This window comes from Vicugna pacos, chromosome 2, assembly GCF_048564905.1.
Source record: "Vicugna pacos chromosome 2, VicPac4, whole genome shotgun sequence".
Lineage (NCBI taxonomy): Eukaryota > Metazoa > Chordata > Mammalia > Artiodactyla > Camelidae > Vicugna > Vicugna pacos.
The window spans coordinates 21478254-22591074 of NC_132988.1; the positions used below are offsets into that span (position 1 = coordinate 21478254).

At 40.9% G+C, this 1112821-nt stretch overlaps 11 protein-coding genes, 6 long non-coding RNA genes, 2 other non-coding genes and 1 pseudogene across 38 annotated transcripts; 9 read left to right on the top strand and 11 right to left on the bottom strand.

Annotated features, from left to right (window-relative positions):
• The first annotated feature begins 2853 nt into the window (after positions 1 to 2853).
• LOC140700002 (uncharacterized) lies at positions 2854 to 6027 on the top strand. The gene is made up of 2 exons (XR_012078208.1): positions 2854 to 3728; positions 5803 to 6027. It is a non-coding gene; the product is annotated as an uncharacterized lncRNA (long non-coding RNA).
• Positions 6028 to 25874: 19847 nt separating this feature from the next.
• On the top strand, positions 25875 to 132530 carry TBC1D9 (TBC1 domain family member 9). Of its 3 annotated transcripts, none has more exons than XM_072976585.1 (21): positions 25875 to 26015; positions 68881 to 68991; positions 80388 to 80506; positions 87458 to 87686; positions 88101 to 88362; positions 90127 to 90334; positions 94923 to 95129; positions 95951 to 96121; positions 96953 to 97103; positions 100525 to 100739; positions 102610 to 102727; positions 103834 to 104119; positions 104418 to 104547; positions 116916 to 117014; positions 117191 to 117259; positions 122068 to 122308; positions 127808 to 127873; positions 128796 to 128882; positions 129272 to 129346; positions 129434 to 129537; positions 130415 to 132530. In XM_072976585.1, the coding sequence occupies exons 1-21, from the start codon at positions 25886 to 25888 to the stop codon at positions 131135 to 131137; spliced, it is 3801 nt and encodes a 1266-aa protein (XP_072832686.1). In that variant the 5' UTR covers positions 25875 to 25885; the 3' UTR covers positions 131138 to 132530. The 3 variants fall into 3 exon arrangements, with proteins under 3 accessions (XP_072832686.1, XP_072832697.1, XP_072832689.1); XM_072976588.1 differs by lacking the exon at positions 25875 to 26015 and adding an exon at positions 26249 to 26273; XM_072976596.1 differs by lacking the exons at positions 116916 to 117014; positions 117191 to 117259; positions 122068 to 122308; ... (3 more) ...; positions 129434 to 129537; positions 130415 to 132530 and adding an exon at positions 105423 to 106078.
• TRNAT-UGU (transfer RNA threonine (anticodon UGU)) lies at positions 93531 to 93602 on the top strand. The gene has a single exon. It is a non-coding gene; the product is annotated as a tRNA-Thr (tRNA).
• Positions 132531 to 153242: 20712 nt separating the features above from the next.
• On the top strand, positions 153243 to 160386 carry UCP1 (uncoupling protein 1). Its single transcript, XM_072972434.1, has 6 exons — positions 153243 to 153518; positions 154160 to 154358; positions 156677 to 156871; positions 156971 to 157072; positions 157772 to 157952; positions 159816 to 160386. Exons 1-6 carry the CDS (start codon positions 153393 to 153395, stop codon positions 159928 to 159930), a joined length of 918 nt encoding a protein of 305 aa, XP_072828535.1. The 5' UTR covers positions 153243 to 153392; the 3' UTR covers positions 159931 to 160386.
• A 1641-nt stretch (positions 160387 to 162027) lies between these two features.
• Positions 162028 to 188555, bottom strand: ELMOD2 (ELMO domain containing 2). 4 transcript variants are annotated; one of them, XM_006216223.3, is made up of 9 exons: positions 188425 to 188555; positions 187133 to 187283; positions 185200 to 185228; positions 176966 to 177063; positions 175245 to 175374; positions 174001 to 174134; positions 170678 to 170746; positions 169757 to 169890; positions 162028 to 165561 (listed from the first exon to the last, which is right to left on the bottom strand). In XM_006216223.3, exons 2-9 carry the CDS (start codon positions 187272 to 187274, stop codon positions 165416 to 165418), a joined length of 882 nt encoding a protein of 293 aa, XP_006216285.1. In that variant the 5' UTR covers positions 187275 to 187283; positions 188425 to 188555; the 3' UTR covers positions 162028 to 165415. The 4 variants fall into 4 exon arrangements, with proteins under 4 accessions (XP_006216285.1, XP_031548085.1, XP_072832746.1 ...); XM_031692225.2 differs by having other exon boundaries at positions 188278 to 188536; XM_072976645.1 differs by lacking the exon at positions 188425 to 188555 and adding an exon at positions 187764 to 188254.
• Positions 188556 to 203412: 14857 nt separating this feature from the next.
• On the top strand, positions 203413 to 244380 carry MGAT4D (MGAT4 family member D). Its single transcript, XM_072976628.1, has 12 exons — positions 203413 to 203584; positions 212542 to 212700; positions 214949 to 215086; positions 217445 to 217578; positions 220147 to 220193; positions 227183 to 227296; positions 228791 to 228866; positions 230164 to 230278; positions 231837 to 231967; positions 236481 to 236588; positions 237871 to 238036; positions 243929 to 244380. Exons 1-11 carry the CDS (start codon positions 203491 to 203493, stop codon positions 237883 to 237885), a joined length of 1131 nt encoding a protein of 376 aa, XP_072832729.1. The 5' UTR covers positions 203413 to 203490; the 3' UTR covers positions 237886 to 238036; positions 243929 to 244380.
• A 1125-nt stretch (positions 244381 to 245505) lies between these two features.
• Positions 245506 to 246867, bottom strand: LOC140701207 (uncharacterized). The gene is made up of 2 exons (XM_072976653.1): positions 246612 to 246867; positions 245506 to 246448 (listed from the first exon to the last, which is right to left on the bottom strand). The coding sequence occupies exons 1-2, from the start codon at positions 246707 to 246709 to the stop codon at positions 245941 to 245943; spliced, it is 606 nt and encodes a 201-aa protein (XP_072832754.1). The 5' UTR covers positions 246710 to 246867; the 3' UTR covers positions 245506 to 245940.
• On the top strand, positions 246199 to 287414 carry CLGN (calmegin). Of its 3 annotated transcripts, none has more exons than XM_072976617.1 (16): positions 246199 to 246372; positions 249039 to 249152; positions 256516 to 256668; positions 258933 to 259006; positions 259657 to 259715; positions 263074 to 263215; positions 266962 to 267043; positions 268496 to 268688; positions 271678 to 271867; positions 280104 to 280217; positions 280340 to 280490; positions 281795 to 282010; positions 283100 to 283225; positions 283428 to 283587; positions 284623 to 284723; positions 286521 to 287414. In XM_072976617.1, the coding sequence occupies exons 3-16, from the start codon at positions 256525 to 256527 to the stop codon at positions 286599 to 286601; spliced, it is 1833 nt and encodes a 610-aa protein (XP_072832718.1). In that variant the 5' UTR covers positions 246199 to 246372; positions 249039 to 249152; positions 256516 to 256524; the 3' UTR covers positions 286602 to 287414. The 3 variants fall into 3 exon arrangements, with proteins under 3 accessions (XP_072832718.1, XP_015104972.2, XP_006216283.2); XM_015249486.3 differs by having other exon boundaries at positions 246199 to 246322; XM_006216221.3 differs by lacking the exon at positions 249039 to 249152 and having other exon boundaries at positions 246200 to 246322.
• Positions 287415 to 293317: 5903 nt separating this feature from the next.
• On the bottom strand, positions 293318 to 302883 carry SCOC (short coiled-coil protein). The gene is given in 5 exon segments (XM_031692208.1): positions 293318 to 294890; positions 296384 to 296467; positions 296844 to 296900; positions 302704 to 302838; positions 302841 to 302883. Coding segments are annotated over 5 exon segments (462 nt in total). The 3' UTR covers positions 293318 to 294747.
• Positions 302782 to 864790, top strand: MAML3 (mastermind like transcriptional coactivator 3). Of its 12 annotated transcripts, none has more exons than XM_072937352.1 (12): positions 302782 to 303140; positions 309494 to 309534; positions 310967 to 311091; positions 335591 to 335658; positions 392532 to 392667; positions 462741 to 462895; positions 464502 to 464678; positions 465210 to 465366; positions 709935 to 711497; positions 854941 to 855183; positions 857923 to 858007; positions 861251 to 864790. In XM_072937352.1, the coding sequence occupies exons 9-12, from the start codon at positions 710091 to 710093 to the stop codon at positions 862246 to 862248; spliced, it is 2733 nt and encodes a 910-aa protein (XP_072793453.1). In that variant the 5' UTR covers positions 302782 to 303140; positions 309494 to 309534; positions 310967 to 311091; positions 335591 to 335658; positions 392532 to 392667; positions 462741 to 462895; positions 464502 to 464678; positions 465210 to 465366; positions 709935 to 710090; the 3' UTR covers positions 862249 to 864790. The 12 variants fall into 12 exon arrangements, with proteins under 12 accessions (XP_072793453.1, XP_072832764.1, XP_072793451.1 ...); XM_072976663.1 differs by having other exon boundaries at positions 310980 to 311091; XM_072937350.1 differs by lacking the exon at positions 462741 to 462895 and having other exon boundaries at positions 310980 to 311091.
• Positions 410117 to 411778, bottom strand: LOC140685502 (uncharacterized). The gene is made up of 3 exons (XR_012058750.1): positions 411611 to 411778; positions 410862 to 410911; positions 410117 to 410778 (listed from the first exon to the last, which is right to left on the bottom strand). It is a non-coding gene; the product is annotated as an uncharacterized lncRNA (long non-coding RNA).
• Positions 482366 to 500661, bottom strand: LOC140685494 (uncharacterized). The gene is made up of 5 exons (XR_012058740.1): positions 500599 to 500661; positions 496518 to 496712; positions 491313 to 491472; positions 482888 to 483016; positions 482366 to 482621 (listed from the first exon to the last, which is right to left on the bottom strand). It is a non-coding gene; the product is annotated as an uncharacterized lncRNA (long non-coding RNA).
• On the bottom strand, positions 603905 to 620965 carry LOC140700005 (uncharacterized). The gene is made up of 4 exons (XR_012078209.1): positions 620777 to 620965; positions 620598 to 620670; positions 609004 to 609130; positions 603905 to 604283 (listed from the first exon to the last, which is right to left on the bottom strand). It is a non-coding gene; the product is annotated as an uncharacterized lncRNA (long non-coding RNA).
• On the bottom strand, positions 705003 to 724702 carry LOC140685495 (uncharacterized). The gene is made up of 4 exons (XR_012058743.1): positions 724526 to 724702; positions 723688 to 723738; positions 706067 to 706152; positions 705003 to 705084 (listed from the first exon to the last, which is right to left on the bottom strand). It is a non-coding gene; the product is annotated as an uncharacterized lncRNA (long non-coding RNA).
• TRNAG-ACC (transfer RNA glycine (anticodon ACC)) lies at positions 798977 to 799051 on the bottom strand. The gene has a single exon. It is a non-coding gene; the product is annotated as a tRNA-Gly (tRNA).
• On the bottom strand, positions 835864 to 838390 carry LOC140700006 (uncharacterized). Its single transcript, XR_012078210.1, has 3 exons — positions 838261 to 838390; positions 837242 to 837423; positions 835864 to 836205 (listed from the first exon to the last, which is right to left on the bottom strand). It is a non-coding gene; the product is annotated as an uncharacterized lncRNA (long non-coding RNA).
• A 23839-nt stretch (positions 864791 to 888629) lies between the features above and the next one.
• On the bottom strand, positions 888630 to 928299 carry MGST2 (microsomal glutathione S-transferase 2). The gene is made up of 6 exons (XM_072937377.1): positions 928221 to 928299; positions 921288 to 921444; positions 917034 to 917133; positions 892001 to 892071; positions 889316 to 889397; positions 888630 to 888863 (listed from the first exon to the last, which is right to left on the bottom strand). Exons 2-6 carry the CDS (start codon positions 921343 to 921345, stop codon positions 888734 to 888736), a joined length of 441 nt encoding a protein of 146 aa, XP_072793478.1. The 5' UTR covers positions 921346 to 921444; positions 928221 to 928299; the 3' UTR covers positions 888630 to 888733.
• Positions 928300 to 995221: 66922 nt separating this feature from the next.
• SETD7 (SET domain containing 7, histone lysine methyltransferase) lies at positions 995222 to 1040680 on the top strand. 2 transcript variants are annotated; one of them, XM_006200091.4, is made up of 9 exons: positions 995222 to 995684; positions 996387 to 996519; positions 1004265 to 1004394; positions 1015886 to 1016087; positions 1019657 to 1019846; positions 1024978 to 1025059; positions 1027397 to 1027514; positions 1029785 to 1029942; positions 1034967 to 1040680. In XM_006200091.4, the coding sequence occupies exons 1-9, from the start codon at positions 995655 to 995657 to the stop codon at positions 1035145 to 1035147; spliced, it is 1224 nt and encodes a 407-aa protein (XP_006200153.3). In that variant the 5' UTR covers positions 995222 to 995654; the 3' UTR covers positions 1035148 to 1040680. The 2 variants fall into 2 exon arrangements, with proteins under 2 accessions (XP_006200153.3, XP_031548029.2); XM_031692169.2 differs by lacking the exon at positions 995222 to 995684 and adding an exon at positions 995731 to 996253.
• A 20017-nt stretch (positions 1040681 to 1060697) lies between these two features.
• Positions 1060698 to 1061418, top strand: LOC102525248 (histone H3.3A-like; annotated as a pseudogene).
• A 5820-nt stretch (positions 1061419 to 1067238) lies between these two features.
• Positions 1067239 to 1081443, bottom strand: RAB33B (RAB33B, member RAS oncogene family). Its single transcript, XM_031692151.2, has 3 exons — positions 1080735 to 1081443; positions 1080231 to 1080498; positions 1067239 to 1070074 (listed from the first exon to the last, which is right to left on the bottom strand). Exons 2-3 carry the CDS (start codon positions 1080477 to 1080479, stop codon positions 1069634 to 1069636), a joined length of 690 nt encoding a protein of 229 aa, XP_031548011.1. The 5' UTR covers positions 1080480 to 1080498; positions 1080735 to 1081443; the 3' UTR covers positions 1067239 to 1069633.
• Between the last annotated feature and the right edge of the window lie 31378 nt (positions 1081444 to 1112821).

A 1112821-nucleotide genomic window follows, 5' to 3' on the forward strand; every position in this document is an offset into this window, starting at 1 on the left:
GTTGATTCTAATACTAAAATGTGGATTTCCTAGTGTGTAAATGTGTGAAATCTGACCACAGTAGAAATTTTCCTTAAGACAGAGCGACCAAATAAAAATGCCAACCCTCTGAGATGGCTTTCCCTTCACAGCCAATTTAGGCTTCGAAAGGGGCATTGAAACCACCATAAGGGACACTTTCGGGGGCGTCGTAATCTCAACCACCCTTTGAAACTCCACGGGCCATATTAAGGGCTCTGGCCCTGACCCTCAGCCCACAGTTCCCTTTATCTAGTGACCTTTCCTACAGGATTCCTCCCTCTCCTGGCTTTATACTCTGCCTCCTAATATAAAATCTGCCTCTGGCTCTTTATATCTAGTCTACCAGTTCCAATTCCTGGTTCTCCCCCAGTCCAGTTTGAGATTTTGGTCACTAGTTTTCTTGTCCCTGTAGTGCTGAAGAAGGGACAGCTACTTCCTTCCTGGCAGATAGGAGCTGGAAACATTTAACGCTCATACTTAGTTCTGCTTACCTTCCCCTCAAACATAAGAATGTAGGTTCACATTCCCGTGGATTGTAGTCATTCCTCTGAGAGATCATCAGAAATCTGTGGATCTGGCTACTGGGAAGAGAGCAAAGAGGTAAAGTGGATAGCAGAGTTGGAGGTATCGAGTGCAGCTTTGGGAGTCAGGGGCATCAGCCAAGGGCAGGCAGGTCCCTCCCCTGAAACCATGAGGTTTATCCTAACCTAACACACTGGTAACTTCTACCCAACCTCTTCCAGGGATCCTGGACCAGTGGCATCAGGAGACACCGAAGGAAGGAACGAGAAAAAGAAAGAGAGAGAGATACAGGCAAGGAATGTTGAAGATGTTTGGCACTGAGAGATTATCAGGGAGAATCAGAAGAGGAAGTTTTGTTTTTAAATTTCTCTAATTGATTTCCCAGAAATAAGCCATACCTGATCTGCTAAGACAGACAATGACTGAAGGAGAGCACAATGTAGAACACAGAGCCCAGCCCTCTGCCCAGAGAAGAACGATCAACAAATGCTGATTGCTCTTCCCTGTTAACCTGCAGAGGAAAAGACCTGAAACCTCTAAGAGGAGCTGATGGCCGGGCTGCAATGCTATGCCCTCCCCTGATGAAGTGTCCATGACCTTGGGAGTAACCTTGTATAAAGGCCTCCCGTGTTTTCCCAGTGCCTTGGGGTAAAGTCCATACAGCGCTCTCAGAGCTGGCCCACGCCTACTCCCCCAGCCTCCTGGTGGCCTCTCTCCCTTTTGGGCTGCAGGCTCAAGAACTTGAAGAAGTTGTTTTAGGCCCTCCAATCCTCCTTGATTCTTGTTTCTGCACCTTCAACTGACTGTTCCCTCATCTAGGACACTCTAACCTCTCCACCACTCCCTCCCTCTTTCATCTGACTTCACCACCACTCAGCTTTTAGCGTTTGACTTTAAACGCTTGTTCACAAGTCCCTCTTAACCTTTCTTTAGAATCAGCCCCTTTACCATATGCTCAGACAGCATCTCTATTTTCCTTATCATTGTATCATCTTAATGCTTCCTTCATTGTCTGTCTCCCTCATTAGATGCAAATGCCTTGAAGGCAGGCATCATGTGTAAGTTTACCACCACTAGGTCCCCATGCTGAGATTGACACACGGCTAGTGTTGGACACATATTTACCGAAATAAAACATTGTGATCAGCAGAGAGGTAACATGGTGGTCCACTCTTTGTTCATGGAGCTATCAATTCCCATGAGTTTAGCTTCATTGCTAGCTACATTGTTTACTGTTGGTTATCTAATTAACTTATGTCTTTTTAATTAAACAGTTGCATCAACATTTTTTTTGGCTTATAACTTTCCAGTAATTATACTTTAAGGTAGATATACATGGCATTTCAAATTGAAATGATTCTACGCCTCTTGTAAATACAAATGGATAAAGAATACTTCCAACTCCCTTTCCCCTCTCAATTGCTTTAATAATATTTCACTGCTATTGCTGAAATAACTGAATTCTTTTACCAGTAGGAGTTGAAGTGGGTGATGTAGGTGGGCCAAACGGTCTCTTGCACTTTCTAAATAGACCTAAGTCAAAAAATCTTCAAAGTGAGAAACAAATGATTGCACACACACACACACACTCTCACATACACACTGAAAATATCCAGCACATAGAATGCACCATGTAAGTATTAGTTTTATTATTGATATTATTTAGCACAAACTTTTTTAATTTGAAAAAAAAAAAACCAATAACACCTCTCTGTGAAGGTTGAATAATGACAATGATCCCTGAAGCCTGTGAATATTATCTCACATAGAAAGGGATTTTTGTAGATGTGATTAAATTAAGGGTCTTGTGAGGGGGAGACCACCCTGGAACATTCAGGGAGACCATAAATGCATCACAAGTGTCCTTCTGAGAGGGAGGCAGAGAAAATTTGACACTGAAGAGGATGAAGGAGATGTGATGACAGTGGAAGCAAGGGAGATTTGAAGACGTTAAATTGCTGGCTTTAAAGAGAGAGGAAGGGGCCTTGGACCAAGAAATGCCATCAGCCCCCTGAAGTTGAAGAAGACGAGGAAACATTTTCTCCCCTAGAAACTCCAGAGGGAGCACAGCCCTGTGACGCCTTCACTTCAGCACAGGGAATCCAATTTGGAACTTCTGGCCTCCAGAACTGTGACAGAATAAACGTGTGATGTGTTAAGCCAGCAACTTCGCGGTAATTTGTTACGGCAGCCCTAAGAAACCAATCCATATTATTTTCTTCCTTTAAATGAAATCTTTTCCCAAGGTTGAACTATATTTTATTATATCTTACCAGTAAACAACCATCAAACTTTTAAAAACTAATGGAAGCAAGACTGAGCTGCAAAAAGAGAATTCAGAATAGGTCTCAAATTGGAAAAACGTCTACTCCTTTCTCTTTCTCTATAAAAGCTAGAAATATTGGGGGAGAAAGCCTCAAATTATAGAAAGTGCTCTTTGGAGGGAACAAAGTGATTTCTTACTTGAAGAGGCATGTCTAAGACGAGTTTATACACTGTAGAGGAATTTAACAGACTACTTATTACATTTTAAATTTTAGCTTTATTGAGGTATAACTGACATATAAAACTGTAAAATAGCTGAAGTGTGCATTGTGGAGACTTGATGTATGTACACATTGTGAGAGGATCCCTCCATTTAGTGAATTAACATAGCCATACCACACATATTTAATTTTTTTTTTTTTTGGTGAGAATATTTAAGTTCTACTCTCTTAGCACATTTCAGTTATACAGTACAGTTTTGTCAGCTCTAGTCACCACGCTTTATATTAGATTCTCAGACCTTATTCACCAGATTGTTGAAAGTTTGTACCTTTTGCCGACTTCTCCCTGTCTCCCACACTCCTCAGTTCCTGGCAACCACTTTTCTATTTTCTCATATACTTTTATTTCAATATAAATGAAAATTGTATACACTTAATATCTTTAAAGTACTCTTGCATCCTATTACATAATTTGGACCTCACAGCACTAGACAGAGTAAATAGTGCACCCATGCTACAGATGAGGAACCCATTTTTACCAAAAGGAAAAAAGTGATGTGACTTGCATCAGGGAGCCAGCCAGGAGTGTGGCTGGAAGTCTGCTTCTGCTGAAACACTCAAGAAGGACATGCCCAGAGGACGCACGTGTGGCTCCTGCCTGGGGAGGAAGAGCACCTATCCTTAATGAAGAGGAAGGACGTAAGAGTGCCTGACGGGGAGCAGGGTGGCTGGAGGCAGATTTTCACTTCCACATTCTTCAGGGTGATGCAAATAAGGGGAAGCCTGCAGAGCAGGCATAAAATAAAATACAGATGTTCTGCTGGCCAGAGAGCCACCCCTCTCCTAGGGCCCCGCCTCCCCTATCTGCACCCCAGCTTAAAGCAGAACTGAAGGGTGGCTTTTCTGTGTCTTGAGAAAAGAAAGAGAACTAACCTTGACTGGCTGCAGCCTGTGTGTTGCCAGTTGGCATGAGTTTTTTGACTTTGTTCTCAAGGACCACGCTTCATCACAGCAGCTGTTTGAAAATTCAGCTCAGGAACCTCAAATACTGGGTTTGGTAGCCATTAGCATAGAAGAGAAGTATAACACTGTGGCATCTCTTTTGAGAGAGGAAAACGGGAGTAAAGTGTCAAACTGCTGCAGAGAAGTGAAAAATGATGATGGGGGAAATGTTTGGAGTGTATCGTAAACCAGAGAGCCCTGTAGTCCAGCTGTAGTATGGTGCAGTGTTTAGTGGGTTAAGCATGTGGGCATCATGGTCAGAAAGTCTGAGTCCACCTAGATCTCCATTCATCCTTTCAGTATCTACTGGGTACCTACCATGTGCTAGTCTCTGCATGCGTAGTGTTTACCTTCAGGTGGAGAAAGACAGACAACAAACAGACGAGCAAGCAGACCTGTAACGAGTGCTACTGATTAATTCATCCTCCCAGTAGACACTGCAGTCCTCTGATCCAGTTCTTGTTCTAGGAGACAAGGTCGGAAAGGTGATGGTGTGCAGAGAGGGCAGGGGCTGCTAGCCCCCTGGGAGGGCTCGGCTCATACAGAGTGAGATAGGAGCCTATTTGTGGGTTTGGAGCAGAGGGGTGACATGATCTTGCAAGGAGGTCAAGAAATCAAAGCAAGGATGTATTAAGGGATAGTATGCTTTCAAGGGGAGAACAGGCAGACTCAGGTGAGAGGCTGAACTGAGTTTCTTTGGCAAGCTGGTTATATGGAGGTGTAAAAATGAATGGGCAGAATATCCACTGGGGAGAGAGGAGTTTGAGGTTTTATTTCCAGATTTTCATCCCAGCTCCACTTTCCCAAGGGAAGAAGGGATTTTAATCTTTAGTCTTGATTGGGAGTGTCATGGCATATTATCTGCAAGGCTAATTTTATTGTAATGAGGGCATAATGAGCAAAAGGTTACATTTAGATGCCAGAGATCCCTGCCTCTTCCTACCTTTCTTTGTCTGCCTCCAGGATCCTTATCACCCCAAAGTGTGTGGTTTCTTACCATTCTGGATTTTCCTTCCTTTCTTTGTCTGCCCAAGGACCCCCACTGTTTACAAGATATACAGTTTCCTGCCATTTGGCCTGTGCCCCTCTTTCTCTACTTATATCTAGCGATCTGCCTGCTCTAACAATCTAGTATTTTAAGAGAATCACTTTGGCTACTGTTCTTTAAGACATGAGTACGTGCTGGTCCTTCGGCTTGGATTCCTCGTCGCTCATGGATCTCTGCCTCCCTTCACCCAGGTCTCAGGTCAAACATCACCTTCTCAGTCAGGTCTTCTTTACCTCTCCCACCCAGAATGGCATTCCCAACGCTTGCCAGTTTTTGTCTCCAACATCTTACCTTGTGTTTCCTTTGAGCAATCATCTTTTCAGCAGAGCCTCTGCCCCCAGCTCCAGGCTGTGATAGCCAGTTGCCAGCTTAACATCTCCACTTTGGCTGTCTATCAGCCTCCTCAAACCCCCTGGAGTTCCGCCCCAAAGGGAGCTCAGATCCCCCTCCTGCCTCCCTCCAATCTGCTAGTTAAGCAGAGCTGTAAGCAGATGGGGTAGAGGGTCCCTGGAGAAGGAGAACCAGGCATGGCTTTCTTGACTAAGCCATTTTGTGATCTAATCCTGGCCACAGAGTTTGCCCTTCGAACAGGTCTCAGTAATTAATGATCTTGAGGGAACAAAAGAATGCATAAACAAAGGACTGTTACCAGGCCGAAGAGGTAACAATAGCAAAGATAAGATATCAGGGATAAAGACTCCCAGTTCTGTTTCAATCCACCAGGTCAGCTGGAACCCACTGAGATGAAAATATTGGCCTTTTCTGACCTTCAGTCAACTAAAGCTTGGACTCTGTGGACCACCCAAGCCCCTTCATGAATATGCATGTACCCTTAGCCCAAAACTTCTCCTATTTTGCTCTTGGAGAAGACACTTCCCCCCACTTCCCTGAAAAGATCCCCGGTGTTCTTTCTACTTGCTGCAAGTAATAAATCCTTCCTTCTCCCGATCTTTGGCTTGTCTGTGTCTTTTGGCTTGATATCCAGCAAGAGATCAACCCAGTTTTTTGGGTAACAAAGCTATGTGGGGAAAACGCATTTCATTCCACACATCAAATACAATTTAAGACCTCCAATGTGATATTTTGGTTTCACTCTGCTACAAAAAGGATAAGCAGGAAGAACAGAAAAGGTTGAGGAAAGGAGAAAGGTAAGAGCAAAGAGAAAGTGAATTTCTATTAAGTCCTACCCAACATTTGAGTCAATCATTTAGAGAATCAGATAATATGCTAATGATTGTAATTTAGCCAAGGTCTATCACACACCGTCTTCTGTGCTTCAGGGTGAACCAGGTTTGTCCTTTGCCAGGAGAGTCTGACCACTGCTTTCCCAACATTCAGTAGAAAGGAAAGATGCAAACCTGGGAGGAATGAGAACAAATCAAGGGCACATGAAGGTCAGAAAAAGCTGAATGCCAACAACACCCTGAATGTCAAGGATAAACAAAGCTGGAGTCTAGTTAGAGCGGTGAGGGGAGATTTTATTCAGCAGTAACTACTGCAATAGGGAAAAGAGCCCAGGGCAAGCTGAACTCAACCCGGCTGAAACGAAAGGCAGGGGTGTGCTCAGGAAAGGCTCTGGGGGCCGGGAGGGGGGGTGGCGCACGTGACTCGGCCACCTGGGGTCGCTCACTGGTGCCTGTGCAGAGGAGAAGCAAACCTCCCCGGGAGAGACAGCGGTCAGGGAGGTGCCCGCCCACCAGGCTGAGCGCTGAGAGGGACCACATTTCCTTGAACGTTTGCATTTCAGAGACTGCTCTTGGGTCCTTGAAAAGACAGTCCTGAGGGGCAGAAGATGGATGTCTCAGAGGCACAGAGAAAGCATTTATAACTGTGAGCTCTCTAAAGTAACTGCTCTGTGAGACGGTTCTGCAGCCTATCTGCCCGTGATCGACCAGTTTCAGCTGAACAGACCGTAAATTCTCCTGGCAGCACGGAGCCCTCTCAAGCAGGCATTTTGAGGGGGAGCTACAGTGCTCCTAAGGGTGTGGCCTTGAACGGTTGGAAACTATGCCGGTGTTGGTTCAAGTCTCACAGAGCATGTGTGTCGGGGGGTGGGGGGAGGTGGGGGCTGGGGTTTGGGGGGAAGTCTGCAGTGTCTGTAGGCTGAGTGTGAGGCTTCGTCCAGAATCTGGCCCAGAGGAGCCTGACTGGAGCTTGAGCACAGACAGTCTGTGTTGTGACCCAACCACGGGATGTTCCCAAAGGCTTTGCCTCTATCTCCTTAAGCCTATGGTTTTATTCAGCGGTCTTGTGAGGAAGGCATAAACAGACATTAAGTAGAAGAAAGGATTTCATCAAAAAGGAAAAATGAGAAATGGGATGAAGAACTAGGAAAGACATCTAAGTAACTCTCGTTCTGGGGTGAACATGAATTGAATCGCTGGCTTCTTTTTGCAGCCTTTTCAGGTCTGAGACTCCCTGGCAGCTCTTTTGATCCTTCTAGTCATTCTACAAGGGTACAGAGTGTTTTTCAGAAGATGGGGTGGCTCCAGTGCCCTCAAGTTGACCCAAACTGATCCAGGGACCTGGTGGATCTACCTGGATGTTCAGCAATGCTTCTCCTAGATAGCTTCAGTTCCTTCTGTTCCTGCTTCCTTCTCACAGCTTAGAGGCCTCAGTGACTCTCAAATTCCTTCCGTGAGTTCAAAGAAGATGGTGGCACTGCCCAGGCGGAGGCACCAGAAGCCAGGGCAGAATGCAGAAGGAAGGAGCAAGAGCCCAGTCAAAACAAACTCTGGGTAAAGAAAGCAAGGAAAAAGAAACAGGCAGCTGGGAAAATGGGGCGGCTGTGTTAGGAGAGGAGGCATCTGAGCTGCAGGAGAGCCCAGAGGCTGGGAAGCAGGCTTCTCAAGGTGCCTGGTGGTTTCTTAAAGTAGTCACAGGGAAACCCAGATGAAAACTCAAAGAGCTATTTGAAGAAAAAGCAGGGTATTTTCCAGTAAACCTTCTGAGTAACACAGTTTAGTCTTGCATGGATATTTTTTTTGACTCTGGGTACAGATTCCAGTTTTCACCCTCACTAAAAGATGCACAATGTCAACATGAACCAGTCTAGCCCTTCCTGGATCAGACTGTTTCCCAAACTGAGTTCCGGGTGAGTTGGATGCATCCAGGTACTGCAGAATTGTAAAAGGTTCGTGTGCACTGCAAATCGCTAGGTCCAAGATGGACATGGTCTAGCATTTTTCCCGAACTCTTTCCGACTAAGAACTAAGTGCTAAGTACACAGAGTTACTATTCCAAGTATCACCTCTGGAGAAAGTTGTCATCCATATGCATATATGGTCCCATGTTGTCATCTTGTATTTTATTTCCTTCTTTCATTGAAGGCAAGGTGGAGAAATAGCCCCCTGAGAAAAAGATTATAAAACATGCTGAGAAACTTTCTGAGAAAAAAAGTGTAAAGTGTTTTCATCAATAAATTATCTCTTACGTATTAACACAAGATACAGGCTTAGTTGCTGTAACTGAAGACTGACTAACAGTAAAATAGGAGTTTATTTCTCTCTCATGTGATAGTTAGAGCTGGCCAGGCTCTCCGCTGCTCAGTTGACTATAGAACGTCATTCACTTGTTGTCTAAGGTGGACACTGTGTCCACATCCCAGAGAGCAGGTTGGAGGAAAGGGGTTTAAGGACATGTTCGAGAAGCAGGACATACGATTTCTCCCAACATCCCTCTGGCCAGTACTTGGGCCTCTTGGAGGTTCTATTGCTGTGGAATAAGAGAATATATCATTACCTGTTGCTATGGAATAGGCTACCCCAACTCTCTGTGGGTTAAAACGCAACACTTTTTATTATGACTCACAACTCTGTGAATTGAACGGGCGGCTCTCCCGCTGATCTGCGTGCAGCTGCAGTCGGGTGACATCTGCAGTCATAATGTCCAAGATGGCTCTCGCATCTGCGGCACCTTGGCAGGGACAGCTGGACGACTGGCTTCAGCTAGCATGCAGGGACAGCTGACCTTTCTATCTGCATGCAGAGTCAAGCTCGCTCCCTTTCTACAAGGTCTTTCCATGGGGTCTCTCCAGCAGGGTAGCCAGACTTCTGCAGTGGCCTCTCAGGGCTCCCCAAAGTGCAAAACTTTAAGTGCCAGAACTTCCAGGGCTTCAGCCTAGAACTAAGTGTGACTTAGTCACATTCTATAGGTCACAGGAAGTCATGGGCCCACATTCAAGGAGAGAAGACTGATAAGGGCATGGTTCCTGGGAGGCAGGGTTCATCAGAGGCCACCTCTGGAACTGATTATGGGATGTATCTGTTTACTAGGGCTATATAACAAAGTACCCCAAAGCACACGGTTTAGCACCAAGAACTGACTGTCTCCCAGCTCTAGGGGCTAGAAGTCTGAAACCAAGCGGGTTTGGTTCTGTCTAAGGGTGACAAAAAATCTGCTCCAGGCCTCTCTCCTTGACTTGTACTCGGCTGTCTTCTCCCTGTGTCTCTTCACAGCCTCCTCCCCAGACACACATCTCTATGTCCAAAATTTCTCCTTTTTATAAGGACACCAGTTGTGTGGAATTACAGCCGCCTCTAATGCCCTCACTTTAACTTGCTTATCTTGGTAAAGATCCTGTCTCTGAGTGTGGCCACATTCTGAGGTACCGAGGGTTGGGACGCCCACAGATGAATTCTGGGGAGACACAATTCAACCCTAACACTAAGGAACAGCTGACGGTCTCTGCCCTACTCTGTAATACATTCATATTCTGCCTCCTTAGAAATATGCTGATAATCATTTCCCACTTGCACTGCTGTATTCTTTCTTGAAAAAAACAGACATTTTTAATGTCTCCTATTTTTTGTCAATATCTTATTATAGATCAAGATTGTCATTGGCAACATAAAGTCAATGTCACAAAAAAAAAAAAACAGGAATATTCAGTCCTTACTTTGTTCTGTCTTTTCTGTTGAAGAGGCTCACCTTCAGTTTGGAAAAGAGTAAGAGAACATTTTAACTTAAAAGCAAGAAAACAAAAAGTGAGACAATTTAAGAGAAAACCTCTAAATCAATCTCATGGCCCAGAGGGATTAAGTTTCATCACTTTGAGAGAAAACATGCAGAATAAATCATTCTGTTGCTATAGTTACCTGATTCTATCAGGTCCACTTGCGCTTCTCACAGCGAGTGTTACATCAACTCTAACATAAATCCAATTCCCAAAGTGCAGGTGGACACTGCTTTTGAAAGCAAATTAGCAATAATCTGTTCAGCTGGGTACCATCCCATTCCTGTCAGAATGGCTATTATCAAAAAGTCTACAAACAACAAATCTTGGAGAGGATGTGGAGGAAAGGGAATCCTCGTACATTGTTGGTGGAAATGTAAATTGGTGCAGCCACTGTGGAAAATAGCATGGAGACTCCTCAAAAAACGAAAAATAGAACTACCATATGCTCCTTCAATTCCACTCCTGGATATTTATCCAGAAAAAATGAAAACAGTAATTAGAAAAGATATATGCTCTCCAATGTTCATAGCAGCAGTCCCCTTTTACAATTGCCAAGATATGGAACCAACTCAAGTGTCCATCATCTAGGATTTCAAAATTAGTAGATACTGACAGGCATATGCAGAATAGATAAACAAGATCATACTGTATAGCACAGGGAAACATATACAAGATCTTGTGGTAGCTCACAGCGAAAAAATGTGACAATGATTACATGTACGTTCATGTATAACTGAAAAATTGTGCTCTACAGTGGAATTTGACACAACATTGTAAAATGACTACAACTCAATAAAAAAAGTTAAAAAAATAAAGCTATTATAAAGCCAAAAAAAAAAAACCCAAGTGTCCATCAACAGACCAATAGATAAAGAAGATGCAAAATTTATATACAATGGAATATTGGCCATAAAAGAATGAATTTCTGTCATTTGCAGCAATGTGCATGGACCTAGAGAATATTATGCTCAGTGAAATAAGTCATACAAAAAAAGACAAACACTGTACGCTATTACTTATACGTGGAGCATAAAAAATAGTACAAACAGAACAAGACAAGACATAGATACAGAGAACTAACTGGTCTTACCAGTGGAGGCGGGGTTGGGGGGCAAGTTAGGGGTATGGGATTAAGAGACCCAAACTACTATGTATAAAATAGATAAGCAACAAGGATATATTGTACAGCACAAGGAATTACAGCCATTATCTTACAATAACTCTTAATGGAGATGATCTGTAAAAATACTGAATCACTATGCTATACACCTGAAACAAACATAATATTGTAAATCAACTTCAATTAATAAATCTGCTCAGCTACAGTATATTTTTATAACATGCATTAGCTCTTACATGGCTGAAAGGTAGGGCAATGATGTCAGTGTGATGAGGGAGTTATGTTGGGTCATGCAGTTTCTCCTGGGCAAGGAAAGCCGAAAGAGTAGAAACAGACTTAATGACAAAATAGGTGCCTGCATCCTCCCCTCTTCCCTGGAGAGGTGCTTCCCCATCTTTGCCCAGTTCTGGGCTTGTGACAGGTTGCACTTCCTGTGTCCACCCTAAAGGCAGCCCCGCCGGCTCAGGGCTTCACTTCCAGCTGTTTCAGGTTAGAGTTTATAATCCAGCATTTCCAGTGCAGTATTGTGGTGCATTTTTAGTATCTCCTTTGGGCAGCCTCTAGCCTTAATGAGGCCGCCAGGAAGATCATTCTATGCAGCCAGGCCAAATCTACATCACAATGGGTTGAAGGTCAGGCCTGGAGCAGGGGTGACTGAGGAAAAGAAAGTTATTGTTTTTGTTAGTGCTCTGGTTACAAAGCTGCTTAGATTTTGAGCGGTCTGATCTAGCTGCTTTTTTCACATAGGCGCTATTATTTTGGAAAAATTATTTCCCAGAAAATAAGATTTTTCAGGAACACCTGTATCTACTACTGTACACAAAAATGGCAATTCTACTAAAACTGTAATTGTACGTAACCAGTGTGTCTACTTTTCAGAAGCTATCTTTAAAAAGTATACCAGAGATTGACACAACATTGGAAACTGACTATACTTCAAGGAAATTTTAAAAGTTGTTTTAAAAAGTACTCATACGTAGGCCTCCCTCGCCACAGCCGACCATGTTCCACGTCCTCCTGCAGGGGGTGCTGTGCTGCATCCTGAGGCTGCCACCTGCTCCCATCACAAGGGAGGAAGAAATCTTTCAAATGGCTCTGGCACTTGCAAAGCTGGCTTTGTTGGGAATGACCCCAACCCTCTGGCCCTGGGCTATATTAAAAAAGAAAAACATTCACATGTATATACAGGAGACGTGTATGCAAAGATGGTCACTGCAGCATTGTTTAAAAGAGTATAAAGTTGGGGCGAGAGGCGCTAAAGGTCCAGCTCCCACTGGGAAAGTGCTTTAATAAAATACACTATATCCATATTATGGAATATTATGCAACAATTTTTCAAAATGCAGCCATAACATAGGTAGACCTAGAAGGATCTCTGAGACACACTGTAGAGTACAACAAAACGTAAAATAAAATCAAAGCGCACACACACAGAGTATTTTGTATCTTCTACAATTACATATGTACATATGTGTAAGTGTGCAGGTATACGTGTGTGTGTATAACACGTGTGTGTGCCTGGGTGCACATGTATACACACATACACGGATGTACACACAAATACATAGGAGACAAAAGATCTGGCTTATCTCTAAGGAGAAAAAGAATCAGAATTTGAAGATGGGGAGTTGTTCAGGAATGCTTTTGTTTGTTTATTATTAATTGTTTTTAGCAAGGAGATAATATTCATTTGTATATGTTTAATGAAAATCCAGTGTAAAAAAGGAAGAGAAGAAACATAATACAATGGTTAAAAGCTGAAAGTCAGGGGCCAGACTGTGAGTTTGAGGCCCAGGTTTGTCCCTTTCTGCCCATGTGAACTTGAGCTATTTTTCTTGTCTGTGCCTCCACGTCCTCCATGAAAAAGTAGGAAACATTATTGTGCCTACCTCCTGGGGTTATTATGAGGGCTTAATTATTTTAAAATCACTTAGGAAATACCTGGTGCGCAGTAAGCCTGTTTGTTAGTTATTTTCAAACTGTTTAAAATGATAGATTTTGAAATACTTCTGAGTCATAAAGAGACAATTACATCTCAGAAAATATTTCCTCTTGGGGGAGGGACAGGCCATCACAACACAGCACACAGCAAGACTGTCCAAAAATCCTCCCATGTTTGACTTGTTTCTTTATTTCCTCCCAAACCTCTCCTTCTTCCTGGATTTTTCTTCCTGTGGCTTCTCTTGCAGAGAGGAATCTGGCATCTACCTGGATTCCTCTGGTTTGTTACCTCCACTGAGTATTCCCCAGGCCTGGTGGCCAAGGAACAAGCAAAAAATCTTCAGTGGGACAGAAGGGAGGAGGGGGGAATATCGCAAATGCACTTAGATTTCTTGGTTCACTTTGGCACACTGATAATCTCATGGTCTCTTCAACAGTGGATGGCCAAAGGTGCTACAGCTATTCATGGAGCTTCTGCAAATGCCCAAGGCAGCTACAGAAGTAAGCTTTTCCCAAGTCCTACCAAGCTGCCATTCTTCTTTGCACACACTATCATGATGTGTCACACTTTTACATGACTATCCTTATCAGTTCATTTAAAATTTGTTTATCTATTTTCACTTTGGAAACAGAAAGCATTGTCTTTAGAAAGAAGCAGATACCAGTCTATGTGCCAAACCTGGGGACAGGCTTTCTCTTTATTAGCTGGCCTTAAACAGGCCCTTTTCGTACTTCAAAACAGATGGCCATGGTGATTTCTATGAAGACCTAACCCTAGTCTGATGGGGCACACTGCACACTGCATTTTGAACCATTCAGGTTGTTTAGGAGATGCTTAATCTAGTATCCCCAAAGAAGATCCACGGAAACCATTCAAATGATGTTGTCATTTTGTATCCAAGATCATTGTCTCCACCTGAAGATTCTTTCATGCACTTGGGCCAAACCTATGTCCTAGTAGGCTGGGGGTCAGACCTGGAGAAGAAGTGGGCAGAGGAAAAGAAAGAAATAGCAACATTATGTAGAAACGGGGACGAGCATTCCTGACCAAGGGTCTCTAGTGGCCAAATGGCTCTGGGGATGGCCAAGTGAAGGACTTCACTCTTTAGATTGTCAAAGTGGCAGGGGACCTTGGCTGATTCTGGAAGAGATCTCTGTATTTACGGCCGTCATAGCTGACAGCTTCTTCAAAATTAAAGAGTCTTAGGAAGAGTAGCAATTCATAAGGAGAAGTATGAATGAATTTCTTTATGTTCTACTGAAAAAAAATACTGCCCTTATAGTGACTGTCTTCCCTTACGAGTCTTCATTGGTTTGATAATCAAAGGTTACTTTTAAAAATCTAAGAACCAGTATTGAAAATGAGCTTAAACACAAACCCAATTCGTCACTTTATTGGAACCAATAAATACTTCACAAATTTGTCATTACGAGAGTGAGAGTTTCATCTTTTCAAACTAGTCTTTTTGCCGTGTTCACAAATTTTGAGTTAAAGGATACTCTAAGGGCTATAAAACAGAGATGTCTTTATTTATTGAATGGTCCCTACCGTTGGGCTTCAAAGTCTTAGAGCACAAATAAAGAGTGCCCCCAAACAGAATTCTGACTTAATGAGGTTTTATTTTTTTCCCATCGGGTGTGTTACATGTCACAGACACTCCCCTTCTCACGATGCTGGTGACCTTGGACTCGGGCATGACTGCGCACTCCATGACACTCATTACTGCAGCCTTGATTGCTCTTCAGAGACTTCACAGGGACATGGTACCCTCCCCTTCCCACTCACCCCCACCCTGACCCCAAAGAGGAACCGAAAGAGGACCACACACCCTGGTGGAGTGGGGACAGACCAGAGAGCTTCGCCCTAAGCACCCACGTACACATACTTGTGTGTGAGGTACAGGGACTGGCCTCAAATCGGGGCTCTAAAGACAAATGTCTGCTCCTTCTCTTGGATGCTCAAGCCCAAGCAGTAAACATACTTTGCAAACAGGCATACCTGCCACTTCCCCGAATCACAGTAACACCTGACACTTACTATGCTTTTCCTAGATGCCAAGCACTGTTCAAAGTATGCTCTGTGTGTCTCAAGAGAGGTGAAGAGCAGACACAGCTGATCAGTGGTCCAGGTGGAATGTGAACACAAGCAGCATTGCTTTAGAACTAGATGTTTTTAGTCTTTACACCATTCCCCCTCCCTTAACTTCTCTTTACGGCAATGTCTTCAAAATAATAATACCTTATTACAAGTGTGTTGTGAGGATCAAAATAAACAAATAAGAAAAGCACTTGACATAGTGCCTAGTACGGGGAGAAAGCTCAATGGGTGTGAGTTGCTAGGAATAGTAGTGAATTTGCCCAAAGTCACAAATGTAAGTGGCCCAACCAGGATTCCAAACAGGGAGCATGTTTCCAGAGTCCACCCTTAACACGACTGGTCCTGCTGCTCCGAGTCAGTGACATCAGAGGTAAGATGCCAGCACTGGGGCAGGCACAGGACAGTCAGTGTCAGTCACATATCTTCCTCCTTCTTGCTGAGAGATGAACCAAGGCACAGAAACGCTCTTATTTATAAAGTAATGACCAACTGAAAAGAGAAGCCGGTTCAGATTCCACATCACACTTCCTTTCTCACGCTTACATACAAGACAAAAAGTACAGTACATGAAACCGAAGGCATACGTTCAAAAAAATGGATCGTATACTTGGCTTCCTCTTTTACTTCCCTTTTTTATCCTCTTGCTTCATTGTATTGAAACTACCAGGAAGGAACGGATCCCTAGTTCTTCATGATGTATCATCTGCCTCGTGTCAAGAGGAATGCTTAGATTAGTCACAAGCTCACAGTTAGCCACGTGAGGCGCACAGCACATTTCATTTTGCTCTGACAGCGTCTGCTGTAGGTATGAACACTCACATTTCAATTTTGAAGGAAGCTAGCAATCACCTGATACGTCTTTAGCAATATAATAGTGCACTTCTAGATTTTTCTCCTTAAGAAATCTTGTACTTTACATACTGTGGAAGACAGATCTTCTGACTTTGTCCTCTGATATTCTCCCTGAGATGGAGGCATCTTCAAAATCTTGAGGAGATCACTCTAGGCTTCCTGGCTTAATCTAGATTGCAAATCAAACCTTTAACTCTGACAGCAGAGTTTCTGCTATAAGTTAAGCTACAACAGAAGGAGAACTCGGACCTCTCCTGCAAGTGAAGCCATGTGTCTCAGTGAGAAGGCGTCCCCAGGCTGAACCCCCACCGCCTCATCAGCACACACACCGCACCACGTTGAAGCCGCTATAACAGGAAGTGGAGCTGAACCGTGTCTGTGGTGGGAGGGCTGACCTAACCGGGAGAGGCAGAGAAGAGTCCAGAAGTGTCTGTCCTCCCTTGGTCCATCCCAGCCCATCACCAGGAAGAATAAAAGTTGCTGGCAGGCCTGGAAGGGTTGTGCTGACTAGGACAAGGAGAAGTCATACCAAAAGGATGTGGTGTGATCGACTCCAGGGCTGGAGTGTGGATCCAGCTACACCTCGGTGGTTTATCAGCCAGTCCCGGCTGAGAACATCCAGCTGTCTTTGGAGGGGCTTCCCTGAGAACAGGAAGAGCGTTCAGATGATGAGCAGCCAAAGAGACAGAGGTTCACCCTGACTATCACATATAGGACCCCCTTGTCACGGAGGGAGATCAATTCCCATGAACCTACCATGTTGACAAAACCACAGCTGGCACGAAAAACCTATCATAACCAACAGATTAGGGAAGAATATAAAGCGGCATTGAAAGCCTCTATTTTTAACTGTACAAAGACGTTCTAGAAGGCATCAGTTTTCAAAACATCTTCGATTCATCAAAACAGTGTGAAGCAGCTCTGCTCGTAGGTGGGCCTGCTGCCGGGTGCCCCTGGGCCCCCACAGTTTAGGAAACCTTGTGTCAGCACCAGCAGCTGCAGAGGGGAGGTCACCACAGATTTTACATAGGAACCCTGCATATCTTAGAGGGGGGAGTTCAGAGTCATTTGCATCATCCCGTTTCTCTTCCACGTTTGAGCAAGATCCTGGCGTAACCACTGACCTTTTCATATATTATCACAATTCTTTTCAGGGCCTAGTCTACACATACACAAGGGAGTGGAACATAAACAGATCTTCCCTCATCCGGACCTGCCCTTGTTCACTGTGAGAGAAAGAGGCCGTAATTGCAGTCCTGATCTTCAGTTAACTCTGCAGAGTAAAGAAGCATCAAAGAAATCTTTGGAACGCAGATGCAAAGCCATGTTGCCTCAAAATAGCACTTAGCCATGGGAATAAAGGATATCTCTTTGTCCGTGTATGTTAATATGCACAGATTGATGTTTGGAAAGATGCTTACCAAAGAGGCAATTGTATCACTAACTGGAGATATTTTGGAAAATTTTATTTTCTTGCTATACTTTTCTGTTATGTTCATTTTTTATAATAAACATTTATTCTTTTTGTAATCTAAAAAATAAAACTATTTTATTCTTGGAAAAAGAAGTATTACTGTGTCTGCTGAAAGCCCTAAAATGTAATAAAAGTGCAAAGCCATGTTACTATGTTCCACCCCAAATAACAGTGAAAGATACTTTCATGAAAGATATTAGATAGGGTTGTGGAGTAATAGGTGCTGCAGAAAAGAGTAGATACAGCTTTCCGGGGAATGATTTGCCAATGTGCGTGAAGAGCATTACAAATGTGCACTCTAGATGGCCCCGAAATTCTACTTTTAGGAGTCTACACTAAGAAAATAGTTAGACAAATATACAAAGATACATAGTCAAACGTCCATCACAGACACCTATATAATATTTTAAAGATGCAAAAAATTATGGCAGACAAGTTAAATAAATGAAGATCTACCACATAATTAAATAACATGCCGTCAAAAAAATTAGTTCTATAAATGTTCATTGTAAAGAATCTGCGGTTGTGTCTGCAGTATTGTTATGCAGCCAAAGCACATTACAAAAGTTTATGTGTAGTGTGAACTCATGTCTGTTTGGAAAGAAAATCACACACTCTGGATTTATACTTTTTTTTTTTCTTTTTGTTTATCTGTATTTTCTAATTTTTCCATAATCCATGTGATTTACTTCTGCAATTAAACATTAAACATCAGGAGGAATGTTAATTGGAGATGTTTAAATTTATAGAATAGTTCATGTGACCCCCCTTACACACACAAACACACACACATGCAAAACACCCACACAGCTTACAATATAGATGGTTACTTGTTCCACAATCTGGTAAAGCCAGTGTATGATCTGGCACCAGCTTCAGGGGGTCTCACCGCAGCCATAAGGATAGTTACATAGAGTTAATTTGAGCCATTGAAATCTCTCATGCAACACTGTTTCATCTAACCACCAACCAACTATCTTTATTTAGAATTCTGTGATTTTCTATTGGCACATCTGAGATAGATTTTCTCATTTCTTTCGAAAGGTTTTTAAATTTAGATTTTGTGTTAAAACCCAAGGCCACAGTTTGTAGAGAAAGAGACATTCAGTAGGTATTCATTTTTGTTTTCAATATGTGCCTTTCAGTGTTCTTTAGGTGAGTGAGGGATGGCTCTGTGCAAGGGAAGAAAGGGGAAATTATTATTTTTTTTTAAGTTTCATTCAGGGACAGAATGTCTCAGCTTCCAATCTGATTGACTGAGTCATTCCCATTAAAAGCAAACTGTAATTTTCATTGGAATAGAAAATCAGTGTGATTTAACACATCTCTTTTTATGGAAGATTGCATTTCACAGCCTATAAGAGGATTGCAAGTGACAAAAAAAAAAAAAAAGAAAAAAAGGCAAAATTTCTCACCAGTACAATTTTATGATGAAAATGCCTATTTAGGTCTGTATTTTATAGAAGAAATAAAAGATATCATGGAAGGGCCGTACATTCTGTAAAAAAAACGTCCGTGATAAATGCCTAAAGAGAGTGATGACAGCCTTGGGACAGATACAGAGCGAGTCATTTTTTGCCTTTTTCTCAATTCTGATAAAGGTGGTTCAACGGCCACCTCTCACGCTTACCCTTTGGTTATTAAGTGATCAGAGCTCTGATATCTCTCCTTTGGTGCAGTGAATAAGTGCATTTTTTCACTTAATGTTCTATACTTAAAGTTTTTCAAAGATGTTTGACTTCCAGATCATATATGTTTTATAATCTGTAATCTTATTTGGAAGCTCTGAGAGGCTGGAATTCAAAAGGTAAGGGGTTTAAATATAATAGATAAATTAGAGGATTTCGGTAGTAAGTTGTCCTTTCGTATTAGTACTGGTGCCTACATATTCCTTCTTTTAAGTCATTTATTAAATGTATCTTAAAAATGTTGAAGATCTGAGATTCAAGATAGAATACAGTATTTCTCTAATGAGAATGTTGTCAGTATAAAAGAAAGACAGCTGAGTTATCTTATTCTGAAAAGAAAATTGCAATTTTTTCTCCTTAAGTCATTAAAACATTTTTTAAATTAATTTTAGTTAAACTGAAAACGCCCCACAGTTCAGCCATTTCTCCTATCAGCTACCCTCCACATTTTGCTTATCTGTACTAATAATTTGCTCTCTGGATCTATGAACTTGGGTTTAGTTAATTTGTTTTTTATATTTCACATATAAGAGAAATCATACAATGTTTGTCTTTCTCTATCTGACTTATTTCATTTAGCATAACGCCTTCAAGTTTCATTCATGGTGGTGCAAATGGCAAGGTTTCATTTTTTTTCATGGCTGAGTAATATACGCTTGTATATATATATACCACACTTCTTTATCCATTCATTCATTAATGAACTCTTAGGTTGTTTCCATATCTTGACTATTATAAGTAATGCTACAGTGAATGTGAGGTTTCATACAACTTTTCAAATTAGTGTTTTTGTTTCCTTTGGATAAATACCTGGAGGAACTACAATTGTTGGGTCAGACGGTAGTTCTAATTTTAACTTTTTGAGGAACTTCCATACTGTCTTCTATAGTATACATTCCCAGTAAGAGTCCACAAGAGTTCCCTTTTCTCCACATCCTTGCTAACACTTGTTATTTCTTGTCTTTTTGGTAACAGTCATTCTAACAGGTGTGAGGTGATATCTCATTGTGGTTTTGACTTGCATTTCTCTGGTGATAAATGAAGTTGAACATCTTTTTATGTATCTGTTGGCCATCTGAATGTCTTTTTTGGAAAAATGTTTATTCAGATCTTCTGCCCACTTTTTAATTGGATTGTTTGGAGCTTTTTTTTTTTTTTGCTATTGAGCTGTATGTGTTCTTTATATATTTTGGATGTTAATATTTTATCAGATATATGATTTGCAAATATTTTCTCCCTATCAGTGGGTTGCCTTTTTATTTTGTTGTTGGTTTCCTTTGCTGTGCAGAAGTTTTTTAGTTTGATGTAGTCCCACTTGTTAATTTTTGCTTTTGTTGCTTTTGTTTTTGGTGTCAGATTAAAAAAAATCATCACTAAGATGTTTGTCAAGGTGTGTACTGTCTTGTTTTATTACGTTTTCTTCTAGAAGTTTATGATCTTGTGTCTTACATTCAAGTCTTTAATCCATTTTGAATTAATTTTTGTGTATGGTGTAAGATAGTGGTCCAGTTTCATTCTTTTGAACATGGCTGTCCAGTTTTCTCAACACCATTTATTGAAGAGATTGTCTTTTACCCATTGTATACTCTTGGCTCCTTTGTCATAAATTAATTGACTTTATGTACATGGGTTTATTTCTGGGCTCTCTATTCTGTTCCATTGTTCTACCTGTCTATTTTTATGCTTAAGTTAAGAAAACAAAAACTATAGACAAGGAAAAGAAATTGGTTGATAGAGAAATGACAGTAGAACAAATGTATTGTATATAAAGAAGCAGAGATTCAGAGAGAGTGAGAGAGACAGAGACAGAGACAGAGACACAGCTGGTCCCAGAACTTCCTGAGGGTCTCTGGTCCCAATTTAGCCTATGTAAGTCTTACGGTAACCTCTCTCTCTCTCCTTTTCTAAACAAGATCAAACTACTAGGTTTCTTAGCATTAAACAAAACAAGATATGTTATATTTATGTAATAGAAAATTATAACCAAGAAGATATGGTCATTAAAAAACAAGTTGTCAAAAGTAGGTTGTCTCATAGACCTCTGTTGTGCAGGCTTGCCCTGACTCCTGTCACTTTATTTTTATTTTTTGGTCACCTTATTCTGATAACAGTTCTCTGATTTGCTTTAGGGACTGACCCTCCCTCTATCACCACCTCCCCAGGGTAAGCATGTGCCTCTCAGTTCCAGCCAATCAGTGAATCCTAACACCCAGATCACAGTGACAGATACTGGCCATGAAACCATTATGTAAATATGAATTATTTTAATTATTGAGACAAATGTGACAATGCATGGAGTAAGAAGAAAAAATTGCAATCAAGATTTGAGACCCTAAAAAAAAATAGATTTGAGATCCTAATAGTCTCCTAAATAATATCAACTTCCAAGTCAAGTTCCTTCTTTTTTCTGAGCTTCAGTTTCCTTGTGTAACAAATGAAAAGCTCAGTGTAACTGTAGTTGGGGTGTCTCAAGGTCCTTTTCTTCCTAAAGCTTGCAACTTTTCTGAAGTTTAGACATTCAGGAGTCATGTAAGCGTTCCCTTGTTGGGCATGTACAGAGGCCCCAGTGCTAAGCCTCGGAATAAGACAACGACGTCACAGTCTTGGCCTGGGGGAACTTGCTGTTGGGTGAGCGTGAAGCAGGCAAAGTGTCTACTCACCCTTCTTTGTGATCTAATCTCTCTACCTCGTCACTCTTCCCCAACCATTAAAACGTGCCCTCTTCAATAACAGTTAATCAGAAAATAAATCTCTACTAACACCTTCCTTCATTTTTCTCGCCTTGAGAGGTAGCTGTTTTCTTTCCTTCTGTCATTCCAGGAACACAGATTGGACAGAGGTCGTCTGGTCAGTTCCTCAAACATGAGGAGAAATAAGGCTTTACTCAGTTTTGATTTCCAGAGCATCTCAGAATTCAGCAGGTGGGCTGATCCACTGAATGGAGGCAAGGTAGAATTGTTAGACATTGGAGCTACTTTGAAGGATCCTTCCCCTCAAATCACAATATAGATACATGGATGGTCCTGGCTGCAGACCTGTTCAGCCACTTAAAGCTGAAAGAACCAAACTGTGGCTTCTGTATCATCCATTAGCTCCATTACTTGCAGAGTAGATCGTTGTGGTGGTGACTCATTGATCTGGTTTTTCCAGATGGGTTAGCAACTCAGATCTACCGAGGAGGTCTCTATATAGATATCAAAGCTACTGCAAAGAAATGGATCTTTGAAACAATATTACTCTTCCCTATCCCAGCTGGCCACCCTCTCTTTCTGCCTCACTGGGTACCAGAAATCCCAAATACTCTTCTAGAACTATTGGCCTTCCAGGTTGTCCAGGGAAGATTTGGGCATTAAAAAAAAAAAAAGGTTCTTGTTAACATGTTACCTTCAGCTAGAAGGCAAGGGAAGAAGTTGGCTTCTTTAGCATTTTATTAATCTGCCGGGTGAATTTTCTCTGCTGAAACTAGAACTGAATTTTCTACTGGCCCGACCACTCCTGAGGCTAGGGAGCAATGGAATGGCTAGTAAGACTAGCACTCTGCAGCCTTCATGCCCTTATTTCCGGGAGAGCTGTGCCACGAAGAAGTGGACAGTGCAGCTGGGAAGTTGGGGTGGGGAGACTGGGCAGAAATAAAGTTCCTAAGACTCCATAGTATTTCCAAGGGTGGCAAGACCCTGATGACAAAGTAGAGGGCTTATTGTGAGAGGGGTGAGGATAGGGAGGGAAATACACCCCTGTGAAGGTGAAAAAGCAGGAAAGGTAGAAACATGTAGGAATGAGGGTCAGAGTTGGCAAAGACAAATTTACTGCCCTCAAAATTTTGCTTCAATCAAATATGCTCACTAAGTAGTAAACCCACTGATTGCTCCAAGGTGGGTCATCAGAACCCTACTGAAGTTGAATTTTTCCATGTGGAAGAGGGGAGTAGGAGATCTCAGGGGATACAAAGACTGTGATGTCATTTACTCTTATCTTATCTAGGCATCTGCTGAATGCTTTAAGTGCTTTGAGACAATCCTTGGGTTTAAAACCAATGAGAATGATTTGAAAGTTAAAACTACTCATCTATTTTACTGAAGAACCAGTTGGATTAATTAGGTTCTCTTTGTGTTATTTCTAGTTCAGGCACATTTGATTGTTCTTTTTCTTTTCTTTTCTATTTTAAACAAAGCCACACATTAGTAAGGGAGCAGTTAATAGTAGGGGACTGGCAAGCTGCCATGAACTCCTTGTAGTTTCTCTGGTTCTTTGCAATGTCCTTTTACTATAGATTATTACAACTCAATACCATAGTGGAAGCCCAGATTTCCAGGAAAGAATGTGCCTAACTCCTTCAAAAAACCAGAAAATAGCTAAGGACTTAAATCTTTTTCTTGTTTCCTCTTGGTGTCCAAACTTATTCTCAAAGCAAATTTTTGTAAGTTTGTTTTGGTTTTTATTATTAATTTCACATTTTAATCTTCACAAAGTCAGAAATTTTTGTATGTTTTGTTCACTTGTTATCCCCAGGGTCTAGAGTCAAGTAGGCATTCAATAATTCCATGCTGAATGAATGAGTGAATGAACACATGAATTATATAAGCAAACACCATTTTGGCACTAATAGACAAAAAGTGCTACACTAAGGTCCCACTTTAGGGCCAAGGCACAGATGTTAAGTCACAGCTTTGAGCAGTATGATAAGGACACTCCAGGAGATAGTATGAAGTCACTTAGTGGAGTTTTAAAAAATGCATATTCTATAAAATAGAATATCTATGGAAGCAGTTCAAAATATTAAAATTATATAAATACAAAATTAATACAATTTTACATATGTACAATTTGCAATCTTATTGTTTATTTTTTAAATTTGCAATAGATTTTGTGACTGAGGCCACTATGTGGTGCCAAATGAAATTTTTGAGTCTATGTTAAAAATGTGGAATTTCCACAAATGCCCGGAGATTCAAAATGTTTCCTAAAGAGGCAGGTCAATGTGATAAGGTAAAGGGAGACTTCTGTTCCTTGAGAGCCCACTGGATAGGAAACCAACAGGTGTAAAGGCAGCCTCTCTAAAACGGCTAGGATGCGACTCACTCAGCTATTGAAAGGAATTCACCCCTCCAAGCGAGAACTACAAAAGTGAAAAATGTGAAGTCCACACATGAAAGTCTCATTTGAATGATTTGCTCATTGGGGAAGGGATAAGTCCCTAGGATTGTCCAACTTTCACGACAAAGCAGAGCTTGGTAAATTCCCATTATCTGGGAAGAGGAGCCTTTTTCTTTTTTCTCAGCTATCTTAGATCTCCGGAGTGTAAAAAGAAGTGGGAAAAAAAGGTCATCAGATAGGTAGGTAGAAGGGCTACGATCACCACAAAAAGGCTCGAAATACCGGGGAAAGTGAAACTGTCTTGGGATAAAGCAGGCCCGGTTTTGTGTCTCTGATTTCCATGATTCTTTTTAAAAATTTAAGTCCATCCATTAAGTGTGGATAAATCCTTGAATTCTGCCATGTCCAGGCCTCGTATAGGGACAGCTGTGGTGTGAATTAGTTGCTCTAAGCTTTTGGGCTGCTTCCAACTTCGCTATTGCTCGTGCCCTACAGGTCAAGGAAAGAAGTGATGTAATGCATTTAGCTGGGCCACTTTAATTACAATGGAATGGAGAAGGGGAGGGGTTACAGGCGGTGACAAGTTTAGCGCATGACTTGCCCTAGGGATGCAGGAAACAAAAACATCGACAACCATTGGCTGCGTCCACTTCCGACCCCGGTCTCTAGCTCCAAGTCTGGAAGCCTGAAACACACTTCTTGGGAAAAGGGGTGGCGCCAGCCTACAGAGCGTCAACCATAAACACACACACAGCGCGCGCGCGCACACACCCCACGGAGGCTGGCAGCGTCCTCCCTGCTGGGATGGGCGTGGGGCCGAGTGCTTGCTACACGGTCCCCAGAAGGTGCCCCCAAAGCCAGTCGCCGCGGCCCTGCTCGGCGCGCAGGGCCCACGGAGGGCTCGCGTCCGCGGAAGCTGGTGTCACCCCGGCTCGCTCCTTGTGAGCCGTGCTGTCGTCATTCATTCGCAGTGTCCGGAGCGTCCTTCCAGCGGGGAGCTGGGCTTCACCGGGGGTGCGAGTGGCCCCGACGCGGAGGGTTAACGCGCGGTGACCTCGAGGGCTCTGAGCCGCTAGAGGCCGAGGCGGCCCGGACCCGGGGTGGGCGCTGCGGGACCAGCTGCGCCTCGGCCCAGCTCCGCCCGACCCGAGGGGCCGAATCAGCTCGCGTCGCCGGCAGCCAGCCCTGCTGGCCGCCGAGCCGGATCCCGAGACTGAGCCACACCACTTCCTCCTCCTCCCGCTCCCCTTCCTCCTTCTCCTCCTGCCGCGGTGCGCCCAGCCAGGCTGCGGAGCGAAGGGCCTGGGCGTCTGCGGCCGCGGGCTCGCGAGGGGCGGCGGCGGCGCGGAGAGGATGCTGCTCGCGGTGCCAGCCTCCTCGCGGTTCTCCCTAACCGGCCGCGGGGGCTTTGTCGCCGTCCGGGCGCCGCGGGCCACCCCCTGGTGAAGTCGCTCTCAGCCGCCGCACCTCGCCGGCGGGCGGGCGGGCGCGCGTGTGCCCGGGAGTGCGCGCCTGTGCGCGCTGGTGTGCGCTGGACCCGACCCGCCGCCCCATTGTGCGTCCGCCCGCGGCGCCCGGGAACATGTGGGTGAACCCCGAAGAGGTGCTGCTGGCCAACGCGCTGTGGATCACCGAGAGGGCCAACCCTTACTTCATCCTGCAGCGGAGGAAGGGGCACGCGGGCGATGGAGGCGGCGGCGGCGGACTGGCGGGTAAGGACCCACTGCCGGCGCCTGTGGGAGGGGGACCCGGGGCGCTGCGGCGCCGCCCGCGGCCTTGGGCTGCGGGCAACCGAGGCGCCGCCCGGTCTCTCGGGGCTGGGCGACCCGCCCCACTTTGGTGCCAGGAAGGCATCAGGAGCCGTAATTTTCAGACTGTGAGAGAGATGCTTCTTTTCTGACCCTGTCAGGCGGTGGGGCCCTTCGTGTACCCGGCTCCCCGCAAATGGGTGATGTTGATAATGGAGATGAGTGAGTCTGGGGTGGGGGCAGCGTCAGTCTTTACGAATTGAATGCGGTACTAACCCTCTCCCCCCTTTAAAAAATATTGCTTTATATATGGGCAAGAGAGGTGAAGGACGGTTAATTTTTACTTCATTCGCTTTACTGGTTGTGGCAGGATCAGGTATAAAATGCTCTTTTGTTTCCAGGAAAACAATTAGTAAGGAGCTGGGGTGGTCATTTCTCATATTAGTTATGACAGAAGCGAATGAATAAGGAAAACTGAATTTTGTTGTTGTTGCACCTAATTAGATATATAACAAAGCAGGTTATCTGGTTGTAAAAATAATCAGAAGTGTAACTGCATTTTAACTGTTCTAACTCAACTACTTCCTCAAAACCCCTCACAAGGTATTAATATTGTAACTATTACTGAAACATGCCGTATTATTCTGAATTATAAAACCAGACCTCTGTCCCAAGTGGTGCTGTATTAGAAAGATCTTCCTTTACTAACTAGTTTACGTGGTGGGAGATCACAGGTAATCTTGAACTCAAACCATGTTAGAGAAATTGGACCTTCCCCTCTTTCTGTTGGTTAGAATGAACAGAACTGGGGTACTTTTTACAATGGAAAAGTTAACAGAAGAAACAGGAGAGATTTAACCAGAAAGAGATTGCAGAAAAGAGATGAACCTTGACCTCTTCAGAGTTCAGAATTTATCACCCACCAGGAGCTCGCGTGCTGGGTAGATGGCTGCTTTCAAAATGCCCTGCTATGAACTAAACATTCTTGATATATGTGCATTTAATTGTGATTATAATTTATAAACTAGTTTTCTCAAGATTCAAATTCAAGCGTACGACATTGACTGGTTTGAAAGATCTCGCTGGTGCAATCAGATCGTCTATGAGTAATCTGATTTTTCTGCACTTTTTTTTTTATCATAAAAGAAAAGGAATCTGCAGAGCTCCAGATTGTGTTCCGGAAATTCTGATTAGTAGCTTAGAATCAGAATTTTCCAGTCCATTTTGTAGAAGCTGTCCAGCTATATACATTAATAAGAAACTTGCATATCTAATATTGGTATCTGCCCAGATTGTCTTTTACGTCTAAAACAACAGTATAGAATAGATAGTTTATTGTGTTAACAAAGAATATTTCCTTCCTGGAGTTAACCCTCCCATACCACAGATTACAAGTATTTATTTTCTGGAGTCATTTGCAATGGGTTATAAGAAATAAGAGATACAGAGCCTTCTTTTTCTAGTCAAGCTTCATATGGTGCTCCTACTGACTCTCCAAGCTGTAATTAATTGCAGTCTACTTGGAATCTCATCACTGAGACTTATTTCAGATAAACTTATCTACCCAGTTGAGAAATCACAGCTATTGCACTTATTGCTAGAATAATTGAAATCATTGAAATGAGTACGAATAGTCCTGCCAACAAAGGCTATTTTCAACCAACATGGGAAAAATGTTTGCTCTGATAGATTGGTGCCACATCGAATGTTATCAGGGACATTTTAGAAATCCTTGTACAATGTATAGAATACTCCAGTTCTCATGTGAGTTCATTCATGCCTTCATTAACTCACTATATCATTTAAAATACTGGTTGGCAACTTCCGAAGTGCTAGTGTCATGAAGCTCACAGCCTAGTGGGAGAAGACAGATGTTGATGGAAGTATCCTATAAATTAATATAAAATTACCACTCCACAGGGTCCCAGCAGAAGACAGAATTCAACTTAGTTCTAATGAAGATAGTTTAGTGAAAAGACAACTTTGGAAGATGGAGGCAGGGTTCCCAGAACCAGTGAGGGCACAGCAGTGGGGAGCTGTTGCCACCCTAGGTGGCAGGAATGATGTTGCTGGATGCCAAGGGAACTGGAGCCAGGCAGGAAGAATCTGGACCTCCAGAGAAGCGGCCACCACTAGGAACACAGACCACAGCAAAAAGGAAATGGGGAGGACATGTCCCACTTCTCTCTCCTCCCTACCTCCCAGCTTCTGTCCTTGCTGGATGGGGTGTCCTGGCGATCTAGTCCTTAAGGATCAGCCTCCCAGCGATGGATCTGGGAGATGGGGGCAGACCAAGAAGGACCAGCCCTAACATCAAAAGGAGAGGAACGCGATGTTGGTTACCTCATTCTGGGTGGAAGCAAGGAGAGGTTCCCTGTGAAAGTGACACCAGAGCTGAGAACTGTAAAGAGAAAAATATCGGCCTGTGAGGCGAGAAGGGAAGAGCAAGTGTCAGGTATCAGCTGGAGATTTTCTAAATGATCTCAGGTCTTTTATATAATGTGCATTATCTGGACCAATACACCATTGTCCACTCATCAAATGGATGACAGATGAGTGAAACCCACTCAGTGTGAACTGGCCAGGAGTGCTCAGTGGTCCCCAGTGCTTGCTAAGACGTTAGTGCGAAAGCTATAAATGTTAGTGCAAAAGTTACATTATTTTTAATGGGCCACAATGAGGACACTTGCTTTTTTAAAAAAAATTAAGCTATTCTTTTCCTGATTTCAGGCAATATACATAGGTGTTGACAAAATAAAGTCTTTTATTGTAGATGCATTTGATTTATTCATTAACCCTCTTTAATTGAGATTTCATACATGTACAGAAAGGTGCATAAAATAGAGATGCAGAGCGCACTGACTTATTACAAGTGACACCTTGCAGCCAACATCAGGATAAAAAATGGAACATTGCTAGTGCCCTGGAATCCCCCTTTGTGACCCTCTCCTAGTCACTATTTTGCTCCCCCAAAGGTGAAAAAAAACCCCAAAGCCAAACTATCCTGTTATTTTTGGTAAACACTTCCTTGCCTTTCTTTTTAGTTTTTCCAACAAGGAATATTTTTGAGCAAGGAGTGCATGGAATCATAGAGTATGTGTTTACACGTATCTGGATTCTTTGCTTTGTTTGTGATATTCGTGAATGTTGTAGCTGTAGTTCACTTTTCTGTGCTGTGCAGAAAACTGTTATGAGTATACCACAATCATTTTTCCATATTTATCCACTGTACTGTTGGAGGACCTTTGGATAATCTGGTTGGGGTCATTGTGGATAGGGTGGCTGTGAGCATTCTTGTGTGTGTTTCTTGGTGCCTGTGGATATGCGTTTCTGTTTGGTCTGTGTCCAGGAGAGGAACTATCAGCTCATAGGTTACGTGTACCGTCAACTTTAGTAGATAATACCAAACTGTTTTCCAAAGTAGTTGTACCAACATACTCCCACCCACAGCATATGGGAATTTCCCTTGCTCCCTATCCTTGCCAGCATCGTCAGTCTTTGTAATTTTAGCCATTCTGGTGGTTTTGCAGTAATACTGCATTGTGGAGTTAATTTGCTTTCTCTTGACTGATGAGGTTGTGCACCTTTTCATGCTTATTGGCCGTTTGTTCGAAATATTTTGTGACATGGTTCGAGTCTCTTGTCCACTTTTCAGCTAGGTTGTCTTTTTCTTCCTGGTCTATAGATTTTTAAAAATGTATTCTGGATATGAGCTCACTGTTGGTTGTACGTGTGGCATAATCTTCATTCTGTTGCTTGCCTATTCATTCTCTTAAGGATGAAAAGAGGATCTTAATTTTAATATCCAAATCTTTTGTAGACTCCGTTTTTCTTTACGGTTACTGTTTTTATTATGTTCAATAAGTCTTTCTACTCTGAGCTTATAAAGGTATTCTTTTATATTATCTTCTAGAAACTTCTCAGTTTCAACCCCTGAATTTATACTTAGAATTCACTGGGAATTAATTTTTGCATATTGTGTGAGATAGGGGTAAAGCTTTAAATTAAAAAAAAATGTGGACATCCGGTTGCCCCAGCATGATTTATTGGTAAGTCCACTCTGTTCCCACTGCCCTGTGGGGCTACCTTGTCATAAATCAAGTGTCCCAGTATGTGTTGATCTGTTCGGGCTCTCTCACCTGCTCCTTTTGTCTGTGAGACTATCCTTGCACCAATGCCACACTGTGCTTTTATAATGAAGGTTATTAGATCAAATCCTCCTGTTCTTTACTAGACTCTTGGCTATTCTTTGTCTTTTACATTTACACAACATTGAAGAATCAGCTTATGAAGTTCCACCAGCAGCAACAGAGACTTAAGCTGTTGGGATTTTGACTGAGATCCCACTGAGTTTATAAATAAATTTGGGCAAAATTAATATGTTTATAATATCAAATCTTCTAGTTCATGAACGTGGCATATTCCTCTATTTATCTAGGTCTTTTAAATTTTTTTTTTTCGATGATGTTTCATAGATTTCTCTGTAGAGGTCTTTCACATCTTTCATTAGATTTATTCCTAGGTATTTCAGGGGTTTTTTTTTTTTTCACTCTGCTCTATAGTTTCTTTATAAAATTTTATTTTCTAAATATTTTTTTGCTTACCTATAGAAATAGTTTTTTTTGACCTTGTGTTCAAAACCTAGCTAATTTGTGAAGTGAATTCTAGTAATTTATCTATAGATTCTTTTATATTTTTTGCACACACAATAATACCATCTGAGAAATTTGTTTTTTTGTAATCTTTATGCTTTAAAATTTTTTTCTTTGCCTTTTTGCACAAATTGTACAATGTCAAATAGATGTGCTGATTGAACATGTCCTTCTCCCTTTCCAGGTCTCAAAAGAAAGACTTTCAACACTTGTCATTTGTTCATCCACTATAGTGATTTTTGTAGATAATCTTTTTTTCATTTTAAGAGTGTTCTTTTTCCTAGTTTGCCAAAAACTTTTAGTTGTTTATGGATGCTAAATTTTTTCAAATACTTTTCTGTATCTATTGAGGTTATTGTATGATTTTCCTTTTTTATTCCATTAGTGTGGTCACATATTGACTGATTTTAAGTGTTTAACCAAACTTGCATATATAAAATAATCCAACTTGGCTGTAATAAATTTTTATGTTTATTAATATCACTTGCTAATCTTTTATTTAGGGGTTTTGCATCCTTACAAATTAGTAAGATTGGCCTGTTTTTCTTCCTCATAACATCCTTATTAAATTTTGGTATCAAGATTATATTGGCCTTAAAAAGTAAGTTGTGGAGTGCTCACTCTTTGTTCTGTTTTCTGGAGGAGTTTGTGTGATAGCAGTGTTATTTCATCCTGACATGTTTGGCAGAATTCACTGGTGACGCTGTCTGGCTTTGAAGTTTTCTTTGTGGGTTTGTTGAATGGTATGACGACTATTCAAATATTTAAAAATCTTCTTTTACTGTGAGTTTTGCAAGCTGTTTATTTTTAGGATTTATCCTTTTCATCTAGATTTTCAAATATATTGGCATAAATTTATTAATAATATTCTCATATTTTTAATGTACAGGGATGTACAGTGGTATCCCCTTTTTTATTCCTGACAATTGTTATTTGTGTCTCCCTTGTCTTAATTGGTCTCTCTAGAAATGTATCAATTTCATCAACTTCTGGACCTGTTTACCTTTTCTGTTGTATATTTATTTGCTGTTTCATTAATTTCTACCTTTTATTATTTACTTCTTTGTGTTTTCTTTGGGTATACATGGTTGCTACTTTTCTAGTTTCTTTAAAGTGATGTTTAGTTAATTGATATTCAGCCTTATTTTCTAATATATGCATTTTAGATAAATTTCCCTCTAAGCATGACTTAACCTGCATTTCAAAGCTAAGTTTTGATATATAGTGTTTTGGTGATTATTTCACTCAAAATAGTTTCTATTTTCCATTCTGATTTTTTTTTATCTTGAGTTATTTAGATATATAGTTCTTAATGTACAAACATTTTGATACTTATTTTACTGCAGTCAGAAATGTATCTTGCAATTGCTGGATAAATGCTTTGTTTGTGTTCATTTGGTCAAGTTTGATACTAGTATTTACATCTTCCATATATTAACTGATTCTTTAATCTTCTAATTTTGTTGATTACAGAGAAATGTGTGTTCAGTTCTCCACTGTAACTGTAATGTTGAGTTTTTCTTCTTGTAGTTCTTTCAATTTTTGTTTATATGTTTTGATTCTATGTTATTAGTTATATAGACATCTGTAATTATAATGTATTTTGGTGAATTGAATGTTTTATCATTATGAAATGTTTGCCTGTATCTCTAGAATTGCTTTTTGCTTCATTATTATAGTTAGAACAGATTTACTTGGCTAATGTTTGTATGGTTCTCTTTTTCATACTTTTAAACCTTTCTGTATCCTTGTATTTTGATGTGTCTTTTATAAATAGTAGACTTTTTTTTCTTAACCTGGTTTGGAAATCTTTGTCTTCTAATTGGATTATTTAATCAATGCACATTTGACTTGAGTTTAAATCTGCTGCCTTATTAAGTGCTTTCTGTGTCTTCATTATGCTTTCATTCTTGAAGGATATTTTTGTTTAAAATAGTTGGTAGTTATAATTTATTTTAAAAGAATGCTTAAGGTATTGTTCCATGGTCTTCTGATTTACTTTTTTTCCCTAAGAAATAAACTGTCACTCTGAGTTATTGCTCTTTTGTAGGTAGTATTTATTGTCTTTTTCTCCAGCTGCTTTTAAGCTTTCTCTCTCTCTCTCCCTTTTTTTTTTTTTAAAGGTTTTTCTCTTTGACCTTAGTTTTCTGCAGTTTTAGTATATCCAGTTATTTGTGTTATTTTTAAAAATCCTGCTTGGGGTAGTAAGACTTGTTTAACTTGTCTTTCCTTGGTTTTGTAAACTTCTCATCTGCTGTTTCTTTAAATATTTCTTTTCCTTCATTCTCTTGATCTTTTTTGCTAGCATTCCAGTTACGTGTATGTTATACCTTCTCATTGTCTTTTCTACGTCTGTTACCTTCTGATTTTCACTTGCTTCATTTTAATGATGTTTTCTCTGATCTGTATTTCAATTCCCTATCTATTTAACTGTATTTAATCTGTTAAGCCTACCCATTCTTAGTTATTTTTCAGTTCTAAGATTTCCATTTGGTTCATTTTTATATTTTCAATATTTGATTTTTTCAGTAATCTATCAGAACTCTCATTTTTAAAAATTCATTCCTGAGCACGGCAAGCATAGTTATTTTAAAATCTCTGTGAACTGCAGTATCTTGAGCTCATGTGGGTCTATTCTGTTGTCTGTTATTTCTCCTAGTTTTCATTCATTCATTGTGTCACCGTGTATGCCTGGTTACTTTTCATTATGTACTAGACATTGTACTTCTGCTTTGCAGAAGTAATCTGAAATAGAAGGTGGTGTAAGAGAACTTTTTTCTGCCAGTTACAAACCAAAATCACTTTATTTTTAGGTACTGATGTGTTTCAAAGCCAAGTCTAACCTGAGTGGTTTTGCCTACTTAAGATTCACACTTTTGATTAGGTTGTAGGTTTCTAAGATCTCAACCCAGAGGCAGAGGAGCATCATTACTTTCCTACCTCTTTGCTGACACTGATGTCTATCCCTGTCTTTCCAGACTTTGATTCTGTTAAAAGCACACCCAGACTCTCAGCTACTGGGCATCCCCTTTGGGAAGAAGGAAATGCTTCCCCAGATAATAGTTGCCCCCCATGTAGGGGTCTTGTGTCTGAGCCGCATTCCCAAGTGATGTGTCTCTTTTTAACTCTTTGATAGTTTAAAGTATATTTTGTCCCATTTGTGTAGTTGTTCTCAGTAGCAGAGAGTGGTGCAGAGTACCCTGCCATTATAAGATGGTGCTATTGTTAGCCCATTTTACAGAAAAGGAGAGTAAGGCGTTAAAGAGATGAAGTGACTTGCCATGGGACACACAGCTGATAAGGGGAGGCCTATTTGACTTTGTATTTACTTTTCTTTATAAGACTAATCATAATGACATAGGTTAACTTTATTTTCCTCACTCTCTTGCTTGAGAATCTAATAAAAACTATTGATTCTACCTCCGGAAAAATGAAGACACTGAAAATTTTTACATGCAGTTTTAGGAGCTTCATGGATGCCAGGTGAATCAGAATATAGATGCTTCAAGTTAAAGGATGTCACCAAGAGATCAAAACATTTTCTCATTACCCCAAATCCAAAGTGAGATGGCCTCAGTAAGCTGTCCTGTCAGGAATGTGTTTGAGTACCACCTGTGTTTGGAGTGCTGAGCTTTATAAAGATACACAGGAAGGAAAAGGCAAGTTTCTCTTGCTGAGCCATCATGAACCTAGTGATTAAACCTGGATAAATAAATTTGGGAGAGCTACCGACACAGGCATGGGGATGAAACAAGTGCAGACTAAGGCTGTATCTAGATGTTTTGATCTGAGATTCAGCGTTGGGCTGTACAGGAATTGGACTTTTTGCACCACATGGAGACCATCACAACTAGGGAAACATTCCATTTAATAATGATAGGGAAAATCAGAATATGTCACCCCAAAATACGCCCCTTTGATACGGAAATTATTTTGAGCTAAAGGCAATTAAGAAGCAGTAAACAGAGAGAAAGCCCCCCCTCCCCCCCATTTATGACTAAAGGCAGGAGATAAATTGTCCTTTTACTGGAGATAGACCCTTATCAGCCCAGACACAGCAAACAAACCTGGTTAAACTAACTGACCTTCCTACTTAAGGAAGACAAAGACTAGTTAGCCCTAGCTGATCATACCCCTTGCCCTAACCGCTTTGTCTTGTCCATTGTTCAAAAATGTATTGTTTCTTTGTCTAAAAGATATAAAAGCTTCCTGCTCTGGCCACTTCTCTGGATCTTCATTCTCTTGTGAAGACTCCCATGTACCTGTCCAAATTCGGTAACATCTGTATGCTCTTCTCCTGCTAGTCTGTCTTTGTCAGTTTAATTTTCTGACCCAGCCAGGGACTCAGAGAGAATGGAGGAAAACTTTCCGTACGCTGAAGAACTCCCAGTAATGAGAGAGAGAATAACAAAGCAATGGTCTGGAAACCTCACTAGTTAACCCAGGCTTGTTTTCAGGGTACACGCTTTCCTCTTGCCAATGTGTAGTATTAACGAAGTTGCAACTAGTTGCACTTAGCAGTTAATGTTTTTCTTTGTAGACTAATTCTATCTAAAGCCAGTAAAATGGGTGTTAGTTCCTCAGGGAGCCTAGTGTTGTAACTGGTGACTTGAGTGTGTTGGGGCTGGCGGTGGTCTGGAGCTGTATATGGGGTTGGCTCCCGTACTTACATAATAACCAAGTGCTCTGGCGAGAAGCCTGATTAGACAAAAGCAGATGTTACTTGCTTGTTCTGTGAATTCCTCCCCGCTCTGCTTGTTGTATCAATTTTGAGAGAATTTTGTCCACAGAACAATTTAGTCGCCCATTCCAGTTTGTCTTGAGACTTTCCCTTATTCTACAAAGAAGCTGTCAGAATGAATGCACGTAATTTGTGTAGGATTTAAGGTGGCTTTTGACATCTTCCAGGTGTTTATAAACTGAGCTCCAAAAGTAGGGAAGAGAAATTGAACTCCGAGCTTCCTTTTGGAAATTCGAGGGGGTGAGGCTGACTTCCTGCTGCAGGGACACTGTGGACATTTTCTGCTTTGCCGTCATCGTGCACAGAGAGGACCCATTTGGTGAAGAGATCAGGTTGTACGCTGTAGGATGGCTCCCAGGCCTGCACACTAAAACAGGGGCGTGGCCACTTTTCCTTATATTTTTTGTAGTTGTTTTGTAGTTGTGTACAAATCAGGAATTTGTCATTTGGAACCGGGCAGCTTGTGATGTTTATGGCTGTGGCCGGGACCACCTTGTGGCCTGGGTCTGGGTCTGAGTCTGGGTCTGGATCTGGATCTGGGAGGCTGGAGCCCAGGCGTGTTCCTAGTACCTGAGTGCACCGAGGGCCAAAGGCTATAGGGGAGCCTCCAGGGTCGCTAACCTCACTGCGACTTTTGGTCTTTTGCATTCTCTACCCCTCACAGGGCTCTAGTCTTTTTCAGTCGTTCCCTTAGTAAGGACACCACCGGATTCAAAACTAGGTTAAAATCTCAGCCCCATCCGTTACCAAGAGATGTGATTTAGGAAGTGTCTCTTCCTTTCTGAGCTTGATTTCGTTATATAAGGCTCAATAACCTTTCAGTGCCAGGTGTGAGGACTCCGTGAGGTAAGTCAGGTAAGACAGGAGACACAGGGAGCTGCCGTAGGTGATGGTCCATCGTTGCCCTCCTCCTGGTGATGCTCTCAGTCAGGTGTTAGGAGGCATCTGGCTCTGAGTAATTCACACCTCTGTGAGTCCTGCAGTTAACAGAGACACTGCAGTTTTAAAAGGTGCTGATAAAGCGAGTGGTTATCTGATATTTTGGTGACTTTAAAAAGATAAGTCAGTATGCAACAAATGAACTTATTTATAAGACAGAGACTCACAGACATAGAAAACAAACATAATTAGGAGGGTGGAGGGGGGGATGAAGGGATTAATTGGGAGTTTGGGATTGGCAGATGCAAACTACTACGTACAGAATAGATAAACAACAAGGTCCTACTTGTACAGCACAGGGAGCTATATTCAATGGCTTGTGGTAACCTGTAATGAAGAAGGATGTGTATATATACATATATATGTATATTAATAGTTAATTTTTGGTGGAGGTAATTTTTGATCAGCAACTTTCAGCCATGCTACCTGCACACCTCTCTCCCTCCCTTCTTCCTAGAGATGCATATTTTGAAAGCTCTGGCAGTAAACCCAGAGCTCTCTCTCTTTTTCCCTCCCTCCCTCCCTCTCTCTTCTCTCCTCTCTTTCTCTTCTCTCCCTCTCTCCTTGCACCAATGACCCTGACTGTGGCAAACTGGGACCACCAGGGAGAGGACAGAGGTGGGAGGCAGGGGTGTGGCCACTTTTCTTTATATTTATATATATAAAGATATGTGGTTAATTAGCCAATCAGGAATTTGTAAGTTAGACATATTACCTAGTAGTTAAACCAGTAGTTAGTTAAATGATTTCTGAAGAAATCATTGACCTGCTTTCCCTTTTGCTTTGTTTCCCTTTCCTGTCAGGGATGTGTTCAGAGGACTGGCCAGCCATTTTTCAAGTTCTTCTGCAGTTGCCACTGGCTTCTGATTTGCTTCAAAAGGCATTTCATGTATTGCTGTTGGTTATTTACATTTGCTCTCAGGGAGCTGGGGGTTCCCTGGCTGTGGGATCCATTCGAGAGATCCATTAAGGTCCTCCTAACTCACCACACGAGATCTGGATTGGAAGCTTGCATTTAGTTGGATTAATTCTACTCTCTGTTGGGGCCCACGGATCACTAGGCCAGGTGATTAACTGTCCAGCCCTGGAAGTGAGGTCTGTGAAATGCGTTCCTACCTTTTGGCTCCATTATTCTGAGGCTTGCTGGGCAAGTGTTTGCCAGAGGGAAGGTCAAGTAGAACATTAAGTTCTAACATTGATCTGTTTACATTGGAAACAGAAAAGCCGAACTCTTTGTTTATCTCATATAGTTTTTTCTAGATTACTTGCTTCTTAATAATGAAACTCTTTACATTTCAGTAGTCCAAGTGAATTTTTAAAATCTTTATATTAACCTGGGAACCAAGGTAATCTGTAATAAAAATAAGCAGGACTTAACAGATTTACATTTGGACTCTTGAAAGCATTAAAAGAAGAAATCATTAATTTATTTACTTTTTTTACTCCATTGCCTTTTTTAGAATATTTGCATATCTAGTACTGTAATGAATAATGTGAAGTACATTATTTCTTTTTTTTAAATTGTTAAAGATCTACCCTTTTATTTATTTAATTTTATTTTTTAGTTGAAGTCTAGTTGATTTACAATGTAGTGTTAGTTTCTAGTGTACAGCATAGTGATTCAGATATATATATATATATTCTTTTTCGTGTTCTTTTCATTGTAGGTTGTTATGAGATACTGAATATAGTTCCCTGTGCTATACAGTAGGTCTTTGTTGTGTATCTATTTTGGACATAGTAGTTTGTAAAGTACATTATTTCTATAAGCTTCTTTGTAATACATTTTCATATCTACATGATCTAAAAGCTAAATTTCCAAGTCATTGTTATTGTGGTCGTATTATTTTATTAATGCTTAGTTGTATGTACTTCCTTTTATTTTTACTATTGGCATAGAGGGTAAAGGCGGAGGCGCTAACATTTGATGAAATTCTTCTGTGGTTCAGGCTTTCAGCTGAGAACTTTTCATACATTACTAATTTGATTTCCATAACAACCCTGTAGGGTAGTTATTCTTCCGTCTGTTACAGATGAGGAAACCACATGCTGGAGAAGTTAAGTATCTCACTTCAGGAGACCCTGCTAGTAACAGACAGAGTCTGGATTTGTACTTAGCTGTGACTGCATGACTGCATTTGGAAAGAAAGAAGGATAAAAAGCGAAACAAAGAAAAAAGAAGAGAGGAAGGTGAAACTGGAGCGCACCCTTTGGAAAGCTAAAGGAAACAGAGGCAAAGTCAGTCTCAGTCTTAGAAATGCAATCTTGAGTGTGGATATGAAGGGAAAGGCAGAGCCAGGCTGCTCCTTCTCCAGTGTTACTGTGTCGTTGGCCAGTGGCTGTCATAGGTTACAGTTACCTGACTCTGTGCCAGGGAGGAAGTCTGAAAACTGTCTCTGGAGTTTCCTAAGAAAGGTCTCCAAACTTTCCCCATATCCAGCCTTCTAGTTAAGCTGTCTTTGGACCATGAGATAGAGCCATTCCAAGTTAAACAGTTGAGAGGGCACTGATGGAGGACCAGGGAAGGAAAAGGTCTGTTTTGATGGATATTCCACAAAGAAAACCAGTATCCGTGTTTATCGTGCAGAGGGTCAATCTCCAACAGATTGGAGAAACGATACCAATTTTCACTAATGTAATTTGTGTCAGAGATCGTATTTTCTTTCTTCAGTACCTGCTTCTTTTCTCTTTGTGGATGTAAAAATGTTACTGAGTTTTTTTAATAGGATCTTTGTAATAGTTTGGCTCCCTGAACTGCATTTTTCTTTTAAAGATACTTAGGCTGGTGGGGGTTCAGATCTTGGAACGACATGAAATTATATACGAGATTTATGGAATTCATTAGGAGTTCATATTTTTCTAGAGCTGAGGCTCCACCACGTCTGTCAGCTCCTTAGAGTGGATTAGGAGTCCAAAAATGAAGAGCCAGTCCTCTAAAGTCTTCTGTTTATCAGCTTTGAATTTTCTACCCAAGTGATTTTCAGAAATTTAATGTTGTTGCTTGCAGCAGGATTATTACAATTTGTAAGTAGTCTTATAGCATTTCCAGGTAATTTTGTTAGCTTCCTAGCCAGTTAGGAATGTCCAGTTTGCTATGTAGTGTTCAAACAATAGGAACATATCACTGCCCGAATGCAAGGATAAGTTAGTGCTTCCTTCTTTCTCTTACCCTGATACCCAGGTATGTGTCCCTTCAACTAGAGTTCTCAGTTCATTGTGGGTAAGACCCTAGGGGTCTTACCTAGGAGGCTGTGTGTGTGTGAGTGTGTGTGTGAGTGTTTTTGGGGGGGGAGGGAGGGAGCAGTGTCTAGATAAGCTAGTGGAAGGTCCCGCCTCGGGCCAAGATCTGGTGTTGCCCCAGCTGCTCCATTCCCTGCACATACTCCCCAGGGGCAGCCCTCCCTGGGATGCTCTGTAATGCAGAGCACACAGTTCTGACAGCTAAATCCTGGGGTTCTCCCTTGTTAATTCTCCTAACCTACTGGTGACTAGAGAGAAGAATTGGTTTCAAATGCAGAACAGTGTGGTGGGCGTTACCCTTTTGTGCTCTAAAATTCAATTATGAGCCTAATTACGGTGTTGTTCTGATTGGATGGTGTGTGGCTAATCACTGCAGACCCCGAACTCCACTGCGCTTGACAACTGTCAGAATACTAATCCTGCAGACTCCCCTTCCTTCTCACTTCCTTCCTATTTCCTTTCCGTTCTCTCTTTTGCAATGGAACGTCTCTAGTCTCTCAAGTATGGCCCCACTTGGGTGTCTCTGTGAGCTTTAGGAAGAGGGAGCTACATTCCCTCTGACTTTAACCTGTTTATCCAAGCCCACTGTCCCCTTCCCCATCATCCTCTCCTTGATAAAAGTCAGCATGCCTCTCTCCTGACGTAACTCCCATCTTCATGGCAGATTCCATGGAGTCCTCCTAAAGGCGTCATGTAGTTTTGCTTTTGAACATTTATGGTGTGTTCTTTTCAGAGCCCTGCTAATCTTGTCCACATGATTCCAATTTTAGGGTGTGTTTGACCAAGCAAGCACCCCGTGACTTTTTCCTAACTCAGATAACTTGGGTTGGCCCCTTGCTGGAAATATCAATAATGAATTGTGAGCTGTCCCTCCTTTCTTAGCGCCCATAAAAACTTTGGCTAGCAGAGGACACCTCTTCTTCATTTTTTGTGGACGTTTCAGTTTGTCGCAGGGACAGTGTCTGATCACTTGAGTGGTACGGCTGTACCAGACTCTCGCGTGTGTGCTTGTAACGGCCACTTGCAGATTTCTGTTTCTCTTGTGCTGATAGCCCACTTTTTAAAACACAAGACTTTATAAAAATTCAAAGGTGAATACTTTTTTTGCTTGCTCTTACTCACCATCTAGATCTTTGTCTTGCAGGATCTATAATATCCACACAGAATGGGAGAGAGTATTTTCAAAAAACTTAGTAAATGAGGATAATCATCTTTAAAAGGGCTTTGGAAATGTCCTTCCAGTAGAATGTGAACGTCAAAGAGGGTATCTGCTCCTATTTGAGGTAGTTCATGGCAAATAGAAAGAATTTGATAAGAAATTCTATATTTATCTTTCATTATAAATTATAGGTGGGGTGAAGGAGTTTAAACATTTCTGGTGGTTGCTAACTTACAGGACTTTCTGGAATGGAAGGAGACCCATCAGCGCCATGGTTTTTAACTTCTTTGACACTGTTTTTCAACTGAAAATGGGGATCGTTCCCTCTACCTACCTTACATGTTTATCATGAGGGCCAAATGAGACACTGAAACTCCCTTGAAAGCCAAAAGTGTCAGGTTTAATGTGGTATCAAGACTATGTTTCCAAATGAAGTCTTCTTCTGTCCAAGTAGCCTCCATCTACCAAACAAAACTAGGAACAACTTACTGACAGTATCAGAAGTCTGCTTAGCAGCCATCAGCTTGGTGGTAGCACGTACCAAGTGAAAATGGGGCATAATAAAACAGCCTTGCCCACAAGGAACAGGTGTTCACTAGAAAACAGGAAGGAAAAAATTAGAAGAAGAAAAGGAAGGAAACGGGGAGGGAGGATGGAGGAGGAAAGAAGAAGAGGAAAGAGAAAAGAAGAGAAAGGAAAAGAAAAAAACGTTTTGTTACTGTAACTGGGATGATAAATGGTTAGGTTGTTTGGTTTTTAAATCTGCATGACACTGACTATTCCTTATTACTTTGGAAGTAATATAATGCATTGTTTTTATATCAATTGCAGAGTTAAAAAGAAGCATAGGCATTTCCACATACCTTGAGATTCCATGTACCTTTAGATTTGAAGTACCGTTTACTGTTTAATTATGGAACAATCCAAGTAGGAAACAGAGCGCCTGCTCACCTGTCTCAGGAGGCCTTTTGCCCAGGTAGCCTGGGAGGAATCTGACTTTATGGAAATGAGTGTGTAAACACACGTAATAAGAAGTTAATGTTATTTAGTTTAAAGTTGTCAGGTTGTTTGCCTAAATTAACAGAGGAAAACAAAGACCCAGGCATTAAGAAGTATCAGATTTACAGTTCCCCAACCCCCCTGAAGGATCTAGAAAGCCTCTCTCAGAAAGAAATTTCTCTGGAAAGACTTCTCTTGTTTTCCTGGGCAAGTCTGTTCGTGACATTAACTAAATAAGGGAGGGCTTAGTGTCTGGATATTTAATAACTCCTGGCATTTAGAACTCAAATAATTATTTTTGAAGGGGCATGAGGAAGGAGGGAGTACTGGGAAGAGGGCTGTTGCCTCTCTTGTAAAGGTCAGTTTTTTTAAAAACATTAAACATTTATGAATATTCTTTATTGTACAAAGAAATATCTTCTCCCAAATATTTTGAAACATGTAGCCCTCTCAGTCTATCTTTTGTTTTTCCAGCTTTGATGGAGATGTAGTTTATAGTTATAGAGATACATTTCATTCCTTTGAACAATGATTGTAGTTTTATCAGAGCATGAGGTGATACATGGAAGCTAGCTCCAGTGTCAGCAGGGCAGTAGGGAGTGGTGAGGACCAGGGCAAACTGGGGAGTCCATGCCCTATCGAAATACCTAGTCACAGGCTAATATTTACACTGGCCATTGTATTGTATAGTGTCACCATGATGTATATTATTATAATTTGTAAATATATGTTGTCAGTTGAATTGTATCAAATGTTCATTCCCTGATATTCATTTAGTGTCTTTAAAATTAGCTACATAGGTTATGGATTTAAATAATCACACTCTCCACAGAATACCTGGTTTTCTGATAACAGGTAGGGGACTCTGGGGCCTGGTGGAGTGTTGTGTCCTGTGGTGTAAACAGATCTGGGAAGACTTGAGTTCTATGTTGAAACCAGTATTAACTGGCAGTGGCGTGGCTGATGTTACCTGAACAAGACCAAATATCATTTTAGTTAATTAAATAAGCACTTAATGAGATGAGAACAGGGCAGTGTTTTCTTTAGGATTTGGAGAACATGGGTGAATAAACAATAACAATGTCCTCACTGGGAAAGGTGTTCTAATCTCCCCAAAAGTCTCCCTGTACTTGTGTTTGAGACATCTAACGTTAGTATCTAGCTATTAAAGCAGAGTGTGGTTGCAGATTTGAATATATTTGCAACTGTACAAAGGTATCTGTTAGTGTTTGATTTTCTTTCCAAATAAGACCTATGACAGGTGTCTGACAGGGGTGAGCAGCGGTCTGTGGAGACTTGCTGTCCTGGAAGTCAACCAGAGAAGAGGAAGGATAATTTACCCCCTCTTATCCAGGTACTTTTAAGCAATGCAGAAACAGCTCAGACATGGAATAGCCAGATTGTGCCAAACAGGCAAATTCTGTTTCCCGGCCTCAGTCTCCTCATCTGTAAAAGGGGGATGAAAGTAGTGCCTTTCTGTTGGAGTTGTTTGCATGTGTAGAGGGAGAGTATTGAGAGCAGCCGTTGGAACCTGGCAAGAGCCCAGTATGTCATGGTGATGACGGGGAGTTACGGAGTGAGGAGGGAAGCAGGGTCCTGTTCGACCTCCAGTGTTCGGCCCCATTCATGTCAGAGGATGGTTTCTATGATTTGGAAGAAGTGGAAGCCCAAAGTAGCCCTGCTTCTTACTGGATTCAGCCTTGAGGCCTGGTGCACCAGTTAAGAAACATTCTCACTTCATGGGGTGTGGAAAGAGAAGAGAATTTGGAATAAGGAGGCCTGGCTTTGAGTCACAATTCTACTAACTTCACTTTCTCACGTTGGTCGAAGGCAAGAAAGATAATCCCTACTCAGGATTTTCGCCAAGACCGAATGAGTGGTGAATCGAGTGTGCTGAAGTGCCCTCCGGATGCTTACTTCGGTTTTATAATGGGATCGTGTGGGTGTTCCTTAGACCAGGTTTTCCTTCCACAAGACAGGCACCAGCTTGCAAACCATTCACTCTTTGTGACTCAGTCATTTTGGTGGTTTCAATGACTTTTTAAGAAATGGGTTAGTCAGAAGAAAATTTCTGGATTTTGGCAGTGAGATGCCTCGTAATAATTAGTGACCCTAATAATAATAACGCCTAACACCAGCTGAGTGCTTGCCTGCTTACCAAGGGTTCGGCACTCTCCTCTGATCATCAGAACAACCCCAGTAAGTAGCACTTAACGTTATCCCTGTTGGTAGAGGACGGATCTGAGCCTCAGGCCCCTCAGCCAGTAAGTGCTCAAGCTGATGGTGTGTGAGCCCAGGGCAGTCTGCCTCGAGTCCACCTGCTTCAGCTCTGCAGTCAACTACCGTTTCCCCCTTGCATTCATTTCTGGGACCTCCAGAGCTAGTCTAAATGGCCCCATGGTCTCAGTAAGAATGTGGCTGACCATCTTCGGGTAAAGGACAGGCATTGGTCACGTTTAACTTGAAACTCACTGAGGATAGACAAGTACTGCCTGGTTGATGGCTTAGACCAGCGGCTCAGCGCGTCTTCAGGGTGGTCAGGGGTCATTCCAGCAGTGTTCTCCATTTGTGGGTGGAGAGCACCCACAGTTCACGCACTCCCCGTGAGACTCAGCTCCTCACCGTTGTGTGTCGGTGGCTTTGGGGTGCAGGCAGACGCGTGTCCTGTTTCTTGTTGCTGTCTCAGTACCATCAGATCCATTCTTTGTCAGGGTATCTGACATCTGATTTCCCAGCAGCTAAAGGGGAGGGCTTTTGCCTGGCTAGGTGCCCTTGGTCTCAGAGAGGCCAGCTGGCACACACCAGGCTGTGGAAGAGGTGTTAATTGTCGAAGGGGTCTGATGAGCTACATGGTGGACCCTGGCAGGCTTACTCATCATACGCAGGACTGAACTCTCTGACAAAGAGTTTTAGTGCCTTGAGTCAGAGTGGGCGTCAAGGGTGAAACTGAAGTTATGGGAGAAGACCAAGTGGGTGAAGGAGTCTTTCTGGGGGAAGACATAGTCCCTACCACTCATAACTGAAGTTATCATCTCCCTGGTGCCTTCATTGGGCTCTTGGCTGTTGTGATGGACAAGTTGAGCTTCGGGAATGTGGTTAAACACAATCTCACTTTCGCATCATTCGAATCCTCTAGCATTGGTACAATCTCATTAAAACTGAGGGGAGTTGTTCAAACCATGCGTATCTCTAACACCTTAGGAAAAACACATTAGCTGATATACATCTTTACCCTCATTACTTTTACAAGAGCTTCACGCTCTGAAACCCAGTGAGGTGGTTTCACTGCATTGTCACATGAAACCTGAAATGTTGAGAGAGAGGGTAACTGGTTGATGGCAGTTCCGTAGCTATGGGGGAATGAGGACTGTGTGACACAGAGGACATCCGAAAAGGAGGAAGAGTGAGAATCAAGGATACAGAGGGGAACAGAGCAATACCAGGACCCCAGAATGGCAGTACTGCCATCTGTTTGAAGTACATATGCGTACGTTCTCATCAGAGGAGGCAGATTCCACCTTTTCCACAGTGGCCGATTTAAATTAATTGGAATTTTTAACAGCACCATTACTTCTTACCATTTTAAGTAAAAACAAATTAAAAAGTCTTCATGTGACTCAGAAACTGCTTGAACTTGAGAGAAATGTTTCCTCTTTCCCTTTCGTTGGGTTGTGGCCAACATTCCTGGCAACATGGAACCTGGTATCAAAAGAATGTGCCTGAAATATTTAGCTACTGACCTTTATAATCACGAAACACAATGCATGGGAAAGTGTTTACCACACCACAGGTTTTACTAACCGAAGTCCTGTACTGTCTACTTGTTTTAGCTTTAGCCTTGGTGACAGGCCAGCTATTAGAATGATTCCCTACATTGCACTTACAAATGCTTTATAAATAAATGCTCAAGAGAACTCTACTCCAGTTCCCTGGTAGACTGTGGTTTTTATTAATTTTTAAAAACTTTTTTAGTTGGGGGAAGGTAATTAGGTTTATTTATCTTTAATGGAGGTACTGGGGATTGAACACAGGACATCGTACTTGCTAATAAGCATGTGCTCTATTGCTGAGCTACATCCTCCCCCTGACTGTGGTTTTTAAAGAAGTTTATATGTGGAGAACAATTTTAATTCCAAAAGGGTACCACTGCTTCTGTTGGTGATCAGAGGGGCACTAGAGATGTGAAAAAGAGGCCGCCTGATGTTTCAGGTGCATGCGGTAGTTAAATGAGCTTGCTTTTAAAAAATTTTTTAAATTTTTTTGCCTTTTCCCTAGTTTTACTCTCTGGCTAATTCATCATTTATTTTTATTCATTTATTCATCCATTCACTCACTCCCTCATTCATCCATCGGACAGATATTAGGCGCTTACCACATGTTAGGCACTTAAGATGAAAAATATATGACATCATCCCTATGCCTGGGAGACTGGATTCAGCAAGCATCTGTACAGATGTCTAGTACTGAAATTAGTTTCTTGGGTTTTGTCAAGACTTAATGCGAGAGGCTTTGAAATGCAGGTTGGAATGCGTGTGCCCTCTATGGGGAATTGATATTTGTGCTAAATGGGAATTATGTCATCACTCAGGTGATCTACACTCTCATCCCTCTCATCGCTAGGCCGTAGGCGGTTTGAGACTCTTGCCCCAGAATGGAGTTTGAGAGCCTGCAAATGGGCACAGGAATGGGGCTGAGCTGCTTCACAGCTGTGGGCAGTGACACAAAGGAAGAATCGGAGGTGAAGGCAGACTCAGGGGCCAAAGAGTCTGACCTCTCAGAGGCTTGAACATCAAGTCCAAGGCAAAGAGTCTTCAACTGGGGCCGTGAATAGAGGCACTGCCCCTTTAATGTATTAACTAATTACAGCTGTTTTTTTGCAGCTAATTTTATAGCTAATTTTGCAGCTGCGAACTGCGGGAGGTCTGTGCACATTGTCAGCCTGAATTCTTACCATAATTTTAAAGTTTGATATTTTCATTTTTATCCTGTTAGTAATGAACAATACTAATCAAAGTCAATACATGTTATTCTGGGTTATTGCTATGACCACCTTATGATGGACACACTCAAGTTAGCGCTTGGATTTATGATTGTGATGGCTCCAGATCAATTGTTTTTGAGCCACTGGAAAAATGGCCAGCTTGAATAGTACACAATGCATTTGACCAGAAGAGAGTCAGATGATTTCTCAACACAGGATACAAAGGTTTCCTGAATTTGAATAGAGGAAAATGGTGGCAGAGTCACCACATTGCTTAAGAGAAGGTGACACAGTGAGCCCAGAGAGCCTGTACAGAATTCCTCATCTAAGTTAGTTTCAGCAAAACAACCTCATCTTTCACCATTAGTTAATGTGGTTATTTCAGACTTATGTTGGTTGTATAATTTTGCTGTGGTTGATTTGTGAGCATATTTTGGTTTTGTAACTATAAGTAAGTTTTGAGCATGAGAAGTTTATAATTGGCTTTATGTGCGTGAGTATTTAAATCACACCATTTGAAGGAAAAGTAGTACTGAGGAGGACTGTGAGAATGATTCTACCTTTAAGGTCTTCACATTTGGGAAACTTTTGAGAAGAGATTGCAAATGATAACCCTTAGCGGCTCTCCCTCAAGCCTCCCCTAATTCTTGAGGTTGATGGTTTATTAACGTGCTGAGCAAAAGACGCTTTGACACAATCACAGAGATACTTTTTATAATTTAAATAAATTTTGAGTAATAACATATTCATATGGTTCAAAACTCCAAAGATATTAAAATGTATACAGTGGAAAACATCTCAGCCCTGTTCTCTTGTAACCACTGTATCCATTTTTTGTGTATCTTCCCCAGATCCTTTTTGCACATTCAAACAAATACCAAATAGAGCCTCATCCCACCCTCCCCCCAGCCCTTTGTACAGAAAGCTTGTCCTGCACCACCACACTTTCTTTTCTTTTTTTTTTTTATTGAAGTATCATCAGTTACGGTGTGTCAATTTCTAGTGTACAGCACAATGCCCCAGTCATGCATATACATACATGTATTTGTCGCACTCTTTCAGTGAACATCTATTTTCCTATAGCGAGACGTAGAAGGTCGCCATTCTTTTTTCTTTTGTATGGCTGCCTCTTATTCCATGATATGGCAGTGCCATCATTTATTTAACCGCTTCCCTATTAATAGCTATTTATGTTATTTTCAAATGTTTACTATAAAATTAATGCTACAATAAATAACCTTGTACATGTCATTTAGCCAAGTGGAACATATCTGTAGAACAAATACCAAGAAGTGAAGTTGCCGGGCCACTGGATAAGTGCATTTGGAATTTTGGTAGACCTTGCCAAATCATCCGCCCTTGAGGTTTTACCACGTTTCACTCCCACAAGCAATGTGTGAGGAGTGCCAGTTTTTCCAATCTTTTTTTTTTTCTTTTCATATTCTTTTTCATTATAAGTTACTGTAAAATACTGAATATAGTTCCCTGTGCTATACAGTAAAAAAACTTGCTATTTATTTTATATGTAGTAGGTAGTATATACTGTTGTATGTATTTTATATATAGTAGTTAATATCTGCAAATCTCAAACTCCCAATCTATCCCTTCCCACCCCTTTTCCTCCCTGGTAACTATAAGTTTGTTTTCTATGTCTGTGAGTCTGTTTCTGTTTTGTAACTTCTGTTTTGCAACTAAGTTCACTTGTGTCTTTTTTTTTTTTTTAAGATTATACATATGAGTGATATCATATGGAATTTTTCTCTCTTTCTGGCTTACTTCACTTAGAATGATGATCTTGGGGTCTGTCCATATTGCTGCAAATGGCATAATTTTATTCTTTTTATGGTTGAGTAGTATTCCATTGTATAAACATACCACAACTTCTTTATCCAGTTGTCTGTTGGTGGACATTTAGGTTGTTTTCATGTCTTGGCTATTGTAAATAGTGCTGCTGTGGGCACTGGGATATATGTGTCTTTTCGAATTAGAGTTCCTTCCAGATATATGCCCAGGAGTGGGATTGCTGGATCACATGGTAAGTCTATTTTTAGTTTTTTGAGGAATCTCCATACTGTTTCCCGTAATGGCTACACCAAACTACATTCCTATCATATGTTTTCCAAGTCTCATGCAAGAGAATGTGTTATCAGACAGTTTGGATTCTTGCTACTTGGATCAGTGAAAATGGTACCTCAGTGTATTTCTAGTTTGCATTTCTCTTATTTGTGATGTTGAACATTTTTTCATGTATTTACAAGCTATTTCTATTTCCTCTTCTGTAAACGGTTATTGTTCTTTGCCTGCTTTGGGTGGCTGTTCTTTTTTTCACTAACATTTAGGAACTACTTTATATGTTGGGGATGTGAGCCCTTTGTCTGTGATCTGAGTTGCATCTCCCCGTTCTTTCTCCCATTTTGTCTTTTGACTTAACACATAGTGTTTTTGCCATGTAGAGGTTCGGGGGTTTTGTAGAAGAATATCTCTTTTTTTTAAAATAATCTTTTTTTGGATTGTGAGGCATAGTTAGAAAGCCTTCCTACTCCCAGATTCAAAGGGAATTTTTTTGGGAAAAAAATCTTTCTAAAAGCTGACTCACCAGCGCTGATGAGGTTGCTGTCCTGGGCTCTGTCATAGCCCCATGACATAGGCACTCACTGTGGCTCATCCTGTGTCATTCTTGTTGATAGCTTAGCTTTAGAGACCTAAAGCTGGATGAGGGCATTTTCAGTTGCCTGTGAACCAGTAACAGACCAACTCTGTCCTTGTCCTGTATCCTGTATCCTGTCTCCTGTTCTTGGGCAATTTTTGAGAGGGTGGTAAGAGAGAAAAGTAGAGCAGAAATGGCCAAATGATCCTGGAACCTGTGCAGTGACCTTCCATTAATTGTGCCTGTTTGCGTTAATCAGGAACATTTCACAAATATACCATCAATTATTTTTGTGGCTTTTGTTAACGTTACTCAGAAAGTGATGCTACTTGTATAGTTAAAAGGTAGCACTTTGTAATTATTAAACTTGACTTTTTTTGGCACCCATACATTAATATTTTCTGATTTCAGTGATTCCGAGAGCCTGTCTAGATTGGAAGGAAGCTATCAAAGACTGCAAAGTAATGACGTGAATCGGTTAGTTCGAGGCTGGTTCTGTTGATGCCTTCTCATGTTAAACCTTCAAAGAAGGTCGTAATGATTAAGTGGTGGTATCTGGACATCTTTTTCTTTATGCCTACCACTCAGGGTCTTGAGAAGAGAACCTGAGAGTTCACGGCATAGAAGGGTTAATTACTAGGAATTACTAGAGTTTGTAATTCAGGATGCCATGACCAGTCAGATGTAGTGTGGCCTTTCTCATTGGAAAGAACTCTAATGAATAAGTACCATGATTTACATCATATAGTGTAATTTGATAGTCTAAGAAAAATAAAAAGCTCACCCCCTCCCTCCCAAAAGAACTTGAAAGAAATGAAGAAGAGGGGGGCAAGGAGGAAAGAGAAAGAGTGAAAGATGATGAGAGAGAACCCCAAAGATTCATTAGCCCTAATTCAGTGACCAGGGAGGAGAAATAACCAGAAGAACCTAATATTCTGGGAAGGAAGGAAGTGGGGCCAATCAGAGGCACACTTGGGAGGGGGGAGGATGATGACATATCAGACAAAATGGTGATGGGTGCCTTTTCAAAGTAGAATGAAGACGAACAAACAAGTAAATAACTCCAGCATGGAGCAGAAAATAAGGGTTTGTTTTAATAACAGGCAAAAAGTGGACAAAAGTATCACTTTTAAGAAATATTATTATGAGGCCAGAGTCATAGTGGTATCTGTCATGTATTTTTTGCCAGACTGGTTACTCTCCACTAAACCAAAGGTTTCTTAAGATCAACATAGCATTACCTTGACCCAGCCGCATACCAGACGTGTGTTAAGTCACTGTGTAAATGTTTGCTGGATGAATGAACGATTGAATGATAAATGAATTATCTATTGGAGGCACATTTAGGTCTCTAACCTCAGTTCAGACTGAATAAAGGTATTTTTGGTCTTGGCTTTATTATGACAGTTATCTACCTGTTTATAGAGCCAGATGGAGGGGTTAATGGAAAGGATTTCAACAACCACACTTGGGTGTAGTTTACATTGTCCCTGCTCCTTCTTTATTTCTGAGGTTCCCCCCCCCCCCACTTATGGGAAATGAATGAGTGGAGATGCAGAATGATCAGCGATCAGTGGAACTTCTCAAATGACCAAATAGCTTTTTCAGTCATGGCATCTGTGGTTGGTCACTTTGACAAACAGTAATTGGTCCATATACCCAAGTGATACTATGTTCCCTTCTTCCATTTTATGTCATTCGGAGCTATTCTGATGGTTGAAGCTTGGCTTGAGTAAATCTCTCCTCCCCCAAAGATCCTCTACGCCTTTGAATTGGGCATTGCTTACTACTTTCATTGATTGAAAGATAGGCTCCAGGCCTTACAGGAAACCAGGACAGGGGTGGGATAAATCCTGGGTTGGAGATGGGACAGGCCGGCCCTGGGAGAATGGAGTTAGCAACTGAGACCCACTGAGGCTAGATGTGCAGTCTGAGAAAGTGTCAGCGGAAGGCAGCTGGTTAAGACCTAGGCAGAGATGCGCAGGTGTTAGCAAGCAGGGAGACGATGTGCTCAGGGAATTGGAATGTTGGGCAGGATACCAAGACAGACGTCAGCCACAGGAGAATCGTTCTAGACCCTGGGCCAGGATGATCTCGATATGAATAAGACGAGCAGGAAGGTGGCAGTTCATCAAATACTCTTTGCCACAACACAGAGCCTGTAGCCAAGGGCCGGTGTGTTGTGTTCCTCCATTCAGGGATTTAGGTGGTTGGAGAAGGAGAGGTGGTGAAGGAATTCTTATGGACCCCTGCAGGCACCCTGGCAGGGGGCTACATCTGGGTCAGCAATAGGCTCACCAGTGCTCTCAGCTGCCTCATGGTTTCTGAGGTGATGCCTGCTGTCAGTGTTTCATCCTGACTGGGAAGCATCTTTCTTTATGAAAATTTCTAACAGTTATACAAGTGGGGGTTAAAGAGAACACTGCCATTTTTATAGATTGTCAGTTTAAAAAATGGAAATGGGAAGGATGCAGTGGGATCTAATGTACGTAAGGGATGAAATCAGATTGAATTTTCCGGGAGCTAGAAGAAGCCCTTATTATTGCTTCTTTATTTGTACCACTTGCCTTTGAACAGCCTCAGCTCCCTTAAGGAGACGATTACAGGAGCTGATACAGTGAAACTGGCACAGGCTTTGGTGCCCTATCCTGGGCCCGGTGATCAGGGCTGCCCCCCCGTCCCCAAGTGGCTGTGTGCCGGCTGGGCAAGTGGCTTCACTTCCCTGAGCCCCAGATTTCTCATCCATCAAGTAGGGATAATAGTTGCATACATGTCATAGGATGTTGTGAGGATTGAATTAAAAAACGCATGTAAAGTGATTAGGAGAGCAGCTGACATATGGCCTCTGCTGTTAGCATTAGCGGAGTTGTTTGGTGGTGGTTTGAAAAGTCAGTTGGAATGATATACATATGCTTGGCATGTGTAGTACATTTGATTTCATTTCTCCAACTAGCATGTTATAAACAAGGCTTCTAGTGGAAACGTGGACTCTGCTCCCCAGACCCTTAGGCTCTCTAAAGTCTTCCCCACTCTTTGGATTTAGTTGTCTATTGCCAGTTAGGTACCAGGGTAATTCTGGAAACTTCCTTTGCAGGCTGGCCGAGCTATAGTGAGGACATTCTTCTCAGAGAGAAAGCACCTTCTAGGAACCAGGAGAGGAGCTGTGTGTGCTGGCCAGGCCACAGTGGCTCCCCCTGGGGTGTACACACACACTGGTCTCTGGTCCCACCCACAGGGTCCCTGGTTCCTCTCTGGAGAATAAGCAGAAAATAATGAACTTGTGAGCCCTGAACTTGCCACTGTCAGTAGAAGCTTTTGGGCAGCCTTGGAAACCAGCTCTTCAAAGGTTAGTCTCCCTGCCTCTCCCCCTACCCCCACCCCGAAGAGAAAGAGTGGATTAAGAAGGCTTCTTCCTAATAGAAATAACAGCAGAGAATGTGCCACCTTCCCTGGGGTGGCCAGTGTTACCACTGAAGTAACGCAGTGATGCCCGGTTTCTCTTGCTGCACCTGCCACAAAGCGGCCCTCGTCACCCTGCGTGCGGGAAGCAGCTTAGTGGACTCGCTTGGACAGTTAACGCATCCTGGCTTCACTCACTGAATGTCTCCGAGCCTCCATTTCCTCATCTGTGACATGCGGATAATACCTTGCTGGTTTTTTGCAAGGATGAAAGAGGTGATCCTGTGTAAGGACAGTACCTGTTATGACAGAAGGGACTCAATACATCTCCTCCTCCTGATAGTTCCCTAAGCAGTTTTCCTGTTTCTGTTCCCCCTCCCCTAACAACTCCACGCTGCCGCCAGAGAGATTTCTACACAACACATGTGATGCCCAGTTCTTACAAAGTCCAAACAGTGCAGCATGGGGCCGCCAAACCGCGATCTGCTCCTTCCTCCAGACCCGCAGTCACTCCCCAGACAGGCCGTGTGCCTTCCCGCTGTGCTGGGCTGCCTTGCCACATTTCAGCAACCACCAGCAGTACGATTGCTGAATCCTTCCCCAGTGCCGGCACTGTATGTTTCATACGCCTTGGGTCCTTTACTCCCCACCGCAACCCTGTCAGGAAGATACTGTTACCTTCATTGTATGGATGAAGAAACTGTGATTTTTTTACAAATTATATACCTCGGTTCAAGGTCATGATCCTAGGGTGCAAGTCAGACTGGGGTTCCACCCAGGTTCTCAGTGCTTTGAAGTGCTATCTTCTACAAAGTCCAACTCCAGAATGCTGTTCAAAACAGTCTCTCACGCGAGCACCCCAGCCCTGGGTGATCACCTTTTAGCATCTGTTGCACGTACCCTTGAACCACCTGAGCAAATGATCACTTTAATGGTTGCCATTTGTATGTGGTGCTTCTGCCTCCCCAACCGGATCCTGGTCTCCTCAGAGACAGTAGAGATAGATTCTAATTCCATTGCCCAGCAAAGTAGCCTCTCCTTGGTGCTCAGTGTCCATTTCGTGATGATAAAGATGAAAACCTGTGCCTGCAGGAATGAGACCATAGTTATTCCTTCACCTCTTCTGGGTGCTAATAACCATGGTAACTACTTACTAAGATTCAAAACATAACCTTGGCTATACACACTACCAGGTATAAACAAGATAAACAACAAGTATAGCACAGGGAGCTATATTCAGTATCTTGTAATAACCTATAATGGAAAAGAATCTGAAAAAGCATAGATACATTAACCAAATCACTTTGCTGTACACCTGAAACCAACATAACACTGTAAATCAGCTGTACTTCCATAAAGGAAAAAAAGAACCCTCATAAGCTTGGCAGGCACTTTTTCATCTGTCACTCAGTCTCCTCTATAATAGAATATGGAAGTGTTATGACCTAAAGCTCCTTTCATGCTGTAAGATTAAACATTATTTTAAAAAAAATCCTGCATACATTACATGGACAAGATACTCTGCAGTTCATGTGGCATTTTTATGCACATATGTCACCTGATTTTCCCAACAACCTGGGAGACTGGCAGAGGAGATGAATGATCTCTAACTTAGTGGCAGGAGAGTAGGGCACAGAGAGGCCAGGTGACTTGTTGGAAGTCACACAGCTTGTGAGTGGGAAGGTGGGAACTTGAACTCACCACTTGTGACTACTTTGTGCAGCCCTGGTGGGCCCTGCCGTGTTGGAAACGTTCTCACTCCCACCAAGGAGGCAGACCAGTGCAATCTAAGTGTTTCCTTTGTACTCTGGCACTCTCCCAAGTGTGAAAGGGCTTAGTTTTTCTAGGGGTTTCCCGATGATCTTTTTGGAAATTATTTGAAATAGGCGTGTTGGTAATTTCCTAACCTCTTGGCTTGCTTATTGCGAAAATGTTAGGTCTTTGTGGTGGTTTATTCATTGGACCTTCCGGGAAGAGCCAGGAGGCCTGAGACCCTGGCCATAGGTTACACAGGGTGGCCCTGACTCGCTTTTCCTTGAGGTCCATTCAGAGGAGTGAGGAATGAGGATCAGAGATCCTAAAACTTTTACAAGGGGATTTTTCTGGTCTAATAAAAATTTTCAAAGAATGAACAGAAAGGGAAGCCAAGATGAGGCAAATGTCACATGAGTCACGTCCCAACATACACAGCTAGATGTATTCTTCCTGTAAAAAAAAAAAGAGAGAGAGAAAATACATATTGCATTCAAATAAAGTAGAGCATGTTTAATGTATTTTTATAGGCAGATTCTTGCAGAACGACATACTATCAATTCAGTTGAATGATGTCTGTATATATCAAAAGTAAATGTATAGGAATTTTGCAATGTGCTGTTATCTTAAAGACTTCTCGCTTTGTTTCATCTAATCCAGAGCTTTCCACCTATTTTCACATCATTGCACACTAAGGAAGTGGGAGTATTTGCATGACATGTGGGCAAGGCCCCGCCCAGCTGCCCTCAGGGAGTCTGTGTCACTGTCTTCCTGGGCACCACTGGGAAGCCGTGCCTCCTGCCAGACAGTTAAGGGCTGGGCACCTGGAGGCACCCAGAGCCCTGCTCTCCTGTCTCGTCTCAGAGAATGCACTGGTTGCCCCTGGGGGAAACCCTGAGCGCCTCAAGAGCACACCTTTCCTGATCATATAATCTTCACGCCTAGACAGAGCCATGGAAAGAATCTGTTCTCCTGATCTGAGGTCTAGGTTTCAGAGGCCCCGGCCCTCCACCGGCAGAGGAGAGGTTCTGAAGCCTGGAAGCGTGGTGATGACATGCCTCCTGCTGCCGGCTTCTCCCACAGCCTTTGCCTCCTTGCCACCCGGGGTCACAGCGGACATGCTGCTGAGAAGTTAGTCCCAGAGCCGTAAATGAGATATTGTCACAGCAGGAAAAGGAGAGTCGTGTCTAAAAGGAGAAGGGCTGGTGAATTAGCCATCGAGGAAGAATCATCGGCATTCCAGACCCATTCGTGTGATAGCTGTCCCCTAAGAAGCCTGTGCTGTTTGAAACAGCATCATAAACGCTGTTAATTTATAACTGGAAAAATTTTCAAACTTAGGCTTTTCCACTTTTCCATGTATTTCTCCCTCTTCCCACCTCCCTCCCAATACAAATGACAGAAAGAAAAGTTGAGGCAAAAATCTTCTGTCTGTATCTTTTGGATTCACGGAACATATGCTGATTCTGTACAGAATCAGGGCATTTAGGGTCACATAACAGAATCTGAGGGAGAGAGTGGAACTTTTATGTTTATTCAGAAAGTGTATTGGTTGAGAAACACTGCATTAAAGGAGTTCTCGAAGGTGATTATTTGTAAAGATCTGAGAATATTGATTTTGATTTAATCCTATTCTTTTATGCATATTGTGTTTCATTAAATCCAAAGATAGAAACCAAAATTTGAGGGTTTTTTTAAGACCCTTCACTGCTCTAAACTCATTTTAAATGAGCAGACTGTCATATGTGTATATGCATATATATGTGTGCAAACTATGTATGTATATATGTGTATACATTTTCGTGTGCATCTATCATATTTGCTTAGAGATTAAGGAGCTAGGTATAGGAGATGTAATTCAAGGTGAAAGAAACATAACAAGACCCTCATTACTTTCATTTCCCCTACTCATTAATAAAACAATAATATAAAAAATAATTTCCCCCACCTTTCATCTTCCTTCGTCAGTCTCTGCTTGAAGATACATGAGTCCATGACATTGCTAATATCACACAATTGGTTGTCATCCTTCTCTGTGTCTTTTGTGTCAGGTTTATAGCATGAAAAACAACAGTTTCTTGGAAATGACTTTGAAATCACTTTGCAAAGGTTATCTCCCCTTACCCCACAGTACACTGCTTTCCATTATTGCTGGTGATCCTTTTTTCCATCCATTATTGACATTTTTCAGAGTAGTATACAAGCTATTTCCAGGCCATTCCTGCACTGTTTCTCAAGAAATCTTAATTGGATTTAATGTATTCCATAAGGGACTCACCTACATTTGCAGGTCGTTTCCACATATTGAAAAACACATCAGGTCATAATATATAACTTGACAAAATAAGGACGTTACTTGCTGCCACACACCGGGCTTTGCAAAGTCAAAGCCTCTTTGGCAGGCTTCCTAGTTTGGTTTCTCCCACTTGTTGGCACCGTGATTCTCTTTATTTTCAGTCCTTCCAGCTTGATTTTTCTCTTTAAAGCTTTACCTAGACCTTAGGTGAAGATTGCTTTCACTTGATCCATCACAAGCTGAGATGTCTCTGTGAAATAGACCTTAGTCTCATCCAGGTGACGTAAGGCTAAGCTAGACTCAGAATTCTTCCGAAGAGGGAATGCAGGTGAGGTTGGATGCCCTCAAAGTGAGAAAGTCAAGACAAACTGCCAGGCTGCTATGTGTTTCTGCCCTGTAAATAGCATGATTGTTTTAATCACAGTTCTGGTTTTATCTGTTCTGGAATATTTGGATGCAAGGCTGGAAGGCGTATTATTAACTTGCTGTTAATGCCTTGGCACCGTGTTACATAACCCTCGCCTTGCTGTCCTACCAAAGGGAACGTTTACCAATAGTCTATCTCAGATGGAGCCAAGGGGGTAGTTAGGGTTTTAGTTGGGCACTTTCGGTTGCGAGGACCAGAGACTCAAGTTACCTCAGGTACGTGGGTTTCGTTGGCAGGATACATGGACCTGGCACCAGGCCTGGAGAGCTGACAGGAAGCGAGACAGCTGAAGGGAAGTGGCTCCCTGCCTCCCCTCAGCTCCCGATTGCGTGGTCCCTCCTCTGCCCTCTCCATTTCTGCTCACTTACCCTGCTGACAGCTGGCTGTCTCAGCCTCTGCTTTGTATCTCTTCTTTAGCTCAGTATTTCTGCCTCTGTGGCATCTGGCTTGCTTGCTGCCCTCCTTTCTCACGAAGTCCTTTCAGCATCCATTTCTCTAGCTACTTGGCTTTCCTCCTAGTCTGCCTCAGCTCAGACTCCCTTGAGAGGGTGTGATGGGCCGGCCTCATCTTCCACATAGGCCACACCTGAGCCCCGTGCGTTTGCTCTAGTGAAAGGCAGTCTTATTTTGTGCAGTGTGACGGTCCTCCTGCCCACCCCAACGCAAGCATCATAGGCTGACCGGTTCTTAGGGTGGCCGGTGCCCGTGGCAGGAAGTGGTAGCCAGAGCTGACGGGTCACGTAGTCTCATCTTTTATGAAATCTTAGGGAAGGATCTTTGTTGTGATATTCTGTTATTCTTTTATTATTGCTATATTATAACGTATGCAAATTGTAAATAATTATGAATACAAAGTTTTATAAAGTATAGTTCCAACGGCAGAACAACTACTTTAAAAAATGCAGTTCTAATAATTCAGAAGCGTTCCTGATTTCTTCCCTAGGGGACGTCTCCCAGGCTGGTGTCATTCTCCAGCGGTCATCAGTATGAACTGTTGGGTGTGCCCCCTTCCAGGTGTTTCCTCTGTAGATATGAGCACATATTGCCTCTTTGTTTGTCTTGCTTATATGTAGCCAAAGGAAACACTATGGGTGCTTAAAATATAATGAATGTTCAGTTATAAAATATAATGAATACTCAGTGATAAAAATAACGTAACTAATTTTATTCAGCTTTTGTGGTTTTTATCCTGGGACTACAAACTTCCTGTCTTAAGATAAGCTAGTTATTAAACACCTGGTCACTACAGTTGGGTTAAGCAGTATGGCCCTATGTGTATTAATATGTACCAATTTGTTGTATTGATGTGCTTTGTCTACTAGAGGGAAAATACGAATTTTAAAAGAATTTCTAAAGACAAAGGCCAGGCCCCTCTCCACTGGAACTCGTTTTGGGGATGCCATTCACTTAGATACTGACCCCAAGCTGGTACGCTGCATCCTAGCAACAAGACCACTTACCTGTGGTTCTCTGCCGTGAAGCAGCAGCTTTGCTGTAAACATGGTAACCGTCTATTTACTTGACGGTACGCTTTCTCTTTGAGTAAACGAAGCCCAAAGTAGGAGGTCGGAAATAATTGAGAAAACAACAACAACAACAATTTTTTACATTGTAAAAGTATTGAATGTACATTTAAGAAACTTTTAGAAACACAGAACAACACAAAAGAAAGTAAAATTATTTTGTCCACCAATATGTTCATTTTTGTAATCTTTAAAAATAATACATATGTTATAATTCAATACAGACAGTATTGTACTTGGACAGAGTGGGATCATATAGAACAAAAATGATAGTTTTGTGGTTTTTTTCACATAACATACTAGATACATCTTGCCATGTCATTAAAAAATTATTTGAGGACGTGATTTTAAATGTCTAAGCATCATTGTATACCTGTACTATAATTTACATAGACATTCTAGGTTATTGCTTAAATGTAATTTTAAATTCATAATAATTTCATGCTGTTATTTCATTGCAGAGAAGGGGGTTAGGTGAATTAGGAGAAGGGTGGGCAGTCGTTTGGGACAGTAAGTGGCTCCTGCAAAACTTGGCCCTCCTGACAGAAGGGGTCCGAGGGGTGTCAAGCCCAGGTTTCTCGGAGGCAGTGGGTGTGGCTCGTCTCTTAGAAGCAGTGGGCTTCACATCAATGAACTGCTCTCAGCAGCACCGAAAGGGCTTCTGCATCCTTGTTCTCGTGGCTGACCTTGGCCGGCCTTGAGCCTTCAGTTTCAGACGTTCAGACCTGCCTCCACAGACAAGATGGGAATCAATACCCCTTCCCGTCGTATAAATGGAAGCAACTGTAAATGAAATGAAAATGCATCTCCCTTCCTCTTCCTGGGTTGAGGGCTTGTTTGAGGAGTTGGATTGCACAGGTACCTGGAGTGTTTCTGAATCAATTCAGTCCATTGTCTTCATTGATCTGTGTCAGTGCAGACTTGAATCCCTGACAAAAGTCTGAGAACCATGTTTGTGGAGATGAAATCACCACTGCCTGCTGGCGTCAGGGCCAGCCCCGGGGTCTGTGGTCCATGCTGGTGCACTGGGACCTGCACTTAGAAGAGCCCCAGGCTTGGTTTAATGTTTTGCTATGGCTGTCTAGAAATCCCCAAGAAATTATAAGCAAGGGAGCCTGCATTTTCATTTTGCACAGGGCTCCACAAATTATGTGGCTGGTCTTAACTAGGGTGTAAAGTAAGTTATTTAGAAGTTATTTAAAATAACTAAAATAAAATGATTCCTTCTCAGATGCCACCCCAAAGAGAAGGAAAAATCAGTTCCACCTGCCCTCCCTTTGTGCAGGAGGAGGTGCGTGTGACTTTAAGAGACTGGCCTGCAGGGTAAATGGAGCAGCTCTTGGAAGATGGGGCCTTCAAGGATGTTTGGGAGATCTGAGCAGCGCACAGCTAACTGGCTGCTGGACAGAGGCCCTGCAGGCCAAATCCTCTTCAGATTTCAGTTTTCTGCCCAGGTTGTTTAGTTACAAACCAGTCTGTGCTTTATCTTTTGTAGAGGAAAATATGAATGTAGATTTTGAGCCCTAACTTTCTGGGTATTTATGTAAACATGGATTTCAAAGACCCCATTATCCAGAATTAGTTTGAAATGCCTCTCCGAGCTTTGTCTTTCTGCCCTTTTCAGCTTGATCCCCTCTTGGTAAGATATGAGTCAAGGGTCTCTCAGGGACCACCTCATATGCTAGGTCAGATTCTCCACACTTTTGTTTATTCATTATTATTTTTAAATGAAATATAGTTGATGGACAATATCATGTTAGTTTCAGGTTGATTCTCCACACTTTAAAACCCGGGCCCCTTGAGATAAGTATATAGGGAAACCCTTGTGCCTCTCCCTATTCATGTATTCTTGCCTTCAATTGAAAAATAATTTTGTTGAATTTTATTTTAGTTTGCAGTGGAAGAACTATGATTTTTTTCATTTCTCAAATAAAAAGTTACGACATAGATTTGACTATCCACTTTAAAAGTATATATGATTCTAATAAACACAGTCCTGAGCAAATTACTGCCCTCCAGCCTCTCCTTCCCTAATTCAGCGTTATTTAAAGTGCCAGTTTGCAGCCTGTTTGCTACGACTGCCTTGAGCTCAAGAATGGAAATTGAGATTAAGCATTTAGAAACCTGGAACAATTTGTCTGTTGAGTTAAATAATGAGAAAATTGAAGGCTTGTATTTTCTTTGTCTTTTTTCATATTCTCTAGATATATTTTAGTATTTCATAGGCACTGTATTTTACAGACATGTCAGTCTGCAACACATTTGGAAATTAAAAACTGATTCTTAACCACAAATAGTTTGAGGACTGTCCTAATTGACAGAATCAGCAATGTATTTGCTATGCTAGCGGAATTCTCATTAACTCATCTTTCCACAGACAGTCACAGGTTCTCCTGTGTGTGTGCGCGCGTATGTGTATAGATGGGCTCCCTCCCTCAAGTAATTTGTCTTTATTTCACAGCAACCATGATATACGTCTGGCTGGACTGGTGTCCCGAGAAGCAGCTGTGAAGGGGAGGGGGGTTTTGTGGATGATCTGTTTCAACCAACAGTTTGAACCATGTTGAGAAACCAGTTTTACTTAAATGTGCTAGAAGGGGTGGGAAATGTACAAGACTCAGGGGATCACAGACACTTCCAGACTGTTCTACCTCAAAGGTAGGATCCCAGTGTCGGCGTTGGTCTCTCCTTTTAGCCAGGAGTACCCACGCTTGAGAAAGGCTGTTAGACTCTTTGAGGTTGTGGAACAGGGAAAACAGATTGCCCCCATCCTGATCTTCAGCCACCTCCCCTGCAAACCTCTCGTGTCCCTTCTCTGCTTGGGTGGAGAGCAGCCATCACCTGTATTTGTCTCTTGTGCACACTGTATCTGGCCTGCAGTGGCCGACTGAACCCTCACGCTGGTCATGGTGACGCTGCAAGCTCAGGTGCATGTGTAGGTAGGGAGCTGACCCTCACCTCAGCTGACCCTCACAGCCTTCTCCTCCTTTGTGACTGTGCACACATGCCAGTCCCTAATCTCTCTCCTGGTCTCTGGCCAGTATGGTGAGCAAGCAAGTGTTTAAAAATCTGTGTGCAGGATGCAAGAGTTTAAATTGATTAAATCTTTGAGTTTTCTTGGTTTGGGGGCAACCAAATCTAATCTCTGGACTAGTTTCCAAAAGTAGGAGAATAGAAAGACTTGTGCTTTCCCTAAATATCTCTGCTTTCGCTCCAACTTCATTTCAGATCAATCTCCACATTTAGTAAAAAGGGACAGATTACTTCCAGAAATTAGAGAAGTTAATGTCTCACGGTAAATTTCAGTTTCAGATATGAGTTTGAGCAGCATTACCTCCCACAGTCTGAGATGAGATTTTCTAGCCTTTTTCTCAAGTCTTGGTCCCCTTTCATTGTCTGATTCTTTGTGGCAAATGACTAGAACTTATTATACTGGGTCCCATGACACAGAGGTGAATAAGCTCTGGAAATAGTTCTTGGTTTCTCCCAATGTCCATCAGGTAGAAAACTTTGTGGCCCATTTTATAAACATTCAGCATGATGTGCTGGACATCATTTTAGGCTTCAGGAATTCCAAGATAAATAAGGCCATGCCTGCCTCAAGGAGTTCACAGCCTGATAGGAAGAACTGACTTTTTTTTCTGGGCAAGAAACAATGTGATAATTACCTTTGTGATATGATGTGCAAGGTGGTTGGCAGACCACAGACAAGGGGACAGTTAATTGCCAGGAGATTTGGGGGTTTGAGTGTTGGAAGAAAGCAAAACAAATGCCTTAGGTGACCCTTCACCTGGATATTGAGGGAAATAGATGTTTGCCAGAAAGAGAAAAGACAGGACATTCCGGATGGAGTATAAAACAGCTGTGTGAAGCCTTGAAGGCTTTAAAAACAAACAAGCAAGATTTATTAAGAGAAGTGTAAAAATTATGGTGTGGCTGGAGTTTGTGTATCTGTCAGCAGCTGCTTCAGGATGTTACTGTTTAAGCCTTTCTGCCTAGCGTCATGTGCAGACATAAGGGCTGAGACTAATAGGCGGTGTACCACTTACATCAAGGCAGCAGCAGGCAGAAGGACAAGGTAGAAGCCTGCAACCCACAGAAAACCTACATGGGAGGAATGCAGAGGGCTTGCAAATACTGATCCCAAGGTCTTGCATCTGTAGAGAATATAAATATATCGAAGTAAATCCAAGTGTACAGCCCCTCTGGCTTTAGAAATATCAGTGTGTATTTGCTGAAATGAATCAAAATCCAGCATGGATATTAGGAAGTCTCTAAGTAGTGAACTCTGAATTTCTGACCTGGATCTCTCAGCAAATGTCAGTATGGAGGAAAGGCAAATAACTCACAGAATGGAAAACTGGAGTGGCCGATAAGCTGGAAGAGATACCCAAACTCATTAACAATCAGAAAAATGCAAATTTAAACAACAAATAGATATCGTTTCTCACCCTTGAGACTGGTGAAAATGAAACAATCTGATATCACTAAGGGTTGCAGAAATTACAGAGAAGCATATTCTCTCACTTTCCTGGTGCGAGTGTAAATTGGCACAGTCACTTTGGAGACCAGTTTTGTAATATCTAATAAGATTTCAAAATACACTTACCCTGTGACCCAACAATTTCATCCTAAAAAAGTACTCATATGTTTAAAGACCAAGTAAAGAGACTGATTGCAGTGCCCATTATAGCAAAGAAAAAAAAAAAGGAGATAAACCCAAACGTCCTTTATTAGGAAATGGATACATTACAGTATATTTTAAACAGTGGAATATTAACACTATTTGAAGTGAATGAATCAGATTTATAAGTATAACCTGGGTAAATTTTATAAATATATTATTGGGTAAAAAAAAGTAAATTGCAGAACAATATCTACTCTTTATCCTTAATGTAAAATTGAGAATATACTTCAGTGTTAAATCTATATTTCATGTACATACATAGGGGGCAATAAAAATATAAGGACCTGGGTGGGAAGAATAAAAACTTTAAGGATGGTGAATGGGGAGAGAAATAGGATTAAGGGGGCATTAAGGGGACCTTTGCTGTCTGTGTTATGTTTTCTTTCATTAAAAAAAAGAACCAGATCTGAAGCAGATAATGCCAAGTGTTAAAGACAGAGTGGTGGGACGTATATTTTGTAATTTTCAGTAATTTTCTGTGGTTTTGAAGTATTTTATTAAACAGTAGTGCTCAGTACATCCCAGGCGCTCTCTGAATGGGTAATATTAGAGCATCCATGTCGGGACACAGCCCACCCCCCAGACCACTCCGGCGTGGTCTCTGTAGGGCTCAGCCTTATCTGACTGCTGCAAGGCTGAGGGGATAGAGGGAGGTCGAGTGAGCTTTAGGGTCTTGTCCCCTTTGACACTACATTATTCCAAGATCACCAGCAGATGGATTGATCGTTGTCATGGGCACATTCCTGCATGTTCTGTACTCCCCTGACACATCCTTGCCCCCAGAAGGGTGAGGGGCTGCCCGGGAGTGGAAATGACTGTCTGCGTCACACACCCCCTAGTGCCCGCAGCTGGTGGGACGCCTAAATGTACCAGTTCCGTCGTGTGTTTTCTGAATCTCCTTGAAAACAGCCCGTTTATGTTACCAGCTGCCCCTGAACTAATGTAATAGGTAGATGCAGAGAAGAGCTATTTTGAGGGCTATAATTTGATTCAGTTTTCTCAGGCAATCAAAGATTGTTTAACACCAGAAATAGCTGACTAGAACAGCTGCTAAAACAGCGCTTTGTGTGGGAAATGATGAAAGGTTCAGTGTTTTGACAGCCATTTCAGAGAGGTGAGTAGTAAGACTTCTAAGGAAATCCTGATTGCTGCTTTTGGGGGATTCTCTAGGCTAGACTTCCCATCTTCTAGTATTCTGTGTGGACAGAGAGTATAAGAGGAGTTTCTGTTTTCCAGAGTCTTGACTCCTTGTATCAATAGAGTTTAGACAGTGATAAACTTACCATATAGGTTTTCAAAAAATACCTGACTTTTCTTGCCACCAGATACGTGTTCAGGGCTTCCTGTGCTCCAAGCAAAATATTGGACCTAGGAGTCCGAAGGATTCATCCAGGCCTTGCCATCAAGGAGCTCCCACTCTGGAAAGAGGAGAAGAAATGGAACTCAGCATAATGTGCAAGTGATTTTAAATAACAAAATAGGTATCACAGCAGCAAAACTTGGAGGGGGATCTGGATTGGAAAGAGACGGCGTTAGGTAATTAGGAGTTTGTCACTTGAGGTGGTGGGAAGTGAGAGCCGATGGACCAGCACAGTACTCCGAGTGGAGGGAAGATCCTGGTCAGTGTTACAAAGTGAGAGGGCACTTCTGGGTTAAGGTAGCAGAGTCTGTTTATTGCTTTCGCTGGCCAGCTGTGGGCCTCAATTCACAGTTCACAGTATTACTTTCTGTTGGGCTATCCAGTGCCCTAAGTTTTCAAAGGACTTTCACATTTTTAAATAATATTATGTGCACCTGATGTGAGCATTGCAATATTATACTGTCTGTAATTCACAAATCTTTCAGTATGGACCCTCTGGTAGATACGAATCTACCTGGTAGTGTCCCTCTAAATGTTAGTGGAAGTTGGTGGCTCCAGTTGTGAATGCACACTCAGGGTTGGTGGACTGGCGTCTAATCAGAAGCTCTCACCCTAGGGGAGTCTTCCTGAAGCCACTCAGTTTTCTTTACTTGTGAGTGACAGTGGGGGTTTTGTTAACTAGAATAATAGATGTTGGAGATGGATTTTAGCTGGGGACATTCCTGGTGGTCAAGATGTGCGGATGGGGTTGGACCTTTTCAGAGGCTTTCTCTCCTTGGTGTTAGAGAGTAGAGAAGTCTAGTGAGACATTAAGCATGGGGAAACTGAGGCTTGGAGAGACTGGGTCTGGGAGTTGGGCAGTGGCAGAGCCAGGACTGGAGGACGCCCGAACCCAGACCACCTCTGTCCGCTGCTCTGCCCAGGGAGCTGTGCCTTCCCTCGGAAGGGTCTTTATCTGCCATGACGCTCTTTCTGTGGCTCATTAAACCACACGGGCTGGTCCTCGACTGCAGCTCCTAGCCCCAGGCTGAAGTCTGTGTGCCTTAGAAACAACATGCGTGACACTTCCAGTATTTTGATTCAAGGAGACAGAAGTTTTATTGTGAGTGATGCATTTATATTTCTGGTTCACATGTATTTGTACTTCTAAATCACATAGAAGAGAATCCAGTTTAGTGGGTACTCTTCTGCTTTTCCTGTTAATATCCTCCTCCATCTGCAGATAATTAAAGAGTAATTAGAGGTCTTTGCAGTAAACCTGAGTCACAGTTGAGAAAACAAAAATGCACGTGTGTGTGGCGTTATGTGGAAAACTACCCCTTGGGAAACTCTGCAGGCGCCAGAGATCTGATTTTTGATGTGTTTCACCCAGGCCGGAGCAAACACACGAATTCATTTCCACTTTAACGAAAGTTTGTTTTTCCTGGTGTAGGCAGGGCAGCTAATGGTCACGGCGGTTTGGAATGAACCTAAATGGATTCCTGGCCTTGGACACAGACCAGGAGGACAACTGTAGGGCTTCCTCATGTTAAGCTCCCTTAGGCTTCTTGATTAATACCCCTGGTTCAAGAAGGCAGGTATATTACAGCCACTTTACAATGGAGGAAATGAAAGGCAGAGAAGTTAAATGGCCTGTCCGTGTGCCCCGGACCTGGTCACAGCAGAGTCAGAGCCAGAACGGACCTCTTCTGAACACTGGTTGACTGTCCACTGCTCTTCACGACTCCAGGCTGACAGAGCAGAAGAAAGGGCGTTTCGATGGTATCGTGTGTTACCCAGTAGAGTCAGAACAAGCCTCCAGACATTGTAACAAGACAACACCCCAAGAGAGACTGGTGGTGACAGTTTCAGAAGAACCTGTGGTTCAGACTCAGCGGAACTTTGTGAGAAGCCTGCTGGGGGCCAGGCCCTGGGCTTGGTGCTTCCGGTGAGCTAGTTATTTCCAATTGGCAGAGCAGGGGAGGCTGGGGGCCTTTACCACCCCCTTCCCAGCCTCAACCACCATCAGCTCCATCCCAAAGCCATCCTTAATAAACATGCACTCTAAGTCAAAGTCAAACTAAATAAAGGAGTGTCTTGGGTACTGCTCGCCACCTGATAGGCCAGTCAGCCAAGAGGCCAGTTGTTGGGGCAAGGGATCGCAGCTTTGTTCCGAAAGCCAGCAGTCTGAGAAGAGGTGGATTAAAGAACCATCTTGCCCAGGTTTGGATGCTAGTTTTTATACAAAAAAGAAGGGGACGTAAGGAGGTAAAGTAAAAAAGGCAGTAAGTTGTTGCAAATATTTCCTGTCCCCTGACTCCAGAGGGGATGTGTTAATTTCTTCTTTCCTGCAGCCATTCACAAGTAGCCATGGTCAGGAGGTTTCCTGTGAGCTAAACAAAGGTGTTTTAGCATAGGCTCAGGCCTGGGAGGCAGGGTTCCTGGGGTTGGGCCATTATGTATACTTTAAGCTACGGGCAGCATCCCTTTACTGATTAATTTGTAGCAAAAGCAACAGAATACAAAGTATTCTTAAAGTAAAAGAAACAGATCCAATATGGAGTCAGATTTGTTCTCCCCTATCACAGTGCTGGGTAGTTTGACTAACCCCTTATTCCAACCAGCCTCTTGCCCCTAAGTCCCGTTGTATTCAGCCTTTAAGAACAAAACTCTAATTGTCATATCATTGTCAGAACACAAAGGCATGGGAAATAAATGTCCTAAGATGCTTCAGCTAATCACAGTTCCTAATTGGTCCTTCTGAGTCCGAACCCTGCTCTATGCAGGGTTCCATCTGACTTTAGAGTAATTATGGGCATTTACTTGATAGCAATCTTTTGGATTCTTTCTGCCAAGGAAGGAATGTAGTTTATTCGACCTTGTGGAATTTGTGTGTGTGTGTGTGTGTGTGTCCATGATAGTCTGGAATAGTGTAGAAAATGTTTGGTATCTAATCCAGGCTCCATGTGGACAGAGGAGGCACATCTTCCGGGGTGGGGGTTGGGCACTGGGTGAAAGATAAGATGAGAGAATACACACTCCTGGCAAGAGAAGGCACTGCCTCTTCTTAAGTGAGCATCGGTACGCTGGGCATTTGTATTTCTTACAAATCGTTTGCTAAGGTCACTTCTGGAGTGTTCAGGCTTGCCTTAACTGGATGATATGAACGAGTTTCCCCCAGGTCCTGGCCAGATTGTTGAGCCTCCTGATCCAGAGAACTCAACATCTTGCTACCACAGTCCCTTTCCTGGTCCTCAGCATAATTACTGCATCTTTGCAGAGTGTAGACCAGGCTCCAGTCATCTCTGTTTATAATGATTGATGTGACAAATGGCAGGGGACTCTGACGTTGAGATGGGCAAATGCATATTTCACAGCCCTGTTCCTTCCTAAACACAGCCCTGAAACATTGCTTGGCCCTCTCCCCTGCTGGATTATAAATGCCTACAGGGTCTGCTTTATTCAGCTTCATGCCCACAGGGTTTGCCTGGCGCATAGCTGGCATTTCTTATTTGCTGAGCTGAACTGTACCTTTTCAATACAAAAGAAAAGCGAAGCACATGAAAATAATACCTGGGGCAGCCTGGCACACAGACTCAGATGTACGTGCCTGGTTCCCACGGCCTTGTCAAGTTACTCACATTAAGGATTCGTTTCTTGGATGAAAAGAGTGAGAAAATCATACACATTGGGCATAATGTAGGTAAAGCAGAGATCCCCACATTTCAGTCTTAGTACCTTGCTTTTTAATTTGAAACAGACGTTTATATAAATACTGCCATGTGCCAGACTGAGCTAGAAGCTTTGCTGGTTTTGTTTTTGAAACCAGCACTGTCTTTCCGTTTGTGCACTGTCTCTTGGAGGTTGATGGAACGAGTAATGTAGAGTAGAGCCGACGTCATCGGGTCTGAGAGGGTCAAGCTTTGTCAAGGCGGAATGCGGGGGGAGGGGGTGGTGGGGAGGCCCAGCAAAAGGGCTCGTCCGCACTGCTGCCTCTGGGGATTTGGAGGAAACGCTTACACACTTCTCCCCCTTTCTCTGCCCTCAGGCCTCCTGGTGGGTACCCTTGACGTCGTGCTGGACTCCAGTGCCCGGGTGGCTCCTTACCGAATCCTGTACCAGACTCCAGACTCTCTGGTCTATTGGACCATCGCCTGTGGTAAGTACGGTATTTGGAAATACGGCAAACATTATGATTCATGACTTTCTGTCCGAAGGGAAGGAACATTTATTTGCAGAACGCAATCACCTGGTATTATAGGGTCAATGACCATAGCTGTTGCAACAGATGAACCCTAAATCTCAATGGCTTAACACAAGAAAATTTCTTTCTCACTCTGCTGAAGTCTTGTTCAGATCCTGTGGCCACCTCCAGCTGTAGTGCCACCCCGTAGAACACAAAGCCTCCAAGGTCCACTTACAAGGAAAAAGTGGGAGGTGCTGCCACACCTGTGTTTAGCTTGCTGGGCCCAGAAGTGTCACCGCTTCCATTCACACTCCACTGGCTAGAACTAGTCACGTGGCCCCAGCCTGTCTTAGGGGAATTTGGGAGGTGAAGAGGGACACGTGGAATCCTGGGTGTACCAGGGAATGCTTCCATGTCCTAGCACAGTCCCTCCAGCTGAGTGGGGTTGTTTATTTCTCCTGATGACAGTCTGTACCAGGATGCTGTGTGTAAGATGGTGACAAATGCCCACGCTGTTACTGGGTCACTAGAACTGTGAGTGTGAAGTGGCTTGGATACTTTTTAGTTATTTGTTTGCAAATAACCATAGGAAGAGCAAGGTCACTGAACACTGTCTTTTTTTTTTTAACCCTCATTTGATTTTTGTTTTTTAATTAATAGGTTTTATTTTCTTAGAACAGTTTTGGATTTACAGGAAAATTGAACAGATAGTTGAGAGAGCTCCTATATGCCCTCCACATACACAATTTTCTCCTGCGACGAACATTGTAGTGTGGCACATTTGTGCCAATCGGTAAATCCATGTGGATGCTCTATTACTAAACAGAATCCACAGTTTATTTAGATTTCCTTAAGTTTCACCTGATACCCTTTTCCTGGTCCAGGATCCCAGCCAGTATACTATTCTGTATTTAGTTGATACAGCTCTTTAGTCTCCTTTTGGCTGTGGAAGTCACTCAGACTTGCCTTGTGTTTGAGGACCCTGCCTGTTTTGAAGGACAAGGGTCAGGTGTATAGTAGAATGCCCCTCTGTTGAAATTTGATGTTTCTCTCATGACTAGGCTGGGGTGATAGATTTTTGTGAGGGAGATCACAGAGATTAAGTGTTGTTTTCATCATATCGTGTCAAGCGAGGGCATCTACTATCAAGCTGCCTTCTGTCTGACGATGTCCCTGATCACCCAGCTGAAGGAGTGTTTTCCAGAGTTCTCCATTGTCACGTTACTCTTTCCTTCCTCTTTCCACACTGTCCTCCTTGGAAGGAAGCCACTGTGCACAGCCCACACTTACAGAGTGGGGAGTTCTAATTTATTCAATTATTTTTGTCACCAGGGACTCATGAATACTTACTCTGTACTCTGGGTTATAATCCAATACTGTTTCCTTTATTTTGTTACATAAATTGTTCCCGGTTTCGCCATTGAGGGCCCTTTCAGTTGACTTTGTTCAGTTTTTAAATTGATCTCTGCTTGGTAGGAAGTGCAGTGCAGAGATCTAAAGGTGTAAAGATAATTAGATCCAGCTTCTGCTCTTGAGAATACTAGGAAATACTCAGTTTTAGCCCAGGGTGAATAAGTACCATTGGATTGTGGGGCTCCCAACTGAATACTGGAATCTTGACCAGCCTTTTGCAAGGATAGGGGGAAATTATCTGGGAGTGATTTCAGGCTGCCGGAAAGCTCCGGAGCCCTAGCCATGCACTCTCAAGGATTTAGTAGCACCTGAAATTCTAACACTGTAGTTGTGTCCTTTGAAAGTTCTGGTTAAGATGCAAACAGCCCCATGAGAAACAGTGACACTTCTCAGCATTTATGCGTTGTGGTGAATGAAGGAGTGGTATTGGGAGTCCGGGCACTGAGGAAACCACCTGGGAGTAAAGGATGGGGATTAAAGCGAGAGGAAGGGGATGACGGATTAAGGGAGAGGGGGCTGGGACCCTGAGGAAGACAGACTTATCAGTGTAACCCAGGCTGGGTAAGACAGCGTTCTGGCCGTCTGTGCCATTCATCCGACATGAAGGGAAGCACCCCATAGCTCCTGTAGAAGGGAAGCACCCTGTGGTAGTTGGCGGGGAAGGTGTCACCTTTAGTTGGCAAACAACGAAGAATGGTGTTAAAATAGACGTTGTAGCCAGCAAGTGAAGAAAGAGAGAGGAAATTAGAAATCAGGCAGGAGCACTAGAACCCCTGGACTTAAGCAGGGTTTGACACTCCTCCCTCGCCATCCAGCACTTCCGCACCTGTGCCCGGAGGCTTCTGAGAACCTGGGGAGCCTGGAGCTCCTCAGCGCCCTCGGGTCTCCCGGCCTGCCTGGGTCAGGGCGCATTTCCCGAGCTGCGAGGAGCTGGCTCCTATCTGTGACTTCCTGCTCCTCAGCCCTCTCTTTTTTTCTCCCCCGTTGCCCGACATCACTTCTCCTCGTTCTGTTTCTGGGGCTTTGCCATTCTGCAAAGCAGAGGCTCCTCTGAAGGGTCCTGTGGGAAAGAGCCCAGAGTTACAAAGCTGAGTTATACCTGAATAGTTTGCCAAGCCAAGGCTGGCGGGACACTGGGCGGCAAATGCCGATGCCGTCATTTATACCTCAAAGAGATGCACTTCCCTTTTCCCAGTAAGTAATGCCTGTCACAACGGCATGATCTCGTTATAATAAACCCAGACCGGTTGTAGCTTTTGTATATATTGATTATGCATAGAGACAGCTCCAGAATTGCCTTGTGGAAGAGTCCACGGAAGTGACAACCACTGCAAAAGTCCCACTCACCCGTTAGTTGTTCCTTCTTATCGATTTCCCTTTAAAAACCCAAATGGCTGGCTCTCTTTCCTGAGAAGACTTTAAGAGCGGAAGCTGCTACCTTAGAAATATTTCTTGGCTATGCTGATCTTTTAGGTTTGTAATTCTAATGCTGTTTTTGTAGTTACAGCTACAGAGTTGGTATTTGGTGGGACACTACACCAAGAGCTTTTTAATGTGCCCTAATTTCAGGAATCTTTGCTATAAGAGAAGCTTCAGCAGAAAATTGAAAGTCTAATTCACCTCCCTGTTAGAATCCACAGGATCGCAAAAACCTTTGCTTTGTGCCATGTGCCTTGTGAATCTTTGATATGTGTAAATATAACTAAAGGGCGCATCCACCATCAACATCTTCACCTAGGACACTGTCTGCAGGAGAGCAGTCATCGTAGTGGTGAATCCTGGTCATACGATGGCTTTAGACTTGTGCCACTTGGAGCCAGGCAGGACCTAGTTTTTTATTTGTTTGAATTAAAGTATAGTCAGATAACAATGTGTTAACTTCTGGTGTACAGCATAGTGTTTCTGTTATACATATATGTATATTCCTTTTCATATTCTTTTTCATCATAGGCTATTACAAGTTATTGAATACAGTTCCCTGTGCTGTACTTTAGGATCTTGTTGTTTATCTATTTTATATATAATGGTTAGTATCAGCAAATCCTAAACTCCCAGTTTATCCATCCACCCCCTCTCCCGTTCCCCTTCTAGTAACCTTAAGTTGTTTCCTATGTCTGTGAGTCTGTTCCTGTTTTGTAAAGAAGTTCATTTGTATCATTTTTTTAGATCCCACATAATAAGTGGTATTATATGATATTTGTCTTTCTCTGTCTGGCTTACTTTACTTAGTATGATGATTTCAGGTCCATCCATGTTGCTGCAAATGACATTATTTCATTCTTTTTTATGGCCGAGTAGTATTTCATTGTGTGTGTGTGTGTGTGTGTGTGTGTGTGTGTGTGTGTATGCCGGTATAGTAATCACCCAGCCCTTGGCAGTATGAACCATATGGAAAGAAGAGGGGGTAAAAAGCAAGAGTTATTTGGTGAAACATTATTTTCATATGCTGCTTTTTTTTATTATCTTCCTCTATCAGTCTTTATGCAATTGGTTTGAAGAAATTGATTTTTTATGTTTCTTTGGCACTGAGACCTTTCATTGGGAAGGGGAGCCAAAACTCTGTCTAACAGATGACTCTTTTCACTGCTGCCCAAAATGAAGCCACTGTTCTCTTTGGCTGATATTCTGTTGAGCCATCGATTCCAGCCTTCTGAGCTGCACTTTGTTCAGCGGTTTGCTCAGTGCTGTTTGCGCTGCTAAGAGCACAAAGGAAGCGGCACCGCAGGAACCGGCCCGGCTGGCTTCGCTGCCCCGGTTATGCTCTGCCAGGCCGGCCTCCCTCCCACCGGTGACTGACTGTTTTACACCGGTGCCCCCACTGGGGCACTAAACAGCTGCAGGTGCTCCCCCAGCAACTGGAGTTGTGGACTTGGTGCCCCAGAGGTAAGAGAGCCCAGTCCTCTGCCCTCCTCGACCTTCAGGGGGCCTGAGTAGAAGGCGGTGCATGTGGCTCCCCCCAGGAGAAGAACTAGAAGGTACAAACAGTAAGAAGGCCTATACAGCCTCATGAGAACGTGGACTCGTAGGAATGCAGAGAGTTCCACGGACACTGCTTGAAGAGCTCTGGGACAGCAGAGGAGAAGAGTTACCATCAGAAAGATGTTGACGGTCCCCTCTGGATACATGGGACCTTCCAACAGGACTGATAACGGAAATGAGGTGGAGGGTATGTGCCTGATGGCCACCTCGCTGATAACACAGCCCTGAACCCTGCCCTGATTCCACTGCCCGCTGATTTCCTTTCCTTTTTCTTCACCGTCTTAGAGTCTCATCTGGGCCTAGATGGTCATTCATTTTTGGAACTGAGAGACAGATTCGCCCTTCTTGCCTAGCACTCTGGTTTTGATAGGATGCAGAGGCACGGTGGACTGCCCAAGTTCACATGGCTGGCTACAGCTAGTTATGCAGAGCTGAGATCAGGGTCCCAGGCCGCCCCCACTCCCCGCCCAGTCCTTTTTCAGTGGCATCACACTGGCTTTTATGATTAAACATTCTTTTAGTCAGAAGCTGGTAAGACCCAGAGTTTAATTAAAGATTGCCAGTTGATGCTGCTTCTGCTGTTTATTTACACTAGACGCAAAATGTTGGGTAATTTAGTTGCCTTCCACATGAGACACATGTAATGTGGAAGTTGGTCAGTGTTTTTTCATCCTCTCTTGGTCTGTATACCTCAGGAACTATTCCTGTTTCGTTGGGAACCTAGCAGCTTAAAAAAAAAAAACTTGGCTTATTTTCAGTAAGCAAAACATGTTCATTGCAGGAAATTAGAAAATACAGTTAAGCAAAGAGTAAAAGACAGTACTAACACTTTAAAAATCTTTACCTTCCAGACTTTACATATACGTGTATGTCTGTGTGTCTGTACATACACATATATATGTATTTCTGTGTGTATGCATGTATGTGTATAGACTTTCTATGTCAAGAAAATGTATGCCTATAATGTCAGTTTTAATAGGTAGATAGTATTTTATTGTGTATCAAATGTAATTTATCTAACTGATGTGCTATTTCGGGAAATCTAGGGTTTTTCTCTCTAATATTAACTGAATTTTGAAAAACCATAGTGATTATCCTCTGAATAAAGTATTTCCACATTCCTTTAATTATTGCCTTAGGGTAAATTTATAGGAGTACCTATGCTGAGTCCAAGAATATGCATGTATGTAAGGCTTTTAGGATCATGAGCCTGTTTGTCCTCCAGAAATGGAGCCATTTACGTTCTGCCCATCAGAGTTGGTGAGGACCTTGGCATTTAAGTAAAATAAGCAAAATGACACCACCAACCACTAATCCTTACTGCTAAGGCTGGATGAGTTACCTGGGCCTCTCTTTTCTCAGAGTGATTATAAAGCTATGAACGTACTGTTATGACCTGTAAGAGATTACAAGCAGAGTTATGTAAGCAGCTTATAATAGTTGCACAAAGAGTTGTTCTAGGCCTGCTTTACTTCAATTGTACGTACACTTTGCAATCCAAATGTAACAGTGTCAGGGCCGGAGAGATCTGCGCTGAATGTATGATGATCAGACAACAGTTAAGCAGCCAGTTTCTTAGTACTCTGACGTCAGAAGTTAGAAGTATCTCTGCATCACATTTCAAGGAGAGACGTTTGTGTTCTGTTACTTGTCATAGCAAAAGTTACTGTTTGTTTAGTGCTTTGTATGTTCTAGACCTGTGCTAAGGACTTTACATGTATTGTCTTCCTTAATCTTCAGCACAAACCAACGTGGTAAGATGTTGCTACCTACATTTACGGATGAGGAATCTGAAACACAGTGAGGTTAAGTCACTTTTCCATGGTCGCAAAGCTAATATGTGGCGTGGTAGGGATTTGAAACCACGTGTACTCTTTTGACATCCAAGTCTGCGGTCTGAACCATTAAGTGAAGTTGTCTCCCTGATAATCAGGCTCCTTATTACTTCATATAATGTATCCCCCCGGTGTACTTAACTGCACTTCTAAAATAGGTCGGGGGTGGAAGTGTAGCAACGAACAGCATACATTTTGGAGACAGAAGAGTCTGAATTTGATTTCATAGAATGTGAAAACTTCAGTTTCCTCATCAACAAGAGGACTGTTAATTGGCCTGCTTATAGGATTGCTGTGAGAGTCCGTGTCTGTAGTTAAGCGTGGCTCCGGGCCCTGGTGAGCACAAGTAAGTCATGGAAAACATTATCATTATCACTATTTAACCTGTTTATAGTTTTCACTTTAATTGGATGTGGATTTTTAAAATGTAAATCTCCCTTTTGTCTCTAAACTGTTCAAATCACCACATTACTTTGGGTTGTATCTCTTGCCCTCTCTAAATATGAGTTTGTCATTTTTCTGGATGTAGAGAGTATGGTGGTGGGCTTGTAAATACTACAGGGACAGTAAGTGTCACTCCAGTGTATTGGGTGTTACTCTCAGATAAAAGTATTTAAATTTTGGTATTTAAAATCCAAAATTAAATTATCATCTCTGTGGATAAGATTGTGTTTGGGTAAGGCCGTAAAAAAGATGATTCTTTCTATTTAAGTAGCTTCAAGAGCTGTTCATTTGAGGACTAGATCACCTTTGGGATCCAAGCATCCTGTTCTGATATCTGAAAATACTCGGTTAGCTGCCTTTTAATCTCTGGGATGTCTGGTGGATTTGTTTTGCTTTGTTTTGTTTTCTGCTGTCGTGAGTGGTTATTGTTTTTGCACGTACACACAGGTATATACCCACACGTGTGCGTGCACACAAGCTCCATCAGTGGGGATTTACCGTTTTAGATATTCTCCAATTCATGTTTTTAAATCAGACCTGCAGCTCCAGAACCAAACTGTATTACTAATTATGCATCGCAAAGAAATATCCACTGAATATCTGTCAGTGGGGGACTTAAGGCTTTGTTCCTAATCCTCAGAGGCCAGATACAATAGAATCAATTTGTGGGTCCACCTTAATGCTGCTTCCTTTTAGTTTCAAGTAGATTTCTTGTACTTTAAGGTACATCTCAAACTAGATGAGAGATTAGACTAGGCTGATTTAGTATTTTCCACATCGTAGCGAGGAGTATTTAAACTTTGCCCAGATATATGCACAGAGCCTGTGGCTGGTATTCTAAAAACAAAACATAACACTGCAAATGATAAAGATTCTCATTTTTCCAAAATTAATTTCTCAATAATCTTGAGCCCATGAAGTGCTGATCCAGTTTTGACCATGGTGGAAAACTTTACCTTGGATTTCCTGAAGGAGTCTCATACCCGACACAGCTCTCTTTGTTGTTCTGGCTGATTGCACAGTCAGGTCAGCTTGTTTTTTCCTGCTGTATCTCTGTAAATGCAGCCTTTCCAGAAAGTTGACTGCCAAGCCCTTCCTTTCTCTTCTGAGTGCCCAGCATATTTTGCTCAAACTGTTGGGTAAATAGACCTGCCTCTTTTCAGAGTCGTGGCAAAATAGCCTCGTGTTATCTCAGTTTGCACAGTAGCAAAAGGAACGTTCCGAGCTCTTAAATATTGCAGCCCTTGTAATTACTTTCTTGAGAAATGAAAGAGGCATTTATACGGAACATTTAGGATTCCAACATGTTTCTTCTGGAGTCTTGCTGGTTCCTAAAGAGTGGGTTGGCAGAAGTGACAGCTGCTCTCAAACTGTTGGCAGGATATTTGCTCCGTGGACCTGATGTTTGTTCTGGGATGAGAAGTGGACGCCTGCTTCTAGAGATCATTTTTACTAGATCAGCATCTTCAGAATGTGTCTGGTCTGCGGGGGAGGGACTCCAGCCCTGCCTTATAGGTATCCTCATACTTCCAGAGCCTGGAGCCTTGAGTACCATCCTTGCTTATTCTTTGTGTATTAGGGAAAGTGTTCAGAGAATATGGTGCATTTGCACAGTAAATAGAAATGTAAAAGATGCATTTACATCACTCCCCGGCAAGTGTCTGTCGGGTATAGATAGGAATCCATAGTTAATTCCTGAAGGTACCATTGGCTGTTGGCATATGTGACTTTTTCTTTCCTCAGTGATGGTGATAATGGTACACAAATTTCTTTGTTATCTACAGCCCAGTCTTCTGGAACTTTAGAACCTTAGGTCTGGATAGAGGCAGAAGAAACCTCAGAAACCTCTTTGGTGGTATACAAGCAGGCCCCAAGCACCAAGCGGTCTGAAAGAGCTGGAGAACTAAAGATACTGAGATTTGCCTTCTCGCACCTTTCCTGCGCATGGGAGCTGTGAGTGGCTGGAGATAACTCCAGAGAGCCGGCCTTTTCATGTGACACTGCCAAGCCTGGGAGAAGCAACAGGAGATGCAGGACAGCAGAGAAGCAGCTCAAGCAGCAGGAATTGGGGTGGGGGCAGTGGGGGAATCGCAGACAAGAACTTGGGGATTTACATCCTGGGCAGCAAGAAGTAGAGAAAAGAGCCAGCAGTGAGCATGGTGGCAGGTGCTGGCAGGTGGAGATTGTGGACATGATGGACAGCAGGACAGGGTGATGAGCAGGAGGTCCTGGGGCAGCAGAGAAGCCAACAGGTGGGGAAACAATGTGGCGAGTAAACTGAAGTTCAATATAGGAGTGCTCCAGATGGCTACTTGATGACAGGGATCCACCCCGTAGACTTTCATGGGATGCCCATGAAAATCAGAGGTCTGAGTGAATGTTTGTTGAATGAGTGCATGTGCACACACACCATTTCCACAATGGCTGTGTGGCGGGATGGGAGGATGTACCTGTATGAATATGCATATAGAGAAAACTGAAGGTAGCACGTGCAAAGGTGGAGGCACACCTGGTCTGCGCTGGGGCTTGTTATCCTGGACTTTTTTGTCCAAGATGACCGAGGAACAGTGAGGTTGAAGTGAGGTTGGATTCCAAGACCGGAGTAACAGGGACTCTAAGGTCAAGTACCTGGTGTGACCACCTGGAAAAGGGCAGTGCAGGGGGGGATACCAGTCAACAGCCAGACTGCCCGGCTGAACTAAGAGACGTGTGCAGACCGGCCTGTGGAAGGCACATCTGGGATCAGTGCAGGCAGGGCTGGAGGAGAGGCAGAATCAGGCTGGGAACTGTGCCCGGCGGGTCTGCAGAAGCTCTGCCATCCTGCGGGTCCCTGGAGTGCCTCCATCCTCAGGTGCGAACCTCTGACGGGGCCAGCAGGCACAGATGGGACAGCGGGGTGCAGGGCATGTGGCCGGCATTCACGCTGGACTGAGCTCTATCTGTAACGCACAGCCAGTCACAGCTGGGGATGGGGGTGACCTGTTTACAGACAAGGAAGGGCGCAGTATGTTTTAGAAACTTTTCCAATGCCAACTTAAAATTTTTGTGCCTAAAATGTTTGAACACTCCTGGCAAACTCCAGAGTGACTCATTCCCTAAATATTCCAAGTGCTCATTGTGCTTTGCATCTGAAAAGTGGTTTCTACTCTCGAGAGTGTATTTGTAGACGTTACTCCTTGTGATTTTTACTACGTTGCTCTGAGATGAGCCAGGGTTTTGTTTTGTTCTTTTGTCTCCATTTTACACGTAAAGAGTTTGAGACAGAGAGAGATGAGGCAAACTGTCTAAAGGCACCCACCAGGCTGGTGGCAGGGACGGAGGGGGACCCAGGTGTCCTGAGTTCCAGCTCTTGCCGTGACAGCACAGTAGAGTCATGGCTTTCACACACGACTGACTGCAGCCCAGGATGAGTGAGCTGCAGAAGCTGCAGGAAGAACTCCAGACAGTCTCCTCTTTCGTGTTCTTGCAAGGCTGCCGCTCCTCGCGGAAATTTGCTCTTCGTCCTCTTCATAAGCACAAAGTCAAAAAAAATGAACGTTGAGTTTGGTTTTGTTCTTCCTTTCCTCGGACAGTGGATCTGAAACTCCTCAAGCCTGCCTCTCCTTTGCTAAGAGATTTTAGTTCTGTTCCTCACAGTTCTGAGTACAGTTCTGGATGCATTTGTATCTCCTACCTTTCCTGGACAGGAATCAGAGTGAGATGCTGAGAGACCTTGAATTACTGGTGACAGAGAACAGAGAGAAGCTATTTTTAAGAAATCAATAAAAAATGTAACTTGGAAATCTAAGGAGGAGCATGAAGGGGTGAATCAGGGAATCACAGAATCACTTTTTAATTCTGGAACGAGTGGTACCCACAGTTTACATCTGTGAGATATATATATGATTTCTGACAAAGTGCTCTTCTGCAAGATCATTAACTTTCCCAGAGCAAGAAAAGAAGAAAGGAAAGGAATTTATTCCAGTGTCTTGACAACGACATTGTGAGAGCATCCCTATTATGCCCTGCAGTTGTGAGCAGAGAGCAGGGTTCCGGGTTATATATGCTGCAAGGCTAAGGTTGCTTAAAACTAGAGGTTGCCAGGAGAGGTGACTATGCTTCTTGTACCTGACTGAAGTGTAGCGGCTGAGATGGAGGCTGTGAGGATGACCTCATCCCACTGCGTTTCAGGGCAGCTGTGCTGGTGAGAGCCGGGCTGCTCTTCCCTCGCGGTAGTCCATTTTCACATCTCATTCATAATTGAAGGGAGTGAGGATAATTTTTTGCCCATTATAGGAGGTGGTTACATCAGCTCTCCAGGGGCATACCAAAGCTCTGTATTGTTGCAGCTTAACAACTGTAACCTAGTACCCAACAAGATCTACATGCCAGTCCTAGGAGGGAGAAAAGAGGATAGGGCTAAACTCCCAATCCAGAAAAGCGAGCGGGAGAAACATTGCTGCCTTCTACTCTGGAAGATTGTCCTGAAAAGTTTCTGGACTTACCTGATCAGATGTGACCATAACACAATACTTACTCTCAGGTTTCCACGTCCTTAAGCATTTCTGTGTGTCTCCCCTGGAGAAGAGAAAGCATTTAAAGGCAGAGCTGGTGGGAACAGTAGTCCTCTTTAAAGGCACTGCATATGGATGAAGTTAACCATGATTTTTAAAGTGTCTTTTAAATTCTGACTTCTGTTATCATTTTACATTCAAATAGGTGGTTCCAGAAAAGAAATCACCGAACACTGGGAATGGCTCGAGCAGAATCTGCTGCAGACACTCTCCATCTTTGAAAATGAGAACGATATCAACACATTTGTGAGAGGAAAAATACAGGTAGTGGTTTATTTTATTATATTATTATTTTTTTTATTGATGTCTGATTGACCTATAGCACTAGTTAGTTCTAGGTGTACAACTTAGTGATTTGCTCTTTCTAGAGTAGTGGAGTTTTTCTTTTTTAACCTTCCTCTGGGAATAACTCCAAACTTATAGAAAATTTCAAAAATAAGAATTGTATAAAACACACCTGTAGACCCTTTACCCATATTCCCTGTTGTTAACAATTTACCCCATTTACTTTACCCTTTGTGTGCTCACTCACTCTATTTTATAGGAAATTCCCCCTAAATACTTCAGTGTATATTTTGAAGAATTAGGACTATTCTATTAAATAACAACACTATCACCAGCGGTAAATTTAATACTAATACTGTAATAGTTGGCACATTTCCTGATTTTGTTAATTGATCCAATAATGTCATTTATAACATTTTTTTTCCACTCCAGTGCAAGAGCCAGTCTAGGAAGCTATTGGATTAGTTTTCATCTCTTTTGTCCCCTTCAATCTGGATCATTTCAATAGTCTATCTTTTATGACATTGATATTTCTCAGTGTATAGTTCTGTTTTTTTTAATGGGACACTTTTCCTTTGGGACTTTATTAGATGTCTCTGGAAGATAGACATTCTTGGATGGGACATCATAAGCGATCTTGTGTCCTTTTCAGAGTATCATTTCTGGAGGCACCTGACACCCATCTGCCACCCACTGGTGATAAAAACCCAGCAAGGTGCTAGCCAGTTTCTCCACTGTAGAGTTACTAATTTCACTTTTGCAATTTTCTGTAGGAAGACACTTTAAGTCTATCCATCAAAATCTCCCCCTTGATTTAGCGTCCATCAGCGATTTTTTGGTGGAGCCAGTCTTTGCTCTTACAGTTTACAATATGATGACTCTCCAATTCCACTACCACTGAGCTATATCCCTCCCCCTCTTCATTCTTTTTTAAGCTGCATACTATGTGTGTGAACCATAGATAATCCAGCTACTCTTCTATTCTGTGACATTTATGTAGTTTCCAATATTTTGCAATTATAAATGATGTTCCATATGTACGTTTTCATGCATATGCACTTGTGTATGGTTGGGGCTGTATCTTTAAGATACACTGGTAGAAATGGGGTTGCCAGGTCAAAGGGTAAATGCATGTATGGTTTGGCTGAATACTGCCAGTTTCGCCTCCCCATTTTACATTCCCACCGGCATGTATGGGAGTGCCTGTTTGCCCACAGCCTCGCCAACAAGGTAGATTATCAAGCTTTCGAGTTTTTACCAGTCTGAAGGGGAGAGATATTTTAGTACTGTTTTCATTTGTATCATCTTATTTATGACTGAAGTTGAACATCTTTTCATGTGTTTAAGGGCCATTTTTACACCCTGTCTGTAGACTGTTCATGTCTTTTGCCTCTTGTTCTGTGAGACTTTTGGTCTTATTTTTCCTTAATTTTTAAAAGCTCTTTTTAATAAAAAGGCCATTAGCCCTTTATCAGTTATATGTGGTTGTTGTTTTTCTTTTGACTTTGCTCACGATAGTTTTCACCAAACTTAAAATTTTTTATTTAGTCAAAATCAGCCAGTTCTTTCTATTATAGCACCTGGTTTTTTCAGTCATAGTTAGAAGCCCTTCTTTACACCTGGGTTAAGGAGGAATTCTAGGAAGTGACCTGACAGTGTTTCTCATTAAAATTCCAGAGTGGCCATTTTGTATTTTATTTCTTCTTCTTTGCTGAACTTCTACATGTATATGTAGTGACTTTGATGTGCTTGTGGAGGGAGGCGAGCTCCAGGTCCTCCTCCTCCACCAGCTTGAGCCGCCCTCACATGTAGTAATTTTATGATTGAAAAGGAGAAAAGTATAAATGGATTTTCACTGCTCTTTGGATTCTGATGTTTTTGAAGGGGAATTTTAACTGGACCACATAGAATTAGTGAGAACTGAGGAGTACCACAGCAGGTGCAATGATACAGCCCCTTCCTTTATTCAACCCCTTACAAAATGAGCAGTCTATCAATGCTTTAAAATTGGCTATTTAAGCTTCTGCTCCATCCTTACTAAAGAGATGATTAGAAGAGTAGTGAAGAAGATAAAAAAATTGAGAGAGGGGAAAACCTTGGAAAGGATCAGTCAAGCTAGCAAAAATGGCAGCTTCTGAGTAAAAAAAAAAAATTTATTCTTAACTAAATTAAAAAAGTATGCTTAATGACAGACAGCTGTTGGGCAAATAGTTTACTGACCCACCAGACTGAATTCTGATCCTGCTGGAAGAAGAATCTATCTTTATTCTTCTGGCTTTTTACTGGTAGTAAAAGAAAGAATAACATGTTTTCCTTGTTTAACTGGTAGTTGAATATAGAACTTAGGTATAATAGATGATTTTTTTCTTTTTGGAATGTTTTGTATTTGAAACTTAATAAAACAACATGCAAAAAAAATTCTTGAATATTTGAGAGTTTTATTGATAAAATTAATCAGATTTGATAACATCTTCCTGTGGTTTCTAAGTCCTGTATCTGAATTTCTGGGAAGTAGATGAATTTCTGAATTTCTGTAGATGAGTAGAGTCTGAGGAGGGGCTGGGCGAAAGGGGGCGGTGTCTGGTGGGGGAACAGACGTGAAGCATCTTTTCTGTCCTGGAGCTACTACTGAAGTTCTCAGTTACCTTTTCATAGTCCTCCCTCAAATGTTGTCTTCTTTGGGAAATAGGTACAAATAAAGAGCTATAGGAAGACACTGAAGCTTCAAAGTGACAGTAGTTAGGAGAAATAAATAAATAAAGCAAGGACAAATTATATCAAATAGCCATTCTTCTCACCATTTCCATTACACCAGAAGTGTCAGATTTAATTCCCCTGAAACCAATTATGAGGGAGGAATTGCTACTAATGCAGTTATGTGTGAAAGAACATCATTCATGTGCAAATGAATGGTTTAAACATGCACAGATTGTCCAGTAATGAAGGGAACCAGCCTATTTGTTTGTGCTGAGATCTAATTAACTTTCATAAATTATAAATGAAATAATTAACTACAGAGGTGACCAGAATCCAAATACCATTGATAACTTTTGTTTGTTTCCTCCTAGATTTCTAATATGCGTATTTATCATAACGGTAGTCTTGATGTACATATAACTTTCTAGCATATCTTTTTTCTCTGGTATCTACTGTGTTGTTATATAACTTTTAGTTGTTACTGTAGTAACTGAATATTATCCCACAATTGACCTTACCATTCCTCTCTTTCTAGACATCACCCCAGCTTTTAGACTCGTGGGAGTCAGGCACAAACAATACTATAGTGAATCCTTTGGTGCAGCTTTTCCTATAATTTTTCACTCCCTTTTGGGATAGATTACAAAATGTTGGTTAATGGATTAAATAAGTTTAAGCACTTTTCATGGACCTTAGTAGATATTGTCAGTCCATTAGAATCCTTGTGCAGTTTTCCCATTGCTTACTTTCAGCATTTCACTTGTTTAAATGGTTTTTCAAATTTAATAAGTAAAAAGACTGTCTTATTGCTTTAATTTTCTCTTTGATTATAATGTTGAATTTCTTTTTTCATGTCTCCTAAGTTAATTTTCCCCCTTTTGTGAATTACCTGTCAATGTCATTTGGGTATTTAAATTTCCATTGGACAGCCTGAATATTTGGATTGTAGTAATTTCCCAAAGTTACGTGGAGCTGTTGCCTAGAACCGGGGTGACCTGTTTTATATTATGCAGAACCTTAAGAACATACAGGAAGGAGATAATTCCATCCTTTTGTTCCATCATTCGGTCCACCTGGCTAAAAACTATGGTAAACTAAAAAGAGGCTCTGCATTCGGGACTCTCTCTTTTCCTGAAGGTGGAGATGCTGGGAGGGGAAATTTGGGGACTGTTATCCTTGCCATTGAAACCAGTTGGTAAGGCCTGGCCTGTTGATGTTAGTGTATTGGGCCCCAGAGTGTTTCAGAGTGATGTTTCTCACTTCTGTGTCTTCATTAATCTTCTCGTATTTAAAAACATTTTCTCTTTAAAAATTTCAATGACCATCCTAGAAATTGTGGTACTTGTTCTTTAGAGAGCATAGTGTGAACCTAGTGTTTTCCCACTCAAGACATCTGGGCATGATTCGGTTTGTTATACGTCTCTCCCTTCTAATATTCTCCTTATTGTGACTTCAGGTAAGAGCTCGGCACAGTAGCCCAGAAGAGCATACTGGCCTTGAGGGTCTCCAGGTTACTCTGAGTTGAGTGGCCATTGGGATTGTCTAGGGACCCAACTGCTACTTCTTATTAGTGGTTTTTATTCAGTTCTTTTCATCTATTCATTCATTTATTTCTTCATTCATTCTTACATATTTTTTTGGTTGCCCTCTGAAGGCACTGATGACTTTGAAATGTCGCATAGGCTGTAGGTGTATTTGCCAACTGGGAAAGGTTTTTCCATCCCTCCTCTCTGTGAACTGGCTTCTTCTCCTCCCCAACTCAGAGGTCCAGTGGCCTCATGCTGCCTCCTGGCTGTCTACAGTTCCCTGCGCTACCAGAGCCTGCTCACCCCCACAGCAGCCCAGCTCCAAAACACGTCTCCCCTGGCCTCCACCAAAGTGGACATCTCTGTTCTCTCACACGGTAGTATCAAAACTGACTAGAAGAAATAACCCTATCGCAGATGCTCTCAGGGAAGTGCATTGCCACTTCCAGTGCCACCCATTCAGCCCTCCCGAATGACAAAGGAACAGCAGTTCAACAACTTGGTGCTTAATTTCCCAAGGATTGCAAGCTCTTAAACAATTTTAGATTGAGATATCCGTGACTCTGGAGAACAAAATAAAGACTAAGCTATGGCCCCTTAAGAATGCATGCTAATTTGGAAAGGCAACATACACTCTTTTAATAATCTTTTTATTAAATTTTAGGTGCTAGATATGGTGATTAAAAAATACTTGAGACATTATATTTGTCTTTGAAATGCATATTTAGTGGTAGAAGGACATATAAACAAAATACTTTCACCCGATGTATAAATTAAGAGAACATACAGACGAGAATGCTCGTTCTTATTTAGTACTGGGTTAGTTTCACAGCGAGTGTGATATTACACTGAACCTGGAAAGGTTGATTTGGGCAGATGGAGGAGGGGTTTTATGGCATGAGATGCAGATTGGACTTTTTCCTTCTTTCACTGATAGCGTACAGACATTTTTAAGGTGGGAATGGTACAGTCAAGTCTCTGTTTCAGAAAATAGTCGTATGAAATATATATTAGAGTGTGGAGAGACCGTGAGGAGATGCCGATTGGGAAGCCATTGCCGTAATTCCTGGACTGTGTAAAGGGGCCAAGAGGTGGCTTCTCAATAGAAAATAGGTTGGAGACTTACGCTGGGGTTGTGTTTGCTGTTATGGTATTGTTTACAAGTTTGCTTTTGTACTAGAATTGAACAGTGATGGAGATGACAGAAGTCTAAAGCCCTCACTCTCCTCCCTCCCACCATCTCTTCTGGTTACCACAACTGCCGGTGACTGGAGTGGAAAGCCTGGCAGTGAAAATAAAATTCAGGACATAATTTCAGTACATCAGGCCGAGAAAATCAACAGTACTTAAGATGAGGAAGGACAGTCATAGTTGGGAAAAGACTCCTAAGGAGGTGGGCGTTGGACCAGACACTGAGGTTAGACGGGATTAGTGAAATAGAAGACAGTTTGCTGCTAGTTTTTAGGCACACAGAATGGCAGGGCCCCAGGCAAGAAGGTGGCACACAGATGACACATTCTGGCCCCGAGCGTGCCTCAGGCCAACTAGGGCAGAGTAACTAACAGGGAATCTTGTCGAGTGTAGCACCATGAGAGAAAAGGTTGCAGTGTTGGTTGGGTCAAAAGTGTGTCTGATCTTCAATTTTGGATGTTATATGGTGGTAGTAGGGAAACACTCAGAATTTGATTAACAAGAATTTTCCATTTTAGGAAGATAAAATATAGAGAGCATCCAGGATATCCTGGAAGCCTGAGAGCCAGGAATTGTAGGTATGAGACAATTGCAATTTTCTGTCCTTGGAATACAGAGGACTCAGTCATGTCAAAGGGAACCCAGGAAGATGCCCAGATTCACACAGAGCTGCAGTGACACTGTCAGGGTCCAAACCCAAGACTTCCATGCTCAAAAGTTCATGCTTTTCTCGTGCTACCTTGAGATCAAAGGAAATGAAGATGAGGTGAGAAGGATTTGGTGATTACAAGGTCAAAGGTGGAATTCCACTGAGCATTTTCTATCCAGAGACATACACAGAAGCCAGTTTCCAGGGAGCTCTGGAGGAACTGGGTAACAATGAAATGGCCTCTGAAGCTTCTATAATGATTAAACAGATTAAGCCAGTCACTTGCTATGCATATATTTTGTTTCCTGTGCAACTGATCAAAAATCATGTATCTAATGTAAGTTTTTGCTCTCACATTCACTCCTTTTCTGCTCAAATGATTGCTTGTTCCTTTTTGTTAGGTTCCCTGGTGTTATTCATGGCCCTGAGACAGTGAGTCTGTGGCCAGAATCATGACAGGTGTTTTGGTCTTTCCTCCCTTCCCATTCATGATGAAATTTCATTGATTTTTTTTTTTTTCGAGAAAGACGGAAGTTGACCTGTGGGATGACTCTATTATGATAAGCTACAAAAAGCAGTAGAACTAACAAAATCCTTCTATGTCCTCATTGGTCAAATAAAACTATGGGCTTCATTCTGTGTGAACTTACCAAAATGATTAGTACCAGTAAACAGATGATAAGATCTCTGTTGCTCTTGTTCACTGGCTTAGAATTTGGGAGTTGGCTTTGAAAATACTCTATTTTTTAAAAACTCTAGCCTTTGAAGTTTGTCTCCCTCCACCCCTTTCCAACATGTACAGCATACGGAGAAAAGGAGCTCTAGTCATAGTAATACCAGTTGTGTGTTTTGTGCTTTATCCCTTAGGGCATCATTGCAGAGTATAACAAAATCAATGATGTGAAGGAAGATGATGACACAGAGAAGTTCAAGGAAGCCATTGTGAAATTCCACAGGCTGTTTGGAATGCCGGAGGAAGAGAAGCTCGTCAACTACTACTCTTGCAGCTACTGGAAGGGGAAGGTCCCCCGTCAGGGTTGGATGTACCTCAGTATTAATCACCTTTGCTTTTATTCTTTCCTCATGGGAAGGGAAGGTAAGTTCTCTAGGATCTTGGAGGGAAGCTTTGCAAAGTCTGTTGAGGTTTGCCACATCCAAACATCAACAATTTCTCTGTAGTTATAACTGAGCCAACACTATTTTGTAACGATTTTAACAATTGAATTCAATCATTTTTGATTCCATAGTTGTAAAGAAATTGATTACTAAGTAATAAAGAGTCACCAAAGGTATAATCCGTTTAGCAGACATGGACTTAAATCCACAATAATCATAGCTCAGAATTTTTGTGATCCAGATTTGTCTCTTCAGACTAACAGAATGATGATAAATACTGGCACAGAAACTCACAGGAGTTCAGTGAGATTGGGGCATGGGGTTGTGAAATTACAGTATCTTGAGAGGATTTCAAGCAGCCGCATGTTGACCCAGCCTTGTTTCCTACACTCAGCCAAGCTGGTAATCCGGTGGGTGGACATCACTCAGCTGGAGAAGAATGCCACGCTGCTTCTGCCTGATGCGATCAAAGTGAGCACAAGGTCCAGTGAGCATTTCTTCTCCGTGTTTCTCAACATCAGTGAGACCTTCAAGTTAATGGAGCAGCTCGCCAACATTGCCATGAGGCAGCTCTTAGACAATGAGGGGTTTGAACAAGACCGATCCCTGCCCAAGCTGAAAAAGAAGTCTCCTAAAAAAGTGTCTGCTCTAAAACGGTGAGTGACAGAGACTTTAGACAAGAAGCCCATCCATTCATTTATGAAATTTAACCTTCTCTGAACAACTTCAAGGGTTTTGCAACACTTTGCTGGGTGTGGATACAAAACTGAAAAAGACTTTCTAAGGCACTCACAGCTCAGCAAATGAGGTAGACACGACCAACTCCAGCATAATGTGCTGGGACCTCTTCTGGTCCTCTGAGCACAGTGCCATGAGCACACAGGTGGGGAGGTGGGCTGAGAGGGTAGGAAAGACCTCTCAGCAGAGGCTGCTGGGAGCTGGGCTCTGAAGACATAGAAGAAATTACTCACATAAATTCAGTAGGATGGAATAACATGATGGGAGAAACAGAAGGGGAAAGCACAGGGGGAAGTAAGTCCATCACATGTGTGGAAGGTGGCTGGGTGTGGGATGAGAGACTGCAGAGAAGTCTGAAGACTGGATGTGGGAGGAGGGCTGGAGAAAAGACAAGGGAAAAGTTGACGCCCTGAGGTGTGACAGTATGCATGGAATTACTGAGATGGGGATGAGGGAAGGATGAGTGTTTCCAAGGGAGATGAAGCCTCAGTTTTGATCAGGCTGAGCTGAGTTGCCTGCAGGACATCTAACTGGACATTGGTCCAGTAGGATATACGGAATTGGTAATCATTGCCACGCAGCTGATAGCTGGAACCTGACCAGAGGTCACTGCAATTAAAATGTCTGGTGATATGAGACATGTTTTGACAGAGTGATAAGAGGCTGGGTCACTGCAGTGGATCGACTAGCACGTGAAAAGCAAGGCAAGGGAAGTAGGGGCAGGTATAGACCGCTTGCTCAAGAAATTCAGTGGTAAAGGAGGGGGTTTGCTCTTTCTAGACTAAAGAAGGTTTGAAAATAGGATAGTCTGAAGTAGGCAGACGGGAAGAGTTTACTGGTGAGGGCAAGCGCAGGGACAGGTGTGGGTGCAGGTGCAGAAGGGAGCGTGGAGATAAAGCTATAATAAAATGAATAATTTTAAAAGTGGCATCTCGTAGAGCATGGAGAAGGATGCGTGTGTGTGATGATACCTCTCCCTTTCAAACAGGGAAAGGAAGCAAGAGTCGGTGAGGATGGAGGCAGTTTTGGAGACAGCAGGGAGGGAGCTGGAGGGCTTCTCTGTGTCCTGTGAAGCCAGAAACTCGACCATCCAGGGGCTCAAGTGGCATAAGAGCTTGAGGGGAGAGGTTTAAATAACTGCCATGGTAAACAGAAAAGGACCTGATTCGGGAGGTTATAGTCTCCTCAGGACCCAGCGAGGTTAGAAACGCGAGTTGTCCACGAGCTGGGTTGCTCCTGTGTTTCAGGCAGGTTTGTTGTCTGTTCATAGCAGACAGTGACAGTCAGCTGATTCATGTGGCTTTTGTACCTTCTCATTTGGTCATTCTTAAAAGATAAGACCCCGAAAGTACCTCTAGATGAATATAAATGTAGTAATCTCTTTAGCAATTACTGTATTCTTTTAGAAGGAGAATTATGCCTGTCTAAGGCCTTGTTTTCCCAAGATCCTTGAACATTTACAAATACTGATTGTGAAATGACAACCCAAGGGGCCCTAAGTATATTAAAATAATTTTATTATGTTTTTGGGTCCTAGGTTGGAGCTAACTCCCAGGAAGGTAGGAGTAAGTCTGACAGGCTGGAGGAGGGGAAAGATGGGCTGGGGAACCTCCGTTGCTGCATCATTAGAGGCACTGAAGCTCTTCTCTTGCGTAAGCTGCGTTACTGTTGTTGCTTTCCAGCGATCTTGATGCCAGGGCGAAGAGCGAGCGATACCGTGCACTTTTCCGGCTGCCCAAAGATGAAAAATTAGACGGCCACACGGACTGCACCCTCTGGACTCCATTCAACAAAATGCACATTTTGGGGCAGATGTTTGTCTCCACAAACTACATCTGCTTTACCAGCAAGGAGGAGAATCTGTGTAGCCTCATCATCCCGCTCCGAGAGGTAAGCGTCAGGTGAAGATGGGTATTTGAAGAGTTTAATCTGTAATACTTCTCTGTGTGTTTTTTACCAGCATTGGGTTGGCTTTTAACCATAGGGTGATTGTTCACAATTCTTTGATGGAATCTACCACTCTTTCCTGTGTTGTCATTGCTCCAAGTGACCGTGGTACCTGCAAGATCTCTTCTTCTGGAGGCAGCCTGGTGTTTTTTAAAAAAAAATGTAGGTTTCATTCTTGTTCAGGTGAGGTGAGGCCAACAGAGCAGGAGATGACTGTCATGGAAAAGATTGCTTGTTATAGTCGCAGATCCCTCTAGGGGGCGCACGCCATGCCACGGGGACCACACGGGGAAGCACCAGGGCGGGTCAGCAGGCAGAAGAGCAAGGGAAGTGCGGGTAAGACCCTTTACTGTGGTTTCCATGGGAAGAAACAGTGGAGGCAGGGCAAGCAGGCTTAAGATTGGCAAGTTGGATAGTTTTGGCAGGCCCTAGGGCAGAGGGCCTGTCTCCAGTTGGCTGGTGCCTGGCCCTGGGGTGATGGGGGCAGGTGAGTGGTGGCCCTGAGTGTGAGAGCAGGTGAAGGAGGTCAGTGGGGTGTGGGCTCAGGATTGGTTGGTCTGCCTATGGAAGGGCCACTCACAGGTGAGTCCTCTGCTGACTCTGGGACGGGTGGTCCTACCAGGGGCAGCAGGGCCCCAAGATGTGAAAACATCAAATACAGAAACTAGAACATGTGGTTAGTACACCTGGCTCACAGCCTGAGCAGCTTAGTCTTTAGAGGAGACAGTCCAGGTTGTGAACCAGAAAGCCAAGTGCTGAGATCTGGCTGGTCTGTCGATTCTCTGCATCGGACCCACTGGGACCGCCGGCCACGGTGGCGGACTCCTAAGTCCACCTCAGATCTTCTGAATCTGTGCAGGCTTTGGAGTCTGTATTTTAATAAAGTCCCAGGCTGACTCACATGTGCAGTGAAGACTATGAAACATCAATCTTGTGCCTGTGGTGGAGTGGGTTTCTGTCATGTCTTCACAGTGATAGGTTATTCTGGTACTTGCGTGGAAGCCTTGCTGTGCTGTTTGGGGTTGAGAAGGAACTCAGGTTAAGATCTCAGGGGCTGGCAGGCCTGCACTTTCTAACCTGGCAACTTTCAACCTACTCTGGTCATTTTCTAGAAGTTAACATGGTTGGAAGCTTTGGCTATTAAATCAAGATCGACCCTTTGTTAAGATTCCCTATAGTAAAAAATTCAAGTTTCCCTCTGCCTTCTTTTCTTTTGTTTTTGTTAAATCATTTATGTAAGCAGATGTTCTTGGTTTTTTTGTTTGTTTGTTTGTTTTTAAACTGTTGCATCATTATTACAGTAAATTTGTAAGAATACAGACAAATAAAAAGAAAGCAAAATTCACCCCTAGTCTCACCATTCAAAGATGACCACCTTAGTTAACATTCTGCTATCCAGCTTTCCAGACTTTCTATACATGGCTGTGTATATGTCATTTATATTATTTACACATAAAATATAAAGAATTTTTTCTTTTTTCTTTCTATTTCCCTTAACAGTATACACTTAACTTTTCCCCATGTTATAAAATATTCTTTTACAATGTAACTTTTAATGACTGCATATTATTCCATAAAGGGATATACATATAATTTATTTCTTCTCATGTAGGTGACCTGTGGTTGGACCTTTGCATTGTTTTTAGTTTTCTCCCAATCATATGTATAACTTTCCTTAAGTTATAAATTCCTACAAGTTGAATTGTCAGATTAAAAAAAATGAGAAATGTTAGGCAATTGATACATCTGGTTCTCCCTCTTACAGAGTGAGCTAATTGGTGTACAGCACTTTTTGAGGCCAGGAATTGTTGGGGGTGAATTCTGAGAGGGATAATTCATCAGTACTTACAAATGTATTTCATAACTTTTTCCAGCAAACTTACCTTCTTTGTCTTAGGGAGTTGTTATACGTGTGTGTGTGTGTGTGTGTGTGTGTGTGTGTGTGTGTTGTAATTGACATGACATATTAGTTTCAGGCAGACAACATAGTGATTCAATATTTGTCAGTATTGCAGAATGATCACCACAGTAAGTCTAGTTAACATCTATCACCATACACAAAACTGTTACTGAAATTTTCTTGGTCAAGTCCTACCTGACTGCAGTAAAGCAGAGTAACTCGGACCGGCTAAGGAAACCCATCCTGGGATTAAGAATGTTCCGTAGATGTGTCATTTATGACTCTGAGTGAGTCATCACTCTGTTTATCCAGAGGGAACTGAGGAGCAGAGAGGGGCTGGAGCTGCTGTCCAGATGTCTGCTCTCCTGTTCCCCACCTCTCGGTGCGGTCCAGCTAACTCTCTGCACATGCCAGTGCAATTTACAGCACGATAATGAGAGCTCAGGGAACTGAGAGAGTGGTGGCTGATACCCTCAGCCCATTTTCTGCTTGCCAGTTTTCTCTAACAGGTAGTAAGGCAGAGATAATTCAGTCATATTTCAGCGTAAATCAGAGGAGGGACAATGGTGGGGGTAGTGTTTAGAAATAAAGCATTCTGTGGCTGGAGGATGCAGCTTTAACATGATGCTCAGTGAGACAGCAGTGCCCTTTCCTTTAACCTGATGAATCGCTGAAATATATTAATGGTAGATCCCTAATCTTGACTAATGGAAGAAGCAAAAGACTTAATGTAATTTTTATTACCTGTAGGTAATGATAATGACAGAAAGCAGTAGGGCGGGGCTCCCACCCACCAGCAAGTTTGTTTGAGCAGACACTGGTCTTTCTGTGAACTGAGTTAAACTGATTCTGTGAACTGAGTTAACTGTATTTATGATCCTACTAGACATAGGACTTTACACTTTGACTTCAGCAAGATCCACGTGGTGTCTGTGTTTTAGGCACAGAACTTGAACCTTTCATTCTTTTTGCATGTGTCATTTAGTCCCAGACACCTGGTGACCAAAAGAATCAGAAAAAAATCCGTTGGGAGAAAAGGAGTTTTTATAGGTCTTTTAAAATGAGGATTATTCAACACACATCTGAGGAGTCATGGGAAGATCCTTCTTATGATAAAGAGGTTGTTTTTGTTTTTGTTTTTCCATTTTTCTAGCTTCATTTGCATTGAGGAATAAACACTTTCATGTGCAACTCTGAGTATCTCAGAGGATTCCTTTAAAAATGTATAAATATGTGGGTGGGGGTATAGCTCAGTGGTAGAGCGTGTGCTTTGTATGCATGAGGTCCTGGGTTCAATCCCCAATACCTCCGTTAAGGGGGAAAAATGTATAAATATATATCTAACTCTATGTATGTATAAAATCTGAAGATGGAAGTCAGGTCCTGCAGGTTTCCCTTTATGGACCCCAGTAATCGCTGTTTTGCATTTGTGACCATGTAATTTTTTAGGTAACTCCAGTGGTTTCCTTAACCTTAAAGTTTTCAAAGTTCTGCTTTGGTGGTTCACATGAAAATGCTGATGAAAGGGCTGAAGTTGAACCTGTCTAGATGACTTACCAGTGGAAATGAAGAGGAGAAGGAAACTAAGTATTTAGTCAGAGCTGCTGCAAATAAACCACTGATCTAGGGCTGGCCTTGAGGCGTTCTTCCCAGCGGGCTAAAGGAAATACTTGTAATGCATTTATCCTAGTTTCCAGTTGATGAAAATCCTATTATAAAGCACCAAACACATGCCATCATTTCGAAGCTAAAGCAGATGCCCCCTTCCCTATTTTCCTCCCAGTGTGGTCGACTTACTCCACCACACACGCACACTCTCTCTCTCTCTCTCTCTCTCTCGCTGTCTCTGAGACACAACCACACACCTACACACACACCACCCCACCACACACACACACACAGAGTCAGCCGGTGCAGATAAGGTTGCAGTTAACTTGTTTACGTCATGTCTGTGCAAAATGGAGCCTTTAAAACTTTGAAGTGGTGGGAGGTGAGGGATGCCAAGCCCTGGGGTCTAAATGAGACATTTGACAAATTGGTGGTGTTTTGAAAGCCTTCTCCACATTAAGCTCTTTAAAAAGGAACCAGTATCATGTCTGTTTTCTGTCTCTTAAGGGTGATGTAGCAGCTAGGAGTTCTCTCTCTTACGGCTCCATGAAATTTTAATGAAAATCAAAGAATTCCTTCACAGCAAGGTTTATTCATCTTGGTGCCACTGACCTGGACTTGTCTTGGCCTGGGCGTTGTTGGGGCAGCTGCCCTGTGTCCTGTGCACTGCAGGATGTTTAACAGCATCCCTGTCCTCTACCTGCTGGGTGCCAGAGGTACCTTCCACTTGTGACAACTGAAAGTACCTCTAGATGTTGCCAGATGTCTCCTGGGGGGCAAAAATTATTCTCGATTTAGAACTACTGATTTAGAAAAACCAGCCAGATAATTCCAGCTCTACTTTGATTTGTTGTGAGCTGCTTTATTTTATGGGAACAGAGTTAAAGAATCTCAGCTTGCCTCAATAAAATATGGGTGGTTCCTATAGGACTTAAAAATGCTGTGTTCCTTCTTCGGTGCTGCTCAGAGATTGCTGTTGCATAATCCCCAGAAAGTAATGCTCTGTGTCCTCTTTCTTTTCAGGTGACGATTGTAGAAAAGGCAGACAGCTCCAGCGTGCTCCCCAGTCCCTTATCTATCAGCACCAGGAACAGGATGACCTTCCTGTTTGCCAATTTGAAAGACAGAGACTTTCTAGTGCAGAGGATCTCTGATTTCCTGCAACAAACGACCTCTAAAATATACTCGGACAAAGAATTTGCAGGAAGCTGCAACAGTTCAGATGATGAGGTCTGTGGAAGGCACCTGCGGGTGTTTTGGTTTGTCTTATTACTCTTCCCTGGAGGTGCTCACCTCCTTGTCCCGTTTCTTGGATCTTCAAGCTTTGCAGCTGTGCTAAGATGAACCACCTACCCTCTGCCCAGAGCAGTATCTCATTTAAATCTCATGGAGTTTGTATTTGGGATCATCTAGGGCTGGACAGAACCTTAGAGATCATCTGGTCTAACCCTCTTATTGCACTATTGATCTTGTTGGGAATGGTACAGAGGTCATTTATTATGATAAGATACGAATTGTATCCCCAGTTGAATTGAATCAGGCCCTGGACCAACATCCAGGGAAACTGAAGCCCTGAAAGTTATGTGACTAGCTCAAGTCATAGCACAAGTTACTGGTAGTTAAAGCAAGTTGTAAAAATAGTGAGCACACGAGTAACAGCCCTGCCCCTGTCCTCCTGCTCTAAGACTATGTGGACATTTTTGAGGCACCAGAAACTAGAGAGGAGGTGAGGGAGGTGGTCCCATAAGCGGTTGATTCAACCACAGTGTGCTTGGCATGCAGCATACTAATCAGAGAGATGTGTGGCCAACCAGCTTGTTGCAAAAATGCATCTAAAATACAGAGGATAAACAAACAAACAAACAAACACAAAGGAGACCTCTTTTGGGCATTGGCTCTGAGTCCCACGACCCCACCAAAGTGCTGGCTTGCTGCCTTTCTTCTGCTTTGTGATGTAGCAAGAAGCCTTGGGAGCCAAGCTGTTGGTATCTGTCCAGAGTAGATCCTACAGCCCAGACCATCCAGCAGCTTGCTCCTCTCTGCACCTGCAGGTGTACTCTCGGCCCAGCAGCCTGCTTTCCTCCAGCCCCCAGAGAAGCACCAGCTCTGACGCTGACGGAGAGCGCCAGTTCAACCTCAACGGCAACAGCGTCCCCACAGCCACCCAGACCCTGATGACCATGTATCGGCGGCGATCTCCTGAGGAGTTCAACCCGAAATTGGTGGGTGCCTCCTCCTCTTGCCCAGAATGTTCTTATATTAGAACCATAACGTTTGAAAAATACGCTCTTAATAAAAGCAAGCTCTTTTTTTTTTAAAACTTTGAAGTTGCTAAGTAATTAGATCTTAATTGTTCTCACAACCAAAAAGAAATGATAATTGAGTGACATGGTATGGTAGTATCATATTGCAGTATCTAGTAAATCAACACACTGTACACCTTAAAAAAATGTAAACTCAAATACGTCAATATAACACATTGTACACCTTAAAAATAAACTCATAAATCCGTCAACAGATACTTTCCTGCAAGTAAAGCAGATTTTGTCAAATATGTCATTAGGTTTCAGAGTGGCTTCTTCACGGAAGGAGGTGAGTTAGAGACAGTACAGATGACTTTTTTTGGTCATATTTTTAACTTTTTTATGTGTATTTAAAAAATTGAAGTACAGTTTTGATTTACAATCTTGTGTTTTACTGTTGTTTAATTAACCAACAAATAAGGACATAATTTCTCAGACCACATTTTAAAAACATCAGCTCACTTCCACTTGGAGATGTGGACATAAAGCCATAAATGTGGTTTGCACTCTGCTGACCCATCTCAGGTAAGCGGAATTCTGACTCTGGTACAGGAAGCGTCACGGCAGAACCACAGGCTGTGATCAGTCAGGGAAGGACCCCAGAAGATCTGAGTCCTTTATCCTCATGTCCATTCTGTCCAGAACTCAGCCGCTGTGTTCACTAAGGAAGATGTTCTGACCTTCCATCGAACTTCTCCTTACCGTCCTCAGGTACTTTGGGATGTACTGATGTTTCATTATCCCTTTCAGGCCAAAGAATTTTTGAAGGAGCAGGCCTGGAAGATTCACTTTGCCGAGTACGGGCAAGGGATCTGCATGTACCGCACAGAAAAGACGCGGGAGCTGGTGCTGAAGGGCGTCCCAGAGAGCATGCGCGGGGAGCTCTGGCTGCTGCTGTCAGGTACGGCCGGCGAGGGTGGGAGCACCGGCCCCAGAGCCCTCGGGGCCGTCGTGCACCAGGGCCCTTTCACCACGTCGGCCCCCCATTCAGGGCTAAATTGTCGTCCCTTGCCAGAGTCTTGAAACCCCCCATGACTCTTCCCTCCATAAAAACACAGGACACGTATTCAACAGATGTTGAAGCCACCATCCCTTCAGTCCCCGTAACCTCTTCCATTTTTCCTCTAACTCTTTTTAGGGACAAACAGAGCCCAAAGAGAAAGAGTAGCATTCTTTGTGATTTTTAGAGTCTTCTTTTTTTTTCCCTTTTTCAGCTGTGTCAGCTTCATTGAGGATGATTAAATGTGGCACTTGTCCAGATCAGTCGTTGGGGTGGGGAAGAGGGTAGAAATGGAGGAATAAGAGAACCTCGCTGATGAGTTTTGGCTTCTCTTGATTTTGCGGGTTCTCACTGGAGACAGGGAAGAGAGGCCGGAATGGGCTCTGGAGCTAAAAGCCTACCTGGATTATACTTACACTCCAAGCTGGAGATGCTGGGAAGGACAGAAGGGGATGATCCCAGAGCCGTGGGAGAGGTGTGTCCATCTTCACAGGGCCACCACTAGGCTTATGCCCAATATGATGCCATCCCGTTAAACCTCTGAGTCCGCTACAGAAGCCAGGGGTCCTTTGGGGCTAACCCCATCACTCCTTCCTCCCAGCCTCAAGCGTTTCGTGTATCCCAGGGATCTGTTCTGTCACAAACATCAGAGCATTTCTTTGGGTGTCACCAGTCTTGCCTTTAATATATAAATCAGTTGCTCTACCTGATTAGAGGGCTGAAATGGAATCGTTTTATATACGATATAATCGATTTATATACGATAAAAGAAGCCTTTTATATAGGCTCATGTGAAAATTTTTATTTGAACCTGAGCTGGTCTGACACAAGTGCTTATATCAAAACCTTTTATTTTAAAGATGACATTAAAATGAAAAGAATAGTTACCAGACTTACAAGAAAGCCTTAAAGAAAAAACTCATAGCTCTTTCTAAAAGTAGATATAAATGGTAATTACCAATGAGCTGTTTTAACAGCTCAGAAGTAGGAGTAGAGAATCCTGAAAAATAATTGGTCTTCTCTGTTTCATGTAAAACTGGTTTATTCTGTCCTCATTTACATATCTTGTTTTTCATTTGCCACAAGTGGACCAGCCACAGCTCCTCATTTACAAATCCAAATTTGAGTCAAATTGTCTCTAATTTCCAGTCCATCTCAAGAAGATCCTTACCGTCCAGTCTGCCATCTTTCCTGTGTTTGGTGAGCTACTCACCTGACAGCCTGATTCAGATCGCTGCTGCAGTGAACAAAACAATTCCATTTTCATCTTCCTTACTTAAATGGGAAGTTACTTACAGCTGCATTTTAGATGAAAATGAAACTCACGGTGGGCACTGGGAAACAGGATACAGCAGTCCACAGCCTTGTAGAGCCCTGTTTAGAGTTAGACCCAGTGTTTTCCTTTTTTTTTAACTTTTTTTGGGGGGGGCAGGTAATTAGGTATATTTATTTTGTTTTTGGAGGAGGTGCTGGGAATTGAACCCAGGGCTTCATTCATGCTAAGCATGCGCTTTACCACTTGAACTATACCCTCCCACCCGGCCCCCATGTTTTCTTTAACTGTGAAGGGCTGCATGAGGCCAGCGGTGAAGCAGTGTACACACCACGTTTGTTGGGTATAGAAGTGAGCCCATGTTTCCACCCAGTGCACCGGGGGGTGGGTAGGGTTCACGCGGAGGCCAGCTTGACCACAGGGAGAGCCCAGCCTCCTGGGACCTGCCCTGCTTCCCATGACTCTGAGAGCCACTGTCCCAGGACCTGGCTTGGCTACCCACTAAAGTGAGTGCAGGCCTGATGGCAAGAAGTGCTTGGAAACCATCCTTGAAAAGAGTGCAGAAGCTAGTGTTAAGCTAGTGTTAAGTCAACCAGACTGCCTTTCTGGGGCAGGTGTGAGTGATGAGGCTGGCTCTCTGGGTGACCGTCAGAGACAAGGAGTGAGTAAGCCCAGGGGCTCTAATTTCTAGTCAGTTTACCCTGTCATTAAGTACGTGTGTGTTTGTGTGTGTGTATAGATAACATATATATATATATATATATATATATATATATATATATATACACACACATATTTAATTATATAATATGTACATATATGTATGTATTTTCTATGTATATTTATGTGTGTGTGTGTATATATATAATTTATACATACTTGGATTATATTTAACTAGATTTAGATTAAGTTATTTGCATCCAGGTTTTTCTGTGCTCAGGAGTCTTAAAGGGGGAGGATATAGCTCAGTGGTAGAAGGCATGTGTAGAGATCCTGGGTTCAGTCCTCAGTATCTCCATTAAAGTAAATAAATAAACCTAATTACCCCCCCCCCAAAAAGGAAGCAAAAACTTTAAAAAAGAACTTAAAATGGAAGTATCTCAAAGCAGTGATTCTCACCACCACCTGGCCCTCATCCCCACCCCTGCGGGGCTCCCCTCGGTGGCAGGGGCCCGTCACTGCAATTTTAAACATCCCTCCAGGTATCTGAACCCCACCTCCTCTTCACTAAGACTGTTTGAGACCTTCGAAGCTTGCACCTTAACAAACAATTTCCAGACTTGTTTTGAGACGCAGCACCTCCTTTTTCAAGTGAACGCCTAAGGAAGAGCCCCGTCAAATGCAAGCAGAGCTCCGTGGTTGAGGGGAGGGCTGAGACCCGTGAGGCCTCAGCTCGGCTCAGTCCGCCCACCTCCCTGCCCTTCTCCGAGCAGCCCCTCGGGATAGTCGGGGGAGTTCCTTGAAACACAGCTTTTAGGGTGGAAACCTCTACCTGAGGGAGGTTTCTCGTATTCTTTAATCATCATCATTTTTTACTGAAGTATAGTTGATTCACAATATTGTGTTAGTTTCGGGTGTACAGCAGAGTGATTCAGTTATTTTTTTCTGATTACGTTCCATTATGGCTTATTACAAGATACTGAATACGGTTCCCTGTGCTGTGCAGTAGGTCCTTGTTGCTTATCTATTTTATGTATGACTTCTATCTGTCAGTCCCGTACTCCTGTTTTACCCCTCCCCGCCTTTCCCCTTTGGTAACCACAAGCTTCTCTGGCTGTGAGTCTACTTCTGAGTTGCATGTGGATTCATTTGTATTACTTTTTAGAGTCCACACATGAGTGGTAGCATATAGTATAGGGAGGTTTTGAAATAGAAGAGGAAGAGGGAGGGAAGCCAGGAATGAACTGACAGCCTGGCCGTGACTGCAGCACACGCACCATCGTGGGATGTCCCCGTCACCTCACGCGGGTCCTCTGAGGGGCGGGGAAGGCCGCGAGGCTGGGGGTCCGCTTCCACTTTCTGACGCTGGGTCTGGTGGGTGTTTCCCAGGCGCCATCAACGAGAAGGCCACACACCCCGGATACTACGAAGACCTTGTGGAGAAGTCCATGGGGAAGTACAACCTCGCCACGGAGGAGATTGAGAGGGACCTCCACCGCTCCCTCCCAGAGCACCCGGCTTTCCAGAACGAGATGGGCATCGCTGCCCTGAGGAGAGTCCTAACAGCTTACGCTTTCCGGAACCCTAACATAGGGTATTGCCAGGTGAATGTCACAGACGGGTGACACGGCTTTAAAGAAAAGACGTGTTATTAGCCACTGAGGAATGAGCAGAAAGGCTTCATGGCCGAGAGAGCTGTTGCTGCACGAGGGTCTCTCAACCTTGGTGCTGTTGGCCTTGGGGACTGGATAATTCTTTGTGTGGGGCTGTCCTGTAGGATGTTAAATAACATTCCTGTTTAATAACATGTTTAATAGTATCTACCCACTAAATGCCAGTAGAACCCCCTAATTGTGACAACTAAAATGTCTTTAGATGTTGCCAGACGTCCCCCAGGGAGCAAAGTCTCCCTGGGCTGAGAACCACTGAACTGAGCAGAGGAACCACGATACAGGAGTGTCCTTCCTGGACCCATCACCCTCTGGTGACCTGCCTGGTCGCTAGCTAGTCGTGAGCACTCCCGGGTACCTACCTGTCCTTTATTTCTGGATTCTAGGTTCCATGCTGCTCCTCCTTTGCATCTTCTAAGCAATTAGTGACCTTGAGAATGTAACTTTTATGTGCTATGGTTATATTTTAATGCACAGTAAAATAAATACTTAATTCAATATGAAAAAGATGTTGCTCATACACCAGCTAAAATGATCGTTTGTACTAGTGCCACAGTTTGGGAAGCTCCAAGATAATGTGACCTTAGATTTAAAGGCTACATATACAGAGAGGTCTTCTCTGACTGTCTAGCTAAATGCTAAAGCAGGCTTAATTCCTCTGTACACACACGCGCGCGCAGAGCACAGGCCTCCTTGTACCACGTTATTTTATCTTTTTGATAGCACTTAATTTAAATACACCCCCAAATTAATGCATCAACTTTTACATCTTTGTTCTGTCTCTCTGACCCAAGCATTTATGCCCTGTGAGACTTGTCACCACTGTGTCCCCGTCTTTCCCCAGTACCTAGTCCAGAGCCTGATACCAAGGAGACTCCCAAAAGAACTTACCTTGACTGAATGATTCAGGCACTAACAGTGACCATGGTCATGTACTAGGCAGGTTAATCATCAAGTGGAATTTTAATAATGGTTTCACCTGGGAACATACTGCGTAAGGCTTACAAGAAAGAGCCTATTAGACCAAAATTCCTTTTTTGACATTTATATCGTAGAAGCCTGATGAACACTTACTGGTTTCTAGAAGATCAAAAGCAGTCCAGAAGTGAGTTGGCTTCTAATATAATAGAGTTCATATTTATCTTTTGATCTTCCTCTTTTTAATTAAAGGGACTATTAAAGTAGTTGAGCCTTGAGTGGTTATGAGCTGTCTGATAATATCTTTTAATAAAGTCGGTTACTTTAGAATTAAATTCCTGTTACTTATCACCTTCCATCCTTATCCAGATGGAAATAGTGGGCGAGAACTCCAACTCTGAAAGGTTCCATTGTTCTCTGAGGAGAGCCTCAAGCCATGTGTACTCAGTTATAGAAACAATTATGGAAGATTAAAAAGGAAATATTTACCTCACTGAATTGAGGATTAAAAACAAGGAGATTTCAGCAGGTTCAAAGCTTTGTCAAAGGGCCTTTGGACCAAGTTCTTGAATGAGGGTTTGCATGTGTCGGGGGCTCAGGCCTTGGTGAATGCTGGTGTTCATGGAGGCCCTTTAAAGTTAACAGGTTCAAGGACTAAGAGTTTTTACATTTTTAAAAGGTCGTAAAGAAAACAAAACTCAGAGGAATATGTGCATATCCCTTGCAAAGCCTTTAAATATTTATTATGTGTTTTTCTTATGGAAGAAGTTTGCTGGCCCCTTGGGACTAACTTGGTCACCTTTTAGGTTAACAAAATGGCTTCTATGTTCACATGTGTCTGATGTATTTAAAACGTGTTTCATGACTTCTTCTTTCACTCATTCAGGCCATGAACATTGTCACATCAGTGCTGCTGCTTTATGCCAAAGAGGAGGAAGCTTTCTGGCTGCTGGTGGCTTTGTGTGAACGCATGCTTCCTGATTACTACAACACCAGGGTGGTTGGTATGTGGTGATGCAGCTCACATTTTAACCCTTATCTCACAGGAAGGTGTTTCTAGAGCCAGGATATCATTTCCAGGCACCATTAGCCAAAAGAGTTTTAGACTAATCCAGTTTTCCAAAATGGGGATGAGAGGCTTGAATCAATGCACGTGGTACCCAAAGGAGCTCCACAGAGCTTAGGAGAGTATACATGTATCACCTCGACGGAAACTGTTTCCTAAGACACCTGATGTGGGTGTCACTCTGTGGCACGTGAGAGCTACACCAAGCACACAGATCATCAACCCAAAAAGGTTTAGCAATTCTTTCATGAGGAGGATGGAATCTACAAAAGGCAGAAGTATTCAAAAAAGGAATGGAGACAATAGCATATAAAATGTTGCCAAAGCTAAGTTTCTAAGGTATTTTTTGGAACTGGTTTCTTTGCAAAGCAAACAACAATGGGGAACATTTAAATAAATTATAATCCTCTCACGTGTTAGACATTCATTTTAGCAGGACACACTTCTCATTGCTGGTGTAGGAAAATGTATGCTTTACGTGTCCCTCTTGCGTTCTGTCTTCATTTCTAAACTTCTGCACAGTAATTTAAATCATTGGAAGTACTCTCCAGAAATATCAGGACGTCGATCATGAGTGTGTTCAGCTGGAACGCTTTTAAGTTTAAAAAGCAATCATTTAAAGAAACAATTCCTGTGTGAGGACCACGCATCCAAAAGAGCAATTTGTTTTTAAAAGAGTTTGCCAAGAAATGAAGCTACTTAGATATACTTTTCATGCCTAACCAAACATTTATGTTGCCAACAAAATAAAGAATTGTGTGTCATGAAAATTTTGTAAACTGACCCTTCCAACAGTCCTTGTAATTGTCATGCTATTGCTCCTTTCTGGTAGAGAGCCAGGACAGGAAGACCTCCCAGGAAGAGAAGAGGCAGCCTCTGGTGACTTGGCTGTGCCGACATCTTGGTCTAGTAACGTAGTAACTGGAGTTCTGTCTTGGCAGCAATTGTGAACTGGCTGGTTTTAGTCAGGCCATTGGATTGGGTGCATTCGTGAGAAGCTGTAGTTGGTTAACCCGTGACTTCTGGTGTCCACCCCCGCTACAGGTGCCCTGGTGGACCAGGGTGTCTTCGAGGAGCTCGCCCGAGACTATGTCCCACAGCTGTACGACTGCATGCAGGACCTGGGCGTGATTTCCACCATCTCCCTGTCCTGGTTCCTCACCCTGTTTCTCAGCGTGATGCCGTTTGAGAGTGCAGTTGTAGTTGTCGACTGTTTCTTCTATGAAGGAATCAAAGTGATATTCCAGTTGGCCCTGGCTGTGCTGGATGCAAATGTGGACAAACTTTTGAACTGCAAGGATGACGGGGAGGCCATGACCGTTCTGGGAAGGTATTTCACTTGGAGAACCACCTCTGGGCTTTCTTCCCTGTGCTCTCCATCTGTCTGTCTCCTTGGTTTCATGAGTCTTCATTGCCCACATAATTCATGAGTCAAAATGCCCACTTCTCTCTGTGGCCGAGGATTTATTTTCATATGCTCTGTCTTAAAGTGAAGGGAAGTTCATTCTGCTCTTAAGGAAATTCTAGTCCATTGTTTTAATGTGCAGAATTTGGAGAAAATGGCTGGACAACTGTAAAAGGAGAAATTCCAGGTTAGCCTCCCAGTGACTCCCAATTCCTTCTTCCAGGTACTTGGACAGCGTGACCAATAAAGACAGCACGCTGCCTCCCATCCCTCACCTCCACTCCCTGCTCAGTGATGACGTGGAGCCCTACCCGGAGGTCGACATCTTCAGACTCATCAGAACGTCCTATGAGGTAGGTCTGGTTTCCTGCCTGAGTGTTCCAGCACTCTGAGTGCTAGGAGGGGCTCAGCCAGACGGGGCCACGCACTTCATTGCTAACCCAGGATATACTCGCTTCCTTCCACCTTCTGAGAACTTGTTGCTGAAGCAAGCAGCTACCTGCCACCTGCCAGCTTTGAGCTGAGGGGGTCTAGCACCACGGAGCAAGTGGCATGAGCAACTCTGTGCTGTGCCCACCCTGACGCCTGATCACGCAGCAGCTTGTGTTCAGCTCTGGTTGGGGAGGGGCTGTTGAAAGCGGGAGTGGGGAGGTTGACCTGTACAAATCAGTTCACTTCCTGTGCTCATGTCAAGTCCTTAGATCTTCTGGGAAGCAGACAAGCCAATCCTTTTCAGTCCGAGGCATGTAGGATACTCTAGAGCATCCTGGAGAAGAACCAGAGTCCTAGGATTTCTCCAAAGTTGCTTGGCCTGGGTTGGGAGGGCGCCTCCCGGTCCTTGATGCCCTCCAGACCTGGTCTTGAATCCCAGAATAGAACTAACGGGCGTCCAGGGGAGAAGGACCCAGCGCGCTGCGTACCCCTCAGCTCTCGGGGTGTGTAGAGCCCCCGCAGGCTCAGTGCCCGTAACGCCTCCTGGTTTGTTCGCTTCCTGATTGTTAAGAAAGAGTGTGAGTGTTCTGCTGAGAGCACTGTGCCGTCTGTAGGTGTTTTGGGATCGTGTGACCAGTGATTGTCAGCATTTCAATGAGCAACAACCTGGATAAGGGAGAAATGGTGAGGGACAGGCTGAGGTCATAAAGTCTCACTTAAACAGAGTAAAAATGTGGTGCTTTTTTTTTTCTGCATATACATGCATATATTCGTTTCGTTTTTTTTTTCTTTAAAGGTTATTACAAGACACTAATGAACTCATCATCTACAGAACAGAAACAGATTCACAGACGTAGTAAATAATCTTACAGTGCCTGAGGGGAAGGGGGTGGGAAGGGATAAATTTGAGAGTTTGAGATTTGCAAATGTTAACCACTATATATAAAATAGATTTTAAAAAACCAAGTTTCTTTAGTTTAGCACGAGGAAAAATGTGGTGCTTTAAAAAACAATTGGTACGGCTCTGGAAGCCTTTTCAGAAATATGCATCCTTAACTCATAATGGGAGAAAGACTGGTAAATTATTATTTAAAAAATTTTTTGTTGGTACCCCATATACATTGTAAACCAAACACTTTTGCTATGTTTTAAAATCATAAAATTTGTGTATGTTAATAATAAAAAATGTAGAAACTGTGGGAAAATATCAAGGGAAAAACTGTATCCTGTGAGCATCTCACCATGTTTCCCTCAAAAAAGTTTTTATATTTGCATTTTAAGCTTAGAAACAAGTTTTTACTGAAAAGTGTTTTGTAACAGTCCATTTTCACTTTAAATATATCACCAGCATTCTCTAATATTTAATGTATTGTTTGCAGGTTTTCATAGCTCCTCAATATTCTGCTTTCATGAGGTGTCAAAACTTACTTGGCTGGTCCTTTTTGTTGGACATTTTCTGTGTTTATTTTCACATTTTCAGTACCATACGGCAAATTCACATGCTATTATTCCATGTATATCTATGACATGATATGTATGATATTATATGTTATATGATAAACTTGTACACAAACAACACATCTCTGATTATTTTCTTAGAGTCCGTTCTTAGGAATAGATTCACAGCAGAGGATCAAAAAGTATCAATTATTTCTAAGCTCCTGGCACAATTTTCTATAAAAATTGTCCCAAATTATATTTCCTCTAGTAGAGATTAAGGATGGCTGTTTCACTTCATCCTCTCCAAAACTGGTTATCATCATAATGCATTTAAAAAATGAATCATTGCCCTAGGACTTGTGGATGGTCCTCTGTCGGAAATTTTGGATGATTGTTTTTCCAGAAAAAGAGCCCATGTGATTAAAGGCGATAGTTATTATTGTAGCTGGGGGTGGTTTTTCTAAAGGCATCTCCTAAAACCTTTACTGTGAAGAGAATTCTAGACCAAAGTAATAAAGCTTGGTATGTGGAAACTCAGCTTTGTTCTTGACAGCAGATAAGCGGACATCTTGCTGAGGTCAGCGCCTGGCCCATTTTTAATGAGAGAGAGAGGAGAATGGAGCCACGACCAGGGCTGGTTTCCACTTCCACCCCGCACGGTGGCCGTAGGCTGCCAGACACCCTATCGCAGGTCACAGCAGCGGTTTCCTTCCTTTGCCTGGAAAGACAGCCCCGTGTCTTTGCACCAGAGCCTATATTTCCAGGTCTTTCAACGCATGACGACTGGTTTTTTGTTTTCTCTGCTTAGTGTTGCCATTCTGCTCATCAGTTTCCAGTGGCTTCCCGATGCCCTATAGGTCATCCTAAAGAAAACACTACAGACCTTGCCTTTTTTCCCCTCCTAGCTGTTAGGTTGGTGGTTCTGCCTGTGCATTAAAATCACTCAAACTTTTTCTTAAAGCCAAACTTTTAAAAATACAAATTTCTAGGCTCCATTCTAGACCAGTTAAATCTGTATCTCTGGCATAAGGCCTAAGAATGAGTATTTTTTAAAAGTTCCCAGGTGATCGCAGAGCCCGGTGAGGGCTGAGAACGCGGAATGCAGAGCTGCCCTAGACGCAGAATGGGGCCACTTAGATGCAGACGCCGGTTATAACCTGGTTAGGACCGTGGCATGACACCGCGTTCTGAGACATGCTACTTCTTTCTTTCTGTGCTTCAGGATCATCAGGAAACTAGAAACAGGAAAAATACCAAAAGCACATTCAGCCTTGAGCTCTGATCAGGGGTGCCCCAGGTGGCTGCACATTGGTCAGCCTTCTCCTGATGAGTAGAGATGATAACTCTGCTCATAAATGCCTTGTAGGAAAAATCTCCATCATCGTTAAGTTCTCCCAAGCCCCTGCTGGAAGGAGTTGTACGGACCATTTGAGAGACAGTTCTCTTCTGTGTGGGCCTGTGTGTGAGGCGCTGCACTTTCATTAGAGCTATGCAGAAGAAGAAGACCCAGTCCCAGCCTTCAAGGCTGACTCACAGACTGAGACGAGCCTCTGGAAGGCGCTGGGGCACGTTAATAAAAGCCCTTAGAGCAGACACACGACCAGAGGTTCTTCTTGTTCAAGATGACCCAGCCTGGTGGGTTTAATCTCAGAAATGTTAAGCAGGCAAAAGAGGTGGCTGATAAAACACAAGGAGGAGTTTGTGCAGAAGGACAGACGGTTTTGAAAGCTCAGAATAATATGTCGGGCTTACTGATGATGACAAAAATAGCTGCCACTCATGGAGAGCCTGCCGGCGCTTCCCAGACAGCCCCACCAGGTGAATGTTAACACACTTTAAGGTGAAAATGTAAGTTCAGAGAGGTTGAGCTAGTTTTTCAAAGACACAGAAAGTGGCAGAGTCAGGAGCCAAATAAAGTGCCCTGGCATTAAATCCAGAGCCAATAGGATTTGTCTGGATAGAACAGAGATGAAATTGAAGACATACATATGGACATGAGGTCAGTTGGTCCAATACAGGCTGGTTAGTGGGGAGTCTTGAAACCACTAATCGATTTGCAAGGCCCCCAACAGCCACTGGAAACTAAGGGGAGTTTTTCTTCAAGTACATTATTTCTGAAGCTCCTTGTGCAATAAATTGGAGTGGGGAGAACTAAAGGAATAGACTAAGAAGGGAGATACTACAGTTATGTCAGTGCGAGAAGGCCCAAGAGATGCAAAAAACAGTGTGTGTCTATTCATTTATTCAGAAAATCTTTAAAATTTCATAATGCTTGGCCTCGGAGATGTGAATTGGTGAGAATTTGGTGTGAATTTTCTTCTTTCTTCACTTTTAATGTATAGGTATTTTCAAGCACAGTATAAGTCAAAAGGATAATATAATGCATTTCCATTAACCCATCGCCCAGTCCCAACAGTAAACAACATCTTCCCGATTTCTGTTTCATCTAACGCCTTCTTCTTCTTTTTCTGGTGTATTTTAAAGCAAACTCCATACCTCATATTATTTCACTCATAGACTCTTCGTAATATATCTCTAATAAGCATTTGGGGCATGACATTTTTTGCTAATGCATAGCTTTGATTTCCAAGTGTAACTTGTACAAGTTTGTTGATCCTTCAGAAACCACATAGAGCTGTATAATACTTATCACCAGTTGTCAGTGGACCCTCAGTTATAACATTAGCACATTTTGCCTGATTTAAAGATTCGTGCTTTTCTTCCTCTTCCTCCTCTTCTCCCTCCTCCTTTCGCTGGTAACACCGGGAATAGTTCACAGCAACCATGCTGCTTGCTCTTCCTGAGTAGTGCATAGAATCCTTTCACCAACCCAAACAGGCAGAAAATAATTTTCCCTTTCTTGCTGATAAGCAAGCCGAGGAACATCAATTTGTGAAATTTCTGTGGTATCTGGGACTTGCCTCCAAATCTGAACACAAAACGGTGCCCTTTCTACAATGCCCAGTTGTCAAAAGTATGTCTTAATGAAGCTGAACGTGAATGGTGTGTATTTAAAGAAAACGGTCTGTTGTAAGTTAGCATGACTATGGGGCCACACACATGAGGCGAACACCAAGTGAGGGGCAGTGGTGGGGGTGGGAAAAGGTGGTCCTCAGGGTACCAGACAGCAAAGGCCTGCTGGGTGGGGGTAGTCTCTTTGCCACCTGAGATGAGGAACCATTGTTGCCAGAACTTTTGGTTTTTCAAGAGAAGTTGGAGGTCTTGATTTTAATTATCCTAATTTTCAAAAATACTTCCTGGGCCAAACAATACGTGTCATGAACTTTCTTAGCCTGTTTATAATTTCTGCAACTTTTCAATCACTTCTAGGTAAATATAAAATGATACTGGGCATTGTGCTTAGAGTTTTCCATGCCTTGTCAAAATTAACGATCACAGGCCTGAGAGTCAGATGACGTGTTAATGCCCTTCACAGATAATAGAATGGCAGCTCAGAGAGGTTAAGTAACTTGCCCAAGGTTCCTCAGTAAATTGGAGCAGGGCTTCAGATCCCAAGTCTGTTTATCTCTAATGTGCTTCGCATTATTTCTTGTGTTTCAACCAGCATGTTCAACCCACAGCTAATATACAGGCAGTGCCCAGAGCATATCTGACACTGAAGCTAACGTGTTTTGTGTAATGTTCATATTTACTTAATGTGACAATGGCTTTTCGAGCCCTTTCTGCTCGGCAGAGACTTCAGATGACATAGTCCTTTGAGGAGCCTCAGTGTAGTTACAAAATATGGGCCTGCTTTCTGGCAGAGTTACAAAGGTGTCCCGTAGGTCTGGATATTGCTGTGAGTGGAGACTTAAGCTCAGAGGGCCTTAGAGGGCAGCCCGCTCAGCAGACGTGGGACTCCAACAAGCAGAGTCCTTGCACTGACTGCATATGCTGGTCCCCTCCTATCTTCTTGCTTCTTGTCCTGCTCTTTCCTCCACCCAAACACCTTCCCCAGCCCCTACCCCGGCACGTGAGCACACAGGTACACACAGGTGCCGCCACCACAGAACAAGGCAGGGCGGAGCCCGGGGGGAATGCCCCTTCAGCTGTATTTGAGAATCTCTCTCCCATCTTGGGCTCAGCCTCTTGTAACTTTATGCTGCTTTCTGGAAATCCAAAGACCCGCATGCCCATCACCCACCATTTCCCCTCTCTCCCCCCACAGTCTTCCAAGGCAGAGCCTCACTCTCTGCTCTGGGCATCTGGAGACTTTCTCATACTGAAAGGACTGTTCAGTGTGAATGGGGCTCAGCCCTCTGGCTAACAGGAGTGAACCCCATTCTATATACTGGGAAAATAAGCACCCCATAAACTAAGAAACATGTAAAAGGCACTTTGGGCATAATTCCCATGACCTAGTCTTATTTAAAAACAGAAATGGACCGTAGAATTAGGACATCCGGTGCAAACGGTCCCAACCTAAAAGGAAATCATAAATTCCAAGTTCCAGCCTGGCTATTTCTGGAGCTCTTCTAAAGGAAAATGGGTCATGAGAACAATGGGGTAGTGGTCTTCTCTCCCCTGCCCCTCACCTTTTTGAAGGGGCTCTGACAGACTGAAATGCTAAAAACAAGGCAAAGAAAAGTTGGCTCAGTAGATCCAGGAGCCAGCATTTCCAAACAAGCATTTCCCATCATCCCCAAACAAGGGCAATTCCCGAGGAATTTCAGTTCCATGAAAAGAACCGATTCATTAATTGAATTATGCTCTTTCTAACAAACAAAATTCACTGATGGGCATCAGAGAGCCTAACGTTATTTAAATTTCCTAAAATCCCCCCTTCCTTAAACAATAAACAAATTAGCCATCTTCATTTCCATCTCTTCTTCAGCTCTGTGTTTCTCTGTACATGTCTGTGGCCTGTGTCTAACTCTCCAGTCTAATTCCTAACGTCTTTGTGAGCTGAGAAGCAATTGTCAGTGCAGGCAGTCCCTCCTCTCTGTGGTTGCTGACAGCAAGTAAGTTTTCCCCACTGGTTGCTGACAGCAACTAAGTCTTAGGTTTGCAGACCTTTGTTTCGTACCACCTCACCCCCCCCTTGCGTGACGTTCCCTTTCTCCCCCCGCAGATTTCCAGACGAGGAGCAAGAGGATCAGATATGGGAATGAGGTGGAGACAAGTCTGTCCCGAGTTCCCAGTTTTATGCTCTGAGGCCCTTCCCACCCCTAGAGCATTCCTGGGTAGGACAAGCGGTCCCCTTCCAGTGCCGGGCGCCTCTTTGTGATTTCCTTCATCCTCCCAAGCTTTCCTTCGCATTGATGGGAAGGCAGGGCTGATGGAAAACAGATACATACACATTTGAAAGACACCAGAAGGGCCAGGTTTCACCAAGTGCAATAGGTCCCTCCTTTCTAAGTCCTCTCTCTGGAGGACTTAGATGCTGCAGCTTAAAAAAATATTCTTAGTTTAGGCCGAAGTCCATGGAATGATCTGAACATACCTGCCGACCACAGCGAAGCTGAAACCAAAAGAAGGCATCATTTCTACTATCCAGATTCTATGGTCCATTTCTGTTTTTAAACATTGTATGTGTTCCATTGTGTTCTGTCCATGGCCAGTCCCTGGCCCTGCCTAGCAGACAGCTGGGCCCATTTCTAGTTGAGAAACAGATGTCAATTAAATATAAATTGTATCAGGCTTAGGGGAAAGAACTCTCTCTTTAGCAATCTGCAGAGATCACCACGCCAGGGCCTACTATTAGTTACTATTATTTGTACTTTATTTTTAATTTTTTTTTGTACTTTATATATTACTATATCTTTATTTCTAAAGGCAGTTCCACAAGGACACATTTGGGGTTTCATTTTACAGAGGAAGAAACTGGGAGTCAGACAACTCAAATGAATGGCCCAGTGAAAGAACAAAAATTCAGATCAGATTTTGTCTAGCTCCAAAGTTTATGTTCTCTTCTCCCCAGACACAAGGAAGAACCTATTGGCTGAGGGGACAGGAAGTGGTGGAGTTATGAAGCAGGTGGCTGGGCCTCACATTACAACGCAGCCCCTGTGGGATTCCAGGCAGCTTACATAACCTCTCTGGACCTTGGTTTTGCCATCTGTATAATGGAAGTAACAGGACCAACTCACAAGGAGTGAGTTATTGTAAGGAGCCCATGACATGGTTAACGTCCCTGCCAGTTGTAGATGCCAGAAAATTTAGTTTCCTTCTTCCTCACAGCTAATGTTTTTGGCTGATCAGAGGCACACTGTGGCCTGGTTTGAGGTAAACCCAGTCCTACATCTTCAGCTTGAACTTGGCAGTGGATGCTCCCCCCACTTCCGTTAGGATCAGAAGAGTTACCGTCCCTGGTAACTTTCCCCTTCAAAGGTGTAATAACCCCAGAGAGAATTAAAGGTGATATTTTCCATCACCAGTGGTAGCTCCTACCAACCACCTCTGCATTCTGGCTTCTCAGTGGAAATAAGTGTATTGCATCTTTGTTTATTGTCAAGAGAATTCTTACTTGGTCATTAGAAGCTGCTTCTCTGAAGAGGAGACATTTCTTCCATAAACCCTGCATTCATTAGGTCAAAACCCTCTTACCACATAAGTGGTGAGGGATTTCACTGGTCAGCTTTCAAGATACCAGTGCACTATCGTGTCTTAGTTATCAGAAAGGGATGCCTGAGTCAAAACTCAATTCTCTTTCAAAACAGGTAGAAAGTACTAGAAAGGTGGGGTCTTTAGCTGTAAACCGCAGTTTGGAGAAATTCTAAATTACATAGTTCAGAGTCCACCACATGGAGCCACCTGTAGGGAGATACTGTCTCTAGGGTTGTCAGATAAAACACAGGACTAATATTAGAGGAGACAGTTATTCATTGCTTATCTGAATCAGTAATGTGACTGGGCACCCTGTATCTCCTGTACTTTATTTACTGAATCTGGCAGACCAAGGCATCACTGAGCACCGGCTGTGCTTGGAGGAAGTCAGAGAGGTGAACTCCTGGGGCGCCCCCCAGAGGTCGGGCTCTGGGTGCTTACCCTAGCATCGGACAGCCTGCGTTCACACCTGGCTGCACAGCTCTGCAGCCTTGGGCAAGTTAATGATTTGGTAAACATCCGTTTCCTCGTTTCTGAAATGCAGGTAAGAAGAGCACGTCTTTCCTGCTGAGGATTTAGTGTGTTCAGCCAACATGTGTTGAGCCCTTGCTGTGAATCAGACTGTCCACTCTCTACCCTCATAGTACGGGGCGAGAGGCAAACAAGTCAGAAAGAACACAACGGGTGAAAAGATAGGGAGCGCAGTTTCTCTGCGTGTCTGGTGAAGTGACATTTAGCAGAGACACAGGTGACATGGGGACACCAGTGCATGGTGTCTGAGAGAAGCAATTTCCAGTCAAGAGGGGTGGCCAGGGCAGAGGCCCCTGCTGGCAGTGGAGCCAGCATGGTGTGTCTGAGGAACAGCTGAGGCCATTGTGCCTGGACGGGGTGAGGAGAGGGTGGTGGCAGGTGATGGAGAGCTAGCTGGGGGAGGGAGGGGGAAGGTGGGGGCTGTGGGCCTTGGTCAGACTTGGAATTCGACGCTGAGTGAGCTGTGAAACCACTGGAGTTGAAAGCAAGGGAGCAGTACATCTGACACAGGTTTTAGAAAGACCACTCTTGCTTCTAGGGGAAAAATGAAGGTAGAGGGCCTCGAAGATCCAAGTGGGGACTGTTGTAAGAGACGGTTGTGGCTTAGACCACGGTGGTGACAGGAGAGGCAGTGAACAGTGCTGGGAGTCCCTGGGGAGTCGGTGTTGATGGAGAAAAGAGGTTTTAAGACTCAGCCTGGAGTTCCCCAAGGTTTCAGGATGGAGGGGGATGTGCAGAGGAGACAGAAAGGGAGTAGCCAGTGAGGCATAAACGGAACCAGGAGAGTCAGATTAAATGGAATGAACACAAGACATGTAAATTTATGCCAAACACCGTAGTCCATAGTAAGCAGTTTATAGGTTTTAGCTCTTGTATTAGTTGGAGCCCAGGCCAGGCTGTCATAACAGCAGACCCCAAAATAGAGGTCAGCATGATAGAAGTTTGTTTCCCTCTCACTCTGAGCCAGCAAGGCAGTTCAGGGCCGGTGTGGAGCTCAGCGGCACCAGGGGCTCGGGCTTCTTTTAGTTCACTCTTGAGCAGTGTCTCCTCCCTGCAGGAAGGAGACAGGGTGTGTCTACCCCTTTCCCTTAATGGGTCCTCCTCAGTCACTTGTGCTCACATTATTTTGGTCGGAATCAAGCCACCTGGCACAGAAGGGGAGGCTGGAAATGTGCTCGTTTGCTGGGTGTCTGGATACTCAGTTGAAATTTTGAATTTTCTGCATGCAGGGAGAGCAGATCTGTGGATCTTGGTGTGACAATCTGTGTGACAGCCATGGGGTGTCTCTCACATGTGACTTAGCTAGATAATGCTAGGCCTCATTTCATGATTTCAAAAAGCTAGTGTTCTCTCTCTATACCCACAGTAGTCTTAGATTCAAAGGTAATTTCTCAGCTGCCTGATGGTCGCTTACTTTTCAGATTCCTTCATCATTTTCTGTCATAAAATGTTTCATCATAACTTCAAAACACAAAACAAACAAAAAGCCGCTTTTATTTCTAAATCATAATCGATTTATAAGAGATAGCAAAGAAACGTACAGGGAAGTCACATGCCTTTTCTCCCCAAGTCGCCTCCTCCCCAGTGCTAACATCCCAAACAACCTCCATATGAAATCAAAACCAAGACATTGACATTGGCCCAATCCACAGGGCTTATTCAGGTTTCATCAATTCTGCATGCACTCATTTGTGTGTGTGTCTCTGTGGCTGTGTGCAGTTTTGCCATGTGCATCGCCTTGTGTAACTCCCATCACAGCCAAGGCACTCAGCTGCACCCTCACCTCTAGTGTTACTCCTTCACAGCCACTCCCACTCCTCCCTCACCCCCCGGCTAACACCGGCAGCCATTAGTCTGTTCTCCCTCTCCTGTTCTCCATCTCTATAATCGTGTTATTTCATGATCGTTACATAAATAGAAATATGCAATATGTATCCTTTTAAGATTTGTCTTTTTTTTTTCTCTCTCCCCTTTCAAGCTCTGTGCTCCTTTATAATGTTTTTTTATTGAAGTACAATTACAATGTGTCTTTCTCTGGTGTACAGCACAGTGTCCCAGTCACGCATATACATACATATATTCATTTTCATATTTTTTTCATTAAAGTTTATTACAAGATATTGAACATAGTTCCCTGTGCTATAAAAAAGAAACTTTTTTAAAATCTATTTTTATATATAGTGACAAACATTTGCAAATCACAAACTCCCAAATTTATTGCCTCCCACTCCCATTCCCCGATAACCATAAGATTGTTTACTAAATCTGCAAGTCTGTTTCTGTTTTGTAAATGAGTTCATAGTGTCTTTTTTTTTCAGATTCCACATATCACATATGAATGATATCATATGATATTTTTCTTTCTCTTTCTGGCTTACTTCATTTCATTCACTTTTTTCATTCAGCATGAGTTCTTTGAGGTTCATCCAAGTCATTGTCTACATCAACATTAGTTTTCTTTTTTTAAAATTTCTGTGTAATATGCCACAGTATGGATGTGCAAAAGCACTCTTCAAACTGTCCATTTAACGTACCCATGTGACCATTTTCCAGATCGATACCACACCCCAAAAGGGCCCTTTGTGTCCCCTTCCTGTCCCTATCCACCCAAGCAAGGTTAATAATTCTCCTGACTTTTAGCACCATAGATTAATTTTGTTTTTGAACTTCATATAAATGGAATTACACAGAATGTGCTCTTTGGGTTCTGGTTTATTTTGCTCAGCATTATGAACCAAATTGCTCATTTCCATTGCTGCTTAGTAATCCATGGTGTGACAATACTACAATGTATTTATCTGTGCTACTGTTAATGAAGATTTGAGTGGTTCTTGCTTTTGGCTAGTAGTGGCACTAGGAATATTCTAGTGTATGTCTTTTGGTAAAAAATATATGTACACATTTTTGGGGGGTATACTTAGGAGAGGAGCTTCTGGGTCATAGGTATGTATCTGTTTAGATTTAGTGGATACTGCCAGATGGATTTCCAGAATGGTAGTACCAGTTAATACGCTGAGCAACAAACAGCACATGAGAGTTTTGGCTGCACCGTGCCTTTGTCAACACTTGCTGTTGTCTGTCAGCTCTTGTACCCTTTACACGTGTTTGACCATTGCAGCATTGCTTCCATGAGTTGCACTTAAGGCAGAATTTCTTTGTTTTTCTTCCACACCACTAAGGGAGAGGAAACCTTACATCTTCTTTCTCTGCCTTCTAATTGGAAGGCTCATTTGGCTTTTGAAATGTAGTTCAATAAACATTCAGGCAATGCTAGGCATTTTGGAGTTTGAAAAGGTAGCTAGCCCTCAGCGTCTGCCACCCAGAGACAAATGCTGTTGAACTTGAGGTCTAGACAAGGAGCCTCACACCAACATCCCTTCCAACCTCCCAGTTTAACAATTGGCCATAGATAGTTCTTTTCTTCCTGTCAAGAAAGTTCTTCCTTTAAAGCATTTTTTAATACACAAATGGTCCTTGTAGCCTTATTTAACCCTTCTTCTTCCTTACAAACTGTGCTGTGTGAAACTCATTTGGCTTTGAAATTTAGTTCAGCTGGTAAGAAGCACGAGAATTTTCTGTTATTTATTGATGGCTTTTAAATGGTTTTAAAATAAACAAAGATAATACAGTAAATCAAGGTGTGGTCTAGGAGGCCTCTGACTGGACAGGATATTTCCTGTGTGTATCAGGGCTGTGCCTCCATCAGTCCTGCCGAAAGGACACTGTGTGCTTTAGCAGATTTCTCAGACCTGTCAATATTGCTCCTTTCCAGAAATTTGGAACTATCCGGGCAGATCTCATTGAGCAGATGAGATTCAAACAGAGACTGAAGGTGATCCAGACACTGGAGGATACCACGAAGCGGAATGTGGTGAGTCCTTCGAGAAACGGCATGTGGCCTTCCTTCTCCATCCTTCCCTGCACTCCTGGCGACTCATAAATTCCTGTCTGACAGACTGAAGATGATTTAAAAGGAGAAAATCAGGAACTTTTCCCATTAGGATATTTTTGAGTTTATGAAATTCATTGTGTTTATTCTTCTTATAGGTACGAACTATTGTGACAGAAACTTCCTTTACCATTGATGAGCTGGAGGAACTTTATGCTCTTTTCAAGGTGAGTTTCAAAGAAAACTTGTGTACATTCAGGGAAATAAAGGAGTTGAATAATTCAGTGAGTTCTAGATTCTTCCGTTAAATTATGAAGGGACAGCATGAGTGCCAACATGCATAAACAGGAAGACAGAGCTGAGAGTATAAAAATGGAGTGCTGAATATGAAAAATAAAGGTGTTTGTAGAACTCTTTTAAGTTGATCTTTTAGCTTTCTTCCACTCCATACAATATTTTAGAAGTCTCCCTGGACTTAAAAAACAGGGGATTACTTTATAATATTCATTAGAACAACAACAATCAAGTTTAAATTCTGCCTGAAACTCTTGTAAATTATAATTTCCTATATTAAACTATATTAAAGCATCCTAATAGCTTTCTATACTAAGCTAGGGCACTTTTTATTGAAGAGAGGTATGTAGCTAGAATAAGACTAAAGCTGCTCAGATGTCTGAGCAAAAGCCTAATTGTTCAAATTTCTATTATTTCCATTTCTAATTCAGCCCATTACCAATCTTGATCCTGAGTAAGAAAATATTACATTAGTAAATACAGCAGTGTAGAATGTTATTCCTTCTAGAAAAAAATTACTTTTGTCATAGCTGTCATTACCAACATCAGAGGTACAAATGTGGCAATTGATAGGGAAAAAGTCTTAAAAAGATGCCTTTTGTACAGGTACCAATTTTATCACCATCTCTTAACTGGCTGGTTTCTTGTATACAGTGCCTCTTACTTCCAGAACTAAATTTGGCTGTGTTGAGGACTGCAACAGTAGTTCAGGGACAGACATAAAGGGACAAACATAAAGATCTGAACAGGACACTGACAGACCTCAGGATCAGAGAATGTGATGATAAATAAAATAAAAAGTTTTATTTACTTTTGTTTCGCTAAATGCCTAGTCTAGTCTCCCCCTGATAGGTGTTCCAAACATGCATGTTGAATGCCTACGTAAATCAGTGATCAGTTTTCAATTTAGTACCATCTCTGCATGCCTCTGATGTGGGTGCAGAGAGATTCAGGTTTCATAGCTGGATAGCGATGCACTCTGTGCAGCCCAGCAGCCTGACCGAGGGAGTGGACAGCAGTGCCCCCACCAGCCGCATTCAGCCCTTGATGGTGAAGTCTCTACTCATTCGTGTTCTGTTCATACACATAAAGCTCTGTAGCTAATGGCTCGGTGTAAGTCGGTAGCCGTAAAGAAGGGGTCCCTCTTCGTTTCATGGAGGAAAAATGTAATGACCCAACTGGGTACAAAACAAACAAACAAAATACAAGGATTCCATTGAGATCAGATTTTAAAAGGATACTGAGAACCAGAAGAAATCTGCATCCAGGGTGGTGAGGGTAGGGCCAGGATTTGGGGTAACTAAACAGAAGTGGGAGTAGCAGCTGGAGGCAGCAAGACCATGGACAGATAATGGGAAGGGCTATGACACTTGAAAGAGGAGGCTGACTTTGGGGGACACCAGGAACTGGAGGACCAGGACTGGTTGTGCAGAAGTCCCAGATTCAGAGATCACTAAAGCCATGTCTTCTGTCTGGGCACCCCTGCCGTCTCTAGTCTGTGCACCTGCAGGTACCGGCGGTGGCTTTTGTATGCTGAGGATATGCCTGAAGAAAGCTTTCCTTATGTACCAAAGTATAAGGAAAGTGCTTGGTACACTCTCTCCTAAGCGTGTGTTGACAAACACGAGCTCCCCATGTCTGCTGAGCACCCCGAGAAGGAACCCAAGACCCTTGGTTGCTGTCAAGATGGGAAGGAGCCTTGTGCTGCAGAACCCAAGAGAAAGATTCCAGTAATGGACTCTTTCTTGAGTCTTCTGAACACTTCAAATGGCATTATTTCAACTGAACAAACATTTATTGAGGCATTACTGTGTGAGACACCCTGCCAGACTCTTTAGTCCTTTAAAAAGCCAGTTCCTGGGGGGGTTTCTGTGGATACAAAGGAAAGAGACCGTCATCTCCCACAGAGCTTTCTGCTTGGGCTTTGGGCTAAAACTTGTTTAAAAACAAAAAAGGTGAAAGGCTGCCACCCTGAGGCAGATTTGGTGGAAAATGTGGCTCAGGGCCCCTGTGCCTTGGTTTCTCTTGAACTCTTTCTCAGTTAGTCCTTTTTCAATCTCGGGTCCCCAGTCCCTAAGTGATGGAGTAGGAGGTCTCATCAAGGAGGAGGGACATGATCGATCTGCATGGCTGGTTGTTTCGTGATGGGGTGAGCACCGTGAAGGTGCCTACACCACATTCCTCTGTTAGAGGAAATGCTCTGGGTAAACTTATCCACTGACGTAGCTCAGGTAAAGAGGACCCCTCCCGGAGGTTGTATCACCAACACCGTCCCACCCACAGAGGGCTGCTGGGCATCACTGATAATTCAGAGTAGAGCTTAACCCACGTGGCCCTCGGACCTCAGCCTCTGCCTCCCTCCCTCTGACATCACCACTGTCACCACTGCCCACCCCACGCCCAGTAGCAGGGGTGCAGCCCAAAGCCAGGTGAGCTTGACACGCTTCCTTTATTCTGCTAAGGCTGCACTGCAGAAACCTCTCCTTCCTCCCGTCCTGCCACTCCCACTCCTCTCTTTTTTGGGGGGTTGTTAGCTACAACCGCACTAAACAATCAGGATAAAGACATTGGTCTTATTTGCTCCATTCTAAGTGAGAGCAGCACTGAAGGACTACACACTCACCACTGACGCCCCCTTCTCAGAGCCCTCAGGCAAGAGGGAAAGATCTGTTTTCAAAGTGCTTTTTGCTGTTTGAAATATTATACATGCTGATAATGAAATAGAGAGTACAACAGGGAATAAAGTAAAAAATAAAGGCTCCCTTTGGATGCCCAGTGCTCACTGTAAACACCTGTGTAGTGGGGGGAGGGGGGATTCTTCCTGGCCTTTCTGTTAGCTATTTTATCTTTGTGGTCTTCCTAGAATGGGCATGGATATCTGCCAGAATCAATATGACCTCATGAATAAAGAGGCAGCCTTGTTTCCAAGGACAGAAACAGGAAGCCTTTTGTTGGATCTCTGTTCTCCTCACCCTAGTGGTCCCTGCTCACAAGTTTAATGGAGCTATTTTCAGATGTGTGAACCAGGAAGACCACACACCTGTGGCCTGAATACTGGATGGCTAGGATAATATCTGTGTGGTTTTTGGTGACCTGGAAGCTGGGGGTTTACGGGACACAACACTGAACTAGGGATTTGGAAACCCAGAATCGCATCATGATTCTGCTCTGACTAGCTGGCTGGATGACCTGTGGAAGCCACTTGCCCTCTGGGCTGTACCGTCCTCACTTAGGAAACAAGGTGATCAGATTGCCTGAATTACAGATCCTTTTCAGGTTAACATTCTATGTATTTCTTAAAAAAAAAAAAAAAGAGAGATTTGTTTGTCTTTACAGGAGTTAACTTTTTTTAAACTTTTTTTATTGATTTATAATCATTTTACAATGTTATATCAAATTCCAGTGTATAGCACAATTTTTCAGTTATACATGAACATATATATATTCATTGTCACATTTTTTTCTCTCTGAGCTACCATTAGAAATTGTATATATTTCTCTGTGCTATACAGTATAATCTTGTTTATCTATACTACAATTTTGAAATCCCAGTCTATCCCTTCCCACCCTCCACCCCCTTGGCAACCACAAGTTTGTATTCTGTCTATGAATCTATTTCTGTTTTGTATTTATGCTTTGTTTGTGTTTTTTTTGTTGTTGTTGTTGTTTTTTAGATTCCACATATGAGCGATCTCATATGGTATTTTTCTTTCTCTTTCTGGCTTACTTCACTTAGAATGACATTCTCCAGGAGCATCCATGTTGCTGCAAATGGTGTTATGTTGTTGGTTTTTATGGCTGAGTAGTATTCCACTGTATAAATATACCACAGCTTCTTTATCCATTCATCCGTTGATGGACATTTAGGCTGTTTCCATGTCTTGGCTATTGTAAATAGTGCTGCTATGAACATTGGGGTGCAGGTGTCATCCTGAAGTAGGGTTCCTTCTGGATATAAGCCTAAGAGCGGGATTCCTGGGTCATACAGTAAGTCTATTCCTAGTCTTTTGAGGAATCTCCACACTGTTTTCCACAGTGACTGCACCAAACTGCTTTCCCGCCAGCAGTGCAGGAGGGTTCCCCTTTCTCCACAGCCTCTCCAGCATTTGTCATTTGTGGACTTTTGAATGATGGCCATTCTGACTGGTGTGAGGTGATACCTCATTGTAGTTTTGATTTGCATTTCTCTGATACTTAGTGACATTGAGGATTTTTTCATCTGCCTATTTATCATTTGTATGTCTTCCTTGGAGAATTGCTTGTTTAGGTATTTGGCCCATTTTTGGATTGGGTTGTTTGGTTGTTTCTTATTAAGTCGTATGAGCTGCTTATATATTCTGGAGATCAAGCCTTTGTTGGTTTCATTTGCAAAAATTTTCTCCCATTCCATAGGTTGTCTTTTTGTTTTACTTACGGTTTCCAGGAATTAACTTCTTAAAATGCTTGAGCGTGTATGTAAAGGAGAAGAAAATAAGGGGGCATTCACTTTCTTTCTTCACCTACTCCAGCAATTGAACTGGGTTTTTCATGTCAAATGGAAACCGTAGAGGTGGTTGCCATGGAGTTGGTGGAGGGTGGTCAGGTGGAGATGTATATAGAAGAGAAGACGAGGGTGCCCTGGGACCAGAGCACTGTCCCAGGACATACACATGGGGGACCTAAAGCCTTTTTCCAAATCTGAGGGAAGATCTTTCTTCCTGGTATTTGCTGTGAGATGCAACCCCATTCTTTGATTTTTCAGGCGGAACATCTAACCAGCTGCTACTGGGGCGGGAGCAGCAATGCGCTGGACCGGCACGACCCCAGCCTGCCTTACCTGGAGCAGTATCGCATCGACTTTGAGCAGTTCAAGGGCATGTTTGCTCTGCTCTTTCCCTGGGCCTGTGGAACTCACTCTGACGTGCTGGCCTCCCGCTTATTCCAGTTATTAGATGAAAATGGAGACTCTCTGATCAACTTCCGAGAGTTTGTCTCTGGGCTGAGTAAGGACGTGATGGTGTTGCATGAGTTGGGGGGGAGAGGATGGGAGAGTAATTGCCCTGGTCTTCCGTGCTGCCTCAGGACCACAACCCTGCTTGCCTCAGAAGACAGGGTTTAAAGAACAGAGGAGCACACTTTAAGGTTTGCAAGCTGATTGCAAAATTTGTTTTTAGTTAATGGATGTATGATTAAATCACTGGCGTCTACATTAGATAGTAATCTGCACTAGTTAAAATACATTATCAGAGAGTTTGCAAGAGTGCCGACTTAAACACTGAAACCGAAGACGATAACTTTATAAGGGAAAAAGAAATGTTTGGATGGATTGCTTTCCTCTGTCAGAAAAAATATTTATAGTACATATAATTTCATAAAATTATATAAGATATTGCATAGTGTTTTTAATAAAGGGCTGGAAAAACCCCACAACAGCTCTGCAATATAAATGGAAATCTTTCTCTCCATTTTTCGGGGAGAGAGGGCCATCCATCGTGAGAATGCATACCCTCAACTCACAGGCAGCATGCATTTCTGCTTGTCAGCCTCTCTGTCTGACTGTTTACTGCCCTGTTTCTGTTGGACTCCTGTTCGATTAATATTTGAGCAAAACAGCCACATGGCTGTTGAACTTGGCCTGCCCAATGCAAGGTTGTGGATGTAGCAGGCATTATGTTGTCAGGCTGCCAGCAGAAAAGAAGAAAAATCTTTTTAATTCTAATGGTGCCAGTCTGTGACGTTGGTCCATGCACTTCAAAAATGACCTGCCCAGGGAAAGGTGAAGGTGTCAGGTAGAGTGCTAACAGTGATTCCAAAAACTACCCTACATCTGTAATGATTGGAAGGCTTAAAGGCCAGAGGAAGCTGATGGCATTTAAAAAGGCAAAGGGGTATAGATGAGGTCCTCCGAGGTAAGAAAAAACAATTTGTGTAAAGCATCATATGTACGTTTAGAAGGGAGGACAGGGAGGAACCTGGCCTTTATTAAGAATGCAGGCACTGTTCTGATGCTTTAGAACGTGTACTCTAGCACATAATCCAAACAATAGACCTTTGAAGTAGTAACAGTACTGATAACTAACGTTTATACAGCACGTGCTCAGCCAGGCACTGGCCTGGTGCTTTACGTGCTTCTGATTCACCGACAGCGCACATCTGCAAAGTTGGAGTTTGAACTCAGGCGCCCGGAAGCCCAGTCTGTGTGGTTGCTGTTATGCTTTACTGCCCATCTGCTTACTAGTACTATCCCCACTTTCAGTTAGAGATGGAGGCTCAGAAAAGTTAAGCAACTTGCTGGGACATTTGTTTTTAGCAAGTCAATACATCTGTGTTATTGAACTGAACTGAAAGGCACAGTGAGTTCTTGCTGACTCAGGATTCAGACAAGGGCTGTCTCAAAAGCTCATCCTTTTCTCTTTATGCTGCGCTGAGGACAGCAAATAGGATTTTTCTTTTAAGGGAAGAAGGAGGTGTTAATTTTTAATTACACAAGTAACACGTAAATACATCCTGCTTTTTAGAAAAGTGAAATAATCCAGACAAGGCTAAAGACCCTTTTGATCCTCTCCTAATATTTTCTGCCCCAAAGTAACTACTTATTGTCACATTGGTGTCTGTCAAAAAGGAGATTTTTTTAAAATTACCTTTGGGCAAGAATAAGGAGGAGGAAAAAGAGATATGTTCAACACGTAGAAACGGTTCTAGGAATTTTTGCTGTAAACATCTCTGCCACAAGCAGTTTCACAGCACAGCTAGTTGACCATAAAGCCATGTTGCCCTAAGAGATAAAATAACTGGTTGACAGGTAGGACACTAGAGCAGGATATCTTTACAAATCCGGCGACACAGTCATCCCTCCCACTCATCAAAACCAAAAGTTTACCAACTATGTGGCAACTGCGAAAGAAGCAGTTACCAATCCACAACAGCCCTCGAGAGCACTAACGATTGGTTCTTTAGCTAATGTGGATACAGCAGCTTGCCCTCTGCTGCCATCTGTACCGAACTGATCACATGATATTAGAAGTGGGAGGCAAAGGAAGACTCAAGCTCCTCCTTTCCCCCAAGAGGAGGTGGTTGTGTGAGTCTTGATAAGCATAAGTTTCTTGAAAGTGGTGAACATTTTAGCAGAACCTGCCTTATCTTTTTTAAATTGAAGTATAGTTGATTCATAATGTTATATTAGTTTCTGGTGTACAACATGGTGATCCAGTTATACACATATATACTCTGATTTGTATTCTTTTCCATTGTAGGTTATTACAAAGTATTGAATATAGTTCCTTGTGCTGTACAGTAGGACCTTGTCGTTTATCTGTTTTGTGTATAGTAGTTTGTATCTGCTAATCCCAAACTCCAATTTATCCCTCCCTCTCTGCCCTTTAGTAACCATAAGTTTGTTTTCTATGTCTGTGAGTCACTTTTGTTTTGTAAATAAGTTCATTTGTATCATTTTCTTAGATTCCTCATATAAGTAATATATGATATTTGTCTTTCTCTGTCTGACTTACTTCACATAGTATTACCATCTCCAGATCCACCTGTGTTGCTGCAAAGGGCAATATTTCATTCTTTTTTATGGCTGAGCAGTATTCCATTGCATATATACCACGTCTTCGGTATCCAGTCAACAGAATCTGGCTTAGATTAGTTCACTGAAGGATTCACAGAAATTGATCCCTTATTTTCTAGTATAATATAACTGCCGATCAGTTACCTTTGTCTTTTACAGCAAAATGGCCTCCACAGTCAATTAGTTGTGGGGCGAATATGCTTGCAGCAAAGATGTTCAAGGTGAAAATACCAGACACGTGTAGAAAGCGATAGGAATAAATTATAACTTATTTATGTTTTGTCAAACCCCAACAAGGTAAATACTCTTCAGAATCTTTAGAAAAGGAAAGAGAAGCTTACAGTGCAAGATGGTGAAAACAGTGGCTTAGAGTACTGAGGCTTCTTCAATGCAGTTGAGTTTTTTGAGCAAAGGAAACTTCACCCAGATTGCTAGGAGTCTCAGAGCTGTAGTCAGTTATGTGGGTTGATTATAGCTAGTGGGGATAAGTGGACCCAGAAAAGAGAAATTTGGTTCAAGTCTTAAGAAACTAAAAGCATGAATTCTGGAAAAGATGGATGAGTAATCTTAATGTCAATCCCCAGAAAGATCCCTCTAGAAATTAGTGAACAGACAGTCTATATGAAGGTAGAGATGAAGGGCTACTATTCAAAGCCACAAATTAGCTGTACCTCCTTTTCCAGTGGTGTTGCAGGAGGCAGCATTTCTAAACATGCTGTAGGTGTCACAATGCAGCTGGTCATTTGACAGATAACTTGCTATACATGGAAAAGTTGGAAGCATGTGGAAGTCAGTGAGTCCATGACTGGCTGAACCCTGCACCCAGAGCTTGGTGGTCAGCAGCAAGTTTTCTAGTACCTTGGGCTTGGTATTTAAGCTCTGTGGTTGTTCCCTCAATTGTAAAACAGTTCCTGTCAGGACTGAAAGAAATAATTCAAGTAAAGTTCCTACAACAGTGCCTGACTCAAAAAGTGTTATTATTGTCACTATAATTATGATGTACTGGATAGCAATTTAAACTATGAAAGTAGGGGAAGGCATACTCCCCAAATGTGTCGGCTACACGAAGCTGGGAGAGACAGCCAGTGCATTGGAGGACAACAGTGAGATTAAAAAATATTAGAGGAGGAAATGATTGGCAAAAACAAATTGATAGGGATAAATCATAAGTCTTAAATTTTGAGAAGTGACTGTAAAAGAACTGTATGGCTGCATAGATGGTATAGTGGTTTCAATCTTGGAATCTAGGCTCAGACAAATCTGAGTTCAAATCCTGGGCCTGCCACTTACTAGCTTATGACCTTGAGCCTATTACTTAACATCACTAAGCCTGACTTTTCTCATCTAAGTTGGGGTACTAATTGTGCCCATCTCCTACAGTTATTGTGACCAGGCAGTGAAATACATGTGGAAAGCAGTTAACATAGGCTTAACACAACGTGAATGGTTAATAAAGGTCTGTCGTTCTCTTCATGATTAGTATTAGTGAGCATGCAGACACTCTGGGGTTTAGTTAACCATGCGGTCCGTAAGAAACTCCAGAGTGAAAAGTGGACCACAGTCCTGGGCTGCATTAGCGGAAGAGCCAAGAACAGTTCCACTATTGTCTTCAGTGGGCAAGAGGCTTCTGGAGCTCACTGTCCAGGGGGATACTGCTGGACTAATTAATACACAAGGTGAATGTGGGTAAGAATAGGGAAAGGTGTACAAATCAAGTCATATAAGAAAGCTGAAGTATGCAGAGAGGTGTATCCTGGGGAACGTACATTTGCCTTGAAAAGATAAGCCCAAGGGGGACAGGACAGCTATCCTTAAAATCTAAGGACTGTTGTACTGAAGAGGTGAAGGACCTATTCTGTCTGACTTGAAAGAGTAGACTAAGGGGGAGAGGAGTCGTTCTAAAGCTTTTCTTTGAGTCATGAAGTCTGAGATGTGATGAGTTCTAGGCACAGTGTCTTCCCCCAAAATGACATAGGCACGTGGACACAGCATTTCACCTTTCATGCGGCCCATGAACTTCATGAAGTTGAGCCTGCAGGCTGAGGATGCTGTCCAAAGTGAAGATGGTAGAAGCACTTTCAGTGTTTGGAGAACTCCCCAGGGGCGTGAGACGCCTCTGGTTGGGATGAGCTCCCCGTCGATGAGGACATTCCAGCAGGTGCTGAGTCCTCTCTTATGTGGATGTGGACGTGGATGTGTGACGAGGTCCCACGTTAAGTGGGAGGTCAGATAAGATAACCCTGATGTCCCTGCCAGCCAGTCGAGATCCTGTGATTCCTCTTTTCCCAAATCCAATTAATCTTCAGCTAGGTGCTCTGAGAATACGTATTTACAAAGAGTTTTCTGATTCCTGATGTACGAAAGGGCAAAAGTTACAGGATTCTTTGGGTGGAAGCAATGGTGATATAATGGCAGCTGGGTTAGGCTAAATTAAACCGAAGAAATATTTAACAGAACCTAAAAGCAGCTGAAAAGGATTTCTAAAATGAGTAATCTGAAGCACTCTCAAATATGTATTGAGATTATTTCTGAACTCTTTACAGTTATCTGGGGTATTGAGGCCCAGTGACCTGAACGTGCTTATTGATAACACTAATTTATTTTGTGCCAGGCACTATTCTCAGTGTTAACACCTTTAGTTCTCACATTTTATGGGTCCTGAAGTCAAGACCCCCTGGTGGAAATTTCTGTTTATCATCCTGCCTCACAGAGGGGAAACTGAGGTACAGAGAGGTTCACGCTCCCAAGGGCACATAGAAGTACAAATCCTGGTTCCAGAGATTTTGAACAAAATGTGTCCTGGCCAGACTTTCTGTCACACAATGTCTTGGCTTCAGTTTGTGTAGGGCAGACTCTTCGGGGGGACACTACAGCCCGGAGGGGTTACCAGCACGTATGATGCATTTCACATTGGTACTCGTGTGACTCCTAGGTGCCGCGTGCCATGGGGACCTCACAGAGAAACTCAAACTCCTATACAAAATGCACGTCTTGCCTGGTAAGTGAGCTCCACAGAGTAACACGTGTAACCCCAGCCTGGCCTGAAATCTTTTTTTGGTGTGACCTGTTTGCCTGTTTGTCTCTTTGCCTCTTTTTGATATACAAAGCCACTCATTGGTCCCCAGGAACAAACTGAACAATACTATTTACATGAGTTCCTGAATCAGCTAGATTCAATAGTCATTTCCTCATTTTCCTATGAGTCGTGGTAACAGAAAAGAGCAGAGTTCCACAAGAGAATGAATAAGTAGTGTTGGGTAACTCATGAGGTATAAGGACTGAGATTCTGAGTCTAGGGGGAGCAGTTTTACCACTGACAGAAACAGTGCAAAAGATGGTAAGGTTTTGAGTTCAGTTTTAAATAAGGTTGGCCTCCAGCTGGATGTATGCAGCAGACACAGAAAGAGAGAGAGAGAAAGGAAGGAAAGAGGGAGGGAGGGGGTGGTGGGAGGAAAAGAGAGAAAGAGAGAAAGAAAGAAACGAAAGAAACGAAAGGAAGAAAGAAAGAAAGAAGGAAAGAAGGAAAAGAAGGAAGAAAATGAGGAGGGAATGGCTCTAAGGCTAGAGATACGGTAAAACTATAGATTTGGGAATTATCATAGCATACAATTTCCTAAAATTTGGTTTGTAAAGCATCATTCTGTAGGTTTTAGGAAAGTCTCCAAAAAAAGGAATACATAAAAAGGGATACTTTGGTGTGGGGTTGTTAAAAAGGAAGGTAGAGTTAGAAATGAAGTGAGCCCCTCCCCCATATGGTTTTAGAGGCAGGGGGCCTTCAAGGTCCCCCAGTGATGTGACCCCCCACCCCAGCTTTGTAACTTTAGCTTCTCCTGCTCCCCTGTCATTTCTTTAACAATTGAAGCACACTTTCACTGAGTCATGGCCCTACCAGAATGAGAATCATCTCTCACCCTCTCCAGAACCATCCTCTGATCAAGATGAGCCAGATTCTGCCTTTGAAGCAACTCAGTACTTCTTTGAAGACATCACCCCTGAATGCACACATGGTAAGTGACTTTCCTTCCCACAGGGCCCTCTGTTATTGGAAAAAGTTGCCTGCAAAGCTGGTCAACCAATCACATGAGACAGGGTTATCAGGTAAAATATGAGACTCCAGTAAAATCTGGATTTGAGATAGACAAAAAATAATTTGTTTAGCCTAAGTATGTCCCGTGTGGTATTTGGGACTCACTTACTGCTTCAAAAAATCATTTGCTGTTTATCTCAAGTTCAGATTCAACTCGATGTGCCAGGGTTTCATTTCTGTTTCTGTTTTGTTTGTTTAGCTAAATCAGGCAACCCTACATAGAGGCTTTTCTGTTTTCTATGACACGTGCTAAATCTATGGGTTTATCATGTGACATGGTCCTGTTTTCTTCTGAATCTTTCTTGGCAGTGGTTGGGCTGGACAGCAGAAGCAAACACGGTGCCGATGATGGCTTTGTTACAGTGAGTCTAAAGCCAGACAAAGGTACAGCCTTTCTCTTCTCTGTATTTCCCCTACTGCTGGTTCAACAGTTGCTTCTTGACCCTTGATTTCTAAACATTTGGGTTTTAGGGAAAAGGGCAAATTCTCAAGAAAATCGTAATTATCTGAGACTCTGGACTCCAGAAAATAAGCCTAAATCAAAGAATGCAAAAGATTTACCCAAACTGAATCAGGTGAGTACTGAACAGTTCGAGTCATTCATTTCAAACCTTGAAGCTCTGTTTTCCAGGCATAGATAAATGTAGAGTAAGTACCCCTCAAAGATAATGGTTACTTGGGGCACTTAATTAATACCTGTTTGGATCTATTTTGTGCATCAAAAGTATGCTCTGTTTTGAGAAAATGACCTTCTCAGAGAAAATGAAATACTCCATTTTGAGAGTACATGCATTCTCATCCTAATCATTAAAAACACCTTCAGAGTCTCAGAAGACAAGCTCATGCTGTTTTCAAACCACTGTGCTCAGCTATAAAGGTGTCTGACTTTTTTTCCTCAAAAAGTTGAAATGTAATGAGGGAGCTAAAACAATATGAATAATTATAACACAGGGTGAAAATTCTTTTTTCTAACAGAAGAACAGATAGGTCATCTGGGTGGGGGTGGAAGGCGTTACTTCTGTCCAGGGACCCCAGCAGATGTGTCATGGGAGACGGGATGTGAGCCGACCTTGGAAAAACTGGGCTGCATTCTGATGTGTGTGGGCGTGAGAGGCGATGAAGTCTGCGATTTACTTAAGATACTTCAAGAAAGGATAGAGTTAGTGAAACATTTGTATAATGTGGTCCTTCTTGACTCCAGACTGTGGGTACCATTATGAAGGTGTATTATTTCATTCTTTCTACTTCATGGATGTTGGAAGTTTTTCCAATTTAAAAAAAGGAACCATCAATGAAGCAACCGAACTACACATCCATGTACCCTAACGTAGGACTTTCCAGGGATCTTGTAGGAGTCCTGATGTTAAATGGCATTGCAGTCCACCTTGGTGCCGCCTCTCTGCTCACGGGTGAGGCGGTCACAGTCTTGTGTTTTCCCAAATCCCTTTTCAGGGGCAGTTTATCGAGCTGTGTAAGACGATGTATAACATGTTCAGCGAGGACCCCAATGAGCAGGAGCTGTACCACGCCACGGCCGCGGTGACCAGCCTCCTGCTGGAGATCGGGGAAGTGGGCAAGCTCTTCGCCAGCCAGCCTGCCAAGGAGGGCGGCAGCGGGGGCAGCGGGCCGTCCTGCAACCAGGGCCTCCCGGGCGTCCTCTTCCCCAAGAAGGGGCCTGGCCAGCCTTCCGTGCGGGAGTCCCTGGAGCCCCTCCCGGCCAGCCTGGCAGGGGACGGCGAGGAACACTCCCTGGGGGGACAGATGGAGGACATCAAGCTGGAGGACTCCTCGCCCCGGGACAACGGGGTCTGCTCCTCCATGCTCATCTCCGACGACGACACCAAGGACGACAGCTCCATGTCCTCGTACTCGGTGCTGAGCGCCGGCTCCCACGAGGAGGACAAGCTGCACTGCGAGGACATCGGGGAGGACACGGTCCTGGTGCGCAGCGGCGAGGGCACCGCGGCGCTGCCCCGGAGCACCAGCCTGGACCGGGACTGGGCCATCACCTTCGAGCAGTTCCTGGCCTCCCTCCTGACTGAGCCGGCCCTGGTGAAGTACTTTGACAAGCCCGTGTGCATGATGGCCAGGATCACCAGTGCGAAAAACATCCGGATGATGGGCAAGCCCCTCACCTCGGCCAGCGACTACGAGATATCGGCCCTGTCCGGCTGACGCCGGCGCCTTGACTGGGGACGCGGGGGTGGGGGCGGGGTGGGAAGGGTCTTTTTTATGTTCTTCTGTGTTGGGGTTTCTTTCCTTCCTTTTAAATTAAATATTTATTAGTACCCGGCTTGAAGCCTAGTGTTTTCATAATATAATACAATGAAAACTGTTGGAGAAATATTTAAACGCCTCAAAGTAGGTACAGTACACTCTCGTTGCGGGGAGGGGGATTTACCAGAATGCAGTTTATTCAGTGAATTCCAAAAAAAAGATGACTCTGTCTGTGATATGTGTGTATTATAACTTCTTAATCTTGCTGTTGAGCTGTCCACATGGTTTAAAAAAATACATAGTGCTGTTTAACGCTAAAGAAGGCAGCAGCCATTGTGCATTTGGGCTTTTTTAAAAATAGAATTAGAGCTGAAAGGAAAGTGTAATGCCACAAACACAGAATGTTCTTCAGTGGAGTGGGCATTGTCAGCTAAGGTAGATCTTATACCACTTTTAGGGAGCATTAAACATATTTTTTAAGATTTGAAATATATTTCATAAAAGTCCTCTATTCAAAAATCATGTTCAACCAGTATTCCCGTTTGAGGTTCTAAGCAGTTACAGAAAGTGTGAGTGATTTCTGTGTAATGCCAGAATCACACTTCTATTTGATCAATTTGGACAAATACCAGACCAATTTTGCTTTAAAAAAATGATTAGTTAAGTCAGCTGGCCAGAATTCAGGGGACATGAACAGTCTTTTGCTGCAGAGAACCTGAAAGTGGCAGCAAAAATGATAAGCGGGCTCAGGATTTTGGGGGGATTTGGGGAAGAGTAAAGAACTGATGCTTCTCATGCTGGATTTTCAGCTTCTTGTTACTCATTGCAAAAAAGCAAAAAATAAAACAATAAACTTTATCATTTCCATACTCTCCATAGGTTCAAGAAATTATACCATGTATCACATATGAACGTCTTTCCAGTTAAACCAATGTAGAGATAATGTAAACTGAAAAAAAAACTGCAAGATAACATATCTGAATGTTTAAAGCGGAACTTGTCACTTTATATTAAAAGAATAGTATGCTCTATTTCCTGAACGGACTTGGAAGTGGAAACTATCGCACCTGCACTTTGAATTCTTCCTTCTTTTTTATTCGAGTTTTGTTTTTTGCAGATGTTGGTGTTTTTTTCTTCTTATTGTACAATTCATAATCATGGTCACATTTCCTTTGCTTATTCAGAATATTCCTTCCAACATTTTCCTTTATTTTAGTATCCATCATGTCCTTATTTTAGCTGTTGCTGCTGTTTTTTATTTTGTTTACAGAATGATTTTTAAATGGTCCAATGAAGTAGTGTTAACCTCAAATAGGATAAATGTGAACAAATAAAATACATCAGATACTCAGATGTGGCTTTTCTCTCGGTCCTTGAGTGCCTGCCTAAGGGAATAACATTATTCTTTTGACAACTTTGAGGGGAAATTATGTTAGGCAATTTTTTTGACTAAGTAAACAAATTTTATAGGCAACATTTTGAGATAAGAAATATAGTACGTAGTGACATGCATACGGATGAGTATATTTAAAATAAGACAATTGCTATCAGTCATCGAATTATTTAACTTACCCTACATAAGTGGTAGAGGGGTGAAAATCCCTCTGTTTAACTCTCATTAGTACACTGTAACACCACTTGGTATGTATTTAACCAAGTAGTCGTTATTTGATTTGACTCTTAGATTGTTACCCAGTATTCCATCGTTTCTATAAGGTCACTTAAAGATGCCTCAAGAAATAACTCTGTAAAGCCTGATACTCTGTCTCAGCTTTACTTCTCCAAAATCAAAGGTGGGTTTGGGAGGGAATGAGCTTGTGTAGGGAGGAGCCCTGAGCCTTTGAGTTGATTATTTCCAACTCAACCTATGAGACAAACAGGCTTGTCGGCTCAGCCCTTCCTTCCTCCTCAGCCTCCAGAAGGTGGGCAGTGCCTCTCAAAGAGCATTAAACTTCCTGTCTAGTTTTTAATGGTTGCATTATGTCTTTTTAGTATCTCCATGGATCATTCTCCTTAATTTTAGTGTATTGTGATGGACCATCTTCTCTGAAAGGTCACTTCCCATCCAGCTCTGTGATGATGAGTTTCTGATGCTGATAATCATTACACTGTCACAGATGATGGGCTTAATGTCCATATCTTGATAGACTTGAACCAACATCCCAGTGCACTTCTGGCTCCAGAGCTTTGGGTACTGGCCTCAGTGGAGTGCTCATGTATGAAAACTCAAAAGAGAAATCTCCTGCTGGAGGAAAGGGAGAAATGCTGTGGAGCCTGGATGCTGGGGAAGTGAGTGCTGCAGAGAAACCACAGATGCAGCCACATGATTCCATCCTGCCTGACTTCAAGTCTGATTCTGGGTGGGAGGGGATACACTGTGCAGGAGTGGCTCCAAGGGCACCTCAGGCTGTGAGAATGCTCAGCTCGGAGACACTTAGTTCATGAATCTAACAGTGGAACTCGGGGAGGAGGGGGGAGTCCTGCCAGCTGCCTCCTTTCTCCTGCTCCTCCAGTTAAGGGCCCCTCTGTGTCTTCTTCATTACCCATCCTATAAGACAGCTCTTTTGTTTCAGTATCAACTTCTCACCTGAGAAGACTGAGAAGTAATTGATGTGGTGAGTACAAAGCACCTCACACAGTTTTCTGTTAAAATGACTCTTTTGCCTAATGCTTAGGGCCCTCTGCCTTGTGTTTAACACCTTCTTGACAGTCTCATTCTTCAAAAAGAAAGCCTGGGCAGCCAGACAAAGGAATTCGGAGGAAGACACAGAGTGAGAAGTGGCGGCAGGGACTGGGAGCGCTCCCTGTGGGTTTTGTTCCTAGGACTGGCTGCCGGGAGACAGTCTGCAAGGCCAGGAGGAGCAGGCAGCTGAGGGCGGAGCTGTGGGTTATTTGGGCTTCCTGGATTCACAGCTACCTCCCCTCCTCACCTCCACGGAGAGGCCAGAGCTGCAAGTGTAAATCCTGTAGCTGTTCTTAGACCACCTCAAGGGCCAAGTATCAAGGACTGGTGCCACATCGCGAGGGCTGGGTTGAAGATAATCTACTGTCTAGTGGATTCACTTATCTCAGGAATGTCCACCACCCACTGTGTGCCAGATACTGTTTGTATTAGGCACTGGGAGTACAGCAGCAAATGGTGCAAATCAGAAATCCCTGCCCTTGATACAAACTACTATATATAAAATAGACAAACAACAAGATCCTGCAGTATAGCACAGGGAACTATAGTCAATATCCTGTAATAACCTATAATGAAAAGGAATATATGTATATGTATACCTGGATCACTATGCTGTACACCAGAAACTAACACAACATTGTAAATCAACTATATTTCAATTAAAAAAAAATCCCTACCCTTAAGAGAAGTTTGTATTCTGATCAGGGAGACAGACTATAAGCAAGATAAACAGATGTTATGTTGGTGCCATGGACAATAAAATAAATAAAGCAGTATTTGCAATTCTGGGCTTGGGAAGATGGTGAAATTTTAGATGGGCTGATCAAGGAAGACCTCACAGAGAAGATGACTTTTGAGTAGAAGCTGAGGGAGAGAACCACGCCAATATGTCAGGGAAACAGACAGAAGGAACTGCAAGTGCAAAGGCCCTGAGGTGGGAAGGTGCCCAGTAAGTTTGAGGAACATCCAGGTAGCTGTAGATGAAGCAGAGGGAAGGTACTAGGCAGAGAGATAACAGGAAACCAGATCACACAGGATCTGGGAGGTCAATGAAGAGACTTGAGCTTTTAACTGAGTGAGATGGGGAACCACTGAAGGGTTGGGAGCAGGAGAGACAACCCAACATAAGTTTTACCAATAATTCTGACCACTCTAATGAGCATAGAGGTAGAAGTTCAAGGATAGAATCAGGCAGACCAGTTAGAAGGTCACTGCAGTAATTCAAGTAAGAGTCGGACATAATTTTTTCTCCACCCTCAATCCTGAGGTCTGGAACCAGAGGAGGGACACACCCACCATATCCTAATGGTCCAAGGCCAGGCTCAAATGGAGGAGTTAGACCTCATCTCTCAGTGAGAAGGGTGTCTAAGAATTTGTGTCCTCCTTTATTCTGTCACATCTACCAAACTTCTTCTGGGTTCTCCTGAGCCTTCGCCAAAATTCACTAAATACCGAGCAGCTGGTGCACAGATTTCCTCTGCCCCAATGTTTGCTACCCTTCAGGGAACTTCATCTGTTCAGAGAGCCCTGCAAACGCTCCAGCCTTGATTTCCTGGATTTCCATCCCCTGCTGTACCTTAGACAGGTGAGCCCCTCACTTGCTGGCTCTGTCCGTCCCACTGCACCTATTCTTGGCACTTCTAGGCTTTTAACCTTTCTATCCATTTCCAATGTCTCTCACTAACTTTCCTATTCAGATTCGATCTTCTGGTCATCTCTTCAACTGCTGTCTTCTCAGCTCTCCCAACTCCATTTCCCCTCATTTTCTTTGGCTGCCACTTGGGGTGACCGCTCGGCAGTCCCCAGATCTCGAATCATCACAAAGATCTGCCTTCTTCAGTCACATCCGGGCTGCTGGGGGAGAGCATTCACACTCTGTACATTTGTGCTGCCACAATGTCATGTCTTCAGTCTTTAGACGAGTCCTGAATGTCACTCAACAATCTCTTTCCTGTCCCTGATTCAACCCTCCTAAACCCCTAATAGCTATTCTTAACTAGTCTCTTCAAGTCCCCTGTTCCCACTTCCTTCCCTCTCTTAGGTGAAAATTTTGATTCTGAGTTCACAGAAATCATTGGTGCAACTGGCTGCAAGTCTCAGCTTTTAGCCCCTCAACTACCAACGTGTCTGTTCCTGCAATCTACTTTTCTCCTTCCTCCATCCTGGATAAAAATCTGGCTTCCTTTAACCCATCTCTCTTTTATTTTCACATCTCCTTCACAACAGATTTCTTGGCCTCCTATTGTAAGAATACTTATTCAATCCCTCTGGGACACCCTGTATTTACTGACATCAACCATTTCATAGCCAAGCATCATGAAAAATGAACATAACCTTGCTGCCTCGGTTTCTTCACTTTCAATCTAACTTCGATTCACCTTCAATATGATGCCTGGATTCAGCACTGCGTGGAAACCGCTTCTGCTGAGGGCACCTGTGATTCCTTAACTGCTGAATCCAATAGATCCCTTCTGGTTCTTAACTAACTTACTTCTTTCTGTGGCATTTAGATATGCTGGCATTCCCTCACTGAATTCCCTAAAATTCTTTCCTTTCTTGCACAGTCTCTGTGACCCCAGGATCTTCCGGATTCCTTTTTCTCCCCCTCTGACAAATCCTCCATCTACTTTCCTAGGCTGCCTTCCTTTGACATCCTTTCAACACTGGGTACCACAAAGATCTGTTCAAGGTTGTCTTCTCCACTGCTTGCCCTGATTTTGGCTCCTGCCTGTCAGCTGCTGACTCTCAAAGGGTATCTAAGCTCAGGCTTCTCTCCTGACCTGCTTCATTCAACAAGCAGACAGTGAGTGCCCTGGGTGTTTCAGGCATGGTCCACACTCTCATTCCTGAATTTACTGTATGCACTTCAAAAACTGGACTATTTTCTCCCCAAAACTTGTTCTCCTTTGTTGTTTCTAAGCTTAACTAATAACACCAATATCCATCCAATTCCTGAAGCCAGAAATGTGAGTCACTCTTGATTCTTCTTGCTTAAGTATGACCCACCTCGTGACTGAGACCAACCCATTATTTCTTCTCAGCCCCTATCTCTGTTCTTCTGTCTAGTCCCAAGATACTGTCTTATCCAGCCTGGTATTTGCTCATATGCGCAAGAGGCTTTTATTAGACTTATATTATATTTGATGTATCCTCTTCGCTACAGACTGTACTTTAAAAAAAATAGGTTATCTTTAAAGTAGCAAGCTTAACTCCCTGCCACATACCGGGAGAAGCTCTATTGCCTTTTACTTAAAGGAACAAAGTATGTCTCAGCCTTCGGTGATGGAGCAGGCTCACAGCAGCTTGTCGCATCTTGATATCTTTGCACAATATCTGATGGTCCAACCCTCTGCCCCAAAGTGTGACCCAAAGGGCGAGCTTATAGGTTGATGTTCTGACGGAAGATTCCTGTGGATTTATAGTCTCTGACACTGGCAACTCCAAGGCAACTTTCCTTATTTTTCCCTTTTCCTTTCCTTCTGTTTTTTAACAACTGGAAGGCAGTCATTCAGAATAACCCTGTGGCTATCAGTTAGTCTGAGTGGGATATACTTACTCTTCCAATCACTGGCAAGCAAGGAAGAAATGGTCCAGGATGTAAGTGCCTGGTGCCGCACTTTCATAATGTGTGTATGAAGTTGATGGCATGTGTTTGAAAAGCATAAAGACTTGATTACAACCAAGATGGCTGGACTGTAGCCACTCTATCTGTCTGCCCCTAGGCCTTCCTCTCACACCCCCCAGTTCATCTTTTTAAGCTGCTGCTTACACACTCTTTCTAAAACTTCAATGTAATCATGTTTTCCTCTGCTTCAAACCTCCTCAACTTCCTACAGAATAATAAACAAGCATATAAGAATGTTTATAATCAGTCACTGCCTATTCTCCATAGACTAATTTCTCAGCCCTTATTGACATTCTGTGGGGTAAGGAACCTAAACTCTATGAGGGGTTACAGTTTATTCCTTTTTCCCACTTGCTGGCTTTGGTATATAATTTACAGCATCCTTTGTTACACTGTCAAAATCCATGAACCACATGCAATGTGCCAACGACTCTTAACCCAAATTTAGACCTAAGAGTGAGAAGTAGAGGAGGGGGTTGACTTTTGAAGTTTTGGAAGTGAACAAAACCTTGGTATAAAACAATGTATGATCTATGTGTGTATAAGCATGACTGGGACACTGTGCTGTACACCAGAACTGACACATTGCAACTGATGGTACTTCAATAAAATATATATATATATATATGATCCATATTAAATTTCATCAAAAGCCAAAAAGGAAATCTTTGCATCAGATATTTGGACAATACTCCTGTATAATTTGTATTGAAATGTCAGCTATTTCCAGAGAGAAATGAGAGACTAAAATGAAAGAAATGAAAGAAAATGGGGAAGTTATTAAATATAACAAAATGCTCTACCCTCACTGAAAGCAAGCAACTTTCTAAACGGGAAACAAATTTTTAATTTTCTTTTTCCTTCTTCTTCTTTTTTCTAGTCTTCATAGCCACTTGTATTTGCCACAGAGCAGACCTGATGCAAAATTTCCAGTTACACCTGTTCAGTTGCATCCCATATACCTGATTCTATTGTATCCCACTAGAGGGTAATATTGGGCTAAAGACCATTCATTCCCTGTGACTAAATTTGAGGCCCACATTCAATACACTCTGGTTAAAGTTTTACTTCTCCAGTAAAAGCTAGAAGGATACATTCCCCCTTAATGCTCCATACAACTAGGGCAGAAAAGGAGGGCAGAGCTTTGAATTCAAGTGTAACTCAAATAATCATCAAGAAGAGCTTGCAGAAGCACTCAGCAGAGACAATGCACTTTATTCCATCATGAACACAGGAAGCCAAAGGATCAAAGGGAGAAATGATTATGTGGAAGACAGATGACATCCTTCATGACGCAAACATTACTTAACATGAAATATTCCCACAGGATTTTGTTTCAGCTTGAAATGTAATTTCCTCTTGGGTCTGTGGCCTTAAACTGGCAACATTCCCCTCTACAGCCCTGCTAGGGCCAGCCTGTTCCCAGGGGCACGGAGCCTGCAGCTAGCACGCCTCGGGCACCTTCCATCCGGCTGGCCCGGTGACTTCTGGTGGCCTCCCCTGACAGTCTTAAGCTCGTGCAAAGCCTGTACAAAAATCTCGTCCAAAAGCACGGTCTAGGTCAGATCCTTCAGCTTTCAAAAGCTCCCTCCCCACCAAAGTCTTCCTTCTCTTGCACTTTGTATTTTCTCCGCAAAAGAGGCAACCTCAGTTGCTCTTTTAAAAGCTTCTTTAAAAATATGGATGGCCTGAATGAAGAAATAAACAAAGGTCAAAATGATCCACATGAAACGAGACAATCATTTAAGAATCCGAGGGTGCTACTTTTAAAACAATAAAGCCTTAACCTTGACAGCGGGCTCAATGCTGAGTGGGCCTTCCACCAAGAAAGCTCTCAGACAGCGACACCAGCAGACAAAACTGGGTACTGTTCTTTCTCAGGTTGGCAAGAGGGAGAGAGAGAAACACAGGAGAGAAGGACATAAGGAGTTCACTGAGTGAAAAAGCTAGGTCAGGTTTCAGAATCATTCAGGCCAGCCCCCTTAGAAACGTCCAGGTTCCATTTCTGATTGACATCGCTGGCTGTGAGGGGCGGGGATGGGGCAGTGCTGCCTGAGCCAGGACCAGCAGGAGAGACAACCACGTGCTCACCCTCCCTCATATGTTTCTACGGCTCTCCCTCCCCCATCTACAGATGGAGTCTTTGGAAATGGGAAGGGATACTCTACCCCAGTGCAAAATCTCTAACCTGAGAGCTCTGGCAAAAAAGAAAAAAGATTCACAAAAAAGACAAAGCAGAAGGCAGGTCACTGGCACCACCTCTTATGGGAAGAAGCATCTTCCCCCGCACACACCTCTGCCCTTGCCGGTGGACTCCCTCCTCTGTCTTCTCTCCCTCCTCCCCTCTGACTGCAGCTGCCATGGAAACTCTTGGAAGGAAAAAAAGCAAACCTGAGGATTTTAGTGACCCCTCTGGTTCCTAAGAGGAGGAAAGGAAGAAATTCAGTAAAAACGCTCAGTGAAGCTAAGTTTGTGGGCAGATTTTACCCCAGATATCTGGCCTTCCCTCTGCCTGTACTTTTAAATATATATTGTTTAATATAATACAAGCTGAAATGCTAGGAATCAGCGAGCCATTTGGGTTCAGTGCTGGCCTCAGACCTGGGCCATTGCTGTCCTGTCTTGGGCACCATGCTTTAAGCGGGCCCCGCCTGGTCCACCCACCCAGGTCAGACAGCCTCCGACGACGGCTCCAGAAGGACCATGGACACTGTGCTGAGTGGAGCTAGGTCACCCTCACCATGCAGACCACACTCCAACCCGGACCCCATTGTTCTCTGCCTGGTGTCCTTCCCATCCCGCTGAGAGTAGATCCATGTACCCAGATGCGGGCATCCTAGGGCACAAAGGTGCCTGTGAGTTGCCTGTTGAGCACACTGTTCATGTAACTTTGATGTATAAGCTAGGGTGTCACATCATGTGCACAAGGTCGCTCATGGTGAGACACGGAGGGGGCCATAAGAGAAGGGGGCGAGCCTACGGCCTCCTGTGTACTCTTGCTCCACCCAAAAGCGCTTGCAGTGAGCCTGCCTGGGATAAAAATCTTTCTTCAAAAAAGGATCACAGTTAGTTATTTCTAGTATGAAATCAAATTTTAAAGGAATCATTAGACCATAACACTTTGCATAAGCAGGGGCAGGGCAGGGATGGAAGGCAATCCTGCTGTATGACTGCATCCTGCACTAATGCTGGGTACCAGAGGATCTCTAATGAGTCTAACCTCTGGGCTGACACCCTTATTGGCATCACTATTCACCTCATGGCAAGCGGTGCCCCGTTTGCATGCCTAAGATGGGCGTGGTTGATCAGTTTTATCCTGTAAGCCAGGTCCTGGCTTGTGTATTACATTTGCAAGGATTCTGAGACATTCTCTAGACTCATGAAAAAGGGTGTCATTATGTGTTACCCGAGTCCTGCCATCTGTGCCGGATGGAGAAATAGCAGCACCTGTACCAGGTATCTGCTACCACCAGTCAAAGAGAGAACATTTTCAAACTTCCTGAGGATGTGCTTGTTAGACTTTATCCTATTTTAAACTGGAAACATCCCAAGGAGCCTAGATAGTTGAAGATTAGACTCCCATCAGGAGTATTTGGGTTTTATTTTCTGGAAACCAGACATACCTCCCTTCTGCTAACCCCGAGTTGGGCAGGTTTTGGTCATGCACTTGTTATCTTATCCTCAGCCCCTCCTTACACTGGTAGCAGCCTGCTTTTCTGTCCTCATCATGAGACATTCACATGGCACATCTTGCTGCCCCAGCCTTGCCATTTTTCTTGGCTGAGCAGCCTCAGGCCCTTGAGAAATATAGGTGGACAACAAAGGAGTCTCCAAATTCCAGACTGTCCTACTTCAGCCGAGGTGGATGGAGGAAGATCAAAATGGGCAGGTGCCAAGCTCTCAATGGTTAAGGCAGTAATGACGGCAAAAATTTCTTCTACCCACAGTACAGCAAAACCCATCTGGATAAAATCATGCTTTAATACTTAAAGATTATCCAGTCCAAATTCCACAATCTTACAGGGGAAGAAACTAAGACTGAGAATAATTAACCTTTACTCAGTTTGAGGGAATAAAAGTGGATCTGGTCATTTCAGTTTCAGGCTTGTCTGATTTCCAGACAAGAAACTCTAAGATATTTGGACACTTTGTTATATGTCAACACATTTGGTAGGCATAGGGGAAGGATATAGCTCAGTAGTAGAGTGTGTGCTTAGCATGCACGAGGTCCTGGGTTCAATCCCCAACATCTCCATTTAAATAAATAAATAGATAACCTCTAATTACCTCCCTCCTCCTCCTCCAAAAAAAAAAAAAAAAAGCATGTGTTAGGCACAGATATTAATGGTCAAGTTTCCCCTTTGAGAACTGCTAGTATTTCACAGTGCTTTCCACTACAGCCTTGATGGGAGCCTTCCCCCAGGCAGCCTTCCCTGACTGCTTCTGTGCTGAGTGCTTTCCCTTAGCACACACTAGACAGTTGTGGGGGTGGGCTCTCTCTGTGACTACAGGTTGACTTCACCCCCTAGAAACAACAGAATTAATTTATAATGGAAATTTAAACTTCTCTGCTGCTTCTCACTATTTACAGTAAAAAGAGTTTTCTTTGTTTTTAACTGGGAGTAAAAATTACATAATTTGTACCAAATAACATCGAAATATAAGTTAAATGGCTGCAGAGTACCACACGGTTTCATATAGATTGTAATTTAGAATGCCTCATATATACAAACAAAAAATTCAGAGAATGTGTGGGAAAAGAGATGCTTTGCTTCAGATCATTTGATATTCATAAGGATTTCCCATACAAAGCAATTTTTAAAATCCAGACAGACTAATTTACATTTAAAGGTATGAGTATATTTTAGTTTTTTAGTTTAATAATAACTTCTAATACCTTAAAGATCAAACATCTGCTCACTCTTCTTAATCTTCTTAAAAAATACATTGTTGAGGACTTCTGCTTCTAGGTACAACAGACCACCCATGTCAGACCAATTCTATTACAAGAACAACTAGAAAAGCTGGATAAAATACCAAAAACAAAACAAAACAAAGAACTTATCTGAAAGCAAACGGAAGCTACCCAGGCAGCCAGGACTTCAGGGACTAAGGTCTTGGGAAGAAGGAATATGTATGGAGGTGATCCCAGTATGCATAGACCTGCTCAGCTTTTCTCCTTAGAATCTGTCACTTATTTATCAGTGCAGGGTTAAGAGGTTGAGAAGCTAAGCAAAAAGTAGTGGCAAAGAGGTAAAGGTGCCGAACAGAGCTTTGAGCAGCCCCTCAAGGCTGGAGAGATGAAAACTGGAGTGTGGGAACGACAAGGTAGCAAGACCATGAGTCCAGATCCTGGAGAGGATGTCAGTGAAGAGGAGCAAACTGCACTGGGCGCTGCTTTCCCTTCAAGGTTTCAGCATGTGGCCGGAGGTTACGAAACTGAGCAGAACCTCAGGCATTCCCACTGAACAAGGTGAGCTCAGATTCCAGGGCCTGCCAAGGAGGTGGAATTCTGGTAAACACCCCCAGGCTATGAGTTAGAATTTCTGAAAGCCTTTATTCCAAAATTAAGTGTGAACCAAAATAGATCAGTCTTAAGATCAAAATCCAGAAATAAACTTAATCTCTGGAATAAGGAAACCATGTCTACTTTTACTGCTATCCCTCCAAAAGGTACACTTTCTCTGGATGAAGATAATATCATCCAAAGACTGTATGCTTTTCATATACAACATCTGGCATTCAATAAAAAATTAGCAAAAAAAATTAGTAACCACACTATGGGACAGAACTAAAGTAAAAAATAGTGGACTCAAACCTACTATTGACACAGATATTAAAGTAATTGGCATAGACTTTTTAAAGATTATGTTTAACTTATTTAATAAGATAAAAATGATTAAATGGAAAATTTCATGAGAAAACTAAAATAAAGAATCAAATGATAGAAAACAAACTTATGGTTATCAAAGGGGGAAGGAAGGGGAGAGATCAATTATGAGTCTTGGAAGCCATTCTGCCTCTATCTGAAAACCCTCTCCTTTTCTGGGACTTGGGTTCTTGGAAACAAAAGCTGGGAAGGAAGAGTTTTCAGGACACCTTATCCATTTTGTCCTACCTTTTATCTCCTAAAGCAATGAGTGTAAAGCCAGCTATGTGCTTGACTGAGATAGAGGGAAAGGGAAAATATAGGAAGGAAAAAAACATAAAATAATTTTTTAAAATATTAAGTAGCCCTAAGCAAATTCTGTTGATTTCTTCCATCAAATCAGGTTTCCATTTGGCCCCTGAAATGTTGATGTCTCTGCATTTTTCTCATCTCCCATGGGTCCCTTTCTTCTGTTTGTCTGCATCTCATCCTCCTTTCATTTTCATCTATGCATGATTTCTCTTTGGACTTTCTGCTTCTTTTTTCAAAAAAATTGTGTCTTCTTTACATCATGTTTAACAGGCTACATAATTTTTCTTGCATTTTCCTCTGGCTCCTGAGGCAAGAAGTCCTCTTCACCACTGTGTTTCTTCTTTGTTTGTTTTTCTGTTTATTCATTCTTAACCCAAGGGTGACCTACCCTTGGACTTGCCAAAAGAGGCCTCTGCAGCTTGTCATTAGCACCTGTTATGGGCTGAATTATGGCGCCCCCCCCACAAAATTGATATGTTTAAGTCATAACTCCCAGTATCTCAGAATGTGACTCTATTTGAGAATAGAGTTATTGCAGGTATATTTAGTTAACTTAAGATGAGGTCATTAGGTAATGTGGATGAAACTAGAGGACACTAATAAACCAGACATAGAAAAAAACCTGCATGATCTCACTTATATATGGATACTAACAAAGTTAAAAACACAGAAGCTGAGAGTTGAAGTGGTTAGCAGGGGTGAGGAGGTGGGGGAAAAGGAGAGACATTGGTCAAAGGGTACACAGCTGCAGCTCTATGGATGAGTAAGTCTAGAGATCTAAGGCACAGGGTGAAGACTAGAGTTAACAGTACTACATGAATACTGGAAGTTTCTGGTGCTCTCACCACACACACACACACAGAAAAAGAGAAAAAATGGTAACTGTGTGAAGGGATGGATGTGTTAATTAGCTTAACTCCAGGAACAATTTCACTATGTAAATGTATATCAAATCATCATGTTTTATACCTTAAATATATATACTATTTATTAGATGAAAAAAGATGAGGTCATTAGGGTGGACCCTGATCCAATATGTGTCCTTATAAAGAGGGGCTATTTGGACACAGACACACACAGGGAGCACACCATGTGAAGGGGAAGGCAGAGACTGGGATGATGCTTCGAACTTCAAAGATGGCCAGCAAACCATTAGAAGTTAAAGGAGAGGCATAGAACAGATTCTTCTCACAGCTCCCAAGAGTTCAACCCAAAGCCACATAAATTTAGCTACAGCATAAAATTAACATTGTCACTTCCCTAGTTAAAGCCTCCTCAATACTTAGGAGCATCTCGGACTCAATTATCTCTTGCTTTCCCCTGCCTTGCCTTTGGTAGTCCAGAAATACCAATGAGCTTTTATTTATTTGAACATATTATGCTGTTCCTTGGCTCCATGTCTTGGTTGTGCTGTCTCATTTGACTGGCATGACCTTGCTCTCCACGTCCCATGCCCCTGTCCCTTGCCTGGAAACGCCTGCTCACTTTTCAAGATGTGGATCCATTTCCATCTTCTTCAAGAAGCCTCCCAAATGCCCAGACTCTGGGCCAGGCACCCTTCGCTGCTCCCCAGTCACCTGGCTATATCTCCACATCCTTAGCACTGTGCCTACCATATTGTATCATAATCATCTATTTGTGTGTCTGTCTCTTTAGACCTCAGCCCAGTACATGCAGTGGGTGCTCAATAAATGCACCTGGAATCAGACATTCATTGAACAATTACTCCAAGAATGTTAGAACAGCTCCGCCCAATGGACAGATACCCCGAATACCAACCCCTTCGTACCTAACCAAGGAATGCAGAACAAGACAGTTTAGCAAAGGATCAAAACAAGGAGGGTACATCTCAAAAGAAACACAGTAGAGCATGTGACAATTTAGAGTTTACAGCTTCTAAGTAAACTAACCTCCACGTGAGCTATTTTATTATGAAATCCAGCTGGGCAAAGAAAGCCTTCTGGAAAGCTCTCAAAAGGTCATTCTAGAGATCACAGGAAAGTAGGGGAAAGGAAGCTTTATTCTCTCGTCTGTGAGGATCGGGGATCTTAAAATCAGTCACATGTGTGTTTCTAAATAATCATTTTAAACATACAAATAAAATGTGAAAGAGAGTGCTTTTACAGAATTCTATGCACACACATAAATGTACGTGCACAGCACAAAGAGTGCACATACCCTGTCCTCTCACATCAGACACAGCACTGTGGGGAGTGGGGGAAGCTGAATCCCTCGGTGGGGTCCTCATGACCCACTCCCTCAGCACTTCACACTCTGTACTCAAACAACAGAGTGAGAATGATTAGGGGCAGCACTTCCCTTCCTTTATTTTGCCCTGCTGCATCATGCTGTGGATGAAGTAAAATCTATCTGTTCCTTAATGTCAGGGCTTCATCCTTCCCAAACACTCGGGATCAACAAACAGCTTGTCACCTGGGCTCACAGCGTTCACAGGCTGCACGCCAGCTGAGAGGCCCCTGGCCGGTCTGTTTTCCACACAGCTCTGGAAATCGGCAAACAGTGTCGAAGCAATAGCCACAGACATCACCAAGGACACTTGCAATGTAACCCCAGTTGGTCTTTGCTCCTTTCCCCAGTGTCTATATCACATTCGCACCCAGGGTTGCAATCACTGACCTCTGACCAAGTCCTCTCTGCCAGGCGGGACACACCACTCTGACATTTCCACTTATCCAGGAGTTTGGGAAGAGGAGGGGTGAGGGGAGGAGAGGGTCCTGGAACTGGGCTATGACCTCTAACCCGGTAACCACTTCCCCATCAGAACAGAGGCCCAGCACCCCCACCCCATGCACCAGGAGCGACAAGGATTTTCCTCAGCTGGAATGTCCCCATTTCACCCTCATCCCACTACTGGCTGCCCTCAGTAAAGAGATCTGGGATCCAGCCCCACTCCTCCTATGTAGTAACTGTTTCCCAGGGTGGGTCACAGAGTCATGGACTCATGGTCTCACAGTGTGAAGGGATCTTTCATATCTTTGAGCAAACCCTTTAGTTCAATGCTTTGGTTCCCTACAACCTGCAAAGTGGTCATCCAACCTGCATTTAAAAATGTAACTGAAACAATCACCTATTATGCCTTTTTTAGGTGCCTCCCTGTCCTTGTTTTGCTAAGATTTTTACTAGTGTTATTTCATTGTGTCCTCACAATATCACAGTAATTATGACTCCTGTCCCCACTTTACAGACAGGATGCCTGAGGTCACATAGATTGCACATGACAGATTCAAATCCAGGTCCTTCTGACAAGAAATCTGATACTCTGAATTAATATGACACCAAACTACCTGAAATTTAATACCTGCAGTGACAGAGAACTTGTTATCAAAAATAGCATCACAGACCATCTCTGATCACATGGACTAAGAACGTTATTTACACTTATCTAAAATCTGTCAACCTGCACTCTCCACTCTGAAGCGCTAGTTCTTTTCCTTAATCACGTACAGAACAAATCTAACTCTCCATTAGCTATGCCTTCAAGTTCTGAGGACAGGACTGTCCTGTTCTCCAGGCAATCACTTCCTCTTCATGCTCTGCTCTCTCCACTGGGCGTCGATCCCTATAAATTTCATTTTTCAAAATCTCATATATTGCCTTTCCCACCTCTTCCACCAGGTTCTACTGAGATCAAATGAAATAAAGTGATTTTTAAAGTAAAAGTGATACAATATTTATTCTTCTCTTTGTAAGTCCCTTGGTAATGTACATAAACCAAGTAAAGGATATGTATCTCATGTGATTTTTTGATAACCTTTGACATGACTTATAGAAAAATGTACATGAGTATATTTAACAATTATACATCTTCAAATACAGTAAAGTATCATGTCACAAATATATCGGGAAGGCAGTTTGGGTATTGTTTAGTGATTGAGATCTTGGAGGTCAGACAGATCCCAAGTGTATTATGAAATGGTCAGATGACCTAGAAGTTACTTAACTCCGCTGAGCCTCAGAGTTTTCTCATCTGTAAAGTGGGGTCACAGCAGCGCCTACCTCAGACGACAGCAATGAGGACTACACCTGGTGCATTTTGTAAAGTGCTTAGAAAGTGTCTGGCACTTGTCAAATGCTGTACAACTATCTGTTAAGGGCATGAAACGGATGAGTCTCTCCTAGCACTAGGAGGGTTGTGTTTTTCTGGTGCTAAGCACAAGGAGCGGTCCCCTAATAAGAACCCCCTAACGACTCGGGAATACTCATCACCAACGTGAAGGCTCTGAGGTCAGAGAAGTCATTTGTCCCCGCTCACCTGGTTAGTAGGCATCTTAGAATCTGAACACAGGCCCGTTGCTCTCTTAATCACTAGACTATACCACCTGAAGCAGAATGGAAATGCAGTATTTTCTCCTTAATGCAGAACTTGAGGGGTTCCCTCTCTTTGGGCTGGGCTGGGCTGGGCTCAACCCAGAAAACCCCATCCTGTCCTCTTCCTACTGCTTCCCTGTTCCTAAGGGCAGCTCCTTTCCCCGCTTGCATACCAGTGCCCATCAGCAGACACCCACAGGCTGTAACATGCACAGCCCTTCAGACAAACCCAGACATGCAGAGTGAGATCCCATCTGAGCTTAGTACTGCCACCAATTTGCTGTTTTAAATGTTAAACCATTATAAGTATCATCCTACATATGACTTTCTCATATTTTGGCTAATGATTTTAGGGTAGATACCCAGAGGTAGAATTATTAGAGCAAAGAATATGGACATTTTCTTGGCTCGATGCTAACTGCCAAATTGTTTTCCAAAAGAATCGTGTGACTTTATAATGCCGTCATTAATACAGCACTGATACTATAATTACCATATTTTACATATTTATAATTTATAGTTATAATAGTCATAATTTATTAATATGTATAACAGTAAATTTAAAGTGCACATGTAAGTGTTATAATAATTATAATTTTGGTAGAGACAAGTATTAATGTATTAGATGAAAGAGGTACAATTTTTTTATTAGTGATAGTAAATATAGCTCCCTATTTTAAAGGTTGTATTTCTTCTCTTATAAACTGTCTCTTCTGTCACTTGCCCATTTATCTATAAAACTACAACATGACATTTCCTACCAGTGGTTAGAAAAGTGTAGAACATTATTGAAATGCGTAGCATTGTTATTTATCCCTTATTTATTTAATACAAAGACTTTTTTTCAGAGATTCCTCCTTGACCACAGTTCGTCGTTCTAAATTTTAAAAGAGGAAAATAGGAATTTAGCACAGTGGGGACCTGCTGCCACCTGTCAGCTACGTCATACAAGGTCTGCCGCCCTTGCTGACACGGACCTGTTCTTTACCGCTTTACCTCTTGTGCTAGAAGAGCAGACGTCTGACCCTTTGGGGACGCCACCCTCTCCCCTACTGTTCTTTCCAACTTGAGGCAAACTTTCTCCTACTTCCCAGAGCCTCTCAGAAATGGGTGAGGAAGCCTGGCCCTTGGAATCCAGAATCTTTTTCAGAACCTGGAACTCCTGTGACCTCTCAGGGTCTCCCCACACGAGGCTTTGCCTTCTGCTTCTCTGGGACCTTCGGTACTGGCGCCGTGCCTCACACGTCTCACTCACCACTGAATAAACTGTTAGTGTCTCCTGCAGAAGGCTCTTTTTATCTTAATTAAGAAAAATTTTTATTGAAGTACAGTCAATTACAATGTGTCAATCTCTGGTGTACAGCACAATGTCCCAGTCACGCATAGACATACATTTATATATTTGTTTTCATGGTTTTTTCCATTAAAAGTTATTACAAAATATTGAGCACATTTCCCTGTGCTGTACAGAAAGAACTCCTGCAGAAGGCTCTTACCTGGCCACAGCTAACCAGACGTCTATGTGCCAGAGCAACACTGCGCATGAACTACCTGAAAGCCATTGCAGCCTGTTCGCTCCCACAGCCTCAGACCACAAAGGTGGGGAAACAAACTTTCACGTGCCCAGCATCCCTTGCTGTCCTTTATCTCCGTGGTCTCAGATCAGTCAGCCACTCTCCCCTCTCCCTGCGTGTTCTTACCTGGTTTGCACCACAACCCTTCCTGTTTTCTGACAGATCTTTTTCTCATATTCCCTCCCCTCCTAATAGCTCTCATTTCACCCTCTCCTCTAGCTTGTTGTACTCTGACTTTTTAAAACATAAGAGGAAACAAAACAACTTTTAGTTTGCCCTGTTTCTTCAAAGATGTAACGTGACGTCTTTTTATAGTCCAAGTTCAAAATCCTCCAGCCACCCATTGCATCCAACTCCTCATCATGAAGGTAGTGTTGGAGGAAAGGGTAAACAGAATGTATGTCATTCCCAGCTTCACAAAAGAGACAAGGTGGTTTCAGCTTAAAACCACAACCACTGCACTGCTCCTCACGAGTTCCCAGGTCAGGAATTTGGGCAGCACTCAGCTGGACGCTTCTCCTGCCCTACCCCACTGGTGGAGATTACCTAGTGTATTCAACTGGCAGGTTGGTTTATCTGAAGAGTCCAAGAGAGCAGCCCTCTAATGTCTGGTGCCTTGGTGGGGAAGACTGGAGGTGCCTACCTGGGGCCTCCCCAGCATGGCAGCCTCAGAGAAGTTGGATTTCTTATATGGTGGCCCAGGGCTCCAAATGTTCCAGTGAATAAGATCAAAGGACTTTATGGTTCGGCCTTATAAACCGCATAGCATCAATTCTATCTTACGCTATGGTAAAGCATTCACAAGACTGCCCAGATGCAAAAAGAAGAGACGTGGACCCTCACCTTTTGATGGGAAGAATTTGCAGTTATGCTTTAAAACCACTATAGATGGAACCACTGTGAAGGACAGTGGGTAGAGTTGGTAGGGTTGGGTTGTGGGCTGGAGACTAACCAGTTGATAGCAGAAGTTCACCAGAGTTATCAAGGAATAATGCCCCCTTTTATACATTTGGTCATACTCTACAAAACATTCTAAATCTTTGCTTAGCCATCAGCCTCACCACCTAATAATGCCTCCACAGTTGTACCCCTATGGGGGCCAATTATGTTAGAGCCAAATCCAATAGGCTTTTCTTTGTTTTTGTCTTCTTTTGACATTTTTTTCTGAATAGTACACTTGTCAATCTTTCCTTAATTATATTCTTAAATACCACAATTCCATGACAGGGGACGCTGTTCCTTTCCTAATTGTACCTTTGACAAGGCCATTCTTCCTAGACCATAACTCTTGGTACCCCTCAGTACCTCTTTTCCTAGCCCTATTATACTCACTCCCATGTAATGTGTAGCCTCTGTCATCATCTCCATACTGCTGACTCTCAAGTACCTCCCAGCTTTGATTTCTCACTCTTTGCCTATTATATGCAGTTTCCTATGGTAGCTCTATAAACACCCTTCTCTTCAAACAATTCCAAGAGTTTAAAATCCGACTTCATGTCTTTGCCCCTAAAATCACCTCCCCTTATCAACTGCCTCATGACAGTCAGTTGGCACCATCACTGAGCCTACTACCATGTTCTTAAACTTAGAGTCATATCTGAAAAATCTGTGACTCCATACCTAGCTATTCATAAAGCTGTCTGCCAGATGAAATGTGACATCTAACGGAGGGCACCTGACAATCTGTAAAGTACGAGACAGGCATGAGTCCACATTCAGAACAGATTCTCAGGGTCTACTCTCAACTGGCTTCATTTGGGTTTTACAGCTTTATCTCTTACCAACTTCTTACCCTGTCTCTCTCTCCCCCCTCCCCCCCTCCCCTCCTCCGTCTCTGTCTCTCTCTCTCTCCCCCTCTCTCTCTCCCTCTCTCTCTGTCTCTGTCTCTCTTCTCTCCCCCTCTCCTTCCCCATCGTCTGCTTTCCCAGTCAGGCCAACAGAATGCATCCCCATATCATCCCCCTGCTTTCCCAGACATCTTTGCCTTCCTGCCTGCCACTTACTTGCCCCAAGCATTCTTTATTTCAACAGGTTTTTCAGAGGACAAACCCACTGTCTCCTCCATCTCCTCTGTTTATCCAGAGCCCACCTACCTTTAACGCTGACTCCCTCTACATCTGTCCCTCAACCCGGACATCCCCTGGAATCTCCTTAGGACTGGCTTCTTCTACAGTACAGTAGTTTCCCCCACCACTCCATCCACAGTTTTACTTTCTGCCATTTCAGTTACCCACCGTTAACCACGATCAGAAAATTTTAAATAGAAAATTCCAGAAATAAACTATTCATAAGTTTCAAAGTGCATGCCTTTCTGAGTAGCATGATGAAATGTCATGCCATCTCACTCTGTTCCCCCCGGAACTATCCCTTTGTCCAGTATAACCTGCCTGTTAGTCACTCAGTAGCCAACCAGTTATCAGATTGACTGTCACCTTATCACCCTTATCACAGCATGTGTGCTCAAGTAACCCTTATTTTACTTAATAATGGCTTCCAACTGCAAGAGTGGTGATACTGGCAATTGGATATTCTCTTAGTATGCCTAATTTATAAATTAAACGTTATTATAGGTATGTATGTAAAGGAAAAGAACATAGTATATACAAGGTTCAGTCCAACCCTGTGGTTTCAGGCATCCAGTAGGGGTCTTGGAATGTATCCGCATCAAATTAGGTGGCCTACTATACACACAACCTGTTCTTAGGGATGCTTTGGCAATTATTCTTATTTTCCCTGCTCCTGGACCAAAAGGAGAAATGAACACTCAAAACAAATCCTTGTATAGGAGCAGAAGTAGGAACAGCTCCTCCTCCCACAACAAACACACATTACATGGTTTCATTTATAGGTAAGTTAGCACCAGGATTTCATACCTGGGATAGATGTGGAAACACATCCCACCTGGACGGAAGCAAAGGCCGGAGTACAGATGACCTGCCCAGGGCCACAGAGAAGGGAAGCAGCGGGGCCGCACGTGAGCCAAGCGACCCGCCCGTGTCCTCTCCTCTGCACGTCCCTGCGCGTGAAATTAAAGGGAGCAAGTGATTATCTCATTTTATATAGTGCTTTAGCCATTTACTACAGATTTCCTTTCTAGTATGTTTATTATCTCATTTGATATCCTCCTACAAAAAGTATTCAAATGAAACACTTTAAAAGTTCTGACAGCTCTTGTTTTCTGACCGGGATTTTTTGCAGCCTGGTTTTAGTGTTTGAAAGGAGACGGGAGGAAAAGGAAGTCTAGCTCAAAGGGTGCCTGCAAAGCTTCTGGGGAGCCAGAGAAATAAGAGGAGCCCCATTCTTGCCTTGGACAGCTCCGGCTGGGCGGGACCTGCCACCAGGGTCACTGAGCCCGCGCTTGTTTCAGGGTCGCGCGCCACGGCGCGCCGCGGAAGGTGCCGGAAGCCTCGGCGGCAGCGGCGCGTGCGCGGGACGCGGGGTGCCCGCTGCGGTGCGCGCTCCGCGAGGCGCCGACGGCAGGGCGCGGTCGGCCAGGTTCGCGCGCAGCGAGGGCTTTCGAGGTGAAGGGCGGCTCCCCAGGCGCCGAGCGAGGATGGGGAGGTGGGCGGGGCCCGGCGTCCGAGGGCACGCCCCCGCCAGGCCCACGCCCGGGTCCTTTGAGACCTGGAGCTGCTCGGCCCCCGAGCACCGCGATATAAGTCACCCGGGGAGGACAGGGGCACCGCGCGGCCAGCCTGGGCGCGAGGGAGGGGAGGCCGGCGCCGCCAACTCCTTGCTGCCGCGGCGCGGAGGAGTGAGGAGCCAGGGCGAACTTCCACCTTCGGCGCTGGCACCGGTGCCTCGCTCCGCGCTGGATCAGGATGGTGGGGCTGACAGCCTCAGACGTGCCCCCGACCATGGCGGTCAAGATCTTCTCAGCCGGAGTGGCGGCCTGCGTGGCGGATGTGATCACCTTCCCGCTGGACACGGCCAAAGTCCGGCTACAGGTAGCGAGCGCGATGGGGATGGAGGGGTAGAGAGCGAACCCCTACTGTGTGCGCCTTTGATTCTGTCTTTGGTTAAAACATCCTCTCTCACTTTAGGTAGGGCAGGTGCCTACTGTGAAAAAGTTGGACCTGTCACAGGATGGATGCGTTAGGGTGGGAAACTGGAATTTTTCCGGAATTAACTGAAGAACCACAGGGTCACCGAGGATGTGTTCACCATGACTGTTGCCAAACTTCCCCAAAGTTAGGGAGCGCTAAGTGTTCTAAGAGCTAAGGATATCAGCTTCTCCCGAGTTTACAAGCCAAGTTCTTTCTCCTTCCTTCTAATTAGGCGGAAGCACCTTCGGATCCTACTTCCTTGGGTTTCTGGAAAGTTCATGGGAGTGGGTATGTTCAAACATGCATAGTAGCCAGATTCTCTCTCCTTCCCCTCTTTCTCTCTCGACAGAGAGAGAGATGGGGGAGATGTTGCTGAGAAGGGAAAAGGAATTGAAAATAGTGGAAAATAATGGGAAAGAATCTTGGCTAACGGTTTCTCTACAGAGGCTAACCTGATGCCAGTATTTGTGTTTTTCTCACCAGGTGAGACTCCCTTACTCAATTTTCACTGCCCTCTGACCTGTACTCTTTCTCATTTCCAGATCCAAGGCGAATGCCAGACCTCCCGAGCTGTTAGGTATAAAGGTGTCCTGGGAACAATCACCACTCTGGCAAAAACAGAAGGGCCAGGGAAGCTCTATAGCGGGCTGCCTGCTGGCCTACAGAGACAAATAAGCTTCGCCTCTCTTAGGATCGGCCTCTATGATACCGTCCAGGAGTTCTTCACCACAGGGAAAGAAAGTAAGCAAGCAGGGAGCTGTCCTGGGAGGGGTGACAGTCAGAGACTCCTCCGGGACTGTTCTGTTAAAAAAAAAAAAGTGGTGCGCACAGAGTAGTGGTCTTCATAACAGACTGGCAAGCAAACAAACATCAATATTTGAAATTCCTCCTCTACCCCCAAAATACTAGCTTGGTACTCACTGTTCATAGGGAGAGAAAGAAGTGTTCAAAATCGATTTTTCAGATGCAGTTTATCACTCACTCAGGTATGGAAGGCTTGGGCCTAATTTGGATATCCATCTGGAGAAGAAGCATACTTTGTGAAATAATATTTAATTCAAAGTCCCCCCAAGTGAAGTCTGTCAGAAACACCTGTGGAGCTTGTTAGACATCCAGATGCCGAGGACTGCCCTGTACCCTGAATCCGAATCACTCGGATTAGGCCCAGGGAATCTGTGTTTATCACAAGTTTCCCTGGTAATTTTAGTATGCAACAAATCTGAAAACCTTTGGTTTGAAGAGAAGAAAACCAGAATTCCCTAACTCCAAACACTAAGGGCTTATTTCCTTTAAGAAGACTGGGGAAGACCAGAGTAAAAAGAGTGGGCTTAAGTTGTAGTGAGTTTGTCTAGGGAAAGAAGAAACTGAGTGTATACCAAGAGTTCCTGATGGCTTAGTTAGCGTTTATTTGAGTGCTTACTATAAGCCAGTTACTGTTCTAAGTGCCTCAGATACATCATCCCTGCAAAGATTACTATTAATTTTATCCTTTGATAAAACAGGAAGCATAGAGCAATTTTATAACCTGCCCAAGGTCACACAGTTGGAAAGGGGCAGAGTGAGAGTTCAAATCCAGGCAGGCTGGCCTCTGACCTCAGCTTTTAACCACAGTACAGTCTTGCCTCCTGCAATTTGCATGTGATTCTGTGCATCACTCAATCCATACAAAAATGCTGGTAGGTGCAAAATGCTGTCCCCATTTTCAGATGGGGAGACTGAGTATTAGAAAAGTTAAGTAAAGACCACCCAGCCAGCAAGTATCAGAAACACTTCCATGTAAAGCACACAGTCCAGAGAGATGTACAGATGGGGAAGTGAATATGAGTGACTACCTTGGCAGATTTCATCATTTCTGCTTTAAATGACCTTTGGATAACATAACTTTATGGGACACGTTATAATTATTATTTATACCAACAATATAAATTTAAATTTATCCACACTACACTTTCAAAGTAAAGATAAAGTCTGGATGTTTCTAGATCAATACTGCATTTTCTTATTTACAAATGTAGCAAGAGAGGAAGCATAAAGGATGTAAAGCTGCCTATTCTGGTGGTATTGTTCACAATTGACTGTTCTAAACAATTGTTGGGGTCTTTCTTTTTCTTCCTTCCTTCCCTTCCCCTTTTCCATTCCATTCCTTTCCTTCTTTCTTTTTTCAGTTTTATTGAGATATAACTGAGATACAGCACTGTATACATTTAAGGTATATAGCATAATGATTTGACTTACATACATCATGAAGTGATTATCACAGTAAATTTAGTAAACATCTGTCATATTCCTATTGCAAGACCCCATGTTAAGTGCTATATTGGTATTATTTTAACTCACACAATGGGTCTGTGAGGTAGACATTATTACCTCTATTATACAGATTAGGAAACAGAATTAGAGAGACTGAGAATGTCCTTGATGTGTAAATGTGATTGGCCATGCTTTCATTATAGGAATGGGTCTTGGACTCCTATTTGGAATTTTACTAAATGATATCTGTCTTGAGTAACCTAAGCTAACTTTTCAAAATTGCAAACAAACAGAAAAATCACTCCATTAGTTTCCTTCTTGTTTTTGTCCCCTTTGTAGCCTGACACCACTTGATGTCCCATATTGGGACAGGTTGTCCACTTGGGTTCTTCCTAAGACCCTGAAGTCCAATCATTAACATTCTCATTGATGGGAGGAAGACTGAGCATCCCTGGTGCCTCCTCCCAGTTGGAAAATACTGAAAAACAGACCTAGAGATAAGAAAGAACTGAGCAAAATATAGGAAAGAACTAAGACACTATTTAAATAGGCAGTGTGTTTTCTTTTCCTTGAAAGCCTTTATTTTAAAAAATTTCAGTCACCTTTGAAGTCTTCTAGCCCTGCTATAATTTAGTACATGTTTAGTATATGATTGACACGTGCACCAGCATTAGGGAATTACAAAAGATACAATGACACAATAATATTAACCACTAAATTAAAAAGACAGATACATTCTGGGTCTTGTTTTTTGTTTTTGTTTTTTTCTTTTTTGCTTGACACATCGTTTTTCTCTCTGATAATAACAGCTAGTTTAGGAAGCAAGGTCTCAGCGGGCCTCACAACTGGAGGCGTGGCCGTGTTCATTGGGCAACCCACAGAGGTGGTGAAGGTCAGACTGCAAGCACAGAGCCATCTCCATGGTCCCAAACCTCGCTACACTGGTACCTACAATGCTTACAGAATTATAGCCACTACAGAAGGTGTGACGGGGCTCTGGAAAGGTAACTCACTTCAAGATGCATTTTACCATCTTCAGACACATGTATCCAACTGGCACCTTATCGTATAATGGAGCCATTAAGCACTTTCTTGTCTTCCAGGGACTACTCCCAATCTGACAAGAAATGTCATCATCAATTGTACAGAGCTAGTGACGTATGACCTGATGAAGGCGGCCCTTGTGAAAAACAAACTATTAGCAGGTAACTGTCTTTTTACACAGCAAGTCTGCACATTTATAGTTTCATCTTGGAGTTTCTCCAGCCATGTTATACTGAAACCCTCAATTGTAATAGTTTTCTTTTTTAAAAAATTAAGTACTTTTGAACAATACAGTATAACCAAAACCCTAAGTTTTAGAAGTTTTGCTGCAACAGTTTTGTTTTTTGCAACAAAACCAAGAAGCAACTGTATTCTTACATCAGCATTATTCTCATTTAATACTAATAGATGAGATTTCTGTTAGCATCTTACGCTTAATAAAGCAGAATTCAGGAAGTGAGTCCACCCTACACTATATCCGGATGAGCTAGTTACATAAGGAGCTCCCAGTGGTTTCGGCAAAAACACAGTACCATTGAATAGATTCCTAAAGTTTTTATTCAAACAGGTTCTGGAGACATTGAAATTCTCCTTGGACAATGACTTTAATTCAATAAAAAGTATTCGATGCCTATGTATCGAGCATTATGTCATGCCCTAAGGACGCAGAGAAAAGTGACAGGTTATTTTCCTAAAGCACTTACAATCTAAGGTACTTATACTTAACCTTCCTTATTGTGTTTATTGATAAGACATCGTGTTGATCTCCTGTTATCAACAGGTTTACAAAGATCTGATAACTGAAAATGAGAAGCCCCTCCCAAAGTCTGGTGTTGACCTGTTTCATTGGTCCATTTCAGATGACGTGCCCTGCCACTTTGTGTCCGCTGTTATCGCTGGATTTTGCACAACTGTTCTGTCCTCTCCAGTGGATGTGGTGAAAACCAGGTTTGTTAACTCTCCACCAGGACAGTACACAAGTGTGCCCAACTGCGCAATGACGATGCTTACTAAGGAAGGACCATCAGCTTTCTTCAAAGGGTAGGTCTTCCTCATCTGTAATGCTGTGGTCAGGGTATCTGTGTGCTGCAGGGTGCTGTCTTGTCTAAACAATTGACAATTAGCTGACCAGCCTTAGTATGTGCAGTATACTTAGTGTCTACTTTTCCTCGCCATAAATTTCTCCAATCCACCAATTCCACTGTGCCAGAAAATTTAAAGCTGTGATATTAAAACTTTCCCAGGCTTTGAAGAGGCTCTTTCAAAGCCAATGACTTCCTCCTTGGTCTTCACCTATCAGAAATGTAGACAGTATTCTGCCTTCTCTGGGCAGAAGTATAAAATGGAAGGAAAACATAATAGAGGGCTATGAGAAAATAAGATTTGATTTTCACTATTTTAATTTAATAGGCCCTGTTTTTTAGATTGTATTCAAGCAAAACTAGAGAAAAATCATTGTTACTGATCTAGAAAAGCTATGTAGAAAATGATGTAGTTTGGTGATTACACTCACCTAGAAACTACTATCACATAATGGATCATAATTTCCCATAAAGCAATATTGTAATATATTATATTATAATCACCTTCCTAAGAAAATATAGTATGAACTAATTTATGGGTATACTCCACAAGGATTACACGTGGTAAAATAACAGAATTCTATGAACTTAAAAAATTGTAAGGCAATGCCTCAAACCTTATAAGCGTAAATGCATGGCACACATTATACAAGAGCTGCTAATTCACCATAATCTGCATTTATGACACATTAACACAAATGGAATATATTGTAAAATTAACTTAAAATAGATGTATCAGTTATCAACCAGTAGCCATTTAACAATAATTTTATTTTTTTCAAGTTTAAAAACTTCTGGGGGGATACATGCTACAAGGGTGTACCCTGAAAACGTTATGCTAAATAAAATGAGCCAGATACAGAAGGACAAACATTGTATGAGTCTACATATATGAAGTAAAATTCATAGAAACAGGAAGCGCAGCAGTGGTTACCAGGGGCTGAGGGGTGGAGGAGCAGGGAGTTGTTTTTTAATGTGTGCAGAGATTCCATTTGGGATGACCAAAGGTTCTGGAGATGGAGAGTGGTGATGACTGCTCACAATGAGAACATATTGAATGCAACTGAATTATACACTTAAAATGGCTAAAATGATAAATTGATGCTATGTATATTTTACCACAGTTAAAACACACACAACACACACACATCCAGGAGTCAGAAGAAATGTTAAGAGAGCTGCCAAAATCTTTGGGGCTGATTTTTATGGGCCAGATCTCTAAAATATCTATACAAGGCAGACTGAACTGATGCCATCTTTTTCTTCTGGAATATTTCATTGCTGTGAACAGGCATTCAAAATCAATCGTTAGGCCTGCGCAGTTGGGCAGAATTCTTAAAAATAACAAGAGCAACAACAACAACAAAACGCAGTTAGATCCTGAGAATCTTAGGACAAGAATCGCCAAGATCTAGACTTGGCATTAATTTCTCGACTCCGGAAAATGGTCCTACGTACTCATCACTTTGCTTTCTCCTCTTACTTTCTCTTCTAAAGTTCCCTACTTCCCCTTCAGAAAGCAAAGCAAGACCAAAAATTCCTTTTCCCTCAAAAAAGGAGAAAAGATCACAAAAAAGGAGGCAAGCTCTGGTTTGGTGGGACTGTGTTTGTACTGATGTAATCACCTGGGTATCGTTCTGATGCAGGATAGGGCATCTGGATGAAACTTCATGTTAGGCAGAGGAGGGAAAGATGAGGAATAGGTACTTCTGAGCATGTGCACTGGGGAAGAGTGGCGAAAGGAGACGCATGAACTGCCTGTACTGTAATAGCTCTGAGAACTTCATGCAAACTAACGGAATGCTGACATGCACTTTTCCAGATTTGTACCTTCCTTCTGGCGACTCGGATCCTGGAATGTCATTATGTTTGTGTGCTTTGAACAGCTGAAACGAGAACTGATGAAGTCAAGGCAGACCGTGGACTGTGCCACATAATCATCTTCAGGGAAGGGATGTAACAGACCAGTGGGCATCTTTGCTAACTGCATAACTTCACAAAGCAAACAAACCTATTAACTTTATTTCACCCTAAAAAGATCAGGGAATTCTGATAGAGTGTTTTGGACTATTTTTCTTTTTTTCAAAGGAAAACTAATACCTATTTCTTTTGACTTTTATTCTCAGTGTTTTAAGGAAGGGAAAGCAGACACCCTGGCAAATGTAGTATCTAGATAAGTTACTGCTAATGATTGACCATTTTTATGGGAGAGGGATTTTATAATTGAATATGAAGAACTTTAAAATGTTTTATTAATGCAAACTGATGGAAAAGAAAGACTGAGCAAGATGCACTTTATAAATGCTTAAAAATGAAGTTACCGAAGAAAATATTACTGTCTCCTTTTTATTAACCCAGTTGTCAGTTAATATATTCAATAAAGTATTGCAAATACCTTTTAGTTTGTCGTTTGGGTCTATAGTGAATGTAAGAGTTGAAGTTCACCTAGATTATAAAATTGCCCAAACAGCAAGGGAAGGTCTTTAGAATCAATAGGCATAAACTTACTTTAAATGTTATTAAGTACATATTTTTAATTTTTAGAGTCTATTTTATGGCATCTAAGACAACCTCTCATCTAAGACACCATATTCATTTGGGCATTGTTGTTATTAGAGTCATTGTATCTGTCCTAGAATCACAGGAGTTTAGAGCTAGAAAGTTCCTTTGGTTAGAGGAACAGCCTGAGATGAAAATGAATCTTCATGGCATCTTTCCAGCAAAGCCAGTTGTTACAGTGTTAACCGTGAATGTGTCTTGCAGCAGACATTGTGTGCTGCAGGTATCACTTTGCTCAGACCACTTTAGTGCCCGCTGGCTTGACTTCTTGTCAACATGTCAGCACCTGTATTTTTTAGGGTCTTCTGGCCACTGGAGACATCCCTGCCCACCTGTGCATGGGGCACTAGAAGAGCAGGGAAAGTAACACACCCCTGGGAGCAGCCCTTGACCAGTAACTGGCGGGAGTTGGTGTGAGTATCTCAGGCCCCTTGCTGTCAGGTGGCATTCCTCTGAGGGGTTGAAATCCAGTGGCAGAGTGGTATTTTGCCTACCTCAGACCCCGCTTAGGGGATGACTTCAAGTCCCTCGTTCAGTTCCACACTCTCTCACCAGGGTTTCCTGGGGTCACCTCCCAAATGAACTACAATCCTTGTTTTGCTGGCTGACTCTGGGAGAATCTAAACTAAGGCCAACCACAGCCTTAGAGTAGCATGTTTCAAGAACAAGGAAGGAAACATAAAATTTCATTTCTTTGCTGGGACCCTGGTCTGGCCATGGGCAGTAGTGACAAGTTGTTCCCCCTTGACCAAATTTTAGTCAGGAGCCTCAGTGTTTATCAATACTGTTAGTCTTTTCAAACAACATTTTATTTTTGTTGATCCTTTATTTTTGTTGTGTGCATGTTTTCTTTTTTATGCATCTAAGCTGTTGTTTTTAACATTTCCTTCTCTATTTTCTTCAAGTTTATTTTGTACTTCCCCATCAAACTCCTTGCTTTGTCTTTCATTTTAAGCTCTTCTTTTTCCTAATATACATTTAAAATTATAATTAGTACTAACTATAATAAGTACTGCTTTAGTTGTACCCAGCCAGTTCCATATGTAGTATTTTTTATTTAGTTCAAAATTAGATACACAAACACACACACACTGGAATGCTTTGCAGCTGTAAAAAAACAGAATAAGGAAGCTATGTGTTAATATAAAAATAGATCTTTGATACATTGTAAAGTTCAGAAAAACAAACTGCCGTACTGTATGAATACTCCTATCCTTTCTAAGAATGAGGGAGTAGGGCGGTGGTTTCTTTTCTGGTCTCATAACCAACTGCTCTTATCCAGTAACATCTTAAATGGGTAATTGGTGGAGAGTTAAAGTCACAAAAATTTTAACAGTATCTATATTCTGACTTACTCTATAGGAACATGATTAAAGGATCAAATAAGAAAAGTATTATTTCATGAACATAAATGACTTAAATAAAGGACGGGGAAGATGGGAAGAGAGCAGAAGTATTAACAGAAAGGCTTATAGCAATTTCAACGTGTTTTTATTTGCTCACAACATTCCGAACAAAGTGACATCACATTTCAACTATTGCTTTTACATAAGAAGTTAATTGCTTTATCCAAAGTAGACAAAAATCTATTTCTTTAAGTTGCCAACCAGCACTCTTTCCCCCAGGGAAAGCTACTGCTTAAATATTTTTTGAATACTTTTGTTTAGCAGAAACATAGACTTGCCCTATAACAGTGATGTAGTAGCTGGGTCTCACCTGCATTACATTTGACATTTTCCTTATCCAAAGCTGAAGCCAGGGGGAAAAAAGCTCGCTCATGTGTTCTCTCAGATTTTTACCAATTCCATTAATCTTAATTAAAAAAAACTGCTTGTGTGGAGAGGTGCATAAATATGAAAGTGGAAATTAAGCCTCCCCAGATGTGGGCTGGACTATTTGTCCTTAGAAAGTAGCTGCTGTTCCCCAATCATTAATTCAAGAATAAGAATAAACATTATTGCCCTCCAAGCCAAACTTCTCTTCTGTGCCAAGACAACATGCAGTCTTTTCTGCTCAAGAAATGAACATTCCACTTTCACATTCATGTAATGCTTCTCCTTTGAGCAAATCTTTGACCAAGTTCTGTTTCACTGAGTGCAAAGGGGAGAAATGGTACATAAACAATCATGAACACTGGAATAAAAATGAAGAGTACATATATTCTCACATAGAAAAATACATACAAATCCAAGCAGCTCCTAAAATAGAAAAAAGTCAGGAAGGGCATTTTTAAGAAAACGATTCTGTTTTCCAAATTGTAAGTGGTGCTAGCAAGACACTGAGTTTCTATCTAACTCTATCACCACATTTATATACAAAGAGGGGTTGGTCTAGGTTCACTGATATCCCCTGATTTCTCTCGTTTCTTTAAAGATTGTCTTTCAGAACGTATTTGAACTACAGCCACTGTAATTATATTCTTAGACTATTTTTGTCACTGGTAGACTCTTCAGTCTGGCACATACAAAAATTCATTTCAACACTGATGCACTTTTTTGATGCTAAAACAATTTTCCTGCTACTTCAAGTCTATCACTACTTTGGTATTTTATTAATTATTATAGAAACAGGTCTAAGATTTTGTTTATGGATTTTTAGACTACCTAAAATTCTAACATACATATGTTGAAAGCAAGGAAAAGTAGGAAGGCAGACACAATTACCACATTTTTCTTTTCATGTACATCACTATCACATAAAAGTCAGAAGGCTCATGTTACATTCTAATTTACAACTGGTGACACTTGGCTTCCAGACTATCAAACCTTAGAATCTGTTGGTGGCTTTTACTACCAGTTTACTACAGAACTATTTGAAATGGTTACTAATTATTTTAAGCAAAAACAGAACAATATCTATTTATACAAACAGAGGTGGACTTAGAAAACATATTACTGAGCAAAATTTCTAATGACATTTAAAAAACATTACTAAAAAGTTTTATTTTTCCATAGGAGGGGAGAACTTAATTGAAAAGTTTCCTCCTCCCTACTTGAAACATTCTTTTATTAAGGACACTGACAAGGTTTAAATCAGTTCAAGACCTCATCTGTTAAAAGATTAAAACATAAAAGATAAGTATTTTCTAAACAAAAATTAGAAGACTAACAAAACTGCTTTCCATGTAATAGTAAACATTTGGATAAAATGAACTTTAATGGTTAGTACCTGATCCTTATTTCACAGAACTCTAGCTGGATGATAAAACATAGAAAACATTTAAAGAAACTAAGTTAAGATACTCACAAGGTTGAGAAGTCTCCTACAAGAAACCAGTTTTAAAATTCCTATAATACTGAAAAGCTAAACTACCACTATTGTAATAAAATGAGCCCAATTTTAAAGTTTTATCTTGTTAAGAAAATAAGAATTTTAATGCATGCACTTTTAATATATGTGCTCAACAACACTGCATCTGTTATTTTCCAGTAGGATTTTTTTTTAACCACTCTTCTCCTTGGCAGGTTTGAAGAGAGAGGTATATCGATAGACATGAACAAATACTTGAAAGTCTCAGGTCTTGCTTTGTCACATAAAAGACAGTCCTTCAACACCTGATATATACCACCTTAAAGGTGTGCTAACTGTGATGTTTTAGATTAAATTATGTGTTTAATAGGCTGGTTTCTGTAGGATTTAAGGAGAATTAAGTAATCAGATGAACCTATCTTTAAACTCTTTTAGTTTTGCTATGACTACAAATGTCTAAAACACACAAAGAAGAACTCATTCCCATTAGAATCTCATCACTATATAACCCTTGACAGCACTTGCTCTCCTGAGGTTTTGGGGGTATAAAGCTACACAAAATGCACAGTCATCATCCTCAGGCTACTGTGGAATCCCACAGACTGTTAACTCGAAGGATACCCACAAAGTCCACTCATCATTACCTAGAAACCCAGTGGAGTCAAAGCAAAGAAAAGCAAGACTTAACAGCAAGTAAAATGAACCAACTGATGTTTAACTGAGATATTTAAAAAGCTTTGTTTTCCTCTTGTTAAAATTCCAACACAGCTTTATTGAACTAGCACCTGTCCTTTGAATACAATCAAGATTTTCTTAGCAAATGCATCTCTTTTCATAAACATATAGGAAAGCCTCATTAAAAGGCCCTGACACCAAGCACTAAGGTTCTTTAACTGATAAAAAGCAAATGCTGAAGATGAGAAAATGACTTTAAGCTTTAAAATAACACTGTGATATTTTAAAGTGTGGTATTAAAAAAAAAAGGTAATCATCAATACTGTCATTCTCTGGTTATCTATTACACGAAATTATCAGAGAAACCAAAAAAGAGGCTATAATTCTTTGTCTTCTCTGATATTTCTATATGCTCTTGTTGCTCCTACTAAGGAGACATTATGATGTGTGATTGAGATGCAAAGAAAGAAGACCATGAACTATTCTATTAACCCAGAAATAAAATAAGACAAAGAAAATAAAAAACAATCATTTCCAGACTAAAAAACAAAAAATCGTAACAGAGCTTTGAAAAGATACCAACTTCATAGCTACAACATATAAAAATTAAAATTGATTTTTACACATTTTAATCAACCAATTCTATAAATACCTGATTTGTACTTTTATACTAAATGGGCTAAGTCCCAAGTTCCAAACTGTAGTTCACATGACTCTACAGAGAGGATCTTTGGAAGAATAAGGTACCTTTGGAGGACAGTGTATAAACAAGTGTAAACATACACTGATTGTCCACTAGCTTTCTTAAATAGAATTTCTGAAATATTTTTGTAAGAAATTATATATAAGGAGTGTAATTGATCGGATAATTTCTATTACAACATATAAATTCTGTCATGTGTGCAAAATGTGGTAAAAATAGAAGATACTACAGATGATTCATATGTTTAAAGTAAGTGATACATTACAATCCAGTAAGAGTCCTTTAATCTTTTCATGAAATTTCTCTCTATACACGTTGAAATACATAATGCTTTCTGGTTTTTCTTCAAACCAAAACTTGTCAAATTCATAGACAAGATAACCTGCAGTTAAAAGAAAAGAAACACATACACACAAATATAGTGCTCAATAGGGAAATCACATCCAACCATCTCATTTCAAAAGTATATAACCATCCTTTAAATTCCATATTAAGATTCAATAATCAGAAACCATATTAAACTACTATAAACCTGAGGAACTTCATAGGAAATATTTTTGTATGTTCAAGATAAATAGCAATTTCAATAACATATCTAGTGAACATTTACTCTTTGTCTCAAAAAGTCAACAAAATCCCTTAAATTTAAGAGATACTGTCAAAGGATATCTTGAGAATAGGAAAAAAAGTTATCCCTAGAAGCCTGAAACTACAAAAAAATGTTGGACGAGGGTGAAGTACAGAGGCGCTGTTTTCTACTTGATTTATAAATCTGAGTCATTTCTGCTTTGTTCAATGAACTATCAGCACTGTCTCTTTAAAAAAAGAATACATGAACTCTAAATACGCTTAATATTTTTTCAATATCCTTATTACAGTAGTTAAATTAATGCTCAGTTAAAAGCATTTAATGAAAATAAATACATAAATAGACATATTTACCACAACAAAAAAAATGTGAATTTTAAAAGCACTCCTAAACCTTATTTGGATTCAACCAAATGTATGAATTTAATTATTTAACAAATGCTACTACAGTCCTCGCCATATGCTCATTCACTCTCACAGCAATCTTGTGATGCACTATGGTATAATCCCCATTTTTGCAAAGAGGAAACAGAGAAGCAAAAGAGGTTAAATGACTTGCCCAAATCACATAGTTTGCAAGTGGTCTCTATTATGTTATAAATTAGACTTTGTTTCCATCAGAATCTCATTCCCCCTTCTGAAAGGCTGTTCAAGAAGGGATAGAAATGACTTAGTTCAGATAAACAGGGGGATAAAGCCAGTGACCTTACACAGAAGTGTGGCTAGACTATCATAATAGCCTAGTATGAAATGAATGGAAAATCCATTTGAAAACATTAGTCCTAAAGCAAACATTAACAGTTAAGAACCATGACATTTCAACACTGAAATATGACTTCATAAGGTCAACTTAAGAGAGAGTTCAGATTAATCCCCTGATATATGATAAAATGGATTTTTATCAACCAGGACATGTGACAAAATCAAAGAATAAGGCCTCTTTGAGCAGAGGGGTGCCATCTGCTTCCTGTTCCCAAAAGACAAGCTGAGAATGCTAATCTTGTAATTATTTTTAACTAATACTTTAAATATTTATTTCATTCTAAATTTATTTTATGTATACATCAGGACAATAGTACATCTATAGAAATTACTAATCCAGGTTTGGATGGAGTTTGTGGTCTCCCCTACCCCCATGCCCAATACACTGATAGGGATTTACAATTAAAAACTTTGGAAAGTAATGTTCTAGGTAGTATGAAAAGTCAAACATCCACCTAAATTTTATAGAATACAATTTGTTTGAGTATTTCTGGCTATCAGCTTTAGCTCTTTACCATTCTTTTAAGTCCTTTAAATTGCTTTTCATTACCTATTCAAATGATGATACAGGTCTGGAATAAACTCAACAGTAAAATATCAGAAATTACTTGCTTCAGAGTGAAGTTGTTAAAATGTAAATTGGTGTCAGAAAAAGACTGAATCAAAAAACTGAGACTGTAATGGTTAAGTTGATTTAATGAGACCTCAGGAAACTACAAGAGATAATACCAAAATTCTAGAATGCTGGCAGGCCCATACATGGCATAAAACTCCTACTAAAGCTTTGCAGAAAGTGACAGAAAAGAGTTGTTTCCATAAAGCACATCTATTGTCCTTTTGACTCTAAGAGGTTTAAAACATCAGACTTAGTAGAAACACCAAACAAAATTTCTAAACTTAAAATGCCCTATATGCTTCTACTGCCCCTAATCAAAGCCCCAGGAGAATTTCAGGTTTTCTGACAGGGATTAAAAATAGGAGAACCAAAGAAACAGGGATTAACTGTAACCTGGTGTGAGGGATCTTACTGGGGTGGTAAAAATGCTTTAAAACTGGATTATGGTAACGGTTGTATAACTTAGTAAATTTATTAAAACTCACTGAATTGTACACTTAAACTAGGTAAATTTTATGGTTTATAAATTATACCTCAGTAAAGTTGTTACTAGTCATAACTTTTTGTTATACAAATTTGAGGTATTATTTTTTTGGAAGCACCAAACCAATGGTCAGTGACTTCCCAGGATGAGTGACTATCTGCTTACATATCAGATGTACACAAGGTGATGATGGAGCCAAGAAGCTACATTACCACTCACTGCATCCAGTCTTGCCCACAGAGAACAACAACAACAAAATGGCAGGAGGGATAAAGGGGGAAAGGGGAAATGGAGACAGATCACAGGGAAATAAAAACTGTGAAAACTAATCTCTTTTTAGCTCTTTCTTCTGGACAGAAACTATGACCTTGGAACAGATCTGTACAAACGAATTGGGCTCAGTCCCTCAACAAAAAAGGGTATGTCTGTTCAAAAAATTAGGTTTTCATACTATTTTCTAGTTAGAAGATAGGCCTCTTCTAAGAAAAGCAGAGGCTTAATTAAGACATGAAACTTTACTGGTAAAGGGTATAAAAATCAATTTGTGGGTGGAGGGGGAACTACTGCATAAATAATAGATGTGTGTGTGTCTACGTGTGTGTCTGTGTTTTTGCTTTAAATGTTTTAAGAAATTTGAAAAACATAAGCTTCACTGTTTCCAGGATGACCCACAGCTCTTGTGGATCTGACTGACAGAAACAAGACAACTGAGAAGGTCCTATAATGACCTTTCAATCTCAGATATTACTTTGATGCTCCTCCTAGTCAGGAGCCAAACCATGTTGGTGTTGAGGGCACTAGAAGCAACAGCGCCCAAAGATGTCCCAGTTACCCATTTGCAGGGGGAAGAATTACAGGACAGAGATCATTTTGTACTGCTTTTCTACCTATCACTCTCCTATATTTATGTAAATATAATAAAATGCTTAATTTGGGGGGGAGGAGTTTTTTGCTTGTTTATTTTTATACTTGCTTTATGTTTGATGGGCAGCATTACACAAGCATGTATTTTGTGGAGACAACAAATATCTGGAGGCAGTTAGCAAAGTCCCGGGAGTTTAGGCACTGTGCTAAAAGTCAGTGAGAGATTTAGGAGAGGAAATCAAACAAGACTAGTATAGGGACCAGTTCCCAGCAACGAGATGAAAGAAAGTGACTAGATTTTCATTTTAAGTAACTATACCTTCAGTATGGAGATCTAGAAGAGGGTCATCATTGAAAGACTGGGGAAAAGATTATTACAGTAACCTAGTAACAAAGGCCTAATGTTGTGCAGTTACAATGGGAATGGGCAAAAGCAGACAAATGCAAGAGAAATTTAGGATTTAGACAAACCCAGAATTAAAGATTAAGTAAGGGCAGAGGTGGTTGTGAGAAAGAGAGACCTGGATGACTCCTTCAAGAATGGAGCTGAAGAAGTTATGGTCTGGCCACTTATTATCTAAGTGCTTTCCTATATCCTACCAACATGCAAAAAACCTTCTAAAGACACAAAAAGATCAAGAAAAAGTAGAATATGAAGCCAAGCTAGGTATGAATTCTTTGCTTCTGAGCAATATCTTCAGAAAATGGGTTTATTCAATTAAAACTTCAGGGATCAAACATCACAATAAAAGTTAATAGAATAGTGGTGATATGATTGCTTTAGGAAAAGTTATTAAGTAACTTACCACAAGAAAACCTGGCCTTGAAATAAGGTGGTGTGGGGTGGGGAGAATATGTGTGAGAAGCTCCTTTAAATTAAATCCCTCACAAGAGTAACCAAATGATCTATCCTTGACTCACAGCATTCACTAACCAGTACACAAGAAGAAAAAGTCACTTTATAGTTGACAGGAAAAAGGATGCCCACAGAAAAACTGCGTAAATCCTACATTTGCATACATGTAAAAAACTGCCTCACTGAAGTTTTTAAATTAGCAAATATATAAACTGAAATACAAAACACTCTTGGATAATCTTCCATTATTTTCCAGTTTTTCAAAGATCCTAAATAATAAAATGATAAGCATAAGTTATACATTTGATAGCAGCACATATTATACATTTTACTTTCCTAATGATTTAAAAATTCTCTTAGAGATATTTTTATTTTAATACTCACATTAAACTCATTTTAATACTCACAATAAAACTGATGAAAGTGTTCCATTGTTGGCATTCCAGGAACAAAGTTATAGAGGTGAAATTTCAAAGCATCACTCTTCAGCAAGCTATAAGCCATCTCTGTAAGATTGATTCCAACTATTGCATAAGAATACCTATGTCAGAAATATTATCAGTTATACCAGCTAGCCAAATAGCTCATAAAGTAAATTTTAAATTATGCAAGGAATTAGTAAAAAGTTATTCTGATCCATTTCTAACACAGTACTGATTTCACAATAATCTCTACATATTAAGAAAGTAAACCAGAACAGATGAAAAATTCTGTTCTTTAGAGGCTGTTGATTTTCTGGATATAATCTAAGAAATAAAAATAAAGCTCTGGTCACATGAATATCTAGAACCAAAAGCCTTACAAAAAATTAAAGAGTACTACATACACTCTCACTGATTTCTAAAATACATTGGGTAATCTGACATTTCCTCCTCCATTATCTGAGTATTTATTTTTATGATGAAATAGTGTTGTGTGATATTTTTTCAAAGATAGGGATCACTGGAATATAAAAAAAAATGATAAGACTAATAATATGACCTCAATTTGCATTTTGCTTTACAAGTTTCAAAGCTATTTCTCATTTTCCTATTCCTATTTCAAAGCTGTTTCCTCTTTCTATTTTTAAATGTTTCTCAGAAAAATTTTTATAAGGTCCTTATATCTATTTTATAGACTATATCTTGTGCTAAAAATATACTGAAATACATCCAAAATTGGTTTATGATCACACTCAGCCTTAAAAATAATATATCATGTAATAGCCTTTATAAAGTTCTTATTAATTAAAATCTCACTTTAAAAATACCTTCAGATAGTTTCAAATTCAGATCCTCCAATCAACTTAAATTTATGAGCTTACAGTTTCTTTAATATATCCAGCTTACCCTAATTTTGGATGATTTGAACGGGAAAGAATCTGATGAGCTTCACTGGTATAATTTTCACTGAAATATCTGAAAAATTTTGAGAAAAATAATGAAATTAACATGTCATTCAAATTGAAGACATCCAGAAGCAATTTTAAAAGCTACTGTCAAAATGACAGTCCTACTGCCAAATCATCCTGATCTCCATCTCAAACCACTTCAATGACTAGAGATGCTTCTGAATCAAAACTTAATTCTTACAAAAATGAATATATGTGTGTATATGTATGACTGAAACATGCTGCACACCAGAAATTGACACAATATTGTAAATTGACTATACTTCAGTAAAAAAATGAAAAATACAACTTAATTCTGAGCTATCAGGCCTATCTAGTATGGGACATAGGCCCTTGGCTAGACTTTGAAGTATTCTGACAAACAAGTGGTCTAACAAGAGACTTTTTATCTGCCTTAAAAAAAATTTAGACTTCCATTTGTTTGTTCTAAATTTTCTATAAAATAGTCATCGTGTACCTGTTGGGACACTTCCTTTCACCTGAGCTTATTCCTTCTGTTGCAGTTTATATCTGTATTGTTTAATGCTACTGACAGTGCAATCAGAAGAAAGTCATTAACATTCCTTCTACGTTACGTAACTAAAACACTGGCCATAAAACATAAGTATCAGCTGGTACAACAGAGAAATATATAAAGCTATTTGTAGGTTCATATATCCTAATACTAATAAACTAATGCAACCTCTGAGTTCTTCAAGCTAGGCATCAAATCTTCCGTTCACAATTGGAATCTCCTCATAAGGCACTGATACTCATACACAAAAGACTGACCGCATGTTTATGTAAGAATAACAAGTAGAGTAAAACATGGATTTCTGTGGTTTATTTAAATTTTAAAGGGCATAATCATTGAAATTTTCATGAAGCATAGAAATTTCTAACTAAATGTTCCTTCTCTATTTCTCCTTCTGTAGATTAACACCACAGACTTCCATTTTTTCTTCACTGGCTCTGATTTTCAGCCCATTAAAACAGCGTATATTAACTTAGAAGCCCATGAATAAAGGATCATTCATGAATAAAAGGGGATCCATGAACCACCTTAAATTTATTCATACATTTTTCTGTGTGTACATTTTCCAGGCAAAGAATATACACAACTTTCATCAGATTCTCAAAGGGGACCTGTAAATCCCCAAACAGAAAAACGTCCTGTTTTAGTGCCATGCTGTCTTCACATGCTCTAATTGTCTACTTTATTCCTAGTCTGGCTCTAAAATGCCCTTAGTAAATAGACTATATTTAATTTTTTTACATGATACTCCTAATACAATTCGGTTTTACATCATTATTTCAATAATCAAGCTACCTTAAAAATATTCAGTCTGTAAAACTTTTAATTTCCTTGCTGAGCCCCTATCTTAACAGTGTCTAAGGAAAACAAGCACGTATGCAGCAAGGAAGCGTATTCCTTACAATCACCTGGAATGACTTATTTTCCTTCTTTCTTCCCTTCTCCTTCTTCCTTTTTACACTCTCTCCTGTCCTATATAACATTTTTGGCCTTAACTTGTATATTTTACTTTCTGCTTCTATTTCCTCATCTATTTAGGTTTTTCTAATATCTCTTGAATTAATTTTTCTGTACAACATCCTCTTTGCTTCTACACCTGCCTCAGCATTCACTAGCATGGTTATCTATCAAACTACCAGCTATCCTTTAAAGCCACAAAAATTTCAAGAGATTTGATGACAAAGGCCAAGAAATTTTTAAAATTCATTATGTAAGGGTGTCTGAACAGCTCTCCTGCTTCTTGACTGTATCTTTATTTTGACCCTGAAGAGTCATAGCTCCATACACAGAACAAAAATAGTCAGAGAGGAATTAGAGCTAGTTTTATGTTTTCAACCATCTCTAGTACATCAATGGCAATCAAATAATATATCTGAATTCTGGTCATTTTTCAAGTTAGTAGATACTAGCTCTAAATAGAGTAAAAATCTTGTAAAGCATTTAAAGATCTATCAGAATCCCTTACCGGAGTCTTGAATGAAATCCTGTAAGTTATTTAAATTTTAAGCTAAATTAAATTCTCTTCTAGTAAACGCTGAGAAATCTTGATTTCTGAGGAAACGAGCCAAAAGCAAGGTTACTCAGCAAAAGTTAAGAAAGGAAACACCAGAAGAATGTGTATCTAATTGAGGTTCAATTATCTGTGTAGTTACAAGTACCAAGAAGAAAGATGGTCTTTAAAGGCTAAGAACAAAAGATCAATATGTTCTGAACAATGAATTTTAAAATACTTTATAATTTTTCCAAGTGAAAACACATTGCATTTATTCTACTTAAATTCCGAATGGTAGTTTCTGTTTATCAAAGTGGAAAACTGGCAATCTCATTTTTGTAATTATAATTATTAAGACTACTGGGTTTTATCTTTGAGAAGTAGACATACAAGGAATTTTCATACTCATAAACTTAGGTATCATGGAAAATTAAATACTTTTATAATTAAAAATAATTATAGATGGTGAAGCCCTACTGTATCTTCTATTTTGCCCCACAACACCCTTATCCCTACTGACCTAGGTATTTTTCCTCAATATTAACATAATCTAGCTCAGTTTCAGGATTAATTTTTTCATAGTAACAATTATTCAAACTTTGTTAATGGCTAGGGTTTCCATTCTAGGTACTGTAGAGTCTATAAATCACAATTCAAGGATAGACCCAAACACTAGAATCTCTCCATCTGCATATTCATATCCATATTAACCTTACAGTTTATTTTCTAAAACAGTTTTGACTATCAATTCTGATTTTAGTTGCATATTTTGAGATTTCATATGTGTGCCCAAGCATAAGTATTAAAGAGAAAAAAAAAGAGGGAGCTCATATGGCCTCTGAAAAGTGAGATGTAGATCACTCATCACAGATGGCAAAGAATAAGTGTGAAGAGGCTTTATTATCATCTCTGGTTATATCTCCTAAGTAGAATCAGAGAGCCAAGAGAGAAGAGGCAGGAGGATAAAAAGAGTGAGAAGAGAGTACACATAGTCCCTTAAAAGGCATCAGAAAGGAGGTCAGGAAGAGAAAGAAAGAGGAAAGTTATTGGTAAGTAAAGCAGTCACACACACACAAAGTATGTGGTCAACGTCTTCATATTGTTGCCAGCACATTAGTAAATACTTTAAGCACAACAGCTATTAAAATTCAGAGAAAGTATGAAACAACTGGATTAATTCTTACTAGAATTTAACAAGATTGGAGATTACATGTAATTTCATTTACAGAAGAAAAGAAAGTTTATTTTCACTTACACAAGATTGATTAATCCAAGCAGGCCCATGCCTCTGAAGTCTGTTTTGGGATCATCACCCTGGAAACCAATGTCAGCCCACTGCTTGGAGATTCTGGCCTTCAACTTTTTCGTGGGCATTAGAAGATTCCAAAGCTGTACAAATATGCTTCCATATTACAAATAATAGTGATGCTCTTCATTTACCAAGACATTTTCCTTCTCATAGCTGATGTACTAGTAACTTGAACGCTTTCAACTAAGCAACTTTTGTAGACAAATCATAGGCTCAGTGAAGGCTGTATTTAAAGAACTTTTCAATTATCCTAAAAAATGTAACATACTTATTCCAATTCAAAAGATTGATATAAAGAACAGTAGACTTTAAAAAGGCAACAAATACACAAAATTCTAAGACAATGAGATGTCTTTACTGACTAAGTAACATATATATATCAGAATTGGTAAACTGCTTCCTGGAGAAGAACACAGTGCTAGCCAGGCACTGCAGGCAACTGGCTCTTCACCTCTAAAGGAGTTTCATGATGAATCACCAAGATGAAAATTCCCTTGACTGAAATGCTAGGACTTGTGTCTTACCCCTTCAAAAGGGAAAGTACTGCACAGAAAGGGTCTGAAGTTAAGGAAATAGTGATGACAAGGAGGATATAAAGAGTGGTCCAGCCTCAGGGAGTGCCAGGCACTATTCTAACACTTTAAATATAAAAATTCAATCCACAGCAACAGCCCTTTAGGTATTTTTATTATCCTCATTGACAAAATCAAGTTTTATTTTTAATTTTAAAATTAGTTGAAGTGTATATTTATACTCTTTCTGAAAAAAAGTAAAAGGTTTTATTGTTCTTAAGCTTGTCTCTTACTGTTACTCAGATGCTATCAACATACTTTTCCCCAGCACTTTTAGTTTTAGCAAATGCCTAACTTCAGGCGCAATGTGCCATTTTCCCTAATTTTAACCATTTAAAAACACAACCAGAATAGGTGAAGTGGATGGGCAGGTGACTCAGCTGTACTTCAGAATTCACCATTCTAGGACCTTCTAAAGCAAATTACCTCTAGGCCCTAGAACTGACCTCATCCCTAAAATGAACGTTCTAGATCAGATGATCTGGAAAGCTTACTCCAGGTCTAATATTCTCTCATTTCGGCATCTCACTGGCCTTATGCACTCATACTTCAGGAACAAGAAACAGGAAGGTTCAGGCAAGTTTATTTACTCACCAAACATACACCACCAAAACTTACCTTGAGAAGGAGCTTTTCATGTTGCAGGTTATCGGAATCATACGGCCTTTTTCTCACATTCTCTACAGACAGATAGAGCTGTTTATAACCGGATATCTGCAGTAAGCATGCCTTCATGCAGATTTTAAAACTGAAAAGGATAAAATTATTATTTTTTAAATCATACCTTCTTACCACAATAAAGTAATGCCTTCCCCAGTCTGTGGTTCGTATGTTTATTTAGAAAGCACTTCCTAGCCTGCACTTTAACACAATAAGCATCAAGAGCTTCTGCAAACACAAAACATTATACAAAGTATTATCACGAGGATACCATCAAATAGGGCCTAGAAAGAGGGCAAGACAGGGTAGGAAAGGCAAACCTTGCAAATCCTTGATTTGTCCTCTTCTTTTCATGTTTTCTCTAGGCAATTTCAGGCATTCCCAAATCTCTATTACCAGATGCTACCAACAGACCTAAGTTTCTAAGTATATAGCAGCACACAGCTCCATGACAGGTCATGCCAGTCGTCCCACACGCAACAGCTTATCTGCCCTGAAGAAACATGCCCTTTTTTAACTGAGGCTTTACATCTATTAATGAGCTCACTAAGCATGTAGTTCCCCAAGCTAGAATGCTCCGAGTTCTGAACTTCCTCTCCATCAACAAGACATCAACAGGTCCCCAAGCCCTTATCCTTTCTATCTCTGAAACGTCCCTCAAAGCCCTCATCATATATCCACTTACCCTGGTGAATTTATGGCTTCAGTAAATTTATGGCTTCATTGTCTCATACCTGAATGACTCCATTTCCTAACTGTTCTATCTTTATTCCTTCTACCAGCCTCCAACATCCTCAAATTTACCCTCCATCTTCCTAAAAGATTTATCTGATAATATATCAAGTTTGTTCACTTGAAAAAAAAATAAATCAGAGGACAACACCTAAATCTCAGTGTGGCACACGAGACTCCTTGCAGTGGATCTCCAAGCTCACACTCCACTCACTTCTCCAACCTCTGCTCTGCACCTATTCAATGCTCCAGCTACAGAGGACTCCTTGTCATTCCCAGATACTCAAGGACTCTGTACCTTGTCGGCACTGTTCCTCTGCACGGAATGTCCTCCTCTACCCATTCAACAAGATCCAGCCTCTGTGGAATTATAGTCTCAGTTCCCTCCTGTACCCTTCCCTGTTCCAGCCAAAATAAATGACTCCTTCCTCAATATTTACATAGAAAATAGAGAATGAAGAAAAAAATTGCTCAATACTATCTCAATATACTTGAGCTGGGAACACAAAAATGGAGTAAGTCTGGTCCTTCTCCTATGGAACTTAGAATTTACTGGGGGAAGAACAAGAGCAAATCAGTGTCTACAGGACAACGGGCTAAATGCTATGATCGAGGACCTTCCTGGAGGAGGACAGAGGAACTGAATCTTGAAGGACAAGAAGGACACAGGAGCCAAAGTTATTTAACTTTGGGAAAGTGATGGTAAGTTTCCTTAAAGAAGGCAGGTGACTAACCGGCAAGAGTACTGGGTTGGGAACTAAAAGATAGAGCCTTTAGTCCTACTTCTATCACTCACCTCTCTGGACCTCACTTCCTCAGTGAGGGAGGAAAAGGGATAAATTTGATGACCTTCCAAATCTTTTGCTCTAATGTTTCACAACGTGTGTGATCTCCAACCTCGCAGGATGCGAGTGCATGAGAAACAAGAAAACTGTAAAAACACATACCTGATGTCTTTCTCAGGGTTAATATTCTTTTCCTTCATTATATCTTCTACACATCTGTCCACTTCACTCTGAACAACATGTGTCGCTTTCTGTAAAATCTATATATGGGGAAAAAAGCTGAATGAGAAAAATTCCTTAGAGCTGAAAAACAACAGTAAGTTTGAGGTGTTTGGCCAACTTTATAATGCATGTATTAAAATGCAAAAAAAAAAAAAAGAAACCAAATTTGTTTCAAATTTTCAGTAGAGCTAAAATCATAGATATATACATATATACATTCATAAGATAGAAGAAAGCAGCATGATGTATCAGATGAAGTCCTTTTAACTGAGAATCAACAGGTTCTGAGCTGATAGTCTTAGCAAATAAGCTACCCCAACACTGTGCTTATGAAGCAGACACTTTTTATAAAATTTAAGTTACATAATAAAAATATATGTACAAAAATGATGCAGAAGTAAAAAAAAAAAGTAATGCAGAAGAGCAAAAAGAAGAAAAGTCAAGTAATCCTGTAAATCCTACCATGAAGACAGCTACTAGTAACAGATCAGCATATGTCCTTCCAGTCTTTTTTTCTATGCATATAAAACAGACTTCTTAAATAATACAGCCTGTAAATGTCCACCAGATCCTTCCTTTCAACAAAAGCAAATTCAGGCTTTCCTTACCCTTAAAAGGTTTCCTTAACTTTTATGCCTCTGCAAGCTACTATGAAAATTCCCTGATATTCTTTATACTCCAGGCAAAAGAATCTAATCCTACCTGGAGTTCAGCCTCTGCATATCCTGGGCCTTTCTTCTGAATGCTCCTTTCCCCAATCTCTAAATATATTAATCCTTCCCAGTTTTAAGCTAGCTCACTTACCAGATCCAGGAAGTATTCTCTGATTCTATTCAAGTGGAATTAATCTCTCCTCTCTTGGAATTCCCATAATAATTTATTTGTAATCTTTCTATGACTCCTACCACTTTCTATATTATAGTTATTTGTGTATATTAAGTGGAAAATTCTCTGAGGACAGAGACTATACCTAGCTCATCTTTTCACATCCTGCATTTAAGAAATAACTGACAAATAATTATTGAACAGAAACATTCAATGGATGAAAACCTTAAGAAAGGCAACTGTTTCAGTGAAAGACATATATAGCAATGCATAAGATTATTTTAAAAGAAGGAAGGAAGAGAGAGAGAAAGGAAGGGAGGGCTGGAGGGAAGGAAGGAAACTTAGGGTTGGAAGAAAAGGAAGGAAAAGGAAACTAAAGCAAACTAAAAAAGTGAGAAGGAAAATGATCAAAGACTTATAATCAGTAGGATGCAGATGTGGTCACCAAGGTCTAGTTGGTCAAGCCCTGGGATAATATGGCTAAAGGAAATGTCCTGAAGCTTAAAACACTAGAACCAGTAAAAGGGTTACCTTCACCATGGGTAGAAACTTTTGCACAAACTACAAACACCTAAAACACGAAAAACCCAGTCAAACGTCCCCTCTTCTGTGAAGTCTTCCTCCCTGGAGTTAACCGCCACCCTGACGCTCACCCCCTCAGGTAGAGAGCACTTGCTACACCATAGCTGTTTACTCTTCAGTAGACTTTGTCTCTTTTATTTGCTCTTACATTGTGAATGAATGACTAGCTAATTGAATGAACTTGCCCAAAACACATAAATTTAGAGACAGAGTTCAGACTAGAAATGATGTCTTATCTCTCAGGAAATACTTTTGCCTATATACACTATTCCATTCCTTTTCTTTAAATTGAGGTGTAATTTTAATACAATGAAAGGAACGGATGTCATATTCAGTTTGATCAGTTTTGACAGATCCACATACCCCAATAATCAACATTCTGATCAAAATACAGAATACTTCCATCGCCCCAGAAAGTTCCCTCACTCCCCCTTCCCAATCAATCCCTCCTCCAAAAAGCAACCACTGTTCTGATTTCTATCACAACTTTGTAGTGTGCATATAAATAGAATCATAAAGCACGTACTCTTCTGTGTCTGGCTTCTTTTGTTCAACATGTTTCTAGGATTCATCCATACTCTTGCTTTCATCAGTAATTTGTTCCTTCCAATTGCTGCGTAGTACTCCACTGTATGAATACACCTCAGTTTGCTTATTCATTCTCCTGGTGATGGGTATTTGCATCATTTCCAATTTTAGACTACTACAAATAATATTTTTTTTTTCTTTGTGAAGTGACTATTTGAGGCTTTCGCCCTTTTAAAAACTGTTTTTTATTACTGAGTTCTAAAAGTTCTTTACTAGGTATAAGTCCCCAATCAGATATGTGTGCTGCAAATACTCTGTCTGTTGCTTGCCTATTCATTTTTTAAAGGCATCCTTGATAGGTAGTTTTTATTTTGATGAAGTCTAATCTCTCTTAAGCGATAGCACTGTGTCTTCTCCAAAAGAAATTCTTGCTTAACTTATGGTGGAAGATACATATTCTCCTGTGCATTCTTTGAGAAGCCTTAAAGTTTTAGTTTAAACATAGGTCTAAACTCCATATCAGATTAATTTTCACATGTGGAGGGAGACAGGAACTAAGCCTCTCCACCCCACCCCCAATTTGGGTATCCAGTTGTTCCAGCATTATTTCTTGCTTTTCCAATACTTTCCTGTCCTCACTGAATTAACTTGCTTTAGTATCTTTGTTAAAAAGTATGCATGTATTTCTGTTCTCTCATCTGTTATATTTATCTACTTGCCTAGAAAGTCTTGAAGTCAGGTAGATTAAGTCTTCTAACTCTATTCTTTTAGAAGTTTATTTGGGCTAAACCAGGTCTCTTAAAATTTTGTATAAACTTTAAGTGACCTTGCCACTCTCTTCAAAAATAGCTTGCTGTGATTTTGATTGGAATTGCATTGAAACCATAGGTTTAGTTTGAGGATTAGCACCTTAACAACATTGACTCTTCCAATTGATGAATACAATAATATCTTTCCATTTTAACTTTTCTCAGGAAAAGTTTTATTGTGTTAGTCTTGCATATCTTTCATTAAATGTATCCCTGAGTATCTTATGTTTCTGGATGCTACCATAAATGGAACTGTTCTTTTTTTTTTTGTTTTCCAAGTTTGTTCTTAATGTATAGAAGTAGACTGTGCCTCATGACATTGCTAAATTCACTTAATAATGCTAGTAGTTTTTGTAGATTTCTTAGGATTTTCTATACTCACAAACTGTCATCTGTTAGTAAAGACAGCTTTCCCTCTTTCTTTTCAATTATTATGTCTTAGATTTCTTTTCCTCGCCTTACTATGCTGCCTAGGACCTCTAGAACAATGCTGAACAAAAGGAGAGTAAACATTCTTGCCTTGTTCTCAACTGAATGTGGACAGCATTCAATATTTTAGTGTCGTCTATCATGTGAGCTGCAGGTTTTCCATAGACAGCCTTTAATAGGATGAGGAAGTTCCATTTATTTCCTAGTTAGTTGGGTGTTTTTAATCATGAATGGGTATTGAGTTCTGCCAAATAGTTTTCCAGTATCTACTGAAATGATCCTATTTTTCTAATTTACTTTGTTAATGTGGTAAGTTGCATTCATTGATTTTGAAAACTTAATCATGATATGTTATTCTTTTCATACATTACTAGGATCAATTTGCTAATGAAGAATTTTTGCATCTATATTCATAAAGGATATTGATTTGTAATTTTCTTTTATTATATTGTCCTTGTCTGGTTTTAGTATCAGGATTAAACTTGCCTCATAAAATGTGCTGCTTCCTACTTGATGTTCTAGGAGTTTATGTAATAGCTGTATTATTTTTTTCTTTTACTGATTTAGTCTTTTACTAGTCAATATAAGAATAACATATACATGAGTGAATTTTTAAGGGTGAAGAGTCTAGAGTCCTACTCTTTTGTTCAAAATCTTATAGAGTGATTACTGTTTTTTTTTTTAAATGAGATTGTAGGGATCTAGAAAGTTAACAAGCTGCTGGTTCCAAAAATTTGTTAATATGTATCTACCCCTATAGTTCCACTAATTGAAGTTTAGGATGCACTTTCACAAAGTAACAGTATCATAAATTGTAGCTGAATCTTCGGAGAGGTTCTGGAACTGCGAACTCAGTTTCAGATTTTTGGAGGGCATACTCCAAAAGAAATGTCAACAAATGGGTAGTTAAATACTTACTGAATTAAGTAACAGGAGCTTTGTTTCTCAAAGTTTTAAATCTAAAGTAAACTTGTCAATAAGCTAATGGAGGAAGTCTCATCAGTTTAAACATGTACTTTATGGTGTGTATTGCATCTCATTTGTGTATTTCATTTATTTTGTAGAGTAAAATTGAATTGATTTTGTGTTTTTTTATTAATCTGATCTACTTTTTTATTTCTATGAAAAGTCTGGGTGCAGATTCTGATTTTATTATTTCTCAGTTGTTTGACTTTGTGCAAGTTACTTATTTTCTCATGGTAAAAGTATTAATACCAACATGGTTGTTTTAGGATTAGTCTAAGAGAATGCCCAGCATTTGATAGGTATCCAAAAAATAGGAGTTACTAGTAATATTAGTGATGATGGGATTAAATCAATATATACTACACAGTTTTTAGAAGTTTGAAATACATGAAAACCTCTTAGTTATTTAAATACTTTACTGATGATTGCTGTGCATAAATGTGATTTTAATCTATTAAGGCCAGTTCCTAAAGCAATGGTAGCGTGGTCCTATGGAGTTGTGAACTGTTCCATATGGGGATTCTTTCTTTGATTGTTAAAGATTGAGTTTCATTTGCTTGTATTTTAATTAGGACCACTCATCAGTTGTTATTTAGGGTTATTAAATGTTGGGATTTATCAATGAAAATGAAAACCTTATTAGAACTTGAGTCTAGTTCAGTATTCTTCTAAGAGGTCTGGCTGCTAGTCAACGTATAATTTTGCAAAGCTCCACTGTACTTATGGTTATATGAGTATTTGAAAAATCTGAAATTTAGGAAAAAAATACTTTGTCAGTCTAATAGTGTTTTTGATTGGCTGTTTTTCGATTGCAGCTGCTGTATTAGCTCTTAAATATTAATGACAACATTCTAGCTACTGAATGATAAATTAGTTTTATGGCATCAATTTAGTGTTCTGTGGTTTGATGGTATAGTAATACACATTTGCATATTTTTTGTCTCTATAATTTTCCAAAAACTAGATTTTAAGTACCTAATCTTCAAGTATATAACCACATAGGCATTGTGATTCAAAAATGAAACATTCACATTCTGTGAATATATGAATACAAACGTATATGTAATTTCCCCAAATTTGCTTGCAGAGTGAAACTCACTGCTGATATTATAAATGTGCGCTAGTCATATAATTTGTAACCTACCATCAAGGCAGGTGTAATAAAAGACTATATTACTTTTATGTTCATTGAATGTTGTTTTATAATCAAATCATATGCATAAGCATGTATTATTTTCTTATAAAATATATGTGAGTTGTGTATATTGCTCTCTTGTTTATTATCACCTACTTTTTCTTCAGCTCAAAAGTAAACATTGCTGAGAAAAGGGTCTTTGAGTGCTTACATAGTTTGAGATTAAGAAAGAAAGTTTTAGAATTGCTGACCTGCGTTACTCTATATTCCAGTATTGAATGAGATCCATGAGAACTTAGACAGTGTTGTAATGGGTTATATTTCTCCTCCATTCAGCATGTTAATTTGTTTTTGATTGGGAATCAAAGACCTACCAAAAGTTTAGAGAATAAACTAGAGATTGACAGTTGAATAAAAAAGCAAGACCTAACTAACTGCATGTTGTTTCAGGAAGCATATTCTAAAGATAAACACACAAACGTATAGAAAGTAAAAGCATATACTATGCAAACGATAAGCATAAAAAGGCTGCTGCAGCTTTCTTTCAGAAAGTATAAACTTGGAGCATTAACAGAGACTAAATCTTTTTTGTTATTGTTGTTGATTATAGAAGGGTTAATTTATCAAGAACATGTAACAGTGTTAAAAGTGTATGCACTTATTAACAAAGCTGTCATAATACTTGAAGCAAAAACTGACTTAACCAAAGGGAGAAATGTATGAATCCACAATCGTAGCTGGAAACTTTAACACACTTCTCTCATTAATTGATAGTACAAAAAGAAAAAAAAATCAGAAGGGTCTATATAATTTTAACAATACTATTAGCCATCTTGATCAATTAACATTTATAGACTGCTACACCCAACAAATGCGAAATACATATTCTCAAGTACACATGGAACATTCATATAGATATATCATATCCCAGGTCTTTAAACATGTCTCAGTAAGTTTCAAAGGGCTGAATATTTACAGAGTATGTTTTCTGTCCCCAATAGTACTAAATTAGAAATAAGAAAAATGTAACATCTAGAAAATCCCTAAATACCTGCAATTTAAAAATCTGAGTAACCCATGGATCAGAGAAGCACTAATAAGGAAAATTTACAAAGAAAATTGAGCTGAATGATAGTGAAAACACAACATATCAAATTTTGTGAAGTACACCCAAAGTAGTTTTTAAAGGCCTGAAATCAGTGAGCTATGCTTATTCCTTAAGAAACTAGAAGACAGAAAACTAAATCCAAAGTAAATAAAAGAAAGGACATAATAAAAATAGGATTAAAAAAATTAACAAAATAGTAAACAGATAAAAATAGGAAATATCAACAAACTCAAATTGTGATTCTTTGAAAAGATTAATAATACTAATAACCCTCTAGGAACACTGATCAAGAAAGAGAGGAAACCCAAATTGCCAATAGCAGGAATGACAGAGGGGGCATTACTACAGCCTATAGTCACTAAAATATAAGGAAATACTATGGACAACTTTATGCCAATAAATTCGATAGCTTAGATGAAAGAGATAAAGTGCTTTTAAAAAACATAGTTTATCAAAACTAACACAAAAAGAAATGTAAAAAACCTAAATAGTCATATGCCTAATAAATGGAATCTGTAATTTTAAAATTTTGCATTAAAAAAATCCTCTGATATTAGCTTCGCTAGTGAACTCCTATCAAACTGATATGCCTGTGACATTCAACAATGTCCATTTTCTTTCTGGCATGAATCAGTGACTTGTATCAAAACCACTAGACAGCAGCAAGTCAATATTTTTTAACCCTATATTCTTGATCCACAATGTACACCATGACCAAATACAAACATATATATGGATATCTAAAATACAGATGCACACACGTATAGATAACTAAAATTAAATTTTCATAAAATAGTATTTAACCTTACTATGACCAGTGTTTCTAATTATTTTCTATTCCATTCCTTTTGTTGTGATTTACTATGGGATTTCAAACAATGGTCTAGATGACCCATACTCCACCTTTGCCACAGCAAATTGAGAGAAAAATATTGTGAATTACTACAGGGAAATACAGCATGAATTACTAGTCCCCATTTTTCACTCCCCTATAATTGAACTATATACCCACATGCCTAACACGGCCTTATGGCGGGGATAATGCATTTCCACCCTGTGACTTGGGCTTGGCCATGTAACTTACTTTAGGGATATTAATGGCCATGACACAAGGAAGCTCAAAATATGTCTGTGTGGTTGGACCCTCAATGATCCACTGTGAGAAGAACGTTTCCCAGGTACCTTTTCAACCTGGGTCCCAGAATGAGACAGCTGGAACAGACCTAAACTTGGCAACAGCTTGAAGAAGAGCCTCTCCAGTTGGCCCACAGACACAAGAGCAAGAAATGAATCATATGTTGTTATAAGCCCTGAGATTGTATAACTTTGTTACACAGCATCACCTGACTGATAAATAGCATGAGGTATAATTTATTTTGGATTAAAAGGAACATGACCCAGGGTTTTCTATAATTATCCAAAATTCATTGCTTTTCTCTCACACAAGAACCTACCCTAAGGACACAGTCCATAAGAAGGTTTTCCCAAGACCCTGCTTTCCCAAAAGCTATCAAGTTTTGAAGTCAAAAAACAAGCAAAACTTCAGAATAGGACAAATTATTCAAATACTTTCTTTGTGCAGGAGTAGCACACATGCACACACACATACAGAGAGAAAAACGTTTTAAACATAGAATATTACTTCTAAAGTGTGAAGGTTTCATTCAATACTCTTTATAGCAAAGACTAGCAGGACATTTAAAATAATTAATTCTAAAAGTGAGGCATTCTTTTAAAGAAAATGTATCTTCAAGTTAAATTTTCTAGAATTGTTACCTTGATATGATCCTACCTTATTCTTGGAGCATGTCAAGGAATTTTCTGAAATGAAAAAGGAAAAAGAATATTATTACTTAAATGCTATTTGTGATTTACTCCATAAACAAATAGTATAAATATCAAGCTAGTAGTAAATTAAGTTCTAGAAGACATAATTTCTACATGAATAACATAGAAAACAGTTTACAATTTTATCCTTACAGTATTAGTATAATTCCAAAATCTTCAGCCCTACACAACATACCAGAGCCAAAGAGGTGAGACCAACCTAATTTCCCCAGAATCATGTTTCTGTGCAGACTCCAAAGTGTCTACCAACATGGCTGCCTCAGAATAGCTTGGGTTCCAGAAACTCATCTTAAGAACAGTGAGAGTGCTCTATATTACATTTTATTCACGTGTTAGCCTTAGGAAGTAAGCATTTATATTTAAGGAGCTAGCAAATGAAGCACACAACAATAAAGGGACAAAAATGAAGACTTTAAATTATTTGGACAATCATCCTCTAATCAAAGAGCAAAATAGCTTTTCTGTTCTTGTTTTCTGCTTCAAGAATAACTAGAATAGTTTTTACTGGTCTATTTACAAATTTTTCTGGCAAATAGTAAACAGTCTCCTTTTCTCAGCAATTCGAGAAATTCAAGAAAAAATGCTCTTGCCACAAAATAAAGCCTTAATATGTTCTTCCCCCATGCTATAAAACACTAACCGATGTTGCTAAGATTTCTTATCAAGAGGTACTCTGTTCTTCTCAGAGCAGTCAAAAGGGCAAGAGGAGGCGATAATTTCAGTCAGCCACAAAGTTGTGAAAAACCTAGGGAAGGAATTAAACTTCAATCATCCAGCTGCCCTGAGGCTTACTCCCTCTTTACGTCTGTCATTTGTCTCCTGTCGTCTTGGATACCAACACCCAATCCTCAGATCTTACAGGGCTGGATCTCTTAGTTGAAGCACACTTATTCAACACAAAAGAGGCTCTGGTTGAGTCATGATTTTTCATTTAACACAGTGAACATGAACATGAACTGATCCCTGGGATTCCTGACTCTGGCCAAAGGGAAATGACCTCCATCCTACTTCTCACTCATCTGTGTTCTAATTTACAGCACTGTTTTCAAATTTAAAGCAATATTTTCTATCAAGCATTAAAAGCCGATAGTTTAGAAGGTACTGGAGCAGTACCGTTCAACAGAAATATAATACAAGCCAAATGTGAATCACATATATACTCTAAAATTTTCTAGTAGCCATGTTAGAGTAAAAGAAACAGATAAAATTAATGTTAATACATTTTAGCCCTATATATCCAAATATTATTTCAGTATACAATGAATATAAGTAATTATTGAGATACTTTTACATTCTTTTTTCATATAAAGCCATTGAAATCCAGCGTATATCTTACACTTCTGCACATCTCAATTCATATTAATCACATTTCAGTGTGGCTACTGGCTATAGTACAGGACACAGCAGATTTTGAGCTTAATCATCTTTCCCAGGGATCACTAGATATCTACTATTGTTCTTTTATGAATTAGATGAGATTACAAGACTCTCTAATGAAAGATGAATATAAAAATGGATCTAGATCCAAATACTCTCTTCCCCCTCACTTGAGTGAAAATTTCAAAAGGCTTATATAAAGCGCAGAGATTTTTTCTAGAAAGTAGGCTGCAACTATAATCTAAGGTACAACTGATGAATTTCAGGAGCCAGAAAAGATAATGCTTTGCATGGATGAATAATCAAATAATAATTCGCTTCTTTTATATAACCAGTTTTAGAGCTGGAAGGATTCAAAGCTAGATTTCAAACATCATGAAACTGAGATTAAGTGCCTTGCTCATGATACACAAGTATATCTGTCACTATCAGTACTGAGAAAAAAATATTCATTCAGAGTTAAATTTTAATTTTTTTAATTATTTTTTGAAAAACATTACCTATCCTGTGTGTCCTTTGTGCACCTACATAGGTATCAAAAATTCGCTGCAATTCACATTTTCCAGTCATCTGTCGTAAGAGCCATTTCATCCAAAATCGAAAAAAGTGCCCATAGAAGAACTCCCACAAAGAAATAAACATTTTTTTTTCCTGGAGAAGGAAATATATGACAGGTTTAATGACCTTATATTGGATTTTTAAAAAAGGAAAAGTTACAGTTTATCCAACTCATTAAATCCCCAAATCATATTAATATCTATCATATCAGTCCATCGTGTCTATTTTGTAGTAGTGTTAAGCCATCTAAGGAAACGATAGGTGTAATATATACTACTTAGGTTAATTAAATGATGGCTGATCAAATGGTCAATTTATCACTTTTAAACAATTTATCTGTAAAAGTCAAACTAGTTAATTCAAGCTCTCAGTTCTCTATCTTAATTTCTCATTCTCTGAGAATGGGGCTCAAGAACAAAAGGACCCCAACTAAGCAACAATTAAACCAAATAGACGATATCTAAGAATTGTTTGTAAAAGGGATAAGTCTTCATAACCCCTCTGGATAATTCCAGTTCTATCTGTCCCACGGCCAGGTGATCCCAGCAATTAAGAACACTACATACGGCTTACAGGTCGAAGTACACAAGTTGAACACGGAGTAGATTACACGCTGGCTAATTGCTGATTTTCCATTCAACAGGGGAAAGGCAGAAATGCTAAGAAGAGTAATAAACAAAACTACACCCTCTATAAAACTAAATCTTTATGCCATAAGAAAAATCTTCAGCTCCTAAATGAAGCGGGGTCGGGGAAATCCAAGTCAGGAGGAGTTACTTAAAAACAAACAAAAACAAAAATGACCATCTCCTTCCTGCCTTTTAAACATTCCCATAGATACGTCATCTCTCCTACGGACTGTCAAACTCGAAATCCCCGCAGGTCAGTGCAGAATCAGTGCAATCAGAGACAGGCTGTGACTTTAACATGAATCCAACTGGTCCGCGCTCATCAGGACAAAAGAAGCCGGACTGCCAAGTGGAGGGAACGCAACCCTCGCGGCGCCTGAGCTCCCCAGCCCTTGGGGAGTCGCTGCGCCGAGCCCCCCTTCCGAGCCTCCCGCCGAACCCTTCTTCCAAGCTCGCACCCGGCCGCGAGTGGGAGGGAACCGCTCGCACAAAGCCCCGCCGGCCCGGGCGCCCCGCGGACTTTCGCAGGACACGGTGGGGCTGAGCGCCCTCAGCGTAGCAGCACCCAAGCAGCGCGGGGCGAAAGGAAAAGAAACAGCAGCCACCTCACGGGAGCGGAAGAACTAGGGGGAAAAGCTGGAGCTGCCTCAGTTTCCCCCAACTGCAAACCGCCGGCAACGGAAACGACGCTACTCGCCGCGCGTTCCCTGCAATCACCGCGACCCGGAAGTCGGGGAGTGAGACGGCGGGAACGCCTACCCGGGGACACGGTCCGCCCCACCCCGCTCCCCCGGCGTCTCCGATTGGCCCGAGCCCCACCAATCGCTAGCTCTGAAAGGATGTCCAGCTGCGTTGCCGCTACGCGCGTGCTCGGATTCTAGGGACGCCGACGATTGCCCTGGCAACGGCTGCCTGGAGGCACGCCCGGCGCCGAAGGTTGGTCTTCGGCAGAGCGGCTCTGTAGACTTTTCTGGACTTAAAGTTTGGGTGGTTTGCGCAAGTTGAAACCGTGTACTGCTTCGAGACTCCAAGCACCGGAGAAGCGGCGGGGTGCTTTGTGTAGTTTTCACAGCGCCTGAGTTACAAAAGTTTTTCCACCTACATTTGATCTTCATTCTGTGAGAGAATTAGTACCAGTCCGACTATACGTAAGGACACGGAATTCATGTTGAATGACTTGCCCGTGGCTACTACGTGGCACATAAGGTGAGCCCTGTATGTTGAGTAGAGAAGTTTGGACTTTGTCCCATAATAATAAATATCTAATAGTTAATTCATTGAACATTTATTCCTTAACTAGTTATCATTCTTGAAAAAGTAATTAATGCGCGTGATTTAAAAAAAATTCAACCTCAAACAGTACATTCATTAACTCAAGTATATGCTGATTGCCTGGTATGCACCAGGCAGCATTCCAAAGGAATCATACACTAAATAAACACAAATATTTAGTATGTCAGATGGTGCTAAAGTAAGGGATATAAGGGAGGGAGGGAGAGTTTTTACCTAGCGTAGTCTGGGGAGTCTCCGTGGTAAGGTGACATCTGAGCAGTGTCCTGAATGGAAGTAAGGGAGTGAACCATAAGCGTATCCGGAGGAAGAGTATTCCAGACACTAGAATGGCAAGTGCAAAGGCCTTGAATCAGGAGCATACTTCATAAGTTGGAGGAATAGCAAGAGGGACAGTGTGGCTGAAGGAGAAAGACCAAGAGGAGAGTAGAATGTAAGCACAAAGGACAACTTACACTGAAAAATAGCTTCTACCCACCCACACACAATTCCTGGTCCTTCAGCCTCCATGCTCAAAAGCAACCAGTATTTGTTCCTTTTTTTATACCTCCAGGGACATGAAATCTGGACATACACTATAATAATAAAACATAGAATCTTAGATTTTGGAAGGAACTTGAAGATCATCTCATCAAATATTTTTATTATACATAAAAAGATTCTGAAAGGCAAAGTACACAGCCAATTTGGCAAATTAAGAAGTAGAAATGAACTTCTATTTCAGAGGTCTCGCCATTATTACACAAGACCTTTCATACAACAGTGAGGTGATTTTTTCGTAGTACGATTATAGAACCTTTTTAGCTTTTCAGTGTGCAATACTGAGAGCAGGGGGTACAGAGAGGAACTCTTCTCCTTGTTGCCATGCTGCCTGTTGGCTCACTTCTATTCATGTTTTTCTCCAAAAGAAGAGAGTGCTCACCTGTTTGGTCAGAACCTGAGAAGTTGATTGAACTGTATTTATTTGAAGCAGGATCAGTGTACATTAAAATGTCATGTGCATATGACTTCCTCTTCTCTGTTCCATTAATTCATTTGCATGTAACTAGCAGATGTGTTAAACCTATCCTGTCCCTCAGGGAAGGCTGGCCTTCTCTTTCATTCTATTTGGCTTTCTTCTTCCATGTGGCTGGCTCAATGGTACTTAAATCTAAGACTAGGATTCTGGCTTCAAGGAGAGGGTGGGATCTACTTAGGTCTCTGAACTAACTTGTGTGCTTTGACCAAGCCTTATCAGGTATACCTATATGGAAAACAAAGGCTATGGTGTAATGGAGTTTGGTTATATTTTTGAGTAGCACTAAGAAGTCTCTGCTTTCTTGAATTCCCTAACTAAACACCCAAGGCACTGTTGATTTTAGAAACTACTTAATGGAAACAGTTGTTTGGTATGACTGTTAATCAACAATTTGTTACAGTGTTCAGCATTTGATCCATAGAGGACCCAAATAAAATATCAATGCCCTCATTTGGACTGTGTGAAGTTTGGAATACAGCAAAGTTACACTGAGAAGGAAAACTGTACACTCCTTTCGCGAACAGTGAAATGAATTACCTCTGTGGAAGCACTGAAAATATTAAGGACAGTGACAACCCAATTGGTTTTATGATGACCCATGTTGCACTTCCCTGAAACTATGTTGGATACTGTGATTACAGGGAACCCCTCGTGTAAGGACTCCGCATATACTTCTTTCAATGGAAGAACAAGGAAATACACAGAATGCCAAGGCATGTTTGTTCTCACAGCTACTAGTAATGGGCATTACCAGTGAAGAGGAACTTTCAGTTATGCAGAATTAAACTGATGTGCTGGGGTGAAGACAGTAACCAGACCAAAGGTAATAAATACTGAATCAGGCAGAACAGTTTATATGATTTAAAAAAAAAACAGGGGGATGAGAGGTAATAAAAAAGCAGGAAATTTGACAGGCTTCCTACAGAGGGTTTGTGGCACAGTAACAATAGCTGGGAGCAGGGAAACCTACTCTAGCTCCCACGTCCACCTCACCTAAGTTAACCTATCAGATCTGTTCCAATTATCCCAGCCTGGATGAGTTTAGAGTCAAGGATGCTGAAGATAAATGGGGAAATAAGGTGTAGCACAGGTAGTTACTTTAATACACCTATTAAGGTTGTAGGGGAAAAGGACGATTAACTTGAGGGTCAAGAAATCTTCAGTTGACCCCTGGTAGGAGGTCCAAGATTGTAGGATATAGTTAATGTCGAGTGGCAAAGGATAGTGTAAAACCCGTGAGGGATTACTAACGGTGATGCAAAATGTACCATAACATCATCAGAGAAATGGAAGTGCAATATTTAGGTATGAGGATTGAAGTTCAGGGCAAATGAAAATGGTATGGTAGGTAGCACCAGAGTCACTGTGAAGCTGAAGATGGAGAAATAAAGAACTATCCATCCTGTTCTTGCCTTTACTGGAATATGTGAGTGGATAAATATATTAGAATGGATGTGGTGAAGGTCTTTGTCACTACCAGCTTAAAGCCAAATGCTTTTAAGAGACAGAGAAGCTTGTTCTTCATGTACTTTCAGTTGGACTTGCAAAATGGGAGCCCTGAGGATTGCTTGAGCCTTCCTTTGTAGTACATATCAGGCAGTGTCAGATTCAGGAAGGACACAGGAAATTTCCTCTCTCACTAGGAAACAATGGGATCAGGAGTGCCAATCTCCACCTCCTGTTAATCCTCTGTGGACCAGGAGAAAAGATCCTTGGAAGTAACTGCTCACTATCATGATTTAAACAAGGTAGTTCCCATGATTTAAATTCGTGTCTGTTGTGCCAAGCATTGTAAAAACTGTTTAAGAGGTTCAACAAGCTGACTGTGACTGGGATTTGTTTGTGATAGATGCGGTTATGCTATCTTCTTCTTTTAAGTTTACTGAACTATAGTTGATTTACAATGTTATGTTGGTTTCAGGTGTATGGCTTCAGATTCTTTTCCATTATGGGTTATTACAAGATACAGTTTGAATACAATCTCATGTGCTATGCAGTTGTTTATCCATTTTACATATAGTGATGTGTATCTGTTAATTCCATACTCCTAATTTATCCCTCCCCATCCCCTTCCCCCTGTGGTAACCATAAGTTTGTTTTCTATGTTTGTGAGTCTGTTTCTGTTTTGTAAGTAAATTCATTTGTACTATTTTTTAGATTTCAAATATAAGTGATATGTAATATTTGTCTGACTTACTTCACTTAGTGTGATAATCTCTAGGTCCCTCCATGTTGTTGCAAATGGCATTATTTCATTCTTTTTTACGGCTGAGTAATGTGTGTGTGTGTATATATATATATATGTATGTTTGTATGTATATCACATCTTCTTTAACCATTTGTCACATTTAGGTTGCTTCCACATCTTGGCTATTATAAATAATGTTGCTATGAACATTGGGGTGCATTTATCTTTTCAAATTAGAGTTTTCATCTTGTCCAGATATACGCCCAGGAGTGGGATTGTTGGATAGTATGGTAACTCTATTTTCAGATTTTTAAGGAACCTCCAGACTGTTTTCCATAGTGGCTGCACCAGTTTACATTCTTATCCAACAGTGTAGGAGGGTTTCCTTTTGGCTAGGCTATCATTTTGATCTCACTCTCAGAGAGGTCAAGCGCAGTTTGCTTGGACATGAGAAGGAATGTAATATATGTTTATGGTCCTTCTCCAAGGACATCTGACCTGTCCAACTCACTGCTACAATTTGGTGAGACTGGATTTAGACATGATCACCATTAAAATTAAGTTAATTCATTATATTGATTATATTATGTTCATTCTCCTCTTATAAGGAGAAATTCAGGATATTTGAGAGCTGTCATGGCACGTATAACTAGCCGAATGGTTAATCAATCCAGTTAAGATTGAAAGCTTAGCAAAATTAGTGAAATTTCTAAAGATAACTTTGGGCCAGGAGAAGTATTCTGTACATAGTAAATAATAAATTACTCTCTCTCCAGGACCCTGCCAATAAAAAGGGGCAACACCTTGAAGGAATATTTGGCAATGAATATTCCTGAAAAATATATAATGAGTAGTAGCCCAAGGATGCCGCTGAGACCTTACGATTCTAATATATTCACAGATAATTTTAGAAGTTTCAGACACCACAATCTGTCCAAATTGAAGGCTTTGAATGAAGTATAACACTGCCACCTCGTGGCGACCACTGGGATTTTTGGACTCAAAACGTTCCTAACGATGGCGCTAGAGAGCCCGTTTGCCAGTACGCTGTTGGGCTCTGACAAAAACAGTCCCCGTAACCTCAGAGCGGCAAATTATTCTAAGATCTGAACCACCTAGGATATGATATGAGTGATATCAGAAAGAGGTTGCGGTAAAGAGGAAGCTGCACAACAAAATTCTCAAATAAAACGGAATTCGTTTCAAGAGAGGTGTCCTGAGGAGTTAGAACACGTGAGCAGGTAGCACCTCTGCTTTCTAACCATTTCACGGTTCACTTCTGTTGTCTAAACCTCATGACTCTTTCCACTAAAATGTAATGAGTTTCTTGGTTTACCCATGAGAGGTCCTGTATAGTAGAACTTCAATATAAAAGTCAGCTACTCTTTGCTAGATGGACAGTAAAAACCCAGTCAAATAATGTAAAGGTAAGTTCAAGCAATGGGCAGAGTTGACAGCAGTGCACAAGACAGTGAGGGGAGATTTTAGTTCTTTGCTTCAGGGCCATGCTTGGACATTTAAAGAGTCATGGGCAGCAACCAACAGGGAAACCGTGGTGAGTGAGAGATAAAAAATGCTCCCAGTATAGGGGATACAGCTGTTGAAACCCTTGTGGGACTTCCAACGGAGGAACATAGTAGGTCACAAAGATGGCCTCTCTGAGGACTGAGCTGGTTCAAGAAGGGTAATGGAATGCCAAGCCGATGCCCTGCCGCTCCCTGGAAGTAGCCACCTGGATGACTTACGCGGGTACAGTGGTGCCAACATCACGTTACACTGGGTAGAATAATGACATATTCCACTTGTCTCTTACCTCAGACACGAACATGGTAAGAGACTGTTGAGTGCTAACAAAAACAACAAAAAAGTAGCCATTTGAAGGTGGCATTCGGAAAACTCTCTTGGGAACAGAGATCCAAGCATATAAGCCAGTGAACTACATAGGATTACTATCTGAAGCCCCTAAAGGATTGAAATGAGTTTGATATTTATTCTACATTGGGCTAAAACTCAAACACTGTCAAGGGCTATTTGGTTTCCAATCATCCATCTGTCTGGACCCAAGTGTGCATTCTACATCCCAGTATGTGGAAATGGGCCCCCTAAATCCCAACATGCTCTCTGTAAAGTAGTTGTTCAACTGATACTAAAATTGGTCATTGAAAAACTATTGAAAATATAGTGTAAAGATATGAACGGCTGGCTAGATCAGTTAGGTAACTGTGTGTTTTGTCCAAATATAAGGAGTAGTAAAGTGGGAACAGTTCTAAAGTTTTTTGGGTGCTGGAGATCCATATGGTTCTGGCCATCAATTTCACCAAGCAATTCTCAGACGCCAGCTGGGTGACCTCTAAGTTAACTCAATTCTGACACTATCTACCTGGAGGTAGTGTCAGATCCTACAAGTTAAGAGCTCCAAGACTGACAGCCCCCACCCCCACATACACAGATATTTCAGACACCAATCACGAGTCCAGGTTGTCACTCACTAGCATAGATTAGAGGTTGCAACGACCCCCTCCTTGGATTTGATTAATTTGCTAGAGCAGCTCACAGAACTCAGAGAAACATTTTATTTACTTGATTACCAGTTTATTCAAAGGATATAACTCAGGAACAGCCAGATGGAAGAGATGCATAGGGCAAGGCATGGGGAAAGGGCTCAGAGCTAGGCACGCCACTCTCCTGGAATCCCCACCTATTCATCAGCCTGGAAGCTCTCCAAACCCTGTCCTTTTTGGTTTTTATGGAGACTTCATTGCATAGGCATGATTGATGAAGTAATTGGCCCTTGGTGACTGAACTTAATCTCCAGACTCTCTCCCATCGCTGGAGGTTGGTGGGGAGCGGGGTGGGACTGAAAGTTCCAACCCTCTAATCATGTGATTGGTTCTTCTGACAACCTGCCAGTAATTGGAACATTACCCAATGCCTTTGCTTCCAACAGTGGGTTCCTTTCCTACCCCATCTCGCTGATATTACTACTCTCCTGAATTATCTATTTATTGTTTCTCTGCTTCTTAGAATCGTTTTAAAAATCAGTTTATGTATGTCCTTATGATATGCTGTTTAGTTTGCCTTGTTCCTGGACTTTCTAAAACTCTTACCTGCTGACAGTCTTAATATGCCCTTCTAAATTCTCTTTGGTGTGATCAGAACCAGAAGTCTGTTACTTGCCACAGTCACCTTGCCAGCTGCGTTCTCATTACCTGCTGCCAGTGGGAGGCAGCTGTGCCAGACTGGAGTGCAGAAAGGATCTGACACTATCTCCAGGCAGCTGTGGTTATTTTCTGCTTCTTTTCTAGGTACCCTATGCAGTCACCTATGCTGCTTTCTAGTTTTCATGGGGACCAGGACAATGCCTTGTCCTTGTCCCACTGCTCCCAGGGCTGGTGATATTCAGCCAGCCTACATGATGCTTTTGTGTGAATTAGTATAAAACGCTTCCTCGCTCTGAACAGACACAGTCCCGCACCCAAGTGCACCTGGGGCGAGTGCTGATTTCAGCCCTCCCCCAGGCAGGGCCCCTCTTGTAGGAGACAGCCAGCATTCCCATACCCAGCGATCCTGGGGCTGGGAATCTTATTTCAGGGTACCAGCCTTCCTGGTAGTTATTTTCTGGTGCTGGCTGCACCTATTGGAACCTCCAAGTTGTCTCTTATTTCTAGATTCCCTATTCCTGTCCTCTATGTATCTGCTAGCCTCTGTGGATTAGTCAAAACTCAGTTACAGGTGATAGGAATCCCAGCTCAAACTTAATTAATTAGTGAAAGAAATGAATTGGCTCATGTAACTAAAATGGAAATAAACATAGATGTAGGCATGACTGAATCAGGTAGAAAATCAAATGAAATCCTCTTAGCTCTGCTTTCAGTTTTGCATTGGCTTTATTCTCAGGCATGCTCTCCCTTCCTACTGGCAAGATGGCCCTAGACACTCTAGGCCTAGATTAGAAAGTCTCATAACTGAGTCTCATTGACCAGCATGAGTCAAGTGCTGAACTAATCTCCATGTGCAGGGTCATGAATATGATGGGGCTACATGTAAGCCCTTTTCACAAAAACTAAGAGGAGAAGCTGTTGCTTCCCAGATCAGTTATCTACTGCTGGAACACAAGCCATTCCTGATTTTGTGGCTTAAAACAATAATTTGTTCTCTCTTATAATGCGGGGGTTGGCTGGCTTCAGCCAGGCAGTTCTGCTGGTTTCCCTTGGGGTCCGCCACACAAATGCATTCTGCTGGAGCATCCAAGATGCCGCTCTCCATGTAGCCTCTAAGCATTCGGTAATCTGGCCTGGGCTTCCTTAGAGCATGGCATTTGGGATCTAAGAGGGAGCACACAAAAGTTGCCAGTCCTCTTAAAGCCGGCCCATGAGCTCCACAACATCCTTTGTGCTAATTTGACGACAATTTTGATGACAATATAGACAGTACAGTTATGAGGGGGGCCCGGAAGCTCCACTCTGCATGAGAGAAGCTGCAAGCAGAGATGGAAGGTTTGCTAAGGAAAACTGGAGGGTTCTTCCCAAGGAAAGGGCAATTAAAAAGAGAAAGACCACTTAAGTCCTTGTTGAACCATGTTGGACCATCTGATGCCCGCTTCTTGTCTGTACCGTATTCCTGTTTGTGTTCACCTGGTTGTTGGACCGCGTGCTCAGCTTGCTGGAAGGGACACCCTCCACTTGCCTCCAGTTGGGCCTCTCAATTTAGGGAACAATCCTAGAAGCTCGATAGCTCTTTTTCTGTGAATCGGGCTAGTCTTTGTACCTTCAAGGGATATTAGAGAGAAATTTTTATAAATATTGTTAACTTCTAGAATATAATGTCCAAGAGACATGATGGAATCATCCTCACTGGAGGCAGAGGAGGTGGGGTCTTTATTAAATATGTATCTTGGGATGGTTTAGGCAGAGAGGACTAACTTGGCAACCTGTTTTTCTAGGTCTAACCTATGACTCTATGGAAGGCTAATATGCAGTGGTTCTCAAAGTGTGGTCCCTGGACCAGCAGCACCAATACCATCTGGGACTTGTTAGACATGCAAGTTCTGGGATCTCAGCCTTAACCTACTGAGTCAGAAACTCTGAGGCCCAGCAATCTGTGTCTAACCGGGCTTCCTGGTGATTCTTGTGCATGCTAAAGTTTGAGAAGAACACTGTCATAGATAACCCATTAAAGTCTCTTAGGGGACAGTCATTTTCCTGAATTGCTGAACAGATAGCACTCACCCTGGGTTCGGATGACTCACTCCCAAGTAACTTGAGAGAGAAAACAGGGGCCAGGACAACTGGCATTTTATCAAGAGTCATTGTCTTTTGGATTGTTTCCACCTTCAGGACCCTACGTAGCTATGAGACCAGAATCACCTGTCCCTACTAAGTTTGTTTTCTGTGCTAATAGCAGTGTGAGACCACTGTTGAGACTGAGGTTGACTAAAGAGGCCTCAATGGCCGTAGCACTGGTAATACCCCCACAGGACACTCTTCCCCTTCCTGTAATTGTAGCAACTCTTTCTCTTTAGCCTGGCCGTTCTCTGCTTCCCATGGCTGAATGTGACACTAATTTTAACTAACAAATCACAAAAGGGAAGCCTGAAGGCCTTTGAAAATGCTCCTGCATTCTTTATCTACTGGATGTCATGGAATGGTACGTACTGTTGGCTCAAATGGAAGCAGGTAGCGAATGTAAGTGGTTGGTTGTGAATATAGCTCAGTTAGACCATGGGCTTCTGTTTCACTCAAAACCTCTGACCTGTAAATCACCCTGAAATGGACAGTGGGGAAAATACGAAAATGTGGAAGACATGCTCTTTCTCTTCTAGGGGTCATAATATGGTAGAGGAAGTAAAATACAGTTGACCCTTGAACAACATGAGTTTGAACTGTGCAGGTCCGCTTACATGTGGATTTTTTCCAATAGATAATGTGCTACAGTATGACAACATCTAAAATTCCTCTGGTCTGCTGCTGTGGGAGGAACAGGGGCTACACAGGGCCATCTGTGAAGTTACCTTCCACTGCCCAGAGGGTCAATGCCCCTAAGTCCCACATTGTTCAGGAGTCAACTGTACATGCACAACAATGAAACAGGTTGCAGATTGGGTCCTGAGAGATAACCCAAGTGCTATAAGAGTTCAAAGAGAATAGAGATTCCTTTAGACATGGGTGATCAATGAAGGCTTAACGGAGGAAGTGGCATTTCAGCTGAGTCGTGAATATTTGATAGGTCAGAATATGAGTGTGTGTGGGCAGCAGCCCATGTTTGCCTATGAAGAAGAAGGCAGAGCCAAGAACCTTCAGGTGACTACCTGTACCTCCAGCACCTCAGTCAGGGACTGGCACACAGCAAATGACCCACAAATATCACAGATTCTGACTCAGACAAACACTAACTGACTAGCAAGGTTTTGGTTTTTCCTTTCTTTGGAAGAAAAGACTAAAGAAGTAACTGTATAAAATGTAAAAACTGATTGGAAGACACATGCAGAATTCACAAACATTAAGATGGGAGAGCGAAGTGCTTTTTCTGAATCTTAAAAACATGGCATTTGGTGAATTTGAGCGGAGTGAGCTTTCGAGTAGCACATGAGAGGCATATACACAGCTGGATAGACAGAGGAGCTGGAGAGACAGATGAACCAGATGGCATAAGGCCCCGGATTCTAGGCTAACACTTCTGACTTTTAATAGGGAGTCGCTGAAGGATCTCTGAGCAGAGTCGGCTGTGGGAAAAGTAATAATCAGAGTCAGTGAGAAAATCAGCACTGCTTCTGGTGATCACAATAGAGAATGAAAATGCATTAAGCACTCAGATAATGACAGGAAAAATGCAGGCCAGTTTTGAATGTTATTCTATTGAACTCAAGCAACCTTGGACAGACACGACTCATCCCATCTACCGGTTGAGGAACCCAAGCTTTGAGAGGATTAAAAACCTTGCTCTTCAGTTTTCCCAACACCATTTGCTAGAGAGACTGTCTTTATTCCATTGTATATTCTTGCCTCCTTTGTCGAAGATGAGTTGACCAAAAGTTTGTGGGTTCATTTCTGGGCTCTCTATTCTGTTCCATTGGTCTATATGTCTGTTTTTGTACCAATACCGTGCTGTCTTGATGACTGTAGCTCTATAGTATTGTCTGAAGTCTGGGAGAGTTATTCCTCCAGCCTCTTTCTTTCTCTTCAGTAATGCTTTAGCAATTCTAGGTCTTTGATGGTTCCATATAAATTTTATTATGATTTGTTCTAGTTCTGTGAAATATGTCCTGGGTAATTGGATAGGGATTGCATTAAATCTGTAGATTGCCTTGGGCAGTGTGACCATTTTAACAATATTGATTCTTCCAATCCAAGAGCATGGAATATCCTTCCATTTTTTAAAGTCTTCTTTAATTTCCTTCATCAATGGTTTATAGTTTTCTGTGTATAATTCTTTCACCTCCTTGGTTAGATTTATTCCTAGGTATTTTATTACTTTGGGTGCTATTTTAAAGGGGATTTTTTCTTTACTTTCTTTTTCTGTTGATTCATCGTTAGTGTAAAGAAATGCAACTGATTTTTGAACGTTAATCTTGTAACCTGCTACCTTGCTGAATTCTTCGATCAGCTCTAGTAGCTTTTTTGTGGACCTTTTAGGGTTTTCTATATATAGTAACATGTCGTCGGCATATAGTGACCACTTTTACCTCTTCTTTTCTAATTTGGATCCCTTTTATTTCTCTCCCTTGCCTGATTGCTGTGGCTAGGACTTCCAGGACTATGATTGCTGTGGCTAGGACTTCCAGGACTATGTTGAATATCACCAGGGGTGATAGTGGGCATCCTTGTCTTGTCCCAGATTTTAGTGGGAAGCTTTTGAGTTTTTCACCGTTGAGTACTATGCTGGCTGTAGGTTTGTCATATATAGCTTTTATTATGTTGAGATATGTTCCCTCTATACCCACTTTGGTAAGAGTTTTTATCATAAATGGGTGTTGAATTTTATCAAATGCTTTTTCTGCATTGATTGAGATGATCATGTGGTTTTTGTCCTTTCTCTTGTTGATGTGATGTATTACATTGATTGATTTGCATATGTTGAACCACCTTTGTGTCCCTGGGATGAACCCCACTTGGTCATGATGTATAATCTTTTTTATGTGTTGTTGGATTCTATTTGCTAATATTCTGGTGAGGATTTTGGCGTCTATGTTCATCAGTGATATTGGCCTATAATTCTCTTTTTGGGTAGTGTCTTTGCCTGGTTTTGGTATCAGGGTGATGGTGGCTTCATAGAATGAGTTTAGGAGTATTCCCTCCTTTTCAATCTTCTGGAAGAGTTTGAGAAGGACTGGTATGAGTTCTTCTTTGTATGTTTGGTAGAATTCCCTGGTGAAGCTGTCTGGTCCTGGACTTTTATTTGCAGGGAGGTTTTTTTATTGCTATTTCGATTTCATTTCTAGTGATCAATTTGTTCAAGTGGTCAGTTTCTTCTTGATTCAGTCTTGGTGGACAGTATGTTTCCAGAAACTTGTCCATCTCCTCTAGGTTATCCAGTTTGGTTCCATATAGTTTTTCATAATATTCTCGTATGATACTCCGCATTTCTATTTTATGTTGTAATTTCTCCATTATCCTTTCTTATTTTACTAATTTTTGCTCTCTCTTTTTTCTTCTTTGTGTGTTTGGCCAGAGGTTTGTCGATTTTATTTAGTTTTTCAAAAAACCAGCTTTTGGTTTGATTGATTTTTCTATGTTTTTTTAATCTGTATTTTATTTATTTCATCCCTAATCTTTATAATTTCCTTCCTTCTGCTGCCTTTTGGGGTCTTTTGTTCTTTTTCTAGTTCATTCAGCTGGTAGGTTAAATTGTTTATTTGAGATTGTTCTTCTTTTTTGAGGAAGGCCTGTATCACTATAAACTTCCCTCTTAGGACAGCCTTTGCTGTGCCCCATAAATTTTGTATGGTTGTTCTTTCATTTTCATTTGTCTCAAGGTATTTTTTAATTTCAGCTTTGATTTCCTCGCTGACCCATTGGTTTTTTAATAACATATTGTTTAATCTCCATGCTTTCCTTTTGTTTCTCTGTTGTAGTCATGTTTTTATTCACAAAATAGATAAAACTTGAGCAAGACCGTGAGATGTGGGAAGAGTTGAATGGTCAGGGAGAAGGCTGGGCCTTCTGGGCAGAGGGTAGACATCAAGAGAAAAGGCACAGAAAGAGAAGAGTTAACATGACATGTTCAGGGTGGAATAAAGAAGAGAGTGGAGGTCTTTGAGGCATGTAAGGGAGTATTGGGAAATAATCTTGAGAAAGCAGGGAGCAGTCTGATGGATTGAACTTCATCATCCAGGAAGAGTGGAGCTGCTTAAACAAGAGTCACAGCTAATGCTAGTGAACTGGGAAGATTTCCTGGGATTGGAGTGAAGAGTGGGTCTGCAGTGGGTAAATGCTGCAGACAGTACTACCAGTTTGAGTATCATCATAAGAATCTGGGGAATGGGGTAGCAGAGAGCAAGAGAAATGCAAGTCTGGAAAATGAGACATTGCAAAGGAGGGATGTAAAGATTTATAAATGATGGGATACAATGAAAAAGAGTAAATTGATCAGAAGAACGGTGGTGCAATTGATAAAAGTTGAAGGACTCTGGGAAGATAGCTGGTTTGGGGAGGAAGTTTGGCCACCTTGAGTTTAATGTGGGACATCCAAGCAGAAGTGTTGAGATGGCCTCAGAAAATGTAAACCTGGAGTTCAAGTAAGAGAGCAATAGAATACTGATTTGGAGATACTTTTGTGCTTCCTTCCCCCACCTCAGTCTACTAGAGTAGATCTTTCTCCACCCTGCTTCATACCCCAGGAGGAAGGTTCATATGATCCAGTACATCAAGCTAAAATCCCTTTCCCTGTGGCTTCAATAGGGCCTAACCAATGGAAAGCATTGTCAAGAGACTGAAGAGATGAAGGAGAATAAAGTTGAAGTATTTATTCCTCCCATTTCCTCTTTTAGGTTCTGGCTGGGTCACTGCTCAACTGCAGGCCACAGCTCCAGGCTGTTAGCTCATGAGAAAATACAGCTTATATTGGCATCCTCAGGCTGGCATTGTATTCAGTGTATTCAAATCTTTTCTCTTCTCCTGGGGCCAGAAACTAGGCCAGCCAGTGGTGCAGTGCTGATTTGAAGTAGAATGCTTGTTACCAGACACTGCCAGGGAGTCCTAAGTAAGAAGAGTAATCAGAGCAGAGAAGCCAGATAACAAACCATGTTCAAGCTGGCAGAAGAGAGTATCACCCTACTGACGTTCAGCCTTGGGTAAAGGTCTGAGAAACTGACCCCTCGAACTTGGCTTGGGATGCCGCTCACCAACAACTTTACAACATAGCATTTTGGCGTTCATATAGTTTAATATTTATTTATAACTCTTTTCTTTCACAAAGTTGACTCCCTGCTCCTTTCCTGGGGGAGGGACTACCAAAAGTTAAAAAATAAAGGTAAGGGGATTAAGCTGAAGGTTTCAGCTTGCCGCCCCCCCACCCCCCAACACACACACACACACACACACACACACACACACACGCACAAAGTCTCCTAAGTCATTTGGGCATTTGATAGCTACCATTTAAGGCTAGTAACCTTCAAGTAAAGGCATTTTCTTTAGGCACTTCTCATCTATGGACAAGGTTTGTAGAGGAACCACTTTCAGCTGTGCAACCTGCAGCAAGTAGCTCACTTCACTGTGGCTCAATTTACAATGCTATTGTTATCTTCATTTTATACTTGAAAAAAAAAAAAACTGGCTAGTTGTGAGGGCTTGAGATAATACATGCAAACTGTTTAGCCCAGAGTCTGGCACAGGAATCTCTTCCTACTTCAGGACAATAAAGTTACTGAGCCACTCACCTCGAGCCAGGCAGTGGGGAGCTTTCCCATAGTTTATCTCATTTAATAGCGGGTCTGGCGAGTGGTTCAGGAGTCTAAGGGCTGAGCCATAGGAGAGGAGGCAAATGGTGCCGAAGTTCTGTGAGGGGAGCTCCTAGAGGGCGTGCATGCTGGAGTCCCTGGGCGCACGGGGTGGGGGGGCGCGGGGGCGCGCGTCCCGGGGCACAGGCGCGGCGCGGGCCTGTCCTCCACGGCGCCGACACTGCGTGTCTGCTCCGCCCCGAGCTCCGCTGCCGGCTCCCGCCCGCCCGGCCAGCTCAATGAGGACCAGGCACGTGAACTTGTTGATAGCGCTCGTCGCCGTTGTGCTCTTCAGTTTCTCCTGCTTCTGCATCTCCAGGATGACTCAAACCAGTTAAGTGGCGCGTGGCTTCTCCCGCCTTCTTTCTCGCCTCCCGGGCTTCAGGGCTCCGGGACTGCTGAGGCGAGGCGGCCAGGTCGGAGAAAAGGGGGGGACGTGGGAACCTGGCGGCTGTCGCCCGCTCTCTTGTTAGAGGCTCTCACATGTAGCCCCCCACGCCCTTGTCCGGCAGCAGTTAAGCTGTAACGGGCGCCCCTGGTCTCCTGGGCGGCGCTGACTCCCGCCCTGTGCGCGCGCTAACGGCTTGGCCTGCGGTTAGGGGTTGGGGGGCTTCCTGGCCATCTCTTGGCCCAGGGGCTCTTTTTCCCTCCAAAGGTTCAGGGATCCATTCAGGGCCCAGCTTTTGCCCTACTTCTTCATCGTTTCCAGAAACACGTGAAAGTCTGACTCCAGGAACTCCTCTTATGCAGCCAGCATCTTTCCTTTTTCCTCTTTCCTATTCTACATTGTATTTTTGAGCAGTATTTCAAGGCTCCCTAAAGTTTTTTGTTTGTTTTGGTTTTTTTGAGAAGTTAAAAAGGGGCAAGGTGACGGAGAGAGACAGAATCAACAATTTATAGCACTGGTGTAGCACCTGAACTTTTTTCCATGGAGCACTGGGAAACGCACCACAGTTTTATTGCTGTTTGTAGGGTTGCCAGTTTAGCAAATGAAAATAGAGGTTGCCCAGTTAAGTCTGAATTTCAGATGAACAGCGAATAAGTTTTAAGTATGAAAATTGCATAGGATTTATTTATACTAAAAAAGTTGTTTTTCTGAAATTCAAAATTAACTAGGTTTCCTATATTTTGTCTTTCGACTCTAGTCCATATTAAGCATTGTAGCATTCATATAGTCGAATTTTGAATTTAAGACTTAGGAATCCTGTAAATATATTAACCCAGCCTTCCAAGATTGTCGTCAGGTTGTTTTGTGTTAAATTTTCGTTCTTCTTATTAAACACCTTCATGACTCAGAATGCACACAAAATAATCTTGCTAGTAGCATGGAGGATCAACTTAAGTTCTTAGGAGATAGCTTTAGTTCTTTAATTAATGTTTATGTCGTCTACTTAATGTTAAAATTATGTTTTAGTCCTCTAATACTAAATTTTGTCATATACACACAATATCAAAAATTTATCTGATTTGTTTCAAAGCCCAGAAATGTATATTTATTTATCTGATTTATACTACTAATTTCAATCATTTAATACACTTTTATTCTTCTTCATTTCCTATAAAAACATTACCCAAATGTGTTTTTCTTTTAGAACAGTTAACGTGCACTTTTATAACAAAAAATAAACTGTTACTCATAATTAGAAAGCAAAAATAAACTTATTTTTCTACTAATTTTGGATGGCAATTTAGATTGGTAACCTTAGAAAGCATTTAATACAGTTGGTATTCTTATAATGAAACTGTAGACTTTCGAGATATATACAATCATTTTGATGTGTTTTCCAGTTATGGCCCGGAGTTTGGTTCCTCAAAGCGTTTATATTCCTGTCTTTCGTATGTTCAAGTTTGGAAAATGAGGTACTACTGTTCTTGAGAATACACTACTCTTAAAAGAGCAGTTAAAACAGGATTTTCATTTTCTATGTATGTGATTCTGTGGAATCTAGCTCTAAAATAATTAGGAAATCAATTCTAATACTATAATAAGGTTTATGCTGCAGAGCTTACCTGTGTACTCCATGTTTTTCTTTTGTATGTATAACATTTTTAAAAATTGAAAGAATTTGTATAATGAGATTACAAAAGCAAGAAAACTGAAATGATAGGAGGCATATAGTATTCAGTTCAGCTGAGAATATAGAAACGATCAATCTTGCAAAAAGCTTTTAAAATGAAGACTAATACTCTTATACACATGCGAATCGATTTATTAAAGCTTTCAACTTGTTGGGATATAAATATGAATAACTTATTTTTCCAATAATTGACCATATGTGTTCTATCAAACACCCCCTTCTGATAACCATAGATTCATAGTAATATTGAAGACCTCTTTTGGTCACTTCTGGATATTCCAAGAGTTTCATTCCTGTTTTTAAAGACTCTGTCCCACTCTTTTTAAAATTTTTCATCTCATAGTCAATTAAAAGCTTTGTCTTCCTTTCCCTACTGGACAGGGACAGGATAGACTTGTGGTTCTAAGAAATGCAATGGCAGGAGAGGAAAATGATCTGTTTTCAGACATTTTCCCTGTTTGGTGTAAAACTTCCCAAACCTTACTAGTTTAAAAAAAATTTTTAAACTCTTGATTTAGTAATCGGAAATTCAGGAAGGGCTCTGCTGCATTTTGTGATCTTCATGGTGTCAGCTGGAGCACTTGGGGCTGGAGGATCTCCCAAGATTTCTCAGAATATTCTTGATAACATTTAAAAATAATTTTTCATTAACAGTGATAAAGATGTTGTATATGCAAATCAGTGAAACATTTTACAGTAAAATAATGAATGAACTGGAGATTGACTTGTTGACATAGATTAATTTCAGAACATAAATTGAGCAAAAGAATTAAATACATAAAAGAATAAAAATACATGTGTTTTATTTATTAATGTCTAAAACCAAATATGAGTCAGCTTGCAGAACTGGTAAAACTTTAAAGAAGAACAACACATTGTTAATACAAAATTCAGAATTCCACTTATTTGGGAGTGGGGAGGAAGGGGAATTTGACTTTGGAAGGAGATAGATAAAATATCTAAGGCTAGGGTAGTAGAAGTTTCATAGATGTTCATTTTTATTATTGTCTTTCAAACTTTTATATACTGTAAAAAATTAATAAATAGAAATCTCAATCAAATAGAGGTGACCAAAAGGGAGGGCTCTCATACCCTGTGACAATAGTAGAGCCTGACAGGAAGAAAGAAGATTCCTCTTTTTTCCTGGCAAGGCCTCAGTCAATGGAAAGCCACAGACCCTTTGTTTACTACTGCCCTCCCAACTTCCTTTCCCCTCTATAAAAGCATGCTCCTTCCTTCTCTGTGGGGGGACTTGACACATGATTTGCAATGGCTGTAGACTCTGAATTGCAATTCTCTGCTGATACTGAATAAATGTCCCCCCTCTTTTTTTTTTTTTTTTTTTTGCTGGAGAAATAACTAGCAGTCTGTTTGTTTTAGGTCATCAATACTCTTTGTAATGTTGAAATATTTCACCATAAAACAAACGCATAGAGGAACCATTTGTAGGAAGTTTAAGGGGTGTGGTATATAGTTTATAGGGTGTGGTATATGATTTGATTATTGCAAAGTATACGTGGAGGGGTGTAATCTGGCAGCTTCCTCTGCTAACAATTACCTCAGATATTCTTTTTTTGGAACCATATTGAGTATACAAATAAATGAATAATATGTTTAAAGTGGGCCAATATTTGAACTCAATGCTGTTTCCCCTCCTTTCTATCCCCTGAGTTAAGGACTTGCTTTCCCCTTGATACACCATACTATTTTATACTTATGCATTCATGTTGTTGTTTTCTTAGCCTGGAATGCCCTTTTCTGCCTTTTGCTGTATGCAAAATTCTATATATTCTTCAAATTCTCAAATATTCCCTCTTCTCTGAAACCTTTCCCATCACCCTCCCCGACTCTTTAGTCCTGCTTAAGAATTAATCATTCCTACCTCCCTTTGCCTGTGGCACTTGAGTATAGTTCCATTTTAACAATTACTTTATAATTAATTGTTTAAATATATGCTCCTTTCTCATCCCTTGCAGCCTGGTTGTCAGTTAATTTTGAGCAGAAACTTGACTTTATCCATGTTTGTTCACCTATCACACAACACAGTGAGTGACACATGGTGAATATTAAATGGAAGAAAGCATGACTACCACAGCTTGCTTCTCATTGCTGGAGGTGTTTAGTCAATGAAATAGTGTGAAAAGTCAGGTCGCGGCCATACTTTATGGGGCCTCCTGTATTAAGGCAAGTGTTTTGATTTTATTCAGTAAGCACCCAGGGAATCTTTTAAAGCCTCTGAGCAGTGTTTCCAGAAGATTAATTGTGGATTGGAGGTGAGAGACTAATTAAGAAGCAATTATAACAGTGCATCTAGAGGCAATAAAGACTTGAACTATGGTAAAGTGAATGATGAGAAAGATAAAATAGTTAAAGGGGTCTTTGATGGTGCTTCTCAAGTTTTAACGTGCATACCAATCACCTGTGAATCTTATTAAAATACAGATTCTGACTCAGTAGGTCTGGGGTGAGGCCTGAGATCCTGCATTTCTAATGAGCTCGCAGCTGGTGCCACAGACCCATGCTGTCCCATATGGTCACCCCTAGTCAAGTGGTTATCGAGCACTTGGAATACAGTTAGTACAACTGGGGAACTAAGTTATGTTATGTTATTTTATTTTATTTTATTTTATTTTATGTACCTTGAATTTTAAAATGGAAGCAGTACAAAATATTTCTCCATTAAGCAAAATTTTATTGTTTTGGTAAGACTGCATTTTTACTGTAACTATCAAATTTGAGCATCTGAGTTAAGATATACTAGAAAAGTATAAAATATACACAGGATTTAGAATACTTAGAACAAAAAAGCTATTCTATTAATTATTTTATGTTGATTACATGTTGAAAAATATTTTAGATATATTGATTACATTACTTATACTATTTACAATTACTTTTATTTGTTTCTTTTTGTTTTTTTTTTAATGTGGCTACTAGAAAATTTTAAATTACAAATGTGGCTTGCATTTTATTTACACTGGGGAACAGTGCCTTGGACCTCTGCTATGAGAAGCAAAGGTCAGTGGTACTTGAGATCTTACCTGCCCCCCTTTTTATGGGTGGAAGTGACATTGGCCCATTGTACACATGGGCTGGTGTTTGTTTTCACAGTTTCACCACAATTGACTCAAAACACCTAATTTTTCAAACTTTTGCAAAATAATCTTGTATCATTTCATCCTCACGAAATACCTGAGTGAATATGCAAATAATATGTTTTAAATAGAACACTTATGAATTATCAGGTAAAAATGTACAAGAAGCAGATACACGACTAGAGATTATGTCCTTTATTATTTTTGTATAGTTGTTTCTGAAAATACTACTTCCTCTAGAGAAAACTCTTCTCATGTTTACCAAATTGATCCCTCAAGGACTGACTTACATTGTGGAAGTCCAGATATGTTGCATCATCCATGATATATCAACTCCAAACACATGACCCATTTTGCAAAGAGAACATTACCCTGGAAACCCCAGTAACAGGGCTATACTGGCTAAACCACACCCACTGTAAAAATTTTAAGCATCCTCAAACAATATTCACTGCATGAATATTCAAGATTTACCTGGGATAGTTGCAGTTCTTTTGATTAAAGCGTGATGCGGTTTTAGAATCATTCACATCAGTTCCTATCTGGGCAAATCCATTTATTCATTAATTTGTTTATTCATTCATTCTGCATATGTTTGTGTAGAAGCTGTATCCCTGCCACTGTTTCAGGCATTGGGAATTTTGTACCAAAAAAAACAGAGTTCTTGGTGTTCTCAAGCTGAAATTCCAGAGTGCTCTGGAGAGAGACATAAAAACGGTAAATACGTAATAGAAGTCAGGGAGTGATAAGTGATCTGAAAAAGAAAAAGAAGAGAGGGAGAGTGCTGTGTTTCACGTAGGGTGGCAAGGTAGGCTTCTGTGAGTAGGTAAAGTTTTCACAGAAAACTGAATGAAATTAAGGAGCGCTGACCGGATCTGTATCTGGGGGGGTGAGCTGAGAACACTGCAAAAGCTGAAGTGCTGAGGTGGGAGAGTGGCTGGCGTGAGGAACAGCATGGAGCCAGTGTGGCTGGAGCTGCCCCCAGAGTGAGGTAGGAGGGGTGGGGGATGAGGCAGAGAGAGCCAAGGCCCCGGGCAGGTAGGCTCTGGCATGGTGAGGGCTTTGGCAGTTTGTCTAAGTGTGACGGGAAATCTCTGGAGGGTTTTGAGCAGGGCCCTGGCATCATCCAGTCTTTGGCACAGGTTGCACATATGTGTGTTCTTGGCAGATGAGTGAAAAAATATTAAATGTTTCAGCTCAAACATATCATCATTCCTTTCATGTTTTTATATTTTACCTTAATTAAAACAATCCATCTGAAATTTATTGTCTTCCAACCAGTGAATTTATTTTTATTCCACCCAAAATTGACAGCCAATTTCTGTGCTTTCCTTGTGAATAATAATATAATTTCCCATATTCTTGTGTCTCTGAATAGTTTTTTCTGTATATATTTTGATGTTTCACTAACAGTTACTTTGTTTTCATCATAGATTATGCCTTTTTCAACATAAAATGAACCACTGTACCTAACCTAATGTTTTTTTCCCTCTGCATTATTATATTTGACATTTATATGCCAAAGCAGGAGGGAAAAGAAGCACAATCTAGAACCACATAAAGCTAAACATTAATAGTGGTTCTCTTTGAGCAGTGGGATAACAATGGATTTTTTTTTCTTTTCTGTGTTGTTTTCTAAAATTTTAACCCAGGTATTGCTTCTCTAATTAGATGTTCCATATTTCAACAAAGCAACCGAGGTTGGAAGCCACTTTGTGCCCTCATTTTTTCTGAGCCATGTATTTGCCACACATTTGGATGCCCCTCTGGCCCTGCTCCCTTTCCTGTGTGCCGATCCAGATTGAACACCAGATTAGAAATCTAGAGTCACGCCGGAAGTCTAGCAGGGGTTCTAATCTCTTCACTCTCAGACAGTTGCTGAGTCTTTCCAAGAAGAGTTCTCAGACATCTCTCATATCCATCTCCTGCTTCCTGATCCTTTCTGCCCTGGTTTATTCTTTATCATCTCTCACTTGGAACTAATGTCACTGTAGGTTCCCAATGGGTAATTTCTCTGGCTTTAGTTTTGCCTCCCTGAAAGAATCTTCTGCGTGGTCACCAGAATGATCTTTCTAAAGGATGTGTCCCACCTAATAGTCTTCTGCTGTGCTTCTCCATTGAGTGAGTTGTTCCTGTGACAGTCTGTAGTGGCATTCCAAGGTATGTAAAGTCATCTGAAAAAAAGAACTTGGCGGGGGCAAAGAGTGACTCCATTTTCTTTCTATTAAAGTAAATTTGTACTATGGAAAGGACTACAAAATTTGTACACTTTTTGAAAAATTGAAGTTTCGTCAGCTACAATGTGTCAAACTGGTGTACAGCATGTTTCAGTCATACATATACATACATCTAGTTTCTGTCTTCTGTGAATACTATTGTCACTGCACACCAGGGGTTGAAACCTTGTTCTGCAGGGCTATATTTCCTTCAAGGGGATATCTTTCATTCCATCCTCCTAGAGAGGGCATTTTAAAGTGAACACTTGGAACTTTACCCAGTAGCTCATTACCAATCTCAGAAGACTAGGAGATTCATCTGAATGGTGAGATTGGTCAGACTTGACTTCTGTGGGTCAAATTAACAAGGAGGCAGAATCACTTCCTTAAAAAGGCAACTTGGGCCATCTCTGGCTCTTTTTGTTACAATATCTGTCCTACGTACTTTCTAAAAGAAGGGCCAGACTCCCTCTTTACTTTTCCCTCCCAAAGTAGTTAGCACAGGTGGCAAGTCATCCCCTTTGTGGATGTGGCCCCACTGTTGTCCAGCTCCTCTTTCAATAATGGGGTGGGAGTAGGGGTAAGTTAACTTGGGTGGGGAATTAGGACAATCCCAGTGCACTCTGCAATATGTCTATTATCAGAGAGCCCCAAATAAAGCTGATAGTCCCTATTTGGTGCTGGTGTTACCAGTGTATGTGTTTAATTAGTTAAAACCCAAGCAGGGAATCTATAACATCAGAAATATCACATTGGTTTAAATTACCAATTAAGTTAGTTCTACCACTTAGCCTATAAACTTCCTAAAGGCTAGAACTGACCATATCTTACTTATTTCTGTATTTCCATTGACAAAGAGTAGTTGGTAAATAAAAGGTGTTTAATTTTTTAATTTATCAAATTTTTTCTGATTACAGAAGCAATGCAACCTGATTTTGGAAACAAAAGAATTTTGTGAAAATAGGAAATAAAAAGTGATTCAACAAACCAAAGATTATATATTAACAAAAGATAAATTTGTACACTTACTCTTTTTTTACTCTATGAATGTATTTTTTTGCAAAAAGGAAATTATTTTATTATTTTGTTTTTAAAAAGCAATTGTTTTACATTAAGTATTCTTCTACAAGGTGATTTTCATAGCTCCATAGTATTTAATTGATAAATGAATAAAGAGTAGTCCATTGATAAATAACATTTATTAGACGTTTGTTGAAGCATTTTTTTCTCGTATGCTTTGCCGTATGGTTTATGTATATAATAGCATTACCACTTCCCAACAGCTCTGCAGCAGGGATTTTTATATATCCATTTACACCTGAAGGAAGAGAGGCTAACAAATTAAGTAGCTTGCCCAAGGTCACACAAATAAGTGGCAAAACTGGGAGTCACTTACATGTGATTTAACACGAGAGCCACCAGAACTCTTAAAAGGACATTCTGTAATTTATTTAGCATAGTTCCATCATTGGGCATTTAGGTTATTTTCAGTTTTCTTACAATGAAAAATAATGCTGCCTGTGTTGAACATCCTTAGAGCCAAATCTGTGTACATATTTCTGGTCATTTTCTTCAGGAAAATTCTTAGAAGTGAATTTTTTCTCTCAACTGGTTTTTCCCTCTAATTACAAATCTAATACATGCACAAAATGGGAAATTTGGAAAGCATAGAAAAGCACAAAGTAATAAAGCAAAAACCATTGATAATTCCCACCTTCCGGATATTACTATTTTTTAACATTTTACTCTTTTCTCCAGAATATATATATATATATATATAGTGCTATATAAATATCCATAGTTATATTGAAGCATATATTTTACATTTGTTATATATTATAGAAAACTGTATGATACCATTACTACATATAAATGTATATACATATATGTTTTCTTTGTAGGTAATCAATTAATTAATTGTAGAAACCGTATTTTGGAGCTTAAGGAAGGTATACTACGTTTAAAAAACAGAACTGAAAGAAATCGCCAAGAGCTGATTAAAGCCTTGAATAAAATCAAATATGAAATCACACAAGGAGAAAATATATCAGTAAATTCGGGTTTGTATTGTTTTTGCTTTTGTATATGGTGATTGGTTGGTTTTATCTTTTGTGCTTGGAAATTTAGATTTTATGCTTTCTGATTTTAGGGCATTTCTTCCCAATAAGTATAACTAAATCACTACTCATACTTTTACTGTGAGACATGCAAAAGTCAGATAAGAGACATCACTGATGAACTTCCTCTCATCTCTACTTCGAAAATGATTTTCCTGTGTTTTCTGTCTCTGTGAATTGCAGCACCATCTGTGATCCATCCAATGGCCGCACCCAGAAACCTGAGCATCTTCTCTGAATCCTTCTCCCTCTAAATACTTCCAGGGCAGTCAGTAAGCAATCCTGTTGACTCATAATCCTATGTATCTCACAAGTCTGTCCACATTTTCCTATCACCATCTCTACTACCCTAGTCAAGCCACCTTTGTGCTTCATCTGAATGATTGTTAACATACTTCCATTTTTTTTCCTCTCTCTCCAACCTGTCCCCACCTATTTACTCTCATTATAGCCAAAATGAAGGCTACACTGTCCTATATATCAAACTTCAGTGGCTGCCCATTTCTCTAGAAGTCCTGCCTCCTGCTTCGCTCCCTGTAATACCTCCCCCTACGCTCAACCCTGGCAGCCACAACTGATCAGTTCTCTATTCCTATAGCTTTCCATTTTCCAGAATGCCAAACAAGTGAAATCACACATGTGGAACCCTTTAAGACTGGATTCTTTCAATTGGCATAGATTCATTCATGTTGTTACGTGGCCTGTTTTTGCTGAATCACATTCCTCCATATAGGTGTGCAAAGGATAGTTGTTTATCCTTTCAACATTTGAGAGACATCTGGATTGTATTTGGGGTTTTTGTTTGTTTTGTTTTTTGATGATACCTGTTGCCATAAGCAATCATGTACACATTTTTTATATGAAGGGTATTTTCATTTCTTTAGGATAAGTATCTAGGATTGATAGGAATATAGTAGGTGTACGTTTAACATTATAAGAGTCTGCCAAACTGTTTTCCAGAATGGCTGCACCGTTCTGCCTTCCTTGCAGCAATGTGTGAGAGTTAGTCACTCCAGTTAATTATAGTCATTCTAATGGCATGGTATCTCATATTAAGTTGTATTTCTCTGGAAATTAAAGATGTGGAGCATCTTTATGTGCTTATTTGCCATCCATATATCTTCTTTGGTGAGATGCCTGTTCAAATATGTTGCACATTTTTTAATTAGGTGAATTTTTTCCTTGTTGTTGAGTTTTGAGAGTTCTATGTATATCCTGGACATGTATCAGATGGATTTGTGATTTGGGAATATTTTCTCCCAGTCTGTGGCTTCTCATGGTATCCTTCAAAGAGCAGACAATTATAATTTTGATGAAGTCCAGTTTACCAGTTTTCCTTTTTATATATTATGCTTTTGGTGTTGTATCTAAGAACTTTACCTAGAACAGGGTCAATAAAGATTTTCTTTTCTTTTCTTTTCATTTATAGTTTAAGATTTTGCATTTAGGTCTACGAAACTTTTGAGTTCATTTTTATAAATGGCCTGAAGTATAGGTCAAGATTCAGTCTTTTTCATGTGGGTGTCCATGTGTTTTAGCACCATTTGTCAAAAAGGTCCCTTCTGTATTGAATTGCCTTTGTGCTTTTTTCAAAAATCGATTGCCCATATTTGTGTGGATCTGTGTCTGGATCTCTGTTCTGTTCCATTTGTCTATGTTTCTGTTTGTTCTTTAATACCACACAGTCTTGATTACTGTACTATGTATTATGAATTAAATTGGGTAGTGTGAGCACTCCAACTTTGTTCCTCTTTTTCAGAATTATGGGGGCAAATTCAAATGAATGGTACCAAAGAAATCATTAAATGTTGAGGGGCTACAAAACAAAGTTATGAAGAGACAAACTTTAATGATGTGATATTAATCAAAGTAGGAGAGCAGGCCAGTTAGAGCATGTTTCAGTTCTGCATCCTTCGTTTGGAACTGTTAGTTCTGTTAGCCTCTGGTTGTTACTCAGTGTGTGAGACTTAAATTAAATAGTACTTTTAAAGTAAATATGAATTAATAATCTTTGAGCTATATTTTGTAGTCTTATGATTTTGATAATTCACATTTAATAGTATTTATCTTATATATTGAATATGAAATTAATCTGTGATAATTTATTCATCCTCATTTTAAAAAATTGTACCAGAAGAAGAAGAATCCCTTTAGTCATGAACTCAGAAACCCTATTTTTCCTCTCTTTCAGTTAAGAAGAAAGTGAATGCATTGGATAGGAATGAAACAGCCCCTAATGCATTTGAAGTCCTGAAGTTCTTTTTCCCCCATCTAAGGAAAGTAGGCAGAATTTATCCTGATGTAATCACTGGCAAAGAGAAAACAGGTGGTAAGTGAACTTAGAACTGGAAAATCAAATACAGATATTTTGATCTTTGGGAATATCCTTTTAAGTTTTAAAATGTAATCTATTAATATGATACTCAGATTGATATATACAAGCCTGTCTGGCATTAATTTGGATTACTAGAAATCAGTATATTGTCTGGCAGAAAAAAATTGTTCAGTAAATATTTGGAGATGAATTTAAATTTAATTTTAATATAGATGCTTTGAAAATAAGTCAGTATAAGCCAAACGTACATTAACCATCTGCTGAGCACTTGGCGACTTACTTCTCCCTTGGTTTTGATAAATCTATTTCTTATCTGGTTATCTTTTTATTTCTCCATCTCTCTGAAGACCAAAGTCAGCAAAAGCTTTACTGAAGAGATGATGATTGAGCTAAGCCTTGAAAAATGAGTTCAAGTTCACCAAGTATAGAAGAGAAAAAGCATTTTCGTTAGAAGCAGTGCTGTCAGGCTAAGTCTCAGAACACCTGCCATTCCCACAAACCTATTTCAGTCCAATGAGCGAGTCACTCTCTGCCAAAGGTCAGCAAACTAGAATGCACAGGCCAAATCTGCCTGTTTTTAAATACACTTTTGTTGGACTGAGATTATGCTTGTTGTTCACCTATTTCCTGTGGCTGCTTTCATGCTACATCAGCAGAGATGAGTAGTTGCAACAGAGATGATACGGCCTGAGAGCCAAAAATGTTTACCATCTGGCCCTTCATAGACAAAGTGTGCTGACCTCTGCTTTAGGCACTCCTTGGGAATAAGCAATGCTGATCTATGTCACATGCTTCTGACAAGCCAACTGTGTTGGGAAGAGGGTGCCAGAAGACATGGTTTAGCATCAGGGATCCAGGAGAGTGTTCTGGCAACAAGGAAAGGCATATGCAGAGGACTGGAGATGAGAAGTGGGGTCTGGTGAGTTTGAGAAGCTAAAAGACACTGAAGAAGACTGTTTTGGAAAGTGGGTGGAGGAGGTAGGTCAGGACCAGGTCACTGAAAGCTTTACAGACCTTTGCAAATGTATTCCTTATCTTAAGCTGGGGGAAGCCATTCCAGGAATCATTTGAGAGTGGGTCCTGAAGCTTGAGACTTAACTTCTGGCTCACACCATTCATAAAAATCTGTTCCAGGTGGATTGTAAATCTAAATTTAAAAGGCTAAACAATAAATCATCTAGGAAATATTCAGGAAAACATCTTTATGACTTGAAGATAAGCAAAGATTTCTCAACAGGAATCAAAAAGCACTAACTATAAAGGAAATGATTGATAAATTATACAATATTAAAATTAAGACTTTCTGCTCTTAATTTTGAAAGGTAAAACATTGAACTCATGGTGGGGAATATTTGTAATACATGTAACTAACAAAGGGTTCATACTCAGAATCTGTAAAGAGCATCAATAAATCAGTAAGAAAAATACAGACAACTTGAGAAATTAACAATATCTTAAACAGGGATTTCACAAAAGACTACCCAATGGCCAATAAACACATGAAAGTATGAATAGTGATCAGGGAAATACTGATTCTTACTGTTCTCACTGAAGTTCAATAATTTTTCTTAAATAAATTCCTCTTAGTTTGTTATGTCCAGGGCTCTGATTGGTTTGACAACTTTTTTCCAGTTTTATTATTGCTTTTTAGGAAGAGGATTTTCTGAGTTCCTCACTTAGCTATTCTGTAAGTCCTTATCCTCAACTTAAAGATGGAGAAATTGAGGCTGCAGAGGCTCTAAATCTTGACCAAACTCAAACAGCCAGGGGCTGCTGCAGCCAAGATTAAGTTTGGACAGACTTCACTAATAGAGCCTTAATATGTATGTGGAATAATGTGGAGTCTGTTCTCCTGGTGCCTGTCATTAATACACAGTAAAAATCACTTAGGGACATCGATTCATTCCATCAAATCATTTGGGAATTACTCTATACAATTTTTCACAGATGAAAATATTTCATAGTATTTTTCCCACTTTGGGTTCCATTGTCTCCGTAGGAAGAAGAATAGAGAATCAGCCAACGTGTGAAGTTTCGTACCCAGTTAGACAAAAACTGTACTAAATGGAGAGTGGCTAGTTTTAGTTTTCACCATATTGAAATTCTCCAACATGAGAATGTCTTGGAGTCCAATGCTTTAACTAACAGCGTATTGCAAATTGGAATTTCCTCAAACAGGAAATGAAATATGTGATAAAAATTAACAGTGATTTGTATTAGTTTTGCAGTAAAGTTTAAACACTTTTGATGACCATACAACTAACCTAAACAGAGAAATAAGTGTAAATATTAATGCTAAATTGTGTTTTCTCTGTAGTATGAAATGATGATTTTGTGCTCCTACGTTTGCAGTTTCTTTTGCACTGGGTATTTCCACTGTTGACAGAGGAAATCGTAGTTACCTGAGGCAAACGCTGACCTCTGTTGTCTCCAGGATGACTCTTTCAGAAGAGAAGGACTCCGTGGTGATTGTCTCTGTCGCAGACGTATGTATGAAAATAAGGAGCTCTCCTCACTCCCAGCCTTGGTCTCTAAATACTCTTCCTCCATGGTAATCACTGTATCATTTTGAATTTTTTTCTTAAATTTAAAAAAGCAATTCATAGATGCTTTTTTTGAATAGCACACAATGTATTTAATGCTTGTTTGGTACCACTGCAAAAGAATCAAATATGTCAAACTAAAAAGGAAATATACTGGTTCCAAATGGGAGAAATATGACTGTATTGTTAAGTATATTACTGGGAGCCCTGCACACTATATGGTACAGAAATTATATTTACAAACAGAATATTAAAATTGATGTTGTAGAAATAAAACCTGTCCAGCCCAATAAAAGGTTGGTACACGAGTCAAGAGATAATTTATGTTAAGTCACAGTAGCTATTGTCAATTGAGAGACTCCTTTCTATATCTGAAGGATGGTGGACAATTTTTATATACATTATTTATAATCTGCATTGCATCCCTGTAAAGTAGGTATCCAGATGAAGAAACTGGAGCTTAAGGAAAGTAAGGGGCTTGCCCAGTAATTAATAGAGCAGATTCAAATCTGTGTCTCGCTAATGGCCCCAAAGTTTTGTGTCCTGCCTCTAATGCCATGTAAAATTACAAAGTATGGTATAAATATTACCACCATAAGACCTTTTGGTGGGGAATCTGGCAATATGTGTCAGATTTAACATATGTTACCCTTTGAATCAGAAATCTTAATTCTTGGGAGTTACTCTAAGGAGATAATCAGTCAAGAATTTCAAAATAATAAAAATATGACAGTACAGTAGACTAGTTGAGGACACAGACTCTGATCTAGATTGCCAAGGTTCAAATGTCCGCTTCTCCACTTCCTGGCTCATGAATTTGAACAAGTTGCTTAACTTCTCTCTGCTCTACTTTCCTTATCTGTAAAATAGTGATGCTATTGCCCATGTTATAGGGTGGTTTTGGCCATTAAATTGGCTAATATATTTACATTATATACAGTGATGGACCGCATGTAGTAAGTGTTCAATAAGTAATAATTTCAAGGATTTCAATGCACTGTTGTTTTATAAAAGCATTGTTAGAAACAACCAAAATATCTGTCAGTAATAGGCTGACTAAATATTTATATCTACATTGCAATAATCTGTAACCATTGATAGGAGAATGAATATCTGTATTCACTGAGATAAAACAATGTCCCTACCATATTATTGACTGAAAAAAGTTGTACAACATCATATTTCATATAATATTATCTATGTAAAATGTAGTAGAAATAAGGAAGGAAGGAAGGAAGGAAGGAAGGAAGGAAGGAAGGAAAGAGAAAAAGACGATATACAGACAGATGAAATATATAAAGAAAAAGAGAATGAGCTAACCTTCATGCTTGAAAAACCAAAATTTGTCCCTGATTCAAAGGAAATCTGGATTAAAGGGATCTTTGTTGTCCTTTATTTTTTCCCTGTTGTTTGAATTTTTATAATAAACATATCTTTGACTGCAAGTTTACTCTTTGAATACAGTTTTAGGAAAACTCTAAACCAAACAAGCAATAGGAAAACTAATATGAAAACATAAATAAAAGATTAAACAACCATTCTTTCTAAGTTTACTTTCTTAATATTGGAAGCATATACATAATCTCTAAAATGTTGTATCACATTTCCCTGTATTACATACTGCAGTCTATTTCTTTGCTGCTGATACAGTGCACATCTGCCTAAAATCTTTGGACCAATAATAAAATATTGGGAGACAAATTTTAAAATGGAACATAGAATACTTAAGAAGAAGTATAACTTTAGTAGTACTATATTTCACTGTGCAAGAAATAGCTGGTGATTCAATTTTTGGCTATCTTAAGAACCTGAAGTACTATAATAGGATTTTCTGCATCGTGACTGATAGTTATAAACAAGCAATCTAACCATATACATTCAAAGTTGCCTTCCAGAATACTTAGATTTGTCAATAGAACTATTATTATTCAAAAATTTTCAGAATTTTATATTGGCAATGCTTGTGGACCCTGAGGCTACATCTTGTAAATACCACAGGTTATGTTTTTTTAAAAAAATTACCTGAGAGAATAAGTCAGCAAAAGCAACTTACAAATGAATCCATCATCTAATCTAGCAGAGTAGATACAAAATGTTTGTTGATGGAAGAAAACTTGAGAATCAAGCTGAGAAATACTATCTGGAAAAATGTGGTATAATTTTGAAGTAAGCTTATTGCATATAACATTCATACAATCAAGACACTTCCAGAAAAGAGCAATTCTTTAAGCCATCCCCCTTTTAGGACAAAACTGTTTTAGATACATAAATTTTTGTATACTAATTTTTAAGTATAAGTAGTTTGTAGTGATATGTGACCAAGGGAGAATGAAATATTTTCAGTGTTCCAGTAAGATCTTTTAGACACATGGATATTTCAAATTCTTTCACTGAAAGTGAAAACACTAGAAATTAAGACGTAATGACATTCCACACATGAACTAGATTTACAGGTATTAGTAGATCTATGAGACATGCTTAGTTTCAGAAAAATATTTTTCTTATTTTTAGAGTAATGAAGATTATTTAAAATCTGTGGTTGACATGATTACAAAAAAGTAAGTACAGTCTTATAAATTTAAAAATAATTGTTCTTTCATTTTTCTATTCTATATTTTCTGTCCAATTACATAATTTTATTAGTAGTCATATTCTTTTTAATGAGTGCAGCTGTGCAGGAAGAACCTGTAGTTCTTTGATGAAATATAGCTTGCAATTTCCCCCCAATTCTGTACATTCTCTGCCTATGATAATCCATATTTGTCGTGTTGTTATTATTATAGTATCTGTTCCTCATGAAATCCATTGCCTCTGAGAGAAGCCTGCTGGGCTGTTTTTAAAAAGTCTTGTGTTCATTACTGTATGAGGTTAGTTTTGCTGCTTCTGCTTACAATCTCCTGCTGTATGCAACCGGGGAGGCACAAGCACATGCTATGAACTCATATGAAGTTACCTAACATGCACGATGCTGTGGAATGGAACCAGCCTTCCAAATCCTCACATTCAAGTGGTCGGTGCAGATGGTAAAAACAAATCAGAGCAAGGAAGCGAATGATATTGTAATGGCAGAGGAGGTCAGCATGAGAACAGGTAGAGGAGGAAGTATTTCCTTCCACCTGCAGATATCAAGAAGGACTTTCTTGAGAAAGTAATAGTTGAGCTGAGTCCAAGCATAGGTAGATGTGCTTTGGGCAGATAGGAGAAGGGGATGCCTGGCAAATAGAATTGCTTGAGAAGGCAGAAGGGCCAAAAGGGGAGTGTGCTATATTTGGGGGAATGTAAGCATATCCTGGAATGTAGATGTTTGAGATTAAGGAGGAAAGATTGATGGGAGATAAGGCATGCCGTGATGAGATCATGAAAGGCCTTACATGCCTTGCTGAGGAATATATGTTATTTGTGCTACAGGGTAGGGTGCAAACATGGCCTTCATGCTGAATCTGGCTAACAGACATGTTTAGTTTAGCCAGCAGTATTTCACTTTATTTATTTTTTTTCCTCATCAAATAGCTTTAGTGGATGAAGAAAGGTTATTCCAGTAAAAAAAAAAAATTCCAGCTAGTATCTTTAGAATGAATAGAATTAAAAGATCAGCATTTTGAAACATAACTGATTCAGGCATATCTCTAAGTGACAGGTGGATGGGGAGCTTTACAAGGAAGGTGTACCAGTCAGTGTCCAAAGAGGAAACTTTTGGTAGTTCAAAAAGAAGGAACAGAGAAAATTTAATACGAAGAATTGGCCAAAAAAGCTTACAAGTGCTGATAGAAGAAAAAGGAGAAGAAAGGAGACAGGAGAAGCATAAAGGGAGTTAGGCTATACCCCAAGGTCTGACATTGGATGCACGGGCTGCTGCACTGTGCTCAGTGCCCTGGGAGCAGGTTCTGACGGTGCCGCCTCCGTCAGAGCTGGGCCTCCACCAACTCCGTTGCTCCTGCCAGTGCTGATGTAGCTGTGCTTCATGCTGCTGCTGGAGATTTCACCATAAACCAAGTGTAGGAAGCATGTCCTCCTCTTTTACTGCCTTCTAGTCTCTTGTTACTTACTTCCTCTCATAGGACCTACTTCATGGAAGCTAGCTAGTAAGGGGCCTGGGATTGCGGGGTACAGACCCCGCCCTACAATACTGGGCAGAGCAGGAGTTTGAGAGTGTGGGCTGAGAGCAGATGGACAGTCAGCAGAAAGGGATCGAGTCCCCTAACCTGAATCTCTGATTAGTTTCAGTGTCACTGCAAGTTAGAGAGTCAGGCATTCTGTGCCTCCTGCTACGATGCAAATGAAACACACCAGGAAGGAATTATGTAGGGAGTCATTGCCCACCATCCTCCAAAAAACAAAACAAAACAAAACAAAAGGAAATAAAACGACCTTGAATCTGTGGATGAAAATTGAATTAACAATCAAGTTAAGAAGAAAAAAGGGAGTCTTAATTCAAGCCAAATTGAGAATTATAACCCGGGAGACAGACTCTCAGAAGCTCTGAGAACTGTTCCACCTGTTAGAAGCCAAATGCACAGTTATATACATTTTTGAGACAAGGATTGTACATCAAAATGACATACTGATATTCTAAGTGAAGTTCATTAAAGAAATATAGTCCAAGTAAGTACATACAAAGTGAGCAATAAGTTACTATGACCCCTTATAGAGTTGGGAAAGGATGCTAATCTAAGAAGTTACATCAGAAGAAAGGGGCGGAAAAATCTTTCCAGTTGTGCAGGCATTCCCATCTTTGAGGAGGTCTGGTTAATGTGTAATACAGATGCAGATTGCAAGCTAGGAGGGAGGGTTGGGACAGAGAATTGTATGCTTAAATTTTCTCATTCTGCCTTAAAATATAAATTTTATTCTGTCAAATCTAATCAAGCCTTTTAAACTAAACTCCAGTTTAGAGTATACACAGTGAATAGAGGAAGCAATCTAGAGCAAACCTCCAGGATGTGGGACATTGTTGGACTACTGACCCACTTCCTTCAAAAAGACAGCTGCATGGGGAGAAAGAAAGGAAAACTAAAGTGACTGGTCTAAACAATAAGTTTAAAAAAGTAATAACAGATAACCAATTACAGTAAGGAACTTAAGTGGATACTCTTTTGAACACCCCACCCTCCAACCCCCACCATTAGTTAGACTACTGGGGATATGTGAATATCAACTAAGTATTATGTGTTATTAAGTAATTGTTCTTAGTTTTGTAGCATGTGATAATGTCATGTAGCTATGTAAATAAATGAATGTTTATAGTTTTCACACTGAAGTCATCTCCGACCTATAAGAATGGCCAGGATTTGTTTTGAAATACTTCAGCAAAAACTGGGGGCTGCATAGATGAACGAGTATGGTGAAAAATGAATGATTGTTGAAACCAGGTGATTTGGGATTTGTTGAATTTCTACTTTTGTGTGTTTTTGGCAATTTTCATAATAAAAAATGTAGAAACTTAGACTTTTCTCCACAAGCCTAACTGATGGGGAGAAAAGTTAAAACAGACTCGCTTGAGGGGAGACATGTTTGGGGAGTTTTGAGATGGGAGCAACTTGAGTGTTTTCCTGTGTGCTCCAGTGAAGAGGGAGGACGCTGATGGAGTAGGGTCTACGGGGAATTGGATGCAAGGTATGCATGGAAGGAGATTTAGGCAGGACTAAGACTAAAACAAAGAGATAAGAATGAGTGAAGGAGTAGGAAAAAAAGTAGTTTGGGGAAGGAAGGTGAAATGAAAGAATTCTCTGCTTAAAGGCTTTTCTTTTCTCTGTGAAGGAGATAAAATCGTATTATTGAGAATGAGGGATTTATTGGCAGTAGATGAACTTGAGATCAGAAGGCTTGAAGTAGGTGATGTGTGTAAAGGGAGACAGCTGGGCAATAGGTGATGTGTGTAAAGGGAGACAGCTGGGCAAGATTGAATAAAACACCATGTTTGTCTAGTTTTCCCCAAAGAAGATTCCCCAGAAAAAAGTTGCCCTATACTTGAGTCCTTAAAGTGTTCTCATATTCCAGGCTCTCCCCTCAGTTGCTTTATTCTGAATAATAATCCACTGTTTGGAGCCTGAAATGACTTCAATCTATGCTAGTTTGGTATCATTATAAGAGATTCTTAACAGAATCATTTAAAAAGAAGGCAAAGCTTTACAAATAACTCCTGGGGTTATGAGCATATCATTGCAAATCTTGCGAAGATGACTTTAAAAAGAATTATAGTATGTGGTTACTGGTGGAGATCACAAATGAAAATATTACTGAATGTGTAAGAATACTTATGTTTTGCTATACAATGTTTATATACAACATTACTAGTTTCAGAAGTTGCCGTATTTTAGTTAAGCTTGAAGATCAAGTGTACCAGAGAACTATGTCTGATGATTCAAAAAAATAGTACCAGAGATGATAAGGATATTTAACAATGCAGGATAAAAAGTTGGTATAAAACTCTTATTTTTTGTGAGACTTAAATAAAACCATAATTTAAAAATAGCACATTATATAATATGCAATTTTAACTATGTGATTGTACCTAAGTTAATATAAACACGTATAACTTTTCACTTACACACCCATTTTATATATTTAATTTAGCCATGAACCATTTTTTCTAGATCTTCTCTTTGGGGGTAATGAGGGATTGCTCTTTATTTTGTCGGCCCTAAACTTGAGACTCTATAATAATTTTTAAGGGACCCAATTAAGGTTATGTGTAACCTTATATGAAACTGTATATAACTATGTACATTATGTAAAACTTTAGAGCTTTAAACATTCCACTCTTTTCTATAAGGTAAAATCACTCATTTATAATGGCAACAAAGTACATTTATATTATAATCTCCAGTCAACTAATAACTTTGGCAACTAATAGTTTTGTCAACTAGTAATTTTGGTATCATTATCTCAAGAACTTTTGATGCCATCCATAACTTAACAGAGTATATGCTTTCTTCTGTGTGTGTGTGCACCTTTATACATATTCAGGCTATCCTTGATTTGCACAATAGGGCGAGAGCATGCAAGTTGATATTAACAATCACTGGGGAAGAATTACAATTATTCCATAACCTTTAACATTTGTCAGAGTATTTAATACTCTGTCAATTATAAATGTATAAAAAAATGAAAAATACAGTAAAGCTAATATTCATTTAGTACACTGAAATTTAAAACATGGAGGCACATGAAAAATTGCTCAACATTGATAATCATCAGAGAAATGCAAATCATAACCACAATGAGATGTCATCTCCCACCTGTGAGAATGGCCATCCTCAAAATGATCACAAATAACAAGTGTTGGTGAGGATGTAGAGAAAAAGGAACTCTGGCACACTATTGGTGGGATTGTAAATTGGTGCAACCAGTATGGAAAACAGAATGGAGGTTCATTAAAAAACTAAAAATAGAACTTCCATATGATCCAGCAATTCTACCACTGGGTATATGTCTGAAGAAAATGAAGATTCTAATTCAGAGAAGTATTTCTGTCCCAATGTTCATAGCAGCATTATTTATAATAGCCAAGATGTGGAAGCAACCCAAGTGCCCATCAACAGATGAATGAATAAAGAAGATGCGGTGTATATATATATAATGAAATATTACTCAACCATAAAAAGGATGGATTTCTGCCATTTGCAACAACATGGATGGATTAGAGAGTATTATGCTTGGTGAAATATTAGAGAAAGACAAATACTATATGTAATCACTTATATTTGGGATCTAAAAAACAGATGAATGTATATAACAAAACAAACAGACTCACAGAGAACAAACTAGTGGTTACCAGTGGGGAGAGGGAGGGGGAAGGGGTGAGATAAAGGTAGAGGATTACAAGACACAAATTACTATATATAAAATAAATAAGCAACAAGGATATATTGTACAGCAATATATTTTGTAATAACTTTAAGTGGAGTGTAATCTATAAAAATATTGAGTCACTATATTGTACACCTGAAATGAATATAATATTGTAAATATAATAAAATAATATTGAACTATATTGACTGTACTTCAATAAAAATAAAACATGGGAATCATTTAGAATAAGATATTTCCTTTAGAATATTTATCAAAAGTAGTTTAAGTAGTGTTTGCCTTCTTTTTGTCATATAACTTAAAATTCAGAGCGAACATCTTTTTTATGCTTTGGATAAAGGATATACCCTTTTTGAGTCTGAATTATCTCCTACATTTTATCATTTGCATTTCAACGTCATGAAACATCTCTGAGAGTTACTTTAATATGAAGTTCTTTGCCAGCATCACATCCTACAGGAAATCCTTTTCTCCTTTTCCTCACTTGTATCAGGTAAGTTCACCTTCACTAAGTGCCTGTGGCTGCACGTCTAGGGTCTCTGGAGAGCAAAGGTTTCAACATTCCCAGAGCCCGCTGTCTTCTGATCACGCCCAGAATCACTTCCAAATTATCACTTTCTGCACGTTCATCTGTTGGCCAATTCTCTCCCTTGATTATTTATTTTTGTTCACTGTCATGTGGGTTTGTTTACCACTGGAAAACAGGGAGGCTACAGAACTGCATGTTTTGCTGCCTATCAGTGAACTGAGTAACAGATGCACGGGGACCAATCACCAGCAGACTTGGAGAGAAGTGATGCGATGATGGAAGATGATGTGCATCTGTCGTTTATGTAGTGATTTGTGAACTGAAGAGCCCGGAAGCAAAGTTTGTGCTTTATACAATTATTCACAGTTAATATACCATGATGGCTCAAATTTAAACAGTGTTGTTGGAGGAGGCTGGTGTTATTTAACAAAAATGTGGTAATTGAAATTCGTGCATATCAGAATTGTGTAAAGCGAGGACTATTTTGTACGTAATTGAGATCGTGCATATAAAACTCTGTCCTGCTCCATTTTAATGAATAATGCCTAAATTTAAATCTCTCTATGGTCATATTATCTTTCTGTAAAGGAAAATCATTTAGAATGCTCTACCTGGTCTCTATTCTTGACCTTGATGGTACAAGATTTATATTACAGTTTTTGTGAGCAATATTTTATGCATTTTAATGACGTCCTTGTTGGTCTATAAATATTAACTTTTAAAAATAGAGTCTAAAATATATACATACTCCTGCAATGAGTTGTGGACAAGAGTCACAATTCTTTCTGTGGCAGTTTGATTTCAGGAGCCACATTGCTATTTGGTAGGACTTTTACTAAACTCAAAATTAAGCACTTAAATCTTCTAATGATCTTGCTCTTTTGTGGTTACTGTATTATGCTAAGTGGTTCTATTATCTTGAATCTGTTAGAGTACATATCTGATTGTACACTTGAAAAATTCGAAATACCTATAATTTTATAAGGGGAAATTAATTTTATATTCTACATTTTAATGTTTTGATATGTCTGTCACTAATTTATAAATGAAATATTTTTAAAAGTATTAGTTTTATAATGTTGATATCGGGTATATCATGAAATAATTCAAATAATATTATGTGGACATACATAAGGAAATTCTTCTTGAGTATTTATGTTATTTTGGCAAATAAAATATTCAGTTATAAGCCTCCACTTCTGTTTATAGGTTCAATAGGCAACTGAAGTCTGGATCCTTAGAAGTCATTTCAATACCTGCTTATTTTTATCCAAACATGTTGCATACCAAGCAATCAACTGAGGACTCACAACAACTAGAGAGGTATGACATATTAGAGAATAGTATCCTTAAATAAGTAACTTCATGTGATGAAATGCTAGAATCAGCATCTGATGGATAGTGTTTCCAACACAGTGGTGTGCTGGAGCCAACTCCTATTGACTTGCACCTAGATTCTAGTCCCAGCTTTTCTGTTCGCTGAGCATCCTAGGCAGTAATTTAGCCTTTTTTTTTTTCTCTTAGCTTCCTCAACTTTCTACTGTGTATAATAAAATCCATATTACATCTATGGAAAATACACTGTGAAAATAAAATATGGTAGTATTTATGAAAGAATTCTGGAAAGTGGAAAGCTCTATACATATACAAAGGAGTGCTGTCGTTTGGTTAGAAATGTGGTATGTGTTACAAGAAGTATAATAATTTGGTTCCTCAGAACTTAATAGAGCAATATGTTAAGATTCAGGAAAAGGTCTTATCCCAGGAAACTTATTAGTACTGTTGTTGTTTTAAATATAAATGGTATGTCAATCTAGAAATATTTTAAGGGTTTTGTTTTGCTTTTAATTAATGACCTGTATTATACCCAGTTTTTAGAGTCATAAAGCTGGGAGACATCCTAGATCCTCGTTTTTCCTTCTACTCTTTTCGTCTCTATCATCATTTCTATTTTAAAAATCTTTCTCTATGTCATTCTTCTCATCCCCATTCCTCTACCTCAGACTTAGTTCAGCCCATTAAAGATCTATTGACTTGCCTTGATCCTAGCCTTGCCTCTCCTCCAAGTCATTCTCCATACTGTAGCCAGAAAAATCCTTTTTCGTATGAAAGCAATTCCAAAGTTTCCTGCATATCATAAAAGACATTTCATGATCTGGACTCAGCCGACCTTACCATCACCAGCTTCCTTTCCATCATCTCTTGGTGCTCTGAACCCAAGGTGGTATGCTCCTTCACATGTGAGTGCTTTTTAACACCGCTCCTCTACACCGAATGCCCTACTTCCTTCTGCTCCATCCTCCCCATCTTATTGTAACTCACCACTGTCAATGTCTTTATCTAGCACTTATCTAATTGTTCCAATTTTATGGTTTTTCTGTCTTTCATGCTAGATTATGAGACCCAGAAGAGCACGAACTACACTGTGCTTTGCTCTCTGGATTGTCAGGACCTGGCCTAGTATCTAGCTTAGTATTAAATTAGAAGGACATTTCTTTATATTTTCATTTGAACAAGACCTAAGATCAGGAAGAATGTTAACTTTATTATAGAGATCATAAATTAACTAACCAAAACACAAAATAAATAGATTGTGCTTATCCCATTCTAGCAATGGCAGACACTGTCCACTGAATAAATTTGGGAAGCCTTCTAGTATAACTTTTTAGTGTAATGTATTCAATTTCACTTAATGTAGGTAGTACTCTCTGTTAGTCAAGTGTGGAAAAAAGTTATGTTTTTAATTACTGAAGTGTGCTTATAAATAAATAAAAATAATAATGAAAAGTATTAACAGATTTTATTGCTTATCTCTAGTTGGCAAATCAAACAAGTATTGGATTTTTGTTTTTTGATGCTGTATGCCCAGCCTAAAGCCATGTATTACTTACAGGTAAGATCTTGTTATATATATAATTTAAAGTAGAAGTATTATGTTCTCCCTCTCTCCTTCAATTCTTTCCTTCTTCATTGTTTTCCTCCACTTACTTTGTACTCAGAAAACAGAAAATATTCATTATATTAAAATGCCAAAAAGAATCTTAAAATTAATCTTCTTGCTGGGTCACTATTAATAGAGGAAATTATTGTTACCTGAAGTAAACTGAAAAGAAATTATTTAATTAGAAAAAAAATAGAAATTGTACTGCTTACATTTCTCTACCTGCAAGTATATTAGATTAAACAAACATATTTTGAGCACTTATTGTATGTCAGACAGTATATATGCTTATCATTGCTACCCTGCACTACCACATTTCATGAGTAATGCAGTTCTACAGTGCCTGATTGTATCTGTGAAATAAATCAATTATGTATAATTTGTACACCCTACATTACTGCATATTGTTAAATAACAACACTATGTTTCCCAACACGAAGTATGTACCTCACTACATGAGAAAGTGTGCGGCTGTGAGAAAAGTTTGCAGAGTGTCATTGGAGAATAGAGAGAGGGATTGGGAAAAGGCCTGAAGCCAGGTCTTCTCCTTTACTGGGAGAAGAAGAAACCCCCTTTGATTCCTAGTTAGTGACAATGGAACTGAAACGTGAGGTCCAGCCAATGTACTCTTCCCATTTTGAAACAACAAGTTCTGTTTTGTGCCCTGGTGTTGTGCCCGGGGACTTGTGCGTTTTCCTGAATCATTTAGGAGGCCCTCTTAATCTATAGATTCCACATAATATGTATTAATGTTAAAAAGAAAATCCTAGTTTCCCTTTCCCCCATCTCTCTTGTGGAGGACTGTTTTTGGGCTTACTGGCTCCGTCCTTCTAGCCAGCTAGTTGTAGATGAGGTTGCTAGCTCCCTTTTGTCACCTCTTTGCCAAGCACAGTATCTGGCACTACAATATGGCACCCGTCATCTAAACGTAAAGCCAGTGAGTCGTATGCTAGAAACTCAAGTATTTGTGAGGATGAAAATGGTTCAGATAGACTCTCCCAAAGAGAATTTAGATTACCTGTTACTTTTTAGTACTTAGGAAAGAAACAGATAATCTCTGGTCTCAGAATCAGAAAAGGACAATTGACTAACAGGAAATTCCCTCAATGAAGTGAACTAGAAATCGACCTTCTACCTCATAAAGACATTTTCCAGTGTATTCTATTGAAAGTGTTTTCAATTTTGAAGCTAACAGTTTGTTCAATGGAAGCATCAAAGGTACTAACGCCTTTTTGTGTTTTTTTTCCAGCTAGAAGATGGTATTATAGCTAAAAAGATGTACCTTACAAAAATCACAGATTTTGTGCATAAAATCACTTCAAAGAATTGGTTTTACATTGAGTTTTCAATTCTTGGGTTTATAGGTAAGCAGTGGATCTATTTTGTGGGGTCAAGTTTTTTAGAACACAGTAATCTTAAGTTCTTAAGAACTTACCAGAGAGTTTATTACTAAATGGCAAGGAATGGCATGATTTCTATAAAGATACTTTTACTTTAGTAGTGAAATCGGATTCACGGATCTGAATTTCAGAAAATGTATTTTTAAACCAAATTTTTTTTCTAGATGGACAGTAAAAATAAGCAGGTTGACATATATTCACATGTTACAAAAACCTAAAGTAGCTACCTACCACATGTTACATACCAGCATGGGCCACGCACACTTGTCCACAGTGACTCAGATGTACTTCTCTCTGTCTTACATAGGAAAATACTGAAACTCAAAGACTTAAAGTCTGTTTTTTTCTCAGCTTTGGTTAAAATAAGAAAAAGTCTAGGTAACAGTAATACCTGCTGAAAAGCTTAGAGAGGTAATAATTTTATTGATGTATTACTTTCAGAATTTTAAATTCCTTTTATTTTTCTGCACAAAGTCAGGTACCAGAAAGATGGAGAATATTCACATTCTGCACATCACAAGAGCACACTGAACAAGGAACATAATGTGATACTGAAGTCTTATTTAAGCATTTATTTACAAAGGCTTTTTTCTTGGTTATCATAATAACAGTACTGTTATTTAACATTTTCCAGAGATTTGAGCTTGCTAAATAGAATTTTCAGAATGCTGACAGCAGGTGAAGAAAACATAAATATTAAGTCACCTATTTCTATCATTATGTCACTTGCTTTGGTTACTATATAAAAGGGTGCAGAAAAATTCAAATACAGCCTTGCACTTGATCAGATGACTCAGACAGACTGAAGTCTTAGTGAAAAAAAATGAAACTGCTTACATCCTACTATCACGTTTATTTAATGGCTAAATGTGTTCCACCCTGTTTACTTTAAAGTGAACATTCACCTCCAACCTACTATGCCTCCAACTTTATTTTACAATTATGGAGGCAATATTTTAGAGATAAATAATTGGATGTAACGAAATAATACCCTAAAATGTAGTAAATATTTAAGAATCATAAATATAAAAGAAAAATAACATTCTTATAAAATAATTTTCAAATAATGATAGAACTCTGTAATCAAAATTAAGTACTAAAATTTAAAAATGTGGTAGACTAATAAAGTTCTACAAAAGTCACTTTACAATTCACAGTTTCTGAAAAACTGAGTAAAAGATTATAGCTCCTATAGTTGCCATTTTATTTACATATCTTACACTTGATCTTCATTAGTTTTCAAAGTTGATTTTCAGAGAGTATTCACTATTCTAAACTTGTTTCACACTTTTTCCACCCAGAAGTGGTAATTTTTAATACTGAAACCATTATATTATTTTGCTTCATTATTCTCCAACTTCATTAATGCTTTAATCTTTATTTCTAAGAAATATAGGATTAGTTGTTTTAATAATTTTTACTCTTTTCCCATGTTAATGGAATGAACAGTTATATATAAGGGTTATGATATATAAGTGTAAACACTCAAGGGTTATTTGTATTGTTTACTTTTTCTCCGTAGGAAAGCTATTCAAATCTGAGGACTTAACTGACTTCATACGTTTTTTTTTAATGTTCTACAAAGATAAACCCATAGACTTGCTCTTGGGGGACCTTTTCCAGGTAAAGATGTGTAAACCAGGAGAAACTCTTGTGAGTATTTATTTACTTTGTACATATCAAATATTTTATGAAAATACTGTTTAACGTAATTACCTAAATTTTGTTTACCAAACCAAATCTGATGAGTGCATCAATTTTTAACTTGCCATATGCTAAAGTTTTACTGACACTTAAAACCAACTAGAGGAAGTAATGAGAAGCCAAAGATGCAGTGAAAAGTGGAAACAAAGCGACAGATAAAGTGAGCAAACAGAAAAGAACAATAATAAAATGGTATACATAAATCCAAACAAATCAATATTGACATCAAATATAAATGGCCAAAATACACCAATTAAGAAACAATTCATCAGAATGGATTGAAAAACACTGTTCAATTACTTGCTGCCTCTACTCAATTCAAATGTAAGATTTAAGTAGCTAAAAAGTAAAAAATAGAAGAAGATATACTATGCAGCTATTAATCAAAGGAAATCTGTGGTAGCTATATTAATATCATAGTAGACTTCACAGCAAAAGAAAAAAAAGTTGACCAAGGATCAAGAAAGATACTGACAAATATATATACTGACAAAAGGGTCAAATCACCAAGAAGACGTAACAGTCCTGAAAGGACATACATTCAACAACAGAATCTCACAACACATGAAACAAAAGTTGACAGGACTGAAAGGACAGATAGATTAGTCTACAGTGACAGTTGGAGATTTCAGTGCTCCTCTCTGTAAGCAATAGACCTAGTAGGCAGAAACCAGCAAGGAGATAAAAGAACTGAATACCATCTACCATCTGGATTTAACTGATATTTTAAAAAACACTACATCCAACAGCAGTAGAAAACACATTCTTTTAAAATACACCTAGAACATTCACCAAAATAGACATATCTTGTATCATAAAACAAAGCTGAACATATTTAAATTGAAATCACAAAAAGTATATTCTCTGACAACAATGGAATCAAAATAGAAATTAATAACAGAAATATAACTGAACCATCTAAAAATATTTGAAAATTAAACAACACATTTTTAAATAAACCAAAAATGAAAGAGGAAGTCTCAAAGGAATTTAGAAAATGCTTTGAACTGAATGAAAATGCAAATATGGGGTGTCAATATTTGTGAGATGCGGCTAAAGTACTACTTAAGGAGAAATTTATAGCAGTAAAAAATCTCTATCTTAGAAGAGAAAAAAGATCTCCCATTAAAAATCTCAGCTTCTACCTTAAGAAACTAGAAAAAGAAGAGCAAAATAAACCCAATTTAAGGAGAACGAAGAAAACAACAACCATAAGAGCAGAAAGAAACAAAATTGAAAACATAAAAGCTGTAGAGAAAATTAGTGAAACCAAAAACTTGTTCTTTCAAAAGAGCAATGAAACTTACAAATCTCTGGCAAGGCTGATAAGAAAAACCCAAAGACATAAATTACCAACATTAGAATGAGAGAATATCATGATATATTTATATATATATTTTATATATATATCAATATAATATATTGATAAATTGGACTTCATAAAAATTAAAACCTTTTGTGTTGCAAAATTTACTGTTAAGAGAGTGAGATGCCAGAAACTAGGAAAATTTTTTGTAAATTCCATATATATATATAGTATGTGTATAATTCTAACAAAATATGTACATTATTTATATGCTGAAAATTCCTAAATGCTGTTGAAAGAACTAGACATACCACGATCATGAATTGGGATCCTCGACATAGTAAATATGCGAATGTTCCCTAATTGATCTATGGATTTAACACAATTCCAATCAAAATTCCAGTAGGATTTCCTTTGGTGAATATACACAAGCTGATTCTAACATTTTTAAGAAAAGGCAAAGGAGCTAGAGTAGCTAAAATGATTTTGAAAAAGAAGAATAAAATTGGAGGCATCATCACACTACTTGATTTAAAATCTTACTGTAAAGCTACAGTAGTCAAGACAAGCCTTTAGAGGCAAAGGGGTAAACATATAGACCCATGGAAATAGTCCAGAAATAGGTCCACAAAGTACGACCAATGATTTATGACAAAGGAGCATACTACAGTCAATGGAGAAAGAATAGTCTTTCAACAAACGTGTATTGGACACTGGAGATTTCTACTTCCAGTCAAGATAAACTAACAGGTGGCAGATTTATCCTTCTGTCTTAAAGTGCTAGAAAACTGAACAAAATATGTGAGACAACAGTTTTCAAATATCACACAACAGACAATACAGGATTGTGTTACCTGGGAGAAGGAAAACAAACACAGTGATTTCTACAAACTGCCAGCTTATTGCCCAGGAACAGTTTTCAGAATGCAGCACAAGGAGGAGGACATCTCCCCCCAAAAGCCCAGGAATCCAAGTTAATTGAGGGAGGAGACTCACAAAAAGAGAGCTCCCCAGAGATTTATAGAAAGGTCCATGTGAGGCTCTGGCCAAGAACGGACACGCACATGTGTGAGACCAAAGCTACCCAATGTGGGTGAAGCTGGAAGACAATATGCTATGTGAAATAAACCAGATACAAAAGGACAAAAAAAAAAAAAGAAACCCAAAACAAAAAACAACAAATGTGTATTGGATCAGTTGGATATCTATAGCTATATCCATATTTAATAAAAGAATCTGAACCTAAACATTGCACCTGATACAAACACTATTTCAAAACAGGTCGTCTATCTAAATACAAAACATAAACTTTTAGTAGAAAATATAGGAAAAAATCTTCAGGACCCAGGGCTAAGTGGAGAATTGTTAGACATGACATTAAACACTTGATCCATTTTTAAAAAATTAATAAATTGGACTTCATCAAAATTAAAACCTTTTGTATGGCAAAACTCACTGTTAAGAAGTTAAGACATCACAGACTAGGAAAAGACATTTTTAAATTCCATGTACAACAAGGACTTGTATTCAGAGTATATAGAGAATCTTCAAAACTCAACAATAGGAAAATAACCCAGTTGAAAAATAGGCACAAGACCTGAATAGACTCTATTAAGGTAGTTTCTCCCTTACTGCAATAAGCAATGAACTCAGTTTCACTTTATCGACAGGTTGTTTGGTGGGTATTTATGGGGAGCCAGCATTTGATAATACCATCCCACTGGAACTATTATTAATAGATTAGAAAATATTACCATATTTGCTAAATTTTAACTCCTCAACTAAGTTTATCCAACCTTAATTTAGTTTCAAATTAAATTAGCTCTAGATTATTTAATTACTTTACAGTTACAAAAGCAATTTTTAATATGTTTTCCTGCATATTAGCATTGAGTAGAAATGCATTTAAGTAAGACTGCTATTTAAAAATTCTTATGTACCTAAATCTGAGATATATTTTTATGAATTTTCTGTGCATACATATATAAAATACATAAAATAATTCTCATAGCAATCATAATAATTTCAAATGTTTGTCTTTAATAGGAGCAATGTCACAGGTCATCTTATCTTTTTTCTTTTTTTTAAATATATTTGTATTGAAGTACAGTCAGTTTACAATGTTCTGTCAGTTTCTGATGTACAGCACAATACTTCAGTCACATAGGAACATACATACATTTGTTCTCATATTCTTCTTCACCATAGGTTATAAGATACTGAATATGGTTCCCTATGCTATACAGTATAAACTTGTTGTTTATATATTTTATATATATTAGTTAGTGTCTGCAAATCTCAAACTCCAAATTTATCCCTTTCCACCCCCTTCCACCTTATTTTTATTTTTAAGGAGATTATCCATATATTTTTTCATTAAGTATAATATTGGCTCTTTGTTTTAATTATACACTTTTTAAGAAGAAATTGAGGAGGGTGTAATTCAGTGTAGGAATTTATCAATGAATATGAGGAGAGAATAATGTAGTCTGAGACAAGTGGATAGACAAGAAAATACTAAAAACTTTGTTACTAGAATATAGAAAAAGGAGAGGAGAGTTATTTGTTGGTACAACTGTAGCCTGATTTTCTAATGAACTAACAGTTCATGAAAATACCTGCTTTTGTATCTTAACTTTTTTGTTCCATTATTCTTATGAAGAAAAATCTAAGAAATAAATGTTCAAATTTTAAAGTAGTAATATAGAACTCAGGCAAAATTTTTTTCTTTTTTTAACATTTTTTTTATTGACTATAGTCATTTTACAATGTTGTGTCAAATTCCAGTGTAGAGCACAATTTTTCAGTTATACATGAACATACATATATTCATTGTCACATTTTTTTTCGCTGTGAGCCACCACAAGATCTTGTGTATATTTCCCTGTGCTACACAGTGTGATCTTGTTTATCTAGTCTGCATATTCCTGTCAGTATCTACAAATTTTGAAATCTCGGTCTGTCCCTTCCCACCCCCCGCCCCCTTGGGAACAAGTTTGTATTCTATGTCTATGAGTCTGTTTCTGTTTTGTATTTCTTTTTTTTTAGATTCGAGCAAAAATTAATGTAACAAAAGATTCTTCCATCAGTAAATGCAACAAAAAGGAGTATTTGGGTTTTAACATAAGATTGTTGTTTCTCTTACTTTTTCTCCAGGAAAAATGTACAGAACGAAATAAGCAAATTCGTATTCGATATAAACCTTCTCTTTTCCAGCATGTGGGTATACAGTCATCATTCCCTGGAAGAGAACAATATTTCAAAGTAAGTAATTTGAAATGTAAGTTGAGTAATATACAATGTTTCATGAACTTATAAGATATTTAGAAAAGGAGTGTTGAGAACATTAGAGACTATAAAAATTGTTTAAACACAATTCATCTTATGACCCAACTGTTTTGAAGAGCAGTTATCTTTACAAGACCCAAGTTACCTATCATGCTTAGAAAAATCCAGCCTACATAGACTTCTTTGCCTTACTGTTCCCAGCTGTGCAATTCAAATAATGAGACTAAAAAAAGTTTTTAAGATTATAATAAAACTCACTATTTTAGTCTAATATTTAAAAGTATAAAAGAATATTTCCCCCAATACCTCTATTATTAAATGTAAATGTATCAGCATTCATATTTCAGACTACTGTCTACCAGATGAACAAAAATTCAGCGTTATTTGTTTTTTTTTAACATTTCTAAGTTTTCCATGATTCTTGAAAACAATATTTTTTATAATTGTCCTAGCTCCCCTTGGTGGAGTAAAAGAAGCAAAGACTACACACAGAGTCAAAACATCTATAGTTTATCGTGGTAATCTGTGTACATGATACTGGAAAAGCCCTACCATTCCTCTGAGCTTTTGTTTTCCTTCACCTATAAAATGAGGAGCATAAATTAAATGATCCTTAAGATTTCTTCCACCTTTGAAATAATATTGGCGTCTCTTTCTTGGTTTCTTCATACAACAAAGCAAATTACTGCTTTAATCCTCTGTCAAAGAGAAATGCACATATACATCCTTCTCCTGTTTTTGACGGCCCTCTTGCCACCTTTCCCTATTTCTATATTTATTGCTCTGCACTCTTGAGAACTCTACCTCATAGTGTGAACTCAGTAAATATTAGCTATTAGCTCTCAGAAAAGGTGGAAATCAAGATTAAACATGCTTGCCTTTAAATAAGACAAAGAAGTGTCTGGAATAATGAAAACTTAAGTGTTATGAGTCTTTATGCAAAAACTAATACCATCAAAATACATAAAACATAACCACAGATGATGCAGAAAGAAATTAGCATATACCATTTTGTTTGTTGATGCAGCTATAATGGGATTATTTTTTACATTTTTTTTTTTGCTGGATAAGCTATTTTAACCTTATCTTTGTGAATTCATGACAGATTAAGGAGAATGTACATCTAATCACTTTTATTTTGATGTTATAATCTTAGCTTTTTTCTTTTTTATTCTTCATACAACATAAAATAGAAAGTAATAGCAATCTAATATGTCAAGTGTGATTATATTTAAAGTATTTTTAAAATTTCTAACAGGATATCTACTACTAGGAATTTCATAATTCTAATACCTTCTTTAAATGGTCAGAAGCATTCTTTGGAAAAAATGACATCACAAGGATTAGAATATTTCTCAACTTTCTTCATAGTGGATAAGAGATTTTATCATACTTAAAAAAGTTAAACCTTTAATAATAAAATGGTAAGTGTAAAAATTGATTTAAATATATAGAAAAGTATCAGATATTTATATACCTTATAGTATTTTATATTCTTATGTTTTGTGTATTGTTTTTAGTTTTACGCATGTAACTTTCTGAGACATTTGCCAATATTCTGTTTTAGAAGAACCAGTTAGCGTTTCCTTTCATATACTGTAGATGTACAATGAATTTGGAGATAACAGATCTGAATTTGAAGCCTCATTCTTACCAATAGATGCAGCAATATGGATGAATCTCTAAAACAGTAAGCTAAATGAAAAAAAAGAAAGCCAGGTGCAAAAGACTACTATTTGTATAAAATTCTAAAATAGGCAGATCCTGATATCTCATTATGATATTAATTTGCATTTCTTTAACATCCAATGATGTTGAGCGTCTTTTCATGTGCTTAACATATTTTTATCTATTTATATATATATAATGAAATATATTTTTATGATATTTTTATGAAATATATATACTTTTATGATATGTTTATTCAGATATTTGCCCACTTAAAAATTGAGTTGTTTGCCATTTTACTTTTGAATTGTAATAATTCAATAGTTTGACCACAAGTCTCAACTATGTCTTGCCCTTTCATTTTCTTAACAGTGTCTTTTGATAAAGTTCAATGAAAAATTTAATTTTAATAGGGTCCACTCCACTTAAACCTCCACTCTTTCAATATAATTTTATCATTGGCTAGCTCAGTATTCAGTGATTTTTATAATTATAAGACTATAAATGCTATTTACATTAAACCTACATAGTATAATCTTTCTACTCTTTCCTTATTATACAACGTTTTTTCTTTGGAGTTTTAAGTTTTCTTTATTTCAATGCACTTATCACTAATTCAACCTCAGGTTCTCTGTGAATTCTCTAAATCTTTTCTTGATACATTCAAACATCTAAAAAATCATAAATGAATGTTGAATATTATCAGATGCTTCTCTGCATTTCTGTCACTTTCTAATCTTTACAGTTCTCTCTCCTGCAGCCTTCTGACCAGCTCTGGCAGATTTTAGGCACCTCTGGGGTTCCTTTTGTCTCTGGAGTTGATTCGTCTGTTTTCTGGATCCCAACCTCCACCATTCTTGGTTTATTTGTTTGCTTTTGTGAGGCATGCCTGTGAGTAATTTCTTGAGAAGGACTGTGTGAGAGGTAAAGTTTTGGAAAATTAAAACATCTTAAAAATGACTGCAGTCTATTAAACTTAGTTATTAAATTAGCTGGGGAAACAGTTCTGAATTGGAAATGATTTCTTCCATTTTTGAAGGTATTCAAACCATTCTAATTCCTGTTTCTTTGTATAAGACCAGTTTAGCCATTTCTAAACCTTTGAAAATGTTCTTGTATTTGGGCTCTACAATTTCATGAGGAAGGTATGGGTTTATTTTTATCTGTGGTGCTTCTTATTTGGTGGGGCTTTTTAATCTGAAAACTCATTCTTCAATTCTGGAAAATATTCTCTCAAAGAATATTAGTTATACTTAAACATCAGTATAGTAGTGTAAGCATAATTTGTTATTTGAACTGCTTCCTATTCTTATTGTTTGTTGTTAATTCTGCATTGTTGCCATCCTCCTTTCCATTCTCCTCTACTTCTTGGGGAAAAAACCTCACGGAATGTCTTTATTCAAAAAGTTACACATTAGGTTCTGTGGGCGAGAGATACTTGCAGTAGACATGGTGGACAGCTGAGAAGGCAGCAGTTGCCTGCTGTGGACAGGAATTGAGATCACACTCACTTCCAGGCAGCTTCCAGGGTTCTTCTCAAAATGGCCTGTTGTTCTGCTGAGACATCTAAAATCATCTGCAGTGGCTTCCAGATCTCCCGAGAGTGGCTTCCTGACCTCTGCTCCCCAGTCTTTCCAAGAGTTGAGTTCACCTCTAGTTTATTCTATCTGCAGTAAATCTATTTCATTATTCAAAATACCTCAAGTGGCTTCCGTTTCCTTGACTGATCTCAGTTTGATTCTGTTGCTTCTTGTGTTTCAGGCTCCCCAAAATGAAAATTTGTTTCTTACTTGTCTTTGAGATTGTCTGCTATTTAGTCTGTGATTAGTGAATCTATTTTCTGCAGCCTTTCAGCAGAAGAAGGAAGGGAGAGGGCAAGGGATGGGGCATTCTACGTTCTGTTGCTCATAGTGTGTGGTAGCTTTTCTTCCAAGTAGGGAAGACTCATTCTTTCTTGGGTTATTACTTCTTCTCCACATCAAATACCTACAGCCACTATTTCTTCTGGGGAATAGTCACTTCTGATGTCTGTTGCTTAGCACAATCATGGATATTCCAACTGTGGCTCTGCAGTCATCCCCAAAGCCCTTGCCTGTTCCCACCACCTCTGAGCTTGGGTCCTCTTAGAGCCACTCCCATCTTCTTAGCTGGCTCCATTTTGGAATTTGAATTTCTTCCCGTCTAATCCAGTCTCATTCACTTTCCACCTAATACTGCCCTCTGAATGATTTATGTGGATGGAAGTGTATTCGTACAAAATTATCTTTTCACACTTTAACAGTAAAAGAAGCACATAATATATAATCAAAAGTGTGCTTTATTTATATACATACCATTTCAACATGGAAACGTGGGTGCATTCCCATGAAGATAACGCTGCACTCTGAGTTTCAGTTAGACTTGCATCATGATGAAGAATTTTTTTTTATGTTTTAGTGAGACTAAGATCAGCCAAAGTTTGAAGCAAAGTTGAGGTATGGTAAAGCGTATGTGGAGTTTAAGAGATATCTAAAACATACTCGGGTATCAATTTTCCCAGGTACCTTCATTCATTACCCTATCAGTCAAGTGTCTTTCTCTTTTCATTGCTCCTTTCAGAACATTTTCCTTCTTTTCTGCAAAAACAAAATGAAGATCATCACTACCCCTTTTTACCCTCCTAACTTAGGACTTTGAAGTGCTTTCAGCATCCTTCACTGAAACCACATTTCCCTATCAAAAACAACTTCCTGGGAAATAAGGAACTGTCCATTTGCTAAGACTTTTAGATATTTAATATTAGGTGTTTCCAAACTGATGACAGGTTTGCAGAATGGATTATCCCTTTCATTTTCCAAACAGTGCATTTCAAAATGGAATAAAATTCAGGGATATAAGATTCTTAGCTTTGTTTATATTTATCAAGTAATATACACACATATGGCTAAAATTTAATAAAAAAAAAAACCTCATAATAAAAGGCATCAGTCCCCTCTCACTTTCCCAGCCCTATCTGACTCACCAGAGGCAATAACATTTAATCATTTCTGGTTTAAGTTCTAGTAGTTATCTTTATACTGCTAAATAATATGCTTATACTGCTAATTTTTATTTCTACACATTATCATTCTTCCTGTAGGATAGATGAATATTTAGCTTAAGTTCTTACTCATTTTTATTAGGTCCTAGTCCGTTTGGGCTACTGTAACAAAAATACCACAGATCAAGTGGCTTGACCAGTAGAAGTGTGTTCTCACGGTTCTAGAGGCTGGGAAGGCCAAGATCAAGGTGCAGCCTGGGAAGTTCTGGGGAGGGCCCACTTCCTGCTTTGCAGACAGCCGTCCTCTGGTTGTGTCTTCACATGACCAAGAGCAGAGAAAACTCTGGTCTCCTTATCCCCTTATAACTGCACTATCCCATTGGTGAGCATTCCACCCTCATGACCTAGTTATCTCCTAAAACCACACTTTCAAATACAAATTCAAGATATGAATTTGAGGAAGGGTGACAAATATTTAGTCCATGGCATTTTCTTACTTTGATTATTTTGACCTTCCTCTTTTTAAGTTCTTTTTTCTGAAAATCTTAGTAATCAGACATTAAACTTACTGAACCAATCCTCTATATGTCATAACTTTAATTTACTGTTTTTTGTCCCTTGTTTGCCTGTGTACTAGGTGGTTTCCTTGACTAACTTTTCTATTGAATTTTTATTTTATTTTTATTTTGTTCCCTTTTCCTAGCATTGACTTGTTTTGACGATACATTGTTTTCCTCAGATCTCTATTAGGTCTTTTCGCCAAACATAAAAAAATTCTCTTCTGCATTCTGAATGAACTGTTTTTTTTCTGTGGTCAGATCAATCTGTCTGCTTGTTTATTTGATCTTTTTCTGTTATGTTGCACTTTCTCAAACGTTTAGTGATTCTTAATTGTCTGGGGGCAAAATGGGTAAATTTTATTTCCTCTCCCTCACCCCATCCCTGCCCTGCATTTATCTTTATATTCCTTCATAAAATTGAAAGGGATGAGGCTTCCTGGGCATTTTTGGTACATGGGTAGGATTTTGGTTTGCAAGCCATGTTTTAGAGTATGTGAGTGGCTAGATTGCGATTGTTTTATGTTGGAGATTTGGTTGTGCTTTTTTTCCCCAGTGATTTGGAAGAAGGGCACCATATGCCAGAATATAGTGGGCTTTGTTCTGGGACACCGGTACACACACTGCCTGTGCTGCTTACATGTAGATGGTGCATCCAGCCTTCATTAAGAAGACTGTGCATGTGCTTTGCCTGGAGCGTTAAGTCCTGGCTGCTCACTTGTTCACTATGGGTCCTCCTGACACACACTCTTACTTCAGTCTCCAGGTTTTGCCCCATTTAGCTCCTGTCTTCCATCAAATCGTCCATCTCCGCTGTAGCTCTGGTCCTCCATGTCTGGGTCACAGATTCCTCATCTCCACTCTGTCAGTCCCCATTCTTCCATCAGTGTCATTAATGTCTCCTATGTTCAGAAACCCCATCCATTCTTTCGTTGTTTGGAATTACTGCCTTTTCTGTTCATTTATTATCATTTCCATGGAGTCCTAGCTGTCTACCACCTTGAATCAAGACTTTGGATATTTCATTTCAATTTTTTTCAATTTGTAATTTTATTGAGTAAAATAAGACTTACATACATTGGCCCTCGGAGAGATAAATGTCACCCTGTTTTTTTTTTTTTAAATGGGACCAATAAAGCAACCTTTTCATTGCTGTTTTCCTTAATATTCATTCCTTTAAGTCCTTTAAAAAAAGCTTTATGTAAAATTTGTTCTTTAATCAGTTAAATTATATGTTATAGTTCTCATAAAACTTCTTTTTATAATGTAAGATAAGTTATCTATAGTTTATCAAGTAGAAAAATAATTTATCTCTTGATTCTCTCTATTCATCTAGCTTATAGTTAAAAAAACAATTTAATAGAAGTTCATCTTAGTGATGAATTTTCTCCGTTTAAAAATTTTTAAAATTTTGCCTTTCAATTTAAATGTTCTTTATCATTTCATGTTCTACATCTATAATAAACATAAAGAATTTCAACTAAAATATTTCAGTATTAATAATTTCTGAAAACTCAAATAAAATACTTAAAGATTTTCTGTTAGTTGATAAGCTAGAGAATAGTGTGTTTTATAATTTGCTAGTGCTTCAGCCTGCATGAATAGCCAGTTTCCTTTTACTGCAGTGCACTGGGCGTAGGGCAGAGTGTTTTCAATGTGTTGGAGGTAGGATTGCCAGATAAAATACAGGACACCCAAATAACTTTGAATTTCAGTTAAACAATGACTTCTTGTATATGACCCATTTGTTTTGTTGTTTTACTAAATGCGGTAAGCCTAGTTGGAGGTTATGGAAGGAGAGGGAATAGACAAATACTTCCCATCAAAATACATTAACTGAATTATTTTATTAAATACTTTTATTAAAGAATGATATACAGCATGTTTGTATTTTATTCAGAATTATTATTTAAAGTTTTATGTGCCTATTTTATGTAAAGATACAACAGAGGAGTTGATACAACAGAGAATAAGAAGAGTATTGTCAAGAAATTTTCATGAAAATAATTACATCCTTATTAACTAATAGTATGTTATTTAGAGATGTTACCGATTTCTTATTTTCATTACAGAAGATATGAAGAAAAAAGCTTAACAAGAAGAAACTCCATAATACATGGATCACCATAATTTCTAATGGCATCTTTCAGAAATTGTAATAATGAAAATACATAGTTATATAGAAGAGGAGAAAACAATGAACAGACTAGTGGACTTGAAAGTATTAAACTACGTCTTATGTCAAGAAAAATTAGAACATTTATTTATGATATTTGTACCTTTACCATTACTTAATATAAAGATAGTAAAGGCAGGGAAGTTTTTAAAAATTAAGAAATATATTTTGTTAACTTAGGGATGCTATCATATACTCTCAATAAGTCGTTGAAAGTTCAGAAACTTGCTATTGTCATGGACAGGTTTTGTGTGAACTGGTGTATATGCTCTTACCCATTTTGTTAAGCATTTAAAATAGAAATTTAAAAAAATTTAAAAATAAATAAAACAGTGCAAGTTTAAGCAAGTCTGGGTCTGGCAGTGCCACAGTATCTTCTTGTCTTTTTAATATACGCATTTAAAACTCTAAAATTACCCCTAAGTGCCATTTGAGCTGATTACCAAACATCTTGAGGCATATATATTCTGATAGTCCTTCAGTTCTAAAGGTTTCATATTTTCTGTTACTATCACCTTCTTAACGCATGGGTTATTTGGGAGTGTGTATTTTTTTTAATATATTGGTTTTGCTGCCTTTTATTGTTGATTTATCATTTAGTTACATTGTTGTTAGAGAACTTTTTCTGTGATAAAATTTGAGAATTGTTATGAATTCTTGTGTTTCATATGAATTTGAGAAGAATGTATCATCTCAGTATGCTCCCTTTAACATATACTTCGTTTTTTTTTAATTGACGTATAGTTGATTTGCTTTTTTTCATTCATTTGTTTTTATAAATGTTAGTTTTGTGCTTTAAAATGTCTTCTTTAATATTCTATTCAGGTTGACAGGGGCTGCATCTCAACATGTGCTTCCACAATCACTGTGGCAGGAAAAGGGTGGTTAGAGATGAGCACTGAATTGAATGCTGACACCTGGAACTGACACACATCACATTTGTTCACATTTCATTGGCTAAAGTAAGTCATGTTCATCCTTAAATTCAAATGGGCAAAAGTGCCACCCGGCCAGGTACCCAGAAAATAATTACCACAGAAAAAGCTAAAGTTTCACAGAATTATGTTGAATAATATAAGTTGGAAAGCCTGAAGAAAGAAATTAAGAGGATAATATTGTCACAAAATACTTTAAATAAAAATTGTCTTTTTTAACCAATAAATTAAATGCTATCCAAAAACACTTTAGAAGATGACAGCGTAAAAAGTCTAGAAATAGTGGCCTTATTACAGATGCAGTGTGAACAATATTCAGTGGTCGTGACATCTAGCTAATAATCATATCTTGTGCATGGAGCACCATAAACTCTCTTAAGCTGAGACTCTAACGGGGATATCACAAGTCAAACATTTTATTCTTCCAATAAAATTGAAATTGTGAATATCATAGTCAAAGTCAAGATTTACTATCAAATACAAGTAGTAAAAGCTGCATGATCCTCATCTATGGGGCAAAGAAGCTTGTGACTGAATATTAGGTTTATGCTGTATTTTTATTTTTAGTGTGTTGGTTAAAACGATAGGCTCTGAGGGAGACAGAACTGAATTTGACTTTTGTTTCCACCATTTACTAGTCAAAGGCAAGTAATCATCTTCACCTGGGTTATTGGGACGGTTAAATGAGATAACGTAAAACCGTCCGAGCACAGTGAGTGCAATAAAACGTTATCAATTCTTAGTAGCATTTCGAAAAGAAAACATATAATGCATTTATTATATTAACATTTAATATACCTATATTTATCATCCACTTACTGTCACCAATCAGTAAGCCTCCCTGATGACCACAATGACCTCTCATCAGAGCATTCAGAATTCTAGGAAAGGCCTAGGGTACTAACTGGATGCCGTTCAAAACGTGATTTACATAAAATTCAGGGCCCAGTTACGTGCACTAGGAGGCAGAACCTCACTGGTTGCAGAGGCCAGGCGCTCCGCGGGAGGGAAAAGTCTTCGGACGGATAAGGAGGAATTCCTCCAGGGCTCGACCGGGAGCCGGATCCGCGCTGCGATTGGCGGGCGCGGGCGGCGCGGCGCGTGGTCGGGAGGGCGCGCCTGGTGGGCCGCATCGCGGAGCGGCGCCCCTCCGCGGCCGTTGAGCCCCTAGTGCAGGTGCGCGCGGCACGGGCCTCAGGCCGCCGCCTCCACCCGGCCAGCGGCCGCACGCGCATGCGCAGTTGGTAGTTGCTGCTGCGCGACCGCCGGCGGGATCGGTCTGGGAAGACTCAGGGACCAAGTGGCAGCCACTCGGACATCGGAGCTGCCATTGCCGAAAACAGCCCGCAAGACAGGTGCGTGGGCGGGAGTCCATTTCCTCGCATCCTTTTGCGCTCGGGCCGAGGTGAGGTGAGGAATCGGAGTCCTCGCTCCTTCCCTCAGGGCGGGGGTGCCTGGGTCGCGCCCCTTTCTTCGGCGACCTGTCGGGCGGAACGAGTTGGGGCTAGTGAGGGGTGGGTGTTGAGTTCGGGGATGGGGTGCCGCCAGCGAGGTTCTTGGGCGGGAGTGGGGAAGCCAGCCCCGGGCGGCGGGAGTTTGATGCCACCTCAGGTCGGTTGGGTCCTCCAGAACTGCTGTGCCCACCTGCTGCGCCGGCGCGGGGAAGGCTGGGCGTCCCCCCGCAGCCCGGCCCGTCTTAAGGGGCCCCAGGGAGCCGAGGCCGTTATTCCAGCGGTTGACATTTCAGCCCCGTTCCACGCTCGAGCCGGGCTGCCAGCTCCCGAGGGGTGGAGAGGGGGCCCGGGTCTCCTCGGCGCTGCTCGCCCCGCCGGCTGCTTCTCACAGAAGCTCGAACACCACCCAACTAGGCTCAGCTTACCCCATCCCCGCCTCTGTAAAGGCCGAGGGACCTAACGTTACCTCACTGCGGGGACGCCGGTGCCTCGCGGCGGCTCCCTCGAGGCGCTGCCTGGAGCCCCGCATGCGCCGCTGGGGAGGGAGCCAGAGGGTTGTGTTGAATCCGACGAAACCCTAATGAGTAGAGACTCATTATCGCCGAAAGCCTGTTTACGATCAGATACCTTAGCTGATTTTATTTATAGCATTGGCCCAAGCAACCAGGAGGAAGCGTTTTCTTGGGATTTAAAAGCGAATGGCAGCAGATACACATTATTATATATAAAACAGATAAACAGCAAGGATTTACAGTATAGCACAAGGAACTATATTCAATATCTTGTAATAACCTATGATGAAAAATATGAAAAAGAATATGTAGGTATAATTGAATCACAATGCTGTACACCAGAAACTAACATCGCATTGTAAATCAACTATACTTAAATTAAAAAAAAAAAAGCAAAGTGCGAGGAAGCTCACCAAGGGGAAAGTAAATCGAATGACAATGGGACGAACTCTGAAATTAGAAGAGAGTTAATTTATATTGAAAATTTTTGATGCGTAAGAGCCATTAAAACCCTGATCTAGCCTCATAATTGTGCTTGCTTTAAAAAATTTCCATCACTCTAGGTCATTTAATCACTCTAGGTAGCCTTCCTTTTGGCAATCATTTGACTGCTTTTCAGTTTACAGTTTTGCCTTTACATAAAATTGGTTTGACTTTCCAGTCACATTTAGGTCTTATCCCTAAATCCTTAGAAGATAGTCAATATTATTTATCTAGTTGATAAAGTTAATTATTGTGTGTGAATGGTGTATGTTGATGGATCTGTAGAAATTGAATAGTGCTATATATTAGCCTCATTACTTGTTTTCAGTACCTAGTAAGTTTTAGTGCTCTTATCCAGAAAGCTAGAATTGTCGATTTTAATGGACTTTTTGATCATCTAGCTTAATCCTTTCACGTGACAAATGAAACAAAACAAAACAAAACAAAGACAAAGATAAAGACAAAAAAACAGGCTTAGAGCAGTTTTAACTCCTGGCCTTTTAAAAATAATACTGGAACCTTGGTGTGATGGTGCCAAGCTCAGTGTACCTTCTATAATATTTTATAGTTGAGCTCCTAGTCAGCATGACAACTAGAACTTTTAAATATTGATTTTTCATACACTACTTTTGAGGCATAATCGTGCTGAGTGAGTCCTCAGCCATTAAAACTGGATAGCTGAAAGGCATCTCAGTTACAAGAAAGCATATAGAAAAGCATGAATATGTTAATAGGTGAGTGTTTAGAGTGAAAGAAATGAGTCTTTTAAAAGGGAAGAATTTATGCTGAGAACTATTTAGCATTTTTATAACAGGTAGTAAAATAAGACTTTTGTTTGTTTTTTAGAAAATTCATGCTAGAGAGAAGGTGGAGGATAGATTGATTGGCAAGACTGGAAGTGAAGAGGCAAAGTGGGAGTTTACTAATCTTTTTCAGAAATGGTGGATTCCTAAATTAAGACTGTGGCATAGGGATAGAAATAGACATTCAAGAAATACCCAAATGCATTTAGTTATGAATGATACGGAATATCAACAAGACGGAAGATTTTAAGATAATGGCAAAGTAACTTGGTCAATTTAGTTGATCAGAGGTGTAGTTAATGGGAGAAGGGAATTGAGGAGATGGAGAACAAGTTTGGGAGGAAAGACCAGGTTCAAATTAATGGAGGGCTTGGGACATCCTTAAATATGTATAGTGATTTGAAACTAAAGAGTGATCTCTGTGCTATGGATAAGATATGGGAGTCCTTAGCTAGCATTTATAGGTAGAAGTCAAGAGTATATGTTATGTAAGAAGGAAGCCTGGGGACAGAACCATAAGGAACAGCAACATTTACAGAAGATTAGAGAAAGAGCCTGTGAAGGAGGAGGATAAAATGAAAAGAATCAAGAATAGTGTCATCGAAACCAAGGGAGGAGAGGGCATCAAGAAGGACGCAGTCAGCACGGTCAACAGGGAGCAGGAGGCAATAGGACTGAAAAATGTTATTGCACTTACCAACTAAGAAAAGAAGCTAGAATTGAGTACAGGAATAATAAAAATGTTAATTTTTCCTTGTTACCGTAACAAATTACAATAAACTTAACAGCTTAATGCAACACAAATTTATTTTCTCACAGTTCTATAGGTCAGAAGTCTGACACAGATCTCAACCGAGCTAACATCTAGGTGTTGGCAAGGTGCATCATTCCTTACTAGAAGCTCTGGGGAGATCTACTTCCTTGCTCATTCAGGTTGGTGGCAGAATTCAGTTCCTTGTGTTGTAGACTGAAGTTCCTATATCCTTGCTGACTGTCAGCTGAAGGTGGTTTTCTGCTTCTAGAGACCACCCACATGGGCCCCCTTCCTCCATCTTCAAGGTCCCTATGGTAGATGGAGTCCTTCTCACTATTCAGATCTCTTCTGCTCTCACTCACTTCCTCTTCCACTTTTAAGGGTCCATGTATTATATTGGGCCCATCCATAAACCAGGATACTCTCCCTATTTTAGGGTCAGCTAATTAACAACGTTAATTCCATCTAAAAGCCCCCTTTGCCATGTGAGGTAACACAGGATCCAAGGATTAGGGTGTGGACATCTTTGAGTCATTGTTCTCTCTATCATAGGAAGTTAAAACAAGAAGTGAAAAGTATTAACAGTTAATGAAGACAGTATTTCTAGATGCTTCTGTTAAATAAAGGTAATGCCTAGAAGCATTACATTATTTAGCATGTGATATAGTTCCAATAGTAAGCCTTACTGTTTATCCTTGAGCTTTCTAAGAAATGCAGGTAACTTCTTACATATCCTAAAATTTGTGTGAGCACTGTAAAATTTTAAAGTGTCATAGGAATATAAAGTAATACTATAAAGTTTTTAGTTTTTTTATTTTTATGTAGCTTTAAGCAGCTTTAAAATCTTTGCTGGAAGGATTTTAAATGCCATTTAACCAGATAACTATATGTACATACTGTATAACTTGGATGCACATCAAAACATGGATTTTAAAATATGAACCCCACAGAAATTGAAATGTATGTGTAAGGCATGAAACATACTAAGAAAATATTGACCTTATTTTATAGGCCTATAACCTTAATGCCATTTAATGAAGATTAAATTGTTAAACCTTCTAACCTTAGAGCCTTAAAGAAAGGAACGTAGAGTTTGAAGCTAGACCTGACTTTGAGTCTTGCCTTTTCTGTTTAGTAGCATTCTGTATTCTTAAGTAAGTTACTTATCTCCCTGAGCCTCACTTTCCTTATGTATAATGGGCTACTAGTATCTTCACTACATAGTAGCTATAATGGTTGGAATGAATACGCTTAAAACACAGTCAGTACTCAAAACAGTTCTTTCTGTTCTCCTTCTTCCACTCTTCCCTTTTCAGTGCCTTTTCTCACATGCAGCTTCCTTGGCCTAAGGAAATCAGTCCTTTCCATCCCTTGTACCTCACTTTGTAAATTTCTCAAGGAGGTTTTTCTCTGACCCTTCTCCCGAAAGTTCAGTTCCCCAGTTACCAACTATTAAAATTTCTTTGTCACTCATTAAAGTTTACATATTATACCTGGGTAGTTTGTTTAATATCTGCTTTCCATCCCAGACTCTAAGCTCTTTGAGATCAGGGCCATTTATGTTTTGCTAATTACTGTAAATTCAGTATCTGACATCATGTCTGGCACATAATTGACAACCATAAGTATTTGTTAAATGAATTCATGAATGATGAATTATATTGTCTACTGACTAACTTCCCCTGAATTTCTGGAAACATGAGCTACTACAAAATTTATAAATCTCTAGTGCAGCTTATTCTGAAGCATGCTTGTTTTTTCTGTGAGAAAGTACCTGCATTTCAAATGGAATCTTGGAGCTTCTTTGGAAGGAGGCTGCTCTTTAAGATGCCACTATTACCTACCTCTTCACCTTACTTGTGATCCTTTTTTTTTTTTAAATGTGCTACACAGCCAGATACTTCCAAGAATACCCTCTTATTTTGGTGAAAATTTATCCAATTTTATTTTTGTGATGTGGTAACACAAAATTTTTACTTTCTTTTGTTTACTAGTAAATTATGAATTAAATTGTTGAAATGCAGCATGTCTATAGCAAGATTCTGAAATAACTCACAATAAGAGATGTTTATTTATAGATATAGAGTAAAATTGAAAAATATTATTAATTCCCCCATATTAAGTTGGATCATAAAGCTGCAATTCTAGATTGTTACCTCATTTCTCTATAGAAATGCTTTAACTGTGTTAACTTTTAACAATGTTCTAAAAAACTTCAGGGGGCTAATGTTAGAAGCATTGACATACCATTTCTCTCTCATAAAACCATAGTTAAAGACATTTATTGTATAAGGATTCAATCCACAAATTTTTCTAGGAGTTAAATTCTAGAAGAGGATTTTTCCCTCCAAGGATCTTGTGGACTTTTATAGACAGTGACAACTCCTTCATTTTATTTCTGGCCTTCCCCTAATTGCCTAGAACCATCTTGCCAAATTTATTGTTGCTGTGCTGCTATAGCAATAAACTTATTCTGCTTGGTTGCTTAGTAACATCTATTTCCCTCCCCTCATAACCTTTTTTACTGTTACTTATGCATTCATTCATTCATTCTATGAACATATATCTGTCCCTATTTATCGTGTACTAGTACTCTTTGGCTAGCACTGTGAATACAGAAATGAGAATTCTAGCTCTCAATGAGCTTATATTTTTGTCTGTTTTTTGTTTTGCAATTTGCCTCAAGCAGTTCTTTTGGAACTATGTAGAGGTAATATAAATCTTAAATAAATATTAATGTATCATTATAATGGTTACATAACCATTATTTTGAAAATGGTGCTATTTAGTCAGTTTGAACTTTAATCTGTAGTGATCGTTTTAAAACTCAGTGCAGATTTAATTCATTCTTTCTGTAATTACTACAACCAAATAATATTCCCATATCCAGTATTTCAGCTAATCTCAGACTTCATTAGTTTCTCAGTTTTATAGGATCTGGTGGTTTGTTGCCTAAACCACCAGAAAGTTGTATTTTCAACTATTATTTCTGCTGTTACGATTCTTTCCCCATTTTTTATTGTATTTCTTGAGATATTTTCATTGTTTCTGGGTACTTCTGATTTAGAAAGAAATACCCAGTTTTAGTTACCAGTATGTATTAATTGAAGTAATACCTAAGTAGAAAATTAAAAAATCTCAGAGGCCTAACATAATTCCAGGTGTCCTGAGGAATACATGGCTGTGATGGTTAATTGTATGTATCAATTTAACTGAACCACTGGCTGCCCCGATGTTTGGTCAAACATTTTGGGTATGTCTGTGAGGGTGCTTTTTGACAAGATTAACATTTGATTGGGAGACTGAGTAAAGCAGATTGTCCTCCCAGTGTGGGTGGCCTTCATCCACACAGTTGGAGGCCTGAATAGAACAATGAAGCTGATACTCCGGGGGGAAAGAGGGAATTCCTCCCACCTGACTGGATGAGTTTTTTCCTGCCTTTGGACTCGAACTGAAACATTGGCTCTTCTTAGGTCTCAAGCCTACTGGCTTCAGACTAGAGCTTATAGCATTGGCTCTCCTGGCTCTCAGGTCTTCCAGCTCAGACTAGCACTACATCGTTGGCTTTCCTGTGTCTCACCTAATTCCATTTACCTGAATTACACTTAATTCCAAGAAAAACATAGTCTAGTCTTGTCCCCTGGAAAAAGAGAAAATAGCTTAGTGATCAACCAGCAATCTCTCCCACACTTCACAACGAATATTGGATATCCCGTGATTGACTTTTCTTTTAGTGCTGTAGCTACCTTCGATGTGAGATTGAGCATTATTCGATACCAGTAAATGAGCTGCACTTTACAATTTGAAATTTGGGGCTGGCAGTGGAGATTCAGCAGGGCTTTTGGGTGATATTGGTAAAATTCTTTGAAGTTAGATCAACCTCCTTGGTTTGGTTTCAGAGATTGGGGTGAATGATATCATACTTGGCCAAAGTTACTTATACTTCAGTTTGTTACTGAACCAGCCTAGAAGCAGTGTAGAGAACATACATAAAATCAAAGATACATGCAAATAGATGTACTTCTTCGCTGCCTCCCTTCTTCCTGATGAAGGGACAAATATTTTGTGATACAGCAAACTGTATGGAGTGGGGAATACACAGGAAACTTAGAACCCTAGGCTTGCTATCTTTTATACATTTGTAAGGAGGGAACAGGGTGAGTACTAAATGTTGTATATTATACCATATAAACAAATTCTTGCCGCACTAAAACTGTGTAACTTAGGACAGCTACCTAGACCAATGAGGAATTAGAAGACTTGAACAAGATAGAGCAGGTGGACCTGATAGTCACACAGAACACTTTACCTAACAATAGCAGAAATAAAAATTAATGCCAGTCTTCCTCAAACTCTTCCAAAAAATTGAAGAGAAAGGAATAATTCAAAATTCATTCTATGAGGGCAGCATTACCCTGTATCAACAAGACGCTCTTAAGAAAACTTCAGACCAATATCCCTGATGAATATTGATGTAAATACATATTTTCCTTAAGTATGTATGCAGTATTCTCTAGGATAGACCATACATTAGGCACAAAACAAGTCAATAATTTTTTAAAAGTTGAAATTATTCAGAATGTCTTTTCCAGTTACAGTGTAATAAAACTAGAAATCAGTAGCAGAAGGAAAGCAGGAAAGTCCACAAATATGTGAAAATTAACAGACTTTTAAAAAACAAAAAGGTCAAAAAAGAAATCAGAAGAAAATTAAAAAGTACCTTGAGACAAATGAAAACAAAAATGCAGTAGACCAAAACTTATAGGATAGAGTGAAAGCAGTGCTAAGAGGGAAATTAATAGCTGTAGACACTTACATTAAAAAAGAAAGATCTTAAATTAACAGTCTGACTTTACATCTTAAGGAACTAGAAAACCTAAAGCTAGCAGAAGGAAAAAAATAGTAAAGATTAGATAACAGATAAGTGAAAAAAATAATAGATAAACAATAGAGAAAGTCAGTGAAACCAAGAATTGGTTCTTTGGAAAGATCAACAAAATTGGTAAACCTTTAGCTAGATTGAATTGAAGACGCAACTAAAATCAGAAGTGAGTGAGGAAACATTACAACCAATTCTATAGATATAAAAATATTATAAGAATACTGCTATTATTTTATGCATTTCTATTTTACTTAAATGTTATTGATAGTGAGTCTAGAAAAGCACCTTTTACTACATTATTAAGTTGTGGAAGGCTCTTAAACTTTTAGAACAATGAAGCTTTTAGGGTTATTAACAATTAATAAGCAATTTGCAAATATACTTATTCCTGTGCCAATAAGGGAAAAGTTTTTAAAACTCAACCTTACTGTTATTGAGTCAAATTGATCCCTTTACACTTACTTTCTATCCCAGTTACACCTTTTCAATGACTCAAGAGAGATTAAACTCCTCTAATTAGATTGTGATTAGTATGCATCATGTTTTTTGTTGCCTGGGTCCATAAAAATGATGGTATTAACACACCTTTTAATATAGAATGTTCATATTATGGTAGAATGGTGTTAATTTTTTTAAATGTGCATTTTCGAAGTAAACTTTAGAGTTGTCACCAGTGGTCTCTAGAAGAAATCAAGTCTAACTGTCCCATATATTCATATAGAGATTTCATCTCATTAAAAAGGGTTAGTTGATAGATTAACAACAAGGTCCTACTGTATAGCATAGGGAACTATATTGAATACCTTGTAATGGCCTATAACAAAAAAAGAAAATGAAAAGGAATATATATATGTGTGTGTATAAATGAATCACTATGCTGTACACCAGAAATTAGCACAACATTGTAAATCAACTATACTTCAGTTAAAAAAAAAAAGGTTAGTTTAACTATATGGAAAAATACTTTTTATAGTCTCATGTTTCTTTTCTAAAAATAGCTTTATTGATATTGATTAAAAATAGCTTTATTTGCGTACCTGCAAGTTCACCTGTTTAATGAGTGCAGTTCAGTGGGTTTAACATACTTACCAAGTTATGTAACCATTTCCATATTCCAACTTTAGAACATTTTCATTACTCCAGAAGGAAACCTTGTACTCTCTAACCCTTTCTTCCGACTCCTTTCTTTAGACAATCACTAACCTATTTTCCAATATTCTATGAATTTACCTATTTCTTTTAAATGGGATCATAGAATATGTGGTTTTTTTATGACTGACTTCTTCTACTCAGCATGATGTTTCACATTCTTGTAACACATCAGTACTCATTGCTAAATAATATTCCATTGTATTAATATTTCACATTTTGTTTATCCACTCATCAGTTGATGGATATTTGGTTTGCTTCCACTTTTTGGCTATTATTAAAATGCTTCTTTAAACATTTATATTCCAAGTTTTTGTTTGGACATCTGTTTTTGTTTCTCTTGGGTAGACATCTAAGGAGTGGAATTGCTGGATCATAAAGTAATTCTATTTTTAACATTTTGAAGAACTGTCACACTATTTCCAAAGCTCATTTTATTTTCCTAGCAGCAGTGTATGAGGATTCCAGTTTCTCCACATCCTTCTGACACTTGTTATTGTCTCCCTTTGATTGTAAGCATTCTGGTGGGTGTAGAGTGCTGTATTGTAAATGCAGTGTTTCTTAAGCAGACTCGTATAGGTCTGTAGATACAGGTTCTAGAGGATCTAAGAGTTCTAAGAATTTACTTTTTAAATAATTTTTTTCATATTGTTGGTAGTATAACTATACTCTGGATCATCTGGATAACTGACCACCTTATAACCAAGGACTATCACAGTATTTCAGGTTTCAGATTTACTTGTTTAAAAGTCCACTGTCAAAGAAATAAAACTTGAATTTTTAACATGCTAATGAGAGTAGAGGAGGGTGTAATTATTTAAATAATACTTGGCTTCTACTCATCTCAATTAATGCTATAAGAAACAGAAATTTTGCAGTATTTGAATAGAGAAATGGTTATAAAATTGAGTCATCATAGTATTATGAGGATAATAAATGCAAAAGAAGTTTGTTTATAGCAGTCAGCCTGATTGCAGTAAACCTATATTTGTATGATTTTTTTTTAGCTGTGATTTGATTTCAGTAAAAGATTTAACACATTATATTGTGATAAAATTACTTTTCTGGGGTTTTTTGGTGTTTATATAATTATTTGGTTTTATAATTATTAAATTTCCAATTGTATGTTTATATACACTTAAGCAACATTATAACAAAAAAGTACTTTGAGCAAACATTTAGAAATCATGATCCTTTTTTCCTTTTTTTTAAAAAAGGGCTGCACATATTACAAGTCTGGTGATCACTGTTATCCGTATCTTTAGGTTTGTGCTGTTTGCTCTTTGCTTTTAGAAGCAGGCCTTCCTTCAGCTGTAGAATCCTGTGAGATTTGAAGTTTGTATTATCACTTGTTCAAAGCATAATTTAAATAATTTTGTTAATGATTTGTTTTAAAAGCCATCCCAGGAAAAAGAGAAAGGTATTAAGGAGAAATTATTTCTTTATAAGTATACTTACACATGTTTTTCACAACTTTGTTTTACTTTCACTGATAACTGTCAATTTCACAGATAATCAATATGCATTTCCAAGGCTTTCAGCTATGTTTGGGTCTTCTATTCATCTCAATTAATGCAGAATTTATGGATGATAGTGTTGAGATGGAAGATTTTGATGAAAATTCAGAAGAGATTGATGCTAATGAAGATGTACTCTCCTCAGAGGTAAGGTTATTGAGAAATAAGCTTTAAGTTATTCCTTTACATGATATATAGGGGTGACTAATCTCTTAAGATCCATTTCCACTTCAGTAGTCTTTAGTTTTTACATAAGTAGAAAAACATTGCTTTTTTCCAACTTTTTGTTGCCATGTCTTTTAGGGTGCCTATGTACTAAACAAATTTGTGCATGGCAGCTAGCAGAGTTTTATTACTAAGTAAATACGCAGAAGGTTTTTACTGTCAAACTAGGCTAAAGGGGACTAAATACTTTAGCTAAGAGAACGGTTTTTAGTCTTATTTCTGACACAGCCAGCCTTTTTCAGATAAAAGAAAAAGTAGCGTAATTTTCAGTTCTTCTAGAAGTAAAGTAAGTAGCTTTTCTATATTTCTCTGAGAAAAGAAAATACTAAATAGCAAGATGAATTAGAAAGGCGAGTAATGATGAGGTAGACATTTAGTAAGGCTCACAGTGTTTCTGTCTCAGCCTTCAGATGTGTGTTTTGAGGTGGTGACTGATAGGAGTCTGTAAGACTTTATAGAGGTTTTTGTGCATTCTGACAATCCATAAGAACTTTCACATTGAAGAATATTCATATCTAATATTGGAACAATCAGAAAATTGTTTCAGAAATATTGTTGGTGAGAAAACATTAATTATCTTGTGCTAGCTGCTGGTTAAAGGCCAAGGAGAAAAACATAGCTGTTATAGACTTCTTTGCCTCACTTCCTTTTAGAGTTCTTTATTTGCAAATGCAAGTGTTCTTTCTCCTGTTGAGTTTTAAGCTCCACAAGGACATTTCTTTTAAAACTTGGTTCTGTGATCCACAGAAAGTAAGTAGTAATCAAAGTGCTAATAGACTGACTTAGATACAGCTACTACAAGGGTTTCTGGGGATTAATACTTTAAAGAAATTGACAGATATCTACATTCTTAACTACATTTGGTGATAATTTGAAAAGATGATAAGAAATGGAAAAGGATCATTTTTAATGCTTCTAATTTTATAGCGTGAATAATCTAGATATGGTAAAGTACAAGTAAAGTATAAAATGCTGGTGATTGAAAGGGTTGTCTAACAGATGGAAGCCTCTTGTGATACCACTGCCCATTTTTGCATAAATCCATAAAAATACAGACAACAGTAAAATTGTAATTCAGTACACTTCATAGGAGATTGTCAATTTTGGTAGCCGAATCTTGACCCTATTAGTAATTATGTGGAATTTTGTTTAATTATTGATTTTCCTTCCTCAAACAGACAGGAAATATACTATTATGGAAGAGTAGGGACAATGAATACAGAAAAAGTTATTCTGCATCCTTTTCTCTTAAGACTGAGGGACGAAATCTCATATAGGTAAAATCACAAAGGCTGACTCAGAAAGGACAAAAATTTATTACTGTAGGTGAAATTTTATGCATTCATCATCAATTTAAATTATCTTTTGATAATTTGTCAATAAATGTAATCTTTTAAATTCATTCATTGGTGCTTTCTGTATAGTCCAGTGATTAAGTATATAACTTTTAGAACCAGACAGCCTAGGCTATTATCTTTAAGTCCTATAAGTGTCTAACTGTGCAACGGTGGGCAGATTATCTTGCCGCTCTCTCACAGTTTCATCATATATAAAATGGGAACAATAATAGTACTTCCTGCATAGAAGTATTATGAGGATTAAAAGAACCATCATATCAGCGCCTCCACCACCATTATCATCTTTGCAGTTAAGACTTACATGGCACTTGAAACAATGCTTTGTAGGTAATTGCTTTTCAATCCTTTCTTTATTGAATCTTTTTTTCCCCGCTCTGGGTTCCTAATTTCTCAGAATGGTGTCATTGTTCTCTAGGCATATAACAGGCAAAATTTAAGAGTTAATTTTAAACTAATCTACCTGCTTACTAAGTTTTTCATCTTATATGCTTTGGATCATGCTATTTCTTTTGCTTCTAATGATTTTTATCCCCCAATATTGTCACCTGTTAGAATCCTTTCAAGGCCATGTCAGCTGCATCATGAAGCCTTGACTGATTACTTCCTTCCATTCTTCCGGTGTTAGGAGACAGTGTATTCTCTGTATATACTGTTTTTTCCATCATGTATCTCTTATATTCTGTATTTTATTTTGAGGTTAGAGACCATGTCACCTTCTATCTATATTATCTATATGTGCATTCCATACTAAGTTCTTAATTAGTGAGATTATTTAATTAAAATATTTGTAAGATGAATAACTTTAGCTTTTTAAAATCTGTTTTCTAGATTAAATATAAGACACCTCAACCTATAGGAAACGTGTATTTTACAGAAACTTTTGATAGTGGAAGGTTGGCTGGGTGAGTATTCATTCAAGAGAATTTTTTCCTTGATTAGCTTTTTTGAAATTATTGGTTGTTAGCCTATGAAAATTGCTTCTACTGCAGAACTATAAAAAAATGTTAAATTGCTTTATTCGATGGTATAAACCAGTACCTTAACACATTTTTGTTATTGATAGAAATGTTTAATTTGAATTGTTACTCATTTATACAAAGAAAATAAACAAATGAATTATGAATGCAAAGTGAAAGCTTATTTCTTAGTACAGATATTAATAATCTAATTTCAAATGACAAATTCAAGTTAATGTTCAATCCTAAATAATGGTTAAAAAACAACAAAAGTTATTATTTATTATTATGTGCCAAACACTGTCCTAAGTAGGTAGGTAAGTACTATCTTTATCTGCCTTTTACCAGTGAGGAAACTGAGGCTTATTGTACCTTATCAATGATCATACAGCTAATAAATTGCAGATTCCAAATTTAATTTAACTCTAGCCTTGCAGGATTATGTATAGACATCCTTATTTAGCCTCTAAGTATTCATTTATCTTAGAATGAAAAATGAGTGTTGCATAATATTTTGTTGTGTTTCTTATATGCCTTGTATCTGTAAATTGTTAGTTTTATGTTAATGATATACTTTTTTTCAATTTTATTAATAGGTGGGTCTTATCAAAAGCAAAAAAAGATGATACAGATGCAGAGATTTCTATATATGATGGTAAGATATTTATATAAATATCAATATAACCAGTATGACCCGGAGTTCACTAGCTTTTTAAAAATAGATGATATTTTTATTAAATATGTATATATGGGGCCTGAGTCCTGCCATCCTGCTTCACAATAGAATGTTCAATATTTTTTCTTGTCTCCTTTCCAATATTTCTAGATGTCCCTGGGTAATCCATACTTAAGCCACCAACTAGTGTTCTAACTCTGAACAGTTGAATTCTCATTCCTTTGCAGTTAGGCTTTTACATTTCCTGAAGCAGGATTTCCCAGGCCATAGCTATTCTCTACTGTTTCATATCAAACATGGGCCTACCTAGATCAAGTTAAAACTTTAATGGCAAGATTCTTCTAGAGAATGCAAACAGGAAATTTACGAGAGCTGCAAGAAATGTGGCTACTCCTGGAGCATGCATCTCCTGGCCTGCATCCATTATCACTGGGTCTTTAATAGGATTAACCATAGAAAGAAAAGTCCTGTGTGCAGGGGTCATATTTTCTTCCCTAACAGGACTCTCTTGGAGTATGACCAAAGAATTTCTTCCTCCTCCTAGTCTAAAACCAGCCTTCTCAGTTGTTAAATCCTAAAGCAAGATCAGCCTCAGTCAAGGTGACAGATAGGGGGAATTTCCTCTCTCTCAGAGGACCTCAGACCCATGAGGATATGACCTCACACTTTGACCCCACTAGGCATTACATGAGACAGACAATAAAAAAAATAACAGCATGTGTAGGATGCCAGCCGTCTACTTCCTTTTCATAGTGTTCTAGTGTGAGATAAAGATCATTCCTGCATGTCTTCCTTTGTAGTGTTCTTCATCCCAACAAATCCTCTGTGCCTGTATAAGCTTGTATACTCAAACAGAACTCTACCATATGCACAGAACAGCAATACCGTGTTCAGTCTAAATCCATTTAGAGAAAAGAAAAACTTCCCTTGAAGAAGCAGCAAGTGTACAGAGATACAACACTACCTAAAGTGATACCCACAGAAATGTACACCATCAAACAGAATGCTAGACTTAAAACATCTGTATTTATGTTACTTTTCAGTTGTCTGAAACAACATTGGGTAGATATTTGCTTTCTGTTTGTTAGAAGGATCCATTGATGGAGTTTTCCTAAAATTAAGATACAGTCTATTTTATGCGTGAGTTTAAGTCTCTGTTTCCTACCAGACAAATATGAGTCTTGGTGTTTAAATGAGTTTTCCCCAGCTTAAAATTAGAAATCAAACTAGCAAGCAAAAAACAAACTCTGTAACATCTAAGTTTTTTCTGTAGTCTTACTACCCAAATAGCCACAAAAATAATTTTTAGCATAATAAATTTGGTGTGGTTGGTTGACTGTTTTTAATTTCTTAAAAGCAACTTTGAAAAATATGAAATCCCTCAAAGTTTCAGGTCCTGAAAATGGCATTTTGTGTATCAGTTTTAGGAGTATTGTTTATATAGCGGTTACTTGAGACCAGTATCAGTTTATTTGCATGAATATTTAATATTTGTAGTCTTTAATCACAGCCTCTGTCAAGAGCCACTTGAGTAAAACTAATTCCTAGATTTTCAGGAACAAGCAAATCTGTGTAAAACATTGTGTGCTGGGGAAGAAGTTTGCATTTGGAGGAGACATGTAAAATTTTGAGATTAAATTATTAATAAAAATATAGAGGTTTAATAAATCACTTCTTTAAGTGACTAACTCTCGGATATCTTATAAAATTGTGTGAATTCTTTTTGAAATTTTACTTACATTAGAGTTTACATAACCTGGCATTGTATAGAATTTGAGTAAATAGTTAATGAATAGTTATTGTTGAATTGAGATTGGGAAAACTTGTCATTGAGGTATAATCACCTTGTCAGAGGTTTTCTAAAATTAAAGTAGTGCCTTTAGATAGTACCTTTTCATAGCTAATAAATGCATGCACAATTGCAAAAAAGGCAACATAGTTTTAAAAATCCTTTACTATCAATATCCTGAAAACCCTAAAGTTGTTACTTCTTAAAAGAAGACCTTTTTGATTTGGTCAAACCTATCATGTGAGAGAAGAAAAACCAAATGAGTTCATCTTTTTAAGAAAAGTATGGTATAACCAAGTTAGAGAACAAAAAGGAAAAGAAACCTGAAAACTTTAAAAAGTGATTTTTAAAAGACCAATAAATTAGGCCAAAAAACACCCCTCTCTGATTCATAAGTCTGTTCAGGTTCTTGCACTGTTGTTTTTTAGGAAGAAAAAAAATATATAAAATGCATTAGTAATACAAAAGTGCCCATTGATATTTCATGTTGGCACAATTCCGGAAAATAGCTAATTTTCCCAAAATTGAGTTTTCTTGGAATAGGCAGTACCTCTAATTTTCAAAACTAGAAAATTTTATACAAATTAAAGTAAATTAACTATTTTCTGTTTGTTTAAAACTCTTACTCTTTTAGAGTAAAGGAGGAGAGTCAAACCTACAGCTTTTGGGCTGCAGGTAACCTCCACCTAGCTTTGCACTGTATGCAGCCTGTGATCTAATTTCAGGAGCTTCCTGATCTTGTTTTTTTTTTTTTTTTTAATTTTATTTTATTGAGTTATAGTCAGTTTACAATGTTGTGTCAATTTCCAGTGTAGAGCACAATTTTTCAGTTATGCATGAACATGCATATATTCATTGTCGCATTCTTTTTCATCAGAGCTTCCTGATCTTAAACACGGGAAATTCCAGCCCAGAGAGGGCCTACCTCAGCTTTGCTGTGCTACAACCTAGTGCTTATCCAGCGCTGTGTGCTACTTTCTTGGCCAGAAGTTTTGAGAACTGATTGGCTTAGCCTGGGTAGGGTGTTCTTTGGGCATACAGTTTTCAAAATAAAATTTAAATCCCTATGATAACTTTTGCAAAGTAAGAAAAGTAGCTGATGAATACCTTAAAAATAAATAGACTGAGGCAAACTGCTCATTTTGTATTAAGGATGTACTTTGTCTCATATGTAATTTTAAAGTATCTCATTTAAAAATACAATGTTGATAGATTCTATGAAAAAAATCACATTTTGTAATTTCACTGATTTATAAATCTTTTAGAGAAATCTTAACTAAGCCAGCTAAGTGCCTTAATCAAATACTGTAGTGTCTGTTATTTATTAGTTTCCACAATTTTAGCTAAGAAAATGAAACCATTCTCTGATAGGAGAAAAAAAAAAGAGCAGACATACATACAGGTGCAGATGTTATTTCCTGATTTAAAATCTGGTTTTATTTTTCCCAAATCAGCCTTCATGGAAAAATCTTGTTGGTCACCCCTGCTGATAAATCTTTTAAGTCAGTATTTTTTATTTTATTTAATTTGCTTTGTTTTATATTTTAGGAAGATGGGAAATAGAAGAATTGAAAGAAAACCGAGTACCTGGTGACCGAGGACTGGTGTTGAAATCTAGAGCAAAGCATCATGCAATATCTGCTGTATTAGCAAAACCCTTTGTCTTTGCTGATAAGCCTCTAGTAGTTCAGTAAGTTTTTAATATTATGTTTTTAATATTTTTTATGACATTTATATTTTATGTAATTTGGTTTCTAAATATAGGTATAATGGGTATAAAATGGGCAAAAATTCCAGAATTTACTTTTCCGTATTATTTACTTAAATACACAATGTGTGTATATACACAAACAGCCTCAGGTTTTGAGTGAAAAGAAGGTTAGTTGAAAAATTATATAATATATGCTATAATATGTAACATTCCACTGCAGTAAACTGTATAATGCATACTAAAATCACCATTTTAATTTTAACTCTTTTCTTAAAATTACTTGTTGTTAAGATATATAAACATCATTATATTCAGAATGGAACCATAAATATTGCTGTTAAACCAGTGATAAGATTCAAAGGGAGCAAATTTATTTTTAAAAGGAAATGCGCTTTTAAAGGGCACACGTTCTCACAGGACAGTTCTCCCCTCCCATGCAATGTGACATAAACTAGTTTTATTGTGATGTTGTTTGCATGTGTAACTGTCATAAAATCAAGTATAAATTCCTCAAGCTTATTTCACCTATAATGATATAAAACCATAGTAGGTCTATATGAACACAATTACAAGACCAGTGAAACTCAAAACAAAGAAAAGGAAATGTAGAAATGTTACTTTCTACCTTATATCAGAAGATTGTCCAAAGTTAATTACAGTGTAAAGAAATACCATTAACTGTAAACTTCTCACTTCAGAACCCCTTCAGTTTTTTGTTAACATGTTAAATATGTTCCTACCTGGTTTAACTAAAATGGCATTTTGTATTTTAGAAATTTAAAACGATATGGCATTTGGAGGGCAGGGTATAATTCAAGTGGTGGAGTGCATGCTTAGCATGCAAGGTGCCAGGTTAAATCCCCAGTACCACCTACAAAAATAAATAAATAAACCTAATTACCCCACATACACACACACAAAAAGCTTAAATAAACAAATAAATAAAGTTACCTAGAAAATGTAAAGAAAAAAAGCCAATATGGCATTTGGTATAATCAGCTTAATTTTTCAGTTGTAATGCTTTCTTTGTCTCAGTTGCCTTGTTATTTCAATAAATTTAAAATATCAAATAATATCAGAGTATACACCCATTTAAACAAATTAAAAATATTGTAAGTACTTATGGGGATTAATATTTGAGCTCTGTATTATTTATCATTATTCAGAGTGTGGTTTCTTTTTTCTTGAAAATTTGAAAGTAATCTTACTTGTTGAACTTGGGTGAGTATAATATTTTCTATTTTAATTTTTTGTGACTTGAATGAAAAGGTAAAGGAAAATAAATTGAGTTTAATTTATCCAGGGTAAAATGAATCAAATTTGGTATTTTCAGAAAGTAGAAATCACTGCTAGACAAGTAAGCAAAAGATAGCTTGCAAGATTAGAAGCAAAGATTGGATAACAAGTCTAAAAAATTATTAAAGCAATTATGAAATTATTATCCTGAAAAAAGAAAAGGAGAATCAAGAAGAATTGAATAGCCATCTTTGATATGCTTGAAAAACAATTCATAGGATAGTGAATATTTGTATTTCTTAATATTGATAAATAAAATGAATTTAAAAAATGAAATGGGGTAAATGAAGAAATTTTGTATTAACTACTATAAATACTATAATTTTACTCTAAAGCTGCTTTTCCCAAATTATGTACATATTAATATGCATTATGTGGTCATATAAGTTTTAGAAATTAAGAGTATCTAAACCTTAGAGATAAGGAAGCATATTTGTCCATTAAAGACGTTGAGGAGTTCTATGTATAAAAACCTGTTTTTAACTTGAATATTGTGTTTCTCAAACATATTTGACAACAGAAGTTCAAATATATACAACAATAATTACTATTTCATGGGACAATTTAGGAAATGATAGTCTAAAGAAAATAGGGTTAACATATACTCTTGCATTCGTCCTTATTTTTCCTGTGATTTAAGATTAGCAGCCGTCCAGCTCTATGACATACATTTCATTGATACTTGAATCCACTGTGACTATTTATACTAGGCACAAGATAATGATTTGAAAACTCTTGAAGTTTGCAGTATATGAAATAGACATAGTGATTGAATCTAGTCATCATAGGACAGCAGAGCTATGTTTACACGTAAAGAGACCATTTACACAATGGTTCTTTCTAGTTCTTACCTTTTCATAGAACCCTTTGTCTTAGATCACCTATAATAAAGTTGTATCTCTTTTTATTTTATTTTACTTAGGATAGCGAATATTAACTTTTAATTCAGATTGTGCACCATTTCTTTTACTTTATAGTCTTCAAAGACGTGTTTCATGAAAAAAAAGTTTCTTACCAGCTACTGCTTAAGGTATTGATAAGGCTTTGAAGAAAATAAAGTTTTTTATTTAGAAAATGAAAAAGAACAAAAGAAAACTTTTCTTCTGATTATAACAGAAGCTAATATTTTTGAGCATTTATTTGCCCATCATTCTGCATGACAGTCTCTAATCATCATGATAGTCCTTTGAGGTGTAGCTGTGGGCAGTGTCCTCCCTACATTATAGACAAGCAGATAGATTAGAACTTTAATAAAGTGCCTTTAGCCAAGGTGTCACCAGAGTCAGCGGCAGAATCAAACATAAATATCAGGTCTTTCTGACTCCAAAGCACGTTTGTAACCACTATTGTAGACACCTTGAGATATAAAGCAGGGTAGGAAGTAGGAAGGGGAAATCACCATAATCTCCAGCGACTCAGAGATGTTCACTTAGAATTTTACTATATTTTCTCTATTCTTTTCTATGCAAAATACATATACTAGTTGGGCTCAAATTGTCAAAGTTCTGGTTTTTTTTTAACTTTGTCATGAAAGTTTCTTCAGAAACACTTTAAAACTACAGTCCTTTATTAAAATTATCAATATTTCCTGTTGCTTCTCTGGTTTTCATCTCTTTTTGTTTTAATTTTTTAAACCAAATCATAACGTTTTTGGTTTTCACTTTGATGGCCATTTCCTCATTGATTTTTGTCATACTTAATTCACCAATTTACTGAAAATCTCTTGTAAATATTGTTCAGTAAGTCTGTCTCATTGCCTAAACAAGACAACAATAACAGAACTTTTACTGAAAGTTAGTGTTGTAAATCCATGAAAAGACTGCCATGTCAGTACACTCTTTTAACTGTTACACTGTATTTCACCTGTCTCCTGGCTTTTAAGATCTGAAATGTTTCAGATTATTGACTGAGATTATGAAATCTCTTTGCTGGTGGTATTTAATGTACAACTTATTTAACATGGTTTAGGTATAGCTGAACTAAAAAACAAATTAATAGTGAACTGGATATCTAAGATCATTAGCAATTTCTTAGAAATCTATATTGTAGCTATGATCCCCATACTCTTTGTTTTGTAGTTTATAAAGAATATGTATAGTGCATACCTTATTTCAATTTGAAGCTTCCTGTTAACAGTTTAGTCAGAGTAGCTATTCTTAATTCAGCAGTTTTGATAAAAAAAAATTATTTCCACAAATTGGTTGGCTTTTCTATAGCTGATTATAATCATTCTATTTTTAATATGTCAAGGATGTGCATAGAAAAGGCATTTCTGCTTATTCCCTATAGGTTGTGGGTATTCTTTGTATGAGCTTTCTGGTAATGTAAAGTGTTTATGTTTAAATGAATTAAAAGTAATACATTAGATTTTGAAGAGCGATTAGTAATTTTTATTTATCAGCAGTATGATTCTTTTTCCCTTCATTTAGATATGAAGTAAATTTTCAAGATGGTATTGATTGTGGAGGTGCATACATTAAACTCCTAGCAGACACTGATGGTTTGAATCTGGTATGATATTTTAATGTTTAAGAAAACATTGTTAAAGTTAATAAGTATTTTTAAGGAGTAATTGACACAACTGAAATTTTCATTTTCAAATGAAGTAAAAAATAACTTTGAAAATTTTAATTCAACATGAGTTTATATAGCTTTTACAGTGTGCTTTCAAGTTTCGTACACAGCTGTTACTTGATAGCCATCAGTTTTGTAATCTTTGCCGACATAAAAAAAATTTTGCCATGTCTAAATAAAAAATAACATGGTGCTTACAAATGTCACTGAAAGATCAGCTTACAGTTATTTTCTTTACAAAATAATGTCATAAGTTTGTTCAGAGGAGTAAGATAATGGAGCAAAACAGTAAAAACTAAATGACCAAAGAACCAAATAAAAAAGTTCAGGAGTTGGCAGTCTGCAAAAATTAACTAAGTTAAAAATGTTTTCATAGTGAAGCAGGTTGTATTAGGACCATTTGAAGTTTGGAGACATTTCTTATAGCATCCTCCTACAGGAGGCTGTGTTAGGGTTTCCGCATATAACAAAAGTAAGATAAATGAGACAGTAATGAGATATTTGTCAGAACACGTGGCTATGAAGCAGATTAAAGGATTCATGTATTATTATTAGGATCCGGTAAAGGGGAGGCCATTTGTAGTATATGGTGAAGCTCTAGGTATTGTAAGGTGATGATCACTGAAGCTACAATGACAATGGTAAGGTCAAATGCCAAGTCTTTTTCTGAGCACTTTATCTGATTAACTCAGTTAATCCTCACAGAAACCTTATAAGGTACATACTATTATTATCTCCACCAGAGGTGATAAAACAGAGCTACAGGGAAGTTAAGAAATTTTTCTCAGGGCCATATACAGCTGGTTTAAAGGCAATGGTAGGATTTGACTACCAAGTATCTGACTTCAGATCCCCTGCTCTTAACCAATAGGCCATGCCAAATGAAGAGAAATTAGTAGTAAAACAGGGAGCATGTCTCTGTATCTGTTTTTGAGCCTGAATCTCTTCTTCACTCTGTGCTAAGGAGTGCCATTTTCTGGTGTCTTACTGATTAATAGTAATGGATAAGTAAGTATTGTAGTTTTAAGGTCAGAGTGTGCTTTTCTCTGTCCTTAATTTTCTTAATAAAATATTAATAATGTAGATCTAAGTAAAGTAATTAAAGCTTACTATGATGTTGCTAGGGTGGTTCCAGCTTCTCTCCTACGTCTTCAGGATGGGAGTAGTGTGTCTGTTTTAAAAAAAATCTGTTTTGAAATAGTTTGTCATATTTGACAAGTAGAAAAATTTGTCAGGTTTCCACATCCTTTACTGTCAACTGTGTCAACTAATTCTTTCGTAAATTAGCATTTAATACATTTTTATACACTCTACCCAATAAGATAGAATAGGAAAATTCACTAAATATTCTAATTCTGGACTAATCTCAACACTCATCTCTCTTTGAAGGAAAACTTCTATGATAAAACATCCTATACCATTATGTTTGGACCAGATAAATGTGGAGAAGATTATAAACTTCATTTTATCTTCAGACATAAACATCCCAAAACTGGAGTTTTTGAAGAGAAGCATGCCAAACCTCCAGATGTAGACCTTAAGAAGTTCTTTACAGACAGGAAGACTCATCTTTATACCCTTGGTATACCCTTTTAATTAACTAATTCAGAATATTTGCTGACTACCAGTGTTTTCATGGCAAGTGCTTTGGGAGAAACAAACATGGATCCTTTTGTTATGGAGCTTATCTTTTTAGGAAAATGAGACACACATACTTATAGCTCAGGTAGAAAGTAAAATGCAGTGTGAGGTGAGGTATAGCTAAGAGCTCAAAAGCAATATTACTTCCAGTTTGGAAACTTGGAGAAAACCTAGTGAAGGAGACTATATTTGGCCTAGTCTTGAAGTGTAGATACAATGTGAAAGACAGGAAGGGAAAGGGATATTTTAGACTCCCTGACATTAGTGGTGCTGAAAGAATAGAAAACTGGAGAATAAGGTTAAAGAGGAAAGAAGCCCCTAATGTTAGACTTTGTTTACAGGCAGTTGTGGTCATTTTTGGCTCCTGCCTTGGTTGTGGCACATTTCTAAACTTTGACAGGGAAAGCATTGAGCAACCGTCTATTAACATACTTAGCTTTGCTTACATAACTAGGAGTTTGCGTAGATGTTGATGGGGAGAAACATTATATGGGATTGTTTCTCCTTTTCCCAAGAACATATGGTTATAGAGCTTTGGTCTGCTCATGATTACTTAAAATCACAGCATGTCAGAACCTAACAGGACAAATCCATCCAAGACAAAAATATTTCAATTTTCTTTCCAAAGACTGCAGTCACAGAAACATTCATTTTGTCTGCCAAGGCAAGGACCAATTTTAATGTCATCATTGATATCAAAGACCTTTTTCTGAAATAGGAAAATAGTACCGGACATTTTGGGGAACATTATAAACTGTAGAAATAGAGAGATAATAATAATTAGAACAAAACAAATGAATTTTAGTTAGACTTTGTTCAGGCCTGGTCAAAAGCAATTTGGTAATGTATATCAAAAGCTATAAGAGGTTTATGTCCTTTGATACCACAGTTCCACTTTCAGGAATTTATCCAAAGAAAATAATCCAGAAGAAAGAAAATTACCTGTGTATAAAAATATACTATACATTGGAAGCAACCCAAGCATTACAATAGGGGTTTTCTATACAATACAAAATGATAGCTATGAAAATGTTTAGCAACAGGAAAGAAATGCTTATAATATTAAGATGGGGAAACAAAATAAAATTCAAATTGGAGGCACATAATGATGACCACTAGACAAGTTATGCAAGCAAATAGAAAAAGACTAGAAAAAACTAATTTTTATCAATCACCTGATAGGTGCTATGCTCTATGCACTTTACTTAGAACCATTATGTGAGGTGCGCAATTTCTATTTTGCCTTAGGTTAAGTAACTTGCTCTAAGAAACAAACATAATTGGTAGGACTGGAATTGAAGTTCAAGTCTGACTTTTAAACATTTGCTTTCTTACTGTACACAAAAACTTTATTGTATTAGGATTATTGAATGACTTTTTTCTTTTTAAAAAAACTTTCTGCGATGGTATTATATTTTTATAATATTATTCTGTAGTTGTTCTAAGAACCTTACAGGGTATCTTAGAAGACTTTGTAATCCAATGCCTTTAATTGTAGATTCATTTAAAATATTTGATAGTTTTCTAAATGGAAATTTTTTTTTGGCTAAAGATTTTGGACAAGGATGCCTTTTCACATGTGCATAATTGTTGTGTGCTTTATTTGTTTTATTGTAACTTTAAAAAATTTCATTTGCAAAATTTATTCAGAAAATATTCTTTTCAGGATTTCTCTTGAGAAATACCTTTTTTTTTTTAATTAGGAAGGATCTAGTACTTTTTTGCATTTAAGATCTTACTGTTAGTTCTACTTTAGTCTTAGCTTTTTTCCTTTGTATAGTAATATAGTTTTATAATGTCAGCTGTAATAGAAGAGAAAATAGTGGAGAAAAAATAAAAGGGAGAAAATACCAAGTGTTCATTTACATTATCTGATTTTGTATATAACTGGCAGTATTTAATTTTGATATAAATAATTTGGTATTTAAAATTATTGTGACTGCAACCTCTGGAGATTGTTATTACTTTAGAACTATTTTTTTCAGAAAGTGGTAGCCACTTACCTAGTTAAGTCAGGATGAGTCTGACATTTATTGACAGCTCCTACTTCCTTAACTTACTGAAAGCACATGATAGGCAGCTGTTTCATCTGTTGTTATTTCCAAAGGTAGAAATTATACTGACTCCCCACCCCATGTTTACAGAAGGGAGAGAGAACTTTTATTTTGTCATTACAATGATAAGGGAGTGTTTTATAAAACTTCTGGCTTAGGGACTTTTAGAGCTAGAATTTACCTCAAAACAAACATACTAAAGTCTGAGCTTGAATATTTTCAATCATCCTTAAGATATTTGACACTACAGTGTATGAATCATTGAATTTGAAATGCCAATGAGCTTTATAGATTTCTAGGAAGTAGTAAGAATATTAAGAAGTAATGAGTATATGTTAAATTCCTGATTTTGGTGTGTAGATTGGGGTTATAAAGGAGAATGTCCTTGTTTATAGGAATTATATGTACATTAAAACATTCAGGGATAATATGGATGAGGTTAGTAATTTACTGTCAAGAAATTCAAGAAAAAATAGTTCTTTATAGTATACTTGCAACTTAGAAAGTTTGAGATTGTTTCCAAAAAATTATTTTAAAATATTGAAAAAGATTGGGTTGTATTCAGTAACCACAAAAGAGTTAAGCTGACTGGTCATGTGAGTCCTAAACTGAGGTATTGAGTATTTTTTATTTGAGAAGTAATGAAGCATTTTATTAAATTATTATTATTATTATTACTTAAAACTTCACATTTGATTTTAGAAAGCATTATATCTAGTGATTTCAGCACATTTTGACTTAATACATTGATAATTTCTCTATTCTGGTTACAAGAAAATTTTACCCATGAAGTTTAAGGTAGTTTGATTATTTAGAAGATTATCTTTAAAATGCCTATCAATATGATAAGTGTAATATGTTTAAATTGGTCTTTAGTGATAAACCCAGATGACACATTTGAAGTATTAATTGATCAGACAGTTGTAAACAAAGGAAGCCTGTTAGAGGATGTGGTTCCTCCTATCAATCCTCCCAAAGAAATTGAAGATCCCAGTGATAAAAAACCTGATGACTGGGATGAAAGAGTGAAAATCCCTGATCCTTCTGCTGTCAAACCAGAAGATTGGTAAGCAGAAAATTTAGTAGCAAAACATTATTCGGCATTAAGTAATGAAATGTAACATATAAGTAAAATTTACAACCTTGGAACTTATTCTTTCAAACATCAAAACTACTTATTTTGACTATTTGGGGTGTAATACTTCTCTAAAATGAATTTTGTACTTCCCTGCTTTTTAATTGTCTTAATTTTCATTTAAATCAGTATTTTAGTTTTGTTGCCTTCAGTATAGTATTTTTATTTTGTATGCTTTCAGTGCTGTGGGGGAAAAATTCCATGAATCTACAACACCAGTACTTTAATTCCTAGTTTCATCTTTATCATGTCTGTATGTGCATACTTACACAGTTGCAGTCTTTTCAGTTATTGATTAGTTGGATTACAATACCAATATCCTTTCAGCATCTTTTAAACTCTATAGGAGTCACTCATACCAGCTTGCTTACTCATACATTTTTCACTAGCTCAGTACTTGTGTGGTTTCCATTCTACAGGATTATGAATATTTTCCTTAAAATAAATGTATTCAGTTCCTGAGTTCCCATAGTTTAAGTTCAGATGGTTAGAATTACCTTTGTATCTCTCCATTTACTGAGGTATTCTTTGTCCTTCAAATATGTTTTGTAATTTCTCCATAAAGACCTTGTTACCTGTATTCCTAAGAACCTTTTTTTTTAACCTGCTGATTGGGTAACTCTTAATTATGGTTTTGCTAAGTAGGTTATCTGTCTTTACATTATTTAACCCACCCCTATTAGTTACCTAATGTGGTGTAACAAATTACCAAAAACTTAGCAGCTGAAGACAACAAATGAGAACTCACTCAGTTCCTGAGAGGCAGGAATCTGGGAGTGGCTAGCTCACTTGTTCTAGCTCAGGCTCTCCTGAGGTTACAGTCACGCTGCTGGTAAGAGCTGCGTGCCTTGGAAGGTTTGACTTGGGTGGGTGGAGGATCCACTTCCCACTGGCTTTTGTGGCTGTTGTCAAGAAATTTCAATTCCCTGCCACCTGCATCTCTTCTTAGGTTTGCTCATGACAAGGCAGATGGCTCCCCCAGAAGGACTGACCCAAGAGGGAGAGAGAGAGCACAACCACAGAAATTGCAGGGCCTTTTATAACCTATTTAGAAGTGACATGCCATCACTTCAGCTGTGTTCTGTCATACAGACCAACCCTGGTACAGTTGGGAGGGGACTAAACAAAAGTATATGTGCTAAGTATGAGTAAAAAATGTTATGTGTGGGTTCTGACCAGCAGAAGTCCCAAGATGGAATGAATTACTGGAGACTCTGGGAAGTCAAGAGAGCTAGAGGGACTCAGGGACCAACTCCATGAGCCTCTCAAATGCTCTCACATTTATTGTGTACAATCAAAGGAAAAATCACTAACAGTTGTGTGATGGAATGCAGGAATTTAGGGAAAGACAGGATGGGATAAAGATTGTAGAATCCACAACGAGTACAAAGGCTTAATTTATCTTTAGGGAAGTCATGGGGAGAGGGGAACAAGATACATCCTTTAGATATGTGAATTACAAAGCAGTCCACCAGACCAGCCAGTTCCTTGTCTTGGGGATAATAGACGATTTAAACAGCAAGCACGCCCAGCATTTATAGCTGAGGGCCTGGGCCTTTGCTTTCTTACGGGCAGAGTGCTGTCTAAAACCTCAACTATACAAACAAGGCATTATCTCTGCTTTTTAAGGCCAGGAGACAGGAGTGTGGAGGCATAGGTGCCTGCTAGCAAAGCAGTTACTAAGCACATTTGTTCTTCTTAAAGGTGACAAGTGGCTGGAGTCTGTTACAATTTGTTAACCCAACCATGGGCTCCCATGGTGTTATGTTCTTAGTTAGCTAAGAGGGTTTTTTTGTGTGTGTCTGTGTGTGATTGGGTGTTGGATTTTGTAAATAGCTTTTTTTGCATTTTGAGATAACCATTGGGTTTTCTCCTTTATTTCCTTGGTGTGGTGGATGGACTACACTGATTTTCTAATGTTGGACTAACCTTGCAATCCACTTGGTCAACAAGTATTGTCCTTTTTATATTTGCTAGGTTCTGACTGCATGTTTTTTCTGTCAGATTTATTGAAGTATAATTTTCGTACAGTTAAATCCATCTATTTTAGATATACAGTTCTGTCAGTTTTGACAGATATGTACAGTGATGTAACTACTACTACAATCGTGATATAGAATATTTCCATCAGTCCAAAAAGGTCTCTCATACCCTTTTGTCATCAATTCCCTCCTTCCACCCTTATCTGGAAACTACTGATGTGATTTCTGTCCCTTATAGCTTTGCCTTTTCAAAAATATCGTATAAAATGGAATCTTACAGTATATAGCTTTTGTTTCTGGTTTCTTTCACTCAGAATAATGCTTTCTGAGATTCATCCATTTTTATTTTGCTTGTGTCAGCAATTAGTTTTGTTTTATTGCTGAGTGGTGTTCCATTGTAGGAATGTATCATAGTTTGTTTATCCATTCACATGTTGATGGAAGTTTTAGTTGTTTCCAGTTTGGGGCAATTATGAATAGAGCTGTTACAAACATCTGTGGACAAGGCTTATGGGGACATAATTTTTCCTTTTTCTTAGGTAAATGCCTAGGAGTGCGATTGTATAGTAAGTGTATGTTTAAATTTATAAGAAACTGCCAAACCTTACCAAAGGGCTGAATGATTTTGCATTCCTACCATTATATAACAGTTCCAGATGTTATACAGTAACAGCATTATCTGTTTTTTAAATTGGTCTATAATTGACATAGAACATTGTATTAGTTTATTGTGTAATGTAATGATTTGATATATGTATTTATTGCAAAATGATCACTACCATAAATTTAGTTAACATCCATCACTTCACATGGTTACAGGTTTTTTCTTGTGATAAGAACTTGCGAGATCCACCCTTTTAGCAACTTTCAAATATGCGGTACAATATTGTGAACTGCAGTCACCATGCTGTGCGTTATATCCCCTGAACTTATTACCTTATTACCGGAAGTTTGTACCTTTTGACCTTTTGGTATTATCTGTTTCTGTTTTTCTTTGGTATTCTAAAAGGTTTATAATGGTATCTAGTTGTAGTTTTCATTTGCATTTCCCTAATGACTAATCACTAATTTCCTTGATTTTCCTTTACTTGCCACTCATATCACTTTCTTTGGAGAAATGTCTTTTCAATTTTTTTGGCCCATGTTTTAATTGGGTTATTTTTTGTATTGAGTTATGAATGTTATTCTAGATACAGATATTGTATTAGTTATCAAATTTGTGTAACAAATTACCCCAAAATTTAGCGGCTTAAAACCACATTATCTCAAAGTTTCCGTGATTCAGCATTCTGAGTGCAGCTTGGCTGAGTCTTCTGGCTCTGGGTCTCTTAGGCTTCAATTAAGATGTCAGCTGGGACTGTAGTCATCAAAGGGCTCAAGTGGGAACGGATCCATTTTCAACCTCACTCAAGTGGGTGCTGGTAGGATTCATTCTTACAAGAAACTGAATTGTTGTTGGACTGAGGGCCTCAATTCTTTGCTAGATGTTGGCCAGAGTCATCCCTTGGTTCCTTGCAATCTAGCCCTCTCCATGGAGTAGCACACAATATGGTAGCTGTCTTCAAAGGAAGCAAAGGGGAGGGGAAGGGAGGGAGAAGAGAGTGCGAAGAAAATAGAAGTCACAATCTATACTGGATCAACACTGTCCTTCCAAAATCCATGCCTACCCGTAACCTGTAATTGTGACTTTATTGGGAATTAGGATTTTTGCAGATGTAATCAAGTTAAGATGACATAAGACTGCATTAGGGTAGGCCCTAAATCCAAGATAACTAGTGTCCTTTTAAGAAGAGGGAAATTTGGACACAAACATATAGGGAGAACACCATGTGGCAGCTGAGGCAGAAATTGCAGTGCTGCATCTACAAGCTAGGGAATGCCAAAGGTTGTCAGCAGCCACCAGAAGTAAAGAAGCAGCAAGGAAAGATCCTGCCCTAAAACTTTCAGAGAGAGTCTGTCCTTGCCAAAAACTTTGATTTCTGATTTCTAGTCTCCAGAATTGTGAGATAATAAAATTCTGTCATTTTAGATCACCCATATTGTGGTATTTTGTCACAGCAGCCAAGGGAAACTAATATATAATCTTTTATAACTTAATCTTGAACGTAACATCCCATTACTAATTTCTGTTCATTAAATAGCAATTTATTAGGTCATACTCTAAAGGAGAGGGGATTACACGTGGGCACGGGTACCAGGAGGCAGGATCATTGGAAACCATTTCAGAAGCTGCTTACCTCAGTCCAAGATGACTACAGTACTGGCCAGTGCCTTGATTGCAACCTGCCAGAGTCCCTGAGCAGAGGACCCAGAGCGGTAACCAGATTTTCAATACAGAAACTGCGATAGTAAATGTTACTTTTTAAGCCCCTAAGTTTTGGAGTGATTTGTTATGCAGCAGTAGTAAGTACAGATATGCAGTATGCAGGTATTTCTTCTCGCTCTGTTACTTGTCTTAATTTTCTTAATAGAGGAAGTTTTAAATTTTTATGAAGTCTAGTTTGTCAGTGTTTGTCTTTGATGATTTATGCTTTTATGCATCTTACTAAGAAGTCTTCCTAAATGTGACAAAGATTTTTTTTGTTTTCTAGAGAAATAATTTTGACTAAAGCTCTGTTCTGAGTTGTTATATGTAGTGTGAGGTATAAATCAAGATTAATTTTTAAAAATATGAATGTCTAATTGTTCCAACATCTCTTGTTATCTATTTAATATCTGTAATGGTCTGTATTGATGTCTTTCATTTCTGATATGGTAGTGTTTTTTCTTGAATTGCCTAGCTAAAGGTTTATCAATTTTATTGATCTTTTTGGAGAACCCCCTCTATTGGCCTTTTTGTGTTTCGTTATTTCCTTCTTCTTCTTACTGTGGACTTAATTTACTTCTGTTTTCTGCCTTATTAATGTGGTAAATCATTTCTGATTGAAGCAGCTGTAAATCTTCTCTAAGCTTTGCTTTAACTATACTATATAAATATGTTATTTACGAGAACATTCAGTTCATACTGTTTTCCAATTTCCTTAGTGATTTCCTCTTTGATTCATGTATTTTTAAATATATTGCTTTGTTGTCAGTTATTTATGGATTTTCCAGATATGATTTTCATTTTGACTCCCAATATAATTCTGTTGTGGTCAGAAAACATTCACAAATGTCAGTTACATCAGATTGCTTGATAGCATTGTTGAAAAGCTTTTATATTCTTAATGATTTTCAGTCTATTCTCTTACTGAGAGAAGAGAATTAAAATCCTCAACTATGTGGATTTGTCTTTATCTCCTTTGAGTTCTGTTAGTTTTTGTTTCATGTGTTTTGAAGATCTATTACTGGATCAATTCAAAGTATTTCATGACCTCTTGAAGACTGACCTTTTTATTATTATAAAATATCCTTCTATTATTAACTCTCATACTGCTCTGTCTTGAAGTCTACTTAGTCTCGTATTAAATCAGCACTCCCATTTTCTTTTAAATCTCGTTTCCATTGAACAGTATTTTGCATTGTTTACCAGTAACCTATATATGCCTTTATTTTTCAAGTGATTTTCTTGTAGGCAACTGCATTTGGGTCTTGCTTTTTAATTGGAGTGTTTTAAACCATCTGCATTTAATGTATTTATTGATATGGTTGGATGTAAACCTACCATCTCATTACTTGTTTTTTGTTTGTTCTATATATTCTGTGGTCTTCTATAAATTTTTTTCCTAACTTTTTTTATATTGAGTTATTTTATTTTATTTGAGTCTTCTATTTTTTCTTCTCTATTGGTTTATTGGCTTTTCTTCTGTGGTTTGTTATTTTAGTGGTTGCTCTTGAGTTTACAATATGCATCTTAAACTTATTTCAATCTACTCTCAAATCATTATGCCACTTTATGTCTATGTTAATAGTATGAGTCTTATGTTTTCTCCCTTCCATCCTTTGTGCTGTTATCATGCACAGTAAATATATATGAAGACCACACATATTTATTCTTCAGTATCTTTTAATCCGAAAGTTATGAGGGGAAAAGTCCTTTTATTTACCCACATATGTATCATTTCTGGTACTCTCCTTTTGTGTAGGTAGAAATTCCCATCTGTTATTTTCTTTCTGCCTGATAAACTTGTCTTAACATATTGTAGTGCATGTCTGCTATCATTGCATTCTCTCAACTTATTTTTCTGAAAATTTCTATATTTTGCCTTCATTTCTGAAGGATTTTTCACCATGGGAAATAGATTGATAGTTATTTTGCAATAGCCAGTCCTTTGTCACGAGGCTCACACTGATTCCGATGAGAAGTCATTTGTTATTCTCATCCATATTCTCCTTTACCTGATATGTCATTTTATCTCTTTGGTTTTAAGATTTATTTTTATTATAACTAGTTTCAGCAGTTTGATTTTATTGTGCCTTGGTGTCATTTTGTGTGTGTGTGTGTGTGTGTGTGTGTGTTTGTCTTGCTTTGGGTTCTTTTAGTTTTTTGGAATATGGTTTTATAGTTTGTATCGATGGGTAATATTTGACCATTATTTCATTAAATATTTATATATGCCTCCCCATCCCTTTTTTGGATGCACTTTAAACGTATGTTAGGCTACTTTACATTTATGCTGCCAGTCATTGAGGTTGTATTTATCTTTTTAAACCAGTTTTTCTCTGTGCTTATTTTGGGAAGTGTCTACTTGTATTTTTTCAAATTTTTCTTGTTTGTAAACATTGGGATTACCACCTATTCAGAACATAGACTGTTGCTCCTGGATAACCAAAAGTGTTAACTTGTTAACTCTTGTAGATGAAGGGGGGTAATGATTAGCAATGAAAATGTCTTTGCCTTCAGGAAAATAATATAATAGGAAAGTAACTTGTGCAAGGAATAATAATACTTTTTTAAAAATTAATAAACCACTTATTAATGCAGCATTTCCATGAATTCATACTATCAGAAAAGGTAGGATGCAGTCCCTCCATATGGGCTTTCTAACAATGCTTCATATTTGTTTGCCCATAAAGGGTAAGGCTGGGAAATAAGCTTGTCCTTGAGTGAGAGAAACTGCGTAACAACCTCAATCTGGTTGGTGATATGTGTCAGAATTTGTTTTCTGAAGTGCTAAAAGAAATATGCCTTTAAATTTTAAACTCTACTTACTTTGAGCCCTCAGAAACTTTAAGATAACATTGATATCAGGCAAATACAAGTCTTTACATATAAAGAGTTGATTATTTCAGTTTGTTACTCAGTCTTTACAAATAGAGTTGATTATTTCAGTTTGGTATTCAACTTTCATTTGGAACATCATAATGTAAATTCTTGTTTAAAATTTCTGCTTTTCTGTAAAGATGAAAATTATATTAGTAATTCCATTCTGTACTTACTATGACTATGTTTATATACTTCAGAATTTACTAAGTATTATTTTTAAATGAAAATATGAAAAATTACTAGAATTAAATATGGAGAGTTTTAAAAAAGTAACTTTGGAGTAGGGAAGACCTTTCCAAATATGACAAAATTGAAGAACCACAAAGAAAAATATTAATACATTCCAAATACATGAAAATATGTTATTTTTATATAGCAAAAAACCCCACCATAAACTACATAAAAACTACATGAAAAACTCGAAAAAAAATTTCAATTCATGTAGCTGACCACTAATTTCTTATTGATTTCTAATATATTCCAGGATATTAATTATAGCATTATTTGTAATAGTAAGATTTTAAACACTAAATGTCCTCAAGAATAGATACATTAAATAAATTATGGTATATTCACAAAGTAGAAAACTATGCAACTGTTAAGAAGAATGAAGTAGATTTATATTTTTATAAAATAGAGTGTCTAGATCAATGTTGACATGTAGTAGGCATCCCACGTATGTTTGTTGATGACTGAGTTTTTAAATAAACGAAAGCAAGGTCTAACATACTCTGTATAGAATGCTATCATTTATGTAAATTGTATAAATCATTTTTGTAAAAAAAAATATATACACATAAGTGCTTGTATGAATACAGCATAACAGGAAATTTATAGAAAAAAAGTGTATAGCAGAAGATTTAGGTAGATGAGAGATGGGGGAGGTAGTAGGCATAAAGACAGGGATCAGAAATACGTTTTGGTACCTTCTGAATTTTGTAATGTGCATTTTTAAACTGTTTAAATAATTAATAATTAGCATGGAATATTGTATTTACAGGGATGAAAATGAACCTGCCCAAATAGAAGATTCAAGTGTTGTTAAACCTGATGGCTGGCTTGATGATGAACCAAAATTTATTCCAGATCCTAATGCTGAAAAACCTGAGGATTGGTAAGCATTCTTCATATTCAAATGTCAATTTCATGTTTCTTACTTTCTTTTTTGTTCCTAGTTTACATGACTGACAGGAGAGACTTGAGGTTACTATATTTGCTTTGTTCTAATATCCTAAGGAATGAAGACATGGATGGAGAATGGGAAGCACCTCGTATTTCTAATCCAGCCTGTCAGATTGGGTGTGGTGAGTGGCACCCTCCCATGATAGATAACCCAAAATACAAAGGAGTATGGAGACCTCCAATGATAGATAACCCAAACTACCAGGTAGTAACCACTTGTTTCAATCCCACAGTAAAGTTTAAAATGTTGTGCTATTTGTATTACATATCTAGTTATTGGTAATGTTACATTAACTTTTAGGAATTTGATTTGTAATAGTGTGCCTTAGCTATCTTAAGAAATCAAAGAAAAGAGACTTCAATTAATTTATATTTAAAAAGTAAAAGTAAAAAAAAAAGTAAAGCATTCTTTATTTAATTTTCTGGTGGAATAAAATGAAGAACTAAAGATCAGTCACTTTATACTATATTTTTCCCTAGTAATCAACTGATCATCACTTTGGAATCAATTTTATTTTAGAATTAAATATAAGAAATGAATTCTGATCAAGAGAACTCATGTTATACATTTTAGTAATTAAAGTCTTTGCTTAATTAATGTGCTCCTTACTTCCTGGTGTTATTAAAGTTGTTTTTTTTCCTAATATAAATGATATATTTTTTCAGTGTACCTAGTTTTGGGGGTAGAAATCCTTGCATTATCCATTTAACCCTGTAGATTTATCTAATTATTCATTGACATTTTCTAACATTTATTTTGTATGTACAGTTGTATATTCTAATGGCTCATTGTAGTTCTTCATAGCATTTATCACAAAATGCTTATTTTAGTAACTTTTTTGTTTAACATCTGTCTCTCTCTTTAGACTTTAAACACCATAATGCAGGGACCATGTTTGCCTTGATTATCACTGTATTCTAGCATCTGGCATAGTGCTTAGCACAGAATAGATATATATGATGGCAGAATGAATCAGTGAGTGATCCTATTGTCCAGTTTATTTGATTTGGTTAAATTTAATCATGCAAGATCTAATGGAACTTCTGTGTTAAATAATTGTTTTAAGATTCAACTATGATTGACTATTGTTGCCTATCATGGATATATGTTAAAAGGCACAGTTCCATTTTTCCATATAGTGATCTCTCTGGTTTGAACAGCTTCAATGACATTTTGCCTTCAGTATCTTTACTAAATGTGAAAAAAAATTATCTGAAATTGTGTCACTTGTGAAATTTCTGAAGCTTCTGTGTGTGTTGGATTTTCACTCTACCTCTTTTTTTCCCTCCAGAGTTTAAAGTCAGTATTATTCATAGGGAACCTCATGTACAGGATAGGAAGAAACAAGATTTTACTTCCAGTGAATTCGTAATGAATTAATTATGAGTTAAAGTTTTCTTTTTTCCCAGTTAGTGTTGCTAATTTCATTCAACAGCAGCTCTTCTTGAGGAACATTTATAATGAAATTATTTTATTTGAAAATATCTTTAAATTATTTTTTCTTCCAGGGTGTCTGGAGTCCTCGAAAAATTCCTAATCCAGATTATTTTGAAGATGATCATCCATTTCTACTGACTTCTTTCTGTGCTCTTGGTTTAGAGCTTTGGTCTATGACCTCTGATATCTACTTTGATAATTTTATTATCTGTTCAGAAAAGGAAGTAGCAGATCGCTGGGCTGCAGATGGTTGGGGAGTGAAAATAATGGTAGAAAATGCTAATGAGGTATAGTATTCACCGTATAATAATAATAGGACTTGGTCCTGGTTATAGGTTATACAAATGGCCTTAAAGGTAAATAAATGTGCAATAATTACTAAATGCTAAAGAAACATATTTAAGTGAATTTATGGAGACAGAATATTTAGCTTTACCAAATTATGATATAACTTCATTATAAACTAGGTAATGAATGTAAGTCTTCATTTCATTTATTAAAATATGATAGCATAATGGGATTTAATGCCTTTTGGTGTTTATAGAAGTGAGACTCCTTAATATCTTTGTCACCTTGTCAATTCAAGGCCTAAGTGAGAACAGTAACCTAAATATTCTTTATTCATTTTAACTACTTTTCACTTAGAGGAGTGCAGAAACTTTTTAAATTTCATATTATTTAATTATGCTCTAGTTTCAAATTTTAACACTACTTAGAAAAGATTAAGCTAAATATTTCAACACAATTCACCTTGGAGAATATAACTTTAAAACTCATTACTATAAAGAAAAATTCATACCTTATATTTGGTTTCTTTGGATATTAGCAAAAACCATCAAAAGAGTAAGTAAAGGTAAGGGAATTCTAATTTAACTAAAAGATTTAATGATTTTAGATTTTATTTTAATAAGAGAAACAATTTCCTTCCTGAAGGTTGTGTACAAAATTTGTTAACAAGAAAATGAAAACGCAATAATTCTCAGGTTGATTTTTTTAAAGTAAGTCCTTTAAAGTGCAGAATGAGTTATCAGAGAGTTGTATAGTTCTAAATGAACCAGGTAATATATACATAAAGAGTAGTTCTGTCGTGAACCTTACCAAAAAAGAGAATTGTCCTAATTCTTGCTGGTAGGTTAGCAATATCCACCTGTGTAGTATAACATACCTCCTACTATAAAGTGTCAAGCAGTGATGCATGCGAATAATTAAAGATTGTTTAAAATTTATGAAGTACAAGACAGGAAAATATTTTAGCTTACAAATTCATGACTGCTTAATATAAAACATCTAGGTGAAATTCTTGTTTTTGTAAGTTGTATTTCTGATTGAAGGTTTATAAAATCTGAATTGCATTTTTGTGCTTGTTTCTTCTCTAGCCTACTGTATTTAAACAGTTGATGGCAGCTACTGAAGATCGCCCATGGCTTTGGCTCATTTATCTTGTGACAGCAGGGCTTCCAGTGGCATTAATTACTTTATTTTGTTGGCCAAGAAAAGTAAAGGTAAAGAAAATTAATTTCCTTCAACATTAAAAAAAAAAAATCTCTTAGTGTTTAGGAGTTCTGTGAATAGAGCAGGTAGTTCTTAAAAGTAATAAATTGCCTGTAAGTTTTTACTGATAGTTCACTGTATATGGTATCAGTTATTGCAAAGACTTTTTTAGTAGTGCTTTTAGTAAGAATAGCTTGTGTTAAATTGCCATAGAAAAGATATGAAGATGTGGAGTTCAAAAAAACTGACATATGTAAACAACAAACAAAGGGAGCACTAGAGCAAGAAGTGAAGGAAGAGAAAGCAGCCCTGGAGAAACCAGTAGACTTGGAAGAGGAAAAAAAGGAAAGTGATGGTGAAATTCTTGAAAAAGGTAAGATGATGATGGTGATTTATAATGGCTACCCTGGGCAAAGCTCATTAAAAACAGTAGATTGTCTGGTAAACCCTAGTCATCACACTTGTTTATTGTCATATTTATACCATGGGAATCCCCAAGAATGCATGACTATGGCAAAGAGGATCCTTGCCTGGATTGGTCCTGAGCAGGCGTCTTATACATGATTTTTGTCTTCTAAGGAGAAAGAATTGTAAAAATTATTCAGTTGCTTCAGAGCCTAGCAACTATGAATCTCATATGACATAGCTTTTTGCAAAGATTTTTCTTGCCTCCAAGAATGTAGTTGAGGTGGGAGGTGCAGACTAGACTATGGCTTCTGTAGAGGAGTAATCAGTTTAAGGCAGGCGATTGCAACAGAGTCCACACCAAGTCTTCCAGCTGCTATTGTTTATCAGATAATTTATCATATTGAACAAATAGTACTGTCTTTTGAAAGGATTGCTGAATCATGTCGGCTTCCCATCTTCTATTAAATTCCAGAAGATGTTAAAACTGAAGAACTGAGGCTTTTTGGTGACTCCATTGAGACCTCCTTATACACGTCTAGGTAGCAATAAGACTATTGATATTTGCTAGATATCACAAGCCAAGTTCCAGATTCAGCCCTTTAAAACTAACATTATATCTTGAGCACTATTTTTAACTCAATAGTTGATGAAACAATTGACTTAGAAAAAATACTGATTCACAACACACACATACATATTTCCATATATATGTATATACATATACACATACTCATATGTATATATATTCTTTGGTTTTCATTCTGCATACAGATTGAATGCCTTAAAAATTTCTAAATCTGTCCCTTTCCTCAGATATGATGATTTGTTTATAAAATGTGGTTAAATAGTGAGTATTTGTATTTCATTTAAAAACATTTCTAATGGAAATTGCTTTTAAATATTGGAATTTAAATGCATCCCCTGACTTTTATGTAATACTTTTCAGTAGCAAAATGCTAATTCATCAAGTCTTTGCCTTTAATAAAAATCTGTATTCTAGAAGAGGAAGGTGAACCTGAGGAAAAGAGTGAAGAAGAAATTGAAATCATAGAAGGACAAGAAGAGGGTAATAAATCAAATAAGTCTGGATCAGAGGATGAGGTAAGCCACTCTTTAACAGAAAATAAACTAGTTTTCTATGTATGATTGTTAATCCGTAAAAAATTATTTCAATAAAAGCAGCAATCTGGTTTGTGATGAATTTTTTGCTGTATTTCTCCCAGCTTTCTTAAGAGTGCCCATATTGTTTTAAAATGTATCAATAAGGAAAGCATGAAAATACTATGTTATATCATCTTAATGCCTGATGAAACAGTGTAAAGTAAGTTTACACTATAGATTACAAAATATAAAGAGATCTGTGTCTGTAAAAAAATTATGATTATCATTAAAGTGTTGTGTTGAATAAGCAGACCATCTGAATTTTTAAGGTAATTCTGTTTATTACAAGACAATTTTATTTATAACCATTGTGAAAACATTCTCACTGTCTCCATAACTTACTTTCAAAAGATTTCATTCATTGGGTAGTTGAGTACTATCTACCTGATAATGGTGTTTTTCTCAAATTTTTAGTCAACTAGTTTTCCCATTAACTTGGTATGTCCGCCCCTTTGTGCATTCTGAGGTATAGTAGGACTTTCTGCAGTGCCTCTTTTTTAAGTCGGATATTATGGAATCAGAAACTATTCAGGATATAATTCAGAACCAGAGCTTCCTTTTTTTTACCCAGAATATACCCACAAAAGCCCATTTTCTCTACCTCTCTAGCCCTGTAAGTACTTTATAATCTTACTCTCAGAAGTCACCGTCCTCACCACTCTCAAAGCTTAGAGTTAGGTAGGGTAAAGATACCCTGGCTTGACGCATGTGATGAAATAAATTTTCTATTTTGTCTGTTTGAAGAAATCCTCCAAATAAACTTATGTTATTATTGTTGTTCAGTTGTTTTCTAAAGTTTATGCAGTACATTATACCTGGTTACTGGTTCTAAGTGCCTTGTGAGATATTTAAATGTGTTTTGTGGATCATTACCTAGAATGAATATCTTTATTTAGAGGGAGTTGGGTGAAGATAATTTTTTGCAGAACGGAGTTTTAAACAGTAATTGTTTTCTGCTGTCACTGTCTTAATAATAATACTTGGAATCATTCATTGAATGTATACTCTAGTTATATTTTGCTTTATAAAATATTTTTTGTATCTTTAAAAATGTCTTAATTCCATCTTTTAGTCTTATGTTTTTCAGTCTTTTAGTCTTACATGCTTGTTAGTGACCTAAAATAAATCCATTTTTATATAATATATAATTATAACTATCTTGTATAATACCTTCATTATTTAATTTTATTACACAAGTTTTTAATTTATGTCAAAATGATTATTCAAGAAAGATAAGAATTAAAGGAAAGGAAAACCCCAAACCATAAATTTGATGTTCCCTTTTCTTCTCTCGTAATTTTTCTCAAAGCACTACATGCCAAAAATTCTGAAAAAGTCCCTGTAAAACCAGCTCAGCAATTCATTACTTACAGAAACATTGTGATATATAGTTAATGCTTAATATCCCACAATGAAAATATCATGTAACCTTTAATTAACTGTGAGATTAGATTAAGTTCTAAATCATAAAATCATGAATTGAGTTGTTAGCATTATTCCTTGTCAGATGCATATTTGACAAGCAGAGTTCCTCTAAAAATGTAATAAAACCCAAAGATGAACAAATTGAAACATATCAATGTATATACACATTTTTGATCAGTTATTAAGCAAAGGAACATAAAGATAAAGCATGTGATTATTTGAACATATATATTAGATAGTAAGAAATATATTATTTACTACTATTAGTTGCCTACTGTATGGAAATGGACATTTTCATAATTTTTTTCCTAGATGAAAGAAGCAGATGAGAGCACAGGATCTGGAGATGGGCCAGTCAAGTCAGTACGCAAAAGAAGAGTACGAAAGGAGTAATGTATATTTAAGTATTTTTCATTCCTAAAAGAGAGAGTTGGCATTCTAAAGTTGGTGTGCCAGAACTGAACTTGAATCAATCTGCACATCCTGTTTCTTCTATCTAGTAATGTTATTCTTTCAGACATTTATTTTAGTCTTCTTTTTCAGGAAAGAAAAAAAAAAAACACTTTGAAGTTACCTGGTCTTTGAATTTAGAATAAAAGAAAGGTGCATGTTACATATCAGATTTTAAGAGATTAATATCATTAGAAGTTACACAGTTTCAATAGTTTGGAGAGATTTTAGTTTCTACAGAGCAAAATAATATGCAGCAGCTTCACCGCTGTTAGAAGAGTCAGTTATTGGAAATTCCTCTTAAATGGCTATACTACAGTATGACTGGTAGTCCTATAAATAAATGACAGTTTGTTCTGTTGTACAGGGCTAAATTGCAATAAAGTTCCTGTATGGTGGTTTGATTCTATCAACAATTCAAAGTGTTTGTATGTGACCCACATTTACCTAGTTTGTGTCAAATTATAGTTATGGTCCATTGTTCACTTAAATTATAGAATTCTTTAAAGAGGTGCTTTGTTGACAAACAGGTCAACAAAACAAATGCCTATATGTCGTTCATAGAATCACTGGTTAATAGTGCAGTGTATTTACATTTGAATACAAACAAAAGAGGTTTATCAAAGTGAAATGGTGTACAAATTTTTTTCAAACTTTTACAGTTGTTTTATGCCAGAATGGCTTACCCTATTCACAAGATTGCTTATGCCTACATTGCTCTTGAAAATAAAATTTAAATATTTTCTCATCTTTAAATGATACCCTCTTTAATAGGTAGATTATTATTGGAGAGTCTTTATTTTCTTTGATTAAAGAGATTCTAATGGCTGATAAATGTCAATCATCATGCTTTGTATTTTTATCTTTTTTCCTGACAAATTCAAATCTGTTTTCAGTCTATTGTCTCATCTAGCTTCAAAACCACCTCTACGGTAGATAACAACTATGTCGTTCCTCTTTTTAAAGTACAGTTGACCCTTGAAAGCACAGGTTTGAACTGTGTAGGTCCGGTTATACATTGATTTTTTTTTTCTCAATAAACTCTAAGGTTCTATATGATATGTTTGGTTGAATCCTCCAATGCAGAATCTGCAAATATGGGTGGTCAACTATGGGACTTGAGCGTCCGTGGATTTTAGTATCTGCCACGGGCCCTGGAACCAATCCCCCATGGATACCAAGGGAAGACTGTAGTTACCAAAAACCACAGAACTACATTATAGTGGAGCTGTATTGTTCCATTTAACATATACTAAGACTTTTTCATGTTTGGGTGACAGACGCTTTGGAAGGTGATGTAAATCTTTGAGACCTACTTCATTACTTGTCTAGAGAAGTCTATACTAGTTGGGTAATGTTTCAGATTCCTTCATAGACATACAACTGCATCCTTGGGCCCCTTCCCGTCCAGCCTCCTTCCCAGTAGTACATTTTAGAGCTTATGTATAAGGAAAATGAGTCTCTAGCTTCTCCTCTGACTAAAGGAAGCCAAATATAGCCAGTATAGTCACTATTCACTCTATTTCAGGGAGTGAATTGAAAATGAAAATTAGTGCTTTATTCCATTGTTGTGTTCTGAACCTTCCATAAATTAGTGGTGAAAAATCTTAATACACAGTTAACCATACTTTGTATTTAATACTAACTGAACTTAATACATCTTGCAAGGATTCCCTTTCTTACTCTGCATTTGGAGTGTCGAAGTGAACTAGACATTGAGTAATTCTAGATGAGAATGTTTCTGAAAGTAAACTACTACTTCATGAGGTAAATCCATTCTTATTTTTATGGAAGCCTTCTTTCCTGATAAGTGTCTTGTAAGTGATCTTTTTTTAAAGATTTATTAAAGCTCTTTTTTACTTTCTTGGTTGCAGATTCATTTTAACTTTAACATTTGGTTAAACTCCATGAGCCTGCATTGGTAAAATCTGAGCAACCGGTTTTGCCAGTTCACTGCTCCTACCTGTGGGTGTCCCCTCTGTGGATGCACCATGGCTGATAAGTTTAACCCGAACTTAAACTTTATAAATATGTGTACTAGGTCCATGTAGTAGACAAAGCATTGTCTTCCTTAATAACAGGATGGCTTTTTCCTTTTACCACCCTAATCTGACTTATTGTTTAAGATGATTTAAGTTCTATCCTCTTCTCTAAAAAAGGAGAAAATGAATGTATTTTGCTCTTTATTTTAGTTGGCTTTTCTAGAGGCTTTTTAATTTGACCAAGCAAAGTAGCTTCCTTTTTCTTGAACATTTTTTTAAGGTAGCCTTGCTTTCATTGGTCATTCTTTAGAAAGATACATATTACAAGAACTAAGAGCCAGTCCACATTTCCAAGAGACAGAGGATGAAATTGCTTATTACATGTTTAAATTAACTATTAGCAATGAATTTAATGTACCTTAGCAGTTTAGAATACTACTTTAGAAAATTAATAGTTTTCATTGAAAACTATTCCGAATAGTTTAAAATATTAATATATTACACTCTAGGCATCTATGAAGTTTTTTCATTCTCTTTTCAACTGTGGCTATGTTTGAACTTCAGCAGGATTTAGAGATGAAATATCACATGGCTGATATCAGATAACTACTTAAATCTCATGTAAATAATTTATTTAAACATAATAATGGCATTTCTACATTAATTTTAATAATCTCTTCCCAAATTATAGCTCTTATTCCCTTAGTATGACAGCTGTGAGGAGTTTAGGAAATAAAATTACCCCTAATCTGACAGGTCAGATGAAGTAGGTTGATGGAAGAGAAAATGTATTTTTGAATGCATTTGGAGTTTGTAGCGATCCAAATGCATGGAAGAGCAATGGTAATTTTAGGGAAAATGAAGAACAGGATAATTTTTAAAATTATCGTTTAACACCTAACAAAGTATCTTACCATATATTTTGTGTTTGTTAAATACATAGAATTTTACTTTCTTTGTAAAATTTGGAAGTAATTTCAAGTTTTAATTACTTAAACATTTGATAAGCCATCTATAGATAATACAGAAAATTTAAAACAAGGTAAATACATTATACAAGTGATTACTATATATTACTTTAGCTTCTGTCATCACTCCTCAACACCCCCTTCAATATATGGTAAATTAGGTCCTAAGGCCAATGTAAAGACCTTGTTATAGAAAATGTCCTTATATACAATTCATCTCTGTGATTTAAGTGAAATAAACTGTAGCTTTTTGGGGGGGTAGAGTAGCTAAGAGGTAGTTAACTCACTCTTCCAATTTTAACCTTTCATGTAATCACATTCTCTATTCTTTAGTGAGTTACAAATTGTCTTAACAACTAAAGTAATCTCAGGTCTTTGTTGGTAATTTTGATTATATCAGCATTAAAGAAATACAACAACCATTAGAAGTTGTTAACTCAAGATAGGAAAAAACAAAATTATTGGGGAAAGTAAAGAAAGACTCCATTCTAAAGAATTAAGATCAATTTTGCTTTGTTTTGGACCATAAAATTCTAGAATATGTAATTCACCTTTCATCTTTCTTTTGGAAAAGGGACTAGATCAGAGGGAAGAGTAATGGACAAGGATATAAATGTGGTATCATGAATTGGTTGGAACTGCATGCTTAGATGATTTTGGTTGCTTTTCTGCAAATTTTCTTGTTACATGAACAATTCCAAATTCCAAAGATCTCTGAAAATCAAAAGTTTTTTCATGTTTGACATCAAAACTCATTTGGCAGCCAAACCTGACCTCCCTGATAGGATATATATAGTGTATTTATCACACTTAGTACTAAATTAATATATTTTGCTACAAAAATGTTAATGTATTTGATTACAGGTGTTGCCCAAACTGTATTGGTGTTTGAGTCATATTACTTTATGAAATCTGAAAAATTCCAGATTCTGAAACATCTGACCCCAAGAGTTCCAGATAAGGGATTGTGAGCTTTATTAACTTGCTGTAAGTAAAGTCCAAAGTGACTATAGAGGACGGATTTTGGATGGAATGCTAGTTCTACAGGTAGATCCTGAGGAAATCAGTATGCTGATTTTTCCTGCCAATTATCATTCCACCAGCATTTGGAACTAGGAAGTATTTAAAGAAAAATTTTTTCTGACATTGGTTAAAACAGTAAGAAAGACTATTCAGGGATGTTGCAATAGGGGGCAAGAATATTGCAACAGGGGAGAGAGATGGGGCGCACCTCCAAATACAGTGAAGACAGCTGGGAATTTTTAGTTATTGCGCAGAGTTGGGGCAGGGAGGTGGATAGAAAATTACTAAGAGGAGGCATCAAGGGTAGGGAGATGCTTGCTATGCTGATTTAACAGGATTCTTGCTCAAGACAGGCAGGGTGATCAGATTCTGAGGGTGGGGGATTTCTCTAAACTGACTTAGCAGGATTTTTACTAAAACTGGACTAAGCAGGCTGAAGACAGGGCCTAAGATGAGCTCTAGTCAGAAGGAGGACTCAAGAACATGGCTAAAGTTTGGTTTAGGAGTCTTTATCAGAAGCTACGCACAGTCCCTGTGCACACTGTTTACCACCTGTATTTCTATTATAGAAATTGATATCCTGAAGGACATTGCCATAATGAAAACAAAATGTGTAGCACTGGTTTACCATTCATATGACAAGCAAGTGGGGCATGTATTTCTGGTAACATTTTGTCACCTGATTTAACAGCTGTAGGGGTAGCAGCTGGAAAAGCCAGAATGTGAAATAAATTGGCTGTTCCCTTATGCTTTGTAGCAAGGTATCACAAGAAGGAGCTTACCAGTTTCCAAGCAGAGATGGAAGGAAATAGAGAAAGATCATTATATTAGCTACCTCACATGGTTAGAAAAGCTAATTGTTTCTATACCCTGAAAGCAGAAAAAATTCAAAATTTTATTTTTGAGGTATGGGAGGTAGAAGGGGAAGCCCAGTTAAAACTTTTCTGCCAAGTGTTAAGCCAAACAAAAGGACCCAGCCCTGCAGTGATACTTGGATGTTGCATTCCCAGTGCAGTCTTATTTTCAGTTGATTTCAAAGTAGCCTTTATTAGAGGGGCAGGAACCTATGAGGAAGGAAGAGGAGAAAGCATACCTTGAGAATTTGTTCTAGAAAAGAGCTTGATTGTGGTTCCTAGCATATGCAACTGAAGCATATAGACAGAAAGGCTGTTTTTGAGGGAACTGTACTGCCAAAGAAATGTGAGCTTGGCCTTCAAATGATGGGCACCAAAATCACATTAGCAAGAAGTGGACTGTTTCTACAACTCCCATAATAAATGGAACACTCCCAAACTTTTGAGTTACAGGAGGGTCAGGGTGTGGGTAAATAAGGAGTAACTTTCCAGATAGGGGAAGCCATGGAGAGCAATAAGGGAAGTCCTTTGCCAGAGATTAGAATCAGGGTCAAATCAAGGAACTTTATCCACTATCAGGGACAGAATCTTCACAGGGTCTCTCTCCTAGTATTCCACAATTGCTTTGAATTGATGTTTCCCTTTATTCCATATTCCAAATTGAGAGTTGTTATTTGGGTATCCTATCCCCACTACACCATCACAAATGGGCAGAGCAAATAGTCTGTCACTAGTTTAGTGGTTGTCAGACTATTGGAAGCCACATCTACAACTGACAGACCTTGACAGAGACCCTGGATTTTGAGCTGAATCAGTAACTGGAAAAGGAGAGGTTAAGTAGGTTCTGTATATGGGAAAAAGGTTGGGCAAAGATACTTAACAGCAAGAGAAGGGGGCTGTGGCTGATGCTTCTAGGTACCACCAATATCCTGTTTCCACAATAAATTTATAGCTGGAATATGGCTTCCAGCTAGGAACAACATTTCTCAGCAATTCTTGCATCTAGGTGTAACTAAATCCCGACCCACTGGAATGTGAGAAGACATATGAGCCATTTCCAGGCAGGCCCAGCCCACAAAACCCTGCATATATGCACCATGCACTTTTCGTGCAAATTATAATGGTGATAATTAGTGACTTGGAAGCCATGTTTGAAAATGGCAGAGCCATCCTTAGCTCACAAAGCCTACTGGTTTACCGTGCTTACCTCAGACCCATTAGTTGGATGAGAAACATTAAAAAAAATTTTTTAATTGAAGTATAGTCGATTCACAATGTTGTGTTAATTTCTGGTATACAGCATAGTGATTCATTTATACTTATATATACATAGAGAGAGGGAGAGATTCCTTTCCATATTTTTTCATTATAGGCCATTGCAAGATACTGAGTATAGTTCCCTGTGCTATACAGTAGGATCTTGTTTATCTACTTTATATATGGTAGTATCTCCAAATCCAGAACTTCCAGTTTATCCCTCCCCACCCCCTTTCTCCCCTGGTAGCCGTAAGTTTGTTTTCTATGTCTGTGAGTCTGTATTCTGTATTATTTTATATTTTTTTTATCTCTGTATCTCATTGCGAGAGCTTAGCCTAACTTAAAAAATACAACCACCTTTCCTTTGGCAATCTTGGATCTTTTGAATTCTTTGCTTTTATTTTTTGAATTAATATATAATATACTGTATTTGTTTTAATAAAAAATAGTACTCCCTTAAACATCTAGCAACTGGTACTTAAAAATAAGATACGTTACTTATCTTGTGGCTTTGAACAACCCTGAATACACCATTGCAGCCAGTTACTTTGGCAACTATATCAAAACACACACAATTTTTGAAACAGCCTTTTTATTAAACAGCAAAGCATAACTGCAACACAATTTTAAATGTTTGAAAATTAGGTCACAAAGGGATGCAAAATGTTTGCTTATGACTACTATATATTCATACAGCTAAAGTCATCAAATCTTATACCAATACAAACATAAGATTACTTCATGATTAGCCTAAATTTAGTAACCATAACCTATATTAGTGGATCTCTTTTCCTGTGTAACACTTTAACATTACTCGTGATACTCATTTCCTTACCAAATGGAATCTACAAACTAAATTTTAAAAAACTGTTAAATGACTAAAACTTTGCAAACCAGCAGCTGGGTTTACAGAAGATTCTAAGTAGTGAGATAAAATACTGAGAAAGCATCAATTAATATACATGTAAAACTCTCCCATTTTATTCATGATTTTGATACTAACACACTCTGAAGGGATTTTGCAAAGTTGATCTGCTGGGTACTACAAATAAACCTGAGAACAAACTTTGTTCTCTTCCAGGTCTTGTTTACATAGTGTTAGCCAAACAGTCCATTTTCTTATATATTCCCAAATCTAATCTGTGGCAGAGATTAACACAAATCTGGAGTAAAAACATTTGGAATCGGTTACAAGTATTTACCAAGTACTTTTTCACACCCTATTTCTATTTTTCCTCAAATTTTAAAATTTCAAACACACACACAACCAGAGCACATCTTGTCAGAAAACCAAGTGGGTAGCTTTGTGCAAGGGAAGTCTTTAACAACAAATCTTCCCAATTTGACAATTCAAAGAAAAATCTTCATTTTTATAGCCTCCGTTTTCATTGATTAAAGAGAAACAACTATCCTATCTTACTCCTAAATACAACAAATAAGCCCTAACTGAGAAAGTATCTTATTTTGGTTAAGTTTACAGTTAGAGTTCAGATTACTCCCTATACGATTAACTATAGAAATTACTTTTTACAAATGTGAAACCAATTTTTTCCTTGGGGAAGGAAAATGAGAAGAAAGCAAACGGAGAAGAGGCACACAATGGTGGACAGGGTACATAAAGCTGTGCATTCAGTACATGATTTTGGTCACTTTTTCACAACACGGTGGTTATTTTCTTGTATCTCTAACTATGCCTATAATAAAGTCAGTGCTAAACCTGTAAGTCAAAGCAAATTTGATAAAACATTCATTTTCAAGTTTCATAAATATATGCATTTCTAATTATAAAGTCTCTACAGCACATTTGCACGTTTTCATAGACTAACATAATACACAAACTCATGGGAGTTTTCTGTTATGCTCTTAATTTTGCCTAGATCTGACACTATCTTCATAAATACTCAGTGAAGCCACAAACAAAAAGTATTATAACGTTTGGAATCTATCCAAGTTTTAAAGAAAAAAATGATCAGCAGCAATTCCATAAAACATAAGGGATAATCCCTTACTTTCTTTTGCTTTTTGTGTCAGTTGTTTGAAAAACACTAGAAGCTGACATGAGGTTTTCTATATATTGTCCAAGAACTTGGTTTTCCGATTTCAGCTTCAGATTTTCTTCCTTAACTGCATCTACTCTTGCAGAGAGATCTATATTAAAAATAAAAAAGCGTATTATCAATAAAATGATGCAATGATGCCACATTATAAAATGCTTATTAAGATTCATTCTTAAAAGAAATACCACAGTCCTTAAATTTTCTGCTTTTAAATTCAGGCTAGTTTAGAAGTTAAAGTGAACTGAGTACCAATCAATAGTCAAAATTCCTACAAAGAGATTTCACATTAGATTAAATGTTATTCTTTGTAAACAGCATTTTTGTTAAGTAGTTAATTCTTAAAATGGTTATTTTTAAAAATACTGTTTTAAAAATGTGAATTTTGGTCCATATCTTACCATCATGAAACCATAATGTCTTTACTAGAAATGTTTAAGAAAATGTAGTAGGTGAACATAACTGAATTCACATACTGGATATAGGCAGTCAGTTTCCAATTGATCATTGTGTATTTTCACATTAGCAAGAAATTCAAAATAGCAGTTCTTGATGATAAAAAAGATATTACCTCCATTCAGTAAGGATTGGCTGCCTTCTAAGAGTCATTCAGTAAGTATTAAGTGCCTGTAACAGGCACTGGTCTAGAGGCAATAGTAACAAAAAAGAAAAGTCCCTGCCCTTTCAGAGTTTACATTTAATGTGCATGTGGGCACAGGTGCATTAATGGGGCTCAGGGTGTGTAGGGGATCAGGAGAAAAAACAAGAAAGGTAAGGGTCATAGGAAGCAAAAGGAAAGCTGTTCTTTTATATAGTATAGTCAGGGATAGCTATTTTGATTTAAGGAAATTTCACCAGAGATCTAAAGGAAGTGAGGGAATGAGCCATAGTGACATGCAAATGATCAAGGGAAAAGATTCAAGCACAGGGAACAGCAACTGCCAAGACTGAGTTAGAGCCTTAATGAAAGAATAGCAAGGAGGTTGGAGTGTCTGAGGCAGGATGTATGAGTCAGAGAGTGTGACTGGAGTCTGAAAGTAAAAGGAAAGTAAGAGACTTCTACAGAGTACCTGGCTTTCATTAACTGTGAAATGGGAAGCTACTGGAGTGACATGATCTGTTCAATCTGATTTCAAAAACAAAGCAAACCACAATCCCTTAATTTCCTTAAAAACCAAAGTATATTTCAGTGGTAGAATTAATTTTATGCGAGACATTCAGAAAATGAAAAAACTCAGATCAATTCCCTTTTCATTTTTGAGGCTAATGTGCTATTCTTACTTTCATATAAGCTTTATTAAAGTGGACTTAGTATAACAGTGTGGGGACTTAAAAAGGGGCTCTCATATTAGGTCAGACCTTAGAGAGGGAAGCATAAAAACACTGTTTGACTTTCTTATTGAAACATCTCTGTTCTTTAAACTGACCAGCCAAAGCTACTGGCAGGAGGGGAAAAAACTATTGAAGTAGACTTTGAAGTTTATACTTTTAAAAACTGCACAGTACCAGACAAAATTTAGCAACATAAATGCTTACAATTTCAATTACCTGGATGTTAGTCAAGAAAACTACAAAATACAAGCTAACCTTCAAGTGTGTGTTGGAGTTCCAACACTTGATTAATAAGTCGTGTTTTTTCCTCCAGTTCCACCTGATTTTCAGCATCAACTGCTGTAATAAAAAGGTTCAGATTTACTATAAATTAACATTAGCTACCATTTGTGTTGTATAGCACTTAAAAGATCTATAAAATGTTTTATATTCATTATCTTATTAGACTTATACAAGAGCCCTATGAAGTAAAAGGTTATATTCCGCATTGCACATAAGGACACCAAGGTGAAGGCAAAATGTTTTGCCAACATCTCACAGTTAAGGAATGGAAGTTGCCTTATATCCTTTCTAGAACTATACGGGATTATAAATAGGTAAATTGCACAAGATCCAAGCCTTCTAAATATTGCTTCTCTGTTCTTTCCATTGCTTAATGAAGCAGTGTATGTTCCACACAACCAGGAACATACAGAAAGGAAAACAAAGAACATACCATCCATGTCAGCATTCATCATCTTGGGCCTTGGATACAAAATTCTTGATAAATGGTCTGCAATAAGAAAGTCAGAAACACAGACATACATAGCAATGAAATATAAGCTTGTTTTTCAGAAGAAAATTAAATGACCCAGTTGGACCCTTTTCGCATACTTTACTGTGTCTAAGAATAAAATACTCAGTGGGTAAATAAGCAAAGAATATGTACAAATAGTTTACAAAGAGAAGTATTAAGTAAACAAGAGGAAATGTTGATTTTCTTGGTAATCAAAGAAATGCATAGTAAAATACCACTGTATATTTCTTAAAATATTTCTCTAAAAGAAGATAAAGGTCAATGCTAGAAAAGTTACGGAAAAGCAAACACAAAATATTGGATACAAATTTTAAATATGTAATCTTTTTGGAAGGCAGTGCAGTAATAAACAAGATTCATAAAAACATTTAAATATTTTTTACAAAGCAATTTTACTCTTGGAAATGTAGCCCAAGGAAAATTATGAAGGAAAAAATTATATCCATAAAAATCTTTACTTCAGCATTATTTATAACCCAGTAAATTAGAAACAACAAACTGTCCATTCGGAGTCTGGTTAATTGTAGTTGCCATTTCTAATAGAGTGGCTACTAAAAATAATTATGATGACTATAATAACGCTAATGTAAATTATTTGAAATATAAGCATGGATAAAGAGAATACAGCAAAATGAAAAAATCTAACATCATTATGTGATGGGAGCAAGGAAGACATCTCTTAAAATAGTCTTCATTATTAAAGCATTGTTTTATATATAGCAATTAATACTTTTTAAACATAAAATTCTAAAGAAAAATACTCGGTATCTGAAACACTAATATGGATTAAATGAAAACATGTCCATTGTCACCTCCTGGTTATGGTTAAAACAGATTAATTAGGATATAAATAAGTAAATAAATATTAACACTTTGTTTCTATAAAAGGCTCCAAAATATTAGAGCACAAAATTCTTGTGAAACATGTCCTGCTCAATTGCTAACATTCATTCACATGCAGTGTGCTCAAAATTTATAAATAATGCTACCAGATTATTACTGAAAACAGATTTGTTAACCAATCTAATCTACTCACTGAAGGAACTTAGACCTGTCAGTTTTGTTACTCTTTCAACAAGTATTTATTGAACATCTACTATATCCAAGGCATTGTTATGCCTCCAAATGCTGAACAGTAGAACCCAAACCTATTGAACAAAAACGTCTACTACTAGAACTATAATCACAATCAAAACTGTGATCAGTGTATATCACCTCACAGTTTCAGTTAATATAACTGTGTGACACTTCAGATACTAGTGTGAACATGGGAACAGAATGCTCTGTACACAGGTATAAACTACATCTTGGTTAAGATATCAGTCTAAAAAAGAAAGGTATTAAACTTCCTTTACACAGAGCATTATTAAAGAATTACTAGCTACAAACAGTATAAAAACAATGCTTAATAAATCTACCTCAAGTATTCTGGCATCTTTCCACTGATCCAGCATAAGCACTGCTCTCCCTCATATCTTTTTCACATGGTTTTCTCAGGTTCTTTGTACTTCAGAGAAAGTTTTAAATAGGTAGGTAGGTAGGTAGGTAGATGGGTGGATGGATGGATAGAAAGAAAGAAAGGAAGAAAGATATAGATGCAGAGTTGACCGCTGAACAGCACAGGTTTGAACTGGAGTTTTTCAGTAAGTACTACTACAGTACTACACGACCTGCAGTTAGTTCAGTCTGCAGTTGTGGACTGTGTGTATGTAAGGCCAACTGTAAAGTTATATGTGGATTTTCAACTATGCAAAGAGTTGGAGCTCCTAACCCCCTTGTTGTTCAATGGTCAACTGTGTAAATATGTGTGTATATATACACACACACATCTACATAAATCCAAATACACTGATTATGAAAATTTTTTCAAAAGTTCTTCAATCCTGTGTAGTATTTGAACACTACACTTCAAAAATTCCTCTGCATTCAAATAATGTCTTTATAATTGAAGAGGAAGAATGTTAGCAGTGAAAACTTTATTTGGCACTTCCCCAAGAGAAGAGCATTTTCATACCCCTTCAACTACTGATCTGGCTAAAGTCTGGGAAGAATAAGAGGTAACAACCAAAAGCAAAAGTAAGTGATCTTGGGAATACTCAGCAACAGTAGACTTCAACTTGGCTATTTCCCCTGCTACATAATACAGGTATCCCCCATTTTTCGAAAGTTCACTTTATGCCATTCATTTGTATGAAAGACCTACATGAGTACCTGTTTTTGCTAAACAAAAGTCTGAAGCAGATTTTCACTTTCATGAAAAATGGCAAAAAGCAAAAACAGCATTCGGTGTTTGTTTTGCAGCAAGCTATAATAGAGGCAGCGTTCACTCTGAGCAGGTGAGAGTGATACCACCAAGCTCCTTCCCTGAAAACACACAGCATCTCAGCATCAAGCCACCATAGCTTTGAACTGTGTCTGTAAGCTCCTGTGCTTTTATCCCTATTTTGTGCTTCTGTTCACAAGATATGTCTTAAGATAATTGCTTCTTTACTTTACACCATTTGGCTTATAAAAGGTTTCACAGAAACACTTTCAGATAGTGGGGGAAGCCTGTATATTAAATGCTTAAATTTCTATTATACAGTGTTTTGAAGACTACAGAGGAAACAGAATTTTCATGACAGCTAAGAAGGGTTATACAATATTCAAGCTAAAGCAACAGAAAATGACAAAATCAATGTACTTGATTTTGAAATTAAATCGAGTATAGGGATGGGTTATACTTCTTTTGCCTGTGTTTTAGCTAATACTAAAATTGAACCAAAAAGTCTTCTACAAAAGCGAAATGTTCCAGACTGACCAATATAGTAGGTAAGGAAAGAGAAGCCAGTTTCTGAAGTTTTGGCTACATATAACCCGAACAATAGACAATTTATGCATGGCTTATCAACAGTTTGCATTCATCTGAAAAAAATAAAAGGAAAAAAAAAACACAGTAAAACAGGGTGAAGGGGGCTTATTAGAGGAAAAATTACTCTTAGAAAAACACATTCAAGGTTGGGGTGGAAGAGCATGGTGCGAGGACGGTGTTATAGGATACACCACGCAACCCGAGAGAGGACTACTCACACAGTTACACACGTAAGATTACACGCTAATGGTTGAACAGTGCAAAACCTGCCTAACTAGCATGGCACGATAAAACACAATTTTTTCCTATTGTGGTGTGATAAAATAGACTGACCTGAAAATGCTGCTCTTGAATATATTCTAAGAGTTTCAGGAAATTTAGAGTAATAAACTGGTTTATTTTATATATGTGATCAAAAGGTTTGTTGAGCTCTTTACATCAAAATATTTTAGCCATGGGTTTTATTTTCTTCAAAATAGGATCAATCTTCATACTCTGCAATGCCTACGTTAGCACACTACTGTGTCAGAATGTGCACTCCATGTAAGATTGAATTTTTCAACTATAAAATTTTTTCTCAAACTACAGTTGCTATCAAACCACTTCTACGTCATATGTGCTCTTAAGAGTTCATTTTCAACTCCTGCTCCTACACATAAAAGCAAATATGACATAAAAAGAGAGAGAATCCAGACCAAAATATCTCAAGTGTGGGAACACTGAAATAAATATAGGATGCTAAGATTGATCTGTTTATCCAAAATCGGCCTGAGTTCTGAAATAGATATGGTTGTCTGAGATTCTTCAACTCTGACCAAAGCTGAGGTCAGATATCATAAAATTTTTCTCAAAAATCAGTCAATTTTGGCAACTATCTTCTTCATTTAGCCTTGGTCAGTGGAAGAGAATCTAGACTTACTTTGATAATTTAAGTCCAAGAAGCAGAAGTATGGAGACAGCAAGATCAGGAAGTGTGGCACACACCCAACTGATCAGAGATTATCATTTGTATTACCAAATACACATCCACCTTCTTTGCTAGTACCCCCAGCAGTACCACAACATCATTCTTCAGAAGACACAGTTTAGCACAGTGATTAAGACCATGGATTTAGACTACCTGGATTCAAACCCTAGCTCTGCTGTTTATAAGCTCTAGAACTTTAGGTAAGTTTAGTTAACATCTTTGCCTCAGTTTCCTCATCTGTAAAGTGAGGATAGTAATAGTACGTACCTTATAGTTTTGTTGTGAGAATTTTACGAGCTGATATCCATAATGTGCTTGCAACAGTACATAGTAGGTGATTTCTAGTATTAGCTATTATCTTCTCTACTTTCTAGCTATAATTAAGGTCATAAGAATTTTAGAAAAATCACCTAGTCCAATTGCTTCAATTTTACAAATAAACCAAGGCCAAGATGATAATGGCTTACCCAAGATAAGAGTCAAGACTGAGATTTTGACTGTTCCCTGATATCCATCCAATCTCAACCACCCAACTTTTATGCATCTAATACTAATTTTCATCATCTGTTATCTACCTATTAGTGAACTAGTAAGACTACTAAAATAACATCACTATGCATTAATATACTAAATGCTTTGCATACATTATTAGTTTATCAAATCAACAGGACATTACAACTTACAAGGAGACGCTGTATCTCAGACAGGTTATGTATTTTGCCTTAGATTTCACAGGCAAAGTTTGTACCAAGAATTTGAACTCAGGTCTACCTATAAAATCCCTGCTTTTTCCATTTTTCCAAAATTCTGACGGCTGACAGGAAGGAGGTTGGTAAAACTGAACGCTGAACGAGAAACAAATTCAAGAAAAGGGCATGTGTGGACGTAATAACAGAGAATGTACCGTGGTTTTTCAATTCTGAAAGCAGACTTTTCCAGAAGATACTTTAATATGATCCTAATCTAAGTTTGTCAAACATTTTGCAACCCCTGATATCAAATTCCTTTGCTATTTCTACTATCTAAGCAACTGAAGATAAATTTCATTCCCTTCAAGCCGCATCAAACTTCAACATGGTTTGTTCAGGTTCCTCAAATTCTGACTTGTCCTGGTTAGATAAATCCCAGTTTAAATTCCATAAGATTAAGAAATGTTTGGCCAAATAAGAATTTGATCAGAAACTAGATCCCCAGAGTGGCTAGCTATATTGAGTTTAATCAATGGGTTGGTACAGGCACAGAATATATAGGCATATCTTTGGAACCTCAGGTACAGATACAGTGTTGAGAACATAGCACAGCATCTGTTCTTAATATTACGTCATAGTGCTGGAATCAATACGTTGAACAGCAAAAGCCCTGCCTTTCAGGAATGTGTCCTCTTTCTCCTTTCTAATCCTAACCCTCAAAATTGTCCAGGAGGAACTCTGAGATACGCCCATTGAAGAAACTAACCCGGACTGCTTTCAGCGCCTGGAAAGATGCCGCCAGCCCTTGTTTTACCGCTCACTCGCTTCCCCTCCACCCCCGCCTCGGCGTCCTCTCCCCGCATCTCCGAGTTCTCGGCAAAGCAGCCACGGGCAAGTCCAGGCGTGCCAGGGCCCATCCCACCCGAAAGCCCCTCCCGCAGCCCCATTTCAGGGCGGGCAGCTGGACTGAGGCCGTCGGCTCAGGTGCTGCGGGGTGAAGGCGGCAGGAGGTCCCGCCAGGGACCGCGGGCGACCTTCCCCAAAGGAACCTCTGGGCGAATGAAGAGAAGAGAAAAAGAGGTTGCGCAGGGGTTCTGCACAGAGCCAGGCCTCAGCCGCCCACCAAATGCCCAGGCCCGGGGACGCTTTTCCCCGGTCCCCGAAGCGCTGGGCCGCGTCCAGCCCGCCCCTCCCTCCAGGCTCTCGGCGGTACGGAGGCCACAACTCCAGTCGCCGGGAGCCAGGCCCTCCGCGGCCCATGACACCCCTCACCTGCCGTTTCAGACGCCGGCAGGGGGAGGGAACAGGAGGACGCCTCAGGCCCCGACTCTTGGACCAACGGGCACCGGCAGCCCCGCCCTCTCCGCCCACAGAGCGTGCGCCGAGATGGGAGTCCCGCCCCGTCCCGCCCGCCGCCAGCCAATCACCGCTCAAGAAGGCACGCATGCGCATTAGCTGCCCGACGCCCCAATCGTCCTATCTCAAAGCCCCGGGATCCACCTTTTGCCATAACAAAAGGAAACTGGCATCCAATCAGGATTGAGGCCGTTGTGGGCGGTTCCGGGAAGAGCAACAGCCAATGACAGTTCAGAAGCTAAGTTAAGCGCGGGAAAGCCAGTCCGCGAGAAGCAGCTCTTCAGTCTCAGGAGGACCCTGAAAATGGAGTCAGAAAAGCAGTCTGGAAAATTCTGACGGCTGACAGGAAGGAGGTTGGTAAAACTGAACGCTGAACGAGAAACAAATTCAAGAAACGGGCATGTGTGGACGTAATAACAGAGAATGTACCGTGGTTCTTCAATTCTGAAAGCAGACTTTTCCGTATTTTTAATTTCCCAAGTTGGAAAACCCTTAAGTGTACCTGTAAGGAATTATACCTCTCCGCATCTTCCCCACACTATTATAAAATCCATAGTGCTCCTGACCGTTTCATAATATTTTAGAATTGAGAAAATACCTTAATACTACCTCGGTATATAGTGCTTTTGTTCACTTTAACCCGTTCGTTCCTCACAGCAACTCACAGAAAGAGGCTTAAAAGTAAATTAATGTCCTGCTTGAGGCCATAGGCACAGTGTGAAATGCTATGTGTCAGGCTTTGGGATGTAATGTAATCTGGCTTGATATCTTTCACAGTTACCTAGCACTTTACACAAAGCAGCATCCTGTTTGTTTTTAATATTTGTTATTGTTTTGGCTTTGGCACACTCTTCCAAGTTGTAGAGGTGCGCCCTATGTCTATCTGTTTCTTGACTTTATACTTCTAGCACAGTTTCCTGACATAGGGTCTTTTAAGGAATATTTTTAAAACTTTGTTTCAGTGTTTGAGAACTACATATTTGGAGCTAAATTACACAGTATGAGGACATTTACTAGACTGCAGTGCAGGAGCTAAATAAGTGGAAAATAAGAGCCAACATAAATCTAATAGTGTCAAAAAGAGACTAGAGAGAATGAGTGTGAGCAGGATTCAAAGAATAGTAGCCAAGAATTTGTCAGGGTTTTAGAATATTTGAATTATCTTCAAGAAGCACTTATTCTTGAGCAGAATTAGAATAAGGAATTCCATAAAGGGACACATCATGGTGAAGCTGCAGAATACCAAAGACTAGAAGTATTAAAAAGCTGCTTTTTTTCCTAGAAGATTTGGGGTGGGTTTTTTCTTTTAGTTTTAAATAGAGTAAAATACACATAAAATATTTGCACTTAAACTGTTTTAAAGTGTACAGTTCAGTAGTGTTAAATATATTCTCATTGTTGTGCAACCAGTCCCCAGAACTCTTTTCATCTTGCAAAACTGAAACTCTATCCCCATTAAACAACTCCCAGTTCACCTCTACTTCCAGTCCCTGGCAACCACCATTCTTTCTGTCTCTTATCAGTTTGACTATTTTAGTTACCTCATTTAAGTAGAATCATACATATTTGTCTTTTGTGGCTAACGTATTTCACTTTGCATAACATCCTCAAAGTTTATACATGTTGTAGCATGTATCAGAATTTCTTCTTTTTTTAAAGGCTGAATGTTATTCCATTATATGTATATACCACAGTTTAGCCATTCAGCATTCAGTGGACACTTGAGTTGCTTTTCGCTTTTAGCTATTATGACTGCTGCTATAAACATGGTCTGTGCAAATATCTCTTTGAGACTCTGCTTTCAGTTCTTTTGGGTATGTATCCAGAAGTGGAATTGCTAGATCATACGGTAATTCTATTTTAAAAAGCAACTTTTAAGAATGTGATATTAACACAAAAATAGACAAAAAGAAAGTTAGGGAGTAGCTGTACCTGGAAGTTGGTATACAATAAGGGTGTCTGGTAAGAAAGAAATGTTGATGAGGTTGTGGAACAGAATTGTTACTCATTATTCTTGGGAGTAAAACTGGTACAATAACTTTGTTAATAGAAACTTTGTTTCTATAGAAAAGACAAATTATGGTGGTTTTAGTTAAGTTAGCTATTTATATAAAAATATGAAATTAGATCCTCATCTCACACCACAAGTAAAATTAAACTCCAAATGAAGTAAATGTGAAGTGTGAAAAACAAAACTAAACTTCTAGGGAAAAAACAGATGTCTTTGTGACATCAACATGGGGAAGAATTTGTTAAATCAGACAAAACAGTGCCATTCATTAAGGAAAAGATTTTAAATTTAATTATTTTATACACAGAAGAGTTCTAAGTTTTATAAACAGAAGAGAAGACAGTTTAAATCAGGTTAAAAACAATGTACAGGCTGGGAGAATATAGTAAAGCTCTGAGAATATAAGGAATTCTGAGAAAGATAAAAGTTCAAATAACATAAATAGGCAACTCACAGAGGAGGAAGAATGGCCAGAAAGATTTCTTTACTATTTACCTTCACTAGTGATCAGAGGAATTGATATTAAAACAAGATAAAGGAGCCAGTTCATTAAGAAGATGCAGAATCCTAACAGTGCTACCAAATGGCACTGAAGCAAAAACTGATGGAACAGAGATTAAAAAAACTAGCCCACAACTCTAGTTGGAAAGTTCATCACTCCCCTCACTGTAATTTGTAACACAAGTATACAGAAAATCTGTAAGGATACAGAACCCAGGTCCCTTGCTTGCCTTCACATGAGAATCACCTGGGAATCTCCTAATAACGCCAAAGAACAGACTACATCCCAGACTTATTAAATCACAATCTTTAGGTGGGATACTGGCATTAATATTTTTGGAAGATACAAAGATAATTTCAACAGAGTACAGGCAAATGTGGGAACTATTGATAGAGAAGACCTGTATGAAAATTTCTATCAACATATTTGACCTATTTGACATTTATAGAAAATTCCACCCAATAGCTGGAGGACATGGCTTCTTTTCAAGTGCACATGGAACGTTCACCAAAGTGGACCATATTCTATCATAAAACAGCATCATCAAATTTTAAATGATCGAAGTCATAAGAAAATATTTTCTCTGCCCACAAAGGAATTAAACTAGAATTCAATAACAAAAAGATATTTGTAAAAACCCAGGTAGTTGGAAGTTAAATTACATGCTTCTAAACAAACTATGGGTCACAAGAAAATATTTTAAATTAAATTAAAATGTTAACATGTCAGAATTTGTGGGATGGAATAGAAGCAATGCTTACAGAAATTTCTTTACCATTAATTGTTTATATGAGAAAACAAAATAAGAATCTACATGTTCACTGTAAGAAATTAGGAAAAGAAGAGCAAATTAACTCAAAGCAAGCAAATGAAAGGAAATAATATAATATAGAACAAAAAATTATACTGAAAAGCTTTAAAACAATAGAAAAAATCAATGACATCAAAAGGTGCTTTTTTGTTTTTTGTCTTTTTAAGGAACAATAAAATTAAAGGCTCTAGGCAGACTTGTCTAGGAAAAAAAATAAAAGACACCGTAAAATACAGGTAGCAGGAATGAAAGAGGGGACATCTTTAGAGAATCTGTAGACATTAAAAGGCAATTAAGGGAATATTATGAACAACCTTAGCCAATAAATTTGAAAATTTAGATGAAATGAACAAATCCCTTGAAAGAAAAAAAAAAAAACTCGCTCAAGAAGACTAGATGATACGAATAGCTCTATATCTATTTTAAAATGTCATTACTAGATTATCTTTCCCACAAAGAATGCTCCAGATCTGAATGATTTCAATGGTAAATTCTTCCGTATATTTTAAGAAATTTTATCAGTTCTCCACAAACTCTTCAGAAAATAAAACAGGAAAGAACACTTTCCAACCCATTTTGAGAACAGCATTACCCTGATGCCAAAACTAGACAAAGACATTAAAAAACATAAAACTGAACATAGATACAAACGTCTTTAATAAATTACTAGGAAATCAAATCTAACATTTGCCCCTTGGCAGAGAGCCTGGGCCATTGTGATTCTGGCCCGAGGAGTTTCATTTCTTCAGGGATTATGTTCTCAAGCTGATTCTAAAATTTGTATGGAAATACAAAGGATCTACACTGGAAATGTTCTGTAATATCTTGATTGGTGGGGTGGTTACACAGTGTATCCAATTGCCAAAAGTCATCTCCTATAACTTAAAATGTGTGTATTTCATTATGTATTATTTTTCCTCAATAAAACTGTTTTTTTCTTTAATGAGAAGACTAGCCAGGATTTCTTTAAGATTTGCAATATGCTAGATAAGCTAAATGTGATCTTTTACTCAGTCCTCAAACAATCCAGTGATCTAGGTACTATCAATCCCATCTTACAGATGAGGAAATCAAGGCTCAAAGTGTCTTGTTCCATAGCAGATAGCTAGTGACAGACTGAATTTAAACCTATCTTTTTTACCTGGGAAATGAGTATCATAATACCTACTTTATTTGTTATTAGGATTGTTAGAATTAAATGAAAATAAAGCACTGCAAAGACTAAAAATTGACTTTGGAACTGCAGCCCAAAGAAAGTGGGTTAGAACCTGCATCCTCAACCTAACCAACTGAAGTTCCTACTAAAACAAAATCGACATTCTTCACAGGGCTTAAACAAGACCCAGGGACCCCTAATATAATAGTCGAAATGTCCAGGATCCCAACCACAGTTTTTCAGCTTACGAAGAATCACGAACATCTCAATTCACATGAGAATAACAATCAACACAGCAACTCTGAGATGTCACAAATGTTGAAATTGTATGGAAAAGATTTTAAGCAGCTATTTTAAAATACTTGAACAAGCAATTATGAAAAACCCTGAAACAGAAGTTATAATTGAAAGTAGAAGCAACATAATAGAGGCTATAAATAAGAAGCAAATGGAAATTTTATGACTAAAAAATAAAAGAACTGAAATTTATAACTGTCTGCAAAGACTCAATGGCAGAATGGCAAGGAAAGAGGAATTAGTGAACTTGAGGATACCTCAGTAGAAATTATCCAATCTCCCAACAGGAAAAAAAATATGGTAGAAATGGAATAAAAAAAAGTAAACTCAGGAGGAAGGGATAACAAAAAAGATCTAGCATTTGTGTCATCAGAATCCCAGAAGGAAAGGGAAAAGAGTATGGTACTGAAAAATACTTGAAGAATTAATAGTTTTTCAAATTTGGCAAAAGACAGTTTCCTAAGGGGAAAGGGTGATTAGGAAAATAATGTCTAAAAAGCTCTGAAGGTGGAGCATAATGGAAGACTGTTGAGAAATGCTGATCTGGACTCTGGGCACCAACGTCGCTAACATCACACAGAGAACTCAGCAGATAGCATTTACTGCCTGATGACAAAAGAATGCACCACTACCTATAAAATAGTTTTTCAGAAAAACAGCAACAACAACAGAAAGCAGCCTGACCTGATCACGCCCATAAACTAGCAATTTAACAGGAAATAGAGAGGACTGAGAAATATGTTAAATCTACCATCTGAATAAAATTAGCAAAATCTGACAACAGAACAAAACAACACCAGAACAAGAACAAACAACAACAAAAGTAAAGCCCCTTTCTTTCCCAAATAAAGTGCACTGGGCATAAAAAGGATGGAAAGAAGATCTATAGATTAAAAGACACAAAATGCATTTTTAAAAACAGATCAAAAGAACCTATGGCTTATTTTGGATGCACCCTTGAATGATAAAACTACCTTTAAAGTGCAAGAAAAAGATTGCCATTAAGTAGGATATGGTAATTTTAGAGCATTCACCTTTTTAAAAATTCAGAATCAAACATATATCTTGCTAGAGAATTTAAACTTTAAAGGAAATCTTTAGACAAACTATCTGAAAAAGATAACATACAAAAAGGTAACCATAACATTAAAAGCAACATATTATTCACAAAATGTTGCAAATTGGATGAATAGTGTTGCTGATAATTAAGATGTGTCCTTGAATGAGTAGAAAAAATTCTTGAAATGGCAAAAAAGTGACAAGAAAGGACAATAAACCCAAGTGAATATTGAAAGGGAGCAGAAACTTTGGCACACTCGGCATGAAGTGAACATTCAGTAAACTGTTTATTTACTTTATACAGTATTCCATATTTGCATTACATTGTTCAATAAAAAATGATTTAAAAGTAGCCACAAAAATTCCCTTCTTCTGAATAAGGAAAACATACTAGTACAAATAGGAAACAGTGAAATTGCATAGAAATATTTGATTATAAAATGGATATTCATGTGCTCTGGAATGTGCATATATTAATATTATAAACCATCTAAATAAAAGCACAAATTAAAATATTCATCATAGAGAATGGAGAACTCCAAATTGAATACAATTTTTGCAAGGCAAAGTAGTCTGTGAGGAAGAAATGATAAATAATAGCAAACTTCCAAGATCATTTTGATGTTCTAGTCTGACATTCTCTCATCAAGAAATAAAAACTTTGAGCTTGTTTTCAGTAATTAGGGTTCTAAACATACTGTGGATATTTTAAAGTGAAATATGCTAACTGGAGACATTTTGATAACTTTCAAGTGTAACCAGGTGCATTTTCTCATACTTTCATGCTCATTAATTTGCAAAATGTGTTTCGTCTCATTCCTAAAAAAGAACTCACTTTTTCCTTTTTACTTATTTTTTTTCCCTTGAAAGGTTATTGAATTCATTGGAGAATGAATATTGTCCTGAATTTGGTGAGTGAAGAATATATTCTGCCTGTTGAAACTTGATTTCAAATCTAGACTCAATAGTATACTACACTGCTATTTGGTAAATTAAGTGGTGCCTGTTTACTTTTCTAAAGATCACAATTTTTTGGTAATAACCAATCATTGGCTAATTTGAGCAGAATCATTTTCATTCGTTTGTCAATAGAGAAAATGTAAGAAATTACTAGTGTATTTTTAGTGTTTCTCAAATGAAAATCAGAAGGATTTCCAGGTCTCCATGGAATCAAGCTTTGAAGATTTTGACAAAATTGAAAATAATGAAGAATGACTCTGCAGGGTCTTGATGCTTATTTTTCTCTAGACAAAGTATTGTCTTAATCGATGTTCCCCAAAGATTGGTACTTATACCTCTGGTTGAACATTATGAGCTTTTAAAAATAGTTATACATTTTATCATAATAAAAATATGAATAATACGGCTAATGCTCAGTTTGCAGATGTTGTTGCTTAGAACAAGAACCTAAGTTCAAAAGTGACGTTAAGTAAATGGTTAACTTAATGTGGCAAAAAAGAATTGCAATATTGATACGCAGATGAGTGGTTTGGAAACCCTGCTCTGTCAGCAGTGCAACAAGCATTGGTTTGAAGAAGAGAGAACCTGGGTTCCAGTTCTGGCTTAATGTATTTGTGTTCATTTACTTCTTCATTTCCTAGTTCAAAAGTTTCACTTAGTGTTCATTATGAGCTATATACTGTAGAGGATCCAAAGATTTGATATTGACTGTAAGGCTGAGGGGGATGAATTACCATACACCCTTGTGTCTTTAGATGAGGGACTGGCATAAAGTTAATTCTGCTTCTCTAATATTCTATAAAATGACATTGAGGAATTTACCAAGTAACACTGCCAGTGAGTTAGACTGGATGGTTCCCTTTGACGGTTTGGTTGTGTCAGACAGTCCAGTCCTTAGCACTGTGCCTGCCGTAAGATCTGAAAGGTTTCCTGAGTGAGTTACCTCTAAGCCCCTCCACTCGAACCTTTTTGATTTTGGGTTTCTGTGATTCTCTATACATGAATCTACCACTGTCAGTCATTTCAGCTGAGTACATGTTGTACTGAATTTTTATAAAATAATCTGCTTTAAAATCAAGACTAATCACTGGGCTCTCAGAACGTAAAAAGTGTTCTGTTTTAGTAAGACAGCATGATTCTTTGAAGGGCGTAGGAGTCAGGGTCACAGGGAAACTAATGTTTTATAAAAGGCTGCACATGAATTGCTCACAAGGTGCTAAAATGCTTGGTTCCTAATGGATTTTCTTACTTTCAGTACACAGACATAATCCTCATAGTTTTGTGTTTCCCTGGTAACTGTTTACACTAATATCACCTTGAGCGAATTCTGTCAGGCTGTGTCAGAATCTGGGATTTTACACAACTTACAAGCTTATAAGTTAGCTTGATTTCACAGGTGCTGGGAGGAGACAGGAGATGCCCGGGTCAGAGTCTATTACTCACAGCTCACAGCAGTGTGAGCTTCATGATGATTTGCTTCTGTTCCCCATCTCCCCCGAGTCCCCCAGGTAGGTGCCTGCACACACAGTGGGTTGTACAGGGAGGGAAGCTGAGCTCAGGGAATCTATTGTTTTTACAGCAAGTGGAAGCAAGTTCACTCTTCTACCAGGGGGAGAGGAATGACCTCATCCTGTATAGTTGCTCTCTGCAAACACACCCTAAGAAATGGCCTGAATAAAGGCCAGGCAGGACCTTGTGCTCTTGGCACACCAGAGACACTCGGGGCCCTGGCAGACACCTCTCCTAGGAACCTCTAACCTCTTTAGTTCTGTGACAAATTCCTACTTCCCCTCCTCCTTCCTTATACAGTAATCTCAAGGGAATTACTGCAGAATGTCTCATAAAGTGTTGGTGGGCTGCCTATCGGTCAGAAAGGAGGAGAACTACATTGGCTGGCATTGAAGAAGCATTAGTAGAAGTCAACAGCATAATAGTAAATACAGTTTTAAATAAATCAAGTCCTATTTTGTAGCTCTCCCCCTACCCTTTCTTTTTCACTGTTTTGCCAAACTTTGCAACAATCAGAAGAAAGGACAAGCCTGTCCGTAGTTCAGTTTGTTTTTGTTTTGAATATAGTTCCCTGTGCTATACAGCAAATCCTTGTTGTTTTTCTATTATATATATATATATAATATTTTATGTATTATATATATATTATATATTATATATTATATATACACATATATACTTTGTATCTGCTAATCCCAAACTCCTAATTTATCCCTCCCCCCTTTCCCCTTTGGTAACCACAAGCTTGTTTTCTATGTCTGTGAGTCTGTTTCTGTTTTGTAAGTTGATTTGTATTATTTTTATAGGTTCCATATAAAAATGATATATGATATTTGTCTTTCTCTGTCTGACTTACTGCACTTAATATGATAATCTCTAGGTCCATCTGTGGTGCTGCAGATTGCATTATTTCATTCTTTTTGTGGCTGAGTAATATTCCATTATGTATATACCACATCTTCTTTATCCAGTCATCTGTTGATGGACATTTAGGTTCTTCCATGTCTTGGCTGTTGTAAATAGTGCTGCTATAAACATTGGGGTTCATTTTTTTTTTATTTAGACCTTTTGTCTTTTCTGGATGTATGCCCAAGAGTGGGATTGCTGGGTCACATGGTAACTCTATTTTTAGTTTTTTAAGGAATCTCCATAGTGTTTTCCACAGTGGCTTCACCAATATACATTTCCACCAAGAGGGAAGGAAGGTTCCCTTTTCTCTACACCCTCTCCAGCATTTATTATTTGTAGACTTTTTGATAATGGCCATTCTGACTGGTGTGAAGTGACACCTCATTGTAGTTTTGATTTGCGTTTCTCTAATAGTGATGTTGAGCATCTTTTCATGTTGTAGTTTGTTTTAAAACAAGTACTTAAGATTAATAATTGCCAGAATAGTTAGTAACACTCATCATAGCAAAAGTAGATCAAGTCTTCCCCAACTTGAAGCAGATCTGACCAGACTCCGTTTCTTCTTCTTCTCTAGTGAAGGCAGAAAACAAAAGAATACCTCGCTGCTAAGGGATAGGGTCTTACCTGTTATGCTCAGAAACAGACTTTGTGTCTGGTCTAAAGGCTGATGATAACTAATTTAAAATCCCCCTTAAAGCTGTAGAAGAACTAGCTCTTCAAGGTATGGAAAGAGCCTAGAACCCCTTGCTACTCATCCTTGATGGTAGAATTGTGAGTTTTTCCATTTGAAGTAGGTTTTCTTTATGTACTGCATGAAGCAAAATATAAGAAAATGTAGTTTTCATTTTGGGAGAAAATTGATATGCCCTTCAGAGGCCTCCTGGAGTCTCTCCGTCTCATGGAGGTTTCTTCAGCAACCTCTTCGGATCTTTATGTTTCAGGGCAATAATGTCCCTTAGAGCATTGTTTCTCTCATTTAAAGATATTAGGCATTATTTTTTTTCTTCTAACAAGCCTTATTGGCCACAACCCAACTCAGCATTTTAACATCTTCTCACACGTATCTCTGGTTTAGTTTGACCAGCATCTAGTCAACTCTTAACTTCACCTCAGAAAAGTGTCATCAGCTTTAAAAAGTCACTGGCTTTGCCGTGCTGCAGGTGACCACCTGCACTCGAAATGGGACTTATATTGCTTGTCCTAATGGTCTCTGGGGGAGATGCAGGAAGAAATTCTGAGGGAAAGTTGCCTGGCATGGTGGTCTGTAAGTACTAAGAGCATCTGACTAGAAACCCTCCTCTGCCCAATTTCTTAAATTCCTCGAGGGCACCAGCTGGTCTCCTTCATTAATGTGGCGCCAGCACACTGGCTACATGTGAGCCCATAAATATTGGTTGAAGGAATGAATGAATGAATGAATGAACCAACGTTCTTCTCTAGATCCTTACTTTTTCTGCCTCTTAAAAAGGAGACATGTCTGTGTTGCCTCAGAGGGTGACACAGTGTTTCCACAATGCCTTTTCACCTCAGAGCTCATGTATCTTTCTGTCAGATTTTCTCACTGCCCCTTAACGCATCCCAGTGAGAGGGCAGAAAAGCCAGAGAATTAATTTTCCTTTTGGTTCTGGTCGTGGCCCTTCACACTTACAGAACCCTAGGCACACGTGAAACATCATCTACAGTGATAACCGATGTCACCCCATCATGACTTACGTCAGGAGATACTCTGAATACACTAGAAGACACCATGAACGTCATTTAGGGGCCATGGATAAGGAACTTGACGGCATTCTCTTTGAGGTGGTACACTAGTGACCTCTAGTGGCAAAATTGATTCAAGATAAGTTTCTGTTTCACCATTAAAAAATTTGTCTTTATTTCAATCCTTAGGTTTTCCCTTCATTTAGTAACATTTTCTACTTGTAGAATAACCTTAGTTATGCACAGTGATTTGTAGCTGCTCATATCCAAACTTTATTTTTTTATTTTTTGTGGTTTTTTTCAAACTTTATTTTTGTATTTCATAGAATCACAGGACTTTTGAGCTGAAAGAGCTCTCAAAAGAATTTGTTAGTTTTATCTCATTGTGTGTGGAAAATGAAACCCAGAGAAATAAAGTGACTTGCCTGAAGTCTCACTTCATGCATGGGACTAAAAGTCTAATGAGTCTGAGGCTTTCCTAACTTCACAGGACTGCAGCCTAGCTGACATCTGGCTGCAAGGGCAGCAGGAATTCTCAAGGCAGAACCGCCCAGCTACACCCCCTTGAATCTCTGAGCCACAAAATAGTGAGCAAATAAAGTGAGTGTTGCCTTACAACACTAAGTTTGGGGGTATGTTACACAGCGATAATAATCAGAACAAAGAATTTATTTAGGAAGTTTCTCTGCTTCTATGAAAAATACTGAATGAAAAATACAAAATAATGTACACCTATCAGGTATGAGTAAAATCTGTTAATCTTCTGTTAACAGTCAAAAATATCAGCTGTAATAAATCCAAGAGCTCTCAGTCCAAATGAATACATATTCTAATTGAGAGAAATATAAGTTCTTCCTCCATTAGACTACAGATATTAGAGATATGTACATTTTGAAATGAGGGACCCAAAAGTGGACACGTGTTCTACATCCTGTAAAAATCAAATGAGTCAATCTCAATCAAAAAGCATAGTTTGAACTCCTCATGTGTTGGTCACTTAAGAGAATACAGAGGTCTCAGAGGGTTCGTAATCTAGCTGGTAAGACACATAGCGTCCACGTTAGATAGAACACCGATAAAGCAGGATGGCAGTAAGTGTGATAGAGCTTTGGAGAGAGTTGGGCTATATTAGGAACACACGTAGGGGTGAGGACGTGACAAATAGACTTTCTGACTAGTGTACTTGCTATTCTCCCAGCGGTAATATTTATGAGAGTGGCAGTGTTTCTCTCTTAGTTTCTCCTGTACCACCAATACTCGGCCTATCACGGGGATGCAGTGTGAGCATATTGAAGAAATGGCTGAATGATACATGTTTGGAAATAGTAGGAAATCAGTTGGATATTTAGAGTTTGAACCAGAAAGAATTAATAAATGAAAGAGTGAATGAATGAATCAGCTGAGAAGAACATGGAAAACCAAGCAGGAATTTGATACACTGGATTCCTAAGGTAGTGAGGGACATGTTTTCTGGAAAGATTTGTGTAGAGCTAGTATCCATTTGTAGGAAGAAGCCACAGTAGGTGCGGGTGGGGACAAAAATAATAATAGTAATAGCTAACATTTATTGAGTTCTAACTATTTGTAAGGTGCTGTACTGAGCACTTAACATAAAATATCTCATTCAGTCCTCACCATAATCCTATAAGGCAGGTACTATGATTATCTTTATTTTGCTCATGAGAAAACTGATATTCCTAGAGGCTAAATTCTATGACTGTATGAAGTCATAAGACTATAGAAGACTGTTACAAAATTCAGTCATGAGTGGTAGAGGCAGTGGAAATGGAGATGAGGGTATATTACCATAAACATTTTCAAGAAAGTAGAAGCAGGATGTGTTAACAGACTAAATCAACTATGGAAGATAAAAGTGAAGGAAGGGTCCAAGATGAGCATGGTTTTCAGTCTCGGGTTCTAGAAAAAAAATGCTAGAACTATGTTGCAACTCTGTCACATGGATGTGTCACCCTATAGGACCTCCAGCCCTTTTACACCCCAGGTTTTGAGACAGAGCTAAGCCTGCCTAAGGTATCCATTCATGAAATTAAATAAATTCTCCCCTTGCATCTAGAAAGGTACTTGTTATGTGCCATCTCTGGGAGGATTGAGAAAGCAGTCACTCAAATCCTTTTCCACATTCCATGGTCATTTGAGGAAGCCTAGTTGAGAAAGGATATGATTGTTTAGCAGAAGATTTCCTTTTGGAAATTGTATAATATTTAGCCTATTCACCCTTGTCCTTCCCCAGTCTAATAAACTACCTCAGAAGACTGTAACTTTGACCAGGAAAGAACTGGTTCCAAAGTTCTAACTTTGAGCAAATTCCTGGCTCTGAACTCCCAGTCCATTTGATGGCCAAGTCCATTGAATTTAATTCTTCTTGAACTCAAAAAGCTTGAACTGCTGGTTGTTTTGCTTTGTTTTGTTTTTCTGTTTGTTTTCTCTACAAAGAATTTTCTTGGAAAGATTTTCCCCTTCCATCAGTAACTTCACCTTCTTAAAATAGTGACCATAGAATCTAGACTTTGTAGGTTGGTCACACTGTACCACGGTGTAGAGAGCCGAGAATCTCCAGATTCTCCAGGCCTTTCCTGATGCGTTGAGTGCTTCCTCTCTCACCACTTGGGTTTGGTGCAGTTTACCTGCCCTGCAGTCCAGTGGGTTGTGAAGGGCTCACTTCATGGTGATATTTCGCTGGAAGAGTCCTATGTGTTGACTGGAACATCTGTAAACCCCTGTAGGTCAATCACCAAGCTGGTGGAAAAAGGTTTCTAAAGCCTCCTAACCATAAGTCATTCACCTTTTATGTCTTTCAATATGTAAACTTTATGGAAATTTCTGGAAGGGATTATTTGAACTGAAGTGGTGACAGAAAAAGGAAAAAAATTTCTATTTCAGGTAGAACAATAAAGAACTGTGGTGGATTTTAACTGACTACAACACAAAGTTCCTATTCTGAGCTTATTTTTGGTATGGTAGCAGGGACAATTTTTTTAAAACTTCAAAAATGATTTGTTTAGTCAGGAATATTCATTGTGGAGAATTTTTCATTATACAGGTTTTTTTTTTACTATATTTATAATATATATAACATATATTCCACACTTACCAGGTGCCACACAGTTTTACAAGAACTGTCTTACTTAATTCTTACAAAATGTTTAGGAAGTAGGTACTTGGCATCCCCATGCTACGAATGAGGAAATGAAAGCTTAGAGAGGTTAAATAACTTGCCCAGTGCTACCGCAGCTAGCTGAGCCACAATTTGATTCCAGGGACTTCAGCTGCAGAGCTTGGAAACTTAATTATTACTCAGTGCTGCCTAAGAAAAAGCCATCCTCTATAAGTGCACAATAAATAAGGGAAATAACCAGCCTTAGCAGCAGTATTTGTGTGTGAATAGTTAATGGACGCAGCAGCAATTATTGTAACACACAGATTCTAAGTGCTTAAACCTATATTTATCTGAGCTGAAGACTTCCTTTCCATGTCCTTAAAATGATAAAACTAAAACTTTTCTCAAAAAGTTATTCAACTCAGACTAGTGAGATCTTCCTTCATCTCCAGACCGTTAAGCCAACAATACAATAGGGAGTGGCTGGACCAAAGGAGCAAAAAGTGCAAAGTTCAGGCCATGAGATTAGGTTAGAGGGAAGGAGGAGGAGGACCTTGGACAGTGTAGATGAGAGAGAAGAAAAGTGGAAAGGAGGGAGGGTAGAGCAAGGCAGAGAAGGGCAACACAGGACCAGAGAGGGCAGTTGAGAGGAGATAAAAGGCAAGATAAAGACAAAAAACAGAGTGGATTTTAAAAAAACACATGGAGGGAATATGGAAAATGGGAAGGAGAAAGTACTACAAATTAAAGATGTTCCTGTGAATCAACCTGTGTTAGAATGTTGAAAATGAGACCGAATGTAATGGTGTTTTTAAAACCAGTGTAGGAGGTAGGGCTATGAAAAGTGGCCTAGTGAAATGACAAAGTCAGCTCTGCTCTGTGTCTTGATCATTTTGTCAGGTGGCATCTCTGATATGTGGAAGTTAAGATCATGATCCTAACTTGAGTCATGAGTTTGAGAGCCATATGGAAATACCAGCATTTGGTTTATAAACATTCCGTCTTCTGAGAGAAATTAAGGTTAACAACTTTTTGGAACCCAGCCACATGGTAATAGGAACATAGGCTGTCTACACCTGCCTTCCACCCGGTGGCCAATCACTGCCGGGGGAGCCCGGCTTGAGGCTCAAAGCAGACACACTGAAGTGACAGCCTGAACTGAGGAGAACCTAGTACCTCGTAGGCTGTCATTAAATGGGTGAATGAATAAAAGAATATTTGATTTTTCCTCGTTGGCCATCCTTCCCTATGACTCTTTTGGAGACTAATTTATAAGAGAAGAAGAAATGAAGTGAAGATAAGTAAGAATTTTAGTAACTCAAGGCAGTAGGAAGAGAATCTATATACACTTGATTGAAATACTGCCTATAAAAGATTTCAGGGCACTAGGTATCTCTTCCTCTTCTTCTCTAAGGCTATATTGAGGACTTTTACTCAATAAAGTAGGAAGCCATGAGGCTATTCTCATATAAATACATACATACATAGTTTGATGTGAAATGAAATATTACCTAGTTTCAAAATATCTTCCCGCAAAAGACTTACTAATTATTAAAAGAAAAAAGGAGCAAGACACCACCATAACCAAGGCATCAAAGTGAACCTCACTACTAAAGGATAAACAGAAACTATGGACCACCGTTACAGTACAGTGAGAAGAACACAGCATTCCTTCTGTGATGTTCTCACCAAACATATCGATGTTGAGGAACATGTTACAAAACAACTGCTCTATAATCTTTAAAATTATCAAAGTTATGAAAGTCAAGTAAAGACTTGTTCCAGATTGAAGGGAGCTGAAGTGATGTGACAACTAAATGCAACGTGTGACCCTAACCAGGTGCTTTTGCTGTCACGGATATCGTCAAGACAACTGGTGAGACGTAAATGCACTTTGAAGATTAGGTGATTGTGATGTCTGAATGTCATTTTCCTGACTTTGTTGGTTGTATTGTGATTATGAAGGAGAAAGTCCCTGTTTGTAGGAAATACGCACTTAAGTATCTAGGGGTAGTGGGGGCGTTGGATTGGCAACTTACTCTTAAATAATTCAGGAAAAAAGAATCCTTCTTAATGTACTTGCAAATGTTTGATACTTGAGGTTGTTTCAAAATGAAAATAAAATTTCAACAAAAAAGATATGACTATGTTGAAGGGTGGCATTTACAATTTAGGTCTTATCTCCCCTGCCCCCCACCCTCAGTGCCTTGTGTGTCCTATGGCCAAATCTGCCACTTTCCACATTTTATTCTCCTAAGACAACTTTTTGCACACATCACTAAAAATGCAAAAGGCGGTAGTGATGTGTTGATAGATGTCCTCAATCCTAGCACTGGTATTTTCACATGCTTATCAAAAATCAGCACTCTAGTTAGGATTGATGTCTTACTTCCATAGATCAGAAAAACTCTAATGTTAACCTTGTTTTTTAGAAAAAAAAATGATTGTATAAATAGAACATGAAATGTAATAATTTATAATCCCTTCACACTAATAAAGACATTTTTCCATATTCTCTTCCCATCCTAGTCCCTATACATAAATTACTTTCACATGGTTGTAATCACAACATAGATACAATTTTGTATTCTACCGTCCTTGTCTGAGCGTACTCCAGTATTGTTAGAGAGCCTCTGGGGCGCTTCCTGCCCTCTGAGTCTGTGATTACATTTTTGAACCTTGACCTCATAACTATGGGACCATATTTCATTGTTCAGCACCTGCAATGCAGGCACCTTATTGTTTCCACCTTGTCAGTAGAATGCAATTGTGCTATCTGGTAATTTCCATCCTGATGCATTGTCATTTGACAAAGGCTTTGAAGTCGGTCAGACCTGGGCTGCTATCCCAGCCCTGTTTTGGACAAGTTACTAAACCTTTTGAGTCCCAGTTTTCAATGTGAAAACCAGGGATAATAATATCTATCACATGTTGTTTGTGAGGATTAAATGAGATAATGAATGTGAAGTTCTTAGCACAGTGCTTGGACCTATTAAGTTCTTAGTAAATGTCATTAGCATCCACCTAAGAGATACATGATCAGATAGTAAAATATGGGCTTACTCCGAATATTTAATTTTGTGACTCTTAGTTTTATTTGTGATGAGTGATGAGTTATTTTTTAGCTGGTATCAGATATCCAAAGAGTTAACTAGGATTTCTAAAGAAACCAACTGATTTTCTAATCATCTTCAGGAGTGAGAACCTATAGGAAAACTAGAGTGACAGCTGATTAATCATCTTTCTTCAACATCTGCTTTAGTTTTTCTGCCTCCTCCCCCTCAAAAAAGGTTAAAAAAACCTTAAGGTTATTATCATTGGAACATGACCAAAATATTACACACAGTTTATTTCTTTAAAATGACCAGTTAGCTGTAAATTTGCCTAATTCCTTTTATAGTCAAATGACTATATACTATGGAGAAAGGATGATGTCCCCACTTACAGACTGGACCAATAAAGGAATTACTGTTTGTGTTATCAGAAAAAATTCTACAAACACTATTCTTTGAGAAATTCCTTGAAATATAGGCTCTCCCTGTGTGTTTGATGATCATTAAGTATTTCACAGAGAGGCACTGAATGAGAGAGTTAGTGTTTTCGGGCCAACAGTCACTGCCATCTGAGCTAGTTGCTCAGATGGTACATCAACTACATCTTATTTACAGAAAATTCTGTTTTTACACTCTTTTAAAGCAGAAGGGACAGGAATCCACTGTAAGCTGAGGGACATTGTCATAGCATAAAGCTCAAGCCACTTAAAATTCTAAAAGAAAGAAGGCTAAGAAGCATTGTTGAAAATAATATTCTTATAAACAAAGCTTTCTGAAGAGTTACCATGACCTTAGAAAAGCCCACTAACCTTGCTACAAAGAATGCAAATGAAAGCAAAATATTCACATGGATGAACAAATTATAGTTGTCTTTTGTTTGCTAGGAAAAGATAGTGAAGATTCTCAGGAGGGATAAGAAAGGACGAATGTGTTTTAAAATGCAAGCTTTTTCAGACAGCTTTTATGAATGTCAGGCTACCAGCAAGGACAGAACTACGCATGTGCACAGCCAAGTATCCTGAGCCAAAGTCATTAAGCTGACAATGAAACGTGTGTGTGGAGAAACAAGGGAACAATGATTAAATGGAAAAGAAAGCCAGTTAGGGCTGAAAAGAGGCGGCTGCTGGCTGTGTATATCCCGGGGAGGCCGGTGGAGGGAAGACCCGGGTCCCTCTAACGGAAGGGCTGCCAGGGAGGCTCACTGTTCTCCTGGACCATTCACATGGGCTGCCACCAAGCCCCTTCCGTTTCCAATGTCGAATTCGAGGATTGAAAATGAACGCTAATGTCTTCTGTGAAAGCAAAACATGTCTTTCTGAAACAGCTTTGAGCAGAATCTGATTCTGATTCTGTGATTGGAGCACGTATCATTTCCCATAGGGTCACTCAGAGCTTTTGGATCATTGAAACATTTGATTCCTAGGGTTGAGGAGGACAGCTGAAGCTGGCTTATCCAGTTGCCCTGCTCTGTTAGGGTTACCCTCCTTCTCGCTACACTCCAGATTCTCTTTGCAGGCTCAAAAAGAACCTTCAAAGTGTCTCTCCAGGGAGCCCCAAGGGTCTCTAAGGAAACCAGGCTGGGACCCTCAAATTCTGAACAAAGCAGGCAGGAGGCCTTTGAGGGGAAGTGTGTCCAAAGTTGATCCAGTCAAACTAGGGCCCTTGTGAAATGAAGGTCCCTGTATTGGAAAATAGCCAGCTGGTCTCCTTCTCAATAGGAAAGGGACCTGGGAGAGTTCAGCGTCTCATTAGCTCATGAGCTCAAGTAAATCAAATTCACCCTTGATCCTTTGAATCTCCTCTGGATTTTCCTCTAGAAAAAAATTAGCACATTATGAAGGATTTCATATGAATTTGACAAAAAAAAAATTCCTACTTTTTGTTGTTAATCTAATAAACAAAAAACACTGCTGATACAAGGCAACTGATGGATGGTTTTGTCTTTTAACGGAAGTCAAAATATTAATACTTATGTTTTGATGAGAAAATCAGAGATCACTCTAGATTACTGAAAACATTTTGATGCTGCCCTAATATTCCATTTCTTAAGCTTGTTTATTAAAACTAGTTCTTGCACTATGGTAGACTGTTTATTTCAGGTAAGTGGATTTCCTGACTGAAGCTTTTTCATAGAAAGAGCACTTACAGTTTCTAGCAATACATTAGTGACCCCAGAGCCATTGCGCTCTCAGAAGCGACTGGGAAGCAGAGTTAATCTCCTTTTTCTTGTTGAATCTCTTCTGCCAAGTCTCTAAGGCATTTTGCTGGGCCAGGGAGGTATGCTTAATGCCACTGTCCACATTATCTTCAGTTTATAGGAACAGATATTTCACTTGGCCAATGTCATTATCTATACTTCTATGGATCCCAAATGCCAATTAAGATTTGCTGAAACTTTCTGAAGGATGTCTGAATAATCTTCTGAATTAATATTCATGGCCGGATTCATCAGAGGGTGTCAACTGAGATGATGCAGGAGCCACTCCACTCTCCCTGCCCAGCACACACCCTCGCCTAATCCTTGTATAGTTAATTTAATGATGCCTCCACTCCAGGACACTCGTCAGCACCGCATCCTCCCACGAGGTCCAGTGAACCCAGGAAAGCTATTACCAGCAGTGCAGGGGACACTCTGGAGCATGGTGCTGGCTGCAAACACAGGCTCCATTCAGCAACAGAAAAGAAAAACCTGCTCCCTTTTCGTGGACAAGACTCCTGCTGTGGCTCAGTGTGTCTCCCAGCTGGGGAGCCACGAGTCTGTTTCCTTCTTTAGCCCGAATTATAATGGAGGGTAAGATGAAAAGGAACACAGACCGTTGATACCTTTTACTTGGAGTGCTAACTAATGCAGGTCCTCGTGTCTGATCTTCCACTGGGCTGAGGGGACGGCAGATGGCCTTCTGAAAGCTCTTCAAACCCAGACTGCTTTCAGCAGGGCACGAGGCGGGTATTGTTCCATTTTCCGTATAGTGGTAGGAAGCAGCATCAAATAAAAGCACACAACAATTGTGCCACTTCTCTGGGAGGCTTATTACAATCTTCCAGTGAGGGCTAATTGGCTGATGCCAAAAGCAGATGCAGAAGCAGCTTTGAATATTATTCAGGAGAGGTTTTAGAGAGCAGAGTCAGGAAGGAGGCATAATGGAGGAAAGTGCTGGGAAGAACATCAACGGGGAAGAGGTGAGGGCCAGGATGAAGAGGAAAAAGAGGAGCTGTATATTTGTATCAGAAAAGAATCACGTTCTTGTTTAAAGAGTCTGTTCACACCCACCTCCCTCTTCTATCACAAGCCTTTTTATCAGGAGGACGTCAAGAGTCCCTCCCAGCTTACAGAGAGGCATCCACAGGACACTGCCGTTACCATGACAACTGATGTGGCCAAATCTTGGAGCCTTTTAGGAAACTTTTGTGTGATCTCCATGAAGTGGGTAGAAGAGGAACTAAAACGTACTGAATATTCACTGTAGGCCAGGCTGGTTCAAGAAGCTGCCTTTATTATTTCATTTAATCTCAAGACAATTCTGAGACATATTCTTATGATGGTTTTGCAGCTGAGGAAACTGAGGCTCAAGGATATTAAATAACTTACTCAAAGTCTAACAGATTCAAATCCAAGCATTTCTGACTCGAAGCCCTTTCTACCTCACTACCCTGAGCCAGTTCTCCAAATAGCCAGGTCCTGTCTACTACCTGGCATGTGATAGTATAATAACTCAATAAATGTTAACTTATAATAATAATATATATAATATTATGATAACTCAATAAATGTTTTCTGAAAGCAGAACTGACTGACCCAGGAGTGGATATGGGAAAGAAACTCTACAAACTAGAAATAACTTAGGAAAGCTGACCCCAAAGTTGATTCTCAGCTAGGGGCCAGCCTATCTAACTGGCCCTCATCCCAATATACACACAGACTCAATCAGAATTCTTTGGGGAAAATGGTTTTAGTGTCTGTTAGTTGCCAGACATTTGGCTAGGTGTCAGAGTGCAGACATTTTAAAACCCAGGTTGCATCTTCTCGCAGCTCACAGTCTTCTTAGGTGGGGTTGAGGGGGGTACCCATATACAAGTGTAACATGCTGTGAAAAAAATATAGATAGAGGTAAGTTTGGAATTCTCAGGAAGGAGAAAGGAAACCTAACTCAGCTTGGGAAGGTCAAGAGATGCTTCCTAGAGGAGGTGATGCCTGAATGGGTTCTTTAAGGATGAACAGGAATTAGCCAGGCAAGAAAAGGTGAGTGGTGTTATTCCAGGCAAAGAGCAGCATGAACAAAGTCCAAAGGCATGAAATAGACAGCATGTGGGTAGAATATTAAGTATTTCTTACTGAGGCCAAACTGTGTGGCAGGAAAGGACGCTAAAGAGACAGACAGAGCCAGGAAGAGGGAGACTTTAAATGCCACATTAGTGTCTGGGACTTCATCCAGCAGGGGATGCAAGGCTCTGATTATTCTCTTCAGGGAAAGGATGTGACATGGTCAGTGTGGAGGAGAGATTTGAAGGGAGAAGAACTGAAAGAGGAAGAACAGTTGAGAGGTTGATGCTGTGGTTTATGTGGGAGATAGTGAGAACTTGATCAGGGAAGTGGTGGCAGGGATGGAGAAAGCCAGATTGATCTGAGAAACATTTTCAAGGTCAAGTCAACAGGAATCTGTGATTGATTGGGTTGTGAGAAATGAGAATAGGACAATGATGTGAATTTCTAGCTTAAGGACCTGGATGGTTGATAGGATCATTCATTAAAATTATGAGTCAGAAGTGGGAGCAGATTAGGGGGTGGGCACGGGGTAAGATGAGTTCATCTGACCCCATACCTAGGTGTCTAGCAAGCAGTAGGATTATGAATCAGAAACTCATATAAAGACAAATGATAAAGATTTGAGAACAGAAATCTGAAAGCAGTTTCTTCTGCAGTTACACCTGTCCTGCACATGTGTTTTGTTTGGCTTCCATGATGTCATTTTTAAAATTAGGATTAGGTGGAAAACATGGAAGAATCAGGAAGCTGCACCAAAAAAAATTTGATATTTTTGGTGTTGCTTGAGAATGCTGCTTATTTGCATTTCTCTTCTTCCATGACAACAGTCAGCTAGAAGGGGAAGCAGCTTGGCTGTCTGAGCAGGACCCCTGCTCTCCAGGGGCCCCAGTCCTCACCTGGCCAGACCCCAGGCCCAGAGGCTCCACTTGGGTTGCCATTTCCTCATCACCATTGCTCTGGCACCCTTCTCACAGTAGAGTTAAGAGAAGAGTAAACTTTTATTGTTCTCTTATCTTAATCAAAAGTAGAAAATGAAATCCAGTCCAAGAGGACTGTGTGTTTCAAGGAAAATGGTGGTAAGAAATGAAGAATGTTTCCATATATTCGATGTGCAAACAAAGCTTGTCCCTACTGAAAGAATGAAACCTGAGGCACCATTGTGAAGAGTAATATCTGCTATATTTAAAAGATACATGATGATTCACCATTTATTTGTATCTTCTTTAATTTCTTTCATCAGTGTTTTGTAATTTTCAGGGCACAAGTTTAATATTCTTAAAATTTCCATCCTACCCAAAGCAATCTACACATTCAGTGCAGTTCCAACTGAAATCCCACTGGGATCTCAATTTTTTACAGAAATAGAAAAAACAATTCTAAAATTCATATGAAACCATAGAATACCCCCAAATCGTCCAAAATATCTTGAGAGAAAAAAAAAAAAAGAACAAAGCTAGAGGGATCACATTTCTTGATTTCAGTTTAATTAAAATATATTACAAAGCCATAGTAATTAAAACAGTGTGATGCTGACACAAAGACTTATAGACTACTGAAACAGAATATAGAGCCCAGAAATAAATCTATACATATAGGTCAACTGATCTTCAACAGGGTGCCAAGCATACACAATTGGGAAAAGATTAATTAATGATGTTGGGAAAACTATCCACATACAAAAGAATGAAATTGGATCTTTATCTTACACCATACACAAAAATCAACTCAAAATGGTTTAAAGACTTAAATGTAAGACCAGAAGCTATAAAAGTCCTAGAAGAAAATATAGAGGAAAAGCTTTGTGACATTGGTCTTGGCAATAATTTCACAGATATGACATCAAAAGCACAGGCAACAAAAGCAAAAACAGACAAGGAAGACTACATCAGACAAAAACACTTTTGCACAGGAAACAATCAAAATGGTATAATGGCAAACTACAGAATGGGAGAAAATATTTGTAAATGATATATCTGATACGAGGTTAATTTCCAGAATATATAAGGGGCACCTCAATAACCAAAAACCATTAATAACCCAATTAAGAATGGGCAAAAGACTTCAATAGATATTTCATCAAAGAAGACATACAAATGGCCAACAGGTAAGTGAAAAGATGCTCACTGTGACTAATCATCAGGGAAATGCAAATCAAAATCGTAATGAGATATCACCTAACACCTGTTAGGATGGCTATCAAAAAAAAAAAGACAACAAGTGTTGACGAAGATATGGAGAAAATACAACCCTTTTACACTACTGGTGGGAATGTAAAATGGTACAGTCACTATGGAAAACAGTATGGAAGTTCCTCAAAAAGTTATAAATGGAACTACCACATGATCAACAATTCTACTTCTGGATACTTATCCAAAAGAATTGAAATCAGGATCTCGAAGAAATATTAGCACTCTCATATCCACTACTACACTATTCACAATAGCTAAGATATAGAAACAACCTAAACGTCCATCAACGAATGAACAGATGAACAAAAATGTAGTATATACATGCAATGGAATATTATTCAGCCTTAAAAATGAAGTTCTGAAATATGCCACAACATGGATGAGCCTGTGGACCTTATACTAAGTAAAATAAGCCAGTCATAGAAGGACAAACATTGTGGATTGCAACTTATATGAGGTCTCTAAAATAGACTCATAGAAGCAAAGAACAAATGATGACTGCAGGGGCTGGTAGCAGTTGCTAATCAATGGCTATAAAATTTCAGGAATGTAAGATGATGAAGTTCTAGAGATCTGGTGTACAACATTGTGCCTGTGGTTAACAATACTGTATTATACTGTACTATATTATACTGTACTGTATCCTGGGTTCAATCCCCAGTACCTCCATTAAATAAATAAATAAATAAATGCATACATAAATACATAAATAAACAAATCTAATTAACTCTCCTCCCCCCAAAAAAGCCTAAAAAAATTACTGTATTGTTTACTTAAAAATCTGTTAAGAAGGATCGCATTTTAAGTGCTCTTACTGCATTAGTATACAATTTTTAAAAACTGAAAAAAAAGATACATGATGAAGGACCTAGGAAACTGAAAAAAGAATTGAAATGTCAATAGTTTGTTTGGGAAACTGAATGAAATAAACATTCATAGACCGTTGCCTCTTTCCCACAAGTGCATGGCTTGGCCCTAAAGGTGTTTGAATTTACAAGCTCTGTTTTAGAGTCACTGGAATATAGTATAGGTGGTGGGAATGGAACTAAAGAGGAGTGGATGAGAGCATCTGGAGCGTGTGTCCAGAGAGAGGAGAAAAGCAGGCCAAGGGCAGAATCTTGGGGAAACTCTTGAGAGAAGGGGTTCCCAAAGGAGCCTGCAAATGACGAGGAGAGGTCAAAGGAGAACCTGAGAAGTGTGGCAGCACAGAGCCAGGGGATCAGAAACACAGGAAGGAAAGACAGATCAATACTATCAGATGTCTGTCCTGCACTGTGTGTCTCACCCAGAAGCAAGGCCAGGGCAGCCACAGGACAGCTTAGACCAGAGATTCCCAAACTACCTTAGTTCACAGTGCCCTTCATTTTAAGTAATTTTTTCACAGTGTTCCAAGGCCAAGAGAAATACCAAACAGCTCTAAGAATTAAGTATTCAAGTTCAGACATCTTAATAAGTATTTGTATCCTTAAAACTTAGTAACCATTTGAAAAAACTATTTCATCTAAGCTGAAAGAAATTTCCGTCTCTTTTTAATTCATTCTGAAATAAACCCACTCACTTACTTCATGGGATGTGTGTGCCTCTTGGGCATTTCACAACTTCCTCAGTCTTCTCAAACTGACACCCTTACTACCTGTTCTACGTTGATTTATACACAGAACTTGCTTTTTATCACACTCACCACAGGAAACCCAGCCTGGAAAGAGATGCCATTGAAAGAAGTGCAGCTCCATCTAATGTGAAATTATGAACAAGCTGTATTTATTTTATAATACTTTGTCTTCCTATTTTTATTAATCAAAGACCAAGAACCTCTGATTAACAACAGGAAACCAGTACTATCACATCAAATTGATACAGTTGTCTACAACAACCCCCCCCCCCAAATGGGGTGTCAGTTCTTTTCTGTTACCAGAACGTGAATTTCCATTTGCCATCTTGGAATACTGAAACAGCACGAATTAGTGCTAATGCCTCAGCCCACCTTGTTCTCATGTTGGGCCATCCCATAAGGCCCCTGTGCCCTAAGATTATGTGATTCGGCCAACCAAGGATGAGGAAGTCTTGAGTGAGAGCAAGGAACCATCGGAGCCCTCGCTGGGCTGCCATGTCTCACCACCAACCCGCTTTACTGCATCCCAGTTTATTGTAAGCAAGCAACTTTGACAGAGTCCCTTTCAAAACTATTGCCAACAGTGGATTGGACACCTGAATTCAAATCCCCGCCCTCCTCTGCTTTTGTCTGCCCTGGAAATGTGAGGGTGGCTGAGGATGAGACGTGGAGGGCAGAGCTGAGGCAGTCCCCAGGGCTGGAAGTGAGAGAGAGTAGTTACGGAAAGGCTCTTGCCCAGCCTCAGGCTTTCAGGCCCAGCCCACGTTTAGACAGAGAAAGAATCCTGGGCGGGGGCGACTTTGGAGCAAGCAAGCACCCTGTCTGAACTGCATCCGCCCACAGCATCTAAGGTTCCCCACGCCCACGTTCAGCACTCCTAACTCCTAGAAGCTAAGTAGCAGGTTTCCCTTGGTCTTTGTTTCTTTGGCTGCTGACTGCAGCTCTGTCGTTTTTCTGTAACACCCTGGTGAGAGCATGTTAAGACCAGCGGTATCCCACTTCTTCAACAGCCTCAGTATTTTGTACCTTTCCTCCTGTCAGAGAGCCTGAAAATGCTCCTCTTTGTTTTTCAAAGCCCCTGAAGCATGTTTATGCGGTGCCAGGAGGGGAGGCTTAGCCCGGACGGGCTGGCAGTTGGTGTTAATTGTCTGGCCACAGTTTAGAAACAGGCTTTTTGAATCTGAGCATTTAGGGAGAAAGTGAAGAAGCGTGGCTGTATGAAAGAGCAATTGATGTTAAATATTCATGCTCTGCTCTCTGTTAATCAAAATCAGTAACCCCCGTTGCTTAGCTGCAGTCTTGCTGGCTTCTTACTATGTATGATTGTGCTAAGGGAACTTGGATGCAAAACACTGCTGCCAACACATGCACGCACACGCACACGCACACGCACACACGAGATGTGGGTGCTTATAGGTTTGAAGTGTTTCCAGTTAACATGCAACTCAGCATTGTCTGTTTTCTCTGGGATGTTGAATGAGCCATGTTACCCTACCATAAGCATTTTAGAACCACTACTCTCCCTTTTTTTCCTTCTCTCATGTTGAATTCAGCAAACTTGGTCCTTGCTTAGAAACCAGACGTTTTCTGACATAATTTTAAAAGCAAATTGCAGCATATTCTTGTTCATTTTTCAGAAATGACCAAATTATTTCACAAAATAGGAAAAGAATGGACTGTAATTGAACAAATTATGGTAATAATAGCATAGGTTGTTTTAGCAACTTTAACGTCATGTTTCCAGAGCTTTTGTAAGTAAACATTTTCTATTTGTCGACTTATTTTAAAAAGTAGAGAAAGTTTTACAATAATCACTCAATTTTAAAGGAAAAAGAAAATAGCTCTTAAATTAAAACTTTTTGTTTTATTTTTGTAGTTATATTTTTTCAAGTTTTCTACAATGAGTATGATTTACCATGTAATAAAAACAATAAAAATTATATTTTTTAAACAACTGCTGAGCAGTTGCTGAATTTTAGGTTTCAGAATGCATCAGCTTCTTCCTTACCTGGGTCGTCTGCAAGAGAAATGTTGGTGAAAGTACTATCCTCCTCTTCCTGTTTGCTGGACCCATCCATCTTGTTCACTTTTCAGGCCTGTTAGTGAGAAAAATGAGGGCAGGGAGAAACGGTAGTCCTCTCATGTGATTGCTCTTGATAAATCATTAATAAATGAGCGTCCACGCAGGTACTATCTGATCCTTGCACTAGCCACCCTCTTCCTGCTTTCCACCTGAGGAGTTCTTACTGAATGTTGTGTTCCTCGCCGGAAATGGTTAGAGATCTAAGTTAAAGAGTTACAACCCTTTACCTGAAGCTGCTGAGTTGCACTGCTGCTGTACTCTGGCTAGATGCCAAACCTTGCCTTCTTTCCAGTGTCAGTTTCCTTGGGCTGAATTGCCCAAGAACATTGCTCCAAAAGCCCTGGATAAGGTTGGGGGTAGAAACTGAATTTTATATGATCAACATATCTTTTGGATGCCTACAATAAACTTCTTTGGGATTTGGGTCAGTGACCTAGCAGCATGACTTGGTCACCGAGCCTGTTTCCTGTCCTGTATCAGGATAAGTCTTTAGTAAGGATTAAACATGAATAACATGCACTTAATAAATGTCAGTTACAGTAATGACCACAGACAATCACACATATGTGAGAAAGTAAGATTCTCTAGATACTGAGCTCATCGGTGCCTTCTCATATTACTGTTTATATACCTCACAACATGGAAGCTCGTTAAAATGCCAGGATCTCCCTTTTTATTTCTGGAGGAGCTAAAGGGAAGGGAAGTTGCCTTTGCCAGCCCTTAGGCCAAGGCCCCTTTGTTAGAGGAGGAAGCATTCTTTTACAACTATTTTTCTTGATCCCCTAGTCCCCATTTATATACACAGACAAACCCAAAACTATTTTAGAATTTCACATCATCTTTCCTTTGGAGGGGGTGGGAATCAGCCAAATTGGTGAAGAATTTTAAGCAGATATTAAAATTGAGTTACTACATGCTACATTCTACCCTAAGTACTTGATACATAGGATTTCTTTTTATTCATCTGAGTTCACTGCTGCCATATCAAGCAAAATGGATGTAAGCTGTTGGAAATCCTGAGTGTTAACAATTAAATCCTAGGGAAGAATTCCCCCTAATTTTCCAATTATATTCTACAAATATTGAGTGCCTATTCTGTACAAGCTGGAGACTTTGGAGGGTTCAAAGCAGGAGATAGTTATTGCTGTTAATAAGCTTATAAAAAGCTCAAAGGCTAGAGTCCTTGCAGTTTAGGTAAGGGTATAGAGTATAACTGGTTGGCAGATCTTGAAAGGCTTAGAGAAGGTGACATTTGAGATACATGATCAATGACAAGTGGCATCCAATAGGGAAAAGTGGCCAGGAGGTAAGTGCTTTCTCAGTGAGGGGGCATGGGCCAAGGCTCAGAAATGGGAAGCATTAGGTACTTTAGGAAACCAAGAGGGAAAGATACACGAAGCTAAGAGATAGGAGATAAGATGGCATGTGGGTTAAGGTCGTATGTAAGAGAGCTTTGAATGCCAGACTATATTAGTTCAAGTCTTCTAAGTATCAGGCACTAAGGTGGGATTAAAAGGGTGAAAGAATACAGAGAGGGAACCAGGAAAGTTTAGGAGAGCCATCAAACCATAATGCAAGACTGTCCCAGAGTGAAGACAAAGCAGGATGGAAAGTCCAGCTTGCCTTTCAGACTAAATTTCAACAAGGTTGTCAAAGAGTACTTGAGCCAAAATTAACCGTAAGAGGTGTCCTGTGCCTCTCAGGAATGGCCTTCCTTAGCATTCCTGCAGTACTTAATTACTGGCTGGAGCAGCTGGTAGGAAGTGAGACCTTTATGCAATGTGGTCATGGATTTCAAAGCACAGCCTCTGGGCCCTTAGTTACACCAAAGTTGGAGGTCTACCAGGCACATGTTCATGGCCACCATAGAAGCTGCTCATTCTAGCAACTTTCTGTATAATCATGAAAGCATAGAAACATCTCTCTTGCCTGATCCATCATCTATCAGTCCTAGAAATAATGGCACACACTTAAGTACTTACTATGTGCTAGGAAACAATGCCATGAAATAAGCACTAATATTATTCTCATTTTAAAGATGAGGGAGCTGAGGCATGGAGAGAGATTAAATAGAAGACAGGCAGTGAAGTTAGTCTGGGATTGGAATCCAGGCCCTCTGGATCCAGGGTCTGTGCTCTTAACCACTGCATACCCTGTCCCTGGCAAAGAGTTTAGAAATCAAAGGGTGCATTTGGTTCAAATTGTGTATTTTGGTTTTATTTTTGTTACTCATGGCCAATTTTCATTAGGATTAGCCTAGGCATTTGATTTTTTTTTTCCTTCTTTCTAATTACGTACAAGGACTTTTCTCATGAAATATCTACCCTAATGGACAAGAGGATGAAAAGAGATTAAACTCAAGTCAGTCATCCTTGCTACCATTCCTGTAGTCTTTGGGCAAAGTTATGATGGAGAAGATGTTCTTTTAATTGGAGTGTAGAATTATCTGTGGATTTAAATTATCTATGGCAAATACTTACTCCTGTGTTTTCTTCTACTAGTTCTATTGTTTTAGCTCTTAAATTTGGGTTGCTGATCCATTTTGAGTTAATTTTTGTATATGGAGTGAGGTAGGGGTGCAGTTTCATTCTTTTGTGTTTGGATATCCAGTCGTCCCAATGCCATTTTTTGAAGAGAATATTCTGTCTCCCATTGAATGGTATTGACATCCTTGTCAAAAATCAATTAGCCATAGATGTTTTTGTTTATTTCTGGAATCATGGTTCTGTTCCATTGGTATGTATGTCAGTACCACACTGTTTTGATTACTGTAGCTTTGTGGTAAGCTTTGTAATCATAAAGGGTGAGTACTCCAACTTTTTCTTCTTTAAATAATGTTTTGACTATTCAGGGTCCCTTGCTCTTCCATATGAATTTGAGGATTCCATAAATTTGGCAGTGAATTCTTAGATTTGACACCAAAAATGTGAGCAACAAATGAATAAATAGATAAATTGAATTTCGTAAAAATTAAAACCATTTGTGTGTTTTGATAATGTCAAAAGACATTATCAAACTGTGAAAAGGCAGTATACAGAATGGAAGAAAATATTTGCAAATCACATAGCTGATAAGAGTTTAATATCCAGAATATATAAAGAACTCTTAACAACTCAGCACAAAGAGATGAACAACCCAATTTTAAAAACGAGCAAAGATGAACAGACATTTCTCCAAAGAAGATATACAGATGGCCAATATGCAAGTGAAAGATATTCAGTATCACTGACCATTAGAAAATGCAAATCAAAACCACAATGAGATACCACTTCACACCTATTAGGATGGCTTTAATAAAAACAACAACAAAAATGGCAAATAAGTATTTGCAAGGATATGGAGAAATAAGTACCTTTGTACGTTGCTAGTGGAAATGTACAATGGTGCAGACACTGTGGAAACCATTTTGGCAGTTTCTTAAAAAGTTAAACATAGAGTGACCCAGCAATTCCACTCCTAGTTATTTACCCAAGAGAAATGAAATGTCCACACAGAAACTTGTGTATGAATGTTTATAGCAACATTATTCATAGAAGTCAAAGGGTAGAAACAACCCAAATACCCATCAATGGATAAATGGATAAATACATTGTGATATATACATACAATGAGATTTTATTCAATAAACAGGAACAAAGTAATGACACATGCGACAACTTAGATGAACCTTGAAAACATTATGTTAAGTAAAAGAAGCTAGATACAAAAAGTCACATATTTTATGATCCCTTGCATATGATATATTCCAAATAGGCAACTTCTTAGTGACATAAAACAGGGAACAGGGAAGGAGGGAATGTGGAATGATTATATTTTTCTGGGGTGATGAAGTTTGAAACTGGAGAGAGGTGGTGGTTGACCACATTGGGAATGCACTAAATGCCACTGACTTATATACTTTATAATGGTTAATTGCATGCTTTTTGAATTTCACCTCAATAAAATTTTTAAAAAGATAAAGAAAATCGAATCAGGTAAAAAAGTACCTGTGGGTTGCTTGTTTCTCTGTAATATGAATGAATGAATGGAATTAAGTACCTTAAGTCCTAACATAGCCTACAATTTCAAATTCAGCATGACTAGTCTCCCATGTATCATAGAATTAATAAGACTAGAATGGACCTTGTATCATATCTACCATGTCTCACAGAATTAATAATGCTAGGAAGGAGGTTAAGTTAAGGATACAAATCTTTATTAAAATAAAATCTTCCCTAAAACAGTATTCAAAAGCATAAACATAAAGGTCAATATAGTTATATAACAAATCATCTTATCTCATTTTTAAATGGGGTGTGTGAGAAAGAAGTGTGTGTGTGTGCACGCTAATGGGTGTTGGGGGTAACATAGCTGAAGAAAGTCCAACATGAAACATTCTATCATGATCTCAAAATATCAGTATCAGTAATGAAACACATTGGAAGCTAGTGTTTACAATGGGATTTCTCAGAGCTTTTTCTAAGCAATAACTCAAGAAACATCTCTAAGAGCTCTGAGTACCAATTATGACATTTGAAGTGTGTGTTATCAGTAGATTCCTGGAGAGAAACTGGCATCTCTAAAGAAGCTGCTAAGCATTCCTCTGCTGTATAAAAGATTCCCTTTTTTTAGGAGTGATTTCACATGAAACTATTTAGATATTTTTGACATTAGAGCAAACTGGATTAATTCAGCCCATTAACTACAGAGAGGGGATATGATGGCAGAACTTTGTTTTCATTATGTGTAGCTATTAATAACAGCTAGTATTTGTTGAGTGATTACTCTATGCTAAGCACTATTCTAAGTGTTTCACCTGTAACCATCTCACATTTCCTCGCTACAACCCTTAAGAAAACAGACACCCTTGAATAAGATACTTTGCCCAAGACCCACAACCAGGAAGTGGCAGAACCAGATGCACATCCAGGCCCAAAGCCCATATGCCAACCACCCTAGTGCTTGGCCTCTGTAGTCACAGACATTAAAATACACAATCTGATTAAATTGTATTTTTACATCTACATGTTGAGTTTAAAGATAAGGATCAAACACTAAAATATGTAAGGAAGGAAATAGGAAATTTTAGATTTGTACACTTCTTTAGGCTACTGTGAACTAAGTTAGCTATGAGTGTGGTATTTTAAGTAAAGTTTTTTCCTTAGTTATACCCTGTTTTAAATGAATTTATCTTTTGGTTTTCACAAGTGTATTTAAATTGTATGTCATTTGAATCATGTATTGAATTTCAGAAAATATTCTTTAATATGCTAACAGCTTACATTAAGAAATCTTTATCTACACAATTAGCTTTTGCAATAGGGTGGTAAATAGAAACACAATTCCTGATTTTGCTGTTGGATATTCCCTCATAAGACATCAGTCTGGATTCTTCAGCATCCAGAATAGTGAACCACGACATAATATACTCATTTAGATGGGTCTATAACATGTACACAAATCCTCTTTAGTAATAGAATTTGATGGCAATTGGTGAAAACAAACATGTAGTAAACTTAACATTTTGTAATTCAACACAAGGCCAACAAAGTGTTAAGTGATGTTAGTTAGTGGCTATTGTTTTGCCTAGGCAAACTCGCAAGGATGGTGGATTTCGGTCCATTGTTCATCGAAACGTGGCTTGAGTGTGCTTCAGAGGTAAATACCATATTTCTTTAAATGCCTTTCAATTATGTCCAATTATGGAAATTTTTAAGGTAAATTTTAATGCATTTTATTTTAAAAATTGCATGTAACTTTTAGTCAGTGTATAAACTGACTAAATTCATTCAGGAAGTATGTATTGAACGCCTGCTATGTGCTAGGCATTTTCCTAGGTGCTGGAGTTAGATAAAAATGAATTAAAATGCTTTATGGCACAGACCTTACATTCTTGGTGGGGAAGACAGACAATGATCACACACACATATACATACACAAATATGTATATATATGTACTATATGTATATACAAATATATATATCAAAACACACAGTGGAGAGAAGCATTGTGAAGTCCTATGAAGGAAAATAATGCAGGGTAAGGGAGACAGAGGGTGTTAGGAGTGTGGTATTATTTAATACAGTGCATCAGGGAGGACCTGTCTGAGAAAATGATATGTGAGCAGAGACTAAAGGAGTTGAAAGAGTTAGTGTGAGGACATCTGAAGGATGAAAGACCAGAAAGTACAAAGGTACCTCCCAGAGGTGGGAGCAGGGTCGGCATGTTCACAGAAGGTTCCCAAAGGACAGTGATGGAGTGATACCCAGATACACAGCGGAGGGCTAAGCCTTCCATGTAGAGCCTTCCAGACTCTTTCAAGCTCCTTGAGTTTCTCTCTGGGAGGTGGGCCACATGCAGAGGAGACACGCAATCTCACTTAGGTTCACTTAGCATCACTCTGACTGCCAGCAAGAAAGTTAACTCCGCTTGGAGAGTGGGGAGGGGAGGAAGGGAAGAATTAGGGAAGTGAATTAGAAGACTGTCATCATAATCCTGGCTGAGAGGTGTTGCTGACTTAGACCTGAGTGATAGCTGGTATGAAGTAGTCCAATTCTGGACATATTTCAAATCTGGATCCAACTGATGTTGCTGATGTGGTTAGGCAGTGCAAGAGATGAGCCAAGGATGACTTCAAGGCTTTCTGTGTGAGCAGCTAAAAAAGGAGGTACTGTTTGCCCAGGTGGAAAGGGCTGTCAGAGGTGTGAATGGTTGGGGGTGAAAATTAAGAGTTTGTTTTTGGGCCTTTCAAGTTTAAGATGTCTTTAAATATCCAATGGAGATGTTGAGGAGGCCATTGAACATGAGTCTGGAATTCAGAGCAGGAGCCAGGGGAAGATATAAACTTGGGAGTTGTCCGGAATGGATGGTGTGTAAAGGACCTGAGGTCACAGAGGCAGTGGTGTAGACAGAACAAAGGAGAGGATGGCTAGTGGATGTCAACCCTTGGAAATCAGGAAGATGAAGAGGAATCAGTGCAGGAGACTGAGAAGGAGCAGCCAACATGGAGAAGGACATGGGAGAGCTGTGTCCTGGAAGAGATTTTCTTCCCTGTGTCCAAATGAAGAAACTTTCCAAAGGACAGAGTGATCAATAGGGTTAAGAGCTGTTGTCAGGTCAAATAAGGTAAGAACTGAGAATTGATCACTTATAAGATGCAAGCCTTCAGGCCTACATGCAGGCCTGGTTTCAGTTGCCTCCTACAAAAATTTTTGACCCATAAAAGAATTCATGGCTACAAGAATAAGGAGGTAGGGAGTGATCAGGAAATGGAAATTATAAAGGAAAAGGCAACTTGGAAAATATCAGCAAGACCTTTCCAGCAGGGTGGATTGAAAGCAGAGGAGAACAGGATGGAAAATGTCTGTTTCCATAGAGTGATGGATCCAGAATTTCTCTTTAGGAAAAACTTCAGGTCGGCATTCTGATTGGAAGGGGGCAGGTGGGCCACTTGTCTTGGACTTGCACTTTAGGTGAGATAAAAAAAATTCCATTCCATTCTTATCAAATAATTGGGGAGAGGAAGGATTAAAAACTACCCTCAAGCATCCCCTTGGAGCTACCACTGCCCAGACTCTAGGGCTGCCGAATATGGTTGTGCAATTGTTCCTGTGCAGAGCTGCCTGCTAGCGGAAAGCAGGGCTTAAAATCCATCCCTTGCTCTGCTCACCAAGCCATGTCCCAGGCTTCAGAGGTGTGCCTTTTTCTAATTTGTTTATATGCTACTCGTGGTCCTACATGGTCCTACAAAAGTTTTTTCCATCTCTAACAGGCACAAATTGTGTTTATAAATTAAATTCACGTATTAAGGAGGAAAATTGCCAGCACTCACTTCTCCACCTGAAAATTCTTCCTAATCTGTAAAGTATTTTTCAAAGATGTACTATCCTTATTTTCATGTCCATAGACATTTATTAGCATTAATACCTCCAGGGTCAGTTGCCTCTTACTATTAAAACATGTCTACTGTTGAGGAGAAAAAAAATAAACCCATGAATTAAATCTGACTTCAATAAAATTTCACATACCTTCCTAGAAACCAAGAAATTGATACTTGGCTTGTGCGTGGAAACTGCAGTCCTTGTCTGAAAAGCTTGATTGGTTGGCTTTCTAGGGTCAGTATGTTCTTATTATTTGGGCTCTGTTAGCTCCCTCTGGTGGATAGATTATGTGAACATTAATTTTCGGTGCTCTTTAGCTAAAAGCTTCAGTGTTTTGGAGCCTTGAGGGCTTTGCCTGTTAATTGTGAGTACAGGAGATTTCCCGTATTTGTGTATACTGTGTATACACAGGTTGCCTTTGGGAGCAGTAGGTTGGAAGTACCAAGGAAAGGACCGTCGGGGTAGCCATTGTGATCTTGTGAACATGTGTCAGATGGAATTGCTATTGATGGGCCAAGGGCCTTTAAGACTTTGGAGGCTTTGGAGACTGTTTCATATAGTAAAGTGTGCAAATTGTGAGATTATAGATATATAATATATATCCAACACTCAAATCAAAAATATTTCCAGCACCTTGGGATAAGACTTTTTAAATATTGGTTTGCTTATTAGCATTCAGGTCTATTTTGTAGCAGTGAAAACGACTTGTAGTTACAGAACTGCTCCCAGTAGTCTACCCAAAGGCTCTGTGAGGAAAATTTTGTTAAATGCATTGAGATGAAATTATGTCAGTACAGAGGTTGACTCTAAGGTGGCATACTGCTATTACTGTCTTCCAAAGTGAAAATTACTCATTTCTCTCCCTTGCTTGGTTACAATCTCTTTGCTCTCTCGAATAATTTTCCAATTCTATCCCCTCTCTTCAGTTCAAAACACCTTGATTGAGTGTTGTGTGCTCAGGACCATGGATACAGAGGGGAAGAAGTTATGGTCCCTGCCCTCCCAGAACTCACAGACCACTTTTAAAGCAAAAGTGGACATAGGTGATTCCAACCCAGTGTGTTAAGTATGACAGTAATAAGAGCTAACATTTATAGAGTGTGTGTTCCAGTATTAAGCTTTTCTCTCCGGGTGTTACGTGTGTCTCCTCATTTGAACCTCATCACTATAACCGTTAGTTTCGAGAAGATGAAAGCACAGAGAAGCTGGTGATTTGCCCAAGGATAGTGTGGCTGGTGACTGTGGCTGCCAGGATCCGACTCCATCTCTCACTTCCCTGCAGCTGTTTCTCAAGCCTGGTGTTGGGAGCACGTGCAGGGCACAAAGGGAGCAGGAAGATTGCTGACTCTCTTGTCTGTTGAGCTGCCCAACCAGGAGCCACATTCAGCGCTAGAGAAAAATATGCCAGTCAGTATCTTTCTCTGACAAAGCCCTAGTCCACCTTCCTAACTTGCTTTCTGACAGACTCAATTAAAAGCTGGCTGCACCACTGTAAAACTTCAAGTGTGTTTTCTTTTCATATGAAATACAGGAAAATTTTTTCCAGAATTAACACTTGACTATTCATTGTTAGGGCATGAATTTCTCCAAATCATGAGCAATCAACAGAATCAGATGTCAAACAATTTTTTAAAAATTTCTATTCAAATAGATGTTATGAGTGCTGCCCACTAGTAAGTGATTTTCCTTTTTTTTTTTTTTTTTTTTTGCCCATCTTGAAAGCACAGTAGAAAGCATTACTGTAACCTTAGGGAGTCCCAGATAGTTCAAAACAGATCAGTGTAGTTGTGCGAGATTTTGAAATCCCACCTGAGGGTGGTATTTGCCTCTTTCTCTCGTCAGGACTTTCCAAAGCAGGCAGAGACTCAGGACAAAGATAGCAGAGCCTTCCCTCACGATCGCCAACAAAGTCTTTTCTCCTTGAACATGCAGTCGTGTCCATCTGCACCCTTGCAATGGGCTTCACACTCAGGCTCCTCAGAGGACAAGGACCAAGTTTAACTCAAATTAAATTTCATTTATCACAGGCTAGATGCAGATGGGAATAGAATAATTATAACAGGGTCTAGTAGTAGTCATAATGGTGTTAACGTGGGAGGTGATTCCCAAACTCTTCAATCCATCATATATGACATCAGAGATGCTGTAAAAAATGAGGTTTTTGTAATCGTTTGCAGAGAAAAAATAATGGCAGAAACATTGGGTAGTCCTAACGGTCGTCAGGGATGCTTGCTTCAAAGGACCCAACCACATTGTGAGGAGTGATTTGAGTTCACCAATTTATTGGTATTAGGTTGAGTTTTATTAGAGTTACAGTTTTCTTTGTGTCTGATTTATAATTTTGTTGGGACTTCATAGCTGTATATGAATTATAATAAAAATTTATATATTTGTTTGTTTATACATATTCTTAAAACAAGATGATAAGGGACATCGAGATTGTGAGTTGACAACCCATAAGAAGTTTTTCTCAAAAGGGTTGTCTGTAGATTACTCAAGTACTGTAACCCACCAGCCTCTAGAGGGAGACAAACACAGGCCTTGCTCCTCTGGAGCTTCCATTAGCATAGCATTGGTCCATCATTAGGAGTGGGCAAAAGGGAAGACTTTTTTGAAGTCATGACACTATATTTAATGTTGTTTGTTTTTTCTACTCTTTGACATACTTTAAAAGTTGCTACTCAGCAAGTAGTATTTTTCTACATCCCTTATTCCAATAAAAATCTCCTTGACATCCTGGTTGATTTTTTTTTCAATATGCATACAATAAAGTTAAGTAAAGTGCACAGTTCTATGGGAGTTTGACAAATGCACAGAGTCTTGTATCCATCACCCTAGTACCATATAGAACATCCCATCAACCTAAAAATTACCTGGTTGAGCCCCTTTGTAGAAATCCTCTCCCCTTTCCCCCAGCCCTGGGGCAACCAACGACCTGTTTTCTATCACTTTAGATGTGCCTTTTCAGTAATTTCATAAAGATGTAATCATATAGTATGTAGCCTTTTGAGTCTGACTTCTTTCACTTGCAGAATCAATTTATGATTTATCCTCATTATTGTGCGGGAATCAAAAACACATTCATTTTTATTGCTGAGTAATAATCCATTGTATGGATATATCAAGTTCATTTATCCATTACCCTGTTGAAGGACATCTTGATTGTTTCCAGTTTGGGATGACTATGAATAAAGTTGTTATAAACATTCTTATATAACTTCTTGTGTTATACATTTAGGTTATGCATTTAGTTTTGTGATCCATATTGAGTTAACTTTTGTTCAAGAAATGAGGTATATGTAGAGGTTTATTTATTTGCATATGGATGTCCAATTGTTCCAGCATTGTTCTTTGAAAAGACTCTCCTATGTTCATTGCATTGCTTTAGCATCTTTGTTAAAAATCAGTAGACTATTTCTATAGGTCTATTTATGTGCTCTCTATATTCAATTTCATTGTTCCACACATCTGTCTTTTAGCCATTGTGACACAGTCCTGATTATTGTAGCTTTATAGTATGTCTTGAAATCCTACAGTGTGAGTCCTCCAACTTTTTTTTCTTTTTCAGAATTGTTTTAGCTTTTCCATGTCCTTTGCCTTTCCATATCAATTTTAGAATTGGCTTCTCATCATCTATAAAATACTTACTGGGATTTTGATTGAGATTGCACTGAATCTATAGTTTAATTTTGGGAGAAATGATACCTTAATAATACTGATGCTTCTAAATTATGAACACAGTATATCTCAAGATATTTAGATTTTCCTCACTATCTTTCATCAGTATGGTTTTTAGTATATAGATCTTGCACATATTCTGTTAGATTTATACCTAAGTTTTTAACTTTTTTGTATAATTATAAGTGGTATTGTTTCTTAATATCAAGTTTCAATTATTCATTGCCAGAATATAGGAATATGATTGGCTTTTGTATATTGACCTTTTAAAACTTACTTGTTTGTTCCAGGAGTGTTTTTGTAGATCTTTGGAATTCTCTGTGTTAACAACCATGTAGTCTTCAAATAATGACAGTCTTACCTTTTTCGTTTTAAATCTGTGTGCCTTTTACTTGTGTTTCTTAGCTTATTTCACAGGCTATGACTTCCAGTATGATGTTGAATTGGTATAGTGAGTGAACATTCTTATCTTATTCCTAAACTAGGGGGTAAGCTTTCAGCATCTTACCCTTAAGTCTGATGTTATCTATAAGTTATTCATAGATTCCCTATATGAGATTAAGGAAGTTCCCTTCCATTCTTAATTTTCCAAGAATTTTATCACAAATGGCTGTTGAATTTCGTTTTCACTTGTATTGAAATAAATGTGTGTGTGTGCATGTGTGTGTGTTTTTTTAGGCTGTTAATATAATGAATTATGTTGATTGAGTTTTGAATTTGAACCAGCCTTGGGATCTGGGATAATCCCATTTGGTCATATATTCTCTTTTTTATGTATTGCTAATGTTTTGTTGAGAAGTATTTTCCTTTATATTTATGAAGAACCTTGGTCTATAGTTTTCTGTTCCTGCGGTATACAGTTTGGTTTGGGCTTTAGGATAATGCTGACCTCATAAAATGAGTTGGGAAATGTTACCTCCTCTTTATTCTGGAACATACCGTTGACATTATTTTTTCCTTAAACATTTTATGGAATTTACTAGTGAAACCATCTGGGTTTTCTTTTTTTGAAATTTTTTAACTACAAATTTAACTTATTTAATAGATATAGGACTATTTAGCTTAAGCATTTCTTCTTGAATGAGTTTTGGTAGTTTGGGCTTTTCAAGGAATTGATCCATTTCATCTAAGTTGATAAATTTATAAACACAAGAGTTGTTTGTAGTATTCCCTTATTATGCTTTTAGTGCTTATGAGGTCAGTAGTGATGTCCTTTTGAATTCCTAGTATGGGTAAATTCTGTCTTTCTCTTTTTCTTGGTCAGCCTGATGAAAGGCTTATCAATTTTATGACTTTATAATTTCAAAAAAATCAGCTTTTGTTTTTATTGATTTAATGTATTATTTTTCTGTTTTTAATTTCATTGATTTCTGTTTTATATTATTTCCTTTCATCTGCTTGCTTAAGATTTAATTAGCTCCCCTTTAAGTTGGAAGCTTACTTTACTGAATTTAGATCTTTCTGGAACTCTTTTTTAATATCAGCATTTAATGCTATAAATTTCTGTCTAAGAACACTTGAGCTGCATCCTACAAAATTTGATATGTTTTATCTTTATTTTCATTTAATTCAAAATATTTAAAAATTTCCTTGGAGGCTTCCTCTTTGAACCATGGATTATTTAGAAATGTGTTGCTTAATTTTCAAATATTTGGGTATTTACCAGATACCTTTCTATTCTTGATTTCTAATTTAATTACACTATGGTTTCATAATATTCTATGTATATTTCCTGTTCTTTTAAAGTGTTAACAGAATATGGCTGACAATACTCTTTGTGCACTTGAGAAGGTATATTCTGCTGCTGTTGGAGTCAGTGCTCTATAAATGCCAAATGAGACAAGTTGGTTGATGGTGTTATTTAGGTCGTCTATATCTTTACTGATTTTCTGCCTACTTGTTCTAAGAGTTTCTGAGAGAGGAGTGTTGAAATCTCCATCTAAAATTGCAGGTTTGCCTATTTCTCCTTTAAGATAATCTCCCAGGTTTTGCCTCGTGAATTTTAAAGCTCTGTTGTTGGGTGCAAACACATTTAAGATTTTTTTTTTTGGAGAATTGACCTTTTTCGTAATGTAATATCCTCTTTATCTCTGATAATATTTCTTGCTATGAAATGACTTTGTGTTTGCATGATGTATCTTTTTCCATCCTTTTATTTTTAACCTAAACATGCCTCTATATTTCAAGTAGGTTTCTCATAGACCACATATACTTGGGTCTTGTTTTGTTTTCAGTCAATTCTGATATTTCTGTCTTTTAACTGGTGTGATTACCCTCTTAACATTAAAGATAGTTATTGATATAGTTGGACTAAAATCTGCCATCTTACTAGCTGTTTTTTATTTGTTTCACTTATTATTTTTTTGTTTTTACATCCTTTTCTGTCTTCTCTGGGTTTAATTCAACATTTAAAAACTTTTCTAATGGTTGCCTCAGGGTTTTTAATATGCATTTAAAAAAATCTGAATCCACCTTTAAATAATATTATACTATTATACATGTAGTTCCAAAATCTTATAACACTACATTCTCAGTTCCTCTCTCCCTCTGATGTGCCTTTGTTCCCACACACTTCACTTGTACATAGGTTATAAACACACAATACATTGTTAATTTTGTGGCTTTAAACAGTCATCCTTTAGAGCAATTAAAATAAGTTGGAAATGATTTTATAAACCATTTATTTATTCCATTTCTGACACTCTTCATTTCTTAGTGCATGTCCAATTTTCTGACATATATCTACCTTGAAAAACTTATTTTAATATTTCTTGTAAGATAGGTCTACTGCTGGTACACAGGCCCCTGCATTTTTGTTTGTCTGAGAAAGTCTTTGTTCTTTCCCTACTTAAGATGGACACTTTTTCTGGATATAGAATTATGGATTGACATTGTCCCGCCTTTCAGCATATTGAAGACATCACTCTGTTTTAGTTTCTCACAAGAAGTCTGCTGTTAATGCTTACCCTCACCCCTCTGTAGATAATGTTTTTTGCCCCCTCCGGTCTCCTTCAAGATTTTCTCTTTGTCTTTGGCATGTCTTGGTGTTTTACGTTTTGTTTTGTTTTGTTCTTTTATTTGCTTTGTTTTGTTTTTGTTGTTTTTTTAATTCTTCTTGGATCTGTGATTTGGTGTTTGCTTCTAATTTAAAAAATTTTCAGCTGTTATTCCTTGAATATTTCTTCTGTCCATTTTCTCCCTTTTCTCCAACTGAGATTCTAAATCACACGTGTGTTAGACTGTTTGATGTTGTCCCACAGCCCTTAGATTCTTTTTTTATTTATTTTTTTCTTATTCTTTTATCTCCTTGTGTTTTAATTTGGGTAAATTTTGTTGACCAATAGTCAGCTTCACTAATTCTTTCCTTAACTATTTTAAGTCTGTTAATGAGCTTGTCAAAGATATTCTTCATATCTGTTACTGAAGTTTTGACTTCTCACATTTTCATTTGAGTCTCTTATTATTTCTATCCCTCTACTGAAATTATCTGATTTTTGCATTTTGCCTACTTTTTCCATTAGATCCCTTAACATATTAATCATAGTAATTTTAAATTCCTTATCTGATAAATCCAACATGCATCTGATTCTGATGATTGCTTTGTCTTTCCAGAGTATGTTTTTTCTTGCTGTTTTGAATGTCATGTCATTTTTTTTGTTGAAAGTTGAAAATATTATATAGGACAGTAGATACTAAGTAAGCTTTTTTTTTTTATTCTCAGGCTTGACATGCCTTTCCCCTGCTAGGCCTTTAATGTGGGAATTGTGGGAGTTAGACTGAGAGTTCGTTGGTACTATGGTTACCCTCTGGAGCCTTCTAGTGTCACTTTGTTTTTGTCTCCCCTTTTTTTTTTTTATTTTGGAGGGGAGGTAATTAGATTTACTTATTTCTTTCTTTTTAGAGGAGGTACTGGGAATTGAACCCAGGACCCTGTGCCTGCTAAGCATGCACTCTACCACTTGAGCTACACCCTCCCCCTGCTTGTCTCCCCTCTTGGTTTGGGGTCTTCAATTGGGCTAACCCGCAGAGAGAGTCTACATCTTGTATCTCTCCCAGCTGTGTCCTACTGCAACTCTGGTTAGTTGCTAGGAGGAGATGGGGGAGGCTGACCTCTTAGGTTCTCATGAAGCCTCATCTCAAGCCTAGGTCTCCAGCGGTAGTGCTGGACCCAGGGCAGGAACTTCTTTTTCTCCCTGTTCTCCTCTCCTCGCTGCAGTCTGTTTCCACTAGGGCCCTCGGGATACAGTTTTGAACCCCTTTCTTCTGCAGGTTAAGGCTTTGTTGGGTTGGGGAGATCAAAGCTGTTTCAGGGTTTGGGCTGTGGCTGCTACTCTCCTTAGCCAACTGGCACCTTAGAGGACATTTTCATAGGATTCTCCCCATCTTCCCTGTAAGCACCCAATATTCCAGAAAGAAAAACCTACAAAAGAGTGTGAACCCTCCTATTTCTGCAGCCCCCTGGGACTTCACACTCTCATGCTGGCCCATACTTGGCCTTTAGCAATTCTTTCAGCATTTCTAGTTTAATCTTCTTACCAGCTTTTATGGCATTTGGCAGCATCCGTCTCAGGTGAGCAAACACTTGAAACCCATTTCTCCTTGCAGTCCTCTGTCTTTCTCTTGGTTTTAAGTTAGTTGTTTGCCTGCAATATCAGTTCTTTGATAGGTTCAAGAAAAGTTGTTAGTTTTATATTTATCCAGCTTTTTTCTTATTGTTAGGATGGGAAAAATGCTTTTTCCAGCTCTTAAATCTTTGAGCTTTAACCAGAACCATTATTTATGTTTTAAAATTTCAAAGTCATGAGCATTAATGTGATTTTGAAAGTTTTGGAGAATTTTTGCAACAGCCCCCATATATCTCTGTAGGTATGTTTGGACACTAGAACTGGGAATCAGCCATGAAGAGGGTATACAGATATGATGGAATAATATTTTGTGTCACTGATTTATTTGGATTTTCCTTTCCATAGGTTTCTCTCACTCAAACTTGGAGCTGATTCTGTGTTTCAGTGCCTCAAGGGAGGTATGTGGTAGGACAGAGAGAAGTAAGTTCCAAAAATTTCTGGGTTTTGTTTCCTGAAGCCTGAGCCTGCAGTATAACTTAGCAGGTTTGCTGAGAAAGAGCACTTAGGAGTTTGTGAGAAGAAGCAAAGAGAACTGCAGAAGGAAAAAGAGCCTTTCCCAGACTGGAAAAACGGTTCCTGTCCTGGGACTGGCAATCAAAGGAGGCCTTGTAATAGAGCAGGAGGAGGCTGCAAGAACCCACAGGGGAAGCACCACATGAGCTATGCCGGCAGACAGGACCCCTCAGCCATCAAAAGATGCCCCTGCCTTAGGTATGACTGGAAAGTGTAAAAAAATTAATGAACCAAAACCTCAATTAAAATCGTCGTGAGTCCAGAAGGGGCGTGCTCATGCTCGGTGATAATAGAGCCCAACAGGAAGAAGAAAGATCCTCTTCTTTCCTGACAAGGACTCAGCCAATAAAAGATCAGGGACTCTTGGTTTGCTGTCGCCCTCCCCACTTCCTTTCTCCCTCTATGAAAGAGTTCTCTCCATTCTTGCTGGGGACTTGGATATGACTTGTCATGGTTGCAGACCCCAAACTGCAGTTCTCTGCTGATCTGGCATGAATCCATCTTTGCTGGAGAAATACCTGGCAGTCTGTTTGACTTAGGTCAACAGAAGCATCAAAGTGCCACCAGTCCTGAAAAGCCCTTAGGACCAAAGACAATGACGTCTCCATGGAAATCTGTGGGACAGATGGCAAATACCAGAGTACTTCACCTCCACAGACACCTTCACACTGCAGAATGCGCTGGATACCTGACATGACCTTGAGGGAGGGAGGGGCGGTCACCAGAATGACTGAAATTATATCTTCTCATGAGCTGGGACGTATTGGGGCTCAAATTCAAATTCAGCCGATTTCTAGAACTAGACATTTAGGTATTGCTTGCACACCTTAATTTGTGGACTGAGAATCATACCTGCTACTAAAGGATTCCATTCCCAGGGGCCTAGTTATCATTCTGTTCTGTTGAATATGTTTTGGATTCTACTGACTCGAGATTTTTTTCCACTTAGATGTATTGGAGGGGTTTGATGTGCTCTCAGTGGTAATGATTGCTCTGTTCCTGGGGTGGGGTTGGTAGAGACAGCAAGGGAAAGGCACTTTGAATGAATCCCCCAGGTGATTCTGAAAGCTATTCCTCCCCAACACTAGCTCGCCTTGGCCACCCTTCCCTGAGAGCCCCTTGTTCTCCTGGTGTGTGTGCTACTTTTCGCTTGGGACCCTGAAACAAAGACACAGTTTAACTCTTTCAAGCAGGAGGTGTGTTCTTACACAGGTGCAAGTAAAACAAACATATTTCTGTGAAAATACCTAGTGCTTCATGCATCAATTGAAATGATGACCATTATTTGCATTACAAACAACTAAAGAATAAGTGTATTTGTGAATCTTTGGCTGAAAGAGAAAAAATAGTCCCTGAGTTTCCTTCTTGAGAAGTTGTTGTTGACTTGGGCAACTGTCCTTCTGACCCGGCCTCCCACCGAGGCTGTAAGAAGGATCCTCTGAAACACACATAAACATGTGAATGAAAATGTCCTCAAAGCTCACAATTGAGAGCATTAAGCACTTCTCCCCTTCAGTTCTGTTGACCGGGCCTGCCGCTGGCATATTGGCATATTGGGGAGCCTCCTCTATGTGACCACAGCAGCGATGTGTGTTTTTCACTAGTGTTTTTACCAATGAGACCATATCTGACTGGGAGTAAGTGTTGGGGGCGGATAACACATTTTCTGTTACATCTTCCGGAGCTTCTGTCTGATACCATTGTGAAGAAACATAGTTAGGGACCCGGTTGTGGGACTCATTTTCTTATTTCTGGAAATGTTTCATGGCCACGCAAGGCCACGGCAAAACCCGACAGCTTACAGCTGCTGCACGTGTTGAGTTTACCTCTCTGATCTAATAGCATCGTATTATAGCACTTCTCTCCTCTAGGGGGTAAAAAAGGGAAAAACCAGGTAATGTGGAGACTTCTAAAAATCTAGGTTAAAGTGTTCAAAAGTCTCCTGAGAGAGGACGGTTATTCCTTGTGATTCCACCAGTGTGGGTATCGCAGTGGTCGTGCTGGCAGGAGCTGGGTGCTGCCCAGAGAAGCAAGGTGTGGGTTGTACTTGGACCAGGAAATGCCCATCCAGAAATGGGATGAAATGGGTTTTTGAGCGTTCACTCCTGTTACACAACACCGGTTAGGAGTTCAGGCTCTGGAGTTAAAACTGAGTTGGAGTCGCAGTTTTACCTCTTACAAGTTGCGTGACCTCAGGCTAGTCACTAAAATACAAAAAGGGGACAAGACGGCACCTCTCTCACAGGGCTCCGGTGAGGATTAGATTTGGGCCCGCAGAACATACTGGGGCCTGTGGAACTACACACTAAATGTTGGTATTGTTCGCCACATTCTTCCCTTTTAAAATATTTAAGCTACTCTCTACTACTTTGTGTCATTACTCAAAGGTCACTTCCCCCTAGAAAAGGAATGTCTGTTGACATCTGGGGGAAGAATACAGATGTGCGTTGTTATTTCACTCACTGAGAAGAGAGAATATTGCATTCTGTTCAGGGGATTTGTCGGGGTCAAAGAACCAGGTTCTTTCCGTAGGAGTCCCAGCATATTATGGGGACACTGACTTGCCACCTGGCCCTCAGGGTCTTGATAGAAAGTGTGATCCGGTGCTTGATTCTCTTGAGTTCAAGGGACTCAGGCTGCTTTGGTGGCAGGGGGTTATTGCAGGAATAGACAGGAAAGGAAAAGATGGCAGGGAACCATCTGAGCGGCCACAGAGCCATGACTCCTAGAGAACTGGAGGGGCGTTCATGGCTACCCAGGATCCCAGGCCCCAGGGCTCCCCTGGCCTGGGTCATCTCATTGCCCTCCAAGACCACCTTCTCACTGCTTTGACCCTAGTGTCTCCACCAAACACCTGTCCAGCTTCTCTGCCAACTTCTGAATTTACTGCTCATGCTTCCCCATCTCTCTGGGATTCATACGCAAGAGAAAGAATTGGCCCGGGCTATTCTGTTATCCTCCAATGTGTAGGGCTTCTGATTTGGCACTGAATGCTCACTCACAGGAAGCACTGAAATCCCAAAAGGATATAGAGAGCAGGACCCAGTCCTCTCGCAAAATGACAACGTACTGCCTTTTCCCTTGGCTCTAATTTATAAATCAGCAAGAGTCTTGAGTTTAATGGCCACCTTCCCCACGATACTAGCTTAGGCTCTTGGATCTGAGACTCCTATCTCTCAGGTGCACACCGAAGACTCAAATTAAAAGAGATCAATTTTTTGCTCTTATTACTTTCACTCTAGCTCATAAGCAAAGTTTAAAATCCACTTTTGTAGTTCGATACTTTCTGCCTGCAGGATAAATTCTGCGGGGTGACCGTTAGCAGAATAAGCTCCAGAGGGGTGACTGTTAGTTTACTTGTTCAAGTAGAGGTACAACAATTGATGACAGTGCATCAGATGATACGAGGATCCCCGGCATGAAAAGATGGAGCACTGACTCAGTGAGAGGTGATCTGAGGAGCCTCTTACCTGGACATTCCAGCTGGAGGACAGGAATAGAACCTAATCGACCATCATTTCTTATGTCACCTTTATTTAGTTAACATGTAAAATGTCATCTCAGTTTTACAGAAAATTCATGTGAAGGCTGATGTGACTTTCAAATGAATTTCTTTCTTGGTAGTTCTATAGGTTGCAGAATTCCTAGATGATACAGTGAATTAAAAAAAAAATCAGCAAAGAGGCATTCTGTTCTGTTGTAGTAACAGCTCCATGTCTGAGATGAGACCACAAAAATCCATAGATTGAAAGGATAATTTTACTCTACACTACAAATTAAATATATAATTATGTAATCACATATGTAAATTTGGGTCTCCTTTTACTTTCAGTGCCCCTAGTTCACACACAAAGGGTATTTTTAGTCCTTGTTTTTCCTTTTTACCAAGCTTGATCAGTGAACGAGAAAGTCTTATCAATCATCTACTTGTTGGGAAGCGTAGAGCTTTTGAACCACGTAGCTCGTTTCAAAATTAGAAATGCCCCCACTTAGGGCCCTGTGTCAAGGCTTTCAGGAGGCAGTTGTCACCAGATCTTAGATCTGACACGTATCTTTGCATAAAAGCAGCTAAGAAATGTTCCCTGAGATGGTAGGGGTGGAGAAAGCAATAAAAATGGTATTTCTATTTTTTAACAAGTAAATTCCAATTTTTATTTGCTAGAAAGCTGAGTATCTCTTTCTCAGTTAACAGTGTTCCTCCTAAAATATTTGTAAAACAAAATTGTATTACTGGCAAAGCAAATTTTCCCACTAATACGTTCCAAAGATGCACCCTCATGGGATATTTTTGGTGACAGAAAACTATTTTATTGCTGTGACTAATAGTCACATTTATGGAGGGCTTACTAGCTGCCAGGCATTGTTCTAAGGTCTTTACATAATTCTCTCATTTTATTCCCCACAAAGATCCTAAGAGATATTGTCCCAATATCCCAGATAAGGCATCTAAGGGGAAGAGTTTAAGTGACCAATCCAAGGTCTTGTTAGGATGGAGAAAGTATGAACTCAGGCACTGACCCTGGGCTTACCCCGTAACCATATGTCTGTGCAACCACCAAAGCACACCAGGCTCACCAGGAGGGTGGGGAGGTTTCATAGTCTGTTAGGCGGTGACAGAAAAATTCACTGTAAATTGGATTGTGGGCTTGAGGTCTCCAGCCTCACCCTTGATATTCTCGAAACTTAATCTAAGATAGCCCTACCATGTCTCTTGGCTTTAGACTCACTCATGGTGGATGGTTGGGAAATGTTAATTGCATGAAATGGACTCACTCATTATAAGGGTATGAGTTCTCTTGCTCCCACCCTAGGGGTATTTACAGAATTGGTAGTTTAATTGAATTGAATGCATATATTATGGATTCACAAGTGCTATTGAGAAACAATAGCAGAAATCAGGCAAATGATTTTTAAAAATGTGTTTTATGAATGACAAAGCTGGATTGAAGAGTAAGGCTTCATTGTGGCTATAGTCAGACTCCCTGATGCTTTTCCCAAGTCTAAAACTTAGTGCATCTCACCCGAGAAAGGGTTGGCCCCGCAGAGCATACACACATAGCAAACCGGTGCATGAGCTGCCTCTTCTGTGTTCCTCCATTGAAACAAAGTGAGAGCTAGGTCTTCAGACCTGGTCATAGCAGAGATGGCCCTGACCCCTCATGATTGTCATCCATGAGGCAGGAGGTAAGCAAAACATATCCATCCTCAGACGGGGAGATTTAAAAGCATTGGAGAAGACATTGGAGTTTTTCATGCTCAGTCCTTCTGACATCACAAAACAGATAAAGTGTGACTTAGCCTCCGGGGAAGAATACACAGGGTGAGAGAGGGGCTGAAGCTACTTCCCAGTGCTTTCAAAAGGGCGAAAGTTCCGATCATGTGGTCCAAGGCCAGAGCGCTGTGAGGGAGAGGAAATAGTCCCTCAAAGGCCAGTTGTGTCGAATGCTCTGAGCATGCTGGTTGCTGCTTCTGCAGTGAGTTCTTATTGGTGTAAAACAGGGACACAGATCCATTGCACGTGGAGTGAAGGTAACTGAAGGGCCTCCTGTTCTTTGCAGCTTATTTAAGATTTGATCATACCCTATGAAAAAGGAGATACAAATCCAGCTGGCAGCAGTTAGATAGCTGGGAACACACCCACCATGGCATCCTAAGAACATCGTTGTCAAGGGGAGAAGCTGGCTAATTTCCGTGTCTGAGAGGCAGCAGCAGCTTATTTGAAATAATGAAGCATCCGATTTAGGAAGCCTTTAATTAATACTGTACTACTTCCAGCACTCTAGGAATTCAATAACGGAGCAACCCAACCAAGTACAACTAGTTGAAGATCAATTTGACATGATTTTTCCTGTCGTAAAGGTAAAAAAAGATCACATATAAGAATTTACAACCATTCCTCCTCCCACATTTTAAGGATGATTGTTGTAGCAGTTGCTCAGTTCCTATACCTCTGGGGGTTGGTCAGGAAAATGGGTAGAAAGGAGAATTGGGAGAAAGTGAAGAGAAATAATTTGATCTACACAGGAAAAGGCACAGAGTCACCAAAGGAAGCAAACACACAAAAAAACCCCCAAAACATCCAGGACCCAAAAAGATAGCAACAGAGGGAAGGTGGGAGTGACAGGAGAGGCAGCCTGGGCTGGACATTTTGGAAGAGAGAAATTTGAGTTGCTGCCATGGGCTGTGGGATTTGTAGGAGAGGGATGGAGATGGGGATTTAGTAGCAGGTTTGTCTTGGGCACTTCTGAGTCTCTCTAACCTACATCAAGGAAAGCTTTAATAAAGATCTTCATCACTCTTCAGGGTTTTGGAATGGGATTTATTTTTCTCTTGGATAAGTTATCATGAGGAGGTAGGCTTTAAAGAATGGCAAAGAAGCCCAGATTTATTTGCATCTATCTATTTGGGTCTTTCTAGAGTGAGTTACCCTGTAGGTACTGGCACCAAACTTGTCCATACGGTATGAAGTGGTGGTTGTAAAAGGATGTGTGCCTGGGAGGTAGCCAAAAGGCACAGCAAGCTGTGACAATGGCTCCAGCACAGAGTGGTGACAGGCTATGTTAGAAGGTAGCCCTCCACAAAAGCTGAGTGGGCAGGGCACCATGGGTGTATCTGGGGAAGAGAGCTGACCAGGAGATCTGAGGTACAATCACCAATACCAAGCCTACATGGTCTTTGGGCTTTCCATTTTGGAGGATGTTTGCTGAAGAATGGCCTGCTGGTGAAGAAGGTTCGAGCTGCTGGGGACAGGGTTGTAGAAAGTCACTGGTCTAGGATCCAGTAGTGCGGAGCTTCAGAATCAACGCTGGTGCTGGATGGCTTCTCACCTGCTTCACCTCAGCATCCTCAGTGGCAAAACCACAGTCTTGGGAAGAGGACATCAAGGATGCCTTTCAGCTCTAACATTCAATGACACCTTGCCAGGTTCATCTTTACTGCTATTGATGCCAACTGGTCCTGCCCCAGAAGTCCAGCCAGCTCTCTTCCCCCACTACACGCATGGTGCCCTTCCCACTCAGACCTGCCAGGGAGTGAGCAAGGACAGGAGTCCCTGGCTAAAGCAGAAAGCTGCCTGCTCCTGAATCGTAAAGGCCAGGCTGGCTGGGGATTGGGGTGGGCGTCTCCCAGTGACCCTGGTACTCTGCGAACCAGGGCTCCTGCGCTTACACACACACACACATACACACAGACGGAGACATCAGAGCCTGTCTCAGGAGTTCAGACAGCTTGCAGAGCAGGAGGAGGCAGCTTTGTTGTTTTCCAGACACTTCACATAGCCACTGAAACAGCAACTGGATAAATATAGGAGGATGACGCATCAGCTCTGAGTACATGTGCCTGCGCACAAGCCCGGGAGCTGCAGACTGCCACGTGGCCCTCAACCTCCAAGAATCGACATTCGGGCTCTGGGAGCCAGAAAATCTGAACAGAATGTGGCTTCATCAAAGAAGCCTGGCAGCGGGGGTGAGATGAGGCCGCGGGTGCAGTGGTGCCCTCGGCTCCTCCGAGCGTTCTCAGAGGTCGCCCTCAGCTCGGCCCTGGCTATTTATAGCCTCGCTTACCACACTGCACACGCGATCTTTCTGAATGAAATACCAGACATCCTTCCAGGCTCTGTGAAAGCCGCAGCTCAGTGGCATTTGAAAGTCCTAGGAAATGAGTGGGGGAAACAGAGCAGGTGTTTTTGCTCGTTGTGAAAGGCAAACGCTGATTTGGAAGGTTTCAAGGGTAGGGAACGTGGGCCAAACTCAGTACTGCCAATTTTTAATTACCAGCACAATTAGCAGCCTGGCTTCACAACAAGCCTATTTTGTCAAGCTCTGTTTAAGAACCAGCGAATTGCAGCACTAGCACCAAACAGATGAACAGCGCAGTGATCATATCTTACTCTCGAAAATCAGTGCTCTGCCCACAGAGTCCTAGGCTTGTAGCAGCTCCTGCCTCTAGCAAATATCTGACACCCACTTCTTGGCCCTGACTAAATTACTGTAAGGGCAGGGATCATGCCTCTGTAGGGCTGTCTGGCCTGTGGTTGATCAGTCCACATTATGTGAACTGTATTAAATCAATATGATATACATCAGCTTTAATTTCTTGGGACGAGACCCAGCAGAGCCTCTCTGTCCTCTTATTATCATCCCTAGTGATGACCATCACTAGAAATAATTTTAAGCTATTTAACGTGAAAGCATACAACCCCTACAGCTTACTAAGTAGCATCTCCTTGGGGACAGGAGTCTCCCATAGGACCTTGGAATGCTTGGCAGAACATGTGTGTGGTTTAATCTGTCACTCAAATCAGGCCTAAGAGACTCAGACAGGTCAAGAGTGCTGCTCTGGGGTGTGTGAGGTCTCAGAGGAACAAGAGGGGCTCAGAAGCAAGAGCAGAGGACCTTTTTGAGGAAAGGGAGATGCAGACATTCCTGGACCACAAGACTTTGCCTCTGGGGTTGAGTCAGAGAAGCAGAAACCACAGACTTTGATCATTTCCTCCTCAGCTTTCACTGATCCTGCAGCCCTTTCATTCCCAGGCCAGATAGGGTGGTGGCTGATTCTTCTCTAGAGCTGACCTGAGGGCAGTCACGATGGGAGGAATCTCAGACTCCTCGGGAGAGGCCTGTGCAACTCCCCACCTGCACCACGGTTCTGGTGTCAGCTGCTCTCCCATCAGACAGGCAGTGGATTGAGTAGTGCTAATTGCAGAGTCACTAAGAATGTCTTGCCCCCAGATATTGCCTTACTTGATGTCTAATTCCACCAATTATAAATCCATTTGGAAGAGACAGGCATTGCTTTTCTTTGAGTCTTCTGCAAATACTGAATGAGGGAATGCCAGTCATTCCCCACCCTTCCCCTGCTGAGACAGACAAATGTACAAAGTGCATTTCCTAGGTTTCTGTACCAGTGGGCTTCCAGTCAGGTTAGGCCAAAGGGAGGCCCTAGCAGAAGTTAGAGGGCAGGCGAAGAGGAGAAGTTGGGGTATTTTCCTCCCTCTGGCGGCATTCCTCATGGTTTCCTCCTGGTCCCAGCTCCCATGGCAACTTGACCATGGTTCCAGTGTCCTCCGGACAGTCCAGGCTCTTCTCCCTTGGTACCTCCAGCTCTAGCTGCTACTGATCTCTGCCTCACCATCTCTTATTGGCTCTTCAGCTCTTCCAGTCTGCTGGTAGCTAGGTCCCCTGATAATTCCTTTCATGGAACTATCTGATTTGGGCTCTGTTTTCTCACCTCCACCTTGGCTTATTCAGAGGGTTATACGCAAACATATTATAAGTAAGCTTAATGATGATTTTTTTTTTCTCAGCAAGACCTATAGTAGCAGGGAAGTGTTGGGAAGCTTAAGAAATACTCGAGAGAAAAAAGATGAAAATTTCCCCCAGGCCTTGCCTACCTACAGCAGGTCCCTCTGACTGCAGTGTTGTGTAGGAAGGCTATAACCCAGCAGCCCCCTTCCACCATCCTGACTTGTTACTCTCTGGCTTTACACCACAAATCTCTTCCCCTTCTGAAATCTGTTTGCTGGCACCCATGGTCCATGAGTTCCCAACTGCAGACTATTGCACACCCATCCTCTCCCCTATGACAGCATCTCTGCCACTCACCTCTCTGTCTATATGACGCTTCCTTCTTTGCAGCCCCTCTTAAAGCCTAAAATCTGAGCACTCTGTTACGGTTATAAGTCCTTCAGCAAGTTATAGATGCAATCTGAGCTCCAATGCCCTTGCGCTCTTTTGTTTGTTTTTGCCAGAGATCTTATAGTTTTAATTATACACACTTTACTATCTGACCAATAGAATTTTTTTTAATCGAAGTATAGTCGATTTACAATGTTGTGTTAATTTCTAGTATACAACATAGTGATTCATATATATACATATATTCTTTTTCACATTCTTTTTCATTATAGGCCATTACAAGGTATTGAATATAGTTCCCTGTGCTGTATAGTAGGACCTTGTTGTTTATTTTATATATAGTAGTTAGTATCTGCAAATGCCTAACTCCCAGTTTATCCCTCCACCCCCTTTCCCATAAATTTGCTTTCTGTCTGTGAGTCTGTTTCTCTTTTACAAATAAGTTCATTTGTGTCCCTTTTTTTTCATCCCACATATAGGAGATACCATATGGTATTTTTCTTTTACTTTCTGGCTGACTTCACTTAGTAGGATGATCTCTGGGTCCAGTAGAATTCCAGGGTCTACACAGCGATGCAAGCATGTCTGCTATTTCTTCTGCTCCCTGTTCCTCCTCCTCCCTTAGCCCTTCCAGCCCCTGGCAGTTATAACATCTAGCACTGTTCTTGTGTGTTCAACAGATATTGATATGCTGCCTAAACAAATCCCCTCAGCTAGGAAGATAGGCTTATACCTATTTGTCAGTACAGCATGCTCTCTGTGGGAGCAACACTGAACTGAAAAGCCTCAGATCTGTCCTCTCTTGGACAGACCACCCACAGTAGAATGCAATCTCCAGGCATGAGGTTTGTTCAGTCATTATTTTCGGTCCTCCCAGGGCCTTGTGTGTTTACACTCCATTTGCAAGGCAGTTGTTTCTTCCCCAGCCCAAACCTCCTGAAGGGGATTCTTGCTGATGGCATCTGTGTTGGAGACAAGCTCATGCCTGAAGAGATAAATTATTTATGGTGAATGGTGCCTGAATGGATTGTGTGATCAATAATGCTTATAATAGTACAGCACTGGACAAATCATAGAAGGGCTGGAACGTGTGTCTGCATCACCCTGAAAAGATAGGGTCTACCAGATATCAACAGGGGAATAGAAGAGTTCTTATGATGTCAACCTCAAAACAGCTCAAAACAGTTCTAGATGAGGAGGAAAGTGCAGTTTTTTTTTTTTTCCTTCCATTTAAAGAGACAAATCAGTTTTTGGTCATGGGGATCACTGCACCAAAATGCCGCCAACAGTATCCACTTACCAAGACCAACCTTCCTGCACTGATCTAGCAAAAAGCCTCCCCGTGTTTCTGAGCCTTCCCAGAAGCTCTGCAGAGAGAAAGCAGAATTTCTTCCTGTGTGTTGGTGTAGGACCTGACTGCCAGTAATGAAGACATTAGTATCTGTTGCTTGAAGTGTTAATTGCGTTGCTGTATTGCTTAGCTCCAGTTTCTAGGCAACATCCAGTATCTTAGGCCTCTGTGTGCACATATGATCCCAAGTCCAAACTTCCTTAAGACTCTGCTCGTTTTGTCTGCTGGGAAGTTCCACTGGGATGTCCACCTGGTATTTGAGACTCCACATGTCCAGAATCAGTTGCATTATCTCCATATCTCTCTCCATCTCCTGCCTGTGACCTCATTGCCCACCAGCTCCCATCTTCCGGTAAAAAATAAATCCCTGTTTTCCTGCTTCATCTACTGTCATCCTGTCAGTGGCCCTGACATCCTACAGTTCACCATGCCAGAGCACTGTACTCTTCCCTTTCAAGGCCCAGCTCAAATGTCTCTCCCTCCTCTGAAGTTGGAACCCCCATCGTCCTTGGGTTTCTTCCACAGCCCTCATCACATTCGAGCTGGTGGTAGGGGTATTTGTGCATGTGTGTGTCATCTCTAAATTCCACAGTGAGCTCCTTTAGGGTATGAACCACAACCAGTCATCTTTGAATGTCCCGAAGAGACGAGCACCACACGATAGCAGACTTCCAATGAGAGTCTATTGAGTGGATGAATGAATGAACTAAAGGCAGGCTGTGGAGGTGGCACGGGCAATGTTTGTTTTCTTCCTCACCTGTAGCCCTGAAGCATGCTGTCGAGAAGAGTGGAAAGGGATTGAGAGGAAGTCTAGGTGAAAAGTCTCTCAACACCGTTTCACTAGACGGAGCTCCACTCCCCCTTCGCTGGATTCTCACAGGTGTTTCACGAAGACAGTAGGAGTCAAGGGTATTGGTCCCACCATCCCAGCTGAGCTGTGGAGCTCAGGAGACAGTCCTAGAGAAAGGGGAGAGGACCCTGGGCTCTTCAGGGCTGGTTTGAGTGTGGGAAAGCTATACCAGACATCCTCAAGACTCCAGGAGGCTACTAAGGAACAGAACAGATCAGCACCCCAACCACAGTACTGAAAAGTGGTGTGGCTTCTCTAGTCTCTCATGGGCTCCAATAATCTAGCCAGCTTGGTGGCAGGACCACAGGGCCTGAGGTTTACTTCCACATTCTCACACCGGCTTTGCCTCATCTTTCTGAATGGATGAGGTTGTCTTGGTAGACGAGGTGTAGGGGACAAAGAAAGACAAAATTATTTTTAGATAGAGGTTTCTACAAGTGTCTAGCCAGGAGGAGGACACTCAATAAATGGTCATTTCTTTCTCTCACCCCCTTCAATTGGTGCTATCCAAGATGCCACTCCTGGGTGTAACTCTCAAAATAAAGGCTCTTTGTATAATCTCTAAAGAAAGCTTTCCATCCAGCTCTAGGAAAGGTGCAGGAATGGATTTGCAGGCAGTTCCCCACTCCAGGTTTTAGTGCACACATCACACTGAGTTCCAACATGTGTGGCAAAATCTCTCCTTGTTACTAGGCACTGTGAGGCTCAATTGTTGCAGTGAGAACTTTAATTTTGTATTTTCTCACTTGGGTGCAATTAAGTTTTCAAACATAAAATTGAGCTAATGTCATCTTTGAGTGTTTCATTTACTTTTTTTTTCTTATAAAGGAAACCGCCCTTGAATATATTTGGCTGGGTGATTTCACAGTCAAATAAGGACACATTTAAATATTCAACTGGGTAACTGCATCTACAGTCTACTTCATAACTGGCTTCCAACACTGTACGTGGATAGGAACACCTACCTTGATAATTTGTCTCTTGATACTCACTTTGGTCTCTTGTGAATGACATAAGCATTACTTAGCTGATTTATTTCCCCTTCTAATCTTAGCGAATCACCTGATTATCATTGAGGATGATATCCATTCTGGAGATGCTATTCAGGATGACTTCAAGACTAGAAATAGTATCTGGCTTATTTTTAGTGCATTTTACTGAAGGATTTTTCATCTGAATAGGGAAATGAAAACCTTTAGATAGGCAACCAGCTCTACACAGGCTTACACTGATTGGTTCAGTGCCCATGCCAAAAATCAAATCCATGATTCCTGATTGTTCCTTCAATTTCTCTAATTCTTTAAAGGCAAGACTCTCAGAGCACCATATCTCTTTAATACCTTTGGTCAACTAGGTTCTCCTTTCGTGTATAACATATCCCTTGGTCCATAGCAGGTCTTTAATAAGAAGGAGGGCGTGAGGGCATGAAAGAGAATGAAAGAAAAATGAAATGACAGAGACCCCCTTGCCCTTCTGTGGACAGGAAATGCAATGACCTTGTCTCTAGTTTGGTAATCTGAAAAAAAAATCCAGCTGATCCAAACCATTATTTGAGAAATCAAAAGCATGTTCCATGTGCTTTTGGTGAGTAGGCTTTTTTAGAAACATAAATCCTCAGGAAAAGAGTGTTTATGTAATTCCACAGCAGGTTGACAGCGTATGGGGAAATGTGGACTTTGCATATATCAACTTTCCACTGTAACTGTTTGTAACTTCACAACCGAGACGCAGGCTCCCATTTGATTTTCTAAGCCAGGTAGGATTGGGCAAGGATCCTACCAGAAGAAAGTTCTCAGGACCTGACCTCACTCCAGTGGGAAAAGGTGTTGCTGGGAGACCCTTAGCATGAATCTCTTTGGAGCCAACACCTGGCACAGTTGCCATCTCTGAGGAAAGCTTGACCCTCGGTGGTAAATAAAAGGGTTATGAGGTTGTATGTAGCAGCGAAGAGTTGGTTGGACTGGGTATTTGTGAAGCCCATTGGTAAAGAAGTATCAGAGGAAAGATACTTTCAAATTCAGTACACTCCATCCCCTGTGATTCTGTAGAGACGAATGGAAGATGGAGTATTTTTTAGCTGAAAGGCCCTAGGAAGGAGAATTCAAAACCTTCCCGTTTTAGAACTTATGAGAAGTACCAAGGAAGTGAAAAACGGACGAAGTTCCCCATCAGATATATTCATGCTCCTCATCTACAGCTTCAAATATGCCCCCATCATGAAGTTGCGAGAAAAACCCAGGTTAGTTCTTTATCGTTTTCCATCCCCAGTTCCCACTCTAGGGTGACGACCACCTTTTCCCTGGACTGTGACCTCGATATCCTTGCTGCTTTTTGGTAAGCATAGCTCATTGTGGCAAACATCCCTTCCTCGGGCCCCAGTTTTTGGGGGTGCGTCTAATGTAAGACAGTGGCTGCTGACGCCAACCAGCTCCTCAAGCTCGATCCATTGATAAAAATGTCACCGCCATTAAGAAGGTGCCAGCTCCCTGTCCTGAGGTGGCGGCTCATTCCAGGAGAAGGCTGCCTTGCCTGTATACTCGCTGTGTCTGAGTCTATTTTGTCTGAAAACACCAAGTTAATCCATTTCCTTAAAGCCACTCAGATGCTAAGGAGCAAAAGCAGAATTCCCATCAGCACTGTTGACAGTTTTCTGCGCCGTAACGATTTCAGTCAGCAACCTGAGTGCTTTACAGGGCCTCAGCTTGGCTCAAACAGCACAAGGAAGACCAAAATACCTCCCATCAGAACCCTCCTGGTGCAGACTGTCCTCCATCCACAGGCTCAGTAGGTATTAGGTCCTTCCTACCCCACTCACCCCACATGGCTACCGGGCTTTCTCTTCAGGGCCGTCCTGAGCCTCTGCCAACATTCAGTGATGAGACTGGCCTTCACTGGTGCTGATTATTCATGTGCTGTGCTTTCGGATCTGGGGCCGGGTGCTGCGGAGCACCTGGAGGAGAAGCCAGGCTCTGACGGCTGGTGCCTCCGCTTTCTAAAGAAACCTGGAAGGTGCCTGCGAGTGTGCACATGCAGGCTCTAGCCTTGCCTCTCCATCCTCCCGAGGGCAGACCGAGATGAGGAAAGGGGAGCAGGAAGCAGGAAGGGAGCTCACATGGAATCATCCTGCCACTCTGACCTTCCAGCTCTCTTCAGGTAGAAAACGATTCTAGTTCTGTGCTAACAAAGCTTTCATCACTGGGAGCCTTGCGCAGTCAGAGAATTTTGCTCACAAGAATGGCAGAGAAGCTGCGATGTGCTCACAGAACCTGTTACCTGTTTCTCCTGGGCCCACAGATGCATGACACTTCCCAGCCCCCTTTGATTAGATGGAGCCATGGGACCGAGTTTTGGCCAGTGAAAGATGAGCAGAGGCCATGTCATTACCTGTGAGGCAGCCCCCTAAGACACCCAGCCCGATCCTGCGCAGTCTCCCATCTTGTCAGGTGCTCGATGTCAACACCCAGGGTGCATTTGGGAGCCATGAGTGAAAGGCAGAGGCTAGGTCCCTGGATGAGTCTGGGGAACAATGGACTGTGAGGTGGGTGAAAAATAACCTTCATTGTGTTCAGGCACGGGGATTTGGGGGTTGTTGTTGTAGGAGCTAGCTGGATTTACCCTGATTAATACAATCATCTCCTTTTACCCCAATCCCTAAATTATGTGGCTGCTGCTCTAGGTGTTTAATATTAAAAACAAAGCCTCCAAATTCACAGATCTTTAAACAGGCAGATGACATTCCAATTCTAAAGGGGGCGTTCACATCCTTTAGTCTTAGAATTCATTTGTATCCAGTTCCACACAAAGTCAGTAAATTCCATGGTAAAGCTTTGTTTTTTCTAGTTTAATCACAGATTTGAGCTATAGTCATATTTATTGATAGAGTCTGACCAGTGTTCTATTTGGCTTCTAACTTTAATAAATTGCCACTGAGAGCCTGAGTCCTAATTCCTTGAAAGGGAAAAGGGAAAAAAGGAAAAGAAAAGGGAAAGTGGGGTGGGACAATTATGAACTGACTTCTTTTTTCTTTATAAATTCATTTGACTCCCGAATTGGTATTTAGCATTACCTTTGTATGTGTAAGGTTCTTGCAGACAAGACCTATGCTTTCCGATACTTATCCCTCCTAATGGCTAGCATAGTATTTTATAGTTTGCTGGATGTTTTATAACAAAATCCTTCTTCATCCACCTTTTTCTGGCATCCTTGGCTCCTCCCTCTATTCAGTCATTTTGCATTTTTGACCTCAAGAAAAGGATAACACAGCAGAAATTAGAGAAAAGACGAGTAACTAATTAGCTATGGGGAAGAAGGGAATCAGAAGAAAGTTCCAAGGACTCAGAGGCTGGTGGGCCCCTGAGAAACGTTCCTGTGCCCCTTCCACAGGTTCAGCCTGGAGCAGTATTAGGAAGGAAAGACAGATGCCCTCCTAACACATATTGGTCAGTTCTGCCTAGAGAAGGAGGGGTCCTGCATCCAGGTTCCTGGCTAAGTCCAGGCATCAACGTGACCCGACAAAAGAATGCTCTTCTCATGCCCCTCCATGTGGGGAGCTGCTAGGATCCACACAGTGGCAAAGACATGGGGCAGCATTTTGGAAAGCCTCTTGGAGATTTCTGAGGCCTGGACTTGGGTGGCAGAAGCAGTTAACACCTACGTGCCCAGGAGGTCCCAGAAGTGGCTGAGAGAGAGCTGAGTGGGAAGGAGTCTCGTGGTCAGGAACAAGGGATGACTCAGCAGCCCCCCCGGTGAACCAATAACCCAAGACCAGATGGCAAGGGGGCCATCTCAGAGGAGGCCAGCACGGCTAGAGAATGATCCCCAGGACCAGATGTACCCTCCCAGTACCTGGCATTATGCAAGCCTCCAAAATTTAGATGCAACCCAGGGAATATGGGAGGCGAGAAGCCAAATTAATTGAAATTCAATTTCTGCAACCCCAGAGGAACGGAGGCTTAGAAAGAAAAAAAAGGAAAGCAAAGAATTGTGTTTCTGACACATGTGAATATGTGGAATGAAACTGATACCTTTCACGTGTGATCCAAAAAACAGGTTTCTATTAACTTTAATGAAAAGGCAGAAGGATGTTAACTAGTATGATTATTTCAGAACAATGAAAACCTCACTTTCCCTCACCTCTGTGCTGGTGTGTGAATATCCACTATTCTAATATTTTTTGCCCTTTGATTTAAGATCGTCCTCTTCAAATAGCATGCTATTGAGGGATGTTAACTGTATTAGTCACTTATTCCTTAATGTGAATCAGTTTATCTTATGTTTTTCTGACAGCAGGGTACAGGCAAGGAATGTTCCCTAGAGAAGGAGGGAGACAGAGGGTGAAGGATAGAGAGAAAGGAGGGGCATGGGAGGACAGGAGAGAATGAATGAATCAAAGGGCAAATAATGTGCAAAAAAAGAGAAGAGTGGTACCTCTGGATACAAATTTTGCCTAAGTCATAATTTTGGGTAGGAGCAGCTATATGGATGGAGATAATTCTGTGTTATTAAAAACTGCCCTGCTTCCCCTTAAGATGGCTGCCCTTCCTGGGGGTGGGGTGTGGTGGGGTGGGGGTGGGACACTGTGTGATTCATCTCTTAGTACTCTGTGGGCTCCAGCAGCAGTGCCCACATGTCATCATCAGACCTCATCCCCTCTGTGAATCTCACAGAACCTTACAAACTAATGAATTTCTTAAGTCCGACTGGACACCTGCAAGGCAGGTGCCTGTTAAATCAATTAAGCACTGATAAACATTATTTCAGTAGAGAGATGGTGCTCCTTACAGGCAGGAAATGCCGTTCAGAAAAATCCCAGGGCTGGTGAAGAAAAGCTTTCTCTTGAGGAGTTAAACCTGCCTGTTGTGCGATGAGGCTGCAGCAGGGCCAGAGCATATAAAGCAGGTGTTGGCTGTGACATGAATCTGAAAAGTTAAGCCAGAGGAGAAACAGGTAAATAACAGCAAATCTAAGACCTAAATCCCACAGCAAGGCCAGTGACGGGGGAGAGTCGCTTGGCAGCCACAGAAAGACACTATTAAGAAGGAAGAAAACAATACCTGATGCTTTGTGCACCAGGAGGGTGAATTATTAGATTTTTTCCCTCATCGTGACCTTGTGGTATTGAGTAGCCTCCCATCAGACAATCAGTGTTGACATCAGCTACATGCTCAGATCAATAGACATTTCATAGGCTGTCGAGAAACTGTTCTCAGAGGCAAAGGCGGCAGCCTTGTACCTTGTCCACCGCCGTGTCACCTGCTTTGCCGGGAGATTAGGGTGTGGAAATGGGTCAGCATCCTTCAGTGGCCTCAGCGAGAGTGGCTTCTCCGCTGCACTTCAGGGATGAGCCAGTCTGCAGGTTATTTTCCACTCACCCAGGCACGTGGCCATTCATTAAATCCGGAAATAAATCATGCGCAGGGCCCCAGGGGAACTGTATTTGTTTTGCATGGTTCTAATTCAGCACATCCAGCTAGAAAAGACAGCCGCTCCACCCTGACCAGTTCCGAGGAAATAAATTGTTGCTTATGTCTCAGCCTTCCTGCCTTAAGAGATTGCCCATTGCTGGTTGGGGATTTTGAAACAGCATTTCTCAAAAAGATCATGCTCATTAAAACCCATTTTGGATTTGATCCTGGCGAATATCAGTGCCACTGGGGTTGTGAAGACATACGTGCCCCCCACAGTGGTGAGCCAGCCGCCGTCAGCTACGGACTCACACCTAGGCAGGTGGAAGTCCTCCGCTGGAGTGTGCACAGTGTGCCCAGAGAAGTGTGTCTGAAATATTCATTGCATAGGAATCACCCAAATTCTAATGACGATGTCCCGAACTTTCCAAAACAAAAAACAAAGAATCACCCAGAGAACTTGTTAAAATGCATACACGTATATTCTGGGCCTGGATCCCAAAGATGCTGATTAAACAAGTCTGTGGCAGGGACCCTCCTCAGGTGACTTCCCTGTATGTGGCCTTGTGACCCTGCTCGGAGCCAAGCTCAGCCAGCAGGCAGCATAACGTGGAGGACAGGGCATGTCTCTTTTCATCGTGGGTATCACCTCCCCAGCCTGCTGGTCTTGCTGACTCTCAGACCTTGCCCTCAGGATCCTTCCTGCCTGGATTTAGTCTGTTAACTCCACTGCCAGATTGCACTTGGCCAGCCTGGCTCTGACCACTGACTCCTTCTGGAGAGCATGCGTCTGTGTGACTTCACCCCTGGTGTGGCTGTGTGTGGCTGTGTGTGGCAGATGTCATGTCCACATGGGGTGGTGGTGAGCAGTGATAGTTAGGGTTTCAGTGATTTTTTTTCATGGTCCAAGCTTACATTTTTCTAGTACTTTACCCTTTACCTGCCAATTAAAGGTACCAGACATAAACTCCTACAAACTCTGAATCGGTGTCAGCATAAAGGAGAGGGATTCCCATCATTACATTAGAAGCATTTTCTTCAAGAAGGAAGGAAATATGCTACTAAAATCTCCCAATTATCTGCACTAATGAAGAAAGCCATGCCACAGATAATCCAATTACTTTTTTACTTTGAAATTAATTGCATGGTTTCCTGACAGCAGATATGCTCCCTAACTGTGCCTTGTTTTTGCTAGTGTGTGGCAGGTATATCCTAAGCCATATGCCAGCTGATTGCATGGTGAGAGAGGAGAGTGTGGGATGGCCAGGGGAAGTTAGTATGGGATTTGATTTCAAATTTATTATTTATTATGATAACTACATTTACACGCAATGTGTAAGCTCTCAGGTCACAGGGCCCAGACATTTGAACACAGAAAACTTTGGACAACAATTAATTGTAACAGCCAGAACATGGGCTAGTCACTACTTCTAGCTGTGTCCAGAGCCGCAGAAAGGGAGGCAGATGTGACACCAGAGTTAACGTGGATGATGTCACCAGGTCTATACTTCTACGTGACAGTCTTGTCAACATTTTGGGTCATGTCAGGTTGAATGGGATGGCTTGTATGGTCCCTTCTAACCTTGAAATTCTGTGAACTTAGAACCGCAAACCCAGTGGTCAGATGTGGGTCTAGAGATGGTGACTCTTAGCATGGTCTCCACTAGCCCGAGAAACAGAGCACAGCCACTAAAATGTCCTGCTGTTAGAATCTGGACTCATTCCTTCCAGATTTTTCAGCAAGAGCATTCAGCTTATTGGTCAGCCAATTAGCATGTACCCAGATGAAATCTCCGAGTCCCAGCTCCTTCCTGGCAGTGGGCCCGGTATCAGGGAATAATATTCACGCGGGCAGGGAAGGCTTATGCCGAAGCCTACCCTGAAGCAACAGTGTCTTAAGTCAGGGGTCACTTAGTCTTCATGTTGGCATCAAGTGCTTCACTGGGAGGAGAGAACTGTAACACCGTGGCAAGTATACATCATGATGATTCCCCTAGTTCTTTCCCAGAGACCTGCATACACTGGGAAAGGAAGATACCCAGATATTTTGAGGCCATCAGACACAGGTCTGAGTTAGCACTGACACCTGGAGACCTGAGGTGTGATCACAGCTCCTTTTTAGAGTTGGGGCTCACAGGGCCAGGAAATAAAGTCCTAGCTAAAGCCTGGCTTACAGGGCGTCCTCTGGGTGGCCTATAGGTCCACCCAGTAGTCATGTCTCCAGGTCCTGAGTGGATCATCAGAATTGATATACTGGGCAGTTGCTGTAAGCCCCACATTGGACATGTGGCCTGTTGGATGGGGGGGCTCTCACAGCAGGAAAGGCCAAATGGAAGCCTCTGAAGGTGCCCTCCGCCCACTCTGTTCCCAGCTAAGAGAGTAAATCAAAAGCAATATCATATTCCAGGGGTGGAGATTTGTGCCCATTCAAGACGTGAAAAATACTTAGGTGGTGGTCCCCAACATACCTCCTTGCCAGTCTGGCCCCTACAGAAACTAGGTATGGCCTTGAAAATGACAGTGCTCCACTGCAGCCTTAGCCAAGTATAATCCTGACCAAAGCTGCCATACCAGATGTGACTTCGTTGCTAGAACAGATGGATGCGCCTCAGGTACATGGTACATGACCACTGATTTGGAGAGTCAGAGACAATGTTTATTATAATTCAAGTATATTCTAGGGCTTTTTTTTTTAAAACTCACTCACCGTCTGCTACAATCCGGTCCCAGGAGGTCTGGACTCTTGGGGCGTTCTGCAGAAACGTCCACTGTGTTGCTGGCATCATGTTGACTGGGAAAGATGAGCAGAGGTTGCAATACACTGGAGGCCCTGGGAAGACGTGGATGTTCTGGAGGGGAGATAGATGAAGGATCTATCAGGGAGCTGCCACTGCAGTGAAGCCTCCAGGAGTCCAGGATACCCCTCTACAGTGAAAGACAAATGTCTTGCATCCTCTAGCACAAGGAAGGAAGCACAGCACCTGATAGGCCTCTTTGGCCACATCCCACACCTGTGCTGTTCTAGCCCGTGTTCCGGGTGACACAGAGCCGGCCAGCTTGCTATGAGGCCTGGCGGAGGAATGGGCCCTGGGGCAGCTCCAGGCTGTGGGGCAAGTGGGCCTGTCACTTGGACCATACGATCCAGGAGACCTTCTGATGTTGGAAGTGCCCATAGTAGAAAAAGATATAGTATGGATTTTACGGTAAATCCTAGTGAAAAAACAACTCAGGCTGCTGGGGTTCTGGAGGAAGGCCATGCTACGTATAGCAGAATTGTATACCTTTTGAGAAAGCTCCTGGCATGTTTCTAGGCATGATTCTGATAAAATGCTAGACCATGGAGCATTGTGTGGTCATGCGTCTGGACTGCCCAGTGGGATCTGGGTTCTGGTAGAACTGCCACATCATGAAATCAGATAGGCTCAGATGTTACTTGCTGTAAGATGCAAATAAGTGGAACCAGAAGCAAGAGGAAGTTGCATGAGCAGGGAGCCCAGGTCCCCTTGTCACCCATCCTGGTTACCCCAGTGCCTATCCCCAGCTCTCATCTATTGCCAGAGGAGCATCCCATATGACCAACTGAAGGAGGAGAGAGAAAGTGCAAACTTGGGTTATAATGGGTCAGTTTGTCAGAAAGAGTCAGATTTTACCCTGCTTGTCAGCTAGCAAGTTGTCCTGCCACAGTTGTACGGAGGCCAGCAGAAGATATAAGGTCAGAGACAAAGAACTTTATCACTCAGCACAATAGCAGTAGCCAAGGGGTCAGCACTTTTGAGTGCCAGTTCCCTGAGCTCCACTTCTAGTAAGGCAATGCAAAGAATGCTAGGGGATACCTGCACGTGGAGTGGGCTGCATTACCGGAAAGAAACCTTGAGCTGAGGAAACCCAAACCTTCTATTGTGGACAGTAAGCATGTCTGCTCTTTTCTCAGGAGGGAGACACGTGATGCACGGTTTGTGTATATGTATGGTCTGGGTGTGGCATGCAGACTCGTGCTGTCGGGGAGGGTGTGATCATCTAGCTGGGCGGCAAGCCCTTTGGGAAACCAGCTCACTCCCAGGCACCTATTCACTAAGCAAGCTCTCAAGAGCATGGTTGGCTGACGAGAGTCCATTTCCCAAGTCGCTTGAGGGCTGTGTGACTCCCACAGTCGTCCTTGACAACCATCTCTCGCACACATCCCACAGCCCAGCCCAGTGCTGGGCTGGGAACTAACCAACCGTGAGATTGGCGGTCCTGCCCGTGCGCTCCAACCGCCCGCACACACGGGAGGGGGCGTGCACAACTGCACACACCAGCCCATCTGGGCTCCGCGCCGCACCGCATCCTTAACGAGCAGGCTGGCTCATTAGAGGGAGATGTGCAGTCTGTAACTCCATGTCACATCACCTCTTGGCTCGGGTTGTCTATGCAGACACCAGGTCTCATCCATCCAACACTGCACGTGGCTTGTTAAGAGGACAGAGTTAGGGAGAGGCGACAGCAGGGCTCTCGGGCTAGATGCCACCATCCCACCCCTCCCTCTTTTTCTTGTTCAGCCTTTTACAGTGTCCTCTCTTGGTTTAGCTGTGTCCTGCCCACCCAGTTAAAACTGGACCTGTAGTAACAACCATTTATCAAGTACCTACTCAGTGCCAGGTACAATCATACGTGATCTCCCATCCTTATAATAATCCCGCAAGGTCAGTGTTCTCATTCCATGGAACCACAAAGAAAATGGAGTGTAGGGGCTTAAGGGGCTTGCCTGCATGGAGTAGCGTGGCTGGAAAGCCAGGTCTCTCTGGCCCTTCCCACTGTATTGCTTATCTGTGGGGCTACCACATGGTAGTTAGTGTCAGCGTCCTCTGAGACCACTGGAAAGGGGAAGATGGTTTCTCCCTATCTAACTTTTGTTTCCAGGGAAATACTGCATTCGCATCTAAATTTTTTCAGAAATTTGAAAAAGCCCTATTTTCATATTATTTCTCTTGGCATCCCCCATCAGCCAAAAGACAAAAATTAAAATCTAGAGACACCCATAAGTGTCCCAGTTTTTCACGACCCCTACTGACAATGAAGTGACCAAGGGCCCTTTTCCTGCTGGCTCTGTCCTCAGTCTGTCTTCAAGGGACAGGCTCCTGGCCCATTGCTGATCTGCTGTGTCAGTAAACCCAGCCCCGCATCCAATTAGCACACTCTGTTTATTTCAATTCAGCCACCTGGGATCTTCAAAGACCTGTTTGTGATGGAGGTGCGCTCTGCCACAATTTTGCTCCCATCATCTAAATTGGTTCTTCTCTCCTTTGGCTGCTTCAGAAAAACCTGTTCCTGATTGCAAGGATGTGTCTGTTGCCCAGAGGCAGAAGAAATATAACATAGTGGGTATGAACACAACTTTGGAGTTAGACCTCAGAGATTCAAATCCTGTTTACACCACATACAAACTTTGAAATGTAGTGATTCACTTCGATCCTCTAAACCTCAGTTTTCTCATCTGTGGTGTGAGGAGACTAACATGTGCAAAGCTTTGAGCACCCAGGAAAAGTTCAGGATGTTAACTATTATCATTAGAGTTTGCAGTTGGAATGCATAGGAAGCTGTGCTAAATTTGCATGATTGTACTTTTACAGTAAGCCGTTAATGATGCATCTATTTAGTTTTCTGCTCTGAAAGAGCATAGATTTGATTAATTATAATAAGCATTTAAAATATATCCATTATTCAGAAATAACCTACAGAGAGTCCAACTTTGTCCCTTCCTCAATCTTCCCTTCTTTCCCAGTCTTTTCTTTTTTTAAGAGAGAGAGAAATAGCAATTATGTCATCAGATTCACTGGCTCTTCCTCTCCCTGGTAACAGACTAAGGCTTTAACCCTGATTAAGCAGCATCACGTCTGATCCAAGTTCTTTCCACCTTCAGTGCAGCCCCTGCTTCCGGGGCTCAGCCCTGCACTAGACTGTCCACCTCCTCCTTAGCATCAGGACACTGCCAAGGCCAAGTACCCAAAATTGTTTCTTTGAAACACTTGTCTACATTGGACCATTTTATCTATTCTGCAGGACAGTTCTGCCCCTCAGAAAATGCTTGAGCATGTTATGTTGTTTTTGAAATGCATTTCAGAAGCAGGGTCCTGAATCCAGACCATTACTCTCAGTGTGTTTCCCAGCCAGATCGCACTGGCATTCTCTCATGGCCCTGAAATGCTTTCCACTTACCTGTCCGAGGCATGCAAGGCAAGAACAGTCTTCTGACAACAAATTCAGAGAAATAGATGGGTTTGGGGCACGTCCTGTGACTCAAAGCAAACCTATTTCTAGATTGTAAAGTATGAAAAGAAAGAGAGATCAGGTTGACACTGAGGAAAATTGAATATTGATAAATGAATCCCTTTCACTCAGTCTCTCAGATTCTCTCTCTCTTGCACACACAAACACACACGTGCACACTCATCTTTAAAGGGTACCTGTTTACTGCACATCATCCTTATGTTCATCTCAATTCAAACATAGATGCACTGATGGCATTAGGAGTCAGTCATTCTCACTGACTGAAGTATTAAAATTGGACAATGGACTTCTACTTTGGGGTCCAGACCTACTCACTAATAGAGTGACCTCTTTGTTATGGGTGAAGACATATTTGACACAAAATTTGTCACAAATTTTAACAGCATGCAATCTTGAGACTGTGAGTTACTGCATCCTACGTGTGTTGGTACCTTACTTTGATTAAAATGGGATAAATCAATGAAAGAGTCATTTCACCCAGGGCTATGTTCCTTTTACACGAAGGTCGTATATGCACTAATTGGACAAAATATAAATCTTGTTTCTTTCCACATTCAATTTTAGATCCTGACCTGTTTTGTGTTGAGAAATCACAGGGAGCCTAAGTCATGTCATCAGGTTGGCTTGATTCGCAGGTGATTTCCTTAAATCATAGAGTGATATTAAACGTAATTCCAAAATAAGGCATGTAAAGTTCAAAGGAACATTTATCAAAAAGCCTGTAGTGTTACAGAAAAGACAAGGGGGATCCTTGACTCCATTTGCTTTCCTGTGTCGTAAAAACTTTGAGGACAGGAGGAAAATATAACTCCCACTGGCAACACCTGTCACGTCCTTCCTGGGAGAGGGGGTACGGAAGAACTTACATCATTTTGATCAGTTGAACAGCTGGCTTCTCCTTGCCGTAGGATTCGTTGGTCTGGTCTCTAATTTCTATCACGTTTAGAAACTTTGACCTTGAATAAAGTCGGTAAGACCCCATTTATATTTTTCCTGTTAAATATTTATTTTGAAGATTTTAAGAAAAGTGTGCTGGCATAGTTTTCATTCCAAGATGCCCATTCTCTAAATTTAAAAATAAAGCAGGCATACGCACAGGGAAAGGAAATATACAAGCTTGTTTGCTGAACACTGGGTGCAGTCTCGAGAGGCATAAACAGAAGCCAACTTCTTCCACCCTTAGCCTTTTGTCTCCCCAAAACACAGGTGCCCCCAAATAGGATTAACAGATAAAATATAAGATGCCCAGTTAAATGTGAACTTCAGATAAACAACAAATAATTTTTATATAAGTTTCTTCCAAGTACTGCATATACCTTTGCTAAAGCTGGCCACCCTACCCCAAAAGCCTTTAAGCAAATGCTCCACAGCTGTCCTGGGGAGTCAGAGCTAAAGAGGCTGATAATCCCACAGAATCAAGATCAGGGGGGTACCTACATGTCACTAAATCAACCTTTCATTTTACAGTTGAGCAAACAGAGGTCAAAGAGGTAAAAAGCACTTTCTGAGAACACATAGCTACTTGTTCCTGTCTCCCAGGGCAGTGCTGCACCCTCTAAGAAGCCTGCCTCCTTCCACTGTTCCTTGAGGAGTTGGATTCTGACTTTGGAATTAGCACATGGGCATGTACACCACGTTTCTCTGCGCCTCCCTCTGTCTACTAAAGCAATAAGAACACAGTACAAGTAAATTCTACCACCTCCCAGAGAAGGGAAATAGTACTGGCTAACATCATTACAGAGAACAAAGCACAGATTAGCATCTCAGTAAATTATCCTGCCACCTAGGCTTCACGTGTCAGGCTTTCTTAAGGTGGGGGCACACTCACTTTAGTAACTTGTGATTACTGTGGTTGGTTACAGAGTCTTTCCCCTGGAGACCTTTCCGAATCAGATAGAAAACCATTTGTCTTTGTTAGCCAAGTTGCAGCCCTACCTAGAGACCCACAGGAGGATGAATTTAAATGACTTCCCCAGAACTCTTCTGAACCTTGGAATCTATGAAAATTTAAACAACTAATATTATAATGTTAATATTATAATGTATAAATCTAAGACTAGAATAAATGCAAAAGTAGCTCGGTATTATTATAGAGCTTCAGTGTTGCTCAGGGCTTTACAAAATCAGAGAAAATCCCTCTAAAGGCCATGGGAATGCCCTGCTTGCTTTCTTGAAACATCTCAAGGAGGGTGGGCGGAGTGCATTGGTTGATGATTAAGGATGCTATTTTTATGCATATAGGACACTCAGTTTCCTTACAGTTTAGAAAGGATGCCTTCCAGAGAGCGCCTAAAATAGGAAAATGCATAGTTCACCTATAAACTGGGATAACAGAGGTCAGAGAACAAGATGCCGAGACACCCCAGTTTCCCAGGGGTTCTCTGGTGGCTCAGGGGACTTCATTTCCAACTCTCTCAGTTCCTAGTGCTTCTTCTTTCTCTAAGTAAGCTGATTAGGGGAGCAGAGAGAATGTTCAAACGAAACTCCACATGTTCCATTCCCTGTGCCTCCAGTGGTCCCAAACTGGGGATACTGGGAAGGCTACCCGCTTCCCAGCCCTGGTTAGCTGGATGAGGGACTTGCAAGGTAGAGACAAGTTCTCTGGGACCCAAGTGATGAAAACTGGGGCTAGAAAGCAGGAAATACAGCACTGCCTGTGGAAACTTCCCACATAACCCGAATAACCAAAAGTTTAAGCCATGAATATTATAGTTGGAATTGTTTCGCATATTTGGGGCCTACCTAGTCTAACCTGTTCATTTAACCAGTGAAGAAACCAGGGTCTCATGCCAGAAATATTTTTTCAGCTTCCCTGTTAGGAGAGACCCCTTCTTCCCCAAACCCATGGGAGGAGACTCAATGGCATAAAACCTCTGGCCTTACCCTCACTCTGTACTTCACCCCAGGGAAGAAAGAGCCACTCAGTATAGAGATCGGTCCACCCAGCCTCTTCCTCCTCTGTCTTTCTTGGGTACAGTTTGTCTACTGGTAGCATGTTCTGCTTGCGTCCTTCAGGGAAGGCGCTCACCTTGTAGCGAGGGGACATGATGGTCTGATCACGTACAGGGCTTTTCAGTAAGTTTGCTTAAATCTAGTATTCAGTATTTGGATGACCATTTGTCTTCCAAAACATATATGCCACATTCTTTTTTTTTAAATTGAAGTATAGTTGATTTGCAATGTTGTGTTAGTTTCACATATACAGCAAAGTGATTCAGATACACACACACACACACACACACACACACATATATTTTCTTTTTTGGATTTTTTTCCATTATAGATATTACAAGATATTGACTATAGTTCCCTGTACTATACTGTAGGTCCTAGTTATTTATTTATTTCATATATAATAGTGTGTATATTTAATCCCAAACTCCTAATTTATCCCTCTCTACCCTCCTTTCCCCTTTGAAAACCATAAGTTTGTTTTCTATGGCCATGAGTCTATTTCTGTTTTGTAAATAAGTTCATTTGTGTCATTTTTTTAGATTCCACAGTTAGTAATATCATATGGTATTTGTTTTTCTCTAACTTACTTCACTTAGTTTGATAATTTCCAGCTCCATCCATATTGCTGCAAATGGCATCATATCATTCTTTTTTATGGCTGAGGAGTATTCCATTTTATATATATACCTATGTCACATCTTTATCCATTCTGTCTGTCAGTGGACATTTAGTTAGCTTCTATGGCTTGGCTATTGTAAATAGTTACACCACATTCTTGAATATCAGCTTTGTAGTAATACAGGAGAAAGTTTGGTCTCCATCTGCCTTAGTCTTTTGCCTTATTTCTCAATTGGTTCTGAACTCCAGCAGATGTATCAGGATCCCTCAAATCCCACATTCACACCAGAGGTTCTCAAACATTCTCAGGTTACAAACCATTTTCAAAATCTCATGGGCTCTCTTCCCAGAAAAATGGGTTCCCTGAAGCCCGTATGTGGGGTTAAACACCAGTTCAAACACCCCTGATTCATTTTCATGATGAGTTATAAAAGCTGATATGTAGATCAAGTCAGAAAGATTTAATAAGCTCTTTCTAGGAGTTTATAAAAGCATTGACATTTGACAAACATGTGCCAAACCAACATTCAGTTATTCTAGGTCCACATCAAGTTTGACTTACTCCATTAATTAAGCAATTACTGAGGAACTCTTAAGTAGCTGGCTCTCAGTTACACACTAAGAAGAGACACAAAGAAGGACAAGATAATATTCTTAACTTCAAAAAACTCAAAATCTAATGGGCAAAGCACAGTGGTAAGTAAAATTTCACATTAGGTGTGGCCTTTGTCATTCAGCTCTCACCAAGGGAGTGAAATTGGATCTGGTATGTGCAATCATTAGTTCATGTCCCTAAAGGGAAGTAACAAGACCTCCCCTTCCATTTTCTCCCTTTCGTTGGAAAGCTGGCATGTGGCTGTGGTGGTGAAAGCTGGAGCATCCTTCATGGACCTCAAGATAGAAGCTATAGATTGAGGGTGGTAGGGCAAGGAGATATAAGAAGCCTGGGTGAAATTAGGAGTTTGAGATTAGTAGATACAAACTACTATATATAAAATAGATAAACAACAAGGTCGTACTGTACCGCACAGAGAACCATGTTCAATAGTTTGTAATAACCTATAATGAAAAAGAATATGAAAATTAAAATACATATATATATATATGACTGAATCACTATGCTGTACACCAGCAATTAACACAACATTGCAAGTCAACTGGACTTCAATTAAAAAAAAAAAAAAGAAGCCTGGGTTGTTGACACTGTTGAGCTAACACACTAGCCTGGGAATGCTTACCTGGGTTGTTCTGTGAGAGGGAAATAGATTTTATCTCCTTTAAGCACTGTATTTTTAATAGGACTCTTTGTAACAGCAGCCAAACTAGCATCCAAAGTTTGAGCTAATACGATGTTCAGAGGTATGGACTCACTGGAGAATGGTCCATTCGTTGTGATGAGCCCGGTGGCAGCAGGAATTTTTATTCTTGTGTTATAGACATGAAACCAAGGCAAATCAATTACCAAACAAGTAAGCCAAAAGAATAGGACCAGAGCTAGAATTTTCCTCTTATGTTTCCAAGTCTGGTACTTGCTTCATTTAGAATGTCCTGTATACAAGGATAGTCCTTAAAGCCAATCCTTCCAAGAAATTCCAAGCAGTTGATCGGTGGCTGCCATGTGCCCATCACTTTGTTGAGCACTGGGGCTGAAATAGCAAGAAAACAAAGCTCCTGCTTTCATGGCCCATATAGTTGGTAGTAGAAGTTACTTAATCACAAAAATGAGTTTGTGATTATGTACTCATACTAGCTTGCTTAAAGGAAGGAACCTGGACTTAAAAGAACATATCAGAAAAAAATCTGACCTAAGTAAGTGTCCCTGGGAAGATTTCTGTAAGGACATGTGCTTGAACTACACTCTGAAAGAATAAAGGATTTAACCAAGTGGAGAATGGGAGAGACAGAATATTCCAGGTGGAAGCAACAACATGTGCAAAGGCCTTGTGGTGAGAGAAAGCATGGCAGGTGTGAAGAACTGGATGAAGGCCTGGCTGAAGTGCAGAGAGAGGGGAGAGAATGATGCATGACAAGACAGAAAGATAGGTGGAACCAAACGACAAAGGGTCCTGAGGACCACATAAAAGTCTTGGTCATCAACCTCAGAGTACTTCATACCCAAGGAGGGATTTAAGCAGAGAATGGGGAGAAAGGGGAGGGTGACATGACCATAAATGCAAACTGAACATTGACTCTGTCTATTGTGATGAATAGAAGGGGTGGGAGTGCAGAGTGAATGCAGGGAAATTATTGCAGTTGCCTGGGTAAGAAATGAGGACCATTAAGACCAGGGTTATGTCAGGGTGTGGAAATGGTTGTTAGCTAGCAGTTAATTTCCTGGTATAAGAGAGAATCATATCCTTAGCTAACTGGATGTAGTTCACATAGATATCTCAAAAGAGGCAAAAATGAAACCACAAAATTATGCAAATGGTGTGAATTGTGAGTGTGCCAAAATTCCAGAATCCACTGTAGCAAACACTTGTTTTTGCTAGAAGTTTTATCACCTTTGACAAAATTTAAAGTTTCGTTTTAAATTTTTGTATTTGTTTTACCTTCTTCCTCTCCTTAGAGAACAAACAGATCTCTAATCATTTAAGTTATATCCAGGATAATAATTTGAACTTCTCCCTAGAAATAAGCATGCATCCTCTATGGATATTTTTTAAGTGACTAATACGGAAATCAATGGCAATCGCATCCTCTGGATATGTCTCTACTATTTTGTGTTGTTTCAGGCTCTGTTTGTTTTTATGCTGCTTTTCTACTAAAATGGGAAAATAACAATCTCTTTGTCTAAAAATATCTCTTTGTAAATATTCTTCCAAATCTCATAAGGTACTTGAGTGAAATGATTTCCCTCGCTTTCCCACCAAAAGCACAAAGATAAGTTATTCCTTGATGAAATTATTGACTGTACATCCCACATGATTCCCTTCAATAGCAAGTAAATATTCCCTCAATAACAATGGGTGTGGAATGGAATAAAAATGGAGCAGTGTGAATACGAAAATTCTTAGATTTAATAAAAGATTTCTGAGGGTATCCAAAGAGGCTGGGCTTACATGAAAGGAAGTTGGCGACTGACAGCAGCCTCCTCCCCCAAGTGGGAGGGGCTTGCAGCCTAGGTGAGGTGTGGCCTCCACCGGAAGATGCCAGGGGCAGCAAACCCTGCTAGGCCCAAAAGTCACAGACTGGAGTCTGTGTTGAGCTCTGTCCCTTTAAGCTCCCAGAAGTGAAATCCCACTCTGAGAAATGCAATCTCTTGGTTGCCTTTCCAAATCTCACTAATTTAGACTAGAGGGAATAACAATACATTAAAAAAAAAAAAACTCCAAAGAGGCTGAATTTTTTTGAGATTTCTTAGCTTTTATTTTAAAAATTTAACCATAAACCAGGTACAATACAAAATTTACTAACTTATAAACAACAGTTGGAATAAATTAAGTTTACTCGCTCTTAAAGAGCCTGAATTTTAGGCTAATCTTCAAGAAATTTTTTTAAAGTCACTTTCAAAAATACAGAAACTCCACTTAAGATTGGAAAAGTTGTCCTTAAAAAAATTTCTAACTAGGAGGGAGAATAGTATTAGCATTTGTGCTGTTGGTATGTGCACGAGAACTCTATGCTGACCAACCATCCTGGTTTGCCAGGGACCCAGGGTAATTCCTGGACAGAACTTTTTGTTTTAAAACTGGGACAGGTAGGAGAAAACTGAGATAAGTTGGACACCCTCCCTAATATAGAGGGCTTGTTTATCTTCTGAAAAAATTTACGCACCCATCAATCAATAAGTCTTTATTGAGTACTTACATCTGCTCAGTACTTTGGTAGGCACTGAGACAGAATAAGTCGTGAGGTCCATCCTTGCCTGAAACTCTGTGGCTCCTTCACTGTTTCCCAGGAGTTTATAATCTAATTTCCCTAAAATACTCAATGACTGTTTGCTAAACATTATTTGTCCGGCACTGTGGTTGGCACTTGAGATGCAAAGATGAATGAGAAATAAAGTCTGGCTTTAAGGAACTTAATCTTTTTCAGGGAAAACAGACCCAGTAAGATACAAAACAACTTGGTAAGGGCGATTACAGGGCTAGGATGAAACCTGGAGCATGAGCTCCATAGCAGGACACAGCTAACTGTGGCTGCAGCCCTCAGCAGGCACAGCCATGACACCAGACAGTAGGCAGTATGTTTCATGCAAGCGGTGGTCTGGACTCCAGCTAATAAACATTGTATTAGTTCAAAGGAGAGAAAAGGTCATCACCCCTATGTGTCCAGATGAAGAGCTTATTGGAAAGATAGGATTTAAGGTAGACTTGGGTCAAATTTTAATATGTACTTATATGTATTGTAATTATACATTGTACAATGTAATATGTACAACTGTAATATGTACTCATATGCATATACATATGAATAAATATAAAAGAAGTTCTTGCATGGACCAGTCATAATAGTGTGATATGAACCAGAGATTATGACTTATCCAGTTCTGTGCACCTGAGGTGCTGAAACTAACCAACAGCCAACAGCAATAGATTGAGAGGCAGAGATGATGTAGAGAAAATTCTAGGTAAGTGTAATGGTATCACCAAAAGTTTGACTAGAGGAAAGAAAGATTAACACCCTTTGGTGGTAAGTGGATTGGATTTAACAAAAGAGGAGAGTTTCATGTAGAAGATAACAATTAAGAAAAATAGGTTAAGGTCAGATGGTGAAGGATCCTGAATTGCTGAGAAGTTTGGAATTCCTTCTGACACAGCTGGAGAGCCATGAAGACTTTTGAAAAGGGAAGTGTTAGGGTGAAAGTTATATTTTAAGAATCTTAATCTGGCAAAAGTGATAACCAGGGCTTGCATGACTGACTGAATGCATTAAAACCAAGGAAGTTTTACTATGTGTGGAAGGGAATATTTTGTAAAGTTCTCCCTTTATACTGCAGAATGCAGCTGCTGGCTGGAGGGAGGGGTTCTTGGCATTTCCTAAGGGTGCTGGGGAGTCAATGCACCTGCAGAGAGAAAAACTGGGTCCTCCTGTATGGAAAGAATCTTGGCAGCCAAGACTGAGCCTTCTCCTCCACTAAGAGCCATCTCACAATTGGAGGAGGTCACCTACAAGGAGAAATCAAAGGGTCAAGATCTTCCAGCTCCAATTTCAAATAAAAACCACCCAGGAAAATGGTTACATCTATGTATGTCTAGACTGAATTAAGCAAAAGAGAAAAAGGCTCTGTATCATTTTATATTATAGACTCCTTCAAATTCCTTTCTCACAGTCTATTTCCATTTCTAATTCTACCTGTACAAAATATAATCATGCCTGCTTGTAATTACTTATGCATACATGAATACTAGTAAGTTAAACTTGTTCTTCTATTTACAAAGACAGTGTGATACAGAGTAGCTTAGGAATTACTTCTTTTCCCTATGATTTTAAATGTGCAACGAGTTTCTTTCTAAAACACATATTTGCAGATGTCACTTTAAACACTATTTTCTGAGATTATATTTTCCATAGAAAACAGATGTCTGCAATTATCCCTTTTTTGACCTCTGAGACTTATCAAAGTCAAATAGGTAATCATCCAATCAGACGGGCTATCATTATCAGAAGAAAAGTAATTATAATCTGAATATGTTTGAACATGATTATTATAAGCTTTAAACTGTTACACTTTTGATTGGGGCAGAATTGGAAGACATTATCACTTCATAATTCAAATGATGTAACTACACGTGTTTTTGTCATTTAGAATCTGGAGAGCTAAATTTATTTAACAATATAATTCTTTAAACATGAACAAATTATGCAATAATCTCTTTAAAACCATGAGAATGCTTCTCAAAATCTTGACAGTGAAATTAGCGGAATTTTTTTTTTTTTAACTAGAGCAAATCAGAGCTCGGCACTGAGCCCCATCAGAGTGGGAAGCTTAAGGCAGACGTGTTCATTTGACAGACATTTTGTGATCTGCTTGGTCCTGTTAAAGAGATTAGCTACCTTCCTGCCTACCTCTGGAAGCCCCATTGCTGGCCTACAGCAGAAGGAGGACTAGGAGAGATATGTAGAATTGATGAGCGAGAAAGAAAAGAGGGGAAATGTATAAGAAAATAGTATCTTTCCCAAGAAAATGTTTAAATAGAAGAATGAATTAGATTCCAAACCGGAACTGAGAATTGTTTCAAGGACATAAGCATTTATGAGGGAAAAGAAAAGGCTTGAAAAATCTCACACCTGATAGATACTGAGTAAAAACAGCATTTCCCATTGAAAAGAATTTTACAAAAACCTGATAATGCAGTCCTTCAGGTTACAGATGTTTGATTAGGTGTTACTTAATTTGGTGAGGTGTCCCGATTTTTCTCTTCCATCTTTTCCAAGATCTGTTCCTGTCACACTGTGCTTTCAGGCAGGCATGGTCTTCTCTTCAGGAGGAGGTGGGAGGAGGCAGGGCATTCCTGGGCCACTGCGGAACTTGAGTTCACATTGACCTGGTGAATGTGTATAAGTACATGGGACCCTGAGAAAGAATTCCTGGAGCATGGAAATGTTGGCATTGGTACTCTCTGCACGTGGCATGGGCTGAGGGTTAGAAATAGTCAGATAAAGGAGCCTTTTTAGGATTGGAAAGATACTGAATGGTTATTTTTCCATAAGCACAGTGCTTCTTAGAACAGTGGTTTAAGGGGTGCCATTTAACCTGTAATTCTAGTTCTGCAGGGTGAAGATCTGTGACTTTCTCCCCCAAGATGGCAGAACTTAAGTAAAAGACAAGTTCAAAACTAATACCCTTCCTGCTCCCTTAGCCAAAGTACCCCTTTCTTCTTGTTCTTTCTTGATGTGACTTCTTCCCTTCCCCTGCATCCACCATGCCTATGTGTCCAATTTCTTCATTCAAGGAGGACCTAGTAAGTTCAGAATATGGTCCAAACAGTGTGGATATAGCAGTGAACAAAACAGACAAACATCTCTGCCTTCCTGGACCTTCGTTTCTAGTTAAATTCAATTGTGCATTTTAGCTACTGAAATCTTAACTGATCACAAGTAATTGACTGAGTGATCAAAGGTTTAAGATGATGCTTCCTTTATCACCCAGGGAATCAGCATCTCTGGGGGTGAGACCCAGTAGAGTGTGCATCGCTAACCCCCTGGTGAGCTGGACCCATCTGTGATGGTGCAAAGTGAGGGCCCCTCCCCAAAGATAGTGGGAGACTTGTTCTGCCGGGATCTTTGCAGATATCTCTTGGAATTTCAGCACACAGACGGATGTCCATTCGTTACACTTTTCCAAGGCTGCACAGAAGCCTCCCCTGCTCTGCCTGGTGCTGGAGAGACTGTGAGCTCACTGCTCTGTTACTCCTTCAATGGCAGAGATGCTGTTTTATGAGCATGGCTAACGGTTTATAACTCCCTATCACCTAGACAGTGCCTAGCCCAGAAACAGTGACATGAACGAATGGTTGTCAACTCCACCTGCCAAACCTTTGATACTCTGTTCAGTCCAAGTAGAAAGAACTTTCTGTTTGTGTTCTCCCTGCTGGTCACAGATTCCCAGCCTAACTGATTATCTTGCATGATGTCAAAGTGGAAATTTCCAGCTTGATTCTTACTCTTCATTTCCTCTTGCCCAGGCATTTAAATGCTACTTTTAGGTGGGGATATTTTGTGGATATTTAGTCCATCACACTGAATGTTTTGTACATCCATGCACCACTGCTGATGGATTTAGCCTGTTAAAGTGGGTGGCATCCAGCTGCAGCTCCTTTTTCTCTTCCCTTCTAATTGACTTTCAACTAACCAAGGCAGCCTATTAACACTTGGGTTTTTTTTCCATCAGCCTTGGCACATTACTGCCTTTGAGTCTTGTGATCACATCATTTCCCATCTTTTCAGAGTATTCTCCCTGCTCCATCTGGTCTGGCCTCATTCTATCCAGCTTTTAAGACCCACCCAGCAAGCATGACGGCGCTGTCATCTCTGAGTGGGGGTACAAGTAATCCGAATGACTTTTTTTTTCCCCACAAAGCCTTTTTTGACCACTACAATCAATCTCTTCTTCTTTCATTGCTTAGTGTAATTATTTCATATAGAAATTATTCATCCTCCTCCTTTGTCTGTTAATTATCTTTTTATATAGTTATAGATGCTCCCATATATACTTAATTAGCTAGATGTGTAGCAGGATAGCTCACGGGTCAGAGCATGGTTGGAGGGGTCCAGTAGGCCTAGGTTTCAATCTGGCTCCTCCCCTCAGTGGAGATATGACTTGCGACAGGTTACCTCTGTGGACTTCAGCTTTGCTATCTGTAAAGGTAATTGTGTCCACCTGTATTAAGCATTTTTTTTTTTTGATGCTTTGGCATCTGGGGCCTTGCTGACTCTGGAGAGACTGTCCCTCCCAGGGCTAGCCAGTTCCTAGGATTGGTAAGGGACTAGCCTGCAAATACACCTTTCATATGCAGACCGACCAGTCCACACCCCTTACCTCCAACCGCCTCCTTTATTTGGACCATGAGTCCCCTGCCCTGATTACGCCAGGGCAGCTAGATACAGACCCCAGGCCCCACTAAAATTATTCAAACCAGCCAATCGTATGTTTGTTTACCCTCCTTTGCCCATACCTTCCCACAGAAGCCACAGTAAATGCTCTTGCCCACGATTTCCCCTGCTCCCTCTGCCTCCTGACTGACCCCAGTGCTTCCCCAAATGGCATGCCAACCTCTGTTTCTAAAATCTTCTTCCTTGATGGCAATCATTTCCATGTCTGCATGTCTTCCCATACCTGATTAAAACCAACCTGGGTACATTTAAAAACACTACCTCATAGGGTTAAGGTAGTAGTTCTCAACAGGAGGTGATCTTTAATCCCTGGGTAACATTCAGCAATGTTTGTTGACATTTTTAGTTGTCACAACTAGGGAAAGAGGTGCTACTGGCATCTAGTGGGTAGAGGCCAGGGATGCAGTGCACAGGACAGTCCCCACAGCAAGAATTCTCTCTCCCAAGATGTCAATCAAGAAACCCAGGGTTACAATAAGGATTCAGTGAGGTAAAGTAAGTAAAGTGCTTACTACAGCGACCCCCAGACTGCAGCGTGCCTTAGAATTAATTACCTGTTGAGCTCATTAAAATACATATTGCTGGGCCCACTCCCAGAGTTTCTAATTCAGTAAGTAATTTGCATTTCTGACAAACTCCAAGGTGAAGCTGACACTGCTGTTTCAGCACCAACTTTGAGAGTCATTAACCTAATTCATAGCAATCATTCAATAAATGATACCCCATAATTATTATTTTATCAGATCCTTAAGGTCAGAGACTGAACCTTATACCTTATATCCCGCACATCACTGGGATTTGCAATAGGCACTCAGCAGAAGATGCTGATGGCTCTTTGACATTGAAACATGACTGTGTGGTAAACTCTACTTACTCAGGTACATTTGGGAGTAGATTTAAAGACTTGTCTATTGAGGAATATCTCCGAGTTAGTTATTGCTGCCTAACAAAAGACCCCAACATTTAGTGGCTTAAAATAACAGCCATTTTATTATATCCCATGATTTTGTGGGTCACAGATTTTGGTAGAGCTTGGCTGGCTCATCTTCTGTTTCGTGGAGCATTGATGGAAGCCACTCAAAGATATTGTCCTGGCCAATGGGATGATTCATTTGCATATCTGATACCTTGCTGGGACAGCTTGCAGGCTAGACACAGCCTCTGGAACTGTCACCTAGAGCTCCTTTATGTGATTTTTCCATGTAGCCGCCTCAGGGTAATCAGACTCCTTACATGGCATCTCAAGGCTCTAAGTAAGAGTGTTCTAGCTAATGGGGTGAAAGCTGCACAGCCTTTTATAACCCTGTGCCAGAAGTCCCATTTCATCACTTCTGCTGTACTCTATTAGTCAAAGCACTTACAAGCGCCAGCACCACCCCCCCCCCAACTCAAGGATCCCACATTTGGTTGCAGCCCTGTTTCTAGTGAAGGGAGATCAAATAAGCAAATGACCCTGGGACTTTCTAATTTTACTGTTATTCTCTGTTGTGAACTTTTGCTGTTAAACCCTCTCCCCAAATATATCATTGCAAGCCAGGCAGCTTGCCCACTCCTGTCTTCATCTTATGACTATGAGTGGGAATAAGTGTCCATATACCTGTCAGAATTGCCCAGTGCAGTAAAAGCCACAGTGAAACGCCCTTCCCTGTTGCAGGTTCATTACACAGTAAGACAAATCACATCCCCCAAGGACACAGTCCCAGATGGTATTTCTCTTTCCCATTGTAGCCTACAGTGCCTGTGATACAGGTATGCACCTGTCCCCTCTGCAGCGAGGTGATGGGGTCCTATTCAACCGATTCAAACATGATCGTTGTTCCTGTTGTCTCTGACCTTCAGCACCAAAAGTCTGAATGACGCCCCCTCTCACGTCTCCAGGGCTGGGCTCCCTGAGATCCGGCTCTCTGACCAACGCAACACATCAGCAGAAGCTCAGTGATGACCTCGGCGGCAGCCAAGGGTTATTTTGGTTGTGTTACTCTCTCTGATTCTCCAAAAGGGAAAACAAAAAGTCATTTAAAAGTGCAGCTTGTGCTCTTCCAGTACAACAAAGGATCTCATGGAAATCTTTTATTTTTTTAAATGACATTATAGTGTATGCTTTGTTTTGTTTTCATCACTTTTATCAACAATTCTTAGCTGAGGCCCAAGTGGCTTGTCTGGGGTAAGAGGAGAAAAATTATGATTCACTTTATATATACTTGTCCTAGTGGGAATTTGATGAGGTGGAAATATTATCAGAATATTAAATTAGAGGCACTCAACATTATTCTCTATTCTATTTGAAACCAGATACAGGGTAAAAACATTACCCGGGACCAAGAGTGCCATGATAACTCAGTGACCCATGAGCCCCCACCTTGATTATTTCTAAACGAAGCTGACATAAGCTGCATCCTCCCTCTGGTGTCCTTGGTTGCACTGTTCAGTGAATTCTTTAGCTAGTGACCCCCCTGCTTTCTTCCTCTATTTAAGTCCATTCCTTAAGGCAACAGCTGCTCTGGTTCTGGAGGGGATGGCATAGGCCAGCACACACCCCCAGCTGTCCTGAAGACCTTGTGCTTTGCAGTAAATCTCTCCCAGCAAGGTGTTCCCATGCTAGTCCTTAGCAGCTGTCCCCCAGATCAGAGCAGACCAGCTCCCAAGAACAGAGCAGCGTGTCAGTCAGAATCTAACTGGAAAACAGAAACCACCAGAGAATTTGAAACAGAAAGTCTTGGATGCAGGATTGATTACACGAGGGTTGGAAGAGCCCAGTGTCTAGACAGGGAAAGGGCAGTGAGGAATCTAGGAATCACAAAGATAGGAAGCTGACACTGCCACAGGGCAGAAGGCAGAAGGGAGAGGTTTCCAGAGCTCAGAGGGCCTTGTCATCAGGTGCAGGCTGGAACCAGTGGACCTGCCCAGCAACAACTGGAGCCAGGGAGGTTTCACAGTTTCAGCGACGGAGGAAAGGAAGTACCTGCTTCTCCCTCCCTACCCCACCCTCCATTCACCTGTCAGTGCTTCCCATCCTCCAGTCTCAGTAAAGCAACCTACAAGGGTCAGACTCTTTGATTCAGAAAAGGGTAGGGAAAGGGCAAGAAACAGACCCTGGGAAAGCAGCCAGGATATGCACTGCAGGAAACATGGGAGGCTATTCTCACTCAGTCAAGACTTTGCACACATCTATCCTCCAGCCCAAGGTCAATGTCAGCTGCTCAAAGGTCTCAACCAATGACATTTATGCTGACTGCACTGATGTAACCAATAACAGCCTTTCTCTTTAAGGCTCCACCCCAGTCACATCTCCAGCTTTGGTCAGCCTGCTTCTCCAGCCTCCCAGCCAGGGTCTCTTCTTCCTGCCTCCATCTCTGCTGTCTTCTAGCTCACCTACTCTCATTGTGTCTCCAGCATCCTTACTAATTTGCCTTTGTCAATGATCCATTTTTGTAGGATGAGCCCCAGTTCGAGTGGATACAGCCTGGGGCAGGTATCAAATAATTCTCTTTCTCACTGTGGAAGTATTCTTGCTTCTTCTGTTCTCCAGCGGAAGGTGACATTTTGCTCTCATGATTCAAAGGGCAATAGGGTTAGACCCCACTTCTTTGCAGAAGAGCTTGTGGGATGGGAAATATTGTTGTGGCTGACTTTGAAAGTACAACTAGCACCCAGCAGAAGCTTTAGAGATCTCCTCAATCTTAATTAATAGTTTTTCTCAGAGATTTTCACCCTCCTTTTACCTCTCCCTCCCTCACTTCCTTTTTATTTTCTTATAATTCCTAGAGACAGGAAGACTTAATCTCTGGGAAACAGTACATCTCTTCATATAGCTTAATCATGGATTACGATTTAATGGCTCTATTGTTTCTTGATTTTGCCAGACTAGACTCTAACATCTTCATCATTAACTTACTGTCATATAGCAATAGAAAGAAACTGAAGCAGAGTACAATCATCTTAATTTATATGATTGTGTAAAATTCAATGTATATTAAAGCAATGCAAAAGTGACTCATGTAAACTTTTAAAACTGCATTAGGTTTGTTAAAAAAAAAAAAGGCAACAGGCCCCAAATAGAGTCACTTGTGCTAAGCCCCACACCACTAAACCAAGACTTATTATCTAATTTAATTACAGTTTCAGCCTTTTCTAGGAATGGAATCTTAAACCAGTCAATCTGGAATTACCTGGTTAACGCTAGTGAGGTAATCTGCCTGATAGACCCTGTCTTCCCCTAAAGAAAGATGACCTTGCCACAAACAGTCGTTCTTTGCTAGTATAATTTCCTTGTTCATGCTGCCTTCTCCCTGTACAAATCTTTCACTCTGTATAGCTCCTCCCAGCTCCTTTCTGTCTGCTAGATCAGATGCTGCCTGATTCATGAATTATTGAATAAAGTCAGTAAGATCTTTGAAATATATTCAGTTGAATTTTTTTTAATAGATTTTAAGTTCCCGTAATACCAGTCAGATTTTTCACCTATGGAGATATCCTGTAGAGCACTCAAAATGCATGAGGGATATAGGAGAATCTTGTTGACTTCCACCCACTAAACGGTAGTAATACCCCCTATTTTTGTAACAATTTTAAAAGTCTTCCCAAATTTCCAAAATGCCCTTGAGGGCATTGAAAAATGTATTCTGATGTGCTAATCAGCTAGACTTTGTGAGTGTTTTCTAAGTTCTAGGAACAATTCTAAGAGCTTTTTTTTTTTTTAAGTATAGTTCATTTGCAATGTTGTGTTAGTTTCTGGTGTACAGCAAAGTGATATATATATATATATATACTTTTTAGATTCCTTTCCTTTATAGTTTGTTACAAGATACTGAACACATTTCCAGGAGGACCTTGTTTATCTACTTTATATATAGTAGTTTGTATCTGCTAACCCCAAACTCCTAATTTATCCCTGCCCCGCTTTCCCCTTTGGTAACCACATTTGTTTTCTATGGCTGTGAATCTATTTCTGTTTTGTAAATAAGTTCATTTGTATCATTTTTTTTAGATTTCACATATGAATGATATCATACGACATTTGTCTTTCTTTGACTTACTGCACTTAGTATGATAATCTCTAGGGCCATCCATGTTGCCATAAATGGCATTATTTCATTCTTTTTTATGGCTGAGTAGTATTCCATTGTGTACACATACCACATCTTTATCCATTCATCTGTTGACAGACATTTAGGTTACATCCATGTCTTAGCTATTGTAAATAGTGCTGCTATCAACATTGGGGTGCATGTATCTTTTTGAATTAGCATTTTCTCTGGATATATACCCAGGACTGGAATTGATGGATTATATTGTAACTCTATTTTTAGTTTTTTAAGGAACCTCCATATTGTTCTCCATAGTGGCTGCACCAATTTACATTCCCACAAACAATGTAGGTGGATTCTTCTTTCTCCACTCCCTTTCAAGCATTTATTATTTTATATATTTAATTATTAGTACAATTACTGTTTCCTTATCAGTTGTGAGGAAACTGAGACATAAAGAGTCTAAGTAACCTCCCAAGGTCACAGAACAGCGAGATGGTCAGAGTGGCAGTTACACATAAACAGTCCAGAACCCATAGGAAGCATTACCACTTCCTTTCTTCATTTGCGTCTCCATTTATAAGACTTATTTTCCCTCAACCTATTCCCTACTGATACGTCTAGGCTCTGATAACATGAGAAAGCTCTCCAGATAATCACAGAAAACTGTGTACTTACTCTGCCCTGTTTCTCTTTCTAAGCGTGACCCTCTGGAAGCACCATCTCGGCTGGCCCTGGGAAGTCCCTCAGTCCTTAGCTCACCCCCTGGGTCCCTTCTGATCTTGCTTTTCAGCCCTGGGTCGCTGACCTATTTCATCCACTCTTGCCATATGATAACTAACCCAAGTAAAAGAGGCATAATTTACTGCCTTCCCTCTGCTTTTCCAGTGATCCCATTTGAGCCTCGTTAATTTTCTCCTCACCTCTCCTCACCTCACGGAGCTCTTCCATTTGCTGTTAGATGTGTAAGGTATAGAGAGCATAACCTGCTTTTACTCCCCGGGACGCTCAAACAAGGGCCACTTCCCCAGTGGGGCAGGCAATTAGCTCAACGCCCCCACCCCAGGCGGCTCAGCAAGTGTCTCTGAGAGCAGCTCTGGAACACAGAGGGCATTAGTACATTCTCGCTGGCCTCCTGGCAGGTGGGTTGTAGGCTCTCCAACACTGATGGTCCAAAATTAAGTTGCAGAAGACAAGATCTCATTTTCCTCCAGGGAACTTGATGTCAAGTAAATAATAATAAGTCACTAGGTCTTTGAAAATCTACTACAGTTGACCCTTGAACAACACAGGCTTGAACTGTGCAAGTCCATCTATACGTGAATTTCTCTCTTCTCTCTCTCTCACTATATATGCATATGTAAATATATTTTCTCTTCCTATGATTTTCTTAATGTATTTTCTCTTCCTATGATTTTCTTAATCACATTTCTTTCTTTAGCTTACTTTTGTAAAAATGTAGTGTATAATGCATATAACATACAAAATATGTGTTACTTGACAGTTTATGTTATCAGTAAGGCTACCAGTCAACGGGCTATTAGTAGTTACGTTTGGAGGGAGTCAGATGTTATACTGGGATTCTTCTATGGTGCAGGCATCATTGCCCCTAACCCCTACATTCAAGTTTCAATTAACTGTAGTTACTTTGGCAAGGATCTCCAATAGGACCTCCTCCAAGGAAAGCATCCATCTGTATGTCATCTTTTCCAGGGACACAAATGCATTGGAACAGGATTACACACATGACTTTCATTTGCCTGTGCCTCAAACAGTTACTCTAAGGGAATTTTTTAATCAACATTTGATGTTATTCTCTTACAGCTATTTCTTCTTTCCCACTTTCTCTGCTCCTATGCAAGCAGCTCAAATCATTGAGCCCAAAAAACTCGATCAGAAATGAAGAGAGAGAAAGATATAAAAAGACAAGAAAAGAGAGAAAGCAAAGCACATGAGGACTAAGGGGCAGTTTCGGAGATTATGGCCAAAGAGAAGGGGGTCTTCAACATGGAGCCATCTGAGACCCTAACAGTAAACCCAGCCTGCTAAACAGCATATCATTCCAATCAAGTCACAGTCAGAAGACATGTTTTCCTCAGTATTGACAAATAGAGGCACCACGAGAAAGCGACCCTGTTCGCTTTCTCATCTTCTTTTTCTTCTGTTTCTCCCCTCTTCTATTTCCTCCTGAATGAAACAAACACAGAGGGATTCAGTGGATACTAGAAAGCCTCTCTCTGTCACAATCTAGCAGAGATATTGGTCAGGCTACACGGGGATATTTTAAGCTCGTCATCCAAGAAAAGCAAAGGGAAAAAATAAAATACATTTTGTTAGTTATATTAGTAAATAAAATATTTTAATTCGTCTTTAAGTTCCATCTCTCAGTAATTACAGTGCTGCCAAGTAAGAAAATCTGGTATGTCTGAGTCATCTCTCATGTTTCAGTTTCCCTTTTCCTGTCGGCTAGACTCCTTTGACAATAAAACCTAGTCTCGTAACTTCATAGGCCACTACTGTCTCTTGTCTTTACTACTCTCCAAGCTCTGGTCACACACTTACTAACTACTCACTGGCCGTCTTCACCAGGATGTCCCTTAACATCCTCAATTCGACACATCCACACTTGAACTTGTCTCCCCTAGACACAACCTTCTCACTCCTCACCCCTCCCATGCTTCCAGCCCCCTTGGTCCCAGTTCTGGCTGGAAGTAACCCCATAGTATGTTTACTATGTGACATATTTGACTTTGTGACAAGTTATTCCTGTACATGATGTATCTCTGTACTGGATGTCACTCCTTAAGTGTAGGATCTGAACCTGATTCATCTTTATATTCATCCCATCATTTAATAAGTGCCTTGCACATGGGGTACTCACTCAATGTTTATTTCACAAGTGGAGAGGGTATTCAGCCTTTATAGTTGGTGGCAGTGAAATCAAAGGAACCTAGACAAACACGGAAGGACGATGACACTGTTATGTCAAAGTCTAGGGCAGGGGGAAGGGAGGACGTTCTTCTAGACATGCTTACCCGATACTAGTCATTCCAAATGTTCAGTAAGGCAGGATTGACTGACTGACTAATGCTCATCTCTTTTGCAAAGCTGTTGGAGTGGTGGGGTGATGGCATTTTCTTCTCATAATCTCTGAAGTCACAAAGTCAGGAGCCAGAGCAAGGGGACATGTTATACCCACTTTCTACCTAGTGTCGTGGGCCATGGACCCCAAGTCCCTGCCCCTGCTGGACTGCCACAAACGAACATAATGTCAACAAACCAGTGACAGGTGACAGGTCAGCACTGTCATCATCATAAATATTCATTTTCCCCACTCTACTATGAGCTCCCTGAGAATGAGGATCTATCTACCTTATTATTTATTCATCTTATAACTCTGATGCCTGTCACATTGGTGTGCAATAAATACACGTGGAAGGTGAAATGTTTCTTAGAGCTTAATAAAGATGAGGTTTAAATGCTCATGTAAGGACATATAATTACTAAGGAAAATTATTAATCAGCTGTTTGTTAATATTCACAAAAATGGTGGTAGAATCAATATGCCTGAACTAAAACTTTTTTAAAAATATTAAATCAGAGCAGATTTTTTTCCTCTCACAGTATGTTTTCCAGACCACTTGTATTGGAATTACCTGTGATATAGTACATATACATGTATATTATTTATATATAAATAATTATATTTACATATAGTATATATAAATAATATGTATTTCAGATTCATGTGCCCCCATCCCAGAATGACTGAATGTCATTCTTTGGGAATGTACATTTTAAACACGCACTGTAGGAGTTGCCAAAGTAAACTAAAATTTCAGGACATTGACCTAGAGTGACCAGTGAGAGAGCTGTCACGGGGTCATGGGGAGAGTTGATGCAACTCTGAAACACAATTATCCAAAAGAGCCAAGGAATTCTATCTCTGGGTTCTTTAAGCATGTGATAGATCTCTTTTGGCCCTAGATGGCTTAGAGCCAGGAAATGGACAAAGTGGCCGCACAAGAGTCTTCCTGGATATGTGATACTATGAAAAACACATTCTCTATCAGCCCCCCAAATTTAACATGCACAGGAACAAAACTGTGGATCTGTAATTTCTGTGTCAGTGATGAAAATGGCTTGACCGGTTTGTTTTCATTTTTCAGCTGCATTTTCTTCTGTTAATTCAACCCAATCTTCTTCAATGACTGCTTAGTGCAAGGTCCAGGCAAGATACTTTGGAAGAAACTTGGAATATGAATCAATCTTCTGTAAGGAACTCATCAGGGCATGAGAGAAGAGGTAAGCATATGAAAGTTAGGGAGCAACTCAAAACACTAGACATGCGAGACAGTGTCTGTTGAATCTGTGAAATTAATCACGTAACTCATAATACCTCAGGAGGTTCTAAGGAAAGCAGTCGTTTCAAGGTGGCAATGCATTTGAGCCTGGTCTCTACAAATGGGGGAAGATTTGAAAAGGCAGGAAGGAAAAGGGAAGGGTGTTGCCAGGACTTAGATGGCATGAGCACATTTTAAACGAGAAGGGGTAACACCATTTGATGGGGTGGAGGTTTAACAAAGGTGGGAAATAGATGAGTAAGTTGGAGACTGGCTTTGTTGGGGGTGGTGTGTGGGGGTTCCTAATGCCATGCCAAGGGAATTGTGAGGAAATTGGAGGATGCAGGGGTCAAACAGTTTGGAGAAAGTATTAATTTGCAAGATTAATCTGATGGCAGTTTTAGGATGATGTGAAGAGAAAAGATGTGATGTAGATAGACCAGTGTTCTAACTGGTGGACCAAACATCGGGTGAGACAGCTTTAACCAAGATGGGAGTATGGCAGGAATGAAAAAAGAAGTGATCTTGAGAGATATTGTGAAGTAAGGGAGGATGAGAGAACTCAGTGACCAATGGAAGATGGGGCCACATAAATGAAAGGAATCAAATTGGGCAAACTTTTTCATTGTCTAAGTATGATCACTGGTTAACCTTTTGTAGACAAAGATGTTTCCTCTGTGTCTGAGCCTTGCCAGTGCATTTTTCCACAGACTTATGTCAGCTACAGTCACACCCTGTCTGTGTGCATCTCCAGGCATTTCTCTATTGCATTCTAATGTGAGCTATTACCAAGAGGTGTCCCTTTACACTTGTTGAGAGCAAACCGAGAGTCTGGCAAAAACCAGGCTATTGTATCAGTGATCAGTCATATATGGGCATAGCTGCCCTTCAGTGAAGGTACGCTGGGTCAGATGTAAGGAAGTAATTAGCAAAAAACCATAGAAAATGACAGATGGATGGATGAATGGGTAGATGGATGGACGGATAGATGGATGCATAGACAGATTGGTGGATAGGAGAATTATGATTAGGAGGAAATGGTCAGCACATAGGACGTGCCATCATTTCAAAAAACTGAACCTGAACTCTAGCTTCCACATTGGACTTGTTTCCTAAGAGAGGAAAATGCAATCTATTCTTGGGGTTTACTGAATAGCTCAGAAGAAGAAGAGAAAGCAGAAGTCCTTGAGGGAAGGCTGTGCTCCAACTCCCACATCATCTAAATGAGTTCTGCTTCTACAATGAATGAGTGTCTGACCAAGTCTGAAAATAAGGAACTTGAAGTAATGAGAGCAAATGAGAGACAGGTTTGCATGGCACTGGCCTTCTATTCCGGAGAAAAGAGCCAATACCTCAGGTAAGGACAGTGTAATTATACAGATTGTGTCTTATCCTAACCCTCAGTCAAAAACTAGATGTCTGATAGAGATGAGGAAGAAGAAGTCTCTCAGAGATTTGGAAATGGAAAATGGCCTCAAGAAGGAGCATAAGAGAATGGGGCAGAAAGTGGTCAGTGAGGATGTACTTCCGGAAAAAGGGACAAGATGAAACCTCAGTTCAGATATGAGTAAAAGCTGGCAAGAACTTGTTAATAAACATCACAGCCAGAAAATGGGGGTAATTTCCACATCTGGGATTTCTGGAGCTGTGTGGGCAGAAGGAAAGAATCTATGGAGCTGGCAGAATGCTCAGCAGAGGTGGGAAAAAAACATCTCCTGCAGACTGCCTGGGTCAGAGCCCCCTCTGTGGCATGGGTCTGGCAGGCTGAGCCAGAGCCGTGTGACCACCTGCGTGAGGGGCAGTGGCAGTTGGCAAGAGGAAGAAGAGGCAGGACCGTCCAAGGACCCCATCCCCACATGGATTTGGGATTTCACCAGCTTTGTCAGCACTTGTGCCTGGGAATGCCCCTGCCCAAGGAGCAGAGGCTGATACACCTAGAGGCACAGAGGACAGTGGTGCATGGATTCTTCCGGCAGCTCTAGGATCCTGCTGGGGCAGAAGGCTGTCACGTAGAAACAGGAGGATTGAAATGGTTGGTAATGAGGATGATGCTGGCAGGCACTAACTGAGTGTTTATTATGTTCCAGGCACTGTACTAAGCCCTTTACACTTTCTATTGCCTTAAATCCCCCCAATAAACTTATGAAGCCCTATTATTTCCCCCAAATGAGGAGACAGGCACAGAGAGGTTGAATCACTTGTCTGTATTTACACAGCCTGTGTTCCTCAGCACTGCCAGATAATCTCAACTCTCTCTGGTGTTTTTGTTTGTTTGTTTGGTGTTTTGGTCTGAAAAAGAAACTTGGTTGAGGGGAGCAGAGGCACAGATTAACTGACTTTCCCTAGGCTACAGACCTCTCCCATAGATGTTTATACTCCCAGAGGCCTTGAACAATGTCTGTGCACAGCTAAGTAAAAACCTTTCCTTATCTGCCAGATGACACCCTGATGCAGGCAAAGGGAAAAAATAAATTTGCGAAGCTTCCCATATAGCCATCGTCCCCATCATAGGCAAGAGCATTTCTGTAATGATGAAGAGCACTATAATTTTAACCTTGTTATTGGACTAAGCACAATTTACGCTAGTGATGAAAAAAAGGGAAAAGATTTATGAGATGTAAGATAGAAAGATAAACTCTTGTCCCTTAGTGGCTATTAGAAACATTGCCAAAATACCATAAACGTGTGAAGGATGACATGATTATTTTTGCATTTCCACTGGGCATTCCCTACACTGCAAGAATTTATGGGGGCAGAAGTCCCCTGTACAGCTGGTAGAGCTGGAGGGGAGAGACATGAATCATGGCCAGCCCAACCTCTAAGAAGGCCCCCCTGACCTAGTCCTGGTCTGAGGGGCATGTAGGGCAGGTGACTTTGGGCGTAGAGAGCCCACCCAGTTGCTTAAGGCACCATGCCTGCCAGCATCCTCTTTATCTCCTGGTCCAGCCCCCTGCACTTAGCGCAGCTTCAGTGGTAATACCCTGCCCTGAGTTTCATCAGGTTTAGGTGTCAGATTCAAATCCACTTCAAAAATCGGGAACATGAGAGAGCAGGGCAGTCAAGGACACACAAAGAGAACCAGGTGACACTCATCTACCTGCCCCATAAACAGACGCTTCCAAGAAGTTAGAGCCACCAACTTGGCCCCAAGGAACCACAGGAAGTTTTGTAAAAGAGAAAGGAAATAGACAGCAGAATGTGGTGTAACTGAGGCCACTTTGGAATGGTTCTTGCAGCTGGCCAGTCTGGGCTGGTCATCCTGGAAAGGACATCATCAACATGCACATCTGAGGCTCTGATCAAAGGACGTCAGTCACGGCTCAGGTCTGGGATGCAGGCTGTGTAGAGGCGTGGGGTTAAATTAACTCATGGGTCCCAAACTCCCCTGACCCAGCAGCCAGCCTCACAGGCAGGAGGTAAATTTGGGCATTGACCTCTGGAGAAACTTTTAGTAGGATAGGACAACAACTGTTGGGGAAATTGGGGGGGCCGAGATTTATTTGTCCATTGGTAGCATCAGTCATGGCTTCCTGCGGAGCCAGGACGGGGCTCTGTACCTCACGGGCCTGTAATACAGAAGCCAGCTGACAGTTAGGTTTCACTTTCCATAAATTGAGTATCAGCCCAATGGATCCATATCACTCCAATACAGATATTAAGGGAAATACTTATAGAACATCTGCACATCACTTAGGGTGTCCTGAAGAGAGATGCTATGGGAATAGGTGCTATGTAAGTATAGTCTTGTGACATATGTACTGGTGAACTTAGTGATGGGGAGTCCTTACACCTATAGAAATGAGGGCCATATACGTCGGGTCCTGGATTGAATTATGGTGACTCCTATACCTGACCAAGAAAGTACTTTAGTTGCTGTATTCTGTATTTAAATTTAGGCTGCAAATTTAAAAAACTGTTTTTACAACTCTAAATACACTTTCTACTACAGAGAATGGTGACTAAAGCAAAAGCAAAAATAGCAGCTGGCGCCATGATTTGAGAAAACCTAAATCTGAAAATGATCATTTCTATTTACATACTACCAAATAAGGACATGGGGGAAGCAGTGAGTCACCAGGGCTCTAGCATTTACCCTATTCCAACATGTTATTGGGGTATTATTAAAGATGCGATTTGGATATTCTAAAATTTACATTAAACGTGACCCCGACATGTAGCCTCAAGTTCCTATCAGAAAAATGGGCTGAATTACAACCTTACAGAAGAGTTATGGAACAGCTACAAATAAATGATTTCAGTACTTTCAAAACTTCAAATACATGGGAATAATTCTTCACATCTGAAGAATACTTCAGGCTTTTTTAATTGAAGTATAGTCATTTTATAATGTTGGGTTAATTTCTGGTGTACAGCATAGTGATTTATTTATACATATATATTTCTTTTCATATTTTTTCATTATAGGCTATTACAACATATTTGATATTGAATATGAATATAATTCCCTGTGCTATACAGTAGGATCTTGTTTATCTATTTTATACATAGTAGTTTGTATCTGCAAATCCTAAACTTTCAATTTATCCCTCCCCCTTCCCCTTTCCCACTGGTAACCATAAGTTTATTTTTTTAAATCTGTGAGTCTGTTTCTGTTTTGTAGATAAGTTCATTTGTGTCATTTTTTAAAGATTCCACATATAAGTGATACCATATGATATTTTTCTCTCTTCCTGGCTTACTTCACTTCCAGTTAGTATGACAATCTCCAGATCCATCCATGTTGCTGCAAATGGCATGGTTTCATTCTTTTTTATGGCTGAGTAGTATTTCAGTGTGTGTGTGTGTGTGTGTGTGTGTGTGTGTGTGTGTGTGTTTGTGTGTATCACATCTTCTTTATGCAGTCATCTGGCTATCCCAGTGGAAAATTAGGTTGCTTCCATGTCTTGGCTGTTGTAAACAGTGCTGCTGTGAACATTGGGGTGCATGTATCTTTTCAAATTAGTTTCCTCAGCATATATGCCCAGGAGTGGGATTGCTAGATCATAGGGTAAGTCTATTTTCTGTTTTTTTAAGGAATCTCCATACTGTTTTCCATAATGGCTGCACCAATAATTTAGGCTTTTAAAAGCACTTTCACCTACATCATCTCATTTTATCACACTTGATTCTCACAAAATCCTTGAGACAAGGTATTTGTAGGTGTGTGGTTGTCATATTAAAATACCATTGAACTGGGGATCTTTTTGTAGAGCCAGGATGAATCACTACTGGGTAGGAATAAAAAGGAACAAATGAGAACTAGGAGAGTTAGAGATCTAAGTCTCTGTTAACATATCACATGACGCCTGTACAAACCAAAGCTCTTACAGTGCCAAACTCTGCAGAAAGCTTTAGGAATTTCTTGCGATCCAAGTGTGTTTTCTTCTTCTCTGTGCTTTTAGAAGACAGTTTAAAGAGAGTTAGGGAATGTTCTGGTCTTTTGTTTTGAAACCTCTTCAGCTTGTTGTCTCCTTGTCTGCAGACTGTGAGATTGGTTGATTTACTTTAAACAGACCGAACAGCCTTTAAAATAAGCAGACTTCTATGACGGGTTGACTTCTTTTGGATGTGCGAAGATCTTTACTGAGCTTCTCATCTACGACTTGAAAATCTACTGTCTCGGTTACTGTGACACAGTTAAGAGTTTAAAGGGGAGCGCCGTCTGTTATAGCATGTTTTGGAAGGTGGTAGAAGAAAAATGTTTCTGTTCCACAATATGATCAGCTATCTGCATCTCCCCAAGGATTTTTCATGAACCTTAGAAGGAAATCTTGTTCAGGTTCCTGAGGGCAAACTACCTTTGTCAAGAGACCATGGAGAACGACTTCCTAAGATGGAAGACATGCTTTCTGTGTTCCCAGCAGCCAGATTAGCTGTGTGTGTGTGTGTGTGTGTGTGTGTGTGTGTGTGTGTGTCATGGGATGCAGGAGGGATGTTCAGGTCCTACATCCCAGGAAAATCACTTTCTGGAGAATTGTGGATAATTGCATAGGTTTTTACATATTAACTTATCACAGCAAAATAACAAAATAAATGAATGAAGATGATTTCCATACCCTCCTCCCCAGCTTAGCTGTACAGAGGGGAAGGGGTGAAAAGGGAATGAAAGGGTTACCACCAAGCAAGGAAGTTATACTTCTACCCACCCCACCCCTACCCTGAATTATCACCCATCTTTGTGCACACAGCTCACTGTGTGGGTTTCTGAGGCCAGAAAGGAGACCATGAGGGTGAGCAAGTCAGGGGGTGTTGGGCATCAGGACATCAAACGGCAGGTCATAACAGAAACCAGGGCTTGGGATCCAAGAGTTCTGGTCCTGGCTCCATCTCTAATTGTGTGTGACTTTAGACAAGGCATTCTACCTCTTTCATGTGTAAAACCAGGGGGTTGGACTAAGTGTTCTCCAAGGTTCCTAAGGGCTCCTAAAAATGAGGATTCTTTTGGTAAGGAATGTGTAGGGAGGTTGTGAAATGAAGCACAATTATCCCTGTTAGCTGTAAAGGAATAGACCTTGGAGGAGGTTTGAAAGTAATCCACAAGGAAGCCTTGTGATGGGTTGGAAAACTATATAGAAACAGAATTGTGTGTACTGCATAACATGGGAGGCGGGGGGGGGGGGAGATATATGAGGCAATATAAAATGGGACTCATGTAAGAAAGCTCACATCTTAAAGAAGAAAAGCCAGGCTTTTGAACCGAAGCTGTGCCCTATCCTTTTGACAATCTGTCCCCATCATAATGTAGCACCTTGTGCACACAATTAAATGTCAGCCACAGAAAACATTTCCCTTGGCTTTGTTGTTCCAGAACGGGATTCTTTTGTCCTCAATATAATGGATATGCAGAAACAATGATAGAACAGAGATTTTTTCTAAAGCGATGACAAACACACTGCTGCTTCCTCCCTCCCTCCTTCCTCCTTATCCCCACCCCCAAAATAAATCATTGTTTAAAAAAAATCCCATTGTCTATTGTCCACAGAGATCAAGATCTGCCTAGGAACAGCCGCGGCGGGCTCGCAGCGGCCGCGAGCAGCCGGTAGGTGGCGCACGAAGGCAGCGCAGGCAGGAGCCCGGGACCGATCCCGGCAGGGGAGGCTGGGGTCTCGCCGCCCCCACGCCCGCCCGCCGCCGTCTTCCACTCCTCCCACCCCCTTCCACTCCTCCCACCCCCACCCCATCGTGTGCTAATTGCTGGATACTCTACTGGGACTTCGGTTAGGGGAAAAGAAAGCAGGAATGGGAGGCGGGGAAGGGAGGTGGGGAATCCGGTTTCGAATACACAAAGCCTCCGGGGTCTCGGCGGCTCAGGAGCCCGGCGCCCCTTCTCTTCCCCGCGGTCACCCACCACCCTCCTGCCGCGCCCGGCCGATCAGACAGGCCACTACAGGAGAAATGGTGATCAGGGTGCAGAGCCCCACGACCCGGTGCTGGGGCATTTCCTTCCCCAGCTCACCCATCCCGGGCATCGGAACCCAAGCCCATCCCAAACGCTGTCCAGCCAGGCAGCCTTCTGACTCGGGCAATGCCAAGGCCAGCGAGAGGAGACCAAGTCCCCAGGCAGCACGTCCGGTGAGCCCCAGAGCAGGAGGGACCCATGTGGGTGCCTGGGCCCAGCTGGCGCCATCAGCAAGCTTCCTTCCAGGAGTCGCGCGACCCTGCCTCTTCTGTGTCGCGCGCGGGCTGGCGCTGTCAGTTCACCGACGATGAACAGGCCACGCGGTCGGCCGACCCTCAACCTCTGTCTAGTAGAACATCGTGTTAAGATTCTTGATGGCTCTAAAGTCGTGAGGCCTGGAATGAAACGTGAACATTGACACCTGGGGCTTCCTGACCTTGGGGATGTTCCTAAACTCCCCAACGTTCCACCTCCCCAGCTGTAAAAAGCATCAGTAATACTTATCTCATAGCAATGTTATGAGGATTTTTAAAAAGTGGTGCTTAATTTAGCAGGAGCCCAGGCTGGAGTAACTGTTACTATGAACAACCGACTCTACCTTGGACAGAGAGGGACATACAGTTTGCTGCCCCTGAGACAGAATTGGCATCACTGTTGCCTAGAATGAGGAGAAGGGGCCCAAGAGGAGAGCCAAGGAACACTCTCCGATTGGTCATTCCCAGCAGAAGATCCCATCTGCCCCTCTGTAGCCTTCAGCCACCATCCCTTTTCCTGCCCCTGAGTCTGGGCTGTGGGCTGTGTTAGGTTCTTCCCTTCTTCCCTCCCTTGAATACACATTCTTCCTCCTCAGTTGGAAGGTCTTGAGAGTATAGAATATGGGCTTTGGAGTCAGACACACCCAGGTTGGAATTCTGACTCCCCCATTTGCTAAAGGGCAAGGTGGGCATGTCATTTAACCTCCCTTAGCTCCAGTTTGCTGCTCTAGATAAATAGTGGTCATGATACTCACCTAAGGGTTCCTGTGAAGATGAACAGAGGTAATGCATATAAACTGCCAGCCGTGTACTATCTGTTCAGTAAATTTTTAAGTTTACAGTTGAAATTAGATTAGATTATCTTGCAGAGACAATGGACGATCCCTGGGATTTCTACAGACATCCACCAAAGTTGAACCCAACTACTAACAATTAGCTTCTCTACTCCCTTCTGAGTCAGCAAGGTTTATTTCCCCTTCAAGAAAAGAGAAGAAATCCAGTGAGGGCACATTCTCCCCAGAGCCTCACAGGTATAGCTCAGACATTTAAATAGGCTTATTAACACTTTGGGGGCACCAGATGAAAAACCATTTAAATCTGTTTTAGGTGTCTAGATGCTATATAATGACTAATTTAGCAACACCCGAAAGAGCCAGGGGGCTTCCATTGCCCAAAGTCGGGCTGGTAGTGAGGGTCCTGCTCCTTTGCTTCATCAGCACTGCTGGCTCCATATACATGGCTGGGGTCTAAAAGCCAGCCCCCGTGTTGACCTCACAGGAAGGCCTCACTTCCAAATGTTCTGGGGAAAAAAACCTCAAGCTAGAGTCTGCCAGCTGCGCTGAGTTAATAGTAGCCCTGACCTTTGTTTTTGAACCGGATTGAGGGGTTGAGGGGTTGAGGGGAGGGCATCCCTCTCCTCCCCTGAGCCAGCTCTGGCATTTGGCCCAGGTATAAAAATCCCAGCACTGTCACTGCTTTTTGGTCTTATTATGAGTGTGTCTGTTCTGCTGTGCTGGTTTCAGCATGTCATGGGGGAAGTGTGAGCACAGAAAAGGAGACTGTCAGATCTTTCGCTCTTGTTAGGAGATGGCTGCTGAAAAGCCTGTAGGTCAGATGGGAGGAGACAGATTACCATGTCCTGAAGGGCTCAGAGCCGTGTGGCTCCATGGATCAGGCGTGAAAGCCACAGTGGCCAGTCACTTTGCTTCTTCCTGAAGTTTTCTGGAGAGAAAAGTGGGCAGCTGAGCCTCTGTCCCTAAAAATGGCAAACTCACACTTGTACACCACCTCTGGTAGGGGTCTCACACGTGTTCACTGTTTGTCACAATTGAGAGTTGTGTGCTTAATTCAAGCAGCATGAATTAAATGAATTTCTAGATAATAGTCTTGAGCTGACCAAATGCTACTGGAAATGCTGTTCTTTCCTGAAATATCTGCCAATGAGTGTAGTCAACTCATAGTTCTGTTAAGGCTAAACAAATCTAAAATCTCCTCCTCGGCATCTATACCATTCATCTAGAAGTCTGGGGCTGCCTGTTTTGGATAAACCCCTTAGGTCCCCTGGATCTAGGGCCAAAACAGAGCTGGCTTGTCAGGAAACCTCAACTTTTGAAAACCATCCTGATCCCTTAAAAATCCATTTCTTGTTTTTGATGTGATTCTAAGTTTCAGGGTTTTATTTTTTTTTCCAGAAAGTTTTATTTCTGCTATATTTTTAGATTCAAAAGTATTTATTTAAGGTGAACAAATGATACAGCACGCACAACTGCTGGAACTGCTTTTTAATTGCAAACCAAAAGGGAATACCTAGGACAAGAAGATGCAATTACCACAGTTATTGTTTTCAGTGAATTTTTGTCAAGTTTGTTTATCTTGTTGTTAATGTGATGATACAGCAGTCCTTGGCAAAAGAATAACATTTGCGTCGAAGAACAAATCCAGATAAAAATGGAAAACGGAGTTAGCCACAGCCCACAAGGCCTTCTTTGGAAAGAACTCTTGAAGAAAAACCGACTCACACTTCACAGAAGAATATGCTACTGTCATTTTTCCCTTTATAGTACCAGAGTGTTCCTGAACAAAGGCCTCAAGGCATTATCAACTCGTCATCTATTTTTTGATGTGATTTCTATTTTCGGGACCCTGCTCCCCTCGCTCTTTGTTCCTAATGCATCTGGTCATCCATGCCTTCTACTTTGGTCCTGTTATATTCACTGTGACCAGCCCCCACATGGGGCGTTCACCATGGTGACCGCTAGTCAGACTGGCAGGGTCACTGTCCACCCACAGGACCCGAGGAAGAACTCAAGGATAGACCCACTGCCTGCAGACAAACTGGAGATCTGTGGAGACTGCAGGATGATCATGTTATTCAAATGATCTGGAAAGGAGTTGATAGACTATCCATGTATATCCAAGCCTGGGGTATTATTTAAAAAACAAAACAAAAAACTTTCTTTTCTCCTGCTGGGATTTCTGATGGTATAGTACACAAGTCCCAACATGCAACCTAATCAAAAATAGCTATATAGTGCTTAGAAATTTTCATAGCTCAGCCATCAACATTGTAGAGTAAGGAAAACAAGAAACTGAAGACATTTATACTTCACTGATAAACAATGGAGTAGACTGGCTATGGGTATGTCTTCCAGCTCAAAAGTTCTGCAGCTTAGATTCTATAAATGACTTTAATCTGATTTTAATAGTCATTTGCCCAGTCAGACATTCAACAATTGTTTAAATGCCGGTTATGTGCTAAATACGCACAGAACATTCATGAATAAAACAAAAATGTATCCCCCCACCTTGCAGTCTACAAACAACCAACTCACAAACAAGTATTGATGTACCCACAAAATGCATGCATTTTAGGGGGGAGGAAATTAAATGGATTCAGAGATAGAAAGCAATATAGTCTACCTCCATAGACAGAGAGATTAAAAATGGCCTCTCAAAGAAGGAAACATTTAAATCAAAATCTGAACAATAAAAAAGGTCTATCTTAGCCGTATGTTGACCTTCCAGGGAAAAAACACTGTGTGGGCAACAACCCTAAGAAGAAAAAAGTGTGATGTGTTTAAGGAGTAGAACATTGTGAATACAAAACTTTGCAGACTAGAGAACGTGCTAAATCATAGCCTGTCAGGGTTTGATTGGGAAATTTCATCTGGCCACCCGACCAGTTCTTAAATCCCCTTCATAATCCTCCCTCTAAACAGCCAATCGCCTTTTGCTTGAGGCTCTTCATAAGAAGGAATGTTCTACCTCTTGAAGCATTCATGCCACTTTAAGTTAAAAATATGAATTTTTTCTGACCAGGAAGCTGGAGGCATGAATTATAATCATGGGCCTGCACCTGAAGAAATTCTCAAGTTGAAATGGAAGAAGCTACTCAGATAGCTGTATTTACCATTCTTTGTTATGGAGAGTGCCAAAAACATACAACAGGACTTCAAGTTCTTCACCGTTTTGGAGGAGAAAAATATGTGAGAATGTTAAGACAGCTCTTACAAACTTCCAACAGTTTTCTGTTGTAGCAAAATTCATGTCAGTATCCTGGCAAACCAGTGATTGCATAATAAGGTCAGTTGTACCCTTGAAAGACAGCTGTGTATTTGGGCTGCAGGGGTGAGGTGCGAGTGACTTTCCTGTGGTATATCTGTGGTACATGATGTAGAGCAAGTGCAGTGTATCCACCAATTTTACAAAAATCTTTAATAATGCGAGTTGACTTACACAAGACCTATTATTGACTTGCCTGAAGAAGTGCAATGGGATTCCCTGAAGATTCTGCCAGTTATTTACTGGTATTCCTCACAGCCAGTTCACACCATTAATATTTGGAGACTGGCTTGAGTATTTATTTGTTACAAAGTACATCAAGAAGCCTAAGTTTCAAGTTCTTAGGGAGGTGCTTCCAACTTCACAACCCACAGGCAGTTCTCTCTTTAAGCCATTTATGAGCTGTTACATGGTGACAGCTAAGCCACCCTACTTGAAACAGCCTCCAAAGACTTTGGACCATCCTGCAAAGTTATAATTCTGCTAAGGGTGTGAAAAGTCAAAAAGCTGACCAAGATTAAATGCTAACCCACTTAATGAAAATCCTATTAGTAGCCAGAAGATGTTCACCACTGTAATACAAGAAAAACACCTCCGTTGAATTTTTTCTTCTCAGGTAGCAGTAATGCTAAAACTATCAAAGCAATATAAAAATAAAGCAAAAAATAATCAAGATATCATGATAAGGCTGGCAGGTAGAGTATGATGCCTATTTGGCACCTGGTTCTAGACCATAGTAAACAGACATCTACAGACCAGTGCCACAAACATCACAGCCAGCTTCTTGAGTCAGCTCATGAGGATTACCTACCAGAACTTTAAAGGAACAGATTCACCAACATGCCTGGAATGCAGCCAGCCCACCAGGACTGAAGGGATGTCCGCTGGGCGGACCAAATGTCAAGAAGGAATGTCAACAGGATGCTCTCGACGTTGCCCTGTGGTGAGCTGAGGTGGGACAACTCCAAGAAGTAGACCACAGGACTCCTTTCAGAACTTGCTCAAGCATGACTTTCATGATGACTTCTAGCTGTGGCAGCATAGCAGAGAGAGCAACAGGCCTTGCTGGCCAGAAGCAAGGAGAAATGGAGCTGATCATTCTGAGCATAGGCATCTGACAATTGGCTCTTTGAGAGAGCCCATCTGGAAAGTGCGATCAGCCCTGTGAACAGGGATTGGAGTCATAAGCCACAGGTTAGTCCTTGCCTTTTATACAACATAGAAGCAGCATCCAGTGAGTCACCAGTGTGGCATAGTGGATTGGCACCTGGCTTCTAAAATCAGACTGCCTGAGTTCACATCCTGACTCCATCATTTACTACCTGGGTGACATTAGGACAGTTTCTTAACCTCTCTAAGTTCATTTCTTCATAGGATAAATGATCCTTCCTACCCTATAGAGGATTCAGTGATTTCATGTGTTACTTGTCAGAACAGTACCTGGCACATAGTAGGTGCTCCGTAAATATTAGCTATATTATCAGTCTTTATGGCTCCTTACAGAAAACTAGAACTCATATTATAGTTTGCCATTAACAAGTCTGTGTTCATGTTTCTGCCATTTACTATGAAACCAAAAAGCCAAATTACTAAGAATGTTTGACATCAGTTTCTTCCTCTGTCAAAGGCAAATAATAATACTTCACAGGTTTCATGATGATTGATGAAATAATAGGCATAAAACATCAACAATAGGGCCTGGCATGCTGTTGGGGCTCAATAAATGGTGGCTGTTCTTTTCAGGCCCTGATGGCCTGGAGCCTGGCAGAGCTGTCCCCTAGAAGTTTCCAGGGTGGAAGAAATGCCCCATCTCCAGGTTGCCCAGTGTAATGGCCTCTAGCCACTTGTGGCTATTGAGCACTTGAAAGGTAGCTAGTGCAACCGAAGAACTAAACTTTTAATTTCATTTAATTTTAATTATTTTTCATTAAAATATCCACACATGGCTTGTGGTTAGTGTGTTGAGCAGTGTGGGCTGGGTTGTTCAGGCCTCATCCTGTCTCTCCATGTCCTGTCTGTGCTCATACCACATCCACCTTGCTGACCACTGGTATCTCTGTCTACCAGGGGTTGGACAAAAATGAAGAGAGGGTGTAAAACCCAACTTTAGCAGGTTGGTGTTGTGGCATAATAGAAAGAAGAAAAGTCAGTGAGTCTACGGGGACCATCCCATTCCAGCTTTGCTAGCTTTTCTTGGGCAAGTTACTCACCCTCCTCTTCAGAAGGAAACAGTTGATACTGACATGACATCAAAGCTCCCACCCATCATATGATCACCAAGGGCAGAGCATAAGAAATATCACACAAACTTAGATTATTTTTTAGGTGCTGTGGATTGCATTTAGTTGTGTTTAGTATCTCCCAAATTTAAAGGTAGTGTGTTTAAGTCTTGGCATATATACTAATATAAGTGAGTAGACAGAGATAAAAGAAATTGAGGCCAAGGAGAAATTAACCTTGGGGCAAAGGAAAAGGACTTTGATTTAAAAAAAAAAAAAAAGAACAGATGTCCTGTGGGAGCAGAGAGCTCCTGCCATATCCTTATGCAGATACATGGCCTTCCAGCAGCCTGGGTGAGAGTGGAGCTGGGGAACATTTGATTGGTAAAGACTTTGGATACATAAACCCATGATATGATTCATTGTCTCCAACTGAGTACAAAGTGGAATGGAAGTTCTGCAGAACAAATCTCCTGGAATCCACCTGGGTGGGAAGAGCACAGGACAAGGAGGCTAGAGACCCATGTTCCTTCTCTGGCTCTGTGGCTAACCAGCTGGGTGACCACACTTAATCTGGCTAAACTCTGGGCCACAGTTTAATCACCCATGCAGTGAATTGTTTGGACTCTACTCCTACAAGCGTGGAAAACCTGTGATCATGCTCAGAGAGCCCTAGAAATCTCAAAGATGCTTTTCTTTGCCAGGAGCCAAAAGTGTGAGAAATTACAGCAGCTCAACCAGGAAACAACCCCCTCCCCCAACATGCACCTATGTACACATATTGTTTATCTGGGAAAGGTTGAGGCCACGCCCTATTGGATATGTATCCTCACTCCTGATCTGAAGCAACTACTTATGAACCATAGGTGATGAGATCCCACCTGGTTATAAGCATAATTCTGACTGATTAGCCTTGGCAGTACCCAAAGAGTTTTCTGGATTTTTTTAAAGAGACAGAGCACAGTAATTCCTCAGACTATTAGGGTGGAGGTGGTTGTGTGTATGTGTGTGAAGCCCAAGTGAGAAACCTCACCAGCTGCTTCCATCAGTGGTGAAATAGTTGTCATCTAGGATGATCTGGTTAAGAGCAGGAAAAGGCAACAGTGCCATTCAGGATAGGAAAACCAGTGGCTAAAGAAAACTACCCAGGATAATTGGGTTTATTAATCTATCTGACTTTAAATCATCTTTCCTCCACCATTTTTGTAGTCTCTAAGTCTACAAATTGTTTTGAAACTCAGCCCCTCCTCCTCTGCCTCTGTCCCAAGGCTGCTGCATGATAAATAGCCCTCCCTTCTCTCCCCAGCCCTTCCTACATTCCTCTCCAGCCATGTCAATTCCTTCCTGAGACTAGGGTGGGAGTCTACTCAACAGTCTCTACTTGCCTGGACCTTGTGTCTAACTTCGGAAAGAACTGGTTTTAGAGAACACTCAGGGAGGGAGTGATTCCTACAGACATACCTTTCTCAGACCAGATGTCCCCTGGAGGCAGTCCTAGCTGGACATTGAACCCTGATAACGTTTGAATGAAAGTGTAGAGGCTGTAAAGCAAAGCAAGTCCACTTTCCATATTAAGTCCTGCTGCTTCTCGGCTTTGCTGAGTCCTCTGGCCCCCAGGTTAGCTACAGTGAACATAAGAACAACCTTCCTAGCAGTTTCTGTGTTCTGGTGACAGCCTGTCCCACTGACCTCCCTGGTCAGGAGAGCATCCTTCTCTTCTGTTGGGGCTCTTACAACCAAATGTATGGCTCTTTTATTAAGTTGCCAGGTCCTGAAAGTGAGGGAGGAAAGAAGTGGCCTGCTTTGCCTACAGTTTCAGTTTAGGAAACAGGGAAGTGGAAGAATTTATCCACGGTCCTTCTCTGCTAAAAGACTGCAAAATTCTTCAGCCACCATTGAGAAGAAACCTCCCTACTTCAAGGCTAGATTTCTGGTACCCTAAGGCTAGAAGGGATTTCTAGATCATGCAAACGTCTATTGATACGGAAGGTGGCCTGGGGAGAGAGAGTAAATAACAGGCCCAAAAGATTACACATTGCAGAGCTAGTCTGGAGAACCCCACAGAAGGCGGCTGGATCACCGATTTCCCTAGATCTCACCACACACACACACACTCACTCACTCACTCACTCACTCACACTCTCCTCTCTCTCAGTCTCTTTCTCTCCTTGATCATCTTCAAAAGGGACCTTCTTCGGTGGGCCTGGAAAAAAAACAGTAAATCTCTCAGAGAGATAAAGAAGATTGGCAACCTTGTGTCAGCTTCCCTTTCTTTCTTTCAAGATACTCAGTATTTCACTTTGCCCAGGAAATAGAGAAGAAGAAAAGAGAATCAGATGTTGTTATAAAGAAAACAAAGCAAATAAAGAAATCTGCTTTTTAAGGAAAAGTGCTTGCTTGTATGTGTGTGTGTGTGTGTGTGTGTGTGTCCAGGGCCATGTATTTTTTGGAGTAAGCTATATAAAAATGTAAGCGGCCTTTTCATTAAGTGAAACACAGAGAACAAGGCCTTCTTAACCTGTCCCAGTCCTTAAAAACCTTAAAAATCAGTGTGAAGATAAGTGATTCACTCTGCCTCAGATCCCGGGGCTCTGCTCTGCCCTCTATCCTGCAGAATATTCTCTATTCTGTTTCCTTTAGGCTTCTTTTGGCGTATCTCTCTTCCATTATTAGTCATTCTAATAAACACTTCTAATAAACACAAATCCAGGATGCTGCTTTCGGGCTCTTGTGCTGCCTTTATCAAAGGCTGATACCTGCATTAACTTTGTCATCTGTCTTGAAGAAACCCAGCTGAGGTCCTTAACATATTCTGTTGCAAGCCGTGATATAATGGACGTATTTCGTGTACATTCTCATGTTAAATGGAATCTGCATCCCTAAGCGAACTAAAAATGCTTAATTATTAATAAGTCCCCGAGGGATTGGTGACATTTGGGATGATTTTATCATGCTGCAGATATTTAACGACATAATGTGTATGGTGGTAGTCTTTCGTTTAAAAGAACGTTCCTTCCCAATTCGTTTTGACTTCTGTGCCATGGGGATTAGTCCCTGAATATCCAGCCCCAGGTGGAGGCAGAGGGGAGTCCTGAGGAATGGGGTGGGATTGAAGCTGGGGCAGTGCAGGGAAGACCAGGAAAAGGCCCCAAGGAGCTGCCTCCTGGGAGTTGGAATTGGTTTGGGGTAGACTGCAAATGAGGTGCTTCTGTTCACGTAGAGGCAGTGGTGGCAATAGATGGAAGTTTCTGGAAAGTCTAGGGATCACAGGACTAAGTTCCAGGTTTACGTGTCACACCAATTTGCTGTGTGACTCTGAGCAAATTACTTAACCTTTCAGAGACAGAGTTTTCCCATATATTTGGCAAGAATAATTACATACCTCTTAGCTACCATATTGAATTGTGTGCAGTATATATGAAAGTATTTCCAACAGTTAAAGCACTTTATAAAAAATATATTTGAAGATGGTGAAGAAGGAAAAAGCATTTACTAAGCACCCTCTATGTACTAGGGATTGTGTTCGAAACTTTTACAAACATGAAGCCATTTAATCTTAGTGAAAAAATCTGAGATAGGCCTGATTACCCCACTGACAGAGAAGAAATTTGAGGCTCAGAGATGTTGCCTAAGGTCACAAAGCTAGTGAGTGGTGGAGCCTGCTGGAAAACCTAGAGATAAGGTATGAAAGTACACAATATGTAAAAGGAAAATGGGTCACAACTGCAATTTTTAAGTAGAAATGTTGTCAACCTAAGCATTTAGTTGACTTATACACGATGATATGCATTATCACAACGTATGAACATTCACATGAAAATTTCATTATTTTGTCATCAGCTTATTTCTCTGCACAGTCTGATATTAAGGAAGGAAAATCTCTAAGTATAGTGTCAAAATAGGTTATTAAAGAAAGTAAACATTTAGGTTTATATGATCTTGATCTGTTAGCAGTTGATGGACTGATCACAGGGGGCTTTCCTCTCATCACTTCCTTGTTTCTGGCACATCACTGTGAGTTTTCACCTCCAGTGGTAACACTCGTCTCTCCTCCATTTCTGCTCAGGCCCTGGGCTCTGCGTAGGATGGAGATCCCATTTGCACTCAAATGCTGTGGGTCCTGGTTTTCAGTGTTTGGCCTGGAGATAAAGTTATTGGCTGTTTATGAAAGAGACACGGTGGAGCAGGGTTAGGAGCAAGAGACCAGAAGCCAGTCCCTCACCTGCTCCCTCAGTGACCTCGCTTCACCTCTTCATGCTTCATTTTCTCCATCTGTTGGTGAAAGAGTGATACACGATACGTGGCTCTCAGAGTGTCAGAAACATCTTTGTAAAGCACTGGGATATGCTAGAAGGGGCCTGAAAGACTTCATGCTTCCCTTTACGTGGTAAAATAAAACCCCATCCGATGGGTGAAAAATTACAGAACGTATATTTTTTAAATGAGAAGACGATCTTACACCTGAAAAAGGCCTTGCATGTCTTTATCAGTGGCTGCTGTACCATGAACCTCAGGTCAAAGGTAGGACCTAAATATTTGTTTAAATAATAAACGAATAAGCCTAAGCATGTACAAGATGCACATGTGGCTGCTGTCATTCATACTAGTTTACTCTCCTACTACAAAATGGATTTCTATTACTTTTAACATTCTCTGAGTGCTTGTTCTCACCGTGCACGCACGCGCGCGCGCACACACACACACACACACACACACACAAACACACTCTCCCTCATGGTAGATTAGCAGCAAGATGGGATCATCACCCCTATTTTATAGATGAGAAAACTCAAACCAGGAGAAGTAAATGGATTGCCAAGTCCACACGGATAATTAAGGACAGTGTTAGGAAAATAATCTGTCTCCTGTCTCAAAATCTGGTGCTTAATCCTCTCGACTTCATTTTTTTATAATCCTGAAGACCAAACTTTTTTCTCTTTCTGTTCTTGTACATCTTTGTTCTCCACTTACCGACAGGACAGGGCTGTCGGTGCCTTCTTCCACTCCTCCTCTGGGAACGGAGCCCTCTAAAGCAACACATCCCTGATGTCCTCGAGCAAGGTCTGCGGTAAAGTGAAAGCTCAGACATGACTGTTCGCTTGTTAAGCTTGTTCCTCATTGCAAGCCCCAAGAAAAACCTGCCCCAAATCACATTACCCAGGCTCTGGGATCTCCCAGCTGCTCTAAGTGGAAGAGCCAGTCGAGCTGCACAAGTTATATTCAGGCTGTAATAGCTGCGTCGTGATGCTCTCACAGACAAGCATTTGCTTTGTATGTGCTTCTAAAGTGTACCCAGGCTTACGCACCAGAAGGACGAGCGTGGGTTGAGCACCAAAGAGCAGTTTAAACTGATATTCTTTTCCCTTCCTGTGGGGAATTAAATTGCAAAGATTATCAGAGACTGATGAAGAAACAGAAAAGCCGCAGCTGATGAGGCACTAACCCCATTTTTAACACACATTCAAGAGTGACTAGTACTCTGCATGCTCCTTGCCAATCCAGGTAGCTTCAAAATTCCTTCCAAGGATGAACCTTCCCGCCCCCATCCCCATGCCCAGTATCACTCTGCAAAAAAGTTCTACTGAGATTTTTAACCAGGGAGACAAAGGAGGCTGCAAAGGGGAACCCCAGCATGATGGATAGACGGCTGGCCTGCTGCTGCTGCTGCCCAAGGTCTGGCGGGTGAAGCTCAGATGGAGAGGATGGGCCCTCTCGAAGATGCTTCTGTCTTCCCCACTTTAGCTGCTACTGCCAGGGCCAGCATCCCTGAGAAGTTGCCCTGTAAAATGAGCAGCTACTTTTCAATAGCTGGCTCCCAGCTGCTCCCCACCTCTGTGGCTGCTGTTGACCCGACAGAGCCAGCCTGGCTCGGCTCTCCATGCTGAAGACCTATTGGGAGCCCAAGCTGGAAGGCACAGGTGGGCAGAAGCAATGTGGGTAGTCTGGGTGGCATGCCTGCTCCACCTGCAGAGTCTCCTCCAGCTTTGGGTTGATGGGGTGAGAAATTTGAGGGTTGGGTGTTCTTCCCAAACATCTCAGTCTCTCTTCCTTTTCCTGTATAGCCCGCACCCCTTCACCCACCCTAAAGCCCTGCCTGGAAACAGAACACTGCAGCTGGCCCTGCCCCCAGGAGCCAGAAGGGCCAGGTCTGGCTCGGAGCCAGGCTCTGAAGAACCGACAAAGGGCAGAGAGAGGCGATGGGTGGGGCATGCGTTACACATTCAAAGCCTAATTTTGGATCAGTCATACTTGTAGCCAAGCCTTAAAGATCACTGAGGCCCCAAGATGAACCCACAGCTCGGAGGGGGGTCCTGGGTGAATCCTCAGCTCTCTTGCCCACACACTGCTCTCCTTAGTTAGAGCGGCTCAGTCAGGCTTGTTTGGATTTTCACTGGTGGTTTTTTTAAAGCAACATCAATTGTCTCTCTGGCGCTAGCTGAGGGCAGGGTGCATGTCCCACACTCATCTCGCTGTCCACGATCACAAGACTGTCCCCGCTGAGATGCTGACCGGAAGCCGGGGTCTCATGCCCCTGCCCCCCAGCTTAGGCCTAGGACATGCCATCCTGCTTTGAGGTGGCACCAGCACAGACAATAGGCCAGCAGGGAGAGGGCAGCCACAGGTGATGGAGCGGGCGCCTTCCTCTGAACAGTAAAAATGACCCTCTCTGACATGAAAGAGAGAAGAGACAGCTGGCCTCTGGGAGCTACTGGAGCAAGAAGGGAGGGCTGCTCTCGCTTCTTCCAAGGGTGTGGGCACTTCCTTCGGAGGATTGGCGGCTGCCAAGAGCAGGCTGTTGCCTCCCTGGAACTCCGGGTATCAGGATGCTTGTTTGCAGAGCTGGCCGGCCAGCAGCCTGGAGCAGCTGGTTGTAATTATGCGTTGCAGCTTCAGAGGAAGTTGCTGGCTGCGGGAGCGTGTGCTGGGCCTGGCTGCACACTGGCTGCTGGGCTTAAGGGAACAATGGAGATGGAAACCAGTGGCAGCAGGGGAAGGGGAGGAGCAGGACAAGGGTGAAGACAGGCAGAAAGAAAGGGCACAAGCTGCTCCCACCGCTCCCTGGGCTGAATACGGAGAAACCCGTGTCTGCACACCAAGGACCCCAGCTCTTGTTCCCAGACTTAGAACCAAAGTCTGTGCCCCTGAACAGCCTTCTGACTTTTTTTTCCAAAGCTGTACCTGCTGAACGCTGGATTTCAAGAAGTGTGCCGGGCTGACATATTGAATAGCACTCCTCAGCTGTTTAATCTAAATTGACTGCATCTTTGTAGCAGCTGGCCACAGGGAAAAACAAAAGAATTCATGATGAAAAAGGCAAATCTCTCCTGACTAGCAAGTGCTGCAGCCAGAGCAGCCGCTGTTAAACATTTCGGTACCATGCTTAATGCCGTGCCCAGATGCGGACATCGGGGGGGGGGGGGGAGGAAAAACAGCAACTTTACAGAAGTGAAATGTGGGTTAATTTACAAGTTTTTTTTTTTTCTCCCGGAAGGAGAAAAACTTATTAATGCCTGGTTCTTTATACTTTCCAAGATTTCTCTGGTGTTTCCTAATTAGAAGGTAGATGGGAAATGAACCTAAGGGAGCAAGTGGGGAAAAGGAGCGGGGGGACTGTCTTCCTGCTGCTGTTTGGCGCCCGCAGCCTCACACCAGCAGGGATCTCCCCTCACACATACAGAGGCTCCCATAGGTTTCTCCCATTTCTCGGCATTTCCTTCCTGCCTTCCATCAGGAGGTTGCCTGCAGCATTCACAGGGCTTGGAGTCCCCCAACAAAGTATTCAAAATCCTGTGTTTTTGCCAGCTCAGGGAACGATTTCAAGGCTCATATCAGACCAGCCCAGTGGACAGGCCTGAGATTCCCGTGGCCTCGTGTTGACCCCTTTCCACTTGTACAACTCCTGATTTATGTCGCTTTAAAGGGGCGGGTGACTTACCTGGTATAAGGCACCCTTGATGTATAAAGTAACAGCCATGCACCATGACATGTGATTGGCTTGGGCTGGTCAATGAGGAGGCAATTTCATTATCTTTCCCCCTTGTCCATTGCTTCGCACATGGTTACTTGACATGCTATCCATCAGGAGGCGTGAATGCAGGTAAGTGCCAGCCTGTGTGTGGGCATGGCAGCCTTGTTCCTGAGTGATTAATGGAAATGCATGATGACACTGTTCTCTTTGGGACTGATTGCTAGAATCTCCTTATTGCCTGGGTGGAGATATTATGGCGACAGGTCAGAAGGATTTTTCCAGTAGGATCCAAGTGGGCATTATTTTTAATTCCGTTTCCTCTTTTTCTTCCACATCAGATTTTACATTTTCTAAACACTCACAGACACACAGACATATACATACTGTTAATTCTTAGAGCCATGAGTGCACATACAGTAGCCACTAGCCATTTATGACAATTTAAATTAATTAAAATGAAGTAAAATTGAAAATTCAGTTCTTCAATCATTCTGAGAATATTTCAAGTGCTCTGCAGCCACATGAGGCTGGGGGCTACTGTACTGGACAACACAGAGTTACCGAACATTTCCATCACTGCAGAAAGTTCTATCAGACAGCCTATCCTAGAGTATCTATTTGCTCTTATATCTCAAGACTCTCATCCCTTTCACAATCCTTTACCATTAGTTTTTATGAAGGTGACAATTATTTTTTTCTTTAACGACAACTTAAATCAAACTAATTAGCTCCTTTTAGGCTCTTAAGGGAAAGTTCCCCAGCTGCTGGGCTGGTAAAACCTTCTCAAATAGTTGAACAGGGTGTGGCGTCACAGACATTGAAAGGACCTAAAGTCCACAGGATTTTAGTCTCAGGCAGTCTTGACCCTAACCTATTCCTGTAGATAATTTTCCTAGACAGTCCTTAATCATCATAGGAGAAGCTACTGCAAGGCTAAGTGGTGAGTCAAGAAAGATACCAGGGTATCTCCATAAAAATTTGCACAATAACTAGAGAGTAATAAATCCTTTAGAACTACAAGGTAGACCACACTGCAAGTTCCTGCAGCTAGGCTTTGAAGTTAGGCAGAGATGCACAGAGCAATGAAGCACTTTGATGCAGCTGGAAGCACCTTCAAAGCTTCTGGGGGAGAGATTAGACAGCTACCTGTAACCGATTGTTCAGGTCTTTGTGTGTGTGTTGGTGGAGGCGGGGCCTGGACCACACAAAAATTAAACAAACCACAAGCTACGCTGGAAGCACTGTCCCCAAACTACCTACAACCACAGGAAGGATATTGAACACTTTTGCTGGAAACTTAAAAATTCCACTCAGAACTTTTATTTACTTCTTTTATTTTCTGATTTAGAACAGAATCTCACTGGCAACTGGTATATCCTCTTGACCTTAAAATTTTGACATTTCAAATCCTTTTTTTGAAAAATTTCCAAACCTGCTTTATTCTCATCTTTAACTGGCATGATACACTTTGTATCTTATCAACAAGTTAGACAGCCTGAATGCAAACTATATTCTGAGCCTCCTCCAATTTAATTTAAGATGAAAGTGTCCACAGTACAGGCTCCATGACCGTGTTATTACACACAGATTCTTAGGGACTTTCATTTGGCTGCATTGTGGTGAGGGTATGGGTGGGTGACGGCACATTCCTGGAAGCAGATGAACAGGATATTACCCAAGTCGCTTTCTTAGTCCAAGCTACTCTGTCACAAAGCAGCTGTTAGGTGTCACAGCCACAAACCTGGGCTACCCACTGGCCTGATTTTCCCACTTCTCTCAAGGAATAAATGTAGACCTGGCCTTGTTCGAAAGTAAAAGCTGAAACAGAGAGGGAGAATAGGAAAGAGACAAGACTCGTCAATCCAGCTTGGGAAGTTTCAGAGGATAGGAGTTAGAAATGTTTCTGAATTCGAGATCCTGGCCCTTTCTTTCCAACGCCAGTAGGGAATGTGGGTGGGACTAGGGGAAAGGAGTCCTGCTGAAGTTTCGGGAAGATCCTGTGGGGGCGGTCTCCTGATCAGGGAGGCAGGGAGACAGTGTGACAAAAGCTGCCAGCCTGGATACCAATAAGACCTAGTCCCTTTTCAGCCTTATCCCATGCCAGGGGGCAGACCCCGTCTTGGAGGGAATCAGCTCCAGGCCTAAGCAGCATCTCTGACAGGGTGGTTTGGCCCCTTTCAGAGTTGCTGAGCCTCCTGTGGCAGCGACACATCTGGGGCTACAACTTTCTTACTCGCTCTCTCTTTTTTTTAAATTTAAGTCTAGTTGATTTATAAAGTTGTGTTAGTTTCTAGTATACAGCATACTGATTCAGTTATACATACATACATATATATACACTCTTTCATTATAGGCCATTACAAGCTCTTTGTGCTGTGGAGTAGGACCTTGCTGTTATCTATTTTGTATATAATAGTATCTGGCTCTTCTTACCCTAGAGGCCTCCTCATTCAAGCTGGGAATCAGGCTGGGGGAGGGGGAAGCTGGAAGATGTCTTCCAGCCCGTTGCTGGTGGAAGCAGCCCCACTGTTTCACTCAGAGATCAACAAATGGCACCTTGGTCCTCGGTGAACAAATCCTCTGGAAGTGGAGCTCCTTCATAATGAAGCTGGCTGTTTTCTTCTTTCAGTCTTCATAAATCATGTGCGCCAGTAGCTGGCATGACTCATGTGGCTCGGCAGCAAAGCTCCTGCTCAGCCACACAGCTGCACGGGACAAAAATACCTCAGTGAATAAAGCGTGTTTGTCCTGCAGGATTTGGGGTATAAATACGAAATCAGCAAATATGTTGGGGTTCCCCAGCCTCGCGTTTCTGACTCTCATAACCCCTTGGCTGCCTCCTCTGTCCCTTCAGCTGCCCCATGTCAGCCTCTTTCCCCACTTCCTTGCTTTTGTCAAGGAAGAAAAAGGTCTGATCAGGGTCACTGTCATCTACGGATTGTCTGATTCCTTGATGAGAGGAACTTTTGTCTCAGTGACTTGAGGTCAATGCGGAACCTCAACCAAGCAAGTATACTCAATCTTTTCATTCTAATGGAATAATGAAAGACGTCCCCCTTGTGAAAGGACTTGCAAATGGATGGGGGTGACCTGGGATGCAGTGAAATCACGGACATGTAACCCCAACACTGAGCTTGCACTTGGTGTGCTTGGGGGCCCCTGTGGGATCAGAAGTGCCTTCTGTCTCTCCTCTGTGGGTAGTCTGTGTCCTTGCAGAGACTTGTCCAGGCCAAGCTCAGTTCCAGCCCCTCCAGACCTGGTCTGGGGCTGCTGGAGTGACCAAATCAGGTGGAGTCCATTCTCCTACAGTCCAGGCCACTCCCGCAGGCTTCTTTAAACCTTTTCTCTGGCCAGTGCAGATTCGCCCTGAGGGTCCCACCCCCTCTTAATCTCCTCTCTATCTCAGAACTTCCAGAATCTTGCTTTCAGGCAACCTACTTATATTCTTTTGGTTAATACTTACTAATTTTTCACCATCCCCACTTCTTCTCTGTCCTCTTTGGATGGGTCCTGATGATTTCTGTGTTGCCGCTTCATTGGATAATGAAGTTTCTGACACTGAAGTGTGCTGTTGGAAGGCATTTTGCCTCATTAATGGAGGTATTACTGTAAATGTGGGTCACTTAATATCTGTTAGGTGACATATCTCATTTACCTTCAGACTAGGGTATTGTTTAATATGTATTTAGGGCTTTGGCTTTAAGAGATGTATTTTTTTAATTAAACACATATTTTGAGTCCTGACATCTGACATGTTTTGCCTATATATAAAGTGTTTATATAATTTGCCTATCTAAGTTCAGTGAAGTATAAAGTACACTAATGAACGATAGTAAATCACTCCACACATATAAACCTCTGTTTATTTGTGGCTGGACCAGAAACAGCCTAAAACTTTTCTAACATTCTAAGCACTATTGCTTTCGGATATGCTTACCCCAATATGCAGGATAAATCCTTGGCTTTAGGACAGATTTCCAGCCACATTGCTGCTTTGGGGGCTTTAGATGTGGAAAAACCAGGAGAAAGGTGGGAAACAGGACGTTCTCAGTGATCATCCTTTCTCTTTGAACGACCCACTGACTTACTCAGGGAGGCATCACCTGATGTGGGGAGAGAGAATGGACTTCAATGTAAAAGGGAACTGGATTTGAATCTATTAGCTTGTGACCTTGAATGAGTTGCTTAACCTTTCTAAGCCTCACTTTTCTCAGCTTTAAAAAAGTGGATGCTGATACATGTTTCCTGGGTAGGTTGTGAGGTGAAAGCACTTAGCCAATCTCTGTCTATAACGGGATTCAATAAATGCCAATTCTCTTTTTATTCCGATCTTAGCATAGATATCTCTATTAGATAAACCGTTTTTAGCAGATAATATGAGGAAGTATTTTTGTCCTGCCCCCACCACCATGAAGGTGATTAAGCTAAATCATCAATTACGATGTGCATCTAGAAAGTGACATTCGTTTCACACTGTGGATATCACAGCAGCAAGCCACTGCCCCAAGACTCATTTCTCTACTTACCAGCAGTGGTCACATGGAATCAGTCCTGTGGGGAAGAGTGCCAGCCAGGCTTCAGGTTGGAGCAGACCACGTGAGGCATACACCCACCTGCTACAACCAGTTCCATTTGGGGATACGTTTGAAAGGCCATGGAGAGTTACTTGCCACCTACCCACACATCTGCCAAATTTCTCCTCAAGTACTATCGTGAAAGGTTCATTCCTTTTGTTTAAGAGCTTGTCAGTAGCAAACACACAAGTCAAGCTAAGGATTTTAAGGAATGGAAACATCTTGGCTTACGTACCTTGAAAGTTTAAGAAGATGACTGACTTTGAGTGCGTCTGGAGCACATGTCCAGCTACTAAACCAATAACTCTGGCTGGAACAGGCAGAAATTTCATTGGTTAGACTTCATAAGCCTTTCCCTGGAGCAGTCCTACCTAAACTACATGGACACAGAGTGAGTCTGGGGAGGATTGCCAAAACAAGAAGATTGGTTTCTGGGCAGACAAATGCAATAGATGTTGCCTACAAGCGACTACAGAACAGAAACTACTGCGGGAGTGTCAACACATGATTCCAGGCCGTCAGCTTGTTCATCAGTCAGGGACCAGTTAGGAGATGGAAACTCCCTAGTTATTTTAACAGGGAGAATTTAATAGAAGGAATTCATAACTAGGTACAAAGTTGTTAACAAGGTAGCTAAAAGTGTTAAAAAGAAGATATTAACATACTCAGGCTGGCAGAGGGAAGGGAAGAGGGTGGGACTATTAAAATCTAGAAGCTTGGAGATGCCCTATGGACCTACAACTCACTTCTGGAGAGGGGTGATGCTTGGCTGGTATTGGTGACTAAGGATGCACAATGTGGCTGGTTCTGTAGGTTTTGAACAAACTGAATCCTGGATTCACTCACTGCTATGGGAAAGAACTGCTTCTGCCGAGTGAAGAAATGTGGCTGCGGCTGCTCGCAGCAGTGGCATTCAGACATCAAGCCAATAGGGAGCAAATGGAAAGGAGTTAATCCCTTTTCCTCCTCCAGCATTACAGGCTCCCTCTAATGCTCACAGAGCCTAATATGGAGCTGCTGCCAAAAGAGGATCATGGTTTGCAGAATCCAAGTCCAGCATCATAAAGCCAAGAAGATAAGGGCAGGTGTGGGGCTGAGAGACTGACTTCTTAACCGGGAGTAATCACACTTTAGAGTGCAATGGTTACTTCCTTCAAGATTAGCAGACAGTAAGTGTACTAGAGACATGGAAGTTTGGATGGCACTGAGTAATGCTTGGAGATATGAATCATGATCCTCTCCTACTTCAAATTTCCTTATTCCTTGGGCAGAGCAGACGTGGTGTCAGAAGGACTATAGTAACTGTGACCAGAAAACAAAGGGACGACATCCCCCAGGAAAGCATTTCATTAACTTGAGTTATTCTTTCATGTATCCATGTGACAAGTGGGTCAAGCTTTTCCTTTTCTCTCTAGGCTGTAGGCAGTCAAGGTGTTGGTAGTTACTGAGCCATGTTGATCAAAGTTCAGCTGAAACTTTCCTGATGACTAAGCATAAACAATCTTGCCAGAGGAAGGAGCTGGTGTGTTTACACAAAATGTTTGTCCTTTTCCTAAAGTAAGATTCTCCTCTTGGTCAAAATTTTTCATTAACTCTGTCACCTGAGATTAGCTCTTGAAACCCTGACATTTCAGACAAACTGAATTTCTCTAGTTATTCCAACTATACTAGTATGACTACTTTGGTCAAAGCAAGTTTGTGTGTGTGTGTGTGCATGCATGCATGCACGTGTATGACTTAAGTCCAGGTAGAAAGTACATACTCTGTGTAAGCAATAAATGTCAGAAACATCAAGTACAATTTGCTGAACTTTAGCAGAACAGTTATTAAGCTATACAACCCTTTCCTTTGCTCCAGCAAATTGTGAAGACTCAACTTTTCAAAAAAGGAGAAAAGTTGAAGAACACTATGAAACCATGAATCCATTTTTGATTTATTGTTAGCAAAAGGCTGTCATCAAAACAAAGTTTATGCCTATTAATAAATGAGCCATAAATAACAATGGTTCCCAATACAAATACACTTCCAAGGGCAAAAAATTATGGAGAAAGGAATCTGTCCCCACAAGTGACTTTGAGCCTAATAAAAATTGTAAAAATACTCTAATTTATTTCAACTAAATGCTTTATAGTTTTCAAAATGCTTTCACATCTATCTCCCCATTCAGTCCTCACAGGGACTATGTGAGGTGGATAAGATTTATCATTCAATTTTACAGATTGCAAAAACAAAAAACAATGGAGGCTCAGAGACGCTGAAGCAATTTGTTTAAGTGGTAAATTGTGGAGCTGGGTCACAAACCAGGTTTTCTAAATTGCACATTGGCCCTCTTTTTATTGCTGCTTCTTTAACTAACTCTATGGTCAGATTTCAAAAATATGTAGTAAAAATATGTGTAAAAGAAAATGATCATAGCCTAAAATTTCCTACATGTATAAAGTAGTAAGATCTATCCCATTAGATAGTACTGCATCTAACACATAACTTCCTGGTAATTGGGAAGCAAGATTTGGAATTTGAGAAGAAGAATAGCTAACATTTATTGTTACTACTTGCGAAACTCTCTTCCTTATGCAACACCTAAAACTGCTAATACTACTGAGGTATGTATTTCTTTTAGACTCATTTTACAGATGAATAGACAGAGGCTGAGATAACTCTCCAAAGTCATTTAACCAGTAAGTTGCGGAGCAAGAATCAAATTAAGGTCTGTCTGATCCAAAACCCACCCACGCTGGTCTCTGCTCTTCCATACAAGCTCAGCTGTCCCAGTAAGAAACGCTAATCCATCCTGTTCTCCCAGACCTGCCCAAACACAGAGTCTCTAAATAAAGAGGACGAAGCCACAGCCTAACAAACTGCTAATACAGCCTCACTTGCAAAAGACATGAATTTCAGCTTTGATTTGCTGAGTCATCGTGGTTAAGACCCTCCTTCCCATCCCTCCTCTCTTAGCAGGAAATGACAATATCAGGGCTGTCTTCATGGCCATTTGCCTCTGGTTTATCTGCATGAGAGTTTGCCACCACAAGGACAGACCATGGACCAGAAAAATGGGCGTTTCCCCTTACTTTATTTCATATCCTAGAATGAGAGATGTCGGCTCGATTCCAGTTATTACCTAATTGGCAATAGTGGATCGTATTTTTTATATTGCAGGCCTGGAGGCGGGCAACAGAATTTAATGCTGGTGTAAGTAGTAGTGTTTTTTGAAACATTCAGGCACAATACAACATATTTCCCAACAAATAGTTCTTGCTAGCTTTGTGTCGTGTTCAAAACGTACCAGAGGCATTAATCCATATTATGGACTTGGAGCTTTCTTTTTTCTGCTTAAAGTCTAACTTATTTTCAAATTATAAAACTTATAAGTGCCCAAAACCACAAAACTTTTTTTTGGCACTCGTAACCAAAAAAGAGCTGAATTTTGTTTTCCCTAAGATTTTTATAAGAAATTTGCTCTTAGGCTGATGCTTGTGAACTTGAGCTCTTTTTTTTTTTTCCTGACCAACTTTTAATTTACTGAAAATTGGGGCTTATGACATGGAGAAGGCACTAACAAATCCTAATCTGGGCTAATGAGCTGGATGGGTAAATGAATAGGTGGCTACCACCAAAAGATAATAATGGCCATGAGAGTTTTTTCCCCTCTCAATTAAGCATAGATGTGATTATCTGACCATGCTGCAATATTCGTTTAGTAATTGTGCTAGACTAACAGTCTGAATTTATTTTATGTAATAGTCTTTTTAATAACAATGTCTATTAAAGACATCTGGTGAAAGTCTGTAATGCTTATTTCATGGATAGCCAGCGTAAGTGTGTGCTTCAAGAATTCTGTTTTCAGTTTAATGTTATGGGCTGTTAAGGAGAAGGTTTATGGGTGTAACATTATTAGTTGGAATTTGACTCAAATTGAAATCAGGCCCAAGAATTTACTTCTCCATAATATTATGAAAGGCTTTTAAAAGTATTAAAAAGTTTAACTAAACAAGAATATTAGTGTAATTTAATGTTTTACCTGCAGTTTTCAAGGCCATTCAAAACACTTCCCAATCACCAGGTTTCAAATTCATATGTTAGCCTGCCTCTCATGCTACAAGGCTTTTAAAAATCAGAGGTTTATGACATCAGGTCAATATTTTAACCACAAGAGGAAAAGAGATCTGTATTTGCTGAATTGCTTGACTGTAGGTGAAAAAGAAAAAAATCCTGTATGCCACGGACCCTTTGCTAGGGTCTGAGATGCTAGCTGAGCCACGGGGGTGGTGGTGGAACAGACAGGCCCAGGGTCCCCGGCCCAGGCTTGGCCTGGACAGAAGCCACCACGTTAACACCACTGCCAATTTGAAATGAATCACCCTACACATTGGCTAGGCTTAGCATCCCTGTAATTTCATTTTAAAACCTCAATGATCAAGATGAAAAGAAAGCAATAAAACATATCAAAGTTTTCCTCGTGCAGTTTGAAGAGCCCCCTGTTCTCCGTATCTGTGGCCTTGACACTTCTTTTGGCATTGCTATTAGTGATGCAAGGAGTAATCCACCACTGTCAGGGAACTTGGCTGTTTCATCACCTACATGAGAGACCTGCATAACTCCATGGTGACTGCTGGCTAGATGAATTATGTGGCTCCTTCGTGCACTTTTTGATTGAGCAGTGATAACCCAGGTACTGCATTATCCTGTGCCCCTCTCTGCCCTGAGAAAAACTTGCTCTTTTTTCTTACAGGGCAGTGAAAGAATGACCTCATTGAGACAGTTAAAGTGACATCACCATGCCAATCCGAACTTATTACAGTCAGGAAGAAGCAATTGCTGGGCCAGATTAAATACAGTAAAGGAAAATATCAGTGACAGCTCTTTCAACTGTTTAGAACTGGTGATAATTGTTCATCAGGCTCTTAGAAAAGAGTAGGTGAAGCAATGCCCAAAATATAGCTGCTGAAATTTATTTTATAATCTCATATTCATACTTGCCAGGGAATCCACTGGCTTTGCCATTTATCCATTCATCCATCCATTCACCATTTATTCATTCAACATATAATGTGGCATGCTCATTAAATGCCTGAGCTAAGCACTAATAATTCAGCAGTAAGCCAAACTGATGGGTGTTGCTCTTCAAGGGTTTATTGTCTATTGGGAAGACAGAAATTAAGTATTTACAAGTGTGATGAGTATTAAGAAGGACATATGCAGGACACTTTGGAAGCATGTCATAGGAGAATCTAATCTCATCAGAGGAGACAGAAAGGCTTCCTAAAAGAAATGATGCTTAAACTGAGACCTAAAGGATGAGAGACTGGAGAGAGAGCCCCTCTGGTTGAGGAATAGCAGATGCAAAGTACCTGAGGCAGGCAGGAAATGCAGGACAACCATGAGAACCTGGAGATACAGTGACGTCCATGATGAGTGGGGCATGGGAGGGGGAAACTGGTACAAGATGTATCACATCCTGTTGGCCCATCCTCACCCATGAACAAAAAAGGAAAAAAGAATTATGTCAATAAGATTTTATTAGAATATGATTCTAGAGGCATGGAGAATCTTAAACATTTTTTATTATGTATATCATATATACTGAGTGTGTGTAGATTATAAAATATGTATATATGTACTATACTGTGTCTGTGTGTATATACATATAGGTACTGCCACATGTAGTTTAAATAACTATATTCTTATATATTTTTTGAGACAATGGGTTTTTTTTTTATTTACAATGTTGTGTTAGTTTCTGGTATGTAGCATAGTGATTCAGTTATACATATAAATTCTTTTTCATATTCTTTTTCATTATAGATTATTACAAGATATTGAATATAGTTCCCTGTACTATACAATAGGACCTTGTTGTTTATCTATTTTATGTATAGTAGTTAGTATCTGCAAATTTTGAACTCCTAGTTTATTCCTCCCTCCCTTCCCCTTTGGTAACCACAAGTTTGTTTTCTATGTCTGTGAGTCTCTTTCTGCTTTGTAAATAAGTTCATTTGTGTCATTTTTTTTAGATTCCACATACAAGTGACAATATATATATTTGTCTTTCTCTGTCTAACTTACTTTACTTAGTGTGATAATCTCTGGGTCCATCCACGTTGCTGCAAATGGCATTATTTCATTCTTTTCTATGGTTGGGTAGTATTGCATTGTGTATGTGTGTATGTATATGCCACATCTTTATTCATCTGTTGATGGACATTTAGGCTGCTTCCATGTCTTGGCTATTGTAAATAGTGCTGCTGTTTTGGGGTGTGTGCATCTTTTTGAATTAGAGTTCTTTTCCAGGTATATGCCGTGAGCGGGATTGCTGGACCACATGGCAACTATCTTTTCTCCCTTGTATATTATTGCCTCCTTTGTCAAAGATTAATTGACCATAGGTGTGTGGGTTCTTATTACAGTGTTGTGTTAGTTTCTGGTGTAAAGCAAAGTGATTCAGTTATACGTATAATTCTTTTTTATTAAAAGTTACTACAAGCTACTGAATATAGTTCCCTGTGCTATAGGTCTTCTGCCCATTTTTTGATTGGGATGTTTGTTTTTTTGTTTTTGAGTTGTGTGAGCTGTTTGTGTATTCCGGAAGTTAGGCCCTTGTCAGTCGCATCGTTTGCAAATATTTTCTCCCAGTCCGTAGGCTGTCCTTTCATTTTGTTTATAGTTTCCTTTGCTGTGCAGAAGCTTATAAGTTTAATTGGTCCCATTTGTTTACTTTTGCTTTTATTTCTATTGCCTTGGTAGACTGACCTAGGAAAAAAACATTGCTACGATTTGTCAGAGAATGTTTTGCCTGTGTTCTCTTCTAGGATATTTATGGTGTCCTGTCTTATGTTTAAGTCTCTAAGCCATTTTGAGTTTATTTTTGTTTGTGGTGTGAGGGAGTGTTCTAACTTCATTGATTTACATGCTGCTGTCCAGCTTTCCCATCACCACTTGCCAAAGAGACTGTCTTTCCTCCATTGTATATTCTTGCCTCCTTTGTCAAAGATTAATTGATCATAGATGTGTGAGTTTTAATTAAACTATTCTTAAACTATTATTATTTAAAATACAGTTTAAATGAAAATAAAAAATGATCATACTTTAGTACCCACCACCCAGGTTAAGAACACATCTCTGTAACTTTTAAAACACCCTTTTATACCCTCTCCAACATATTCCTTCTCCTTCATTTCTGATTGTAATTTTACTACATAAGTGCATATGTGTGCTTCCCTGAATTTTATATAAGTGCAATTATATTCTGTGTATTAAGACTTTCTTTCTTGCACGAAATATATTGTGATTCATCCATGTTGATGTGTAAACATTTCCTTTTCATGGCAGAACAGAACTTCGATTTACAGCTCAACTTCAGTGCATGGTGAGTGAGGCAAATAGTACAAAGTTTCAAAATCTATAGTTAGTTCTCAGATTTCTTTTTATTCATTAGTATCTGTGAACTTCTTCACCCACCTTTATATGAAATAACAATGGAGCTGATAATGAGCAATAAATTTGCCAAGTAATACTTGATATTTTCAAAAAGCTTTGTAATTTATGCCATGCAAGCATACCATTGCATTTAATCCCTCACCGCAACTGTAGGAGGTAGGCGTGCCCCAAATTTCTAGTTTGACAAGCGAGGGAATTGAGGTCTAGAGAGATAAGGTGACTTGATGAGGGGCCTTTATGTGGCAGAGAGGTACAAAATCCTGTCAGAACTGGGCAATTGGAAGTGGCTTTAACACTGCAGTTACTTATGGAGCTCCCACCTACTTCCAAGGACTGTTACACATCTGTAGCATAAGCCTTGAGACCCACAGGAGTCCCATGGCATTTGAAGGGTTTAGATTCACTACTTGAATTACTCCAAAGAGACTTGGGGACCCTTGACCTGTATTAATTTGCGTTTTAGCTCAGACACATTTGATTAAAGTGAGCCGCAAGGTTGGAAAGTAGACACCCAGATACTGTAGCTACTAAATGAACCTGGTTAACTGCTCATCATCTGAGTTTGGCAGCAGGTTCACCATTCTCTCTCCACTCTCAAGCAAAGTTATGGGAGACGTTATACACTAACATGATATTTGCTGATGTAGGCATTTACCAAGGTCTTGGGTATCTTTCTCAAATGCTAGGAGCCTGCTGCAGCCATCCATAACATTTTTCAAATGAAAAACACAGAATTCAATATACATATACATGTACATATAACATACGAAAAAGATTGCAATGGACTACTCAAATATGAAAGGAATAGTATTTAGTTGGTATGATTAGAACAGTGGTTCCTAGCTACGGTTGCTTTTTGCCCCCTGGGGGCTTTTGACAAGACTTAGAAATATTTTTGATTGTTGCAACTGGTCAGAGGGAATCTGTGGGGTAGAGGCTGGGGGGAGGCAGAGGATGCTACTGCATCTCCTGGGCAGAGGCTACAGATGCTGCTGATCCTCCTTCAGTGCCTAGGGCAGATCTCTGTAACAAAAAAGTTGTCCAGTGCAAAATGTCAATAGTGCCAAGGTTAAGAAACCCAGGATTAGAATAATTATTTTCTCTATTGTTCCAGAATTTTATGAAATTTTCATAATACAGGCATACCTCAGAGATATTGCAGGCTCAGTTCCAGACTACCACGATAAAATGAATATCGCAATAAAGCAAGTCACACAATTTTTTTGGCTTCCCAGTGTATATAAAAGTTCTGTTTACACTATATTGTAGTCTATTAAGTGTGCAATAGCATTATGTCTAAAAACACAATGTTTACACCTTACTTAAAAATACATTATTGCTAAAAAACGCTAACCATCGTCTGAGCCTTCAGCAAGTCATAGGAGTAATATCAAAGATCGTTGATCGCAGATCACATAACAAATACAATTATAGTGAAAAAATTTGAAATATAATGAGAATAGCCTGTATATACATTATTACATAATGTCATTATATTTAGGTTTTTTTCTTCTTCTACTAAGTTTTGTCATCCTAAAACAAAACTATTATTATCCTTACTTTCTGGGAAGTTTATATTATGATTTAAGCCCTTTCATTAAGGGCTGATCAACTAAAAGCCAAATGGAACCCTCTGCATTTTTGGCAACTTCACTGTTGAGGACAAAGTTCACAACGGTACTTAATTCACCTTATGTAAATATGCTTTCAAAATACATTTTTCTTAGATCTCAGGACCAGAAACAGTTCATCTGTCTTGTTAAACTGCTATATATATATAGCATATATATATAGCATATATACATATATATATGTTTTTTGGTTTTTTGGGGGGTTTTTTTTGCTTTTGGGTAATAAGTACGTTTTTCTCTCTTTACCTTAGCTACTAAGGAAACTCAATGCTAAGTTTTCTCCTCCCATCTTCCTCATTGCTTCACTCTGTTCACTTTTGGATTCTTCCTGTCTTCTTAAGTCTTGTTCACTTTTCTATCTGCACCTAACATGGTACTTTTAGAATTCATTAATTAATTACTTAACTGAAAATGTCCCCCTCTTTCCATGTCCTCCCTCCCATTCATTCTTTGTGTTTTTCCCCCATAGATTCTTTTTTTTAATCCCTCATTGTTTTTATTCCATATCTTATCTCTTTCATACTTTTAAATGTAGCTGATTTATTGTCTCCTTTGGGTTGTTATTTTTATCTCATGTCCCTGTTCAGTGTTTCTGCTGACTCTTTTTTCAGAGCCTATTGCTACCTTTGTGTGATTTGTAATTTTTAGGTGTGAGTTTATCTTCCGTGGTGACTATTGTTTGCTTTTTGTTGTAGGAATCCCATGCATCGTTGTTAGTTGAGGGACAAATATAAACATATTCTTTTTGAAAGTTATTAGAGTAGTTTAAAAATATACACATATGCTATATTTCATAGAAAAATTTAGTATAATAAAAGTATGAAAAATTACTTAAAATTTTTTATCACATCATCATATAAATAATAATGGAATGAACCTGGTATCATATAGCTGGGCATTATTAAATAAAAAGCATGTGGAATGTTAAAATATGAAAGTTGAGTCTATGATTTTTTTAAAAAATCCTGGCCTAGAAGAAATCACTGGTCTTCATATTCCCGTGGCAACCATTCCAATGGCCACACTTAGATGCAAAGGGATTTGTAATCTCTGGCTGAGCAGATGCTTCTCTGCTTTGAGGGAAGTGTGAATTTCAGTGGTCAGCTCACCATCTCTCCCACAGTGGGCCTGATCTCAATGTCAAGGTCATTCTTCCTTCTCTTACTTGTCTCCTCATGATTCAGCCTTTAATATGCTATACTGTCTCCCCATCCTAGCCCTCACTCTACACTCATTGCTTTTCTAAAGATGGCGTTGAGGGTTGGGAGAAAGATCTGTGTGCCCACCTGTGTGCTAATGAAGTCAGTCCTTCTCTAACCATGGAGAAAGAGTGGTGACAAGCTCTGCTCTGTCCAAATAGAGCCACAAGAAAATTAATTGTATTAAGGCAAGGACTCTGCCAGTCTTGTTCGCCATTGTATCATCAGTACCTGAAGAGTGCCACAAGGCAGAAGGCAATATCTAGTAAGAGCTAGCATTTTCCCTTCAGTGCTTCGTTCTCAGGGATCACAAGGGCCCCTCTCAGGAGCTGCCCCACCTCCCCTCTGGTTGCCAAGCTCATAACTAGGGTTACATCCCAGCAGACCTGGCTAGGGATGTGCTGTGTCTGCCAAGGGAAGAAAGAGTTTATATACTGAAGGTGTTGCAAGAATTAGGCAGCATGTACCAGCAGAAGCCAGGGGATACCCCTGGCATTGAATTTTGAGAGTGCGCTAGGGATGTGCTGTGTCTGCCAAGGGAAGAAAGAGTTTATATACTGAAGGTGTTGCAAGAATTAGGCAGCATGTACCAGCAGAAGCCAGGGGATACCCCTGGCATTGAATTTTGAGAGTGCTTGATCAATAGGGTCAAATGTAAGGCAAGATAAACACGAATTTATTGCCTTGGAGGCATTTTCTCAGGACACTGGCTTAACACCCTAGCAAGGGCCCTGGGGAGCAGGGTGGTTCTTAGAAGCCTGGAGAAATTGCTGGATGATGCTGAGCAAAGTGCAAATGCCTGAGTTACCCTGGCTGATGGTAGAGGAAGGAATAAAAAGGCTGTGGGCAGTGGGCATGCTGGAATGGATGGATATGCTACATGAGTTCAGAAAAAACATCAGGAGATTATGTTGGGTTCGAGGGCCCAGAGGATACACTATTTATCAAGGCCGAGCTAGCTATTGTTGCCTATAAATGTCCAACCTGTCAGCAACAGAGACCAGTGCTGAGCCCCAACATGGAACTATTCCTCAAGGAGAACAGCAGGCCACTTGGTGGCATGTCAGCTACTCTGGGACCCTCCTGTCCCAGAAGAGCCGGCTCTCTGTAATCCTAGGGTGACTTCCTATTCTGCAGATGAGTTTACCTTTCCTTCACAGAGAGCCTCATCTGGCACTAACAGAGGACTTACAGGATGCCAAATCCTCAGACATTCTATTCTACACAGCATGACCAGGGAACCCATTTCACAGCAAAAGAAGTATAAGAGTGGGCCCATGACCACAGGATCAAATGGTCCTATCACGTCCTGAACCATCCAGTGTCATAGAACACCGGAGCGACCTTCTACTGTCACAGTGGAAGTGGCAGCTCAGAGGCAACACTGAAAAGATAAGGTGCCACCCTTCAGGATGTGGTATATGCATCGGATTAGAGAAAGATCTCTCTACAGTGCTGGGTCTCCAAGGAGAAGAATATATGGGTCCAGAAACAAAGGACTGGAAGCAGGTGTGATTAACATCACTCCCAATGAACCACTCCAGCTCTGAGATCTTCAGATGTCCTAGTCTCCTTGCCAAGGGACGTATCAAGAGTCCATTGAACTTTAAGATTTGACAATGGCCAGGGCAATTTGGACCCTTAATGTCCAGGGACAAGCAGGCAAAAGGAAGAGTCACCATAGTGGCAGGAGTGATAGACCCTGATCATCAGGAGGAGGGAGAGCTGCTTTTAATCACAGGTCAAGGAGGAACATGAGTGGAGCTTAGGCATGCCTTTGGTGCTTCCTAGTACTCCTTTGCCCCTTTGGAACTGAGACGGGGTGGTGCCAAGAGCTTAGAGCTTTAGGAATGAATATCTGGTCACATAAACAAGTAAGCCACCAAGGCTTGCTGAAGTGAAGGCTGAGGATGAGGGAAATTTAGAATGGATGGTGGAAAAGGGAGAGGATGAGTTATCAGTTGTAGCCCTGAGATTGATTACACAGATTGACCAATTGCAGTTGGTACCACTAACTTCCTTTTCTAAGTTTCCTCTTGGGAAGAGAGACCCACAGAAACCATGGGAAGATCTGCTACCTGAACTTGCATGGAAAAGAAATCTGTATGGCACAGGGAATAGATCCTGGTGCCTTAGTCAGCTCAGGGTGCTATAACAAAATATCATGGACTGGGTGGCTTAAACAACAAACATTTATTTATTTATTTCTCACAGTTCTAGAGGCTGAGAAGTCCAAGATCAAGGTACCAGGAGATTCAGTGGGCTTCTTGGTTTAGGGAGGGCAGACTTCCTGCTGTATCCTCACATAATGGGGGGAGGGAGAGAGAGCGAGAGAGAGCACGCTCTGGTCTCTTCTTCTTATAAGAGCATTAATCCCATCATGGGGCTCTACTCTCAAGACATCATCTAAACCCTAATACCTCCCAAAGGTCCCCCCTCCAAACACCATCGCGTTGGGTTGGTTAGGTCTTTACATGTGAGTTTGGGAGGGATGCAAACATTCAGTTCATAGCATCTGACAACCATGAAAATGTACGTCTCAGATAACAAGGAGTTTAAGTGACTGATGGTCCCAGCTGCTGCCCTTCTGGACCCAACATTGGGCTTGCACCAAGGCCGAACCTGTGGGCTCCCAACCCATGACTAAGCATGGTGGGGATGCTAATGACAGCCCATTCCTTCAAGATGCAGGATTCCTCCAACAGGTGACTTTGGTTGGAAGACTCCCCACAGACCTGGCTGAAACTTTCTCTGAACTGTGCTAAGTTCTTGACTCTTCCTACTCACCTCTCCTTCCTTCCTTCCTTCCTTCCCTCTCCCTTTCAGGGATGTCAGACCTGCAACTGGTGGCTCTCCTCACTTCCTCCTGCTTCCTCTCCCTTTACCCATCACAGGTATTTCCCCAGTAAATCTCTTGCATGTTCAATCCCATCTACGCATCTGCCCCTCAGCAGACAACAATTAAGATCTTCCATAAAATATATAGGATGCTGGATGCTGTGATGGAAGAGAATGTGGTGGTGATGGGAAGGTGATTACTTCACAGGGCAGTTGGAGGAGGCAGTGGGAAGACTGATCCCAGCCTCTAAGGAAGTGACTGCTGAATCAGGATGTAAAGTGAGGGGAAGGCAAGGACCACACAGAGAGCTGGGGGGTTGAGTTCTGGCATGGGGAAGGTCAGGAAGGCTGGAGTGTAGTGGGTGAGGGAAAGTGGCAAGAAGAAGATGGAGAGGTCAATGGAGATCAGCTCCTGTGGGGGTTGTTGACTGGATAGAATGGTCAACTAGAAACAAGGGAGAAGCAATCTCATGTGTACAAATAACTCAGTGACCCAGGATTTACAATTCCATATGGCAGCTCCTTTCAGTACTAATTTATCCATTCATCCATCCACTTGTTCATTCATGTTGAAGTTTTAATTCTCCAAAACAGAAAACTGCTTTCCTTTCATGCCTATCGGGCCCTTATCACAAAAGCTGGTTTGTAGATTATAAGGTTCTAGAATTTGGACCTCAGCTTTTAGATCCAAAACTTGTTTTCTGTCTGCCTGGATGAGATCAGTCTCTCAAGGATTCTCACACAAACAACTCAAGAGGCTGATGTCAACCCCCAAATAATACATAGAAAGCTAAGGTGTTGGTTAGTCAGAATAGTACTCTTGTTCTATAGAAAAATCTATCCAGGGAGTTAAGATTTAATCCCAGGGTTTTTTTTATCAGCAACCATCTCCTAACAGGTGAAACTCTCTCTGATTTCCCCTATTAGATCCTTTTGTAGTTTCCATAGAGATCATACTCACGCTCCCATTAACACTTTCTTTCTTCAGACAGAGCGCAACACAATTGATTAGATTAAAGCTTTCCTGGTTATAATCTCATCACACCTTCTTCCCTGAGCTTAACCTCCAGGTTATTGTAAATGAATTTGGGGTGTTCCTGTAACTTTTTGATTGCGTATTTCTTGAACTATAAATAATAGTAATCAGTAATAGCAAATAATTATTATTATAGATGTTGTATAATGCTTACTTGTGATGGGCTAAGCCCTTTACATAAGTTATTTTATTAAATGCTTTAAAGTGCTCTGTGAAGGAAACATTTAGATATCTATTTTATAGGGAAAAAAACCTGAGACTAAGTTACTTGTCATTGTGGCTTCAAAGCCCATCCTGATTTCTTCTGTTCTCTGTGATTTCTGTGCCCTTTTTTCTTTCCCTTTCTTCCCTTTCCTTTTTTTTTTCCTTCTGTGATTATTAAAAACTATACATGCAACGTATACAGATATTTCAAAAAATACAGAAGAAAATAAAGTTAAAAGAACAGTGCCCATTCTCACTTCCTAATGCCAGCTCTGGCCACCCTGTTTCCCACTGGAAGTAAATCACTCCTGAACAGTTTTCTTGAATAAATCCCACCATATTCTTCACACATGCACACACACACACACACACACACTTTTTACTTTGTGTATTTTCCCCCAAAATACAAATGCTGTGTGTAACTGTGTATCTCAAACATGCTTCCTCATCACTACTAACGGATGCCTTTTATTCTTTCAAATTGATTCGTCTAAACTCCCCTATTTTCCATTGATCTGCCTATTTGGACACCAGAATCAAAGTGTTTCAGTTACTATAGATACATTTTAATGTGTTAGCGTTATTCTTCCCCTTTATTTTTAGAACTTTCTGGACAATTTTCACATCTTTTCTTCCAAATCGATTTCAGACACATTTCTTCTTTTCAAGTTCAGAACAACAACAGGATGGAAGAAGAAAACCTATTTACATTTTGAGCAGGATTGTATTGAGACTATAGGTGAATTTAGGGATAATTGACATCTTTATACTATTTTTGTCTTGCTTTCTAAAACCAAAAAGTACACAATTTCTCCAGGAAAATCATTTTCAAAAACTAATACAATGGAGTGTGACAGTGTCACAGCAGCACATGTGCAGAGTATTATAGATGAGTGGGAAACGAGTAGAGGAGGGGCCCCCAGTCTGGCTCATGGTTGACTTCTGGATTAAAATTCATTTCCCAACTATCAACTCCTTGGTTCTAGTTCTGACCTCTGAAGTGTTTAATTTATCTTCCTCCTGTGTGCTGAAAAAAATTTTGGGGTCTCTTTTAAAACTTCTGCCAGCTGAACATCACCATTTTCTTAAGTAACATGATTTTCCAGACTCTTCATCCATTTCTTTCCTTCTGTAGACATCAGCCTCTTAAATTGTGGTGCTCAGAATTTTAATACAGTAGCTGTGAAGATTTAAGATCTGCAGCTTCAAGAATATGTGTGAAGTTTCATGACCGAATTTTTTCTTAAGGCACAAATTTGAATCATATAGGCTCAAGTAGAGGATGGATGGAGGAATGGAGAAATAACATTCATTTACCCATCCATACATTCATTCCACAAATATTTCACTGACACTTGTGCAGAAATCATTCCTAAGTGAGTCTAGCTGGTTTTCAATCATCTGCTTGTGAGCCCAGCCTTACTGTTCTCTACTCTAAAGCGCTCATGCATCTTGTGAGGAAATTGGGTGAGGATTCTGTGTGAGGATTTCCATGACACTACCAAATACGTTGCTTTGAAATGTCCCTTTCTCACTCTTTCTTTTCTTTTCTTCCTTTCTTTCTTTGATTCCACTACATATAAGTGAGATCATACAGTATTGGACTTCCTCCGTCTGACTTATTTCACTTAGCATAATGCTCTCAAGGTCTGTGTTGTCACAAGTGGCAGGATTTCCTCCTTTTACGGTTGTACTGTATCATCTCCAACATTTCATATGGTCTTTTTTTTTTTTAAAGCCATTCTAATGTATGTGTTGAGTATGTCATTAGAGTTTTAATTTGCACTTCCCTAATGACTAATTTTATGGTGTATTTGCCACCTGTATATCTTTTTTGAGAAATGTCCGGCTTTTTTACCTTTTTGTATTAGGTCGCTTTTCTTCTTTTTTACTGAGTTATAAGAGTCCTTTATATATTCTAAATACAAGTCCTTTCTTGGATATATGCTCTCCAAATATTTTCTCCCTGTCTGTGGCTTGCTTTTTAATTTTGATAATAGTGACATTTAAAGATTAAGTTTTAAATTTTAATAAAGACCAATGTATTTGTTTTATCTTTTATAGTTTGTGTACTTTGTGTCCTGTTTAATAAATATTTGCTGGATCCAAGGTCACAAGATTTTTTCCCAGATATTTTGTCTGTAAGTTTTACAGTTTTAGCTCATTTTAATTTAATTTTTAGATATGGTGTGAGATAATAGTCCAGTTTCTTTCTTCCTTCCTTCTTTCCTTTCTCTTTCTTTCTTTCTTTCTCTTCCTTTCTTCCTTCCTCCCTCCCTCCCTTCTCTCACCCTCTCTGTCTCTCTCTTTTGTGTATGGTTATCCAGTTGTTCCATCATCATTTATTGAAAAGATTGCCTTCTCCTACTGACTTGCCTCAAACATTTGTGAAAAATCAAATGCCCATTGTAGGTTTATTCTGGACTCTATTCCTGTCCTCTTGACCTGTATGTTTATTTTTATACCAATGCCACACTACTTTGATTACTGTAGCTTATAAGACTCAAAGTTATGTTGCCTAAGTCCTAGAAATTTGTTATTTTTTAAAGTTGTTTTGGTTATTCTAGGTCCTTTGCATTTCCATATACATTTCAGAACCAACTTACCAATTTCTATTTTTTTAAAGCTTTCTGGGATTTAATTTAGATTATATTAAGTTTATAGATTATTTGGGGATAATTTATGTCTTAACAACATTGAATCTTTCAATTCATGCACATAGTATATCTCTCCCTTTAAGTCTTTAATTTCTCTCAGCAATATTTTATAGTTTTAAGACTATATGCCTTACACATCTATTGCCAAATTTATTGCAAACTATATCATATCTTCATGCTCTTGTAAATGATATCATTTAAAAATTTTCCACTTCTAAGTGTTCATTGCTGATAAATATGAAAATATAATTAATTTTGAAATTAATGTTGTAATTAACTTTGCTAAGCTTAGTCATTAGTCCTAGTAGGTTTTTTAAAAATTCTAAAGATTTTCCACATAGTTGATCATGTAGACAAATAAAGACAGTTTCATTTCTTCCTGTCCAATCTTCTTATTTCGCTGGCTAGTACCTCCACTGCAATACTGACTAGAAAGACTGAGAACAGACATTCTTGTCTTATGCCTGATCTTAGGGGGGAAGCAATCAATTTTTTACAGTTACGTATGATGTCACCCATAGGTTCTTTGTAAATAACTGCCTCTTACCAGGTTAAGAAACTTTATGTTCCTAGTTTGCTGAGAATTTTTTTTGGGGGGGGAAATGAATTTTGTCCAATGCTTTTTCTGCATCTTTTGAGTTGATCACATGGTCTTTCTCTTTGTCTCTCAATATGGCGAATTACATCTATTTTGATATGTTAAAGCAACTTTGCATTCCTAGGGCAAATTCCACTTGATCATGATGTGTTATCCTTTCTATATGTCATTGGATTTCATTTGCTAAAATTTTGTTGAGAATTTTAAAGTCTATTTTTATGAGGGGTATTGGTCTAAAGTTTTCCATTCTTGTAGTATATTTATCTTCTTTGATGTCAGGGTAATATTAGAGTCATAAAATATGTGAAGAATGCTTCCATTTTCTGGGAAATGTTGTTTCATATTGGTATTAATTCCTCTTTAAATATTTAGTATATTCACCAGTGAAGCTACCTAGGCCTGGAGCATTCTTTGTGAAAAGGCTTTAAACTCCCCATTTAGTTTCTTTAGTCTAGGATTAATTTTGCCCCCCTTTGAAGGATTCCCCTGTGAGTATTGTGTCTGATGTTCCATGTGCTCTGAGAGGTTTCCACTCTAGCTGCTGGGAATACAAATTATCCGAGACCTGTATGATTTCCACACATTGTCGCCACTGCTGTCTTGGAGTAGTTCTTTTCCTTGTCCCAGGTTATTTTCTCACACAAGTGAGCCACTCAGTATTGAACTGATGACTCAGGGGCACACTCTGCCAATCTCTGGGAGTCCCTCCTTGTGCAGCTCTCTTCTCTCTGATACCCAGACCATTGAACTTCAGCTATCTTGACCTCCTTGAAATCCCAACTGCATTTCCTCAACTTAGGGAGATTGCCTGGCTCTGGTTGCTCCTCCCTGTACTGTGGGCTGAAAACTTCATCCAGAGTTTCCACTGGGCAGTTGTAAAGATCATCTATCTGTTTCTCCTCTCTCAATGATCAGTTTCCTTTGCTGCTTGTTGTCCAATGTCTGAAAACACATTGTTTCACATATTTTGCCTCATGTTTTTAGTTATTTAAGGTGAGAAGGTAAATCTGGTCCTTGTTAATTCACCTTATCTAGAAGCTGAAATCTCTTACATATTCTCATTTGTATAGCCCAAGATTGCCTGACCCTTTCTAGAAGTCAAGTTCTGCTGAGCTTGCAGTCTATCACAACCTATAGGTTTTTCGTTCTTTAACATCCAGGTTCCTAAAAAGTAAGGTCTCCCTGATCTTGTATTTGTGTGATTGATTCATCAACTTAAAGTCAGCTCTCATATTTATTCTATCAGATTTCTTCATATTAATGTTGGTCCTTAGGTGTCCTGGAATCCTGCTTCTACCATCCATTCTGCTGTCTATCTCATTTATTAAATGAATATTTATCAGTGCCAAGTACGTGCCTGGCATTATTCCAGTTGATACAGGGGATACAAACACAGTTCTTGTTCTCATGGAGTTGACATTTTGGGAGTGAGGGAAATACACAACAAACAGAAACCGATACACAAAATAATTATTTCAGATAGTGCTACATGCTGTGAAGAACTGAGTACTGTGACAGAGAACAACCAGGGTAGGAAATTGGCTGCTTTAGCTTTGGCTTTCAGGGAAGTTCTTTGAATGGGTTCTTGGTTGCAAACAATAGAAAACTCTGCTTAACTTAAGCAGAAAAACATTTTGGGGGAGAGTTTCAGGTAACTAATACCACTGATACGTAGGCTGCAGAACCCAGCTTCAGTGCGACCCAAGGGAGGCAAAAAACAACGAAGAAAAAAAATCACAGAGTCATCTGCACATCAGCTCAGCACCAACCAGCCATGGCCACTGCTAAGAGCACCACCGTTGGACAACCATCACTGCAATGAACTCCACCAACCTTCCATACTACTAGAACCCTGCAGGACTCCATGGTACCAGAGCCACCATGAAAACTGCACCTACCTCTGCACATCATCACTCTCTTCAGATTTGAAACCCAGGAACAGGAAATGACTGGCTGCATTTGAATCATGTGCCCGGGTCTTAGCTTCCACAGGTAGGTTAAGAGAAGACCTGACCCTTTGAAGTTTCATGAGCACGAGATGTTCAGTTGCTGGGTAGATAATAGACAATGTCTCTATGGCCTCTCTAAAAAGGTGACATCTGAAGAATGGGAAAAGGCAACCCTATGAAGAGCTGAAGAAAATGCATTCTAGACCAAGAAAACAGTAGGAGCAGAGACCAAAACAGGAATAAGCCTGGTGTTTTCAAGGGATGTGAAGTCCCTGGGTGGCTGGAACACAGGGGACAAGGGAAAGAGACTCAACAGATAAGATCTAGGAGATGTCAGAAGTATGATATCTACAACTTTAAAGAGCACGGAAGGGGATTTGCAGGGTACTTCTGTTGCACAAGGAAATCATCGGCATATTGAAGCGTTACCAGAAAGGAAGTGATATGACCCCTCCTGGTGGTGTTCACTTCAAATTTAGAAAGCATTTTTTTTTTAACATTAGGTTGTAAAAATGTTATAGCAACACTGAAGAATTTTAGGAAAAAATAATTTAAAACTTCATTCTTTTAAGACTGTTTTCATTGCTGCCTATTTTCTTCAAATTTTGCCCATATGCACACTTACTTTTGTATCTCTGCCCATTGTACGTAAACTTTTATGTTTTATTCTTTTTACTGAATGTTGCATATTACACATTGTTCAACACTAGGGATAGTGCTGTATTGCAAATTTGTCTTTACAAATTTTCTTTAGAATGCACATTTAGGAATGGGATTACAGAGCTGCAAGATACACACAGTTTATTTAAAATGCAATACATATCTCCATAGAGCTTTCTGAAAGAGTTGCATTGATTTATAATGTTACCGAAGTCCATGAGTATATTAGTTTCACCAGTTATGTAACTGCTGACTTTGCAGCACTAATCTGACTCAGGTTGTTCTCATTTTCGTGTCTTTGATAACTACTGCCACCTTTGTGCATTGAGGCTCCAAGGAAGCCATAGGTAGGGCAGTAGGAAGTGAGAGGGAGGCATAGTTTCTCTGGTCCCACCTCCACTTCTAGGACTGTGAAACCACAGCCTGACATTCCACTCTGCCTCTTCTCTGGGACTTCTAGAGTGTCTCACCGGTGGCATCTCCTTTGCTGTGGCTTCCCCCGTTGATGGCTGCTTCCAGTCTACCTCCATCCCCAGGGCCTGGGTCTTTGTGCCCTATTCCCCCTCCATGACTGCTCACTCTTCCTCTGTCCTCTGCCTTGTTGGATAAAAAGCCACTCCTCCCTTCTGTGCTCCCGGTGTCAGGTTACCCGAATGGAGAAAATTCCCACGGCCACTACCTTTGCTGCAAAGAGTGCTTCCTGGTGATCTCAGTTTTCTTACAGAGATTCAAAACCATTCATACATCCAACAACTAATTATTCAGCAGTGTATCAGTCAAAATCCCAGCAGGAAACAGATGGCACACTCAAACTGGGCGGCTGAGAAGGGTTTAATAAAGGGATTATTTGCAAATATGGGCTGGAGTTAAGGAAGCCAACAAAGGATGATGTAGTGCCCAGGCACTAGCAACAAACAGGAGTTACTGCCACCTAAAAGGACAAGAAGAGAGAGTGGTTACAGAAACTTAGATAGAGGAGCTTGATAGAGAGGGCTGCCTGGCAGAATCTATGACATTGGGAAGAGGGTTGCAGGAAATCCATAGCAACCCATCAAGGAAGACGTCAGGGGAGTACATACCCTAAGCTCACTCTCCTCCTGCCCCTGGTATCCTGCCACAGCCTCCATTGGCTGAATACAATCAGAGGCCATAAAGGAAAAGAGACTCTTTATGGAGGCAGGAGCTGGAGGACACAGTGATAGCATACCGCCAATGGGAATAAGACTCCTGGGGATGGAGGATGTCCTGAGCTCCCTATCATGACTGAAGCAGATAGGAATAAAAGCCATGATGGGGTTGGTCCAGATGGTCTCAAGGTGAATACTGAGGCTGCCAGTGTTTGGAGGGGATGGAGGGAAGCATGAGGGTCTTGCCAGAAGTGTGCAAAGTTCTTATGCCACTTCTTAACCCTTCCTAATGATGACGATATATCCGGGGAGAGGCAGTGTTTTCCTGAATACCAGAGATCCAATGGCTACTCTTAGATTCATAGTATGGAGGTGTGGAGCCCTCGTCATATTAGTACTCACTCTTTAATTTGCTATGTTCATTTACCCCATGTCCTTCCATGACCCACTGTTCCTCGATCAAGAATGTGCAGGCTACTTATTTCATAACTAGCAAGTATTGGCCCCTATCGTGGTGCTGGGACTACAAAGACACACGCTATGGTTCTTTACTCAAGAGGGAGAGATCTAGCACGTAAGCATGTAGTAATTAGAACAGAAAGTAACGAGCACAGTGAGAGAAATACACAAAGGATACTATGGGAGCATGAAGGATGTCAGGGAGGTGATCATCTCTTCTATTGGCAGGGATTCTCTGCTGAGAGCCCTCCATCCATCATTAAGACAGAGCTTCAGTTGGATGGCGGTACCCAGAGACTCTTTGAGACTCCACTGCTCTGCAAAGTGTGGACTTTCTTCCTGTGAATGTGTCTTTTAAATATGTTGTGTATTTCCTCTTTGGTGAATTATTGTTTCTATTCATCATGTTTTTTTCCTGGTAAATTTAAATCCCATTTTTTAGGTATTATAGATATTATTCTGTCATACTTGATGCAAATCTTTTTGACAGCCTGATTTTTTCTTTTTAATATTAGTGATGTTATTCTGCATTGTATGGCTATTTTAAAAGTCTGCTTATTCAAACCTGTCATTTGTCAGTCTTTTCTGTTTAGATTGTTTATGTTTCTTTATAGCTGAGAATATTATCATTCCTCTACAGATCTATGAACATTTTATTCTATTTTCTACCAGACTTTCAATTTTGAATTATTTAGCACTTTTAATCTATTTGAGAATGATTCTGCATGCTCTTTAACATATGAACATACGTTTATTCTCCTCTCAAATATTATAATATTTTCTATATTATCATGCAACTTACCAATAAAACTTTGGGAAAGTCCAGAGCCAAGTCTGCCACCCAAACCACTAGAAGGTTCCTTTTCGACTTACATTAATCCATTATCAATATCATTGGCAATTCCCCCATGGATTACCCAGCTCAGTGTGTGTATTTTGCATGGTAATTGTCTCATCCCTGGTAAGTTCCATAAAAGCAGGGATCATCTATACATCCCCGCTACCTAACAGAGTACCTTACACATTGTTTATTTGGCACCTTAAATATCTGTCAAATGAATGAATAAATAACAGAATGAATTAAATCCATCCACTGTTTTAATATTCATCTTCCTGTAAGTCCACAAGGAGAAAGTGAAATGCTACTTAAGCCACCTGGCTTATATTATTTCCTGGATCCACTAGTCTAATAACCTTACCCAAAGAGAAGATTATGTTAGACGCAGGGCATCCCTAGTGGACACACACTGACTCCCAGTAATCACTGCTGTCTTATCTGAGTGCTCACAGAACATCTGCTCACTGATCTTTTCTAAAACCTTGTCTGAAATCTTCTTGATCTCCAGAGTCCATTCTCACCCTGCCCTCACCACTTTTTGAAAATGAGGGCAGAGACCAGGTCTTCATTTGGCTCAGTTTCCTCCTTGCTGAGCAGTATTCTGAAAAATAAAAAGTAGTTGCTTAATAAATGTTTAATGAATGAATAAACAAATGAACAAGTGAAAAATAACTATTACCCATCCAAACCTTCTAGACAGCTTAAATGAAATAATCCAAATAAACATGTAACACTGGGTAGTGTGCACCCACAAATCACCTCTGTTCTGTGTATGATGTAGACACAGCTTGAAAGTACTCACCGCATTAGGAGGGATTCACAGAGAGGCAAAAACAATGAGCTGGTCCCTGACATGGGAAAAGCACTTTCTGGCCAATGCGGCAATCCTCGACTTTAGGTCATTTGAGCAAGACGTGACTCAGGTTGGAAAATGTTTGCAGACATCTGGCTTCAATTCAAATTTTGCAACTGTTTGAGAGGCATTTAATCTTATTCCTTTGTCCATAAAACAAGAAAGAAAGCAAATCTGTGTGTGTCGCAGTTTCTTCTCAGGTCTGACCACTTGTGCAAGAGTCTGAGTCAAATCACTAATTTTTGGTTGTGCAGCAAGAATACGAAAAATAAAACAAAGTCTATGATAAGTCATCTGCTTTGACTCTAACTGAATTATTTAATGTTATTGCATGTGAATGGTGTTCAATACCATTTGTCATAAAGCAGAATCAAGCTAATCTTACTGAAGGTCAGGTTGAAAGTCCTCCAGTTTAATGAAGCATCAATATCAAATTGGACTGAGTGAATTTTCTGTTGGAGAATCTGATAAGCAATAACTAATCTAAGAAGAGGAACGAATGCAAGGCCAACTAAAGCTATGTTCAGTCCTAATGTGTTCTAACAAGATCATCAGGCCCCTCTGCTGGCGTGGAGACTGGTTAGTACCAGTGAAGGCACAGAGTGTGTGCTCAGAGTAAGCTGGCCACTCCGCAGGTGACCAGCAGCTGGGGTCAAGGGCGAGTCCCTCTCGCTTGCAGCACTCCACACCTCCTGTAGGATTATTATAAAAACAGGGGGGCTCCGGGCTGTAGTTTGCTGACAACTGCCCTATATTCTCAGCCTCTTCAAAGAAGAATGTTTCTTGACCTTCCTCTGGCTGTTACCTGGCTTTCCCTGAGGACATATCTTCCTGTAACCCTCTCAAGTGGTCTGGTAGTTATTTACTCTTTGTACAATGGAGCCAGGGGTGGAACAGGTGTTCTCCATCTTCTACTGTGTGGCTTTCAGACTGTGCTCCCTCTCTCCCTCCTAAAAATGCTCAGCTTTGAATCTCACTCATCTGATACTCTCATCCTCTAGTTTCAGCTGCCTCCTGATTCCTAGGCCACTGTCCCTCACTCCTTAAAGATGTTTGCAACCCACGCACTGTCACTGTTTCAAAATCAGTCCAATGATTATTCACGTAATTTCCATAACCGGATATTCTTTCCAAGACCCTGGCCTTTCAGTCTTTCATCTCCTTTCTCCAATGGCCTCGTCCTCTCTTCAATGTCTGCAGCTCATTTCTATGGTCATATCTTTGACTTTCCCATGATCAATAAATTCAGTACCCCAAACTTAATTTCAGACATCCTACTCTCTTACCGCTGCCTATTATCTTTCGGGTTCATACGCCAACACGAACAATTCTTCTGTACCCCCAGGACTTTAATCCAATTCCCCTGCCACCTTCCCACTGTTCCGCCCCATTGACTTCCTCTCCCCCACCCCTCTCCACCCAGTTTAAATTTCATAGTCCATCTTTAGAATCATCCCCTTGTGTATAGACTTGACTCCCTTGCCCCTCTCCCTTACATGGGCTTGACTAAACCAAAACCTTCATTAAATTTTCACTCTGCCTACTGAATGCTTATACCCTCACAGCATGACCAGAAAAATCACCCAAACATGATGAGTAATTTCACTTTAAATTTATGGTCAAGTGGCTTTGATATTGCCTGGAACTTGTCCTTGTTCCATCACTTGTCATATTCCTAGGTGGCCATCATGTCTTCTGTCTCTTCAAACATTCAACATCTCCTCCTCCATCTTTGCTCTCGGCTGATGGTGTTGCTTCTTCTTTCACTGAGAAAACAGAAGTGATTCTCCCAATGCCACTTCCAACCACCATCCACCTGTGCCCACATACTCTACCTTTGGTTCCCGTCCTCTCTGACCTATTCAAGGATGTTGACCCAGCAAGTGTCCCCTTTCTGCTCCAGTATCACTGATTGTTCCTTCTCTACTGGATAATTCTCATTAATGTACAAGCATTATGTTATTTTCCCATTTGAAAAAATCCCTCTTGACTTCACCACATCCCATTTATCTTCCTCCCTTTATAGAAGAACTTAAGAACTGGTTTTTCCCACTGTTTACAGTTTCCTTCTCCCATTATCCCTTAAACCCATGCCAATCAGGCTTTCTCCACAACCACTCCACCAAAACTGCTCAAGTCACCAGTGACTCCACATGGCTCAGCTAATGGGCAGTGTGTGGTCCCCATCTAATTGATCTATCGGCACCCATTCTCTCTACATACACCTGAACAGTCCACAGCATGCTGTGCTTCTGAAGAATGGAATGGGATTCTGGTTTTATGAAATTAAATTTGTGGCACATGAACAAACCAATCTATAAGAATATGTCTTACAGCTACTCACCCATCTGCCTTCTCTGAGTTAACGATGATTTATGATAGAGCAGCAGTAAGGAATGTTAATTGGCTTCATTTTAGTACTTGGACTTCTTGCCAGGGACTGTGGATTGATGGGAGAAAGTTTTAAGGAACACTGTAATTTTTGTTTTCCAACTGAAACCAAGCTCGTCTACTCTTCTCTCTCTCTCAGTATTTTGAACCACAGAGTAGTGTTAGACTTTATCTTACAGAACAGCTGGTCAAACCTTTCGTTTGCTAGAGAAGGTCCCGAAAGGCTGAATGATCTCCTTAAAGTCTCATGGCCAATTAGTGACCCATGTGAAACAGAACCTGAGCTTCTGTCTCTAAATTCAGTATCAGCTCTACACACTTGCTGGGGAGCTTCTTCCTTACAGTTCTCTCAGGGTCCACATTCTGTAGTGATACTTTCAATTCACTTTTCAAGGAATCCTTTTATTCTCCTGGACTCCGCGGGGTCTGTAAATCCAGCATCCTTTCCAACACACGCGCTGCTGATAGGTTTTCTGACAGTTCTTTCAATGCATGCATTCTTGATGGATGCATTTCATTCCCTTTCAAGGAGTCCTACTGTCCTCCTGGATGGTTTGCAATCTTTGGTTCCATCAAGGAACATACTTCACTTATCAGGGCTAAATTTGACAGTGGCTTTGATTTGTTACTTTGCCCCCAAGTTGTAAGAGAGAGATGCTTGGCAGGATCCCAGAGTGCATTCCAGGGCCAATACTTAAAGATGGTCTCAATTGTGCAACATTTGAAAATATCGTCCTGACCTACCATTCTAGACTCCCCACTTATTCAACCATCAGTCCAATGCAGCTGCCTTGCTCCTGTTCCAGACTACAGGGAGCCCTCTGGCCTCTGAACCTCAGTGCATTTTGTGACAGTCTCCTGAACCCTGCCCTCATGGTTCTTCAGTTGAATTGTTTTTTTATTTATATGGGTAGTGAGGAAAATGGGAGGGAAACTAGGCAGTCCCCCTCTCCAGCATACAAATGGCAGACCTTTTAGGACAACAATAAGCAAGAACACCTTAGTGAGATAAACTGGTTCCAAGAACAGAGTCAACCTTGGTGAAAGCGATTACCATACCTAAAGAAACACTGTGTCAAAGTAAAGAGGGGTTCTAACCAGTAGCTTTAACGATAACTAGCACTTAACTTCACACCAAAAACTGTTCTGGACTCTTTATATGTATTATATTAGATGTATTAATTTAATCCTCACAAGTCTATAAAATAGGCACTGTTATGGATGAGAAAACTGAGGCACAGAGATATTAACTAGCTGCTAAAGTCACACAGCTAATACAATGGTAGGGTACCATTTGAACCAGGTCCTGACTCCAGAGTCTTTGCTCTTAACCACGGTCTACCATGTCTTTCTGGAATCCACAGATAGAAGAGCTAGCATCCATCCTTGGCAGAGCCAGGTGGGGACTTGAGGACAAACTGTTTCCCTCTAACCCTACTGGCAAGGCCATCCCTTTGGTGGAAAAGAGTTCCTCAAACTATCTCAATTAAGAAGCAATTCCTAACAGCACCCAGTTTTCTGAATCTCTGTGTGAAAATCCACTTTAAGGTTATAATGTGGTTTTTCATGGCACTCAGCCTACTCAAGGGAAAATGCAAATCAACACACAGAATTCTAGTTTTTTGCTCTGACTCTCTGGGCCTTGGTTAATATGAGTCTGACAGCTCCTCTGAATTCACTCTCTGGATGCTGACAGATCAGATGCAGGGCTAAGAGCCAGAGGCCACGAGGTAGTGAGTGCTACCCTGGGGACATCCAGGTGCTGATCTCACCTTGAAACTGCAGACATCTTGGCATCATAAACCTTTTCCTTTGAAGCTTCACTGTCCTATCTTCCGTATTAGATTGGTGGCTTCTTGATGGAAACTACTGTGTTTTAGATGTCTCAGTATTCCCCCAATGGGTCTGTCATTTCCCTGCCCATGCCCCTAAAAGATTCAGACTGTTTTAGCTGATTCCAGCTGCCAGAATTGCAGGGTTTCCCCCTGAGAGCAGCAGAAGGCACACATTAAGCTGAGATTGCCTGGCAATTAATCTACTGTACTCCCAGTAGCCTTCAACCAGTAAGTCTTGGAACTAGGTATATCAATATCCCAGAACTCTCCTCCCTCAGATGGGATAACGCTGAGGATCTGTGTTGCATTGTTTTCCTGCAGGATTAAGTCCCAGTCAGCCACACTGGTGTCCGTCTTAATAACTTACCCTATTGGCTGCTTCCCAATCCCTGTCTCCTTTCTCCTCTGGAGCATCCATGCCCTGGAAACCTTGTCTCAGGGCTGGCTGTGGAGGGAAACCCCAAATAAGACAAAGGATGAAGGCAGGTAATGGTTGCAGAAAGCCTGCTGTGCCCAGCATCATGTTAAGGTTGTCATAGTCATGATCTTATTTCATCCTCTCCACAGCCATGGGCTATAAGGAACTATTTCATAGATGAGAAATTTCAGATGACTGTAAGTTGCTTATAGTCATGTAGCTGCTCAGCAGGTCAGCTGGCTGAATACTCACTATTCTCTGTGGCATCATGGCCTTCCTGTTTCCATCCTACCCTGTGGCCGAGGGTAGGGCTTTGCATTCTCTATTGAAGACTCAAAAATGTGGGAATCAACTTGTGGGTATTTCTGGAATAACCTCTGGTGATTTGTCATCCTATTACCTATTCTGTGGAGAGATCAGTGATGCTAAAACATGTATCAACATAAGCAAGTGTTTTCAAAACACCTTTCCCTCCTCTCTTCTGTCTCTCTTGGCGGAGACTGAGGCTGTGCCAACGTTAAGGCAGGGAGTGGGCGTGACTCACTAACAGCCTGCTCGGCAGACTGGTTTGTAAAACTCTCCACATACAACTGGCAACACAGGCACAGAGGCAAGAGAGGAGGGAAACCGGCTGGGGTGTGAAGACCGATGCCCACACCTCTGTGCCTGGCTTCACTCCCGCAAAAGTGTTTCTAAGTGATTGTGTGGACATAGCCTGAATAATTCCATAGAGAAAGATAGCTTACTGAAGGTTTGGTGTCTTCTCATATTTGGCAAGTAAGTAACTAGATTTTTTTGAAAAAAATTTTTAGTCTCAGAGGAAACCTATAGTTTGTTATTTTTGCCCAAAGATCTCTCTAGGGTCACCCCATCAGCCTTTATTGCGCACACCTAGAATATAAACTTAGCAACAAGCTCTTATCCTCGATAGCGTTAAGGTCTAACAGCAGAACTGACCAACCTCATTGACGAAAAGTCCCCACTTTCTCCACTGTGGTGCCTCACCTGGGTCTCAGAGCTCAGAGTGACTTCTGCAGTCACCCCGGGATGCAAGATCGCCAGTTCTGCCACCTTGTCAGTGATAATTTTGTGAATGCTAGCTGCTGGCCAGGCCTCAGTTCTGGAGGCAAGACAAGCAGCGGTGGACAGGGGCTCTCCGTCCCGGCCACCTGTGAAGCCCCTCCCTTTTGACATGACGAGAGGGATCGTCTGGGAGGGAGTCATCGTCCTAGAGCCACAGTTGACTCAACAGCAAGAAACATGCCGAGGTTGTATTTGCTGACAGCCAAATCAGTGATGGCTCTGGGTCTTCCTGCAAATTCTTTTCCAGCTGGGCTGTGTGTGTGTGTGTGTGTGTGTGTGTGTGTGGTTTAGTATTAAAAAAAGACGCTTCCTAATTAGACAGCTCTCTGTCCTGTGGATCAATCTGAGAACTTCTGTGGTATTTTCACATTAGATATCTCTTCACCCATCAGCCCTATGCTCTCCAGCCTTCCTAAATCATAACTCACTGAATAGCTCCTTAAGCAGGCAACAGCCACATAACTAGTAATTAGTGTCCTGTCAGCTGATATCAGCAGCATTAGTTTTTAGCTGCTGACATCAGCAAGTCCATCACATATTTAAAGCCATAGCTACTTATAATTGCATTGAATACATCTGAGATATCCAGTGAATAAGAAGCTCAAGAAGGAAGGAAGGAAGGAAGGAAGGAAGGAAGGAAGGAAGGAAGGAAGGAAGGAAAGAAAGAAAGAAAGAAAGAAAGAAAGAAAGAAAGAAAGAAAGAAAGAAAGAAAGAAAGAAAGAAAGAAAGAAAGAAAGAAAGAAAGGGAAAACCATGTTTGGGTGAAACTATATAAAACAAATTAAAATAAGAATTAATAAGCCAAATTTTAGCCCAAGAATGAATCTGTGAGAGCCCACAGTCCTAGACAGTCTTCCCAGCTCTGGAATAGACATCTATCATAAATCCATAAACAAGTCTGCTCCTTTCTGATTAGAGGATGGAGTGCTTTGGTCAAGGTTATAGAGAATATCTGTTTGAATGACAGAAGTAAGTAGAACAGGAGGACTTTGAGTCTCTCCATTTTTTTATTCACTGATTGCACATAAAAGAGTTAGTAATTATTTTAAAAACATGTTCTGATTAAAAGTAAGACCAAATAAATACTTCACTCTTATTCTGAAGGGGAAAAAAACACAATGTAAAGCTTGCATTTATTTGAAAATTAAAAATTGAAATTTCAGAATAAGTGAACACTATCTGAACAATACCTATAGAGCTTTTCAGAGGAATTTCCAGTTAATATGACCAAAATGCAGAATAGGAAAAATAGAACCATTTTAAAGAAATTAAATATGAAGGAAAATACCTGTTTTGTTGGGAAAGCTATCTTATACTTAGGAAATTATCAGAAAAATAATAATTTTCTTTAAGAAATGTACTTCATCTATTATTTAACTTCTACGCCTCCAAAAGACTATCAGAGTGACATCTATTTTTAGACTTTTCTGAGGTTTTGCACCAAATTGATGATTGCTACACCTGCAAAGCCTTACCTATCAAATTGAGTTAAGCATGAACCAGATCGCAATTGCAACTAAGCTTATCAACCTCCAGGAAACTCAGCCCACTGCCTCCAAAAAACAATAGCTAAGATTTAATAAAGGAATCCTAAACAGGTAACATTTTTCTTTCTCCACAATTTGAGACAGTGTTTGTTCATCATATAGAAATAGCAAATATGCATGTTGGAAATCCAGAAAACAAATATGTCAGGAAGCATTTTATGCATCATTTAAAATTATATTTAAACAGTTCTCCAGCTATAAATTAAAAAAGGAAAAATTATGTGCCTAAGCTTTCATAAATGTCATATACCAAATTCATGGAAATTAATAAATACAATATCAAGTACAATTTATCTTTTTTTTTTCATTAAATAAAACAGTAATTTACCGAGTCCAAATGAGAGTTAGAGACACTCACACATTATTAAAGGGAACAACGATACAGTATTACCAGAAATGTTCATAACACATTAGGTATGTTGCTTCCACTGAACAGGAATAAATTAGAAATAGCATGTATATTTTATGACATATAGATAGTTTTTCTTCCTTGTTTAATCCACTCCCCTTTCTCATACATTAACCCTTCCCCTGGGGTGAAAAATGCTCATGTCACAAACCAGTTCAGGGCGATGCAACAGCAATTAAACCAGGACCAAAGGATAATAAGGAATATTTATAGACTTGGGCAAGATTGGGGAATAAAATGTTGATCCTTCACTAACTTTTCTCATTTGTTGACCTGTACAGGCCTCTAACCCTGCTTACATTTTTGAAAAGGGAGTCTGGACAAGAGGGCAATTTATAATGGTGGCTTGTAATTACCTGCAGTGAATTGTAACCCAGGGATCTGTCTGTGCTCTGTGGTCTAGTGCAAGTTGGACTAGAGAGGGAGATGAAGTGCTCAGACAAGAAGGGGGCAGAGCTGAGGGTTATTTTCTTAATTAAAAAGTAGCTTTTTCAGATAGAAAATGTATGTTTGTTATATGATTTAAAAAATACAGAAATAGATTAAAAAGTAAAAATCACTGATCATCTAACCTTTCAGAGATAATCACTATTAAATTTTGATTGCTTCTTCCTGGTCTTTTAAAATATATATATATGGCAAAATTTGTAGTATATATTGTGTCTCACTTTTATTTGTGGGCATATTTCATCTTATTAGGTATTCCTCAAAAGTATGCTTTTTATTGACTACATAGTATTTTCTTGAATTTACTGTCATCTGTTGAGCCATTCCCTGTTGCTGGACATCTAGGTTGAAAGTTTCCAGTTCTTTAATGCTCTGAGTAATGCTGTAACAAAAACATCCTTGCTTGTACATTCTTGTGCCTATGCTTGGTTATCTCCTTGGGATCATTCCCTATTATGGTAAGCGTGCTCTTGTTCCATATTGCCAGATTACTTTTCAGAAAATGTGATACTAATTCACACAGCTAACGTCACTGATTGAGGGTGAAATTTAATTGAAGCCTTGTCAGCACTCAATATTATAAATTGAAAGGAAGACAGTGAAAATTTAAAGTGAAAATTGGCATTTCTTTTTCATTTTAGCCTCCGTAATTTATGAATGGGGCCCCAGAAGCCCAGAGAGGGAGAGGAACTTGTCTGGGCTCACACAGCAGTTAAGGGCAGAGCTGGGACTGGAACCCAGGCCTCCTGGCTCCCAACCCTTTTCCCACTGGGCCCGCCACTGCCCTGCCATTCTTTTCCATTTTAATTTACAGTTCTATGTAGGTGGCTTCTGAAGAACTATTTCAACAGTTTTATTATATTTATAAAAATACACATGATCATTAGGAACTAGAGAAAATAGCAAAGAACATCTACCATCTAGGTATAACCAGAGACAGCCACTTAGAAATTTTTGTTTAACATTTCTGATATATATATGAGTATTATGTACATATAAAATAATGCTGTACATAATATTTGTAACCTTTTTCATTCAATAAAATGTTTAGATATCTTTCCTTATTGTATAAATACAAAGCATCATTTAAAATATTTGCGTAATAATTCATTATGTATTAACATTGGTTTAACTAGTTCCCTATTCATGGGCATGTAGGTGGTTTTGGAGAACATTTTGACAATTTTTCCTGATTTTAAAATAAAATAACAAATTTTAAATATTTTAAGTGAAATATTTCAAACATTCATGAAAGTGTAAGGAATCACGTAGTAACACTCTCATGCCTAACACTGAATTGTAGCAAATCCCAGAGTTTTGCCAGTTAGTTTTTTTAATAAAACAACACACATTATCATTAAAGCCTCCTGTGTACCCCTTTCCAATCACATTCCCTTCATTCCTCCCCTCAAGGGAAACTGTTGTATAGCATTCCCATGAATGGTTTTATGTGGATTATATCTGTAAGTGCCTGATATATCCACAAACAACAGATAGCACTGTATTTTTGTTCTTAAACTTTAAATAAATATTATTATATGCTATATATTCTCCAACTTACTTTTTTCAGCATTAAATTTTTTAAGCTTTATCCATATGGAAACATGTAACTTTAGGTCATTCATTTTCATAGCTGCACAATATTTCACTATATGACTGTATTTAACAATATATACAGTCATTCCTCTGTATTGAAGGGCATTTAAGTCATTTCCAATATTTTGCTCCTACAGATAACACAGCAGTGAATAGTCTACTCCTTGTGTAAGAGTTTACCTTGACTAGAGAATATTTTCTAGAAATGGAATTACTGGATGGTAAGATATAAGCATCTTAACTTTGCTACTTGAACTGTCCACCAAGGTTTTTCTACTGTCTGTAGCCCCAACAGTAGCACATGAAAGTCCCTGTTAGAGTCAGACGTTTTATTCTTTCTAATCCAGTGGGTATGAAATGATATCATTTTAATTTTTGCTTCCCTGATTATTAGTAAGGTTGACCATCTTAACATATGCTTATTGACCATTCACTTTTCTTCTGCTGTAAATTGTTTATATCTTTTGTCCATTTGTCTATTGGATTATTTGTCTTAATAATCTTTTGTGAGGTCAACACACAGCAAATATCTTCCAGTCTGTAGCTTATCTTTTTACCTGTCTGGGGTTTGGTTGTTATTGTCATGTGGTTGGACTTGCTCTTGATGTTGAATTTTAAGATGATGATATCACATTTATCCATATTTCTTTATGGTCTGGAATCTTTTATCTAACAAGTTCTTCCCTAAGCTGATTTGTTGTGATTAAAATTACGTTTTCTTCAAAAAGTCTTGCTTTTCACATTTGATCCTGTAATCCATCTGAACTTTTTTGGTGTGGTGTGAGGTAGGACTCATTCCTTTTCCACACAAATTGTTTTAGCGCTACTTACCAAATACTGATACCAATCTGTGATGTGACCTCTGGCCTGAAACAAGCTTTCCATAGTCTAGTTTCTGGGTTTTCATGTTTCGTTTCATTGGTTTGTCTCTCCTTTGCCCTAGAGTCATGTTTTCTTAAATATTCCCACCTGATACTGGGTTAAGATTATGCCATTTTGTTCTGCTTCAAAGTGTTTTGTCTATTTTTCACCCTTTACTGTACCAAATGAATTTTAGGATTAGCTTGTCAAGTCCTGTGAAAAACTCCATCATGGTTCTCACTTGGGTTGTATTTACTTTTTAGATTAATTTGGAGGCAATTGACTTCTTAATCTAGTAAGTCTTCCTGTCCACCATCATAGCATTTCACCCTGTTTTTTCAAGTCTCTTGCATGTTCTTCAATAAAGTTTTTGTAAACTTTTTCCAAAAGTCTTATTATATACCTTTGTTATACTTATTCTTAAGTAGTTATAGTTTTTATTACTCTTATAAATTATCTTTCACTTATTATATTTTCAGATTGATTATTAATTGTGTATGGAAATGCAAGAGAGCTGTACTTTCACCTCATTTGGCATAAGCCAAATTTTCTCACTAGGTCCAATCAATTGTCTGAACACTTTATTTTGCATTTCTTTGGGAGACAATCATATAGCTTACCTATAAAGATAATTCTGTCTCTTCTTTTCCAACTGTTACTCCTCTAATCATTATTTTCATCTTATTGCATTGTTGAACAGTGGGGTAGTATCAGATACCCTTGTCCTTCTCCTTAAAGTTCTAAAAGTACACAATTAAGAAAAGGGCTCCTATTGTTTTTTTATATTTGATGTCCATTATCATGTGTATTTAGCCTTTTATTCATAACATTTATATTCAGCGCTTACTATGTGCCAGGAACTTTTCTAAGTGATGAGGACAGAGTGGTGAATGTGACGAAGTCCTTCATGGAGCTTAACAAGGTAGAGAGAGAAACACACACACACACACACACATGCACACACTCAGGAACTGGTACACGATATGAAGAAAAATAAAGAGTGACAGGGGAATGCTTATTTAGGTGGGGTTCAGGGAAGGCCTCTCTGAGAAATGAATACTTGAGCAGAGAACTGAATAAGTGAGGTGAGTTGTGTGTTGCAGGCTTGAGATGGAACTCAGCATGCAGGGCACATATTAAGAAATGCCCTTGGGACCAACACCTGTGCGAGTGAGGAGAGACGGGGGAAGAGTGGGCAGAAGAGAAGTGGAGCTTCAGTGCAGGTCCAGCAACAGCCTTGCCTGTTTCACTAGAGAGTTCTAGAGCTCCTATGACCCCACTCAAGGGGTAGAGTAAGTAGGGGCAAGGAAGCATGGCCTTTATACCCTTGCAAGGACCAGATGTTAGATGCGGCCATTCCAGGAACTAGTATGACCATGAACAAGGTGGTTTTCTTCAGCTAAAGTGGAACAGGCCATCCACTGCAGGCTGTCCACTGAGATTCTAGAAGGTGAGGTAACAAGACCCACCAAAGGGGATCTGGCTGAGCAGCACAAGCCATGTGACAGTCTGGAAGAAAGGCAGTCCATGCAGGGGACAATGAAAGAAATGCCTGAGTTAGGCATAACCTACTGTGACCAAGAAGCAGACGAAGAGCAGTGTGACCAGAAGGAAGCCAGCAGGGATAACAGCAGTGGGAGATGAGTCACTGAGGTAGCGCTGCCAGGCCACGTAGGTTGGAATTTACTCTGAGTACCAACAGAAGGCTTTGAGGAGTCACAAGAAGGGACATGATTTGAAATGAATTATGTTTAAGAAGTTCTCTCTGGCTGCTGTTGGCAGAATTGCCTGTAGGGAACAAAAATGTAAGCTGAGAGACCAGTTGGGAGGCAATTGTGTTCAGTTGTGTAAGAGATTATGCTGGCTTGCACCATGTTGGTAGTTAGGGAGGTAGTAAGAACTGCTTGGGTTAAGGATCTATCTGAAGATGAAACTAACCAGGTGTGGTGATAGATTGGGTGTGTGATGGAGGGAAAGAGAGCAGTTCTGGATGATCCTATGTATCTGACCTGAGCAACAGTAAGTGAAGTTGCCTTAACAGAGTTAGGAATTCCCTGGAGAGGAAAAGGTTGTGTGTCAGCAGAAGAAAAAGGGAAACCAAGAGTCCTGCTTTGGACAAATTAGGTTTGAGATCCTTATTTTACTTTCAGTGAAGATGCCAAATAGGCGGTTGGAGCTGAATATGCCTTTGGGTGTTATCAGTAGACACATAGTGTTTAAAGTCACAAGAATGAATAAAATCATCAGGATGGCAAGTGTAAAGAAAGGAGAGAAAATAAAGAGAAGAGAGGGCTGAATTCCAGGGAGCTTTAACATTTACGGTGGCACCAGTGAATAGAATGAGAATGGATGACCACTGATCTAGGAGGAAAACCCGAGGAGTATAGAATCATAGTCGTCCAGGGAAGAGAGTATTCCAAGAAGGAGGGAGAGATCCTCTGTATCAGAAGCTGCTCAGACTAAAATAACAATTTTCCATTAAACTTGGCAGTGAAATGGTGACGATTATAGCCTGAGTTAGTTGCGCTGAGGAGAAAATATAAGGTGATAGAGCTGAAACAGTGAGTCTAGAAACAGTGAGTCCACATCCCTTTTATTCATAATTTACTAAGATTTTTTAAAATCTTAAATATTTAATTTTATCCCAACATATGTTTTGCACCTGTTGAGAATGACTTCTCTTTCAATCTGACAGTGCTAATCACACTCATATATTTTATGATGTTGCAACATCCTTGCATAATGGAAAAATTCTATTTAATTAGGATGTATCATTTTTATCAATAATAGACATAGGTATGTTGAGTTCAATTTGTTCTTATTTTACTTAGGATTTTCCTATGTTCATAAGTGAAATATAATTGTTTCGTGATTCTCTCATGCTATCCCTTTCTAGTTTTAATTTCAAAATTAGACTAGCTTTATAAAATGAATTAGGTGGTTTTTTCACTTTTTCAGTTATCTGAAATATTTTTATAATATTAGGATTATCTGTTTTAATTCCTATAAAACTGTCTGGGTCCAAGATCTTTGGAGGTTAGGAGGTTAAGGAGGATATAGAGAATATTTTACTTGCAGATGGTTACAGGTTTATTGTTGTTAGGTTTATTTTTCTTCTTGAGTCAATTTTGAGGATGTCATTTCTTTCCTATTTGCTCTCAGATCATTTGTCTGTCTTCTTGCTGCAAACTACATTTCTGAGATCCCCTATCCAATTAGCTAGTTTTGGTCAATGGTGGACACTAGCAGAGGACTAGCGGGCAGGAGAGAGGGAGAAGCCATGCCATTTCTCCCATCCTCTCTCTGCCTCCAGCAATGGCTGTCTCCTCTGGGGTTCCAGCTCCCACTAAACAGCTTTTCCCCATGATCCAGCTCCCTCTCGGCACCCTGTCACAAATCTAGCTCCCACTGGTAACTGGGTCTTAACCCTCAGTGATGCCAACTCCCACCTTGATCCCTCCAGCCCTAGTGGTGGTAACAGTTTCCCGATGGTACTAATCTCAGTGTTGCCTCACCACCTGCTGCTTAACTTTGAAGTTCTCCTTTTGAAACAGATCTCCTGTATTAAATCCCTTTTATTGGACTACCTGGAGAGGCTCTCTTTTCATGACTAAACTCTGACTAGTCCAGATAGTTTATATTTTTCTGAAAAACCACCTACTTCACTTAGGTTTTTAAGTTTATTGACATACATATGAAAAATTATTGGCATAATATTTAATTAGGATGCTTAGAATCTCTTCTATATCCATAGTTATGTCCTCTTTTTCATCCCCACTATTGTTTATTTGTGTCTTCTCTCCCTCTCTCTCTCTCCCCTCCTCACTTCAGTCTTGCTGAAGGTCTGAAAAATATCTCCAATTTACATTTGAGCTAAAAATAGGAAAAGGCTACTATCTATTTAATATTGGCTCAATGTACAAGTTACCACTGGAAAGATAAAAAAGAAAATAATATTGGTTGTCTGTAGAAGGGAAATTGGGTGGTCAGGCAAAAGAAATGGAAAGAAAGCTTTTAATTATATACCAGCTTATACAGTTAAAGTTTTGAACTATATGAATGATTCACTCACTTAGTCAAAGAATTAGATTTAAAATAGTTTAAAAGAGCAGATTTTTTATTTGCTTACCTTATTTCTGTTTTCTATTTTATTATTTTCTGCACTATTATTATTATTATTTTCTCCCTTTCATTCTATCCAGGTTTACTCTGTTCTTCTAGCTCACTTATTTTCAGTTTTCATATCTTTTTAATAAACAAATTCAAGGCTACAATTTATATTTAAAATACCATTTTGCCTATCTCATTTTTTGATGGGTGATAATTTCATTATGTTTATTTCTGAAAATTTTAGTATTTCCACTACGATTTCCTGCTTAATCATTGGATTACTTATGTGTATCTTTAGTATTACAAACATATGTGCCTTTTAGGTTTTCTTTTTACTGTTGGTTTCTACTTTGGTACCATGGTTCTAATGGTACCATGACAAGAGATAGTGGTCTATTTGGCAACTTTACTTTGAAATTTATAATCTTGTTTGAATGGTCCATTTTTCACAAGTTCCACTAGTGCTTGAAATGAAAAGGTATATCCTATCAGTGGAATATAACATATGTGTGTATGCACATACCTTAACTCAAACTTGATAGCTTTATTTTTTAAATTTTTATTTTCTTGTAATCTTTTTCTGATTGATTGTTTTTAATATAAGTGTGTTCAAATAACCCATCATATTTTGCAAAATTATCTTTGTAATTGTCAGTTTTTGCTTTATTAATATCAGGACCATGTTGTTAGTTGCCTAGAAGTTCATGATAATTTTGTATTCTTAGTGGATTGATACATATATTATGTAGTACCCCATTTTTTACCTTTACTAATGCTTATATTCTCATGTTTCTTATATTATTAAGTCCCTACTATCTGGTGTGTATGTGTGTGTATGTGTGTATTTGCCTGCTGTATCTTGTTCCATTCTTTGTTTTCAGATTTTCAGAATCTTTTTAAGTGATATGTCTTGAAAGAAGTAAAGAATTTAACTTTTAAAAAATACAGTATAATGAATGAAAGAGATAAAACCATCTCTAGTTTCAAGTAACATGATTGTACTCCTAGAAAATTTGTGGGACTCTACCACCACTACCACCAACAACAATAAAAACTCTCCTAGAACCCACAAGTGAGTTCAGCAGGTTCACAGGACATAAGATCAACATGCCAAAATCAACTGCCTTTCTATATACTAACAGCAAACAAGTAGAAACCAAATTCTTTAAAAAAATGCAATACCATTTACAATTGCTCCAAAGAATATTAAATATTCAGTATAAATCTGACAAAAACGTATAGAATCTGTATGATGAAAATTACAAGAAGCTGATAAAAGAAGTCAAAGGTGATCTGAATAAATGAAGAGACTTACTGTGTTCATGGATTGAAAGACTCAACATAAAGATGTCACTTTTCCCAAATTGATATACAAGTTTAATGCAATTCCTATGAAAATATCATCAAGATTTTTTGTAGACATTGTTAAGATTAAACTGAAATGTATATGAAATGGCAGGACTAGAATAGCTAAAAGAATGTTGAAAAAGAAGAGTAGAGCAGGCAGAGTCAGTGCCTCCGATTTGAAGACTTCTGTAGCTACAGTGATGGAGACTGTGGCGAAGGTGGAGGGATAGACACATAAATCAGTGGAACAGAACAGAGAACCCAGAAAGGGACTCACACAAATATGCTCAACTTATCTTTGACAAAGGAGAGAAACAACTCAGCAAAGGAAGGATAGCCTTTCCAACAAATGGGCTGAACCAACTGGTCACCCACAAGGAAGGAAAAAAAAAACCAACCAAACAAAATAAAACAAGAAAGCAAAACCCACCTAAACCTAACACTGTACACAGAAATTAACTAAATTAACTCAAAATGAATCACAGACTTAAATGTAAAACGCAAAACTATAAAAGTTTAGAACAAAATGTAAGTGAAAAATCTGTGGGACCTAGAGCTAGGCAGAGTTCTTAAATTTGATACCAAAAGCTCATGTCCATAAAAGGAAAAGATAACAATTTGGACTTTATCAAAATAAGAAATTTTGGTTCTGGGAAAGACTCTCTTAAAAGGATGAAAGGATAAATTACAACCTGGGAGAAAATATTTGCAAAACACATATAGGCCAAGGGATTTGTGTCTACAAAATATAAAGGACTCTCAAAGCACAATAGTAAATAAACAATCAAATTAGAAAAATTTTCCAAAGACATAAACCAGTACTCTATCAAGGAGAACAGACAGATGGCAAGTAAGCACATAAAATGGTGTTCAACTTCATTAGCCCTTAAGGAAATGTAAATGAAAACCACAATTGAGATATCACTACACACCTATCAGTATGGCTAAAATTACAAACAGTGACTACACTAAATGCTGGCAAGAATGCAGAGAAACTGGTTCACTCATACAATGCTGGTAGGAATGTTAAATGGTACAGCCGCTCTGGAAAATAGTTTGGCAGTTTCTTTTCAAAGTAAACATGTACTTACCATATCATTCAGTAACTGCACTGCTGGGCATTTACCACAGAGAAATGAAAACTTACATTCATGCAGAAACTTGTACATGAATGTTCACAGCAGCTTTATTCATAATAGCCGCTGGAAACTATCCAGTTTTCCTTCAGTGGTTGAATGGATAAGCAAACTGTGGTATATCCATGGCAGAGAAAGTACTCATCAATAGAAGGAATGAAATATTGATAAATGCAACAACTTGGGTGAAACTCATGGGAATGATGATGAGTGAAAAAAGTTACATATTGAATGATTGTATTTACATAACAATCTTGAAATAACAAAATTATAGAGATGGGAAAAAGATTAGTGGTTGCCAGGGGTTAAGGATGGGGGTGGGAGGGTGTGGCTTTAAAGGGGTAGCAGGAAGAAGCCTTTCAGTTGATGGCACAATTTTCCCATTTTGATTGTAGTGATAGTTACAGGAAGCTATGAGTGGGCTGTTTGTTCAGGAATCTTTTGCACTTTGCAATCAAAAAGGAAAGATAATGACAAAGTGAAAACTTTTTGAGAATGTTGTTACAATTGAAAAGTTTCTACAGAAGATGCAGAAATTTGTTTTCTTAGACTTAATGATGACATGGAATCTACAGTATTGATCAATAAGAATCAGAGTTTAATTTAATACTCATACAGTACATGGACAATAAAAATGATTCCTGCTGTTTCAGTATGTAAAATGATGGAGATCATCTGTGCTGATATATTAAAAAAAATCAACTTTTAAGAAATATGTAGACATTTGGCCTTTTATCAAGATTTCCTGTAACGTTGATTGGAAAATCATTCTGATAGCAAGCCATCTAAAATTTTAGGAGGTAAAAGATTAAAGATTGCTAAATGTTTTCCCTTTGACTTACTCTGGAGTACCATTAGGAAAAAATGTAATTCTAAAATAATTGTTCTCTAGTTAAAGAAGAAGTTGGTAAGGACTTCTTATTTCAAGTCTTTTCTTGAAATATCAGTTTTTATAAATATCCATCTGTTTGGGTTGTAATTTCCCTTATCATCATGGTTACATAAACACACGTCTCAGTTTTTAAATATGGATTTTTAAATAAGAAATGCAAGCTACAGCTCTTGAATGTTCTCAATATATCATCAATTAAAATGATACTAACCTGTTGGAGGCAGATATAAAACTTGGATAATAAAATTTCTTGGCTAATTAAAAAGATACAATAGATTAGTAAATTCTTCTAATAATTAAATTTCATTTCACAGTTATTTATTGTGATTAGTGATTATTTGAATATATTTTTACTACTGCTTTTGTTTTGTTTTCTTTTTGCCTTCCTTTCCCTTTTTATAATTTTCCTTCTTGTTTTCTGCTGAATTGGTAAATTCCTTTATTTCATTTTAAATATTCTTCTACTGATTTTGAAACTATAAATTACAATTCTAGCTTTGTTCTTGTTATCCTTATATTTTTAACTATGTAAATATAAATTTTCATTAAAAGTTTTAAGTTATTCTTTACCACAATTCTCCTAAACACACAGAAGTTCTTGGTATGATTCAGCCAAGTTATGGAACAACTCCTGATATTACTGTTACAGACAGTTTCAGTTTTTCCTCTTTTTTTTTTTTAAGTAAAACAGTGAATTGTTACAGTCAGTGGTCAATTAAACTATATCCACTTATTTTGTCAACTTCTTTGTTTATTTGTGATTTCTTTCATACAGTGTCTTCCTGGCCCACCTGGTTTAAATCTCCATTCTTACTAGCAGGGTGATCTTAATCTTTTTGAACCTGTTTCCTCACTGTAAAATAAAGTTAAAAATGTGTCCTCCTCATAGAGTTCTTGGGAGGATTAAAAGTAGTTGATGCATGTAAAGTGTTAGCCATTGTTATAATGATTATTATTAGGCTCTTTTCTTTATATTCAAGTTAACCCTTTAATGGATGGGTAAACTTTTCAAGGCTGAAAGATCCTAATTTTGTCTTTTTTTTCAATGATAGTTTAGTTTTGGTATGAGAATCTAGCTAGATGGAAAATTCTTTTCCCTCCACAGTTTGGATAATTATTTCATTGATCAATGCTGATGAGAAGAGGCCAGCCCAGCTGTAACTCTTCTCTCGGTGACCAGTCTTTTTCCTCTGGTAGCTTTTAGGATTGTTCTATTTGTCCTTGACGTTTTACCATTTCCCTACAATGTAGGTTTATTTTTATTTATGTTGTGAACTTTTCGTTTGCAGGCTTGTCTTCAACTCTGGAAATTTCTCAGCCTTCTCTCTTCAAATGTTGTTCTTCTGTCTTTCTCTTTCATCTATTTTCCCTGAAATTCCTAAATATTTGTTTAGGAGCCTCTCCGTCAATTATTCATGGCTCTTGGCTTCCCTTAAGTAGTTTTTGTCTCCATGTGCTGCATTCTGTGTGAATTCCTCAGCACTGTTTTCCAATTCTATCTTTGGCTGATCTCAATCTAGACTTCAATCCATATATTGAGATTTTTAATTTCAAAGAGTACATTTTTTTCAAAATTCCTAATCAGTTCTTTTTCATATCTACTTGTTCTTGAAGATGCTCATTTTTGTTGTTGTTGTTGTTGGTTTCTATAAATAACTACTCAATTGTAGAAATATCCATAGTCATGCACTGAGGTTAAGGAAAATTCAGGACCTTAACCGGCTAAATTTTCAAGAGAATAAGTGCTTTAAATTCATTCTATCTTATTTAGTTGTATTTTTCATAAATCAAGTGCCTATTGTATGTAGGCAGTGACAAGGATTCTTAAAATGTCTTTTCTTCTACTTAGCTCCCTATTTCATTAAGCTTAGGGAATCAAAAATTTATCTGCATCAAAAATACTCCCACTGCACACACCTTCCCAGAAAAATCAAACTGAATGGTAACTGGCATGCAAAAATACAGTCCCTTATTTTACTGATTCCTTATTTTGTTTCAGGCAGTGCAATGGGCCCAGGTTAATTTGCTCAGCTCACAGAGGACAGTAACTAGGAGCTCCGTGGATTCAGAACTCTACCAGCTTAGCCACGATCCTGACAACCTATCTCCAGCCTCCCTTCAGAAAGCACCACAGACTGATTCTCCCACACAAAGGTGCCTAACTCTCAGAGAATCAGAGAGAATATTATGGAACATTTTTTCTGGCCAAGAGGATGCTAGCGTCAAAGCATTAATCAATGGCCCCTTTCAATCTGCAAAATATAGCCAGTTGTCCAGGGTGAGCTTTATTGTTTCCCAAGGGTGAAATGGTTTCAAGCTAGCACATTTTATTAATTCTGTTTCATTAGAAGCTCAGACTGAAAGTGTCCCTTTTATCTCAAAGGACTCTAAAGTCCTCAAAAAGTTATGTGCTGGATGATAACTCCTAATGCAAAGACCTGCCTCCTCTGACATGCTAGTCTGGACTGATTCTCAAATTTAATACTGATTCTAACTAAACATGCTGTGGAGTTGGTTAGAGTGAGTGAACAAGGGGCAAGGAGATCTTCAGTTTCTACCTTTTTGTACATGGTATTGGATATGTTAGCATTTGCATTTTCAATAGGTTTTTAATGTCCAACGTTTTTCAAGGAAATGAATGCAGCCATTATGTATCTTTATGCTTAAAAAAAAAGAAGGATGCATATTATTACTTTAACCCTTATTATTACCTCATTGTGTGGCTATAGCAGTGTTTACGACATGAAATACAAGAGCCTCTGTGCTCATCTGTTCCTTGATAAATCCCTGTATCCTCACATTTAGTTCCATGTACCAAGTAGGATAGGTTTCTTGTTGGTGAGTTTTTTTATGTACAATTGTAGAATTTTAGAGTTGAAAGAGGCTATAGACATTAGTCTTCTGGTATAGATAGATCAGGTAACAAAGTACCAGTAAAGTCAAGATCAAATAGTTAATTAGTATCAGGTCTAGAATTAGAATTTATGGTTCCCAACTCCTGGTCTAATGCCCATGAAGGTAGAAGAGCCTATAAATAAATACAAATATTTGGTCCATTCAGGAACCGCCTGAGATATCCCTTATGCTTTGTAGTGAGTCTATTAGTAGTATGAAAATTGTTACTTCTGACATGTTATAAACAAAATCAACAATCTCCTGGACCCATTATGAGGTACTTAAGAACTTTTTTTGAGGGCTTTGAAAGGCAAAGGAAGATAGCCAAAGAAGCTCTCTGCAAATGGGCAGCTTTCCCAGATAGCCCCAGAAGGAAAAAAGAATGAACAAATTAGTGAATCAGAGTTCTTTTAATAGTTCTATTGTGATGTGTAGTTGTTAGTGTGAGACCCTATGACCTCATCACAAGGTTTTAGCATGCTGGTTGAAATCTTGGCTAAACCTGGCTTTTTTATTCACTAAAATTAAAAAAAAAAGCTCTTTTCCCTTAAATGAAGAGACACTACAAAACTCTGAAGTTCATCATACGTGCAAAACCATACTCAAAATCAGAGATTTTAGAAGCCCACCCTCACCATAATGCGTAGTGTGTATCTGGCAGTCTCATGTCATCCAGCTAGTAAACCAATGCGATAGAGCTTATCATCGAAATTGCCTCCATTTTATAAACAAAGAAACAGATTTAGACAAGTTTTTGACTTGCCAGAGGTTGTGTAGCCAGTAACAGCAGGGCTGGGATTTGTACCCAAGACTCTCCAACTGCAGAATTTAGCTCCAACTCACTATAAACTCCATTTTGTCACAGGTGGAAGTGAGTTTAAGAAAGAAGTTACTGCTATATCCCCAGGGCCTAGAACTGTGCCTGACACCTAGTGATACTTAGTAAATAATTGTTGGATCCATAAGTGAATGCATTCAGCAGTTTGAAAAGGACGGCCAGCATCTCCAAGTTGGTTTGCAAAGCTCCTACCAAATTTAAGAGGTATGTATGACCCAAGAAAGATTTTCAATCAAGTCTTTGCTGTTACTTTGTTATTCTCTACCAAACTGCTTCAAAGGTGTCACAATGTAACCTGCAAGGGAGTCCCCTGGACTTTCCACTAACTTCTCTGTTATGCTGTTTAGTTGTAAACTGGTGAAGACACTACAGAGTAGGAAATATTTTTATCCCTGGGAAATAAATTCAGAGAATAAGTCTTTTTTAATCCCTACTGTTCTTCGGTGTCTTATAATGAATTTGCAAGAAGTGCATTCTGAATAGCTAAGTGTGGCCTCTGGAGTTGGCTTGGGCTGGAAGCTAGGCTCCATCCCTTATCAGCTGTGTGACATTAGTAAGGTTACCTCTGCCTGTTTCCTTATTCAGAAATTGCTGGTTTGTTGTTAACAAAATGAGTTAACTTAGATCAGAAGCATAGCATCTTACCCAATACCTGATCAATAAATGTTAAGTATATTACATCAAAAATATCCTGTTTTCTTCAATGCGTGGAAAGCTCATTTATTCATTCAACAGCAAACAGGTATTGAATGCCCACCATGTGCCCGCCTCTGCTCCATGTGCAGAAGACAGAGAACAATGTAACTGTCTGCTCCCCAGAACAGAAGAGGACTCAGAAAATAAAATAAGATGCACTATATGCCTGGTGGTGAAATATGGCTCAAAAAGAGAGGTAAGATAGTGGGGGAGGATTATTTCACACAAGGTGGAGGGGAGGTCTCTGAGGGACACATCTGATGGGAGTGACAGAGATCTGGGAAAAGAGCATTTCAACAGAGGGAATTTCTGGCCTCTTAGAAGAAGAAGGAGAAGAGGCAAGGAGGCCAGAAAGCAGAGTGAACGAGGAGTAGTAGGAGACAGAGCCAATGAGGTAGGAGCAGCCAGACCCTGCAGGGGCTGGCAGGCCATGGTGAGGATTTTGGATTTCACCTCAAATGAGATGGGAACCGTTTGTGAGTTTTGAGCAGAGGATAGACATGATCTAACATGTTTGAGAAGGGACAGTCTGGCTGCTGTATGGATAGTTGACTGGAAAGGGGCAGGAGTGGAAGTTAGGTCGTTATCACCTTGGTCCAGGTGAGGATGGTGAAGGTTTAGAGCATGATAATAGCAGGGGGCAAAATAAATCGAGGCCAGATTCTAGGTAGTGTGAACATAGAGCTGACGTGGTTTGCTGTGAGTTGGATCTTAGGTGTGAGAGAAAGAGCACAGTCAAGGATGACCCCAAAGTTTTTATACCAAGGCATTGGTGGACTCATTTTGCCATTTTTTTTGTTGTTGTTGTTGTTATGGGGACACTGAAGAGGAAGAATATATTAGTCGGGATTTTCTAGAGAAACAGAACCAATAGGATGTGTGTATATATATACACACACATATATAAACTTATATACATGTATATATACACATAAACATACATATACATACAGAAATTTACTATTGGGAGTTGGCCCATGTGATTGTGGAGGCTGACAAGTCCCAAGATCTGCAAGGTGTGTCCGCAAGCTACAGACCCAGGAGAGCTGATGCTGCCCTTCCAGTCCCACAGCCGGCAGGCTCCAGACCAAGGACATGCCAGGGTGTTTCAGTTCTTGTGTGAAGGCAGGAGACATCCAGTGCCCCTTTTTAAAGGCAGCCAGGCAGGAGGTATTCTCTCTTACTTGCAGGAGGGCCAGCCTTTTTGCTCTACTCAGGTCTTCAACTGATCGACTGAGGTCCACTCACATAAGGGAGGGAAGTCTGCTTCACTGCCTATTGATTTAAATGTTAATCTCATCCAAACACACTCTCAAGGAACACCCTGAATAATATGTGACCAAATACCTGGGCACACTATGGTCCTGTCAGGTTGATGCAGAAAATGAACCACCATGGAGGAGGAGCAGATGTGGAGAGGAAATCCAGAGTTCTGCTTTGGACATATTAAGCTGGAGATATTTATTAGACCTCAAAGGAGAGATGTTGTTAAGCAGCTGGGTGTAGAGACCACTGTCCTTGAAATACATTATTTTTCTCTTCTCTTGTATATCCCATATGCAGTCCTGATATGAAATTCCTTGTATTAACAGTGACTTTAATTGGTCCTGCCCTAGTTATTTAGATTAAATACCAGTTCACTAACACTGATTTGCTACATCAGAAAACTTATTTCTTAAGACATCATGGCTTCTCACTTTTCTGAACCCCTTCACCTTTTTTGTTTCATCTTTCTGGATGCCCCCTCCTCATCTGTCCATCTAGAAAATACCTTTTAAAGATTCATGAGATGGTATCACCTGCTCCTTGAATCTTTTCCTGAATCATTTCAGCAAACTTCAGACTAGAGACATTCCCATTTTTCCTTCTCTTCAGATTCTCTCTCCTTTCCTTTCTTTATTTTTCCTTCTTTCTAGAAAATATAAAGTTTTCCTTTTCTTTCTATATATATATGTATACACACACACACACACGCACAATTAAAGCAATAAAGAAAATAATACATGATAGTAGAAAGCACCTAAAATCCCAGAGTAATGATGAATAACCAGTTTTCTAGAGTTTGCTAGATTTATATACACAAAATTTTGTAATTTTATAACATAAGGGCATTTTTGTAACTTATTTTTATAAACTGCCTTTTAAAATCAATAATATGTCATAAAGATTTTTTAATGACAATCCCTATACCTGAATATGACTCATTTTTAACACTTGCTTATTTTAGTGTATGAATATAATATACTTTATTTATCCTGTCCCCTAATAGTGGTTTTCTGTTTGTTTTCTTTTTTCTTTTTTCTCTTTTTTTTTGCTATGATAAGCAATGCAATAATTCATGTGTAGCTCTACATGAATCCTTTAAATTATTGCATATAATTCATTATTTGGATATAATGTAATTTATTTAACCAGTCCCTAACTGATGTATATTTCAAGTATAAAATACTCACACATACACGCACGTGCGCGCGCGCACACACATACACACAGTTGAAAGAAGGGAGGGAGGGAAGGAAGGAAGGAAAGAAGGAGGGAAGGAAAGAAGGAAGGGAGGAAGGAAGGAAAATGTAAGAAAAGGGAGAATTATTGGCTTACATAATTGAAACTTCTAGGGCATCTTGGCTTTAAGCCCAGCTGGATCCAGGACAGAAATGGTGTCACGAGGACTATCTCCATTTCTTGGCTCTATTTTCCTCTGGGTTGGCTTTATTTTCAAACAGGCTTTGTCATTGTTATATCAAAGCTGGCCCCAGGCAGCTCCAAGCTTTTATGGTCTTTAACTTCCAGGATTTCTGGAGGAGAAAATATTCCTTTTCTGGTATTTCCAGCAAAATTCCCAGAGAGAGCTTTAATTGAACCAGTCTAGCTGCACACCCATCTTTGAATCAGTCACTATGGTCAAGAGGAAGGTGACCTGAGTGACTAACCTGCCCTTATAACCAGGAAGTCTCCCCTCCCCGCCGTACAATTCATGGGCTGTGAACGTGGGTAGGAGGGTTTTGAAAAGCTATGAAGGTGTTCTGTTACTAGATGACATGAGCGTGGTAATTGAGAAGCCCAAAACAACAATACTTAAGATGGATTAACATAGTTAAAAAAAAAAACCACCAGTGCTTTTGTAAAAACAACAAAAAGTGTTTTTATGACTACAAATCTGTATAACATCAAACTGTAAAACGTCCGTGGTTGGAACATCATTTTAACCAACAGATGCCACACTGCTTCTGTTTTAAGGTTGAGTGACTCCTGCCCCTTGCCAATCAGCCTTGTCTTCTCGCCTTTTTGCAACATCTGTCAGTTACTAATGCACGGATGGTAAGCAGAAGTGGATCAATAAGCTTCCTCTGTCCTGGGCAGCCCTCACTTCATCCCTATGCCTGGTCTGTTCCTTATGGCACCTGAGGCATTACACACCTTTTCCTTCTCCCATGCTGAAGATTTTCTTTAACAGAGAACTGGCAGGAGGGGATGCAGAAAAATGAAAAGTGTTGCAGCCAAAGCTGAGGCGTTTGTTTTAAGTCTCATGGGCACTAACTAATAGTCTGATCCTAACATTGTCACATTTCACATTCAATGATTTTCTGGTCTCCCCACTAGCCAGCATATAACCAGACACATGACTAGATCAAGGTATATGAATGCCTGGATAGGTTAATCATTTAGTTGGACCTTGAAATCACTTTGTTTGGCATTTACTCAAAGGAGAAACTGAGAGTAGGGGAAAAGCCTAGATCACTAGTAGCTGTCTTTCCTCCATAGTCCCAGCCTTGCATACCCCACTCAGTAAGGCAAAACCCCAGTGGTACCAGGACACACCCTTCTTAGTAGGCAGGCTATACACGATCTATCTACCTTTGCATGACTCTAGGGTCTTGAAAACCCTGCCCTACCACTGCAAAACAGGGAGACCATGCTAGCATGCTTTCTGAACATGCACAGTGCTCCCCAATGGAACTCTAGACAATACAGTTTTCTCCATCTCATCACACACTTAGTTCGATCATCCTTATATCTGCCCAGCTCAGAGGAATGAAAAGAAATTTGAGGAAGCTGACATTAACAAGCAGATCACTAAACTCTGGAGCCAAAGTTAACCAGTCCTGAGGCACCGTGAAGTAAGGGTGGTGACATCAAGAAGAGTGAAATGATAATCTGTGTTGATGGAGGGTGGAGATTGGGTGGGGGAGAGAGGGAGAGTTGGCCAGCAAAAACAAGATGAAACATAGAACTATTTTCAAACACTTTTTAGCCGTGGGACCCTTATTTCAAAGGAAATCTTACTCCAATTTGAGTTGAGTTGAAGAACAGCCAAGACCCAAACAACTCCGCTCCCCACCACGCACAGCCCCTGAGGCCCCTCCCAGGGAATTCTTAGAGCTCAACGTGGCTTAAAAAGCGCTGACCTAGACTGTCTACTAGAGTAACAGTGAAGAATGCAGTTTGCTCAGAGTCAAACTGATGTTGCTCAGGCTTTGTTCCAAAGTTTAAAAGGGAGCACTAGGCTGGGGAACAGGCAATATCAAACCATTAAACAGATACCTTTGGGGGATTTTTCCTTGGATGATGAAAGTGATGTTTGTATTCTTAAACTGTCGAATCTTACTATTTTTTACCTTTTGAATGTTAGATATAGAATGGTAAACCTTTCCTTAATCATTCTAACTAAGCTTAGGTTAATTGTTTTTTCCAATCCCCTTCTCACTAGTTTTTTTTTTTTTAACCGAGACAAACCCGTTCTTAGCCCTCCCTTAAACTCTGCTCAATCAAGAGCTAACTGCAACACTCTCATGTTGGCCTGTTGTATTATTTATATTTCCTTCTCCCCACTAGATTATTAAACTCCCTTGGGGAGGAAAATGTTTCTGTTCAAGTCTGCATCCCTTGCACCTAACATAGAACTTGTCAATAGTCAATAAATATTTGCTGAATGGATGACAATAGCAGCATGGGAATAGCTACAAGGCCCCTACCACCACCACCACCATAACAACAACAACAAAACCACACAAAGGGGATCCAGACAGGTACATAAGACGGAGGCTTTGGAGCTGATTTGGATGCAAGTTATGTAAACTCTTTAAGCCTTCATTTTCTTATCTGCAAAATAGGAATAATAATGTGGTGGAGTTATATCTTTCTCAGCATGTAATTGTAATCACCTTAAAACCCTCACATCATCCATGAAGTGAAATAAGTATACATAGTTTGGTACATTCCTCTGCCGACTGAGCATCTCCAAAATAGTTCCCCCCTCTCTTGTTTACTTTTGAGCATGGATTAGATAGATGGACTATATATATAAAATACACAAGACAGAGCATGTAGTTGAATTCATGTTAAAGTTGAATTCATGTTAAAGGCACCTTTGGGCCGACTCTGGTTTACATACCTCCTAGGGTTGTTGGGATTATGAAGTTGGTTAACATGGGAAAAGCCTTGCCTAGTATCTGACTCACGGTCCCGGGTGTCCAGTAGATGAGACAGACACAGATGCTCCGATAGAATCTGTAAGAGGCTGGCCCTGCTCCATCTACCTCTCTTCCACTCCGCACCTCTCCAAGCGAATTTACACACTACCTCAAATCCCTGAGAAGCTACATTTCGAACAGATAAATCACATGTTACTGTGATTTTCTCATACTGCATTCACATAGTTTCTACAGAATGGCAGTGCAGTAGTCATCTCCTCGGGTCTCCTGTTCAGGACTGGTCACAACTCCCTTCCCATTTTGTAACTTTGGGAAATTGAGAATCATTCACTCTTTCATTTACTCATTCCCCAGACACAGTTCTGGAGCTCTCTCATGGTTACGTCCAAAGACCAATAAAACCTAAGTGAGAACTAGGTAAATACACAGAACATAATGTGATTATGTAAGTGCCAAGACAGAGAAACGCACATGGTTCAGAGCTCTGATACGGTGACTAGCCCAGAATGGGGGCTGAGGGAGGCCTGGCTTCTGGAAGAATGACTCCTGAGCTGAAGCCCTCCTAAACACTGCAGCAGCAGCCTCAGACTTCAGTTGAAGTGATATCTGGATAAAAGGCAGTGATCTTAGTTTCACAGAAATGTAGACCCTTAAAATAAGAAGGCACCTTAGGAACCTACTTCCATGTCATGTTCCTTCAATAGCGTGTGCTCCGGGGTCAGATCTCCTGGGTTCAAGGTCAGACTCTGCCACTTTGCATCTGTGGCTTGGGGGAAGTTCTGTAAGCTTTCTGTGCCTCAGGTTCTTTACCAGTGAAGTAGGGGCCAATAATAGAACCTGGACTAGAGCAAGTTTTCACTGAGCGTTGACCATTAAAATGATATCTGAGGCTATTGCTGATCACCAGTAAATGTTTATAACAAAAAAAGTACAGTTTTTCAGTTCTTCAGTTATGTGTTAAATAATTGTCTCTGAAGTCAATGGTTTGGCTGCTGGTAGGCCTCAATAAATAAGAGATTTTATAAAGATTGTCCCCAAATTTCAGAGGTCTTCAACATCTTACATGGAAGCTAGACCTTGTTCAAGGCAGATGCTTTATTACATCAACTTACTTAGCCTGAGAATAAAGGTACATATACATGAAACAGAACAAAAAGCTTTTAAAGAATTTATCTGCCATGGACTTTAGATAACCTTTCTCCCGATAACCATAAAATGATTACACACATATTTAAAATATATAAATAAGAAAATAAACCCATTAATTCATATTTCTCTCAAAATTTATGACATGACCTACAGCTTAGTAAACCTCTTCTTAATAAAAAGTGAAAATTAATCATGTAAACAGGGTCTTGATAGGGATATTTAAATACTTAAGGAAACCAACTTTCGAAACACCCCTTGCCTACGGGGCTGTCATCTGCATACAATTGGTTTTTTTAATAAGTAGAAGGAGCGCATTAAAATAGCTCCAAGAGGCCAGTAATGATTAGACTGGAAGAATGAATGCTTCAAAAGTTATGAAACTATCTTTAAAGATATTACATAAGTAAGATTTTCAGTTAAATAAGACTGACCTTTCCCCCTAATAAGGAGGTTTTATTGTACAGAGATGGATATTAACATGACAAACTCAGAGTACTAATACTCAAAAATGCTGGTCAGATTCACCCTTCTGGGATTTTTGCCTCTGGGTTGCTACATCCCCCCTGCTTAAAGGTCAGAATTCAACACATTCAGTTAAGGTTGGGGAAGGATCTTGAACCCCAGGTGCTAGTGATTCTGGCAGAGCTGATGGTAAGGGGAGTGTGGTCTTTGTCACAGACTGCCTGTCCAGGCAATTGTCTTGAACTTACATAGATTTACAACTGCCTTCAATTTTTACTCTCTCCTACACAGAGCTTTTTAGAGTGTGTTTCATTCTGTGGGACAGAACAGGATTTTGGCAACGCTAGGTTAAACAAAGTTAAACATGCTTGGTTGCAAGATTTCTTGTGGCCCTCACCGTGGTAATGAATCTTCGAGAGAGAGATGCAGTACAGATCATCTCCTAAACGTATTTGGCTCAGAAGCCTTTCTGGTGAAACCTCTTACAGGACCGGGTTCTTCAGAACACTCCCTAGAAAACAGTATAAATAACATAACCACTGCATCGCCTGAGTAAAAAGTAGACATCAGCTAGAATCCTTTCAATGGCAGCATTGTCCCAAAGATAGAGTCTAGGCTTCTGGGAGATCTGCCTCTTGCTTTTCCCCCAGCCTCATTTCTCATCACATCCGCTCACACTCACGTGAGACCCTGTGAGAGGGAACTCCTGGTGGGTTTGCCTCAGGGCTTTACTTCACTGTCTCCTAGCTCCCCACTTTGGACCTGCCCCCCACCTTTGCTTGGCTCACTTCTGCCCAGTTTTTAGAGTGCCCGCGGAGACCCCCCCAGGCATGTCCTGGAGGCCCCATTTACATGTTCCCAGGCCCACTTCATTAGTCCCATCACTGTATCTACCGCCCTGAATCGAGTTGGCTATCCCTGAGGTTGGGATGGTGTTCCATACACTGTTCTGTTGAATTCCCAGTGCCTACCACAGTGCCTGGCCCACAGAAGGCCATCAACTCTCTTCATGGAATTCCTGAAGTGATAGCTCTTACTAGGTAGTGGAGGGCAAACTCCCCTCTGCTGCTAGTAATTCAAGGCTTCCTGGGCCCACTCTGGGCAAATATAAAAAGGTCTGCTTACCTGTAGGTGGGCAAAAGAGGGTTCCTACTCTACCTTGGTCACCAAGTATTCTTTTAGGGGACAGTTATGAAGCCAGCTCTATTGATCCACGTTAATAAGGATGCAGAAACGGCACTTACACAGTAGTTTTACACAAAGCCCTCTTTCTTAGCTCTGGGACACTGGGCCCTATCAGAAGGACATGGGAGGATGATGTAGAGTTGGCCTAAAGAAAAGGGAATCTGGTTCAGCTCCCTAGAACTGTCAGCTTTGGCTTAGAGCCAGAGCCTTAGCACAACCTGGCACAGGGACTTCTGCAAGCCCTTCTTCTCTTTGGCATCCAGGCAGAGATCATCAGTGTCTTGGGATGCAACCACGTAATTTCTTTCTTGTCACTGCTATGGCATCTCAGATTTCTTTGCCTTTCTAGAGCAACAGCACTGAGGACATGTCTATAGCTCCCATCCAGAGCTTTGCTTTGTAGCAGGTGCATATAAAAGATCAAGATGGTCATGCTACCAGGGTGCTCGGTAGGGAGAAGGAACCAAAATTGCTTCCCCAGATCTTGGACTTACCTATGACTTTCAAAGAATTCTTTAGTATGGTGATGAAGAAAGCTGGCAACCTTGTAGGAATATATATCCTTATAGGAGAGTCTAGAAGTAGCCAGTATAAAAGCCTCTGCTTTTTCTAAGGTGACCAGAGTAGATAAACATCTGTAATTCAGGGTAACTTGCCTATATTGCTCAAGACCCAAGTCTTGTTCACTTCCTGCTTCTTTCTTCTAATCGTCCTGCACAATTAGGATGGGGTTTCTGACCTCAAGTATGTCACAGAGGAGTACTTACCGCACAGGTTAATTTCCTCAAAGACTCACCCCTCACCCTCCAGTGGGCCATTACACAGCTTCACAGCCCTTCCTTTCCCACATTTTGGTCTTGGAGCTTGTGGCTGCCACTCTTACCATCTTGACGAGATAAAAGATGGGTGCTGTGTGTGTGTGTGTACCTATACCCATAAACGGTCAGCCATTCTTTTGTGTTTAGTCAGTCCACTCATGCACTAAACTCGGGCAGTAAACTATACTGTGGTTGTGCAAGAATAGCTCCACTTGTCTTTGGGGAGCTCTGGGGTAAAGCCACAAGTATGCTCCTCCATCTGCTGGTCCCCCAAAGGGAAGGATGCAAATTTTCGTGTATTCTTGGCTTCCCTTCATGATAGGAGAGGTAAACAGCTTGATGGGAATGTGTGTTGCTGCTACTGTTGAATTTTTTTTTCAGAATGACAAACTCTCAATGAAAAGTTAAATTCTGAGGCATAGGAAAAAGTTAGAATTGGAACCCAAGTCTCTAAACTGAAGACCCAATGCTCAAGACCCTCAAACTTGCTGCCTCTGTAAATCAAATTGCACGCTTGTATGGGTGATGTAGGTAGGAATAAGAAAAATTCTAGTGAAGAAAGAGCAGTGTGAATGCAGAGTCATAGCTTCCTCTCTGCAGTGAAGCCATGTGTTTCCTGAATTAATAGAGATATTATTTAGTGAACATGTGAAACAGACAAAGGCCACTTTGTGATGTCTTTTCTTATAATTTCTTATAATTTTCTGTTTTCAGAATCTGAACTGCCTTTTTGCTACAGAACTCAGTTTAATTTCCTAACAGACGTGAAGGAGGGACAGTTATGATACAAAGTTGTGTGTTAACTAACTAGCCCTCTGAAAAAGTATGGCAACTTCAGTGAGAGATACTCTCTCACATTGGTTTCACTACTTAGAGGTAACCTCACACCACATTAATCAATATTTTCTGCCCATTTTACCATATAATCCAATGAATATTAAAGATACAGTTCACCATATAGACCTGATTAATTGGAGAAAAATATAGCTTCTTATTGCTCACATTATGAGGTTAGAAATAGCATCCTATGCTAATCTGCAATGCCAAGAAATGAAGATGGTTTAAATCAGATCTCATGACTAATGCATGAGATCCAAAGTTCTTTTATTTCTGGCTATTTTAGAAAACTGGGGTGTATTTTTACCCTAAAAACTAATTCTATAAGATTTATTGAGATAATACAAAATGCCTTATTATTAACAGCTCACAATTAAGACTTTGTCCTACTGATGATCACAGCAATGCTCTTACTCTATATTATAAATTTTTTCAAAATTATGTATATGCAATAGGTTAAGTCCAGATTCAAGGATGTTATATTTGATCCTTAGTTCTTGTTAGTGTGGGTTTTTATTTTTTTTGATACTCAATATCTGGGAAATTGACAAAGTTTAGATTGCTTTCTGGGATTGCTACTCCGTTTTAATTGTACTTACTGTGAATTCACTTAAGCAGAAAGAAATTATCTAGCAAGAAAGTAAGCCTTATTTTTGCTTGTTTTTGTTTTGGTTATGACAAACTGTGAAATGCTGTGGTTTTCCTATAGTTCTAGTCCATGAAATCTGCAATCTTTCCACTTGATTTACGAAGGACCCTTAATTACTGCTGTCATTAGCACCTAGTGTTCAAAACAGTCTGTTAAAATGTACTGTTAGTCTCACCTCCAAGTTCCCGCTTGCTTTATTTTAATTTTTTCCAAGGGTAAGTAAAACAATAATTGCCCTAATAACAACAATCATTATGTACAGTGAATTAATATTCCAAGTTTTTTGTTGCCTATTTATTTTTGTTCGGGATTTGGTATTTATGTTTTAAGACTGGCCTATAGTTGGAACAAGTGTCCGTAAGCAGGGTTATCACTAGCTAGGACTTATTACCTGGGTTTTTAAAACAAGCCACTCATTTGCCTTTTTCTTTCCACATGGATAGGGATGATAGACAACTGCTGTGAAGCTTCAATGTTTCTGCCTGGTCATGCACAGTTCTGCAATATGATGCATAAATGTATAACAACAACTTGGGCTCGCCTGATACCTTGCTTGGAATAAGGAAATCCAGCCAGGCGCGTCCACGCGGCCGTTCGCGCGCGCACACACACGCACGCGCACACACACACGCCAAAAGTTGATTCATTCCCGAAATCCTCCAGAATATTTCTTTTTCTTTTTTCTGGCAGCGCCGGCTTCCCAGTCTGGCAGTTAGGTTGGGGGCGTGGGAGGGGCAGGGAAGGCGAGCGGAGGGAGGCGGGAGCCCGGTGTCGGATGCCCGTGCGCGCCGCGCCCGCTCCTGCCGGCTGAGAGTCCGGGCCGGGTTTTGTGTCGTGTCCCCGGGCTTGTCTCACGGCCTCCAGCCGCCGCCGCTGCCGTGTTTACTGAGCTCGCGCGTCCTGATATCACTCCGCTGGCATGGAGGAGGAGGAGGAGGTGGAGGAGCGAGAGGAGGAGGAGGAGGAGGAGGCGGCGGCGGCGGCGGCGGCGAGCAGTTGATCATTGTGATGGTGGCAGGAGCAGAGGCGGCAGCGGCAGCCCAGCCGAGCGTTAGGGGCTGCTCTCTGCGCGGCGTTTTGCAAAGGACTTCACCGATCTACTTTTGCAGTCGCCTCGGACTGTCCATGTGTTTACTTCCCCCAGCCCGAGGATTCGATATCTAGGTTCCTGTGAAATGCAACTGAGCAGCCAAAGTACTTTGAGAACACGGGGCGGCATAAACACCAAAACTTTTTTGTGGAAGGAAAATGCAATAAGCAAGCTTGCTGTTTTCCGATGCGGTGTGGAGTGAGTGTGTGTCGCGCGTGTCCTCACTGGAGGCATATGCTTGTGTGTGTACATGGGGTGTGTTTTTCGGTACGTAGGGAGAAAATGCTTGCCAACCACCGGAAATCTCCTGGAATTTATTAGAAAATAATGGATTATAAAAAGAAGGCAGGCGAAGAGCGGATCTCCCCTCGAGTTGCAACCCGATTTGCTGCTGGCTCAGTTTGTTGTGATTCTTTTTGTTGATAGGTGTCTGATGGTATTCTGATAACACCCCCCTCTTTTTTTCCCCTCGAGCTTTACAGTTTAAAAAAAGGAAACAAACAAAAAAAAAACCACCCCAAAATCTCTCCCCCCCTTTTTTTTCGCCCGGTCGGGATCGCTGTTTCCATCCATGTGCTTGCGTCTCCCCCGCGTTCCACTTAAACTATTTTAATCCTTGGACCCAAGGAGGAGGCTGATAGGGGGTGGATAAAAAAAGTTCTTCCAAAATAGTGTGCCCGGGGAGCAGGATGGGGGATTTCGCAGCCCCCGCTGCTGCCGCGAATGGCAGTAGTATTTGCATCAACAGTAGCCTGAACAGCAGCCTCGGCGGGGCCGGGATCGGTGTGAATAATACTCCCAATAGTACTCCCGCTGCTCCAAGTAGCAATCACCCCGCTGCCGGCTGCGGCGGCGGCGGCTCCGGGGGCCCCGGCGGCGGATCGGCGGCCGTCCCCAAGCACAGCACGGTGGTGGAGCGGCTCCGCCAGCGCATCGAGGGCTGTCGGCGACACCACGTCAACTGCGAGAACAGGTACCAGCAGGCTCAGGTGGAGCAGCTGGAGCTGGAGCGCCGGGACACCGTGAGTCTCTATCAGCGGACCTTGGAGCAGAGAGCCAAGAAATCGGGTGCCGGCACCGGGAAGCAACAGCACCAGAGCAAACCCCAGCAAGATGCGGAGGCTGCCTCGGCGGAGCAGAGGAACCACACGCTGATCATGGTGAGGGCGCGCTGGCAGCGGCATGGGGCGCGCGCGTGGCGGGGGGAGGCGTGGAGCTTCTTACAAGGGGGCACGAGGATCTGATTTGCACGGCGGGGGAGGTGGGCTGAAGCCGAAGGGTTAACGTCAACTTTTCTGAGGTAAAAGCTGCCGTCGCCGCTACCTGTTAATCTGTCAGGGTTGTCAGATTTGGGGAAGAGGGGGCGAGAGGGGGAGAAGCCAGTCACGACTGCGAGGGGCGGAGGGAGCCTGGAAGAGCGTCGGTGTGAGGCACTGGAAAAGTTTCCCCCCTCTCCCTTTCTTAGATACCGATTTGAAAGAGAGTGAACCCAGAGTTGAAACCTCGCTCCTCCTCTTCAGCGCTCTCACCCCACCCCCCAGACCCGTCCCCCATTCGCCCACCCCTCAGCACATCTGCCGGGTGCAGGGAGATATTGATGCTGTCGCAGATTCTGGGCGGGCACCAGGTCTTCGAACCCTGGGGGAGAGGAGGAGGAAGGGAGATGCTGTCGCCTCCTCTCCCCAGCTCACCCCCTTCGGGCTGAGAAAGTCTTGAGAGTTTTGTGAATGAACTTTGAAGTGGGTGAGAAGCAAGCGAGGGTGGGTGCGCGCGCGCACGCGTGCGCGCGAGGCCGATGCGGGGCGCGGGTGCGCTCCCTCGCCTCTTGAGACACCGGGCTGGCCTGGCAGGTGGAACGGCCCAGAGGGCCGAGGGGGGAGCTGCTCGTGGGGGCGGGTGAGGAGACCTAAGCCCTGGGCTTACGCGGAGAGTCCCCGCAAGCAACTTCGGTGGGGATTCTTTTCTCTCCTCCTCTTAAACTTGCTTGCACAGAGCTTTCTCTGCTTCTCTTCCGCCCTGCTCCCCGCCAACTTTCCGGGCCCGTCTGATAAGCCTGGAGGAGTGGAAGGTAGCGGAGAGGTGAAAGAGGCTTAAATGGCTGGGTGGGTGGGTTCGAAGTAGGAGGAGCAGCCAATGGCTTAACTCCTCCGGGAGGAAGGGGCAGTTCCCACCCCCTAACCCTGAGGGTAGAATCCTTTCTCTTATCTCCTCTCTCCGGTTCTTTTGCTTTCCTTTCTGGGTTGGGGGGCGGGGGGAAGAGGGAGCCGGAAGCTTGGGAAGGTGTCTGCGGCCCCTTTCCCCGCCGCGCTGCCCGGGTTAGGGCTGTGCGCGTGTGCGGGGTGGGGCGGGCGGTGGAAATCCGGGAGCGCGGAGGGGCCGCGCGGCTTCTCCCGTTCCCCCCGCAGACCGCACCTCGATCCGCGTCGCAGGAGGCCCTCTCGGTGTGCTGTTTATAAATCGCGCGCCTCCCCAGTCTGGGGGTGGTCGGCGCCGGGGGTGGTGCGGGTGCCGGCGCGGGCTTTCGCCGGGCGCTCCGTGACAAAGAGCCTGCTTGGGGGAGGGGAAGAGGAGAGGCCGCTGCGCTCCTTCCCCACCCTCTCCATTTTCCCCCACCCTGCACGTGAAGAGGAACAATTTGTTTATCTTGGGCTTCAAGAATCCTTCCCTCCTCCCGGTTCTCCGAGGCTGCCCAGTCCCTCCCCTCTCCCCTCCCTCCACGGCGCGATCCAGCCCAGTCCCGCCGGCAGCACCTTCTCCCCCCACCCTTCCTCCTCCTCGCTCCCTCGAGCCCGCCTTCCCCCTCCCTTCTGGAACGCGGCCGTGGGGGAGGGAGCGGGAGGCGCTTTGTCCGCCTTGCGGCCGGGCTTGGCCCGGGAGACCGCGGGGCTGGGAGGGGCGCTACGCCCCACGGCCCTACCCCCACCCCCGATGCCGCCCCCGCCCCGCGGGCCCGACCTCCCCGTGCCGCCGAGCTTTCTCCGGGCGCGAAGAAGAGGCGGACTCGGTTTGGAGGAAGAACGACGGTCACAGAGTCAGGGAGGGAGGTTCTCGCTTTACAAACAGGAAGCTGAAAACCACTTACACAGTGTAGCTTTCCTGATTGTACCCGGAGGCGGGGCGGGACCTGCATCTTGACTGTATCTCGCGTGCCCTGCCGGTACCTATTTCTCTCCAGGTCCGCGCCTTCTCCCGCTCCGCCCCCCCCCCTTTGCTCCCTTCCACGGATGGGGAGACTCACTTTGTGAACCTAAGACTCAAGTAGCATTTGAAAGGCACTGAGAATGTCATCCTTGCCTGTTCCACGCCCTCTTTTCTTGTGTTTGTACACCCCACACGCATGGATTGCGTCGGGATGGACTTCGGTTTGAGGCTTCAAAATCTCAGCCCCACGGACTCTCTCTTGACCTTTCGGGATGGAGGACTGCTGTGGCGTTACCTCGCCAGCTGGGCAACGCTGGAACAAAAGCCAGTGGCCTGTCGCTTTTGATCGCGGGCAGGAACAGTAGAGTTTGTGCCAGAAAGTTTTAGTGTTTGGGTTGTGTTCTCTCCAGGGTGCCATATCGGCCCTGGGAGGAGTGGAGGGAGGACTCCGAGTGTGTGCGCCTGGGTTATAAGACACCCGCAGGTGGGAGCAAGCCCTGGATCCTGGCGTTACCTGAAAGGAGGTAGCAAGCCCAAGCCAGAGCTTACTTTGGAAACGTAAAGATAGTGCTTACTTGAATGGACGAGATGTAAGCTGTAAATTTCATGGTGAATCCTTGTTCAGAAAGTTAACAACTGATAGAGTTGACAAATGATTGTCAGAAAATAACACTTTTCTATCAGTTTTATGACAATACTTTAGCCTATTGATTAGACTGATGTACAGGAGTATATATTAGCTTCAACTGTTATTTCATATATTCACCTCCCATTGATATCAGTAGCAAGTATGTGTGATGAGTGTAACGAAAATAAACTGCTTTAAATCCTAAGCAAAGAGTTGCATGTAAATGCTTTATGGCACGAAAAGGAAAAAAAAAAAGTTAACATCCTCCTCTACAAGTTATTTTTCCTTTAAAAACAATTAGTTTAAAAATGTACATCGGTATTTTAACTTAGCTTGTGTGTGAGATAAAAATCTTGAAAACACATTGCAAAAAAATGTTGATCTTTTCTGAATTAGGTGCTGGATTTTAGTTGGGCTCTTGGGAGGTGGGATATGGAGCAATTATATTTAGTTCTCAGAATGAGATTCTCCATTTGGAAAGCCCTAAAGAAAAGCAATAATCAACCAGAGCCTAATAATAATAATAATAATGGTGATGATAAAAATGAAGATGAATATAATTCTTTTCTGTTTTATTGCTATTGTTTACCTTCGTAGGGCCAATATGTCTAAAGTACTAAATATCGATTAGCTCTCTTTCCGCTTGGCTTGGGTTAGGAAGGCAGTCCAATCAAGGCTTTACCTCTTTTGATTTGTTTTCTTACACATTTACAAGTATAGGCCTGAAAAACAAGCAAACCAGAAGCAGGGTGGGTGAGGTGAAGTAGAAATCTTCCTTGGTGCCAGGCTGCTGCGAGGGGCCTGGGTTTTGTGGGAGTCCCAAATAGCCCTGTTAAAGAGCAGGTAGCCCTGGCCTGGGTTTGAAGCTGCATTACCTCAGGTGAAATGTAGTTTATGGAGAAGTAGCCTAATGACCCCCCCGCCTGCCGCCATGTTATTTATTCAGAAGGGTCCCCCCACCCAAGAGTTGTTGATGGAAACTACTGATTTTACCTATTAGTGAATTGCAGTGACAAGGTGTCTTTTCCTAAAATAGTTCTAATTATTTGTGGTAGCAGAATGAGACATTATCGTTGTCTGTACTTGGAACTGAAGTCCTGGTTAAAATTTTAAGATAAATTCTAATTGACAAGTTCATGTTCCAGCCAGAGATAGATTGGCTTGAGGAAGGTGTAATCACTCAGGCATACCGAAAAGCATGACAATGCAGTCTTCAGAATCAAAATGGCGGTAGTCTTACTTGACCTGGATAAACCCATGTTTTCATGACCTTTCTACTTATTAGCACCATTATAACTTCCAGAGTGTGCTTAATTCATACACAGCTTACAGACTATGTAAATCGATGTGATTCCTGCTCTGCAGAGTTTATCACATAAAATTCACTTGATAATAAGCGTATTAATCACTGAAAATTGGGGAGAATTGCAACCTATCTGAAATGTTCTCCTCTGCTCCTGGAAGAGATCTAGGAAATGTTAACATACCAGTCCAGGGCTAAGTCTCCTTATAAATGAATTTGGTTTCCCATTTCTTATCCTGTTGAAGGTAAATTACTGGCTTTGTAGCCAGGTTTTTTGGCAAGCTTGTAATGTCAAGCCATTTCTAAATCTTTCCTATGAACCTTTTCTTTGCCTTATCCTGTTCTCCTGGGTGATAGGATTGACAGTGTCTCTTGAAAAACCTTCTGTAGCCCACACAGGGTGTGCATTAAGCATGTGAAAAACTTTTTGAAATTGCATTTCCCTGTGCTTCACAAGTGTTTGTCTTTTCTTTTAATTCTCAAGAAGCATTGAAGAAAAAAAAAGCTCCAGTACATATTTAATTATGTTATTTACGTTCTTTGGTTGTGGTACGTCTTCTTTAGTCCTGGGCAGCCAGTGATCAGAAAAGTAGAAGCATCGTTAGTTCATCATTGATCATCATCTTCAAAATGCTCTTCAGGCTGAATTCCTTCCCAGGGAAAGTGGAGTTTTCAGGCAGATTGCATACTTGATACTTTCCATACTGTCTCAGAATTACAAGGGCAAGCTTTAGAATCTTTGTAGGCTTTCTGTCACCTGATATGAGAAAAATGAACACGGACATGGTGTACTGACATTTCTGTAAGAAGGATGAGGATTTTAAACATTAAAATGGAGGTATTTTCTATTGAGACCAATAGCCAACTGTTGTTTAAAAGGTTTCCTGACAAGGTTCTTCCATTTGGTTAAGATAAGACTGGAGGAATTTTCTTTCATTAGTGCTGCTACCATAGAGGGAATCTGGTATAATAAGCCATTCTGCACACTACATAGTAATTTTTGGACCCATTTGAAGTACTTACATTTTCTTTAAAGTCACTTGTGTTTTACTTGTGATTAGTGCTCCATGTTTATTAATCAACACTTCTGTATTCTTGAGCTTAAGATGGCTAAGTTCTGGCATCTCTTTCCACTTCTCCCATTGTAGAGAACTGTGAAATCAATCAATCAGATGTCAGAATCTTATAAAGAGGAACATATTTAAAACTCAGTCCCAAGATTTTCATAATTTCTGCCTTTTAACTCTCCCAAATAGTTTTGCATTTTTCACTCTGTTGTTCAGAAGCAGATTATTGAATTTTCGGGTCCTCCAGCTGTTTGTTTTTCTTTCCTCCTCCTGCTGCCAGCCTTTTGGTCTTTTCACTGATCTTTAGCACCTTTACCAAGGAGTGGGAAGAAGCAATAAGAAGAGAAACTTAATTTTGGTGCTTCCTCCTCTCATGACTAATGAAACAATTTGGGTAAGATACCAATTTTGGGTTAATTATGGATTTGATCTTTATACCATTTACTGTTCATTAGCACAAATCTTAGAGAGTAGATTGAATTTTTAAATGTTACTCATTTATTCAACAATACTAGTACACAGTCCATAGGGCTTCAGAGAAGTTAAAATGCTAAATCACACTCTTGCATCCAAGACTTTGACAATGTAGTATATATCCTTTGTCGATTTTCAGTATTATTCTAGCTAGGTTTAAGGGAATAATGGGTTTTTGTTTGTTTTTTAATCAGTATTAGACTTGATGCCAGTGACTTCTCAACAGTTTCAGGCTGAGTTATACCCCCTTCCCATGACATTGTAAGTAAAATAATATTCATTAGTTTTCTGTTGTTTCAAACTAATTAGACATTTGTTTCTGGGGGAAAAAAAGTTGATTTACAAATGACCACATCAAAGTTATTGGATCCCCTAACTTAAATTTTCATTAAAAATAGAAGAATGCTTTTCAGACAGACCCATTCCAAAAATTCATTATTCATGTCTGTGAGATAGAAATGGAGCTTTTGGAAAATCAGCTTTTACCAAAAGCTAATTGCTTTTCCTTAACTTAGGAAAAAAAAACCTTTTTTTGTTATTGTTTAAATCTAACGAAGTTTAAATAACTAAAGTAATACGGTTGGATAAAATACTCAGAAGATGGAGTTGAGGGCCTACTGTATAATAAATACTTAAAGATCATAGGGTTCCATTCCGTGAATCAGAGAAGGAGTGCACTTTTTAAAGTCTACCTGGCTGTTCCATCTGTTAAACAGTTGAGGGGCTTTTGAGTTGTGGATAAGCAGCTCCATCCGGGAAAGAAGCACAGTGTTCCTTTAGGGCCACCACACATGTGTGTAGAAAAAGGAAATTACTATGACTCAGGTTTTTACTTAAAAATTTTTTTTTTATGGCAAGCTGTTTAAACTGTTCTTGGGATGAATTTAATAAAAATCTCAAAAGGCTTACAATACTTCCTCTGACTTAAGGAAAGTCATTTCTTAAGTGATTTCTTAAGGATAATTTAGACACCTCTTTTTAATTATATTGGACCTCCCATTGGTTGGAGGGACCTTCATGCTGAAGTAGAATCTTTTAAAAAGAATGACTAACATTCATCCTCCTTAAGCAATGGCTTAACAACCATAGCAGACTTGAGTGGAATATTTAAACTACCAACCTCCAGAGTTCCCTAACTCCTTAAATCTCCTTCCAGCTGGGTAGAATCTGGTTGTGTAATGTTTCATATTATGGACTCTCCAGTCCTTAACTATCTAAGTATTCACTGTGCATGTGAAGACATCATTAGGATACATTCCTGTGTCTCTCTCCTTCCCTCTCCCAGTATCTTTCTGCACCTCTAGAAAACTCATGTCAGGACAGGGGCTTCTTTCCCTTCAAAGGAAAAGGCTGAAGTGCTGAGTCTATTTGTGCAGATTCAGCCTGGGTCATAGCTGGGACTCAGAAGCATTGCTCAGCTGTAAAAGACAAGCTCTCCTAGTGCCCTTTATTCTCACAGTGGTGGGTTATTTTTCTTTCTTTGATTGTTTGTTAGATGCTGAAAGTAGCTCAATGATTGAGAGTGAATCTAAAGGGACTGGAACCCAGTAAAGGGCTTTAAGGAACTCCAGTGGTAAAGAAAGAGAGCCAAAAGGGGATGAGGATTTTGGAGGCAGCTCCTGGAATGGATGGCAAGTGAAACAGAAGAGAGGTGATTGGTTTTACTCCTTTGGGGTAAACAGAGTGTATCCTGGTGCCTTGGGAGTTTACAGTGATAACCTATGCTTTTACTAGTCAATTCTGAAACTGCAGACCTTACTTAAACTCAAATATATATTTTCCAGAGCTAATGGCAATATTGTTTATATCTGGAAAAAAAATTACTTCCTAAAATATTTCCATGCTTCCTTAAATGACTACCTCAGCCATTTAAATTGATTTACTGTAGAATTCCTCTAACTCAGAGATTCTCAGTTGGTGGATATTTTGCACCGCCCTCCCCCAAAACATTTGGCATTGTTGGGAGACATTTTTAGTTGTCACCACTGGAGGGGTGCCACTGCTGTCTAGTGGGTAGAAGCTGAGGATGCCGTTAAACATCCTGCAGTGTGCCCACAACAAAGAACCACCCTGTCCAAAATATCAGTATTGCTGCAGCTGAGAAACCCTGCCTGAAACAAGGAGCTTTCCGAGGAGAAGGTTGAAAGTACAGAGTGTGACTTTCCTCACAGCTTTTCAGAGACACTCTTACTGCTTACAGGGTGGAGGAGGGTGGGGTGCTACCGTGAGGTAGAGGGTCCTGGGAAGAAGTTACAGCACTGCCATGTCGTGTTTCAGCTCTGGCCCCGTGCTGGTCTGGCTCTTCCCTTCATGATTGTCTGGTTAGGAAGGTGAACACAAGTCATTCTTTTTGCCTCTCAGAGTGATTGTTCAGCTCAAAGGAATTAATATAAGTAAGAGCCCCAGAGACTTTCTGGGGTTACACAAATGCTCAGCTTATTTTTATGCATTACTTTCCTGTCACTTAATTGTGTGCCCCTCACCCAAGTGCAGACTTAAAGTTGAGTGATTTAAGGTTTATTTCACTCATGCATAAACCAAAGTCTCATGGCTACATATGGAGTGACTGCTATATACTGGACACTATTTCTAGGCACTGGGGACACAAAGTGAACTGAGGTCCTTGCTCTAGTTGGACTCACAGCAGAGCATCAGTCCGTGTCTCAGATTAGCTGTATGAAATGGTCTTTGTGGTCTTTTAAGAACATGTTCATGTAGGTCATTAATAAGCTAACATTTAGGAAAATCCTAAGGGTACTAAATGCTCAGTTATCTTCTTGCAAGCTTCCTACAGCTATGGCTCCCTTGCATTCTCTCTATAGCAACATTTATTTCATTGTTTTTCAAATCAAATCACTTTGTAGAGGGGAGAGGATTAGTTGGTGTGGTGGAGAATAAGATTAAAGGATGGTTGTTAAAAGTGAGGCAGATGATCACCTTTCTTTCCTTTTTTTTTTTTTTTTTGAATAGGTGACACTTGTAGCACCATAATCACGACTTGCCATCAAGCTCTTAGAGTAAATTAGACAAAGAGGGGGAGCATTTAGAAAGAAGCAGGCAGGAGCAGGAAGGTGCAAGGACTTGAAACCGTATCACATGAAGAATAGCTGGGAGACCTGGAGGTGTTTAGTCTGATTTAGGGGATGATATGATTGCTTTCTTAAAATATTTGAGGGGCTGTCATGTGGAGAAAGGATTAGATAATGCTCTTTATGGCCTCAAGGGGATAGAGTTAGGATCAGTGGTTGGTGGGTTGTTAGGAGCAAGGTTTGGTTTAATATATATATATAAAAAACAATTATATGACAATTGAAGCTGTTCACAGATGAAATGGGCTGTCTTGATGAGTGAAAACGATCCAGCAAAAGTTCAATTAGCTGAAAAGCTGGAGAAGAGATGACAACATCTTTCTTCTTTTTAAAATTATAATGTTTTTAAGCAATATAAAAATACAATCCCAGTTAGAAGAGGACAGAGCTTTGTCTCTTTGTTCATCTTTATATCTTCGTGATAGAAAAAGACCTTCCTGTACATGAGAGGAACTCTAAATATTTATGGAATAAATTGCTAAATGAAAATGAGTAGACAAAGTGACTTAATTCCTCTGCCTCAGTGTTTCCCCCTCCTCTCAGAAGTCACCATGGTTTAGAATATCTCTCCAGACCCCCTGCTTTTTGTATATGTATATACTATAGGATACATATCACTACATGTTAGTTTTTTCCTACATAAATGGAATCATATTATAAATACGGTTCTGAGATTTAGTTTTTCCACATAATGTATTTTGGAGATCTGTCCAAGTCAATTCATATAGATCCTTAACTCATTTTTTTAAACTGTTCTATTGCATTTCATAATATAAATGTTCCATAAGTTGTGGAATGATCCCCTTATGAGAGACTCTGGTAGTTTCTCAATTTTTGCCAATTAAGCGTTACTTTATTGCAGTGAACACCCTTATCCATATGTCCCTTGTACATATGTGAGCATTTCTGTAGCACAGATTTGGACTCTTTTCCATATGTAATATGTATAAACAGAAAAAGTTGGCCAAAAAAGTCTCTTAACCTAATATGGTTCAACATAGCACCCGAATCTTATTACAGCTCATTTTAGGGCAAATGCTAATTGTGTCTCCTGAAGAAATATGGCTTAAAAAAAGTGTCCACTGTACCAACTGGTCTGGATCTTTGCTGTCTACAGTTAACACTGTTAATTTTTAAAGGTTGTGTATTTGGCCACACACTTTCCAGGAATGACTTTTTCTTTTCATCTGGTCCTAACGACGGAGTTAGTGGAAGTCTAGTTAACCAGCTCCTGCTCGTGCTGTGAAAGCAGGAAATTCACTATCTTGAATGAGTTTGGGGTCTCTTTACCATTCCTGAGCTTTGTGTTTCCCAGGCCTGCGTGGCTTTATTTGTAAAAGGTATTTCAGCTATTGCTAGAGTTCGGTGCAGAGAGGGCAGTGGGTGCAGGTTTGAGTGGTCGTAAAAACCACAGGTCTGTGAGTTGCCACTTCCTACAGGTTCAGTTACCTTGACTAATCCAGTCATCTGTGTAACATGGTAATAACAACCTGCTGACCTGGCCCACTGTAGAAAATGCATCAAAATGGGCTTGCCTCGACAGTCACCTTAGAGCGTTTGTTTCAACAGTGAGAAGTCCTATCAGTTTTCATTATACATGTGGGCTGACATGGTCTGAAGACTGCCCTTCGTCGGGTTTCTTGGTCATTTTGATTTACCTTTGCCCTGGCAGCTTCCCTACAGCGAGACCCTTAGAGCAGTAGTCTGTTTTTACAGAGCGGGAGCAGTCTGGCTCCAGAATCCACACTCTTGGCTACAGCATTATTCTGCTTTCATCTGACTGAAGGGTTCGTTCTTGAAAAGGTTGTGTGGGCAGCTGCCTTTTCTAACTAACCGCTCTCTCCCAAGGAGTCATCTCCACTTACTTGACTTTCCTTTAGGTCTTAAGATCAGTTTGAACTGGAGTCCAAATGAAGCTACGTGGTAGTGCTGCTCCTTGGCTGGCTCTGCTGTTTTCGAATGAGGATCCCTCACTTGGCTGTCTCCTGGCCTCATGTACCTCTGGCATCGAGTGTCTCTCTCTCCCTATCTCCTTTACCAACACCTCATGTTTTACCTTTGGCACAGTGATGGCAGGACCTGGAAACTGGTACAAAATGTTGAGCCACAGGAATAAACTGAGGTTGGAGATGCAGATGATTGGCCTCAACCTTGGAGGTCATTCTCTCCCAAGTGATTCCAATAAACCAGGCATTCTGCTTCAATTCATGGCCTAGATACTGATAAGTGGCAGGCATTTTCTGTCTTTTAGCTGCACCATGTAGCATCTTAGTGAAGAAAAACCCCTTTGGCCAGTGAAGCTAATGCAGCCATGTGCTCAGTGCTGACTTTAGAGGAGGAGGCTTCAGTGTAAAGACAGTTAGACTATGTTCTGCTTTAGTAGCTTGAATAGCGAGAGTTGGTTGCACATAAAATAAGAAACTTGCTTCTAATCTTGAAAGTAGGCCAGCCAGTATGATCAACGAAGACATCCTTAAAGTCGCTGCTCTGGTCATGCAATACAACTTCAGTCTTTGACTCTTCCTGCTGACAGCCAAGTTTAAATGGTCAAGTTTAGTTTTTGCGAGTCTACCGTCCCTCTGGAGAGGTGTCATCTGACTTGCATTTTGCATCAAATATAATGTTTACCTGTACATTGATTGTAGACAGACAAATGGTTCTCTGTTTTGAATATTAGTTATTCCATGGCGGTCTGATTATAGTGATTAAATACAATTGCTTTCCAAAGACTAGTGAGATTATGGCTATGCTGCAGTAAACTTCTAATTTCTAATTCCTTTGGAAATCATTCTTTTATTTCTTTTTGGAAGAGTCCAAAGATGATTTGTAACAGATAATAAATGACCAGAATCAAGTCTTACCTTATCATGGAGTTTTTTTTTTTAAACATATCTTACAAAAAGTAAGTGTTTCAGACTTATTTTTTGGGAAGTGGATATAAATTCATACAGAGGCATATCTGGAGGTTAATGTTCACATTAACACCAAGAAATTGGACATATGTCAGAGCTTGACAAAATTTTCTGGATGCTAAGTAAAAGAAATGAGACCATTTTAATTGTTCATTCTTGAGTTCTGGCTTCAGAACAGTTGAGTGATAATAATGCTGGAGTTCCCAGCATGGGTAAAGCAGACATGCCCTGTGCCAGCTCACATCTTCTTTTCTGGGCTCCTTCTGTCCCTGGTTCTAATTCACTGGTTTCCATCCTTCCTCCTGGCCGCCATGGGAGGAGCGTGTGTCTGGAGCATGGACTCCTTTGAGAGCGTGCATGCCTTTAAGAGCATGCAGGTGGTGTGTATCTTTAATCACTTAAGGTATTTCCTCGCAGTGGTGTGTGCAGAACAGCACCTCCCGGATTGTAATGTTCTCTCCCTCTTCACATCCTGCAGTAGCCCTTTCCCTGGAGATTCCCTGATGTTGGGTAAACAGAGGTGGTTTATATAAAGAATCAACTTTCTCAGTTGAGAAGTTGTTACGGGTAAACGGTTGAAAACGCATTTTGCGGTTTAACTGGGAATTCCTCAATGGTTTGCAGCTGCTATTGGATTTTTAAAAACACATACGTTTGTCTTCTTCAACGAAGCCTGGAAACAGTGAGTTTAAATTTGGATTTCATGCTGCTTACTTCTCAGAATGTGTTGAAGGAGGATTTGAAAAACTTATTTGTCATAACATTGAATAACTATACTGAAAAAAATGTTTTTGGCAGGTGGCGTGCATTAGAGTGGAATAGGTTTGGTGCCCAGGATGAACTTGGACCATGTCATGGTAACTTAGAGGGTGGCAAAGTAGGATAAACTGGACTTTGGGGATCTGGAATATCTGGGGCCTCAGCTATTGAAATTCAAATGGATTGTAGCTCCCCACCCCCCACCCCGCCCCCAGTGTTTGATCCTGTTCTTAGATTGAAAGGATTCAGGGGCCTTTTCTTAACTTTAAGTTTGTGGTCTGAGATTGGAATTGGAACACTCAGAAATACGTAACAATAGTTTCAAGGAAGGGAGGTTAATGATAGTGTATGCTTGGGAGAATCAGGTCTTTGTTCCCTCTGCTGAGGTGCCGGCTGTCTGTGTTACTGGTTTGGTAGGCTTCGTGTTTATCTGCGGTCTGGAATGTCAAAGGATTGCCAACCTAAGAATTTTGCTTCCCTCTCTACCCTAAAATGATGGTGTAGGAGTTTCTGGTATTGGCTCATGAAGGCGGGGATGACCATATATGGAAGAGGGAAGGGGGACTGGCTGGCTTTGGTATTCTCATCCATTCTTCCTAATGCCATTTTCATTACTCTATTAACAGAGAGTGGATACTCTGGATAATTATTTATGTCTGTCTTTTCCTTCACAGTGTAATGCACACTTCACTTATTTTCTTCAACTTTTTGTAATGTATGTGTTTATGATACATTGAAGAGCAGTAAATCTGCAAAGAGATAATTAGCTTTGACAGACTTACAGAAATGAGACTGTAAAAGGAGGAAGCAAGAGGGTTGCTTAAGCAAAGGATTCCATTACTGGCTTGGAGGGTAATTATCCAGATAAGAAATTCTTCAATTTTAAAAGTTCCCAACCACTTGGGCAGCCATGGTCTTAGGAAGAAGTGGACTACTGTGTGATATTTAAGAATTTAAATATTTTCATAGTTTTAAAAAGTCTTTATTTCTTTATTCTCAACATAGAATTTTTAAATGGAAAAATTCAAGATACTGAGGAATGAAAATGGGAGGAAGAAACAGCTACTCAGCCACTGGTGCTAAAATCCTTTATGTTGTTCTCAATGCCCTTTAATCTGCCTCTTAGCATGAGCATGTATCTTTTTACCTTAAAGAAGAGTCCTCCTTTCACTTGGGTGACTCGTGCATTGGGGGAAATGACCTTCAAGAAAAACGGCTCATTCAGCATTAACTTGACTTAGTAGTCCCTCCTGTCCCTCCCAAGTTGGGCATCCTTTGCAAAGAGGACAATTAAACTGTCTCCATGTCTGTAAAGAAAGAGATTAACCATGAGGTTGGGTTAAATTATTCCTACTATTGTACATTATTTTATATTTTTTGGATTAAAAAGAAAACTTGTGGAACAGAATGTGAACGACTGATTATGGCAAAAAGCAGGGGGTACAGTTCACATCCTCTAAGTAAAAGAAATGAGTCACTAAGTCTCCAGCGTCGCCATTATTCCTACAGCCCCTCTTAACTGGGCCAAATCCTGCCTGATGATACGGGAAAATAAAGGGCTCATCTAGAATGTTCTGAGTTATACTGGTTTAATGCTCATAAGAGAGGGAAGAGAAGGTGTTTTAGGGACGTTTACCTGAGAAAGAAAATGTTTACGGTCAAGACTACGGGATGGGTGACTGTCAGCTCTCAGTCGTAGGATCTCCTAGCACTGACCAGGGACTAGCTTGAAGGTGAGCCCCAGGAGAGTCGGGAGAGAGCAAAGGTTTGGATTTCCGGGTCCGTGGGACCGTGTCTCTGGGCATCAGAGCGAAGGGCTCCTGTAAAATGTCTAGCTCTTTTCTCCCCACACCCAGGAGCGGCTTCTGCTTCCCCCGCCCCCTCCCCTCCTCCATCTTCTGTTCCATGAATAAATATTATGTGGTTTGGTGCTCATTACTCTTTGATATGAAAAAAGGCAATTCATTAGGTTGAAGGAGGAAGGGGAGGGAGACACCATTTTTCACCCGGTGCATCAAGCACGGTTACCCTGATTTGAATTCCCAGAAAAGTAATAAAACAGTGAAGATAATGATAAAACAGCTCCTGGCTGACAGCTGTGCAGCACACGGGAACCCCGCACACAGGGCCCCGAGCTGCAGCAGGACAATATTGTGGAGCATATGGCGCATTGCAAGCCAGTTGTTGAACTCGGTGGCCGGCTTTTGTTTGGGTGACTCTCCCAGCGTTGGGCCTGGGGTGGCTCTTCAGAAACTTCTAGTCTCCTCTACAGGAGGGTTCTTGGCTCCCGGCCAGCCGTTCCGTACGGTGGCCGACTCAGGCCACGCGGAAAAGCTGGGGCTGGGGCAGCGTTCACGCCTCCTTACTTCGGTCCTTAATCAGATCGTCTGTTCAGCAGGGAGAAATGGGGGTCGTTTTTCCATGCAGCCCAGTGGCTGCATTATCAAAGGGACATTTTCTACAGGAATGTCAATTAATTATTATCGATGCATTCATTCACTGGAGCTCACTTCTTCCTGTGAGAGTGAACATGGTTTTGTTTTTAGTGCTTTTAAGTTACACTTTGCACATTCCCCTTTCATTTCTAGAGCTAGAATAGCTAAAACCAGCAAGTATGTTAGGGCCAGTGTTGCTGCCCGAAAGGAGCGTGTGTACCCGTCTATCTAGTTTTTACAAGACGGTGCTAAAATAGGCCCTTTGCTTAGCATGGTCTGTTTTTCCAAATGTGTGAAGCTGGCATGTGTGTGTGCATAAAAAGACTAATTAACTCCACTTTCCTCAAAGGGGTGTCCTTGGCTGCCCCCCCCACCTCCCAGGAATGTGCCCCACGCTGGCCAGAGCTGTGCTGTCACCCTGAATCCTTTTACGACTTCAGCCTCTATAGAGTCATGGTCGCTCGTTCTGGTTCCTGATTGATTCTTGACTCCAAAGTGCCAGGGAGGGTCCAGAAGGGCCCCACAGTCCTGGTAGCGTGGTTCCTGCAAACGTGGCAGAAGGCCCGTCTCTGAGAGAATCACACTCCATGCGGAGGGGCGGTAGCCAGTGCTATTGTGCTGCGTGCGTGAGAATATTTTTATTTCAGGAGCTGAGAGGCGAACATGGGTGGTGTTGATCTTCTGATTGGGGAGCACCAAATGTCACCATATTCTTGATTTCTGTGGGACTTTTTTTTTTTTTGAAGAACACCTGTGAAGTTTGTGTTCTGGTGTTGGGGTCAATGAATTTCTTTTTCTCAAGAACAAATGTCATTCCAAGGCCGAATCTACTGTCAAAAAATATACATATGTATGTGTATGTATATTTATTTATTTCTATGATGTTCCACTAATGACTAATCAGAGGTTACATTTGAACACTGGGGCTCTGCAGGGGGAACTGATTTATTTTTTCAGGCCTGGATTGTGCATGTGTGATCACTGGCCTTGAAAATAATGTTTTTAAGTGGAGGAGAACAGATCTGTTACAAATCTGCTGTAGGTAGGGATGGACTTGCTGTAGCATTTGGGGGCTTGGAGAGTTGATGCCTGTGGCCTGGATGTGATTCAGAGCATCCCTAGGAATAAGTGAGTCCTGTTTTCTGTGTACTTGCTGGGTTGGTGGCAGGAGCTCCTTGCTAATGAGGACATCCTTTGAACCTTTTCTTGATAGTGTGTTTTCACAAGTCATAGTCAGGGGAGAGGTATTTCAGCTTTTACTTTCCCGAGTTTCCTGTGTTAGGGAAGTGATCTTTACCTTCTCTCCCTTTAAGAGATGAAAGCAAGAAGATTATGACTGAAAAAGATCTACATTTGACTCTTCTTCCCTTTCCTTGCCCTGAGCCACTTGGAAGCCAACCACAGCCACCCTGGAGGTTTTCCTACAACTATCACAGCCTCCCCCTGAGGGTGAGCTGATAGAGAAGGCAGAAGGGATGAATAGGGGAGAAAGAAAAAGATCTGGAAAGAAAACCAGGAGAAAGGAGGAAGAAGATGAGGGTAAGACATGATAAGATATTTTTGGCTGTTAAGAATAGGTAACCATTTGGATAGACGAAATATCCTGGTTTCCATTAAGTTAAATTTGTAAATATCTTTATAGCCATTTTATATTTGCACAATAATATTAGACATTCTAATTATGCAGCATGTTTATGGGGTAAGTGGAGCTTCAGTGAAATTCAGCTCACTCACTAGGTCACCAAATTAGTGGGTGGCAAAGCAAAAGTAGAAACAGGCTATTGTTGTTCGACCTTTGGTACAGCTTTTCCAGTTGAATGAAGAACTGTGAATCTGAAAATCCAGCTGTGTTGTTTACAAAATATTAGGAAATATAATCTTCAGGGGTTATGGGGACAGTGCAATTAAAAAAAAACTTGCCCCCTAATGTGATTTGTATTATAATTATTTAATACCTGAAGGACTCTTATAATTGAATTTTAGGGTGCTTCATTTACATTCTAGCTGGCGAGAGGTAGAAATACTGTCATTTTGTGGTCCTCTAATCGCTGTCCCAAACATTCACAAAATGCCCTGTGATTCAATTATAAGTATCTTCTGGGTACCGTGTAATTATATACTATCTAGTTATCATTAGGAAGCACCAGGGAACGGTGAGACAACCAGGTAGCCTTAGTGGCTCATTGTTCATAACCCTGTAATTGATAGGACAAGGTGCTTTGAGTAAAACTACACATTTTCTAAGGGGGGATGATCAAGTTTCAGGAACAGGAAAGGGTTCCATACTCGTTTTTAAATTATACAAATAAGACTTTTGAAGGAAATGCTTAGTGATGCAATGATACTAAATAATTGACAAATTTGTTTAGCGTAAATGAAATGTGAAGTCTAAAGGTGTAGACCAGATACCCTATTGCAGTGAAAGAAAGAGACAGTATGATGTGTATATAAAGCTATGTCTTTGTGAAACGATAATTAAAGGACGATAGAGGAAAATGTGCCATGTATAGGAAATAATTACTAGATACGAGTACCTAGTCATCTTTGCGTTAAAGAACGGAGAACGAATGTTTTCAGGGATGTTTGTGCAAAAGAAGAGGTCTTTAGCCTACTCCTCCCAGGGCATCACTGAGGCATCTACTGGCAGACTCTTCCAGAGCTCTTTAAAGTGGTCGTCACCTCTCAACAGCAATTGCTTCTGAGTCGTGTTCAAACAGCCCTGACATGAGTCCCTTGGTATATCATTATCTAGCCTCATATTTAACCTTTTTTCTAATAGCCAGAGTTTTCTGTTAGCGCTGGAGGAAGTCAGGAAAGGGGTTTTTCCTCCTCTTGACTGCACAGCTGGAAGAAGCATAGTTATCTGGAAGTCATCTTTGCTTTTCCTTTTTTTTTTGGTCCTATGAGGGGACCAGGTAGATGTGGAAGGAAAGTGATGCGTTGAGATAGGCCAGACTTTGTCGCAAGTGTCAATGCGTGAATAAGATCTTCTCTTTTTCCAGTTTTTACTTAGCCTCTTGCTTGATGAACTCTTTTCTTCTGGGAGAGAAGGACAAGGGAATGCAGGCATTCTTAGAGTATGTGGCTGTCCTCCTCTTCTCTTTCCTAAGCTTGTTATTAGTGACACAAACGAGATGCTAAGAGGACAGATACAAGCTTCTGAGTGTGGACAGGCCAGAGAACAGGGACGACGGTTACACTGGCGTAGGACCCACCTTAGCACCTCCTTACAGTAGGTAAACAAAACCTGTTTGCCCAAACACCACACAATCTCATGACCTTTGTGCCTTTGGGATGGTCCTTTCTTATTAAGAGAAGCATATGGTGATGATGACATGTCTGATGCCTTACACAGAAATCATAGAGGGTACTCATGAATTTAGGAGAGTGGGGAGTACCCAGAAGGTCTCATCTCAAGAGAAGGCCAGAGGTGGATAATCCAAAGAACCTTCCCCTTTGCTGCTTCCCAGCCTCTGGCCCAGTGCTGGGGACTATGGGCTGACTGCAGATGTTCTGGCCCCACTGTCACCACCAATGGAGGTGGAGGAGATGGACCACGGAGAGGAGAACTAGAGAGAAGGGGAAAATGAGGTAGGCAAGGGCAAGGGCCGCTAGGAGACGTTAGGATGTTGACCCTTCATGACCTAGAATTAATTTTTGAAATAGTGAAAGGGAACGCTTTTGCACATTTCCTAGAGATACTTGGAATTTCTTGTGGAAATTTCATTCTGACTTTCTTTCCTGGCTTGATACCGACAGAGGCACCTTTTTGGTCCTACCCAGGTTCCCAGGCACCTTCTGCCTCTGCGCCGAGTCCTTCTCAAGCAGAGCAGCTTGTGGTTCTGGAGGGAGAAGTGAGTCCACCTCTTGAGAGGGTCTCCTCCCCCCAACCCCTTTCTCGGGGATCCCATCCTTACCCTGATGAGGGCTCTGCCTTATGTTCTCTGCCCTTTCTTCTCTGTGCAGTGGAATAGTCCAGCCTGTGGTCTCAGTGGCAGTTTGCAGCTTTGGGGGTTTTCTATGTTTTTCTCCTGGCCTGTTCTCTGTATGTTTCTCAGGCTAAATCAACACCAGGTAGGTAACTTCCTCTGGATGGTTATATAATCCCCGTTCTATGTATAATACAGACAGAATTTCTGATTATCAAATGTAACAGATGGTCCCGCTACCCCTCTGTCTCTGGCTCTCATCCCATAACTGGGGTGCGGTTTGGTCTAACTCAAAGAATATTATATTGGGAGCCAGGAAATTGGGTCTCGTTCAGGCTTTTCCCCAACAAACCATGTGACTTTAAGCAAATCACTTCATCTCTTAGGACCATAAGACTCGAGGTTTGATTGTATTGATTTGTAAGGACATTGGACCATAGGAAGGAAACGTTTCTAAAATGCAAGTGTTTAGTAACTTCGTGTAGCCATGCTGGTACCACCTTAAATCCTAGGAATATCTGCTTCCTTCTTCCTGGCTACCTAGAGGCCCCGCCACAACAGACACAGAAGAGGGCTCAACCTTCACTTGAAATAGCCGGACAGTTTTGTCTAGCAGATCACAGTGTATAAACTTAATGCGTATGTTCAAGTGCCCTGCTTGGAAATAGGATGTGCAAAATTAGGCAAGTCAGCAGGACAAGAAGGAATGTTTCCTAATTCTGCTGGTCCTCTCTTCAGAAGACTGGGCCTCTCCTTCCGTCATTGGTGCTGTCCTAGCACCATATGCATGAGTGGTCCTTGTCCTGCGTTGCTTGTGGGTGAATGGCCAACACTGCATGATGGGCTCCTTTAAAGCAGAGATTGGGCCTGATGTGTAGGAGGAGCTCAAAAGATATTTCTTGAATGGACTGAACTGTAACATTGGCTGAGATATTTCATCACATCCTTACTAATTATAGCATTAGTCCCAAATTTCAGGGCTGGAGTCATAAACATGGCTAGAAAACCCAGCTTTTCTTCTAGTTGGTTGAAGCCTTTTTCTCTTGTCTTTCACTTGGCTCTTATCCATCTACCATCCAGTAATGAAACCAAGGTGTACTATTTTTATACTATTTCTTAATGATTTGTAAACAAAACCCTTCCTTCAGTAAGGCCAAATGATATCCCAAGGATTTTAATCAGTTTTTGAAAATCATTATACAAACTTCAGTTCACAGGCCTTTGTGGTAGCTTGTGTGTAGGTGACCCACAGGGTGATGTTTTAGACTCTCAGTTTCTTGGTAGTAGACTGTCTCAAACAACGTACTACCATACCACTTTTAGCTGAATTTCCTTTAGAAATGTGCATTTGGGCAGATAAAATTATGTAGATAATCAGTAGGCTGTTTTATAGGAATCTATGCAAACAATGAGGACATAGTCTGTAAACATAGATATTGTTTCTTCAGTTCTAAAGATTTTTACTTTGTAGTAGGTTTACCAGTAGATTTTCTAAGTAAAGAATTTCACAAATTAGAATGCTTGAATAAAGCAAGAGAAATAAGAGAAAACTTTTCAGGTGGAGTACACCGTCTAGCGGGTACATAGCCATTTTTCGGTCCCTGCACCCTCCTCTTTGGGCAGGCAGACTTTCTCTCTGGTTCACTTGGAGTAGTTTTGACAAGCATATGGGAAAAAGAGGAGAAGGCCCCAGAATTAAGGCAGGTTCTGATTGTTTTGCTCACAACTCATATTCTTTTATAACTCCAAGGTGAAAGATAAAAGTCACTTCAATCAAATTAAAGGGCAAGAGAGATGAACTTGGTTGCGTTTAATGTTTGTTGTAGGCCTGGGGATTTTCACAGGTGATTCTATCTTGTCCCATGCCACAATTAAATAATAAAACAAACCAAAACCCCCCTAAAACAAACAAAAAACCTTACCTGCTTGGCTTTAAGTTTGCAGATGGGTTTTTTTCTAAGTTAATTTTTTTTCTCATCCATCTCTTGTGTCTATGCTTCAGGTAACGCCTGCTTAGACTTATTATCAGGGTCCTTCCACCATTGCAGATTCATTAGAATAGTGACTAATATTAGGGTGTTTTGATTGTAGATGACTGCTTATAGTTTGGTTCTTTTAGTTGCTATACTGATTGGCTACCAGCCTGAAAATTCCTCTTGTTCCCATTTTGTTTTTTATTTCTTTCAGCTCTCTGGCAGACAGAGACTCAGCCCATCCTTCCAGAGGGCCAGGGGCAAAAATTAAGAAGGAAAAACCTATCCTTTGCTTTGCTTTCACCTTTTGAAAATATATATTGCAGTCAAAATCAGTTTCGACTTAATCTGTTGAAAAAAATAGTTGTCTCAGAGAAAGAAGGCATGTGTGAGAATTGGTGGGCTGTGGGTGTGTGTTTAGAAATTTAGTTGAATTTTGGGTTTTCCTCAGAATGGGACAGTTCATGCTTCTCAGCTGTTCATTTATATAACAGCTATGGAGCTTCTAGAATTTGCTATGGCCTGGATGGGCCCCCCCCCCCGATCCTACTGATGGAAAAAGCGATAATAGTAACAGCTCACATTTCCTGAGTGCCAGACACTGTTTTAAATGCTTTACATGCTATCGTCTCTTATAATTTTCACAACCATCCTATGAGGAAGTTATAATTATTGTTTCCATTTAAAAGATGAGGCTACTGAGTCCCAAAGGGCCTTGATTACTTGCCAAGGTTGATCAGTGGTAGAACAGGGATTCAAACCCAGACAGTATTGCTCCAGAGTACGTGTGACTAACCATTGTGTCTAATTACTTCTCAATGTTGATCCTAGGAGGAGACTGATGGATTTAGGACTTTGGAAGATGATTTCCTTGTTCTGGAAGAGCATGGTTGAAGGGAAATCTTGAAGGTCCACTCCAAGCTGCTACTTTTTACCAATTATTCCCTGACTGGCTTTCTCTGCTCTGCCCTGACCTTAAGAACCGGATGTCGGTTCTGGGTTGCTAGGGGTCACTTCTGGGTTGCCTGACTCCTATATGTGGCCTGAGAGCCATGGCTGTTCTCAAAATGTACCATGTACAATTTTTTCCTCTCCCAGATTACCAAAGTCAAAATCTCATTTGGGTTTTGGGCACAAATCTAAAGGTCTAGTGTAGCTGCCTTTGGAGCTATGCCTGGTGAGAGCCTACATGTGTGCACTTTTTTTTTTAAATAAAGTTGCACAAACTATTAGGTATAAAATGTGCCTTTTTTTTTTTTTTCCTTTGGAAAGCACACAGAGAGAGGATTTTCCAAGAGGGCCAGGTCCTCAAAGTTAGGAGGAAGCCGCTGCCTCACAGATCTGGTTGCATGAGGTGCACAGACGCTCGCAACAGCAATAACTAGTGGTCAGAGCTTGAAGCTCCACAAAGGCAGGGAGTTTTGTCTTACATTCCCTGCTGTCTTCTGGGCCCAGAATAGTGCTTTGGACATAGTTGGTGCTCAGTACACACCTGTCGACATACTTAATCTTATAGCCAAGCATGGTTGTCCCTTGGCACAAGGTTTCCTCTTCAAGTTCCATACCTCCCTCTCCATCCTTCCCTTGTGTTCTCTCCATAAATTTATCTAAATCCTTCTTTATGGATACTTTGGGCTTCTGCACCTCCTGACATGATGAGTGTTGTTGCCATGAAGAAGAGATCTTGCCTCTTTTATGTTCTAAAACACCCTTCATAATCAAAGGTGGGAGGAGAAGTTTGGAGCAAACCAGAGAGGAATGTGGACAGATAAGAAGACTGAGAGTCGGGGCACAGGGAGAGGGGCCTCACTGGGGAGAAGAGGAGCTGTCTGTCTTGTCACTTAGATCTTGTGTCGGTGACACTGTCTGTGATGAAGACAGTGATTCTGTAATTTAGAAGAGTGACTTTATTTGGTGAGAGCAGTGGCTCCAAGGGTTGGTGACACCATAGGTTCTTCTGACCTTTCATTCATGGTAATTTCTTGATACACACCTACAGTTTTGGAAACTAAGTGGAATATGCATGGAGGCTTGGCTTGCAGTCTACTGAATAGTGTTCTTAAGAGTAAATCTCTGCCTTAAGTGAAGTTACTTACTTTCTGGGCCTCAGTCTCTCCACCTGTAAAGCAGGATTAATGATAGTTCCATCCTCACGGTGCTGATATGCAGGCTGAGAGGTATAATTCATGCAGAATTTTCAGTGAAGTTCTAGATACACAATAAACATTCTATAAATGTCAAAGGTTATTAGTAGCACATCACCAAGATGCCCACTGTTGTGACTTGGGATGGCAGGCTCAGCAGGGAGCCAACATGTCTTCTCCCCCCGCCAAAAAATAAGTAAGAGCATGACTCTAAGTGTGTGGTGGGTGTTGTAAGGAGGAGTCGAGCTTTTGCAGGCTCTCCTGTACTTCTCGTGTGGAAAGTATTTAGCATGTAGAGACCCCATTGCAGGGACTTTCAGCACAAGTCCAAATTCCTTTAACACTTTCTATCAGTGTCATTCATTTTGGACTTGCCATATACTGTCTTCCATTATTTATCACTGACCATTCACAGGGAAGCTTTAATGAGGCAGATGCTGGGCTAAGTGTTGAAATGACAACCACAGTTGGGCTACTGCCCCTGCCCCTGCCCTGGAAGAGCTTCAAGGGTATTTGGGTGGATGAAGGATAAAGGTGTGGAACAGAGGGCATCAAAATGGAATCAGAAGTTGCTTAGTGTTGTTGAGACAGAAGTTTGGGTAGAAATGGTGGAAGAAGAGGCTGGTAAGATGGACAGGTATTAGGAGGCAGAGGGCCTTATATCCATGCTCAAGAGCTTAAATCTTATAATATAGATGAAGAGAAACCATTAAAAGGTTGTAAATAAGGGTTGTAAGTAAGATGGCCAGCTGACTTTAGGTAAAGCACTCTTTCAACCATGTGAAGGATGGTCTTGAGACAAGGACTGGAGGCAGGGAGGTCAGTTAGGGGATTATTGAATAACTCCAGCAGGAGATATTGAAAAGCTTGAAGTAGGAGAGTGGTAGGTATAGCGACATGAGACCATTTTCAAAAAATATTAAGGAGGTAATTCACTGAGTAGACAGGGATTATTGAGAACAATCAGAGATGACTTCTAGGTTTCTGGCTTGCTGATGGCATCATTACTCAATATAGGAAATGCCTTAGGTTTTTGAGGAAAGCTGATCAGTTCATCTTTGGATGTGCAAAGCTTAATGAGATTATGGTCCATCCTGAAGGGATGTCCAATGGTCATTTGAATATACAGGCCTAGAATTTAGCCCAGAGGTCTGGGTTGCAGGTGGAGACATCAAAGGTGTTTTCAGAGTAGATGAAATTGGTGAAGGGTGTATAACGTGAAAAAAGAAAATGAGGGGAGGAACTTGGAAAACAGCATTCAGTGTGTTTTTTGAGGAGGAGATCCTCAAAAGGAGTTAGAGAAGGAATAGTGCAATTGGTGAGGAGTCCCAGGAGAGTGGTATATTGAAAACTAAGGAGAGTGTCATTGGTGGTATCACATCCAGCAAGGTGAGGACCACACAATGTCCTGGGATTTGGCAACTGGGAGTTTCTGGCTTTTTGTCAGTGTCATTGTAGTGGGGTGGTGTGTGTAGAGGCAGTGAATAAGAAGAGTGGAAGAGAAGAGGCTGGCTGGACAGGAAAAAACAGCATGCGTGGGAAGGTAGGGAGGTGGCTAGGAAATCTCACATTCAAGAGAGGGGCTCCTTGAAGTAGTTGATAAGCTTCTTGGAGATAAGAATATATTCAGTATTTGTGGTTTTGCAGTAGTTGTTGTTTTTGCAATGCATATTACAGTCTATTATTATTATTGTTTAAAGGGTCCATTAAATTGAATTATGGTGTTGCCTCTTTTTATTGATGTATAGTTGATTTACAATGTTGTGTTAGTTTTGGGTGTACAACACACTATTTCAGTTATACATATATATATTCTTTTTTAGATTCTTTTCCATTATAGGTTATTTAAGATATTTAACATAGTTCCCTATGCTATACAGTAGGTCTTTGTTGTTTATTTTATACATAGTAGTGTATATATGCTAATCTCAAACTCCCAGTTTATCCCTCGTCCCACCTGTTTCCCCTTTGGTAACCATAGTTTGTTTTCTATGTCTATGAACAGTCTGTTTCTGGTTTATAAATAAGTTCATTTGCATCTTTATTTAGGTTCCACATATAAGAGATATGATATTTGTCTTTCTCTGACTTACTTCACTTAATATAATAATCTCTAGGTACATCCATGTTGCTGCAAATGTCATTATTTCATTTGTTTTTATGGCTGAGTAATATTCCATGATACATATGTTACCACATTTTCTTTATCCATTCATGTGTTGATGGACACTTAGGTTGTTTCCATGTCTTGGCTGTTGCCTCTTTAAAACTTGTACATTCTCCTCTACTTGGGAGTGCTGTGGTCAGTTGGTTTGCCTTGTGTCTAAGTAAGTATACATGTATAATATAATTTGGATTCTTGTGAAGGACATGAGAGGAAGTAAAGCCATGTAATTACTAATAAATTGTGGTGAATTCTTTATTGTTTCTAAATATACACATTTTAATAGCTTTTATTTTGTAAAAAAAGTTCTCTATTGAATATTTATCAGTTTATATATATTAATATTAATTTGTTCTGATATGTGTTGGAGTGTCTTTTAATAGAATCTGCACGAATTGAACGTCAAAACTTCAGGATATTGAAAAATTAAGTTAAAGTTGAGCTTAATTAAAAAACCAAAGTCTTTGCCCAGTTTTTTAAATTAAAGAACATTAGAGGACAATTAATTTCTATGAGTCATTTCTTTTAGAAGAATTTGCCTCTTCTGCGTTATAGATTCTTGACTGTTTGCATTGGATAGGGCGTTTGTAGACTGGATATCAGCCTGGTAAGACTTGGCTGTTGTAGGATTTCAGAAGCTGGACAAAAGTTACTCTGTTCATGATGCTGATCATGGAATTCAGGGCGCTCAGGGCTCTGCTGCCTGCACCACGGGCTTCTCTGTAGTAAGGACAATGTGTGATCCTTGTGCTCTCAGAGTTTACTGGCTAAAGGTGTGTGAAGAAGGGTCAGCTCAAGACTAATTTGAGTTGAAATAGGCCTGGTCAGCCCTGAAAATCTAAATACTAAATCCACCTTCCCTGGTGGTTCTGCTTTTTTAAAGAAGTGCCTGAGCTTCTATTTTGTGATAACTTTTGGCTTCTGTTCTTTCACCTAGATTTTGTTGTGGTTCTCAGGGATATCTTGTGCAGGGTCCCAAAGGCTCTTGAAAGAGCACTTCCTAATGGTTATTATTTCTCTCCAAATTAAGAGAGACTTGGAAATGTCTGAGTATTTTTCCCTCCTAGAGGCTTTCCCAACAGACCTACTCCGTGCAGCTGAAGGAGGCTGCGCCATTGCATCAGGGACAGAGCACTGCACTAGGCACCTGCTGGGAGCTGCAAAAATAAATCAGTATGGGCTTGGTCTTGGATACATTTAGGAGCTAATCAGAAAGGTAGGATCTTGGGCATTGTTTCAGCGTAGCTATCATTTTTTAGTGCTCTGTTCATAGATTCAAGGTACTGATATGTACATGGCGGTGTGCACAGTGGTAGATGAAGACCAGGTGTGCAGGAAGCATGGAGGCTTTGGAGAGAAAAGGCAGAAAGTGTGATGGTTGAAAAACCTGAGAACAGGGGAAGGTAAGGCCTCTGGGAAGGAAAAGCATTTTGACTGCTCAAGTTGGAAGTTTGAGAAGAGAGAAAATGAGTAAGTGGTTATTGGTAAATGTTTGGAAATGTTCAAGGGGAATCTAATTGGGTTTTTCCTTAAAACTGGAGTCAAACTTGGGATTTGCACTTCAAACATTGTTCACTTTGGAATTATTAGTGAAATGTGATACATGAGTGTCTTGAGATTGAATAGAAAAGACCTCACCTTGCTCTACCCCAAAAAACTTACAAAGATTTTCCCCCATCCCTTTCCCCCTTTTTTATTTATAAGTGCGTTCTCCTCTCCCCACCTCATTTCATTATTCAGGGAGTCTATGCAGTGTCTGGCTGCATAAAAAGAAATCAACCATCCTTTAAAGATGTTGCTCCACAAAATCAAATTTAGTTTTTTTTTTCACTCTTTATATGCCTTATGTCACTCAGATCTAAGTAGTAGGAAGTCATAATGGATCCTATACATGATTTTTCTGATAGAGTGGACAGTGCTTTGCCTTTTTTCCTATGGCCAGATAAGTGATCCCTCTGAATCGATCAGACTTAGGAACCAGAAAACAGAAGACTGAATGAAAGTTACATTTGAGAGAGAGAAAATATGAAAGTATGTTCAAGAATGAGCGAGCGAGAAAAGTTATTTCAGGAAAGGTTAGACCTTATTAGTAGAATCAAAACTCTAAGCACTTGAAGTACTTGTAGATATTCACTTAGTATTTAGTTAAATGTCGCTGTGCTTTATTTTAAAAAATGATGATACTTTCAGTTTCACAAATGATTTTACTAAGTGGATTTGAGGTTGATTATTCCTGTCACTAAAGTGTTTTTCTTTAAATAAATTGTTTGCCTCAGCGCCTTTTAAGTACAGATACCATGATATTTTCTAAATTTTGTTTTGGTTTATAAAACTTGAGTAGATGCCACTTTGAGGGAACAAAGGCAAGTCATGAAATAAGTCTACCCGTAAAACTCTTTGCTTTGACATATTGAGTCTCTATCAATACAAGAACATCAGTGGCTAATGAAGTAGAGGCTTTCCCTTCACCTCCAGAGTCTACTTAGCCTGTCACCTCTTTTTCCCTTTCAAAATGGGGGACTTGTCATGATTGCCAGCGGAAGAATTTTTCTGACTGATTTCAGAAGAACGTTGGAACTTACTTACTACTAGAACCAAGGGAAAAAGCATGATAGGTTTTAAAGTGGCCAAGATAGGTTTCTAAGGCTTCAAAGGTTGGGTTATTTATGTGAACATAAGGAATCTTTAACATTTTAAATTGTACCTGAGCCCAGGTTAAGTCCCAGCGAGACACTAATATTTGAGCCTCTTTGGCCCAACTAGAGACAGACCACTTTCTTGGCTTCAGAGACCACTGTGCGAAATAAAACAAACAAAAGCTTTAAGAAGCCAAGAAATTGAGTCCGAGCTCATTATAGTTTATGTGCCCAAGTGAAAATGACTTTGCCTTTTGATGTTTCTCTCTGTAGCCTACCCAGTGGCAGAATTTTCTGTAAAATAGCTCTTCTGTAAACTTAGAAAAATGCAGACTATTTTAAAAGCTTACCATTAAGTCTGTGCCTTAGTCTGGATTCAGAGTTTTTAGCCCCAAAGATTTGCTTTGATACTAAAACTACATTTTCCCTAAAACAACCCTGTGTTTTTTTTTTTTAATGAATAATATTTAAAGATCACAGTGTAACCTATTCCTAAGGATGCTGTTGAGTTGTAAACTAGATGTTACTGTGATTCTTTAGCTCTGGGAACAAGAGGTGAAGGACACCTTTTCCCTAGATGTCAGTGAGTAATTTCAAAACAAAAAGTGAGAGTAAAACAAACAGTTAATAACATAATCCATATGTTTCTCCATGTAGAGAAAAAAAAGATTAAGGAGAAACTATTAGATCTTAGCTGGGACCAGTCTTTATATGGGAAAAGATTAATTCGAGTGGACTAACTATATCTAAAATTAGAACTGTGGGAAAAGGATTATATGCAACAAAATGCAAAAGATTAATGCAGAAGCATGAGGCCTGAGGATTAGATATCCTTAAAATATTAATCTATGTTAGACATATTCACCAGTTCCCTGTTATCAATAAGGAAATAGAGAAACAAGAATGATTTCGCTTTAGCCAAAGGTTTTGTTAATTAGTCTTTGGTTAATAACTAGTTTTGTAAGACATCATCTAGTGTGGATGTGCAGCTTTTTGTATAAGGTATCGGTAGTAACCCGTAATTTTCTACTGCTCCTTACTCATTAGGAGAGGCACTTAGATTCACATGGTAGGTGTCAAACTTTGGTTAGCTTTTAACCTTAGAAAACAAACGTGATTGTGATTGGTAGTCTTTTTTTCAAGTCCACAATAATTATTAATTTGCCTCTCTGGAATAGCTAATAGTAGTTGACTAAATGGTGAGATTTAGAGACTTTTGACCACAGAAGAGTGCCCTTCTTGAAATGCATAAATGCTGTGTAGCCCAAAGTCTCCTGAGAGGGAACTCTAGAAGAAGTCTGTAATGGCTGTACCTTAAGTGAGCCACCAGTTCATACCCATAAATGGATTGTGAGGTGTGAGGAAAGAAAGGTGAGAAAGTGTATCCAGGAAGGTATCAAATTAGTTGAATTAAATTGATTTCTGTAAGACTTTAATGGCTAAATCTAGGTTCCTTTCATGTCACCTGAAATGAGTAGACAAATGGTCACATTTCCATCACAAGCGTATCTATTAAAAATTGTTTGTTACAGTACCATCTTTCTAAATGATCCCCAGATTGGGTTAGTTCATGGAAAACTGAGTTACTTTTTCTATCACATGAGATTGGAGCAGAGGACAAGACCTTGAGGTGGACCTTCTCAGAGTAAATTTTGAAAGCACCACCCCTAACTTTTGCCTTGAATTCTATGGGAAATGCTGTCATACAGGCTTTGACTTCAGAATGTCTATTGAAGCTGCCTTTAACTGAAGCTGCTACTAACTACCGGTCCTCTAGCTACAAGCCTACAAACATTTCCAAATCCCTTGTCAAAAAATAATTTGGTTGGTTTGGATGACAGCATTTAGAACGTAAGACCCTGTGTCCTTCCCCTGTGCCATCAGAGGCCAGAGGAGGGTGAGAACCTGGTCAACCTGGATCACTTGATCAGAAGTGGCTCTCAGGTATGATATTTTTGCAACTGGGGAGAGTGTTCTACCCTCTTCCCCTGCTATAGCTGGTTCAGTTCCAGTGGGCTGGGATATAAATATTGACCAGAGGAAGGAATCACGGCTGTCCAACATGTTTGCGATGTTATAGACTTCTATCTTGTTAGGAACTCATTTTTTTCATACTAGTATAGAAGTCCTTGCAGAGATAGTCAAGGTTAAGGTCATGGTTCTACTACCAGATCCTTAACATAGTATGTATATATATAATTGTTTTTAGCTAATACATATATGGTGCTTACTATGTATCAGACCCTGTACTAAGCATTTTATGCTTATTAGCTCATTTACTCTTAAAGCAACCAATGAAGTAGGGGTACAGATGAAGAACTGAGATGCAAAAGAGGCTAAGTGACGTGGCCAGGGTCATACAACTAGTAACTGGTTCAAGCTGGGGTTTGAACTCAGGCAGTCAGCTTCCATAGTCTGTGCTCATGACTATTATTTTTTTAAAAGACTGAGCACAGGTTTTTCTTTTTTTCCGTAGGAAAAAGCCTTATTTATTTTGCCTTATGGGTTGTAGATGATACTGGAGAGAAAATCTTTTGTGGCAAACGTCTGGCTATAGATGCTGAAGACACCCCTGCTGTGGATGTCATGTTTCTCATTCTAGATCATTTAAAAACGAATTTAGTGTGTTCTTTTAGGGTTGAACTTCTTTGTATATTTGCATATATTACTGGGTATGATGATCTGAGAGAAGCCTTAAAAACATTTACACACAAAATGCTCAGAGAGTTCCTGGAAAAAATTACCCTTTTAATCTGAACTGTTGACCTCATATTGTCTGATATACTCAGAGAATGTATTTTCCTCCTTGAATAATCCCATGCTTTTATAACTTCATTAAGGATATAGCTATCTTTTAGAAACTTTTTTTCCCCCCTAGGAAGGAATTCACTTTTTTTTTCTTTTTCTTTTTTTTTTACTTTTTCTTAGGGACGTGGTAATTAGGCTTATTTATATATTTTTAGAGGAGGTACTGGGGATTGAACCTAGGACCCTGTGCATGCTAAGCATGTGCTCTACCACTTGAGATGTATCTTCCCCCTAGAAACTTTTAAATTTATATTTAGTGAACTTGGGAAGGTAGTGTCAGATTAGAACAGTTTCTGTATTCCCTTATTATTTTAATATGTTTATTATATTATAATTATTAATATATTATATTATTTTAATGTGTTTCATGATTTAAAAAAAACTTTGTACTTTACAAAGGATTTCTGATTTGCAGTACCTTGCTTTGTCACTGGTGGATCATTTGAATATTTTCTGAAGGAAATAAATATTACGTAAATCACACTTTTTAACTTTTATATTTAGGATATGCTTGAAAACATAAAATTACATTTAAGTTTATTTTTGGAGATTTGATTTTTATGTGGTCAGCAGCCCTAAATAAAAGTATAAATGTAGACATTCCCTTTATTGGAAACACTTTTTAAAAATCTTACTTGAGAAGCAAATAATGAGTGAATAAGAAAATATAAGGGAAGTATTTGGATCAATATAATTAGGAACCCCAAACATTTACTTTGGGATTATAGTAAAAAAAGATATAAGATAATGGCCTCCTCTGTAATGAGGATTTTACTTATATTAAGACCCTAAACATCACCACAGATCACACTAGAGATAAAAGAGAAGACAAATAAACCTGCATTTTGAGAAAAAAAAAACAAGTAGAACTTTTTCAAGCTGCTGAGGAAGGGGAAAGACGATCAGTCTGGCAGTAGGTAGGTCTATTGTGTGAGTGGAGATTCCACCAGGAGGTGAGGTGCCTGGGGTATTAGCGAGAGCACTCAGAGCTGGTACTGCAGACAGACGTGGTCTCAGGAGCTTGTTCTGTATCTGGGTGAAGTGCCTTGTGCTTTTTAAAAGTCTCCTCTGTCTGGGGAGATGTAAATCCGAAGTGCTAATCCTTTGTCATCAATAACAATCCCATGACACTGCTTTACAAGATAAGTGCTACTGATTCAATTTGTTTGGCTGTGTTTAGCTTCCTGAAAACCTGCTGCAGTTTCAGTTGAGTAAAGCATGATTCACTTCCTGCCCTGACGGGTAGTAACCAGCTCTCATGGTTTGGTCTGGAAGTGGCCAAAGCTGTGGAGGATGGAGGGAATGGCAACTTGGAAGCAGGGGCTGGCGTCTGGGGTTAGAGCGGCAGTTTCTAACCTGAGTTTCTAAAGGAATCAAATCCTTCAAGGCATCCAAAAGGCAGCTGGCTCCATGTGACTTGTGTTTTCTTTTGAGTTTCTTTGTCAGCCTCCCCTGTCCTTGTACTCAAGTAGAATAGACTCCCTGTTGCTTTCTGAGCATGCCAGCACCATGTTCCGGGTGTCAGTGTCTTCTCCAGGAGACACGTGAGTAACACTTAAGGACCAGCGATGCGTAAGGAGCTCCCTGAATCTTTAAAGTACAAACGGGTCGATTCTCTGGGGACCCTGGATATAGGATGCAGTTGTTTGGAACACATGAAAAAAAGTATGACTTGATCAATTAGAACCCAGATGTTCAGAATTTGTGGTCGTTGTTGTATGGCGTTTTACCATATACGTAAGAGTGTCAGTGAACAAAGTAATTGAGAACATAAAACAGAAACGGGGGGGGATATATAACCCATTAAATAAAATAAACTGCTTTTATGTTTAATCATCTTCTTTTTTAAATAGAGGAAACAATATAATAATTACATATAAAATCACCAAAATGAGAATCTTAAAGGACATGTATTTAGTATATATGTGTAGTGTGTGCAGTTGTGTCTGTTGCAAATTCTTAACTCTTTATTAGTCTGTATCACCTTACCTTCAGTTAGTGTGCATTAATAAATATTTTCTATGTTTAAATTGACATCTACATTTCTAGTGACTCTGTGTACTTGGTGGGAAGCCTTCTAGATTAAAACCTTAATTTAAAAAGGATGATTTTTACATTATCAAAAAGAATCTTAATTTCTCAAAGTCTCCACCTTAGTATTCCTCTAATGGTAAGTTGTTCATTATATAAATGTTTGGTTATTTGTATTCAGTTTTTCATTTCAGTGGCATAAATTGAATGCACTTACTTTGTGCTCTTTATGCATGTTTCTAATTCCAAATCAAAGAATAGATACTGTGTGTCCAGGGTCATCAAGAAATGAATTTAGGAAACTGTTCTTAAATCTCCCACTTGCTTCTAAATATCCCTGTAGTCCTAGGTTCTGCCTGAGGAGACTGGTTACTTCCCATGTTTTTACTGGTGTTGGTCTTTTGTGCTCACTGACTTGTGTTACTGTGGTTGTAAACATTTTTGTGTTAATGTACACGCCCAAGTAAAAATTACAAGAGATAGTTTATAGGTTTGCAAACTTTACTTGTGAGTTGTTCATTGGGGGCATTTCTTTTCTAGCCATAGTTTTATTTTAAAAGTGAAAATTTAGAGTGAAGTCACGATGTTAATTAAGAGTGAACACCTGAGTTCCAGGAAGAGGAAAAACTTGTACTTTAAGACTTAAAAATAAAATGTATTTTTATGGGCTATGAATAACTCAAAAGTAGTGCTAAGTCATGTGAAAATCTTTGTGGAATAAAAGCTTTGGGTAGAAAGGTAATGAATTGAAAACAAATTATTTTACATATCTATATAGGACAAATGTTTAACAAAATTTCAGCAGCATAATTAGTACATTGCAATGAAGTAAGGCTTCATGAGTCTTGTCCTGTGGAATGTATGGCTCTATAGGATATAATTTGAAGGCTTTTTATTTTAATAGGACAGTTTGTTTATGAGTTGTGTGAAGTAACAGTTATGTTTTCCCTGTTCAAAATCTAGTGCAAAAAAATTGAGACAATTGGAAATTTTAACACTAACTGGATATTTGATGATACTTAGGAATTATTATTAAGTACTGTTTAGATGTGATACTGGTATGATGGTTTGGTTTTTGGAAAAAAGAGACAATGACATGTAAAGGTACATTCTGAAATATTTACAGATATGATATGATGATTTGGATTTGCTTTAATATATATAGAAGGGAAAGTGGATGTCATAGTCTGACTGGCCTGCTATAACAAAGTGCCAAAGACTAGGTGGCTTAAAAACAGCAGAAATGTATTATTGTTCAAAGTTTTGAACTCTGGAGGTCTGAAGCCAGGGTGCCCCTGTTGTCTGGTGAGGGGCATCTCCTGGGCTGCAGGCTTCTTGTTGCATCCTCATGTGGCAGAAAGGGTTGGGGATCTCTCTGGAGCCTCTTTGATAAGGGCACTAATCACATTCATGAGGGCTCCACCCACATGATCTAAGCATCTCCCAAAGGCCCCACCTACTACTACCATCACTTCAGGGGTTTAGAACTTCCAAATATGAATTTTAGGGTGGACACAAGCATTCAGACCATAGCATTGGGTATGAGGTATAGATGAAACAGGATAGGCCAAGGGTTGAAGCTGGGCAGTGGGGATTCATTACATTATTCTGACTGCTTTTGTGTGTTTGAAATTTTGGATCATAAAAAGTTTAAAAAAGGGAAAAAGACACATACAGACACAAAACTTATAGTGTAGAAACACACTGGTATTTTGTCAAAGGTAGCTAAGAAGAGTTTCAAGGGAAGGAGTTACCTAAAAACAGCAGTTTGATTTCATTGCAATTATATACAGCTATATACAGCTACATGATTATAAAACCCAATAATATTGTAGTTTTATTTTAATTAAAATAAGCCTCTGTTTAGGTGAGAGGAAAAAGAACGCTTGCAGTTTTGGCAACAGTCTTTAAGTAAGCAAACATTTTTTTTTAAAAGCTCCACTGTACCAGGCACCCTAGAGATTGCTGGAAATGCAAGGGAGAACACGGATATGGGTTTTGTATTAATGTAGCTGGTAAAATTTTTACATGTCATTCCCCAGTATATTGTGATAAGGGCTCTAATAGACTTATAAAAAAAAACTATTAGAGGAACACAAAGGCTGGAATGATTTAATTCTACTTTTGTAGGCCAAGAGGAGCGGGTTAAGAGCATATCTGGAAAGACTGTGCAGGGAGATGGCCTCTGATCTGGGCCTTGAGGGATGAGTAGGGTTTTTCTAGGCAGAGAGGATGGAAATGCCTTTACACGCGTAGAAAGCAGCACAATCAATAGAATGGAGCTGTGAGAATGAATTCAGCCAATGGTTGCAGGCTCAGGGAATGAAGCACCAGGTGACACGGCTTGGGTACAGTGGAGGATGAGGCTGATACAAGAACGTGAAAGTCGTATCTAAAATGTGAGTTCTTTATTTACAAAACAGAAACAGACTCACAGACATAGAAAACAAACTTACGGTTACTGGGAATGGGGAGGGGTGGAAAGGGATAAATTGGGAGTTTGAGATTTGCAGATACTAACTAATATTCACAAAATAGATAAACAACAAGTTTATACTGTGTAGCACAGGGAACTGTATTCAGTATCTTGTAGTAACTTATGGTGAAAAAGAATATGAAAACGAATATATGTATGTTCCTATATGAGTGAAGCATTGTGCTGTACACCAGAAATTGACACAGCATTGTAAACTGACTATACTTCAATAAAAATACATATTAAAAAATAAATAAATAAAATAAAATGTGAGTTCTCCCCACAGCCTGAAGAGCAGCATCACTTAGATCTGTTAGCCTGAATTTCCAGGTTCCGCTTAAAGCTGCACCTATGACTCTGGATGGGATTCGTGACCGAGTTTGATCGAGGGGGTCTAGGTGCCTCGCTGTGGTGTTACTTCACTTGGGTAGACAGATTGGCATGTGTGTACAGATGAGGTTGGCTAACAAAACAGCCAGCAAGACTCTCCACTTCTCCGCCAAACAAGTTGATCTCATGCTTATGTGGGAGTTCTGGTCGCTTTCCGACTTTGCGTTGAAAGATACTGGTGGGGTTTGAAACCCATCTGGTAGATGTGTCATCGGTACTGTTTCCTGGAGTAGAACCTGGAGGCTCTGACTCTCTCAGACCAGTGGAGACAGGCCTTGTTGAAGAATTATTGTCCTACTACTGGACCATAGGGTCTGCAGAGAGAAGCTGGAATTTCTTCTGTGCAGAGGTGGATTTTTACCATGAAATAAATGAAGCTTAAGTCTCAGGTCCCCTCCCTTGCACAGCCCTTTACAAAGTTCTGGGAGGGGCCCTAGGAATTTTCATATAGGTAGAAGAGTTAAATATTATAGGCAGCAGGCTCCCCAAACCTGAAACTGCTCTTGCTTCTGAGCATCTTACAGAAGGTTCTCTGCTTTATTTTTTCTTTCTGAAAAGAACAGATAACAGTATCTTCCCCCTCATAGATCAGTCAGAGATTACTAAGAAATTGTATGTAAAATGGAACCAGAAGCTATTTTCTGAGCGCATGAAATATGCTAAGTGATTTGGCACTGACACAAGAAGGGAAGGGTCTCTTCCCTGTAGGTTCCCTGGGTAGGCTCTCCTGGTCTGGCAAAGAATCTTTGCTGAGTTTGGCCCTGCCCAGGGCAGACTGGCTGCCATGCTGTGCCTTGTCTCTGCTGTCCTGCACTGTTGCTGTAGAACCCTAATCTCTGCATTCTCACTTTTCTCCTCTCTGACATACAGCTGCCCCATGGCATTTACAGCCCAGCTCTGTGTAGCCAGGTGCCAAGCCAGTCCTGGTGTCACTGGGAGTGACCACCAGAAAAAGGTGCACTAGGCTCCTTTCTCTAGATTGATCAGAGATGTTTCTATTCTATATTGAACAGACTAACACTGATTTTTACATTGATCCTTTTAATGTATTTGCATCATAGCCTTGGAAACCATCAAGTCAACACATTACCTTTCAAAATATGGAGCATGACTTGGAGAAAAGGCTGCTTTCTGGGCTAGGGGAGACTGGGGTAGGACCTAGAACATCCTTTTGAGCCAGAAAGAACCGGGAATGGTCAAAGTATAAAAAAATTCGAGAGCCTTCTTGATGCACTCCCATTGGCCAAATTGGGAGAAGTTGAATGTCAAAAAAAAAATGGTAATGGGTTATAACGAACTGAATACAATAAAAACCCGTAAGTCCATACTGATACAGAAATTGAATAAATAAATGAGTGGGGAGAGAGAGAGAAATTCACTTACTTAGAAGGCCAACTAATAAATACAAAAGGAAGAACAGAGTTGCAAAATCACCGATGTATAGTAAGACTGGTAGGTGAAATTTTGGTGAGGAACAGGATATTTACATAGTCTCAGAGTAGTATCTCCCAACAAATTGCTCATTAATTACAAAGGCAAATATGGTCACTTCATTGTAGAGAAATCTAGGGGCTATCACTTGAACCAAATGATCCAAGTTAATATCTCCAATATAGATGCAAACCAACATCATGTGCTTCTTGGTAGGATGCACCTAGGACACACTGTGTTATTCTAAAAAAGAATTACCTGAAACATCAGACATACCCAAACTGACAGTCATTCTATAAAAGAATGGGTCTGTAATCTTCAGCAGTGTCAAGATCAAGAAGACAAAGAACTGCTGGGGAAGGCAGGATGGGCGCTGGGACCATGGGACTGGCCAAGCTGGAAAAGGGAGAGCAGATACTTCCACTCTTCACGTTGGTTGTGGGTGCTGCTGGCCTCCTCAGAAGGAGGTTTCTGAGCCAGTTTTCAGAGTTCACTCTTCAAGTGAGGTGGTGTAGTAGGGAAGGTCCTTTAAATGAAGATTACAAAAGACATTAGAAAAGACTGTTACAGGTTGGATCTTCTCCCACAGTGGGGGCCAACAGACAGGAAATTCTTTGCCGATGGCAACTTGAGTTTACAGGCTCTACTCTGTCAAGACCTTTATATTGATCTAGCTCTTGTTATCTAAATGATGGTTTTCAAATTCCACCATCGGGGGAAGGGACAAAGCTAGGATGACAAAGGGAAGTCCACAAATGATTATGTGCAAACGTTCCATCCAAGCGTTTAAAGTTGGCTGAATGCATTGGAATGTTCTGGTCACGGGTTGGCTATTTTGACTAGATTTACTCAACACCCCTGTGTTTGCTAGCATCTATGTCTGTGGTGTCCTGTGGGAGATTACACAAACTATTGAAGTTTTCCATTAGGAGGCTCAGTCTCAGTTTCATCTCGGACCATCTTTTTCTGGCCTCCAACAAGGACTGTTAATGAACAGCAATGTGGCCAAAGGATGAGCAAGGGACATAAAAAGGCTTGTCCACCAACCACCAAATAACTAAAGTGGCTGCGTTACAGAGTCCTCTAGCTACTCCGGCTCTCCATGTTTGTTGTATAATGTACATAATGCCATGTTCAACACATAGTGCAGGTAATGTTAGTTCACAACTCGTTTTGACAGCTGGTTAAATTTTTTATGGCTGTAGTCTTTAGGCTTTAGCCTAAATAAAACATTTTAAAATCATTCTGACAAGTGTACGAATAGTAAATCTAAGAATTAATTGTTTCATACTTTAAAATTATATCACTTTCGTCCTTTTGTGGATTGGTATTTGTTCCATCATATGTACTTGCTTATTTTGTCTTAACGGAGGTGTTTTCTGTTAGTCATGAAGCTTGGTAGCATTTCACATAACTTTGTTGGTAGCTGGTGAGTCGTTGATGGGCATGACTTTATTTCGGTGAAGATGACTGAAGTTAAGGAAGGGTGGAGCAGTCTCACCAGAAGTTGAGCACCTGCACCTGAGGGTTATCTTTCCCTGTGTCCTTTCGTCCATTTTTTGCTCTTGGTAGTTTGCTTTTAAAGTCCATGTGACTTTTAACTTTGTCTTTAAATTGAATTACTCTTTCCTGTCAGTGCTTTTCTCACAAGACTTTTCCACAAAAGTGTTTACTGCACTTTTTCATACTGGAAGATTGAGACTTTTCTCAAACACAGTGTTGTACTCACCACTGAGAAGGTGCACTGCAAAATCTAAAAATCGGACAGTCGAGTATTCATTTGTTACACTTAGAGTGTGAAGGAGAGGGGGTGAAGAGTACTGGGACAGGTGACTGTGGGAGAAGTGTCCATTCTGAAGACCTCTGCTTCTTTTGGCGCCACCCTTGTGAGCTGTCATACTGTTCTGTGTAACCGTGACTGCCACATACTGTGGTAGGGGAGTCGTGATACCTGTGCAAGGGTTGCAGTGGTAGTAATGAGATGCCTTTAGAATAGGCTAGAATTGGGAAATTTTACTAATTTCCTTGCTCAGATTTTAAAAATTCTTCAGGTGATACTCAGTGAACTCCACATGTTTGTGTATTCCTCTTGCTGGCTGGTGCTTCTTCCATGGCAGAGGGACAGTTCACACACAGCTACATTTACACCAGTCACAGCCTCCTCTTTCTCCCGCCCCACCCTTTCCACTTAAGGTTTCTTTTAGTTTTTGCAAAGCAGCCATGTGAGAGGAATATAATAATTTTGAAGAGCATTATATGGTGGGAATTTTGACAATGAGTGGAAGATGGTAATTACTCTCTTCCATTAGACTCAGTGGCTTTGGACAGATAAGCTGTATTGAAACGTGTGACCAGGGCATGGGATCATGGATTGTCTTTCACTGTTGTCATGGCGACAGTGATGCAGGTGGCCTATAACTGCCGGGCTGTCAGATCTTATACATCAAACTGGTGCTAAGTGAAAATATGTTAGAGGCATTGGGGGAAAAATTGCCAGCAGTGTTTATAGGATCAGCTAGAGAAAAGCTAGCCTAGTTGAAGAAAAGATTTCCGTTAAAAGCTCTAGGTGATTCTGAAGAAATCAGAGTTTTTACTTTTTATTAATAAGAGGAAAGTGGACTATTAAAAGAAAAAAACTGCTTTCTGGATGTTGTGCTGCTCTCTCTGTCCCCATAATTAACTGCCTTTCTGCTTCTCCCTTGAGCTAATGTGATAATGTAGTGGCTTCAGAAAAGGCAAGGAGACACTGCATGGTCGAGAAGCTTTGCTTGGGGGCTAGGGAACCAGTTGTGCACAAGGTGAGAGGTTTGAGTCCCTCTTTTTTCCCAGAGAGCTTCACTGAATTCTTGTTAGAAGAAAGTGGTAAGAAATCATTCTCGTGGAATTCTAATACAGCACCTGAAGTATTATGTCAAATTAGCGTTAGACTCAGTTATGCACGTTGGACTAAATCTCTTTGAATGTAGGAGGATCTATTCAAATCTATTCTTTGTCAGTTACCACACCTATTTTTCCCTCTTTCTTTTTCTTCTCCTCTCCTCTTCTCCTCTTTTCTCAGTGTTTTGTGTCTTTAAAAAAAATTTATACGTGCCTTGAACTTGAACTTAAACCCTCAAATTCTAAGCAACCATGAATATAACGTGTGTGTGTGTGTGTGTGTGTGTGAGTGTGTGTGCGTAAGTGTGTTGTGCCTTGTCTCAGGAAGTTGAAACTAGCTTTATAGTTCTCATTTAGTCATGCTATCTTGGTAAATAGGAAAAAGAAAATCACATATGTTTCCATTTCCATCAAATATTTGAGGAAAAGAGGTATTGTGAAGTTTAAAAAGAAGTATTTCTGGCTGGGACAGTCTGCTCACCGGTGAGTCACCCACAATAGATGAGGCAGTGGATAATTTCTGGTAGGCCCCTGAGTTAGGCAGCATGGCCCCAGCTTCTGACCTTTTATTTGAAGTATCTTCTTTGGTATGTTCTTCAGCATTGAATTCTAAGTTAACAAGAGTAGGTGAAATCACCTTTGTATGCCATTGGCATGTAACTGACCAGTCAGAGTAATGGGGATTCAATTTAATCCACACACATGTATTGGACATGTACTAAATAGTAGGTATTTTGCCTGTACTGGTCTTCAGAAGGAATTAGTTCAAACATTTATTGAGCAAGGTAATTAAATGTACAAGGTAATTAAATTATTTAATCCTAACAGTATTTGTGAGAAGTAGACATATTATTATCATTTTGTAGATAAACCTTGTCAAAACCAAGATTGAAATATCTGACTCCAGATTCCATGTGTTTTTTGTCTACCATGTGGTTTCAAGAGATGTACAAGACCAGCTTTGCCTTCAAGAAGCTCACAGTTTCACTGGAGACCCAGGAAAGCATTTAATAATGACAGTGCAGCTTGTTAAGTGCTGTAATAGACATCCACAAAGCAGGGGCATCTAACTCTCAAGAGGAGCTCATGATGGAGCTGGCTATTAAAGGAAGAATAAATAATTTGAAGGTAAATGAAGAAGAAAAGGAATTCCAGGCTAGGGGACAACATGAGTAAGGACACAAAAGAATGAGACCATGGCACGTTCTGGAATGGCAGGGGTGTGTGTGTGTGTCTGTGTGTCTGTGTGTCTGTGTGTACGCATGTGTGTTGAGTTAGGTTACTTAGCTGAGGGATGGGAGTGGGGAAAAGGTATATAAAGAGATTTTCTAGAGTTAGCTTAATATATATGTGTGTATGTGTCCTGGAGTGCCAAGATTGTGGTTGCTGTTGTTAAGTATTTTCAAGCTAGAGGTTGTTGATATGCATGATACATCCCTCTAGATTTTTTATTTTGTTTAATTTCTGTTTATCTCTACACCCCTTCTCTTTCTTCAGAGTATTTTTTGCTCACCCCGCTGTCATCTTTTTTCCCCCATCACTCTGGTTGAGGGCTCTCATCTTTCCCTAAAGAAATCTACATAAAAGAAACTAGTAGGTAGAAGAGGTAAAGAGTCTGGTCAGCCATCAGTCTAGACAAATAATTGAAATAATTAAGATGAGGAAGATCTGTATGTTCAAAGTACTCAATAGTGATAGTTCTTCAGACTTAAGCCCCAGGTAACAGATAGAAAATTAGACTCAGACTTAGTCTCTTTACTAACTGCTGACCAATATATTTTCATCATGTAGTTTATATACATAATGGAGATTGTGGTCCTTCATTTATAATGTTCATAAATTCTCTGCTTTTTGTTTTTTGTTTTCTTGTTTTCATAAAGGCACTACTCCTTTTAAACCTAACTCCTCGATTAATAGATTTTATTCTGAAATTAATCTCAGGATTTTGCTAAGCCTTGTCTGTTTTAGATCAAAAAAGAAAAATAATGAGTTTTTCTCAAGTTGTGATTGTTTGTCAGTGATTTACAAATAGTCCAGGCAATTGTGATACCAATGATTAAGAAAAAGGTGAACATTAAAGCCATGAAAAATGATGAAATTTGAATGCTGGTGTACGTCAATCTCCATGCCACACTAAACTAATTTGTTAATATAAGATTCCAAATCCTGATACTTTAAGGGGTATTTGGAAATACCATTTTAGTTTTGTTTTGCTAGAAGAAACCAGAGTCAAAGGTGCCAGTTGCATAAAGAAGATTCTTCTTGACTTTCACAGCTCACTCATCTGTGGGTGCACACACACAAATGTATATTCTGTTGGATTGGTATGTCTGAAACTAGTGCCTATAACAATTTTTAACAGTGTACTGTGTAAGGATATTTACTCTTAAGAGCTATAACTCCATTGACCAGAGTGGAGGCTTATGATAGTCAGGAGCAATTGGAAGGAAAAGAACATTCCTGTGCTGCCCAGGGCTGAATAGAAAGGTTAGTCAATCCAGCCTTGCCTCCAAATGGGGAATGTCTCACCAAAGAGCGAGATTTTTGTAAACAACAGGAAATGGAAAATTAATTTAAGCCTCCTCTCCTGCAGTCTTTTTACATGTCTCTAGTTTCTTCTTTTTTTTCTCAGAAAAGTCAGTTTTTACATAGAAATATCCTGAACTATTGATGACAAATGAGTCATTCATTCGCACCCTAGTGGTAGAGCACAATGCAGTGATGGGATTAAAAGTGGGAGTAGGAGCATTGAGGTGGAAAAACCATGTTAGCTCATGTAACATCTTTATTGAAATTGGAATCATCTTCAGTTATAATTTTTTTCCGAGGACAGAAATGTTTCCCTAGCTATTCTGTTGGGTATTTGCACACCAGGCTCTCAGGATTTCAGCATCAATGGGTCAGTATCTCCATCACTCGATTGATATGTCATGGATACCTTGACCAGATTGTGGAAGAGGGTCATTTTTTCCCTCCATGTTCCTCACTTACAACCTCTTAGAGTTACATGCTCACTTATTAATTTGTCAGTTAAGCTATTTGAACAGGCAACTGTTTGTTATTCTTTATCAATACTAAGCTTTGTAAACAAGAAAATGGATGTGATCTAACTTGAAGATACACTGTGGGGAATAATTCTGTTTTGTGAGACAGAGGCAGGGCTGACCTCTTGGGTCTTTTCATGTTTCATTCCTATTATTCATTCCACAAAGTACTAAGATGTTCTGTCGGAGCCCTTGACACTTACCTGCACTTAGGTTAGCTCTGAAAAAGTAGAGCAGGAGATGTAGACTTGATGAGAATTTGAAATGGAGTGTCAGGCCAAGATCATGATAATCCAGTTTCACATGAAACCTCTGGGTCCACCACAGGTTAAATCTAGTATAAGATTATCTTGATCACCATTTTAAAGTGCTTTTTCTCAAGTTATGAATAAAATGCTTTATCTAACAGTGTGGATTACCAAAAAAAAAAAAGGATTTTATTTTACAAGATCTTTTTCTGTGATAGGATACAGACAAGGCATAAGGAAGTTACATGCTGGTGGTGGTGATTGTGAATAGAGTGGAAGGCTTTCTGTGATCAGCTAAGTCAGGGAGCTTTGGGACAAGGACCCTGGGACATACTCCTGCTAAGCAGAAGATCCTGGTGGAAATAAACAGGGTTATCTTTTACTCGTTATATAAGCTCTTAGGACCCTCTATACTCACTCAGAAAGTTGAGAGAGAAAAGCTGAGACTTTGTATCAATATCCCTGATGACAGTGCTGCTATCAGACCATTAAAATATACACATTAAAAATGTATGTGTAACTGAATCACTTTGGTGTAAACCTGAAACATTGTAAATCAAATATCCTTCAATAAAAAATAAAAAAAAATGTAACTTTAAATCTCTTTGGCTACTTAAAAAACAAGTTTCATAATGATGCCTCAGTTCTTTTATTCTTTTAGGTGTGGTATTACTGGTTTTTAGTACCAAAGGAGCATTTCTGTTTCAAGAACAGAGAACAGAATAGTAATATGATGCGTACAACAGTACATACTGTATCTTTACTGGGAGAAAACCAGTGGAGAAGTATTATTGTTTGAGTCATTTCCTGACCAGTAGGATGGGCTGGTCTCTAAACCAAAATTTGGTCTCTGCTGTGGTGAAGCTGACATTGTGGTTTTGACGTTAATGTGTTGGTAGCCAATAAAACTGAAGATGAAGCAGAATTTTTACCTCATTAGCCATCCCTGGGGTTAGCTGGTAAGGCTGGACCATCCTGCAGAACCCAGGAAAGCAGTATTATGAGCATAGGTAATGGGCAACCCGGATTTCATCTTCTTCTAAGTTACATCAGCCCTGCTGTGTCTCATATTTGTTATGGACTGATTCACACAGAAAAGCCATTTCAATTTTTCGTATCTTTTTAAAACAATATTTTCAGCAGGTCTTAATGCTTTATATAACGTTATATCTCCAATAGGCTGGTTTAATTTTGTATGAAGCTGGAATTTCAGATGAAAGGCTTCCTCATACACAAAAGAACCTCAGCTCCTCCTCAGAACCAAAACAAACACGTACATAAACAACAACAAATAAAAGAGTTTCAATTAATATCTTCCAGAACACAAATACCCGTTTAAATGCACCTAATTCTCTGCTGGCAGCCACTTTCAATGATTGTTCTTTTTAAAAGGAAAATCCAATATAGTTGAAAGCATGTGCTTTTATAAATATAAGATGCTTCCTTGCTTTATCTGATAGAAGGAAGAAAACATGTCTAGCTCTTTTTGGATTTAACATGTTTTAGCTAATCAAGAAATCTTTATTAATTACATTTATGAGCTATATAGCACCAGAAGAGGATTTTTGAATTTTTTTTTTGGTTACAAAAATGTGATGGAAAAATTAGACTCTGTATTAACTTGTAATTTTGGAAAAAGCATGTTATTGTGTCGTACCCAGCTGGTGGCTGCTAGTAGGAAGCACTGGTCCCCAAGACCTTCCTCATCATCTGAGAAGATGAGGGAGTTTCCTGCTGTTAAAACAAAGCCAGCATGATGGGGGCGGGAGGGGACTCTTGGCTGTGGAAGAATAAGTTTGGGTGTGAGCTGCATTTCCTGCTTTGCAAAGAGTCAGTTTTTCTTGATTTTCTGCATTTCAGTTTCCTTTCCCTCCTTTATTCCCTTAACTTTGTATAATGGGTAGTTACCCAGGCCATTTTCTGTGGACACAGACCCAGGCAGGGGTGGGAAGGCAGAGCAGCACCGACAGCAGTTGGGTGGATTATAGGCAGGAGGCTGGGATGCACACCCCGGCTCCAGCACTGACTAGCTTTGTGACCTGGGGAGATGTTATGGGCTCAGTTATGTCCCCCCAAAATTCATAAGTTGAAGCCCTAACCCCCAGTGTGACTGTACTTGGAGATAACGCCTTTAGGGAGATAAAGTCAAATGAGGTCAAAGGGTGGAGCCCCTAATTCAGTATGACTTGTATCCTTGTAAGACAAAGAGACAACAGGTGTGCCTGCACACAGAGATGAGGCCAGGAGAGGTCCCAGTGAGAGGGCAGCTGCCTGCAAGCCAAAGAGAGAGACTTGGGGAGAAGCCACACGTGCCAGCTCCTTAATCTTGAACTCCCAGCCTCCAGAACTAGGAGAAACAAAATTTCTGTTGTTTAAGCCATTCACTCAGTCTGTGGTATTTTGGGATGGCAGCAATAGCAAACTAATACAGGAGAGTTATAGAATCTCCAGGCCTCAATTTCGCCATCGAAATTGAAGATGGAGTCAGGAATCATTCTTAATGTTGTAGGATTTCTGTATGAGAATAAGGGATACAGTGCAATCCACATAGGGCCTCAGCAGATGCCATCTCCTATATGGAGGGGTTGATGCCCACGAGAACAGGCTAATGGCCCAGGCTTTTTGCTAAGCACTCAGCATTACAACAAAACAACACACATCATTACACAGATAAGTTCGGAGGTTCCCACCACATTTTTCCTGGCTGATGTCTTATATAGAAGACCTAGACTTAGGGCACGAATGTTTCTTTTCTGATTCCAACACATGTTATATCTCCTTCAGAAGTTAGTTGAAATCTCCATATGTTTTAGTGTTTTATTTACTATACTTTAAAGACAAGAAATCTAGTAAATGTTACGCAAGTGCTCGGCTGACCCAGCACATGGAAGTGCATCTACTAATTCAGGCTGCTTTATACACGAGAATCACATATATCTGCAAAATAGTGTAGTAGCTTGAGTTTACCCACCATTGTTTGGCCAAGGAACTGAAGGTGTTTTCAATCCTTAAAATCACTTCACTTCTAATGTATACTGATCTAAGAGATATCAGATGTGATCCTCCCCTTCAGATAGTTAGGCAGATGAAGGCACAAAGATTTCTTCCTCATAGGCATAAGGAGGTGTGGGTGGTTAAGGACAGGATGGAGAGTCTCCTGGCTTCCCCTACAGCATTCTACTGGATTGCTCCTAAAGTTCTGTTAACTATGTCTGTTCAGATATTAGTGGACAAGTCTGTCTTTTCCCTTTTCAAAGTAAAGAATAGAGCTTAGGTTCTGTACCTCCAGTACGATGCTCTTTACTAAACTGGCAGTCAATAAATCAGACATTCAATAGTACAGAGCCCCTGCTGTGCACGTTGTCCTGCAGGACAAGGTGTATGTGGTGTACGCCTTGGCTGCTGCCCTCAGCTTGTGGCTTATCTAGTTGAGATGAGCAATCTACCAGGCTCTACGACAGCGGGGGTCATAATCCACATGTGTAATGTGCAGTGCACATTTCTTTAAGATAAGTTCAGTTTCCCCCAACTAGTCTATCTATTGATAAGTAAGAGAAGTATTCCCTTCGGAGGAAAAGTATTCTAGTAGTTAGGTTAGGGTGCTCAGCTAAAACTGATTAAGATGGTGTTCTGATTCCCCATTGCTGCTAGCAAACCACATCAACACTTGGTTTAATGTGCTGTACACCAAAAATTGACACAACATTACAAACTGACTATACTTTCATAAAAATATATTTAAAAAATACTTGGTGGCTTGAAAGAACCACCATTTAATCATATCTGTGATTTTGTTGATCATGAATTGGAGCAGAGCTCAGCTAGGTGACCCTTCTGTTTCCCTGCAGGATGTCACAGGTCACTCAGCAGTGTTCAGTCAATGGTTGGGCTGGTCTGGAGGGTCCAGTATGGCTTCACTCACCTGCCTGGCACTTTGGCAAGGATTCCTGGAAGGCTGATCTCCCCTGGGTCCCTCTGCCTCTCTGGGTAGACTCAGGGCCTCTCCATGAGATTTTTGCATTAGGGTAATCCTGTGTCTCCCAGGGAGGCTCAGGGTTCCAAGAGACCAAGGCCAAAGCTGTTAGTCATGTATGATGCTAGGCTCGAAAATGGCATAATGTCACTCTGTTGGTGAAACTGGTTACAAGCAGTTCTCTTTCAACAGGAGGGAAATAAACTCACCTGTCAGTGCAAGAAAGATCAAAGAATTTGTGGCCATCCTTAATCCACCACAGATGGCAAACACCTCTGTGGTTTGCTGGGGTTTTCTTAATTTTTTTTTCTAAATACATCCAAGACTTCATTTCTAGTGCATTTTAGTTTTCTTTTGCCATTGGAAACACCTTGGGAACGTCTTGCCCCACTTTTACCTTTTGGTTCTATCTTCTTCATATAAGGAATGATCAAACGTGAGGATTCTTCTTTAAAACGTATATAATGTGGAAGAACTAACAATCCAATGGAGAAGGACCATGATGGATGTGGGTAACTCTAGAACACAAAACTTAAGTAATAAAATTGAGAAAGGTATCATCAAGGTGTGAGTGGAGCGCTGAGTCAGCTGGGAAAGCACAAGGGTTTCAAAGGGAGGTGGCATCTGAGGCTGAGCCTTGAGAAGGATGGTGGTCTCTACAGATGGGAGGGGGTGGAGTGAGGATGGCATCTGGGAGGAGGGGCAGGGAGAGTCAGTGAGTCAACGCACAGAGCAGATGGTGTGACCTGCAAACCATGGCTGGGAGCCTGGAACGTCATTCAGGGGGCAGAGGTGGGGTGGGCATGGGCACTGAGGCTGAGCAGATGGGTGGTAGTGGGGTGGCAGACTTTGCTCTGAATGCAGAGTTGTTCTGAATATAATGGCCATGCAGGGATTTATGGCAGAGGTGTGCCACAATCAGATTGCTGATTCTGAATGCTTTCTAGCAGCAGTTTTGAGGTGGGTTGGAGGAATTGCATTCAAGGCCAAGAAAACAGTCAGAGGACAGTAGTCCAGGAGAGCAGTCACTGGGCAGTAGAATGGAAGAGAAAGGTTCTGAGAGTGGTGTGCTGGGAGGGGCGGGGAGAGGAATAGCTTTTTCTGAATGCCTCACTTTGGTTATATCCCAAATCTAATTTATTTCTCTCAAAAATCCATTTTTCAGATGAGGTCACTGAAGTTTAGAAACATTTAAGACCCTCCTTGACTCTGGATAGCTAAAAGTACAGAGGATTGAGATTCAAAGCCAGGCTTCTGTGACTTTCCACAAAACCTCATTGCCTTACCTGTTGAAAATAACCAAAAATTCCCTACTAGGTGGACGGTTGTGCCAGTAACAAAAATAGAGAACACAGATTTCGTTAAAGAGTTTATAAAAATGTTTGCCCCTGAGTTGTATGTCTGGATCAAGCACATACATACTTGAATAGAGTTTTCAGATGTTTAAAGTTTTCAGTAAGTTTCTTTCATTTATCAATTCTCTTGCCTTAAATGTTAGCAATAAGAAAGCAAATTACACAATTCATGTCTGTTTACCTGATACTCTCTTTTTGGTGCATAAATGATTGTGGGCCTAATAACTGGTCTTATTGCATATTAGAATCTTGTACACAAAGAATGTATTGTGCCACATCTGGAGCCGACCAAGACGCCAGGGAGGGCTGGTAAGGAAAATAAAAAGGAGTCAGAGAGTAAGAGCAACAATGTAGCAGTTCATTTGGGAACTTCCTCTGTATAGAGGTCCCCCGGCCCCATCACAAAATAAGTCACCTTTCTCATCTTAAGAGCACAAAGGCAAAAGGGACAACAATCTATGTCTCCTAAGTTCTATTTCTGCTACACCCTGAAGGCCAGGGGCTGGGCCGCCCCAGCCATCTGCGTTTGGGTTCCCCAGTGAACAGCCTGACACGGACCAGGAATCACTGAGCCTTTGCGCTCGAGCGCTCAGGACTCAAGGCCGCAAGCAGACTCTCCCTTGAAAATGTGATTCCTGACTCAGGTCAAAATGAGATATTGAAAATCATGACATCTGGAATATCGGTACAGCATCCACTGGGTTTCAGGTTCACAGGTTTTCAGAGCCCTGCTTAGTCCCAGTGGTGATATGTGAAGGAGGAGGAGAGAGGAGGGATCTTGCTACTCTTTTTTGTTGCTGAGGCTCATGGCTAGATCAGGGCCTGCATGGAGTAGGTGCTCAGGAAATAGTCACTGAATAAACGATTGCATAAATGCCAGGTGCCAGGTTCTGCTTGGAGTTTTATGTCCGATGTCTCATTTAATCTTCACAAAACAGTGACACCTGGTCCTCCTTTACACAGAGGAAGGAATTGACACCTATAGAAGCTAAGTTACCTGCCCAAGGATAAGCACCTTACGTGTAATCGAGCTGGAATTCAAACCTGGATTTGTACAGTTCTTTAACCTTTGCCCTTTTGAGTGTACCCTATATTTTTTATCAGAATACTGTTTGGGTATAAATTAATACACTTCATGCAAGCAAAACAGAAGTTACCCCAGTTTGAAAATGTGAGAACTCTTAAGAACTTGGACCAAGCACATAGTAGGTGCTCAATGCATGCTGAATAAATGAATCACTAGGTTTCTTTCTAGTCTACTACTCTGTTGTTAATTATTGTGGAGAAAAATATGGAAGACTTGAAGATTTTAGCTTTAAAAACGTTATTTTATTTTATTTTATTTTGTTTTTTATTGAAGTATAGTTAGTTTACAATGTGTCAATCTCTGGTGCACAGCATAATGTTTCAGTCATACATATATATATACATATATTCATTTTCATATTCTTTTTCATTATGGGCTTCTACAGTATATTGACTATACTTCCCTGTGCTATACAGTAGGACCTTGTTGTTTATCTATTTTATATACAGTAGTTAGTATCTGCAAATCTCAAACTCCCAATTTATCCCATCACACCCCTTTTCCCCCCTCTGATAACCGTTAAGTTTGAAAAATATTATTTTTAAGACAAGTTTCTTAACATGGGGGTTTTGACAAAATGCCAAACCAGTCAGTGATAGCTGGTTAATGGTCCTATCATATGCCTGTTTGGAAACATTTGGTGGAAACACAGTACTGGGAATATTGCAGTAGTTTCTCCCATCTTGCTAAAGTATTCACCTCCTTGTTATCACCAGGAAGTGAAGAAAGTGAGCTGGAAGATGCTGTTGTGAAATTTCTGGTCTTTCAGGAATAGTCAGATGAGTGACCAAACTTTACCCTCTTTCCCATCATTCTCTTTACTTAACTCTTTGCTATTGTTCAGAGGATTAACCCATTTCTTCTTTCTGGCCACCCTCCACCCTCTCTTTCCCCTCGGTGCATTCCCTCTTGCAATATCCTGTTTCTAAAAGAGCTTCTCTTTTAGTATCTTCTAAGCCAACAGCCTTTTCTTTTAATCCCATTTCCAACTTCTATCTTTCGTGGAAGAACAACCAGGTATCTCCCGCCCTCTCCTTCTTTGGGTTTACCTGGGTGGTACCTGCTGAACATGGAAGAAATGATTTTGGCATGAAGTGAACAGAATCTAGTCTTCGCTTTTTCCCTCATCTGAGCTGCTCCACTACATTTGAGGGTCTGAGAAAATGGTGAGGGGCAGTGGGAGGCAGGAGAGGAGGGCAAGATAGGTACCCAGCAGGGGAGACACCACTGTCAGGAGAGGAGATGCAAGAGGGACAGAGGAGCGAGGATTATCCAGACCTAAAAAAAAAAAAATGTTTCAGTAGTGGAATCTGCCTTGAAATAGATCCACCTCTTGTGCTCTTGACCTGAATTTTAATCTTAGTCTGCGTTTCTCATGGATGGGGAGGTGTGGGACAGGCTATATTTGGTCGTTTTTTTGGCAGATCGGGTTTCCGGTTTCATTGTGTTTTAAAATACAGCTGCCCATACAAATGAGCTCTCTAGGGTGTTGAGTCGTTTTAGGTCATCGTAGGTCTTGGTGGGCAAGGCCCGTGAAGTGGTTACGTAGTTCCAGCTGGGTGAGGGTGAGCAGTGGTTCATTTGTCTCAGTGTAAGATTTCCCCATAAACACAGTGGGCCCCAGTAAGTGCTAAAACTTAAAGCAAACAAACAAAACAAAAACAAAAACAACCTAACCACACTCTTTGATAGAAGCCATTCTTAAAATATTTTGCATCTCCTTCCCTCTGCAAGAAGAGATTATTGGACAGAATTCACTCTCTCTTAATATCTCAGCCATTGTTATCAGGGTAAATATCGTACCTCTGTTGTGTGATGGTGTCATTAGGGTCTGTTCACATGTGAACTCATTGTCCGTAAACGTGAAATGTCCCCAGACTGCTGAGTACTTTGTGTTCTTTTACAATTTGTCTCCTTTTTCGCACATCAGTAGCCCTTGTACTGCTACCACTGTGTTGGCCCTTGGGAGCCTCTATCCACCTCACCCCACCCATATTTTACATCTAACTTGCTGTGCGTGGGGGATGAAATCACACAAATTACTGGAGGTGGAGTTAAAGCTAGAGCAAATAGCTGTGAGTGCAGACCAGATGATCTCTAAAAAGTTCTCTCTTCGAGCTCTCGTGTGCATACTTTCTGATATTAGGCTTCTCCGGAGTGTGTCTGCCTAAGGTTCCAGCCTGGATTCTGGTGAGTTAAGGCTTCAAGACAAGCTGTCATTCTGTGACTCACCACGTACTGTTTTAAGCAACGACGCAGCATCAGAGAATAAAAGGATGTCTAATCGTCTCCAGTTTCCTGCCACAGTTGACGTCATTGTCATCGTCATCACCTTCAACTCCATCACATTGTTAAGTACCCGAAGCAGATAAGTTGCCAGACAAAACATGTTACGTAGACACAATCCTTGGTGTCTGGGAGCCTGTCTCCTTTAAATAGATAGCACGGAAATGGATCTAATTCTGACTAAGGTATGGATTGCCCTGCGGTAATAGATGGCATTAACCTGTCATCTGAAGGCATAAGTGCAGTGTCCCAGTTGCTGAGAACCTGCTGTGTGTAACAGGTGTCCCTGTGTGAACTGGGTGCTGAGACCACAAGCAGAAATATTATTCAGGTACTGCCCCTCACCCCTAGGTGCCCAGGAGGAACTAGGTGTAGTGACAGAAATGTGTGTGAACATGATGGGGGCCCAGAGGGGCAGCACGTAGCGTACTGTGCAGGTGGAGAAGTCAAAGAAAAAGACTAGGCAAAGTTTAGTTATTAGATGCATGAGGTGGGGGAGGGGCCATTCTCAGGTGAGCCAGGACAAGGGGGAGGCTGGCACTGCAGGTCGTGCTGCTGGGAGTGACTGCAGTGACGGTGGAGAGGCATATGGGTTCAGACCGTCATGCTGAGAAAGGGGCACTGGACCATGGAGTTATGTATTAGGTCTTTCCTCGGGGGCAGGTGGGTGAGGATTATGAATGGTATGGGTTTGGGCTTGAACTAGGGCCATGGCCTCATCTCTGGATTCTGAGAGCTGGATTTGAGACATGGGTGTGAAGTAAAATTCTAAAAGCTTGTTGATGGCTGCAGGGGGTGAGGAGAGGGAGCAGTGAAGCCTGCACCCCAGCCCTAAGGGCAGGGGTGTCACTAAGGGAAGGGTCACTTTGGAGAGGAAGATAATGGATTCCACTTTGGATGTGCAGGTTTGGCCTGTCTGTGGAGATGGGCAGGGCAGCACTGGCGGTCCAGGCTGAGCTCTCAGGATGATCTCTCAGAGAATCTGGGTTTGGGGTGGGGGGTCCCACGGCTTTGCTCTGTGAGAGTTGGAGAGAGCCGCTGGCGTGGCTGGAAATGGATAGGTAGGAGCAAAGGTTCTTCTCGTTCAAAGTTAAATCTGACAAAAGAGAGTGGAGAAAGGTATGTTGCACCCCAACTCTGTGATGCTGAGAAAGGGGGGGCTCCTGGCTGAGCCACACCCCCCAACCCCGAGGGCAGCTTTGAGGACGATGGGGAGCAGCAGCCCAGGCTGTGGCCGGGCAGCTCCTTTGCAGACGTGGGCCTAGATCCGCCCTGCTGGTTGGCCTGGGTTTCGTTCTGGGCCATCTATCAGTGGCAGGCTTCCAGACCTCAGCGGGCGGCCACTCACGGGGGAAGGGCCGGAGAAGAGGAACTTGTTTCTCTATCAAATGACTTTTGGCTTTGAGACAAAGGAAAAAGGACAGTTTATTGCACACTCTGTAACCCAGAGAGATGAAGCTACTGCTCAGCTGAGACAGAAACAGAGACAGAGAGAGACAGAGGAAAGAGGGAAGGAGGGAGGGAAGGGGAAGATGTTTGAATAGTGTGTTCAGCTTGAAACAGCACTTTTAAAAACACGAAAGGAAGGGAAAGTGACTTTTGTGTGGGCCCCTAATTAGGAAGTGCACACTCTGGCCACTAGCCATCTCAGGAACCACACTCTCCATCTTTTGAAGTGCTCTCTCTTTCTCTCAGCAGAGCTGGGTCAGGGTGATGACTGAAAAGGAGCAGGAAAGGAGCAAATTAGTTCCAAGTTTAAAGTTTTCTTAATTAGAAAAGGTGAGAGAAGATGAGTGAGGGCCGTGGGGGTCTCCCCCAGCCAGCATCGGAGGCCCCTGGTTAGCTTTATTTGACGTGTAATTTTTCTTGGTTATTCACTGGACAGACTCCCTTCTCTGGTATTCAGTAGGGAGTGTGGAGCCTGAGGATGGCAGTCAGCTCAAGCTAGGCCATCTCATTTTTCCACAGCCGAAGATGAGGTAGACAATTACTTTGGCACCTCACCAGCCCTTTTAGCCCCTCTCCACACACTCAGCAGGAGGGCAGGTTCATCTTCCCGTGCCCCCTCCCCCTTTCCCTCCCAGATTTCTTCCTTAGCTGGGTGAAATCCTGGTGTACACGGAGCTTGCCTGCAAACAGAGCCAACGGTGCCTGTTAACGTCATCAGGCCTGTGAATGCTCATTGGCAGAGAAGTTAGGAGGAGTATTTTAGACCCAGAGACTGGGCTGTGTAGATCAGCTAGAACAGATCTCCTCCAGCTTCAGCTGCTGCCCTTCTGCTGTGGTTGCTGGAGCTTTGGAGGATGGAATGTCAGAGGGAGCTTGCTGCAAATTGCAGGGTGAGCAAGACAACCTCACTGCTATTCAGCTGGGGAAACGAAGATGCTGACAACCCAGAGATCGCCTACCACCCAGCCAGCCAGTAGATAATCTGCCCTCTACATTGGCACATGCTGCCTTCCTAGTTGCTGCCAACCATCTGTAGTGGATCAGGCAGGAGCCAGTTGTAAAAGACTTGGTCTGTTCCTCAGCCTCTCATCCTTTCCCCTTTGCTTCCCGTAGTAGTCAGGGTTTAAACCACGTGCTTTTACGTCCCAGGTAGATCAAGTGCATTCCAAAGGATGTCTCAAGCTAGGTTAATAACATTTCAACTAAGATGCTTCCTCTGCAAACAGGGGAGGTTTAAATCTTCTGGGATAAAAACCTTAAGGAAGTGAACAATGGTGTATAGATTTGATCCAGGAAGGCAGAGTAAACAAAATATTTGCAAAGACAAGACTTCACTTTTGTGGTTAGGACCCACTGAGCAACCAGAGAGACATCTTTTCAGAAACTAAAAATCTGGACACAGCAACTGGCAAGGTGTTGTGTTTGTTTCTTTGTTTTTCTGATTTAATTATAACAATTCACATCTGGTTATGCCTTCAAGGAATCTTTTTTTAAATCAAATTTTATGACAAAGTACAAATCTACCACAAATCTGTAATATGGCAATAGTCTACAAATACAATTTTTAAATATTTCAACTCAGGAGTGCCTATGAAAATCCACACGTTCCCTACACTTCAGGGCCAAATTATAGGTAAATAACCCCCCTGTATGGAAATCTGAGTTTGAAAAAGAGCAGTGAGAACTGAGTGAAGGTTTTGCTGTCTTCACAATTGGCCCTTGTGCCTGCCTTGATTTCACAATAAAACATTGCAGTCATCCTGGCTACTTCCCCTGCTTGTCTCTTGTCTGCTGTCACTCTCAGCAGCTAAAATTTCTAGTGCTTTAATATCACTATCATCACTGTTGACTTGGGGCTTTTAAGGGTCAGATAGCTCTCTTTCCGGTTGCCTTGGTGTAGACCAGGCTCAGAACAGTGCGGTCGGGATCCTTGGGTCCTTGGGTTCCTCTGGAGAGGTTTTGTGGGCCTCTCTTCAGAACACCCCTGCAACTTCCACAGAGCAGCCCGTGCAAGCCAGCGTCCTGTCCTGGTGTTTCCTGTTCCTCTGTCGCCTGGGCCAGGCCCCTGCCGGCACACATTGAAACGCAAATGACAGCAGTAATTGGCTGAGAGATAAACCAGGACAAGTGAGTGAGCAGTGCAGCGGGGAGTTAAGTGGCTAAGTGACAATTACTGCACTGCAGCCTCCGGGATCAGGAGCTGCCGGCCGTTTGTTCTCTGTTTTAAAGGAGCTATAACGCATTAATTGGAGGAGGGCTTCTCGGTTAAGGCAAACATGCCTCACCTGGTTTCTCCTCTGAGTCTGCTTTGAGGAGGGGGCGTAGGTGGCCTAGAGAAGGATGGCTGTGTTGACTGCCTCTTCCCAATGCCAACCCCTCCCCTCCCCCAACTGGATTAGAATTTTGGAAGTTTAGGTCCTTGACCCTGGGAAACCCATAGTTGGCTTAGTTTGAAGATTTTGTAAAGGCTGTTTTGCAGGAGGGACACGTTAACTCTTGGTCACGAGATTCTGGTGTCTACATCAGGAAAAAGCTGGGCCTTAAAATCAGTCTAAGTTCCCTTCTTTCCCCTAAAGAACTCCATTAACCCTCTGATTTTTTTTTAAGTTTTATTGCAAAAATGATGTATTAGCCAGATACAGCTATGAACAACAGAGAGGTCCCTGCCCTTTTTGGAGGTTATAGTCTGGTTTGAAGAGAAGGATAAGACATAAATAAAACTATTATCTGTTGTTTTACTTGCTCTATGTGGAGATTCATAATAAGAAGTTTGGGGTTCTGCGGAAATTGGGGGAAGTGGGGAAAGGGGAAGTTGTGATCTCGTGTTGGCTGGGCTGGGCCTGCCCTGCTTTCTTTGAAAGGCCATTTTACCCGTTTTCTGTTCATAAACAACCATTAAGATGATTAGCTTGGACTTGAGATAAGCAGACTAAACAAACCCAAGAACTAGCTGAGAGCCCTTTCTCTGTATAATCTGCCTTTCTGCTACATTCAAAGTTCTCCGGGTCTGAACACCTCACAAGTACTGTCTAATGGACTCTTTTTGGGTTGGTTGTTTTCCTTCAGCCTAGCTGAATTTTCACTAACCATCTCCTCTGGTCCAAAGGGTTCTAACAGCTTCCTTTGCCTTGTGCAGAGAACTGGTCATTTCAGGAACAGACACTTGTCTGCTTTGGGACACGTTTCTACACAGAGGCCCAAACCTCTAAAAATCAGCAAAATGATTAAAGAAAAAAGTAGACCCTTTCTAGTGGCAGGTCAGAGAAGCACATTCCTTCTCTTGCTTAGTCTTGGATGGCCTCAAGAAAAGCTGGCCTCTCAGCCAGCGCCAGCTCAGCTGCGCACCCGAGGGCAGGATAGAAGATGCGGCTGCGCCTGGTTGTGAGCCATGGTCCAGGCAGGGCTTTTGCTACAATGCCCGCTTCTCCGTGAACTCACCAGGGCTTGTCTCAGGAGAAAAGGCCTTCTGTTCAGTTTCTGAAGAAAGCTTGGATAAGAATTTGTGGAATCACATAGTAGTAGCTGTAGACTGTCCAAAAAGATGAATAAATTGCTCCTTTGAATAAAGCTTTTCTACCTAGAATTTTAGCTTTGTGGTAAGAGTTAGACTCTAGGTTTGACTTCTGACCCTGACATCTACTTGCCGTTTGACTTGAGAAATTGTTTAGTCTCTCAGTTTCTCCACTGTCAAATGAGGATAACATAACCCATTTGGGGACTGTTCTGAGAGGTAGATGAGTTTCTGTAGCCCTTAGTCAGTCTGTGTGTGAGCACTTAAAACAGTGCCTGGGAACACAGTAAGTGCTAATTAAATGCTAGCTGTTGTTGTTAACTGCCATGTTGTTATTATTATTCACGCTCTGTACCTCATTTCTTTAGTATGAATCACAAGAGTAATAACAACATTCCAACATTCCATGAACGCCATGCAGGGCCAGGGCAGCCCAAAAATCATTCCCACTTGGGTTCATTTTACTTTTTCATTGTTAGATGTACCACACTGGAAAATGAGCTTCACAGAAAGGATTCTGTAGAATGTTTGTCTAAAGACTAAAGACAACAGTAATGCCACAGAAACAAGCAGCAAATTATCTGAATACAAACGTGGTTCATCAGTCTTAGAACCAAATGATGATAGCAAATACAGAAGGTTAATATTAACTCCTTAGGGGAAACTGCCCAGCTATTATGTTGTTGAAAATTGCATTGGATTTGGAGAAATAGGTTTTTTCATGCCTTAAGTCATTTGATTCACATACAGCACAACTCACTCTTTTTGGTGTAATGTTCTGTGAATTTTGGCAGATGCGTAGAGTCATGTAACCACTACAGTCAAGACACAGAACAATTCTGTTACTCCAGCTCCAAAGAAAATTTCCTCATGTTATCCTTTTGTAGTCAGACCCTCCCCTCATCTTCAATCCCTAGGAACCACTGATATCTCTCTCTATCCCTGTAGTTTGCCTTTTCCAGAACATCATGTGAATGTAGTCACAGAATATGTAGCCTTTTGAATCTGACTTCTTCACTTAGCATAATGCATTTGAGGTTCGTTCATGCTGTTGTGTATATCAGTAAAAAGTTTATTTTTAACTCACAAATCATTGGATTCTAGAGCTGGGTGGAATCTTAAAGAACAGAGCCAAACACTCAGTTATCAGCTGAAGAAACAGAGACCCCTATGGTGAAGTGACTTGCTCAAGGTCATGAAGCTAATTAAAGAATGCTGAGGAATTTGGAATCTCCTCCTGTTAGTCCAACCAACATCTGTTAAATCATTCTGGGAATAAGAAAAATGGGTAGCTGATTGTCAAGGGGGAGTTCCATTCTTTTTATTTTTGATCAAAATCTGATCAAGCAAACTGAGCTTTATTTATGATAATTTTGGAAGGAGTAGATTTCTAGGAGGTGTCATTTCTTCATAAAGCAGTCTTTTGGTAACACATTTCTCTCTGTGGCACATCTGTATGTTAATTATGATTTGATAATAGAGCTTAACCTGAAGTCCTATTATTTATCTATGTCTACAATATCTTTTTGATATCTGATTTATAGGAATATTCTGATTACTGTCTTCCTTTTAGTTGACATTTTAAATAGCCTTGTTTCTAGGTGGCTTTTTCTAGAGCACACAGCTAGTGGATCCAGGTTGGAATTAAGAGCTATTGATTCCTTGGTTCATTTGTTAAACAATTATTTGTGGAAATTCTACTACATAGGAAGCACTGAACCATGGGAGATATAATTAAGACACTGTTTTTAAGAAGTTTACATTTGAATTGGTACAATGAAATGGGTACACAAGAAACTCTAGTTCAAATTAGTTCTTCTGAGTACACTTAGAATCTTACTAAGCACTGAGAAGATATAAAGATGATAATGCAAACTCTCTTTCCTCAAGAAGTTTATAAATACCAAAGAAAGGTACAAATTGAGTGTGATTGGTTAGGGACCAGTTAGAATGTGTTTTAGTGATGCATAAAGCACCCCAGAATTTTGTGCCCAGGAGGGACAGGTCAGATCTGTGCTATAGGAAGTTTATTTGGTAGCAGCATATGGGATGGATGGAGAAGCAAAGACTAGAATACCCAGAAAGCAAGTTTGCTGGGAAATGCGTCGGTCTGGGCAGAAATGAGGAAAGTCATGAGTGAGAATGGAAGAGAAAAGGTAAAAGGTGTTTTGGAGAGAGAATAACTGGATGAAAGAAGGAACATTCAAAGAAGATTATAAGATTGTACCTGGATGACTGGATGGGCAGCCCTGACATGATGGAGAAATTGGGGGGTGTCTGTGAGCAGGGGCCAGGTGGAAAGTGGATGGTGGAGAATGTTGTAAGGGGGGAGGGAAAGGGCTTTCTCCCTTTGAACAGATCAATTTTGTGGGAACAATTTTGCATATGTGGGAACCTGTTAATAAGTATTTACAAATGATTGTTACTCATATCTAGAAGGCTAAGTGCGTCCCATTTTCCTTAACATAATTCCTTAAGAATTGTGGGTTTTGCCCTCAAGAGTTGATGGCGTATTTTGTTGTGGTTACATAATTGTTTTTGACCCCATTTCCCACTGGTGGCACTACTCCATGCTTAAAAAGAGGCAGTGCGAGTCTTGAAGTGGATAGACAGTTTACATAGGGTGAAATACAGACCATAAATTATCGCTCTGAAAAGGACACACCTTAATTAGGAGTTAAAGGAACACATATTAAGACAAATTTAGGGTGAAATTTCGTGCCTAAGAAACAAGAGACAAAGTAAATAGAAGTTTTAAACCCAGTGTTGGTCAAAATATGGGAAACCATCTTCACTTACACTTTGTTGATGTTTCTGTAAATGAATATGTTATATCTAGAGAACAGTCTTGCAATAATTAAAAAGAGCTAAAACTTTACTTTTCATAGCCTTAAAACCACAGAAATCCTCAAATACTTATAAAGAATGAAGTTTCTTGGGGCAGCATTATTTACAACAGTGAAAAACTAAGAACAGTACAAATCTCCAAATAACAGAATGTCGAGGTAAATATTGCTTAATAGGATATTTTATTTGGCTTAGTATGGGATTCTATGACAGGGATGAGTATCTAAAATCGTATTCAGTGGTGAGATGTACAAGATAGATGGACCCTCCGCTGACAGCCAGAGAACATGATTGCTAAAAGGACTTAGAGTCACACAAAAATATGGAAGTTTGTAATACAGGAAAGAGGTTGGTGGAAGAGTCTGTTTTGTGTTTTTGTTTTTCATCCTGAGTCAGATGGATACATCTTCAAAAACAGGAAGAAAATTTCTAGTGAGGTAGTTTACTGTTCATTCATTCCTTCGTCCCTTCCCCCTTTCTCTCTTTCCGCCTTACCCTCTTTAAGTGGTTCAAGTTCTATTTATATTTACAATGTATTCACATGACAGAGTGATATAACGAGTTAACCCTATTGGCAAGAGTCTGAAAGCTGGTACTTTGGTTCCAATTCTATTATACTTGTCAGATCTGGAGCCAGTCACATCCTTTCTGATATTTTAAATTTCCTAGACTTTCTCTCACACTGATGTGAAAGCTCATTGAAATAAAACAGGTAAGAGCCCTGTAGCATTCAGACAATCAGTGTATTGTTTAACTCTATTGTGAGACAAAAGAAGACAAAAGAAAAGGATACCAGAGTTTAACTTATGAGAGTTTGGGTCTGAATATGTGTGTTTACCCAAGTGGAATTAAAGAAAGAAAAGTTGCAGTTGGATACTGAGGGGACAAGATCTTAGGGCCACACCTGTGGGGCAGAGCCTGTGTGGGGACAGTAGAACCCTCTGTGAAGATCAGCTATTCCCAGCTTAGAGCGATTTTGGACACATCACTGAAGCCTTTAATGTCTTCTGTGTGTGCAGAAAGATGCTCTAATATCGGAAAACAAATAACACATGGAGGGCCGCTGCTTAGATTCAGAGAAGGCTTGTGCTGAATCCAAAAAGAGAAAGCATCGTGGTGAATTGGAAAGTTTACATGAGTTTAGTTAGGGTCGGAATCCTGTAGTCAAGTAAATCTAGACCAGTAGTAATTCAAGGAGAAAGCATAAATTTTGACAAAAATATTAGAGGCCTAAGAAGCCATCTGTAGGACAAATGGCCACAGATGTAAAATAATTTGAAGTGATGGTTTTCAGTACATCTGTAGCTAGAGTTTCTGGGAAAATGTGGCTCCAAATGACAGCAGCAGCTCTACCCAATAGGTGGGATTTCAGGTGTTTCTAAACAACCTGGGTACCTCTTTTTTTTTTTTTTAATTTTGAAACTGTACTGTAATTTAAAACTGCAAGTTGTGTGTTGGCTAAGCATGCTCTTGGGTGAGAGCCAAGGAAGGAAATCGGAAGTATTTTCGGATTTTCCGGTTTCAGACAGTGTGTTGCCTGCTTTGGCTCAGCAGCTCTAAAAACATAAATTCTCTCAGTAGCTTTTGACCAGGCACAGAGAGCAGGAGTTAGTAAGAAATGGGAGGGACCATGGCAGGGACCCATCTTCTGTTTTCCTTTTCCGGAGGGAGTCAAATAGGGTCGAGCAGGGACCCCTTCTGGCTTATGACTGGAGGGTAATAGCTACTGCCTGTGTACAGTGTGGCTCAGGTAACCAGGCACAGGGAATGAAGTAATTGTCCTGAGTTTTACAAGGATGCCCTCGGGCCTGGCCTCTGTCCCCTGTGAAACTGATCCAAACTAAGGGTGTCCTTTGAAGTTACTGGCTGCTCTGCTGGGAACAGCCCTGTGACTGCAAAGCAAGATGAGTAACTGGTCCCAAATGCTGAACTACCCATTACCTGTTTGTTAAGAGCTTGGGGAGAAGAAAGCAAAGACAAGAACAGGTTAGACAACAGCCAGTTAGATCTTTCGGTTTCTCTCTACTGTGGCTGAAACGTAAACAAATCCTCGATTTTGTGAACTTGTTCACAGCCGGCTAGGCTAACAGCTTCCTTGTGGCCCTGGGAGCAGATCCTCCAGCGCAGAAGGCTGTAGAGGGGATTTTAAAGGGGAGCCTTTCCAAATTATCACTCAGCAACTGCAGCCTCTGTACAGTAGCAATCACCTGACACTAAACTGTGTGAATTGTCCTTTTAAAAATAATATTTTCTAAGGTTACTATTGAACTAGGTGGTTAACTGGGGGGGAAAAATTACAGCATTTTAAATATTAAATCTTTGTTTTTTTTCCCATCTTATGATAAAACCTTGAACCCTGTGTGCTCAAGCTGTGCTGTAGTCCTCAAAGTAGGTTAAAGGATTCTCCTCTGGAAAAATAAGCCTTGTTTATGGGGTCCAAAAATAGTTGCTAAAAATTTCTTCCTTTTTTTTTGTTTTTTGTTTATGAGTCTTTTTCATTTTGGAGGTCAGGAAATAAATGCTGGTTTGAGGTCATGCTTCATAGTAACTTGAAGTAAAAAGCAGAATATTAGGAAAAGCTGTGGGAAAGGAGGTGATGGGGGAAACCCAAGACATAAACACCCAGATACAGGAAGTTGGGAGATTTAAGAAATAAACTTTGAAATGGCTGATCTACTCATACAAATGTGTAATGAAATCAACAACATTCTAATTGTCTTTGAGGAGTCCGATCTGTAGATTCCACACTTTGATTACTGGTATCCACGTTGCAGGTCACATGGCTCCTATGGCAGCAAATCATAAGAAAATAGTTGAGAAAAATTTTGTAAGTGAGTAAAACATTTAAATGATTGTAACAAGACAAACATGGCTTGAAAGTTGTACATGCCACTAAAGGGTAAATAGCTGAGTGGTCATTGACTCTTAGCTTGTTCAGTGATTTATATTTTCAGTGAGAGTGTGGAAAATTTTCTCTTAAGTCGTTCATTCATTCATTCCTTCTTACTGAGTGCTGAGCGATGGGGACATATCACCAGAATTAGGGAGATGGTTTGGCCATTCTCCGCTGGCAGCAAAGCTAACAGTCAGTGAGTTGCACCTGGTATTCCCAGGGCTGCGTTCCACTATCATCAGGTTGGTTTTTTAAAAACCTAGAGTGTTTCTTTTGCCACTGGGCTTCTTTGAAGGCTGCAGGAGCCAGCGTGTGGGAGAGAATGTGGGCCTGGAGGAGGAGTGGAAGGACCAAATGCCTGTAAACAGCCTGGGACAGGCAGAGAATGGCAAGCTGATTTTCAAACGAAACGAAACGAAACCCCCAAGCCCTGCCATTAACAAAACATCATTTGGCTTAGTTAAAACAGGGAAGACTTGGGAGAACCTTTTGGTAAAACTGAGAGGGAAAACTAAACAACTGAAGTTTCCAGAGAGGTGGATGGCAGCCCAGTGGGTGTAACTTTTCCAGACAGACCTGCATATTAGAAAAAGAACACAAGTCAGGAAAGTCTTAATAGTCAGGTCCGAGGAGCCCAAATGACATTCATGTGCAAACAAGGAGCACATTCATCTGTATTCCTTCTTGTTTTTATGACTGTTAGGATCCCATATGCGACACACGGAACGCCCTAAATCTGGCCCAGGGCAGGAGGGATGAAGGTGTATTGAAATGTGGTGGAGCCGGAGTGTTCATCGATTCAGACATGACTTGCTGAGTATCAGTTGTGTGGATAAAAGTTGGGGGTATTTTCTTCCCATACCTCTAAGGAGAATGGGCAGTATGGCGAAAAACAAGAGAGATGCTTTGCTGCTTCTAAAAAAGCAAAGCTTCTTTCTGAAGGTGAGCCGTGGAGAGAGCTGAGACCTGGATTTTTGTTGTTGTTGTTGTTCTCTACTCACTAGTCAGATTGTTTTGGAAAACCATTTTGCCGTCGTGAGCCTTAGTTTCGTCCTCCATAAGTCAGAGCTGATCATGTCTACCCTTCTCCCTCCTAGATTTGTTGTGAATACAAGATGAAACTGTTCAGAGAATGCAAGGTAGACTGGTAAGCACTACAGACACATGTCAGATGACTGTTATTTTAAAAAATAATGATAACATAGACTGGGATTTCAAAATTGTAGAATAGATAAACAAGATTACACTGTATAGCACAGGGAAATATACACAAAATGTTATGATAAATCACAGAGAAAAAAATATGACAAAAAAAAGAAAACAGCTGTTTTGACTTGATTTGTGCCACCTCTCAATGAATTATCTTAATTCACCAATTAATATCTCTGTGGATACACTTTAATTTTAAAAACAAAATACAAATGCAAATTTAAAAAAAAAATAATGATAACATATGCCCTTTACTAGTGTGTTGGCCTGCTTCATCTATTTCCGGAGATTGCCTGCTGGATGGAGCTTCAGGAGCCCAGCTGACTTGTAGACTTGAACTTTTTCTGGTTCTGTTTGATTTTAGGGCTGTTGGTAGGAGTTGAGTCCCAGTGGGGCCCAAGAGTTTCACTCTGGTCTCCCACTTTAGGGTGTATTTGTAGCAGTTTTGACAAGTCCCAAATTCTGTTTCTTTGGGGAAAAAAAATCCTGAAGTGGTTGGGTTCTGACCTAGGGAGAGCCTGGTGGGTGCTGCAGTGGCTGCCTCATTTGAACCTGAACCTCCCGACCTCCGTCACTGAGACAGACTTGGCCTGTGGGGTTGGAAGCCACACACAGTGGATTCCGGAGGCCTTTCAGGGTGCAGGCTGGTGGCCGTGGTCACAGCACCGACTGTGGACAGAGCCCCACAGGGAAGGAGGTTGGACCCTGGGATACAGATGGAAAGAGGCCATTCGTCACGTTGTGGTGGTAGAGTTCCGTCCCGCAGGCCTGCCTTCTATCTCGGTGTGAGCAGGCTGCCTTACCATGGGGCCTGTGGTGTCTCCATGCGGCTGGTTTTCAGTTAGACCCTGCTTGTGAAATGAAAGGGCAGGAAGGGAAGAATTTCATTCTGAGAACATATGGAGATGACCCAACTCGTCCCACGTGGGCCCCAGGCAGAATAAACTTGCGCCGCTGGTTGTGAACAGCAGTGTATCATAAACCATTCTTTCCTTGAACCCTTTTGACTGGGAAGGAGGCACAGGGGGAGGACACAGCGGGGATTCTTTCTCTTCAGCTGCTTCCTACTCCATTGCTTACATTCCCTCAACAGATCTTATTGGGCTGCTACTGTGTGTGTGTGTGAGAGAGAGAGAGAGCTTGTGTTTTATGGAGGAGACTGATGAGCTGGGGCCCTGGCTCCTATTTTATGTTTACTGCCCCCTGCCATTTCTTAAAAAGGAGTCTTCAAAGTGCAAAGTCCTATTCTGAAGACAGGTTTCTGGGCAGTAAAGTTGACAGGGTTTAACATGGGGAAAGTAAACCTAATAGAAAAAGAAAGCGGGATAAACAGCTCCAGCTCCATTCCACAAAGGCCTTTGATGGGAAAGGGGCCTGTTTATGAAGATCTGGGGGCAGGCCGGCACCGTTCACATCCTCAGCAGTATAGGGCGTGAAGCCTGTTTCTTACCTTCCTAGTAGATGACCTCAGCATTCGTAGTGGCAGCTGAATATTAAAGCTGTTAGTAAGATCATGCCTGGGAGACTTCAGTGTTTACTAATACGGGTTTCTCAGATCGAGCCACTGCTGAATGGTTCTCACTTCCCCATCTATTTCTCCCTCGGCTCACCTAGTATCAGTGGCCCTTTCTTCTTCAGCCAGCCAACGCAGGCTTACTGAGTGAAATTTGCATTTACATATTGAACTTGAACCTGACTTACTAAATATCTCTAAGGCAGTAAAAAAAAAAGTTTCATTTCAGAAAATACTCAGTGTTGGTAAATATTGAGCCTGTTGTCTTGTGGTCCCTGGGCATACTGTTTCTCTTCTCAGTGATAGACAGTGAGCAAGGGAAGGTTTTGCTGGTGGGACTTCAGGAGTGGGTTGTAAGTGTGTGTTTACACTTGTGCTTGTGTACAAATGTGTATAAGTATTTTGGTTTTCTTGGTATATTTAATGTTATGACAGGGACATCTTTTATACCCACACCTCTGCATAAACAGAATTCTAGGGGAAAAAATATCTAGGCAGAGGAAGCCTCAAATATTTTGAGAAGATAACTATGATACTGCTGTAACTACAGAGAGTAAAACAAAAAATAAAGAGGTCAAGAATGTAAAGCATTCCATGTATCGTAAGATTCATGGGGGAGAAATGAACCCACCGAGCAGTTCCTGGATTTTGTTTTGAATGATGTATGAATATTTGGCTGTGTGTAATCATTAAAATAAGTCTTAATTCCTTTTCCTCTGTAGTAGCCTATTCAGTTCAGAATTCAGTTTTACACAAACAAACAGGGAGATTACATGGGGTTTTGCCTTCTGTGGAATAGATCAACAGTTTAAAGTCAGGGATTGGTTTGAATGGAATCAGTGTCTTCAGCTAAAATAGCCATCACATCTTGCTTCTCTCATCATTTCCTGCACCAGCCAGGCAGCCTTCTGCGTTGGGGAAACATAAATCAAAGGTAAAAACTGAACAATGGAAGATTTTCATGTATTTTCTTAACTCTATGTTGAGAGCTTACCATCTGCAGTTTTAGTTTCAGGTTTTTAGCAGGGCTCTCCACACTGCCTCTGGTGAAAGACCGGTTTCTTCTATTTCCAGTCCATGGTGGACAAATACATTGAGAAAATACAGTAAAAATGAATTGCTAGAAAAATGATCACCTGCTTGGATGTTCCTTCAATTACAGATCGCTTAACGGCTGCCAAATGCCTGCTCAAAAAACTCATACTTATCTTGGGAGTGTGGGACATTATCAGTTTGGGGATGAACTCCAAGTCCAGGAACCATACTTTGAATAACACTGTCTCCCGGCACATTCTGACCCATGACTGGAACTTCTGTCTGTGATGGTTAAAGGAGGAAATGCACTAAAGAAGAGATACTTCAGCCGTGTGTCATTTCTGCACACACTTCTGTGCTAACTCATTCTAGCTTCTTCTAGCTCCGTTGTTAGTCTTTACCTTCCATTCTCTATATTGTGTACCTTTGGGTTAATTACACATCTTAACTTCCTGTTTCCTGCAGATTAACCTTTACTTCAAAAATGTACGTGATCACATGTGCTTCTTTTCCCCCAAATTAACTACCACACACTCTGGCATTCTTTGTGCAAGAGAGTAGTATAAATATATTTTTTTTCTTAGATACATTTGAAATAAATCCAAGCAACTGTCTTGCATTTTGTAAACATGCATTTTGGGCTGAATTACACCTTCCATGGTTCCATACGGTTTTACAGGTCAGTCTGAGACTTTTACAGAACAATTAAAAAATGAATATTCTGCTAACTTCCTGTCTTTGGCTTTGAATGCCTATAAACAGGGCAGTAAATAAGACAAAGGGCTTGGGATTTAGTAACGCAGTCAGTCTTTGGTCTGGGGTCATCTGGGAAATATCAGCCACTCTTAGGAATGGCTAAACATTGACTAAACATTTTTTTAGGATTCAGAGGAAACTTTCTTTTGGAGATGGGGGTTGTTTACTCTTTAGTTTCCCCAGAAAAGGAGTAAAAATACAGATATGCAGCACTACTATTTGCTTCTTTCGTTAACTGCATTCATTCATGAATTTAATTTCCCCCCGCTTCCTTCCATTTTTAAAGACCATTCTGCTGAAGAGTTTGACTTCCTTTTTGGAGAGGGAGACAGGGGTTTCCTTGCCACTGTTGAACCCCAGAATAGAGAGGGCACTGAGCTCCTGGTTCTGGTTTTGCCTGGTTTTCTTAGTGACCCCAGCATGGAATTCAGACGAGAGTTCTCATGGCTGGATGAGCAGAGCCCTTGGGGGCGTTTCATGTGCCCTTGTGGACATAGTTTGGTAAAGCCACCACGCAGACTTCTCTGTCTCTCTCTCCTGCCCATCTTTCTTCCCATGGCCACAGTCCCCAGGTCCCGGGGGCTGGAAGTACCCCCTCTGTCTCCTCTCCTGTGCAGTCCTCAGGCTGGGCCCTGGGGAATTTGTGCTGAGTTGGGAGCTTCCCTCCCCTTGAGCCCAGTGTGAAGCAGCTCTTGTCATCCGACAGTGGGTGCTGGAGACCAAGCTGGTTGTAGAGCTGCCTTTTCATTTTTACACCCTTTTCGTGTGTTCTAAATGGGCTCACCAAGTCCAGGCAGGCTTCAGGAACGGAGTGTGGGGTTCTTCTAACAGTAAAGTTCCACGCAGCCAGCCCCATCACCAGGGCAGAGCTGGTGTCACATTAACAGCCCTGAGCTCTTGTAGTTCTCCTCAGAGCATGGTGTGGGAGGCCCAGAAGTGTCATAAAAACGGTAATGATTAAAAGAGTCCTATTTTTCTCTAGAGTTCTTCTGCCATTTCTAAACTAAAGTTGGGGTCATAAGGCTCATGCTTCGCAGTTTGATCAAGCTGGAAATGATTGGTGTGGGAGTAGGTGATAGTTTTTTAAATTCCAACATCTTATTTCCTTTCCTTGGTGCTGGAGTTGACCATGATGGTGCCTTCTTGTCTTTTGCTGATATTCTTTGTCCCTGTTATTTTCAGGCCCCTTGGAAAGAGTGAGAGGGAGGGAGGAAGGAAGGGAAGTTCAGATCTCAACTTCTAGGAAAGACTGTTGATTGCAACTGATTCATTTCCAGAAGAATCAGGGGACAGAAGGAGGTGACTTGTTTTTTAACCCTGCTTTGCTGAGAAGGGGATAGCAGCTACTCTGATAAATACTACTAGTCCTCCATGCAAAGATTTGATACACATTATCCCTAGTAAATACCTCAGGAACCATGACATAGCTGTTATCATCAGCCCCGCTTTGAGGATGAGTAAACCAAGGCTTGGAGCTTTTTAATGACCTGGCTGATGTCACTGAGCTTTGCAAGAGCTGGAATTTGAATTCAAATCCGTTTGACTGCAAAACCCAGCTGCACATTGAGAAGCGGCAGTGTGATGGATAAAGGCTGGGCCTCCCCAGCAGAGCGATGCTTCAGGACTGCCTTTGACATGGGGCCACCAGATCTTGTTGAGTGTGGAGGGAACAGCCTCTAATTCCCTTCTGTGGCAGTGCCGACTGGGCAGGTTCATAGAAACAGCACTTACTGAGGATGAGAACGTGTTCTCTGTGTCTGCACGTGAGTGGGAGCTGACCCTATTCACGTGCAGACAGCCCTGGGACAGCCCATCTTCAGGAAGAACAAACTGCAGTGGATGGTGAGAAGGGACAGAAAAGATGCAGGCAGGTTTCTGGGCAAGACGGCTCCCGTGCAGAGGCTGTGGGTGAGAGAGGCCAAATGCTAGCTCAGAATAAACAGCAGAGAAAAAAGAGCTTTTGAGAAGGGTAGAAACAGCCTCAGTGAAGCAGGATGAACCAAAGGACACCAAGAGAAATAGGGCATAGGTGAAGTCAGGACTGCCGGGGGCCCGGAGACCGGGACCTTGAAGAGACAGAGAAGAAAACTGTGAAGTCAGTACAAAGTGACTGGAGACTTTTCTGACTCTGAGCACAAAAATCTCATTTGTCCCATTTCCATGTGTACCCTTCCTCTTAAGATCTCTACCAGTCAAGGAGATTAGTTAACTTTATTTCTGTTGTTTGTTTTATAAAAGCAATAGGTCCACATTTTCATTTTGAAGATAGAAAATTTAAATGTGAAGTATCTTTTTTTTTTTTTTTTTTACATGGCACCAAAAAATCTAGAGCAGAATCCTCAGCCATAATATCTCATTTGATCCTCACAGTCCTGGAGTTGAGGGATAGAGGGAGACTATTCCTAGAAAGAATCAATAATACATAGTTTTTATATTGTGCTTAAAATCTGTGAAGTGCGTATACATGCATCATATGTTCTTCATAACACCTTGGGAGGAAAATTGGTTGGTGAATTAATTAATTGATAGACGTTTAGATTTTGATATTAAGAGCACAAGAGATTTGCATTTTAACTTGTTCTTTTCCCCCCATGAATTTCTATTTTGCTTTTTTCTTAATTCTTCAGTAAAGTTAAATTTTCGAAAATCCCAGCCATGTCTTGGCCAGGTTATACGGAAAGACTCCTTATAGAGAAGCAGTTAGGGGCCCTGACACTGGAAGGGGACATACCCTGGATCCGGTTCCTGCCACTGTCACCTGCTAGCAGTGAGACCTTGGGTTAGTCACTTAACCTCTCCAAGTCTCAGTTTTGTTATCTGTAAACTGGCAATAATACCAGGCTCAGAGAGACGTTAAGAGTATTAAACGAAGTGATGGACTGCCAGCATTGAGCCTAGTGCGGAGTCTACAGTAAGCACTGGACCCGGGAAGCAATTGTTGTTACTGTTGTTATTAGTTTTGTCCTGCTGGAGGCCAGTTGTGGTGGCAGCTGAGGATTCTGCCTGAGATGTTCTCCAAGAACCAGGGAGAGCTGGAACCAGCGGGAGATGGACAGTCACCCTCTCCTTCATCAGATGTGTCCATTCTTTTCTGATTTCTTTGCTCCCTGCTTTGAACCTGGCCTCTTGTTTGGCTTTGATGACCCTGGTTCCTACCTAACCCATAAGATTTCTCACTGATTTCTTAGATCTTCCCAAAGTGCCAGTGTGAGTTGTTGGCAAAAAGCAATGTATGAGTGATTATGATGACAATTTTCTCCAGCGTCTGAAACTATGAATGTTGATTAATGTCTGTTCCTGTGCACTCTCTCTCCTGAAATGGCCAGCTGGTGACCCCACACCTCTGCTCCTCTTGTATTCCTATGGGTTCCTGGTAGAGCACCTCACACCCAGTGGGTGCTCAGTGCCCAGTAGGAAGACAGATCCAAAGGGCCAAGGAACTCATTTGCTGGTCCCAGAATCCCTCTAATGGAAGTTCATAAGAGATTTAGCTGGAAAGGTAGATATAAATTGGTACAGAAGACCCAGACAGTTGCAGATCTGTTGATTCTGGTCCTCCCATCAGATTCATTAAATCCTGTTGTCATCCTCTGTCTCCCCCTTCACACACACACACACACTCTCTGTCACCCAGGTGGAGTGGTGACTTAAACTTGAGACATTTTACCCTGGAATCACTATTATTGAGATGAACACATCAGACTCCCTGTTTCTTTTGACATCTTTCCTGTGAACCCAGAAGAGGTGCCAGAGAGGTGACAGTTTCAGTGAACATAGCCTCTTCCAGGTCCCTTCATAGTTTTCCAAGGGGGAGGTAGTCACATCTAGAGAGGGAGGAATTACTGGCAGCAATGGTGACCTCTAAATGGTTTTCTTCACTATTAATACTGCTGAGGGACCGGCAGGAATGGAAGGCGGAAGTGTCTGGGTGACATACCACTGCTGAGGTGTTCGTGGTTGCTGCTTGGATCACAACTGGCTGTGTGTTCCTCCCCCTGCACCCCCACGCCCACTGCCTGGCCTCATATCTCAGACACACACACATTCTTCAAATAACGCATTCTGCGACATTTTTGCCCCCCACACCAGCCTGCCCAAGGGACTTTCAGAGAATGAATGAGAGCTTTCTTAACTAATGATATTCCTGACCATCTGTCCAGCTGGTCACTGAGAACATAAGGCAGATGCTCTTTAAAAAAAAATCCTGGTCCTTGTAAAATTATAAATATGAAAAATTCAGTTATTGAATCTGACAGAGGATGTTTGATGATACATTTTCATCATTTTTTAAAAGTATGATTATTGTGAGGCTGTGGATGTAAGAAATGAAGTGATTTTTTTTTTTTTAAGTCCTGGGCTGGTGTGTGTGTGTGTGTTGATATTTACTCTCTGCCACTTTGGATTTCTCAGTGTTCAAAAAGTGGGCCTCTTTATTCGCTCTGTTGTTAATAGTTAAAGCTCAGAGGGGCAGCAGGAATGTGGGAGTGGGTCTCACTTCTGCGTAAAAGCTGTAAAATTAGACAGCTGGGCAAGCGTTGGCTCCCACCCGGTTTCCTGGAGGTGCAGGAATGTATCTCCAGGAAAAAGCTGGCGGAATTAGCTGGATGGCCCAAGTTCAGGGCAGCATGCAGCCCGTGTGGATGGTGTTTCTGAGGATGAGGTTGGGGGGGCGAGTAGTGAGTGAGTGTGTGCGTGTGTGTGTATGCGCGTGCACTGCGCACACGTGTCTCCTCCGCGGCAGCGCTTCCAGACAGCTGTTGAGAAACTACGAGTTGTTTTTGTCCTCCCAAACAATGACAAGGCACTGTATGAATCCCCAGGAATTGAGAGATAAAGGAGGCTCCAGAGGTTGAGGCTTAGGAAAGTGATCCTGGAAGCTGGAGTTGGGGGCAGAAGGATGCCGCCCTTCGATTTCCGTGGCTCGCTGTTGTCTGCGGTGGGAAGTTTGGCAGTTCTCATAAGGACCCCAGGCTGGCAAGCAGGCTGGCCAGCCAGACACTGCTGTGCGGTCTGTAGCATGAAGGAGGTTCCCCCACAGAGAGGGAAGGGACATTTCTGCTTTCCTGTGATTTTTTTTTTAAAACTAACTACCTTGACCAGAAGCAGGAGGGGGAAATCATTTCTGTGTGTGCTGGAGGCTCAGTCAGGTTCAAATACAGATAACAATAGGCGCAAGCCTGGAGCTGCCTTCGGTAGGTGCCCTCCCCTCTCAGGGGCTCACTTGAAGACACTTGCCTGCTTCCTGTTGAGGCTTTACAGCTTGTTCATTGTCTTGTAGGTGCCATTTTTATCTCAAGGACTTATTTGTCAATGTTCTAATTTAGTCTTTGCTAAATAATCAAAGGCCAATTTCATTTTGGTTCTTGGGTGTCGGCTGCAGAGCTGCTGTGCAGTTTGTTTGCTTGTTTTGGGGGTGCTGCCTTCACTTTTGATGCTTGCCTTTTTCCCCTCCAGAATGTGTTCTCCTTTTTCCTGATGATCGTCATCAGTGAACTGAAAAAGTAAGCTCCTTTTCAAAAGGGAGAAACTTTTTCATAATGGAAAAACAAGATTATAATAGACTAAAATAAGATGCTCTGTAGGCCTCAAAGTCAAAGTACTTACTTAGATTAAAACATTTAGAGGGTTCCTTTTGTAGGCATTTATTTTAACATGAATGTATGCAACTCATTCAGCAAATACTTCTGAAGCCTTTGCTAAGTGCTAAATACTGAAGTGGGTTTCAGAAATGCAACGGTGAACGTTGTCACAGAATTTAAGAGTCTGGCCTGTCTTTAGATTAGCATTAAAAAAGAAAAACACCAACTAGCAGCACTATTTTCAGTAGCCATGACATGGAAGCAACCTAAGTGTCCATAGACAGATGACTAGATAAAGAAGATGTGATATATACACAATGGAATACTATTCAGCCATAAAAAAGAAAGAAATAATGCCATTTGGAGCAACATGGATGGACCTAGAGATTATCATACTATGTGAAGTAAGTCAGACAGAGGAAGACAAATACCATACAATATCACTTATATGTGGAATCTAAGAAAAATTGAAACAAATGAACTTATTTATAAAACAGAAAAAGAAGACAACTGCAGTGTTATCCTTCTCTGTAGAATGATTTAATTACATATGCTGATAGGTAGGCCCTCTGCTACAAAAGTCATCCCTCCTCCTCCTTTCTTAGCATCACACCTCTAGACATACCACATGAATTTTGCTCCTTGGTCCTCTCTCCTCTGCTGAAGAAAGAGGCAGCCACGCTATAGCTGAAACTCATCAAAAGAGAAAGACTCCATACTTTGCCTTCTACAAGATAATAGCATTTTGAAGTTGCAACAATCAAGTTGAAAATTGTTTTCTTAGGTCAAGTCCAAGCTGATAAAATCACATATTGATTGTATGGTTACTCAAGGAACAAACAAAGCCTGATCTTTCTTAAAGTTACCCATCTTTGGACATTTCCATTGTTCTTTTTTGCATTTTTCAGAACAGAAAGAAGGAGGGTATGAAGTTCTGAAAGTCTGATCTGTCAAATTGTGAATTTTGTCAGCAACCCCTTATTTTTTGGGTGTAGAGGAAAGGTAGAGAGAGGATAGAAACTGGACAAGGTGAGGGTTAGTTGGGTTATATTAAGAGTTAACCTTTATGGAGTGCTTACCACATACTATGGAATGGTCTAAGAATTTTTGAATAGTTATAATGATACAAAACCAGCACATATTTACTGTGTGACAACTACGTGTCTGGTCTTAGTCGTAGCCTTTTATAGGTATTTACACATTTAATCCTCATGACAGCAATATGAGATAGGTGGTATTTTTGCTATTGTTTTAAAAATGAGAGACCAGATTTTAAGAGGGATGCAGCATCACATTTTAGGGCCCAGTTTGTAAGTGATAGGGTCAGAATTCAACTCCACAGTTTTCTCACTTAAAAGCTGATAGAGTAAGCTCTTGGTTGGATTCTTTATACTGAATATGCCTGTTTTCATTCTTGCAAATAAAAGAACTGGCCCAATTAGTCTGAAAGGTGCCTAGGCAGAGACCCTTGGTTAAGCACTCAGATACACCCCAGATATTTGAACACTCCTTTGTGAGTTGACTTTCAAGTTCATGGCCATGCCCTACTCTTCCCTCTAAGAAAAGTACTCATGATATGCCTTTTAGACATTTATCAAACACTTGTTAGGTACAAAGCCTGTGTGCGCTGAGGTTTATGGACACAAATTAAACTATCTGCAAAGAATGATGGAGAACGCAAAGACTGACAGAACCATTGTGACAGTTGTAAAGCATGGCACCCAAACTTTCTGACACTCTTCCCATTGAGAGGGGAGGTCTGCATCTCTCTGCATCTGGGCGGGCTTGTGACTCCTTGGACCAATAGAATACATGGAAATCATGCTTTGTGACCAAAGGTTTCCAAAGCTAGGTCAGAAAAGGCCGTGGTAACTTTCATTTAATCTCTGGGACCCTTGCTCTGGAGGAGTCCAGTGTAGCCTAAGAAGTCCGGCCACCTTGACACTACTGTGCCGGAGAGGCTGGAGGTAGACTCTGTGTTGACAGCTCCAGTAGAACCCCCAGCCAACAGCTCCTGTCACTTGCCTGCCATGCAGAAGAACCATGTTGGGTGGCCAACCCTATGGAGCCTTCTGCTGATGCAATGAGCCTTTCCCAAATTCTTGACTCACTAAAACAAAATGGTTGTTGTAAGCCACTGAGTTTTAGGAATGGCTATTATAATTACAGGAATCAACTTTGCATACAAAATTTTAAAATCTTCACATTTTAATGCCAAATATTGTGTGGTTTAATGGTTTTTTAAAAAACTAATTTTATTGGGAAGGATCATAGTCTATAATCTGTATATAGTGCAGTGTTAACAGTGGTCACTTAATTTAGAAGTGAATTGAATTCCAAATAATATTTTCTATGTAGTGATTTCTATAGTCATTAAAAAATTACCACTATTTTTTGTGGTTATTGTATGATCTTTATTCCTCAATTTATCCTTCCTTTTCTGTTCGCCAAAAGCAGTTAAAATAAGGATAAGATTGACATTTATGTAGTACCTAAAGTATACATTTTAAATGTTTGAAAACTCTAAATACAGGGAAAAATTCAGTATTGTTTCTATTTATTATCACAAATAGAAGAGCTGCCTGCACTTGGCAGCTGAGTGTGCTTTTTTCTAGAATGGTAGAGACAGCACAGAAAACTGTGCTGTGTTAAGAATTCAGTACTATCAACCATACCCTCCCCACTCCAATGACCTTTTTATTCTCGGGCGTTACAACTTAATAACATATAGAAATTGTTAGCAAGTTGTGTAGTAAGTATAACTTACGGGGTCTCCCTTCCCTGATTTTGTGGCTACCCTCAGCACTTCTCTGAGAATCTGTGTGACAGATTTGCAAACTCTTGGCCATTTTGATAACTGAAGTCATGTACCTGAGCAGTAGAGGGAATGGAATGCTTTCTGAGAGCCTTGGATCTCTTTTCCTCTGTTCCTTTCTTTTTCCCTTTTCATCTTTCTCATTCATTCCCCACCACCCCCCATCTCATGCACACACACTTCCCATGACCCATTGCAGCTGTAATGTTTAGTGATTTCCTTCCTTACTATCCTGAGTGCCTCTCCCCACTTCCAAACTAGTGAAAATATTCCAGAAAGCCTTGGAGTTTGGAGAAAAAGCATGCCAGAATGTATCATTCAGGGATTCATAGCTGAACATTGTGGATATTGCTCATGTAAGGGATGCTGGCCCTAATCCATTTACATAAAAGTTTGGAAGTCTTTGAGATGAAAAATAGCCTGTGTGGTATAAAATCCCCCTCATTCTGTGTCGGAATAATTGGCACAAAAAGATTTGTGGTTCATCTCTCAACACTGATCAAAAGATATTAGGTTCAAAGTGATACTAATCAAGACTTAAACTGGGTGGGATCACCCAAAAAGGAGATGGCAGCTAGAAGCGGTGGGGAATCTGGGGCAGTCCTGGCCGTGCCTGCCGAGGGCTTGGCTATTCCAGACCAGGTCAGGCTGTAGGTTTCTACAGCAGCTCCTACACCTGCCTCCAGTGATACACGTATTCCTGGCCTCTGGTGACCTTAGTGGTAATACAGGGGGATTCACTTAACACCATTTATTATTTTGTGATGATTCAGCTTTGAATCCCCAAACTTCACATTTGTCATTTTCAGCAGTACGATTTTTTACCCTGCTCCTATTTTTATGGATATACTTGTATTCTGAACTAAGGTGGAACTCCTTCTTAGATTAATTCCCGGGGCACATCTATCCACATTCATGTCAAATTGGGCAATCCATGGATCTCTGTGGTCTGAGAGGTGGATATTTGAGAGAGAACTCTGTACCTGTCAGAATGAGGCTTCTTAAAACCTCTGTTACGGATAGCAAGCAGAGAGAGGCAGACGTTTATTCAGGGAACCAGCGCACGTTAGGAGCCGGCCTTCACTATGTGTCTTCTACATGAGCTACTTAATTTACTCCTCACTGCAACTTTAGAAGTAATATCCCCCCTGCCATTGTTAGAAAATCAAAGCTCAGAGTAGTTACAGCCCTGGCCAGTAACAAAGTTATGAATCACACTCATCAGGCCTGTTTACTGCTCAAATCTGTGCCCTTTCCAGATTCTGATTCTAACACACCAGTCTTGAAAGGCAAAGGTCTAATCTGGGATGTTTTGTACATCTGATTCACTTATCTTCACCCATCCTTTGGATCGCCTAGTGCATGAGACACATGGATGTGTCCTTGAAAACTGGGATAAATCAATCATTGCTAACAGTGTGCACTGACTCAGAGGCCTGACTTTTAAGCTCTTAGGTCAAGGAAGACCTTGAGTAAATTCTTCTGCCATTCACTGATTGAGCAGCCTTGTCATGCCAGGAGCGGGGCTTTGGTGTGCTTCTGTCTGATGGAGGTGCCAGGAACCTGGTGGCGAGGGGACTGGAAAGAGGAGAGTAATCTCACATAGATCCAGCTGATCTACAGCTTTGGATTTTCACACGTTAGATTACTTTTTAAAGAAGGAACAAAACTTACAATGCTTGTGTAGGCTTGGAGAGACTCTGAAGGCAGGGCTCTGCCAAAGGTTTCAAAAATCTTAACACAGATGAGTCAAAGCCCAAATTCTCACAGCAAACTCTGTTAGCTTTGCAAGGCTGATGATTTGTGAAGGTCAGCAGACATTGTCTGGACTGAGTTTAATCCAGAAGGTCTCGAAGATAGTAAAGCAGAGAGACATTGATTTTGAAAAGTTACAGCTCTGTGAGTGAAAGGCTGCTCCTATTTCCAAAGGCAAAAGGAATCGGCTGCATTTTATATGAAAAACAGCATCATCAGTAGAGCCAGCTGATATGTGCAATTATTGTATTTATTTTCCTTCTGCTTCAATAAAATAAATACTAGCAATGTGTATCAGAAAAAGAAAAAAGCTTAAAAAGAGAGATGGAATTTGACATTAATGGAATGTTACAAGGGAAAGTCAAAGCAAACCATAATTCCTAACACAACTGAGAATTTAATAACAATTCATACTTTCACTTCCATATATATACCCATCACAAAGTGGCTGTTGGATTTTGCTGGCAAATTCTCTATAGAAAAACAAGTCTTTTACTTCTGCTTCGTTTTGAAGATTTGGTATTTAATGGTGGAGATGCCTTCAGGGATGATGAGCTCTGCCCTGTAAATATCTTTACATGTCAGTGAAAGAGACCGCCTCAATCCAGACAGAATGGTGGTCTGAAAAATGTGATTCCTGTGATGTAAACATTTGTTGATTTGGGTGAAATAATTTTCAGTTTTAGGAGATGGGAAGTTTGGAGTGGTTGGAGCCTTCCAGCAGTTTGAAAAGAGCCTTGAGAAAACCTTCTGGTAATTAGAAGAGAGCTGTAAAGAGTAAAGTCTCCCACTTTAATGTGAGGGCATAGTTGTTCTCTTGTTTTGGGTAACATAAGGAGGGATGAGGGTCATGAGAAAGGAAGCGATTGTTTTTGTGATAAGGAGATAGAGGAGGAAGGTGTGTGCGTCCGTTGGACAGCCTGAGCTGATCAGTACACGATACTGTGAAACACTGGCTTCCACAGAGGATCAGGCCACAGCTGTGTCAGAAGGTCCCATGTCTTCTTCTTTACTGATCTGCCAAGAACCAGAGGGCCCAAGCCCGATGCCTACTCTCTACCTCTCCCCACTCATCTAGACAAACTAGTTCTTGAGGTGAAGAATGGCAAAAAGCCACCTCTAGCCCAATCACAAACAACAGAAACATATACAGCAATAGCAAAAGCCTTTGATAGAGCACTTTGAGACACTGCCAATTCGCTAAACTTTCTATAAGATTGTGTTCCCCTTACATTTTGTCTTACGTCTTCCTCATCAAAACACACAAGGCTTGTAACGCGTTTCTTACGTGTCCTCTATTAAATCAGAATGTGATGATATCTCACTTATGAAACAATTAGATGGTTCCCCCTCAATTTGATCACTCCTATAGGTACTTTGGAAGACACATTTTTTTTTCTTGAAATACCTCCTTAAGGATCAGTTTCTTCAAAGAATCAAATCAAAGGGGATTGTTTGAAATTTAGAAAGCAGAGAGACTCATTTATGTGATTAAATATGGATTACAATCCAGTTGATGAAATAAGAAGTTTGCTTCTGAGTTCTTCAGTAAGAAATGGAGTTTTCCCAGCAGCTCTAAGGAGGGAGAAGAGAGGAGCACACAGCCTGCCTTGATCCTTCATGACACGCATTCTTAAGGGATCTCTCTTTTCAACATGCCCATAGCATCTGTTTGTACATGAAATATTTTAGAGAACGCTGAACATCGCTTCATAATGCTACTGTATGGTTAGCGAAATCTTAGACTAACAGAGAACTTGGAGTCCCTTTCCTTTTACTTTTTAAGAAAAGCGAGTAAGCAAACAAAGTAAGAAGTAAAGAGAGGATATTTCAATTTATAGAATTCTAGATGGTCAATTATTATCAGTTACAGTATCTCTGCCATCTGCCAGAAGATTCTGACCTCATGATGTTTATGAATATAAAGATTATGGATGCTTTAAACAAGCTTAAATAATAACTGTAAGGGCCCCAAAGTAGAGTATAAAAGGGAAGTTGGAACCCTGTGGGAAATAGATCAGGAAGTCCTTTAAGGCCATCCCAGATGTGGGTCGGCTTCACACAGGAAGCAGAGAAAGTGCTGACAGCACCCCACAGTGAGTCCCTGGCAGGAAGTGGGGGAGCCTCTCTTACCGTGGACACTGGCAGGTTTTAACTTTGCAGAGAGAATGACATGACTTGAATCATTTGTCTTTCTTGATTCTTTCGTAGGAAGGTCGCATCTATTCCTTTTCTGAACATTGACCATATATCACAGTCTTGTCCCACTCTTTAGATTCCTCCCCACCCCCACCCTTCTTCTAAGTTTTGAGTTCACCCCTGGCTGTCTCTTTGCTACACAGCCCATTGGTATTGAAAAGAAAAAAAAAGAAAAAAGAAGAAGAAGGGAAAAAAAAGGAAAAAGGCAGCTTTGGAATCTGGCTAACCTGAGTTCTGGCTTGCTTCTTAATAACCTTGTGATCTTATGTAAGTTTGAATAGCTCTGCGCCACTTGTTTCCTCGTGTAGAATGGGGATAATAATACCTTACTTCTTCTTGTGTGGATCTAAGTAAATAATATATGTGAAATACTTAGAGCACAGTGTCTGGCACAGAGCAAATATTTAATGAATGGTAGTGATAATACTTATGTTAAAAATACTAAGATGAATGTTGCAGTGACTCACTTATAAACCGCAGACACATTTCAGCTACTGGAACTCAGTTATTCAGTGACCTCCAATACTGATTAGGGATTAAAACAAGTAAATATTGCACAATTAAGAAAGTAAGCAGAAAAACCAGATAGCCAAAATAGATACTGAAAATCTTTGTCGGAAAACTATGCACTTCCCTCGTAGGATGCTTGCCCACTTCTCATGCAGTTCTTGCTTCATTTCATTTGTACATATTTGTATTTTACACATGATTTTTAACAACTGTGACAATGATTTCTAAGGCTGTAGCAGATTAGAAAAAATTGGAAAGGAGCAAATTGGAAAGGAGAAGAAGGAATAGAGGTAGATCCATGGTGGGCAGATAAAAGTAATAACTCAATAGCAAATAGAAGGAAAACCCATTGAAAGCAGACAGAAAACACTAGGAGCACAGACTTGCAGACCCATTTAGTGGATAACACTGGTCCTTAAACACTAGGTTGGGTCAAACTCACCTGGAGGGCTTGTTGAAACACATATCGCTTGGCCCCATCCCAAGAGTATCTGAGTCAGAAGGATATTATATTCAAAATAATAAATTTTAAAAAGCCCCTTTTGTGTGTAAAGAGGGAACTTTCCACCCTCCAGAAGAGCTAGCTGTCCACAGTGAGGCATTGCCAGAGACTCCTGGGTAGCCATGTCTGCTGGGTGGTGTTACAATGGTGGGGGAGGTATCTGTTCCCCCTCGACAGTGCTATTTATGATTTTTTGAAGGTATTTGTGCTTGTGTGATTGCTGTGCTTCCTCCTCCTTTTCTCAGTGACTTTCTAGACAAAAAGACTTCACAGATGTTTTTTTCTGCCACACCAACTGTTTGATTCAACTTAGCTCTCATAAATAGTTGAGTTTGTTTCTGTAACAATGTCAAAACACTGGGCTCTGTGGCAGTTGCAATATACAGGCACCATATTGTCCTTCTCTTCTTCGTTCCTTTTGCCAGTTAGTGGCAATTTCTGCCAACACCAAATAAAGTCTTAAGTAACAAGCCGTGGACTAAGGTGACCATTTGTGAAGAAAGAGGTAACCGCCTTCCTCGTGAGGACCATTCCATTCTGAACATCAGATTTTTTAATTTTTCATTAAATAGGAGGCAGATAGATCTATGTTGGCAAACATTGCTGGCGGAAGTTGAATTTCAGTAACTGGGTATAAACTTGGTCTTGTTACTTTCCTTGAATAAACATATTGTAACTCTTGCATCATGGTGCACATTGATCATTGTTTTGATTACAGACATTGTTCTCGATTCTTTCATACCAGACCTTCTAAGAGCAGCATTTTGTTTCTTGCTAATCTTAATGGTGCCTGAGTGCTGTCTGCCTCCTGTGTCAGAGGCAGTATGTTTTTTAACTAGAAAGAGAATGCAGTCTTCCGTGTCATGGTCAGGGGATTACTTTCATTAGGCAGATCTCTCTCAATGATAAATCTCCTTGGTGCATTGAACTGTTTAACTTACTTAGGGATGGTGTTTTCTTTTGAGTCCAATTCTGGGAAAAAGTGATGACTGTTCCCAGGGTGTTCACCAAATGAAATATGGCTCTAGGGTTTGGTGCTGGTGGCTGAGAGAGTAGGGGAAAAAAAGGGGAAGGAGCTTTGAAAATCCATCTCATACCCCTCTGCATGGGAGTGCCATGTAGAAATCCACATCAGATACACATGCTTTATTGTCGCCACTAATGATTCGAAATCTGAGCCATCATATTCCTTGATAACTTGGAATAAAAACAGAAACTTCTGGGACCACAGTTGCTAATTCTCCCTGCTTATTTAGCTGAGCTGATTAGTCTCTACTGATATCATTGAATTTCAGCTGGAACCTGGACCCTCGGCAGAAATCCAGTGGCATGTGTAGTTAGATTTCTGTTTACACATGATCATGCTGATGATCGTATTAATACTGTAATTAAGAATAGGTCAAGCCTTTTACTTCTCTGTGAACAATACAAAATATTCAGTACCTGTATTTAAATAGATTCTGGAATCTTTAAGAATGCCAGAATATCATTTATACAGTGATATTTTAGGTAGGCAATGGCTATTCAAAAACTGTTTTATAACATTAATGTAGGATCTGACACTCTCTGTAGGGGAAATCCATATAAGAAGCAGGGCTTTAATTTTCCTTTTAATTTAGTATGTGTCTTTGTATTGACTTTCTATGCGTTGGCTGTGACTGGCCATGTTAGCACTGATCTAATGCTCCGTCCAAAGAAATCTTCAGACTGTTTCCTAGGATCTGTGTTACTAAGCTGTAGCAGAGGCAGGGTATGAGGGTTAAGTTACCAATCTTGGCTCACAGTTTTTACTTTGATTTCAGGCTTGTGCTAATGATGTCTGTGACTTCTAATGGCTTTCCTGTCCCTTTTTTGGATGCCCTTGTAAATCCCAGGTAGACTTTTCCAGATCTTTATTAATACAAATAAAAATTGAAATTGCTTCATAGATTACATCATATATCAAAAATTAATGAGCTTTTGAGTTCTAAACGTAGTAACTATTTTGTTGGAAAAAAACATTTTTGTCTATGTTTTAAATGCTAGTGAAGAACAGAGCCAGGATTTAAACCTAAGATGCATATTTGATTTTGCCATTGCAATGCCACGGAAACCCTAACAATTTCTATAAAACTAACGAATCCTTTTATTTTTTTCTTATCTCTAAGCCTGGTCTTTAACTCTTACAGACACTTTTCAAATCACTAATGTTAATTTTTACCCTAGCCTTCCTTATAACATTTAGCTCCCTTCAGTGGGGAATATACTAATACAGATTTATAAAATCTGACCTATATCAGATTGGCTTCTGGTTCACACTCAGTATTCCCTTTATTGATCAGTCACCCATTTCTTTATGCATTTATTTTATAATGAGGATTTATTTTATTTCCTTAATAGTCAGATAATGAGAATGTCAGAGCACTTCTGTGCTTCTTTGACCTACATCTCCCAGCACTAAATGCTCCTAAAGCACATTCCTTAGGAACTGTGCGTTACCAGATGTCAAAACCTTCTCCATCCATAAGTACACTATCCAGTAGGGGAAAGTGATTTCCTTCAGGGAAAGGAACCCCTCTGCCACCGTCATTTCTTTAGAAAGTGTTTGCTGTGCTCCTGACTTAACCCTGTGACTGCGCTTACCCACTGCCTACTGTGTTCCCGTGAATATGCCAGGATATTGCAGCGGATAAGAAAGGTGTTTTTTTTTAACTTCCAAGCTTAAAGTCACCCTGAAAGCTTTGGATAAAATAATGACAGCTGTTTCTTTGTCGTATCCAACTACTTTTAGACCAATTTAAAAACAATGAAAACAAACTTCAAGTAGAAATAGTGGGAATTGTTCTAGAAAGCACTGAACTCGGATTCTGCTCTCCATTTAGAATTTCTAGGCAGTACATGAAATCACAGAGAGAAAAGCAGTCTTCGTCTGAATCCTAGTGTCAGTATTCAGAGAAGAACAGATGATATAACCAGCATTTTACATATAAGACGTAGCCTTCTTGGGAGCACGATGTTGAAACATGGAAACATGAAATAACATAACGGAGACAGGCAGAATACAAATGCTGTGAACATATATAGTAACAGTAATGCCAGGTATATTTACACATAACCAGCCATTTCATGTCAGATATCTAGCTGTCCATTCATTGACCAAAATCAAGTAGGAATGATGAAAGAATTACATCAAATATTAGGGTTTTTTCTTACCAAAGTAACTTAAATTTGTAATTAAAAAACACTCTAAGCTCAAAGGACTATCACCAAAACCAAATGATGTGTTTAAGGGAAAACAACATTCTATTTTACTTTTTTAAAGAATCATACTTTTTTCCCCTTCCTGTTCTGTTGTATGTTGATATTTAATTTTACAAGGGTATGGTCCTGATTTCTCAGATGAATAAAATAAAACTTCTCCAGAAATCCACATTCTGGTTTTCAAGAAAGATATTTTTTAAAAGAAAAAATTAGAGTAACCCTACATTTAATTGGAGGTTAGGCTTCCATCAACCTCAACATCTGGAACCTGGAAGTGAGTTAAAAAAAATAAATAAACATTATAAGTAAAAAGCCCAGAGAGAGGTAGTTGGGGGAAAGCTTTCATAATCAACCCTGGAGAGGGTAGGGAGCCTCCGTGAGGTCCTCAGCAAGCCAATTGTGTGTAAAGAAGAGAGCACACTAGAAGCAGCCTGAAAGCAAGAAGTACAGCATAAGAAAAAAAGGAATATAAAAAGCAGACTTGGGACAAGTGGGTGTAGCTCAGGGGTAGAGCATGTGCTTAGCATGCTCGAGGTCCTGGGTTCAATCCCCACTACCTCTTAAAAGAAAAAAAGGCAGACTTGGAGACCTGGAAGACACGGCAGTTTGGGGTCACCCAGTGGTCTAATGCAAGATCAGAGAGCTCTACTGAGTTTAATACCGCCCCCGCCCACCCCCTCGAAGGTAATTGTATAGCAGCCTGTTCTTACTAATAATATTCATAATGATGATCCTGTAATAAATCATCTAGAAAATGATATTTTCTGTTTAAGAATATGTGAATATAAGTATGTCATGTTTTAAAAAGATTTCCATCAGAATAGCTTTTACTTCAGTGACTAAACTTCACTGTCTGGATAATTCAACTATGTAGAATACCATATTTTTCTTAAGATAAAGTGTTATCTTTTTTGCTGACCAAGAAGTCTGTTCCTTAGACATCTTTTTTTAATGCCAATAAACTGGCTGATTTTTGCTTTTCCTATAATTTCAGGGAAAAAAGCCTCTAATAAATAGTCCCTGGAGTCTGTGTCAGTCTTTGGGGGCAAATTTTGTTTTGGATTCCTAGGACATGGTCTTTATTAATTGTGGGTTTTGCTTTTTTTTTTTTTTTTTAAGAGAAGAACTTTAAAAAAAATTTTTTCCCCAGATGTTGCCACTTTTATTCAACATAGGTTTTTGGTTTTTTTGAGGGAGTAAACAAAGTTTATTCTAGGAAGAGTAACTCTTTGAGAGATAAACTGTTTTAAGATTTACATATATATGCTGTTCATTGTTTCTAAGGAGAAGAACGATTTAGTCAAACTTTTATTAACAAGTTAAGTAAATTTTTACCGTCTCACTCTGAAGTTCAAACATTAAACAGCTCCTGCATGACCTGAAGGTGAGAAGGCAAGCCAAGAGGGTATTTTACCACATTCTAACTCTGTGCTTGAGAGCCCTGGATTGGAGTTAGACCACTTAGGTTTAAATCCTGGCTCTGTTCTTCACTAGCCTTACGATGCTGGGCAAGTTTCTAACCTCTCTAATCCCCAGTTTCTCCATCTAAACTATGGGTCCTATGTAATAGGGCTTCATGCCTGCACACAGTAAGCACTTAATATTGTAAGCTCTTAATATTACTCCCTGATTTTGTTTTTATGGCCAGAACATGATTGAATCTTAATGACTCAAGGAGACTTTGAAAAGAAAATGAACATCAGCTGAAGATGTGCTCATTGTCCCCAGCTTTTAGAACTTCTGTCAGGACACCCTGAGAGAGTACTTGGGAAACGGAAGTCTAGAAAGATTATCCCTGATTCTGAACACCAGTTGGTTTGCTAAAGTGAACACCGTAGGGCAGGGTTGATGTGGTGCTGAGGGCTGTGTCTACATGAAATAGGTGCCCTGGTGATTTCTGGAAGGTTCGATATTAACCACCAGGTAGCATCTCGGCCCCCCTCTCCTCTCAGTCAGCGTCTGCTGCTCGCTGTCCTTACCTCTAATGCCACGTGGCCTGTTGCTGCAGCTGATTCTCATTCTTTCCTTTTCTTCCTCTCACGTGCCTTTCTTGCTCTTCCATTCTCTCTCCTGTCACCAGTTCTCCATTTCCAGGTTTTTGAATAATAAAGGTTGGTCTTTTAAAGACACTGAAAACCAGCCAATGTATTTCTTTCCTTTTTCACATCTCCCTGGCCTTTCTTGGTGAGCGTGTGAGTCCTTGGGGTTAGAGTCTGTCCCCAGGACTTAGCGCACTGCCTGGCCCAGGGTGTTCAGTAGGAACTGGCCGAAAGAACTCAGGACACGTCATTTTGGAACTTTGGTTAATACAGAGGAGTGCTCAGAGGTTACATTTTTACCTCCAGAGAGGTGGTAGGATATAGGTTTCTAAGTTCGTTTTAAATCTGGGATTTTCCCAGAATTCTAAAGGATCTAGAAAGTTAGATGCAGGATAAGCAAAATATAGGTCTGATTATGATTTACATGTTGTCATTCAGACAGCTGATTAATGACAGCAACCCAACAACCCTTATAAAAAAGAGTAAGCAAATAAATGGGTAAGCAAAAACAATAAGAAAGCCACCCCCAGGGAGCTATCTAAAACAAGGGGCAAAAATTCTCACTGCTCTGGGGTCTTTCACATTACTGTTGGTGGTTATCAAGAAAAATACTAAGCCTGCTTAAAACAAACCAATTATACCCACAGAATATACCCACAGAATAGCAACAAATGGCAAAGTAGAATTTTTGATGATCTGAGTTGTGAACTTGTCACCCCTGTTACTTTAAATCACTTACTTTTAACAAATAAATGAGATATTTGGGGTAGAGGCATAATGTCAGTAAGAATAACAAATTCTTGAGTGAGAAGGGACTTGAGAGCCCATGTGATCTGACCTAAATAATACAGGAATTCCTTCTACAGAATCCCTGACAGATGGTCACACACTTGTGTTTTGAATACTTTTTAGTGTCAGGAAATTTGTTATTTCAAGAGGCAGTGTATTTTATTTTTTGACAGATTTAAAAGTTAAAAAATAATGTTTTCATACATCAAGCCAAATTTCTATCTTTCTAACTTCTGCCCACTGATCCTAGAATATTTATTAGATATTCTATAGTTGTATTTTAGCATAGGGCGACCAAAAAGCTGTCAAGTGTTTGTTGAACACCCAAGTGGAGATTCCTTATTGGTTGGTGTTACAAGGACACTGAAGTTTCCAAGGTGGTCCCTGCCTGTGGGGAACTCATGGACTAATTAGGAGACAAGACAAACACACACTAAATTAACTGATGAGTGATGATCGGGGAACTGAGTTTTTCCCTGTACTATCTTCAGTATGGAATTCTTAAAAGAGGAATTAAGACTAGGAAGTAAGCCTTGAAATGTGAGTATGATGTTTCCAGGCAGCAAAGGCATGAAAATAGGAGGGGGGCATATGGTTTTAGTCAACTAACGAAGAGATGCAGAGGACAGTGATGGAAATTAAAGTTAAGTAAGAAGGATATGGAGGAACTTGAAAGCTCTGAAGAAGTCTTTCAATCAATCACATCACGTCTTCCATTATTGTTTTTCAAATCATAAAAGTAGTACATGCTTGTAATAAAAAGGTAAATAATATAGAAATGCCTTAATGAAAAAGTGAAAAAAAAGCACTTAACATTTTGCTCTCCTGCCTGTTCCCTCAACCTAACCACAGTTTTAACCACTTGGTGTAAATTCTAGGAGTCACAAAACTATGGCCCATGAGCCAAAACAGCCCCACTACCTGTTTTTGTGCAGCCTGTGGGCTAAGAATGATTTTTAGTGTTCTACTTTGTTTATAAAAATGGAACTGTAGGAGCCATTTATGGCAAATCTCTTTAGACCTGAAACAATTAAATAAATAAAAACCACTGTTGCTCGTGAGGACAAAGGGCAGCGTATCAAAGCCACACAGCCCAGAGGAGAAACCCAAGGATCTGGAGTGTGGTCCCTGCATACAGGTGTGAAGTGATGTGCCCCTAGCCTGGGTTACCTGAATTTAGATGGGGATGGGAGTCAGATGTGAGACATTCCAAAAGAGCAGTCCAGGGGAAGAGGTGAGTCACTGAGGGAGATGAGGTGGGGAGCCGTTACAGGTGCCCCCCACCTCCAGGTTTGTGCTGTGTGAAGAATATGGAAGGGCCTCTTTGGAGAGGCGAGCATCAGACTGGCCGAATTTGAGGTGGTCCATCCAGCCCTAACTAGGAACACTCATCGTTATTGCCGACAGTTTCTGTTACCATCTGCAGAACTTGGAGCCCCTCAAAGGTGCATCTGCATCTTGCATGACTGATCTCATAAGATACAACTTTCACATTTTGCACGAGGGGAGTCCTAGGTGCCTGTTTTCAGCTATCTGTATACAACTCAGAAGTGATGTCCATTAGTTTAATGCTGGATATTTGGGGTTCGTGTTGAAACAGTCTGGGAAAGAAATGAATCATGAGGACAAATTTATCACCATTTACTTACCTACTAAAGGGAAGCAGTTGTGGGTTTAAGAATATTTGGAGGGAAGGAGCCTCTCATAAAAAAAGCACGTGAGGTGTGTGAGGGATGTTTGCGGATGCCGTTTCTACCACTTACCCCACAGAGCAGATTTCTACATATGGGGTTGTGTGATTCGTGGCATAGGCACAGGGCTTTACTGTGCATGCGCAGTACGGGCTTGTGTTCTACCAGTGTGAACTTCTGTGAAAAAGAGTGAAACTTTCTCTGTTGTGTTATAATTAGACCACATAGCCAGATGCCCCAGAGCAGCTCCACCTTGTGGATTGTATCTCAGTGGTGAGTCTCTCCAACTACTTTTCAGAATATCCTCGCTAAATACTCCATTTAGTGTTAAAACGCTAGACAGTTGAGAAGGTAGAGGGTAAATGTAGCCTTTCATGTGATGTACGTTTGAACCATTTCTGGGTTTTTGGTAGGTTTTACTCAAGCCTCCCTCACACTAATTTTTTCTTCCTTAACCCATTTGGTGAAAGCATTCAATAAATGAGATCACGAAATAAACTTTAAGGAGAATGTCAGTAGAATGACATCTCAACTCTGAGACAGTAGCAGAAATTAACACACAGGGGTGAGATGCCCATAGGAGTATGAGAGAGACCTCACTGTGATTCAGAGAATTGCCTGGTACTAGTGGCCCAGTGGCTAAGCCCATGGCCTTGAAATCAGGAAAGGCTGGTTCTTATCTCAGCACCTCCCCTGGCTTGCTCTGTGACATTGGGTAAGCTGGGAGACTCTTCTGTTTCCCAGTTAGGAAATGGGACTATCACAACTTAACTTTCCAAATGGGATGTTTGGGAATAAAAACCAGAATATTTTGCAAAGCATTTTGAACATCCTTAAGGATGAGTGACATTTGAATTTTCTGCATTACTAGTGTTCTGTTCAGTGGGTACCTATCTTGGTGAAGACTCATTAGATATCTTTTGCCAAAAATGAATTGAACTGTACCTCCTGACCCATGACTTTTATAATGATCCTGGCACCTTAAATATGGTTTTAAAGTTAGTGCCTATTTTGGGAGAAATCATGGATTCTGTTAGTGACATTGTCTCTTGGCATTACTGAAAAAAAAGAATCATAAGACTTACAGATTTTTTTTTGTAATTAACATAAAGTCATTTATGCTATGCTTTCAGAAAAATATAACATTAACTTTCATAATTAAATAGATTTTTTTCTCAATGGGAAGAAATTTCTGGGATCTGACTAAACACACAGAGTAAAAGATACATGGACTGATTAACATACTATTATATAAACTATAGAAGTGGAGTGTCTAAATACTTCTATTGTACTAGTGCTTCACTGTCATAGTTTTCTCTATAGAGTAAAACTCCATGGATACTGGATAAAAGTTTCATTTTTCCTAGGATAATTTTAGCAGGTATCAAAATTAAGACTGTTACTAAAAGTGATTTCACCTTAGTAGTAGTTCTGAAGAAGATATGGGCTCTTATCAAACACTGTTTTCTCTCTCTCTTGTGTAGAATCACTGCTCGAATGAGTCAGTTTACCCATGGGAGTGTTTGTATGCCCAGGGGTGAGGATGCCTGGCCCCTGAGGAGGTCCTGAGTGACAGGTGCTGAGGCCAGCCCAAGAGTGAAGGGCTGAAAGCATCCTCATTGAGGTGTTAGCCCAGAGTAGAGAGAAATGTGTTCAGTGGAGTCCACATCAGTGGTGCAAAATGGGTGCTTTTGAGAACCTGATAGGTGATACCAGGTTGTACAGCTGTGCCCCGAGCAGTAGGTGTCACTGTAGTCAGTGGCTTTTACTGCTCAGAGCTGAAGGGGTTAATTGAGTCTGGTGTATTTGGGCAGAAAGAGGTCCATCTGTCCCCTCCAGGCTGCTTATCTTTGTCTCCAGGGCCCCAGTTGACACCAGTGAAAGGCTCCAGTCCACACTGAGAGGCACCATTCTTCTCTAAGAAGGGAAGAAAGATTGTCTCCCATCTGTATTTTAGAGTCCGAGGCTGGGCTGTTTGATGTGATGGGGTGGATTGAGTTGAGGTGGAAAATAGGTGAGAGAATCCTTCTAGAGTTTGGTGGGGGAACTGAGATGGAGGGGGAAGGAAAATTCTATTAAGAGAAATGAAAGAATATGGGCTAGCGGAATACATTTCCTTGTTATTATTGGCCCTGAGCCCTGTTGTATGCAGGCAGTGTGAGCTTTTAGAACTTCTATCAGCATCCTTGTCAGAAATTTCCCTTTTACCACAAAGGAAGCAAAGAAAAAAAAATCTCTTTAGCAGAGATGTAGTTCTCTTCTGCCACTTTCCACTCCAGAAAGGTAATTTTCAAATGCTAAAATGGAATTTAGGATTTAGAAATAGCTGTGTTGACTAATTTAAAAAGAAAATCCTGTGATTACATAGCCAATTGCTTTTTCAAGTACTCCCAATTTTACTTTTGGTTTTCTAGTAGCACCCTGGTGTGAAAACAAAATAAAACTGAGTAAACTCACTGTACAGTTTTGGATTCATCTTATCTCTTTTTTTCTGCCTAGAGAACCCATCTCTCTCCCCACCCACCACCCATGCAGCACAGTGTAGTCTGTCCTTTAAAAAATATACATGAAGGCTTTCTGTATATGATTTAGACCTAGATACTCATTAAAAATAGCTCCTGTCCACTCTCTGTGTCCCCTCATAGACTGCCTGTTGGTTGTAGTTAACACTCTGATTAAGCCTTGCTCTTAATGTTACAATATGTTAAGCTCAGACTGCTCTCTTTCTCCCCTTCTGTCTCCCTATGCGTGAGTGGCTCGTTTTAAGCCATCCGCACACTCGCCAGAGCCAGGTGGCGTCGCTTCCTGCCTCTCCTGCTTGCTGTTGCTAAGTGAGAGGCACCAGATCACACATAAAGCTGAACCAATAGCATCCTGACCCCCACAGGCTGGTAAAAGCTGAAGAAAAGAGACTCCCACCGTGTTGTCTGTGGCCAGTGGGTCCTCCTCCCCCTCCCTCTCCCCTCCCACCTTTTCTTTTCCAGCAGGAAGGGGCGGTGGTGAGGGAGACTGTAGGAGGAAGAAGGAAGAAAGAGGAGAGGCTGGGGGAGGTGAATCCTAATATGCCTCGCTGTACTTGAGATAAATGCCATTTTTTTTTTCTTTGTGAAGAAAAGGAATGGGCGCTCCTCTTGAGCAGTCACAGATGGGCAGATGCGCTTCTTTCTGCCCCCAAACTGCCTGTGTTGTCAAAGCTCAAACTCTGAATAAGACGTCTGTCGACCTGCATATCTGCTTTGCTCTCTCTCACTGGCTCTCTCCTCTCCTCTTCTCTCTCTCTCTCTCTCTCTCTCTGTCTCTCTCCCCCCTCTCTCTCTCCTCTCCTCTTCTCTTTCTCTCTCGGCTATGAATCTTTTAATCCCCACGGTTTTGCAGATCTTGGCCGCCTCTCTGTTTATTCTTCCTCTTCTCTCTCATTCCCTCTCTGTCTCACTGTATTATTCTCCCATTCCAGAATGCATTTCCTTGAATGTATCAGTTAGCAGAGAGTGTTTTATATCTTGTCCTGCAGAGGAATTCATCAGATCATCCTAGGGAATGGGGCAGGAGAAGAGAAATATTTATGAAGGCAATTAAAAAAATATCCCCCGTTAAGAATGTCGTCGTCTTTGGCAAGGGCTGTGCAAGCACAAAGTGAAATGAAAGGCTCTTCTTAAACTGGATAACTGCCAATGTAGACAGCCAGTGGTATAGTTGCGATTATCCAGAGGAAATGACTTTTCTCCTGTAATTACCTGGGTATTTTGGGCAGCATCAGGCCCAAGTTACCTGGGTAATTATGGCTTTGTAGGTCTGACCTTAGAACAAAACAGATTCCAGTTAAGTTCTCTGCAGAAAGTGTTTGCTATCTTTGATGATAAAACTAGCAGAGGCATCCACTGGTCTGGCAGCCAGGTGAAGTCCAGGTACAGGGAGACTTCTTTTGGTTCTGTGCCCAATAGATTCTGAATAAATTTCTACTGACCTTTTGGAGGTGGCTTATTATTTGGTCGCTCATGAGCCTTTGGAAAAAATAACCTGTGTTTATTTCTCAGTCAAGGGTGTTGTGGTTTCCTGTAATCTCTTCCTGGATTTGCTTGTGTTTTGGTGGGCTATCAAAAGGATGATACTCATGGTTAAACCGTCCATTTCCCTCAAGATATTTTCCTTTCATACTTGAAATGCTCCCGGACTACTGGTCCAAAAATCCAGTCCACTTACTTAATATCACACAGAAAAGTGATCATTATTCTCTCATTCCACATGCTTTTTCTCCTTTTATACTGATTTTTGTCTTTCTCTCTTTCTTTTGAACCGAAACTAAAATGTTTTCATAAAGGGAAGTATGGGGTATCAGATTAACCAAAAGGGAATTACCAGTGAAAAACCTTCACAAATGCTGAGTAACTGGAATGTTTTGCTTTTTGAGTTTATCTTTTTATTATTATCATGAGGTAAAAGACAGTCAGTATCACTAGTTCTCATATATACCATTTACAGCAAAAATGATTATTCGATAATCTCCAGGCATCATTTCACTCACTTTCAATCTCTCCCAGGTTAAATCAGCACTATTTACAGGTAGCCCTGTGCTTTGAGTGAGCTTCAGAACTTCATCCTCTGCTGTGCTCATTTCTGGGAGGGAGACATAATTACAAACTAAAGCTCTAAAAGTGGGCAAAGAAGTTTGAAGAAAGGCGAGGACTGGCTAGCACGTCTTATAGCACTGCCTTGCCCCTCCATTGGTTAGTAGGTTAGTGTTACCAGCTACTGTTTATTTACCACTCACCTATTTTATGTTCAGCCCTGTGCTGGGGGGTTTTGAGCTGGAAACATAGTGGTAAGCCAACTTTGCCTTGGTGCCTCCATCTCTGGGGCTTGCAGCCATCTCGGTTTTATCAACTTCACTGTCCAGACACAGGCGCCATGTTGCAGCCACACCAACCTGCCAGGACCAGCTACTCCTGCCTCCCTCCTGGTTGATAATTCTCTTCCTTCAAACCCCTGGGTCACACCCACCTCCACCGCCCTGAATATCCTGCCTTAGCAGTTCTAACACACATCCAGATCCCTCAGAACTTCCTCCCCAAATCTGCACTTGTTTGACATACTTTTAAGTCATTAATTATGACTTCTCTCCCTGGATACCTGATGTGTCCTCTGTTTCTTCTCTTCTGTGCCTTTGCTTAAGCTGGGCCTTCCTTCCAGAAGGCTTCTCTTCCTCCAGTCGCTCCCTGTGGAAATCTAGGCCCCCAAAGACTTTCTCCCTAATCAGCTTTGAGTTGTACAAAGTGTATCCTTGGTGGTGCCCAGGGCCGCTCGGAGGAGGACATTAGACACTCTGCAATATCCCCATCAGCCTCCCTGTGAAGCCACTTCACATGGAAGCATAATTACATACCGAATGCATTTGCTATGCAAACACAGCTTCAAGATCGTCTCCCAAGTGCCCTTTCCATCCCAATTGCTAACCCTAAACTTCCCTTTTATAGAAATTCTGAAACTGTATCTTCTCCACTTAATTTTAATCTTCTCAGGGCCACAGCTCTGTCTTCCTCATCTTTGTATTTCCCAAAGCACAAAACGAAAGGGCCTGGCACCCAAAAGCCCCTGGAAAATACCTACTGAATTGTCATATCATAAAGCCCAGGAAACCTTAAAGATTATGTCTGTAACTCTCCCAAGTTTTCCAACTATTGTGTAGAGAAGAATGGAATTTGATGTGAATATTTTAAATCAGACCATGAGACAACAAATGTTGTCTCTGTTAAGTATTACTATATTTATCTGTCAAGAGAAGGAAGGTGATGAAATAGTAACAAATCTTAGTGGTATGAAACAACACAACCTTAATTCTTGCTCATGTTTATTGTGGGTTGGTGGGGGAGGTGGACTGCTTATCATCCTCACTCAGGGACTCATTCTGACAAAACTAGCCACTATCTCACACCAGTGGTTGTACTAAAGGGAAGAGGGGGTTCTAACATCAGCAGTTTAATGTTCCTGCCCAGAAATGGTACCTGGCATTCTGCTCACAGTTCATTGGTCAGAACTGGTCACATGACCCCATCTAACCACATGAGAGCCAGGAAGTGCAGTTCTGCTGTGTGCCTGGAAGATAGCAAGTTAGAAATATTTGGAAAATGGCTTACATTTTTTTATTCAGTGAAAGGTTTTTTTAGAGGAAATTTACATTTAATATTGAGCTTGGGCGATTAGAGACTGTTCACATAATTCCCCTCCTTTTTATATGTAGTATTCTTTCCCTCACCCACCAAGACAGATTGCTTTGCTTAACTCTAGAAGGCTTAGCTGCAGCAATTAAGGGATAAGTGGTTCTGTTGTCTTGAAGCATAAAATGAAGAACTTTACCATTGTTTATACCTCTTCAACTACTCTTACCAATACTTCAGAGGATCTTATGATGGGTAAATTATGCTCTAGACACCCACCTAAGGACTGCCCCCAGGTTCACTTTGAGTGTTGTCACAGTCAGGGGCATAGAAAATCAGTAGAGGTTTTTATGAATTTATTCCAAGAAATTAGTCAGGGAGTATACAAATATTACATAATAGGTGCATTATGTTTCATACTGAAAATTTGAAAACAGCCTAAATGTCCAGCAATAGGTAATTAGCTATGTTAAGTTACAGTATATGTAGAAAATGGAGTACATGTCACCATTCAAATTATATTTTAGAAGAATATTTAATGAGATTGGAAAAAATGTTACAAAGTATTGATTGCTAAGTTTTTAAAGAGCAGGCATTGGAACCAAACAAAGAGCAGATTCTGCTTTTTAAAAATGCATTGTAACTGGAAAGAGAGATACTAATGTATGAATGTGAACAGGGCTTATCTTTTAGTGGTATTATTATGAGTGGTTTTTGTGCTTTTCCCTTGCTTTTTTTTTTTTAAGTAAGCAGGAATGACTTCTATTGCATATAAGGAGATAATGTAAATATCTTTGGCCTCTGACGTGTGTTAATTTCAAGGAACATACGTGGTGTTAGTTTTTTTAGGTGTATGAGAGGCACACAGATGACTCTTGTGTATAGTGGAATGAGGCTGGTTCCAAGACAGAGGTTCAGAAACCGTGTTCCTGCGGATCAGGAGACGTCAGTTCACACTTGTCCGTGCATAGGCATTTTGCCGTTTCTTGCCCTTTCTTCTGCCGAGGCGCTGTATAGATCTTTCGTGGCATTTTGACTTGACATTTCACAGCTGCTGCAAATCCACTAAGCAAGGACATGACACTGGCACTGTGAGGCCGCTGGTAGCACATTGGTTTGTCAAGAGATGCTAAATTTGCTGAGATAGTGAAAAACTGGCATGTATTTATTTTGGGTTGATACAAACTGCTGTGAAATAGGGGCCCATTCTGGAAGAACTAGTAACGCTCATTCATCTTGTGTTGTGCACTGAGCTCTAATGCTACAGCTGTCATCCACTCTCAATGAACGATTGTCATATTGTCAATCCACGATAATACGGAACAATTTTCATTCCCCATGTTGAAGTATCGCCATTGTAATATAATTCAGTTCATATTAACAATGCTTTGATGACAATTCCTTTCCACTCCACCCTTTTAGCCCTCCCTCTCTCCTTTTCTTAACCAAAAGGAAGTGTATTTTGACAACATCTCCAGTGTTAACAATTTTCCGCTTTTAAAACATCTTGGGCCCATAGCCCTCATTGAAACTTCGGAAAACACACCAATCGTTTGTTTGTTTGTTTTTCTTATAGAACTAAGGTAGTGACTTTCGCAGAAGAACTAAAAGTATTTTTACCCATTTGTCTTATTTACTCTTAAAACATCCCCCTGGAAAAAGATGATGTATTATGATTCCCTTTTTATTAGGAGCATAATTAGAACTCAACTGTCTTCAGTCTGTCTACAATTTAGGGTCTACAGTCTGTTCATTCGATAAGGCTGCTTATTTTTCCAAGTGTTAGCAGTGATGTCAGGAGCTGCTTACATGGTAGAATTAACTACCCTAATGAATTTATATGCACTGATTTTCCCTAGAGGGGAAGCTGGTTCTATGTATGAGTCTTCACCAATTTTCAAGGTACTTTCCTGTCATAATAGACTATTTTAAACTGATTGAGAGTGTTGTCTTTGTTAGACTTTTCCCAAGAGCTAACTCTAGGTGGGCACAGTTGATATGATTAAAATCTATGGTGCATACTTGTGAAACTGTTCCAGCTACAGTGCTGCCATTTTAAAAGAAAAAAATTATTGTGGTTGTTGGATTTTTCACTTTTCTCATTTTTAAATTCTTCACTCGTCCAAATACTTGCTCCAAAACATGTGGCAGAATGTGTGGAGATGGAGAGAGTTCGGGGAAGGAAGGAAGTTGGATGTCAAAACCACTAGAAATTTTTGTATGGTCACAAATCCCCCAGATGACTGCGTGGAAAATATTACAGTATTGCTTTCTGGGGGCCTCTTCCTCTGCGTTCTTCTAAACTAAAAATCAGGGTTGTTGTAACAGCACATTTCTCAAAGGTAGGAAAACAAAAAGGAAGCTGGGTGAGGAAAAGAGTGCTGTTTGGGATCTAAGAGTTGAAGAAGCCTGAGATAAATGCATATAGAAATGTCTCCTCTTCTGCCTCCAGGAGTGAAGAGTTGAGAAATAAAGGAAAGAGGGTGAGAAGCAGAGGGGAAGGGAGAAAAACATTCGTAAAACATGCATGTCACATTTAAACTGTCATATGTTTGGTACTCTGCAGCATCATGGGACAGTCCTGGATTTGAAGACTCTGTCTCTTTGGCCCCATAGGGGAGACCTGTTTTATCAGCCATGGGTCTGAGCCTTTCAGGGCATTTACCGCCCAAGTGTAGGTACCACAGGGATGTGAGGTACAAGGCTGTTACTCAACAGCCTGGAACAGGAAGTGGAGACCCTGCCACTAACTGAAACTTCAGACTTCACATAAAGTGTGTGCCCACTTGGAACGTTACCAGGGCACCAGGACTGCAGGACTGATCTCTCTCCTCCAGCAGGAAGCACCATGGGGCCCACAGGAAGCCCCACAATCACTCTTGCGTGCAGCACTGCCTTGTCGCAGGGTCCTGATGTGATGGGGTCAGACAAATGAGACATCAGCCTTACTTCCAACTTTGCCCCTTTTAAAAGGGAAGACTAGGTTGGGATGGGGATGCAGTGGGGGTCGGGCCATGTGTGAAGCATGGTTTTGGTGACCCATGTTTAGAAGGCAATTCTGCCCGGTACTCACAAACTGTCAACAGCCTTTAAAGCCACAAGTTAGAAACAATCAGCATAACTTTGCATTCATTCATTCACTCCCTCGCTCACTCACTCCCTAATGAAATGGCTAATAGTGCTGGGTCTGGAATCAGACTGCTGGATTTGAATCTCAGCTCTGCCATTTCCTGGCTGTGCGATTTGGGTGCACTCCTTACTTTTTACTAGTAAGATGTGGATAATAATAGTTCCCACTTCCCCAGAGCTTTGTGAGGATTCAGTGAATTCATACATGCTCCGAACATTGCCTTACACTTAGTAAGCCCATATGAAGGTTGGCTGTTTTATTTATTTATCTCATGAACAAGAGATGACTATGCACCTGGTCTCACTAAGATCTCTAGTTAGAGGTCTCTCGTGAAATACTCACCCTCTTCGGATGATGGAATTGCAGCATTCCCTTTAAATCCTAGTTTGTTTTTTCTTTGCATTTATCAGTCTAAATCGTTTTTTTAAAAATGTTCTCCCATCTTAATCAGTGCTAGAGGTGAGATCATGCCTCTGATAGTTTGTGGGGATGGATTTAATTCCATCTCCCCAATTTTGAAGTTGAGCCTCCTGACTTGCTTGCTCCCTCTTCCTCTCTTCTATTTCTTATATTCTCTTTCTTCCTGCCTCTCTTGATCATTGTCCCACCTCTGCCCTACTCCATGGAGCCTGGGCTAGTGAAGGTGGGGTATCCAGTGGTGGGTATATAACTACGCTTGTTCATAGTTGGTGCTTCAAGACTCGCTCCCAAAGCAGTGTAATGTGCCTTTCTAAAATTAGGATGCCTCAGTATACATTTGTATAGAAATTCTTGCATATTATTGGACATTAAATAACTCCTATGGAAGGAAAATTAAGTCTTATTTTAAATGTCAGGAATATAAAAATTGAAAAAATATTCACAGTGTGTCATACGACACAGTGATTCCATGAAAGTTTCATAGAATGCATTTCAGAGACAAGCAGAACGGATTCAACACTTGCTAAATTGTAATTGTAGTTCTGTACTCTCAGGGAGTTGAGTTGAATTAAATGCATTAGCTCAGATTGTCATAACGTCTCCAGAATAGAAGGAGGGTGATATTTTATGTTTATGTAGTAGTGGGAGAAGACTATTATGCATAATATATATATTTGAATCCTATTTAAATCAGCGAAGGGTTCATTCCTGACACTGATTCCCATACTCTGGCAAGATGAGGTCAGCGTGAAAGACATAAATCTGGCAATTACTCTGTGTGTAATTTAGCATTGGCATTTTTCATAAAATCGTGATGTCCTTCTGTTAAGCACTTTACCCTATGTATTGTTGATTTTTTTAGGGGGTATGCATTGGAGTTTCAAATTTCTGTTGAACATCATATTAGATAAAATGTGGTACACAAGGGTTAGAGGATGGAAGGATGGACACATTAGTGGATATCAACCATATTAACCTTATAAGGGAGGGAGAGGGTTGCATTAATTGTGCACATTCAGGTGGGAGGGACCCTCATCTTCTGCCTAGAGATGAATTCTGTTTGTGAATTCTAATAGTAGTTGAGAACCACACGATGAATAGTACCTCTCTCTGGGGAGTTTTGGGAAGCTTTTTTTTAATTTGAAGTTTAGTTGATGTACAATGATGTGTTAGTTTCTGATGTACAGCAAAGTGATTCAGTTATACATATACCTATATATTCTTTTTCATTATAGTTTATTACAAGATATTGAATACAGTTCCCTGTGCTCTACAGCAGGATCTTGTTTTTTTAATCTATTGTATATATAGTGCTGTGTATCTGCTAATCCCAAACTCCTAATTTATCCCTTCTTCTCCCCTTTCCCCTTTGGTAACCATGAGTTCATTTTCTATGTCTGTGAGTCTCTTTCTGTTGTATAAATAAGTTCATTTGTATCATTCTTTAAAGATTCTACATATAAGTGATATCATATGATATTCAGCAAGTTTTGAGGTGTGTCTTCTAAGTTCAAGATCTATTTCTTTGTCTCTGTCTCCTACCCAGATAACAGCTTATTCATTCAAATGATTGGAGACACTCTCAACACTATGATGGAATAGAAATGAGAATGAAAAGGCATCCCTCTCTCCTCCCCTCTTCCCCTCCTGTCTCCCTTCCTCTCCCTCTCCCTCTGTTTTTCTCATATGAGACTCGATATTCACACTATATCAAAGGAAAGAGCCATAAGTCAAGCAGCGTGCCTCCTTTTCCTTTTCTACCCTCAACTTTCAGTTCTCCAAGTACATCGTGGTCTTCTGAGTGTGTCCACCTGGGTCTTCATTTCCCTCATACTCTTGTTTAGCTGTGTGAGTGTTTGTTGTCTGTCTCCTGCTCCAGCGGTGGCAGAGGAACTTGCCTTTGCTGGCATGTGTGTCTCCTTTTTTTGGGGGGGGAGGAGGATTGTAGTGGTGATAGTAATTTGCTCTTAAAAGAGAAAAGTCTCAAAAGCATTTTCTGCCAGCACATTGAGCACTCCATATCAGGGTGGCTCCTGTTGTTTGGTGCCTGTGGCAACAGGACAATCCACTAAGGGTGCCCTTTTGTCAAATTCCTGCCTGACCTTGGGTTCAGGAAGCATTCCTGGGGAGTAGGAAATAGAGAAATGGAATGAGTAGGGGAGTCCTAAAGTAAACCAGCAGTGACAGTGAGGCATGACGTGTGCCGGTCAAGGGGCCAGTTGGAAGAACAGGTGAGGGGAGCCTCATGGAAGAGGTGATGTCACCCCCAGGATCAGGGCCTGGGGGCTCCAAGAATGGGGATGTCCTGACCAAGGAGTTCTCAGGTTGAGCTCTTGGACCCCTCGAGTGCATGAGAGGAAAGCTTACCATGCACAGCCACCTGGAACATCACGCCTTGGCTGGGGGGCTACAGGAGTCAGTGGGCACACAGATTTCCCCCTACTGTGTCCACGTAACCCTACTGGGGCGCATCCCACCAGGCAGGCAGGATGGATGGCATCATCATCCAAAGCTTCAGTGATACCTTTCACAGACCACTGTCTCAGCTCTGCCAGCCTCACCTCGGCTCTCCCTTTGGAACCTAGCTCTCCTTTCCATCATTCCCTCAGACCGCATCCTCAGGACGTTTTGGAATTTGGGAATTTTGTTTCCTTTTACCCCAATTTACCGCAGCATCATGGCTGTGCATACAGAGGTAGCCCCGCCATTGCAGCTGTCATCCCAAGAGCACCTTCTCGAATAACAGCTGGGCTTGCACGTGCCCGTTTCTGTTCTCTGTGTTTTGTGGAGACTAATTCCTTGAATCTTGAGGGGTAGGTATTATTATTATCCCCATTTTATAGGCGGAAAAACTGCAGCCCAAGGAGTGCTGTGCTGGCCCAAGGCCACACATTTTGTAAATGGTAGAACTGGCGCTATGGGCTCAGACAGCACAGCTTAGAAATCATTGCTCTAAATACACGAAGTGCCTCCTCAAGACGCCATAGGTAGTCGTTGTGCTTAACACCTAGGAAGCCTGGGATGTAGAATGCGAGATCCTGTGCCCAGTAGAGGCAAAACACATATAAAAATATCGGGGTTATCAGGGTTGGGGACATCCTGCATCACCTGGGAGGATGTTTGTGGGTGGTGGGACAGGTGTGTCTCTACCCTAGGTGAGTTCTACCCGGGTTGTCAGGATAGGGTGGGGAGGACAGCAAGGAGGACTTGACTGCACCTTTGTATGACCTGGAGGAGGGTCAGCTCAAATTAAAAAAAAAAAAAGACTGTCTCTCTCTCTGTATGTAACTCAGAAGCCTTGTAGGTGTAGGATGTATGGTCTTTTGTTTATTTGTTTTCAACAGCCTCGAGTTTTTTCATTTAGAGCCAATGAAGGTGCACCTCTGCCAGCCAGCTATGTGACCTTGGATGAGTCATTTTGTTCCCTGCCTTATCCAGAAAATGAGGGAGTTGGATCAAATTATCTTCAAGGTCACTTCCAGCTCTGAAGTCTTTTGGTTCTGGTTTTTAGTGTCTTTGCACAGAGTGCTCATGGTACCAAAAACATCTAGCGCTTCCCAGCGCGTCGCTCTCTGATTTTCTTCTCCACCATGTAGAATTTCTGAAGCATCCTGTGATCTTTATTAATCACATAGAGACTGTCATCTTCCCAGACTCCAGTGGAATGGCTAAGGTGCCCTCTGCAGAAGATATCGTGGCTAATGTTCTCATTACTGACTAATTGGCTAAAGAGACTTCTCTCACATTGCATTTAGCCTGATTGATAGTTTTCTATCACCTGATGGGTGGAATGGACAGCCAAACCAATTATCCCCACACAGAGAGCCCCAGACAGCAGAGCAGCACTGCCTAAGACAAAAGGCCCTTGTAGATTATGTCCAGTCAGGGTGCCTGCTGAGGGTTGGTTAAACGACATGGTTTTCTGAAAAGTACAGTTTGACCTGCCTTGAGATACACGTGCCTTGGGTCACCCCTAGGCATGCTGGGCCTTTGTCCAGTTGAAGGAGGGTGTGATTCTGTTTATGCTTCAAACCTGGATAGCTGGGATGCCTAGCTAGCTGTGAAGCTAGCCTAGTTGGCCTTGTGCTGAGTGAAACTGGGCATCCTTTGTTCAGAACCAAAGCTGCAGGCCCCCCATGAGTCATGTCACACGGAGACACACTGCACTTAGATGAGATCTTGTAGACGTAGGGCATTACTCAGATTCCTTTCTGTATTCATTTTCTTTTTATGTTGCTCAGGATGTTGAGAGGAAATAATATTCAGGTCACTTGCTTAGTCATTTAAATTGAGCCCATTTCTTTTTAGCTAATGCATTAATTTATTGAAATCTCTCTTTAAAGTGCAAACTCTGGCTTTAGAGTGGAAAGATAATCATGTGTTGAGGATTCACATGCAAACCTTTGTAAGGAAACTTCTCTTTCACTTCCTAGTCCTTTTTTTTAAAAGCAGAGGGTCAGAAGGCATTTATCCTTCACTGTAAACAGCCTTGATTTTTGAGATATTCTGGGAATGAAAAATCAGGGTTCTTAGTGCTTCACTTTCCCGGTAATCTGCTGAATTGTGTTACAAAATCAGCAGCAGGGTAAGAGATGCCAGTGAAATAACACGATGGCTTCCATTTCCGTCGCCCCTCAAGCAGGGCCACGGTGATGTCAGCTTATGCTTGGGATCCTTGGAACCTGTGACAATATCGGTCTGATATTCTTGTGGTTGAAGCCAGTTTCAGCCCGTGTTGGAATGTGGAATTGAGGAGCCCAGGAGAATGGCTGTAATTCCAGGGTGTATCTTTTTGTGCTCCTGGGTCTTGTCATCTTCCAGGTGTTTTCTTTGCTTTTTCCCTTTAAAACTACATTATTGAGGCCTGATCGACATACTAAAAGCTGTACGTATTTCATACCCGCAGCTTGAGTTTGGTAATAAGAGTCCAGCCATGAGACCATCACCACAGTCAAGACCATAAACTTCTCCATCATCTCCAGAGCTTTCCTTTTGCCCCTTTTAAATTATTTTTTAAAAGATCGATTTTTTTTCCTTTTGTGGTAAGAACACTTAACATAAGAGCTACCCTCTTGCAAATTTACCTAAGTACACGATTCAGCATTGTTCATTATAGGCCCTGTGTTGCACAGAAGTTCTCCAGAACTTACTTATCTTGTATATTGAAACTCTGTAGGCTTTGACAAACCCCTCCCCAGCTCCCCCTCCCCACTTAGAGATGTTCTAAAATACACACCAAGAGTTTGATTGTTGAGATCAACTCTAGGGGACCCTAGAAAACAAAGAAAAGAAAGCGTAATTTTATTTGTAACCTAACAACTTTTAAGTACATTGTTCTTGTACGACTTAAATCAAAATAGGAAGGAAGGACATTTCCCTTAAAGTGAGAAAAGACGGCTCAGAGCACACTGTGTTTGAGGTAGGAAGCAGGATCCGTTCCTTCTCATCATCTCTGTTCCTTCTGCCCAAGGAGATCCTGCTCCTGTAGCTGTGCTGGGAGTTGAGGGCGCACTGTGCAGTCTGCACCGAGCTGTGAAAGGGGTCGAGGCCGAGGTGCGGTCTAGCTCAGCACCCAACTTGAAACGGTCGTCGTGCGGCATGGCGGTGGCATGGCCATTCCTAGAGGGACAGGTTTGAAATTACTGTAGCTCTTTCATCCTCCGTGTGGTATCCCTGACAGTGCAGGTGCCGCCAGTAAATATGCACGTTCCTGCATATTGGGTGACAGGTCTCTCCCTACATCCCTCTCCCAACTGCTGCTTCCACCTGCTGCCTATGAATCCAGAAAGGCAGTCGTGCATCCTGTGATATGGTCAGCTGGTAGACCCTCCTCTTGCCTCACGTGAGCATGTACTATATCAGAATGGGCCTCAAATGCATGAGAGAAACACACACACTTGGTATTTAATGAACATTTTGGGTGGCAGGGTGTGTAAGCAGAAATACCATCAACAGCATAAGGCTGTGGGACAATGATAAGCCATTTAGAAAAGAAATATGTCCCGATCCTCACTTTCCTATGCAAGCCATTCCCTGTTGGAGATGTGCTTTGTTTCTCCTTTAAGTTCATCTTAATCCATTCTCGACTCTGCTGTTTGGTCTTCTATGAGCTCCTCAGTAAGAAATACAGCAGGGAAAAACTCTAAGAAAAAAGTAAACAGCTTAGACATAGAAGACAAATTTATGGTTACCAAAGGGCGAAGAGGGCGATAAATTAGGAGTTTGGGATTAACAGATACACACTACTCTATACAAAATAGATAAACAACAAGGTCCTGCCATATAGCACAAGGAACTACAGTCAATAACTTGCAAAAACCTATAATGGAAAAGAATCTGAAAAAGGAGATATATATATATATATATATATATATATATATATATATATATATATATAAAACTGAATCACTTTGCTGTACACCTGAAACTAACACAGCATTGTACATCAACTATACTTCAATTAAAAATTAAAAATAAAATAAAAAATAAAAGTGGTGATAATAAGGGGGAAAACTAAACCAGCCAGTTCTGAAAGGAAGTAAACTTAAGCTTTACCCCTCAGTGTTAGATGGAGCAATTTAGTGTTAAACTTTATTGTTCAATTAGCATTTTAAGGGAGAGATTTCCATATATTTCCTAGAGGTAAAGACATGGTTTGTCTCTTAAGAGCTATATTTTAAAAGAAAGAGGCCAGGAATTTAAAATATATACTGTATGGCTCAATTTAAATAAAGTTTAAAAACAGAAAAAAAGAGCTCTATTTTATTAAGTGATGATTCCATTAATTGTGCTATTGGGTAAAAAGCGGGGAGAAAAACCTTGATTGTGAGTTCAAACATTAGTCTGAAAAGGACTGTATTGATTTCAGCCACAAGGAACATGAACATTCCATCCTTGAGGGTTTAACCTTAGATCTTCCTTGACTCATATTGTTGGACAACTAAACACATTTTTGACCTTTGTCTGGTAAATTGCCTTCCAGTGGGGTTTGTGAACATTACTCTGCCTGCATCTACCCATGTGTGACCCCCACCAATGCATGATTTGGTTTGGTTAGATATCATTAGGTGAAATTTACTGGAATTAAAAAAGCAGGAGTCAAAAACAATCAAACAAGAGTAATGCCTTCTTTATTACTCCCCCTTCAAGTCCAAAGCAAAACAAAACTTTGCTTAGTTACTGAATAGTTGAATTTATAGATATATGAACACTGGACAGTAAAGCCTCAACAAATTACTAAGGGTTTACATTTTTTGGTAACCTACTCCATTTCTGTCAAAGTCAGATCACAACCAAACTATCATACATCAGATGTTCATTTTTAAGGAATTGGCTTCCAGGGTGGGACAAGGGACCAGGCTGTATTCAGCTCCCTCTCCCATGAGGCTACTTGGTAAGCAGTAGGAGAGCCCGGCCAAGAGCATGGGAACTCTGCGTCCTCGCCTTACCTCCTTCAGGATGCCTGACTGCCTTCCCTTAAAGGATTCTTGTGAAAGGGACAGAAGCTTTTTGTAAACACTTGGGTGCCGTACTATGCTAGTGGTGTTGTTTTGTTGTTATTATTATTATTATTAGTCCACACTGTGAGAAGTGTGTGTAGTGATGACTCTGCGACCCATTGAAGATGATTAGGCATCAAAAAACAATTTGTTTATGTTCAGGCAGTTGTATTTCCAAAAGCTGGTAAGTCATTTAATGCATCTTACAAAGATTTTAAAATAAGAATTGAAGAAAATTTTTGAAAGTCTCATACTGCTGCTTAATGCAGGCAAACTTCCTTTCATTTGATGCTCAGTGCCTTGCCAACACGTGACCATTTACACCGCTCTCACATATAAATGACTTCGCCCTCTTGATGGCCCTATGTGACGGGCACTGTCCTCATACCCACTTTACACTTACGGAAACTGAGACCTGGAGAGATGAGGGGACTTGTCTAAGATCGCAGAGCTGGTAAGCATCAGAGCGGTTTTGAATGCAGATACTCAGCACTCTTCACCACTGCGCCATCCTGCCTCATATATCTTCTGGCACAAAACAGACACCCAGTGAGCGTTTGGTGACTGATGATCAAATCCCACTGGAGACACAAGGGCCCAGTCAGCCGTTCCGTCTGACTCTTGTTCCTCAGTAGCCTACCCCTCAAAACCAGTAAAACCTTTCTTAACCCTGTCTTTCCAAGTTTTCACTTTTACTTACACTTACTCATTCACTTATTTATTCTTTTGACAACTCTTTTGACACACTCCTCAAAACTAATAATACAGAGGCTGAGAAACAAAATAAAGTGCTGCATGGCCCCATGCCTGTGGGGTTCATGGTCAAAAGGGGGAGGCAGAATCATAAGCAGAGTAATTACGGTCCTCTAGAGAGAGAAGCAGTAATAAGAGCATGAGCAGGAGAGGGTGTCACAAGCTGTGTGGACAACTCGGGGAAGCCTTTGTGGGGCAGGTGGTATTTGGGCTGGACTTTAAAATATGTAGGAGTTTACAGGTGGAGAAATAAGGAAGAGCAGAGGGAACAGCATATGCTAAGGCAAGGAATCAGAAAATGGGAAGAAATTCAGAACAGCAGGGAGAGCTGACGTGAGAGGTTTGGGTGAAGTTGGGAAGGGCTCCGTGTGCCATGGGTCTTAACGTCATCCTGCAGGTGAAACATTTGAAATGTCTCATGAATATGAGGCCCTGTAGACCTTTTTTAAATCAAAGTATAGTTGATTTACAAGATTGTGTTAGTTTCAGGTATACAGCAAAGTGATACACATTTTCTTCAGATTATATTCCATTATAGGTTATTATAAAACATTGACTATAATTCCCTGTGCTATATAGTTGATCCTTGTTGCTTATCTATTTTATGTATGGTAGTTTGTATCTGGTAATCCTATACTCCTATTACGTCCCTCCTTCCCTCCCTCTCCCATTAGGTAACCAGAGGTTTGTTTCCTGTATACCTTTGTTTACTCCACTGCATCTCCCAGCTCTGTCCTTTCCCATACTCTGCCTCCATCTCTTTTTCAAGGCTTGACTTCTTCCTGCTTTGCAGAGCCTTTCTGCCTCATCTAGTTCTGCATGAGCTCCTCCCTTTTCTAAATTCCTCCATTTTGTATTTGGAAACCCATTACTGCCTCTCCTTCGTGGTCATCTTTTCATGGGCTATGTCACTGCTACGGGGCAGAGAGAGCCAGGAAGGGCGAGGAAATGCAGCTGAGGTGTGTTTCTACAGAGCTCTCAGTGCCATGCCGCTCCGAGGCTGTGTTCAGTGAGTATTTTTAGGTCTATTGATTATGTGAAATCCATGTGGGAGAAGGGGTTCAGCTGGATCCTTCTGCTTCTATAGCTTTTCAAAAATTCAAACACCATTGAATGTTCTGAACACCTATTCACAGTTACAAGTTGGTGACCTCTTCTGGAGAATTCCAGTTTTTTTCCTTTCTATAACCTTTTGACCAGGAAGAAAACAACCCTCAGGTGGAGCATGAGAGCTCAAAAGGACCTTGCAGGGGGAGCGACCAGTTCTATTCCCTCATTCTTTACAATGAGAGGTTTTTGTTTTTGTTTTCCAATGGAAGAAATGACATAAACTCATTGCAAGAAATCTTGAAATGTTTCCAAAAGTGAAAAGAAAGAATAAAAATTGGTCATATTCCTAGATCTCTAGTAGGTTTTCCTTCGAATACACTATTAGAGATGACATTGACAGGTCAAAGAGTGTTCACATGTTAAAAGTCTTGTATCATGTGGCTAAATGCCCTCAGTAAGATTATACACGTTCACCCACCTGTACCAGCAATGTGTGTGTGTGAGTCTGGTATTCTTATTTTTACGTGCTGTGCAGTAGAAAGTATTCTCAGATAACTAACAGTTTTTATAGTCAAAGGACTTTGAGCCTGCTTAGACTTGGTGAGGAACTGAACAGAGAAGTGAGGTGATTTTAAATTTCTGGTTTAACTATAAACTCATTAACAGTTTCAGTCTCCTTGAGAAGAGAATAATGTCAAAATTTCAGTTTAGTCTGAAGTTTTCACTCAGATTAAACTCAGTCTGCATTCAATGATAGAGGCTTAACCAATTCCAGGTCATCTGTAGCTGTTTTGTCTGAATTTTATCACTAGCTGATAAAAGGGACATGTAACCTCTTTGAGCTTCCTTTGCCTTATCTTTTAAAATAAGTGGGTCAAACTAAATGATACCTAGACTATCTCCACGGATGATTCTAGAACCTAAATTGATATGGGTACCCCTGGAGTTATGGGAGTGCTGTTTGGTGAGTGAGAAATGAGACCTGTCTAGTTAAAAACTGAAGCAAATCTGAGGCTGAGTTAGAGTTAGAATCCGAAGTTCTGCATTTTCATTGGACAATTTTCTTTTAGTACTCACTACAGAAGGCCCTTGGCCAGTCAGCCAAGGCTGAGAGTAGTTCCCAGTTCGTTCCAGTTGCTGATACAGTTGCTTCCAGTAAGGCTTGAGAGTGGGGATAAAGTACGGCTGGAAATAGACCCGTAAGAGAGTCTGAACACAGTTCTGAGGGTGGAGAGATCACATTCAATTGGGAGAGAAGGAAAATCCTTGTGAAAGAAGAAAATTTTCAGGTGCTGCATCTTGGCAAGTAAAGATGGTAGAAGGCAGTTGCAAAGAATCTTGTTATTTCCAAAATATCATGATGAGTAATCCTATGAAAGATTAAAATTTATGGATAAAAGTTTCCATGCCGCTACTACAGGATTATTACAAAATTTAAGTTAGATTCCACTTCAACATTGTCATTCGTTGAAAATCTTTGTATAACCCGTATTGTGAAGCCTTTGCCAATGGATTACCTATTTGAATCCAAATTTAATATAACACAGTTTCGGTGGAAGGCTTGTGACAGGCTCACAGGGTTTGTTGTCTATCCCCTAATAACTTTATAGTCCCCTCAAATACAGTTGCAAACTTCCTCAAAAGTTTGAACCAGTGTGAAACTTTTTGTTCTCTGCCGTTGTCTACAAGAAAGAAATGCCTTAGTTCATTTTTAAATATTTATTCTTTCTGCAATAATATTAGACACACACACAATCTCCGCTTTGACCCTCAGAGGACAGCTGAAGGTCCAGTGTTCTGATGATCTCATATGGACACACACCGGCTATATTTGCGGAATAAATATTTAAATCATGGAATGAGTAAGCGCTGGAAGAATAACGGACACGTTCTCTTTGTTGTTAATCTCTTTGTGTTCCAACTTGATTTAAACACCCAATTTTTAAATTTTCCCATGTAGTAGACCAGCGAGAATAATCCCAACTAGTGGCAGTGCTGAAGGAAAGGGTAAGAAGGCCAGTATCGCTAGATCCTGCAGCTCTTTTGGGGTTGGATTCTAACCTGCGCCGTCGCTGCCTAGCATGAGACAGCTGGAGCTGGAGGTTTTCAGACGACGTTCTGTGCTGTTGCTGTTACCAGCCTATGTAATTTCCGGGTTTCTCATTATCAAAGGTGGCAGCCGTAATCTCTGTTCAATGCTGCAGTACCCAGAGAGGTCATAATGATGATGATTTTACCATCCCTGGGGTTTAAACTGTCTTCTCTGTTATGAGGCTTGCTGAGTGGCGGGGGGTAACGTCAGAACTGCCCCCTCCTGAAGCACTTAGCTGGCAGTGTTGGCAGTGTGCATCTGTATCTGAGCAAGCTGGGAGACTAGGACCGAGAGCCAGAAAGGTGTGGCAGGGTGGGGGTAGCATTTCAGTGCCTGAGAGTTGAAGGGGAAGGAGCTGCCATGAGGTAAAGGAACCTCTAGTTTTAAGGCAATACAGAGGCAAAAATGGATGAGAAAGAAAAAAAAAAAATACGAGAAAAGGAGGATGGGAGGAGATGAATGAAATAAGGCTGACATGCCTTGGAATAAGCTGTTCTAAGCGTGGCTCCTGTTTTTGACCAGTTAGTAAAAGCTGATTTCATCTTCCCGCGTCATGTCTCCCCTGCCCCACCCAACAATCTTATCCTCTGTATGTGTGTGGACAGTTTAGGGCAGGCCCCTTGACAAAGCTGGCGTGTGTTATCCAGTGTCTTATGTGTGGTAGTTTATCAATAAGTGAGTGTAAATTTAAAATAATTTAATCTGCTGTCTCCAGTTAAGCTGCCACTAAGCTACTGATGTGTGGTTAGTGTGGCATTTACAGACAAGAATGCAATTATCCTAAACATGGGAGGGGAGGGGTAGAGTGACCTGTGGACAGGATCAGTGCCAGAATTCATGCGAAGAAAGGAGTTGTAGGGGAAATAAGTTGGGGGCCACATGGACACAGAGAAACCAGGATGGGCAAAGGGAAAGATGTGATGGGAAGAAGAGATCTGTATGGCACTTTATTCATTCCTTCTTACTCATAGAAATGCTATATCCACTCCCAAATGAAATAAGTTGATTATATAAGCAGCTCTCACTCAGACTGAGGGAAAAAAATTCCACTTATTTTGTCTCCATCATCTTATTTTTGTCAAATCACGCAAAGAGTCCTCTGTAAACTGTCCACAATAACTTTAGTTAAAAATACAGATTTGGGACCAGAAAATTTAGATTGATTAATTTGGTATAAATTTTAAAGAACATAATAAATTGGCACCTTTACTTATCTCAGTTTTGAAACAAAAATGTGCACATTTGCTGAGCTGATATAAAAAATGACATTTATGTAATAATTATGGGTGTCTTATTTCAGTCTTTTTAAAAGAAGCATATAATTGAAGTGATAGATGTAATATTTGCAAATAGTATTACACTCACTAATATAGTTATAAGCCCTCTTTTTCTTTAGTTTGTGCTTTCTTTCTAGTTGGACTCTTTGACATGAATCTTTAAAAAAATTTCTCTATTTAAAGAAAACGTATTTCTGTGCTATCATACAAGGTGAAAATGACTTGGTAATTAATCTAGCCTAGCAATTAACAGCCACAAGTTCAGATACCACACAAATAAGAAAGGGGTAAGGAGAGGGAATTTCTAAAATCAAATATAAGCATGGATATTACCAAGAAAAGAAAGATAATTTAGTGTTTCTCTTGGTTTGTGATCTTTGAGGTATGATTGATAAATGAGGGAGATTATTAGTTGTCCGAATTGCAACACTGGTTTTGAAGAACGGGACCATTGCTGGAAGTGGTCAGGTCTGCTCTTCTGATGTGGGACTTGAACCAATAGGGCTCATCTCCCTTTTCCCCAGTTGAGTCGGCTCTTTAGCTTCAGTGAGGAGAGAGCACCTGTCCACGGGGGCAGGAGCAGTGGATCTGAGCAGTGTCTGACACGGGAGATGGGTCTGTGCTTCTGCAGCCCTTCTTACCTTGTAAAATTGGGGCAGGGGCTGCAATCAGGGTCAGTGGTTTCACCACAAAGGCCAGAGGTCATTGGGAAGACCAGAAGCAATATCCCAGTGACAATGACAGCTGTGCAGAAATAGGGAGGAAAAATGGAGAAACCTGAGAGTAAATGAAGTCTGTCGGGAGGACTCTCACTAGAGAGCATGAATCATCAAAGAGGTTCCAGAGTTACAACCAAGAAGTATTTATGGCGATCAGTGGTGCAGAGGGTAATAATACAAACATAATAAAGAAGAGAGAGGAAGGCACAACAGAGATAAAAGAGGCCTCGCATTACATGAATAGGGAGATAAGCTTAGTGATTATGCTCAAATGACTGAGTTCTTGATGGCAAAATGGCTGAGCTTCTGAACTGCTTCTTAAAACTGGCCTTTAAGAAGATAAATAAGGATAATTAAACAGTAATGAAGACCTGTTTCATTTAAAAAAAAAGAAGAAGAAGAAAACAAATAAATAGGCAAGGTCTTGGATGATGTGTTAACCAGTGTTAATGGAAGTAGTAATGAATTCATCAAAATATGGACACTCTCCTTTGGAAATCACAAACAATAATGACGGTGAGAGAGAGAAAGAGACTGACACTATCCAGTGTCCAAGAATGAATATCCAGTTGTTGGCAGAGATAACACAGATAATCAAAGCACAGATTCATTCTCATATCTTATTTTGGCCTCCTTTTTTCAGAATTCTTACCCCAGAAACCTGTTTATCAGACCTTCCAATAAGACTCCAAACTTGGCTTTCTCTCTTCTTCCTACCCCATCTATGATCCAGTGTTGCTAATATATAGTGAAAATAGTTTTAGAGAGCATTGCCCTGTATAGTTAACAGAACAAGAGTCCCTGAATAATTCATTTCTAAATAGAATTAGTTTTAAAGCTGTTCTAAGCATAGTACCTGCCCATAGTAAGCACAGTCATCCCTCAGTATCCGCCGGGCGTTGGTTCCAGGACCCACTGGGGATACCCAAATCCGCAGATGCTCAAGTCCCACAGTTGACCCTTCTATCCACAGTTCAACAGTTACATATTATGTAGCATTGTATTAGTTATTGAAAAAAATCCACATGTCAGTGGACCCGTGCAGTTTCAACCATGTTGCTCAAGGGTCAACTGTTCCATAGGCAGTTATAGAATAAATAAATGAATTAGGAAAACTGCATTGCTAACAAATAGAACCTTTGAGTGGGTAAATGTATGAACATCTATCAGACATTAGAGCTATGAGCCACAGACAGCATGGATTTATAAAACTTTTTATGTTAGATCAACTTAATTGATTTTTGAGGGGGGGGAAATCTGAGAACAAGTGGACAAAAAGAATGCAGTAGATATATTATTATTTCTAAATACATCCAGACGTGAATGGAAGAATTGATACCAGGTCTCATAAAATTTGGTTTGGAAAAATGAATTCAAATTGACTTGGATGTGTCAAATTGATTGAAAATTGCCTGAAGGACTGAAAGTGTAATGATAAATGGCATTGCATCGAGTCTGGAGGAGGGTAGGAATCTGTGTTCGGCGTGGTCTTACGGAAGATCTTCATTAATTATCCTAGGAAGGATGTAAACAGCACATTCATTAAACGTATAGAAGAGGCTAAATAGAGAGGAATTTTAAGTGCTGGGTAGGGTTGAGGACATTAAAAACTATAACCTGCTCAGGAACAGAATGATGCTAACAATTGAACGGAAATCAGTTAATGTTCTGGCAGTGTTTGCTCTCTGCTTAGCACAGTCCCTGGCACTGTTGAGGATTTAGAGATGAATTCAAGAGACTCAGCAGACAGATAACGCAAACAACTGACTAGCTTGAGGGGGAATGAGGGAAGTGGAGGTACAACAAACTGCTGTAGGAGTGAGGAAGGATGATGAAATTCTAAACAGAACAGCCAGGACTGCAGATTCATGTTATTACACTGTAAGAAAAACAAGACAGCGAGAAGCATTCAGGGGTAGTGACTAGGGTTAGGTCAAGGTTAACACCATGTGCAACCAAGAAGCACCAAGCAGAGAGACATTTGTCTTCCAGCACATGGTATGAGCCACAGATTACAGAGTCAGGACATTCAGGCTCGTCTAGTGCAAACTCACCTCTCAATGGGACCTTTTTTTAATTATTCTTTTCTTTCTTGTGTTAAGGTAAATTACTAGATACTGTTCTTAATTTCATTTTTTTATTATGCTCTGAGGATCAATTCTATGGAAATACGTATAATTATGTAAGAAAGTATTGCACTTAAAGATGTTCATTAGAATATTATTTATAATATTAAACCAATGGCAACACCCTGACATCTAGTAGTTGGGGAAAATTTAAGTTTCCTACCTCCAATTGACAGGATATTCTCCAGCCATTCATGGGTGCTTATGAAGAATTAGAACAGGAAAATGTTCATATTTTAATGTTACGTGAGAAAAGTAGGTAGGATGCAAAATTTACCATAGGGCTTAATTAAAAGCAAAAGGCTAGCGTATGCTTAGAAACAAAATACATTCAGTGGTTATCTTTGTCACTGGGGCGAAAGAGGAAGTTAGAGAATGCAGTATTTGTTGAGTCTGACCAACTAATTTGTTCAGAGTATTTATTCCTGTCTCTAAAGGTTTTTATTTGTATTTTAATATGTTTTGATGGGCTTCTAGTAAAAGCACTTAGGGAAGGTATAGTGATTTAGCTATGTGTTTTTCCTTTGGGAAAGCAAAACTTGTTTCCTAATTATTGAAGGATATTCACTTACCTGAAGATGGATGTATAGTAAGCACACCTGGAATACCAAATGGAAATGGGGCTCATGGTCTTATAATAAAGATGTAACCCAGTGGATGAAAGACAAGGATGTAGATTATAACCACCACGACAGAGGAAGGGCTGACCACACACACACACACACACACCCCTATCTCAGTGATTACACCAGTCACTCCTAAGGACTGAGAACCAGTGGAGGATGGGTGAGACACCAAATGCTCAAAGTGAAGGAGGATACCAGGCTTGTTCTATGTAGTACTTTTCAAAGTGGTGGAGAGTATTGGGTGAGAAGCATGTTACTAAGGGAAGTCTAAGCAGACCCAGCAGAGCTAGAGCTGACAGGCTCGTCCTCTAAAAGTCTCCTTGAAACAGTGGAGCTGTTCTTTTTCCTTCTCATCTCTCTCCATTCCATAGTCACCTCTTGCTCGTCCCTTTAATTCTCACTTCCCTTTCCCAGCCTCAGTCTTAGGAGAACTGAACTATATAACCCAGGTGTGTATCTGGCCATTTCTAGAGTAGTTTGTTTTCAGGGTATTTGTTTTTCAAAGTATTTTTCATCGGGAGGGAAAAATCTTTCCATATTCTTTGTCAACATATTTTATCCTGGAAGTTGTCAAACATGCAGCAGCCGAGGAAGTGTGATGATCTCGGGCACCGTCACTCAGAGTCTACGATTGTCAAGGCTTGCCACCCTTGCTTCATCTAGCCTCCTCTTTTTTTTTTTTTTTTTTTGTCAAAGTAAAAAGCTCAGCCATCATGTTGTTGCACCTTTATTTACTGCAGGATGCGTCTCTAAAAACTATGGCGATTTCTCATATAATCACACTGCTGTTATCTGACCTAACATAATTAGCAATAACTCCTTCCTATCATCTGATACCCAGTTCATAATGGGATTTTCTTAATGATCTCAAAAAAGGCTTTTCCTAGTTGGTTTTTTCCATCAGGATGGAGACAGAGTCCACACAGTACACTGGTTGTTTTGTCTCTTAAATCTTTTTAATCTCTGTCTTTGCTTCCTCTCCTCCTGACCATCCTCCCCCTCGCCCCTGATTAACATGTTGAAAACATTCTTTTAACGTCTTGGGAAAATAATCATGGAGTACTCCCAGGAAGGACTTGGAATAACAAGGTTGAGGACAGTTAACTTAGCCCATTTCAATTTCTGTGAGAATTTTTCCGAAGTATTTCAGATGGTTCTCTCACTTTTATTATTAAGCATTTGGGAAGATTTCCCAGCCTCCTTAGGTAAGCCAGTCTCGGATTACTGAAAAGACAGAATGTGTTTTCTTATCGCCAACCAGTATCCTTTATAATATCGGTCAGGCCTTTCCCCCTTCATCTGACTTCAGTAGAACCAAGAGGTCTTTAGTTATATCATGGAGTTCATATAACTCCACATTGTGTCCTGCAATGATTTATATATTTTTATGGTGATGGTTCTGTTGTTTTACAAATGTAAGCAAGATGTGGTACATGGTGGTTAAGAACACAGATGGCTGGATTCAAATCTCAGCTCTGCCACTTCCTAGTGATGTGTACCTTGGAAAGTCACTTATCCTCTCTGCACCTCGGTTTCCACATCTGTAAAATTGCAGTCACAGTAGTACCTATCTTGTCAGGTTGTTGTTACGATTAACGTACATGTTGCCTAGAGTAAAGTCTGTCATATACCAGGCACTTACATAAGTGTTAGTTTTATAGTGTTTATATGTCCTTGTTATAAAAAGAAGAAAATCAACCTCATCTTGTAGACAGATAACCCTTAGTTTTCCTTAGACTGTTTGAAAGGAGAAAAATCTGTAAATAGAAGGAAAAGGTGAGTAATTTGTGGAACTGTATAAAAGTTGCATTGCTCAGTATTAGGAGGAATTCTCTAGATCGTCATCACTTTTCCCCAGAAAAGTTGAAATATCAGAGTTAACAGCATTTCGAGTGAAATCAGCTGAAAATAGAGCCTAAGAGCATATGCCGAAAGAATCAGTTGTAATACGAGTTCGCATCATTTCTCTGTTTTGGATGAATAATGTTTATTAAACTTGCATATTTAAATGAAAAAGCACAAGAAACTATTTTAAAAGCCACTTCTGAATGCCAGCAAATGTTTCAAAGAACAAATATAAGCTTGTTATAACAATTTTCTACAAATTCCCTCCCTCCCCTTACCCACCCAGAGCAGCCTTTACAATCTTAGTGCTCACTAGGCCTGGGCGTAAAAGGCCGAATGTGAAGGGTGTAAAAGAGCCCATTGTCTAGGCTGCTCCTGGGTGACGTGAGGGCTTTGGAACCCCAGCAGGAGGGGCTCGCCGGTCCGAAGTGCCTGCCCAGAGCCTGGCTTCCACGTTGCTGGCCACGGCCACTTAAGCAGACGAGTTGGAAATTCTTAGAACCTTGTGGCTGGACAGACTCCCGGTGGCAGGGGTGGGTGGTTAAGGGACTTGGATCTCACAGGAAGGAGGGATGAGAACTCAGTTTGCTGTCCTCCTGGTCCAGAGTTCTCACCTTCATTCTACACAGAGATGTTAATAGGGGTTAAGAAAAAAAGATTTGATGGCCAAAAGGCTTGGGAAACACTGGGTTACATATGTTAAGCAAGTGTCTTTCCTGAAAAACTTCTCTGAGCCCTCGATATCTTAAAAGGGGGGTTGTTGTGCAGCTTTTCTCAGACTTATTTGAACATGAAACCCCCCTTTTAAAATTGAATATGCTCTGGGTAAAAACTCCCTTGTGCAGCCCTTTACTTAAATAGAGTACACGACACAGGACCAGAGGGAGAAAGTAATAGCATAGGTCGGAATATTTATAATAGTCATCCTGACCTGTGTTTGAACTAGGGTTATCCATTCTCCTATTGAGCTAGTAGTGGCAGATGCAGACAGGGAGGGAAAGGTAAAAATTGATTAAACTGCTTATTTAGTGGGTAGAGCCAAAAGAGATGGGCATATTTTATTGTCTGTTCTCAATTCCTTGAATCGTATAAGGAAGAGATGAATTTCTCTCTGACTACGCCTCTTGTCCCATGCCTTCCTCCCTGGCCTACACGATTTGTGCTATTTCTAGAACCAAATTAATCCGTTGTTCTTTGCTAGGCATCTTATTGATCTTCTATGTTATTAATATTCACTTTTGGCTGCCAGATTAGCTCTGACAAACCATTTATGTTTATGTTTAGCACACTTAGAAAGCCGGGATGTATTATCCAGATTGCATGCTAAATTGTATCCACAGAATTTGAAGCGTCTCCTTTCCCCTCGTCTTCCCGTTTCCCCCACTTTAACTTTATCCTAAATGGAAATAAAGGAAATCTCCAGCTTATGAGCAGGCTATCCCAGTAGTTTTTTGTTTTTGTTTTTGTTTTTTTGGGAAAACTCAGAACTTATGTTCCCATAAAAACAACGTCCCTGGGCTAGCCCACTAAAAAATAATTTTATCCATGGTGATTTAAAAATGCACATTTACAGCAAGAAGGAAGCATTTTTTATATCTAACATCATAAAATGTTTGGAGTACCTGTCAAATAGGTACTCCTCGCTCCTGCTCAGATTCACTTGCTGGAATTAGGAACTTCCTCTGGGTTTCTCTGGGGCTGTGGAGACCTGTAGTGTAGAGTTAGACCAAGGACTCTGGAGCCAGACTGCTGAGGTCAGTACTCCATCTCTGCCACCTACTCCGAGCCTCTGGTAGGCAATTAACCTTTTCAGTGACCCAGTTTCCATATCTCTAAAATGGGGACAATAATAGTAACTATCTTATAGGGTTCCAGCACATAGAGAAGTGCTAAATAAGTGTCTGCTATCATTATGATGGTGGTGCTGATGGTGGAGGTGGATCTGATAGGAGCCTTGAGGACAGGGCTCAAGTCAAATCAAATTAGGCAGAAGTACTGGGGTCAGTGGTACCAGGAAGCAGGTGCAGGGGCTGATTTTAGGTAAGTTAAATGGATCAAACAAGGGAGAGAAGAAAGAAAGACTCTCAATATACTTGTGATCTGGAATACCACTAGGAAAAGAGGCATTAGAGAGGGAAGGGAAATTCTTGGCTCATTTATTTTTAATAAGAAAAAAAATGAAGTAAGGAATGTAGGTAGATGGTTTTGCCATTTTTCAGCTCTGAGACCAAGTCTAACTCCTTAGTTACTTTGAACTTGACTTCTCTTACTTTATAAACTGGGAATAATACTATTAACCTTGCCAGACTGTGTAAAGTTTAGAATAATGTATCTCAAATGCCTGGTGCATAGAAGACCCTCATTAAATGGAGGCAGTTGTTCTTGTGTAAGGTTATGTTGCTGAAGTCCTTTCAGAAAAATCACTTTTTTTCATCTCAAGTTTATCTCTTTTCTATAAGTAATCCACGCTCATTTTTAAAAAATAGAAAATTAAAAACAGTTAAGTACTTTGTCCAAGATCACACAGCTCCAAAATGGTTAAATTGGGATTTGAAGCTTGCAAGTGAACTCCAAAGCCCATGTTCTTAAACAACACGCAGATTTGTAAATCCCAGTGGAAATAGTAACATTGCTTCATTTCTTAAGGTTCTACACACAGAAGAGTCTTCTATTCTCCACACTTTGTCTGTTTTCCTTTCTTTGTAACTGCTTGGGTGCTTTAAAAATGAAAAGGTGACCTACATCTTTACTTTCTTGCATCAAATCTTGTCCAGGAAACACGTATCTGGATTCATCTTGTTTCATTGGTTGTTCCCTGCAGCTGTTTGAGGGTAAAATTTTGCCTCATGACCTGACCCAAACCTAAACTTCAGTAAGTTTGTAACTGAGCCAACTTTCACAGAAAAGCTGACTCTAGTGAAAGGTTTCTCCCCTCAAGTCAGTTTTGTATTTGTATTAGATTTTCTGCATGATGTTTGGCCCTCCTCTTTGCACGTTTTGCGATTTCACTGTCCAACAAGCAGTATCTGTTAGGAGTTTTAATGAAACCCTTCACCCGTCCTCATGCTCAAGGAACTATTGTCAGCTTGCTGCATCCCCTCAGAGACAGGCTCCCACCCACTCCGACATAGCTGTTCCACACCAGAAACCAAACATGCAAACCCTAAGCAAAGAAAGTCCAATGCCAAAGGCTTATTTCTTTTTCTTTATTCTGTAAACTATTATACACTGTTTACTCAGTAGCAAACTGTTTGAAACAATTATAAACAAACCCAGAAACATGTGCTAAATTATCGCCCCTATATTAGTAAAAACCTGGTGGCCAAATGCACAGGCAAAAATCAGCCACAAACAAGATTTCATGGTGCCGTTAGTTTATGTGTTTCTGAAAACGATATTTTTCACATAGCTACTGTTTTCTTCTATCCCTTCAATTGTTTCCAAGTCTCCTCTCTGTCCCCACTTACAAAAAGACAAGGCTCCTGTTTGCATTAGGGCATTTACATAGGCACGTCTTTCCTGGAGAAATATGGCAGCAGCTGAGATAGCACAGGCCTTGTTAATACTTAACACTGAATAAACAGGGCAGGTAATGACCATTGTTAATACTTCCAAATGCAGTGCAGCAACACTGTTGACAAAGGTCAGGAGGGAGAAAAATCATGCTGCTGTTTGCAGTGGGAAGAACCTTCTGAAATGAGACGTGGGAAAACGAGGGGCAGGCATCCATCCTGTGTCTTAAGGCCTTTGTCCCTGGGAGTACTGCCGAGCTCTCTCAGAACTGCTGTTTAAAGATCTGCAGTCTCAGTACTGGGAAAGATGGAGACTTAGTGGCAGACTCTTAGTACCAGAAAATCCTCACTTGAAAGTACCCAGGCCTTTAATATTTCTCCAGGAAAAAGAAGCAGTCAGATTAACCTACATAAATATTACATTGCAGGCAGCCTCTTATGCCAACTTCACTGGGGACACTCCTGGCTGCCCGTTGCACACTGAACTTATGTGAGGTATCTTTTCCAGGACCTTGAAGTATTTGCCATAAAGGACTATTTCCAAGAGCAGCTCACAGGAGACACCTGTTAGATTCGGTGGTGTTTTCTGCAAAGATGCTTAAGCTTCTAGATTGTGCGGCAGTGGAACAATCAAGCTCTAGGATGGATCTGAGGCATCTCCAGGGAACTTGCTCATCTTTGTATGAGAGAACCAGTCATCTGGGTGACTAAAGAGTTGCCCATCTTCCTGTGCCAAAGGTTTAACAATCTATTTGTTCATTCATTCATTCTCATTCTTTCATCACTCTTAGATATTCCCTGAGCATCTGCTGTGGATCAGACCTTTTTCTCAATGCTGGCCATAAAATAGTGAACAAAACATCATTCTTGCCTCAAAGAGCTTTAGGCCCACTGGGGCAGACAGACAAGTAAAGGACTAATTACAGTAGGGTGAAACAATTACAGGACACATGAGGTATGCTTCACCCAGCCTTCGAGGGATCTGGGAAGATTTCACACAGAAGTGTCTTTGAAGCGCAAAGATTTAGTAGGAGACGGTTAGTGGAAATGTTGAGTGGGGAAATTTTCAAGACTGAGAAAACACACCAAATCACTAGAAAAGAACATAGCTAGTTAGGGAAACTGAAAGGAGTTCAGCATGGTTGAAGGGTAGAAGTCAAGGGTAAATTAAAGATAATCGAACAGAAACCAATTGGAACCCAAATTGGTCAAGAAGCTGAGGTTTAAACAACAATTTGGAAGACAAAAAAACCCAACATTTTCCAATTACTAATTTTTCACATGTTATCAACTTGAGTGAAGAGGTTAAGATTTCATCTCTCTTTAAGTAATTTTTCATTTTTTAGTTTTTGGTCTTTTAAAATGTTTTGTTTATTGTCAGTTATTACTGCTGTGCATTAATTATAATCATGAAAAGTTGAGAAAACAGATAGATGCCCAACATTAGGGGATTAGTTACATAAATTGATAGTAAGCAAAAAAATGCTATTTACAATACAGAGAAAAATTACAAAAAAAATTAGGCTTTGAGAAATCATTCATTTTTCAACCTGTTTTTTTAAATTCATTAAAACATGAGTAGCAGAGACCATTTCTAGTTTATCTTCCTGCCTCCCTCAGTACCAAGCAGCACCTGAAAACAGACTATCAAAAATGCTTGTGGACATGGTAACGAATGAATGGGGAAGAGTAAGTGTGGCCACAAGAGATGTTGGGTTTTCCCTTTAACAAAAATATTAACTGCAGAAAAGGAATTGTATGAAATCAGACAAGACTATTTTGATTAATGTAATAGTTGAAGTTAGTAATTCAGGGCCAGATAATTGTCCTTTGCCTTTTCTATTCCTTTTCATTTGGTGAAATTAGTATATTAAGAAAAACAGAATTGTTTAGCTGATTTAGAACATTCACTCTATTACTACTACAAAAATATTAGCGTGTACTTTTGTTTGGCTTATGTATCATATTCCACAACTAGATATGTGTGTCTTTGTTTTCATCATTCACACATTTATTTTCCACTTTAATACTGTTGTGTAAAGGGTTCTGATTTTTTTATACTGTCTCATACATTTGTTTGGTTTTTGTTCAGTACATATATCAGCAGAAGCTGCGACATGGGGGAAAGGGACACCTAGAAGTTTTAAATTAGAATCAAGGTTAGTTCTCAAATTAAAATTACAGCTTACTTAAACTTGGGGTATCTATGCCAGCACTTGTCTATAGATAGCCACTTAGATTTGGTAGAAAGTTAGCTGACTCTAACTAGCACCAATCTTCATTTCCCTTTTGATTTTTCAAATTAAACTTCTAATTTTAAAATGATTATAGATTCACATGAGTTGTAAGACATGATACAGAGAGATCCCATGCATCCTTAGCCCTGTATTATGTAATATCACAACCAAGGTATTGACAGTGATACAGCCAAGACAGGGAACACTTCCATCAGCTCCAGAATCCCTCGCCTTGTCTTTTGATAGCTACACCTACTCCCTTCCACTTTTTAAACCCTGGCAACAACTAGTGTGTCTGTTTCCCCATTTCTATAATATTGTCGTTTCAAGAGTGTTCTGTAAATGGACTCATGCACTTGTAACCATTTAGGATTGACTTTTTTTTTACTCAGCATAAATCTTCGGAGATTTGTCCAAGTTGTTACATGTATCAATAGCTCAGTCTTTTTTGTTGCTGAGCTGTATTCCATGGTATGGATATCCACAGATTTTTAAACTACTCACCTGTTGAAGGACATCTGAGTTATAGCCAGATTATGAATAAAGCTACTATGAACACTCATGTGTAGGTTCTTCTGTGGCTGTAATTTTCACTTCTTTAGGATGAATGCCCAGGATTACAGTTGCTTGACTGTATGATAGTTGCATGTTTAGTTCTTCCTCTTTAAGAAACTGCTGAACTGTTTTCCGTGGCAGCTGTCTTACTTCACTGTCCACCAACCATGTGTGAATGATCCAGTTTCCTTGTTATCTTTGCTAGCGGTGTTTTGAGAATTCTTACTGCTTTGTTTTGAGAATTCTTCATATATTCTAGATACAAGCCCTTTGTCAGATAGGTGGTTTGCAGTTATTTTCTCCCAGTCTGTAATTTGTCTTTTCATCCTCTCTTTTAAGAGTCTTTCACAGAACAAAAGCATTTAGTTTGGTGAAGTCCAATTTATCAATTTTTCCTTTACTCATTCTGCTTTTGGTTTAAAGTTTAAGAACTCTTCACCTAGATTTTTATTTTAAGATTTTTTTTCATTCTCTATGCTTTTTCTAAGACTTCTGTAGTTTGACATTTTGCATGTAAGTCTGTGACCCATTGTGTGTTAATTTTTGTATAGGGTGTGAGGTTTAGGTCAAAATACTTCTTTTCCTGACCTATGAATGTTTAGTTGCTCCAGCCAATTTGTTGAAAAAGTTATCCTTCCTCCATGAAGTTGCTTTTGAACCTTTGTAAAAATCATTTGAACTTATGTTGTGCGGATCTATTTTGGGGTCCTCTGTTCTGTTCTACTGACCTCTCTACTAGTCTGTCTCTCTACCTGTCTGTCTATTAGTGCTATTGTCTACCAGTCCTGTATCTGCTACTGTCCTACTATCTGGTAGTCTAGCTTTCTACTAGTACTGCAGTCTTGATTACTTTTAAGTCTTGGGATTAGTTAGACTGATTCCTTCCACTTTATTCTTCTTTTTCAAAGAGTTATTTTAGCTATTTTAGTTTCCTTGCATTTTAAAGTAAATTTTAGAATATTCATGTCTTTCTCTACCAAAAAAAACTTTCTGAGATTTTGACAGAAATTGTATTTAACTTTTATATATCAATCTGAGGAAATCCAACGTTTTTACTACGTTGAATGTTCCAGTCCATGAATTCAGCATGCCTCCTCATTTATTTAGAACTTGATTTCATTCATCAGTCTTTTTAGTTTTCAGCATATAAGTGCTTATATGTTTTGTTAAATTTACATCTTTTTCATTTTTAGTGATCATAAATGGCATTATAGTTTTAATTTTGGTGCCCACATTTATTGCTATTATGTAGAAATATAATTATATATTTGTATGTTAATTTTGTGTTTTGCTACCTTGCTGGTCTCACAAGTTCTAGAAACTTTTTATTTTTTTTGTGGATTCCTCACTGTTTTCTAAATAGGTAATCATGTTATCTGCAAATAGAAATAGATCCTTTCTCAACGGTATACCTTTTATTTTCTTTTTCTGCCTTGTTGTTCTGGCCAGCACTTTCAATACTTTGTTGAATAACAGTGGTAAGAGCAAACATTCTTCCCTTGTTCTTGATTTTAGCAAGAAAGCATTCAGTCTTCCAATATTAAGTATATGATATTTTTAGGTGTTCTTTATCAGCTTGAAGAAATTTTTCTCTATTCCTAAAAGTTAAGAATTTGAAAGGGTAAAGAGATTTGAATATTATAAATTTTATAGGTTATTATTATTTAGCTTAAGAGATTATTAGAGTTTATGTTCTTGCTGGTTAGATATGTCTTCAGGACTTATGCAAAACAGGGCAACCCAGAGAGGTAGATGTCCTTTTTATTGCCATTTCGTAAGAGATTTAAAATTTCATTTCTTTTTTTGCTTTTGGTATTTGATTCTTTTGTCTTTCTATTTTTTTAACATATCAATAGACAATATCTTAGCATCATAAATGACTAATGGAAGACTTTTAATTCACACTTTAAAATAATATATATTTATAATGAGTATATAAAAATATTTCAGAAATCTACCCTAAAATTAGTTTCAGTTGGGATTCCAGTACACCTTTATTGGATTTATACTTGCTTCCTTTTAACTCAGAATTTTGTTTTAGAATGTGCAGCTTTGCTTTCTCCTGTAAAATTAAATACTGCCAGATCTACTCATGAAGATGTCTGTTTTCTTCAGGCAGGCTATGAACATAGAACAAATGTATCTTCTGTTATGAAAAACAGCAACAACAAAAAATTCATATAAATCATATTCCATTGTAACCCATGGTATCACTCAACAATAAAAATTTTTCCTTACACATTCTTCTGTATCATCATCTAGACTCTTCAGTACCATGAAAGCAGGTGTCATTTCTTTCTAATGTATCTCATACAAATGAAACATTCAATATATATTTGTTGAATGACTGAGTAATCTGATGGCTGTGTAGTATTACATTATTCAGATATACCATCTTTTATTTAAGCAGTTCCTTTATGTTGAACACTATGTAGGCTGTTCCCAGTTTTTGCAACAATAGACATGTAACTAAGTCTTTGTACTTCCTCCTGCTTTGATGAGTCACCTCATTTCAAATTAAGTTACGTCTGCATTAGACTTTCAGACATCCTTATTTTTTAAATCCTTTATAGTGTCTTGTCACTTTAATGACTCTACTATCTGGTTGTCTGATTGGATACTTATGTCAAGTTGTTTAACAAATGAGCATATGACATTATCTTACTGTCTTACTGTGGTGTTGGGAAGTCAGAACAGTGTTGGATGGTGAGCTCTTTAGAAGAATTGAGAAGGAGGTGGACCAGGAAAGATTTGAAAGCTGTAACTAAAATGTATAAGACTAGTTTAGCAGAAGATCATGAAAAGGTGGTTCCAAATTGTATAGCTTCAGCAGTGCTGCTCCTGCAGAGATTGGCTTTGCCCAGGCAACTGAAGGAAGCCTCCTCACATCCTGAAGTGTTTTCAGAACAGTGGAAGATGTGGTGGAATATACGCAGCATTTGTATCAGAAGAAGCACAGAGTCCCAGCACCATTGTTAACGAACATTTATTGATTCTCTCTGGTGGTCAAGAAAGGGTCTTTTCTGGGGTCTGTGGAGAGGCACATGGATACCAACAATATGATGCCTGCCCTCAAATAACTTACACCAGGGCTGGGGAGTTAGACTGAAGTTTTGTGGCATTGTGGGAAGAGCTCAGTCTCCACAATTAGATACATCTGGGTTTAAACCATGCGCCTTCCTGGATAGATGGCTTTAATCAGGTTATCATACTTCAGTAAATCCCAGTTTAGTCATGTGTAAAATGGAAATAAAGATACTATTATTTTGAAAAATGAATTGAAAAAATGCATTTAAGACTCCTAGGACAGGGGTTGGCATGAGGTGGGTGGAAATTTTTTCTTAAAAAAAAGAAAAATGGCACAAAAGACAGTATGGTATTGTGTCAGAGATAATACAAAATTTCAGAGGACAAAGAGCTGGCTGATGGCTAATGAGATTAAGAAAGATGCCCCAGAAAAAAGTAAGGGAGGTAGTTCTACAGGAATGAATAACATGAGCCCAGGAAAGACGAAGAATGGCAAGGTGTGTGCATGGGCTTGTAGGTAGACCAGATGGTAAGGGTGGACTGAGATATGTGGGTGCCCCCTGGCAAGCTAAGCATCTGGCTTCTTGAATATTTGTTGAAAATATTCTAGTGGGAGAGTAAGGGAAAATGATTTTCTATTAAGAGGATCAATATACCTTTCTTTCTGTCTCTATGTTCAGAATAAGATGTCTATTGCATCCTCTGAATGTAACATGACATTTTAACTTATTTGGACTTGTCCTTCATTTTACAGTTTTCTTTAATCACTCAAAATCAGATACAGTTAGTGGTACTCACCATGGACAGAGGTGATCTACATGGATACAGTCATGTGGTCTCTTTGCTCAGGGCATTGTTTGCTTTGAGGGGAGTGGGTCTGGTTTACATTTCACTGGTGAGTGAGGCATTTGAGGGTAGAAACCTGAATTGACTGGCACTGTATTTCTGATTTATTAGTGGTATTTCAGTGCCCCCTATGGGATGATGCCAGGGCAGCTGTCTCATTGGGTGTCTACATAATTGGACAATGAGGATGAGGGGCAGGAGTAGAACCTAGAGTTCCAAAGGTAGGGTATAGCCACATCCTAGGAAAACTTGACTTACTGGTTTGAAAGGTATTGACTTTATTTGTAAGCAAAGAGGTCTTTTGGAAGGCTGTTAAACAAGTGCCCAGGTGGATTTTAGGAACATTTTTTTGGTAGTGAAGGGCATGAGTGGATGAAGGTGGAAGCTCATTTGGTGGTACCTTCAGAAATGCGGGTATAACATCATAAGTTCTTCCTTTGGATGGGGGTACAGCAGCTGGATGGAAATGGAGAGCTGCAGGCAACATGATGAAACAACTGATGGGCTGGAAGGCTGGTGATGTAGAGAAGGCTGGAAAGTGGGAGTGAGCCAGGACAATGGAGATCTTAAGTCGCGCTGACCTTCCAAGTACGTCTGTCACCACAGCCTATAAACACTCACAATTTATGTTTTCTGCCAAATACAATATAATAGATTGTCATACATCATGGGAACTAAAGCTTAGATTTCAGAAGCAAAGCTCATTTTTAAATCTTAACAGCATTCCTTTTATCTCCTTTTCCCCATTGAATTAACTCCAGAGTAAGATTTTTTTGGTTGCCTAACTTGCAAGAATTCTATTTTTCAACACTTTCAAGTCCCCTTTCTTGTGAGAAAATTTTTCTGATTGAAGAGGTGTTAAATAATAGGTAAGTGTGTAAAACATCTATAGACTTTTTTTTGAGGTTTATATTACTTGTCTAATGTATGTGAAATTAATTTAGACTTACTAACTCAGCAGTTTTGATAATTTAGGCAAGGAGAAATTTTCACTATAATTCCCCATGAAAAAAATTTTCCTTCCTTTTCCCTTTTTTTCAGAGGTGGAATGTTTAAGATCGTTTGAGTAAGAGAATAAATTATAAATAAGTTATAGCTCTTTGGAAAACTGATTAATATGCTAATGAAAGCATTTCTTCCCCACATGTACAAAAACTTTCCAAGCTACAGATGGGCAGAGAGGTTAGATACATATAGCCAAACATTAAGCACTAATAAAAATCATTAGTCCCCTTAGTATTTACTCATGAGCCAAAAAAGGGGAGAGGGGAAACTCTTTGGAGAATAACTATTGAGTATCCTTTCTCTACTTTGTAAAGTCATCAAAGTAAAGTGTTTAGGGCCTAAATGTCTCTTATATTTTGTTTAATGGGATCATTATTTCATTTGTTTCCCTTATTTCAAGTTAGAAATAGCTTGATATTTTTTTATCAAGTGTATTCCCCTTTCAAAATATTTTGACACTTATTTGCTTCCACTGATTGTAACGTGAGTAGACCTTACGAAACTGTTGCTGATATGTGAATATACTCAACAAAACGCATTGCAGCAGGTACCTTATGGACTTATGCTTGGCAACACTTAACATTTTATTGGTTTCATTCTAGTTAGTCATGTACTTGAAAACAAACAGCATTTCCTTAAATAAAAAATTCTTAGTTCTAATTTTTAAATGGTTCAGACTGATCTTCCCTCTACAAAGAGAATGAATTAAAGAGCAAATATGACTATACTAGCAAGTAAGTGTATATTTACATATTCACTTTGAATGAATGCTAACATTTAAAAAACATTTCTACCATATGGCACAAACATAGATATGTGTGTATATATATAGGTGTACTTATCAGTGGTACAAATTTCCAATCACCCCAATCAAAACATCTGATTTAAATTTGTTCCCCCTGCTGAATGCCAGATAAGCTATTTGGAATCAAGGGATATGAGCCTCTTTTAGAGAGGTCTAGAACTAACTTCTAAACAAGGCCCTCGTATCTGAAGCTAACATGCATGCTTTTTTTTAGAGCATGGTGGAGAATGAAGAATGAAGTTCCTCTGATGCTCCCTCCCTCTACTGAGCATATTCAGTGTTGCTTCCATGCATAGGACGGTAAAGTTCCCTTTTGCACTGGGAAACAAAATTTTTAGAATGTGGAAGAACCCAGTAAAATCAGTGCCTCTTTCCCCAGTGTCTTCATTGCCAACAGTATCTCTGAATAACCAAAAGTTCATTCATTTTCTATAGTATCCAGGCATTTGCTCAATACATGGTAAACCCAACCTCAGGATGTTTAAGTAGCGGTATTATGCTAAGATCAGTTCTGCCTCAGATAAATTTAGCTTCAACTGATAAAATTCCTGTGATTTTAGACACCTTTCCAGGTACTCAGTACATTTTTGCTAAGTGAAATAAATGACTAGCTCTTGTGCCTGGATTACTGAGAATAGTTTTCCTTGATTTAAGGAGAACTTCTTAGTGAAGTGATGTTTAAGATATATTATTATTATTATAGTACTTGTTATGGTTGAGTAAGAGAATTCACTCATAAAGAATCTCAAACATTGATCAGATTGGTTGATTGAGGACAAAAAAACTTTATAGGAAAAAAATGGCTTGTTACCCAGAATAAGAGACCAAGGAAAAGGCTGGGAGAATGCACTCTCTCTACACTGAACCGTGGCACAGACTGGGGAAGTGGGTCAGGATCGGCACCACGTGTGATGGAAGGGCTGAGAGAAAGCTTTTTCTGAAAAAAAAAGTGAGACAGCTCAGCTGCAGAATGAGGCCTGGGTCCCCGGGGGTTGTTGGTTCCTCACTCTGGTCCTCTCTATGTCTTCCTGGCAATTCCCAGTTAACAAACCAAAATTCTAGTGACTAAAATGCACATTACACGTGAACCACCAGCATGGACTGGCTGATGTTCTACCCCAGCATTAGCTGTTGTCAGACTTGAGCAGAGAGATGCCAGTATCTGTACATTGGTGCCATACAGGCTGGATTTCGGCTATCTATCAAAGTATTATAATAAGAACTTAAACTCACAGGAATAACTACCATCCAGTCACAGTTTGGAAGGTATTAGCATTTTATGGAAAGATGAATGTTTTAGATATTCAGAGAACTCAAGATTAAGCCAAATATACAAATGATAATTTATGAACATTTTCATAGTCCCCTTTCTGTCAAATCCATTGGTAAAGAGTTTGTGCCGTGGGGAATCATATAGGTGGATCTATACCCCTGTGAATGCTGGCAGGAATGTGTGTTCTACGGCAAAGAGTCAGTTGTGTATCAGGTTAATGTGTGTGTGTGTGTGTGTAAAGGTTATTTACAGATGTAGATCCATCTCATTTTTCCATTCTCATCAATTTTATTTGTTTAGTAGAGTAAGACACATTGAGATTATCTGGAAGATGAACTATGTATATTCAGTATCTGAAAATCAATATAAAGGCAGGCTTTTAACTTGTGGTGGAAAAAAGGATAAGATTTGTCGTTTGCTTTTTCATCTCTTATCTGCCCATAGTTCCTTCAGGGACCACTGCCATAAGGGAATGATAAGTGGTAAACTGTGTTTCTAATAAACCTACTTTATTTGAAAAAATATTTGGTCAGAAAATGTTTGGTTCTCACCATGTGATATGATTCTGAAAGGTCAGCAACCTGTAAACACCATGTGAAAACATTTAAAAAATATTCTAACTCTAGAGTAAATATCACAAATATTAATCCTAGACATTGGAATCTCTTTTCCCAGCAGTCCAAATTGACTTAACAACACCCAACAATGCCGTTTCTCACTGATGAAAAATTTTCTTTGACAGTAGGGTCAAATGAATGACTGTGAGCTGCTGGATTACTGTGACCTGAAGGGCCATGTCCCTGAACAGGCAGGCTTTCTTAGAGATGTTAGCCAAAGAGCAGGGAAGCAGCATTGGTGGATGGAAGCTGGTGGCTTCTCCGGGGTGGTGTGGGAGAGGCACAGGTCAGGAACTGGAATCTGGGAATATTAGTATTTTCCTCCAACTTTCCCAGTTAGCTGTTGCTGGAAGAATGTGATCAGCCTGGTCTTCCAAGGCTGTCCTGGGCTGATGGCTTTAGAATATAAGCTGATCATCCTTCTGTCCCTTTTGTTCCAAAGAGCTGAATTTAAAATCGGTGGGAAAGCAAAAGTAACTGACACAGGAGCCCTTCATCCATTGTGATTTCTTTTTCCTCTTTCTTTCTAGATCTCTGAGGCTTCCCTGCCCTGCCCCCAAATGTAATGGAATACAGAAGCATTTCCTGCTCTCCCTTTGCCTCATTTTCCATATCCTTATTATTTTCACTACTAGGAATTAGCATTAGGAAGAATCCCAGGAAGTGAAGGCTGTAATGATGATGATTTCTAAGAAAAACCAGCCCTGTTTTCTTTTGAGATTTTCTTTTGCTCTTTAAATGAGTGTCAACAATTTTCTCAAGTTGGTGGTAGATTTTTAGCTACTGTGAAGTCTCTTCACCCTTTATTACATCTCATCTTTTTTTTCGAATCTTAACTTTTTTTCTCTACGGAGATTAGTATTCTCTTCAGTGGAAATTTATGAGCAAAGTTATTTAAACAAAATGCAGATGAGCGATCCCTATGTTTTCCTTTTGTAACAGTTGCCCCAGCAACATATAGGGCAACATCCTGTGTTATAGGGTATGTAAGCTTCAGTTTCCTTTTCAAAATTATAACTCATCTCTATCCCATCATATCACCGATATTATGGAGCTTTTTATCTTTTCTCAGATATAACCAAGTTTATATTCATGTGTATACAGCACCTGCCTCAGGGGGTTGTTGGGAGGCTTAAATAAGTTAATATATGCTAAGCACTTAGGGTCTGGCAGAGGGTAAAACAGGTGTACGTATTTGCTCTTATTCTTACTACCTGTTTTATTGTATTAACTTGATAGAAGAATATAGAATGTCATTTTCAATTCATCACCAGCTATGGTTGGATACAAAGTTGGCCCGGAAATTGTTTGCCTGTTAGAGGTCAACAGAAGTACTTCCATTAGGTCTTGTTCACACAAATACCACTCAGGAGAGGGGAGGGCCACAGGTCCTCCTCCTTCTTCTCTTCTTCTCCCTGTTAGCACCTTAGAATTAAGAATGAGGCAGAAGAATATTTTCTGATGCCTCATTTGCTCTGATAAAAAAAAAAAGTCAGCTTATTTTATAAAGTCCACTTAAACTTGGAAAACCCTTGCATGGCACGTGATCTCAAGTGGCAGCCTCTAAGCAAAAGATGGAGTAAACAACCCCTAAAATTCAAGGTCAGGTGACTAAATAATGACTGTTTACCCACCTGCTGCTTTAAAACTGACCTGTGTTTCCCACAAGATGTCTTGAGGTTGAATTATGTCACAGCAGTAGCATCTTTAACACGGTAGGGTGAGCTGATTTGAGAGAGATCAGATTTCATCAGGTGAGTGACAAGTCTTCAGCTCCCTCCTGCAGTGTATAAAAACAATCAAACATTAAATGCATTTTACTGCAGACTGTTTGACTCACGTGTGCACGTTAAAAATTTTTTTCAAAGACCTGTGAAATAGGAGCGTATCTCCCTATGAATGGTTAGAGCGCTCATTACTGAAATTCATCTCCAGAATGTATGTTTTTCTGTTTTCTCTAATCTCCTTTTGGGAGAATGGAGGGTGGGTGGAAATCAATTTTCCCAGCTAGAGCCACATGTTTCCATGAGGAGGGAGAGGAGAGGGTTCATTTTAATTTGTTGTCTGATGGCATTGAATTATTTTTTCCCAATCTGTTGTTATTTAAAAGAGCAAACCCTATTCCTGCCATCAGCTGTTACCTGGTGTATTATTTAGCAAGTGCTTTGTTTGTAAACAGACAGTGGTTTTTGAAAGATCGAGTCCTGTGGTGAGGTGATCGTGTTCCCAGCCTCCTAGTGTGGCTGTTAAGCAGCTGCACTGTTTCCCTCTTTTTCATGTTTTAGTTTTAGATCTCAGTTCTGAGTCGATTTTTTCCCCTAATGTTTTCTAGGTTAAGGAAGATTTTACACACATTACTTGTGAAATCCCCAGTTCTTTTTCTGTCAAGGATGACTAGGAATTTCTAGTCAATTTCTAGTGAATTAACCTGTTCCAGATATTTCTGGGGAAAGAGGAGAGATGAAATATTAAAAATTCTACTCCTCTGCATTGTCTGTCACTATAGCTAAACAGGACAAAGGGTGGTGACACCATTAAGTTAAGATTAATTTACAGGCATTAACAGCCCCTGTCTCCGTGTTACACTTAGAACCATAATTTCCCCGGTGTTCTTCAGAGGAGCACAGATTTGGACTACTTTGCTGAACTTCTTTTTTCCTCTTAATTATTTATTTCACAAGCAATTCCCAACTCTTAAAGAAACCAAAGTCGTTGTTTGGATAGTTGAAAATACAGATGTGTCTGGGGCATGTGGGAATGGAGAGGTGTTATTTCTTACCTTAAAAAAAAAAAAACAAACCAACCCTAATTAAAACGGTAGAAATCCTTTTAGCCAGGAAGTGACTGTGTTAGTCTCTCCGCCGTGGAGCAGCTGCTGGGAGCCCGTCAGCTGGCACTAAGCGAGCGGGATCGCGGAGGGGGCTGCGCGGGGGGCTTCCCTGCCAGCCCCGCGCGCTCTGCGTTTGCTCTCAGCCGTCATTGTCTCCCTTCCGTCGCCTGGTGTTCTTTGTCTGCGGTGGGTAGCTCAGCTTGTGTCACACACTCCACTCCGTAGCCAGTCTCCCTCAGCCTCTGTTCATCCCATTTCCTTTCTTTCTCTTCCCGCTACTCCCCTCACCCCCCCACAACGGGTCCCTACCTCCCTTTACTGGTTTTATGATTCAAGTGATTGGAGAGGATTTTAGTAAGTAAACGCTCAAAAAGTCCAGCCTCCAAAGAAGCAGGACACAAGATATGATGCCTTTAAAATTGACGGTTGTGCCTGTGTGGATTTGGGAGTTATATGTTCTTGATATAACAGTTTATAGTGAAAAATATATAAAGGGGTGGTGCTGGTCGTTAAATAGCACATCAGTAATAAGTAAAAGCACGAGGCTGGTGAGTAACACCCCCTCCCCCAGTATTCTGGGGTACTGGGAGAACTGTCAGCATACCCTGGCTTCTGTGCCGTTGTTAATAAGAGATGAAATGTGCCAACAAATGGATGGTGACTTTAAATAGCCAGGTACATGTTCAGAAAGTCTTCTGAAATAAATACGCAGACCCGCGTTCTGGCTGATGTAAAGCATTAACAGCGGCTTGGTGGGGCTTGACTCTGAAGAGCTCATTTACAGACCCTGTCTTCTCTTCTGCCCATTACCTGTAGCTCACAATGCTTTTTAAATGATTCTCTTGCTTATGCTGAGGAGGAAAACAACAAGGGGAGACAGGATGGGTTGACAAGGCTCTTAAAGCCATTTGTAATCGACACAAAAACTTTCCTTGGGGGAAACTTGAAGCACGCCACATATAGAAATTCTATAAGCTGGGGCAGACTTAATTCAAGGAGCCAATTCCTGATTGTTAGAGATATGGAAACTGAGCTGAGAGGATGCTTCAGGACGCTTCCTAGGACACAGAGGCCACATGTGGCCACATTAGGCCTTGAATCTGGTGCTCTTTGAAGACTCTTTCAGAGGTATATGCTAGTATCTTGTCCCCTTTGAGAGGTGTCACTGGCAAAATATTATTCCCAAACACTGAAAGAGAGCATTGTCTGGAGTTAGCCCTCTATGGCAAAGCCAGTGAGATGAGACCCTGTGTTTCTCACAGCCCTTCTAAACTATTTGAGATTAGTCACATTTGCCTTACAAGCATCAGTCCCGTGGCCCCGGCCATTCCAGAGTTCTTGTTTCTGCTTGTTTCCTGCACTGCCCCCTGACCTAGCTCCTACCCCTTGACACCAACTAACACCTTTTCTCCTTATACCCAAGGTCTTGTCCTGTATTTTTCTTTCACTAGCTACTTCCCTCCCAGTGTATCCAGAACTCTGTCCAAGAGCTCCTCCTAAAATCTTCTCTTAGGTAACCCAGCCCTAACCCATGTTCCCAAAGAAGCAATGCTAGCATCATTTCCAAATGTGCCCCAACCTAGTGTGGCAAGATCAAAACAGGGCAGACCCAGGGGCAGGAGATCAAGTCCTGGCTAATGCCAGTTTAAGAAAACCTATTAACTCCTGTTGACTCCCATGCAAAGTTCTTTCCAGCTCTAGAATCCTAAAGCCTCATATAAATTTACAGAGAGGAGTTTTGAGAAAGAGTTGGTCAGTCAAAGCATCAACGTAGTCAGATTGTGTTATTAAGCGCCCAGGCTCCTGGACACCCAGATCTTTCATCCTGCGTTGGAGCTGGGTACTGTGTCCCTGCACTACTCTCCCAGTGCCTCCACGGAGCATCTCCACCTGGTTCTGCAGTGCTTGCTCAAGGGACCGCTGCCGCCAGGAGGACGGCTGGGACTTCTGCAGGACAAGGGATACTGTATAATTGGAAAAGGAGTTCTAATACACACAAGTACTTCTCTGCCAAGATGGGTTGGGTATTTCTAGTAAGCAAATCAAGGGATACGTGTAACCATGTCCATGCTTTTTCGGTTTTCTATGCTGTGTGAATATTCTGACCCAACTCCAGAGTCTAAGTTCCCTATGGGCAGCCATGTGATGACACAGTGTTAGGGCTGCGTTGCAGCTTAATAAATAATTAATGATAATGACAACAGGTCCTGGGTCTTTGGAGTTGAAGTCTAGTATTTAGAATCTATAGTTCAGTGGAACTTGAAGTTTTAATGTCTTCTGAATATTTACAAATGTATCATGAAAATAAATTTGATAGGAAGTTGACTAATCTTACCCTTTCCCATTGTGACTTATTAAAAATCATGATTTGTGTTTTCTGCTTCTACTTCTGTGTAAGTTTTCCCACTTCAGGCCTCAACTGGAATAAGTTTTCAGATTTTAAACTTATTCCAAATGTAATTAGAAGTCCAGCAGAACAGATTTCAGGTAGAGAAAAAACAATCGTGTTCATTTGAATGATTTTCATCTTACCATGTTGTGAAAAAGGCATGGTAGTCCAAGTGTGACCTGGTTTTGTTGTTTCTTTGAAAAGGAAAATGGCTCCCAATGTAGACTGACAGTATCTTTTAAGTCCAGGATATGATTAAATAGTGATAAACTTTTGTGAGGCAAATACAGATTTCATTATCCAAATAAATCCTCGTATATGGGGCAAGGCTTATTGTGGTGTCTGTAGAATTATCTGGATAAATTGGGAAACATTGTTGAGTTAATTAATACACAAAATAATACGTTTGATGAATCAAGAGGTTTGTATGTGTGTGTATGGATATGCAAATAGGTGAGAGTATTCATCTGGCTTTTGTATTCAGCTGTAATTTTGACCCATTTCTTATAAGGACTTAGGATAGGGGGCAACCCAGCTTTCTAGACACAGCCCTGGACCAACCTTAGCAACTTTGACTTGTCACTTAGCTACTTAAGAACTCTGAGAATATCTTTTTTCTTTCTTTCTTACCTTTTAAGCTCTTGGCTTTCCTTTCATTGGAATTATATCTGCTCCCTACCTTTCTTAAATGAGTATTACAACAGTTATCAGCATACATGGGATAACATCCCCCATGAGAAAGCATTTGAAACCTTTAAGGTGGTTTCATTATAGAGAAGAAGCTCTGAAAAGTGTTTTAATATGGTGAGAACTGGTGGTGCAGGGAGAGTAGAGCTCAGTGGTAGTGTGTGCTTAGCATGTATGAGGTCCTGGGTTCAATCCTAAGTACCTCCATTAAAATAAATAAGTAAATAAATAAACCTAATTACCCCCCCCCAAAAAAACACATAAAAATTAAAAAAAAAAAACTGATGGTGGCCAACACTGCAACCACTCATGGGGAAAATCGGAGTAGGATGTTACAAATTTAACAGACATCCAGTACATTCTGGGCTGAAACAGCAGAATCAATCTGTGTTTTGTTAGTTTATTTGAGATTTTGTTTTGTGATCATACATGCGTTACATTGGAAGGGAAAGAAGACCAAGTATTTTAATTCTTGGTTCTTTCTCCATTGAGGGCTGTTAACACAGCTGGGTCTTTGACGCAATCTCTGTCCTCTTCCCCACCACCATTCTTCGTTTTTAGGAGCATTCTCAAACAGAAGTGTTGCTGGGATAAAGGTTTGAGTAACTGGCCCTACAGTTTGGTTTTTATGTAAGTAGAGAGAGACTGGGACATGGTGATTAAAGGACAAGCATTCTGGTCTACTTTTCTGGTTGTTGTACCAATTTGTTACACGATCTCAGGCAAATACGTTTATCTTCCTTTAAGGGGCTGGTATTGAATTTAACTTCACCAGCTGTGGTGAGTTTTAGTTGAGGCTGGCAAAGCTCTTTTTATTCCCAGGTTGAATCATGCCATGGGAAGTGCTGTGTTGTTTTTTTATTTCAGAGACAGGGAATAGAGGTTACAGATCTTCTACTGCTTTGTTGGCTCTTTTTCTCTCATAATTTCAGACATATAGCAATAAAGCGCTGCTGAAAGTAATGAACCGTCTTTATTGAGGTAAATGAAGATGACCGTGACAGTTTTAATATATTAATCAAATAGTATTGCTGCTTAACATGAACATCTCCATCAGATGCTTCCTCGAGATTAAGTGGAAAACCCACTTTAAAGAAGAAGATCATGTTAAAAAGTAAAATGTAGCTATGATTGGATGTTTTCATGGGAGATATTTTTTAAGTAATCCTTAATTATATCCTTAATGTAGCATTTGTTATAAATGACTGATGAAACATAGTAGACAGAAATATCGTAAAAATGGGAGAAAATAAGCCATTTCTCCTCAAGATGGAAATCCACGTCTCTGAGGCAAGGGCCATTTACTGAGTTCTGTATATCCAGAACTGGGACCCCAAATGGTTTGACTTGAATCTTTAATTTACCAGTGGTGTTTTTATTCCGCAGTTCAAGTTGGCCCTTATTCACTTGAAAAGATAAATGCTTTATCAGACCTACAAAGAACTGTATAACATTTGACACTATAAAAATCATATTGGATGGGATATAAATAATCTGAGTACCAAGTTTCTGTGTAGTATCCACAGCATTTAAAATTAAATCCTGGGGTGGGACTTCTGGCAATGCCAAATCAGAAGGTCAACAAATCCTCTCCTTAAAAAAGCAAGTATCAAATTGGACAAAATGAACAAAAACAATCATTTCAGTGCTCTGGGAGTTGAATAAAAACATAAAACAATCTGAGAAATGTTTATACTAGAAAAACTGTTGAACTTCTGTTAAGAATAGTGGGAGTTTGTGGGACTCTTGTCTGGGGCTGCACCCATCCCTTACTCAGTTGTCATGGAGGGTCTGGTAGTGGGGAGACCACAGTCCATCAGAGCTAGCAGGCTGGTGCTGCTGTCAAAGAGAACTCCATTTGGAATGGTGGGCAACACTCACGACCAGCAGCATTGTCAGTGGACATAGTGATCTTGGTGGCTGGGGTTTGGGGAGGGCCAATGGCTCTGTAATCCTGAAGTTGCAGACATGGTTGCAGTAAGCATATTTCTAAATGAGGCTGCCCACATATGCAGTAGACAACAGAGGGCCAAGCTATCTGTGCATTTCTGGCCAATTCTGAGGCTGAGCACATGCATAGAGGAACCATGGAAGGGCCCAGTAGAGAGCCAAAGCTGAGACCCACTTGCAAATGACCTGAACTTTGAGCATGCTCCTCTAGCCACAGACAGATCCATCTGCAGAGAGTGGAAGTCTTACTGGCTTAGGATATTTGATCATGGTGTCTGTCAAATCATTGGCCAACCATTAAGCTACGCAGACACTGGGGTGATAACAAGGAAACCAGGATTACAAATAAAAACAAGAATTTAAAAAAGAAAATAAAACAGAGAGGAGACATCAGTGGCCTCACCACTTCGGAGATGGTAGGTTTCATGGAATTAATCCAGTCAAATTACTAAACAACTCAAGAAATAAACAGAAACAGAAACAGAAACAAAAAAAAAACCTTCAGGGGGAAAATATAATAATGCAGAATTGCTACAATATATCCATCCTGAATGTTCATTTTCAACAAAATATTATGCGATATGCAAAGAAAGAAGAGAGTGTGACCTATGCTCAGGAATACAAGAGGTCCATAGGAACTGTGTCCCATTAACGTAAAGTTGGTTTAACATCTGGAAATTAATTAATGTAATATACCGTATCAATAGAATAAAGACAAAAAACATATTTCACCTCAGTAGGTGCAGAAAAAGCATTTGAAAAAACCCATTAGCCAACCACGATAAGAACTCTCAACCAACTAGGAACAGAAGAGAACTTCTTCAACCTGCCGAAGGGCGCCTCCAGAAACCTATAGGTGATAACATTGTACAGGATGGTGAAAGATGAGATGCTTTTCCACTAAGATAGGAAACAAGGAAAGGGTGTTTGCTCTTGCCACTTCTATTCAGTATTATACTGGAAGTTCTAGACAATGCAAGGGAAAAAGAAAAGAATCAAGAATGGAAAGTTTATTTGCAGTGATCTTGTATGTAGAAAAATCCACTCCCCAAAACTATTAGAACTTCTAAATGAGTTCAACAAGGTTGCAGGGTACAAGATTAATATACAAAAAAACCATTCAACTTCTCTTATAAGCAAGCAGCAAACAATCTTAAAATTAAATTAATTGATACTATTCCAAAAATGTATCAATAAATAGAAAGCCTTAGAAATATAGCTAATGGAAGTATAAGACTTGTACACTGGAAACTATAAAATGTGGCTGAAAGAAATTAAAGGTTTTCATAAATGAAGAGACAGTCCAGTTCTTACATTGGAAAAGTAAATATTGTCAAGATGGCAGTTCTCCCAAATTGATCTATAATTTCAATGTAATTCCTATATGAAAATCCCAGCTAGATTTTTTTTTGTAGAAATTAACAAGTTGGCTCTCAAATTTATAGGGAAGTGCAGTGGACCTAAAATAGCTAAAAGAGTTTTGAAAAAGATAAAACAAAGCTGGAGGATTTACTCTACTCTACATAGTATTTCAAAATGTACTTTTACAAAGTCAGAATATTGAAGAAGATGTGTTATTGGTGCAAGGAGAGGCATATGGAACAGAATTGAGAATCCAGAAATAAACCCTTACATTTTAAACCTCCATTAATATTATTTTCAAGGACAAGATTAATGTTGTAAATATGTGTTGATTGATATTAATATTATTACTTAAAGCTAGTAAATATTATTCTTACTATACACATATCTTTTTAGCACCTGTGATTCGCAATCATTAGAAATAAGGTAGTGACCAGATAATAAAATAAAATAATTACATGTGATTTTTAAGTCTGTCTAGGTGAGTAAATACTAAGATTTCGGAGTAGAGTGGGGTTAGTTACTCATATAACTTTAGAAGCTGTAGTCAGTAGTTTTAAGACTCTGAAAAGTGTGAAGAAGTGAAAAAAAATTTAAATTACTTCATGTTAGAGCAAAATAATTAACATCTAATCCTATCCTGTAGATTTTCTTGGTCCTCATTTTTTCTTTTACCTGTCAATTTACTTTAAAATAATTAATATTTAAAGTATTTAAAGTATTCTTTTTTTAACTTTTCATTGAAATATACATACAGAAAAGTGCACAGATCTTAAGTTATAACTTGATGAATTTTCACAAAATGAACACATCGTTGTCCCCAGCACCAAGATCAAGAAATAGAATGTTACCAGAAACCAAAAAGCTCTACTTACACCCTCTTGCAGTACTTACTGCACTCCAAATGAAAGGAACCACAATCATGACTTTTTAAAAATTTTCATTTTATTGTGGTGGGAACACTTGAGATCTATTCCCTTAACACAATTTTAAGTGTATAATACGTATTGTTAACCATAAGTGCAGTGTTTTATAGCAGACTTGTAGAATTTATTTGTCTTGAAACTTTACCCCTGTTGATTAGTAACTCCCCATATCCTCCCCACCCTCTGTTCCTAACAACCACCATTCTACTCTTTATTATGTGAAGTTGACTATTTTAGGTACCTCATATAAATGGAATCATGAAATATTTGTCCTTCTATGACTGGCTTATTTCACTTAGCATAAGGTCCTCAGTGTTCATCCATATGGTCACATATTACAGAATTTCTTCCTTTTTAAAGACAGAATGGTATTCCATTTTATGTGTATACCATTTCCTTTATACATTTATCCACTGATGGGCCTTTAGGTTGTTTTCACATCTGGGCTGTTGTGAATAGTGCTACAACGAACGTGAGAGTGCTAGTATCTCTCCAAGATCCTGATTTCTGTTCTTTTGGATAAATGTCTAGAAGTGGGATTGCTGATCACATGGTGGTTGTATTTTTTTTATTTTTTGAGGAACTTGCATACTGTTTTCCATAGCAGCTGCACCATTTTGAATCCCACTAATAGTGAGCAAAGGTTCTAATTTTTCCACATCATTGCCAACACTTGTTGTCTTTTGTTTTTTGGTAAGAGCCGTCCTGACAGGTGTCAGGTGATATCTCACTGTGGTTGGGGTTTATGTTGTCCAGATGATTAGTGACACTTCACATCTTTTCATGAATCTGTTGGCTATTTGTATGTTTTCTGTGGAGAAATGTCTATTCAGGTGTTTAGCCCATTTTTTAATCAGATTGTGAGTAGTTTTGCTATTGAGTTGTAGGAGTTCCTTACATGTTTTGGAAATTAACTGCTTATCAGATATATGGTTTGCAGATATTTTCTTATATTCTGTAGTTTGCCTTTTCACTCTGTTTATTGTTTCCTTTTCTGTGCAGAAGCTTTTTAGTTTTGTGTAGTCCCACTTGTCTATGTTTGCTGTTGGTGTCAGATCTGTGAAATCATTACCAAGACCAATATCATGAAAAATTTTCCCCTGTGTCTTTTTATAGGAGTTTTATAGTTCCGGGTCTTTAGGTCTTCAGTCTATTTTGAATTGATTTTTGAGTGGTATAAGACAAAGGAACAATTTCACCTTTTTGCACATGGATATCCAATTTTCTTAACACCATTTGTTGATAAGACTATCCCTTCCCCATTGTGTATTTTTGGCACCCTTGTTAAGTAGCAGGTGTTGACCCCATATGCATGAATTTATTTCTAGGCTCTCTATTCCATTTGTCTCCATGTCTGTCTTTATGCCAGTACTGTATTGTTTTGCTTACTGTAGCTTTGTAATGTATTTTGAAGTGAGAAAGTATGATAACTCCAGTTTTGTTTTTCTTTCTCAAGATTGATATGGCTATTCAGGGTTTGTTGTGGTTCCATAGGAATTTTAGGATTGTTTTTCCTATATTGCTAAAGAATGCCATTGGAATTTTGATAGAGATTGTTTTGAATGTGTGGAGATTGCTTTGAGTAGTTAAATTATTCTTGAAGTAAATACTTTGTGTGTGTGTGTGTGTGTGTGTTATGTGTGTGTGTGTAGGGAGCAGTGATGCTACATGCAGGAGCGAGATAAACAAAATTATTAAAATACCAGGTTCACAGTTCTAGTATTAATGTGTTTATGTATTCCCTGCTATTACCCAGCCCTCTAAAGGCCTCGGCCATTGGCTTTCAGAGAAAAAGAGCAGCGTGACCAAAGCACCAGGGTAGAAAGACAACCAGAGTATATATCCTTTTTAGCAGGAGGAAGCTTAACACAAATCACTTGGTGAGGCTGGTGGGACAGGAAGTAGGTGGAATCTCTGGGTTTCATGGTGAGTCTTGTGGGCTCTGTGACTCACATACATGTAATAAAATCCTGAACTGGAGAAAGTTCAGCTGAAAAGTTATACACATTCAGTGACAAGTTCCACAAAATCTCTGTCCAGGTTTGCATAATAGAGTTACCAAAATAGGGACAAAGAACAGGGAGAAGGCAGCTAAAGCCGCTGAAGTATTTTGTCCTTAAATGCCCACTCAGGGGAGGCTGATGGTTCTGATTTGCCTGGCGTTCTCTCTGGGAAAGTGCACCAGGGGCTCATTATTTCATTAATTCTCACAGTGCCCTTGTGGCATAGCTAAGGTAGCACATACTATTAGGAACACTCTTCGTAATGAAACATTAGTGAGTCCATTCCGAACATTCTTTTGTTGGAGGGCAACGCCTTTGGTGGTCCTGAGAGATTTGCATCCTTGGCTAGGATTCTTGTCTTCTCTCCCTTCCAGAGCCCTCCTCTGGATTGCGCTCTTGGATGAACAGAGTTCATAAATCCCAGGGAAGAGGCAGTTCTGCCAATGGAGGCGACTTGCAGCTTAGTAAATGTGTACCCAGCAGCTGCCTCCGAGAGGCAGCCGGAGAAGGAACAGGTTCAAACAGCGAGCACACCCTTAGAGTCTGCATTGCTCCTCCGAGAGCAGAGCAGAGCCTGGTGATTCTCCAAGGAATGTGTGGTATTTGAAAATGATCACCCCTGTTTAATAGAGGGTAAGATAAGGACATGTTCATCTCACTTCCCCATCCGAGGATCTAGCTCGTTTGTTGGGAGTTGTCAGTCAGGAGTTTTTAACTCACTTTTATTGAGATAAAATTTACAGGCAACCAGTGTACCAGTTTGAAGGGTACAGTTTGATCTCTGACAAATGTATACACTCGTGTAACCCCCACCTGACTCAAGATAGCAGACAATTTCCACTACCCTAAAATGCTCTCTCTTGCCCCTTCCTGTCCTTGTTTTGTGTAAGTTTAAGCCAGGACAGCTAAAGAACTGAAGTGATTTGTAAACAGCAGTTTAATGGAAGCTTTTAATGGACTTAGACTTTGCTGTTCTCTCCAGTCATGAAAAGAGAATTTATACTTGTCTGGAAAAACTGTTAAAACACAGCAAAAATAAACCTTAAGAATTAAGTGTGGGACAGCTCCTCTGAGGCTCCCTCCCCCTTTTGATTAGTTACCATTATTGTCAAGCCAAAAGATCCATCAGAGTGTCTTTGCGGTTCAGCCCCATTATGTCACAGAAGACCAGCACTGAAAAAAAAAAAAAAGGCAACAGAAGAGAGGGCACCAGAAGCTGGGTGAGAGTTGGAAAGGATTCTATAAACTTACAAATCTGAGTTTCTTCCTGAGAACTCACATATTGTAGATGAAGATGACCATGAGGGAGGAAAAGAGATGCCCAACCCAAGAAGAGATGGAACTGACATGCTGGGAACCCGGAGAGGCTGATTTCTTTCTCAGCTTCTCACGGACAACATGGAGAACAGAAGGTGCCGTCTGGACACATGGGGCAACGCCCGGCGTTCCCACCACAGAACAAACAAGCAGGGAGTGACATCATAGCAACAGAGCTCTATGGTGACTGGCAGGCTTCCGAAGCCATAGGTTGGCTGTTTTTCCTGCTTTACCACAGCTTCTGTTCAGTCATTTTCCTCAAGGCTGTTTTGCTCACATGAAACTGCTGACCAGGATACTTCAAATTATGCCCAAATATTTATAAACGGTCATCCCCTTGGGAGGGAGAGAGAGAGAGAGAGAGAGAGAGAGAGAGACAGGGAAAGAGAGAATAGTGATTGTTTGAAAAAGAAACCTTAATGTAGGGCAGGTGAGTGGCTAATTTATCTATTTATCTTTTTCCTATGAAGGGAAAGAAGCCTGCCTTCCCCCAATCTAAGGGCTTTGCAGTGGCTACCTCACATACCACTTCTCACACAGCCTTAAGCCTTTTCAAAGTGGCAGGTCGGTAACCCTTGGGTTGCTAGTGCAGAAGTGCTAAGTGCGTTTGATTGGTGTCATTACTGGTCCCTAGTAATTGATTACTGTCCGCGGTGAAATATTCAGGGCAAGCACACAGCCAATAGCAATCACTTAATCCATCATGGCTGTTTGTTCCTCATCTCCTGAGACCTATCAGCCACATGCTATCCGACCCCACCAGGCAAATTGCTGATGGCTGCTTTGTGTGTACAATTTACTGTGTATTTACTGTGTTTCCTGTGTTAACCAAAACCACTAGCTTTAGTGAACAGGGAAACACAGGGGAGGTTCTTGCTTTGCAGTGTCAAGTTCACTCTCTGGTTAACCTCTTTGGCCTCCTCTTCGTGGGGATTTGTGGTTTATTGGCCCTGGTTTTGTTGCTTTAAAAAAGAAAAAGAAAGGTCGAATGGCTTAGCAATTGTAATAGGAATATTAATTGTAAGACTGGAGATAGGTTGATTGGAATAAGATCCTGGAGGGTTGTTTGTAATGCAGATTTTTTAGAAACAAGAAGTGGGAGAATAATGAATAACAACCAGAACTAATCAGTTTTGTGCATGTGTGCGTGTGCATGTGTTTAATCCAGTGATAATGACTAAAAGTAGTTATAAAAAGAAGTAGAAAATACAGTGGCTACACCGTTTTCTCAGCTTCCTTCCAAATTGCTTTATTCTTGGGTCTTAGCAAATATGCCTGTCCCTGATGTATACTACGGAACTTTGATACTCAAGCCAGGGAGACAATAGGAGGAGAAGGAGGTCAGCTGGGAGAAGAGTAAAGAAATGACCATTCCATATGATAACACTCTGATGACAAGTGATAATACTGTCTGTGACCAAAATCAGAAAAAGCACAGTTTATATTCATCAGTCTGAAAAAAAGAGAGAGAGCCCTGGATGACAGCACCTCTGCTCATCCTGAGACTGCTTTTGGTCGAGCTGGAAGAAACAACGTGATAGATGCCACTAGGTCTGCCAGTGAACTTGGGAAGCCAGCAGGAATGAGACGGGAAGGGCATAAGGAGGTGTCGCCTTAAAGTCAGCAAGGAGATCCAGTCTACTTCTATAGCCACTCTTCAAGAGCTTGTATTCTAAAATTTATGGAAAGAAATTGTTGTAAGGATCTCAGTGGAGATCTTTGTTGCTTCTTTTGGTGTGTTTTTGGTTTGTTTTTTCCAACTCTCCTTGGTATCTGTAGCACACAGTGGAATGCTACCTGATTCCCTACAAATGAGAGCAAATATGTCCTGTGTGCTGTGCTCCTGGATGAGGGTTTCTCGACCCCTAGCTATATGTGGTCATTTCTAGACAGCACATCTTAATCCTTGTGTATATTCGTTCCTCATTTGGGGCCTCTTAGCCAAATGACATGGACAGCTGGTTTAAGTGATTCCCAAGTTAGACAGGCATGTTTCACTGTTGATCACAATTCCGTTTAGAGCAAATAAATAAACACATCTAAAACACTGACATTTTCTTGTGTGCTATGAGACTTAAATTATTGCAAAGTATTGGCTCATACTGCTGCTTATTATCAAATATGTGATATACTTTGTAATTTGAGGATCTTTGAGAGTTAATCTTTCCTTCTCCAGAGCTCTGCTCCATGGTAAGAGGTCCCTTCTCCAGAGTCTGGTGATACAGTCCTCCTCTCACTCTTGAGTCACTGACATTGAGAACTAAAATAGCAATCGGTAATTTCAGCTCTATAGCTGGAAACTTCTAGATCAAGCCGGTGATATGCTAATACCTGTGATTCTTCTGTACTTATTTACCACTCAGCAACGGTGAACACTGTTAACCGTCACCTCTCTATAGAGGGTGTTCAATGATCTGAAGTCTACAGATTGTATGAGTCTACTTTTAGGACATTCTGTAAAAAGGAAAACTATAGTGATAAACAGAGTAGTGGCTGCCAGGTATTTGAGGGGAGGAGAGGATTGAATAGGTGAAGCACAGGGGATGTTTTTAGGACGGTAAACTATTCTCTGATACTATGATGATGAGTACATGGCACTGCATTTGTCAAAACCTATTGCACTTTAGAGCACAGAGTGAAACTTATTGTATACAGATTTTTTAAAGTATGTATGTATATATGGAGTCAGAGGATCCCAGGATAGAATGCAGATTGCGACAAAAGAATCTTAACTATTTCAAATACATGAAATAACTTCACTGAAGGGAGTGGGGAGTAAAGGTGCTGACCTAAGTAGCTTTAGAAATGAGTGAAGACTGCAAAACTAAAGGCAAAAGCAGTGTTCTCTAATTGATAGTTGTTTTTGTTACAGAAGGTATGGATTAAGAATTCTGAAACAGCTATAATGTATAGTGAAATTGAACAAGTAAATGGATGGCAAGTTTCTCACTGTTGAAGTCGGGGGTCATAGCAAAGTAAGGAGAAAAAACTGGAATGATCCAGATAACAGATGGAGTTGGAGATTGGTATGGACTTGTGTTTGGCTTAATATAGACACATTTGGATACAAGTAGAAATATTTATAGATGTGTGTCCACACACACGTTGCTATATACACACATGTATTCCTTTGCTTTATCAGTTGAGAGGGCCTCCAAATGACACCCCAGGAACAGGGAACACATCGAGGGCCCGTATCTTGGTTTCTAATGCCATTCTCCGGTAAAAGGAACCAGGGCTTCTTGAATGGATGATTATAGGGCTGGAGCAGGAAATAATAGAGGATGAACCTGGAAAATCTTGTAATGTCAAGAAGTAAGGAAGTGTTTTAAAAAAACCCCACAACAATGGGGGTATGCCAAAGGGACGCAGGAGCCAGCTGAACCATCTCCCAATGGCCAATGCTGGAACAATCTGAGCAACAAAATAAATAAAGTAGCATTGGATTATAACCCAGAGTATAAAATAAATATCCATCCTTTTATAAATAAGTAAATAAATGGGGAGAAGGACATACCACCTGCACAGAAGATTCAGATAATTTATGTAAATACTCCACTGACAAGGAAGTGGACCATAATTTCCCACTCCCTAAGTGTGGTCACATAGTCACGTAGTGACCTCCCCCCTGAAGAAGAAAGAGGGGGAAAGGAGTGACTTTACAGTGAGGAAATCTAGCAAACACTACCTCAGCCAGATGATCGAAGTGCACATCAGCAGTGATAAGTCGTGTTGATATCGTGCACCCTTGATGAGATGTGATTAAAATGACACTTCACCTCTGCGGACTCCCTCCCGAAAACTCATAATGCCAGTGTAGCCATGAGAAAAACGTCAGGCCAATCCCAAGTAGCTGTGACCAATTCTCTCCAAACTGATTATCAAAAACAAGGAAAGTCTGAGAAACTCTTACAGCCAAGAGGAGCCTGAGGAGACTCAATGACTAAATGTAATGTGCTATCCTGGGTGGGATCCTGGAACAGAAAAGTGACTTTAGGTGAAAAACTAAGGAAATCGAATAAGGTATGAACTTTAGTGATAATGGGTCAGTATTAGCTCATTAGTTGTAACAAATGAATCATACTAACACGTTAATAATAGAGGATGGGGTGGGGAGGGTATAGCTCAAGTGGTAGAGTGCATCCTTAGCATGCACAAGGTGCTGGATTCAATCCTCAGTGCCTCCTCTAAAAATAAATAAATAAACTAAATTACCTCTTCTTCCTACCCCCCCCCCAAATAATGGAGGACAGGGTATTTGGAAATTCTCTGTACTATCTGTGCAACTTTCCTGTAAATTGAAAACTCTTGTTACGGACTAAATTATATGCCACCCCCACCAAATTCATGTGTTGAAGTCCCAATCCCCAGTACCTCAGAATATAACCATATTTGGAGATAAGGTCAGGATCGAATTAAAATGAGGCCATTAGGGTTGGGCCCTAATCCAATATGACTGGCGACCTTCTAAGAAAAGAGACACTGGGGTGCACGTGCACAAGAGAGGACGATGTGGAGAAACAGCAGGAGAGTGGCTGGCTGCGAGCCGAAGGAGCGAGGCTTCAGAAGAACCCATCTGCTGGCACCTTGATCTTGGACCTCCAGCCTTTAGAACTGTGAGAAGATGCATCTCTGCTGCTGAAGACATCCCGGTTGTGGTATTTTGTTAGAGCAGCGCAAGCAAACTCACCCACTGTTCTAAAATAAAAGGTTGTTTTGTAAAAACACAGCACTGGCATTCTTTCTATTCCCAACTCAGGACCTTTGCCTGGATTTCTTCTTGTCATTCAGATCTTAGCTCAGCGTCACCCACAGAAGAGCCTTCTCTGCCCCTGTCATTCTTTCTCACATTACCTGATTTTCCCCCTCTGCATGGAGCTAACCGTCAACAGTTATTTCTCTCATTTGTTCATTCACTTATTGCCTGTCTTCTTGCAGGCGAATATGAGTTCCTTGAGAGGAGGAACCTCCTCTGTCTCACAAGTGAATCCTCAGCACCAAACACCAGGACCAGTGCTGACCACATGGTAGGCACTCTGTAATTATTTGTTGAATGGATAATGAATCCCCCCAGAGTAGGGGAACTCTTGATTTGGACTGCTTATTCATTTCTGTTATTAGACTAAAACACCTCTGTACATCTTTCTAAGTTACTGGGATCTAGAGGGCAGACTGTAAACCCTGTGGCCCAGGGTGTTCTGATTGTTGATATGTTCTCCCGTCAGAGAAGCAGCTGGAGTCTGAACCAGGAATGGAAGGCAGGGGATGCTGACTTGGCCAGAAGTCCTCACCAAGCCTCAGAGACAGGGACAACATCAAGTTAAAATAAGGCAGTGGTAATAGCCAAGGGAGGTGTGTGTGTGGGCAGGAAAGAGGGAGTACCACAGGGAGCAGGAAGGAGGGGGCCTCTGATGCTGAGGGGGAACAACAGTCCTTGTTATCCGTGTATAGAGGTGTTGAAAACCAAAGAGGTCCTTCGGGATGAGGCTCCTGTGCTAGGGTAGAAAGACTGGTAGGAACTAGGCCTCCAGATAGTTAGCTGGGTCCTGGGCTGGGCTCAGACTCTGCATGAAACTGAATGGATGGGGTACCATATTCCAGAAGCTCTGTGGCCGGCCTGCCAAGCAGACAGCAGGATGGTCCAGGGAAACCACAGCTTAGTGCTCAGCCAGGCCCTGAGACTCGGTCCATGTGCACCCGGACCCTGCACGGGACAGTAGGATAGTCCCAGACTCTATGTGCTAATGGTGGTTGCTCTAGACATTATGTGCTAATTAACGGTGGGCTGTCCAGCTGTTGGTGGCTGGGCCTGGATAGAGCTGAGAGGGCAGGTGGAGAACACCATAGTGGGCAGTGGGGAAGGGTCCCGGCAGAAGGGGGGAGAGATGGTTGGTCTCCACAGGGGCAGGACTGATGAGCTCAGCCTCTAGGCACAGAATGTCAGAAGGCAGGTTTAAGTGAACACAGTGAGAGAGATTTACGGAGGGAGCTGTGAGCCAGACACGTCTAGACTTGTTGACATCATGTGGCAGCAAAAGGCAACTTAGACTAAAATGTTTTAAATTTTTATTTACTGGCTCTGTGATCTTCAATCATTCTAATCCTTGGTTCCTTCACCTTTTAAAATGAAAGTAAAAATACCTACCTCACCCAGTTGTTGAAAGGTTTGGAGATAATGTACGGACAACAGCCAACTCAGAGCCAGACACATGCGAGATGCCTAATAAGCAGTGGCTGACACGATTTACTGATACCCCACAAGAAGGTTGCTGCTTTTGTTCCTGTCGGTTTCTTTAAAAGTAACTAGTCAGAAAGCCCTTTGAAAGTGAAAGGGGAACAGGTACTTGTTTCAGTGCCATCTGGAGATGGAGAAGTGACAAATCTCCTTCCTGTTCTACAGCCGGTTCTGCGGGGAAAGGCCAGGTGGTGGCAGCTGGAAAGGGGCAGGCTGACCTGCAAGGTCTGCGGGAGGGATGTCATCCGTGGGGCTGGGGGTGGGGCAAAGGAGCCACCCAGAGCAGATGGTGAGCGGAGAGGCAGGAAGAAACCCCAGGTTCTCTGACAAGCCACCAGGGCCTAGGTTAGAGACCTCAGAGACACAGGATGTCGCAGATGCATGGTGCACTTGTGTGTTCTCTCCCGTCTTAGGATGTGGCTGGGATGGGAAGTCATGGGAAGCATCTGGAGGGTGTGGTGAGGGTGCAACTGCCCCTTAAGCAAGAGGAGAAATAGCAGAGAGGCCACCCCAGGCCACTTGTTTTTAAAGTGTTTCCAGATCTTCATGTTTTGGTAGGACTTTCCCTTTAGAGGGAGGTGCCCTCAAGACACCACCCTTGCCACCTGTTGGGTCTGTTCTGTCCTCCCATTAACAGACCCCCTCGAGAGGTCCTGGCTGATGCTAGCTGGGCCCCAGGAGGAATCTGTAGCCAGAGTTGGTGCTGAATCCTCCTCTACTGGGACAGCTCGCCACTCCCAGGGATAGAGAGCCTGGCATACCTTGTGTCTCCCTCTTAGCTTATTGCCTTTGAAGATGAAATCAAGAGGTCCAGCGATTTCTTTGTGACCTCCTTGGGCTCCACTTTTTACATCTGCTTCTGATTCAAGTAGAAGGAGCACAGACCTAGGGGATGGGGTGAGTTCTAGTCCCAGCTATAAAACTAAGCAGACGTGGGCCAGCAAGCGAGTCCCCCGACCTCTCTGGGCATCACTCCCCACTGCACCTCCCACCCCCTTGGTCAGAGGAGAGGATTAGCCTGATAACCTCCAAGGGCCTTTTCAGTTTTGGCAGTTTCCAGATTCTGTGATGACAAATTTCCCTGAATTTCTGGTTAAGAACAGAAGAGAAAATAGCATATCCTTTTAATGCTTATCTGGAGAGTTTATCTAAATGTTCCTAATTAGGATTACCAAGAGGGACAAAATGTTCCAGAGCAGAATCTGACTGCATTTTTAAACAATGCGAGTTGCAGGTTTTGACTTTTCTACTTGGTCTTATTTGAAGGACACACTAAGACTAAAAAGATTATCACTTCATCATAATTCAGTGACCTCCATCAGAGACGATTTAGGGCAGGACTTCTCACCCTCAGCACTACTGACATTCTGGGTCAGATAATTTTTTGTTGTGGGCATTGTTGTTGTTGTTTAGCAGCCTCCCTGGACTCTTATCTACTAGATGCCAGCAGCTGCCCCCTCCCACAACTAACATGTCTCTACACATTGCCAGTTGTGTCTTGGGGGCAAAATCGCCTCCAGGTGAAAGCCACGGATTGAGGCCCGATTTGTGGTATGTATTTGAAAGGCAGAGAAATAAACATAGAAGCAGACTTAATTATGCAAATATCTCTGGGGAAAAATACTGAATTTCTAAAAAGATAATGGTAAAATCTGAGTTAGCGGAAGAGTAGGACTCTCCTTGAAAGCTCCTTTCCTAGATATATACCATCCATATATACCTTCTCAACTGCACTTGAGATATTAAATAGTTAAGAAGGACCATCTACCTTTTTCCTCCTGAAGATATCACATACGGTCCCAAGTAATATTGGATGACTGAATGTTAATGTACCACGTTTGGATAATTTCATAAGAAATGCATGACTAAGACGTGAACCTCACACATGCAGTATTTTCTTGCCGTGACTCTAGGCAAGTCTTCCAACCTGCATAGACTGGTAGGCTATGTCACAAACCCTCTTGCTTTTTCCAGTTCTAGTGTGCTTAATTACACCAAAGCTGATGTTAGAAAGATTTATTATCATCTGCATTGATTACTATCTTATAGGAGGAGAAAACATAATGAAGAGAAGAAAGGAAAAAAAAAAACCAAAAAAACTGGATCTGTCTTTCTGTATTTTGTGTTCCTGAGGGCTGATAGAAAAGAAATCATGAAATGTGGGTGAGGTTTGCTCTGCAATTCAGGCTGATGTTGCCTTAAAAGGAAAACATGGCAAGCTGTACCTTCCCCCCTTTCTTCTCTTTTAGTTTCCTTTCAGCCATTCTCAGAAATGTGAGCAGGAAAAAAACTGCCATCAATTATGTTGAGAAACAACTGACTGATATTTGTTTATAAAACCATGCCCCATTTTATTTTCAGTGCATTTCCATTTCCTCTTTATGCCCTTGAACACTATCCTAACTCCTCCCCTGTTGAGTATCTTTCCTTTAATCCACACCTGGATGTTGAATTTGTGAACAGTCCCTTCTGGTTGTTACTCCTTGCTGTGGTCTTTCAGAGTCAGCCCTTTCCCTCTTCCCCAACCCTTCCTTAGTTCAGGCTTTCATAACCTCACGCTCCCATCATGGTAATAACCTCCAGGCTCTCCTCCTTGCAGTTCATTGGCCTCACACCTTTTTCATCATATCCGTGCATTCATTCACACGGGCTGCATTTTGGGCCAGGCATCATTCTAGGCTCTGGAAATACAGCTATGAGTAAAGCAGACAAAAATCCCTGTCCTCATGGAGTTTACGTTCCACTCAGGGCGGGAGGGAGGGGTTGCAGATGGAGACAGACATTTTACAAAGTAAATAAATGATACAGAATGGTAGAAAATGGTAGACAGTATGGGGAAATAAAGCAGAGAAGGGAAATAGGGAGGGATGTGTGTGTGTGTGTGTGTGTGTGTGTGTGTTTATGAGAGAGAGAGTAGTCTGTGTGTCTGGAAAGAGTGGGCTGCAATTTAAAATATGGTGATAGGGAAAGCTTCACTGAGAAAGTGACTTCCAGGCAAATACATGGAGAGGTTGCCAGACATGTAGATGCCCAGGGAAAGCACAGTCCAGGCAGAGGAAAAGCGTGTGTAAAAGCTGGGAGCATGTTGGGTGTTTGAGGGAAAGTCTAAGAAGGCTGGTGTAGGAGAGAAGGAGGAAGTAAGGTGAGGAGGTTAATGGGGTTGGGGTGGAGCTGATGATACAGTGCCTTGTAGAGCATTGCAAGGACTTTGGCCTTTATTTAAGAGAGATGGGTTGCTGCTGGATGGTCCTGAAAAGCACAGTGTGATCTTTTGGGTTAATAGGATCCTGTCCTCGAGTCATTACTTCCCCTACTTAAACCCACCACTTGACAACATGTAATCTTGTTATCTAGAGTCAGACTCCTCACCCTCCTTGCCCCTACTCAAGAACTTTCCCACTGATCCTGCAAAAGCCCTCGGAAATTCCTGAGTGAGCCAAGTAGCTTCATTTATGGCTACCCACTGGACTCTTATCTAACTAGTCATCTTACAGATGAATATCAGTGGCCACAAATCCAAGATAAAATGTAAATGGTTCAATGAACTCATCAGAAATAGTCTTACTGAAAGTACAAAGAATGATCCCCATCATCCCACTGCCTTCAAATTCTGCCCGTCTTTCAAGTCCAAGCTGGAGTTTCTGCTTTTTCAGAAAACCTTTGCACCTCAAAATTGACCTCTCTGTGCTCTGACCTCCTATTGTATTGCTTATTTACAGTATGCATTTGGACTTGATCATATACTGTTTTACCTTGTTTTCTAAGCAAGTCTCATATGTATCATACCAAAAGGTCTTATGGAATTGGAGACCTGGAAGGGCCTCACGAATCATCTGTTCTGACTCCTTCATCTTACAAATGAGGAAACTGAGGCCCACAAAGTTTAGGACGTTGTTCAAGTGCACTTAGCTAGTGGTTAATGTGTAGTAAACAGCCTTTTGTAATGACATGTCTGCTCATTAATGGATGATACGATGTCTCATACTTCTCCAAATTCCTGTATAATAGTAGTTAGCACAGTCCTTATGTAACAGGTGCTTGTTAAGTTCATTTAAATATAAAAGTAAATTGATATTTTTGGTTTGTTTGTTTTTAAAGGAACATTATAGGCCCTTAATTCATCAACCACATCTTGAATTCACAGATATTCTGATGCAAAAAGCCACGTGAAAATATTTGTGGGTGATTTGACTTCGGATTTTAGGGATTTACGTGTGAATGTAGTTGGATGAGACAGTGAAAAATGTTGCCTTTCTTGTAGGTAGTTGTTCTGATGAAATGGTAAAAGGTAATTCTATCATCCCTACATGAGACAGCTATTTTCAATGTTTCAGTAAGATTTATCAAAGACATTTGGATTGAAAACAATTTTTTTTAGCATTCTTTGTCCAAAAGGGAGAGGCAGTCATGGCTTAGTCCCATCCTTTGAGCTTTTTCTTTGGAGAATTATTGGTTTTGATGGCAGACATGAACTTCTGATGTTCATAGAGGTTGACGGCCTTTCAGGACTATTTCAGGAGCCCTAAATTCATCCTGTGACCCAGAGATGTCCTTGTGAAGCATGGGGTTTTCTTGAAAATATAGCTTCATGTGAGGTGATGCTAAGTCCCTGTGCCAGTAATAAGTACACAACAAAATGAAGTGATTCCCAAGAGTCTATGGTGTAGGGCATATTACACCTAAGCTTTAAATGCAGACTCACCCACAGAAATCAGTAATGATTTTCCAGTGTTTAAGTCTGCCAGTACATTCAGCACTGTTTTGAGTTTGGCCTGTGTATGATCAAAACAACTGACAAAAGGATGGACAGTGAATTCACTCTGCCCATTGCTGCTCACACACGGCAGCCAAAGCAAAGCTCCTGAGGTTTGAAATAACTTGTGGAGAAATCCTACTAATTTTGGAGAACTCTAAAAGTCCAGTGTTGGTGACCCATGGTCTGAGTTTATGACGAGGTCATAACTTAGCCATGTCATCATGACAGTCATGCTAAGAGGAAGTAGGAAATTCCTGAGTGAGCCAGGTAGCTTGATTTATGGCTACCCACTGGACTCTGATTCTAACCAGTCATCTTACAGATGATTATCAGTGGTCACTTATCCAAGATAAAATGTAAGCGGTTCAATGAACTCATCGGAAACACAGCCTTACTGAAAGAGAATCCAGATATGTAGTCATGAAAGATGAACTGAACTATCTGGTATTTTTCTGCACATTCTAGGCAAAGTATCCTCGGTTCTGGTTCTTTGTGTGTTTTTGTGCATATGTATATAGTTCTCTAAACACTCTAATTGAATGTTGTTCCTTTAGAGTTGTCAAACACTTCATACATTTATCTTCAGACTTAAGATATGAGCAGTTCCATTTTGGAAATTTTCTTTAGAGTTCATACTTTGGTCCATTTTTGAAATTGAGGTATTTACATAAAATAAAATTCATTACTTTTTAGTGTAGATTTCTATGAGTTTAGATAATGTATATGTTTTTGTCCCTACCATCACAGTTACGACACAGAGCATTTCTGTCTTCCCCCAAAGTGCTCTCATTGAAGCACATTTTTGACTATTACTTTCATTTGGTGGCAACTGCTGTAGTGGTTTTGACTTCGAATTGAAAAGCATAAGGAGCCAAGTCCAGCGGCTAAGGTAGTTGGTGGTCTCGTCGAGTGCTGTGACTTTGGGTCAAAACAAGATGTGACTATAAAACCGTGCATCTGTTTTCTGATGAGGCTTGTAAACTGGCTCTGACAGTCATTTCGAAGCTGAGCTCCAAAAACATTTTGAGCAGTGGATTGGATATATTTTTGTTATAAACCTTGGTATTGTCTTCCAGTGTGACTATTACTATAAAGAACAGCACTTATTTGGTTCCTTAAGAGGCGCCTGGTATTTGCAGACTTAACATTTTGTGTACTGGAAAAAACCTCTGAGAGAGGAAGAAATTTGTAGTTTTGTCAAGGAATAAGTTTGTGTCTCAACTTTACAATCTGGGTAGGTACAGGAATAAGTGGGTTCACTAGCAAATGAGCCAAGCCCACTGAGAATCATCCCAGTCACAAAGAACTGACCACTATAAAGGTCTCTTCCAAATCTGAATGAGGCAATTTTCATAGAGTGGTAGAAACACGGTGTCTTGGTAAGAAATGGCTCCCCAAAGAAAGTTAAGTGTAATATTGGAGATGGAAGTGAAGACGGCTAAGAAAGTAATTTTTCTTAACCAGGAAAATGGAAGTGTGGTCAGGTTACGGCCATTAATGAATTTACTGTAGAGAAATTTTTTTTTAATGTTAAAATAGTTTCAGAGAACAATTAGGCTAATACAAAAAGAACTCCTTAAGAGAGGAACAAGTCAGTATGAGTTGAAGAGAGCGCTTACATTTTCCATCATATTTATGTTACTATGATACACAGGGCAAATTATATGCTATTGTGTTTCTGAATTTGGGCATTCATGAATATTGAGGGCTTTATTCTGTAAGCTCTGTTGTGTTAGTTTAGGTGCAGGCATCATTAAATATGGTTATATCTGGTGTTTCCAAGAATATGGGGGAAGTTGGCATTTGAAATAGAATCTGAGAGATGACGAAGAGAGCCCTTTGGGTACTTTTGGTAGATTAGCATACAATCGCTGGATTGGTGGTTGACAGAGAGAAGCCCTGTAGGTTTGGTGGTGAGTCATTGCTGCAGTCCCATTTAAATAGCTCAGAGGGTGCAGCAGGGAGTGTTCATAACTAGGGGAGATAATTCAAAGGGGATGGAGGCTGGTGGCTGGACTTTTGAGAACCAGAGAGGAAAACTGGAATATGAAGTGATTGCAAACTAACCCCATGGTCCTTTAAACATAGACATATATATAGTCTAAAGCTTCCTTATCATTAGTGTGACAGTTTCCAGTTAACAGTATAAACCAAAGATATAGATTCTTGTTTTCTCAGTGCTCATGGGAAATTCCAGGTCTTTATCTGGGAACTGGAAATAATAGAGTAATTCAGACATTTGACTGCCCATTGGGTGCTCGGTACCCTTCTAGGCCTCTGGAAATAGAATGAAAAGGTGTAGGCTCTGCTCAGACGGCATTTCTCAGAGTGAGCAGACAGACACAGAAGTGAACCACAGAACTCCATGGAAGGGGCGGAAACGAAGGTACGTACCAGGCACAGTGAGAACCGAGAAGGACCAGGCCGTAAGGCTGCCTCAGGATGCTTAGGCTCATCTATCCAAGGATTGACTTTCCTCCTCATTTGAAGAAAAGAAAATGATGCTAAAGCCCTGAGAAATTAAGTGACTTTCCTTATCATCTGTCATCTAAACGACTTGGGCACCCTCCTGGTCTCTCTTCTGCTTACTAATCTCTTGATTCTCTGGTCCATTCTGGAAACCATTGCTCCATTTTCCTCTTAAAACTCAGAGTGGATCTTTATTGCCTGCACAGTCAGTCCAGCATCCCGGCCAAGACTTTCAGAGCCCCCGTCTACTTTCCTTCCTCCGCATTCCTCCGCAATCTGAGCTTCCATACCCGCCCACCCTCCTGCCTTTTTAGCACACTGCCCGTATTTCTAACTCTGCTTCTGCCCATGTTTTAGCCCAGCTTCTTTCTGCCATCAAAATCAACAAATTCATTCAAAGCTCAGCTCAGGTGCTGCCTTGTCTACGAAGCCCTCTCGGATTCTCCCTGTTTGATTTAATCATTGATTCCTCACATTTCCTCAGCGCCTGTTTGCAGCTAGCTTCTATGACAACAGTTGCATTCTTTTTTGATTATGCTGAGTGTTTATAGTTCTGGTCTTTTACTAAATTCTAAGTCCCTGGAAGACTTAGGCAGGGATGGCATCCCACAGAACCCATTGACCTCAAAGCCCATGGTCAATAAATAAACCCTCATCAAATGCTGTTGAATATTGCTCCAGGTCAGATGTTAGTGAAAGATGCAGGTCAAAAAACCTGGTTCTTCTGATCTGTTTCAAGATTTTGTGAATTCCAAGGTGTTACCTAGCACATATCCATCCAGTCCATAGGTTGCTTTACTTTGCAAAAACTTGTTTGTGAGTCCACGGTGCAGGCTCGCCCGTGTTGTCATGGCTCCCGACATTTGCAGTGGCGGCCAGGTTGCCGGGGTAGTTGGGATGGATGTGTTTATGTTGAGCATAATTTCCCCATCTACAGTAGGCCCTATGAATATTTGAAGGGGAATCTGGAAGCTGTTTCCTATGAGGGAAGTTAAGTTGAAATGCAAGAAGTAAAGATTAAGGAATATTAACATAAAGTCTGTATTGTGAATTCTTTTACATAAATATGTTACCATTGTCGGGAGAAGTGGTGTCAGGGAGCTTTTTAGATGTCTCCATTTTAATACGCCAGTGAGAAGTTGGTTGTAAATTATGAAATGTGGAAATTCTTCATCCTTATAAAGGTCTTTGACAAAACAATGTGCTGAAAGGAGAGTGTGTGTTTGTGTGTGTGTGTGTGTTCATTTTTCCAAGTGTAATTATCTGATGCAGAAACGTAGGGCAGCAGAAGGGAGTCAGGTGAAGTGAGGAGCGACTGCCTCAGTCTTTCGTATTTTAAACCAATCTCTCTTCTACCTATCTATCTATCTATCTATCTATCTATCTATCTATCTATCTATGTATCTATCTATCTAAAGTGCATTATGGCGATCGTGTACAAGTCTCTGGTCAACCCAACGTTATCTGATATATGGTTGGGGTTCTGGAAAGAGGAAGGGGTTGCAGACCATCCCTCCCTTACGCTCTGCAAGCTTCTTCCTCTGCAGGTCAGAGGAGGATCCGTGTTGTTATCATGTTACGTGATCTGTGCTGTGGGTTCATGGAGCTTTTCCCTGAGGTCTCCCATTTACCAGCTGGCTGGCCGTGCTCCATCCACCTCCTTTCTCCTCCTCACCTGGGCCACCCAGCCTCCTTTACCTGTTTCTGTTGCTCACGTTTGCCATCTCGTCTGGTTTACAGTCACTTGTCTGAACACTTCCAGGCAGGTCTGGGGCCACACGCTGGTGGGCTTGCTTCCCCAGAACAGGACAATCCTGGGAGAAGCCTCCTTGTTCCCACTCTTCAACAGAAGGGACTTGCTTCCTGTAATTCCCGCCACCACTGAAGTACTTGAAAATGAAGGCATTTAAACAGTCATCTTTGCTGAAAAAAGTTCCTACCCAGAGGCAGTGCAGTGGCACTGTAGGATTTTAAGCCCCTCTACCGCTCAGGATGGCAGGTGCTTGACCTCTCTGTGCCTTAGCATCCTCGTCTGTAAAATGGGGGCAATAAAACCCACTGCACAGGGAGTTTATGAGGATTAAGTGAGTTAACATAGATATGGCACATAGAAGAGTCTAGCCCATAATCAGCACTATATAAATGTGAAGCTGTTGTTATTGTAAGAATGGTTCCACCTGCTGCGCAAGAATTCAGTTCGTAGTAGTTGGAATGGCCTTGTCAAGAGGGATTAGCAGCCTTCTTGACTGGAGGAGAAACTGAGTCAGGCACTGAGAGACAGCAGTCAGCTGATGGGTCAGATGCAGTCTGTAGCGCTGCTTGACTGAAAATGCATGGGAGCCCAGTATGGGCTTCTGCCCACCCTCTGCGTATTCTTAAGGAAGCATCGACACCCTAATGTGACTCTGAAATCAGATGGAGCCTGGGCTGCGTGTCTGTTGGGATGTCCGTTGGGAAAGGGGTTGAATTTGGATGAAAGCATAGCAAGAAAACAATACGAAGTGAAACCTGAAGGCAGTACAGGGCTGGCGGACAGGTGGAGAGGCTTCGTTCCCCTTTGCCCAGATGTTTGAACAAAATCATCTCCAAACCTGGGACAACCAGAATCCAGTCCTGCAGACACTATGATTTTGCAATTTGCTTGCATCACTGTTTTGCTAAAAAGCTTTCCAGTTTTAGGTGCCCTCAAGAACTCTTCAGACCTGGCAGGGAGAGCCTCTCTCTCACTGCCTTATGCAAGCAGCCTCAGGACAGCAGGTTTCATTTGGGAGACTGCTGGGGATGAAGAATAGTCCGTGTGTGTGTGGAGTGTGTGTGTGTCCCTTATAAAGAAGAGGGATGCACTCTAGGCTGCAGGAAGATAGAGTAAGATTGTACTATTTTAATGCCAGCCTACTTCTCAATCCCTTTTCCTTCTTGTGTTTCCCAAATGCTGCCAACAAGAAGGGCGCAAATGCAGAGGCAGAGAGATGACCTCAGGGAAAGAAATGTACATTTAACAGGGGTGACTGCGTTCACTGAACACCTATAAATCTGTCTCTCCTTTCCATCACCTTCTCTCCTTTGCCTCTTAACTTGGCAATGAAGGATCCCCAAATATCTGTGAAGATTCCCTTACAGAGTTCTTTTCCATTGCTGTTAAATATTTTTGTCTATTTCTTTTTCCCTGACTGAGAATGTAAGGATTTTTTTGTTTTGCTCTTAAATTAAGTATAATTGAATTTATTCCTAATTGTTAAAAATGGCATGAATAGTCATTTGTTTACCAGAATGCTTCTATGTCCACATCTATTTCCATGTCCCTGTTCATTCTATATATTTTCCTCAGCTAGAACTTTTATTCTTCATGTATCTTTTTTAATGTCTTCATTGCAGCAGGACTAGTGCACTCATTAATGGGGAGTCAAGATGTCTCTGTCACAATTATTCAAGAACATTGGATATTGTGAATACTTCTTCTTTCATGATGAATATTTTTGTCACTCTTAAAGCCTATTAGCCAGTCTTCTAGTTAATGTAAAAATTTCTGTTAAAAAAAACAAAACTGGGCTCCAATTTAGTAATAATAAGGTTACCAGTCTGACTCTGTTAGAAGCTGAGCAGCAGCCAGAAATCTCTGGTTAATGCTAAGATTAGCTGGCAGTCATCAGGCACTGGTAGGAAACATCCAGGATAGTAAAAGGCTTTCCTATGGCTAACAGATTCATCCACAGGAGTGGTGAGCCCATCCCATTAATAATCCTGTCAAACTAGAGACAAACCTAGTGAATTTAAATGCATCTTAGGAACAGGAAAGGCAGGGACAGAATCTGCCTGTTTTACCTTTGATGAGCTGACTTCCACCATGTTTCTAACATGAAAAATCCTTGCATGTTTCTAGTTGCTAACATCTGGCGAATGGCAGGGGGTATACGGTGCTGTGTTCTGCATGTGTTAAAACCTAATGCATTCATCCTAAATGGGTACTCAGTAAAAAAGAGAATTTTAAAAGTTCAAAAAATAGGAAGACTTGACAACATACATTTTTTGAAGAGTTAATAGGTGCATAGGGTACCCAATTCGAAAGATACAAAGTGAGCCCAATGGGAGCAAGCAGGAAGACTTGATCTGAAGCAGTGTTTTTCCCCTGATTTGCATCAAGCAATATCTTTTTCATGTCAGCTGCTCTGCCAAAATCATTTGTGCTCAGGGTGGTGGGCGAGTGGTGGTGGCTTTTTGTTTGCTTGGTTTTGGCTTTTGCTGATGGAAAAAGACATGAGTACAATCCTGATGCAAATGTTTTCCTTCAAGTTAATTACATTACTTGGCCAGCTATTTTTCTCCAATTCCTCCCTTCCCCCATCCTGTGAGCTGAAGCCTTCTTTGCTTTTGTGTCCCTATAAGAAGCTCACTGGCAAATAAGCAGGTATACACAAGTAAAAATATGAAAAACAGTTAAAGAGTCTCAGATAGATTAAAAGTAGACTGAAGGAATGATACATTAGAAAGAGCTGTATATGTTAAATATTGCAACAAGCACACCTATGTTATAACTTTTTGTTAAAAATGCAGTTTTCTCATTCAAGTGCCCGTTTTAATATAAAATAGTTTTTTAATTTCAAGCAAATCATTTCGGATATAGAGGAGGAAATAAAGATATTAAGCTGCCGTTAGTCTCAGAAGCAGTTGTAGGGAACAATAAAAACCATGGGGATGGTGATTTCAGCCTGTTCTGCAGATCCAAAGGCCACAGAGGCCGACTGAGCTATGCCTTCTAGTTCATGAAAGGAAGAGCGTAGAGTGAGCCAAAAACAAAAACGAAGAGTTCAACTCTCAAGGTCATAGGGAAGAATTCTGAACTTGCAGTGTGTTTGTGTCATTAAAATCCAAATGGCTTACTTTGTAAGATTTTGTGGTGATTATACAGATCGTGAGATTGTCATTTAAAAAAAAAAAACTAGCAGGGAGTTATTTTTGGTTTATAAAGACACAAGCACTTATGGACTTCTCTTCAGTAACAAAGGGAAAACATTTTAAGAAACCAGAAACGTTTTATAGAAACCATTCTATAATTTTGGAATTATAAAATACATCTTGCCCTCCTGGAGTATTACAGTTTAATTATGAAAACAACCGTGTTTTATGTCTTTGGGGTCACTTTTTGTTGTGTACCCGAGCTGCCTTGTACAGGTTTGTGATTATGCACATTTCTTTCTAATTCTTTGTTCAGTAAAGTCAGGTTAGTACTTGTATTGCCACCACAAAAATTGGCAAAAACTACATACCAGGGCTTTTTTTTTTTTCCTGGAGAGCTGGTTATTAAATATTTACAGCACATCACCGGACATGAAGCCTAATTGAGTTGCATTAATCAAGATATGGGAGAAAGCCAAAAATAAGTAGAACCATCGTTTTGAAATTCAAAAAATGTATTAGAGGGACAAAAAAAAAAAAGAAAGAAAAGAAAACCTAGTGGGGGAGGATCAGGAATGTGGCATTTGTGGCAATTACCACAATACTTTCCACGAGTTGTAAGAAATATGTTTTTCTGTTGTTCAAAGTAGCCAGTGGCCCGGTCTTCCCATTTTGGGTAGAATAACATGAATCATATCTTTATCAAGTGAATATCAGATGCAGGGCTGGGGGTCCTCCATCTTGCAGTGGTCCCCCTCCTGGAACAGAGCTCAGATCCATCTCTTAACATGACATGGTGCTGCTGGGGAGGCTCTGGTTCCATGACAGTTTTGCCTTAACCTCAAAGTAGTACCAGTTGTAATAGCTAATATTTTACAGATACAGAATTTGAAGTATGAGGAGACATAAAGTTAAAATAAGAAACAAAACCCAGATAACTGCTTCCTCCCACCCCTCTTCCCACCACCCATTTTCCCTGATTCCCCCCCTGTCATGGCTGGGACACTTTGAGCAAGAATAGAGTTACTTCTGTTATTGGGGTCCTCTGAGCTAGTAGACAGTCTGACCCCCTGATATAATGCCATTCTACTGATATATTTAAAATTTTTGACACAAGGGGTTATTGGCCAAGGAAAGTAGAAAATGTTTTTCTGTTTTGTTGGGCACTACTTCACCCAGACTTCTCGTTGTCAGCCATATAGGCAAGATATTGTGATTCTGTTTCTGGCTGGGTGCAACCACTCCCCCCGTTACTATTCCTTACACCCTGGCTACTCAAAAGTGTGGACCAGCAGCTCTGGCACCAACTAGGAGCTTGCTACAAATACAGAATCTTGCAGGCCACTCGAACCCTAACGAATCAGAATGTGTAGTTTCACAAGATCCCCAGGTGACTGGCATGAACATTAAGGTTTAGGAAACACTGCCTCACCAGTTCACTGACTTTCTGAAGAGCTCTTTGAAAGCTCTTTGAAAGAAATGGTGGGTTTAAGAGAAACAAACTAGAAGTTTAGATAAATGCCTTTCCCTTCACCTGGCTCTAGTTTCCATTACAGACTTATTTGCAGAGGTTAAAAAAAAAAAAAAAGAATCACAGCAGAAACCCCAATGTAAAGAACGAATAACCTGGAATTTCCAAAGGGAACCATATTTTCTGGACTATTTGATGATTTCTAAGGCTTAATTTTACATGGTAAAGTTGAAGCCTCACATTAAATATCAGTTCTCTTTCTCATTCTCTCTTCTTCCCTCTTCCTTACTTTCTAAAATTAAAGTCTTTATTTGGCAACAGTTTCAGATTTACAGAAAAGTTGTGAAGGTCGTACAGAGAGTTCCCATATACCTCATGCCCAGCCGTCTCTCTTGATTTTTGACGGGAGTTGTATTTCTCCTTCCCCCTGACTGGCAGAGTTTCCTGGCGAAGGAAGCAAAGTTACAGCACCTAACACAAATGGTATTTGATTAAGGCTAATTACAGTGCTGTCACATAAAAAGGGGAGAAAAGAAAGCTGGCTTTTTCAACCAGCAATGAAATAACCTGCTGTCTATCTACTGACTTAATAGCTTTAATTGCCAGAACATAATCAAGATCTGGTGAATTTGTTTGAACATATCAGCAGGCACCAAATATTTCAATGAGATCAAGTTGTATAACTAGTTGTTCTCTAACTCGAGCTGAAATTGCTCTGACAAAGTGAGCTTTGTAGCCTGATAGGCAACACCTGTTGGGAGAGGGGCTCTGTTAGGATGATTTGAGTTATTAACGTTCTCTGGACTAAGAAAGTTATAGGTTTAACATGGCTGCCTTAGATGTGCAGTAACCTCTGCTATGCCCGACTTCTTAATTTGCGTGATGAATTAGGTCAAGACTGCATTTACACTTTGTATAGAGATTCATTCTACTTCCCATTTATTGAGAACTTTTTGTCCAAAGAGACATAGCAAAAGTGGGCATTTCTTTTAACAGACTTGGTTAGTACACATCAGACCGTCAGTAAGAATCATACATGAAAGCAACCACCCTTCTTCTCTTGTTGACTTCTACTTTCTGGTTCTTAGGAATGTAGAACCAGAAATTGAGGCACATGTAAGGTAGTCTATTTCCAGGAAGCTAGACTAGGAAGTGAATCTGACGAACAAATGATTTTGGAAAACAGGGTCCCAGGATGAATCCATTTTGAGACTTTGCAATGACAGTCACTTCTGACGAGTGCCTCCTCCCGTTCAGATTCTCAGTATGCCTGCTTCAGGATAATCTCATGGAGGGTTGTCTGTTGGTAGTTAAGTATGTGTACCCTTGAGATCTCTGAAAACAGATGTTCAAGTGAAAAGAACCCTTTTTGTGGAATAGGACGAATAATTCCTTTCCTATTTGGTAATCATTGAACTCAGACTCTACAAACAAAACACCCAACCAAAATAAAAGAAGGTGAAGGTAGGTAGTGCCTTCTTAACTTTCAGAAACAGAGAGGTAAAATTGCAGAGGCAAAAAGTAAACCCAGCGTGGTTGTTCCCAGTCACTGCCCCAGAGACGACCTCTTTCTGGAGGACGGTGGTTGTGAGCGGGCAGGGCAATGGAGAGGTGACAGTTTCTGTCTGTTACCCTGCGGCCCCAGATCTGCTGCTGGACTGGACTTAGAAGTGACTTAGCTGCACTCTAAGAAGGCTCCATGCATGCACCGACCCATATCCTGGGTGATTCCTGGGTAACTGGTGGGCAGAGCCACGGGGACTTGAATAAAGGGATTTGGGCTGGGGGAGGATGCTCCCTCATTTCTTTTCCTCTTCCTTCTTTCTCCACCAGCCTTTCCTGATCTCTTTGCCTCCAGAATTTCCTCGCAGGCCCTGAGAGTCTGTGGCTCCTATGAAGCTGCTGAGGGACTAAGAGAGCTTCTTGCAGCTGATGTTCAGATGTGCAAAAATCTTAGCGTGTCAGGAGAACCGTAAGAAGGGGCAGAAGTCTGGAGGTTTTCCTTTTCAAGTTCCTACTGTAAAAATTTTTTTTTTTAATTTTCCTTTGCCTCATCTACTAACTCTTTGAGGCTTAAGAGGCCCAAAGTGAAGTCTGTCCTAATTTTAAACTTGCCTCTGTGGCTGCCCTGTAATTTTCATTCCACAGCCTAAATTGGAACGTGTCTCCATAGGTTGGGCTCAGAGCATCTCTTTTCTGTGAAGCTTTAACAAACTACATTTGGTAAAGCAGAGACATTTCAGCATAAAAAATCCAGGATTCTGTCTTTGTCAGAAGACCACCTTGGGAAGGGCTTTGTCCAGTTTTAGGAGGCAGTGAGGCAGGAGGGGTAAATACAACCATTGGCCGCAGTCTGCATGATCTCTTAAAACAGATGCATTTCAGTAGATGCCCGCAGGAAATGTTTATATTCCTTCTTTGACACAAGTAAATTTGAGAAAATTTTTACTGTGATTATCTAACTCAGATTCTTTGTTTGTGTACTTCCAAGATTCGAGCTTTTGACTTTGACCAAGAAGATCATGTAACTTTCATTTTCTGTGGGACCCAACTCCATATCTTCCTTCCCCCGCATAGGCCTCCTGAGGTGACCTCAGACCACCATGAGCTTTTCTTCCCTCTGAATTTCTAGGACAAGTGTAACTTGGATCTCTGTGGTTCTCTTCAACTAAATGATACTCTCTTCTTTCTGTATGTGTCCATTACCTGCCAGGCATGTGGTGGGATATATAACATGACCTTAGTGAATGATGCTTCGGTTAAGTAATTATTATCCACTATAATGATCTAAGAGTCAAGAATTTTCTTACCATCTTTTTCATGGGTACTAATAGCTTTAAAAAGTTCTGCCATTAGAAAAATGGAATATTTATACTTGCTCTACATCAATCTGCCCTAGAAATAGAAGATAGATTTCTATTTACCTAGGAGCATGGAAGAAATCAGCAGTCATCATCCTAGTTTTTTCCTTCAATAACAGTCAATGTTTTTCCAGGTTAGTCCATTACAAGTAACTTGTTCATTTCCTTCAGGACCCACATTGCTGCAGAAACTTCAATATCCGCCAATAGCTGAGGCCAAAAAAGGCCCGCACACTCAGGAAAAACTATTGCTGGCCACTTAGTTTTTTAATTCCATGAGCACTCCTGACCTTGATGGTCACCTTCCTTTCTGCCAGCCTGAAAGCCACCCCACAACCTGCATCCCCGTGGGTGCAGTCTCAGGACAGCTAGGAAAAGCCTGTGCTCTGGGCATTGATCTGTGGGCTACCTGGTTTGTACAGGTGGATGTCAAAAACTGTGAAGGCACTGAGATTTTACCATATTTAGAAGCTATCTAGTTGGCTTCCTTTCTTCATATAGGCAATTTTGTTAAAATACTTTTGTTCTGCTGGAAAAGACATACCAGTAAAACTCAGGTGGTTGGTGCACTCCGGTGGTTATAGTCTGGTGCCCCAAAGACCAAGCTCTTTCTTTCAGTCCCCACAGTGATATGTTAGCTCCACCTAGGAAAAAAAAAAAAACAAAAAAAGAAGAAAGATCTAAGAACTGTGAATTCCAGCTTTTATCCAGGATAGCCATCTTACAAAAGTGTGCCACTGGTCCCAAGAGAAATCAGCAGAGAACGATGTGCTGGCATGAATCCAGTACGACTGCAAGAAAACAATGCCAGCACAGCTCTACGAAGTAATTAGTACACTGTCGTATATGTGAAGGACAACAGAGTAGTATTATCATTGTGCTCCTGATACTAGTAGTTTTCCAGAGCCCCAAAGGGACAGGTACTTTAGACACATTGGGAAAATGAAGGAGGAGTCCTGTTGGCTACAGAACTAGCACAATTCAAGACCTGAGTATGAAGATGGACATTGATTCACCTCTAGTTCTGCCATCAGGTGACTCTCTTGACATGGCCCAGACTTTGCCAGATCCTCATCTTCTACTCCTCCTGTTTGTCCTGCTTAAATGCCACCTCCTCTAAGAAGCCTTCCCTGATCCTCCCCCTCCCACAAGTAATCTGTTCTTCCTTTAGTAGGGTTGGTATTGGTAGTCTTTGGCAGTGTAATTCTCTACCTTACATTTTAGCTTTATGTGTCTACTTTATGTCCTATCTTTCCTGCTACACTATGGAGTCCTTGAGAGTTAGAAACACTGCCAAATACATGTATGTATTCTCCACACTGTATTTGGTACAGAGATCACACCCAATAAACATGTAGTGAAAAAATAAATGGATGAACAGTAACAGAATGCAGATAGAAGCAGAGCACCCCTAGAATATCAGCAGTAGTGCCACGTCTAAGCTTTCTTAACAGGAAAGGGTCCACACACACAGCCCCCAACAGGTGGAGTCAGTAGAAATATAAACAAGAGGAAACAGACAAATGAGGACACTGACCGATGCAGAGTTTAACTTCTTCCACTGTGTCCAGTTCTGCTCACAGAATCTTTTCTCTTGATTTTGTTTTTGTGATCCAGGTTGGGTATTGTTTGTGGAATTCACTCAGGAAAAACTTAGTAATTTTCCAACATAGTTAATATTCAGATATGAAAAAATCTCTTACAGTTTAAATGGTGAATAGATGCTAATTTATACATATATACTTATGCTCCGAATGCCTAATTAATGATCGTCCGTGTCAGTCATGGGTATGTTAATGAGCTTCTTACTCCTGTGTCATAATTGCATTGCGCCTCTCTTGCTTGAGGTTGGGAGAACATTTTAGCTGTGGATTAGCAAATGATGCAAAATAACAACAACAAAACAACTAACAATTATTCAGTGATTCATAAGTTTAGGGAATGTGGAAGTATACGATCATAACAATTTAGTGTGAGAAGATGTAAAGACAGCCAAAAAAAAAAGAAAAGCAATCGGCTACTTTCATAGTAACTCTCCATTTGCTGAGTTTAAAAAAAGGTTTGCTTGATATGCAGGACTGTCTCTCTTTGGTCTAAACAGTCAATTCACCATCTTTCTTACCCTGAGGACAGAAAGGCTCTGTGATGAAGGGAACTCTATAAATAGGTGTTATCCTATATTTAGATCTGTTATATTTCTCAGAAGTGCCAGCTTCTAGCTGCTTTCCTTGTAGTCTTTCCTTCCTCTACCTTCTTCTTGTATTTTGGTATCCTCCCCAAATTTTGGCATATCTTTCAGCCATAAACCTTCCCACTTTAATCTGGCAGAGTCAGGTTGGATTTGATTCCTAACTTTCCACTTTTTAGCTCTGTGACTTTGGGTAAGTTCATTGACCTCTCTGAGCCTCTGATTCTTCACTTGTAAATGAGGTAAGAATACCAGCTGTTAGAAAAGATAGGATATTTAAGCGAGTTAAAGTGTCTGAAGCCTATTGCAAGGCATGTAGCAGGTGACAGGATTGCCCCCATGTTTTCCCCCTTTTGCTGTCCCTCCCTGACAAATGTAGCGGTTAAGACCGCAGCATCTGGAGCTGGACTGTCTGGGTTTAACTCCTGGTTCTGCTGTATCCCAGTTCTGTGACCTCAGACAAGTTAGTTAGCCTTGCTGGTGCCTCAGTTTCTGGGCATCTAAAATGTCAGTGCTTGGCATTTTGTAAGTGCTCAAAAAAAGGCAGCTGTTATTATCTGACAATCCAAGCAGCTGGGTGAAAACGGCCCTCTGCAGATCAGTCTGGGGATCAGTGTCATCTGCTGTAGGGGTTAGAAAGCCCTTCTCCTGCGTTAGAAGCAGAGTGCCGCAGCCTTTGTCAGGGACAGCAGGCTACACGGACTCCTGCCCTGCTTCTAGATCTCTATGTGGAGGCCATCTCTTCCATTTCGCCTGTCCTCTGCAGAGAAATCAGTTCCTGTGAGAGTAACGCAAGAATAGATTTGTACTACCCCTCCTGACTGTGGCTCTCGAGGTCTCTTTGTGCGGGGTGGAGTCTGGAATGCCCAGCTCCCTGTTCCTCCCCTGTGTTCTCCCTCCCTCCTCCCCTCTGACGGGCTGTGGGAGGAAGAAAGGGCTTTGTGCCAAGCCTTTCACTTGGGGCCTCTATTTTTCCTTTCTTTTTATGCCAGAGGCAAATAGTTGAGTTTGCTTGCTGGAAGTGAGGCTTCTGAAACCATTCAGCTGGCCCGGACATTTTTTAAGATAACAAATTATTCTCCAAGTGGTATCAGAATTTGACTTTCTATCATCCTGATCTGTTATCAGAATGTATTGCTTGGCTATTTAAGAATCAAGAAGCCATGGATTCTCATAACTGACCCCCAAATAAGCAGTCAAGTTTAGCCCCTTAAGTTCTCCAGATATAACCCCAGCAGCACCGCCTGAACTTTACATCGAGGGTTGTGATGTACAGAGTTCAAAATACTTTCAGAAAAACTCATTTGAGCCTCACCTATCCCTGACTGGTAGACATACCAGAATATATCATTCCCATTTTGCAATGAAAACAAAACAAAACCTGAAGCTCAGAAAGATTAGGTGACTTGTCTACTAATCATATGCATGGGAGGTCAAGTGTCCTGACCTAAACTCAGAGATTTTAAACCAGTAGCTTTGATGGATCAGAAAAGGCAGGCTGATGCTGCAGTAACAAATGGTACCCCACTCAGCCCTTGGTTCCACTGGCTTAGCTCAACGAATGTTGCTCCTACTGCCTTTCCAACTTGAGGTTCATGGGAGAAGGGTGGGGAGGCTCTGCTCCACCTAGTCATTCAAGGACCCAGGCTGACAGAGGTTCCACCATCTTGTGGCACCGCCATCTCAGTATGTGACCTCAGGGTTTGCTGCAGCAGAAGAGAAGGGGGACAGTTCACAACTGCTCTTTCTCTGCTCGTAGCCCATTGGCCAGACCAGTTGCATGGCCCCCAGTTAACTACATGGGAGCCTGGGAAATCCACCCATATCTTCAGAAAGGGAGGAGCGCCAGCTCTGAGGAGCTCCAGGAATCTCTGCTCAGGTTTTCAGGTGGTCCATTTAAAGACATTGTGCAGTACATGAGGCCCATTTGGAATTAGCAGGCTTTATAATAAATATTGTAGCCTGGGCATTTCATTGGTTTGAGAAGGATGGAAAGAGATAAAACAAATGTAAACAGCACCTGATGGGTGTGGTAGTCGCCAGAAAGAGAAAAGATACAATTTGTAATCATAATAGGTCTTGTTAACCTTTCCCTTTGTGAGTGTTTGTTTTAAATTTTGGCTTTATTGAGGTATAATTGACAAATAAAATTATAAGGAATTTAAAGTGTATATCATGGTGATTTGATATATATATACATTGTGATAGATATGTATGCATCTAACTCATTAACATCTATCACTTCACATCTTTATCTTTTGGTGAGACTCCTTCCCTTTTTGGACCTGAATTTTCTGTAAACTCTAATGGTCTCCAAAAAGTAAACAGAAGACTTAGGATTTAAATGTACTGATTTTCTCCCTCCTCTCCCCTCTGTTTTACAGAGAAACTTTCAGATTAAAAAAAAAATTTCTTCAAATTATTCCTTAGAAAATATCAAGATTGACTCCTAAGATATTTTAGAAAACTCCTCACGTCATTCTAAACACGTTTTATTAACCACTCGGGTTATTTGCCAGGAAATAAACATCTCGCTCGTCTGCCCCCTTTGGATAATTGATGTAGAGGAAACTTGCAATCAGGGACGTGTACCAGTGTGACTCGGAGTTACATCGAGGGCTTGGCTGTGGATGGCCTTTTGGTGTAAAAGATATTAGACTATTCAGAAATAAAGCTGGGACCTGTGAGCTGAACAGAAAATAAAATGGTCCAGGGCCAGCTGGACTGCCTTTGACACGTCTCATGCAAAGTGAATCTCTCGCATCCATCCCTGTTCCATATGGTGACCACCTCAGAACCAGTTGCTGCCTGGATATACTTGTGTTTGAATTGCCCTCACTTCCAGCTCATGGACTCACCTGTGGAGCTTCCCTATGTCTCCTGCCCTGTGCTGCACACTCTGGAAGCAGCCCTACTTGCATGGGTAGAGGATCAGCCCGATGTAAGCTCCCTGCTAAACATCTATCAGTGCAGCAGAAATTCTTAGAAAAGCTTTCCAGAGAAACAGACATGTTTTTCACCCCCACCCTTCTCTATTAAAATGAAGACTTTTTTGTTGTTGTTGTTAAAGTGAAATTTAAATGTTAAGATAGCAGTCTAAAGCACACATGCTAACAGTAATGATCATCATAATTGGCACTTGTGTATGAATCTCATTATGTAGGGAGTTCAGCCTTTTTCACAGGCATCACCTTTGTCTCAGAGGACACTTTCCCGTTTCATCAGCTGTAAATTTCATTATCTGTATCCAGGGATAGAAAATGTGAAAGTGAAGCAGCTGATCCCAGGTGGCAGGTAGGACATCCGGACAGATGAGAACGGGGTTTCCCTCGGCACCTGGGCATAGGAATCAATGGACACTTGTTAACAGTGTGGTCCCCAGACTTCACCCCAGAATTACTAAATCAGCATTTTTAGGAAAGAGGCTCAGGAACCCTTCTTTATAACAAGATCTATGAATGACTTGTGAGCCGCACAGTTAGCAGTAACCCGTTCCAGCATAAGGGACAATTCTGCTCTCATTTCAGCCTCCTATCACCACTGCAAGGAAAGGAAAGTCTCTAAGAAGATGAGACAGTTAACCCTCAGAATTTAGATGTCCTGGGGGAGTAGCAGCTACTTCTGCCCATCCCTGGAGTTTTCCAGAAAAGTACAGTTTTATGTATTTTTAAATGTCAACACTTTGTACCACTGGTTCTCAAAAAAGGCCCTGGGGACTAATAGTCGTGTCAGTAAGCATTCTCCAGGTGGTCTGAAAATGGGATTCTTTCAGAATTTGTTTTTTTTAAATGTAACTTTTGACAGGGTGATAAATGGACAGAGTACAAAATTCAAAAGGTTAAAAACAGTATATGGTGGAAGATAAATATCTTTTCCACCCTTTTCTTTCTGTCTCCTGGTCCCCGTTCCCAAAGACAGCCATTTCCTTATGTTTCCTTCTAGTGACATCCCAAGCATTTGTAAGCATGTATGTGACCTTATATATATATTTCTAACCCAAATGGTACCCACACCATGTTTAACATCTATGTCATTGTGTTTAATTAAATTGATACTTTCCCTTTGATATCACCTTGATTTTGTACCATAGCTTTTGTGATAGAGAACGCTGACATCCCCAGTGGCTTACCAATGCAAGTTCATTCGTCTCTAATGAAATAGTCCAATGTGGGTGTTCAGTGGACAAGAAACCAGCTCCTTCCATCTTGAAACTCTTCCATGGGTTTTGGAACCTTTTACTTCCCGCTGGTGGGGAAAAGAGAGAGCCTTAGAAGATCATGGGGAATTTTGCTACAGGTTTTTACGGGTCAACCCTGGAAAATGGCATACATCATTTCTGCCCACATTCAGAATGAAGTCAAATATCCCCATCGAGATGCAAAGGGAGCTGGGAAATGTAGTTCTTTACTGGGCGACCAGTCACCAGTGTCAGATCCACACAGGTGCACACATCTTTGGTGAACAGCTAGCCATTCTGCTGTGGTTTTCATACCCAAATATACCTAGTTTTCTTGTAATTATAGTGAATGGGATTTTTTTCCTCTTGGCACATGGGAATACAGTAGGCAGTTTGGCAGGAATGTTTATACCACAGATGTGACCTATGGGAGTTTGAGAACCAGTGCTTTATTTGGGAGGCCAGAGATCAAGTTCAGCTTTTGCCTCTGCTAGTGTGGGAGCCCAGGTCCCAGAACTGCCCCCTCACTGGTGTCTGTGGACAGGGAGACCCACTGTCTACCTGATTGCTCTGTTTATTTGACCTCCAACTAAATGATTTCCCTATTATCTAACCCAGATAGAGCCAAGAAGAGAGGGATTTCAGAATCCCCAAATCCCAATCTGCCTATAAAACATTATAGCGATCTTCTAATAGTCCTTTTCAAGCTGTAATTTAATGGTCCCTCCCTGGCCCCTCCTCTCATGCTAGGCTTGCTACCCAGCAGTTTTCTGGCACCCTGTTTGCTTACAAAACTTTCTTTGCTGCTAGAGGAAAAAAAAAAAAAAGAACAGTAACACATCAGCAATATAAAGAACTTTTGTAAGTTAAATATTGGAGAGGGAGGCTTTCCAGAAGCTGCTGGGAACGTGGCAGCCTGACCCGGTCCTCCCTCCTGTCAGCGTAGAGGGACGGCTCCCTCCTCCGCAGCACTGCCTGCGTCAGCCCCCAGAATAGAAACACTGGGATGGGGCTGTGATGGAAGGAAAAAGCAGGAGGAGGTGAGCCGCTTCCCTTCCCTGCCTTCCATCCCAGTCTCCACAAGCCTGTGACCTCACGGGTGGACTGTGGATGGGCAGACAAGGGAGGAGAGAGGCCCCTGGGCTTTTCCGCCTGGGTTTTCTCCTCTGTGCTGGTTTGCGTGGATTCTGTGGTCACTGTTCTCCATGTCAGCACATTCAAAATTGCTGACGGTAAACACTGAAGGCGGCATGCCTGCTACTGAAGAAGCCACAAGGAAAACAGCTTTGGGCAACCGTGGATGCTCTCGGTGTGACATAGTCCTAGCTCCCAGCTCTGGCCCTTTACTGGGTACGGGCTCTGCGGTTTGGATGGGGTGGGGAGAAAGACAGAAGGAGGTGGGAAAAGGAGGAGATCGGCCTTTTGAGATCTTTTCTTAAGGAGCAAGGATTGCTTTTCTACTGGGTCCTGTCTTTAGGAGTTGGGACAGCAGAGGAATTCGGACAGCTGGGATGAGAGGATTACCAGTGAGCAGAATGAGATAACACCCAAACCCAGTTGGGAGCCGTTAGAGTCATGAGGTCGTTGGCCAGGATCTTGGGAGGAAATGGTTACCGAAATACCATTGTAAGCCAGATTGCCTCTTCAAATCTCAGGCCGGCACGGAAAGCCACGATGGTGGGTGGTGCCCTTCCCACAGGGCGGGACTTGGCTGAACTCTGAGCTGGGCGGCCGTGGGCCTCTGGGGCCCCATTTGGGGACTGCCACTGACCAGGGTGTGTGTCTTTGTAGCCTGTCAAACCACAATCATTCACAGAGGGCAGATGGATTAGAATCTGCCATGATCAAACCGGAAACAGTGTGTTACCCACCTCCAAAAAGTTTGTCGGTCTGTGTGCTAGTCCTTAAAGTAGCCAGCTTCATCTTTTCTTATAAGAACTATAATGGGAAATCAGGAAGGAGGCTCTCCGTAGAATAGTTCATGACTCTATATTGAGAGCCTTCTATGTAAAAGATGATAGAGGCTGGATTCTGGGGTGTAAGAGTCAGTTCTCCAGAGAAAAAGAACCAAGAGGTGATAAATATGTCTATGGTATGTATATGAGGATATATGAGGCATATAAGATATATGTGCCAAGAGGTATGTATGCGTATGTGTGTATGTGTATATATCTAATAGAACATATATATATATCTCACATATGAGATAAATATATATACATATGTATCATATGTATTATATATCATATATATCTCCATATATATCCTATATCTACATACGTGTACATATACATATACATATACATATATATATATATATATATATATATATATACAAAAGGAAATTGGCTCACATGATTGTGGAGACTGGCAAGTCAACAATCTGTAGCGGAGGCTGGCAGCCTGGAAATTCAGGTAAGAATTGACGTGCAGTCTTGAGTCCCCAGTCTATAGGCTGGAAACTCAGGCAGGGTTTCTGTGTTGCAGTCTTAAAGCAGAGTTGCTTCTGCAGGAAACCTTAGTTTTTGCTCTTAAGGCCTTCCAATGGTTGAGTGAGGCCCGCTCACATCAAGGAGGATAATCTGTTTTACTCAAAGTCTGCTGATTTAAATGTTAATTGCATCTAAAAAAAGAACCTTCACAGCCACCTCTAGATTGGTGTTTAACCAAAGAATTGGGCACCATAGCCTAGTCAAGTTGACACATCAAATTAGCCATCACATGGGGAATTTGTACCTTGGAAATGGAACGTTATGTTGCAATGCCCATAATAGAAATTTCTCTAGAGTAAAACATTTTATGAGCCAGGCTGTCTTAGGGATATGCTTGTTGGTTTTCTTGTGACAGACTGTACTTGGCGTGATCTCTGATCGAAAGAACATTCATTAGAAATAGTTCTTTTTACCTTGATGTCAGAGGAATAGTCCATGGGATAGCAGAGAGCACAGAGGAATCAGGAGTTCAGTTCCTGATACTGCCTCTGTTTTACTGTAAGAGCCTGAGAGCAATTAATTTCCGCCAGCACTTCTGTTCTTGGGGAAGCACGTTGATAAGGCACGGAGGCTGTGTTGCCAGAGGGGAGAATGTGAATCCTGACATGAAACTGCCCAAGTTCAGATCCCAGCTCTGACACTACTGCTATGCTTTTTAACTTACCAGTGCCTGTTTCCTCACACGTACGATGCGGATGATGCGAACAGTTCCTACCTCATGGGGCTCTTGTGACGATTAAACATCTTAACATATGGAAGTGCCTGCATATAGCTAGTGCCCCATAAGTGTTTGCTATTATAATGATTGTTTCCTGGGAATATGAAGAGATAAAGTCTGAGTAGAGGATGGAGATGGCTGAAGAAAAGTCTTTAGAAACAGATTACACACTAGAACTTTGCTCTAATTCAGTCCACATTGAAGGCCACTTTCTAATGTCCTTTGGGGAGTTCCGTTCAGAATCCCCTGAGATGGCGCCTCCTTGCATCCAATTCTGCACAGTAGTTAATAGTGTCATGAAGAACTTCCAGGGTATTAATAATGAGCTAATACACCTATGAATGTTAAATGTCTTAGAAGCAGCTTCCTGATGAGCAAATAGCAGATGTGGCAATGGTCGTGGTCTAATTGCCCGAGAGGCAGTTAAATATAGTTTTTAGTCCTTTTCTAAGCAGTTCTTTGAAAGCCGAAATATTTTCCCTCAAGGCCCATCAGTTGTTCTTAGCTGCCAAATGAAGTGTAGCGCAGAGTAGCAGGCGGGCTTGGGAGTGTTTCCTTCCTAGACATCTAATTCATCTTCATAAATTGTTGGGTTTTCTACATATGTTTTTGTTTTGTCTACTTCCATGTTGGACTTTTTGGTGTAGAGCAGTAGCTTTTATTGTCCTGCAAATTCTAATTAAAAATAATTCTAGTTACCTTGTATTAAGATCTTCTCTGTGTCCAGCACCATACTGAATGCTTTCTCTGTATCATCACACGAATCGTCACAATAATCCAGCGATGAAGGTACCATTATTATCACTGTTTTCCACTTGAAAAAACTGAGACTTACAGGGGTTAACTTGCTCCACGATCATCTCAGGTAGCTGAATTCTGGATGGCAGGAATACCAAAGCCCAAACACTTACCACTCTCCTCTAATGTTCTTTAAATTCCATAAATTAAAATCAGCCCTACCTTCTGCTAGGGGCTGGGAGGTGTTCTGCAAGGTGTGTGTTGAACTGCTCTCAGGCTAGTTCTTTTATTAAATAGGACTGAGTCCAATCTGGTGTGTTAGGAAACTGTTATTTTCACATCAGTATTGGTGTTTTTCACTGAGCAAGACCTTCCCTGGGTGCTTGACAGCCGACCCGTGTGTGTAGGTTCTCTGCTGCGGACAGGTTTCCTCCCTGGAGATCTGAGGACAGCCTTCATAGAACACTGAGACCTGGGAACTGGGCGCTGGATACCTCTCATGTCCATTTAGCAAACGGCACTTCACTACCTTGAGAATAAGAAGGAAAATGCTGTTTAAATAGCAGTTTAGAGCTAGAGCAGGGACCAGGAAGGAAGAAAATTTACCAGAGATGTTAAGAAAATCTCTGTTGCAAATGAAAAATTGACACAGTACAATGCTCATGTCTCCTGTATGTGTATTTTCAGAGTGATTCTTTTATGTAACGGAGACGCTGACATCAATGACTATTTTAAAACAAAAGTCAGAGAGGTTCTGCCATGTGGAGAGTATTCCTCTATATTTAGAAGAAAACTTTGTGTTTTTACTGTCAGGATGTGAGCTTAATTATAGCATGTTGCAAACTTTGCCTTTGTAAAGGTTGTGAGTGTGCATGTGTGTGTGTCTGGAGAAGTTCAGGTGCTATTTTTGTCTTCCTTTTGAAGCATCAGTAGGAGTGGATGTAAGGTAGTTTAAGAAGTAAGCTATTTTTTGACCCTCAGTGAATTGATAAGCTCCCTGAAGGCAGGAAGAATGTTTTATTCCTCTGTTTTAGCTCTTACCATACTACTTAATAATATTTATTTACTTGAATAAAACGAGGGATGTCAACTAGGCTATTTGGAAGGCTTTCATTTTGATTTTTACTCAAGTAATGCACTAATTATTCTACTGGAAATAATTTTTTTTCCAGCATAGGTACTTACATTTTTTAAAAATCTGTAATTATTCATCATATTATCCCCAGAATTAGCAGTTATGTGTTTGGTATAGTTATTTTTTGACTATGCAGGGATTACCTTTATGTGTTTGTACATACTTACATGTTTAGCATTAAAAAAATTATTGCATTGAGATCATTCACATTGTCAGGCTCATTACACAGACTGAAAAGCACTTGATTCTAGCCATTCGTCCTTCATATCAACCAAGAAAATTTGCTCAAACCCACTTTCTTTGAGTCTGAAAAAAATCAACCTGGGTAGTTCGTCTAGGTAATTAATAAATCTACCTTACCTTTAAAAAACCACCTTGTAATATAAATCTGAGGCATATATTATCTTTAGCTTCTGAATGTATGATTTTGCCACACTTTGCATATAGAAAGTTTTCACTATTGTGTATATTGACTGACTAGTTCAAAAGACATCAAGATGGAACCAGAAAAGATGAAACCATTTACAAGCTCACATTTGGCGGCACAGAGTGTTCACAAGGTTTTACTGATATTTTCCATTCTGATTCTACCATCACACCATTTGGGGAAGCTTAACATTTTCTCATTAGAAGATGTCTGGTGCTAAAATAGAATGTAGTTAATCAGGACTGAGGCGATGTGCAGTGCATACACTTATTAAGGAACAATCCACTGGCTCCTTATTGTGGCTGTTAGTTCCCAGGAAACACCTCCCTCCCCCCCTTTTTTGTTTGTTTCATACAGTGGCTTATTAGGAACCACTGCCCGGTTAAATGCTTTAGTAGGGTGTACAAGAGCAGGTTGATGAAACTGTGCTGGTAAAACCATGATCTGAAGGAATTGATAGATTTCAACAATTTAAATAAAATTATGACTTAGTTTTATTAAATGTAGGGACAAATCTGCCTCGTACAAACATTTACTAAATATCTATCTGGTTTTGGGCTATTTAAACTCGGTAAAACAAAGTTGGGGAAGCTAGTTTAAAGTTATCGTGATGATCTGTTAACACTTAAATATCTCCATGCAGTTAAAACTTTGACTTTTATCTGAGTGTTGTGGAATATGCTGTTTTTCTGTGGTTCGGTTTTAGAATTGAGGATAAATGGCTATTTAAAAAAAAGAACCATCATCAATCCATAATAACAAGTATGAATCTTCAGGGCTTAAGGATACATCTTTTAAAAAGTATTTCTTTACAAGGTTTTAGACAAAGTCATATCAGTGTATTGCTGGAGATCATTTAAACATCTGAATTAATCAGAAGCAAGTAAAATGATCATTCAAATAATCTGCAGAAATGGGAAGAGTCCTGTCTTATAAAAAAATCTGGAATTCGCCATTCTTCCAAGGAGTCCTTCTTCATCTTGGTGTAAAGTAGTTTTTGGAGCACGAACTGGGCCCGAGGGGTGCTCATTGCTACAAGACTGTCATTGCTCTTAGGCTTTTTGATTGACAAAGCTAGGAAATATGTGTGTGTCTTAAGAAAAACTGTCATGGATTTAGACTGATATTTTAAATTCAAATTCAACTTTAAATGATTTGTACTTAACCTTTTAAAAAATTATTTTGATCAATTCAGGGTTTGATAGGCAGGTATTTATTTAAGATGTGTTTTATTGAGGTGTAATTGACAGACAACATTATATAGGTTTCAGGTGTACAGCATCATGATTTGCTATTTGTATATATTGCAAACCGATCTCCACAATAAGTCTAATTCACATCCGTCGCCACACATTACAGAATTTCTTTTTCTTGTGATGAGTCCTTTTAAGATTTACTCTCTTAGCAGCTTTCAGATATGCAGTAGAGTGTTATTAACTGTAGTCACCATGCTGTGCCCTATAGGAAGAGTTACTTGCCTTGGGATGATTCAGTCTTAATTGAGAAACTAAAATTTAAAAAGCAGAGAAGCTTCTCTCTCCTTAATTGGCCAAGTAAATAAGAAGGAAAAAGGGAAGCCTGGGAGAGTGAAACTGCTCAGAGCCAACCGCAGATCAGAACTTCCTAGCAATTGCCTTTACCCTTTCCTAGGGCTTGGGGGTGAGGGACTCCTCCTTTTATAAACTTTTGCTGTTGGGCTGCAACCTAACCTTCTAGTACCATGTTGTATTTCAGACTTTCTGTAGTGAGTAACCATCAGATTGCAGATAATCCACAGAAGGGAGCTATTTAGCATATAAAATCTGCTACTGCAACATACCCATTGTATGTATTCTAAACAAGAGTATCACGTACATTCAGTGTAGGTATTAAATCCAGCTCCACACACATCCACGCTTGGTCCTGGGTCTTTCTATCTGCATTTTAACCAGAATGCTACTCTGCATAATCAGTTGGCTCCAGAGCTGGTCATACCCTGGAATTCCAGGGTTGCTGCACTGAGCTTATCCCCTTAAATAAACCCTAAGCATTCTCCTGTGCCCGTCCCTCATAACCACCTTCCACCCCAGGGCTCAGATTACATTGGCTTCCTTTTCTTCTTCTCTAATGCTCAGTTTGTTTCTTCTCTACTTCTTTCCTCTATTTTCAAAGCATGGACACTTTACTTTTCCGGCCTCTGGCAACTTGTGACCTCTCTAGAGCCCTCCCCAGGCCCCATCAGTTGTGGATCCTCTTTATTCTTTTCCTGTCAGTCATGCCGGGCTTCTCCAGTACCTTCTTTTACCTTCATATGCTATGAAGATTATAAATGCTTCTTCTGTAATAGAAGAAGCTTTCTACTCTTTGATGTTATATGATTGGAGGGGCAAGATGCTATTCAAAACAACCCTATATTTTAAGTTTTTCCTTTTGGAAGAATCATTTTATGTAAATAAAGAATTCTTTTTTATTTTTGTCAGCACCCCATTTCACATGTATAAATAAAATAACATGTGATTTTATATTTTTGTTAAAAAATTTTATGTGTTTGTTGAAGAAAACAATCAAAATATAAACACATTTATATAAACATTTTACCTTAGCAAAAATTTAATATCAATTGTTTTGAGTTATGTTGGTTGTTATTCTAATACAGCAGAGTGAAAAAGGTTGCCCAGATTAACCTGTCAACCTGAAAATGCTTTGTCTCACCATGACTTCACAGATGCTTGCTTTATTTAGCTTTAAGGAATAAAATAACCAAGCCACGACTCAGTTTTGTAATGTAACTGCTCCAACGTGTGTTTCTAAGTAGTTTGCAGATATTATATGTATCTTTTTTACATGGAAGAACTGGAAACCTAAATTGTTTGTCATCAATGTTAGGAATATATACCACAGGAGGCATACCTTGGTAAGAAAAAAATTCATGAAATTATATCTTCTTGAAGGTTGATTTAAATCCTCTTTCTGATGAGTGATTTAAGTAAGATAAAACCCAAGACAGAGGGGGCCTAGGGGCCTCATGTCATGGTCATAGAGTGCTGGCTCTCAAATGAGATGTCTGGTTCGTCTCTTCTGGTCAGTGTCCCACCCATACTGATCACAGAGAACTTACTTCCGTAATCCCACAGTGGTTCCAGACCACAACATGTCTGTAACCGGGCAGAGGATGGGAAGGAGAATGCTGCAACCCTGTGTTCGTCAGCCCATGGTGAAGTGGGCGTGGACTCCTGAATCTCTCACTTGGCTACTAGACAGTGTAATGAAGTCCTCCGGCTGCATCCCCCTTGATGTTATGCCTCTTTGTTTTGGTGTTAAAAGTTTCTAATGTGAAGTAAGAGAGGACTGAGTAATTTATTCAGTTGTGTGTTTCATACTGAAATATGAGGGCACATTAGATCAAAGGTCCCAGAGGCTGACCATGTCTCGTTATGTCTTGCTCAAGTGAGGTTTAGCATATATCTCAACTTTCTGTGCCTGCACACATGCACACAACACCTGCTTACACACATATGTGAGACATATCACACATGTGAGTGCACATACCTTGTTGGTGTCTGGTCATTGCTGTCATTCTGTCTGCCTCCAGAATTCTCCCCCAACCCTAAAAAAAAAAAAAAAGACTCCAATACCACCACCAACAATGACGGCAAATTAGGATTATCCTAGCTTTGTGCACCAGAGGAAGGCTACAGCATGACATTTGGGGAGAAGACTTCTCAACAGACGTAATACATGTACTGTTAAAAGTTTTATACCTAATTCACTGACCTACCTTTGTGTGTTGATGGCTCTGTTTCAGAAGCATAAATTCATAAGGCTGTGGATTTTTTTGCAGAATCTACAATACAGTAGGAAAACCAAAGATTAAACACATATAACAACTTAAACTAGAAAATCTTCCACCCTGGAAAGGATTTTCAAAGATAGTATAAATATAAGTTATTACCAATTTCTGTAATTTGGGCAGCCTATGTTGCCAATAATGTACAGCTAAATCTAGAAATAGAAAACAAAATAAAAAAGCCAGCATGTCTTTATGAAAATGAAGGGTATTATGTCATCATAATGAAACCCTAGACCAAATCTACGTAGTAGAGGTGGAGAACATTTTAATTTATGATTGTAATTGAACTAACACAAATGTGGCATCCAACTCATTCATCAGCATCACTCATGATCTATATTTAACATAGATTATGGGACAATATCATTAATAACAAACTCTGAGGATTGAGCCAACTCCTAAGTTATGTAAGTAAATCTTAATGAACAGCAGATCCCTGGTATTCTATGTCTGTGTCTCGGGACATGGCAGAAATGGAGACTGGGCTATGCTGTGCCCGTTGAGTGAAGGGTGCTACTTGCCTGGCATTGTGTTGAGTACATGTGAAGAGAGATATGTAATAGCATGCATGTGAAGGAATTTAAAGAACCAGTGTGCTGGGGGGAAGCCAAGTGGGCCCCCAAGGAGGGAGCCACGTTTTTAGTTCATTCATGAGGCAGCTAACACAGATTTCAAGAGACAATTTGCTTTCTTTCTCAACCAGATTTCTTTGGCCAGGTCTGAAATACACCACGTACTGTTTATTGAATGCCTTCCCTGTGCCAGGTGACTTACCTGTATTACGCTGCAGTAGTCCTCAGAATTGAGGAATTGCCAACCTTTCTACGGGTGTGGAAAGGCTCAGAGCAGTTAAATATATTGTTTAAAGTCACATGGTAGGAAGTAAGGGAGTGTGGATATTGCTGTAGGCTGACTGTGACCCACCAAAATTCGTATGTTGAAACCTGACCCCCAAGGGATGGTATTAGATGGTGAGGCCTTTGGGGTGATTAGGTCATGAGGGCAGAGCCCTCGTGAGTGGGATTTGTGCCCTTGTAAAGTGGCCGAGAAAGCCCCCTTCCCCTTCTACGATGTGGGGATATGACCAGTGTGCAGCCTGGAAGAGGGCTGTCACCAGAGCACACAGGCACCCTGATATTAGACTTCTAGTCTCCAGGACAGTGACAAGTAAATCTCTGTTGTTTATAAGCCACCCAGTCTATGGTGTTTTTGTTACAACAGCACAAAAAGACTAAGACATATATCGTGCTGATATGACATAGATTGAGTAGAATAAATGTGGAGAAAATAAGTTTGCTAAATGCAAGTGAAGGTGGTTGCTGGCAAATTAAATGAAACAACGACAAGCAGTATTAGTGGTTGGGGCGGAGGAAGGGCAAGGAGGGGAAAGCATCAGGATGCACCTAAACACCCGTTTTCAGCAATGCAGAAGAGGTATGGCCGATTGGAAAAGGAGAGCACCAACAAATGATCCGGCACGAAGAAGTGCATTCAAATTCAAGGACTGTGCAGAGGCTCTGTGCTGGTGCCTCATTCAGACGTATCGGAGGTATCAAAGCCCTCAGGAAATGTATAGGCGAATGGAGAAAAAGACATCCAGCAGCGTATTAAGAGCTGTCATTAATGATGTTAACAGAGTGCTATGGAAGCACAGGAGAGAAGAGAGGAGATTGTAACTGAGAGATCTGGGGAAGGATTTTTTGAGAATGGGGCCTTAAAGAACAGACTGTGCTTTGGCTGGTGGTGGTGGAGGCTGGAGTCGGGGTGAGAGTGTGTGAAAGGGCATTCCAGGCACTGAGATCCAGACGGGAATACCAAGGGAGGCCTAGAGTCAGGGCTGTAAGCCAGCTGAGCCATCTTTTGGAGAATGGGGGATATGATGCCAGGAAGTTTGGACTTCACTTAACCGTAGGGAGCCATGGAAGACTTCTGAGCAACTTAATGACGTCTGGAGTTGTGCTTATGGGATGATCATTCTGATGCCTCTGTCAAGAGTGAAGAGAAATGAGAACACTGACATGGCTTTTGCAGTAGCAGTTTATATAAACACTAAGGGAACCTCAACCAAGTCTATGGTAGTGGACAAGGAAGGAACACATACCAGAGACCGTTCCTGAAGAGTGGCATCAGACAAAATGTGAAGAATGGAGAGTAGCAAAGAATCAGGGGTGTGGCTCTGGGTCTTCTTGAGTAAAGGTCTCCTGTGTTCCAGGAGGGAGAGGAGGGATGCTGTTCGTAGACTAGACTTAAATTAGGAGCCAGCCCTTCACAGTATGCAGTGTGGGAGGCATTATTGGTTACAGATCCTTCTTCTGTCACATACACCTCAAGGTTATAAAAGATGATTAGTGAAGTTGTGTCTGGGAAAGACGATACCTGTACTACTGGTTATAGTAACTGGGTCTGTGTATATCCAGAAGAGGTTGTGCACTGGGAGGCATTGTGAATACCACTGGCCATCCATTCAAAAATTATTTTTGTTTATATTTATTTTGGGGGGAAGATAATTGGGCTTATTTATTTACTCTAATGGGGGGACTGGGGATTGAATCCGGGACCTCCTGGGTGCTAATGCTGAGTGGAGCACTCTACCACTGAACTGTACCCTCCCCCCATCCATTCACGTTAGTCTCACTGTTTTAACTGCAATACATGTTTTGCACATCTTTGAAATATATTCCTATATACCCAGATATATTACTTAATATAAATATGTTAAGTACATCTTTGATATATATATATGAAATATATTGTATATATCTTTAAATCAACTTTATCAAGGAAAAAATGGCCTCCCTTGTCTTGAATTAACCATTTTTGTTTTAACTTGGAGTTTTATCTCGATTCCTTGCATAACCCTTGAGGCAAAAGGAAATTGTGCCATTATTTCCTAATGCAGCAGACTATTAAAATACTTCAGCCTCTTTCATAACCATCACAACCACCACCACTCCCACAACCACAGCGTATCTGACCACCCAGGCATGATTATGATATGCAGTGTGCTAATGTACTATGAGCATATGCATTCGAGCATCTTTCTGTTTTCTGATTTTCCAGTCTAGAGATGGCTTGAATAAGTGTGAGAAGCTGACTGACAGCAGACACAGGTTCTGGCCTTAGCTTCTCTCAAACTGGCTCTGTGACCTTGAGCAAGTCACTTTGTGACTTTGGATCTGAGTCTCCTTTGTGGTAAATGGATGGAGTTGGACTAGGGGTCCCTAGGGTCTCCCCCACCTGGAGGAGACTATGCTCCCGATGCCTGGGACTGAGCACCCCTGCCCTGTCTCTTCCCACCTCTGTCTAGTACTAAGTGCCTACGCAACGTCTACGGACAGTTCAAAACGTTTGCTGTTATAGGTTCAGAATATGTCGTTGCCTGTATTTTAAAATCTCTTGGCCTCAGAGACTACACATAGCCCTTGGCAACCAGACTCCATAGGGATGTAAGTGTGTCCATGCTGGCCCAGGGAGACAGGGAGCGCTGTGTGTGTGGTATCAAGTGGTTTATTTAGCAGACAACCCCTAAATCAGGGTTTGTTTGCCTGGCCTCAGAATCCAGCAGGGATATTGTGTTGAAGTCTGTGCATCTTGATTTGTCTGGTTGGTGAAATTTTGAAGTCTGGGGAAATTGCATGAAGGCAGGAAAGGTAATGAAATTTATTGGGGCAGTCCTCCTAAATTCGCCGGCAGAAATCACATCTGTGTGCAGAGAAGCAAAGGAAAAAAAGAAACATTAGAAAGGGGCCAAGGAAGCTACAGGAGTGTCTGACATAAAGTTGAGTTCTACTGTTGTTGCCTTTGAGGTTAAGGAATAAAAATGTCCCTTGACATAGCAATGTCTAGATCAGACTTTTGCCATTAACCCTTAATTCACTTTAAATTGCTGTTGCCGTTAATGCTGCGATGTTTTGTTGTGATGGGTTCAATCTATGACTGAGGTTGAGAAGAAGATATTTAGTTCTAGGAAGCAAGAGTGCAACAAGAATTACATTTCCAGGAGGGGCAACATTTGATGAAATTATTGCAGATTTTAATTCTGTACTGAAAGAAAGTATCTCTGCAAACCTTTTTACTGAGTGTATTTTTCAGAAAATTGAGCTAGTTAGAAATAAAAGTTGGCAAATAGCATTGAAGACTTTCTTTCTTGTTCCCTTTGTCTAAAAACACAAATAAAAATAAACAAATGTTTTCTGATTTATTTTTGGATGATAATGTGGTATAGTTGTTTGACAACTGGTAGAAACTTGACCCTCCCTTGCTTTCATAAACTAACAGAATAGACTACTGGCTCCTGAATGCAGCCTCTTGGCTTTCACAAACAAGATAAGTTTCTAATGTTTTTGGTTCTCAAAAATCTCTACTGAAGCCATGATTTCAACAAGACTTCCTTTCAGGGGGTCACTTTTTAAAAGCTGCTCAATCTTAGGAATACAGTATTGAGTGAGAAAAAAAAAACAACTCCCTAAAGACTGTTAAAAGGATGTTATTCTTTTGATAAATTGCAAAAATAAGCCAAACTTCATAGGTAAATAGAGAAAAGAGACAAAGTGCTTTCAAGTTTAGGGTATGTCTCTTCTTAAGGTAGAAGAAGCATATAGGTCAGTGGTAAAGGCCAACCTAAATGAAGAAACAGTTCCTTGAAGGAGGTTTTTCAATAGGAAGTGAGGCGCTAAGGATCTTCCAGTAGAGTCTTTAATCAGGTCATATCTGAAATCTAAGGTTCAACTCTAAGAACCTAAATGTCTATACAAAACAATTTATTGAATGAAACTGAGTTCCGTGACTCAATACTTTGTTACCACAAATGCCCTAACTTCATTACTTAGTAAAGATAAAATTTAGTGTATTATTAATCACCTGCAATACATTGATTATAAGGGATAGGAAGAAAGTGAACAGTGTGTTTTTATGTCTACGCACATGTAATAAAGCTGTTAACATAATAACGAAGAAAATGATTTTGAAAAGGCTGCTCAAGTGGCGTTGTTGAGGGAGTGGGAGACATAAAGGAGAGGAGGTAGGAGCAAAGATATCTTGGAAAGTTTCTAAATGATTCCTTTAAAAAAAACAAGCTAGCTGAAGCTTTGAGAATCAGTGTTGGATAAAGGGAGCACCGTTTTTGCTAAGAAAGGAATGACCCCAATATTGAATGTGATGGATTTGTGATTTTATCAGGGAAGAGAGGAAGGACAGGGAATGGGGGTTGGGGGTCCATTAGCAAGATATTGCCAAAACTGCTTTTGCTGGGTGAATAGGAAGCTTCCTGACTATTGTTTGTTGAATATATGTTTATTGCTTAAATCTATTTTGCGTATGTTATTTATTTATAACTTTAAAGATAATTTAATATGTAAAACCTCCTGTGCTGAGATGTGGGTATTAATTTACAAGCATCATTTATTGCACTTATGGCTGATGGATTGTTATGAGTCAGATCTAATAAACTTGTAAGGATTCATAGAACATTGGTCTGAAAAACAAAATAAGTATCTGTGTGGTTGCCATGTAACTGCATCTGCCAGGAAGGCTGGATTACATGAGAAGACCGCTGGGCCCCATGTCTTGCTGAGGCTGGGGTGGAGGGGGGGTGCGGGTGATGGGCAGTAGGAAGAACAGTAAAATGGATGATTAATACCTTCTAATTGAATGGATATTGGCAGCAGTCTGTTGCCCAGGACATTAAGTGTCTGGCAAAACAGAGATCTCTTGCTAAACCCGGTTACACCCGCCTGGAAGCGCCTGGTCTGTAGATGGGGCCAGGTGACGCTAAGGGAACCGAAGCTTTGTTGAAACAAACCAGGCACGAGATTCAACAAGCAGAAAATTGCTGTAGGCCTCAGGGTTTATTTTCTCTCTGCGGACAAAGAATCCTGCCCTCCGTGGACATTACAAAGTGGTGTTAGGGCAAAGAGATTTAGAAAAACGGCAGCGGCATCCCAACAGATTTCTTTGATGCGGAGGAAAGTTTGCGCTGAGTTGAGTTGGGTGTTTTCCGCTTTGGACGCTGAGGTCCCGCTGAGGTCCCTTCTCTCCACACGCACTTAAGTGAGGGGTAGGGAGAGCCACGTGGTTCGTGTTTGTCTTTGGATGGACCTAGAAGTCGGAGAGCCCCCTCCCCCAGCCTCAGCTTTCGGGTGAGCGGAGAATGACATCAGTGCTGCAGCGAGGCTGAGAACCCAGGCCACCTCTGGCTTTTTACATGTTAATCTGCATTTCCAGTTGTGACAGGATTTCCACATGCGTTTTCACACAGCCTCCCATTTCCTTTTTTGTTTTTCTCCATTCCTTCCTCCCTTAACACACACTCACCCTCACACATTCACACACGCTCTCTTTCTCTCCCCCTTTCTCTCTGTGGGTTTCCCCCTCCCTGCGTTGCCGGCTCCTGGTTTTCACACAAAGCCCCCGGCTGACCTCGGGAAGTAGAAGGGGACACTGGGTTAAGAGCTGCCTGTTACTGTAATCATATATTAGACCTGAAGCTTGATTGGCCAAATTGGATTAAATAAATATTTAGCAGGCAGAAGCTGTCCTGCCCCGGAACATCAGAGCGTGACAGATGCCACAGCAGCCCTGGCGTCAGGCCCCACAAGTGCAGCTGCCACTGCTGGTTAACCCAGGTCTCCGCCGTCCCGGGAAGAGACCCTTCTGCGGTTCTGTACCAGCGAAGGTACAGACAGATGTCAGCAAATTCTCATTTATAAGAAGGAAGGCTCATGTGTGTACAGTGCACTCTGTGTTGACGTCTCTCCATCCTGCCCCCCAGCCACAAACACACACTCCAGTGCCCCTTACTTTGCTCCTAGTAGGAGGATGTTTGAGTGCATTTTAGTTAATCTCTGGAAGCAATTTACAGAATAAGGAACAGTGACACATTCAGTTTACCTCAAAAGACAAAGAGGTTAACTCTAAGAAGGCTTATGGGCTGGGCCTGAGTGGAAAAAAGCCAGCAAGGAAATCTCTAGGGGCAAACCACGCCTTCTTAAGGGTCACCTGGTCCATCTGTCATCTGTCTTGTCTGTGTGTCTGTGTATGTATGTTTCTCTCTCAATTTTTCCTCAAATTCCTTCCTTCCTTCCTTTCTCCTCTTCCCTCCCTCCCTCCATTCCTTCCTCTCTTGACATCTCTGTTTCCTCATAGTAGTTTTTTTGCACCCTGGCTCCCTGCACCCACTGGCCTCTCTCTGTGTCTCTGTCCTTTTTGTTCTGCTACCATAGCTAACTGCCTCTTTCTCTGTGTTCCCGATACATTTCCCTGAGTCAGAAGCTGATGGATCAAGTTCGTCTTTTCAAGCCAGCCTGTGTCACACAGAGACCACGGGCTTTGCTCGGACCAGGGACTCCCCCTGGTTCTATCAGCTATAATCAAAGGGAGATGGCTTCTTGCATAGATCTTGTAGAATTTGGTCATTTCGCTTAAAATGGAAATACGGGAGATCAACGCTGCTGGTGAAAGTGTTTGAAACTAGATTAGGTCTTTGAGTATCATAGTGCCTCTTCCAATCATTTGTTACTCATGCAAACCTACTTTTAAAAGGACTTTGCGTAACATTTTTGTAGAAAAAAAAATTACTGGTTGACTATACTTATTTGGAATTTGTGGTGATTTTGGCTTTTTTGGTTGATGTTTCCTTGGGCTAGAAAAGACTTGCTTTAAAAACAGTGTCTGTTAGTGTTGAAATGAATGATTTTCAGGGGAGTGTTTAAAACTCTTAACAAGCTGATCTGTAGCTCCGCTCAAGCACTTCAGAAGCACTCTTTATATATAAACAGTCAATATGCTAATTACAAATAAGCCTTATCTACTTATTAAAGCACTTAACTGACTTCCAAGTCACTGTTAACTAAGCAACACTTTGTTAACCTTAGTTAGCTTGAGGTGTTGTGTAATCCTGAGATCAATGAAACTTCTTCTAAAGTATGTTATGATTTATTCTTCCTAAGCAATGACATTTCTCCATTTTCTGTCAGTCTGAAATAGAGGGAAATAACAAAAAATATCAAGATAACAAAAACATCAAGATGAATAAGGAGCTAATGTACAGCCAGCCCTCCATATCCACAAGTTCTATGTCTGGAGATTCAACGAACTGTGGATCAAATATATTAGAAAGGGGGGGAGGGTATAGCTCAGTGGTAGTGCGTGTGCCTAGCATGCCTGAGGTCCTGGGTTCAATCCCCGGTACCTCCATTAAGTAAGTAAGTACATAAATTAAGAAAGAACTCTAATTACCCCCCAAATAAAATACAAATAAAATAAAACAGATCAAATATATATATATGAAAAAAAATTCCAGAAAGTTCCCCCAAAAAGGAAAACTTGAATCTGCTGCACAAGCCAGCAACTATTTAGATAACATTTACTTTGAGTTTACAACTACATTTGACCATTGAACAACTCGGGGTTAGGGGCACTGCTCCCCACCTCCCCTCAAAAATCCACACTCATGTAACTTTACGCCTGGCCCTAGGTGTCTGTGGTTCAGCATCAGTGAATTCCACCAACAATGGATCCTGTAGTCCTGTAGTATTTATTGAAAAAAAAATCCACATATAAGTGGACCCCCACAGTTCAGCAGGTCCAACTGTGTTTACATGGCACTTACTTTGTATTAGGTATTATAAGTAATCTAGACATGACTTGAATATACAGGATGATGTGCATGGGTTATATGCAAATACTACATCATTTTATGTAAGGGACTTGAGCTTCTGTGGGTTTTGGTATCCACAGGGGATTGGTCCAGATATGGAAGGATGATTATAAATTAAGCAACAAAAATCTGACCACAGGAATAGAGGGTATATGGGAAATCTCTACCTTCCCCCTCAATTTTGCTGTGAACTGCTCTAAAAAAATTAAATTTTAATAATTTTTTTAAAAATCAAGCAAATATAAAAATCTAAGCATCAGAGAAAGTTAGTATCCTGATCTGAGAAATAGGAACAGAATACCTTTTATTTACATGATGTTTTTCTTAAGTTTGTTCAAAGAAAGGCAGCCAAAAAATGTACTATTCAAAGAATTCAGCAAATCAGGAAATTTATTTCTAAAGTACTTTTTAAAGTTCTTTTCACTCCAGAAAGTGATTCCAGAAACAAGGATTACTGAAGGAGACTACGTGGAAGGGTTGTTGACACTGTGAAGATGTTTGGGTGGGAGGAAGACAAAAGGACTTCAGTTTGGTAGAAAAAACAAAATTAGAAGAGGCATGGGGGCATGCTCCAGAACATCAGACGTCTTATTTAAAAGTGAAAACGTAATTAAATATGACTTAAAATAGCAAAACATCACATAGAAAACATTTTCATATGTCTCTACAGTTCTAGGTGGTACGAGGTCTGAAGAAGAAATGACATGATCAAGTAGTTTCTTAGCATGTTGGTGAATTTTAGTGCCAGGAACCCCCAGCTTGCTCAGGGAAGAGGAACTTAAAGGCAGAACAGCAGGGCCTCATGGTTCCTGGAACTTGGGGTGTGATTTAATGTTCTGCTGTCGCCGTCCTGAGATTCTTAATTTCAATGAACTTGTGCATCCATCAGTCAACGATTTAGCATTTCACACTGAATCCTACAAGTTGTATAATTGGTCTTGCTGGAATTGAAGTTTCCTTCACAGAGTCTTGGGATACAAGAACCATAATCTGAGTCATTCCAGAACGAAGGAAACACAGACCCCACCTTTCTTCCAACTCTGCCACCTCATTTCTTTTTTTTCCTTTTTAAGTGAAGTGTAGTCAGTTTACAATGTTGTGTCAATTTCTGGTGCACAGCACAATGCTTCAGTCATACACATACATGCATATGTTCATTTTCATAGTCTTTTTCTTTATAGGTTACTAGAACATATTGAATATGGAGATGTGACCATGTTGTCCTTCTCACCACTCAGTTCACACAGCCTACAGCTGGCTGAGGCTTGAAATTCCTCTAGTAATGATGAAGCCCTCAATTTCGTAATTAGAAACCAAAAAAAAAAAAAAATCATGGAATCAACTAGTATCATGATAACCTAAGCAACCAATATACTAAAGTGTGGTTAATCAGTAAATAGTAGAAAGGTCTACTGTCACATTCCTCCCCATTTAAACATGGAAAAGGGACGTAGAAGGACAGAGAATAGGGAAAGTGTCATGAAGGGGAGGAGGATATTGAGGAGGGAACAATGACATGTGTCTTCACCGTTTTGCGGTTTTTGCCTTTAACTCTTCCTTGCTGCTGTGTTTCAATGCTTGTAATTGACCCTTCAGTCCTTCCAACCCCACTTGCCTTAATTGATAAAGCTGTTTTTTAATATGGCAGTTTTGTAAGGAGGGCACTTAATTCCTGCAGGAATGGCTGTTTGGTGTCTTCAAAGCTGCTGACTCCTCAATGGTGGGACTGTCCTCTGTCCTTGCCCTGCCCCTCACTGACCCATTTTTGTACTAGTGAAGGTCCAGGGCAAAGTCTTCCTTAACCCCTTTGTCAACTCAGGGTATGAATCTGGGTCCACAGAATCTGCCTGGAAGTGTATTCTGGTGGTGGACCACTCCTGTGTGGTCACAGGGCTTCTCTTGGGAGGTGATAACCTGGACTTCTCTCTGGCAGTGTGGCTCCTCTGATTCCACTGAAGAAGAAAAATAGTCAGGTTCTGTCTTCCACCTGATTAAAAGGATCTGCATTTCTACAAGAAGAATGTCTATTTTAGAATTCATTCTAGCAGCTTCATTCTGTGAGAGCCGTAAGGATAGAAGAGACACATTACCTAAGACAAGGCTTGAAGGTCCTTCACCTCTACCGCCAGGGGGAGGACGAGCAGACAACGGTGGATGCTGGCCGGTCCCCATGTGGTCACCTGGCTGGGCATCCACACCAGACTTTCCTTACAGCCAATGGGTCTGCAGTTTCAACCTTCATCACAATCTAATGGAAGAAAAAGCATGGCTCTCTTTTCCTCCACTTCTGTCTTCTCTGTTGCCCCATGGCATGATTAAGGGTCTAGCATCTTGCAAAACAAATGAACAATTTTAGCTTTCCTTTCTTCCTTAAAAAGAACACCATCAACAGACTGTGGCATAACAACAGATAACTCGTAGTTGCTTCTTGAGCCTGAAAGCCCAGTCTTCTCCAGCAAACAAACACAGCCTGTTCCTGCACCTTATGCACGAGCTAGCAAGTGCTGTCACGACTGGATAGATGCTAGTATATTTGAGTTTCAGCTGTTCCCTGAGATAAACCGTCACATCTGAATAGTGATACAACACTAATAGAGGAGCCGTGAGGGTTTCATTGTAACTTCAGTGTTCTAAAACTCCCTGGTGATGGGAGTTATACGGCCCTGTTTTACTAGCCTCCAAGTCATAATGGATAAAATGTGGGCAGTTTCCAGTTTAGAGAGTGATGACTATCTCACCTCAAAGAAAATACCCTTTTGTGGTGAATATCAATAGCAACAGTGAGGCAGCATCATGGGCAAATTAAATTTCACTGTCACCTAGAAATTTCATTCTACTTTTTAATGCAGTTTTCTATTATATTGGAAAGTTAGCATTGCTTCTAGAAAGTAACAACATCGCTTGATATCATGTTCGATTTTTCCCTCCTTTCCTGTCCACTCATAACAAAGCACCAAAATGGTCACGTGGGATGTGCTCTATCTCAACCTTGCATTTCAGGGGCTGTTGGGCACTTTGCCCCCATCTTGCTTATCGTGCATCAGAAACTATCAGGAGCTCTCTGTGGCCCACAGAACTGAGCCCCAATTCCACCGTAGCCAGCTGTTCATGCTGCTCTGCGGCCCAGCCCCAGCCACCACGCTGCTTTCGTGGGCCTGGTCTCCACCCAGACACGGCTGTGCCCTTTCCATGCCTTGCCTCTGTGGCCTCCTTCCATGCTTTTGTTCAAGCAGTGTCCTTTTCCCAAAGTGTTTCTCCCTAATCTTTACAAATCCCATCCTGCCCATCCTTCAAGATCCACAGCCTCTACAGGAGGCCTTCCCTCATGCCTCCAGTAAGAGTGCCTCTCTCCTTCCTCTGCATGCTCATTGCAATTTGTTTGTTCCTCCTAACACTCCATGCTCTCTGTATTTTTATATATTTCCTGGTAGCCCATAGACTACCTGAAGGCAGGGTCTGAGGGTCATCCTTGTTCCACCCAGAGTGCTTTGTACGGAGCCTTAAACAAACACAGTACGTACCAATTCATATTTGCTAAATTAGTAAATTTGAAGTTGGTTATTAAATGTAACTATGTTTTAAGTTTAAAGGAAGCTATTATGGGCATGACACTGATGGAGAAAGAAGGTATCAGTAAGGAGAGGGGAAGGTTCAAATGAATCCTGTGATGCTGAATTAGGATCAGAGTACTAGTATAACCTACTGTATATACACATGTGCACAGAGAGCTATAGAAATATGCATATCCGTGTATAACTGGGTTGGAATGTATCCATCTGTTTACCTAGCTCCGTCTGCTGAGGAAGCCTAGAAGCAGGAAGCTCACGTAGCACCTTCTAAACACTATTCTCCAGTAAAAGAAATCAAGCCTCCTTGGAGAAGCAGTTGTCTTTCAGGGCTCATGTGGGGAAAACACAAAATCTACCTGGAACATCTTACAGCGTCAGTTAATAAGGAAATGCTTCCCGTAAAAGACAGAGGCTTCTCAAAAGGGCACGGGGTCAATGTACATGTGTTTCCAGTGACCAGAGCTGGTACATCTTGGGCAGAAAAATAAAGATGGTATGGAATTTTAACCCATGAAATAAAATAAATATCCAGAAGTCCATACCAATTTTTAAAAAGTAGAAGAAGTGACAGCTCTTCTTTAAGGAGAATTCTAGATAATAAATGTGGAAGGCAGGTGGGATCACCATTAGGCAGATGCCACAGTAATAACTATTTCAGGCAAGACCCACGGATGGATGCTAAAATTAGTGGGTAACATTTGAGGAGAAACAGGATTTGTATGGTGTCAGCATATCTCCCTCAAGATACTTTTTGACGACAAAGGGAAAGATAGTAACTTTTCAGTGGAAAAACTTGCAGACACCATGCTAACCAAGTGATCAAGGGAAACAGCACGGGTAATAAACCATCTGACATCATGAAGCCCTTGCTGTGATACACGGAAAGGAACACAGCATCATTTTTGTAGTATTCTTACGGTAAAAACATAAGCTCATTCCAGTCATAGAAAAACATTAGACAGACTGAAACTGAGGGCCATGCTACAGAGTAACTGTTCAGTATCCTTTGAAAGGATCAAGGCCAAGGAAGATGTGGGAAGATGGAGGAACTGTTACAAACTGGAGGAGACTAAGAAGAGAGGATAACTCAATGCAGGGTGGGATAATCTTGAATAGGATCCTGCAACACAAAAAGATATTAGTGTAAAAAATGGTGCAACTCTAATAAGGTCTGGAGTTTAATTAATAATATGGTAGGAATGTTAATTTCCTCTTCTTTATAATTATACTAAGGTTATGTAAGACAGTAACATTAAGAAAAGCAATGTAAAGAATTAGAAGTGCTTTGTACCATTTTTACAACTTTTTGATGGATCCAAAAATAGTTCAAAAATTAAAAAAAAAAACCTTTAAAAGGGAGGCTATTAGTAATTAATTTTGTAAAGTTTCTTTAATCAAAGAGGACCCAAACTACCTTTAAAGAAAGTCAAGCAGTCAAACAGCCTCTGTATTCTTTCTAGTCATCATTCTTTCCCATGTCTTACATCTCTTGTGTCCACTTGTTTCTAGATATATGGGTCTAACAGGCTGTGCAGAAAGCTCTTTCCCTGGGCAGAAACTACAGAGCATATGCCATTTCTGTATGTGGTTTTCCAGCTGACCAGAGCTCTGTCTGAAATCTCTCCTGAGAACATGATGCAAACAGCAGCATTTTCTCCTTTTCCTGCACCTTCCCATCACCCTGGGAAGTTCTTTGAGCAAAAGCAGAGGCTGCCCTCTTTGTACCTGTGCTCTATCCACCCTCCTGTTTCTTCTTGCATTGTGACTTGGTGGAGTGTTCACGATCTCCAGTCCTAAGATGACTGGACTGGTACAATAGCCACTTCCTTTGCCTTCTGTGCATTCTTCTTTTCCAACAAACCAGTTGACATACTTTTTTTCCCCCAAAATGTTTTATTTTGGAAATATTCAAACATACAGAAAAAATAGATTGAATATAATAAACCCTTTGTCAACTTGTTCTTAACCAGACAGGTACCATTTCCAAGAGTCATCAATGGTCTCTGCTCTGCATGGTGAGGATAAAGGTGACTCTACTGGACTCAGTTCTTACATGTCTTTCATACTTATTTATAATCTTGGTTTGGAGACAATACTGTGTTCCTTGACCACTTTATCTTATCAGTAGGAGCTACTGCTCCAGTGTAGGGACCTGCAAAAAAACTTCTCTCCCACCTCTTTTCACAATGCAGATTGAGGTCATTTCTGGGATGGCTAATGAAAGAAGGACCTCTTTAAACATTTGCTTAGGGGCCCAAATTGAATTTATGCTTTTACTCTAATCTTAAAGTCATTTTTTTGCTCTAATGGTCGAATTCTTCTAACAGAAGCTGAAATCATGTTTTGCTGATTGTGTTACCAAACACTGAAGGAAAAGGGGTAATGAAAGGTCACCAAACCAGAGTCCTTCCAGTTGTTAATCTGGGCATTTCCATCATCAGTAACTCAGGTTTAGGAATCTCAGTTTATATTCCTAACAAAGCATTCCAGCAATTTTTGGTCATAGAAAGTGATGCTCTAAATGGATACTGAAATGAGATGAATAAGATGTTCATTTCCTGAGGGTAAGAGAGGTCTTTTTTTACATCTGTATCAAAGTAGGATATCAAAGCATGAAGCCACATCCCTTTAGTGTAGTAGTTGGGAGTGAAACTTGCCAGATGGGGAAAGTACACTTTAGAATAACTGACTTTAGTGATTTTAATAATCATCTAACAGTTTTTCCATAGGGTATGATTATTATTTCATGGTGGTGAGAAAGAATATCATTTCTTGGTTCAGGATAACAGAATTCAAGATGTTTACATGGAGAGAAAATTTCATGTGTTACAAATTAGAAAAAGAGAACATTTTTCTGTAAGTAATTTGAAAGGTAGAGATTGCAGAGATGGCTCTTTATATATTTTAATGTAAAATAACTTTTTAATGTACACACAAAGATACAATCAAAAGAAGAGAAATATCCTTATGTCCACCTGTGATTTTGCCTCTACTTTGACAATCTCAGGATTGCTGTTGCCCGCATATTCTCTTTTATCATACTTCTCCACCTTTGCAGTAGAATTTCTTTCTGTGATTTTAGAACAATTCAGCTGCTATCTCTGGATTAGAGTGACGTTATGGGAGCCCAGAGATTTTAAGAGTTTCTGTTTCTGGGGAGAGAAGAGAGTAGGTTGAAAACATTTGGGGTCAGTATCATGTGTTTTTTTCCATGGTTATATTCAAACATTAAGAAGAAGAAAGATATTAAAATGTGCTATTTCTGCTGAGTGGAGATGGGAAAGAGCTCATGTCTTGTTGAGAAACAGATCTCGCATTCCTATAGACGTCAGACTTCGGAAATATATAGCAAGGTGGTCGCTCAAGACAGGGTCATAAATGAGTCTCCTAAATGTATTGGTCTATCACTTTTTGCAAAGTTCTCTTCTTTCCTAATAAAGGGAGGTGGTAATCAAATAACTAGCTTTTTTTCTCCTAGCCAAAGAAACTAAGCAGCAGGCCTATAACCAACAGCAGGGCCAGTAACTTAGGACCCTATTATGCATTATCAGAAAAAAGTCATCTACCTTTTAATAAACTAGGGAAGCATCTAAATACTTTTAGAAGGCTCTTCATTCCAAGGTTTAAAATCTTTAAAATTTATTTTGGCAGTTATAGGTGTATCCTTGCTGGGTGTGTGTGTGTGTGTGTGTGTGTTAAGTGGAAAACTTCATTCCCCAGTGTGCAGGACAAGCAAGGCATTTACTATAATTTTTAGGAGTGTTTTACTGTAATGCACTCACCCATATTTCCAGGCCTGAGATTATGAGGCAATTCTGTGAGTCAGGAAACCAAAAAGAACACAAGAACCAAAGACACCACTGGAGGCTTATGTAAAATCAGTAGTACGTGACCTGCCATCAACAGTTACAGGCATGGAAGGTTACAGTCCTGTGAGTTGCCACGACTGTTCCGGGTCAGTGACACCGGGAGGTGCAGGAGTGGTGCCCCCTGCAGGCAGGCCAGTCAGCCATGCCTCTCTCCTGGTAGATTGTCAGTGCCTGGTTGCCCTGCCACCTGAAGCCTAGGGAGCAGGAGCCAGAGTTTTTGCTACGGTAGGTGCAATGAGTAACAAAAAGGCAAGTCTAGGGGAAAAGGCCAGGTCTTCTGTTGTCCCAGAGACTCAGTGCTGGTCTGGAGGCTACTTAAACAATCTTGTAGACTGACTACTTTTCAGCATGTTAATTACCTTCTGGAAGGACCCTATCATGCACAGAGCTCCCATGCACCACAGACACCCTTAGGACTTTGGCCCCATCCGCCTTGAAGGGCCAGCTTTATCCTTACACCCATTGGATCCGGGCTGCTTCTGTCTTAGCTGACAGCAGCTCGGCTTCATCTTGGCTGTATCCCTTGTGCCAGGAACCCTCAGGGAATAGACAGAGATTTGGCAAAACTCCTGGCAAAAGGATGGCGCCCCAGTGGGCACTGAGTGCAGTGTTTCTTAGTGTCGCCTGACGCATCTACAGCTGCCTTCTCACTCTTCCACAGGAAACAAGGGCCACTGCAGGGCAGGTTTTTAAGTGAAAAACAGGGAAAAGGAAAAGAAACCAAAGCCCAGAACTTGAAACATAGAGGGAAGGGTTCACTTTTCCAAAACTTTTGCATCTTGGGTGAGAAATAAATTTAAATCTTGTGCCTAATTCCCGTGATCTTTCAGACTTAGCTGAGGCAGAAAACCAATCCATTGTCTTATCGACTGGTATCATTAGCCTGAGGTTAGGGACCCACTGTTTTCTCTAAAGCAGACCTGCCTTATCTTTGCTGGTATATTATCCCTCTATCATTTTTGCACTCTCTCTCTCTCTCTCTCTCTCTGTCTCTCTCTCTCTTGCACACTCTCTCTGCTGCCTTTGATATGGTAATGATCTTGCACAAGAAAAGCCATTTTTTAATATAAGTGCTTAAGGAATTAAAGGTGAGTGAGGGGTGGAGGGTGTTAAGAAGGATGACAGTTTGTCATTAAAAAATAAATAAGTATACCCCTTGGAATAAAAAGAGAAAGAAAGAAAGAGGAAGGGAGCCAAAGTGGGAGGACAGGCGGGTATCTCCCGGCGAAGGCTGGAGCCAGTGTTCCTAACAGGCTGGCTTTAAGCCCTTTAACGTCGTGCAGGTGCCCCCACCCTGCAGCCCATCATTGATTTCCCTCTGCCCTCCACAGACCTGGCTGCAGTTAAGCCTTGTGTCCTCCACGTGATGCTGAGCCGAATCAGATTTTCCTTTTAGTTGTTCGATCAAATTTTCCTTCCTAGAGCTTCGAAGGCACACTTGGGACCACCTAGTAATTGCCTCCCCACACTGAACTGCTGATACCTTTATTGGATTGGCATAGGGTTTCCGAGGACTGTGTTTAACATGCAGTGAGCCGCAGCAATGCAAACAGCTCCAGTGTTTAAACAAGCATCCATTAGGGCAGGAAACAAGGCGGTGCCAGCCCATTTGGTGCTCTGTAGTGCTGGCAGCTTGAGGTGAGCAGGGCAGCTGGGGCGCTGGACTGGGAGAGGGCAGGCGCGAGGGGACAGGGAGGAGTGACAGTGTCAGAGAAGGAGCAGATTCTCTTTAGATTTGCGGCCAAGGGTGTGCGGGGCTGGGGGAGGGGGAGAGAGATGTTGTGGCTAGGGACATGTGCAAAGCTCATTAATATCTCATTATGTTAGAATTGCAATCTCCCCGCAGATAGGCGTTAACATTTGCAGTGCCAGAGGAAGGGCTTTGGGAGAGCAGCATCCCCTCCCCCCGACTTTTTTTTTTTTTTTTTGCAAGCCCCAGCAAGCTCCACACACTTGTTTTGCACCAAGGGAGTGGTGGTGTTGAATTTGTGAGGGAAGGCTGCTAGCAAACCCCAAAGGCGCGACAGTGAGCGATGCAGTAGAGTGAAGTGAGACGGAAAACTGTAGTGTCTAAATAACAAAGTAACGGGCCTTCTCAAGGTGCTGGGGAGTGATGGAGGGGGAGAACGAGCGACCGGAAGCCAGGAAAGGGAGACTGTGGGTCTTAAGCATGAGCCATCCGGGAGCCTGGGTGTGAGGAGTGGTGGACAGACAAACTCCAGTTCAGACCCAGGCCTCACAGAGAGTGTGTCCTTTGTATCCTGAGTTTGCCTGGGGCTCCTGGGGCTCCCTGGTGTCAGCCAGTGTAGCATAAAGCAGAGAGGAAAGAGGAGACCACTGAGAAGTAGAGAGGAGAGGGCAGGGGCATTCAGCCAGTGGGATCTGAGGGGACTGTATTCCCAGCTGCCACCCCCAGCCTGCGTTGGTGTGGGCAGACCAAAGGGAAGGTTATAAAGCAGACAGAAGTTTCTGTGCTGGGGGGCCTCACTCTCTTCAGATCCGACCTGGCTGGGCGCAAACCAGTCCAGGCTTCACCCCAGGATTAAATCCCTGTAGGCCACAGCTTGGTAGCCCTGGCCCAAGCTTGACCCTGCACCTCACTCACCCCAGGCCATAATCCCAGGGACTCCAACACTGAAACAGGAGCCTCGTGGGAAGAAAAGTTGGAGACGTGTTCTGTAGCAATTACAACTTTCATGCAGACACTCAATCCTGCTTTGCTAAAGGGTCAGTTATTTCTGCCCTGAACCAATGTGTGTCCTCTATCCAGTAAGGAAAGGTGGGTGGTGGCCACTCTAGCAAATAGTTACACAACAGAATGGACCAAAACACACTGGGTATGGATCTTGTATCACGAAGGCGCCTTAAAGTAAGTTGAGTTCCAGTTCTTTGAGAATATCCCGTTTCTGCCTTTTTGTTTCCTAGAGTTCTGATTTCTACCTTAGAATATTCTTTCTGTGAACGTCCGGCACTCGGGTTCTGTTCACAGCACAACTGGACAGGGACACACACAGAGATCCACAGAGGTGTGGCCCAGGTGGACACTCAGCCCACGTTCTGGAGGCAGTGAGTGAATGAGGGAGCACATGGACTTGATGGACGTCCTATAAAGGGACAGGGCCGGCTTTCAAGTATGGTTTGTGAAGACCTTTATGGTCACACGTTGTTTTGACTTAATGCAACATTCCATAAAAATATAGATTATCAATTAACTTGCAGAAAGGCAAGAGTTCATTTCACCATTGAAAGCCATTTGTGTTCCTTTAGGAAAAAAAAAAAAACAAAGCTAGAGTCCTGTTGGCCATTAGTTTGTTATGTACAACAGTGCTTATAATGAACACTTAAAAATAAATGTGTTTGATAATCATAACCAGGTTTATTTAGGTTAGAAATACAGTTATGGCATACAGATACTGCTGAGGTGCATTAAACAAGGCTTTTTATGGTGTGGCCTCTATAGTAAAAATAGTCAAATTCAGCCTGTGCATTAAAATCTATTATTCTTTTGACTATACGGCTTTGACAAATCAAGCCAGAGTCATAAGAATAAAGCTAGGAAACAGTTCAGATGTTATCATTTCATGGCTAAATATAAGAAAAATATGCCTTATGCAGTTTACGTGTTGACTTTCCCAAGCTTGATTCCATTAAAAAAAAAAAAAAGAACTAAAAAACAAAGAATTGTTACAAACAGAAGACTAACTTCTGTACATAACCACAGCAGGTCCCTGTGGCAGGATGTACCACATTCTACGGGGTCATGCATGTTTTTCCTGTGCAGCTCCTATCCCTCCAGCCTTTTCAGTAAGACCCACACGGATTTGTGCTCATCAAGCTGTCATCTCCCAGTATCGAAACGCTTCCCTCTTATATTCCTTTGCTTTCCTTTCCTAGGAAACAGAATGGAAGTTAAGTTTCATCCTAACTTTCTACATCACACACACACACACACACAAAAAATGATGACATCCAAATTGCCCATTTGAGGAGAGGAGAGTCATCTGGCAGAGTTACAGCTCAGAGTAAAATGGGATATCACTTTCAGTTAAAAAAAGTGAATGCCTAGCTCCGTTCAGGATTTTGCCATGAATAAAATCTTTAAGTGAATTATCAGAAAATCAAGGGTGAGATGGGACTTAGAGAGATCTTTCCTTCCCTCTTGCATCCCCCTTCTTCAGTGGAGACCATCTCTAAGTCATCCCAGATGGCTGTTCTATTTTTAAAGATCTCCAGAAAAGGAGATTCTGCCACCTCCTCAGTAACCATTCCAGCTCTCTGGTTCCTCACGGCCAGAATAGTTTTTTTCTAGAGACCTAGGAGGGAAAAAAAGGCATACTGTCCTAGCTTTAGGGACTCAGGCTGTTCCTCTCTAGGATTTTTCTCCTCAGTGGACACTCTGAGACATGGGCAATGTCTTTCCCTCTTCAGTGAAAGAAATTTTTTTCTCTAACCTTTGGCTTTAAATGAGATTTGCGGGCTCCTTAGGAGTCAATCGAAAATTCTCAAGGGCCTGCTGCATACACAGCCCTGTCCTAGGTAAGAGGATGAGCATCAAGGAAGTGTACTTACTACAGTCCAAGAGAACAAGGTCACACCCACCCAGAACTGACTATCTGTCCTGGACAGACTTATTTACAGAATCACTCATTCATTCTTTCATAGCAAAAATATTTAACTGACCCCAACCATGGGCCAGTCCCTGGGACAGACACTGGGCACAGACACATCAGTGAACAAGAAAGGTGAGGTCGTAAACATCAGTGCACCTACACTCGGATGCAAGAAGAATACCAAGCCCAAAATAAGAAGCAAGACAATTATAAATTGTGATGAGTGAGATGAAGGAACTAAAACCGTGACATGCCCGAGGGCAGGTGGGAGATGTAGCTAACTGGGATAGGGTGGCCAAGAGCAGCTTTCTGGTTGATACTTGAGCTGAAACCCGAAGGATGGTGAGGATCTGGGAGGAGCGGGTTTAAGGCAGAGAGGAAGCAGGTGCAGGTGCAGATGCAGAGGAAGAAAAGGGCAGGAGAAGAGGCCCGTGTGGCCAGAGCGCAGTGGAGAGGGGAGGCTGGCATGACATGACCTTGGAGACACCAGGTCATCCAGTCCTTTGTAGACCACGGTCACGAGTGTGACTTTAGAGATTAGGACTCTATGGAAGGACGTTAGGCAGAAAGACATGCTCTGGTTAATCACGATAATGCTGGTTGCTCGTGGAGACTAGATTGGAGAGATCATAGTTAGGAAGCAAGGTGAACAGTTACGAGGAGAGCCCCCGAGTCCTGGGGAGAGATGAGGGTGGGGTGAACGCTGATGGGGGCGAGGAAGACTCAGACAAGGAGGTACCTGGGTAGAGGGGGTGCTGAAAACACAGACAGCATTCAATGCATAGGTTTACCCTATTTTAAGGAAACAAAATACATTGAAATGAAAAGTTTTTTTAAAAAGTGTAATTATCCCCCTTATAAAATGATTCACCACAAGTATCTATTATATGAAGTAAGGGAACATGTGTAAATGTCTTTGACTATAAATGTTAATAAGAGACATAAAATCTTAATAGACAGATCATGGAATTAGAAGGAATTGTAGAGGTCGTTTTCTCATACCTTCCACCCAATAAAGAATCCCTTTTATAGGTCCCTGGCAGATGAACATGTAGCCTGGTATGAAAACTCACAGGACAGGAAGCTTAGTAGCCTCACAAGGAAACCTCTCCCATTTTCAATCTCCCTAATCATTTTAAAGGTTCCTCCTTATAGAGAGGCTGAATTCTTTCTCCCCGTAACTTCCAACCATTGATCTTAGTTCTGCATTCTGGAGCAACATAGGTTCTAATCTATCCTAATCTAATCCATTTCCTACGTAGCAGTGGTCAGCCATTTACAGAGGAGCTCTGGCGTTCCTACTCCCCAACTCTTCCCTTTCTCCAGCAAAATGTACTTGGCTCCTTCACCTGTCTCATGTGGTAGGGTTTCTGGGGCCTTCTCTGCCCTGGTTGTGCCCTCTTGCTGCATTGAGACCTGATAAGAATGAGGACTCCAGTATGAAGCCCAGCCTTCCAGCTGCCATTGGTGTAGAACATATCCAGTCTCCCTGGATCTGAAGAACGCACACTCATTAATGCAACCTAGAATTTCAGAAGCACATGGCTTTGAACTTCAAGGAAATCGAAGCTGCTTATAAGACAGAGTCCACCCAACCTTGTTTGTTACTGCTAACCTGTAGGAGAGTGGTCTTTGGAGGCTCATGAACCATGCTGAGAATCTGATGAAAGTGTTAGATCCTCTCTCCTGAAAAAAAAACAAAAAACAAAAAAAGAAGGCATATAGCCACAAAATTTTGCATACAACTTTTTGGAGTTCTCGGAGATCCTAAAATCCATTTTTCTGTAAACTTCAAGTTTAAAAACTCAAGCAGTATTCATATCGTGGGCCCCTGGTTCTGTCATCTAAAACTGTATGTTTGCATTATCTTTTTTTTTAATTGATGTACAGTCAGTTTCCAATGTTGTATCAATTTCTGGTGTACAGAATAATGTTTCAGTCATATGTATATATACATATATTCGTTTTCATATTCTTTTTGATTACAGGTTACTATAAGACATTGAATATAGCTCCCTGTGCTATATAGAAGAAATTTGTTGTTTTTCTATTTTGTAAATAGTAGTTAGTATCTGCAAATCTCGAACTCCCAATTTATCCCTTCCAATCTCCTTTCCCCCAGTAACCATAAGTTTATTCTCTATGTCTGTGAGTCTGTTTTTGTTTTGTAAATAAGTTCATTTGTGTCTTTTTTTTTTTTTGGATTCCACATATGAGTGATATCATATAGTATTTTTCTTTCTCTTTCTGGCTTACTTCACTTAGAATGACATTCTCCAGATCCATCCATGTTGCTGTAAATGGCATTATTTTATTCTTTTTTATGGCTGAGTAGTATTCCATTGTATAAATATACCACAACTTTTTTATCTAGTCATCTCTCAATGGACATTTAGGTTGCTTCCATGCCTTGGCTATTGTATATTAGTGCTTCTGTGAACATTGAGGTACATGTAGATTTTCAAATTAGAGTTCCCTCCAGATATATGCCCAGGAGTGGGATTGCTGGATCATATGGTGAGTCTATTTTTAGTCTTCTGAGGAATCTTTATACTGCTTTCAATAACGGCTGGACCAAACTGCATTCCCACTAACAGTGTAAGAGAGTTCCCTTTTCTCCACACCCTCTCCAACATTTATTGTTTGTGGACTTTTTAATGATGGCCATTCTGATCGATGTGAGGTGATACCTATTGTAGTTTTAGTTTGCATTTCTCTGATAATTAGCAATGTTGAACATTTTTTCATGTGCCTATTGGCTATTTGTATGTCTTCATTGGAGAATTGCTTGTTTTTGGATTGGGTTGTTTGTTTTTTTGTTGTTAAGTTGTGTGAGCTGCTTATATATTCTGGAAATTGAGCCCTTATCAGTCAAATTATTTGCAGTATATTTGCATTATCTTGATACTCGATAACAATATTGTACAGGGGGATAAGGAACACTCACTTAAAAATCCCTACAGCTTACTGTGAAATTATTAATGGAAGAGGAAAGTTACAAGAAGTCTTCAAGTGGCATTGTTGGACGTGTTGCTTGTATTACCTCATTTAGTGTTTACAACCATCTTCTGAACTAGAGAATATTAGTCCTGTATTATGAGGAACATGGAATTAAAGTAAAAGATACTAATAAAGAAAAATAAAGAGAATTGGAAAGATCCAGGTGAAGGTGAATCTTGGTTGCTGGCCCTCGGTACTTTTAGGAGCTTAAGGTCGTGTTTACCTAGAGCACAGCAACTCAGACGTTATGAACACAGCTGGTTTCCTGGAAAATGTGTTCTTGTATTGGTGCTTTTGTAGTGATGTTCCTGGAGAGAGGTCGTCAAGGTGATTGGTCATTCCCATGGCCCCCATGGACAGCATGCCAGTATCTACACCATTCTCTTTAGGGTTGGACCGGGGTTGGGTTAGTGGCCAGTATGTGTTTACACCTGAGCATCTCCGACAGCTGCAGAACTGTTCTGACAACATCTGAAAGAGCTTCAGCCCTTACAGGAACTCCCCTTTCAGAGGGTACCTCCTTATGTGCCAGCCAACCCACTGCAGGGAGAGGGCAGTTCTGAAGACGCCTCCCTCTTTTTCTGTCTCATTTCAGAGCCACACTCACAGCAGAATAGTTTGGAAATGAGAAACACATTCCATTCACAAGTGGAGAGCCATGTAACGGAAAAGCATAGGCTTTGGAATTCCAGTCTCAACTCCTTCACATGAGCTGTGTGACCTTGGGCAATCTGTTTAATCTCCCCAAGCCCTCATTTCCTCATTTGTATAAATGATGTTTATTACCTTGCAGGGTTGATGTGGGAATTAAGAGAAAGGATTTTGGATTTGCCTGGCATATAATGGATACAAAAATACATGGTTGCTATTTGCTAGTAACTTCAAGGAAGTTAGGGTGGGTCTAGGTAACAGTAGATTTGGGTTCAGTAGTACCATCAGGCTTACCCTGTTTTGGAGCTGGGTCCCTGGGCAATTCCAGAGTGATTCCTATCCCCATCTTCAACCCTCAGCACCACCAAAATTTTGCTGAAGGTAAAGAGAAAGTCAGAGTGTGTCCACCAAGAACCCATCCTCCATGCAAGGTGCCATGTCAGAGCGGGGTTCAGAGGACTCCCCAGTGCTGGGCTGTCCTCAGCCTCCCAAGGGTACCAGATGTCATGGTACCTTGGACACACACACACACACACACCTCTCAGATGAAGCAATGTGCAAATTTAGCAGAGAGCAGACCTCAGTGGTAGTTCCCAAGGACATTTCTGAGAATCCTTGGTTCCACAGTCATAAAAGCAGAACTAAATACTGGGCAGGGCTAGTACTGCTTATGCAAGTTCTATGAGGCTCTATCTAAAAGTCAAGTTTAAATATAGAGATGGGGCTAGCTAACCTCATCATTCTGTGAGTCATTAGATGTAGACTAGATTGGGTCGCCTCCCTTTGCTAATAAGGAAACCGGCTTCATTAACTGAAGGAAATTAACTTGAATAATTTTGTAGCCTGAATCTGTTTCTGAAGAGGGGCAGAATTTTCCCCTTCCTGTGAGCTGATGCTCGTACAGTAGTCAATTCAAGAGGCTGTGTTAGCATGCTGTTACTGCAGCTGACGAATGTGGTATTTTCCCCATCAAACTCTGAAGCCTTTCTCCTTGCTCCTGGAACACCTGAGCACAGAGTAATAAACTATCCAGAATGATTTTGCAACCTGAGAGTCATTTACATGGCTTTGTAATATGAGAGTCAAATACCTACTCTCAGGAAGTATCAGCCTCCCAGTTGACTTAAGATAATTGAATGATTTTAGATTTATTGTGTATATACTTTTCTCCTCAGCCTCTGATTCTAAGCAGGCATAAAAATCACATCCGAAAACCTGAGTTTTGATATTTGAGTTGACTCACCTGAGTTAAAACCAAAATATGTAGAAACTGGGTTATCAATTCCAGACTTGGATTCCTTTGTCTCAAAACCTCAAGTTTCCAGTGGAGCTGAAGGTAATATCTTTCCTCTGATGCGACTCTGGGGCAATTCTGCAAGGGGCAAGGAGAGAAAGATGCTTTTGACTGTGTTCCAATTTGTTTCGTTTTCCTTGTGAACTGATTTGTACGCTGTGCATGATTTTCTTTCCCAGTTTGTTTTGAATTTCTCTCGTTTAGCTCCAGATGTCTGTTGTGGTTGGATCTGGTACAGTTTGCTTAGGCGTTTTGCTGTGTTCTTTTCTTTCCCTGCCCTTCGTTTAAAGGAGGTCTAAGCTCGCAGACCAGCTATATTGCTGGAGAGAACTGCCACCTTTACAGGATTTACTGTGGTCATTTTCTCTTTCTTTCCTCCCTACAATATGGCTCTTTGTGAATTAAAATCAAGGTTCCTGGAGCTGGAGGTAGCAACAGGGCATGGGAACCTAGCCACATTATAATGAATAATAATAATAACTGTCTCCCTCTGTTGTGAGCTCTTCCAGGCCAGTTGTGTCCTGTGCATCTTTGCACCCCCAGCTTCTCACATGGGGCCTGGTATATAAATGATGCTCAATGAGTGTGAGTTGAAGAAAGGAACTAATTTTTGCAAACCACTTTATAATTTATAAAGAGACTCCACGTAGCAACATGGGGTGATTGTTTTCAAGACCTCGACAAAACCATTTCCTCCCTCATTTCATTATGATTATGAAATTGCTTTGGAATTTTGGAACAGTGATACTTTTACTGTATGCCTTTCATGAAAAGCCAAAGTCTAATTGCTTTTATTATTTATTTTTTTTAATGTGAGGGGCTGTGGAAGGGAGGTATACAGGAGGGAAAGGGTTTGTTAACTGGATACGTTTCTTGTCAAGAAATTTAAATAGAGTTATCTCTGGAATTGTTTTTATAACTGTAGTTTACAGCTCTTTTCCTCCTGTCTTACTAGGATGTGGGTGAATCTGCACAAGAGTAAGAGGTATGTTTTCAAGGGAGAAGAACAAGTAGGCAGCAAGGAAAAGACTGTCATTGTGACTTGTGTTTTGACCTGGCAAACGCTCAAGTTTATTCTGCTCAACTGAATAATCCACGTTTCTTCCACGTTAGCCATAGCTGAGCTCTCCTTCCAAGATACCCTAACCGGACTCTTCCGTTGAGATATTTTGAAGGATTTTGACCATGGTCTTGTGCTGCAGCCCACGGCAGTGCAGACCCCAGCCTCTTCACTCCCCCAGACACAGCGCGTAGGCCTCGGACAGAGACTCACCCAGGAGTCATAACCAGGCAGCTTTTTCTTAAATGGCTTAATCGCTAGGCACTCATTACCTAAACACTTTCTCCCGTAAAACTCAAGTGTAAAAGTAGGAAAATAATTGAAATCATTGGCACTGTGGCTAAAGACCAAAGTCAGCAAAAGCAGACAAACTTAGGAATTTTAAAAAATTAGAAAAGTATTTGATTTTTACAGGTGAAGCAAGAGACATTCTCAGGCTTACAACCCAGAAAAAAAATTCGGGGGCCCAATGTAGGTGAAATAAAATTCAGAGGAGCTTCCAAGTAATGACAGCCCCAAGGTATTGCTTGTACACATCTACGCCACCAGCTTCTGCCCTGAGATACTGAGATGTCTTTCCTTAGATGCCTTTCCCTTGGTTTTTAGAAGCATGAAATTTATAGGCATGCCCCATTTGTTCCTGTGAAAGACAGACAGAAAGAGTATCTTTTAGCAAGGGCTATGATTCAAAATACGTATTGCATTGACTGATTCCCTGTATTATTGCAGTATGTCAGAAAGCACATTGCTCAGAGGGGGGGACGCACAGTAATTTGGAAATACTCATTTTGGCCTTGGTTTGGGATGACCTTGGCCTGTTGCAGACTCATACTCTACAGCTGAATTAGTTCCTTGGGCTGCCGAAACAAAAGACTATTGACTCCGTGGCTTGAAACACCAGAAATTTATTGTCTCACAGCCCAGGAGGTGGGAAGTCCAAAGTCAAGGTGTTAGCAGAGCCATGCTTCTCTGAGACTCTGCATGGAATCTTGCCTCTTCCTAGCTTCTCATGGCTTGCTGGCATTCTTTGGCATTCTTTGCCTTGCAGCTACATAACACCAATCTCTGCCTCTGTCATCACATGGCGTTCTCCCTGTCAGTCCCCATGTCTCCACGTATTCCTCTTCTAAAAGAATCCACCTATGTTGGATTAGGAACCCAGTCTACCCCAGTATGACCTCATCTTAACTAATTACACCTGCAGTGACTCTATTTCCAAATAAAATCAACTTCTGAGGTACTGAGGGTTAGGACTTCAACATATCTTGTCAGAGGGGAGCACAGTTCAGTTCGGCAGTGGCTATACCTCTGCTGCAGAGCCCTGGGAAAGTTCCCCTGGTCTCTTTTTTTTCAATTGAAGTATAGTTGATTTACAATATTTCAGGTATACAGCAAAGTGATTCAGTTCCATATATATATGTACATGTATATTCTTTTTCAGATTCTTTTCCACTATAGGTTATTATAAGATACTGAATATAGTTCTCTGTACTATACAGTAGGTCCTTGTTATTTATCTACTTTATATATAGTAGTGTGTACCTGCTGATCCCAAACTCCTAATTTATCCTTCCCATGTTCTCTTTTGGTAACCATTAGTTTGATTTCTGTGTCCATGAGTCTGTTTCTGTTTTGTAAATAAGTTCATCTGGATCATTTTTTTTAGATTCCACATATTAGTGATATCATATGATATTTGTCTTTCTCTGTCTGACTGACTTCACTTAGTATGATAATCTCTAGGTCCATCCATGTTGCTGCAAATGGCAAAATTTCATTCTTTTTATGGCTGAATAGTATTCCTGTGTGTGTGTGTGTGTGTGTGTGTGTGTGTGTGTGTATTTACCATATCTTCTTCACCCATTCATCCTGTTCTTCTTTTATAAAGGACCAACTCTACAAAACCTTCATTCACGTCTCTCCTCAAGCCCTTGGTTTTTCCTCCTCAGCAGTGTTCGTCTTTGGAATTGAGATCATTGCATCAACATCAGTGAGAAAATTGAGACTATTAGAGCCAAGCAGCCTCGTCCATTACCACCTCCATACACATACACTTCTGTCTTAACGTACCTCTTCCCCACATTTGTCTTTAGGTCAGTCTTTTGTTGACTCTGATGTGCCATTCTTCATGGATTCAAAAGCAAGTATCTCAATAGGAATGTAGAATAGTACAGCTCTATGGAAAACAACGTGGTGGTTCCTCAAAAAATTAAAAATAAAACTGCTGTATGATCCAGCAATTCCACTTCTGCATATTTACCCAAAGGAATTGAAAGCAAGGTCTCAAGATGTTTATAAACTCATCTTCATAGCAGTGCTATTCACGGTAGCCAAAAGGTGGAAGCAACCCAAGTGTCATAGACAGTTGAGCAGTATATACATATAATGGAATGTTATTCAGCCTTGAAAAGGAAAGAAATTCTGAGACATGCTACAACATGGATGAACCTTGAGGATATTACGCTAAATGAAATATTCGGTCACAAAAAGACAAATACTCTTATGATTTCACTTAGACGAGGTATTTAGAGTAGTTAAATTCATAGAGACAGAAAGTAGAATTCTGGTTGCCAGGACAGGGGAGAGGGGCAGATAAGGAGTTACTGTTTAATGGGTATACAGTTTCAGTTTTTCAAGATGAAAAGAGTTCTGGGGATGGATGATGGAGATGGTTGTAGAATGATGTGAATGTACTTAATACTGGGGAACTGTACACTTTAAAATGAATAAGGTGGTAAACTTAATGTTGTGAGTATTTTACCACAAGTAGGCATCTCCAATGCAATTTTTTCTGTGTCCCTCCTTCCTTAGCCTCCACCTCTCCTGCTCCCTGATTTCTCTCACCTTCAAAGCCACTCAGGACTTCCTTTTCCAGAAAAACCTTGACCTCACCTCCTCACATATAAGCCTTTTCCCTCCTGCTTTTCCGAACAAGATTTCTTCTAGAGAAGATGTCACACCCAGCATCTCCATTATTCACTATTTGCTTCTCTTACTGGCATCCATTTACAGCAGAATTCTAGAACTTTGCTATCCGATAGAGTAACCACTAGTTGCATGTAGGTATTTTAAATTTAATTAAACTTAGTGAAATTTAAAAGTTGGTTCCTCAGTAGCAGTAGCCACATTTCAAGTCCTCAACAGCTACCTGCAGCTAGAGGCTAATGTGCTGGATGATGTGGATACAGAACATTCCCATCATCTCAAGAAGTTCTGTTGGACCAGCAGCACTGTTCTTGAACAAGAATTCTCAACCTCAGGAGAGTCACTTAGAGGGCTGGTTAAAACACAGAGTCTGGGCCCCACCCTCAGGGTTTCTGATTCCAGAAGTCTGGGGACCCAGCCAAGAATCTACATTTCCAACAAGTTCCCTGGTGCTGTTGATGCTGCTGGGTTTCCTAGAGAAACCTTCTCCTAGATGCCCACTGAATTACCCTGATACTAATTTAATGGTCTGTTAGTGCTCATTTGAAAGCTGCAACTGACATGACAAGTCTGACCACAAACTGTTCTTCTTTGTTTTGTCCTACTTTCTTGATGATGTTTTATTTTAATCTCTCACTGATACTGTTTCTTCTCTCATCTAATTAAAAGGGCCCACCTCCAACCATGTGTTCATTTGCTTTGGGAATTTTTGTACTCACGTTGTTTCAGCCACCTCATAGGTATGGATGGATGACTCTCAGACATAACCTAATTTCCAAAGCCCTATCTTCAGGTCTGCGGGCTAACTGGATTTGGATATAGCACTACTTTTGAACACTCTGATGTTAGAAACAAAGCTTCTTTGTCTCTACCCTCTCTAGCAAATGAACTGATGCTTCCCAGATCTCTGATAATTGTTGCCATTCATTTCTTTAAGTGATCTTAAGATGCTTTGCATGAAAAGCTCCATAGGCATGCCAAGTATTGAGTGTACCTGTTCATTAAATATTCATGCAGTTGAAGAAGGCACCACTGCAGTGTGCTGAGTAATTTCCTTACTGCCTTTCATCCCAGTGACCAACTGTTTTATAAACTTAATCTGCTTAATCCTTTCCATGAGGTATAGTAGGGGTCACACACGAGTATGCCCATTTTCAAATTAGAAATTAAGGTGCAGAAAAGTTGAAGAGTGACCAGAGTCACGAAGCTGGTTAAACTCCAGCCCAGGGACTCCAGCTAACATGCATGACTCCCATGTTAAGCCCCCAATCCCCTGCAAAGCCCCCAGCTCTCTTGCAAGGCCCCCAACTCCCATGCAAAGCTCCAACTATTAGAGACAATAAGCTTCTGGGTTTTAAACATAAAAAGAAATTGCTCAATGTGATTCAACGTGTGCTTCGCATAATGCATTTCTGTGACACTTCATAGTAATGAGATAATTACCATGGGTACAGTATTAGAGTATACATATTCTGATAAGTTACAGCTGTAAGAAATCAGTAATGGCCATTAATCATGCCATGTTCATTCTTTACGAGTCTCAGACTAAAAGGTAAGTTGCAGATCTCCAACAAACCTAAGACGAATTTTATAGTCATCATTTCTGCCATTTAGAGGAGGAGTTCATGAATACAATAGACTCTCCCTAATTTAAACTAATTTGGGCAAAATGCTGCCTGAATTGAGAAAAATCAGCATTGACGTGTAGTAGTAAATATGTACTACCTGTGATGTATTTAAAAGTAACAACTGAAATTCAAACTAGACTATTAAACTGTTAGTAAATAAACATCCTTGGCAACTACTTTAATTAATATATGAGAAGGAATCATAATACATGTATCAATCATTTATTTAAATTTGTCTCTTGAGTCCTTGAGTCTGTGAGACCCATTTCTGTCTTAAGTTAGCATTCCCCTTGTAATCTTTATTATTCCTATTCTTTCACATAGTAAGCTCTCTCTCTTTTTTAATGAAGTATGGTTGATTTACAATGTTATGTTAGTTTCAGGTGTACAGCACGATGATTCAGTTACATATGTATTTTTTCATATTCTTTTCCTTTATAGTTTATTGCAAGATACTGAATATAGTTCCCTGTGCTGTACTGTAGGACCTTGTTTATCTGTTTTATGTATAGTAGTGTGTATCTGCTAATCTCAGACTCCTAATTTATCCCTCCCTCTACCCCACTTTCCCCTTTGTAACCATAGTTTGTTTTCTATGTCTGTGAGTCTGTTTCTGATTTGTAAATAATTTCATTTGTATCTTTTTTTGATTCTACATATAAGTGATATCATATATTTGTCTTTGTGACTTACTTCACTTAATACATAATCTGTAGGTCCATCTGTGTTGCTGTAAATGGTATTATTTTATTCTTTTTATGGCTGAGTAGTATTCCATTATGTAAACATACCACATCTTATTTATCCAGTCATCTGTCGATGGACATTTAGGTGGCTTCCACGTCTTGGCTGTTGTAAATAGTGCCACTATGGGGTGCACATTGGGGTGTGTGTATCTTTTCAAATTGTAGTTTTCTCCAAATACATGCCCAGGAGTGGGATTGCCAGATCATATGGCAACTGTTATTTTTTTTTTTAAGGAGCCTCCATACTGTTCTCCATAGTGGCTGCACCAATTTACATTACCACCAGCAGTGTAGGAGGGTTCTCATTTCTTCACACCCTCTCCAGCATTTATTATTTGTAAACATTTTAATAATGGCCATTCTGACTGGTGTGAGGTGATAACCTCATTGTAGCTTCAATTGCATTTCTCTAATAATTAACAATGTTGAGCATCTTTTCATGTGCTTATTGGCCATCTGTGTCTTCTTTGAAGAAATGTCTATTTAGATCTTCTGCCCATTTTTTTATTGCATGGTTTGGGTTTTTTTGATACTAAGCTATATGAGCTGTTTGTATATTTTGGAAATTAATCCCTTGTTGGTTGCAGCATTTGCAAATATTTTCTCCCATTCTGTAGGTGTCTTTTCATTTTATTTATGGTTTCCTTTGCTATGCAAAAGCTTTTAAGTTTACTTAGGTCCCATTTGTTTATTTTGCTTTTATTTCCATTACTCTAGGAGATGGATCCAAAAAATTATTGCTGTGACTTATGTCAAAGAGTGTTCTGCCTATGTTTTCCTCTGGGAGTTTTATGGCTTCAGGTCTTACATTTAGGTCTTTAATGCATTTTGAGTTTATTTTTGTGTATGGTTTTAGAGAATGTTCTAATTTCAGTCTTTTATATGTAGCTGTCCAGTTTTCCCAGCACCACTCACTGAAAAAAACTGTCTTTTCTCCATTGTATATTCTTGCCTCCTTTGTCGTAGATTAATTGAGTGTAAGTGCATGGGTTTATTTCTGGACTTTCTATCCTGTTCCATTGATCTATTTGTCTGTTTTTGTGCCAGTACCATACTGTTTTGATTACTGAAGCTTTGCAGTCTAGGCTGAAGTCAGGGACTGTGATCCTTCCTGCTCTGTTCTTCTTTCTCAAGACTGTTTTGGCTACTTGGGGTGTTTTATGTTTCCATATAAATTAAAAAAATTTTTGTTCCAGGTCTGTGAAAGATGCCATTGATAACTTAATGGAGATAGCATTGAATCTGTATATTGCCTTTGGGTAGTATGGCCATTTTAACAATATTGATTCTTCCAGTCCAAGAACACAGTATATCTTTCCATCTGTTTGTGTTGTCTTCAGTTTCTTTCATCAGTATCTTATAGTTTTAAGAGTATAGGTCTTTTGCCTCCCTAGGTAGGTTTATTCCTAGGTATTTTATTCTTTTTGACGCAGTGGTAAATGAGATTGTTTCCTTAATTTCTTTTTCTGCTATTTTGTTGTTAGTGTATAGAAATGCAAACTGATTTCTGTATATTAATTTTGTATCCTGCAATTTAAACTGAATTCATTGATGAGCTCTAGTAGTTTTCTGGGAGCATCTTTAGAATTTTCTGTGTATAGTATCTTGTCATCTGCAAACAGTGAAAGGTTGACGGTTTCTTTTCTGATTTTGATTCATTTCTTTTTCTTCTCTGATTGCTGTGGCTAGGACTTCCAAACTATGTTGAATAGAAGTGGCAAGAGTGGACATTCTTGTCTCGTTCCTGACCTTTAGAGGAAATTAAGCTCTCTTTTTTGTATATAAGGATAAATATCAGGTTGGTCCTTAGTGAAGCCACAGCTAAAGGCAAAATTAGCAGGAATTGAATTAATCATGTCTTACCACACAATGCATAGAAACAGCAATAGTAGCAAACTTTTTCATTCTTTTAAGTTTAGGAACTAGTTACATATTTTAGAAAAGAACCACAAAGTTAAGAAGCGACCTAAAATGTCAATTGCTGCATCTTCCAATTCTATCCTAATTGACCTAGAGAGATTAAAATTCTAGGCTGTTAGATCTGTAAGGGATTTTAGAGATTATTTTGTCCAGGCAAAAATGGAGGTAGAAAATAGTCATCTGACTTGCAGAGAACACACAGTTTGGACATGAGAGAAGTGATTCTAGGACCCGGAGCCCATGACTGTAAGCCCACACCTATCTTCATCTTCTTGGTGAAATACATGATAATCCATGCCCAGAAAAGGTGGACAACTCTTACTTGCAACCTGGTGCAATTACTCAACTGGCACATTTAGCTTGTTTATGGAATTTAAGGCCATTTATTCAAAATCACTCATGTGGAGGTGGAGAAGCAACCATGCTCCGTTCTGTTAATTAGCCAGCTTAGCCTAGTTATGGTCGCCGGCATGGAACATCACTGTTGTCTACATCAGACAAGTGCTAAGCATAATGGGAACACTTCCCCACAGATACTTAGGAACAAAAGGAAAAAGTGCAACAGGCTCTAAATTTCCTTGAAAGCAGCGATCTTAGGCATCTTTCCCATCTTCTGCACCCAGCCCAGCACCTGACACCAAGCAGACCATCATAAAGTGAGAAATTCTTTTAAATGAACCATGTAATTTACACACTTGGGTTTCCTTTTTTTTTTTTAAGACCCTTGTGATTAGGATTCAGTGTAATTTTTCTTTCAGATTTACTAAAGCCAAGAGACCTTTGCAGAAGGATGTAATGAATTCTTCCTCTCTGACTTAAAATGAGGCCCTTAGTTACTCAGTAGCCACCTGCCAAATTAAGCTACCCTTCTGAGTTAACAGTGCCTTCCAGGGTGATTTTGAAAGTGAGTCATTGATTTGAATCCAGAGACCAAATAGAGTGAAACAAGCCTTGGAGATCAGGTGGCCCAGCCCTCTCCTTTTATAATTGAGGAAACGAAGGTCCGGAGAGGTTAAGTCACTGCTGCCCGATCACATAATTAAGTTTGTTTAGTTGCTGTGCTTTAGTGAGATCTGGAAAACACCACATGTGTAGTTTTGCTTTTCAAGTTCCTGACGTTTTCTGTTGTGTATGCACTTAAGGTATTTTTAAATACTGATAAGCGTCTGAATGCAAACCTCATTTAGTTAAATCAGGCAGTGTGGGCAGTCTTCAGTGAAATCTATTACATTGCCTTGTTTGATGACTTTATGTTCAGCTCTTTTTGATTTGTGGTGTTCGATTGGACAAAAGGTAAGAAAATATTCATTGCAGTGAAAAAAACAATCCTTTCTTTTGCATTCACATAACTTCAAAATATCCCTAAAGTCATCACTGGTTGTTACTAAAAAAATTTTATTTTGAAACTGAGAGCAAGGTGAAAAACATTCTGTCCCAGTGGAGTTTCAGAGAGCCACAACCATGCAAAAGTAGGTGGTTACAGAAAATATTATGCAAACTTAACTGTAGCATTATAATGGAAACCACATAAATGATATCTGGATGGCTAGGTAAGAAAGATAAAACCAGTGAAATACATACTTTTGACTCTATATCGTTACAGTACATTTACAATGCACCACAATTTGAACAGCAAGTTGACAAACTCTGGATCTGTTACAAGCAAAGTGATTGATTGCACAGAGCATTGGGCTGGAGCAGGAAATTCTGACTCTCATTCCTTGTTCTTTCTCTGAATTAGGTTGTGGCCCCACTCTCTGTGCCTTGGTTTTTCCCTTAGTGCATCTCCCCGAGGTCAGATGGATTATCAGTGGAAAGTAACATTTACTAAGCTTCAGAGAGCAAACGTCACCATTCAGAGTCTTCTAAATCATGACAGGCTACTTCTGAGGCTTTGCTTGGTGTCATCTCTGACTATACCTCTTTGCTAATAGTTCAGGGGCAAATATGAAGTGGTTTTTGAACTTGGGATTAAAATTGGGAGACAAACACTTTAAAAAAAAACAAAACTCTGCTAAGCTCTGTACCAAATAGCAATTGTCGAGCTACTTGCCTCAGATAAGTCTGTGCTGTATTGATTTATAAGTTAGGAATAACTTTAGCCATTTGCTTAATCAGCCGTGCAGGGAATGATATTGGATCATGTTATGGTCTGAATTGTGTCCTCTCCCAAAATTCAGCTGTTGAAGCCCTAACCCCCAGTACCTTGAAACGGGACTGTATTTGGAGATAGGGCCTTAAAAAGGTGATGAAGTTAAAATGAGGCTGTTAAGATTGGCCTTAATCCAATCTGACTGGTGTCCTTCTAAGAAGAGAAAATTTGGACACACAGGAAGACACCAGGGATACACACACACACGGAGAAAAGGTCACAGTGAGAAGGTGGCCATCTGCACGCCAAGAAGAGAGGCCCCAGGAGAAACAAAAGCTGCCAACTCCTTGGTCTTGAACCTCCAGCCTCCAGAGCTGTGAGAAAATACATTTCTGTGGTTTAAGCCTCCCAGGCTGTGGTATTTTGTCATGGCAGCCCTAGCAAACTAATACAGATCACTTCAAACACCTTACCTTTAGCAACCAATGTCTATCACTGTGAAATTGGAAGTTAGCATTGCAAAGGGACTCTTTTTCCTCCAGGGTCTCTAAAGACCTTCTGGGTAAAGTCCAAACTTCTTACCATGGCAGACAAGCTCTCCATGATCTGTGTCGCTCTGCCTTCTCCAGCCTCATTTCTCAGTGCTTCCCCCTTGACACAGCTTCTTAAGTTTCACTTAGAAGCCAGGCTTTCTTCTCCTTTGGTGTCTTCTCCTCACTATGAATCCATCCTTCAAGTCTCAGCTTACATATCGGTCCCCCCAGGAAGCCTTATCTCATCTGGACTGAGGAAATGCCCCTCTGTGGTGTTTCCACAGCTCAGGCGTCTACATCCAACTACCTTGTCCTTGCTCATCTGTTTCTTTCCCCTTCACTCATAAGGTTCTCGAGGTCAGAGACCGAAATTTGTTCACTGTCACGTCCCTGGTGCCTGATCTGGAACCTGGCACCCTGTAGGTGTTCCATTAGTTGAATCAAAGCATGAACACATCGTGCAAGATATTCCTTTAAAATAGTGATTGAGCACCTAACCTGTGTAAGACACTGAGAGGACAGAGATACGTTTAAATCAGATTAGTTGCATTAGTGTGCTTGGGCTGCCATCACAAAGTAGCACACAGACTGAGGGCTTAAACATCAGGAATCCATCTCCTCACAGGTCTGGAGAACAGAAGTCCAAGATCAAGGTGTCAGCACGGTTGGTTTCTGCTGAGGTCTTTCTCCTTGGCTTGTCCATGGCCATCTTCTCCCTGTGTCTTCACATGGTCCTCCTTCTGTGTGTATCTGTGTCCTAATTTCCTCTTCTTAAAAGAAGGGCACCAGTCAGATTGGATGAGGGCCCACCTGCAGGACTTCACTAAAGATCCTATTCCAGATACCCTCACATTCTGAGCTGTTGGGGGTTAGAGCACCCACATATGAATTTGGAGGGATACGGTTCACATTCATCATAAGCACCAACTTCATAGGTTTTTACCACCTTGGGGTACCCCTGGGGTGAATGTAGACTACTATGTTGCTGTCTCCTTTGGAAGGTTATTTACTATAAACGTTTAGTAGTAAGTCATTTTTGTCAAGAAAGCAGCATTTTGGAGTTGATTGTTGTTTCCAGGGTTTGGAGTGGGCTATTATATTGGGAGTTCCGCACCCCCAAGAATAAAATCCCAGAGGACTAAGGTACGTAGGCCCTTCAGAATGTGATGGTGATGGCCAACATGACCAAACTCACTGGAAATTAGCAGTCTGCAGTGGCTCATACTTGGTTAACCCCCAGGAAATTCAGTGGCCGTGTGTCCAGTTCCTACCCAAGAGATGGAAACACCAGATGCAAAGGTTTTTCTCTGATCTTCACTGCTCGACTTTCAGGGCTGGGAGAACTCTGCAGGACACGAAAGTCTGGTCTTTGGGCTTCAGATTGGATGTAGAAGATTTAGGCTTATGCTCCTTAAAGGGCAAAGAAAGGGTCCACCCAGGCTCAGCCTCGGTCACTCCTTGTGCATCACAGAAATCGCTGCCCACGGAGCCAGAGTGAGGCTGTGGGGAAGAGGCTGTGTAAGCGACTCTGTTGCTATAACAACAGTACCTCGGTCTAATTTCTTTTGAAAAATGAATTTTAGCTGGTGGGATGAGGCTGGGCAGCTTCTCCCCACAGAGGAAAGCTCTGCCGACGGCCTCCGGAGCTCTGCTGTTTTGTGGATCCAGGGCGTGGTGCCCCGCGTGCCGCTGCTCGCTGGAACATTCTCAGAGCCGGTTAAGTCATACCCACGTTGGCCTGAATGTGAGAAAGCACCTGCCTACGTGTGGATGTCATCACGCACGGGTGATTCATCCTGAAGAGAAAAATCCTCTCCTTCTGCCTTGTCTCATATTTGGGCACAAAGTCACTCTAAAGACATGTAAATAATGGTGCTCAATTGGCTGGCAAATGAAGGCGAGTCCTGTAGCTTTCAGCTTTAGGGTAAAAATCTGCTCAGAAACAGAGATGTGAGAGTCAGATGCCATCCAGAAATCAGAATAATGTCCTGTTTGCTCCCTGAGATGGTATGTGAGTGTGTGTGTGATAGAGAGAGAGAGATGAATTCCCTTCCAGGAGGTAGCTCTTACCTTTGTTTTATGTAAACTCCAACTCACAAGGAAGAACAAGGTCTGACCTCTTTGAGGGAAACTAGAGGCTTTTTATAGACTGGACGATCTTATTTCAATACTTCTGTTTTCCGAAGGGAGATAAACCCAGGCTGGGATTTTATTCAAAAGCAGTGTCAGGCCCAGGTGCTGTGGGCTGTTTGCATCCTGTAAGCAGCGTGTGCAGGACTTCAGTGCCTTGGAGGCCCTCCTAGAAGGGGCTGGAAACAAAAAGGAGGATTTCTCTTTAAAAAGAAGGGACATGTTGAGTAAACAGTGAAATAAAAATATTCTTAATTCCTACCCAAGGGAACGAAAAGTACTCAGCCTCCCTGAAGTATTTCTCCCCCCCGCCTCCCAGAAAATGAGCAGATTGAAACCTCCTGCTTCGTTCTAACACGCCTGTTCTCTGGTCTGTGTTGTCGGTGTGTCTCCAGCTGTGAGTGGTGCAGATAAGATCTGATCTTTTCATTGGCCCTCTTCCTCCCTATGGTTTTTCCCTTCTTTCTCACCAACCTCCTTGGCCGTCATCTCTTCGCAGCTCTAAATAAAATCCCATTAGGAATTTCAGATTTAATACAAGGTCATGAATACAAGCAGGTTTGACTAGATAATGTATGCATGACTTCCAGTGGGAGATATTCCTCGGGAAATTGTTTCTTATCCTTAAAAATAAATGCAGTGTAATGTGTGTGAGAGAGAGAGAGAGAGTGTGTGTGTGTGTGTGCGCGCGCGCGCGTGTGTGTTTATGTATCTGAAAAGACAGAGCAGCTCAGGGTTCAGGTTGTGGAATTCTGACAGCAACTACAAATCTCCGTGGAGCTTTTCCTACAGAAAGCTACTGAGTGAAGGAAGCTGCCACCAGGACGCACACATCTGCTCCCTACTGAAGTTTTCAGGGCTGCAGCTCTCATCACTTCTCAAACACATGCTAAATTTGCAGAGTAACATCTTTACTCTTGGAGGAGTGCGGAGCTTTCCTGTGAGTCAGGCAGATCTGACTCAAAAACATGAACACATCCTGCTTAGACCGTCACGACCCAGATGTCTAAAACACTTCCTAGAATTTTGCAGCAAAGTTTGCTGGTGTTTGATCAGGATAGGAGTCATCAGAGGCAGAAGAACACAGTAGGTGAGAACACATATTTGAGGGGCAGGCAGCACAAAGCAGGGCTCTGCTGTGTACCCTGGGACAAATGACTACCCTCTCTGAGCCCATTCCTCATCCATCATAGGGGTATTGTGAAGATTCACTAAGTGAATACAGATAAAGCATTCAGCTTGATCTTACATCCTAAGCTCTCAGCCAATTAGAATATCAAATGACAATAATAACTTGAAACATTTAGTAAGCAGTGAACCAAATTCTCTAATAAAGACTTGGAAATTTAGAGCTTTCTACTGAAAACTATGTGAGGAGAATTTGAAAGTCATAGAAGCTAGGCATTTACAGAGATAACAGTCTCATTTTTAATGAGTAGTTAATAATTTCATGGAAACACCCATTTGAACTATATGTATGGAGCTTGTGAAAAAATTTTATTACTTCAGATATAAAGAGTACACGGGGTAGAAGAGTATAGCTCAGTGGTAGAGTGCACACCTAGCATGCACAAGGTCCTGGGTTCAATCCCCAGCACCTCCATTAAAAATAAATAAATAAATACACCTAAGTACCTCCCCTGAAACAAACAAACAAAATTTTTAATATATATTAAAAAAAAAGAGTACACAGAATTCCTGTAACTAGTGATGAGAATAGAATTTATTCATTCAATTGAGAGAAAGCCAAGAGCCTCTATGAACATTAATGTGTGGAAATACAGGGATGTGAGATCTTGGGACTTGAGCATTTCAAAACGTGCAGGGTGTTGACTGCCACGGCTCCTGGTGTTTTTTGATCCATTCTAAATGTGTTGTTGTGGATTTAGTCGGTGCACTTTAGGCATAACTACAGGATAAAAGCATGCCTAAAAATTCAGCCACACACAAAAAAGATTTAAAAAGCTTTTAAAGAGTTCCTTCCCTTGGTGGCTCACAGCTGGAATGGGGTGGGTATCCACATTCCAAATACTGAAAAGCGGAACCACCACTCTCGTGTATACACACCGAAGACTACTTGGGAATAGAATTTTAAATCTGACTTCTAGCAAAAAAGGAAAAAGATCATAGTCATTTCTAAAAATAAACTCAACGTCTCCCAAAATGTTCTGAATGGTCCTGTTCCTTTGGGCTGGGGGCTCAGCAGTATCCAGCATCCCCTTGGGCCTCTCAGATGCTTACTAGGTGGCAAGGCCCATTTTAAGGTGATCCTTTTCTTCCTGGAGGCTTCCAGAACAGAGATTTTTGACTGACATCCCCTCCAGAGACCCAGAATTTCCTACAGACTAGGTCCAGAGAAGCTGTATTCTGGGATGGTCACATGTAGAGGTTTTAAATTCTTGGCTCTCAGGGAAATGTGTGTGTGCATGTGTGTATTTTTAAATTCATGTGACTTTCATTACACAATAAAATTGTTTTGCTGTAAGCTACTGTTAGGAGTGTATAAGGCTGACAAGGCAGATTTCAGGGGTCATGATCAACTTTCTCTTTCTTTTGTGTTGCTCTACTCTTCCTGTAGACCCGCTTAAAACAAACAGACTCGCCTTTTGACAATGTATGTCACACGTGCTCACTTTCTGTTGTGGTCTTTGTTCCTGGGAATGAATCCATCCCTTTGCACCTGACACACAGGCATACAGCACGCCCTCAGCTCAAGAGGAATGAAAATTAAAGTAAGAATATGATGTGGAGGAAGAAAATGATCTAGGCTATGACCCTACTTAGAGAAACCTAAAATGTACAATAAAACATTTTCATGTCAAATCTTGTAGAAGTGCAAACAGCTTCTGCAGAATTCATGATCATCAGAGCTTTGAAATATCTCAACTGAGGGCATTGTTTTTTTAGTCCTGTTTATGAGCTGTCCCAGAGTATGACCAATTAACTTGGAAGCATTTTATATTGACATTGAGTTTGGGTGTATTTTTTTAATCAAACCAACAACTTCAGAATGTTGGAACTCCAAAAGAATTATTAGTCTAGATTAGAATTTCTGAAAACTAGGGATACTGGACCAACTACCTCAGAGGAATCTGAGGTTTTTATTTTCTTTCTTGTGTCATCAGCCTGTGTCCCAATCTGGCCCCACCTTTAGTTACTAAATCAAACTGTGGAAGTGGGACCAAGAAATCTGCATTTTTAACGGCTTCCCAAGTCACTTTAAAGTTGGATAATCACTGGTCTAGAAAACTGAACCTTTAAATAAACCTCAAGAGATCCTTATTCTAAGGGTGCTTAAATCTCAAAGACAGTTCTGGAAAATGTTTTGCACACTATTCATATTCCACTAATTAAAATATCTAGCACGTGAGTATTCAGGGTCACTCATCAAATATATTAAATAAGGAAGTCAAATTTTTCCATATGTTCATATGCCTATTATCTGTTGGTAGAATGAGAAGAAAATAACCACATGAAAATTGATTCAGTGAATCATATTCTGGTTTGACCAGAGCAGATCAAAATGACCAAAGTATTCTCTCTGAGCTTCTAAATTAGTTACAGCATCTGTAAGCTGAGATTCCAATTCGTCTTCAAGTCTTGAGAAGTAATTGTGTTTCTAATGTTTGGTGAAGGAAGTGCGTTTGGTTGGAGAGGGTGCTTTGCCAGGTGAAAACTCCTTGAAACCTTTGTAAGGAAATTTAAAATTCAACTATGAAAATACCCAACATGTTGGGTTCACATGGTTGACAAAACATGTGACCTTGGTGTTATATAAAGTCTCTGAGTTTCAGTTTCACTCTTCTTCTCCATGATTCTCTTCATAATTCTCTCGAGTTGTTCTCAACATAGGCTCCCTGGACCCTTAGAGTCCTCAAAAATATTAAGGAGGGGACAGTCTACCAGACATTTCCAGCATTTTAAAATAACCAGAACAAATTGTACATTTACTCAATTATCATTTAAACACTAGACAGGCCAACATTCTCAAGTGCCTGCTTTGGGGATCTGTTACATAAACCGAGTGTGGTTATTTGAGAAATCTTTTTAGTGTTCATTCATTCGAACAATCACCTGAAGGAAAAGGAAACAGTTATGATAGGATGTTAGGATGCCATGGGAGCACACAGAGGGGTCTCCAAGATTAGGAGGTATGGGGAGGGGCTGTTAAGAGAGACTGCATCGAACATACTGTTTCAACTGAATCGTGATGGACACATAGAATTGGTCAAGTGAAGAAGTTGGTAAGAGTATAACACATGCAAAGACTCAGAACAGACAGTGTGTCCTGAGAGCTACAAATAATTACGCGTAGCTGAAGGTTTAGAGTTGATTGGTGTTGGAGGGCCAGTGGAGGGGAAGAAGTTTGGAGGTGAGAGCTAAGACCAGAGAGGTAAGCAGGGATGAGGACCAAGTTGTGCAGGGCTTGGGTGTGGGACTTAGGTGATGCTGAAGACAGCAGATAGCTCCGGAAGAGGGGGAGGGGTTCACATTTTATCAAGAAAACCACAGCCATGGTGCAGAGAATAGGTAGAAGAAAAAGTCAAGACTGGAGTAGAGAGGCTTGTCAGGAGCTGCTGGGGGAATCATGACAAAAGTGTTGATCTGAACTGAGGTGCTGGGTTGGGTTGGAAGGATGAGAATGAAATCCATTCATAATGAGAACAGATAGCCTTTGAGGTTTAACTGAGTATGGGTGGTGGGGAGAGGGTGGAATCAAGGATGATTCCCGAAAACAGTCTGAAAGAACGTGACCATGATGAGCATTGGAGCCCAGGGCCATTGATGAAGGCAGGACTGTGCTTCACCGTCTGCATGAGGGGAAAGTGTGGGCTATGCAGTCAGACCTGAGTCTGAATTTGAATGCAGGTTGAGCCACCCCATCCCACTCCCAGCTCTGTAATCTGAGGCTTAATCTCACTACGCCTAAATTTCCTCTCTGTAAGGTGGTTATAATAAAACCTACCCACCTTTTTGAATCAGTAAGAGTAAGAGACAGGAATCTTGATAGTTATCCCAATATCTTCCATCCTAAAATCTTCATTATTTTAATAGTAGGATCATCATCTTCATTCCCAAGCTCCCTGATCCTGCCCAATTTTATGCAAAGTCACGGAGAAGGCAATAAGAGCTTTTTATTTTTAACTTACTAAAACTGCTAAAAGTCTAAAGGAAGAACAAATATCTTGATTATGGACACACTGGCCCAGGGGACCCCTTGGACTCTATTGGGGATGGGGCCCTTCTGTGTCGGCAGAGACCTACTCACCTTAGCCAGGTTCCTCCTTGCTATGGGTGTCATCCACCCCTCCCCACTCCACCTCCTCCAAAATACTGCCCTTTCCTCTGTAGAACCATCAGACCAGCACATGACCTGCCCCAGAGGTTTGCTAAGAGGATAAAACAATGATTCTGTGTGAAAGCACTTTATTACCCTAAAGGCACAGCTCTTCTTATTACTATTGGTCTGGGTGTCATATCACCCCTCCCAAACCCCTGTGTCTCTCCTTGCCTTACACGTTGTTTCTGCCTCTCAGCCAGTCTCTCTGTCTCTGTCTCTGTCTCTGTCTCTGTCTCTCACACACACACACACTCTCACCCAACAGTTCACAGAAACACAAGCCATCAAGCCATACTGTAGAGGAGAAACTCACGCTGGAGCTACTGTGCAGGAGGGATTGCTTCCTTCAGAGCCCTCGACACAGGAGAGCTGCCTCCATTGTCACAGGCAGTGTATGCGCAGCAGACTTAATCTCCCGGCCCACAGCGTCCCTTAATGGGAGAAAACATTTATATGTGATGGTAATGATACCAGAACAAGGAAGCTAATGCTCGGTCAACAGTTCCTGTGACTCTTCCACGAGAGCACAAATCATACTAAGAGGCTCCAGCTTTGTGAGGCAGGAAGGCCAGGGACTTCCTAGAATAAGGCCATTTGGGAAGAGACCCTGACGGGAGTCCTTGGGAGGATGGAGAGTCCCAAGGACATTTCCCGTGCAATCAACCTTTCTCCTGCTCACTGAGCAGAGTGCTGGCGAGTTACTCCACCTTCTCCCCTCTTCCCGCCCACCCTCCTCCTCTCTCCCAGGAGGGACATAGGAGAGAGTTAGACTGTCAGACCACCTTGCCATCTAGCAAAGGAGGATGAGACACGGGAGGGAAGCTAAGATTGCTGTGCTATTTTGGACACAAACAGAAACTATAACAGGGCTTCAGTGTGCCTTCAATGATGTCGTTCTTGTATTCCCAGTGCTGACATGTGAAATATACGTCAAGATTGGGGTTAAAAGGGCCAGCAGTGGAGAACTCTCGGCCCTCAAGGAAAAAGAAGCAGTCAGTAGCTCCGTTCAGGTCGCAGCCTGGAAGTAGATTTGCTTGGAGCCTCAACAATCCAGTCTGTTGTACAATCTAGGACACGAATGCATTAGCACTTGGACTCAGACTTGAATTGCAAATATGATTTTTGTTGTTCATATTTAAAAAACCACGCAAGATGCTTGGAAAACATTAGGCTTTTGCAGGCTAGGGAACAGAAATATGATCACTTTACCTATTTGTATTTTAGAGATCCAGAAACTCATCTATCTTGGGTACAGTGTGACTATTGGTGTCATTGCATTTTAAAAATAGAGTAAGCTAAGGCTTGGTCGGTGCTGACTAGATCCCAGGCCTGAAGCTAAGTGCTCTCCATGCTATTTCATTTACGTTCATCCTCACAGTAACTGTATGAGCTAGATATTGTTAACCCATTTTGCAGATAAGGAACCAAAGCTTAGGAGAGTTCTAATACATTTTCCAGGATTCATTCATTCAACATGTATTTATCGAGTGTCTACTGTGAGCTACTAGGGGACCAGTAGTGAAAAAAACAGAAAAATCCCTACCTTCATGTAAATAACTATCTACCGGATGGTCTCGTAGCTAACACTTATTAAGCATCAGACAGCATTTATATGTATTAACCCTTAGGTGGGGGGTCTGGGTTTGAACCCAGGCCTTCTAGCCCCAGGGCTGTCCGCCTGTGTCTGGGTTCCTGCTCTGTACTGCCTCACCCATGGAGGCCTGCTCTGTGGGTAAGAGGTGGGACTTGGGGTTCCCAGTCAGACCTGTCTGTCTCCATGGTCTTGGCCACCACTGTTCTCCAGAAGAACAAATAGAGCATTGTCTTTCTCCATCTCTGCCCCATCCATTTCACGACCTAGAACAGAGTCGTGGATTTGTACTTTTTAAAATAAAATCGGGTTCATTTTTAAGACAAGTGCTTACTTTTTTAAGGTTAACATCCCTTCAGGAGGTGCCAAGGGTCCCAAACATTATTTCCTTTAGACCCTGAAGCTGTGATATCTGAACTTGCCACTGTGTGTTGGAGCTACATTCAAGTATCTGCCGTACCTATGATCAGAACCACAGTTTCCTGGTTTATTCAATAAATAAGGTAATTTTCTAGCAGTTTTTACCTAATAGGATGGATAGAGTCAGTATCTTCTTTGAAGTCAAATTCCAGTGTGTCCTGGCTAGGGCCTTGTTTTCAGCAATTCAGGGGCTTCTGCCAAGTGACTGCAGAATGTTTGGTGTTGTGATTTAAAATATAAGATTTAGGAACAAGGGTTAGACTGGGTCTTTACTTAAGGACCTTTTCTGTTTAGTTTTGAAATGGAATGCTCGACTTACGAGAGGATAGCAATAAATCCCCCACATCATCTCCGGATTGGGCTTACTGTATGTAGGGCTCTTCGGGAGCCTTAGCAGGTCCGCGTGTGAGTGCGGAAGTGCAGGGTCAGAGGGAGCCCGCACCTCTCTTCCGCGCTCTGTGATACGCAGCACATCTGCCAAGAACAGGCGAGTGCACGAGTAGGGGGCTGTTCTGCCTCCTCTTCCCACCATGTCACTCTACCCTGTGCCTTCAACTCTATAAAGCTACTGAAACCTCCATCTAACCCAACCTTGTCTTCCCTTTGTCACCATCCAGCAAGCAGTTCATCAGGACCTCCCCTATGTCAACCTCTTTCAACTGGGGCCCTAGGAATTAGCCCTTTCTGGCAGAAAGGAAGGGGGCAGACAGATGAATTAGGTTTGGACTTAATAGATCCATAGTGTTACCAAGACTTTTCTTAACTGGACTTTTAAAATGAGTCCATTTAAGTGGGCACAACACTCTCCAGGGTTAGAGATCCCATTACCAGGAATGTAGAATCTCAAAGTCAGGCATTCCCTGTGGTCAGTGGAGTTGCCTCCTGCTCTGATCCAAACTCACCTCCTTCAGCCCCTGTGAATTAGACAATAGAATCATTCAGTTTTCCACCATCTATTAACCAGTGCTAGGAACCTGAACACTGGATGCAGCCCTGGATACACAGTAAGCAAGTCAGCCATAGCCCCTGCCACCTTAGAGCTTGCTAAACAGACACTTAAGCAGTTGCCCCAAAGGATGGCAGAAGCTATGATGGGGAAGTTGATGTTGCTTGGAAAAACTTACTCCAAGATTTCTAACCCAGTGTAGGTTGGTTAGAGGAGGTGCCTAATGGAGTTGGTTTGGGGAAAGGATGTGAGATGAAAGGAGATTTCCTAAAGGAAGTGAAATCTAAGACACAACCTGGAGGATGAGTAGCTGTTACCAGGGGAGGGGGAGAGGGAGGGAGACGAGTATGTTCCAAGGAAAGAAAACAACATTACAGTGGCCTAGAGGCAGAAGGAAGCTTAGCACATTTAAGAAACTGAAGGAGTTTCAGGAGAGTTGATAGAAAATGTTTGGCAGGGCCTGGGGAGTTGATGCTCAGCAGAGAGGCATGAAAATGAGCCTAGAATGATGAACAGGAGCCAGGTGAAGTAGTTTGGATCTTAATCTAAAGACAGTGGAAATCATTGCATGGTTATAAACAGGAAGGGTAATAACATATAGATAAATACATATCTATTATTGAAGTATAATTGATTTATAGTATATTAATTTCAGGTATACAGCATAGTGATTCAGTATTTTTACAGATTATAATCCATGAAAAATTATGATAAGATAATGGCTATATCTATTTATATATATAAAATAGCTTATCTATTTTATATATTGTAGTTTGTATCTCTTAATCCCATACCCCTAATTTCCCCCTCCCTCCTTTCCTCTCCCCATTAGTAACCACTAGTTTGTCTTCTATGTCTGTGAGTTTGTTTTGCATATATTTCATTTGTATTATTTTTTTAGATTTCACATACAAGTGATAATATACAGTATTTGTCTTTCTCTGACTTATTTCACAAAGCATAATATTGTTTAGGTCCAATAACGTTGCTACAGATGACAAGATTTCATTCATTTTTATGGCTGAATAATATTTCATTTTGTGTGTGTGTGTGTGTGTGTATGTATATACACATATGTACATATACCACATCTTCTTAATCCATTCATCTATTGATGGGCATTTGGGTTGCTTCCATAGCTTGGCTACTATAAATAGTACTGCTGTGAACATTGGTTGGGGGGGTATCTTTTTGAATTAGTGTTTTCATTTTTTCTGGATATATACTCAGGACTGGAATTGCTGGATCATATGGTAGTTCTATTTTTAGTTCTTTGAGGAACCTCCATACTATTTTCCATAGTGGCTCCACCAATTTACAGTTCCACCAAGAGTCTACAAGAGTTCCCTTTTCTCCACATCTTCTCCAACATTTGTTATTCATAGACTTTTTGGTAATAGCCATTCTGACAAGTATGAGGTGATATTTATTGTGGCTTTGATTTGCATTTCTATAATAATTAGTGATGTTGTGCATCTTTTCAGGTGCCTATCAGCCATTTGTATGTCTTCTTTGGAAAATTTCTATTCGGGTCTCCTGCTCATTTTTTGATTATGTTGTTTGTTTTTTTTGATACTGAGTTGTGTACACTGTTTACATATTTTGGATACTAACCCTTTGTCGGTCATATCATTTACAAATGTTTTCTCCTAATTTTGTAGGTTGTCTTTTCATTTTTTCAGTGGTTTATTTTGCTATGCAAAAACCTTTAAGTTTAATTAGGTCCCATTTGTTTATTTTTGCTTTTATTTCTTTTGCCTAGGAGACACATACAAAAAATTACTATGATTTATGTCAAAGAGTGCTCTGTCTATATTCTCTTCTAGGAGACTTATGGTTTCAGGTCTTAACATTTAGGTCTTTAATCCATTTTAAGTTTATTTTTGCATATAATGTGAGGAAATGCTCTAATGTCAATGTTTTACATGCAGCTGACCAGTTTTCCCAGCACCACTTGTTGAAGAGACTGTCTTTTCTCCCTTGTGTAGTCTTACCTCCTTTGTCATAAATTGACCGTGGGTTAATGGGTTTATTCCTGGGCTCTTTATTCTGTTCCACTGATCCTATGTGTCGGTACCATGCTGTTTTGAATACTGCAGCTTTGTAGTGTAGTCTAAATTCTGGGAGAGTGATGCCTCCAGCTCTGTTCTTTTTTTTCAAAATTGCTCTAGCAATTTTGGGTCTTTTATGGTTCCATGTGAATTTTAGGATTTGTACTAGTTCTGTGAAAAATGTCATGGGTATTTTGATGGGGATTGCATTAAATCTATAGATTGCTTTGGGCAGTATGGCCATTTTAACAATATTAATTCTTCTAATCCAAGAGCACAGGATATTTTTGTGTTTATTTGTACCATCTTCAATTTCAGGAAGGGCAATATAATTTTTGAAGGAGGTGGCCGTACAGAGAATAGATTGATAGAGAGCAAAACAATGACTAAAATAGATAGAGAGTGAATGGATGGATGAGTGGAGGCAAGGCAGAGACCTTTTAGGAGACTGTTGCAACAATCTAGCAAGAGACAAGATTACCCTGGACTAGGATAGTAGCAGTGAGGTTGGAGATAAGCAGGCATATGAGAGAATGTTCTGGATGCAGAATCCATATGATGTGGTGATTGTGATGTGAGACATTTCAAGAAGAAAGCTCAGGTTTCCAATTTGGGTAACCAGCTAGATCCTGAGAGGGGGACAATTGGTGAAAAGATAATTAGCTCAAAGTTGAGACATGTTGAGTTTTAGATGCCCGTGAAACATCAAGGGAAGAGAATGGCAGAGTTAGTGGAACTCAGCAGGGAAGGCTGGGCTGGGCACGTTGTTGTGGGTGCATCAGCCTCAAGAAGGTAGTTAAAGCTGTTGTAATGGATGAAATCATCTAGGCAGGCATGTAGAGTGGGCAGGGGAAAAATGCTGAAGACCAAATGATGAAGAATCCCATCATTTAGGGGAACAAAAGAGGAATACATGAGAGAGAGCGAGTGCAGATGGAGAGAAAGAAGGAAATCTAGGAAAGTGGGATATTATTGAAACCAATTATCATTGAAACCAATGGAAGTGTGCTTTTATTTTATTTTAATATATTTTTATGGAAGTACATTCAGTTTACAATGTTGTGTCAATTTCTGGTGTACAATACTTCAGTCACGTAGGAACATACATACAGTTGTTTAGAACAGAGCAGGCTACTGTATCACGAAGTGCTGGGAGGTCAAGTAAAATATGAACCAAAAGGAAGTTTCAGGTTCCATTAACCATTAATCTTCATTTCTATGCTATTCAGTAAATGTGTTAAATTCTATATTCTTAGAGGATTTTTAGTGTTCTTTAGAATATTGTTGATTTAATTTCTTGATGTTCTCAATTAAGATGTGACAAGAATTTAAGATGGATATTAACATCTTTCTTAAATATGACACATTTTGGTCCACGTCTCATGTTGTATTCATTTGAAAAATAATAATAGATGATTCTCCCCTATAAGAGAAGTATTGCCTTAACTGATTTTTTTCTTTTGTTCCACCCTCGAATCTTTAGTCGCTTTCTATCTCTTAGCCATGTGAGCTCTGCTTTTGGATAAAATCTTTTCCTATAGAGTTTGAATTGAAGCCCAGCCAACTTTGAAATTTGAAGTGTAACTTTCTGATGTGTTCTAAACCACTTAAAAATTAGTTCATAGCCATGCACACAACCATGCTTAAAGAGTAAACTATGCCTTGGAAGTTTAGTCACTCTTTTCCATTTCTTTTCCAGCTCCAGGAGACTGTGAAAAGGAAGTTGGAAGGAGCCCGATCACCACTTAATGGAGACCAGCAGAATGGTGCTTGCGATGGGAGTTTTTCTCCAACTAGCAAGCGAATACGAAAGGACATTCCCACGGGGCTGGAAACCATCAACAGCTTGCCCAACATGCCACTGCCTTCAGCTTCTCCTCTTCACCAACTTGACCTGAAGCCTTCTTTGCCCTTGCAGAATAGTGGGACGCACACTCCTGGGCTTCTGGAAGATCTCAGTAAGAATGGGAGGCTCCCAGAGATTAAACTTCCTGTTAATGGTTGCAGTGACCTGGAGGATAGCTTCACCATCTTGCAGAGCAAGGACCTCAAACAAGAACCTCTAGATGACCCTACTTGCATAGACACATCAGAAACATCTCTTTCAAATCAGAACAAGCTGTTCTCGGACATTAACCTGAATGATCAGGAGTGGCAAGAACTGATAGATGAACTGGCCAACACGGTTCCTGAAGATGACATACAGGACCTATTCAACGAAGACTTTGAAGAGAAGAAGGAGCCAGAATTCTCGCAGCCAGCGACGGAGACCCCCCTGTCCCAGGAGAGCGCCAGCGTGAAGAGTGACCCATGTCACTCTCCTTTCACACATGTCTCCATGGGGTCTCCCCAGGCCAGGCCGTCTTCTTCTGGTCCTCCCTTTTCTACTGTCTCCACGGCCACCAGTTTACCTTCTGTTGCCAGCACTCCCGCAGCTCCAAACCCCGCCAGCTCACCGGCAAACTGTGCAGTCCAGTCCCCTCAAACTCCAAACCAAGCCCACACTCCAGGCCAAGCTCCCCCTCGGCCGGGAAATGGTTATCTCCTTAATCCGGCGGCAGCAGTGACGGGGGCTGGTTCGGGGTCGGGCCCGGTGGCCGGGCCTGGCTCCGACCTGTCGCCAGCAGAGCAGCTCAAGCAGATGGCGGCGCAGCAACAGCAAAGGGCCAAACTCATGCAGCAGAAGCAGCAGCAGCAGCAGCAGCAGCAGCAGCAGCAGCAGCAGCAGCAGCAGCACTCAAATCAGACGTCAAGTTGGTCCCCCTTAGGGCCTCCCTCCAGTCCATACGGGGCAGCTTTCACTGCGGAAAAACCAAATAGCCCGATGATGTACCCCCAAGCCTTTAACAACCAAAACCCCATAGTGCCTCCAATGGCAAACAACCTGCAGAAGACGACAATGAATAACTACCTCCCTCAGAACCACATAAATATGCTCAATCAGCAGCCAAATAACTTGGGTACAAACTCCTTAAACAAACAGCACAATATTCTGACTTATGGCAACACGAAGCCTCTGACCCATTTTAACGCAGACTTGAGTCAGAGGATGACACCACCGATGGCCAACCCCAGCAAAACCCCCCTGATGCCCTACATCCAGCAGCCGCAGCCGCAGCCGCAGCCGCAGCCGCAGCCACCCCCACAGCTCCAGGCCCCCAGGGCCCACCTGAGTGAGGACCAGAAACGCATGCTTCTCATGAAGCAGAAGGGAGTGATGAACCAGCCCATGGCTTACCCGGCACTTCCATCCCACGGTCAGGTAAGTGTGAAAGCGGAACACACTTGAGCAGTTCTCGCGGTGCGTTTCAGATTGTCGGTGTACGATGCACTCCAGGCTTCAGCGATACGAGGCTTAATTACCTGCAGAAATCCTTCTTACACATCCTCATGTAGTTGCCAGGTTTGTTTGGGGGGTTTTTTGTCCTTTTTTTCTAAGAGACAGAAAAAGTGGCACAGTAGACTTTCCTGTATTTGAATGCCTAGGAACCAAACTCCTTTTATTCCGAGCAGCAGAAAAGAAACCAAAAATTACATAAAAGGCTCATTCTAGGAAGGCAGGCTGTAGAGGCGACATGACAGAACACGGGGCGCCTCCTGTACCTTCTCTCCTAGGTCATTTGGTCCTGGGCTGGGGTGGTAGGAAGGTCAGAGCATTTAGGGATCTCTGCCAACAGTCTTGCAAGGTCCTGAAAAAGCCTCCATCTAACTGAATTATGAATCATGAAAATTTGGATTCTTGGTATTCAAAGGTGGGAGAGTTTTCTGTATTTTCAAAGTGAAGTTGAAGAATAGCTTTTTGTCTGACCGCGTGGTGTTTCAGCATTGGTTGGTGAACTGGAAGTTAGAAGCTGTCTCAACCTCATGGCTTGAGGGTGCAGTAAAACCTCTCCAAATCATTCGGCTGTGATTCAGGAGAATGTAATGATGAGTATCCCTTAGTGCTGTATCAAAATAGTCTTTTTCCCTACTGTCTTTCGTCATGTCATCCCGGTGGAGGGGTGGAGGGCTGTCAGGGATCCGTGGTGAAAATAAGTGGCAACCAGTAGAGAATGAATGCTCATTGACAAGCATTGGCCCTCCTCACCCTGACCAGTGTGCCACACAGCCAGAGCTCCTTTAACACTTTATCTGCCTGTAAGAAAAGGGGAAATGGGGAAATGCGCCACCTGTTCTACTGACCTGACCTGACGTGGGTGAATTCAGGAGCCATCATTTCACTGCCAGTTGCTGTCAATTGTGTGGGCACAGTTCTGTGCCTCAGTCCTCTCAGGATGTGTTGCAGTTGGAGATTTTGCAGAAAAGTCTCTGCTTTAGGGACCCTCGTGTGCAAACAGGTTCTAACTAGTGCTTAACTGGTCAGCCACAGTGGGATGCATGAGAAACACAGCAAAGTAATGCAGGGAGATCTTGCATCACCAGATGCTGTTTGCATCATACGTCCTGGTGTGCCCGCCCCACTCCCACCCCACCTCCCCAAGCTTGATGCCGGTTGCAGGGCTGGAGATGGTGCTGGCCTGCAGAGACAGGCCTGGACTCTGTGGCTTGATTCTTGTCCTTCACAGTGCTTCCAACCCCAAAACCTCACAGTGGTTTCTTGTCTGCACATGCCAACCAGCTCTAAAGAAATTCTGTCTGGAGAAATAAAAATGTAGCTTGCTTTACATCAGCTGCAGTCAGTAGCAGGTAGAAAAACCTCATTGAAATGTGAACTTTTACACTTTATCTTGGTTTCATTAAAAATAAATATACCATTGGAAAATGCAACATTTTATACATTTCAGTATTAATTTCTGAAGCTGGCAGAAACAGAGGCAATACACAGGGATGTTGTAGCCCAGACGCCCATCAGAGGTTTATGAGATCACAGGCCGTCAGAATGGTCCGCTGTTAATCTTAATACAAATTGTGCTTCTGCACCCACTGTTTTTCAAACGGGCTACAGTAAAGTACTTCCTCCAAGCCAGGCCAAGGATGATTAATTCCAAATCTGCAGACCTGTGGGCACGGTGTGATCCATCCTTATTCCCCACCCTCACTAAATATCTTTTGAAATTCGCTACCTTGGGACAAAGCTCCTGTCTTTGCTGGAACATGAATTTTGAAGGTGCTTATTTCGGGTCCTTGTGCTTGCCTGGCTATGAGTAACGGAAGCCTTGAGCTGCTGAGGTCTTGTTTTGAAAGGGCTCGGTCAGGTGATGAAGAAACAAAAGTGATGCTTTTCTGGGTTAAATTCATGGGCTCCTCCTCTTTTTTCATCTCACAAGGTGCTTTCAGGATGGACAGAATCTTCCCCATTAGAATAATCACTTCTTAACCTCATAAAGAACCATCAAGCAAAAGTATGCTTTTTAATGAAATATTAACTCACCACTGTTTGAAACAAGCTTCAAAATACATATATAAACATGTGAATATCTTTCTGCAAACACACCATTTTTTCATTGCTTTTATCTGATTGTGGAGGAGTATTGACACAGCTCTCAGAATAGTTAATTACAAATACGAGCATGAATTACAGGCAAGATCGAAAATATAATTATACACAGGTGTGGTTCTTATTTGTTTTCTGCTGTTGCTAGTGAAAATTCACTTCATTCTTTCTTGGCCACAAGGACCATGATCAACACTTAGTTTTAATGAATGACTTGAGCACAAAAGCCAATAACATGAGAATATTTATTTCGAGATAATTATCTTACACAGATGTTTACTTATTTGGGATATTTGCAGAAAATGCCATTCCTCTCAGAAATGAATAGAACTTCACTTTGTTCCTGTAAGTTTCAAAAAAGAGAGAGCCAAAAAGAGAGAAAAAAAACTTATTTCAAAATTGTGAATGTTTTATCTGAAAATTCCACTTCTGAGAATTTACATATTATTCCTTATAATTAGAGAATTGAACAAAGATTTAGACAGAAAGATTATGCTCATGGTGTTACTTATGATAGTGGAAAATTAGGACCAAAATAAACATTTTGGAAAAATAAATGATGTACATGAGAATCATGCTATTAATGAATGATTAATCATGTGGAACTCCTCATAATATGAGTGAAATATGATCATACAACAGTTCGTGTGTTAACAATCCAAATTGTGTTTTTAAATAAGTATAGAAAATACTGAATAGCTAAAATATTAAGAATGGTATTTCTGGTTGGTAAAATTATTATTATTATGTTTTTTTCTTTATACTTTACTGAATTTTTTAAAGGTCCCATTATACATGTATGTTTAATTCTACCATTAGGGGAAAAAAAAAACTTTTTTAAGGACGGAAAATACCTACCCTATTTTTTTTTTAAAGGTTTACACTTTGCTAATTCTTTGTTTTAAAAATCCTTAATATCCAATTTGCCAGTAGGGTTGCAGTGATACCGTTACTTTCTATTCATTTACATATATGAGTTGTGAATCCATGCTTTAGGAAGTAGTTCAAACCCTTTCTCTCCACACTCACTCTTTTTTCCTTTCTCCCTCTGTGTCCCCTTTTCACTCCTTACAGTCTTCTCTTAATTTTTATGAAAATCAGCTAAAACAGTGACAACAAAGGTATTAATGAAATTTCCACCATTATAAGCTTTCACATCCTCTCTGGGTTATAATCATTTCTCCCTTCCCTCTTCTCATTTTCTACTTTCTGGAACCTCTCTTCATCATGTATTTGGACCTTCTGAATTGCTATTGCACGCTAGTTTTTAAAATATATGTTAAAATATGTGTTTCTGTACTGAAAGGACAAGAACACACTTTGGTTGTGTCTATTATTATCTTTTCCTGATCTTGTTTCTCAAGGACAGGATCTCTCTCTCTCTCTCTCTCTCTCTCTCTCTCTCTCTCTCTGCTTTTGCTAATTTTTGCATAGTACTTAACACTGTGTCTTAAATGTAAGGATGTTTCATAAGTCATTTGATGACACTGAGCAAAGTTTGGCCCCAAAATATGTTTAGAGTTGATTATCAGCTCCAGGGGAGAGAGTGTTAGCACAAATAACACAGAGCTGCTATTGAGATCAAACAGAAGAACTGGAAAGGCAAGTCTGAAAAGAATCCTTTGATAGGAGGTGGTTATCTTGAGCCAGTGGAACAAGGAAATCGCTGGGATGGCAAACTCTGTCACTGTGTCTGACAAACAAAAAAACAATGGAGCAACTATGAAAGAAGTACAACAAAAGCAAATGACTACTGGCTGGTCAAGGAAGGATACACGGATACCCAGAGCCCAAGAATAATTCCTACAGGCAAGAGTGGAAAGTGAAACATTTCCAAAATGTGATGTTAATTTTTACTACTTTAGTTGTGATCATAGGACTAGATAAGTCATAGACACTCTCCTACCTTCCTCTTTATCTGTGTATTTTCTGTGGGTGGCTGCGTATATCATAATGATTCTGTGTATGCTTATACTTTACAGAATGTCTTCCCCTTTCAATTTTATTTTATCAAAATCTGTTGGATCTCATGTGCAGTAGCCATAAAATCTCCACAGAAAGAACGGAGTGCTTATATTCACAGACATCATGGAAATCTCTTTGAAGATACATTTCCTTTAACTTTAAAAACTTGGAGCCCCTTTGTTTAGTTTCTGTAAAACATATATTGTTTATTTTATCCAAATCATACGTGACATAGTTCAGAAAGTCAGATGGTACTTTAAGGCTCATGATGAGAAAGAACAGCCCCTGCTTCGTCTCCTCCATTCTAATTCTGCCTCCCAGAGGTGGCTGCTTCAATTCATTAAGTTGTTTTCTCTTATTTATCTCCATAAACTGCTGTTTCCCAATACTTCAATTATTTGATACCTTAGAAGACAAGGATTTAGCTCACTTCCACTACCCTCACACAAAAAAACCCACCCCCCTTCACATAGTCTCTCTTTTTCCTTACCATACTCAGTATAACTAGATGTATCACAAATTATGATTTGGGAAGTATTCCATATTTACATGACTGACTTTTGCACAGTGCCTCACAATTTAGTTGTAGCTTACTATGATTATATTTCCTTTCTTGTATAGCTTTTTATTTTCCCTGGGATTTATAACTGCCTCTTTATTTAATTTGGTGTTATCTCTGCACCTACCTTCAATCTATCCTCAACCTGTCTGACCCTGTAAAATTTTCAATATGATCAAACACATCAAAGAATCTATTTTCTTCTTTTCTTTTTTTCTCTCTCTCCCTCTTTCTCTCCTGCCCTCTCTCCCCTCCCACCTCCTACTTCTCTTTCTTTCTCAATTTCTTTCTCCCTCTCTTCCTCTTTGCCTCTCTCCCTCTCTCCTTTCTCTTTCTCTTTCTTTGTTTCTTTGTTTCTTTCTCTTTCTTTCTTTTTTTCTTTCTTTCCTTCTTTCCTTCCTTCCTTCTTTCTATTCTTTTACATATATGAATAATATACAGTATCTCTCCCCAAGATTTACACCCTCTTGTTCCAGTCTTCTTCTATCCTGCACTTTTCTTGGTCTGCCTCTTAACTGAGGTCCCACAACTGCCTTTCACCATCATTCTTGGAATATCTCACACCCCTCCCCTTCTATGTTGCATTATCTGCTTTCTCGATCCCTCCTCCTCCTTCTTGGCTTAGTCCCTTAAATCGGTGGAGCACATCCTCAGAACTTCTTAAGAAAGGGTGCACAGGACATTGTGTTTATGAATACTATTTTTGAGAATGTCTTTATCCTCACACCTGAGTGATAGTTTGCCAGATGTAGCATTAAAAATAAGAAAACATGTTGCATCTGACTTGTAAAGGCACTTCCTCACCATCCTGTGGCTCTCATACTGTTGAGAAGTCCAGTGACATATGGATCCCCTTCTCTATGTGCGTAGCCTGTTTTTTCACTCTGAGAGTTTTTCAAATCTTCTATCCCTGACATTTCATGATGATATGCCTTAAAGTAGCCCTTTTTCATTACTGTGTCTGGGACTATGTACCTTGTCCTTTTTTACTTTGTAAATATGTCCTTAAGATATGTTCTTGGATTATTTCTTTGATCATTTCTCCCTTCCCTTTTCTCTTTTTCTAACTTTCTGGAACTTTTATTCATCGTGTATTGGACCTCCTGGATTGTTCTCTAATTTTCCTATCTGTTCAGTCTTTGTCCTTTTGTTCTGTTATGTGAGATTTTCTCAGCTTTATGCTCCAACTCTAAAATTATTTTATTTATCACATTTTAAATTTCCACAAGCTCTTCCTTGTTCTCTGATTTACCCCTGTAAGTTTAAGGATATTAATTATCATTTTTAAATTAGGTTTTCTTGTGCTCCCTGTTTTGTCTCTGTTTCTGCTAAGCACCCTTTTCCCATGTGCTCATTTTCTTTTTCTTTCTTTCATGTTGGAAGCTTTTCTCAAATGTTCACTTTTTTAAAGAGGGGGGCCCAATGAAGCAAATCAGTTGCTCTGTGTGCTCAGCCAGAGCTTGTCAGATGTGGGGCTTTTCTGTAGGCAGATTGAGCTAGAACCCAGCTACTTCACTGGGTCAGTGTCTGCAGGTTTTTTTTTTCCCTTACAGCCAGTTGGGAAAAGACTTCCGCGATGTCACTGCAGAAGGTTGTAAATCTAGGGGCTGGCTTTTGGGAGCTGAGCAGAGGAAGCTGAGTGGTTGTAGTGATGATGAGGGGTGTCTCACTAAATATTATGTAGACTTTCCCTTAATCTCCCTGTTTTTTATGGCTCTTCAACCCACCCTCCCTGGGGCTGAGCTCCAGGATTCCGGAGTCTCGTGGCTTAACCTCTCCGAACTCTTTCTTTGCCTCTGGGCTTTTGTGTCTGGTCCACCTCTTCCTTAAACAGAACTTTGGCCAGTTTTCCTTTAAAGTGCACCCCACACCTCCCACCCTGGCATTCAGAAGTGCTTCTGATTCCTGAGAATTTACAGCCTTCTCTAGCTTGAACCATCTTGCTTTAATTTTGGCTTCCTGTGATGCAGGGTTAGAATTAGCTTTCTCAGTCATTCACCATTTAGCTATATGATTTTCATCTTCCAAAATTTTGTTGACATCCTTTTAATGGCTATTGCCATCTTCCATCCTCCTTGAATGCTGGTATCACCTGTATTCCTTTCTTGTCATTGTACTGGGGAGTTGGAGAAAACCGAGATGAATGGAGGTATTCAATCTACCAGAAGCTTCTTCAGTGACTTTCAGCATCTTTCTATCCAAATATTGAATATTGTCCAATATTGAAATTCATACGTTACAGCATATTTCACATCATTGCTTCTGACATCTTGGGCTTTAGCAGAACTGGTTTCATAAAAGCTAAAATGCTCTCAACATAAAATTTACGTTTCAAATACAGGTGTTCAGGACAGCAGAGTCAACATGGTCATCGTACTAGTTTAGAATATGATCTTATGATTATAACCTGAATAGTTTTTAGGATCTTGAAAATATTGACTTACTTCAAGGACTATAAAAACAATTTAGGTTGCATGACCCCGACTAAGCCAACAGAAGCTGGCAACTCAGATGCAAGGTAAAATATTGACAGAACACTCATCACTGACTGAATCCAGGGCCTCCCAGCTGAGGGGGAACCAGTGGGCAGAAGCACTACAAAACTCAGGATAATAAATGAAATGTTCCAGTCGATTGGTATAATAAGTCATTTCCATCCACACACTGGCATATTTTGAAAATCCTGATTGATATTCTGTCAGAGACTTAGAAATAGGAGGATGAGAGTAAATAGCAGAAAAAGAAGAGTTTGAGGAAAGAAATTCATTTTATGATAGTATTGTGGAAGAAAGAAGTTTTAATTAGCCCCCTGTGAGAATACTTTTTAAAGGTTTTGTGGGATGAGAATATTCTTATTTACTGAGAGAGCTTACAACCCATCAAACAGTTCTGAAACTTTTGGGGGTCTAAGGATCACCTGGGGAAATTGTTCAAGATGCAAGGAATCAGATTCCACTGCCAAAGACACAGAATCTGGTCTGGGATGAGGCTTGAGAAGGTGCATTTTTTATTTTTAATGACGGTACTAGGGGCTGAACCCAAGACCGCTTGTATGCTAAGCATGCACTCTCCCACTGAGTTATACCCACCCACCCCCACCATTTTTTAATGGAGAAATAGGACATAAGATAATTGTGGAACTGCAATTAAAGCAATCTATGTTTATTTCATTGCTCAATATTTGCTTATGCTTAAATATGATGGTTATTGTCTGTGGAACTATAAATTCTGCAGGGTCTAAGTCTCATATCATTTCAAGTAAGATTGAGGAATTAGGGTACAATGTGCTTTAGGCTAGAGTGAATTTTTAAGAGATCAAATCCTGTGGACCCTAGCTATGTTTTGTAAATCACAGAATTACTCCTGTTGATCCCTTAGTATGACAAAGCAGTTCATCCTCCATACCTCCTGCCCACTCCCACCATGGTGAAGGGTGGAATTTCCCTTTGCCTCTCCAAGAGAGGGCTGGTTATTCAATCTTCTGTTTTAGGACCAACTGAGGGCACGGCTTTGTGTGTGACGAGCTGCTTTCCTTGGCATCTGTAGGAAGGGAGACTGCCATGGTGTGGATAGTGCACACATTAAAGGAAGCACAAGTGCACTTAGGACCACTTTTGGTCCTACAAGGCTGCTGGCAGGCACATCAGTAGGATCACAACTTGGTGTTCCATGCTCTGACACTGTTATATCAAGGGTGGCACCCAAGCACATTTCCCAGATGTTCCTGGCCTTTGAGGTGTTGTTGCCTTGGCCAGGCGCTCAATTTCATTCTGCTTCCTGAGTCTTAGATTCCCTTCCTTGCAAGGTCATTCACTGGACCCTAAGTGCCGGCCAGTGCTCCCCAGTGGATATCCAGTGTGTTCACACATATAAGGGTAGGTCTGGCTTTATTTTTACCCCAAGCCTACTATGAGCCTAAGGGTCTATCACAAGGATATCAAATTGTGAAACCTGACCAGGCAAACCCTCCTTGAGTATATTCACTCCTCAAGTTCTTAGAATGATAGTTATAGACTAAGAAGATATACTAAGATAATACCATTTACAATGTCCGGCAGTGTGCAGCCTAGTTGGGGAGATACGGAGGCACACAGTTAAGTCAATATAAGGCAGCAGTGATGAAGTGCCACCTTACTAAGGTCTACGTCAGGGCTCCTGGGCAGAGAAAAGCCAGAGAGAAGCCAAAGGTCAGGACTGCTGGGAGTGAAAGAGAGCAGCCTCCAAGGGGAGATACTCTTTGAGGTTGACCAAGAATGAGTAAGAGTTAGATGTGGGGAGGGTGGTGGAAAGGCATTCTGGTACATCTAAGGAGTTTGTCCTTTAAGTGGTTGATGAAGATTATGGCCAGGCTGGAGGGAAGGCTCATGTTGGGGAGTAGTGAGATGAAATGCATGGGAGAACAGTTAGGGGACTTTCTACTATTTGAGGTGTGAGATGATAAGAATATCTGGATGTGGCATTTCAAATTTAAGGAAAAACAGACACAGCAACATTTAGAGGAAAGGAATAACAGAACTTGGTGATTGAATATATAAGACGAAAGGGAAATGAATCGAATGCTTCTGATCATCAGGTTAAATATCAGGGTGGTATGGTGGTTTCTGAAAGATGATGGGCATGTCATAGATACATCTAAGTATCAAAACTTATTTTCTTTAAAGCATCTCAAACAGTTGTTACTGTTTATCTTGTTCTTCTGATTTGTATTTCTCTTTTGCTAAGGTACATGTTCCACACTCAGCAAAAGGTGTGAAACAGGCTCATAGCAATTTTTTTAAAGTTTGTGTTTAATTGAGCCACAAAGCTTTTTATAATTGGGCTTTTTGTTATTTATAAGCATTTACTTTGCAATAAATTCATAGTATTATGAAAATAGTTGTTTTCAGTAGAGTAGTAATAGACTATCATATGTTCCTTTTGCTTAATATTTCTATCGTAAGGATTTACTTGGTCACATCTTATCTATTACTTGAAGAGAGCACTCTCTAAAAATAGTCATTATGCAGGATTACAAGAAGAGCAGGGTTCCAAGCTTTAAAACTAGTATGTCATCATTCATTAACTAGTCATAGCAACTCTGGACTTTTCTTTGAAAAAAAAAAAAGCTATTTTCCTATACAAAGATATTCTATTATATCTTGGTTCCTGAGCAAGTTTCTATGGAGTTAATCTTTCTTATGACACCAAATGGTTTGCATCTGACCCAGTGGATGAAGAATCAAAATACCTTTCATGGGAGAGGGTATGGCTGAGTGGTAGAGTGCACACCTAGCATGCACAAGGTCATGGGTTCAACCCCCAGTACCTCCATCAAAATAAATAACACCGCCCCCCCAAAATACCTTTCTTTCATAAGTAGTTACGTTTCCAATACCTTGTCATGATTAGTTAGTATGATTTGTGAGTTTATGCAGGTTTCCTTTACATGTTTATTTACTAAACACTTTTGACCCCAAATGGTATACAAACTGGTAACTCTCGGTATTTATTAATACTGTGATTCCCTAGAAGGGGTTGTATAAACATACCTGCATTCCCTAATTGCTTTTGCATCTGAGACATTTGCAAATTTACATGAGCCTCTCTCTCGCATTGGGCTCCAGCCAGTTCACTACAAAGGACATTAATGGGCTTGTGAGGCCACAAACACTTGCGGTGCCAAGCTGAAGTTAGGCGGTGGTGAGGGCAAGGAGAAAGGTCTTCTCTGGGTGGAGAGAGTGGTTCACCTTGGGCCACCACTGTGCTTCTAGTGCCTGGGTGAGAATCAGGAAATAGGCTCCCCAGGTGTGACGGCAGCCCCCTTGCACCCTCCACTGGACACCACTGTGCTATCCACCAACTGCACAAGCACAGGCTGGGGCTCTGGGTACACCTGCTTGTTCCCCAAAAGCCACTAAGCCCAGAGCAGAGAGTCAGCATCTCAGGCCAGTGCTGTAAGAATCGAGTATCTGAGTTCCGTGTGCCACACATTGCTGTGCTGTGCTGTGGTCCTGGGGGGCCTGGAGTGTGAAACTCTCAGGCTAAACGGTGACCAAAGGCCCTAGAAGGCAGGGTGGTTCACATCTGATCATAGAGCAGCCGTGATGGCAGATAATGCTAGTTTCAGTATCACCTCTTCGTAAGATTGTCATTAGGGTGGCAGAAAAGCCCAGAGAAAAATCGTCCTGCCTCTCAGAGCAGTGACAGGTTTAGAAGTACCAGACTCTAGAGCAGCCCCGCCAACAGAAATATCGTCCCAACCACAAATACAAACCATGGAACTGAAAAATCTCCATTGGCCACGTGACAAAAGGCCCAAAGAAACAGATGAAATTAATTTTAATATATTTGGATTTAGCCCAATATATGAAAAGATGATATCAACATGTAATCCATATAAAAATCATGAATGAGATGTTTGACATTGTTTTTTTCATGCCAAGTCTCTGAAGTCAGGTGTGTCTTTCACACTTTTATAGCACAACTCAATTGGGACAGGTCACGTTTCAGGTGTTCAGTAACCATACGTGGCTCGTGGCCACCATATTGGACAGGGCAGGTCTGAAACAACAGCAGCAAAAATCTGCTCCGTGATCAGAAGGACCAAAGGTGAAGCAGGATGACAATTGGGGCGGGGTGGGTGTGCTGTTCCAGAGCCGCTGATTCTTTATGTCACCTCTTTTTTTTATTTTTTGGCTTTATTTTTGTTTTTGGGGGGAGGAGGTAGGTAATTACATTTATTTACTTACTTATTTTAATGGAGGTACTGGGGATTGAACCCCGGACCTTGTGCTTGCTAAGCACACACTCTACCACTGGGCTATACCCGCCCCTCTTTATGTCACCTCTTAACAGGTATATAACCCTAAACTGGACAGAATAGACTAGTATTTCCCATTGCCTGGCACCTGATCAGGAGCTGCACACAGCAGGCTCTGGGCCCCTGTCGTTAGAATTTACCTGCTCTGTGTGGCCCACGGCCTTCAGATACTTCCACAGCCACTTGTGTGTAACGTGGCTGCATCTCAACAGGAGCATGGCCCTTATTCATCCAACCCCATCATCAACACAGAACGTTTGTGAGCAGCCTCGGGGCCATATAAACATCCTGCGGTGGGTCGGGAGCACCTGACCCCCTATTAACATGTCAATAAGAGTGGCTGGTGCTCTGGGCTTGTTTTCTAGGGTTTTGATGAGCTTCATTAATTATGTTGAGGGAAAAAAAGGTGTGCAGCTGGAGGAGATCCCACTTAGCTCCATGTGAACATGAATAATTGGACAGTTGGCAGAGTGTTAAATTGGTGGTCTAGTGAGAGAAACTCATGAATAAACACAATTCCCCAAAATGCCACAAAGTAGACACCATTCTCTCGTCCTGCGTTTCCACCGTCCCTGGACTCAAGAGCTGGCTGGTGGGAGCCAGTGTGAGATCAGTTAGGGAGCTGCCTTGGCAGGGCAGGGACGGACTCTGAAGCTGGGACAAACACTCAAATCCCTCCTTCACCCCTTCATTACCTGCAGGGTTGGGAGCAGGTTATAGAAGCTCTCTCAGCTTTGATTTTTCATCTAGAAAATGGGGATGACAGTAATAGGGTTATTATGACGATGCTGTGTCTCAATTTACATAAAGCATTTAGGATAGTATCAGACCCATAGTATATACTATATGCAGATTTTTAAGGTAAAACATTAATCATATCATATGTTAGTCATACCTTTTTAATCGTGTAGGAGAGTATAACTTTCAGATTTCCTCTAAGCTAACTTTATTCATTCATCATTCATTCATTCATTCAATAGACATTGATTATGTTCCTGACATGTCTAGGTATTGGGCACACAAAGATGGAAAGAGTCTAAGAGAAACATATTATCATATGTGTGAAAATTATATGGACAGTCTACAAACAAAGTGGCAAAAGAGTATTATTCTCTTTTAAAAATCCATGGTTTACAAGTTTTAAATGCTGATGAAAAGAGTTTCTTTTCATCCTGGCTATGACAGGATTGTTCCTCCTGCAATTATCTCTGTTTAAACTTAAAATTATTTTTCATATTTTAGCATACAATATGAAAATGTATACTTATTGTTCATTTCTGTTAAATGAGCAAAAAATACCTCCAGAGAAAATCTAGCCACTTCCCCACCCCCTACTTTAGAAGACACCTTTAAATTTGAAGCCTGATTATTTCTGGAACTTTACTATGTGAGAGAAATCATTTGTCTTTGTCAAAATCAGAAGCTAAAAAGGAAGATGGGATTTAATTCAACTGAACACTTATAACATCTAACTTTTTGGGTATTAGGAGCAGGTAAACAAGTATTCATAAAAATAATGAGAATTATTATTACTTTAAAACTGCTTCTTTCTCTCTCTCTCTCTCGGGAGTTATTTAGATGAAAACAGGTATTTTAGTAAAATGTTTAAAACAACTCCAAAATAAATAAGAGCTCTATTGGAAATTTTACTGTATTAGTTATCTATTCCTGTGTAAAAAATTATATCCAAAATTTAGCAGCTGAAAACAATCCAGGAGCAGCTTAGCTGGGTGGTTCTGGCTCAAGAAAGCAAGGAGGGAGTCACAATGCCCTTTATGACATAGTGTTGAAGTCACACAGCTTTGCCGCTTCAGTATTCTATTCATTTGAAGCAAATCATTAAGTCTGTTCACACTCTAGGGGAGAGGAACTAGCTCTACCCTCTGAAGGGATTGTCACAAATTTGTGGACATATTTGTGGACGCCATAACTACCAGGAAAGGCTTTTGACATTTCATAAAGTGCTTAAGTGGTATGGGCACAGAGACGCTTAGGATGGGAAGAACTGAGCTGGCAAAGATGAGCAGACTCATCTGGGGGATGTGCGCTTCGGCGCGGTTGCCAGCGTGGTGGAGAGGAGGGGAGGGAGGAGTCAGGCAATCACAGACTCCAAGCACACCAGAAATTTGTCTCTTTTCACTTTGCAGCCCTGGACCTAATATCAAATATGCCTCGTGGCAGGGAATTCATGTAGAATTCTGTGGTCCAATGTGAAGAAGGCTTTGCTTTTTTTTAAAGTGGGAAATAAAATGTTAGAGGACCTAGCAGCTGAGCTGTTACCTCCTCGGCACTAAATCCAACCTTGTTAGTTACGCGGTTTTTCACTTGGCTTGCAGAATGCCTTCCCTCACCTTCTCACTTTAAGGCATTTATTGTTTCTGCCCTAGGGTTTCTGTCCTTTCCCTCATCCTCCGTACTGTCTTTCCTGCTGAACTGTGTCCCCCTGAAAGGCATGGCAAGCTGATGCTGCCGTTCACCTCGCTGCACCTCGGAGTTCTTCCAGCGCGTCCGCCGCTTCCTCCGTTTTCCATCTCACGACCTGGGCGCTGCTGTTAGTCACATGTAACTTCCTATTACTGAATATTTCAGGGGCCGAAGCCCTCGGTGCCCCATGCTGTCCACTTAGTCATCTCTCTCCACATTTGTATTATTCACAGCAAGATGCATGCACGCAAATCCTTTAAGTCCTTCGGGCTTTTCTTTCCATTTCCCCTTCAAATATGAATCACCTAGCAACATTTGAGGACCAGTTGCATAAGAACCAAGCTATATTCCAGTTACTGTGAGCATCACAAAGGATGTAAAAGGAATGGTTCCTCCCCTTAAGAAGTTCATCCTCTAATAAAAGCTGGATTGTTAAAAAAAAAAATTAAGTAATAACAGCATACAGATTCCTATTTATATTCAATAGAGTGACATGTTGTCCAAGTTACAATGATCAAATTCAAAGGTTATTCTTTTGTATACTTTTTAATAGAGAAAACCAGCTGTCTTTTAGATTAAGTAAATGCATGTGCCTTGATGAAAAATATTGCTACAAGAAATCATTTAATGGGGTTGACTTCCTAGTATTATAAATATATTCCATCCAATCTGGTGAAAATGCATTTTTGCAACCAAAATAAAGAAAGAAAGCATTTATTAATAATTATAAAAGAAGATACACCCTATTAATATAATAAATAATTAGCTATGACTGGTGGCTGAAGGATAACTTATCAATGTTCTAATTTTTCTTCTGTTTTAAAACACCTGCCCTGTTTAAAAGATCAGCCCTGTGCTTTGATTTACTTTACTTTTAATGGACTGTTGTTCAGAAAAAGGAGTTGGGATTGTGGGTTGTGAAGAGTTGATAAGGAATAAAAAGTGTAAGCTGAGGAGTAGTAAAAGAGGACGCCATGGGAGGAGAACTGAAGGCAGCGTGGAAGCCCCTTGGAGCTCGTTATTAAGATCTAACCTGTGATACAAGAAGCAGTGGCTAGTCGCTGTAGGTTTCTGAGAAGAGGAGAGTACTATCTTGATCAAAATGACTGTGACAGAGGAGATGCTAGGAAACAGCACACTTGGAGGACCTGACTGATATGACTCCAGAAATAGATCCAAAGAAAAAGTGAAAGATGAGTGGAAGTGACCATGGGCATGAGTTGGGACAAGTAAGACAAAGAGTCATCAAATTTGACTTCCAAGCCTCTAACTTAAAAAGACTGAGGAGAGCCATCAGTTGCTGGTAAAGGGAGAGCTGTCCAAAGGGGATGGTTTGAACACTGTTTAGCTTGTCTGTTGGACATTCAAGATGTCTTTCAGTGGAGGAATTAAGGACTAAAGCTGTGGGGTTTAGGTTCGTTTATGCCCAAGCAGTAGTTGAAAGCATGCGTTGATGAACCACTTCTTGAGGGAAGTCGTACGTGGTGAGAAAATATAATGTCTGGCACTAGGTCTGAGATAGCTAGAATTAATGATTAGGAAAAATGACAAGCATACAAGAAATACCTGTATGTGTGTGCATTGGATGAGTGTATATGTACATGTATATTTGTGTATATCCACACATATGTATTTATACAATATCTGAAAACCCATTCATTGTAATGTTAACCCTAGTTAGTTTTTTCTAACTACTGGGATTATAAGTGATATTTCTTTTCTTTTCTTTTTTTTTTTTTGGCTCATCTGTATTTCCTTATTTTTCCAGTTGAATATGTATCACTTATATAAGTTTCCTCATAGGGAAAAATCGTTTTTTAAGTCCTTGGAGGGATGAAAGAAATAAGAATAGAATTTTCAAGATCAGAATAAAAGGGAACCCTGAAATAATGGTCTCAAGATGAGGAAACAGAGACCCCAGTAGCTGAGTGATTTATTATTAGGCTTTCAAAATAAGAGCTTGAATTTTTTAAAGCTGGGGCTTAAAATATATACATGTCAAGGAGAAGAATTGAGTTACCCTCATCTTTTAGAACCTAGACTGATCCAAAGCAGCAGTTCTCAACTAGGGATAATTTCATTTCCACATCCCCCAGTGGACAGTTGGGAACATCTGGAGATATTTTTGGTTGTCAAAACTAGAGGAAGGGATTGCTGCTGCTGGCATCTGGTAGGCAGAGACCAGGGGCACTACTGAACATCCTGCAATGCACAGGACAGGCTCCCACAACAAAGAATTATTCAGTTCCAAATGTCAACAGTGCTGTGGTTGGGAAACTGTGATCTAAAGTGTAGTTCATATTAATAGCTACCATAGACAGAATGCTTTTTGTGCCAAGATTTGTGCTGCGCTAAGCACTTCACGTGAATCGTTTCATGTCATCCTCAGATGACCTGGAAACTCAGACATATAAGGTTGAGTAGCCTGTTCAAGGTCACACAGATGGCATTGGAACTGGGAACTAAAGCAAAGTCTGTTCAAATTCAAACCTGAGCTCATAAACATTATGCAATTTTGCCTCCAAGTCGACACTCACAGAGTGAAATGGGAACAAGACAACCAGCTGAAGGTCACATCTGACATTCTGGTTTCATTTTTTCCTACCCTTGTCAAGGCAGTGGCTTCAGAACCACTTCTATTTAAACACTTTTCTGTGTCCGTTCCCCTTCACCCCTTCCTCCGTACCCATCTTCCTGATGTTTCTTTTGTGAGAGTATTGTTTGCTTTTTTTAGAGGTGGGGGTGGGAGGTAGTTTTGGTTGGTCGTGCAAATGGGGACTGATATGTGTCTGGTCTGCAGGATTTTGGGTCATGGAAAGTGTCCAAAAATTCCCACTTTATAGCATCATTTAAGCACACTGGCAACAACACAGGCAGAATTTTTATGTTATTCTCACCCAGCTTCCTGGATCTCTTCATCTTTATCTCCGGATGATGAATTCTTGTCTCCAGCATTCCAGAGTTACCTCAACCTCCTTGCCACTTTCACTGAAGGACACTGCATATTAAGAACAAAAATTGCATTGCTTTTAAAAACTGTCTTCCGTGGGTCCTTGAAAACATAGATCAACAACTCAGCGGATCTAATTGGCTTGCTTGTCAGCTGGGAGGGAAGAGTGGCATTCCCACTATTATGTACATTCATATGTCTCCACTCTGTTGCATGTACTCACCACTTCTTTTCTGATTGAAAATTAGGATTTTTAGACTTTTATCTTACGCATACTAAATTACTATAGACACAAGAATTGGAAAGTACCAATCAGGCTCTTGAATCTCTCTTCCCTTGCCATGTTTCCCACACTAACATGGAATTGAAATACAATCATCCCTCAGTATCCAAGGGGGATGTTCCCAGGATCCCCCATGGATACCAAAATCCACGGATGCTCAGGCCCCTTAGATAAAATGGCATAGTATTTGTATATAAACTACACACATCCTCTGTACACTTTGAATCATCTCTAGGTTACATATAATACCTACTACAAAGTAAATACTACATAAATAGCTGCCGTGTGGCAAGTTCTTTTGCTTTGGGGAACTTTCTGGAATCTTTTCCCCACATATTTTTCATCCACAGTTGGTTGAATCCGCAGATGTGGAACCAACCCTCAGATACACAGGGCCCACTGTAATGAGTCCCAACATTGACATGTAAGGAAAGACCATAGCGCATTTCAGAGTGTCCCACCCATGTCTGTGGCTCCCTCTGGATCACACAAGATTGTTTTAAGTAGTAAAATGTCAACAGTAATAAATATAATTAGGAAGGAAATTTGGATAAACCTGTGCACAGGAAAAGACTTATTTTAGAATCTTTTCCTGTGAGCGTTTTTTTTTTTCTCTTTTTGGTCAGGATTGAGTTTCTTTTTAATACCAGTGCTATCACTCAAGGGGAAGGAGAATTTATTTGTATCCTTTATCCTGTTTTGATTTTGAGGGACAAATTTTATGCATTCCTTTCCTATTTCTTTAGACTTGAAGTCATAAAAACAAAACACTACCTTTTTTTTTTTTAAGTGAATACAGTGTTTCTGGCATTGTTCTACACGGTCTCCCTGCAGGTCTTCATTTATCTTCACCAAGCTTGTCATAACTTATTATCTCCATTTATATGTGAGAAGACTGAGGCGTAGAAATAGCAAGTGATTTTTTTCCTAAGAGCACTTAGCTAGTAAATGAGAGAGTGGAGAATTGAACTCAGATCTCTTTGAATTCAGGGCCCAGGCTTTGCTTAACTACTGGGCAAACTGCCTTCCAGATTATGTATTAAACCTGAATTTCAATATTATTTTCTTTCAGAGAGCTAATAGCACTTTCACATGTTAATCTACTCTCATCGTATCAAGCTGAGTAAGTGGAATGAATTCATAATATCAAATAAATCTTAAGTGATCCTGTGGCCAACCTTCCATATATATCCAGTATCCACAGTACTGCCTCTGAGTTCCTGCTCCATGGGGAGGTAGTATCCCCTGAGGTTTGAAGAGGGTCTATTCTAGCTGCTCTGTTGAATGCACAGTCATCATTTTCCTTTACAGCTGTAAGCACAACCATGTGTCAGAAACAGTATCCAGAATTTCGGTTTAAAAGTATTATGGCATATAGAAACCAGGAACCAGTCCACCGGTTTTTGTATAAGAGTCACGGGAAAGCCAGGCTGTCCCCACAGCGAGGCTGTGAAGCAGGGAGGAGCAGTGGGCCCAGGAGATGGATGGACCTTAGTTTGAACACTGGCCCCTTGGCTTACCAGCTATGGGGTCTTCCACAAGTTTTCATCTGTACTTAAATTTTAAATATTTTTCTTAACTTCAGTTTTTGCATCTGTGAAGTAGGGATAATGATCTACTCAAAGCTAATTTATGTATTATTATCAATTAGCAGTATTACTATTTTAGATACGGCATCAGAGAGAAACAGAAACAGTTTTCATGAAAAACTTCCTAATTTGGAATCCTAAGTGGAATCCTGGTTCAAATCTCACATTGGGTGTTTACTAACTTTGTGCCTGGGGTGGGTCTCTTCAGTTTCTTCACCTGCAAAATGAGACGATAATGCCTGCCTTGCAGGAAAGATTAAATACGATGAATGTCAAATATTTGGTGTGGAGCAGAAGCTCAGCAGATGTGAGCTTTAATTATTATTTTCTGCTTAACCAAAGCTGCTGAAGTATTTTCCTAGAAGCTTAGACCAACTTCCCTAGCACCTTCCAGGCCCATGGGTTCTAACTTTTTTTTCATTTTCAAGTAGCACATCCCTTTGAAAATACAATGAAAGCTACAGCAATATCACTAGAAAAAAAAAAAGACACATTCCCCAAACAAATGTGGATACCAAGACAGGGGATGCATAGACCCTCACCTCCCCTGTGGAATGAGATTCCCAGGTTTAGACCTAAGAGTTTAAAAATGTATGACAATCCAAATAGAATGATTTTCTGCTTTGTAATAAGACTTATCATAGTACTCCCATTGCAGCTTTCCCAGTATCATTAAAATAAAATTCCATTTATAAAAAAAAAAACTCCCTTGATTCAGAACGTTTCAAGAACACATTTATTTCATTAACGGGGACAAGCCTCTTTTTAACAAAACATATTTATCAAATGCCTATTATGTGCCTAATAAGGTGGTGGGTGTTATGGGGAACAAAAGAAGCTTAACATGTGGTCCCTGCCCTCTGTGTTTCCTCCTAATTGGAGAGGCAAGTGAACAAGGCAGCGTTGGATGTATTAGTGCTCTATGCTGATATAATCAAACACTAAATTGCGTGTGCTTGTGTGGGTGGGCGCACGGGCCTCACATATCATTCTCTGACCTTGAATTGTACACAAATCATTAGCGTCAAACTGGAGTCGCCGACTGCTCCCCACCTCGCATCTTTGCCTGGCCGACTTCCATCAGAGCTGCTCCCTCTGTGTCTGAAACACGTTTTACAAAAGAGAAGGTGAAATCATACAGCTAGGAAAGGGCAGAAATCTGTAAAGAAAAAAGAAATCACCTGTCTGTCTCTGGTTCTCCTGGCTGGCGGGTTCCATGTTGGAAAGGGTCTGACCCAGGAGTACCCAGGCTTCATGAAACCCTCTCGGTGGCTCACACGACAGCTTCTCTTCCCTGTTTACAGATTCACTGCGGGGCCTTCTGTCAGTGACTGAATCTGAAGAGGGAGAGGAATGGTGCAAAGAGGAAGGCCTGGCCAGCAAGAAGGGGAATTCAAACATGCTGAAGTTCCAGACTTTGTTCAGTATTCACTGCTGAGATGGCACGGGCATTTAGCACAGGAGAAGGGCCTCACTGGGTGAGAATAAAGGGAACTTCCTCCTAACATTTATGGGCCCAGGGCAAGAGTACAGAGGTGGACTACATACCGTCTGCTTCATATTTATTTGTTCTACATCAAGCTATTAAGTAAAGTATATTCCATCATCTGACCTTGACAATTGTAACTTTGCAGCAACCGGGAAGGCCAGGTTTAAATGCAGTGTGGGTTCCCTGGACCACGCAGTTCCCTTCCCATCCCTGGCTCTGTGCTGTATAGACCACAGGGGCCTCCCACACTTGTGGGACCCTCCAGTCCATACCTCCAAGGTCCATACACACCCTCCTTGTCCACTCTTTGGGCCAGGAGGTGCCCACAGCTGTGTGTCTACCTTCCAGAGGAAAGACCTGGGGAAACAGACTTGAGGCTCTCTGGGCAGGGAACATGGGGGTTCCAGGTGTGCAGAACACAGTCTAGAAAGGAAGACATGGGCTCTTGTGTAGATGACTTGCCCGGTAGGGAAGGGTGGCCAGAGGAAGACCCAGCTGGGCCCTCTAGAACTGGTGGTCAGGGCAGGGGCCCCTCACTGCCTGTGTCTAAGGCCATAACCAAAGGTGGGGAAGACTTAAGCAGGAACGAGTTTGTCACAGTCATTAAGACTGCTCAGTTCACTTGGGGGAAACAAGGGTAAGTCGGGAGCAGCCAAGCAGAGGGAAGAGAGGTTGGTGAAAAGAAAAGAGGAGCCCAGACCTGGACCACTTCTAATGAAGATAGGGACTCAATTTATTATTGTGTTATTTAGAGAATGAAAAAAAAACTGCTTTTACAGAAGCCAAAGGGCTCTATAATTCAATGATGAGGTATGAAAGGTGAAAGCATGATGGTTTGGGAGCTAAAAGCAGGGGCTGAGAATAATTTTCCTGCAAGGTCACCTGGCCCCATCTTGCTTCTGTACCTTGTGACATCTGCCTGCTGTATACTAGCCCCTGAACCCATCCACAGTGAAGCATTCCACCATTATTTTACTCACTGGAAGAGAGAAAAATTGAAGGTTAATTTTGATCCCCCAAGGAGAAAAAAATTACTTTTTGGAATATTGAATATGTGGAATATTGAATATAAATATTGAAGATTAAACTACACAGAGTATAGTTGCTCTGTTTGAAATTACACTCTGAAGAATTAAAGAGAAAAAGATACTTTAAATTTTGCAGGAATATGCTTTGTAGAAATTAAGAAAATTTTAATGATATTTATAATTTATCTCCATTTCATGAATTCTTTTTTGCTTTATGAATAAAATATTTGAGAGATTTAGGAGGGAAGTAAATGAGTAACAAGTTCAACTTTATAGCAAAAAAGAAAAAAAACAAGATGCAATTTTGTGTTACTATTGTCCTAAAACTATTTTTATCCATACTTAGCTTTATTCCCAGTCAGGTTAGTAGGCAGGGAATTTGAGAGTCCTTGAGTCCTTTAACCCCCTCTGCATTGTCCCTTCGCCCCTAAACATGTTGATGGCAGTTGTAAGGGGGAAGTAAGTGAATACAGTTGACTTCTGGTTTTCAAAAATTTATCATTCAAGAGGGGGAGGGTACAGTTCAGTGGTAGAGCGCATGCTTAGCATACACGGGGTCCTGGGTTCAATCCCTGGTACCTCCGTTAAATAAATAAATAACTAAATAAACAAACCTAATTACTGCCCCCCCAGAAAGAAAAAAATTTATCATTCCAGATTTTTATTCATCACAAATAAAGCCAAAGAAAGAAAGTATAAGTAATTATACTGGAGTATGAATTTGAAGCCAGTCTGAGGCGCAAGCAAATCAGTGAGTTTGTGACTAAGCCCACAGTGGCCCAGAAAGGCCCAGGGTCTGAACCTTCTTTCCACTTCTGTGTTCCTGCTTGTCACCTACCTCAGAGTAGTGCTCAAGAAATGAGAATTTGTTGTTATTCATCACTACTGTTTAGATTTTCCAAATGTGATTAAGTTCATGTCTGTCCTTACTTTGAGAGTGATGTCACTGACACCTATGGTGGGAAATGATTTTTGTGGCATACATATTATTTTTAAAACTTAAAAAGTTCCTTCAGTCTCGTATTTGTCAAGTCATCATGGATCTGAAGGTGTGACCCTAATGAAATATTCACTTATAATTGGTTGTATTTTCTGGGGAAATGTGTCTGTCTGGTAGTATTTGCAAATTTGGATGTAAGAATGTTTCTGGATGTATTCCCCTCACGTGTCAACAGTTTGTGGTGGATGTGAGGGCGATCTGGCTGCGACAAATACCCCATTGATCACCAGGGTTGATTCAGCTGATGTGGGTGGCTAGGTGGGTGCCCCCTTCCTCCTGGGCGTCCCTCCCGAAGCTGCGCACTCCGTCGAAGAAGACGACCTTCCTCAGTAGAGGAGGATCGTTCTTCTCAATCAAGGGTACACGAGGAACTGCGCTCCCCTGCTAGAACCTCCAAACGAGCTTTCGAGAGCTTGTGGTACAAGAAAAATCCTTGCTCTGATATTATCATAGAAGACAGATGAAAGGACAGAGATTAGGAAGTAAACACAAACGTACACAATTGTAATGTATTGCACTTGTAGAACATGTTATGTTCTTTCAAAATGAAGATTTCGTCTTCCTTTTGAGAGAGGAAGAAACGATATTACTGTGACTATTTCATAGATGAGAAAAAGATACAGAAACATTATGTAACATTCAAAAAAATCTCACAGCACACAAATGAACAAACCAAGGCTAGTGATGTCATAATAAGGTCAACATATTTTTAATACTTGAGTGTGAGATGTTATGCTAAGCATTTCACAAATATTAATTCCTACCTTCACAGCCACCCTATAATGAAAGGTATTACTATTATTCTATTTTGCTGAAGAGGAAACTGAAACTCAGAGTATTTAATCACCAGCCTAAGAAGGATCACATAGCTCGTAACTGGAGCCAGTGTTCACATTCAGGTCTGTACGGCTCCAAATCCAAAGCTTTTCCACTCCATATGCAACTTAGATTGGGTCTCCAGAGAGTCCTAGTCCAGTGTCCCTTCTGCTTCTTATATAGGTATTTACTGACTCATTCAGTCATCTGTTCATTCATTCGTTCATGCATAGAGCAGGTCCTCTTTGCCAGGCACCGTGTTCTGGGAGTAGACACAGAGATGGTGAGGAGGAGTATCCACTCTTACCCAGCACGTGTCTGGGGAAGCCACTGTGTAGACAGCTAGATTACAGGGTCGCATGTGTAGCCAAGGATGAGAGCAAAGGGCAGCGTGGGTGGTTGGGGCAAAGAAACTCAAAGGCACATTTGAGCTGAATAGCAAAGATGTAGAAGTTGGTCAAAGAGAAAAAGGACTCCAGGACAGCGAACTGGATGGTCAAATCCACAGCAGGGTTTGTTGCTGGGGATATACTTAGGTGCTGGAGAGGGAGGGAAGAGTCAAAATGTGAGGGGCATTGGTGCCTAGCTCAGTGCTTTCCAAACTTACTTGTCCATTAGAATGACCTGGAATTTTTTAAAATGTCAAAACCAGGCCACCTCCCAGACCAGTGAACTCACAGTCTCTGGGAGTGGTACCCAGCATCAGTATTTTCCACAGCTCCCCAGGTGATTCCACTGTTCAGACAAGTTTGATAACCACTGGCCAAACAAGCAAGGAAGGACTTAGTCCTAGAGTATAATTAAAAGGGGCTTCTAGAAAATAAAAGACATGATCATTCTCATTTCTGGAAAAAGTAATTCTGTCCACACCCAGGGAGTGTCTGGAGGGCAGGATAAGCAAGGCCTGATGGTGGGCTGCAGGGGGGGCCTGCCCTTTGGTGTTCAAGACCTCGATTCAAAATAAAGACTCTTCTTGACCAAATTTAAATTTTGGTTCCCCTATCTGTAATAGGAATTTGTAGGATCTGTTTTGCTGAATTGTTATAGGGCTGGTGAGATAATATATATCACATATCTGACAGATTGTGTGGCTTTGGCAAGACACTCATACATATTACTACCCTTACCCCAGTGGAACAGTGATGAGGAGGCTGTATTGTGGTAGGTTGGTAGGGATTTCGATGGTAGGATAAAGTTGGAGGTGCAGGGAGAAAAATAAGGAGGAGCCAAGGCTGCTAAGGTTCTAGCGTGGGGGAGTGGATGAAATCCTACAGGGAGAGTGTTCACAAGGAGAGGAGAAGCCGTCAAGGATAAGCCTTTGGGAACACCAATATTTAAGGATTAGGCAAGTAAGGAGGGAACAAAAGGAGGAAAAGAGAAAGAAGCAGCTGGGAGTCCCGGAGGCCTGAGGACAGCCAGGCAGGAGTGAGGTCCTGAGGTCTGAGGGTGGCCACCCGGCAACCCCACAGAGATGTCAAGAGGTCAAGGGCTGGAAAATGGCAGGTGAATTGCATGGTGGTCCCATGTCTGCCAGGGAAAAGGAGGGTTTCCTCTTTAGTCCCAGCAGTTTTACACACACGTGTATATTATGTGTGTTTACGTATGCATAGGTAGGTATGTACGTGTAGGCACACTCTCAAGACTTATTGGGTGCCGTGTGTGTGATCTGTGTGCCCGGCCTGAGCTGGAGCCGGAGCTGAGAGGATGGATGAAGTTGTACCTGACCAGGTCCTGGGGCTTCAGCAACATAAAGGCAGTGGATCTGCCACACTTCTCTTTATTTTGTGGGAGAGCAATGGCTGGCGTGATGGAACAAGGAAAAAATATGAGAAAGAGAAGATTAACGGACAGGGTGTTGACAGCATCTTCTCAGCCAGGAGCCATCCCTGGAACATCCCTACCTGTTTCCATGAGATCCATTCATAGCAAGTCCTCTTTGGGAACCTTCTGGAATACGGCCACGAGAAAACTCTTTTCAGAGTGTCCATGAAACAGTCTGCAGAGGGACATTCTTTACGAGCAGAATGATTAACCTGCAGTGAGTCTGTTCCGGATGCTGCTAGGAAAGCTTCCATCCTCCCTTCCCAGGCGCTGGGGTCCCGCTCAGACCCCCACGGGCCACGTCCCTCCACCTCTGGGGCCTGAGAGTCAGTGATTCCAGCAACTCAGGTGTAGGGGGTGAGACGTCCTCGTTGACAAAAGAAAGTCCTTTCTGATGATGCTTACATTTTACACCTTGAAAGACTGAAGGCCTCTCTCCCAAGGCCTCGTGGAGGCAGCATGAGCTTATGCCTGGCTGACCTTGAACTCCAGGCACTGCTACAGTGGTTCCCAACCAACCACTGACCAAAGCCGACCCGCCCTGGGTAACCCAGGCTCCTCTGAGGGCAGACGGACTTGGGGGCTCCCCAGGCTGTGAGGCTAAGACCTTCCCACCGACCTTGCCCCTTCACTCGAGGGCAACTTGCACTGTGACCTGACGCCTCTCTCCTCATTTTCTCTCACACAAGTGTTTTCCCTTAAAACAAAAATCTTGGCACATTTGATACCATCTTCGTGTCTACATCTTGGAAGACCTGGACAAACACGCACTGTATTTAAGAGGATAAACATTCAAGCTTTCAAGTCAAGTCAAGCTTTCACACTCTGCTAATTAACCTCTCTGTCTCAGTTTACTTATTGGTAAATTGGGAATAGTGTTATTGTACTTTTTTGTAAAGTTGTGGTGACTATTAAATGAGACAATGCATGTCAATCACTGTTCCTGACACGTATTAAGTACTCATTGCTTGTTACAACTTTTGAACTTAATGCTATTTTCAGGGCTCTTTACTCCAATGTACTTCAAGGTATTTTATATAAAATATAGTAGAACCTCTGATCACGTTGGTGTCAGAAGACAAGACTTTTCAAGGTAAAGTCAGAGATGTTCTTCCTGTGAGTGCATATCTGGGGACCTGAACTGATCTACCATAATGGCAGATCCATGGCACGCTGAGATGGATGGTGATTCTAAGGTCTCCAGCGGCCCTTGGATGTTGTGGTGCTATTATGTTTTGCGAGCTGGTGGAGGAATAATGCATGGTGGCATCCTCAGAGGTGAGGGATATACCTCTGTCTTCTGTTTATTTTCACTCTAGCTTCTGGATTCCAGGCTTGTCATGGTAGACGGATAACTTCTCATCATGACTTTATTACAGAACACCTGACTTCTGATCCAGTAATGATAAATTCAGTCATAAAGGTGGTTCATTTTCTAAAATTCTCAGTGTCCCGTTATATCCTTGATCTCGAAAGCATTATATCCTGAATTTGTTCACCAGTGTAACTGACTTGTGGGAAGCATGGAAGAGCCAACCGAGCAAGGCTGGGCTGATGACAGAACAGTCAGCAGTGGAGAAACTGTTTGCATATTACCCTAAAACTGCGGGCAGTGCAGGAGCTGCCCCCATGCGCCTTCCCTACGGCTTCATATTTCAGAACACAGTACTTCTTTCAACAATTTTTACTGAGTATTAACTCGCTGTGTGGGATGCAAAGAAATATGTGACAAGCATTCAAGGAACTTACAGTGAATTCATTTTTTAAAATAAAGTCTCGTAATTTGACCAAATGGAATAATTTCCACTGGCATGGAAAAAAAAAATAAGGAGCCAAGAATCATTAGGCAACCCAGCCATAGTTCTGTCCTGGTCACAATTCCATGAATGACTTGGATAAAGTTATAAAGGGCACGTTTATGTAGTTGGATACGGTGTGGGGCTGGGAAGAATAATGAATACAGTACATCGATAGAAGGAAGGGAGATTTAAAGAGAGCTTCAAATTTGGCTGTTGGACAGAATCTATCAAAATAAAGTATGTCAGGAGTCAGTGTAAGGCTTGCCAGCTACTGTGTGACTTTAAACAAGTTCCTTAACCTCTCTATGCCTTTGGGCCCTTAGGTATAAAATGGGGATAATGGCAGCCCCTACACACAGGCTTGTTCTCAGAATTTAACTCAATGCATATGAAGTGCTTACTGTGCCTGTCCCATCACAGATGCTCAGGAAATGTAGCAAGTCCTCCTTTCAGTCTGCAGCTGCCTGATGGAAGTGTGTGGTAGCCCAGAAAAGGTGGGGATGGTTCACTGTGACTGGTGCTTGTCAGACCACAGTATGTGGCATATGTCCAGTGAATACCACACTTTACAAGAGAGAGAGAAAAACTGGATTGAGGGCAGAGAAAAGTAGCCACAGTAGTGAGAAAGCTTAAGATCATATGATGAAAGGTTAAAAGAACTAAGTATATTTAGCCTGAAGTAGAGAAGATTCGAGTAGTCCACAATAGCATTTTCTAATATTTGAAAGGTTCACACATTGTAGGTGGTTTAGACTTGTTCTCTCCCCAGGGGCCAAAGGTGGATATTTCAGAAAGATGAACTTCAGCTCAGTCTAAGGAAGATTTCGCTAATAATCAGAGCTGCTCAAGGATGGTGACAACTGCTTCAGGAAGATATGAGGTCCTTGTCACTAGAGGTGATGCTAAGCAAGGTGGCCATTTGATGAATTGATGGGTGGACTTGGTGACCTTGAATGTCCAGTCTCTGAAATTCTGTGATGTTGAGAATAAACAGGGCTATTGTAGTCAAGACAACAGGCAAGGACATTTACTATCAAGAAAAAGATCCAAAACCATCAGATCAGAGGCTGAGAGTGGCAAATTTCCTTTTGTGTTCACTGGGTAGAGGTGGGGTGGGAGGAGTGGGGTCTGGCACCACCATCGGGCTCTAGAGCAATCACTCCCCCCTCGCCTGTTCTCCTGGCTTTGCTGGGTGTATGTGAACCCATTAGCTCCAAAACAGACCTTCCGCCGGCTGGATGCATGCAGCCAAATAGTAGCTCAACAGACTGCTTACTGTTTATCTTTCTTAATCTCCTTTAAACCTCTTCATGCCTCAGCCAGCAGTAAACCCCATCGCAGAGGTTAAGCCAGCTCCGCACTCCTCTTTCCTTTTGGTGTTTAATGTCACTGATATTTGTGTTTCCTGTTTGCTTTGGGCTCTGTTTGTTGTTTAAAATTACAAAACTTCATTACGCCTATGCTAATTAATTATCTGCTTTTATGTTGTATTTTCATGGCGTTTTCTTACTTGAATTTTCCTTCGTTTTTCCACCGCTAGGATTTAAAATTTGAAACCATGTGGACGCTCCTGCACAGTTTTGCCTCCCTTTGCGTATATGTATTTATTGTTGTCTTAAAAATCTTTTAAGGTAACAAAACAGCATAGAGATTTATCCAGTATTATATGGTTTATTAGTTGCGATCTCCTGAAAAGTACAAGTAATGTTCTTCAATAATAGCAAGGATTATCATTGGCCACCAGAACGCTCCAGTACTCATCCCAGAATCACTAAGTTTGGAAGTGAAAGATAGCCACTTTTCTTAATGGTACAGATTTCTCTCAGCTTATGTGTGGCCTTAGCTCAGACTCCGTCCCTTCACAGAAGTTGCACAAGTGGCTTTTCTCCAACCTTTAGCTGCCTGGGTATAAGACATCAGGATGAAGCCATTCCCATTCGTTTGCTTTCTGATGCCTGGCATTTGGCTCTGCGCGCTGCCTCCTACTTCCACCATGTCTTTCTGTCCAGAGAATTTCTGGAAGCTAGAAGAGAGAGTTAAGGTTAGTCGCTGCCTGTGTCCTTCCAGATTCTCTACATTGCAAGTCCTTGTAATTGTCCTCTTTCCAACAGGAGGATCTTTCTCCTGACTTTTCTCCTCTGCCCCGATTGAATCTGACTTCATAAGTGATAAAAGCTCTATTCATCTTATTGCTTCCAAATCTTCTTTGACTACATCAGCAGGCACCCAGTTCACCCTACACACTTTCCATAAGGTACTCGTTGCCTATGGGTGTTTCTCTCCATTCATTCCATATATACTGAATCCCTCCCAGGCGCCTCGCCCTGTGCTGGGTAAGAACAGGGAAGATCAAAGCAAAATATTGGCATTGACCTCAAGGAGCTGTGGTCCATGGAAGGGGAGATAGATGGTGCAGTGCAGTGTGGAGTGAGACGGGTTACTGGCAAACTCAGGTGCATCTGGAGACCCAAGAAAGGACGCACATCCAGACAACAGAGAAGGGGTCAGTGGAGGGTGGGTGCCCTGAAAGAGGCTAGACCTTAGCAGTCTTCTAGGGGAGTGGGAGTTTTCCAGAGCTAACATTTGGAACAGAACAATTTTTCTAAGGAATTTTGATAAGGAAGTGTGTAATGGTTTCCTCATAATGAGTTTATTTTGTTTTCCTGTAGACTCAAGAAATGTTTTGCCACCATATTAAAGTTAACACTTAGAAGGAGTTTCGGATACAGTCTCCACAGACCTGACTAGTCTCACGCTGTCCGAACGGTATCAAACCTTTGACGCCCATGAGAAAGATGAGATAATGTGTATCAAAGCATTTTATAAAGTTAAGGGAACTGTACGATGTAAGGTTTTCCGTTTAGGATTATCAAACAATCTTTTTGGAATATTTTTCACTCCTTATAAATTCCCTGATGGTTTTAAATCTGAAGAACTGAAATCCTTGGGAAACAGGAAGCAAAGAACACTATGCAATGCATGTAGTTATGCCACTAGGATGATAAATCTAGTACGTGTGTTGGAAAATGGAAAAAAATAGAGGGGTTGGTGCTTTTTAAAATTGCCTTAACTGTACACATCCCTGAAGCTGTTTTATTTGGACAGTTTTTTTTTCTGCTAACATATACATTGATAAACTTTTTATTCTGAAATTGGTTCATCTCTTTGCATGAAATTCTTTTTATCTCGCGGCAGCTTCATTCCCTCAGACCTCCAAACGTGTCAGACCCTGAGATTTATTATCCACCAGCATGTAGCAAAGGATGAAGTTCACATTCAAATAGGGTGAGAACAGGATTGCTTACCATATGACACCTGCTCCAGTGACACCCCATTCATCCTCTGGCGAGTCTTCTAAAAACCTCAGATATTTAAGCATATCCAACTGTAGGGGTAGGAGACAGAGCTCAAATCACAGGGTTACCCCCAAGACCAAGTCTGTTGATTGGGAGTTGAAAGTAGATGGGGGTTAGTGATTATACAAGCTCAATTTCCCTTTCTCCAGAGTGAGAGCACATTTAGAAAATTGAGGGAAGCTGGGAGAGGAGATTGAGAAGGATCACAGTGAGCCTTCAGAGGGGCATCTGAGGCTCAGATTCCACAACCAGGTGGAGGCCATCCACAGGAGGTCATCTCTGTAGTGGAGTTTGTCTGACAGCTACCATGCTGCTGGAGAGAGCCCTAGAGGACCAGAGTGCCCAGCATCACATGTTCTGCAGTAAAGGGCCGGCCTTAATCCCTCAAGAGCCCTGAACTCTGAGAGATGATCTTGAACACAGAGTGGGATCACGCCCAGGACAGAGATCTCCTCCCCTGGAGACCAGGGCTTTGCTCTCTGCTGTTACTACCCAGCCCAAATTAGCATTGAGTGAATCATCTGCAGCCTGGGGTTATCCATGAAAATATTCCACACCTTTAACACAGAACGTGGAGAGATGGTTTTATGTGGTTCTCTGCCATTTAACAGCATTAATTCTGTAGACCTAGAAGGGCCCTCAGAGCCCATCCACTGGGGTGTGGCACAGTGGGCATTGGAATCAACATCAGATGTGGAGTAAAATGTACTGGAACCCTGGCAAAAGGATTTGGTGTATAGTCCCTATTTCACCATTAACCCGAGCCTTGTGGATTTGAGCGAGCCACTGTCCCTTTCTGGCCCTCAGTTTTCTCGTTGGGAACAGGAGAAGCTGAATTTGTAGCAAAAACAGGTGACATTTCTAGAACACTTACTACATACCAGACACTGAGATGAATGCTTTGTAGACATCAGACTTAATTCTCAAACAACCTAGGAGATGATTTTTCTGTTTTCAGGTGAAGAAACTGAGGCACAGAAAGGCTAAGGAACTCACCCAGGTCTCATAGCTGGTAACAGGTGGAGCTGGTATCTGAACCCCATCCAGTCCCTTAACCTTGGGGGTACTGAAGTTTCTTCCCCCATTAACATCTCCGATTTTCTGAGTAGGATGTTAAAGACCTTAGCAAGGGAATAAACACTGAGGGGTTAGTACCAGCTTTGCTGCTCTCCTTGCGCAGACGTGATCAAAGAGCGTTGCCTCCTGAAGAGCCTTTTGTTTGCCTATCACCCAGCCTTGAAAACCCTGCACCCTGGGGACCTCCAGGCTCTCTCCATAATCCTCAAAGCATCCTTCCAGCTTGGCTCCCTCATCACACTCAACAAATACACCTGCAGGCTCCTACCTGCTCCTCTTTCGCTCTGCTTATTTGAGCATATAAAGGCTATGTATTCTGTATCTGGAATACACGGGCATCCTCAGCAAGGTTAGTTGGGTTTTTTTGTTTTTTGTTTTTTGTTTTTTACCATTTTCAAAGGGGGAACATACTATTATGAAAAAAGAAGGCACTTTTTTGATGGTACCACTTGAAACTGATGAAACTTTAAGAGCATTAGAAGCCTGTCCTTAGCTGCATGTATAGGTGGAAGCACCAATGAGGGGGCGCACATGGCCCAGATGTGTAGGTGCTGGCTGAGTGCAGGTCTGTGATGGACTCGCTTCCTGATTCAGGTCACTTAATTGTCTTAGTCTTTTGGTGTCATCAGTCCTTCACTTGTAACGTGAGAGGACGGTGATAACGTGCGTACTGTGCGTTCCCGTTGACAGGTTATTTCCACATATGTTATTTCTTTTAATCCTCACCTGCGAGGACAAGTATTTTATAAATAAGGAAACGGGGGCCCATAAAGGGTACAAGAGTTGGCCAAGATCACCCAACTTATCAAGGGCAGAGCCAGGAGCCAAACTTCCTGTGCTCTTTCTGTTTCACAATAGCGGCATCTATGAGGAAGGCAGAGGCAATGAACCAGAAAGCTTCTTACACACTTTGGCAAAGGTGAAGTTCCTGGAATGGATCACTAACAGTCCAGAACTGGGAGAGGTGGCACACAACTAGAGATACACAGCCTCTGAGCCTTCGTGAACACGGGGAATAAAGTGAAGCTACTGATGATAAGTTTCACACCCTTTAGACTCAAGAGGCTTTCTATATCTTGTAGGGTTTACTCTGTGACCATTACATGGGCACAAGTTGATTTGCAGAGAGGTTATAAAAACTGTGAGACTTACCCCTAAAACTGTTATGCTTTGCAAAGTTTTCATCAAGCCTTGCTCAGTAACATGGGGATGATACGGTTGATTAGATGATTTTTATGAGTATAGAAGAAATGTTCCAAAATGTGTTTTCAGTGGTTCCAAAATTTGTACCTCCTTTGAGCCCAATTCCTGTAGGTGGTGAACCTATGAATCTCTTACTCGGTATGGTTAGTATAGCCGGTGTAGCTGGTGGAACCAGGGTGAGATTGGCCGTGTTGTCAGCCCAACTCAAATTTCAATTAGCAGCATGTTCTGAGGTAATCAGGCTCTTAGAAACCTTTTGTTTGTTTGAGAGCGACCAGGTACAGACTTAGAAGGGCAGCTTTCATGTCTCTACATCCAATCAGTGACCCCCTCGTCTATTCACTCAAGAAGACACTAAGTCAGTTTCACTCGGGGACGACCCTTCACCCTCATTGCATGATCAGCTCTTCACAAGTGGCCATTGTTTTCATGTGAGACCATCTGTCTACAAGCCAAAATGATCACAATCTGCCAACACAACCATGCTTTCCTATTTCCTTTGCAATCTCAAGAGGAGTCCTGAAGCCAGGTACACAAATGCACTTTCTGCATAAGGGCCTGAGCCAGTGTGCCCACCCAAGTTGTTTCACTTATTTTTTATATCACAGCCCCATATTGCCAGGAAAGAACATGGGCCTTCGGTATGGAAAATGGGAATAATGGACTATTTATATGTTGGTTGTTAGGGTTTGAGAAGAGGTAAAGCCTGAAGACATTCTACATTCTCAAACAATTTGGTTGCCCTTTCTTGCTCTTTTTCTTCCTTTTCTTCTGTATTTCCCTCTGAGCTCCAGCGTTTACAGCTTTGGACATTGGCAGTATAGACTGGATTTTCAGAGTGAAAGGAAGCTGGCCTTCCTTTGAGGAGCCTCAAAAAGCCCTGGAGAAGAAGGAAATTGTCCAGGTGGCATATTAACTCTGTGGTACCAAACGTGCCAGCCAATAGCAATCCTAGGCCATAGATAAACAGCACCCCAAAAGATTGGACTGTTATAACTGTGATGATCTGTATCTGAGAAGAGGTTGGCCTTTAGTTCGTAGTTCTGGTCAGCTGTTGGAGCCTCAGTGAGAAGTCTGCAAGATTATAGGGCCATTGGTACCTTCAGAAAGAAGGTACCTAATGGGACTGAAAGGAGAATGTAACTAGAGAAAGTTCTGGAACTTAACTCACCCAAAAAGTGAATGTTAAAAAGCCAAAGAAATTTCAGTTTCAAAACTACCATGATTTCCCACTTTTGTGGATATATGAGTACTCTTCTAGGGCCAACTGTAATCTTCTAGGTTGACTACATTTTAGTAAAATGCTCCCTGTTTCCTTTCTTTCATCTTACAAATAGTCTTAGGTATATGTGTACAGCCAAAGCTCTATTCTCAGCAATTCTTTTGGAAGCAAAGAAAATGTATGAGGTTGAGGTTTGCACCAGTGCTAGATGTTGACGACCCAACCTTGCTTATCTTGTGGGCTCATGGAAAACCTTGGACAATTCCATATAATTTATCATCCAAATCAGGACACTTGAGGTACACTAACCAAACAGGTCACCAGGACAACTCTGTAAGCCAGAGAGGTCCTGGGCAAATCAGGAAGTATCATCTTTGTAATAATGCATAGTGAGGTTAATTGGATGAACAGGGAGGGCTAAGATAGTAATAATGACTTCAAACTATGTTTTAGGATTTTGTTCTGCCATTGTTTAAATGTTTACTTTTCTTTTACATAGAATCCTGTAGAAGCTTAGATTTTATAAAATACTACTTGCTCTTTTTCTGTCTTTTGTTTTGATACAAGCCACAAGTCAACTAGCTACAAATACACAGGGTCCAGAAGGAAAACCAAAAAAAAAAAAAACAAAACAGTGAATCTAAATAAAATTGGATTTTAGGCAAGTGAGAATTTTAAGGAAACTAAAAAGTTACGGTCTACAAAACCAGGAGTTCTATTTGTCTGTAAACCTCATAGAATTCATGGAACGTGTGGGGTTTTTACATAGTTTAAATGTGCATATGTGATTTTGTTTTTAGTAAGCATCCTGAGCCATGTTTTCCTATAAGATAGTTTTCTCTATAACTTCTTTAAATAACAAATATTACTTAGAATGTTAACAATTATAGAAAACTAACTTTTAAAAATTTTACATAAAACTTCAAGGACATGAACTGAACCACAAATGAACCGTAAAGGGGTATTTTGATAGGTTGGAGCCAACATGACACATTAAAATCTGAGTGGGTAAATGACAGTGGATCTCATCTGGGTTGGTAACTAGTCTGTACTTGAGGATTTTGTTGCCATCAAGCACAATATTGTTATGATGTAAATGATGTCCATACTCTAAATTTAAAACTATTCTTTCCAATGAGGCTCATTTGGCCTTCACCTTTTCCCATAACTTCTGGTTCTCCTTCTGATCAGCCTCTTGACTAGGGAGAGCCAGACCCAGATGTACAGTTTAACCCACTTATCAGCCACCAGGTCAGACATTGTCTTATTTTTAACTCCCCCCTGTGCTTCTTGTAGACACAGAATATGGGCCCTCCTTTCAACGTATTTGCTCTAATTCTTTTCTACAGGAAGTTTCTAGGGACCAATCAGAGCAAGGCAGTTGATACATTTTTCCTTTTAACCACTTAGTCTCTGGTCTGGAGAACTAATAGACTCCTATTAGAGAATGACAGGCCTAAATAAGTATTTGCTCACACACACGGAGCAGGTCAAGTGTATCTGGTTTTGTTCTATCTGATTCCTGTGTTTGTTCATGATTTCTCCCTATGCTGGTGATCAGAATAGTCACATATGCTGTTAAATAAGTGTCCATCTGGAAAAAAAAGATGGTATGAATGAACAGTGCAAGAAACAGTAGGATTTAATAATGTTCAAATATGTGTGTGAGGAAGATTTCCAGAAAAGAACAGTAAGAAAGGGAGCAGAGAGATTGTGGAACAGGAAGAAGAGAGACGCAGGAAAGAAACTGGTTCATCCTAGCAGATAGAAACCGCAGGCATTTTTCAGTCCAGCTAATTATTCTCAGTTGTTTATAATCTCAGCCTCAAATCATGGCCAAAGAATACATGTGGTGTAATTTCATCTCAGAAAAGGTGTCTCTTTTCAGATCACTTTAGCCTCTCTATTGAATTTCCTCTAAAAATTGGCTTCCATTTTCTCTATTCTTGGAGGAAAATTAGGCCTTATTTCATAGCTAAAACTTAGGCAAAACTTATTCTCTTCTCTTCTTTTGTGTTTATTTTTATAAGCTGTCAGTGCATATTTCTCCATGAAGAATTTTTTTAATTGGTCAAAATTTTATCGTAATATTATTCTTTTTCTTCACATGGGATTTTTAAGTTATCTGTTGTCTTACTACAAAAATAATTTGTGTTCATTGTAGAAAACATCTTTGAAAATACAGACAAGCAAAAATAAGAAAATTAAAATCACTGAAAAATCACAATGTCCCAAAATAACCACTAGCGTGTTCAGTGTTTTTTTTTCTTTAAATAATTAAAGGGCTGTTTTTGAGGGAAGGAGTCTGCCCATTTCAACATTGTATATTTGTGAACACGTGTATCTCATGCATTAATGCTGCTGGGTCTATATGATAGAACCATTTTTCCTAATGACTGGAATATTTAACCAGAAAATATCTGACACACGCAGCTTCCGCTCAGCTCTAACGGTGCCCTGGTGAGAAGCAGCCGTCGATGCTGTCATTTCTGTGCACACACACAGACATCCATCCATCATGAATATTTAAAATTCAATCATTAGGTGCAGCAACGGCGGCAGCGGCATATTTGTTGCAACTGATCAGCCATTAATGGTTTAAAAACTTAGAAATTGGGGGCTGCTTTTGTCAATTGAAGAGGATTATTCCAAGCCACTGAAGCTCCTTGTCAGAATGGAAAAGTGTATTAAAAGAGATGGGATTGCACACCCCAGGGTCGCTTACAATATATATAATTCACTAAGCACACATGCTTAAGAGAAAAATAGACCAAACGGAAGAGACTGGAGATCCCTCAAATAGTCTCCTGCCCAAATCAAACATACTAACAAACAAACAAACAAACATTCCCAGTTCTGTTTCTCCCTGAACCCCACACAGACAGAGGTTTCTGCTTATGAGGGTGCCGGGCTTGGTGTCCTGGGCTTGGCTCTGGGCTCATCCATTCCTCCAGATTCACTTGCCATTTCAAGCGAGACTTTCACAACAATGGAAGCAGCAGTGCACTCTGTTGTCATAATCATCAAGTGAGATCTGTTATCTCTCATTACCAGGAGCTTGGTGATCAGTGACTAGGCATGATTGGAAAGTATTTCTGAAGATTCTATTTTCTGTGCTTCATTGAAACGGTTGACCAGTAGTACCCTGCGCTTCCGAGTGCTGGCCACAGCGCTTTTTTGTTTCTAGAACATTCCCAACTCTCTCAATCATATTTAGAGGGCTTTGCATAGAGGCTCAGAAAAGGTGTTCCAATTTACCTGACCCTTCCTTGTAACCTGAGCTGTCAGAAGGCCTTGAGAGAAAATGACACTATCAGGGATGCATGGAAACCCGCTTAAAATGGGCATTCTGAAATTCCTTATGACTCTTGTGGGAACCACTTTAAAAATGGTTTTATGATGTGCTCTAGAGATTGAGTCAGTGCAGAATCTTGTTGTTCCCACTCTGCTCTCAGCACCCAACTTTCCACACTCACCTGGGCTATCAGTGATCTGTGCTTACCTGGAAGTAAAGAGGAGCCTGGGTACTTTTTCAATAAAGGAGGGAAGAAGGGAGGAAAGGGGACTGAGAAAGGGAAGAGAAGGGGGAGGGGGAAGCAGAAAGATTTAAGGAGTGAAATGTGTGCCTGTTTGCAAGTCATTTAGAGCCCAGTTCCATGACCCGTGGCTGGCCTGCCTAGATTCAGAAAAGCATAAGTATGAACTGTGAAAATCTTGTTGAATGATGTGAGAAAAAGCCAATCCAGTCTCATTATACTGTTTTGGGGCCCCCCGTCCCCCAGTGCCTTTCTGTTTTCAAAGAGCTGTGACACATATCAGTAGCTTCACCAGAAAAACCACATAATTTTCCTCCAAAATATCAGAATGAATCACCTTGATTTTCTAAATTGTGGGATACCCTGAGAAAGCCACGCGAAAGGTATTTTTAAGTACAGAGGAGAAGCAAATATGTTTAAAATGGGGCTGTTTTAAGGACTTTACATCTAGAGAAAAGCTCTGCCTGCCACCGCCAGTCATAAACTAATGACTAATTTAAAATACATCCCTGAATATAAAATAACATTTAAACTTATTAATAAATCATTTATTTCTTCAACTTTTCCCCTTATGGACAGAAATGCTTAGTTTTGTGAGAGAATCTGGCTGGTAAAATACAAATAAGGTGCAGCACTAGCTTATTATAATCTACAGCTTAGTCAACAAGGCTCCCGGCAATCTGCAGGAAGGGAAATTAAGGCACAAAATGATCTGTGGAAGATTGCATAAAAATTCAGCCACAAAGTTGGGGAGAAAGCATTCTAGCTCCTGATTTTTTTTTTTTTTTTTTTTTTTTTGGTCACTGTCAAACTGTCACAAATAACTAAGAAAGTCTGCTTGGGGCATTTCAAACTCTGAATTCTCTGTTTATGTGGATGTTGGAATTTCCTCCCACTCCCAAACATATATTCTAGACTTATGGGTTAAAGATCAACATTACTCTGATAAACCTTACTCTGACTCGAGATTTATTTAACCAACTGTAATATTCCTACTACCCAGATTCAATCTGTTGAGCAAATAAAAATCATGTTGCAAATGACCTCCCTATGTATTTCCTCAGTTTGTGTTTTAGAAGTATAACATTAGGCATAGGAGATGGTGGTGCCAATGAAACTATTACATACCATACTTACTTACTTACCATAGATTTTTAAATGGGACTACAACAGAGAAACCAAGAAACCACATCATTTGTGAAAATAAGAAATCACATCGTAAATGCTTCAGTTCAGATAAGCATCTGTTTCAAATCCAAAAACACTGAGAGAAGTAACATTGTATTCAAAGAAGTTTCCTGCTTTGTCTTGATCTGAAGCCAGTCTAACTCCTGATACCACTTACTTGTGTGAGATCTTAGGACAGTCATGAAGAGGATGGGGAAATTTATTGAAACTTTCTGACACATCTGTGTTCAGAAATGAACTTGTCATACAGCAAAATATGATTTCTTTGCTCTTATTTAGTTTCCTACCTGGATATCTCTTCCCATTTGAGCTGATTCAGACACCCTGACCTTGGATAAAAACACTTAATCTGTGAGTCTTTTCCCATTTCTGTGTTGGCACACCCCTCTATGTTCTCTGTCCTACAGCCACGTGTCCAACCCCTTCTTCCTCTCTGTGACCCTCCCCACTTCTCCCCTTCCGTCTTCTTACTTCCTTAGTGTGTCCTCTCTGTTGGACATTGGGCGACTTCTGACCACCCCCCCCCCCCCAGAGGCTCTCTCGTTGTTAGCAGCCCTCAGAATTGGATTCTGGAAGCCATTAGGCTTGAGTGACTATTTGACTGAAAAGTCAACACCCATCTTCTCTTCTAAAAAAAAAAGTCCCCTCCAGGAGAAAAACCTTGCAAAAACCACGTCGACACTATAAAGAAGGAAAGGAGGGTGAGTAGCGTGGACCAGATTCAGACTAAACCAATGATGCGCTTTTACCCAGCCTTCTGGCCTCTGAGCAGTGGTTCTCTGTCTCTCTGCTCACCAAGTCCGCAGTCTCTCTGCTGCCTTGTCTTCTGGTCCATCTCTGTGTCATCTCACTATTGATGGCCTGCACAGTTGGGCCATTTCCCCATAGTTCCTCTGTCTCACCCATGCTGTCAATGCCAGCCCCTCAACAACATGGGAAGAAAAGCAGTGGCTGGATGATGGGGAGGGTACAGTCTGTGATGGAGAAATGGAGATTTCACAGGGCACTAAGTAAACGATTAAGAGCAGTACATGCTGCTCTGACAACCTAATTGTCACGACTGATTTCAAATGTGTCAGCAGTGATTCTGAAGCCTGCTTGGAAAGGTATCCGGTCTTAAGAGATTGGAAAGTTTACCAATGGTCTACTCTTGGCGAAGGAGTATGCCCAGCTTGGCACTGTCACCCCCACATCTTATCTGTGCCTAATGAACAAGAAAAAGACACCAGAATGCCACCACCATCTAAATGGTGGCATCTAATTGATTTTAATCTTAGTTCAACAGTGTGACCAAAAGGATGTTCCAATTACTATCACCATATGGGACACTGAGTGTCTGATTAGTAGGGATGCTCTTGTTCTTCATTCTTTCAAGCGACCACTCATTATTCTGTATGTCTTTGGCCCCGTCAATGAATAGTGTGCATTGAAGGTGCTTTTTAGCTTACAGCCAGAGAGGGGCGAAGGTTTCGGAGCAAGCTGGGTCCTACGTAAGTGGTTCCTACTAGAGCCAGTGGTGTAGCAGCTGCAGACTTTCACTCTTACCCCACCTCACATATTAGTTGTGAATTTGATAAATGCCATCCTGAGGAGCAGTTGATTTATTAATTAGCTGATTCAGAATGTTCTTAGGACTCATTTGGGATATGGAGTCATTACAATTTTAAAATGTCAGTGCAGTGCAGTGGAAGATGAAAATGGCACCTCCCAGGGGCCCCGTGGGCAAAGCTGTTTCCTTTGGTGGGTGGGTTTTTGTCCACGATCACAGTGCCACCCACTGAGGTCATCTCATCAGGCCTTGGAGTGAGGTCTGTGGAAATGAGGAGAGGTTCCTACCAGGAACGGTTGGGATCTGGACTAGGACAGGACCAGACCAACAGGGATAGTTCTGGCTCTTAAAGTGGGATAGTAGCCACTATTTGTGTTAGAAAACACAAATGAATGAAGGTACTTTAGTTTAGGAGTAACTTCCAGGGAAAAAAAAATCAAACATGTGTCATTGCCTATATCTATGACTAGATAGTCCATAAATTTCTTTCCAACAAAAGATTTGATGAGCTCAGAAGGTAAAAATATGAGCTAGATTAAATAATCATGAATGTCAATGCGGGTTTCTGTTTTTATTCGTGCATTGTCCTTAAACATGGGTAATTAAGACCTGACAGTAAGTTGGCATTTTAGTTCGTAGTGTTTGAAACACTCTACTTCTGCGTACTGAGGACTGAGTAGTAAATCTAAAATTGCAGTAAATCAAGTTATTGTCCAGTGTGTTTTCTAAATGTGATCCACGTGATCCAGAAAAGTGACATGTCATAGTAATATACTCACCTTTGGGCAAAAGATAGGCAAGTTCTTTCTGTTGGATGCTAAGATCTACAGTAGATTAGGAGTTGGGTTGGGGAAAGTCGATAATGGCCAGAGCCCCATTGTCAAATGGTACATGTAGAACCTTGGGGAAGAACAGATGTCATTAGTTATAGTTTAGTCCTACCTGTTCTTTCGGGGGAGAAGAAGTTGAAGAAAGCATCTGGTCTAATAAAAGGAGCCAGGCTTGTTTATCTTGTTTACTGTCTTGAAGCTTCACCAATGGAGCAGGACTACAGACAGACCAAAAGCTTCCTGAAGGCCCCAGTGGCTTTCAAAAAGTACTCAAATAACTCCAGAAATCAGAACATCTGGCTTTTTGCACGGGTTCAGCATTCAAAATGACATTGAGCAGCTTAAAGTGGGATGGAAAGGACTTGAAAGTCAGATGGATCAAGATGTGAGTCTAGCCCTAGGAGAACGATTTTGAGCAAATTGATTAATCTTAAGCCTCAGTTTCTTCAGGTGTGTGTCCCCCTGTGTGTGTGTGTGTGTGTGCGTGCGCGCCTGTGTGTATGTGCACCTGTGTGTGTGTGCGCCTGTGTGTGTGCCTGTGTATGTGTGTGTGTGCCTGTGTGTGTGTGTGTGTGTGTATCTCTGAGTCTCTGCACATGTGTGTGTGTCTAGAAGTCCCACTTCCTAGGACGGTGGAAGTGATTCAACTAGAAAATGTATATGAAAATGACTGACACACAGTAGGTACTAGGTAAATGCAAGTTCTCTTCCCTTTTTGGACATGTGGTGCAGTCACTTACCTCTTCTGTACTTTAGTTTCCTTGTATATAAAATGAGGGGTAATCATGTCAACATATATTTATCTGCTTAAAATTCTTCTTCTACTAAAAAGCAACGACTTGAGCATCAGTAAAACAACCCTCCCTGCTTTTCAACTTCCCTTTCTTGTTTGACATCTTTCAAACCCCTCCGCTTTCTTCAAAGGAGGACTTCACCCCGAGTCCAGTCAAGGTGCACGTGCAGGGCTGCGCTCTGCACTGCGTATGCATGGGTCGCCGCTGCCATGGCTGGAAGCCCATGTCCTCCCAGGGGACGCCTTGTCTGCAGGTACTGCCCCCAGCCTGCAGTGAACCCGGGACCTTTTATTGATCTTGTGTGCATCTGGCTCCAGTGTGATACCAGGAAGAATGGAGGTTTCTGGCCCTGGACTTGGTCCTGGACAAATAAATGTGTTTGTCGAAGCCCTTTCCTGACATGGGCTGTCTCAAGCCCAGGTGGCGTTGTGGAGGGTAATTAGTTCTCTTTATTGGAGGGAACATCAGGAGCTCCGGCCTGCTTGCCGTGGACACGTGCAAAAAGGTTTTGTTAATACAGCTGTTACTTGCTCTTTCATCATGCTAATGGGTAGCCTGGAAGAAATTTAACTTCCTATCACGGGCACCAAGCAACACCCCTCACACAAAGCATTGTTTCTTCTCACTGTTGATAAGTGTGACTTGTGGAGGCCAGCGATAGCATGCTCATTTTTATCTGCTAAGTGCACAGCGCTTGTAAAAAACCAGCAGTGGCCTTGTTACCACTTGACATGACACTAGGTTTAGCTGTTTACACTGACACACTGCTGCACCCTTTTAGAGCTGCAGCTGGGGGTCAGATTCATTAGGGAGCATCAGTGCCAATGGGGAGGCAGCAGCCAGTAGAATTCTCTCTGCTCCTCTGTCGGAAGCAGCAAGGCAGGGAGACTGCATCTTGGAATGGGTGACTTTTAATTCTCTTCTTTGTTACGATTGTTTGAGAAGCTCTGTTTGTTCTTTGAGCATCCACAGAAAAGATGCGAGAGAAAGAAAGATCTGGGGCTAGCACTCGCCCCCAGTGATGAAGCAGAGGAACACTGGACCCGCTGTGGGTTGCTTTTCTCTTTGCTAATGTGTGGCTTTTGTTGCCCAGGAAGGCTGCAGGGAGGGAGTAAAAAGCACATGTCTTTCTTGCCGCAACAAACAGGGCTGAAAAGCAGAAGTAAATTAGTGGAACTAGATCCTTGGCCCTTTGTTCTCTCCTTTGTCCCCTCTATTTTATGAGTATTCCCCTTGACAAATTTGGGGTCCAGACTGCCTTTATAATGCTTGAAGCCACTTATCTTTTACTTCTAATGTTGCTATCCCTCTGGATATTAAGAAATAGAGGGTGATACTGCAGAATACCTGGTTCATTTTGCCATCACTGTGCCCAGCCATGTGGCCGATAACCTGGAATGGCTAGAGTGGTCACGGCATCAGGAGCTGAAGAGCAGGCCTCTACTTTCGCCACATATGACCTTCGGTCCATGAGTCCGAGTGCAGGAGAATGCAACTGACGGGCCATGCGGCGCCGTCAGAATGTCATGTGAGAGCATACGAGCTGCAAAGGGCAAGCAGGGCCAGCATCCTCCGCCAGTTCAGGAACCGCTGGCATCACTGCACAGCGCAGACACGTCTCACCCTGTCACAGCTTCTTCGTCTGACAGGCTGCAGAAGCCCCTTTCCACCTCTACCTTTCCATAAGGATGTAAGGGTAATCAGTGCAGTTCCTCGCATTAAATAATACACCCATTTTCAAAAGTAATCCCCACATCACCCTGCCCTTGCCCATCCTGACTGGATCATTGCACTTGGCAAGAACATCCCTTGCCAGGCCTTTTCTTCTAGCCGTTGCTGCTAACACTGCACCCTGGATTCCTCTGCCTGAACGATCCTTGTTGAGTCATGCCAGGAGATTTGTGGGCGTCTTCCTACAGCACATCATATGCCATACAGTGCCACCAAATCATGAAGCTCTGAGAAGCTTTTCAGGACCTATCACAGCTTTCTCTGTCCAAGCATATATTTTTTAAGATATTTATTTATTTGTGTTACACTGTCTTTTTTTTGGAGGGGTGGGGGTAATTAGGTTTATTTTTATTTATTTACATTTTTAACGGAGGTACTGGGGATTGAACCCAGGACCTCGTGTATGCTAAGCACACGCTCCACCCCTTAGCTCTACCCCCCCCACCCCTGTCCAAGCATTATGATACCCAGTTCGCGAGCCCATTGTTGTCAGCCTGGCTAGGGAGTCACCAGCTGCTCTGGGGAGAGACCCTGTCCCATCAACTGTATTAATATCTGCACCTTCTTTTCCTGTCTGCCCAGTGCAGAGCCACGAAGGGGGGATCCTGGGGTCTAGGGGCCTTGGCACCATTTAGAGGCTTAACATGGTTTATGTGTCCTTGCTCCGTCCCAGTTCCTGGGAGGCTGCCAAGGATATCCACGCACAGGAGAGGGGTGTTCACGGTGGCATAAGTATGTATACACGAGATGCTTTTCCATCTTTGTGGGGCTTTTGATACCTTCCTATTCACTTGTATTTACACAGAGTAAGTCACATGCTCTTCCAGGGGAGTTAGCGCTGGGTCAGAAAAGCAGGGGGAGTTGATTCCAGGACCCCACGTCCACCGCCTGACCCCAGGGGCTGCAGCCCCCACCAGCAGCTCCTCCCCTCACCCCCTGCTCCCACCATCTCCCCTTCGTCTCCACCATCTCCTTGTCTCTTTGCGGGTCATTTATAACCAGCAGTCATGGCGTACAGGCCTCATTAGTGATATAGCCATTCCTTCAGTGCTTCAGAAATAATCATTTAGGAAAAAATGCACGGTTTTCTTCCCTTGAGAGCCCATGAGTGATGAATTTATTTCAGTTTGGCTGGCTTGGCTGTCTTGCTCAGCCTTATTTCCATATTTATTTCAACAAACAATGTAGGGTGGGAACGCGAAAACACGTGCTGGGTGTACACACGCGCTGCACCTCTGCTCCCAGACGCTGTTCCTCTTGAGGGGGCGTGAGAGGCTCATCAACAGAAGCACCCTCCGTTCTGAAAAAGAAGAAAGCCATTGACCAGGATGGGGACCACGTAGCAGAAGATGAGCCAGTTCATGCTTGTTTGTATTTGAAAGACTGTGGGTAACGTGCCCAAAGCAATTCATGCTTAGCCCCCATCTTGGTAAAGCAGGTGTCCCGAGAGTGCTTTAGCCCTTGACCCTTTGTTCCTGTAGGATCTGATTTGTGTGACGGTGGACAGGGATGGACTTCTGCTGCCAACTGAGCCTCCAGATGCCTCTGATGCTCTTCCCACTAGGAGTGGGGAGGGGCAAGTGTGGGGATCGTAGGCTGCTCTGACGAGGAATGATGCCAGCAAGTCCTTGATGGCAAATGGTGTCCTCAAGCCAGACTTGCAGATGTGCAAGCCACCTGGCTTCCCAGAAATCTGCTCCCTGAAAAGACTTTTCCATTTTGAGAATGTGGCTAAGGCTGGTATTAGCCCACCTGAATATTTTAGAGTGAAGGTTTTCAAGTGATTTCAGCCATGGGTCTGATGGGAAGACCTTAGATATCTGTTTAGAGCCATGTCGCCGACACTGTGTCAGGTGCCAGCCAGGCCACCACGCCATCATAAACCTCACTGTTATAAGCCAAGAAAGAGAGGTGTGCACCACCTCTTGATTCCACAGGAATGCTTTGAAAGCAGCAATTAGTGTTTAATAATAATAATATTGGGTTTTCTGTTCTGGGGTGAATGGGACGAGAATGTGCCAAACCATGTCTTGTCCTAAACATAACAGCATTTTCCTACAGAAAATTTAGACAATTTTCCAAGAGAAAAAATGGAAAAAGCAAATGAATTGAAGAACCAACAATAAAAATTTTTGATTTGGGGACCTCAACAGCAACACTTCCATGGTTTCCTCTTCTCAGAAGTGCACTTTACTAAGCTTAGGATTCCTTTTTCTAAGAAAGACATCTTGGTTTCCCCAGAGTAGTTCAGTGGACAAGTAGGGATGCTCAGGGGTGAAGAAAAAGATGGACAATATCTCAAGGATACTATCCTCCCCAAAATTAGACTCAAAGTGATAGTAGGCAGGAGGGAATATTGATAGGGTAGGTAAATCTCTACAAGGTAGGGAAACACTGCTGAAATGCAGTATTTTTTTCAGAAATAAGCCCCCAAAATAAAATGAAAAATCTAGTGCCTCATTGAAAATTAATAGTAGATTCACATGCATGCTAATATCACTATTAAGAGTAAATCCTGGAAGTGTTGCTGTTGAGGTCCCCTTGGAGAGGAGGAGGGTATAGGTCAGAGGTAGAGCATGTGCTTAGCATGCACAAGGTCCTGGGTTCAATCCCCAGTACCTCTATTAAAAACAAACAAACAAACCTATTTACCCCCCGCAAAAAAAAAAAAAAAAAAAACAGAAGAATAACTTCCCAAAAAGAGAGATCTTTTATTAACAGAGGAAGATTTGCTAGAGTGGCATGCACAGCATGTTATCCCAGTAATGATGACCTAGGAAAGTGCATCACAAACTCAGTCTTTGCTGGTGCAGACTGTTCCCTTTATGGGGCATATAATCTAGAAGGGACAGATCTTTCCACCACTTTATCCTCCATCTTTTTCACGTAAAGCAGACAGTGCAGCATAGTTTTTATTTATTCAGCCAAAATAGTTTTTATTATCCCTACAATTAATAGTGTTATAAAATAATTGTGTGACACTGGAGAAAGTGTGTTCTTTTACCCTGTCCAAGAGAGTCAAACTGTGCTCTTGTGGGAAAAGAGATGGAGAAGGGAATGGTGTTGGGGTTAGTCCTGGGGTGAGTAACTTTTCCAGCAAATTAAAGGTGGTCTGTAAGCATCCCATACCTTCTTGCAAACACAGATGAATTATAATAAAAACAGTATTGTTTTGTAAGTGGGAGTGATGCTGTGCTCCACCATGAATACAGTTAATCCCTGCTCTCCAGCATCCCTTGACCTTCGGAGAAATGCACAGGGGGCCAGGCAGCTGAGACGGGCCCCTTGCTGCACCGTCAAAGGAGACCTTCTGCACCTTGCTGAGCCCCTGGGGCTTGCTTGCTGGAACTGTGGTATTCCTGTTTTAATCGGTAATCTGGCCACCCCTAAACATGGCATTAAGACAGCAGAAGTTGATAATTGAATCAAGTTGATCATTCTTGTTGTTCTGGATTGGAAATGGTTCTCATAACAGCCCTCTGAGAGTATTTCCTATCACCAACCTAACTCCTGCTCATGTAACCTTATACTGTATAGGTCTGTGGTTTTTACTGTATTGATGCATTTCTCTAACTGCCCTTTGTAGATTCTTTGCTTTTACTGATGAGTTGGCAGACGGTAGGCGTGTAAAGCAGACAAATTGAGTGGCTGAAATGTAGATGTTTGGTTTCTAGAACACTTCTCTGCTTCTATATGAATTTCTGTTTATTCATGTATCACTTACTGTGATGCCTTTTATAATGTGGTTTCTGTACAGAAACTGCTATGGAAGTACGGAGACAGAATAGTGAGTCTTGACATCTTCTTGCTGGCATTTCATACCCAGAGAGGCAAGGGTCACAATGAGCCACCACCTTCACTCGCTTCCCTGAGAAGTTTCTGTACAATCTGCTCCTCTTATAGAACCCCAGTAGCACCCTCCGGTGCAGCCTCCAAACCTCCTTACTCAGAGCTCCTGTGTCTTCAAGGATAAGCATAAACACATGTTCCTGAATATCAGTTCCCTGAATTATCCAGTTAGTCTCATCTGTTATATAAGTGGAATTTCACTTGTAATCTTTACATTTAGACTTGCTTCTTTTGAGCCACAATAACATCCTTCTTCATGCAAATAACATTGGACTCTTCTGTTATTATATGAAGGAAATGAAGGACTGTTTTGAAAAAGCTATATTAAACAGGCTGAAAGGCATCAGGATGTGATTGAAAAAACTCCCAAATGAGAATTAAGAAGGTTGAGTTCAAGTCAAGGAGCTGACACTACCCAGTTACTCTTTTTCCCTCAGTGACTATAGATCGTTGAGTGAAAATGGGGACTGTCCCCATTGGTAAAATGGGGAGGTCAAATTACGTCACTTCTAGCCTCTTTTCAGCCTTCCAACTACTTTTCCAGTCTGTGAACGTGTAGTATTATCCTGGGGATCTTTGTGTTACTACCCATTGCTGGATGGACTTGTATACCCAACCACAGGCTTGCCAGAGATTTCTGGTTCATGGAAACTGATAGGCTTAGAGTCTGGAAGGAAAATGGCAAGGGCCGAAACGAAGTCAGTCTTAGGACACCTCAGAGTGTCCCATAATAAATGAAAGCTGAACTCACACATCTTAACTGGCCAGGAACGTTCGCTGAACACTTAGTGTTTGCAGCATAATATCAGGTACCCTGAGGCATAAGCCCAAACTCATTCACTACCAACACAGGACACAGGTACAAAGGTGCAGGCAGCCAAGGGGATGTGTGCAGGTCACTGACACATGGGGCCATCCCGGAGCTGGGAAGAAGGGGTCACTGCTCTGCCTCAGCCTCTGCTCTTAGCGAAAACCTTTATGTTAGCCCAACTTTAGTTAAATCCAAATCACTGGGTAAGAACACGTATCAGAAGACAGGAGATCCCCTTGTCTTATTCCCCTGTCGCTATAACTGGGATTTTTGCCAGAGCTGTTTGCTTCTTCACCCAACTGGGAATGTACTGGTGGAACGGGCATAAAAGCCCGGGACTCCTTGAAGATGACTTTTCCCTCGACACTGAACAGTGTTAACTTCTTGGGGTAGGCATAAAACTAGGGCCTATTTCATGTTTCACACTGTCTCTAACTATACCTAACTCCTCTCCCCTCTGTCCCTGGAAGGGGTGGCCACCCTTTCATGATCTCTATAGTCAATCCAGAGTTGTTGAAATTCCTTGGATTCAAAAGTCAGTAAACTTCCCAGAGCAGTTCTATGCAGTGCTTCCTGTTCTAGAATGTCTCCTTTATTTTCCACCATTCCCAGTGGTGGCCCAACTGGTATTGGGAGAGCTTTGCTGCTCTCCACGAAGCCAGCAGCATTAACTTCACTTTGGAATTTGTTAGAAATGCAGACACTCAGGCCTCAACTCAGGACCTACTGAATTAAAATCTGTGTTTTACCATAGGCCCAGTGATTGCTATGTACCTCCAAGCTTGAAAAGCACTGTTGTACAGATGGCACGGGGGATGCCCAGGCCTTGCAGACGGGTGTGGCAGTCTGGGTTTTCAAGAGCAGGACCAGGCTGCGTCTAGTGGTGGCAGCAAGCAGAGGCTACAGGGTAACCCTCCCCTCTGAAGAACTTCCAGCTCTTTCCAGCCAGCAATTGTGACCCATGGAAGATAGTATCGTTCGAAGGGGAAGAAAGATCGATGTTTAACCACACTAGAAACCCCTAATATCATCAGTTGTTTAAAATAGATGCCCATACCACAGAAGAGTGTACATCCTCTGGCAGAAAGCTTTTGTGTGGGAATGAAGATAAGTTTGCCTATTAAAACCCACAGTGGATTAAAGTCTAATTCCAAAATGGCAGTGTGCTGTATTTTCCATTTCTGTTTCCTTTATACCTGTCACCAAGTGACCAAAGTGATTTTGGATCTTTGTCAGGATAAAGTTTTAATTTCCACCAAAAGTAGGGGGAGCATATTCCACCCCCTCCACCCCCCCCCCCCCCACCCTCCAGCTTCTTTCACTGATTTTTCCTCTTAGAAAATCCCTGGTGTAGATTTCTTCCCACTCTTCAGACAGCTCACTCTCACCCGCCGGCTATCAAAGATGCCTCTGGGGGAAAGTTATAGCTCAGTGATCGAGTGCGTGCCTAGCATGCACACGGTCCTAGGTTCAATTCCCAGTACCTTTGCTTAAGAAAAAATAAACAAATAAATAAACCTAAAAAAAATTACCTCTCCCCATTAAAAAATTAAAAGAAAAAAAGGAAATAAAACAAAAAGACACCTCCCTCTCAGGCAGTGTCTCCGCGTGAGGATGGATACAGCTATTCACTTTTCTAAACAGCTTCAAGGGGAACCCCCACCCCCACCCCATCAGCAGCCTCACCCTGGTTCAGGCCAGCTGCCTCTCTTTATAAGCCCCTGGAGACCGAAGCAAATGGGCAAGTCGGTTTGTCCCCAAGCTGCAACCCCGGGGTAATGGTGATGGAAGACCGTCCCGACCAGCCCTGGGCACTGCCGCCTCGGAAGAGGAAGGAAAAGCAACAGCTGCGAAAACAAATTCTCCGCTCTTAAACTTGGGGAGTTGAAACATCATCTCTCCTCGAGAACCACTATCATCTTGCGGGAAGAAGACCTTATTTCTTGGGTTTTCTCCTGCCTTTTCTCTTTCCCCTTGGCTGCTCCCCTGGCCTCCCACTCCAGCCTCCACACCCCGCTCCCCACTCCCCAAATCGAACATGTACAGATTTTACGGTTCACTGGAGAATAAGTGGCTGTCATTTCACAGACGGGCCAGGATGTAATTAGCCACAATGCATTGGAGTAATGGAACAGATGTCTCTTTGTAAACTGAGTTTGCTGCCGAGCACCGCGTGCGTGTGACCTACCGACTGCTCCAGGCGATTCCACGCTGCTCCCCTCCCCCTGGCCTTCTCTGTCTGCCTCCGGCCCCTCTCCCGAACCAGAAGCTGGGCTAACTTGACTGTGGCTTGGCTGTTTTGTTTTTCCCCTCTGTGCTGCCCGGCACGTTTCAGCTGCTAAAAAGCTGCTGGTGACATGACGGAATTGGGAGAGAGCTGAACCTGCCTTTATTGATGTAGTCACTCACAACAGAAAAGGTGATACCCCTCTTATGAGATAATTGGCAGTTTCAAGTTGCACTTATTACTGGATGATAATACACCAGCAAAATCATAAATTACTATTATATTCTGGCCTGTTGTTGTTTTTCTTAACTAGAAATAAATGAGACGTGTTTCCTTTCTTCCAAGGTTATTATTTAAAATTTAAGAGGAAGAACCCATGCTGGTTACAGAAGGATGACCCATCCAAATATCAGATAACTTAAACTTACTGACAAATAACCTTTAAGATCATTCGTTTACACAGATTATGGGATCACTTGGACCCCTTCTTTTCTGTGTGTTTTCATGTGAATCTGAAGGCTTTTCCTTTAAAAAAAAATTTTTTTTATTGTTAAGTAATAACTTTTTGCACATCCTGACTTTCAAGGCTGCAGGTTTCATAAAAAGGTACCAGGCAAAACTCCTGCTGTATTTACTGTCTCTTCTCTCTCCAGGGAGTGAGAGGTACAGCCAACTCCTCCCTCAAGCCTCCTGCACATTTGGAGGAAAACAATTCTGATTAGAATATGTGGGGAAATCAACTCCCAGGGATGGTGCCGCCCTTTGTTCCTTAGGATATCATGTTCTGTTTGATTGATTTTTTTTCTCTCCTGGCCACATGCTCAGAATCTCGGCTTTGGCCACACACAGAAGGTGATCCCAGGCTCGGGTCTAATTTACACTCCAGTGTATACATACATTTGGTACCTTTGTCAGGTAAGAAGTACTCTTCTGGTTGTCACCTTGGTCACTGGAATCAGGAAGGCCACAGCCTCTTGGCCAGTGTTAGAAGATGCTGCTATGTAACATGCCTTTATTAATAAGCAGGGAGCGGCGTATTTATCATGCCGGAAAACTGACCACAGTGAGATGAGAGTGTCTAATCCTGAAGGCTCTTATTAGGACCTTGGGTTTGGGTTTGGGACTTGGTGTTGATAAATCTTAAAATGTTTGGCTAATTCAATTTTTCACTTTTTAAGATTCTAAGTGTTGATTATTTTTCCCCAAATAGAATCAAAGACCTTCATTTGGGCTTTTAAAAATCATTTTAAAAAATGTAAAACAGCAATCTAAAAGTTAATTTTTACCCTGAAGCATTTATAATAAATAATAGGTGGAAATGGATCTCTGGTGTGTGAAATTGATACTTCTAGTGGTTTAGTAACAAGTAATTGGAAACCTCCTCACTATGACCTCATCGACTATCCCTTGCTTATGAAAATGGAAACCTCCTCTGTTCTCTGAGGGGTTTTGGTGATCATGATTGTATCATTGGTACAAATTTGAAAAAGAAAACTTCTCAATATTTTTGATAATCTCCTTATAGCAGAGCAGCCAGAATGTGGAGCACCTGATACGCTCTAAACACTCCTTCAATATCACTTTTATTATTATGGTTTCATAACTCAGGGGAATCCTTTGAATCCTCAAGGTATGTTAAAAGCTCCATTGTTAATAAAACTATTTCTGAATGATTTCTGCTTCCTAATTAATGGCAAGGTGGGATCAAGCCCCAGTTTCATAAAAGGTCGTTAATTGTGCAGAAAACCATGGTGCTGCCTTGCCTCCTTGAGGAGAGGAGAGATGAGAGGACCATGTCTTATTTTTTTAATCTTCCTCAAAAACTAGCACAATGTGCAAAAACAGTTGATTATTTTAACAAGAACTTAAGATTTCTAGGCATGTAAATTGAACAGGATCATTGGTTATTTTGAAATTACAGATATATTGCTGATAGAGCCAGGATGTATTGCCATTTCATAGAATCTATGGTTAAAAAGGACAGTCAAGGTCACTCAGTTCAACCTCTTGCCAAGAGCAGGATTCTCCCCTAAAACTGTTCTTTGTCAGGATAGCTGAATCCTTGCTTGTCATCCATTTTCATTTTTTGGATATGGAATGATTTGAGTGTTATTCCTTGCATTCATCTGAAATCTATTTCCATATAACGGCCACCTAGTTCTTCTCTTGTGACACAGGGTAAACCTACTCCTTTTTCCATAGAGAACAAACAAAAATCTTTCATGTTTCTCCATTTTCTCTTTCCCAACTTGGACATTCCCAGTTCCTTCCACTATTCCTTGTATTAGAATGATTACCTGCCCCTTTGCCACAAAGGCTATCCTCTTTCTGACATGCTGTCTTTTCCCCAGAGATTCCCAGATCTGGATACAAAACCCCACATGTCATTTGACCAACACCAAGTTCGATAAAAATGATCACACCATGTCTGCAGGCTAAAAGAGCTTGCATCAATTAAAAATTTCAAATATTTTAATATAAATCACATTTAGACAAGATCTTCCTAACACAATACAAGAAAGGCTAGTGTTTATGCATCTGTGTTTGAGTATTAATACTTATCTTTCATGGCCTGGTAATGATTTATTTTTTTCCTTGTAGTTGTAATTCTTCTGCTTACTATGCCAGTATTCAAATCATTAATATAAAAAGAGGGTAAAATTCCTTCAGGGGTTGTCCATCAGCACACAGGAGAATCCAGACCCTGTGATATGTCATCCAACTTCATTACCTGCCCCCTGTCAACCTTAGCAGTCTCATCTCCTTCCCCTTGCCCCCACCCCACCACCGCATATCGTCTGCAGGTCCTCAAACACATATGTTCTTTCTGTCTTCCACAGTCTAGTTCTCTGCCTGGAAGGTTCTGGCCATGTTTTCTCTGACTCATAAACTTCTACTTGTCTTTTAAGGCTTAACTCAAGAATCACCTCTTAGATCAGACTGGAGGTGGGTGTGAGGTCACAGGGATGGGAGAGGATTGTACGAAGGTGATTAAATGGTACAAACTTCCAATGATAAGATATTTAAGAACTGGGGATGTAATGTACAACATGATGACCAGTTAACACTGCAGTGTGGTTAATTTGAAAGTTGTTAAGAGAGTAGATCCCAAGAGTTCTCATCGCAAGGAAAAAAATCTTTTTTTCCTTTTCTCTCTCTCTCTTTTTTTTTTGGTATCCATATGAGATGATGGATGTTAACTAGACTTTTTATGGTAACCATTTCATAATATATGTAAGTCAAATCATTATGCTGTACAACTTAATATCATACAGTGCTGTATGTCAATTATATCTCAATAAAACTGGAAGAAAAAAAAGATGCATGCACAAATGAACAGAGTTAAGAAGAGTAAAAGCAAAAATAAAACGACTTCTGGTGAATGAACCACCTCTTAAGCTCCGTCAGGACCATGAAGGGGTGTACACCAGAGGTTTCCACCCCATAACTAACCCTTGAGGCCAACATCCCATGTCTATTTTTGTTTTGATGTTATAAAGACCATAATTAATCAGCAATTAAAATACACTTTAAAAAAGTGAGAGAGAGAATTGCCTCTTCTGCAAAGCCCTCCCTGGCCCACTTCCATCTCCTTGAAGCACCTGTTCCACGCAATCATTGCAACATTTATCACTGACTATGTTGCATTTCACTGCTTGTTCATTTTTTGGGCCCTCTAAGCTTTTCAGCTCCTTGATGCACAGGGTTCTGTTTTTTCTGTGGCTTTCCATGGCCTTAGACGGTGCCTAGTGTTTATAGTAAGATTATACGTGTATAAGATATCTCTGTAGGTCTGCTCATAGACTTAACTCTCTTTGTTCAAAAGGACAGTGAAAGAAGTTACGTCGAATGCTTTGCTCAAGTCAAGACATCCCGACCTATGAGTGGAGTAATACCACTAAAAAAGAAGTGAGCTTCAGTGGTTTGCTTGAGTGTTTTCTTCCCTCCTGTTAAAAAGCTCAGGCTCGATCCTCCTGCCCTAGTGTCAGGGCTTTCTAACCATGCTGAACATCCATTTAACTGACGATTACAAACACCATTATGGCTCTATTCTGAGCCATACGATAATTGTTTTTTCTAAATGTTAATGGGTTTATGATGAACTATAATTGCGTATAGGATTCCATATTGAGGAATAATTATAGGTGCTTATTCACTCACCTTTAAATCCCTACTATGTGCAGAGACGTCAGACGAATAACATTCTGACAGCACTGTAATGGCACTGTAATCAGCAGACAAGACGATGCTGGATTCTTCAATTACATGCTCACTTTTTCAAGAGTTGACATACCACCACTATATTTATCATCAATTAAATTTCCCTATATTAGTTACTTGCAGTAATTTTTGAGGCAATCACCTCAGCTCAAATTGCCATAGCAAACCATGTAATATCACCAAATAGAATTATTATCAGCAGTCATCATTCTCATCAATTCTTTATTAAAGACTCATTTCTCAAACCATTTTAAATTGGGACTTACAGTAAGTCATTTATAACCACATTTTGGAAATAGGCACATTATATTTCCATTTCATAAATATGTTTTATTAGTCATGAGTAGTATAGTGTTAGATTACCATTAGTATTCTCAGCAGAGGTTGGAAAATGCTTAATTAACAAAGATATTGGATTGGAAAAAAATGATTCTGGGCATATTTCTTCTTGACCAAATTATTGTCTATTCTTTTCCTCTAGTCCTTGGTAATTTTTAATTTGCATGCACCTCTCCTACACAGTGTATTTCTAAGGGTCTATGTAGGGAAGCCAAAACCCAGTAAAAGCAGATTTTCTGAAGACCTCCCTGTTACCGTGTATCTCTCAGTACCTTGACCTGAACCCAATTCTTTTTAGAAACCACCAGCAGTCAAGCTTTGTTCCTGAAGGGCATTGCTGGGAATCTTTTACAAATCACAGAGCACCTAGATTCCTGTTCTGGTTGTGATAACCCAACACTGGTATTTGAAGTCCAGAGCCATTTTTCCATCACCTTCCAGGTGTCTTTCATTCTGAGAACATGTAGCTCCCTATTTTCCATGCCCTCTCCTCGATCAGCCTTATTTTTGAGAAAAGCAGCAAGCAGCAGAGGATTCATCATGCCAGGGAAGCCACAGAGATGTTGATACCCAGACTATCATGTGCAGAGACTGTAGTAACCTTGGGCAGATACAGGTCTGCTGTGGACAAAACCTTTTCTTCATTGTTATTGTTTTTAATTAGAGCTTCTGGCTTACTTTCTTTTTGTCCTCCACTCTTGTTGGGATTCTTCCACGTTTTTTATTTTATTTCATTTGTATTCCTGTCTTTTGTATCCTTAAATTCTCTTGTGTGCGATGTGTTTTGGTATTTCCCATTATTATTTCCCAAGGGATAGGGCTCTCTTTGTGAAGGTGTAACATGTTCCAACAAAAACATGTATATATTCTCTGAAGAAACAAACTGATGGCTGCAGGTTTGGATGCTTTGCTAACGCAAAAGAGCAGGAGTTTGTGTATCAGCCAGATACTGAAATACCGGACTTGTGGATGGCTTAAGCCCGAAGTGGCTTGCTGGTTCCCTAACAGCAGGCAATTATGTTACACTCAGGGAGCCTCCACACAGGCTGTTCTTATGCAGATAGTTGCCTGAGTGAACAGGAAGACCCGTAGAAATATGGGAGAGACACGTGACTTCTCTTTAGCGATTGATTGCCCACAATTGCACGCTAATTGCTGACGACACTGTTCTATCCATACTTAATGTTTTGTTCAGATATCTTTCCCAAGGCCCCTGGTTATAGGATTCGTGTTCATAAAAGCTTCTAATATGGCCCTTCTGTTCACCCAGCAGGTGAATAATCCCCAAGTTAATAAAAAGGTAAGCACTCTTATGAACATGGCATTAAAAGACTCTACCCAACACAGGTTCATCCTGTGAGGGAAAAGTAACCTTTCCTGACACCCCTCGTGGTATAACCAAGTCAGCTACCCCACGCCGGCTTTTCCAAGTCCTTAGTAAGGTTTTGCCTAAAATGATGGGGAAGAGGGCATTCACTTGGGATGCTAAAGTGAAAGGCAAAGATTGGGGATGGCTAAAAGGGGCTTCTGGGGGAGCTGCTCAAAAGCAACAAAGAAGCTGACAGCATGTATTCTTCTCAGACAGGAAGGGAAGGAAATGGCTTCCCCCATCAAGCGGCCCCTTTCTTTGAATCAGAGACCTGCCCTGCACAGTGAAGAGACCAGACTCCTTTAACTAGGGAGACCTGTGGCACATGGTTCTCTTCTCTGGCAGGGCTCCTGTGGAAAAGCTGGCGGGGACACAAAACCACTCCCAAAGCAACATCAGGACCCCGGGTTACAAATGAGGATTGATGTTAAGCTGAGCAACTGTAATGGCCTTATCACAGCAATCATTCTAGAACACCCGTCTCTCCCCTTCTCCCTTCACATCTGACTGGTGATCTATTGTTCCTTATTGCCAGTGCTTGTTTGAAGAGCTCTGCCGCATTTGCAGGTAGAAAAGAATGTGCAACTTTTGTTTCTCCCTTGAAGTCATTGTCTATATTTAGGTCAGTGACGTGGTGAGAGATGTTGATGTGTTTTGTACCTCGCGCTGAAAACTGCCTCCCCGGATCTGGGGGAGTGCGAGGCGCTCGCTAAAGGCACAGCCTGCGCCGGGAGCCTGCAGCCCACGCTGCCCGCGGCCGAAGGTGGGGGTCTGCTCTCTGCCGCCGCCAACCCTCTGCCCGGTGTCGCGGAAATCTCACCCTGGTCTCCCAGATCCTCTGTGTGAGACAGGGGGCTGTCTTATAAAAAGAGGGGAGGTCGCAGGAAGTTGCTTTATCCTTCACCTGGAGTCGTCACCCTGCACTCTGCTCTGTCAAGTGGGAAACGCGGCCCAGATAAATCCTGCCCACAAAGGAACTCCGCCTTTTTAACATGCAAATGTTCAGTCGGGGAAAGTAAATAGACATCTCCTCCATCAGGAACTCGGAGACAATCGCAACAACCCCCACCCCACCCCCAATACCATTTCCCCTTTCTCTTTCCCTCCTAAGAGAAAGAAATTCTGATTTTTCCCCCATTATTTTTTTGAAGGGAGGGAGGGGCTTGCATTGAATTGCTCTTAAGCCACTGTCTTCTACCCCAACTTCCTCCTGTCGAGATAGGCTTCATTAATTTGATAAGCCGACACCAAAAGAGAGGGGTGGCGGGCAGAGCGAGGAGGGGGATTGCAGGAGGGGCTGCCTAGGGGCTGCCCTGAGGTTTTAGAAGATGAACTGCTAATGATGTTGAAGACGTACCTTTTCAGACTGCCTGGTCCCTCTGGAAAATCAGGGTCTTCTTTCACCTACTGATTGTACTGCAAGAACTGAAAAATAGGGGCCTGGCTGGAGCGAAGAAGGGGGCTGCGGGCAGGGAGGGGTGATAAGGAGACAGATGCGTCTCCGAGGAGGAATCAGAACGCGTCAGTTACACAGCGTGAACGGCCTTTGCTTTAACAGGGTATCTGATATTGTCATGCTAAAGAGTCAGAAACTAATGGGGAGAAATAGATTAATTTGCTAGGTCATTTATTGAACAGTCTTGCCTGATACTTACAAACTAGAGAAATTAGTGTAAATTGTCAGTATGAATATTTTGATCAACATCTGTGACCCCTGAATTCAAACTGAGGAGGATGCAAACCCCAGTGCTTTTGACATTTCAGATGCACGAATCTTTGCTGGCCCTTTCCCATCTTCTAATGTGACAGAAGCTGATTATAGCTCAGATAACCATATGTAGAATCTGCCCAAGAAATCCAGTTGATGCCACTTAATCTTGGTTTGGGCAAAAATTATATATTTGCCCTAATAATACCTCTCAGGAACTGGGAGAAACTTAGAGATACCCAGCTTCCGTATAATTTTATTCTTTAGTCTCTATTCTCTTGACTACTTTCAAGCTCGTTCTCAAACATTTACTGAAAACAAAGGCATGAAGCCATCTAAGGATGGAAAGCCATTTAAGTGAGGTTCTTTTCTCATTTGAGTTAGTAGCAATATAAACAATTTGCAGATTTAACAAAAATCTTGAATATTTTTGAATCACAGATCAAACTGTTACACTGGCTTGTTTTGCTTCTGAAATAAATACCAAGATGAGGGTGGCATGTCAATGGATGTCATTAGTTAAGTGAAAACAACTCGGGCTACTGCCCCCCAGAGTTTCTGCTTCAGTAAATATTTTACTTCCTCCTCGATTTTATCAAGTGACAGTGATTGTTTGGCAGTGTCAGAGCTCACTGCTTTGTGGACACCAGGAGCAGCTTGGAGCCTGAGGGGTGGAGGGTGGGAGTACATATTTCAAATAGATGAACAGGTCTTGGCCTGCAGACTTGGCAATTGCTTAACTAGAATCTCAGTTGCAATTAGATTCTAATGGCAAATAAATATTGATTCAATAAACACCTGTTTATTTAGTCCCTGTTGTGTGCCAGCCCCTCTTCTAGGTGCTTACAATTTCTAGGTGTTTAAAATATATCCGTACATGAAAAAGATAAAGATTCCTGCCCTTGTGCAGCTTACGTTCTAGCAGACATTAAACATAATAAATTATACAGTATGTTCATTGTAAGTGCTGTGGAAAAGTTAAAAGTAGAGCAGGGTGAAGGAGGTGTTGAAAGGTATTAAAACTGAGGCATATTAAAATGTGTAAAAGTTTATTTGAGCTGAAGTCGATTCAAATCAGGAAGCGCCAAATTAGAAGTGGTGAGGAGGGCTGCCCGACAGGAGCCGGGGGAGGGCTCTTCTAGAGAAGAGACAGAAGCAAAACAAGAAAATTACTTGATTGGCTATAGCCTGTACGTTTGCCTTATTTGGGACAGTATACTTGGCTGTCTGTAATTGGCTGTCCTGAGGTTTGAATTTCTTCATCTCAAAGCATTAAGGCTTGGGTTTGGGTTTGCTTACATCGGTTGCTAAGGTATTAGGGCACCTCAATCTAGTGGTGTCTTTGTTTAATTAATTTAACACAGGCTAGCAGGTAGGTCCTGTCCAGGCAAGGGGTTTATGAGCTGCGGATGCCTTAAAAATCCCACGCCTGTGGAGCCACCTCCCACCAGAGCAGGCCCACACCAAACACAAGCGACAGGTGAGGCCGTCACTCACCCGCAGACACATGAAGCTGCAGACCCACGAGAGGTGTGACATGAGTGGCAGCCACCACAGCTGGGTTTCTTTGCTGCACCAGCCCGGGCTGCCATGCCCAGTGGTTCTCTGTGTGTGTGTCTGTGAAAGAGTGCAGGGTGGAAGGTGGGCGACATGGTTAAGGCCCTCCAGTTCAGTTCAGGATTCCCAGCTAGAGTTCTGGCTTCCTTTTCTGCTTTGGCCAGTGGCTCATCATGTAACCTGCAGCATGAGCTTATCTCTTCCTGACAATGGTCATCGTCACAGAATCACAAGGTACAGTTACTAAAATGTCTGACCTGGTTGATGAGGAATTATTTATTGATGTTCTAAGAAGGACTAAGCCAGCGTTGTGAGTTCCTTAATACCCAAATACAAAACTACAGAATGTCCAAGTGTCCCCCATGTTTGGTCCATTTTATTCATTTAAAAATTATGGGTTTTTTTTCCTTCCTACATATGTTCTACACACAGGTAAATAGGAAGGATCAAGGCAAACACCCCCACATGCACCCCACCCCCCTCCAATTTTGGAGCACTCCTGGGAGAGAGAATAGACAAGCATTTCTTCTGTTCTTCAGAGTAAGTGCTATGCTTCCTGCATCCCTGTAAAGATGATGTGATGTCATTGATTTGGTTGAAAAGCAAAGCAGATAGAGATTTGATTAGCCTTTCCACTCTTTAATGGGGACTGAGATTAGGATTCCTGGCTTCCTTCCTGATTAGGGTTTGAGATGTGGAGCAGATCACTGAAGTGTGTCCACGCTCCCCAGCACAGGCAGCCATCCTGCCCAAATCATGATGTCTGTGTGTCCTTCTGTGGCTGCTTTCTTTCTGTTTGTGATCAGCAAAAGGAAGGAATGGATTTCTGATGGAGCAGATGCTGTGCTTAAGTGTGGAGAATACTTACCCTGGCAGAAACGCCCTGCCCATATGTCTAGGGCCAGGAAGGGGACTCCTGAGACTCAAAAGCATGAGGCTCAAGTCTTCCTCCAGGAAACCTGTTGCCCAGAAAGGCAGAGTGGGGCTGGCAGGAGGCCTGAGGCCCAGGACTCACACTAGAAACTCAGCAATAAGCTCAGAGTAGGAGGCATAGCCCAGCAGCTGTTCTTTTTGTCTTGTCTCTAGGGCCCCTGACCCCTTATTTGCCACCATGATGATGAAGATGATCCTGACTTTCTATTGCCTTACCAACACAAAGGACTATGGAAGCTGTGTGAACTCTAGCAACTTTGGGTCCCAGATAGATGGTTTATTTCTGGTTTCATCTGCTCTCCAAACGTTAATGTTCCATGGGTAACTGTGAACATGGAATTAATAATTTTGAAAAATAAGTACTTCCCGGATGTTTACAATTCATCTGGTACTGTGATAAGTGTTTTTTATCACACTTGATCCTCATGCATTGTTTGAATTTAGTGCTATTATCCACACTACACAGATGAGGAAAATGAGCCTGGCTCACAGCACTGCAACTACCAGGATACAGAGTGAGGCTTTGAACTCAGAAAGGGTGGGTTCTAACAGCCAGGCCAAGTTCCCTGACTCTCCTGCTGAAAGCCTCTTCTGTTCTCCTGGTTGATGTGTGGTCGAAAGACATGCCTTGCAGCTGGGCCATGCTTTCTTAAGTTGCCTAATACATGTGTTTGACAACCTTTGCAGTAGATATAGTTCATCTAATTAACTAAACTGAAATTCAGTGATCAGCTCCAGTCAAGCAAACAAAATAATGCATTCCTATAATGGTAACAGTAGATTTGCTGTGATGACAGGAGTTGCTGCTTTGACAGTGGATTTTCTCATAGAAACCTTTAAGCAGTGTCACCAAACATTTTACACATGGGAAGTGGGCACAGAAGTGGGCAGTAGATAGAGAAGCCCTCAGAGGTACTCCTGTCCCCTGATCCAGCAATTCTACTTAAATTTATCCAAAGAACGTAATCAGAGATGTGATCGAAAACATATGTATATGTACATGTATCTGAATAAAAGGCTGTTCACAGCAGCATTATTTATAGTGATGAAAACTGGGAGGGGGGAAGCACTATATGACCAAATGTAGAGGATTGCTTAAAAAAACTGTGGTACATTCAACTGAAAGAATATTTCAAAGCTGTTATTTTAGAAGTATGTTTAATAACATGGGGTAACAGCCATGACAGAATAAATGACAAAAGGTAGAATATAAAACTACATATGATCGATCCCAGTATTTTAAGAAGATTGAGAATATGAACAACTTGAAACTGAATTTTTGGTTTAGTGAAATGGAGGATAGGTGTTAGGATTTTTTTCTGTAACAAAATCTGGAGAAAAAGGTTCTAAGAAATAACCTAGAGAGAATCATAACTATGGGAGAAATACTTTCTCTCGTCAGCCTAAGTTCCTGGTGACAGGATAGCTCAGTGTCGGCCTTAAAACTACTTTATGTTTCTCTTTAATTTTCTCCTTTACTTAGAACACACTTAACCTATAGTTATACTTGATAAAAGCTGATGGTTTTGCAATTTTGCGTTCTTTCAAAAGCAGTCTCTTTCAAAGAAAAGCAGAGATCTCTGTGCCGTTTGTGTAATGGTTGCTTCTTGCCAGATTCTTAAAACAAGTTGGTGAAGTGACTGACAGACTTTCCTGATCAGAAAATTGGCAGGTCAGAGATTCACTGCTGACTGGGAGGCAGGTGTCATAACTACCTTCCTTTCATGTGGCTGGAAAGAAGGCAATTTCTCTGTTACCCTAGGAATGAGAGAGAGGGAGAAAGTTCGAGCATTGGAGTGCTGAGCACAGCTCCAGGGACCAAATGAGAAAGCCCAAGTCATCAGAATCATCTCTTACCAGGGGTGTCAAAACAGAAGGAAATGAGCTGGTTCTCTGACACGTGAGAAGACAGCTATGGAAGAGGACCATGCGTGTCCCCTAATTTTGACAAAGTGGGAAAATGTAAAAACCAAGAATCAGTTGAAGGAAGTCTTCACATCTCAGTAGAGTTAGAGTGGAGAGAGACCTGAGTAAGAAAGCTACCTAATTACATCTAGATATTTGGGCTAATCTTGCTTTCATAATTAATCATCTCTCTCAGAACACTTGAGTGGTTAGAAAATAAAGTCATAATTACTACCTGTGACCGCTTACCTGTTGGCAGTATGGCTCAACTGAGAGAAAAATATCCCAAAAGTAAAGGCAAATGGAGGGCTAGCCTTGTGAATCCAGCCGATCAAAGGATTAGAGACATCACACCTGTCTACCTGTCTAAGCCAAACCTGAGAAAATATGTAACCCACAAAGTCAGTGACATATAGGGGAGGCAGTTGGAACCATGTTACCCATGGAACGAAATGCTAACTTCTTAGCATTATGTTATACAAAATCTGACCCCAAATGCCTTTCCAGCTTCCTCTCCCTCTCAGTATCTCTCATCTCTGCAGGCATTCTGTTTTTTTCCCTTTACCCTGAGTCAGCCATGCACTTAAGGGAGTCAGAGCCTCAGCCAGTTACATTCCCTTGGCTTGGAATGACCTGAAACGCTCTGCTTCTTTGCTCATCAAGATCACTCTCTGCTTTCCAGGTCCAGTCAGACACCGCCTCAGTCAGACATGATCTGACTTCCCTTTCCTTACCTGTAGACTTTCATAGGTGCCCTCATCTCTTGTTTATTTCATTCTGCCTTACATTTGAGCTGGTTATTTATGTTTCTCTCCCCCGTTAGATTGTTACTCACCTGTGAATGCCTCTGACAGATGCCAAACCAGATGACCTCATACAGTAGTCATTAACACACACTGGCTGAATTTGGTCAAATATAGAATAGAATATGAATATTAAGATATGTGCAACCATGTTTTCCAGACCAAAAATGTTAAGAAATGTGACCTGGGGACAGAATATTTGAAATTAGACTAGTCCTAAAAGACCCAGATTGCCAAGGCTGCTGCAATACCAACCCGTAATAACAGCTAACATATTTGAGTATTTGCTATATTCTGGACACCACACCACGTTCTTTCCATATGACATCCCACTGGGTCATCGCAGCAACCTTATGAGGTTTAAGTACTATCATTATCCCTGTTTTGCTGATAGGAAACCAAGACTGGAGGCCCTTCTTAACCAGGAAACCAAAGGGATGCTGGGTCTGCACCTTTCTCTGCAGGGTTTCTCCCTGGCCTTGGAGGAGGCCCTGGTGGGAGCTGATTGCCATCATTCATGCAGTATAGCTGGGTAGCTGCCTAATTCAGTCACAAGGAAGTGGGCCTCACAAAAGCACTAGTAGCTTTTGTAAACAGCTTCTCTGGTTCTGACATTGGTCAGGTATTACTGGCATTCAGCACTATTTGATGCTTTTCCTACTCTAGGGACGCTCTAGAGTCTATCAACTGTGAAGTGAGATGGGCTTCTTGTAAGTTAAATCATCATGCATAGGCATTAGGGTTCTCCAGAGAAAAGAATCAAGAGGATATAGATACTGATACACGTGTAAGAGGAGATCCATTATAGGAATTGGTTCACATGGTTATGAAGGCTGGGAAGCCCCACAATCTGCCATCTGCAAACTGGCCAACCAGGAAAGCTGGTGGTGTTATTCAGTCGCAGTCTCAAGGCCTGAGAATCAGGGGGGCTGATGGTCTGAGTCCCAGTCAGAGTCCAAAGCCCGAGAACCAGGAGTGCCAAGTCCAAGGGCAGGAGAGATGGCTGTCCCAGCTAAAACAGAGAGGGCGAATTGGCCCTTCCTCCACATTATTGTTCTATTCTGACCCTCAGTGGGTTGGATGATGCCCACCCAAATTGGTAAGAGGGATCTTCTTTACTCAGTCTACTGCTTCAAATGCTAATCTCATCTGGAAACACCTTCACGGACACACCCAGAAATAATGTTTTATCAACTATCTGGGAGTCCCTTAGGCCAGTCAAGTAGGCCAATCAAGTCAACAGAGAAAATTAACCAGCACAGGATAACTAAAGGAAACACCATAGAAGAGATTAGTCTACACTTAGCAAATATTTATTGAGCACACACTATGTGCCAGGTACTCAGTAGTCGATGGGGACAGGATGCTGAACAAAACAGAGATGGTCCCTAACCTCATGCCCAGGAGTCTAACACAAAGATAGACATTAGTGAAATAACTACACATATACATAATTACAGCCCAGGATGAAGACAGGTGTTAGGAAGGACGTGTACAGGTGGCCATGAACAGGTATAGCCTAGCAAAGGGCAGGACAGTCGGGGAAGGCTTCTCAGAGATCTAGAAAACAAGGAGAAGGTAAGTAGGGCAGTATAGTTCCAGGACCAGCAGCATCAGCATCACCTGGTGACTTGTTAGAACTGCAGATGATCAGGTCCCACCCCAGACCCACTGAATCAAAAACTCTGGGAGTGGGGCCCAGCATTCTGGGTTTTATCCTAGCCCTCCAGATGATTGTGAAGGACCCTGAAGTCTGAGAACCACTGCAGCAGGAAATGAGGCAGGATGGGGTGGGACGGAGGGCAGGGCATTCCAGCTTGGAGAAATAGTGTTTGAGGCCCCAAGGCTGGAGGAAGATGGCGAGAGGTGGAGGTGCCAGGAGACCCCGCAGAGAGAATAGCAGGGTGGCATGAGGCTGGGAGACACACCGGGGTGAGATTGCTTCAAGGCCCGTCATAGGGATGCTGCCCTCTGTCCTGAGAGCCATGAAAGCCACTGGGGAGTTTTAAGCAGGAATGGGATATACTCACACTGCATTGTGAAAACATCCTTCTGACCACAGAGGGGAGAACTAATAGAGCAAGTAGACATAAGCCCTCTAATTTGAAAGCTGATAGAATAGAGTGATAGGATATTGAGACAAAGGGAAGTGAATGGGATTGAAATATATTCCGGAGGTGACAATGGAAGGGCTTTAGCAAAATTCTGAAATAGGGACTGAGAGAGAAAGATGCTTCAGGATGGAGCCCTGCTTTCTGGCTTGTGAATCTAGACTGATGGTGGGGGTTTCTGTCGCTGAGATACAGAGGATGAAGATCATGCAGTCCATTTGGATTGTATTAAGTTTGAGGAACCTTTGAGATACGATCTAGACCTTGGTAGAAACTGGATGGATGAAAGCTAGGAAAAAGTAATTTTGAGTGGGAGTTTTGGTAACTACCTGAGCCAAAGGATCAAAATGGAACTGAGTTTTCTGAGGTTTCTTTGCCTGTTTTCTTATTTATGTATGTATCCATTCATTTACTCATTCATTCTACCTATTACACCCTTCCCAGAACATGGAAGCATTTGAGATAGAGGAAGTTTAGTAGGACAATGGGACCAGCTATGGTAGATCTTGAATTCCTAGCTAATAATTTCGGACCACCATTGAAGGTAGGCAGGATTGCATCAAGTAGGTAGGTATGTTTTGGGAAGATGGACCTAGCAGTGTTATATGTAGGCAAGAAACTAGAGGAAGACCATCACAGTAAGTCTAAGGATGCTAAAGGACTACGTCATTCTTTCTAATTGAAATAAAAGTTTAGCATGTGGGGACCACAATCAAATTCATATATATTCATTCACTATATTCCATGTATATAACTATGTATCTTTAACCTCTCTCTCCGTATAGGTTTGGGAATAGGAAAAGATAAACTTTGAGAGTGTGGAAACTAGGTCTTTTTCCCATTTCAGTTTTCATATTAGGTAGAAGTAGAGTGTTTTGTACGAGCTGATGTTAATGAGAAGTGAAAGACCCACACGTAGTAGGCACTCACAAATTTCTGTTAACTGGAATTGGACTGACGTCGTGGAGTAGCAAGGGAAGCAGCAGCTCCACACTGGACCCCTCAAGGGGGAAGGGGAGAGCAGGGGGCCCTTGCATGAGAATCAGGACCTTGGTGACCCCCATCTGTTCCTCCTTCCCTCTCTCCCTCCCCCACCGCTGCCATGGCGACTTGTCTGGAATCGCAGTAAGCCTTACACCCCAGAGGAAACAATACTCTATCTGAACACTGGAAGTTGGCCTCTGAGGCTCTCGGTCTGCAGGCCCCATCCCCCACAATCAGGGGCTTCTTACAAAAGGCAGCTTTTTACCAGAGGGTCAGCGGCACTGCTGCTCATCGATTTGAGCCCATTTTATCCCTCAGCACCTTCCACTTGTTTGTTTTTGAACTGACACCACAGCCTCAATGCTGTTGGCCTCGCCATGGCAGAAAGTTACTGATGTGGCCGTCTGCATCCGTCTGTATCCCCTCCGCTCAGCCCCACAGAGCATCGGGCCTCTTTCTTTCTGGTGTCTTCTTGCCATTGCCGTTGACTCACCAGGCTGGGGCTGTTTGAGCTCAACTGAATTAGTAACAATGCAATCAACATCTCTATTTTTATCTTCGCTCCCCCCACCCTCTCTCCCCTCCCGACTGACTCACCATTTCTAGGTCTCAGCTTGGCAGCCTTGAATTATACGGGGGCTAAGGTGAATATATGCACAGATGTGATATTTCTACCATTCGATACGACAAGTGGTTTCTTTTTTCTTCTAGTGACACAAGGGTTCACACGTTATAAGTGTTATTTATTATGTCATCCTTATTGTTGCTGTCTTACCACGCAAGCTATTGTTTATCTCTTGAGATCTAGGATAAATTACAGGCAAGGGAGGGAGCCCTGATCTGAAGCTCATCTTCAGTTTTGAACTGAAACTTTTAACTTTATCCCAGTTGAATTCTGGAAGCCTGAGCTGGAATCCATAAAAACAGAATATGACCTGTGAAAAATATTACTTGTAAAGATTGCACCATTGGTGCCAAATACCTTTTCCTATCTAGGCTTCTGATAATTATTATATCATTTGTTTATCATCATCACTTAATTTTATCATTTATAGAGATGATGTAAATTAAGAGCCTGGGTTTTTGGAGTCTGGATTTGAATTCCACTCTGCCACTTATTACCTGTAACCTTGGACTAGTTACTTGATTTCTTTGATTCTTAATTTTCCCTTCTATAAAATGGAGACTTTTTACCTCTCATACATACATCATAGTACGTATCTCATAGAATTATCTTGAGAATTAAATAAGCAGATGTTTATAAAGTGCTTAAAACAATGTCTTGCACATAGTAAGTTCTCAATAAATGTTGGCTTTTATTATTCCACAGGCCATAATTACCTCTTTTAAGAGCAAAGATTCAGTCCTCAAAAGAGTTTTCTTTCAACAAGCACAATACACTTCAGGATTTTACCTTCCCTTACTTCTGAATTTACAAGCCACCCATTTTATGGACACTTAGATAGACACCAAGTTACAGAACAGACCTCTTTGCCTTTCATCGAAAAGTCCAGCTTTCCCACTTTCCAATCTGCCTTGCCTATATGGCCAGAATTTTTCATCTCATTTCATCAAAATTAGGTTTGGGTTCTCATGTGGTCTAAATCCAAGTGCCCTTACTTCTTCTCCAAGTGACGATATTTTACAGATGGTGACTTTTCCTTAGCTTATCTGATGCTACCTCATTAGTCTCTAAACCCTAATGATACTCTTTCATTTCAATAACAGAGCCATGGAAACTGCATAGAAATCTCTCTGTGGAAGTTCTCCCTTTGTCTTCCAGCACTTGGATCCTTCTCTGACTTCCAGCCCTGCCCCCTTGACTGGAGGCGGGAAGGAAGGCCAGCTGCTGGGCTCACATGGCAACAGTCCACGGGAGGGTCCAGTGGAGCAGCCAATGGAGGGTCATGGAGCCCAGGTGCAGGTGGGATCCACAAAGTCCTCAGGAAACTCCCAGCAACTCTGAGAGCCCCCATATGATCACTCTGGCTGGTCAAGTCTAGGGTGGTTGTACTGCCCACCTTTCAGAGCTATACCAAAAATTATCTGAACCACAGTTCACCACAATGCGGTTGTATCTACACAACAGCCACAAGTCAGGACTCAGAGAAGCTTAGGCACCAGCTTGTGGGCATTGAAATGTCCCCCTGGGACAGGAAACACCCTCGGGATGGCTTCCAAAGCCTGAGGGAATTAGACATATTCAGTATCCTTCATCCTGTGTAGGTGCTCAGTGGTAACTAGTCGGCTCTCTTGTTTTGTCACTGACTGCAGTGTCTATCACAGTAATATGGTTTCATAATCTGAGATGTCACACAGTTCTGTACAATTTATATGATGGAAAGTGGCAACCCTGCCTACCCGACCCCTCTTCCCTTCCTGATGTCTGTTCCCCAAAGCTTTAACATATTCTAGCTGTTTCTGCTGGTATGAACCTCTGTATTTTTAAATAACGTGTTTCTCCAGTTATCTTTTGATTATCATGTTTTAGATATTACCTGTTGATGCCTTACCATGGAAAATACGGATTTAGCTCACTTACCCTTCTACCTCTCCAACATGCTTCATCTTCCTCTCTCTTTCCAATTATCCTTATATCCCAACTTCTGGTGAAATCGTGTGTGTGTGTGTGTGTGTGTGTGTGTGTGTGTGTGTGTGTGTGTGTGTGTGTGTATTATCACTCCCAGGTTGGATCCCTGGTTCATGGATCCCAAGTCTTCTCAGGCTTGGCTTAGTCCTCATTTTAGTGCAATGTATCCTCTAATAACTGCCTAAGAACTCATGAATTTACATGAGAGGTGAATTTTTGAGGCCTGCATGTATGAAAATAGCTTTATTCTTCTCTCTTATCTGACGGGATATAGGATTCTAGGCTATAAATAACTCTCAGAAGGAGTTTTGAAGCACTGAATGCATTTTCTTCTAGCTTTTAAGGTTGCTGTTAAAATGGCCGTTGCCATTCTAATTCCCACCTTTTGGAAACTTACAGAATTTTTTTAAATTCTTGACTTTCTGAAATTTCACAGTGATGTACCCTATTGTGGCTTTCTTTGTATTCGTTGTTCAGGGAATTTTCTAGGCCTTTTCAATATGGAAACTCATGTCCTTTAGTTCTGGGAAATCTTCTTGTGTGATTTTACTGATAATTTCCTCCACTCTGTTTTCTCTTCTTCCTGAACTTCTTATTATTTGGATGTTGTACCTTCTGGATTGATCCTTTATTTTCTTATTTTTTTTTCTTCATTTTCCATCTCTTTGACTTTTGTTTTACTTTTCAAAAATTTCTTCACCTCACCTTCTTACTTTTAGTTTGATATTATTTCTCAACCATACTTTTAATTTATAAAAGCTTTGTTTTAACTTTCTAAATGTTTATGCCATCTTGTTCTTAATTCATAGGTTCAATACATTTTTTCCAAGAATATATTAATGATTTTTTAAGTGTCCACCTGTTGCCTTTACTGTCTCTATTTTCTCTTGTTCATTTATTTGGACTCGGGATTTTATGTTAGAGGCTCTCCTCCAATGTGAGGAGATATTGCCTGTATATTCAGTGTTAAGAGGAAAGTATTAACAGTAACTGGGAGTCCTATGTTTATATGTCTTTCAAGTGGTGATGATTGGCCTGGAACCCAGCCATGGGACATCCAAGATCTGTTAGTCATTTCTCTTGGGCTGGTTAATTTCCCTTGAGAGGAGTCTGCTGATCTTCTGTCTAGGAGATATATGACTGGCTGCCGCGGTTCTTGAAGCCAAGTGAAGGAAGGATGTGGAGTAGGGTAAAGTTGTCTCACCACTGACTTGTAGATTTCCATTTAATTTCCTTATTTCCAGTATAGCAACCCCCTTCAACTTTGCTTTGTGTCCATGGGCCAGATCCCTCCGCTTCTACTTCTACAAAGAGGAAACCACCCACTCTTTCAGGCTGGAGAAGAAGTAGTTGCCTGGCCATGCATAGGAGGAAAAGGATCTCAGAGTCTAATGCTTTTTATACAGACTTTCAACCAACCCTCCTATATTTTAGCCCCATTTATACCACATCGTCAGAAGTATCTAGTACCTCCAATTTCTGAGCTTTTAAAGATTCTTAATATATATTAGCTCCTTCTTAGCTTTCCCTTGTTGAAGTTTAGATTTTAGCTTTTTCTGTTCTCCTAAATTAGTAACCACTCATTCATCTGCTTTCCAGTTTCCAAAATTATGTTGACATCTCATATCTCTGCTTTTGGCTCCTTTCCTATTCTCTCTATGTAGAATTTTGCTTTTTTAAATAAACAGTCTCTTTTTTGTCGTTTTTGTGGTGTGTAAGGAGGTAAGATAGAAAAGAAGTGGAGATAAACATGTATTCAATCTGCCATGCTTAACTGCAATTCCTGAGCGGACTCTTTGTTTCTAAGGATACACTGTTTCTATATTCATCAAAATAAAACTGTCTGGGTTACTTGGCAGGTCTCTTGTCCTGGAGTATGTCCACTTGGGGCTGCAATAGTGCTGTGGGTCTGCATCAGAATACTCTTAAGAAATGCAGTGAAAGTAGGGGAGGTGGTAGGCTGCATGCTTAGCATATACAAGGTCCTCGTTTCAACCCCCAGTACCTCTTCTAAAAATAAGTAAATAAATAACTACCTCACCCCACCACACACAAAAACTCTTAGAAAGGAAGGAAGGAAGGAAGGAAGGAAGGAAGGAAGGAAGGAAGGAAGGAAGAAAGAAAGAAAGAAAGAAAGAAAGAAAGAAAGAAAGAAAGAAAGAAAGAAAGAAAGAAAGAAAGAAAGAAAGGAAGGAAGGAAGGAAGGAAGGAAGGAAGGAAGGAAGGAAGGAAGGAAGGAAGAAAGGAAGAAAGGAAGAAAGAAAGAAATGCAGTGAGATCTAGAACTATCCCAGGTAATGTAAGTCAGATTTCCCTAATTTATCAGTAAGTAATCTAAAATTCACAGAAGATTAGAGCCAACCAATTCCCTGGATTCTGGACCAAACCCAAATTCCAGAACAGCCTAAGAAATTAGAATTACTTAAGTTATGAGACTCCCATATGAACTGAAGAAATCCCACCATCCCCTTGTCCAGGGCTTTTCTAGCCTGTGGGCACTCTGGAATCACAGGGTATCATCGTATGATAGTGTATCAGAGTGTATGACCGACATCCTTAGGGAGATCCCATTTAGGTTCTCATTCTGCCCCTTAGTAGGGTGTCAGTTTGGATGACATCTGTCTGTGCAAGAAGCCCTAGGTTAATTTAAGAAGATGTTTCATTTTCCTCATGTACTGAGAAGCCAGAGGAAAGGAAATGCAACTGATTCGGGATGTCAGATATTTCCCACCTCAGTGGCTTTTGTCCTTGTACTTGTTATCTCAAGGTCACAAGGTGGTGTCTCCACCACCTGGCTGACACCTGCACTCCCAGGCTGAGGAAGCAGAAGAAAGGGACAAGGAGAGGGAGCAGGGCCAACTGCAAATTCACAGCGTACTTTCCATGCACCTCTTTGGCCAGAACCAGCTTACATATCCATCCCCAGCTGCAAGGGAGGCTGGAAGTCCCCCCTCAAATATAATAAGGATTTTAATGAACAAAGGAAAAGGAATATTAGCTAAGCAGCTCATAGTGTCTGCCACACTAGGTGTACATCCTTGAGCAACTTACTTAATCTCCCTTGGCATCTGTAACCATATTTGTAAAGGTTATTTGTGAGAATAAAAACACCTACCTTACAGAGATCCAGTGAGAAAATAAAGGAGAAAATATTCAAAAGACACATAGCAGCACACGAGACACACAATACGCTCTCCATCCATGTTAGTTCCCTTCTCTGTGAGCCCCAGCATCAGTCGGATTTCTGGGCTCAGCACGCTGTCAGCATATGCTGTGAAGACCTATACAGATGTGTATTACTTGGTAAGACTTAAGTTGGTTTTGAGCATTACACAGCACCTGTTGGTAGAGCATTTAGTGCAAATGAGATCTGGGGATCACAAGTCAAAAAGTGTATTTTTAGCAAAGACTGTCTGAATCTAAGACAGAACGCAAGACTATAAAGATGATTTTACAGTCCATGTCTTTTATTATAATCCTTAATCTTTCTTTATATCCCTTCCCTTTATAGCTCTCCTACCCATCAACCTCTTTTTACCACGTTCTTCCCTTGATCTCTTGAGAGGTTCCTTAATTTGTATTTACTATTATTTATCTACAAAGCTTTATTATGCAGTCATTGGACCATCACTGTATGTGTGTGTGTGTGTGTGTGTGTGTTTAATCGGCCCCAGTGACTGATTGCCCTGTGCTCCCTTCACCCAGCAAAGCTGTGTGATGACCTTATAAACCAGGTGGGGTCGAGGAGGTGGGGAGGCTAATGGGAGGGGAGGGCTGTGGCTAGCCAAGCCACAACCGAGGATTTATGAAAACTGCAGTAGTCTGTGAGGGTTTGGGTGTCAGGGGGCGTGAACACATATGGCTTCCGTTTTTACGTCCATAGACTTGTCCTGCCTGTACGTATGATGAGTGCTTCTCGCTCTGCCTTGTTTTACACCTTGTGCCCTGTCACACCCGGGCCTTGTCACCATGCTCCCCCATGCAGAGGACAGGGACCAGGGTCACGATTAATAACCCAAATTAGAAGGGACCTTTCTTTTCCTCTCTCCAGCTAAACAACCCTGGAAACAGAGGGGAGAGGTTTGGTGCTGTGGATCCTTCTGTACAGTGAGAAAGGAAACAATAACCCATCCACCATGAGCCAGACTGCCTCCTCAGATCAGCAGCTACAAACACATCCTCTCAAGATAAATGCAGAAGGGAGAGAAAGAAGCTTCTCCCGTTTAAAAATGTTTCCCTTCCCTTGAGGCCCTTTTCTAGCTGGTCTTCACCTCCATTGAGTTCTGGCTGTCTGCGGAGAAACCAAATGCCACAGTCCAAAGGAGAAGCTCTTTCACAGGGAAAACAAAAGGCAGCTGTCAGTTTAATCCCAAGCTCCCTGATAACATTCCAGCAGAGTTCCTTTTTCTGGAGATGAAATAAGAACCCTGGCAGGCCCTCTTGACTGGCCACATAAATCATTTGTAGTAATTGCTCTGAGAGAGGAGTGCCTCTCAGGCTCCGCAGTCAGAAAGGGGGGGAAGTCACACACCGACATTCTATTTCTCCCTCCCTCTCTCCCTCACACACACACACCAGCACATGACACACGCGCACACGCACGCTGTGCCTCTCACTGGTCCCACTCACACACACACACGCACTTGCACCCACATGCACGCCCCTTCTCTGCTCAGGAGTTGCCCACACCGGGGTGGGCTTAGCAATCCGTATTAGGAGAAAAAAAAAAGCACGCACAGAATATAATGAATAGTCAGTTTTATGTTTCTTTCTCTTTGAGCTTGAGCCAATTTAAATTCTTCTGGAGTACAGTTGGGGAGGGGATCTCGGGAGGGTTGACAGGGAAGGTGGGAGGGAGAGAACACAAAGGTAAGAGGGGGAGGGTTAGGATCTGGCTTTGTTGGGCTTCTCCGTTGCTGTGTATTCTGTGATGTGTCACCTGTTTCCTCCTTTTTTGCCTTTTTTTCTGGTGAGAACTGAGATGTGGTCATAAAAATCCCCCACACTGTGATCTGGGAGCTGCTGCTGAGGCTTGGCAGTTCACTAAGGACTGAAGTCTCAAAAGCCACAAAGCTATAATATCCCTTCCCCTCTGTGGCCAATAAAGATGGTGATAATCAAATAACAGGGCTTAGAAGCGGTGTGGTGCCTGCAGCGGTTGGCCACAGGCCGGTGATATACACCCTTCCCTTGTACCCTGATGTATGTTCATTGAAAATATTGAGGCCACCAGAGATGGGGGGGGGGTCCAGGCACACACAGCTGTTTGAAGAATGAATGGATGGATGAATAAGTACATGAATGGATAGACGGATGAATGAATGATGGATGAGTGGATTTCAGTGTTGTGTTATGAACACAGCTTGAAAAGCCAGGAAAACTGCAGTGCCTCTGTGACAGATGAACGCCTTGTCCCTCTGCACACACTGTAAGTTATAACTATCCTGGCATTGTGCCCCTGGACAGAGAAGAGGAAGTGAGGGGAGGGAAGAGCTGGACGTGAGTAGAGATCCGTACATCTCCCCATGCGGCCCCTCAGTCCTGACCATCCAGTAGCCTGAGCTGTGAACCAGAGCCCTCTACCCTCAACAGGAACATAGAATTTGCTAAGCTAGAATTCACGGTCTTGTGTTTTGTTTGATAAGAAAAATATCCAACTTGGAATGCATCATTCATGCCCAGAGCCCATTTCACCTTCATCAAGCTAATAATAAAATCAACCTATCTGCGTTGGTCTTTCTCTTATCTCCTCCACCCTAGCCCTGAAAGTAATCAATCCCTCCTCTCCTGGCTACCAAACCAGTTGTCATAGATCAGCACATGTTTGTTCACAGGACCAAAGATGGCGCCTCTGCATGAGGAAACACGTACATACATTTCATGTTAAGATTTTCAGGACCAAGGCTTCTCAGGTATAGGTTAGTAAATTTTTGCTGTAATCTACAAGGCCCATTTAGGCTGGAGTTCTAAATTCAGTCACACACACACACACAACTAATAATAATAGCTTCTACATATATGATAGTTTATGGTATGCAAAGCAGGTTCCATATAGGAAGTCTGGTTGGTTGCCATTTTTAAGCTGAAGAAACCAAAGCTGAGAGAGAGACAAGTGACTTATGTAGGGTCGTAAACGAACAAGTGGCAGAAACAGGTACAGAAGCTGGCTGATGAAACATCTAGTCTCATTTGCCATTGAGCATATATTGTCTCTCTAAATTATTGTGGCAAATTTTAGCAAATTATTGTTTGCCTTATGTTTTAATACTAAAAGATGTTGATTTTAGAAACTTTTTCAAAATATTCACATGACATTTTTTTTTAAATCATGCATAGTCGTACCATCCAAGATGATCTCTCCAACATCATTGGAAGCGATTCATTCTAGTCATTTCTATGCACGCATGACTAATATAAGGCCTTGATATATTCAGCGTTAAGTCAGGCAGCATTTGGTTTTGTATCTTATTTTTTTCACTTATTTTATTGAGATTTTTTTCAGTGTCATTAAACATTATTTATAAGACATGATTTTTAATGCCTGCACAATTTCTCCTGCTATGACTATACCATAAATTATTTAAAGTTTAATCTGTCTCCAACTGTTGAACATTTCATTTGTTTACCTTTTTTGTTTACGAACATCCTTGTAAACAAATCTTCAGTGGAATTTCTGATTATTTTTATAGTATAGATTCCTAGAAGAAGAGTTGCTGGGTTGGAAGTTATTAACTACTTTTTAGGATATTGACATGTGTTATATAATTGGTTTTCAGGAAGATCTTACCACTTTATACCAGCCATCTGAGTGAGCTCTCATTCCATACTCTTTCCAGCTTTAAGAATTATGAATTTTAAAAATATTTTTGGCCATATAATAGTAAAAAACATATTTTGATACTTTAATTTGCATTTGTATGATCGTTAGTGACATTAAACATCTTTGCTAAATGGTACTTTTCATTCATAAACTGTCTTGTATTCATGCCTGTTCCTCATTTTTAGAATGAGATATTTCTTCTTTTTAAAAGCTTACGTATTAAAATTTGCAATTTTTTGGTAACTGTTTTAACCCAGCTTTTAATCTGCCTCTTACTTTTTAAGGGTTTTTTTACATGCAGTTTTAAAAATTTTATGTAATGAAAACTACTAACTTCTTCTTTTGTAACTCTAGTTATTTTATTCTCAGAAAGACTTAATGCCAAAATCATTAAATATTGACTTTTAAAGCATTTTTAGAGTTCACTTTTTAAGGTTAATTATATACTTTCCAGAAAATGTATTTTTGTGTACTTGTGAGGTCCAGATCTACCTTCAAATTTGTCTCCCAACCTTGTCTATTTAATAATCCTTCCTTTCCCCATATTTTTAACCTATAGAAAGTTCTTAAGGTCTCTTTGACTATCATTTCTCTTCCATTGACCTATCAATTCTTACCTTAATAGCACAATTCTCAGCTCCTCTGGCTTTATAGTAGATTTTATTATCTCACATTGTTTGTGTTTAGCTGCTCTAGCTCTCCTCCCAGTTTGTTTTTTCAGATATCTATAAAAGTATTTCATTAAATTCATAAATTTATCCCTCTGGAATGTTGATTTGAATTACATTCAATCTATAGAGTAATTTGGGGAGAACTGTCTTCACAACAGTCTTTCCATTCAGGAATATGAAATTTATCTCCATTCATTCAAGTCTTCTTTTATGATTCTCTAATTTTCTTCATATAGTTCCTATTCATTTCTTATTAAGGTTATTCCTGGGTAACTCAAGTGTTTAATTATTTCTGTTTCTGAAATCACTGCAAAGTGGCATTTTTAAAAGGAGGGTCCTGATTAGCTCAATTGGGGTTAGACTATGAGAACACCCAACAGAACCTGACAAGCTAGAAGTCATTAGTAATTAAATAATTTCCATCGGAAAACTAATTGGATTAAATTAACCCATTTCAAGGTATTATTTCTCAGACAAGAACTGTCCAACTGCTATTCTTATATTATCATTCGTGACTATCCCTAATAATACACCACTCTTAGTCAATGAGTAAGTGAGAAATAAATGAACTTCATGCCTATAATAAATTCATTTTTAAACACATTGCTATTTGTCATTACTAAATGGCAATGTCCTAGACCCATTAATCCCTAAAGTCACACTTCTTCCTAAATCAAATCTCAGGCCTAACCTCAGGAAAACCTTTTATTTCCAAAAATATACTTTTTTTAATTCTTATTTTTTATTGAAGTATAGTTGGTTTACAATGTTAGTTTCAGGTGTACAGCAAAGCGATTCAGTTATACATATACATACATACATATATATTTTTTCAGTTCCTTTTCCATTACAGCTCATTACAAGAAATTGAATATAGTCCCCTGTGCTCTACAGTAGGTCCTTGTTGTTTATCTGTTTTATATACAGCAGCATGTTTCTGTTAATCCCAAACTCCTAATCTATCCCTCCCCCATTCTTTCCCCGCTGGTAACCACAGTTTGTTTTCTATGTCTGTGAGTCTATTTCTGGTTTGTAAATAAAATTTGTATCTTATTTTTAGATTCTACATATAAGCAACATCATATGATACTTGTCTTTCTCTGTCTGACTTATTTCACTTAATATTCACTCTGGGTCCATCCATGTTGCTGCAAATGGCATTATTTCATTCTTTTTTATGGCTAAGTAATATTCCATTGTGTGTGTGTATGTGTGTGTGTGTGTGTATCACATCTTTTTTATCCATTCATCTGTCAATAGACAATTTGGTTATTTCCATGTCTTGGCTATTGTAAATAGTGCTGCTGTAAACATTGGGGTGCATATGTCTTTTCGAATTATAACAAAAATATACATTTCTCCAAAACAAAAGTGAACATGTTAGTGCAGCACACTTAAATTTACACACACAGATGAGACTATATGCATATATAAATTACTATGTAGAAAGACGATGTGTTACAGAATTTTAGAGCATAAACAGACCTTAAAAATCAACTAGCCAAAAGCCATCTAGTTTTACTGGGATCAGTGAATGCACTGAAATTGTTTACAAGACTGTGTGTGTGTGTGTATGTGCGCATTTTGCTAAGAGGAGAGTCTATAGCTGAATTTCATGTGCTTGTCCACTCTCTAAAGCCCTAAAACAGTTGAGAATGACTGGGCCACTCTAAGCCTCTCATTTGTCAGATGAGAAAGCAAAGGTATGAGGAGACATACCTTTGGGCACACAGCTCTTCTGGGCCAGGGCCAAGGCAGGAAGTCGAGTCTCCCGGTCCCCAGCTTTTCCTGCGACACCTTGCTGCACACTCTGTATGGAGATTATGTTACATCACGTGAGCTGGGTGCAGTGCAACCCGTGTGGAGTTTAGAGTCAAGGCCCCAAATTGAGATTTGGCCCTGGACTCACCAGTTGGGTGACCCTGGGCAAGGTATTCAGTGCTGGCCTCAGTTTTCTCTTCTGTGAAATTGTGAGGAATAAGAGCTACTCACAGAGTTTTGAGAGGACACAGGGAGATGACGATGCACATGCGTACCTGGGTACTTTACAACCTGCAAAATGCTGGGGAGTGTTGGAGCTTTCATCATGGCCCTGGGGGATCTGCAGTAGGGGAGGCCCAGTGGAGACGTGTGGCAGCATTAGGTTCAGCTACCACCTTGTATACACCAGACATCTCCAGCCTCCACCAGAGCCAGCCTCCCTGCGCTAATTAGTCCTCTCCACTGGTTTGATAGCAAAACACGGTCATTAACTTACACATCTCCCAAACACCTGCTGACAAGCATTCTCTTTATGATGCTATACCTACGAAAAAGAACATATAATTCTTAGAACTTCATAATAGGGGTTCTGTTTTTGTTTTGTTTTGCTTTATAAAAATTTTTTCCAAAAAGAAATGGTATGCTGTAACATTGGAAGGATTGTGATAAACTATGTTTTTTTTTTAAAGAAGTCTTTTGAAACTTTTTTTTAACTATCTGGCAGTACTGCATTTTTAATTGGTCCAAAAACTTCATAGAGAGTTCACCAATTCATATTATTAAGCATCTTGGAAAAGCCACAAATCTAGGTATTTGAGAAGGAAATATTTATGAAGAGGAGTAGTTGTATATTCATTTAGCACTACTTGCTATAGAGCACAATTAGGCATAAGACATTTCTGTTATTTAGGTAATAATACCTCACATTTGAAAAGTGCTATTTAGTTTCCAAAGCACTTTTACAACATTATATTTAATGTAAAAATACGCATTTTATTTAATGCTCTCAACAGTCCTGTTAAGAAGGAATGGTTATCCTCATTTTTAAAATGAAGGAATGGAGGTTGACTGGCTGGAGACCCACACTTAGCATCAGCAGGGCTGGGACCTGACCCCACTCTTCGGACATCCATCCCTCTCTCAGAAGCTGCAGCGTCACTGGGAAGACTCTGGTCCTATAACAAATGATTATACTCAACTTGATTTTTTAAAAGAATATGATTTTTTGCAATTTGTATCATTCCAATATATTGAGTCAAAGGAAACATGGAGAATTACTCAGAGGATGAATGAACAAAAGGAAAAATAATAAGGCAAAGCCAAGGTAATGAAAGGAGGACAGGCATAGTAGAAGGCAAAAAGAAGTGAGTTGTTCATGGGAAAACAAACAGTGAACAAACTCAACAGCAACCTCAACAGAGAAAGGCGATAGGGAAGCAGGGAGGGAGAAAGGAGCACAATGGCAGACACACGGCCGGCTGTCGCCAGGCACTCTGGGGAGACAGGCGCATTAGGGATGTATACGGTCAGTCGTCCCTCAGTATCCACAGGGGACTGGTTCCAGGACCCGCTGAGTACCAAAATCCTCGATACTCAAGTCCCTTCTATAAAATGGCATAGTACCTTTGGCCCTCTGCATCTGGGGGCTCCAAATCTACCCAGAGATCCGAAGTTGGTTGAATCTGCAGATTTGGACCCCTTGGATACAGAGGGCCGACTATATGATCTTCCAGTAGGAGATTCTGGTCAGTTTACGAACGAACTAGCTCATTTCAAATGTCCCCAGTGATAGGATATCTTGAGGCTTATCTATCCTGCACTCTACGTACCCCATCCAGGACCAGCTGGATCCCAGTGGGCTGGAGAGTTTGAGCTCCCTTGCTCACTAGTACCTGGGATTGGAAAGTAGAGTGATGCTGATCTGAGCCCTAAGATTGAAACTTGTTGCTTAGCAAAAGAGAACCTTGGTGTTTAGAAATAACCAGACTACAGTTCCCTGAACCACACACCCAGCGTCATCCTGAAAAGGCAGTCTGTCTGTCCATCTGGCCCCTTTCTGCCCAGGTCACAAGGGCATCTGGGGAGCCTAGACCTGCTGTAACCTACTCTGTACTTGGGAATTAACTCTGTGCAAGACTGTACTCCTTCCTGTTTACTATCGTTTCTTCTTATTGAACAACTTTCACACTTGTTCTGCTCCTGGTACTAAGCATTGTTGCTGTGAAATTTCCAAAGATGTGGACATGAACAGAGATGTGTATACACATCTAGTTCCTGCTCCCTTACACTCAGTCCTCCCTTGGATGCTGACCCAAGTCAAAAATCCATCCTCAATTTAACCATCTTCCCGCAGACAGATCTGTCATGGCCTTCCTTTTGGTGGAGAAAGTCCACTGTTCCTGAGCCTGTGGTTTAAGCTCCTCCTCTGCCCCCTCCCCTGTCCCCACTCCCCCTCAGGGCTTTGTCACCCCAGCAGCAATGCAGCCGAACCCTGCCCTGGGGCAAATCACCTTATTTGGAGAGTAGGGTTGCTAGATTTAGAAAACAAACAAAAACAAGAAGCCTGGTTAAATTTGAATTTTAGATAAATAATAAACATTTTAGTATATGTGTGTGTTAGTATAAGTTGTTTGTCTGAAATTCAGACTTAACTGAGTCCTATATTTTATCTGGCAGCTCCCCTCGGGAGAGCACTCAGTGCCTTCCAGGAAGAGGTCTGGTGATGGTCAGAGCCCTGTGCTACAGAGGGTCTTTGCCATGGAAACTGGCCTGTCCTGTGGTGGGCTCCTAGGTCCCTTAGAAGCTGGCCTGTTTCTAAGAACTAAGCAGATTCCACTTGATCTTTCAGGCCCAGACCCATCTGAGGCCCAGGGAGCACCAAACCAGATCCCTCAAAAATCTTCCCACCTAGTTGCAGTTCTTTCCAAGTATCCAACTCTTTTTATTTTTCTCTCTGCCAGGATTTCCTGCAACTTTCCAAATAAGGCCCCAAAACATTGCAGATAATTCAAACAATTTGCCTACCCTGTCTCCTCAACAGGATTACTGGTTGCAAAATAAATGAAATCAGTGTTGTTTACAACTCATCATCCAAAATTATTACTCATTTTGGGCAAATGGCTGTTGGTAAAACTAGTCTGCCATATTTTGAATCATTCTTTTCCATTCCTTTCAAAAACTAAAGCTGACTTTGCATTTTCAAATGAAAACAAATCTTAAGCCTTTCGGATTCTTTCTGTTTTGCCCTGTGTGGGCACGCACGCAGGCGTCTGTGCAACTCTCTCTGGGGACTATGGGACTCTGTCTTTCACGGAAGAGGGCACAGGTGATCATTAAACAAAGCTAGGCATAAAAATGCCCTTCTTCCAGTTCAACCTGCACCAGGAAGCATTTAAAAATATTTACTGTAGGTGGTACATGTAACATTAAAAAAAAGTACCTGCTGTTAAAGTCTGAAAGAAATAATAAGAAGAGCTACTCTTTTCCAAAATTAAAATAATCTTTGGCATAGATTTAATCCTATAATAATATATACTCTTTAGTATGGTGGAAGAATAAATACAATCTTTCACAGTGCAGTTACGTTTTACACAAAGATTTAAACTTTCTTCTTGATGTTATAAATACTTGGTCTCATATTCCCCTTTTTCTCCTGTTACCCTTACTTCTCCTGAAACTTGAAAGGGTAAATATTAAAGTGCATTTGCTTCTGTTTAAATATGAGTCACAGGGCTTACCAGGAGCCCTCCCCTCTGGAAAAATAGTTGTAAAGTCCTGCAGTTGAAACCAACTGTAGCTGTACTTGGTCCTCACTTGATGCGGCAGAGAACTGCTTGATGCAGAAGTCCAGTCTTAGCTTCTTTAGAACAGAAGACCTGGATCATTTCAACCTGGAGAAAAGAGGACGGAAGCTCCTTCCTGTCTTCCTTCCCTTCCCCTGCCCAAGTCTCATCCTGCTTCTAATTTAAAAGCTTCGTTTCCAATTTCCTTACATGCAGCTGATAATGTACCATCATATGAGGACAAAAAGAGTTAAGTGCCTTCCTTGGATTTTCAAGTTTCCCTCCCACTGCCCAGGGTTTAAATTAACCATCCATTTTTCCTCAATACACACACACACACACACACACATGCACACTCTATCTGTGAAAATTTGTCTAGTTATTTTCTGAGTTCAGTTGTTTTAATCTTGAAAGTAGAATAGCCACCTTTATCATTAGAAAATTTGTAGCATTAGGTGATGTCAGGGGGTTTTCCTGGCAAAGATCACTTGAATGGTTGAGCCTAAACAAATAGAAAATAGTTATAACTCATGGAAGTGATTCCATTCTGAAGAAGGCAGTCATTTATGGATGTGTAGTACTTCACACACAAGATGGGCCCTACTCACCTACAAACATAAAGATCATGCTTTTGAATGTTCTCACCCAGGCTTGGAACCTGGGGGAGCAGGGGTTACAACAAGGCTGGATGGGCTCGGAATGCTCTCATTACCCCGGGACAGAGAAGAAACCCCTGGAAAGAAACTCAGAACCTTACCCATAGCTGAGACTGCTTTAACTGCCTGAACTAATTACTCATAGAGCAAGAGATTCAGCTGTTTTTAATCTGCCCAGTTCAGATAAAGAGATAAACTTATTAGGTATTAAAAATATAACATTTAATGGGTGAAAGTCACAAACAGGCTACGTAGAGGATCAGGATTGAAAAAGAAATGCTTATAGATCCTACTTAAATTGAATAACTTTCCCTACTTTAAAAGTACATTACCAAAAGTAGTTTTGTTATTTTCTTTAATTTTGGAGGTGAGGTCTGGACTCAGTTTAGAAATGGCCAGAATGTCAGACTCTGCAGGATTCCACTTTCTACACTCAGAGGAAGCAGTATTTTTGTGGTTCTTTTCTGTCTTACCTCAAAGACTATAAGTGATGTGACACTGTATTTGGGAGATTCCTGGGATAAAGAGCATCAGGAAGGCGCATCATGACCAGTGGTCAGTGGGCTCGACCGTAAAAAGCCACGGCAGGGAACAGCTATGGCCTTTATGGATTTTATCATTTGGTTATTATACTTAACGATAAGTAAGATGTGGGCTACAAAAGGCAAGAAGATTTGGGGTTTTTTACTCATGTTTCATACCCTACATTCAATATTTCTGAGAGGTTTAAAGGAGACATTTTAAACTAACCCCTTTTAAAAATTCATTACAGTTTGAACTAATTTGTGAAAAGAGTAGCATTGTTATCTGCATTTTAAAGATAGATGTGGAGCCTCCTGGAGGTAGATAAGTACTTTCCATGTAGCAGAACTACGGAAAAGTCTAAAGCTTGGTCCCAGGTGTAGTTGGGCCCATGCCTTTCAATTCTAACAACTGCAGTACAGTTGTAACAGAAGCAGTTACTGAAGGTGATCAGCAAACCGGCTAACATTTTGTGCCCATCCCTGTAGAGTAATGTCCGACAACTTTGGATATTGAGCTGTGTGCAGAGTTTAGCTCTGTCTAGGATTAGGGGTAGAATGTCAGCGATAACAGGCACTTTGAGAATCCTTGGATTCGGTTGGATTGAACCATATAAAGGTGCTAACATTCAACTTGTTTGAGCTACAGAAATGGCAGTTTCATATGACTCAATGCATACCACTCATTTTAAATTTTTGGCACCAAGTCACAAAAAGAATAGGTGATTTTTTTTGTATTTTATTAAGAAAAGTTTTAAACGAAACAAGTATTGAGGAACTCCTACAATGAACTCCTAGATACGTGCCACCCCAATTCAGTTATCAAGATGCTGTCACCCTTCCTTCACTGATCCTGCCACCCTTTTTTTGTGCTGAAATATCTTAAGTAAATTCTAAACCTCGGTCACTTTGCCCCTACATTGTAAATATATATATATACGTATATATGTGTATATATATAATCAATTCTAAAAGATGAATATTTTCTTTCATAACCACAATCTCATTATCACAGCTAAAATTATTAGTAATTGCTTAGTCTATACAAACATGGCCTCAAAAGTGTCTTTTATAGTTGGTTTTATGGTTGGCCATGATCCATAGTCCCCCTATGGATCATGGGATTTAGGTGTTACATCTTTAAGTCTCTTTGTGGGGCAGGGGTTGGGGGGAGGGGGAAGCACAATTATTTCATTTATTCTTTTTTTTCCTCTTGCTGAAATGTTTTTAAAGCAAGTTCTAACTACAGTTGAATTTGCTCTCTACTTCTCCACGTGGCCCGTGGCCAGCCAGCACTGCCCTCACTGGGAGGATACCCCTTTCCACCAAGGATGTGCTGTTTGGATTAAGTCTCTTTTTAAAAAATCTAGAACAGTACATCCCCTCGCCTCCTTTTTATTATATCCCCTCAACTTGTTGAAGAAACTAGATCAGTTGTCCAATGTTTCATTCTAGGTTTATCTCTTCACTGCCACATGACGTTTTTTAGCTTAGAGAGAACCTAACCATGGCCTTTCACTCCACTTTCCTGACCCCAAGACCAGTGCCTCACAACACATCCACAGCACAATCGTGCTGACACTGGCAGAACCCAGATGGCCAGGACTGGACTCTGATTACAGATATCAGCATGTGTGTGTATGTATGTATGTCTATCGTGGTTTTATTACTTTAAAATAATGCTAACTTTAGTTGAAGTAAACTGTAAAACTGTAAAGTTTCACATGACATATTATTTTCTTCAATTACAAGAACAAATTGAAAGCTGCGGTTTCAAGCAGTCTAGTCTGGAGCACCTGCTCTGGGCCAGGCTCTTGGACATTACACTTTTAGGCATCACAATACGCCTGTGAATCAGCAGCCTCACTTTACAGATGAGAAAATTGAATGTAAGGAAAATGAAGTAATCTGCCTCAGGCTCCCTGGGTCCGAGTTCATCGCTCAGATGTAAAACAGTATCTGCGAACCCAACTACTGAGCCTTTGTGCTAATCACCATTCATTCATTCATTCATTCATTCTTGCTATGTTCCGGGCATTATACTTGGCTTTGGTGAATATCCTGCCTCTTTTGATTTGTGATCATTTTAAAGCATTATATATTGTAGCCTTTTGATAATCGCTACTGGTGAAGAATAGAGCTAGCCTCTGCCTTCTGGCTTCCTATTCTAATATTAAGTGTTTGCTACAGTTTCTGAAAGGGTGAGCTAAACCATGGCCTGGAAATCCATGTTGGCTTGTTTGTGTGTTTTTTTTTTTAACACATGTGTGTAACTAGATTTTCCATTATAATGGACCAATTCCTTTAGAGTTTGGAGCCACACAGAGCTCACACCCGCAGGGAACTCTGATAAGGTAGTTCTCCAGCCTGGAGGACTTCTAACTGCCGCTTGAAAGGCTTGCAAAGAGGGTAGCATCTCTTAAAATCCACGTAGGATCTTCGTACCAGCTGGGCTTCATTTCAGAATCTACTGCTGTCATTACAAAATAGCTGTTTTCTCTTTAATCTGTGTGCCACATTGCAGCAATTTTCATCAAAAATATATTAAGCCCCTGCTGTAAATTGGCCCCACATACCCTTGTCAGACACGTGAAGCGGAAAATATCTTCTTTTTTCAAAGTTTTTCCTCTCTCTAAAGCCCTCGCAGATATCAGCACTTCCTAAAGCCTCATGAGAGTCCATCATGTCTGTAAGCCAAGGATTATAACGCAAAATGAATCTGATTCAGTGTCAGAGACTGATCTTATCCTTTGTTTGTAAAAACAAAAAAAAAAGAAGAAGAAAATTACAGAAAAGGCATTCTAGAAGAAAAAATAAAGCCGCTCCATTTCCATGTCTGATGAAAGTTTCCAGCCTCAGAGAAGAGGTTTTCATGTGCTCCCTGACACCCTATCCAAACACGGGCGTTGTAGACACCGGGGCAGGAGAACATACAGTCTCGCTTAGACGGGGCAGGTAGGTGGGCGCGTGGAGTGGGCGTGTCTGCCTGCATGAAGGAGAGAATCTGCCTTTCTGCACGCTGAGAAGCGTGGGAACACACAGTGGACTGCTCTCTCCTAGAGTAACTCAGGATCCCCCAGAAGCGTTTTCCATCCCGACAGCAGCACTACTGTGTGTTGTAAGCAGCGGCGTCAGCTTGAAACTTCATCCTTGAGGGTCTGCTTAAAAGACCCAGCCTACAGCCTTCAAGACACTGCACCTCTGTGGTGGGGAGGTTTGTCAGCCTGATGCCCAGAAGCTCTATCTGTGTTATAGGGAAAAGAACAGAGTCCTTTCCTTCCTAGGAACTGTGACTTGGAATCTTTCTTCCACTTTTTTGGTTTCTTGTAAAAGCGAATACGTGAACTGTGGTGCCTTAACCATTCCCCAGAAGCACCTAGCACAAAATAGCTTTGACAATTCAACAGGAACTTGTCCCTGATTTTTAAGCCATTCTGATTTCACCCTTAAACTCACTAAAATGCATTCAAAAACATTTCATGTATAATATGCATGACGCACAAAGCATGACCCATTCAATTGAATTCAAATTTAGTTGACATCCTTGTATTTTTTGTTTTTAAAAGACAACACCCACAAGTCTACATTTTAAGGAGCAGCCAAAGTTACTTGCTTTCCTTTTCAGTAAAATGTCTGTGAAATTCAGCATTATATTAGGGTGGTTGTTGGCTTAGTATTTTTTTATTACTATTATTAATGAAATTTCAAGTTAGTCTTCGAGGCTTCCCTGAATTTCAGGATGGATTATTGACATATGTGACAGGTATGATGCAAATCTTTCGTCGCTTCCCCTGTGCTGTCTCACCTAACTTTGTGCACCTGCCCTTTCTGAGCCCTGGGGAAGCAGCAATATAACTTCTGTCTCAAGTCACTTTCTAAGAGAGATAACTATATTGGGGAGGCAGAATGATTGTTATCCTCGAAAACTTCAGCTATGAAAACTTCAGCTATTTGGGAGTTTCTCCGTGTCATTGCCATGAATTCTTACCTTCTTTCAGAAAACAAGCCTTCAGGGCAGGCAGCCTCTTGGCACCTGACCCCAGTCTATTCAGCAGTGTGAAGACAGGAATAATCTTGGCTCCACTGAGGAGCAAAGGCTGTTGCAGTGCCAGCAGTGAGAGGAGAAGACAGATGTGCTCCTCCAGCATAGGACACAGATGTGCCCTCCCACCTCGAGCTACATTTTTGCCACAAAACTGGGAGCAGGAGAAGGTAGCATTTTTCCCATGGGAAGTCACTTGGAAAACTGGAAGACAGCTTTTCAGACCAAGTGGAAGCCCAAATTAGGAAGCCATCTCAGTAAGTCATAGGGGTTCATGTTACAGAGCCAAGGAATTGCTAAGCTGAAGATGGAAGTGGTAGAGTAGACATACAGGCAGGGCCAGGAACAGAGCAAGGCGAGTAAGGCACCCAGGTGTTCAGTCACGGGCAGCTCAAGTGTGAAGACACTGGCCACCCCGTTGGTTGTCTGGGTTGATGCTGCTGATCCAGCCAGCTGACTCGGTGACTGGCCTCCCTCCTTACCATTCTGCATGCGACCCTCCTGGTACTGCACACCAAGTCAGAGACGAGGATAGCCGTCCCATGTACAGCATCATTCTTTGGCCAAAGATAGGTGATAACTTAGTCTATGATCTGTCATTTTAAAGAAACACAGTGTTCTGGTTAATCTTTTTTTTAATGGAAGTACTGGGGATTGAACCCAGGACCTCGTGCATGGTAAGCACACGCTCTGCCACTGAGCTATATACCCTCCCTCCACAAAGATCAAGCTGTTCTGGTTAATCTTAATGGAATAACTAGAATACTGAACATGAATGTTATAAATTTTCCCCAAGAAATGCTTTACATTAAAATGAAGTAAGTACAATGTAATCTCTATTTGATAATGATTTACATGTTACTTCAGGATCAGAACAGAGCCGGGGGTCATAGGCACAAACATCAGTTACCCAGGTAGGACTGTTCCTGGGGCACATGAGGACTTTCTGACAAGGAGTTCTGGCTAATGTTAAAAGATGAGTAGCCAAGATGTGCAGTGCAATTTGTTTTTTCTTTTTCCTTCGAATTAGGAAAGAAATGTATTCTCAGTGCACAACTGTAGTACTATTGTTCTAGGGTTGTGCCCCACCAGGAGACACTCTAGGTGGAACCTGCAGACATCCTCCCGTAGATGCTTGCTAATAGCACATGAATAACCTATGGGAGAATGTGTATAATACCCTCTGTGGTTGAAGAGCACATTTCTGGACTCAGATCGTGTCTAAGCTGGGTTCTTTGGTAGAAAGCAGTAGAAACCAACTCAGGTGAACTGAAGGCCCAAAAAAGTATCGGAAAGCTAGCTGTAAGGTAGCGCACAGATTCCAGAATGCTGGAGAACCATGGAAAAGCATGAGAATAAGGGCAACTCTGGGGCTCTTTTAACAGGAAGTGGTATTTAGGCTTTTAGGATGTCACCACCAGAATGAGTCAACTCCAGCTGTTTTGGTTTTTTTTTTTTTTAAATGGAGGTACTGGAGACCCAGGACCTCAAGCACGCCCTCTACCACTGAGCTATACCCACCCCCACCAACTCCAAGTGTTTTCCATCCTTGCATCCATCTGCTTGAGACTCAAAGACCAGGGAGAGAGTGTCTGCTTGGCCAGTGGATCATATGCAGACAGACACCTTGGAGACAGGTGTACTGGGCACCTTACCTGACAGTTCCAAGTTGGTGGAACTCTGGCTCTGCAAGAGGAAATTAGGGTACCAGTACCAAAAGGGAGGTTATAGGAACTAACATCAATAAATGTCCTCTACCGAGATGTCCCACAGCCACTCTGAGTCTTCGGGTTCATGCATCTGTTGTGAGCAGGTGGGGTTAGTGCTTTTTCCATGCATCTATAACTCTAAAGTTTAGGCCACATGAGTTGGGGGAGGAGGGGTAGCCCAGAGAATATAATTTAATAGGTTGCTCTTATATGAATAAATAGATATCCTTTCTTTGGAGAAGTAAGGATGGCTTCTACCAGGGAAGTAATGCCACTCCTCCTTATTAGCATTCTTAAAGAAAATAGTTCTATCAAAGGAACAATTCCACCATTCAAAGAAATGTTAATAGTGTTAGTAGCTTCTAAAAATCTTGTAACAAACAAAAAGACAGGCTTTCGGCATAGTCTGGCACTGAGTATGTTGCATTAGTCTTTAGTCTTCTTGCTATCTGGGTGACTTATATATACGAAGTGCGTGACATTTTTAATGCTTTATATCTGAAAATACAATCCAGAACAGAAAAGCTTATGTAATCTTGGTTAATTCACTAAAACTCTGTGCAGTTGTGAGATAGTATTATTGTAGAATGTTGTAATTCAGAGTATATTCATTCATAAGGAACAGAAAGAAGTCAGTGTTGGACAGAATTTCTTTCCTTAATATTTTAAACCTGAATTGGTGTTAGGACATCAGCTTAAATCTTTGTTCCAAAGTCATCTACCCTGTGTTAAATATGCTCTTTGTAAAGGATACCGTTTGTCCGTTGTTAAAGGAGGCTTGAGTACACTCCCAATACACATGTCCACATCCTTCCGTGCCTTTTGCATCGCCCTCCTCCTTTCAATGTTCATCAACATTGCCCTGGTTAAGGTTGTACAGTATCTTTGGAGTAACCTCCCCGCTGATCTCCAATATTTCCTCTTTCTAAGACTCCTTTAAAAAAGTGATTACATGTCACTTCTTTGGTCAGAAAACTTGGATGGCCTCCCAATACTTCAGACTAAAATAAAAACTTCTTCCATGACATTCAAAGTCCTAAAGACTCAGATTCCAAGCTCCCATCCAGGCCTTGCCCCGGCTGCATCTTTACATCTCCCCACATCTGGTCTCACTGGACCACCAGCAACCCGCACCCAGACTGGATTTGCCTGCTCTTCACCTTTCTTAGTTCACAAGATTCCCTCTGTCTAGACTGTATATTTCCCTCTGCCCACCCTTGCTATGAAATGCTACCCTTCAAGGCTCAGTTCAGATAACTTTTGTGAAGCCTTCCCTGGTTCAGGCCACTTCATCCTGCCCCCTCATCAATTGTAATCCTCCCAACATTTGCAGGAGACTGTGTGGTCCTCTCTTACAATATTTGACATATTCTGCCTTATATTATTTTCAGTTGTGTGATGAAAGTTCCTTTAAAGGAAAAACCATATTTCACAGCATTTCGCCTCCCCTTTGGCACTTAGTCAACTGCCTTTCACATAGTAGACTCAACAAATGAAATAAATTGGACTGTATTTAAAAGAATTGTACTTAATGATCTCTAAGGCCACTTTCTAGCATTAAAAAGTCTTGGTTATATGAAGTAAACCTAAGCCAACTCTTTCTGAATTGGTAAAAATTAAATACAGCTGCTAAAACAGAGGTTCCCCACCCCCATCCTCACCTCCTCACTCCCACAATAGTGATTTAAAAATACCATAGTTTATTTTTCTTTCTCATAAAAGAAGTACAGGAGTATGCAGTCCAGGGCTAGAGTGGCAGCTTCAGAAAGTCAAGAACTCAGGCTTCTTCCAGCTCTCTACTGTGCCATCCCTAGGTTTTGGCCCTCGAGGTCTGTAATGGCTTCTAGAGCTCCAGCCATCACAAAAGAGTTCCAGGTAAAACTTTCAAGAACAGAAGAGCCCTCTTTGAAGAAAATCTCCAAGAAGCTCCACCCATACTTTCCCTTACATCTTACTTACTTGCATCACTTACATCACTTAGTGTCTTGGCCACCTTTATCTGCAAGAGAAGTTGGGAATTATAGCTTTTTAGCTGGACAGCAGTGGGCCCAGTTAAAAATGGAGAAAATGGATACTTGATAGGCAACTAGTCGTCTTAGCTGCATTCTTTTTTCCCTCCAGCTTTACTGAGATATAATTGACAGATAACATTGTGTAAGTCTAAGATGTACAACATGTTTATTTGACACATTTCTATATTGCACAATGGTTACCACCATAGCATTAGCTAACACCTTTATCACCTCAGGTAAATTACCTTTTTTTTATGGTAAGGACATTTAAGATCTACTCTCTTAACAACTTTCAAGCATCTAGTACAGTATTATTACCTATAATCACCCAGGTCTTCGTTCTATCCACAGAACTTGTTAATCTTACAACTGGAAGTTTGCACCTTTTCACCAACATCTCCCCATTTCCTCATCCCTAGTCACTGGTAACCACCATTCTGCTCTGTTTCTCCGAGTTTACCTTTTACAGATTCCACATACAAGCGAGATCATAAAGTATTTGTCTTTCTCTGTCTGACTTATTTCACTTACCATAATGCCCTCCAGCTCATCCGAGTTGTTGCAAACAGCAGGATTTCCTTCTTGCTGGTGACTGAGCAATATTCTAGTGTGTGTGTGTATATCACATCTTTATTCATTCATCCACTGACAGACACTTTGGTTGCTTCCATACCAGCACCGTTCTTAATGCTCATTTTAAAACTGGGAGGATTTCATCCTATCAGTTCCTCTTCCAGCTATATAGGGGAAAAAGGACTGGAGACAACTTGGAGCAAAGAACTGGTGAAAAAATGCAACATGTTTATCTTTCTCTCAATATCTGAGAAAAGATACCCAGAAATAACCATGGAAAAGCATGTAGTGAACTCATTGATCCTAGTTTCCATTCAACTAAAACTGTGAAGAAGAGGGACCCCTGTTGTCACCACAGATCCCATAGGAAGCCATAATAGAGGGTGGCTCTACAGGAAAATTGGCTGCCTGCTAGGATTCCTATCTGAGTTTGTAATGTAATATCCCAGTGAAAGGGGAAACATTTTAGGATCATTTATTCTCAGCACAGGAATGACAGTGCTTCTTGAGGTTGAATTTGGTACCTCACCCTCAGGTGTGTTGTCATTAATTTATTGGGATCTTTTACGTATCCCTTAGCATAGCATCTTTCCAAATAGTGCTTCATTCCACACCTTTTAAAATGCACTGACTTCCAAAAGTGTGAAAGGCAAAAGCTCTAAAGCAGAGAGTTAAGTAGGAAGCTTTGAATTGGCACGGTTAATAAAAAATTAAGGATTGCTCTGAGACACTTCAGGCAAAGCTAAGCAAACTAGGGGATTGGGTAGTGTGAAAGCAGATGAAATTTAATTTGGTTAAGTATAAAATAATGCACTTTGGGAAAAATAATCTAAACTTCTCATAATCTCTGATAGGCTCTGAACTCATAGTAAAATAATTTAAGAGTCATGGCTGATAACTTGGGGAAAATATCTGTCTGGTCTCCAGCAGCAATTTAAAAAACCAATAGGATGCTTGGGGGGGTTAAAAGAAAAGATAATATAGAAAATTTAAGATAACATATAAAACATTAGTGCTATTCTGTGTCCAGTTTTGGTTATCATAGGAGATATTCAATCCCAGAGAAGGGACTTGAAAACAGTTTAGGAAAGTAGTGCGACTTGGGATTTATATAAGCTTACTGACTTGGAAAATGGCATTTTGGAAGAAAGTAGAGGAGATGAAATACAGAGAAGAGGAAGAGCATTTTAGAAAGGGATGCTTCCTCCTTGGTTCTGGTGTCCATGATAGGAGAAGGCCACACTCAGTGAATTCAACAAAAAAAAGAATGTGAAACAAGGATTTATAGAAGATGATCTTTAACCAGTGTTCCTTCAAGTTGTAGATCACCCTGTTCCAGGAGGGGACTTGTATTTGATTAGGGGGCACAGAATCACATTAACATGTGTGTCTGTTCAGCTGAGAATGAGTAAGTGAAGTGTAGGGAAATTCCCCGTGGGGTACCTGACCCAGTGGGGCTACAGAATGGGGAAGGCTCAGCTGAGCGCTGCCTGCAACCCAGGAGAGAAAACGCAACCAAGAGGCTCGGCAGCCAAACCCAATTAAGTCGTGTCCACGTTTCTCTTAGACACAGAATATTTATTTTTCCTCTGACTGTGCTCTCATGATTCAGCGCTTCCTACAGCACCAGTTGGCAGGGATACTTCCGAAAAGCAGAGGGTGTTCAGACTCTGCCGAAGGACGTCCCTGGATGGATGAGAAGCAGGGTGGGGAAGCAAGGCTAGGAACACATATCATCTCCCTGAAATCAATACATTGTGCTCGCTTTCTCCAGTGGAAACTGTACTAGCATTAACCTGGCCCTTGACCCCGCTTTAACCTCACCTCCTGAAACACATAATCCTGGGTTATCCATTTTCCAAATATAAGTAACTGCTGAGCCGTGCTTCCTGCTGGAAACACAGCCTGCCCAGGGACGGCAGGACTGTCGTATTGACAGATATGTCTGTTACCAGCTGACACCTTGGAGAACCGATTGATTGGTTCAAACAAAAATCTAGAGATTTATTTGAAGGGCCAGTGAGGTCCTTTACAGCATTTTCTCAGTTCAAGATGTCAGTTCTGCCTTAAGAACAGGAAGCCAGAGAGCAGCCACTCTTTTACAGGTATTTTGCCTGAAAGAAAACCCAATTTCTACCTAATCTCTGTGAAATTAGCATCTGGGCTGAGATGTACGGGTCTTCTCAAGACAGATCACTGAAAATGATGCTTGAAATCCCCCAGATACTGTGAAATGCCCCCCTTACCCCTATTGTTTCTCACATCCTTGAAGCACACTAGTACTCATCATCCCTGTATTAGTTTGCTCAGGATGCTGTAACAATGCACCACAGACTGAGAGGCTCAAACAACAGAATTTATTTCCTCACAGTTCTGGTGGCTGGAAGTACATGATTAAGCATTAATCTCTTCTGAGAGACAGTCTCCTTGGCTTGTAGATGGCCATCTTCTTCCAGTGTCTTCACAAGTTCTTCCCTCTGTGTGTATCTGTGTCCTAACTGCTTTTATAAGGACACCAGTCATACTGGATTAGGACCCACCCAAAAGGTCTCATGTAACCTTAATTACCTCTTTAGAGATCCTATGTCTAATACAGTCACATTCTGAGGTACAAGGGGTTAGGACTTCAGCATATGAATTTGGTAGGGGACACCATGCAGCCCAAATTAAAAATCAGGATTTAGTGACATTCCGTGGTCTGCGTGGCAAGTAACTATTGGAATTGAAATTCACAACCCCCAGCCTTCTCACAGGCATGAGAGGCTTGCAGACCACAAGTTGGTCCCCACTCATTTGTCAATCAAGGAGCTTTCTTAAAACACAGAGTAGTTCTGGGACTAAAAACCCTCAGTAGCATTTTTAATTCAGGAAATCCATTTGTTTTATCACAGAAAAAGAAGAAATCAGTGAGGAGCTACGTGAACGAGGGGACAGATCTCTCCACACACCGCCTCGGGCGCTGGGTAGCCATATTGTTCTTGCTGGGTGATAGCTTTCCAAACAATGCTCTGCAGTGTGACACCAGCTGAGCAACAGCCCAGCAAACACATGCAGCCTGTTCTTGTCAGTGGGCATCACCGTCTTCCATACAAAAATAAAAAGCCACATTTCCTGCCCAATTCACTCATCAGGAACACTCTGATCCCAGAGCAAGTCTTTGTAACCATTTTATTCCTCCTCACAGCCTTTCCAGGGGAGTTAGGACTACGGCTCCGCTGTCAGTTTTACTTTCTGCCCAGAGCCCGACTAGAATGAACTCTGCTGTTTAGCAGAATTTCATCCATGCTCTTGATATCAGGATCCAGCTATGCCTGGGAGAGCCCAGAAGCTGAGGGGCAGCTGATGTGCAGACAACGGACACCCCAGAGGCATGTGGCAGGGTGGCTGTCCTTTAGGAAGCTGGGTGTCAGCCCTGGGCCCCTAAGCTTTTGTGTCCAAGGTAGCCTTCTAAACCTGTCCAAGATATTTCTCTGGTGGCAACAAAGAAATGAAGCAAGAGAGCCCCTCAGGCCCCGATTTTAGAAGCTCCCACTGATCAGAGGCAAAAAACAGAGGGCTACTGCCTTGGCCAATCCATAGCCCGAAGTGAAGGCCCTAGAAAAATGGAGAAAATATGGCACTGGGGAACTAAAAATGAACAGGCAGGAATTTTAAAAAGCAGTGCAAACGTGATTCCTCTGTAAGGAAGGGAAAGAGATCCTGGAGAAAGGAGATACGCACACACACACACGCACACACACACAGACACACACATGTGCACACACACATGCACGCACTCACATTCACAACACACAGGAAACATCGGTGTTCATGCAGTAGCCGCCTAAGGCCATACAGAAATATTCTTTGCAAGCGGAGGTAAATTGCACCAGGAAGAGAAGAGAGAAGGGGTGGAAAGGGGGCCCCAGAGCCTCCTAGGTAACCCTGGAGCCCCCTAACCAGACACTGTGCTTGCGCACGCGGTGTTGGCTCGTCCTATCACTCGCCAGGATTGCTTGGAATGCCGCTGGAGATGCAGGACGGTTTTAGCAACAGGAAATTGGAAGTGTTCTGCTTAAAATACTTCAGGCTGTGTGTGTGAGAGAGAAAGAGGGAGTCTGTGTGTTGATAAGAGGAACGCTTGTGTGGAGGCACCCAGGCAGGCTAGTGGGCAGCCGGGTGGGCATCAGGCTGGTCCGGCCTAGCTGGCTCCTCTCTGCAACAAAGCCTCCCTTGTTCTGCACAGCCATTTTCCTGGAATGGCAACACCAAGGGTCTTTTCTTTTCTCCTCCGTCTTCTCTTGCATTGGAGAAAGCAGTTGTGTGTGAATGCTCAGGAAAGTAAACATATGCATTTTAATATCTGTGGCTCCCCCACAGTCAGTGAGCTATTTCCTCCACCCAGGTGGAAAAAGGATGGCGGGCCTCTCTGACATGCTGGTTAGTCTGAAAACAGACCGCTAAATGCATAATGAAGAGCCTCCGAGGAGTCAATCTGCATGTTAAAATGGTGTTCAGCAGCCCGAGCTGTCACACAACATAATTTGAAGATGAATGTGCATCCAATCAGACGGCCAATCGCTGATGGGCAGGGTCCTGGCTAGGAGGATTACCTGTCTGCATGTGGCAGCCGGGCTTCCGGGGGGCCACAAGTTCACCACCACCACCCCCCTATCTGTGACAAGACAGATGGACTCTCTCCTGGCCCTGCCCAAATTTGCACGGTCAGATGGATGCCAGAAGACAGCATGAACTAGCAAGGAGCAGTTAGGGAAGTCGCTGTTGATCCCAACAGAAAGACACGGGGCTTTCAGCATGCTGGAGTCCAGAGGCTGCTGGCAATAACAAAGGAAAGTGTTCCACTCGAAACTTGGAAGCAGAGAAGCCCCCACTGTGCAGCCCGGCACTGGCAGGTACAGCCCACCACGCAGCCTGGGCTGTGGCCACCACCGCCATTCCCAGCCAGTAGCTGCCTTCATGGGAATGGTGTAGCAGGCACCACTTTTGTCTCTGAACATTTGACAGGAATCAAGACCTGACTCCAGGGGCAGGACATCACAGGCACCCAGTAACACTGGGGAAATGAGGTTAGAGCAGAGAAATTAGCCATCTGCCTGGCAAAGACTGTATCCTCGAGGTGGCATTTACATAGAAACAACAGGCTACACGTAACCATTTCCATTGTCCTGTGCCACAGCTAGTCGAGCACAAAAGGGCTTATAAGGACCATGTTGTCTCTGAGGCCCCTGTACTGAGGGAGGCTGCATGTGCTGGGTTTTTTGTTGGTGGTGGTTTTTTCCAATTGTAAATACGTGATGGAGCTGCAGCTAAATGCCAAGCCCCAGGGAAGGATTCACTTTAGCTGGAGGTTTTCTGCATTGCTCCCTTCTTGAGGTTCCCAGACACTGAAAATAGGCAGCCTACAGCCAAATTTGGCGCCTAGGAAAGAACAGCAGATAAAACTGTAAGGCCCCACGTGGGATGTTGCAAATCCCCATGTGAAAGATAGACAAGAAAACTGCTTCTGGGTGAGGAGTGATTCCCAAATTGAGCCCCAGACACGTTCTAGCCTGCCCACAGCTGTGGGGTTGACAGCAGAGCCCCCTGTTTAAACTAAGCCTCACCCCCAGACGCTGCGGGTTCCAGGCACACACACCGCTAGGCTCCGTCCAGCTCCATCCTCCTCCGCAGAGAAAAGCACAGCCCGCAGGTGCTCTGGGCTGCTGTGCCATTCACACATGCGAGGTGTGAGGAAGGCTCACGTCCACTTAGCATGGGTACTGCCCTCTCTGAGAGCCTGTTAACATGGGGAGAGCCAACTGGGCAAGTCTTTTTTACAGAGGTTTGTGAGCCAACTCTTGTCTCTGTGTCCACGTGAACTGTAAGTTTCACTATGCCAGGTTGGCCCAAAAGTCACTCAAGTTCTTCCAAAAATTTTTTGGCTGCTTTTTAAAAACCGATTTGACTAAAAATGATTTATGAGTTGGGCATATAGATATAGCCTTAATTCTTGAATGTCATCATTTTTCCTCTCCCTTCCACGTCCTACCAAGTTACCTCAATGTTTGTGTTGTGTAGTATAGTTCCCCGTGGTCCCCCCACATCTTTCTCTATCCAGTCAGATAAACTTCTGTTGGACCAAACGGATAATCAAATGTCTTAGCTAATCAGATGACATAAACGGGGTGCTTACAGGTGGGGACAATGTTGTGAAGGGATTTTGTCATCCTCACCATTTTATGCTGGTCATTTTACTGAATTGCCTTGACCTTAGGTTGTGCACTTTTCGAGAAGAGGCAGTATCACCATGAATGGAGTAGCAGGCATCAAAACAAGTGCCTAAACATGAAATAAGTTTGGCTTGTGTTCAGTATCCTGGAAGTAAAACCACAGTTCACTGCCCTGTGAGGGACATGAATATTTTACCTCCATTTGCCCACCTATGACAGTAGAATAATAATCACTAATCCTGCCTAATTCAAGAACAAATAAGACAAGTGCAGAGAAAACAGCCAAAATGGGTGTGCAGTGCAGCTTGTATGTACGAATGCTTCAAAATCATTAGAATCAAGCTCTTACCATAAATCTGATCTAGTAGTAGAAATGCGACTTCAATGTAAAGCCCATGAAGTTTATCAAATTTAATCTCCACACCTCAACCTTTCAATCTACAGAACTCCCAGTTTTATATCAATTTGTAGATTTAAAGGGCTTTCCCACTCATTGTTCACACTCCAAAAGTTCAGCAAGTGAGTTGTACAGCATAAATTCTGATCCAAATTGGAAAGGGTGGGTTATGTTGCTTCATGTTTTAGTGTTTCTGGGTTTTCTTCTGCAACTTTATTTTTCAATGATGACATGCAACACATTTTGAGGATAGTAAATAAATCGAGAACTTAGAATTCATAATATGCAATGCAATCAACATCCAGAGGCTCATGCATTTTAGGTAAGAAGTTAGTGGAACAGTTGTAGTGATTGTTAAGCACTGAAATTACGATTTCAATGACCCTATAAGCAAGGGTGAATTCTTGGAGCCTCTGGAATTCTTTGTCATCAGAGATGGGAGACACGTGCATAGCCACATGGAGGATAAAGTGCAGCTCTGTCAGGGATCACTGGTGAGGAATAATGAAAAGGTAGCAAATTTAGGGTAAAGCATCCCACATGCCTTTTGCAGTTTGGTGGAATAAAAGCACAGTTGTGGCTTTCATTGAAAAATTCGAGATTAGGTCAGAGTTTGTCCTTGGTTTGCGATTCCTCAAGCTGCATCACAGATTTGTGGTACCCACTTTTTGCAGAGATGCACAGCACCCAGAGAATTTTTAAATTCTAAGAGACCTAATTCTCTTCTTCACCACAAAGGTAGCCATCATCTCAGAAGCTGTGAACAGAGAAGGAAGGGTCTCTTGGCATCAAGTGAGTTTTCTGGATCAGGGCCATCTGATACAATTTCCTGGGATGTGAAAGATGTTCTTTATCTGCATGGTCCCACGCAATAGGCACTAGCCACAGGTGGTTATGAGCACTCAAAAAGTGACTAGTGCACTGAAGACTGAGGAACTGAATTTTTAATTTAAATGTCAGTAGTAGGGGATGGGGGGTGTAGCTCAGTGGTAGAGCATGTGCTTGGCGTGCACGGGGTTCTGGGTTCAATCCCCAGTACCTGTGTTAAAGAAAAAAAAATGTAAATAGTAGCACTGCATTGGACAGCATGGCTCCCAATTTTCATGCGCTTCTTCAGGAGCCTGGGAGTCAGAAACAGCACCTCGGCCGCCTGGAGGCACAAGAACAGCAGAGTGCACGAGCTGACAGAGGACAGCACTTACACGGGCAACATATGACTTGTGCCCTGCAAAATAAACTAAGACTGATCTGTGACAGAGCAGGGGAGAAGCCTTCCCCTGTCGGCCTCCCCTCCTCCACTCATTCTAATTGCAGAGAGTGGAGAGGGGGCCTATGTAGTCAAGCCTGGTTATTGTCAAGCTCAATTTGCCATGACTTTTATTTTCCAATAAGCAATCTGGCCAGCTGTGGCTGAAAATGAAATCACCAAAGCGGACAGTCCCTCCCCCCTCCTCCAGTTATTGATTTATAAAGAATCCAGCCCCTGCTCCAGCCTGTCATCATATCCTATGGTCATCTGTATCACTGGCAAATCCCAGGGTACCGATAGAGCCCAGAAATACTTCTTGAAATGGACAGCAGACATTAACTTGTATTTCTAAATTTGAGGAGATTTTCCTGGCCTTTCTCAAACATTTTAGAAACACTGTTAAATAGAAACAATCAGGGCGATACGCCTTAATAAACACATTTAAACTTGTGGCGAGTTTTTTAGGGGGAGGAGGTCAGAAATTCTTTTTAAAATTAAATTTGTAAATTTATTTCAGCTTTCTTCAGTTACAGTCAGCCGCCTGATGACAGATAACACTTGGGATTTTGAAGTGAAGGGCAACAGAGCCTACTAAAAACCTACTAGAGTCTGCATTCTCTGAGGTCTGTGAGTCAATCAATCACTAACATTTATAGAGTCCCCAGTCTAAGACTGCCCTCAGCTCTTTGGGGAAATTAAGGGCAAAAATAAAGTAGAAGCTATTGACCCTGATCTTAAAGCCTTGGCTAACTGGCTGGGGCGATGGAAGGTCATTGTGTGCAGTACCTTCAGGAATCTTACAGTCATGTCTTGCAGTGGTCCTCCCCACCCCTCCTTAGTCCAATTCTGATTCAAAGAAAGCAATGTGACGGTAGGTTTAGGATGACTCACAGCATTTCCTATGGGAACCTGAAACCATCAGAGCCTTGTAAATGTTACAGAGGCAGAGCTAGGAATTAGCTTTCAGGACGAGCAAGGGAGCAGCTCTGCCTCTCGTGACTCCCTAGGAAAAAGAAAGAAAATAGACACTTCAGTTCATCCTAAGAGGTGATCCAGCTCAATGGTTTTAGAGTAGGGTAGTGGGTCTTACATCCCCATTCTTCTCTCCTTCTACTGTGAGTGTCCTCCAAGATCAAAGGTCAGCCCTCTATGCTTTTTCTTTTACTCAGGGAAATTCCTAAAATTCCCTGACTATAGTAAGGATGGTGCCCCACTTGGTTTTACTCTTCTCTAAGACACCAGTGGAGTAGGCTAGCCACCCCCCGTCACACACATGCACAATTCAAAGGTATACAGCCCAATGCATCAGGTACCTGTTTGTGGCTTGAGGACACCACTGGGAACAAGATAAAGTCCCCAGTCTCAGACTGTACCTGTCTAGTGCCTGGAGAAGGCCAGTGGAGTTGACACTTGATCTAAGACCAGATGGACAAAAAGGGGCCAGCCAAGTGAAGAGGTCAGACAGGAGTGTTTCCCACTGAGAAAGCAAAGGGTGCAAAGATGGAACAAAGCTGGCTTGTTCAGGAACATCAAGGAAGTCAATGTGGCTAAAGTGAGCAGTGGGGAGAGAGGGATGGACGCAATGAGGACCTGGCAGTAGGCAGGAGCCAGGTGATACAGGGCCTCGAAGGCCCTGGGAAAGAGCATGAGTTTTATGCTAAGCATGATAGGAAGGCTTCGGATGGTGTTGAGCAGCAGAGCAGTGTGATCTGGCTTACGCTCTAAAAAGCAGCCCTATGAAGAGTGGATTGAAGGAGGATACAGGGATTCTCTTGGTTCAGGTCCAAGCAGGCAATGCCAATGGCTTGGATGGGGAAGGTGGTGGTGGAGACTGAGGAGTAGCCAAATTCAGACTTTGTTCTTGAGGTAGAGCTGACCAGAACAGAGCAGCTGAAGCACTGGATTGGGGTGGGTAGGGAAAGGAAGAAAATGTGAATGATTCCTAGATCTTTTTCTTTGGCCAATAGGGTCAACGTTAGCATTGTTTACTGAAATACAAAAGACTTTATGAGTGGCAGGAGTCAGGGTAAAAAGAACCAGAAATTGTGTTCTGGACATGGGAAGTCCAAGATCCATAGTAGCCCATGAATAGTTTTTATTATCCTGCCTTTCCCTATGTTTTTCCTTCTAGTCAACTGAACGTGCTCCAGCTTTCTATTTAAGCCTCTTGTTGTTTCTCATCAGCCTCCCTGCACATGGAGAAGCTGGTCAGTGCACCTCCAAAACCCTTCCTGTACTTGAGTATGTCACTGTCACCCCTTAACCTTTTTTTCTCCAGGATAAACCCAATTCCTTTCATCTCACTTCAAGAGCCCTTTTTCTATCTCTTTAATCATGGCTGTTGCTGGCCTCTGGGTCCTCACCAGTGTTCTCCGTGTCATTTTGTAAATGCCAGAACCAAAGTGGGACACGGAATATCAGTCTAACACTGATAAAACAGAAGGATTGTTTCCTGCCCTTCGTAAGTCATTTTTTAGCCACCCCAGGAGAGTGTCCCTTTCTTCCTGAACCCCTTGACTTGGATCCACCAGTGATCTCTGCCCCTTTCCTTCTGTCTATACTTGTGTTCTGCTATCCGGGGTTTGTGCCTTTTGTTTGGGGGTTTAAGTGCTCCACTTTGCAAATGTCCGCTTTGGGCATTTCCATCCTGCTTTTGTAGGAGTCGTCCGAAGACAGTTCAGGGAAAGACTCTACTTGCAAACCTCCGCCAGAATGGCCGGTAGCCCTGCTGCAGCCCTGAGCTTTTTCCGACAGCGGCCAGTAGCTTCATTATTTTCCCCTTATCCATCAGTGTGCATCTTCAAAGTGCTCTCTAACAGTCACTTCCTTGACCCTCTCAAGAAAGGTTCAAAAGAGAAACAAAAGTAGAGGGGGTGGGTGGGTTTTCTAAGGTCTTGTATCAAGACAGTGGCCGCTTTGGATGTGATCAGATCTCAGATATATCTCTGTAGACATGTCAGCCTGTTTAGTTCTTGCTAGACGATCGCAACACTTCTGCCACAAAACACAGCAGAAATGAATATTCCAAAATAAAATTAGAGCAAAATACCATAAATTAACTGCAATTGATATCAAAAAACTGTTGATTTACAAAATAATCATTTTTTTCAACCTAGATGAATTGGAAAATTGTTTATGCATTTATCATTTATTTGCCTTGGGTTAATGCATTCACATTTGGCAAGCTATTTGGGGGAAAGTATTTATGTAAGATTTTCATCCCCCATAAATAAGTTAAATGGCAGAGGTAGAAGCAGGGCTTCTCATACTCTGTTCGGCTCTGCCCTTGTTTCCCTGAGAAGGGGGAAGGTGCAGAGACTTCTAACGGCTGCAAGCTGTACCTTCAGCATGAAAGAACTGAAATATTTCCTAAACAGCTGAAACCATAAAATACTTTAAACTAAGCTGAAGGTAACGGGCTTTGGAGGGAACCCCAAGGACAGTGGAAAAACAGGATGTCAAAGGATGTCCACCATGCCTTTCACGTAGTCAACAGATGAAAACAACTATTTGATTTGATATCTGGGGAGGATGTAAACAGTCACAGTGAAACCAGGATGGGTTGACAAATAAAATGCAAACCGGAAATCAAACAGAAATTGAACAGAATCGGTCTCACCCCAGAAACATTTCAGTCTGCTGCTAACTGTCCCTTCTTTGGCTTTCCAGGCTCACAGCCCATGGTTTAACCTGGGAGATTGTACACTCCAGTTTCATTCCTCACCCTTCATTTAGCTAGACAGAGCTTTGAAATGGCAACTAAATTACCTTTCGGTGAAATCAAATCTTCCCTACTAGCTTGAAGCAGAGAGGAATCCAGACCACGAGGGCCTGGCTAATGCACCCCAGCAGCTCCCAGTCCCTCTCCGGGAGCCCAGAGAGGGTGTGTGCACTGTTAAAAAGGTTACTCACATCCGTTGTCCCCTGCAGTTTCTCCTGTAGGGGGTTAGTCTATGCACTGACTTTTCTCTTCTGGCTGCCCGCCTAGCAGAAGGTTGCTTAGGGCAGTAAAATGTTTATTACCTGTTTATTGTGTGAGTAACTGCAGTCTAGGAGGAGAAAATATTTCCCAGTTTACCTAGGGCAATGAAAATAGGATTAAGAGTTCTCAGGGCTGAGGAAGGAGCAGTATAAAAACCCAGAGCATCATATACCATGCAGCCCTGAGAAGCCCGAGTCCCCCTGCATTATCCTTTCATTCTAGTCATGGTGACTTTTCCTCTTATTCTCAGACCCGTGTAATTCACCATTATGGATTTGGAGATGGCTGCTATTCTAAAAGTCGGTCCTCCCCTAAAGAGAGTCTGGCTCATATCCCAGGTGGAGCTATCAAATTGCACCCAAAGACAGGTCATCGACCTGATTAACTTCTACACGCACATTTATTTCTCTTTCCTCCAAAGTTAAGTTACAAACAGCTTAATTTCCACCAATTTTGCAGTGTGAAGATTCAATAAAATATCACGAAACAGCTCAAGCCATCCTACAGCCACCATTTGCACTGAATTCAGTTACCCTGGTTTAGATAATTCATATCTAAGATTTTAAAACTACTAGTATAAATCTTCAATTAGCTCTTAAACATGACTTTCCTCCTGCCCTCCTCCCCTCCCTTGTCTTTTTTTCCCTTCTAAGGAGTCTTTCTGTCTTGATCATTAATGGAGTAAAAGAAAACTTAAATCCTGCTCATACCTCACAAAATTATACTCAGTGATCTCTGAATCTGAGATACTGGGACCTTCTAAAATGCTGTCATTCTTAGAAGTGGGCTACAAGAGTGAACCCTATTACTTTCGGAATCTACTCTTGTCTCTGTATTCATTCACTCATTTATTCCTTCATTCACTCATTCTTTCATCCTTTTGACAACTATGGATTGAACTTCTGCTGTGTGCCAACCACAGTGCTAGGACAACCAGGTGTGGTTTTAGATTCCATTTGTTTTAGATTCCAAAACTTGAAAACTGTTTCAGACGTAAAGTGCTCAATTAGGAACAATCCCTATATGTGAGTTCACAATGGTCCTGTTGTAATTTCTCATCCGACTATCTCTATTCTCAGCCATTGTCTCAAAGTGCCCTTTTGAAGCCTGAGGTCCAGATCTGCCACAGTGCTTGTGTACAATCCATACCCCATGAACAGAAGTGCAGCAGTTTGGCAATCACTTTATCAATTGGATACTTGTACATGATTTTACCAGATAATTCAGGCTCCACAAATTCACTCTGCACCTACTCTGAATTGTTGGTATAATTAATTGGGGAATTTCAAGACCTCCTTTTTATTTTTGGCACAAGCCCATCTTCCATTCCCATTAACACTGAGCCTTTTGGTAAGCTGCAACCTCACCCTCACCACCATTTCTGCTGGCGTTCTTTTCCTGGAGTAGCAATGATCCATGCACACACACATTCTTGACAGTGAAGAGTAACTCTAGGGCGGTGGAAAACAGCTGCACCAACCAGCACGGGTGGGCATTTATCCTCTTGAGAATTGTGATTTCCTAATCCTTTAGTGATATCCTTCTTTAGGGTTGAAGAACCTAAAAGCCTTGGGCGGGATGTAAGGTCTATGATCCGATGAGCGCCAAGCTGAAGGGTGAGATGGCTCAGCAGTCATTTCAGTGCCATCAGATATCGGGATGATTGGAATGTGGAGACCATTGTGAAGATGACGGACTCTGCCCTTTATTTGTTCGTCATCAGGAGCACATGCTCAGCCACTAAGTTTCGGAGCTAGAATTAAAGCTAAGAATCCCCAAGTTCATTGTTGGTTCTGTTCTCAGCTTCTGGACTTCAGATTTATAGACCGGTTTTCTTTCTGCTTTTACAAGCTACCAGTAAAATTTGAGTGTATGCTCAGGCTTTATAAAATGTAGTACTTGATATATTAAAGCTGATGTTGTTATAATATTATCATAGGACCACAGCTGGAGGAAATGTAATATATTAGTTCAGGTTTGGGACCCTCTACTGATACCTGACACCTTTGTACAGTATCCTTGCTAAGTATTCCACTAACCATGTCCACTGACGGAAAGTTCACGAACCCATTCCATTTTTGGACAGCTCATTCTTTAAGTCTTGCTATAATACATGTAAAAGTTAATGGAGGGCCAGTAATGTTAAGATAACTTCTTTAAAATGTCTGTGAACCGGGTGAACAAGAACTATACCTGAAGAACTATAATACCCTTTTTTGTTTGTTTACTTTAAAGAATAGGGGGAGGTTAAAGACATAGCAGCGATTCCTAAACATTAATGTGCAAAAGAATCACCAGGTGAGCTTGTTCAAAATGAAGATTCTCAGGCCCCACTCCTGAGATCCAAGTCTATGATGGGCCCCTGGAATCTGCATCTTCAAATACCTGTAGCTGATTCTGCTACAAGTGGTCTCTCTGGACCACCTAATGAAGAAACTCTGGCCTAGGCTGGGAAATTTGCACTCTGATAAACTAAGGATTCCCTGAGAAATCTTTTATACCTTCTATTTTCTCAACCAGAAAATTATTTCCAAAGGCTAAACTCTTGAGGCATAGTATGTAGATTAACTGGTGATTTTGCTCATTATTTTATATCCTATGGTCCCAACTACTTATACAGGAAATAATAATTCAGGTTTGAGTGAATCTTCTTCCCAGTGTTTGCTGATGGGCCAAACGTATTGGAGCATTAGTGCTAATGCTCACAGACTCTTTTTCTTCTTTCAGGGAAAGGAAGGTCTTCTTCACTACCTGACTTTTTTTTTTTTTAATGCATTTAGTCTTAAAGTGGCCGCACAATGGGATAGTTAGGAAGGACCCTGCAAAAAGGATCCCTTTGTGTTGTGAAAGCTCTTTATACAGAAGACTATCAGCCCAGCACATGAGGCTCAATCTTAGATGAGCTCTGAAAAACAGCTTCTGTTCTTGGGCTCATCACAGCATGGAGTCTGTCTATACAATGGCTGCCCAAAACCTTCCCCAAATAGAGCCTCTTCAAAGGAAAGGGGTTATGGCCCTTCTGTTTGTTGTCTATGCAGCATAATACATCACTGTCATTTTATTACCCAAAGCTGTAACTTTGGGTGAAGACTTCATGAATGGAGAACTCTCTAGAAGGAAGGTGTGGTATGGCTCCTTCATGGGAGGTCTTTCTATGAGGCATCCTTGCCACCTAGTCCTCCTGGAAAATTTTCTAAAGCCATTAGTCCTTTCACCACCTCTAGGCAACCTTTCTGACCTGTTTTTCTCTCCCTAGTCCTACCCACCCACCCTTTCTGTTGAGCCCATTTTGCTTTACAAATCTACACCGCAGCCGTGTCCTTTCAAGAGAACCTTACTCCTACGTCATTTACTTTTTTGCGTAGCATCTTACCAGGGACCAGAAGATCTGGAGGATCTTCGGGGTTCATCTTTGGGCTGAGGGCTATTGAGCTGATCATAAAAAGAGGCCAGCAGTTGGCTGGCTTCGTTCCAGGGAAGAATCCAAAAAGGGAGGATCAGACATTTTATTTTTAGGAACAAAGAGCAACTTTCTAATCAAGTGCCTGCCTCACCCTCTGACATCAGGATCCTATTCTGTCCTGCTTCACCCCAACTATGGCCAACTCTCTTTCTCCGCCCTATCTAACAGCTCTCTTAGGAGCCTGGGAGTGGCTGGTTACAAAGGACACAAAGAGATAGTCCTTAGTAAGTTAAGTACTAAAGTGAGGACTCTCTTTTCCTTCCTTGCCCTTGGAAGTAACTGCTAGACATTAAGAGCTTCCACCCTAAGCCCATTCAAGCCAGGAGGATTCAAAATTTTTTCCAGTACCGTTATTTATTTTATTCATATTCAGAGGTAATAAGAATATTTCTCAGGATGGCTCCGAATCTTTCTGTCTGAGAAAAGCAGCCTGGACATGGGAGTTCTTCAGAATCACTCAGATTGTATTACTGGTTGATAAACATCATATGCACATATAACTTCCTGGTGATTATACTATTAAGTCTTGCAGCCTCTTGTAAGGTAACACCATTCAAAATGGTTTTCCTAGAAAAGTCTCATTGCAGTAAACCAGAGAGTGTCACTGTTGTGCAGATGGTCTTCACCCCTGGATTAGAGCACAACCTGACAAGAGAGCACACAACAAAAGCAGCTTTTTGTGTGTTCCATGTCCCTGAGACGTGTCTTCAGGAGAGTGTGATTTGACTTAATCTCACCTGCTGCTACATCAGGACTTAGGGACCTCAGAGCCCCTCTCAGTGTGAGAGAGGCATGTAACAAAATACTCTTGTTTGACGTTTTGACAGTTCTCATCTAGAATATTATATACCATTCTAGCCATTGTATCTCAAGAAATAACTAGCCAGAACTAAGGAAGTTTCTAGAAAGGGCCATCTGATCAGCCATCAAAGTGGTGTTTGATAACTTTTTTGGAGTCATAGGTGCCTTTGAGAATCTGAGAGAGAGCTGCAGGCAGGCACACACAACTTTGCTTGCAATTTAGTGCCCAGCCATGGCTAATTCGTGGTACCCAGACCAAAGTTCAGAACCTTTAGTTTAGAAAACACTATGTGAGAATGAATTTTTAAGTTTAGATTCTTCTGTCTGAATATAGAGATACTGAGAGAAGCTGTATGTAATCAATTTCTTTTTTAATTACCCAGGGTGTGATCTGTGCCAACACAAAAATTTTCACCAAATCCTGATGTGTTGAGACAAAATCAGGAAGACCAGCCTAAAGTTTGAAAGAGGCAAATTCAAAAAAAAAAAAAAAAAGCACCACTGATTTACATAGCTGGTTTCATAAGCTTATAGAATTTCATTAACTGAAGATGTGGTAAATCCAGAATTATAAATAGCTTTTAAAACAGCTTACACCAATTTCGTGGCTGATAGGTCTGTGATAAGGGGTGTTAGAGAAAGCTCCATGGTTTGGTGTGTGGTCCTAACCATCTGAGCTTGACATCAACATAAACAGCCACCTTTTCTAACATGTTCCTCAATGTGTCCCTTGGTGTCACCAAAAGAGATTCAGTGCTGAGCTAAATGGACGGATGGTGGCCCTGACCCAGAGTGGAGCTTTTAGGTTAGAATAGATCACTGGTACCAACCGGAAAGTTGTTGTGGCGCTGATGTTTTATTGTGTGTGTGTGTTTCTTTGGGAGGCAAAGAGATTTCTTTGTGCAAGTGATTTCTGCAAGCGACCAAACTGGTATGATAATGAAGTGAGCGATGATGATGATGTGTACACCTGGTATGTGCCCACAAGCCATGTTTGTGAGCTAGGGAGGAACGTATGACATAACCTCCAGTGTTTCATGTGTATATTCCGAAACATGGAGAGGGAGTAGGTAGCTCAGCCTCACACGTAAAGTCTCCTGAGGCTCCCCAGTTGTCCACAACTGCGGCGATAGAGCCGGGGTTCAAGGGAAGAATGCAACAGGAAACTTGGTTCTTTCCTCCGTTCCGATCCTCATCTGCTGGGTGCACTGAAGCTGGGGACCAGGTGCACCTCCTCTTCACTTACCTCCTTGTCAAATAGAGTCAATGATTTCTGAAATCAAGCTCGAGGAAATGGAAGCTTGGAATTGTCTGGATTAAAATCAGAGGATCTGCATAGTTGTACCTCTGAAAAACTCCTAAGTCTTCCCCTAGGTGCAGTGGTTTATGGTTGTTGATTGGAAGAACTCCAAGTTATTAGAGTTCCCCTCACTTCCACCATCTTGACAGGTGCAGCTTTTAAAAAATCGTGCATGAAGCAGGGTGACTGCTAAGTACCTGACAAAACAACCAGTGATGATTCCTTTGCGGAAGGAGAATGGGGGGAAAGTTGAACTAAGAGGGAATGCACAGACTTGCCCAATGTTCTGCACATAGTAGGTGCTCAATAAATACTTCATTCTTTATTGATTGAAAAGATTACAGATGGAAAACGTTTTCCAAATAAAAAGTCTGATATGATACTCAGTTTTTTAATATCTCACTCCTTTGGCCATTTACTGCATACTCCAAAATAATAATAATAGTAGTAGTAATACCTTGAAATGAAGGAGGCCACCCTTAAAATTTTTTCAGTGCTGAAAATATAATTATTACATTGAAATACTTTAGCCTATGTGGCATTTCTTTAAGTTTGCACTTTCAAGCCCAGTAAAGACAAAATCAGGGTAGCCGGGTGCCATTTTATAAAATGTTAAAACTCCAATTACAGTTCCTTTCCTTCTTTATTGTAAAGACTGTTTAACAACATTTAGACAGTGTGGAAAAGAGACAAGGGAAGCATTCATAGTCCCACCCTCCTAACACAAGTAATTCACTTTTTCATACTCCCTCCTGGATTCAGACAACACACGTGTGTATTTTATAATCACCTCGGTTAAATGATGGCCAAACAGCAGCTGTTAGTGGGGCTGCTGAAGAGATGAGCATCTCTCGTCTTCCCAGCTGGAGCTCCTCAGCCTGGGGGACCAGTCCCCGGGGGAGGCACTGATGCTAGCCTAGCTACCATTCACCTCAAGGCTGGGCCCACCTCTGCCTCGGTCCCTGCTTCCCAAAGACTCCGGGCCAAACCCTGCTTTGTGAGCTGCCCAGAAAAGGAGCAGCTACTGAAACAGGAGCAGAGCCAGCAATTGTGACAGTGAACCAAGTTGAGGTTGAAAGCAGGCAGAAGTTTTCCAGTAGCCTGTGCTGCTCTGGACGGGAATGTGGACACTGCTTTTAAGCTGTGAGAGATGGCGCCACCCCTCAGGAGAACACAGACTAGCAGTCGGTGTGCACAGCACTTCCTAGTACCTGAGATGTTGCTGTTCCTTCCCTGCCTGTCCAGTAGGATGCCCACTCACAGCAGCCATGACATCTTCCGTCAGGCTTTCCAGATCCACAAAATGCTCTCGCCTGCATTAGCTCATTCCGTCTCCATGACAGCCTTACAAGGTCATCGGGGTGATCTTAATTAGCTCCATTCTAGGAAAACTGAGATTTAGAAGATGAGCATGTCCTAGGAATGAAGTTCATGAAGGAATGAAAGTGAACTTGTGCTTGGATCCCCTGGCCATTCTAGAAGGGGCAGTGGCCTGCTCTGTCCGGCAGCCCCACACACTCACCTTTGTCCATACTCAAGCCAGCAGCCTTGCCAGGCGTGTGACACAAGTCAGTAGGCACTTTTCCAGCCAGGCATTAGTGAGCGGGGCGTGGGCTTGCTGATAAGGGAGTCTGGCAAAATGATGTTTAAAAATAAATGGTTTCTGACCAAGATGGAAAAAGCTTGCTTGTCAGCAGGATTGCTGGTCAGCAGGACTACGGATCCGGATGTGCAGTGTCTTTTTTGGTGCTACCATTTCTGTCTCATGTTATTAAAAAATAATACATTGATCACTCCCGTTTCCATTTACTCCGCTTAGGGAAGCTGTTTATTTTTGAAAAGTGGCAAAGGTAGGAAATTACTTCCTTCCCTTTGGCATGGTTTCTCACCCTCTTTTTGGAACCTCAGAGCCCATCCACTCCCCCCACCTCGCCCATTTCTTTGTTGGTTTAGAAAAGGGATATATCAGTTCCATGTGATTTTAGCAACAGAAGTGCTTCCACTTTGGCTATTTTTAGCCTGTCAGGTGCACGCTGCCTGCCATGAACTTGGTATATTCAGGTGTTTAATTCAGCGGCCTGTCTCGTTTGAAAGGGAGCCCTTCAGCCCTCTGACCGCCATCGCACCACTGTTACAACTGCTCGTAAATTTCTGAACATGTCACGATATCCTTAGCTGTGACTCCAGATATTTCCTGTTGAGCTGCAAGATGCAATCCAGCGAGCACCCTGAGGCTAAAATGGCTTCCCAATCCAGCACTCAGCCACATCAGCACAGGCAGCATCAACATGATTTTTTTTAATCGAATGCTGAACAGGTTTTTTCAATTAGATTAATTCAGTAGTTTTGTTCACTTGGGTAGTTGAAGTCATTCCACCTTCCCCTGAGCTTTGAACACCTAAGCTTCATTTTCTCTCTTGATTCAAATCCGACCAGAAGCCCAGGTATAGGGACCTACACCAGGTATGTTTTATTTGTGGAAGAGGGTGAGCTCCACGTCCTCCTATTCTGCCATCTTGAAGCCCCTCCCCTGCTATGTTTTACTTCTGTGGCCTCTTAGCCCTGGACTTGGACTTGGTTAAACAGATGGCCCCACAGCAGCCAACTCAGAGCAGTGCCGTACCTGTTCTCACAGAATCTAGACTCTTCTCTAACTTTGCCTTGGGCCTTAGTCAGCCGGGGGAGGAGAGATGCCAGGATTTTCTTTAAGGAACGTATCCTTTTGAGACTTGAAAAAGGAGAATGTTCAGTTCTTTCCAGGCTGAATAGGAGGCCCATGGTAGGAGAAATTTCCCCTCTGTAGTTAAAGTTCTTGCACTGACCTTTTTACCAGACCCTTAAAAGTAAAATAAAATAAAATTGTTGTTAGAGGGAGGGTATAGCTCAGTGGTAGAGCATGTGCTTAGCATGCATGAGGTCCTGGGTTTAATCCCCAGTACCTCCATTAAAAATTAATAATAAATAAATAAACCTAATTTCTTATCCCTCTCCAAAAAAAAGGGAAAAAATTAAATTGTTGTTCCTGGTTAAGTCCTTGGATTCTCAGAGAAAGTTAATTGTCAGAAGTAGCAGTATACATCAAACACCCCTATAACCAAGATCAGCCAGTCCTGGGCCAGGAAGACACTACATGCAGAGAAGCCAGAGGAATGTGAGAAGCCTGGATTTTGTCCTCGGACCACCAAATGTGCATCCCCCACTCCTGCCCTCTTTATGGAAGCTGTGGAATTGTGCCTGCCCTCACCCTCCCAGATTAAACTCCCTTCAGGTTGTTAGAGTCAGTGGGGTCTACAGATGCTCATCTGTTCCCACCAGTGTTCCACCTGCCTTTTATCCAGAGGTCACTTTTGGGGCACACTTTTTGGCCATCAGTCTAGCAAGGGGCACTTGCCTGACACTTGCACTCTCTTCTAAGAAATGCAGAGATCCCATCAAGGAAACCAATCTCTCAACTGTCTCCTTTGCCTGTCACTTTGTGGTTTCTGATGCTGAATATTTCTGTGACTTTCTGTACTTTGAGTATTTCTTTGGGGGCTGTTACTGTTTGGCAAACACTGTTACTCATCAAAATTTATTAAGCAAGGGCGGCCACAAAAGCAAAACTACTAAGCAGAGTGGGCTTGCAAAACCAACAAAACAGGAGAACTAGAAATGCTAATGAATACTAATAATAAAAATAATAATAGCTCTCCCTTATTGGTGCTTACTGGGGCCAGGGGCTGCTCGAAGCAAGATATATATATAGTAACATAGAGAAACCTGACAACTGTCCTGTGAGGTTGCATCCTTTCTATTCCCAATCTTTATTTCAATGAAAGCATACAGCACCTACTATGTGCCAGGTATTGGGTGAGGCACTAGGGATATAGCAATAAATGAGATAAACAAGGTTTCTGCCCCCAAGGAGCAGAGCAGACATACGGTAATGAAACAGACAGTTGCACAATAATTCCTAGAGGGCAGGGACCAATGGGACTCTGCACCTTGAGGAAGCATCCCGGGTAACATGAGTTCGTGTATCGGACATGTGAACTCTTACACACCTGTGGGGAACTATCTGGGCTCTCACCCAACTCCAGCCCAGTTTCCCTCGTGCCCCATACTCTGCACTTCCCAGTCCAGCAACACATGAGATTGTTCACAGGGCTGATTCTTACCTCCATTCTTTTGCTCATATTGTTCTCACTGTCTCTGAATCTTTCCTTGAACAATCTCTGTACCACTTCCAAAGTCTACTCCCCCAGAAAACCCTCCTTGACCATCCTTGCCCCAGTCAGGCTGGGTTGGTTGAACTCTCTGTACCCTTAGGGACCCTTGTGCTGATCTCTGTCACTGCACTTGGCCTCACCCCTTTATAGGCATCTGTTTAGGGGTCTGTTTTCTCAATAGCCTGGGTGCCCCCCGGGCACACGCTGGTTTCTTCTTCGTTGCCCCTGTCCCAACCTGCAGACGGCTACCGATGAATGCTTGTTGGATGAATATATTTCTGTACATGAGAACATACCTTCTGTGCCCTAGTGGGAAAGGTTAGGAAACGGGAGGCCCTCCATTTACATAACTGTAGTTAATGGGACAAAAAGGAGCCTGGTTGGGTAGAGGCTGTTACTGCTGGATTACGGAAGGGAAAGAAGGGGGAGCAGTTGCAGTGAAAACCTCTCCATCTCCCTAAGGGATGCCCACCCAGACCCTCTCTGAACAGTTGCAGTGACCGAGAACTTGCTGCTTCGTCAAGCAATCTGTTCCTCTGTCACGTCAGTTGAAAAGTGCTCCCTTCGATCAACCAAACTCTGCTGAAGACTTGTAGAGATTTGTCTTCACGAACAACAGAGTAACTTGCTTCTCTCTCTTGAAGAATGCTTCAGGTATCTGGAGAGCGTTCTTGTGATCCGTGTTAGATTCATTTTTCCTTACCAAATAATTTTAGTTCCTTCAGCTATTTCTCACTATCGTGTCACACAGCTGGACACCCTCCAGCTTCTTGATGTCTCTCTTAAGACATGGCGTCCTGAGCTGAGCGATAGATTCCAGATGGTTTCTGATCAGTATGGGCTATGATGGTACGATTTCGGATTCCCTTGTTTTACAGCCTCGTCACTTTGTCAGTTCTTACTGCTCTCGTGGGTGGTGAAACTCCTTCATGTTACACATATGACAGACTCATCAGACCAGGTTTAATAATGATAATAATAGCAGCTACCAGTTGTTGAGCACGTCCTGTGCCCATGAGCCAGGCCCTGTGCTGGTCATTGTACTGTCAGTACTTCCTTCTCCCATCTACACGGAGGCTGAGTGAGGTTGTAATTCACCCAAGGTGCTAGGATTTGAACCCAGCAGACTGTGTGACTCCAAAGCTCACATTCTGTTTAACCCACTGCCCTGCCTCCCATTTGAACTTGCACAGCTGATTTTTTTTAACCTAAATTTGAGACTTATCTCTGTTGAGTTTGATCTGAGTTTCTACTGAGGTTTCCAGCATCTCAGAAGCTCCACAGGTAGGGTCTTGACCTCATGTTCTCAGGTTTGTATCGTCACATTGGCTACCTGCATCCAGATCAATGACAGTGACTTGTCGCTCCCCATCAGAGAACTCCTTCCAGGATCACACCATCTGGACCTCAGTAGGGCCCAGAATTTCCATCAGCTTCCAAGCAGCCTACCTTTGAATTCTCTGCACCTTTTTCCATTTTGTCCAGAAGTCATCACGAGAGAGACTACTAAATACCACCTTGGCTTGAGAGACGTGATATACATAGCATGCCTCTGCTGCAGCAGATTAACAACAAAGGAACAGTGCAAACAGTGGCTTCCTTGTTTTACATATTTTCACAGATTCTGTGTTTAATCTTTTGTCCTGAATTTTTGCCAGAAATCAGTATCACATTCACCTTTATCCCTCATGTGAAAGTGAGCTATTGCTTTGGCTCTAGGCTTCACGATTCATTCCTTCATTTCAACATCAACGACAGAGGCAGAAAAATGTTTTATCTTTCATCATTTTCCTTTCCCCCAAATATTAAAATAATGCATGCTTATGAAAATAGCAAGGTACAAACATAGGTAAAGAAAACACAAAAGTGTCCCATAATCCTAGAGATAGCCTCTGACATCTGCTAATTCTTTTTATCACCTAGAAGGCAATTGGCCTATGTGCTAAAGTAATTGATGGCAAGACCTAGGGTTGGTTTCCCACAGCCTAATAGCAGCTAGAAAGTTAGAGAGGGAAAAATGCTGCTTGTTCAACATGCGGAGGAAGGCTGGGCCCCCGGGCAAGACTGGGGAGTGGTGGGAGGCAAGGGTCTTCCTGCTGTGTGAGCCCTCGGGACATCTCCCTGTTCAGCCACATTTGCTCTGCTTATGCTGATATTCAAGGCAGCACATGGTGGTCCCCAAAGCCCTTGATGTTGTTTCCCAAGAGGAATTCCTTGGCTGCTCTCCTGCTGTGATTTTTCTCTTTTCTGTCATAACTGTAGGGCCCCATACTATTCAGCTAGAGAGTTTGATCTGGACACATTTTTCTCTCTGCCTCAAATGTCAGTTTGAACATCAGACATTAGAAGAGGAATCATATGGGCGAGAAGGTTCCCTCTGGGTGACTGTGATATGTTGGACATCTGTCTCCAAATACATTATGTTCAGTGTAGGACCCATCTCTCAATCAATCACCGTGATTTTTCACAGATGGATGGATGGACAAACATCTAACAAAATGTCTTGTAGAGTCTCATCAAGAGAAGTTCAGGTACAGTGCTGCCCAGAGGTCCCTTCCAGCTCAGTGATTCTTTGAATGGGTGATTGATATTTTGGGAACGGGGGTATCATTTGCTGTATTAGTCAATGGCTGGTGCTCTTCATGAAAATTCAGTCCAGGGAGAGCCTTGAGGAAACATGAGTCATGTGGAGGAATTTGGAGAAGAGACAAGCTAGTCATCGGGTGGCTCAGGTAAGAATGTGGAAAAGCTTGTTCTGGGGAAGTTGTGATGGAAAATAAAGGTTGAGGCGGGGGTGGACAAAAAAGGGCCAGAAGAAGTGTCTGATAACACACCAACCTAGTCCTGCATTGCCCACTGCAGGAAAGGATAAAGGAAAATTGCAGTAACCATTATGTCAAGAACTTCACCGACAGTAGGTTGTATAAGCAGAGGTTTCAGGCACAGGTCAAATTATATGACTGGTATCAAATGAACAGGTGGGGACACATTCGTCTTTCTGGCCACTTTGGCACACACAGATAGATAACCATCAGCTGTAGTAGCCCCATCTTAAAATGTTGTCTCAAAACACTTGAAAGATGCATTCAGATTCTACAATGCTTCCTCAATTCTTTTATATAGTGATCTGTACACACACCCCATCTGCCAAGTAGGAAAACACCCCTTCTCTTCCATGGAACAGTGATTTGGGTAGGAGCTCATGAAAAAGCAGATGGCTCTCTCCTAAGTCAAAAAAAAAAAGTTATCCTGAGTTGACCCGAGGAGGGGGTCAGGAGGGAATCAGGAAGGTTATGTAAAACAGCTAATCACAGACCCATTTTCTGGCATTAACTCATTCACTCTTTCATCCGGTCCCTATCTAATGACAGACACTGCAAGAGGCAGGTGAGTCCAAAGATGAAGGCTGGCCAGGGACTCACAGCCTAACAGGGGAGACGGACAGGTGAGCACATGGTTGTCATCCAGGCAGTAGGAAGGCCAGCAGAGAAAAAGCAGAGGGCGCTTTGGATGCTCAGAGATGAAGCAACAGCTGAGCTGATGGTAGGGAACACTTCCTGCGTGTGATGTTAGAGTTCAGCGTTCAAGGATAAGTAGAAGGAGTTAGCCAGGTGAAGAGTGAAAGTAGGGGGACTGCAGGTGTTGTGGGAAAATAGGTTCTTGCCTCACGCTGGAAAGAATTCAAGAGCAAGGCATGGTAAAGTGAAAGCAAGTTTATCTAGAGAGAGAGACACACTTCACAGAGAGTGGGGTCTGTCTCACTCAGAAGGGAAAACAGCTTAGGAGATACAGATACACTCCATAGGCAAAATATGGCCCATCTCAGAAAGGTGAGAGGGAGAGAAGCCGAGAGGGGTGGGGGAGTTTAGTTTAAAGTAAAAGTAGATACACACTCCATAGACAGAGGGCGAGAGAGAGAGTGACAGTGCAGAGGGACCATGAGGTGCGGAGTTACTAGGTTTTATGGGCTTGGTAATTTCACATGCTAATAAGTAGGAGGATTATTCCAGCTACTTTGGAAAAGAGATGAGAATTTCCAGGAAACCGCTCCCCCCTCCCCTACTTTTTGACCTTTTATGGTCAGCCTAGGAACTGTCGTGGCACTGTGGGTGTGCCATGAGGTTCAAGGTCTCCTGGAAGTCAGATCTTCTGCCATCTTGGTTCTAACCAGTTTGTTCTGTCCTCAATTGCTGTGTCATTCCTTCAATGGTTGTGACCTGCCCCCTTTCCTCTCACTTCAGAGGCAGAAGAAATAGATAGAGGAACAGCAGACACATTCAGCTAAATAAAAGTAATTTGGTGGGGCCAGAGTTAGCGTGGGGGCTGGGATGGGGCAGTAGACAAGTGGGGCTGGAGAGCCAGGTCATGAAGTGTGCCCTGCTAAGGAATATGATTTTTACCCTGCATGCAGTTGATGAGGGGAGGACTGAAGAGTACAAGTACCTCGTAGCTGAGAGTGTATTAAAGGGTAACAAGAGAGGAAAATGGAAAACCAGTGAGGGGACTAGCAGAGCGACCCAAGGGAAGTGTTGACGACCTGGACCTATGAAATACCAAGTGGGATGACACTAAGGAGATAGAAGTTACCAGATTCCTTCACGGATTAGACCTGGAGGATGAGAGGGGAAAGGAAGAGTCTAGGATGACCCACTGGCCCACACCTGAGGCTGCCAAGGTGGCAGCACCATGTTCAGAGGCATGCGTCTGGCGTGGAAGCATGCAGGGGGGCGTAGGGGAGCCGATTTCATTCTGGTCCCACTGTGAGTATCCATTTGCTGTGAGAATTTGCTTCCAAGCTGCTGATGGTGGGAGCTGTCCTGGCAGGAGACTTAGTCACGCCTTCGTATCAGGTCCTGCAAAGTTAGAGAGCCTGTCCCTGAAAAAAATCCTTAGTGAGAAGGGCAGGGGATTTTAGCTTTGCAAAAACCCAGGTGTTTCCTTGGGGAAATACTTGGTTCTCAGTTACCTGGTTCTCAAAATTACTGTGGTTCTCAAGAACACTGTGTGCGGATACTCCTAATCACAACTGTTTCACGGGTGCCAAGTTGTCAGACACTGACCCAGACAGAACAAAAAGTTGCAGGTCGGGCGGGGGCAGGTTGCGGAGGGGTGCACAGTAAACCAAGAGCTGTCCATGCTGGTAGGAACGTAAACCAGCTTAGCACAGCCTAAGTGCAAAGAGATATCCAAGTCATTTCCAGAAGAATTTTATTACCAGTAGCTTGAATTTGCACACTGACTTCTCTGAGGCAGCTTCCCTGTGTGTCAAAGTTGCTGCTGCATCTGGGTCCAGTCACGGTCTAGGCTTGGAGTACTTCACTCCTGGGTGTAGTTTGTGAGATATTCTACCGGAATGTTGAGGGACAACTATTTAAGGCCATCTTTCTCTCTTCAACCAAATGTGATTCTGTTACATAGGCCAACCTACTTCTGGCTTTAGTTTGCATTGAAGGACATAATAAAAATATTCTCAAAATCAGAGATCCATTTCATTCAACACCGTGGTAGACCTTGAAGTGAATAACGCTTCATTAACACCCATCTTATTTTTCAAAAGCATCAACTTTTTCATGACGAGGGAGTGTCACTTCTGAAACATACTAAGCAGCTAATAAACTGGGATTCAAAAGTTCAGAGAACATTCTTCTGCAGACAACCTACACGCTTCAATAGTCTGCAAAAGTTGCGTCTTTCCTTCTATTATGTGCAGTTTTTCTAATGAATTATGTAGATGAACAAATAACTTCTAATTTTCCACTTCCTGTTCTCACACATTGCTCTGTTCCCCTCAGACCACTGAGGGTGTCCCAGCGTAAGTTCTGCAGAGCTAGAAATTTAATTCCAAACTTGCAAAAACTATTCTCGACCAGTTTTGGACCCCATAGTGCCCATTAAATATATTGAATTGGAGAGGCGGGTGGTTTCTATTTTAATTATTGCCCTATCATACTGATGCACTGCCGAAACTTCAGACAACCAGAAATTTTGGTAGAACTTCCTCGCCTATAGTAGTCTCATCAGCAGAACCACCCAGCACCTCTTTGTTATGTGCATGGATGTCATCTAATACTGACGTGCAGATTCTCACTCTTTCTCTTTCTTTTTTTCACTATTGTAGTAAACCGCATATGGGGAACCGAAAAAGGTAATTTGAAGCCCTGAGTCAAATGGGTTACAGTTGTAACAGAGCAGTAGATTTAAACTTGATCGGTTGCCCTCATGGCTGGCATAGTTATCTTTGATCCAAGATGCTAAGGTAGTGGGAGGCCCATGCCAGATCACAAAAGCAGCCTTTCTCCAATGTTGTTCTAGTCGCTTTTCGTGCCCAGAGCCTACAGGTGTTATCCTGGCTTACGGCTGTTGAAATATGGAACAGCAAACCAGCTGTCATTCATGAGAATTGGTGCTGGCCAGCTGGCCAAGCCAACTCCAGGAATAAAGACGTGCCTTTTCACTCTGATACACAGGGGCCTTGCCTCTGAGCAGACAGCTGAAGAATCTCAGGTGACAGCCCCTGTGAAGAGTGTTTGTGGCACCCAGGCCTCCACCACCCTGAAGAGGCAGGGCGGGAGACATCTGTTGTCATCATGCTGATTAAGGAAAGCAAAGACTGACCAGTCCTACTCCCCAGGCTTTGGGTAGAGGAAGAGAAACTGAGGGAAAAGCTGAGATGACTACATGCTATAACTGAATCTTACACGCAGCGTCTTGCATTGTCTTTCTTAGGAAGGAGACATGCAGAATCGAAATTGCACTGGGAAAACCGGTCATTTTTAAAACCTGAATATAAAGTGTAATACTGAGACCCTTGTATAGTCCCAGTGCACATGTAAATAGGTTAAATCTTTCCAGAAGGCAATTTGGGAATGTGTTCCAAAACAGGAGCTTTAAAAATATCCATGCTTTTTGACACACGACTTCTACTTCTTAGAAAGCTATTCCAAGGAAATAATCAGAGATGTGTACAAATGTTTACATACAAGAGGGTTCATTTCAACATAAATTAAAATGGTGAAAACTTGAAACTGACTTCAATATCCAACAATAGACAATTGGTTAAATAAATGATAACACATCCATTCAGTGGAATAATATGATCCTTGTTTTATTTGACTGAATACTTTGGAAGGAAATTTACCAAGTAATTATTACCACTTTTTGATCATGATTACCAGTGCTTTTGCTTTCTGGTTTTATATTTTTTGGTTGTCCAAATTTTCTATAATGAATAAATTTATAATTAAAAAGAAACACTGTTTTAAGGAAATTAACATTATAATAATATAAGAGCATGTTTCCATTTCTAAATTTTAAAAACTCACCATAATTCAGCAACCTGATACAACAAATTTATCTTTTGCACCTTATATAACAGTTGAAGTTTTAACACAGTAGCAGTCATTGGGCATGTGCTATTTTATTTTTGTTTGTTTGTTTTGGGGGAGGGAGGCAATTAGGGTTTATTTGTTTGTTTGTTTGTTTTTAGAGGAGGTCCTGGGGATCGAACCCAGGACGTTGTGCATGCTAAGTATGCATTCTACCACTTGAGCTATATCCTCTCCCCTATATGCTATTTTATATTCTGCTTTTCAACTAACATTATAGCTGCATATTATACATAGTCTATGAATTCATATTCATAACTTTATAACAGCATAAAATATTAATGTACAAATCACACAGGAGGTATGTTAAGTCTACCTTGGGTGAAGAGGGTTTTCATTCCCACCTCCTGCCCCCACCCCAGTCCAAGGACAGAATTAATCGTCCCCTCATCTGTTTCTCTCATTACATAGTTCTTTGTTTCAGTATTTGTCTCCCCCCTGATGGAGGGAGGGGTTACTTGGGGGTGAACCAGTGCCTGTGTGTCTTTGTAGCCACGATGCCTAGCACTGTGCTCGCCACATGCGTAACGCCTGCTCACTAAAGGCGGACACATGCAGTGAGGGAGGTGGACCGACGGATGGACAGGCGTGAACAGGGCTAAGATCTGATGAGTTAATATCTACTTGGCTCGAGCAGCCATGCAGCCCTACTAACTCTGACCTCCGCCTCAGGGAAGTGGGTGGGTCAGGAGCATAAAAGGTCTGCAGTTGCCCTAATACAGATTTTCTTTTTCCCTTCAGTCATTTTGTAAAATCGCAGTAAGTGATTTATTTTCACAGTAAGTTTTAGACCCTGGGTTATAAAGGCCTGTTTATAGTAGTTCTCTCCCCAGCTTCTAGAACTCATCTTTCCCTTTTTGGTCAGGACTTTTCCCATTTTGCATTTGTCACATTCCTTTTCAAATTTATATCAATACAAACACAATACAATACAACCATTATAGCACTTAAAATGCTCTTAGCAAAACTAAACAAATACAATAAAAGAACAAAGAAAGGATGGCTATTTAGTGAGTACGGAGAATCTCTTGGGAGAATGAAAAAATTCTGGAAGTAGATAGTGTGAGGGTTAGACAGCGTTGTGAATGTCCTGAAAACCACCGCATTGTATTTAAAATGACTGAAATGCTAAATGTTATACGCATTTACCACAATTAAAAAAGAAGGGAGAGAGGGAAGGAAGGAAAATAGAAATTGAGTCGTGTGGCTCCCATCCTTTCTATAAATCTGTTTTTTATTAGTTGAGCCCTTTCCTGCACAAGATTCAAGACGGCAGTAAGTCTTTTTGAAGACAGGAAGAATAAATTCCTCAGGTTTGTAGTACATCCTATTATCTTGACCTAGCAGATAGGTCCAAAAAAAACTCCCCCGCCTGCAAAAACTTTGCTGTTCCATTTTCTTTCTCCCTTTCAGCTCTTCCCAGTGTCACCACAAGGCAGCCACCGAGGACCATAAGCATTAGCAGCCTGAAGAACTATGGTTATAAATGTAGAGGGTCATTTTTTTTCTTTAAAATAATTGTCCACCGCTAGCCTTTTTTCTTCCAGAATCAAACTAAAATTATTTCGGTGCAAGTCCTGTGAATTTGAGTGGCTGGGCTACCTCTTATCTGTACACATGCTCTCTTGGAAGAAATATATGCGATGCTAGATGGTAACGTTTTTGGTTTTTTTCACTATCATTTAGAAAAATACAGAAAGTGTTTGTAGCACATCTTGCTCTGAATGAAGCTGTGAGGGGGAAGGCCTGGCTTCCAAAGCCCCCATGACCCATGGCCACTTTTCCCAGCTGTCCTCTCCTTGTTCCCACAGAAGAGGAGGGAGGTGGGTGTCATCATTCACCCCTTTTCAGAGGTGGGGCCACGAGCACAGAGAGAGCATGGCTGGGTCCAGGGTGCACGCCACATGTGGGTGGAGGAGTGACCGCCACTCTGGGCCTACTGGTTGTAAGGGAGCCTAGGCCCAGGTCTGGGCCCATGTAACCCATGGCCCTAAACACCATCTCTCCTTGAGTCCGAGATGCACCTTTTTGCAACTCTGAAATCAGGATGCATCTTACACTTGATGATCTGCCATGGTTTAGTGGGTACCATCTTTTTCTTTCTTTCTAGCACTACATCATATATGTCTTAAAATTTATGAGTCTTAGAGTTGATGAAATATGATATGTCAGGGAACCTAAAGCGAGCCATCTGTACCATTCTGTAGAAATCACTGCAATCCCTACCTGTAAGGAAGGTTAGAATGTGAATCACCAAGTTGCAGGCAAGTGAGAAGACAAGTCTATTCTTCAGAGTCAGGCTGGTCATTATGAGCCTCAGATTTCTGCTGCTGGGCCCAGACCGCCGTCATATAAATGCAGTACAGGCCTCCTTTCACATGGGGGCTCCATGGAGGTCTCTGCTTGAATGTGTATCTTTCTTTAACAAAGGGGCTGCATCATAACCTTGCATGTAGACACTCTGAGAAATAAGAATGGATTCTTTGTGGATTAGAGGTCAAAGATGCCATTGTAACTCTGTGACTTGCTGTGGGCAGAACCGTTAACTGGGCTGGGTTTATCTCAGTGTCTTCTCCCCTCCTGCCAGGCACAGGGTCCTGTCCCCTGGCTCCCTGGGTCCATCAAACCTACCGGTCCTGTGTGTCCCTCCTTAGAACCTTAGCACTCTCTAGTGTTAGGGGCTGTGGGGGTTATATGTGTGTGGATGGCCATTCCAAGTGGTATGTGAAGTACCATAGCAATCTTCCAGAAAACCTATTTAGCACATAGGTGGCAATGTCATAGTGAGATTGAGACCTGGAAGAGAGATTTTTAAGAGGCATTTTGTTATCTGGCAAGTCATACCGACAGGTAACTACCCCACCACCACCGACCCTTAAGACTCGTCTTTAGCCTACTCCACATGCCAGATCCAGAATTAGAGCGTGAAGATGGGGGCTGACTTTCAGGTCTGAACGTCTTTGACGTGGGGAAAGGAGTAACTGGATCACAGGAGACAACTTGCTAGTTGTCCCAACCAGGAGGAGACACCTCTGCTCCTACTGTCCGTAAAATGTTAATCATTTTCAACTAAGGCTGAAGTCAGAAATGTGAAAGCAAAACAAAAACCCTTCTTCCCAAACCTTCTCTCAATTCCATTAAAAAAAAAAAAAAAGGCCAGTGAGGGGGGAGATGATAGTAGTGATGAGATTTGCAGATGAAATATATCACTGACTTTTGAAATTCAAAATACAGGAGTCTTAAAGAGATCATTTTTAGGTAAAATGTTAAAAAAAAAAAAGTTAAGCCCAAGAGAACCTAACTGTGTCTTTAAATGTCCGTCTTTCTCGGCTGCTCCAGAGTAGGCTTCTGCGCTGAGGTCAGACAGAGGGAACAGTGGAGGAGGAAATCCAGCGGGTCAGGTTTCACCACGTGACGCGATAGGTTTAGACACAGCCCCATCGGTAACGCGGAGTCAAAGAGGATTTAAAGCTTACTATTTTCAGGGAACAAAGGGGGAGAAAACCCAAAACTGCACCAAAGGCCATTCTGAGAGTCGGCCTGGTTTGCATTTAGGGCACAGGCAGCAGATGCTGGATGGTCTGCGGGAGAATTAGTGACCCTCCACCGGGATGGCCTTTCCTTCCCTCTGAACCCATTGATTTTATTGGAGATGGAGAGTGACCTATGGGAGAGGGCTCCCCCCTGTTAAGTTTCTCAAGCTCCTAATGCCACTGAGGAAGGGGCTGGGGCATTGTCACCCTCCCTTCTCTTTCTTACATGGAGGCACCCAGGGAAATCTTAACCCTCTCTTCCTTTCCACTTATCATTGAAATATCACGTGGGCAATGAGCTACCTCATCTTGGAGGCCTGGAATTCTTGCAGATGAATTCCAAAGCATTCTACCATTCAGAGTTTCTTGTGTTTTTCCCGGCTATGTTTGGCATCCTATTGGCACTTCAGGGTAAAATCAAATTCACTGTCACTCTAGTGACATGAATAATCCATCCATATTAATGAAATGATAGCTGTTCCTTGCCATGTCTTTTCCTATTCGTAAGCTGATTTCAAATAACATGAATCCCACTTTTTTCTTTTTTTGGTGCGGGGTGGGGCGTTGGATTTTCTTATTCAACTCCACTATGGTAGGAGGAATGGGACAAAGAGATAATGGAATAATGGGGATGCAAAATAACTGTAAAATAATTACTGCGTTGCTCCAAACTCTGTATTATTCATCCGTGTAGCGAGAGCTGCTGTTCTGAACCACACTTGAGTGGCAACCTCACCAATTAGCACTGCCACTGCGGGTCTGTGAATTGCATGTGAAAACAGAATTTGTCCAGAAGTGTTCATGCAAATTGTGCAACACGAACGTGGCCTCCGTGTCAAGTCCTTTCACGTGTTCTGACAGACTCATGTCTTCCCAGATTTCTCTGATCGGTGCCCCCTCCCTACCCCAGCCCTTGACAGTTACCAGAGCTCAGAAGCCAAAGGAAACAGCTCCTGTTGCCACGAACACCGTGTCTGTGGTGAGGTTTACGAGCTGTTCCTGCAGCTGGGTTTTCACCTCCCCAAAAAATCAGATTTCCACTCGGATCTGTGAGACAATAGATGAGTAAGGGAATGTATGCAAATATCTATGTTAAGGCCACCAAGCATTTACTTTGGCCCCCTAGTGCTTGAATAGCCATCTTCCTTAGTGGAAACTTTTTAAGTATTTTAGTGTGAATATGTTTCATGTTTTAAAAATTGGCATTAAGGCAAAGATTCCTGAAAAGCAAAAGTGTCAGGTCAAATATGAACTTTGCTGTTGTTTTATTGTTGTTTAATATAATAAGTATAGCATATCTTTGTCAATATAGTAACTGTACATTTATAAACCATTCTTTGTTCTTCCCCAATATGAAGAAACTCCTAATCTTTCCTTTTTTTTCTTTTTTTTTTTAATGGGAGTATTAGAAATTGAACCCAGGACGTCATGCATGCTAAGCATGCGCTCTACCGTGGAGCTGTGCCCTCCCCCTCTAATCTTTCCTGAAGAAGAAAGTATTTGCTCCATCTGAGCTCTGTTTAGAACTGCTGGGTTGTTCCTTGAGGACAGCTTGGAGGGCCTGGATGGGGAGGAGGAGGTGTCCTCCGACGCTTCAAGGGCTCAAGCGGCCACAAATCACACCCTCACTCTGGCCAGTGACACAAGGCCTTCTGAATGGCGCTCACTCAAAGGGAGGCCCCCAAGACAGGCTGTCTTCTGAGGCCAGCAACACAAAGCCAGGGTGAGCTTGCAGCCGTTACAAACGGCTGCCAACAAAATATCTGGTCAGGCTGAGACCTTCCTGCTCTTCCCCCTGCCCTTCCACAATCCAGACCCTCAGAAGCACTCCCTTGAAACTCCTCGACTTCCCAAGGCCTGCTTGCATGAGGACTGAAAGAAAAATAAGAAATGTCCCCTCAAGAGTGCCTTTGATTTCCCCGCCGAAAGACAGAGGCAACAGAAAGCACAGTTTTGGTTAAGAATTTCTCCCAGCCAACCTCATCCTGCTTTGGGGGACAGGGATGGAGGTGTCTGCCAGCCGGCGTCTGTTTTTGGACTTTTCTCAGCCTGATTCTTCTCTGGCTCCTTCAGTTTCAGTCACCTGCACTGATACACGCTGTCTTCTTCTCTCCCTGTGCTGGCTGGTTCTGGTTCCGTCCCAGATTTCCTTTTCTCCAGCAGTCTGGATCTGACTTCTGTTCCTCTCAGCTTCTAGCCCATCCTCCTGGTATTGAAGTCTTTAGTGCCTCTGTTTTGAGGGGTGGGCCTGTTTCTCCAGAGCCCCTGAAAGGAAGGTGATGGGCAGAGAGACTTGCGGTGCCCAGCACCAGAAACCCCAGCCTAGAAAGTGGCCCACAGGCCCTGAGCCTCAATTCCCAAGGACCCTCTTCTGTGAGCCCCCCGACAATTTAAAGGGATGGCGGAAGGCACTCTTCCAGAGAAACTTGAGTAGAGGGAAGCTGAGGTACCACAAGCCCAGCTACCATGGGCCCGTCCTCAAAGGCCCACCAGCTCTACATGTGCATGTCTGCCCCTCTTCACAGGCGTCACGATAAAAGCCTGTGTGCAGGGAATAACCATCACACCATATTTTTTAAAATTCTTCCCCAACCCCAAAATTCATTCTCTAACTGAAGGGATACAGACATTTGAAGGAAGAAAAATCTTTATCTAAAAAGGAGAAAAGTTTCCCCGTGCTCTGTACACCCCTCCCCACAAACTCCGAAGTTGTATTTCCTTGCTCAGCAGTACAGACGGTGTAGATTTGGTAGGAAGTTTTAAGAGTGTCAATGAATTCTTTTCCCCCACTTACTAACTTCCTTTAAAAGCAGTCCATTCTACAGAAACAATATTTAAGTATTTAAGTGATTTTCCTGCTCGTTTTTTGAGGGTAGGGCCTCCCTTTGCCCTCACCCTCTTCGCTTCTCCGCAAGACACGGACTGGGCTGGTTCAGAAGACAGAATGAGGAGCTGTGGTGGCTGGCCTCTGGCCGCCGAGTAAAACTGGGAAGCGGCCGCCTAGGATTCCTTCACAGGAGCCGCGGGGAAGAGCGGGCCCCGCCCAGGACAGCAGCCGCCGGCAACCCCCTCCCACCCTGCTTTCCCTGGGCCTTTGATTACCTTTACGTGGTCAGAGGAAAAAAGCAATCTGTCCCTCTTCCACTTGCTAAATAAAAGAAAACATAATCATAGTTTGACACATTACTTTTGGTGGGTGCGCAGGAAGAATCCCCTGTACTAGAAAGGGATGGGGGAGGGGCGGGCGAAAGGAAAACAAATTGGCTGCCTGCAGAGGTCCAGTGTCAGACGTCAGAGGAATCTTGTTCCTTCAGACACTGTGGGAAGGACCATGGCAACGAGGGGCCCCGGCCAGCGAGCCAGCGAGCGAGGGAGACAGATGGGGAGACGTGCGGCCCCTCCCTCACACTAGAAGACAGAACAAATAGGTGAAGCAATCCGTCTTCCAGAGCCCTGTGGTGGTTTCAGAGGCTGTGGACCGAGTGCCTGCTCCTCCTCAGCGCTGTCTCAATAAGAAGTAGGAGGATTTTCAGAGAGGAGATTTTTCATTTGTTCAGAGAGGACACCTGGTTTCCAAGTTGCTGATAATGAAGCATGTTTTTACCTGGAACCACCAGCGTATTCTTCAGTCATGCATGGGAAGTGGCCTGACTGGTTTTTTTAGGGGTTAATGATTTGGTTAGAAATTATTTTCACTCCCATCTCTAGTGGAGACTTAAAAGATGGGTGGAATAAATGCAAAATTAATTATTTTATGAAAATATATCACACCACTACTGTTGCAAGCAAGAATTTAGCATTAAAACCAAAGAGTGATTTTTCTGACTTTTTAAAAAATCCATTAGAGACCATTAACTCACTAATAGCCTTAGTGGAAATACTTAGTTATCATATTTGTTATGAATTCTCCTTGTCATTGAAACCCGAAAATTGGGTCACCATCTAACTTTCATCATTTCATTAGGCCTTCTTGAAAAGAGTTAAATGAAACACTTAGCAGGAAGTAGGAAATTGGGGGAAGCAGGTAAGGAAGCACAAAAATGGAAAGGTTTCTTCTTCTCAAAGTGGTTTTGGGCATATTTCCTGTTATTGTTTGGCATCTTCATCCCCAGGATACAGTGTCAGAGATTTGAAAATATTCAGGGTATACACCTACCATCCTCTTCCAGTGGTATGTGTAAAATTCCTTATACTAAATTCAGATGTAAATAAATTCAGTTTTTAAAAAAGTAGAGAAGACAAGGAAAACTGCAATTACTTAAACCCAATTTTTTGGTAGGGATCACTGTCTCTGCCAGATTTCTGGTAGCCCCGTGAGGGCAGAATGAGAACCAGGATCTGGGAGTGAGAGGGAGGAGGTGGGGCCAGTGGACCAGGGAGTGACCCCAGACACCTGCATCCTCAAAAGGGCGAGTTAATCCTTATTCTTGCCAGAAAATATACCTTGCAGTTAAAGTTGACTCTTCAGTTCCCATGGTCAGTAACTGAGTCTCAGCCACCTTCCTTTCAGGTCCTGGGTGGGTTTCTCGCAACCCTGCCTCCCCACTTCTCTCCTTCTGATACAACCCTGTCCTAATCTCTGCTTTACCTGATAGCAGCCTAATCTTATTAAAGAAATGCTTTTATTATTTTAGTCCCTCTAAGAGCCTACTGTGGCTCCCTGGTTGCTGGTTAGGCCCCATGTCTGTGCCTCACTTGGACCCGTCGGTTCAGACCCGCCTTGCCCTGCATGGCCTTCCTCCCACACACCCTAGCACATACCTTGGGGTCTCATGTGTGGCTAGCTCCCTCCTTTCAAGTGGCTGCCTTTCCCTTCTCCTCCTCTGCTCCTTCAAATCCAAATCTACATTAACATCCAGGCTTCCACTCAAGTCCCACCTTATTCGTGAAGTTCTTCCCAGAGAATTTTAGGGCAGGTAGGACCCTTAAAGATCACCTGGGTGGGTGTTCTCACTTTATAAAGGAGAATATGAAGCTCAGAGATGTTCAGGGACTCACCTCAACTCAGACACTCCCTAGAATCCTGTGTGTCCTGTGTGCCCCATCCCACCCCCTTTCTGCAGTGTAACTCTCCATCCCAGGTCTGACCGGGCGGATTTTATGGAAATTCTGTGGGACCAGAGCATGTGCCGCGTCTCATCCTTGACAGGCTGGGATCAGCCTTGAGCTTTTCAGTGAAGGGGAACTTGGTGTCTCCGCTGGGATGGTAGTATCCCTATGGGACCAAGGCCATGACTGCCCTTCTCTTAGACTCCACCCACAGCCCCTGCCACTGTGCTGGGGTGCTGGCGGCCCTTGGGGACTCCCTGAGCAATCAAAGCTTTTTTAGAAGTGTGATGTTATATCTGAGCTGGAAGAAAACTTTCATGGCAACTTATACATTCCACACATGATGTTCTAGTGCTCCAACTGCAGGGGGAGGGTTTGTAGTGTGTACTTGTTTTCTGGGTGGTCGATGCATTTTGGCCATTGAGCGGTAGTACCTTACTGCACCACAAATCAAAGTTGTAAACACAACACATACCCATGGATTTGGGGTATTTGATTAAGAAAATCAGCTGTTTGCTTTTTTGTTTTGTTTGATGGTTTGTTGGTTTTACCAGTGATCAGGGATTCTCTAGGAGAAATCAACTCTGGGATATGGAAATTGAACTGGAAAAAATGCCATCCAGGATTGTGTCGTACTGTCCGACTTCCAGTGACAGGCATAAGGCTCCGTGTTCTTCATGTTCTTGAACTGGATCTTGAACTTACGTTAGGTCAGCAGCCTTGGCAATCTGTCTTACTGAGCTAGTCACCCCTTTTCATCTGAGTCCCTCAGCAGAAAGTGAATCAGAGTATTCCAGACCTCTCTAGGTTCCTACCCAGGGTGTGTGTGCATCCGACTGCAGGATATTTGGGCTCTGTTCCCAGCAAACCTCTGGACACGTTGAGAACGAGCAGGACCCGGCTACAGCCCCACATATGTCCACGGTGACTGGGCCCTGTGGCACCCAGGGGTTTGGCCCCTCCATGTTGTGACATATCTCTCAGCATCCTGTGTAGTCAGCCCTCAGAATCCACTGGTTCAAATCCACAGATTCAACCAACCACAGATCAGAAATATTCGGGGAAAAAAATCCAGAAAGTTCCAAAAAGCAAAACCTGAATTTGCTGTGCCTGGCAACTTTTTACATTGTGCTTACATTTATTTACAGCTACATGTAGCATTTACATTGCATTAGGTAACAAGTAATCTAAAGATGTTTTAAATACAGGGAGGATGTGGATAGGTTATATGCAACTACACCATTTCATACAAAGACTTGAGCATCCGTGGATTTTGGTATCTGCAGGGGGTCCTGGTACCAATCCCCCTCAAGGATACCCAGGGGTAACTGTACATGAATGTCCATTCCTGAGGGCTTACGTTTACTGACTAATAGGGACTCAGTGGCTGCTTCTTTGCTTGGAAATTCTCTACAACTACATCCAAAAAGAAATGAAAAATTGGCCTTGTCAGCCTTTTTTTTTAACAAGCTTCTAAATATGAATTAAGAGGTAGTGTTCACTGGGCCTTACATGGAAAGTAATCTTTGGTTAAAATTAAGCCCTGAGAACCTAAAGTAAATAAAAGCTGGCTTTTCCTGTGTGTCACGTGACAGGAACCGGAGACAGACTTAAAGTTGAATTTGGGCGTTCATCCCCCTACCCCGACCTTCCCCATTCTCAACAGGTTTCCAGCCATTTATATTTAATCTCAGCTTCCAGATAAGGTTTGGTCAACTTGGGAAAGACTTCATCATTGCCGGTGGAGAAATTCTCTATTAAGATAAGGTGGAGGCTAAAGAGGAGGAAGTAAAGTAATTAGCTGGACGGAGGTAAAAGAAACCAAGCACATATGTGAGAGAAATGGTCAAAAGGTAAGGAAGTCCAGAAATGCACTCCTTGGTGCTGGGGAAGTGCTCCCAGGTTGATAAATGCCCTGAGCAGCAGGTTAGATCTCTCCAGCCAACTCCAGCATTAATCAGCGCAACCCTCCTGTTCTGATTTTGACCTCCCACGAGCAGTCAGCGTGGAGAGGAGGCGCAGGTATGGGAGCTCTTACAGGAGGTGTGCGGTTTAGGTGAAGTGTGCGCACGAGTCACACGTACGCTGTGAAGGAGCTGAGCTGGATCTGGGAAGGGGTGTTAGGTTGGCTGAGCTAGAGGAAGAATTGGCACAAGAAACTTTCAGGAAACATGGAGAGAGGGTGGGCATTTGAGTTGACATTATGAGAAGGGGGTCAGTTCAGACCAGGCTTTCGCTCCTGGAGAAGGGAGCAGGAAACTGGTGAGACATCCCAGATGTTTAAGCAAAAATGCTTGGGCTTTTAGAAGGCATACACGGCAAAAGATACCTGACACGTAACCCCCATCTTAGAAGATCTCTGTTGCTGCTGTCGACACAAATGGGTTTCTTCCCAGGTAAAATGAAAGTGTCACAAAAACTTCACCTACATTCTAGGGTCTGCTTCCATATTTAGTTATCAACTTAATGTTTATCCTGAGCAAAAGGTGGTCATTTGTGAACAGGGATATTTTCCTTGGTGCAGCTGAGGAGCTGGCCTGACCATTAGGAAAGAAAAAAATATAAGCTGAATATATAGGCCCTGCCTAGAGTTTCTAATTCCTAGTTTTTGTGAAAATTGATGATAATGAGAGAAAACATTTATGAGCACTTGCTGTATGCCAAGCCCTGGTGAGTCCCACTACTTCAGAGAAGTTCTGGTGAAATGAGTGGAAAGTTTAAGATCTTGGAGAGGATAATTTCTAATTGCTTCCAGATTCCTTTATCCAGGTTACTCCGTGTGTGTGTGTGTGTGTGTGTGTGTGTGTGTGTGTGTGTGTGTATGATGAAGACTCAGGTGCTGTGTTCACTGCCACATAATTGCAAGCAGGGAAACTCCCTTTGAGGCCCATACTTCTTTTTTTTTAACGTTTTTTATTGATTTATAATCATTTTACAATGTTGTGTCAAATTCCAGTGTTCAGCACAATTTTTCAGTCATTCATGGACATATACACACTCATTGTCACATTTTTTTCTCTGTGATTTATCATAACACTTTGTGTATATTTCCCTGTGCTATACAGTGTGAGGCCCATACTTCTAAAAGCACTTTTCGCCCAGTTTGACCCAACTCATCTCAAGGTTAACCAAAGACCTGGGAGATTTCTATTTCTTGGAGTCACCTGGTATATTTACAAAATGAAGAAAGACCAATGCATTTTTTTTCCAAAAGAAAGTAATGTTTATTTTTAAAAATACAGTGTAGTGTAATCATACCATTCACAAGATAAATATGGGACTTATGAAGATATTATTCATCATGGACTTGGAGCAGTGGGCTGGAGTTACAGGGCATGCTTTAGCTGTAAAATAGGAGGCATCTTTCACTCCTATCAGGGTTTCTCAGTGACCCCACGTAAAACCTTGTGTGAAGAATATATCAAAAGATCTAAACTTGAGGAATCTTTGTGGCTGTAAGGCCCAGGGTCTGATGGTCTTTCAGAAAGGTCCCTCTTTCTGACCCTCTGTGAGCCCCTCTCCCAGACCTGCTTCCTCTAAGAACCTGGTTCTCAGCCCAAATCTCCTAAGTCTGTAAAGTACTAACCCTGGATTTCTAAATGCAACTCCTTTTTCCTCCCCTCTCACACCTCCCCCCGAGTCCTGGCCTCCTGCAAGCCCACCACGACGACTGGCCTGCCTCTGCTCTCAGGAGTGCGGTGAGGGCTGCCCTCCCCTCGAGTCTCCCTGTGGTCACACCTGGTTTGCCCGCAGACAGGTTCAGCCGTGAGAAAATCAGCAGAGCAAGCTGACACAGACCCTCCCACTGGCAGCATCTTCCAGAGCGGGAGGGAGACCAGGGGACGGCTTTGTAGAAGTGGCTTTTCCCAGATGGTCAGAGCCAACATCCCTGAGCCATCCTCCCCAGGTTGTGGAGAGGATGGAGGGGATGGAGGACGCCCAGGCTTCTCTGCACAGCATGCCCTTGAGCCCCGAGCTTCCCTTCCCTTCCCTTCCCTTCTTCCTGTCTTGTAGTGGTTGCAGCAGAGAGCTCCATTTGGCAGCGTGATGGGGCTCTTGTCTATAAATGGAAACATTGGCCTGACTCCCAGTATAACACAAGATAGGCCTCTGCAGCAGTTATGCAATCTTTGCCATGATGACTTCATCAGAAGGAGGGGAGGCAATGAAAGAAAAATGGACGGTGTCGGGGAACAGTAGCTCCGGGAGGAAAACTCTTCCCAGCAGGTCAGCGGAAGACCGTTTCCTTCCCCCTCTCGATTTTTAAATCAAGGAAACAAAGATAGCAGACATATCTGCTATCTGGGTAAAAACCCTAATTCCTGGTGCAGCTGACAAACCATTTGCAGTCCATGTGTCCAGACAGCAGCCACTTAGATGCGGGCAGATGTGGTGTCCACCACTGTAGGGCTAGGTTTTCTTACAGCCCCGTAGAGGAGACAGACTCTGGGGTCCAGTGATGGTTTTCACTCATCTCTCGAGTTCTTAAACTCTTAAGGTTAGGCTGGTACTGGCCATGCTCTGTGGTTTAAAGCCTAGAAAGGAGAAGAACCCCAGAGAGCAGGTTGGTGCCCCAAAGAGAAACTTGTCCAGGTGGATCAGAGAATTCTTGGAAGACGGTCGGTGTCCTTCGGAGCCTTCTCTGGGACGTGGGTGCTCTGGCTGAGTTGTTGAACCCGCGGCCAAACCCAGTTTGTTCACATTCGTGCCATGTCTGCGTCTTGCCGGGAGGACTGCTGGTTAAGGATGTCTACTGCACACTCCTGAGCGCGAGGTGGAAATAGCCCAGGTCCCAGACACAGCAGGAGCCACTCTCAAGCTTCCTACATTCCATTCCTTGTCTCTTTAGCCTAAATATTCTTAATGAGGTTTTGTGGGTTTTTGGCTGGACGTCAGGGGAAGGCAGGGTAGGTATATTATAGTTTAATAAATTCTCTAAATGTTGGCCATTTAAGTTTCTTTCTTTCTTCCTTCCTTCCTTCCTTTCTTCCTTTCTTTCCTTCTTTCCTTTTTCACTACTTGAAATCATTTAAGCTATTTAGGATAAATCTTTACACAAGCTATGACTATTTCCAGGAGATGAATCCTTAGAAATGGAATTTCAGGGTATGATGCAGTCAAGTCTTTGATCACCTTGTCCTTCTGCTCTGGAAGCCACTCCCCTCTTGGCTAACAGCTGTTCTGAGACATCACTTCCTCTGGGAAGCCTTCAGACCCCTTCCCAGGCACAGTCAGCTACTGCCACCGCTGGGTTCCCTTGCTCTACTCCTTGTAGAAGGTCCAGGGATGTGGCTGTGCCACCTTCTCTACAACGATGCTGTGAGCTGCCCAGGAACTAGGGGGTCCTCACCCCGCATCAGAATTGGGGACTCCCTGAAAACAGGCAGATACGCCTTTTTTCTTTTTTCTTTTCTTTTCTTTTTTTTGTCAGTTTAAAGACTATTTTTTAGAGCATGAGACTTAAAATAGTATTATGTTCGTAACAAACTGAAAGAGCATGAAATATAAATCATTTATAATTCTCGTCTAACATGTGTATTCTGTGGCTGTTTTTTCTTCCCCTCTTAACTATACATTGTAAGTTTTTTATGTGATTAGATAGCTTAGGAAGGCATGATTTTTATTGGCTGCCTAGTATTCAAGGTATAGATGTACCATAATTTATTTAATCAGGCTCCTATTGTTGCACACTAATGAACTTTTAACCAGTTTAGAGTAGCTGTGGTAGTGGAATTAATCACAACAAAGGAATCAAAAGGACTCTATAATTTACATCAAAGGCAGCGGAGAAGCCTAACTCTCCATGTTGTGTTTCCACTGGAGGGACCTATGGTAACTATGTTCAAAGCACTGATAAGGACAAAGGGTATTTTTGTTGTTTTTACCCCCAAGTAAGTCCTTGAAAGCCTGACCTTCCTGTGGCTGACGGCACTCTCCTATCTCGCTCTGGCCTACCAACTTTAACCCCTTCTTTCATCTTCAGCTGAAGCTCCAGGAGCCCCGGGAAACAGTCCATTACAGGGTAACTTTTTATCCTCCTCTCCAATCATACGTGATGTCAGTCTAGGCTACAGTTCAGCACAGTCGGTTCAGTTCAGCAAAGATTTATTCCTTTGCAGCTGTTGACCTAGCTCTGTGCCGATGCTGGAAGACTCATAAGAAAACAAAAGACCTCACAGGCATATTGCCTTAAGGATCATATCCTACCAGAAAATTACTGCTTATAATAAGCATTTGGAAAGTTAGAACTTTCTACCTCTCCTATGTTACTTAGTAAGAAATAGTGGTACAATCATGTATATACTATGATCATGAGCAAGGAAAATATATTATTGCATGGGGCAGGGAGCTGAGGAGAAACAGAAAAACGCATCAAAATATTAACATGGTTGCCTGTGATTGTTAAAAATGAATATTGCCCTCTTTTTTTAAATACTTTTAGACAATATTTTAAACTTTTCCCAGTGATCGGGGGGGAAATCAGCAAAACATGTATTCATTAAATACATGTTTTGTATTGGGTAGGAATGCCGTCCTGATCACTGATAACCTAGAAAGAAAACCAAGTTTAGAGTGTTAGTCCTCATTATCCTAGGAGCTAAGCTAGAACCAGAGACACAGCATCTCTCTCAACCTCACTTTCTAGAGCTGCATGATCAAGAGCTCATAGCAGTAATAGTAATAACAACAAGCTATGTGTTGTGTGGTCAGGGTGTGCCAGTCACTGGGCCCCTGATGGAGCCGAGTTTCTCCCCAAGCTTGTCGGTTCCCCCAATGCAAACCACTCCTCAGAGGCTGAGCAAAGAACTTTGCTGAACCCATTTAGCAGGCTTAGCATTGGGCCCAAGTTACTGGCCCTTTCAGTGATAAGCTTCCTAAATTGGTCAACTGCCTCAAAACTCAGCCATCTTGGGGACCCAACCACCACACATCATATCCACATTTATCCAAGCTTCTTCGATAATCTGCCAAAACAGGCGGGTTTCTTTGGGGTAGGCCCTGTTGGGGCTCTACTATGAATTTATTGTAAGCAACTCTTAAAGCCCACAGTGAAAAACTGTTCTGGACAAGGACAAAGAAAGTCTGTAAAAGAAGCCACCCTCCTGAAACCAAGTTTCTGCCCTGACACTTGATCAACTTCAAAGAGAAGTCTAGGGTTTGATTTTATTTTATTTCTTCCTTCCACTTATGGTTGAACGGTCTAATCTTATGCCCTTTCTTTAAATGTCGAAGTTGATACCACAAAGGCATCCTAATTTTGGGTATCAGGCAACATATAAAAAATGATGTATATTTTTGTGCTCTTTCAGCTTCATCCTTTGATCTCAATAGAGTTCCTACCTTTTCATTCTATGCCCACTTCTCTCTTCCCCACCCCCTTCCCATTTCTCTTTACTCCAGAGTCCTCTTGGGTGGTCTGCTCAATTTAGACCAGATGCATGTTCTGGTCAGTGGAAAAGTCAGAATCCCAAAGACCACCATCAGCTGAGGGACATCAGGCAAGTTACTTAACCTCTCAGAGACTCAGATTTTTTTAAATGAAGAAAATAAGTTTATGTATATCACAGATATTCAATACCTTCTAATAACCTATAACGAAAAAGAATGTGAAAAGGAATATATATGTATGTATGTATGACACATTATGCTGTACACCAGAAATTGACCCAACATTGTAAATTGACTATACTTCAACTAAAAAAAAAAAAAGAGTTTAATTACGCAGATGAAAACACCCAGCAGTGCATTTTGCATACAGTAGGTGACTCATAAGTGTTAGTTGTCTTCTTCCATTGTTGCTCTGGTCTTATTCATGTTTGAAGAGTCTTTTCTGACCAGAGGGGACTTTCCTACCTTATATCAGACCAGGGGACAGAAGGCTAATGATGTTTGATGCTCCCTTCCTGAGCAAGGGAGTTTGGCTTCACCTCTTCCTCAATCTTGGCTGCTCCTCAGCCTCCAAGCAGAGCAGCAGGAATACTGATCTTTCTTTCATGGCCATAGGCCCCTTTTAGAATTCTTGAGTTTACATTGCCTGAGCAGCCCTCTGAAAATTTGAGTTTTCTCCCAAATGTAGAAGAATCGGCAACAGAAATCTAAGCAACTCAGCATTCTGACTTACTTTTGAAAGTGCAGGGTCTGCAGTCTGATCAGGGCACAGAGAGTGCTGATACCCTAGGCTGCAGTCAGTGCCCATAAACCAGGAATATTTGCCGCAGTGATTCTCAAAACATGGGGCAAGGTAATTATCCGAGGGCATGTTAAACTGCTCCCAGAGACTCTGATACCTGAGGCCTGGGGCAGAGCCTGAGAATCTGCATTTCTAACGAGCTGCCAGGTGATGCTGATGCTGCTGGTTCCAGAACCACACTTAGAGAACCCCTGGTTTAGCCGGTTATCGTTCCGCAACAGCCCACATTGGAAGTGGGGAGGTTTTAGCCTCTTCTTAGCCATTTTCTCTCTATAGGCCTTTCATCTCCAAAGTCTCCATTGTCGGGGGAATAGTTCTGTGGATATGATTTTCATTTGAGGAGGTGGGGACTGAAACCTGAGAGGTCAAATGGTTCCCTGAGCCTCAGAATTCCAGTTCACCATCCTGGGCCTCTGAGAGTCACAGCCCGACGCCTCCACCCAGAGCTGCAGTGGGTGTCGGATTCTCTGACATGAAACTCTCCCAGCAAACGTGATGTTCTGCGTGAAACGTCAGCTTCCACCTTTGAAAAGACTCCCTCCCTCCTTCTGAAACTTAAAACTTGAATAGTACCTCTGCAGGAGAAAGCCCTTCCCCCCGCCCCCCCCCCCCCAGTGTTGAAGGGTTGGATATAGCAGTGTCTCCATGTATAGAATCTAGGTGAAATTCCTTTGGAGCTGAAGTTTTAGTTTTTATTATTTTTCTTTAATTACTTGAGTCTCTTCAGTGTGTGTGAAAAGCACAGATCTGTTTTCTGGGACATGCTTGTGTCTGTATTAATTTCACTTTTTCCTACCACAAGCACACCCCCTCCCTCCTCCCCCAACTCGCGCCCCCTATGCCCTCGGTTCCCAGTTTCTTCTTGGCGGCCCGCACACACGGCGGGCGTGGTGGGGAGGGGAGTGGGGGCGGGAAGTGCGCCCCCGGAGCGCGTCCCAGCCTCACCAGTTGCGGAGAAGCGCGCGGGCCAAGGATGTCGGGGCCCCTGGGCGCCTTGCCAGCGGCCCCACGCCCACCCCCAACCCGGCAGCCCCTGCCCGAGCCCCTACCGCCTTGTCGGTTTCTTTGTTAAGCACGCCTGCGCCAAGAGGCATCTCCGGGCCTGCCGGGGGCGCACGGGCCCCACTCCTGACTTCTTAGAGTTCCCTGAGGACTTGTAAGAATATAGGCTTGAGTCGAGAGGCTAAATTACGCCCCAGGGGACTTTTTAAGTAAAATTCTAAATTTCATTTAGGCTCTTCGTAGTCCTTGCGATGCAGAGACACTGAGCCCACGCTCGCCCCCACCGCTGCCCTCCCCGCGCTGGCTTCGTGCAGCCAGGACTACGGGAAACCCTGTTCCTCTTGGACGATCCGCCCCGGGGTCTGGGTTACGCCACTGTCCGTACACTCTCGGGTCGCCACCACCCCCCATCATCTCCTCCCGCTCTCAGCCCTTCCATTTCTTTCCACGGCCTCCCCCACCCCAACGTGAAATCTCCCTCCCCTCGGGCTAGAAGCAAAGTCGGTAATAAGAAACCAGTTCAGTGTCAGTCAGAGAGAGGGGGGAGATAACCCTAGAGATACACGGCAATGGAGAGAGAACTCATTTTGTGTAAAGAGGGCCTCGAGTCACCAGGGAATTCCTGGATTGTCTCAGGCTGTCGTGTGTGATGTCCATCACGCCGTGCGAACACCATCTGCTCGGTATTATGCTCTCAGTTGCCAGGCTACCTGCTGTACGCAGTAACACTTGACTGCCTGGCTCCACGCTCGCAGCGTTAGCCCAGACGCGCAGGGCGGGGGGACGGGAGGGGGAGGAAGGCGAGTCATGATTAAGCCATCTGCAAGCTGGGGGTGGGGGGACACACCGCGCGGGCGGAGCGGGCGGGCTGGCAGCGAGGACCGGGCTGACACCACCATCTGCTGGGGCAGAGGGAGAACAGCAGCTGCTCCTTGTTCTCCGACGAAAACACCTGAAAAAAGGCTGAAGCCCTGGGCATCCTCCAGCCAGTTCTCCGCAAAGTCCCATCACCTCAGTCTCATCGCCGCTGGCAGCCTTTTGCAACCCTTTCGCTAAGGAGACTACAGGCTTTGGTTCGCCGCAGCATCCTGGGCCCATCTCAGCCAAACACGGTTTGTGTTCTTGAAAACACGAAGAAGAAATAAAGCTTCCTTACGCACAGATTTATAAATAAACAGCTGGCTGCTCTTGGGAGATATTTTTACCACAGCTGTTTTTTGAAGTAGAAAACTGCCTCTTTGGGGGAGGTCGGGTGTTTTTTACACCTCCTACCTCTCTCCAGCCCTTAGAAAATTGCTAAGATCTTTCCCCTGGAGCAGACGATAAGTAAAATAGGTTCAATGGTTTTGATTTTTCCCCCCTCCCTTTATTTTACTGAAGAGTGAGAGCTTTGGGGAGCAATGAAGATCTATGTAGTCAATTGGATTTCTGCGGGGAAGAGGCTGAATTAGGATTCTGGGTAGAAGGCAAGGGAGGTCGTTGGGCAGGGGGTGGAGTGGAGAACAAGCTAGTAATTAAAACTAAAAATAATGCATCATTTGGCTTCAAGGCATTACATTTCTGGTGACGAAAGCACAGCCTGGTTTTCTCTAATTGCACACAGTGTGTGTCCTCCTTAGAAATGAGAGCAGTGGTTTGAAGTCCTGAAATTCGACAGACTATTGCTCATTAAGCCCTCTTAGACGAGGTTAAAAGCCACCATGTCATATGAAACGGCTAATGGCCTCAGCCAGCTCAATTTGTAAGGTGAGTCACTTGGTTGGTTTTCACATTTGGCATACACACCCGAGGCTGGGGCTCTAGGTGTCACTCACCTGCTGTTGAATGCAGCAGAGATGGCTGGGAAAGTCCTGAAGGTGTATCAGCGTAGACTTGGGGATGTTTCATATGGAAGGCAATCCTTTAAAAATGCACGTAGCCCTCCTGCCTCTTGGTCTTCAGGCCTTCAGTGAGAAACTTGAAGGCAAAACCTTTGAGAGAGAATCATTTGGGAAAATATATAATTCTGAAAAGTAATAACTGGACTATCCCTTTGGGAAGGTTTTTTCCCCCCTACTGTGCTTTTGAAGTACATACAGGTCCCCTCCTCCCGCACCCATCTGAAACAGAGCTGTTCCTGTGAAACCTTTCCTAAGTCGAACCGGCTTAAAGTAAAGAAGCAAGTACCTTAGATCACATCTTGCTAAGAATGTGCAAAATAAATAGAGATAAAGCATAGATGCTCACAGACACTTCAAAGCAATGGTAGCTTGATGCCGAGATGCTGAGTATAGTTCCCAGGGAAGCAGCTTGGCGGCGCTATTTTCGCCGCCAGGGTTTCCCGCTGCCTCTGTAATCACTCTGCAAAACAAACACTGAACGCTATTTTAAATTTTCACCTGTTTTCATAAAAGCGAAAATCCTCTTCGGATTTCTTTTGGTTAGCCCAAACAGGTACTCGTGTAGGTCTTTCATAAAAGTGAAGTGTTGTAAGGTGAACTTTCAAAAAGTAGGGGATACCTGTATTTCTTTTTGCTCCAAAAAGGCAGGGACCGCAAGTGCTCAGGTGAATAGACGTCACCACCTCATTTGCCTCTCCCTTTCCTTCCGAGTAGAGAGAAGGCTAGGAAAGCAACATATCACTACCTACCACTTCTGGGCAAGCTCACCAGTCACATGGGGAGCTGGTCACACAGGACAAGAATATCTCAAAGTGCACTAAGATAAACGGAGCCAGCCCAGACCAGTCCTCTCAGAAAAGCAAGCTGAAGAAAACTTAATCTTCCCTTGGGTCTCATTTTCTTTCCAACTCTCTCCTCCTTATCAAAAGTGAGAAGTAGCAAATATACTGAAATACACATAAAAAAACTGTATTTGTATTTTTGCTGATTGGTTAACTATCTATACTTCAGTGTGAGTTCATTTGTTAAAGTGTTAGGTCAATCAGACATCTGTCTCCTAAAGTAGTGACAAACAGCTTTATCCCACTGGAAGGAAGGGTTTGGAAAACAGGTAGCAAGTTTGGGGGGAAAGAAAAGACTGAAATATCTTGACCTCTGCAGGAGTCACTCATAAAGTAAATTTATTGATAGCATAAAGTTCCTGGCACTGTTGAACATAAGATCTTTTATTAACATAAATATTTCATAGCTCTCTACCTCATAATTGTCTGTGTCCAGAGAAAATAACACAAAGACAAGAAGTTTTAACTTCAGCAACAAAACACTGACATTTGAAAACTAGAATACAGTACATTTATAGGAGACATAATATCTATTTAGTCTACAGGCAATTCTTAGGTGCATACTTGGCACTACGGACCCACAGTCTGGGACAGGCCTGTGCTTGTGGAAGGAATACTCAATACTTGTGAAGACTCAAGATCAGTGTTCCAGGTCTGCAGGTTCTGGTTCTTCCATTTACTGACCATGTGACCTGGGCTACCACACTAACGCACCAGGACTGCTTAGGCTCTTGTTTCCTGGATGAGAGGAGTAATGAATTTTTGTTTGTTGTTTGTGTTGCTGGTTTTATTTTGTTTGGGTGGCAGAGGGAGGGAAGAAGGGCCCCTGAAGATGCAGTTTGGGAATCTCACAGCTGGAAAGAAGAACATGAGTGGCTGAGCACCATGCGGTAGAGGGCGGGGGTACAGCGGGCCCGGGCTCCAGGGACTCCAGTGCAGGGCCGTGTCTCCAGGAAGGACAGAGATCAAACACAACTGTATGTTTTGAGAGGAGGCTGCAGTGTGACTGACTGCACCGACACTGAAGAGGGAGCAAAGCAAAAAGAGGAAAAATATTAAAATCCTGTTTGACTGCACTGTTTGTCACTTAGGATGGCTCAGAAGAGACAGATAAAATTCATGTTGTTCACAAAGCAGGCTAGTTGAATGCACTGTTGAAGGAATGCATCAGTAATGATGGACATGCCATTGCAAATAAAAGTAACATGTAAAGTGTGATAACTACTAAACATCCAGTTAAGGTAATCACTTTTATGTATACACCTGTATAATATTAATTTCCTTCACCCCAAATAACTGGAAATAATACCGGTGGGGGGGGGAATGAATATCTGGATTTTACAATGAAGAAATATTTTAAAAATCCAGTTTGCCTGGATTAAAAAAAAATGTGAGTAACTATGGATTTATTCACATTCATTTCTCCTGAGCTAAGTCTCATCATCAGGCCTCAGTATGACTATGTATGTCCTTACACACGTGCCCATTTCATTTGTGTACTCTCAGCGGCCAGTCTTTGTTCAGATAAATTACTTGAAACTTGAGTGAATCAAAAGGAAACTTTCTGCAGAATGTTCAGACTATACTTGGCTGTTGCCAGGTATGCCTGACAGAATGAACAGGAAAGAAAGAAAACGAAATCTTATGGTCACACACCTACTTTTCCCATCAGCCATTTCCCCCTAATGGTCTACACCATGGGGCTGTTACAGGGTTCCCCTCTGAGTACTTTCTCCCAGTAGTCACTTGGGCTGTGTGTGAGTAGTTCTCTGCCACTTTACCTCCTGTTCCTTAAGGACAGTCCTTAAAACTTGCCATCATTGACTGACTGACGCATAATTGTAGAATCGAGACCCAGTTCAACTCCCCACGTTTAAATTATCCCAGACATAGGAGACTCGATTCTATTTTTAAAGATGTTAGGAGATTACATGTCTTTGGTCGGTGTAACACACTCCCAATTCTCACCATCAACAATTCTCACTACCAGGATTTTTTTTTTACATATGTCAAAGTTTTCAAATGGCACAATTAATTAGAATTCCATCAAATAGCTGATCTGTTGATTAATAAATTCCAGCAGTCTTCTGTAAACGTCTCTCCTACCAGCAAAGAAGCCCATTTTCTTTCTCATTTTTCAGTTTTATTAGGTAGAATGGTTACAATTTGGCTGCACATATACAATATATTGCATGTAAATACATATACACAGTATACTGCGCATATTTTTAAATTTACATATATGTACTGTTGGTTGTTTCTAAGAACATTTAGAGCTTTAGCTTTTTAAACTTACATAGTTATCAAAGGAATAAAGCCAACCACAAAATAAGAATTAACTCAAAAAGATACTTACACCCGACTAGTAACAGCAACATTATTTATAATTACCAAAATATGGAAGCATAAGAAGCCCATTTTGGCCAGGTAGGCAGGAAGGATTAAGAGGTAAGGTCAAGGCTGTCTCATTCCAGGTTCAAGGTGAGCCCTGCCTCCAAGGATTTATTCCTTTTCCTTTGGAGGCACTCGGATTATTAGCTGAAAACCCAATTCTTGTTCCTTAGCCAGTCCCATCGAAAACAACTGGACCTGGTCTCAGGTTCCCCAGAGCCCTGCTGTATTACTGTCCCCTGTAGCCTCTCCACTCTCACTGTGGTCAGGCTAGGTTTGAGGACCACTGGGTTATTTTATGGAAATGTAACGTGTGCCACTCAGGATCCCGCAGGTCCACAAGCTGGGGACCTGCCCCATCCCCCTTCCCCAATGCTTCCCTTCAGATGTGGAATCGCTGCATTCTCTTCTCTTCCTGTCCTCCCAGGAGCAGCACCCGGTGGGGCTTCCGAGGACAGCGGGCCCCATGCAGTCCTCCGTACCCCCAGGCGCCGGCGGCATGGTCTCAGGAGCCAGTCCCGCGGGTCCCGGCTTCCTGGGCAGCCAGCCCCAGGCAGCCATCATGAAGCAGATGCTCATTGATCAGCGGGCCCAGCTGATGGAGCAGCAGAAGCAGCAGTTCCTGCGGGAGCAGAGGCAGCAGCAGCAGCAGCAGATTCTGGCCGAGCAGGTAACACGCGCCCATGGTGTGAGTCATTCGTTCAGCAAACATTTATCCCGCGCCTGGTGTCTGTGAGGGCACCTCAGTTCGTGTCCTTCATCAAGAAATTCACAAGCCAGCCTTTCTGAGATCTGCAGAAGAACCTGCAGAATTTAGACCCTTCAATTAGTTGGGCTTTTTCTTAGAACGAATTCGTTTGTTCTTAAAAGACAGGCTTCCACCATCCGTTTGAAGACCCATTCGCCAGAGACCCTTCTTCCATTCAAGGCTGGCTCTTTTCTTCTGGTTTCTGGTGCAGGGGTCTGTGTAATCAGCATGGGGGGCAGTGATGGGAGGGGGCTGGTTCACAGTCTTCACAAACTCTAATATTTCCAGCCTGGAGAAAAAAGAAAATAATTCAGAGAAGTTTGTTTCTTGGAGGAAAGTGTCAAAAGGAGGGATTGAGGAGAATTCTTACAGAATTGGTCATGAACAATGGAACGGGAACAATAGCAGAATAATAGGGCCCACAGAACTACCTGGAAACCTGAACTCAGGGTCACAGAAAGGGTGCAAACTTGAGAAAATTCCCAGCAGCTTTTAAAACAGTTCAGGAAATCTTTGAGTTAAAGGAAGGCCTAATACACAGAAAGCTTTACCCTAGACATCTTTGACCGCCCTTGACATATAATTCCTTCAGCTTTGAAAGAAAGCCTTCCCTGCCCGCTGCCCTAAGTTTCAGTGCGTTTTGTTTTTTCAAGATGCCCGTGCCTGATTTAGTGTTATCCCAGGAAAGGCCTGAGACCTTCCACAGGAGGTCCCTAGTTAGCTTCTGTGGGGGGTGGTCCATTGCATCACACCCTTCTATTATAGGAGATGTGAGGCTGTCATCTAAGGCTCAAGGCCCACAGTTACCCTTCTAGAATGTTCCTAGTAGGATCAGAATTTTGGAAATTTATTAAATATCCTCCACCATATCTATACAAGATACTGTGTAGGACACAAGGTGCATTGAGGTCCTTACTAACCAAGAGCAGCCATTCAAAGTAACACCAGTCGTCCCCCAAATAGAAAAATTGTACCATTGAGCACAGTTCACTTATGTTCCCTTTTTGCTTTTGTTCCTGAACAGCTGTGTAATTATCTCCCTTTTTACCGAGGTCAGTCAGCCGCCTGGCAGCTCTTGTGCAAACAAACCTCTATCCCTCTCACCCCGCATAAGGTATGTGACAAGGAGCCACGCTAATCTCTCTGAGGCAGTGATAAATGGAGCTGCTGCAGGGACGCTGGGCTTTGCAAATCCTCTCCTCAGCCAATCCCAGGCAATTTCAAGTGTGCCTGATACTGTGACCAAGACGCAGAGGGAATGGGGGGTAAGCAGGCCGAGTACGGCTGTACCAGCCCAGGGGTGTCCCCACGCCAGAGTGCCAACTGGTCTTGTCAAGAAAAAGGGGAAAAAAAGAAAGAAAGAAAAGGAAAATTACAGAGCTGCCCAGGAACAAAAACAAGAGAAAAAATAGAAATAAACACATGTGTTAAGAAGTGGTCAATGTGTGTTATTTTTGTAATGAACACTCTTAAGAGCCTGGCCCTTGTCTATGTTTTTAGAACCCTTGCAGATGAAAGGTGCTTAATGAATATTTAGCAGCTGCAGAAGGAGGTTAAGCGACGTGCCAGAGGTCACGCAGCTATTTGACCGCAGACCTAGAACTAAAACCCCTTTCTTTGCTCTTTCCACCATATTCTGATTTCCTCTCCCTTTTTCACATACAGCATGATAATGGTCATAATAGCCTTCCCAGTATATTGGCAACAGGGCTGGCCGTGCAGAATCCCCGTGACAGTAAGACGAAAAACTAAAACGCAAGCCTCCTGGCCCGCGGTATACATGGAACCCCTCACGGTCTCCACAAGGCAGTAAATGCTGTGTATCTGGCTTGTGGAGATGTGTTTTGCAGGCAGTATGGCTTCCTGGGAATAAAAGGAGACTTTTGTGTAGTTTCTGAGAATCCCATCTTCTTACACCCGAAGCATCTATTTTGGTCATTAAAAATTAGTTGCTTGTCCATTTGAGCTCAGTCCCCAGCATGAGGAAAGCATGCGGGCTGATGTTGGAAAATCAGAGTCAGAGCTGCCTCCTTCACTGCTCCTTCCTCATAAACCAGCAAGTCCACACAGCAGAAGAGCCATAGATGTTGATCAAGGATGCTCATAGCAGTGGTATCTGTGACAGCCTAAACCCGGAGGCACCCTTAAATAACTATCCCTGGTGCACAGGTAAATAAATCTTGGTGTGTTCATGTGAGGGACTAGTGCTCAACAGTGAGAATTAACAGACCACACTGCACGCATCACTGTGGATGAAGCTCTCATATACAATTAAACCAAAGAGCCAGACACAAAAGCCAGACTTGAATACACTGTGTAAACCCCCTTCTATAAAGTACAGAAGCAGACGTAACTCACCTGTTGTTAGCTTGGGATAGTGGTTCCAGCGGGTCGGATGAAAGTAATGACTGGAAAGGGGCATGAGGGCTCCTCACAGGGTTCTGTTTCTTAATCCAGGTGCTGGTTCCCAGGAGCGTGTTCACCTGTGAAAACCCATCACACTGTACGCGGATGCTATATGCTTTGCACTTACCTATATGAATGTTACCTTCAACTCAGAGTTGAGTTTTTGAAAACCGCCTTCCTCAGCATCTCCAGGATCTTTAATTGCACGCTGTCTCTCATCTCACCTTCCCGCCCTTCCCGCCCTCTGTCTTTCAGCAGTTGCAGCAACCACACTTACCCCGGCAGCACCTCCAGCAGCAGCGGAATCCGTACCCAGTGCAGCAGGTCAACCAGTTTCAAGGTGAGGCACACCCCTGCCGTTGTGTACCTTCCAACTGGGAAGCGTACGTGAATGTATAGCCAGCGACAATGCCACGTGGGCTGTGTTTGTGTCCCGGTAACATTAACAGTGTTTAAGAACGAAAGGCACCAACCAGTCAGAATGCCAGGCGATAACCTCTTGGTCACTGGGCCCCAGGGAGATGTTGGTGGGCCCACGGAGGGGTCGGGTGGCTGTGGGGGTGGGACTGGGACAGCTGTTCCTCACCAAAAGTACAGAAGTATTTCAGTAGTTCAATAACCGAAAAAGACATGCAGGTGTCTTTTCGCCCAATATCGCCTGGTTTGTGTCTTGTCATCTCGGTGCCAGTGGTGGGTGGGATTTGCCTGTCTCACAAGTTCCCCGTGTTGCTGGCCCAAGGGCCACACTTCGAGAACTGGTCCTTTATATTAGAAACTAACTGAAACCATTGAATCTGATAAACCTGGTTTAGTGTCCCTTGAGTTTTCTAGGTTTGTAACTCATGTATTATTTTTTAGAATACATGGACAGAGGAGTTGAATAACTCCTCTATGTTCTTAATGCTTGGGTCCAGTTTAAAGAAAAGTTCTGCTCTTTGATCTTTTCTGAAACCCCAAATCACAGGTAATTAACCTAAAAATGTAGCTACACTGAAGCTAAACAACCCGTGACATTTCAGAGTTCCTGAGCTGAATGGTAATTTTGTTTTACTCTCTTCAGTATTTTCACGTATTTTACTAACACCCAAGGTATCATAATGTTATGTACCTGGGAAAATAGCAAATTGATAGATAAGAAGTACTGTCCTTGGAGAGAAGTTCTGTTAGGAACCTATAGGTACTCTCACCACTACACTTTTCAAAGGTTTTAATGACTATCTTTTTCTTACTGAGTTTTGTGCCTCTGGGCAGTGTTACATGCCTATGGGGAAATGCTTGTTTTTCATAAATATAGACTTCTTGTGAGTGAAAATATAACACGGATCCTTTTAGGGAATAAATTGCATATTACCATTTTTATTTGAATATAGAAAATTTTCTTTGACACTGTGATGTTAACCAGCAGACAGGAAAATTAATTTGACCATGGTGTCTCACAGTAATACCTGTTTTAGACAAAAATTAAAAAAGAAGGAGAAAAAGTAGCCTGTTGTTTAACGTATGTAGTCATCAGGTAAAGACAAGTTAATTCTTTGAATGCATTTGAATTTTTTTCCTTTGTACATTTAAAATTCCTAAAATTATAAAGACTAGATTAGTAACAAGCTTTTTATTTTTCCTAGGTTGAAAATACGGTGCTGAATGCTGATATTAAAATGTCCTTTTTTTAAAATAAGAATTACATCTGGATAGCGTGGTCATTTACACTAAGTAAAAATAATGGTTGGCTTGGATTAATGTTTCAATACCTCTTAAAAGACACTGCAGCATTTTTGCCCTCTAAAGAAGAGAAACTATTTCTCATTCACAAAATTAGTCCAGACAGTATCCAATCCCTCAACATATTTATTTGAAAATTAACAACAAAAATGTCCAAAATATGAAAGTCCTTTCATCTGTTTCCAGCAGCCTATTTATGTAATTTGGTCTATCCAATCAATCTCTGAGTCAGCAATATTTTTCCCTTAAATTTTTTTATAAGCAACTCAATAACCCATTTACCACAGTTGATCAGATGGGCCATGCAGTCGATATAAATTAAGTCGTTAAGGTCACAAAACTTCATAACAAGATTACAAGTTGCAATATATACTACCATCCAGTGTTTAACCAGGAACTTTTGATTTTTTTTTAAATCCACTTAGATATGGTTAAGCTTAAAACAAAAAAAAACGGCAACGTTTCTAGGGATCTCCCCCAGATCTTTGAGGTTTCCACACAGTGACCATTTCATTTTTCAGTGCAGTGTGTTATTGATCTCAAGCCACAAAAACTTAAGTCATAATCAAAATTCCTGTAATTTTCTTTCTTAAAGAAAGAAAGAAAATATGGAGACATATTTGCTGCCCAGAAATCAATAACCCCATCAGGAAGACAAAAGCACACTTCAGTTTCCTGCCAAGGTGCCAGGCTTAACCGGGTTACACTATTCTCATCTGGTTTCTCATCCCAGTTCCAGGGAGGATCGAATTTGCTTAGAATATCAGTTGGTTCCTATGCTGTACCTTTTTTAAATGTCCAGGGAAAAAACTATTTTTCTCTTTTTTTCATGGATTTAATCATTAACAGGGACACAGAAAAACTCATTTTTGTATACCTCCTAGACCTTGACAACATTGACTGAGGTTCAAAGGGTGACATTTTTATCCTCTTGGCTAGTTTAGAAATTTCCTAGAAACATTTAAAAAAGGATTCACTCAAATGCCTAATTAGAGTTGAGTGACTTGGTTGAGTGACTGGCCAACTTTTAAGGCAGCATCATTAAAACCGCTTTAGTGGTCCCTGCTGATTTGAAGGAGTGGCCTTTGCTGGAGAAACACATAAAGTTCATTGCCAAGTAGCAAGTAGCAGGATGATTTCTTTTTCTGACTCAGGAAGCTGGCCAGTTTGCACTGACATGTTTTGATTCAGAGAATCTGGAGCATGTGAAAACCTACAGAGGGGATCCAAAAAAATGTCCCATCTGTCGAAACAGCTTCTTAGCCGAAGCAATGGCCTTTAACCTCTCAAATCCTACTCAAGTCTTAAGGGAAATTAATCTAATGGTCTTTATTGATAGTATTCTCTACTGAACCATGTTCCACTTCACAAATAGGATATGCAAAGTGACCAGCCGTTTCTTGCTAATTTAGCCCAGGAGGTGAATTTCCTCATACCTCCAAAAAAAAAAAAATGGTATCTTACTGGTTGAGGATAGTATCATATTAAGAAGAGTAAGAAACAATTTGCTTCTGAATGTGAACAAAAATAATATCAGGGTCTCTCAAGTGGAAAAGTCAACTGCAAAAGCATGTGTACTGTATGATCCCAATTTTTGTGTGTCTATTTATATATTAATATAAGTTAGCAGTGGTCACCTCTGGATAGTGGGAGTTAGGGTGACTTAATTTTCTTCTTTGTGCTTTTCAGTATTTTCAACTTTTTCACAATCAGCATGTTATAGTCAGAAAAATAATCATCATTATCAGAGTAGATCCTTTCAGATAAACGAATTTTATATTCCCAAAGGGAAGTAGTCCAGCAGCTTGTTACAGTGCATTGCTGATGGAGATTCGTGAGTAGGTGTGTCCTTTTCTCCCTGCAGGGTCTCCCCAGGATATAGCAGCCGTGAGAAGCCAGGCAGCTCTCCAGAGCATGCGAACTTCACGGTTGATGGCACAGAATGCAGGCATGATGGGAATGGGACCCTCCCAGAACCCAGGAACATTGGCCACAGCAGCAGCCCAGTCGGAGATGGGATTGGCCTCTTACAGCTCCACGCCTCCCAGCCAACCGGGAATGTACAGTATGAGCACAGGAATGACCCAAATGTTGCAGCACCCAAACCAAAGTGGCATGAGTCTCAGCCACAACCAAGCCCAGGGGCCGAGGCAGCCCACCTCGGGGCAAGGGGTCGGGATGGTGAGTGGATTTGGCCAGGGCATGCTGGTGAACTCAGCCATGACCCAGCAGCACCAGCAGATGAAGGGGCCAGTCGGCCAGGCCTTGCCCAGGCCCCAGGGCCCACCGAGGCTGCAGAGCATTATGGGAACGGTCCAGCAGGGAACACAGAGCTGGCAACAGAGGAGCTTACAGGGGATGCCCGGGAGGACTAGTGGAGAATTAGCATCATTCAACAACAGTGCCAGCTACCCACTGCAAGCCGGCCAGCCGAGGCTGACCAAGCAACACTTCCCACAGGGACTGAGCCAGGTCGTGGATGCCAACACTGGAGCGGTGAGAACCCTCAACCCGGCTGCCATGGGTCGGCAGATGATGCCACCGCTCCCAGGGCAGCAGGGCCCCAGCCAGGCCAGGCCGATGGTCATGTCTGGCCTAAGCCAGGGTGTGCCTGGCCTGCCCGCATTCAGCCAGCCCCCGGCACAGCAGCAGATGCCCAGCAGCAGCTTTGCGCCAAGCAGCCAGAGCCAAGCCTACGAGCGGAACCCCCCTCAGGACATGTCATACAATTACAGTGGGGACGCAGCAGGGGCTTCCTTCCCCGGCCTCTCAGACAGTGCAGATCTCGTGGACTCCATCATCAAAGGTGGGCCGGGGGATGAGTGGATGCAGGAGCTCGATGAATTGTTTGGAAACCCCTAGTCAAGAGGGGCCCGCAGGAGCCACAGCCTAGTGGTTAAAGCTTCAACCACAAAAAACAGGATGTTGACTCATCCTTGTTTTTTTTGTTTTTTTGACCCACGTAAACTGAGCAAAACTGCAGCCAGCTGACAGTGGAAGATCCAGGTACCAATCCACAGCCCCGATGGGCCTCATTTCACCTGACTTTCACACAGCAGTCAAGACGAGACACCCTGCGGACCCCCTGTGAGAGAGGGAGGCGCACCCGAGGCAGGTGGGAGAGACGATTCCGCAGCCCCTCTGCCGGGCCCTCCCTGTGATCACCCGGCCCAGTGTGAGCCGCTCCAGCCAAGACCGACTGCTGCCCAGCACAAGGTGGCCATCAGCCCCTCCTGGTCCAGAACCGGAGGCTGCAGCTTTGGAGACACGAAGGAAAGAGCCTCAGGCTGGGGGAAGTTTCATGAAGGCTTCTGGGTGGTTGCACAGGCCAAGAGCGCACGTCAGAAACGCTGAACTCTGGTTGCAAAGAGATGTCTGGCTTCAAGACATGCTACTGTGTTGGGAAGGGAGGCACCAAGAATAGTGAGATGTCACAGGAAGACAGCACAGGATTCTACAGGCCTGTCTTCTGCCCTCAACGACCCTCAGGAAGTTTAGAGACGTTGCCTCCCAAGGACAGCCAAGCGAGCTTGGAGAAGGGTCCTCGCAGCCCTGGGCGGGCGGCCTTCTGCTGGTGACCGTGGTGACCGTCACTCTGGGGAGTTGGGCTGGAGCCTGCGGGGGCCCAGTATGACCCGATACCTCTCGGCAACTCCCATCTGCTCTCGGCAGCCACAGGATGGGGTGTCCCCAGCTGGATGCTGTGTGTCCGCCAGCACGGCCTTTCTCCCCGTCCCTGCCGTTGCCCCTCCTTGCCTCCACCCCAGCCTGCCCTGGCATCTCCTTGCAGGCTATCCAAGAAGAAATGAAGCTTTTGTCTTTAGGGAGCCAGAGCAGAGGCAAAATAAATGCCAGAAGAACTTAGACAATGCCTGAAATATAAAAGCAACACTGGAGTTTTCTTTCTCTGCCTGGAACTGAGTGGGCTACTCCGCTTTTCAGTGATGGGTTTACAGGAGCCGCACCTGTTGCTTCTGGGACACCAAGGAGGGACTGGCCTGGATGTCGCCGGCTCTGGCTCCCTTTGGGAAAATCCCCGGGGTGATCCAAAATCGGCCCAGCCCTTCATCCCTACTTATCAGAAAGACTAATTGCAAACCCTGGAAGAAGATGAGGAACTGAAAAATCAATTGCTCACCTCACACCTTTTGATGATGAAGAGGAGGAAGGAGGGTTCCTTTCATATGGGCAAAGTAACCCACTCCTGAAGTTCTGTACAGTTGTTCTCTTTGTAATTCACCTGAATCATCCCTCACTGAAGCCTGTGGGAAGGGATCCACAACCTCCACTGTCATAAGGCTTGTCCCGTTCGTCCTCGCCTCCCCTCCCGCTGTCCCATTGGCATAACCGTTGTCCTCGTGAGTGAGAGTGGTGTGAGCTTTTCTCCTGCCACCCCTGCCCTCCGTGTCTGAAAGGCAGGCTCCCTCCTGGGCACCCACAGGTCGTCACTCGCCACACCAGAGCCCCAGCCCCACCACTGGAGCTGGACTGGCTGCGCTCAGGGAAGGTCAGGAAGGGGCTTTGAATGAAAAGCTGGGGCAGAGGAGGTAGATGGGCAGCAGGCAAGCCAACACTGCTCTTGACTTGCTTGCCAAGTACCAAGGTCATAGATCTACTCAGCAAAGGGCAGGACAGAGACCACAGGTGGCCAGGTGGGTGAGGGTCCAGGCAGGGGCTGTGCTCCCTCTGGGAAGAGGTGGTAGCAGGCTGACCGTGAACTCCCTGCGTGGGGAGGGCCACCACCAGGAAAACTCTTGAGTGGAAACAGATGAAAACCAAAACCAAAAAAAAAGGTAAACACGAATACACAGAGTATATAATTACCTTTTTCTGAAAGGTACGGGAAATATATAAGCAATGATGAGAAACTGGAGGTGGCTGATGGAGGTTGGGTTGAGGGGGCTCCATTATCTTTTAAAAGCGTCCTCCAAATGCTCAGTACTGGGACCAACTAAATCGAGAGGTAGATTTTAATATGGTTGTTTTGTTTTTGTTTTTACTACGGTGCTGATGTACATGTAATGTCTAAAAAAGTTATTTGTAAATAAGTTTTTACAATACTGCAGATATCACTGGGTCTACTATCTGTAAAAAATATACATATAAATATATATATATACTGTTTGTTTAAAATAGAGTATTTTTATTTCATTCCTTAACTCATCGTCCCAGCAGTGGTATTGCACTTCAGATGACATCTAATTACTAATTTGTACTGTATGACCTATGGCAAATTCCTCCATTTTATTCAGATTTTTCTAGTTTTCTGTTTTTACTTTGTACATGGAGCATTACTTACTTCCTTTTAAGAAATGTACAGAACTCTGAAATGTAGAAATGAAGTGATGTTGACATACCACTTTTAAAGAAAAAAAAACAAATAAAAGATCATTATCTGAACCAATCCAACGTTTAGTTTATTTTAGGTCTATCGCTGCTGCTCTAATCTTAATTAAGCAAATGTATTATGCCTGGGTTTTAATTGATTAACTGCAGTTCTTGTTTCAAAATTTTAATAGTATTTAAACATTTGTGTAACAGTAGAGATCTATCAGTCATCCCCAGCCTTTTTAATTCAACAACACAACTAAAACGTTCTCCATTTGCACTCCAGGGGATGTGGCAGAGGTAGGAGAGGAAAGTCAGCTTTAGACTGAAGTCCATCTGTAGACTCAGTACTGTGACAATTCAAATTCCACCTGGTTCATTCAGAGAATTTGGAAAACTGATAGTAAACTTCTTATTTAGAAAAGGAAGAAAACTCAAGGAGTATATTGGGGAAAGTAACAATGGGGCCTTGACACTGTCGGTACGCACGCACACACGCACACACATGCACGCACACCATGTGTGCCGCAATGTTGCCAGCCTAGCTGCACCTCTTTGGAGGACGGCCTAGTGCCAGGGCCTGGCGTAGCCAGCACCACCCACAGATCGCTGAACGGTGCGTAGCAGTTTACATCTCTCCAGATTGCTGTTAGTCAGTGACCTCCTGGTGCAGGAAAGAGAGAGCCCAGTTAACTTGCCTGGACAAACCCTGAGATAGGATTTCTGTTCTGAGCTCCCCTTCAGGATCAGGCAGAGGCTGGGAATTACCAGAAGGGGCCGCCTTGCTTGGCTTTTTGCTCTTTTGTAGGCAAGCAGGACCCTATGGGGGGCCTTCCCGGGACAGACCCCACCCCCATAACCTCTACTGTAGGTCCTCTCTGATAATAGTAACTCATGCATATTTCCCGAGTTTTTCAGATGCTAAAAACCACCACCAAATGGAAGCAATTAACTACTTGGTGCTCTTCAGCACATAGCCCACAGACCATTACCAGTTTAAGAACTGATACTGTTAACCGCCCTGTTGCCTCACCAGCAACCAATCAGAATTGTGCACGAGCTGATTGCAGACTCTGGGCCACCCCTCTCTCACGTGGCCTTTAAAATTGCTCAGCTGAAACCCTTTGAGGAGTTTGGGTTTTTAGCCATGAGCCACGTATTCTCCTTGCTCGGCCCTGCAGTAAACCTTTCTCTGCTCTGGTCTCCGACTTTTCGGTTTGTTTGGCGTCACTATGCATGGGACACATAAAACTTGCATACAGTAACAGTTTTGGAGAAGCCAGCGAGGAGGCCGTGCTCTGGCAGGTCAATCGCAGCCGGGGGCCCCTTCCCTAGGTCCTGCAGTTGCCACAGCTCACTTCGCTCCAGGGAACCAGGAAGGACTCTCCCCAACAGGCCAGCTTCCCCAGCACGAAGCTGTTTGGAGCCGAGACACATCGGAGCTGCAGTCCACGGTCGTTGGCGCCTGGGGGTGAGTGGCTCCAGCTTGCTCAGGCTGGGAATTCTCTCCACCCATCTGGGTTCATCCTGTTGCGGGAAGTGAGTCGCTCTGGGCTCATTGCGAGCCACTCTGGTTCTGTTTTGTTTTGGGAGCTGGGCCCTTCGGTTTGGAGGCCTCATCTGGGAGTGGAGGTGGACTTTTTAAACTACACCTCCTCTGATTTTCTGTGATCGTAGTTTATTTGTTGTTTGTGTTTTTGAGTGTGTTGTTTTGGGGTGAGCCACTGTGGCTAGGGCAGGTTGGGGAAATTCTACCCACACACCCTGGGCTCATTCCCTTCTGGGAAGTGAGCCATTCTGGGCTCAATGGGTCCATTCTCTTTCAGGAGATCTTTTGTTTGTGGGACCATGTTTGTTGTTTGTGCGTGTCAGTACTTACATTGGTGGATTGAGATGTCTTTGGCAAGTAACAGAGCTCACGTGTGATGACACCAGCGTATCCCTATCGCGTTGGCTTCACCTGATTTTTTTTTTTCCCTTTCTAGCCTTGGTCTTTCATTTAGCTTCATCTCTGATGGGGTGCTGGTTGGGGTTCTCCCCCTTTTGAATTGATGGTGTATTGGTTGGGAATTTCCCCTTTGGGGCTAGAGAACTGACAATCTAAGAGAGTGGTTTGAATTGTTGTGTGCTTGATATCTGATAATCTCGGCCATGAATAATTACAGTGCCCCTAGGGTATATTTTGCAAAACTGGGAGATCTTCAGCTATGATCCCATAAGTGAAAGAAAATGATATTTTTAACTGTAACACTGTGTGGGCTCAGTACCCACTGAGATTTGGAGAACAGTGCACCCTAATGGCTCTGTTAGTATATCAAAGTGGGCCTTTAGCAATCTGGCTTTTATCTGGGGGGAAATGTGTGAGCGTCTCAATACCTGAGTCCAAAAGGGGAAAAACTCTGAGATCTCTGGTTCTGTCTTTATGTGAAAATTAATCTGTAAAATAACTGTTTGACTTAAAAGTAAGCACTTACAAATTAAATACTTCTAAGTATAAAAGAAGCTAGACAAATTTCAGGTTCACGTAATCTAAGAAATATTTAATATTGAATTAATACCTGCTATTAAAGCTAGCTTAAACTTGTTGGTATAATCAATACAGACACATCGTTCTTTGCAGCTGAATTTACTCAAGGTCCATAAGTTTATTTCTGTTACAGAGTTTGTCAGCAGAAAGAAAAAAATAAACTTGGTATGGTGAAATTCTTATAAGTAAATTAAATGCAAATGGGATAAGAGCTTTTGGGTGAACGCTTCAGAAATAATTATGTTTTAGTAATGTCTACTTAAAAATGATCTCTCCAGATATTTGATAAGTTGAAATTTTAGAGTTGTACTAAATTAGGTTTATTGAATAGATCACTCCCAAACAAAGTAAGATACTAAAACATTATTAAACACTGAGAGACAAAAGGTGTTTAGGACTGTTATTAAATATGTTTGGTGCCACTGTGAAGGAAGTTCATAATTGCTTGCTTCTTGGGTTTCACTAGAAATTAAGGTTTTTAGAGTTGAGAATTCTAATGTAAATGTCATTAAAGCTACTACAAATATAGTAAAGGAAACACTTCATTATACATTAGGAAAGTAGGATATGTTTTGAGTAAAAGGTATGAGGAGTGGAATTGCACTTTGTTAAGGGAAAAACAAGTGATTTGGTTCTGGAGCTGGTTGCTTCTAGACGGTGTGGGGGTTGGGAAGGACAAACTAATGTGGATACAGAAAGTTGTGGAAAGTTTGTAGAAAGGGAGCCTTGAAAACAGAGTTTTGTGCATGGTTGGGCTGAGATTAAACTTTTAATTGGGTAAGTGGATTTTGTCATTAAAAGTAAGCTGGTGCAGGACTAGATTTGGTTCCTCTATTAGGCTAACAAGTTTACTCAGAGTGTTTCTGATAACAGATTGTGTGAAACTTTTTGGTATTTTTGACAAACTTCCTGTCAAATTGTAATTAAAGTTCTTCTGACTTCAGCTAACTTTGGGATGCTTCAGAGGGCCCCTGAGGCATCTCAGAGAAAAATGTTTAACTATGATTGGTTGGTATGTTAAATTATATGGGAAGCATTGTCAAATGAGTGATAAGCCTTCTCAGATTATACCATATGGATAAATGTTATTAATATAGACATTCTAGAAATTAAAGTCTCTGAAATTTAGATATGTCCCGGTATAATGCTATCAGTCATAATTCTAATTATCTTGAAATGTTGAATGTCACAGCAACTGAAGATTCTTTGTCAAAAACATCGTAAGCAGACCTTTAACCCTGCCTTTTTAAGTCCTTTGTCATTCATAGCCAGTTAAAGCTGATGCTTTGCAAAACTGCTTCATCTTCAAGAAGATTCATAAAAAGAACTTTTTGACAAGCACAGCTTTCTTTTAAATCATATTGCTGAACTGGGTAAGATATTTAAAAGGTCTAAAGAAAACTCTGATTTCACACTGTTGCCCCCAATGTTTAGGATAGAAAGAATTCTCTAATGGGGTTGTCACAGTGTAGAACTAACCATGATGAATGACAATACTTTCTTTAAGTCTATGGCTAAAAGGACATGTATAAAGCTTGTGTGACAATTGGGCATAAGTGATAAAATGTATGGCCTATAAAGTGTTTCCCCATTAACATATCTGAGCCTATTCTGAACATCTGATTAGTTTTCCTCCAACGTGGATACATAGGCAAATAAAGAGGAGGCCTGGCCCCGAGGGACATGATCTGAACCTGGGGCAGGAGCTACCAGCCCAGCATCACGGGACAGATATTTTGACCATCAGTGCTTTCTACTGAGAGATTTACAATCAAAAGGGGAAATGATGGCAAAACATGCACGAATTGAGGTATGGGGAAGTCAATCTGGCTATGAGTGGTTTAACTTAAACTTTACTGACCAAAGCGGCCTGTTTTATGGCCCTCTGGACATGGATTGTACATCTGCTTTGTCTTTGAGGAGGGGAATGCATTTGAAAGTCAAAATGGGGTCACTGTGGTTCAGACTTTCAAGATAAAACTAGGTGGCCACTGTGCACACAATTTCAGGCCCATTCCTGTGTTGTTGAGAACTCACATTTTCTGAGCTGTGTCACACTCAGGATGCCACCAGCCATTCTCAAAGCAGTGTCTGCTGGCAGATGGCAGCTGCAACCTTATGACCTCAAGTTCTTCTCTTGTAACTATTGCTTCAGATTATTTTAACTTTTTTATTACAAACATTTCAAACAATCAGAAAATTGGAAACACTAGTACAATGAACAAATATACACTTACCGACTTGATTTGATAGTTGTTAACGCTTTGCCATATATGTTTTGTGTATGTATTTTGTGGAGCTATTGCAAAGCAAGCATTTAATATACACCCAGCCACTTCACCCCTCATTCTCTCAGCATGCGACTCCAAAGAATTAGGGCATTTTCTTCCCTAGTCACATCACTATCTCATCTAACACAATTCCCTAATATCTAATTCTTCTTATTCAAATTGTCCTAGTTATCTCCCAAATATCTTCCAGAGCTGTTTTTCTCTAACCAGGATTTGATCAAGGATCCCACTTTTCTATTTGGTTTTTATGCCTCTTAAGACTCTTAACAGAAAAGTTCTTCCCCATCCTTTTGTCCATAACATCAAAAATTCCTTTTGAGGCAGGGAATCTGATTTCTAAAAATAAAATCGGGCAATTGACTAATACACAAAAAAAAATTTGTAACTGTCACAAATCAGAAACTCACATGTCTATGGCCAGCATGTTTGCTCCCTTCAGCCAGATTTATAGGAATTAAATCATCAAGGGGTTGCCTTGGTGACAATAGAATTAGAACAAAGGAAACAAATTCTGTAATTCAGACATTTTTAAAGATACAAAGTTTTGATATGCTGGTGGGCCCATCTTTTTTTTTTTTAAGTATTGTTGATTTAAAATGTGTTTCAGGTGTACAGCAAAGTGATTCAGTTAAACATTTACATATATATTTCTTTTTTAGGTCCTTTTCCATTAAAGGTTATTACAGGATTTCCCTGGGCTATACAGTAGGTCCTTGTTGTTTATTTTATGTATGGTAGTGTGTATATGTTAATCCCAAACTCCTAATTTACCCCTCCTCCCAATCCCTTTCCCCTTTGGCAACCATAATTTGTTTTCTATGGAAGTTTGTTTTCAGTTTGCAAATAAGTTCATTTGTATTTTTTATTCCACATATAAATGATATTCATATGATTTATCTTTCCCTGTCTGACTTCACTTAACATGATAATCTCTAGGTCCATCCATGTTGCTGCAGATGGCATTATTTCATTCTTTTTATGGCAGAGTAATATTCCATTGTGTATGCATAACCACATCTTTACCCAGTCATCTGTCTATGGACATTCAGGTTGCTTCCATGTCTTGGCTATTGTATATAGTGCCTGCTATCAACATTGGGGTGCATGTGACTTTTTGAATTAGAGTTTTCTCTTGATATATGCCCAGGAGTAGGATTGCTGGATCATATGGTAACTATGTTTTTAGTTTTTTAAGGAACCTCCATACTGTTTTCCATACTGGCTGCACCAAACTGCATTCCCACCAGCAGTGCAGGAGGGTTCCCTTTTCTCCACATCCTTTCCAGCATTTATCATTCGTGGACTTTCGAGTGGTGGCCATTCTAACTGGTGCGAGGTGATACCTCATTGTAGTTTTGATTTGCATTTCTCTGATAATTAATGATACTGAGCATTTTTGCATGTGCATATAGGCCATTTGTAGGTCTTCATTGGAGAATTACTTGTTTTAGGTCTTCTGCCCATTTTTGGATTGGGTTATTTTTGTTGTTGTTGTTGTATGACTTGTTTATATATTCTGGAAATTAAGCGTCTGTAAGTCACATCACTTGAAAATATTTTCTGTCATTCCATAGGTTGTCTTTTTATTTTACTTATTTTATTTACTTTGCTTTGCAGAAGCTTATAAGTTTAATTAGGTCCCATTTTCAATTTTTGCTTTTATTTTCATTGCCTGGATAGACTGTGCTAGGAGAACATTGCTAAGATTTATGTCAGAGAATTTTTGCCTATGTTCTCTTCTAGGAGATTTATTGTGTCTTGTCTTATATTTAAGTCTTTGAATCATTTTGAATTTATTTTTGTGTATAGAGTGAGAGAGTGTTGTAACTTCATTGATTTACATGCTGCTGTCCAGTTTTCCCAACATCACTTGTTGAAGAGATTTTTTTCTCCATTGTATATTCTTGCCCCCTTTGTCGAAGATTAGTTGACTGTAGGTCTGTGGGTTTATTTTTGGGCTCCCTATTCTGTTCCATTGATCCATATGTCTGTTTTTATGCCAATACCCATGCTCTTTTAATTACTGTAGCTCTGTAGTATTGTCTGAAGTTTGAGGTGGTTATTCCTCCAGCTTTGTTCTTTTTCTTCAGTATTGCTTTGGCAATTCTGGGTCTTCTATGATTCCATATAAATTTTAGGATTATTCTAATTTTGTAAAAATTGTCCTGGGTAATTTCATAGGGATCGCATTAAATCTGTAGATTGCCTTGGGCAGTATGGCCATTTCAACAATATTGATTCTTCCAATCCAAAAGCATGGGCTATTTTTTCATTTCTTTAAGTCTTCTTTAATTTCCTTAATCAATGCTTTGTAGTTCTCCACATATAAGACTTTCACCTCCTTCGTCAGATTTATTCCTAAGTATTTTATTGTTTTGGGTACAATTTTAAAAGAGATAATTTCTTTACTTTCTTTTCTTGTTGATTCATTGTTAGTGTGAAGAAATGCAACTGATTTCTGTATGTTAATCTTGTACCCTGCTACCTTGCCTAATTCTTTTATCAGCTCTAGTAGTTTTGCATGGAGCTTTTATGGTTTTCTATATATAGTATCATGTCATCTGCACATAGTGATAATTTCATCTCTTCTCTTCCAATTTGGATCCCTTTTATCTCTCTCTCATGCCTGATTGCTGTGGCTAGGCCTTCCAAGTCTATGTTGAGTAGAAGTGACAGTGGGCATCCTTGTCTTGTTCCAGACTTTAGTGGGAAGGCTTTTAGTTTTCACCATTGGGTACTATGCTGGGTGTAGGTTTGTCATGAATAGCCTTTATTTATGTTGAGATATGATCCCTCTATACCCACTTTGGTTAGAGTTTTTATCATAAATGGGTGTTGAATTTTATCAAATGCTTTTTCTGCATCTATTGAGGTGATCATGTGATTTTTGTCCTTTCTTTTGTTAATGTAGTGTATCACATTGACTGATTTGCATATGTTGAACTATCCTTGTGTCCCTGGGATGAAATCAACTTGATCATGGTGTATAATCTTTTTTATGTGTTGTTGGATTCTGTTTGCTAATATTTTGTTGAGGATTTTTGCATCCATTTTCATTAGTGATATTGGCCTGTAATTTTCTTTTTTGATAGTGTCTTTAGTTTTGGTATCAGGGTGATGGTGGCTTTCCAGAATGAGTTTGAGAATACTCTGTCCTTTTCAATCTTTTGGAAGAGTTTGAGAAGGATTGGTATGAGTTCTTTGTATGTTTGGTAGAATTCCCCAGTGAAGCCATCTGGTCCTAGAATTTTGTTTGTAGGTAGGTTTTTTATCGCTGATTCTATTTCATTTCTAGTGATTAGTCTGTTCAAGTAGTCTATTTTTTCTTGATTCAATCTTGGTTGTGTATGTTTCCAGAAACTTTTCCATTTCTTCTAGGTTGTCCAATTTGTTTCCATATAGTTGTTCGTAGTATCTCTTATGGTTTTTTGTATTTCTATGGTATTGGTTGTAATTTCTCCATTTTCCTTTCTTATTTTATTTATGTTCTCTCTCTCTTTGGTGAGCCTGGTCAGAGGTTTGTCAATTTTGTTTATTCTTTCAAAAAAAAGCAGCTCTTGGTTTGAATTTTTTTCTATTTTTTAAAATCTCTGTTTATTTCCTCCCTGATCTTTATTGTTTCCTTTCTTCTATTGACTTTAGGTTTTGTTTGCTCCTCTTTTTCTACTTCTTTTAGGTGATGGGTTAGGTTGTTTACTTGAACCATTCTTGTTTTTTGAAGAAGGCCTGTACCACTAGGAACTTCCCTCTTAGACTTCCTTTGCTGCATCCTATAGATTTTGTGAGGTTGTGTTTTTTTTTTTTTACATTTTTTATTGACTAAAAGTCATTTTACAATGTTGTGTCAAATTCTAATGTAGAGCACAATTTTCCAGTTATACATGAATATATATATATTCATTGTCACATTTTTTTTCACTATCACAAGATCTTGTATATATTTCCCTGTGCTATACAGTATAATCTTGTTTATCTATTCTGAATTTTAAAATCCCAGTCTGTCCCTTCCCACCCCTCACTCCCTTGGCAACCACAAGTTTGTATTCTATGTCTATGAGTCTGTTTCTGTTTTGTATTTCTGTTTTGTTTTTAGATTCCTCATATAAGCGACCTCATATGGTATTTTTCTTTCTCTTTCTGGCTTACTTCACTTAGAATGACATTCTCCAGGAACATCCATGTTGCTGCAAATGGCATTATGTTGTCCGTTTTTGTGGCTGAATAGTATTCCATCATATAACTATACCACCTCTTCTTTATTCAGTCATCTGTTGATGGACATTTAGGCTGTTTCCATGTCTTGGCTATTGTAAATAGTGCTGCTATGAACATTGGGGTGCAGGTGTCGTTTTGAAGTAGGGTTCCTTCTGGATATATGCCCAGGAGCAGGATTCCTGGGTCATATGGTAAGTCTATTCCTAGTCTTTTAAGGACTCTCCATACTGTTTTCCACAGTGGCTTTCCTTGCTTCCCTCTCCCACTCTTAATGATTTAGATGTCTTCTTTTACAATTTTGTGTTTATTCTTTTTGTAATTCATGGCAGTTATCTCCTTTCCAGTTATGAGTTTCTCATTTTCGTAGCATCCTGCTTTTCTATTTAGAGTAGACCTGTCAGTATTTCTTTTAGCATGGGTTTAGTGTTGCTAAACTCTTGTAGTTTTTGCTTGTCTGGGAAGTTCTTTATCTCTCCTTCTATTCTAATGGATAGCCTTGCTGGATAGAGTATCCTAGGTTGCAGCTTTTCTCATTCAGGACTTTGAATATATCTTGCCACTCCCTCTGGCCAGCAGTGTTTGTGTAGAGAAATCAGCTGAGAGCTTTATGGGAGTTCCCTTGTAACTAACTTTTTTTCCCCTCATGCTGCCTTGAGGATCATTGCTTTATCTTTAACCTTGGCCATTTTAATTATAGTATGTCTTGGTGTAGGTCTATTTGGGTTCTTCTTGTTTGGGACCCTCTGTGCTTCCTGTACTTGGATATATGATTCCTTCTTTAGGTCTAGGAAGTTTTCAGTCATGATTCCTTCAGGTACCTTTTCAATCCCCTTTTCTCTTTCTTGTCCTTCTGGGACCCCTATTATGCATAGATTGGGATGCTTTATATCATCCCATAGGTCCCTTATATTGCTTTCATTAGTTTTCATTTGGCTTTTTGGTTTGTTCTGATTGGATGATTTCTGTTATCCTGTCTTCTATGTCACTTATTCACCCCTCTGCATTATCTAGTCTGCTTTTGACTGCCTTTAGCTTGGCTTTTATCTCAGCCATTGAGTTTTCTGTTTATAATTGGCTCCTTTTTATGATTTATATTTTCTTTTTATAGTATTCTGCATATTCACAGTCTCTCATTTCCTTCAGTGCTTTTATCATCTCCTTTTTGAAGTCATGAACTGGTAGACTGTCGGTCCATTTCATTGATTGTTCATTCTGAGGGCTTCTCTTGTTCTTTTAATTTGGAGTAGTTCCTCTGCTTCTTCATTTTACTTGTATCTCTCTGATGCTATGGATTATGGAGTATCAGTTATCTACTGTGGTCTTGAAGGGCTATTTTTTGTTTTATATATTTTTTAAAAGAGGATGCATTCCTGTCTACACTGTGTGCCTCTAATAATTTTGTTGCTAGGTTTGTTTTTAGTATGGGTGGTTGCCACGTCTTTCTTCTCTGTGTTGGCTGTTATCCCTTTGATTGGGGGTGTGGCGGTCTTGTGACCAGAGCCTGCCCTGGTTGTTGAGTGGGACCTCCTTTTTGTTCTGTGGTGGTTAAAGCACTGACAGGGGCTGGGTCTGTTCCCCTTTTGTTGGAATGGAGGCTTCTAGACCTGTTTCTGAGCTGCAGTGCGTGGTAAATGGGGTTGGAGCACTTCAAATACTCTTTGCTGATGCTGCCTTTGTCCCGCTTTAGCCACAAGAATGTCAGTACTCTGCTCAGGTGTCCCCCAGGTTCTCTGTCCTCAGAGCTACCAGTGCAGATCTGCTGACATCTGGGTCACATACCCTGAATTGTAGTGCACTATTGGGTCAGCGCTGTCTGCAGTGCTGCATCTGCGAATGGTAGACAGGCCCGCTGAAAACTCTGCACCTGCACTCGCCCCCACTGTGTGCCAGAACTCAGCTCCTTGCTCATTTGTCTTAGAGCCCTGGGTCCACAAAGGCACCCATGGAGCAAATAGGTCCCCTATGCCTGGGACTGTAAACAAATCTCAGTCCTGCCTGTGAAGTTGAGGAGTCCTTTGGTATGGATTCAGATTTCAACCCCACCTCTGCCTTGGAGCCACGCATCAGTGAATATGGTGGCTAAGGCTGAACCCTGCCTCTCTTCTCCCAAGAACACACCAGTGATGGTGCTGCAGGCCTGTGGAGATAATGGCTATGGCCCAGCTGCATTGCGCCCATACCCACAATGCAGCAGTGTTGCTTTTTCTTTTTTATGGGGGACCCAGAATATTCCTTTCTATATGCACTCCCAGCCACAGCCCACAATACACTCCAGCCCCCTGGAGTCCCCTGAAACTGCCTCTGTGCAGTTGGCCCCAGCCCTCCACCTAGCTGAGGCAGCCAGTCCCAGCCCACTCCTGCCAGCTCACATCTAGGGCTGGGAATCACAGGGACCCTTTGTGTTGGTTTCTCTAAGTTCTGTTGGCCAAGAGATTGCTGTGCACTCCTGAGTCGACGTTCCCTTTCCGTCCTCACTGACCTTTCTGTTGGAGATGGGACATCCCAGCATAAGAATGCTATTCCTCCTTTGCCACTCCCATCCTGCAAGACAGGTCCAACACTAATTTCCTATTTTTTTTTTCTCCCTCCTACCAGATTTTGCGAGGAATTTTGTCTTTTGAGAAAGGCAATGTTCTGTCAAAATTCAGCAGGAGTTCTGAATGAATGGGTGGATCCATGGATGTCTCTCGTAGGGTATTCATGGGAGAGTGAGCTAAGAGCATTCTTCTACTCTGCCATCTTGGCACCCCCAATAATTAGCAGTATTGAGCATTTTTTCATGTGCCTATTGGCCATCTGTATGTCTTTTTCGGAGAAGTGTCTATTTAGGTCTTCTATTCATTTTTTGATTGGGTTGTTTCGGTTTTTTTTTTTAATACTAAGATACATAAGCTAACTGTAAGCTATTTGTATATCTTGAAATTAATCCCTTGTTAGTCTCATTGTTTGCAAATATTTTCTCCCACTCCATAGGTTGTCGTTCTGTTTATGGTGTCCTTTGCTGTGCAAAAGCTTTCAAGTTTAATCAGGTCCCACTTACTTATTTTTATTTTGATTTCCATTACTCTAGGAGACAGATCCAAAAAAATATTGCTGTGATTTATGTTAAGGAGAATTCTACCTATATTTTCCTCTAGGAGTTTTAGAATATTAGGTCTTCTTTTTAGGTCTTTAATCCACTTTGAGTTTACTTTTGTCTATGGTGTTAGAGAATGCTCTAATTTCATTCTCTTACATGTAGCTGCCCAGTTTCTCCAACACCACTAATTGAAGAGACTGTCTTTTCTCCACTGTTTGTATATTCTTACTACCTTTATTGTAGATTAATTGACCATAAGTATGTGGGTTTATTTCTGGGCTTTCTATCCTGTTCCATTGATCTATGTGTCTCTTTTTGTGCCATTACCATACTGTTTTCACTACTGTAGCTTTGTAATATAGGCTGAAATCAAGGAGCATGATCCTTCCAGCTCTGTTCTTTCTAAAGATTGTTTTGGCTATTCCGGGTCTTTTGTGTCTCTATACAAATTTTAAAATTTCTTCTTCCAGTTCTGTAAATAATGCCATTGGTAATTTGATATGGATTGCATTAAATCTGTAGATTGCTTTGGGTAGTATGGCCATTTAAACCATATTAATTCTTCCAATCCAAGTGTGTGGGATATCCTTCCATCTTCATCCGTATCTGATAGTTTTCAGAGTACGGGTCTTCTGCTCCCTAGGTAGATTTATTTCTAAGTATTTTATTCTTTTTGGTGTGATCATAAATGGGATTGTTTCCTTAATTTCTTTTTCTGCTATTTCATTGTTAGTGTATAGAAATGCAACTGATTTCTGTACATTAATTTTGTATCCTGCAACTTTACTGAATTCATTGATGTGTTCTAAGTTTTTTCATTTTTCAGTTTTATTAGAATTGTTACAACTTGACTGCACATATACTATATATTTCATGTAAATACATATACACAATATACTGTGCTTTTTAAAAATTTACATATATGTACTGGTGTTTCTAAGAATGTTTAGGGCTTTAGCTTTTTTAACTTAACACAGTTATCAAAGGAATAATGCCAACCACAAAATAAGAATTAATTCAAAAAGATACACACACCCTGCTATTAAAAGCAACATTATTTCTAATTGCCAAGATATGGAAGCATCCTAAATGCACCTCAATAAATGAATGGATAAAGAAGATGCAGAATATGTAAGTAATGGAATACAACTCATCCATAAGAAAGAAGGCTATTTTGCCATTTGCAGCCCTTCATTCACTTTTTTTTTTCACTTCAAAAACCAGAATTTTGTACCTGACATAAACATTTCCATTGCACCAAGACAACAAAATACCTAGAAATAAACTTAACCAAGGAGGTTACCTATACTATGAAAACTGTAAAACATTGATGAAGGAGATTGAAAATGACACAAAGGAATGGAAAGATATCTTGTGTTCTTGGATTGGAAGAATCAGCATTATCAAAATGGCCATACTTCCCAAAACAATCTACAGATCCAATGCAACTCCTGTCAAAATACTCATGACATTTTTCACAGAACTAGAACAAACAATTCCAAAATGTATATGGAACCATAAAGACCCCAAACTGCCAAAGCAATTTTTTTTAGGTCTTTTTTCCCTCCTTTTTTGTTCTCTTTTCTTATGGTTTGATGACCAGAGAAGTTCTTTTAACATTTGTTGTTCAACTGGTTTGGTGGTGCTGAAATCTTTTCACTTTTGTTTATCTGTGAAGTTTTTGATTTCTCCATCAAATCTGAATGAGAGCCTTGCTGGATAGAATATTTTTGGTTGTAAATTTTTCCCTTTCATCACTTTAAGTATATTTTGCCACTCCCTTCTGGCTTGTAGAGTTTCTGCTGAAAATTCCACTGATAACCTTATGGGAGTTCCCTTGTATGTTATCTGTTGCTTTTCTCTTGCTAATTTTAATATTTTATCCTTATACTTAATTTTTGTCAATTTGATAAATGTGCCTTAGTGTGTTTCTCTTCAGGTTGATCCTGTGTAGAACTCTCTGCGCTTCCTGGACTTGGATGACTGTTTCCTTTCCCAAGTTGGGGACATTTTTGGTTACTGTATCTCCAAAGATTTTCTCAGGTCCTTTCTCTTCTCTTTCTGGGGCCCCCATAATGTGAACATTAGTGTGCTTCATGTTGTCTCAGAGTTCTCTTAAACTATCCTCATTTATTTTCATTCTTTCTTTTTTCTGTTCTGCAGTAGTGATTTCCACTAATCTGTCTTCTAGCTCATTGATCTGTTCTTCTGCCTCATTTAGTCTATTCTTGGTTCCTTCTAGTGTGTCATTAATTTCAGTGATTTTATTCTTCAACTCTGTTTGGATATTCTTTATATATTCCAACTCTTTGCTAAAAACTTCACTCTGTGCATCTATATTCCTCTTGAGTTCTCTAAACATCTTCACCATCATTACTCCAAAGTCTTTCTCAGATAAATTGCCTATCTCTTCATCACTTATTTCTTCTGGGATTTTACCTTGTGCCTTTTCCTGGAAGATATTCCTCTACCACCTTATATTGTCTGTCTTTCTATTTATACTTTTAGGTAGGCTAGTTACATTTCTCGTGTTCTAGTAGTTTTCTGATCACTTTTTTAGGGTTTTCTATGTAGAGTATCATATCATCTGCAAACAGTGACAGTTTTACTTCATTTCCAATTTGGATTCCTTTTATTTCTTTTTCTTCTCTGATTAACAGCTAGGACTTCCAAAATTATATTGACTAAAAATGGTGAGAGTGGGCATCCTTGTCTAGTTCCTGATCTTAGAGGAAGTGCTTTCAGCGTTTCCGCGTTCAGTATGATGTTACTTAGCTGTGTTTTTCATGTAAGGCCTTTATTATGTTGAGGTATGTTCTGTCTATGCCCGCTTTTCTGGAGAGTTTTTTAAATCATAGATGGATGTTGAATTTTATCAAAAGGTTTTTCTGCATCTATTGAGATGATCATATGGTTTTTATTCTTCAACTTGTTAACATGTTGTATCACACCAATTGATTTGTGGATTTTGAAAAATCCTGCATTCCTGGGATAAATGTCACTTGATCTTGGTGTATGATCCTTTTAATAGATTGTTGGAGTTGATTTTGTTGAGAATTTTGCATCTATGTTCCTAAGTGATATTGGCCTGTAATTTTCTTTTTTGTGTGATATCTTTGTCTGATTTTGGTACCAGGATGATGGTGGCCTCATAGAATGAGTTTGGAGGTGTTCCTTCCCCTTCAATTTTTTGGAATAGTTTCAGAAGGATAGGTGCTAACTCTTCTCTAAATGTTTGGTAGAATTCACCTGTGAAGCCATCTGGTCCTGGACTTTTGTTTGTTGGGAGTTTTTTTAAATTACTGTTTGAATTTAGTACTGATAATTGGTCTACACATATTTTCTATTTCTTCCTAGTTGTCTTGGGAGATTGTGCCCTTCTAAGAATTTGCCCACTTCTAGGTTGTCTGTCTTATTGGCATGTAGTTGCTCATGATAGACTCTTATGATCCTTTGTATTTCTGTGGTGTCAGTTGTGATTTCTCATTTGTCATTTCTAACTTTATTGATAATGAGTCTGGCTAAAGGTTATCTTTTCAAAGAACCAGCTTTTAGTTTCACTGATTTTTTGTTTGTTTCTATTGTTGTCTCTGTTTATTTATTCTCTGATCTTTATGATTTCCTTCCTTCTACTAACTTTGGGTTTTGTTTGTTCTTCTTTCCTTAGTTGCTTTAGAGAGCTTAGGTTGTTTAAGATTTTTCTTGTTTTCTGAGGTAAGCATGTATCTCTATAAACTTCTCTCTTAGAACTGCTTTTGCTGTGTCCCAGAGGCTTTGGATTGTAGTGTTTTCATTTTGATTTGTCTCTATGTTTTTATTTGTTCTTTCATTTCTTCAGTGATCCATTGGTTGGTAGCATATTGCTTAGCTTCCACGTGTTTGAAATTTTTGCAGTTTTTTTCTTGTAGCTGATTTCTAACCTTACAGCATTTGTGGTCAGAAAAGATGCTTGGTATGATTTCAATTTTCTTAAATTTGCTGAGGCTAGCTCTGTGGGCCAGCACGTGGTTGATTCTGGAAAATGTTCCATGTGCACTTACGAAGAATGTGTATTCTGTTGCTTTCAGATAGAAAGCTCTATAGATATCAGTTAAGTCCATCTGGTCTAATGTGTTATTTAGGGCCTGTTTCCTTATTGATTTCTGTTTAGATGATCTGTCCATCGATGTAAGTGCGGTGTTAAGGTCCCCCACTATTATTTTGTTATTGTTGATTTCTGCTTTTATATCTGTTCAACAACTGCTTTATATATTAAGGTGCTCCTATGATGGGTGCATGTGTATGAATGTACACAGACACACACACACACAATTGTTATATCCTCTTCTTGGATTGATCCCTTGAGCATTATGTAGTGTCCTTTATGTAGTGTCCTTTATGGTAAGAGTCTTCTAAAGTCTATTTTGTGTGATATAAGTATTGCTGCTCCAGCTTTCTTTTGATTTCTACTTGCATGGAATACCCTTTTCCATCCCCTCACTGTTGGTCTGTATGTGTCTCTAGATCTGAAGTGAGTCTCTTGTGGGCAGCAAAACTACAGGTCTTATTTTTGTATCCATTCAGCCAGTCTGCGTCTTTTTTTGGAGCATTTAGTCCATTTACATTTAAGGTAATTATTGATATGTTCTTATTGCCATTTTGTAAATTGTCTTGGATTTGTTTTTGTAGATCTTTTTTTTTCCTTCATTTGTTCTCATGATTTGGTGACTATCTTAAGTATTATGTTTGGATTCCTTTTTCTTTTTTGTGTGTGTATATCAATTATACATTTTTGGTTTGCAGTTACCATGAGGTTTTGGTATAGCAGTCATATATATATATGAAAGTTTTATATATATATAACTTAAAAGCTTTTGCGCAGCTAAGCAATCATATAAATATGAATATATGATTGCTTTAAGCTGCTGACCTCTTAATTTCAAATGCATTTTTTCACTTTTCAAAAAAAGTTATTGATAAAACATATATAACATAAAATTTATCATTTTAGCCCCAAAGTTCTTGGAAACAAAGTTTATTCTAGGAAGAGCAACACTTTGAGAGAGAAAACCATTTTAAAATATACACATGTGTACCGCTCATTGTTTCTAAGAATAGTTTGGAGCTTTAGCTTTTTAATCTTATATAATTATCAAAGGAATAAAACCAACCATGAAATAAGAATCAACAGAATACAGTAATCCATTCATGAGGGACAGTCAAATGTGCTTACACATATTCAAGAAGTCAGTCATCTAAGTTGTAAATAATAGTTCATTTGTGTCCTTTTTTTAAAGATTCCACATATAAGTGACATCATGTGGCATTTTTCTTTCTCTTTCTGCCTTACTTCACTTAGATGGACCTGGAGATTGTCATTCTGTTGCTGCAAATGGCATTTTATTCTTTTTTATGGCTGAGTAGTATTCCATTGTATATATACACCACATATTCTTTATCCAGTCATCTGTTGATGGACATTTGCATTGTTTCCATGTCTTGGCTATTGTAAAATAGTGCTGCTATGAACATTGGGGTGCATGTGTCTTTTTTAATTTTTTTTTCCTGGATATATGCCCAGGAGTGGGATTGCTGGGTCATATGCTAAGACTATTTTTAGTTTTTTAAGAAACCTCCATACTGTCCTCCATAGTGGCTACACCAATTTACATTCCCACCAAGAGTATAGGAGTGTTCCTTTTTCTCCACACTCTCTCCAGCATTTATCACTTGTAGACTCTTTAATGATGGTTATTCTGGCTTGTGTGAGGTGGTATCTCAGCCATAGTTTTGATTTGCATTTCTCTAACAATTAGTAATGTTGAGCATCTCTTCATGTGCTTGTTGGCCATCTGTCTGTCTTCTTTAGAGAAATGTCTATTTAGGTCTTCTGCCCATTTTTTTTATTGGGTTGCTTTTTTTTTTATATTAATGTGTATCAGCTATTTGTATATTTTGGAAATTAGTCCCTTGTCAGTTGCATCATTTGCAAATATTTTCTCCCATTCAGTAGGTTGTCTTTTCATTTTGTTGATGGTATCCTTAGCTGTTCAAAAGCTTTTAAGTTTAATTAGATCCCATTTGTTTATTTTTGCTTTTATTTCCATTATTGCAGAAGCTGGTTCAAAAAATATATTGCTGTAACTTGTGTCCAAGAGTGTTCTGCTTGTGTTTTCCTCTAGGAGTTTTATAGTATCTGGTCTTACATTTAAGTCTTTAATCTATTTTGAGTTTATTTTTTTAATATGGTGTTAGAGAATATTTTGACTTCAGTCTTCTACAAGTAGCTGTCCAGTTTTCCCAGCACCACTTATTGAAGAGACTGTCTTTTCTCAATTGTATATCCTTGCCCCCTTTTTTGTAAATTAATTGGCCATAAGTGTGTGGGTTTATTTCTGGAACTTTCTATCCTGCTCCATCCATTGATCTATGTGTCTGTTTTTTTGTGCCAGTACCATACTGTCTTGGTTACTGTAGCTTTGTAGTATTGTCTGAAATCAGGGAGAATGATTCCCCTAGCTCCATTCTTTTTCAAGATTATTTTGGCTATTTGGAATCTTTTGTGTTTCTGTACAAATTATAACTTGTTTTGTTCCAGCTCTGTAAAAAAAAAAATGTTGGTAATTTGATAGGGATTGCATTGAATCTGTATATTGCCTTGGGCAGTATGGCCATTTTAACAATATTAATTCTTCCAACCCAACAACATGATATATCTTTCCATTTGTTTATGTTATCTTTATTTCATGAGTGCCTTACAGTTTTGGGAGTACAAGTCTTCTGCCTCCTTGGGTAGGTTTATTCTTAGTTTTTTTGTTCTTTTAGGTGTGATGATGAATGGTATTGTTTCCTTAATTTCTTTTTCTGTTATTTCATTGTTAGTGTATAGAAATGCAACTGATTTCTGTATATTGATTTTGTATCCTGCAACTTTACCAAATTCATTGATGAGTTCTAGTAGTTTTCTGGTCAGTTCTTTAGGGTTTTCTAAGTAGCGTAACATGTCATCTGAAAATCGTGACAGTTTTACTTTTTCATTTCCAATTTGGATTCCTTTTATTTCTTTTTCTTCTCTGATTAACAGCTAGGACTTCCAAACCTGTGTTGACTAAAATAGCGAGAGTGGACATCCTTGTCTAGTTCCTGATTTTAGAGGAAGTGCTTTCAGCTTTTCCCCATTGAGTATGATGTTAGCTGTTCATTTGTCATGTATGGCCTTTATTAGGTTGAGATATGTTCCATCTGTGCTCACTTTCTGGAGAGTTTTTATAACATACGGATGTGCTTATCAAAAGGTTTTTCTGCATCTATTGAGATGATCATATGGTTTGTTGCTCTTCAATTTGTTAATGTGGTGTATTACATTGATTGATTTGTAGATATTGAAAAATCCTTGCATCTCTAGGATAAATCCCACTTGATCATGGTGTATGATCCTTTTAAGGTATTGTTGAAGTCAGTTTGCTAGTATTTTGTTGAGGGTTTTGCATCTGTATACATAAGTGATACTGGCCTGCAATTTTCTTCTTTTGTGGTATCTTTGGGTTTGGTATCAGGGTGATGATAGTCTCATAGAATGAGTTTGGAAGTGTTCCTTCCTCTTCAATTTTTTTTGAGGGGGGGGGATAGTTTCAGAAGGATAGGGGCTAACTCTTCTCCAAATGTTTGGTAGAATTCACCTGTGAAGACATCTGGTCCTGGATTTTTGTTGGGAGTTTTAAAATTACTGATTCAATTTCAGTACTGGTATTTGGTCTATTCATATTATCTATTTCTTCCTGGTTCAGTCTTGGCAAACTGTACCTTTCTAAGAAATTGCCCATTTCTTCTATGTTTTCCATTTTGTCGTCATATAGTTGCTCATAGTAGCCTCTTATGATCCCTTATATTTCTGTGGTATCAGTTGTAACTTCTTTTTCATTTTTTATTTTATTAATTTGGGCCCTTTCCTTTTTTCTTGATGAGTCTGACTAAAAGGTTTATCAGTTTTATCTTTTCAAAGAAACAGCTGTTAGTTTCACTGAAGTTTTCTATTTTTTCAGTCTCTATTTCATTTCTCCTCTAATCTTTATGATTTCTTTTCTTCTACTAATTTTGGGTTTTGTTTGTATGTCTTTCTCTAGCTGCCATAGGTGTAAGATTAGGTTGTTTACTTGAGATTTTTCTCATTTCCTGAGGTAGCCTTGTATTGTTATAAACTTCACTCTTAGAACTGCTTTTGCTGTGTCCCAGAAGTTTGGAGATCATTGTGTTTTCATTTTAATTTGTCTCAAAGTATTTTTTTTAATTTCCTCTTTGATTTCTTCAGTGATCCATTGGTTGTTTAGTACATTATTTACCCTCCACATGTTTCCAGTTTTTGCAGTTTTTTTTTCCCTTGTGGTTTATTTCTAACCTTATAGCATTGTCTCCCACAGAGGGCCACTTCTCCAAGGTTGAGAAATGTAACTAACCTACCTAAAAATACAAATAGAAAGATAGACAATATGAGGCAGAGAAGTATCTTCCAGGCCAAGGAAGAACAAAATCCCAGAAGAACTAAGTGATGAGGAGATAGGCAGTTTATCTGAGAAAGAGTTTAGAGGAATGATGGTGAAGATTCAGAGAATTCAAGAGGAGTATAGATGCACAGAGCAAAGTTTTTAGCAAAGAGTTGGAAAATATAAAGAATACCCAGAGCTGAAGAATAAAGTTACTGAAATGAATACCACACTAGAAGGAACCAAGAATAGACAAAATGAGGCAGAAGAATGGATTGGTGAGCTTAAGACAGATTAGTGGAACTCTCCAGCAGTACCCTCCTCTCTTGTCACCCAAGGGCCGGTGTCTAGCCAGTCTCAGTGTAGAGTCTGGCCTGTATTTGTGGATTCCTTCCACAGGCTTTGGGATTGTTTTCTTATTTCTGATATCTGCCCCCTGATGGATGAGGCTTATGCAGGTTTCCTGGCAGGAGGTGGTGCCTTCCCACTACTGTGTGAAGATTGGTGCTGGACCTCTGGTGGGTAGGGGCAGGTCTAGAGGCATTTGTGGCTCAGGAAGTCTGATGGAGGGGCTGTGTTCCCACCAGTATGTTGTTGGCCTGAGGATTCCCAGCCCTTAAGCCTACTGGCTGCTGGGTGGGGCTAGGTCTTGATGTTAATAATCCAATCAAAATGTCAGCCTCCAGGAAAGCTAAACACTCCTGGAATGTAGATAAATGCTCCTGGAATGTGCACTACCAGCTTTTATGTCCCCTGTATGAGCTGCAGCTGTCCCCTACCTCCAGGAGACCTTCCAAAGCCAGCAGGCAGGTCTGGCCCAGGTTCCTATGAAATCACTGCCTCTGCCTTCAGACCTTTGCATGAGAGATTCTATGTGTACTTCCCAAGAGAATGAAGTCTCTTCCCCAGTCCCATGGGACTCCTGGAGTTAAGCCCCACTGGCCTCCAAAACCAGATGTCCTGGGGTCTCCTCCTCCCCATGCCGGAACCCTGGGCTGGGGAGCCTGACATGGGGCTCAGAACTCACTCCTGTGGGAGGGCCTCTACGACTTAATTATTGTTCAGCTTTTAGGTGGCCCACCCAGGGGGTATGGGGACCGATTATATCATGAGCACACCCCTCCTACCAGCCCGCTGTGGTTCCCTCTTTATGTTTCCAGTTGAAGAAGATCTTTTTTGCTAGGTTCCTTTTTTTTGATGGTTGTTTAGCACTCAGTTGTAGTTCTGTTGTAGTCGAGAAGAGATGTGAGCTCATGGTCCTACTACTCTTCTCATCTTGACCGGAAATCTCAAATGCATTTTAAATACCTTGCATTTGTATTCTCCCCTCACAATGACTGTTTTTGATACCATATTTTAACACTTAATTGTTTTGTGTATCCTTAACTGCTTATTGTGGATACAGGTGATTTTTACTACTTTTGTCTCTTAACCTTCCTCCTAGTTTTGTGTGACTTCTTAGCTTTATTGAATGTTTTGCCTTTACCAGTGAGATTTTCCATTTTGTTTCTAGTTGTGGCCTTTTCTTTTCCTCCTACAGAAGTTGTTCCTCCTAGATAAGTTCTTTTAGTATTTGTTATAAAGCCTGTTCACTGGTGCTGAATTCTTTGAGCTTCTGCTTGTCTGTAAAGCTTTTGATTTCTCCATCAAATTTGTATGAGCGCCTTGCTGGGTGGAGTATTCTTGCTTGTAGGTTTTTCACTGTCATCACTTCAAATATATCATGCCCGTTCCTCCTGGCCTGCAGGGTTTCTGCTGAAAAATCAGCTAATAGTCTTATGGGAGTTCCCTTGTATGTTGTTACTTTTCCCTTATTGCTTCTAACGTTCTCTTTAATTTTTGCCATTTTAGTTATAACATGCCTAGGTGTGCTCCTCTTAGGATTAATCCTGTATGGGACTCTGGGCCCATCTTTATCCACATGTTGTTTAACCAAACTGTGCGTGTGTGTTTGTAGTTTACAGCTTTAAGTAATTCCTATTTAAATGCAAAACAGAAATTGTTTAAAAATCCTCAAGTGTAATATTTGGAAAATAGTGGGGGTTTTCCCATTTCCAAAGAATGATTTGCAGTAATTGTGCTTTCGAATGAAATTTGCATTCTCTCTCTATTGATATTGTATTCAATGTATAAGACAATGAAAATGTTACAACATGAATCACCGTAACTGATCAGAATACCAAAAAGTAAAAAGACCATAGAATCATAGCATTTTAAAAAATTAGCCCCTTTTTAGCTGAGAGAAAACTGAGGCAGAGAGCTACACCACACTGCGGTAGCACAGCCAGCAAAGGGTAGACCAGTCAAGCGCTGTCTGGGCCTGCAGTCTCCACTTCTTTTGCGTAAGGTACACCACCCAGAGGGCGTTATTTAGTAAGTGGGGGAACTGGGCTGGTATCCAGATACCTCCATTCCCAGACAGATAGAGTAGAGTATTCTGGGATATTTAGCACTGTTATTTGGGATGCCAGAGGTTGTCATGTCTGCTCCCTTACTATTCTGGAAATGCTAGTGTCTTAATGCCTTTCTTTTCTACTATCCATAGCCTCTGTAACCTGTCTTTGTACCCACACACACACACACACACAGAAGTCCCAATAAAAAGCTTCCTGAAGATGCCCACACCACATTAGAGTCTGTCGAACTTCAGAAAAATTACAGACAACTCCTTATATACACTCATTAATTCCATTTTCCTAAGGTCCCTGAAGCCTCTGAGGTGGACTCACTCATTCCCATTTTACAGGTGAAGGAAGGCCATTTGCATTGTGCCAGCCAGTGACTGCACATCAGGGTCCAACAGCTGCAGGCCCCTAGTGCCATGTGGCACGGGAACCCAGCCTAGGCTCCGGCTAAGACCATCACCCACCTTCCCCTGCCCAGGGGCCAGAGTCCCTGAGCACTCCTCTGTGGATGGTTCCTTGAAAATGACACGCCTTTTCCCCCTTCTCTTTACAAAGTGCATTTTCACAGCTTTTTTTTGTGCTATTAGTTGATGACTCTTCTCTGGCTACTCCATGTGACCGCATGACTTGCCCCACAGGCAGCCATCTGTTGTTCTCCTGCAACCAATGAAGTGAGTTCAGGTGCCTTATCAGCATCTGTCTGGAACAAGAGAGAAGCAGACTTGGAAACAAGTGATGGCGGCGATCCACGGACAGCCCTGCACGTGGACAGTTCAGGCCACTTTCTCCCCTGTGAGGAGGCATGACTTCAGCATCCACTTCCAAAACCAGGGCTCAGCACACTTCCGCTGGTGATATGGATACATCCCCTCAGAGCAAACTTCAGTTCTTAAATGAACAGGAAATGTATGCTTGTACAAAGCCATTTCAAAAAAAAAAAAACCCAAAAAGGAGCCTTTTATTCCTTTTCATTGAACAAGTGACACCATCTAACCTTCAGAATGGAACATCTGCAAGCATTTGAGTAAAGGGAGAGGGAGATGTTACAAATGCCTCAGTTTCTTGGCAACGTTGAAGTCCAGGTATTCATCCAGAAAGCTGTTGGCAATCCCCACAGCGCCTAGGATGGTCAACAAGGCCAAAACCCCCAGACTCAACCGGAAACCAGTGATCCTGTGGGTGGATATAAGAGATGAGAGAGAGGGGTGATAAATATAACCTGGGCTAAATTCATAGCTGGGGAGCCTGGCGCAGACCTCGCGTGTCTATAGACACTGCCCAGAATTTCCATGTTTTTTGCCATTTGAAAAATTTGGTTCATCACATAAATTAAAGGCAATGCCTAGCCCCAGAGTTCAGGTGGCTCCTTTGAACATTCAAAGGACTAACAAGGTTAGGTGGGATTATTTCCCTTGGTGTACTTGCAGGAGACAATACAAAATCTTTGAAGAATTTAAACTGTGGTGGGCAAAGAGTGCAGTCAGTACAATTTCCTGTCTCACACCTAATTGTGCATGGCCTGAGGCAACATCGATCACTTTTGCCATCACAGCCATCAATGATGCTAATTCTGACTCCATCCTGCTACTTTTTGCCTAAACACCCAATTCTTGGGTTCTCCTTACCTTTTTTTAGCATCTTCTGAATATCCCCAGAAATACTGGTAACGAGCATATACGTACACCAGACCCAAACAAGTCGCAAAAACTAAGAAGGACAAAATAGAGAAGATACAGAATGTTATGGCAGCCTCTCAAACCTAGTGTGAAAACTGAGAAAATACTCACAAAATATGTATCTGACAAAAGACTTGTACGTAAAATATGTAGAGAACTCTGACAATTCAATAATGAAAGGAAAACAACTTGGTTTTTTGATTAAATGGGCCAAACCTTTGAATAGAAAACTCACCCAATAGGCACATGAAAAATTTTCAGCGACTTAAAACGACGAGATGATACCACTTCCCACCCCCCAGAATGGCTAAATTTTAAAAAAGACTAACAACATAAAATGTTGGTGATGCTGGAAACCTCTAATGGTGGTAGGAATGCAAAATGGTACACAGCCAATTTAGGAAAAGGTCTGGTAGTTTCTTAGAGAACTAAACATACTTTTTGACCCAGCAATTTATTCTTGCGTATTTACCCAAGAGGACAAAAAAAGCACATGTCAAAAAAACTCGCACAGAATGTTCACTGCAGCTTTATTCCTAATAGCTAAATACTGCAAACAGCCTGGAAATGTATCCCCAAGAGAATGGCCCAACCGTGAACACCATACAATGGACCACCACCGGCAATGAAAAGAGACAACTGAGGACAGCACCGCGAATCTCAAAAACATCTGGCTGAGTGAATGAAGCGCTGTACAAGGGGTACCTGCTGAATGGGCAAAAACTAAACTAAGATGAAAAAAAATTAGAGCATTGTTTGCCTCTGAAAGGGGCTGGGAAGGACCTGAGGAAAACTTTGAGTGGAGGTCATGTTCCATGTCTTGATAGGGATTTGAATGACACAGGTGTACATATTGTCAAAACTCAGATGGTCCACTTAAGATCTGTGCATTTTGCTAGATACAGGTTTTACCTAAAAGAAGTGTAAAATGTGGTGTGATGTTCTGCCACCCTGTCCAGTGAAAAATCTCAGGATCTTCCCTATGCTAGGGACCTCTTCTCTTCCTCAGCACTTCACGGATGCACACTGCCATCTTGTAAACACCTGAAGCCTGTCTGTGGGATTCCAATATGCTGGATAAAATTAAATTCATTGTTTTATTAGGTCAAACTTTTTTTTGTTTCTACTATATACCAGGTATTCCAAGGATTGGGATTAGCAGTGAAAAGATACAAGCTCCCTGCCCTTATGGGGTTATTAGCAAAGACAGGGGAAAATGAGAAGAAAAGTACAGACTTGAGCATGCTGGGAAGGGAACGAATGGGGATGGACAGTGGGAACTGGAGGAGGCCACCTTTAGGAAGGGGTCAGCAAAGGCCCCTCCCAGGGGATGACGTTTGTGCCAGGCCCTAAAGGATGAGAACAGGGGGCCGAGCAAAGATGTGGAGGAGAAGGGTGGCAGGGCCCCTGAGGAAGCAGTTCGGAAACCTTGTCTGATCAGTTACTCCCACAAAGCCACTGAGAACCGTTCAAGGCAGAACCGAACGGGCAACCTCCTCTGGATGAGAAAGAATCAAAATTAGGACAAGATACCCAAGAAATCCTTTCAGGATTTCCTGACAGGTGGCTGGTCTCATTCTGCCCATTACAGTGAGATCCAGAGGGTCAGATGGCTGAGGCTGAGTCCCATTATCAAAGGGCACTTTTCTGATTAGTTGTGAACGTGGTCTTACCTGACAAGGAACTACTGCCTTCATTTTTGCCCTTAAAGGATACAAATGTGAGCTGGAATAAAGTTAAGTCATTCTTGGAAAGACATTGTATCTGAAATTCCTCAGTCAAAAGTAAAAATTACAAGAAGGAAGTGATAGGGTTGCCTTTGAAAGCAGCTGGATTTTGGTTGATTCAAATCTTATCAATCAAGTGTCAAACCCAAATGAGGCCATGAGAGTTATCAAAGTAAAGGATTAAATTTCTCCAAATAAGGCAGCTGGTGCTGGTCTGACCTCCTGTGAGAGCGACGAGTAGAGTCTGGGTGAAGCCCTCAGCCCCCAAGGATACCCCGTTCAAATAAAGTGGGTGGGTATTCACAGAGTTGCTACATCCATCAGTCACACTACATTCTTTGGGTTTTAGGGGTCAAATACCTAGAAACCCTACTGTGTACTTGAAAGCTAATTTTCTCCGACACTGGTAAAGCTGTGCGTATTACTTAACCTCTCTGTACTTCAGTTTCCTCACCTGTAAAATAGGAATTAATTATAGAACCTACCTCATAGGAAGGTTTTTAATCCTATAAAGCCAAACATGAGACAATATACGTATGACGCTTAAATAGTACCTACAACATAGGACTCAATAAATATTAGGTATAATAATTAGGGTGAATTAATTCTGTTCTTACAGATAAACTGGAATTCAGAGTATTAGACTGAAGACAAGCACATGTCATTCTCATTCTGGAGTCCGCAAAGTACAGTTTGTTCCGATTTTTTAATCCAATCACTGAGATAAACTGGAATGAAGCCTGAGTTAGGTCATGTGCAGCTCACTGCTCTTTGATACATACAGGCAGTGCTTATGTTGTTTAAAGCAATTTCCAGGATCGGTAGATGTGCAGCTGCATACCTGCTGCTTCACATGGTAAGAACTGTAGTCGTCATTACAACAGAGTTGACTGTATTTTAAACTTACCTTGGTTGAAATACAACCCAGCCATCCACAATGTAATCATGAATACTGGGTAAAACTCCACACAGTTTTGTCTACAGGAAAAAGAGATGTGGGTTATTTTATGAGAAAACTATACACCAAAGCAGTGAGATTTCATCTAGAGGTAAATGCCCAGTCTCTTCTTACAAAAATATAAGAATTAACTTCAAGAGCTTAAATGTCCTTACAGGTAAAAATGAGTCTTTCAAGGTGGGACTCCAACACTGTTTAAACTTCAGAGAAGGGCCAAGAATCACTCTCCTACATGTAAGTTGCCAGTAGAATGAATCGTAGCTATTTTCCAAAAGACAGGCCTCGAGATGATCCTGATCCTGAGCCTAGAGATCATCTGTATCTTACCTAAGTAACCCAGAAAATAAGTCAATTCACATTAAATGGATTTCTTCCCCAGAATTCCCTCACTTCTATTGCCTTCCATTTGTGTTACTCAGCACATTAAAAATGGTTTTTAAATAATTTCTTTAAAACCTCCTGAAATAAATTAATGAGCATATTTCATTCCCATTTTACGGAAGAAAAAAAACTAAAGACTGAGAACCCAAACTGACTGATGCCTCACAGAGAATCATAAGTAGACTGTGTCATCTCCAGATTCCAAAGCTCTGTCCTAATGTCAAATCAAATTGCTTCTATTCATAGAAGACTTGAATGGAAAATTTGATACTATTTTAAGCAGAAGGGAATAGTTCTCTGGGAACTATAATTAATTTATCTGCACCTAGCATAAGGAAAAAAGATGAATTCTATTCATCTTCCTTCCTGTGCTATGCCCCTAAGTGATCTTGGTTAGGTTGGCTGAGCCCTTCGCTAACAAAATCACAACCAGAAAAAAACTTTAATGAGGTCCTGAGCTGATCCTGCTGGAAGAGTCATGGGATTAGAAATGATCCTACCTCCTTCCTGAAGCCTTAAAGCTTGATTACTTAAGGTTATGAGGCAACTGACCCAGAAATAGTTGATTCTGGTTCTTGAAGACAGTCTTCTAACCCAGGTCACCATGAGTGATTCTTCTTTTCATAACGGAAAAAAAGTGTTTTGTTTCAGTTGTTTGGTTTTGTTTTTGTGACCAAGATGGTAACATGGGAGGCTTCTGAACTTCCTTCCTCTCACAGATGCACTGGAATTCAGATACACACAGAGTAATTCCCTCTGAAAGATCCCCAGAAACCAGCTAAATGATTCCCACACACCAGGCAAATGAGAAAACAGCCACACTGGAACAAGTAGGAAAGGCTGAGCCCCACCTTCCCATAAACAGCATGCCCAGCACAGCACCCTACATTCAGGGGGAAACCCTCAACCCCCAGCTTCTCCCTGAGGAGCAAAGGGTTTGGACTATATGTCTAACACCTCGACTTTTAAGACTCCCATCTGAGGGCTGGGTCCCCTTGACTAGTTCTACAAGCCAAGAGGGCCTGCATCCCTGAGACCCATAGGACCTCAGCAAACAAAGCAGCAGTTCCTAACAGAGCAGGTGAGCACTGACTACAGCTACCTCTCCGGAGCTTAGTGCCGAGGGAGCAGGCAAAACCACCCGTCTCCAGTCTTTATAACAGGTCTGACTCCATACTTTACAAGCTGATGCCTGAGGGCCCAGCTTCTAGTTTAGCATGTATCTAGGAGCTCGCTGAGATCCTGATGGGGGCACTTCTCCTGCCTACTCCCTTTAGTTTGCTCCAACGATAAAACCAGATTGCCAGCATCTCTGAAAGGAGTTTATACACACATCTGGCACCCAGCTTTTGCAGCTGCTCTCCAAGGGACAGGCCTCCAAATCACCTAGCTCTGATAGCCAGTGAGGCTTGCACAAGTCCCACAGAACCATAGTAAACAAAAAAGCAGTGACCTTCTGACCTTGCAAGCCAGAAGGGAGTGGGAAGATATATTCAAAGTGCTGAAAGAAAAAAACAGCCAACTAAGAATACTCTACCCTGCAAAGCTGTCCTTCAAAACTGAAGGGACGAGAAGGAATTTTACAAACAAAAGCTGAAGAAATTCATCACCACTAGACCTGCCTTCTAAGAAATGTTAAAGGGAGGTCTTCAAGTTAAAATGGAAGGATGCTAATTACTGACATGAAAATATATGAACGTATAAAACTCACTGGTAAAGGTAAATATATAATTAAATTCAGAATACTCTAATATTGCAGTGATGATGGGCAAAACACTTATATTCTCTAAAGGTTAAAAGACAAGAGTATTAAAACTACAATAATTTGTTAATGGATATACAATATTAAAAATATAAATTTGTGACATCAAAAACATAAAATTAGGAAGGAGTATAAAAATGTAGAGCTTTTGAATACTTCCAAGTTAGATTGCTATATTGCTATCTGCTCAAGATAAACTGTTAAAAATATAGGATGTTTTATGTAAGCTTCATGGTAACCACAAATAGAGTCAGAAACAAACACATATATGGTCAATTCGTTTTAACAAAAGAGCCAAGGACATAGAATGGGGAAAGCATAGTCTCTTCAGTAAATGATGCTGAGAACACTGGCCAGCCACATGCAAAAGAATGAAACTGTACCCCTGTCTTATACCATACACAAAAATCAACTCAAAATAGATTAAAGATTTGAACCTAAAGACGAACCCATAAAACTCATAGAAGAAGACATAGGGGAAAAGATCCTTGACATTGGTCTTGGCAATGATTTTTTTAATTTGACACTAAAAGCAGAGGCAATAAAACCAAAAATAAGTAAGATCACATCAAATGAAAAAGCTTTTGCACAACAAAGGAAACCACTAACAAAACAAAAAGGCAACCTATGGGATGGAAAAAAAAATTTTGCAAACTACATATTCAATAAGGGGTTAATATCCAAAATATACAAAGAACACATAACGCAACAGAAAAGAAAACCAAATAATCCAATTTAAAAATGAGCAAAGAACTTGAATAGACATTTTTCCAAAGACATAAATGATCAAGGTACATGAAAAGGTGCTCAACATCACTAATCACCAGGGAAATGCAAATCGAAAACACAGAGGTATCATCTCACACCTATGAGAATGACTATTATCAAAAAGACAAGAAAAAGCAACTGGCAAGCAAGTGCACTCCTGGGTATATATCCAAAGGAAACAAAATCACTATCTTTAAGAGACACCTATACTCTCATCTTGACTATAGTGTTATTCACAGTAGTCAAGATATGGAAATAAGCTAAGTGTTTGAAAGTGGTTGAATGGATAAAGAAAACATCATACACATAAACATACAATGGAATATTATTTAGCCTTTAAAAGGAAGGAAATCTTGCCATTTGTGACCACATGGATGAACCACGAGAGCATTATGCTAAGTGAAATAAGCCAGGCAGAGAAAAACAAATACTGCATGGTATCACCTATATGGGGAATCTTTAAAAAAAAAAAAAAAGGTAAACTCACAGAAACAGAGTAGATTGGTGGTTGTCGGGGCAGGGGGTGAGCAAAATCAAAACAGGCTAGTAAAAGGGTATAAACTTTCAGTTATTAGATGAGTAAGGTCTGAGGATCTAATATATAACATGATGACTATAGTTAATAACATTTTGTTGTATGATTGAAATCTGCTAAGAGTAGAACTTAAGTATTCTCACACAAAAAAAGTAAACATGAGAAGGGTTAAATATGTAAGGATGTAATGGATGCATTAATTACCTCAGTGGGGGAAATCCATTCACAAATTACATGTATATCAAAACATGTTGTACACTTTATATATATGACAATTTTTCAATTATATGTCAATCTGAAAAAAATCTCTAACTTAAAAAAAAAAGAAAAACATCATTACAGACTGTAGTTCTTTCCTCATTCTCCATAAATCTACAGGAAATTATGGATGATCAGTTCAACCTTATTAGTTTATGACTCAACTACATGAGAAAAAAACCTCCCTGATAGTAATTTAACCATGTCTTAAAACTGGGTAAGAAAACTGTATAGTTAACAGCATAACTCACTCAATGTGCATAAAAGACCATGGCTGGTGCAGAGTCAGAAACAAGTGGACATTTCTAACCCTGTGCCAGCAATGACGAACATAAACTTACCCACGCTGCTCTCCAAGAAGAGCCAGGAGAGCGATCATCAGACCCCTGGAAAATCAGAAGTGCAGAATACGAATGCCAAGTGCTTTTTCTATTTTTTTTTAACTGTTTGTCTTTAAGGCCTGAAAGGCCATAATGACCCAAGGAAGGTCATGACATTGATATCCTCACAAACCATAGCCACAAATTTCTTGTACTCAGGGAAGTAACCAAGATTCGTCTTTCTGCTGTTTTCTGTCATTGGCATCATTTTGCTTCTGATGATTGCCTTTTTACTAATGTCTTTTAAAGTTTGTAAGTTGCTATGGCAGGTTAAGTGAAAAGACACTTTATAAATGTGAATGGTCAGAATAATTACAGCTATGTTAAAAACATTTTCTTTTCCTCAGCTAAATCCATAGACCCACTTTCCATGAAGTAAAAGAGATTAAGAGCAGAAGAATGCTCTATTTTTCACACTCATTGGAGTTTTATATGATCCTTTTTGAAAACAAAACACAGTTGTCCCATCTTGTATCTACTATTGTAAAACACCTTAAATTATTCCAAATTTAAGGGTTAAGTTTTTCCACAACAGGACTCAAAATTAGCCATGATGAGATTCTAAAAAGTCACCTTCAAAACCAGTCCATTTTATTTTTCATAAAAGTCTAACTATTTAGAAGGTTTTATTCCCCACTGCAGTTCTAGTGGCTTTGAGTAGGTGTGTGGGACAGAGAGATATTATATAAAAGCATCCCAGCCAGGCCCAACAGGGGCTGGGATCTGCGGCCCCTGTGTGTGTCTGCCCCACACGGTGAGATGCACGTGCACTTTTGTGTGTCTCATCTGCAAAAGCGGAATGAGGCCTCTGGGGCAAGAAAGAATGAGGCAATCAGAAAGAGGGATGTTCAGGGGTCTTTCTCCTTGCCCGAGCCAGGGAACCAGTTTCACACCCCAGTGGAGACCAGGCTGAAAGTTGCGGGATGGTCTTTATGAAAGGCTTGGTGAGACTCCAGACGCCTGCAGTGCCATGCCTCAAATGACAAAGTGACAGAGACTTGGGGAGAGCCACGGCCCTCACCTCCCTCTGCCACAGACCACTGAGCAGCCCCCATGCGGTCACAGAAGACTCTAGAATCTGGAGAGGAGTACCGCACTCCCAGGACTGGGGCACAGCCCCTCCTGTCAATCGCTAGCCAGCAGAGCTGTGTCCCTGCCCACATCCCCCAGGGCTCCAGGAAGCAACTGGGAAGGCAGGGGAAGGAGGTGGTAAGAAATCAGACTGGGAGTTCAAAATTTGTAGATACTGACAGGCATATGTAGAATAGATAAACAAGATCATACTGTATAGCACAGGGAAACATATACAAGATCTTGTGGCAGCTCACAGCAAAGAAGAATGTGACAATGAATATATGTACGTTCATGTATAACTGAAAAACTGCTCTACACTGGAATTTGACACAACATTGTAAACTGACTATAACTCAATTAAAAAAAGTTAAAGAAATCACTTGAGACACAGGCACAGAAGTGAGTTTAACTGCATTTGTGCTCCCAGAGGGCACAGCGTGGGGTACTTCGGCAGTTTAGTGTATCTCTCACGCTCCTCTCCCAAGAAATGAGACTGTCTGTTACGAGCGGTTAGTCACTCTTGGTCTCACCCAACCTCATGTCCCAGCTGCGTGCATTGTAACTTTTCTCCTGGTTCCTCATTTACTGACTTGCCTTTAAGCCCTAGGGCTTTGTCCAGTTCTTGCTTTCATCTTTCAGAGACTGAAAATAATTCTCTGACAGCCAGGCCTGGGGCCCTGCTATCACTAATGGTTTTCCCTGCTGCTGCTTGCTGAAGACACCAGGTATTCCTTGGCCTTGGAATAACTGGAATCTCATTCCAACATGCAATAATGACCCCCTTCGCCACGTGACCATGTCCTTCTGCCGCCCCTGCAGACCCCCCACACCACCCTTCAGCCATCCATGCCTAGATGTGTCCCAGGTCAGCTCGTTCACAGTAAGCCATCAGCACACACTTTAACTCAAGGGGATCAAACTCTGAAAATCTGTTCTTCACAACCCTATCAGTGACGAATTACAGTTACATTGACATGAAAATAATTGACGGTCTCTTTTTGGACATGAAGGCAGACGTATTACAGGAGAGCCTCAGGAAAAATCTAAAGGACAGATATCAGCTGGCAGCCGCTGTGTCAGTGACCCCTTGCAGGAACAGAGGGGTAACACTGGTTCTGACTGTTGGGCCAAGTGACGTCCCTTCAAAGTCCACTGACCCCCATTTCTGGGCTCCCAGATAAAGTACATGCTTTACTGGGCATGTTTCCCCTCACAAACTAACAGCCCCAGGCAATGCCCCCCTTAGCAGGCCCCCACCGCCTCTCATGGACCCTAAACCCCTTACCTCACCTAAAACCAACCACAGACTTGTGCACAAGCCAGTCAGGCACCTTGTGACCCAACCTTGAAAAAGACCCCAACCACCAGCCCTCGGCGCTCACACAGGCACCTCTGTGTGGCCCGCTCTTGCCTATGACAATGTACTCTAATAAACTCCTTTCTATTCTTATACTTAAAATCTGGCAAATTCTCTTACTAAACCTGTGCATGTCACCATGTCCCTGTTTGGGCCGCCATGTTATGCTCAAAACACTGACCACTGACGGATGCCCCCTTTCCTGCACGTCCACACTGAGGGAGAACTAGTCTGTCTACTCTTCCCTGGCGAGACCCTCTTTGCACTATAATCCTGTGCTCTTTGATAGTTAAGCTTCCCAGAGGAAGATTAGAGAGCAGCTTCTCTTCTGTTACAGGCAGGTGTCACCCGGGGCTCAAATTCCACTCAGGGGTAACAACAGAAAAAGTCTTTGCTGGAAGGACAGTGGGGTGACCAACCATCCTGGTTTTCCCCGGCCTGAAAAGGTTTTCAGAATGTGAGACTTTGATTTTTAAAATCAGCACAATCCCTGGTAAATTGGCCTGGTTTGCCTGGAACTGAGAGATGTCCTGGGACACAGGAATCTGAGGGCTAAAACTGGAAAAGCCCCAAACTGGAAAGAGTCGGCCACCCTAGAGGATGGGCTGGTGAGCCTGTGGAGACTGAAGAGTTAAAGCCACTGAAAGCCCCCATGGTCCACCCCCAACTCCAAGGGGGCCTGGAGGCTCAGGACATGTGACCATTGCAGATTCCCACCTGGACCCGAGGGCTGGGAGCAGTGAGGGCAGTCCCAAGCTAGGGGCTGCTTGGCCCCTGTCTCAGCAATTAGATGTATGGACTAGAAAGCTCACTTCATATTGGAAAAGAATCACACTGGGGTCTGACAGTTCCTAAAACCCTAGTCTCTGACTAAAATTGCATAACTGCCATAAAAATATGTACACATCCCACTGTAGCAGAGGTGGCCGGCTAACAAGGATGGCGTGAAGTTTGCTCTGAGTAGTAGCTGCCAAGTCAGGGACTACATTTCCCATCTCCTGGGATTTGGGTGGGGCTACTTCTTGCCAATAGAATGTAAGTAAAATGAAATATGTCACTTCTGAGCCAAAAAGCTGAGTAGACAGTGTGCCAAGCTCTCCTTTCCCCCACACACTAGTTGAATGGAGAGAACTCTGAGGACCTGGCTGGGGACAGAACCCTTAGATGGAAGGAGCCTATGCCACAAAAGCCCACGTGGAAGGCCACCCAACCAGGAAGAGCTTGAAGTGAGCAGACGTAACTCCCGTTATGTTAAGTCACTGGGAATATGGGGTTGGTCCACTAGCACAGCTAATGCATTTGACTAGAAGAGTTTATAACATACATTACAAAACAAATACAAAATAGAAATTTAAAGATATTTTAGGGGTAAATATAAAAAACTCCAATATTTTCCTCACCCACACAGCAGATTCCTTAGCACACACCCTCTGTGTGTGCACATCACTTGGGAGATCCTTGGCCTAAAGCACTTGAATATTTCTGCTTTTTGATAAGTTTCTCATGAACACTCAACACAAAACACTTGCTTGTAACAATCTCGTTTGTAGAAAATCTGAACCATCTGCCAAAGGGGAAAACCTGATCAGCCAGAGAACGCTCCTAATGCCACGCTCACTGTATGATATCTTTTAAAAAATAAAAAGCATCAAAGCAACTAAAAGGAGGTTTCTCCCCTTTGAGATTTTTGTTGCTCCTTTTTCTTATGCCTTTTGTTTTGGTGACTTGTTCCAAAACACTAGGCTGCACACCGCCATGAGCAACCTGTACTATTAACCCAGATGACCAGCCTCGGTCTGCTGGCTTTAGACCCTGGGAAGTGTCTGCTTTATTACACTGGTGGAGGGGTCAGAGCAACAGGTTAATATGCTCAGAAAAGGCTTGGGGATGAGAGGTTGCTGGAGCCAGTCTTTTTGTATAGATCTGTAACTATCTAAATTGCTCCTTGTCAAGTAACCCTTATTGTGGGAACACGAGAGGGAGGTTGCTACTAATGGTGGAGGGCATGAATCTAACCAGCATTTTAGTGATGCGTCTGCTAAGGAACAGGATGGGCAGCTGAGGGAGTGAGGCTTGCATTTCATCCAAATTCTAGCTGCCACTTGTCCCCTGACTATCTGAGAATCATCTAGCTAGTGTGACAGAAGCTGTCTGGTAGTGGTATGGACTAAATGTTTGTGTCTCTCCAAAATTTAAATGCTGAAGCCCTAACCCCCTCAGTGAGGCTGTATTTGGAGTAAGGAATTAGGGTTAAATGAGGTCAGAAGGGTGGGGTCCTGAATCACTAGGACTGGTGTCCTTATAAGAAGAAACACCAGAGAGCTCTGACACCTGCCAGACTAACCCTCTCTCCCTCCCCACCCCTACAGAGAAAAGGCCATGTGAGGACACATGAAGCCAAGAGAAGAGAGCTCTCACTGGAAATAGAATTGGCCAGAACCTTGATTTTAGACTTGTAGCCTCTAAAACTGAAAAATAAATACCTGTCATTGAAGCCACCCAGTCTATGGCATTTTGTTACAGTAGCCCCAGCTGAGTAATAAGGTGGGTTTTAGAGGAGGGTGGAGTTTGAAGAACTCATCAGTCATTCTCTCATCTTGGAGACCCCTTGCTGGCCCTTTATAACCCAGTGGATAAGTACACCTTGTGCTTTCAGCTGATGTACACTTGTAAGAAGAATGCAGATGTGTTTATTGTCTCTCTATTGTTTATTTTTTGTACTTAATACAGAGGTAAGTGACTCAAATTACTATAATTTTAGTACTGCAGAATATTTGAAAAATTACTGTCCTTTTGAATTTTCCTTTTCTTCATAGTTTTTAGACATGCATTATGGTCAATAGCTTTAATTTCTAAATTTCAGGTTTAGAATTCAAAGCAACTATAAGAAGTTAGTAAAATGGTAAACAAAAAACAACCCCCTCCCCCAGAACTATAGTACAGTAAGAAAAGGCTAATATTTCTAAAGAGTACTCAAATTCATGATGATTGAGTTTACTTGTGCCCTGTGGCAGGTTAATTCTGGAACAGAAACTGAATAATTCAGCATTAAGAAAACAGTGGTGCATTAACAAGAAGGAAGTAAGAAATTCTTCTACCTTACCCAGAAATGATGGAACCACTGTTAGGATACTATATATACTTCCAGGTGCCAGGTTTAGAAATAATATGAAAAATTTTAGTCTAAAGAGAACAACCAAATTTTTCTAATGATTGGGGGGAAAAAGCTGAATTGGTGCTACCTAACCTCAAAAAATAGAAGATGAAAGACATTTAATGATGGTCCTCAAGTGTATGAAAAAGAGTGAGGTCATCAGCAGCTACTTCTTCCCGTAGGATAGAATCAGAGAGAATATATTTAAATTACAAGATCAATTTATTACTTGGATCTAATTTTTAGATTTATAAGAGCCTTTAAAGGGATCAAGGTGCTCAAAATAGACTAGCTAGGATTTTCTAAGCTTAGTAATAACAAGAAGAAATGGCCCTTGGTGAAACTATAGTTGCTATTTTCATAATTTCAAAAAATGTATTCTGGCAAAAGATTACAAAACTCTAGAAAGTTACTCCAATGCTCTCCCTGGAGGAAGGGAAGAGGAATTGAATGGGGCTCTAGAGAAGGGACCCTAGGCTAGTAACTAGGATAAGTTAGACTCCATAATCATCATCTCTGCTTGACAAATAAATATCCAACCTGAGGCAACCTGCAGACAGGAAAATAGGGAGTTCAGTAGTGGTCAGAGGGACCTTGAAGTGATTGCTATGAGATGTCAAGTTCCACTCAAAGAAAGAATCAGTCATAACACTGCACTTCTTGGCTACACTTAGCATAGGGCATAGGGCATAGGGCATAGGGCTCGGCTTAGGGCATAGCAGCAGGAGAAAAGAGTAGGGGGAAAGGCAGCGTTTCTGTTGCTGACAAGACCATGAGACCATCAAGGGAAGCTGAAGGGACTCAACGTTTTGGTTCCGGAGAGCCAGAAAAGAAAGTGCATTCCCGTTTGGTGCAGCCACTATGGAAAACAGTGTGGAGATTCCTCAAAAGACTAGGAATAGACTTACCATATGACCCAGGGATCCCACTCCTGGGCTTGTATCCAGAAGGAACCCTACTTCAGGATGACACCTGCACCCCAATGTTCACAGCAGCACTATTTACAATAGCCAAAACATGGAAACAGCCTAAATGTCCATCAACAGGTGACTGGATAAAGAAGAGGTGGTACATTTATACAATGGAATACTACTCAGCCATAAAAACCAACAACATAATGCCATTTGCAGCAACATGGATGTTCCTGGAGAATGTCATTCTAAGTGAAGTAAGCCAGAAAGAGAAAGAAAAATACCATATGAGATCGCTTATATGTGGAATGTAAAAAACAAAAACAAACAAACAAAAACAAAGCATAAATACAGGACAGAAATAGACTCACAGACAGAGAATACAGACTTGTGGTTGCCATGGGGGTGGAGGGCAGGAAGGGATAGACTAGGATTTCAAAATTGTAGAATAGATAAACAAGATTACACTGTATAGCACAGGGAAATATACACAAAATGTTATGATAACTCACAGAGAAAAAAATGTAACAATGAGTGTGTATATGTCCATGAATGACTGAAAAATTGTGCTGAACACTGGAATTTGACACAACATTGTAAAATGATTATAAATCAATAAAAAATATTAAAAAAAAAAGAAAAGAAAAGAAAAGAAAGCGCATTCCCTCTCAGGGATCTGCAGAGCTCAGGGGAGCCTTCCCTGAAAAAGACGGTAGGTAGCCAAGCAGGTTTGGAATGAACTGGTTATCCCAGGGGTTCCTGCCCTAACCACCTTAGATAAAGTCGAAATGGCTTTATTAGCAATGAATCTACTCTGCTCTGGTCAAGTTTATCCTAAACCTTAGAACTTAAGGCAAAAACTAGGCTAGTGCTATGGAATATCCAAGAAGAAATTCAGGGAAGGGAGTAGGACCATTTCCATTTATCTCTGAGAGAGAATCCAGAATACCTATACTGTGCCCTTAAAGGTATTTTATGGCTCCAAATCCCCCAACCCCACCCCAATTATTGGCTATTATTCTTTAACCCCTTTCTGTTCTGCCATGATTAATCAAACAAAATAAACAAGACACTTCTAACAAGGAAACTGGCTTTGTATACTTATAAACAACTTAATTGAAATTATTTGGAAATGGTGTCAACTTTAGTCCTAGGACAAGAGGAGTCCAGATACAGAAAAGCCAGGAGAGAGCAGTAACTTGAAAGAAAATCAAATTTGTGAAAACTACGTGAAGTAACAAGAACCAGCAATGGCCCAAGAATGTAGCCTGCTGCAAGCCCAAAGCTCCCCCGCAGGAAGTTCTCAGCTCATGAACGACAAAGTAGGAAGATGCAGAATTTCCTCCTATAATTTTATAAATAGTATGGTATCTCCCAAACTTCAAACATTATTATATTACTGTCAAAATTTTAGCCTCTCCATCCACCTCTTACTATTTTTCTATAAATCAACAACTTTTTACTCAAATAAGTGAGGACAAGTGTAATTGTTCCCACTTGTGGTAGTGATGTAAGAGTGCCACTTTCCAAATAAAAGATAAGCATAAAAATTCCATGAAGGGCACAAAAGAAACCTCAACAAATTTAAGAGGATAGAAATTATTTCAAGCATCTTCTCTGACCACAATGGCATGAAACTAGAAATCAATCATAGAAAAGCAAGTGAGAAAAAAAATGACAGCATGGAAACTAAAAAACATGCAACTAAAAAACCAATGGGTCAATGATGAAATCAAAGAAGAAATTAAAAAATAGCTTGAGACAAACAACAATGAAAACACAACCACACAAAATCTATGGGATGCATCAAAAGCAGTCCTAAGAGGGAAGTTCACAGAGATAAGGCCTTCCTTAAAAAACAAGAACAATCTCAAATAAACAACCTAAACTACCACCTAAAAGAATTAGAAAAAGAAGGGCAAGCAAAACCGAAAGTCAGCAGAAGGATCAGGGAGGAAATAGAGATTAAAAAATAGGGAAAAAAAAATCAACCAAAACAAGAGCTGGTTTTTTGAAAGAATAACCAAAATTGACAAACCTATGGCCAGGCTCACAAAGAAGAAAAAAGAGAGGACACAAATAAAATAAGAAATGAAACTGGAGAAATTACAACCAACTCCACAAAAATACAAAAAATAAGAGAATACTATGAACAACTATGTGGCAATAAATTGAACAACCTAGAAGAAATGGACAAGTTTCTAGAAATATATGGTCCACAAAAACTGAATAAAGAATAAATAAATCATTTGAACACACCAATCACTAGAAGTGAAATAGAAGCAGCAATAAAAAAAAACCTCCCTGCAAACAAAAGTCCAGGACCAGATGGCTTCACTGGGGAATTATATTAAATATACAAAAAAGAACTCAAACCAATCCTTCTCAAACTCTTCCAAAAGATTTAAGAGGGGGGAATACTCCCAAACTTATTCTATGAAGCCACCATCACCCTGATACCAAACCCAGACAAAGACACGACCAAAAAAGAAAACCAAAGGCCAATATTGTTGATGAAGACAGATGCAAATATCCTCAACAAAATATTAGCAAACAGAATCCAACGACACATAAAAAAGATTATACATTATGATCAAGTTGGGTTCATCCCAGGAACATAAGGATAGCTCAACATATGCAAATTAATCAATGTGATATCCCACTTCAACGAGAAAAGACAAAAATCACATGATCATCTCAATAGACGCAGAAAAAGCATTTGATAAAATTCCACACCCATTTATGATAAAAACTCTAACCAAAGTGGGTATGGAGGGAACAAATCTCAACGTAATATAAGCTATTTATGACAAACTTACAGCAGCATAATATCAGAAAAGGCAAAGCTGAAACCCTTCCCACTAAAATCTGGAACAAGACAAGGATATCTGCTCTTACCACTTCTACTCAACATAGTCTTGGAAGGCCTAGCCACAGCAATCAGGCAAGAAAAAGAGATAAAAGGGATTCAAATTGGAAGAGAAGAGGTAAAATTGTCATTATATGTAGATGACATGATACTATATATAGAAAACCGTAAAGGCTCCACACAAAAATTAAGAGAGGTGATAAAAGAATTCGGTAAGGTAGCATGATACAAGATTAACATACAGAAATCAGTTGGATTTCTTTATACTAACAATGAAGTATCCAAAAAGGAAAGTATAAAGAAACAATCCCTTTTAAAATTGCATCCAAAACAATAAAATACTTAGGAATAAATCTGACCAAAGAAGACAAGACATATATGTGGAGAACTACAAAACACTGACTAAGGAAATTAAAGATTACTTAGAGAAATTGAAAGATATCACCTGCTCTTGGCTTGGAAGAATTAATATTGTTAAAATGGCCATACTTCCCAAAGCAGTCTACAGATCTAACACAATCCCTATCAAATTACCTAGGACATTATTCACAGAACTAGAACAAATAATCCTAAAATTTATATGGAATTATGAAAGACCCAGAATTGTCAAAGCAATATTGAAGAAAAAGAACAAAGCTAGAGGAATAACCCTCCCAGACTTCAGACAATACTACAGAGCTACAGAAATCAAAACAGCATGGTATTGGCACAAAAACAGATATAATGGATCAATGGAACAGAATAAACAGCCCAGAAATAAACCCATAAGCTTTTGGCCAATTAATCTTTGACAAAGGAGGCAAGAACATGCAATGGAGTAAAGACAGCAAGTGGTGATGGGATAACTGGACAGCTGTACATTAATCAATGAAGTTAGAACAGTCCCTCACACCATACACAAAAATAAATTTAAAATAGCTTAAAGACTTAAACATAAGACAAGACACTATAAATCTTAGAAGAAAACAAAGGCAAAACATTCTCTGACATAAATCTTAGCAATGTTCTCCTATGGTAGTCTACCCAGGCAACAGAAATAAAAGCAAAAATTAACAAATGGGATCTAATTAAACTTATAAGCTTTTGCACAGCAAAGGAAACCACAAGCAAAACAAAATGACAACCTACAGAATAGGAGAAAATAGTTGCAAAAGATGAGACTGACAAGGGCTTAATTTCCAGAATATACAAACAACTCAAACAACATACTAACAACAACAACAACAAAAATCCCAAACAATCCAATCCAAAAATGGGCAGAAGACTTAAACAAACAATTCTCCAATAAAGACATACAAATGGCCAACAGGCCCATGAAAAAAGGCTCAATATCGCTAATTACCAGAGAAATACAAATCAAAATTATAATGAGGTATCACGTCACACCAGTCAGAATGTCCATCAATCAAAAGTCTACAAACAATAAATGCTGGAGAGGGTGTGGATAAAAAGGAACTCTCCTACACTATTAATGGGAATGTAGTTTGGTGCAGTCATTACGGAAAACAATGTGGAGACCCCTCAAAAGCCAAAAATAGACTTACCATATTATCCAGCAATCCCACTCCTGGGTATATATCCAGAGGGAACCTTAATTCAAAAAGATACACACACCCCAATGTTCATAGCAGCACCATTTACAATGGCCAATACATGGAAACAGCCTAAATGTCCATCAAAAGATGACTGGATAAAGATGTTGTGAACACCCATTTATGATAAAAAACTTTCACCAAAGTGGGTATAGAGGGAACATATCTCAACATCATAAAAGCTATATATGACAAACCTACAGCCAGCATAGTACTCAATGGTGAAAAACTCAAAAGCTTCCCACTAAAATCTGGGACAAGACAAGGCTGCCCACTATCATCACTCCTATTCAACATAGTCTTGGAAGTCCTAGCCACAGCAGTCAGGCAAGAGAGAGAAATAAAAGGGATCTAAATTGGGAAAGAAGAGGTAAAAGTGTCACTATATGCCGATGACATGTTACTATATATAGAAAACCCTAAAAGGTCCACACAAAAACTACTAGAGCTGATCGAAGAATTCAGCAAGGTAGCAGGTTACAAGATTAACGTTCAAAAATCAGTTGCATTTCTTCACACTAACAATGAATCAACAGAAAAAGAAAGTAAAGAAACAATCCCCTTTAAAATAGCACCCAAAGTAATAAAATACCTAGGAATAACTCTAACCAAGGAGGTGATAGAATTATACACAGAAAACTATAAACCATTGATGAAGGAAATTAAAGACGACTTTATAAAATGGAAAGATATCCCATGCTCCTGGATTGGAAGAATCAATATTGTTAAAACGTGCCCAAGGCAATCTACAGATTTAATACAATCCCTATCAAATTACCCAGGACATATTTCACAGAACTAGAACAAATCATAGTAAAATTTATATGGAACCACAAAAGACCTAGAATTGCCAAAGCATTACTGGAGAGAAAGAAAGAGGCTGGAGGAATAACTCTCCCAGACTTCAGACAATACTATAGAGCCACAGTCATCAAGACAGCATGGTATTGGTACAAAAACAGACATATAGACCAATGGAACAGAACAGAGAGCCCAGAAATGAACCCAGAAACTTTTGGTCAACTAATCTTCGACAAAGGAGGCAAGAATATACAGTGGAATAAAGACAGTCTCTTCAGCAAATGGTGTTGGGAAAACTTGACAGCAGCATGTAAAGCAATGAAGCTAGAACACTCCCTTACACCATACACAAAAATAAACTCAAAATGGATCAAAGACTTAAACATAAGACAAGACAAAATAAACCTAGAAGAAAATATAGGCAAAACATTATCTGACATACATCTCAAAAATGTTCTCCTAGAACAGTCTACTCAAGCAATAGAAATAAAAGCAAGAATAAACAAATGGGACCTAATGAAACTTATAAGCTTCTGCACGGCAAAGGAAACCAGAAGTAAAACAAAAAGACAACCTACAGAATGGGAGAAAATTTTTGCAAATGAAACTGACAAAGGCTTGATCTCCATAATATATAAGCAGCTCATACAACTTAGTAAGACACAACCAAAAAACTCAATCCAAAAATGGGCAAAAGACCTAAACAAGCAATTCTCCAAGGAAGACATACAAATGATCAATAGACACATGAAAAAATGCTCAATATCACTAATTATCAGAGAAATGCAAATCAAAACTACAGTGAGGTACCACCTCACACCAGTCAGAATGGCCAACATTCAAAAATCCACAAATGACAAATGCTGGAGAGGCTGTGGAGAAAGGGGAACCCTCCTACACTGCTGGTAGGAATGCAGTTTGGTGCAGCCACTGTAGAAAACAGTATGGAGATTCCTCAAAAGACTAGGAATAGACTTACCGTATGACCCAGGAATCCCGCTCCTTAGCATATATCTAGAAGGAACCCTACTTCAGGATGACATCTGCACCCCAATGTTCACAGCAGCACTATTTACAATAGCCAAGACATGGAAACAGCCTAAATTTCCATCAATGGATGACTGGGTAAAGAAGCTGTGGTATATTTATACAATGGAATACTAGTCAGCCATAAAAACAACAACATAACACCATTTGCAGCAACATGGACACTCCTGGAGAATGTCATTCTAAGTGAAGTAAGCCAGAAAGAGAAAGAAAAATACCATATGAGATTGCTCATATGTGGAATCCAAAAGCAAAACAAAACATAATACAAAACAGAAACAGACTCATAGACATAGAATACAAACTTGTGGTTGCCAAGGGGGTGGGGGATGGGAAGGGACAGACTGGGATTTCAAAATGTAGAACAGATAAACAAGATTATACTGTATAGCACAGGGAAATATATACAAGATTTTGTGGTAGCTCATAGCAAAAAAAAAATGTGACAATAAATATATATATGTTCATGTATAACTGAAAAATTGTGCTTTACATTGGAATTTGACACAACATTGTAAAATGACTACAACTCAATTAAAAAATGTTTAAAAAAAAGATTTGTGGTATATTTATACAATGGAATACTACTCAGCTGTAAAAAAAATACTAAAATAATGCAATTTGCAGAAACATGGATGGAACTGGAGATTGTCATTCTAAGTGAAGTAAGCCAGAAAGAGAAAGAAAAATACCATACCATATTACTTACATGTGGACTCTAAAATATATATTTTATATATAGTTTTTTACAAAACAGAAACAGACTCACAGACACAGAAAACAAACTTACGGTTACCAGCTGGGAAGGGGGTGGGAATGGATAAATTGGGAGTTCAAGATTTGCAGATACTAACACATATATATAAAAAATTGATAAACAAGTTCATACTGTACTATATTCAATATCTTGCAGTAACTTATAGTGAAAAGGAATATGAAAACGAGTATGTGTATGTTCATGTATGACTGAGGCATTATGCTGTACGCCAGAAGTTGACACAACATTGTAAACAGACTATACTTCAATAAATAAATAAATCCTCAAAATTCCATAAAAACAAAAAACTGTCAGATTCTCATTAGATGCTACTGATGACTGAAGGCTCTGAGCAGGAGATCCTTCTTCTGCCAAGTGAGGGAAATGGGGTCCAAGAGGTGTCAAGAATACATCATGAGGACTTCCAGCTAAACGTAGCAAAATAAATCCATGTTTATTTCTTCTCCCTCCCGAAGCTTCACTAAAATGCCAATAAAGGAATAAAAAATAGACACAAAGTTTTCAAGAACAAGGGAAATGGGAGCAGACACAGCAGTGGAAGAGAGATGGTAACAAAGTTCTTAAGGAAAGCCAGCACATGGGGAACAGTAGCTGAGTTGACAGAGTGCAGAAAGCTAAACCAAAGTGCCTGCAGGAGGAAGAACAAACCAAGACTGAGACAGTCCTTATCCCAGAACCCAAGAGGCTCAGGAAGCAGGGGCCCAGGCTCCTTGGAGACCAATGCCTGATACGAAGAGTTGCTGAAAGACAGTATAAGGAGGGCTTTGGCTCCACTCCAACCCTGAGGCCCATCCCTACTCCTCCATCATAGGAAATGGGGGGATTATTGTTTGGAGAAACTGAACCAGAGAATCTCTGAGAGCTCCAGGACCAGTGGAGGGTGGGGGTAAAATTCTGTACTGAACAAATCCACATACTGCACAGTGGAAGAATCTTCCTTCCTTCACCCACCGCACTGTCAGACTACTGTAAGTCAGGCCTATGATACCTACCCTTCTCCATCACCACTCACTCTCTCCTCCCTCGTAGGGGGGGTAAGGGCGTTTTCTAGAGAAATGGTCCCAGAAAGATGACCTACAGATACTGATGTTTGGGGTCCCCCCAGAAGACAGCTGCCTCCTAATCCATCACCCTTGTATGAAGCTGCCCACCCAGTAAGCCCTGCCCACCACATGGAGCTCCCAGTTCACTCCCTAGTGTCTCTTTCTTAAATTGCACAGACAGTCAATCAAGAATGACCTGACATTTGAGTAAGGCTTCCAGAATCTCTTTTGCTCAGATCTCCTTGCTGGACCTTTGTTTTCTTGGTCTCATGAGGCTAGAGGGCCCCAGGTTCAGTCCTTGGTCCTCTCCTTGTCTTTACCTACACCCACTCCCTTAAAGATTTCATCCAGTCTCATGGCTTTAAATCATCTCCATGTGCCAATGACTTACGAATTTATATTTTCAACTCAGATCTCTCTGCTAAAATGCAGATTAGTATACACAACTGTCTACTCTCTCTCTCTCTGCCTGGCTGTGTAAGCCAAAATGTGTTAGAAAGTTTATGATGCAGTAACAAATGATCCAAATTGCTTAGCAGAGCATAATGTTTAAAGCTTCTCCTTAGCTGTACCATAAGTCATATCTCCTGATCTTCCCCCCCCAAACTGCTCCTCCTGCAGCCTTCTCTGACTCAGTTAATCACAATTCCATCCTTCAAAATGCTCAGGCCAAAAATCTGGAAGTTGTTCTTAAATCTTCTCACCCTCCATATTTATTATTTCAGGGAATCCTGTTGGCTCTACCCTCAAAATATACCCAGAATCTGCCACATTTCATCATCTGTACTGCTACTTTCCTGGTTCAAGTCACTATCATCCCTTGCCTGAGTTTTTGCAGAAGCTTCCTCACTGAATTTTCTGCTTCTACCAATGCCTACAGACTATTCTCAGCAAAACAGATACAGTGAGCCATTTAAAATATAAGATCATGTTATTCCTCTGCTTAAAATCCTGTAATGAATTTCCATTTCTGTCAGAGAAAAAGCCAGAGTCCTCACAATGGCCTTCAAGGCCCTGCCTGATCTGACCATCCATTACGTTTCTGACTGTCCCTCCCATCACTCTGCTGGCTTCCTCTCCCCGCCACACTAACTTCTTGAGAACCCACAAGGCTATTTCTTCTGTCTCAAGAGCAACTGTCCTACATGTCCACATAGCTAACTGCTTCAAATTTTTGCTCAAGTGCCACCTTCTCAGTGGAGCCCACACTGACTACCACATTCAAATTGCAAGCCACCCCACATCCCCTCAAACGCTTTCCTTTTTCTGGTATTTCTTAACACTTACTCTCCCCTTACATAGTGTATTATTTTCTTATGGTATTATCTGCTTTTTGTTCATTGCCTGTCTTCCCTGGCTATAAGGTAAACTTGAAGAGGGCAAGGATCTTTGTTGAGTCATCCACTACTATATCCCAAGCTACCAGAACAATGCCTAATATGTAGAGGTACTCAGAAAATATTTAATGGGTGAATAATAAATAAAAATTAAAGACAGGGCCAAAGGAAGTCAGAATGGCCATCAGTAAAAAGTCCACAAATGATAAATGCTGGAGACAGTGTGGAGAAAAGGGAATGCTCTTACACTGCTGGTGGGAATGTAGTTTGGTGCAGCCATATGGAAAACACTATGGAGATTCCTCAAAAAACTAAAAACAGATTTACCATATGATCCAGCAATTCCACTCCTAGGCATACACCTCGAGGGAACTAATTTGAAAAGATACATGCACCCCAATGTTCATACCAGTGCTATATACAAAAGCCAAGACATGGAAACAACCTAAATGTCCATCAACAGATGATTGGATAAAGAAGTTGTGGTATATATATGCAAAGGAATACTACTTAGTGACAAAAAAGTATAAAATAATGCCATTTGCAGCAACATGAATGGACCTGGAGATCATCATTCTAAGTGAAGTCAGCTAGAAAGAGAAAGAAAAATATCATATGACATCACCCATTTGTGAAACCTGAAAAAAAAAAGGAAGAATAAAGAAAGAAAGAAGACACTAATAAACTTATCTACAAAAAAAAAAACCAGACTTGCAGACATAGTAAACAATCTTATGGTTATTGGGGAAGGAGGTGGGATGGGATCAATTTGGGAGTTTGAGATTTGCAAATGTTAACCACTATATATAGAAAGATAAACAAATTTCTTCTGTACAGCACATGGAACTATATTCAATATCTTGTAATAACCTTTAATGAAAGAATATGAAAACAAATGTGTGTGTGTATGTGTATATATATATACACACACATGCAAGACTGGTACATTATGCTGTACACCAGAAGTTGACACATTGTAACTGACTATACTTCAACTTAAAACAATTTTAAAAATTAAAAAAAAAAAAAGACAGGGCCAAAGGAGAAAAATAAGAAACCTGGAAGAAACAAGAGATGATAAAGATTGTTTTTAAAACAGTATCATTGGGGGAAGTGAAATTAACTCAGTGGTAGAGTGCGTGCTTGGCATGCCTGAAGTCTTAGGTACAATAACCAGTACCTCCATTAAAAAAATATATATAGATATATAGATATATATAGATAAATATATATATAGAATTAAATCCTCAGATATAAGAGAATAAATTGCACCCATGAAACAGAAAAGGAATGCTATAACAGCAGCAGCAACAAGAACTAAAGAACAAAGGATTAAAAATTCTTAGGAATTAAAATTCACATCTGAAATTTTTTTTAAAAAATCAGTAAGAGGTTAGAGGTTCGAGAAATCCCAGAGAGAACAAAAGTCCAAGAAGATGAAAAACTCAAGATAAAAGAAATCTAAAGGATCAATCCAGAAGGTCAACTTAACTAATATATATTTTAAGAATGAAGTAACAGAGAAAATAAGGAGACAAAATTTAGGGGTAAACATATTTTAAAATATTCTAGAAAAGAAGGATATGAGTTTTCAGACTTTGAGAAAGCCACCTCTAGGGTTCAGCATGGCAAAGAAAAATACCTCTGAGCAAACACCACCATAACATCTCAGGACACTTGGATCAGGGGAAGATCCCAAAGCTTCTACGGTTTCCAAGCAAAGGATCAGGAATCAGAATAGAACACCTCAACAATATCAGTGGAAATTAGATAATAATGAACCAATGTTTTCAAAATTCTGAGGGTACGGATTTTTACTGTAGAAATGCCTAACCAAGCCATGAATCAACTGTGAGGCAGAATTAAGACATACTCAGAAATTCCAAAACCTGACATTCCCCTTCTCTCAGAAAGTGTCTGGAGGGTGTACTCCATCAAAACAAAGAAAAACCAACAAACAGGATGATATGAGATCCAGGAAACAGGAGATCCAAATCAGTAGAGTATAACGGAACTTCCTAAGATGTTAACAGGAAGTCCCAGGATGACAACTGTGTAAGACCTAAAGAGCAATCTCCAGATTGCAGCATAAAGAAACTAACCAACCAAATAAACAAAGAGGCAATTATTAACCCCAGGTAAAACAAAAAAATATACAAGAAGGAAATTTAATCACAGTATACCACTTGATTCAGCTTTGAACATTATTTAATCACAATAACATAAACATTGGCTTTGGATTTAACTCAACATAGTGATATAACTTTACTGTAAGGATGAGGTGAAGAAAAAGAAACAGAGGAGTATGAAATTCTTCCATAAAAGGAAGTAAATTGATAATGTCTAAAATTTGTGAATCAATAAATAGCGGTGAACTCAATAGTATTTAGAAATACAGAAATAAATACCAAAAGTAGTAGTCAAAAGGAATGTCACGGGTTATCTCTGGGGATGGATTGGGGGTCAGGAGAATTATTTGTTGTTATAAGGCTTGTAATCTCACTTTATTTTCAGACTACATACATGGATTACCCTAATAAAAATAAATATTAATTCTGGGGTGTGGGACATATTGGCACCAAACCAATACTTTCCACTTAATATAACCATAAAGATTCAAAGATACTGGAAATGAATTTCTCATCATGGGGTCCAAAATTATTTAAAATAATATCTTTTTTTTCATTTTTCAGTTTTATTAGAAGAATTGTTACAGTCTGACTGCAGATATACAATATATTGCATATAAATACATATATACAATATACTGCACATATTTTTAAATTTACATGTATGTACTGTTCAATGTTTCTAAGAACGTTTATAGCTTTAGCTTTTTAAACTTACATAGTTATCAAAGGAATAAAGCCAACCACAAAATAAGAATTAATTCAAAAACATACATACACTGTGCTATTAACAGCAACATTATTTATAATTGCCAATATATGGAAGCATCCTAAGTGCACCTCAATAGATGAATGGATAAAGAAGATGCAGCATATGTAAGTAATGGAATACAACTCATCCATAAGAAAGAAGGATATTTTGCCATTTGCAGCCCTTCATTCACTTTTTTTTTTCACTTCAAAAACCAGAATTTTGTACCTGACATAAACATTTCCATTGCATCAAAGACAACAAAATACCTAGAAATAAACTTAACCAAGGAGGTTACCTGTGACTATGAAAACTGTTAAAACATTGATGAAGAAAACTGAAGATGATACAAAGAATGGAAAGATATTTTGTGCTCCTGGATTGGAAGAATCAACATCATCAAAATGGCCGTACTGCCCAAAGCAATCTACAGATCCAATGCAACCCCTGCCAAAATACTCATGACATTTTTCACAGAACCAGAACAAACAATTCCAAAATGTATATGGAACCATAAAAGACCCCGAACTGCCAAAGTAATCTTTTGTAGGTCTTTTTTTTTCTCTTTCTTCTTTTTGTTTAAAACCATATCTTGAACATAATGTTTCAGTCAAGTAAGATGAATAAGCTCTAGAGATGAATAAGCTGTAAAACACTGCACCTCTAGTCAACAGTCATGTATTACACACTCAGAATTTAGTTAACAGGGTAGAGCTCATGTCACATGTTCTTACCACATAAAAAATATATTTAAACATGTCTATGCACCTTTTAAAATTATCTCTTGTACTGTCAGTGGTATTCATACTTTCAAGCCTAGGGAATAGTGTGTGCCATTCTCCTTAGAGCAATTAGATGAGCAAGATACCAATGTCGTCAGCTCAAGGGCCACAACAGACCCAAGCTGATTCAAGACATTAAAAAGCCTGAATAATTTCATAATCATTAAAGAAGTCAAATCTCATAGTTTAAACTTTTTCACAAGAAAAACATCAAATCTAGATCATTTTACAGGCAAATTCTAACAACTCTGAAGGAACACACTCTTCCAATCTTATTAGAATTCTCTGAGAAAATAATTCTCTAATTCATTCTGTGAGACTAGTATAATCTTGATATCAAAGTGAGCAAGGACTATAAAAACAAAGGAAAATTATAGTCCAACGTCATTCATGAACAAAGATGAAAAATCCCAAAGTATTAACGAAAGAACTAAGCAATGTATAAATGTTGATATGTGCAATGTTTTTAAAAGCACTTGGTTTGGGAGATTAAATACAAAGGAAGCCTAGCATCTTGCAGCAGGCAAATTTATACTGGAACATTCTGTGTGGATTTGAAAAGGCAAGGAGCACAGGGTGATCAAAAACACTACGAACACATTAGGAATAGCAGATACAAACTACTATATGCAAAATAGATAAACAACAAGGTCCTACTGTATAGCACAGGGAACTACATTCAATATCTTGTAATCTATAATGAAAAAGAATGTGTGTATATATATATATATGTATAACTGAATCACTATGCTGTACACCAGAAATAACACATAAATCAACAATACTTCAAAAAAAACCCCACTATCAATACAAATACATACGAAATAGAAAGCTTTCTCATTTTTTCGGGTTTCTGATTTTAGGAAATGGTTCATGGGCAGAGGATGATACTGACCTATCTCTGTTTTGAAGTTGAGAGGAAGAGATAAAGCTTTCAGATGGAAAGCTGATAGCATAACAAATCCAACGTAAGGTTACTGAACTCTCAGGGGGCCCCCTCCAGGCTCTTTTACCAAACTGCCATGTTTAGAGACATAGAGCAGCCACCTCTAAGATCCCAGCTTTATGTGTAAATGTACCCTCTGAATTTGTAATATAGGTGGGTAGAAACTTCCATGTACTGACTACTTCAAGCCTCAAGGATCACGATAAGGGTCTTGGCCGTGAAGAGTGGTTTGTTTTATCAGCATACCTTCTCTGCACATCTTTCCCCTAATTAGGAATTGTGTGTATGTAGCAGGTACATATCCCTGAAGGGAGAAGCATTACTCACTGTGCACGAAATATTCTCTCAAATTCCGGTGACCCAGAGACTGCCGGGGGTATAACTTTGTATTTTGATCTTGCCTTTCCTACCTGCAAAGCAAAATAACCTGCAAGTAAAGAGGAATGAACATTAAAAATATGGCCCATCATTATTCATTAGTAAAATGCAAATTTAAACCACAGCTAGATAACACTACATACCTATTGAAATGTCTAAATTTGGTCGGGGAGGATTAGGTTTTTTTACTTTATTATTTTAATGGAGGTACTGGAGATTGAATCCAGGACCTTGCGCATGCTAAGCGCGCACTCTACCACGGAGCTATACCCTCCCCCTAAAATGTTTAAATTTAAAAAGACATCACACCAACTGAAAAAGGTGAGGATACAAGAACAACTGGAGTTCTCATGCTCTACTGGTGGGAATGTAAAACAGTACAAACACTTTGGAAAACCATTTGGGAGGAATCTGTTAGTTAGACATACACTGACTATATGATTCAGTCATTCCACAACTAGATATTTTCCTAAGAGAAATGAAATCATATGCCTATACAAATACTTGCACACAAATGTTCACAGCAGCTTTATCTGTAGTAGGCAAAAATTAGGAACAACTCTCTGATGGTTCATTTTATGTGTCAACTAGGCTAGCATTTGGTCAAACACCAGTCTAGATGTTGTGAAGGTATTTTTTAGATGTGATAAACATTTACATCAGCAGAGTCTGAGTAAAGCAGATTACCCTCCATGCTGTGGATGGGTCCCACCCACTCAGTTAAAGGCCTTAAAAAAGAGTCTAAGTTCCCCCAAAGAGAAAAGGATTTTACCTCCCTTTGGACCCAAGACTGTAGTATCGACTGTTGGAATTTCCAACTTTCCAACCTGCCCTGTAAATTTCAGACTTGCCAGCCCCAACTATTACATGAGCTAATTTCTTAAAACAGATGTAAAAAAACAAAACAAAAAAAAAAAACAAAACAGGTGTGTGTGTGTACCCTATTGGTTCAATTCCTCTGGAAAACCCTAACACAAATGTCTATTAACAAGTGAGTAGATAAACACTTTGTGGCGTATCCATACAACAGGATACTACTCGATAGTGAAAAAGAATGAACTACTAATAAACAAAACAACATGGATGAATCTCAGGATAACTATGCTGAATGAAAAAGGCAAGATTCAAAAAAAAGCACTATGCTACAAGTTTATATAAAATTATGAGAAGTGCAAATGAATCTATAGTGACAAAAGAAGATCAATAGTTGCCTAGAGATGAGGAGGGCTAGAGGGGAGGGTCACAAGAAAACCTGGGGATGATGGCTTCCTGCATAACTCAGGTTCCCTATTACAAAATGACTTTCCTCTCCTCTGTTCACTGCGTGGAAACTACCTTAGATTATCAAATCCCGATGCCTGGAATCACCTGCCTCTGATCGTTACTTCCGTGACCCTCCTTCACTTTCAGGCCCACAATTCATCCTTTATCAGTAGTTTTCCCCTCCTGTCCTTATCTCCCTCTTTTTACCCCATAGTTAACTTCTGAGGCCTGTTATTTCCCTTCAGATTATTTCTTCCAGTTTCAGTTTCTTACTGGTTCTCTCCAACTTAGTACCTCAATATCCACTTCCTGCTTGCTAATATTTTTAAAATAATTTCCTTTTCCACACCAAGTTTGCAGCTTCAGTCTCCCATTGTGTGACAGTATTAGAGGTCATGTGTTTCCTCCTGAAACAGGATCCTCTCTCCCCTTCAACTAGAAGTCAGTAAATACTGGAACCTGGTTGAGTAAGGCTCTCATAGCTGGCCACTTCCCTTCCCCTGACTTCCCCTCTGCAACAAATAAATGGTTGGTCTAGATTTAGAAGCTACAGCTGAACATCTAAAGTGTGTAAACACTGAGGACAGGCATCATTCTCATTCAAACTGTAGTTGCATCCCCGAAGTCTGAGAGAGTAGAAAGAAGATAATAAAACTGTGAGACTGGGCTCTGACGGTTTCCAACACTGGGCTGTCTTTTCAAGGCAGCATAAATCTGGAGAGGCCAATGGCTCATGGGCCCCGCTGGAGCCAAAAGGAGATCTACCTATGGAGGGGAAAACTGGGGCTTGGCCATTCTGAACCCTACCTGTTATCACTGCTTCTAACTCCACAGCCTTAGAGAAAACACCAGGCAAGGCTTCTTGTTTCACGTATAAAATGAAAACAATGAAATATGTGTGCCCCTAAATTTATACATTGGCAATGGTGCCCAAACCTGGAGCTTCCAATGAAGCCGAGTATGTGAGAGCTTTGCCATGCGGTCTTTCCCCAGTTGTTCCCTGCACCTGGCCTGCCCCTGTCTGGAGCAGCAGCAAATGTGAGGATCGAGCTTCAGTAAATGGAAGGCCCAGCTCACCCGCAGCCCCAGGAGGAGGACTCCGTCGGGCTGGCTCTGAGGTCAGGGGCCTCAGAGCGACCGTGGTTATCGCTGGGGCCGCCTGATGAGGGTGGAAAGGCTACTTCGCCGCTTTTTCTGGAGAGCTTCCATTTTATTTCCCATCCTATGAGTTGATTAAAAACTACTTGAGAATAAGCTCCTTTGGCTTTGCCTGTCTTTCCTCTTCCCGTGCTTTCTCCAGGAGCACACGTGTGCTGGGGAAGTGAATCAGGGCCCCGTCTCCTACCCTCCCAGCTGCAGCTGGGCTTCTTCACCATGTGGCTGCCTCTCAATCCAGCAGAAGCTTCTCTCTGTGGGGAAGCAGCCAAGGACCAGAACTGGTCATGCTGAGCACCAACCCTGGGCACTAGGCCCACCACAGTGGGCACGTCTTCCCCAGTGTCCTGTTTAATCCTCTTTGAAGACTTCTGCTAAAGCAGCGAGTTCTGGTTCTAAATGTCAACTAAACAATTGTCTCCCTCCCCCCTCTCTCTGCCTCACTCCACCATTATTAAACATTCCCTGTCCACCACCAACCACCATTGGCCCAGTCTCCTCCTCCCACCCAAGTACTAACCAGGCCCGACCCTCTTTAGCTTCCGAGATCAGATGAGATCGGACATGTTCAGGTGGTATGGCCATACACCCAGCTGCCTGACCTGGCCACAGTTCACACTGTCCCCTGCACCCACCAGCAAACAGAGCGTCTCTGCAGAGATGGCAGAGGGTGTGTCAGCCTTGGGGCATCCGTGGACCTGCCCCCGTGCTCTCTGCACACTCGGGTGGGCAGTGCCTACATGTAGGTCTCTGTGAACCAGGGGCTCAGTACACGGCACTTCAGAAAACTAGGTGCTGCTTCAGTTGGCAATAAGCATCCTCCTTGGTGAATCAAACCACAAAATGTGTCTTAAGTATAACATTTTCGTAAATTCACAAACTGGCTAACAGATCTGCCATCGAGTATGCGTGCAGGACTTTAATCCTAAACCATGTGCCTTCATCACTCTACCCTGTTTCCTGGTACAAGCACACTGGGGAAAATAAATAAATACATGTCCTTGGTAAGTCTTGCTCACCAGGGCTCAGTCCCTTTCCCCATTTTGCTTTTTAAGTAAGCATGTACCTACAATAATATGAATTGAGCAAATGTGACTCCAGTGGAGAAGAAGCCCTCTATTTAACCAGGCAATTGGGATATTGAATAATCCTAGTGGAAAAGCACTTTAAAACTTAGAATTAATTACTTAATTGGCAGCTCATATTTTTGCAGATTTTTTTTTACCTGATAATCATACCTGCCATAGGCAGCTTATTTTAGAAACACACATTAATTAAAAGGTTGGGGCTCAAGGTGAGGAGGGGGGGTATAGCTCAGTTTTGCTTAGCATGCAAAAGGTCCAAGGTTCAATCCCCAGTGCCTCCACTAAAATAAATAAAACAAGAAGTAAAATTAAGATTGCATTCAAGAAATCACAGCCATGGTTTATAAGCAGATACATTACGTCTGGAACACTCCTAATTAACATTTATAGCTCAACTCCCCCAGGTTAGCTAACTTCTATGCTCACTTGCACTGGGCTGTGGGTTGTAATCATAGGTGATGCAGAATCCCTGGGCTTGGAAGGCCCACGGCGTCCCCACTGGGAGAACTAATTCCTGGGATGTTCCAAAGCTCTGCCCGTCCCCAGGGAAGGAGACGCTGATGACCCTAAACACACTGTGCCCTGCAGAGGCCACGGGCCACCAGCAAGTGAGTATGAACCCCCCCAAACCCTCCCTCCCCACGCCCCTCCCCGTCCCCCAGCCCCCACCCCCAGCACACACGCTGCCTGGGGCTCTTACTTTGCTGACAAGCAGAGAGGACAGAGAGAGCAGCCAGCAAGATCGAATTCCCGGCCATTTTTCACGTGGAACGTTCTGGTTCACGGAACTATCTGCAGAAATCCAGGGGACGGTAACAGACTTGGCAAGGCTGACCTTCCTTGCAAGGCTAACAAAGCTGAGAAAGAAAAAAAAAAAAATGGAGACGCAAGCGGCTGAGTGACCTTTGCCCTGGAACCAGAACCAGGAAGGGAGGCGGGTCGAGCTGTCAGTGACAGAGCTGCACCTGGCCGGGGCTGGCTTCGTGATCTGGCTTCAAGTCTCCCTTATCTGAGCTCCGACCTGCGGAAATCAGCCCTCCAGCAGCAGCACCTGCAGTTAAACCATCTCCTCAGCCAATTCAAAACCAATTTCCTCTCCTTCACTTCTAATCCCTGGATCTCTTTGGTCCCCTCCCTGGCTCCAAGGCCAGGCTGAGACCTTTCTCACTTCCCATGGAAAAAAGAGAAAAGAAGGAAGAGTGTATTTAATCCTACTGAGATTTACATGCTAACTGAAACTGATTCTAACTTTATTCCCTAGTAGATGGCAGACCCAGGATTTGAACCCAAGTACCACGGATTCCACCTGAGCCCTCAGCCCTGTTCCATGCTGCCTCCACTGTTGTCTTGGCTCTCCCATGATCGTGGTGACCATAAATTTTTTTCATTGAGATGTGACTCACATATAGTATTAGTTTTATATGTACAACATGATTTGATATATGTACATATTGCAAAATAATCATAAGTTTAACATCCATCACCTCATATAATTTCAATTTTTTTCTTGTGCTGAGAACTTTTAAGATCTACTTTCTTAGCAACTTTCAAATAAACAATACATTATTGTTAGTCATCATTCTGTACGTAACATCCCTAGGATTTATTTATCTTATAACTGGAAGCTTGTACCAAAAATTAAAAAAACAAACTAGCATATGTTTTCTGAGAAGGAAGAGGGCCCTGGAGGAAAGAAGTAGGCCAATATTTTTTTATTGACCTCCAGTAGCAAACACAGAACACGTGATCTCCTCGCAGGTCCAGCGCCCCTCCTTTGCCAGAGCAATGCCCCACACCACCCAGGTGGAGCTGTCCTTCCACAGCTGGGAGCTGCTTCTGCAGAACCTATTCATCAGGCCCCTCCCCTCTGTCAACTTCATTGTTTTGCCCTTAAAAGATTCAGCTTCCCGCAAAACAAAATTGGGGTCCCCCAGCTCACTTAGAGGGAGCCCCAGCGCCCCTGGGAAAACCAGCGTGTCTCAGCCTCACACAAGACCCGACTGGGGCTCCCAGCCCAGACCCTTAAGGATGACACAGCCTTGGACAGGAGTTGAACCTAAGTTTGATAGGATGGGCTAATGAAGGCTGAAGGGAACTTTAAATGAAATAGGGCTGTTATGAGGATTGAACTAGTTCACATTTATAAAGCACTTCAAACAGCACCCAGCATCTAAAAATGTGTTCTGTGTGTTTGTTAAACAAACCCATAAAGTATCTAGAAAACTACTGCTAGCATATTATGTAATAATGTTAAAAAATATTTTTTAAAAGGTGAAAGTCATGCCTCTTGTACAAATATAAAATGAAACCATATTAAAGATTTGATTGAATTCTTTAACGATAACTAGTATGACATCTTAACCAGTTCAAAGCAGAATTCAAGGAACCACGCATATATGGTGTTAAAAACAAAATCCAACTGAGTTCATTTTAAACATCTTAATGGATCTATTCAGTGATTCACAATTTGGGTAGCATCCAATCCAGCAGACAGAAAGGACCTCTGAGGAGCTGTACAAAACGAAAGACTTTACAGGCAGAAGGGAGCAGAAACGAGGAAGTTACACTTGGCAAAAAGTGAACGGGTTATTGCAAGGTTATTTTCCTTTAGAGAATGGCAGGGGTCTATCAGGCAGGATACTTAACTGGTGCTGAGCAAGCAATTCCTGGTTTAAGATCCCGTCTCTGGGTGAGCAGAAACTGTAAGCTAAGTCAGGTTTGCTGACATGGGGCTTAGCCTTAGCAACTCCATTTAGGGCCTGTTGTATTGTTTTTAACAATAGGGAATCAGAGATTACTTTACAAATAGTTATAAACCAAGTCTGCTCCCAGTGCCCTGCTGGTCTCTTCACATTGTCTCTGCTTTTATTTGTTCTTGAAACCATTGGAGACTAAGACTCTGTAAGAAGACAGATGCTAGAAGCCCAGGACAGCCCCGAAATTTCTCATGTATTTGATTGAAAGGTTTTGACCTTCAGTACATGGCAGGATTCTAAACTGCAAGCCACTCGCCCTGAACCCACATCACCATCTACTAAAATAACTTCCCCAAATGACAGGCTTCCAGGAAGAGGTCTGGGTTGGGCCTGTGGACAGGCGAAGGCTCTCTGAGTAAGACAATGGCTCCAAGAAAGAGAAATAGCAGAAGGAAGAGGTGAGTCAGGGAATAGGGGTCCTGGCTGATGGCCACAACCTATGGGTGTTATCAGCTGCTGTTCTGAGAAGCTCAGGTACATCCATACTAGGGAACTAGTTAAAAACAACAACTCCAGAATGACCTTCTTTGGCTCCTGTTGATTTCCCTTCCTCCCGCTTTCTGGAAAATCCTGACATTCCCTACTGACTTCTCCCAGCTGACCCCAGTTGATCCCCATCCCTGGTCCTAAGAGATGGTTGATACAACAAAAAGTACCTCAAGTGCTTTGAAACCCCGTGCATTCATGTGTAATCTGCTTCCATAGGTCTTAAAAGTCAGTGGACAGAGAAAGACAAATATCATATGATATCCCTTATATGTGGAATCTAAAAAGCAATGGTACAAATGAACTTATTTACAAAATAGAGGGAGACTCACAGACATAGAAAACAAACTTAAATAAACAAGGTCCTACTGTATAGCACAGGAAACTATATTCAATACCTTATAGCCTATAATGAAAAAAATATGAAAAGCAATATATATATATATATAAACTGAATCACTATGCTGTCCAACAGAAATTAACAACATTGTAAATCGACTATGCAGAAAGAAGAAAGAAAGAAAGAAAGAAAGAAAGAAAGAAAGAAAGAAAGAAAGAAAGAAAGAAAGAGAAAGGCAGACAGACTTATGGTTACCAAAGGGGAAAGGGTTGGGGAGGGATAAATTAGGAATTTGGGATTAGCAGATACAAACTATTGTGTATGGAATGGATAAACAATAAGGTCCTATTGTTCAGCACAGGGAAATGCATTCAATATCTTGTAATAACCTATGATGAAAAAGAATATAAAAGAATATATGTATGTATAACTGAATCACAAGGCTGTACACCAAAAACTAATACAACATTGTAAATCAACTAAACTTCAATTAAATAAGAAAGAAAGTCGGTGTAGTTTCTGCCTCTAGGAAAGTATGAAACAGCCGAACTTTGGATCTTGAAATATTTATCACCTTCTGTGATGATAAAGCTTCCAGATGATCCCACGGTTGAAACACTGCCATAGCATTTAACAAACCAACAGGAACCAGAGCTTCTCTCTCCACCTCCCTTGGATGGGTGAAGGTGAAAAACATTTTCCCTGAAGGTAATATAATATGTACAGATCCCTCTAGTGTGGGTCCTATTCCTTACATTTTGGTAAGAAAAGAAAAACAAGAGAAGAAACAACACATTGAGAGTTGCAGTGTTTTTAAAGTTGTAAAGGTTTTAAAGTGTTTTTTAAAATATTTGTATTACCTACATAAACTCAAAGAAATCTACAAGGGTTTCTGGGAGTTTCGCTTATTAATCACTGTTACAAAAATTGTACTCTGGACAAGGCAAAACAGAGAGGCCACAGTGTGGTAATAGAAAAACAATCCCGAACCACGTGAAAGAGCTGTTGTCATGAAATGTAAACTCTAAATGTAACTATTTCTGAATAATTTTGCTAATAGATGAAAAGATATGATCTATTTAACTACAGAAATGTTCTCTCTCAGACCAACTGCATCCTCTCCCCACCACCCCCACCCCAGTTATCCCCTGGCCTCACCCTCATGTTCTATCCCTGTCTCTCCAAAAACTACAGCTCACTGTCCTGGTTTCCGCTGGCACTTCAGCAGCTATCTCTGCTGCCAACAGGCCTGTCACAGAGAGAGACAGGAAACCCACCGCATTCCCAAGGATGCCCAGAAACGGAGCGATCGCAATTATCAAGGACCATAATACACCTGACTGAAAACTAGACTGTATAAGGCTCTCCGTGTGCTTAGTGTTTATCGCGTTCTCTTGCTGTAAGTCCTGACCAACTGAAAATACCAGAACAACTCAGCAAGTGTTTAAACAAAACTCAGATAAACCAAACTTGAAATTGTACCTCAACCTACATGTTGCGAATCGAATATACTACAACCTACGTGTAGGGGATCGCAGAGGTCCTGCAGAATATTCTCTCCCCTTCAGAAGCTGGAGCACCTTGCTCTGTGACCCTGGGTGTGGAAAACCAAGCCAAAGAGGGCCAAGGCGTCTTCCCCCATCGGGGAGACCTTTGCCCTGGGACGGGCAGGGCCCAGAGCAGGGGACTACAGACCGGTTGCAGCAAGCCTCAGACAGAAGCTGCCTGTCATCCAACACCAGGAACGTCCCAAGCAGGCTCAAAGTCAGGGACTTAAAAGAGCAGAAAGGAAAGGAAAGATCAGTCCCCAGGGAAGTGTAGTGAGGGGAGCACAGGCTTCGAGCTGGTGATCAAGGCTTCATCCCTGTACTTGTGGGCAAGTTGCTAAACGTCCTTGGATGTGCTTTCTCAAAGGGAAATAATCATACAGGGTCCCTCTGATGACTTAACGAAATAATGTGAGGGAGGCAAACAGCACAGAGCCTGGCACGTGGCAGGAGGTCCACGAGGTCCCTCTGCTGCGCCACCCACCTCAGGCCTGGTGGACGCAGAGGAGACAAGATCTATTTGTGGAGAAGGACAAGGAAGTGGATGGTCGCACAACATCCTAATAGTTGCCCAGACTGCGAGGATTTCCCAGAAGAATGGAAACAGAGCACTTGAATGGCTTCCAAATGGCCTTGGACAGTAATAGAAGATCTGAACTTGAGTTGTCTTAAGTTTCCATAAGATTTGGGAGAGGCTAAAGTAAAGCAGAATCTGGCGAGGGGAATCAGAAATCCTCACTGACAACCCCCAGCACACACAGCCCTCCTCACACACACACACACACACACACACCCACTCCCAAACACTCCCACACACTAACACACACATATACTCACACACTCACATACACTCATATCCCAAAAGGGGATTTGTAAGCTGAATGGACCTTGAAACACATATTCTCACAGAAGTAATATTATAAATGGTATTATAAATGGTGGCCATGTTCTCAGGTGGCTGCATGTTCAATGAAATTTTAACTAATAAGTGATGTTTATGCCACATATTGGCACTTGAACCACCACAAAAGGAATTAACACTACTCTTTTGCCTGTCTCGTTTAACTATTACTCATTTTTTTAACTGAATAGCATTTGGAAGGAAGTGCTTTAAAACTGGGTTGTTGGAGTAAACTTCCTGCCCTGCCCCATGGAAGGAAGCCAGGCTCCCCATGGGCCACGCTCAGAGCTGGATTCATAAACTTGCTGAGGGGTGTAGCTCAGTGGAAGAACGTGTGCTTAGTTAGCATGCACGAGGTCCTGGGTTCAATCCCCAGTACCTCCATTAAAATAAATAAATAAGAAACCTAATTACCTCCCTCCCCACAAAAAAAAATTTAAAAATTAACTTACTAGGACCAGAGCAGCAAGAGGCAGGAGCTCCCTGAACTCTGAGGGCCGAGGCACCGTGGATAGGCCTCCGTCTGACGGGGGCTCTGATGTCTACCCCCACCACCAGCTTCCAGTTCCACACAACAGAAGGGGAGGAGCGAGCCAGGCCCTGGACAGAACTGTCTCAACTTACCTGCCTCACCAGCAATGAAGCACATGTTTTATTCCCATTTTTCAGATGGAGAAACTGAGACTCAGAGGTTAGTGACTTGCCCAAGATCAGTACAACCCAGTCCTAATGTTCCCAAAGCCCTTGCTCTCAACTTCTGCTGCACATTGGAATCACCTGGGGGTCATTAAAAATACTGGTGCTTAGCTCTCCCCCAACACAGCAACTCTGATTTACCTGGTCTCGGGTTCATCCTGGGCACCTGCATTTTTTAAAAGCTCCCCAGATGATTTTAGCGCTCAGCCAAGGTGGAAAACCCCTGCCTTAACAAGTGATTCTCAGTATGGTCCTCACCACGCACTGCCGTCACCTGAGGTGATGTAAACACGCAGATTTCCAGGCCTCATCCAGGATCCACTATTGAACATCAGTTTCATGTTGGTTAAGCAGCCACAGCCTCACACAGCTCACACAACACTGCTATGGGGTTGTGAGTTATTCTCATTTTACAGATAAGGACACTGAGACCCAGAGAACTTTGGGAACTGGTCTAATTACTCCATCTCACTGCCTCCCAAAGAGAAGAAAGATCACACACCCTCTCGGGGTGAGGGTGGGGGAAGGAAGGAACAAACTGGTGGAAGCCCAGGTGAGTGCCACTGGGGTCCAGGAAGGAGAAGGAACGGGTTCTGCAGCAGGAGGGAAAAGGTGAGGGTAGGAGGAATGGGGTGGAGGAGAAGGGGTGCCCCGAAATCCCAGCAGAGAGAAGTCTGGCTGGAGCCTGTGACAGCTAATTCCACACCAGGTCCAGTGGTACTCGCCCGCTAACTGGCTTTGATGTCCATCCAGACGTGGCCGTTCTCACATTAGAATCACCAAGGGCCTTTTTGAAATAAATACCAATGTAACTGAGAAATCTCTTGGATTTTGTGATACCAGCAGGGCCAACTACTGCCACTGAGAACTTGCTGAGATGTCTGTGCACCCAAAGAGGAGAGCTTACCTCGTATGAACTAAAACGTGGCATTTTCTCGGGCTTGTCCTTAAGGTTTAACGTTAGTTTGTCTCTCGTGCGTTGCCCAGTGCCTTCATTAGGCATCCTCTGTAGGCAGGAAAGAAATCTAGCACAAAGAGGGTGCAGCGTGATTGGGCCACTTAAGGAAAAAGGAGGCACCATGGCTTTCCCTCCTGTCTCTCTGGGCTTGTTAGGGCAAAAGGAAAGGGCAGCTCTTCCCACTCTTGATAAGACACAAAATGTCACAGAATACAAACAGTTAAAAGCAGCTCGTGCTTTGACATGTGGCGCTACACCCACAACGGGGGCTGACGCTAAACCACTGTAATTACACCGCAGCCCCACCTGGCATAACCTGACTCACAAGACACCCATCTATCAGATCGCACGCAGGCCCAGCCAGGCCCTGCAGAAGAAGAAACGTGACAAAACAAAACAGGAAAACCCTAGTGTAATGTCAGCACGGGCTTCAGGGCCTGGGACTGTTTTGTTCTGCTACCTTAGCAAGAGGATAAGGAATTTCACAGATTGCGTGCCTGGTTTTCTCTTTTCTTTTCCTTTTTTTTCGTTTATCCCTCCTGCTTTCACTTACATTATGTTTGGTTCTCACCTTTATTTTTGGGGCTTTATCATAATTTCAGTCTCTGGCAGGTTTCTGGGACCAGAATTCCAGACAAAACAGCTTCATCTGCCCTTCTGCGCCCCTCACCTCCATTTCTCATCCTCTCCTCAGAGGACCTACAGGCTTATCATCTCTTTTCAACCCTGATTGGCAATCAGGAGATTCTGAACAACTGCACATTCGGAGCTGGGCGCTGTTGCTCAAACTTTGTCCTTTCCGTCAACAGAAGTTGTATTTTGTCAAACCACCAGGGGGAGTAAATCCCAGGGTTACCAGAACTTCCAACCTTGGAAGGAAGCTGGGAGTTTTCAGGACCAACTGGCCTCAGGGCTTAGTTGTAGCTTCCTCCTCCAGCTTTCCAGACGCCTCTTGGACTGCACATCAGCAAAACTGGAACCAAGTCAGTTAACAGAAACTGTTCGACAGAATCATCTCTAAACAATGCCCTGAAAAATGTCAGGTTTTCAGAAATAACATATTGACCATTTCCAGCAAGAGCCTTGTGGTAAGAGCAAAAACTATAGGTGCTTAAATGTAAAAATTACCAGGATTTAACCCTTCGTCCTGACCCACTCAAAAACAAGGCTCTGCCCTAGAGGCTTACATTTCATTGAGAAAGGGTCCCAAAACAGGACACGACACTTCCAATTTGGCATCCCTGATGGAGGCAACACAAGGTAGTCAGGAGCAAGCAATAAAAAAGACAACAGAAATCCCATTTGGTGGGCAAACAGCCAAGAGAGGAGATCAGTTCCATTTTCCAGTAAGTATTTTGAGGAATCAAGTATCAGACCTCAGATTTTTATTTGATCCTTCAGTGCACCTCTGCTTCTAGAGTAGTTTAGTAAAATTAAAAAGTACTCTGCCAAGTATTTGACATAAATTCTTTGTAAAGGAGCAGGTCAAAGAGCTGGACGGAGTCTGGAAAATTCTCAGGATCAGGCAGTTTGGTTGATAAAACATCAGCAAATGGAAACTTCCCCCATGCCTGCAGTGACAGCCTCACTTCAGTGACGGAGGGAAATCTAAAGCAAAGAAAGGAAGGGATCTGAAGATTCTCAAGAATACACAAAAGTGGTATCTGCCCATTCATTCATTCATTCTTTATCAAATGCACTGAGACCTGCCACACGCGAAGTCCTGTGCAAAGTACTGGGACACTGGGCTGAGCAGGATGACAGCAGCCCTGCTCCGGTGGAGTTTACAGAGGTGTGAGGACAAGCGTTAACAGGGCTTCCCCGAGGCTAAATAGCTCATGATCACTGTGACGGACACTGTGAGTGAGAAGTCACAGCTGCCGTGGGAACATGCCTCAGGGGACTCAGCTGGTCTGGGAGGCCAGAGGCGCCTTCACAAAAGTGACGTTTCAGCTGAGGACTGATAATAAAGCGTGAGGTGGGTGAATGGTGTGCTGGTGTGTGTGTTGGGGGTGGACAGGCAGGAGAAAGGGGGATGTTCTAAGCTGAGAACAGCCGTCAAAAGCCTGAAGTGGGAAAGGCTGGGGCGTGGTCCGAGGATGCTGAGAGCAGCCCAGCGTGGCTGTGACATAAAGACCCGGGAGAGGGTGGCCACTATTCGGGGCCACATCAAGTGTGATCACATGAGACCAGAGGTTAGCAACCAAGACGATTTTGCCTCCCGCCCCCTACCCCTACCAGGGACATTTGGACTTGTCACAACTGGGGAGTGGGCTGCTACTGGCATCTGGTGAGCTGAAGCCAGGGATGCTGCCAAACACCCTGCAGCGCACAGGACAGCCCCACAACAAAGAGTTATCTCGCTCAAGATGTCAGCGGTGCTGAGGTGAAGCCCGGTTTTATAAAAGGGATGAGGAGTCACTAAAGGGTTTTAGACTGAAAAGTCTGGTGGTGAGATTTGTTTCCAAAAGATCACTCTGACTTCCTCATGGGCCGATGGGGGAGAATCACTAGTGTAGATCTAAAAGGCTCTGCTGGGATGGAATATTGTGGCAGGAGATGTGACCTGGCCTTGGGGAATGTCCATGTGGATGGAGAAAAGTGAATGAATAAGAAAGATACTTAAAAGAATAAATCAATGGAATTGGGTGACAGAATAGTCAAGACAAGTATCTTAGCTTATGCTCCCTAAAGCAGCAGAGGCAGAGGCAAGGCTTCAATGCCAGTGCTTTATTTGGATGGCACAATTCCAGGACAGCAAGAGGGAGGGACGGGGAAGCAGGGTGTTTCCACCTAGACCACTGCTTCTGATGAGCTGTGATGAGGTAGAGATGGTCACTGAACCGGCACCCCTGCGGCCACGCAGGGTATCTGTGGGTGGGCTGTCAGAATAACCACACCTCAGAAGAGTCCACTAGAGAGGGGGAAGAGAATGTATCTTCTCTCTCCCCTCCTCACTGTTCAAAGTTTCCCCCTGGGGACATTGTAAAACATGTCTGCAAATTCTTTTGACATTTCTCTCATCATGAGGCTGGGGACTGCATCCTCTATTGTGAATCTGGACTGGCCTTAATAACATAGCCAGGAGAACGCAGCAGAAGTGATGCTGTAGGACTTCCAAGGCTGGGTCACAAAAAGCCACACTGCTTCTGCCTTGCTCCCTGGAGCACCTGTGCTTGGAGCCCTTGGCTGTCCTGGAAGGAGTTGACAACTCTAAGGCCACCATGCTGGGAAGAAGCCCAGGCCACACAGACAGCCGACGTGTGGGGACTCCGCCCGACAGCTCCAACCACACGTCCAGCCAACCACCAGCAAAAACTGCCCGACCTGCGAGTGAATATACTTTCAGATGATTCCAGCCCATGAGCGTAGTCACTTGTAGCCGTGGGTCTCCCAGCTGTAGCCTCAGACACAGAGGAGCAGACACGCCAGCCCTTTTGTACCCTACTGACCACATTATCCACAAATCTAATTAAATGGTTGTTTTAAACCCCTGAACTTTGGGGTGATTTGTCACATCCGAGCAGTCATTGGAACACCCTCATTACAAGTCAATGGCTCAACCTTCCATGTTACATCGTTTGGTCCCTCTAACATCACCCCACACCCTGCAGTGTGGCACTTCAGACTGAAGCCAGGGACACCAGGAGTATGGCCAGTGGTCCTCAGATGGGAGACTACAGATACCCCACAGAGAGCCAGTCAGCCATGGCAGAGCCACGGTACAGCATGTGGCTGAGGACTCAGGAGACAGCTGAGGTCAGGAACACTGGGCACAGTGCACTAACATGTCTGATAAAGGGGGAAGGTGGAGGGAAGGCAGGAGTTAAAATTCTCACATTTCTGGCTTCTGACTTGAGCAATCAGGTAGATTAATGATTTTAATTTAAATCATTAGTGCAATTGACTTGAAAGAGGAATTGGGTAAAAGGAGGAGGTTCATTTCAAAGTGCCTGTGTGTCAATGGCAATAAGTAGCAGCCCAGGGCACCAAAGATGGTCCAGGTCATGGATCTTAAGGCTCCAGGGCTCCAAGAGGGCTCAGAGTCTGTCCCTGAATCTTATTCCCTGTGTGATGAGTATTTTCCAGGTCTTTAGTCAACATCTTTGTCCAACTGAATCATGTATTTGAAGGATAGTGTGTTAGGTAAGACAGATGTAGCCCCCAGGAAAGAACATGGCTCCCATAAGAGCCACCATATGTAAACACACGCCTATCTTTCAGGGCTGGCAGGAGAGAGACCATCGGATTTACTTATTTTTGTTTTTAATGTGTGGGGAAAATATTTTAGTTACCTTCAAGTAAGGTTGACATCCTTATTCAGCCTGCAACGCTCCTCTTTCTCCTTCGTCTTACTTTTAACCCAAATTGCAAATGTTCTACATATGCGTAACATTAGCCTGTTTCACATTACGCGTTTAGAGAATTGGTGCCTTTGACGGAGCTTCTTGTCAATGTTGCTTTAGTTCACAGACTTATAATATTCCTAGACCTGGGGGAGATTTCAAAAAGAAAAACTGCAGAATAATCACCAGTGCCTGGATGCCTGAGGTGATGGGAGCCCACCAGCTCCTGTCCCTGATCACCAGTAGGCAGGCTCCTCTTCTGAAACAAGAAGTCAAGGTCAGGTCTGAGGACACCGGCTCTGATTCCTGCCAGTATCCCAGCCCCCGCTGGGACTCCTGTGACCCATTCCCTCCTGCTCTCCCAGCACACAGGCTCAGGTTCTCCCAAACCTCCGTCCCCCAACCCTGCTGCTAAAATTTAAAAGGCAGTGACTGCAGGAGTACTAACTTTTGATTATTTACAAAACCATGTAAGACAGGAAAAGACAAGGAGGAATGAAGAAAAGGAGGGATGATGCATTTCCTGAGGCACCACGTTCCTGTTCTGAGGACGTTTATCACAATGAATCCTTCCAAAATCCTATTGGTATTCGTCACCTTTATTTTCTACAGATTCATTAACTTGCCAAAGATTAGGCAAATTAGGCAAAGCCAGAGTTCACTTTTAACTCCAGTCCAGTGCTCTCCACTACCCCACTCTTTCCGAGAGTCTGTGTATCCACCCTTCGATTACTGTTAAAAGAACAGAAGGCGTTTGGGGGAGACCAGGCCATGTGCACAAGAACCACTGTACCTCTCCCCGAGCGCCACCAGATGGCGCAGTGAGAGGCTACAGTCCTACTTTTTATCCGTGCGCTTGGCGAGACAGACAAGCGCGGGGGAGAACAGCTGCAGCGAGAGTGTCAAAACAGAGTTCTATTTAAGAAAGTGGAGCCTTCTGCCTGGCCCTGTTTCCCACCGGAATCCTTGGTTGGCTCTCCACAGACTATAAATGAATTTGCTTTTTTCTTCCTTCCCCATCCTACTGCTAACCCACATCTCTGATTCTATTTTCTCTCCACCCCTGACACAGGGGCATGATTCCCACCCACATCAGGGAATATACCATGTCCTGAAAGGAGAGGGCAACAGCCAGGCTGGGTGCTGCCGAGTCGGGGCCTGCAGTCAGTCCCCATGGCGACTGGTGGGCCATTTCCCACACACATCCTTCCCACCGACCCAACACCCACGCACATCACAGCGTTCACAGGACACAGACATGCCCATCCACGGGGCCTGTCTCAGTCTATACAGCTGCCCTAACAAAGTATCACAGCTCTGGGGGCTGGAAGTGAAGACCAAGGTGAGGACAGTTTGTGTTTCTTCTGAGGACTCGCTCCTTGGCTTGCAGATGGCCTCTGCTTCCCTGTGTCCTCACACGGTGTTTCTCTGTGTGCATCCCTGGTCTATCTGTGTGTCTTACTTTCCTCTTCTTATAAGGACGCCAGTCGGATTGGATTAAAGCCCACGCAAGCAGCCTCATTTTATTTTCCCTGTGTGTGTGTTACTATTCTTTTTTTGTTGAGGTGTATTTGATTTACAATATTGTGTTACTTTCAGAAGTTCAGCAAACTGATTCAGATTATTTTCCATTATAGGTTATTACAAGATATTGAATATGGTTCCCTGTGCTGTACAGTAAATCCTTGTTGCTTATCTATTTTATGTATAATAATTTATATCTGTCAATCCCATACTCCTATTTTATCCCTCTTCCCACTCCCTTTTCCCCCTTTGGTAACCACAAGTTTGTTTTCTATGTCTGTGAGTCTGTATCTGTTTTGTATATAGATTCATTTGTATTATTTTCCGATTCCACATATAAGTGATATCATATGATGTTTGTCTTTCTCTGTCTGACTGACTTCAGTTAGTATGATAATCTCAAGGTCCATCCAGTATTGCAAATGGCAATATTTCATTCTGTTTTCTAGATGAGTAATATTCCATTGTGTAAGTATACCACATCTTCTTTATCCATTCATCTGTTGATGGACACTTAGGTTGCTTCCATATCTTGGCTATTGTAAATAGTGCTGCTATGAACACTGGGGCACATGTATCTTTTTCAATTAGAGTTTTTGTCTTTTGCAACACTATAATAGCCAAAATATGGAAGCAACCGAAGTTGTTCTTGGGTCATCTGGTCCCCCAAGCCCCCTTTACTGCAAGCTTCTAAGATAACGCTCTTAAATTCATATAGAGTGAATGTCTTTGCAGTGGTGCAGCTCTTTCACAACTCTTGCCACCATGAAGATCCCACCTGTTATCTCCTATCAAGGTATTTTCCTAAAAATAAAAAAGCTATCAACCTGTTAGAGGAATTCTGCTCCTTCTCCCAAATACAGAATTGCAACAGGCATGGAATTATTCTAATGAAGCAACTTGATCACTTTCCTCTTACCCAAGATATAATAACATCACACAAGCGACAGTGTTTAAAATCTGAAAAGCACTTTTCTAATTCAGATTTAAGAGGAGAGAAATTTTTATGTGCAACCTGACAACCTAGTCTAGTAAGGAGATGATCTAAGAACCAAAGATCCATTTGTCTGCAAGCCAGGCCCCAGGTATGCAAACTTGGGGAAAGCAGATTGTGACTAAATGCAGTGCTCAGTTGGAATGCATGCTCAAGTGAATGAAGAGTGCATAGGTGTATATGACCTCGTGACTGATAATAAATACGTGTTTGGTCTTCTGGCACAGAGCTCCTAAAACTCTTGGAATTTTCTAGTGATAAAAGCAATAGAAGCATCTTGTATTACAATATTTAGTCTTTTGGCCTCAGATCCTGAAATAGCTCCAGAGCCATAAAGGTAAAACAGTGTCCTGTTATTCATAACAAACCCTTCAGCCACACCCGAGTGTGTATCAATGGTGGTGGTGGGGGGGGGGGAACTTTTGTAAAGCCCCTAAGGATGGGGACTGGTTGCCAGGAGAACCAACCATGTGATCAGAGGTTTGGAACTTTCAGCCCCTTCCCCCCACTCTGTGACCTCTGGGGAGGAAAGAGGGGCTGGAGATTGAATTAGTTACCAATGGCCAATGATTTAATCAATTGTGCCTATGCCAGAAGGAACTCTAATTCAGAAAGATATATGCACCCCAATGTTCACAGCAGCACTATTTAGAATAGCCAAGACATGGAAACAAACTAGTCCATCGACAGATGACTGGATAAAGAAACTGTGGTATATGTATACAATGGGATACTACTCAGCCATAAAAAAGAATAAAATAATGTCATTTGCAGCAACATTGATGAAACTGGAGATTGTCATTCTAAGTGAAGTAAGCCAGAAAGAGAAAGAAAAATGCCATATGATATCACTTATATGTAGAATCTTAAAAAAGATAAATGAACTTATTTACAAAACAGAAACAGACTCACGACAAGGAAAACAAGCTTATGGTTACTGGAGGGGAAAGAGGGGGAAGAGATAAATTGGGGGTTCTAGATTTGCAGGTACTAGCTAATATACATAAAGCAGATAAACAACAAGTTTACACTGTATAGCACAGGGAACTATATTCAATATCAACCTATGGTGAAAAAGAATATGAAAATGAATATATGTATGTTCCTATACGACTGAAGTATTATGCTGTAAACCAGAAATTGACACAACATTGTAAACTGACTATACTTCAATAAAAAATTAAAAACAGATCATGCCTATGTAATGAAGCCTCCATAAAAACTCAAAAGGATGGGGTCCAGATCACTGCTGGGACGGTGAACGTGTGGAGGTACAGGGGGAATGGCACTCCCAGAGGGAGTATGGAAGCTCTGTGCCCATTCCTACATACTGCTCTGTGCATCTTTTCCATCTGCTGCTTCTGACAGATCTTTTTATAACAAACTGGTAACCTAGGAAGTGAACTGTTTTCCCGGGTTCTGTAACCTTCTCTAGCAAATTAATCGACCTGGAGGAGGAGGTCACGAAAACCTCCATCTTACAGCCGGTAGGTCAGAAACACAGGTGACAACCTGGACTTGTGGCTGGCATGGTGTGGGGCCTGGGGGACAGTCTTGTGGGACAGAGCCCTTACCTGTGAAATCCGATCCTAGCTCAAGATAGGGAATGTCAGAACAGAATTGAATTGGAGGACGCCCAGCTGGTGTTGCAGAGTGGGTCAGTGTGGAAATAAACCCACATCTGGTGTCTGAAGTGTGAAAATGCAGACTCACAGAAGCAGGTGTTCCTTTACAGAGTAATGCAAGGAGATGGATAGAAGGCAGTTTTTAGCCATCTCAATAAAAACCTTTCGGGTTTGTGGTGGAAGCCAGGCTAGGCTGGAGATGAAGGGAATTGAAAAAATGGATAAAACAAGTGTGAGAAGCTGAATGTGAAAAGAAGTAAGACAGTGTGGTGGCCACTTGGTTCCAGCACTCCGTGTTACCATCCGTTCTCTGCCCTGCAGTCTAGTTATTTTACACTCATCACACCTGGAGGGGACTCTAACAAAGGGCACCTCCCACACAGCCAGTTCTCCACACCACCCCCTGCCCTGCCCAGATTCTTAAAGCAGTGCCAGCTATGCCCTTTCCTGAGTAAATATTTTGATAAGAGTTTTGGGGAGAGAAGTAAAAAGGACAGGCCTGCTAAAGTGAAAAGAAGCAGATGTGTTACAGACTGAATGGTATGCCCCCTAAATCCAGGTGTTGAAGCCTTAACTCCCAATGTGACTGACTCTGTCTGGACATAGGACCTTGAAGTAGGCAATCAGGTTAAATGAGGTCATAAGGGTGGGGCCCTAATCCAATAGGACCAGTGATCTCACAAGAAGAGGCAGAGGCAGGAGGAGTTCTCAGGCACAGAGGTAAGGTCATGTGAGGACACATGGGACGGCGGCTGTCTGCAAGCCAGGAAGAAAGGCATCTTCAGAAACCAACCCTGCCAGCATCCTGCTCTTGGACTTCACACCTCCAGAGCTATTAAGTCATCCAGCTTGTGGTACTTTGTGATGGCAGCCCAAGCAAACCAACATAGGGAAAAAATTAATAATAATAAATAAATAATAATAAAGGGGGGAGTTTTGTCTAGGATACTGAACCTAGATTTTTCTTCATAATTTTGCAAAGTTCTGGCTCTAGGGGTTAACGGGAGAGGGGAGGTGTGACAGATGTGGCTTTGTCACATAACAGAACACTGGCTCTCACCTGGCCAGCCCCCCACACACACCCTCACACCCCCTCATTTGCTGTCCTCCAGTCCGTGGATTTCTGGGGATGGCTGTCAGATGGAGACAAATACTCTGCGTTTGACAAAAGCAGTTGTTTGAGTTGGGAGCTCTCCGCCTTTATCTTGGGTCAGTTTACGGTCCTCTCAAAGTTTTGCTTAGTTTTTAAATATCCCAGGTTAGGTAACTAAAGTTTTCCATGGTGGGAGTCGTGGATTTTTTTTTCCTTCTGATTTATGCCAGGATCAAAAGCAGCTTTAGAGTCTTCCCTGTGGTTATCGACCCATGGAGAGGCGCTCTGCCGCCAAAGGCCTCGCTGTGATCCGGGGAACGCCGGGGATTAGGGAGGATTCTGCAAGAGGCTTGAAGAGCTGCATGCAGCGTGGGGACCTCGCATCTCTCTTTGCAGGCACATAATGGACCCAAAGTGGTGTATCACTCACAAATTCCTTCCCCCTTCCCTTCGTTTCTAACCTTAGGGGGAGACATGCATTAATTAGTTAAACAGTTGAGCCACTCAAAGGCTTCTTTTCAGCTGCACCACTCACGTGGCTGCCTCTTTTATGGCCAGCAGGTCCCTGCTGCCAAGGGTGGGCGACGAAGGGCGGCCTTGCCGGGAGCGCTTGTTTAAACAAGGCCAATTTCCAGCCTACTTTGCAATGCAAATGCTTGCAAGAGCATCTCGGCTTGCTCCTTAAAATTAGATGGAATAAAGACGCTATGCAGGGACATGGCTTGGTTCGTATCCAGCCTTTTCTTCTTATGGCTAAAACCAGTTCATACTTGGTTTTGCCGTGTTGAGAGTTTATATCACAAGGAAAATCACTTTGTTCTTCAGGACCAAGAGTTTAAAATAGGAACCATTTAATGTTGTCATTGGTTTACATTTATTTAGAATAGGGTCTTTTAAATGGGTCTCCTTAAAACCGTTTGCCTTGGAAATGTTATTTTTATGTGCACAATTCCAGGCTCCCTGGGCTTCTCCATTCATCATCGGGGCATCTTGCTTTCAGAGACCTGCAGGTGGTAAACGGGGTCTTACTTAGCATTTTTGTGTCTGCCCAGGTGCCTGCCAAGCACACAGTAAGCACTCACTAAATAATTTCCTTGGTGAATTATTCATGGTGCAATTGCATTAATCTTTTATCTTAGACTAATTCACACTCTAAAAAATGTTGGTTTGGCCATTTCTGTAAATCTTTTTCACAAATGGGCATTTCCCTTGTATTCACTGCGTTATTAGCAGTTCAACCAAAAAGTGTTACCATGTGCTAGACAATGTTCTTCTCTGGTTAACTTGATTTTTTAAATTAACTTAATATCCATGAATATTACCAAGATGCCGATCTACTCACAGTTCTTCTAGCAGCAATTCTCAAACTCTTAAGAATGGTGAAGAACGTAGTTTTGTCTCTGGAGCTCAGAAACACTTTTATGGGTGAAATAGAAGATGGTAAGAGACTAGCAGCATTATTTACAATAGCCAAGATGTAGAAGCAACCTGAATATCCATCAACAGATGGCTGGAAAAAGAAGATGTAGTGTATATATACAATGAAATACTACTCAACCATAAAAAAAGAATGAAATTTTGCCACTTGCAACAACATGGATGGACCTGAAGGGCATTATGCTAAGTGAAATAAGTCAGACAGAGAAAGACAAATACTGCATGAATATCACTTATATGTGGGATCTAAAAAATAAAACTAGTGAATACAACAAAAAAGAAGCAGACTCACAGATACTGAAAACAAACCAGTGGTTACCAGTGGGGAGAAGGAAGAGGGAAGGGCATGACAGGGTAGGGGATTAAGAGGTACAAACTACCCTGTATAAAACAAATAAGCTACAAGGATTTATTGTACAACACAGGGAAGAGAGCCAATATTTTACAGTAACTATAAATGGAGTATAACTTTTAAAATTGTGAATCACTATGTTGTATGCCTGAAACTTACATGATATTGTACAATTACACCTCAATAAAAAAAAATAATTTAAAAAAAACAAACAAAAATAGAAGGAAAAAAGACAGTAAGAGGTAACCATAGAGTGGACAACAGGAGCCCTGGGACCTCTCATTCATTCTTTTACTCACACATTGACACAGGCATTGACTGAGATTCAGCCCTGTCTTGAGAAGCCCACAGCTTAGAAATATAAACAAGCCAGTGATTACAGGGTAAAATGATAACAAGGGACATTTTCATAGGTTTTTTATTTATTAAATGTCACCCTTTGGTTGGCCCAGAAGGATCTTACATATGAGCTGGGAGGCAGCAGACACTGGTACTCAGCTGAGTCAGTCTTAAGCATCAGAGCCCTTGGTCCTGGTGGCCTCACCCCTAAGGTGAGCAGGAGGTAGGTCAGCAGAGCCACAGTACCGTAGGGTGTGTGGTGACCAGGATCGAACACACGGCCTCCCACAGCGCACTAGCCAAACTCTCACACCTGACCTTGGCTAGGTTTCCAGGAGCAGCTGCCTTCTTACCATTCCAAGAAAAGAAAAAAAAAAAAAAAAAGAGGGGAGTAGGGCAGGTTACCTAAAAAGTCACTAGCAAAAGCCTCTTTGTCCTTTGGAATAGTTCAACCCTGGTCCATGCTGCGTGCTCAAGTCACCTGCTGTGTGGAAGAGGCACCACCACAGCAGACAATGGGGATGGGAAGAAAGCCAGCTTTGCTGGCAGGCCTTCTAATGCTCAAATATGAGGGTGACTACACCCCCCAGAACCTTACAGTTGGAGGCACGAAGTCTTCCAGTAAATTCATCTTGAAAGGCAATTCATCTTGGCCAAGTCCCTCAGAGACAAGTCTAAGGGAAGTCACAGTTGTTGGTGCAGCAGTAAAGACCTGGTTGAAGCTGGCTAGGACAGCCATGGGCTTGTGATCTTAACCACGGATGCTTTGCTCCAGCTGTTCAGAAAACCTTTTGAGAGAATCAGGTGAAACACGCCCAAGCTGCCCTTCCTCTGTGTGCCCTTGTTGGGTTTCTCATGAAAGAAATGCAACCAGCAGCAGCAGCATCAAGGGAAAAGACTCTGCACAAGCCAATTTTCTCCATCCCCCACCCCACTCCATCCCTCTCCCTCCCTCCATCACCTGACGAAGTCACCTTCTGTAAAAAACTGCCTTTCATTCCTGCCACCTTCAATATGGCTCTGTAGCATGTGGTGAGGGGCTGAATTACCAAGAGAAGCAGAAGAATTCAATTCAAAGACAGGACAACGTGTGCTTGACTGTGCCAAGGGTCTCCCTTCCCCAGAACAAGACAGCCTTAGCGTTCCCTGAAGCTTGACTGAGAACTTTAAGACATATTTCTTCCTCACCTGCCTGTGCTTAGCCCATATTCATTAGAAAACTTGTAATTACAAATTTTCTCTGACCCTTTGAGATGTATGTATATCTTTGCAAAAGCCTCTTACAGTCTCACAAGGTAGGAAGGTCCTTCTCTAGGACCTGGGGATCGTCTCTGAATTATAATCATCAGAGGAGATAACTTCTCTCTCTCTCTCAGCCTCTGAGGGAAGGGAGGAGCCTAACATGAGAGGAACACCTTGCTCCAAGTTGTAAAGCTACTTTCTGCCTTAAAGATAGAAGTTTATGAGCAAACACAGCCCCCTGATGTCCTCCGGTAGTTTTCCACTAGCTCACCCCAGCCTTTAAAAACCCCTCTGACCCCCAGGAGCTGAGTTCTGGCCTTTCTCCCTTATTGCAGTAGCCTTGAATCAAGTTTCCCGTGCCTGTTTAACTTTGCCTGGTGCGATCTTTGCTTTGACACCCATCTCCTCACCCCTCCAAAAGCTGTCTCATTCCACTGCAGCAGTGGCTCTCAGACTCGTGTGTTTCAGAATCACCTGGAGAGCTTGTTAGAGCACAGTGTCTATAGCAGTCGGCCTGGATTCATTTCCAACGAGTTTCCAGAGAAGACATGGCTGGTCCAGAGACCATACTTTAGCCTGTTTTTCGCACAGACTGCCTTTACCCCCTGAGGCCCCTGGAGTTCATGGTGGCCCCAGTACTCTGTCCTGTAATAGGGTCTTTTCCAGAGCTGATGGAGATGCTTTCTTTCCCACAATCTTTTCCCTCTCTCTCTCTCTTTTGTTTGGCTTTTTTGTTTGTTTGTTTGTTTGTTTTTGTTTTTTGAAAGGAGGTAATTAGATTATTTACTTATTTGTTTCAATGGAGGTACTAGGGATTGAACCCAGGACCCTGCACATGCTAAGCATGTGCTCTGCCACTGAACTACACCCTCCCCTCCACCTCTCTTTTTAATACTTGCTCCTCCTTTACTCTCTGGCCTTATTCCTCCCCATTTCCCTCTCCTTCAACTCCCAGATCACAGTAATTCTCTTCCAATTAGCCTTCCCCCTATGGAAAAAAAAAAAAAAAAAGTAGCCTGCTGCTCCTTAGGGTAGCTGTTAATCCTTCCATGTTCAGTCCAGGCTGTAGTTGTTTTTGTTCATTTTTTAACTGACAAATCCTTCTTGGGGCCCCCTTGGCACTCTGCTTTCCTGGGGCTGGGGGAGGGGGCTTCCCTCAGACTCCCTGGTTACCTAGCAACTTGTCTCCTTTCTGACAAGTCCCCGCCCCTGCGGAGATGCCAGCTGATGTGCACACACAAAGGGAAAGTGACACCACTGCGCCTCTTCCCCCCTTAGAAGGCCTCCCTGTTCATTAGCACCGTGATAAGTGGCTGCTATGGGCAGCCCCCCCGCCTCATGCCCTCTCCCCGATTAAGCCAGCCACGCTGCCCTCCCAGGGATCTTGTAGTGATAGCAGCCTGTCAAGTTCCTGAGACCCTGGGTATGTACTGGGAATTTCAGATTTAATCCCTAATTACATCCAGCCCATCACCTCTGTAATAGGAGCCATAATAGCCTTTTCATTGTTGTCTTCAAGTCAGTGGGGCTGCATGGAAAACGATGTCTATGTTCACGCATATCTTCTATTTTACTGCTACCTCCTCTCCTTGCACCGCAGAAGGAAGGGGGCTCTGCTTCTCCCCTGCAAAAGTCTTTGTGAAAGAAGCTGTTTGCTCACCACCCTTCAAGGCTCCCGCCCCCAACCATCCTTTGTTTCTTCTTTACACATTCATGAATTAACTGTTTTGGGCCCAGGTAACCGAATTTTATTTATCACAGAAGATAGAGATGCCCCCAGATCACACTTGTAGAGTAGAAAGTTGGTTGATCCTGGACCAACTGAGGAAGGAAGGTTTCTCAACCTCACTTTCTGTAATCCCGAAAGAGACAGTAGAATAGGGGGAAAAAGGAGCAAGAAAGAGAAAAAACAAGTTCTACTCTAAAAAAAAAAAAAAGCTGTTCATAGCAGTAATAATTATAATAGACAAAAATAGTAAGTTACCCACATGTCCAATAGATGAATGCCCAATCAGTATGATAACACAGCAGATTATTAGATTGATTTTATAAACGGTAGGCCATTTATATGGACCACATCAATCATAGGGATAAATATGTCTTATATATTTAAATATGCATAACCCATGTAACAGATAAATATATGTGATATATATTTGTATACCCAGTAATTCAGGGCAAAAGAATCCAAGAGACCTTGAACAACTGGCTAGATATATGCAAAAATATTTATAACTGTTCAGAAAAATTAGAATATGTGAAAACAGCAAAGGAGACCATAAGCAAAACAAAACAACAACCTACGGAATGGGAGAAAATATTTGCAAAAGAGGAGACTGACAAGTGCTTAATACATACAACTTAATAACAAAAAACAAACAACCCAATCCAAAAATGGGCAGAAGACCTAAACAAGCAATTCTCCAATGAAGACACGCAAATGCAACAGGCACATGAAAAAATGCTCAACAGTGCTAATTATCAGAGAAATGCAAATCAAAACTACAATGAGGTATCACCTCACACCATACAGAATGGCCATCATTCAAAAGTCCATGAAAATTAATGCTGGAGAGGGTGTGGAGAAAAGGGAACCCTCCTACATTGCTGGTGGGAATACAGTTTGGTGCAGCCATTATGGAAAACAGTATGGACATTCCTCAAAAAACTAAAAACAGACATACCATACAATCCAGCAATCCCATTCCTGGGTATATATCCAGAAGGAACTCTAATTCAAAAAGATACATGCACCCCAATGTTCATAGCAGCACTATGTACAACAGCCAAGACATGCAAGCAACCTAAATGTCCATAGACAGATGACTGGATAAAGAAGTTGTGGTATATTTATACAATGGAATACTACTTGGCCATAAAAAAAGAATAAAATAATGCCATTTGCAGCAACATGGATGGACCTAGAGATCATCATTGTAAGTGAAGTAAGCCAGAAAGAGAAAGAAAAACATCATATGATACCACTCATATGTGGAACGAAAAAAAAAAAAGGACACTCATCTACAAAACAGAAACAGACTCTCAGACATAGTAAATAATCTTATGGTTATTGGGGAAATGGAGTGGGAAAGGATAAATTTGGGAGTTTGAGATTTACAAGTGTTAGCACTATATATGAAAATAGATTTTTAAAAAAGTTTCTTCTGTATAGCACAGGGAACTATGCTGAATATCTTGTAATAACTTTAATGAAAAAGAATATGAAAACAAATATATGTATGTATATGCATGACTGAGACATTGTGCTGTACACCAGAAATTGACACATTGTAACTGACTGTACTTCAATTAAAAATAAATAAAGAATATGTGAAAAGATATGAATAGTATAGAGGTGCGCAGTCCATTATGGTAGCCAATAGCCACATGTAGCTACCGAGTATTGGAAATATGGCTAGTCTGAATTGACATGTGTCATAAGTGTAAAACTCGATTCAAAGACTTAATATGAAAAAAAATTAAAAATCTTATCAATAATTTTATGTTGATTATGTGTTAAAATGGTTGTATTTTTAATACACTAGGTTAAATAAACATTTCGTTTAAATTAATTCCACTTGTTTCTTTTTACGTAATGTGTGGTTACCAGAAGATTTTAAATTATGTATGTGGCTCTCACTTGTGGCTTGTGTTATATTTCTGTTGGACCATGCTAAATTTAGAATTTAATGTTTATTAGGACTTTTTTAAAATAAAATTGCTAAATTTCTTGTTCTGTTTATATTTATAAAGTGTATGAGGTCTGGAATAGGGAGTAATTTGAAAGCAATATTTCCACAAAGACCAGTTCTATGGCTGCGTTCTCCATTCTACAGTTGACTTTAGACAAATATGGGAGACTGGCTTCCCTGAGAAGACGGGAAGGAGTGAGGTGTGGAGGAAGGGGAAGGAGGCCCAGAGAGGAAAGGAGGAAGGCCATGTACTTAAGAGGTGACAGGGTCATTGACAACTAAATGTTCGAAATACGAATAGGTGGCCTCCTTCTAAGATGTCACTTGTCATTCTGGAGAAGGCTTCTTTCCCAAACCAACTCTTTCCTACTGGCCTGTCAGCTTGACCTCCTGGAGTTGAGATGTGTCCTTCTATCGTCATCAGAGGAAGAACAGATTCATTAAGCTAAAAGTAAATTATATTTCTTGGTGTGCAATTTACTATTTTGGTCATTTATGTGTTTGTTTTCACTGTTAGACCTCTTTCCTTCAGGACAGTTTGTTGACCGAAGGTCTGAATGGGAGTGGGTGGAGGTGGTAGAGTGGTGAGCAGAACACTGCTGGTGCTGAGGATGGGGCAGAGGCACCGAGGGCCCCAGGAAAGGGAACATGGCAGAGAAATGAGATGCTCACCTACCTAACCAATCTTTAGCTACAACTATTCATGGGTGTGTGACCAGGATGTTCTAGCAGCTAGAACTGTCCCAGCATGTGCGCTCACAAACCATTTGGGAGAGGAGTTAATAGGAAAAACTAAGCGTATTCTACATTTCAGAGACTCTCCAGACTTAAGAGAGAATAATCCTTATATTCAGGCCTGATCCTAAGGTGGCTGCCTTGGGGGCCACTTTCATGGCCATGGAAAATGCCCCCCAAATTGACCCATGGTCATAGAAGCTCATTAAATTTGGAAGAATTACTTTTTATCCAACATAAAAAAAAATCAAAGTGCAACATTTCTTCTTAAGAAAAAGAAATTGTTATTCAACTACTACATCCCATTTGTTCAATAAACATTCATTGAACCCCTACCAGGTACCATTCACCCAGTTAATAAATACTAAGCCTCCACTATGTAGAATATTGTATAGGGGAGACTCTAGACTCTGAAGACTGCCTGGATTCAAATCTTGTCTCTACTACTTCCTGTCTGGATGACTCTGGGGCAAATTACTTGATCTCTCTGAGCCTCTTTCTTCATCTGTAAATTGTAGTAATAACATGTCGTTGTTACAATTAAATGAGCTGGAAAATACATGAAAAATACTTAATATATGAAAAACAATGCACAAAATAGATAATACGTAAGTATTTTCTGCTATACGCTAGCCATTGTGATGGGGTAACAAAGATAAGCACAACACAGTTTTTGCCCTCAAGGATACTCCATCCGACAGCTTTCCAACACATTACTTCACTTAACCTTGACAATCAGCCCAGGAGTTAGCACTGTTAATCTGAGGCTCAGGCAGACTAAACTACCTGCATGAGATCACACAAATAATAAATGACAGATTTAGAACTGGTTATTCTGACCCTAAATCCAGGCTTCTTTGCTCAATAGCATGCTGTCTTTCCAGTCTTTCTAAAGGAAAGTCTTAGCTCAGCCCATGAAGCAGAAGGCTCCATCCCCAACAGCATTACAGAGATACTCTCTTTGCTGCAGTATTAGTGTGTCTGGGGAACCAAGTAATAGAAAGTCCTGACTGAATTTGGCTTACACATTAAAAAAAATTCTCTCACATTTTTAAATTTCGCTGTAGGTTGCTTCAGGGTTTGATGGTTTCATGGTATCACAAAGGACCCAGATTCACTTCATCTCTCTGGTCTCCCTGTCAAGGCAAATGGGATACCATGACTGGCTCTGCAAAATGATGATCTATCCCCGGATAGGAAATAAGGTTACCTTCACAGAGCATATGAGGGTGGACAAAATCACAGAATCAGAGCTTCTACTGCTGGTTGTATAGGCAGCCAACAGTTCAGTACATGCAAAAACAAAGCCAAGTGACACAAAGTGTCATCAAGAGTAGCATTACTCTGACAACTAATAGAGTTCTCACCTCAATTTAAAAGAAAATCCCCAAATCAAAGTAGACTATAGATAAGTTAAAACGGGATGTCTATCACACCGTAGTGATGAGATTTTTAGTTTTGTCCAAACCTTGTTTATTTTGAGAGCTTGGTTAAGGGATCATCAAAACATACAAGTTGTCCTAACCGATTCAAATCTTTTAAAATGTAATTTGTGACTGTTTCCCTTCCGGGAGTGCTTTTTATTTTTTTTTTTTAATCAACCACAAAAAGACGGTAGAAGATAGTAAAATACAGAAAGTGATGTGTGGCAACCAAAGGGAAATGTTATCCTTCCTAGGAGACAGGATTTTATAGGATTCCTGGATCTTTTTTGTATCTGATTGTTGAGGTCTTGACAGCTTTTCAATTGAGGAACACGGTCATGTCTGTTAAACTAATTGTAGCTGTTCACTCCACTATATAATTTTACAACATTTTGGCTTCAAATAGAACGGCTTCAATAAACATAAAGCAGACTGACACATCCCAGATTTCTGCAGTTTATTTTACACCAAGAAATTACATTTAGAGATTTCCAGACACATGCTATAAATGAAAATTCAACAGGAAGTTTCTTTCACTTCCTCTAGATCTGACCTACATTTCAAAAATATATGAGTGAGCTATAACCAGAAACTTCTCTTGCTGCCATTATTCACGCTGTGTTTTCTGAAGAATTTTTTTCTCCTCAGTGACTCTAATGGCCCTTGAGGGAACTGTAGACTTCGGGAGTCCTTATGCAGCCCTAAGTGAAATGGCAGGTGTTATCAATGGGGATGGCCACATGGTACAGCTCTGGGCCAACTACATCCACCAGATTAACCAGAAAAGTCAGACCTCTGTGCTTTTTCACGGAATGGTTGAAACCCATGGCTTTTTCAGCTACACAACCTTAGGTTTTTTTAGTGTAAGCAGCCATTTGGTGGCTACACCTTCCTCAAATCTATGCCACCCACCTCTCTACAGGAATCTGTGTGGTGATAAATTAGACTCAATACGTGTGGCATTGCTGGCTTTTTAGCAAATAGTGCCATCTAAAGTCAAGACCTTGTTTAAAAAGAGCTAAGGCCCGTAATATACCAACTTACATATATTTTATTTTTCTCTAGGTTACAATATCAACACAGAGAATTCCCACACCTCCTCTAATTCTTAAGAATTCTGGAATTCAGTACAGGAGTCTGGTGTCGTCCCTGGGCGGATGTGTGTGGCTTTGTGCCTGGCAAAATATGTGCTTCAAAGAAGCCTTTCTTTCCATTTCAGAGTGGCTTCCACAAGGGAGCTGGATAAGATGCTTACAGCAGAGCAACCGCTGCCCTCCGCATCCCGGGTAAACTGCCAGGAGACATGCAGGAAAGGGGGAAGCCAGTTAAGTGATAATGTGTTGATTCACTTTAAAGATCTAAATCTGAAGAGGAATTCAGTGCGGAGTGACGAAGTTAGAGGCACTTGTGTCTTTAGCAGGGATTTAAAACTCAAAGGCATCCAGGAACCAGACAGGTAATATAACTTGTCAAGTGGCCAAACGAAGCCAATAGGAAGTGACAAGGACTGGGGTAAGTGAGAGAGTACAAGACCCTGCCTAAGGGCATTCAAATTTTAAAAGTTAAAAAATGAAAACAAACAAGCAAACAAAAAAATTACTGCATATCCAAGTAAAATCTGCCCTCCAGTTACTGCACATGATCTTATGTACGACATCTAGGAAGATGGTTGGTTTTTAAGATGGTGGGTATTTCTCCTTAAAAGCCAGACTCAACTTCTAATAAGGTACAAAGTATTGCATGTGCTGAAATTCATACTCAGTCTCGGGTTAAACAAGACATCGGTACACATACCTTCTCCCCTGGTGCTCATCCCCTAACAGCAGCAGCAGCACCCCAGTAACAATCACCAGTGCTCCTCTAAGCACTTCACACATATTAATTCATCTTTTATACTCGAAACAACTTTATAAAGTGGATACTACTCGTATTCCATCTTGTGCATAAGGAAACAAAAGCTCAGAGTCAGTGCTCGTGGTTGGATTTGAACCAGGATAGAAGCTCAGTGCTTTTCTACTAAACTCAATACGATTTGAGCTTCAGGAGGATTTCAGTGGCTTCCTCGTGACCTGGGGATCATCCCTATACCAATCCAGTCACTTCACTGACTAGAAGTTTGAGCTTCAAACTTTTCTTTGAAACGCCTTTCACAGGAAGCAATGCATTGTACCTCTCCATCCAGTACACATGGATGTGATGGTAACACACACAGCACACAAGGCGCTCTCGGCTGTTCTATTCGTTTCTGTTCTGTACCATTTTTTTGTAATTGCTGGTCACAGACAATTAGATTGATTTCTGCAATTTGGAAATCACTAATAAAAGGATCTTTTCTCAGCCCCAATACATATATGGTCAAATACTGATTGACGTGGCTGTCCAGAAAAAAACCTCATGAACATTATTGCCACTGCTTTGAGTTTCACCTCCCGAAGACAGGCATTAGCATACCAACAAAAGAGTGAATTACTGTCACTCTTTGCAAGCACAAACGCCTCTTTCACAATTGTCACAGTCAAAAAGCAATTAGTACACAAACAGCACAAAAGTTAAATGGTTTGTCCCTACAGCCTAATCTTACAATACCACCCTCTATTCAAATGCCGCTCAGTATATATCTAAGGCAACTGAATAAAAAGAATCCACTTTTTTTTCTTCCCTCTTTATTTTTCTTTCTTTTCTTTTCTTTCCTTCTTTTCTTTCTGTCTTGCCATTTTTTCTTTCTTGCCTTCCTTCTTTCTCTTCGTCATCCTTTAAGTCAACAAACAAGTATCGAGCATCACCAAGACAGACACACACCCTGGCCTCAGGGAGCTGGCAATCCGGTGAAGGACTGAAACAAACTGGCAGCTCAGCCCAGACGTGTGTATGTTTGATGCCGGTTTGATTCCTTTCTCCTTTTTGTAATAAGTGACATACCAAAATATTTCTCAAGAGCAGTGCAATAAATATTTTCTATCAAGACACCAGGCATCTAAAGTGAAGCCCAAAACAAACCAGCCAACCCGCAGTACTTCTCATATATTCTGCTGTCTCCACTGGAAAATGTTTGCCTGCAACCAAGACTGGAGAGGAAACAGGTGTTTGGTTTCATTTTTCATGAGCTTCTCGTCTGGTTCTCTGTGTCGGTTGCCTGTGATGATTATCTTGCCCTTAGTTTTATAGATGTCCGAGTCAACATACGTACATAAATCAGATACGCTGGTGGCGAGGTGAGGGGTGGGGAACTCCGTTTTCACCTAATGTCCAAATGATTGACGCCAAGCTATTTATTATTACTTACACTTTCCAGTAACTTGATAACCTAAGTTTTGAGTCTTCTGCTTAGCGAAAATTCCAAGGAGCCTATAGATAGTACAGCAAATACAATATCACCCCCTGGATAGGAGGTGGCAGATATTACTCTGGATTAAATTTCAGTGAAAAATGTTTACAAGTATAGAAAAAAGGGGGTTGGGATAGGAATCCAAGGAACTCCCTCTTCTCCTTCAATCTGTGCTCCATGACACCCCCTCAATGAAGCCCATCCACATATACCCACTCCCAGCCCCCATTACACCTGCTCTATTTCATTTTTTTCGTTATATTTAATACCTTCCAACATACTTTATGATTGACTTGTTTAATATATGTTTAGTATGTTAATTGTTGGTTGTTTATTGTCTTGGCCCCCACTGGAGGGTAAGCCCCTAATAGGACAGAAAGTTTCTTTGTTTTGCTTACTGATAATTACTAAGCCCAATCAGTGAACAAACACCTACTGATTGATTGATTGAATAAATAAATTAATTAAAGGAAGAATGCATCTATTGAGTATCTATTATGATCCATAACGCAAAGTATGGGCTTTGAAATCAAATTGCCTGTGTTCAACTTCCAGCAACTCTACTTATTAGCTGTTAGCCTGGGGCAAGTTACCTAATCCTCCTGGTTTCCTCAAGAACAATATTGGTAGGATGATGGTAATGCCTAGCTCTCAGACACACTGTAAGACTTAATTAGGATAATGCTCCCTATCCAGAACATGCTAAATCCTCAACAAACGTTAGCTATCATTAGTGTGCACCTGGCATCGTCATATCTCATTTTAATATCTCATTTTAATACAGGATCTTATTTTAATACAGGAGCCTGACACTGTATCTGTGGCGTTCCCCCAAGAATTATGCGAAAACTCATGGCCAGTCTGGACATGACCTGAATATAACCCCCAATCTGGGGATCCTTGCTAAAACCAGAAGAGTCAAAGAACAGTCTTAGAAACACAATGAATTTTGCTGGAAAATAGGATGTGTTGACTTTTCTTCCCTCCAAATAGCAAGGAATCAATTGACTAAACATTTTCGCTGTGTACCACCACCCCAAATCAGGGGTCCCAAAGTAAAATTCGTGTAGACACCAACAGAAATAAGATTGTTCATACAAGGATAAATTCTCTTATAACAAAAATAAGTTAGTCAAGGGCACATTCCAGAAAGATTGTCCTTGTAAGCCTCTGTTTCAACAACTGATGAGAAAATCACATGCAGCCAAGCCGTTTTCCATTCCCACTGGGCCAACACATAGAGGCCCAAATTCAAGTACTATTGCCAACTAAGACACACTGAGCTGCAGGGCCGAGTAAAATGTAAAGATTCTTATCATAAATGTCATTAACATAATGTTGTTAAGATGGCAACGCTCCCCAAATTGATCTACAGACTCAATACAATTTTTATCAAAATCTCAGCTGCCTTTTTGTATAGAAATGAATGGACAAACTGATCTTAAAATTCATACAGAAATGCAAGGGACCCAGAAGTACCAAAGAAATCTTGAAAAATAAGAGCAAAGTTGGAGGACTCAGAGCTCTTAATTTTAAAACTTATTACAAAGCCATAATAATCAAGACTGTGGTACTGGCATAAGGAAACACATATAGATCAAAGAAATAGAATTGAGAGTCCAGATTTAAGCTCAAAGGCTAAAGAGCAACCCTGTGGCAGAAAAATTCCGATGAGGACCCACCACTGGGATGAGATGGCACACCTAAGAGTCAAATTCCAAAGTGAGGCAAACATCTGTCTGGCTTAACCAGGGTCACTTGTCTGCTCCCAGGCTAAGAGAAGTCAGGGCTTCTAATTACAGGCCTCCCACCCGAGAAGAGATAAGTACAGATAGGAAAGTCAGAATATCGTTAAGAAAACTTATTCTAGGCTGTTCTATGAATTTCCAAGGAATAAAAAAAGTGGAAAAAATAAAAAAAGTGGATAGGAAAGTCAGAATATCGTTAAGAAAACTTATTCTAGGCTGTTCCTATGAATTTCCAAGGAATAAAAAAAGTGGAAAAGCCTACTCTGGAAGGGATAAGGGTTTCCCACTCCTTCTTGTGTAGTTTCGCCATTAAATATATATATATATATATATTTATGCTGCTTTACATTTTTTTTAGTTCTGATGCTTCTCTGCTTCACTTGTTCCCAAATCTTTTGCCACACTCTTTATTCTCTATATATATGCCTATCCCTGCCCCTCCCCGAACATCTTTACTACACCAACCTCTCTCTTTCACACACACACGCATTCATCCTACATTCTTATCATAGCAGCAAAAAGTTCATTAACTGCATGGATTGTTTATTTAGACTGAACGAACTTTGAATTCAAGTTTTGCTTTTTATTTGTTTGTACACCTCAGGCATGTACCTAAACTCTAAGCTCATTTCCCTGTCCATAAAATGGGGGTAATACAAATACTGACCTCACAGGAGTCTTGTGACGTTTAAATGAGGTATGTATACGATACTTAGCCCAGAGCCTGGCACATTGTAAGTGCTCACTTAATGACGTACAGTAGCCATGACTGTACTCTAAGACTGGTTTCATGCTGCTGAAGATCAGAGAAAGAGACACCCTGGCTTACCCACAGGAATTATATATGCAAAAAATAATTCCATATTAAGGTAGAAATTTTCCTAGACGTAGTATCTCCAGTGTCCTCGTACTGACCTGTCTTTGGATGCTCTTAATAAAAATACATGGTTCTATTAAATCTGTTGCTTTTTAAAGGGTGATTTTTAGGCTTGCATATAAAATTATTAAGGGGTAGAGAAGTATACACTGTGAAAGAGATAACAGAAGTGGGATTTAGCTTGGAAAAAAAGGCAGAGTGTGTGAAATTAATAGCTGCCTTCAATAAGGATATTAAAAGCTATTATGACGAGTATAGTGGTCAGCTCTCTTCCATTTCCACTAAGACAGAAATGAATTATGAGGCTTAACTGTGGCATTTAAAGTAGAGATTTAGCCAACTCTGGATTAAACACCCTTAAAAAAAGGAATCAAGGAATGGATAATGCAAACCAGTTTATAATGGAAAAAAACAGTTCGGCTTTGAAGTGAAGTCATTGACGTGTTAAGGGAACGTTTTTATGAAGACAACCATTGACTGTTATGCAGATTTCTTCCCCCTGCTGCATTCATTTATTGCACAGTTGACTGGACCATTTGGTAGACTATTTTTGGAAATTTTTTACGCTGAGACATCTTAATTAGCTTGTATCACAGTTTGAAAAAAAAACAGGCCATCTTTAGACTGGTTTGTAGACCTTCGTCAGACAGAGGAGCACTGTTTCTAAAGTCAGGCCAGCCTCCTGGCACAGGGACTCCTTATTTTCAAAACCCCACTCCACACAGGCTCCCGTCTTCCAGTGAAGATTTTGGCTCTTGATTTAAGCTCTTTGTCCCCACTCCATGACCTGTCAGCATCTTAAGGCACCTCAGGATCCACCATAATGACTAGAGTTCCTCACTTCATGGTCACACCCTTAACCTCATAGCAGCAGATCCACTCCTCTTTGCAAATCATACCTACCACAGTAACTTCTCACCCTTCCAACGGAGGCAGACTGGGATCTGGTACTTGGGACTCTTTATTGCAGTGCTTGTACCTAGACAAACATCTCTTTAAGCAACAGAATACAAATAAACTAAGGGACTAATAACTGCGTGCATGTGCAGTCGGGGCCAGTCACGAACAACAAGATACAAAAAGACCAAAAACCCAATTGCCATTTCTGAGGTGTCAGGAGCAAAACCAGGCTACTAGGCATGATCCCTGCCCACAGCACCAGCAAGGGGGTGGGCAGACCACCTAAGCCACCCCTCCAGCCTGACCCCGGCCCACCCGTACCCTCACCCCATTTAAGGGACCAGCCCACGCCACCTCAGGGAGCGAGAAAGGGAACCTGTTACTTGTTTTCACTCCTTTGTGCTGCAGCAAGAGTCCAAATAAAGCCTTGCCTAAATTTCTCGTCTGGCCTCATCAATTTCTATTGATTACAGAATCCAGGAACCCAGGTTGGTAACACAACTAGCTCAATTACTGCACAGGTAACATCTCTTTGACCTCTGCAGCCCCATCTTGTTTCTTGAGTCAACTCTCTCCTGATCTCCAGAGTGACTACTGCAAACCTCCACCTGCAATCCTTTCCCCTCCACAGCACCCTCAGCAGATCACCCCACCCCATCTGGTAGATGCTGCCAGAAAAGAACACCTGTAACATGTACCACCAAATCATCACACCCATCTTCTTCCACCTTTCCCCTTTCCTCTGGTTACAATGGACAGGTCATCCTCATCCACCCTGTCCTCCTGGACCCTGAACTCTCCTCAACTACCTTCTCTGGGATGGATTCACTCCTTTTTTATCTTCAGTCTCTCCCTTTCTATAGACTCTTTCCATCAGCATTTAAACATATTCATTGTCTGACTGGATAGAGAAGTTGTGGTATATATACATACCACATTATATATGTGTATGTGTGTGTGTGTGTGTGTGTGTGTGTGTGTGTATGCATATGTATATAATGAAATACCACTCAGCCATAAAAAAGAATAAAACAGTGCCATTTGCAGCAACATGGATGGACCTGGAGATTGTCATTCTAAGTGAAGCAAGTCAGACAGAGAAAGACAAATATATTACTTACATGTGGAATCTAAAAAAAAACAATAGGACACAAATGAATTTATTTACAAAACAGAGACAGGCTCATAGACATAGAAACAAACTTACGGTTACCAGGAGGGAAAGGGTGTAGGGAGAAATAAATTGGGAGTTAAAAATTTGTAGATACTGATATATATAAAATAAATAAACAAAAAGGTCCTACTGTATAGCACAGGGAACTATATTCAATACCTTGTAATGGCCTATAATAAAAAAAAGAATATGAAAAGGAATATATATGTATAATGGAATCAGCAGATGGCCAAATTCTCACTGTCATCTCATGGCCTCTTCTTAGAAAGTTCTGACGTCTCTTCCTCTTAAGGCTACCAGTCCTATTGGATAGGGCTCACCATTATGAACTCGTTTAACCTGAATTACCTTAAAGGCTCTGACCCCCAACATGGTCACAGTGGGGTTACGGCTTCAACATACAGATTTGAGGGGCACATAATTCAGTCCATAACAGGCCCGAAATGCAAGCACACGCATCCTTATAATGTAGACACACAGAGAAGAGGAGGAGGCAATGTGACCAAAGAGGCAGAGACTGGGTGATGCAGTCACAAGCCAAGATATGCCTGGAGCCACCAGATGAGGGACAGACAGGAACAGATTCTCCTTGGAGCCCTGGGAAGATGTGAGGTCCTGCCAACATCTAGTTTCAATTTCTGGCTTCCAGAACTGTGAGAGAATAACTTTTTATTTTTCATGCCACCCGGTTTGTGATAATTTGTTAGAGGAGCCACAGGAAAAGAATCCATGAGCTCACAGACGAGGTTGAGCCGCCTGCTCGCTGCTCCCATGGCCCCAGTCTGCCCTTGTCATAACCCACATCATTCTGGATTGTAAGGTTTTATTTGAAGTCGCTCTTCACTTCTAGACTGCAGGCTCAAGGGGGCAGAGAACGGCTTTCTTGTCCACCACTGCTCCCCAGAGCCTGGTATGTAGCAAGTGCTCAATAAATATATATGAGCTAGATAAATACATGAGCTGGTACTGAGAATTTCTTGGCTGGGAGAGTTGATAAATAATAGACCGGGCTATGAAAACAAAGTAGGAGACATACCCAGTCCTCTGAAATAATTAGGTAAGGTCTTGTCTACAGACCTCAGAATAGCCTTTCAGGGATTTTCTAGTCCCCCGAGGCTGTGACCCTGTGGTTTGCAGTTTTCCCAGCAACTTGAGCTTTGGTGCCCTCTGGTGGCAGAAGTGAATGGTCGCTTGTCCTAAGTCTGGCAAGACTGACACAGATCTAGTTAACCTGCTGCTTTATGGGATATTCTCATGAGGAAACTGAATTTTCTCCTTACCATTAAAAGAAATCGACTGGAATGGTGTATTTAAGCATGAATTCAATAAAAGACATAAACCACATAACCTCCAAAGCCTTTGCTGATGTCACTTTGAGTGTTTTGTTTTGACTATTAAGATTTTCTTGTGAAATATGAACTTTTAGGTTACTACAATCCTTTCTCCTCAGATAGCCATAGTTTTTATGGTCCAGTTTAATTATCACTCGGAAAACTCACAATGTATTGTAAGTGGCTGTTGATGACAACTAAGACTTCCAGTGCTTTCCAAAGCCCTTAAACCTTCATTGAAATTGAAAATCAAGTTGTTATCTTTTAACAAACCATGTACATAAAACGACTGCCTGTGTGCTGTTTATAAAGGAGAAGTTATGGGTATGGCTGTCTGTCTGTGAACAGATTCACTTTATCTCCTGATCTTGTGAAAATGCTGACAGCTACACAGTCTTCTGATTTTAATTCTGTGTGAGTTGCAATGCCAGACTGCTCCACATGGCAGCTGAGTGTATGAGTATGCTTAGCTTCACATCAAAGATGTGTTTTCCAAAGTATCATTTGAAGCTGATTTGAGAAGACAGAGAAAATAAATTTTTTCCTCGCGCATCACCTTATCGTTTTAACAGTAACTTATCATCATTTCTGATGATTTTCAAAATATCACACTCACCTGCTAATATTTGAGTTTGAAGTGTTTCTGACCCCAACCATTTCGTCAAATAAACAAGCCCTCACTTGCATCAGGAAGCCGCTATTTATAGGCACTCAACACTGGTTTCCTTTCTAAATTAAAGAGCCCTTTTATGATGTAAAAAAAAAAAATAACACCCTCTGGTTTTGTTTGTTTTGTACATTCCTAGTTTCACTTTCCTATTTGCTCAAAATACTGAGTAGTGGTACATACCCACGGGACACTGACGTCCCCAAAGTGCTTCTTACAAAGAGCCAGGCTGAGGCTTATGATGCAACTGCCTCCTGGAAGATGCAACTGTTTGCAAGATGATTCTTCAGTTGGTGAGATTTTACAGTTTGTTTTTTCTAGAGAAAAATAGGTTAAGAAAAACATATTTATATTCGAATGGGGCAGAGACATGAAGACTGTTTTAAAGACATGGGAGGCAATAGACTATAAGAGTTGAGTGTATATCTAGTATAAATCACTGTGTGTGTCTGAAAACAAGCATTGCCCTTGGGATGTCATTTTATCTCCTATGCCTCATATTTCTTATTTGTAAAATGGTGGTAAAGATAGTAAGTATCTGTTAAAGTTGTTATGAACCCCAAATAGCCAAAACAATCTTGAGAAAGAAGAGCAAAGCTGGGGGCATCACACCTCCTGATTTCAAAATATATCAGGAAACTAATGTAATGAGAACAGTATGGGGGGAGGAATAAATTAGGATTTGGGATTAACAGATACACACTAATATATATAAAATAGATAAACAGCAAGGTCCTACTATATAGCATGGGGAACTATATTCAATACCTTATAATGGCCTATAATGAAAAAGAATATGAAAATATATGTGTATATATATATATGTATGTATATGTATAATTGAATTGCTTTGCTGTACACCCGAAATTAACATTGTAAATCAATTATACTTCAATAAAAAATTAAATTAAATAAAAAAATAGTATGGTACTGGCAAAAAGACAAATATATAGATGGGTGGAACAGAATAGAAAACTCTGAAATAAATCCATGCATCTAGGTCAACTGATCCTTAACAAGGGTGCCAAGAATACACAATGGGGGAAGAATAATCTCTTTAACTTTGGAAAAACTAGGTATTCACATGCAAAAGAATGGAACCAGACCCATATCTTACATCACACACAAAAATCAACTCAAAATGGATTAAATATTTAAACATTAAGAACTGAAGTTATAAAACTCCTAGAAGAAAGCATAAGCGAAAATTTCCATGACATTGATCTTGGCAATGGTTTCATGGATATGACACCAAAAGCACAAGCAACAAAAGCAAAATTAAACAATGAGACTACATCGGACTAAAAAGCTTCTGCACAGCAAAGGAAACTATCAACAGAGTGAAAAGGCAACCTATGAAACGGGAGAAAATATTTGCAAACCATCTATCTGATAAAAGGTTGATTTCCAAAATATGTAAGGAACGCCCACAACTCAACAGCAAAACAAGTAATATCTTGATTTTAAAATGGGCTAAAGACTTCAATAGACATTTCTCCAAAGAAGACATGCAGGTACATGAAATGATATTCAACATCACTAATCATCAGAGAAATGCAAATCAAAACCACAATGAGGCATCACCTCACACCTGTTAGGATGGCTATTATGAAAAAAAAAAAAGACAAGTGTTGTCAAGCATGTGGAAACTGGAACCCTCGTACACCACCGGTGGAAATGCAAAATGGTGCAGCTGCTGTGGAAAACAGCATGGAGATTCCTCAATTTTTTTTAATAGAATTACCACATTATCCAGCAATACCAGTTCTGGCAATTTATCCAAAATAATTGAAAACAAGATCTCAAAGAAATATTGACACTCCCATGTTCGTCACAGCATTAATCACAATAGCCAAGATGTGGAAACAACCTAAATGTCCATCGGCAGATGAATGGATAAAGAAAATATGGAATATTATTCAGTCTTTAAAAAGAAAGAAATCCTGCAATGTGCAACAATATGGATGAAGCTTGAGGACATTATCCTAAGTGAAATAAGCCAGTCACATGATTCCACTTATGTGAGGTATCTAAGAGTCAAACTTACAGCAGCAGAGAACAGAACGGTGGTTGCCGGGGGCTAGGATGGGAGGGAAATGGGGAGTTGCTAATCAATGTATATAATTTCAGTTATGCAAGATGTATAAATGCTAGAGATCTGATTACAATACTGTGCCTATAGATAACAACACTGTATTGTACACTTAAAATCCTATTAAGAGGATCTCATGTTAAGTGTTCTTACGTACATGCATACATAAAATAAAATTGTCATAAGAATTAAATGAGTCAATGTTGTGAAGCCCTTGGAACTGGGTCTGGCACATAGAAAGCATATATAGATATATTTTTCTAATTATTATTGGACCACTTTCTCCGGCCCTGATGGCCAGCAATGAGGATTGCTCTTCTTTGCCCAAATTCACCCCCTCTGCCAGGAGGGTCACTTCTCCCAGGGTGCGAAATTCGTCATGACAGACTGCCTGAGAGCTGGATTATAGATTATTTCATGGGATGATCAACTAACTTGCACCTACTAAAACAGGGGTAAAGCCCCTTAAAAAGATCATTGGGGAGGAGTGTGTGAGTGCTGGAAAGTATGCTGTGGCCAGAAAAGGGCTTTTTCCAGCCTAAAAACCTGTGTGGTTCCCTCTGCGTTTCCAACAGGGAGCCCAGCAAAGTTGGTGGACACCATGGGAAACAGAGCTTGTGGGAAACCCTATGATATGTGGTTTTCAACCTCATGGCTTCACCCTGGAGTCAAGTTTCGTTCCTGGTCCTAAATTACAGCAGTGAACAAAAAAATCCCCCAAATGTCCTATCCATAGGGATCTCATCTTCTGGTAGGTAGAGAAAAACAATAAATAAACAAGCAAGAGATACAGTATGTGGGTGGCAATATGAGGATGGAGAGGGTGGACAGAGCATGTATGAGGGTTGTTATTTTAAGTAGAATTGTCAGAGACAACTTCACTGAGGAAATATGTAACATTTGAATGAGATACGGGAGTTGGCCATGGAGGTATCTGGGGAGAAGGTGTTTCAGACAAAAGGAAAAGTCAGTGCAAAGGCCCTGAGGCAGACATATGACTGGTACATACAATAAGGAGAAAAGGGGCCATAGTGACTACAGCAGAATATTCAAGAGTGAAGTCATCTAAGACGAGGTTGGAGACATCAAAGAGGCCAGCCCAAATCTCAAAGGCCAAGTAGCCCACGGTTGATAAGATGTTGGCTCTTACTCTGAAATGGTAGCTAGAGGAATGACACGACCTGACTTCCATGTTAAAAGGATCACTGAAGCAGGGAGGTCCAGGGCAGGACCCGGGAGATTAACAGGATTGCAATATTCCAGGTAAGAGATGCTGAGAGCTCAAGCCAGGTAGACAGCAATGTGGGTGGTAAGAAACACTCAGGTTCTGGGTGTATTTTGTAAAAAGGACAATGGGAGTTGCTGGGAGGCTGGCTCCAGAGAAAGAGAAAGAAGAGAAAGGTTAAAGAAGACCCTACTAGAGTCTTGTGGCTGCTGAAACACAGCACCACAAACTTGGCAGCTTAAAACAACAGAAATGTATTCTGTCACAGTTCTGGAAGCCAGAAATCTGAAACCAAGGAGTCATCAGGGCTGCCCTGTCTCCAGAAGCTCTGGGGGATATTCTATTCCTTGCCTCTTCCAGTTTCTGGGGGGTCCAGGCATTCTTTGTGGTTGCAGGACTCCAGTCTCCACCTCCAACCTCACATGGCCTTCCCTTCTGTGTCACCTCTTTTGTCTCTTGTAAGGACACTTGTCATTGGATTGAGGGCCCACCCAGATAATTCTGCACAATCTCATCTCAAGATCCTTAACTTAATTGCAACTGCAAAGACCTTTTCCCCAAATAAGCTCAAGTTCGCAGGTCTCGGGGGTTAGGACGTGAACACATCTCTTGGAGACACCATTCAGCTCACTGCCATAACTCTTCAGCTCTTTTAGCCTGAACATTTGTGAGAGTGTGCTCGCCAGTCACTGAGATGGTGAAGGCGTGGACTGCACAGAGTTGAGAGGGGAGTCCAGGACCTCAGTGTTGGACCCATCAGATTTGAGGGGCTAATTTGACATTCAGTGGAGACGCTGAGTGGGCAGCTGGGTGAACAAGCCTGGGGCTCAGGGCAGTGCAGGGCTGGAGGTGTATATACGCAGGGACCGGGACACAGGCAGCGTGGAAGCCACAAGACCCACGAAGGAACAGGGGAGCAGGGAGCCATGCCAGCCCTCGGAGGACCCAGCTAAGAGCTGAGGGGAGCAGCCAGGCAAGTAGGAGGAGAAACAGGAGAGTGGCAGTTTCCAGAAGCTGTGTGGAGAAACTGCTTCAAGGAGGAAGGAGTGATCAACTCCATATTCTGACCGCGGCAAACTCTCAGACCTCAGTTTTCAGGTAAAAATTGAAATTTCCTCTGCAGTTTCCTGTAACAAGATTGTGCAATTTTCATGTCCCTCCTCTTTTATGATGTGGGAAAGCCAGTGGCCTCTGATTGAAATCATCACAAATACCCTAAAGTTACCTAAAATGAAGTATGTTTTCTAAGTGTGTCATTATTATTTTGATCAGCAGAGCTTTTCCATCGGGTCGGTGTTTAGTGCATTTGCAACCGAAGGGAAAGGAAGCCGTCTGTCTCAGCCCCACACAAGGTATGAGAAACCACCAGGACGGAGCCCTGAGATGCTGGAGGCAGAAGCCTTGTTATCCTTAAAGGGACTATGAGGGGAATCACTCAGAGAAATTGTTTACAGAGGTTCTAAACTATTGCTAGAGAACCATGTAGTCACCTCAGGAACCAAGACAACACTTAGACAAGTGAAAAAATGCCACTATCGTGACTGAAGTCTGTGACACGGTGCCAAACATCTGGTCAAATCAATCAATGGTGTTAAACAAGCAGCTTGTCATTCAAGGGGGAAAGCAGCATGAGGCGATGGTTGGATTTTCCACCAGATGAGCATCCCGAAGACACAGCTTAAATCTTCAGTGGTTTTTGGCTTTTTTGCAAATGATAATAAATGGTTAAATTAGAGAATCAAGTAAGTCCTGGAGAATACATCTTGTGGAAATTGTTTCTGTGTCTCTGCAGCCGCAATATCTCAGGCTTCACTGGTCTGTGCCCACAAATGAGATTTCATCAATATTAATATGGAAATCTCCATGACTCACAGCCTCCACCAGCTTGACATCAAAATTCCCCTCCCATGAGTGCATTTGGGAATCCCCAGGGTGTGTATTTATAGTGTCCCTAAAATTGCAAGCTTGGCTGAGAAGGGCCCTCAACCCTGACACCAGAAAAGCCCTTCCAAGCTGGTGACTGCTCAGAGCCATTGCCCTGCCTGGGTGCCCGTGGGGCTGGAACGGCTCTAAAACTCCACGCGGGAGACAAGCCTCCTCCTCCTCCTGCAAGGTCAGAACATTCCCTGGTTACACTCAGTTAGAGGACTAACACAAGGGTCCTTGAGCCTCAGAATGTCACAAGCCTTAGTCACAAGCCCTTTCAATTCAGGCACAAAGCCCTTTTCTCCCCAGGGATGAAGTCAAGCTGCCTGGGTGGGAGGCAGTTCTGGAAACAGCCTTCGTTTAGCCCTTTATAGGGAGTCGTCCTCAAGGTCAGTAGGGACCTGTGTTCCCCAGAAGGCGCTGCAGGCCTCAGAAGGTCAGTAGTTATGACTCAACTGATGGGACCAAAGGCTAACCTTCCTCACCAGAATCATCTGAGTCTCCACTCTGTCCCCAATTGAGATACAAGACTTTTTTCTTTAAGGGCTGGAAATGTTATATTTGCTAATATGAAAGCCCAGTAGACTCTTTCCAGTTCCAGCAAAAGACAGAAATTGTTGGGGAAATAGAACAGAGCCCTTTGGAAGAGAGTCACCCCCCAGCTCCTCTGTGGACCTCAATACCCTTGTACCCGACAGAAAACCCTCAGCTTTCTCAAGGTGGGGCTGGGGGACATCAGTGAATTGTTCCAGCCTGGCCCCAGCCTCCCAGAATCAAGTAAAGACAGTGACTCCCTAAGGAGAAACCAAATGTACTTCTTTCTCTCCCCCATTTCTCTCACTGCTGGGCTGTCTTGCAGAGAGTTTTCTCTGAACCTTTTTGGATTCAGCAGTCTGGAACTTTTGAACAAAGGGTCAGATTAATAATAGTGTTAACAAGAAGAAATTTTATCACTTTGAGTCTTTACTATGTGCTAGGCCTTGTGCTAAGCATTATGTATGTTTATATATTATGAAATATTGTGTATATGTATATACACACATCTTATTTAATCCATACACCATACTTACGACATAGATTGACATCGATTCTGTATCTCAATTGTGCAGAAAAGTAAACTGAGGCTCAGAAAGTTTCTATTAACAAAGCCACACAGCTAATAAGTGTTGAATCCAGGAGCCCAAACCAATATAACTCCAAAGCCTGAGCTATGAACCACAATACTATATTGACTCTTAACATTTGGATGTAAAAAGTCACCCCAAACCCTCTCTGAAACTAGAAAAGCCTTTCACAAAACACAACTTTATTAAAGGCTTCTTTTGGACATCAATGCAGTGAATTTGATCCGTGTTCCAAGAAGACTAGTATAAGTGAGAGAGGGAAAAAAAAAATCCTGAGTCAGATCCACCGTAGCTGTGTGATACTAAGAGGCTTCATGAGATCTGGTTCCCCTGCAATCTCCCTGTATCTGAGGACTGGAACCGGGAAACTGCTGGTGTGTGACTCAGGAAGAGCCACATGTACGAGGGCAGACTCTCCCCAGGAGTCCCCAGGCCCCAGTTTCACTTGATTCGGAGACTGTGTATCCTCAGAAAAGTTACGGCACCTCCCAGGACTTCCCCAACCCACGTCAGAAGGCCAGGAGAAAAGTGGCAGCCCCGCGGGAAAGGGCCTGCACTGGGGCGAGCCTGCTTAGACGGAGCTGCAAGTTTCTGAGAAAAATTCTAAATCACCAGAGGATGCTACTTATTACTATTTCAAAAACCAAGGAGTTTTGTCTCCCAGGCCATCACTCTGGTTCTGTTTAACCACCAAGCAATTTCACTAAAGATAGGCACAGAACTGAAAAATAAAATGGCCATTAAAAGTTTTATTACAGTACATGCCCAGTGGCTATTTTTAAATAGAATCCTTCTGAAATTTTATTCTTTACATTTTTTTTCCATCAACCGATTGGGATTGTTTGATGGATTAAGTGAAATTTCACTTTAGAATTATGTTGCTTTTTAACTGCCCCCCAAAATGAGGTATTCATTTTAATTCTTCTTCTCGTCTAAAAGGTACATCAAATTCAAGTCTGGGGAAAAGAAATTGTGACAATTTCCTCCTTTTCTTCAACATAATTATATAAGACTTTTTTAAAAAAAATCAGTTCAATTATTAACCTTCAAGAAATGAGAGAGATAATGGAAACTGAGATGGCACCTGAAACTCATCAGCACACAGACAGCAATCCTTGCAGGAACTGTAGATCGAAGCTTTGTGATAAAATGCACCAACTGAACCAATTCATTTGCATCCCATTTTGTAAGACACTACGTAGAAGAGCTAGTGTCACAATTTCATTATCCCTGTCCCTCATATATATTGCATTATGACTTATCGTAGCAATGCAAACTCAAAAGCAACCTTAAAGGGGAAACAAGAGGCTCAGAGCAGCTTACTCAAAGGTGCATCATACTGTCAACTAAAATTTGCCATTGCTGTGTTATCTCACTCTCTTGCCATAACCTAATGACATCAGAGGCATTGAATCTGGGAACTGAAGTGACAGGACATGCCTCTGTGCTGCATATAATACTTAGAACTAAGCAACTGAAAAGAGAATCTGCCCCTTGGGGAATGGGCAGCCAATGAGAGAGGGCTTTGATGATGTAATGCCTCTTCTCCCTGGTGAGTCCTCCATTAAAGGAAACAAAGATAACAAAGTGCTCTAGGAGTTTGTGAATTCCTTCTGCCTGAACGACTCCTGGCATTCTGCACACATCTCATTGATCTCAGGAGGTGGGCTCTCTACTTAGGGAATGGCCAAGATTTCAAACGAGCCCAAAGCCACAGACAGACCACAGCTTCCTCAGAACAACAGACTCTCTCTGTCCCTAGGGTTTGCTAGTCTCCCTGGGTTGGGTAGACACTGTCCCATGTTGGGTGGCCTGGAATGTTTTCCAACACCACCAAGCAATTCTCCAGTTCTCAGTGGACACCTGACTGGGTGTTCTACAAACTTAACTCAATTCTGACACTCTCTACCTGGAGGTGACCTCAGATCCCACAGGCCAAGGGCTGGAGTCCCACAGTCCCCATTTCAGACACCAATCGCAAGTCCGCGCTGTTTCTGGTGCTTCTGACCAACTTGTTGTAAATACGAAGTTCCCACAACCCCCTCCTCAGGTTCGAGTAACATGCTAGAGCAGCTCAGAGAACTCAGAAAACATTTACTTACCTTTGTCAGTTTACTGTAAAGCATTCAGAGAAGCAGCCACATGAAGAGGTACATAAGGCGAGGTCCAGAAGGATTCCAAACACAGGAGCTTCCGTCCCTGGAGACTGGGGTGCGCTGTTACCAAATACAAGGTCGTGTGCCCAACACACAGTGAGGCCAAACAAACCTAAACGTCACAGTTTGGAGCAGAGAAAGGTTTACTGCAGGGCCGAGCAAGGAGGACGGGCAATTTATGCCCCCCAAAACGCTGAACTCCTCCTCGAAGGGTTTCAGCAAAGCATTAAAAAGGCCAGGAAAGGGAGGGGCATACCAGGGTCTGTGATCAGCTGTGTACAATTCTCTGACTCCTTCATGTCACGGTAACAGAGTGGTTAACCCAATAAATCCTTAGGCACCAGAAGGTCTGGGGCTACATGCCCATGATCCTTAAGTAGTTAATTTCTTCCACTTGGTGGTGGTCTTTAGCATGTGAAAACCTCAGGACACATGCATGAGATAATAGTATCTGGGTCCCTCAGAGAGGAGCTCAGCAGAGGATAAGGGGGAGGGGGCTGTCTAGGGAAGGCCCCATGGGGTCCTGGTCCATTACAGCACCACCTTCCAGGCATGTGGATGCATCACCAACCCAGAAGCTCATCCAATCTCATTCGAGGGTTTTTATAGCACTTATTCCCCGGCTCCCCCGCCCCGTCCCCCTTTCCAGAGGTTGCTATGTGGGGCTGAAATTTCCAGCCTTCTAATCACTTGGTCTTTCTGGTGACCAACCCCATGCTGAAGCCATCTAGGGATCCCACCTTAAGTCACTTCCTTAGCATAAACTCAGACGTGCTCAAAAGGGGCTTTTTATGGAGAACAAGAGATCCTCCTGTCATTCAGGAAATTCCAAGGCTGTGAGGAGACCTGTGCCAGGGATAAAGTCCAAATATATTTATTATACCCCAGTGGGCATCCCCTGACCTTTGCAGCGATAGCAGACAAGGACCGTTCCAGCTAAGACAGGGTGGTGAGCCTCCTGGCGTGAGGACCGGCTCTAGGATGCCGCCCTAGCATCTGATCTCACTGCCTCCAGTCTCTCCCACCTGATCTATGCGAGACTCTTTCCAAAAAAGCACATCTCTAACCACATCTTTCTTTTGCTCAAAATAAAGTCCTGGCATCATTGCCATCTTGTCTTTCCAGATTTATTTCCAACTGCTCTCGCCCCACACCCCATGCTCCAGCCTAGCCCAACTCCCCCCACCCACACCTGTGCTCGCCCACCTCTGAGCCTTTTCTGTACTGTCCTCTCTGCCTGCCATCCTCCTGTCTCTCTCATGCCTGTCCAAATCCTATGTGCAAAACCATCCTCAATGCTTGTCCCGATCCACTAATTCCTCCTTGGAAGAAAACTCTCCTTAGCTTAAATATATAAGTGGTGCAGATTTGGGGGTAGTGGCCCTCAAATATTTTTGCTTGTGTATGCCTCAAACAATTTGTTATAAAACCATGTGTCCCCTCACACATTTTTAATGGACATAAAGAAAGCTTTGAGTAAGTTTAAGTCACTGCAAAGGCAGTAATTGCTGGCACTGTGGTCCTCATACTTGAGCAGGCCTCGGAATCACCTGATAGCAGGTGAAAACAGGCAGTGGGGGTCCACCCTCAAAGTGTCTGACTCAGTGGATCCGGAATGGGGCCTGAGAATTTGCATTTCTGTCAAGTTCCCAAGTGATCCCATCGCTGAATTCTCGGGAACCACAATTTAAGGGCTGCTGTCCTGGTGTATAGTAAGTACTGATATTTTAAAATAAAAGCATCAGCAGGGAAGGGTATAGCTCAGCGGTCAAGTGCATGCCTAGCATGCATAAGGTCCTGGGTTCAATCCCCAAAACCTCCATTAAAAAATAAATAAATAAGTAAATAAAGCCAATTACCTTCCGCCCAAAAGTTTTTTTTAAATAAAATAAAAGCATCATACTACCCCTTTAAATGCATCCATTGGATCTAAAAATGGCATCAATGTGAGAGCCACCACCATCCATTTTCAAAAATACAAGAACAAGCTCTTTCTGACAATTGGAAATTTTATATTGCTCCTTTTCCTCCTTGAGCTTTTATTTCCATTCTATTTCCTCCATTGAATTTTATGCTAGTGTAATATATTTTATTCTTAAAAGTATTTTATTACTCATTCTTTCACACATCTCTGTCATAAATGTCTGCACAGAGGCTGAAATTGAAATTTGTTTAAATTTCCTGTAACTATTATGCTGTGAGTGTTTAAAATTTTATTTTGGATTAAGTTGTTATTACAGTTAGTAGTATCCAATTGAACAAAATATATATTTATTAAAGATGAAAAGTGAAATTTTACTGGAAATGTATCTCTTAATAAGATGGGGCTTTTTTCAATTAGTTCTTGTATTTTTAATTAATATTACTTACTGCTAGAATGACACAGGCTTCTACATGAATTCTATCCCTGTTTTTATTTTTTATAGATATGGCACCAAAAAATTTTGTTGATATTAAATGTAAATGAAAATGAAATGAATTATGTAACAGCAATTTTACTTAATTCTCTGAATACCTTCCAAGTTACAGACCAACAATCTCATAGTGATCTAACATCCCTAATTATTTTCTATGATCTATCAGCTAAAATTTTGATTGGGTTCTCCTTCAATACAGTTGAGAGCAAAGAATTAGAAAACACCTGGCTTGCAAAAGGATTTGTTACCCAGATATTTGAGTCATTCTCTTCTTCAGTATTGACACCATTACTTCAAATTATCCCTTTCTTTGCAGCACTGGAGGTTTTGTCTTATTTGTTTGCTGGGGTTTGAGGGGGGAGTTTAGGCTTTTTAATTATCTAAGACAGGGGTTGGCAAACTAAGGCCAACTGGTACCAACCAAATTCTGCCCAGTCTGTTTCTATACAACCCTAAGCTAAGAATGGTTTTTACATTTTTAAAGGGTTGTAACACACACACACGAAGAACATTCAAAGAGACAATACATGGCCCCAAAATTCTGAAATATCTACTATCTGACCCTTTACAGGTGAAGTTTTTTGACCCCTGACGTAGGACAAAGCAGGAGGGTGACTCTACACCTTAATTTGTAAAGTGAAGACTGACCTTGGAGAAAGGTCGTTCTTGATGCTGGGTTCTGGAGATGATGAACTTTAGAAGAGGACACATGGAAGTTTCGAATCTGCGAATGATTTCCTACCACTGCGTAAAAATCTACCCAAAACTTGGTAGCCAAAACCAAGAATAATCATTTACTTTGCTCACAAATCTGTAACTTGGGCAGGGCTGAGACGGGAAAGCTTGTCTCTGCTCCACGTGGTTTAACTAAGGGCTGGGGGAGTGTGTTTCCATGACAACTCCTCACATGGATGTCAAATTGTCCAAGGCTGTCAGCTGGGAGCTCAGCCTCAGTGGGGGTGGAGGCCGGAGGCTTCAGGTCCTCTGCAAAAGAGTTCCCACAGCAAGTCCTTCTAAAGGCCTGCTGGCAAGGTTGATTTTTGGCTTGGATTTGGGAATTTGGATTTGGGGAGAGATCCCACCTGGTCCAGTTATGAAGCCTTGAGAATTTACTGATTTCCTCATTCAACAAATATTTACTGAGAGCTTTTTACAAGTTGGCACTGGTGGGGGCTAGATGTGCAATCTTTTGCAAAATAGACCCAGTCCTCATGGACCTTATAGAGGAGGGAAAAACTGACAATCAAATGATCACACAAATGAGTAACAACACACTGTACGAAGCTCAAAAAAAGGAGAGTCCAAAGCATTAACTCCACCAGAATATAAGCTCAAGAGTTTTGTGGGCTTTATTCTCTGATGTATCCCTACTACTGAGAAGGTGGCCTGGTATATACTAGCTGCTAAATAAATATTTGTTGAATGAGTGAGTCAATGAATGAATGAATGAATGAATGAGATTACTTCTAAAGGGTCAGTGTAAATTCCTTTAGGAAATGATATTTGGGCTGATGTTAAAGATAAGAAACTACATTTTCTTAGCTCAAAGTCTACTGAATTAATTTATATTAACCCAACTCTCAAGAAACTAACTTATGTACCAGGATACACTTACTATTTTTGCAGCGGGAAACTTAGCTGATTTAATATTTGCCTAGGAAGCACCCCCAAAAAACTCCAAGGGGAACTATCTTTGGTATTGCTACAATTCTGCTGAGTTGAGCAGTAGAGACCTCTCAGGGAGCCAAATTAATTATCAGATGGCTAATATAGAAGAATCTGGAGTCAGAAAAGTGGAAACTACATGGGTTTAAAGGACATTCATATAAGTCATTCATACAATTTACACAAAACCACCTTCCTACTAGGGACACTCGTGTGTGGATCAAAGTTCTCCCCTCTCTGGGCAGTGCTGAGGAACCACAGCAAAGCACATCGTTAGAATTATTCCTTTTCGTTGATTCTTAAGCTGAGAAGCAGACTTACATGCAGTTCCAGGGCCCTATTATTTTGCTTTGGGCTGTCTGTGAGCCTGTGTGCTTCTCTGAGCTTGTGCCCATTTTGCCTTCCTCTTAGTTCCTGGCATCCTTTTAAATCACGACTATGAAGGCACTTGTTTTCGTAAGGGAGCAAAATTCACCACCCCAGACATATCTCTTTGGCATGTTGATTATTTCAAGTTGAAAACAATCAAGGCCCAAAAAACTTAGTAAGAATATTTGACCTTCCCCTAATGGCCTAAAGGATGCAGACAGAGGACCTGTTCCAGGAAGGGAGCATCACCATAGGTAACTATAGCACGAACTAGGTGTCTCATCAGAGAGGAACCTAGCAAACTCTGTTAAAATTCCTCTCTGGGTCCCATTGTCACTGCATGGCCTGGCAAACATTTGTTCACCAAACATTTGCTTTTCAATCTCCATGTCAAATGCCTCCCTCCCTTCTGGGGTCCCAAACCACTACTCCCAACATCCTCTTCTGTCTTTAACTGAAAATGTTATTTAAGGTGAGGGTTTTGGCCACTTTGGTGAGTTATTCAGTTTTCCTGAGTCTCTCTCATGTGTACATGTTATTAAACTTGTTTGATTTTCTCCTGTTCATCTGTCTCATATCAACTTAATTCTTAGACCAAACAAAAGCACCTGGAAGGGTAGAAGGGTATATGTCTTCCTCCTCAGTATATGCCTCTTGCAGGAAGTCCTCCACGCATCCATCTGCTCTCTCTGGGTAATGGATCTATTTCTGCATGGGTGAGTGCCTGTGTTTCTGGGTGGCTCTCTGTGCATCTGCATTTAGGTGTGACAGCAATGTCTTGTGCTTTACTTTGCAAGCCCAACGTGAACACTTACCTCACCGTTTAGGTACATCATGCAGTAGGCATAAGTACATGCGCGTACCTGGGTGTTGAAACCATCTACATGCTCTGGCTATCACAAGTCCTCTGGGAGCCCTTTGAGGACTGCTGGCTCCCCTGAAGTGATAATCTGTTTAAACCAGATGACAGTGGAGTCAAGGGAGAATCTAGAAGACAGGGCTGGATGCGGACCCCAGAGAATTGGTCATTCGCTGAGCCGTGGAACAAAGAAGGGAAAGAGTTAATGTGAGTGCTGGCAAGTCTCAGAAGAGTATTTTGCTCACAAAAACTGAAAATAGCTTGTGGAAGTAGGACATTTGAGCTTTATGGAAAAGAATTAAAGGATATTTTGTAACAAAATGCCGTTAGGAGTGAAGGGGACCTCTACAGACCCACGTGGGCCCACAGAACTATGGCCCCAAAGGGTCATTTTTAGTTCATGAAACATAATAAAGTTAATTTCCTAAAAATGAAGATTTTCCCCAATCTGCCTGTGTAAAACAGATGTTCCTAGTTACAGACTTCCCTATCAACAATAGAATAACAAATTATTTCCTTTAGGCAGCAGCACTGTGGAACTCTCACAGACACTGGAGCTCCCAATAATTTTCCTACGAGACCTGGGAAATCTTGTGAACGGAGCAGTAAGGCAGGGGTGCGAAGCTGCGGTTGTGCTGGCTGTTCTGACCTTAAGACCTCAGATGTCAATGTACTGGACTTACTGAACCACCACCTCTGGCCCTGCCCTCCCGCCCTCCTTCCCTCTGGGACTGGGTTTTGCATTCTCAAGGGTGCTGAACGTGTCTTGAATTGCACCTTTCCTTTGGAAAAAAAAAATCATCCCCATGTATTAATTGCCTCCTGTGACACAGTCATGTTACTTCAGAGCTGCTGCTTGTCCGCACGGTGCTTTCAGGCAAATTAGAAAAGGCATCCCTTACACTTTATCTTCAGCTATTAAAATTTTATCTTAATACACTGATTTTTTTTTTAAAGCCACCTGCAGGAGAATTGTCTGTGATGTCTAGGATGTGACTGGCGCCCTTTTAGAGTTAAGAGCCCAGGCCCTAGAACCCAGCAACTTGGATTCAAACTCTCGCTCTGCCCCTTCCCGCAAAGTGCTGTGCTCTTCTGAACACTAGGTTTCCCCTGTTTCTAAAACGGGGATAATACTCCTAACAATCAAGCTTGTTTTGAGGGGAATTAACTGAAATGATGTGTGTAAAGCACTTACAGGCTTGTTAAATAGTATGGGTTGTACAAAAAAGGACAGGAATACCCATAGTAGCCACACACATGGTGTAAATGAAGAATAGGATTTACTGGGGGAAACTTACAAGCATAGAAGTAACGAGCGCTCGTGAGGCTCTGAGATCCCATTATCCCCCAGAGAGGCATGTGGGACTCAGCGTAGGAGGCAGACACGTCAGGGAAAGACTCCAGGAGAGAAGCTCGATGCCTCTAGTGCTCTACGCACATTTAGAGGAAGAAGCGTGGGGACATTCAGATAACTGTGTAGTAGCGGGGCTTCCTGAGCCATGAAACAGCCAGCTCTGCCTCCAGCATCAGCCTCTTCCTCCCTCAGCTACTGACCAACTGAGCTGGCTCCTTGCTATGAAAGGGAGGAAATGAGCTGCCGGGGCCATGTGGTTTTCTCTCCTCTGAGGGTGTCACACAAGAAAACATGTGAGGAAACAGGCATTTGCTGCCCAGGGCCAGGGTTGAACGCAGCTTTTCCAGTAGCCAAGGCCAGGGATCTTTCCATTTGGCTGTGCTGCTTCTACTAACAAGTCAGCCCAAAAATCCTTCAGCCATTTAATTGAAACTAATTCCAAATCTCTTAAAGTCATGAATTGAAAAGGACATGAGAGATAACGTAATTCCATCTGACATTTGCAGACAAAAGTGAGACTCAAAATGGGTGGTTGATTGGGTTACCAGCATGAGCTGCAGGGTCAGGATTTGAACCTTCATCTTCCAAATCCTGTTTCCTCCTAAACTGCAATTTAACCTTGTTTAGCACACAAGTCACAGTGATCCCGTTAAAAAGGGCTTTATGGCTTTGATCCACAAGGGTCTGAGGAAAAGACCTCAGCCTCCAGAGCAAACCAAGAGAGCAAGGCCAGCCAAAGATGACTGATTGATTTTCTTCAAATCCTTGGAATTTCTGCAAATAAGAAAGGAACACTAGATAATTTAGCAAATAATGGCCAAGAGAACATATTGATTAACATCTATGAGATGTATGCAAAGATTTGTTCAGAGGAAAAGTCGTAATCTTAAAACTTTTTTAATGTAAGAGTGAATGTGAAGAAAAAGAATATTAAAATGAATATATATATATGTTTATGTATGACTGAAACATTATGCTGTACCCCAGAAATTGACACATTGTAACTGACTGTACTTCAATTTAAAAAAAAAGAATGAATGTGAAGGAAATGACTATTCAATTCAAAAAGTTTTTTAATTAATTTTTTAAATCTAGGGAAAGTAAAATTTAAAATAAAAGCGGAATATAATGAAGTTGAAAACAAAATCAGTGGACACCCTCCAAGTACAAACAAACCTAATTACCCTTCCCCCAGAAAATAAATAAATAAATATTTTTTAAAAAAAAACAAAAACAAAATCGGTGGACTTGCTTATTGGGAGCCAGTGCTCCCTGGGTCTCCTGGATTTCTGCACATCTCAGTAGCAGACACACTGGCTGCTTTTGCTCTACCCCCTCTTTTCAAGGAGGTGTGTGGAGCAAACAGCTTGAGAAGCTAGATAGAGTGCCTCTGTCCAGAGGGCAGGCATTCTTACTTTCCATTATAAACAAGTTCGCAGTTTGTCTTGTTTGCTGATGGTTTCCTCTGCTGTGCAAAAGCTTGTGTAAGTTTGATTACGTCCAATTTGTTTATTTTCACTTGTATTTCTTTTGCTTTGGGAGACAGACCTAAGAAAACGTTGCTACAACTTATATCACAGAATGTTTTGCCTATGTTCTCTTCTAGGAGTTTCATAGTGTAAATGTCTGTAAGCCATTTTGAGTTTATTTTTGTGTATGGTGTGAGGGAATAGTCTAACTTCATTGATTTGCAATGCTGCTGTCCAGTTTTCCCAACACCACTTGCCCAAGAGACTAGTCTTTTCTCCACTGTATATTCTTGCCTCCTTTGTCAAAGATTAATTGACCATAGGTCTGTGGGTTTATTTCTGGGCTCTCTATTCTGTTTCACTGATCCATATGTCTGTTTTTGTGCAAATACCACACAGTTTTGACTACTGTAGACCTGTAGTATTGTCTGAAGTCTGGGAGGGTTATGCCTCCAGCTTTGCTCTTTTTCCTCAGGATTGCTTTGGCAATTCTGCGTCTTTCATGGTTTCATATACATTTTAGGATTATTTGTCCCAGTTTTGTGAAAAATGTCCTGGGTAATTTGATAGGGATTGAATTAACAGAATCACTTTGCTGTATACCAGAAACTAACACAACATTGTGAATTAACTAAACTTCAATTAAAAATAAATAAGTAAATAATTTATTTTAATTTTTAAATAAAAAATTCAAGATCACTCAACTTTGGATCCAGATTCCTTTCCTCCAACCCACTATGTGAGCAGGCATCACATGGCCTCCACAGGTGGGAAGTGGTGAAAATACTGATGTTCTAGCTCTCTCGGACTGGGGAGGCTTGCGTGTTCTGTGAGCAGATTCACTAGCTTGTTAGTTTTCAAATAGGATAAAATCTCAGATCCTTTGCAGGTCTTCATATTGATAAAGAAGTCCATAGCTGGCTCATTGTTCAAAAAAAGAAAGAAAGAAAGAAAGAAAGAAAGAAAGAAAGAAAGAAAGAAAGAAAGAAAGAAAGAAAGAAAGAAAGAAAGAAAGAAAGGAAGGAAGGAAGGAAGGAAGGAAGGAAGGAAGGAAGGAAGGAAAGAAGGAAGGAAGGAAGGAAGGAAGGAAGGAAGGAAGAAAGAAAAAAAAAAACAGAAACAATAATAAATAATCCATTAAGCTAGCCTAATCAAGAAAAAGGGGAAAATTGTAGCATAGATAAACAAGATTACACTGTATAGCACAGGGAAATATACACAAAATGTTATGATAAATCACAGAGAAAAAAATGTGACAATGAGTGTGTATATGTCCATGAATGACTGAAAAATTGTGCTGAACATTGGAATTTGACACAACATTGTAAAATGATTATAAATCAATAAAAATGTTAAAAAAAAAAGAAAAAGGGGAAAATACAAATAAAGGTAGGAATTAGAAAATGGACTAATATACATATATAGGAATCTGTAATTCTTTTTTTAACTTTACTTATGTATTTATTGAGGTATATTTGACATATAACACTATATTTGTTTCAGGTATACAAAATAATGATTCCGTATTTGTATATAGGAAATTAAAATTTTTATAAAAGAATCACTTGTATAAATATGTGCTCCTATTTTCAAAGTCTGAGCAAAATGGATTTTTTTTTTAGGAAAATGTACATCAAAATTCATTCAAAAGGAAACAGAAAACCTAAACAGGCCCATCTTGTATAAGAAACTGAAAGGCCAAAGCTAAGGTCTTTGTCTACCCAGCAGATCAGCCATGTTTCTGTGGTGCCCGTCTGCTGGCTTTTCCCTGGCTCTCCATCAAAGGCGGATGCTTAGAGTTAAAAGTGGAGGTCAAATCTGCCAGCTTTGACTCCAAACATGACGATGGGATAAAATGACCTAATAAATCGCAGGTTTTCACTGGAGAAAGAAGAGAGATGTGGGGCCAACTGACATCCTTCCAAGTCCAACGACCCTCATCCCTGGGCTCTCAGATGTCTGCCTGAGATCCCTCAACAGATAAAGTACACTCTTTACTGGTCATGTTCGCCCTAACAAGCGAACAGCCCTAGGTAATGTCTAATCTCACGGTAACTCAGGCTGGTTTGTTTCAGCCCACCTTATCAGAGTCATACACCCCACCACCTTTCATGGACCCTAAACTTCTTACCTCACCTACAACCAATCAGAGAACTGTGCACACATGCAGCCCCCAACCCACTGTGGTCACCAACCCCTTACCCAGAAAAGACCTCAACAGCCAACCCTCGGGGCTCCCACGGGCACTTCTCGTCTGTGTGGCCCACTGTTGTCAATGGCAGCATAACGTAATAAAAACTCTTTCTATTTTTGTCCTTCGCCTTTGGTAAATTCTTTTACCACCTGCACACCGGCCTGCCATGTCCCCCAACAAGAGAGAGGGGGGAAAGAGTTTTTATTAAATAGTACACACACATTTCCTATGAGCCTTATCTTTTAAATCTTATGCCATTTTATTTATAAAATAATACATTTGCTCTGGAAATGCCGACTCAGAAGCGACTAATTTTGATTGGACAAGAACCGCAAGATCGCCAGAGAGAGTCTTTTGGTGCGTGTCAGTGCCTATCTTTGGTTCAGTCTGCTGCCCTGCATTGTGGCCCTGCCCGGTACACCCCACCCATCCTAATAAAGCCGTGGTTCACCAACCTGCCCTTTAGCATTACCCAAGAACTTGTTAGAAATGTACTTTCTTGGGCTCCACCCCAGATCCACTGATTCACAAACTCTGGGGGTGGTGCCCAGCAATCTGTGCTTTAACAACCCCCTCTGGGTGATTGTGATGCACAGTCAAGTTTGAGAAGTGCTGTAACAGACCTCATTCATGTCATCAAATTTAGCATCTAGCAGAGCCCACTTCCTATTGCTTGCATCCAAACTACTCAGAAGGAAAAAATTCCATTCCTTTGCAGCCCCTCTCTCGCTATAAATAGTGAACACTTGCTCACCAGCAGCTGGAGTTCCGGCCCGTCCTGGTTGCAGCACTCCATCTCCACCAGACAGCTGTGGTAGAGTTCTGAGAGCAGGAAGAACAAAGCTATTCAGATGTGCTGGGGAAAATTCGACCATTTTTTAGGTCTTGTCCAATAAAGTCATAAAGCAGTTTTGCAGTAGAAGGTTAGGAAAGTGAGGGCTACCCCACTTACTTTTTTTTTAATGAGGAAAGTTAAAATGGAACTAATACCTAGCTACAGACCCTAATCCTAACCAAATGTGGGATTTAAAGATATAAATCTGACGCAAGATCTAAGGCTGAGGCAACAAAACTGGAAGGACCAGAAACCTGCATCCTCTCCCTGTCTCGCTTACTGATTCACCACGTGACCTTGGGAACATTACTTAAGCTTTTAATTCTTTACTATTCCTGAGTATGAAATATGAGAGATAATAACCCCTACTTCCCTCATCACCAGCTACTGGGTAGGTTCATCCCATGATCTAGAAAAGAGCCACAGGCAGAGCTGGCCAGAAAGTACCACAGCCATCTCACCCTCCTCCTCCCAAACTCAGCATGAGTGGAACAGCAGGTCCCTGCAGGGCCCTCCGGGGCACAAATCCTTTTTGTGTTCCCTGTTTCTTGTCTGTAGGAAAGGGGCTTCATTCAGCATCCTTGACATTCCCTGAGCCCCACAGCCCTGCCTGAGTCCTTTCCAGGGAAGAGGGAGTATGCCCTCAAGGTGTCAGTGGATAGAGATCCCTAAATTAGGGGTTCCATGAAAGTGTGGGTCCCTGCCGGCTGTGGCACTTTTGCTAATCAGGGAAGGGAGGGGGTGCAACATTCAGGAAACAATAGACCAGCCTTGGGGCAAGGTCCTGATTCCTCCTCAAGGATTATACATAACAGTATCTTCGAGTTCTGCTGCAGGAACCAAGGTCCCCACCCTGGTGGAGGATGGTAACTTCAGGCTGAGCACCGATTCCTGGACACTGCCCTATTACCTCAGCAGTAACCAGTCAGAAGAAAGTCACACACCCTGCAGCCCTACCCTCAGATTTTGCCTATGAAAACTTTTCCCCAGAAACCATCAAGGAGTTCAGGTTTTTTGAGTGTGAGCAGCCCATCCTTTGTACTTAGCCCTGCAATGAACCTTTCTTTTCTGATGTTTTGGTTTGTTTGGCCTCATTGTGCATTGGACACGTGAACTTTTGTTGGGTAACACTAGGACTTTAAAGACTCCCTAGCTCATACAGATGAATAACCTGAGCTCCTAATGTAGCACCGACACCCCCATCAAGGCAGACTGGGCCACTCCAGCCCTTGGCTTGTCTCTCTGACTCGGTGGTAGGGTGAGGAGAGGTGGAAGGATACTTTTTCAGGATTCTCTCTTACCCCGTGGCTACCCTGATTAAGTGTTTTGAGCCCAACAAATACCCAGAGAAAACTCTAATTCAAAAAGATACATGCACCGCAGTGTTCAAAGCAGCACTATTTACAATAGACAAGACATGGAAGCAACCTAAGTGTCCATCAACAGATGACTGGATAAAGATGTGGGACATATATATATAGTGGAATTCTACTCAGCCATAAAAAAAGTATGAAATAATGCCATTTGCAGCAACATGGATGGACCTAGAGATTATCATGCTAAGTGAAATTAGTCAGAAAGAGAAAGACAAATACCATATCACTTAAATGTGGAATCTAAAATATGATACAAATGAGCTTATTTACAAAACAGAAACAGATTCACAGACATAGAAAACAAACATGCTTACCAAAGAAGAAAAGGGGTGGCAGAGGGATAAATTAGGAGTTTGAGATTAGCAGATAGAAACTACTGTATATAAAATAGATAAACAACAAGGTCCTACTGTGTAGCACAGGGAACTACAGTCAGTACCCTATAATAAGCCATAATGGAAAAATACGAAAAAGAATATACATGTATGTGTGTATATAACTGATCACTTTGCTGTGCACCAGAAACATTTTAAATCAACTGTATTTTCAATTTTTAAAAAATGTTTGAGCCCCAAATAGGGGTACATATCTAACAAGCGAAGGGTATCTCTGGGGAAACTAGGCGGGATTTTCTATATCAAAGGGCATAGGTTGCATTCCCTGTCACCTCCTGGACAATCTCTCCCCAGAACAGGCTCCTCTAGGAGGTTTGTGCTCCACCCCCACCTCCTTCCATCGGCAGCTCCCGCAGCACCTGTCTTTTCTTCACAATTCCTTTATGCATTCTAAGTGCTCAATACACGTGTGTTAAACGAAAGATAAAAGAGTGAATGGCTTAATTCTTCCCCTTTGAGAGAGTGCTCGACACACATTTTATCCTACTTTCCCCTGCTTGTTACAGCTGAGATGTGCCCCTTGTTATCCCCACCGCAGACTGCCTGGGGCCATGGCTTCTTGAGGCGTAGGATTTTATCACAATGAGCCTTAGTTGTTGTTCAGAGGAGACCTCCTTTTACATAGTACACCGAGGCTCAGAGAGCAGAAATGACCTGGATATGTTTTGTCTAGAAATTTCATTGTTAATATGCTAAGTGATTGAGTGATAATCACTATATCAAAGGGCTTAGAAACCTTCAGAAGCAAAGATGGATTTGGGATATAAATAACATCTAGGCCTTGTCTTTGAGGCATGAAGAGCATATCACACATAATTCAGTGTTTACCCCTGTGTTAATACAACTCAACAAACATAGCCGCAGTTACTGAGAGAGAATGATAAAGTTTGAAAAATAGGACTGGTGTCTTTGAGAAGGGGAGAGGGGGCAGGGCACAGCCACTGAAGGAGTGACACAGCAATTGAGGACAAGACAGATTGGAACCAGGATGGCAGAGGATTCGACTTTCAGTAGACCTTGAGCCTCACGGCACACCCACAAGCACCATGGCAGTTCCCAGGCTGACCAAAAAAGGTCAAAAAGCAGGCAGGGTGAGGGGTTGGGGGCAGTTTCCTGGAAATCCTCACCCCTTCCCCAACATAGTTGGAATAATCCTCCACTCATTAGGGTATAAAATTACCAAGCCCATAAGAACTGACAACTGCACCTCATAGTCTCTCTCACTCTCGCCTTCTGAGCTGGCCCACACTCTGTCCATGGAGTGTGGATCTCCTAAATCACTTTCCCTTCTGAGTGAGACGGACCCCACTCTGTCTATGGAGTGCGTATCTCTAAATAAACTTGCTTTCATTTTACTATGCCTTGCTCTTGAATTCTCTTCAGTGAGGCAAGAATCTATTCTCTGGCAACAGCCCTGCCTGAGTCCTTTCCAGGGCTAGAGGCTGCCCCTTCCAATGCCCCAGGAGAGAGGGGGTGTGCCCTCAAGGTGTTACCAGAGACCCCTAAATTCGGAGGCTCATGAAAGTGTGGGTCTTGGCCGCCAGCTGTGGCAGAGGAACAAAGTGAATGGCTGTTTTATCGCTCAGAAGAGGAAAAGGAGAGAAAGCGCTCGAGCAGGGAGCCGTCAGCCAAGATGGCCGGTCGGGCCACGTGGACTTTTACGGGAGGCTTCTGCCATCATGTGCTCCTTCCAGGTGCGCTGGAGCCAATTGCCTTTCTTTTCTGTCCTTGTTGTCATGGTGCTGGGGGTGTGTCACTTAGCATGCTAATGCATTGCAATGAGTGTATAATGAGGTTCAAGGTCCACTGGAAGTCAAATCCTCCCCCATCTTGGGGTTCGCAGGTTCTAATCAGTTCTTGTCTCTTTTCTTTGCAGCTGCCTCCTGAGACTAAGGTAAGGATAATTGGTTTCTATTCGAGGGAGGGGCAGGGGTATGATCCTGGGCGCAACGGCCTTGCTAACCAAACAGGAAAGTTGCTTTTCATCTGAATGCCAGCAATCTGGTGGACCCAGTGTCCCCTAGAAAACCATCTCTGAAGATCCTGCTCAGCCATAAATAAGAGGCAGGGGTTGGGGGGGGGCCTTAGTTCCTACAGAAAAGCTCAAAGATACTGTTATGTATATTCCTTGAGGAGGAACCAGGACCTTGCCCCACTCCTGCACCGTTTTTTCTTTTTTTAATATTGAAACTTAGTCAGTTACAATGTGTCAGTTTCTGGTGTACAGCACAGTGTCCCAGTCATGCATATACATACATATATTTGTTTTCATATTCTTTTTCATTAAAGGTTATTACAAGATACTGAACATAGTCTCCTGTGCTATACAGAATAAACCTTTTTTTAATCTATTTTTATATATAGTGGCTAACATACTCCTCCACTGTCTCTGCATCCCTTCCCTTCCCAGATTAGCAACTGTTTGAATCTGCCCTTTGGAACTCAGGGAAAGTCAAGGAGGCTGAATGAAGCCTATAACCTACTAACAAGAAACAGGGAACACAGAATGATTTGTACCAGGGAGGACCCCACAGGATCTTGCTTAGTATCAAAGGGTCTCAACGTATCCCTTGAGGAAAACAGTGAAGACATTCACAGCTGTTCTCGATCTATTACTTGTTGAATCAATTTATAAGGGAGGCCTTTGGTTTTGTCTATCTTAGAGATAAAAAGGCTGGGACAGAGCATCCTGTCCCAGTGAACGGGTCAGAATTAGGGAAGGGATTCAAAGCTTAAAACGAAGTCCACCCAGCCAGGTGAGCCTGGGTGGAATTCTAAGATGCAGAAGACTGTCCGGTCTTTGCCGGCTCCCCTTCCTCTGCTCCTACTTTCTTTGTAGACGTTGCCTCCTCGACCTCATGCCTGCCCGACACCCCAGTATCTGAGTCTTACCCTCTCTGGTCTGGCACCAGGGCCTCTCCAGAGCCAACTCCACCTTTCTAGTCTAGGCCTCCCCCTTGACCTCCCCTCCCAAACATACCTTTCTTCTCCTGCACCAACTCATGTTTGCAAAGTAAAAGGTTGCTAGTTCAGATCCACCAGTGGTAGACCAGAAAGGGGGACAGACAGCCAGAGACAGCACCTCCCTCCTCTGATAGCAAAGTGGGGCCACATTCACGTGATACCACACACTCTGCTGAAGTGGGGCACAGGCCCACTGTCTACCTTGGGAAGATATCAGCAGAGGGCTTCAAACAGATGACAGAAGGCCCCCACAAGTCCCTGAAACAATTCTTCCATGATAATAGCACCACCACTGTGCACTCCAAGTCTCACCCCCACCCTATGAGGTTACTACCCCCATGTTACAGGTGTGAAAACCGAGGCTCAGAGACATTAGTAAGTGGCTCATTGGTGAGAGAGCTTGAATCTGAACCCAGGTCTGATGGACTTCAACATGAGGGCTCCTAACTTCTACTTTCTTCCACATTCAGCTTAACTCTGAGACGGCTGACTCATCCCAAGCTGCACTGATAGCCAGACAGTGTCTTAACGTGCAGAGCGGGATCATGGTCCTTGCCCTCCTCCTCTTGCACCCCAAACTCTCGTCTCTGTGGGAAGCTGACTTCCTGCAGCCTTTCTCTCTGCTCTGGCCCCACTCCCTACAAATCTCTACCTTTCATGGGTGGTTTCTGGTGGAAAGGTGTTTATGGCTCTTTATAACTATCCTTTCAGTTCTCCTTTAAAAAAAAAAGTTTATGTTTTAAAAGTGGAAGCATGGTTCAGTGATGTAAAAACTTATGTTAGAACAAAGAACATAAAAGACAGAACCCTTAGAAGGAGACACACCCGCCTGCACAACCCGTTGCAAAGCTATTTCACACGCTGAAGAAATCACAAACACCTCCGGCACCTGCTGTGCCCTTGAAAGGCTCTCTGGAACAAGCCTCAGTGAGAGAGTTTTGCGCTCCCCTTGCAAACATCGCCAGGATTAAAGCCCTGGCACCGCCGGAGAAGAAAGCTGGAGCAGTGGAACCAGCCCTTAACGGGGAGTCAGTCAGCTACTTAACACTGACCAAGCAAGAGCAGTGAGTCAGCCTCTCTGAGCCTCAGCTCCTCACCCACCAGGGACTTCCGATGCTGGTGCTACAATGACCGTAACCAAATTATGGGGAGAGCTTTTTAAAAGTCCAGATCTACCTTGCCACTCTGCTTGAGTCTCTCAGATAAAGCCTAGGAATCACTATGTTTAAAAGTTCCCTGAGTGATCCCGCCCACATCCAGATTTGGGAATCACTGAACGAGATGATATCTAAGAGACTTTCCAACTCTAAGAACCTATGATATTTTCCCTTAGTCCATCAAGGGTAACTTGACAGCATCCCCACATTCCTAGCATTGCCAAGTACATCCCAAATACTACATAAAACACAGACACTGGTCTTTACTACAGACTAGAGACCAGAAGGATGGGTTTGGAGGACCATTTGAAATCAAGACCCAGGGAGGGGGTTGGCCGCCACCCAAGAGAAAATGGCGTTTGGCTCTTGCTTGTCTGGATGAAAGGCAGTGAATAGGGTCCCGTAACGCATACTTGACAGAATCTTGCTGGAAAGAATGCCTCCCGCTTTAAACAGAGTGCATTCCTTGCTTTCAAAATTATTGACAAACAGAACAAACTTGAGTTTATGTTTTTATATCCAAACATCCTTGATGAGCAAAATCTCAGTGACAATAACATCTTGTAGGGAAGAGATTTTATTTTCATTTTTTCGGGGGAGAGGTAATTGGGTTTATTCATTTATTTATTTATTTTTAATGGCGGTATGGGTGATTGAACCCAGGACCTGGTGCACGCTAAGCACGTGCTCTACCACAGAGCTACAACCCTCCCCACCAGGGAAGAGATTTTAGATTGCAAAATGTGAGACACTAGTTCTTACTTTGGAGAATTTTTGAAAGAACTTCTATTAGTGTCATAGGTCGAACTGTATCTCCCCTGCCAAAAAAAGATATGTTGAAGTGCAAATTCCAGGACATAAGAATGTGACGCTGGAAACAGGATGTTTGCAGAAGTCAGGTTAAAATAAGGTATGAGTGGGGGCCCTAATCTAGTATTGACTGGGTCCTTACAAGAGGGGAAATTTACACATGGAGACAGACATGCACACAGGAAAGACCATGGGAAGACACGGGTGGAGAAAATGTCATGTGGCTGAAGGGGTATACCTACAAGGTAAGGATTGCTGGCAAACACTGGAAGCTAGGAAGGGACAAAGAAGGGTTCCCCTACACGTTTCAGAGGGAGCGTGGGCCCTGTTGACACCTGATTTGGGACTTCTAGCTTCTAGAACAGCGAGACAATATATTCATGTTACTTTAAGCCGCTCATTTTATGGTACTTTGTTACAGCGACTCTAGAAACTAATGCAATTACCAAGCTAGATTTTAAAATAATCACAACAATAATAACGCCCACGATCTGCTGCTGGGTTTTAAATGCATGATCATTTTTAATCCTCTCAATAACCAATGTAGTGGGTTTATCATCCCCACATTTATTTTATTGTCATCCCCAGTTTAGAAAAGAGACAGGTGTGACCAAGTACGATTAAGAAATTTGCAAAGATCAGACAACTAAAAACGAGTGGAACTTGGACTGGATCTGGGGCTATCTGACCCCAAAGCCCCCCACGTCCCATACTATAGCCTCCATGGCAGAACTAAACCTAGAAAAGGAAACCGAAGCAATTCCTCAACTATTGATGCCAATATTAATGGCCTAGTCTCATTATGTTGTTTCAAGTAAAATTGTATGCCGGATACCTACACTTCGGTAAATATCAAAATACATTAAGTAAAATGCAAAGTGGTTTTAAAATTGCCATCTGAGATTTAAATCAAATAAGCAGGGATAAGCCCCTGCTTCTATTAGTATAAATTCATCAGTAATTGAGTCTATATATTCATAACAGAGGTAATAAAAACAGTGATGTAAGAAGTGTGACTATTTTCACTTCACAGCTGATGAACCGGAGCCACTTCAGAGTGAGAAGGTTTGGTCTTGGAGATGCTCCCTAACAAACTTCCAGAATCAGTGTTGACTGGAGTTGTTTCAGGTTAATGGGTCTTTCCCAAATGGAACACTTTCTTTTTTCTTTAAACTTTTTTGGGGGGAGGTGGGGGCAGAGAGATAATTAGATTTATTTATTTATTTTAAATGGGGGTACTGGGGATTGAACCCAGGACCTTGTGCATGAAAATCATGCACTCTGCCACTGACCTATACCCACCCCTCACCAAATGGAACACTTTCTTATATAAAGTAACACAAGAAATTTTAGAAGAATGCCCATCAGCGCTCCCCCTGCTTTCAGAGGTCTAACTTTTAGGCAGTGAAAGCTTTGGCCTCAAGGAGGCAGTACGAAGATCAGATACAGAGAGGACATGCCTGAAATTGCCTTGTGGTAATTTCAATGATAAAATGAAGATTTTCAATGACGAAACCAAAACTGAACCTATTATTTTTTTAAGCTGTATTGTCATGTTTATACTTAGATAACTCAAATGGAAATTTCCTAAGAAAGCTCATAAGCCACCAGTATTACACCTGGATCTTGGTTTTATGGAAGAATTCTCACATGTTGATTCTAGCCTCTAGAGTTCAGCAGGTAGAAGAGTTGGTGACAGCCCCACCCACGCTGTTGCATGCAGACCTGCAAGAAGGCTTCCTCAGACAGACTCAGACCTGCTGGTGCCTAGGAGACCTGGCTTTTATCGGTGGCCTTGACCTATCAGACGCAGGGGGCTGGGCCACGACAGCTGGGCTTCCCCCCTGCTCTCCGAATCCTCCACAGCCCTGACCCTACTGCCTCCTCCTTCGTCTGAAACTGCTATTCCTCAAGCACTAGTATTAAGATAAATGTTTAAATTGTATTTCTTTGCAAATCAAAACCGTATCAGTCAGAATGGCCATCATCAAAAAGCTTACAAATAAATGCTGGAGAGGGTGTGGAGAAAAGGAAAAGCTCCTTCACTGTTGGTGGAGATGCAAATTGGTGCAACCACTATGGAAAACAGTATGGAGATTCCTCAAAAAACTAAAAATAGACTTACCATATGAACCAGAAATTATACTCCTGGGCACATATCTGGAAAAGACAAAAACTCTAATTGAAAAAGATAAATGCTCCCCAATGTTCATAGCAGCTCTATTTATGATAGTCAAGACATGAAAGCAACCTAAAGGTCTATTAGCAGATGAGTGGATAAAGAAGATGTGGGGTGTGTGTGTGTATAATCTCCAATCTATGGAATATTACTCAGCCATAGAATAGAATGAAAAAATGCCATTTGCAGCCACAGGGATGGACCTAGAGATTATCATGCTAAGTGAAGTAAATCAGAGAAAGACAAAAGTATAATATCACTTATATGTGGAATCTAAAAAAATAATACAAATGAATTTATTCACAGAACAGAAACAGACTCACAGACATAGAAAATAAGCTTGCAGTTACCAAAGGGGAGGGGAAAGGGGAGGCATATAAATTAGGAGTCTGGGACTAACGGATACACACTGTTATATATGAAATAAATAAACAAAGTTTAACTGTAGAACTACATTCAATATCTTGTAATAACGTATAATGGAAAAGAATCTGAAAAAGTATATATATATTGAATCACTTTGCTGTGTACCTGAAACTAACACAATATTGTAAATCAACTATACTTCAATAAAAAGAAGAAAAAAATTGTGTCTCTTGTACCTTTTCCCTGTTTTGTTTCCTAGATTTTCAACACATTTTTTTTTCCTACTGAGCATGGTAGGTTAAATAGGCTTTTGTGGGCTAGTCTGGGAACATTGTTCCCAGTGAAAAATGCATTCTGTGTTGGAAACAAACAACATACACAGAGAAAACTTGGGGACACGACCTCTTTGTAGAGTGGGGACTGCTTGTCCAGCCTCCTGTATCAGAGCTAAATCTTTACAAATCTGGACAGCACCCCCCCCCTTTTAATGTCTCAGTCTGGATTGGAAAGCTATGACTCTGGCCACATGTCAGAATTCCTAAGAAATAAGTGGGTTTTCTAACTGGGAGAGGGGGTTGGAAACAAAGTGATGTGACTGCCTTCTTCCTCTTTAGGAAAACACCAGCCCTCTGAGGAGAAGGTGGTGGGAGGTGATTAAACTGTTCCTTCACTTGACAGAGATAATTGACCTGATTAATTAAATCATCTGACAACTATATATTGAGCATTTATGACGTGCTGGATACCATTCTAAGTGTTCCAGGGGAAACTCTGACAAAACAAACAAGGTCTATGGGAGACTGACGCTAGGTAACAGAATAATACAAATAAACAAGAACATGTAGTGGCAAATGCTATGATGAAAACAGAACAGAGGAAGTATTAAACAGGAGTGGTGTGCTCAGGCAGCTCCTTTTGGTTGGATGGCTGGGAAGGCCTCCCTGAGGAAGGACTTTTATACTAAGACCAAAACCCAGCTATGTGAAGATTTAGGGGAGAGAATTCCTGGTAAAGGAAACAGGGAATGCAAAGACCCTGTGGTAGGACAGACCTTGATTTTATTCCAGGAACAAAAGGATTAGTGTGGCTGGAGGGTAGCAACAAATGTGACAGTTGCTTGCAAAGCTGGTGAAGGACCAGATCCTGCAGGGCCTTGCAACCAGGGTGAGCTGTTTCGATCTGGTCCTAAGTACACGGACAACACTGGGAGGCTCTAAGCAGGGCAATGGCTTATGTGAACTGACTTGAAAGGCCACTCTCCTACTCCATGAGAAAGCAAGAGCAGACATCGTTGGGATGGTGGCAGCCAGTAGGTGCTGTGCACTCACCATGTGCCTGGGATTCTTTAAAGTGTGTTTTACTTGCATTACTTTGATGAATCCTCACAACCACTCTATGGAGTGGAAATTACTAGATTTTCCATATGACACATAAAGAAAATAAAGCTTAGAAAAGTAAAGAAACTTGCCCCCAGTTGGTAGGGTTTCTTTTTAAATAACTGCATTTTATAAGTATATAAGCTAAGAATAGCCATAAGAAAACTTTTTTAAATGAGCAAAAAGAAAATATTAAATACTTGAGATCACATCACCTCAAGATACCTACTGTTAACATTTTAGTTTATGTTTTTCCAGCTGTTTTGCTAGGCAAATACATTATCTGCCGCTCTCAGAAAGCAGAGGACTGCTTACTTCTATACATGATAAATTCCCAGATTACAGATTTTTTTACATTTTTATTATTAATTTTAAGAATACTGCCCACAGATCCATTTTGAATGACAGTATAAAAAATGTTAAATCATAATACACAGAACAGAGAATACTATTGGTTAGTTAACTAACATGAAATACTGCTGAAGAATAGAGTTAACTGAAAAAAACACAGAATATTATGTATCCTATAAGCCCATTTTGTCTGTGCTTATCTATTTTTAGAAAGTGTCTGAAAGGATATATACCATATTGTTTATAGAGGCTACTATTGGTTATTAGGGTTTCAAGTCAGTTTTACTTTCTTCTTTTTGATATTCTACCTTTCTAATACCTCTAAAATGAGTGTTTTTCTTCTAAAAGTAATAAAGAAAATGGTTATTTAAAATTACAGATTAAGATTGGATTGCTTTTAATTTAATGAAGTTCTCCAAAAAGCATTTTTCTGTCCTCTTCTATGTCCACAGCTCAAAAGTCATCTGTCAGACGTAAATTGCTCCCAAGATGGCCATTCTCAGCAACCTGCTCTGGGTAGGCTTGGTTGAATTGGTCCCTCAATGGCAGAGAACACCCCCTGGCAACAAGCCCGCACACATCTCCTGGACACCTACGTGTCCAGACTGTACCAGGCACCATGAAGCCTAGTGCAGCAGCAGCAGACATAATTTCTGCCCTCCTCTTCAGCCACCATCACCAGAAAAACAAACTGAGCAACTTGAACCCAAGTAGCATGTCACCTCAAATAAGGGAAGGTCACCTGGGACACCTCTAAAAATCATACCTCCAGAGGTGGTCAAAGGTACAAACTTCCAGTTATAAGGTATATAAGTACTAGGGGTGCCATGTACAATGGGATGACTATAGTTAACACTGCTGTGTAATATACAGGAACATTGTTAAGAGAGTTAATCCTAAAGGTTCTCATCACAAGAAAAAAAAATTTTTTGCTTTTTCTTTTTATTGTGTCTATATGAGATGATGCATGCTAACTAACCACATTTTGGTAATCATTTCACAATCTATGTAAGTCAAACTGCTAATGCTGTACACCTTAAACTTATACAATGATGTGTGTTAATTATATCTCAACAAAACTTGGCAGTGGGGAGCATACCTTCAGAGATAAAGTCAAAGCTCTCCTCTGCCATCCAGGGCCAGCCTTGTGTTTGCTCTTGTGTTCTGTCCTCCATGGTTCCATCTTGCATGGAAGCCTTCCTCAATACTTTCTCTTTTCTCAGTCAACTTCTAGAATTGCTTTTCCACCACTGTCCTGTCATTTTCCTTTCCTCTGCATGTGGTTCTTCATAGTTTGAACAGCTATGGCTCCAATCCCAATATCACTGCTGATGTGACCTCAGACAAGTCATTTAAACATAGAATCTCAGGCTGCCTCACCTATAAATGGAGATAATACTCCATAAGGTCATTTTCAGGATTAAATGAAATCACATAGGTCAAGGTAGACAGTAGACCATCTCTAAGCGCCATTCTCTTCTCACTGATCTCCTGCCCTCCTATGGCCACCCTCTAAAGGATCTCATCCCTCTGCATGAGGTGTGTGGTATGGTCAAAGGCCCAGTGAGCCTTGATTTGAGCCCCACTTGGCCATGTTTTTGTTGCGGGATCCTGGGCAAGTCTTTAAACCATGGTCTAGAGGATTACTTTGAGATACTAATGAGGTCATAGATACCAAATTGCTTTCTATTCAAGACAGAAACTCTCCAAATGCTGGAAGAGTATGGTAATGAGAGAAATAGGCCTTTGGAGAAAAGTTAATCTATAAACTAGCTAAATTCACTGTATAACCCCAAATTTTTCAATAAGCATTTTCAGAGGGACGATTTGGAAACAGGAAAGTTATTGCAAAATACCCAAATCTTACACAGGATTGGTGAGAGGGAAAAGGAAATTGACTTGCCCTCTCTCTTATCCCATATATAACTGAGAAATGACCCTAGTCTGCTTCAAATCACAACATTTTGCCGCACCTGAATGGGCACAGAATCGCAGGGGAGGTCAGAGAGAGGGAGCACAGCCAAGGTGGAGGAGGCGCCCTGCCTTCCCAGCTGAGCAATTCCTAGGCTGCCCACTCCAATGGGGAACCCATGCTCAGCCAAGGCTCGAGACGCACTGCCCAGGTGCCAGTTTGGGGAAAGGTGCTCAGGGCTCATAGAAGACCTGCCCCCATAACTGCTCAACTAGCATGGTTCTCCAAGGAGACAGTGCAGAGCCTGCCGCAGGGCTGCTGCTTTGTGTTCCTCTATCTAGAGTGGAGCACAGGAGCATTTGAGTTGGGCTCTTTAAATTGAGCTGAAATATATTCCAAAAGTTGGCAACAGCATCTTTTCCTGGGAATTGATCTCTGGACTCAGCAAAGAGGAATAGGACCTTAAATGACTTGAAAGGACATTCTGCATTCAAAAAGACTGCAAGGCAAGTCCCCAACAAAGGCCATCTCAAGAAGGGATGGCTCAGCATTAAGCCCCTCTCGGTGGGGCTGTCTATGGGTCAAGGGTGTCATTTCAATGCCAGGGGTTCCAGAAATACTGTCAACCTCTCCTTGTTTATAACTTAACAGGGTCATGTCAATATTTTCATTTCTGGATACTGAATTCAAAATCAGAGTCCTGTTTAGTTTCCATCTATGTTAGAGTTAATGGTACCTGCACCCTTAAGGTAAAATTTCACAGCCTAAGTCATCATAGCAAAAGGCCAGCTTCACTACTCCTGCAAAGAAGAGGAAAATATCCTTGAGCTGGGTGTCCAGGAAAAGATGGACAACACGGTCACATTACAGGACCTTTGTACCTTTATAAACCTGATCTCTTTATTCAAAATGCAAGGTGGCTTAAGGAAGATTATGTCACTGTTGGAAGCCCAGAAAGCAAAAAAGAAGTTCTTCTCCAAGAACCTGGAAACCAAGACACCCTCAGAAAGTTAGACTAGCAAAATCCTCACATGCAATGGATTTGACTAGAATTCAGTGGGAGTAAACCAAGACAGTGACTGAATTTGTAATTGAAGAATTTGGAAATACCCCAAATTCCCATCAAAGTGACTTAACTGTAATATCAGGAAAGTTGCAATGGAATGCAATTAGGACTTTAAAAGTGTAAATCTGCCTGATAGGCTGTATAGGATGCTATGTGCAGAAACGGGTTTGAAGAGACTAGAGCATACAGAAAAGAAGCTCAAACTCCCAGAAGCTGGCATAGGTGGGGTGGATGGGCTGCTTCATTCTTTCAGGGCATTGTGTCAGGACTATTTCTCTTAGACCACACAACTAACTTCATTTATTTTAACTCTAGGCTAAGCAAACATCTGGATGGAATTTGCCTTCTCAGGTACATTTATCTACAAAAAGAGACTGTACTTGCCATGAGTATTCTGGTCTGTTGGTCATAAATCAGGTATGTACATCAGTCTCTAGGGTCTGGTTAATGTAAGTTTATTTGAGGAAGGTCAGGGTCTGAGCCTTGATGCATGTTGTGACATTTGTGGTAAATAAGTCAGCTGGAAATGCCCTTCCATTCACTCTGCATACAGTAATGTCAAAAGATATACAATGTACCCTCCCCCTCACAATGTTAGCATTGGCACGTGACTGATTACAGGACCTAATAACCTGAATTACAGCCCAGTTAAAAAAATCTTTTTTAAGCAATAAAATAAAATGATACTTAAGAAAACAGTTTCGTTTTGATGGTCGTTGTATTTTTCAAATTTCTGCAAACTATTGGTTTTTCTGAAGTACCTTCTAAAGTAGTCATTTCTTGGACATTGTTTCCAATTTTTTCTTTTTTTCTTTCTTCTCCAAATTATGTCACTCAGCAGCTTCACCAGACCCAAGCCTGAAAAGAATTTTCATATCCCACAATGCAAAAACCAAAAGAACCAGGCACACTGCGGAGGAAGAATATTTGCCCAGAGTGGACCCAAACAGGGAAGACCTGGGCTGCGTCTTCCCTTCCTCCATGCCCCAAAAAGGTCTAAATTTAGTTTACCAGATATACTGCAATGACATTAACATGTTGCAAGAACAAGAATCAAGCAAGAGAGAGAAAAACCAAGCTTAATGTGGTGCAAGATACTTAAATGCCATGGCAACTATGATGTCTTCTCTATTATTTAATTCACTTCCTCAGGTCAGGTTATTCTGCCCTCTCTCTCCTGCACTTCCTGTTGCTGTAATCAAATCAGGTCACCCTGAATTCATGAGTTCTCTTCACGACTGCAGTCGTGTCTTTTTCCAGCAGAATGAATTTTCTCCATCTCTTCCTTTGCTCCCGGACCTTTATTTGGTGCCCTTGATGTTCCCAGTTGCTCTCTGCAGTGCTCCACATGCTGTAAATGCTTCCCTTTCATCCACATCTCCTCCCCCACACCCTGCTCCTTCTCGATGCTCCTGTCCCTGCCCCTCCCTCCGGCTTCTGCAGTTGTCACTAACACAGTTAGCCACTTGATTAGCATCTCAGTGATTCAAGAATCCAAGAAACTTGGTTCTCCTGAAAGGCTCCTGCTTCTCTTCCTAGAGTAAGATAAAGTCCCTCCCTCAGTGCCGTCAAGCTGAGATGACTTGGGGCGTGAATACTCCCGTTCACTGGGGTGGCCCCTGCTTCTTTCTTTTTCTGTGTGTGTCCCTGGAGCTCTTCATCCTCTAGTTAGCTTTTTCCCAGGAAAGGTGGACAGAGAAGGTTTAAGCTTAGAATTTTGGTAGCCCAAACTCCTAGTTCACAGATGGGAAAACTAAGGTCCAGAGAGCTTAACTGACAAGTTGCATGGCTAGTCGCTGGAGGAACCAAAACAAACAGGGTGAAAACTCAATCAGATTGGCAGATAATGGTGGGAAAAAATCTTTTCAAGGGTTGAGCTGGGCCAAAATGAGACTTGATGCTTATTTAAGAGTTCCTTCACTCATTCTGCCCCATCTCCCTGCCAGCAGTGTAAACAAAAGATCAAAGCAGAGCCGGCAAACCAGCCATAGACCCACTGGGACCCCTGGAAAGGCTCTGCCTCCCAGGATCATGGAAACCCTACAACTCCTCCAGCCCCTACCAGCTTGGACCCTTCCAGCCCCTACCAGCAGGACAGGATGAGGGCTCAGCGACAGTCAGATAAGTAAATTCCACACAAGTTCCACATCCACTAGGCTTTTCGCTATTTGCCAGCATGTACAGTGGTGAATTGACAGAATTCTTTCTTCTAAGTGTAGGAAGATGCATAAAATACAAGCAGCCTATGAAAATATATTTACTGCAAAAGTTATATCAGTCTTGTGTAAGTAAGCACCAGCTTTCTCTGGGGAAAGACATGGGTGGTAAAATGAATAAAATAACTCAGTATTTTGACTGCTTGCTGCAGTGTAAGAGGGACTTCTGTTCCCCAAGCTGAGTGTGAAGAGAGGGATTTATCTTTGGATGAAAAGGAAGCAAAGCAGCTTAGAAAAGCCACTCCTTGGTGTGAGTGAGCATGGAAACAAGTCCCACCCTAGGGCCCGGCTGCTGGATGTCCCCAGCCATCCCTGTCCTCCCTGGGAGGGCTTGTGCTGGCGCATTGGGATCTGCTGAGTTAGAAGCTGAGCCCTGCCGCTGTCACGGCGGCACACTGTGATTAAGAGCTCGATTGATTTTCTAGCCCATGACCACACTGGTGGGGACAGAGTACGACAGAGGAGAATGGCCGGAAGCCAAGTGGAAAGAGGGTTTATGAGATGAGCTCTCAATGAAGAAAACTGTGGGAAAGAATGCAATGGAAGCAGATTTGGGGCCAATAGATGTGGGAAAGCAGCACAACTCAAAAACGCTCTTCAGCCGGGAACTAAAACAAAGCGTTTTGCCAAACACAGGAAGAGGATTCAGTCTGAGAAAGGCTCAGCACTGTTTATACAAAACAGAATATTTCTCTCTGCACAATCATCACTGACAAGGCTTAACCTTCTTCCTTCTGTACCAGGCCCTTGTGCTGGGTTCTGGGGCTCTAAAGAAGCAGCAGTCCATCAGTCTAGCAGAGATTGAAAACACACACAAAATGACTTGTAAAATGCAAATGGATCTTAAGGGAATCATCAAAACAATTCTGCCTAAACTTTGGGCCAAGAGCCAGCAGGCATGAGTGATGGGGAAAAGGCCCTGGGACTGTATCCCAGCTGCTGCCTGCCTCATGTGCAAATCTGAAGAAAGTTCTGGCAGGAAGACCCTGGCTACTTCTCACCCCATCCCTTACAGGTCCAGAGGAGGCCTGCTGCAGTGACCGGGGCTGCGTGCACGGTTCCAGGTGTTCCTAAGGCAGCAGGTGGAAAATGAGCACTTGACTGTTTTGGTGTGCAGTTAAGGCTGGAAAACACCCCAGCACCAAAGAGAGAGTTGGACATCCTCCTCTGAACCTAAAGTTAGGGCAGGACACTTGTGACGTGATTCCTCCCTCTCCACAACCATCTACCGTGAACTTGTGTCTCTGTGACTCCACCTGAGTGTTTTGAGGGGAGATTTCATCCAACCTACCCTTCCCCTGCCTCAGCCCTCTTTGAGTAAAGAAATAATTTCTGTTTCCTTTAGCTTTAAGCATTTTTTTTTTTGCCCCAGAAGATAAGCTGGAAACTGGAGATGATGATGATTATCTGGTGTGTTTTTGTGCATTAGCGTAACATGTAAGAGAGGAGATGGTATGTTTAAAAAGGGGGAAAGAATCATATAATTCAAAACTAGTGAGTGACTAAGGTCAGTACATGATGGTTTTTTTTTAAATCAGAAATAAAATCCTGTTTCTGTGGTTCATGTTTGAAAATGATGTAACCTGAAGTGGCCCTTTCATCTTCCACTGCAGGAATCCCTGCTCTGTGTAGCTTTGGAGCCCAGGTCTCTGTGCTGGAGGACTTTAAGGAGGTTAAATTTAAGCCAGAAGGCTTTAGAAAGGTATACACTAAGCTGGACGACCTCTGAGAGCTCTAGACTAAGTCAGAGGGTCTTTATGTCAGTATAACCTAAACCTCTTATCTTCTAGGGGAGGAATTCAGGCTGGCAGGGGTGGCCTCCCAGAGCCCCTCTGCAGGTGAGTAGCACCAGTACCCAAGTTTCCTAATTCCTGATCCAGGGCCCTTCCCTCCCTTTCAAAAGGGGATGAAATTCCTGGCAGTGTATGGGACAAATAACCCTGACATTGTTGTCTTTTTCACAGAGGAAAAACTGAGTTTAAGAAGAAACTCACAGTAGTCGATTTTTTTTTTTAATCTGGCATTTAAGCACAAAGTCAAAAGCAAGGCGTGGTCTCCCGGGTACTGGAAGTACTTTGAAATCCCCAGTTTCACTCGTCGTTCAGAAAACAAAATGGAACAACTTTCTCTGCTGCCTCCTATTTCCCCCGCCCGCTCCGTGCAGTAGCTGTTCTTGGCAGATGCCCAGAGCGGCACCCGGTAATTCCACGGTACACTGTGTACATTTGCATCCATTTAACCAGCTATTTACAGCTGCCCTTTACCGCCACCTGTAAGAGGCAACGCCATAATGACACTAAGTGGCTGGGCCGGGGAGCGGGTGCCCCGTGATGTTCTCCACTTGAAAAGCCCGAATCCGTGGAGGGTTGGCACTCGGAGAATCAGGGAGACGGCTGGGGACATCACACGTACAGGGCAGGAGGCGCGAGAAGGAGGCGCGCCAGACGGAGGGTCCTTCCTCTGTAGCTCCACTCGGTGGCTCCTTTTCCGTTACCACAACCGCGAGGAGGGACCTGCCGGGCCTTCCGCGCGGCTTGTTTCCTGCCTGAGATAGAGCCTGCTGCCATTTGGATTTGGGGAATTTCTGAATCACCCAAGACGCCTGACAGTCCCGAGGAGGGTGGGGACGCGGCGCGCTGGGGTGGGAGCCGCAGTCCGGACTGGATGTCACCACCCTGAGTCTGGAAAACCTGCTCACGGATGTGATGCGGCAACGCGGGGACACCTGCGCTCCCGTGCGTGCCGCACTCGTGCAGCTCCGGGTGGCAAACGGGGTGAAGTAGGGGGCGAGGATGAGAGGAAGTTGAGGCGCTGGAGCGTCAGAAACGCTGCCTTAGCTTCCCCTGCTCTTTGGAGGCTATCCCGGGGCGGGGGGTGGGGCGCGCTGGCGGGCATTGCACGCGGACTTCCAAGTGGCCCCTGGCACAGCTGGAAGTCGGGAGTTCTGAGCCCCCAGAGAGCTGGTACCCGGGGGTCCCAAGTGCCCGTGAGGAGTCCGCGGCGCCCAGGACCGCGTGGCGCGTTGGAGCGCACCAAGCGGCGCAGAAGCAAAAGATAAACCCTGATGGGCCCGGGAGCTGGTGGGCTGGGGTGCAGAGTCAGCGCGCACCCGGAGCGCCTTTCGTTTTAAGGAGCCTTACTTCTGGGAAGGGACAGGGAACTGTCAATCAGCGAGGGAGGGAGCGCACCGGCGCTGGGTGATGTCAGCGGATCAGCTGCTCCATAACAAAGACGGGGTATTACAGGAGAAAGTTGCAGCGGCGGCGGCGGCCACGGCGTCACCCCGGAGCCTCGGAGGCGAGGGGCAAGTGGGCGAAGGGAGGAGGGACGGCTGCTGCCGGAGCAGCTTAAGACCAAGGAATTGAAAGGGCTGTAGGGGGAGGCAGTGCGAGCCAGGCCCAACTGCTCCTCCTCTTCCTCCTCCTCCAAACTCGCAGGGTTCAGCCCCAGCGCTCGCTCAGCCGCCTGGAGCACCCGGAGGGACGGGAGGCAGCCGCGCGGCCCCGAGCTGGGCAGGGTCCCCAGCCGCCATGGATAGCGACGACGAAATGGTGGAGGAGGCGGTAGAAGGTACAAGCATTTCTCTGGGGCCGGGGGAGGAGTCGCGGAGGGCAGGGAACGCGGGAGGAGTGGCGGGCTGCGACCCGCGCGGCGGCGGGCCCCGCGGCCGCCGCTGTCCCCTACGCGAGTGGCCCGCTGCCGGGCTCGGACAGGGGCCGGACAGCCACGGCCATGCCGCCGGGAGCGCGCACTGCGCGGCGGGGCGCAGGCCGGGAATCGGGCTCCACTGGGCCGAACCCCCAGGAGGACACGGCTGCTCCATCCCGCCGGGCCACCGCCTGCATCCGCCCTCGGAGTTGCGAAACCTGCCCCGCACTCCGGCCTTCCCCGTTTCGGGGGTGGAAGGTAGGGATGCGCAGGAGGACAGCCCCCTGCGGCCGACGGTCTCCGTGGAGCAATACCCCCGCCCGGTTTTGGCAAGCACGAGCCCCTCTCGGGCCGCCAGCCCTTTCCTTCCTCACGCCGCTGCGACCCGCGGTGACCGCGGCCGTGTCCCGGTCCGTCCCCCAGCGCAGCGCACGGGGTCGGACCAGGCACGTGGCAGCGGCGGCCAGGGCGGTCGCTCCTCCGAAACGATGAAATCATTGCAGGGCTGTGGACAACGCTCCCGACCCGGGGCTTGAACGCACGCACACCCGGAGGCGGTGGCCCCGGCCTCTGCTGCCCCCAGGCGAACTCAGTCAAACCGCCCCTCCCCCTTCTGCCTCCGATCCCGATGCCGCCGCCGCCACGCTGTGCAGGCGCGCCGCAAGCCGGGACCGAAATTGCTGGGTGACACTTAACTTTCTGAATTCCATGCAGTTGGCTGTGGGTGATATCACCGCTTTGGTGTCGTGTTTCTCCGCCCCTTCGCTTCTAGCGCCCCTCCCCCGACTTTTCTCGCCACTTTGTTTTGCTGAGTTTCTCCACCTCTTTTTTTTTTTTTTTTTAATCCCTGCTAGTTCTAAAAAGCGAGGTGGGGACGTTATACAATCTAGTTGTTTGTATCATGAGATGTTATGATTTTGTAACAGTGAATACTGGAAATTACTCTTTAGCGTATCTATTTATTTGATTCTACCCAAGACAGTACTTCGTGATGTTTTGCAATGTTGTGTGGTTATTATTCCGGAATATTTTAAACCAAGCATCTAAGTAAACATTTTTTAGCTTTTGGTTGAATCTGGTTTCTGTCTAATTTGTATAAACAAGTTCTCATAAGTGGTAAAGAGAAACAAAGTGTCAACGCTTACAGATGCATAAGGATGCATAGTTATTGCTACTTTGGAAGAAGAAACTGAATTTTTATGTCAGCATAACTGTGCTCCCGAGGTCTCAGGGAGAGATTAAGTAGAATAATATTCCTGAATTCTCTAAAAGGTAACTGTCCTACTGTAACTATTAAACTTCCTATTTCTTTATCCAGCTTCAAGGAGTGTTGGTGTTGTTTTAATTTAACAATGTCCTGAACTCACAGAACTCTTTATCTCTAATAAGTAAAGCCAACATTGGGACTTACTGGAGCCCAAAGACATTGATTGAGTCGATCCATTGGATGTCTTCTTTAAATTTAAATTATTGACTTCTTGTGCCTTATATTATGAAAGATAATTGGAAAATGCTTGTCTCAAATTGTTAGGGCTTGCTCTCATTCTTCAAAGTCTACTTTTACCCATAAAAACATAATGCACACTTTTGATCACAGGCAGTGCTCCCCAGCTTAAACCTCCCCTCCCTTCTGAAGCTGTTTAGAAACACAAGGCCCAGTTAGCCATAATCCCCGGCTCCTTGCTGAAGGTGAACAAGCAGTTTCAGAAATGTACTAATGCTGTTTTTGAGACTGTCCAATGGACAGAAGCATAGAAATGGCTTTATATAAGCAAGAAAGTTTCTGTTAAGTACGGTGTTATGTACGGTGACCACATACATCATCTGAGATCTGAATATGCTTGAGAAGGGTCACTTAAGCTGGGACAACTGGCTTAAACCTTGAATGTCTGAAGCAATCTGGGACACATGGTTACTCAGTTGTACCCAACAGTTAGCGATCAGAGTAACCTGGACTCTTTAAAAGTCTTTAAATGCATCCCTGGCTCAAACTCACAGTGCCCAGAGCATGCATATGTAAAAATGGGCTTTTATGCAGGCTTTCCTGGGCTTTTAGGTCCTGTCTATAATCGTCTTTACTTAATATCTAGCACATGCATGGGGGACTGGTAAAAGGCTAGTCTGAATATCTTGGTGTTGAAGTACCAGCTAACCCACTTCTCTCCATAAACAGAGCCTGGGTTCTCTGCAGTTTCATTGTCTTCGCTGTACTTATCGCTGTCATTGTTTAGTTCTCACTACGTGCAGGCTCTGTGCTAAGTGTTTCACATACACATTCTCCATTCAGTCTCACGAGGTGGGCACCAATATTATTCTAATTTTATGGAGGAGGCAACTGAGGCTTAGAGAAGTTAAGAACAAATCCAAGGACACTCAGCAAGGTAGGAAAAAGGCTTGGACTTCCAGAACCCCACTCTCCCATACCAAACTGTCTTCCTACATTTTTCTTATTTTTTTTTTTAATTTTTAACGACTCTGTCAAATATATGAAATACTTAGGGACTGAGTTTGGAAGCAACAGTTAAATGTTCTGTCAGTGTCACTCTTTATCAGTGTCACTCTTAAGAGGTTGGTTCTAAGAGTTCAGTGACTTTCAGAAAAATGTATGTGGGAAAAGAGAATTTAACTGTTGCCTCTGCAAGAGATACTCTTTTTCTTCTTTTTCTTCCTCCTTAGAAATTTACCTTGGGGAAGAAATTGGTCTCTTCAGGTCTTGAGTGTAAACATCTTTTGTCGCATCATATGCACTTTGGTTCTCTGTCGGGGTGGAACTGTAGCTTGGGTGAAGCTCTGAGCTCAGAGTGCATGACTCCCCAGGGACAGGTGGGTGGTGGAGGGGGTGTCTGTGTACAGGTGTTGGCTCTGCTCCTTTGGGAAGGCAGCCCTGGGCCTCAGCAGGCCTGCAAACTCCACCTGAGCTCCTGCTGTGGCCTTTTAAAAACTTTGAGGCTCCTTGGTTCAGTGGGGAATGATGTTTAGCTTTGGAACAGAAATCTTTATTACAATATCTATTTTTTGGTCTACTCATAGATACCAAGAGTGGTCCCTCATATAATTAGAAATAAATACATCATATCTAAGCAGACGAATGATGGTGGAGAGGAAGTAAAAATGGTGGCCAGCTTGGGGCAGTAGCTGGATTTTCTGGAAGAGGTGGGGTGGAGTTGAGTCCAGTAGAGAAGGGACGTTAGGGAGTCAAGACAAAAGTGTGGAACTCTGCAGGCACGGGCAGAGAGGAATTGCTCTGGTGTAACAGGGCGCCTAGAAGGAGAAAAGTGGAGGGGAAGACAGGGAAAGGAGGCTTGTCAAGGGCCGAGAATGTGGACTGCGTGCCAGGAACCACGGGGGCTTTAGAGCTGGGATGGAGGAATGGGAGCTCTGCTGGGGAGGATGAGCGGCCTGTGGGGAGCAGGTGAGGTGATCACCCTGAAGGCTCTTTGCCGCAGTCCAGATAGGTGGTTATGAGGGCAGGAGAAAACAGAAAGGCTGGGACCTAGCAAGCAGACACTGAGGAGGAATACTAAAAGGAGGGGAAATAGCAGAATCTCCACAACCAAGGAGCCACAATGAAAACAAGTGTCTCCATGTTTCACTGCCCCAACCCCCTCCAAATATTAAGAATATTTTTAACAGTCCCCCTCATATCTTATCCTGTCTCTAAAGCTGTTCATGCTCTGTTCTGAGGAAAAAATGCCTCCTAAGTATACTGGTAGCACCCTCTCTGTGTGGGCCTCATTAAAATTAGGACCCTCACAACTAATAATTGAGCTCTTGCAAAGAGTTACTCCCAAAGTCAAATTCTGTTTTTAACAACCAGCATTAAGTGCATCATCTTGAGGGTACATTGTTTGCACCAAAAAGAATAAGTTGGCCTTTTATTATTACTCCTTTTTTTTTTTAAGTAGTTTTAAGCTACAAAATCAACCATGCACGTCAGGGTCTCTTGTTCTGAGGGAAACACACACATGCACATGAACACACACACACATGCTCAGATCTCTTGTGAGTATGCCTGAGGCAGTAAGCAGCCGCTGTCTGATCCAGAGGGAGTTTCCTTTGCTGAGATGTACCCTCACTGCACAGAAGGCAGGCCTGGCTCTCATCAGGTTACAAAAAAGCTCAGAGGGAACTCGAGGGGAAAAAAATCGAACTTTCTATCTTGTCAGTAGATAATGATCTTTAGAACAAAGTGAAAAAGGAGACTTGTGTGGCTGTTACATTTTCCCCTTTTTCCAACTTGTGTAAATATTTAAAGCCGTGCTGCAGACAGACAGACTGCACACGAGCTGGGACAGCATTCCCCACACAGAGAAGTCAGTCAAGTGGATTTTCCTTGTTGTTCGGGGCTTGCGTTCAACTTCTGTTTAGTGGGAACTGGCCTGGAGGGCTGTTGGCTGGCTTGGCGCGTTTTACACATCGACCTCAGTCACAGCAAGGAGGACTCGAGTTTCTCTGAGTTGGGTAACACTTGGGAGGGACAGGAATTTGCAGCCAGGATGTGCTGTTGACTATCCTGGTGGTTCTGTGAGAACTGTCTTAACTACAAAGCCTTCTTCCACTTCTCTGCCTGGGGCCTGAGAACACTGACCTCTTTAGAGGTCCCTCCTTCCACCATCCATGGGAAAGAGGGGTGTTCTGCTAGTTTACTCTTATCTAGAGAGAAAAGAGATGGAAAGAGTGGGGGAAAGGGCTGTTGGCATCCGTTAGCACATTCAGAGTGGTGGTTAATGTCTTTCTTGGGCACACAGCAGTGGCTTCCTCATCTGTAAGATTAGAGTTGGGATTATTGTGAGGTTTAATTTAGATAACAGGAAAGTACATAACCTGGTTTCAGGTGCCTAGTAGGGACACAGACTTTTTCCTTCTCTGTATGTCAATATCCCCCTCCATTAAATTGACTATTACTGGCAAGACAAATATTCCATGATCTTACTGACCCAGTGGCGTTCGAGCAGGCGTGGTACCAGAAGCTTCTCTAGCGCTGCCGTCAGTGGGAGATGTGAGGTCACAGCAACCCAGTCTCCACTCCTCCCTGCATTTCTTTCTTTGGAAAGCCTCTTCGTTGCTGTTATTGTTTTGGATGGGGCTGTTGTTCTGGAGATAAAGTTCTGCTGCTTCTAGGAAGACCACTCCAGGCTTTTAAATATTCTGGGTAGAAGTCTTGAATGATCACAACCCTTCATTTTTTAGCTCCTTTTAATTGCTCCCGGTAACTGATCACAACCTGTTAATGGATCACACCATCCTCCTTGTGGAAGGAGGAGAGGAAAACAAAACAGACAAGCCAACAAGCGGGCTCTACTGTGATCTCACAGGGGGCGCCTGCAGAACTTTCTCACAACAAGCTGCCGAAACCTGCCTTTTGAAGGTCATAGGAGCATTGCGCATCCAAGGCCTTCTTTCTAAAGACATGATGTCACCAGAGTAACAGCCATCATTCACCAGCTTTTTTCTTCCTCTCTCTCGAGACTCAGAAGATGTTGGGACTCCTCTTTGCTGGCCTGCGGAAGGAGGTGTGGGCACACATGTCCCTCACAGAGCGGGTTGACGTTTTTGCTTTCATCCCAGTTGGATTCGGCTCTGTCCCTCAAGTGCTTTCAGTGTGTTACAGGATGCTTCCAGCTTTCTTAAAGATCTCGATTTCACTGCTGAGGGTGCACCTGCAGTGTTTTATTCAGAAACAGGACAGGACGGTTGCAACTGAGGAAAGGTGGAAATGAATTTACGTTGGATTTTTTCCCCCTCAGTGTTCAAGTTTATCTTAATATTTCTCTTTATCTAAAGGCGAATCAGGAATTTTATCAAACATTAACTTTTTAAAGTCTGGAATATGTGAACTGTTTTCTGGGGGTGGGGGAAGCATTTTCAACAAATTAGTAAATACCTCACAAGGCTAAAATTATTATTCTGATAGTTATAGCTAAACCAAAAGTAGAACGCTAAATTGGTTGGAATGTTAATAGCTGAATTTAATTTGATCCAAGCAACATTTCATTAAGGAAAGCTTTTAGCTATACACTGAGTGGGTCTTTTTTTTTTTTTTGAATGAAAAGAAAAAAGGTAGATTTAATTTATTTCAATGAGAGAAATGTCATCCGTCGATATTTAGAAAATAATTGTCCAAATTATTTCATATGACTCACATGTCATTGAATTATGTCATGTATAGTTTTTGGTTTTTGAGCAAGAAGAGAGCAATTGTGCCCTAGTTCCCTCCTAACCATTAATTTCCTGGCCTTGGTGAAAAAAACTTGTGTTAAAAGGAAGGGAAACTTATTGATTGTGATTTACTTAACTAGCCATGTTTTATTATATTTCAGGTAATTCATTCTATACAGAGTCAGATGCAGCAATAAAGCTGTGCATTGGTTCGTTGTTATCTGGCATTTATGTAAAATCAATAACGCAAATAAAGAGCTTTCCTGTTTTTTTTGAGAGTGCTTGCTTACTATCTCTTCTAAAGGATGATATTCTTTTATCACTTTAGAAGAAATTATTTTAGGAGACTCAAGCATTCATTGTGGTGTTATGGTTTGTGCTTTCTTTTACGTCTGTGAGCCATCTGGAAGCCACATTTAAGGGTTTAATGTCCCTGCATTGTACGCCGTATTTAATGCTTTTATACCTTTTTCATCCATGACTCAGGTCATTAACCCAGGAAAAAGCCAGTAGATTAACTGCTGCCTTCGTTTCTACCCACCTCTGCAAAATTAGCTCACCAGAATGCCTGGGGAGACATGAGTGAGGTGACTCCTGGGTTTTTTGAAATATGTAGGTAATAATAAAAACCTAAACATTGACTATAAACATAAATATTAGAATATACCAATCTGGGACCCAAGAAAAACCAGCAATTTAAAGATCACAGTATAGTAATTGCGGCCGATATTCAGAATCATCGCTTAAATGGCCGTGTGGATACTTCTAGCTACACTGAAAGCACAAACCCTCTGACCACAGTGGTAGAGGCTCTATGACAGGTTATTACTGAACATTCAAAAGCTGAAAGATTTTGTAAAGTTAAACAATAAGTTCAAGGTGAAGCTTAAGTTCAAGCTTAGAAGGACTCTGAGTTGATGTGTTAGTAAAATGAGGTGTACAAATATTAGGGCAGTTTTAGAGACTTGGCTACCTACATCCCTTGTTGTCTGAGTATAACAAAGAGCAGTGGGGTTTTAGAGGGCACCTGGCTAGCAGTGCTCCACCGCATACTATATAATGATACATAAAATCGGATTGTGTATACTTAGTTCTAGAACCACATAACTTACTGCCAAGACAGGGTGCTACCTCAACCACGTTTTGGTGAAGCATGAGAGTTCAGGTGCATGAATTCCAAACAGGAGTACTGTGTGGGAAAGTAGTGGGTGTGTGGCATCATGCACTGCAGATGTTATCATTAACAATAACTGCCAGTCCCCGGTAAAATGCAAGCTTGTTTTTGGTTCATGTTCTCACATATGTCTGTTCACAAAGTGGACCTCCCAATCAAGTTGGTAGTGCTGATGCAGGCAGAGAAACCTTGATGTTCACTATCCAGCAAGTGCCCTGAGCAGCCAGCCCCAGGAGCCCTTCCCTGCTGGCAGCATCTGAGTGCAGACATGATGGTGGGGGAGCTGGGGAGCGTTGAAGATGTGAAGGTTTGCCTTGTGGTCCCCTTTCTCCAGGGCACCTGGACGATGACGGATTACCACACGGCTTCTGCACCGTCACCTACTCCTCCACTGACAGATTTGAGGGCAACTTTGTTCATGGAGAAAAGAATGGACGGGGGAAGTTCTTCTTCTTCGATGGCAGGTACCCCTCACAGTTTTGTTTTGGGGTTTTTTTGGGGGGGTAGGTACCAAATTACTTTCTTTGGAGGAATGATACAAATGAGAGAATTTAAGTGTATGTTTTAGTACAACTTAGAGAAAAGGTCCAAGTATCCCCAACATACATGTACTGCTTTGGGGGCCAGGAAAGTCACTCCCAGTTACCGAACCAAATTTGGGTCCACTCACCCCCACAGTAAAGCCAATCTACTGACACCGGGTTGTGGTAAAGGAAAGTACAGTGTTCACTGCAGGGCGCCAGACAAGGAGTCTGGGACAACTAGTGCTCAAAACACCCGAACTCCCCATTGGGTTTCAGGAAAGCATTTTTAAAGGCCAGGTGAGGGAGGGGAGTCACAGGGAGTGTGATCAGCTGGTGCACAATTTTCTGATTGGCTGACAGTGAGGTAACAGGGCAGAGTCTCGGGTTAACACTATCAATCCTTAGGTGCCAGAAGGTCTAGGGGCTACATGCTCATGGTCATCAGGTAGTTAATTTCTTCCATCTGTAAAACAACTCAGGAAACGTGCACCAGATACTATTATCTGGGTCCTTCAGAGAGGAGCTACAGCAGAGGATATGGAGGAGGGCTCTGTCCCAGGATGGCCCCAGAGGGTCCTGCTCGGTTCCACCCCCATGGCTGTGGCCTGAGACTCAGCTCTGCCGTCACTGCCTCTTGTCAGAGAGAGCCCCCACCGTGCCAGATTCAGGGGCCCCCACCTAGCACAAGTTGGTCAGGTGGTCATCCAGCTCTTTGATGGATTTCACCTGCTCATTCAGCTAATAAGTCTCACAAAGTCACCCAAGCGGGGATCTTTTTTGTCAGTGTCAGTTTGTAGAGTCCCAGTAATGACAGATGAATGCTTTGTTTCCAAGCACAATGCACACTCACTCCATTGCGTTCAGCCCCTCTCAGACATCGTGGTCTGGTTTCTTGATCTCCTGAATGAAGATTCAGCCCCTTCTGAATGAATTGGTTCTGCAGCTTCGTAATTTTCTCAGAATATTCTCTCTCCTCATGAGATTGGTCAAGAGAATATTTAGCAAAGTCCTTCAAAGCCACATCATCACAGTCCAAGCAGGAAGACATGGAGAGGTAGACCTAGATGGTGAACAGCTCCAGACTCACAGGGTTTTAAATGCTTGTCGTGGGGGTGACTGGACGTCATGTGTGATACCTTACTACCGACGTCATAACTGGTATTTCCTGTGTGCTACCTCTAGTTAAAATATTTTTCGCAGCAGGGTTCTTTTTACCTTGCTTTCACCTCCTGTGTGAGAATGTTGGAGGCAGAAGCTCCTCACTGCCTTGGGATAGGTGGGAAGATCTAGGACTTTCCTCTTTCGAGAAGAGATGGGGTTGCCCAGCTTTCCAACAGTGACTTTGAAACCGTGTCAGCTTCAGAGATGAAGAGTGGCCGTGTGAATTTCTCTAGCACTTAGAGGAATTCAGAGCCGCGGAAGGGCCAGCTCTTTTCATACCACTTGATTGGGTAATACAAATGGATTTAGCCACGGCAGGCTCTCGGATTCTGTGGGACACAGCAGCACTTACTAAACCCCTGACGTTGGTGATGAGCTGAAGCTTCCTAAACCTTGGGATTCCTTCAGGAAAGGACATGTCTAAGCTGATGGTTGAAGGGTGAGCTCAGGGATTGGCTTGTGACCTGGAATCCCTTTTCTGTAGGTGGAGTGAGTTGCTTTAAAAAATATTAACAGATCCTCAGGCTCTCAATTATCTGAATTATCTGATATAAGGAGGCCTGAGGAGGGCAATAAAAACCTATCAGAGAACTTCTATACATTTTTATTTTAATTCTCTTTCCCATTGTCCCCAACTCCACGTCCTACCTCTTTTTAGCAGAACTTGGCTTATAAACTGTACATTTTATTTTATTTTAAAAAGTTTTTTAATGGAGGTTTTAGGGGATTAATTATATTTTTATTTATTTTATTTTAAAAAAAATTTTTAACAGAGGTGCTGGGGATTAAACCCAGGATCTCGTGCATGCTGAGCACACACTTTACCACTGAGCTATACCCTCCCTGCTTCCCAAACTGTACAATTTAAATGGTCAAATATTCTATTTCCTTTCTTCTGCCCTGGTGGATGCCTGAGTCCCGTAGAGCCTTCTTACTGGATGGGTATCAGTGCTTCCTTTTCTCACGATCCCCATAACCTGTCCAGAGGGAAACTTTTCCTGCCTCATTTCCACAGAAGTTTATTTATAGCTTATTTTTCTAGAAAGTGTCACTATTTACCTCATGCTGCAATTATTCCTTTATTCACTCAACAAGTATATATTTATATAAATGTCTTATTTCCCCTACAGGGGAGAGGTTTCCATGGGGGTAGAATCTGTGTCTGTTTCATCTTCTACGCTTCACAGCACTTTCCCTTAATTTGGTACTAAAAAAAATTCTTGCTGAATGAGTATGGGGGTGAAAAAGAGGGTAGAATTCACACACACGCACACACACACACACACACACACGCACACAGGCTCATGCTTTAAGTCTGGTAGTTTGATGATCATTCCCAGTAATAGACTGACTCTGAGGGAACAGACAGCAGGTTTGGTGGAATTAAGTGTTGGTTATGGGCTTGCTACACAGACCTGGGACACAGCGTGCTAAAGGGTTAGATTGAGCTTCCCAGCCAGTGGACCAGGAATGAGCCCTAAGGTGGCAGAGTGGGGCCTGAGACTTTCCAAGCACCTCCCTCCCTCGGTCAAGCCAGTCACTCTGGCCCCGACCAGTTTCACCCAGTCCCCTCAGTGTGCCGTGCAGATGCAGGGATTTGCATGTGGGTCATGACCAGGGAAAGCACTAGGTCAGGCTGAAGCATTAGGCCAATAGCTACCTATGGAACAGAAAGAAATTCATTGACTCTCTTTTCTTTCTGAGGCACTAGTTCGCTAGTTTTTAAACCTACCCCTCTGACACCATGGCTTAGGTCCAATGACAGACTCAGAGAGTAATGGTATCAGCAAGGACCTGAAAAGGTCACTCTTGTTAGCTTCTCCAGATGGATGAGGGCTGATATCTTGAGGGGAGAAGGTCAGCATCACTGCTTTTACGACATGTGATGAAGCCATGTGGTGACAGATTCTCAAAGGTCATCGTCACCTTCTTCCTTAAGCCCAGGAATGATCATGTTATGAAACATCTGCTGAAAGGATTTGCGGAAAAATTAGTGAGAGTCTCATGACTGAAATAAAAGCCCAGGTATCTATTAGGTCTTTCTAAGAGGGGTGTGGGACTTGGCCATGGAGAAGTCACTGTCTCTCCTTGACGCAGCAGCTTAGTTTACATTGCTGTGTTAATTTTTCTCCCTATTACTCTCCCCGTTTTTAGCGTCTGATGTATTAGGTAAAATAAAGTGGGCGCTCAGTGCTTTTACTGCCAGACAGAAGGCTTCAGTTTGGAAAATTTCCTCCAAAAAGACTGAAATCAAGGTTTTGAAATAATAATTGAGGAAACAAAATTTCTGTTAGAGGGGTTTTTTTTTGTTTTTTTGTTTTTGGGGGGTTTTTTGGTGTGGGGAGGTAGTTAGGTTTATTTATATATTTATTTTTTAAGTGGTTGTACTGGGGATTGAACCCAGCACCTTGTGCATGCTAAGCATGCATTCTACCACTGAGCTATACCCTCCACCTAGAGTCTTTTAAAAGTTGTGCGAGCCTGTAGTACTGACTTACATTCTGATCAGGGGGTTTGTTTGCAAAATCAAAAAGTGTAAGTGACACTTTTTGTCACTTAGAAGACCTGAGGCATTCTAATCTTATATAAAACCTGAACCTGGATGTGTGATTTTTTTTTTTAACCCACTTTATGGAGGCCTCATGATTCACATCCAAAAAAGCTGTATATATTTAACAACTTGATGTATTTGGAGTTAAGTACATGTTCATGAAACTATCACCACAATCTGGTGCCATAAACTGGGTGTGTGATTTATGAGATTTTAAAACAAATACCAATTTAGGTTAAGAAAACTCTAGAATCAACTTTCCCCCTTACATAGAACATGATAAATCTGAATAAGAATTTTAATTATTCAGATGACCGGGAAAAATGGGCTGGCAAAACAGAAGTAGAATATTTCATTTTCTTTTTAAATTACGTGTAGAGCAAATACTTGGTAGAATAAAGAACTTCAAGAAATACAGAAATGTAAAAAGCGAACCTGCTCCCTTACTTTTTGACCCCCACCCTCATATCACAGAGGTGAACCGCTGTTGGCAGAGAATTCAAGCATCTTAATTAAATACATTCAAGGTAAAATAAAGAACTGTCTATTTCTGAATCAGTTCAAATAGCCAAAATGTACATTTTTTTACCTTTTACTCCCATCTTAGCTTCAGAAGTTTCAGAATGTTTGCTAGTTTTGAGATCTTAACCAATAGTTGACTTGTCTTCCCTTAAGTTACAACCAGCTTATTATGTTGGAAACCTCAAGTCAGACCACTCATCCTTTACCATATAGTTTATCCCACAAATGAGGAATGAATGAGAAAATTGACCTGATTTTTAAAAAATTATCTTTTCAAGCAGTTACTGTCCCCCACCCCCTTTTTTTTTAAAGAAAGAAGACTGCCCCAAGATTAGGTAATTGAGACTTACTCACACCTGCTCTGGTCCTGAGATAAAAGCATTTGTGCCGTGAGGAGAGAACTTTGGAGACTTGGCTGGTGTGGCTCTGCAGCCTCTCTGGCACCAGTGGTGGAGTACTGTGGGGTATGACAGCATGTTTAGCGTGCAGAATACTTCAGTATACACATCTCTAATTTTTACACTCATCCCAGGTTCTGGATTTTCATGTTAATGTATTTTTTCCCTTAATTGTTCTTATTTCAACCAAAATTTGTGGATGTAAAGACAATTTAGCAGGACTTCTTGAAATCTTAGAATGGTAAGGAGAGGTATTTCATTGCCAATTTCTTTGGGCTGTGTAATACTAGGGCGTCGTGTGGTTTTTAGCCTGATTATGAGATAGAGATAAGTGAATTCATTTTTTCTTTAATATTTTTGATACTTCCTCTTACCATGCCAGTTAGATTTCAAAGTATTATTTGCTACCCCACAACTCCATTCTCCTCTGCCCACGTCATTTCTGATATTGATTTGTTACACTAATGAGTCTGGCTAAGAGGGCGCCTTGTAGTGGATGGTTGACCAGATAATCTTAGTGAGGCTGCCCGTCTGATGAGCTACTGGGAGGGCTGGTTTTTTTTTTCAGGTGATGGGTGCATGCAGGAGTCCTTGTGTTTGGTTTTTAGAAAGTGCTTGCTCTCATTTCAGAGAAGTTGAAGTTGGAATGGACTTCTGAAGTCATGTATTCCAACCTCCCACACAAGGCAAAAGTGCCTTCTAGGTTGCTGATAATCATTCAGCTTTTGTTGGAAGCAGGTTCAACACGTATATTCAATTGTATTCTAAGGAACAGTTCTGAGTGAGGCAAACATTTTTGTGATGTGTGAGAAGAAAGGGAGTGGGGACGAGATGGATAGCTTTGAATACCTACCATTTGCTCTACACTAGACACGAAGTCTTCATAACCATCTGTGAAGTAGGTTTTATAATCCTTTTTCTACTAATGAAGAAACTAAGGCACAAGGAGATTAAATAACTTGCCCTGGGTCACCTCGCTGGTAAGAGCCGGAGCTGCGAGTCACGCCCAGGTAAGTTCAGTTCCAGAGCCACCTGACTTCTCACCACATCTGCCACCTTCCTCTACTAGGCAGCAAGGAGATCACTCTGATCCTGACTGCCTTTCTTCTATGCTTTCATTTTACCTGAGGTCACTCATTAGCTATAATTGGAAAAAGTTGAAAGGAATCCTGGGGTGAATTCAGTTACTCTCCTGTGGGAGCATGAACAACTTGGTGGAAGCTTGGCAGATTGATGGGAGGTTTTTCCTGAGGAATCAGCTCAGAAGAGCCCTAATCTAGCTCCCTGATTATTTCCTCATTTGAAAAATGAGGATAATTATATCTACTTCTCCAAGTTGACGTGAAGATTGAATGAGAAAACCTGGTAAGGCCTCGAGTGGAGGATACCTAATAGGCCCTCACAGGAAAGCCTACTTTTTTTTTCTATTACTCGGTATCTGCATTTTTTACAGCTTTATTAAGATATCATCGACATATAACATATGTAGGTTTAAGGTGTACAGCGTGATTTGATACATGTATATATTGTGAAATGATTACCACAATTACACCTTCATTCCCTCACGTCATTGCCTTTGTGTGTGTGGTGATGAGATTTAAGATCTCCTGTCTTAACAACTTTCAAATATAAAAAGTATTGTTATTTATACTCACTATGCTATACATTCTCAGAACTTACTCATCGTATAACTGGAAGTTTGTACCTGTGGCCAACATCTCCTCGTTTCCCCCACCCTCCAGCCCCTGGCAACCACCATTCTACTCTCTGATTCCAGGAATTAGACTTTTTTAGATTCCACATGTAAGTGGCACATACAGTATTTATCTTTGTTTGACTTCTTTCACTTAGCGTAATGCCCTCAAGGTCAAGGATGGAATATTATTATTATCACTATTATATTTTATTACTGCTGTTTCTAGTATTATCAGTTGGTAACAGTGGCCATCAGGGTTTTCTCAGGGTTTACTTTTAGAGGGCAAAACTAAATGTCACTAATTGCTCTTCAAATATTTTACTATTATCCTGGGGCTTTATAACAATCAGATCCTACAGACTCATACATCTTTTATTGAAGGATGAACATCTGTGAAGACACTGCACTGTATGACACGGAAGCATGACAGTGCTCCAGTCAGTGTGCTCCTCACACCTTGGAAGAAGTCAAAGTTTCTGGTTGCAGGGAGCGCTAGCAGGTGGTTTGGGTTTGTTATCGATGTCCTTCTTTAGTTAGTTTTCCCTTTTTTAAGAGATAACATATAATGTTCTATATAATATATAATGTTCTATGTTAATTATATCTCAATTTTTTAAAAAAAAGAGATATATAAGATTTATTATTGTCACATAAGTAGTTCCTAAAACAATGTTTTAATGCTAAGAGTCACAATTTAATTTGGTTAGAGATGGAAATTTAAAGTAGAATTATCTTTCATTTAAAATTTCCCTTCTGAGTCTACATCTGACAAAAGGAAGGGAACACAGTGAGGGGAAGGAGTAGAGTTTATGCTTCATGAGGCAGAAAGCTCAAAACCTTCTAGAGCCTAAAATATAAAGGAAAGCAGGGGCTGTTTCATTTCCTAAGAACACTTTTGTGTATTCAGGTATTAAAGGGAATTTTTAAATGAAAATATTTGCATAGAATGCAGATGTTATCAGTCTAGGTAAACAATTATGAAATTTTTTCATTTCTTTGTCAGTCAGATTTTCTAATTAAATTTAAAACTGGAGATTTAAGTACAAGAGCTTTGGTAGAACAGATGAAAATGGTCTGTGTGTATATGGGAAGAAAGAACTTTAATTAAAATTGATCTTTAAATTTTCTCCATGTTTTTGAGTTACTTGATTCAGATGCTGGTACTGGAAAAATTGAACCATTTTTGTAGCTTCTTAACATACTAAAGAATCTGCCAAGATGTTGAAAGGGACTGTAAGAAAATACAAATCAAGAACATTGTGTATAGCATGATCCCATTTTTGTTAAAATAACCACCATAAGAGGTGGGAAGAATGCCTGATACACAAATAAGAACAAGTCTTACATGGTATATGCCAAGTTGGGTAAGAGTACTGGGAATTTCCACTTTCTACATCTTTGTAGTGTTTGATTTGTGTTTTGTGTTTTTGTTTGTTCCTTTTACATAATACTTTTTTTTTTTTTACTTAAAAAAGCATTTAGTCCATCCTTCACCCAGACAGAGAGGAATTGTTCCTGCTTGTTTTATTTTTTTAAGCAGATGTAGAGCAGTGTTGTAAATTTCTGTCTATTCCAGTGTCTCGTAACTATTTCCCTGATGCTGCTGTTTGAAGCCCAGTTTCTCAGAAGAAAACTCACCACCATATACATGAATGAACATGCTTAATAATAATAGCTGTTGTTTATTCGAGCAATCACCATGTCCCACATCATCTTCTAAGCCCCTGATATGTATTAACCCATGTAATCCTTAATGACTGTATTAGTAGCTGCAGTTTACAAATGGAGAAATACAGCATCAAGCTTATGACACTTCCCCAACTTGCAGGCTGCATGCGCACATACTTCATATAGAGAATCCTCCCTGCACTTGAGGAAATTGTTAAATCTTTGTGTTCCCTCTAAATCTTCTCTTAAAGCAAGATTATCCCAGGTCCCAGTTCCACTCTTTCATTTAGGAAATGCCACTTGCAGATATGCTATGTTTATTATGTGTTAGGGGAGGAATACAGAATGCCTGATTTGTTCCTATGAAAGGGCTTAACAATTGAGTTAGAGAAATAGGACGTGTAAGCTCACCATGGATAAAGACATGGCACATACTCGCCCATGACTAGGCTCCAGTGATGCTAGTTGCAGAGGTCAAGGGAGACTCTGTGGGAAGTCAGGCTCCGTGCAGGGGATGGGTAGGCTCTGAGGAGGCCTGCCATGAACACACTTCCTCCAGAACACAAGTCCCCACCCAATATCAGCAAGAAAGATCAGAAACCTATTTCTACATAGTTATTTCTCAGATATGACCAGATAGTGACAGTTGAGTGGCTACAAAATAGTGCCATTTTCTCAGAGTTGATTTCTTTTTTGAATAGAAAAAGGCCAGAGGTTGGAGAATATTCATTGTTTTCCAAAAGTTGTTTTGTTTTATATGAAAAAAAAAAAGGAAAAAAGAAAATGTGATCTGTAACTTTTTTTTCTCCTGAGTGTGTCCTCAGGAACTTAAATTTGGTCACATATGTTTTAAGAGAAGAGGCAGGGAGACCGTAGTTTGGAAGCTACGATTCATAGAGGTGTGCTCTGGGCCAGTGAGTAAACCAGTGTGAGCAGAGGGTTCCAGAGCAGGAGTCAGCAAACTTTCTGCAGAGGATGAGACAGTAAATATTTTAGGCTTTGGGGGCCACATACGGCCGCTGTTGCAACTCTTCAACCCTGCTGTTGTCATGTGAAAGCTGCCACAGAGGATACGGAAAGGAATGTTCGTGGCTGTGTTCCAGTAAAACTGTATTTACAAAAACAGGCAGCAGGCCCTGGTTTGCCAACCTCCTCTGGAGGAAAAAGAAAGGTAGCGCCTTTAACACCCGGCTAAGAAGCTTTTAATTTATTTCCTCAGTGACAAAAATATTTTAAAGCCTTGTCATTGGTATTGCTCAGGAGACCCCAGTTCATGTGCTAACATGACCCTTTGCTGTCATCAGATTCCATCCAAGCTCCCAAAAAAATTTTCCAAGGAAGCTAAGCTGTTTCCCCAGGCAGGTGCTGGACAATAATGCAGGAAGTTTTGCTCTCCAAACCCCAAGAATTTGCATTTGTATACCTTATGTCAGTTGAGCTAAGAGGGGAATAGCAGTTTGTTCTCTGGATTGTGATACTAACAAAGTGGGCTCTGCTGTAGGGGAGGGTGGGACAAGCTACTGGATACGGTTGCAGGGAAATGTGTGCAAATCCATACGATCGTTTAACTGATTCGCCAGACTCATGCCTTGTAGATTTGATCATAAACCTGAGAAATATTGGCAGACCAGTCTGTTAGGGGATAATTCTGTCCAACACACACACAGTAACATTTTGAATGCTGCTGAGAATTCAAAGTCAATAGGGTCGCCAGGTTTAGCAAATAAAAATCCAGGGCACCCAGTTAAAATGGTATTTCAGATAAGTAACAAAAAATAATCTTAAAAAAACCCATGTCCCATTCAATATTGGGGACACACTCATGCTAAAAGATTATGTGTTGTTTATCTGAAATTCAAACTTAACTAAGCATCTGGTATTTTATTTGGCGATCCCCAAAATGCAGAGATGATTAAATCGGTTTTCACACTGTATATTGCATCATGTCAGTTGATGAGTTATCCTTCACTAAGGTTGTTCTTCCTTTTTTTTTTCATTGCAGGAGTCTAATGACATCGAATCTCATTAATTCCGACCTCCTTGATTTAGAATTTTGATTATTGATACAAAGGCTATGCTAAAGTGCACTTTATTCTCTTCATGTATTTACTAGGCCGATTTATCATGGATTGTACAAACAAAACTGAAAGAACTATTTATCTCCTTGGGAGACGACAAATAGTGTAATTACAATATAATCATAGGCTACCATTTTTTAGACTGTGCTTTTCATTTAATAATCACAGATATTCTATCATCCATTACAGCAAGACAAGACTCTTCTAGGCAGAGCCAGGTGCAGCCACCTCGGTCCCCACAGACCCCTTTGGGTCCCACCTGTCCCCAGTACATGTCTCTTGTTTTTCTGTTTGTTTTGTTCATCATGCTCTCTGGATCCTCACACGATGCTCGCTACTTGAAGTCACTCTGTAAATGTTAGTGAATTAACAAATGAGCGCTATCTGCACATGTTAAAATAATCAGATTGTCTTTGTTGCTAAACATCTTAGGTTTTAAATTTAAGAGTAATTTGAGCTGGTCTTTTATTCCAAATTTCAACTCATGAAGGGAATTTTTTGGTCAAGTTAGTTTCATTGCATAATGGCCTCTGTGAGGTGGACACTGAAAAAAATGTTATCGAAATTCCAAAAGGGTTTTATGAGGGGAGAGAGAGTAGTTCTTATAAAATCACCATGAGCAGTTCTGTGAGCTTTCTTCTGTTCTAGGACCATGGGTCTCAAACTTTATCAAGCTGCTAATGATATCAGCAAGCTTTAGCCTGCCGTCTTAAGTACTTGCCCCATTTCCCTTGAGATCACACACATACTTGAGTAAATCCCCATATATCTTCCAAAGAGATGGAAGGAGATACTTTTGATTGGATACCAAGTATGACTATCACTGATAAATAATGCATTAATGGCTTAAGACAAATATGTAGACATCTACACATTCTAAGCCACATTTGTATTTTTAGAGACCACTCTGTGCAAGCCATCTGAAAGACCCTTGAAAACTGCTGGTGAATTCTGGACCACTCTTGAGGGAAACTAAGCATGGGTGGTTTATATGCGGAAAGGGTAACACCAGGATTTCTATTGCCTGGTATTGGTCAGCATCTAGCTTTGGAAACGTCTTTAGATGAGGCTTATTCTCAGTTTCCACCTGTGGCTTCTTTCTTCTCTGTTTCCTCCAGCAGAGAAATAGGATTCATAGGAACCAGGAGATGAGGAGTTAAATCTCCCTCTCTGTTTCTAAGCCTACTCTTATCTCAGGAGTATTCTTCCTAGCAATCTCGGAGAATTCAGAGGATGCACTGCATACAGGTCAGCACTGAAACAACAGCTGGGCACGCAGTTCCTTGGATGTGATCCTTTTTTTCCAAGGCTTGAGTCACAGTCTGACTATTCCCTTTTGTTCTCCCTTCTCTCACAGCACCCTGGAGGGATATTATGTGGACGATGCCCTGCAGGGCCAAGGAGTTTACACTTATGAGGATGGAGGAGTTCTCCAGGGCACATATGTAGATGGAGAGCTGAATGGACCGGCCCAGGAGTACGACACAGATGGGAGACTGATCTTCAAGGGACAATATAAAGATAACATTCGGCATGGAGTGTGCTGGATATATTACCCAGTAAGCCTCGTGACTGTTCGTTTTGCTGGAAAGTAACATGTTTTCAGACAGTGCTTTGAGTCTGCGCAGTGAAGAGTAAAATGTATTCTCTGTTAGAAAATGTGAGGCTGTGAAATTTGAGAGTCACTGTAGCTGAAGCCAGCAGCTTAGGAGGGATGTCCTCTCACTGTTTTCACTATGGACTTAGATTGTTGCCCTTCGCTCTGTTACGAATTCCTCTTCACGGTGGTTTTGGAAAGGAATGATTGGTCATGATTAGAACAAACTGGGACACACTGGTTTTACAGTACCACTGATAAAGATAAAAAACTATATTGCTTTTTAAAAATATTCCTTACAGCTGGCAGAAAGTTTCATTGTTGCAGTTAATTTTATTCTTTCTCATATGTAAGAACAAATGCAGCAATTTCTCATCTTTTTGGACTTATTACACTGTTGTTACTTCATTTTACAACCTTACTTCCTACTTTATAAGGTACTTTCTTGTTAAATTGCTTAAATTAAGGTGATTAAAATTAACTTGCCTTTGAGTATTAAATAACACTTTATGATCTTCCTGGAGATGACTAGAGCAAAAAGATATGGCAAAACCCCTAGTTGGGAATTAATGCTCTCAATTTTGTTTGCATTTCAAATACCCTATCTGTTATTAGTGAATTTCTAGAAAATGTTTCAGAAAATAGACCTGAGAAAATATATTATCTAATATTTTATTTTGTCCAGAGCTTAAGTCAAACTATATTTTTTCTTACTCTGAACCCAAATTGGGTTTTAATTAAAAACAAAATATCTATTACAAGTATAATGAGAAAAGTAGTCCCAGCTAAATCTACTTACACATTATTGTTCCTAAAAAACTGTAGTCTAGGCATATGGAAAAAATACTGTAAAACATTTTTTTAAATAATTACTAAAGAACTTACACATGCTCTTGGTAGGGTCTGCAATAGATCAGAAGTCCTTTCAGTTTCAGAGGTAGAAGAGGTGGAGGGACTTACCAGTTTAGGAGGCCTGAAACTGTTGTTGCTTCGTGAGTAGGCAGGTTAAAGGTCCTGCTGCCCAGGGCTGGGGAGCTGCCGTTGTGATGGAGAGTCTTAAAGTCAGGGAAGGTGGATCTCTGCACGAGGATGGGTCTAGGAAGGAGATCAAAGATGCACTAAAGTGAATGGCTCTGACTCACTCAATGTAGTTGTATTTTGAAACCTAAAATGTGCAGCTGCATGTAGCCTTGATTATTGTTTTTTTAAACATCAAGAGCAGACTCTGACTCAGGAAGGAAGAGGCACTGGAGAGTTATAAGCTTTAAAAATTAACTTGGTTGATAACAGTTTGTATATAGAGTCTGTTGGCACTTGGAGTGGGGTGGTAATCACACCCCTCTGCTCTGCTTTCTGGAGTGGGAATCAACTAATGGACACAGGTGTCAGGGATCGAGATGTTGGTTTCATTGTGGCACCTTTGGCTGGAGATGTGCGGTCTTCTACTCTTTCCCCTCTGAACTAAACCGGTGGACTGGCGGTCCGCAGAGCAGCTAGAAAGCTGCAGGTTCTCCTGGGAGAGTACAGCTGCCTGGGGCAGCTTCCCCAAGGAAAGGACAGAAACAGAGGGGGGCAGGTACAGCCTGTGAGCACTGCCAGTCCCCAGGACAGGTGAGCAGAAATGCAGAACACATGGGAGCAGCAGGCTTTATCCTGTTAACCCCCTGGTAGAGATGGGTGTCAGCGGGCGTCAGATCCTGCCCTCTCTCTAATCAAATGCATGATTTCTCCATCCATGAGGGGAAGCCACTGAGCAGAGGAGACAAAGGGGCAGCTGACAGGGAGGTGTTTGTGACATGAGGTTAAAGCAGGAACAAAAGCAAGCAAAAATCATGATTTCCCCCAAAGGATTTATAAGCCCACTCTAAGGACAATTTATTTCTTTCAAAATTTTACCTTGGAACTGTGATGGAAAGTTTTTAATTAAAAACTCATAACTCCCTTTGGAAGTAAAAGAAGAATCTCTACTTTATTATTCTAGACAAATAAATTCACTTGCCCCCCCAAACTGGAAGTTTAAAGCACATAAGGGGGGAGAAAAGTGGGACCCTAGAAAGGCAGCATTCTGTTACAAATACATAGAAATGCTGATGGCTTATGTCAGTTACAGCGGCGTGTAAGAAGCACAAATGCTCCAACATCCTTCAGCTCAGTAATCACCACTGAAAGCCTGCAGGCAGATCTTGCAAAAAGTACTGTCCCCGTTCAGGCTGGGTTATTAAGAATTAACGCGGGGAGGAGAAAGAGCAATAATACATCCCTAATGCACTTCTATCCGTGAAAAGTGCTTCCAAGTATTTTTCTTTCTATGAAAGTGCTGTGATTCATTTTTAAATTTATAACCTTTCTTCTCCAGTCAGACTATGGGGAGCTGTAGAAGTCCTTTACCTGGTGGGACTTCTGCCTGCTGTCTCTCAGTAGCAACATCTGGGATCACTCAGGAGCATCCCTCATCACTGACCTGAACCTTTGAGCTGGGGAACTAGAACCTTTGAGTTGGGCACCTAACCACGCTTTTAGAAGATGTCATTGCATTACTGTTGTTATGTCAAACCCACAAAGGTCTTAGATTTTCAGTTATACCATAAGGGCCTTCTGGATGGGGGAAAAAAAGGAAACATCTTTTGCACCCTAGATTTGATTTTTTTTAATTATTAGCTTATCTTTAGTATTCCAATTCAATTTCAATAGTAATTATATCACCTGCTGTGTCCCTCAAACTGATACCAGGATACAGAAAGCTAAGCTATGCTATGATAAGCTAAAGCATTTAATGACCCTGAGGATTGAAGCGAATGACAGTTAAACAGGAAGCACAGCTGGCTCCTCTCCTGGAAGGAGGCAAAAGGGAGCAGTAATCAAGAAGAGTGGGAAGAAAGAAGTGATGGGGAGGGAGTAGAACTGAGCTGATCTTTCCTCACTTTTCCTTCTGACTCCCCCCAAAAAATGACAGTATAGGAGACTCAGAAAGGCCGTGTGCAGAGGTCCGTTTGCTCATCTCTTAGAAAGTGCAGACAGCTCTCTTTCCTCATGTACACTAAACTGATTCTTAAGTACCTTTAAACTACAGATGTTCTTAATAGACCAGAAATCCAGAATTCAACATAGGATCATAGGAATGGCGAGCCAGCCTGTCTTGCTGCAGACTCCTGTCTCATTTGATCTTGGCCCAAAGTGATCACTTAGTTATGTTTCCTTTAAATGGCTGTAACTAATGCTACAGATACAACATTTTTGCCTTAGATAGCAAACCAAGATAGAGTATCAGCAACTTGTCCGGGATTATAAAGTATAACCCCATCTCTGACTCTCAATCAGGTTTACACGCCCCCTGTGCATATAACTTAGAGGGGACGGGATGGGGAGGGGAGATATGCGCCGTGCTTTTCACACTCATGTGCAAAGCGCTAAGTTCTTAAACTATCATGATCCGTATTAACAGTGGGGGTGCACGAGAAAAATTTCTTGAACTCGTGTCATACAGATAAATACTATATATAATATTTTCTGATTTTGGGTTTCTCCCATCAGGATGGAGGCAGCCTTGTAGGAGAAGTAAATGAAGATGGGGAGATGACGGGAGAGAAGATCGCCTATGTGTACCCCGATGAGAGGACTGCCCTGTATGGAAAATTCATTGATGGAGAGATGATAGAAGGGAAACTGGCTACTCTCACGTCCACTGAAGAAGGAAGACCTCACTTTGAACTGATGCCTGGAAGTAAGTTCAATCTGCCCCCGAAGGGTTGCTCTCATTCCCTAAAGCCAGTTGTTAGGGCTTATCTGAGAGAAGTGACTGTCTTTGCCTAGGCCACTTTAATGGTGTACTAGTCAACTGTGCTGCTTCACAGGCACCTCACGCCTCAGCGGTTTACAACAGCAAACGCAGATCTGCTGACCAGCAGTACTCGGGCCAGGCTGGACTTCAGGCTTCTAGTCAGGTTTGAGTCTGCTCTATGTCTTCATTCTGGGGCCCAGTCTGAAGGGACAGTGGTGACCTGGGTCCACATTTTCTCAGATGGTCACAGGAAGCCAGACCATGAGCAGACACCTATGACGCCTCTTAAAGCCTCAGCTTGGAGCTGATGCAATGTCCCTTTCCCCCACTTTTCATTGGTCAGAGCAAGTCACATGGCCAAGCCAAACATCAGTGAGACAGGGAAATATACACGATGCACTTTAGTGGCACATGCTGAAAAGTCACCTGTCAGGGCACAGCTATGTAATTCCAATACAGGGAAGGAATGAAAAAATGATGCCAGTAAATTTAACCAATTGTGAATAGTATATCTCAGGGGGAAAAAAAAAACTACAGTTTAATGATTTAATTAATAAAGAATCAAATTAGGTAGATCTCCAGGTGGGTACCGATTGTAAAGCTGATCCAGCTTGAGCTCTGATTGGAAAAGATAAATGCACATTCAGAGCCTAGCATCTTCTTGGAGGACCTAACTGACACATGAGTGAGTCTGTTGGAATCTATCTTAGAAAAAAATCCTATTTCCTTTTAGAAGCACAGTACGGCACACTAAACATTTTTTCTGATTATAAAATTATTTATTGTAGGTTTTGGCACCAAAAAAATAAATAAATATATAAAATAATTTATTGTAGAAAATCTGGAAAATATACACATAAAATAATCGAGATTTTGTATTTTTGGGTGACACAACATAAGAAAGCCAATTGAATTGTTCTGATTCCTTGAAAACAATGTATGAGTGTCTGTATTTCCAATCCAAGCTGAGGCATAAGGGGAAGAAAGGAGAAAAAGTAATATATCTAGGCATTGATAGGCTGAAAAAATATTTAGCTATTTGGTTCGGAAGGAGATTCTCCAAATAGTGGTTGTCCAAAAAAAGAAATCTAGTACTTCACATTTAGGTCCAACTTGGGTTGTTATAAATGTCTCAGTTTTTGTTTTTTTAAGTTAAAAACTGAGGCATTTTAAATGCAATGTGGGATTCTGGATTGGATCCTGGAACAGAAAAAAAGGGTATTTGTGGGAAAACTGGTGAAATCTGAATAAAGTCTAGAGTTCAGTCAATAGTAGTGCAGCTATGTTGGTTTCTTAATTTGGACAAACGTACCATGTAACTTAAGAAATTAACATTAGGAGGAGCAGTGAGGGCTACTGGGGACTCTCTGTACTATCTCTGCAGCTTTTCTGTAAATATAAAATCATCCCAGAATGAAAAATTGGTTTTACTCAAGGGAAACAGTAATCTTTGAACTTCAAACTCTAATATCTGTGCTCTTCCCATATGTTCTCAAAGGAGACAGTGTTATAATGTTTAGAAATGAGGAGACTCCAATCAGGGCAAGATCCCAGTTGGTGATACAGATTTTAAAACCCCAGAAGTGGCATTATTTTTAGTGGCAAGAGTCTTGAACTTGAGTCCCCTCCTTTGAGTCTCAGCCCCAATATTTACTGTATTATGGTCTTAGGCAGGTTATTTATCCTTCCAGAACCTACTTCTTTATCATAAAATACTTAATAAGTCACTTCCCTGTCCCAAAATGTGTTTCATACTTATACCAAGGAGAATGTAATAACCACAGTAACTTTCATGATGAGGATTTATGGGAGGTGCCCACTTCCTCGTCAATTAAGAAGATATGATTAATAATTACATACCCCCAGCTTGACTTATAAAAAGAATTGAGCCAGATTTAATACATAAGGGTTGAATTTTACTGAATTATATGTCTTTTAAAAGTTCATACCACTTTATCAAAATCCCCTAGGACAGTTGTTAAAAAGAAAAAACAAACCAAAAAGCCATGACTCTGAATCTCAGGGGGTGGGCTGGGTGCCTAAGAATCTGCAACTTAGTGTGGAAGCAACCTAAATGTCCACCGACAGATGACTGGGTAAAAAAGTTGTGGTATATTTATACAATGGAATACTACTCAATCATAAAAAAGAAGGAAATCATGCCATTTGCAGCAACGAGGATGGACCCAGAGATTGTCATTCTAAGTGAAGTAAGCCAGAAAGAGAAAGAAAAATACCATATGATATACCATAAAAAAAGAAGAAAAGAAAAAAGACACTAGGAACTCATCTATAAAAGAGAAACAGACTCACAGAAATAGTAAACAGTCTTATGGTTACTGGGGGAAGTGGGTGGGAAGGGATAAATTTGGGAGTTCGAGATTTGCAAATGATAACCACTATATATAAAAGTAGATTTAAAGAATAACAAGTTTCTTCTATATAGCACAGGGAACTATATTCAATATCTTGTAGTAACCTATAATGAAAAAGAATATGAAGACGAATGTATGTATATATATGCATGACTAGGACATTGTGCTGTACACCAGAAATTGATACATTGTAACTGGCTATACTTCAATTTTATATATATATAGTAAAAAAGAATCTACAATTTAGTAATTGGTATTTACCCAAGTAGACAGTTCTGAGTTTGAAGATCATTGCTTTAGGTTGTCAGAATTCATTAAAAAAAAAAATAGACAAGATATTGGCACTTCCCATAAAACCCCATCAGGAAAGTTGTTATGGTTATTACCTTCTCCTTGGTATAAGTACAGAATACATTTTGAGAAATGCGGGTGATCATTCTCAGGGGGAATATTTTTCTTAGGACTCCTGGTTGCAAATAACAAACACCCTCTTCAAACTAACTTAAGGCCAAAAAAAAAAAAAGAGGGGTTGCATTTATTGGCAAGACTCTAGCAGGCCTCAGTTATTTTAAGGATATGTGAACAATGTGGGTCTCAAAAGAGTCAGGAACCATAGCCGCTTTGGGGACTCGGAGGAACCAGATCCTTACTCTGTGTTCTGTCCCCTCTGTGTCTCCCCCTCCTCTAACCAGTTACAATGATAGAACCACTGACCAGCTGACAGATGAGGGCTTTCAGGGTCCTGTGGCCTTGGGTCCAGTGGCTGGGGGAGGAGGAGGAAAATAGATTGCAAATATCTGAAGTCCTCCTCGCGGACTTCCCCCTCCACACCCTTCCTCTTCATGCTTCCGGAACCACGAACTGCTTCGGCCTCTCCACTTTCTCTGTGCTGATTTTCTCCTTGTGCCTCTGGCCGGAATTTCTTCTCTCCCCACAGGAATCCCATTCCCTGGCTAATTCCTATTCCGTCTTTATGGCTTGGCTAACCTCTTAGAATTAATGTTTGTCAAGTGAATGGATGAATTCTAGTCAAAGGTCATAGTATAAACAATAGGCCAAAGGAGGAGAAGTCAAGGATGCTGTCTGTCTGTCCGGAGCACAGGCCTGGCTATCTAAGGGAGCAGAGGGAGGGACAGTGTGCCCTGGAGGAGATGCACCAACTCCTTGAGGGCAGGAAGAGACGTGCTCTCGTCTGTGTCTGCACAGCCCCAAACGCGGTGCTTTCCCAGTAGCTGGCACTTAGTATATTTGTGAAGAAAGTTTTAGCCTCAGGAAAGGAGATGGGCGTTCATAGGAGAAATTCTGCTTACTAGAACATGTATTCCACAGAAATATTTGGCTTTAAAGTGTAGTTTTTTGTTCCTCTTTTGAACTAACTTCCTTTCCTGGGTTTCGGGCTAGTCCAGATGCGTGCCTCAACCTTTCCCTGCCCAGCGGTTACTGCAGGGCCTTCTGCAGTAATGCGGGCTGCATTTCCCAGCCTCTTGTGCATCTGCCTTCTGTCTGGGTTTGGCCACAGGGAGGCGCTGGCCGGGGACACAGAGAGGGAAGGGAGCAGGGAGAAGCTCTGTGTGTCCAGCCAAGTCCCCCTGATTCCATCTCCCACCAGGACCAATCCCCATGGGGCCAGCTTCCCTGGGCTCCCCGGGGCTCTAGAGCTCTGGGAACACCTCTGCCTTTGTCCCTGTGGTTCAGGCTTTCAGTCCTGCTCTTGCCAGTCTGCAGGCTCCTCGTTGCCCTGTTTGGCTTCGCAGCATTTCTGTGCTCTGTATAACCAATTCTCAGAATTAAGTTCTCTCTCTTTGAGATGCTCAAATGGTCTGTTTCCTGGTTAGACACTGACAGATCTGGATTGTTCTTCTGACTTTTAGTTTGAGACATTAATTTGGGTTTTGATTGTATTAAAAAAACAGAACCAAGACCTGGTAACCATTGGTAACCACTAAGGAATTGCTTAATGGAATAATTTGTGATGCCTTAGTGCCTAAAATAATTGACTTTGCAGGAGTGAGCCCTCCAGTTCCAAAACTTGTTTCTTTACTTATTAGCCTTTGGAACACCGGATGTCTTTCCTGTACTCTGGGAGCATTCTGTGCAGAGGACTGATGTTAATTCTAGGACGGTTGTCTGCCTTCGTTTCTGGAATAAATCACTAATTGGCTTTTGAACCACTTTAATAGAAATAAGATGACTTTGTTAATGCTTTATCAAAAGCAGTCTGTTCTCCTTAATTCTAGTGAGGCTGACTGTTTATTTTTAGTGAAGGAGACAATTGCCAAGGGTGGGTGGTTGGATTCTACAGACTGTGTCTAGGATGAAGAAAACCACAGGAAAAATTTAAAACTATTATCCAGTCTGATCTGACCAGAGAGATCTCAAATTTTCGTGACAGAGCATTTTCTTGATTAAAAAATGTTAATGACACAAGCAGCTCTTAAACTATTTGAATAAAGAAAATGCAAAAGCAAAAATAGGATTTTAAGAGATACTTCTAATGGCTCTTCATTATGACCTGAAAATAAAACTCTAGAGCAAATCTGAAAACTATCCACTTGTATCGAAGAATTTCATTCTAGTTGGTGTAACTTGAATAACATCTTTCATTATTTACCTCTTTCTGGTCCCTTGAATGGAGAGAAATGTTTTAAATGTCCTTCCCTGACTCTGGGCCTGCGCTGAGCTGTCTGTTTGCTTTCCAGGTTCGGTGTACCATTTTGATAAGTCAACTTCATCTTGCATTTCTGCCAATGCTCTTCTTCCAGATCCGTATGAAGCAGAGAGGTAATTTTTTCCTTGTGGTTTTGATGGCACTGTTTCTGTGAGATTAAATAACCCCTGTGGTAGGAATTAATGCTCCTCTGTGGCTCTGCTCAGGCCGAGTTCCTGAGCAGAAAAACATCCTCAGATATTCTGGGGAAGAGTTCTTTTATTCTCATACAGAATCTGTCCCTGTAAGAGAGCTTCTCCAGCCATAAAGCACAGAACAGCCTGTGCCATGTGTCAGTCCCAGAATGAAACTTCTGCGAAGAGAGAGTGGTTGGGCCAGGCAGCCAGCTGTGCCCTGCCCAAGTGTCCCCTTTCTTGGGGCCCTAGTGCCACCATTTGTGTCTCAGCCCCTGCTTGCCCCTCAGGAGCATTTCACACTCTGGATAGCTCTAGCCAAGGCAGAGACCGGATGCCTCCTTTTCGACCTCGCCCAGCCGACGGGGTCTGGAACACAAGATAATTTCTTCAGTCACAAAGGGAAGATAGGCATGAAATAAAGAAAATATAAGAAGCATAAAGAACATGCCAGCTTGTAAATGACAAGTTTCTGATTTTATAAGTTCCCTCCCAGAGGGTCAAGCCCTGTTCCATTTCATAACTTATCTAAACTCCACTCTTGACTCCTGATGTGGCTTTCTCTGGTCCCCTGCCTGGAATTCTTACTCCCCAGCCACTGGCCTGTTTGTGGGTAAGAGCGCCACCTGCAGTTGGCTTTCTCGTTGCCTCACTCTGTAAGCATGACCTCTGTTCCATTTCTGTTCCATCTGTCTGAGAAAAGGCCTCTTCCCTGGTTTGACAGGGCTGACACCACAATGTCACAGTGAATGAATGGCCTCTTTCTTGCCACGAGGCTCTGGCCCGTTGACAAAGGGAAGAGTCTGGTCTCTTGTTAGCCACCCAAACACAACAGCACCGTAACCCAGTCTTTTTTTGTTACTGTCATTGTGGTGATGCCCCATAACAACACCTTTAAACTATCAGTGATTTAAGAAAGCAGACATTTTATTTTAGGCTCGTGATTCTGTAGATGGGCAGAGGCTCAGCCGCTTTGGACGGCGATCCTCTTGGCCCAGCCAGACTAGGCTGCCGTCCAGGTTTCACGTTGGGCTCCGGTCTGTCTCACATGCCTTCCTTCGAAGACTCAGGCTAAGGGAACAACAGCCCCCTGGGGCATCTTCTTCTTGTGGAGATGAACGGAAGCCAAGGAGGCTGGTAGAAACTTGCCGTGCTTCTTAACCCCCGAGACCCAGCCTGGCAGTCACTTCTGCCCACCTTCTAGTAGCAAAGCAGATCACACCAAGCCCGGAGCCCATCAGGCAGGGAGGTGTTCTCTGCCTGAGCTGAAGGAAGCGAGGGAGGTCACACAGCCAAGTGGCAGGGTGTAGAATTCTGTCCCAGGGAGGGTGTCAAGAGGTAGAGGCAGTAATTCAGCCTTCTAGTCAGAATGAAGATGACCCGCTCCACCCGAGTCACTGCATCCCCAGGGCTCGAAGAACTGAAACTGTGGATGGAGCATGTCCTGGCTCACTAAATCCAGCTCCGGAGTTGTGAGAGCTGTTTTCTAATTAACCAGTGGTTGGCAAACTTGTTCTGTAAAGGGCTGCTTAGTATTTTAGGCTTTTGCAACTACTCAAGTCTGCCTTTGTAATGCTAAAGCAGTCATAGATAACACTGAGCAAGTGTGTGTGGCTGTGTCCCCAAAAAAACTTCACAAAAATGGACAACAGCCAGATTTGGTCCTTGGGCCATAGCTGGCTGTTCTGTTATAAATTCCTTTGCTGATAACTGAAAGATTGTGCTCTATGCTGGAATTTGACACAACATTGTAAAATGACTATAACTCAATAAAAAAAAGTTTAAATATATAAATAAATTCCTTTGCTGGGAAATGCTCATTGGATATATTTTATTAACTGTTTGTCACTCTGTCATGTAAAGGGTCCATCTTGAGGCTTCATTACAACAGCCTTTCCCTCCTATATGGCATAGAGAAACTTGGGTATAGCTTTAATTAGTTTTGGGAAATGTTTGCCGTGTCCTGGAAGATGGTGGAAATTGTCATTAACTAACAACATAAAAATTTTTAAAAGCCTTCCATCAAGCAATGGGTGACTTTGTGAACATATACTAATAACCCCTGTATTAGGGAGCAGTAAGAGACATAAGTACCGGTTCCCCAATTTCCAATGCCAAAATCTGTGGCTTAATTTGTCCTTACTTCCTCTTGGAATTATTATGAACTGACATGTTGGATTCCATAGCCATAATGGTATTTTTGTGGTTAATGTAAGGAATGACATATCAAACCAAAAAAAAAAAAAGAGTCATTATTTGCCCTTTTTTTCTATTTAGGGTTTATGTTGCTGACTCTCTCATTTCCAGTGCTGGAGAAGGACTGTTTTCAAAGGTAGCCATGGGACCTAATACTGTTATGTCTTTTTATAATGGAGTCCGAATTACACACCAAGAGGTGAGTGGGGTAGAAGTGGAAAATCAGCTTGATTGGTTAAAGGGCTTTGTTTCAAACACCCTTAATTTTCTCATTATTTCCTTTATTTTAATATTCACTAGAAATACGGAGGAACAAAAAGCTAGGCTCTTTTGTAAATGCTTTGATATTGTGTTATAGCAGGGCCTCAGACTGCTGTAGCAAAAACACCACAGAGTCAGTGGCTTATACACAACAAAATGTCTTCCTGTGGAATGATAAAGGGCAAAATGCTGTGAAATGATCAAGTCCCTGTACATTCAAAGCAGTTGCACAGGCTGTCAGTGCACTCAAACCAAGCTGTGGTCGGCCACACAGTGTCCCCTGTGACAGTCAGTCCCGAGAGTCCAAGACATTCAGCCTACGGAAGGTGGCTCAGGATACTGATATGTAATTTATGTATTCAAAGATTCCACAGCTAAGGAAACTGCAGCCCACAGAGGTTAAGCAATTTGCCCAAGGTTACCAGCAGAGTTCAGGCAGGGTTTCAAATAGCAGACCCTGGCTCTGTGCTGAAACTCACTATGTAAATCAATGAGGTGCCCTCCCTGCCCTCACGAAATTTAGATTCTGTTGGGGAGATGAGAAAAATAATACAACTAGTGGCAACCTAAGGTAAATGGTACCAAGTGCCACATACGGTATCTCATGACAGTTCTGAAATATCAAGAGCCACAACAATTTTTTTCACTTTCATCACTGCTGTGTCTCCTGCACCTGGAACAGTGCCTGGCATATGGTAGGCGTTCTGTCAATATCTGTTGATTGAATATCAGATACAAATAAAAGTGTGATGGTAGTTTAGAGCCAGGAGAGAGGCTATACCTCTGAGAGTCAACAGCTTTGAATGGAAGTGCGATCCTATTTATTCCAAAAGGCTGTCTCCCACAGATCCTGGGGCATGTTGGTTGGGAGTGGTTGGGGAAGGGAAGCCTGTTGCTTGCACTGCAGATGGTGAGTCCTGTTGTGGATGAGAAAGGGCCCTGGTTGTCCGTGACTGTCTGCTGGTCACATTGATTGCCCACCTGCAACAAAGGTGTAGAAATTTCCTGGAATGCAGCTTTGCCTTCCTTCCGTTTCTGGTTCCATTTGATGTTCTTACTTTCATGTTTCTTTTGCCTCATCTTTCTCACTGTAGGGGTTCAAGGGACTGGGGGGCTGATCTGAGAAAAAGACCACAAGAGGCGACCACACACAGCCAGCTTTGTAGATGCTGGGTGGTGACTGGACAGGTTGCAATGAGAGGGGACATCCTCCCAGCATGAGACCGTTCAGAGGCTTATCACCGTCCAGAGGAGTGAAGGGCAAGGGAACTTGTGGGAAAGAGAGGGATCAGAAAGGGGCGGACAGGTCTAGGTGATGTGTAGTGTGGGAGGAGTCTCTGGGCCAAAGAGCTCCCAAGGACAGCTACATCTGGTGTCTTTATGGTCCTGGGTTTATCCATCTACTCCTAGTAGGTGTGGTGAGGTTTCATGGGTTACGCAGCAGACTCGGAATGGCTAAATCTCTGCTCTATTTGGGCTATTTAAAAAACAGTGGGATGTGTAAAAATTTTTTTATTTTTATAGTTCTTTTTAATTTTTTAATTATTATTATTTTATTAATGGTGGTACTAGGGATTGAACGCAGGACCTCCTGCATGCTAAGCACGTGCTCTACCACTGAGCTATACCCTCCCCATCTACAATTTTGAGTTTGGTGCGGGTGAGCTTTTGAGGTAACAGGTCTCAGCCCACAGTGAAGAGATAAACAACCCAGGGGCCAATACACAGAGGCCCTCTTTGACTCACTTATATAACACTCACCTGTTTTTAATTCAAGACATCTGGCTATATTTTTGTGTCTTTATAAGGGACTTTAAATCCTTTTTTTCATCTAAGATAAAGGAAAAATCAATAAAGAGTGGACCTGCCTGGTGCTGCCCACAACTGCCTCTTGCAATACTGGTGTTCAGTGTTTGCCCCCATCCAGGTGCCAGGGGTGCCTTAGGTTGTTTTCATGTATGTGGCACTCAAATCATGAATTTTAAGGATAAATGAGTTAATGTCTCCAGTGTCATTTGAGCTCTCGGGAGGAAGGTCCTTTCTGTTTTTATTTTTTTATTTTTAAACTTTTATTATTATTTATTTTACGGGAGGTACTGGAGATTGAACCCAGGACTTCATGCATGCTGAGCACGTGCTCTACCACCTGAGCTATATCCTCCCTGCCAACAAGATCCTTCCTAATGTTCGCGTTCTTGTTTTCTGCAGGTTGACAGCAGGGACTGGGCGCTCAACGGGAACACCCTCTCCCTTGATGAAGAAACGGTCATTGACGTGCCTGAGCCCTACAACCATGTATCCAAGTACTGTGCCTCCTTGGGACACAAGGCAAATCACTCCTTCACTCCAAACTGCATCTACGACCTGTGAGTATGACACCGGGCTGCCAGTGGCCAGGGCGGGTCTGTGCCTTGGGGCCGCGGGAATGAGCAGGGCACCGAAAAGGTGTCATCCCGCCCCGGTGCAGACCGCTCCGTCAGAATATCTGAGCATCCTCTGCCCAGGGCCTCGTGCTTATGACTGGAAACTCAGAGTCTAAACAGCCCCACCCTTGGGCTTTGGCAGGCAGGCTAAGAAATGGAAAAGTGGTAGAAATGTTATGGAAACACTAGATTTAATGATCGCTGTTTTATTGTGGCTGTTTTGTCTTTCGGTTGTCTCATTCTGGAAACCTAAGGATCCTGTTATTTGAAGTCATGGTACAAATTGAAATTACTCTGCACAGTGGAAATTAGGCGATCCCTCTATGATATAAAAGGAAGGAAGACAATAAAATCTCAAGCCTAGAGCATGAGGTCTTGGTGTTGGGGAAAAACTGTAAAATCAGAGTCCTTATCATCTGGCAATCAAGAGGAATGAAATAGTGACACGCTACAGCATGGATGAGCCTTGAAAACGTGCTCAGTGCAAGAAGCCAGTCACAAGAGACCATGCAGTATATGATTCCATCGATATGAATGGTCCACTCTAGCCATAGAGACAGAAGGCAGATCAGCAGTTGCCAGAGCTGAGGGGGGGATGGGGGGGTAGAGGTTGATGGCTAATGAGTATGGAGGGTCCCATTACGGGTGATAAAAGCTTCTAAAATTAGTGCTGATGGTGGCACAACTGAAAACTACTGAATCATACACTTGAAAAGAGTGAATTTTATGAAATGTGAATTTTATCTCCATAAAGATGTTATTTTTTAAAAATCAAATAATCCAACCTCCCTCTTGGTTTGAGCCTCCCCTTCCAACTCCTCAGTGAACCTCTTCTTGGAAACCTCCATGATGAGGGGCTTAGCGTTATGCACAAAGGCGGCTGGCTGTCTGAACAAACAGATATTATGGAATTAGCTGTTGGGCACTGATGATTATAAAGTTCTTTCTGTTGAGCCCAAATGGTTTTCCCTGTAACATCCAGCCCTAGGCCCTAATTATCTCCCTTTCTTTCTTATGTACAGTGTCAGTCTGTCTTCTGCTTAGCAGCCCTACAAATATTTTGGTAGTTTTCATGTGCCCCCTGAAGGCTCTCTTCCCAGTCAGGCGCCTCTGACTAGTCCTTAAAGCACACAGCTGGGATTCTCTGGAAGCTCATCGCTGCTGTCCTTAGCTCAGCCTGAGAATGCCAGTTCCTCCTGGGAGCCAGGCAGCCGTGTGCAGCCTTTTCTGCTCAGCTGTGGTTTGCGTCCCAGCATCCTCTAGCTTGTTAACATAAGCAGGATCAGATCATGTGCATTTAATCTGAAAATTGCCATGATTTGAATGTCCCTTCTTGTATCCCTGAGATGGCTTTAAAATTGCTCTGGCAGTGACTTGCTCTCCTTGGCAGCCACTAACAAGTACTGAAGCTACAACTTCTGTTTAAAGGGCGGGTAGAAATGGCAAAGGACATGTGTCATGTGAAATGAAACTGACACTGTTATTAACTCCAAGGCTTTCATGGCCAGCATGAATTAGGCCAAATCATCGTTCCAGGCTGCACACAGCTTAACAACAACCCTTTAAAGCAGTGGTAACTAACGATAACAAATGCTACTTAGCTCCTTAAAACAAATGAGTCCTGTGATTTCATTGCAAGGACATGATTTTTCTCATCAAAACAAGAGAGCACAGGAGACAAGAGAAGGAACCGTTTGTGCAAAGCCACGTCCCTGTTTAGAGTTTTTTTCCAAGCTTCATGTGAATGATTAGTTATCTGGGGTCATGGGGAGACTACCTGAAAAATAATCAGATCTGACTCATGGCATTCATTTGTTTCTAAAATCACCAGTATTGTTATGCACACTTTAACACAAACAGAACAACACTTCTGGAAGCTGTTTTAACTGTAGTCTGGTACAACGTGCCAAGGGGACAGATAGACAGGATCTACTTTCCTTGTTGTAAATATAGGTAACTTATCAACAAGAGGCCGAACTACATGGCCCAGAGGTTTGGTCTGAGGGCTAATCGTGCGGCCAGTGTTTCTTGAGCACTTCCTCTGGGTGGGCGCTGTGCTCAAGGCTTCTGTGCATGATCTCATTCAATCCTCCCAGTAACTCCATGGGGCAACTACTATTACTGCTGATCCCAGATCACCAACAAGAAACGCAGGGCTCAGGGGGAGGGTATAGCTCGGTGGTCGAGTGTGTGCTTAGCATGCACAAGGTCCTGGGTTCAATCCCCAGTACCTCCATTAATAAAAAATTAATAAATAAATAAACCTAATTACCCCCCCCCAAAAAAAGGAAAAAAAACCTTAGGGCTCTTGGTCAAAGTGGAGAAGCACTCTTAACTGTTGTGCCTTAGGGCTGCCTTGAAGAATCAACACCTGAGACTGAGTTCTTTCTTTTCAGTCTGTCCATTTTTTACTGCCTGAAAAGAAGGATAATGAGCAAGAAAATGACCAGAGAACAATACGAGAAGTCTTAGGCTTCTCATGGGATTTTTTCAGTGAATCAGAAGGTTAACTAGAATTCCTATTTCAAGGGTATTATTTTTTCATTTGAAGTGTAGTTTGCTTACAGTGTTGTGTTAGTTTCAGGTATACAGCAAAGTGATTCATTTCTATATGTTCATATATACACATGTATATTCTTTTTCATATGCTTTTGCATTATAGGCTTCTACAAGATATTGAACATAGTTCCCTGTGCTATACAACAGGACCTTGTTTATTTTATATATGGTAGTGTGTTATCTGTTAATCTCAAACTCCTAATTTATCCCTCCCCCGACCTTTCCCCTTTGGTAACCATAAATGTTTTCTATGTCTGTGAATCTGTTTCTGTTTTGTAAATAAGTTCATGTGTAATATTTTTTAAGATTCCACATATAAGTGATATATGATTATTTGTCTTTCTCTGATTTACTTCACTTAGTATGATAATCTCTAGGTCCACCCATGTTTCTGCAAATGACATTAATTTATTCTTTTTTATGGCTGAGTAGTACTCCACTGTGTGGAGTATTATTTTTTAACAAAATATTTAATATAGAGACAGGGAGTTGTGATTTTCATAAGGAATTCCCACATTCCTGGCTAAGTGATGTCCTCGGTGATGGAGCATGTCTGAGAGCTGTGCGTGGCCGAGTTCTCCCCAACTCCCGTGCGTGCTGACCCACATGGAAACTGGTGCAAGTTGCCTCCTCGATTTGTGCCAGGCACTGTGTGAGGTGTTTTATTTATGTGACCCTATTTTGTCACCACGAAGACTCTTGTAGGGTAAGGATCACTGGTGTTATCATGATTTTGCAGATGAGGAAAGTGAAATTCAGAGACACAGGTGAGCTTTCCAGAAGGAGGCAGTAATAATGGATAGAACCAGGACTCACACCAGAGTCTTCGGACCCAAATCAAATGTGCTTTGGACACAGAGGCTCCCTCGGAGTGAGGGTGAGATTGTCCCCACACCGCAGACATACTCCTCTCCCACCCAGTGCATGCCATCCAAAGCAGCGCCTGGAACCTTCTCCTTTGGTGTCTCAGTGCCCTTTGTTCAAAATGGAACTGTAAATGAGCGAGACTGATTTGACCAGATGCATACAGAAGTAAGGTTAGTATTCTGGTCGTGCCTTCCATGTGTCCGTTTTGGGTTTCGGCAGCTGCTAGCGGAGACCAGTCTATTAATACTTCCTTGGCTCCTGTTCTCCAGCAGGGAGCTGTGCAGGTGAGCCAGGCTGGGAGCCTCCGGCAGAGGAACAGAATCACAGCGTTAGCCTGGCTTCTGAGAGGTTCTGAGAGGCCTCGTTATGGGATGAGATGCCGCTCCTTTCACAGGATGCTTCACAGGAAATAGGAAAGCAGCGGGATGGCAGAGCAGTCTCCGCTCTCCTCTGGGAAAGACATCGTCATCTACTTTTATGCTAGAAAATAACTTTCTCTCTAGTACAGAACGGGATACAGAGTCTTTTGCTTTTGAAAAGGGCTCTTTCTTACAACTCCAGGATTGCCCTGGTAAAGCCTTGCCCCGAGGCACAGCCAGGTAGTCTGATGCCACAGGCCAGACGAGCTGAGGTGCTGACACTCTGCACTGTCATTAAAGACACACTTTCAAGACATGGAAGCAACTTAAATGTCCATCGACAGATGACTGCTTAAAGAAGATGTGGCATCTATGTATACACAATGGAACACTACTCAGCCATAAAAAGAGTGAAATAATGCCATTTGCAGCAACATGAATGGACCTAGTGATTGTTATACTAAGTGAAGTAAGTCAGACAAAGACAAATACCATACGATATCACTTATATGTGGAATCTAAAAAATAATACAAATGAACTTATTTACAAAACAGAAACAGACTCACAGACATAGAAAACAAAATTACAGTTACCAAAAGGGAAAGTGAGGGGCAGATAAATTAGGAGTCTGAGATTAGCAGATACAAACTACTATATACAGAATCAATAAATAACAAGGTCCTCCTGTATAGCACAGGGAACTATATTCAATAGCTTATAATAATCTATAATGAAAAAGAATGTGAAAAATAATATATGTGTATAAAAATCACTGTGCTGTACACCAGAAACTAACACCACATTGTAAATCAACTATATTTCAATTTTAAAAAAATGAATTTTTGTTCTGGACCCTGATTGTTAGTTTAGAAACAGAGTGCCAAATATGCTCAAAAAGGAAGATAGAGCCATGCTTTTTAAACTTTTGTGTACATAGGAATCACCTAGAGATGCTGTTAAAATGCAGGTTCTGATTCAGCAGGTCAGGGTGGAGGAGCCGAGTGTGTCCAAGCTGGGAGTGTCCAGCCACACTGATGCTGGCTCCTCTGTGGCCCACATGCTGAGGTCCTACCAGTGGTGTCCAGGGCAGAGCACGTGGGTGAGTCCTGCACCCGCCCTCTGTTGCTGCATCGGACCTCCTGGCCTGGCCCGGGAATGACCATGTGCCTCTCGATGTCTAGGTTTGTCCACCCCCGCTTTGGGCCCATCAAATGCATCCGCACCCTGCGAGCTGTGGAGGCCGACGAGGAACTCACCGTTGCCTACGGCTACGACCACAGCCCCCCAGGGAAGAGTGGGCCTGAGGCCCCCGAGTGGTACCAGGTGGAGCTGAAGGCCTTCCAGGCCACCCAGCAGAAGTGAAAGGCCTGGCTCTGGGCTTCAGAGACCTGGAATGGAAACTTGGATCTATGCACTACGTTCATCCGACAACGGGACAACCAGGGACTGCTCATGCTGTGACATCACATCCTCTCACTCTGCGTTCGCAACGACTTTCTCGAATACTAACTAGGTTTGACTGTATTACTCATACCAGATTTAAAATTAGCTAGCCTCGCAACGACGCCCTACTGAGAGGTATTGTCGAACACTTGACATCAGACAGCGTGATGTTCTTGGGTGGTTCAAGTCTAAATCTGTACCACGTTCAGAGATGCCAAATGATTAGACTGAAAAAGGGAAAAGGGGGTTTTTCAGTCATTTTTAGTCAGTGGTTTTTCCATGAGGTTTATTTCTATGGCCAATGCAAACCGTGTTATCACGCTTGCATACGCGCCATCTGGAGGAGAGAGAATTACTACATTTTTATTCTCTAAATGTAGTATAATTTGCCTTTTAACCTTTGATCTGTATCTTGCAATAGAATGGCTTTGTTTTCTCCCTAGCAAACAGAACCCCACTTTTTTGAGTCACTTCACCCCTTAGTCCTCTATCTTAGATATCTTTCACAAGAGAAAGCTTCCAAACAGACCTCGTGTCAGTGCCAGTGTGTAGGTCTCTCTGGCTCTCTCTATATCACTGTTTCACTATTATGTCCTGATATAAAGACCTGGCTCATAGGGCCGGGCTATTATTATAGAATTATTATTCTCGCATGTAAACAAAGATATCTTTGCTTTAAGATGTGAGAAGAAATGAATTTACTTTGTTTGCATTAAGTTATGGAAGAGTTGTAATATATACTTTAAGAAAGAAGAGAGGGAAATTAGTATTTCTAAGCAGTAACTGTGGCAATTTTGCAATATCTTTAATAGTGCTAGTTTTTTTTTTTCTCCTTGAGTACACATTAAATGTACATAACCAAGAGCAGTCTGGCTGGTAGCACAGTGAATTGAATTCAAAAGTCAAATAGCAAACTTGAATTCTCAAACAGAATTCAAATGTTCGTTGTTTTTTATTTTAATCGCTACTGTTAAGAGAGACATACTGATCACTAGGTACAAAGCAAACCTTAACGCTAAAACTCTTCATCATTGTAATTTCAAAGCACCTACCTGCTTCAAAGCCTCGTGAATTAAAAATAACACCTGTATAGTTTAAAAGCAGCGGTATCAATAGCATTTCAGCCATTTTGCTAGCCATGTGTAATCACAACCGCAGAAATAAGGAGAAAATCCCTGTTTTTTAGTTTAGCTAACTAGGTATGTAACATAACTGGGATTGCTCTGAATGAATTCTGAGAATTTGGGGGTTTTGTAAGCGCCCTCACCACAAGCCATAGCTACGTCTTCTTGAGATGCCTCTCGGAGGTGGGGGGAGGGGTCTGGAAAGCAGCACTTACACTGACCTGCAGCTGTCCGCAGGGGCATCTGTCACCAAGTCAGTTTGGTCTTGAAAGCTGAAGCCTTCCACACTGTAGTGATAATGGCCGAGTAGGGAAGGCCTGCTGGGAGCAGAAGGGAAAAGAAAAGGGCAAGAGGAAGTTTGCATTTCATGTCAGTTACACGTCACTCTGAGGAAGAACTTAACAAAAGTACTTGACCTGGGGCTGCTCACAACTTTCAGTTCTGACAGCTTCTAGGCACAGGATTCAGCCCTCAAAACAGTGACAGAAGTGGTCCTTTCCCTCTATGAGCTCCCCAGTCCCCAGCAGTGCAGGCAGCTAGGGGGTGGTGATTTCAGGGAGATGAGAAGTTATGAGGGCTGCCGGAAAGATCTTCCATGAAGAGAACTGATTAGAGTTTTCAGATGAAAGGGCACCAGGATAGGATCGCTTCTATTCTGTAGGAAGAGACCGTTCCAGAAACTGTGACAGACGGGCAGAGTCTTGGGACTTGTGTTCTGATAGGTGCTTTACTTCAAACAAGTCCCACAGTGAGTGACCGTCTTTGGGATGGAACGATGGCTGTGATTCACCCCAGTCAGTTGGGTCATGGAGCCAGGTCAGGGAGTCGGGGGGCGCAGGTCACACCTCGGATGCAGCTAAACTCCCAAGGATTTTCTGCCTGAGGCGATATTGTGCTGTGGAGGCTGAGGCTGCCGTGGGGTGTAATATCTATCCCAAGGGGCTACTCACTCACCCCATTCAAATGGAATTCTTTCTTTCTTTCTTTCTTTTTTTGATAAAAGTCATTTAAGAGTTGTCAATGAATCCATTTTACAAAGGAGATAGTGAACGGTAACTCTCTGGGTTTAAAACCGGGCAGTGTGTGTCTGTGAGGTTCAGACAAATCAGAGGAAGCAATACACCCAAGATGACCCACCCCCATCCTTCCTGCACTCTTCCTTGTCCTTCTGGCTCTTGTGTCTTCCACCGACCCTTCCTCTTTCTCTTCTGTCTGTGAGGATGCCTGGTGTTCCTGTATAACCACCTGCCAGCTGGCCCCTTCCTCTCTCCCTCCCCTCCTGCTGGTCTCTCCAGCTCTGTGTGTGTCCCTTGGACCCTCTCTCTTGCACCCTCTGCAGGTACCTCTCTCCATCACTCTGCGTCCATATCTGGCTCTGCTGTTCCCGTCCCCTTGTCTCTCTCTCACACACACACACACTCCCAGATGTAAGGCTTTGTCACAGGTTGGGCTCAGAAGGGGGCCTCGAGATTCACTGTGCTCTGTCGGTAGGTAGGTAAAACAGTCGAGGGGGTTGGGGTCCCAAAAGGAATTAACTGGTGAGGAAATAAGGCTCTGTTCCCTGTGTGAGCCAAAGTCTGACTGGGGGAAACCTGGGGATGTGTTTTTCTACTGACTCTGGACATCTGCTATGGAAGAAATTATGTCAGGAAGCAGGTAGTTTCATCAGCATCGTAACAGAAATGTGGACGATTCCATGTGGTGGGGAATAAAGAAGGAACTGTATGCTCGCCCCCAAAACGGCTGGGGCCGAGGAGGGCATACGATGCCATGGTCTCAGGAGATTCACTCAGAGCCGTCTCAGTCCAGCTCCTGCATGACTAGCTCTTTCCTTAGCTGCTTTTCTATGACAAAGTATTATCTTGTGTTAGAGTTAGGAATAGGAACTAATCTGTAGGAGTATGTCCACAAATGGGCATCTGAATGGACTCACAAATAAACAACTGTAAGGACTGAATTTCCAACACAAAGGATGATGAGATTAAAAAAGCAACAGGCAAGGAAGACTTGAGTTTCGCAGGACCTGTTCTTATTTTAACCTGCTTCATCCCTGGTCTGCCCGAGAAACTGAGAAGGAAACCAGTTGTTCAAGACCTCTTTGAACTTGACTGGGGCTGTAGTTAAACTGATTTGCCCTCTGGGGGTTCTTCACACTTGAAAAATAATTTCCTTGTCACCAACAACCTGAAAAGGCCAAAGTGGAGGCCAAGTATAACCATTTACAACATTTAACTGTAACAAGTGAAACTGCAGTGACTGTGAACAGTGAATTCAAGGCTTGTCTTCTCAGTGAGTCAGTATGTGGCACTTGAGTAAATTTCCTTTAATATATGAAATTTTAAATCACTCACTGCAAAATGCATTTAAGATCTTCCAGGAAAGGTATCGTTTTCTGTTTTGCTTTGTTTGAAGACAGTTGCCTCAAGTTTCTGTCTTAAGAGTAGTGATTTAGAATCCAGACATCTTTTGTTTTAGAAAAACAAGCAAAAACCATGTTGCAAGACTGATAGTTGTCATGTTTAGTTGCCACAGATCAAAGGTTCACAAAATATATTAAATTTACATCTACTTGAGATAACTTGATAGATTGGTTTTTTTTTCCCCCTTTGATCTTTCCCTTCAGGAATTTGAAGCTTCGGTGTCCATTTTGATTTTAAAAATACTAAATTGTAATGGTTTTATTTTGCCAAGTGTGTGCAGACATATTCAAAGCAATGACACTATTTCAAGCCATACAACTACAGGGATGGAAACCCTTTTCACAAATTTTAATGTGTTTGTATGTAAATAGATGTTTGTATGAAATATTTTCATGGTAGAATGAATATATTTAAATGAAGTTGAATTATTCCAGTGCTATTTAAACAAATTACAAAATTTTTTTGGTGAGAATTATCTGAGTCTATTGAGATAGAACGCAGATCAACTTTGATTTTTACAAAATCAAAAGCCTACAGATAACTCTGACTCGTGGCAACTTCCCCGTGTTGTTGCACCTGACGTGGAGAGAGCTCGTAGGCTTCCCCAGTGCCTCAGCCGCTTCCTGGTGGAAGTTAGGTGCTCGTGGAGGTGTGTCACCACCTTTAGTGACATCACTGCAGGCCTCTGGGGGCCTGTGAGTGACTCAGAGGCATTAGAGACACCGGTGCAGTTATCCGGAGCACAATTTCTTTGCAGGGCAGCAGAATCAGAAGCCAGACGTGGCCGTGTGAACCTCAGAACTGGGTTTCCTGGCCACCATCCACCGCCACCCTTACTGCCTAGTCTCACACGGCAGGGAGGCTGCCCTCAGTGGAGTTGGGGTTCAGACCCCAGGGTGGGACTTCACGGTTTTGCCAGCAGTCCCTGCCTCCTGGCCTCCACCTCGCAGAGAGGACGGAGGAGGGTGCTGCTGGCCAGGGGCCCATTTCTCAGCACAGTACACTTCCTGTCTCAGCTCTGGGAGACTATGCACCCAAGCACCCAACTTCCAACCAGAGAGAGACATCCTTGGATAATGCAGATCCCTGCTTCCTCTGTCTGTGACTTTACACATCATTGTTAGAAGTCGTTTTAACATCAAGACCAATCACATCCCTAGGACATACCTCCCAACTCCCCTGACTCTTACTGGAACACTCCTTTACAATGATATTCAACTTGAGTGGGTTTTTTTTTTTTTCCACTTCGGTCCTGGATATAGTGAAATGATAAATATGATGACAGATTTTCACTGTGTATACTAGCAATATGTACACACATGCCGATGTATCTTAACATACAATTTGGTTACATTTTGGATGACTGTCGTTAATCTCAATTCATGTATTGGGAAACTACAGGGACTACGTCATGTCTGCTTTTCATAGAAGAAAGTTGGGTTCATGGTTCTGAGTGCCCTACTTTAAATGTTTTTCCTCTTGGGTTTTCTGTATTCCCTTTTTTCCTGAAATGCATTGATTAGGTTGTGAGGTATGTTTAAGGACTGGAAGCCAGGGGAATGCTTTCGGCATTTATTACAACCAAAAGTTAACCTCATCACAGTTAACGAGCATCTTTGATTGGTCTTTTGTGGAATCTGAACTAAATCTACGAGCCTTATTCAATATCTATAATTCTATGATTTTTTTAAATTATGGGAAATTAATGAAAGATGTTTACATGAATAATGTTTGCCCTTACTGTGTTATGAATGAGTTTTTTGTAGTGTGTCTGGGTGCATGTGCAAGAGAGTAGGAAAAATGTTTCTGAAACAAAACTTGACAAATATTTGTAATGAAAAGTAAATTTAAAGATTGCTATAATTGCGCTATAGAAACAATGCAAGTATTAAACAAAATATACAATCACCTGTCATTGTCTTCCTTTGGGCAGAAAGGCAGTAACAATTCTCATGTCATGTCTACCCGTATATTTAAATTACTAAGCAAACTTTACATTTGAAGTTGTTTTAAAATATTATTAACCTTTACCATTTTCAAAGCATGATAGGAAGACCTGAGGGAGGGGTACGGAAAGGTTAGGAACTTATTGTGTACTTGGCATAATGCCACATACACCCATGAATCCAGAAAAATCAGCAACATCAGCCAAAGGTACCTGACTGACTACATAAATGTTAAGGGTATTAAACATAAATGAGATATGTGATCAGGGGGAATATCTGAAGAATGGTCACCTTCAACTCGTGGTTGAAGACATAGGAATGTTGTTAGGTGGTGTGGCACCTCTTGATCTTAGGACAGCTTTGAACCAAGGAAGCCAGGAATCCCTTCCTTCTGCCCAATCACGGTTAACATTCCCAGACTCTCGCCTACAACGTTCACAAAGCCAATGACAAAGCAGGTAGAAAAGTGCTTTGCTATCAGCTGGGCCATCTGCCCAGGACCCCAAAGCAGTGAGTTCTAGTAGGCTGTGCCAGGCCACAGGAGGCAGTGAGGGGTCAAACTGAAGTAGCCTGCGAGCCCTCCTGCTTTATTTTACCTCCCTCAGTTGCCCGTTCCTTGATCCTATCACACTTCCTTCCACTGAAGCAAGTGAGATGACTCAACCTAAACCAGTGCTGGCTTGGCTCCACCACCTGGACCAAGACACACCCACATGCTGGAGCTTCAAGGCAGTTTCACCTACTAACATACACTATTAATATTCTGCCCCCTTGTGGGGGAGAGGGGTGAGATGAAAATTTTGATATAACTAAGGTAAGTCTAAGAAGCTAAACTGGGCCAAGGGGAGGGTATAGCTCAGCGGTAGAGGATATACATAGCATGCACGAGGTCCTGGGTTCAATCCCCAGTGCCTCTGCTTTAAAAAAACAAACAAACAAACAAACAACAAAACCTAAACTCTCAAAAGTAAAGAATTTGGAAACAGTTGTAGGTTAAGATGGGTATGGACTCAAGGGTGGTAGAATAAGGCAACGTGAGGGACATTGAGACGCAGCTATTTTAGTTTCAGTGATGGTCCCACATAAACTTCTTACAGAATACCTGCCTTTGGATTTTAACATTCCAGACCATTTGGGCTGCTAATTCATACTAGACTTGAAATTATTTCAGTGGTCAGCTCTAGAATTAGAATTAGAGAACAATCATTCAGAAGGATTTTATGCATCTGACTGGTTGGGGGTTGTTCACTTAGAAAGTTCTGCCCCAAAAGTATTTTATAAAGCAAATGTTGCCTTTCTTATAAAAAAGATGATGCAAATTCCCCTACAACATATTGGTCTGTGTTTTTCTTAAAGTTTTGTTTCTTTGTGAAAACCCAAAGCCACAGTTTTGAATTTAGAGCTTCACTTCTCATAATGTACATAAAGACAAATGGCTCCATCTAGATTGCTACCAAATTTTCACTTTTGCAAGTATCAGAATGCTTCCAAGCTTCAAGAAACAAAAACCCACCTCAGTACAGCTGAAGCAATTTAATGCAATCCCTATCAAATTATTCATGTCATTTTTCACAGAACTAGAGCAAATAACCCTAAAACTTATATGGAATCACAAACGACCCAGAATTCCCAAAGCAATACTGAAGAAAAAGAATAAAGCTGGAGGGAAAACCCTCCTAGACTTCAGACAATACTACAGAGCTACAGTAATCAAAACAGCATGGTATCGGCATAAAAACAGACATATGGATCAATGGAACAGAACAGAGAGCCCAGAAATAAACCCACACAACTATGGTCAATCTTCGACAAAGGAAGCAAGAATATATGATCAAGAAAAGACAGTCTCTTCAGCAAATGATGTTGGGAAAACTGGACAGCAGCATATAAATCAATGAAGATAGAACACTCCCTCACACCATACACAAAAATAAACTCAAAGTGGCTTAAAGACTTAAATATAAGACAAGATATAGTAAACTTCCTAGAAGAAAACATAGGCAAACATTACCTCACATAAATCTTAGCAATGTTCTAGGGCAGTCTACCCAGGCAATAGAAATAAAAGCAAAAATTAACAAACAGGACCTAATTAAACTTATAAGCATATGCACAGCAAAGGAAACCATAAATAAAACAAAACAAAAACCTACGGAATGGGAGAAAATATTTGCAAATGATGTTACTGACAAAGGCTTAATTTCCAGAATATACAAACATCTCATACAACTTAACAACAACAACAAAAAATCCAATCCAAAAATGGCAGAAGATCTAAACAAGCAATTCTCCAATAAAGACACACAAATGGCCAATAGGTACATGAAAAATGCTCAATATCACTAATTATCAGAGAAATGCAAATCAAAACTACAATGAGGTATCACCTCACACCAGTCAGAATGGTCATCATTCAGAAGTTCACAAATGATAAATGCTGTAGAGGGTCTAGAGAAAAGGAAACTCTCCTACACTGCTGGTGGGCATGTAGTTTGGTGCAGCCATTATGGAAAACAGTAGGGATTCCTCAAAAAACTAAAAATAGACTTACCATATGAGCCAGCAATCTCACTCCTGGGCATATAACCAAAGGGAACTCTAATTCAAAAAGATACATGCACCCCAATGTTCACAGCAGCACCATTTACAATAGCGAAGACATGAAAGCAACCTAAATGTCCATCAACAGATGACTGGATAAAGAAGTGGTATATTTATACAATGGAATACTACTCAGCGATAAAAAAGAATAAAATAATGCCATTTGCAGCAACATGGATGGACCTGGAGATCATCATTGTAAGTGAAGTAAGCCAGAAATAGAAAGAAAAATACCATATAATATCACTCATATGTGGAATCTAAAAAAAGAAAAGAAAAGAAAAGAAAAAAAGAGGACAATAATGAACTCATCTACAAAATAGAAACAGACTCACAGACATAGTAAACAATCTTATGGTTACTGGGGGAAGAGGAGTGGGAAGGGATAAATTTAGGAGTTTGAGATTTGCAAAGGTTAACCACTATATATAAAAACAGATGAAAAACAAATTTCTTCTGTATAGCACAGGGAACTATATTCAATATCTTATAGTAACATTTAATGAAAAGTAATATGAAAATGAATATATGTATACATATGCATGACTAGGACACTATGCTGTACACCAGAAATTGACACAATGTAACTGACTATATGTCAATTTAAAAAAATATAGATAGATAGATAGATAGATAGATAGATAGATAGATAGATAGATAGCTGAAGCAATAAAGATTTACTATCTCACATAACAAGAAGTGTTGAGTAACTCGAGGTGGTTAATTCTAACCAACTTGCTTTCTATCTTTCTGCTTTGCAATTCTTAGAATGCCAGGTTTGCCCCAAGGGGCTAACTCACCTCACAGTAACAATATAGCTGTCACAGCTCCAAACATCACAGCCAGATTAAGCAGCATCCAGTGGGTGAAAAAGAAAGTCTCTGGTGTGGTCTCTACCATGGAGGAAACCTACACCAATCACTTGCAAGGGCCACGGGGGCACCACGATTATCTGAGGGAAGCATACGGCTGGGTGGAGAAGGTGGGGCGGCCTAAACAAAGCTGGGATTCTCCCAGCAAGGAAAAAAGGAGAAACAAGAGTTGGGCTGACCACCCACAGTGTCTGCTTTTTCTGCATCACAGGTTTTGTTTTATTTTCTTTAGAGAAGAAAGGAGATTAGACTTTTCAAATAAACAAAAGGATTTTCTAATTAAAAAAATCAACTCGTGAATATATGTATGTTTATGTATAACTGAAAAATTGTGCTCTACACTGGAATTTGACACAACATTGTAAAATGACTATAACTCAATTAAAAAAAGTTAAAAAAAATCAACTCAGAGAATTCTCCAGCAGCTGGGGAGAGAGGTTTTACACAAATACATTTTGGATTTTAATGTTTTAAATATTTTAGGTTATTCCTTTCTTTCTTATAGCCATGTGACATAGATACTGCTATCACCCCATTTTATAGAAGGAAAAACAGAGACATAGAGATGTTCAGTAACTTGACTTGCAGTTAAGGAACCTGCTTCCAGAAACGTGAAAGTGGCAGAGGCAAAACATGAGCCAGGCGGCTTGGTTCCAGGCTGCTCTCCTAACCACAGCTCTGGGAGTCCCTCTCTCCCGCCCTTCACTTCTTCATGCTCTCTACAGAGTAAAGCGACTATTCATATCCTTAGTCTTCCTTTCCCTTGAACATTTGCTTAACCAACCAGTTAACTGATCTCCCAGACCCCAGTGTCTCATTAGTCCAATCCATGCAATACCCAGACCAACTTCCTATAATTTTACAATTATCACCGTCCGCCCTAGTCCAGAACTTCCACACCCTCTGCCTGGATTCCAGCCGTAGCTTCTCCACACCGTCTTTTTTTCTCATCCATGACCACTGCCACCTGAAGCTCCCTCAGTGATGAGTTTTCACAATTCCTGCCTCTCCGTGGCCGCAGCACTGGGGAGGGTCACGTGGTGAGAAGGACCAGGACTCTGGAGTCAGACTGGTTTTTATCAGCTCTGCCACTGTCTCCAGGATGGTGGGCTTAAGACTGCTCTCTAGCAAATGTGGATACTGGGATGTAAAGCTTGAGAGTTTGCAAGCCCCTCCCCCTTCCTCTCTAGCTGCTCTCTCTTCTTCCTGTCTTTAGAAATGCCAGGCTCGCTCCCTCCTGCTCCCCTCTCAGACTTGGGCCTTTCTCCCTGGCTCCCTCCCTCACCTCCTTCAAGTCTTCACCGAACTGCCTTTTGTTGGGCTGTACCTCACAGGCCTACAAGGCCTGTACTCGCACAGCTTCAAGACTGAAGAAAGAGCCCGGGTCAGCAACAGAGAGATCCATGGTTTCATGGAGGGGAACTTACACATCTGAAGCAAGGTCCCGGAGCGATTCCCCACATTGTGCAGAGTGGACGACAGGCAGGACACGGCAGCCGGCTTCACTCTGCTCCCGGGGGCAAGGGGAGGTCAGCCGTTAAAAGGGAATGGACTGCAGGTGGGTTCGTTTGTTACCAAGGAAACCAGCAGAGGGCACGCCCTGCACCGCCCCTTTGATAAGAACAATCACCAGCTGGGAACTTGGCAAGTATGTCAAGCGTGAAGGGCACAGGTGAAGCAGGCACTGGTTGAGCAGGGGATGGACAGAGAGCAGAGAGCAGCCACCTTGAGTGGCCTGACCATACACCTTCCTTGACTATCCACTTAAATTGCAACACTTTACCCTCCTTTCTTTTTCTCCGGACCACTTGTCACCTTCTAACTTTCTATGTAATTTCATTATCCGTGATATTGTTCATTGACTTTCTCCTCCCTCTAGACTGTGAGTTCCAGGTAGGCATGGATTTCGGTCTGTCCCATTCACTGATGGAAACTTAACATCTGACACACAAGAAGAAACCCTCAACAAATGAAATGGATGGATGGATGAATGGGAGTCGGCAGACTGTAACGGTGAAGAGAGCTTTGGCAATCATCTTAGATTGACATCTCAGCTCTGCCATTTCCCAACTACGTGACATCACTTCTTTATGCTTCAGTTCCCATATTTGTAAATTGAAACTGATAATGATACCTAAAAAAAAAAAATAATAAACGAGAGAGAGACAGATGGAGTGCTTGACCCATGGAGCAGGCTCACTAACTGGGTCCCTTCTGCTTTGGAATGCCACCTTTCTAGGTGTAGCCAAAGCCGGTCTTCTTGCAAGAAGTCCCCAATGAAGATACCTTGCCCCGAGGCTCACTGGCCCCCTTCTCTGCACCCATGGGCGTCCACAGGCCATGCTAGGCTCTATACTGTATTCTCAAATGTTTAATGAGTGAAACATCTTGCTGGCCTCCCCCTTAGATGACCAGCTTTGGGGGGGCAGCAAATTTCTGGATGCAATGCAAAGCATTTGCCAAGTATCTGATGTAAGAATGACTGAGCTAAAGTGTCTTTTTCAAAAAATCACCTTCTCAGTTTGCTCATTCATTCAACACGCATCTCTTACCATCTAGCAGTCACTATTGTAGGCCATCAACAAATCAGCAGTGAACACAAAGTCCCTGCCTTTTGGAGCTTACATTTTCGTGAGGACACTGGCCATAAACCAGGGAAAGGCTCTAAGTGACATGGAACAAGGAGGGGGTGGGGGAGGAGTGTCAGGAGTGGAGTGAGGGGAGGCAAGATTGGGGTCTAGGCAAAGTGCCCAGGCCAGGAGGGCGGCAAGAGCGCACTCTGAGTGGGAGGTCTGTGGGGGGTGTGAGAGCAGGGGGCAGCAAGGGCAGCAGCCAGCAGAAAGAACCAGGGGCTGTGCTCAGGGGGCGAGCCGGGACCCAGCTCTACAGGGGCCCCCAAAGCCATTTTAAAGACTTGATTTTTAACTCTGTGTGCGATGGGAAATCAGCCGATGATGTAAAATACTTTGGTGTGTTTTTAAAAACGAACCAGCTTTATTCAACTTCGTTTCCTGAAGGTTCCAAAATATGATTTTGAAACTGTCATTGCTGTTGGCCCTTCCATTGGAGGGCTCTGAAGAGAAGAGTGAAAAAAACCTGCCTTACTTGTGTAACAAGCTCACTCTGACTGTTCACAGAGTGGAGAATGGATGGGAGTGAGGGGGCCAGGGACCTAGGGAGAAGCAGGAGGAACCAGATGATGGGGCAGTGAGGTGGGGACAGAAGGTGGGAGGAGTGGTTGAATTTTGGGTCTGCCATAAAGGCAGAGAAAATAGCATTTGCTGAGATGTGGGGTTAGGGATTGAAAGATGTTGGTTTTATCATTACTTAGGTATGGTAAGGCCAACAAATCAGTGCCATTGAGAAGACAGCTCATCACTCACAGTTCCCCAGTTCCCCAGGGCGTGGAGGGTGGGGCACCAAGCCACAGGGGCCACACAGGGACGTGCCAGGGTCAGTCTGGAGGCAGAGGCAGCAGGGGAAAACATGGGCCAGAGTCTTCCTGTGTGGTTTCCAGGGGAAAGAACAGGCAAGACAGGTTTAGGATTGGCTACTTTGACAATTTCAAGAGGCTCTGGGGAGTAGGGGCTGCCTCTGTTGTCAGGCCCCTGACACTGGGGTGACAGAGGCCTGGAGCATCAGGCCGCTAAAAGAAGCTGGTTGGGGGAGGGCTCTGGATGGGTTGCTTTGCATATGAAAGGCCTGAGTTGTTTCTTTCTCTAGGGATTGAGGACCCAGGGTCACTGTGGCCCCAGACACCGAAGTAGCAGAAGAAAAAGACATGTTAATTCATTGGAGGTAAGGAGTCAAGGATGACTCTGATTTTTGGTCTAAACAACTAGGAGAATAGAATAATCACTCGTGAAACAAACTCTGTCGCTGCTGCCGATAGTGACAGTCTCACCCTGAATCACCTGCACTCTCCCCGTTTTCACTTCTCTTTCCAAACCAACCCATTAATTTCTGCGTGTTCCAGCTCCCTCTTGTGGTGAAGATTTACTCTCATACCATTTCTGATATGAAGCTATAGAACAAAAAGAACTTTAGCAAAAGGATGGTTTAATGTATTTTTAAAACAAACATGAGAACTGGGCTCATGTTTACTCCTATCGTCAGGTTGAACTTTGGGTAAGAAAATAAAGACAGAATTTCCAGGACTTTTTTATTTTTTAAATAAGCCCATATTTCAAAGGGCTAATAGTGATTTTGGAGCCTGCAATAAACTAAGTTCAACGAAGCTTGTTTTTCTCTTAAAAGCAAACAAGAAGAGCATTTTTAAAGGTCATGTAGCTCTTTAAAAGCACCATTTTCTGTAAAATGTGGGTTATGAGTTCATTTGTCCTAAATCAATCTTAATCTTGTACGTCCCTATTACTTTTTTTATTATTATTTTAAAATGAGTCATCGATAGTGTGGTGAAAGGGTCACGGGTCACCAGGGAAATCATCTTCTAGTTAACCACGTACACAAACTATACAGGGGTAAATGGAAGTGCGTAGATATCTTTGTTGATAGCCAGCTTCCTGAGTTTCTTCTAGAAGATTCTAGAATCTGGCTCCTAGCTGGGGCAGAGGAATATAGTTTCTCCGAAACAAGGAAATCTTAAGTAACTAGAAGTAAAAGAGTCATATTCAAGCTTGCCATGTGAGGAGATATACTCTGCGGGGAGTATGAGTGTTCATCCTGTAACTACTGAAATTGGTCCCTAAAAGGAAAATAATTTATCCCAACAGAACTGAGATATTAGAGAAATTTCTCAAAATTTTGTTATATAATAGAGCCACTCAAAATTCAGCACTCTATTACCATGTGATCCAGCAATCCCACCCAGGCATATATCCAGAGGAAACTCTAATTTGAAAAGACACATGCACCCCAATGTTCACAGCAGCACCATTTACAATAGCCGAGACATGGAAGTAACCTAAGTGTCCATCGACAGATGACTGGATAAAGATGTGGTGTGTGTGTGTGTGTGTGTGTGTACGTGTGTGTGTGTGTGTGTCTTTTTATATATATATATATATATAAAAACTGAATCACTTTGCTATACACCAGAAACTACCACAAGGTTACAAATCAACTACACTTCAATTTAAGAGAAAACAAGGAAGCAAATATAGCACTCTGCCTGTGTGTTTGTGTGCTTATATATGTGTGTGTGTCTGTGTGTATAGGAGTACCACTTACCTAGGTAAGACTTACAGCACCCATAGCTATGTGGGACACAGCCAGAAACCTGAAAGCAAGTGACTTCTGAGCAGCCAACAGCTATTTCAAAGTTCATGCACTTTGCTCTGCAGAATTACCTTGATACAGACACTGTGAAACACCAGATTCCAGCCTCAGAGCCTCTGACCTGAGAGCCAGTGAGAGAGGGAAGGAGGAAGTAGCAGAAAAATGAAATTGGTTTTCTAAAAATCTCTCTTCCAGTTTTTAAGCACCACGGCTTAAAGTCTAGGCGTTTTACACAACCACACAAAATCTATGGGACACAGCAAAGGCAGTGCTAAGAGGGAAGTTTATAGCGATACAGGCCTTCCTCAAAAAAGAAGAACAATCTCAAATAAACAATCTAACCCACTAGCTAAAAGAATTAGAAAAAGAAGAGCAAAAACACCCAAAAGTCAGCAGAAGGAAGGAAATAATAAAGATCAGGGAGGGAATAAACAAAATAGAGATTAAAAAAAAAAATAGAAAAATCAATCAAACCAAAAGCTGGATTTTTGAAAGAGTAAATAAAACCGACAAACCTCTGGCCAAACTCACAAAGAAGAAAAGAGAGAGCACAAATAAGTAAAATAAGAAAGGAAAATGGAGAAATTACAACCAATAACATAGAAATACAGAATATTATACGAGAATATTATGAAAAACTATACGGAACCAAAATGGATAACCTAGAGGAGATGGACAAGTTTCTGGAAACATACAGTCCACCAAGACTGAATCAAGAAGAAACTGACCACTTGAACAAACCGATGACTAGAAATGAAATCGAAATAGCAATAAAAAACTTCCCTACAAATAAAAGTCCGGGACTGGACGGCTTCCCCAGGGAATCCTACCAAACATACAAAGAAGAGCTCATGCCAGTCCTTCTCAAACTCTTCCAGAAGATTGAAAAAGAGGGAATACTCCCAAACTCATTCTATGAAGCCACCATCACCCTGATACCAAAACCAGGCAAAGACACCACCAAAAAAGAGAATTACAGACCAATATCACTGATGAACATAAATGCAAAAATCCTTATCAAAATATTAGCAAATAGAATCCAACAGCACATAAAAAGGATTATACATCATGATCAAGTGGGGTTCATCCCAGGGACACAAGGATGTTTCAACATACGCAAATCAATCAATGTAATACATCACATCAACAAGAGAAAGGACAAAAACCACATGATCATCTCAATCAATGCAGAAAAAGCATTTGATAAAATTCAACACCCATTTATGATAAAAACTCTTACCAAAGTGGGTATAGAGGGAACATATCTCAACATAATAAAAGCTATATATGACAAACCTACAGCCAGCATAGTACTCAATGGTGAAAAACTCAAAAGCTTCCCACTAAAATCTGGGAGAACACAAGGATGCCCACTATCACTGCTCCTATTCAACATAGTCTTGGAAGTCCTAGACACAGTAATCAGGCAAGAGAGAGAAATAAAAGGGATCCAAATTGGAAAAGAAGAGGTAAAAGTGTCACTATATGCCGATGACATGTTACTATATATAGAAAACCCTGAAAGGTCCACACAAAAACTACTAGAGCTGATCGAAGAATTCAGCAAGGTAGCAGGTTACAAGATTAACGTTCAAAAATCAGTTGCATTTCTTTACACTAATGATGAATCAACAGAAAAAGAAAGTAAAGAAAAAATCCCCTTTAAAATAGCACCCAAAGTAATAAAATACCTAGGAATAAATCTAACCAAGGAGGTGAAAGAATTATACACAGAAAACTATAAACTATTGATGAAGGAAATTAAAGAAGACTTTAAAAAATGGAAACATATCCCATGCTCCTGGATTGGAAGAATCAATAGTGTTAAAATGGTCACACTGCCCAAGGCACTCTACAGATTTAATGCAATCCCTATCAAATTACCCAGGACATACTTCACAGAACTAGAACAAATCATAATAAAATTTATATGGAACCACAAAAGACCTAGAATTGCCAAAGCATTACTGAAGAAAAAGAAAGAAGCTTGAGAAATAACTCTCCCAGACTTCAGACAATACTACAGAGCTACAGTCATCAAAACAGCTTGGTACTGGTACAAAAACAGACATATAGGCCAATGGAACAGAACAGAGAGCCCAGAAATGAACCCATAAACTTTTGGTCAACTAATCTTTGACAAAGGAGGCAAGAATATACAGTGGAATAAAGACAGTCTCTTCAGCAAATGGTGTTGCGAAAACTGGAGAGCAGCATGTAAAGCAATGAAACTAGAACACTCCCTTACACCATACACAAAAATAAACTCCAAATGGATCAAACACTTAAACATGAGACAAGATACAATAAACCTCCTAGAAGAAAATATAGGCAAAACATTATCTGACATACATATCAAAAATGTTCTCCTAGGGCAGTCTACCCAACCAATAGAAATAAAAGCAAGAATAAATAAATGGGACCTAATTAGACTTACAAGCTTCTGCACAGCAAAGGAAACCAGAAGTAAAACAAAACAACAACCTACGGAATGGGAGAAAATTTTTGCAAATGAAACTGACAAAGGCTTGATCTCCAGAATATATAAGCAGCTCATTTGACTTATTAAGAAAGAAACAAACAACCCAATCCAAAATGGGCAGGAGACCTAAACAAGAAATTCTCCAAGGAAGAAATACAAAAGATCAATAATGCACATGAAAAAATGCACAATATCACTAATTATCAGAGAAATGCAAATCAAAACTACAATGAGGTATCACCTCATACCAGTCAGAATGGCCATCATTCAAAAATCCACAAATGACAAATGCTGAAGAGGCAGTGGAGAAAAGGGAACCCTCCTACACTGCTGGTGGGAATGCAGTTTGGTGCAGCCACTGTGGAAAATAGTATGGAGATTCCTCAAAAGACTAGGAATAGACTTACCATGTGACCCAGGAATCCCGCTCCTGGGCTTATACCCAGAAGGAACCCTACTTCAAAATGACACCTGCACCCCAATGTTCATAGCAGCACTATTTACAATAGCCAAGACACGGAAACAGCCTAAATGTCCATCAACAGATGACTGGATAAAGAAGAGGTGGTATATTTATACAATGAAATACTACTCATCCATAAAAACCGACAACATAATGCCATTTGCAGCAACATGGATGCTCCTGGAGAATGTCATTCTAAGTGAAGTAAGCCAGAAAGAGAGAAAAATACCATATGAGATCGCTCATATGTGGAATCTAAAAATCAAAAAACAAACAAACAGAAACAGAAACACTCATAGACACAGAATACAAACTTGTGGTTGCCAAGGGGGAGGGGGGTGGGAAGGGACAGACTGGGATTTCAAAATGTAGAATAGATAAACAACATTGTACTGTGTAGCACAGGGAAATACATACAGGATCTTGTGGTAGCTCACAGCAAAAGCGAATGTGAGAATGAATGTCTGCATGTCCATGTATAACTGAAAAATTATGCTCTACACTGGAATTTGACACAGCATTGTAAAATTACTATAACTCGATTTTTAAAAAGTTAAAATAATAATAATAAAAGAAAAAAATTTAAAAAATATAAAGTCTAGGCGTTTTAGCAATTTCTGATGACATTCTCAGCTGGTGCGTCTCTGACCTCAGTGGGCAGAATCACTGGGAAATTTGTTACCCATGCAGATCCCTGGACCCTGCTGCCAGAGACTCTGCATGTGGATCAAGTGCCCTGGGCAGAACATAGAAACCTGACATTTCTGATTTGCAGTGCAGTCCAGTAAGTGATGCTCAGGGTGATATTCCTGAGTAATGAAGAAAAGATAAAACTAAGTGGAATGTAGTCTGCCTAATGATAATGGTAATTGTTGTCAGAACCAGAGGCTATCCCCCAAGAACTCAAAAATCACTCTCTGGGAGCTGTTTTAAGATCAGAGAAGAGATACCTAAAGTCATCAGAAAGAAAAAAATGGCACTCAAACCAGCAGGACTTGATTCAATTAAAAAATATATTTTTTTAAAACAATCAGGATGTTTAGAATTTTCTTCAAATTCCAATACAGGAGGTAGGGGAAGTGGATGAGGATGTAGATAAAACCAGACTGAATGACCACGTGTGGAAAATGATTGCAACTAGGTGAGGGGTACATGGGGGTTCGTTACCTTGTATTGTATATTTTTCTCTTTCAGAATCTCTAAAATAAAAAATTAAAGAAAAAATTTTAAAGAGAATGTTATTAACTATAAACATACTGTCAAGGAGGAAGAAAATTTCTTCTATCCTTCTAGGTTCTTCTGGCTGGTCTAAGAATTACATTGACATGAGACAGAGTAACAGGAAAGAATCAATCAAACAAATTCAATAACATGTATGCGTGGGAGAGACTGAGTAACTCACCAAAATGGCTAAAATACCATCCTCAGTTGAAGACAAAAGAGGAGGTTGAGGGTGGGGAGAGTCAGTTATGGGAGTTTACTATGAAAAACACATTAAAAAGGAGAAGGTTCTCACACAGATTTAAATCATTGTCTTCTCCACTCATGAGAGTTTCTAGAGTTGGTCATTCTCCTCTTCCTGGTCCCACCAGGGAGACACCCTTACAAATGGAGGTTTCTCTTATATATGCAAGTGTTTCTTACAGAAGGGTAACTCCTACTTGGTTGTCAGAGTTTTTCCCATGTCTGCTTTCTTAGAAAACAACCAACTTAATGACTATGCCAAAGAGACATATTTGGGGGTTACAAATTTCTCTTCCCCCATAAAATAAAAAAAAAAAAAACCCACAAGCGTTACAGAGGCAAACACATTGCCTGTCCTAATTCTGTCCAAGTAACTGCCTTCCTTGGATTTCCTGGGCACACTGGCAAACTAATCCCTGCTGTGAAATGGGTCTATCAGACAGCATTAAACCTTCTGCGTGAGGAAGTGAAAACTCCCCTTGTTCTGATTCCTTGCTCACCAAACCGTCATCCTCTGATTGTCGATCTGCCTTCAGGGAGAAATTCTTCTGATCCTGTTAGCACAGCCCTTCAAAGTATGTGACAGTCATAGTCTCCATTATCTGTCACTAAACTGGGATTCTGGTTTTGATTCTGGCCTGGTAAGTGTGGTTAATGAATCTGTCCTGAAAGGTGGAGCTATGTATTATGTGCTGATAAAATATCCAGTATATGAGCCAGGAAAGACCAAGAAAGCCCTAAGCCAAGGCAAGTTTCCCAAGACAATGAATGTCTCCTGGTGTAACCCCTGGGAAGAAGCCAACCAAGTGAATAAACATCCCTCCCAGCTTGTGGTTGCTTTCCTTGATTAATTGAATGTTTACTATATACAGCAAGCATCGTACTAGGTACTTTCCATACTAAGTACTTTCTGTTAGTTATTTCACTTAATTTTCACAGTAGAAAACACTGTGGTATGTAATTACACACACCTATGTACATGATGTACCTACACTGAATACTCACTGCATATAACCTAGAACGTGATATTCTCACTACAACGCTGCATGAATATATATACATGTAATGATTATTAAGCATTGTTACTCTATTTATTTTTTAATTAACTTTGTGGGGGAGGTAATTAAGTTTATTCATCTATTTATTTAATCGAGGTACTGGGGCTTGAACCAGGACCTCGTGCATGCTAGGCATGCAGTCTCCCACCGAGCTGTACCCACCCCCCAGCATTGTTATTCTAAGTGGAATTTCATTGAAACACTCTGTTTCACTACAAGCAATTGTAAAGTGTTTACCATCTAGGATAATATTACTAACAAACCCACCTAACCAGGCACTTGTAAACCCATACTGTCACAATCCACTGAAGGGGAATGAGCAGTGTGGATGCCGCTGTTAACCTCGCTGTGATGTTAACTGCAGAATCAGGATACTTGAAATCCATGTGTGTAAGGCCTGGCCTGTCTGATACCCCATGCCAACTCATGTACTAAACATTAGCAATGTTGAACTTCTATGCCTGTCTCATCTACATACATGCAAACACAAAATTCTCAATGTCCTTCCCACACTCCAGTGGATTGTCTTCCAGACCCCTTGTGGTGCATCTCTTTCCACCTTATGTTCTGTTTGGTGGAACAAAATTTTCTAGGATAACAGAAGACAGTATTTATTATTTTTTTTGTTCTGATTTTTGGAAGACTATCCCAAAGTCTGGTCTGAGAACCTGATCTCCCTGCAGTGCCCATTCGGCTGTAATCACTGCTCAGGTACACCAGACGTGGAACGCAGAGTTGGAAGCATGGTTCACCAATAGACACACCAAGACACCTGTGACTGGGTCCAGCCTTTTGCAGAGCCCAGAATAATGAAAGGTAATGAGAAGAGCACATTCAGTTTGAGGTCAAAAAATTGGGACTCAAGCCATCTGAGCTTTGTGCTCTTTAATGCTGTTTCCCTTTTATAAATGAGTCCAATAAAAATTGCCCTGGCTATTTCACAGGCTTGTTTTAGGAATAATGCAGATGACCCCAGTGACAGATGCTGGACTGGCTATCCAAAAGCCATTCACAAGCCATTTTCCCCCTTTCCTTCCTGTCCCTAAAATAGTCACATTTCAAGAATTCCTTTGCACCCCAACATTCATAGCAGCACCTTTTACATAGCCAAGATATGGAAGCAACCTAAGTGTCCATCAGCAGATGAACAGATAAAGATATAGTGTGTATGCACAATGGAATACTACTCAGCCATAAAGAAGGATGAAGTTTTGCCATCTGCAACAACATGGATGGAATTAGAGGGTATTATGCTCAGTGAAATAAGTCAGATTGAGAAAAACAAATACTGTATGATCTCACTTATATGTGGAATCAAAAAAACAAAATAAACAAATATAACAATACAGAAATAGACTAACAGATATAAAAAACAAACTTGTGGTTACCAGTGGGAAGAAAAAGAGGGGTAGGGCAAGACAGGGGTAGGGGATTAAGAGGCACAAACTACCAGGTATAAAATAAATGAGCTAAAGAATATACTTACTGTACAGCACAGGGAATAGAGCTGATAGTTTATAATAACTTTAAATGAAGTGTAGCCTTTTAAAAGTGTGAATTATTATGTTGTATACTTGAAATATATAATATTATACATCAACTATACAATAAAAACAAAACAATAAAACAAACACAGAGAAAACAAAAATTAAAATGCTCTATTGTGGCAATTCCAAAAAAAAGAAGATGAATCCCTTGCAGCTAGGGCTGGCCACCAGATCCAATTCTGGTCAATGAGATTTCAGGGAGAGGAGTGGGCAGTCACCGAGTGGAGCTTCTGGGAAAATGATGTAAAAGAGACTCCAGCGGGCATGCATGCTGCCTTCATCCCTTATTCTCCAATCTTTTCACACAGCCACCAGGGTGGGCTTTTAAAATAGTGAAGCAGATCATGCCATTGCCCTGTTGAATCTCTTTCCACTGCAGTCAGAATAACATCCGGACTACGTACAGTGGCCTGGCTCCCTCTCCCTCCCCAGTATCATTCAGTCCACCCTCCCCCACTCCCTGTCCTCCAGCCAGACCTTCTGTTCCTCACACTTGCCAAAGGTTCTCCTGGCTCCGGGCCCTCACACCCGCTGATTCCTCTGCCGAGTGCTGCTCCAGCTCTTTGCACGGCTTGTGTGCCCTGTCAGCTCTCAACTCCTGAGTCTGCGTTAGAGATGCCTTCCCTGACCATCCACCTTGTATCCTCTATCTCATCACCCAGTGTGCTTCACTGTTACCTTTTATCCCAATCCAGTAATTCTGTGTATTTGTTTATCTGTTAGTTGTCTGTCTTCCATCACTAGAATACAGGCATCCCTGGGTACAGCCTTGTTCTGTCTTGTTTATTGCTATAACCTTAGCCCCTTGCATGGCACCTGAAATGTAGGAGACACTCATTCAATATTTGCAGAGTAAGCGAACAGGTTTCCCCTATGAATCTCCATCTTCTATTCATTACTTCTTCATCAAAGGAAAGGAGAAGCTGAACAAGAGTTCACAGCGGCAATAACAAGTGTCTTAACACAGGATACGTATGATGGTTGGATGACTTCCAGGAAGGGATAATCAAGGAAGACAACTTACTAGCAAAACAAAACAAAACAAAACGTAACAAAACAAAACAAAAGTTAAGGGAGCGATTGTAATTGGCTGAGAGTGGAATATAGTGGAAAATACTGTGTCACCCTCATCGTCCGATAGCTATTTGGTTTTTTTGGTTGCTGTTTTGTTTTGCTTTTTAACTTTTTTAAAAAACTGAAGTATATTTGATTTACAATGTTGCCTAATTGCTATTTGGATTGCCACAGCAGCAGACACCTTAGGGAGTCTTGGGAGGAGACGTCTGGAAGTGAAGGTGACCCAGCCAGTCAAGGTGGAATGCCTGCTTCTGACAGACTCAGCATCACGCGCCAGGGGTGAGGTGGCTCTCACTGACCACTTAAATTTCCCATTTCTCTTTACTTCCCCTCCTTACGCACCTCCTCTGTTCAAACCAACTGCATGTGTGTATATGTATATATATATATATATATCAACACACACATAGACTTTATCATTTTGCAGGAGTTTTTGAAAGTAGTGGCTGATATGCTGAGTAATTTTCAAGTGGCATACACTTAAGAGGATGATTGTGTAGGAAACAAATGACAGTCAAATAAAAGAATACTGACCACAAAGATATGGAAATTATTACCCATAATCAAGGCTACTATGAGCAGAAGACATGGGATTAGTTCCTCCTTTCTACCATATAGTTATTGTTTTGCAGAACCCTTTCAAAGCAAGATGCTGAATACTTGCATCTGGAGCTCCTAAGATTCTCCCACTTAACCTCAATATGATTATTACAACTAAGATAATTAATAGTCATTCCCTAATACCACCTAGCACACAGTCTTTATTCAAATTTCCAAGCCCTCTTTTGAAAGTCTCACGCCACATCATATGAAATATATCAAAATGCACCCACAGTACTGTTTTCTCTGAAATAAAAAATTTTAATGATTTAGCTACAAGTAAGCCATTTAATTTGTAATCAACTTCTCAGCAAGCATGGTACATAGGCCTTTTGAAGGAAATAATCTAACCTCCTAATTGTTTTTAAAAATAATTACAATTTTTGGAAATATTAACATTTTATCAATAATGTCAGTAAAATTGTTAGTTTCAGTCTGAGAGTATCTGATCTCAATTCAGTTCATAAGGCCAAAAAAGATTCTGGCTGTAGGAAACGTGGGGGTGAAAGCATCCAGAAGACAAAATACAATAGCTCACAGAGAAGTTTGTATTAGAAATGACTTTGTCAATGGCAAAAAGAAGCCCTACATACGCTTCTAAGAGGATTTCATTAGTATAAATCAATTTAATAAAAAATGTGTTAAGGTATAAAAGGGGACAGGTATTATTATAGACACATTATTGACCCCATTTTGCAGATGGGGAAACTGAGGCTAAGGGAGATGTAAGATGGTCTTGCCAAGGTTCAGCTGGCAAAACAAGACCTTGCTTGCCATCACAATACAAGAGAAAAAGAACTTCAGTATTTTAAGTTCATTATGTTTTTAAAATTAAGAAATGCTGGAGGGTTTTTTTAAGCTTAGCAAAGGAGTTAAAAGCAGAGTGACTTCATTTTTACTTTCATGTAACAAAACTCCCAGAAGACACACTTCCTCACCAAAGTCTTAATGCAGTATTGCTCTAGCATCCTGTCGGGCATGAATTGCTCATTTCAGCAAGCATGACTCAACCATCACATTGGGAATGTTTTTCCTCTTGAAAGCCCTTGGAGCCAAATTGTTAAAGAATCAAGAGGAATCACTTAAGGATATGAGTGATTTTCACATGGTGAACATTTTGGGAAAGAGGGTGAGTGTGGAGGAAACAAATGACATTCAAAGACTAGATACTGATTGTGAAGATGTGGAGATTATTATACATAATCAAGGCTGCTATCAGCAGAATTAATGAAAGTAGTTCCTCCTCATTCCCACTGTAATATTCCAGGGAGGGAAGAATCCAGGGGAGGATGCTTAGCATGAACCCTCAAGCAGTGGGTCCTGCCTCTGTCTCTTCCCACAGCGGTGAAGAAGCACATACCCACAAAGCCACGAAGGACACGCATGCCACTGGCTCAGGTGGTTCCACAGATGCTGACCAAGTGTGTATGTAGGTCAGTGGTCTTCAAACTCTTCAGACCAGACACCCTTATCAGAAAAAGTGTGTGATCAGCACTTCCAATGCATGTTCATCTAAACCTGTGGTCACAATCTGGGGGGAGGGTATAGCTCAGTGGTAGAGCTCACGCTTAGCACGCAAGGTCCTGGGTTCAACCCCGGGTACCGCCATTATAATAAATAAATAAATAAACCTATGGTCTCGATCCGTACTGATAACATTAAGTAGATTAAGAAACACATACAAAATAGAAATTTCAGGGATGAGATGAAATATAGTTTTAAATAATCATTTTCTTTCTTTTTACATAGTCTTGAAAAGCCTTTTTATTCTCTCACACACCCAGGCCTATTTTGCCAGTATTTTTCAGGGAAAGTAGTAAGATTAAATATGCTTCATTATTTTGAAAATCTTGGTTTAATGCTTCATGATAAAGCAAGGCAAAGGTCTATTTCTAAATCCAGTTTATATCGACACTTGATTTAATACCAAAGTTAAGGGAAAAAAAGAAAAAAAGACCTCACAAAAGATCCTTACGTCCAAACAGAACAACATCCACCACCAGGCTTATTAAATCTGCAGGCTGAGTTTTCTATTCCACCTATCAGCTATGCAAAGGCTTTTACTGGTATTCATCTGCTAGATATCCATCTCCCCAATTTGTTCTTACAAACTAACTGGGTGCGCTATATATATGTATGTATGTGTGTGTGTGTGTGTGTGTAACAAATGGATCCAAAATCTAGTGTAAGTCTTAGTTTGGGAAATTTCTAAACAGAATAGAAAATTATGACTTCTCAAATGCTCAACAGTATCTGCCATAACAAGGTACTTGCTAATACATCTCAGGGCACCACCACCGTCACCACCCCCGGCATTCTGTGGGGGCACCAGCAGGATCAGTATCCATCTTGGTTATTGTTTTGAGGGAATCCTTAGACACCTCTTTGCTTTTGATCATTAGCCTGTTTAGATGTAAATAAACACATAAATATATAAATAATTTTTAAATGCTCAGACAGAAGTTTTATAGACTTTAGAAACAAAAGCACATCAGATGGGCCGCCGCGCCGCTGTAGCTCTCCAACGCCAGCACCGCCTCTAGCTTGCCGAGCTCCAGCTGAAGGAAAAGAGGGGTAAGTAAGGAGGTCTCTACACCATGGCTCGTACAAAGCAGACCGCCCGCAAATCGACCGGTGGTAAAGCAACTGGCTACAAAAGCCGCTCGCAAGAGTGCGCCCTCTACTGGAGGGGTGAAGAAACCTCATCGTTACAGGCCTGGTACCGTGGCACTCCATGAAATTAGACGTCATCAGAAGTCCACTGAACTTCTGATTCGCAAACTTTCCTTCCAGCGTCAGGTGCGGGAAATTGCTCAGGACTTCAAAACAGATCTGCGCTTCCAGAGTGCAGCTATTGGTGCTTTGCAGGAGGCAAGGAAGGCCTATCTGGTTGGCCTTTTTGAAGACACCAACCTGTGTGCTATCCATGCCAAACGTGTAACAATTATGCCAAAAGACATCCAGCTAGCACGCCGCATACGTGGAGAACGTGCTTAAGAATCCACTATGATGGGAAACATTTCATTCTTTTAAAAAAAAAAATCTCTTCTTCCTGTTATTGGTAGTTCCTAACGTTTGATATTTTTTTTCCATGGGGTCAAAAGGTACCTAAGTATATGATTACAAGTAGAAAAATAGGGGACTGAAATCAGGTATTGGCAGTTTTTCCTTTTTCATTTGTGTGTGAATTTTTAATATAAATGCGGGACATAAAGCATTAATGCAAGTCAAAATGTTTCAGTGAACAAGTTTCAGCAGTTCAACTTTATAACAATTATAAATAAACCTGTTAAATTTTTCTGGAAAAAGAAGAAGCACATCAGATGGAAACATTTTCAAACATCCATCAGGAAGAGATAAAGCATGTTTGTTTTTTCTAAAAGTAACTATTCCGGTAGCATATTTCTTAGGATGAAATACATTCCAGATCTTTGTCATTAGAGAAACGGTCAACAATTTGAATCATGTCTTTTTGTGAAAGAAGACTCAAAGTCTTTTAATTACTCTGCCAGGAGAGAACCAGTGAGTCATCTGAACAGCACAAAACATGTTCATGGTCACTCTCTGTGATGCTTTTTTTTAAAGGTCCACAAGTTTTCTGAAAGGCCCCCATACACAGCTGTGTCTCCAACCTCCAGAGGCTTTAGTGATTGCCATTGGAGATGAATAGAGCAGAACTTCCGAGCTAACTGAGAAAAGGCCCTGGGGCTTCAGCAGGGTTATCTCAGGGCGCTTGCTCTGTGCATCTTCAGCCACCCTAGGAGAAGGCTCGCTACCCTGAAGCCACCATGTGGAGATACCAGAGAGGAAGAGATGCTGGAGGAGGATCAGCTGTTTGGTGTCCCCTCCCTGCTGTTAGATGACAGCAGACCTGCCTCGCTGGACCACTCTCCCATTCCCGACCCACCACAACAGTGACAGATAACACATGACTGTGGCTTTACCTACTAGGTTTTGGAGAAATCTGTGCTGCAATAGATACTATCCATATATTAACTCATTCAATTCTCACAATAACCCTACGAGTTATTGTCAGCCCCCTTTTAAAAATGAGAGGACACAGGCCTTGAGAGGCTTCACCATTAGAATATCTGGGATTCAGTCCCCAAGTAGTTGGACCTCAGAGTCTATGCGCAGTGTCCACGGCTTTTCGGAAAGAAGACAAACACAAGGATCAAAGGCAATGGAAGTGACAGGTCCCCGGGACAAACCAGATGTGGAAGGTAAGGGAAGCCTCAAATAGAGCCCCGAGGTTTTGAGGAAATGCAGGGAAAAAGAGAGTTCAGGGAGGAGGATTGTGAGTTTGGATTTTGACATGTTTCATTTGGGTGTGCCACTGGTACCTCAAAAAGAAGATGGGCCACAGGGATTCAGGGGCAAAGTCAAGGCCCTGGAAGTGGGTTTGGGAATCAAGTGCTGTCTGAAGATATCATAATGGGAAAGGCTGTTCAGCCAGAAGAGAAGAGGAAGCAGGACGAAGGCGTAAGGGGTGCTTCCGCATCTGGTTTATGATACACATGACCTTTTGTGATTAAGTTCCTATGTCTTCAGAATTTAAAAATGTGTGTTATTCAGCATCTGTGGATACAATGGGACAACAGACTCCATGAAGCAGACAACACTGACTAATCTTATATTTGCAGAACAACTTTATGAATTGCTGGCTTGAGAAACTGGATGTTCTCTGTCAATAAGCCAAAACTGCAGCAGATGCAACAGAGACTGGCAGAAATAAATGCCAGGAATACTGATAAATCACTTACAGACCTGAAGTGTCCCACAGAATGAATATATTCATTCCAGGTGAATATCTGGGTTTTAGGAGACCTGATATCTTTTTCACTTTAGTGGACCCTCTTTAAGAAAATGATTACATGACATCAAAAGCAAAGGTAACGAAAGCAAAAATAAACAAGTGGGACTACATGAAATTAAAATGCTTCTGCACAGCAAAGGAAATTGTCAACAAAATTAAAAGGCAACCTACAGAATGGGAGAAATTTTGCAAACAACACATACAATAAGGGGTATTTAAATATTTGCCAATCACATATCTAATAAGGGGTTAATATCCAAAATATACAAGGAACTCATCTAACGCAATAGCAAAAATAAATAACATAATTTAAACATAGAAGAAGGGCCTGAATAGACATTTTCCCAAAGACATACAAATGGCCAACATGTACATGAAAAGGTGCTCAGTATCACTAATCATCAGGGAAAAGCAAATCAAAACCACAATGAGATATTACCTCACACCTAACCTAGGATGGTTATCAAAAAGACAAGAGATAGCAAATCCTGGCAAGGCTGTGGGAAAAAAAGGATCCTTGTACACTGATGCTGGGAATGTAAACTGGTACAGCAACTATGGGAAATAGTATGAAGATACCCCAAGAAATTAAACATAGAACTACAATATGATCCAACAATCCCACCTTATGGGTATACAAAGGAAACAAAACCATTATGTCAGAGAGACACCTATACTCCCATGTCCACTGCAGCCTTTAGCCACAATTGCCAAGGTATGGAAACTACCTAAGTGTCCACTGGCGAATGAATAAAGAAAATGTCACACAAATACACACACACACACACACACACACAGAGGAATATTACTGTCTTAAAAAGAAGAAAATCTTGCCATTTGTTACAACATGGATGAATCTGTAGAGTGTCATGCTAAGTGAAGTAAGCCAGAGAAAGGTAAATGCTGTATGGTATATTCTTCTGTCAACATCCTAGTGAAAGTTCTTTCTGCTAGGCTATTACAGTAACCTGACTGGCCACCATGGCTCCATACCCACATATCCTTTCCCTTGCCACTGGAATTTCTCACATAAATCTGATGGTCTCACTCACTACCTTGCTTAAATGTTTTCATTGGTTACCCACTGCCTAAATAGTAAAGCTCAAATGTTTCTGTGTGGCTATCCTCTTTTTCCCTTCCCTTCTTCAAAATTCCTTCTTCCCCAAACGTGGAATTCCCTATTTGATCTTTTCTTGGCTATTGGCCTTGGACTGGGCACCTGACTCTATCCAGGCCATCCTAGAAATTTTGATCTGGGACTGATAATCAGTCAATTTCTCTTTGGATGCCTGCAACAAGCAAAAGTTCAGAAACAGTCAGTGGTCATGTTTTCTGCCAACTGAACCAGAAAAGTGGAAGTGAAGTAAGCTAGAAAGAGAAAGAAAAATACCACATGATATCACTTGCATGTGGAATCTAAAAAAAAAAAACAACAACAACAACAACAACAAAGACAAACTTATTTATAAAACAGGAACAGACTCACAGACATACAAAACAAACTTATGGTTACCAGTGGAAAAGGGGGTGGGAAGGGATAAATTGGGAGTTCAAGATTTGCAGATACTAGCTACTATATATAAAATAGATAAACAAGTTCATACTGTATAGTACAGGGAACTATATTCTTATAGTAACTTATGGTGAAAAAGAATATGAAAACGAATATATGTATGTTCAGGTATGACTGAAGCATTGTGCTGTACACCAGAAATTGACACATTGTAAACTGACTATACTTTAATTAAAAAAAAAAAATATATATATATATATATATATATGGAGAAGTTCAGTTACAAAAGAGAGAAAATGAAGGTGTGCAGCAAAGCTGAGCCCAAAAGTAGGACACTGAGTGCTCAATCCCAGCTCTCCTTTGGGTCCAGCTGCATCCTTCTCCTAGAGTCTCACGTTGCACAAGTCAGATTTTTGGCAATAAATTCCCCTGTAGGTGCATTTGAACTGAGTTTCTGACACTTGCACCCAAGTGAGTCCTAATTCCACTGCCTATGGCAACTTGGTGGTTCAACTACAACCCGCCTTGCGAGCTTCATTTCCCAGGTTCTGACCACCCCTTCATTTCACTGCACACTCCTCCTCTGCATCAGAGCCACAAGATCACACCATTCTCTGTGCTCACTGTCCTTTGTATTTGTCTCTTTAATTACATTAACCACATTATATTACAGAATTCCCATTTGTTAATATATTATTTTATAATGACAAATGCTTGATAAATCAGGTTATTTCAACAGACGAAGTGAATTAGTATTTGCCCCCAAAAGACTTGTCCAAATTACTGTCTTATTATCCAATTTAAAAAAGCAGTCTTTCCTTCAGACAATACTACAGAGCTACAGTAATCAAAACAGCATGGTATTGGCATAAAAACAGACATATGGATCAATGGAATGGAATAGAGAGCCCAGAAATAAACCCACACAACTATGGTCAATTAATCTTCGACAAAGGAAGCAAGAATATACAATGGAGAAAATTCAGTCTCTTCAGCAAATGGTGATGGGAAAACTGGATAGCAACATGTAAACAAATGAAGTTAGAACATTCTCTCACACCATACACAAAAACAAACTCAAAATGGCTTAAAGATGTAAATATAAGACAAGATACCATAAATCTCCTAGAAGAAAACATAGGCAAAACATTCTCTGACATAAATCTCAGCAATGTTCTCCTAGGACAGTCTACCCAGGCAACAGAAATAAAAGCAAAAATTAACAAATGGGACCTAATTAAACTTATAAGCATTTGCACAGCAAAAGGAAATCATAAGCAAAACAAAAACACAATCTATGGAATGGGAGAAAATATTTGGAAATGATGTGACTGACAAAGGCTTGATTTCCAGAATCTATAAACAGCTCATAGAACTTAGTAACAACAATAACAACAAAACCCAATCCAAAAATGGGCAGAAGACCTAAACAAGCAATTATGCAATGAAGACATACAAATGGCCAATAGGTACACGAAAAAATGCTCAATATTACCAATTATCAGAGAAATGCAAATCAAAACTACAGTGAAGTTATCACCTCACATCAGTCAGAAGGGCCATCATTCAATAGTCCACAAATGATAAATGCTGGAGAGGGTATGGAGAAAAGGGAACCCTCGTACACTGCTGGTGGGCATGTAGTTTGGTGCAGCCGTTATGGAAAGCAGTATAGAGACTCCTCAGAAAACCAAAAACAGACTTACCATGTGATCCAGCAATCCCACTCCTGGGCATCCCCGGATGGAACCTTAACTCTTCAAAAAGGCACATGCACCCCAATGTTCCTAGCAGCACCATTTACAAAAGCCAAGACATGGAAACAATCTAAATGTCCATCAAATGATGACTGGATAAAGATGCTGTAGTATATTTATACAATGGAATACTACTCAGCGATAAAAAAGAATAAAATAATGCCATTTGCAGCAACATGGATGGACCTACAGATTGTCATTGTAAGTGAAGTAAGCCAGAAAGAGAAAGAAAAATACCTATGATATCACTCATATGTGGAATCTAAAAAAGGAGAAAGGAAAAAAAGGACACTATGAATTCATCTACAAAACAGAAACAGACTCGCAGACATAGTAAACAATCATGGTTACCAGGGGAAAGGGGGTGGGAAGGGATAAATTTGGGAGTTTGAGATTTGGAAATGTAAGCTACTATATATAAAAATAGATATAAATAAATAAATACATACATACATACATACATGCATGCATGCATGTCAAAAAAAAAAAGCAGTCTTTCATGAATAATGTAATTTTGCGTTTGAACAATAGAGTGACTTACAGATGAAATACACTGACCAGGGAAAGTAGTATGAACTTCAGAGGCCCCAGGTCCCAATCCACATTTTCCTAAAGGGCCTAAATCAGTAATCTGCATGTAGAAATGATCATCTTAAACCCACTATGTATTTCTTTTTCTTCTTTCTCATACATTTTATAGTTATTCATTCTGCTAAATTCTTTTACCTGTAAATCTAGAGATGTCAACCACTTTTGTAGTACTGGCCATTTGCACTGAAGTGTTTGTTCTTAAACAAGTTGGATTACTCAGCCTCTCAAATAAAAATGTTACCATATCAGCCATAGCACTACGGGCTTTTTCTTGAAAGGTTCTTTAACCCTGAAGGTATTTCCCAAAGAAATTTCCAGATGAGTTCGTTTCTGTTTGAGTCTAATGTATTACAAATTACCTGGAAGTCTGGGGAAAGAAGAGGTATGTTTTGTTTTATTTTAGATTCAACCTAGTAACCAAATAAAGAAAATAAATCACAATTTCCTTATGCCAAAGCTGGTTTATTGAACTTCATGAGGGCAAAGTTACAGTGACACTATTCCACAACAAAATTATTTAACCCTAGTTTAGACTTCATGAGGAAATGTATTAGCAATATACTGCCAATAAAGCACTGCTAGTTATAGCTAACTGGATGAGCTTCCTTTGGTGTTCTCAAATTATGACTTTTCTAAAACATATCTGATGTTTTCAACTAAAGGTCACAGTTAAAATAAGTTCCCACAGAAGTTACAAAATGTGTGATTTGTGCTTTAAAATAATTAGTTGTTTGATAGCCACCATTTAGAAGTGATTTCTCAATAGTCAGTGAAGCATTTTATAAATATTTTGGAAAAATATCTAAAAGCTTTATCCCCATTCAGCTGTTAAGTACGTTCTTTTTAAAAATAAAAGCATGTAGAAAAAACTAAAACCATAAGTCACTATAAATGGGATACAAATATTTTAAAATTAATAAATATTAAAGTGAAAAAATAAGGCCTTTCACAGAACTGTAAAGGATACTTACTACTAACTTCTTACAAAAAGAAAGTTAAATTACCTTTTTTTAAAAATGATTAATAACAGCACTGAGAAAACATAAATGTGCTTGGAAAGTCTGTAAACTTTCTTCTTCCACTTTAGAAAAATGTTTTGATAAGCAATAAGCAGATTCCCTTCTTTAAAAAACTGTTACACCCATCACAACTGTAACAGCTGTCATTGTTTTACTATAAAAATAGTTATAAATCAACATTAATTTAGATAAAGTCAAACCATTTTTAATTCCAGCATGGTAAGAAAACTGGATTAATCTCCTTAAAATCAAAGCCAATTTGTTTTTCTTTAAGCTTTGATGTTTAAAACAGAACAGTTATTTCCTATAATTATTACTTTCAGTTAGTTCATTTAATAGAATTATCTTGTTCTATAAATTATCCAGTCAGGACCACCATGATGATTAAACAGAAAATTCTACACTAGATTAGATTAGATTAGATCACATATTTAATTAGTTTCCCACATTCTGAAAATATTTTAAATATAATCACCTTTTGGCTTAATTTCCTCTAAAATGATTAAATTCAGCAATCTTTCAGAATTAGTGAATATGCACACTTCAGTTAAAGGTCATGGCTTACATTCCATTCATGTTAATAGCTTCATATGCAAGCTTACTATTTTCCATGTGCAAAGTCCTAAATTCAAAATAAAAGTATTTTTAAAAAAAATTTTTAAGAAGTATTTAGGGTAAAAACTTTATGAAATAGCCTTTCTACCACTGAGGGACAGACTAGATATTTTTCAATATTTAATTTATTTTTCACACCGAGGAGGAGTATCTTGTTACGACCGTAAAATTTAAAGATTTAAACAACCCATGTACTGTAACACAGTACTATTAGAGAAATACATGTAGACACTTAGCAATTAAAGGTATGCCCTCAGTCCAAATGGAAGATGATTTGCTAATTCAGCCTGAAGGCATTACATTGACTGGAGAGTGGGGGAGAGCAAGAGATACTATGTCAGATACACAGCTTGAAATTACTAAAAGCCAGGAATAGGTCTGTTGTGGTAGCTGGAACCACGTTCACCTATTCTCTCCCAAATTACAACTCCTCAAACCTTTCAGTTAGTTTTTCACTGTTTAAAAATACCAAAACAAAGTATAAAGCACCTTATTATGTCATGTCTTTTGCATTAAAATCTGATTTACTTCTGCATATTTTAAAGCACTTAGTAAGAAAACAATTCAAATTACTCTTTTAAAAATAACAATAATTTTTGTAGACCTGATTGATATTGATTAGAGATATATAGCATCTAGAACTGTTGGAAAAGTCATTCTTTATGGACTGAGAACCAGAAAACATTTTACACCTTCTCTTCCCACTGGAACTAAAGTCTTGACTCTAAAATATACCAATTATAATGCAATTACATAAACCAATAACACAAAGAAACAACTTAAGGGAGAGGCAAATATCAGTTTTTATCCTATTGAGAACACTTCTCATTCAAAGGACATACCAACAAATATACTAAACCCTTAATATATTTTTTCAATCCCAGGAACACAGGATTAAACAATTAGTGACTCTTAAAATTCCATCATGTTCTCACGTGAAGCTTCCTTCATTGGGCTCTCAATGGAAAGATGTTCTGATTCATCCTAACTTCATTTCAACCTCACTTGAAAACTTTTTCCTTGTGTTGTCACAGTGACAAACTTGATTAAGTAGGTACAAAACACAAAAATAAGCATGACAATGATAAAAAGTAAAGTGTCAGGACCATCCATTATATTTCAGATTAAATTCTATGACTTTTCACTGTCATACTTCAAAGGTATTTGTCGTCAAAATTAGATAGTATAATAAAGACTGTTATTTAGCACCAGCACGTCATTGCAGGCTTTGGTTCAGGCTTCAGGGTAATTCCGTTATCAGGGGGTTGACTAAGCATTAATGGTTTATGGCTCTTAAGCTTATGAGCCAAGGTCATAAATATAGCTTCCACATGGTCATTATCATTGGGGTTTTTAGCAGAGGTTTCAAACAAAGGCATACTGTGCGTGTCAGCGAATTTCTGTGCCAAGTCTGTGGGTACCTGAATGGCACTTCTCAAGTCACATTTATTTCCAACAAGAATCCGTGGTATATCGTTAGCTAGCAAATGCTGTTTGCATTCTTCTATCCAAGATGGCAGGCTATGAAAACTCGCCATGTTGGTCATATCATACACGAAGACAACAGCATGTACATTTCTGTAGTAGTGCTGTACCATGCTCTTTCTGAATCGTTCTTGTCCCGCCGTGTCCCATAGCTGGATCTGAAAGTAGGGGGAAAAAAAGAGGAAAACTAAAAATTTCATTCCAATTATGCACTGGGGAAAATTTAACCACCTTTGCATGGTCTTTTGTACTTTTTCACTTATACAACTACAACGTCACTCCCTTTCAACATGCCTTTTCAGTGTTATTTACAGGACCCAGATTTCATGATACTAGTCAAGTTACCTCATAGTTAATTCAAGTGTCATAACAAAATACTTCAAGTTAGCACTTTAATTTCAGTAAATCAACTTTGGAAAAAATTATACCTCAAAAATTGATTTTTAAAACACTAAGAGAAATACATACCAGATTTTAACAAACATGTTAAGTGTCTAATTTCTGTAAATTTGGTTACGATATGCCCTTCCCTGCCTTTTACACATCTAATCTAAAATAGTACTTAGGACAGATGTGAAAAGTCATGAGACCTAGCCCCCAAATCAACATATATACACAGCCTATGAAATTCAGGCCCTTTTGAAAATTTTAAATGGCTAGAAAATCACTTATCTATCCTTACCATCTCTACCAATAAAAATATCCCAATACTTCCTAGTGTAAATATAGAGGGACTGGGGAAAATGGTATCTAAAGCTAAATATAAGCCATGTGTTATGATTCTCTTAAAACACTGAATTTATCCTGCCTTTGTTTAGTTCCTAAAAAACAGTTGAATGATGAGGATACTGGTCACAATGGAAAAGACTAGAGGCAGATTTGCTCAGATAACTTTTAACTGAAAGACTTGTACTATTTGTAGATACTCAGATGGAAGCCTAAGCTGGGGATTTCTCACAGAGCAATACTGAAGTAGAGGGAGACGGGATACTGCAGGCGGCCCCGAAAGTAAGGAGGATGTAAGACAGGAAGTGTTGAACACACAGCAGTATATGGCAAGTGCTCAATTAAGATGTAATGGATGAATAAACACAGTTTAAAAAATGTGATTAGATATGGAAATATTGGTCACCACTATCTTTCATGCTACCGTGATTTTCATCAGTTCTGATTTTTTCATCTTTTTCATGGTAGCTCTTTTTAGCCCAAATTTCTCCATTTTCTGAAAAACTCTCCCATTCTTCCTAATTAACATAAATCTAATTTTGTTCCAGGTAGAATTATAAAATACTATACAGACATATCTCGGAGATATTGTGGGTTCAGTTCCAGATCTCTGCAATAAAACAAATGCAGCAATAAAGTGAGTCACACGAATTTTTTTGGTTTCCCAGTGCATATAAAAGTTATGTTTGCACTATACTGTGGTTTATTAAGTGCATGACAGTATTATGTCTTAAAAAAACCAAGTACATACCTTAATTTTAAAATACTTTATTGCTAAAAAAATGCTGACCATTATTGACAACATACAGTTGCCAAATCTTCAATCTGCAAAAAATGCAGTATCTGCGAAGCACAGTCAAACAAGGTATGCCTGTACAAACTTGATGTCTCACGCTCTCATGGAAGTAGGGTCCAAGTGGCACAGTTCTGTCTAATAATCTGTAAACAATTTCCTCAGTGGGAGTTTCTGGGTTTCTAGAAAAATGAACTGATTTATGATTTTTAAAAAAGAGTATCTGCACGAGCCTTTTACACTTCCCTCACCATACCTTTCTGCCTCGAATGGAATACAGTGCTTGGAGGTTCAGCAATCATTCTATAAGCATGAAAAAGAAAGCCCCACAAAGCAGAAGTGTAGCATAAACCTGGAATCCTGCTGACAGCATCCCACCATACAGACTGCTGCCTTTGGTCTCTTTATCACATGAGAAAAGTAAATTGACCTAATAAAAGCTGTTCAAAGAAACTGGAGCTGATCTTTTTTTTCCTCTTTTAATAACATTCCTGTAGCTCAGGTATTCAAAAATATTTTCATTGATGAAGAATGATTTATAATGTTTTAAGCAAAGTATATTTATAAGAAAAAATAATAATAAAGCATATAAAAAGAAACACATCAAAATATTAACAATGGTTGTCTTTATGGCAGCTTCCCCCTTCACTTCTACTTTTCTGTTTCCCATAACAAACATACATTTGTTTTATTTAACAAACTAAAGCTAAAAAAAAAAGTCACCCCGAATTTAGACCTACCTCAAAGTAACTGTGGAAGTCCTCGATGTGTAAGTGGTGATGACGATGTTTATTCCTAAGAAAATTATTTTTATGTTTCAAGCTAGGATTGACTCAACACAACCTCACCTTCCATCAATCCTGCTCAGAACATTCTAATCATATCAAGACTTCTAGGAAACAAGTAGTATGAAATAACTCTTTACACTTTATTGGAGAGCCATAAAAGTAATTACTATGTTAGTGAGGCACTTACAAAGAAATACAATTGTCTCTCAATACTCCCCAGGGGGATTGGTTCCAGGATCCTGCTCTCCTCAAATACCCAAATCCACGGATGCTCAAGTCCTTTATATAAAATGGCATAGTATTTGCACATAATCTTCACACATCCATAAACTTTAAATCATCTCTATATTATTTATAATACCTAATGCAATATAAATACTACGTAAATAGTTGCCAGCAAGGGGCAAATCAAGTTTGCTTTTTAGGAGCTTTCTGGAGTTTTTTTTTTAATTGAAGTATAGTCAATTACAGTATGTCAATTTCTGGTATACAGCATAAGGTCCTAGTTATGCATATATATACATATATTCATTTTCATGTTGTTTTTCATTAAAGGTTATTACAACATACTGAATATAGTTTCCCTGTGCTATACAGAAGAAATTTGTTTATCTATTTTTATATATAGTGGTTATCATTTGCAAATCTCAAACTCTCAAATTTATCCCTTCCCACTCCCTTCCTCCATAAACATAAGATTTACTATGTCTGTGACTCTGTTTCTGCTTTGTAGACGAGTTCATTAGTGTCTTCTTTTCCCTTTTTCTTTTTTTTAGATTCCACATACGAATGGTATCATACGGTATTTTTCTTTCTATTTCTGACTTATTTCACTTAGAATGACGATCTCCAGGTCCATCCATGTTGCTGCAAATGGCATTATTTTACTCAAATATTTCCCCACGGATACGGAGGGCTGACTGTATTTAAAAGGAAGCTTCAAAGTTTCGCTCACAGAACTGCTAGAACAAGTGCAGGCATAGGATGCAGACACTGCTATGCTGCCTGCTGCCTTTCAGGTCTGTGCAGGACACTGAGATGAGGGCAAGGGGACAGGGAAGGAGCAGGGAGAGACCCGGCAAAGAAAGGTCAGGACAACTGATAAAAACTGTCAGCGATAAAAGGCTGGAGAAAACTTTGACTAAATGAGAGACACAAATAGATACCCAGTGGGGAACAAACCTCATGATAACCTAGAAAAATCTTGAGGTTTAACTCTGAGTGAAGTGGTTCACAATGTTTAAAAAAGAGAGAGAATGACACTTTGGAACCTAAGGAAGTGACATACTGTTGTCTGGGAAATGTTAAGTTAGGGAATATTTTCAGAGCTGTTTTCCCCAATTTAATACTTAATATATTAGGAAAGAAAATGACTCATAGGTGTGTCTACAGATACTACTCCCATTTTAAACATTACATAGACAACATAAAATACACTAATAATATTTCATGAAACTCTAAACTCTAAAATCAGGTTCCAAGAAAAAGGCAACCTATTTGCTAAATCTAGATTCTTATTTTTCATGAAAGCACTTTTGGTTATTTTATTACCAAAGTGAGAGATGATCTCACTAAATTAATTTAACACTTCTTTTACTTGACTAAAAAGAATAAAGGTATTAGCCCAAATGATCTTTCCTTGTTCGATCAGCTATCAAATTTCCTCTTCCCCTGTCTTTTCAAAGAACACATTTTTATTATTTTTGCTTCTAAGCAGCCTATATAAAAGATCATCTGATAATTACATAAACGCTGATATAAATCAACATCATAACCAGTATTAGTAACATTTCAGGAGAACTCTTTTTGCTTTTGGTGCACAGTAGAAATAAATATGTGTATCTGATGTATAGATCCAAATGGCAAATTTTTAAAATAAATTTTAGCTTCCCTAGCAAGGAGAAGCAACAAATTTTGTGTGACTATTTGAAAGGAATACTTTAAATGAAGAATTTAATTATAGCATAATGAAAGGGACAGGAAGAGAGTAAGCAGGGAGAGAAAAGAAGCAAGAGCTGGAAGCCCTGGGTTATAAATTCCACACTGCCTCCAACTTGTGTGACCTTGATCCAGTCATTCACCCTTTCAAGAGACTGTTTCAATATTAAAATCAGAGCTAATTTATGGGACACTGTAGGCTGATCTTTTTAGTTTTTTTTTTAAATTAGCTGTTACTTTAGAATATATACAATTTGGAAACAGCAGTCTTAGCTATTCTCTTTCCCAATGCTTTCTCTGCTTATTTACTTTTCATTATTGCTATCTCTCCTGAAGGTATTAGTGATTACTCTTAAACTACTGATATTTATTTGGGGCTTAGCACAGCCCAAGCACATTCCAGTCACTATGCTAAGTCCTTTATATGCACTATCTTATTTAATATATACAACCCTATGTAATAATTACCCAATTTTGCAGTAAGGTCAAATTTAAGGTTAAAAAATTCACCTGAGGTCACAAAGCTACTACAAAGTCTTTTTTTAAGAAACTGAAGTATAGCTGATTTACCATATTGTGTTCATTCAGGTGTGCCACATATTGACTCAGTTATACCATGAAGTCTTAAGGATTTAAACCTGGGCTGATTCTGTAGTGGATGCATGCTGGTTTTCCCAGCCTAGCCTCCACTCCCACTTTTGTTAACAGCACCTCATTTTCCTTGGGGAACCATCCCTCCCCTGCCTTCAATTCATGTGAACCCCTGGTTCCCCAGCTAGACACGTGACCAGTCCCACGGGCTCCCGCATCACCACCACAGCTCAGGAATGGTCATGTGCCTCAATCATCAGACTCACTGAGTCTCCATTTTAGGACTGGTGTCAGAACTCACAGAAAGAGAACTTTTTTACTTCTGCGTTTTCAGTTATGTGAAACAAGATTTTCATTTTCTGTATGCTAATTTGAGTACAGAGTCCTAACACAGACTCCAAAGCAAAAGATCTTAACTGATCAAAGGTTCCTGGGAAGTAAATAATTCTATCACATCCCAACACCTGAGGACACACACCACGTTTCCACCTTTGTAAGAAGAGGTACAAGAATCACAGGCTTCTGAAATCAGGCTGGAAAAACAATGAGAGCTCTGAACTGGTTCCAGGGATCCTTCAGATAGTGGAAAGGCTTGGGTCTTCGGAAATGTACATGGCTTGTATCACACAGGCCAGGACCAAACCACCACAATACAAACTTTCTGTCAGACTAGACCCAAGTTTTCTGAGCTAAGTAGTCACAAACTAAGATTCTTTGCAGGGTACCCCGACTGCTAATACTCTCATTCACTGAATTTCAATGCAAATCAAATCAAGAGGCCAATTTGGCATCTCCCTAGTGACCATCATTACATTCTAAGATGAATTAGCAATTTAATTCTAGTAAGGTAAGGCATAAGACAATGTCTTATAAAATATTCTTTGACTTACAAGCATCAGGTTACTTTTAATAAAGATCAAGAAAGAACAATGGATAAAGGTAAATAATCTGACTTACACCTGGCTTCAGCATTCATCACATACCATCTTCATCATACTATGAAACAAACCTCTACTCCACTGTCTATGCATGTTAACTGCATCGGGCATTCTGTTCTCATCTATCTGTGTGCCCAAACTTCGTCTGCCTCTTCATGGTTATTTCCTCCAATTCCACACTTCTAACTGCCAATCAGACATTTCCATTTGAATATACCACCGTATCAACAACAACAACAAAAAAAACAACTAAAACAAAACTTTTTATGGAGCCTCTGAAAATTCAATGTTCCATACTGTACTCCTCTCTACTGAAGGTACTACCTACCTCCAGTCAGCCAGAGTCCTCTTTCTTCTCATTACCAAAAGCCAGCTACTGAAGCCTTTTGGCTTTATCATCAGAATACCTCTTTTATTACCTCTTTCTTTCCATTAGCTTCCCTTATCACCTCAATTCTGGATTTCCAGAGCAGCCTACCAATTGATCTCCTGCCTCCATACATTCAACACTTATCCCAAGTATTGCATAGTTTAGAAACCGAACTACACACTAGAAGGTATCTATGGACTCACCACACCTGGACCCTGTCCTGAATAAGAATGAATGAGACCTAACAAGGGAGGTAGACATATATACAATACAATGAGGAAAGAGATAATTTAAAGGGTCAGGCAAGGTGCTAAAGAGAGTTCACAGAAGGATAGAATGGAGAATAAGTGGTAGGGGAATTCCTAATAGAAATACACTGAGTTGAATGAGGAAGAATTACACGTGGTGAAACACGGGAAGGGAGAATATTCCAGGCAGAGTGGGAAATGCAAGAGGAAAACATAGGGATCAGCAAATAAATGGCTGGACTATAGGGTACTTGAAGGGTATAGCTCAGTGGTACAGTGCATGCTTGGCATGCACACGGTCCTGGATTCAACCCCCAGTACCTCCATTAAAAAAAATTTTTTTTAAATATCAAAATCACTATGTAGTACACCTAAAACTAACATAATATTGTACATCAACTCTATTTCAATTAAAAAAAAAAACAAAAACAAAACCAGCAGCACACTGTTTTGTTTGGCCCTCAAGCATGGTTTGTTGACCCCTGCACTGGATCATAATTCTTTGTTCCTAACAGAATGTCTTCTTTTCAGCAATTACTCATTAAGGGTTTGATTTACCAGTGGGGGGATTGGGGTGAAGCGGTGCTGATTATTTTCTTTTAGTTAATATTAAAATCTCATATTTAATATGGCAAAATTCACACCACTACAAATGACAAGTAAGCTATCCCAATGTTCAGACAGGAACTGCTGATCCCTAGTGACAGGATGGATTAAACCCAACACTAGGCTTTAATGATTCTGTTGGTGCTGCCACTGTCCCGTGCTGACATGAAAGGAACGTAGCTAGTTATGATGAGGAAACACATATAAGGAAGGAGCATAAGGATTAGAGTTTTAATTTACAAATCAAATGTATGAAGGGGAGGGTATAGCTCAAATGGAAGAGTGCATACTTAGCACACACAAGATCCTGGGTTCAATCCCCAGTACCTCCTCCAAAAATAAATAAATAAATAAATAAATAAATAAATAAATAAATAAACCTAACTACTTCCCCCCCTTAAAAAAATAAAATAAAATAAAATAAAATGTATTTGTATTTAAGGAGTTAACTTTATAATTTTGACTTCCAAAACTCTACAAACAAAATTTTACTCTTCCAATTTTATATATATAGTACTTAGGAACAGATTAGCAAATATAGACTTCACTGCATTTAATAAAGCATTTTAGGTGATTCGAAAATAGCACTGCTATTTTAATAAGACATGCTCTGAAAAATTTCTAGTCCACAAAACATTTAACACAGTATCTCATTTTTATCAAACAAATATAATGTCTAGAAGGTAATTTTATTAGCAAAGTAACATAGAGCTTTCCAGTTTCCACTTTAAGATGAAAAATTAGAAGAAATGACAGTTCAGATTAGGCTTATAATTTTCCAAAGCAGTAATATGAACATTTCAGCAGTACTTAAGATATATTATAGGTTAACAAAAAAGAAGCAGCAGCAACACATGGAATAAAGCTCTTCTATATCACTTTTTTTTTAAGACACCAAAAAAACAAATTTCCAAAATAGCCCTATCTTTTTCTACTACAGAAATCTCTGAACATTTCTTCAGTCTTTTCAATCACAATAAAAATCTCTCTCAAGTCTTACAGTTGGAGGTAGAAGTCAATAGTTAAGGCCTTAGTAAGGAGAAAAAGAAACTCAGTGTCCCTGTCGACTAGGATATCAACTCAGTGTCCCTATCAACCTATCAGGTTAAGATAAAGCTCAGGAAGAATCAACCCAGAGAAAAAGGTTTTCTCTTTGCCTCTCTCAACCAGAAGGATCAATTCTGGGCTCCCAGATTCATCACATATGTGGTTCTGGTTTATTTATCAATGCCAGCACTAATCCCACTAGTTAAGCATTCAATGTTCTGCACTGGACATATTTTATATATATATTTTTAATATGCTGTAAGTATTTCTTAAATTTGCACCTGATTCACCTTTAAGTATAAATGGCAACTCAGATGCAGGTAAAGGGCCACTGAACCCTAGCTCCTCCCAGCCTCCATTCCCTGTGTTACCCTGATCCCACATGGGGCAATTTCTCTTCCCTTCAGCTGTCTGCTCTATCTGTGTTTCACTCTCTGGTTGTGCAGCCACAGAACTGATGGTGCCAAAGAGAAACAATGATGTTAAGCCACCAAGGAAGAATCTTCTTCAGATTACCAACTATGAACCAGGTGCCTCATATATGTTCTCATCTAATCCTCACATTAGCCTGATTCAGTATTATTATTATTATCTTTGACTGAAGTATAGTCGGTTTACAATGTTCTGTTAATTTCTGGTGTCCAGCATAGTGATTCAGTTCTGATACATTATTACTATCCCAATTTTTCAGATGAGAAAATAGACTTGGAAAGATGAAGGAAACTGCCTAAGGACTACAGTAACCAACTACCCCAGTTCGCCTAAGATGGAGGGGGTTCCTGGGATGTGGGACTTCAGTTTTAAAACTGGGACAGTCTCAGGCAAAGTTCATCACCCTATGAAGGACAGACAGCCCTTTCACAGGTTCAGATCTGAGCTAGGCCAGTTGGGCTCCAAAGCCCAAACACTTTCTCTCAGAACTCCTTCTCCCAAACTACACTCCCTCTCAAACCTCAGAAGCCCCATTATTTTCCTCTTACACAAGTTCCTGGGCCTAACTTAATTCTGTTGAAAAATATTCAGCCTCTTATTCTACCTTTTCCCTTGCAAAGTATACAAATCTTTAACTCCCTAATACAGTGCATCCAAAGGACCACCACTGGCAGCTTGAATGGGACAATTAAAAATTAAAGTGAAAATTATAAGGCAAAAGGGCCTACAGAATACTGATTTCTTTTCAATCTTTTTTCTCCTTTACTGTGATTAGCAGTAAAATCCCTTTGTGGGTGAGGAGGTGGGGTAGTGGTTAGGAAACTAAAAATAAATTGTTCCTGCTTCAAGGACGTGAGGGTGGGAAAGAAGTTAGCTTTTTTTTTCCCCCCACGGGGGACTGAGGTAAAGAACATCCTAATTTAAAGTGAAAAAATAAATGTAGTATAAGGAAGGCAGAGCAGTTCCTCGGGTTCACATGTTTTAAGCGATAATATTAGCAGGTGGCTGAAAGGTTAGTAGTGGCTCAGAGAGAGGAAGTGTGTCTAAAATTTACATCATCAGGAAGCCTCAGCCCTGTTACTGATCCTTATTCTCCAAATCCCTATTCCAACCCCTCAGAACCCCAGGCTTGGCCTTGGGCTTACTACGTCCTCCACTGCTACTGTGTCTCCAGTCTCAGGAGCCACCAATGGGGCTTAAAAAACTGAGAAGGTGGCATTGAGCATGTGCTTCTGGCAATCCAAGTAAGAACCAAGTAGGAACTACAGAATGTTTCCGCAGGAAAATAAATTTTTCTGAACAACTCAATGTCATACCGAAACTACTGTAGCAAAACTGTATGCACGAGAACACCTAGGTACTTCCTCAAAGGCAACAGGGCTTTACTTCCACAATACCCAAGGCAGTACTCAAATGAATGTTTAATAAATAATATTTATTACATGAAATTCCCGTGCTTGAGAAATTTCACTGTTTTTCTCTTCGATCTTACTTCACTAACTCCCAGCACGTGAGACACAGCAGATGAGTCAGTGGATACCCTCTGCACCCTGGCTACTCAATTATGTGGTCCACAGACAAGCTGCATCTGCATCACCTGGGACCTTACCAAATCAGAATCTATACCTTAAAAAAAAAATCCCCAGGTAAATCGTATGCATATTGAAGTTTGAGAAGCACTGCCTTATAAGTTTGCTACATACACAGCCTTCCAATCCCCGACTCCAACATCCTCATCAGTGTGAGAGAAGATGGAGCACAGGGCCAGCAGTTAACCCACGGAGGAGTTGGGACACTTGTCATGCCGGGGCTACCTGGCAGTCTCCCATCCGCTCACCTTGATACGCTCCCCATCAATCTCCACTGCTCGTTCTCGGAAGTCCACCCCGATAGTAGCCTCGGTACGGTCAGGGAAGCGGCCGGCGCAGAAACGGTAGGTCAGGCACGTTTTGCCCACATTGGAGTCGCCAATCACGATTATTTTGAAGATGCGGGAGCGAGCCGGAGGCAGAAACGCTGAGGCCCCTGACATCGCACCGCTGGACGAGAAGCTCGCCTCGAGCGACGACTCTATCTCTGAAGCCATTCTCCTGACCCGCCCCAAACTGAGGGAAGGAGACGCAGAGAGGCAGAGAGGTTACGCCACTGTGAGCGAGCGCGCCTAGCTCGCCGGCTCCGCTGCGCAACGTCCCAGGAGCCACCTCCCTCCAGACCCACAGCGCGCGTGCGCAACCTCCCACGCCCGCCCCCGCAGGTGTGGCGCCCACCAGCCCGGCCTCGCTGACCCTCCCCCCCGGCCCACGGCCCCACCCCAGCGTCACTCGGCCGGGCTCCCGTCTACCTGGGAAGGCACCGGGCCTGTCGGGGGCTTGACGGGGGCGCGGAAGGCCAGCTGCCGAGCAGCTAAGCAGAGCACCCGAGGCCCGGCGCCCAGGCTGGCCCGGCCCCGCCACGTCCAAGGCTACCGCCCACCGGAGGAAGCCGCGCGAGCACTCTGGGGGCGGGGAGAGAAAGACAGCTGAAAGGAAGGAGGTACCACCAGGCACTCTCTCGCGAGAGGGCCGAAGAGCCGTTTCAACGGGGGCGTGTACCTGGTGAGGCTACGTAGTCTTCGGAAGGCTCGGGCGTCGGGTTCGGTGCTATCATCGACGTACCGTTGGGGCTTCCCTGGACTTGGAGGTGGAGGCGGGTTCCCTTACCTTGCTGCCGGGGCCTGCGGTGTCGGCTGTGCTCCCTGTCTCCTCGAAGTTCTCTGGATCGCTGGAGTTGGGACAGCGACAACGGCTGGGAGAGGTGGGGCCCGAGGAGCTGCTGTAAGCCCCCGGGGCGCGGGAGACACTTAAAAGCGACCTCCGGGCCGCGCGGAGCTTGAGCCTTGGCAGGAGCATGGGGTGTCCGGGAGCAGGTGTGAGTTCGAGGCCGCCCGCCGCCTCTGCACAGAGAATTTTTTTAGTCGCCCTAGCAATATTTCGATATCCGCGGGACCCAGGTGCCCAGGGTTCGGGGCCCAAGAAGTTGAGCAGGTCACAGGTGGACCACCTCAGGGCATTGAACCCAAGAGCTGTTACTAGACGGCGTCTCTGGTGAGAATAAAACTCATTGTTCCCTCGTGCTTGGGTGACGGTGATGTAGCCATTAAATGTTACAGAGCGCACGCGGAAGTTGTTCTTTGTCCATATATCTGAGGACAATATTATTAGACGAGCCCACTCAACCTTAAAGAACCCCTGGATTACCATGAATTCTTGCGAGGGAACCTACCATTCATTGAGTCATAGAAAAAGTCCAAAATATGCAAACACTGCTTTTTGTGGAAAGCTTTGTTTTGTCTTGTAATAACAAGAGTGGGTTTTTGGTTTGGTTTGGTTTTTTTCTGTTTGAGCGTATGGTTATGCCGTTTGCAAATACAAGGACTACAGAGAGGACATGGCGTCCCTTAAATAGAATGAGGGGAACAATAGAGCACTAGAAGTCCTAGGAAAGGAGATAAACTGCTTATTTCAATAGATAAAATGAAAATGTGGCCAGAGCAAATTAGTGGTAGAACCTGAGCATGCCGAGTTGCCAGGAATTTGCAAAAGCCTTATTATACAATAGTTTCTGTTGTGGTAAAAGAAAAACTTTATGCAGTTTATTGATATACCAAGTTCTGTTAGCCAGGAGGAGAAAGTTTACTCACCTTGTTGACTGTGTATGCCAATTACATTTATTAAGTTTCCTGTGACAGAAACCAGACCATGGCCTGGAAAATCCTAAATGTTCATCTGTGAGGTTATTTCCGTGAACATTAATCATCCCAGAAACTATGAGAGGGCCTTGAAATATATTCCTCTAATCTACTCTACTTATCCCATTTAAAGGATAGAATCTGAAGATTTAATGATAAAAAGCAGTTGAAGAATTCAAAGCTGCGGATAATCGGGTAATTTCAAAAGGTGGTGAAAAAAGCATCATGACTCTGCATCCCAAGACCCTTGCTCTTTCTTTTTTGTGTTCTGGCTGTTTTGGTTTAGCTCATGCTAAACTGCACCAGAAATTCTTTTTCTTACCTGTTTATCCTATTTATATTCCATTTCTAGCTCAGAAGTCTCATCTCTGAAGCTTTTCCTGATTACTTCAGTTCAGAATGTTGTTGATTTATTCTAAATCTAATACGCTTTTTGGGTATTGCTCATTGGGCTTATACTGTCTTTGCTGTTTAAGTTTCATAGTTATATGCTGTGCCTTTCAACTAGATTGTCAACTCTTGACTACTGACTTTCAGCTCATTGTTATTCAGCAAATGATGAATAAGTGAGTGAGGTGAGAAATTGCTTGTGAAGGATTATTAATTTGAACCCTTTACCAGTTATACACAGTTCAGCACCACTCAGATGGAAAAATCATCATAGACACTTGCCATTGTTATCAGGAATTAGATATTTTCAATTTGCAGTTTGAGAGATTCCTTATGTGACTAAAGTGTATGTCACTCTTCTTAACTGAATAACCCCAGAACCTCCAGGTTTGATGCCTGAAGGAGATTCTACTGTCAGGAAAAGTGATGGATTATGCAGCCCTATTTCCTGAGAATTCATTTTGTCCTTGGAGTTTTTCACTACTTGCTGCCAAAGCATAAGCCACTTGGCCTCAAATATAAACATGAACCCTTCCTTTGCTTAATAATTTACCACAGAGCTGAGGAGAGACTGAATTCGGATCCTTTAGCAGTACAACTGGAACATTATACATGGTTCAGGGTAAGATGGGTATTTGAAAGTATTTTTCTAGTAGGAAAAAAAAACTGAATGGATATTAAAAACATAAAATGAGGGTAACCTTATGTACAAGATGTAACTACTCATTTTCCACTTTTGTTTACTGAAGAGATGCCACCTCCCTGTGGCAGAGCCATTTTTTAACTGGTATTACCAAGGAAAAGATCCTACACTTCACTCTTTAAATTCAGACCTGAGGATGGAGGACAAAAGAGAGTTCGCTTGCTTGCCTACGTAAGAGCTTATCAACCTTGGCATATTTCGAGCCATATAATTCTTTTTTTTTTTGTAAGTATAGTTGATTTACAATATTAGTTTCACGTGTCTAACATAGTGATTCAGTATTTTTGCAGCTTATACTCCATTATAGGTTATTATAAGATAGTAGCTATAATTCCCTGTGCTATACAGTATATCCTTGCTGTTTTATTTTACACATAGTAATTTGTATCTGTTAATCCCATACCTCTAATTTGTCCCTCACCCTTCCCCTCTCCCTGTTGGTAACAAGTTTGTTTTCTATATCTGTGAGTCTATTTCTGTTTTGGATATACATACATTTATACTTTTAAGATTCCAGATATAAGTGGTATCATAAAGCATTTGTCTTTCGCTGTGAGCCAGATAATATTTTGCCGTGGGCAGCTGTCCTGTACATTGTAAGACGTTTAGTAGCATACTTGGCTTCTACCCACTATCTGCCAGTGGCAGATAGTAATATACTAGTTGTAACAGCCCAAACCATCTCTAGACTTTACCAAATGCCCCTGGAGTTTAAAATTATGTCCCCTCCCCCTCTCATTGAGAACCACTGGCCTGTATAAGGGCTCTTCTCACAACTCTAGTTTCCTGTCCATCCTATTTGATAGCAGGAATCAGTTCCCCAGAGAAGTATAACGTTGGTCTTGTTGGCCTCCACCAGATTACCATATCACTGTTTAATACTACCCCAAATATCATATGATGGAAAGTACATTGTAAATAACAAGAACTTTAATTTTAGTACCTAAACAGTAAATTAACATCAACATTTTATAGGTAAGTTTACTGAGTTTCAGAATTCTTCAAGTCATATCTTCATAAGTACATTCATTGAGGATTTATTATGTATTCTATATATAGCACTGTGCTAGTGGTTGGGGCAGGGGATAAGATAAAATATGATTTTTGTCCATGAGGAATTTATAATCTAGCCACCAAACCAAGTTAGCACGGAACCATTAATGAATAACATAGGATAAAACAGAATGTCAGATTTTTTTCCCTAGAGGTGTTTGGGCCTAGACTTCAAAAATTCTAGATGTGTTAAAGTATGAAGGCACACTGGGAGCTAGGATGGAAGGCCTTCTTGTAGTGGACAGTAAGTTAAAGATGAGTGCCTGTGGTAGTGGCATTCTTCTAGGTAATAAACTCAAATTATGAATAAGCAACACTTACAGATATTTGATATATGTGCTAAGTGCAGTCATGGTGGCCTCTGTTGTTTTCTTTATCTCATTCTCCCTTCCCTTTAGAATGTTTGATTTTATAGCATTTCCAGTGTTTGACACATCAAAGGCAAACTATAGACAATGATTTTGAAGAGGATCTAAATAACTATGAAATTTAAGTATTAAATGTTCTAACTTGCAGATAGAGAAGGTACTTTTTTAATGTCCACATTTATAAAAATTTATTTTTTAAATAACTACACAGAAAAATCTCAATTTTAAGTTATACTCTGATACTAGAACAATAAAAACATAAGCATTTTTTCTTCTTTTTTTAAATAAAAGGATAAAAGGAAATCCATCTACTTTACTTGGAAGCCAAAAGGAAAATCTCTTAAGTAACTGGTTCAAGGACAAAAGCCACAATTGCAGGTTTACAAACTATTTAGAAATTAATGACAATGGGGACAATAAAATTGAAACATAAGGATTTGGCTAAAGTAGTATGTAGGGAAAAAAAAAGATTGATGTTTTAATACTAACCAATACAGAGTGAATAAAAATAATTTGCCTAACACTTATGCAGTATTTAACATGTCAGACACTATTGTGTTTTATAAAAACTAACTCATTTAATCTTACCAACATACCTACGAAGCAAGTAATATTCTCTCTTTTATAGATAAGGAACATGAGGATCATAGAGGTTACGTGTCTTTCTGAAGTTCACTCAGCTAATAAGTGATGAAGTGTATATTACATGATATGTGTTATAGTATGAAATATAAAGGTAAACTGTGATAAGCTAAAGATGCCTATTGTAAAACTTAGAACAACAACAAAAATAATAAAGAAGCATAGCTAAGGCAGCCAATAGAGGAATTAAAATGGAATATACTAAAAATCAGTCAAAAAGAAGTCAAGAAAAGAGGAAAAATAAAAATGTAAGATTCAACAAATATCAACCATATCAATAATTAAATCAATTCTAAGTGGTCTAAACACTGGAATTAAAAAGATACCCCTCTAAATGAGAAAGCAAGGCCCAGTTATGTACTATTTACAAAAAGCATCATCAACATAAAGACACAGATAAGTTCAAAGTAAAATGATGTGCAAATAGAGTAAAGCTGGAATACCTGTATTAGTGTCAGACAACGATTTTAGGAAAAAGAATTTGGCCTATCTTCAAGACAGGAGATAAGGAGGGATGTTTCATAATAATAGAAAAGAGTGAATTCATCAAGAAGATGTAGTAACAAAGCTTCAAATTCCATGAATTAAAAACTGACAAAACAGAAGAGAGAAATAGACAAACCTACAATTACAATTGAGATTTCAACATTCCCCTCTCAGTATTTGATAGACAAGTCGATCTTAAAAATCAGTGTTGATATAGAGAACTTGAACAATATTAGCTTGACCTAATTGATACTTACAGAACACTACATCAAACAATGGAAAAGTACACATTTATTTCAAAATGAATATGGAACATTCACCAAGATAGACCATAAACTGGGAGATCTTTCAAAAATTCTCAATAAATTTAGAAATGACTGAAAGTATCAGTTAAGGTTCAACTGGGAAATAGAAACCACATAGTAATTTGACCATGCAAAGTTTAATATAAAGAATTATTAACTATGATAGGATTGGGTAAAAAGGAATTACCCTAGTAGAGAATAAAGAGAACTCTAAGTATTACAGGAATACTAGATACAAGACGCAATTACTACCCCTAGAGCTGAGATAGATCCTGCAACATGTTCCTTGTCCTGCTTCTAGCTCCAGGCTGAGATCTAGAACTTGTTATGAAGGGCAAGGCCATGGCTTATTGAGTGGCAGAGAATCTGCTTTGATTCTGTGCTGGTGAAGCATGCTGGAAATCCACCTTCTGGAATTTTTTGAAAATTCACCCTCTAGAGAAAGCTGTTCCTGAGTAGGTGTCTTGTGGGAGCCACTCTGCACCAAAATAGTCTGAAGGTGGATCTGGGGAAGCTGCCCATACTGTAGGAGCTCACTGCTGAGAAAGCCACTTCCACTGTAGGAGCCAGGCATTAGGAAGCCACCTATACTGCAGGACCTAGGCAAAGGAAAAGCTGTAGGCACTGCAGAAAGCAGGTGGAGGGGGCGTGGGGAGGTGCTAGGGAAGCTATGTGTGTTACAAGTGCCACCCAAGAAAGCAAGAAAGAACTAGTAAGGAAAATTCTTTCCAGCTCTCTCTACTGACATAGCTTAACATTGTGTCAGCTGGCAAAGGAAAAAATTTAAAGATCCTAGTTCCAGATTTACAGCAGGTAATGAATCTAGGAGAGAAAAACAGTTCTTAGTAAATCACTTAAAGGAGAAAAATCTTATCTGTCTTGATCTTTACAGATGCTGAAAAGGCAGTTGATATAAAATTTAATATCATTTTAGTTAAAAAAATCTTTGGTAAATTGGAGTAAGATACTTCCTTTATTAAAAAAAGATTATCAAATATTTTACACAAACCTTTGGCCCAGGTTGATCACCAAGCAGACAGGAGGACATATGTATGTAGCAGCTGCAATCCTGATACACAGCCCTGGCCCCGCTGCCAAGTGGAAAGCCATGCATGGGACTCCCTCATTGAAACAAGACTCTATGGGAGCTGAATTAATTTTAAGTATATGTTGCTCCTTGGCTATGAGCAGAAACAGAAGCAAAACCTCTGGAAGAAAACATCCCCAATTTAGGTCAGGAGGACTCTCAAGGTTAAGGTAAAGCAGTGAGTTCACAGTCAAAGAAGTATAAGCACCAAGAAGCCGAACTTCTATGAGTGAGTATCTGCAGAAATAATACTCAATAGATAAATAACTCCAAGGGCCATTATAGTGGAACTGATAGAGTATAGAATATCTATGTTCCAAATGTTTAAAAAAGTAAAGAATGTATTCACAAAAATGAGCAAGGTCCAATGAACAGGCCAACTGGGAGGCAGGTGGGAGAGGGGAGACTTAGACATGAAAAATGACAATTGTTGGAATGATAAAACTCAAAATTAGACACAAATGAAAAGGGAATAAATGAGAAGATTTATCTGAAGAAATTAGAGTATACTATAAAGAGACAAGGAACTAAAAATATGAAAGAGATAATTAAGAGATGGAGGCTAGGATGAAGACGTCTATTGTATAACTAACTGTAATCTCAGAAGGATACAACAGAATAAAGGAGAGGCAATATTCTCCCCCAACATTTTGTAAAACTTTTCAAACACAGAAAAGTTGAAAGATTTGTGGAATGAACACTCTACCACCTAAATTCCAGAGTTAACGTTTTGTTACATTTGCTGTATCCCTTATCTATCCATTCATCTATCCATCTATCAAAGGAATAAATTTTTTGATCCATTTGGGTAAGTTGCAGACCTCACCCCTGAAGAATTCAGTATATCATTAACTAATGTTCAGTATGTTTTATAGTTTTCTTTCCTCCTAGGTAAAATTTACGTACACTAAAATGCTAACTCTTAAATGCACCAGTGAGTTTTTATAAGTGCATATATAGGTATAACACAGACTCCTATCAAAAAATAGAACATACCCATCACCCCAGAAAGTTCCCTTTTGCCCCTCATCAGTCAATCCCTGCCCTCTACCTCCCACTGGTTACCACTGTTCTAATGAGATGCAATATTTAAAGAAATATTACTATGACTCTTGCAGAAATGACGAAGAACACATACCTACAGATTTAAGAATCACAGCATAACCAAAGCAGGATAAATAAAAAGAAATGCATAACGACACATTGTAAAGAAACTGAAGAACTCACAAGAAAAGATCTTTTAAGCAGCCAGAGAGAAAGGTCAGATAACTTGCAAAAGAATAGCAACTAAGGTAACAATGGATTCCTCATCATTATCAATGGAAGCCAAAAGTTAATGGAATAATATCTTTCAAGTGCTGAAAGAAAATAATGGTCAGCTAGAATTGTGTACCTACCAAAACTATTGTTTGAGAACAACGGTTAAAAAGAAACATTTAAGATAAATGAGAACTGAGAGTTTACCTCGGAGACCTGCATTAAAGGAATTTATAAATGATATATGAGAGGCAGTATTTACTTTGGATCAGTGGAACAGAATAGAGAGCCCCGAAATAAACCCACAGACTTTTGGTCAATTAATCTTTGATAAAGGAGGCAAGAACATTCAATGGAGTAGACAGTCTCTTTAGCAAATAGCGTTGGGAAAACTGGACAGCTGCATGTAAATCAGTGAAGTTAGAACACTCCCTCACACCCTACACAAAAATAGACTCAGAATGGCTTAAAGACTTAAACATAAGACAAGAAACTGTAAACCTATTAGAAGAAAACATAAGCAAAACATTCTCTAACATAAATCTTAGTAATGTTCTCCTAGGGCAGTCTACCCAGGCAATAGAAATAAAAGCAAAAATTAACAAATGGGACCTAATTAAACTTATAAGCTTTTGCACAGCAAAGGAAACCATAAGTAAAACAAAATGATAACCTAAAGAATGGGAGAAAATATTTGCAAAAGATGAGACTGACAAGGCTTAACTTCCAAAATATATAAGCAGCTCATACAGCTTAATACCAAAAAAAACAGACAACCCAATCCAAAAATGGGCAGAAGACCTAAACAAACAATTCTCCAATGAAAACATTCTAATGGCCAATAGGCACAAGAGAAAATGTTCAATAGCACTAATTATCAGAGAAATGCAAATCAAAACTACAATGAGGTATCACCTCACACCAGCAGAATGGCCATCATTCAAAAAGTCCACAAATGATAAATGCTGGAGAGGGTGTGGAGAAAAGGGAACCCTCCTACACTATTGGTGGGAATGTAGTTTGGTGCAGCCATTATAGAAAACAGTATGGAGATTCCTCAAAACAGTAAAAATAGACTTACCATATGATCCAGCAATCCCACTCCTGGGCATATATCCAGAGGGAACTTTAGTTCAAAAAGATATATGCACCCCAATGTTCATAGCAGCACTATTTACAATAGCCAAGACATGGAAACAATCTAAATGTCCATCAACAGACGACTAGATAAAGAAGTTGTGGTATATTTATACACTGGAATACTAATTAGCTATAAAAAGAATAAAATAATGCCATTTGCAGTAACATGGATGGACTTGGAGGTTGTCATTCTAAGTTAAGTAAGTCAGACACAGAAAGAAAAATACCATATGGTATCACTTATATGTGGAATCTAAAAAAAAAGACAAAAACTTACTTACAAAACAGAAACAGACTCACAGACATAGAAAACAAATATAGTTACTGGGGGTGAAGGGAGTAGGAAGGGATAAATTGGGAATTTGAGATTTGCAGATACTAACTACTATATATAAAATAGATAAACAACAGGTTTATACTGTATAGCCCAGGGAACTATATTCAATATCTTGTAGTAACCGATAGTGAAAAAGAATGTGAAAATGAATGTATGTATATGTATGACTGAACTATTATGCTGAACACCAGAAATCGACACAACATTGTATACTGATTATACTTCATTTAAAAAAAAAGAATATTTACTTTGGAGACTACTGAGGGTGTGAATCCCTGTTTTGCCATTTGCTAGTTGTGGGACATTAGGCAAGTAAGTTAACATCTCTGTGCTTCAGTTTTCTCATTTGTCAAATATTGACAATTATAGTATATACCTCATGGAATGGTTATGAGGATTAAATAAGTTAAAGGAAAGTAGAACTTAGAACAAAGCCTAGCATAAAGTGCTTTGTGAGAGCTTTTTAAAAAAAATTTTAAAGAAATTATCCCAGAAGAATGGTCTGAGGTACAAGATAGAATGGTGAGTGAATCAAAAGGTAAACAAACTTTTCAATCCAAACATTGTCAGTCAAAAAAAAAAAAAAAGGTTTGATTTGTGAGGTTTAAAAAAATGGACAAAACTAGTATCTTGAATAACAATAGCTTGTAGCCATTTGGAAGAGGAGTAGTCAGTGGAGTTAAAATGATTGTAAGGATCATTCTTTTGTTTACATTTTAAGTTAGAAATACAAGAAAGCTTCTAAAAAGAACAAATATAGAGTGTAAAAATTCCAAATAAAGGGTGGCAAATGGAATTTTAAAAATCTGAACAAAAACTTAATCGAAAAAAATACCCAGTAAAGATAGAAAAATAGCTCAGAAAAAGCATGGTAAACATAAACAAAAAAGATGTAGAAATAATTTCAAATACATCAAGAATCAAAGTAAATATATATGAATTAAAATTGAGACAGGAAGGAAGGGAGCAGGGCACAACCATTAAAAGAATGACACAGTCCTTGAGGATATGATAAAAACTGATTGGAACCAAGTAGGCACAAGATGGCATTAGATTTGACTGGGGCTCAATTCTTGGAAATCCCTGTCCCTTCCCAAAAATAGTTAGAATATTCCTCCCACTTATTAGCATATAAAATTGCCCAGCCCATAAAAACTAACCACCCCTACACCCAGGGGCCATTCTTGCCTTCTGAGAGGAACCCGAATTCTGCCTATGGCAAGTGTATCTCTCTAAATAAACTTGCTTTCACTTTACTTTGGCTCCCTCTTGAATTCTTTATTGTGCATAGCTAAGGACCCTCATTTGGCGGCTTACCCCAGGAATTCATCTGAGACCTGGGACATGACCATTCTCTTGCTCTCCCTTCTCTAGCAACAAAATTCAGTTAAAAGATAGAAATTGAAATAAAAAGAAAAATCTAGCTATGTACCATGTACAAAACACTCAGTTCCTCAGGAAATTGGTTCCAGGACTCTTGAGGATACCAAAAACCATAAATGCTCAGAGCCCTTATATAAAATGGAGTACTATTTGTATATAACCTACACACATCTTCCCATATAGCTGAAATCATTTCTACATTAGGTATAGTACCTAATAGAGTGTAAATGCCATGCAAATAGTTGCCAGCACGTGGCAAATTCAAGTTTTGCTTTTTGGAACTTTCTGGAAATTTTTTCCCAAATATTTTCAATTCAAGGTTGGTTGAATCCATGGATGCAGAACCCTCAGGTAGGGAGGGCTGACAGTATATACGGGGAAATGGCTTTTCAGGCAAAAGGAAAAGCAAGGTTCAAGGAATGCAAATATTTAAATTCTAAAAAATCTACTTAGAATCAGTATTTTTCTCCATTGCAAGTGAAATATAGAACCCTTACCACCACATAGGGGCATTTATCTTTTCTCCAAGTTGTCATCAATTACATCTACATATGTCAAAAACTTCAGACAATGTTGTAATTTTTGCCTTTATCATCAAACATGTTTTAATGAACTCAAGAGGAGAATAGTCTACTATATTTATACAGATATTTACCATTTCTGGTGCTCTTCCTTAATTCCTGATGTTCCATGTTTCCTTCTAGTACCATTTCTCTTCGGTCTCAAGAGTTTCCTTGTAGCAATTTTTTAAAAAAACAGACCTGCTGGCAATGAATTCTTTTGAGTTTTTCATCACCTAAGAATGTCATTATTTCACCTTAATTTCTGAAAGATAGTTTTACTGCCTTTACTATTATGTGTTGACCATTCTTTTATTTCAGCACTTTACAAATGTTGTGTCACTTCCTTCTGGACTTCATGGTTCCCAATGGGAAATCATAGTAATGCAAATTATTGTTACCCTGTAGGTAATATATTGCATTTCTCTGGCTGCTTTCAAGATCTCTTCTTTGTCTTTATTTTTCAGCATTTTGATGATGGTGTGTTTGGAAACAGATTCCTTTATGTTCATTATGTCTGGGTTTTGTAGAGCTTCTTGAACCTGGAGGTATCTGTCTTTTGCCAGACTTTAGACTTTTCATTCATTATTTATTAAAAATTTTTCAACACTTGTTTTTATCATCCCACAGGTCCCTGAGATTCTTCTATTCATTGTTTATCCAATATTTTTTTCTCTGTCATTCAGGTTAGGTAATTTGTATTGATCTATTTTCAGTTTCACTGACACTTTCTTCTGTCATCTTCACTCTGCTAATGAGATCATCCAGTGAATTTTTAAAATTTTAGCTACTACATTTTTAAATTCTAAACGAAACATTTGTTCCTTTTTATATTTTCTATTTCTTTGTTTATACTTTATATTTTTCCATTGGTTTTAAAAGTGCTTTTGATTGCTTGTTAAGAGAATTTTTATAACAGGGTTGAGAACTTTGAAAAACCTGAGATTTTACCTTACTTGCAAGTCAACAAGTTAGGCTGCCACAATTTCATGGATAGTGGCAGAAGACATTAGTCCCTTGAGTCAGACACAAAGGACAATTTATTACCCACAGCAGTAGCAGGAAGCAGAATATCAGCAGTTATGCCAGTTTTCTGAGCCCCAGTCCCCACCAAGTAATGCCAGGAAGACCAGGTGATACCTGTAGATGCAGTGAGTTTCATTATACGAAAGGAACTCTATGGGAAACTCCAATTTGTAATAAGGGACTAGAGAACTTATCCAACTGTACCCTGAAGACATTATCTTTTTTATTCTAGACAGCAAACAAATCTGCCCTTGTCCCCAAAGGAAGACATTATCTCTGTCTTCCAAGAAAATTTGCTATGCAAACATCCCTGAAAAGATAGTCCAGGAAAAAAGCTGTTAATGCCCTTCCCAAAACACATGCAGAAATACAAGAGATCAATGGAGAATTGTCTCCCAACAAATGGCTGCTTCAAAGCTTTTGTCAGATCACTCTACCATCTGTATTCTCTCAGTATTGTCATCTTTTTTTCCCATGTGAATTGAGATTTTTCCTGGTCTTTTGTATGCTTAGTATTTGGATTGTATCCTAGACACTTTGACTATTTTGTTTCTGTTATGAAACTCTGTGTATTGTTTAAATTCTATTGAAAATGCTGACTTTTTTTTTTCAGCAGGCAATCCACCTGGATAGGTTCATGCTATACTGTAATGGTGTGCACCTCAAGGAAACTAGGATTTGGAAAGGAAGGAGAAAGGTTGGGGATTGGCAGTGGGGAGCAAGCAGGATACCTACCTTATCTCTAGGCACTTTGGTTGGGGGGTAGGGTAAAGGATTAAAACAAACAAACAAACAAACAAACAGCTGTAACTCAAGAGTATTGGAAGGAGGCAATATTACCAGGAGATAGCTAGGTTTTTGGTTAGAGTAAGATGATAAAGGGAATGTTTAGAAAAGTTGTTAAGGATAACAGGATTTGACTGATGACAGCACAATGAAAGAATCAAAATAGATGAAGTGGGAAGTTAGGCTAGAGTAGAACAAAGCATTATGGGGTTAAGAATCTATATGATGAGATGAGTTTTGCCTTATGCCTTAAATCCTGATGTTTTCCCTGAAGTTGATAGGGAAACACACCTGCTTCCTAAACTTACATGTTCATGATGTATCTTTGTTATAAACCTTTTGATGTCATTCGTTTCTGGCAGGTCTCTTATTACCAGCTTCTAGTTGAATGTGTTTTTGACCTAATCTGTAAGATTTTGTTAGCAGAATTTTACCTATTGCATGGCAAAATGTTCATTATATACTGTGAAATCAATAAAGCAGTTTTAAAAAGAAAAAAAAAAGAATCTATATGATGAACTTGACTTGTTAAAAGAGGCAAATAGGCACATGAGGTATGACGGGGTTATTTCTAATTTTTTTTAAAGGAAGGTCTAATGATAGCCTGTTGGGATTATTCTATTAAGCAGTTTGTAACCTCTAATTATAGTCTCTTGTGACTGTTCTCTTAGGCAGTTTATATTTAGTGAAGCAGGTAGATACTGCGATTTGGGTCAGGGAGGAGAAAGTAAACTTACCAGGAGCACACTGAACTCTGTGAGCCTCTAGAATCCAGCTGGGGTTGTGGCTGGAAGGGCCCCTGGAGCCATTATCAAATCCAGGAACACTGAGAACCCTAGAAGCTTCCTTTATAGACTAAATCTTTGGTGTTGCTGCCACTGGACAGGCACTTTCAGGAGCATGGAGATCCTGGTGGGAAGGGTATAATGATATAAATATTTACCAGGAAAACCCAAGAACAGCAACATCCTTTTAGGTCTCTCCTCAAACTCCAACCTATCAGAGGGGGCTTATTTGAACACATGATCTGAAATAGTATTTTTCATGTTCACTTTTCATCCTCTTAGTATGCTTCCCCCACCTTAACACTTACCACAACTTATCATATATTTATTTGTTTAGTATTTCCTCTTGAGAACAGGTTTTTTTTTTACTGCTTACTTCCAGAACCCAGAATGGTACCTGGCACACTCTTAAGTCCTCAGTGAATACTTACAGAATGAGTGAGTAGATAGATAAGATATTGGACCCATTAGGTGAGTTCAGTAATGTGGCCAATTATAAAAATCAATAATCCTAAAATTAATAGTGTTTCTATATACCAGCAAAAGCCATTAGAAAAATATTTTAAAAGATATTTATTACAGCAACAAAAAAATATAAAATAACCAGATGTAAACTAAATGGAAACTAAATAACATTCAAATTTTACTGACAGAAGAATTGAATGAATAGAGAAGCTTACCATTACTGCTGGATGGAAAGACATATGTAATGATGCGAATTCCCCCCAAATTAATCTATAAATTTAAAATCAATCAAAATCTCAGCAAAATTTTTTAGGGGAAATGGAGGGGCAAATTTTGATAAAAAGATTTAAAATTTCATCACGGAGAATAAATGCTTTAGAAGGGTCAATGGAATTCTGAAGAAAGGCACTGATAAGGAACCTTGCTCTACCAGACACAAAAACAGAAAACATAGAAAATGACAAATTATTGGTATGTAGTAAAAGCCTTAAAGAAAGAAGTGCATAGCCCAGACACCACTTCTGGAAATTTTTCCAACCAATGTTTGCTTAGTAAAGGATGGTTCAAACAAATCATGATTTAAACAAATCTCTGTGGAATACCATGGAGCCTTTAAGAATGATGATGTAGAACTACATTAATTGCTATGGAAAGTATTCATCATTTTTTTTGTGTTTAAAAATTGATTATAAAACAATGTTATCTCCATTTTTTATAAAATTGAAAAATAGTAACTATATATGTGAAGAAATAATCTGGGTGGAAGGTTATACATCAAAATGTTAATAGTAGTTCCTTGGGAATAAGGATTATGGATAATTAAACTTTTTTGTTGTTTTTTTGAGTCTGTACACTGAAAAAAATTGTTTCCCCAAAAATGGGATGGCAGTTAAACTCTTCACTACTGCCACCTGGTGGCTGTCATAGAAAGATTTCTTATTTCTTTTCTATCACCTTAAGAAATAACACACAAAACATCATATTTATAAAATTGTAAAGAAATCTGCAGTATCACCTAGTTCTATTCATCATTTTATAGCTGCAGAAATAAAAGGCAAAAAAGTTTAAGCCATTTGTCTAAAGTCACACTGTTAGTGAAACTTAGTAGTAAATTCTTGAGCCCTTTCCCTAAATACTTTATGTAGACCATCTCATTTTATTCTTGCAGAAATATATGAGGTAGTTCCTATTTTTACCCTCATTTATCCCTGTTTAACAGATGAGGATCCTGAGGCTCAGAGAAAGTGACTTACCCGAGCTTGCACACCGAGGGTAGAACAGGCATTCTGAGGTCCATCTCCCTCTCCTGAACCTCCTCTGCGGTGCCATCTTTAGTCTCTGAATTACCCTTTCCATCATTTCCCACTGCCTCTTCCTTCAGTGCTTTTGGTGACAACTCTCAGCATATGCCTGGTGTTAATGTTCCTCTGGGTTGAAAAGAAAGTATAAACATTTACAGAGAGAAATATAAAGAAACAAAGTATCTTTACCCCCAGCTCCTTGTTAAGAATCTTACCCAATAGAAAGAATGTAAGATACGGAGGAATCTTACATCAGAGACTTGGGACTATGGATAGGCTTCCTTGCGTTCCGCTGCTCTGGTTTTCCCCATGCTATTTTCCCCGCTTTAGTTTTCATTTACCAGAGCTTAAGAGTGAGTATCACCATGTGCAGTTGTTCATGAACTTCTCCCCCTCTCTCTTTTAGCTCTTGCCCAAATTCTCAGGGAAAATGGTCTCCAGCTCTGGATCTCTCTATCTTTGTGCATCAAAAACAAATGGCATAAGTGCCAATAAGTGCAAAAACTGTACTAGGGATACATCTTTTGAAAGTGAAATTAGAAATCGAAATAACTACGTACCATTAGCCTTGGAAGTCATTGAAAACCTAAAAAGTCTTTCAGAATTGCTCCCAAATGAATATATACTTTTGAATTATTATCTAATAAAAGTTGATTTTTCCTAAGTACCTGTTTGCTTCAAAATAAGTTAAATCTTCTAACTTGAGTTAGTACTGTGAAAGTGTTTTTTCCTTTATTTTCCAGCTATGTATTTTTAAAGGGCAGTGTAAGCTAGTGAAAAGAGCTTAGTTGTTAGACAGTCTTGAGTTAAAATTCACATATTACTTATAGCTTGAGTAAATTATTAAATTTAACTTAAATTTTTGTCTTATCTCTAAAAATCAAGGATAATAATATCACCAGAGGCACTGGAGAGCATTCAGTGAGGTAACACATAAAAATAGGCATCTAGCAAATATACATTTCCTTCCCTTCTCCCTGCATTATGTACTTACCTCATCCAAATGTTCTTCATAAACCTAGGATAGGATTTCTTTGAAGGAATCAATTCTATCTTAGCCAGTGTTCTGTCTGAGGTGTTTAAGGCTTTTTACTTTTTTTCACATCTCATTTTCAGCCTATTAATAAGTCCTGTGGGCTTCACTTTCAGAATAGATCCCCAATTCAACTATTTCCTACCCCTCCACAGTAACCATGCAAGTCCAAGCCATCATCATCGCTCATCTGACTGGTAACTTCCTAACTGGACTCCCTGCTTCCATTCTTGCTCCTCACCGTCTACTCAGCACATGCAGCCAAATTATTTGTTCACAAATTATACCATGTCACTTCTCTGCTCAAACCTTCCAAGCGCTCCCCACCACTCCTATCCTAAAAACCTGAAGTCCTCAGCAAAGCCCACTAGACCTCTGCGACCTGAACCCCCCACCATTCTCATACCTCTCTTCCTACCGTACTCTGCTCCAGCTGCACTGGCCCCCTTTTTGTCTTTTACCTGAAGCATAACTGATTTACAAACCTGTATTAGTTTCAGGGGGCCTCCTCACTATTATTCTTTGCTGCTGCCAAGCATACTCCTGCCTCAAGGCCTGATTATCTGTTGTTCCCTCTGCCTGCCATGTTCCTCCTAGATCTGTAATGCCTTGCTTTTTCATTTCCCACCTCAGAGAGACTGAATCTAGGCACCCTATTTAAAGATACCCTTCCAAGACTCTCTCCTTCAGCTTATTTTTTCTCATAGCATTTATCCTACCTTGGCATTGTAAAATACATACATATGTATTTCTCTGTCTTCCCACCTGAAATGTAAGTTCTGTGAAGATGGAGACTTTGTTTTGTTCTCTTTGTATCACAAGCATCTAGAACAGTGCCTGCCATGTGCCAGGTATTCAGAAATATTTGTTGAATGAATAAATGAAAAAACTTCTCACTTCCTGCTATCAAATCAGCAAACTTACTTCCTTCTACAGCTATCCTTTCCCTTCTCCTTCCTTTGAGGTGTTTTCCTTCCTGTCTGAAGTTAATTTCTCACCTATGTCCTGCCTCCTCAATGATTTTGACTTAGCCTTCACATTCAACTTTCCTAGCTACACAATTTTCTTTCTAGCAGGCACAAGTCTCTCCCATCTTAAGGAAAAATAAAAAAAAAATTTTAAATAAAAAATAAGAGAGAGAGAGAGAAGATTCTCTGTCTGCATCTCCTACCACCTGCCAGCCTCTCTCCCGCTCTTCACAGCCCAGCTTCTCGAGATGAGATCATCCTGGATTTCAGACAGGCCCTAAATCTAATGACTGATGTCCTTATATGAGGAAGGAGAGGGAGATTTGAGACACAGGCCCAGGGAAGAAGGTCATATAAAGACCCCTGTTAAGATGGAGGGAGTTACTGGAATTGTGCTGCTACAGGCCAAGGAACAGCAAGGATTGCCAACTTGCTGACACCCTGATTTCAGACTTCTGGCCTCCAAAACTATGAGCAAATACACTTCTGTTGTTTTATTCCCCAAGTCTGTAGTAATTTGTTACGGTAGTCCTAGGAAACTAATACATCTACCTTCTAAACATCTTGAAATCCATCCATGTTTCTCCATCATGATTGTCCCCAAATGGGGACAATGTTCAGACAATGATTACAGCAGTCCTCTGACATTTCTCTCTGCTGCTAGCCTCAGCCAATCTTTCTAAAATGCATGAAAGTTACTCCACTGTTTATAATCTGTGAGTGGCTTGCCAGTGCCTGCTGGATTAAGTCTAAATGCCTGGTCTGAACAACTTACAGTTTGGCTTCTGCTTACTTGTATAGCCTTACTTCCCACCTCTTTTCACTCTCACCCTTTATTCTATGCTCCAAACACAGAAATAATTTATGTTATTTATGGGATACTTACTCTGTGCCAGATACCATTCTAAAGGCTAAATCTCACAACCACCCTGTAAGACAGGAAACAGTCTTCTTTCAATGTCTCTGCCTTTCAGACTTTGCACATGCTGTTCTCTGCCTAAAACACTTACTTTCTCTTTGCTCTTTGTCCCCTCTCCTCATTTGGATAATTCACACCTACACTAAATTTAGGTCTCAGATTATTCAGCACTTCCTCCATGAAGCAGTCCTTGATCTTCCTAAATCTGGGTTGTGTCCCACCCCTACTGCCCTTATTCCCATTACACCCTGTGCTTCCTCTATCATAATATAAAATGTTGTAATCGTCTATTTACTGGTGTCTTAGTCTGTTTGGGCTGCTATAACAAAACACCACAAAGTGGGTAACTTACAAATAACAGAATTTTATTTCTAACAATTCTGGAGGCTGAAAGTCTGATATTAGTGTGCCAGCCTGGTCAGGGGAGAGCCCTCTTAAAGATTGCAGACTTCCCACTGTCCCCTCACATGGTGGGAGGGGTAAGCCAGCTCTCCCTGGGACCTCTTTTGTAAGGGCACCAATCCCATCCATTAGTGCTCTCCCCTCACTCATAACCTAATCACCCCTCAAATGTCCCACTTCTCGTACCATTATCTTAGGATTTTAACATACGAATTTGGGGGGAACACACATACTCAGACCATCCAACAGGCCTATAGCTCACACTGTATTTTATGTTTCTTGTGGAAAGAGGCTGTTCCTGTCTCTTGTCATTGTAACCCCATCCCCAGAATCTGGCACAGTGCCTGACACATGAAGAGATACTCATTTAGCATATTTGAGTAAGTGAAAGAACCTTGAATACAGGCTGCTAGTAGCTTATGTCTCTATTGACATAGGGTAGGAAAAAATGCACTCCTACTTGCCTGCTGTCCCCTTCTTCAGAATTCTGATGCCTCCTAGGCCTTTGCTTGGGCCAGTTCTGAAACGTCTTTTCATAGGAATTTCCTGAGACCAGGAGGCCAGTTAATCCTCACGTCCCTATCACACTCAGCACTTGGTCAAATAGAAGGCTCTCGAGGCAGCTATGTGCTCCCATTCCTCTGTAATCTTCTTCCTGCTCTGTCCTTTCCCTTGTGTCCTCTGGAACTCCTGCCTATTTCAAACAAACTCATCTATATTCTCCCTCCTTATAACAAAATATTCCTTCCACTTCCTGGCTTTAAACAGAAACCTGCTTTCCCTTTAGGAAGCTACTCTTTCTACTGCCATTTTGGGTGGAGGTTGTTAACCTGTCTCACTCTCATGGAGAAGCCTCTCCTTTTGGGCTAATATTTTTCAACCATCTACCTCTCTACTCCTGCTGCCTACTGTCATCTACTAAGTTTCTAGTTATTCATTTCTCTAGTTTATGATCCTTGTCTCCCTGTGAGTCCCACCAGCATCTGGGATAATTTCATTTGGACAGCCCAGTCTTACCTTTCCTTGAACCCTCAATCTGATGACCTTTAACACACTACACTTGGTCTGTTATGCAACTGTACCTAAGTTTGTCACCAGGAACTGCTCTACCACTTAAATCCTAAATTTCAACATCTTCCATTCCTTTAGCTCCTCAGTTTTCTTGCTGGAAGTTCCCTTCTGACACTTCTTCTTGATCAGCCTAGATGCATGGTCCAGCTTTTCATGATCCAGCTTTTTACAAACATCCTTACTCCCTTGTTCCCTTGTTTACATGGCTCAAATCCAGCTTGGGAGCAACATAATCAGTTACTTTCCATCCCTGTAACCAGGCTTCTGAGTACTTGTCTTGGCTAGAACTCTTTGGTTGGTTGTAACAAATCAATTCAAAATAATTTAGAGAAAAGAAGAGTTTAATGCAGCTAGCAGAGCAGCTCACGTAATCAAACCACAGGAAGGGCGAGAGTGCAGCTGGGGCTCCAGGAGAGCTGGAACTAGACTCCGGCTGCTGGGAATCACTCCCACTGTCTTTTCTGCTTCTCTCAGTGTATTGGTTTTCTCCACATGCCGAGAAATAGGCTTAAGCATCATATCCTGTGGGTTCCATCCCTAGAAAGTTACTGACTTTTTCCTCTTATTCTAGTCCAGAAAATCCCAAGGAAGGGCTCTGATCTAGCTTAGGTCAGATGTTCCCTCATGGAGCAATCACTTATAACTTAGAAGGTATTTGAGTTGTAGCCTCCATTAGAACTAGATGACAGAGTCAGGGAAGGAACAGTTTTCCCACAAGGAGAGCTTAGCGGACACACAAAACAATAGATGGCTACCTGAGAACTGCTGGAGATCTATTAATTGAGGCCACTAAAAACTTATAATATCAACTTCAGAAGGACTCTCAGAACTGTCTGGAGAGTCAGCTCATCCTTAAGGACTTTGTTGAATCTCTCCTGTCCTTACAGTTCCTTAAAATACAATTTTGAGCAGTTCTGTAATCCGACCGGATTCATCTTTCAGAAGCCTGTCATATAATACTTTAGGCCCTTGAGGTTTTTACTCAGTTATCAAATTTGACCATTTTTAAGTATTGCCTATTACATAACAGAAAAATGAGGGTTGTCTAAAAAGGATTTGAAAACAAAAATAAAGATTTTATTTTGGAAAGATCCATGAGTAGCTTGAAAAATTTCACTGGACCTAACCAATTGGCCTCTGAATTTCTCTCACAACTACCATGTTCAAAATGAAAAAACAACAAAACAAGTGATACTTGTACCCTGGAGAATACAGAAACCCCACGTATGCTGGTGATACTGCTCCTTAGCAAACACTGGGTTTCTCTAGGCCGTATGATCCATGGCCCACAGCATACAACTACTACTGGTAGGAATGGGGTCTTATCAGTTAAACGCCTGATCTAGAGCAGTACTTAAAACTACTGACTTATTTTCTAATGGCCCATATGTTTGGCTTTTTAGCGAATGCTAAAAAGCATTACATTTTTCTAATTTATGTAATTTCTAACCTCACATGTTAGACTTCACAGCTGTTAAGCTCTATCAGTAAGGTTCTTCTAGCCCAGAATGCAAACTGAAATGACCAGTTATCTCTTTTGAGCACTTTCTGGTTTCTTCTTCTGGCTCATTGAGCCATCTTTTAACCTATGACTTGTTTAAAGTGGATTGGTCATCTTGTATGACGACCTTTCTCATGCTAAGTTAATACATTTAAGCTAGCAGTCTAATTTATTTAGCAGTTTGTGTAAACTGATCACCCAGAGCTTTATTACCAGTGGATAAACTTTTCAAACACAGTTCCTCAACCTAAGTAGCTGCATTTCAGGCCCAACCCTGCTGTCTATCGTTAATCTACCATTACTTAAGCAATCCACTAGCTGGTCATATGCAAATGCATAACTGCTACAGGTTATATGGAAAAAAATTTTTTTTGGTCTGTGTCTTTTACAGGTTGATTTTGATGATGCAAATTATTCAACTTTTGCTTTATTAATTAACGGTATATATAATGTCTTCATAACACATTTCCAGGTGAGATAAAATTCATTCACTTAATACTCAGTGAGGATTTCCTTTGTGCAAGGCTTCATGGTTGGGGTAGAATGGGACGTGAGAAACTAAAATACATGGTCCCAGGTCCCAATCCAGTTTGGGAGAAAAGATCTCTATAAATTAAAATATCAAGTAATCAAGAACTAAATAACAATTTGAATGACATAAACATCAGATGTTCTGATGTGAGTAGGAAGGACAGTAAAGCTGATTTTTTAGGAGAGCATCACTGTGGGTTAAAGTGGTAAGGGATGCTTCACAGAGAAAGTAAGAAATATGCTGTGCTTTGGAAAGGAGTAGGAATTGCATGGTGAATTCTATGCTGGAAGAATGGGATGAGCAAATGCTTCAATCTTAAAGGTTGGTGTGTGACTCAGTTTGGCTGGAAGGGAGTTTTAGCTAGGGGAGTTGTGGGAAATCAGATTGCAAAGATGAAGCTAGACTGTGCTTGTTGCCAATAATGTCAGGGGTTGTGTGCAACTATAAAGATTCATTTTATGTGGGATGAATTTCTTTTTTCATCTTGGATATCTCTGCCATATTAAAAGGGCCCATTCTAAACACTTAGACCACAAGCCTGGAACGTGGTAGAACATAGTATCATGGCAACAGTTCTCTATTTTTAATGTTGGTAAGGGGTTTAGTATAAAGCTCACATGGCTCCAAATATATTTAAGTGTTCAGTGGATGCTCCCTTTGGAATCTTAGCACTGTTCTCAAATAAGCTAATAATGGAACTACTTAAGACTTTCCTGCTTATTGGTAGATTGATTCACTCATGTAATAATTTATTGAGTACCATCTATGTACAAGGCATTTAGAATATACTTTGGGAGACTTAAAGATGAATAAACATGATTTTTGCCCTTAAAGAGCTTACAGTAGTATTAAAAATAAGATACTCAAAAAAGTTTAAGATAACACTACATGTAAAGATGACTAAAAGAAAGATGGAAGGTGCTATGAAAGATCAGAGAAGGAAGAAATTCTACTCAGCTGAAAACCTTAAAGAATGCGCAGAATTTGCTCAGCTGGTAATAGAGGAAAGACATTTCAGCAAGAGTGAGAAGTATGAAAAAAGGCTTGGCATGGGAAAGCACTGGGAATGTTTGCAGAGCTGTGAACAACCCAGTGGTTGACTTGTCGGTTCATAGATTAATGGAAAGCAGATTTCCAGGGTTTTTTTTTTTCAATTTTATATTTTATTGAAGTGTGGTTGATTTACAATGTTTCCAGTTTTTTAATTATGATGTGCTGATGCTCCACTTGGGAAAGACACTGTACAACAATGAAAGTGGCCCTTTCTTTTGTCTTTGAAAGGTAGTATTTTCAACAAGCTGCCAGTGTGGCCCTCGTGACCACACAATTAGTAAAGCTAACCCTGAAATGTTCATGAGCAATGATGAAAGGGCACACAGGATTCAATATTAATATAGATTAATATAAGCCTATTTTTGTCAGAAAGTTTCATTTACATGTTTGAAAGACAGAAGTCTCAATATTTCATGATAGTTTCTTCTCCTAACAGGAGAAAGCTCAAAATTGTTTTTTCTAAAGCATCTCCAGGGGAATATCAGCAACATTAAAAAGGAATTAACCATTGACACATGAAGCAACACAGAGGATTCTCAACATCATTATGCTGAGTAAAAGAAACCAGATTAAAAAAAGTAAATACTGTGTGATGATCTCTTTTATATCAAACTCTAGAAACTGCAAACTAATCTATAGATACAGGAAGCCGAGATTGGGGCTGGGCAGGGTAGGAGGGAAGGATTACAGAAGGGCATGAGAAAACTTTCTGGAGTGATGGGTTTGTTCACTACTTTGTGGTGATGATTTCATGGCCGTGTACATGTATCAGTTGTACATTTTAAATAAGACTTTACTTTTTACTGTATGTAAATTATACCTCAATAAAACTGTTTTTAAAACATAACACTTCCCTTTGAGGACCATCAACTTCATCTTTTATACTATTTTATGTCACATCTGAGTAAAAGATTATGTAATATTTAAATAAGATCAGTGTGTGTGTGTTTTAATTTCTGGACCAGATAAGATAATCATGGCAAAAAAGACAAAAGCACTTATATGACTAGGTATAAACTATTATAGTTAAATGAGTAAGTACCTTGCATAAGGTAGAATGGTCTACAATATCTTATTTCTATAGATTGAAACTGCTCAGCTTTATTAGGGAATACTAGGGAATACTTAAATTCAGAATACAAGCAGATAATGGAATAAATAGTCCTGTTACTACCTCATGTAATAATGTAAAAACAGACTATTCACTGACAGAAAAAATTTAATTTTAATCACCTTCTTCATTTCGACATAAACTGTAGAGATGGCATCGCCATGTAGTTGTTGAATACTGGGTATATTGTTGAAACATTCCTGACAGTGTTCAATTTCTCCTTTATGCAGCTATTCAAGGAACATACAGAAGGCCCAAACCAAGTAAATTTCCTTCCTAAAGGTGTGCATGTGACTGTCACAGTGAGCCTCATGCTGTCCCCATGAATACAAGCCTCAACCCAGGCAGGCGATTGTGTATCCTCTGACTACCTCATGCTCAAGGTATCACACACACAAACTATAAGTAAAACAATAAATAAAACAGCCAACCAACTTGATCCCTGCCCTGTGGGGATTAGTCTAGTCAGGGCCACAAACTGGGTATTTCAATACAATGTAGTGGGTGCTATGAGAGCAGAAGTACAAGCAGACCTGGCTTCAGTGTGCTTTGCTTTATTGTGCTGTGCAGAAATTATGTTTCCAATTGAAGGTTCGTGGCAGCCCTGCGTCAAGCAAGTCTATTGATGCCATTTTTCAAACAGCATTTGCTCATTTTGTGTCTGTGTGTCACATTTTGGTAATTCTCCCAATATTTCAAACTTCATTACTATTATAGTTGTTATGCTGATCTGTGACCACTGATCTCTAACATTACTATTGTAAAAAGATTATGAGTCGCTGAAGGCTCAGATGATTAGCATATTTTAGCAATAAAGTATCTTAAACGTATACACATTGCTTTTTTAGACATAATGCTATTGTACATTTAACAGACTACAGTATAGTGTAAGCATAACTTTTATATCCACTGGGACACCAACAAAATGTGTGTGACTTGCTTTATTGTGATATTTGCCTTATTGCAGTGATCTGGGACCAAACCTGCAGTGCTTGTGAAGTCTGCCCCATATAGACACTGTGTTAGTTCAAAAGAGCACCAAGAGCAGTTGGGGGTTTAGGGAAGACTAGTGGGAAGAAGTTTATCGTAAAATGAAAGCACTGAGTAAGAGGAAAAAAGTGATGAAATAATGAAGTTAAAGAGGTAAGGAAAGATGAGATTCTGCAGTGGCCTGTAATCTATTTTATTCTAGAAGCAGTGGGAAGCTCTTTTGAAGGATTCTAAGCCAAGGGATTAGATTTGTGTTTTAGAAATAATATGATGATTGCAGTATGGAAGAAAGATTAATTTAGGCAAGATATGATGATACTAATTACTGAATGATAAAAATTAATGATGAAGACAGACATGCCCATAGAGTGGAAGGAAGATGAGCAGAGAAAACTGAGAAGGACCAGCTAAGGATACTCCCTGCCTTCTCACTCCACCTCAGGCAGGCAGAACTTACTGTTGCTCCCTTGGGCTCCCACTGTTTTCCATGTATGCACCTATCAAGGCACCCCTCACTTGTCATTGAATGTATTTATCTTTGTTCCTCCTTCTACTAAACTGTAAGGGTCTTAAGGCAAAGGTCATGTCATATTCATCACTGGATCCCCAGAACCCAGCGCAGTGCATGGCAGATACTCTTTAATAGACTTTTATGAAATAATTAATGATGAGATAATTTTTATTAAAGTATTTTTTTGTCTTTGGCATTTGTACAAGGTTATATTACACCCATGATGTAGTAAGACTCAGAAAAGTTAAGTAAACTGCCTGAGAAGCTTCCAGCATTCAGACCCAAGTCTGTATGAGTCCATGCTTTTCCCACTATATCATACCCCCTCCAAAGACTGGTGAATGAAATCTACCTTTTTCAAAAGTGGGGAAAATAGGGATTGCATCTTATATAAAACAGATACTGATCCTTATACTAAAGAGGGTGCAGTCCTATAGAGAAAGTCCTTCGGTTATGTCTTCTGGCATGTCTGCTACATGCCTGTCAGAGTGTGGCAAATCAATGGCTGCTTGTTTAAACCATAAGGCAGTCCAGCAGCAACTAGGCCAAACACTAACACACTCAGCATTCTGCACAGCAGCCCCTGCAAGGATCCAGCAATTATCACCACACCATGGATTTATAAACCCTTCTACAAAGATAAGGTCAAACACTGCCTGGGACCCTCAGTTCAACAGTTTTGTTCATAACAACTGGGCAAAAAGCTGAGAAGCTAGTTTCATCCAACCTTTTCATTCCTGGTCACTGCTCAGAAGGCAGCCTCCCACCCATCCATCAGATCCCTCTTATTTCTTGTCTCCAAACTGCCATGTACCTGACAGCATGCCCTCGTGATCGCTCGTCCCCACCTTTCCCACAAAATCCTCCCTTAGCCTTTTCCAGCCTGGTTCCACTTGGCAACCAGTTCCACTATAAATAAATTCATCTATGCCCTCAGCTTTTTTCATGAATATGTCTTCTATTTCCTCAACCTCTTTCTCAAAGATACAGCTTCCTCTGCAGTTTCCTCAAACTATATGTACCACAAGGCTCAGAACTGGTATTGCCCATTTTTGTCCCAAAGCCTCTTCTAGAGCATTTCACTCTCCTATGAAAACTTCCATTCCTTTTAAGTCATTCCATCTCATTTTGGCACCCTTTAGCTTGCTTTTTCCCCAATATCCATTAATGTCCACATCATTCTCCACAATAACATTACACCTAGATCATGTTATTCCTTTAAACCTCAATTCATTTTGTCATTTCCTAGGAGATTTCAATATTCGTGTGGATGGTCTGACCCAAACATCACAGTTCCAGGGCCACTTCAACCTCCTTCCCTGGGTCATACTCTGTTTTGTTATAGAGTACTTCTGAGTGATTTCAGTACCCTTCTTCCATGCATAGTACCTCTGATCCATAGTCTCATCAAGACCTTCATTCTTGTAATACTGCCTTTTCTTCCAGTCTATTCTTGGTCTCACTTCCTTCCATATCTGGCCTGGATCTCTTAATTTGTCATATGATCTATTCTCTCACTAGTGCTTTCAACCTCCCACCATAGTTTTCCTTCCCTGGTATCTGTCCTTCAACTCGCAATTCTAGAACAGTGCTATATTCTAACAGGCACTAGGCACCAACACCTTCAACCCTCTTCCCTTCATTCTTGTCTTTCTCCTCTATGCATTACTCAACTCACAATTCTGGGTCAATCCAATAGGCCATTCATCTGAGGTACTAGAAATAATCATAAAACCACTGTATTTTCATGATTTCCAAACTCAGTATGACGGTTAACACTGTTCATTAATGCTTCTGTCTTTAGTCAGTTGTCCGTTCCAAACCATCTCCATTTTTTTCTGGACCCCCCAACCTAATCTTTTAACCCTTCCTACTTCACAAATAACATGAGCTTTTCCTTTCTTCTTCATAAAAAATACTGAGACCATCTAATATAAACCTCTCTTCTCACAGCTAGAACTTTATTTATACCATTCTCTTATTTCCTTTTCGTTTCTGAGAAAAGGTATCTTTTCAAGGCCCACCTTTCCTGTCTCCTTTGGGATCTGACTCCATCAATTTTCTCCCTCCTTCTCTATAGGTTCCTTCATTCTAATTACAGTCATGCTGAAGTCTCTCAAATATCGTATCTCTTTTTACCCTTTTATTTCCTTGTGGCTTCTGCCCTCCCATCTTTCCTTTACATCTCATTTAAAGCCTTTCAAAAAAGTGGAATTCTCTTGAAGTCTGTCTTCACCTCCCATACACTGCTCAGCTTCCCTGGCTTCAATGTTCACTACTCTGTGGAAATTGATTTTGCTAAATTTATGAAGGACTCCCTAATTGCAAAATCTCATATACCTTAGAATTTGTGAGTTTATGATCATTTTCAATAATGGTAATGTTTTCCCTCCTTTTACTCAGGAAGAGTCACTCTTTGGCCTGCAATATAACACAGTAGTTGGGTGAAAGGTAAGTACAGAATAGACCCTATTATCTTGGCTTCTAATTATAATACTTCAGCAAGACAGCATGGCAATCTCTAATAATCAATACCTCTCTAACATACAGCTCTTGGCCACTTTACTACGGTCATCTTATCCACCGAAGTGGTTTCTTTTGCAGGACACTGTATTTTACTTAAGGGATAAAGGATAGTAGTTTCTAATTCACAGAATTAGTAAATGATCTTAAGACACTTATTTTTACCCTGTTAAAAATCCACTTCCCCACTGTAAAAGGAAATCCAAACTCCAGCCCAACAGGGGATTATTGGGGGAAAAAGGTAAGTCTGAAATATAAAGCAGGGTCAGCATAAAATATGTTGTACATATCAAAGGGCTAAAGAAATACTGTGTAAAAATGCACAGTTTGGAAAATATCCATTTTTAAATTTCAACAATTCTTTCTTCTAAGGCAATTCTAAATAGCACAAGGCATTTAATTTTGGTAATATAGGCAAAATAATGTGATCCAGGAACATAGTGTATTAGTTTGCCTTTAAATGAAAACCTCAGTTCAAGTTCCTGCTCTAACATCTACAGTTCTGTGAACCTGAACACCCAGCTGATAATGGTAGAAGCAACACAGGAAGAGACATACACGGGTTCTTTGACCCAGCTCTCTGCTACTAGCTGGGTACCGTCAGAAAGTCATGTAACATTTCTGAGATGTTCATCTGTAAAGGAGGGGTAATAATACCTATGTATGAGCACTTTGGAAATTACAAAGGACAATAATGGTTTAGGCATTACTGGAGCCTCTTTTCCCCCTGAAAAAATATGTTACACCTTCTGGGAATCCTCCTACCTACTTTTGATTTTCTCATCTCTCTTGATAAATCAGTAAAAGTACCCTTAACCTAATGGGAGAGTATAGGAAACAAAGAAGCATTTGTTTCCACTATAGATAGTTTTCCTACTTTCTGAGTGAATTAGTATATCTTTGTCCCACTTTCTCAGTGGGGAATAAAAAATTGTATGTATCTATTTAACTTTATAAAAGTATCCCACATAGACCCAAAGTCAACAAAATACCCAATATTAACATTTTGCCATATTTACTCAAACATGTTTTTTAAGAAATAAAAATTATAGACCACCTATGTGCCTTTCCCTCCTTTAAAGAGAAACACTGTCCTGAATTTTTTGTTTATAATTCCCAAACTTTTTTGGGGGGAGGGGGTGGTATTTAGATTTATTTATTTATATTTATTTATTTTTAACAGAGGTACTGGGGAATGAACCCAGGACCTTGTGCATGCTAAGCATGAGCTCCACCACTGAGCTATAACTCTTCTCCACCAAACTCATTTTTAAACATGTGCTTTATGTGAATATATCCATAAACCAACTTAGTATTGTTTACTTTTAGTAAAATGCCAATTTGTACTCCCCAAGACAGTACACCTGAGAGTTCCTATGTTGCTTTTCAACATCTTGGCCAACATTTGATATTCAGATTTCTAAGATCTTACCAACCTGGTAAATGTAAATTATAGTATCTTTATTTTGACCCTGCAGACCACAAGTCACATCTCTTCTAAGTTTCAGACCCAAATGCCTAGCTGCCTACTACACATCTTATGGTACTTACATGCCTAAAATTCGTATCTGAAAAGACCTCTTCTCCCTCAATTTCTTCTTCCCAGTTCTTTACTGTTTAATGATACCGTTAAAGACAATGCCAAACCCTGGGCATCACTGCTAACTCTTCTTACTCCTCCATGCACTGCTCTCTTCCCTCCAACACAGCCAGCTGACCCAGGTGCTACCCTCTTAGCCTCCTGTATCCTTGCTCTCCTCTCCATACTTAACTGCTCTTGTCCTTACCACTTCTCATCAGATGTTACAATGATCAGAAACAAGCACTTTGGAGTTAGACATACCTGGTTTAAATGCAGATTTTTATCACTTATAAGCTATGTGACCACGGGAAAATTATAGTCTTCAAGTTTTCTGTTAAATGGTAACAATATCTACCTTATATGGTTTTTTCAAGGATTAAAGAGCTGACGGGTACAAAATGTTTACATTGTCTGGCACATAGTAAGAGCTCAGTGAGTGATAGCTACTATTCATTAGCTCAACTTGAGTCTTCTGATTAGTCTTGGTGCCTCCCATCTTGCTCCCATTTTCATCACATTACTAGCAGAATTCTCTCAAATTCTTGTCATCCTTCCCTAATTCGTCAATAAGTGACCTCTGCTTACACAAAGCCAAATTTAGTCTTTCAGTAGATCATCTAAGTCTCTCTTTAATATGAGTCCCAGCCTCATCTGCCAGATTCTATTCACATTATTTTACATACAGTCCCTGAATACATTATCTTCTTTCATGTATCTGTGCCTTTAGGCACATGCCATCTTTAGTCTGTGTAGGAAATGCATCTTTATCTTTCCAAACCCAACTGAAGATTCTGTTAAGCTTTTCCTAGTCCATCTAAATAGAAATGAAGTGACTCAGAGGTTTATATATTGCTGCTGCAATCATTTCTTGATTTGCCTGTCTTCTTCACTAGCCTGTGAAAACTGAGAGCAAGGACTACGTCATATATCCCTAATATGAAACATAGTTTCTGGAGGTGGCAGGCATTCAGTAACTACTGAATGGATGGAAGGAAGGACATGCATCATCATGAAATCATCACCACAGAGTAGTGAAGGAAGAACACTGGGACTGGCCTTATTTCGTATCTTCCAAATAACTTTAAACAGCAGCATCAAGAAATCTGCCAAGCTCACTAACACGAGTAAAAGTTTCCATGAATGTCAGAATGAAGGAGGATGCAGGTATTGCAGATGGTTTTATTTACTGTGTGAAAAGGCAAAACAGTGGAAAGGGCTAGCACATGTAAGGTAAAATACTAGGGGGGAAAAATCAAAATTTGAGCTTTTAGTGTCTAGGAAAAGATTATAAACTACTTTCTGAGTATGCTGGCTCAATGTACCAAAGGAGACAAGATATTCAAGTAGAACACTGCTCGATTAAGCAAAGCGAAGTGAAAATAGCTAAGAACATCCTTCTGCAAATACTAATATTTATAATGAATGCTTACTATGCGTCAGGCTTTGTGGTAATCCCTTTAGATACAGTATGTTACTTAATCCTTCCAACAACTATATGAACTAGAAATTCTCAGTATTTTGCCCAAGGTACTGAGCCAGGATTTAAACTTGGATCTGTCTGATCTAAGGGCTTATGTTTTTAACTACATCATACTACTGTTATGTCAAGCCACAAAATGTTCATGCCAGAAATGTGGCATTTAGTCACAAGGATCAGAGAAAAGTAGCTAAAGCATAAAGTAAGCCTTTCACTTGAAGAGATTAAAACAATTTTGACCTTCCAGTTTGCAAAGGTGAAGGAAAATCATCCATGTCTATGAACTCAAGAATGGCATATTATTATCAACCAGACTCTTTTATCAAAATCTCTGGCTGTTAAGAACAAACTAGATAGACCTGAGGGTTAATCTATAAAACAATTCCTATTTTATTAAAGAAAAATACTAGGTTGGATAAATTTGGAGGGTCAATCCAGAATGTTATTTTCACAGATCTCATAAAGCAGGTTTTCATTTCATATATGATTCTGCAGCATGTAAATCTCCTTTCCAGGTTCTATACTAACAAGTCAACATTTGGTTTGAATTGTCTGTCCTAGACTCAGGGTTCCTATCACATCTTACATTTGTAATAGCAATTCACTCATTTATAGAAAAATGTAGTCCTTTAGGGAGAAAAAAATATGTATTTGATTGGAGGTTAGATATGTCTATTTGGAGTGTATGAATTTTCAGGGAGTAATACCTACCACCTATCCTTGAAAAGCCTGCTGACTCAGAACGCGTCCATTCAAAAACTCAAGCATCCACCCAAAGCAGTTATATTCTAAAAGTTGCTTCAATGAAGCCAAATTACCATGACATCTAATAAAACTATGCAGAGGTATTTTTTTTCTTTCAATCCCAGCATCACAGGTAGTAGAGCAGCAGCATGATTTAAGTAGAGAAAAAGCATGGACTTCAAAAATAACCAGAAAGCTCTTGACAGAAAG

Bases quoted from the DNA above. Each gene is read 5' to 3' on its own strand.
- MGST2 (XM_072937377.1), bottom strand. From the start codon at position 921,345: ATGGCCGGGAATTCGATCTTGCTGGCTGCTCTCTCTGTCCTCTCTGCT. The intron at 917,134-921,287 runs GTAAGAGCCCCA...CTTTACTTGCAG, and splicing joins CCTCTCTGCTTGTCAGCAAA to GTTATTTTGCTTTGCAGGTA. The intron at 888,864-889,315 runs GTAAGGAGAACC...ATCCACCCACAG, and splicing joins TCAGAAGATGCTAAAAAAAG to GATCACTGGTTTCCGGTTGA.
- MAML3 (XM_031692184.2), top strand. From the start codon at position 477,482: ATGGGGGATTTCGCAGCCCCCGCTGCTGCCGCGAATGGCAGTAGTATT. The intron at 477,953-709,934 runs GTGAGGGCGCGC...TTTCTTTTCCAG, and splicing joins GGAACCACACGCTGATCATG to CTCCAGGAGACTGTGAAAAG. The intron at 855,184-857,922 runs GTAACACGCGCC...TCTGTCTTTCAG, and splicing joins AGCAGATTCTGGCCGAGCAG to CAGTTGCAGCAACCACACTT.
- RAB33B (XM_031692151.2), bottom strand. From the start codon at position 1,080,479: ATGGCTTCAGAGATAGAGTCGTCGCTCGAGGCGAGCTTCTCGTCCAGC. The intron at 1,070,075-1,080,230 runs GTGAGCGGATGG...CCCTACTTTCAG, and splicing joins TTGATGGGGAGCGTATCAAG to ATCCAGCTATGGGACACGGC.
- LOC140701207 (XM_072976653.1), bottom strand. From the start codon at position 246,709: ATGTCAACCGCTGGAATAACGGCCTCGGCTCCCTGGGGCCCCTTAAGA. The intron at 246,449-246,611 runs GTGGGCACAGCA...TCCGCCCGACAG, and splicing joins TCCCCGCGCCGGCGCAGCAG to GTCGCCGAAGAAAGGGGCGC.
- UCP1 (XM_072972434.1), top strand. From the start codon at position 153,393: ATGGTGGGGCTGACAGCCTCAGACGTGCCCCCGACCATGGCGGTCAAG. The intron at 153,519-154,159 runs GTAGCGAGCGCG...TCTCATTTCCAG, and splicing joins CGGCCAAAGTCCGGCTACAG to ATCCAAGGCGAATGCCAGAC. The intron at 156,872-156,970 runs GTAACTCACTTC...CTTGTCTTCCAG, and splicing joins TGTGACGGGGCTCTGGAAAG to GGACTACTCCCAATCTGACA.
- ELMOD2 (XM_006216223.3), bottom strand. From the start codon at position 187,274: ATGTTTATTTCTTTGTGGGAGTTCTTCTATGGGCACTTTTTTCGATTT. The intron at 185,229-187,132 runs GTAATGTTTTTC...TTTTCATTTCAG, and splicing joins ACAAAGGACACACAGGATAG to AAAATTCCTTGACATGCTCC. The intron at 175,375-176,965 runs GTATGTGTTTTT...TATCCTTTTCAG, and splicing joins AACCCTGAGAAAGACATCAG to TTTTAAAATCTGCATGAAGG.
- MGAT4D (XM_072976628.1), top strand. From the start codon at position 203,491: ATGAGGACCAGGCACGTGAACTTGTTGATAGCGCTCGTCGCCGTTGTG. The intron at 230,279-231,836 runs GTAAGCAGTGGA...TTTTCTCCGTAG, and splicing joins TTCAATTCTTGGGTTTATAG to GAAAGCTATTCAAATCTGAG. The intron at 231,968-236,480 runs GTGAGTATTTAT...CTTTTTCTCCAG, and splicing joins GTAAACCAGGAGAAACTCTT to GAAAAATGTACAGAACGAAA.
- CLGN (XM_072976617.1), top strand. From the start codon at position 256,525: ATGCATTTCCAAGGCTTTCAGCTATGTTTGGGTCTTCTATTCATCTCA. The intron at 267,044-268,495 runs GTATGATATTTT...CTCTCTTTGAAG, and splicing joins ACACTGATGGTTTGAATCTG to GAAAACTTCTATGATAAAAC. The intron at 282,011-283,099 runs GTATAGTATTCA...TTTCTTCTCTAG, and splicing joins TGGTAGAAAATGCTAATGAG to CCTACTGTATTTAAACAGTT.
- TBC1D9 (XM_072976585.1), top strand. From the start codon at position 25,886: ATGTGGGTGAACCCCGAAGAGGTGCTGCTGGCCAACGCGCTGTGGATC. The intron at 100,740-102,609 runs GTGAATGTCACA...TCACTCATTCAG, and splicing joins CTAACATAGGGTATTGCCAG to GCCATGAACATTGTCACATC. The intron at 129,538-130,414 runs GTGAGTACTGAA...ATCCCTTTTCAG, and splicing joins ATTTACCCAAACTGAATCAG to GGGCAGTTTATCGAGCTGTG.
- SETD7 (XM_006200091.4), top strand. From the start codon at position 995,655: ATGCGGCAACGCGGGGACACCTGCGCTCCC. The intron at 1,004,395-1,015,885 runs GTACCCCTCACA...CTTCTCTCACAG, and splicing joins TTCTTCTTCTTCGATGGCAG to CACCCTGGAGGGATATTATG. The intron at 1,019,847-1,024,977 runs GTAAGTTCAATC...TTTGCTTTCCAG, and splicing joins CTTTGAACTGATGCCTGGAA to GTTCGGTGTACCATTTTGAT.